This window comes from Ambystoma mexicanum, chromosome 10, assembly GCF_040938575.1.
Source record: "Ambystoma mexicanum isolate Mex_15411 chromosome 10, UKY_AmexF1_1, whole genome shotgun sequence".
In the NCBI taxonomy this organism is placed as follows: Eukaryota; Metazoa; Chordata; class Amphibia; order Caudata; family Ambystomatidae; genus Ambystoma; species Ambystoma mexicanum.
The window spans coordinates 651,302,701-652,456,133 of record NC_090932.1 but is presented as its reverse complement, the minus strand read 5'-3'; the positions used below and the strand labels follow the sequence as shown (position 1 = coordinate 652,456,133).

General features: G+C 46.4%; 1 protein-coding gene across 1 annotated transcript; it reads right to left on the bottom strand.

Moving 5' to 3' along the window:
* Positions 1 to 499,554: 499,554 nt before the first annotated feature.
* Positions 499,555 to 1,124,601, bottom strand: PARL (presenilin associated rhomboid like). The gene is made up of 10 exons (XM_069618249.1): positions 1,124,325 to 1,124,601; positions 974,277 to 974,469; positions 889,275 to 889,415; positions 811,422 to 811,470; positions 761,939 to 762,034; positions 726,232 to 726,381; positions 661,371 to 661,441; positions 616,607 to 616,708; positions 545,367 to 545,464; positions 499,555 to 499,783 (listed from the first exon to the last, which is right to left on the bottom strand). The coding sequence occupies exons 1-10, from the start codon at positions 1,124,411 to 1,124,413 to the stop codon at positions 499,675 to 499,677; spliced, it is 1,098 nt and encodes a 365-aa protein (XP_069474350.1). The 5' UTR covers positions 1,124,414 to 1,124,601; the 3' UTR covers positions 499,555 to 499,674.
* Between the last annotated feature and the right edge of the window lie 28,832 nt (positions 1,124,602 to 1,153,433).

The following is a 1,153,433-nucleotide window of genomic DNA, read 5'->3' as shown; positions in this document are numbered from 1 at the left end:
AAACCACCATTGGGCTACCCACAAAGCAGCCTGAAACCACTTGGAAATAGCAATGCTGATTGAAAAAGAAACAGAGCTAGTTTCAAAAATTCATTTTCTTGGGTGTCAAAGTGCTAAAATCATGGCTCACAAACAACCCTAAAAGATCTAACCTCTTTGTTGAGTGTTCCACATCATTTATTGCAAGAATCCACACAAATACAATGTCGGAAAAAAATCATATGTTCTCAGAACAAAATCCTATTTTAAGGATACTGATGGAAAGACAGCTGTCAAAAATGGGTGTAGTACCGTTGCTCACCTCTACCAGAAAGCCGGTGTTTTAAAACTATTTTGGGTAAAGTTGAACATGGAACCCCAAACTATGCCAAAGAAGAGAATTCCATCAAAATGCCATATAGAGTGCCACACAGTGATTTCATTGTTGAAAAAGACTTGATTTAAAGATATGTTGCTTATTGTAAGTTTATAGATTTTTTTTACAAGGAACTATGTTGCAATTGACCAGAAACTAATCTGATTTAGTAAAAACTTCAAGAGGCCTTCTTTTCATGAGAATCCTTCACACCTTGGGCCTTCCCACCAACAGGAGAGGATATTGCATTGACATGTAAATCAGGAGAGGAGGAGATTTTCTCTGCAGCCCGGAGGAAGGAACAATGGGGGCTTCGGGATGAATAGGAATATGCTGATTTGGGTGTAACTGGTCAACAACTGCTCTGGGAGAGACAGGACATGTGACCTCTGAGTCAGCCAGCTCTGGGGGCAGAGACAAACCATTGTGGATGCAGATAGCCCAGCAAATATGTGTTTTATAAAATTGCTTATAACAAAGTGTACCAAGTTGACAAAAATATAAAACTTTGAGGCGGTTAAAATGAAAAATCCACTCAAAAGTTAAGACTAAGCTGGACTCTGTGCGATGTTCTGAGACTAAACCCCGGAATTTATTTATATTGTAGATACAGTGTTTATGCTAGAAACATAAAACTTACAGTAATATGCTCAGATGGAGTGTGTATGTTTGTGGAAAATTTGGTGCAGAACCAATATTGGAAAACCCACCAAAAGCGCGAATAAGTGGTCATTTCTGAACCCAAGCTCGTAGGAACATGGGACTTGAACAGAGACATGCCTTAATTAATCTGTGATGTGTATATGTATTATGAACAACTTGTGTATCTGGGAAATATGATTTTGGGAAAAATTGATTTTCCCTGTAAAAGCAAAGGGGAGTGCATTCCATTCCAAAGCCTAGGAGTGAGTATCTAGTCTACAACTGTCGTTAACTCTTAGCTCTTAGTTTAAAGTAATCCTCTTCCATCCATTTCAACTTGTTCAGAACTGCATTATAGAATCTTGTGTCCATCCGGTTGATTTCAAATCTGTAAGGTGCGATCTGTCATTTTGAAATCTTGACTTTCTTTCTGCAAAATCTACCTTCACAAAAACTTCTGTAACTTTTGAACTGTACGTCCTAGAACCAAAATGTCATTTTAAAGCTAAGATCCTAAGCTTTCCAACGACATTCCAATTCCTTAAATTTTTTCTGTAATCGCGTTCAACGCACGCAGAAAAAGTGCCACAAATTGCAATTTAGCTCAATTTCAACACATGTCAGAATAGCTGTTTCTTGTTTGCAACTGTTGAATTTCATTTTCAATTTGATAATCATTCATGAATCATTGCTAGTGTTGACCTGAACTAATCTAAAGTAATTCTCACTAGTGCTGAATCTCCTTTAGTGGATTAAAATCAATTTAGCATATTTTCACTTTCACTGCAATCACATTCAAAAGTATTTTTGCCTGTTTTAAAATCATACCTGTTTCTCTAAGCTTGCTGGGGGAACTGGAATTGAACTGCCTTCTTGAATGTATTCCTGAAACCTGTGTGCCCTCATTTCCATCTCTTGATATTGCATACTGGGGGGAGTGAGTAGTCACAGGGGAAAAAGTGATTATCTTGTCTTTTGATTGAAACCATATCAAGTTTATTTCTGTGTTGTATTTTTCCCATTATTACATTTCCTTGAATCCATATAAAGTATTCTCTGATACAGTATCCTTCATATTCCTACTCCTCACTGAATAAAACGAGATTGTTGAGACTGTAATATTATCCATTGCTGATTACCGTTCATATTCATAAGTGTGCTATACCAATATTATTTTATTCATAAAAGTGTGATATATATTGTTTAATTCTTCAAATAAACCTTTTAATTTGCAAAATAAACCTACTTCTTGGCTCAGTGAGGTCGGGGAGATCCAAAGAGAGGGGCATTATATAAGGGGTCATCATCCAGATTTAAAGAACGTTGACATAAAAATATATAATTAAGGGCTTCCGTTGGGCATCCCATACTAAGCATTGACTTAGTTGGAGTGCTGAATTGAAGTCACTTACACTCTGGAGAAAACTCTTGACAGCAGCGGCAAATAAAGGTCATAGTGATGTACACAAAACCAGCAATGCCACTCTGAATGTAGGCTACCTCACAGACCTAACTTATTGTTTTAACTCTACCTTCTTGTTTTCCAAGCAGCTTCTATAAGCTTCCCTTTCACTGGATTCTGGAAGGATAAAAGCCAAATGTGGCCGAAAATAATAAGCCATGACCCACTGCGTGAAAAGGCACAGTCAATGTCAAAGTGTATTATGATGCGTGGTGACATTTAATTCGATATGACTTGATCAATCTATGACTTTATATTTCTAAAACTGTACATGTCATCAGAAGTCTAGTTTTAATTCAGTAGCTGTCAATAGTTCCCATTGCTGCCTGAAAGACAAAAAGCTTAAGTTGGCGATCCATCCCCAGTGAGGTATTAAATAAAATATTTTGTGCACCCTCCATCTAGTATTGGAAAATGACTGTTTGGCACAGTAGGAAAACGTGGGCGGAGTGTGATTACATAAAGTAATCTCACATTGCATGAGATAAATGGAAAAATGTAATGCTTCACCACCTAGCAGGTTATATCAGTTCAGTGGTTGGTTGGACCACTCAGAGAATATGACTCCACTGGGAGCAGGGGACTCATATGGATCCCCATCACCATGGAAGCAATGTTTGTGACCCTTTCCGTGGTGGAGGAAGATGTCCAACTGAACTCCTCCACACACAGTGGTTGTCTTCGAGATCCATTGCTGTTATCATGAAATCCATCCCCCTTTAAACTAGATCCAAGACAGATATGATGGGAAAATGCACCTGGTGCCACTGGACTTCCATAATGGATAGTAGGAGTCTGTACAGCAGTATCCTTGACAAGTGCTTGGTGGCCATTAACACCTGTTATATGGCCCAATGACACTCACCACCATGTTTTAAAACAAATTCTTCGGAGTAGAGCTAGTGACATCATATTCTCTTTCCTGGATCCACCCTCATGATACCACAGGAAATTGCATCATATGATCTTTGACCCTGGTGAATAGTTAGCAAGTTACATCATATTGACTTTATCCAAGATAGCTTGCATTATTAAAATACTAAGTATACAATGAATACATAACATGGTCACAGAAGTATAAAACATGTGAGCATTCATTTTTTTCTTGTACCTGTGGAGGGCACACATCCTCAATGCCTCTTCCTGCCTGGGTTCTAACGGCACAGAAGATCACCTGTACAGAACAATACAGTCTCTGAAAAATAGGGCAGTGGCGTAGCTGGGCCAGGGTAGGAAGGGTACCCCCACACAGGGAGCCTTCCCATAAATTATGCACCCCCTCTGGCCTGCAAACCTTCTTAGCCACTTTTTTCACAGTAGGGATCTCCTGCGAGCCATACATTCTATTTATTTATTGTTTGTTATTATTTAACGTGCATTTGGTTTTTCGTTCTTTGCACAAATATGGCAAAGGAACAATGTGAAATAAAAACCATTCTGGCCAGGGTGGTAGATGGTATTCTGCAATCACACGAAGGTGTTTGTGATCAATTAGCACCCCTCCAACAAGGAACTGGAAATGCCGATGTTGGCAGAAAAAATCCACCAGATGTGGGAACAACAACTTTAAATTCACCCCTTCTACTTCTCTAAGGGATTATCAGCCCTTGGAAGACATGTGTACTATCATTGATTTGACTTCTCAAGCACCAAAAGTACTCACTACTAAAATGATACCAATAACAGATGCAAATATGAATGATTGCATTTCAAACTCAACTACAGAAAAGGAAAAGGCATCAAAAGGCTCTAATGGCTGTATTACAACCCTGACTATTCCGGGGGGAAAAGAAGACCAAAGAAAAAAAGCGGCGTGGTTGCCTGCTACCTTATGCTGCCAGAAAATGGATTTTACATGGGCTTCTGTCTAACAAATCAAGTAATCTTCCTATGTGGACTATCACTGAGGAATCAAATGCCATGATTGCTCGATGCAATGCAGTGCCACACGACATTTAAGCAGCATTTCACTCTACGGCTGGTGCATCTACAGCTACAGTCATCAATACTGGCAGATGGCACTATACGCAAGTAGATCTTCATGGGCCTCTTGAAAGATGGTTGCAGGTTAGCAAGAAAAATAAACCAACTAGGGAGCAAGCAGAACCTGCAGTATGTCATGTAAACCAACTGTCTTATTCTTCGACTTTTGCACATCCTCCCTTTGGGGAACTGTCTAACAACCAAATAGCACGCAGTGGTGTGACTAACTCTCGATATTCGCAGAATCAGTTGTGCCCCCTTCCAAGTAATGCTCCAGCTGATTGTCGGGAACACTGACTAATGCAACAGTGGCACAAAATCTTGAAGGTGAGCTACCGCTGAGGAAAGAGGATAAGCTGGAAGAACTTTTTCCTCAGGCAACTAGTCAGTTTATGAACCATGCTTTCTACTAAGGATTTATTTACGATATATACCATTTCTTGGAAATATTAGTAGTTAGGAGATCACTGGTATTGTTCTTCCTGTTATACACAGTTCTAATTGGGCCGTGATGGAGTTGTCTCATCCGCTATTACTGCCCTGGCATGTTCACGTCATCAGGAGTTAATGAAGATGGGATTTTAATTAACAGTTTGCTGTAAACACACAATTAGTGTCCCTGATCATGAATTACATTCTCATGTGAAAAACTCAAGGTTTCAAATTTCTTATGTGAACACATGCTTTCCTGAGTATGTAAGATTTCCCACTAAGGTTCCTGAATTGCCTGCACCTGGTGTTGATTGTAGTTTGTTAACTCATTGGGTGTCTGATTCATTTAGGTCCATTGTCCCGTGAATTACTGAGAAATCTTGGAAAATTAGTTGGGTCTCTCACGTGGATTTAATTATTTTTTGCCAAGCCCATTGGGGCTTGCCACCTTAATGTCACATGATATACTTTTGCTCCAGGAGACTTGGCTAATTAGAAACTTTTATGTGGATGGCTATAATATCATTTTTAGACCTAACAAACAGAATTTCAGAGGTCGCCCTGTGGGAGAATGAGCTATTGGGGCTAGAGCTTGCTATTCTATTATTCCTATTTCTATTGGCACTGTCTCGCTTTATGTATTATCTGTTATTCTCAGTGGTCTGTCTCATACTTGTCCTCTCATCTTGATCATTAATGTATATGATCCACCTAGAATGAAATATACTAAATGTATTCAGGGGAAGGTAGATGTGTTATTATCTCATTGGTATAGTCTACATCCTCTTGGCTGCTTGATAAATGCGGGGGACCTTAATGAGCATATCTCTCCGAAAATACATGGTGATGAAATGGTCCCTAGTAAAACTAACCCTGCTAATACATTACTACATCGTTCTAATAAAGCACATACGGAAGTTGGATGGAGCCCATGTTTGAATGCTCACAATTTGATGTGTCTCAATACCAAGAAGAGACGGGGCTCCATTAGAACATACTTGGACGAATGGAAATTCTTCTACTTGTTTGGACTATGTGTTCATCAATGACGGGCTATGGCACCTTTTTGGCCCAATGATACTCATTTGGTCCAAACTCAATGATCATTGTTTTTTTCTTGGTCCTGTTCACTGGGTCCCATTTGTAGACCCCAATTAGTGAGAAGGTGTCCTAAAGTAATGATTACTAACCAGGGTAGTTGGTGCAACTTAATACATTCCTAGATAAAGGTTATCTAGGGATCGTGAATATGCTACCCCTATTTGATTGGGATATGTGTGCCACTATGAAGATACTATCTGATCAACTGAAATTGCAAAGTCTTCAGGTTGGGAGGAGAGACCAGATGAGAAATCCTTTTGATGCGATTATTCACCAAAGGAAAAAGAATAATGCGAAAAGGGGTCAGCGATTATAGAGATATCTGGTCAGACCTGTACTGAACGTGCTGCGTCACTTGCCTCCCTCGCCACCAAATATAAAAACTAACATTCACTGCATAGCTCCAGCTGGAAATTCATGGTTAGACTACTACATTGTAATGATAATAGAAAATTCGGGTCTTATTATCGGTGCTATCTGGCTGGAACACTGGTACAGGAGGTGAATCCCATCTCTGAGGCAATGTGGGTAACTTACATTGAGACGCTTTGCAATGATTCAAACATAGTTGACTCTGCACTGTCACCCTGTCCAGACAATTCTAGATTATTAACTGGCTTCAAAGCAGAAAAGGTGATTGAGGTGATCATGAGATCTAGAGTGTCTAGAGGCTCTGTCCTGGACACAATCCCAAATGTGTGTTTAAAGCCAATCACACGTCTGAGACACTGGCTTACTAGTTTAGGAAAATTCTCTCAACTGGCAGCATTGCTGATAGTTGGATGGAGTCGATATTAGTCCCCGTATATAAAAGGGGTGGGGGGTGGAGGGGCGACTGACCCCTCAAACTACAAACTCCTTGCCATGCTAGGCACTAGTGCCAAAATCTATGCCTCGCTGCTTCTAAAGTAATTAACCAAATGGCAGAGAGCACTGGGCATTTGAAAATGTTCCAAACAGGCTTCCGTTGGCCACATAATACGATACATAACATCTATGCTCTTCATTACCTATCGGCTGAAGCAACTTTACGTAATCGTAAGCTCTAACTGTGCTTTGTGGACTTTTCCAAAGCCTTTGACATGGTCCAGCATCAGAAATTGTGGGCGGAAATTGTTACATTGGGGCCTCGATTCCCCACTTCTCCGCTATATTAAGGCTTTGTGTAGTGATTCGAAGGAATGCATACGGTTGACCCAGGAGGGGATGATTTCATGTCCAATTAGTACTCATGTGGGTTGAAGCAGGGTTGTGTTTTCGCAGCCCTGCTTTTCAATTTGTATGTCTCAGATTTCTATGTAGCATTGTCTGGGATATGTCATTTTTCCCCTCGAATTGGTGGCGAGTAAGCATTATGGTTAATGTATGCAGACGCCACTGTGCTCATTGATTACATGCAAGTCAGACCGCAGCGCTCAAAGGATGCCCTTAATTCTTATGCAGCAGCAAACAATCTAGGCATCAATACCTGTAAAACAAAAATGATGGTTATAGGTGCTAAACCCAAGAGGAAGCCCCACCCCCCCTTAGTTTGGAAATTAAATAATTATGTGCTGGAAGTAGTTGACTGTTATATATATATATCTGGGTTTCCCCTTACGGGCCTCACCAACCCACTTCATCTCGTATAATCAGGAAGTAAATTATCATAAAGCGTGTTATTGCCAGTTCAGGAGGAAGCAACTTGGAAGTTTAATTAAAATCTACTGCACTAGTATTATTCCTGGGCTGACCTATGAGCTTGAATTATTCTCAGAACCATTTGTGGGCTGGTTGGACACGATAGAAGGGAGAATCTTGAAACCCCTCTTAGGAGTACCTAGTGTGACCCTGGTGGAGGCTCTCAGATGTGAACTAGGACTTTATTCTCTTAGATCTCACTGGCTCATAAAACGGTGTAAGTTATATCAATCTCTATTAACGAATGCACTTAATAGTAACACTATAATGGGACTTATCACAACCAGGTTAGGTGCTGAATATTCTAATCCTTTTCTATCTGCACTTACAGAGACTGCCAATTGGTACTTCCGGGATATTGATCTACTAGCGGATAAAGTCTCGGAGATGCCGGATTTCTTAAATCAGCTTAAAAGGAAGACTAGGGCATGGGAGAGGGCAAATAATATTCACAAGCTAAGCAATGAAAGGAGTTATTGTGAATACAGTTTGCAATGCTTTAGCAGTGTTGGTCCCTGTCCCTACCTACTTAAAATCTGCGATGGAAAAATGTGAGCGTTTATTACTCAGCTGCGTTTTAATATTTTGCCCACGTATGAATATAACAGAAGTTTGGTATGACATAGCCCATGAAGCCAGAATTTGTAGATTATTTTATCATGCAGTGGAAACAAATCGCCACATGCTAACACAATGTCCTACCTTAATTGAGCAATAAAGGAGGGCCTATTAGCCATTTGTTAGTTTTGGAGTACATTGTATGGAGCTAAATCACTGGTCATTACAGGAGCTGTTTTCTTTGTCTGGAAAGAGGCGGTGAAGCTGCTACTAGTATCTCCAGCTCAATGATAAGTTGTCTGTATTTGGTTATGTTGGTCATTGATTGGTTTTCTCAATCTATGGTAATTGGTCTTGATGTTTGACATACTTCTAAGTGTAGAATCATGTTTTAAATTTAATTTTGTATATACACACATTGTGAGCAAGTACACTAACTGTATGAATGTGGTATTATGTGTATTGTGACCTACTGCATTATAATATATGGTCAATGTTTTTTTATTATTTTAATGTGTATGATGATTATAATATTGTAACATGTCTTAATGTGTCCTGTATTGTGCTTAAGAGTTTGTTTACAAAATGCACGTTAAATAAAAACATGTTTTAAAAAAGAATAAATACATTCTATTGATGCTGATGCTAACTGTGCACAATTATCTTTCCTCTTCACTGATTCTCCCTTCAATTGTGCAATTTAACATATTTTGTTATCCACAGTAAGTGTCATAAATTGTGCAGTAGTTTTGTATTTTTATTAGATTCATTTTTATTCAAATTGGAAAAAGTGAAGTGGAAATTCTATTAAATGTGTAACAGGTCAAAACCTTTTGCACACATGACTTAAATAGCTACAATATGCCATGTCTAAACCTTTCTAACGTTAAAGTCATACTAGAAAGCTAGCCCCAGCAGAGAACCTTTATAACAGAGCATTTTGGACTGTCCTTACCCTTCATATTCATTGAATTATTTCCCTTCCTTGGCTCTAAAACATAGCATGACAACATCTCATCTTGGGAGTCTTTGCTTCTGAAAATACAAATAACAAAGAACCATGCAACTTTAACAAGCGCAGTGAACGTGGCTTTGTGAGTTGTTTGATTCAGGAAAAGGCGCTGCTTAATGTACTCAACAAGATGACATGCATATTTCCTTGTAGCCTTGTACGAGTGCAAATTATGTGCCCGCCAGCCCCCTAGAATGCAAGGCAATCGTGTGCACGTGCTCGCCACTAACGTACGTTACTCCGTAAGCAGACACATGGGAAGTAGGTGCGCACTTCACTGTTTCATGGTGAAATGTTTAAACAGTTTAAATGCATTTCTGTCCATCTTTAAAGGATAGAATTTGAAACAGGATAGCCGCAGGCCATATCATTGCTTTCATGATTAAACATATATTCATGGACAGAGGGTCAGAAATCATCCTTATATGCATTGCACAGCCCCTTTGCCTGCTTCAAACAAGCAATGGGATGGTTTTTGCTTTTTTTACACCTTTCAAAGTGGATCTATTTTCTGCATACAGTCACACTTTTTAAATGCTTGAAAACATGGGCGACTGGATTGAACCGTTGGGTCCAAGAGCGAAAAACTACCATCTGAACGTCCCTATTATCTGCACATTCTGATAGCTTTTGAGGACATTAGCACCCTGCAGTGGCAAAACAGCTGATCAGGAGGCCAGGAATGCAGGATGAAACCGGCGATCCGCCTGATGCCCGGTTTGCCTGTCTGCCATCTTCACCCACCCTCCATTCCCTTTTTTTTTACAATCATCCCTCCCCACGGCTGCTGCTGCTCCTTCCACGGTGCCCTGGATGGTCACCATGGGAAGGGAAGAGGGGCTCCATACAACACCCTGCCTTCCCATTGCAAAGCAGCCATCTTTGAACAGTTTTTTCTTTCCCTAATCGGGAAGGTTCAGGGAAAGAAAATACTTTGAATTAGCCCCGTCCCAGTCAAATTTCTTTGTTTTTTTGATTTTTCGCTGCAAGCATAACACACCTCTGACAAACATTTTTTCTCTGAATTTCAAAGATTTTTTTTAGAGAAACTTAACCATAACATCCCTTTATAACTAAAGAAGTGTTGAAATGTTCCATCACTCTATGTACTGTTTTAATAATTCCACTTTTAACCTGCATTAAACAACCATAAATCTTCTAACACAAACATATTTTTTGCAACGGATACTGGCGTGTTTCACTTTGAGCAGCACATGTTGGGGATGCAAGTCATGGATGAATTGTCTAGAGCATTAGGCACAACCATGACATGTTTCCACCTAGCCAACCACACTTGCCTCTGGAAGTAGCCTACAGTCTGCGGCAGTTCACAGTATACCATAATAGGTTTGTGTGCCACTGTCACTGCATGTGGCCATGATCACAAACCCTGGAACACGGGCTTGAGAAACATTGCCAGCCCTGCAAAGCAACCCATAGTAGAGATCAGGCCTGGCTCACAGCCCAGTACAGTGGCTACTAAAGCCCAATTCCTGGGCCATGAGATTCAGCCATCTTGCCTACCCCAAAAATAAACCCACAGGAAACATTGTCTGTGGCCTGTGGCCACAATTCCTCAAATAATGTGACAGTAGGTCATGGTTCACGGCTTGTAGCCATTGCTAGTGTCCACAATCCCTGGGACATGGGCTTCAGCTATATTGCGGGCCCCGCATTCCATCTCAGAGTGGACATTATGCATTGCCAGAGGCCTGACCAAGCACTGTAACCTCATAGCTGTTCCCTTGGTGGCCATGGCCAGTGGTCAGGCTATCTGGGGCATGGGCACTGGACAGGCCCCAGGCACCACAGTTATATCAATATTTTTTTTTATAACTACATTTTGGCCCATTTAAAAAAGTAAAACACAGGATGGATTAACTCCCGATTTGCTAAAGCATTCTTTTGGGACCTGGCCAAAGCTCCTTGCGCAAGTTTGGTGCAAATCCATCTAGCGTTTCAGACTTTAGCTGTAAGCAAGCTTTTGTTCCCATTCATGTCCATCTAGATTTCTAAACCTTGATGACCCTCCTACAACTTTGCCCCTCCATGACAAAACCGCACCAAACTTTGAGTGGCCAAACTGCGCCCAAGTTAAAAGCCACCCAAAAATGGTTATTCACTGACCCTAATCCCCGAGAACCTTTCCCCTCTGTAATGAAACTGCACCAAACGATTGCAAAGATATATAGGGGGTAATTCATAGAATTTAGCGCACAAGTGGCGCACAGTGTGCGCATGCGAATCCCTGCGCCAGCCGCGTGCGCCAAAACCCATTTCCGCGCACAGCGTATTCATGGATTCCAGCTACCAAAACCAGCCGTGGCGCACAGTGGTGAGGCGACCCTGCAGCAGCGCCAGTTACGCCCCCAAGAACGCCTCTCACGCAGGGAAAAAAGGGCTGCGCTAACCCTGTACCAGCATGGCAAGCGGGCTACGTGTATCACTGGGGTGCGCGGGAAGTACCTCACGTCATTTCAGCTGGGTACTTGTATTTCAGGGGTGCGCTTGAAGTTCCACACGCGATTCCATCAGGGTACGTGTACATCAGGGGTGCGCGGGAATTTTCACACGTGAATTCAGCAGGGTACGTGTATATCAGGGGTGTGCGGGAAGTTCCACACACGAATGTCCTGGCTACGTGTATTTCGGGCTGCGCGGGAAGTTTCACACGTGATATCAGCAGGGTACGTGTATTCCAGGGGTACGCGGGAAGTTCCACACGCGAATGTCCTGGCTACGTGTATTTCGGGGTGTGCGGGAAGTTCCACACGCGAATGTCCTGGCTACGTGTATTTTGGGGTGCGCAGGAAGTTTCACACGCGAATCTCCTGGCTACGTGTATCTTGGGGTGCGTGGGAAGTTTCACACGCAAAGTCAGCAGGGTACATGTATATCAGGGGTGCGCGGGAAGTTCCACACGCGAATGTCCTGGCTATGTGTATTTTGGGGTGCGTGGGAAGTTCCACATGCGAATCTCCTGGCTACGTGTATTTCGGGGTGCGCGGGAAGTTACACACGCGAATGTCCTGGCTACGTGTATCTTGGGGTGGGTGGGAAGTTTCACACGCAAAGTCAGCAGGGTACATGTATATCAGGGGTGCGCGGGAAGTTCCACACACAAATGTCCTGGCTACGTGTATTTCGGGGTGCGCGGGAAGTTTCACACGAGATATCAGCAGGGTACGTGTATTCCAGGGGTGCGCGGGAAGTTCCACACGCGAATGTCCTGGCTACGTGTATCTTGGGGTGCGCGGGAAGTTTCACACGCAATATCAGCAGGGTACGTGTATTACAGGGGTGCGCGCGGAGCACCACACGTGAATTGCACGTGTGGGTCCTCCCAGGTGTTCCCTCTACACCCTCCACGGCCCCTGCAGGTGGCTCACACCACAGGGGCCTACCCTGCACATGTCCTGCAGGCACCCCATCCACCATGGCCATGCCCCCCAGCCAACCCACATGTCAACTTGCACTACTGCCCACCAACGCATGTCCCCCTCCACCCCCAGCCACCAGGGGCAGCCTCCACCAGGCCCCCACACATGTCTCCCACCCCCCAGCAGTGCAGGAGCAGCCTCCACCAGGCCCCCACCCATGTCTCCCATCACCCCCACCCCCCATCAGTGCAGGGGCAGCCTCCAACAGGCCCCCACCCATGTCCAACTCATGTTCCCCACCACCCCCACCCCCCAGCACTGTGGGGCACCTGCCAGCAGGCCCCCACCCATGTCCAACTCATGTTCCCCACCACCCCCACCCCCCAGCACTGTGGGGCACCTGCCAGCAGGCCCCCACCCATGTCCAACTCATGTTCCCCACCACCCCCACCCCCCAGCAGTGCAGGGGCAGCCTCCACCAGGCCCCCACCCATGTCTCCCATCACCCCCACAACCCAGCAGTGCAGGGGCAGCCTCCACCAGACCCCCACCCATGTCCAACTCGTGTTCCCCACCACCCCCACCCCCCAGCACTGTGGGGCACCTGTCAGCAGGCCCCCACCCATGTCCAACTCATGTTCCCCACCACCCCCACCCCCCAGCACTGTGGGGCACCTGCCAGCAGGCCCCCACCCATAACCACCTCATGTTCCCCACCACCCCCACTCCCCAGCACTGTGGGGCACCTGCCAGCAGGCCCCCACCCATGTCCAACTCATGTTCCCCTGCACCCCCACCCTCCAGCAGTGCAGGGGCAGCCTCCACCAGGCCCCACCCATGTCCAACTCATGTTCCCCACCACCCCCACCCCCCAGCTCTGTGGGGCACCTGCCAGCAGGCCCCCACCCATGTCCAACTCATGTTCCTCACCACCCCCACCCCCCAGCACTGTGGGGCACCTGCCAGCAGGCCCCAACTCATGTTCCCCAGCCAACATGTCATCACAATCTAAATCCCTGGTCCCTATGGTCAGCCTCCAAATGCAAAACACCCACTCGAGTATTGCATCCACCCACTCAGAAATGGCAATTACATGACAGAACACCAATTGCAAGTTTCGAAACAAACACATGTCCCTCACATACACCCAATGGGTGTCAGTGAATCTCAAAACCCATATCATGATATGCATGAAATCAATGAGATGATACTACACATTGAAGTTCGATCAAAAAATATGTATTAAAGGAAACATAAATAGATTCAAAAATAAAGAAACAGAAATGGGAATGTACAAAAATGAAAAGAAGCATGTCCGTGAAAAAAAGCAAAACCAAAAATCATAATCCAAAGGAATGGTGTCCAAAGTCACAGTCCACAAAAGAAAATCCAATGGAAAATTATAATTAAAAGCCATTGCTCCATGGGTAAATTGTGAAAGAAAAAGAAAATCCAACAGTGAACTATGTACAGACGAACAAGCCAGTGTCCATTATCCCAACAAAAGAAATGAAACCTACACTAACTAATAAAAAAAACTATATACAAAAATGTGGCCCATTGTCCAAAAGGTCCAAAATAAATTCAAAAACAAAGGAAACCTAACACTAACTACATAACTATGTATAAGGGCAGCGAGCTAGTCTGACGGCTCACTTTTGGATGTCCCGGACCAGGGCATCATCGAACTCCTGCTCAATGTCCCGGAGGCGGTCCTCCTCCATGGCCCCGAGGGTCCGCAGGGCCGTCGATGTGTCCACCTCCAACCCCCTGCGGATTGCCTCGAGGCACTCGGCCCGCCTCAGGGCCCTCCGCATGGAGTTCTCCGCCCTGACCATTGTGAGCCGTGCCTCTTCCGCCCACTGCCGCTCTGCATCTATGGCATGGCCCAACCGCTGCCACACGGAAGACACTCTCTGTCCTGGGTCCTCCTGCCCTCCGGCCAATGCCTGCCCCTCCGATGTTGAAGGCCCCGAGCCTTCATGGCTCCCACCACGTTGCTGCTGCTGCTGTGCCTCTGCCCGTGCACTGCCTCCTGCTGCATGCACATCCTCCACCGGCTGGGGTGCAGTCGTTGATGTGGCCACCCCTGCTGGACGTCCGACTCCCGACTGTGGCAGGCATGCCTCCTCCAACAGCCTGGCCGCACCATCAGAGGCAGCTCCACAGGGCACCCAGGTGACTGATGGGTGGGAAGAGGGCACGGAGGACCACTGGCGCATAGGGGGTTCAGTTGAGGAGGGGGTCATAGCAAGCCCCATCAAACGGAGGAATCTGGCCTGGGTGACCTGTCCCAGTAGGCTGACGCGGTCAACTAGCCATTCGAGATGACGTGCAGTTTCCTCATGAAAAGACTGCAGGTCACCTCTCATGGCCTGTTGACGCAACGCCACACCAGTCAGGACAGGCTAAACCCGGACCCGGATAGCCACGTCAACAGGCAGAGGAAGGCCAGTTGTCGTTAGCTCATGCCCTGCCTGAAAATGGGTCTGGACGTAGGCATCCCTGCTGGTGCAAGATGATGCAGGGACAAGATCAGGGACAGGATTGCACACAGGCACCTCCGCGGCGGCCTGTGCTGCCTCCTGTCCCTGGTCCTGCACTGCACCACTAGCACCAGTGGGATCCCCACCTCCAGACCCCGTCTCTGTTGCTTGCACGGCCTCCTCCTCCACCAAACCCCCCACCAACCTGGATGACTCCGTGCCATCTTCCCCCGTTAGGCCCTGTGGGGTCCCAGCTGCCCCTTCTGCTGCCGAGGAGTCCAACTCCAACCTCTGCCTCTTGGACCTCCCCCCGGCAGCTGCGGCCTGGGACGCGGCACCGGACTCCTCACTCCCCGACGAGATGACAACATGGGAGGGGAGCCGGGCCTTGAGTCTCCGGCTGGCGGTGCGATCCCCGCCGCTGTGCTCCACAGCACCTTCTCCGCCCTCTTCATCAGTTGACGCTGCAGACAGGGAGAAATAAAACACAGGCATCAGGACACTGTACAATGGACACATACACACATGACAGTTATACATGAGTGGCATTGGCAAACCTCAGACATGCCATCACAATCCCCAACACACATGTCATTTCAACTCGCACACATGAGCCATACCACAGCCATATCGCAACTGCCAGCACCATCCATACACATACAACAGCATGAGCAGGCAAAGCTGAGCCAGACATCACATGCAACACAGGAAGTGCCCTACACATGTACACACACCACCACACTTGCATGCATGTGTACACCTCTGCCAAGTGTCGCAGTGTTCAGATGGGCATCCATGTCACATCTGCCAATCAGGCTTCCACATCCCGCTGTCACATGCATCCATGTTGCATCACTGTTGCACCCTTGTCAAATACACACAAATGCACATGTACACAGTGCGGATACATGCAGCTGAAAACAACATACATGCGTGACATCACGAACATGTCTACTTACATAAACATTCATCCAAACATGTGTGCCCACACAACTGCATTTGGCATGCAAGCCTACACACACAAGCACTATCCATGTCTCACACATTACAGCCCTCGCATGTGTTAGCCTCAAGGCCCTGTACACCCCCACCCATACTCGACCCCATAAAAACAGATGTGCAACCTGCACACTACTGAAACATCACCACACGCACAGCTCACAATCATGATGCATGTACACTTACCGCTCGACTCCAGACGAGTCTGCCTCTCAAGGACCTGGACGTGGAGCGCTGGGGATATGCGTTCCAGGACCCTCATCTGATCTTCCGACAAGTGGCCCCGGCGCCCCTTAGCATCCGCTGCCTTCAAGAGGCGCCGGGCCTTGTTCAGGGTCCTGGACCTGAAGTCCTCCCAGCACTTCTTGACATGTTGTAAGTCGTGGACTGCCACCCCCTCCGCGTTGATGGCAGTCACGATGTCAGTCCAGATCCGAGTCCGTCCTTCCCTGTCGGCGCGGGAACTTCCTAAGAGGGCATCATACTGCCCCAAGACTTGCTCCACCAGGACACCAACTTCCCTGGCACTGAAGCTGGTGCCCCTCTGCCTCTCTGGCCGGGGGTTGTCAGTGGTGCCAGATGTTGCAGTGCCCGACATGACAACCCGTGAGGCAGGAGTGGGTGGGCAACTGGGTCCTGGGGCTGGGCTGTGGAGCGATGGAATCCCAGTCGGGAGGCTTCGGTTCCAGCAGGGGTGGTCACAGCAACAGCACCCCTGGCTGATGTGCAGCCAGCAAATGGCAGGGCACGTGGGCAGCAGGCAGTTAGGCAGCAGCAGATGGCAGGTGGGAGCGTGCTCAGGGCTCTGGGGGGCAGTAATTCGGCCTTCTGGGCAGGAGCATGGTCTTCCGTGTGCTTACGCGTGGCCAGCTTGATACGGAGTGATTTGGCACGTGAAAATTCTGCACGTCAGCGTGTAATTCGAGGAAAGGCCCTTAGCGCGTAAGCGCGTCTGCACGCATATGCAATTTCATTGGACAGAAGGCCCCTCAAGCGCAAGCGCCCCTGTGACGTGACGCGCACAGGCGTGCATGGGCATTTCAGTGCGCGTGAAAAACTACACGTCCGCGTGTAATACGAGGAAAGGGCCCATGCGCGTAAGTGACGTGACGCGTGCGGGCGTTTCCCTCAGCACGGGTTAAAGGTGAGCGGCCCCAGCAGTTCGCTGTACGTGCCTTTCGTGGAGACCGACGTGTGTTGCTGCTTCCTGTTGTTTCGCGCGCCATCACAACTTCACATCTAACAAGGACGTATCTCTTATTTTGGCGGGGGTATTGGCTACGCGTGTTTTTCTGCATCGTGCTAGTCAGACGGTGAGTCGCACACGCTTTTTTTCCCACTGCGGGTGCCCCTGTGTATCGCACCCATTTTCGATATCATAGTAGCCTGTGTGTCCCACGCGTACGCGTTATTCGTGTTACTGGGTGCCACCGCGTACTGCGGGAGGTTGAATCCACGCACGTAGGCTGCAGGGTTGCGTGCACGGTTTTACTGCAGTTTTGGGGTGCCTGAGCGTTGTGTGACCCGTCACTACATCACCGGGGTCACATACAGCCTTGCAGGTGCAAGGGGGGCTGTTCACATCTTGCTTCCGACCCCCTTCACCCCAATTGCCCAGGTCAATTGTGGTGTACACCTCCCATTGGCACCACTCCATCTGTGCCGGCACTACTACATCTGTGCCATGGTTGGGAGGCCACCAAAGGTGAGCGGCACCTCAGCTGGGCGTACTCCTCGTGGCGGGCGTGGTCGGGGACGTGGCCGTGGTGACCAGGGAGCAGGGGGACTCCAGGGTGTCCAGGGCAGCCACAGAGGGGGAAGAGGCAGGTGTGCGCCACTTCAGCACAATGTTATGCCATGTGTCGGTGCAGTCATGCCACCACCCCATGTGGTTCCGGGGGATGCAGCTTCTGCATCTGGCACTGGCGCCCGTGTGACCCGGCAGTCCGTTCCATCGACTGCCACGGGCCCAAGCGTAGTGGTAGCTGCAGGTGCAGCTGTGGACACCGCCACCCAGGCTCGGGGTCTGCCAGCGCAGGCTGCGTTGGCACTTGAGGAGCCCTTGGTAGATCTCCAACAGGCCAGGGGGGAAACCATAGGGGCAGGCCGGGCTGCTCAGACCAAGACACGTGTCCCTGGGGCAGTCATTTCATCTGCTGCCCCGAACAGCCGGGTGTTGGCAAGTGCAGGGGCAGATGCACCCAACAGCACCCCGGTTGTGAGTCTGCCAACCAGGACCGTTGCGGTCAATGACCCTGCCATAGCTGATGTTGCTGCGCAGGGTCCATTAGTGGGCACCCAGCTGCCACTGACACAAGTCAGGCCTTTGGTCATCCCTCCACCTGCCACTCCCTTGGCTCAATCCACCGAACCCACTGGCCATACTGGTCAGGGCGGCATTAGCCAGCCAGGGTCTGTGCCACAGTCCAAGAGGAGGAAGGTTGCACCTGCAGCACAGGCTGGGACCCCACACACAGCCACGACCTCCTGCACGTCGAGGAAGAAGCCTTTCTGTAAGCAGGAACTGGACTTCCTCGTGGACTACGTGCGGGGCCACAGCCGTGACATGCTAGTGGGTGCCAATAGTCAGACTACGGCTGGCCAACGTGACACCCACTGGAAGCATGTTGCGGAACATGTCAGTTCATTCGGCCATGAGGTGCGCACGGCGCAAGAGTGCAAAAAGCGTTGGAATGACATCAAACGCAGCACTAAGGCTAAGCGTGCCTCTAATTACAAGTTGACTCTGGTGACTGGCAGTGGGCCTGCACCAGAGGAGAAAGAGCTCACTCCGCATGAGGCACTCGTTGCAGAGTTCATACCACCTGAATTGGTTGAAGGAGCGGGAGAGATGCTGGACTTTGATGCTCAGTCCAGTGAATGTTGATGTGTGTTTGTTGAGGACGTGTGTGTTTCACTTGTGGGATGTGTTGTGCATGATTGCTGCTACATGTGACGTGTACATGGTTCTGATGTGTAAGTAATGCAATGCTTCCCTCATGCATGTCTCCTCTGCCTGCATGCGGGGACTCCATGTAGGCATGCTCCCTTGCCCCTCCTCTGCCTCTCTGCACCCCAGTTCCACCTTTGCACTGTTGTTCTTCAATCTTGCCAATGTGTACTTTCTTGTTCATGCGTCCTGTGTAGATGCTCACTTCCAGCGTAGAATCTGCCAAACATATGCCGTGTGGTACAGCCTTAGTACTTGATGCAGGGTATCTCACTTGTACTGTGCATAGGTCAGATGTCCCGCAGGGACATGAGTGCCCATTCATGCTCCATGTGCATTGCACGCATGCCCCTATGTGTCCTTGACTGGATGATCACTGTAATACAAGTCCTTGGTTACATACATTGCCTGCCATCTCAGCAGCCTTTCCATCTCAACTGTGGCTCAGTCCTGCGTTGCACACATGTTTAGGGTCTGACAATATGTGTGTGCCTCACAGGCCTCAGCCTGTTCAATGGCCAATGACTCAGTCCAACTGTTGTTGTGTCTTCTTCACACATGGGCGGAATCCAGAGTTTTCATCATGTGTCCTGCTTACTGTCCCAGCATCATTTGCAGTGTTGTCACTTGAATCACATTAAGCTGTTGATTTCAGTCAACACTGCCTGTCAATACATAGGTGTATGGTCAGCCTTTTGATACCATGCTAGGCATCCCTGCTTTGGTACTGGGGTGGAGTGGTGCTTGTCTTCTAGATATGGTACACATTGAATGCACAATGCATGTGATGTCTGAATTTGACATTGCACTGCTTCACATTTCCTGGCACACACCATGGAGTCCTTGTACATGTAGGTAGTGAGTGGCGTACACATTTTCTGCACTGCCTAGACCCACTTCCATGGAAACTGCCACCTTTCAACAGGTGTGATCACAGAAGCAATTCAAAGTTAACCCAGCATGCATGCCATGTTATATGTTGTGTGTCACATATCTGCCTGATGTGTTTGCTATCGGTGTGTGTGTTGTGTGCTTCTGACATGTGTAGTGACCTTTTTTCTCTCTATTTTTCAGGTGATGACGCAATAGAGGCGGAGGATGGTGTTGTCATGCCAGACACAGAGTTGTTACCACTACATCAACCCGGCACTAGTGGGGGTCGTGGGGTGGTAGGCCACGAAAACCCCCAAGTGCTACAGTCCATCTTGTCTCTGGCTGCCTATGAGTCCAGCCTTGATGACGACTCTTTGACACCCATGTTGAGTTGGATGAGCATCAAGTCCATGTGTCAAGGGTGAGTGATTCTGATGTGGACACTCCTCTGTCTGCGACACCTGCACTGAGGGATCAGACAGTCTTGGTTCCTCCGCCCGTGGTGGATCGGGACGCAGGGTCACCCTCCACACCAGTCACTGATGTGCCTGGGACATCACGTCGACGGGGCATGTAGTCGTGCAGCCGCGGGCGTTGCCAATACAGCGAGGACCCCCGGTCCTTTGGTCCCGAAGGGGTCAAGCCCAGCAACGCGGTCGCCACGCGCAACTGCAGTATACTGAGTGCGAGCAAGACATGACTGCCAATTCAGAACGGCAGGGGGCAGCAATGGAGAACATCGCTGAGAGCATGGAGCGTGTGGCCCGATCTGTGCTCCCCCCTGCTAGGCAGGTGCTTCTCCAGCAGCAGGCGGCACGGTCCACAGCCCGCTCGCTCAGGCTCGGCATGGCGGCCTCAGACAGGGCACGCCAGGCTGAAATGTCATCTCTGCGTCAAGCAATTGCTGCTCACGCAGAGGCGCACATGGATGCCCTGAGGGAGGAGTATGCTTCCCTCAGATCCACTCTGGGTGTCCTTATGATGTCCCAGAGGCAGCAGGCAGAGGAGAGGTTTGCACAGCTTGAGCGTACCATCTCGGCTGAGCTACAGGCTTGCCGGGAGGTGCAGCGGTTGTCCAGCCAGGCCTGGCAGGAGGAACTCTGTGTTACACGTGCTACCTTGCAAGAGGAAGGAAGCACGTCTATCACGTGAGGTTCTGCATGCAGACCTACATCACATCGCCACACAGAACCAGGCTCACCCGTCCGGCAGACTTGCTGCCGACGAGGGGCAAGCTGCGGCTAGGCGTGGCCAGACTACTGTGCCACGTCCTCCTTTCCAGGATGAGCCAGACTCGGACGACCATTTATCTCCCACATAGGTCGGGCTGTGCAGGTGTTGAGCCCATGGAGGTTTTTTTTTTTGGCTCAGCATCATCGCATGTGGATGTTGAGCAGCACCCTGTACCTCCCCCCTCCTGGGTGCCTCCCCTCCCCCCGGGGTCGTATGTGGCCATTTTTGATTTTTCTTTTAGCTTAGTTAGTTAAGTTTCTGTTTGATAGTTAGTTTAATTAGGTAATGTAGGTTTTCCATAGTTAGTGTAATTAGTTAATATAGTTTAAAATTGCTTGTCTATTGTGCTTTCATGTGACGGTGCGGTGCTTTGTGGCTTTTGAAGGCATCCACTGTCTGTTCCAGCTGGGCCCTTCAGGCTTGTCTTGTATATGTGTTTGGTGCTTGGGGTCCTTGACTCACATATGCCACTCCTGCCTCCCTTATCCATGGGCTCGCAAGGATGGTTCGGTGTCACAAACTTTTACACAAGGGCTTTGGACTGTCATATCTGTGGCATGTCTGGTGCTGTGTGACTTGTGTTTACACCCCTATTCGGGATGATTTTGGTGTTATTGTCCACTGTTAAGCTTTTGCTAGATGGGGTGTTTCATGATTAATGTGTACATTAATTTCTTTGCATTGTGTAGTATTTTTCTTATCTTTACTGTACACGTGCTTGTTGCAATTCATGCTGTAGATAGTATTCCACACTTTGGATGTGAAAGACGGACTGATGGTGTGATTTATGCTCTGACTCTCTGACATGGTCAAGTAATGAGATGCCTGAAGAGACACACACAGATGACTTTGAAGCATTAATCATGTGTTTCATGCCCTTTCTGCAGGGGGATGAGCCTCCAGAGCACCTTTGCCAGCAGACATGGCCCATTGGACGACGGAATTCTGGACACGTTTGTTGGTGCCCACATGCACATGTGTGCACAAGCAGAGGCACGGGGATTGCAGACCTACATCCTAGAACTGCTGACGTGTTCCAAGGAACTCCAGGCAAGGTGAGCAGCACAGGGGGGTCACAACACAGCAAAGCTTGCACCAGGCGAGTTGCACATGCAGGCTTAGTCACAGCACTGAGGGTGAGCTTGGACAGATATTGGTGTTGAAGCACACAATGCAGCTCAGATGTGTTGGTGGACTGATGGCTGTTGATTGTAAGGTTGTCTGGGACACCTGCAGGGGCAGTGGCACATACCCTCCGGTACATCAAGGTCCATCGAGGCACTTGTATCAACCATGTAGCCTTCCGAGACATGGAAAGGGGCAGCTCACAGGGACATACAGCAAGGGACATACTCGGGTGCAGTGCATTTCATTTCCATGTACTTTATGATGAATGCACTGCCAACTTTGTTTCGGTCATGGTGGTACGGAACTTGCTCTGAAGTCATGGCTTGCTATATGGGTCTGTCTGCTTACCCAGGGAACATTGCAAGTTGTGTGAATTGTGACACATTGGTGTTCCATTTGCCACGCACCCACCGGCAGCTGACTTACTGCATTGACTGTGTATGACCCGTCACAGGGGTAATGTTATATATGGGTACGAAGCATCTACACCAGATTGTCTGTTTGTAGAGTCGTTTGTTGCTATGGGGCATGTTTGGTGGTGTGTTTTTGTGTAATTGGCACATACAGGTTGTTGACTGTGGCGTTCTTTGCAGCATTGCAGTGCTCCTGTAACCGGACCTGAGAGTGCGCAGGCAGAAGGCCAGCACTCAAAGCCAGAGCTAAGTGTCTTGTTGTTTTTCTTTCAAACTACTCTGCATAGGCTTGCTGGGGGGTGCACTAATGCATGGATGTATGTGTGATTAAATTTGGTATGTTTTTTTCCCCCTAATCACCCAGAATCCTATGCAATTTTGAACCCTGTACCCTCTACCCGGTGTTCCTGCTTCCGGTACCTATCCAAGCAACATTCCCTAACCCTCTTTCCCCGCTGGGGTTGCGGATGCCTGTGTAAGCCCCGAACTTGCAGGCGCCAAAACCCTAGAGGGGGTGGTTGGTTCATACCACTCCTAAGCCTGGTCTACAGAAGGCCATGACAATGATGTCCAAGTTTGTTTGGATTGTGTATGTGTTCATGCAGGTAGTACATTTTCGTGCATTCCCTACTTTCATGTGTCATTCCTCCTCCCCTCTCCTGCCACTCATTCCAGTTATCCAGTGTGCCAACACCTGTCCGGACTACATATCCCTGACCCTCCTTCCCCACCAGGGTCTCAGGGGCCTGTGTGAGTTTGACCTTGCAGGCACCCGGGACACAGTGGGGGTGGTTGTTTCGTGACACTCCCGCGCCGGTACAAGGGACCTGTGACAGTAGACATCCGTTCATGGTGCATCATCCTATGTTATGTATCACACATGGTTCACATCCTGTTGTGACATTGCTTTACTCTGCTACCTTGGTTGTTGCATCATTGTGGTAGTACTTGGCCTTTGTGAGGTACTGCTACGTCAAGTCATCTACTGGAGGGTGTTCTGGTTTGTTTTTATGCCTTGGATTTTGTGATTTTGGAAATGAGTGTGGATTCTGAGGGTGCAGGCACCTTTTTGCACACAAGGTGGGAGATGGTGACGAAGGGTAAAGGTGATCCTGTGGCCAGGTGGAATTGAGGGTTGAAGGCTCCATGACCCAGGTGCAGTTGTTCAGTGGGTCATGGTCATTTGTGAGGGAGGGGGGGGTTGTTGTTGATAGTTGCCTTGTCCTGCAGTGTGATGGGAACTCTGACATTGTAATGGTGGTATCCTATGTACATGTTGTGTTCTGCTGATCAATGCCTGTTCATGTGTTGTGTTTACCTTTCAGGTGCGAGGGGATAGTTGTGGTTTGACATGCTGGGGTGTACACATGGTGAATGTTCACATGTGATGTGTAGAGAACACTAATGGTCACTTGATTGCACATGCATATGTTGAGTGCATGTCCTTGCAGACCCACACACTTGCACTCTGATGCACTAAATGTACTCCCACCCTTGCATATCCACGTGTACACAGTTTGCCTTCTGGTGCCCACTGTGTCCCTGCAGCACATGTTCTGTGACCAATTATGGATCCTGTACATGCCTAATTTGCTTTTTGATGTGGTCTGTCGCTTAGATGTAATGCTCAGGGTGTGCATCACACACAATGGCTGTTCACTGTGCTGTGCGCTGAGCAGTGTGTTGCAGGAGTAGGACACAGCACACAGAAGCTGCAGTGTTGATTTTGCAATGCACAATGTGCATGTAGACAGGCATTCATTGTTATGTTACGTCTACAACTCTTGTAATGCATTTGGAAATGACTTATTTTGGGTGGGAGGTTGTTGGTCTGTCATTTCATCTGATTCCAGGTCAGGCATCATTGTCTGATGCCACTGTACATTTTGGACATGGCAATGTGTACCTTATTGTTACTGTGTTGGTGTATGGGTATTGCTTGCCATGTCATGTTGTGGTTTGGGAGGGTTTGAGTGACATAACAGTGATGGCCATGGCCTGTTTTGCAGGTGTGCGTGATGCACACCTTGCATGTCAGGGTCATCCGCTTCTCAGAGCAACGGGCTGGGGGTAGATCTCTCTCCGCGGCAGGGCCCTCCCTCTGGAACAGCCTTCCTGCCTCACTTGAACTTGAGGGGAACCATCTCCGGTTCGGGAAGCATCTCAAGACCTTCCTCTTTGCTTCTGCTTTCTCTCTGCCTCTCCCTTGCTAAATTCTTCACTGGAACTGCACTGGATCTGCAACTGGGCCACTCTCACCGACCTCGGTCCCTGGCCAAGCCACTCTCCACTTGCACTGCCTCCCTGGCAACCCCTGCACTGTGGTACTGTCTCTCTATCCCTACAGCCCCCCCTTCCCAGCACTTGTCTGCACTTACCTTTGCAGTTGCCACCAGCTGACTTATGTATTTGTTTTTTGGTCTACTTCCCCTGTACTGCACTCCCCCCCTCCCCTTCCCCTTGCACTTTTCCCTTCCCCGTACCCCTGCACTTGCACAATCTAAATGACAGCTGGCCTAGTAGTACCATTGTCTGTCTTCCCTTGTTCCCCCCTCCCTGCCTCATCGCACCTTGAAATATTTGTGTATAGGCCATATCATGTCATGTCATATGTGTGCCTTTTGGTCACACAGGAGAGCTTGTGTTTAAGTAGCTAGGGATGCAGTCAATGTGGCACTTCCATGGTAACTATCTCAGGGTGGTAGGGTTGTGACAGTTGACTGTCTCTTTGTCATCATTGATTGTCATCTGGTATGTGCCAGGCCTGTGTGCACTCCGCAGGGGTGGGAGTTTAGGTGAAAAATGTGGCCACAAGCTGGGTCTGGGCTTCCTCGCCACGTGCCCTATCCCCTCCCATGGGCAGCGCCTGTGCCTGTGGTTGGGGATGTGGGGGCACCACCATTTCCACCGGGACACCCTTCCGTGTTGCAACATTGTGCAGGACACATGCTGCCACAATGATCCTGCACACTGCTGGTGGTGCATAGAGTAGCTGCCCGCCAGAGCAGTCAAGGGAGCGGAAACGTGACTTGAGCACTCCGAATGTGCGCTCCACTATGGCCCTGGTTACAATATGGGCGGCGTTGTATCTTACCTGGGGTGGTGTGGTGGGGTTCCGGATTGGCGTCATCATGTGCTTGCTCAGAGGGTAGGCACTGTCCCCTGGGGAGGTGATAATAGTTGAGATTATTAGGGTTTGGGTATTTGTCTGTGTGTGACTTGCATGCATGTGCAAGGGCATTTGTACTCACCTCGGAGCCAGGTGTCGCCATGCTGCCCAGCTTCCAGGGCCCGGCTCAGGGCGGACATTCTGTATATGAAACTGTCATGGGCGGAGCCAGGGTAGTTTGCATAGACAGAGGTGATGATTCCCTTTGCATCGCATACCACCTGTACATTAATGGAATGCCAGTGCTTGCGGTTTCGGTAGATGTGCTCAGTGGCCCTAGGTGGACGTAGGGCCACATGGGTGCAATCTATGGCACCGAGCACTTTGGGGAAGTGTGCCACCCTGAAAAAATCCAGGACAACGGCCTGCCTTTCTGCGGGTGTTCTGGGCATGTATATGTGCCTGCGGACTGAGGGGCGCGCTGTCATGATTGCCAGTACCTGGTGTAGGCAGCGTGACTGCGTGGTCTGTGAGACCCCCCCCACTATGGCAGCAGTCCGCTGAAATGACCCATAAAATGCAGGACATTGAGCAGCTTCTCCAAGGGGCTCAATGCTTGGGAGCAAAGGGTGGGGGATGTAAGGTCATCTTCTCACTCCCTGACCAGGTCTAGGATGATGTGGGGTGGAAACCTATACCTGCCATAGACCTGGTCGTCAGGCATCCCAAAAAGGCTTGTCCGTGGTGCGAAAATGCGTGCCCTGGCTATTCTCCTCCTCCTGCGGTGTCCCACGATCAGTGCTGCGACAAATGGGGCATTCATCGTAGCTGTATATACGTGTTTGTTGTTTGCGCGCACTTTTGTACTGCGCGCGGGGACGCTTCCGCCTGCCTTCGTGTGGCGGACGCATTGACGCCTGTGTGCGTCTTTTGCCGTGCGCGGGTTTCCCGTATTCGGATCCATGAATACGGGTTGTTCGCGTGCGTGTGGGCGTTCCGTGTAGTTCCCTGCAGTACTTCCCCAGTTACGCCTTCTTTTTCACACGTTATTCCCCATTCCGCGTGTTACGCCCAGTGTTCCGCCCACTTTGGTTGTGTGCGCCGCACTATGTGCGCTTTTGCTGTGCGCCTAGCGCACGCCGTGTATGCCTGCATGCGCCATGGCTGGATTAGGCGCACGGACAGCGGGAAACACGTCTTCCTTGAATCGCACACATGCACGTGCGCTGCGTTTCTCGCGCTTGCGCTACCTTGCGCCTGCTTGCGCATGGATTTTCAGCGCACGTTTGTTCCATGAATCTGCCCTTAAAAGTCAGGTCTGTATTGTTTATTGCAAAGTTTTGTGTGGATTCGTCGAACAGCGTCAAGGTTATAAACCACCCAAAAACTGTTCTATGCCAACGCGGTAATTTATAAATGTACATTACAGGGTCTGCAGTAGTGACCCCGCAATTATGCTTAAGTAGCTCAACCCATAGGAAGAACAGTTTCCGGTGGTTTATATCTTTGGCGCTTTTCCACTAATCCTCACAAAACTTTGCAAAGAAAGTATACAACCAACTCAGAATTATTTTGCAAAGTCTTTTGTGATTTTGGCAAGGGAAGGAAAAGTTATAGGGGGGGTCCTACAATGTTTGAAATCTGGATATACATGAATTGAAATACATTTTGCTGGCAGCTACAAACTAAACCGCCAGACAGATTTGCACCAAAACTACACAAGGAGCACCGGGCTAGTCCCGAAAGCATGCTTTTGCAAATTTAGTGTTAATCTATCCAGTATACATTTTTTAAATGGCCCAAAAGTAGATCCCAAAAGAATTTGTGAAATCTATGTCAGTACGCCGACTTACTTTCTGATTTGGTGTCCACGGACGCTGAGCCAATCAGTGCGCTGCGTGATGTTTGCGGCCATGGCACATGGCTGCTGATTAGTCAATAAAAAATGTGAGGTGCATCAAAACCTTTGAAAGGGATGCCATGTTGGATCCATGAACATCACCCATTGCCAAAACACCGCTGAAAAATACATTTCTGTTTATTTTGAGGATCAAAGATGGTCTGAGGAGCGTGGGGCAGAGAAGGAACAGAAAAATGTATGTGTTATTCTGTGTAGAAATGGCTGTGGGTTTATCATCAAGTCTGCAGTTATTTGTCCTGTCCGCAACCAATACAGACATCCCCAAGTGTCCGTGGACATCTATTGAGAATGGTGGAGTTATGTTTTATGTTACAACAATGGTTACTTTGGGTTTCATAGTTATATACTGCAACTAGAGAGTGTGATTAATAGTTATGTACATTTCTGGTTATTTTGAGAATGAAAGACTGTCTGTGGAGGGTTAGGGAAAGAAGAAAAGGAAACATGTGTGTATTATTGTGTGTAAAAATGGCTGTGGGGTTGTCGCCCAGTTTGGATATAGTAGTAGGAGTAATAATAATACAAATTGTTGTGGCCATGCCCCAAACAATTTGGCCACTTGCCATGGTCACAACAATATTTTTATTTGAGCTATATGGCCACTGGCCATGGGGACATCAATATGTTTATTTTGAACAATATGGCCACTGGCCATGGGCAAAATAATATGTTTACTTTGGGTTGAATGTGTGCAAGAATGTGGCTATTGGCTATGGTCACAGTATTTGTCGCTGAGTATGGATATAGTTGTAGTAGTAATAACAAACCATATTGCCATGCCCCCAAACTATCTGGCCACTGGCCATGGCCACAACAATGTTTACTTTGAGCAATATGGCCACTGGCTATGGGTTTAGTTTACTTTAGTTTAAACATTTATATGGCGCAGCCGTGGACCCGTAGGCATTAGGACGTGGGACATAACATAAACTTCATAAGGAACAGGCCGAGAAGAAAACAAGGAGGCTCAGTAGTCAATTAAAGGAACAACAATGTTTTCAACATGATGTTTCTTTGGGTTCAATGTGTGCAGCAATGTGGCTACTGGCATTGGTCACAATCGTAGTAATGCCAGCAACAATGTCGGTAGTGGTGTTGGGTACAATTTGAGTAAGCCCTATGTGCACAATAGTATGTTTACTTTAGGTAAATGCATGCAGCAGTGTGGCTACTGGCATTGGGTACAATAGTGCACTTAATTCGACATGATAGCAAGGTAATATAGTTAGGGATGGCTTCATGGAGTATGGATATAGTAGTATTAATAACAATACATATTGTGGTCATGGCCAGTGGGGTTTGGTATAAACAATGTGGTGATTCTCTATGATGGGAAACAGTATGCTTACTTTGGGTAGAATGGGAGAAACAATGTGGCTAATGGCTATGGCTAAAATTGGCTCAGTTGGACATGGTAACAAGGAAAACATCTGTGTGTCTGTCTGTAAAAACTAGAAACCATAGTTAGTTGGGGAACATAGTATGGAAGATATACATAATTGAGGTTTTACACCTACATTAACCCTCATAAGTGATACATTGTATGTACTATGTGTTCTACAATATTTGTGTGTGATACACTGTTGTATTAACATACTGTAATCAATGGGTCATGGGAAAAAATGGGGCATGGGAAAAAAATCCAAAGTGGATTGAACTAAAACATTTTGTACTATTTACCTGTTAGTAAAATTCAAATTTTCTTCAACTTTTTTTTCCATTTCTTTCAGACTGTTAAATTTAGAAAAGGGAGACACATTGTGTATGTGTAGAAAGTAGTACATTGGCAGTATGGGTATATTAAGTAATTACATATGTTTTAAGGGTATTGTACTTATGGAGTATTTGTTTTGCGTGTTTGTTTATGTATAAAGTAGTTAGATAACCATTGGAGTATTATAACTGTATAGTTTTGTAATATGTGAATTTAAAACATAATTTGATGATTACATTTGGGTTTAAGGAATATTAAGTAGGTATTTGTTAGATTTGCTGATAACCTATGTTTTTGAGTAACCGATGTGTTGTTACATTCAAATCAACCACTTTTTTCACATATGCACTATAGTGGCCTGAAGTGCTTGTGGCACCAGTGTGATATATTATGCCAACTTTTATGAATGTTTTCTTGCCAAAAGAACTTAGGCGTGTGTGAAGTTACAAATGGAGCACAATATACCATGATTTACATTTTGGAGAAGTTGTTGAAATGGAATGGAATTACAATGTTGACACACACAAATCGCACCTTAGGGATATGCTTTTGTGAAACATGGTTTCAGAAACTGCATGTATGTTTCCAAGTGTATGACATTTATAAGATTTCAGTTATAGGGATGTACTGTGTCCCTAGTACTTGTAGTAAGTACATTAGGATGTCTTGTGGATCCTTCTACGTGTTTATAGAGAATTTAACAATTCCTGCACATTAGTCTCATTCCTATCTTATCCCTGAGGCACCATAAATAGTGTCAGGGTTGTTAGTGTATTTCTGTGCAGGATGAGCATTTGTAAACATAGCTGCTCTGAGCCATTTAAGTAAATATTAGTAACAATTGGTGGCAATTGAAATAGAAGATTGATTGCTACATTTGCATAACAATGTACTCCAGTTGTGTTGCTGAGTTTAAAAGGACAAGAACATTTGGTCTGTTTGGTTTCAAGGTCCTGCATTTGTTGTTTTTTTTGTTTTTTACTGGGACTAGGTGGAGATCTGCTACGGTTTCTGTTTGCACTAATTGGTCCTCATTAGGAGTTTGGAGGTAACCATGGCGCTATTAGCGCCATGGCTGCCTCCAAATCCTTACCAACTCCGCCCTGGTGAATGGAGCTATTACCGCCCCATTCCAAGGTTGGCGGGGCGGTAATTCCCCATTCACCAGGGCCCTTGCCATTCCCATTTGAGCCCCCATAGGGCTCAATGGGAATGGGGAACCAACAATAGCAGACTTTTTTTTCTGGAACTCTACTATGGGCTTTGCCCATGTCCTCTGTTAATGTCTAGTGACTTTGTCACTTATCTATTTTTTTCTTTTCTCTGTTCTTTCTAGCGCTTCATGACATGTCCACGCTGTTATTTTGGCCCCGCCCCTTTCTCCCGACGCCGGCAACCCATTATAACGTCATTACCCAGCGCACCTGCGCAAGCACCTAAGTGGGTACTAAGTGGCTGTTGGGCTGTTAGGCGGTAAGGCGTGGACGTGCAGTGGCGCTACTTCATGATTATTTTTTTTTGTTTGCTTTCATTAGATATATACTTTAGTTTGGCTGATTTTTTGTTCAATAAGGTGTGGTTTGGAACATTGTAAGAGGTACTTGTGATGACTAGCGTGCCTTGTGTATATAACTCCAACCTTTGCCTATGAGGGCGGGGCTATTAGTGTTGACATGGGCTCAATGTAATGTAAAAAACGAAGCAGAAGACTGCTGTGATTTTGTTAGCAGACTTACACCTAGATTATGGTGCAGTCTCTACACAGTGGAAAATTAATTAAATCCCTGCTGCTCAAAAAAAGCCATCAACATTGTCAAATTTGAAGGACAGTGACAGTCTTGAAGACACATATGGAATGAGTACAAACAGTCTATCCCAACATTTAACTAAATTGAATGAAGACAGTGAATATGGCGTGCAGTCTTTGCATGCTGATGAAAAATGTGAAATGAATGGAGTGGACTCAACCTCCATACCAATATATGAGGGGAATGTAGATTTATCCAATAAGCAAGAATACTTGAATGAGCATTCTCAAAAAAGTTTTCTGAGTATGCACAAAATCCCAGACCTTCAGTCCATTGTGAATTTGGAAGAGAGTGGTCTCATTAGACCTCGGTCTGACACATCCTTCCTGGCACCTGTCGTTCTGTCTGAGCTGGATAGAGCGGTGTTGCTCTCTAGGGGCCCCTCTATCCTGGTCAGGGCGAGAGGGGGGGGTGTAGATAATGTACATTTACATGAATCTGCCTGACATCTCTTCACTGTATGGATGACTGTTGTATACACAAACAAACATCAGGTCCACTGAAGACAACAGTACTAGGGTTGGGGAAACCGGGGGTGGTGGGAAACCGTACTCCTAATGTGGACTTTCAAAAATGCTCAAGTCCATCTTCCATTAATCAAACACCTATCCAGGAACATGAAGCATCACATATCACCCATCCCTTTGAGGGACTCAATACGGAAGATATTTCGTCCACATATGCGTCTTTCCCAGTCCTTACTCGAATATTGAATCTTTTGGACAGCGGCCATGAAAGGACGCATGTTGAGATACAAGAATTAAGATTCCTATTACTTGAAAGTGCAGAAAAATTAAGTAGATTGGAGGGGTATGTTTTTGCCACTGAGATCCTCAATCCTCCTTTTGGGGACAAAGGAAAGACTGATTTAAAAATCACACATGATCAAAATACACAAACTTTACCAGAAAATGTTCGTGAAAATAGGGGCTCTAATCATACTCCAATCGAGGTTATACAGTTAGTGGTTAAATCCTATGCAGAGGTATTGGTACATGGTAAGGAAGGGGAACAACCTGCACATTCAAATGAATTGAAGGAATTTAAGAGACTGGTTTTCATCCTACTCAGGTAATATCAAACATATGGAGGCTCTGCTTGGTTCAATGCTCTCATCCCCAGGTATAGGGCTGCCAAATCATTTTGATTCTGGCCCAAATACCAAGACTCCACGAGACAGGTCTAATTTAGACAGTCCATTGGCTCTCCTGGATGTTATAGAAGATGAAGCTAAATCGGCGCATGCCTCGGTTGATGGTAAGGGAGTGGATACCACTCCACAGCTGGATGTAGCATTTGAACATCACATTTCTCGTAGAGAGAGGAAAATGCGAGCTAGGTTCCTTAAAAGAAGAGCTATGAAATCTAATGAACTATGTAAAGCTACAAAAAAAAAAAAAATGTACCCTCTCTTAAAATATAAAAAACACAAACACTAATATTAGAGACATTTGAGGCTTGTCTGTAGAAGAAGGTGTTTTTGATCTCACACAACTAGATGAGAGCAAAAAGCCTTTAGACTTGAAGGATACTTCATTGCCTGGTAAAAAAAAAATGTGTGGAAGGTGTAACTGAAATAGTCTGTGCCAAAGCAACCAATGGCTCTGTGAAGGAGTATGGAGAAGCTGCAAATACCCTTACCCTTATAGACGCCATGAGCCATAAGGGAGGGCATTACTTTGGGTTCTACCAAAACTGAGGGAATAACTGGGGGGGCCTGGGATCCAACATTTTGTTGCTCGTAAAACAAAGGTGGTGACAAATAATACATCCCTAGATACTGGTACCCTGGGCATTACAAATAACCAGAAAGTCTTATCCTCATCCTCCCCCACTGAACTTAATATTGAAGACGCTATGAGCACACTCAAAACTGAAGATGTTAAGGAAGGGGTGGATGGTGAGGAAGCAAATGGAAATATTACACATGATCAAATACACAAACTTTACCTGAAAATGTACATGAAAATAGGGGCTCTAATCATACCCCAATCGAGGTTATACAGTTAGTGGTTAAATCCTACGCAGAGGTATTGGTACATGGTAAGGAACGGGAACAACCTGCAAATTCAAATGAAATATTAACTCCAATCTCATTCCTAGTGAGGATATTAAAAATCTAGTCCAGCAAGCATTGATGAATCAGCTTGAACACTCCTCTAAGTTTGGGCTGCAATTGCCTTTACGTACTAAGAAGGTATGTGAAGAGGGACCCAATATAGGTAATCCTATTGATATTCTGAGACTACCTTTCGATAATGGTTCTCAGATAAAGAACAATAAAAAAATTGAAGGTATAGCCCCCCAAATGATCATACAGTTGAAGCACGGTGGTTTGGGAGGCCTCTTGCAAACTAATGTCATAGACAATTGCAAAGAACACACAGGAGCTGGTTCTGTGCGGAACCAATCTACAGCTCAATCACTCATTAACTCTAGTGAAACATTGAGAGAGAGGCCTGTACAGCAGAATGCAGGCTGGGTTCAAGAAGCAGGTAAAACTTACACACAGTATAAGGATTGGGAGGAGGGTACACTTAAAGGGAGTATACCTGATGGTGGTATCAGGGGCCCTTTCCATTTAGAGGATAGAGAAAAAATGTCATCACAGAAAGGGTCTGTGGATAGAGTGTAGTGGAGGCAGCCTCATTTTGTGCATGACTCCAGTGTCATGCTGAATTTTATGTTGACATATGGAGGTAATCGAAGGAGGATCTTATCCTTATTCAATGGTGAACTCACTCCTTATTCAATGAAATACCCTGACTGTCCTTGATCTCCTGCGGAGATATTAAACGTGTTGATTATATACATCCAACCAGGTATGACTACGCGAGGATAGTCTTCTACTCAAGAACTATACTCAAGCTTGTTTTCTCGGAAGTAGAAACTCTGCAAAGATTTGGTTTTGATCTGGAAAATTTCAGCAAGGGCTGTTTAAAGTCATGAGGAGGAGAACAGGAGGTGAATTCAAGAGAATTGTTTGAGGGAAATCGTGCTCAATGTAAGGAAAGCTCGAACCCACAGATGACCTCCAATAATTCAGAATTGAGATGGCTGGCATTGACGCTCAGAGAGTCTATCTATAAGATTCAGGGAATCAAAGATAACCCCTAGAATTCCCGAACATTTACATTCCTGTCATGGAACTATAGGGCAACTCGATCACTTAACCAGTCACCAACTATATGCGCATTGTTATCTGAAGCTACCTTTATTTGACTTCAAGAAACTTGGGCTGTAGCTCCTTTACATTGGATGGCTTTATGGTGTTTCAGGAATTGGCTGTTAAGAAACCTAAAGGAAGACCATAAGGGGGAATGCTTATCGCTGTTAAAACTAATATTCATGTTAAATGTATAAAGACACTCAAGATCCATGGGGGGTGTATCGCTGTCCTTTTGAAACTTGGACTGCACAAGTCCCCAATGCATTTATTGATTGTCAATGTATATTGGTGTCCTGATCATGATCTTAATGAGTATATCTCATTAATTGTCTTAGTAATTCAGGAATGTCAAGAGTCATGTAATATCTTGAATATTATTATCGCCGGTGATTTTAATTCTGATATGTGCTCTGGGAGACATTGTACGGATTATAGGGGTACTCAAGTCCTTGTTGATAGCTGCCAATCCCTCAAATCTATTCAGGGTGATATTTGGTATCAATTTCTTGTAGATTGGGGACTGTACTGTGTTAACAACTTATTGGAAGCCTCTCGGGATCATTCAACATGGTCTAATGGAAGCTTGAACTCTACCATAGATTATGTCTTTGTGAATAGGAGGTTACTTAAGTTAACTCTAGACTTTTCCCTTAGTTCAACACAGGATAGTGATCATAAAATTCTAAAAGCTTCTATACAAGTAGAGTTCACCATTCATGTGGGTGGGTCGTTTTCTCCAAATCTAGAAATTAATAATCCTTGTAATAGAATTTCCTAGCATAATGATAATATTGTCAAAGTAAAAATATTGTTTCTGCAAGACTTTAAAAAACATGATTTCGATAAGAAACTGAAGATCTATGTGCATGACGTTTTTGAGCACTATGTTGATTCAGTGAAATATAGCCCCTCTGGCATAAATAAATCACATATAGGTATCAGCATTCATAAGCATTCTTTTAGTACAGAATTGAGAAACCTTAAGAAAGAAAGGAATCCATAAATGTGTTCACTTTACAAAGGATATGGAAATGATTCATATACTAGTATGGCGAACATTGTTAAAAACAAATGGAAATCCAGAGCAAGACAACTTTGGGCTGAACTTTATCAGAAAGATGCAGAAGAAATTATTCTATCTCTTACTGACTTTAGCACCCAGAAGTAGTTTTGGACCTTAATTAATAATAGAGGGGATGTTCAACTGAGTGCTCAAACTGTATGTATTACATTTGATGTATGGGAAGACTATTTTGGCAAACTATACAGCTCGCCGAATCTGGATTGGACTGTCCGGAAGAATATTCCTATTACTCCTTCTGACATAAAAAGAATGATTATGTGCAGTTCTGCTTCTCATGCTCCAGGTCCTAATATGCTCTCTAACATGGTCCTAAACGGCAATTCTAAATCATGGGCAAAAAGTCTCTTCTTTCTTTTTAAGGATATCATGATTATTAGATTCATACCAAAGAGTTGGCATATGTCTTATGTGGTTCCAATTTACAATAAGGGAGACAGGGCCAGTCCCTCCAGCTAAAGACCTATAGCCTTTCTGGACACAGAGTCAAATATTTTTGCCTGCCTGATCCTGGAGCACATCCGGGACTGGATGGATGACACCTCCATCCTTTCTTCATTCCAGTTTGGTTTTAGGAAGCATGTAGGGACGGATGCAGGTGGTTTACTACTTAATATTATGCAACAATATGCCTGGAATCCCCCATCTATGTGGCGTCTATCGACCTGATGTCAGCTTTTGACATGGTAAATAGAACTAAATTATGGACAAAATTACACTTGTTAGGAATGCCTGACCCTTTGTTGTCGATTCTTTATTACTTACATGAGGATACCAGAATTAAAGTGTGACTCAGTTCCGATGGATAACTATCTCAAGAGATTAAGGCATATAATGGTCTAAGGCAAGGATGTATCTTTGCTCCCACTGTTTTTAACTTGTACTGCTTTGATGTGGGTTTGCATCTAAAGGATATCTCTTTTGCTCCTCCGACGTTGGAGCGTGTGAAGGTCTTCTGGACTGCTTATGCTGATGATGTGACATTGTTTGACCACACCCCCATTGGACTACAATGTCTTCTCATCTCCTTTAAAGACTACATATTGGCAAACTCCATAGCAAAACTGTGATTCTCCGTTTAAGCCACATGAAAAGTCCCAATAAATACTCCTGGTTTTTAAATAATGAAAAACTACCGGTGAGTTCTGCTTTTAGATATTTGTGTTACCCTATATTTGGGGACAAGAAGAAGGCCAACTATCGTGAATACCTTGATATGAAAGTCAATCCGCTTATATGCCAACTGCGGAAATTTGACAGTAAGTACGGGAAATTTTCTATGCTTTCATGCTTACGTATGTATAGAAACAAAACAGTGGCACAGTCATGCTATGGTTTGGAATATGCCCCTTTTTGGTGTAGGGAGGAAGTAGATAAGTATGAGTTGAGAATTTTTAAATCTATGATTAGATGTTTGCCTAAGTTTGTGCCCCTTCCTGCTATTCATTACAAATTGGGGCTCTTCTCTATTAAAAGTATAGTTGCATGGCGCAGGTTCTCATTGTATAGCTGCTTCCATGTACTGTTACTACTCTATATGGTATTATGGGAAGTGGTATTTGGAATGGATTGGCCTCTTCACAATACCTTACCGACATGGAAATGGAAGCACATTGAACTATTGACAAGTTGGGGGTACCCCGTGAACTTTTAACCTCTAACCCAATGAAAGTAAAGAAGTTACTCCTTCATTATGACTGGAATTTAATGGTCAAAAAAGTACTGAATACAAAATTATATAGTCAGCTTGTCTGAAATTATAAAAAGATGGATGTTTGAGAACCATACTTGCTTAAATTTCCCAGTAGATCTTGAAGGCAACATTTTATGAGGTTTCGCTTTAATGTCCTTGGAACGGGCGAAATTATGGACATTAGGTCAGGAGGTACAGGTTCTGTCTCCATCTGTAGATTCTGTAAAATAGAGGCTTTTTCTGAAACTCAAACATATTTTGACAGAATGTGATGGACTTAGAGTAGAACAAATTAGATGTTTCTCCCTCTATTTACAGAATACAGAGCATGTGGATCTGAACTCTCTATGGCTAGACATGTTACATGGTACAAGAATTAAGTTCCAGTTGGCCGTTCTAAGATACTTGAAGATACACTGTGGAATGTAACTCAAAGTATATTGCTCTCATAGCTTGTAGACAAGGAACTGTTGTATCTAGATCTATTTAAAAAACAATAGTTTGCCTTTTTTAGAACTCAAGTGATTATCATGAACTGTATGAATTAGAAATATTAGGAAAAATTATTTTTAGATATGAACAAAGAGGTTTATTTGTTTTAAGCAGTCATGTGATTTCTCCAACTGTAATCCTTAGAGATGAAGTGATATTCTTGTTCAGTTTTGTTGCTGCATGAACTACTCTTTTTAGGTTCTGCTTGTTTTAATTCATTGTTTATTCATTGGTGTTTTTTGTAATCGACGGATGTAATCCGTCTTCCTTTTTTTTCTTTTTTCTTTTTTTCTCTGTTTTTGTTTATCTGTTAGAAAGCTTGGATTGTTCATGCATTTTATCTTCTCAATATATTTTGTAAAGGTTACTGTGTAACCAAAAACAAATAAAAATAAAAATATATCTGCAGACTAACGCATGATTTGTGTAAGTTCTCTGTAGCAAAAATGATACCATAGATTGACATTTCCTATGCTACCTCGTGTATTACGGCATTCTTCAAAAACAATAACATGTTTTCCTCCAAACAGTTCTTCATATCCAGTATTAGACTTCCAGCATTCTTAGAAGAATGGAAGCAAGCATTAGGTTGGAAACCATGCTTACTTCATCTACTATGAGAACTTTCATTTGTTGTAGAATTCTGCATACTTCAGTTGAAACTTCTGCTAACAATTTGTAATATTCTGATTTGTTTTGGTGTTCTACTGGGAAGTGGGGTAGCCGGTGAAAATTTGAACCTCCTATGCAGCTAGACCTGTGGGGGCTGTTACAACAGCAGAAAGGTTGTTACATGTTTTGTCTTCTAAACATTTTCTGATTGTTGTAGTTTAGAAGACTTTGCCAAAACCAACTTCACCACTTACATGCAAGTATTCATTTCATGTTTTAGTCCATGTTCAATTTCTTCAGTGGCGTCTAGGTAAATGGCAAGTTTTTCATTATTTAACTGTGATTTGAGCACTGACAAAACTTCTTTAGATTGTTTGAATTGATACATGGTGTTTTCTACCTCATTCATTGCTATGTCTGCTTCCCATTGATTGAGTGGTTCTCCAAGTGGTTCTTGGCTTCGCCTAAGAGAAAGTTGAATCCCTTCAGGAGTGTCTTTATCTAGTGGTGTTTCTATGTCTTCTTTTTTTTTTTATGTTCATTGTCTAACATTTCTTTGTACTGTTTAAAATGGTCATTTGTTATATCACTTTCATTTGCTTTGAATGCAGTTGAAATGTGTCATGGTCATCTACCAATTCTTTTCTCCAAGGTTTGAATAGTTGCAGTAGGGCCATGTAATAAAGTTATCTGCACTCTGCAGATTTAAATGATAATTGTACATGGTTAATTAGACTGGATTTTGAAAGTCCTACTATACTTTGTACACAATTTAATACTGAGTATTTTCCAGTTGTCTCATTTGGCGAAATATTATTTTTGTATGTATAGTTTTGGGCTATATCGTACAAGCACATGTTTTCCAAAGCCGTACTTCTAGTTGAACACTATGTGTCAATGATATTATTTTTTCAGATGTCTTGGCTGTTGGGATCTTCTCTGGCTATAAATTTGATTCCTTGGTAGGATTTAAATACACTTTTTCACAATGAAGCTGGACCAAGTTTGAGCCGGAGAATGTTTTCAGATTTTCCATACAAGGCTGTATTTAAACGATCTGCAGCTTCATAAGACACACAGGGCCTCATTACGACCTCGGCGGTAGCCATGCCGCTATTGGCGGCATGGCTGCCGCCGAAATCGCGTCCGGGTCCTCAGAATGAGGAATAACCGGGCCATTCTGAGTTCGGAAGGCCCGGTAATTCCTCCCTCCAAGGACCCGGACACGGTCCTTTCCCATTCCCATTTCAGCCCCCATAGGGCTGAAATGGGAATGGGAGAGGGAGCAAACAACGGACTATTACGATTTGGCCCATTGTTTGCTCCCTCTTCCCCTCGCGGGACCCGGTAAGCATGCCTGGTTTGACCAGGCGTTGCTTCCTGGGTCCCACGAGGGGACCTAGTAATGAGGCGGTACGGGGTAACCGGCGCCGGCACCTTTTACGGTGCCGTTCACCCCATACCACCAGGGTCGTAATGAGGCCCACACTCTCTATACGACAGCATTTTGATGCCAAATCCGTGCCATTGTTGTGAAAGGGTTTTGTCAGGTGATATGTCATCCCAGAGGTTTTTTAAACTTAGGTAAGATAAGCTGTGACATATCTTGCAACTGCCATTGAATTGTCTGCAATGTAGTGAATGCCTATGTTAGCATTCGCAAGTGTGCAATGATAGGATTGTAATCATTGATGCACTTGGATACAACATCTCTTTTAATGTTGTATGTGGTTTTGGGAGATTGCCTTTGACACTCTGCCTAACTGAAGACATTCAACTATTTACTTGACCTTTTAGGGAATCTAAAGCGTCATTTGGTGAAGTATTTTCCTTTGTTTTTGTATCAGCATCGGCAGTATTTGCCACACTTATGTCATTGGAAACTTAAGATTTGTGTCCGTAGGTCATTATGCATGTCTTCTGAAGGGATGCCACAGGTAATCTAGTTTTCAATATATTGTAAAACAGTGTCATCATTGTCATGGCCAAATATGGGTGCATTTCTAATCCACAAAAGCATGTCGATGTGTGGTGCTCCTCTGGATTGATATTCTTTCTGCAAAAGAAGTGTTCTACTTCTCTGAGCAGAGGATACTTTTTATTACAGATGAAGTGAAACATGGCAAAGATAAAACTAGAGAGAGGGTGATGAACTGTAGGATCACTTGCACTAGGTCCTCTATGATATGTGTTTTTGTAAGAATACCTCCCGCAGCATGCGTCTGAGTAAAGGACCTGCACCCTAGAGGCCGAAGCAAAACCATAAAAAGTAACCAGATACCCAAGCCAACAATGCACGTGGAACAGCAGATACCCAAGCCAGCTATGTACGTGGAACAGGTGTTGTGAACAAAAAGTATAGTTTAATGTATCATCAAACAGGAGTTTGGTTATATTTTGATTCCCTATGTGGGAGAGGGTATGCCCAGATGTGGGTTCCTTGCTCACTGCACCATAGGGAACCATGTTGTACCTCACTGATGAGCCCCAACAAGGCTGAAATATGTCTGGGGTTGCTTGTGTTTCCATGCAGAGGGTACCTGGCAAGGCAGTTTGAGCTGGGCTCCTACCATTGATGGCAGTGCCTGCCAGATTTGTATATGGCTAGACCCCTTTTGCAATGGCACAGACGTGCTAAAAACGGTGGTGTGGAAGGTTCCACAAAGTAGTGCCAGTGGTTCAGCTGAATTCAAAACCTTCCACCCATCACTTTTTTTGGTTATAGTTTGGCTCCATATGTGAGAGAGGGTATGCACAGACGTGAGTCCATTGCTCACTGCACCAAAGGGAACCAAGTTGCACCTCCCTTATGAGGCACAACACAGCCGAAACATGCCTGGGGTTGCTTGTGTTTCTGTGCAAAGGGGACCTGGCTTAGCAATTTGAGCTGGGATGCTCCCATTGGTGGCAGTCCTGACTGATTTGCATATGGCTAGACCCATTTTGCAATGGTGCAGACGGGCTAAACAATGGTGGTGTGGAAGATTGCCCAGGGCAGTTCCAGTGGCTCAGATTAATTCAAAACTTTCCACCCATTACCTTTTTTGGATACACTTGTTCTGGTTATATTTATTTTGGTTATAGAAATAAAAATGAAAACATCAATGCCTGCACATGTAAGTTATTGAATCACAAAAGACAGCCAACACGTGTTTCAACCATAATGTAGGTCTTTTTCAAGGCCGGATAGATAACTGAAAGGGACTACCTGGAGGGTAGATCAGTCTTTCTGTCAATATGGGTAATTGCTATCAATAAGAGCCCAGTTGGGTCAGTGTTTATATACCCTGCCAATCTGGTGGCAGGTACAAGACTATATGAGGAGAAATTATTGACCATAAAATGGAGCTAATAGTAGGTCACATGATTTCACTGTTTGGGAAAAGTGTGTCTAGAAAACGGCCAATGGACACTGAATTATACGAGCTGCAGTCAATGTGTGCAGCCAAGTGCAGAACTGCAGCCATCCATGCTGTGAAGGCATGTCTGTGACACAGTCCCAAACCGGATAAATCAAATAGGCAGAAAACATCAAAGTGAAATGATTGTGAATCCTGACAGTCAAGTGGAAGGTTAAACCTCTGTGACACAGTTCAGACTCATGACAAAATAAATCGGTAGGAAAATCCTCTGTGATATGGTTGCAAGTGCTGAGAATGTCAAGAGACAGCAGAAGCCGCTGTGACACGATACTGAATCCTGACAAAACCAAGAGGCACAACAAGCCATGTTGCACAGTCCTAATCCCAATAAAGCCAAAGGCAAGAGACGTTTCTTTGAAACAGCTCTAACTCCTGACAGATCCGGGAGGAAGGAGAGCCCTCTGTGATACAGTTCTGAATTCTGACAAATCTAGGAAACAGGAGTAACCTTTGTGACACAGGTGTGGGTCCTGACAAAACCCAGAAGTAGGAGTAGCCCCTATGAGACATTTGTGAAACTTAATAAAGCGAAGAGGCAAATACACCTCTGTGATGGCATGCTCCGGGGCACCAGAGCCTGCCACAGGACCCCAGGATCACCTGGGTGCACAGCCGGCACACTGTGCAGGATACACGAGGGTTCACCCTCAGGTCACGGGATCACCCGCTGCTAATGTAACACTGGGGGCACCCAGCACACAGCGCCTGGGCACTGTGGTCACACAGGCCCAGGCAACCACAGTAAGACACAACAAGACCACAGGAGCCAGGAGCTGCCATTAACTGGGTCTGCACTGCAGTGCTGCACGTGTCTGCAGTGGCCCCTTTTATTAACATGGTGACACGGTGATGATCCGTGTCTATTCGCCACGCCCCTCTTAAAGGGCCACTACATTACAACCTCTATCCAGCGGTTATGAAACTTGATAAAATGCAGTGACAGGAGAAACCTTTGTGAAATATTTCTTGATGAAGCTAAGAGGCAGGAGAAACATTTGTGAAATGATTGATCCTAAATGTCATGCAGAGGTTGCTTATGAGACTCTGAGAGACTGATATTTATGAGAAGTACGCACGCTGCTGATATGCCTCTGAGAGATGGATAATCTGCAAAGGAGTCCAGACGTTGTTGACCTTTCTCTGATAACTAAGCATCTTGGGAATATATATCGAGGTTGTGGAGGAACTATCACATAAAACTTACATAACAAATAAGGAAAGCAGCCTTTTTTAAAAACCTTCTGTCATGCATGCATTATTGATACCAATTCTCCAGCAGGGCTATAAATAATAAAAATATATACTGACTAATGCTTTTGATGGTATATTTAGTATAGGAGGCCAGCTCCTATGAGGCTATTCCTTGCATATGATGACATATCAGTCATACGATGGCATTAGAGGCATTTGAGGCTGCATTTGACATATGTTTGTGTTTGGTTTGTTTATAAAGCGCAACCAGGCCCAGGGGCATATGGGCGCGTACGTTTTTTGGTCATGTTACATAAAAGTACAGTTACATTAGCAAGCAGTAGGCAACGGTTACAATAGTTGCGGTTACATATAAATACATACATTGGTATTACAGGTACAAGAATACATGTTGCAATTAAGGCGGTGGGCCGAAGGTGAGACAGATAGTAATATTATTTACAATATGTACAGTGGGTAGGCAGTAAATCTAAGCTCTAGAATGTTAAGCTGTCAATGTGTCCAGGTCATGAAGCCAACGTTTGGTGTTGCGCTTAAATTGGTTGAAGGAGGTTACAGACCTGATTGGAATAGGTAGTGTAATCCATAGCTTTGAGGCTTGTACAGGGAAACTAACTCCTCCCGAGTTATGGAGTTTGAATCTTGGTATAGACATAGTATTAACTTGAGCTGTTCTAAGTGGTCTTGTAGCTGTGTGTGGGGTAAATTGGTTAGAGATGTAGAGATGGGTGGTGGGTAAGGGCAAGAACTTTGAGGGATATTCTGTGCTCTATTGGGAGCCAATGCAGATTACGTCTAGTCTCAGAGATATGCAACTTCTTAGGGATGTTGAGGGCTGCCCTAATGGTGTTATTTTGAGTTACTTAGAGGGCATTACAATAATCTACTTTGGACAAGACTAACGTTCTAGCAAGAGTAATGCAGTTGGGAGTGGAGATAAACGGCCTACATGCGGTAATAAGTTTACATGTGTAGGCGGCTGAAGACGCTACTGCATTGGTTTGTTTGGTGAAGGATAATGTGGCATCGAGGTAGATACCAAGGGTTTTAGTATTATTAGAGACAGGGATGGGGTTACCATCAATAGTGAAAGATTTGACAGCAGTATTTTGTTTTTTTAGTTTAGCGTGAGTACCAAGGATAATCAACTCAGTTTTTTCATCATTGAGACAAAGGGCCTCATTACGACCCAGGTGGTAAGTTACCGCCTGGGCCGTGACTTTACCACCATGGCGTAAACTAAGTTTACGCCATGGTGGTTGGCGGACTTACCGCCCCATTCCGAGTTTGGCGGGGCGGTAAGTCCCCAATCCTCATTTACCCTTCCCCATTCCCATTTTTGCCCCATAGGGCATAATGGGAGTGGGGAAGGCGTTAATTACGCCACCGTAAATTACGGTGGCGTAATTAACTCCATGGTCCCTTAGCGCCATGGATTTTAACACCTGCTAAAAGCAGGTGTTAAATCCGCCATGGCGCTAAGGGACCTCGTACTCAGGCGGTAAGGGTCGGCGCTGTTTACGGCGCCGTAAACCCCTTACCGCCTGAGTTGTAATGAGGGCCAAAGTCCATGGTGTGCCATCCACGCTTGTATTACTGCGTATATTTCATTGAGGGTTTTGCTATAAGTTTCATAGTCGCCAGAGATAGGAATGAGTATCTGGGTGTCGTCCGCATAATTAGTATACATGACACCCAGATAGTCAAGGATATCGAAAAGGGGCTTCGTAAATACATTATAGAGCGTTGGGGAGACACAAGAGCCTTGCGGGACACCACAAGGGACTGGTGAGGGTTCAGCCGAGTCAGTAGGAGAAAAGACCCTCATGGTTTTGTTAGCCAAGAAGGAGCTGATCCAGGCAGTGGCTGTGTCGGAAAAGTGAGCTGCAGATTTCAGGTGGTGGCAAAGCATTTGGTGGTTGACCAAGTCAAAAGCTGCTGACAGATCAAGCAATAAGAGCAGTGCTAGTTTGCCATTGTCTTTTAAAATTTGAATCTGAGTAGTGTGATCTATTAGGGCAGTTTCCGTGCCATGTCTAGGTCGGAAGCCGGATTGCCTTAGTCCCAGAAGATTGTTTGTTTCTAGATAAGCCTGTATTTGCAGGTAGGCTGCTCTATCTAGTATCTTTAGTAAGAAGGGTACAGTTGTTATCGGCCTATAGTTAGACGGGTTGGCTGGGTCAAGAGTGGGTTTTTTGATTAGTGGGATGACCCAGGCATCTTTTAAGTTATCAGACACTACTCCCGTTTTGAAGGAGGCGTTGATAAGGTTAGTAATGAATGGTGCCAGTTCATGAGCTGCTGCTTTGATAATCGGAGCAGGACAAGCGTCGCCTTGGCAATTCGATGGTTTAAGTTTCCTAATGATGTTTTCTACTTCCCAAATTGAGAGGGGTGAGAAACTAAATGGTTTACGGGATGGCTCAAAGGTATGTGACTTGTTAGGAAGTTGTTTGTGATCAGGGTCAGCGAGTAACAGGTCTTTTTTCGCATTGATTTTAAATTGTAAACGGGCTATTTTATCTAGAAGTGCCTTCTGGATGTTGCTGCACCATAGTGCATCTGTGACACATTTATGAATAGGGGCAATTGGGGATTCTAATTCTTTTAGAATCTTAAAAAGTTCTTTTGTGTTAGATTCCGCTTGTTTGATCCTTTTGTTATAGGTGTCTTTTTTGGCAAGTATAATAGTTTGTTTATAGCTAGAAGTTGCTAGAATTAGTTCATTTTTATTATTTACTGAAGGGCACTTTTTCAAATGTGCTTCTGCCGTTCTCTTAGTTTTACGTAGTTCTCTAAGATGCGGTATGAACCATGTATTCAGGTGACGTTGTGGTTTAGGTTTCTGCAATTTTAGGGGGGCGGTGGTATTCAAGGCTTTCAGTATTGCCTGATTGTAAATGTCTACTAAGACTGTGGGGTCGGAGGTGGCCACGTTGTCAAGAAGGGAGAAGTAACAGCGGTAGGAGTTTATCTGGTGTAATGTCTTTCTTATTTCTAGTGCGGGTGGCTGGAGCGATGATAGGAGCAGGGTGTTGTGTGTTGGCTTTGATGGAAAAGGTTATTTTATGATGATCCAACCAAATACATGGATCATTGGATAGAAGATCGATCAAGCAGTTAAGGTTGGTGAGCCAGTCCAATGTTCTTCCTTTGATATGTATGGGCTCATGAATAATATGGGTATGACCCAAGTATGATAGGGCGTTAGCTAGATCACGTTCATTATTATTCGTGGGGTCATTAAAACCACGGTTGAAGTCCCCTAGTAGGATAGTTTGTGAATTAGGTTTAGTGTCGGTGGATACAAGGGATACAATATCCTCTATGAATGAGGAAATGGGTCCTGATGGTCGGTAGATAAGGTACACTGTTGCTGTGTGGTTAGGTGATAGTGGCAGTTTGATGGACAGGGATTCGGCAGAGGGAATTTGAGCGTCCTAAATGACTCTAATGTCATAGATGTTTCTGAAGATGAGGGCAAGACCGCCTCCCTTCGCTTGGTTGGTGTTTCTATTGCATCGTATGATAGCATAGTGATTTGGTATAGCAAGGGCCAGAGATGGTCCAGAGGCTGCATTAAGCCAGGTTACCGTAACTGCGCGGAGATTAAGCTTTTCATGAGTTATGAAGTTAGCGATGTCCAGTGCGTGGGCGGATAGGGACCTAGCATTCACCAAGGCTGCTTTGATGAATGCGTCTTTTGCAGGAGTTTTTTGCGATGGTAGAGATGGGCCATGTATGGTGATGGGGGCTAGCTTGCTGTCTAAATCAGTGGCCAGATTAGCTAGAGTATTGTTACTGCGCCGAAGTTTGTTGCTCTTGTGGGCGTGTGGTTGGGGGTTTTTGAATCGCAATCGTGCTCCTAGTCTGGATTTTCTAATTGAGATGCTTGGGTGGTAAGAGCATGGTAAGGTTGGGGCGTAGTTGTTAGTGATGTTGTTACAGGATAGGGATGAGCTATTATAAAGCTTCAAGTATGGATGTTGTTTTAGTGCGGTGGATCTACAATTGAGTCTGAGGTTTCTATTAGTAATTGCGCAAGGTTGATTGGGTGTTGGTCTGGTAGCAAAGTGGCATATCCAGAGTACTGGATCATCCAAGTAAGGGTTGGCAGTGTCCATAGTAGTAGTCCACAAGGTGTGGGTAATAGCTAACTTAGGTGTGCTAGTGTGTGTGTGTTGGTTAGTATGTAGGTAGGGCTGGCCTGTCCAACGTCTAGTGTAAATGCACATTAGGTGGAGGAGTGTGGTCAGGCACCAAAACATAGTGTAAGTAAGCTAAGCCAGTGGGCAGGGATGGAGGACTCAGAGTGTGTAGTGAGTACTATGTCTGAATGCAATGGATAGCATCAGGTGATGGCATAAGGCTAGTGGCACAGGCAGTACATGAGTTCAATTAAGAGCATGTGGTACAGGTTAAGGCATCAGCTGATAACATCAGTTGATGGATTAAGGTTAGTGGCACACGCAGTACATAAGTACAATTGAGAGCACGTAGTTCAGGTTAGGCAGACTGTGATGGCTAACCTTAATTCATTTAAATACAATAGGTGACAAGAACGTGGCCGTATGTAATATGTAACATCAGGTGACAACAGTTGGCTACCAATACATAGAATGGCACATGAGTTATGTTAGATGTAAGTTGGCAGAGAGTGTAAGTGCGGCTAAGCATACAGGCAGCGAGCATATAGGCAATGGTGGCCAAGTATTGCAGTAATTAAGCATAGCGCATGGAGACGGTTCAGGCAGTTACTGGTGCTTAGTGGATTAATCGACAGAATGCGGTCGAGTAGGTGAAGTGGAGCATGGGTGCCGTGGGTGCTGGGCGAGCAGGGGAGTCGCAAGAACAAATAAAGTCACATGCTTCTATGTCGCCAATGTAATCAACAGTTATGTGCACAGCCAGCCAGAAAGAGCAGTGAGGTTGTGCATGTAATCGAGACAGTAGTGAGGACAGGGTCTGGCGGGATACATATAATTGTCGCGCATACGTTATTACGAGTTATCAGTCATCGCTATCATCGGGACGGCAGCAGGGCTGATGCGGGAGGTTGGCCAGAGGTTGGCGCTCAGGCGGTGAGCAGTATCAGGGTGCCCAGAAGCTAGGAAGGCGCAGACGTGCTTGGCAATTGGGCGTTGGTAGAGGCGCATAGATTGGAGCGAGGGGGAGCGGGCAATTACAGTAGGGTGGATCATCAAGCACAGATACAAAGTGCAGTGAGGCGTGGGTGCACAATAATGGAAATATAAAACTTATGGCTACATAGTCTTATCAAAAGTAATTTGCAGTTTGTTTACTCACAGGCCCCCTGAGCGACGCTGAGTTCACCGTTGTAATGGCTCAGGAATCCGGCAGGGGGTCTGGCCGAACGGCGAGGAAGGCTGAGGACAGGCGAAGACAAGAATTGGCCTTATTGTCCTGGGCTTTGATGGGAGTGGGCCAGCTTCACCTACCGGCTGGTGATAGGCTCTATAAGAGGGCTCAATTGCCAATCAGAGCTGAGAACAGTCAGCTATGCCCAGTTAGGCACTGGGGCTCATCGAGGTATGGCGGGCGGCCATCTTGGAGGTGCACAAACCTTGTGGTAGCTAATGGTGGCAGTGGCAATCAAGCAGCTATTGGCATCAATATTACAGCATGCAAGCTATGTGGGTATTCTTGCAGCCTGGCAGATCGGTAGATGCAATTAGCAGCAGTGAAAAACAATTCTTGCATGGGGAGAGGTGCTTACCGGAATTCGAGGGCAATTCAGGTTGACTCCAACAAGGGGGACCACTGCTCTTGCAGGGTCCGGGGGAACTCCTGCTCCTCTGGTGTGGAAGGGGATCTGTTCTACGGCTGGGACAGGCGAAGACAGGAATTGGCCTTATTCTGAGCATTTATATGGTTTCTTCCCAGTGTGAATTCTGGGATGTACCAATAGAGGATCGGTTTCCTTTAAAGCCTTGCTATGTTCAGGCAATGCACACTCGGCCTCCATTGTTTGGATGGTATGTTTAAATAGGTTGTCCTTGGATGAAGATCCTTGCCACATTCAGTGCATTTCAGTCCCCACAGTAGTTCCGTTGGTAAGTGTCACCAGGCGAGGCACAGCTTTACATATATATTTTGAACCTCAATGACAGGGCAGGCTAGGATAGCGTACAGCAGTATATGCATAATAAACTGCAGCTTCTGTTCTTAAGATGTTTCTCTCAGGCTGCTGCTGTTGAATCATCAACATTCACAAAAGACTAACACTAGAACATGAATAGCATTGATTCTGAAGGAATAGCACAATAGCAACCACTTGAGCCAGTGATGAGAACCTTCACACGATGGGCTGATCCACGTTGATGAGATGTGCCAAATATTTTCCACAGAGGTGCACTAAATGAATGTACTCTGTTGACTATTTAAAGTGGCAGTCCAATTCATCTCCTCTCTCCTTTCTCCCCAGCATGGAATCATTGGTGTGGCCTTAACTGGCCCTTTTGAATGAAAGGTTTGTCAGTGCTGGTACAATTGTCTCCAAGATTGGAATATGCAGAGAAGACCTTCCACAGCTATCATGTTAGACACACCTGTACATCTGAGGATATATTTTACACATGGTGACTATTTCAGGCTTATGATGGCACTATTGGGGCATTTGAGGCAGTACTTGGCATATTTTATCAGCACCTGGACACCTTGGACTATACCTTACATATTGTGACTAAAGCAGGCGCTGCAGCTAGTATGCTCATCCTTTTTGCATAGACTTGTAAAATAGCCTGGCACTTAAGGGGTTAAGAAATGATTTTTTCAGGAATTAACAAATGTATAACAGATCAGTTAAGAAAATGGTCCTGACAAAAGTACAAATAGATAGTTGACTATACCAAAAGAAGCACCCTTGCAAGGTAACCTATATGGTGTCCTGAAGTCAATTCATCAAGAATTTTCAAACCAGGATAATGGGTGGCAAAACAGGTAGGGGTGTAAATATTCAGTAAAAAACATACACATTATTTTATGAATGCTCAATATACCTCCTTTTTAAGTTAAGCCTTGATGTTATTGGTAGACATTATGGAGCTCATCTTCTTCAATACATATATTGCCAGAAGGGACCTCTTATGTTTTAATTTCTGTGCAAACAGGTCGCCTCCAGGCAATTTCCATCATTTGCACTGCACAATGCAAATGAGAAGTGTAAAGAGACGATGTAAGAAGTGCAAATCGAATACATGGCAGGCAGCCTTTACAATGATTTCCGGCAGCATAGAAATCTCATGCTGGAGTAAAAAAACAAATATTTTTTTTTTTTAACTCGGGGGGCAAAAGGAGGTGGAAGCATAATCACCACTCATTGCCCCCCCCCCCCCGCCTTCAAAATCAATGAAAATCCCCTGGAGCTTGAATGGAGGTGTTAAGACACGCGTAATACCATCACACCAGTCTTTAGCCCCTCCATTTACGCTGCTGGGGACTCCAAATTGAGCTGCTACATGTTTATTTGTATTTACATTTCCGCATTTCACAGTGTTTCTGCTTTTTAGTTTTGGCTATTAAAGTACCGCATGTGCACTGAAGCTGTTAGTTTGGTGTACGGGTAGGTTGGAGATGGGATGGGTGGAGGGACAGACAACCCGTGGGTGTTGTTTGCTTATTTACCCACCCATTGACTACCCATGGCTATGCTAAAACCTATGGCCTCTGCCACCCACTACCTGCCTTTCCTCAGCCAAAACACTCCCTCATGGGATCTCTTTGACTTGTTCTGTCCTGCAGGAACATCAACATTGTGCTATATAGTGTCTGCCAGTGTGTTTCTAAGCAGTCGTCTGGGAGTTAATTGCTTAATTGCTGGTGTAAATGAGCTGGTGAGGTAATAAAAATATCCCAACCAAATATGCCTTCAGCCACTTGGTTTATAATTGTGTTAACTAGGACATTGATAGCAGATTCGTGATGGGCAAACTTAGAGAGCTTTGCTTTAGCTGTTGGCTTAAGCTTTGTTGCTTAGTGGGAGTCATTCAGGGAGGATAGCTCAGTGGCAATGTGCTCGCCTTGAAAGCAGAACGACACAAAGCAACAAAGCAACACAGGTTCGAATCCCGCGTCTGCGCTTAAAAACCTGTGGATATTTAAGCGTGTTATAAATATGCAACTAAGACAACAAATTCTGTAACCGTGTGAGCGCTTTAAAAATTCAAATAAATAAAAATAAATGTAGGGAGGTCGTCTTGTCAGGGTGTAGGGTGGTTTGTTTAGCAGCCATGAATTCTCTTGATTCCTGGTTTCCGAGAAGTGTAGCAGGAATCTAGTGGTGGTTGAGGTCTTGGGGCTTAAAAGTGTTACAGGCTGCTATGCAAGTATTCCTGGCATTAATGCTAGTTCTGAATATGGGGTCATATAGCAGGGTTCGAAATTAGGATTCAAGGAATTAAAACCACGATGCCCCAGGGCAGTTCTGTGCGCTTTATAAATGCAAATAAATAAAATAAACCAGCTCCTGGGTGGGGAACCAGGCCCGAGTATGTGGTGCACTGCAAATCTAGCTTCCATTACTTTTTTCCCCTCATATGATGTGTCCTAATTCTTTATTTACATTCTCAAACGCAGTTAATGCTAAATAGGCATGTTTTTATAAGGCACCAGTTAAAACTTTGAGATGAATCATTGCATGGTGGGGTTTCTTTCCATGTTTTTTTATGTAAGGTGAACTGTTCCCCGGGCGCCCTTCTGTCAATAATGTTTGCCTGGCTGTACAGGGCCAGGTAAAATAAGATGGTGGGGATAGAGGGATGTGCAGATTCAGCAAAGGTTGCAGTGTTTGGTGCAGGTCAGAAGTACCACTATCTGCGTGCCATGTACAACACTTCTTGTGTAGGGAGAGGGCTGTACACCGGCACATATTAGCCATATGGCTAGCCACTTAGTTTGTGAAGCAGTACACTTTTTGGTGGTTTAGTGAAAAAGTGATGTTGTAGGATACCACCACCTCTCCCCAATTTTCCACAGACACCACACAATGTGTCACTTGCTAGGAGTATCACTAGCAATGGCTGGTGAGGAGTGCACATTCGGAGTCAAAGGGAATGTTACATTATGGTAGACCTGCTGGGTAGCCTGATGGTGGGTTTTGTGGTACAAGGTTTGAATGATGAGCAGTTAGTTGGGGGATGGGAAGCGACCTATCAGTCGGATGTTCAGTTGTTTCCTTCATTTTGGGTGTAATCTTTACCTGAATTCGGAGATTTGTGGGGTGGGTTATGCGGAAAAAGTGGTGCGACATATGTCTTGGGAGGAACGTCTTTGGTTGTTCGTTTAGTTTGTGTGGATAATGTTCTATGCAGATAGATTTGTGGATGAAGCCAGTGTTTTACTAGGATAAGACCACCCATATTCTTTCTAGTATTATATACATAATATATATACATAACCAAAACGTCAAAATATGGAGGAGAAATCCATAAAAAATAAACTAAATATTGAAAGGGGGCAATCCTAGCATACAACCCCCCTTTTGCACTGTGTAGATGACAATAAACTCTGCTTGCCCTGCACAATATGTATATCATGCTGTGTGAGTCAGGCCCCAAGTGTGAAGGATTAACTGGTGAAGAGCGGTGTGGCATTGTGATATTTCAAACCATTAAATGAATGACGGCAGTGATAGCAGACGGTTGCGATTCTTGAATTAGGGCAACATTTGCACTTTGATACCCACACTTAGCAAAAATAGATTCAATCATTGGAAATTAGAGCAATTTGTTTCTAGTGGATCACCCTGCAGCAATTTGCCAAACTGAGAATTAATAACTATTTACACACTGGAAGAATTATTTAACTGCTTCTCAATGTATTTGCTACTGAACTCATACACCTTGTAGGTTTTTGATAGCGTGGGGGCATTGCGGAATGGACCATGTTGCCCGCTTACCACATGTGAGGCTGGAAGTTGGATCTTGCTTCGTTTTTATTTTTCAATTCTGTCATTGGAACAGTCCTTCTTCAGGCATTTTCTAAACCTTTGTTGACTGTTCAATGCAGAGATGTTTAAAGTAGGTGTGCCAGAGGTGTGTGGCCTTGTGAGAGAATGAGACTTCTACGTCCGCACCAGTCCCTATCCACACAACACCACTTAACAATTCTACAACATACTGATGAACAATACTTCCCTACTCCCACTATACAGGACTCTCAAATCTAGCTGTGCTTAGCCTTGTACTCAAATTGCAATTTTAGGTGTGGGCCTCTCTCCCACTACACAGGATTCTCAAATCTAGCTGTGTTTAGCCTTGTACTCTATTTGCATTGCTAGGTGTAGGCTTCCCTCCCACTATACAGGACTCTCAAATCTAGCTGGGTTGTGTTTTGTCCTGTACCCAAACTGCATTGCGGGACGTATTCCTCTCTCCGACTACACGGGACACTCAAATCCAGCTGTGTTAATTTTATACATAAAGGTAGTTCGGTTCTACCTTGTGCTCAAACTACATTGTGAAACTTAGGCCTCAACCGAGCAACACAGTCAGCTAGGCACTGTGAAACCTAGGCGCTCCCAGCCGACCATGCAGGATTCTCACATCTAGGTGTAGCCTCCTCTCTTGTTTATTATTATTTTGAGACCAACTGCATTTTGAGACCTAGGCTTCTTGCACTCTATACAGGATTCCCAAACATAGGTTTAGTCTCCATCTTTGTTTACTGTAAGATTAAACCTACTGCACTGTGATGTCAAGGGTTTTGACCCATGTTGAATTATTAGACGGGGTAGATGTGGGGATGAGCTGTCGACGCCCATCATTCTATCCCAGAACAAAACTAAATCAATAGACTGGGTGGATGTGGGGATGATCTGTCGCCGCCCATCATTCCATCCCAGAACCAGGAAAACCGCGCGGTTGTGTGCACACCAAAATGGTTGTCTAACCTGCCACCCACCAATGCCAGCATGATGGACCGGAAGCGCCAGGGGTGAAAGGTGGTGTGAAAGGAAAAATAACAGTGTTGTTAGACCAAAAGCGCCTTAACATCACCTTTGTTTTCCTGAATGCAAGCTCAAAGTGCCTATTTCGAACATTGCAGGATATTCAAAAATCTTACTGAACACCAGCAGACATCTGGCAGAATGAAGTGTTGTGTGCATACAAAATCTGGGAAGATGAAGAGCCCAAAACAATGTTTATAACAAAACTGGCTGAGCTGTGGATGTCAGCAGCTTAATTGAAATTGGATTTAAAACCACTAAAATCGAAATGTTTAAATTAAATGAGTGACCTACTTTTGAGTGTCACATAGTTGCAACTGTTAAATGTCATGGTTTTGAACTTAGAATCAGCATTCTAGCTGCAAGTGTAAAAATTGTAAGTTTGATTTAAACTGGGAACTAAAGTGACATTTAGCTGAATTCTGCCTGATAACTACCCCCGACAGGAGAAACCTGCTCAGCCACTCTTCCCAGGCCTAGCTGCATCCTGCTGCCCCTGCCAATAGGAGATGACACCTCTCTGATTGGGTTACGGGAGGAGCACCTGGGGACTGCAGGAAGTTGAACAAAGCCCTGTCCTGGACTCAGGCAAATGTTATATTGGGGGGCCGTAAAGTGGCTTCCTCTTGGGAGAAACTGGGAAGGGCAGTGCCTCTGCTAGCAAGCTGAGCTTGGGGGAAGTGGATAAACCAGTTATTCCACCATGTGATGTGGGAAGCCACATCCCTTTTTGACCAGGGCATGATTTTAAAAAGATAGATAACTCATAGTGCGGACTGGTCAAAATTATATAAATAATATCATTATTTTTGTGATTTTTCTGTGCACGTTTTAAGAGGTGTTAGGACCCTGTGGTGTATTCTGGGGGGTTGCTAGCAGAAAATAGGGTCTTACTCCAAATGTCTGCATGTTAGAAATCTGACACTTCATCAATTAATGTCCATACTCCTTGCGCACATTTGTGTAATTTCTGGTAATGTCCGATATTGGTAAACCGACCGAAAAGCGCAAAATGTTGTCATTTCTGAATCCCAGCTCGCAGGAACATGGGGCTTGAACAGAGACCTGTCTTAATTCATCTGTAATATGTACATGTAATGTCAACCACTTGTGTATCTGGGAAATATGTATTTGAATCAAATATAGATTTGTCGGCAAATTAACCAGGGGAGGATCCTCTGACCCATAAACAGACCTCATCATTATGACAAACAATTTCCTTCCCCCAATCATGGGAGAGGGGAGAATTGGGCCAATGACAAGTAGAGAGGGGCAGGCTCAGTTATGCCACGCACACACCCACTTTCTAAACACATAAAAGCAGACAGTGCAGGACAGGTAGGGACATTCACTTTCCACTTTCTTGCGGGACGCTTTGCCGGGAGACTTCAGACTTCACATCCAGAGATCCAGACTTCAAATCCATCAATCTCCAGAACCTGTAGCAGAAATTAACTCCAGAATTTGTAGCAGAGAGGCCTGAATCCACAAGCAGAATCCTCTTCAGCAGGCCTCAAAACCAACCAAACTATTCAACAGCCGGGCGAGCTGTTTGAATTTTTTGCCAAGAATTTTTGCAAGAACCTGTAGCAGTATCCAGAAAGCAGTGCTGTATCCGGAACCAGAGAGAACCACAAACCAGACCGTTGTGAGCAGAACCGGTGCTTGACAGACCCAGAGAGCAGAGCTGACCCAGATAGCCGGGACTTCAGAACCACCCACCGGAAGTCCCGTCCAACCTGACCAGACCTTGACGGCTTATTTCAAAAATATAGTGTGAGTACTCACTGTGCCAAAACCAATCTCTTAGTTTAAAATAATCTAATCCAAACAATTTTAGCCTATTAGAACTGCCTCCTAGAATCATGTCATTCTGTCATCTTTAAAACTGAAAACTGTCATCTGTCATTCTGAGCTTTAAAATTTAAAATCCGCGAAACTACCTTGACTAAATCGGCCATATATCCAGAACCGTTTGTGCTAGGAGCGAAATTTAACTTTTATCTTAAAGCTAAGATTCTAGGCTTTCCAAAGACTCCATACTCATTATAGGGCTTCCGTAATTACGCTCGACGCACGCGATTAAATTTGCTGCGATTGACATTTTGCACAATTTTAGCCACGTGTAAAAATCAGCAGCTCCTTGCTTTCCTCTGCTAAAATTCGTTTTAACCTGCTAGTTACTCATAGAGCATTGTTAAAGTGAGCCTGAACTAATATAAACTAGATATCACCCACCCTGAACCTCTAGAGGGAATTTAAAGCATTTTTAGCACATTTCTCACTTCATTGTCATCACATTCAAAGCATTTTGGGCCTGTGGTTCAAACTTCTACCTGTTTTCCTCTAAGCTTGCTGGGGGGAACTGAATTTTGTATTGTATGTGATTGCATTCCTGAGAACTGTGTGCTCCTCTTTCCATCTCCTTATATTGCATAAAGGGGGGGAGTGAATTGTCAAGGAAAAGTGATTACATTTACTTTTGTTGAAGCCATATCAAGTTATTTTCTGTGCTGCATTTCATTCATCATTGCATTTCCTTGAACCATATTAAGCATTCTCTGCCACCTTATTCTTCTTTTCCTATTCATAAGTAACCAGGAACTGTGCTGCTGTAGGGTTACCTATTGCTGATTACTGCTCATATTCACAAGTGTGCTATCCATTATCAATTTATTTATAGAAGTGTGATATATATATATATATATATTGTTTAATTTTTCAAATAAACCTTTTAAATTTGCAAAACAAGCCTACTTCTTGGCTCAGTGGGGTCAAGGGGGATTCTAAGAGAGGGGTGTTATACAAGGGTTCATCATCCCGATTATAACTTGCCATAAAAATACATAAATAAGGGCTTCCCTTGGGCATCCCAGACAAGGCACTGACGTAGTGGGATTGCTTGATTGGAGTCACTTACAAAGTGGGGGCTAGTAGCCGGGATATTCTGGGTTAGACTTACCACTTGTGCAGCTTAATACAGTGTGTCAACTGACCGGATACACATATCCGGTTAGATCACCACGCTGTTTTACAGTGTGAAAGCACTCCTCAAAGGAACGCTCTAAGGAAACAGTCTGTTTTGCAAAATAAAATACAAACTTCTGTAAGTCAGGAAGGAACTCAAATTCCAGAATGACGACCTTGGTAGATATGAAGATAGCTAGGGAGCACCTCTTACATAAACTGTTTGTGAGAGGTGAATGGTCTGAATAGGACCAAAACGTATGATTGCAGGCGACCACACAACAGGTCACTACAACTGGGTCAGATATGTGGAGAGATCAGGGTCCCTTACATGTGGCCCTGAGTGAACTATATATGGCCCCTAAGGCCAAGGATGAGCACAACAAGATTGCCAGGGTAGGGGCATATTTATATTTACATATGGGAGCCATGCAGGACAAAGGTGCTGAAGGCCAAGATCTGGCAAATAGGCAACTGATGGCATTAGAGTAGGCCCAATCTGACCTGGTCTCTTCTGAGCAGAGGCTGCACAGAAGCCAGGAGTCAGAAAACGAGAGTAGACAATACATCATTAAAATAAAGGAGGATATGGATATCCTGCAACAGGAAAAGGCTGACCAGGATACCAGAATTCTGGCTTTGCAGAAGGAGCACCAAGACAGTTTGGACTCCTTACTGCAGAGCCAGAAAAAGCTGGAGCAACAGATAGATTTCAACAGGGCATGCACGAAGCAGGTAGCCACCCTGCAAAGCCAATTAGATAGCGAAAAAGAGGAGAGCAATAAACTGATTCTGAAAGACCTGGACACCCAGACAGAATTTCAGGAAGAGCGCCAGAAAGCTTATGCCTTTCAAAGGCAGAGGGACGACCTGGCGGCACAGATGCAGGCTCTTAGTCAGGAAAGGGACACCTTAGGCCAGGAAGTCTGCCATTTAAAAAGAAAAACTGAAGAAAATCACTTGGCCCTCCAGGGGCTGGGTGACCTCCAAAAAGAGCATCAGAACCTGTTAGAGCACAACATGAGGGTGGAAGAGGCTCTGGCAAGAAAGGAGCAGTCCAGTAGGGATGGGACTCAGGAGGTAACCCTCCTGCAGCAAAGACTGGCCCAGTTTTCCAGGACCAATCAGGAGGCACAGAGAGAGAATGAGGCTCTCTGTCAGCACAATGATAGGCTCCAGCAACAGGTAGCCATGCAGGAGAGACTGATAGAGTCTAGTAAGGCCTTAACTGAGGAACTGAAAGTGCAGGCTCTTGCATTGCAACAGGGAGCAGGGGCTGATAGAGATGAGGTTCGCTGGGAAAGGGAAACGCCTGAGCATAACCTCAGGAGCCCTAGTACCAGAGGCCTTCATCTCTCCCAGTCCCTGGACTCTGCCACCCCCATGTCCCATGGCGCACATGAGCACAGGACCATAGCGATGGCAGATTACTATCCAGCCAAAAGGATGTGGCTCATAGGCCAGTACCACCCAGGAATGGATGGACGGGCATCCGGGTATGGGCACCCAAGCATAGTGCAATTTAGTGGGGAACCCCAGGAGAGTAGGCCCATTAAGGGCATCCTGAAAACCTTTGCCCAGTTGGGTCAGTGGGGGGGTACCCTTCAAATCCTGGCAGCAAGTAGGGATCTGAAGACTCCTCTGAGCGTTTCAGGACACAGGAGACCAGGTCCCCACATTCTGCCAGCTATTCCCAGGCTCGCAGAATCCGGGAAAACCTGGAAGATCAGACGGGCACCTCTGGGAGCAGTGCTTCGGAGTCAGAGGATGAATGGACCAGGGTTACCCGAACCAAAAAGGCCAATAAGGCAAAAAGGGCCTTGCTTAAGGACCCATTGAAACAAATAAAGGCAATAAGGAGTGTCATCACGCCTTATCATAAGAACGCCAAGTATTCTGTTTGGGAACACTTGGAGCTCTATGAGCAAATGATGGAGACTTTCCATTTGAAGGACAGCAGTAGCTGCATCCAGTACGTCAAATGGACATTCTCCCCAGAATACTCCAGTTTCTTTGCATGCTGGGGGACCAAAACCATTCAAGATGGTCCGCATATAGGGCGGCCATCTTGAAACATTTTTCTGTTCATAGAAATCCTCAAGAGGCTCGCAAGGCAGCCTACAATTTGCAATGTGGGGACGATCAGGCCCCACAAGAATTTGTGCAAGAATTGAAGTGGCCTTTGCGCAGACCACCAGAAGGGTGCGCAAGGACAGCAGAGAATTTGTCAATACTTTTTTCCATGCCTTGCCCAAATACATCATGACCCAGCTAGTGAGAGATTTTCACGAGAAGAGGTCACTAGACTGGGTCATTGAACATGCTACCTGGATCTATGAGGTGCAGAAGCCCATAGAAAATAAAAGTAATGCGCAGAAAAACCCCAAAACCAACAGTACCCCTGCTGCTGCCAAGGTGGCGGAGGTAAAGGTTGTCCCCGTTTTAGATTTGGAGATGGGGGGGCCTAAAATCCTGCCTGCACCAAATAATTCACAGCCCAGAAGGCCCTTGGGCCAGTCACAGACAGGGAGTCGAGGAGGTAGTCCCACAAATGGGGTCCCCCGCTCCCCTGATTATGTAAGTCCCTGCTACAAGGGAAACCGACCCATCCTGGGTTATGTTTGGACTCCTCCAGCCCAAGGGGGGGGATCCAGCCAAGCACCTGACCCGGGGAACTTCCCTCCTAACTTCCCCCAGGAGGGCAGAAATTCACCAAATCCTGGGCAGAACTTTTTTCCCAGGTATCCACCCAATTTCCAACCCCAAAACCATTCATCCTTCTTTCCCCAATTCCCTGAGCCCAGACAACCTAATCCGGGAGAGGAGAGGCCAAGGATGGAGGGGTACCCAAATCCGGGGTATTACCAGAGAAGGGATAGCTACCCTTCCCAGGATCAGCCCAGGGGAGAAAATAGAGCCCCGTATCAGCCTGAGCGGGTTTCACAACTTGAGCGCCAGGTCCAAAATATGGCACGGGATCTGGGTCACATACTGAGGGCTCAACAGAACCCTCAGATGAGCATGCCACCGCAGAATGCCCCAAACTCCGGGCCTGGTGCTCCAGGACAATGACGGGGGCAGCACCCCGATAACCCACCAGTTCCCAGGGAGGAGGCACAAGGGGAAGGGGGGGTGTAAAGCCTGGGAGGAAGCTTCCTTCCCAACTTGTAAACAGCCCCTGGAAAACCAGGAACCGGAAACAAAATCTCCTACCCCTGAAAGTCTGCCACCCAAGGAGCAGAGAGGAGGTAGGAGAAACAAAGGACCCAAACAGACCCACTTTGTGGAGGAGGTACAGGTCTTCCAATTTGAGGGAGAGGGATCCTCAGAAGATCCTCGAAAAATGATCTTCTCCTTCAGAGATGGGGGAACTCCTCCCAAAGAAAAATGGGTCCCAAGAGATTCCAATCCAGACTGGGTAGATGTGGGGATTGAGCTGTCGCCGCCCATCATTCTATCCCAGAACCAACAATACCAAAATCCCATGGGTCAAACCCATCCTGATGATGGCCTCCAAAAAGGGGGGGGCGGCCCAGAACCTGAAACTATTTCCAGTTGCCAACTTTTTATTTCAGATTCCCCAGGCTCTCCACAGAATTCTGCCCAAATCTCTTCGCTAGCAATGTCCAAAACCAGAAAATTAGCCCACCAGTTGTCCAAAAATGTGCATTATCTGTGCCCCCTTGAGGAGAAGGAGGGGAAGATACTATGCCCCGGTACAAGTACAGGGGCAGGGTACAATTTTGGCACTGGTGGACACTGGATCCCAAGCTACCCTTCTGTCCAAAAGGGCCTTTGATTAACTAAATGAAGGAAGGGGGGAGAATTACCGTATTCCTCTCACCTCCCTTCCTGGACAACTGCAGAACTTTAACGGGAAGGAAATTCCTGTCGAGGGGACTGCAGATTTGGACATCAAAATTGGGCGACACAAGGTGAAACACCCGGTCATAGTAGTGACTCCAGAGGGCACCCCTTGTTTACTAGGGAATGACCTCCTGAGAAGGTTGTCACACCTAATAGATTGCGTGAACAAGGTCCTCTGGACCCAGGCTAGCCGACCAATAAAATTAAAAGAGTGTCAACCATGTTATTTTAAACGGCACCTGCCACATGGTTGAACAAAAATCTGACCAAGTAGAATTTCACTTTCAGAACAACCAAATTCCAGACGTGACAGTAATAGCAGTAGGGCAACAGACTGGTGATGGAGGGTCCTCTCTATTTCTGAAAATCAACCTTCCTTCCAGTTTAAGGTGGTATTCCACACTGGAAGGAAACACTCTGAAATTCTTTACCAATCTACAATCAGACACTCCCACTCCTATAGTCCAGAAAAATGTGAAATCAGCTCAGAGCCTGGCTGATATTCAGCAAATTGGAGATCAGTTGTTCATCCCTGTTGAGTTAAATGATGGGAAGGACTCTGTTCTCACTTGAGTGTGTGTGAACAATGGTAAGAGCTTCATCAGCGAAGCCATGTTCCGCCAACTCCCAAAAGATCCAGCCATTCCCACATTCAAACTGATAGACAAATGGGAAATGGACCTGGAAGCACCCAATTCGAAACATCTCCTGCCAAGCAGGTGTATGCTCAAAATCTCCATTGGCAACAAGAGCATAGTCCATAATTGTTGGGTCGTGCGAGACGTCACTGCCGCCTTTTACTTAGGCAGTGACATTCTCAATCGCTTCGCCATTAGTTTGGACCTAAGAAACTTCAACGCTTGGTCCCGATTAGCGGATAATCCCATGGGCTTTGATGATCCAGAAAAAGCATTTAGGTCAGCTCAATTGCTACCTTATGCAGTTGAAATTCAGATTAAAGAGGAAGTCACCATCCCGGAAAGGACCCGACAATTCTCCCTGGAAGTGAAAGTTAAAAGAGGACAAAAACTGAAAAACCCTGATGTTTATATTCATCTAAATCAGGGGTGCACAACTGATTTTGACAGAGGGCCGAAAGTACCTTACATGAGGGCTAAAGTGGCCCGAAAAGTAAAAGTGGGCAGGGCGGTAGGTGGGACATGTCAGGAGGCTTTTTCAACCCCCAATTTGTATTAAACACATGGAAAAAGAATATGTTTTTGAGGGGTAACGATTTTTATTACATTTCAATCTTACATCTTGTACTATACATTTTCCATTGTTATCATTTATTTCGATTTAGTTATTGTATGTCGTCTGTTTAATGAAATTATATATATTTTATTGACCCTTGATTGGACATTCCGTTATTTTGGACTGCTATAGTTTGCTGTTTGGGTTGCCCAAGAGGAGTATGGCCTTCGTTGAGTCAGGTTTCCTCAAAAAAGCAAAGGATGTACATCTCCTAACTGTGCCTGTTTTAGCTTTATTATTGAGTTCACTCTTGGAGTGCAACACTATGCCCCATAGCTCCCACACCCAACCAAACACTATGCCCCATGGCCCCCTCACCCCCAACCAAACACTATGCCCCATGGACCCCTCACCCCCAACCAAACACTATGCCCAATGGCTCCCATCCCCAACCAACCACTATGCCCCCTGTCCCTCACCCCCCAAGCAAACACTATGCCCCTGTCCCTCACCTCCAACTAAACACTATGCCCCAAGGCTCCCACCCCCAACCAAACACTATGCCCCCTGTCCCTGACCCCCAGCCAAACACTATGCCCCATGGCCCCCTCACCCCCAACCAAACACTATGCCCTATGGCCCCCTCACCCCCAACCAAACACTATGACCCATGGCTCCCACCCCCAACCAAACACTATGCCCCTTGTCCCTCACCCCCCAAGCAAACACTATGCCCCCTGTCCCTCACCGCCAACTAAACACTATGCCCCATGGCCCCCTCACCCCAAACCAAACACTATGCCCCATGGCTCCCACCCCCAACCAAACACTATGCCCCATGGCCCCCACGCCTCAAGCAAACACTATTCCCACTGTCCCTCACCCCCAACCAAACACTATGCCCCATGGCCCCCTCACCCCCAACCAAACACTATGTCCAATGGCTCCCACCCCCAACCAAACACTATGCCGCCTGTCCCTTACCCCCAAGCAAACACTATGCCCCCTGTCCCTCACCGCCAACTAAACACTATGCCCCATGGCCCCTTCACCCCAAACCAAACACTATGCCCCCTGTCCCTCACCGCCAACTAAACACTATGCCCCATGGCCCCCTCACCCCAAACCAAACATTATGCCCCATGGCCCCCTCACCCCAACCAAACACTATGCCCCATGTCCACCTCACCCCCAACCAAACACTATGCCCCATGGCCCCCTCACCCCCAACCAAACACTATGCCCAATGGCTCCCATCCCCAACCAACCACTATGCCCCCTGTCCCTCACCCCCCGAGCAAACACTATGCCTCCTGTCCCTCATCCCCAACCAAACACTATGCCCCCTGTCCCTCACCCCCAACTAAACACTATGCCCCATGGCTCCCACCCCCAACCAAACACTATGCCCCCTGTCCCTGACCCCCAGCCAAACACTATGCCCCATGGCCCCCTCACCCCCAACCAAACACTATGCCCTATGGCCCCCTCACCCACAACCAAACACTATGACCCATGGCTCCCACCCCCAACCAAACACTATGCCCCTTGTCCCTCACCCCCCAAGCAAACACTATGCCCCCTGTCCCTCACCGCCAACTAAACACTATGCCCCATGGCCCCCTCCCCCTAAACCAAACACTATGCCCCATGGCTCCCACCCCGAACCAAACACTATGCTCCATGGCCCCCACGCCTCAAGCAAACACTATTCCCACTGTCCCTCACCCCCAACCAAACACTATGCCCCATGGCCCCCTCACCCCCAACCAAACACTATGTCCAATGGCTCCCACCCCCAACCAAACACTATGCCGCCTGTCCCTCACCCCCAAGCAAACACTATGCCCCCTGTCCCTCACCGCCAACTAAACACTATGCTCCATGGCCCCTTCACCCCAAACCAAACACTATGCCCCCTGTCCCTCACCGCCAACTAAACACTATGCCCCATGGCCCCCTCACCCCCAAACCAAACATTATGCCCCATGGCCCCCTCACCCCAACCACACACTATGCCCCATGTCCACCTCACCCCCAACCAAACACTATGCCCCATGTGTCCCTCACCCCCAACCAAACACTATGCCCCATGTCCCTCACCCCCAACCAAACACTATGCCCCATGGCCCCCTCACCCCCAACCAAACACTATGCCCCATGGCCCCCTCACCCCCAACCAAACACTATGCCCCATGGCCCCCTCACCCCCAACCAAACACTATGCCCCATGTCCCCCTCACCCCCAACCAAACACTATGCCCCATGTCCCTCACCCCCAACCAAACACTATGCCCCATGGCCCCCTCACCCCCAACCAAACACTATGCCCCATGGCCCCCTCACCCCCAACCAAACACTATGCTCCATGGCCCTCACCCCCAACCAAACACTATGCCCCATGTCCCTCACCCCCAACCAAACACTATGCCCCATGGCCCCCTCACCCCCAACCAAACACTATGCCCCATGGCCTCCTCACCCCCAACCAAACACTATGCCCCATGGCCCCCTCACCCCCAACCAAACCCCCAAACTCAGCACACACACAAACATGCACCAATACAGACCCGAACCCCCACCCCCCAATTCAGCACACATACACAAACATACACCCATACAGACCCGAACCCCCCACCCCAGCACACAAACATGCACCCATACAGACCCGAACCCCCCACCCCCCAACTCAGCACACACACAAACATGCACCCATACAGACCCGAACCCCCCACCCCCCAAATCAGCACACACACAAACATGCACCCATACAGACCCGAACCTCCCACCCCCCAAATCAGCACACACACAAACATGCACCCATACAGACCCGAACCCCCCACCCCCTCAACTCCAAACCCCCACCCCCAACTCAGCACACACACACTCAAGCATACACCCATACAGACCCGAACCCCCCACTCCCCCAACTCAGCACACACACAAACATGCACCCATACAGACCCAAACCCCCCACTCCTCCAAATCAGCAAACTCTCAAACAAGCACCCATACAGACCCGAACCTCCACCCCCCAACTCAGCACACAAAAAACATTCAAATCAAAACATTCATACACATCCGACACACATCCGACGCCCCCCCACCTCCGCATCTCAACATACACACAAAATACATTCAAACACAAACATTCATACACATCCGACACACCCCCCACCCCCGCATCTCAACTTACACACAAAATACATTCAAACACAAACATTCATACACATCCGACACACCCCCCCACCCCCGCATCTCAACATACACACAAAATACATTCAAACACAAACATTCATACACATCCGACACACCCACCCCACCCCCGCATCTCAACATACACACAAAATACATTCAAACACAAACATTCATACACATCCGACACATCCCCTCACCCCCGCATCTCAACATACACACAAAATACATTCAAACACAAACATTCATACACATCCGACACACCCCCCCACCCCCGCATCTCAACATACACACAAAATACATTCAAACACAAACATTCATACACATCAGACACACCCCCCACCCCCCATCTCAACATACACACAAAATACATTCAAATACAAACATTCATACACATCCGACACACACCCCCCGCAACGTACACACACAAACATAAAGCAAAACAAACCCGACACACAAATACAAACAGACCACTTACCGGAGACGTGCTGGAAGGCAGGCAGGTAAGCGGCAGGTAAGCTGGAATCTTACTACGGCTGGCGTGGTCCAAGGCTGAAATGCCTTCCGGCATCAAGCCTTATTGACCACGCCAGCGGTAGTGCTGGCCCTCCATTGGTGCAGCACACACGCATTACGTGGCTCGTAGGAGCGACGTGATGCGTGTGTGTGCTGAGCCAATGAGGGCCAGTGTTTTCACCGGCCCGGAAGACAACAAAGACTTTCCTAATGGAGGGCGGCCGCGGGCCGCCCTCCATTAGGTAAGTCTTTGTGCCTCACGGGCCGGTCAAAAGGGCATGGCGGGCCGCAACTGGCCCGCGGGCCTTATGTTGTGCACCCATGATCTAAATGCTTCTCTCCAACAACAAGGGTTAGGGGTAAACCCAACATCATTAGTCAACATAGAACATGACACCATTCCAATAGAGGTGGATAACAGCGTCTTACAGAGTATTACTCTAGCCGCAGGCACCATCATTGGAATGGCGGTTGATGACCGACATTTCTCCATTGATATAGGAAATGAACTGTTAGGACCGATCCCCAAGGACTGTTTTGACAGTGACAGTGAGGACAATACAACACCAGACAGGATTTTCACCCGGCATGCGGGGAACTTCCTGGTGTACACTTTCTTGCCCTTATGGTAAGGAAGATGTGACTTGTGACTTCAGAGGGGATGAAGTGATTTTCCAGGTCCATGAGGGCTGCCTTTCCCACCTGAAGCCTCCGGTCCAAATCAGCACTCTGACCAGGACTTCTCCACCGAGCTGGAGGAGGCCGCTGAGATAGCCAAACCAGAAGTCTTTCCAGGCTTCAGGCAGATGGTGGAAGAGAGAGTCAACCTAGCTGATGCCTGTGTGACTCTGGAACAGAAGCAAAAGTTGAAACAAGTTTTCTTGGATTTCCAAGATCTCTTTGCGGTAGACTCATATGACTGTGGTCGCACCGACATCCACACCACAACAATTCCCACGGACCCAGGAATGACTCCAGTGTTTGTGAAGCAATATCGATTGCCTCTCGCATCCATGGAGTCCCTTACTGAAATAATTAAGAACCTTGAGTCCCGGGGAATAATCTGTCCAGTACATAGCACCTTCAATAATCCGGAGCTGGGAATATTGAAGTCAAACGGCCAGATGTAGACTCGGCGCCGACCTTAGGGAGCTCAACAAACGGGTCCTTACTTCCCGATGGCCTCTGCCCTACATTGACCAAGGGCTGGCCCAGATCCAGGGGTCACAGGTATACACTGCAATAGACCTGACCAATGGATACTGGACCGTGCCTGTCAGTAGGGAGGACCAATACAAACTGGCTTTTACCTTTGGGGGCCAGCAGTACACATGGACCCGGACTCCCTTCGGATACCTCAACTCCGGCAATGAATTCAACATTTTCCTACATAAGGCCATGCCCGACCTGGGTGCGAGGGGTAACTTGGCGTATGTAGATGATGTCCTCATCAAAAGTTCATCTGTGGAGGAACACATAGCGGAGATCTGTTATGTTCTGACACAGTTGAGGCCCGCCGGAGAAAAACTTTCCTTTCAGAAAGCACAGTGGTGTAGAACCCGTGTTAATTTCTTGGGGCATGAGATTACTCCTCAGGGTCTCTGTCCCCAGGAAAAGAAAGTGGAAGCACTCCAGAAACTCAAGGATCCCACAACTCTGCGGGAACTAAGGAGCCTCCTTGGACTGACTAATTACAGCAGAAAGTTCATTGAGGGCTACGCAGAGATCACTAGACCCCTGATTCATCTCTTGAAGCGGGGGGTCAAGTGGGAATGGGGTCCAGAACAATCCGAGGCAGTAAGACAACTCAAGAGAAGCCTCTCACAAGCGCTTTGCCTAGCTTACCCTGTCAGAAACAACAAGTTCTTCCTGGAGACAGGGTTCTCTAATACGTGCTTGACGGCAGTATTATACCAAAAGCATGACAAGGTCAATAAAGTAATCTCCTATGCGAGCAAAACATTATCCTCTGTGGAGGAAAAATTCAACGATTGTGAGAAGGCACTCCTGGCAACGGTGTGGGCATTGAAGAATTACCGCCCGTTTATCCAGGGGGAACACATCATAGTGGAGACTCCACACCAGCCTCTGCAATATCTCCAAAGTGACAGAATCCGGGCCGGAAATGTGAGTAATTCCCGAATTACTTCCTGGATTCTGTCAATGCAAGGCTTTCCTGTGGAGGTCTGATAGGGCCAAAACAAGACGAGTCCCCTCGCGCAAGGTCTGGCTGACTTGCATGATTGTGGCAGAGAAAACTGTCTCGAGGAAGAAAGTCTATAAATCAAGGACAACATGGAGGCATACCTTAATTCCCCACATAAAGTCTTTGAAGAAGACAAGTGTGAGGGAATGCCCACTGTCTATGTGGATGGATGCTCTTACCATGTTGACAACAACCGGGAAAAAGAACTTGTGGCCGGCATAGGGAACGCATGGGTGAATGAGTCCCCAGAACCCTCCGCTGGATACAAAATTGGTCCCCGAAGTAGTCAGGTGGCAGAATTGATGGCTGTATTCTCAAGACAGTGGAGAACCACAGTTTGGGGATTAATAAACCTCTTACTCCGTGGAGTAAAATCTAATATCTACAAAAAGAAGTTTAACATTTTTTCTTTAAAAAAGGAAAGATATGCCACCACTTACACGGGTACCCTGTCTCAAAAATATGTTTTTAGACAAAATTAACCGTAAATACAAATTTTATTAATCATACAAAATTCATTTTGAGATAAAAAATTCATCATAAAAATAATCATGTCACATAAAACAAACAATCAATTTCTAAAACCACACTGAGTCCCCTTACTTCAGAAATAAACTTTTAACTAATTCAGTCCTTAGTTTCCCAGAGTGATACAGTGCCCCATTTTTGTATCAACAGGGTTTACAGACTTTTAACAAGAAGATAGAACTTTGGAAATGTGGTTTCATCTTGAATAAGATCTACACAAGACACACACCCCTGAAGAATGTCCCACATGTTTGTGATAGAGGGACAGAAACTTGTACAAGTTGGGTTTTTGGGAAACTAAGGACTGAATTAGTTAAAAGTTTATTTCTGAAGTAAGGGGACTCAGTGTGATTGGGTCATACGAGTCTACCAAAAGATCAATTTTGAGATCTGATTCGATTGAAGCTGAATTACTTGTGTGGTTTTAGAAATTGATTGTTTGTTTTATGTGACATGATTATTTTTATGATGAATTTTTTATCTCAAAATGAATTTTGTATGATTAATAAAATTTGTATTTACGGTTAATTTTGTCTAAAAACATATTTTTGAGACAGGGTACCCGTGTAAGTGGTGGCATATCTTTCCTTTTTTAAAGAAAAAATGTTAAACTTCTTTTTGTAGATATTAGAATTGATGGCTGTGCATCAAGCCAACCTCACTGCTGTCCAACATCAACTCCACGAACTGGTCATAATCACAGATTCGGATTATGTACGGATGGGTGCGTGGAGCACCTGGTTAATTGGAAAACCAGAGGCATGTTATGTGCTAATAACAAACCCTTGAAACATGGGAAGTTAATTCAAAACATTGATGATCTGGTCACCTCTAATGGGATGACCATCTACTGGAAAAAGATCAAGGGTCATTCCAAAGTAGAGGGACCAGACAAAACTGGAAATGACTTAGCTGATCAGCTGGCCAAAACCAGGGCCATCCAAGGGGATCTAATAGAAATAGAGTCCCTGTTGGGGGAAATCCAGGTCACTGCTATCACTAGGTCCCAGACAAATGCTCACAATGATCTTTCAACTGCACAATGGAGTAAGGAGACCCCTGATGCTGATTTGATTACAGCTCAGAAGGGGGAATCCAATAATTGGTAAGTTTTACCAACACATTGAGGACCCTGAGAACTTTCCCCTGACGGATACCGATTACATTGGGAAAGAGGACCTAAGAGTGTTGATGAAATGTCCAAAAAGGTTCCGAATCCAAGACGGTTTGTTGGTAAGGAAATCCCAAGCTGGCCACGATCAGTGGGTGGTCCCTACCTCATTCCGAAGCCTGATGTTAAGTCACGCCCATGATGCGGACACCGCCGGTCATAGGGCGTTTCACACAACACTGGAAATCTTGAGAGAGATTGCATACTGGCCATACATGGGGCAGGACCTCGACCAATACTTGAAGGGGTGTCTTGTGTGTGCACAGTTTCAGCCATCATCCCTCACACACCGTGCGCCTCTCCAAAAGAGGGCGGTGACACTGCCATGGTCAGATTTGCAAATCGACTTTGTAGGCCCTGTAATTCGCTCGTCTAGAGGAAACAAGTACATGTTGACCATTACATGCTTGTTTATCAAGTGGGTGGAATGTCTCCCGGCCCCAAACTGCAAGGCAGAAACATCAGCTGACCTGATGATTAACCACATCTTTTCCCGTTTTGGTCTACCTCAAAGGATTGAGTCAGACAGGGATAGCCACTTCACCAGTGAAGTAATGACAAAGATGTGGGAGATACTGGGGGCCAAAAGGAAGCTACATGTTGCTTACAGGCCAGCTTCTTCTGGAGCAGTGGAGAGATACAACTGAACCATTGTGAGCATATTAAAAAAGTTTGTGGCAGATTCTGGGCCAAGTTGGGATATCCGACTACCTCTGTTCCTAATGGCCATCAGATCTACCCCTTCATCTGCAACTAAAATGTCACCATTTGAGTTGATGACTGGACGCAAGATGGTGCTTCTCCAGCATTTGCTCTACAGAAACCAAGAGCAAACATTGATAAATGCCTCCACAACTCATGGGTATGTGGAGAATTTAAGGAAACACCTCCAACATGCTTTTGCCTATGCTCAGCGGAATCTAGAAAGATCAGCTGAGAGTATGAAAACACACTATGATTTGAAAACCACTGGAAGGAATATGATGTGGGAGACCCGGTCTATCTATACAATTTCCAAAGGAACCAGGCCAAACATCGAAAATGTTTGCCTACATGGAAGGGACCCTTTGAAATTATAGACAAGATCTCCCCTGTTGCCTACAAAATCTGCATCCCAAAGGTAATTTGGCGGAAGGGGAAGATAAGTGGGTCCATATTAATCAGCTGAAGTGTTGCCATCCCAAGCACACTCTGCAACAACTGGAGGAATCCACTGGAATCCCAGAGGGGGCCGCTCCAGAGTAATTCAGTTCCAAACCCTAAAATATTCCACATATAGCATATAAAATTCTGTGATTCTTGAATATATATGTTCTTGTCTCCTAATTCAAAAAAAAATGTATATGTTCATATCTTCTGATTTATAAAATGTATATGTTCGCCACACCATTAATAGTGGTGGAAAAATGTCTAGGAATGTGTATTGCCGCTTTGCTTTATCATCCTAGGAGAGATGAAACCATGGAGACTGACCAAGGAGAACGACCCAGGGACCGGGAGCAAAGATCCAAGGGGCCCAGGGTGCCGCCCAATATTCCCATCAGGACCGGCGAGGAGAACCGATCGATCCAACCGGATGGAGGAAAAGATGCAGAACTGTGCCATCTACAGAATTGGGAGAAGATGATGCGGACATACCAGCGTGTGGATCAAAACATTCTTTGCACCCGACTCCCCCTCGACTCAAATTCAAAGTGCAGTCGGGCGGGGGTTTGTCAAAGGTTTTGACCCATGTTGAATTATTAGACGGGCTAGATGTGGGGATGAGCTGTCGCCACCCATCATTCTATCCCAGAACAAAACTAAATGAATAGACTGGGTGGATGTGGGGATGAGCTGTCACCGCCCATCATTCCATCCCAGAACCAGGAAAACCTTGTGGTTGTGCGCACACCAAAATGGTTGCCTAACCTGCCACCCACCAGTGCCAGCATGATGGACCGGAAGCGCCAGGGGTGAAAGGTGGTGTCAAAGGAAAAATAACAGTGTTGTTAGACCAAAAGCGCCTTAAAATCACCTTTGTTTTCCTGAATGCAAGCTCAAAGTGCCTATTTCGAACATTGCAGGATATTCAAAAATCTTACTGAACACCAGCAGACATCTGGCAGAATGAAGTGTTGTGTGCATACAAAATCTGGGAAGATGAAGAGCCCAAAACAATGTTTATAACAAAACTGGCTGAGCTGTGGATGTCAGTAGCTTAATTGAAATTGGATTTAAAACCACTAAAATCGAAATGTTTAAATTAAATGAGTGACCTACTTTTGAGTGTCACATAGTTGCAACTGTTAAATGTCATGGTTTTGAACTTAGAATCAGCATTCTAGCTGCATGTGTAAAAATTGTAAATTTGATTTAAACTGGGAACTAAAGTGACATTTAGCTGAATTCTGCCTGACAACTACCCCCGACAGGAGAAACCTGCTCAGCCACTCTTCCCAGGCCTAGCTGCATCCTGCTGCCCCTGCCAAAAGGAGATGACACCTCTCTGATTGGGTTAGGGGAGGAGCACGTGGGGACTGCAGGAAGTTGAACAAAGCCCTGTCCTGGACTCAGGCAAATGTTATATTGGGGGGGCCGTAAAGTGGCTTCCTCTTGGGAGAAACTGGGAGGGTCAGTGCCTCTGCTAGCAAGCTGAGCTTGGGGGAAGTGGATAAACCAGTTATTCCACCATGTGATGTGGGAATCCACACCCCTTTTTGACCAGGGCATAATTTTAAAAAGATAGATAACTCATAGTGCAGACTGGTCAAAATTATATAAATAATATCATTATTTTTGTGATTTTTCTGTGCACGTTTTAAGAGGTTTTAGGACCCTGTGGTGTATTCTGGGATTCTGGGGGGTTGCTAGCAGAAAACAGGGTCTTACTCCAAATGTCTGCATGTTATAAATCTGACACTTCATAAATTAATGTCCATACTCCTTGCGCACATTTGTGTAATTTTTGGTAAATGTCCGATATTGGTAAACCGACCGAAAACCGCAAAATGTTGTCATTTCTGAATCCCAGCTCGCAGGAACATGGGGCTTGAACAGAGACCTGTCTTAATTCATCTGTAATATGTATATGTAATGTCAACCACTTGTGTATCTGGGAAATATGTATTTGAATCAAATATAGATTTGTGGGCAAATTGACCAGGGGAGGATCCTCTGACCCATAAACAGACCTCATCATTATGACAATCCATTTCCTTCCCCCAATCATGGGAGAGCGGAGAATTGGGCCAATGACAAGTAGAGAGGGGCAGGCTCAGTTATGCCACACACACACCCACTTTCTAAACACATAAAAGCAGACAGTGCAGGACAGGTAGGGACATTCACTTTCCACTTTCTTGCGGGACGCTTTGCCGGGAGACTTCAGACTTCACATCCAGAGATCCAGACTTCAAATCCATCAATCTCCAGAACCTGTAGCAGAAATTAACTCCAGAATTTGTAGCAGAGAGGCCTGAATCCACAAGCTGAATCCTCTTCAGCAGGCCTCAAAACCAACCAAACTATTCAACAGCCGGGCAAGCTCTTTGAATTTTTTGCCAAGAATTTTTGCAAGAACCTGTAGCAGTATCCAGAAAGCAGTGCTGTATCCGGAACCAGAGCGAACCACAAACCAGACTGTTGTGAGCAGAACCGGTGCTTGACAGACCCAGAGAGCAGAGCTGACCCAGATAGCCGGGACTTCAGAACCACCCGCCGGAAGTCCCGTCCAACCTGACCAGACCTTGACGGCTTATTTCAAAAATATAGTGTGAGTACTCACTGTGCCAAAACCAATCTCTTAGTTTAAAATAATCTAATCCAAACAATTTTAGCCTATTAGAACTGCCTCCTAGAATCGTGTCATTCTGTCATCTTTAAAACTGAAAACTGTCATCTGTCATTCTGAGCTTTAAAATTTCAAATCCGAAAAACTACCTTGACTAAATCGGCCGTGTCTCCGGAACCGTTTGTGCTAGGAGCGAAATTTAACTTTTATCTTAAATCTTGCTACCCCTTATAGGGCCTCCGTAATTACGCTCAGCGCACGCGATTAAATTTGCCGCAATTTGACATTTTGCACAATTTCAGCCATGTGTAAAAATCAGCAGCTCCTTGCTATCCTTTGCTAAAATTTGTTTTAACCTGCTAGTTACTCATAGAACATTGCTAAAGTGAGCCTGAACTAATATAAACTAGATATCACCCACCCTGAACCTCTAGAGGGAATTAAAAGCATTTTAGCACATTTCTCACTTCGTTGTCATCACATTCAAAGCATTTTGGGCCTGTGTTTCAAACTTCTACCTGTTTTCCTCTAAGCTTGCTGGGGGGGAACTGAATTTTGTATTGTATTTGATTGCATTCCTGAAAACTGTGTGCTCCCCTTTCCATCTCCTTATATTGCATAAAGGGGGGGAGTGAATTGTCAAGGAAAAGTGATTACATTGTCTTTTGTTGAAGCCATATCAAGTTATTTTCTGTGCTGCATTTCATTCATCATTGCATTTCCTTGAACCATATAAAGCATTCTCTGCCACCTTATTCTTCTTTTCCGATTCATAAGTAACCAAGAACTGTGCTACTGTAGGGTTACCTATTGCTGATTACTCATATTCACAAGTGTGCTATCCATTATCAATTTATTTATAGAAGTCTGATATATATATATATATATTGTTTAATTTTTTAAATAAACCTTTTAAATTTGCAAAACAAGCCTACTTCTTGGCTCAGTGGGGTCAAGGGGGATTCTAAGAGAGGGGTGTTATACAAGGGTTCATCATCCAGATTATAACTTGCCATAAAAATACATAAATAAGGGCTTCCCTTGGGCATCCCAGACAAGGCACTGATTTAGTGGGATTGCTTGATTGGAGTCACTTACAGTGACACCTAGGCCTCTCTCCCACTTGCAGTATTCTCAGATCTAGGTGTAGCCTCCTTCTTTGTTTGCCTTATGCCTAAACCTACTGCACTATGAAACATAGGCCTTTCACCCACTATACAAGATTCTCAAATCTAGGTTGAGCCTCCATCTCTGTTTAATATATGCAGATACCTGCAACAGTATGAAAGACAGGCTCACTGGTATAGGACTCTCAATTCTAGACCTGGACATATATTGCCCCAGCCGAGCAATCTGACAGCCTACGGTACGTATATCTCACATCACTAGCGTGGACACAGGCCGCAGGCACGGCCAAGCATCCATGCAGGAAAGAATCCTGCTACGGCCAAGCACTTCCAGTCTAGTGCCCACATAGCCGTCCAGACTGAAACACCTGACGTACCTCAACACCTCTGCCACTAGCATACAGCGACCACCGCCAAAAGGAATTCGGTATAGCTGGCCTCACATATGTTTGTTTGTTTGTTTGTTTGTTTGTTTGTTTATTCATTTAGTATGGCGCGCAAAACCCAGAGGTAACAGGGCGCAACAGAGAGCAATAGAGCAATAGAAAAATAGAACAATAGAACTATATCTCTAACCCTCAACAGCACCCACCCATGTGTCTGACATCTCTTGGGCTGCTTAGTCGAGCCTTGCCAGCCACCCAAGTCCTAAAACGGCAACATGCACACACGCATCTCCTAAGTTAAACCCCCTAGAATTTTCCAACCATATCAACTACCATCACCAAGGGCGTTCAACCGAGGAAACAAGCACATTTAGGCCGCACAAGTGGGGAAAGAGCGCTATATAAATAACCAAATACAATACAGTACTACTTAACATTTGCCCACTGTTAGCCCACAAAATTCCATACCCTCCCTCATACCCTTTGTTGCTTGTTGTTTGGACCAGTATTTACGTTCCTGTGCTGTGCCGTGCGCTTGCTCGGCTTCCGGATCCCCCCCCGTCAATGTGCTCGCCTTCCCTCTTGGTCTGCAAGGGCCCTTCACCTGCTATCGAGCGGGATCGTTTGCAAGTGGCTCCTGATGCCTGTATCCAGTTAATGCGTGTCCCAGTGGTCTTGAGGTGCATGCAAGGGGTCCAACAGCTTCTCTGGGTCGGCAACGAAGGGTCTGGTTTAGTGCAGGGCTTGCGCAGGCAGTGCCCGCATTCTCCACCAACTTGTTGGGTTGGAGGGAGCTCCCAGGTAGAGTGGTGCTACTAGGAGTCCCTTGGATACAGAACTCATGTAAGGCCCAACACCTTCCCTTTGCCAAAAGGAATGCAGCTCTGAACAAACAGCAAGTTCAAATTGTGGTTTATTATGGCCAAAGGTGCAGGGAAGAAAGGTCCAGGCACACTCTCACAGAGACTGGCTTGCAGGCTTGTTTTGTATCACACAGTACCATGCTGACCTCACAGCTTGGGCCAGTTCACAGAACAACCTATCTCACCCTGGGATTGGGTGTTGAGTGATAAACCACATATAGCTCCCTTATAAGGTTTATTTTCATTGGTCCTACCGTGTCAGAGGGCTAGCCTGGCGTGTCCCAATCATCTAACTTCTAAAATGTTGCAGTGTGAGGGTCTTCTCTTTGGTTAGTGCCCATCTCTATGCACCCCTAGGGTTCTGAACGGTAATTGGTTAGAGCTGATGCCTTGAGGCCTAAGACAGAATTTGTTCTCACCTCGAAAATTCACCTTTTCAAGGTAATAAGAGCAATTATGTGTCTGCATCAATAACCGTGTGAAACCACTAATGCCTCTGAGTGCACTCGTTCTGACCATTCAACAAGCAGGCTCTTATGTTACATTTTGTTTCAGATCGCGTCCGGTTTTGCAAGACTGTCCTTCGTTCCCAGCTGCTGCACTTGGCTCCATGTCAGCTCTGTTGGACCACGTGTTATGCCACTGTGCTCTGGGCCTTTACAGCTCTGAATTAGTCGTATTTTATGAAGAATTAATAATGCTGTCTGTGGCAGGGTTTACTGCCGTTCAGAGAAAAGGAATGTTATCTGCAGTACAAGTCCTTGGCAGTGAGCTTGGCTTTCAAGGTGCACTCCCGTTGTTCGGGCTGATCCCAACGCCACTTGCTTCACTTAGAGCTGGCTGTGATTTCTTGAAACCAGAGCATGACTTCCACATTGTGCTATTTCATAGTGCATGGATTATTCAGTTATAGTGCTTCTGCATTGCCATAGGGTTATTTGCATGTAGCATCTGCAAGCTTTTAAAACAGGATTTCTTGCATCTTGCGATTTCAGCACTGCTGCAAAGCGAATGAACAAAATATGGCAGGGTGTGAATGTATCTGTCCTCTAATCTCATAGAACTGACACGTGTTCGTCATGTATGTGGGTGTAGGATTGTGTCCCGATGTGCTTTTGGCATGTGTTCGTCATGTCTAAAGCTGCTATGTGCTGGGGTCTCTAACGACATTAGGCATGTCTTCTTTGCGCTTTAATCAAGACTGTCAATTGAGGTGTCTTTAACAGCATCCAGAGGCTCTTCATTTACTATGAGCAAGGTTTGTACTGCTCCTGAGTTGCAGGGTTGACGGAGTGGATACCTTTCAGCATATTTGTTACTCACAGGGGCACTGGGAACTGGTGCAGAATGGTGAGTGTGCTCATTATTCTTTCTGCTCTTCTTCCTTTTCATGAGTCTGGGGGAAGGGGAGCAGAGGTAGATTTTGGCCCCCCCTCTTCAGTTTCTACCCAGGTATCCCAAATCTAGGTGTTACTGCATTCACTGTTATGCCCCCATTTTAGCCATTTCTCCCTCTATCCAGGCATCCCAAATCTAGGTGTCACTTCATTTACTGTTATGCTCCTATTGTAGGCATTTCTCCCGCTATCCAAGCATCCCAAACCTAGGTGCCACTGCATTTACTGTTGTGCTCCCATTCTATGCATTTCTCCCTCTACCCAGGATCCCATATCTAGGTGTTACTGCATTCACTTTTGTGCCCCCCTTCTAGGCATTTCCCCCTCTATCTAAATATCCCAGATCTAGGTGTTACTGCATTTACCGTTGGGGCCCCCATTTTAGCCGTTTCACCCACTATCCAGGTGTCCGAAATCTAGGTGTTACTGTATTTACTGTTGTGCCCCCATTTTAGCTGGTTTACCCTCTATCTAGATGTCCCAAATTTAGGTGTTCGCTGTGGCACACTGTGATAAATTCACCCCCGCCCCCTCTCTAACAGAAATTCATAAATCACTCCCCTACCCCTTCAGGCCGCACTCCCACCACTCAGACTTCAATCTAGGAAGACCACAACTGGCAAGACCAGCCAATCACGTTGGACCTAGACAAATGGCATCAAAGTTTAACTCCCTCCCAGTTTAAGGTATGTATACCTTGCACCACATCTGTGGACATTGGCCGCAGGCACGGCCACCCACCCATGCACTTTAGAATGCAGGTATGGCTATGCAATTCTGGACTAGCAGCCGCATAGCCATTCACACTGAAACCCCTGATGTACCACAACACCTCTGCTATTAGTATACAGCGACAGCATACAAAAGGTTTGGTGTAGCTGCGCACACATCGAATTTCCAGCCCTAGCACTCTATCCTAAACCACCAACAGCACCCGCCCATGTGCCTGACGTCGGGGATGCTTACTGGAGCTTAGCCAGCCCACTTAAGTCCTAACCTGGCAAAATGTACACCTGCATCTTTTAAATCAACTCTTAGACTCTTCCACACATGGACTACAGTCCTGACGGCATTCCAACCACAATGCGCATTGAGGCCATACAAATGGGTAACGGGCGCTATATAAATAACAAATTCAATACAATAAGCAATATGTGATTCCTTGCATTTGGTCCTCTCACTGAAGTCCTGTTCAAAACAGCACTGGCAAAGCCAGCAGTTTTGGCTTGGGTATAAGTATTATGTTTAGCCAGTCCAGCTGTTGCCATCTTATGGCCAGGTATTACCATTATGGCACTGACAAGCAATTGCCAATCCCATCTCTACTCAAAATCCAAAAATGTTGGTTTTGCTATTGGTTGTTTCTTTGTTGTTGCAGGCAGCTGTACCAGATTGGCATATGTCTTAGTTGGAATATTTCAACAACATCATTGAGGTATTTTTGATAGAATGTAATTTATATTTGTAACATTATAACACGGAAGGGTTATGAGGTGCTTTACCATATATGTATTATCAAATGCAAATAATGAGGTAAAGTAAAATAGATACAACCAAGCACAAAAGGAATAGAAATGAAGTAGTATTAAAACAAATGTAAATAATTAAAATGAAGGTTGGAAAATGGTGCAGTGAGCAAGTGGAGAACGGTGCAAAAGAGCTTTATGCAGTGCAAGTTAGAAAATGTCATCCTAACAAATTCATTTGGCTAGCCTTGAATAGAAATGAGACAGGGAGAACCACATTTTTGATCATCGACATTTAATGAGATGCAAATACCAGGAAAACCGATTATCCATTATATCCCGGGTCCTTTCTAATGCACAAATCCACAGATGCCCTTTCTATCTGTACCAATGGGAGTCGCTATGGTGAGGTCAATAGGTCATGGATGTTGAGTGTACTCAAACGAATGTCTGGAACATTTGTTCAAACATTTGCAGTTCGCCCCATATTTCAAACTCCTCTCGCCGTGAAACTACACACTTTATATACCACAATTGCATCCAGCTGCATTTATGTATGTAAGGAATCCATATCTTGTCAAAAAGCAGTGGCCAACAGGGAAGAGGCAATGCATTCAGCTGGATAGAATTTAAACTTCTGCGGTTTCACTGTCAAGTAGCAAAAGATATATAATAGGGCTATTGTTTTGTAATCACAGTAACACAGAACACATAAAGTGAGATATAAAATAAAAAGCGCGCCATTTGCAAGGTTCTATTTGCAGCAACTATGCTTAAATAGCACGTATATGTACTATGGTGTCTTTAATATATTGAATGCATGGATCAAGCAAACATTCTCATCGTCTAAACTTTTTAAAAATTATTATTACCTGATCGACAGATCAGCGATCAAACAGGTGTTCCACGGAATCGTCTGGCTCCACGTTGCCCATTGTATCAATGAAATAAACATTTTTGGGACATGCAGAGGACTAGTAATAAGTGCGCGAGTGGGCAGGGCTTCAGTGATTTTCTATGGAAATTCAGACCAAAACATACGCCCATAGTATTCCACGTGAAATCATTGGAGAATTGGTATGTCGTGTAGGTTCAGCATCAGGGGTTTCTGCGAGTGGACAGTGCAGCGTTGCCCACACCATCACCTGATCCCAGGGACACATGCAATGCACCAGTTCTGACCAATGCTAATGTGAGCGGGTGAGGCGTGTGAATAATGCAGTCTGAGGTGTACCATTGACCTGTGTTGCTGTGTGTTATATCTGCTAGCACCTCAGGGCATATTGGGAGCCCAGAATCCCACATTGGCAACGAAAATCAAGTCTGGCCGCCTGCTTGTGCAATCTGCCATTGCGCTGGCTGGAAGTGGAGACGACTTCTTCTGCAGTGACCGGGATCTTGAGGTGAGACCGGAAGCCTGACTGTTTTGTCTTCTTCTATCAGGGCCGCATGCAAGTCACATAACTCCGCGTACTGCACCAGCCGGCAGCTGATGAACCTAATCAACCCAGAGCATGTGTGAGAGTGATGGTATTTTCCTGTACGCAGAACAGCCCGGCTGAGTGACAGGAGTCAGGTCACGCGGCTGTGAAATTTACCACATCAAGCCCTGGAAGTGAGGGATAGTGGCACATATGCCTGTATAGGGTGGTACGCCACAGCATAGCAGCTGACTGCATGTCCAATATAGCAGAAGGACAGGACCCTGCACCTGAGCCTATGCCCCAGGGAAGGGATGCGTTCCCTCTACCATCACCACTTTCCTTCGACACCACTGACACCACCAGCCTTGGTCCGAGATGGAACAGGTGGATGAAGGAATTTGACACTTATCTAGATGCATGTTGGGCCGCAGGATGACAAGCACATTATAGGACTACTTACAGTTACAGATGGCCCAGAAGTACAGGACATCATTTTTAAGCTGCTAGAAGACGTTGAGTACAAGTACCACGACCTCAAACAGATACTAAATGATCATTTTGCAATACATAGAAATGTGACTACGAGAGATACGTGTTCCATACCACGATGCAACTCCCTGATGAAAGCATGGACAAGTTCGTCACACGCCTCAAATCCAAATGTAAAACATTGCAAATTCCATTCAAACAACATTAAGTCGTAAGTCATAGCTGGGTGTGAGTCCATACCCCTAAAAAGGTAATTATTGCAAGTGCCACACTCGTTGGTGGAAATACTCGTGCTAGCAAGGACAGCATCGGCATTAGACGTGCAGATATCCACCTTAAGCAAAACCCATATCTCGTCTGTGCCCAACATCAAAGAAGAAGCAGTGAATAAACTCACAGTGCACCAAAGTTCATACAAGGACATCCGGACGGAGAAATGACACTGTTTTCGTTGTGGCTATGATCTGCCGCATGATGGGTCATGTCCGGCCATAGGACAAATATGCTTGGATTCTGGTCGAGAAGCCCATTTCCGCATGATGTTCCGAATCCCCAAGGTCTTCCCACATAGCCATGTTGATCAAAGACAACACTGATACAAGTCCCCTCCCTGCGAACATAGGGATGAGAGAACCAGATTCTCTGAGAAAAGGCACCAAAAGGAGAGACGCCACACTCGACAAAAGAACTCCCCATCTCCGGAATCCCGTCATAAAGGAAGAAGGCGGATCTACCATCTACACACGAACACGCAATCCACAAGTGAGTCAGAATCAGAGTTCTGCACAGAACGAAGGAAGAGAGAGTATATGTATGCCTGTGGCAACCATACAGCCTCTGAGAACAGCCCTATGCTACAGCTGAAGATCCAGGAAAGGATTTTGATTTCCACATTGATCCCAGGGCCACCATTAATGCAATGCCAGAATGTGAATACCGTAAACTTGCTCAAAGCCCCAAACTGAAGAAAGCACAGGTTACTATCTATGCCTATGGAGCGAAAGACCCCTGCCATGCCTGGGGGTGTTCACAACCCCATGTCGACACAAAGATAAAAAGGACTGCATACTTATACATGTCCTTGCCACGGAAGTCACCAGTGTATGCATATTGAGTTTCAAATCAGCAGTACAGTTGTGGCTCATCCACATTCTTTATCAAGTAATGGCGGACAAGTAGATTTCGCTCTCTGCCAAAATACTCGTAAGATTCCCCATGCTCTTCGAAGGAGTCAGAAAACTGAAAGGTTTAAAAGTTCAGCTACATATTTACAAAACAGTGAAACCAGTAGTACAATACTTTTATGGCATCCCATTTAACATCCATCACCTGCTGGAAAAAGAACTCCTTGCCCTTGTTGTAGCAGATATCATAGAACAAGCTTCGGGACCAAACACACGGGTTTCTCTGGTGGTACTGGTGCCGAAGAAGGGACCATAAGGGAAAATAAGACTGTGCGTAGACATGCGGGAGTCCAGTCAGGCCATACTCAGAGAACAACACCAGTCCCAGCGCATCACTGACATGATGCAGCCACTCAATGGTGCTAAAAGTTTATCTCGCCTAGACCTGAACAAAGGCTATCATCAAATAGAACTCTGTGAAGAATCGCGGTACATCATAACTTTCACAAACCACCTGGGTTTGTTCTGCTAGAAACGCCTAAGCATTGGAATATCTACGGCCGCAGAAATATTCCAAGAAGAGATCCGCAAGATTATCTGCCATATACCGAAGTGTATAAATTACAGTGACGACATTGTGATATTCAGACAATCCCAGGAGGCCCACATCGCAACACTAATGAAGGTCTGGTCAGCCTTCAATGAAGCAAATCTAACTCTCAATAAGGACAAATGCGCCTTTAATAAAACCACACTAAAATGTTTTGGGTACAAATTTTCCAAAAAAGGGATTCAGACCGATCCGGACAAAATCCGAGCACTGACAGAAGCACCTCGCCCAACAAACATGGCACAAGTGAGATCTTTCCTGAGACTGGTGAGCTACTGTACCCTCTATGTGCCAGACTTTACCTCTAGAAGTGTACCCCTATGCTCTATGACCAAACAAGACCAGTCATTTGAATGGGGAGCGCCGCAACAGAAAGTCTTCGAGGAAATCAGGAAGGTTATTGCAGTGGCCGTCTGCATGTCCTACTTTGACCCCAACATGCAAACTGAAGTGACAATAGATGCTAGCACTGTGGGCCTCGGAGCCATTCTCGCACAACACACGGGCAGTGAGCATGCACAGAGATGCATAGTATCATACGCCAGGAAGAGTCTCACAGAGGTGGAACAGCGACACTTGCAGGCTGAAAAAGAAGCCCCGGGAGTCGCCTGGGCATGTGAACATTGTTATTTATTTTTGTATGACAAGACTTTTACCATTATCATGGAACAGCAGGACCTTGTCACCATTTATGGAAAAACGACCGGCCAGAATCTACATAGGATAGCAAGATGGGGGCTCCGTCTGCAGGAGTACAATTTTGTCATCACTCACAAGCCTGGTAAGGATGAGAATCCTGCAGATTTTCTTTCCCACCAACCGTTGGCCGGATCACAGATAGAAAACAACCGGTCAGAAGGGTACATCAACTATGTCATCCATCACGCAGTGACCCAAGCTATTGAGATGGCGGAACTTACGAGATGCACCGCAGAAGATGCGACATTATCCCTTGTGACATCCTGCATCCTGAATGAAAGTTGGCCCTCGGCAGAGGGATCGATATTGCACAACCAGGCATTAGATGGCTCACTTTTCTGGACCTTTGCTAGGTCTAAATATGAACTGTCACTGTCTCCCTCCTCACTCATACTCAAAGGGGACTGGATTGTGCTACCAGTGTCTCTCCACCAACAGGTGATTGACATAGCACATGAAAATCACAGAGGTATTGTGACCACAAAATGTATGCTCCAGAGGACGGTTTCGTTCCCAAGGATGGGCAAAATGATTGAATCAACCTTGATGTTGTACCACATATGATACGGCATTTATAACGCACGTATACACAAGTGTTTCAAGCCGCGACAGATGCCTTAGCATAAAACACCCGTCATTCCCTTAGCCGCTACACATGACACCCATCCTGGAGGGAGTGTCGGAAGAGGTTGTAATTATGGCCCGCGAAGGTTGAGCGAATATGTACTACTAGCATTGGGCAAACACTCAAGGTACCCAGAGACTGAGATAGTGTCATCCACAGCTGCCACAGCCGTGATCCCCGCCCTCGACGGGATATTCTCTACCAATGGGGTCCCCAAGGTGGTCAAGTCTGACAATGGACACACATTCACCGGTAAGGACTTCCACAACTTCGCCAACTACGTGGGATTCTATCACAGGAAAGTTACACCACTGTGGCCCAGGCGAACGGGGCAGTGGAACGATTATTGCCAATGTGAAGAGGGCCATCAGAATAGCCACCATCACCCACAGGCCCATCGAGCAATCACTGTACCAGCTACTACGTGACTACCGGAATACGCCCCATGATTCCACAGGAGCATATCCAGCCGAGCTAATGTTTGGTCAACCCGTGCACTCCCGATTACCACATGAAACCGAGCTAGAGGAGATGAGCCAACAAGAGCAGGATGTGAGGTGCAGGGACACGATAAAGAAGTATCCTGACCACAAAAACCGGGCTCGGCAAGCAAACTCGAAGATTGGTGATCATGTCTTGGTGCGACAAACCCAATCTCACAAGGACACCCCGCCTTTTGATCCCATGCCACTGACCATCATGAATATGAAGGGATCCATGGTAACTGCCAAGAAAGCCGGTTGGACTGTGACAAGCAGTAGCTCGTTCTTCAGGAAAGCACATCATGGGACATCTCAGGAGGACAAGTTTGAAAGTGAATGAAGAGGAGTCAGAAGCTGAAGAGCAAGCAACTCTTGAAGGAGGACGATTGGAAGAAAGTATACAGCCCAACACTGAGAAAAGGCCATGTCGCATCATTAGGAAGCCGAGGGGATGGATCGAAGAAATTGGGTAGGACAATGTTATTTTGGGGGGAGATGCACCATTGCGCACATGGTCATCTGATCCCAGGGACACGCACGGCGCCCAGTTCTTGGTCACATGGTCAACGATCATGTGAGCATGCAAAGCACGTGAATAAATAAGTCTGATGTGTACCGTTGACCTGTGTGGCTGTGTGTTATTTCTGCTTAAGCAGTAAGTGCTGCAAGGTTCATTCTCATTGCTGCTTTGTTCCGTCCCTCCTCCTTGGGGCCAGCCTGTGTTCAGCAAGTGCTTCCAGCGAAAGCCATTTTTTCACCGCTCTCATACATCGTGTACCTCTAAACGTCAGAAAAATAAAACTATGTTTTGGCAACATGACAAATTGTGATTTAGATGGCTTTGTCTCGCTGTGCTGCATGTTGCATAACAACAAATGCAAGACTCCGTCTGTTATAAGGTCAACTAGAAACATTTGCTGAAAGAGGCATAGAAACGCAAAGATGTTCACAAAAGTAATATAATACAATTTGTAATAATGGTTTCAGACCAAATTGGGGAGACAACACCTGTCAAATGTCACAGTGTGTGTCATTGTATAGTGATCTAACAGGATTTGTAGAAGTTAGAGCATTTTCAATCTTTTGAGAACAAAGCCTTCTTTCAGAGTACAGATGCCAAATTAAAACTAGCATTGGCAATGTGTTGTATTCTTTACTCTGTGTTTTCTACTTTTCTTATGTTGCTTATGTTCTAATGTGTGTTCCAGAATCCTGTCGGCTCTGGAGAGTTGTGTGGGAAGTGGTGAATCGAGGTAAGTGGACAGATCACGGGAAGGACCTGTCCACTTACCTTGACTCACCACTTCCCATACAACTCTACTCACCTACATTCCTGACACCAACAGGTGTCTTACCACTCCCTACATCAACGTTCCTTTTGACCAGACTTCACCTCCCTCAACGATCACCACCCTCCATCTTAATGCCATAATCCTTTTTGGATCCAATAATTTGCTCTCTAAACATTTGAACCTATACCTGGGGTGTTTAATAAGTACCACATTTCCCACTGCCCATTCTTGCTCCTTAACTTTAGAAACCTCATCAAAAGCCTTCTTTTATTGGCACTGGGCCTCTTCTATCAATTTCATTATCTCTTTGCAATTTACATTTACGCTGCCAGATAACCCTACCCAACCTGAACATAACTTGGTGCCCAGTTGGGGCCCCTTCAATGACAGGAACGGGATACCAAGGTTTACTTGTGGCAAAGAAAGGTTCGTCCTTACTAGGATGGGAGGAACAAAAGAGTCTGGGAGTTCTTGACACTGCACTGATTGATCCCTTCGGATCTACGGACAGAAACTGAAAACCGTAAATCTATCTATGGGAGCAAAGTGGGGTTCCTGTCCCTGTTGCTAAAGGTTTAAGGGGACAATTGTCCCCTGTGCCCCCATGTACTCAGCACTTAAGTTGCATATTCTGCATCTAGATATAGGCGCAGAAGATGAAGCCAACAGGAAAAGTGAAGTTCCTCTCGAAAGTACACTTTTCGAATTGTAAGGGGAGCTCAGAAGCAGGGACCTTCTTGTTAATCTCATGCAGAATAAGAGATAAACTACTTAAAAACTAATCAAAAAAATGCCCACAGCAAATTAACCGAAAGGGAAATTACCTTCAAAAGTAACAACGGGCTGATTGAGACCTAAAACGTGCAAAGAAAAGCCCACGTGAAGGTTGTACAGTCAAACAAACTGCAACAGAGACGTTTTTATGGGAGGGGGCCCCACACGACTGTCTGATCTAAAGAAGTAAGACTCCTTTGTTCACCAGACTTAAATAGCACACATAATGATATGTTATGGCATGGTGGTGATGCTCTAAACCTATTGCCTGCCTGGTTTGGCAACTACATTATGCCTCAATCAATTCATCATGTAATGCTTTCTGTGTTCACTGTGGTGTGTATAGATTGTGTGTTCTTTGCCACACACTCTGGCATTCTTTCCTTCCTATGCAAGATTAGAATAGCACATTCCTGTAAGTCTGTCTCAGCTTTTCCTATGTCTGAAGTTTATAAACCTGCCTGCATATGTACTTGGTCTTGCAGCACAACAGGTGCTATTATCAGCAATGTACCTGCACCAAATAGAGGTTGCAATAAAAACGAACATAGAAATTGGTTTGTTCAGATGGGGTGTTGTAAACCCTAGGCAATAACCTCCAATGATGAGCATAGACTGTTAGTCTAAGAGGTGAATAAGTATCAGAATTTGGAACCAAAGCGCTTGTATCCTGGCTTTTGGTCAAATCATCTAATAACTCGTACATTTCTGTACTGTCTTCTGTGAAGTTTGCCTTCTTGCATGCTGGTGGCATCGTTTAGCCCATTACTTGATCTTTCTTCTTATGTAGGCTATGTGAGTGGAAGGGGTGGTAGACAGAAGGGAGCAGACCAGATGGTGAAGGACTCAGGCAAGCATATTTTAAAGTATGCTTGTTTGACGCAATAAAACGCTTTGCCTCTTGGTAAAAGTCAAACGTTTTTCTGCACGTTTATAAATGACAATTTCAAGCCAGTGTTTTGGAAGTATGAAAAGCTTTAAAATACAAAAGACAAACCCAGGTTAGATCTGTTAAATCGCACTGATTGGTATGCTGGTAGTTATGTACTTCCCTTGAGATGGAGAGAAGGAAGCTAAAATCATTATGTGTTACACCCTTCTATAATATTTTGTTTGAAAAAATGGTCGTGTTTGGTAATGTGATTGGTGTACTTTACAACTCAGTTTTATAAAATGAGATTATTTTAGTTCATTGTAAGAACTGGTAATGAAAGTGTTCAAATGCAGAAATTGCAGAGTTGGCACACATCCCAGATTCACCCCTTAACTGGTGTGCGTAATGCTGGGCACCTAATTTAATCTTCTACTGCCTAGCCTCTCGAAATTGCCAGTCCCTAAATCTTTCAAAATTGTCAGCCCTTCAGAGTGAGTTCCTTCTCAGGGTATGATCTTCAAAACAGCCTCACTCATGGTTTCACTGGCTATAGTGTTGCTTCCACTATAATAGTGAACATTGATATATTGCACACCACAGGCACTTGCTCCTTTGATCTCTAATGGCAACACTATTAGAAAACCATGTCCCACTTCTAATCTCAGTCTGTCGGGATACAGACACATTCCTGGTAGGTTCTAATCTGCATCCACTATCCATGCAATGGTATGGTATGTGTAGCTTTCTCCTTCCTCCCAATTGGTCTCCTCTATCCATGCTTGAGCATGTTTGCATTCTGTGAGGCAGCAAATGTGAGTTCTCTGTCTATTCTGGGTTACATGTACCTTTTACATACAGTCCTGCAGTAATACTACAGGCTGCATACCTGGATGCTACTGATCAGAAGTCTCTTGTATCTATGCTAGAACAGAAATAACCTCTTTGTAGACTGGTAAACAAGTACCATTTGAAAGCTAACATTATCATTGTGATTAGAGCAAGAATAATGAAGGTAAGGGGACTTAAAGGCAGTCAACATGCTTATTTGAAATGCTGTGAGGCAGCATATCAACCTATGGATTGTGATTGCGGCGGGGGGGACGGGGCAGATATTCTTGATCACTTGATTCCTTTGGTTTGGTGGAGAGGGCCCCCCAAAGATGTCTGTGTCCAGGCACCCAAAAGTGCTTAAGATGGCTCTGAACTGCATCTCTGTTTTTAGCTTACAACCTGCCCTAGCTAAACAAAATCACCACAGAAAAACTCCCTCAAAAACTAAAAGCCGTCACCACCAGTAATTGGCGTATTCAGTCCGGATAGAATGCCTAGAGTAAACATAGCATAAAAAAAGTTAACAAAAAAAATACAGTATCTCTATCATGAGCACATGGACCATTTCTTAACTGAACCAAACAAAGAAATTTTTCACTTAAAAAAAAACATGTAGAAAAAAACATCAACCCGAGTGTTCCATTAGGAAAGGCCAGAAAAATAGATGCACACCTATTACAACAGAGGACCCAGGCTTTTCCTAGACAACCAGTTTCTATTGCAAGCAGCACTGCCAACAAAAGAAAGAGGGTTGCTTGCAGTCACACTGTTGGCTGGAGGTGTTCTTTCCAGCAAGCAGAAGGAAAGGTTCTGCATACGTTAACAACAGTAGGCTAAAAATAGCCAGCAGCACCTGGTACAGCCCCTTCCCACCCGCCATTAATAGCTATGACTTGATCACCATTCGCGCACGCGCCCACAGGACACACGTTCCTTCTCCTAACGCAGTCTACTAGCACAGCACAAGCATTTATACCTGCTCTGCAGTAGCACCAGTTTTCCTTTCCCTATATGCAAAAGCAGGCTACCCCCTCTTGGTGAATGATAGGTGTTGGTTGAAAAGCACTTCATGGATTTTTGTCACTTAGACAGGGATAGGGATGTAGCTGAGATCACATGGCAATAGCTTAAAGATGTCAGACACTGAAGCATTGCCACAAAGTAGGCTCTCTGGCTTTCCTGGATTGAGGTAGGGCTGGCTTTAGAACAGCCATGTGTGGATAGGAGAGAGACAGGCAGGAAAGGCAGAGGTAATTGGCTGAGACACTGGGCATCATTACGAGGTTGGAGGTAGCCTTGCCGGTTTTACTGGCAAGGCTACCTCCAAACTCGCATCCGGGTCCGGCACCCGCGAATGAGCAATTACCAGGATATTCCAGTCAAGCCGGACCCGGTAATTGCCCTTTCGCAGGTGCTGGGCTCGGTACATCCCAATTCCCATTTTAACCCCATAGGGCTCAATGGGAATGGGGAGGGTGGTTGCAATGGTACCGTTCATAATGATACCGGTGCTACAATCATGTTTAGCTCGTGGGTCCCGGTACAGCCACCAGGTCAGACCTGGTGGGTGCAAGGGCACCCGCTAGCAGAACTCCTAGTATGGCGGTACGGTTGCAACGGTGCCGGTAGCGATACTGGCGCCATTGTTGCCTTATTGCTATACTTGTAATGAGGCCCACTGCACCTTGGGGTGGATCCTCAATTGTTCTCTGTAAAATGGTCTAGCATGTAAGTAAGAGGCAGTTGTAGACATTGAATAGCGAGTGGAAAAGGGATAAAAGTCAGAAAGTGCAGGAAGAGCCATGGCCTCATCTGAGCCTCGCTGACCTGTCGTTAAGGAAGGATAAAATCCATTTCAGGGTAACCTTGTTAGTCCTGACTGGGCTGAACCCTGACTGCCTATCGTTTTGTTTATCACCATTTTAATTAACTTGGCTTCTAAGGACAATGTTGAAATCAGGCAGTAATTGGCAAGGTATGATGGGTCAGTCCCTTGTTTCTTCATGAGGGTGTGGTTGGCATTGACAACTCGTGAGGATAGAGATGAACTACATAGAGATGTCACCAGCTTTACCAGGAGATTCAGCAAGATTTAGTTAAGTTTGCTGAGCATATGGAGGCTTTTGCTTGTGCAGAATTGATTTTTTCAGAAATGTTTAGGTGTCTTCCAAGGAGATCATCTGGAAGGCATAGAAGGAGCAGTGGCATATATCAATTTCTCGGTTGGGAACTAGATACTAACCATGGAAAGGTAGCAAGTCTAATGCTCCACACCCAGCCCCAGCTTCTGTATAGCTGAGGGATTTGGTACACCCAACTTCCAGGGGTGAATATTGATATTGATGTACCAGCTAAGATAATGAGAGCAATATACTGCGCATGTTTGTACTTAGTCTTTTCAATTGATGAAATGTGGCCTCTTTGCTCTTAGCTTCTACAACATTGGATCTTCTAGTGTATCACTGGCTTTGAAATTGTGCACGTAATCATGGTAGGAAGCTCTGGTACAATTGAAAGCACGGGAAGATGAACCGAAATTTTACGGTATAGGCTCCCTTCCTCTACCATGCGGATGGCAGTGACTGTGGCAGAGGATGCAATCACGCGCAGAGCAAGGAGGTTCAAGGGCAGGGAGTGAAGCGGCAACCTGGATGCAGATGGACTGTGGCCTGAGGGCTGGAGGCGTAGATTCATGGAGGCAAATAATGCAGTGTCTGGTCCTGTTGTGGCTGCGACCCCTTCAGTGTCATCGTAGTTCTAGCTAAGCAGTTTAGCCTGGGGCTTCCTGGACATTTTGTGGCTGTGTGCCTTATGGATGGCTGCTTGCTATGCGGGTCGTGGGGGTGCCCTTTTCGTGGACTACGGTGCAGGAGCCACACAATAGCTGATATATTAATATATATAAACGTGTCAGGTGCACCCATTGTGATATCTATATGCTATTCACCCTCTTTACCCCTCAGGTCAAGCCAACTCCATCCCTGCCACCGACCTTCTCGGTCATCCGTGTCATGAAGCGTGTTTCCACTTCCCCCCCACCTTTGGCTGATTCACACCGACACAGCCCTTTCAATGCTCCACTCTGCTATGTCTGATACTCTCGAGGTTCTTGCCCCTGTCATGAAGATCTGCCTGAACCCCAAAGCCAATTGGAACTCCTGGTACGACTTAGACCTCGTCACCCTTAAACGCAAGTGCAGGGTGGCTGAGAGGAAATGGTGTGCTTCATGTACATCCTCTGACAAACTGGCCTGCCGCCTGGTCCAAAGGCAATACCGGATCTCTGGCCGCACCAAGAAGAGAGCTCACATCCAAGCCTGCGTCTCTGCGGCATCTAGCAACTCGGTTGAACTCTTCAAAATCTGCAAGCAACTGGCCAATTCTTCTGCAGTCTCTACCTCTCCTGTCCCTTCCCATGCCCTCTGCATGGCACTGGCTTCTCATTTCATCTCTAAAACTCCTCTCTCTCCTCCTCTCCCCTTCCTCCTTCTACTCCCTGCTCTTCTCTGGCCCTTCTTCGGCCACCTCTCCCCCCTCCTTCTCTGCCTTTCCCCTGTTCTCCCCAGACAAGGTTTCTAGACAAGTCTGATCTATGAAAGTTGTGTCAAAACAGGTTCCTCCCTGTTCCTCCAAAACCATCAAGGACCACATTGACTCCCTGGCTCCTGCCCTGGCCGACTTCTGCAACCACTCCCTCACCACTGGAGTCTTCCCTTCCCCACTGAAGTACTCCCTTGTGCACCCTCTCCTTAAGAAACCCTCTACAGACCCATCCTGTCTGGCTAACTATCGCCCAATCTCCATCACTCCTTTCCTGGGCAAACTCTTGGAAAAGCTGGCCATCTCCCAGCTCAATCTTCACAATGAATCTGTTGGTTGTCTCCATGATCATCAGTCTGGCTTCAGAGCTGCCAGAAGCACAGAAACTACTCTCCTGAGCATCCGTTGAGACCTGCTCTCCAACCTTGATATCAACACCGCCTGTGTCCTCATCTTACTTGATCTCTCATCTGCCTTTGACATGGTCAACCATGCCATCCTGCTCAACCATCTCCATGATAACCTGGGGATCATCGGACAGGACCTGGCGTTGCTGACTTTTTTCCTCTCTGATCGACCCACCCAGGATCAACTTGGGTCCTTCCTCTCCTCTATCTTAATCTCTACTAGTGGTGATCCCCAGGGGTCTAACCTCTCTCCCTGGTTGTTCAACCAATACCTGGCACTTCTTGCCCACTGCATTGCCACACTCTGCCCCAACTTCGAGTGCTGTGCGGATGACACTGAGCTCATTTTCAGGCTACCCTCAGCCACCTCTTCTCCCTCTCTCATCTCTGACTGTCTGTCCGCCATCCAGGAGTGTTGTGCCGCCAATGATCTCTGTCTTAATGCCAGTAAGACCGAGAATCTCCCTACCTGCACTCCCACTCCCTCCTTTCCTGTCACTTTCGGGCCAGCCTCTCTTGGCCCTCTTCCTACTCCTACCTGTGAGGCCAAAAACCCCGGGGTCATCTTCGACTCCACACTCACCTTCTCTCCTCACATCTCTGACGTCTCTAAGAAGTCTCACTACCAGCTGCACCTCCTCAGAGGTATTCTTCCTTTCCTCTCCTTCCCCCAGAATCTCACTGTCTCCAGAGCTCTGGATCTCTCTAGGCTGGACTATTGCAACAGCCTCTTTCTAGATCTGCCTGCTACTACTCTCCGCCTCTGCAACTCATCCAGAACAGGACTGCGAGACTTGTCCCTGGCCTCAAGCCCAGGGATCGTATCTCTCCAGGACTGAAATCTCTGCATTGGCTCCCAGTGGCTGCGAGGATTAAGTTCAAAACCCTCTGCATTGTCCATAAGGCCTTCTGGGGCCTATGGCCTCAATACCTTCAACTCTCTCTTCCTAAATATCTTCCTTCTCGAGCTCTTTTCTCATCTGCCTCCAACTCTCTCAGGGTTCAGGGTTCTTCTCCAAGCAACGAGTTGGTGGTAGATCTCTTTCTTTGGCTGGGGCCCGCCTCTGGAACAGCCTCTCTGCCTCTCCGGAAGCACCTCAAAACCTTTCTCTTTGCTTCTGCTTTTTCTCCTCCTCTCCCCAGCTGACTTCCTGGCTGATACTAAAACTGCACTTGTTACCTGTCCACCCTCTGATCTCGGCTCCATGCCCTCCCCCACCAGTCGCACTCCTGCACTGCCTTCCTGGCAACCCCCCGCACTTGGGGACTGTTTCTGTATCTCTACAGTCCCACTACCAGCAATTGACACCTGATGTCTGCTTACCCTTGCCACCTGCTGGCCGTAATTTTACTTTGTTTAATCTTATTATACCATGTACTGCACTGTCCCCTCCCCCTCCGCACTTTCCTCCTCCCCTTCCCATGCACTTGCCGATGTTAATGACACCTGGCATAGTAGGATCGTTGTCTCTCTTCCCTCTGTTCCCCCTCCCTTGCCTCGTTGCGCCTTGAAACCCCTGTGTATAGGCACGTTATAAATGCCAAATCATATCATATCATGTGTATTTTAAAAAATCAAGTATTTCTGGTGCCTGGGGCAATGGGCCTGTTCTCTAGCCTGAGTAGTATATGCCATGGCTGACCAGGTCCAGGGACCTATAGAGTAACCTAGCATATTAGAGACTGTTGGGCAGTCCTCTGAATACTGCCCTCCTGTGTTTGGCGTGGTTGACCACGCGGTGCTGTGAAATTTAGCCCTGCTCTTTGAAGCATTTTTGTGCTCTTATGCTATGACCCTTCAGGCTGCTGGTGTCTCCTACATCAAGACTTTCTTATTCAATGTTTGTCATTGAACGGTTTGACTGATTCGCCTCCTTGTTCTAACTTTGCTGATGAGCGGGTAGCCTGCTTCTGTCTTGCAATCTTTTCTCAGGTTGCTTGATTCCCATATTTTCGTGGATATGGATCATCATTTCATTCCTTCTGTTGAACCCTGTTATTGATCCCCACTGTTTAATGCATTGTACTATCTGATTCATTTTGTAAAGCGCGTTGTAAGGTGCTTTAGAAACAAACTAAACAAACTGAAAAAATAAATGAATTATATGGCATGAAATGAAAGGGCCAACTTCTTTCCCCTGGGGCCTAATCTTTCACATTAAATGCAATGCAGTCGGGGGGTAGGAGGGCAAGGGTGAGTGGTGTGGGGGGAGGGGTGCAGCTGCTACTGTTCGTTCTTGAGTTACAGGGCTACCCACACAGTATGCTCGTGACTAAACACACTTACAGAGGTCAAGACAGTACAGGAGAGAGAAATAAATCGCAGGAGTGCCTTCATATTTATTGCGTCTTTTTGATTACATATAAAACATTGATGTGCTAAAGAAGACACAGATAGGATGGTGTCATGTGGTGAAGGGTCAAGGACCCTGAAGTGGACTGAGTCCATTAAATACCCAAGAGTCAAAACATGTCATGTCATTTCAGTCATGTACATATTTAATTGTGCAAAAGAAATTGTTAAAAAATGTATGGAACATTGTGAATCCTTAAGTGATTTATTCATTGTAGATGAACAAAATAAGCTCAGAGTGTATTACTTTGTGGTGTGTAGTATGAATGTGACATAATGGGGACTGGATGAATGAAGACATTCTTTTTGTTGTTTGGTATTTTCAACATCTAAGGTGTCATTAGTATTTGAATACAGCTTGTGTAGAATGAGTATGGCATGTATACATAAATAAATATACTTTGCATGCAGGATTTTATTATGATATAAAAACCTTTTGAAACATATGTATATGTTGTTGTATTTGAATTGTTTCTTTTCAAAACCAATATGCATATCCTTCACTCCAGGGTTAGAGGCAAGCCCTTCTTTTTGAAAACAGTTCAGATGAAACCAAACACATTAAATGAGAGCAATACAATAAACCACCAGAGCCTCATCAATGCCAAGGCTCTTTCTACAGCAACCTACTCACATAAGTGGAGTGATTTGATGGCGACACTGTCGCACACAGCTTACATCATCCCAGTGACGGGAAACATGAGCACCTGGATCGACATCAAAGATAACATGCTCACATGGGATCTCCTTATGTAATGGAAGGCATGGGTTTCACACCACACATTCAAGTACAAACGCCTTCCCAAGGGATCACACCTGCTTCTCCCTCTGGTATTCCACCCTACCATCAATCCAGCTGACCCCAGCTACATGGGCAAACAGAAACGCTTCTCACAAACCTTCGCGCAGCTGTTGCTGAAACTTGGGACAAATGGGTCCCAATCCTGAACAAGCAACTGAAATCTTCTATTAGACAAAACGAGTGGTTCGACAGAAAAGTAAGGCTCACGAAAAGAGAGATGTGAACATTGGGACACGTTAAACTAAAATCTCAGAACCCATTTGCAACAGATTTCAATCTGCTAGGGCTAATCGCCCAGACTTTCTTTTAATTTTACAAGCTTTAGTACATAGATTCTTCCATGAAAGATCTGATTAATTTTTATTTAATTTTATTTATTTATTTGTAATGCGCCCAACAGCCTGCAGGCATGAGGGCGTAAACATTAACACAAAGGACAACAAAGGCACGGAACACTTGACAACATTAGTGCACCCTAGGTGTTTTAAGGGCAGAGAAGGCGGAATAGAGCCCAGGGAATTTACCTGAAAAGATACGTTTTCAGGGTTTTTCTAAAGTGACTAAGGTTGAACGTAGCTGGGGGTAAGGAGTTCCAGAAGGAGGGGGCATTGGCTGGAAGGATCTACCTAAGCCCCTTGCTCTTTTAACTCTGACTCCCTGCAGCAGGGCGAGAGAAGATGATCGCAGATTTCTGGCAGGTGTGTGAAGAATGACCAGTGTTTTAAGGTATTCTGGGGCCTTATCCTATAGAGAGCAATGTATTGGTAGGCCTATTTTGAAATGAATATGTTCCTGTACAGATAGCCAGTGAAGTTCTTTCCTAGTGTTGGATATGTGGGATCTCCTTGGGATAGATATAGCTACACGGACATTCTGGATAATCTGACATGCCTGAAGGTTAGATTTTGATGCTCCATGTAACAAGATGTTACAATAGTCTAACCTAGACAGAATCATTGCACGAGCAACGGTTACTGAGTTCTTTACATTGAGAAATGGGCGTATAGCCCGAAGGAGTCTAAGATGGTAGTTACAGGTCTTTCGAAGATTTTGTACATGGGCATCCGAGTTCAAAGAGGACTACTAAAAGACTCAGAGAGTCTTGACTTTTGATTGGGTCGGGATCTTATTGACTTGTAGCATGAAATTAGCATAGGCGGAGTCCAATTTTGCACGAGCCTGGGGAGAACCGAAGGCTTGGTCTTCTTTCTGTTGAGACATAACCAGTTGGATGACATCCACCCCTCAATGGCTTTGTAGATGTTATTTAATATCAGTGAATCCTAACAGTGGTCCCCACTCAGCTCGATGACTAACTGCATATCATCAGCATGGTTGGTAAAGAAGACCTCTAGGTCTTCCAACAATGAGCAAAAGGAGCGCATATAGAGGTTGAAGAAGAGAAGTGATATAGATGCTCCTTGTGGAATGCCATATTTGATAGAGGAAGCGGGAGAAGCTGATGCACCCCATTGGATGTTGGACTCTCGATTTGACAGATAGGACTTGACCCCGTTGATCGTGTTTAGAGAGCAAGCTCCTTGCTGTCGTAAGCACACAAGTAGACGCTTGTGGTCAACGAGATCGAACACAACTGACAAATCTAGCAGGATCAACATCCCAGGTTTCCCTGTTTCTAAGATGTCTAATAAAGGGGATTGGAGATCCAGTAGTGCGGTTTCTGTGCTATAGTGAGGGTGGAAACCTGATTGCCAACCATGAAGATTATTGTTGGATTCCATGAAGGCTTGTAACTGAATAGTGGCTGTCTTATATAAGATTTTCAATAAGAACTGACTATGTATAATTGGCCTAAGACTGCTGGGGTCAGTATGATCCAAATTCAGTTTTTTGGGGATCAATGTCATTGTAACTTTCTTGAGTTCTAAAGGGACCTGTTCGTCTCTAAAGGAAGCTTTGACGAATTGTGTGAGAAAAGGTACAAACAGATCTCTGTGTTCCAAGATGAGCTTAGAGGGCAGAAGATTAAGAGGACAGGATGTCGGGTGCATGAGGAGAGCATGATGGACATGTCCGCAGGTGAGATAGGAGAGAAGGAGAAATCAGGAACAGGTGTGCCATCCTCTACTGAATTGGTTGTGGCTCCTATGGAGATCGATGAGCCTTGGGCTGATATGATTTTATCCATAGCCCTAGAGACTTTCTCTTCGAAAGCTGATGCTATTCGGGCACAGTCTTGACCCAAAACTATAACTGGGAGCTCTGAGGCTTTCGGTTTTTCCAGTGATTTTAAAATGCTGAATAGTTTACTGGTTGAACTGCAGGATTGTTCCATCTGTGAATTGAAGAAATTCTTCTTCGTACACACAATTAGTGTTTTCTAGGATTTGTCACAATTCTTCCATTAACAGTCACACTTTCAGACAGTGCAGTGTTTTACAAACTGGTGTTAGTGGGCTTGTACCAATATGGGCTTGTCGACCTTTGGGTATATCAATGAACTTACTAACAGCCCATGTACACTTGCTGCTTGCTAGACGTAGGTAATTGGCATGCCAGCAGCATGTTAGCAGCAACAGGGTTTCACGTTTAGAAATGGTTTCAGATGATTTGTTCACTAAGCAGTGCAAACCCATTTTTGGCTGTCAAATTACTACAAAGGTGGTAGCAGTCTAAACATTGGGAGGAAAATTCATAACTACCCCAGAAAAAAGCCTTCAAACAGATATGTGACTGACACCTCTAGAAACAAAGTTATTCTAAATTTCACACTGGCCTTTTTTAGAATAAAAACAGAGGGGGGCGTGGCTTGAGCTCATGCCGTGAGGATGCTTTCACCCGCGGCTCCTGGCCTGATCCTGAAAAGATCCTGCATTCTCTAAATAAAAGGCAAGAACGATCGACTTGGCCCGCACAGGTGGCCCTGACAAGTGCTTCCCCAGCCCCCGGACCGCACAAAGCACAAAATCGGAGTGCGGGCGCGAGAAGAGACAACGGCGAACCCGAGACCCCCCGGGCTTCAAGATGGCCAACGCAGCCCTGGCTCGGCAGTGAGGGAGAGGAGCGGCTGGAAGTTCGACACCGAATGAGCCCGCCGGCGCTGCGCATGCCGGCACATTGAGAAGGCGCGGCAGAGGACATCGAGGGACACAGAGACCTGTTGTGGTGCCCGCCTGGACTCTCCTGCGTGCTGTAGTGAGGCAGCGGACCTGCGAGCGGTGGCTGGCCATCCCCTGCTGCGGGCCGCTCACGCTTCCCATAACGTGCGCCTGCTGCCCAGATGGCAGGCGGCAAAGTGGCCCCCTGCCCTGACCGAGGGCTGGCGGGTGCGAGCTGGAGGGACCTGGTACCCCTCGCACACACCAGAAGACGCCGGAGCGGATAAGAGGTATGTGGCATGCCCGCACGCTTGAGGGCCACTGGGAGAGTCATACTACGCGCAGGGGAGCTGGGACCTGGTGACTCCTGGACATCATCTATAGTGGTCTCCCATGCAACAACGAATGACCCAGGACTGGGACATTATTTGTTGAAGGAACTGGATGGGTCAAACAAATTGAAACAAGGCACTGGGGCAGCGTGCTGAGGCACACTGCATGCTACGTCACACTGGGGGCGAATTATCCTGTACGGACTTAAGGGCACCAGAGCTTAGATCCTGGGGCAGCAGCCCATAACCTCTATAAACCGCGAGCGGCTGAACCCTAGACACAACACTGTGACAAAGGAACCACCAAGTAGAATATTCCGGGGTACCCAACAAGAGTGCTACACCACTACGCGCTGGCAAGGAGCACGACGACAGAGAAGAACCGAGACCCTCTGCACTCCCGACGGCCGCTGGGGCCATGTCGTCCACGAAACAGAAAAAGGAAACAACGATCATGGACTCCTTCAACGTCGCCAAACAGAAGGGGCAACCACAAACCAACCCAGAAACACAAGCACAACCTGCAGAGAGCCCCGTTAGCAATGACAATCAGGTGCTCGAAGCAATTGCAGCCCTACGTACCTTCATCGACACCAGGATCGGGGAGATCAACTCGGACATGCAATTAATGAGACAAGACATGAGAAACCTCACGGAAAGAGTCACCACGGCCGAAACGACTCTGAAGGAGACGGCGGGAACCACTAGCGATCTGGAGAGGCGACTGACGGAGCTTGAAAGGAAGAATGCAGCGCTGGAAGCCCGAGCAGAAGATGAAGAAGGGCGAGCCGAGTGCAATAACATGCGGGTTCTGGGGGTTCTGGAGGAAATGGAAGGGCCCAACCAAACAGACTTCATTGAAAACATGATACTCCAGGAGATTGGAGTGGAGAAATTATCGCAGGGGTTCACTGTGGAACGGGCCCACAGATCACTTCAAAAAAGACCACCCCTGGGCTCACACCCACGACCCATGATAGCTAGAATACTGAACTTCTGCGACAGGGAAATAGTTCTGAAGTTCTCCAGAGAGGGAGGAGAGATCCGCCGGGATAACGCCAACATAGCCATATACCCGGACTACTCCCCGGCGGTGCAGAGAGCACGGAACTCTTTTGTGCAAGTTAAGCTGAAACCTAGGAAACTGAACCTCAAATACATGCTCATGTACCCGTCCCGCCTCAAGGTCCTTTACAAAGGGTGTGCTGTCTTTCTTGAAACGCCTGCTGCGGCCAACATGTGGCTGGAACACAACAACCTGGACGATGGCCGTGAAGCTGTCACATGAGAAATGCTGACCCAGCTAGCTACGGGGTGGGGGGTGGAACGCATTAAGTGAAGCTTGCATGGGCGCAAATGAAAACTGAGAAGGCCGCCACAGTATTTAATGAGGCAGGAGCGAAGCGAGAGCCTCCGAACGGGCGAAAGCGCACACCCCAGGAACCGTTCAGTGTCGGCCGGTTGCTGACACACCACAGCCTGCACGTCTTGGCCCTGGAGGGCCTATCAGTTGTGGTGGCGCTCAAGCGCCACAGACACATGGTGGCTGCTGAGCGCAGTTACCCAGTTTTAGTTTGGTTACAAATTTGTTTGGTTTTGGTTTGTTCTTATTACGCAAGCGATGAGACCTCAGCACAAAACAAGGCATGTAAGAGGAGGAGCGAGAGTACTACTGCAGGTTATGGGGCGGGGGTGAGCTCAGCTGGGGCAAGGGACTGGCCTGTCTGCTGGGGCGAGATCAATGGCTGGATGGCCCTGGATCCAGCCAGTGGGGTTGCACATACCGAAATGGCCAACAACATTAGAATCCTAACATGGAATGTCTGGGGCCTGGGCACCTATATACGCAGGAACAGAATTAAATCTTTCCTTAACAGGAAGAAGGTGTCCATAGCTCTGCTTCAGGAGACCCATCCGACCCAACAAACCCTGGGGGTGCTGAGCGATCACTGGGATGGGCAGTGCTATGGGGCTCCCTACTCCAAATATGCCTGGGGTGTGCTTGTCTGGATAAGCCCTTTGGTTCCGTTTAAGGTGTCGAGCTGGGAGGCGGACCGGGAGGGTCGTTACCGGCTGATGAGGGGATGGATTGAACAGACTGAAATCTGCATAATAAACTCATATTTCCCCAACTATGCAATCCCAAAACACCTAGACGCACTGGGAGCCAAACTAGCCAGCTGCCAGGACAACCTCTGCATCTGGGGCGGGGGGATTTTAACTGTGTAAGGGACTGGGAATTGGACATATCTAGATCACCAGTAACCAGAAACGATGCGGCGACCGGGGCGCTTAACGCACTGATAGAATCCTTGGACCTGGTCGACGTGTGGCGAGAACTCCACCCAATGGACAGAGAGTACTCGTACTTCTCTGCCCACCTCGCCCTGCGCACCAGGATAGATTACATATTCGTATCCAACCATTACCAGCCACAAATGGACTCTGCTCAATACTTGGGCAGGTCAATATAGGACCACTCCCCACTGCAGGTGCTGTGGACAGTGAGGGGCTCCAGACAACCTATACCACTGTGGCGCATGCCCCCAGATGCCCTGACAGACCAAGCCTTTGCGGAGGGTTTACGGGACAAGCTAGAAGGGTACTTGGAAACAAACATGGGCAGTGTTGAACAATGGGCCACTGTGTGGGAAGCAATGAAAGTGGTTGTCAGACTGGAGGCTATCGCGGGAGCTGGTGGCATCCGGTAAACACTAAGGGCAGAACATGAAAAAAACTGAAGAGGAAATAAAACACAGGGAAACCAACACCAAAGGAACACAGGGGGGGGAAGAACCAACATTGCTGTGAGGAAATTGTTTAGAGGCATGGGGCAGGCTCTCCAAATTTGATTTCACAGTTAAAACAGCCAAATCACACGCCGAAGGTGACAAACCAGGCAGGCTGTTAGCATGGCTATGTCGAAGGGAACACCCAAGACACCAAATGATCGAAAGAAAGGACAAAACAGGCACGACACACAAAACGCAGCAAGACATAAATGACACATTCCGGAACTTTCACTCCCGCTTATACAGCCACAACCACCAAGTGGCAAACTCAGACATATTAGATACACTAGATGAAATAGGCCTTCCCAAAATAGAGGACACGCATAGAGAGGCCCTAGACGCTGAAATAACGGGTGAGGATATCACTGAGGCAATCAGGTCCTTTGCCTCTGGCAAAACACCGGGCAGCGACGGACTCCCGCCAGCATTCTACAAAGCATATGCCGATGTCATCACGCCAGTCCTGCTCGAGCTCTACCAAGAAGCATTCACCAATGGGGTACTACCGGGGTCTATGAGAGAAACACTAATTGTCCCAATACCGAAACCCAGAAAACCGACCGAAAGCTGTGACTCATACCGCCCCCTGGCGATGCTAAATTATGATATCAAAATCCTCACCACAGTCCTTGCCAAACACCTGAATAGAATAATAGGGGATATAATACACAGTGATCAAACAGGCTTTATACCTGGGCATAGCAATGCCCTAAACCAGCGCAGACTGCAACACATCCTGGCGCAGACTGAGAGCTCCCAAAAGGAATACGCCATACTCTCCTTGGACGCAATTAAGGTGTTTGATTCGATCTATTGGGAGTGGCTGTTGGCGACATTGAGGGGGTTTGGATTTGGGGAGGCCTTCATTCGCTGGGTTCACATCCTGTACACTAATCCCAAGGCCAGGGTTAAAACGGGGAGGTTGGTGTCTGCAATCTGGGACATTGAGAGGGGGACTAAGCAGGGCTGTCCGCTCTCCCCAATGCTGTACGTTCTGGTTCTTGAACCCATAGCGATATACCTTAGGAAGCAATACTTAGACACGGGCATCTGGGTTGGGGGAGCGGGGCACCTACTATTGCTCTATGCGGACGATGTCCTTTAATAGTTCAGGGACCCACACTTAAACGTCCCAGTAATCCTAGATATATTGGACAACTATGCCAAGGTTTCCGGAATTAGCTTTAGCAGATCCAAATCCTGCATATTCCCAATTGCCGGGCTAACAGGGATAGACCCCAGCATGCTGCCTGCAGTTGGCCTCAGATGGGAGACTGTCTCGTTCAAATACCTGGGGGTCAACATCAAACACACGCCTGAACAGATACATGAAAACAACACGGCTAGGGTGCTGCATGGCATGAGGAACTCTATGAAGTTCTGGGCCAAGCTACTGTTATCACTACTAGGCAGAGTTGCCATCACCAAGATGATCATACTCCCGAGGTTCCTATACTTTTTTAACAACGTGCACTACTACGTCAATGCTTCCTTCTTCTGCACACTGGAGGGGCTTATCCGGGGGTTCGTATGGGGCACCGCTCGCCACAGACTCTCACTGAAGACCCTATACCTGCAATATGACCGGGGGTCGTGAAGCTGCCAAATCTAGAAAAGTACTACCTGGAGGCCCAACTCAGCCACGTGGTCAAATGGCTGTCCGATGACCCCACCTTGGAGACTGTCTTGCTACAACAGCTGGTCGCGCCCGTCACACTAAAAGAAATACTCTGGGTAACTCTCGGGGTGGCGGAACACACTCCAATGGTGGTAGCACTGGGGCAAAAGATATGGAAAAGGACGCAAACGGTACTGGGGATCACACACCCTTACACCCCAGAAATACCAATAGCGGCAGGTGCATGCCAGGACAGCACGGATCTGGCAGCGCTGAGAAGATGGGAAGGCTCAACCAATTCTTACCCTAATGTACAACCTTGACGGTGGCTGGCGCCCAGACGCTAGCCTATATAGCACGCTCATAGACACGCCCAACCCCAAGAGCGCAGCGCTGAAAGAAGAATGGGAGGCATATCTGGGCACAACATTAACAGAACGGGACTGGGAGAGGTTGCTGAGCTACCCCAAAGCAGTTTTACAGAATCACTGGTTCAAACTGATACAGCTAAATGTGCTGTACCGCACTTACATGACCCCACACAGGATAGCCACCTTCAACAGGAACCCCAGCTCAGGTTGCCCATGGTGCGGTAGGGAGGAGGCAGATATGATACATATGTTTTGGGGCTGCGAGCGGGTAAGGGGTCTCTGGTCACGAATAGAACAAGTCTGTAGAGCTGCCGTTGTTGCCCCGTATGAGTGGTCACCGAAAGAGTGCATGCTTGGTGCTTACCCCAGGATCAGCAAACACAAGCACGTGCATACATTCATGGACCTTGCATGCATCCTGGCCAAGAGAACCATTGCCATGTCATGGAAGAGGGCTGGGGGGCCACAGTACCAACACTGGCACATGGAATTCGAGAGGTGGGCGGAGGCTGAGACTAAGGTATGGATGGAGGCGGTGAATAGATCAGAGCTGGATGGCAATGACAAATGGGTCGCCTGGAAAACGCTGGTATGGGACATGTTTCATCCATCCGACGACAAGCCTCCATGAACAAACTGCAAACCATGAAGAGTACTCCCCCACGCCTGGGTGGCAAACTGCCCACCCCCACCATGCATGAACTGGAGGGGTTGCCTCCAAGAGGGGCAAGAACTGCACCCCGGACGAGGAGACGTCCGCTCGTTCTCGTGTTTTCATACGCCAAGACTGTAGCAAGAATCGTTTGTTTTGTTTTGTTTATTTGTGTGATGGTTAAAACTGGCATTACTGCATGATCCTAACCAATCTCATGTAACGCCAATGTTTTTCACTAAAATGCCAATAAAAACATTTAAAAATAAATAGAATAAAAACAGAGATGCCTTTGAAAGTAAAGAAGTGGGTTTCAATTGTTAAATGTGTGGAGTACACAATGCTAAATATAAACATGAGCTATATGTACCACTGTTTTATTTTTCCCCTGGCCCGGGAAGCCTAGTATTAAAAATACTACGGGCCAGGAAATGGCGAACCACAAGGACACCACCCCACACGCACAGTCCACCTGCTCATGTGGGATGCACTCAGCAGCCTGCAATGAAAAGGTTAATACAGGAGATTGGGCCACACCCTGAGTTCCTTGATAATTAACAGACACAGACACCAGAGTGAATTTTTATAGAGACCCCCGCCGGGGTCCCTCGGTATTAAACATACCCTTATAAGACCCTACGATTCTCCCCGGCGTGATCTCCATCTAAGCGGGGACCAGCTACAACAGCTCACCCATCCTTGGAGTGGTCCAAAGGACCCTAAGGATGAGCTTGCCGCAACCAATCCCCTTCCTAAACTCAGGTACCACCCACATGAAGAGTGAGGCCAGAGGATGGCCTCTGTGGGTGATCCCATCTTGCAAGGTGGCCTTGGACAGGCCGCCGACCTATACCACCACCTCACGCTAGGGTGCCTCCCTTCTACCCCTTATTTAAAATAATGGCCATCTGATCTATTCCTACCTAACAATTACCTTACTTAACATTCCCCTAAAACCCTAACTCACTAATCTTCCCTACTTAGCATTTACCCTACTTAACAATGCAGAATTATACACATAACATACATACATATAGACCTACTACACAAACACAAAACCCCATGTCATAATGGGGTGACTGCTGCAGACAGCCACCCCTTCACAGTACCTTTAGGTCTGTCCAATGTGCAGGGCTGCTCCTGATTACACTGGCTGATAAAATGGGCCCTGCCCCACAGATAACGGGTGAGGCCTGGCCCCCTCCTTTTCTTCTAGCACATCCTACATTCTTTTAATTGTCCTGGGCCGCCCTCTATGCACCTGAGGACCGTCCTCACTCACTGCCACAACCCGTGGCCTTTTTTAAGTCTATGGGTGGGCCGTGTTGGCAGGGGGGGCACCCAATATCACCCTGCAACCCGTGGCCTTTTGTGAATCCATGGGTGAGCCTCGTTGGCTGGGGGGCCCACCCAAAGTCACTATGTGGCCCGGGCACCATTATCAGAGCTGGCGGTGGCCCCGTTGATATGGGGACACCGCTGCGCTCATTGCAGAGAGTCAGGCCTCCCACCACCCCCCCTCAGCAATATGTTGTGGAAACGCAGAGGGCAGGCCGCGTCTTCATATGGGCTGGTCCCTGCGCAGCCCGGGGCTTTCTTCACCTGGGCTGCTCAACGGAGTGACCTGGGACTTACACACTGCTTCCTCTTCATGCGGGTTGACGTGGCCACCCCGGGGCTCCAGCTGCACGTCTCTGCAACCTCTCAGGCTGCTCCTGACGTATGCAGCCGGGGAGAATTTTCCCAATAGCAGGCCCACCTCGCTTGCCACGAGGTAGGCCTTTGGGCAGTGGCGGCCGCTCACATAGGGCGGGGGGGCGCCGCCCCCCCACCCAGAGCCCCCCATAGTGTGCTGCAGAGTGCAGACACTGAACAAGTTCTGTGTATTTTATTCTTTTTGGGAATTTTCTTTTTACAGCGCTGCATCTCTGTGGCAGCAAAAAAAAACAAAAGCATAAATAATGTGACTGCCGAGAGGCCCAAAGCCCAATCATTAACATTACAGAGCACGGTATGACTCAGAGCGCTCTGCAATGTTGATGACTGGGCCTGGCCTACAACAACACAGGGCCGCGTCCACTTTTACGCATCTTCAGTTGTATTGTAGATGCATGGAGCTCGTAGCTCCACGCATTCTACGTTACATCTCACAATATAGGAGACTGGCGGGGCGCTGGAGGGGTGGCCCCGCCAGTATATAATCTGTGCGCAAATAGCGCACCACCAACAAGCCTCTGACTTGGGCATAGCAACAGGTGTTTCCTGAATGTCATTGGCTGTTTGCCATCCAATGACATTCATGTGTGGGTGGGGCTGGGGGTGATGGATGGGTGCCGGCGTCTGGGTGACGTCGGTGTTGCCTCGTTCCTTCTAGAACTTCTCTCAGGCTCACACTTGACTTTGTGCTGACTGAGTATTTGAGAAGAGGCTCAGCTGCCCAGCCAGCCGGACCACAGAACAGGAGTCTGGACAGAGGGCCGTCCAACAGCCTATGTGTGCTGGTAACTGCGGTAAGTAAAAGGTCGACTCGAACTCGGAAAAAGACTGTGCCCGGCCTGGGCTGGCCTTCAATCATTCCCCAGGCCAGGAGGACAGTGCTCTCCTGGAGCCCTGCCCTGGGGAATGCAGCAGGGACAGGGAGGGCCTAGTGGCTGTGTCGATGTCAACGCCATAATAGGCCCTGGCTGCATCATGTCCTCCTCCTCTTCCATTCTAAGAGGAGTGGTCGTGGACATGATGCAGCAGGGAATAGGCGACATCGACACGACTGAGAGGGGGACATACAGTCACGGTGGATAATTCCTTTGCGGTCGAGATATTGTGTCCAGTGGACAGCTGATTTTAGTTTATTAATTGTGTTATTGTTGGTGCCGTTTAGTCCCAAAGTCTGTTTTTATGCTTTGAATCGTTTAAAGGTTTGACAACAATGAAATGTATGGGCTGAATGCCTGGATTGAATTACATACTGTATCCACTTTTACTCCACATCACAGTACACATGCTAATCACCCATACTTCCTGGCCAGCAGGGCTTTGGCTGCAGATGAATTTTTGGGAAAAGTGAAATGGGAGCAATGCTGGGTGGGAAGTTACTTTATACAGTAAAAGGGCTGGGGGAAGGGCCAGGTAATGATTCTGTAGTGGGAGGTGGAATTTGACTCATTATGAAAAGACTGGTGTTCAGTGGTAAATAATCTAGGCAGTCACTCAAGCTGAATATTACAAACCTAACCTGCTTAGCATTTTGCATTTTTTGTTAGATTCTCCAGAAAACCGACCATACTGTGTCTCTGCTAATAGTCACTAACACATAGAAGGAACTCTGCTAGTAACTGCTATCCGTTTCCAATGTGCATAGCGCCGGGCCTCCAAGTACCATGGCATTGGCGCTATAAGCGGCATATGCATTCACCTTTTGCATTTTCAAAGAGTTGACAAATCAATGCCACTATGGTTGTCCACAGTCTCATTAATTTGTCAACACATGTACATTCTGAGAAATACACTAATCTCTTACCACAGAACTGCATCTCCTGCGAAGTTTGGTTTTTGTTAACCTCCCTCTCCTACAGCTGACGCACCACTGAGATCAAGTCCCACGAATGTTATCATTTCTGGCCTTTCTGGTGTAATGGCCTAGTGTGCGGCCCTGGGAGCGGGCTGCAGCACTAGTTTGCACTGAGAACAGGTCACACGGATATTATAATTTCTGGCATTTCTGGTGTAATGGCCTAGTGTCGGGCTGCAGCACTATGCAGCTCTAGTGTACCATCTGCGAGCCCCCCTCCGAACCAATGAGGCACTAAAAATCCACACTGCCGACGCTGAGAAAAGCATGCTCCTATTTTGACTGTGATGTTTAAATTGCAGAGAGTGCAGCCCCAGGATGGCTCAAAGTACAAGCAATATCTCTCTTTCTATCTTCATCTCTTCAGAAGGTTCCTCTTGCAGCCTACAAAATCACTGCCCTGGCACAGGGCCGTTTTCTAGCAATTGCAAATGTTAAAGCCGAGCCCACACAAGCGTAATTGTCCAATTACACAGTCGCGGTACATGTATTTATCATGTGATTGGTGTGTCCTTTCAAAATACATTTTTTGCTAGTGATCATATTAATGGCATAGCCATGCATAATACAGCACCACATGAGCAATACATGTAGAGCAATGCCGTGTGTCAGACTCCAGTCGTGAGCATTAGAATAATTGCCAGGCGGAGACAGAAAACCAAGCAATGCTCTGGATGGTGTCCATGCATCCCCTGGTAGAGCACTGATCTTTAGGGTCACCTATTTGAAATAGGGTTTGTGCCCCACAGTGACCCAACACAGCCTGTGATTGACAGGTATGAGGTGTGGTCTCCAGAAAGAAGGAAGCCAGTCGTCCAGATCACAGAATAGCATTGCTGCAAGGCTGCAAATTACATGGGCATTGCCTGTTTGAAGCACGACAAATGGAAAAAGAACAATTTGAAGGGTTCTTCTTTATAAAATGGGAAATTACAGACACACAAAAAAGTCTGTTTTGAAATCTGCTGCTACAGGCGAACAACTGCCTAAGGCCATATATAGACAATGAAATAGTGTCCCTCTATTATACATTGGGACATGAAGGAGAAATTGAACTGTTTCCATCTTCTTGACAGATTAAAAATAATGCATGTTCGGTTAAACAAAGATATTATTCAGTCTCGTCTTCTGCAGGTCCACACTGCTTGTCACTCTGAAGTACAGTACATTCAATATAGTAAAGTATATTCCTTGGCTCTGGTGTGTGGTTAGCTTGCCATATCTGTCCCTATTCTGGAACGAGGTCCTAAAACATGCACTTGCCCTGCCTATGTAGCTTGCATGCATTTACGTGCGACTGTTTCGCGTGCACCATGATGAAGCTACCAGTGTATCCCACTTAGCTCTAGGCGACTATTCCCAAGCTCCCGATTCCCCTAAGTTCAAAACTATAAATTACATATCATCAGATAACAAACCCATATTAAATAATATTAATTTGCAGGAATGTATGGCATTAGCAGATCCTTTAAAGTCTGGAACAAGGAAAAAGAAAATAATTTCACAGGCTCCATTTCTCCTTTCCCTCGCTGCTTACATTTCACCCCATTTCCAGGAGATTCACACAAGACACGGCTCTTTACTTTGCATGTAAGCATAAAGAAGTGTCTACAGACTTCAATGTTCATGTGCTAAATGGACATTTGCATTGGGCTAGCATAGAACCGAAAAAGAGCCACAGCCCCTCCTGCAGTGAGAACTGTACAAAGGGATGACAGCTGTGGCAGTGCTGAATGGACAGATGACTCTCTGCATCTCTACTCTGATCCAATTACAGTGCACATCCCTCTGAAAGACCCAGCAGCTTGAGTCTGACTCCAGTGTTTGAGGAAGGACAGTATTGATCTCTCAGGTCATAGTATTTAGGTACAAAGAAAGGTGCAAAGGGTAGCCTCTAAATGCTCTAAACTTGAAGAAATCATATCATAGCAATATGACACCCCAATCATAATTACGGTCCAGACTGGAGGCAGACCTGGTTAAGACATTTTCATTACACCCGTAGCCGGTTTCCAACTCCAATTAAGTCATTAACTCTCAGAAGACTGCTTTCATAAAGCACTGCTGGCAGGCACATTTTAGCACAAAGTTTGATGGCAAGCTCAGAGTTCCAGTGAGGAGGTGTTTTGTGCGGGGAAGGGCAGGAACTGTGGGGGAATGGACCATTAGCAGGCAATGGGTGGCCAAATAACAAAACAACAACTACAGGCTTTGTGACCCTCCTCATATGCCATTTCATCATATGCCATTTCTATGTTGTACAATACAACATAGTACCAGCTATTCTCAAATACAAGCTGCTGTAAAATACACCATCACACTTGCACACATAAGAATAATATAACACCATTAGTATGTAAACCTAATGCTTTTTATATCATATTTCTGTGGGTTTGGACAGTAAATTGGACATTTTGGAAGCCATTTTACAAAAGATTTCTCGTCGAGGGACAATCCCCCCCACCCTTGGTGTGGGTTGGGCTTGCTCACTGCGCTCGCTCACTACCAAATTCGGACCCGCAAACTTACGCCCCACCACCTTTTAAAGTCACCAGCCGCCACTGCCTTTGGGGGCACAGCTGGGCAGCGCGGTCGGGGCTGCCCCCCCACAAGTTGTCCTAGCCGGGCTGTTCTTGCTGGGCCCAGACAGCCACTGCCATGCGGCCCAGGCAATAAATGTATCTGAGGCACGCCCGTTCTGGCCCCCGGGTGGGCCGACAGGCACCACTACCCAGGGGTGGCTGAGCCACTGCTGGCATAGCAGCTTGGACCCCTGCACAGTCTCTGCAGGGGCTCCCCATTGCGCCACCCGGTGATTTTCAACAGATTAAGGCCCCAGGGGACTCTTAGAGGCAGTGACCCCCCAGGTAAATCTTTTTCTTTTCTCTCCCTCTCTTCAACTGTTTTCCAACCTGCCTTTATTTTTAAATCCGGCTGGATTCTTTTCTCTCCCCTGCCAGCTCATTCTTGGGCAGGGGCTTTTCTTTCTATTGTTCTGTTTTTTACTTGTACTTTTGACATTCCATCAAGCCCCATGGTGGGCTGGATGGTTTCTTCCAACACTTACATAAATAAACACACATACACACGTAATAAAGCCTTTATTACCCCAGTGTCTGTGTCTTTATTTTGTGGGTTCCCCCAGAGGGCCAACACGTAGCCCAACTAGCCGGGCCTCATGGGACCATGAGCTACATATACCTGGTTTTAAAGAGTAGCCTTTGTAGAGATCCAGTTATATATTGCCAAAACCCATCCAATGTATTTTACTCAACTGTCTTTCCAGTGACTCCTGCACCTGTCAAAGTGCTGTGTGCTACTGTCTGAGGCTGTATTCCCCCAAAACAGGATGTGAGGTCCAACCCTAGATGAAATGATGACTGGAGTCTCTTTGATGTAAGGCAGACAGGGAGAGAGATGGTAAGGGGCGCAGCAGCAAAGGAGAGACGTTACAACTAAAAAGGGGATCCACCATACTGGAAATTCCTACCCCCGCCCCACATATCTTGTAGCCCCTCATACCTCTTGCAAAGCACTCTGGGACTAACACCACCAGGCAAAGCTCTTGTCATATCAGCTTTAAAGAACGTTTGAAATGAAGCAATCCTCTGTAGCAAAATGAATACAGAATGGAAAAGACCAGGTCTTTGTTGAATCATGTGGACTTTACAAGTAGGAGTTCACTGTAACATTGTCAGGGGTACAGACTACCCATGTCCTCAGCCAGTGAGGTGAAGATAAATATTTGAAAGGAAGGAATAAGACCTTCCCTCACCCAATCCAGGTGCTCAGTTGGAGTGACCTGCATGGAAACGCCATGCTGCATGTTGTGAAACTTGTACTCGACTATTGGATTTGGCACACATGCCAATACCCTATGGCAACATTTCTGGCTGCGAAAGGCAGAAGAGGAAACCCAAGGACCTTCCGTTTGGAAAGCCTGCTTGTGGGTTTATCACTGATAACGAGGACTCTGCCTACAGGAAGTGGCAGCTGAAGGACTCGCCTTTCCAAAGAGACCCTAGACAGGACCTCATAGCACCAAAGGAAGAAAAGAAGTGACCTTTGGCTCTCACTGCAATGTTGAAGTGCTTTGAGCAGATGAGAGCTGCACTCACCCAAACAATACCTGGCTTTGTCAAGCATGTTTGCGCCAAGTACCATTGCCACTTCTTGAATCGCACCTCATGTTCGACTAGCTCACCAACTGGATGCCGACCCAAAGCCACAAAAAGCACTGAGGCTCCCAGATTGACCCTTTCAATCCAAAAAAACAACAAGACTGGAGCATACCTGTGGTAGTTCTGTCCTCCTGGCCTGGTTTTCAGGGCCCTAGTGACATTTACAACCCCACCCTACCTTTTAAAAGCAAATACTTGCACTTGAACATTGCTGCCCGCATACCCCTGTTCGCTTAACCCCAGAGCTGTTTTCAACCAAAGGTTTGCACATTTGGTGTATTACATAACAGGGATGGGTTGTTAGTGTTTCTATAAATGTGTATGTCTTTTTAGCTGGACTAAAGTCTTGTATTTTTATAGACCCTTGATTGGATTTTTCATTTATTGTGGTGCCACAACATTATTGCTGTTTCGAATGCTTCCTTGCTGGCTCACATCTACTCTAGAAGAATATAGCCTTCCCTCAGCCTGTGTATCCTAAAATGTGAAGGTAGTGTACCATTCCTGTTGTGCCTATTTCACCTTTATGATTGAAGTCACTGCTGGTTTAGCAGCAGTGTGGAGCTGTTTCGGAATTCCAACCACTACTCATCCCTGTGCACCTGCAAAGCAGTGATATTTTGTAACATCGCCTTGCTGTGATTTTGCTCGCTGGTGTCCCACACTAATTATTTGTCACCCTATTGTGTTTCTTAGCTGGTGTCACCAATTAACTGTTCCTTCACATTAAATATTGCCTTGCTCCTGTATTTCTCCCTGGTGTTCAGAATAAATTAATTATTTAGCCTTCTACTCTCTGGCATCAAACTCTCATTGTACACCATAGTGTACCACATTAACCATTGCCCCACTGTTACTCTTCTTCACAGTGTTGTTCCACCCAGTTACTGTCATGCTGTGAGATTCTTCTTATTACCCTACCAGGAATATACCAACCTATATGTGAGAACACACCCTCAAAGGTAAGTAAACAGTCCCAGAATGCCTCAACCATCTACAATAAAACTAAACATGACCCAAAACATAAAGTATGATTCACGTTTTTTTTATTTGTCATTGCCAGGGCGAAGGCAAGGTTTTTAAGTGCCTTTCCCAGCACTGTACATGATGCATTCTTATTGGCTTTAATGATGCAGTCTCTTAATTCACACAAAGTGGCTCCCGGTGGATGCAAGGGTCGAATTCAAGATCCTCTGCATCATCCACAAGGCCTTCTGGGGCCTGAGGCCCCACTATATCCAACTTTCCCTCCTGCTAGAGCCCTACGCTCCTCTAATTACAACTCTATGACTGTCAAACGCTTCTCCAAGCAGAGAGTGGGGGTAGATCTCTCTCCTCGGCTGGTGCCTCCCTTTGGAACAGCCTTCCTGCCCCTCTCAGGTTTGAGCCGGACCTCCTTAAATTCTGGAAAGTTCTCAAACCTCTGCTCTTCTCTACCTCTTTCCCTCTTTCCCTGCCTTGCCAATCACCCCACTGCTGCTGTGACCAATGGCCGGATCATCATGAACCTCACAGGATCTCAGGCCCTTCCTCCCAGTCAATACCAGCACCTCACCCCACTGCACTACCCTGCGGGCCCCTTCCTGGTGGCCCCATATACCACCCTTGAGAGTTGACTGTAATAGCACTGAGCCTGAGGCTTTCCTCCTAGTTCCCCTTAGCATTTTCCTCCCGGGCCCTCCTCCAGCAATTGTCCACTACTGTGCTCCCCCTTCCATCCCCCTGCTCTGCACTCCTCTTCAATGCACTTGCACGGCTGAATGCCACAAGGCCTAGTAGGACCACAACTGCATATATATTACTGCTGTTTTTTTGCCGCTGTTATTATTTCCCCTGTTCCCTTACCATTTAGCCTTGTGGCACTTTGAAACACAATTCTGTTGTACAAAGCGACTTACAAATTCTAAGTAAAAAATAAATTTAAAAAGTCTCTGGATTCCGAAACAAAATTCTCTAGATCCAAATGCAAGGGTCTTGGGGTTCAAAAATGGTCTCAGGGGTCCAAACAAAGTCTCTCAGCTTTAACCATAAAGGAACTGGGTTCCAAGAAAAGTCTCTTGGTTGAAACATAAGTTTCTGGGGTTTTATTTCTGCAAACCAGGCCCTCTGCTTCTCTTTGTAATCTCCCGGGAGTCCCCTTCTCCTGGGTCCAGAGGCACTCCATGCACATGCACGTTCAGCCCAGGTAATACCAAAAGCTATGGCTGAATGAGGTGTAAGAGTGCCCCAGACCTTCCACCAAAAAGCTGCACACCAGAGCTTCTGTGCAGCAGTGATCAGGGAGTATGCATCATATCCCCTTCTTGAGGTCCTGACTCTAGTACCCAATGCCCCATCCTCATCTACCTCCTCAATAAGTCGCAGTGGTCTCATTTCTAATTGGACCTTTCATGCACCTCCTATTATTTCATCCTTTCTTTCCTTTTTCTACTCTCGGCTTCTTCACCACATTCTGGTTATACCACCACTTCTCTATCTTACAACGCCCAGAATTAAGGTATTGTGCCCTCCTCCACTTCTCTCTGTTCCTCAGCACTAATCTCATCTCTTTCTTCTCATTAGACATTAGTGTCACGTGAACCTACTAATCACTCTGCCATCATATCACCCCCGCCCCTTTTCCCAGGGTCTCCCTTTTCAGGCTTACGGCTCACCTCTAGGACCTCTATCATCTTGGTCCACTTAGAGCTTGGCATGCCCTCTGCTCGAAACATGTCCTGCATACAATCCTTCCACTCAATTCTTCTTCCAACCTTCTGTCTCCCCTTTGCTTTTTTCTTCCGGAATATGCTCCTTCTCTCCCTTGGTATCACTTACAAACTCCTGATTGGACTCTCCCACTTCTCTTCTCCAAATATGTCCACCAATCTCCTCTTCATTCATATTGCCTTCCTCCTATCTCCACTTGATGTTCCTCCTTTCTTTCTCACCACATGTGTCACCCTCGTCCTCTAGTACTAGTTTTCTACTTCTTCTTCTACCTCTTCTTCTCACAACGCCATTAACCCTCCTCCACTCCTTTACTGGTCTTCCACCTTATGATCTCTTCATTCTACTTTACTTCTTCCATACACCTAACACCTCCTCATTCTTCACCACCTCCACCTTCACCATGATATTGGATCCTCACATGTTTTCCTTGACATTTGACACTGGAGTGGACATTTTCTATAGTCCTCTTCATCCCAGATCTGTAGATGACTCATCTAGAGCCGATCCAGGAAATTCAGGGAGTTGTAGTGTTTGACAATTGGCTGCTCCGTAATGGGCGGGTTTGGTTTGACTTGGGATATGGCAGATCTCAGGAGCTTGGGGATTTCATCCACCAAGTCCATATAGTGATCACCACAGGGTCACATTCTCACATAATGGCCCAACCCCCTTTCCGCGGAGTACCCTCTTGTCTCCTCATCATGAGCGGTTTCCCTTGTGACTTCTCTTCCAATCGCCATCATCTTGATGCTGTCACTGCCTGGTTTTTCCAGGTAAATGTCAATTCTTTTGATCCAGGCTCGGTCCTGGTGTCACTGCTCTGTTCAACAGTCATGGGCTAAGTAGTGGGAACTTCCAAAGCTATCTTCTGGAATTCTATTTAGGAACTCCGCTAAGTCACATTTGGTTTCTTGAGTAAAGATGGAGAAAATAATATCTATATTCTCTACTTGAGTCCTCCCATAGAGCTTATCCAATTCGCAAAGTGTCATGATTGTGTTTCCCTGTTCAGATATTATGTGGTCAATTGCAGGATGCATTCTATGGGGATATTGTTCTCTGGGTCTTTGACTGGAACTGTTGTCGACTTGTATGACAGCTGGCAGGAACTCAGAGAGCACCTCCCAAGAATAGTGGGTGGAGTTCTAGCCACCCCTATAGTAGATTCCCCATTCAGTGCTCTGGATCCTCATCATTCTGGGTAGATGATTTACTGGTAGGGACTCCCTTTACCCCCCTTGCTGTTGGCATTTATCCTCCATTAGCTCTTCATATGTTCCCCAATGGGATGTCCTTCATTGTAGTTTGGCTTTTATTTCAAAGTTCAGGCTTTAGCAGTCCAATGGGAGTTAGGCATCCAATTATCCCCATACGGAGTTTGCAAGCCAACACTCCCAGCGTGCCTTCATCCACAAGTAAGAATTGCCTCACCCTCCAGTCATTCTCATTTTCCGCCCATAAGTAAGGGACATTTGGGGATGTCCTCTAGGTCTATTGAAGGGGGCTCTGGCAGTCAAGTTCCAGGTAAAGTGTATTGGAAATATATGTCAGTAAATGTGATTACAGACATTTTTTCCAGTCCATCTCATTTAGGTGCATTTCTATGGTGGAGTTGGATATTAGAGCAGACATAAGTGTCTGCCTCCATTTCCCGATCCACCAGACAAATGTGGGTGCATTTGATTTGATTTGATTGTTTATTTGTACAGCGCCTATACACAATGGGGCTGATTCATGGAATTATTTGAGCCGAAAAAGAGAGATTTGTGCGCCATTCTGCCCGCAAATCCCCATTTGTTAAACAGGGATTTGCGGGTGGAATGGCGCGCAAATCCCCCTTTTTCGGCACAAATAAATCCATGAATCAGCCCCAATGTGTTTCAAAGCGCTTCGAGGAGGGAGGGAACATGGGAGAATACAATTACATTCTTACAAGTCCTTGAAACAATTAGAATGTGAATAATAACTATCATATTCAGCCTGGCGAGTGCAAGTGCAAGGAACAATTAAGGAGAAAAAGGAGGAGGGAAGAGTGAGACAAAACAAGCAGTAACATTACTATGCCTGACGACAATTGATGTAGTGCATGAATAACAAGAGGAGGGGGAGGCGGAGGAGGTGGGTGTGGAGAGAGGAAGGAGGAGAGGAACAAACAAGCGACTATCATAATTGGTTAAACGATGATTTGGGATAGCGCTGGGTGGAGAGGGAGGAGTAGACAAGGAGGGAAAGGGGGGACAGACAAGCTGCTATCAGAGGTCAGGGACACATGATAGGAGTAAGTGCTAATGAACATAAAAGGGTGGGAGGAGAGGGGAGGTGGCTGAAAAGACAGGAGGAGAGTGGAGGAGAGAAGGGGGAAGAGGGGGAGGAGGAGAGGGGAAGGTGGCTGCGAAAGACAGGTGGCTACGATTACTATGCCTGCCGGCAATTGAGGTAGTGCCAGGCTTTAACAAGACAGGGTGAGAAAAAGGAGGTGGAGAGGGCAGGTGGATGAATAAGACAGGTGGCTACGATTACTATGCCTGCTGGCAATTGAGGTAGTGCCAGGCTTTAACAAGACCGGGGGAGGCAAAAGGGGTGGAGAGGACAGGTGGATGAGCAAGACAGGCGGAGAGGGGAAGGAGAGGTGTGGGGAGAGGAGAGGGGAAGGTGGCTGCGAAAGAGAGGCGGCTACGATTACTATGCCTGACAGCAATTGAGGTAATGCCAGACTTAACAGGAGAGGGGAGAGGGGTGGGGGGAGGTGTGGGGCAGGTGGCTGGAAAGACAGGCGGAGAGGGGAGGAGAGGGGGGTGGGGTTGGGAGGAGGAGAGGGGAAGGTGGGTGCGAAAGACAGTCGGCTACGATTACTATGCCTGCTGGCAATTGAGGTAGTGCCAGGCTTTAACAAGACGGGGGAGGCAAAGGAGGTGGAAAGGGTACGTGGATGAGCAAGAAAGGTGGCTATGATTACTATGCCTGCTGGCAATTGGGGTAATTCCAGAATTAACAAGAGAGGGGAGGGGGGCAGGTGGCTTTGAAAGACAGACGACTACAATGTCTATGCCAGACAGCAATTGAGGTAGTGCCTGTGATTAACAAGAGGAGAGAAGGTCAGGGGAAGTAGGGGGCAACCAAGACAATCACAGGGGGCATGGGGATGCGAGGGGGGCACAAGCACCCTCACGGGGGCAAGGAGGTGAGAGGGGGCAAATGCACACTCACGGGGGAAAGGGGGTGGGTGGGGGCCACAAGCACACTCGCGGAGGACAAGGGGGTGGGTGAGGGGCAAACACACACTCATGGGGGCAAAGGGTTGGGTGAGGGACACAAGCACACTCACAGGGGGCAAGGGGTGGATGGGGGGCACAAGCATGCTCATGGGGGCCAAGCAGGAGGGTGGGGGGGCACAAGCACACTCATGATGGGCAAGGGGGTTGGCAGCGGCTCACAAGCACACTCACAGGGGAAAGGGGGTGGATGGGGTGCAAACACACACCCACGGGGGCCAAGGGGCTGGGGGTGGTTCACAGTCACACTCACAGGAGCAAGGGGGTGGGTGGAGGGCAAACACACACTCACAGGGGGCAAGGGGGTGGGTGGGGGCACAAGCACACTCACGGGGGGCGAGAGGGTGGGTGGGGGTCACAAGCACACCCATTGGGGCAAGGGGGTGGATGAGGGGCAGACGTTCACTCACAGGGGTCAAGGAGGTGGGTGCGGGCAAATACACACTCACGGGGGCAAGGGGGTGGGTGGAGGGTCACAAGCACCCTCCCGGGGCAAGGGGTGGGAGGGAGCAAACACACACTCACTGGGCAAGGGGGTGGGTGGGGGCATAAGCACACTCACGGGGCAAGGGGGTGGGTGGGGGACAAACACACACTCACAGGGGCAAGGGGTCAGTGGGGGGCACAAGCACACTGACGGGGGCAAGGGGGTGGGTGGGGCTATACAAGCACACTCACAGGGGGCAAGGGGGTGGGTGGGGTGCAAATGCACACCCACAGGGGTTAAGTGGGTGAGTGCAGTTCACAGTCACACTCATGGGAGCAAGGGGTGGGTGGGGCGCAAATGCACACTCACGCGGGGCAAGAGGGTGGGTGGGGGGAACAAGCACACTCACGGGGTCAAGGGGGTGGGAGGGGCAAACGCACACTCACAGGGATCAAGGGGGTTGGAGGGGGCACAAGCACACTCACGGGGGCAATGGGGTGGGGAGGAAACGCACACTCACAGGGGCAAGGGGGTAGGTGGGGGGTCACAAGCACACTCACAGGGCAAGGGGGTGGGAGAGGGCCAACGCACACTCACGGGGCAAGGGGGTGGGTGGGGGGCATAAGCACACTCACGGGGGCAAGGGGGTGGGTGGGGGACAAACACACTCACGGGGTCAACGGGTCGGTGGGGGGCACAAGAACACTCACGGGGGGCAAGGGAGTGGATGGGGCTATACAGGCACACTCACAGGGGGCAAGGGGTTGGGTGGAGTGCAAACGCACACCCACAGGGGTAAGTGGGTGAATGCAGTTCACAGTCACACTCACGGGGGCAAGGGGTAGGTGGGGCTCAAATGCACATTCACGCGGGGCAAGAGGGTGGGTGGGGGGAACAAGCATACTCACGGGGTCAAGGGGGTGGGAGGGGCAAACGCACACTCACAGGGATCAAGGGGGTTGGAGGGGGCAAAAGCACACTCACGGGGGGCAATGGGGTGGGGGGAAACGCACACTCACAGGGGCAAGGGGGTGGGTGGGGGTCACAAGCACCCTCACAGGGCAAGGGGGTGGGAGAGGGCAAATGCACACTCACGGGGCAAGGGGGTGGGTGGGGAGCATAAGCACACTCACAGGGGCAAGGGGGTGGGTGGGGGGCACAAGCACACTCACGGGGGCAAGGGATGGGGTTCAAACGCACACCCACAGGGGATAAGTGGGTGGGTGCAGTTCACAGTCACACTCACGGGGAAAGGGGTGGGTGGGGGTCAAATGCACACTCATGGGGGTAAGGGGGTTGGTGGGGGGCACAAGCACACTAATGGGGGGCAAGAGGGTGGGTGGGGCTATACAAGCACACTCACAGGGGGCAAGGGGGTGGGTCGGGTGCAAACGCACACCCACAGGGGGTAAGTGGGTGAGTGCAGTTCACAGTCACACTCACGGGAGCAAGGGGTGGGTGGGGCGCAAATGCACACTCACGCAGGGCAAGAAGGTGGGTGGGGGGAACAAGCACACTCACGGGGTCAAGGGGGTGGGATGGGCAAACGCACACTCACAGGGATCAAGGGGGTTGGAGGGGGCACAAGCACACTCACGCGGGGCAATGGGGTGGGGGGGAAACGCACACTCACAGGGGCAAGGGGGTGGGTGGGGGGTCACAAGCATACTCACGGGGCAAGGGGGTGGGAGAGGGCAAATGCACACTCACGGGGCAAGGGGGTGGGTGGGGGGCATAAGCACACTCACGGGGGCAAGGAGGTGGGTGGGGGAAAAACACACTCACAGGGGCAAGGGGTCGGTGGGGGGCACAAGCACACTCACGGGGGGCAAGGGGGTGGGTGGGGCTATACAAGCACACTCACAGGGGGCAAGGGGGTGGGTGGGGTACAAACACACACCCACAGGGGTAAGTGGGTGAATGCAGTTCACAGTCACACTGGCGGGGGCAAGGGGTAGGTGGGGTGCAAATGCACACTCATGCGGGGCAAGAGGGTGGGTGGGGGGAACAAGCACACTCACGGGGTCAAGGGGTTGGGAGGGGCAAACGCACAATCACAGGGATCAAGGGGGTTGAAGGGGGCACAAGCACACTCACGGGGAGCAATGGGGTGGGGGGGAAACGCACTCTCACAGGGGCAAGGTGGTGGGTGGGGCGTCACAAGCACCCTCACGGGGCAAGGGGGTGGGAGAGGGCAAATGCACACTCATGGGGCAAGGGGGTGGGTGGGGGGCATAAGCACACTCACAGGGGCAAGGGGGTGGGTGGGGGACAAACACACTCATGGGGGCAAGGGGTCGGTGGGGGGCACAAGCACACTCACGGGGGGCAAGGGATGGGGTTCAAACGCACACCCACAGGGGATAAGTGGGTGGGTGCAGTTCACAGTCACACTCACTGGGGCAAAGGGTGGGTGGGGGGCAAATGCACACTCACGGGGGTAAGGGGTTGGTCGGGGGCACAAGCACACTCACGGGGACAAGGGGGGTGGGAGGGGGCAAATGCACACTCATGGGGATCAAGAGGGTCAGAGGGGGGCACAAGCACACTCACGGGGGGCCATGTGGTGGGGGGAAATGCACACTCACGGGGGCAAGAGGGTGGCTGGGGGCACAAGCACACTCACAGAGGGCAAGGGGGTGGGTGGGGTGCAAACGCACACCCACAGGGGTAAGTGGGTGAATGCAGTTTACAGTCACACTCACGGGGGTAAGGGGTAGGTGGGGCTCAAATGCACACTCACGCGGGGCAAGAGGGTGGGTGGGGGAACAAGCATACTCACGGGGTCAAGGGGGTTGGAGGGGGCACAAGCACACTCATGGGGGGCAATGGGGTGGGGGGAAATGCACACTCACAGGGGCAAGGGGGTTGGCTGGGGGGTCACAAGCACACTCACGGGGCAAGGGGGTGGGAGAGGGCAAACACACACTCACGGGGCAAGGGGGTGGGTGGGGGCATAAGCACACTCACGGGGGCAAGAGGGTGGGTGGGGGTCAAACACACTCACGGGGGCGAGGGGTCGGTGGGGGGCACAAGCACACTCACGGGGGGCAAGGGGGTGGGTGGGGCTATACAAGCACACTCACAGGGGGCAAGGGGGTGGGTGGGGTACAAACGCACACCCACAGGGTTAAGTGGTGAATGCAGTTCACAGCCACACTCACGGGGGCAAGGGGTAGGTGGGGCGCAAATGCACACTCACGCGGGGCAAGAGGGTGGGTGGGGGGAACAAGCACACTCACAGGGTCAAGGGGGTGGGAGGGGCAAAAACACACTCACAGGGATCAAGGGGGTTGGAGGGGGCACAAGCACACTCATGGGGGCAATGGGGTGGGGGGGAAACGAACACTCACAGGGGCAAGGGGGTGGGTGGGGGGTCACAAGCACCCTCACGGGGCATGGGGGTGGGAGTGGGCAAATGCACACTCATGGGGCAAGAGGGTGGGTGGGGGGCATGAGCACACTCACAGGGGCAAGGGGGTGGGTGGGGGACAAACACACTCATGGGGGCAAGGGGTCAGTAGGGGGCACAAGCACACTCACGGGGGGCAAGGGATGGGGCTCAAACGCACACCCACAGGGGATAAGTGGGTGGGTGCAGTTCACAGTCACACTCACTGGGGCAAAGGGTGGGTGGGGGGAAAATGCACACTCACGGGGGGTAAGGGGGTTTGGTGGGGGGCACAAGCACACTCACGGGGACAAGGGGGTGGGAGGGGGCAAATGCACACTCATGGGGATCAAGGGGGCCAGAGGGGGGCACAAGCACACTCACGGGGGGCCATGGGGTGGGGGAAATGCACACTCACGGGGGCAAGAGGGTGGCTGAGGGCACAAGCACACTCACAGGGGGCAAGGGGGTGGGTGGGGTTCAGATGCACACTCATGGGGGGCAAGAAGGTAGGTGGGGGCAAATGCACACTCACGGGGGCAAGGGGGTAGGTGGCGGCAAGTGCACACTCACAGGGGGTGGGGGTCAAACGCACACTCACGGGGGCATTGGGGTGGGTGGGGTCCACAAGCACACTCACGGGGGCAAGGGGGTGGGTGGGGGAACAAGCACATTCACAGGGGCAAGGGGGTGGGCAGGGGCTCACAAGCACACTCACAGGGGAAAGGGTGTGGGTGTGGTGCAAACGCACATGCACGGGGCCAAGGGGGTGGGGGTGATTCACAGTTACACTCACAGGGGCAAGGGGGTGGGTGGGGGTACAAACACACTCACGGGGGTAAGGGGGTTGGAGGGGGCAAACACACACTCATGGGGATCAAGGGTGTGGATGGGGCAAACACACACTCACAGGGGGCAAGAGGGTGGGTGGGGGCACAAGCACACTCACAGGGGCAAGAGGATGGGTGGGGGGCACAAGCACACCCATTGGGGCAAGGGGGTCTGTGTGGGGCAGACGTTCACTCACGGGGGTCAAGGAGGTGGGTGCAGCCAAATGCAAACTCACAGGAGCAAGGGGGTGGGTGAGGGCCACAAGCACCCTCACGGGGCAAGGGGGTGGGAGGGGGCAAATGCACACTCACGGGGCAAGGGGGTGGGTGGGGGTTCATAAGCACACTCACGGGGGCAAGGGGGTCGGTGGGGGACAAACACACACTCACGGGGGCAAGGAGTCGGTGGAGGGCACAAGCACACTCACGGGGGGAAGGGGGTGGGTGGAGGTTTACAAGCACACTCACAGGGGGCAAGGGGGTGGGTGGGGTGCAAATGCACACCAACAGGGAGTAAGTGGGTGGGTGTGGTTCACAGTCACACTCACGGGGGCAAGGGGGTGGGTGGGGGTCAAATGCGCACTCACAGGGGCAAGGGGTGGGTGGGGGAAAACGCACACTCACAGGGACCAAGGGGTGGGAGGGGGACACAAGCACAGACACGGGGGGCAATGGGGTGGGAGGGGAAACTCACACTCACGGGGGGAAGGGGGTGGGTGGGGGGACACAAACACCCTCATGGGGCAAGGGGGTGGGAGGGGGCAAATGCACACTCACGGGCAAGAGGGTGAGTGGGGGGCATAAGCACACTCACGGGGGCAAGGGGGTGGGTGGGGGACAAACACACACTCACGGGGGGCAAGGGGTCGGTGGGGGGCACAAGCACACTCACGGGGCAAGGGGGTGGGTGGGGCTATACAAGCACACTCACAAGGGGCAAGGGGGTGGATGGGGTGCAAATGCACACGGGGCAAGGGGGTGGGTGGGGGTACACAAGCACACTCACGAGGGGCAAGGGGGTGGGAGGGGGCAAAAGCACACTCACAGGGGGCAAGAGGGTGGCTGGGGGCACAAGCACACTCACAGGGGGCAAGGGGGTGGGTGGGGGCAGATGCACACTCACGGGGCAAGGGGGTGAGTGGGGGGCATAAGCACACTCACTGGGGCAAGGTGGTGGGTGGGGGACAAACACACACTCACAGGGGCCAAGGGGTGGGTAGGGAGTAAATGCACACTCACGGGGTGCAAGGGGGTGGGTGGGGGGGCACAAGCACACTCACAGGGGCAAGGGGGTGGGAGGGGCCAAACGCACACTCACTGGGGCAAGAGGGTGGCTGGGGGCAAAAGCACACTCACAGGGGGCATGGGGGTGGGTGGGGGCACAAGCACACTCATGGGGGCAAGGGGGTGGGTGGGGGTATACAAGCACACTCACAGGGGGCAAGGGGGTGGGTGTATACAAGCACACTCACAGGGGGCAAGGGGGTGGGTGGGGTGCAAACGCACACCCACAGGGGGTAAGTGGGTGGGTGCAGTTCACAGACACAATCATGGGGGCAACGGGTGGGTGGGAGGCAAATGAACACTCACAGGGATCAAGGGGGTGGAAAGGGCCACAAGCACACTCATGGGAGTCAAGAGGGTGGCTGGGAGCACAAGCACATTCACAGGGGGCAAGGGGGTTGGTGGGGGGCAGATGCACACTCACGGGGGCAAGGGGGTGGGTGGGGGCAAATGCACACTCACGGGGGCAAGGGGGTGCATGGGGGTCAAACGCACACTCATGGGGGGCATGGGGGTGGGTGGGGGTCACAAGCACACTCACGGGGGCAAGGGGGTGGGTGGGGGGAACAAGCACACTCACAGGGGGCAAGGGGGTGGGCAGGGTGCCTGCTCACAGTCACACTCACGGGGGCTAGGGGGTTGGTGGGGGGCAAACGCACACTCACAGGGGCAAGGGGGCAGGTGGGGTCACAAGCACCCTCACGGGGCAAGGGGGTGGGTGGGGGCACAAGCACACTCACTGGGGGCAAGGGGTTGGTGGGGGGCACAAGCACACTCGTGGGGGAAAGGGGGTGGGTGGGGGCACAAGCACAGTCACAGGGGCAAGGGAGTGGGTGTGGGGCACAGGCACACTCACAGGGGGCAAGGGAGTGAGTGGGGGCTAACAAGCACACTCACAAGGGGCAAGGGGCTGGGTGGGGTTCAAACGCACACCCACAGGGGGTAAGGGGGTGGGTGCAGTTCACAGTCACACTCACGGGGGTCAAGGAGTGGGTGGGGGAAAATGCATACTCACGGGGGGCAAGGGGGTGGGTGGGGGGTCACAAGCACACTCATGGGGGCAAGGGGGTGTGAGGGGGCAAACACACACTCACGGGGGTAAGGGGGTGGGTGGGGGAAAACGCACACTCACAGGGATCAAGGGGTGGGAGGGGGGCACAAGCACACACACGGGGGGCAATGGGGTGGGAGGGGAAACTCACACTCACGGGGGCAAGGGGGTGGGTGGGGGGACACAAGCACCCTCACGGGGCAAGGTGGTGGGAGGGGGTATACAAGCACACTCACAGGGAGCAAGGGGGTGGGTGGGGGCACAAGCACACTCATGGGGGCAAGGGGGTGGGTGGGGGTATACAAGCACACTCACAGGGAGCAAGGGGGTGGGTGTATACAAGCACACTCACAGGGGGCAAGGGGGTGGGTTGGGTGCAAACGCACACCCAGAGGGGGTAAGTGGGTGGGTGCAGTTCACAGTCACACTCACGGGGGCAACGGGTGGGTGGCAGGCAAATGAACACTCACGGGGATCAAGGGGGTGGGAAGGGCCACAAGCACACTCATGGGAGGCAAGAGGGTGGCTGGGAGCACACTCACAGGGGGCAAGGGGGTGGGTGGGGGGCAGATGCACACTCACGGGGGCAAGGGGGTGGGTGGGGGCAAACGCACACTCACGGGGGCAAGGGGGTGCATGGGGTCAAACGCACACTCACGGGGGGCATGGGGGTGGGTGGGGGGCACAAGCACACTCACGGGGGTAAAGGGGTGGGTGGGGGGAACAACCACACTCACAGGGGGCAAGGGGGTGGGCAGGGTGCCTGCTCACAAGCACACACACGGGGGAAAGGGGGTGGGTGGGGTTCACAGTCACACTCACGGGGGCTAGGGGGTTGGTGGGGGGCAAATGCACACTCACAGGGGCAAGGGGGCAGGTGGGGGCACAAGCACCCTCATGGGGCAAGGGGATGGGTGCGGGCACAAGCACACTCACGGGGGGCAAGGGGTTGGTGGGGGGCACAAGCACACTTGTGGGGGAAAGGGGGTGGGTGGGGGCACAAGCACAGTCACAGGGGCAAGGGGGTTGGTGTGGGGCACAAGCACACTCACAGGGGGTAAGGGAGTGAGTGGGGGCTAACAAGCACACTCACAGGGGGCAAGGGGCTGGGTGGGGTTCAATTGCACACTCACGGGGGTCAAGGAGTGGGTGGGGGCAAATGCATACTCATGGGGGGCAAGGGGGTGGGTGGGGGGTCACAAGCACACTCATGGGGGCAAGGGGGTGTGAGGGGGCAAACACACACTCACGGGGGTAAGGGGGTGGGTGGGGGAAAACGCACACTCACAGGGATCAAGGGGTGGGAGGGGGGCACAAGCACACACACGGGGGGCAATGGGGTGGGAGGGGAAACTCACACTCACGGGGGCAAGGGGGTGGGTGGGGGGACACAAGCACCCTCACGGGTCAAGGGGGTGGGAGGGGGTATACAAGCACACTCACAGGGAGCAAGGGGGTGGGTGGGGGCACAAGCACACTCATGGGGGCAAGGGGGTGGGTGGGGGTATACAAGCACACTCACAGGGAGCAAGGGGGTGGGTGTATACAAGCACACTCACAGGGGGCAAGGGGGTGGGTGGGGTGCAAACGCACACCCAGAGGGGGTAAGTGGGTGGGTGCAATTCACAGTCACACTCATGGGGGCAACGGGTGGGTGGCAGGCTAATGAACACTCACGGGGATCAAGGGGGTGGGAAGGGCCACAAGCACACTCATGGGAGGCAAGAGGGTGGCTGGGAGCACACTCACAGGGGGCAAGGGGGTGGGTGGGGGGCAGATGCACACTCACGGGGGCAAGGGGGTGGGTGGGGGCAAACGCACACTCACGAGGGCAAGGGAGTGCATGGGGGTCAAACGCACACTCACGGGGGGCATGGGGGTGGGTGGGGGTCACAAGCACACTCACGGGGGTAAGGGGGTGGGTGGGGAGAACAAGCACACTCACAGGGGGCAAGGGGTGGGCAGGGTGCCTGCTCACAAGCACACACACGGGGGAAAGGGGGTGGGTGGGGTTCACAGTCACACTCACGGGGGCTAGGGGGTTGGTGGGGGGCAAATGCACACTCACAGGGGAAAGGGGGCAGGTGGGGGCACAAGCACCCTCACGGGGCAAGGGGATGGGTGGGGGCACAAGCACACTCACGGGGGGCAAGGGGTTGGTGGGGGCACAAGCACACTTGTGGGGGAAAGGGGGTGGGTGGGGGCACAAGCACAGTCACAGGGGTAAGGGGGTGGGTGTGGGGCACAAGCACACTCACAGGGGGCAAGGTAGTAAGTGGGGGCTAACAAGCACACTCACAGGGGGCAAGGGGCTGGGTGGGGTTCAATTGCACACTCACAGGGGGTAAGGGAGTGGGTGCAGTTCACAGTCACACTCAAGGGGGGCAAGGAGTGGGTGGGGGGCAAATGCATACTCACGGGGGTCAAGGGGGTGGGTGGGGGGTCACAAGCACACTCATGGGGCAAGGGGGTTTGAGGGAGAAAACACACACTCATGGGGGCAAGGGGGTGGGTGGGGGAAAACGCACACTCACAGGGATCAAGGGGTGGGAGGGGGACACAAGCACACACACGGGGGGCAATGGGGTGGGAGGGGAAACTCACACTCACGGGGGCAAGGGGGTGGGTGGGGGGACACAAGCACCCTCACGGGGCAAGGGGGTGGGAGGGGGCAAATGCACACTCACGGGCAAGGGGGTGAGTGGGGGCATAAGCACACTCACGGGGGAAAGGGGGTGGGTGGGGGACAAACACACACTCACGGGGGCAAGGGGGTGGGTGGGGGACAAACACACACTCATGGGGGGCAAGGAGTCAGTGGAGGGCACAAGCACACCCACGGGGAGGAAGGGGGTGGGTGGAGGTTTACAAGCACACTCACAGGGGGCAAGGGGGTGAGTGGGGTGCAAATGCACACCCACAGGGGGTAAGTGGGTGGGTGTGGTTCACAGTCACACTCACGGGGGCAAGGGGGTGGGTGGGGGTCAAATGCGCACTCACAGGGGCAAGGGGGTGGGTGGGGGAAAACGCACACTCACAGGGATCAAGGGGTGAGAGGGGGGCACAAGCACACACACGGGGGACAATGGGGTGGGAGGGGAAACTCACACTCACGGGGGCAAGGGGGTGGGTGGGGGGACACAAGCACCCTCACGGGGCAAGGGGGTGGGAGGGGGCAAATGCACACTCACGGGCAAGAGGGTGAGTGGGGGGCATAAGCACACTCACGGGGGAAAGGGGGTGGGTGGGGGACAAACACACACTCACGGGGGGCAAGGGGTCGGTGGGGGGCACAAGCACACTCACGGGGGCAAGGGGGTGGGTGGGGGCTCACAAGCACTCTCATGAGGGGCAAGGGGGTGGGAGGGGGCAAAAGCACAATCACAGGGGGCAAGAGGGTGGCTGGGTCACAAGCACACTGACAGGGGGCAAGGGGGTGGGTGGGGTACAGCTGCACACTCACGGGGCAAGGGGATGAGTGGGGGGCATAAGCACACTCATGGGGGCAAGGGGGTGGGTGGGGGACAAACACACACTCACAGGGGCCAAGGGGTGGGTAGGGAGCAAATGCACACTCACGGGGGGCAAGGGGGTGGGTGGGGGGTCACAAGCACACTCACAGGGGCAAGGGGGTGGGAGGGTCCAAATGCACACTCACAGGGGCAAGAGGGTGGCTGGGGGCAAAAGCACACTCACAGGGGGCATGGGGTGGGTGGGGGCACAAGCACACTCATGGGGGCAAGGGGGTGGGTGGGGGTATACAAGCACACTCACAGGGGGCAAGGGGGTGGGTGTATACAAGCACACTCACAGGGGGCAAGGGGGTGGGTGGGGTGCAAACGCACACCCACAGGGGGTAAGTGGGTGGGTGCAGTTCACAGTCACACTCACGGGGGCAACGGGAGGGTGGGAGGCAAATGAACACTCACGGGGATCAAGGGGGTGGGAAGGGCCACAAGCACACTCATGGGAGGCAAGTGGGTGGCTGGGAGCACAAGCACACTCACAGGGGGCAAGGGGGTCGGTGGGGGGCAGATGCACAAACACGGGGGCAAGGGGGTGGGTGGGGGCAAACGCACACTCACAGGGGCAAGGGGGTCCATGGGGGTCAAACGCACACTCACGGGGGGCATGGGGGTGGGTGGGGGGCACAAGCACACTCATGGGGGCAAGGGGGTGGGTGGGCGGAACAAGCACACTCACAGGGGGCAAGGGGGTGGGCAGGGTGCCTGCTCACAAGCACACACACGGGGGAAAGGGGTGGGTGGGGTTCACAGTCACACTCACGGGGGCTATGGGGTTGGTGGGGGCAAACGCACACTCACAGGGGCAAGGGGGCAGGTGGGGGCACAAGCCCCCTCACGGGGCAAGGGGGTGGGTGGGGGCACAAGCACACTCACGGGGGGCAAGGGGGTGGGTGTGGGGCACAAGCACACTCACAGGGGGCAAGGGAGTGAGTGGGGGCTAACAAGCACACTCACAGGGGCCAAGGGGCTGGGTGGGGTTCAAACGCACACCCACAGGTGGTAAGGGGGCGGGTGCAGTTCACAGTCACACTCATGGAGGGCAAGGAGTGGGTGGGGGGCAAATGCATGCTCACGGGGGGCAAGGGGGTTCGAGGGGGGCACACGCACATTCATGGGGGCAATGGGGTGGGGGGAAAACGCACACTCACAGGGAGCAAGAGGGTGGCTGGGGCAAATGCACAATCACGGGGGACAAGGGGGTGGGTGGGGGTCAAACGCACACTAACGGGGGGCATGGGGGTTGCTGGGGATTCACAATCACACTCACGGGGGAAGGGGGAGGGTGTGGGGCACAAGCACACTCACAGGAGCAAGGGGGTGGCCGGGGGTCACCAGCAAACTCACAGAGGGCAAGGGGGTGGGTGGGGGGCAGACAAACACTCACGGGGGCAAGGGGGTGGGTGGGAGCAAGTGCACAGTCACAGGGGCAAGGGGGTGGGTGGGCCTCAAACACACACTTACGGGGGACAATGGGGTGGTGGGGGACACAATCACACTCACGCTGGCAAGGGGGTGGGTGTGGGGCAACAGCACACTCACAGGGGCAAGGGGGGTGGGGAAAAACACCCACTCACAGGGGGTACGGGTGTGGGTGGGGGGCACAAGTACACTCACGGGAGCAAGGGGGTGGGCGGGGGCACAAGCACATTCACAGGGGGCAAGGGGTTGGTGGGGGGCACGAGCACACTCACAGAGGCCAAGGGGATTAGTGGGGGGCAAATGCACAGTCACGTGGGGCAAGGGGGTGGGTGGGGGTTCACAAGCACACTCATGGGGGGCAAGCGGGTACGAGGGGGCAAACACACACTCACGGGGATCAACGGAATGCAAGGGGGGCACAAGCACACTCATTGGGGCAATGGGGTAGGGAGAAAACACACACTCCCAAGGAGCAAGAGGGTGGCTGCGGGGGCACAAGCACACTCATGGGTGGCAGGGGGGTGGGTGGGGGGCAGACACACACTCACAGGGGCAAGGGGGTGGTTGGGGGCAAATGCACAATCACGGGGGGAAAGGGGGTGGGTGAGGGTCAAACACACACTCACGGGGGGCATGGGGGTTGGTGGGGATTCACAATCACACTCACAGGGGAAAGGGGGTGGGGCACAAGCACATTCACAGGGGGCAAGGGGGCTGGTGGAGCGCACAAGCACACTCACGGGGGGAAAGGGAGTTGGTGGGGGGCACAAGCACACTCACAGGGGCCAGGGTGATTAGTGGGGGGTACAAACACACTCACAGGGTGTGGCAATGTGGCGTACTGTGGTGGACAGGGGTAGACAGGGCCTTGTTGTGGGCCTTCAGTAGTGGTGGCCGGCTCCTGCCTCCCGGTTGCCCTGATTGGCTTAAAAGCCAAGTGCAACTAATGGGAGTTGTAGCAGGGCCAACCACAAAGGCAGAATATAAGATTGTAAAAATGAACGGTTATGTTGGAATGCCAAAGTACAATTAGGCAAAGTTGTAGAATGCCAAGAACATGGCATAGAAGCAATGAAGTAGAAAACAGCAGGCACCCAGCTCTTCAGGGGAGATCCTCAACATGCGCGTTTTAAATTGGAAAAGCATTTTTTACGCGAAAACATGCAGTGCCACGTGCGCTTCACACAATGATTCAGGCTTACCTAAACATCAGTGGGTGTTTCAGAAGCGAGGTGAGGCAGGTGAATAAGCCCCAGGACCGTTGTTGTAGATCAGCGTGCAGCATGAAAGGCAGAGAGACAGTGGATTTTCATGCTGGTGTTAATGCAATGGGTTCCTTCGAAATCTGCCCTGAAATTACACCTGGTAAAAGCAGTATGATGCCATAGGACTCCTCGGTAAATGCCACATGCAAAGAGTACTTTGCGTGCAGTATTTACACTTTTCCACCAAGGTTTGGAAAAGTGAAGTGGAAAGGTGATTTTTATTATGTTACATTGCTCAGGTTTCCACCATGTAGTGGAAATGAGAAAAAATGCACATAGGCGACCTGTTGCACAAATGTGCACATGGAGGTGGTACCTCTGTGAAATTTCCAAGAGGGTTAAACAATACCCTCTATGTCAATTGTTTTCCTCCAAGTTTCTTGTTGACGATCTTCAGGCATTTCTAGAATGGGGAATCGAGGACTCTGTTTCTTGGGCTCAGTCTGGTCCTTCATTTTCCACAGCATCTCCTGGTGAAAGCAAGTTATGACATCCTCTTTGTTCACGTTGAGGGTTTGGTCTGAAAAGATCAATAATAGCACCACCATGTTCCCTGGGTGTTCAGTGGGACCAAAGTGCAGGTAATCTTGGTTATGCATCTAAATGGGGATGGTGTTGGTGGGGATAGGACACTGCAGCATCCACGTGGAGTCTCCACGTGTAGGCCTGTTTGCAACAGGAATGCAGCTGCTTCTCTCTCCCTGACTGTTGCCATACGGTTACTTTCCATTGGAGCTCGATTTTACTGACTCCGGTAGACTGCAGATGATTTTGTGTGCTGATAATTCTATGACAAGACTGGGGGTGAGCATTATGCTTCAACTTCCTTTGTTTACTACTCTTCAGCAGTTCAACAAACTCATATATAAAACTTTGAAAAGTGTTCAACAGAACGTTTTCCTTTTTTCAAACTACAAAACCCAAAAGTCTCTGTAGTCCATGTCCTCTCATCCAGTCACAACCTACTTCCTGTGCTTGGACTCCTCCTCTTCTTTTACTGCTCTTCAAGCAGATAAGTACCGTTTCTTCCCTCTCCGTATGTCAGTTGTGGGAATGACTGAAAACTGAGTAAAAGAGACTTAATTGATTAAGCACTGATTAAGGGCATATAGAGCCCATGTGAACGTGTGTTTGGCAAAAGATCATTCTGAAGTAATTCTGCCTTTAGGCAGAGTATCGTACGCACGCACGCGTAGACAGTCGTTGCTTTATGATTACAGTATGCAAGTTACAGTCGTTTTATGATCACAGTATGCGAGTTACAGGTGAAGTATAAAGTTTTACCCGCGAGGTTGGCGGCCCCGTGTCGCAATTTCGGCACTTCAGGGGTGTGGCCAGCCTTGCAGGGTACACAGCATCTGCGGCACAAGGAAGAAACACTTGCGAGGCCAAGCCCCCACCCTTGGGTAGGTGGAGCAAGTGCTTGCGAGTGGCAAGGCGTGCCTCCAGCACATGTAGGAGGCTCGCAACGCCAAGCCCCCACCCTTGAGTAGGCGGGGCGGCCACTCACGAGGAACAGTGCGTGACGCTCCGGAGCTTCAGCCCGCACCCTCATGGGGGAGGAGTCGGAGCGCGGCGAGCACCGCGCTCTAGTACATACGTCGCTATTAAGCGACGAACCTTGAAGCCACAGCACGCACCGCACCGAACGCTCGCAGAGAGCGGAATTGAGAAAAAAAAGGTAAGCGATCGCGCGCGCGAGTGACAGCAGCAAGATTTCAAGTAGCTGCGGATGCGCAGCAGCCCACGAGATTGTGAGCAGCAAGACAAATAGTTGGGAGCTCCATAGCCAACCCACGCTACTAGTGGGCAAGGACTAGCGTAAAAGAAGCGAGGACCCTCGCATTAGCCTGAAGGCAGTGATACATCCGAATTGGTGCAGCCACGAACAACAAAAAAAAAAGAAATAATAAATAATAAAGAATCATCACTGGGGGAGCAGTGGGCGTGCTAAGACACCTGATCCAGGTATTTAGGCATACAGCACAGGAGAAACATGTCCGAGTTCGAGTGGAGCGAGGAGGAACAGCCTCAGGATCTCACAGCCAGCTTCAAACAAGTGCTGGGAAGCTCCCTTATTAATGCAGTGGCAGAGGGGGTCAGACCCCTGCAGGAAATACTGGAGACATTAGGGGCTATGCTCTCACAGCCCAGTAATAGCACCAAGGACTTGAAGCGCACGCCCACAGAACCTTCGAACGAAGGGCATAAGAGGAGTAAGACAGCCCTTAAGAGGAAAGCCTCTGACGACCCCCGGGGCTCTTTGGATGGGGCAGAAGAAAAGGCCCCAAAGGTAGCCAACGCTTTCGTGAAGCTGAAAGAAGCTTACCTTCAGCATCAAGCGGTGCCAGACCTCATGACCCCCTATCCAGGGGAAGATAACACAGTAGAGGACCCAGGCTCGGAAGAAGAGCAGGCAGAAGATCGAGCCTCGCAGGAAGAAGAAGAGGTCACTGAGGACGACTGGGCAAGGCCCAGTGGGGGTAAAAGAGCGCAAAAGGAGAAACACCTCCAATAAGCTCAAGATGATATGTTTCACCTGGACAGCATCCGGAATCCAAGGTCCACTGAGTGGCAGCCATCCCCCCGGGTAGCACAATATATGACAGCAAGACTGCACAAAGTACTAGATAAGGAGGTGAGACAGCGCCTACGAGTGGAGTGCCCGTGACCAGATCTCCCAGGAAAGGTAGCGGAGACTCCCGAGCTAGACCCAAAGATGCTGACCTTCATGTCAAAGACAAGCAAGGACCCCCGCAAGGGTATTGACAGGTCTTGGAGAAGCTGGCAGGAGAAGGTCTTGGACTTGGAGGACCTCTCGCCAAGATTATGGACCTAACAGAGAGGGAAAAAGATACCGGGGAGGAAGTAGACCCTGAAGCTCTCGCCGGCTGGGCGCAGAGAGTGGTCTGTCTCCTCGGGAATGCGAAGTGTGCCATCGCTTCGGAAAGGAGAAGAGGTCTACTGCTGAAAACAGACTTGAAACTCAGCGATCTAGCATCGTATGAAGCAGGAGAAGGAGCCCAGGGACTCCTTTTTGGAGAGACCTTTGGGAAGGAAATGGGCCGGTTCATCGGAACATACACGTCGCTAGAAAAGGCACAGGCATCTATCCGTAAAATATTTCCAAGCAGAGTTTTTGGCGGGACCGGCCGGTTCAGGGGTCACGCAACCAGTCGCAGTCAAGGAGGAAGAAGACCCCCGAATCCTAGGGCAAAATACTGGGAAAATAAGAGCCAGGACACATTCTTCCCATCCAGAGGGACATTCCCGAGAGGCCACAGGTCCAGAGGATCAGGACGAGGTCAAGGATTTACACCAGGTGAGAGCAATTCAGTATCCCCCCGTAGGGGGGAGGACGCGCATATTTTTAGAGAATTGGCGCATGCTTTCAAGCGATTCCTGGACATTGCAAACCGTCAGAGGTTTACAGCTAGATTTCATAGAGAACCCACTCCAGCTGAACAGACCACAGAATCAGAGGTTAGCGCAAGTGGAACAGGCATGCCTAGACAGCGAGTCAGCGCAGTTAGTCCACAAAGGGGCAATAGAGAGATGAGAAGCAACCCCGAGGTTTGTGAGCAACATGTTCCTAGTGCACAGGAAAGAGAAGGTGCACCTGGTTATAAATCTCAAAGAGTTGAACAGATGGATCATATATCGGCATTTCAAGATGGAGGGCATCCATCAGCTCAGAGACTCCCTGAGAGAGGGAGACTGGTTGACGTGTCTGGATTTGAAGGACGCATACCTTACGGTCCCGGTACTCAGGGATTACACACCATTCCTAGCTTTTCACTGGCCGAGACAATTCTGGCCATTCAAGACAATGTTATTCGGGCTTGCATCTGCACCCTGGGCATTCACGAAACTGATGAAGCCAGTAGCAGCAGCGATCAGGGAGAAGGGTATCAGGCTGATCATTTACCTAGACGACCTCTTACTCCTAGCAGAAGATCGAGAAGTACTAGCGTACCAGACGAGATGGGTGCAAGACCTGCTGGGATCGCTAGGGGTTCCTAGTGAATATAGAAAAGTCAGATACCACGCCAGCGCAAGGATTAGATTTCCTAGGGTTCGTACTAGATACCAGGAAGGCGACCCTAGAGCTTCCATCTCGGAAGATAAAGGATATCAAGAGGGAGATCAGGGCATGCCTAGAGAAGCAACAAGTATCGCTCAGTGCCTGGGCAAGAATAGTAGGGTTACTAGCTGCATCTATTCAAGTCATATTCCCAGGCCCCCTGCACTACCGAGCACTACAGAGGTTGAAGATAAAGCACCTTCAACAGGGCCTGAGGTATCACCAACAGGTGCCTCTAGATCAAGAGTCCATTACGGAACTGGAGTGGTGGTTAAAGAATATGGATGCTTGGAATGGGCGAGCCATATTCGGAGACAGACCGGATCTGATAATAGAATCAGACGCCAGCCGGAAGGGCTTTGGAGCCAGATGTGGAAGTCTAGAGACCGGAGGCAAGTGGAGTGGAGAGGAGTTTCGCCTTCACATAAACTGCCTAGAGCTCCTAGCGCCGGTCGTTCGCAATCAAGGGATTCACAAGAGGAAGAGTGAAATCATGTGTCTTGCTGAAAATGGACAACATATCAGCAGTGTGATACATAAACCACCTAGGTGGGACGAAGTCCAAGATGCTGGCGGTGCTAGCGAAGGACTTTTGGCATTTCTGCCTATGTTCGGAGACATCAGTGACAGCGGAGTACCTGCCTGGTACACTGAACGTGGTGGCATATTGGAACTCTCGATATCTGACAGACTCCAGTGACTGGAGACTGGATCGAGCAGTGTTTCAGAGGCTGAACACGAGATGGGGACCAGTACACATGGAATTGTGCGCTTCCCGGCTCAATGCTCAGACGAGCCACTACTTCAGCTGGATGCTGTACCCAGGAGCACAAGGGACCGATGCTTTCCTACAGGAGTGGTCAGGAGGTCCTCACTACGCGTTTCCTCCCTTCGTGATGTTGAGCAGAGTTCTAGCGAAATGTCGGAGGGAGAAGGCAGAGCTGGTCTTAGTGCCATTGTGGAAATTTCAGTTATGGTTTCCAACGCTGATGGAACTAGTGACAGATAAACCCAGAGTCCTCCCCGAAGGAGAGCGACTGCTCACGGACCCAGCTGGGTCGTGTCATCCTTTGAGAGTGAGACGGACACTCCCGCTAGCCGTGTGCAGGATATCTGGAAACTTTGGGCACTGCCAGGAATTTTGGCGCAAGCCGCAGAGCTTATCACTGAATCCTGGGCTCCATCCACTAGGAGGAGCTATGACGCAGCTTGGGCAAAATGGACAAGCTGGTGTAAGGGGAGAAGTCTTCATCCCGCTCAGCACCTGTAGTGGAAATACTGAATTTCTTAGCAAATCTATTGCAGAACGGAAGAGAATTCCGTACGATAGGAGTTTACAGGTCAGCAATCTCAGCGGGACATCTGCCAATAGAGGGCGCCCCAGCGGGAGAACATCCTGCAGTAGTGAGGCTCATCAGAGGTGAGAGATACAGAGTTCCACCAGAGCCCAGGTATAGTACAATGTGGGACGTGTCAGCAGTATTGCATTTGTTAGAAGATTGGCCAGCGGATAGGTACCTTTCCCTTAAGCAGTTATCAGGTAAGCTTGCAATGCTATTATGCCTAATTTCATTCAAATGAGTATCAGACATTAAAGCCCTGGAGATTAACAGACGGTCCTTCGGGCCGGAGGGAGTGACCTTCTCCATAGTCAGGAGAACCAAGACAGAGACTACTACGGTCCATTATCCCAATTTCCCAAGTAATACTAAATGGTGCGTTGCACGTTGCATTAAAGAGTACGAAAATAGGACAGCGGAGAGCAGGGCAGTAAGCACCACACAGCTGCTAATAGCGCACAGGAAGCCCTTTCACGCAGTTACTTCAGCTACCATTGCGAGATGGGTCAAAGAGATTATGCAAGCGGCAGGCATGAATGTGAGCATGTATGGGGCTCATTCAGTGAGAGGAGCAATGGTTTCGAAAGCCGTGATGGCAGGTGTACCGTTAAGAGAGATCATGCTAGCAGCAGATTGGTCGAGTGATCGTACATTTAAAGAGTTTTATTTTAAACCAACAGAGAGTCTAGCAGGAACTGTGTTGGGGAAGCTTTGAACAAGCATAATGCTCGCCTCCAGTCTTGTCATAGAATGAAGATTACCCCTGCTATCTGCGCAGGGAGTATTAATTCTATTAAAGACTACGAGCTGAGCATTACATTCCCACCGAGTATTGTACTGTCTAAAATGTTATTGTATTATGTTAGCAAGTACGCTATACAGACACCACCCTAAAATCTCCTATTGTATGTTTCATAGGAGAAGATCAGAAGAATAGCTGAAAGCAAAGTAAGCAGCAGAGTGCTTCAGGAGACCAGAGGTTCACCGGCAGTTGAGTTGTCAAGTTCAAGAAATACTTTGCACCGTTAGCGAGGAACAGTTATGGAATATGACAGACTTTCAGAGCGAGTAAAAGCAGAGGAGGAGTCCAAGCACAGTAAGTGGGTTGTGACTGGATGAGAGGACATGGACTACAGAGACTCTTGGGTTTTGTAGTTTGAAAAAAGGAAAAGTCCTGTTGAACACTTTTCAAAGTTTTATATATGAGTTTGTTGAACTGCTGAAGAGTAGTAAATAACGGAAGTTGAAGCATAATGCTTGCCTCCTAGTCTTTAATAGAATTAATACTCCCTGCGCAGATAGCAGGGGTAATCTTCATTACCCTTAAAGGGGGGCAAGGCAGGACAAAGAACATCTGCCTGTGGAGAATCAGGGATGTTTCTCCTATTGGTTCTAATGCAGGGAGGCGGTGCAAGGGTCCCGTTCCTCATCATGCCTGCAGCTATAAGGGAGATGTGAGTATGCCCCCTTCCGGTCTCTCTTCCATGTGGGAAAGAAGGGAAGCTCTCTTTAAATGCCAGGATGCAGCCAGGGTAAGGACTCTGCATCCTCCTGCCCCTCTCGGTCTTAAATGGGTGAAGGGTTCCCTAGCGATGTCACCTCTGGGGAATAAACAGCACCTCTATGGGTTACTCAGGACTTCCCTATAGTATTCCCGGCCCCATATAAGCAGGTATGATTTTTTAGTCCAGTCTGGGTTTTGCTTTGGTAGGAATGAGGAATTTTTTGAGATGCTGTCCCCTCTGTTAGCAAAGTTAGGTGGGTCCAGGTAATTTGGGCTGGGATCATTTTCACTTGTGTCCTCTGTGAATTTAGGGACCAGAGAGGGGATTTTCTAGGGCCCTCTTCTTCCTGGATCAGTAGGTGTTTCTTCTGGATCCAGTCTATGATTTTCCTCTGACCCTGAGTAGAATTCTGTGAATTGTAGTGCTTGACAATTGGACTCTCAGTAACAGGCTGGATGACTGCACCTGAGGACATAGCCGATCTTGAGGACCTTGAGTTGTTTATTCCAGATGCATGTGGAGATGACTATGAGGTCACTTTGTCAAATATCCTAACAGTTTACCTTTTAGAGCATCCAGACTCATCCCATTATTCCTGAAGTGCAAAGGGGCACTACAACACAAACAAGAACTTCATGAATGACCACCAGACTCTTCCCACCAAACAGACAAACATTCTAAATGTTTTATCTCCAGATATCAATAGAGATTGCACTTTTATCATGAAAATTCACCATACAACTAAATACCAATGCAATCAACACGACCAACCAGATCTCAAGTAGCACTTGCTCAGCCTTTTCGGCAATCATTGGAAAATCACTCAAATTTCATTAGACCACATCCACAAGGAGAGAACAACCCAGGCAAAAAAGCACCTTGTGGGAGCTTCAATGAAGATGTTGGAAAAAGATTGTGACAAAATGACTTCTGCGCGTAGAGGTAAACGGATGGGTAGTGGCTAAACCGCCTTCTCAGCCCTGACACTTCTACAAAACAAGAGTGATCCCAATCATAAAGGTGAAATGGGCACAGATAAGAGGTACAACACCTTCAAATATTTTTAGAAACTTGTGCCGAGGGCAGGCTATACTCTTAAGAGCAGTGTGAATGTGATAACAGCAGCAACGGAAACAGCAATAATACAACAGTTCAAAAGAAGGGAATGTCCAATCAAGGTTATATACAAAAATATATATTGGTTAATTAAACACTACAATATGAATTAAAAACTGTACTGGAAAACAATAACAAAAACCACCCCTGTAAGGAAGAGAAAGAAATGCAGAGTGGAATTATGCAGGCACTCTGGATACTTTTAGAACATGGGTTTGATACAAGTTACTGTGCGCTATTCTCGAAATATTCAGCGAAAATCTCAAAACAATGAACTCACCCAGAAAGTTCAGACAACATAGAATTGACAAGATTGGAGTTAACACGTATAGTATTCACGTTCAAAGTCCATAATCATTTGATGAACCATATATTCAAGACGTTTTTTTGATCTCCAATATCAAAATGTTTTTAATCTGTGTTAATCTAAGAACAAAGACAGCCGACATGTGTTTCGACCAACTCAGTCGTTCTCAAGGCCCAAACTGGAACTAGTTCTTGTAGAGTCTTTGTAATGTATACGTGATTTATAACTTGTGATAAGTGTGGTTCGTACGTTATTTGGATTGGTTTCCAACAGCTTCTATTGAATCGTCCTGTTCTAGCGATCCCTTTGTTGCAGGTTACTGACACAGTACTTGCCCCCAGACATCAGGAACAGACCAACCTGCCCATGGTATTGGCCCCCATGGGGACCTTTAAGGCCCTAAAGGATTCCATAAGGGCTTCCTGGATGCCAGGCTCATGCTGCCATCACAAATAAGGCAGGTTTCAAAGGGAGAGAACCACGTGCAGACCAGTCTGAGGCAGGCTGAAGGGACTATTTTACCTGAGGAACTACTTGCTATGGTGTGGTTGGAGGGACTACTTTACCTGGGAACTACTTCTTGAAGGCTATATGAACCACACCCTCAGAACAGAACACGCTTCGCGTTATTCTGCACTCCTGCAGCGTAACGCTCACCGTGTCTGTTAACTTCAGGCCTGTCTTCAGCCACGCCCGTCCAGTTCTTCACGAGGTAACTGCAAAGGAAGGAAGAGAGAGGAGAAAACAGAACAAGGCTCTTACCTGATGCTCCATCTCGATCGCTCTGGAGTTTCCGTTCTGCTGAGCTAAAAAGGAAAAGACATCAGGTTAGCCGTGCAGACCACGTAAACTACATTGCTATCCTGCGCAACGCAAATACTCACCAGAGGGATGCTCATCCCAGCGATCCATCGAAGCACCATCACTTGATCGCCACCCTCACTCGATCGCCGTTCTGGAGCTCCGCATCTGTTGAACACAAAGAAAACATCAGGTTAGCTGCGCATTGGGGAAAGGCCTCATTGGACATTTCACTCTTACGCAGCGCTACTACTCACCTGAAGGCTGCATTTCCTAGCGGTCCCACAAGGCACCACCACACGACCTCCACCCCGGATATACAGCACCTGCAGAATACAAAAGAAACAGCAGGTTAGTTACGCAAAAGAACAATACCGCATGTAAAGACTTTATCGCATAATGCTGGTGTGAAACTTACCTTGGAATCCAGCTCAACGTTCCTGGGAAGAAGTCCGCTTCATCTGTGCCCAAAGAGGCAGAGAAGTGAACTTTTGGTAACTTGAACTCTAAAACAATCCATATCATTGGTATAAAGACTTACCCCATTGAGTCACTGTTGTCTGGAACTCTGCAGGATCAGTGAAGTAACTAGATGCTTGAACTACTACGCACCCCTGCATACAGTCGCAGGATGGAGAGTCTGCCATTCATAACGCTAAGGCGAGACATAGCAGAGGGGTGCACAAGAAGGCCACGGGAGGCGGGAGAAGGCTCTCTTCCTTATGGTTGGGTAACATTTCATTTAACCTTTTAGGCAAACCTGTTTTAGTGACGGAAGAGAGAATCAGAGGGGGCACGAGGAGCCATTCAACATCGGACCATCCAGTTCCGTTCGGCGCCCCTGTGGAGACCAAGTGAGCGTAACAGTTCTTGACAGGGTCAGATCCCATTGCTAATCTCTGCCACTTATGGCGTACGTCTACAAGGACTGCCTATTGTAGACATACGCCATCGGTGGCAGAGATTAGCAATGGGATCTGGCGCTGTCAAGTAACCCGCAACAAAAGAATCGCTAGACCAGGACGAGTGAATAGAAGATGTTGGCAACCAATCCAAATAACGTACGAACCTCACTTATCACAAGTTATAAATCACGGATACATTACAAAAACTCTATAGGAACTAGTTCCAGTTTGGGCCTTGAGAACAGATTAACACAGATTAAACACATTTTGATATTGGAGATAAAAAAACTTTGTCTTGAATATATGGTTCATCAAATGATTATGGACTTTTGAGTGCGAATACTATCTCTTAACTCCACTCTGGATACTTAACAGGGATGAAAAAGACAACAAATCACCACAATGTTCAAAAAGAATATTTTTCTTGAAAACAAGATTCAAAGGGGTACTTAACCAATTATTAAGGTCCTGAAAAATGGACCAGGGGTCTGGGGCCTCCCAATAGTACCTTAATCAGTTCTTGGTGGGTTGAAAGCATCGACCAAGGCTTCAATCAGGTTTGGATGTAGGGAGTTGCAGGGATACAGATGGGGAGCAGGAAATGAGTCATGTTCAAACTGAGGCTGATGTTCATTTGATCCAGCGTTTGAAGAAAGCTGGTTGAAGGGGATACCAGGTCGGTTCAGTGTTTGAGCTTGGGTCGGCAGTGAAGATGCCGGTGGGCGAAAGCTCTGTTTGAAACATGAACATAGCAGTTTGAAGAATTTCACAGTAGCAAGCTTCTTGTCCGAGCTGGGGCGATCAAAATGCTCAGCTGGCACAGCACAGCAGCAAACTGGTTCAGAGAGCAGTGATAATGGTTCAAAGTACTGCAGGTTCCGTTGGTATCACAGGGTTCAAACAGGCTTGATGATGGTTCAACAGAGGTTCAACACGGTAGAAGCCAGGAAACCAGCTGCTTTGCTTCTCCAGTTGCTGTGAGTCCCAATCCAGAGGCTCAAGGACAAGATTAGTCCTTGTTCTCACTCTCCCCACACTGGATAGGCTAGCTAACATCTTCAAGAGTCCTTCACTTCCAGTGAGCTTGAGTACCGGTGTTGCTGGCAGAGAGGCAGGTCTTGCTCCAACAGCAGTTCACCCCCACTGTTCCAAAGGGCTAGGTAGGGATTACACCTAGCCTTTACCTTGGATCACCTGTCTTCACCTCTGTCAGAAGGCTTTGGCTCCTCTCACAACAAGGTCCAGATTAATTTTTCCTTATGTCCTGATGGTCTAAAAGTGAATCCAAGATGGGGTGGAAGATCCTTCTTTTATAGGCAACATGCTACATGGAACAGGAGAAAAGCAAGCCTAAACTAATGGTGTCCAATTCCTGCCCTTGGGGCAAGTGGTGTTTGTCTTCTTGCATCTGACCCAGTGTGATGTGTGCTAAACGAAGTGTGGGGTCCAGAACGGAAGAAGAGATACAGAGGAAAGCAAGATAGTGGAATGATTCCCCAACTATGCTGATCACCCTCTGGCTACACTAACCCTGCCTCCCATCAACCTCATAGCATCCAAATACCCTTTGATATGCAACACCCCAGTGTGAGGCTAGTCATTTAGTTTAGGCTTTGCCCTTTGGATCCTGTTTCCCAAGACAGCTCCTGCTGAGGGCTGTCTTGCTTTAGAGAGGTGTTAACATGCTTCACAAAGCATCAATAAAGAGGCAGCTTCCACTTGCTATTGTCCTGCTGGCTGCAGCAGAGACACCCAGTCTATAGGAAATGCACACAACCTGGCCATGGCTGTCCGGGACTCACAGTGTTGATATACAATAATTTTGTGAATTACCAGCCATCATACCTCAAACTCAGTTATGGCTTATGTTTAAAGATTAAAATGCGGCCAAGATGATAGTTCATCATAATTATGTAGTATTGGAACAGAGGTGCAGATTTAAATGCCACATCTGTGCTGCAGTGAATTGGCTGTCAGAACAGCTATCATGAGGGTATTTGTGACCCTTGAACCTGCACTGTGCCACTGGACAGCACGGGTTGCAGATCAGGAGACTGATGCAGCAAGGCAGCCTAATGAAAGGGGGTCTGGATCCCTGAGATGGAATTACCCACATCATTTTAATAATTAATACACATTTAACAAACAGGCATTATACATCCTTGCCGGAACGCATTTCCTCACAAATATGGCTTCTCATGATATGATGTGATATGATAAGTGATGTATAACGCACCTGTACACATGTGTTTCTAGGCGCAATAAGACAAGGGAGGCTATGGAGGGAGGACAAGGCAAGCAATGTTACAAGGCCTTGTGTCATTCAGATTGTGCAAGTGCTGTAACGCAAAGTGCAGGGGAACAGGAACGGGGGAAGTGCAAGCGGGAGGGGAAATTTCAATCAGGGCAGAATGCTCTGAGTAAGTGCGTAAGTGCAGCCAGGACAGCGCGGCTCTGGGTAAGTGCAAGGAGGCGGCGGACTGTAGAGGTTACAGTTAAAGCCCTTAGTGCGTGTCAGGCTTGGAGGCAGTGTTGGAGAGACCGGTCAAGAGGAGCCAGATACCCAGTGTAACCAAGCAACCAGTCGGCAAACAGACGGGTAGGTCAGCAGTGGAGGGAGAGAGAGAAAGCAGAGGAGAAAATGAAGGTTTTGAGCTGCTTCCAGAACTTCAGGTGGGGCAGCTCAAGTCTGAGAGGGGCAGGGAGGCCGTTCCAGAGGGAAGCACCTGCAGAGGAAAGCGATCTTCCCCCTACTCTCTGCCTGGAGAAGCGTCTGACCCTCAGAGAGTTGGAGGCAGCAGAGTAAAGGGCTGGAGAAGGAAGGTATTTAGGAGGAGAGTGTTCAATGTAGTGCGGGCCCTGGCCCCTGAAATCCATGTCATGTCACACTCATGTTCGGCCATGTTTTGTCGACATGGCAGTGATTCTTCATTTAAACAGAGAATACAAGTAGGTAAGGTTTCTGAACAATGGTCTGAATAGCCATACGTCACTTTGGGCGCTAGCTTCTGCCGCAAGTTAAGGGCTACATTATAATTTGCTTGAGGTAAGACATCAAAACTCAATGTATGTAGGCTGAATACAAACACTCTGCATTGACATGGATGATCTAAAACGGGTCACTCTACAATATTTCCATGAACAATTTCTAAATTTTCATCCAAACGACCCTCCCAGGTCCAACTTGGGTCTTTCCTCTCCGATATCTTTTTCTCTACCTGTGGCTACCTGTGGTGTCTCCCAGAGATCTAACCTCTGTCCCTGGCTGTTCAACCAATACCTGGCTCTCCTAGCCCACCGCATCGCCGCTCTCTGTCCCAATTTTCAGTGCTATGCGGATGATACCCAGCTAATTTTCAGGCTACCCACAGCCTCCTCCTCTTCTTCCCTCATCTCTGACTGTCTGTCTGCTATCCAGGAGTGGTGTGCCGCCAATGACCTCTGCCTTAATGCCAGTAAGACTGAGATTTTACTCATCGGCACACCCACTCGCTCCTTGCCTGCAGCTCTCTGGCCGGCCTCTCTTGGCCCTCTTCCTGCTCCCACCTGCAAGGCTAAAAACCTTGGGGTCATCTTCGACTCGACACTCTCCTTCTCGCCTCACATCTCTGAAGTCTCTAAGAAGTCACAATATCAGCTACACCGCCTCAGAGGTATTCTTCCTTTCCTCTCCTTCCCCCAGAAGCTCACCATCTCCAGAGCCCTGGTTATCTCCAGGCTCGACTATTGTAACAGCCTCTATCTAAATCTGCCTGCCTCTACTCTCTGCCCTCTGCAACTTATCCAGAACAGGACTGCAAGACTTGTCCTTGGCCTCAAGTCCAGGGATCGTATCTCTCCAGGATTGAAATCTCTGCACTGGCTCCCAGTGGCTGCGAGGATTAAGTTCAAAACCCTCTGCATTGTCCAAAAGGCCTTCTGGGGCCTGGAGCCACATTACCTTCAACTCTCTCTACCCAAATATCGTCCTTCTCGAGCTCTACGCTCATCGGCCTCCAACTCCCCCAGGGTCAGTCGCTTCTCCAAGAAACAAGTTGGTGGTAGATCTCTCTCTTCGGCGGGGACCTCGCTCTGGAACAGCCTTCCTGTCTCCCTGAAACTTGAGGAGAACCATCTCCGGAAGCACCTCAAAACCCTCCTCTTTGCTTCTGCTTTCTCTCCCCCTCTCCCCTGCTGATTTCCTGGTTGAAACTGCACAGGTTACCTGGCCACCCTTTTCTGATCTCAGGCCCAGGCTCTGCCAATTGCACACCTGCACTGCCTCCCTGGCAACCCCCGCACCTGGGGACTGTTATTCTGTATCCCTACAGTACCCCTACCAGCACTTATGTCTGCTCTTACCTTGCACTTGCCACCATCTGGCCGTTTTATTTATTTTATTTATTCTACTATCCCATGTACTGCACTTTCCCCTCTCTCTTCACCCACGCACTTTTTCCTTTCCATCTTCCCATGCACTTGCGCGATCTGAATGACATCTGGCCTAGTAGGATCGCTATCTGTCTTCCCTCTGTTCCCCTCCTTTGCCTTGTCGCGCTTCGAAACACTTGTGTATAGGCGCATTATAAATGCCATATCATATCATATCATATCAATAGTGGGTCTTTAGCACGTAGGGATATTTTACGCTCTATACAGATTGGAAAGTCTATAAGGATATTACTTATTTGTGTATGAGTTATTTTAACTATGGGAAATGCACATTATGAATAATTGAAAAGCACATTGTATCCCCTTTCTGTCTCTAAATTTGATTAGGCTTGTAACATCACTGTGGGTGCAACAATTACACAAACAGACATGTAGGAAGATACCACACTTTCATTATCATTGCTTGTGCATACTAGGTTATTATTGATATTTATGTCATCGGAAGTGTTGATGGATATTTTAGTTTCAACACTTGAGGATCTGTTTTTTGAGGATTGTTTGTATTGTGTGTTTTTATAGAGCCTGCTCTGAAGGTGGACTTTCCATTCCGAAATGCATCGACATTGGCCCCTGATGCTCTGTATTAAGAATCAATGAGCTGCACCAATAGAAAAGATGAGCGTGAAGAAGATGTGATGTCTGTGTTCATATTATAGGACCAATAGCATTCAATTCGCAGTAGTAATCACTATGTTGTTGGCGTCCCCAATGGTGATAGTTTCATCAGAAATCTTGTTTGGCTAAAAAAGCTCTTCACATTTTCATAAAAGAAACAAGTTATAAAAAGGTTTATCCTAAAACTTAATCTGTTCAAAAAAGAAAAGAGGAGGCTGAAGGAAATCTGGAGTGGAAATGACTTACCAAGACATATTGGTTTACCGTAGACTGCTCTTTTTCTGCAGAATGGAAAGAGTCAAAGCAGAAAAAGCTCATTTCAAATTCGTAATAGTAAGCAAAATATGGACTGAACTAAGTCATCCAAATGATCACACATGTAAAAACCCTGCCACACAGCATTGACACCATATTCAAGATCCCAGCCACTCCATTGCAACACATTTGTAACCCTCTTCCCCCAAAAATGAAGGTTCCAGTTCAAGCACATGTGTGAATATATGCATATATTCTTCAAAGTGATTCCTGGAGAAATGCTGACAGTCCCTGCTTGAAGCACCACGGTGGTTACCGTCATGGCCTGCTGGCAGCCCGGCTCCTCTCTCTCTGGGCCTCATTACGACCCAGGCGGATTTCGCGGTGCTAAATGCACCGCGAAGCATGGCGGAAAGCCGCCGATAGCGCCATGGGGGTTGGCGGATTTACCGCCCCATTCCGACCTTGGCGGGGCGGTAAATCCCCAATCCCCATTCTGCCCTTCCCCATTCCCATTTTTGCCCCATAGGGTATAATGGGAGTGGGGAAGGAGTTAATTACGCCACCGTAAAATACGGTGGCGTAATTAACAACGAGGTCCCGTAGCGCCATGGTTTTCTCCGCCTGGTAAAACCAGCCGGAAAAGGCCGCCATGGCGCTACGGGAACTCGTAGTATGGCGGAGAGGTACGCCATGCACTACGCTGGCGTAAAACCCTCTCCGCCAGGGTCCTAATGAGGCCCTCTGTGTACTCTTCAGCCATGGCGCTCCTTGGTCCCACTGGCCCAGGACTTGCTGTGCTCTTTGCTTGCCGCGTCCGTTTCTGCTCCTAATTACATATGCCACCTTTCGCTGTGCCCACGTGGAATCTTCTGCCTTCCTCTTCAGGACCTGCCTAATGGCCACAGTCACCAATTAGAAGTCTGCCCCCTCCCCAACCAATTTTGGGCGCTTTCCGTTGCTGGGACAGGGCAGGGCTGCCAGGCCTCGACCCACTGTCAAAGGTCCTTCCTGGCAGCATCTGGACTTCATGCAGCACTGAGCAGGCTAAAAACGTTGGGAAAACAGCGAGACAGCATCGTAATTCAATTTACATCCAAAGTGTACACTTTAAGGGATTTTTGTATATTTCATTCTGAAGCTGCAAGATAGTACAGGCGTTTATATATATATTTTGTTATAGTGATAGCTAGGGTTAGGCTTTTTTTAATGTGACTCTTTTATACCTTTGATCACATGTATTGTTGTGGCTTAAGAAGGAGAAAAGGTGGTGTACTGTAAAAGAGCTGTTTTGCACACTTTCATCCTGGAGTAAAACAGGAGACCACCTTACTAAAAAGCCCACCGAAGAATAGTACACCAGAGCCTATGGTAGTCAGCGTCAGTGTTATCATGTAAATAAAGTGGTAGCATTGCTCTTGTTTACTACTTTTAAGGAATTGGGGATCCGTGATTTGCCCCCGCCATCCTGTTTCCCCTGCCTTCGTGCACCTACCCTCCATCTGTACCTGAGTTCAATCCTTGAATGGTGCAAGAACCAAAGAAAAGCGGGACCCACCAGAGTCAGCTAAGGGGTGGGCAAGGGTAATTTGGAGAGATAAAAGTGAAAGATCAGTCACCATCTGCCTTGCCAGCCTGCGCCTGTCTCTCCCCATTACTACACATTTCAACAACAACCTTCTATGAACCCAGGACAACCAGGACAAGCAAGCGCCAACACAATCAATCCCAGCAATGGAAAAAGCAGGATCTGTGTGATTTTTTTCGAAAATAAAATACTGTGGCCGAAAATATTGATTTTTCACTCCTGCACATTTCAATGCACTTATATGCGGGGGAGACCTCTGCAGCCCCCCATACTTCCCTTAGAATATTTATAACTGGTATCCACCCACCCACATATAAATATGTTGAAATGTGTATTTTGAAATTCGACATTTTCGGCCACAGTATTTTCGGCTTTCGAAAAAAAAGCACAGAGTTGACAACATATTCAACACTGATAGCCTTTTTCCCCTTTTCTACTCAAGACTCCCTAACCATGGTCAACTGCGGCAATCCAACAGGCTCTCTGAAAGGCCCTTGTGTTCCCTCAATGGCCCTCATTACGAGTTTGGCGGTAACCATGCCACTATTGGCGGCATGGCTGCCGCCGAAATCGCGTCGGGGTCCGGGTCGTCGGAATGAGGACTTACCGGGCCATTCCGAGTTCGGAAGGCCCAGTAATTCCTCCCTCCAAGGACCCGGACACGGTCCTTCCCCATTCCCATTTCAGCCCCCATAGGGCTGAATGGGAATGGGAGAGGGAGCAAACAACGGGCCATTGTGAGATGGCCCGTTGTTTGCTCCCTCTTCCCCTCGCGGGACCCGGTAAGCACGTCTGGTTTTCCCAGGCGTGCTTACCGTGACCCGCGAGGGGAACTCGTAATGCGGTGGTACGGAGTGAACGGCGCCAGCACCTTTTACGGCGCCGTTCACTCCGTACCGCCAGGGTCGTAATGAGGCCCAATATCTTTAAAGGCATAATGAAGCAACCTGGACTACTGCCCTGCTTCATAGCCCACCTCGATGCTTCCATCAAACAATGCATCGTCACTTATACTATCAAAACAGCCTTCGCCAAGCCACTGCTAAAAAACACACATCTGATCCCAATGATCCGGCAAACTATTGACCAATATCCAACACGCCATTCACTGTAAAATACTTGAATAATGTAATTGCCAATAACTATCGGAATATGCTGAAACAACATCTTCCACAAGACAAAATATGGATTCAAACCGAACCGCAGAACAGAGTCTACACTATGCTTGATATGAGACACCCTAAAAAGCAATGTTCACCCTCTTGGATACTTCCACCACTTTCAATACTGTCTGACACAAGATCGTGCTAGAAGAATTAGAGGACATCAGAATATAAGGAACCACTTTGTGCTGGTTCACGTTGTTTCTCACCAACAGGACTGGAACAACACTAATAGCCTCTTTCAAGTTATGTCCCTACAACCTGACATGGTGAGTACCCATAGGATCCAGTCTCAAGCCTTCCGTTTTCAACTTCGACATGACCCCACTCCTGGAACTTATCAACAACTCAGGCTACATGTGTTTCAACTACTCAGAAAATACCCAAATCATCTACAAGCTCACAAATGACACTACTACACATGCACCTGATTTTAGCACATTTCTCTCTCAAGTGTACTCCAGGCTCATGATGAACAGAGTAAAACTCAATCCAACCAAAACTGAGCTTATTATTTTCAGCGCCACAGTATAGAATTACAAACAAATCCCCTGGCACGAAGACATGGATACCACCCTCTGCATGGGACAACAGCCAAAAAACTCAGACCTCTGTTGAACAATGACCTCACACTTGAACCACATGCTAAATCCACAGAACAAGCTTCTTTTTCCATTTCAAAAATATCAAACTCATCCCTTACTTGACCTTTAACTACAGATCTATGGCAGTGATCTCACCAGTACTCTCAAGACTAGAGTACACCAAAAAACCTTACACGGGGCCCACAGAATACCTGCTTAATAGGCTACAAAGATTTCAAAACACAGCTGCCTGACTTCTTCTGAGACTTAATAAACAAAAAGACATCACCCCAGACCTCTGAACATGTCACTGGCTGTCAATCAAATAGAGGATTTATTTAAAAACCCTAGGCATGGCCCCCCATTACTTCTACCGACGGGACACAGAATCGAGCATGTGGAAATTCATCCACTACAAACTATCAGGAATGCTTCAATCCAGCAATGCAGTCTTAGTAACTGTACCAAAGTGCAATCAGAAATGCCACAGAGGATTTTTCTTACCTTACCTCTCAACCAAACGCTGCTCAGACAGAGGAAGTCCACCTGACCTTCAGAAATCCCTAAAAACCTGGCTATTCAGCACATCAGCACAAGCACCTCAATCAACAGTCACTCACTTGTAGTAAAATTGAGCAGACGTAACTTCCTCTGCATAGTTATACGATGTAACCTTACACACAGCTGATCAGCAAAGGACTATGGGAGTTAAAACTCATTTGGGTTGGTCTCGCCATGACCTTCCAAATGGAGTTGGCTATACTGTCGTGAACATGGTCAGTACAAAGCACATCAGCCAAGTACAAAAGGAGATGAGACTCATTCAAGTCGATCTCCAAATAAACTGTTTCACCAACAGAGTCAAAAACCGAACACTTAACCAACAACCAGCCATTCTCTCTTGACTTCTAACCGAGTCACATCCTCGCACTTCTTCAAATTTGCTCACACAATCAACCTTCGTACAGGGCAGCAAAGTAACTAAAAACACACCACCCTAAAGGAACAATGACATCACTGCACACCTCTCCATCCCTGTCAACCAACTCCCCCCACCCACATACATGCACACACACCATTAACTAACTAGGACTCTGCTCTGCTGGCTTCAATTAATCAATATTGGGATCTTCCTTCTAGATAAATTACACACTCAAGCTCTTTTCGGCCACTGCATACCTAGAATCACATTAACAATTAGCGTAAGGGTACTCTGGTTTACACGTATCAACACTACAGAAGTCACATCTGCCTTTCCTTTCATCCTACTAACACCCTCTCCTTATTTTCTTACAGAGCTACATTCAGCAGGGATGACAAAATGGCAGAGGTGTGATCTAAAAAATCACTTTACATTCCATTTAGTCGAACACAATAAGACGGAGTTGGACTCAGGTCAAAAGCCATGTTGAACTTCCTAAATTATATGCACTCTTTTGCCATCAACTTCTTGAGTCCACACAAGTTGACGTCTTCTGTTACCATCACTGTTCGTATCTTATGATGGGGTAAGAAACATGCTTTATGGACAGCATTTTGTGAATTGTTATTTTTTAGCATTCTAATTTAGGATATAGAACTTCCAATCAATGAACCTGCAGGTTTATGTTCATACATTTACATTTACATTGCAGGAAGGAAGAATGAAACAACCACTAGAATTCACATGTTCACTTGCTTTTCGAAGACTAGAGGTACAGTGAGGCTATTTGATTCTATGCACATGACCATGTGGCAACACAACTAAGTTGAGAAGTATATTTCCTGTTTCATGTGTTAACTACCTTTCAAAATCATATTTTTTTTTATATTGTAATTGTAGAACCCGCCCTGAAGAAGGACCATGGTCCAAATTGCATAAGCGTTAGAGGCTTCTGGTCAACCAATATGGAAAATGAAACTGAATAAAATAAGGGACGTATTTAAGCAAAAACAAAGAGGTGACGGCTGGAAGGTTTAGAATGAATCTTAACCACTGGCGTTGCTCTGGGCAACCCTCCAGACCACCGTTCTTCGCCTGACAAGCCATTACAGAAGGGGAAAGACCATATGCAAGTCAGGCTTGGCCCCACCCCAAAAGGGGCAGTCCAGCCCGAACTGCTAGGTCACATCCCTTCTGCACGAGACCACAAGCATCCCCAAACATGTTTCGCCCTTGTTGGGGCTCATCAGTGAGGAGTAGCTTGGGTCTCTAGGCCCAGCAGGCACGGGACCCATGTCTGGTCATACCCGTTAAGCATTGCCAGTGGTTAAGATTCATTCTAAACCTTCCAGCCATCACCTCTTTGTTTTTGCTTCGTCACCCCGAGTGGGACGGGTGACATAGAAAAAGATCAATGTTCAAATTACTTCATTTGTAAAGCAACTCACATATGTCTATAGCTAATCCGACATGTGCCTTTTAACAAACAAGATATTCTGCAACAATATAATTAGATAAGTGACATGTCAAGCCTCTATATCTATCCACTGACCCTAGATAAGCGGAACATCAACGCAACCTAGGGGTAGCAAATACATGAGGGCTTAGTTTAGTTGGTAGGAGGGCAAGATAGGCAGAATCCATACATCTGGTGTAATTTTAAACAATGATATTGCCTATGTTTTATTTGTGTGATCATGATATATAGGGAAATACTCAGGTGAGAAACCCTTTATGGTCCAACACATGTGTTTTTTTTTTTTTTTAAATTAGAAGATTTCCATATCATCAGACATCCGATTTGGCACAGATTTATCCTGTATTGGGGAAGATACATTGATGAAATGTATTTGAGCTGGAGTGACACAAGAGAGACATTGGACGCATTGCTCATACATCTAAATATGATAGACAAGAGGATACAGTACACACACAAGATTGGTAACCCGCAAATCCATTTTTTGTATGTGCAGATCACTCCAAACTCACCTAGCGTTGACACCAGCCTGTACCACAAAACTACAGAGCAAAATAATCTCTTGCATAGGATGAGTTTCCCCCTCCAGCAATTATCGGGAGATTTCCCTACATCTAGCTATTACGTGTTAAAATAATTATTTACACTGAGACAGTATATGAATATGAAAAAAAAAAAATTATGGCAAAATTTAAAGAAAGAGGCTAGAAAGAAGACGAACTTTTATTAGCCACCAACAAAGCGGCAGCAAAAGAACGATCATCTCTTTTGATGTCAACAAACAGAATTATCAAACCATGTAATCCGCTGGTATTTGTAAGTAAGCACAGCATACAAACATCATGGATTAAGAAGACCATACTAAAACACTGGCCTGTATTGTCATGTAACAATAAGCTGCACGAATTATTCAAAGATAAACCCATTTTTGCCTTCCACAAATTTACGCGGTGCCCCCTCCACCCCTCTTTGCTTCACTTGCCATGGTGTACCCATTCAAGGTGCCTAGGCGAGAGAAAACTCTCCATCTGACCTTGGGAACCTTCAGCAGAGGAGACAAACAGATTATAAGAAGGTGAATGTGGAGGAAATCGTTGGCTCTGAATAGGACAGGTAAATAGGCAGACCTGTCAATGAAATACAGGAAACAGAACGAATTCAGACTCTGCCATTCTTTATGAAAATAAACTCCATAGTGGCCCTTCACTAAGCCACAAAATCATGTATGTGGGCTAATAATTAGGCCACTTTCCACTATTGGCAGTCTATGTGTCTAGTTTCCTCCAGTATTTTTTCTTTTGTTCTAAGAAATTGATATTTGATTTTCTATTGCAGTTCGCTTTTCACTAATTTTGAATTTATATGTTATCACATTTATTTGTTTTTTGTATTATGTCTTTTACTGTTTATAAACTGTTCTTGTGTACCCTTTTTTTTCCCTTGTGAAATAAATACCTAAAGAATATTTTCACAAATTTGAGGCTGCCCTGATTGCTTTCAGAGAACCCTTTGTTAAAAAAATGTGTGATACCGTAGTGGCACGCCTAGAGAAACAATCCAAATTGAACCTATTGAGAATTGTATTCACAGCAGTGCGGACTTTCTTGTTATAGTAGGACAGGTAAGCCATATTAAAGATTTGTGGATAACAAAAAGGGTTTTGAAAATAATCTGCTTCTCTATAAGAAGCCAGTACCAAGCGTTCGGTTGTTGAAAAGAAGTTGGGCATCCACGGTTTGCAGTCCCAAACCCTTATGCACATGCCACCAATGTCTCTTTCTTGGTTATTTTAACATAATAAGTGGCAGTTCTTGTATTTCTGGCAGATGGATGGAAGACACGCTGTAATCCAAACTCGCAGGTAACACAGAGAGCTAGATTGGTGCTGAGTGTACTGTGCAAGTTGGCTGCTTACATGCACCTCTTGCATTCGACTTGTGGGGTCGGGTTGTGTGTCCACATACAAGCCTCCAGTAGAGAGAGAGAGAAAGTGAAGCCTAGAGCAAGTGTTTAGAAGAAATGTGACTGATTTATGGAGCTGCTAATACCCATACCTTCTTTAAATTAACGCATCTGGGCGACCAGCGCCACCTGTGGCTCAGCTGGGGAGTATTAGCCCAACTTGCCCACGCATAAGGTCGGCCCTCCATGTTCTTTCTTTGTGAACAACTAACATTCTTAAATATCCCTAAGGCTTGTTTACTGCAAGTCCGCAGCAGTGCAAATGCATTTTGTGCATGTGCAATTGAATTAGCGCCAGTGCAATGCTGTGCAGATTAATTTGCTCTTTCCCAAATAGAAATGCCTGGGCCAAATGCGCACATACAAATGCTGCTTACACATACACAAAATGCATTTGTTCTTCTGCACATTTCCAATAAGGAGGCTCCTGATGACATTTGGACCGGTAATACAGACAGGTTGCACCACCAGAGGGCAATTCCCTTCCTGCAAAGATGCAGGCGCTTTGTGCGCCAGTTACAAACAGATGCAGTAAAATAATGTGTTGAAACTATATGTATATGTATTTGAGCTGGCACAGTGTTTTGCACAGGCATGCAAACCTCAGATTGTGTGCATTCCCAGAACGCAGCTCACATGCTGAGGTGGCCAGGAATTGTTGTTCCCCCCTCTCTGTCCAATTCCCTTCAAGCAAAGGTTTAGGCCTCAAGGAACATTTGCCCATACCTTGTCATTCCTATCTGTTAGGCAGAATCAAATGCCGTACCCTTTTGGGAACACTTCACACAATTAAGACTACAAGAGTCAGTACAATTTCACCTTTGGTACAAGCCTGTACTACACAGTAATGTGGTAGCAGTGGCTGAGCAGCCAGACCTATCTCAAGAGTAAAGTGAGCAGTACAAGAGGTTACACAAAGGACTAGCAATCACAGTGATTCAAACAAACACTTACTCAAGGTTTCTTGGTAAAAGAATATACATGTACACAGTCATTTGGAAACCATCCCACTAGAAAGAGCAGCTCAATATCACAATCTAATATACTACAGTACACAACCAATCAGTTTCTGAACAAGTTCAGCTCCCCTAAAGTGGGAGGAAAATGGCACTTCAGTTACTTTAAAAAGGGGGAAAAGACAAGGTTATAAGAATCAACAGCACAAATACTTTCAGAGGTAGGGCAAATAGTTTCAGTTCACTACAACCAGCAATTCAATTCAATAGGCCTGGCCAAAAGTCAAAGGTTCAGGGTCTTGGATAGGATAGCACAGTTCTGGTAGTAAACGGTTAAGTCTTTGCCACGGTTTTTAGAAGTAGTTGGTCAGACGAAAAGTTAGAAAGTCGGAAAAGTTTCACAAACTTTCACTGCGGCCGAACAGCGTTCTGAACCGCACTTGCACAGTACCTTTAAAATGAAGAAGAGCTGTAGCTGAGACAGTTGTTCCATGCAGTTCCTGCAGATCTTGCTGTTCCTGAGTGTCAGTCGTGGGGACCAGAAGGAGGACATCGGGAGGGTCCTGCACTGCCCAGGGAAGAGGTCACAAGCTTGAAAAAACGTCAGTTTAAGGTGTGAGCGCCTTAAAGATCACCACTGGTATCCTTCCCACTGGCTATCCGGTTTTAAACAGCACTCTGAAGAAAATTCTACCAGTATGGGGACAGTGTCCAGGCGGCTTACGAGTTGGTTGTTCCCACCAAACTCAAGGGAAGAAGTTAGCCTTGAAGGGATTTTCTGTCAATGGAGTTTCAGGCAATTCGGACCTGCAGCAGGGCTTCACTGGTGGACCAGGAGTTGAGCAGTCGTCTTCCTTCAGCTCGTCTTCCTTCAGCTCGTCTTCGGTTCTTTCGTTCCAGTGGTAGACTCTGCTTTCCAAGTCCCAGAGGCCTGCTTTTAAACAGTTTTCCCCCATTTATTCCAGCCTGGCTGTCACTCACCCAACAGGGTGGCTGTCCTTGCCTGACAGCCAGCCAGTCAATCACACCACAGTGCATTCAGGTCTCCTAGGAGACTAAGCACAGGGAGTTTCGGGCACCTCCCTCACATCCTGTCCACCCCAGACACTCAGGCGCCAGAGGAGGACTTCAGCACTGAAGCCCGCCAAAGGCCAACAAACAAAGGGACCAAACCTGGTTTGGTACGCAGAGCTAAACACAAGAAGGACCTTTCCTAAAAGAAACGGCGAATAAAAGTCGACTTGAGTCTGTTTTCACAGATAGGTCTTGGGGGCCATATTGGAAAACATGGCTGACCCGATTTTTAGCTACCGGTGTTCGAGGTCGGGAAAAATCATGGTAGTTTGTTTAAAACCACTGCCACCAGCCATTTCAAGTAGGAAAGGGTAACATTTGACTGTTACATGAGTGTTTAGACTCAGGGGAAGCTAGGCGACCCCTCCAGCACTCTATAGGAAGATAGTGTGTGCTGGGTCTGTAAATTTAAAAAGACTAGTAAAGTCAATTTTTACTTCACTTGCTCTGGGAGACATTAATCAGTCCCAGAGAAGGTATTTAAACCTTGTGGAGTCTGAAAGCCACCCCTGTGCCACTACACTGAAGGTTCTGTGTAACACACAGAAAAAGATGATGCCTATGGAGTTGTTTTAAAACTCCATATCCAAAGAACACAAAAGTAAAACACAAAATACATGAAAGAGAGGGAAAAAAGGCTCACACTCTTTCCAGGTAAAAATTAAAATCCTAGAAATCCAGAAAAGTTGCTGGGGGTGTCAAAAGGTAAGGGGAATTGGCACATTCTTGAGAATTCTCTGTAACACTATCAAAGAATTATTACATCACATTCCATTGCCAACTGACCTGTGCTCTACTACAGATCTCTGCACAGAACTGAACTCATTAGTATAGGTGAATGGGATTGCGTTGTTCTAGCTAACTTGCAAGTTACACTGCCCATCCCCATTCCTTACTGAATGCTCCCTGGGGCAAACCAGTCTACATGCATAGTGCAGCAGAAGTGTAAAAATCGGGGTTACTCTTTTTATTTTATTTATTGGGTATTTAAAAAGCGCCTATACAGCAAATGCTGTTTCAAGGCGCAACAAGACAAAAAAGTGGGGGGAGAACAGAGAAGAAAAATAACAATAGCGGTCCTGGTAGGCCTTGTGTCCTTTGGATCGTGTGACTGCAGTAACATGAAGTTCGAGGGAGAGGGGGTTGGGGGGGGATTGCCGGTCGCACTATGCATGGGCCAACCTCAGCTCACCAGAGGTTTTGGCCTACAACTCCCATCAGCCTTAGCCAGTATAGTCTATGATGAGGGATACTGGGAGGCTTAGGCCAGAGCATGTGGAGAGCCGCGGGTTGTCTAGCTCTCTTCTTAGTTGGAAAGGCACTGGGTTACGAAAACATTCTCAACGGGCTACAATTTAAGCAGAATCCCCTTAATAAACCCCTTAGAAATCATGAATAATCCAGGAAAACAATTGTAATACTTTTTGCTCTAAATACGCACATTCCAGGCTCTGCTTTGGAATGTTGAAGGCGCAGGATCCTTCCAGTCAGACCTGTTATATTTATATTAACGTAGGAGTGCATTTACCTCCAAGGGGCACATAGACTGGCACATTGCAGAGCAAATATCTGTCTAGTCCGCCAGTGTGGAGAATGTTGTAGTTACTGAATTAAGCCGCAGTCTCCTCATCTGTATTTCTTGGGTTGAGACAGTGATGGCCAGCTAGGCATCCAATGGTTTTAAGGTAAATTCTGAGGACTCCCCAGCAAGAGAGCAATAGCATCTTCTTCTGTGGTCTCTTAGAGGTACACGGCAGGCAGTCATTGGTTGCAATGTTTCGTTGCTGCATTTTCAGCTCGTCGGTCCGTTATTGAAGCTAAGTAGTATTAGCCCAATCAGCTCTCAATAGCTGTCCGGACATTTCGTCGAAAGACATTTGGTCGACGTAATTTGGTCGACGTAATTTGGTCAAAAACCAAATGGTCGATTTTTTTTTTATTTATATATATATTTTTTAGGTTGTAGTTTAGGGAAAAAAAAGTTTTTTTTTAGAAAAAAAAGGGGGTTGGGGGGACCCCCCCCCAAAAAAAAAAAGTGAAAATAAAAAATAAAAAAAATTCGACCATTTGGTTTTCGACCAAATGGTTTCAACCAAATGTCCTGTCGACGAATTTTTTTCGACCAAATGTCTGGCAACCCCTTTCAATATACTGTTTTCTAATCTTATGAGCACGAATCTAACTAAAGGCCGGCATTTGTTTCCAAATATTGTTGAGAAGAGATGCTGTGAGAACTATCTGCATGATAGATGGTAGTATGAGTGGAAGAACCAAGGCTAGTCGCCCACCAAGGACACAAATTACATAGAATGTGTGGTGTGCTAATGTGCACATGCTTGTGGTGTGTGATTTGATGTTATGTATGCACAAGTCTGCTGCACAGCTGAAATATTCATTGCGAGTAGCTTACTAGCAAAGAAAGGGGGGCACTCTGACTTAGTAGTTGTCTGACCCACTGCACCCTGAGGGTGTGCTGAGTTGGAGGACCTCACATTTTATCTGAAAGGCCATTGGAAGTGGGGCGCCGGCATTAGTCCCAGATATGAGCCCAGACCAACAGCCGCGATCTGCACATGTGACTGAATGTGACATGGGCACGTATCTACCCTCCCTCTCGGGTGGCAAGGAGGAGTGGTGCATCCGTGCACACTCCCATGAGTGTGACTAGGGGATCCTTCGGTTATTTCTTGCCAGCTTTTAATGCCTCCTTTCTCCCAAGAGGAGTAGAAAGCTCCCACTATCTGGGCCTCTCTTAACGCTGCATTTGCCCTAACGCTGTTTCTAGCGTAGGAGGATGCACGCAGACAACAGACATCCCTCACTTGCATGAGGCCCACTCCGATGAAACTGAGATAACGCACCAGAGGGAATGGTGTTGAAGTGCATCTGTATTGCATATTAGCACATTCATTCATAAGTGACCTCCTCTAAACCAAACACAACTGAGAATGCAGTCAATAATTTGTGTTATTGACCGCATTCCAAACATTCTGACCTCAGCATCAGCCAACCTTGCATGCACTAGTTTATTTCATTTTTACAACAGAGTGATAATGGCCTTGTAGCCCCTGTGAGTGCGCATTCTCACTTGGAATAATGCTCTTCCCAATTTATTAACTTTGAGAGCAGGTATAATTAACAATATAGTCTCCTGTCTCAATCTATAAGGTCTGCCTACCAAAGGGGCGTTTTAACCCCTAATATAAGGCTGTAGCAAACATCATACATGTAGTGCAATGTGCTGATCGGGCAGACTGCAGTGCTCGTGTAATGTTGCAGCTGGTCTGTCTCCCATCATTAACTAGGAACACCTGCCTTTAGTGGCCTCCTCTAAACCAATTGCAATGCTAGAAGTGCAGTCAATAATCTCTGTTGTTGACCTCAATCCATACAATCTGACTTCAGTAGCAGCCTAGCAGGTGGCACTGCAGGCATTAACTCATGTATTTCATTTTCCTACAAAGTGCTAATGGCCTTATAGACTTTGGAAGGGGCCATTATTGGGACCCGGCACATATTTCTTTTACAAATGAAGCACTGCTGACACTATATATCTGGGGTGGGTCTTGATACGCACCTGCTGTTCTTTTAATAGCATGATTTATAGCATTTATAATGCACAAATCATCATGGAACCAGGCAGAATGAACTGCATCTAGGCACAGGTGGAACAAGACAGGCACAATGAGATGAACTGGAGAAGGTCCTATTCATTGAAAAGGGAACTTTTCCATGAACTCCTGGCCATATCTAAGGAATCTGCGGATCAAATTTCCAAATAAAAGAGGCCGGGGCAACACAATTACAAAGCACTCCATCACAGGCACTTATCTACCCTCAGATAAAGCAGTACCTGAGCTCCACCTATAGCAGCGATACAATACGTCTAGACTCATCATTATGAAATAGTCGACATGATTTGAGAGCAGCGAGGCTCAAAGTGGAGCGATGTGTAAATTTAGTGAAAAATGTAGCTTTCCTTTTTGTACTTTACAATGTAGTGGAACCTGTTGCAAATTCTGCACATTACACATCCTGGAGGTTGTTTGGAAAAGGACCCTCTTGTGTAATTGTAAGGAGATCTTGCTTGTGTCTACGAGTTCTTCAGTATTCTTTAAAATTCAATGCATCGTACAATTGATGGTTAGTGTAAGTAATGTCAGTTTTCAGGAAAATACCAGAGCATGATAGAGAAATGGCCCTTTTTGCTATTTGCGATACCCATTCAGATGTGCCTTAGTCCATGTCTGACAGTAGTCCATGTCTCACAGTTTAGGCGGTCCTGCCCTTCATGGGGGCATATTCAAGACTGATTGGCATATTGTTGTAGAGAAGCAGACGTACATATCCGGAAGGGATACTACACCCCTACCTCATCTTTATTGGAGCCATGAGACCATGCCCTGTCTACCACCAGCTGTTGTACCAATACCTCAGAGAGTGTATAGAAGACGGTATCCATTAAGACTACTATAAGGAACGTACCCTCGAGTTGATGACAGCCTACAGGAGGAACTCCCTGACAGAATATGAGAAAGAGCTGAGAAAATGAACTAATGACATCATATGAAAGTGTGCGCAATATCCTGAAATACTGAATAAAGATGATGTATGGATCCTAGTGCAGACATGACAAAGTAAAGAATCAAGTAAACCTTAAAGTGTAAAAGAAGAACATTACACAGTAAAAAGTTCTGCAGAAAACCGAAGTATAAAGAATGTATATACGCTGAAATGCAAGATAGATCAAGTCATCGTATAAGCTAGCTACAAGTAGTGAATAGAATGCAGACGCAGCCACCATTGAACAGACACTGGACATTAGTATCAACACTGGACATTAGTATCATTAATAAGCCAAAGAATCATGAAGAAAGAATGAAAGACTGTGTCGCAGTAGAATAGCAGGTTAGTGGAGCTGCGTTGGTAGGCTCCCTGGCCTAAAGTCACGAACTGAGAAGTCGAGGTCAGCTATCTACGCTGAAGAGGAACACGTGTGCAGAGGATGCATCCTCTCACGTTAAGGTGCAAGAAAGAACACAAAGGATGCCAAGTCTTAATTCATTTCAAAGCTAGCAGAATGAACAGAATCATGGTCTCTGGTCAAGTGAGTTGAGGATGGAAATAGGGCTTGAACTTGGAGTTCCAGGCACAATAGCAAGTGCCCTCACTCCCATTGCATTCCCAGGGCAAAAACACTCTGCAAGTACAAAGAGAATCTCATGGCAGAAGGCATGGCTGATGAGAGATGTTGGGCTAATTGGGTGGTAGGACAGCTTTATGTAACTACTTATTATTATTAATTATTATTACTTGCACCTGGGTCTTGGCTTACGTGCTGCTAATTGAACCAAATGTTCCAGACATGCCACATGTGTGCCAAACCAATTGTATTAATCTGTATAACGAAGGACCTTATAGCTTGAGAAACCAGTGAAACACTGTGTAGCTGATTTTTCTTAAAATTACACGTTTGAAGAGGTAGTCATGTGTTGTCCACCTGATATCGGACAGCAAATAACAAACCTAGCTCCTATATTATTGTATATCTAGATGAGACCCTTAGCCAATCCCAACCATTGATAGGTTTTTCATTCTGACATAAAAAGAAGTATGTCATTGCATTTTTGTGGCAATCGCTGAGAGAATAAGCGTATGTCTGTTGATGTTCGTTGTAAACTCCCTGTTTTAGATAATTGCTAATAAAACAGCAACTTGCCATTTTCTATAGTTTGTCTGGTCATTTGGACTGAGAATTATTCTGGTGTAATTCCATCTAATAACAGATGCACGTTCCAAGGGCCATAAGCCCATTATGATAATAGCAAATAGGGGTGTAAGCATGCTTTGAGGAAGAAGGGAAAGATCCCACAATGAGTCAGTGGCATGTTGGAAAGGACCAGTGAAGGTTGTTCTATAAAAATAGGGGTTGCCCACAAAAATTTGGGAGAATGTAGGGATATAGGAAAAGAAGGCTGAAGGTGTGGCCAGAGACACAGATCCAGATCAGAGAAACCAGGGTAAAGGCGAGGGAACCAACAAGGTTCAAAGTCACATCGAATATGTGTACAGTCTATTGTAGGGGAGTGAAAGGCAAATAGTGGACAGTGAACGTCTCAAGTGAGCTGTCCTTTGACTACAATGTAGGAAGAGGTGGGGGATACTTAGACTTTTCAAATGCAAATAAAAAGAACATATAAATAAACATTCATTTGCATCTGGTCAATTCCCTTTTAAAGTGGCACAACTGAATAAAAAACAATGATATTGTATAGGAGCAGCCAAATGCCTCTACAAGAAGTGAGCGTGAGACACTGAATCATCCCTTGCTAAGGTGCAAAGAAAGAACACTATGAGTGCCAAGTTTTATTAATTTAATACAATTAAATGCTAGTAAATTAGCAGAATTTCAGTCTCCTGTCACGTTGGCTATAGATAGAAATTGATAGTCTGCATGCAGCTTTAAGATATCGGGCCTCATTACAACCCTGGCGTTAAGGGGTTAACGGCGCCGTAAAAGGCTGCGGCGCCGTTAAACCCTTAACGCCAGATTCCCACTTTAACGCCTGCTTTTTGCAGGCGTTAAAGTCCAAGGCGCTAAGCGACCTTGGTGCTAATTACGGCACCGTAATTTACGGTGCCGTAATTAGCGCCTTCCCCATCCCCATTGAGCCCTATGGGGCAAAAATGGGAATGGGGAAGGGGCCATGGTGAATGGGGATTTACCGCCCCGCCAACCTTGGAATGGGGCGGTAAATCCGCCATCCACCATGGCGGAATCCGGCATGGACCATGGTGCTAATAGTACCATGGTCCGCCGCCAGGGTTGTAATGAGACCCATCATGTGCTCACACTACCTTATATTCCCAGGAGCAAGGATACTTTGCAAGGCCAAGTTCAAAGGCAATCTGCATGGCAAAAGGCATGGACAATTAGAGATGTTGGGCTAACTGGGTGGGGGGACATGGTCAAAGTACACCCACTGACACCTTGGGTACCAGTTTACGTGCTTCTAGTGAGCCGAATGTTCCAGAAGGGCAAACCTGACTGTAGAGACCCAATCACAATCCGATCCCTTATAAAAAGTATACTTAGATGTTCCCCTTCAGCCAACCACAACTCGCATAGGTTTTTCTTGTTTGCCACGTAGTATGACATCACATATGATGAGTTTATACTATATGAATGTAATTTATTATGAAATGCTTTGCGTTCCCGAATGAGATTATGCTGTGAAATGTCCGTTGATGTCTGATGTAACTCTGTGTTTTAGACAATTGATAATAAAACAGTTAAAACGACTAGGTCTTCTTCAAGAGTTGGTTTGATTACCTGGTGTAAGAGTTACTCTGCAGCCCACCTACTGCACGAGATGCTACCTATTTAAGGGTGATAAGTTCACTATGATATGATATGAGTCATTTATAACGAGCCTGTACACAAGTGGTTCTAGGCGTGACAAGGCAAGGTAGGGAGACATACGGAGGATGTAACAACAATCTTGCTAGGCCTTGTGACATTCAGATCATGAAAGTGCATGGGGAGAGGAGAAGTGCCAGGAAGAGGGGGAAAGGGAATTGTGGTCAGTGAAGCAGTTGCTCTGAGTAAGTGCAGCGGGGGAGCCAGCTATGGGAGGTGCAAAGGGGGGACATTAGGGTTACAGATACAGCCACTTAGTGCACGGAGGCATGGAGGAAACCTGGTGCCCGTTGAGTTCAGAGGGTAGGTTGCCGACCAGCTAGCGTGGCAGACAGTTGTTCAGCAAGGGAGAGCAAGAGAGAAAGCGAAGCGAAAAGGAAGGTCTTCAGCTCCTTCCTGAACCTGAGGTGGTCGTGCTTGAGTGTTAGAGGGGCAGCGAGGCCATTCCAGAGTGAGGCCCCTGCAGAGGAGAGGGTTCTACCTCCAGGTCTCTGTCCGGAGAAGCGTCTGACCATCAGAGAGGTAGCTGAGCGAAGGGCTCGAGAAGGAAGATGTTTGGGAAGAGAGAGTTGGATGTAATGTTAGCCCCGTCCCCAGACAGCCTTGTGGACAAAGCAGAGGGTTTTGAACTTGATCCTTGCAGTCACCAGGAGCCAGTGGAGAGATTTCAGGGCTGGAGAGATGTGATCACTGGGCTTGAGGCCAAGGACAAGTCTTGCAGTCCTGTTCTGGATTAGTTGCAGAGGGCGGAGGGTAGAGGAATGCAGGTTGAGATAGAGGCTGTTGAAGTTATCCAGCCTAGAGAGAAGCAGGGCTCTGGAGATGTTGAACTTCTGGGGTAAAGTGAGAAAAGGAAGAATACCTCTGAGGAGGTGCAGCTGATAGTGGGACTTCTTTGAGAGGTCTGTGATGTGAGGGAAGAAGGAGAGGGTTGAGTTAAAGATGACCCCAAGGCTTTTCTCCTCTCAGGAAGGTGCAGGGACAGGGCCCAAGGAGGTAGGACAGAGTGAAAGAGGGAAAGCAGGAGCAGGTGTCCTAATGAGGAGGATCTCTGTCTTGCTGGCATTAAGGCAGAGATCAATTCAGGAGCACCACTCCTGAATCGTGGATAGACAGTCAGGAATGAGCAAAAGAGGAGAGGAGGCAGAGGAGAGACTGAAGGAGAGCTGAGTGTCACTGAAAGTTCGAGGAGAAGGTGGAGATGACATGGGCCAAAGGGGCCATATAGTGGTTGAAAAGCCAGTGAGAGATGATGGAGCTCTGTTGAACACCACATGTGGTGAGAGAGGTGGTGGAGAGAAAGGACCCCAGTTGTATCTGAGAGGGACGGTCCAGGAGGAAGGAGGTCAACCACTTGAGGGCCTGATCCGTGATGCCCACGTTCTCACTGAGGCGATTGATCAGAATGGCATGGTTGACTGTGTCGAAAGCAGAGGAAAGATCAAGGAGGATGAGAACAGAAGGAAGGCTAAAATCAAGATTAGTGAGCAGGTCTTCACAGGTGTTCAGGAGAGCAGTTTCGATGCCTCTGGCTGCTCTGAAGCAAGGCTGATGGTCATGGGACAACCAACAGACTCAGTGTGGCGAGTGAGCTGGGAGATAGGCAGCTTTTCCAAGAGCTTGCCCAAGAAAGGAGTGATAGAGATCAGACGGTAGTTTGCCGGACAAGAAGGATCAGCAGAAGGTTTCTTCAGGAGGGGGATGCACAAGGGAGTGCTTAAGGGGGAGGGGAAAGTTCCAGTGGCAAAAGAATGATTGCAGAAATCGGCCAAGCCTGGAGCGAGGGTGTCAATGTGGTCCCTGATGTCTCTGGAGGAGCAAGGGGGGAGCACTTGCTTGGATGACAATTTCATAGATTGGGCTTGTCTAGAAACGTCATCAGGAGTGATCACAGAAAACGAGGAGAAGAGGGAGAGGCAGCCAGAAGAGGGCCAGGGGAGGTAGATGGAGGGGAAGAGGAAAGAGATGAGGCGTGGGAGGACAGGATGTCCTGGGTTTTAGTAGAGAAGTGGGAGGCCAGAGCTGTGCAGAGGACATGGGAGTGGCCTGGGCAATGGAATGGAAAGCTGCTCAGCGAAATTCCCAGTGGTTACAGCACATTCAAAACTTTCCAGACATGGCTATTTGGAGTTTTAGGCAGACCCCCCAAGATACAGCGGGTATGCCAGGATAATCCTCGTTCGCTGTGTCTAAGGAATCAAATTACACCTCGCTGGTGAGATGAAAAGAAGTGCATCAATTCCTGCACCTGCTTGCAATCATTTCTCTAGGGGTACTAGTGAGACTGCATTTGGTGGGCAGGGTCAGTGCTGACCTGCACATAGTTGTTTCATCATGTAATCACACAGGAAGGTTCAAAACGGTAGAAGAGAGAGCAGCCCAGAAGAATTTCCAATGTTGGGTTCAAAGCTACACCACCTGTTAGGAGCTAGACAATCGGGCTTCCGTCCACAACACGGAACGGAAACTGCCCTAATCGACCTCCAGTCCCAAATCGACGAGCTTAGAGACAGTGGCAAGTCAGCCTTGCTCTTCTCCTGGACCTCTCAGTTGCCTTTTATTTAGTGGATCACACTATCCTATGCAACCATCTCAACACAGCAGCACACTTCTCTAAAAATGCCATAATCTGGATTAGATATTTCCTAAATGGCAGAACAATGAGGGTCTTCTCACCCACAGCAGCAGCAGACCCCATACCTATTACTTGTGGCGTGCCACAGGGATCCTGCGTCTCTCCCACACTGCACAACATCTTCACTAAGACCCTTTTCGATGATCTGGATCATCTTGGTATCACCTACACCAACTACGCAGATGATACCCAGATCCTGCTCCCACTTACAAGGGATTACGACAAGGATTTGGCCTTGGTGAATAGAGTGTACATCATCAACCAGGCATGGATGGCCATGCACAGTCTATGCCTGAATGATGATAAAACAGAACTCATCATCCTGGGTACCCCTACTAACCTAAAAAAATTAGGAGCTGACTACTCCTCCTTCATAATCAACGGCAACACCATCAAGGTAGCCCATGAGTTAAACACCAGGCTTTTACCTTGACTCTACTCTGTCCTTCTCTAAACAAGTCAACACACTAGTGTCGTCCACAGCGTACACGTGCAAACTTATTAGAACAGGCAAACCATTCCTCCTGAACAATAGCTGCACCATCCTTGCCAGAGCCCTCATACTGTCCCATCTGAACCACTGTAACACCCTACACATAGGCACTAACAAATCCATCATCAAAAGAATCGAAACCCTACAAAACAATGCCCTCAGAACGGCCTTAGGCATCTCCAGAAGAGAACATATCTCTGAGAGCAGACGACAGAACAACTGGCTCCAGACCAACGACAAAATCTTACTAAAAACTGCCTCACTCACCCATAAATCTCTCACCAATGCTGCACTGATCTACCTCTCTGAGAGATTCCACAAAAAGACATCCCTAAGACCATCCAGAACAATAAATCGGGACTGCCTGTCCATCCCCAGATTTAAAATATCCACGATCGGAGGTAAATGTTTTCCCATTAAAGCGGCCAAACTATGGAACTCCCTGCCTCCCACACTAAGAGTAGACCAGTCCTACCAGACCTTTAGAATGAATACCCTCCTGTGGCTGAAATCCATAGATCACTAATCCGCACGATGCAAGATCCTTGCCTGCGCAATTAAAATCGCGACAATCCCACCTTCATGTAAATATCGGATTATCCTACCACAGTAAATAAATGATGTAAATATCTGTATATCCTGACTCTGTAAGTAATGTACATCTCTGTATGATTGTCTGTAACTAAGCTTCAAATATTCTTGTAACTGCTGCGCCCTGATACCCTTGGGGTCTGGTGCGCAATACGAATAATAAAACAAACAAAGCTTTCCATCCATCACTTTCTCATATTTTAAGACCAGTCCTAGTCCTAACAAAATCTCTTTACAGACACTTAAAGACATTTTACAAGACACATATTGGCAACGCCAATTGGTTTGGTACTTAACAAGTGACTGTGTGCAATACTTTATTGAGCAGTGTGATTGTCGTGGCCTCCTCTTGCTTTTGTGAGCTGCGGGCTATGGGTTGAGGTAGCTTTGTGTGGGAACATTGTACCAGTAGAAGAAGCAGAGCTTGTAGCAGATTCTGTAGTGTTGTTGTGTGTAGATTCAGAGAACCCGGCCTCTCTGTCCTCATCTTGTGGTAACCCAGTCGGGTTCATACATGATACATACATGCCATGTGATTTGTGATTGTGGCCAAGTGTATTTGACATGAAGTGTCACCGCTATGATGGTTTTGGGGGATTTGGTGTAGATGAGGGTGGGATGCTGTAGAGTTAGTGGATAATATTGACTTTGGGAGAGGCAATGCCACTTAATGTTGAAACAGTTGCCTTCCAACTATCTAGTCCACCAATGCCTTAATGAAGGGCATTCAATGAGGACATTGTATAATTGTAAACATTTGGCACATTTATGCTATGCAAATAGCATCAACATAACTTTACATGTACAGTGCAAAAGCATATATCGTCAGAATGTAGTGAACTAAACTTTAGGGGGGCTTACCCGCGTTGTAATGTCGTGATTGTGCTATGCATGGTTGTGTATCATCAATTAATACAAGGCTTAATGTTGCTGCAGCTGAAATATCTGTGAAGTGCCAGCAGCCAACAAGCGGGAGGTCCCAGGAAACTGACTACAAATTCCAGGGCCTGAGTTTGCCCAGTGGCATAACGTGACCTGATATACCGTGATATAACACTGACATCGCACCATAATACCTAACAAGACATAACAAGCGTTAACGAGGTATGGTCAAAAGGCATAAATAGGCACAACATGGACTTCTTACCGCAATCCTTCAACTCACTTTGCAGTCAGCTTCCACTTGGACTCTCGTTCTGCTAGTGCTCTTCTTTCTTTCTCCTCTCAACGTTGCTGATAACGTTTTATTTCAAAAGATAATTTCAATAAATGCCCAACTTTCACAAAACACACTCATGGCTCCCTGCCACTAAACTTGTCCAGATATGTGGATGCAATATTTCCTAGGAAAAGACATTTTTCAGTATTGTCCATTTTTGGGGGTTATTACGAGGATGGCACATCTTTTTCCTCACAATTTGTGTTTCGGAAAAACACTAAACTTTTTTTTTAAAAAAAAACGTTTTTGGGCCATTTCCACCCTCATTTTCAAGGTGGAAATGGATTGCATGCAGTAGCAGTTCACACGTTTCAAAGGCGAACCTATGATGTATTACTTGGCAAAGGTGGCGAGAACCTGGCAACAGTATTTCATAGACCCGCTTTGAATGTTCTTTTGTAAAAGTTTAGATTTCTGTATTGAAGCGAATCACGTATACTGCTCCCCAATACAGATGCACATGGCCTTGGGTTGAAGAAACTTGTTGCCACGGTTGTATCTAAAACACGGGAGTTAAGTTATACAGATGAGGCCGCAGGCACTGATTTACAAAAGAGTGTCTTCTTTAATTCTCCATGTGACAGTGACTTATCAGGTGTGCATCAGGGGCCAGATTACAAAAACCTGACATCGGTGCAGGTGGAAATTGGTACGGTATTAGCATTAGGGCTAACATTCCTCTCAGAAAAGTACTCAGGGGCTAACCGACATGCATAGAACACTCATGCTTGACATGTGTGAGGAATTTGACCATCTGCATGGTGGGCATGCGCTCGCCTGAGCTTTTTGAAATGTTTAATTGAATGGCATGATGGTAGATCAACCTCAGGAAAATGTGTGGGGCTAATCCACACACATGTTCCTATGCTCACACCCTGACAAATGCATAGACCCGTGTACTCTGGGTGGACACAGCCTACAGGCACAGTCCGCTCTGTCATATTTAGTTGGGATGTGACAGCCAGGAGTGCCCCATGTCATCTCCAGAAAAGGGGAGGGTCCAACCTCCCCCCTGCCATGGCCAGCCTGAGTAACTAACAAAGGCTCCATGGATCCACCCTGCTCTTTTGTTAGGCCCTGCAAGTGGTGGCTGTGATTAACATACTATTGGAGTGTACTTCAAACCGGCCCACATGGGGCCTGACTGCAGAGGTTAACAAAGGAGACAGGAAACCCAACAACCTTTCATATGTATTTTGCATTGAAATGTTGATTACAAGATTGTTTATCTGCTCGTCTTCGGTACTTCCTTTACACTTGCCCTGGTTATCCTCCGGTTTGGGTCTTGTTGTGCATTTGGGTCTGCTGGGCTTCCAGCCCCCCCCTCCTTCCTCGCCACCTAGCACTGGTGGTGTAATTTTTAATACTAGTGGTCACTGAAAACAGATTTGCTTTGTTATTGTGTTTCTATTACCTCGTTTATATCTTTTAATTTGATGCATATAGCCCTTCTTAGTTGAACGATTCAGATCAGTGTTCGTACTTGTTCGTTCTTGATCTGAGTCGATGTCTATTACTCGTTTGTTGTTATTATTATCATTATTATTTTTATGTTTATCTCTGATTTTCATTCATTATAATTTTGATTCCAATATTGAACGTGTAATGATTATCTAGAATTACGGATCAATCTTAATTAAGCCCGCTTTTGAGAAAGGCCTAATGGCTGAAACACGTGTCAACCACTAAGGGCAATCTAATCAATCTCTTATAAATTGGACCAGAAGAAGCCAAAATAAAAAAATTTATGATACCATTGCTTTTGTGTTATGAATACTTGGCGTAACACTAGAATACAACCAAAGGGGCATGGCCTGAGCACATCGAGTGAGGAGGTAAAGCAACAAAGCTCCCGTCTCGATCCTATTACGATCCTGTGTGCCAACGAGGTGGTGGAACCTGGAAAGTTGAGAGGCAATCCACAGGCATGGGAAAGGGTTGCCTACACTCTTGCAGTGTTTTTGCCCGAAATCGGAGCTTCCTTGCAGCGGGAGGAGGCTCGAAAATGTGGGACCTACGGTGACTAAAGATGGCAGACGGCGCCGCGAGATAGAGGGAGCTGAAGGGTGGAACGAAAGCCAGCAACGCGACCGCCCATGCCCAATCCCTAGCGGTGCATTGTGGGGACGGGGACTGGCTGGTAGCTCACTACTGTGGGAGATAGGCAATCGCTGATCCGACCAGAAAATCGATGCGGATGGCCCAGAGCGACGCTGCCCAAACCCGCAGAAGAGAGACTGAGTGCAAGAAGGAGCCGGTCTCGCACACATGGATGGTGTTGTGTACTGCGTACACGAGATACGCATGCGCGAGCCTCTAAGGAGCTCGCGCATGCACGTTAGAATAATAAAGGCGGTGCCCGGCAGTTCGCGCCGGAAACCGGAGCCATCACACGTCTCCGGCGTGTGTTCTCTGCGTGCATGGGTGTGTGTGGTTGCATGCATGTGTGACGGCTGACGGCCGACCCCGCACTATACAAAACTGGCGACGAGGATGGGATCGGAGCTGTTCTTCCCGTTTTTCCGACGACATCGGTGAAACGGAACACAACTCTGCAGTCGCGGACCCGCTCTTTCAGCCGGCGGCCATTTTGAGTGCTCGTTCACTACAACATACGCAGTGGTTGCGGCCCGTTTCGGGTGCTAGTGCGCGATCTGCCCTTTGCAAGCAGTTGGAGAAATGTTTGGACACTCCACAGCCCAGCTGGTGCAGGGCTGTGACATAGGAAGTGGCAGAAGAGCCAACAGGAAGACTCTGCCACAGTTGGGAGTCGGATCACCCATCAACCTGCAAAGACAATACTGTGAGTACCTATTGTGATGGGTGAAGAAACAGATGATGAGGGCGCCGTTGCCCCAATACCACGCAGAGTGCGCACCACTCTGGCTCCCATGCCTGAATTTGATACCACGGGTCCCCCATCGAAACTTGGCCCAAAATGGCTCATATGGGTCAAAAGACTGGAAATGATGTTCAGAGCCTCAGGGGAGACAGAAGACGAGGCAAAGATCGCCATCATGATGTACTCCGCAGGCACTGAAGTCCAGAAAATATATGGCTCCCTCGACATTCCAGTGGCGACGTATGACGCTGTCAAACAAGCGCTTCGGGATCACTTCCTACCCTTAGCGAATGTTGACTTCGACAGGTTTGTCATGGGGGAGGAAAAACAACAGAGCGAAGAGTCACTGGACCAGTTTTGTGCCCGTTTGAGACACCTAGCGAGCTCCTGCAGGTGGGTCAACGAAGAGGAAATGGTCTGCAACCAATTGCTGCAAGGATGCTGCTCAGGAAAACTTAGGAGGCAAGTCCTGAGGGAACCAGGGCTGACCCTCCGGCAAATCCTGGACATGGGAAGAGCGTATGAGCTGGCGGAGGCCAGAGGATCGAAAATGGACGCAGCCAGGCATCCCAAAAATGAGGAGGAGGCACTTGCAGTCGGACGTTTCGCACCTGGGAAGGCCAGATGGACACCGAAGAGGGGAGAAGGACCTACGACATCAGGTACCCCTCAGTCGTGCTCTTATTGTGGATATGATCTCCCACACAGAGGTGAATGCTCAGCCAAATCACGAACATGCGGCAGGTGTGGGATACCTGGGCATTACGCCAGGATGTGTAGGGCCGCCATGCCCGTGGCAGCAAGCAGAGGACCAGAGAGGGCCGGTAGAGGTGGCACTCGCACTGTGAGGGGCATATCGTCCCTTGAACAGGACGTGCACGGCCTACACATTGCCGAAGAAGAGGAAGAAGAGGAGGAAGACATTTTCTTCATTTCCAGCATCGCAAATGGCCCTGGAACTAGACGAAGACCCATATGTACTGTAGACATTGGAGAGATTCCCACTCCAGTCCTCATCGACACGGGAGCTTCAGTCTGCGTACTGGCGGACAGACATTTCAACGCACTTGCAGGCCCACCAACCCTGTCGCCCTCCAAGGCTCAGATATACGCTTTTGGTGAAGATACTCCCCTACCCATCCAAGGGGTATTCATAGCCCCAGTGACCCATGGCCAAAACAGCATCAAAGCAAGGTTTTTTGTAACCAGCGTAAGTCCGCACTCTCTTTTAAGCTGTGCAGCATCTGAAGCACTCGACCTGGTTCATTTAACTTTTGCTGTATATCATACAGATCTGGACAGCCTGCTGGCACGCTTTGAGAGGCTCTTCAGGGGCATAGGGAAACTGAAGGCTGAGCCAATAAGGCTCCACATTGATGAGTCAGTCAGACCAACGGTGTTGAAACATCGTCGCATACCGTTTCATCTGAGGGCTCAGGTGGAAAAAGAGCTGCAAGACTTAGTGGAACGAGATATCATTGAAAAGGTGGAAGGGCCCACCCCGTGGGTCTCTCCAATTGTAGTGGCCCCAAAGCCCAAACAGCCTGGGGCTGTACGCATTTGCGTGGACATGAGACTTCCTAATCTGGCCATAAAAAGAGAATGTCATCTCACTCCCACTCTGGATGACATTGTTGGAGAACTTCAGGGTGCGAAATTCTTTTCGAAACTAGACCTGAGAACGGGTTACCACCAGTTGGAGCTCCACCCAGAGTCTAGATATAGTACGACCTTTACAACACACAAAGGACTGTATCGATATAAAAGACTCAGTTTTGGAATATCCTTGGCGGCAGAAATCTTCCATAATACTATCAGGGGGGCTCTGTCCGGACTAAAAGGAGTAATAAACATGTCAGACGATATCCTGGTCTTTGCCAAATCTGAAGCAGAACATATCAAGCGGCTGGAAAACACTTTTCACAGACTCCACAGCCTCGGCCTGACGCTGCACCAAGAAAAGTGCGAATTCCTGAAGGACAGCCTAGAGTTTTTTGGATTTGTCTTCCATGCGGGAGGCATATCCCCAGATCCTGAGAAGGTGAGAGACATTCGAGAGGCGTCACCTCCCACGTCCCCGGCAGAAGTCCGCAGCTTTTTAGGGATGGTGAACTACTGTGGGCGTTTTATTCGAGATTTAGCATCCCTTTCTGAACCCCTGAGAGCACTCACTAGGAATGAAGTAGCATGGACGTGGACTGAAAAGGAACAGAGAGCATTCACGGCCATCAAGGATGCTCTGTCTGAACAAGATACCATGGCATATTTCAACCCAGCCCGGGATTCTGAAATCATAGTGGATGCCAGTCCAGTGGGACTTGGGGCGGTTCTCGTGCAGGTGGATCAACAGGGATCCATGCGACCCGTTGCATACGCCAGCAAGGCACTCACAGACACAGAGAGAAGATATTCTCAAATTGAACGCAAAGCCCTCGCAATACTATGGAGCTGTAAACATTTTAGATTATATATCCTGGGGAAACCTGTTGTAGTGGTGACGGACCACAAGCCCCTAATTCCCATTCTGGCAGGCGCCTCTTCCAAACCTCCACCTCGGATAGAGAGGTGGATGCTATCCCTCATGGAGTACGGGGTGAAGCTCGTATTCCGCCCAGGTACGCACAACCCTGCAGACTATTTGTCTTGTCACCCCAGCGCAGGACGACCCAGAGACACTACGGAGGTGGCAAATTGTGTGGACACCATTCACATGGTCGTCGAGTCTGCGCTTCCCATTGCTTTGACAAGACAAGAAATTGCCAATGAATCGAACTCGGATGAGGCATTTCTGAGAGTGAAAGGTGCGGTAGCCACAGGAGCATGGCGGTAGCTCCTTTTGAACAATGCCCGGAGAAATGCAGAAACGCAAAGAGACTTGCAATTGCTCTGGGGTGCACGACATGAACTGTCAGTAACTGCCGATGGTCTTTTGCTGAGAGGGCACCAGATTGTGATCCCCAAGTCACTCGTGCCGAAGGTCCTTCAGTTGGCACACAACGGACACCAAGGGATGACCAGAATGAAGGCACGTCTCAGACTCAAAGTCTGGTTCCCCGAATTGGAAAAGAGAGTGGAAGAGTTTGTGAGGGCATGCATCCCGTGCCAAGCCACGAGCCCGGCGGAGAAGGGACCCCCGATTCAGACCATGGCAAGGAGTGATTTACCCTGGGGGACAGTACATGCCGACTTTGGCTCTGCCGGAAGAGGACTACACTTCCTAGTAGTAACTGACCAATGGTCCCGATATCCAGAGGTGGAACTGGTCGAGTCCCAGGCCACCGACCACACCACCTTAGCCTTGGACAAGATATTTGCTACCCATGGGTTTCCCATCAAGTTATGTTCTGACAATGGGTCACCTTTTCAAGGACAATCGTTTGCTCGATACTGCGATGAGAGAGGGATAAAACACCAAAAAGTCACCCCACTATGGCCAAGAGCCAATGGAGAAGTAGAGCGTTTCATGCGCACACTAAACAAGGTGTTTCGCATATCCGAAAATGGAGGTGAAGACCTTTGACAGAACTTATTCGACTTTCTCCGGGAGTATCGCACAACACCTCATCGATCAACTGGAAGAGCCCCTGCGGAGGCACTTTTCAAGAGGATCCCAAGAGGACTCATACCTGAATCAGAGGGTAGACAACCAGGAGTGATCGACAATGACCAAGTACAACTAGAAAGGTCATCGAGGAACGAAAATGAAACAGCGCGGAGGAGACTGCCGGAAAAACAGATTGCAGTTGGAGATACCGTGTTGGCACGAAACAGAAGAGCAGAAGGAAAGCTGTCGACAACTTACGAGACCCAACCACTGGCTGTAACACACGTGAAAGGTACAATGGTCACCGCAGCCAATGCCAGAGGAACCGTCACCAGAAATGTGTCGTTTTTCAAGCGCATCAAGGCCGCTGGTGGCGAGGCAACAGCAGAACAGGTCCCGGAACAAGGGGAAGAGACAGGGATGGAGGAAGCTACTCCAACAGCAGATCACGAGACATCGGAGGCCCCTGGTGATGCGGCACCACGATACCCAAGCAGGGCCGGACGACGACTTCCCGAGAGGTTCCGGGACTTTATCATGGACCCTGCACCATAGGTGGGGAAAGGTGGTGTTGCAAATCCGAAGAAGGAACCAGGTTATACTTCTGCAGTCAGTTGTTAATTGTTGTTGTTTCTGCAGTTAAGTGTTAATTGTTTGTTTCCGGGGAAAAGGAGGGATGTTGTGTACTGCGTACACGAGATACGCATGCGCAAGCCTCTACGGAGCTCGTGCATGCGCGTTAGAATAATAAAGGCGGTGCCCGGCAGTTCGCGCCGGAGACCGGAGCCATCACACGTCTCCGGCGTGTGTTCTCTGCGTGCATGGGTGAGTGTGGTTGCATGCATGTGTGACGGCTGACGGCCGACCCCGCACTATACAAAAGATGCGCTCTGTGTTGAACCTGCTGGAAGGCGTAGCAGTGGGTTACAGTGAGCTGAGAGGTGCACTAGCTGACAGGAGGGCTACTTGGACACCGGGTCTCGTCACAGATGACCCGGACAGGAGCACAGAGTGGTGATGAATCAGTGTGGAGCCCTGATAGACTGTGGCGGAGGGGGATCAGGTGCTGCAGTGATTGGGACGATGACAGCCTCCCTGGCAGGGGGTTCGCGAGACAACACTCGTACCTGCGTGTCCACGGCCTGCAGTGGCAACATTTTGGTACAACTTGACTGTGGGGCTGCTCACACGGTAGCTTGTAGCTACTGCATGGCTGGGATCTCGGGGACGGAGACCGTGAGAAGACGAACAGAAAGGCCTGAACCAATACGTGGCGTATGAGGTACAGCCACACTCCCCAGCAGGCGGTAACAAACGGTAGGTGCCGGCCAGGGGCTTGTGACCACCCGGTTGGGGTGGGGAGGACTTTCGTGATCAAGACTGATGGTCTGATGCAGCCTAATTTGAGGCGGCATTGACATTTAAAGAGATGCAGGATGCAGGAAGACAACAAGTCCTAGGTAACAACAAGGTGTGTATAATATAGCCGGCACGCGGGGGGTGGATACTGCCCTGAAGTGACAGACGTGAGATTAGGCGAGACTGCTGTGACTGCTGGGTGGGGACAAACACTGGTAGACCCAGGGGTGGAGCCACAATGCTATGGCTCAGTGCACTGTTGTCCTGCTGGAAGCACGGGCAAGTAATAAGTAATGGCTGCGGAGCCCCTCTGCAAACAGGACGGAAAGGGACCTAGAAGCCACTTTGAAAACAGACCCCACAGCATGTGGCCGGGGACAAAGTGGTGATCAAACGAGGACCCCCATGGGTGTATTTGGCTGTGGAGCACGTCAGGAGGGGTGTGAACTGGTCAGCACTCCGACTTGCCTACTGAGAGCATTGCCTGGCAGAGGAGCTACAATCCCAAAGGTGGCCACGACTACAGAAGAGTCTTGAGCACAAGTGATTTATAAGCAGCACAGTGTGGCAGCCTGACATATAGCCCCACAAGCAGAAGTGGGATGTGGTGGGGCCTACTAGTGCTGTGAACGAAAAGGACAAGAAATTGAGCAGCAGCTTAGAAGTCGAGTACTGAGCCACTACTGAAGGCTTGCCCCTATTCCAGCAAGCAGTGTCATGTCCCTCTCTAAAGGGAAGAACAAGACTACAATCATGGACTCCTTCAGCAATGCAGCCAGGTCTCATGAATCGATGCAGAGCAAGGCTACTGCACAGAAGGAGGAGGGGACGCCAGAACTTGGCAACAAAGACGATCAGGTACTTGCTGCAATAGCAGCACTGAGGTCGTCTCTTGAGACATAAATTGATGAGGTCAAAGTTGACATGCAGTTGATGAGACAGGATGTACGCAACCTGGCAGAGAGAGTAACGACTGCAGAAACCACCCTGAAGGAAACCAGCAAGACCACAAATGACCTGGAAATAAGACTAAAAGAGCTGGAGCATAGCAATACTGAGTTCGAACTACGGTATGAAAACGCAGAACAGCGGGGTCAACGGAACAACAGTCGGTTGCTAGGAATTCCTGAAGGGCTCTGGAAGGCCCAAACCCCACAAGGTATGTGGACAACTTGTTACTACAGGAAGTTGGTGTTGGCAACCTCTCGCAAGGATTTGTGTTGGAAAGGGCACATCGGTCCCTGCAGAAACGACCTCCGCCGGGGTCGCACACTCGCCCAATGATTGCAAAAATTCTAAACTTTGAAGACAGAGAAGTAATACTAAAATACTCATTGGAAGGAGGGGCAATACAAATAGATAATTCCAAAATAGCCATCTACCCGGATTATGCGCCGGCTGTCCAGAGAGCTAGAAACTCCTCTGTGCCGATTAAAGCTAAGCTACGACAACTGAACATCAAATACTGCCTCTGCTGTGATCCTGGATTCCTCTGCTTTCTGTTTTGGCATGATATGTTCAGAGACCCCTTGTTGCTGTGTGCCTTGTTTTGTTTAGCTAGCGCCCTTAAGCCTCCGGGTCAGTGGCTGCTCTCTACAAGTCAAAATAAATACATGCTCACGTACCCGTCAAGACTCAAGGTGATCTACAAAGGCATGGCGATCTTCCTTGAAACCGCAGCTGTTGACACTATGTGGTTGGAACATAACAACCTTGCCGGTGGTGAAGAGCCTGTAACGTGAAAAGAGAACTGCCTCATGTGGGCGGTGGGAGTTGGGAAACCCTGAAGTTTGCGGACATTGTTGCCATTGGTTGCTGAGATTGGACAGGTGATGGGCAAAACCACTTCCACTGATTATACCCCCCCCCCCCGGGCCGATGTTTAGCCACCTGTCTTGGGCTTGAAGGTCTATACCATGCATAGGCTGGTGTTGGCCTGTTGCTAACACCCATTTTCACGCACACAATGGCCTGGATGGGCTTTAAAGGTGCGGGGGCGCCTGAGCACTGTGAGAAGGGAGCAGCTGCTGTGTGCAAATGTTTTGTCCTGTCTGTTGTTCGGATGTTTTTATGTTCTTCACACAAGGGTGCCGGATACGGGAGGGTGGAAGGGAGTGGCTGTATATGGCTTTAGCATCCAACATTAAAGTATTAATGTGGAATGTAGGGGTGATGGGCACATACTTGCACAGAAATGGTGTGAAATCCTTCCTCAACAGGGAAAAGGTGGCCATCGCGCTAATTCAAGAAACCCACCTCACGGAGGAAGAAATGGAAAAAGTGAAGGAACGTTGGGGGGACAGGGATATGGGATGGCTTACTCCAAATACGCCACAGGGGTATTTACGTGGATTAATGCTGCTTTGCCATTTCCCTTGCTGGGGGGTGAAGGCTGATACAGACGTGAGGTACCTAATCTTATGGGGCCACATAGAACATGTGGAGGTATGTATAATGAACTCCTATATCCCTAATCAGGGAATCCCATCACATTTGCATAGCTATGCGCTAAAATAGCACCATACCGGGAATGCTTTCTTATTTGGGGTGGTGACTTTAATTGTGTTAAGGACTTGGGTTTGGATATGTCTCTCATATCCCATGAACAACATCGGGCCGGCACCCTCAGCACCCAATACAGCAATGAACAATCTGGATCTTGTGGATGTATGGAGGGAATTACACTCTGGGGACAAATGCTGCTCTTACTATTCTTTGACCCACAGTCTGTACATCAGGATAGATTGCCTCTTTGTGGGTAGGACTCAACAAGCGGACATAGACTCGGCACAATACTTTGGCAGAACAATATCAGACCACTCAACGCTGCTGCTGGAGTGGAAATTACTGGGTCCAAGGCCCCCCATACTGTTGTGGCATATGCCTACCAGCGCCTTGACAGATCAAACTTTCAGGGATGGTCTCAAGACAAAGCTGGAGGTGAAAGAATGGGCTAGAGTTTGGGAGGCAATGAAAGTGGTGGTGTGGGTGGTATCCGGAAAACAAGGTGGAACTGGAAAAGTTAGAAGAGGACATCCGACAAATGGAGACCTGAACGACAGGACCCCGGGCTGAGTAGCTGAAACTGGCTGAAGCCAGAAGTAGCTGCCAGGAAGCCCGGGGGAGACTGTCTAAATTTGATTATATGGTCAAAAGCACTAGGGCACACACGTAGGGGGACAAACTGAGCAGACTATTGTAAGAGGGAACATCCGAGACACTTAACCACAGAACATAAAGATTAGGAGCGTAACATACACAGGACGCAACAGGGGATTAATGATACGTTTATCAAATACTATTCCCAACTATATAAGCATGAAAATCTGGTTCCCCAGGATGAAATAACTGGGCACTCTGGAAGAAATTGGGCTGTCTAGCCTGGGTACAACACAATCCGAGGCACTGGACCAAGACATATCAGCCGAGGAAATAGGTGAGACAATTAAATCACTAGCCACTAGTAAAAAGCCAGGCAGCGACGGACTCCCCCCCAGAGTTCTACAAAACGTATGCAACAGCCATGACCCCAGTGCTACATGAGGTCTTCACGGAAGCTTACACAAAGGGGATGCTCACAGCAAGTATGAGAGAAACCCTAGTGATCCCCATCCCTAAACCTGGGAAAGCCGCTGATAACTGCGACTCTTATCGGACATTGGCCATTCTAAAATACAACATAAAGATATTAACAACAATATTGGCTGGGCGGTTACGCAGCGTGATCGGAGGTCTAATGCACAGAGACCAAAATGGTTTTATCCCAGGTCGCAGTACAGCCATGAACTTGCGCTGCTTGCAGCATGTCCCAAGAGCAATATGCAATAATCTCGCTAGAAGCGATAAAGGATTTTTGATTCCTTGCATTGGGAGTGGTTAGTTGCAGTATTATGGGAGTTTTGGTTTGGTGAGCAGTTTATTAAATGGGTACAGATTCTGTACGCTGTGCCGGTGGCAAGGGTCAAATCTGCGAGGCTAGTGTCGTCAGCTTGGGATATACAGAGAGGTACAAGGCAGGGGTGCCCGTTGTCACCCATGCTGTATGTGCTGGCGCTAGAGCCAATAATGATCTATCTCCGTAAGCAGTTCCTGGAGTCGGGCATATGGGTGGGAGGAGTTGGACATCTGATCTCACTTTATGCGGGCGATGTACTGCTATACCTGAAGGATCCGCAATACAATGCACCATTGATACTGGAGACAACTATGCAAGGGTGTCTGGAACTTGCTTTAGTAGTGGAAAGTCCTGCATATTCCCGCTGGTGGGCCTGAGCGGGATGGAAACAGATGATTTACCAGAAGTGGGGCTCCCATGGCGACTCAAATCCTTCCGGTATTTGGGGGTGAATATAAAACACACACCTAAGGAAATGCATGAGTTTAACACGGCAAACGTGGTTAAGGGTTTAAGAAAGTCCATAACATTGTTGTCCAAACTACCATTATCACTGATGGGCAGGATTGCTACAACCAAAATGATAATCTTGCCACTACTACATACATGCCTCCTTCTTTCATGTGTTAGAAGTACTGTTACGGGAATTTCTATGGGGAACGACCCGCCATAGATTTGCACTTGCAACCCTCTGCCTACCCCACAGATAGGGGGGGTTGGTGCAGTTACCAGACTTGGAAAAATATTATCTGGCAGCACAACTCAGCCACGTAGCAAAGTGGCTCTCAGATGAGACTACTTCGTAGTCAATATTGCTGCAGTGATTGGTTGCCCCAGCACATCTTAAGGAAATTCTATGGATGCCATTGATTTGCTTGGGTAGCACACCCATGATCGTGACACTAGGACGGCAAGTATGGCACAGGACCCTAAAATTGCTGAAACTTGACACCCAGACTCACCTGAGACTTCAATAGCAGCAGACGTCTGCAGTGACAAGGAGGATGTGGTGGTGATGAGACACTGGGAAGGCTGGGGTCTTTATACATGGGGAGACATGCATACAGAGGGTGTGTTCAGGGAGTTTGGGTCTTTTGCTTGAGCAGGAAGGGCTGCCCAAAGGGCAGTTTTTGTGGTACCAGAGAGTGAGGAGAGTCGCAAAAGGGAAGAGGATGGAATGGCCGTAGAAACCAGCTGCAAATCGCTTGCTGACCCTGATGTACAATCTGGGTGATGGCTGGAGACCAATATACAGAATATATGGCCAACTGGCTGATATTCCTAATCCTAAGAGTGTGGTGCTGAAGGAACGCTGGGAGAGGAACTTGGGGGGAAGGCGCCAGCGATAAGGAGTGGGAATGTATGTTACACCCCCGGGAAGTATCCAGGAACTCCTGCTTCAGACTAATTCAGCTGAATGTCCTATACTGCACCTACACGACGCCACATATGGTACCTAAATTCAACAGTAATGCACAACCAACGTGCCCCTGGTGTGGCGATGCGAAAGCTGATTTAATACATAAGTTCTGGGGATGTGTGCATGTACAGAGATTCTGGGCGTGAATAGAACAGGCCTGCAGAAGAGCGGGAAAAACATGATATGCCTGGAACCCAAAGGAATGTTTATTGGGAGCATACCCTAGAGATAGTAAATTCAAACATGTTATGACATCCATGGACATGGCATGCATACTGGCTAAAAGATGCATTGCGATGGCGTGGAAATCGACTAAGGGCCCGCAATATTGACGCTGGCACAGAGAATTTGAGCACTGGGCAGAAGTAGAAACAAAAATGTGGTGCGGTGCGACTGCTAGCTCAGTGGCGAATGCTAGTGCCACCTACGAATCCTGAAAAACACTCCTCTGGCATATGTTCCACCCCTCAGCCGACAAACCCCTGTGAACGTTTGCATGCCATATGTGGGTTAGTGAAGACCTGATGTTATGCAAACAACTGTACAGCAATGACATAGCTGCATGTGTGCCACCCCATGGAGGGAATTATGTGTCTCAAGGGGCACCCCTTACCATCTGCACTGAATGGAGGAATGTTAGGTAGACTACTTTATCCGCCAAGTGAAGACAGTTTGTGTTTGTTGTTCTGTTTAGTTGTTCTCAAAGATGTGCAATTACCATACACTTGAGCGAACTGTATTGCTGATAAGGAAGCATTTGTAACACGTTTGTTTACTTATGTATAAAATGCCAATAAAATGTTTTACAAAATAAAATAGAATACAACCAAATACAATTTTTCAGATCAAGGAAGGGGCACGCCTCTGTATTCCAAAGTGCGACAAATATTACCAATCATTTTCTACTACTAACTCATGGCGCAAGAAGTCAGCCTATAAACCCCAATCTTTAAATGCAACCTTTCATATGTAACTGTGTCAACCCGAAGCCAGCCCCCCCGCTCATTATCAATGACAGTGAGCTGTCATGTCTGGGGCTGGTTTTTACAGTAGTCCACGCTGATAGGGGAACCCCATTTATAAGGTACAAAAATGTGGTTTGCAGGAGCCAGAGAGTCTGGTTTTACGGCAGCTTCATAGGAGACCTGTCTCTTTAATCAGGAACCACAGAGAGATACAATAACCAGAGAAACTCTTTGATCAACATTAGACGGAATGATGGGCGAGATTTAGTATGACATGTTTTCACCCGTTCACCTTTCCTGTTGCAAAACACTGTGATTATGACCTCAAGCATTTAGGAGACTGTTGGAAGGGACCCCACGATCAGTTAATTAAGGTAGGCTTAGTCTACACCAATGACTGGGGCTGAGCCACTCTTTTGGCATATCATCTTGAAGACTATACTTGAAGTAACAAAGAAGAACTCAATCTTGGACCCTGGCTGAAGGTACAATCTGCCTTACACCTTCCGCCCGTAAAGGAAGGCCGGGATTTCCAAAAAGGGAAGCAAGACCCCTACCCTAATCATCTCCCAGGGAACAGAAGGAGATAAAGAACTCAGAGGACCCTCCAGCCACTCCAGAACCGGTACCCAGCCAGCACACAGCGTGCCCTGCTAGGTTCTCCAGCAAGCCTCCTAGGTAGGAAGTGCCAGAAGGTCTCTGAACCTAGAACCAGCGACAAGGCAGCTGCCTGAAATACACTCGACAGCTGTGGGCCATCTGCCTTAAAGTACGACACAAGCCAATTGAAGAAGCTGGGAGAAATGCCTTAACAAGCACCTACCGAAGTCTGTCTTGAAGGACATTTTCGAGCCATTCGAGTTCCTCGATCTGCAACCAACAGCAATGCCGACCGTTGTCAAGCCGCTGTTGCATAAAGACATCCGAGACGTCTCGACCAGTGCTTCGGAACCACCGATCAGCACTGAGACGCTTCCTGACCATGAGTGGCTGTTTAGGCCATCCTGTGGCCGTTCATCCAGCTTCGCTCCTCGAACCGTCTTGCAGCCTGATACCCGCAGCTGACTCTCGTCTTGAACTCTGTCACAGAAGCCTGCAAAGTGCCCTGAAGCTGACTTGACCCTGTTGAGCACCAAGAACACCTACAGCACAGGGTACATTGTGGTTCTGTCTCCATGGTCCTTCCCAGAAGGCCTCTAGAGACATTTGAAGACCCATTGCTCCCTTTGTGCTGAAGCCAGGAAACCGTAAATAGTTGTGGTTATTAACTATATCGACTACCCTCCAGTCAGTATCCAGAGAGCATCCCTTTTCCTTCATTGAAACTGTCTGTCCTCTGTGTTCCTTTACAGGGTGTTTGTATTTCATAGCGTTGCTAGAACCAGGGCTCAAGTCGAGGGGACACGTGGGGGACGGAGTCCACCCACTTTTTTCAGAGGGTGAACTCAGTCTCCCCCAGCTAAAATGAGAAACATTGGTTGTCCTCTTTGAATTTATGAATTAAAGCGCAGTCGTCAGGCTTGCAGGCGGACACTTCACAACTGCACTATATAACCTGATGAAAAATAAACTAAAGATGAAATGTCCCATTTCGGTACTGCAAGTCCCAGGAAAAACATTTGTATTGGTTCTTGGAGTTTAAAACATGCACACCTTTTAACGTTTTCAAAAATACTATTAGGAGAAAATATCCTCTCTTGGTTTTGTGTGTGAATTGCTTTCATGAAAGGTAAATGCCATTCGTCCTGTTTGGCTGGTATGCAAAGCCAATTTAATGAAATGTGCATATTTCACCTTGATATGCTAATTTCTGGTGATGTCACAATCCATTGCGTTTGTTGATGAACTTTAATATTTAGGATTGGACCCCTGGCTAGAACTGTCTGTTGTAATACAAATAAAGTACATCTTTTTGCTACAACCTTGACTGAACAGTCCCTTTTATCATTGGGTAATAATAGTATTTTTGCTGTGTTGCAACTAACCAATGATCCACAACCTTTCGGAGATAAGCCTGTCCTGTCCACGTTATCAAAATTGGACAAGGAGATTTATAATGTGCTTGTTATTCCAATCTGCTCGAATCCCTTCTGGTGTACTAGAGGTGTGGGGCTGATTGATGGTTCTGAAACCCCGATATTCACCCCTGGAGCACTGGGGCACTGGTAGTTGATTCCTCACAACATGCATCCAGGGTTGCCACACATCAGCACCACAGTGACATCACTCCCGCTGTAAGCCGCTGTAAGTCACCCAGGTGCAGGCATTAGTGATGGGACAAAGCACAACAGGGGAGACTTTAAAAATGTTTTAACCTTCAGCTCGTAGGTGAAGGTAAACATTGAAGATAATAATGAGGTATGTGACCCCCATAACAGGGCGGCATTTGCGGGGAAAAAGGCAGTATTTTCGAATACTTCCTATACATACTGTTTCAAACTGTACCAAATCTAAAATGCTGTTGCCTATCTTATTCCAGCAAATAATATTACATTAAAGTGCTCTCCTAACCCCGCATGTAGACATATGGATTGTGTGTTGCCTAAATGGGTTGGATGAAAGATAGAGTGCAGATTCCATCGCTATATTTCTCCATATCTCGCGCTCCCTTTTCCTCCATTTCTGTTTCCCTAACCTTCTTCATTCCTTCCTCACGCCCCCTCTCTCTGCCACTCTTCCCGTCTCTCTCTCTCCCTCCCCTACTCCGCCCCTCTCCCACTTGCCCCTGCCCACTCGCTCACTCCCAGTCTCGCCTTTCTTTTTTTCATGCTTCCTGTTAGTTTACTCCACCCACTCATCACACACACTTAAGGCCTGATTTACGAAGGGTATTTCAATGTGATTTTCCCATTGTAAAACACTTGGTAAATTGGGTCTTTAGTCTTTCTCACCTGGAGGGTCTCATTGGGCCTCATTACGAGGGTGTTGGTCTGGTAACAATGGTGCAGGTAAGCGTACCAGCACCATTGTTACCGGACCGGTACACTCAGAGTTTGCGGGTGGCTGCCGTCACGCCTGCCATGCCTGACCTGGTGGGCGGGACGGCAGCCACCCGCAGACTTTCCGGGAAGCACCATTACCGTTAATAACGGTGCCAGTGCTCCCCTTATCCCCATTGCCATTGAGTCGTATGGGACTGAAATGGGAATGGGGATTTACATTTCTCGGGCGCCTGACTTCCAGGAACACCAGGGTTGTAATCCCCTAGTGCAGTGGTCTTCAAACTTTTTTGGCCAGGGCCCCCCTGAGCAAAATTTGCGCAGGTCGGGACCCCCCAGAAATGCCAAATGGACAGTATATATTGCGCGCCGTCACCTGCTCCCATCAAAGTCGCTGGGCTCCCTCATCCCACTCCTACCCAGTCGCTGGTCTCTCCCCACCCCATCACACACCCAGGGCTCTCCCCACTCTGCTCCCATCACTATCCCATGGTTCCCGCCCATTGTGCTCCCACCATAGTCCCTCGGTTCCCCCATCCCGTTCCCAACACAGTCTGAGGGCCAGTGGCGGCTGGTGAATCTTTTTTAAGTGGAGGGGCATTAAGGGGAGGTTCGGGGGGTTTTCCCACTGTGAATTTTTTTTTAAATAATAGGTTAAAATGTTGCATTGTAGAGCATACTTTTAACAAAAAATGGGTAAATAGCCAAACAGTTTGCAATTGTTGCTGGGAGTCCAGGGGGCAGGCATTGATATTTTATTTCTATCGCGCTCGTACACAAGTGTTTCAGAGCGTGACAAGGCAAGGGAGGGGAACAGAGGAGAATAAAACAGCGATCTTACTAGGCCCAGTGACATTGAGAACGCGCAAGTGTGAGGGGAAAAGTGCATGGAAGGGGGGAGAAGTGGAAAGTGCGAAGCAGAGGAGAAACAGATAAATAACAATAAATAAATAATAAAGGCAACAAACAGTGGTAGTGCAGCCAGCAATTTGCAAGTGCTACGTTTAAGGCAGCAGACAGGGTAGGTCTGATAAGTGCAGGAAGAAAGATGGTTCTCCTCAAGTTTTAGAGTGGCAGGGCGCTGTTCCAGAGGGAGGCCCCAGCCGAAGACGGAGATCTACCCCCAGCTCGTTTCTTTGATAAACGACTGACCCTGAGGGAGTTGGAGGTAGAGGAGTGAAGAGCTCGAGAGGGGAGGTATTTGCGGAGGAATAGCTGAAGGTATTTTGGACCGAGGCCCCAGAAAGCCTTGTGGACAAGGCAGAGGGTTTTGAATGATAGATGTCCGGTAAAAAGATACCATCCCTGTCCCCTGGGCCCCACTGGTCCTAACACAATGAACATGATTATGTGTATATGCAAGGCGCTGCACATTCATACAGCAATCACTCTATCATTCACATGAGCATCCATCACCTTACACTCACTCATAACGCATCCATACACATGTTTAAATAAAAACAATGAACATAAACGTACCTTCTGCATTGGCCTGTGTGTGGGTGCTGCTCCAGCTGCTCTGTCCGTATGTGCGAGGAGGCGCAGGAGCTCCCCCTCGGACATACAGACATGCAGTGCCCCAGCCAGCATTTCCAATGAGCTATGCAATGCTGGCGAAGCAAAACGCCCCAGCACTTGCATGGCTCAGTGAGCATGTGCGGCTGGGGAACTAAACTGAACTGTCAAAGGGAAACAGTGTTTCCCTTTGACAGTTCAGCCAGCCCAGGAGCACTCCATTAGCTGGATAAAGCAGCTGAGGGAGTGCTCACTGTTTCACTGGGCTGGCTCTTTAGCTCCTCCATAATGGGTGAGGGGCCACTATGCAGTTAGTAATGTTGACCATTGTTGCTGAATATATCACAATTTACTTACATTTTAACACAAAGCACCCCTTTGGGTACTATTGAAACAGTGGGCTTCATAACTACTCTGGCGGTAGCTGTGCCGGTAAAACCGGCACGGCTGCCACTTGAGTTGCATCCGGGTCTGGCACCCGCGAATGGGCAATTACTAGGTCATGCCGAGTTAGGCGGACATGATAATTGCCCTTTCGAAGGTGCCGGTAGATCCCCATTCCCATTTGAGCCCCATATGGCTCAAGTGGGAAGGGGGAGCTCGGATGCACCGGCACCGTTAATAACGGTGCTGGTGCATCCGACAAGCTGAGGTCAGACCTGGTCCGCCATAGTAGTAATGAGGCCCAGTCTGTGACTAAAGGATTGAATATCCATTTACAACTGTGGGCCACTTTTTCATTGTTGCCTGAGACAGTTTCATGCTTCAGCCCGCCCATGTGGGCCACCCCTGCCCATTTCTTCCAATCTAAAAAAAAAAAAAAAAAATCTTTTTTCATGCTGAGCTCTCAGGGCCCCCCCTGGGATGCACCCGCGGACCCCTAGGGGGTCGCGACCCACAGTTTGAATACCACTGCCCTAGTGTTTCCGTGGAGCCAGGTGCCAGAAAAATGCACATGTTCGGCGGCAGCCTGCCGGTTTTAATGAGCCCATTGACTATATCTCAATTTGCCTATTCCGTACCAGTGTCCTCTTTTTCGCACCTATCGCCATCTTTTAATAAACACTTTAAACAAAGAATGAGAGCTTAGAGGGCAGGCATTTTGAGAGCCCAAACATTCAGTACATACTAAGCTATACTTAGTTGTAATAGTCATCTCTGGTTAAGGGGATGATTTTAACTAGTGATCTGAAGTTAGATCCTGCTCAGCTAACACTCCCTTTAATTTTCTCCCAAGTCCAATCACCAACTGTGACTTCACTGCTAGTCTGCTAAAGTTCTTTATAGCTAAATATGGAAACTATATATATTTTTTAATGCATATTTCTGAACCCACTTGGGTATTTATTTACCCTTGTTGCCCAGTACTGTTTGCAGGCTTCAATAACACTACGTATTACATATGTCACTGATTATGCGCAGTTAAAATGTGACATTATTCATCAATAACACCATCTACTGAATCTGAAGAATATTAGTCGACAAAAGATGCTTTAAGTTTAAATCTTCTTCCAAAGCCCCTGCCATTCCCGGATGCGTCCACAGTGTAGATGGGGGACTGAATTTGACCCTCATGCCCCCACATGATTCTCAGCACGAAGGCAGAGATACAATAGATGTGCCTCACTTCTAGGCCCATCACCACGAACTTCAGTGTATCGCAGGTATGAGAACGGTATTCATTCAGACAACCATTCAGATCCTACCCAATTGATGACGTGGATGATATGGAAATGATCTCGATGGAGCAAGTCAACTGACTGCAAAGCCATAAATCAGTGACGTCACCACTGACATCACAATGTAATCCTACTATACACGAAGAGCTTATGCAACTATTCCTGAAGTTACACAAACATGCACTAGTTTATTGCATAGAGTCACAAAGCACATGCTTATGACCCATGTAGGTAAGAGAACCTGTACATATAAATACTGTTGTGTTCACATCTTTCACTAAATCCGAAACTGCAACATGCAAAGAATTCATATATTTAGCTTGCATATGCTTGATTGCTTCTAACATTGAGAAGCCATAAGAAGTGATATAGAAGATACAGGTCTGTGAATGGGATGGCAAGGAGGAGACAGGTTTTGAGCACATGGAGAGGCTGGCACGATCGACGCAGCGAGAGACGACCAGAACCGAGGCACTCAACCAAGGACAAGTGGAGACAGAAAAGTTCCAGTTACCAGGACAATAAGCCACCTTCAGAAAGTCAGGCTAAAAGCCTCATAATTACAGGCAAGAGGGCTTGATTTCGTGATTTCAACACACGTCACCCAGCTGAACGAGACAATGCCCATTTAACCAAGGCAGACAGGGGGAGCCATTCCTATCGAACAAGGAGAGAAGAATCTACAAGTATTGCGGCTGGATGTTCAACTGAATGCACTCTCACAGGCATAGGTGATCATAGAATGCAACATTAGGTACATTTTGCACCTCCATTCTCCTTCCCATTGCCTTGAAAAGGTACACTCAGTCTGGTAACTGTCATGGGTCGCAGGGATTGCAGGACACACTGTGACCAATACAGATTTGACTATCACGGCACGATCATTTATTGCAAGGGCCAATGGTCTCTCTGCGACCCTGCAACATTGTACACTGGTCTTAATAGGGGTGGTTTTAGGATGGGTTCCTAGACATGGTTCTTCAATTGAAGGACTAACCAATAGATTCACTATATGTTACCAGCTCAAACCGACCAATGTATTCGGCTGATAGGTTTGTGGAATGAAACCTGCATTTGTGATGTCATAACTGTACAAAACTACGAGGCGCAGGCTCGAAAGTCGAGAGTTCTGTAGGTTATTTGTTTTCCGGTGCGATCCCTGACAATTTTGGATTGCTAATGAAAGACAGTAACTTTGCCCCATGGCTGAGTCTTCCATTCTTGTGATGAGGGAAGTTTAGATGGGCCCAAGGGTTCTCTGTTAGTAATTGGGGTGGAGGATAGAAACCCCTGACCACATTTAACAACAGTAATGTCACAAAACAAAACGTTGTCATTAAAAGTAGTGATCCTTAAGTTTTAGTTCTCACTTACAACAAATGCAACTCTCATATATTTACATAATCCACAAGTTTTTTTTTAACAGAATTCTCGGAGGGTGTATATTCAGGGCCCTCTATGTGTGTGCCTGTCTGCTCCTGTGGATTTCACAATCAGACTTTGTAGATACAGGTTTGAGACTTCAACCAGCCTCTTCAATCAATCATATTGGTAGTTAGGCATATTCTCGACATTTACACATGCACTGACCCTCCACTGACAAGGGTTGTGAGGGTCCATGACAGATTCGTTACATGTCCACCTCTTTTAGAGAGGTGGAACTGTGAGCAACAAATGTAAATGATCAAGTAAAGCATTGATAGGTTATTTATAACGCCCTTAATACCCAGAGGCCTCTAATCACGGACCTGGGGATCAAACCTGTGCTGCTACCTTGCTTCCCAGGCGAACACGTTGCCCCTCAGCTATCCTACCGAGCTTGTAATTGTAATTGCTTATTTATTAAGCACTAAATACCCAAAGGTTTCTAAGCACGAACCGGGGGATCGAACCTGTGTTGCTCGACATTGTCCTGTTTCCTAGGCAAGCGTGTTGCCCCTGAGATGTCCTCCTGAGACAATGAGCAACTCTTTTTTGATTACATCAATGACTAGTATGTTGAGGCCTTTGGAACGGTGCCCTTTCCCCAGTGCCTGGCCTTCTGTGATAGGAGAGACTTGGGGCCAGGGAAAAAGTGACTCTGCATACAATAATAATTTTCCATGGACACACTCACTTTTGTGAGTCATCTTAGATGCAGAATGTGGGTGTTTCTTTCCACTTGTGTAGTGCAAGTGAACTCATCAACTTTGGCACACCACTCACAATCTGTGCAGTCCATTCCATGAATGTCCAACCTGCACGGTGTTAACCATTTCTATAACAGAAACTGGAAAGGTCCTCTCTCACATGATCTCCATGTGCTGCCTTATTGAAGAGAGGAATTCCAAAGGAAAAACAGTATATGTTCAACCACTCACTCAAGGAGAAATAGTTATACATGCCGTGTGTCAGTTGCCACAAGGTGGACTGCTGCCGACTGGCCTAGAATTTGTTTCACTCTAGGCAAAGTGGCACCACCCCCATCCTTGGTAATTGGGTCATGTGTGCGACTTGTTGTGCCATTGCATAGCCAATGTGGTGAGCTGCCCACCACCAGTGGTACCATAAGAAGGAAGTTGTCTGCATATGCTCCTGAACCCTCCCTCCCACCCCCACACCCATTTACATTTGTGATCTGCTGAAACTCCGGCAGCCATTATAGCTGAGAGACTGGTACTTTCCCTCACCACCCCTTTCATGCAGGAACCACCAAGGAACTGACAGGTGGATGTTTTGTAGCATTGTAACATATGTCAAAAGTGGCACTGCAAGGAATCAACAAAGAAATACTGTTCATCTCCTTCTATAAGATTTTGAAGTTATTGTTTAGTTTGAACTGTATTGTATGATTTGTTCCCTGTGATTTGATCAGTGTCGAAAATTGTACAAGGTCACTGATTGTGATGTAATTGGAGCCATGGGTGATGTGGTGTCACTTCCTATGATGTCATCAAGAGACAAGCAGTGTGTGAGTTAACTTGCATTATTCCTATGTCCTGTCGAAATGACATGGGCCTCATTACGAGGTTGGCGGTAAGGGGTTAACTGCGCCGGTAAGGATGCTGGTGCAGTTAACCCCTTACCGCTGCATTACGAGGTCCCTTAGCGGGTCCTGCTAAGGGCGGCTGGTAAAACAAGCCACCCTTAGTGGGAGCCGCTAAAGGACCAGGGAGCTAACAACAGCCCCGATATGAACGGGCCCTTTGTTAGCTCCCTCCCCATTCCCATTGAGCCCTGTGGGGGCTTGAATGGGAATGGGGATGGGTTCCCTGAATGGGGAAATACCGGGTCCTCCAAGGTTGGGATGACCTGGTAAGTCCCCATTCAGAGAACCCGGACCCGGTATGCAGGGGGTAGCCATGACGTTAATAGCACCATGGCTACCTCCATACTCGTAATGATGCCCAATTGACATCACCTTGTAGTTAAGGCATTTTGTTGGGGGTCAATAAAATGTACCCCTTCAGGGATCAGTGGGCGGTTTGGCCTTAACATAGTCAGTTTTGGGAAGTCTAGTCACATCATTACAGGGGACGAGTAATTGAATTGCTTTACAAAGGCGAAAGATGTGTGTATAACACTGATGATAAATGTCAGATAACTGGAAACATTTATTTTCAAAATCTCAATTTTAAATTTCACTAGAAAAAGACACATGCATATATACAACGTGGAATGGTAAGATAGCTATGTAGAAGGTGAAATGGAGAGAGGTGGTCAGAAAGGGGGAGTGAGTTATCCGTTTTTACAATGATTTTAATTAGAGGCAGAGGCAAACCCAGAAAGTGAACATACCAGGCCCATGTCAAAGAGCAGCGTTTTTAGGAGCTTAAACCCATTTCATCTGACACCATAACCGCGCCACGGGGTGCAATGGATAGAATGAGCAGAAGAGTTTAAGGATTTTATCAAGGATTTTGGGTACCAAGAAGCATCCAGCAACTTGACATGCTTGTTAATGTTGCTGGACAGGCTAATGAAAACACTAATACCATAGAAAAAGCAAACCTATCAAACCGTGTTTGCATCACTGAAGAAGTGCTTCATCGTGTAGCAGAATGTCAATTATGTGTGTTAAACCTTCCACCAATGTCAACAGCAGTTCAATGAGACAGTGGATGAGTTTGTGACTTGACTGCTTAAGCTAGTAACCCACTGTGAGTTTGACAAGATCTTGACTCAAGAACAATTGAGAGGTGTACATCCTTTACCTTCAGGAAACAGCTTCTGAAGAAGCTGCTCGCTTTGTAGATGTCCTTGAAGTGCCCTTGAATAAGTGAAAGAATCGATGCACAAGCGGCCACTATAGACCCATCAAGAATGACAATTTAGCAGCTGTGAAAAGGAAAGTAAAGGAGGGGAGAGGTGGGAAGTGGAAAGAAAAAAAGCAGCGATGAAGTCAGCGAAGCCTCCTCCGCCTAGAGGAGATCGGTTCTGGTGCAAGTATGAACAGTCAATTCCGCATCATCTCATATGCCTGTCCATAGGACAACAATGCGGAAAATGTGAGCGAGAAACTAATTTTTCAAGCACTGTGAAAGCATGGTAAACTACTTAGCCCTCCACCTCAGAGGAGAAATGGATCCTGTTGCCCATTAATACAAAGAATTAAGCAGATGATAGCAGCCCCACTGAGCAGGATCGCAGCAGCATCTAGCGGCCTGTCCCCTCGGAGTAACCATGAAGAGTATTCGTTCCTGATATCCACGGATCCAGCACGAATAATTGTACCCAAAAACCTCACTTCTAGTGAATGGGCATTCACTCATGATCCTTATTGACTCCAGTGCTGTGGTGAACATCATGGATGCTAAGCAGTTCCAGAGATTGACAGGGCCTTTCAGATTAGTATCATAATCAGCAAGGACATTTCAGTGGGTAGCAACGTCACTTTTGAAATGCCAGGGCAACTATGCTACAAGAAGAAATCAGTATTTACTCAAGTTATTGTCCTGGAAAGCTGAACAGTCAGCTGCTGTTTACCTGCTATGGGATTCGCTCAGTGCTTACGCCCCCACTGATGGCACGTCCAAAGCCGGGGGACAATGTCAGGATCTGCGTAGATATGAGAATCCCAAGATTCCCAAACGCACAAATCGAAAGAGACAGCCACCCAGGACCACACATGTAAAACTGAACTGTAAGATCCAATAATCCCACCTGATTCTCAATACTAGAGCTCAAGAAGGGGTTCCATCCTTTGGGGCCACAGCCCAGTTCACGACATATCACAAATGTTCATCGGTCTGTGTTCTTTTACAATAGAAAAGGCTACATTTTCAGAATTTCAAATGCAGCAAGGATTTTTCAAGAAACTGTTCTCAACATTCTTTTACATTTCCAAAATGCACCGAACTACAGTGACGATATTATAGTATTTGGAACAATGCCAAAGGATTTCCCCAAGAACCTAGACCAAGTATTCAGAGCACTCCAAGAAAGCAATAGAACACTAAATAAATTCAGAAATGCAAGATAAACAAGAGACACCTCAAATTCGATGGTAGCATTTATTCATAGAAAGGAATGAGGCCAGAACCAGCGGAAATAGAAGACATCAGAGAGCTCCGACCTCTGGCGAATGTGAGTGAAGTGAAATCACTATTGGGCATGACAGGCTGTCAGATATGTGGAAAACTAATCAATGATGACAGCAACTCTTGAGAGAAGTAATGACGCAGAATGTGATGGCCATCTGGTCGGAAAGATGCCAACTGTCCTTCAACAGAAACTCTTGCAGGTGCCCGTCACCTGGCATACCTCGATCTCAGGAAGGACACTAGTGTGAATGTGTGTGCAAGCCCTGTTCTGTTGGGGTAGAAGCAGGTCTGGCACAACAGATGAAAGAACATACTGAATCAAGAGTGATAATAGCACACTGGAGTTAAGCACTGTAAACTATAGACAACTCCCACTCAGAGCTGGAAAAAAGAAAGACTCCCTGCTGTTCGGGCATTTGAACACATTCATCACTTTTTGTTCATTAGCACCCTGCAAGGGGGTGCTGTCCAGTCAGGAGGTTCGGAACGCTAGCTGTATTCTATAGTACAAGCCCACGTTCCGAGTAGCCTCGGTGGGCAGCACCTGCACCCTTCCCCACTGCCCCTTCAACACTTAGCACCCATGTTGTTTCTTACACGGGTGCTAATGGTGACTTTATTTTGTAAAAAAAAATAATAATAAACTTTCTCGACGGTGGGCAGCGCAAGAAAGGTACGTTTATTTGTTTTGTTTAATAGACACCATTAGCACCAGTGTGGAGAACTACATGGTTGGTAATGGTGATATACCCCTCAGTGTCATGTAGACCCTTTTGCTGCACTTTGGCTCTTAACTTGGGAGGCGGGCCATTACCTACAGGGTCAGCCCACTACCTCAGGGCACATCGCCTCAGGAAAAACTTCACATTGCCCTTTTCCCGATATTCAAGAACCACAAGAGAAGGCTGCCTCAGAGGAATGGGAAGATGGAGGACGTGGCTGTAAGAATACAAATATGAGATAATTCACAAACCAGAACACAGCTTAAATCGGGCCGACTGCATGCATGTCAACTATGCTGCCAGTCACACATTATTACTTGCAGTGTTCCTGTCTGAGTTGATGGTCACAAATAGCAAATGCAAAACACACACAACTTCAAGAAACCTCATCAAGATCAATAGAAGGAGACTCTTCAGAGATTTTAGCAGCAGAGGCAATACACAGAGATTAACTAGACCATCTGAAAATCATTCACAATGAGCTAGCCATGTCATATGATAATGTACTGCTGAGAGGCACAAAAAGAGTTGTCAAAGGCTCTCAGAAACAGGGTACTAGAGATAGCACATGTATGGCATTGGGACAAAACAGCTCCTCAGAGCAAACCTGTGGTCTCCCAAGAGAGATTCACCGGTTGAAGTTCAGGAAGTCAAGAGAATCGAGAAAAACACAAACCCAGAGAAAAAGGAGAGAACACAGCACACTGGGATATTCCACAGGACAATATGGTTTAGATATCACTAGCATGCATACAGGTTGTGGTTGCGGGTCGTTGATGAATAATCGTCACAATATGCTTCAACTAACAATCCATAACAAGGCCAGTAAGCAATACTGCCAAAATAATCAAAGCTCTATTTACTCCTTTTTAAACTACACACAAATTACAATTATTACTAGACAGATAAACAAACTGCGAGTTACGCACTCAGTTTGTTATAGTGCATGGTATAAATATAAATCTACATAACATAATGTACTGTGTCCATTATTTTGGTCAAATTGCACACTCGCACATTGCTGAATTAGTTATTGTGCATACAGCACACATGCCATTATTAATCTCAAAAATATTATGTAAGAGTTGGCCACCAGGGGGCGCACGGATGAGTCGCCTCTCCGTGTGAGCGCTCTACACAGGGTCCGGAAAGTGGCAGTGAGCCCCCACTTCGAGACCCCCCCCAGAGTTGGTTCTTGAGCGAGAGACGTGGGACGGTGTCCCCCCCACATGAGAGAAAACCCGGAGAAAATCGGAGGCGTGTTAGGAAAGATTTCGTAATTGTAGGGAATTTTCCTTCCATGTGGCAACCCCTAAACTTTTTTCTATTGTTTTTAACCTTGTTCTTGACTTTGCCAGAGAAGTACAGCCTTCTGCCGCACTCCTCTGGGCTTTCGCTCCTTTCTTACGGGGAAACTGACATGCCCTTAAGACAGTCAGTACCAGGGAACGCTGTTTCCCGTAGTTTCCTTTATCATGTTGCGGCTTTAGTGCAACATGACACAAGAGGGCACTGTAAGCTAAGTTACAGCTCTCTTGGGTCTCTAGCCTTCTACAGACCCTAGATACTCTTTTAGGATGGTATTTGATCGGTGCAAGTCATTCAGGGACTCGAATGGTGGCAGCGATCGTTTTGTTTATTTTGAGCTCCTTTTGGCGTTCTGAGCACGTTTTTCGCACTGAACCCAAAATGGTGGCCTGGCTCCCAAAATGGCCAGACCACGAGGCTCCTTTGTCCTGTCCACTGACCGTCTTGCTCCCTTCACCTTCCCCAGGTCGGGCGACCCGGGGCCTTCCTTATTTGGGCATGTACTTTCCCGCGAAACGTGGTTGCTTTCGCGGGCTTCTACATGTCGTTTGTGTGCCTCCAGGGTGTGGGCTGGGATGTCTGGTCCCAATACACATCCTGGGTGCCAGAGAGTCTGGGGTGGTGTGAATGCCTGGGACCACCGTGGTCCGTGATTGGTCCACGTATGGTATGTGTGTTGATGAGCGGATCTCCCATTGGCTCCCCTCCGTTTTGGCGCGAAGGGAACCGTGGATAAGAGGGAGCTGGAAACACCACTACCATGTCGATCTCCTGAGTTCTCACGAACGAAGGAATACAGGAGCCAAGTATCCTGCAACCAAGAGGCTGGACCGAGGAATCGCTGGTGACCCGCTGAAGGAATCCTCCTTTGCACTGCTGTCGTCCTGTGAAGCCCTTTCCTCCTTGGATCGAACCAGAAGGCCTGTACTGGTGCTTCGACCTTTGGAATAGCAGGAACAGCTATTCCCGGCGACTTCATCATCTCCTGCCAAGTAAGCCTTCGGAAGTGGCTCTGGGCCATCCAGTTGACTGACCAGCTTACAAGGGAGTCCTGCTCTGCAACTGCCGCCAGGTTGTGTTGTATTTCGAGTCCTTGTCACTCTCCCACGCTTCGTACGCTTGGCGTCCCCAGGTCTGAAGGGAGGAGTGTACATTTGGCTTGAATACACACAGCCGCTCCGTTGTCCTGCTGCGGCAACAAAACTGTGCTGGTTTCGTCGATTGGGACGTCTTTTTGCTCTACACGACTACGAGGCGTTCCCTGCTCTTCTGAACCTGCCAGCTGCTGAAACTAACGTGGAGAAGCCTGGGTCTGCTTGCTTCGGGGACCGGTGAGTAGTTTAGCTAGGATCTGGTCGCCCTCCTGCAGTATCCCATTGCTTTTCCCTGCTGTGTAAAAACAGCACCCTTTTGGCCGTACTCGCGCTCTGCTTCTGCCCGCTGTGGAGGCTGCGCTTGAGTTGCGGAACCTGTTCTCCTTCTGCTGTGCACTAACCCGAACTGCCTGACTTCCTCCACTCTTCGCAGGGCTCGGACTTCCATCTAGTTAGGTGCCTCTAAAGGCGAACTGAGTCTAAAGCGTTATCGCACTGCCTGTTTTCCTTTCCTTTCAGGTGGACTACATATTTCGTGCTTTAAACGCTTGCGACTGTGTATTTGTATATATATTGTGTTGATATGGTGTGTGTTGGTTTAATATTGTGATATTGTGATTTTCTCGCTGCGGTCATTATTTTAAAGGCCTTAAAATAAATGTGTTTATATTTTTGATATAACAACTGTTTGGAGTAGTTTGTAAGCGCTCTTGCTTTGTGTGCTCACTGCGGGCTTTCAGTCACCCTCACCCCTCTTGAGACCTAGTCTTGACCGCCGCGATCGCTACCTTGATTGGTCTGGCTTGTCCAGAGGTTACCCTGTTCCAAGTAATTAGGTTGGCCTTCTGAACTTCTGCGCCACCAGGACAGAGTTCAGAAATCCGTCTTAACAAATTGGTGTACAGCGGTGGGATACGACTGAAGGTATCCAGTGTTGCGCTCGAACTAAGGCATTTCAGGTTATTCCAAACAGTACACGTAGTGAATTGTTGTAATATAACTTTAAAAAGGCCATAGTGCTATCAAACAGTATGGAAGCAAATACCTTGTTAACTTTAAATGCTTCCAAATCAGAAACGCTGAAAAAGATGTGTGCGGAGAGAGGTGTTTCCTCTCAAGGCACAAAATTGGAAATGATCCAGAGAATCGTGGCGTGGCAAGAAGCGCAGCTTGACGCTATAACTTCCGAGGACAGTGCAGAAGGTGGTGGGGCTGCTCTCACTGGCAGAACCGACGGTTCTGCCGCTGCACTGATCCATCGCGACCACGAGGACAGGGAGGATGTAATGTCTAATGTTTCCTCTGCCAGTGTTGATGGGGAGGCTATGCTTGAATTCAAGAAGCAAGAGCTGCGGTTTAGGCAGCAGGAACTTGAATTCAGCATAGCCAAACTAAAAATCGAACAGGCAGAAAAACAGAAAGACAGGGATCACCAGTTGGAACTGGCCAAGCTTCAGGTTGCAAATGGATCCAAGGGTCCTAGACATGGGTCTGGGGCTTCCTCTCATCCACGGTTTCCGAAAGATCTGCTCAGTGTGTATGAAGAAAGGAATGACATTATGGACTGGCTGAATGCGTTTGAGTATGCATGCGAGGTTCAAGAAGTTGACAATGCTGATAAGATTGCGTGGTTGCTCAGTAGACTGCCCCATTCTGGCTGCAGTGCCATTATGGAAATGTCGAAGGCTGAGCGGGCTGATTTCGCAATGTTAAAGCAAACTCTCATTTTAAAGTTTGGGAAGACTCCGGCCCAATATTTAAAGCGTTTTCGAGAGTATAAGAAAAAGGAAGGTGGTACTTGGGTATCTTATGTCGCTGAATCTTTGAAAAACTTAACTGGCTGGGTCGAAGGTTATAAGGTTTCTACCTTCGAAGGCATGATAAATCTTGTCATGCTGGAACATATTTTTGCTTCTTCTTCCCCGGAGCTTAAGCAGCATTTGGCCGATTCGAAGGAGATAGATCCTAAGAAGCTGGCCATTGCAGCAGACTTATGGGTGTCACATCGAGTGTCCCATAAGGACAAAACTCATCCTGGTAAGCAGGAGGAAGGGAAAAAGTCCAAAGATATGGAGGGTGGGGAATCTGCTAAATCTTCTTCCCATAAGGGCCACAAAAAGAAAAACAAGGGTAAGACACAAGAGAACTCACAGGGTAGTGGAGGTTCGCCTCCGAAACAGAACTCTGGTTACAATAAGCCTCCCTACGTAAACAGACCCACTGGGGCTTGTTTTTCTTGTGGAGCAACTGGCCATGTGAAGGGGGATCCCCGGTGTAAGGTTAGACCATTGGGGGTCCACTCCGCTAATCTGGCCTTCTCCTCCTACGAGGAAGAAGAGATTACAGGAGCATCCTTCTCCTCAGACTCATTTCCCAGCGGGATAGAGGCTGAGGTAGTTTTAGTGTCCCTGGGTTCCTGGGAGCCTATAGTCGCAGAGGCTTATGCTAGGATTTTGGATAATACCAAGCACTACTTTAAAGACAGTGTGCTGATCAATGGAGTGGATACTCCAGCTCTTAGGGATAGTGGGTGCAGTCGCACTGTAGTGGATTCTACCTTGGTAGACTCAGAGGAAGTTGCCAGAGCTACTCTGATGCCCACTAAGTTGGCTGACGGCCCCCTCCGTATGTTTCCCGTGATCCCTGTAAATCTTACTTTAAATGGTACAGCAGTCAGGATTCCAGTGAGCATTCAGAGAAACGTCCCGGGAAAGGTCTTGTTAGGTAATGATCTCAGAGCTTTAGGGCTCGTAGGAGACACTGCCGAAAGACCCTGCACACGGTCCCAAGCACGGGCAGCATTGGCCAAGCCCAATACGCCGCCCCAGCCGAAGGGGAAACCCAAGGCGAAAGGAGTCTACAAGTCAAGACGAGGGAAAGATAATATTCCCCCGAGCTCGCCTACCACTGCGGTGGAGGAACTTGGTCAATCGCCCGGGCCTGACGAGGAGGTGGCGATGCCTGAAGTATTCGACCCCAACGATCATCCTGAACTAAAAGACTTGTTAGTTGAAGGAGGTCCTGATAGGGACGAATTCAGTAAAGGCCAACGTGAGTGCCCATCTCTGGAAGGCCTAAGGAGACAGGCCTGCTCCCAGCTTGAGGGTGAACCTCCTGGGATGCATAGGATTTACCAGGAAGGTGGACTCCTGTATAGTGAGCCCACAGAGTCTACAGAAGGAGACCATAGGAGGTTGGTGGTTCCCCTTGCTGTTAGGCCCTTCCTCCTGCAGTTGGCGCATGAAGTTCCCCTTGCTGGTCACCTCGGTATGAGGAAGACCAAGCAAAGGTTATCCATGCACTTCTACTGGCCCAAGATGGGGGAGCAAGTAGAAAGTCACTGCAGGAGTTGTGCCGCCTGCCAGTTGTCTGGTAAGGTTGGCGCGACAATCCAAGCTCCGTTGGTACCGCTCCCAGTTGTGGGGGTACCATTTGAAAGGGTAGGGATCGACATGGTTGGTCCCCTTGACCCGCAAACATCCTCAGGCAATAGGTTTATCCTGGTGCTGGTCGACCATGCAACCCGGTATCCTGAGGCCGTCCCATTTACAACTGTAACTGCCAAGCCAGTTGCAGAAGCTTTACTCGGCATGTTTACTAGGGTTGGCTTCCCTAAAGAAGTTGTGTCGGATCATGGCAGCAACTTTATGTCGAAGTATAGGCAGGCTATGTGGAAAGACTGTGGGGTCACCTACAGGTTCTCTTCTGCATACCGCCCCCAGACCGATGGTCTGGGGGGGGCGTTTCAACAGGACGTTAACGAGCATGATTGGGGCTCTGGAGGAGCCTCAGAGAAGAAAATGGGATCTTCTTGTTTCATGCTTACTGTTTGCCTACCGAGAGGTACCACAGGAGGGTGTTGGCTTCAGCCCCTTCGAACTTCTGTTCGGTCATCCCGTACGGGGACCCTTAGCCATCATCAAAGAGGGATGGGAGATGCCCACTCCCCCTGTTACTACCAACATAGTTGATTATGTGCTAGGGCTCAGAAAACAGATGGTACTTCTGATGGGCTTGGCCAGTGATAAATTGAAGGCAGGGCAAGCGCTGGTGAAACATTGGTACGACCAGAAAGCTTCCCTCATCAACTTTACACTTGGTCAGCAAGTCCTGATCATGAATCTCATAAGGCCTCGAGCTTTACAGGACAAATGGTAAGGCCCTTACCCAGTGGAGGAGCCCCTGGGTGAGGTTAACTATTCAGTGGACCTTGGAAGGCCTGGACAGGCTCCAAAAGTGCTTCCCGTGAATAGGCTGAAGGCTTTCGGCCCAAGCGTCGAAATCGCAGCACTGCTACTGGCTTCAGATGTTGAGGAAGAGGAGTCTGAACCTCTCCCCGACCTGTTCCCAAGCAGTCCTTCAGTTAGCTCTTTTGAGGGTGTCCGAGTGGCCCCTCACCAAAATGGACAAGGCTCAGTGGTTTACCTTGGACATGAAGTAGGTGGAGGGAGGAGACAGCCTCTATCCAGTAAGGTACAAGCAGTACAAGACTGGCCTACCCCCACTACGCAAACCCAAGTGAGAGCCTTCTTAGGACTCACAGGGTATTACCACCATTTTGTGGCAGACTATGGCACCATAGCTGCTCCTCTGACTGCCCTCACAACTCCGAAGAAACCCAAGAAGGTAACTTGGACTGACGAGTGTGAGAAGGCCTTCAATGGCTTAAAAGACTCCTTGTGCCAGGCGCCTGTGCTCAGGGCCCCTGATTATCAAAGACCTTTTATCGTGCAGACGGATGCCTCTGACACTGGGATAGGAGCTGTACTATCACAAGTAGATGAGAAGGGTAAGGAACACCCTATCGGTTTTATTAGTCGCCAGCTTAAGGACAGAGAGCTCAGATGGTCCACGGTAGAGAAAGAATGTTTCTCTGTTGTGTGGGCCCTAAGGAAGCTGAGGCCCTACCTCTATGGGACCCACTTCACTGTGCAGACTGACCATAAGCCGTTAAAGTGGCTAATGAACATGAAGGGGGAGAATCCAAAGTTGCTTAGGTGGTCCATAAGTCTACAAGGCTTCGACTTCACTATTGAGCATAGGCCAGGTGTCCAACATAGCAATGCTGATGGGTTGTCCAGAATGTTTAACCGACCTGAACAAGAGACTCATCCAGGGGTGGATTAGTTCCCCCTGTCCATAGTCTGGGAGGGGCGAGTGTTAGGAAAGATTTCGTAATTGTAGGGAATTTTCCTTCCATGTGGCAACCCCTAAACTTTTTGCTATTGTTTTTAACCTTGTTCTTGACTTTGCCAGAGAAGTACAGCCTTCTGCCGCACTCCTCTGGGCTTTCGCTCCTTTCTTACGGGGAAACTGACATGCCCTTAAGACAGTCAGTACCGGGGAACGCTGTTTCCCGTAGTTTCCTTTATCATGTTGCGGCTTTAGTGCAACATGACACAAGAGGGCACTGTAAGCTAAGTTACAGCTCTCTTGGGTCTCTAGCCTTCTACAGACCCTAGATACTCTTTTAGGATGGTATTTGATCGGTGCAAGTCATTCAGGGACTCGAATGGTGGCAGCGATCGTTTTGTTTATTTTGAGCTCCTTTTGGCGTTCTGAGCACGTTTTTCGCACTGAACCCAAAATGGTGGCCTGGCTCCCAAAATGGCCAGACCACGAGGCTCCTTTGTCCTGTCCACTGACCGTCTTGCTCCCTTCACCTTCCCCAGGTCGGGCGACCCGGGGCCTTCCTTATTTGGGCATGTACTTTCCCGCGAAACGTGGTTGCTTTCGCGGGCTTCTACATGTCGTTTGTGTGCCTCCAGGGTGTGGGCTGGGATGTCTGGTCCCAATACACATCCTGGGTGCCAGAGAGTCTGGGGTGGTGTGAATGCCTGGGACCACCGTGGTCCGTGATTGGTCCACGTATGGTATGTGTGTTGATGAGCGGATCTCCCATTGGCTCCCCTCCGTTTTGGCGCGAAGGGAACCGTGGATAAGAGGGAGCTGGAAACACCACTACCATGTCGATCTCCTGAGTTCTCACGAACGAAGGAATACAGGAGCCAAGTATCCTGCAACCAAGAGGCTGGACCGAGGAATCGCTGGTGACCCGCTGAAGGAATCCTCCTTTGCACTGCTGTCGTCCTGTGAAGCCCTTTCCTCCTTGGATCGAACCAGAAGGCCTGTACTGGTGCTTCGACCTTTGGAATAGCAGGAACAGCTATTCCCGGCGACTTCATCATCTCCTGCCAAGTAAGCCTTCGGAAGTGTCTCTGGGCCATCCAGTTGACTGACCAGCTTACAAGGGAGTCCTGCTCTGCAACTGCCGCCAGGTTGTGTTGTATTTCGAGTCCTTGTCACTCTCCCACGCTTCGTACGCTTGGCGTCCCCAGGTCTGAAGGGAGGAGTGTACATTTGGCTTGAATACACACAGCCGCTCCGTTGTCCTGCTGCGGCAACAAAACTGTGCTGGTTTCGTCGATTGGGACGTCTTTTTGCTCTACACGACTACGAGGCGTTCCCTGCTCTTCTGAACCTGCCAGCTGCTGAAACTAACGTGGAGAAGCCTGGGTCTGCTTGCTTCGGGGACCGGTGAGTAGTTTAGCTAGGATCTGGTCGCCCTCCTGCAGTATCCCATTGCTTTTCCCTGCTGTGTAAAAACAGCACCCTTTTGGCCGTACTCGCGCTCTGCTTCTGCCCGCTGTGGAGGCTGCGCTTGAGTTGCGGAACCTGTTCTCCTTCTGCTGTGCACTAACCCGAACTGCCTGACTTCCTCCGAAGAGCTTCCCCTTTTGCCCGTTGGCACCGGCGTGGCAGGTACTTTGAGCACAAGGCTCCACTCTTCGCAGGGCTCGGACTTCCATCTAGTTAGGTGCCTCTAAAGGCGAACTGAGTCTAAAGCGTTATCGCACTGCCTGTTTTCCTTTCCTTTCAGGTGGACTACATATTTCGTGCTTTAAACGCTTGCGACTGTGTATTTGTATATATATTGTGTTGATATGGTGTGTGTTGGTTTAATATTGTGATATTGTGATTTTCTCGCTGCGGTCATTATTTTAAAGGCCTTCAAATAAATGTGTTTATATTTTTGATATAACAACTGTTTGGAGTAGTTTGTAAGCGCTCTTGCTTTGTGTGCTCACTGCGGGCTTTCAGTCACCCTCACCCCTCTTGAGACCTAGTCTTGACCGCCGCGATCGCTACCTTGATTGGTCTGGCTTGTCCAGAGGGTACCCTGTTCCAAGTAATTAGGTTGGCCTTCTGAACTTCTGCGCCACCAGGACAGAGTTCAGAAATCCGTCTTAACAAGGCGTCATCGTGGTGAAATCAACATCGGCCCTCTGAGGCCTTCGCTGCGGCGTGCGTCCCGCGGAACTTCCAGTCCAGGCCTGCGTATACGCGGGAAGAGCCGCCTTCTGTGACTGACCCGGCGCACTTCTTGGAGCTCCGTGAAGAAACTGCTGTGCACTACTGCTCAGTGCGGCTGGGAGCCCCCTCTTGGGGCTCACTGACACCCCCGCCGCGGCACGGTAAGCGGATCCTTCGTCCCCCCCTGCATCACGGGGCAGCTGTCCCCTCCACTGCTGGTCTTTGCCGGCTGTCCTCGGCCCGACGGCACGGTGGGGCCTCATCCTCCTCCCTACCTACCCTCCAGGGGGGCCCTCTCCGGTGTTGCGGGAACGGCACTCGCTGCCTGAGAGGCGATACGCTTTGGCTGCGCAGCCGGTGAGGAGGGTGAAGGAGGACTCTACGAGTACATATTGGAACAAAACTCAAGAGGCCCTCAAGAGCTGGCCCTTCGCGCTGGTGCTAACGTTACATCAATAGGAGGCCGCTAGGACGTTTTTCACCCCGCCAAGTGCCCTTCATGGACCCTAAGACCAAGTTGGCGAAATACACGTTTTCACCAATTGCCAGATCCCCAGGGCCCTCCTCGATTTCTACAATGTCGACAGCAGGATCCGAGGCTGCCGCGACCAAGGCGGATGTAGCTGATTTGCTTGCCGAACTGAGGGGCATGCGAGCAGATATTGGTAACAGGATAGATAAGATCACGCAGAGGATGGACAAAATGGACGACAGGCTCGAGCAGGTTGAGCACAACCAAACATCTCTGAACACACTGGAAGCACAGATGGATCACCGCATTGCAGACATATCGAACAGAGAAGACGAATTGCGCCTTAAGGTCGACGACCTCGAAAATAGGGAGCGTCGTAACAATATTCGAGTCTTTGGTCTTCCTGAGAAAGAGGGTGAAACCGAACTAGACCTGAGGCAATCGTTACACACTATCCTGAAGCTCCTCTACAACGATGACTCAATTGACGCACCTAAAATTGACCGAATCCATAGGGCTGGAGGTAGACCGGGGGCCCCGAGATCGGTCCTGGCTCGATTTCATAACTATGTGGACAGAGCACGAATCTTGGACAAGGCCAGAAACGCCCCACAATTGTCCTTGGAGAACTCCGCCATTTCTCTCTACCAGGACCTGTCATCCCTCACACTAGCAATGAGGAAAAAGTGCTCTCCGATCACGAAAATGTTGAAAGACAAGGGCGTCAGGTACCGATGGGGGCACCCATTCTCCCTCACCTTCGAATGGGGAGGCTCGACATTGAGACTTGTCACGGAGAAGGACATTGTTGACTGTACGTCAGATCTGATAGGTTCGCCGGAAGGTGCCCCCTCTCATGAGGATCAAGGAACATCTGGTGGTGAGTGGAAAATCAAGGCTTCACGGCGGAGGAAGATCCCAGGTTCTAGGAAATTCAGAAAGATGACCACCTCCCAGGATATGGAACACTGACAAGGTGCCTGAAGTGCTTTGGCATACCCTTGGGTAAAAGGTAAACTGGGCAAATTACTCCGCCGAGGGGGTTACGAACTCATGCATAAGAATCAACCTCCTGCTATGATACTTCCATAGATCGCCTGCAGGCCAAATTGTGAAAGGTCACTTTCTCCAAGTGTGAGGTACCTTTAGCTCTGTGTGTCTCAGACGCTTGGAATGTGATCTGGCGTAATACTCACATTGCGCTAGCTCCTGGGGGAGGGTTGATGACTCTGTTATTGAACCATTGTTATTGTTAGATGCACACAAAAGTTGGGGGCTCACTGATATAAGTGACTTTATTATGGTAGGACCGCCTGTTTTGCGGTCTCCACTGGTGGTCCGAGTTCGACTGGGTGATGTCAACCTGGGCGAATCGGGCGCCGAATGTGTTGGGGATGCGGTGGGGGGTGGGGAGGGGGAGGTTGAGGAACACACACTTTGCATCAATCATGATCCAACAGATACGCAGACGCACCTTGGCCACACTGAGGTCTATGGTATGCATCAGACGATTTGGTCGTCGGCCTCCGTGGGATTTTCTGGGATCCACTCTTATAATGACGACCCATGCATAACGATGGCCGGCAGGATATGTGCCGTGGCACAGATGGAATGGCCGCCCACGATCACTAACTACACCTACGATGGCACTCGCACCCCGTAGGGACACATTACGCATTTGCACACTCAACGTCAAAGGCTTGAACTCTCCCACAAAACGATCAATGGTGGCCAGGGAATTCAGAAGATCGAATGTAGACATCTTGTTCCTTCAAGAAACGAGATACCAGAGGGGTGAGGAGAGAGCCATCCCGTCACGGGAGATTGGGCTCGCCTACTGGAGCTCGGGTATATTGAAAAAGGCAGGGGTGGGAATTCTGGTTCGCAAATCCCTCCGAATGACAATTCTTGACATATGGACGGACACTGAGGGTAGGGCGATCACGGTTGTGGGTAATATAGGGGGCATAATAATCACACTGGCCACGCTCTACGCACCCAATCAAGGGCAGAATCGTTTTCTTCACAAAATCTCTGAAAAGGTCTTTAACATGGCCAAGGGGCACACGGTCCTGGGCGGGGACTTTAACACATGGATGGACAGCTCTATTGACAGGCATTAGACCCGCCCAACACTCGAACTGAGGCTGAAATTAAGTCTACCCTTGATCTTTATGGCCTTGTAGATAGCTGGCGACATCTACACCCGTTGGACAGAGGTTTTACCTTTCACTCCCTCCCCCACGACACACTCACACGCATCGACTATATCTTTCTCTCCAACGATCTTCTACCTGTGCTGCAAGCTGCCACTATATATCCCTCCGCATGGTCAGACCATGACATGGTTGCAATTGATATATCTTGGGATGAGCTGTCACCCCGCAATACCAAATGGAGGTGTAACAAATCCCTTTGGGCTGACCCGGTCTTTAAGGAGACCTTTGAAAAAGAGATCAAACAGTTCTTTCCCACTAATGATACAGGGGAAGTAGGGAAGGTAACTGTGTGGGAAGCAGCCAAGGCTACTTGGAGGGGAATCCTTATAAGGGAAGGGGCCCGAAGGAAAAGGGAACGTGCCCTGATAGAAAGGGGCATTAGGGAGAAGCTTGCCGTGGCTCAGAACTTGGCGCAGACCACCCCGTCTGACAGACCTAGGTACTTAACTGAAGCTAAACAACTCAGAGAAGAATTGAGGATTCTTATTGCTGGCAAAACAGCCCAGACCTTACAGTGCCTTAAGCAAAAATATTACGAGAAGGGGGACAAAGCAGATGCTCTGTTAGCAGCTCGCCTCCGTGCGCAGAGAGCGGAGAGATGGGTCGATCGAATTGAGAGGACTGATGGCACTCTGATAGATACGACGGTCACGTCCCCGAAGGACATACAGGAGGCATTTGCCTACTTCTATGAAGATCTATATATGTGTGACCCCCTCCCCCTATAGGAAGCGTAGACGCATTTCTTGAGGGAGCGCGTCTTCCCACCCTCACAGGTGCGGAGGCCGAATCCCTAGATACTCCGGTCACTGAGGAAGAAATGGAGAGTGCCATTAAAAGGCTGAAAATAGGGAGAGCCCCAGGGGATGATGGATTTACACCGGGTTTCTATAAAGCATTTTCCACCCTCCTTGCCCCCTTCCTAGCATCCTTGTTTAACCATATTTTCAATACAGGTCAGGCCCCCCCGTCCTTCTCTCAGGCCCTCCTGGCTGTAATTCCTAAGGAAGGTCGAGATCCCAAATACTGTAGTTCTTATCGACCCATCTCGCTTCTTAACATCGACGCTAAGGTGTATGCTAAAGTCATTGCGGCTCGGCTCGAAACATATCTTCCTAGATTGGTACACTCTGACCAAGTTGGCTTTGTTCTTGGCAGGCAGGGCGCAGATACCATGCGGAAAACACTCCACTTACTACACGAGGCACAGGGAATGAAGGGGGACCCATCTCTTTTGTCGTTGGATGCTGAGAAGGCTTTTAATAGAGTGTCTTGGGACTTTTTAGAAAGAGTGTTGTTGTCATATGGGTTGGGACCGAAACTCTGCCGCGCCATTAAAGCATTGTACACCTCCCCCACGACATCGGTGGCGGTGAATGGAGGATATTCACGCTGGTTTCCCCTTGAAAGAGGTACGAGACAGGGTTGCCCATTGTCAGCAATATTGTTTGTGATGTCCCTTGAACCATTGGCGCAGAAACGAAAGAAGTGACGGTAGAGTTAAGGGCATAACGGTGGGAGACAGGGAGTACAAACTGGGGCTATACGCGGATGATATCTTGCTTCACCTGACCGACCCCTTAGACTCGATCCCAGCTGCGCTTGATATAATTGAGGAATACGGTGCATTGGCCGGTCTAAAAATCAACACAGGAAAGTCAGTCCTCCTCCCGATTGATAAGAGTAGGGATTCCGAAATCGTACGCTTTGCCCCGCTAGGAGTCCAAGTCAGCCTCACTACCCTCCGTTACTTGGGCATTAATGTCACCCGCGACCTTGACTCCTTATATGGAGCTAACTTCCCACCACTGTCACACGCTCTACAGAAAGATAGCCAACGGTGGTCCAAGCTCACAATCTCCTGGATGGGCCGTTTAAATGCCATAAAGATGGTCTTTCTCCCTAAGATATTATATTTGTTCCAGATGCTCCCCGTTAGGATGCCCCCGGAATACTTCATGGATGTGCGAAAAATGTTTTTGTCCTTCCTGTGGCAGGGCCAGAGACCTAGAATTCCAAGACCCTTACTCCAGCTCCGCAAAGACAACGCGGGAGTAGGCCTCCCGGACATGGAAACATATTACAGGGCGGCGCAACTTAGAGTTCTTGTCCCACACTTTAGGCAACGTTCGGAACCCCAGTGGATAACGCTGGATAATTATCACCTTCGTCCCTTTATTGTGCCCGAATGGTTATGGGTCCCCAGATCCCAGTTGCGTGAAAGAATCAGATCCCACCCTATCTTAGGTACGCTATGGGCAATTTGGAAACCAGGCAGGAAAATGATGGGAGTCACGACGTGGCCATCTCCCTTGGGTCACCTTTGGTCACCAGGGATCCGAGACGCAATCCCAGAACCGGGAAGCTATGAAACGTGGTACCAAGCGGGGCTGGAAAGAGCGGGCCAATTATGGCGCGACGGAACCTTTATAACCATACAAGACCTCCAGGAGGCGCTTGGCATAGGCACGCTCTCAGTTTTCCTGTACTTGAGACTCAAAGGGGTGATGACAAGGTCAATCTGGAAGGACCAGCTGCAGAGGGATCTTACCCCATTTGAAACGATCCTTGATCGCTGTACGGGCTCCAGTGGTCTGATAAGCGCTATGTACTCGCCCCTGATCGAGACTGATATCTCCCCCTCACTGGTGCTTAAGGGCAGATGGGAAGCAGATATGGGCAGACAAATTTCCGAAAAGCTGTGGCTAAACATCTGCAGACGCACTGCGAAATCCTCAATATCCTGCCAGTACAAACTGCATGCCATAAAACTTTTGTATAGATGGCAGTACGACCCGATCAGGCTTGCCAAAATGTATCAGGGGGTTAGCCCATATTGTTGGAGGGGCTGTGGGAAGCGGGCTGGTTACTGGCATATGTGGTGGGGGTGTGCCATGGTCCAGACCTACTGGTCAGAGGTTCTTAGCTGGATCAGGGATCTGGACGATGAAGAAAGGGTGAAGCAGCCAATGTTCATCTTGTTTGGTCTGATCGAAACAGGGGACGAAGTTGTAAAAGCACCTAGGATGGTACAGGGTCTACTGATGGCTGCACGAGCCTGCCTCACTATGGTGTGGAAGAGGCCCAAGCTCCCTAGTAAAACTGAATGGCTTGGGGTTGCCCAGACTCTCTATAGAATGGACTACCTGACCGCCGCTTTACGCGGAGATCTTACTGATGTCGAAAGTGCCTGGTCTGAGTTCAGAGCCAAGCATGCCTTGTAAAGACAATGTGTGCAGTATATTGTTGCGATTTTTGCCAATAATGATAACAAACGAAGATTTTTGTTGTGGCGGCTCCTTGGGTCATGTTATGTGTCCTGGTCGGATATCATATTTATACTCAAAGCTTTCTGGTGTTGTCTCATTGTTCAATGGTGTTTCTCAATCACGTATTTGGAGATATTAGAGAGGGGGGGAGGGGGGAGGGGGGGCGAGACTGGGTTTTGTTGATATTATTCATTATACTGTTTAATTTTCAGGAACTACTGCACATGATGTATGAAGATGGTACTTGTCTTACATGCTCCCTCTACTTATTTACTGAAGAATTTTGGATGTAAGTGACTGTTGAACTTGTACAAAATCAATAAATTTTGAATTAAAAAAAAAAATATATATATTATGTAAAGTTGAATTTACATAATTTTGGGGTATTCCATTGTCTCGTTGTCATGCTGAGTACCCACTCCGACCAACAGATCACAGAAATGGAAAACTAACATTTCATATGTCTACAGTAAATGTTATCATTTTTTATGGGTATTCGACACCTTGGCCCTCATTACGACCCTGGCGGAATCCGCGGTGCTAAATGCACCGCGGAGCATGGCGGAAAGCCGCCGATAGCGCCATGGGGGTTGGCGGATTTACCACCCCATGCCGACCTTGGCGGAGCGGTAAATCCCCAATCCCCATTTTACCCTTCCCCATTCCCATTCTTACCCCATAGGGTATAATGGGAGTGGGGAAGGAGTTAATTACGCCGCCGTAAAGTACGGCGGCGTAATTAACAACGAGGTCCCTTAGCGCCATGGTTTTCTCCGCCCGGTAAAACCAGGCGGAGAAAACCTCCATGGCGCTAAGGGAACTCGTAGTACGGCGGACGGGTCCGCCGCGATTACCGCTGGCGGAAACCCACTCCGCCAGGGTCGTAATGAGGGCCCTTGTGTCCTTCAAACAGTTGCTGACTTTCACTCAAGGCCAAATGACAATAGCAGCCTGTGTTCAGTGATTGAAACCAGAGACAGGTAGGTTTTGATTTAGTGAAACAATGCCGCAAACAAAAAAAACAGACAAGACGCTGCAGCATACAAGTGGTTCAGACAACCAAGTTCAGTTACAAACAGCTATGTAAAATATGTTTTGCGTCAGGAACCTAGGAACAATCCAGAAAGATATGCGTTGCTGCTACCTCCACGGATATATCATCTCTGGAAGAAAATTCAATACAAACCCCACCTCTCCCTTGTCTGGCACTGTATCATGGCACAAAGCGCTGAATGTGTTGATCAATGTCACTGTATTTCTTCCTCCCTTCACCTTGGCACCAGCCCGTAAGCCTTCCTGGTGCATTTCGTAGTGGTGTAGTATTAGGCTTAGCATATTATCATACTTTTCACAGTGCAACTTATGAGAGACCTGCGCTTCACTCAATGGAGAGATGAGCCCAGCTGACCCACGTGAGAATCTACAGACGGCCGAGAAACAAACCATTTGTAGACTGGCTTCCCCTTTGGTGCAGGATCATGTATACTGTTTTAGCAATCAACAGTTCGGGTTCAGACCCTGTATGTGATGTCATTACTGATGCTATGGCCTCTTGAAAGGCACCAACATTCAATCTGGAGTACGAACGTTCTCGAACAGCAGAGACCGTTGCTGATATTTTTTGTATTCTGTACAATTAAACCTTGTTATCCTTGCAAGCTATCTCTTGGCTTCTTTCCCTAGAGGGTTGTATTCATTCTGGTGTGAGAGTAACAGGGAACAGCCTTCAATTGCACAGCGCTTACTATAATTCATGCATGTCTATTCATACTCCCTTGCGCACCTGAGGAAGCCCTCTCTACCTTTTTGCATGACAGGTGACATTGCGTGCCCATACTAAATAAGTTACATTCATACTACAACTATGCCTTGTGCCAATTGGCCGTGGTAGTGCATAGGGTAAGCAAGGAGTACCCTATGGGTGTACAAGTGCTGGGTGGAGAGTGTTAAGACGCATTTCTAAGCTCTTACCTGATGTGGCAAAGTTTAGGAGGCCACCCTCGGTTTAGTGAAACAGGGGAACTTTCTGGACAAGTCAGACCAGTCTGGGTAGCTTGTCATGTGATCAAGACAAAGTCTCAGGGGGGTGATAGTGATCAGAAGCCCACAATGAACACACACAGCAATGAACCACAAATTACTGCTATGCTATTTCTATGCTATGCTATTTTGTATTTATATAGTGCCTTATGTACCATTGGTATGGTCTCAAGGCTCTGGTAGGTTGAACGTCCTCGGGAACCGAAGTTCAAGTCAGTAGAGAGAGTAGAGAGTCAAAAGGTGCGTGTGAGCACCGTATATGTGTGCAGCTGGTGTGGCATTCAAGTGATAGCTGCTTCCTAGCGGTAGATGTGGTGGTTGAGGGATCAAGCGTATGTGTTCGTTCTGGCCGGTTGCTATCCAGACCGATCCTGGCTGCGTTAGGCCTGAGGAGAACTCCTAGGCTGGAGGGTGTATAACCAGCAGTGTTTAGTTAGGGTGATGGCCGGTATGGGACAAGTGATGGTATGAGAACAGTTATACCGAATGGTGTCATAGTATCACTGTGTTCTATTTGAGTGGTGGTGTAAAGAAGAGAGTAAGTGTGGGGTGTGATATGGTGGTTTACCTTAGGTGGTTGAGATCGCACCCATTCCAATAGATCCAGGTACACCATCTGTTCCGTGTACTCAGACTGTTCCGTCCACATACATCACCCGTTCCGTCCACATACATCACCCGTTCAGTCCACATGCTTCATTTTCCATCTACATACTACACTCTTTCCTTCCACATATTTCGTCCGTTCCACCCAGTTCGTCCGTTCCACTCACATACTTCACTTGTTCCAATCTCATACTTCCTCCGTTCCAACCACATTTTCATTTGATCCATCGATTTCACCAGTTCCATCCACATACTTTAATCGTCCTATTCAATAAATTCGACCCATTTTGTTCACCCATATGGCCAACCCATATGGTACCTATACCCTATTTTCACCAAAATATACAGCTTACTCTGCACCACCACTCAGCGATTTATTTTGATCAGTGAAGACATTTTGAAGTGCTTGTTTCTCACACCTCCTTTTGCAGTTTGGTTGAGCAGATTAATTGCACCTATCAGAATATAAAGGTTGCATGTTATACTCAGCACTCTGGTTTGTTGGGAGTGTTCGAGACTTCACTCCTCCAGGTTGTGAGAATCAGCTCACCCTTGTGTAGGAAATTACTTATTTTTTGATAGATTGTAGAGTTTACCCCGGCCACGCACTAAGTAATGCAACCAACCACTCCTCTGGACAAAGAATTGACTCAGACCCTTGAAATCGCGGACTCTCTGCCCTCTCCACCGCCAGCAACGGACCCGAAAATTATCTCCTCTGCCTCATGCTAATCCCAAACTGTACAGTCAAGCCGTCCAACCTATGTCATACTCGTAGACAAGTGTATATGAAAGATATCTACACATTGTTTATCGACATGACCAATAGATACAAGTTAATGTTAGCTATGCGAAAACAGTTACCACACACAATACTCTACTATACAGCATGAATACAATATGTTTCATAATGCGACAAATGAGGACAGCACAGACACAACGTGTAAAGTGAAGGGTTGGTTAACACGCTAAAAGCATTGGACAATTTCTCAGAGTCATTCCCTAACTTTCGAGTCCAGCCCTGAGTAATGGGTAACCTTGTGCTCAACATTGCAAGAGTGCGTGAAAGCGCACAATCGCACTGGTGAAGCAAAAAGTGGTTCTTCTTGGGACGGCGGTGGTAAGTCAGGAAGGTCCCTGAGGCGATGAGGAATTGGTTCCCACTATTCGAGTAGCTTGTGACCTTGGTGTCAGATCAGTTTTCAAAAGGTGAGAATAGCTGGGGAGAGCAAGCTAACCCAGTCAACATTGAATACCTTTATGGGATATTCGTGCATAAAAGGTATCGGTTGTCCCCATCCAAAACCGTCAAATGATGCAAGGGCTTGATCCATGTAGCCAACTGGAGCCATGGGATAGATTGTATGTCTGTGATGACATCCTTTTTACCCTGTTCCATTACCGTTTCATCAAACTAATTGTCGACGGGACGCACCTCCACTTCATACATATATAAAACATATACCTTATTGTAAGGACTTATTGCGTCTACTACGGGGAAGCTCTTAGGACAGTTTTTCTGAAGTCCAAATAAGGGCTTAGTAAAAACATTCAACTGAGGAAGTCCAATACTCCAATCTTACTATAATGCAGTACCACCTGAGGTCAGGGTAGCGTAGACAGAGCAGCCATTCCTGTTTTAGGAGGGTGAGAGGTCTGTAGAATCAGTACAACTGAAATTGTAAAACAAATGGACCAAAATAAATGGTTTATTTAAATACGAGTAGGCACAGATAAATCTTGGGGGAAATAAGTACTATAGCATGGAATATAACCACATTGGTGAAAACACAACACTATGCTTGAAGACGCACAGACCAAAGCATCTAACCTTATTTGGGACACCTATCAGGAGTTCTTGGGAAGTCAAAAACAATAGTTACTTTTAGATGACTTTCACTAATACCATAATAGTAGACCCTATCAGTTGTACCATGACGCTCAGAAAGAAAACATATAGTCCAATCAACTGGATATTACATTTTTCATATCTCAGATACTAACCACAGTATAAACCTATAACTCTGATTCAGGATAACACAATTACACTCAAGTTAAGTAGAACTGATACTATAAGCAACTGAAAGGCAGGTGTAACCTAAGAATCTTTGGGTGTCTGTCTAAAACAGTGCAGGGAAAGCAAAACCCGGTGTTACACTTTATGAATGACCCAAAGTTATTCTAGGTAGGTAGAAGCGAAGGCAGACTTTTTCTGGACAGGCTAACAGCAAGTCAAGCGAAGCAAAACCCAATTGGGAGACACATAGAGTTATCCTTACAGGAATAATAAAGTGAAACCATCAGCATTACTTTTGTGGAAGAGGCACAACCAATTCACAGGTGAGCAAAATAACTAACCTTTTACATACTTTGCAGAAAGATGAGAACATAATTTCTTAAAATGTGAAGACAGATTGAATTCTCTAATGAAGTTTAGGTAAGCATTTCACATCAGTAAAATTGTTCAACACATTACTGCCACCAGCCATTAATGGTAAGTTTGTCAGTGTAACATAAATGTTACATTTATTTAAAATGAGAAAGGGGATACTCAGTATCACCCAGCACTCCACTTAAAGGATCCTTTCTATCCTTGGCAAGCATAGTTTTCTCAAGGTTAGCCAGAGAAAGTTAAAAGTGGAGCCCCTAGCAACAACAGGCACGTATTGCCAAAAGGTTGAAAAAGAGAATGCATTTGAAAATACACTATTGATACTATGGAGACCTATGGAGAGCCCAAACAATCACATCCATAAAAAAGAGTAAAATATTCTCAGAGTGTGTAAAACGGTTTCCACTCACAGAGGTATAAGAAAAAAGAATCCATCAGTAAAGCTAAAAGTTCTGTGGTTGACACAGGTCAGGAAGATTTATCATTACTAAGGAAATCTTACCGAACAGAGGCCATCAGCGCGAGTGCCATGGATTGCATGTGTGCATGTGGTCTGGATCTAGCATAGGGTATGACAGACACCAAGCCTCAGTGTACCTGTCACAGATGGTAAATATAAATTTTCACATCAGTCTTTCTCCCACCCAAATGGGCAGTGCATTGAAATTGCAAGCGTAATAGGATTAGATTGTTTCTGTACAATGTCCAAACATTGTGGCACATATCTTACATGTTATTGTGTGCAGATTCAGAAGACAGCTACAAATCATTTAAATCTAGAAGTCAATGTGTTGTGGCTTTGTATGTGTCCTGGGATCAAAATCAGGATCTATTCCATGATTATGTATGGCCATCACAGTCAATGTCAGATCTTTCACAAATTCAAAATCGATTTCCTGGTATATTGGCTTGGCCACCAATTGTTTGCCTCCTTTGGTAAAGGCCATGAGGTAACGAAGCATCCTGAATGTTCCTGCAGTTTTCACTTGTTCCCTCCCAACATTCTCATTGTGCGCATGTACATCTAATCTTGTTCTGGCCTCCATACCATCTATACCGAAATGCAACCTTTTGGGCCTGCACTTAAGGTACATATTATGGAACACCTCAAAATCCCCAGTATGACAGAATTCTGTGAGTCCCTTCAGGTCACTTGAAAGCATTTTAGTATACACGATCTTCTCAAATGCTTTGTGTGGAGGGGAACATGACACCAACCACTTCTTCTTGCGTTCCTGCTCCTTCGATAAAGGTCCATGTGCACATTCATGGAAATGTTGAAAATGTTGGTTTTCTGTCCATGAGTGTACGTTGGAACAATGGTGCATCAATGAACGCCATTTTTCAAGTAGAATTTCTAAAGATCCATCACCCTAAAGAGAGCTTGATACTAGGAGCTAGAAGACCAAATGGCGTAGAGGAAATTCCGTTCTCTTCGCCCAATATTCTGATTGGGAGAATCACCTTACCACAAGATCAGTATCACGACTTTGCTTCTGAGTTCATTGTTATTAACATCTATGTTCCCCCCCGTACTCCAACAGCCATCGTGTAATGTTAAGGTAACTGGAGGAACCTTTCTGTCTACTGAACAAATTTAGCCCAATCCTGGTATGCAGTGACTTTAATGCAACGATCCCCAACTTCTCACGCTCTGAAGAAGGGCCTCCAATATCCTCTGCACCCGTGGCCTCTAAGATTTGTACGAATAAAGCCAAATAGGGCCAAAGGTGGAGCCTATTGATGGGCGGAGCCGGAGTGTCAATGGTTAACGGCGATGTCCCTTCAGATTCTCCACCCAATTTTACACGTGAGTGGTACTTCCAGTAGTATACTGGACTATGTATTCGTCTCTAGTCACTCGTTGATAGTTGAGGATATGGGCATGGTGCACAGATTGGAAAGTGACCACTGTCCTCCTATAGTGAGGCTAGGTTTTCCTGGGTTACCTGACAGGGACTTACCGGCTGGTAATCTAAGTGCAAACACTGCTCTGACTAGGATCTCTTGGAAGGACTTTAACATTGAAAAATCCTTACTACCAATCACCCGCGAATTGATCACTTATGGGGAGCTATTTTGTGATATGAAGGCATCAATGAGCAACAATCGTGCAAGGATGGCTCTTGATACATTTGTGGTCATGGTCGAGAACGTTCGTAAATGGGACATGGTTAACATCAAGTCCACCAATTGAACTGGTTCCATCATGAATACAAATCATGCACACCAATTCGACGAGGCCATAAGAGATAGAAAAGGGGTTCTGAGAAGTAAGATTCGTCAGATCACAAGGTCTGAGCTAGATCCTGGTACACACAGTAGTAAATGCTATACTACCGTGCTGAGATGGTACAGGTATCAAAAGAATGCAACAAATAGAAAGCCCTGGTCTTTGCATCACAAAAGAATGACTTTGTCAACTTCTGGCGGATTATTGGCAATGGGACTTCGAAGAAAAAGGACAGCAGCACCTTAAATGAAGTAGCTGAACCAGTATGAAAGGCACACATCAAAAAGGTTCTGGGTGCTGTCCCAAGGATAGAAATGACCACTCCTGTTCAACATTCCAACTGGACCTATCACCGCACACCTGGAGACCTTGCCAACCTGATTAAAGCCACCAAGGCCTTAAGGGAACCAGACCTAGATGGTATATGTAGCTCTCTTATAAAAGCAGCAGCTGATCCATGGACAGGGGCATTACATATAATATTTACTTCCCTCAGAACCACACAGGAGATTCCACCTTCTTGGTGTGACAGTATCATAGTGCCGGTCTACAAAAAAGGATGCCCAGCGGACCCTGGGAGCTATTGGATCTTGGCCATGCTGGACGCACCTGCAAAAATCTTTGCTAGAATCATTTTATTGGAATTGGAAACATCGGCTGCGGCCTGTAACATTCCTTTTAACCAAAATGGATTCCGGAAGGGACATGACACCACTATTAACATTCTGGCCCTTAGCACAATCGTCCAGCAGGCCTGGGCTACAAGACAAATACTGGTCTTGTAATATATGTGGCTTTTATAGATCTAAGTGCCGCTTTTGACACTGTTGACCATAATCGCCTTTGGCACAAGCTTGCAGGATGGGGCATCCCATTGGGTGTCCTTACTATGATCATCTCCCTCCATGACAATACATGAGTCAAGATCAGGAAGGACCAACATGGCAACACTATTGCATGGTTCCCTAGATCTAGAGATTTAAAACAGGGTTGTAATTTGGCTCCCACCCTTTTTAAACTCTATCTTACTGATATGGATAAGGCCTTGTATAATCCTGCCTCGATTCCACCAAAATGAGTTACTGTTGCGATCAAGTGGCTAGGCTACGCACACAGTATTGTAATTCTCGATCTAACCCCATGTGGCATGCAGGCCACTTTGTTCAATCGCAAGGTCTACACCGATCTGAACTAGTTGAAAGTGAACACATTGAAAACCGAGATCATGGTCTTCTGTCCGCCCAGAAGAACTGTGAGGAAGATCAAGTGGGAGGTGGACGGTCAAGATATTGAAGTAGTTAATGTATATACATATCTGGGCCTTTACCTTGATAACAAACTGCAAGATACAATTCATCTTGACCAAGTTCATAGCAGAACAGCAAATTTAATTGGCATTATCAACTCGTTTGTCAACAGAGGAGGAGGAGGATATTCGATTAACACATTGCTCAAAATCCACCAGACAAAAGTGTCTCCCATTATCCTCTATGGTGGGCTACTCAAAATCTGGAAACAGTGCGCAAACTGGAACGCTCCCTGCTCAAAAGACTTCTTAGACTTCCACAATGAGTTTCGGCCGATATGATGTACTTGGAGTTCAACCTGCTACCTATAGCAGATACATTTCAGCTTAGCAGTATGACCACTGCCTGGAAATTAGCTAATGCACCTCCCTAGACCATCATGCCCTTACTTTATACAGTAATGACAACATGCGCCACAACTATGCCATGGAGTTACCTTGCAAGCATGGACACTCTCCTGAATCAATGGATGCAGCAAGGCGCCTCCATCTCCATGATGTCGTTAATCACCTTTAAGTCTTATCTTAAGGCGTCATTAAGGGAGAGTGCCCATGACCACTCCTTGGCTAACCTTGCCAACAAAAAGCAGGCCCTGGAATTTCTCCAGTATGTTCAGCATTGGTCTCTACTGCCACCATACATACAGCAATTCATTGGCAACTCCCTGGTTTGGGTTATTTTAAACTAAAATGTAACATTGTGAAAACCTGGGAAATCATGGGTGCCTGGGAAGGCATTCCAAGGAGAAGTAAGGAATGTTGGCTTTGTCGAGGGGCAACTATAGAGTCAGTGAAACACCTCCTTTTTGAGTGCGAGGCCCTTGGGCCACTAAGAGCTTCGACTAAGCTGGCAGTGAATATGCCAAGTGAATATGCCGTAAATGAAGGATGGGACTTGTACCTGAGTGGAAAAAGCGAACCATGCTTTATTTACTTCACCCTGCTATGGAGGAAGATTTCAGAGATATTGGACTTATGATGCCTAGTAAGATCTCCTAGAGTCACAGCAACCCTATTGTCTGAATGCAGTTCAGTCATGTGACTTCAAGAATATCTTTGCGTAGGTACATTTTTCTTAAATATTTCTCTTTTTTCTTTTTTCTTTTTCTTTTTTTTGTGTGAAAAGTTTTGTTTATTCAAAACTATATTATAAAAAATAAATAACAAATAAAATAAAGATCCATCACACGTTTTGGAGCTCCACCAAAGAGGGTTCCTGATAAAATGTCACCACTTTAAAATATTTTCCGAACCCTTTTTCTTACCAGCAGCTGTAATTTTTGTATTGATTGATTTAGCAACGTGCCATACATCAAATTGATGCGTAATGTGTGGAAACTGCTCATGCGTGGCCTTAGCTATTGAAACTTGCCTGTCAGCGGCTATCAGGTCTATTTGCATTCCCCTCAATTCCAGATGTTCAATGGATTTAATAAAACCATGTTTCTCAATGGCCACAGACGATGTAAATTCAGACACCTGCATGATCACTGAACTCACAATTTTTTTACTTTCCAGGTCTTTAAAGTGGTGTGTGCAGTACTTAGCGGAAAATCCTGGACTGTCACAATGTCTGTCGCCAGCTGGCCTGAAACGTATGCCAGTGAATGTACTGTCCATTGACATCTGTTCGACTTTCCAGGCATGACTAATTGCGGGGAATAAGAATTCCCTTTGATATTTGAAGTAATGGGTTTTAGCAAGGAACTCAAGTCCCAGAAATTGACAGAAACTGGAAATCTTACTGAAACTCGATCCGCTGAAGAATAAAGCTGCTGAACAAAGTAGATTTCCAGCAGGCACTTTGCCGAGCATCGGTGGAGCAGACCATGAAAATGTATTATGGAGGTGGACACAGCTGGCCTGGATTTTCAGGTTGGTGCCTTGTAATACATGAGACACATTCACCAATGGCTCCCCACATATGTTCCCTCTTAATGTATGCAATTAACATTGAGATAGAGACAAACTATTGACAGTTCCAGATGCTGAGAGATTTGTTATAAATCCATCAGTAAAAAAATAAATGTATTGTGTAACAAAATACAATGGCAATTAAAATAAAACATACAAATATTAAAATTACACGGCAATGGTGATGATACAGTGTATTGCAACAGTCTGCAAAGTTGAAACAGATATCATACGCACACAAAGTTGTTTTTTTTTTCAAAACACAGTAGGTATCTCGTTCCAAAAGTTCAGAACTCAGTGGTCATATTAATGTTTTGAACTCTTATAGTCTTGATCCTGTGTAACACTCGTTCTGTCTTGTGGATCGGCAGGTGGGAGCCTGGATCCCATCTCTGGTACCCTCCTTCTGGTGTCTAACTCAGTAGAGGTAGTCCCTTGTTTAGATTGTGTTTTATACTGCTGCATTAATAACAAATGTCTCAGTATCTGGAACTGTCAATACTTTGGGCCTCATTACAAGAGTGGCGGAATCGGTTAACGGGTGCCGCAAAAGTATGCAGACCCGTTAACACCATTCCGCCACATTTCGAGGACCCTGGTGAAACCAGATGTGCAGAGCGAGTCCCACAAGGGGAAGAGGGAGCTAACAACGGGCCGATCGTAATAAGCCCATTGTTAGCTCCCTCCCCCATTCCCATTCAGCCCTATGGGGGCTGAAATGGGAATGGGGAAGGTCCGGGCCCGGGTTCCTGGAGGGAGGAATTACTGAGCCCTCCGAAATCGGAATGGCCCGGTAATTCCCCATTCTGGGAACCCGGACCCGATTTTTGCGGCAGCCATGCCGCCAATAGCGGCATGGCTACTGCCAAAATCGTAATGAGGCCCTTTGTCTCTATCCCAATGTTAATTTTAGTTTTAATCCCCTGGAAATAGATAGAGACAGCACTTAGTTATTAGCTCCATAAGTGCAAACCGGGATTCCTCCTATATTTTGAGCAATCTTAATGTATGATCATATTTCAGCATTTGTACAATGTCTAGCAGGCAGCTGTCGAATACTATGTATTTTTGCTCCTTTAATAGCCAATCATCCGGCAGTACTCTGCTTTGTGACTCGACAGTGGTGGACAATTCCCCCAAACTAGGCAAACTGAAGTCGAGATCTTGAGCAAAATCCTCAGTCAATTATGTTGACGCTTCAGTCTCTGTTAGTTCAGGCTGTGATATGTCCACATGAATTTGAGAAACAGGTAAAATTGAATGTTTGTTGAGTGGAACATTTTTAGACGGTGTAGATTGTGTCAAAGGGTCTACGAGCAATTGCAATGCATGTTCATTGTCTTCAGTTTCATCTGGTCGAGTTTCACAAAGTAGCAATGGCCCATGGTAACTTTGTACAGTTCGCAGGTGAGATTCCATAAATGTTCTGGCCACTGGACACATGCATCATGAAACTGAATATTGACTGGAAGACGCTGCGCCTCAAATAGTAGTTGCTCCTTTGTGAAATCCATTTGGCAAGAGACACCTTTGGTTTCAGTTGTCTGAGTCTTTATAGTCCTCTTCATTCTGGGCCTCTAACAGATTTTTAGAAAAACATGCTCAATGTAAAGCACACATACAGAAGATACGATTTTCCAACTAAAAACATAATATGACTGAAATATCAACTTTAACAGTTCACCAAAACAAACTGGTTTGTTCTTTACCCTTGTTTTCTTGATTGGCTTCAAAACCGTGGCCTTCTCTTTGCCGACCTTAACATCAAACTGGTTTAAATGAAGCAAATTTCATTTCCACACAAAAATAAACATATGTACATATCTACAAACAGAACCAACTTGACAGACTTGAAAACATTACAACATTATAAAATTGTATTTCTAATGCAATGTAATGCCCAATTGAATTTCGTAATATGTTATGTATACCTCTGGTCCATGTGCCTCTTATAATTCCACATCTTGAGTACATTCCTTGAATAGAATAATCATTAAAAAAAACAATGTCAATCATACCAAACATTTTTATATTTCATCGCACAAAGCACTTTCGCATAGAGTACTTTAAAATGATCATGAACCATATATTATAGGGTTTGTTGTTGCAACATAAATAGAACATTCGTATGAACATACCCTCAAAAACAGTGTATGTGATTTGGTCATATTATACATTTCAGATTTCACCGGATAACCTTCAGAGATGACTTGATCTGAGATCACACTGCAAAATATAGTGATTATAATGTTGCCTTGAATAGTAATTTGCTTTGTAATGTTTCCTTTGTAATCTAGTCTGCATCAGGGTGGAAGTGTAAAGTTAGAACCGAAATCAGAAAGTTTTGAAACAGTGCAAGGTTACATGGATTTCAGTCTCAAAGGGCCTCATTACGACTCAGGCGGTAAGGGGTTTACGGCGGCGTAAACAGCGCCGACCCTTACCGCCTGATTCCGAGGTCCCTTAGCGCCATGGAGGTTTTAACACCTGCTTTTAGCAGGTGTTAAAATCCATGGCGCTAAGGGACCTTGATGTTAATTACGCCACCGTAATTTACGGTGGCGTAATTAACGCCTTCCCCACTCCCATTATGCCCTATGGGGCAAAAATGGGAATGGGGAAGGGTAAATGGGGATTGGGGACTTACCGCCCCGCCAACCTCGGAATGGGGTGGTAAGTCCGCCAACCACCATGGCGTAAACATAGTTTACGCCATGGTGGTAAAGTTACGACCCAGGCGGTAACTTACCGCCTGGGTCGTAATGAGGCCCAAAGTATATCCTTTGTAGGATTTACTTTCATTATAGCAAGGCAACTTTAAGTACGCATACCTAATACTCTGGACCTGTTGCAAAGGAGGAAGTGATTTTATTCGAAGTTCCAGCATCCTCCTATAACACAGTACTTGTTTTAATACGGATGAAAAAGCGAGATACAGATGATATGATGGTAAATGCAGAGAGACACCCCTACATGCCACTTTGCATCTAGTTCAATCGCATATGAAGGACTACTACAATATAATTACTTGATAGGCGAGTGAGGTTGATGTTGACTCCGGAAAATTAATTGATGCAGAATCTTGCTCCTTCCTTTTCAGCACATTGTCAGAAAATAGTACAATAGAAAAGGTAAATTAGTATTAGAAATGTGGCCACATCCAACGCTCTAAAACATCACTTTGTGCAAGTCGGTAGGGCTCACCATTGGGATACTAGACGTGTTGGTGGTTTTGTCACTGGTCTGGGTCTATGCTTCCATCAGTGTGCTCTACGTAAAGAAGGATATGTCAACCAACACATTTCAAAAACGTTATGTGACCTTTAAAGGACACTATGGAAGGTTTTACAAGGGTCACATTACACTGATTTATTAGAGGCTGCCGAAAGCGGGGATAGATGAAGTATACTAAGGCCAAAACTTTTGAAAATTCTGTTGAATCTGGTAACTATGAAAACTTGAGTAATACAACTTTACTGTAAATAATCACTGAAAGCTGTAAACATTTCATGAAGTTATCTTTTCAATACACTACTTTAAATAAATCGAGAGATCATAGAGAATACTTATTTATGTAGACCATCGTCATACATATAAACAAATATAACAAATTAATCATCCCCTACTCATCTGAGCCAGTGTGGGCCGAACATTGAGTTGGAATTGCATTTGGAAGCAATTTGCGAAGAATTCTGGGTCAACGCTCTTTTGTGTACTTTGATTGTTCGTACAGATCGTCGGTAAAATGCAGGCTGCAGAGGCGGTATCGATTGGCCCTCACATCGTCCAAGACAGCCTGGGTTCTTCTTTCAATCTCATCCATAGGAAAACCGCAATTTGTAAGCCATCTTCTTATTAAATCAATATCTTTCAGGAATGTATGCAGGACTGTGCCCTGAGTTTTGGCATGGCTCACAGAAGGACAACCGATAAGGATACATGAAGTCATTCTTGAAAAGTTTGTAAGACCTGTATAAAAAATATAATTTATTATAACAAATAATACCGTATGACTGTGAATGAAGGAATTATAACACATCTTTGTCTGAAAAGTTTGTTTTAAAGAAAGAAAGAAAACCTGTGTAATCTAGTCGAATGAACTCAATGATAACTTTCTTAGAGAATTGATACTCGTCCATTGAACGGACTTTCAAGCATCAAAAGAAAACATGCTTGCAAACATGGACCACGAAACATTCCATTACAATGCACAGTGATGTAATGTGCTATTTACCAAGATAATAATACATCCACTATTCGATAATGGTGAAGTCTTTGAGATAAATGAATATTACAATACTGGGTACATTAGGTGGAAATCGAGAGAAACTTTCAGAGCAGCAATCGATGGACATAGAGAAGTAAATAGGTAGCATACCATTACTTGGACGAACAAATGAGCCAATTGAGCAAGCAGGGGAACAAGTAGCCGTGGCACAGGTATCCGGGAAACAGGCAGCTCGATAATGATATACCTTGTAGATCTCAAAGATTTTCTCCTGGTAAATGTCAAGGGCCCTCATTCCGAGGTTGGTGCTAGTTATGGCGCTATTAGCGCCATGACTAGCACCAATACCGGTACCGCCACCGACTTGGTGGTATGGGGACTTACCGGTCTATCCCGACCTTTGCGGGACCGGTAAGTCCCCATTTGAAAAGCCATTCCCCATTCCCATTTGAGCCCCCATAGGGCTCAATGGGAAGGCATCAAAAACGGTACCGCAAATTGCGGTACCATTATTGACCCCGGTATCCCTTTGCAGGTCCTGTCCATAATGCCTGGTAAAACCAGGTGTTAAGGGAGGGACCCGCAAAGGGACCTCGGAATAGGGCGCAAAGGGATTACCGGCACCGGTGTCATTACCGGTGCCCGGTATCCCTTTGCGCCCAGGTCGTAATGACCCCCAAGGTGTTTATAAAGGATTAGAAAAGTGCGTGTGTATGTGAATGTGTGACGTGTTCGTTGACACCCACTCAGCCTTGATACCAATGTTTCACATCTGTCATACCCACCCGCCGAGCCCCCTTGCGAGCACACAGGCATAGGTCAGCTCGTACAGCCTATAGGGCAATAGGGCCAGGGTTGAAACACAAATGCAAAATCTTTGAGCGGGTCTCTTTTTTTAATGAAAGTGGCATACTTTTTTTGGTCATGTGTGCCAGTTTGATGAGTTACTTCAATATACGGCTAGTAGTAGTGAACACTGTTGCTAAAAAAAATGTTTTAAATGCACAATTTGCATCACCTTTTCATCAAAATACTCACCTTTGGGTAATATTCAAACAGTAACCGAAAAGGAATCAATAGTGACTTCGAACTGTGTATCACATTTTTATTGGTGCCCAAGACAATCTTATGGCCCAGTGCGACCCTGTTCATAGGTGCAACTGCCATTGTTACTAGCGGGGAGGATGGATGGAGACGAGATGAGCGCAAAAGGCCTGGACACTGTTCAACGGACAAAAACATATGTTGATTGCAGGGAGGGGGTCTTGAAGAGGGGAGTCTGGAGAAACTGGTTCTGGCCTGGCCATGTGGACAATGGGTACAAGTGCCCAAAAAGTACAGAACCATGATAACGCTGTACACCTGTTGATTTGTGACAAACACAGTAATGTTGTCTGGTTTATTATTATTATGTTTAATAGTACCCACAGACTTTTATTGCCATCTCAAAACAAAGAGTCTGCTTAATTTTGTATGATGCGTAATGTATTTTTTCAATGCTACACATAGGCAAGCAATTTAACAGCTTGTGGTACCTTGTGCGTGCGTGCACACCCACCCAGCTGCCTTTCGAGTGCATGGTTTTAGGTGCGAACTGCCATTGATACAGGGGAGGGCGGGAGGGGGGGATGGATGGAGACAGTGGGTCTGTGGAGGCCATGTGAACAATGGTTGCTGTGTGCAATAACCCTTTGAGGTGCACATGGTGTTTGGCAACTAGAGTGTTCCCACCCACCCAGACCCCTTGGGAGTGCACGGCCATAGGTGTGAACTGCCATTGATGTGCAGGGGGGATGGATGGGCATGAACAGGGGAGTCTGGAGACACTGGTTCTGGGGAGGCCATGTGAACAATGTCCCTGTGTGAAATGACCCTTTGAGGTGCACATGGTGTTTGGAAAATGGAGTGTGCCCACCCACCCAGCCCCCTTGGGAGCGCGGCCATAGGTGTGAACTGCCATTGATACAGGAGGGGGGATGGATGGGCATGAGGCAAGAACAAGAGGCATGGAACACTGCTGAAGAGATACAAACTTATGTTAATTGCTGGGGTGGGGTCTTGAAGAGGGGAGTCTGCAGACACCGGGTTTGGGTGAGGTTATGAGAACAATGGTCCCTATGTGGAAGATTCCTTTGAAGTGTACAAGGTATTTGGCAACTTGAGAGTTCCCATCGACCCAGCACCCTTCGGAGCGCACGGCCATAGTTGTGAACTGCCATTGACACTGGAGGGGGGATGGATGGGCATGAGGCAAGCACAACAGGCATGGAACACTGCTGAAGAGATACAAACTTATGTTGATTGCTGGGGTGGTCTTGAAAAGGGGAGTCTGGAGGATACCTTTGTGTTGTACATGGTGTTTGGCACCTTGACCATTTCAACCCAACCAGTACCAGAGGAAGAAATATTGGAGGGGGATGGATGGGGACGAGGTGAGTGAAAAAGGGCACCAAACATTCTTTCATGACCCTCATGGACGATTGAGGGTTCTTGACTCAGTGAACAATTCAAACAACTATTCGTATGTGCTCATTTGTATTTTATTTAATTTGGTGATGTTGATGGCACAAACGAACTACAAATTGTGTACTTGAGGTTGCAGCACAGTTTGTGAAAATCCCCTGCACTGTACGCAGTCACAGGAAATTTGGCACGAATGGTTTGAATGGCACAGGCGGGTATTACTCGTTGAACGCGGAATCCAAGCCTTCCATGAAGCCACCATGTAAACGAACGGTAGGCCACCAGCCTGTACCACCTGTGAAAGAGAAACAAACATTTTAATTGAATGAACCAGATAAGTGTTCCACCTTTGTCAAAAATGCATCCTAAATTCTGTGGCACAGATGCCCTTATAAAAGTAACGTTCTTGAAAAATGTACTTGGGCTTTGAAGTATAGACAGATTACAAAAATAAACACCCACTCAAGATAGAACAGTTTGGGCCATAAAGAAATATTGTTTCGTGGTTGAAAGTGAAAGACACGTAATTGATGAACACTCTGATTTGCAATAAGCGAGAGAAATGTATTCAATTTACATACTAAATTCATTTGTCAGTGATCGATCGAAGTTACGACAATGTAGGAGAACAACATGAAATATTAGTGGTCTCAGTGGTCAAAAATACATCACATCTAGAGTATACTTACTCATTACTTGGTTTGTGCATAAGCACCATCATAATCCTCAAGACGGACCTTGTGAGGCAGGCTGACCTGAAGTCATGCAGTTCAGTAACGCATAGTGGGGTTGTGTCTTCTTCGGCTATGTAGGCCGAGCATCCAGAGTTTTTCTTGGCAGCAGCAGTTCTCCACCTCAGTTGGCATGACCTCACAATGATTGCAGGTACACCAGGTTGAAAAGTCTTCCATGCTACTAGGCTCAGGCTCATGCTCCGGTGATTCGTCTTCCCAACTATCGTCTGATTCCCCCTCATTTCCGCATCTTTTTCTTTCCATTAGTTCCTCCTCGGAATACTCAGGCTCATATTGGTAGGGCTGTATTGTTGCCATTATATGACAAATATTTAAATTAAATGCAAGTAACGAGTTAAATCAGTTCTGCTATTGTAAGTACCTGTTCGCAGGGGCTTCGTACTAGGAAGATATCTGAACAGAGCAGAAACGCGTCACGGGTGATCTAAACTAAATACATTGAAACGATTGACAAAGCAACTCCAATGTTGTCTGATCAGAAAAGGTCTGTTTATACTTGTTGAGGAAAGAGGCGCCCAGGCATTTCCATAGAAACACATCAATAGCTTGTGCACAAGGACAATCTGTTGATCTCCAGCAGATTTCGCAAATGACTTCCTCCGATGCAAGCTTGTTGGCCTCTGGATTTGGAAAGGGAATTCCTATGAAGCTCTTGCATACCAGCTATTTACAACTGAAATAAAGTGACTACCAGCCCTGAAAGGGAGAAAATACAAGAAAATAGAAGGTTTTAAGATCAAAATGGTGGTCAACTTCAGATACCGGACAAAGTGCCAGATGTCAGGATGACATAGTGGCATTACAGGGCAGAGGTGAACAGTCTGCTGGCTGATAAAGATCTTCGCAACCCATCAACATTTAACAACAAATAGACTAATGGCTTTTGCTGAAGCTTTTGCTACGGCATTAGAAAAACATTCAGCCCAGGAGGATCTGGTCACATGCTTGAAGAGAAATTAGAAGATATGATGTGAAACTAAATATTATGTATGTTAATGATGTGTACAATATATAAGGGGTAAGAGTCTTCTTTTTAAATACGGGCGCCTATGTCATGAGGTTATGTGACAATTTTATAGAACAAATGGACATAGGCTACCCCACCTGTCTGGCACTTGCTGGTAGTGTTTATAGCACATAATTACTGATAATTTCGTTTGATCTGTACATCAATTAAAGAGCACCAAATTGTACATTTGCACATTCAACAAATTTTATTATCTAGTGTAACATAAAAAAGACCTAATGAGGTCATTATACATGCATAGTTGATTGTAACCCCATCTTGTATGGGAATTGGTACAAATTATATCATATGCAATATTCATATAATAGCAATTTGCAATTGTTTTTCTCACTGTGGGGGTTAGCACAGTTTGTGACTTAGAATGTGGTTTCTATAACCAAAACATCTGTCTAGTCGGCACTTGTGGTGTTTCTGGCATGAAAGAACTTGGTGTTGTATTCTAATGCCATCTTCAGAACTGTGGAAGTGGACTGAGTGGTGTCACTTGTGTTTCCCTTGAGTGGGACATCTGAGCTATTGGTACCGCGGACACAACACCACAAAGGAGGCTGCCGCAGCTGAACCAGCTGGATACCCGACCCAATGCAAACATGATCAAGCAACCAAAGGCGCACGGAAGGCACCTTTAGTGAAGAACTCTTCATATCTTCTCAGTACCTGTGACACTGATACCAATGGCTCAGATGTCCCACTTAAAGGAAACACCAGTTACACCACTCAGTCCACTTCCACAGTCCTGAAGATGGCATTAGAATACAACACCAAGTTCTTTCATGCCAGAAACACCACAAGTGTCGACTAGACAGATGTTTTGGTTATAGAAACGACATTCTAAGTCACGAATTGTACTAACCCCCACAGTGAGAAAAACAATTGCAAATTGCTATTATATGAATATTGAATATGATATAATTTGTACCAATTCCCATACAAGATGGGGTTTCAATCAACTATGTATGTATAATGACCTCATTAGGTCTTTTTTATATTACACTAGATAATAAAATGTGTTGAATGTGCAAATGTACAATTTGGTGCTCTTTAATTGATGTACAGATCAAACAAAATGATCAGTAATTGTGTGCTATAAACACTACCGGCAAGTGCCAGACAGGTGGGGTAGCCTATGTTAATGATGTGGCCATAAACTTGCATTGGACATGTGATTTTATTCAGCAATTAATGAACGGTTATAGTTATAAACGTGTGGAAGATGTCATTTTAAAGATAATTTCAAGACGATTTTGTTGGAATCAAAATTATCTACATGTGACTTATGGAATTGCAATAGCAAGCTCAAATGTGTTTGTGGATGCCCTGAAAAATGTCCAGAATGTAAGAATTAGTACACTGATGAGGGGTAAAATTAGATAGCTGGAGAGTAAATTGCATTTTATAACTATTAAACTTTTTGTATAAACGGCGAAAATATTGACACACACCTGTGCAGCATGGCGCACAGACGGCTGTCATTTTATTAAATCCCCCATGATTAGCTGAAGCGAAATATATATATATATAAAGGTGGACATGAGAGAAAAAAAGGGGAATTTCAAATGGGATTTGCAATGTTTCTGTTGTAGACTCCTAAACTAATCCTTAGGGCGAAGCCGGACTTCTAAGGTAAAGAGATGATTGGAGGACCAATCAAATGTGTGAGAATTCTTGCAGGGCACTGCCCAATATTGAAATATTGATTGTGTCATCACTGGTATATAAAGTGGATGCACTATGAGAGAGGGAGACAGCTGCCAAAAAATCACCAAAGGAGATCTACTGAAATTTCACTTGAGGGAAATATTGGAAGTGCTGGAGATTTCTTTTGCTGGGGAGCCAAAGCTGTGATTCTTCTCTGGAGCCAGAAAGAGAGAAGTGCTGTGGGATCCAATTGACTGAAGTGCTGGCTAGAATCCTGTTTTTCCCTACAAGCGAAACTCTGTTCTGTACCTGAGAGCCAAGCCCAGAGATTTCCAAAAGTAAGTAGATTGTCCACAAATGTCAGCATGGGGATCTATTTAATTAACCCATTCCCTTTCATTGGTGGGTTCTTTTCCATTAGTGGGTGGAGATGGGGTAAACTGTGTAGATTCTTAGCATATTTAACTGAATATTTATTTAATTAATTATCCGTTAGCAAAACACAACAGGGTGATTTTTGTTAACATTTGAAATTAACAAAGTTCATTGCCAGTGTACGCTAAAATCTATAGCCCATAATGTAATTGGGCAATCCTATTATTCCTGTTGACCTCGACTTCTTAAAGGAAGAGTGGTGTCCCTGACCCTAAACTAAAAATCCCTTAATTCCTACATCCCTCAAGAAAGTGAAGATGGATCTGAAAATCCAAAATTCCTAATTATTCCCATTTTTCTGTCCAACTTCCCCAACACAGGCCTGTCCAACCTCCCTAACACAGGTCGGGGAGGTCTGAAAAACAAACTTCAAAACTGTCCCCAAACCCTGGACATGGCCTTTGAATAGAAGGATGCTGCATGTAATTGATGGTTGGGTTTTTGTGGCTGAGGGGAGAAGTGTTTTGCAAAAGTGAGACTTCATTTATCCAAAACTGAACATGTCTGAATATGTCTTGCTTTATATTCACACTGTGTGTTTTCAAAGCAACATTTTAGGTGAAATAATAAAGGCATTTCTTCAAATCTGTAAACCAATCTGCTAGCCTTTTTAAGCATGCAGGAAAATCGAAATTGCACAGCACTGAATATATAAATTGATTAGGTTCATTAACCCGTGTTGATTATTCCTTAAATCGAAATCTGCATAAAGTAAAGTATTGTGATTTGTGTTTTCCAAACCAACTGGTGTGATTTTTTTTATGTAAAAAGAAGTTTGTGAGCCACAGAGAAGGTGGCTGGTTTAGTTTTAGTGCGATCTCCATGACCTATAATTCAAATAAATATTAATAAATTTTCTGTACACGGGCCTGGTTCTTGGCTCATTGGTGGCAGAGGGGGCCGGATCCAAGTTGCATGATATGCGTCTGAAGTAGGGCTGAACAAAGAATCCATTAAGCAGTTTGTTGTGTGGCACCATGATTGGGGATGTGCCTGCCCCGTGTTGAGGGTGGCCTCTCAAAAAACTATTACAACAGCAATAACTGGTTTGTAGAGCACAGGTTCCATGATGGGGCGTACTTAACAAGTTTCTCACACAGATAGTATGCTCCAGAGCCATTTTAGGCCTGATGAATGAGACACAAAGCATTACATTTTATTGGCTCTGCAGTAACAGAGTAGCATGTGCAAACTTTGGAAGACCACCTTCCAAATAAGCAGCTGTGTTTTGCACCACCTGCAACCGCTGTAAGAGAAATGTAGGCTGACCTAACAGCGTAGTGCATGGTCCCCAAAATCGTTGCTGAGAAAACGAGACTCCTTAAATTGCTGGTGATAAATGGGTGAATCTTCATCAGCATCCTATGTTTTGCATGCCCTGAACTACATCTAGCCTTAACCAGAAAAGAGGCAGAAAGAGATGCAGCAAATTTGACTCCCAGATTTTTCACTACTTCAACCGAGATGGGAAGAAGGCCCACTGATAAGGGCCATAAATAAGTGGTCATGAGGGCCTAGGCAGCTAGAGAATGGCCAAAGACCATAACTTTTTTTCAGCATTTAATTGTAACCAATTAACATTCATCCAGCTGCCAATGTCGGCAAAACAGTTTTTAAGTCGAGCTGCCATAACACCCTGCTCTCAGTATATTCTCAGAATGAGCTGAGTATCATCAGCATAAGCCTAGAATCGGCAACCATGGGAATTAATCAATTTCCCCAATGGGAGAACAAGCATGTTAAATAACAAAGGGGAAATGGCTGATCCCTGTGGGAGTCCACATGTCAAGTAGAGGGTGCAGACAGAAAAGGAGTAATAGAGAGCACCTGTGTCTGGTCATCCAAGAAGGATCGAAACCATTCAAGGATCGCTCCCCCAATCCCGATTTCTGCCAGGTCCTGACACAAGATAGCATGATCGATCGTGTCAAACGCTGCAGAAATATCTAATAAAATTAACACCCCCACTCCACCCTGATGAAGGACAGAAGTCAGCACCAACTCTGTACCCATCGTAGGGTGGAAGCCAGACTGGAAGACATCAAGGATGGCCGACTACTCAAGAAATTTTCTAAGCTGACGGGTAACTATTGCTTCTAGTGCTTTAATCAGAAACACCAGAAGCGATATAGGCCAAAAGGTACCCAGTGGGCTTTTTTGTAGCAGGGGAGATCCCACAGCACGTTTCAGGGCAGAAGGGGCAGAACCTGAGGCTAACAAGTGATTAAGCACGGTAGTAAGCACTGATACAAACTCTGCCACAAGACCCTTTAAGATCCTCAAAGGCACAGGGTCAAGTGGAGAAGAGAAGTTAAGGAGCTGGATAACCCTACCAACCTGGTCCAAGGTGGTTGGGCCAAAATTTGTAAAATAGAAATTTAGAAAAATACCTCTCACCCCTCTCTGTAGCAAGTACATTGGGGGGACAAAATGAAGAGTCAGCCGTTGCAGAGGCCAAGATATCCTCTTGGATCGTGACTATATTTTTCAAAAAACACCTCTGAGAGCGAGTCACACATATTCTGAGATGCTTGAATAGTGGAACTGGCAGCTGCTGGGGAAGACAATGCCTACACAACTGCGAAAAGCTCTTTCGAGTGGTTTTTAGCTTTGAGAATTTGAGAATACGATCAGAAAATTATTTACTTTTGACTTCAGAAATGGCCTTATGGTACTGAAGGCGGGCACTCTTCAAGAGAAGCCTATCACTGTCACAGTGAGTTCAATGCCAGTGCCGCGCAGCTTGTCTATATTGCAACCTAAGAGCCTGCAGCTTAGGAGAAAGCCAGGTGGCAGATGATCTAATAGGTTTATTCCGTTACTTGATAGGAGCAAGTTCATCCACCACTAAACTGAAAGCACAAGTTAGTGTCAACAAGGGGTTTACTCTGGTTAGCCACATAGTGTTTAAGGATGGAGTCACACAAGGAAGGAGGCTCTACTATGGCTATGGCTTTTTTGCCACTTTTCTATGACTCAGTATGCTTTAAAAATCTTTTTGATATGTCTAGGTGCTCATATCACACAAGGAAGGAGGCTCTACTACGGCTATGGCTTTTTTGCCACTTTTCTATGACTCAGTATGCTTTAAAAATCTTTTTGATATGTATAGGTGCTCATATTTGCACATTCCCAAAAAAAGAGTAAATGACAAATAGGTATGTTGGTATAATGGTGCCAGTTGGCTTGAGGAGTCAAAAGTTGCTCCTGGTTTTAAGCTAACCAGACTTTGGGCTACTGCAGGAGCCAAATAGCTATCATAATATTCGATCTGTCTGTTTGTTATTTTAACCCAAACTAATTATGCTAGTTATATGGCCAGATTGAAAGAATGCAATAATTAATAATATGAAGATAATTAATCTCTCAAAAGAAATGTATTCAACACTCACATTTCGTTCAGTGCTTACCCAGCCTGCATGGGGTAACACAGGTGTCACAGAAAAGGTCAGTCTGACTCACTCTGGTGCAGGTCCTGCTCAAATTGGTTTCAATTTGTGCATTAGCTCATCTAACGTGCCATGTGGTGGTGTTGCTGCAGAGTTCATAACATTTTCAGATGTGTCACTGGATACACATCTCACAAATGCTTGCGTGCTCTCTTTCATATATAGTTTAAAACATTCATTATTTTTTGTGATCCTACATAAACCGTGGTTAATTTAATGCCGGCAATTCTGAACACGTTTGTTGAGGCAAAGTATAGCAGGTTTTAAACAAACACTCATATGGTCTATAAAGTGTAATCTTAGATTTCTGGTGGCAGCAGTCAAGGGCAATGTAATGCATGTAGACACCAGGTTACGATTTATTCAGACTGTTCTTATGTAGATTCAACAGTGCATTCAGGAATTTAGAGTTGGGAAAGGAGAGACTTCAAGAAGGCCATTGGCTCTCTGGTTGTGCATGCTAAGTTACTTCATCTACTCATTGGGCCTCATTACGACCCCAGCAGTAGCCGTGTCGGTAAAAATGGCACAGCTGCCGCCAGAGTTTTGGGGAATTACTGGAGCATTACAGCCCCGGCAGTCCCGGAAGCCAGTTGCCGGAAAAAGTAACTCCCCATTCCCATTCGACTCCCATAGGACTCAATGGGAATGGGCAGGACGGAAGCACCAACACCATGTGCAATAGTGCCGGTGCTTCCGTCAAAGTCTGCAAGCGGGTGCTGTTTCGCCCGCCAGTTTAGACCTGGCAAACGGATAGGAATCCGGCTTGCAGACTTGTACTCTGCCGGTCCAGTAACAATGGTGCCGGTGAGCCTACTGGCACCATTGTTACCGGACCGGCAGGGTCATAATGAGGCCCATTGAATCAATTCAGTTACCTCCTGAGGTGGCAGTGGTTAAATGTATGGCGCATACACAAGGTAAGAACCGTATTTCTATTGGTAATGTGTTAGCATATCAAGCAGCCAAAAAAGCAGCAACTATGGATTCAGTCATACCTTCAACATTGGAACAAGCGTTACTGATGAGTGCTGATTCTGATGTTGATATTCCATCCATAAAGTTATCTTTAGCAGCCCTAATGGAGATAGAGGACCATGCTCCATAGCAGGCAAAGGCGTGGGGGAGTGACAAGGATGTGGATTGGAGTTACATGAGATAAAGAGATAACGGGGCTGATTCATGGAATTTGTGCGACGAAAAACAGGGATTTGTGCGCCATTCTGCCCGCAAATCCCTGTTTAACAAATGGGGATTCACGGGCAGAATGGCGCACAAATCCCTGTTTTTCGACGCACAAATTCCATGAATCAGCCCCAAAGTTACAGGTAAAGTAGTGATGCCATAAAGTTTGCTTTTGACTGCTCTTACACAAGTACATCTTCCATCTCATGAATCTAAAGAAAGTATGATGTCTGTATTGTGGTATAATTGGTGTGTACCAAGCATGTCAGAGATGACACTGTTTGCCTATTGTATTATTTTGATTTAGAACTGTGCCGTACTTAGGATGAAGAACGAGGAGCCAAAGTACTGAGAGAGGAGATGAGTGGATATTTGAGTGATGTTTTGTCTCCAAACAGGTTCTTCCCTACGGTTCCAATGAAAGTCAAGACCAACAAGAAATTTTGCAAGTGATTCCAGGAGATTACATTTATACTAACAACATTTTAAGAAAGTGGAAAGAACCAAGATATGAGGGGCCATTTGAGGTTCTTCTAAGTACACCTAATGCAGTTAAAATTAAAGGAATATGGCCATGGTTTCACTTAACAGACTGCAGGATAGAGAAGTCCTAAAAGACACTGACCTCTTCAGCCACCTGTCGAGCAGGAGCTCCAGGTCATGTCCCTGCAGGACCAGTGGACCCACGAAGCACACCAGCTGCTCAGCCTTGCTGACCATGAATTATGGTAAGCGTTGATGCCCTCTGCTCTACCCTGCAAAAATCATATGCAAAGCCCTTTTTTTTCGCCTGATGAGCACGCATTGATGCCGGACCCTGAAAAACGAAAATAAAAGTGTTTATTTTCCTAAAAGGCTATTTTGTGCCTAATCGTCGCCATCAAGGTACACGAGGTACCCAACTTTCCAAGATGGCCGATTGCCGACTGCATTCTACACTATCCACCTAATCCAGCCCCCTGATGCGGGCCGATTGGTCACTGGGCCCATATTTTTTTTTTTTTAATTGTATCACAATTTTTACAAAATAAGGAAGATAGAAAGTCCTTATGACCTTGAATTCATATCCTAATTTGGTTCCTTTACTTGACTTGACCTCAGTCCCGATTCTCAGATGAAGAAGAAGGGACTTCGACGTGATGTGATTTTTGTATGTCTTTGGGAGTTGGACTTCCCTTCGCTTGTTCGATCTGTTACAAGTTCAGAGCTTTAAAGAACAAAGTCACTCCGATGACAAAGCGCCTGTTGTTACCACCGGACAGCATTGCCCATACATCTTCCATGTCTAAGGTAGAGTAGTTCTTCAGTGGGTCTGCAAGGAATCAATGTCGTTCTGTCACCAGACCTGCGCATTCGAGAATCAAGTGTTTCGTGGTTTCTATTTTTTTCTCAGTTTTGCAGAAGCGACAGATATTCGTTTCAGCTTGCTTGAGTATAGCCAGGATTTCATTTGTTTTCAGTTGGTTTAATTTAAACCTCAGGAACAGTCGGTTTAACCTCTTATCAGGGAATTTCTGAAGATAGCCTCGTACCGCGTCTAGCTTCATTGGAACACTTGGAATATTTGCTGTCAGAGAATAAGTATTGGCTACTTCTTGAGTGTTAATTCAGTCCGCTTCAAGCATTTTTTTCAATACTTTGTTGGGGTTTTGGATCAGTGTCTCCACGTTGAGGTCCAGTTCCTTTAGGATGGTCAGATTACGTTCTTCTCAGATGGAGAGCATACAATTGTCGCCGTTCTGGATTTCCTTTCTGATGAGGTCCAGAACTTTTGCTTCAGGCTCGTTGATTACTTTCCGGTACAACATAAGGCTTGCTCTTATTTTTGTTACTAAGAGAGATGGTAAACACAGTTCTCTTCTTATTAAGGCGATAGGGGTGCAATTCGCCAGACCTAGGACTGACCGCCAGAAGTAGCTTTCATATTTCTCCCAGATAAAGTCCGGGGCCAATGGCATTGCGTCCATGCCATAAATCAGGGCCGGCACCACCTTGGCCTTGAAGAATCTCAACGTTGGAACGATCGAGAAGCGACCGTACTTTCTATCCGCAGCCTTGGCTTGCGCGGTTAGGCTCTTCAGTTTTGACCATAGTGCTTCTTGCATAGTTTTTTCCTCTTTGTCATTACTTATCATAATTCCCAGATATTTAAATGCTTTTACTGTTTCCAGGTTTTGCCCCTCACAGTGCCATGTGAATTTTTGTTTTTTCTTTGCAGACTGTCCAAGAATGAGGATTTTCGTTTTGTCTTTGTTTAGCCTTAAGTTGTTCTTTGCCATGAATGCCACCAGGTTGTCTATTTGGCGCTGTAAGCCAATAGGCGTCAGATCCATCAGAATAATGTCATCGGCGTAGAGTAATCGCTCTATCTTAGAGCCTCCTAATGATGAAGGAAAGTGTCGGATCGCTGCACTTGATTCACCGAAGTCTGCGATACAAGAATTGTACAACGTAGGCGCCAGAGGACAGCCCTGCTTTACGCCTCTTGAAGTCTCAATTTCTTCTGATAGGCGCCCCTCGGCGCTGAGACGGACTCGGATGGAGGTTCCTTGATGTAGTGCTTTTATTGGTTCAAGAATTGAATCCGGGCAATCTTTGGCTTCGAGTTTTGTCCAGAGACGTTGTCTATTGACCTGGTCAAAAGCTTGGACCAGGTCGATAAAGACAACGTAGATGGGAAAGCCACCTTGTAAGACTTTGGCTTTCAGAGCGCTCAGTAGCAAGATGTTAGTAGTGGTTCCTGAGTTCCTTATGAAGCCGTTCTGAAAAGGAGCTGCAAGATTGTTAACGCGAATCCAGGTTTGGAGTAAGTCTAATACAAGGGATGCGTAGACCTTCCCCATCATGTCTAGGAGGGCAATTGGTCTATACTGATTAGGGTCATCAGTAGCACCTCTCTTGAATATTGGAACAATGTTAGCTTTCTTCCAGGACGATGAAACTTCATTGGAGAGGTTGCAATACTCATTATGCTGGCTCACAACTCCGGATGTTTTTTTAGTTCTAGATTGCTTATGCCATCTAGCCCAGGTGCTCTGGAATTGTTCAATTTCCTTAATTTAATGAGGATTGATTCCTTGTCGTCTGGAATTTCCCAGGGAGTTTTGGCTTTGGGTCTCGGCCTGTTTTCCACTTGAGTAATATATTCAATGGTGGAATCGGTGCAAACAATACCGAGAAGTGGTTTATCCAATGGCCCTCTCCTACATTATTTTGTATGTTGTCGTTGGTCTTGTTTACGGAACCTTTGATTAAGTTCCAAAAGTCCTTCGGCTTATTTCCACAGATGGCGAGCAACATCTGTTCAGAGTCGTTCTGGTATAGTTTATGCCGATGGTGTATGAGCCAGCTCTTATAGTTATTGACAGCATTTGTCCAGTTCACCAAAGTTTCGTTGGAAGGAGACTTTTGATACATTTTTTCAGTCTCCTATGGAGTCGTCTTTTTTCTACCAGATCTTTGTTATATGAATGTGGATGACCAATCTGTGGTTTGGTTAATTTGGCTGATGACATCTGGAACTTGGTTAGTAGAGGAGTGTAGTCTAGACCCTCCCTGTTCCTTTTAGCAGATAGCAGGTTCTTGTGACCGATTCGAGTATAGCGTGCTTCAATCTCACGGAGGCCTTTTTCAGAGATTTTCACTCGTTTTCCCTTCTCCGACGTCTCTATTGGTAAGGAGCAGTTTGAAGATTGATCAATGGACACTAGACCTTCTGTGACTAAAAGGTTGTGGTCACTGAAAGCTGTTTGCACAATCTTGAAAGAGTGAATTTCAGGAAGGTGATCTCTTGAGACGAATGTATGGTCGATCGTCCCTTGTTACTCCCATCTTTGCCATGACGGGATCTCGAGATTAGTCTCTTTACGATACCAGTGGAGGTTATACATGTCTCTGGCTTCCATTAACTCATCAAGGAGTTTTCCTCTTTTTCTCGCCAGGGAGTTATGTTCTATAGGCTTTTGATAATTTCCAATCCCTTCACACTTCGCGTTAAAATCGCCATTTATGATTGTGCTGTGATCCGGGTTTTTTCCGTATGCCTCTCCCATCAGGTTCTGGAGGACTGAGGTGAATTCATCACTTGTTGTCGACTCAGGGTTCCAGTAAACGTTTATCAAGAGGATTGTACCCACTTTTGAAGCAGCGGAAAGTGTCTTACATTTTAAGATTGATGCTTGGATCCAATACGGTGACGGGAGAGTTTCCACAACATCAACTCCGGAGCCCGCTCCGACCATGGTTAAGAGTCCTGCGTACGGGCGTCCTGCTGCCCCTTTCTTTGCAGCTGTATAGATGATTTCATATCCATCCAGCTGCAGTTTGGAGGTCAGCCATGTTTCTTGGAGACACATAGGGCCTCATTACGACCCAGGCGGTAAGTTACCGCCTGGGTCGTACCTTTACCACCATGGCGTAAACTGTGTTTACGCCATGGTGGTTGGCGCACTTACCGCCCCATTCCGAGGTTGGCGGGGCGGTAAGTCCCCAATCCCCATTTACCCTTCCCCATTCCCATTTTTGCCCCATAGGGCATAATGGGAGTGGGGAAGGTGTTAATTACGCCACCGTAAATTACGGTGGCGTAATTAACAACATGGTCCCTTAACGCAATGGATTTTAACACCTGCTAAAAGCAGGTGTTAAATCCGCCATGGCGCTAAGGGACCTCGGAATCAGGCGGTAAGGGTCGGTGCTGTTTACACCGCCGTAAACCCCTTACCGCCTGGGTCCTAATGAGGCCCATAATGTCGAAATGCCCTAGGTTCACATCGGTTGCTTTAGTTAAATGCCAAAAACCCCTCGTGTTCCAACAGCCAAGTTTTAGAAGCTTCTTTGGTGGTGTTTTCCCATCAGTTGGTTCTTCATGGATTGACGGATGATAGGTTGTGTCAACCACTGATTGTAGCTACTGGTTACCTCGCAGGGTCCTCTTAGAGTTGGACCAGGACCAGGGCATTGATTGATTTGCCCCTGTTACATCATGTTTGTTTGGTGCTTGTGCATTCCTTGGGGAACAGGGATGTCTTTCGTTTCGTGTTTGATGCTGTTCCATCCGTCCTTCGCCTTCGCCTTCGGGGGCGTTGTTAGATTTTTTTCTTGCCCCCTGGTTGGATTTTTGAGTCCTGTGCGTGTCCATTTTTTGCTCCATCCTGCTGATATAATGAACACGCGTTTCTCTTTTCGGTGGTTTAGAAGTGTTGGGGTTGGGTGTTGCCCTACCAACTTCTAGTGAGGAATCCGTTTGTTTATTCAAACATTTTATTTCCGCTAGTTCATAACCCAGCTGCAGGAGGGTTTCAGTTTCCTTCAATAATTGAGATTCGATATTCTTGGAATTGAGATGTATATAGGAATAATCGAGTCTTCCAGACGTGCTTGGCTCCACCATCCAGAGGTCATGGTTTCGAATATGTCTTAAGCTTGGAATTTGCATTAGGATTTTTAGGATGTTAGTTCTGTTCATGGTCACTCTGCCCAGATTTGGGTTTGTGCTTTTCAATCTTAGAATACAGTCGCTTACTATTTTCTTAGATTCCATTTTTGGGGGTCTTTCAGGTTCCGATCTTCTAGTGCTTTTAGAATTCGATTCCACCCGAGGGGAGTGTTGCACATGTGCGATTATGTTTCTGTGACCCATTTCCACCTTCGAGTTTGAAGTTTTTGTGTCAGTCGTCAACTTGTTTTGCCGGCGATGTGCTGGCTCGGGTGAGGGTCGGGCGTTTCTCCAAATGTTCGGACTTGTTCTATGCACTGGTTCCATTCTTTTTGTGCAAGTTGAGTTCGACCTTGGTTTCGATACATCTCCAAATCGCAATTTTTGGCTTTTTTGAATTTTCTCTGAGTACTTCGGCGATGATGCCGGGTGGTCATGTATTTGGACTTTGATCGGAGGTTCCTTGTTAGGGGTATCTGTTTCCACTTCTCCCACTTTTCTCTTCGGGGTTTTCCTGGTATTGTTTTCGTACCCAATCTCATCGATGGTTATCGTACTCCAGTCTGACTGGTCATCCACCGTGAGAACTGGGTGTGTTTTCTTTGCCTGACTGTTATCTACTTCAGTGGACCGGATCTCGCATGCAGGGGTACCCTCCTTTGGTTGAAGCATAGGGGTTACTCTTCTTGCAGCCGTCTTTGTTCGCCGCCGCGGGGCTTGTAGGCCAGAAACCACAGCTGGCGTGTTCTTGTCTTTCTTGGAAGTAAGATGGACAATCGACTTTTGCTGAGAGAATATACCGTAGGAAAAAACCTTAGGGTTATCCCCGAAGCCTTTGGCAGGCCTGCTCATCCCTTCACCTGACTTTGTATAGGAGAAGGGATTTGGTGCGTGTTTAGTGAGTCCTTCTGTTACCTCGTTTGAGCGATCAGCCTGAGAGACTTCATCCTCTTCCTCTATTATTGCAATTATCTCGTCTAGAGGATCCTTCAGTTGTACCATTGCTGATGCACTTTTTCTTGTTTTTTGTTGAGCAGCTGTTAAGTCGGTCTCAGAATTGGCAGTCGACATTAGTGTCGGATTTCTTTCATTACAGTCTGGCCCTTCCTTGGCGTTTTCTCTGTCCAGTGTAAGCAGCTCCAGAGGGGGCTGCATTATTTTGGGATCATTCCTGATGGGCGGTCCATCTGCCCTGGGTTTAGGGATGCCTCCTGTCCCGACAATGTACCCTTACAGATAGTTTAATTTCGACTGCATAGAGGCCAGCATTGACATCTGATCGCTGAGAATATCATTTAGGCTCTCATATAGCTTACTGAAAGGTGCCATCGCAATTGTTACAGTAGACATAATGGTCATTATGTCAGCCTTTTGTTGGAAAGGGTCTTGTAACGAAGGTTGTTGTGTTTCATTCAGTCTACGCATGCGTATAGGAGTGTACGACAGCGTTGGAGTTTTTGCTGACTTTGTAGCACTGGCCCGCACACGCTCATCATGCTTAGGCTCAGCTGATGGCATTATGTTTCCTGACCTCGATGATGAGCATAGTGTAGTTTGGGATTCTGACCTCTGTGGACTTGTGATCGTCTCGTTTCTCGCTCAGATGGTGTCAGATGCTGGATTGGTGAAGTGTTCGCAGAACTTTGCAGTCGCTGGAGAATTGTTTGTTTTTCGACTGAGCTTGTACTTTTGGCTCCAAGTTTCGCAGGGGATGGGCAGTCCCTCGCCTCCCCATTCAAACATTGTTCTTTTCTCACTGTTACAGTTTTGTTGGTGTAGTGCCATCTCAGTGCCGGCAAACTCTTTGTCAGCGTCTTTGTAGAAGCAGAGTCAGGAAGTTTTGAAGGTGTAATAGCTTCTTCTGCGCAGCTTTTTAATGATGTCATTTCTGTTTCTGTTTGCGAGCAACTTTCCAAGATTTCACTGTCCGACAACTCCTGCTGCAGATTCAGTCGAGTCTCTAATTTCTTTTTAAAGAAATCATTCATTGCTGCAACCGTAAAAGGCATGCCAGGTCCGTTCTTTGGGCCCATTTTTTTACTTAAAGGTACTTTTGGTTTTAGGGTCGCTCTTCTTCTCATCCTGTTAGGATTATGTCGATATATTTTGATTAGTGCGGGGGTAAGTTGTTTAGACACACCCTCCGTTTGAAGTCCTTGTTTATCTTTTTTTTTCTTTACTTGAATTGCCGCCCCATCATGCTTTTTTAGCATCGTTTGGTCGGCCACTGCATGTGAACCAGATACACTAGAAGTACGTGGCTCACAGCAGTGGTCAACTCCGTCCTGTGGATTGCAAAAGACAGGAGCGTGCAAAGGATTGACCGTCTTGAGGTTTTTCGACACTGGAATGATTCCAGTGAGTCTGTTGGTGATGTCTATTAATTGGGCGTCCTCTGCAGTGGTCGGGGCTTCAGTTGAAATATGCGTTCCATTTGTCAGTCTGACTTTTTCACCTTTTTTGGGAATTGTTGGAGTCGTAGTTTGCTGCGTGCGGCACTCCAGGTTGCTGACCCCGCTCAGACTCATAGCAGTATAAGTTTCAGTTACTTGGTTACTGGAGATGTTATTTTCCAGACTAGATGTTTCGTTTGTGGTTCGTCTCTCCGGAGCTAATGAATTACTCGAAAGGCCCGCCTCCTCCTCCACACGGGAGGTAAACAGGGCTTGCGAGTTTTGCTCAGCCTGATCTGAAGAAGCTGGTTTCGAGGGCGCGAGCTCCGGCTGAATTTGATAAGTCACTCGAGGTGGCTGTGAGCCGGGTGGTGCCTAAGACTGGTTGACCGGAAGAGATTCATCACATCTCGACAGATTCATCCTCGGTGTCTTCGCGGTCTTCACCGAAAAGTCTGGCGAGGAGTCAGGCGGGTCTGACGAGATTGCCGCTTCGGTACCCGCTTCAGCAGCGAAGACTTCTCGCCCCTCCTCTTCGAGTTCGGTTTCAGAGCACTGGCTTCCTTCGGTGCTTCCTTCGGGGGCCGCAAGACGCGACGGGTGACCTCCATTTCAGGAGCGGGTGGACAGGTAAGACTAGGAGCTACAGGGGCTGGCGGGGAGGCTAGCACGGGAAACGGGGGACCAGACAGGGGGGAGGCAGGGAAGGATTCCACCTCCAGGGGAGGGGAGGGTGCGGGGGGCGTCATGCCTGCCCGATTCCTAATACAGTATTATACTGTATTTAGCATAGTTTGCTAAGTCCTGGGTCCCTCGTCCCTAGTCCTTACAATAGAGGTTTGCTCAGAAATGACCACCGTCCCGTCACGGCGGCCAGAGTGGTCGAGCAAGTTCACAAGTCACACAGAAAAAGGGCTCACCACACAAACTGACAGGCAGGCTCCTCCACTCCTCCACTCCCTGCCATGGTCTGCCAAAGTCTGCAGTCACTCAGCAGCTCATTCCGCGGCCGCTCCGTGGCTGAATGCTGTTTTTGAAGTCTTGGGTGAGCTGGGAAAACGAAGGCCACTGTAGAGAGACTCTGGGTCTGCCAACATCTGCAGTCACTCAGCAGCTCACTCCGCGGCCGCTCCGCGGCTGAATGCTGTTTTTGAAGTCTTGGGTGAGCTGGGAAAACGAAGGCCACTGTAGAGAGACTCTGAGTCTGCCAAAGTCTGCAGTCACTCAGCAGCTCACTCCGCGGCCGCTCCGCAGCTGAATGCTGTTTTTGAAGTCTTGGGTGAGCTGGGAAAATGAAGGCCACTGTAGAGAGACTCTGGGTCTGCCAAAGTCTGCAGTCACTCAGCAGCTCACTCCGCGGCCGCTCCGCGGCTGAATGCTGTTTTTGAAGTCTTGGGTGAGCTGGGAAAATGAAGGCCACTGTAGAGAGACTCTGGGTCTGCCAAAGTCTGCAGTCACTCAGCAGCTCACTCCGTGGCCGCTCCGCGGCTGAACGCTGTTTTTGAAGTCTTGGGTGAGCTGGGAAAACGAAGGCCACTGTAGAGAGACTCTGGGTCTGCCAAAGTCTGCAGTCACTCAGCAGCTCACTCCGCCCATATTCAACCCCATTGGCTGCCGGCAGGCGAAGGCGGCCCACTCCCTCGAAGGCCCACGGGAGGCAAGGCCAGCTCCTGTTTTGAGTATGTTTTGCCGTGAGTGCCGTCTGCCAGCCCCCCTGGCTCCTGCACCAGCCCATTATCAAGGTAATACTACCGTCTTTATGCAAGGTACTCCATGCCTACTTGAAATCTAACTCTGCCACCATTTGCATCTAAGTGCCAGCATCCTCGTCAACACTAGTGATTAGTACAGTGAAGTTAATCATCTCTGCCTCTTTGACTGCATGTGAGCCCTCTGTTATTGCTCACTCCGTGCTCCTGCCCTATCTTGTCAGTGCCCGATTCAAAGTACATTGAGACGAAAACAGCCATAGGCACGCTGCCTCTAGCCTCATAAACCCGACACTAGCTGCTGTATCATGTATGATTAATATGTTCATTGTACCATTCTGGGTATCACTATTACCACCTGTTGGTATACATCCTCTTGACTGGTTACAAAAGTAACATTTGCTTATATTGCACTACTTTATATGTAATATGTTCATCATGCCAGGCTGCATACTCACTGCTACGCGCTTGAACTTCCATTTTTCACTCCTCGTGTAATGTGTAATGTGCCACTTGGACTACTCCTCTGCCACTCCACACCCTGTCATCTTTGTACCTCTCAGCCACCACATATGTGCCTGCATATTACTCTCCACATGCACGAACGCGCCGCCTGATCAATACACTATTACCTGTGCTAATATAACCACAATCACTGCTGACCAGAGTTAGCTTACCCAAGCTTTCCATTGATTTTCCCTTAATCAAATCTTAGAACTTATGTTGATGTTGCCCTGCCAGTATCTGTTGGAGGGTCAGAAACACATTGTGCAATTTCATAGAATACTCCAGGGCCAAACACAGGTTCAACGTTTTTTAGACAAACTGTCCCATCTCAAATCTAGATTTTACCAATGCATTCCAGTCATTCTGTCTGATGTCACATCTAGGTGTCACTCACTGCCTCTAGCCGTACCATTTTATCTAATCCAGGTGTTACCAGTGCTTTCTAGCCATTCTGTCTGATGTCAAATCTAGGTGTTACTCACTGCCTTTAGCCATACTGTTTTATCTAATCTAGGTGACACCAGTGCATTGCTGCCATATTGCCTGTTGTCAAAGCTGGGTGTTACTCACTGCCTATAACCATACTGTTTTATCTAATCTAGGTGTTACCAGTGCATTCTAGTCATTCCGTCTGATGTCAAATCTAGGTGTTACTCACTGCCTCTAGCCATGCTGTTTTATCTAATCTAGGTGTTGCCAGTGCATTCTAGTCACTCTGTCTGATGTCAAATCTGGGTGTTACTGCCTTTAGCCATACTGTTTTATCTAATCTAGGTGTTACCAGTGCATTCTAGTCATTATGTCTGATGTCAAATCTAGGTGTTACTCACTGCCTCTAGCCATACTGTTTTATCTAATCTAGCGGTCACCAGTGCATTGCTGCCACATTTCCTGTTGTCAAATCTGGGTGTTACTCACTGCCTCTAGCCATACTGTATTATTTCAAATCTAGGTGTTACCAGTGCATTTCTGCCACAATGCCTGATGCTAAATCTAGGTGTTACTCACTGCCTCTAGCCATACTGTTTTATCTAATCTAGCGGTCACCAGTGCATTGCTCCCACATTGCCTGTTGTCAAATCTGGGTGTTACTCACTGCCTCTAGCCATACTGTATTATTTCAAATCTAGGTGTTACCAGTGCATTTCTGCCACAATGCCTGATGCTAAATTTAGGTGTTACTCACTGCCTCTAGCTATACTGCCTCGTCTCAAATCAGGGTGTTACTAGTGCATCTCAGCTACCCTGTCCTATCCCAAATTGAAGTGCCTCTCAATGACTCGTAGCTAACTCACTTAGTCCTATCCAGGTGTCACCTCAATGGAACTGAGCCTAATTGTGTTATCTTAACCAGGTGTCACATTAACGTACATCGGCCTAACCGGTGTTAACTAAGTCAACTCCCAGATCACCTAACACTCTTGCCATTACCACTGAGCATGTGTACATTAATCACTATCTTTCTTGCCTGCATCTTGATCCTCATCAACACTGCATTACGGCCCAGTATGGCTCCCCAGCTACCTAACACTCATACTCAACCATGCCTAACACCAAGTCCTCATACCCAGACATAAATGACCTCCAACCACTGCAACGCACCAGTCTCCCTCGCTCTACTATCGATAGGAACCTAGGACTCAGAGCCATATTAGCCAAAATTTACAAGCTCTTAACCCGCTCACTGCCTACCCTACAGAATCCCAAAATTCTACCTAGGTCCTCCACTAAAAAATCTAACTCGTCCCAAAACTCTAACCTTAAACCCTCACTCAGCTTCCCTATTCAGGCTACTCCTGAGTCTACACAGGACAAGCGCCACATTACTACCACTAAAAACATGATCAGCCCCAAAATAAAGGGAGCTCTGATCAACGCCAGATCAATAGTAGTTCACGCTACAAAAATTGCCGATCTGATCCTCAAAGAAGACCTTGACTTCCTTGCCATTACTGAGACCTGGTTGCACCCAGCAGCAGGCCCCATGCTCATGTTGGCAGTCTCAGATAATTACTCCATCCTGAGACAAGATTGTCCTAATTCCAGGAGGTGGTGTTGCCATTATCCACAAATGCAGTCTTACCATGAGACTAGCAACACCCACCATCGTCCCATCATGCGAAACACTCTCAGTCAAAATCCCACTTACCAACACCCAAACTCTCAACATCCACCTGATCTACCACCCGCCAGGCCCCATTGGCACCTTTGATGAAGATATTAATACTATCCTCTCGAGTAACCTTACCAGTTCTACCCAAGTCCTCACCCTGGGTGACTTCAATATGGGCTACAATGATCCTGAAGACCATTCCACCAGCACCATAGTCAACACTCTCTCGGAACTAGGATTCACGCAAAGAAGTATGGCACCTACACATGCCAAAGGCAGAACACTCGACTGGGTGGCCGATTACAACTGTCTAGCGCACATTACAAACATCTCACCTCTAGCCTGGACTGACCACCACTTGGTTTCGTTCCTGCTCTCTACTGACAGACCCCCACCCCCACCTATTATCAGGGCCCCGGCCACCCTCACAAGAAATAAGAAGAATATGACAGCTGAAAGACTCATCCCGAACCTACTCCCTACACTCAACACACTCCCAGACAACCTGGACCCTGAGACCTTGGTTGAAGAATATAATAAGATCATGGTCACCTCGCTGGACCTAATTGCCCCCCTCAAACTGAGACCAAGCAAACCAAATACGCACCTAAACAAATGGTACACCCCATTCCTTAAAAATTTAAGGCAGCAAAAAAGGAATTGTGAGGCCACTTGGAAAAAATCCCCCTCAGCCGTAAATAAACTCAAACTTTCCAAACTAGCCACACTCTACAAAAAAGAAATCTACCTGGCTAAACGAACCTCCTTTGACTCTCGCATATCCAAGCAAAATCAAACATGAAGGAACTATTCTCCATCGTTATAGAAGTTGAAACCCCCATAGTACCTCCTGACACTTGTACTAAAGACAAAAACTGGTGCTCAGAAATCCAAAGCACCATAGCTAAGAAAATCGCGACCCTCCAAAGTAAAATATCCCGTAAAAAAGTGTCCCTCAACGACACTCTTCCCTCAAAAACACCAGATACGCCCACACTCACAGATCTCCCTCGCTTTAACTTCTCTAAAGTCACGATCTCGAAGTAGAAAAAATCCTCCTGTCTCTGAACCCTCCAACTGTCAGGGAGACCTGTGCCCAGCACAGCTCATTAAAGATGCCGCCCGTGACCTCTCCCCCTTCATCACAAAACTGATTAATGCCTCCTTCGCCACTGGCTATATCCCCACTAATCTGAAACAATCCTGGGTAATTCCAATATTAAAAAAACCCAAACTCGACCCAGCCACGCCCACAAACTACAGACCCATAACGACTGTTCCCTTCCTACTAAAAATCCTGTACAAGGTCGCCTATGTACAAATACAGAAGTATTTGGAAGAACACCATCTATTAGGCTATAAACAATCAGGGTTCCGCCCCCAACATGGAACCGAAACCGCTCTCATTGACTTGAAAGCTCAGATCGATACGCTCAGAGACAACGGCCAAGTTACCCTACTCCTCCTCCTCGATCTGTCTGCAGCTTTCGACCTGGTCGATTACTCTGTCCTATGCACACACCTCCATACATCAGCTCACTTCTCAGCCGAGGCCATCACCTGGATTACCTCTTTTCTCAACGGTAGAACCATGAGGGTCTTCTCACCTACTGCGGCGGCAGACCCCATACCCATCACTTGTGGTGTCCCACAAGACTCCTGTGTCTCCCCCACATTATACAACATATTTACCAAGCACCTTTTCGATGATTTGGATCATCTCGGTATCACCTACACTAACTAAGCAGATGATACCCAGATCCTCCTTCCGCTTTCTGGAGATTATGGAAAGGATTTGGCCTTGCTAAATATGGTGTACATCATCATCCAGGCATGAATGGCCTTACATGGACTATGCCTGAATGATCATAAAACTGAACTCATCATCCTAGGCACCACATCCAGCTTAAAGAAACTTGGCCCTGCCTACAACTCTTTCATGATCGATGGTAACAACATTAAGGTTGGACAAGAGGTCAAAACTCTGGGCTTTACCTGGACTCTAATTTCTCCTTCAGAAGACAGGTGAGCTCCCTGGCCTCCTCCACGGCATATACGTGTAAATTAATCCGCACAGCTAAACCATTTCTGTCTGATACTAGCTGCCTTACCCTCGCTAGAGCCCTTATTCTGTCCCGCCTAGACTATTGTAACGCCCTCTATCTGGGATCAGCCAAGGCTACCACTAGCAAACTACAAACTCTCCAGAATAATGGCCTCAGAGCGGCTCTGGGCATCTCCAGAAGAGAGCACATCTCAGTATTTAGCGAACAGAACAACTGGCTATCGATCAACGACAAAATTCTTTAAAAAAAACGCATTGCTCACTCACAAATCCCTCAATAAAGCTGCCCCTACCTACCTGATAAATAGATTCCACAGACAACCTTCCCTGAGACCCACCAGAACTGCTTACAAAGACTGCCTTACTGTCCCTAACTTTAAACGAGCCACCATAGGGGGAAATAGTTTCCCAGTGATAGCAGCCAAACTGTGGAACTCCTTACCGCCAAATTTCAGAGCGGACCTACCCTACCAGAACTTCCGATCTAAGGTAGTTTCTTGGCTGAAAACGTAGGCCGTCAAAGATACTCATGCGCCAGGCTGTCCCCCTCTCGTGCTACCCGCACAGACTGTAACCACGTGCGTTCACTTGTTTATATGTATATAATATCTATGTAACTCATTGTTGATATGTATATAATTTTGGTGTACCTTCCTGTCTCTCTGTATATTCTATGACTATTGTAACCAAGCTTCACATATTCTTGATAAGGCTGCACCCTGATACCATCGGATATGCTCGCACATTACAAATAATAAAACAAACAAACAAACAGAAGAAAGAAACAGTACCCCCGATAATCAATGTTTAACTGTACCCGTTTTTAGGCTTTTTATTCGGACTGATTCTGTTTTTGTTATGGTTCTTTTGTGATGGAATCCCTTTGGCTGGGATCTATATTGTTCTTATTGTAAGGTCAGCAGTATCGCCACATTTGTTTCTGAATAAAATTAATGTTCATAATCATGGACAGGAAAGCATGTGGTATCATCACATGAAGTCAATGGGCCTCATTACGAGTTTGGAGGTAGCCATGCTGTTTTTAGCGGCATGGCTACCCCCAAACTCGGGTCCATGCCTGTGTCCTGAAAAATGGGAACTACGGGGCCATTCCGACCTTTGCGGGCCCAGTAATTCCAATTCGCGGGACCCGGACCCGGTACGTCCCCATTCCCATTTGAGCCCCCGTAGGGCTCAATAGGAATGGGGAGGATGCTAACAATGGTCCCGTTCCTGTTCCTGTTTGCACGTCTGGTCTGACCAGGCGTACAGGGCGGCCCTGCGAGCAGAACTCGTAATGAGGCGGTGAGGCAACAACGGCACAGGTAGCACTAGCGGTGCAATTGTTGCCTTACTGCCAGGGTCGTAATGAGGCCCATAGCCATTCAGAATACGAATTCATCATGTTTTATACGCTCTGCCCTTCTGCATTCCACAGGCCGAAATTCATTCTTGATTCCAAGTAAAATGTCATATGATGATTCCAAATGTCTTTTACATTTAGCACAATGTCGTTTCTGACTTCCAAGTGCTGAGTTTCTTAGTCAATGTCACTCAATGGAATTTAGGAGGAGTAAAGGCCACTGTTCTTATTCGTGGTGTCAAGGGTTCAAATTTGAAAAGTTTTAATATATCCCTTCCAGACTGTTAGTTTCAATTTTTCCTAGTTGCTAATGTGAGTTTATGGTGGGGTCCAGAAGCTTGGGTGGGGGTAATGTTCAAATATTTTGCAGTGGAATTAATATGCAAGTTAATGGTGTCAATATTTCTGATACTGTAACGCCTGTGCGACTGTCTGGGTGAAATACGCTTCTTCACTTACTTTGATGGCTTCTACTGCACCTCCTGCACTCTCTTTGAAACTTCTCATGCCCCAGTTGTGTTATCAGAGTAATTGAACTTTGGCCATAGAAACGAATCTGGGATGTCCAACTATCCAAGACATTGCAGATTTGTAGTTAGTTACTGCAATTCTGATAGATGTCTTTTGGCTCTGCTGGGGGTTGGCATATGGTCAGCTGCCTCCTTACTGATCAGGGCTATGTTCTTTGGTTACATTGGATGCCCCAGTTGTCATTGCTCCAAAACAAACTCTTCACACTTTCCTTGAAAGCAGTGTCTCTGTTACATTGCTGCATCGACACAAAAGGAGTAAGTATTTCACATCTGATGCAGAAATTCCTGATGTCCATGGCATTTTCAGCAAAATAGAGTCTTTCTTTGCATCCATTTTAGCACCCAAGTGTCCAAATTGCAGTGAATGCAAAATGGTTGTAGAAGACACGCTTTGCAATGATGCAGTTCATCAATGCTACAGAAGATGGGTTTTATGCCATAAAAGAAGAACTCAGGGGCCTTTGTCTTACAGTTCTTCAAAATTCATATGTCTTGGATTTACTAACTGCATCGTCAGGAGGTGTTTGTCAGATAATTCGAAGTACTTGCTGCACCTTTATTGCCCAAAATGATGTAAAAAATGGCTCTCTGATTCAAGCTATCACAGTTCTTCCTGATCTACAGAGGCGTCTGTCAGCAGGAGAAGGTGTCACTGGAGACTGGTTTGCTGGCTGGTCATGGAACTTGCTCGAATTAGCATTCTCTTTTATGAAGATACAATTTCCTTTCCTCATTGGTTTCATGCCTTTTTTATATTCTGGTACATGTTTGCATGACATGTACTAAGAAATGCTCCTCCTCCTTCGCAATGTCACTCTTCCCTACTCGGATTTCTGAGACAACTCCATCTTCTCCTTTTCTACCTACACTACTGCCTTCACCTTCATGTCCTTGTGCTCATACAGTGAATGATCATTGTGGTGTAGTGATAGAAATCACAAAAAGTGGGGAATGAAGAGAGAAATACAAAATAAAGATGACTAGCTTTTAAATGCTGCAATGTAGTATTTGTGATTACTTGGGTACCATTCCGATTTTGCTTAGTGTCTACTCTGTGCTGGCATTCATTTTGTGTACAAGAATCAGGTGATGTATTGTTTGTGGTTTGGGGACTGCGACACAAGGTCTTGGCCTCATCAACACAGCTGTATTTGTGTAAAGTAACTAATTCGTGGTGGGTCCTTCCTGACGAGGCCAAGCAAAATGAGAAGTTGACCGACGATTGTTCTGTTAATCCTGAGCTAGTTGTAAACCATTGTGATCCAGGTTTTGCTTATGTGTGCCTATGTATGAAAGATCTGCTGACCACCCCTTTGTAATATGTATAAAAGGTTCACTGAAACTAATGTTAAATGAGGCTTTGTTTTGCTGTGCTTGGTTAAGCAAACCTCCCGGTCGGCCATGATGCAATAAAAGAGATCTTCCTTTGAACCACGGATTCTATCTTACATTATTTTGTCTTCTTTAATAGATTTTCCTGTACATCCTTGCTCCCACAGACAACTCATTGTAGATATATCTTTCCCAGTACCAGCTGTCTTCTGAAACCTTTTTAGCCACCAGGGGGTTCAGCACAGCGCTGCATTGGTTCTAACGCAGCACTTTTGGGCTGAAATGATTCCGGAGGTGATGTCAGTAGAAGTAAATATGAAGCAAGCAGTGCCCATGACCTCAGTTCCACCCTTTTCCCTCGCACTGGGCAGGAGTGGGACCGGAAGATAATAAGCGGTGAACAAGTTAAGCATCATGAGGGCAGTCAACAGGGCTACAAGGAATCAGTGGAAGGAAGGACTAGTCCATCAGAAAGAACTTTATCTAGACATAAGTAATTTGTTATTTTAATGGGTCATTCTTCCCACAGATTCTGCTTATTAGACAGACTCCCAAAGCAGCATACAGCCTGGAGGAGAGAGGAAAGCGAGAAAAAACAATCTGCACCATTTATCTCAGGAGCAACACATCACCAAATCAGGTGTCCTGACCCAGATCCAATACAGGCAGTAGTGCTAGGTGAAAGTCTGAAGGGAAGCTTCAGAAGCCGCTTTATAAATGTTCAAAGCAGAGAAACCCCTTATCAAGGCAGATGTAACCACCAGACCGCTAGCAGAATGGGCGCAGAGACCTTCAAGTGCTTCCTTCCTAGCCAGATCAGAACACTCCAGAATGCAGATTCACCAGGACAGGTTATGTTTGGTAATAGCTCAGCACTCATGAGCACAAGCATAACCAATGAAGACCTCGCTCTGGATGTTCCACATCTGAGAGACATAGTAGTTGAGAGTTCTCTTGGGTCCCAGATTGTGAAACCTCTTCTCTACCTTAGATGGTTGTGGTGGAAGGTAGAAAAACGCGAGATGAATCTTCTATGAGAGATGAAAAACTGCCATGACCTTGGGAAAAAAGGTGGGCCTCACCTTCAGAGTTACTTTACTTTTTCCTTAGAGAAGACAAGGCAAACAGGTTTTACAGACAGAGTCTGGAGCTCACTTACCCAGCTAGCAGAAGTAATGGTGATCAGGAAAACCACCCTAAAAATTAGCAACCTCAAAAAGAACTCAAACTGAACAACCGTGATAAAGGTTAAAACAGGTTACAATTCATCCCAAACAGGAAAAAACAGCAGGCATGTTGGAAACTAGTTAGAAAGTGCTTGCAAAACCAAAATTACAGTGGGTTCTCTTAAAGACCAAAATAGAAGCCGGGTATCCCTTCACAGTGCCAATCTAAAGGCCCTATTCGGCCAAGGATAGCTGAAAAGCAGGAGCAATAAAATTCAGTCAAACTAAAATGTGTGAACATTTATATCAGCACCAAGTCGAAAACGCATGCACCTAAAGGTAAAAATTGAATCAGTGGTGGGCCTCTTGACAGACCAGATTACATCCAACATATCATCGGACAGATCCCACTCCTCATACCCCAGCCTTTCAGCATTCTGGCATGAAGGTTGAGGCTGTTGAGGCTTAGGTGGTGGGCTGAACACTCCAACTGGCATAACTGAACCACCTTTGCTGGGATGCACCAAAAGAAGAAAAGGACATGTCCAGATGTTCTGGCTAACCAGTCATCCAAGCCGAGTCTCCTGAGACACAAATGCCAACAATCAGACGTAAGGCATAAATTTGACCAAGGTTTTACTCATCAAACAATGATCCCTGCCACCCTCAAACTTCCCTCAGTAGAGGAAATTCATGGAGGAAGAACAATTCACACTTTCTGTTGACACTAGAGGTGAAAAAGGTCAATTGAGGTCATATTCTCCGGCCTGGCAAAATGGGCAGTTGACAGAGAGATGTCATTCTACAGAGCCCAGAACCAGAGTCAAATCGTTTGATGAGGTAGTGCATTGTCACTGCGTTATCCATCACAATCAGGACACACTTGCGCTGCATCAAGGATGGAAAACCACCAGGGCTAGACTGACGGCCTGCAATTCTAGGAGATTCATGTGTACCGCTGTCCCTCACCATGCGGTAAATGCTACAACCCTTCATGGAGGTGCAACATGACAACTCTCAGGAATATAAATGTATTTGCAGTATCAACTGGTCAAATGTAGATATGTAACAAAAATTAAATGATATACATAAAAGTCTAATGGCCGTACTGGAAAAAATTGAGTTTGATATAATGAATGAGACATGGCCGACGAGACTCAATATATATTCGGCCATATTCCCCTTTGTCACCCAAAAGTGCTTACTACAGAATTCATATGTCATTGCTGGTACAATGCTGATTGTAGAGCAGCAAATGAACACCTAAAAAGGGCAGTCATTGAGAGTGCAACATCTGAAGTAGAGGAGCTCCCTGCTCTGAGAGCAGAATGCAAACAATTACTGATAGAAAAGAAAATGCTAGAGGAGAATGAATAATAGGGGGTCCCTTATAAACGTATTAAGAAATAATGCTTCTAGGACTTTCTGGAAGACAGCTGCTAAAGGGCAAAGAAATCAATGTGATATTGAGACAACAAACGAGATATCTCCAGCCATGGCATTCTCACTATAGCAGTCTCTATAATAACAGAGAGGAAATGATCCAACTTGCCCGATTATTAATACCAGAAACAAATGCAAGAACTTCTAGCCCTGTGCTTTTCTTTTCAGAAGCAGAGGATTTAAGAGCATTTTAATCATTCAGAACAGCTAAGGCCACATGAATCGATACGATTTCTGGTGAACTGTATGTGGGATGTATTAACCCACTCATCCAAGTCCTGCAACATCACCGTGCATTGCTGGCAGCGGACACAACAGAATGGCCACTGGAAAGCATGCTGCTCGCTCAAAATCACCGGAAAATGCGCAGTGAAAACCTGAAAAATAGGCGGCCATCCACTTTTACCTATATTAGTGAGCACAGGAGATCAATGCCTAAAACCACCATTGGGCTAGCCACAAAGCAGCCTGAAACCACTTGGAAATAGCAATGCTGATTGCAAAAGAAACAGCTAGCTTCCAAAAAAATCTTTTCTTGATTGTCAAAAATGGCTAAAATCATGGCTCATAAAATCACCTAAAAGATCCAACCTCTTTGTTGGGTGTTCCACAATACTCTGCTGGAAGAATCCACATCAATACAATGTCAGCAAGAATCATATGCTATCAAGCAAAATCCTATTTTAAAGATACTGATGAAAAGACAGCTGTCAAAAATGGGTGCAATACCGGTACTCACCACTACCAGAAGCCAGCGTTTTAAACCATTTCTTTGTAAAAGTTGAAGGGGGAACCCCAAACTATGCCAAAGAAAGACTTGCTGTCACGCTCACCTGATTCCCACGGAGGCGCAGGTCTGGCTTCGAGTGCTGATGCTTCTTCTATGGTGAAGCGCAGGACTCTGAGGATGGACAGGTAGGGCCCCTCTACTCTGGCTTCTCTGGCTCGCAGGAATATTCCCCTGTGCGTGAAAAGGGAGTATTACCTACTGACGGAATGATGCTCAAGCCTCCCACTCCCTTCCAACCCTCCACGGTACCCTTCCACGATTCTCTGTGAAGTCTCACCTTAGGGTCTGGAAGGATGAGTTCTCCATCCTGCTTCTGATGCAGGGACGCGTTGAAACCCAGTTACTTCACTGGATTGAGGTTTGATGGGAGTTCAAAATAAGCTTGACTATTCAGGTGAGGCGCTGTAAGAGTTCTGTTGCAAGTTCAAAAGTTCAAGCTTAATAATAATGTTCATTGTCTTATTGCAGCACGCGCTAATGCTTATGTCTTTTTCCACTTAGGGGCCGGGGTTCGAAATGCCGGAAATATGGCGCCGACCCGAAGAGAAACATGCAATTCCAGTAAATGACAGGTAAGTTCTGCATGAGCGTTCAGGTAATGTCTTTGCATTCGCTCAGTCTTTGTCTTTTTTCCCCATAGGGGCCGGGGTCCGGAATGCCAGGAAGCGGTAGGACCCGAAATTAAATGGGAATGACCCAACAGGTAAGTCTTAGAAGGAAACTGAGCTTTTCCTATTCTCTTCCTTCTCTTACCTTGTTTTCTTGTCTTTTTCTCTATAGGCTCTGGGAAGTGGGTGCGGATCCGGATGATCGCTGCTGAAGATGGAGGCGCCCAGGAAAGGTGAGTGAAATCCAGCGCTGCAGCGATCAAAGCGAAATGCTTTTAAAATGATGTCTTCCCTTTCAGGATCGTCGGTGTGATGTCTCCGTGATGCAGCTTTAGCAGGTAAGGTCTTCTTTCTCCCCAATTCTCTCTTATCTCCCTTTGCAGGCGACCCAGGATGCTGACAGGCGTGGCTGAAGTCCAGATGCAGGAGCTGACACGGTGAGCGTCCAGCTGCGAGGAGCAGAACAACGCGAAGCGTGAGTTGCTGATCGGGCGTGGTTTAAATAGCTTTGGAAGAAGTTCCAAGTATGTATCCTTCCACCGATCAGGTATGTATCCTTCCCCGACCACACCCAGGTGGAAAGTAGTCCCACAGGTAAAGTAGTTCCATTCAGGCCTCAAGAGGGCCTGGATGTAGCAGCATGGTCTGCTTCAGGTAAGTGCACATTAAAGCACTTGAACACATGTCTAGCTTTATGAGCCTGGCGCCTAAGGCGCCAGGACAGGGGTCCAACATGAGCCTGGCACCTAAGGCGCCAGGACTGTGTCCAAAGGGCCCCAGCTTGGGCCCGCTGGCACTTCCCTGGGGGAATGATGCCTGCCTCTGGGGTTGCTGGGTCGGACCTGGCTCCTTGGAGGTAGGCATCATGACAGTACCCCCCTCAAGGCCCCTCCCAAGGTTGTTCCCTCCGGGGGTTTTGGCTTGTTCGGAAATCTCCGGTGGAACCTTTGTATTAATCGAGGTGCGTGAACATGGTCACTAGGCTCCCACGATCTCTCCTGAGGTCCATATCCCTTCCAGTCAACAAGATAGAAGAGTTTTGACTTTAACGCCTTGGAGTCTAAAATGTCTTTAACTTCGAATTCTAATTCCCCTTCAATTTGAACTGGGTCTGGAGGCTTGGACAGTCGGGTCCCTGGTTGTACTGGCTTCAGAAGTGATGCATGAAAAACTGGATGAATACGCATGTTAGACGGTAAATCCAGTTTAAAGGCCACGGGATTGTTTATAGCCTTGATTGGATAAGGTTCTATGAATCTGGGATTGAAGGTTCGCGGGCCCTTGAGGGGTAAATGTTTCGTTGCTAGCCATACCTGGTCTCCTACTTGGTAAGGAGGAGTTTTACTTTGGTGCAAATCAGCGTTTTCTTTATACTTTTTCTTGGCTTGCTGTAAATGAGTTGCAGCTTCTTTGAAGGCTCGGGTTATTGTGGAATGCAGATGATTTACTGCGGGCATTTCCAGGGTCAGAGGTGGATCTAGGTCAGAGGCCCGAGGATGGTGACCATACCAAGTATAAAAAGGAGTGTGTCCGGTTCCAGAATGCACTGAATTGTTGTATGCATATTCTGCGATCCAAAGGATGTCTTTCCAATTTAACTCGGATTGGTGTAACATGCACCGAAGATATTGCTCGAGAGTCTGATTGGTTCTCTCGGTTTGTCCGTCGGTCTGGGGGTGGTGGCTGGTGGATAACCGCACATCTATTTGTGCTAGTTGGCAACACTTCTTCCAAAAATGGGAGATAAATTGAATTCCACGATCCAAGACTTATATGGAAGGGAAACCATGTATGCAAACTATATTCTCCAGAAATTCCTTGGCCAAGGTGGAAGCTGAAGGCAAACCTTTTAAAGGGATAAAGTGGGCCATTTTGGAGAATAGATCCACAATTACAAGGATAGTGTTGTAACCAGCACAAGGAGGCAGGTCAGTTATAAAGTCCATTGACAAGGTGTGCCATTGTGCCGGTGGAATATCCAAGGGTTGAAGTAGGCCGGCTGGCCTTTTCCTTTGACCCTTATTTTGGGCGCAAATTCCGCAAGACAATACAAAAGACTTTATGTCTTTTCTCCAAGAAGGCCACCAGAAGTGGCGTTTGATTTTTTCCTCCGTTTTAGCGATACCAGGGTGTCCTTCCATTAATGATTCATGATGATGGGCAATAACAAGTTCTTGCAATTCTTTACTTGGCAGAAACAACCGCTCCTGGAAGTAGGGTAAATCATCCTTAACGGTGTAATGAGGACCCTTTTGACTCCATTCCAATAAGGCTGAAGAGTCTAGAAGTTGTTTTACTTGCGTTTGGATGTCCTCAATAGTTTGCAATGAAGTTAGGCCTAAGATTCTTTGTTCAGGTATGATTGGCACAGGTTCTAAACTCGAATTGGGTTCTTCCATGCCAATCCGGGATAAGGCATCCGCTTTACCATTCTTGCAGCCAGGGCGATAGGTAATTACAAAATCAAATTCCGCAAAGAATAGAGCCCATCGGAGTTGTCGTGAAGATTGAGCTTTGGCCGTCTTTAAATACTGTAAATTTCTGTGTTCCGTAATTACGGTGATGTGTGTCTTGCCCCGAGAAGGTAGTGACGCCAAGCATTGAAAGCAGATTTAATAGCCAGTAACTCTTTGTCGGTAATTGCGTAGTTGATTTCAGGAGGAGAAAATTTCCTGGACCAAAAGGCCAAAGGGTGTAGTTGATTAGTTTCTGGGTCTCTTTGCGACAGGACAGCTCCCATGGCCGAACTGGATGCTTCGGTTTCCACAATGTAAGGGAGATCTGGGTGCGGGTGCTTCAATACAGGTGCAGAGGTGAATTTGGTTTTCAGGTCCTGAAAGGCTTGTTCGGCCTCAAGAGTCCATTCAAAGCGTTTGTTTTTCTTTAGGAGAGCTGTGATGGGTTGGACTGTTCGGGAAAATTCCGGGATGAATCTTCGATAAAAATTGGCGAAGCCGAGCATGCTCTGAACTCCCTTCACCGAGCTAGGAGATGGCCATTTGAGGATGGCTTCCAGCTTTGGCGGGTCCATTCGGACTCCTTGAGGTGTCAGGATGAATCCGAGAAACTCAACTTCTGTGGTATGAAAAACGCATTTTTCGAGCTTTGCAAATAGTCTGTGCTGGTGCAATTTCTCAAGAACTGCCCTAACATGTTTTCTGTGATCGGATTCTGAAGAAGAGTACACCAGGATGTCGTCATTATAAACAATGACACAGACATCGATAAGTTCCCGAAGAACATCATTCATAAAGTACTGAAAAGCGGCAGGTGCATTGCACAGACCGAAGGGCATCACCTGATATTCGAAGAGCCCAAATTTGGTGCGGAATGCAGTCTTCCACTCGTCGCCTTCTTTTATACGCACCAGGTCATAGGCTCTTCGGAGATCTAACTTGGTGTACACACAAGCGTCTTTCACCTGGTCGATAAGCTCAGGGATCAGGGGCAGAGGATAACGATTCTTAATCGTTATTTGATTTAGGGCGCGATAGTCTATACATGTTCTAAGGTCGCCCTCTTTTTTTGGCACGAAGAACAGAGCTGAGGAGACAGGAGACTTTGACGGGCGAATAAAACCATTGGCTAGGTACTGATCTAAATACTGACGCAAATGCAGGTTCTCAGGTTCCGTAAGAGCATAAATCCTACTACAAGGTAGTTGAGCATTGGGTACCAGATCGATTTGGCAATCATTAGACCGATGGGGAGGTAACGTGTTAGCCTGTTCCTTCTGAAAAACGTCTTGGAATTCTTGGTATTCTGACGGTAGCTGTACAGGGGTGGAAGTTGCTGAGGCTAGACCCATAACTGGATTTCTTGGATAACAAGTTGGTTCACAATCGGGAAAACTTATCTTCTTTGCTCGCCAGTCAATTCTGGGATTATGTGTTTCTAACCAAGGAATTCCAAGAATTACTTGAAATTGTGGGGCCTTGATCACATCAAACACGATTGCTTCCCGATGTCCATCCTGACCCACCAGTGTCATTTCAACAGTGGAATGCGTTACAGGCCCTGAGGCTATTTCGGTTCCATCTACTGTAGTAATGACATCTTGGGTTACTTTTGGGCGGAGAGGGAGCTTAATCCTGGAAGCCAATTCACGGTCTATGTAATTTCCAACAGCTCCACTGTCGATGTATGCTTTTATAGCATGCAACTGCTGAGGCTGTTTTGGGTCCACGAGCACCATTGGCATGACAAAATGCGAGGTCAAAGAGTTTGTTTTCAAGCTCGGCAAGCGGACCCCTACGCTTGTCGGGCTAGGTCGTTTCCCGAATCAGGCGTCAATAAATCGTTATCAGTGACTCCAACCACCTTCTTAGGTGGTTTAACCGCACAATTTCGAAGAAAGTGACCGGAAGTCCCGCAATACAGACAAAGTTGCATTTGCCGCCTTCTCTCTCATTCCTTCTGCGTTAATGGTCCTTTAACACCGCCGATTTGCATAGGTTCGGATACGTCGGTACTCTTGGAGTTAGCGTGGGTTTTGATCGGTACACGGGTTTCGTACTTGAACCGATCTGCTTTTCTAGTTTGAAGTCTGTGATCAAGTTGAACCACCAAGTCTATGTAGTCTGCGCAAACCTGGGGTGGATCTACTATCTGAGCTAGAACATCCTTAAGCTCAACGTGCATGCCTCGATGAAACAATGTGATCCTTTTGTTTTCTGGCCATCCAGTTTCCACAACCAGTCTATTAAAGATGGCAACGTAGGACAGGAGATCCTGATTACCTTGTCGTAAGGATAGCAGTTCGTTATCAAGGGCCTGTCCTTGAGAGTGTCGAGAAAACAATCTTTCCATGCTGGCCTGGAAACCCTGAAAATCCTGGAGAATGGGATCATCCTGATTTACCAATGGAATAGACCAATCGGCAGCACAGCCACTGAGGTAAGATAGTATAAAGGCTGCCTTGGTTTGGTCGTTAGGGAAGGCCCCGGGTCTGCATAGAAAGTGTAAACGACATTGGTTCATAAAGACAGCATATTTCTTGGGATCCCCCGCAAAACGTTCAGGCGAGGCCAAAGGCATGCGTCCAGGTAGATTGATTTGTACCGGGTTATTCAAACCCATTGATGTGGAAGTACCTCCGGAATTAGATAAAGGAGTGTGCCCTTCCAGGGCCTGCAATAACCTTTTGGCCAGGTCATCTGTTCTTTCCTTGGATAGGATCAGTTCTCTTTTGAGAGCGTTAGTCTCCTGGCGGGCTGAGTGCACTTCTGCCCGTAATTCCCCCAAAAGCTGGGCCAGCTGATCTGTCTCGGAAGTCTCCGGGTGGGAAATTGTGGGTAGGCTTCGCGTTCTGTCACGCTCACCTGATTCCCACCTGATTCCCACAGATGCGCAGGTCTGGCTTCGAGTGCTGATGCTTCTTCAATGGTGAAGCGCAGGACTCTGAGGATGGACAGGTAGGGCCCCTCTACACTGGCTTCTCTAGCTCGCAGGAATATTCCCCTGTGCGTGAAAAGGGAGTATTACCTACTGACGGAATGATGCTCAAGCCTCCCACTCCCTTCCAACCCTCCACGGTACCCTTCCACGATTCCCCATGAAGTCTCACCTTAGGGTCTGGAAGGATGAGTTCATCATCCTGCTTCTGATGCAGGGGCCCGTTACTTCACTGGATTGAGGTTTGATGGGAGTTCAAAATAAGCTTGACTATTCAGGTGAGGCGCTGTAAGAGTTCTGTTGGAAGTTCAAAAGTTCAAGCTTAATAATAATGTTCATTGTCTTATTGCAGCAAGTGCTAATGCTTATGTCTTTTTCCCCTTAGGGGCCGGGGTTCGAAATGCCGGAGATATGGCGCCGACCTGAAGTGAAACGTGCAATTCAAGTAAATGACAGGTAAGTTCTGGATGAGCGTTCAGGTAATGTCTTTGCATTCGCTCAGTCTTTGTCTTTTTTCCCCATAGGGGCCGGGGTCCGGAATGCCAGGAAGCGGCAGGACCCGAAAGGAAATGGGAATGACCCAACAGGTAAGCCTTAGAAGGAAACTGAGCTTTTCCTATTTCCTTCCTTCTCTCACCTTGTTTTCTTGTCTTTTTCTCTCTAGGCTCTGGGAAGTGGGTGCGGATCCGGATGATCGCTGCTTAAGATGGAGGCGCCCAGGAAAGGTGAGTGAAATGCAGCGCTGCAGCGATCGAAGCGAAATGCTTTTAAAATGATGTCTTCCCTTTCAGGATCGTCGGTGTGATGTCTCTGTGATGCAGCTTTAGCAGGTAAGGTCTTCTTTCTCTACAATTCTCTCTTATCTCCCTTTGCAGGTGACCCAGGATGCTGATAGGCGTGGCTGAAGTCCAGATGCAGGAGTTGACAATGTGAGCGTCCAGCTGCGAGGAGCAGAACAACGCGAAGCGTGAGTTGCTGATCGGGCTTGGTTTAAATAGCTTTGGAAGAAGTTCCAGGTATGTATCCTTCCACCGATCAGGTATGTATCCTTCCCCAACCACACCCAGGTGGAAAGTAGTCCCACAGGTAAAGTAGTTCCATTCAGGCCTCAAGAGGGCCTGGATGTAGCAGCATGGTCTGCTTCAGGTAAGTGCACATTAAAGCACTTGAACACATGTCTAGCTTTATGAGCCTGGCGCCTAAGGCGCCAGGACAGGGGTCCAACATGAGCCTGGCACCTAAGGCGCCAGGACTGTGTCCAAAGGGCCCCAGCTTGGGCCCGCTGGCACTTCCCTGGGGGGAATGATGCCTGCCTCTGGGGTTGCTGGGTCGGACCTGGCTCCTTGGAGGTAGGCATCATGACACTTGCTGAGGGGTGGAGACAATGTAAAACTATATTCTGAAATGACTTGAAGGAAGCAATTGTTTAATGTATATTTAAAAATGTGGGTTATATTGTAAGAAGAGACAATTTGTACACATTGGTTGCAGAGTTAAAAAGTGTTCCCACACTAGGATCAAACAGATTCCACACCTTTTCCCTGGACAAGAGAAGTTTCCTTCTGTCCTTGGCCAAGAGGTTGACAGACTGGTGTGAACAGGAACTAGCCAAGGCACCCTGGCATGTTGCTCTCAGTCAAGACAATGGATTCTTTTGGATGAATAGAATATGTTGATTTGGGTGTGAATGGTCAACAACTGCTCTGGGAGAGACAGGACATGTGACCTCTGAGGCAGCCAAGCTTCTGGGGGCGGAGACAAACCGCTCTGTGTATTGAATTGAAAGCAAATATATGTTTTATAAAATTGTGTATAACAAATTTTACCAAGCTGACAAAAATATGAAACTTTGGGATTCTTAAAATGACAAATTCACTCACAGTTCAAGACTAAGCTGGACGCTGTGTGATGTTCTGAGACCAAACCCCGGAATGTATTAATATCGCAGCTGCAGTGTTTTTGCTATGAACATAAGAACTTACAGTAATATGCCAAGAGAGGATCTGCATGCATGTATCAAATTTGGAGCAGAACCAATATTGGGAAACTCACCAAAAGCGCAAATAAGTGGTCATTTCTGAACCCAAGCTAGTAGGAACATGGGACTTGAACAGAGACGTGCCTTAATGAATCTGTGATGTGTATATGTATTATGAACAAGTTGTGCACCTTGGAAATATGTTTGTTATGAAACATTGATTTTCTATATAAAAGCAGAGGGGAGGGATGTCAGCTAAGCTATAAACACAGCATCATGATGACACCTCATGACACGCTGATCCTTTCTCCAGTCAGAACCCAGAAAATTCTCTGACCTATCAAATCCTTAGGGGGTTGGGCATGTAGAATCAGCCTCCACACCCACTTTGAAAACACATAAAAAGAGACTGTTTAGGACAGATTAGACACAAATTTTTTTTCCACTACTCACCGGTTCCTGCGATGCACTCTGCCAGGCGAGATCCAGACAATATCCAGACAGAGATTCCAGACTCCAGATCTAGATCCAGAGACCAGAACGTAGACCCCAGACTCCAGAACCAAACTCTAGAACCCAAACTCTAGAACCTTGAAGCAGAGAAAGGCCTACTCAAAAGCTGAACCCTTCATAGCAGGCCTGCAGAATCTAGCAACCTGATTCTCACCTTCAACAGCCAGGCTGAGCTGTTCTATTCTAGCCAAGAACCCTGTGCTAGAACCAAGGTCCAGACCAAGAAAGCAGAGCTTTATCCAAGACCTGTCAGATCCAGTTCAAGAGACTGCAGACCGCCGTGCAGTGCTGAACGCAGAACCCAGAGGGCCTGAGACCTGTCCGGTGGTGAGAGTGAAGCCAAACCACTTGACCAGATCTTTGACGAGGCCCATTCCATTCCAAAGCTAGGAGTGAGTATCTAGTCCAGAACTGTCCATAACCAATCTCTTAGATTAAAGTAATCATCTTCCAACCATTTTAACTTGTCCAGAACTGCATTATAGAATCTTGTGTCCATCCTGTTGATTTCAAATCTGTAAAGCGCATCTGTCATTTCTGAAATCTTGATTTTATTTCTGCAAAATCTACCTTCACAAAAACATCTGTAACTTTTGAACCACACGTCCTAGTAGTGCATTTTAACTGTCATTTAAAAGCTAAGATCCTAAGCTTTCCAAGAAACCCAAAATGACATTCATAATAGTTTTACCGTAATTGCGATTTACGCACGCGGAAAAATTGCCGCGAATTGCAAATTGGCTAAATTTCATTTCCTGTCAAAATAGCTGTCTCTTGCTTTCCACTGCTGAATTTCGTTTTCAATCGGATAATCATTCATGAATCATTCCTAGTGTTGACCTGAACCAATCTAAAGTAACCATCACTTATCCTGAATATCCTTTAGTGAATTAAAATCAATTTAGCATATTTTCCCATCCATTGCAATCACATTCAAAAGCATTTTGACCTGTGTTTTAAAATCATACCTGTTTTCTCTAAGCTTGCTGGGGGAACTGGAATTGAACTGCATTCTTGATTGTATTCCTGAAACCTGTGTGCCCTCATTTCCATCTCTTCATATTGCATAGGGGGGGATTGAGTAGTCACGGGGGAAAAAGTGATTATATTATCTTTTGTTGAAATCATATCAAGTTTATTTCTGTGTTGCATTCTTTTCCCATTATTGCATTTCCTTGAATCATAAAAGTATTCTCTGCTACCTTATCCTTCCTATTCCTACTCCTAGTGATTAGATTATCAATTTTGTAATATTACCCATTGTTGATTACCGTCAATATTCATAAGTGTGCTATTCAAATATTATTCTATTCATAAAAGTGTGATATTGTTTAATTCTTCAAATAAATCTTTTATTTTGCAAAACAAACCTACTTTTTGGCCCAGTGAGGTCAGGGGGGTTCAAAGGGAGGGGCATTATATAAGGGTTCATCATCCAGATTTAAAGAACTTTTGACATAAAAATATATAAATAAGGGCTTCCATTGGGCATCCCATCCTAAGTATTGACTTAGTTGGATTGCTGGATTGAAGTCACTTACATGTATGTACATGATTTATCTGTTTGGTGCCCAATCTTACACATTTTCTTAATGCAATAAACAACACTGGAGTACCTCCGAAGAGTTAGGTATGTGCTGAAATAGATCCCATCTATAAAAAAAAGGCAGCAGAGATTGCCCAGAAAGTTATCACCCTCGTTTCCTCTTCTTTTAAACATGCTATCATTCCCATTCTGGAAAAAGCATTGCTATAGTCATCATCCCCTTCAAACATCTCCCCCATTCCTCTTCTCCTTTTCCTTTCTAAACTTCTTGAATCCTTGAAAGAGCCATATACTCTCAAGTGTCATCCTTCCTCTGCTCTTATGCCTCACTGCCTTCAGTTCAATCTGGTTTTTGTCCAGCTCATTTGACAGAAACCATCCTGCTTCATGTCTCTAAGCCTCGCTTATCAGCCTATCACAATAAGCTTTCATTTGTTCTTTTTCCTTTGGATCTCTCCACTGCATTCCAGATGGTCAACCACCCCATTTGACTCTGCTACCATGCAAAACTAGGTTTCTCAGGCAATGTATTTCATTAATGTCACTCCTATCTCTGTAACCGTGCCTACTAGGTCTCATGGGCTGGCACCATTTCTTCCCAATGTCCTCTTCTCTGTGGTGTCCTTCAAGTTTCAGTAATAGGTCCCTTACTCTTTCCATCTATACTATTACACTCTCTTCATTTATTGATTCCTTTCATCTTTCTTCTCACTTTTAAGCTGATGACTCCTAGCTGTTTCTTCCCTTTTCCTCTCTGGCACACTCCATTCAACAGTATGACACTGTTTGTCCAATCATGGATGCCGTCCCTGACCAAAACCATAACCCTTCGAAGATCGAAATTCTATTTTTCAGTGCCTCTTCTCCCTCTCTTATCAGCCCCCTTCTCTTTCCTTACTTTCTCATCCATTCCACATTTTCCTGGGGTCACATGTTTGGTGACTCTTCATCATATTCCCTTCCTATTTCTAGTATTGACCTTTGCTGCTGCATCGACCTGTTCCATATTCATCGCATCTGTCCTTTTTTGTCGCTTATGGCCACTAAACTCATTAGTGTCTCCTCTATTTTTTCTCATCTGTACAATTGTTCTGATCTCCTAATTGGACTTCATTCGGCCTATTTTACCGCCCCCCACCCTCCTGCAATGTGTCTTTAACTCCTCCATTCGTGTTCTGATATTCCTTTCTCCATTCCTCTTCCTCTACCACATGCTCTCTTCACTCTATTTTTGTTCTTCCTTTTCATGCTTGCCTCTGTTATCATTTATTTTGTATTATATTCAAATGTATCCATGGTCTTTTCCGTCCCTCTCTCTCTGCTCTCATCTCCCTTCACACTCCCCCGTTCGCAAAATCTTCCCTTGCTCACTGTCCCCAAAGCTACTGGCACCCCTTCTCGCTTTCGCTCTTTATCCGTTAGACATTTGTTCTTCCACAACTACATATGTTCCATGTCCATCTTAAAGCCTTCCTTCACTCCTCCTTTTCTGACTCCTAATTTTGTTTCTATTTGCTGTTAACATTGTAGCTCCACTTTGCTCATAACATTTATGCACGGGTTTGTAAAATCCTTGTACAGCGCTTTGGTGAACGCTTTCTAGAAATACCAGTACAAAGCAAGAATATAAATCGGCACATGGAAGACGCTGGCTTTGACGGTCCAGAGACATCAGCAAGCCCTATGGTTGTAGGGATGGGAGAATTCAGGCCTAGGTCACCATCTTATCTTTGTCCTTGCACAGGCACAAGCAGAGATCCATGATGGGATATAGCCCAGCGGCCATCTTGAGCACCAAAAAATAAAGGGAATACCAATCCCTCTGCCTTTCTGAAGTAGACACCACCTCTAGGGTGCACATTTCCAGAAGGTGGCAAGTCTCCTACAGCTGGAAGGAATCCAGAGGGGGTGGGGGACATGAAGAAACATGGCAGATGGGACTTACATGAAAGGGAGGCACTACCCTATGACACAAACTGTAATACCAGGTGACAGAGATGGTGTGGTGACATTCCCTTATATACAGGGACAAACTACCTCACTCCAGAGTGCAGTATACAAAGTCCAAATAAAAGGGTTCGACAAGCTGTTGCTGAGGGGACAGTTGAAATGGCCACTCTGCCTTTCTGGGTACCTCTACCTCTAACCTGGTGAAGGAAATGATGTTCAGCATGTTTTCTGCAGGCGGCCTGCCCTCTTCCATGGTAGGGAAAGAAGATGTAGGACTCAAACAATCAGTCCTTGATAGCAGATGTAGCAGGCTGATGGACAGTTAGACCCAATGACATTGGTGGTCTTGAACTTCTCCAGGGACCTATCTTCCTTAGCCCTAAACAGTTATCGCAGTTGTACATCACACCTCGAATAGTTTTGTCTGGACATACAGGGCAAACTCAGAAGTCGTCATCCTGCAAAGGACATTTCCTATGCCACTAGCATGAAACACACATCTGCTGCCGTATCCAGACCAGACTTCAATATTTGCTGTGCTAAACTCCTTGCTACGCTCCACCAAAGAACTGAGTGGTAAACCCATCCTTCATCTCCTGCATGCCAATATTATCCATAGTTTGTGTGATCACAGTCCAAAGGGTGTGGATATACTTGGTCAGGGCTCAGGTGACATTCACAGCCCTGTAATGCAGGATGCCAAAAAACAAACACCTTATGTCCCAATGGCATCAAGAATTCTTCTCTCCCTCTCTGGGCATAAAGCAATTGACTTTTGTCCTACAGTGGAGGTCTGCGCCACCAGGCTCTCAGGAATAAGTTGGGTGGACAGAACCTGCAGGTCTGAAGGAGCTCACTGATGTATTTTGACAAGGTCCTGGTCTACAGCCAGCGCTGAAGCAGGTTTGCGCCACCCAGCCGTAACAAAGGCAGTAACCACAAAGTTAAAGGGAAGAAATATCTCCTACAGAGCACCCTGCTCAAGGATGTAGATGAAGTTAAACCACAGGCTTCCAGGGTACCAGCACACCAAGAGTCTGCATAGTCTTTAGTCTTCTGAATGGTCTTTCGGTTAGACACATGGGGTTTGCCATAGGCTGAAGCCTGCATGGAATCAAGCTCCAGAGAGGTATGCGCCTCCTGGTTTTCCCCCTGGTTTTCCACAATTCAGAGGCAAACTGATTCAGATCCTTATCCTGGCCATATAACTCCTCAGGGAAGTCCTCTAGCTCACCAAGGTTTCCAGCCCACATGGGATAAGAGCAGCTTTCTCATCAAAGATGTATCCCCTAATATATAGATTGACTCTGAGAATTCCGGGGCACAGTCCAGTGAGGTGCCGGCAACAAATGCGACGGTGCCGGAGGAATCACCACAAGCAAAGCCGGTGGCACCGAAGCTGAGATAGCTGGCACCATGGCTTAGCCACCTGAAGGCTGGGCCAAATTGTGCTGCAGGGGAGGAATCACCACAACCAAAGCCGGAACCAAGCTGCCAGGCATGTGGTTGTGCATCGAGAAGTTGCCTCTCCCAGCTTCAAGACGTTAAGTGCAACCTAGAGCCACCACTGGTGCCAAGGTAAAAGCCAGCAGTGCTGGGGACTTGACACAGATGTCAAGCATCTTATACTGGAAGTCCTCCCACCGCTCCATGGTGGTTTAACTCATGGGGAAGAGTGACTTGAGTGAAGGTGGTGACTTTGCTTTCTGGAAGAAAAAGATGAAGAGTGCCACTTTAAGGTGCCAATGAGAGAGCAGAGTGTTTTTCTCTTGTTCTTTGTCTTTTCGGGCAGCATCCAAAGAATGGTCTTTATCCAGTTGTGCCTTAGATACGTGTGCCTTCTTAGTTGAATGCTCCAATGCCAGTGACGTCAGCAGTGTCCCCTTCCTGCCTTTGGGACTAAGGTGTATAGTTTAGTGGCATGCCCTCGGATGGCATTCAAATGCATAGATTTGCAGGCACCCCCATACACCATGGCATGCTCCTTCCCAAGACACACACCTTGTAGAGGTCCAACAAGAAAGTCTCCCTCCAGCAATCCATTCAGACCTTCAGAGTATTAGGCCTTACGGAGGCAAAAGAAAATATCCAGTGACCTGAGCTTGAGTGGAGCTTACACAGAGCTGCATATGGCCTCCAGTTGGCTGAAAATGATTCTGTAGAGAGCTGGCTGTGGGAAGGAATATCTAAGATCTGGATCACGGCACACAACCAGAGACATGCAGGACCAGTTCCATCGTAATACTGGCAATATCTGTGTTGGTGATATCTGCCTCTATTGAGAGAAATCAACAATTCAGTCAACAAAACACATAAGGCCTATGCATTTCCACGTATGTGCCCATGAGGAAGCCAAGATGCTTGGGATGGGCACAACAAACCTGATGTGCAAGTTGAGGGTGACACGCAAGAGAACTTTGCTAAGAGAATGCATCAGATCCGTACATGTGTACATCGTCCGAAAGAGAACATGGAAGTAGCATGCTTGTGTAATGTCAAAACAGAGCCATTATTGTATGTGCTTGATTTGATCAAGGGTGACTTGGAGTCCAATCATGACATAAGTACAGCGGTGCCAAACCTTTCTTTGTTATTGTTAGATAATGGCATCTTTGAGGCTATGCAGGCTTAAGCTTTTTTAACTTTTGCTACGTCGTGTAAGTATGATGCTTTTCTGTAGCAGAAAGTGTGCCCTTCTAAACAGCCTCCTTTTCCAATGCTCCATGCCAAAAGGTATAGTGCACACACGTGCTGGGCCTTGCCTAGTGACAAACCAGCAGCTGCAATGTGAATTGGCAACATAAAAACATGTGCCTTCCTAAAACGGCATGCTGGCATCAATTTTTTTCTGACATGCATAGGATGCCTTTAAAAGTGATGGCACTCATTTTCAAAATACCTTTAACTTCATATCCTTATTTGTCTGGTGGCGGTACTTTGGTTAAAGGTTAATATAAAGTTGTATTCGTGGTAGTTCCCATCAAGACAGCAACCCCATACTAAAGAGTATGTTCACTCCACGCACCCCCTATCACCTCACACAACTCATCACCTACCCTCGACACACAGCTGGCACCATCACAGACCTTTGATTTCAAGCAAAAATCATGCCTGTGCAAAATTGAACCTGAGTGTCATGGTTAGACCACTTTGCTATCTCCTTCACACTCACTCTACCACACAAGACTCCCCACCCCCACCTGCCACACATCCCCTCATCCCCAGCCAGACAAACCAAAAACATTACAGACACAGCCTTACCACCACTCATACCACTACTCATACCAACCCCTCCTCCCCACAATGACATCCCTCCAATCCGTCCCCAGTTGTACACAAAAATTGTTCAACATTGTCAAATCCCTCTCCAAACCACCATACACACCTTACACAACTCCATCCACTGCAGTATGCAACTCCTTCATTGGCTACTTCAACTCCAAAATACACATCAGGCAAGCCATCCCCTCTGCTCTCCCACGCTCACCCTCTCTGCCAAACATCGTAACACATCGGTCACCTTCCACCACATCAGCACAGACATCTTCATCACCATTACAACCAAAATAAAACCTGCACACTTCCTGGATGATGCATGCCCAATTCAAGCTGTATCAAATTGCATCACTACCCTCTATCCTCACTGGCTCAACATCAACTCCTGTGTATACCCCCTCTGAAATAAAAACTGGACAAATCCCATCCCTCCTAAAAAATAAAAACATCTCTTGACCACATACTCCCCGAAAATGACTACCCCATCACTATCCTGCCATGCCTTGCTAGAATCATGGATGTTTTGTCACTACCCAACTGCAACAGCACATCAACATAACCATCCTACTCAACCCCTTCCAATCTGACTTTCAACCTGGACACAGCACGGAGACTGCTACACTTCACATCCTTAGTGACATCTACAACATCACAGACAATACTCGTACTCCTTGACCTCTCTGCAGCCTTCGACACGGACCTATGTGATTATTGCGACGGCCGAAAATGCGGACTTTTTTTTAACCCTTTACACCACATATGTATGCAGGGGGAGACCCCCGCAGCCCTCCCATATTAATATTATACTCTAAAACCCCCATATATATATACGTGGTGTAAGGGGGGGGGTAAAAAAAAAAGTCAGCATTTTCAGCCGTCGCAATTCCGAGGTCAACATTTTGGTACGATTCCCTTCGACACCATCGACCACATCATTCTATTCAACACCATATCCCACAGGATGAAATCCTCAGGCACCTCGACTGGTTCTCCTCTTTCCTTACTGACAAGACACACTTCAACTTTCCCTGTGCCCTTTTCAATCCCTACCATTTCCACCAAGACACAGATGACACACAAATATACTTCCAATTCGTATCCCCCTCACAACTCCACATCCTCAAAGGTCCACCATCATTCGCAACCAAAACTCCAGCTGACATTGCAGCCTTCCATCATCCAAAGGCAAGCACTTCACCACAGTTCTCATGACGCCTGTACCCTAGAGGGTCGTCCTTGTTTCCATAGGGGGTAGTCCCTCCGCATGGGATCCTCCCACATTATACCACCCCCAGAGGGACTATCAGGTAGCGGCCTCCCCTCCATGGCCTCATGGGAAAGGGTTTGCCCTCGGCTGAGAAGTGACGATATCTAGTGAATCGTCACAGTGCATCATTCATACAAGGAATGACCCTTCATATTTCAAGGATCATCTTTCATATAAGGACAACTCTTAATTACACAGGGTGCATCTTCCATACAAGAGCTGACACTTCATTTTGCAAAGTGGCTCTTTGATAGAAGAAATGACCATTAATTTTTTAAGGTGCGTCTTTCGTAAAACAAATTACTCTTAATTTTCCAGGGTGCTTCATTTGTACAAGGGATGATAATTAATTTTTCAAAGCTTGTGTTTCATACAAAGGATGACCCTTAATTTCACTGGGCGGGTCCTTTATACAATTGATGAAACTTCAAGTTTCATGGAGCAGCTTGCATATGATATGATATGATATGATATGATATGATATTTGTAACGCGCCTATACACAAGTGTTTCAAGGCGCGACGAGGCAGGGAGGGAGGGAAACAAGGGGAAGACAGACAAACGATCCTACTAGGCCAGGTGTCATTCAGATCGCGCAAGTGCAGAGGTAAGGGGAAAAGGAGAAAGTGCAGGGGGAGGAGGTGGGGGGGAAGTGCGGTACAAGGTAAGTAGCGTAAAAAATAAATAAATAATAAGTAATAAATAAAAGGGCCAGCTGGTGGCAAGTGCGAGGTAAGTGCAGAGCAAGTGCTGGGAAGGGGGCTGTAGGGATGCAGTGACAGTCCCACAGTGCAGGGGGAGCCAGGGAGGCAGTGCAAGTGGAGAGTGGCTGGGACCTGGACCGAGGTCGCTGAGAGTGGCTCAGATGCAGGTTTAGTGCAGAATTCAGTGGGGAGTTAAGCAGGTTTAGCAGGGGAGAGGGAGAGAGAAGGCAGAAGCGAAGAGGAAGGTTTTGAGGTGCTTCCGGAACCGGAGATGGTTCTCCTCAAGTTTCAGGGAGGCAGGAAGGCTGTTCCAGAGGGAGGCCCCTGCTGCGGAGAGAGATCTACCCCCAGCTCGTTGCTTCGAGAAGCGGCTGACCATGAGGGAGTTGGAGAAGGATGAGCGAAGGGCTCGTGAAGGAAGATATTTAGGAAGAGAGAGTTGAAGGTATTTAGGCCCCAGGCCCCAGAAGGCCTTGTGGACAATGCAGAGGGTTTTGAACTTAATCCTCGCAGCCACTGGGAGCCAGTGAAGAGATTTCAGTCCTGGAGAGATACGGTCCCTGGGCTTGAGGCCAAGGACAAGTCTCGCAGTTCTGTTCTGGATAAGTTGCAGAGGGCGGAGAGTGGAGGCAGGCAGATTAAGATAGAGGCTGTTACAGTAGTCCAGCCTTGAGAGAACCAGGGCTCGGGAGACAGTGAGCTTCTGGGGGAAGGAGAGGAAGGGAAGAATACCTCTGAGGAGGTGCAGCTGGTAGTGTGACTTCTTAGAGACGTCAGATATATGAGGAGAGAAGGAGAGTGTGGAGTCGAAGATGACCCCATACCAGGGATTGCCTGTAACATGTTTTCAAGGTGCATCTTTCGTACAAGGCATGACCCTTAATAATTTGTCAATGAGCAGCTTCGTAAAACAAGGTATGAGCCAGGCAGGACCTACTATATCTTTGGTTCACTAAATAAAAAGCTCAGCCAGACCATGGATTAAATTTTTGCCTTTTTGTATAATTTGTTTGGTGAGTGTTTTTGTAGTTTGCATTTGTTGGAGTTTTGTTTTTAAGGGCAAGGATCAAAACTTGGACAACAAAACAAAAAACAAAAGGGGACTACTGCCCCCGACTCAAATATGACTGCCATGCTGTAGCATGATTTTTCCTGAAGTGGCATACTCTGGCATCCCCCATCCTTTACCATGGATCCTGTCTCTACAGCATGGCAAATGATGCATGCCTGAGTGAAAAGATCCCAGGATACCTGTTGGTCCCTGTGGCCTTCGGGGGGGAGGGCTTCTTTGCTGGCTTCTGCCGGCCTTTCATCCTTTGTAAGTGGGTGGTAGGTGTGGCTGCTGAAGCACCTGAGACACGCATAAGAGGGTTATTATAGCTTTTGCAGTGCATGGGAATGTGCCAGTAAAGGTGGTGGTATTTCCGTTACCGACAATTTTTCTGCACTGCCAAAGTACAGGTTTGCCGGTGAGGGTCACTGATTTACCACCAGCCAAGAGCTGGACGTAAATCAGGCCCCACCGGCAAAAACCAGCCGGCAAAACCAGTAACACAGCTAATACTGGGAAATTAGGCGACAGAAATGGTAGGTCAGTTTGCCGGTATCCCTCTGGAATTATAGGTGGGATACCAGAAAACATATATTGACCCCTCCTCTTACCAAGTGCCTCAGTATATTGTTGGTGGCCAAACAGGGCCCCTTTGCCCTGGCTAACACTTCCCCACAAATATTGCAAGCCACCTTGGTTACCTTTTCTTGGGGGCTTCCCCTATCATGGCAGTAAGGTTCTGCTATGGCTCAGAGCCAGAACCCCCTGGACTTACCCCATGAGTTGCTTGGAGTCAATCTGAGCCTCACTGCTGCAGCACAGATACAGCTGGTTGTGTCTGATACACCTTAGGAGGAGCATTAGGCAGTCACCGCTGCTGCAGAGTCTTTTCTGGGGTCTGCTGGTTAAGGGCAGTGGAGGAAAGCAGCACCTTCTCTTTATGATAGTAAATCTGCTCCTCTCCCTGCCCTTCTTGCTTCTCCAGATCCTTCCACCGTCTCCATTTCTCTAGAGGAGCACAAGCAAACACACCCAAAACAGCCAACTTATTATCCACTGTGTTCATATGCTTCTGTGCCTCTGACCACACCCAAAGATAATAACATGAAACAGGAAGTTTGTGATTTATTTTTACTTTCTCTTATTACCCCAGAAATCCCACCAAGGTAACTGAATCCCACTTCTAGGCCTTGTGACTATATAGTTTCCTGATCGTATGACCAAAGAAACTACAAGAAAGCCTGGCTCTTAGGCCTCCAGCATGTTAGTCCTGTCTCAGCAAGAACATTAGGCCAAGTACATCATCTGTTTTCATGAAAGAGTAATAAACTGTTCTGGGCTGATGTAATCTGACGGGGTGAACATTGCTTCCGGGAAAGTCTTCTGGGCAGCCAAATCAGCCGACATGACCATTTCTGTTGTTATACAGCAGTTCATTGTTCACATAGATTGAGATGAGCTGCATCCGTTGGACGTGAGTCCACTTCCTTGCCTCAGTGACCCCACGAGGCGATGGAGCAGGACAGTCCCTTCCTTCATGCATGCGTAAATGTCCGGATTAGCCTTCAGCCAAGAGAGGAAAAGGAGGCCTAATAAATGTCTGCTACAAAAAGAAAAAAACAAAGGATATGTGGGCCATAACATCATAGAAAAGGGCATTCGGAGCTGAAGTGTATATGGAGTGTTCACAATCCCTTCAGCATAGGAAAAACCCCACCCCCATCATATCCCTATTACTTCATGAATTAACTTATTTAGAATGATCATCAGCTTCCACAAGACCTATTGGATGAAAGTAGTTTGAGCTGATTAGGTCAGCCGATGAGTCGAACCAGACATTTACAGTTTAAAGGCAACTCCACTCTCGAACCATAGCTATTTTGCTACTGATTCGATTCGTTTCAAAATTCGAGTCAGATTTTGAGTTGAAAACCACTTCGAAGCACTGTAAAGTAGTTCGAAAAGACCGCAGGCCAGTTTGGAAAAAGCTCATCCAACACTACACAAGGCAAAGGAGATATACCAGTCATGCTGAACCTCTTTCATCTTTTTGATTGAGATGGTTTCTGTTCTAGTAATGGAGATGGGCTGAGTAGAGCTTTGAAGCCCCTCTTAATGCTGTGCTGGGCGTTAGTCGTTTCGTCAGTTATAGACGCATATGAACAGAACCTTGGCAGTGTCTGCTTGCATGGCCCAGACGACCTTTGGTAAGATTGTTCAAGTTGTATTGAATGCAATGCTCAAGCATACAAGCAAGTTCATACAGTTCCCATGCACTGCATGAGAGCCAAGCCACCTGAAGGATGCATTCTACTCAATTGAGGATTTCCCTAATGATGTAGGAGACGTTAATTGTTCCCACATAGTATGTATATCCCCATGGGTAAGGTAGCAGATATACCCCTTTAGGAAAATGTATGTATTACTTATTGAACATTGGGGTGATTTGCAGTGGAGCCTTGTCCATCACACATTTATATGCAAATTCGCCTAGGTAAGCCCATGATACCTTACTTTCAAGAAGTAGCAGTGCCCACTTTGTAATGACATATCTGCCACAGCAAAAACAAAGTCGGTTACTCAGTATTTACTTGCATTGGACATTTAGCTGCTTTAAATGTGACCATGTTGTTGTATACAGTGTGTTGCGTTATTTTATTAAGCTTGTATACTGCTCCAAATCACCAGCATAGTGGTCTTAAGGCACCTGACTAGTGTCAGAAGTTTGTGTATTGTATCACCGCTATGGATGACTAGACTTTGGTCTGAGAAGAGAAGAGTGGGAATAAGCAAAGGGGATAGGAAAGCAGGTAACCTTTCTGACCGACATTAGAAGGGTTATGAAGCCAAGAAGATGTATGTTTGTGATAGTGTGAGTGCATGTAGAGTCACTGGAGGGCCATATGTCAGCACTTGAGGAAGGGGGTGTCTCCTTGTTTGTTAAACAATTTGTAGAATTATTAGCAGTCTCCAGTCTGTTTGTAAAACCAGTTGAGACCCGAAATTATTAGATGTTTGATAGGCCCACAGTGTACTTAAACCGCCTAGAAAAATAGGAGGCCTTGATCTGGATTGAGTTTATCCTTATACCAGATCAGATCCCAGAGAGATAGGTCTGGGCTGCCAGGTGTGCGGATGAGGAAGCCCCACCCAGTGCAGGATGTATAACAGATGGATGCAATTATTATTAATATTAGGGTAATTGTAGAGCATGGACCTAGCTTTGGGAAGCAACGGAGCACTTTACAATCATAAGGAGAAGAACACAGTGAGGGAAGCAGAAGAAAAGAGAGTGGAGAGGGCGAAGGTGCACAATTGGCAGCAAGGGATCTACAAGCAACCAGGGGAGGAGACAGTAAGGAGCAGATCACTGAGTCTCCGGTAGGGTGGGGAGTGCAGGGTGTGCGGACCTAGGTGTACGGGAGGAGCCATTCCTTGAAGAGGAAGGCATTGAGCTCTTTTATGAACTCTGGAAGCGATGGGCCAAGTCTGGTGTTAATGGGGAGGAGGTTGCAGAGTCTTGGAGCATAGACAGAGTAGGCCTGTCGAAGTTCAAGTTGGCACATTTCATTATTTCAGGTGGATCACAGGCCTCTGGAAATGCTCAGTATCTCACTTAGGTGGTTTGGAGACTTCAAGGTGACAGCCTTGTAGATGATGCAACAGGATTTGAAGATGATACGGCTTGCAGCGAGAGCCAATGCAGTTCTATGAGGGTCGGGTGATGTGGTTGAATTTGCAGGGTACTTTGATGAGTCTTGCTGTAGCATGCAGGACACATCTCACGGGTGCCAGGGTAGTTCCCAGAAGTCCTTTCAAAAGGGCATTGCCACCATCCAGATGGGAGAGCACCAAGGCTTGGACAACGGATCTGAAGTTGTTTTCTGGGATGAAGAAAATGATTTTCTGCAGGAAAAGTTGCCACCAGGCCGTTTGTCCCTCTCTTGCTATGTGCTTTTTGAATGTGAAGTGTCTGTCGAAGTTGAACCAAAGGGACTTGGCACAGGTGGCCAGCTGTGGGGGTGAAGCCCTCAAGTTTCATAGCAGAGAGCCAGGTCTGGATGCCAGGGTGTTCAGTGTTCTTGTCAGCAGTAGGAATTCAGTCTTGAAAGGGTTGAGCTTCAGGTAACTACTGGACATCCAGGGCTGGATCAAAGTGAAGCAGGCCTTAAGTCTGTGGATGTCCTTGATGGAGGATAGATGGAGGTAGATCTACGTGTCATATGCGTATTGGTGGATGTGGGTGATGTGAGGTGCGAGGAGTGTTCCAAGGGGTTCCATGTAAAGCTTGAAGATCACGGGCGACAGGATGGATCCTTGTGGGATTCCACAGGTGATGCATAAAGTTGGTGATCTGGAAGAATCCATTTGTATGAACCGTTGGCGATTAGCAAGGCAGGAGTTGAACCAGGAAAACACAGGTTTGGCAGAAAAAGTCACAAAACCACAGCGCTTGTATGAATAAATATTAAGAGTGCACATAGGCTGCAGGTGCCTGAGAGGTGTGGGAGTACTGCCAAGTACAACCCACTGTTGTGGAAACAATTAGAGCACGGGCAATTCTCAGTCGCACTGCGCCCAAGAGTGCAATATAGGCATGTGTTGCCCCGGGCTGCTTCCTTTCACATCACTTTGGCTTTTCCTGCTGTGCTGAAATTACTGCAATTGTGAAGCAGTGAGAGAGTTTTCTGGCACAGTCCTTCATTCAATTTATCTTAGGTCCCATCTCCCATTTACAGCCTCGGATGAAGAGTCGGTTTAGACTCAAAACACGTGTCAGGCTACTTTGCAAATAAATCCATCAGACTTATAACCACATCTCTCTTCAATTACTTGCAACACATGCCTATATTGCACTCTTGGGCGCAGTGCTACTGAGAATTGCCCGTGCTCTAGGAGTTGAACCAGTCAGTGAATGTCTGGTGGACTACTGTGTCAAATGCTGATTAGAGGTCAAGGAGAACTAGGAGGCAAGGATGGCCATGATCAAGGAACTCAAGGGCATCGATGATCACCTTGATGGTAGCCATTTCTGCACTGTATCTGGGTCTAAAGCCAGATTGGTAGGACTGAAGGAGGTTATTGGATTCAATGTATTGGGGGAGTTGTGTGGCTATTGCTTTCTCAGGGATATTAACTAGGAAGAGGAAAATTAGTGATGGGGTGGTAGTTCCTGAGATCGTCAGGTTCCAGTGTTGGTTTCTTAAGAAACAGGTGGATTTGTGTGGTCTTGAGGGTCGAGGGGAAGGTGCCTTGAGTTAGGGAGCTGTTGATGATTGTCAGATAAGGGAGGAGTGCTTCAGTCGCAAGGGTCATGAGTATGGAAGCAGGGAGGATGTTGTCCACATACAATGTGCCCTTGAGGGATGCTAAGGTGGCAGTGAGATATTCCATACTTAGGGCCTGATTCATGGAACATTTTCCTATGGAATTGCGCCATTATAAAACACTTCCATGAATCAAGCCCTTAGTGTCTTGAAAGTTGTCCAGGTAGTTGTGGTTTTGTGAGATGGGATGTGTAGTGTGCTGTCAGTTGGGGCGTTGGCCTCTATGTGTTGGGGAATCATGTTGAACTCTTTGACGAAGAAAGAGTTGATGGCAGTTGATTTTTTGATGGAGTATGCTACGGGTGTGTCAGGCAGAGGCTTGATGCAATGCTTGATGGCTTTGAAGAGGGCCCTACTTTCATTTTTGGCCTTAGCTATGGTGTTTTGGTAGTAGTTGGCCTTGGCAGTGTTGATCAATCGTCTGAATGTAGCACAGTGTTCCATGAGCAGGGCGAGGTTGGATGCGCTGCAGGAATTTTGCCAATTCTTTTGAAATTTAAATTTTTATTTTCACAGTAAGCAAACATAAATAAATGAACAGCAGTCCATGAAATTCACACATATCAACCAAGTGAAAGCAAAGTAATCAATTCGCCATAAACAATCCAAACATATAAACATCAAAAATAGAACAAGAAGGAAGAAAGGAAAAGAAGAAAAAGGAAAAGAAAAGGAAGAAAGAGAATAAGAGCGTAGGAGTAGAAGACATAAACCAAAAATTTCAATGCAAAATACCATACCTCAGACAAAAGGGCATTACAAAAACCATCACACAAACTATAGGTATTATACAGATTATGAGTGTTCAAGGGTAAGTACATAATACCCCAGATCAAAGATCAGGTTTATCCATATGCATCAAGAAAGCAGCTCCAAATGTCCCAAAATTTTTCAATGTCACCAGTGAGTTTGTAAATGGCTTTTTCATATGTTGAAACAGTAAGTAGCTCCTCCACCCAGTCATCAATGTTAAATGAAGTACTTGATTTCCATGACCTCAATATGAATTTTTTAGCAACCATGCATGCACGAAGCAACCAAACTCTCTTACCAAAGTCAATTTCCTCCAGAGAAGAGTCGATTTGCCAATTCTTTTCTTGTTTTCTGATGGTTCTTTTGTTTAGGTAAAGTTTTTGAGCCTACCAGGGTGTGGAAGGTTTAGGTTTGAGGGTGCGCCATTTATCTAGGGCAGGCTGGTTAAAGTTGTTTGTGAGGGTGGTGTTGAGCTCTTAGAGAAGCGAGTTGCAGTTCTGGTTCACCAGAGGTAGATCAGCCCATGTGAGGTGGAGTTTGGTGAGATCTGCTGTGAGAGCCTTCACTGGGAAGTTCTTGAAGGGTCTGAAGGATTGGTTTCCAATGGGTACACTTGAGAACTATGGTGTGAATAATCTCACAGAGGATTGCCAGATGGTTCGATCAGTCATGAGGAATAGAAGAACTGTGATGGAGATTGGGCAGGGCAGTGATTATGAGGTTGTGGTTATTATCTTTCCTGTGAGTTGGATCTCGCGTGTGCTGTGTGAGGTTCAGTGTGTCGAGTATGCAGTGGAGCTCTTTCTTCATTGACATGGTTGCAGGGTTGCCTGGGATTTTGAAGTTGCAGAGGAAGATGTTGTTGGCATATATGAGAGACATGGTGGTGACCAAGTGAAGGTGGTGTTGGGCCGGGATGGCCTGTAGATTAGGTGAAAAGAGATTGTGGGCCTCATCATGAGTTGGGCAGTATCCCAACTGGGATACCACCCAACTTTGTTTGCGTTAGCACTGACCCGTCTGGCGGTATTACCACCGGATCACAGGTTGTGCGCTAACCATTACTCCCCATTCCCCATTGGGTCCATTGGACCCAATGGGGAATTTTTGGTACAATTACCATGTGGTAATACCAGCAGCAGTAAGTGGGCCAAAAATTGGCATTTTTCGGGCGTGTTTACACCCAGCTCTGAACTGGGGGTAAACACGCCAGACTTGAGATTGGGTGGAGCAGTTAATGTGTTGATAACAGCATTACCGCCTCATTTATGTTTATGTTTATGTTTATTGAATTTATGTAGCGCTTTAAGCCAAAGTGCTTTACAATATAACAACTGGTACAAGAGTAAGAGAAGCATATTACAAACATGAGTCAAGTCATTAGAACAACATGTAGAACAATTTACAAGGAGGAGGGGGAGGGTGGGGGAAGGTGAAGAGGGTTCCAGAGTTTGTATTGTGGTCTGGGAGTGGGAGGAAGGGGGAGGGGAAGGGAAGGGGGAGTGGTCTTGTGACCTTAAAGTTCAAGTGGTATCAGTGGCGAATTTGAGGTCCTGAGGGAGGGGAAGGAGGGGGGAAGGGTTAGGAGGGGAAGGAGGGGGGAAGTGTTAAAGGGGAGAGGGGTAGGGGAGGGGAGTCGGGGGGGTGGAGAAGAAGGGGGCTTATGGAGGAACGAAAGGATGAGTAGGTGGGGGAGGAGCCGTTGGGGGGAGGGATGGAGTTCCAGTGTAGGGGGGCCAAGAGTTGGAAGGATCGGAAGCGCGAGGAGGCACATGGGGCTTCGAGTAAAGAGAGGAGGTAGAGGTCTGCAGAGGGGAGAGAGCGGGAGGGTGAATAAAAAGAGAGGAGGGAAGAAAGGTAGGGGGGGCCAGGTCATGGAGAGTTTTGTAGACAAGGCAGAGGAATTGAAATTTAATTTGTGAGAGGAAGGGAAGCCAGTTGAGTTGAGAGAGAGAGGAAGAAATGAAGTCTCGAGGGCCGAGGAGACATAGGGCCTCATTACGAGGTTGGAGGTAGCCATGGCGCTGTTAGCGCCATGGCTGCCTCCAAAATCGTTCCGACTCCGGTCTGGTGGATGGAGCAATTATCGGTCCATTCCGAGGTCAGCGGGACTGGTAATTCCCCATTCACCAGAGCCATTCCCATTCCCACTTGAGCCCCCATAGGGCTCAATGGGAAGGGGGAAGGTGGCAATAACGGTACCGCAAATTGCGGTACCGTTATTGACCTAGGTATCCCTTTGCGGGTCCCGTCCTTAACGCCTGGTAAAACCAGGCATTAAGGAAGGACCCGCAAAGGGAACTCGTAGTAGGGCGGTAAGGGATTACCAGCACCGGTGCCCTTACCGGTGCCGGCAATCCCTTACCGCCCACCTCGTAATGAGGCCCATAGAGTACGAATAGAGGAGTGGTAGATGGATTTTAGGGGAGTTAGGCGAGAGACAGGGAGTACAAAGAGGAGTGAGGAGCAGTAGAAGAGGCCGGAGAAAATAAGGGAGGGGATTAGGAGTTTGGAAGCATGGAATGTGAGAGAGGAGCGGATCGTTTAAGGGCTACCGCCCAACTCGTGATGAGACCCTGTGTCTGTTGGGGAGAGTGGGAAGAGCAAGAATAGCAGGATAGGTTTTCAAAAGAGACAATGGTGGCAATGTCCAATTGGGATTATGACCATAATGCTTTGTGACTGATGGTGTGGCCTCCGCCGAACTTGTTTGAATGGTCTCGCTGTAGAATTCTGAAGCCATTGGGGGTGAGGACATCTAGGATCTAGGTGGAGGCGGATGTCATCCGGGTCTCAGTAATAAAGACGGCATGCAAGTCGTAAGAAGTGATGAGGTCGAAAATGTTAGCTACATGGTTGATTGCTGAGTGGACATTGGTGAGCATCAGTTTTTTTCGCGTACTGGATGCTGGAGTGGTGATGGGGTGTATGGTCATGTGGGTGAAGTTGCTTTGATGCAGTGTCCATGATATACCTATTGAGCACCATGGATGGCGATGAGTGGTGATGGTGGGGATGGGCTGTTGGGAGAGAGGGGTGAAACACATATTCAAGGGAGCTTATCTGATGTTAAAGGAGCAGGAGTTGTGGACTTGGGTCCTTCTGGTCGTAACAGGTCCAAACAGAAACTGCTGTTTTCTTTGTCTGCCCCTTACTTTGTATGCTCGGTCATGAGACACCCTTGATCTAAGAGTTAAGAACAGAAAGGAAGAGGCTGGTCTGAGAAGGTGAGTGGGTCTTGGGACACATGACCTAGATCCACTCGCACTTGCTCACTAACTGCAATGGAAAAGAGGCTGGAGGGCTGCTTAAGTAGGGAAAAAGGCCGGCAAAACAAGAAGGCACCAAAAAATTAACAATGATTGACATGTAGGTGGGGCTTAGGTCACGTGATCTAAATCTACTTGCACTTGCTCACCACCTGCATAGGAAAAGAGGCTGGAGGGCTGCTTATGTGGGGAAAAAGGGCAGCAAAATAAGAAAGCACCAACAGATTAGCAGTGATTGACAGGTGGGTGGGGCGTAGGTCAAGTGACCAAAATCCAATTGAAAAACACATAAGGAAGAAGGGGGAATTGTTGTATGAGAGCCCTCTAGTGCAACACCCAGAGGCACATGGCAGTACAAATACCCCTCACTAACCCTTAACTATGCAGCTGCTGTGTATGCCCTCTGTGACCATAACAGCAATGCAATATTGCTTTCCCTCTGTCCCATGTTAAGCCAGCTGAGAAAGCTGAAACGGGCAAGGTGTAAAACAAAGAAGGAGCTTGCAACTCCTTGATAAATTATCAAATCAGCTTTTGAGTGCACAGGATCAGCCTTTTTGTCAAAGGTTGGGCTGATGTGTAAGCTCGGACTAGAGTTCTGGAATACTGCCTGTAAGTGCTTGTGGCACGGTAGAATAAAGGAATGTTAGTACATAGCACAGTTAGGAACTTTGAGTTCAGAAAATGTTAAATGTTAGAGGTATTTGTACCACGCACCGTCACCAACGGAATTGGTCCTCGGGCGCTCTGGCGGATCTGTAAACGATAAGGTGGGATGGGTTAGTAAGGTGAAGAGGGAGTAGGATAGTGAGAGGAGTGATGTTCTGTTGGCAGCTTCAACTCGGTATTCACCGGGTGCTGAGCTTTGGTGCGGGTATTGAATCGGTGTCAGTCCGCGTGTGCTATTGCTCCGGTTTATGTGTTGTTGCAGTGTTGTGAAGTGCGTGCAGCTTGTTGTGCGAGAGATGGTTGTGTGAGTTTTTTGAGTGAGATAAGTATGCAGAGTTTGAGCTTATATTGGTTAGTGGGTTACCTGACCTTTAGCATGCTAACATTCACAGTTTTGCTAAGTGTGGCACTTGTTGGCCTTCACAATCCCATCTAGAGGCGGCGCAGGCCAATGTTTAGAATTCTATCTAGGTGTGGGCATGCCAACATTCACAGTCTTATCTAGATGCGGTGCGGGCTAGTGTTCAGATATCTGTCTAGGTGTGGGCATGCTAACATTCACAGCTTTATCTGGATGCTACGCAGGCTGGTGTTCACAATTCTAAGTGTGGCACATGCTAGTCTTCAGGTTTCGCATAGGTGCGGGCATGCTAACATTCAAAGTCCTATCTAGATGCGACGCAGGCTGATATTCTCAAATCTATCTAAGTGTGGGCATGTTGACATTGAGGTTTCACCTAAGTGCGGGTATGCTAACATTCAAGGTCCTACCTAGATGCGACGCAGGCTAATATTCACAATCCTATCTAAGTGTGGGCATGCTAACATTCAATAATATTCTCCAATACCTTTTGAACCCTTCAATGAAAATGTCGGATAATTTATGACAGTTCAATTTTGGAGGCACTCGGCTTGACATGGAGTATTTCAGAATTTTTCATGGACGCTTCATATTTTTAAAACATTTTGTTTTAATAGTGTTTTGAATAGCAAAAGTTTTCGGCCCAAATATATTAAAATTGGCAGCTTTGATTTTCAAGATGGATTGGAATGCACCTACATCATATCAGAATTCGGTGCACTGAATAAAATGTTGAAAATCAAGCTGGCCAATTCTGATATATGAATGATTTACCTATGTATCATGCATGTGTGCAATGAATGGCTATCTTCCATATGAACTGTACACATACACATAGGAGATGTACATTTTGTACGTATACACTACTATACATATGAAAACTCACATCCAAGTCGGCACTGACACTTATATGGCATGGGCCACATTACCAGGTTGGCGATAACCCACTGGTGCCACTGGCGGGTTGCGGGTTGCCGCCATCCCCATAACACTGTTTTCGCCTCCTGATCCCTGTGCCACCAGGACATTACAAGTCTCAGTGGCCCGGGATATCAGGCGACGTAAAATGTGTGCCCAATTCCCTTGGAGTCCCATAGGATAGGACTCCATGGGAATGGGTGCACAGAAGTACCAGCACCATTGTCAGCCGTGACGGTGCTTCCATGGCAACCCTCTTTACTGGCGCTGATGCGCCCGTCAGGTCAGACCTGCCAGGCGCATCTGCTTCGGCAGGCAGAGGTGTAGTCTGCCAGTCTGGAAAGGGTGCTGGTACGTTGCTACTGGCACCCTGATTTCCAGACCAGCAGACTCGTAATGAGGCTCCAGGTATGCAATATACATGTAGGGCATATGTCATACTACCCACTACAAAACTGAAAAAAAATTGAAAAACCTTTTTATAAAAAAAGTTCTGGTTACTCTAACAAAAAGAAAAGTCTACAAATAGTAGAAATAACATATTACCTTATAAACATTCACTCTATACCACTAAAAATCTCTTTTTAACACTCACATGAAATATTAGGCTGGTTACATCAATGGTATAGTTGTGGTGGTATAGAGTGAGTGTTTACAACTTGATGTTATTATTTTGACAGTTTTTAAACTATAATTGTTTTTTAGAGTAACCTTAGCTCTTTTTTAAAAAGTTTACTTTTATCAATTTTGTAGCCGCAGGTCCCTGCTGTGGGATTGCGTATGGCCGTGTGGGCTAACTGAAGGCAGACCCTGCCCATATACATCATTATCATTATCATTATCATTATACAGAGGAGGATGTCGGATGGTGGGAGACCCGAGGGAACGTGCAGGAAGGGCGGGATGATCCATGGGAGAGAGAACTGGGTTGGTGATCCGTTGGTGCGCCCCGTCTCAGAGCAGTTACGTGGGTTGGGCTTTGCAGCACTCCCTCCCCGCATCCACCACAGGCCATAAGGAACAGCCGGAGAAGCGTATTCCCGCAAAGCGGGATGAAAGCAAGAATAGGCTGTTGTGGCTATAGCTGGGGAGTGGGATCCAAGGGGGCGGGGCTAGGAACACTATACATACACAAACCAGCAAGAACAGTCCTGATAGGATGTTGGAGTGTGCGAGCAGTATAAAGCCTGGCAAACTCGATTCTTTGCGTCAGTCTTGTTCTGCTTCTTGCAGGACCCACACGGAGCAGTGGAGGAGAGCCAATTTCGTTGGGCCTATTAAGGCTTTTGCGGAAGCTAACAGAAGAAGGAGAAGACATCCTTATATCCTTGAAGGGATATATCTGCCTTCGGAAAGAAGAAGGGAATATTTATGTTGTTTTGGAGTCGAGCTGTACTAACAAGCTGTGTGTTCCTGAATAAAAAGGACCTTTTATTTTAATGCAACACTGTCTTGATCCCTCATTCCCACAAGTGGTGTCAATCATGGGATCCGAGGATGCGATGGAAGACCCTGGCAGAAGGGTAGCAGCAGATGGAGCAATTGCTCCAGGTCCAGAGCCATCAGACCCAGGCTGATCGTCAAGCATTCCAAAAGGTGATCCAAATCCAGAGCGTGACTCATGAGAAGAACCAGGAGGCCCTTAAAAAAATCACCAATGTGATGGTGGCTACCCCAGGACATCCCATAGTGCCAACTTCGATCCTTCAAAAATACCAACCTGGGGAGGACCGCAGATTTTTCTTCGCAAATTTTGAAAGAGTGGCCAGGAACACACAATCGACACCAGAAAGATGGGGCCACTATATTTTAATGCTCCTTACTGGTGCCATGCAAGGGGCATATCAGGCGGCTAACCTCTACGGCGATATCTCTTATGGTGATATAAAGCAAGTCATCCTAGAATAGCTCAGGATGGACAATGAGGCCTACCAAATTCAGCTTCTTGAAACCAAACTAAAGCCAAGAGAAACACCACACCAGTTATGCTACTGCATTCAGTACTTAACCAAGAACTGGCTAAAGCCCACCTCAGCAACATTTGCTGAAATTACTGAAAAGATTCAGCTGGAACAGTTCATAGATTCCCTCCCTTGCCCTATCCAAAGATGGGTGAGACAGCATCATTGCCCTACGTTATCCGAGGCCATTAATATCGCTACCACATATCAAAAAGCTGTGTTCACAAAGCATCCTGCAACATGAGGAGCCATAGAGCCCCAGAAATCCATGGGTTCTCGTTGGCCCTCTATAGATCAGAAGGTAATCAGAGCTGAACCACGTAGTACCCCAGTGCCTCCCATATCGAGACAGCCCCAGCGATTTGACTGCAGAGAGTGGGTTCTGCCCTCGAAAAACCAAAAAAGAACCCATGGAGGTGGGGGCACTCCAAACCCAGGAGTATCTGAGAAGAAGATACCCGTACACGGTAGAGGTGACCGTAGATGGAAGACTGGCACAGGCATTATTGGACAGCAGAAGCCAGCAGACGGCGATCACCCCTGATGTAAGTGGTAACAGGGAATGTGATGGGTCTCCTATACCTATTAAATGTGTTCATGGGGATATAAGGTCCTTCCCTTCTAGAATCATTAACCTAGGTATAAATAAGAAAGAATTGGACATTAGGGCGCCATTAATACCTTCCTTCCCATCTCCTGTTTTGCTGAGATCAGATCTTCCAATGTTCCGAGAATGCATCAGCGAGGGTGAATGCTGAAGGAAGCACCTTTTTCTCAGGTCAAGATAAAGGACCGTCCTTGGTGATATTATGAAAAACTCACAAAGAGGTAAGAAAATAGAAGACGAAGTGGAAAGAACAAAATGCAACCATCTGTGTAACCGATTGGATGCTGGAAGGAGCAGAGGCATCTTTCTGCTCAGAAAGTCAAAGTGATCCAACTCTACAGAGAGCAAGGGAACAAGCCCTTAGTTCAAAGGATTCAAATACGTGCACATGACTATGGTTTAAGGAGAAGAGGGGGCTCTATTGCAGAATAACTAGAGATGGGGAAATGAAAGAAACAGAGTAGTTACTGGTTTCAAGAAGTTTTCGGCAGATGGTGATAAGATTGGCACATGATGACCCGATTGGGGGGCACTTAGCCGCTGAAAAGACACAAAGGAAAGTGTTGAAACACTTTTATTCGCCAGGCATTTACCAAGAGATCTCTAATGATTGTCAGGAATGTGTGGTCTGTCAAAACACGGGCCTGTATATTCCTCCAAAGGCCCCTCTATAACGAATGCCACTGATAAAGGAGCTGTTTCAATGTATCGGAATGGATATCGTAGGGCCTCTAGACCCCACGAGTCATGGATGCCAGCAGTGCTTAAAGTGGGACTGAGCCGGGGCCCTGCCGGGGCCCCAGTCCTACGGCAAGATTGGCGGGATGCATTATCCCGTCGCGGCCGCAGCCGCGACGCGAGATGCGCCTGCAATGAAGTCAGGCAAGCTGACAGAAGTGGCAGCCAGCCCAAGCGACGCTATGGCTGGCTGCCGCTTCCGTCAGTCATAGTAACTGCATCTGGAGACACCTCGCGCGAGAGGTCACCAGAGGCAGTTACTGTCCCTTTGTTTCCCCCGGTCGCGGAGGTGTCTTTAACCCTCGGCGAACCTGGGCCCCTGGGGATTCCTCGACATATTTCGAGGTTTATAAAAGATGGCTTGAAAAGTACACATTTCAAGCCATCTTTTATAAAGCTTTGCCGACGGACAATTTTGTCCGTAGTCAAAGCTTTATAAAAGATGGCTTGAATTGTGTACTTTCAAAGCCATCTTTTATAAACCTGAAATGTTTAAAAGAGATGGCCTGAAAACTAGGCAAACCGTAGGGTATGCACACAAATATATATACATGTTATATATTTGTGTGCGTACCTTACAATGGTTTGTGTACTTTGCAAGCCATCTTTTATAAACGTAGAAATATGTTACATATTTCTATGTTTAGAAAAGATGGCTTGCATAGTACACAAACCATAGTAAGGTACGCACACAAATATATAACATGTATATATATTTGTGTGTATACCCTACGATTTGCTTACTTTTTAGGCCACACCCCTCCCACAAGCCATGCCCCCAAATGAGGGCCCCCCTCGATTTCTTACCCCACTTAAAGCCCTGGATACCAGAATCTACTGGTGGTGGTGGATTATGCTACAAACTATCCCGAGGCTTCCCGATGAGGTGTATGTCTGCTACCCAAGTGTGAGACTTTCTCATACCTTTCGTTGCAAGAGTAGGGACACCACAGGAGATAGTTGCCGACCAAGGCAAAAACTTCATGTCCACCATAATGAAGTGTGTCTGTCAGCAATTGAACATCAAACAGATACGAACATCCGTATATCACCCTCAAACTGATGGACTTGTCGAGCGTTATAACAAGACCCTGAAAAAGATGCTAAAAAGGGTGACAACTCTGATTAGAAAGAATTGGGAACGGGCTCTACCGTGGATACTTATGGTCCTACGAGACACTCCTCAATCCTCAACAGGGTTTTCCCCTTTGGACTGTTGTTTGGTCATCAACCCAGAACCATCTTGGACATAATCAAGGAGGACTGGGAAGAAGATGAACAAACCCTGTCAGAGTATGTAGAAGGCCTAAGAAATCACCTTGGAAGTATAAGGGACTTAGCCAGATCGAATCTAGGACAAGCACAACAAAAACAAGAAGATTATTACAATCATCATAGTCGCATGAGGACCTTTCAATTAGGGGACAAAGTGCTGGTACTCCTACCAATCTGTAGTAACAAGATGCTAGCCCAATGGAGGGTACAGATATACGTTAAAAGCTGTCCTAAATCCTGTGAATTACTTCATCAGCCAAACTGATAAACAAGAAAAAGAGAAAAAAAATCAAGTCAACGTGTTGAAGGAGTGGAAGGAACCAACGAATGCTATGGCCTTAATAATTTCCCCAGAAGGCCACAGCACAGAACAATTCCACTCAGGTGAACCATCTGGTTTACAAGATGTGCAGTGAGGCACCCGCTTAACCAACCTGAAACAATGAGATGTCAAGGAAGTTTTAAGACCCTACACACATGTTTTTTTCCAGTTTGCCAGGCAGGACTAACCTCATTAAACACTCTATTGATACCATCCCTGGCAAGACAGTACGCTTAAGACCATATCGTATCCCTGAAGCAAATAGAACCGACATCCAAGCAAAACTCGAAGAAATGTTAGGAAAGGATATCATTGAACCCTCCTCTAGCCCCTGGTGTTCCCCAATTGTTCTCATGACTAAACCAGATGGCTCCACTCAGTTTTAGACTTCTGCCAACTGAATTTCATCTCAATGTACAAAGTCTACCCAATGCCCCACATTGATGAGCTGCTCGAAAGACTTGGGGCTGCATACTTCTTCAGCACAATTGACTTAACCAAGGGATAATGGCAGATGCCCCTCCAAAAGGAAGAACGACTGAAAACAGTGTTTGCCAGCCCTCGAGGGTTGTATCAGTTCACAGTCCTTCATTTCGGACTACATGGTGCTCCTGCCACCTTCCAGTCCCTAATGGACAAAATACTTATGCCACATGCAACAAATGCTTCTGCTTATCTAGACGATATTATCGTATTTAGCAGCACCTGGCCAGAGCATCTGGAAAATATCAAAAGGGTGGTCGCTACCTTGGGAAAAGCTGGCCTGCATATGAACCTGAAATTGTTTTTTTTCCGACTAACGAAACCTGGTACCTCGGATACACTGTAGGAGGGGGGATGAGGCCCCAAATCAACAATGTTGATCCCACACTAAAGTTGGCACTACCATCTACCAAGAAGGCCATTCAAGCATTCTTAGGATTTGTTGGGTACTATCAGAGCTTCATTCCATTCTTTTTGACCATAGCAGCCCCCCTCACAGATGCTCTCAAGTCCTCCCACTCTGGAAACATAACTTCTGATGAAAAGGCAATTGCGGCTTTCCAACACCTCAAGACTATCATCACTTCTCTTCCCGTGTTGAGGTGCCTGGACTTCTTTCAACATTTCTATCTACAGACAGATGCTTCCAGAACCGCATTGGGTGCTGTGCTGTCCCAGGGGACCGATGAAGACGTTTATCCTGGGGCTTTTATTAGCCGAAAATGGTTTCCTTGCGAACTGGCTTACTCCACAATAGAGAAATAGTGTTTGGACATAAAATGGGCAGTGGAGTCTCTGCAATATTATCTGTTGGGGCGACCTTTCACGATCGTCCAAAAAGAATCTAACCACAAAGTGTTGCAGTGGTTTCTTACGTTGCAGCACTTTACGTTTCAGACACTTCACAAACCGGCTTCGTTCCAACTGGTGGCAGATTATCTGTCTCGGACTGTTTATGTTTATGTTTATGTTTAACATTTATATAGCGCACCAGGTACCCGAGGGCTTAAGGGCGCTTCAAAATGAAACACTCACAAAACAAACAAAAAATCGGACAGGAGAGACAGACCCAGTTAGACACAAAAAGGTTCATCAGCGGGGAGAGTAAATCAGGGAGCGAATCCAACCTATGAGAAAAGGGCAGTTTTAAGCCCTTTTTTAAAGATTTCTACCGAGGTGGTATTCCTCAATGTAACGGACAGTGAATTCCAATTAAGGGGAGCTGCTGAGAAGAAGGCTGAATCTCTGGATTTTTTGGTTTTCACCCGTGGGATGGCCAACATGTTTGTTTCATCAGAACGAAGGGTACGGATGTTGTTTTTTACTGAAACCAGTTCTTTTAGATATAGTGGCATAACTCCATGTATGCATTTCTGTGTGATAAGAAGCAATCTAAACATAATTCTGGCCTTAACCGGCAACCAGTGGAGGCTGCGCTGGGCCTCCGACACATGGTCTCTTCTTGCTAAGCCTTTCACTACCCTAACTGCTCCATTCTGAATGACTTGCAACCGGTGGATGTCAGATACCGGCAGCCCTATGAGAAGGCTGCAGCAGTAGTCGATCTTAGAGCTAATTATGGCCCTTGCCAATGTTTCTGCGTTGGCTTCCGATATGGAAGGTCTCAAACATCAAAACAATTTGAGAAAATAGGAAGCGGAAGAGACCAAGTTATTCACTTGGGCGTTCATGCTAAGGTTTTTGTCCAAGTAAATGCCTAAGGTTTTCACCTTGCTCATGACCTCAATGCGGCAGTCATCAATAATGAGCGATTTATAGCTAGGCCCTAGTTTGTCTAGTTTGGCCTCTGAGCCAATGATAAGAAACTCGGTCTTTGCGCTATTCAAAGCTAGGCCATTAAGTACCATCCAGTCCTGAATTTTTTTATAAATATTGTTAATTCTTGCCTCATCTTCACCAAGGGAACCAGATATGGGGATGACACATTGAGTGTCATCCGCATAATTTGCAAATACAATCCCCTCGTTCTGGAGCATCTGGAAAAAGGGAATCATAAATATATTATAGAAGCAAGGCGACACGCAGGCACCTTGAGGTACCCCATACATACGTATGTTAGGTTCTCCTTCTGCAATGTCGCTAGCCACTCTATTTAGCCTATTCTTCAAAAAAGATATGACCCAATTAACTGCTTCATCAGAGAAATTTGCATTCTGACTTAGCCTGGTAGACAGAATGTTATGGTCCACCAGGTCAAAGGCAGCCGACAAATCTAATATCATGAGAAGGGAAATATGGCCACCATCCATTCTCTGTGAGAGATGAGACTTGAGTGCCAATAGAGCTGTTTCTGTTCTGTGATTCAAACGGAACCCTGTTGATTTGCCCGAACGGCTGAATTCTTCGGTGGGGGTTTGTAGCCACGGGTCCCTGTTGCATGGTTCCAAATCCGGTAACCCGTGGCCAACTGAAGGTGGACCCTGCCCAGATATACGGAGGCTGCCGTTGGATGGTTGAAAGACCCGAGGGAACGTGCAGGAAGGGCGGACTGACCCATGGGAGATGCCAGAGAGGACTGGGTTGGAGATCTGTCGGCGTTCCCGTCTCAGAGCAGTTACGTGAGTCAGGCTATGCAGCACTCGCTCCCCGCATCCATCACAGGCCATAAGGTAAGTGTTATGTCCAGCTCTACATTACCAGTTAAGGAGACCCCGACTTATCCCCCTCTGTGGCTTCAAGGGAGAGAACGCTAAATAATAATAATAATAATTAGGCTTTTATATAGCGCTACAAACCCTCAGGTATCCGAGCGCTGCTTATTATTACCCACGGTGTGTGGTGCTCATTTATCGACCTCGGAAGGATGAAAGGCTGAGTTTGGCCCCGCCGGGATTCGAACCTGCGTTAACAGGCTCTGCACGGGTGTCAAAGCGAGCGCTCTACTCGCTGTGCCACTTGACCGGCTTTGTTGTGCTGCAACACCAGGGTGCCTAGTACACCCAGGACAGCCGGAGAAGTGGATCCCGGTAAAGCGGATGACGGCTAGAATAGGCTATGGCTGGAGAATGGAATCCAAGAGGGCGGGTCTAGCAACACTATACATACACAAACCACCAAGAACAGTCCTGATTGGATGTTGGAGTGTGCCAGCAGTATAATGCCAGGCAAACTGGATACTTTGTGTCAGTCTTGTTCTGCTTCTTATAGGACTCACACAGAGCGGAGGAGGAGAGGTGATTTCGTTGGCCCTACTAAGGCTTGTGCAGAAGCTAACAGAAGAAGGAGAAGACATCCTTATATCCTGGAAGGGATACATCTGCCATCTAAAAGAAGAAAGGAATATTTAAGTTCTTTTGGAGTCGAGCTGTACTAACAAGCTCTGTGTTCCAGAATAAAAAGGACCTTTTTAATTTTACTGCAACACTGTCTCAATCCCTCATTCACACAAACGTGTATATAGATTTATTATTTTCCTTACCATGCCAGTCTCCACTGAAATGGTCTAACAGCCTTCAGGCTATGCACCCTATGGTATGGCACCCAGAGGCACATTGTCACACTCACCCTAACTGTGCAGCTGCTGTGTGTGCCCTCCTTGATCAGAACAGCGATGCAACAAAGTCCTCCCTCTCTCCCATGATAAGCCAGCAGGGAGAATTAAAAAGGAGATGTGCAATACAAAGAGAGGTAAATGCTGTTGGTAACCAAATACAAGGGAGTGTGAAGGACAGAGTTAAGCACTGAGAAGCAGGAAAGGAATCTTTCTAGCTGCAAGCCAGCAATGTAAGCACCAATGTGCCCTAAGAGCAGCACCAAATGGCCACCAGTTCTACAGTAGGGATAAGAGGGTGAACGTGAAGACACTTCCCGTTAAGGTGGCTTTCAGTAAGCAAGTTGTCTGCTGGGGAAATAGCCCTGTGGCTGCTGTCCAAGAGCTCATTTTGCTGTTCCAGCAAAGATTTTGAGATGTCACGGGTTGTTGTGGACCCTTCGCCCCTAGGAGGTGTTGCTGGCCTCCTTTGGGAATAATCTGCACACGAAAACGAACTTTCGAACGCCACTGCCTGTGCTGCAGTTGCCTAGTTAGGTTAACAAGTGACATCCCAAGACAGTCTTCAGGCACAGAATGGAGAGAATGGTCCTGGAAACATACATGACTTTGAACCAAAATCGCAGTCAGGGACAAGAGAAATGGTAACCTGGGGAGTTAATAGCATTGGAAACCCTATGAAAAGCAACAGGGAGGATTTCTTGCTGTGCCATCAGGAACCAAGCTGCACCTCACTGAGGAGGCCCAACAAGGCCGAAACATTAGTGGAGTTGCTTGTGCTTCTGTGCAGAGGGGATCTGGTCTAGAAGTTCGGGCTGGGCTGCTACCATTGGTGGCAGTACCTGAATGATTTGCATATGGCTGGACCCGTTTTGCAGACAGGCTAAAAAACGGTGGTGTGGAAGGTTGCCCAGGGCAGTGACAGTGGTTTAGATGTTTTTCCAAACCTTCCACTCATCACTTTTTTGGTTGTGATTGCATTAAAACCTGTTCACAAAAGCGATGAGTTTACTGCAAAGCTAAAACCGAGACCTAGGCCCTTAGCCCACAGCAAGATAAATGGAGGCTTGGGCAGGAGATGAGCTGGTAAACCTCCGAAGAACCCTTAAAGAACGCAGGCAGAATTGCATTAAAAACCTGTGTAAACACACATTAATTTTCACCAGTGCAGACCAACCCCACAGACAAACATTTCCTGACAGTAAGGACAAACGTATTTCAGTTCAAACTTGCAAAATTATTTTCAAATGCCTCTTTACTTTGAGGGGTTTCCAGAGAGCCAGAAGGAGCATGCCGTTTTTTGAGTATTGGTGGTGGGATGAAGAAGACAGTGATGATTAAAATACCTTCCCACCTCCCTTGCCACTCCACTCGCCATACACACACACATAAGGCCTCATTAGGAGTGTTGCGGTAAGGCAACAACGGTGCCGGTAGTGCTACCGGCGCCGTTGTTACCTCGCTGCAGCATTCCGAGCGTGCAGAGCGGCACCTGCGAGCAGACTAGGATGGTGGCAGCGGTACCGTAATGAACGGACCCGCTGCTACCATCCTCTCCCTTCCAATTGAGCCCTATGGGGGCTCAAAAGGGAATGGGGACATACCGGGTCCAGGTCCCGCGAATGGAAATTACAGGGACCTCCAAGGTCACAATGGCCCGGTAAGTCTCCTTTTGTGGGACTCGGACCCGGACCCGAGTTTGGGGTAGCCATGCCCTTATTAAGCGCATGGCTACCTCCAAACTCGTAATGAGGCCCATACACACCTGACCCAAATGTAGCATTTTCCTCTAAGTCCACTGCAGTGGCAAAGCTTTTCATGCCAAGGTGCTATGCCCAGTCCTTAAAGACTTAAGGTTAGCAATTGGGAAGCTAATTTGCACTGCTTAACTGAGGATCTGTAGCAGTTGAATTGCGAGGAGACCGGCCATTTCCACATGGGGGGGGAGGAGTAGTGAGGCAGGGACGGAACCAGAGGGAGGAGACACATACTGATACGTTGTTGGTTACCTGTGCCAGGAAAGTTGCAGGCTTTGTCAACGGCCTGATGGTGACCGAAGAGCAGCATGACTAGGTGAACAGAAATGAGCATGTGACAAAGCTCTCTAGGTTACCTGATGTTAAAGGTTTCTTTTTTAATCTTTTTCTCACTGTGCCAATCACCATCAAAATGGTCTGACAGCGCCAAGGCTGTGTGTCCTATTGTATGGTACACAGAGGCATATGGCAGTACAAATATCCAACACTCCCCCCTTAATGTGCAGCTGCTGTATGAACCCTGATTTATAGCTTCACCCAAATGCACTAAACACTACAATTACACCATAAGCAGTTATGTGCCCTCATACAGCAGAAGACAGTAACCATACCCCAAAATCACCCATAATGTGAAGATTCCATATGCGCCCCGTGGTATAGCACCCAGTCACACAAAGGCAGTACAAAGAACACAGGCTTAACCTTAACTAGTGCCGCTGGTGGGGTGTGTGTGGATTTTTTTCATTTCTTCCTTTCTTGCTGTGCTAGTTACCACCAAAATGGTGTAACAGGACTGAGCTATGTTATGTTATGAAGCTTTGATTTTGCACCAAATAAACACCATAGTGGTTTCAGGTTGCCTGGTTTGTCCGGGAAGTCGGTGTATTAGGTCCCCATCAGGGGTGACCAGACTTTAGTCAGAGGAGAGAAGATGAGTTGGACTAAGGAAAGGGGACAGGCAAGTGGGTGAATAGGCCGCCTTAAGGATCACATAGCATTGATTCTGTTTCAAATCCCAGTTAGCAGGCAGTGCCTAACCACCAGAGCGTCACTGCTAACTCTTATACTGCAACCCCCAAAATGTGGTAGAGAGCAATTACAGTACTGCCCAGGTTACATGTAGAAACAAAGAGCAGACTATGCAGCCGATTCAGATGCTACACGTTACTGCGTAGAACTGATGAACGCGAGCGAAAAGATGGGCCTGGCCCTCATTATGCTGCATGTTACCCTGCTTTCTGGAGATACATCCCTCATCCTTCGGACCCCATGCAAGCCAAGGCAATCACCCTGCTGACGTGGCTAGTGAGGAAGATGCAAAAGAAGCCTGAGGAATGAAATATATTGCGAGAGCTCATTTCTTCAAGAAACCTAATTGTTCCCTGGATAAATGGATGCATGCTGTTGTTTCCCACAGATCATTCATTTCGTTTGAGATCATGTTTCTGTTCAATGTTCAAATGTTTATTTCTACATACATACTTTGCTCGTGGAAGTCGAGTGCAACATTTCACAAGTAAAATGAGAATGAAACTTAAAATTGCACGGCTTACACATTATATTATACCGTAGACAACAATTGGAAAATAAATGCGCCCAACCGCCATTTTGATTTCATGTGCATTTACGCCTGTGCTAATAACGGTTGAGGAGGAAGCACACATCCACACAGCAGTATACAGTTCAGTTTTGTAGGACAAAAACCAATGTCTGTGGAAGCACGTGGAGTTCAAATTTGCCATCGTTGCTCAACATGAGCTCACTTTGAGTTGGTATACAGCTCGGTACCGTTCAACATGAACTCATATGTTCACACATAACTTGGTACATTTGAACATGAACACAAGTGGAGTTCAACAGAAGTAAAAATAGCTCGAGGAAAATGTAGCCGTCACTCTGCTCACATGCACTGGGACACAGGGAAAACATTACTCATCGGGGAGGATTTCTAATTTAGTTTTTTAAACTGCCTTTCATCGCACGCAATGATGCAGACTGGCTTGGCTTTGTGCTTCGTCTTCTACAAGGGCAGTCTCATTAGGGGTTGGGGGGAGAGTTAGGGTGCCCTTATTCATAAACATGTCGATTGTTCACTTAGTGACAACTTATCGCTAACTGGAACCATCCGGCTTGTTGTTAGTAGATCATAGTCTTTCTCCTGAATTTGGATGAGGGCAGTGTGTGTCCCCAAACACTCTATATTTTGGTTTTTGTGCTTTGTGGCAAAGCCACATATCCCCAAAACATTAGTACCGTAATAAAAAAAGGAGAAAGGGGAGTTTGGGAGCAGTGTATGGCGTGGGCAGAACGCCTGGGTGATGAAATGGCTGAAGCACCATCCAGACTTTGACCCGCTCGCTCACGTCTGCCGGCATGCTGCTGTTGCCGGGGAGCTGTGCGAGCTCCGAAGTAGGAGCAAAATGACTGCACTTCATTGTATACCGGTTAATATTTCCTTTGTATGCACCAATGCTTTTTGTAACTTAAACTCCTGACGGACTATGTTTAAAGTAGGCCGCGCAGTGATCTCTTTTCGAGCCTAAGCTGCAGCCATGTCATGGTTGTAGGTAGCGGAGGGGAGAACAGCACCCGTTGCACAGTCCCACCATTAAAGAGCAGGCATGTGAAAGGCCAATGGATGGCCTGGAATGGCCACCTCCATGGTGAGGGGCCTTGGCAGCGGTAAGCATGACGAGCCCCGGGCCCACACATTTCACGGGAGATGGCTCCGATTAAAACTGGCCTTGTGCTCATTTGTCTCGCAGGATTTTCTTTTTTCTTAGCTACTTGTTCGCAACCCTCCCAAAACGTCAGTGTTATCCTCATGCCTATAAGTCCACCTCCCTGTCCAGCAGGCACTGAGCGAGCCCTGCGGCAGCCCCCTCCACTGACCCTGCTTGCCCGGATAACCTTGGGCCTTGCTGGTTGGACGCTCTGGAGGACACTCTGCCGCGGCCTTAACTTGGAGTATACCCATAACATATCTGGCGAGGAGAAAGCGGAGTCCACAGACTACAAAGACCCCTGCAAAGCTGGTGATTTCTGCTCTGACTCAGAGCCCAACAATCACCCATAATGTGAAGATTCCATATGTGCCCCCTGGAATAGCACACAGGCGCACAGAGATAGTACAAAGAACTCAGACTTACCCTTAACAGTGCCGCTGGTGGTGAGTGTGTGTGTGTGTTTTCATTTCTTGCTGTGCTAGTTGCCATCAAAATTGTTTAACAGGGCGGAGCTATGTTATGTTATGAAGCTTTTATTCTGCACCAAATCACCACCGTAGTGGTTTCAGAGTGCCTGGATTGTCCGGGAAGTAGGTGTATTGGGTCCCCATCCGGGCTGACCAGACTTTAGTCAGAGGAGAGAAGATGAGTTGGACTAAGGAAAGGGGACAGGAAAGTGGGTGAATAGGCGGCCTTAAGGATCACATAGCATTGTTGCCCTAGGGTGCTCCTCTTTGACCCTGACTCCCTTTCTGTCTTTCACCTTTGCTGTCTGCACGTGTCCCTCTTCCCCCACCCTAGCATCTTCTCGATCTTTCGCTCTGTATCTCTCTGCTTCCTCTTCTCTAAATGTTCTCGCATCATGAGGTACCTAAAACATAAACAACTTGGCAAGTGTTACGGGGCTATGCTATTGCAGGGCTCGTGTGTCCTTAAGAGACTGCAACCCTGTCACGTGAGAGACAACACGTGGGGAAATACATCAGAAGGAGGGGAGGGAGTACGAAGGGGCAGTTCATGAATGTACGAGAATAAAGATAGACGTATACTCTCCACCGGTGTGTCTGTCCTCCTTTCAAAGGCCCAGTCTGGGCCTAACATCTGGCGATGAGCTAACCTACCAGACCACCGAGTCCTCCTCCTTTGCGAGCAACGATCCTGCTCCAATCCGCACCGCGGGCACCTTCCAGCCCGGCCCACGAGCCTGATCCCAGGCCCGCCTCCTCCTCTACGCGCTGACAGCGCATCCGCGCCGCAGGCATTTCCGAGCCCGGCGCCCAGCCTGATCCCAGGCCTGCCTCATCCTCACCGTGCATACAGCGCATCCGCGCTGCGGACATTTCCGCCTCCTCCACCCGTGTGGTCCCAGCGACGTTGCCTGATCCCAGGCCCGTTCCTGAAAAAAAAAAAGAAAAAGAAATGAATAGAAAAAGAGCGTGTGACCCCACGCCCGTGTCGTGAGACACAGCTGCTACACCACCAGGCTCCGGACGACTACAGAGAACCCACGTGCCAGGCGCTACGCGGCCCAACAGGAGCTGATCGCCCAGGAGTGCTTTTTCCGGAGCGCCCCACGCCGACTGCACGGCGACCCACCAACAGGTGCAACGGAAGCCCGGAAGTCATCGGAAAAAAAAAAAGAAAAGAGGTGGGTCAGACAACACAGCCACACATACTCAGGCACACCCTGCCCGCTGCATAAACCCTCAGCATGAGCTCACCTCAGGCCCAACAACCACTGAATGCCCCAACCCCTGCAGGGAACACAGCAACGACAGCATGGCGCATGCCTCCCCCATTTTCAATGATGCCACAAGCAGACAAAGGTCCAAGATGGACTGATTGGCTAGAGGACTTTAACACTTTCATTGACGCAGCAGGGGAAGACAAGTCCCCTCGACTACGAAGCATGTTCCTAAATCTGGCGGGCAATGACATCAAAGTCCTTACCAAGACCATTCCCCCCGCAGAACAAGCTGACTTTCCAACACTAATAGCGGCCATAAACAGAAGATTAGTTATTGAACCCAACAGAGACTATGAAAGATACACATTCAACCTATGCACGCAGAGAGTCGATGAAACTATTGATGAGTTCATAACCCGCCTACGAATAAAAGGGGCCAACTGTCAATTTGAAGCCTTCTCACTCGACGAAGCCATACGGTTGAGGATTATTGAAGGCTGTTTGTCTCAAACATTAAAGAAACAACTCCTCAAAAAACCTATCACCGTAGAGGAAGTGAGCCAGATGGCCAGAATTCTAGAGAGAGTCGAAAAGCAAGTGTCCCAAATTTCGAACACCGCCTCGACGAGACAAGAGAAAGCTGAAACCGTGGCAGCAATACAGGCCAGCCACGCAAGACAAGGGGACAAAGGCGCCAACCCCAACTATTCTACGATGCCGAGGACCCAACGCCAATGCTACCGCTGTGGAATGTCTTTCCCCCACGCAGGGACCTGCCCCGCTATATCACAGAGATGCGGCAACTGCGGCAGAGAGGGACACTTCCAATCAGTCTGCAGAGAAGGCAGACCATTCCCGACACAAAAGTTCCCAATCGCCCCTCAATTCAAAACGCCTATTAGGAACCCCCAAACCCAGGCATACCAACCACGTCCATTCGCCCAGAATCCACGGAGGTACGTCAGAGTAGTCGAAGAGGTGTACCCCATAGATGACAGTCAAGAGCCCGAAGGTGAGGAGCAAGTGTCCCACATCAGAGACGAATATGATGGGCTCCCGACCCAATTTTCACACTATGAGGGAGGCTCACAAGGGAGCCAACAGGAATTCGACCAATACAATCAGTATCCACACGATGAATATGTGAATCTCATCATGGACGAAGGCGAAGCCCGTGAGGCACCCAAGATACCGGTTGACATAGCAGGGAAACAATTCTGTTTCCTTGTAGACTCGGGAGCCACCGTTAACATAATGGGTGAGAAGGAATTCAATCAGATCAGCAACCGGCCGCCCCTGACACCCTCAAACTCTAAGATCTACCAATGGGGTGCCACCACTCCTCTGCATTCAATTGGATTTTTCAGCCGACGGCTCATTTATGATAATCAATCCACCACGACGGACATCCACGTCATTCGCAGCCCTACCAAAGGCAGATGCCTGCTCAGTTACAGAACAGCATTGTGCCTGGGACTCATCGACATACATGTCTGTGAAGGGGACAAAATCCGTTCGACAGACCCAACACCGGAGACGAGAGAGAAAGTGCTCTTCCTCTCACCTGCGCTCACCCAAACTGAAATGGCGTCGCGCAATGACATCCTGAAAGAGTTCCCTCTCATCTGCAAAGGCCTAGGTCAACTGAAAGGACCACCTGTGAAACTCCACATAGATCCCACCGTCCGACCTGTACCACAACACCCGAGAAGAGTCGGGTTCCATCTTCAGGCCGCAGTGTCGGCAGAACTCAATGAACTTCTAAATGATGGGATAATTGAACCAGCCACAGGTCCGACCCCATGGGTATCCCCATTGGTAATAGTACCAAAGGATGGTGGACGTCTCAGACTCTGCGTCGACATGCGCATAGCCAATACAGCAATCCAGCGCGAAAGGCATCCTGGTCCACGGATTGAAGATATGATAGTTCAATTGAATAAGTCCACCCTCTTTTCAAAACTGGACTTGAACCAGGGTTACCACCAGATGGTACTCCACCCCGAATCCAGGGGGATCACCACGTTTGCCACACACGACGGGTTGTTCCGGTACAAACGCCTGAACTTTGGCATCTCGTCAGCTGCGGAAAATTTTCATGAAGCCATCAGGCAAATCATACGTCCGATCAAAGGCACACTGAACTATAGTGACGACATTCTGGTATTTGGGCGCACCCGTGAAGAACATGATGCCGCTCTTCGCGCCACGTGCAAAGCCATCCAGGACGCAGGCCTCACGCTAAACGTGGACAAATGCAGATTTAGCAAAAGCAAGCTGAAATTTTTCAGTCACATCTTCTCGGCCGACGGGATGACACCAGACCCCGACAAAGTGGCCACTATCTTCAATCTGCAAGCTCCAAGACAGATTGCCGATGTCCGTTCCTTCCTGGGCATGGCAGGGTATTGCGCCCGATACATACCCCACTATGCCACCATCACGGAACCTCTTCGGTAGTTACTCCAGAAGGACATGCTCTTCGCCTGGACCGCTGAATGCCAGGATGCGTTTGACTCCATTAAACAGTCTCTAGCAGAAGCGCGGAAACTGGCCTACTTCGACCCAGAATGGCACACTGAAATAGTGGTCGACGCGAGTCCGGTGGGACTAGGTGCTATACTGGCCCAGACCAACGGCGCTGACGCTCACCCGAGGCATGTAGTGGCATATGCCAGCAGAGCACTTGCGTCCCCCGAGGCCGCATACTCCCAAGCGGAAAAAGAGAGTCTAGCAGCAGTCTGGGCATGTGAACACTTTCACAACTTTATCATCGGAAAAAAATTCACCCTCATAACGGATCACCAGGCCCTCCTGTCGCTGTTTGGGAACCCATGGACGAAAATGCCCCCCAGAATCGAACGATGGGGCATCCGGCTGCAAGAATATGACTATCACATCATTCATCGACCGGGGGGCGAGCATAATCCAGCCGACTACCTGTCGAGACACCCCTCCGGAACGTCAACACCAAGACAAGGTGACATAGAATACATAAGCTACGTCACCAGCAACGCACTACCTCCGGCAATGTCACTGGAAACAGTGCCACTCACAACAGCAGCGGACCCATCCATGGCTTTGGCGATTGAACTCACAGAACACAACAAGTGGAAAGACTACAAGAGAGCACTGTCAACACACCCAGGAGCAAACCGAGACGAACTGGAAAGGATTGCAAGAGTTCACTCAGAGCTGGCCGTACAAGACAGCACCATACTTCTCAGAGGGTGCAGAATAATAATCCCAACGGCCCTGAGGTCAGAAATAATCAAGACAGCACATGAAGGTCACAGAGGCGCAGACAACACCAAGCGCCAACTACGACGCCACGTATGGTTTCCTTCTCTCGATGCCCTAGTTGATCGATGGGTAAGAAACTGCATGGCATGCCAATGCACAGCCAGAGAGGAAGCACCCGCACCTCTACAAGTGACACAGATCCCGGAACGTCCGTGGGAAAGGGTGGCGGTAGATTTCTACGGCCCCCTAGAGTCAGGAGAATACTTACTCCTGTTCATTGATGAACACTCACGTTTCCCCATTGTCAAAAGATCATCATCCACCGCCTTTGCACAAGTAGCGGCAATCTTCGATGAAGTAGTGAGCGAATGGGGCATACCAGATGTGATCAAATCTGACAACGGACCCCCTTTCTGTGGACATGATTTCTCAAAACTGGCAAAGCACCTGAGGTTCAAACACCAGAAAATAACGCCACTCTGGCCCCAGGCTAACGGCATGGCGGAGCGGTTCATGTCAGCTATCAAGAAAACAGTACAAAGAGCCAAGCTAGAAAATGTAGATCTCCACCAAGCTCTGTGCAGGATGCTTCGAGACTACAGAAACACGCCGCATGAAGCGACAAACAAGACCCCGGCTGAACTTATGGTAAAGTACCAAGTTCGCACAAGGATCATTCAACACCCGTTGAACAAACCGGAAACAGATCCACAACTCCTAGAAAGAGACGCGCAGAGAAAAGAACGAGCCCGCACCCAAACCGATGAAAAGCGGCGAGCACATCTGAAAGACTTTCAAGTAGGAGATAAGGTCTTTGTCCAACAGCCAACGGTGAAGAAGTCTGACTCAAGGTTCTCCCCGCAGACACTACAGGTCACGGCCGTTAAATTTATTTTTAAATGTTTTTATTGCCATTTGCATTCATACACATAGCAGTAGATCACGGAGTGTGCTTTATATTATTGATCATGTGTCGTGTCTGCCAAGAGAACAACAAATAACAACAAACTAACAAAATTAACAGTAATAACAACTTTGACTGTCCACTCCCATGGAATCGTGACGTGGTCTTTATTCTGTGTGTTTGGCTCAGGACCGGGGCCACCCCTCTTCGTGGCCGTTTCGGGACACAGCACTTGGAACGCACTCGGGCTCATCGATCTGATCGTGACGTTTTACCTGGAATTTGTGTCCTGTTGGGCTGTTCAGGGGGGTTTGAAGTCTGTCGAGAAGATCATGTCCCTCATGAGGGCTTTCAAGGACTCCAGTGTTGTGCTCACGTCGTCCCCACCTCTGTTGTTTCCCTCCTCCCAGGCCCTGGTTTCAGCCATGGTCCATCTTTCAATTTCCCTGATCCAGGGTCCATATCTGGGGCCTGCGGGCGATTTCCAAGCCATCGCTATTGTTCTTTTCACAAGAATGGATGCCATGTCCATGAGCTTCACTAGATGTTTGATTTTGCCAAGTCTCGGGTGGGTGCCCAGGAGACACTCCTTACGTGTCCATTCATACCTTTCCAGTCCAGCTCTCCTGCAGGTTTGCTCGGCAGCAAGCCAGAGCTTCTGGGACCTGGGGCAAGCCCAGAACATGTGGATCAGGTCAGCTTGTTCGGAGGAGCACCATGGGCATGTCGAGTGGATTTTGTTGTTGAAGGTGGCTATCCTGTGCGGGGTCATGTAGGTCCTGTAATGGACGTTCAGCTGGATCATCCTGAACCTGGCGTTCCGTGACACCTCCTTCGGGTACAGCAGGGCTCTTGCCCATTCCTCCTCCGTGATTTCTATCCCCATGTCGGTCTCCCACCTCTCTTTCAGGCGCGCTCTTCTGGGGTTAATTCGGTCGTTTATCTGGGCGTAGAGCCTCGATGTCGGCTTCCAGCCGTCGCTCAAGTTATACATCTCCTGAACAAGGGGGTGGGTCTCTGGTTCCTCAGGCCATGTGTTCCATTTGGTCTTGGCTACGTGCCTCACCCTCTGGTAAAATAAGAATTGTCCCGAAGAGAGTCCGTCCTTTAGTTGCAGCGAATCAAAGTCCCTAAAGGCTCCTTCGTCAAACATGTCTCCCCATGTGTAGAGGCCACAAGTCTCCCAGTTCCTCATTACTGGGAGGTCGATGGGGGTCCTGCATACGTCTGTCAGCATGGGAATTTCAGGCATGTACGGGTGATGGAGGCCTAGTAGTGTTCTAACCCTGTTCCAGACCCGCCTCCCCAAGGTTACTATCATGGGCGGGTCAGGAGGGCCCACCTGCGAGCCCCATATTATCTCCTTAGGGTGCGTAGGCCCGGTCAGTTGGCGAAGGAGGCCAGTCTCAGCGGAGGGTTCATCTGAGAGCCACTTTGTTACATGTGTTAGTTGTGATGCGAGATAGTATCTCTGGAAGTCGGGTAGTTGGATGCCGCCCTCGGTGTGGGGGAGCGTGAGGATGTTCAGGGCGAGCCTATGTCTGGACTGACCCCAAAGAAAGTCCCTGACCAGGGATTCCAGTTTCCTGAAGAAGGGCGGGGGGATGTAGTGAGTGATGTTGGTGAAATAGTAGAGGAATCTTGGGAGTATAATCATTTTGGAGATTGCAGCTCTACCCATCATTGAGAGGGGGAGCTTTGACCAGAATTTAATGGACCTTCGAACCCCGCACATTGCTGCTTCGGTGTTGCGCTCGTGGGTGGAGGCTGACGTGTGCATGATGGTTAAACCTAGGTAGCAGAAGGCCTCCGGCTGCCACTGGATCCCTATTTCAGGTAGCTCCTCTGTGTCCCGTCCTCTGAGTCCCGCAAGGGGGAAGAAGCATGATTTCTGTCTACTAAATTTTATCCCTGAGTATTTGGCAAAATTATCGAGGACGTCCAGTGCTGTGGGAGCAGTTTCTCGGGGGTTCCTGAGGTATAGAAGGACATCGTCGGCATATAGGGAAATGATGTTGTATGTTCCGCCAATGCTGATGCCAGAGTCGAACAATTGCTTCCTGAAATAGATTGCCACTGCTTCCAGGCCCAGGATGTACAACATCGGCGATAGAGGGCACCCTTGCCTGGTTCCTCTTTGGATGGGCCATGCGCATGATACCATGCCACCAGTCTTCACCCGGGCCACCGGGTTGTTATAGAGTATCTCGACCCATCGGATGAAGTGTTCCCCTAGGCCAAACTCTCTCAGGGTCAAGATCAGCCATTCCCAATATATCGAATCGAAAGCTTTTACAGCATCGAGTGAGAGTACCGCTAGGTCCTCCTTTCTCTCTACTGTTTGTGCCACAACATGTTGGAGCCTCCTCAGATTGGCGGTGGTGTTGCGTCCTGGGACGAAGCCGTTCTGGTCTTCATGTATTAGGGACCCTATCACCCTCGAGAGCCTCTTGGCTAGTATAGTCGTGAGGATTTTGCCATCATAGTTCAGCATAGCCAAGGGGTTGGTCAGGTGGTTTGCCCGGCTTGAGCATTGGTATTATGAGAGTCTCTCTCATGCTGCTCGGCAAGGTTCCAGTCTCATAAGCCTCCAAATAGACTTCGTGTAATATTGGGGTTAGGGTCTCCTCGTAAGCCTTACAGAATTCTGGAGTGAGTCCGTCCGTCCCGGGTGTCTTGCTGGTGGAGAGGGACCTGATCGCTTCCGATATGTCTTCTAGTGTGATAGCCTCCTCCAGCCCAGCTCGGTGTTCTTGACTCAGCTTGGGTAGTCCGATTTCGTCCAGGGTGTCTCTTATGTCTTCTTCGGGGATTCGCTTGTTGTGGGCGTAAAGTCTGGCGTAAAAGCTTGAGAAGACTTCATTTATTGCTTGTTGCGTCCTCTGTGTTGTACCTCCCTCGTCTTTGATCTCTTTAAGGGCCTGCCTTGGGTTCTCCCTCTTACATAACCAGGCAAGTATCCTGCCGGGCTTGTCCGCTTCTTTGTGTGCCCTCAGGGTCCGTGTGGAGAAGTCGAACTTGGACAGCCTCTCCCAGGCTGTCCTGCATTCTTCCCTGATGTCCTTCAGTTTGGCTTCCCTGGCAGCGGTCGGAGGCGAAGTATCTTCCAGTTGCCTGATCTCATCCTCCTTGTCCTCCAGCTCCTTCCTCAGTTGCCTCCTGATCCCACCGGCCTCAGCTATTATCTCACCCCTCGTTACCACCTTCATGGCTTCCCAGAATGTGCTCCACTTCTGGACCGATCCTTTTATTGATCTGTACGTACTCGTCTAGTTTCTCTCTTAGGGTTTCCTTAAATGCAGGGTCCGTTAAGGTTTCAGTTGGCATGCGCCACATTGGGATAGGGGCCGCGGGCCTCTTAGGTGGAGCTGTATCAGGAGAGGAGAATGGTCCGAAATCGATCTTCCCAGGTAGTTCGCCGACTCAACCAGCGGTATCAGTGCGTTGTCGACGAAAAGGTGGTCTATCCTGGTGTGTAAATCGTGGGGGGCTGAGTAGAATGAGTAGGCCCTGTCGATAGGATGCAAGTCTCGCCAGGCGTCAACCAGGTACAAGTCCGCAACCGCAGTGCGGAGAATGCGGGAGGCAGGGCCGTTGGGGGTGCGCGGCGTTAAAGATCTGTCTGTGTCTTCGTTCATCACGCAGTTAAAGTCTCCCCCCCCACAAGAGGGCGTCCTCCCTGTGGTGTGCAATTTTGGCGCATATCTGCCTGAGGTGGGAGGGTATGCCATGTTGTGGGAAGTATGAGTTGACTATGCATAGCCGGGAATTTTCCAGCATGCCCCAGATCATCACATACCTGCCTTCTTCGTCCGTCTCCATCCCCATCTGGTGAAAGGGTGTGTCAGGACTCACCCACGTGTATACGCCGCGTGCGTACTTTGAGTAAGAGGAGCCGCTGCCCTGGCCGCCCCAGTAGTCCGCCAATTTGTTCGCGGTGTCGGATGTGAGGTGCGTTTCTTGCAAGAGGGCAAACGATATCTTCTTCCTTTTCAAGTAGGAGTGTATTCGATTTCTCCGCAGGTAGGATCCCATCCTTCTGACGTTCCATGTGATTATTCTGAAGCGTGTTGCCATTGCTTGGCTTTAATCATGGATGGGAGAGGCTCCCCGCCCATTTTCTGGGTTGGGCATCCACTGCTAGGTGTCATGCTTCGATTTGCTTGCATGGGGTGGTGGGCTCCAGTTTCCGGCCTTTGATCCTCCGTAAATTGGGGGACAGTCTTCATGAGGAGTGCATTCATAACAAAAACTGAACAAAAATAACCATAACTGGTGCACCCAGCTACTGCCAAGGGGGGGCAGTGCTCGGGGGCTCTCGTGCTGTCTGTCCCCATCCGGGTTTCTAGCACGAGTAGGTTCGTGCCGGCAGCTAGCCAGCACTGGTCTTGCATGGGTGTGTGCTGCGCGCCCATGAGCGGGAGGCCGGGTGGGCCCCGTAGTCACTTGATGTCCTCAATGTAGTTTCCTCAGTAGTGATGTACACTCTTGTGGTGGTGTACAGTGCTGGTTCAAGGGCAGTGGTGTCCAGGTGTCAGTCCGTCGCCCCTTGTGCTTTCGGTTCAGTTCTCGTGGGTGGGTTCAGGGGGGACGTCCGCCAGGTTATTATGTTCCAGCCACATGGTGGCGGCGGCTGGAGTTTCCAAAAATATCGCTCTCCCCTTGTGAATCACTTTCAGTCTGGAGGGATACAGCAGCATATATTTTAGATTTAGTTTTCTCAATCTAGCTTTGATTGGGACAAAAGAGTTCCTTGCTCGCTGCACTGACTGCGTGTAATCAGGGTAAATGGTGACTTTTGAATTATCCCGCTCTATCTCTCCGCCCTCTCTCGAGAACTTTAGGATCACTTCGCGGTCCCGGAAATTGAGGACTTTCGCTATGATGGGGCGAGGAAAGGAGCCCAGGGGGGGTTTCTTCTGGAGCGATCTGTGGGCCCTTTCTATAGCGAAGCCCTGGGAGAGTTTTTCCGCCCCAATTTCCTGCTGTATTAGGGATTCTATGTAGGCCGTCGGGTCCGTGGTCTCGGCTCCCTCGGGAATACCCAGTATCCTAATATTGTTACGCCTAGCGCGGCCCTCTGCCTCCTCTGATCTTGCCTCCAAGTAGCTCACCTTTCTCCGAAGGTCCGCCACCTCTGCCTTGAGGTCTTGTGTGTCCTCGGCGATGTCCTTCTGGGTGGTTTCCATGTTGGTGACACGTTCCGTCAGATTGCGGGCATCTTGTCTTATGAGTTGGATGTCAGCCTTCACCTCACCAATTTTCGTGTCAATAAATGTCCTTAGGGCAGCAATCGCCTCGAGTACCTGGTTGTCCTTGTCGCGTTCCTCTGGGCTGGTCTGCGCAGCTGTACTTTTAGGCGTGGACTGGGCGCCCGGGTGAGGTTTTGGGGTGACGAAAGGATCCATAGTGGCATTCTTGGCCTTGCCCCTTGAAGTAGACATTGCAGAGTCTCTGGTCCCCTTTGCCTGTTGTAAGTGTCTGGTCGTATGGCTCTCCCCAGCCTGCTCTCCGTCCAGCCCGTGGGGGGGGGACGCCTCAGCAGGTTAATCCGCCTGTCGGGTCGACCCGCTTTGTTGTTCGGAGGCGAGGGCCGACTCGTGGGGGGCGGACAAGCCCTAATTATGTTCGTCTGGATGGGGCGTCGGGCTAAGCTGGGGGGCGTCTTCGGTGTCTCCGGTGCTGGTTCCGGAGCGCGGTCCCCCGCGTGTTATTGCAGTGGGTTTCGAGTGCCAGGAGACCCGATATCACAGTCCAGGGGGTCCCCACAGCTTCCCCCGCTACGATCCAGAAGGGTCCCAGCGGGCGGGCCCCGGATTCGGCGGGAGCAGCTCCGTGCGCCGTCCGCCGTGGATAGAGAGTCTTGCCGGGAGGTTCCTGGGCCCCCCAGTGATGTTCTGTTGGGCAGCGCCACACGGTTCGGCTGGTCCCACCGCTTCGTTGGTTTCACTCGAGCAGCAGGGAGCGTGAATGCCTGACTGGTCCCGGGGAGTGGAGTTTCGCCGGCGCTCCTGCGGGGTTCAGGCTCTCCCGGGCATCGAGGCCGCCATTTTGAATGCGCCGCTCGGAATGGGGGGGGGAGCTGGGCAAAAGCGCCGTATCGGGGCTCCCGAGCTCCGATTTTCGTCGAGAGCAGCTGCGGAGCACGGGTCCTCGCCTCAGCTTCGGTTAGGTTGTCGGATGGGCAGCCCAGCAAACTTGAAACACCTAGTTCAGGATCAGACTACGGGGCTTGGCCGGAGCTCGAAAGCTCCGCGTCCTCACTCCATGAGCACCAAGCCACCGTCACGGCCGTTAAAGGAACAATGGTGACCGCCGAAAACGAAGAAAGAGAAATCACAAGGAACTGCTCAAAGTTCAAGTTGGCAACAACCACAGACGCCGAGAGACTCCAAACCCCAGACCCTGAGACGATGATAGTGGACGGGCGAGACACATTGTGGACGCCTCCAAGGTTCTCTCCCCGGCCAGGAATCAAGAGCACAGAGAGACCTGAAGAAGATCCTCAAGAAGGCACCAGCACCCGGCCCCAACACGCCATAAAGAAACCAGCACGCCTGGTCGAAGAGTGCTGAACTCGATACAAGGACATTTCGTCCGGGGGTGATGTTACGGGGCTATGCTATTGCAGGGCTCGTGTCTCCTTAAGAGACTGCAACCCTGTCACGTGAGAGACATCACGTGGGGAAATACGTCAGAAGGAGGGGTGGGAGTACGAAGGGGCAGTTCATGAATGTACGAGAATAAAGATAGACGTATACTCTCCACCGGTGTGTCTGTCCTCCTTTCAAAGGCCCAGTCCGGGCCTAACAGCAAGGAACACAACTAATGTCAATTCAGGCACCCCTCTGAAAATGTGTTGAATTCTGAAATTGAATCATCAGGAAGCCCAAAAGACGTCTGCCTGTTACTGTCTATGGCACACCTTGGAACAATGGACACATCAAAGGAAATCGCATAATGCAAAGAGCTGTGCGGTTTCACGTTATGAATATAATTTCCTTTTGTATGTTTTAAACAAGAACGATGCTCAATGGGATTTTGCATTATGCCACACAATATGAGTAATTTTCTCCTGGTACTTAAATAATAAACACTCATAAGTGGTACTCGTTTTATTAATCTCAAAAGGTTACAAGGCTGAAGTGGACATGCCAGGAATTGAAATTATGACCAGCAAGCTACTCGGTTGGTACTCAACATAGGGTTTTTCAACCTTTGACTTTCCAGGTGTTTTGGACTACAACTACCATCAGCCCTAGCCAGCATAGTCAATGGTGAAGGATCATGGGAGTCATAGTTAAAAAATATCTGGAGAGCCATGGGTTGCAGACCCTTGATTCTACTGAGACCTCTCAAACGTTTCTGGAGCTCTCAATATTTTTTGTACCACATGTAAAGTACTAAAGTGATGGTTGTCGTTTAATAGATGTACATGGAAACAGTTATTATGCACTGCTCACTATAAAAGTGTGACTGTTGACCTGACGGGTGCCAAGATGAATATTGCAAAAGGGCCCGAAAGCAAAGCATGTTAGTTTGGGCATTGCATTAGAGTACAGCTAGGGAGAAATAGCATATGAAAAAGGACACAAACCTTGTGAGTGTTTGATTATTTACCCACCAATAGACTGCCTATAGCCATGCTAATCCTGATGGCCATTCCCCCCACTTCCTGCTCCTGTTCGCCTAAAGCACATGCTCCTAAAATCTCTCTGAGCTAGCTTTTTCAAGCCTTGCAATCAAACGTTCTGCTTGAGGTGCCTGCCTGTATTTTTTCAAGCGGTCTTCTGAGAGTTAATGACTTAATTGGACCTGTAAAAGCACTACTGGTGTCTTAACCAGGTCTGCCTTCAGCCACCAGATGTATAAGCACTTTGCATGCCCTTCACTGGGGTCCTGTTCAAAACTAGCATTGGCAAAGCCAACCGTTTTGTCTTGTGTGTACGTTTTAGGCATTTGCCAGGCACTGCTATTATATGCCGAGGTACTCGCACCATTGTACAGCTTCTACCATCGATGGCCAGTTAATGCCACTAAGGCAGTGCTGTCACTCTCTCTTTCTCTCCCTGTGCATGCTGTAGCTCTTGCTCCCTGCGCACGCTTTCGCTCTCTCTCCCTGCACAAGCTGTCACACTATCTCTCCCTGCACACTCTACCGCTCTCTCTCTCTCCCACACAAACAAGGGGGTTCTGGGAATTTCTCTACTACCGGCCTATATCCGAGGTTAGAGTCTCAACCAGAGTCTTTAGCTCACCATCCTGTCACAGAAGAGACATTTCCACTACATATCAGTCTTTATCCTGCCCCAGGGAAGTCCAGCACTGAGATGCCTGGCAAATCTCTTCTGAACAAGAGTACCAACAGCAACCCCAGACACGTGTTTCGGCCTAGTTGGGCCTTGTCAGTGAGGTGGAGCTGTGCCTCTCTAAGAACAGTGAGCAAGGGTTCCACGTCTGGATTACCCTTGTAACTTAGGGTGAATACACCAAGCTACTTAAAATACACAAACAAGGGGGTTCTGGGAGTTTATCAACTACCGGCCTATATCCCAGGTTAGTAGAGTCTCACCCTGCACATGCTGTCGCTTTCTCTCTCCCCCATGCTCGTTGTCACTCTCTCTCCCTGCACGTGCTGTCGCTGTGTCTCTCTCCCTGGGCGTGCTGTCATTGTCTCTCTCTCCCCGCGTGCACTGTCGCTGTCCCTCCCCACACGTGCTGTTGCTCTCTCTCTCTCTCTCTTTCCCTGCACATACTGCTGCTCTCTCTATCTCTCTCCCCTCATGCGCTGTTGCTCTCACTCTCTCTCCCCGTGCGCACTGTCACTCTCTCTCTCTCTCTCTCCCTGCACATGCTGTTGTTCTCTCTCCCTGCACACCCTGTCACTCTATCCCTACGCGCACTGTCACTCTCTCTCTCCCAGTGCAAGGGCTGTCACTCCCTCTCTCCCCATGTGCATTGTCACTCTCTCTCTCTCCCCATGCGCAATGTCACTCTCTCTCCCTGCGCGCGCTGTCTCTGTGTCTCTCTCCCCGAGCGTGCTGTCGCTGTCTTTCTCTCCCTGCATGCGATGTCACGGTCTCTCCCCACCCGGGCTGTTGCTCTCTCTCTCCCTGCACGCGCTGCTGCTCCCTCTCTCTTTCTCTCTCTCCCCTCACGTGCTGTTGCTCTCACTCTCTCTCTCCCTGTGCGCACTCACTTTCTTGCTCTCTCCCCACACGCTGTCGCTCTCTTCCAGTTCGCGCGCACTGTTACTTTGTCTCTAGCTCTCTTGACGACATCCCCATATTACTTCTTCTCCAACTCTCACCTTTGCTCTCAGCCCTTACTTTTTCTCTCATCTTTCCTCTCACACTCATTTTTTCTCTTGCTCTCTCACCCTTTCTCGCTCATATTTCCTCTTGTTTATCATCGGCACCCTCTATCAATGGCTTCCTCCGGTGCTCTATTCCCCTTCTCATTCCATTGCACACCTGCACCCCTTATCGCATCCTCCTTTAAAACTTTGCCCTCTCCTCCTTAAACCCTGTTGCCTAGAAATGCAAAACGCAAACAACAACATGTTTGGAATAGCAGAACAGATGCATTTTCTAGGCTAAATTGCGTTTTTTATGATGCCTTAACTGTGATTGTAAGCCGATTCTGGAAGAAGCAGAATGTTATCTGAACAATCCATTTCTAAACACATGATCAGGATAGCCATGCTTGTTGGCATTGGGAAGCAGCAAGGGCCACACGGAATTGCAAATAGAAAGCAGCAGGGACAAAAAGGCACAGCAGAGAGACAAAGTATAGAGTAATGGATAGCATATGACTAGACACAACAAGGACATAAGAGAAATGATGCATGTGACCAGATAAAGCCAAAATGTGCAAACAGGAGATTGTCCTCGCCCCAGTTAAAATAAACAAATACAAGGTTGGGAGAACAGAAACATGCCTGGTGTGATAAGCTGGTCCTTGTTTGTTAGGCTACTTAAAGATCATAAAAGGAGAGAGCTTTCCTTGCTCGAGAGCTCACTTTTTGGAGTGAGATACTCTGTCCGATTTTGTCGGTGTGTTGAAATGAAAATATGCTGACGCCCTTAACTTTTGCAAAATCTAAATTGAGTTTACTTTGACACTGCTCATACAGTCAGTCAACTAGCAATGCTGGTACAACACACAGCATATCTGCATGTGCCTCGCCCTGCTGCTTTTCTGACTAATTGCAGTGTACATTTTCACATGACATTTAATGTTGAAGGAGCACAGGGATGTGTCAATCGGTGGGCTTTCAGGCGCAACCTCTAATATAGCATACAGATGTTCTCAGGCTGTTACAGAGGGTCGTGGATTCCTGAAAAAGCCAGCGGTATTACATTAATTCAAACAGCCATGAACTGCCTTTAAAGTGCACCAATGATTCAGATTATATATTACTGTGTATCCCCATGGCTTGGTGGCAGACTCTTGGTTAAATGTAAATATACATTTCTATCTATAGAAAAGTGAACATTTGTGTGTGTGTCTGTGGCTTTGCGTATGTTCCCTATACAATTGCACACCGTTTCACCAATCTGCACCAAATTGTGCACAGTCACCTGTTAGGACCCTCCGGACATTAGTGGCTATATGACATCTGAACACCCCACCCCTTGCCTCGGGTTTCAGCAAAAGTGAAAATGTGGGTGTGGGTGTGTGGCTTTGCGTATGTTCCCTATAAAATTCCAAACTGTTTCACCAATCTTCACCAAGTTTTGCACAGTTAGCTGTTAGGACATTACTGGCTATATGACATCTGGACACTGCACCCCTTTCCCCCGCATTTCAGCAAAAGTTTAAATGTGGGTGTGTGGCTTTGCGTATGTTCCCTATACAATTCCACACCGTTTCACCAATCTGCACCAAAGTTTGCACAGTCACCTGTTAGGACCCTCCGGACATTAGTGGCTACATGACATTTGGACACCCCACCCCTATCCCTGGATTTCAGCAAAAGTAAAAAAGTGTGTGTGGGTTTGTGGCTTTGCGTATGTTCCCTATACAATTCCATACAGTTTCACCATTCTTCACCAAATGTTGTACTGTCACCTTTTAGGACCCCCCCTCCCCAGGACACTACTGGCTACAAGACATTTGGACACACCACCCCTTTCCCCGGATTTCAGCAAAAGTCAAAATGTTTTGGTTTGTGGCTTGGCAAAGCATTGTTCCTTATGCAATCGCACATCATTTCACCAATTGGCACCAAATGTTGCAGAGTTTCCTGTACCTATGAGGGAATGAAAGCCCAGGCAATGACGGGTATATCAGCTAGTGTAATTATAAAACTAGATCTGGTTTGATATACTGGCCTATGAGGAAACACAATTATAACTGCCAAAACCCATCGTATATCATGATTAAATGGTTTCCTGTGACTCCTGCAGCAGTCAGAGCCAAAGATGTATTCCTGCTTGGACTGGACGTTTCATCCACAAAAGAGTTGGGCCCAGCCCTGGATGCTCTCTGCTGGGAAGGCTTTACAAATTCCCATGAGAACCGGACATACCCCATAGGGTATTGAGGGAGTTAGGTATTTGATAGGGATCCTTGCATCACATGGGGAAGTTACACTTGGGGGATAATTAATGGAGTCGTTTTGATTTCAAGAAGACATGGAAGAATAGTGCAGCTGGGCACGGTGAGAGGGGTCCCACCATCTTACAAATGCCTAGGCTACACTTAATTTCTGTGACCCCTCTAAACTTCCAGCGGACAAGGCACTCTGGGAGCTGGCATAGCGGTGCAAAATGCTTGTTACAGCAGGAGGGAGTAGCCCTTCCAGCAGGAGGGAGTAGCCCTTACAGCAGGAGGGAGTAGCCCTTACAGCAGGAGGGAGTAGCCCTTACAGCAGGAGGGAGTAGCCCTTACAGAAGGCTTGGAAGGCACCATTCTGCTGTGGCAAAATTGTTATATAAAGGGGTAAGACCCCCTTAATTAAATCTTCTTTGAATCATCAGTTTCGAACCATCTTCTTGAAGCATCTTACACAATTTCACTGAAACCTTATTGGGTAAAGACTGCCCAAAGATCCCAGCCATCGGGGTGAAGATAAGGACTTCCAGGAAGGTTGCAGACTTTCTCCCTAACCACCTCAGGGGAACATTTAAAATGAACTGCTATTGAAAAGTCCTTATAGAAGCTGGGCACTGTCACCCAAGTCTCTGCCTCCTGAAGTGGCAACCACTGCAAGTGTCCCTGGCAGCCCCCCTAGTTGGGAAGTTAGGAAGGACAGAATATGGACTCACCTATCCTCAGAGATCCACGGAAGGTCTCACAGGAACCCCAGGATCAAAAGAAGCTGCCTGTGGCTCTCTGCCATTTCGATCCAATTTGAGCTGCTGCAGGTGCGCCAAGCGCCAAGCTTAGAGCCTCAAGCTGCTGCTGCTGCTTGTCGAGCCGCATCCTGTCATTGGACCCTGTTCAGTCAGCACAGCGCTGAAGGCGAATCGCCACTACACAGATCGAGACCCAGTCGAACATTCGAACCAGTTGGAATTGAACATTGCTGGTTTTCTCACAGGCTTTGTGCCCTGTGCCGTTGCCACTTGATGAATTGTACCATACTGCTGAGTGCCATTGAACCAGCTTGGCCAACTCAAACCTAATTCAGCACATTATAAAGTGCCCAGAAACCCAGCATGACACTCTCAAGCTCCTGAAAGAAGACAATGGGCAACATTACGAGTCCGGCGGTAGCCGTGCCGGTAAAACCGGCAGGCTGCCGCCAGACTCGTGGGGATTTACTGGCTCCGGACTTGCCGGAATCACCGAGGGATTACAGCCCTCGTGGTCCGGTAATTCCGGAGCCGGCATTCCCCATTCCTGTGGACTCCTATAGGACTCCACGGGAATGGGGGCAGTGGAAACAACGGCACCATGCTGTAATGGTGCCGGTGTTTCCATGTCCATGTGCGGCCGGTGGCGTTACGCACGCCAGTTCAGACCTGGCGGGTGTAACACCACACATCCACATAACTCGGAGTTAGCCGGTCTGGAAAACGGTGCCGGTACGGTTTTACCAGCACCGTTAAATCCGGACGGGCTAACTCGTAATGAGGCCCAATAACATATCAGAACGTTGGTTCTCTCTCCTTGCCCTGGCCTTGTTTTTAGTAACATTTAAGACCCGACCTTATTCCTTAAAAGACATTCTCACTTTTCAGCAATACTTTTACCTGCCTACCATTATTCTTCATAACCAGAGTGCCTTTTTTTGTAAACACTGCATTTGCTGTGTATTTCATGGCATGGATGGGCTGTTCGTGTTTTAACAGTTTGTCTCAGAGGCGTTACTAGGGTGGGCTAAGGGGGCTATAGCCCCTGGTCTTTCTCAGGAGGTACAACCAAAAGGCTAGCTAGCCCCCAGTCCCAACATTAGCGCAGCCCCGGGTCTTTTTCAGACCTAGCAACACCCCTGGTTTGTCTTCCTTTTAGTTTAATAAAAGTCGTATTGTTACTGTCCCTGTTTGGACATTTCGATGGCTTTGGTACTTACAGAACTATTGTTGTGTGGATGCTTCCATGCCTCCTCACACCCTCTTGAAGAGTGTAGCCGGCCCACAACCCATGATTCCTTGAGGAGGGATACCATTCATGCTGTGCCTTTTTCACCTTTATGATTGAAATCACTGCTGGTGTATAGTGTGGCGTTGAGTCAGAGTTAGTTTACTACCCACTACTCATCCCTGTACCTCTGCAGAGCAATAGTCATTTTCCCACAGAGCTACCTCCGGCCGTGCCACAGATTTGCTGCAGGGCCCACTGCTTTTATGACACGTAGGCTTTTTTGAATATCCTGGATGCCATAACTCTAAAAGACTAGATTGAGCGCAATGATGTAAGTATTAAATGATACAGCAGCACCCTCTGGTGGTCAATGCACTCCCAAAAAACACACCCTCTGGTGGTCAATGCACTCCCAAAAAACACACGAATCAATTTAGAAATCAGCAAATAAGAAGTAAATACCCACACAGGGACAACATGGGCTACTGAGGTTTTTAAGAACTGATTGGCTGAAAATTAAATATCAATCACCTTTGAGTCCCTTCCTGCAACACAACCTAACAACCAATTGCAAGCATTGTATGCTGAAGTGAGAACATCATCTTGATTTGAATATTAACCGGCAAGCCTAGTGTGAATATGTGCTGTCCTCAAACCCCACATACATATTTTTCCAGACTCAAGCAACATAAACCTAATGCATGGCGAGCTTTTCCAGAGAGCCAATGTTCACATCATTCAAAAAACAAGATGAGAGGGAAAGGTTCTCGCAATGCACACATTGCACTAGGCCACCTTCGAAAACTAAAAACCTGTGGCATTTTCAAAACAGAACACCCCAATCCTGACAGTGAAACGTTCAGTCTAAAGTAGTATCAATGGTCATCCACATTTTCTTAAACACCCTGTTTCGTACATTCATTTTAAACACCCTTTATAGCCGAAATCAAGGAATTGGTCAAACAATTACACCATCCATATGCTTGAAAGTGCAGATTGCTACTCCACTTCGTCTCCGAGATTCCCTCACATTTAATCTTATGAACAGATATAAATTGTTCATTCTTTTATTCCTTTCTTCGACAGGGGCACAAACTACATAATAAGTGCAGCGTCACAAGTGCCAGGATGCAATAAGAAGTGAGCCTGAAGTCCAGGACTAGCTGTTTATTTAATGCCTCACATGAGATAAGCATACGCATACCCTTTTTAATACATTGTTTTCATGCTAAAAAAAAAATAGAAGCCTCTAGTCAGCACTAGAAAGTTCCGAAACAATGTATGTGGGAAGGTATTTACCATGGGGTATGCACATTTGGAGGGGCTTTAGGATGCTACCGACCCCTTCCCATTGAGCTCTAGCTTGCCAGAAAAAAAGGGATTATTGCCACTCTCCATTGTACACCTGTGCCTGTCTTAGCCTGGTAATACATTTTTCAAAAATGTGCTACTTCAAAGACACTGGGCCTCATCACGAGTTGGCCGGTATCCCGGCAGTAATACTGCCCACCGCTAATAGCATTACCGCAACTCGGTCCGGTGTAATTTTCGCCAGATCACGAGTTGCGGGGGGACGGTAAATCCCCATTCTCCATTGAGACCCAATGGGATTGGGGAGCACTATTACCACCCACGGTAATTGCACAAGCAGTACAAACATTTTAATGTTATGCCCAACTCGTAATTTGGCCAGCCCTTAAATGCAGCAGTAATAACGTTACCCCCACTTTTAAGTGCTCAGGCCAAACTCGTGATGAGGCCCTCTAGAGACTTGGGGAGAAGGACCTGGGAGGCCTCTGACCTGCGGGGGCTGGGACCTCCTCTGAACTGTTGCAATTGGGCAGGTTGCTAAAGGAGCCCGGTGCACATCTCTGTTTCTTAAAATGTTCATGTCATGTTATTGAATGCGGCAAAGCTATGGCCGGACTTCACTTTGCACCTTAATGGCTTGGGACTGTAATTTAGTCATAGGCAAAGCTTATGTTTTTGTGGGGTATTTTTCTCTGTTGCTGCGCGGCTGCAGGTAGCACTGGTACGGAGCACGGCGCACCGGTACGTTCATTTTGGTGACTGCTCAGCAGCTTTTTTGTAAATCACATATCTCAATATCCATGGCACTATAGAAAGAAGGTCATATAACAACATCCTTTTGCGAAGTTTTTGGGGCAGTTTATGAACCCCCTTTTATTCCCCCCCCTCCCCCACGTCCCAAGCAGGACCTGAATCGGGTAGTAAATGGGTTATAGATTATCATTGCTATATGGTAACTGCTTTTGTTGTATGTTATCGAAAATCGTGCCATTGTGCATCTCGAGTCCTCCAACACGATGTTTTTGGTTGATTATGAAGGCACTTCTTATTTGCAACATGATAATGAAGTGATTCTTTTTTTGTTATTTAAACTAGAGTTTTGTAAATGTCTAGAACTGTTTTTAAGCTGCAGTTTAAGTTCGATGAGACTTTTAAGATTGCTAAAATCTATACCTTATTGTAACATAATATATTGAATTTAAATAACTATGAACATTTTTGTGTGTGTTTAAATGTGTATGTTGTAGGTTTGATCATATAGATACTTGATTCTCCGGGCTAGGTAATATTTGTTACTGGTAGATGGGACAGTCGAATTGCCACAATTAGAGTGGCTATGCTTAATGCCACCGGCAAGAATTCATTAAGGTTTATGAGATAGGTGCCTTATATGCGCTCATGTCCCATAGGTTCTCAAGGTTGCTTTTATATTGTAGTTATTCTATATATGTGTGTTTAATAGTGATATTAGAATCTCGTGTAACATAAAAGCCAACACGTGTTTCAACCCGATTGGTCTTTCTCAAGGCCCCACCATGCGGAACGCAGCGGCTGAACTCAGCATTATATACATTTTCAATAGCAGGAAGAATAAGGCAGGCTTGTATCTGAATACCAGGAAATTATCTGTAGCAGATCGTATTTAGCACATGCCCGAATAAGGACACTTGGAAACTGAATAGCACTGAATTCAATAGGAAGTTTATGACTATCTGAGATGAACAGAAACCCAGAAAATATACACTACAGCCCTGAGGAGGACCGATCAGGTTGAAACATGTGTTGGCATTAATGTTACACAAAATTCGAATAACACTTTTAAAAACACAATTAGACATGGGAATGTGTTTTTGAGAATTACTACAATATATAAAAACAACCTTGAGAACCTATGGGACATGAGTGCTTATAAGGCACACAACTCATCACACCTTTATTAAATGTACATTTTGTTAAATTAATTTTATAATTAGTTTAATCAAACAAAGTTGCATTTTTTTATTCGAAATTTGACGTCACATCTACAATAATTGGCTTTTATTTTGCTGAGTATTTACCATCCTAACATTGAATGAGCTCGGCAAGGAGGTCTGTTGCCTCCTGGGTAAAATAAGGCCTCGTGCTGCGGACCCATCACCCTTTGCCTATATATTCTAGCATTCCAGGAAGCCGGTTCTTCCAAAATGGCAGACAATACTTTATATTAAAAAACAAGGCATAAGGAAATCATCAGAAGTGCAGCTGTGATAATGTCAGGAGAGCCTTCCCTGGCAAATGTACAACCAACCACTCTCTCTTTTTTAATGTTACACAGAAATTGCACTTCATCCAGTAAATGTTGCCAACTACATGACAGTTTCTCATTATGTCTTGTCTACAACATATACATTAGAGCAATCTATTTCCGAGGCTCACTTAATACAGTCACAGCCAGCTGTGCGAAACTAAAGCACAGATGAAGTTTTATAAACACCATTCAATTCCATAAGACTCGAGTGTCAGTGCTTTCTTGATAGCTTTTGGTTGATTCCAGAGGTCAGGCATCAGATACGAGCACTCCAAACTCATGGATGTGTTATTCTTCAATTAGGAATGCTAGTGTGGAGATTGCCCTGAAAGAGTGTCTCCTATCTCCCAAGGGACTTCCCCTAACTACAGTGTCCTCCCCTGCCTCAGTGATCATCTGCCCTGTCCCCACCTGCATATATGTAAAAAGGTAAATAATAAAACTGTTAGTGCTGTAAAGTCCATCCTGTAAAAAAGTGTACAGCAAGTGCTACGTTATGAGCTTTGCAGTAACAGAAAAGCAGGCCGTAGTCCTAGATCTAGTCTGCTTTACAACTCTGCCTGATTATATGGGGCTCACTAGGAGTTCGGCTGTATGCAGTAAAAGGGGCGGTAAAATAATTATTGCCACTTTTACCACTCCACCGAATTAGGAGTGGGTGTTAATTCCGCTGGAGAAATTAGCACTGGCGGAATCAGCACCAGCGGAATTACAGCCAACACATGGCGGAATTAGCAACAGTGCTAATTCTGTCAATGGAAATAGCACCAAGATGCAAAATGGTATTTCTGCCGTATTACAAATTGAAATACTGCTGAAATGCTGCCAAAAATGGGCGGTAATTCTGCCAAAAAATGCAGTGCAGTTATCTTTACCCAGAAGGTGGAGGTAAATGCAAACAGGAGATGGAAATCAAGTCACAGGTGCAGCCAATCCAACCAGTAAGATAAGACCCACAACTGACCCAAACACACTTTTCAACACTATGCTGCCACTAGAAGTTATGAACTGGGCGATGCAGCACTTCCTACTCTACATTGAGGTGAAGAGGCAGGAAGAGCACCACAGAGCACATGGAGCAGAGAGGAGGAGAAGGAGGAGGAAGACGCTGTACAAGGCATTAAGTGATGTCCAGCTGATAATCATGTACAGCTGAACTGTGAGCCCATTGCAGAGCTTCTCTCCCTGAGCCACAAGGACACCCACAGCAGGATCAACACCAGAATTGCTTTGGCCCCGCAGCCAAAGCTTATGTCAGTGCTTCATTTTCTACCACCTACCAGCACACTGTGGGCATGCTGAATGGCATGTCTCAGCCCACATTTTCAGTTGTGCTTGGACAGGTGCTGGACGCACTCCTTTGCCATGCATCTTGGTTCATCTCCCTGCCCACCACACTGCCATAGATAAATGCTACAAAGGCACATTTCTACTCAGCAGCCCACCTGCCCAACATAATTGCCACTCTGGACTGCACCGATTTGGTCTTGGTTCCCCCCGACACACCCCAAGGCATCCGAAGACGCATATCGCAAGAGGAAGCAGTGTCACTAAATTAATGTCCGCGTCATCTGTGATGCTGACCTCATGATCACACACTGCTGTGCTCACTTTCTTGGTTCCACCCACAACTCCATGGTCCTGCAGAACAGCACACTGCCTGCATACATGGGGAGCCACATAGGCCAACAGGCATGGATACTGGATGAGTGCAAGTGCCATCACACAAAATAATCTTGCAGCACAAGTGTAATGCAATGTGAAGGGGGGACATTACCACTACTGGTCAATGCATGCCCTGTCAAGACCTAGTACATTCACGACCTGTCCTCTCACCTCACACATGACATACAGCAACCCACAGGACCAGGCCCTACAGGACAATGCAGGAGTATGTTCACTAATGCATATTGCCCCAATAAGTAATACACAAACAAAGGACTAAAGGAACCACAACGCATAGGGAACACATACCTACACAACCAATGCCACAGTTGAACACCGCACAATGACACTGCAGCACTGGCAGGCAGTGATGGCATGTAATCTGCAAACTCTGTATGTGAAGTCACAATGGAACAAACGTAGAAACTGCAACCGTGCACAAGAACAACCACTCACCCATCAGGGCACATGCATGAAGACAACATGGACATTGCAAATCCGATCAAAGGCCATGTGTCTCACAACTGGTTTGTGTGGTCTGTGTGCACGGTGTATCTCAAAGTGACAATGAATTTGTACTCCCATAGTATACAAAACTTTGTTGTATTACAATAATTGCTGCTTCAAGAGAGTGTCCAACATGCCATGTAACATTCCATGGATCATAAATGCATTATGATTGACATCTGTGAACTTTGCACTTGCAGGTGACTCCGGTTACACCCAGTTCCCATGGCTGATGACACATGTGCGCAATCCATGTACGTCACAGTAGGTGGATTACAAAGACGCACAAGTCAGGACCATGCTGTGCAATGAGCGGGACCTTTGGCCTGCTGAAGGGACATTTCCGGTGTCTCCTCCGGACTGGAGAGGCCCTGATGTACAGGCCAGAGAAGGTTGGCCAAATATGTGCCATGCTGCAGAACATCTGCCTCCGGTGAAATGTCCATCTGCCCCCTGATGAGGACATGCCTCACCCAGCGGAGAATGATGGACTGTCTGCAGATGAAGCACTGCCACACAGTGAACATGAGGTAGGCAGAGACGGATGTCTGATGCAGTATTAACTTATTGACACTTATTTCCAGACGCATTACTTTTCTCCTGCTTCTCACTTTTGTATGTATAACGTTTTAAGTATATCACCTTCACACAAAATGAATTGCACTGGCATGTTTTCAAGTGAACTTGTGTTTTATTGTGAACTGTTCAAAACATCCATCCCCAACACCCATACCCACCCACTTCCCTATTCCCAATTCATACCCGCCAACCTCCCTATCCGCAACATCGATACCCAGCCACAGCCCTTGTGCCCACTGAAATCATTTCAAGATTATGAGAATGGCTGTCTACCTCAGGTGACGAGGAGTCATCAGGGGGCAAATCGGTGTGTGCAGGAGTTGGGCCGTCTGAGCTACAGGCTAGTTGTTGCTTCTCAGGGAGCATCACAGGGTCCAGTTGTGGTGTGGTGGTAGCAGCTGCTGGAGGTGCTGCACCTGCATGTGGTGTCCCTCCATCAGGTGCTGTGCCAGTTGTGCCATGTACAGTGATGGTGGAGGGGCCACCGGGCACACGTGTGGGGACTGTGGCAGTCTCACCGCTTGGCATGGCTGCCATGGTGCTGCTGGGCTCTGGCCCTGGTGCATCGCTCCTGCTCTTCCTCCTGCTTTTCCCATGGCTGGCCTGTGCAGCGGTGAAGGTTGGTGTGCTGCCACCACTGGAGGTCCCCTGGGAAGTACTGGGCCCCACCTCATCAGCCAGAGTTGACTGTGAATCTGTTGGGTGGACAATGACATGGTGTCAGCCATCATACATACCTGTACGGGGCTAGCAAGACAATCATGCAACAGGATGAATGGTTATCCTACACACATTTTGTCTGATGGGCAGGGTCATTTGCAGGCCATTGAGAATGGCTCATGCAAGGTGGTAGTAGTGTTTGATGAGGGCATACACAGCACATCCATGGGCTCATTGCCTGTTGGACTGCCAAGATGGCTTGCACATGTGGTGTCGCAGGGGGTACACTTTGCCACTTGGATGTTCACAGCACACATGGGTGCTTCCCATGGTTGCATGGCCTCACCTACACATTCCCCTTATAGTGCATATGTATTTGCACAATATCCCATCTTCTCTTGCACATGCAGGTGGTAGCAGTGGCTTTGTACATATTTCCATGTGGTTGGCCATTCCACTGTTCACTGGGCCCATCTTTGCTGGGGAATGCATGTATCGGATGAACATTTGGCCAGTGCATTATCATGGGAGAGGGAACATTCATATTCACCAGCCTCACCTTGGCTGCTTTCTTCCACTCCTGCTCTCCAAATGCTCACTATCCCTTCCATGTGGAGGATGCTGCTGGTCTTCTCCTCCAGTGGGATCAGGACAATGGGCCTAACTGTACCACCTCCTGTGGCAGAAGTTTCACGCCCTCGTTTTGCAAGGAGACTGCAGACCCTGGCCTTCAGGTCATTCCAGCACTTACACCAGTCCTTGCTGTCCCCTTGGACCCTGCCCACTGCCACAACCTTGTCTCTGGTGCGACCCAGATGACAGCCTTCCTCTAGCCAGAGGTCCTCTGGTGTCTGGTGTCTTAGAGCTCATCAGCATGAGTGTCCACCTCATCTGGAAGAACCTGAAGCTCAACCTTCCAGAACATCACCTTGCAGAGCCTCATGTCCGGCCCCTTGCCATTTACCGTTTCCTGTGTGTTCTTCCCTCAGACTCCTGTCTTCGGGTGGCAACAGGAAATGGGCGATTCAGGGCGGATTGGATTTTTAAAGATGGCCACCACCAGACTTAAAGTTTCTGCAATTACGCTATTTCCGTCAATGGAAATTTTGCCAGCATAATTTATGCCGAGTTGACCAGTAGTAATGGTAATTCCGCAGTGCCAGACGGAATTACCATCAGAACTTGATTTACGGCTGTAATTCCGTTGGACAAAATTACTGTTACCGTCGATGGTGTGTGTCAGTGTCATCTTGCAATGCAGAGCTAATTCCGCCAGTCACCATGTCAGTAACAGTAACTCTGCCCATTGGAATTATTGCAGTCGTCACCGCTCAACTCGCAACGAGGATTTATGAGTTTGTTAACTGTGACAAAGACCCCGCCTGCCTCGGAAGATCATCAAGGGGGTGACCCAGGATTCCGGGTACATCCCAGAGAGAAGGTGTGGTGATCGCTTGATCACCCTCGCTTGTTCCCCTTTACATAGCAGGGGACAGTACCAAGAGGAATTGGTGCAAATCCCCCTCTCCAGCTGAAAGAGTTTGAAGTGTCCTCCAGCCAGACCCAACGCTGTTGAGAGAGAAATCAAATACTTCGATTCATCGGCAGCTTCACATGCACGGTACTTTAAAAGTGCATACTGTTAATGTTGTAACCCAACCCAGGGTAGGAATGTCATTATTTCAAAAGAACAGAGAGATGTTGCCTAAGCCCTGAGTGCCCCTGCATGAAACTGTGTTGCTAGTTTGCAGTCTTCCAGACACATTTTAACCCACAAATGATATACAAACTTATGGACCCATTGTCAACCAGCACAGCGTTCCCTCGTTGATGATACAAAGTTAAATATTTACTGTGGGCCAGTATTCCTTTCACATTCAGATAGGTTAGAGAGATTGTCAAGGAATTAACCAAAAGCAGGCCCATATGCTGGGGCACCAGGGGATCTGTGTCCTTCCCAAGCAGTGCCAGATAGTAACAGGAAGGGAGAGGTGGATTATTTCAAACAGAGAAGGTTGGAGTGGGGTAGTGCAGAGAGACGGGGAGACTGAGGAGATAGAGTAGTAGAGGGGCAGAACTGGCTGGTAAGCAAGAATTTGGAGGTGAGCAGAAATACTCGGGAGGGTGGTAGGTAACATCGAGAGATGAAGGTGGCACTGAGGAGGAGGTTGGACCCCCAGAAAGTGAAGGTGGTATTGAGGAAGAGGTGGAAACTGCAGGAGATGAAAATGGTCCTGAGGAGACAATGGTAAACATTAGATAGGGAAGGGAGCATGAAGGTGGTAATGTCAGAAAGTGGAGGGAGGATTCCAAATAATGTGACTTTGGTGAAAAGCCTGTGGAGGGATCCCGAGCAGGACAATGGAGGGAGGGAGCTGAAAACACCAAAAGGGAAAAGAAAGTGAGATTGACAGTGGGAAACACCAGGAGAAACAAGAAACTGATGATTGTAGTGAGCCTCAAGAGGAAAGAGACTAACAACCACAAGTCAGCCTGTCAGTCCAGGCTGCTTCAAGTGGGCCATGTCACCCCTAGAATGGTCCAGAAGGTGGGGAGGCTTGAGAGTCATACAGGGAGAGTACATAAGGAGCAGAGGGGAAGAAGGTAAAGAAGCTGAGGTGGTTCACAATCAAGCAGAACATCCCTTCATAAAGACTCCAAGCACTTCACCAAATGGCTAGAGGACTGTTGGTTAGAGTTAGGGCCTCATTACACGGACGGCGGTAAGGGTTAACGGTCACCGTTAATGGCAACGCTGACCGTTAACCCTTACCGCCGTACTACGAGGTCCCTTAGCGGGTTGGTGCTCTAACGCCTGCTTTTTGCAGGCGTTAAAAACCAACCCGCTAAGGGACCTCGGAGCTAATTACGGCACCGCAAAATTGCGGTGCCGTAATTAGCGCCTTCCCCATTCCCATAGAGCCCTATGGCGCAGAAATGGGAATGGGGAAGGGCAATGGCGGAAGGGGGATTTACCGCCCCACCAACCTTGGGATGGGGCGGTAAATCCCCTTACCGCCAAGGCGGTGCCGGTAATTTACCGGCATGGGCCAGGGTGCTAATAGCACCCTGGATCACCGCCTTCCGTGTAATGAGGCCCTTAGTCTTTGGGGAATGGGACCCTGGACGCCCATTACTAGTTAGTACACAAAGAAAGGGTTCAGGCACCCTAAAGCCAGCAATGCAAACACAGGAACAGAGGGGGGACAAATCCCGTCGGATATTAAGTTTACATGGGATGACCAGGAGGACCTTTCCAAAGACAAGAAAGCCAGTTCTTTCCAGGACTGAGAATTAGAACATTTTGACACATTTGTTAAATGTACTATATCTTTATATATTTGTTAAATTGACCAATCCTGGACACATAATCGTAAAAATGTGAATCTCAAAACCTTGGTGGTCTTGGCATACTTCTTGACCCCAGTGACTGTGGCAGTACCAATAACCAAGAAAACAGCTTTAAAGGACATGGCGGCACTGTCTCCAAACATGTCGGTGATGGCACATTTCCTGTAACCACATTCCCTGCTAAAGTCCTATGGGTCTTCGAAATGTGGAATAACTTACATTCCTGGGGGAGTATTACAGAAACCTTTCACCAGAGGGTGTGTGCTATTGGAAAGAAGAAGAAGGAAGTGCATGGATGGAGATGGAAAAGTAGGAGTGCAGAAATGAAAGAGGAGGACAGAGCAAATGAAGGAATCAGTGACGAAGAGGAAAAGGAAGGAGCACATTAATGCAAAAGGATCAAGAGAAGGAGGAAATCCAGAATGGAGAAAACTCCAGAAACAATGATGACTAGTTATTTTTTAGAAGTTATTTGCTGTGATGCAGAACCAAATACAGAGACACATTAATTCTCCATCACTGTATTTACGTTCATTGGCACTTTATATGACATCCATTAACACCTGTAACATCCAGTCTGCAGATTGGATCTGTATGAACAAAAGGTGCATAACTTATAGTCCCTAAAATGTGATTGATCTAAGAAGTAAAACTGGAAAGAGGACCCAGTAGATCGAAATCAATGACCAGGGTCAGATTACATAAACTGTACTTGTTAGTGCCAATTAATATAGCTGTACCAAATTGAATGCCCATGTTATTTTGTCACAACAGTGCCAAAATTACCCAGGATAATAGGGCACATGGAGGAGCAAATTGTTATGGGTAACATGTTCCTCTTGCCATGTCTGTTCTTTTAAAACAGTTTGCTCAAGGATCTAAGAGGTTCCTTACCTGTGGTGAAAGATACTGCACGTGTGTCCTGACTTGATTGATTGATTGATTGATTTATTTATTTATAGAGAGCTTTACACCAAGGCACTGTACAATGGAACAAAAAAATACAGAGTAATAACAACAAATAACAATGTGAGCATAGTGGCAACTTGAATCATTCAACAACAAAACAGTGCAAAGAGTAATTTACTGAGAGGGGGGAGAAGTGGAGTGCGAACAGGAGAGTGAAGGGAGGGGCGGGGAAGGATTGAGTGAGAGTAGAAGGAAGGGAGAGAGAGTGTAAAATAGAAAAGGGGAAGGTGGAACAGGAGGGCAGGGATTAGAAGAGGGGAAAGATGGGTGGCAGTAGAGAGGGCAGGGGGGGCTTCAAGGTGGGGAATGGAGGAGGAAGGATTTAAGGGAAGTGCGAAATGAGATGAGGGTAGTGGAAGAGCGGATTGAGAGGGGGAGAGAATTCCAATGCAGAGGAGCAAGAAGTTGGAAAGAGCAGAACCGGGAGGAAGCGCAAGGGGAAGGAGGTACAGAGAGCAGGAAGTGGTCAGCAGACCGAAGGGAGGGAGAGGGGGAGTAGAAGGAGAGAAGGGAGGAGAGATAAGGAGGGGCAAGACCGTGAAGGGATTTGAAAACAAGGCAGAGAAAGTGGAATTTTAGTTGTAGGTGGAAAGGTAGCCAGCCTAGTCGAGAGAGCGAAGAGGAAATGGAGTCGCGGGAGGTAAGGAGACAGAGGGTTCGAATGGCAGAGTGGTATATAGATTTAAGAGGGGCATGCTGAGTTGAGGGAAGGCCGAAAATTATAGAGGAGCAGTAGAAGAGGCAGGAAAAGATGAGTGAGGAGATTAGGAGCTTGGTAGCATGGACTGTGAGGGAGGGACGGATTTTGCGAATATTGTAAAGGTGGTATCTGCAGGAGTGGGAGGTCAGCGAAATGTGTTGCGAGAAGGTGAGAGAAGAGTCAAAAAGAACACCTAGCATGAGTTGCGAGAATGAGTGGAGATAGGGAGATTGGAAGGAGGAAAGTGGATGAATGGGGGAGGAAAGGGAGGGGGAAGAGAGTTAGCGGGGAAGAAAAGGACTTCCGTTTTATCCGTGTTAAGTGAGAGAAAGCGTGAGGACATCCAGTTCTTGATGGCTGTGGGACAAGAGGAGAGTTTAAGGTGGAGGTCAGGTGTGAAGGAGGAGAAAGAGAGAAAGAGTTGGGTGTCATCCGCATAGAAATGATGGGAGATGCCAAAGGAGGAGATGACAGGGGCAATGAGGGAGGTATAGAGAGAGAAGAGGAAAGGGCCAAGTACAGAGCCTTGAGGAACACCGTAAATCAGAGGGAAGGAAGGAGAGGTCTGGCCTCCCCATGAAACAGCAAAGGAACGAGAGGAAAGGTAAGAGGAGAGCCATTTTAGAACAGGGCCTTTGAACCCGAAGGAGGAGAGAGTGTGGAGCAGGAGAGGATGATCGACAGTGTCAAAAGCGGCAGAGTGATCAAGGAGAAGAAGTATGGAGGATTGCTTCGCATGGCGAGCATAGAGGAGGGAGTTGAGAATCGAGGTGAGAGCAGTTTCAGTGGAATGTTTGGGACGGAAGCTAGATTGGAAAGGAGGAAGGAGAGAGGAAGACGAGACAAAGGAAGAGAGCTGAGAGTAGGCAAGGCGTTCAAGGAGTTTAGAAAGGAAAGGCAGAAGAGAGATAGGTCTGTAGCTGGCAGTGAACAGTGGATCAGCAGAGGGTTTCTTAAGAATAGGAATGATCGTTGCATGTTTGAAAGCAGAAGGAAAGATAGATGAGGAGCGGCAGGAGTTGAAAAAAGTGGTAAGGTAAAGGATAAGAAGAGGGTACATTTTTGGGATGAGAACGGAGGGGAGAGGGTCAGAGGGGGCGGCTCTGGGGTGGGCTTTGGGTAGAAGGGAGGATACTTCGGAAGGGGAAACAGATGAGAAAACAGACATGCTGGAAGAAGGAGGAGAGGGGGGAGGAGAATAGAGGGAGACAGAGAGGGAGTTAATTTTTTGTCTAAGTGTGATGATTTTAGAGGAAAAGTAGTTGGCGAAGTCAGAGGGAGAAAGTGTGGAATTAGATGAGGGGTCAGGAGATGGAGGAGAGAGGAGGCGGGAAAGAGTTTGAAAAATCCGACGAGGTTGTGAGGCTTGAGACTGTAGAAGGTTAGAGTAGTAGGTGGATTTGGCCGTAGCAAGGCAAGAGTTGTAAAGTGCATGGTAGGAGAAGTAGGAGGTTTGATTAGAGAGCGAGGGAGTTTTGAGCCAAAGTCTTTCAAGGCGCCTGAGAAGGCGCCGCATAGAACGAAGATGGGAGGTAAGCCAGGGTTGAGGAGGTTTCTAAGTGGGGCGGAAGAGAGAAAGAGGATAGAGATGGTCAAGGACAGTGGAGATGGAAGATGAGAGGGAAGAGAGAGCATCATGAGGAGAGAGTAGTGCAAAGTCATGGTGAGATGGAAGAGACAAAGAGCAGGTGTCAGAGAAGAGGGTAGTGTCGAAATCACGCAGGTCACGACGTGAGTAGATTGGAACTGAGGGATTATTAATAGTGGAAGAAGAGCGAGGAGAAAGGGAAAACGAGAGTAATGCGTGGTCAGAGAGATAGACAGGGAGAGAGGAGACAGGGGAGGAGGGATAGGAGGAGTTGAAGATGAGGTTAAGAGTGGAACCAGAGGATTGAGTAGGGGAGGAAGGAAGGGGGGAGAGGAGGTAGGAATCAAGGATAGAGAGGAGGGGAGAAGATTGAGGGGGAGAAGGAAGATGGATGTTAAAGTCGCCAAGCACAGTTAGAGGGGAGGGCGAGGGAGAAATAAGTGAGAGGAGGTGATATAGGTCTTCGAAGAAGGAGGAGAGAGGGCCAGGGGGACGATAGATGATCAGGAAGGAAATAGGGTGGGGAGAGGAGAATGATTTGTAGAGGAATTCAAAGGAAGGGAAGGAGGGAAGAGATGGCGATGAGGAGGAGGAGGTGTATTTGGGGTTATACAGGAGAGCGACACCTCCACCGCGGCCAGAGGGGCGTGGAGTATGGAGGAAAGAGGAGGAAAAAGTCGTTAGGGAAGCTGGTACAGAGGTATTATGAGGGGGAATCCAGGTTTCAGTTAGGCAGAGGAAATGAAAGTTAAGACGAAAGAATAGATTTAGTGTTGCCGGGTTTTTATTATAGATGGATCTGGCATTCCAGAGAGCAGTATTGATGTGGGCAGCATGGTTGGAAGTGGGAGGATAGAGAAGGTGAGGGCGGTGAGAAAGGGAAGGAGGGTGGCTAGGAGAGCGGGGAGAGGATAGTGGAGGGGGCTAGGCATCAGGAGAAGCGAGGAGAGGAGAAGGGAGAGGAGTAGAGGGCAAGGGGGAAGGGGGAGAGGCGGAAGGAAGAAATGACGGATCGCATAGGGTCAGGGGGAGTAGGTAATGGGTAAACAAGTTGGGGAGTCTAAGTGAAGATGGCACAAAGGTGGACTCAAGTCAGTGGTGTGAGACAGCCGGGAACGGGCTAAAAGAGTCAGAAGGTGCAATATCGCTTGACTGAGATTGGAGGAGACCAGGTGCTTGAGGCAGGAAGATGGGGAGGAAGATCTGAATTGTAGCAGAAGTCACGGGTCTAGTGCTGAGAGTTTACCGGCAGGACCCAATTTGGTCAAAAGGAGTAAGCACTCAAGGGCGTGGTTGTAGAAGAACTGCTGTCTGCGGCGAGAAGGACAGTAGCAGTTTAGGGCCGCTGTACCAGAATATGAGCCAACAGGTTATAAGGTGGAAAAAGGGCCGATGCAGAGAGAAGTCCAGCCAACGCCCAGAGATATATAGGATCAAGTATGCAAAGTGATGATAGGGGAAGACCAGCAGACTGCGGTGGATGGTAAGAGAGTAGAATGAAGGAGGTTACCACAAAGCAGGGCCGCAGTTCATTCCACCACTCAGGAGGACCTGTAGCTGGATCCAGAGCTCAGTGCAGTGGAAAAGGGACCATTAAGGAGGCGCCTTAGAATCACAGTGGGGTTGGAAGGTGGAGGACCCAGGAGGAGATGCAGGGGGAGGTCCCAGGGGATTTGAAGACTGATCCACGGAGTACTTCAGAGCTGCGGAAGGGATGCGCAGTGCTGCCTCGTCTCAGCCCAGGAATAGGGGCGGCGACAGGTGGAGATACCAGGCAGATCCAACTCTGGCACAGTGGGCGAGAGGGGCTGGTGAATGGACGGAGTGCACCGAAGCCGCAGAATGGACACACAGATTTGCCTCGATGATATCCGGACTCTGGAGCCAGCACAGCGGATGGATACAGGTTTGGCCAGATCCTGTGTGGTGGAGAAGAGGCTCACAAAGCGCCGATGTTGGTTAATCACCGGGACTCCTTGTATGGAAGAGGGGGGTCGGGACCCCGTGTGCTGAAGAGGAGCCGGTGGTCGGGAGAGATCCCAAGTTGGATTAGGTGCAGGTTAGGTAGATGGCTGTGACTCAGAGAGGTGCTCCGATGGCTGCAGAGGGCAGATGGAGGGTCAGGGGATAGTCCCTGGCGTCAGGTGTGCAGTGGTGGTGCTCTGGTGGCTGCAGGCAGGAATGGAGGCTCAATGGGAATGTCCCTGGTGTCAGGTATGCACTGGTGAGCGGGGATGACTGCCCTCTTAGAAGAGAGCGAGGCGGGAGGGGTCCCGCAGGGCCGGCCTAACGAAGCGGGAGAAAGCCGAACCAGAGCTCAGGCTGAAGCCGATGACCCTCGCCGTCCGCTGGGGCTCTGAGTGAGGAAGCAGTGGGCCCAGACCCGGAACTGCAGCCGCGCCAGAATCGGTTGCAGCTGCTCTTGGACCTCTGACCAGGGAGAGGTGCGCCGGGGGCAGCACAGGGCGCGAGGAGAACCCGGAGGTTGCCGCCGGTACCTGGTCCGCAGTGGTGGGTGGGGGCGACCGCAGCCCCGGAACCGCTGACCCTCGCCGTCCGCTGGGGCTTAGAGTGAGGAAGCAGAAGGCCCAGTCCTGGAACTGCAGCCGCGCCAGAATCCGTGGCAGCTGCACCCGGACCTCCGATCAGGGAGAGGAGCTCTGGGGGCAGCATAGGGCGCGTGGAGAACCCGGGAGTTGCCGCCGGTACCTGGTGCGCAGTGGTGGGCAGGGGCGACTGTAATAATGCGATAATTCCCTATGTTGTCCGCATCTTTTCGGAGAGCATGAAAAAGGATGTGGACAACATAGTTAACAAAAATCAGATTATTAAAAAGTGGTGATGGGAAACTACTTTGGCACTTGTCTTTATGGAGTATAAATATGAAGGCCGTATGTCGACTGTACTGCTAGATCTACGTGAGAAAGAAACATCCTCCTATTTATTTAGAGGCAAATCTGCACAAAAGAGACAGAATTCGACTCTCTTAGAATTGCAATATGAGTTGTACGGTAATGGTAAAAATGGCGGTGTTGGCAAATACCACAATTTCTTTACCAACTGGCCCATTCAGGGTCGGATTCTCACCATCTGATATCTGTTGGAAGAATCTGGAAAGTCCACCAGCAATATTCCAGACATTTTATCATAGACAGCGATACCTGCCCTCCTCATACACAAAGGCAAGGCCATTTACATGGCATTTTAGAGGCCCACAAGCGGGGGGGGGGGGGGGATAAGCTAGTGTAGCATCACTAAATAAACTAGACAATCGGTCCTTGGTTTTAAAGTCTGGCAAGGACGCTATGTTATGCGATTCCTATATCCCAATTTCCCTCCTCAACACAGATGCCAAGATTATTTCTAAAGTACTGGGCACTTGGCTGAACATACCTCTTCTATTCACTGGCATCAGACAGGTTTTATTGTTGGTCGCATGTCGCATGACATCAGGTGAGCTATAAGCCTTATGAAGGAAGGGCGTTGACGTGGAATACTAATGACGCTACTGCCACTTGATGCTAAAAAATCCTTTGACTCATGGACAGGGCTTTATTCATATGATGCTCTGGAAGATTGGGTTTGGCCCCACATTTATTGCCAGAGTTACATACCGATCTCTAGAGGCACCCGGCAAGGGAGCCATCTGGCCCCCCTCATCTTTGCTCTCATAATGGAGCCCCTGGCCACTCGAATAAGAAACAACCCGGGATTTAGGGGTATCCCGATTGAACGGATGGAGCATAAGGCTGCCTTACATGCGGACAATGTTTTGTTGATGATGTTGCATAATCACTCATCACTGTCGGCATTGATGTTGGAACTGGGACAGTTTGAACAAGCCTCGGGCTTCCTTGTGAATCTGGGCAAATCCATGGGACTAAATGTCTCGGAGTCCTCGGACGAAATGGCCAGGATTTGAAATGAGTCTCCTTTTACCTGGAGTGATCTTGAGGTAGACAATCTGGGGTTAGATCACGTCTACCTACTCAGGCTTGTACCAGGCTGATATCCCCTACTTGCTTAAAGATCTGGCTGTGGATTGGTTGCATTGGGGAAACCAGAAGATTTCCTGGATGGGTGAGCTCATGGCTGTCAAAATGAATGTCATTCTCAGACATTTGTACTCCATGAAGGCTGTTCCCATTCAGATCCCATGCGCTGCCATTCGATCTCTTCACCAAAAGATGATGAAATTTGAATGGTCGGATCTTAAGCCTCTAGTGGCCAGACAGGCTCTGCATGCTGACAAAAATGGTGGGGCGGGGGGGCTTAGCCCTTCCAGTTCTTCATTGTGATGTTATGGCATCCAATTTATTGCACCTGTTGGAGTGGCTGGGGGATGTGGAAGGGGCCTATTGGGTGAATATTGAGCAATCATTCTCCGTGCAACCATTACAGGACTTAACACACCTGGGTCATGCCCTTCAACCTAGCACCGGAACTCTCCTTCCCTCTTCTTTGGCGTCGCACTCTTACTGGGATAAAGCAATGGGAGGGGGGTCCCTGAAGGTATGGGCCCATTGTTACCATTCTTCGGTAATCCAGATTTGTCCTCAACTCTAGCAGATGGGGCCTTTAGAGCATGGCCTGGTGGAGGGCTTGATTGCCTGAGCCAGCTGTATCATGGGGTCGCTCTGTTGATATTTGAGGAATGTAAGGTTGAGCTCACATAGTTTAGATATTACCAACTAAAGGCACTGGGCGACTAGCGCATTGGCTCACAGGGCCCGTACACGGTTACCCACTCCATTGGAGCTCACTACATGAGAGGGAGGCTTACAAAAAAGATATCTAGATTGCATACATTTATTGGACAGACCTGACTCAGCGCTGCAGCTTTCCTACATGTCACAGTGGCAGAGCGATTTGGGGCAGCTGATTTCTGTTGAGTCCTGGTGTAGGATCTGGGCAAAGGGCTGCCACGCTCTCCCATTGTATGACGAACAAAGAGAATGGACAAAGTCCTGTTTTGGTGGTACCTGTCCCCTGGAAATAAGATCAACAATTCCATCTCCTCTCTATGCTTGATAGTTTGTGGATTGGAGGGCGACTTAGCACTTCTGGGGGACATGTGGAAGGGCCGGAGTATTTTAAAAGGAGGTTCTGGTGTTAATAAGGAACATTACTGAGTTACAGTTGCCAATGGACCCCTTGGTGGTTTTGTTGAGTGAGACCCTGGAGTCAGTCTACCTCTTGCGCAGGCACATGTCGTCACTGATTAGCCATCTATTATTGGTGCCCGGATGACATTGGCAGGTGCTGAAAATCAAAGGAGGGCTCACAGGTAAATATCTAGTGGTACAAGATTTGGGAGACGGCCTGGTCAGAAAAGATGTGTGCCACCTCCCAGGGTCGTCTGATTAATCACATTGAGGTTTGGCTTCCTTTCCATGAGTTTTGTGACAGGTACCCTCTTCGTTCGGTCAGACCTCAGCTGCTTAAATACTTCTCCCTAATTCAATCCTTAACTGCTTCAATGCTGGTGATGAGTGTGGGCTGGAGACCCGGCTGGTAATGTTGAATGGATATTCCTTGATGCCCCGCTCACAGTGTAGGAGCTTATGTGGGCCTTTTCTGACCAGAATGCTAGTTCATTATTGTATTATTGCGACAAACCTTGGAAATGTATTTGCTTTTGATTCTGTTTTCATATGTATTTACTTTTGGTTTGTTGAATTTTTTAGAAAAATATAATACATAAACTCTTTAAAACATTTATTTTTTAAAAAGAAAGTAGAACATCCTTTTGTGAGGAGCCTGATCTCAGCTCCTGCCTCAACTCTAGTGGCTCCACTATATTCGGAGTTTGTGATGAAAGGGTTAGATATTTTTATTGGCATTGAGACCTCTACTTTTTTGCATCCGAACTTGAGCTCTGCAATTACCGGGTTCATGCAGAGTCTAGCTGATGAAGATGTATGGTTTGGATCGATTCCCAAGGTCCCATGGTTTCGGCATCTGTATTTGTGTTTAGCATGAATGGGACTCTTGAATTACTGGACTAAGCTGAAAGATATCCGAGGTTCAGAAGTCATATTGAATTTGTTAGGTTGTGAAACCTTGGGAGTCCTTACTAACATCTCTATATTTTTTTATATTTGTATTTTGTGCATCTCTTGATTATCTTATTGGCACAACATCGTAGGATCATGAAATCCATCTTGACTTTCTGAAGCCTCCCTTCTTAAAGCACTTTTGTTTTAATTTTGGAATGCAGAGGCTCTCACTATGGCGAAAATAGAAAGACTTGGCTATAGATTGCCAGTCCTGTATGTGTAGTTTACGTCATAGCAAGACCGGTATACACTTCTTCTTTAATGTACACATTATGTACAAGTTGAGAAGGAAATTGTTGCGATCTATTGTAAATGGTGTAACATAAGGCATAGGGTTTATACAATGTGTAGATTAAACATCAATATCCAAGTGCTGTAAGCTGTTATCCAGTCTTTTTCAAAAGCCGGGCAGTACAGGCTTAAGATGACACAGCACAATACACTGGCAATGTTAACTAGATAGTGGGAAATAGATAGTACCATTTGACTTTCTGGCAAGCTGTCATTGATTTAAACATGGACAATGGGTAAGTGTTACTGACTAGAAGATGCAACCTTTTCATTGTGGTGTATTTATGGATATTGGACTACGTGGTTTTATAACAGATATAGTACTTCATCATTCAACTTTTTATATTGATTTTATATTGTATGCTTTTATCGGTATGCAGTGATAATATTGCAGGAAATAATAAAGGATGAATTTACAAAGATGAAAACATATTTTAAGAAATAAAAGAGTGGGTAAAAAATACCTACAAGCAGAAAAAAATATCAAAATAAAGAAACCAACATGTAATGATAGGGGTGGGTGTTAGATGTAAAAAAACAGATTTAGGTTAAAATTCGGATAAAGGGGAGTGAGAGGAGAGTTTAGGAGTAGCAGAGGTAAGGGGGGCTCAGTCCCCTCCCCCCCGGAAATAGGTATTTTTACAATATGCACTGTAAAAGGCATTTCAATATTTTTTCATGCAATATTTTTTATACTTTGACATTGTACATCACTGTTATTTCCGCAATAAAATCACAGTGAACCGCTTTTACCAATGTGGTTGGAATATTCGGTGATCGGTATACACTGTCAATGAAATACCACCGGGTTCCAATACAAGTTGCAAGTTAAAATGTGCCACAATCAAGCCAAAAGTCCACCAAATTTAGCCAAAAGGATGTGGTAATGACAGACAGAACACACATTTAATTCAAGCAAGCTGCCAATTGTCTGAAGAGTTAAATAGCTGTGCTAGCCATGAAAGAATTCGCACAACCACTATGTACATGTGCGAGTCTGTCACAAAGCTAAGTGGTCTCCAGAAATGGCGCAAGTTGAGGATTCATTTCTTTTCTTTATCAAAAATATTTCAATACATAAATCTTGCTCGACTTTCGAAAGGGTCATTGGGAATAGGCGTCGACCTGGTTGCATTAATATGTAAAAACAATATCTCTGGTCTCGGTTTTCCTTTCTGCTAATTAATTTAACACTCATGTTGCATGTTGTTTAAATCTTCTGTGGAGGAGCGTCACAAATAGCCACTCGAGATGTTGCACTAAGTTGCAAGGGTCTTTATTTGGATTTTAAATTGGGTCAGCAGAGGGATTCTTGGGTAGTCTTAGGGCCTGTCGGGTTCTTTGGGAAGTTGGCACTAGGGCCATCTTTATCTCTCTACTCTGCCTTGTGCTCCCCGCAACCTAACCCAGGCGTTCTTATCGCAGTTTGCTCTAGCGCAAGGTAACCACTACTGTCTGTTATCTGATTATAGCTGCAGGTGGTTTTCCCTAAATAGACGGCTGACCAGCTCCCTAGAGCCCCCTAACTCTCCATTTCCCAGCCTGCTTAGTATTCTAAAGAGTTAGGGAATGGTGCCTTCTTTCACCCAGTTCCACCAGCTCTCCACTTATGCCCGATTTCACCGGTCCCTCTCCTACCCTAGATCCCAGAATGTTCTCCTACCACCACTCTGCTATCCCTCATGGCTCACGATACTCCTTCTTATCTTCCCTCTTAGATATTAGGTCTCCTCCTCCTCAATTCCTCAACTCACTACTATCACTACCGTCAACTACTTCCAATGGTTCCTTCTCCTACCTCCTTCGTGCTACAATACCGCCTTGCCTCCACTATTCCTCTGTCACTTCTAACCCCTCTCCGTTCCTATGAGCACTCATCTCTACTACTGCCTCTCTACTACCGTCCACTCTACTGCTACTACCACTTTGCTATCTCTTCTCTCTCAAGCCTTACTCTTCACGGCCACTATCCTCCAACGTCTTTCTACTAACACTATTTCTCTCTCCCACTACAACTCTGCTACTCTGCCTACCACTACTCAACGACCCCAATACAACTGCTATTATGTCCCCCAACTGCCACTCTACTCCTACTACACTCACTCCTTATTCTGAAACACAGTCACTCCACAGACCCCTCTCTCCAACAGCCTCCACACTCCTGTTGCACCATACTTTTCGGGTCTCTCGGACATCTTCCTTCACATCCTGCCCTCACCAAATGAACCCACAAAAAAACCATTCACACACACCTTCTTAAATACCCCACCACCTCCCAGGATTGGTCACTTACCCTGTCAACTCACCTTTCTTGTGGGGTGGGAGGGGGAGGTGTCTGGGGAAGGCTCAGGTAGGGCGCGGCCAGTGCACACCATGTATAGTGACACTGCGTATTCATGAATTGTGCTGCTTGAACAGCAAAGGATCCATGCCCATGAGAGAATAAGTACTTTCTTACATGTGGCTGTGCTCCTAACATGGGCCCTGCTAAGGTCCCACAATTTGTATTATTTAAGGCCTCCTGGCAGGCCAAGCTTTGTCCCAAATGTCCCTGGTGGCTAGTATGGTTATTATGGCCTTCATAAAGGGCTGCATTTTCTATGGAAAGTCCCTAGTGGTTTAGTGGCTTGTTTTCCTCTGCGCAGGCTCCTGCAGATACAGTCTGTTATAGCCACGCTCTGTTCCAGGACACCACACCAGCTCTGAGAGCCTCCACAGCATTTATTTTCCTTGCGGCCTGTGTTGGCGTGTTTGCAGCATCCCGCAGTATTGTGCAGACCGCTGCTGCGCGTCTCAGCTTCCAGTGTGATGTCTGCTTGTTGCAGTTCCTGTTTTGTCTCCCCCATGGGGCAGACTCTGTGATCACACGAGGCCCGCCCCCTCCTCTCATATGTCGGCACCAGTCGGGATGTTAGGGGTAGGTGCTCCTTCCCACTCCTTTCTTGGCGTACCAAGCGGGTGGGCAAGCTGCCACCCTGTGGCTCTTTTAAGAGCCAGACCATGGCGTTTGTCACTGGGACACCTCTCCCGTTCAGCACCTCAATGATGGTGCCCAAAGGGAAATGGGTCACACTGGCAAGATAATGTGTGCCAAGCTATTCTAGTTCAGCACGCTCATTGTCCGGGCAGCAGGACATCTTACTCTTTCCGAATGGGAGAGGGGTCACGCTGTCAGGACAATGTCACAAGGAGCTCAAGCAGCAGAGGGACTCTTACATTGCTCTGATGGGAGGGAGGGGGGACTATTAGCAGTGACTTTTGACCCTTTATGCGAGTATGAGAAAGTTATCAGAAGTGAGAAGGGTGCATAATGTTGAATGCTTTTTGAAATAATGACGATGGCATTAACACCCAAGGAGGATTTGTTAGGCTCACATTAATCTGCATGATGCTATTGTGACTTTGCACGCAGGATGGGGAGAAAAGAACTAAACCCATACGCTTATTGCTCGAGACATTTCTATGACAATGTTTATTGTGTATAGTTAGTTTACTATGAGAGGCTAGTTTATTATGTAATGTGGTTTACTTCCAAGGCATTTCTATAAAGAATTGTTTAACCACATGAAATGCAAAGCGAACCCTTCAGAAATATCTATATCAACTAAACCTGGGAAGATGTGCTCGGTTGCTTAAATTGTCAGTTCTGTAAGTGATTCTGATTCACTTCATAGCTTGTGTTACCATAAAGCCTAATGACTATAGAGTTACTCCATGTATAATATGAGTGCAATTTAGGTATTTTTCACCACAAAGTTATTTGCCACTCGTCTTACTTATGGCAACTTATTCTAAAGTCACCTCCATGGTACCTCCAAGTATCAAAGACTGATGATGCTCCTTAGAATGTCATTTTCTGTGAAGTCACTTCTCTAGGTGCAATCCATTTGCAAATCAGGTTTGCGTGTATTTTGTCCCAGACCCCTGGACAGAGCTCTAATAGATGAGTTTCCTGCATCTGTATTGATTTGCAGTTTGATTTATGTTGTTATATGTTAAAATGCCATCTGCCACTAATATTACCAAAAATGTAGATTGGGGCAGGGGTGGGTGCTTTGGTGGTGTGAATGAGACCGTAGGGAATGGCACGCACTGCATTTGGGGGGAAAGTAGCATGACTTTTTTCGCGTCTCGCCCCCCACTCTTGCAATGCTGGATACTCCCCTGCTCCCACCCCTGACAGGGTTTGAGGGCGGGCCCTGTCACACTTGTTTAGCTTTACTATATTATACTTATAACTCATATTTTGAATATCCTATCTCACTCAATGTAAACCATCAATTTCCTTCTGATTAAAGTAGAACATTCTTCACATATACTTAGTAACAGGATTTGAAATCCAGTTAATAACAACATGCATCTTTCAATATATATTCTTATCCAATACTGTGCTTTCGTGTAGTGATTAGAGACAGCTTCCCTACATGGTGTGGCCTAACTTTACTACTGGCTGGTCCCTCCTCAGGAGGCTGCTTATTGGCTAGGATGATTGGCTGTAGCCATAACTGGTAGGTAACACTTGCAATACAACTATGTCCTGTTAACAATGTAGTTGTGTGCTGGGCCTCGCCTTGCATACTTCAAGGTGGACTTGTGACGACTGTCCCATCTCAGGAGTGTTTAGAGTTCTACCAAGTGGCACCGGAAAGACTCTGAGAAACCGTTTTCTTTTTGAAAACCGTTCTCCGGGTCTTTCTTGTGCAGCTTGCCAGACCTCTTTGTCGGGTTCTACATGGACTGCAATGCCCTTCATATTACGATGCATGTGTATGAACTGTGGTTGCTACTGGGAAGGAAAGCCTCAGGGCACTCCGACCCGGCTCTTACCATGCAGCTCTGGGACTAAGGTGAATCTAAAATGTTTTGTACACACACCATGTATTTGTAACTGCAATGTGTATGCATGCATCTTAACATGAAGGGCAATGCAGTCCATGTAAGACCCCACAGATTGGTCTGTCACCAAACCTATTGTTCTCCATCTTACGCAGTTCACCCAAATATAGCTGGAACTGTGTTAGAAGAAAAGATCTGCACCCTATTAGACCATTAATCTGACTAAATTGTGTGAGCCAGCTATATAAAAAGAATCCTAGATGACGCATCTCACCCTCATTCCTTTCTTTAAATAACTGGTGTTGGGAATGAAGTTGGTTTCTGATTCCTGAAGTAATCACTAGCAATGCCAAACAATACCTAAATCTCCAGTACTATAGGATCAACGCGAGAAAAAGTAGAATTTGGTCAAAAGCAAAATACTCCAAGTATAAACATTTAGAAGGTGACAGGTGCAGATAATACCCCTTTTTATTCAAAGGCGACTTAGTGTCAAAGAGATATGACGTCAATCGCTTAGTGCGTCATGAGGAGTTGGGAAGTAATGGTGAAAAAAAGCATTATTTGGCAAATACCAACATTTTTACTGACTACCCAATTCAAGGTTAGATATCACCATCAGAAATCTTCTGGCAGATCCTGGAAAGTCTGCCGGCAGCATTCCAGAAATATTGCCCTAGATAGAGGTATGTCTCACAAAAAATACCTCCAGCCAAAGGTATTTGATAATGACAGCCACAACACAAATAAGGTACAGAACAGGCTGCAGGCTGCAGAAAGCAGAGTCGCCCAGTGGCTGGACCAGCCATGAAAAAAGTCGGACAGCCATGCTGTATGGGTGTCACAAAGCCATGCATGCACCACAAAGAGCAAAACTCCAGAATGTGTTACACAAGGTTTATTCAGGAGTAAGTACAAGGCTGGGCAAATGCGAAATGCGCAGGGTGTCAAAAAAGACTTCTCGGATCAATATTTTGAATTACAGTATTTTGTCTAACCTTGCTCCAGTCATGGACGTCCTGGTGGGTCAGTGTCCTTCCTTGTTTGCCGCTGGATGAGTATGGTCACCAAGATTTCTCAGGCACTCCTGCTGCAGCCCTAGGTTTCAAAACATCTCGCAGAGGTGTGGTAGGCCTGGAATCTTCTTCGATACCCATTGTGTTTTTAGCTCACCTCTTTGACTAAGGGTTCTGAACTCCTAACCTCCTTACCACCTCTTGCTCTCCTCCTCATCAAGCCAATACTTACTCGCTCCTCGGGTCCTCAAGCTAGACCCGGTTTCTAGCCCTCACACTGGCTGTTGTCTAACATGCTTGATATTTCATTATGGGTTTGTTCCTTTGCCCACTTTGCCCCAACAACAAAGAGGCATGTACGGACTAGGTCAATAAACACGGCTGAGCAGCCAAAAAAAGTGGCACACAAAAAGAAAGTGAAACACATTTGTGAATATAAAGAATTCCTGAAATTTTGCAATACACTCATCTGGAATATTTTGGAGGGATGGCACTGTGTGAATGTCTGTTTGTTGCTTTGGGTGAACATTCATATGTCAGCATTGAGAATCAATGCTATTTCTTCTAACAATGATAGAAAAGACACCAGCAGAAGCCTGTATTTGTTTTTTTCCAGAATCACTGTTAAAGAAGATATGTGTTTATGCTACAGCATCATCAGTATCTAAACTGAAACCTTACAAATCAGCTTATAAAACAAACTAAACAAACTGTGTTTTGTCATTTGCCAAGTTGAGAGAACACCGCTGCTGGCAATGAAGGACCAAATATCATGTTGCGTGTGTCAGAACCCTCTCGGAATGATCTTCAGTCAGGGTCGGACTGGGACAAAAAATAGGCCCGGTCACCCCAAAAAAAGTGGCCCACCCCTCGCCTCAAAAAAGTGGCTCACCCCTCGCCTCATGACCCTTGACCTCTGATGACATCACCGAAAGTGATGTCATTTGACACCACCCCAAAGTGACATCCCGGGAAGCGATGAAACACGACCTTTCACCCTTTGACAAAACAGGAAGTGTCATCAAATAGCATTGTTCCTAAGTACACTAAATTACTGTGAATCCAAGCAGACGTCCAAGGCCAAATGATAATATGTTATTGTATAGCACTTACGCTTAAGCTCTTTTTTATAGAACAAATATGCATACAACATCACCCAAACTGTGGTGGTACTCATTTATCGATGTAAGAAGGCTTTTTGGAAAAAAAATTGGAAATAAAAAGTATTTTTATTTTTCAATTTCTTTGGCCAGAAACCGGCCCCTACTCTCCAGGGCCGATTTCGACCCAGCCACGGACCGAAAAGCCGAGGGGCCAATCCGACCCTGTCTTCAGTCACATTGCAGCTCTCTGTGTCACACTACAGGAGAAATATCCATTTGCAGATCAGCCTGTTCCCACTCACAAAGGGACCGGAATGCAATCCTCCTCCAAACAAGATGCCAAAAGCCGTGTCTCTGCCCTTTGGGCTGCCAAGATTGCGGTGCAGAATGGATTAGCCTAGCATTTTGGTGCTGTGTTATCCTTGCTGGCAGGACAACTGATATGCAAACATACTTTTTCCTCTATTAAGGCAAAGTGATATCAACTATGGTGGCAGAGTGGGAACATTCCATAAAACAAGTGACAAAAACATTGTTAAAGGGACGTTATGGTTAAGTTGTGCTACTAAAAACCTATCACCTTTACTGAAAACACCATGTTAAAGGAATGTTCTGGTTACAGTGCCCTCCTAGAAAGCTATGAAATTCACTGACAAAAAAACATTATTGTTAAGTTGCACTAGTAAAAACCTATGCAATTCAATTGACAGACGTTGTTACAGGGAGTTATGGTTACAGGTAAAACTGAAAAACCCCAGAAATTCGCCAGTTATGGTTAGCTAAGCAACCATAACTCACGCTACCACTGTGCACTGAAAGGACTTACACCCATATGATTACATGACTGATGACATCACATGTGTATTTAGTTTCATGAAAAGCCTCCACAAGGGATTGGCATTGCAATTTTGGCAGAAAACTATCAGAGATCATTGGAAGAACTATTATGAGATAAACAGTTCATTGACCAATGCATTTTTATAAACAGCATTGCAATGTCCCTGTAACAACATTTGTCAATTGAATTGCATAGGTTTTTACTAGTGCAACTTAACCATAACGTCCCTTTAACAAGTTTTTTGTCAGTGAATTTTATAGCTTTGTAGGAGGGCACTGTAACAAGAACGTTCCTTTAGAATAGTTGTTTCAGTAAAGGTGATAGCTGTTTGGTACTGAAACAGAACAATAATGTCCTAATGACAAGGGTTTTTTTACTGATTCCTTGGCTCTTCTCATGATAAACGTGTGGAAAGGCCAAATTGTCTGGTGTATGTATCCATTTGCGCTACCCCATCCTTTTGCGAACAGTGTTGGTGTATCTTAGCAATTACATATGTACATGGTAAATGTTGGTGAGTGTTTGAGTAGTTTCTCTTTTTGTGTTAAGATTGCATGCTGAATCTGTGCCGCACAGTACTGGCCGAGATGACTACAGATGAGCAATTTGGACGTTTCCTAGGGAGAATCCAACTGGTCGGCGTATGTGCAATCACACTGCAATGATCCATAGGACTCCATTAGTGGCTGCATGTCCGCATCTTCTAATGCACTTTTAAATAGTTGTGGAGGAGCACGTGTATCCGTTCCACACCTATAGCCATGCATAGGCCATCCACTGTGTGCTGGTAACACTGCGCCTGTCGCCAGCCCTACGCATTCATATGGTAGTCTACTGCATTTCAAGTACTCCTGCTGACTATGTGGGTGGCTCTGCAAAACTACCAATGTATGGCTGAAGCACACCTGGCTGTATGAAGCCCACTGGTAAACAAGGAAGAGCAACCTGCAGTGTAACGTGGGCGTGTTAAATGTCGCATTAATTTGATTGATGTGCTGCTTGACTTTCCATGACCCATGAAACAGACACATCGTGTCTGCACTGAGCAGTGTGACAGAAAGTGTCAAGAGATCGCCTGCGGTTCATACCGTTGAAAAAAACATGTAACTGCAGGTGGGACAGTTTGTAGAGAATCTGCAAAATGGCAAAGCTGGTGCCGCTTGGTCATGCACATACTAGTGCATGTATGTTAGGAAAGATTTCATTTTATATGTAATTTTTCCTCCAGTTGTACACCCCAAACTTTTTGTTGCTGTTTAAACACCTTAGTCTGACTTTGCCAGGGGAGCACAGCCTTCTGCTGCACTCCTCTGGGCTTTCGCTCACTTTTTATGGGGAAACTGACATACCCTTAAAACAGTCAGTACTGGGAGACTTTGTTTCCCTTAGTCCTTTTCCAATGTCGCAACTTTTCTGCAACATGTAACAAGTGCACAATGTACCTTATAGTACAGTGCACTTAGGTCTCATAGTCATTTCCAAAAACCCTAGATACTCTCGTAGGACTTTTTGGGAGATGTGCAGATGTGTCATGGACAGGGCTGGTGGCAGCTTATCTTTTCATGTAATTTTAACCCTTTCCTGCCATTTTAAACGCACCTACCGTGTTTGGCATCAATAGGTGGCCTGGCTCCAAAATGGCCATGCCACAATGTTCTTTGTCCTGTCCTCTGGCCATCTTGCCCCTTTGCCTTCCCCAGGTCGAGACGACCCAGGTCAGTCCTTATTTGGTCATGCAGTTTCCCATAAAACGCCAAGCTATCGCAGGCTTCTGCATGCCTTGAGTGTGCGCCTCCAGGATGTGGGCTGGGGTGTCTGTCCCCAACACACATCTTGGGTACCAGAGAGTCTGGTGTGCTGTGAATGCCTGGGACCACCATGGTCCATGATTGGTCCACGTATGGAGTGTGTGTTTGTGAGCAGATCTCCCATTGGGTCCTCTCTATTTTGGCGTGAAGGGAACTTTGGATAAGAGGAGGCCAAAAACACCCATACCATATTGATCTCTGGAGTTCTCATTGAACGAAGGATATGATCCAAGTATCCTGAAACTAATAAGCCGAGTCGAGGAACCGCTGGTCAACCACTGAATGGTTTGGCACTCTGAGCCTGCTGTCGTCCCGTGGGACCGCACTGCATCTGGTCGTCCTAGAAGGTCTGTGAAGATGCTTTGACCCATTAGAATAGTGGGACCAACTATTCTCAGCACCTTCAACAAAACCTGCAAGTAAGCCTTCTCAGAAGTGTCCCTGGGCCAACCAGTGGGCTGACCAGTTTGCGCAGGACCTTTGCTCTGTCTCTGCCATCATTTAGAGGAGGACCTCAAAACTTGGTATACTGCTAGCTCCGTGTCCCCGGCACATCTGAAGTGAGACAAGTGCACCAGGACCAGAGTAAATGCGGTTACCGTGTTGCCAAGCTGCGGCAACAATCTTTGCAGGTGTGCTGCATTTGTGACCCTCTTGCCCCTGACGCCTGCTGCAGTGAAACTGGTCTGATCCATCCATCAGGAGCAGAGAAATCGCCACTGTCCCATTTGGGAATCATCACTGTATTGCCGGAACTGAAAGCCGCAGAGACATCCTTTTTGTCGCATTTGAACCTGCAGCCGCAGTGGACCCAACTGGCGAAGTTTGGTCCGGAGTGTACCTGGGGCCGGTGAGTAACCCTAACCTTAACCAGTGACCCCTAGCACCTCCATCTCTTTTTATGCACGTGTGGCCCCTGGGGGTCCCTCTCCTTTCCACTGCTAGTGCGAACTAGCGACCTATTCCCGAACCTTGGAATCACCTCTGCCTTCTAGTGGAGGCCCTCCTCGAATAGTGGGAATCTATTCTTCATCACCTCACCCAGCTTCCTGAGCTGCTAGAGACACCTGAAGAGACCCCGTTTTGTCCAGTGGAACAACCGTGTGCGCCTGCACAACATGTACTATTGAGCATAAGGCTCCTCTCATCTTAGGGTTTGGACTGCCTCTTAGTTAGGTGTATGTTTGATGTTGAAGGGGACTAAAGACTATCTGCACTGCCTATTTTCCTTCCCCTCTATTGGTCGTGAACATATTTCGTGCCTTTAACCCTTTAGACCCCAATGGCCTTCTATAGATCTTGTATTGATTGTGCTGTGTTGGTTTGATAGTATTGCTGTGATTCTTTTACTGTGTGTTGAGTTAAAAAGGCCTTGTAATAAATGTGTTTATATTTTTGATATATACACCTGTCTGGGAGTAATTTATAAGTGTCCTTGCTCTGTGTGCTCATTGATGTCTTTCAGTCACCCTCACCCCTGCTGAGACTTAGTCTTGACGGCCTGCCATAGCTACCTTGATTGGTCTGGCTTGTCCGGAGGTTACCTTGTTCCAAGAAACTAGGCTGGCCTTCTGAACCTCTGCCCACCAGGTCAGAGTTCAGAAATCCGTCTTAACAATGTAAAGGCAAGTAAGCAAACAGCAGATTGTGTTGAGCGCAAACAATGTTAGTGGTGGTTAGAAAAGTACTGTTGCTGCATGGGTCACACAGAATAAATGGCTTCCTGCTCCATGTAATGAAGCTGTGTTTCGCATTGTTGTAAACATTCTTGTATTATAGAATGTATGCATCTTTGTGATACTGAGCAACTATTGTTACAATACATTGATGTTCTCAATAAAACTATTTTCAATTTGGAATTAACCAGTATCATCACTCAACAAGAGTTAGTATTCTTAGACATTCAATTTAATGTAGAAGACAATATCCTCAAATCCAGCTTGTACAGAAAGAAAACCAGCTCCAACTTCATACTGCACGCAAGTAGCCACCACCCTATGCCCCTTAACAAATCAATACTATATGGTGAATTCCTAAGAGTGAAACGTATATGCAGCTCAGAAAAAGATTATCAGAAAGAAGCCAAGAAAATAGGAAGCAGATTTATCAATAAGGGACATACCAAGAATACAGTAACAGAATGCTATGAAAAAGTAGAAAAAGTGAACAGAATAGACCTATTTAACCCTGTTCAGAAATCTAAAGGCATGGCGATCAGGTTCATTACAGTATACAATCAACAGGCAAAGCAAATTAAGACCATAATGCAGAAACATTGGAATGTATTAACCACGGACAATGACCTTAGTAAAGTGTTGAGTGAGAGATCTAGTGTAAAGTTTCATAGAGCACCTACCGTTAAAAACATTCTGGCACCAAGCAGTCAGAACTGGAAAGAATATATCCAACTGGTTTCAAACCAAGAGTACCAATGTAGGTTTTAGTAAGTATGGCCATTGTAAAATGTGCAATCATGTTTCAAAGGTGCCCTTTGTAAGCAGCAAAGGCTTAACATGGAAGTACAAACACAGGATAACTTGCATTACGAAGTATGTAGTGTATTCGGTCACATGTAACTGTGGATTGCATTACATTAGATCTACGATTGGACCCTTAAAATTGCGTATTTTGCAACACTATAGGGCAATTAAAAATAAAGATCAAACATATCGTTACCAATACACTTTGAAGAAAAACACAAAAATGATATTAAAGAAATGTCTTTTGTGGGGTTGGCGCATGTTCCCCAACACCCAAGGATGAACTGAAATTGTGTCAACTTGATGCCAAACTAATATGCAAATTAGACTCATTGAAACCAGATGGATTAAATATTAACTGTGAAATGTATCTGTTCCTATACGAATAAGATATATTCAGCAAAATGTCTAGAATTACAACTTGAGACAATGATAATGAAGCTTTTAATATGAACTCTTGGACGAGATATGAATTTGCAGCATAGTCTGGTCTTAACTCTTTTCCACATGTAAAAACATGAACTGTGTACATTTAAATGTTGGTATAGAGAAATAGAAGGTATATTTCACATGCGATATTGTAGCTTCTTACAAATTATAGTGGATACTAGATAATACAGCATGTAAGTTGTCTTACAGGATAGAGGATGGTGATTCCTGAAGTATAGTCAGTACATCATTTCGATAACAATGCATACAGAATATCCAGCAAGCACTAGCACCTTATAAGAAGTGATTTTGCATAAATTTGAAGCACTAGCACTTTATTAAGAGGTAATTTTGCACATTGTTGATGTAGAGATATTTTAACATGTATGGATAGCTCTTATAACTCTGGAAGACCTGTATGCGGATAGAGAATGTCTCCAATATTGTTATTAAGATATCAGCATCTTTAAGATGTGAATTGATGTGTAATCAGGATTTGTAAACTGCATTAGCAGTAAAAATTAGTAACTTCATTGGAGATGTGCTATTACATATATGACTATCGCTCAGGAAAGTACAGCTATATCCCTTTGACTTTGTGTGAAACTCGCGCCACTCGGGAATATTGAGGCACTAGGATCAAAATTTTGAATTCGAACCCTAGTAGCCTAGCATGATTGAAATTTAGCACACTTGTGCAATATTCTCACGATTAATGTTAAAGGATATTTAGAAATCTGTGTTGATGACGCAATTGCAACTGCCCTTATTCGCGATCCAAACATACCAACTTTTTATTTCTAAGTTATGTACATATGGTCTCAATAGGCACAATGCAAGTATATACTCTTCAAGATGGCGGAATTTGAAGTCCATCATGATCATAGAGTACGAGCAGCAGGGAACGAGCAGCTCATAGCGGGTCACATGACCGTTTGATGCGAATGGACGGAAACGGTCGTAAATCAACACAGACTTTATTTAAATGCGAGAGAATGGCAACACAATAATAACTAGCCTGACGAAGCTCTTTCAATAAAGCGGAATGCGTGGCAACTTCCACCCGGTGGGGTGAGTTTCATGGTTTTAGACACCTGGTCTGCATGAATTGATGTAAGAAATGTTATGATGTTTGATGCTAGTGTCAACAAAGATTAAATAAATACAAGTTTTTTCACCAAGTTGGTCTAGTGTGCTTGGGCCACCTTTTACTATCCTACTTACCAGCAACTGGGAGTGTTTGGCTGGAGTGGATAGTATAACTTATTTTTGATATATATATATAGCTTCACTTTAACTGGGCATCCGTGTTAGGATTGTTTTCTAAGCACCTTTGTTTATAGAAAACCCTGCATAGGAAGTGAGAATCACCTCTCTGGAGAGACAGGCAACCATTATCAGGCATTTCTAATTACAATATGTCTACTCAAAAGGACAGAGAAAGTGCACGTTAGGAGCAAGCAGTGTTATTATTTTGTGAAAAACAAACCTGTACCACTGCAAATAAACCCAGCAACAAACCCCCTGACATCCAGTCTAATGATGAAGTCAGACTTCTAAGAGAATTAGAGAAGTTACAAAGACGGGAAATCAGTAAATGGTGGGAAGAATACTCGCTGCAAAATTATGTCAACGTGGGACGTATCCCTAGAGGCTTACACATACTCACAACACCCACCTTTGAAGAACAGGACCCCTCTAGACCCCTGTTAGAAGAATGGGGAGAATCCAGCAATACCTGCTCAGTGACATTCCTTAACATTTTAATTAAATATGCAAAGATTGATCGCCAGAAAATACTGTCCAAAATACAAGATATTGAAGAACAATTGAAGGCCATTAGTCAGAGTGAAGAAGGGAAATCCATTCGTACAAATGTGGAAAAGGGGTATAGAACATTCGAGGAAGAAATTAAGCTGAGGAAACAGCAGAAATTCCTGAGAGACAAGGATGACTATGAACAAGGGAGAGTGCTCACATTTGCTAAAACATTTGACACTTTAAGACAAAAACTCCCTATAGTAACATCAAATGGAGAAAACGAAATACCGAGTGAACCATCATCCTCAGATGTTGACACCGCAGAGAGTGGAAATGAACAGCCCCAGAGAAAGTTGAATTTTTTAGAAGAGATGAGACTCTTAGGAATGGATGGCAGAAGCAGCAACAACAGCAAAAAAGTAAAAGGAAGAGGACGGGGAAAATCAACCAAGTCACGAGGAACAAGAAAACAAGGAGGGGCAACCGCCTCAGACATCACAATAATGGACAAGACAGACAGGCAAACACGCTCTGTGACAAAACTTTTATGACAATACAAAGTAAATTACCAGACATGTCCATTATTAATCTAACATCACGAGACTTCTCGCTGGAAGAACAAAAAGTATTAAAACTTGGTTTAAACTTCTGCCCCTCCACTCCCTACAACTATGCAGAAATAAGAATAGATTTTGACAGATATATGCGTAAAATACGCCTGAAGAAATTCTTTGCCATAAATCCCCCCAAGCCCAAGTTGGATGAACCCGTGAGTGGGTACACACCCCTGGTGATAGAAGATACACATATACTATGAGATCTCATCCATATAGAATCCGATTGGCAAGAAAATGAAAATATAAGTGGCCCACAATGGGACCTCATGAACATATGTACTGACTGGCCTTGTAAAAGCAATCTCAAACTGAAGTCACGCTTCAATCCTATGTTCAATCCAGGAGGGAATATTGAGGCCTTCCAAGATCTGGTTATTAGCGATCTAAAAAAATTCAGAAAAATTTAAATTGACGCCAAAGACAATCTTACTCGCCGAGAGCAGGAGATCCTATCCAAAATTCCAAAATATGTACGCTGGAAGACTATGTCATTAAACCATCTGACAAGGGTACCACATAGTCATAATGAATCGGCTGGATTACATCAATGAAGCCAATAGACAACTTAAAGGTCCAGAATGTTACAAGCTATTGGAAATGGACACAACAGCAGAAATGAATGACAAACTATTCGAGCTTTTGATGAAATGGAAAGAGAGAGGCCTATTGGAAGAAGATATGTGCAAATATTTGCATCCCAAATTCCCGGTGATGCCTACAATCTACTTTTTGCCCAAGGACCATAAAAATAAAACTAGACCACCAGGGAGGCCCATAGTTACACTCTGTGGAGCACTGTTTGAAAATGTGTCTAAACTAGTGGACGAAACGCTTGTTAAGTTTGTTACCAGTTTACCGTTTTATCTAAGAGATACCAGGGATTTCCTTAACAAAATAGACGGAATACCTTGGGAAAAAACCTATTTACTAGCAACACTAGATGTGGTCTCCCTTTACACATCAATTAAACATACGGATGGTCTGAAATCGTACGAGTACATTCTACAAACCAGATCACTGAACTATTCGGACAACTTTTGCACCCTCGTACGCAAATCTAACTATGGGCTGGTGGGAGAAGTTTACAGTTTGGGTTCCTACCAACAGTCACTATACGGACAAAGTGGTCCTTTGGCTACGCTATATAGATAACTTATTTGTAATCTGGAATGGACCTACTGTTGAATGGTTGGAGTTTGTCAAGTCACTTAATGTGAATGAATTTAATTTGCAGTTCACCGAGTGCCACAGCAAGACTGCTATCATTTACTTAGATATTCTTGTAACTGTGGCACAAGGTGCACTAGTGACTGAACTCTATCGGAAACCCACAAGCTCCAACATACCCCTTCACACAAAAAGTAACCACCCCACAGCCCTTAAGTGGAGCATCCCCTATGGTGAATTTATTTGCATAAAACGGAACTGTTCCCAACTGGAAACCTAGGATAAGGAATGCAGATATATGGCCCCGAAGTTTCAACAAAGAGGTTACCCTAAGAGAGTGTTGGAAAGAGCGTATAACAAAGCACGAGAAAAGGATCGCTCTATTTTATTGATGCCCAAAGTACAAACCGAGATGGATACGGAAGAAACAGATACCAGACTCATCTTGACGTTCAGTAAAGCTTCAAAGAATATACGCCATATCATGCACAAACATTGGCATATACTCAAGCAAGATGAGCATCTGGGCAGCACTTTGGGGAGTAACATCAACATCACCTTTAGGCGCTCAACCTCGCTTAAGGACAGTTTGGTATCCAGTTACATAAGCCCCAAAACTACACAAGCAGGTCAAGGTTGGCTAAGTGTCAATTCAGAAGGTTTTCAGAAATGTATGAAATGCAAGGCATGTAAGTTTGCCAAACACACTAAAAGCTACCTCCATCCTGTACTACACAGTAATCTGATTATCAAATCTAGGATCACCTGTGAAACAGAGTATGTTGTGTATGTACTCACTTACCCGTGTGACAAATGGTACGTGGGGAGTACCATCGGTAAATTGAAACTTAGGATACTCCAACATATAAGAGCCATTAAAAATATTGACCCCACATACCCCATGGCTCTACATTTCCAGGAAAAACATGGAGGTAAATTAGAAGGCTTCGCTTACTTTGGCATACATACTATTCTGAAAACACAGAGGGGGAACTCCTTCTCAGACAATCGGAAACCAAATATATCCTAGACTTGGAAACTAAGAAACCTAAAGGCCATAATCTGGACGAAGAACTATATACTTTCTTAGGCACTTAAGCATAACGAAATGTAATTTAAGCAGATTTGGTACGCACTTTAAATAGACCCCAGACTCTAACATTTTCTCACTTGAGGGATCCTCACTAGCCTCTAGTAAAATCTTTAAGGATGGTAATCTCATTATTATTCATATACAGGTGGCTTTGACTGAATCAATATGTAAAAGATCTGTTGCAAAAGGATGTTTACATGCGGTTGTAACAGGAAAATGTTTTTCAGTAGCATGAAGGTGTGTGGGTCCATCAATTCAATATTTTACTTCTAAAATGGGATTTGAATGAATTTTAGACTCCCCTATCTTTATGCTACCTTATTTTATACTTCTTTCATTTTAATAGGGTGAGCAATATTTTTACTTAAATATTCATGAACACAGGATAACTGGCAGTTTTATGTAGATATCCACACTGTCTCTTTTTTAAATAATGCACTCCTGGTTAGCAATATGTTTTAGGTGTTATTAATATATTAAGGTTTTACTACGGAGATTTGATGTTTTTTATCTATGCATAGCAACTAAATTTTATACACTGGGCAGTGACGAACATGGTGATCCAATGTATAGAAATTACATGCACTAAGCACTTTATGTATCCCTATATGGGTAATACAATTTTTTAGCTGCTAATTGCACATTGCACTTTATCAACATTATGTTGTACATTGCAAGTTTGCACAGTTAGTAAAATTAAGCACTTTAAGGAGGTAATTTCTAACATAGGAACCTGAATATATTCCTGCCATGAGCACTATGCACTTCACTCCTAACACTGTATTACCTTGTAAGTATTACACCTTATGATTAATATATATCTCATGCCTTAACCACATAAACTAGCCATCACAGAAAATTGCAGCATGCTTTTCTGGCAGATTAACAAACAAATACGCACTTTGGTTTTAAACGGCAACTTTATACAAAGGTGCAACTCATAGCTATGGAAAGCTCACAAGCCGTTTATTTCTTGCCATTTTAAAAGAAAGGGTAGCCAGCCAGCATATAAGGAGACATGCTCTGTAGTACATTAAACCAGCAAGCTGTAACTGTGACGGTATACAATATGTGAGGGAACACAATTTGTGGCTTTAAATATTCATCACGGATTCAAGTTTGAGTGCAATTTATAAATGTTGTTGGGTTGAAAAGGAAAGAGGAATATTGTTCATTCACTTTTATGCTCTAACGAAAATGTTTGTGTATTTACTATGACTAATCCATTATTATATGGAACCAGAACCATAACGTCCCTTTAATAACGTTTTTTTAATGCATTGCATAGGTTTTTAGTAGCGCAACTTAACTGTAACGTCCCTTTAACAAAGTTTTTTTTACTGAAAAAAAAATATATATATATATATATATATATATATATATATATCTTGAGACCCTTGTACCACTGTGCAAGTGAGATGGAGTGCACTCCAGGAAGCAGTTTGGAGCAGGTAATCTTCACCAAACATAGAGGCAGGAAACCAGGAATTGCCAGCCAAAAAATAATTCTTTAATGACATCAACACTACCCAAACATGCAGGGGGTATCTGAAATTGTTCTATCTTTCCATATAAACAGTATGCAAGTTGAAAAAGCAGCACATATACACATTATATATGTTAATAAATAAGCAGTGTAACCTACGTATTTAACACACCAGCCAGCTATTGAAATACGATATGTAAGAAAATGGATTATACCATAACAAAAAAGATATACCTCCAACATAATTACCTCACAGAAACTGCCGAGCTAGAAGCAACAGTAGACCTACACAAAAACAACGAATACAACTTACCCGAAAGTAGTAAGAAAACTTCATTTTTTGTATATATTACTCTACTTTTTGGGTGAGGTACAGTATAATTAATATATTTTTGTTTTTCACACAAAAATGTGCAGTACTTTGGAGTGGCTGGAAGACAATTTTCCATATGAGGAAATGTCTGAAGACAGTGATAATAATGGTAGACACTTGTCTATACCAAGAAATTGATACTCATTACCTAATGTGTACTTAACATATATATGTTTATTTTTTACAGACCATAGAAAGATTGAAAATGTGACTCCAAAAGACACAATGGAAAAGACTCTCGAACGCAATGAACATAAAGTAGACAGGCTGAAGGAAAATGTCAATAGTTTAAAAAAGTTATTAGAGGACCACATCAAAGAAAAAATTAAGTACCATTGCCCCACCTGTACCTGTGCCCCCTCTCCATATCCCAGTGAACTATCCCCAAACCGTGAACAACAAAATAAACATTTTGATGAGATTTCCATACCTTCACCCCCTCCCATCCATCCTCTCCAAACCTCTAATTCCCCTGTTTTTGTATCAGTTTCTGCTTCCCCCACTTTTTGATAATTTGTGTATATGTTTTTAAATTAAAAAATGTTCTGTTTCTTGGAATTAAATTCTTTGCATCTTTTTTTTTTTTTAAAGCAGTTAAAATGTCGGTGGACAGTGCGCCTGTCCGGCCTGTCCATAATTAACAAAATGTGGATGTCCTAAGGACACTACACCTCTCCGTACCATTCGCAACAAAGATGGAACTGTTCTTAGAACACAACAGCTGTCCGGGGTGTCCGTAAATCAACAAAATGGAGGTGTCCTAAGGACACTATACCTGTCCGTACCGTTTGCAACCAAGATGGGACTGTCCGTAGAACAGGCGTGGTGTCCGGGATGTCTGTAGTCAAACAAAATGGAGGTGTCCTAAGGACACTATACCTGGCCGTGCAGTCTGCAGAACATCTACGCACATGCGCACCCTACCCATAAGTCCTGCAAACATTGCGCCTGTCCGTAACTATCCGTCTCACTTGTGTCACACTTTTAATTAGTTTCAGGACCCGAACACTGTCCGTAGAACACCCGCGCGCATGCGCATGACCGTTCCTGCGCGTTTGCTGTCCTGCGGACACCTGTTCCCTTCGCAGACGTGTTCCCGACGTCATCATGTGACTGCACCCACGCTGAGCGTGTGTAACATTTTAAAAGAACATATTCAGACAATCCAAATTATTTTACAGTAAAAAATCACCATTTCACATGTTCCAGACAATGGCCCTGGCTTTCCACATATTTTTTGTAACTTCTTGAACGCTTTTGAGTGTTCGATATGTTCTCGACGTGCCCCCCTCCATCCCTATGAAAAACCACACCCCAGAGCTGATCTTCATTCTATTTCTGGCTATTGCAGATTGACTTTTGCTGCCTTTAGTGCTCTAGATGAGATTACCTCATCAACCCTAATGGCATCCATGGCTGCTATTGCTACATCGGCTTCAGCACCACCCCCAAACCCTCCACCACCACCACCTCCCCAAGGGCCTGCAGAGGGGAACACGCGTGAGGATGTAGAGAACGAGGATGAAGAGGATGAAGAGAATGAGGTGGAGGAAAGCCCTACTACCAGCACTCGTCGAGAGTCTTGGATGTGGCGGTTGTTTACTGTTTATGGTAACGTACCAAAAGCACGTGCGGACAAGGTCACCTGTAAGCAGTGCAAGTTAGTGCTGAGTCGTGGGAGACGTGGTGCATACAGCTTTGGTACGACATCCATGAAGCGACACCTAACTTAGTTCCACGGTGCAGACATTCGCAAGGTTGTACCTTGTGATGAACATAGTAGGTTGAGTTCCTCCACAGCATCCTCCGTTTCCGCTCCTCTCACCACAAGAGACACTCCTGTGGGAGAGCGCATCCCTCCAGCTGCTTCACAGGCCATTTGCGAAGCTGTTGACCCATACCTTTCTAGGGTCACAATATTGTGTATGTACTGTGACGCAGTACTCTGCAGGGGCGAGAGTCTTCGAAGTGCTTTCGAGACTACGGTCACGGACCACTAGAAGACCAGCTACCTACCTAAATAAGGCCCACCCTAAATCTTCCTCTCTCCACCTGCCCTTTCTTATCCCCGTGGATGGTGTCCCTTCCTTACCCTCCTTTCCCCTCCTCTCCTAGTGTGTCGTGTGTAAAAAAGCCAAAAAAATAAAACAACAAATATCCCCCCCCAAAAAAGGCTCTTTTCAGAGCCGCATTTCTCAGTTTAAAAATAGAACTATCAAATAAACAGTGCAGGTCCTTGCGCATTTGTTAAAAGTCTGCGGACATTCTCAGGACAGATAAAATTTTGGGGTGCTGCCCTAGCAAAACCAATGCACTTTTCTCTGGGAGTAAGTGGTGGCTCTGAAAAGAGCCTTTTGGTGGTGGTTTTGTGTGTTTCAAAAACTTGGAATCGTCACCATCTAATGCAAAATAGATGACTATAATTCCAAAAAAGGGCGCAATGCATTTTGTACATTTCTAAGAAAAATCTGATTGCCAACATATGTAAAATGGACTCCATCTATGTGAAAAATGAATGTGCTACGAAACATAATATTTTCATTGTGAAAAGAGGGCATGCCAACATCTCTTAGAAAGGCACAAACAGCCTTATTGACATTGCGCCTCGCTTTCTCCATTTGTGGAACAAATGAAGAAGAACGCAGCCACATTTGTCATTGCGCAATACGAGAAAAAATTACTTGGGAATTTGGAAACATGTCCATGACCTTCTCAAGTCCTTCTTTCATTGCAAATTGCAAAGAAATTCCAGACACATGTCCTAAACTGTTCCCTCCACAATGAATTATAATTATGTCAGGATGACGCTCTGTCTGTAAAGTAGCACAGAGCGGTACCAAGTCCAGCCACTTCATTCCACGCACTCCATGCCAGTATACTTCCACATGAGCGAATCCAAGATCTGCAGATACACCACAACGTTCTGCATGCAGTTCCAACCAATGTATCCATGAGTCTCCCAAAATCCAGATAATCTGTTTTCGAAAAAACACACAGCCATAGCTATCTGTTCTGCTCTCAGGAAAAAGACGTTCTCACTAAATCTCTCCATACACAACACACCAACTAAACTTTACTGACCAATCCCTAGCTCCGCTCATTCTCATTTGCATGCCTCTCCACCCCAGAATTCCTGTATGTAATACGCGCTGTCTGCAGACTACCGCCATGTCCGTGGACATGTAGAAGATCTGAGCGTGGTGAAAGTACATTGAAATAGTGTTCCCCATTTCCCCTTTTAGGTGGGCTCTGAAAGGAGCCGTTTTTTTGGGGGTTTTTGCAGATGCCTGACAGACACCTGTTATTTTGCATTTTTTGGGGGGTTTTTTCTTCTTATTTTACAACTAAAATCTTCACATAACCTGTTCCAAAGCAACCCTTACATTCCAAAAGAAGATGGCATTTCCCAAAAAAGAAAAAGAAACACCATTTGCTTCAAAATAAGCAGCATTACTCAAAACAATTTTCTCGTTGTTACAGAAAAACATGCCAGCTGTAAGCATGAAAGCATGCATGCCGCGATTTATTGCACACCTAGCAATGTTTTGCTGAGGACAAAACACAGAACTGTTGTCCCATATTGCTCTAGGCAGTAATCCAGAAAAAATTATTTTCGAATTTGGAAAAATGTTGATTACTGCTTGAACCAACTGTTCCAAATCTGCCAACAAAGTAGGGGAACTCACGTAGGCCAAATGGAAAGCACCATAGTGCAAAACTACCACATGGGGACTGTTCATCCTACGCATATCTCTACAAACTTGGAGAATTGCCTCTGCATTGCAGTCAGTCACAGCGCTCCACACCACCTCCACTCCTCTAACATCGAAATTGTTTGCCACATGCCTGCATTGAGAATACTGCTGTAAACCATGGACAAACATATCTCCAAGCACCAACACCCTGACGTTCTGCACCTCTGCCATCTTCAACACACACACTCTCTTTCTGCACAAATCAACAACGTCAACATCTGATTGGCTGATCCCTACAATCCCCTTTCCATGCTGGATTTGCTGGAAAACCCCGTATGTGGCACGCCCTACCCGCGGACAGCTGCGGTGTCCGTGCGGCACATAACTCTTAGCCAGCCCTTCTACCCTTTCCACATCGCTCTCGGTTCCATTCCCTCATTGGATACAGCTAAGCAGTCACACAACCATCCACCAATCACATCCAAGACCTCTACATCTAACTCCATCATCAGAGTTCCGTACTTCAAATGTACTATTGATCACTCTGAATACAAGTCTCATATCATTGGAAAGCACCTACTACAAAAACTACAGTACAAGTTTCGAAGATTTCTACTTACAGCTCCATGCATATCCACATGCATGATTACAAAGTACAGGTATGCATATTTTATTCAGAGTACATGTACAACTCTTATGATTCCATATAAACAAAGTAATGCCACTAAATCGGCATAGCCAATACATACATGCCAACGCTCCCGATTTAAGCGCGAGACTCCCAATTTTTCATTGAAAAATGTCACAATTTTTTACTGTCTCCCACCTAAATTAATGCTACTCCCAATGCATGAGGAAAATAAATGTTCCTGATTGCTGTGGTGAAATCTCCCTCTCAGGTGCTCCCGATTGTTCGCATGTCTAGTTATAATATGAAATTATTCACATTTTTCGCATCTACTATAATGAACTATCACTTCCAAACCTCTCTCCTATCTTCAACACAGCTGTAAAAAAACAAGTGAATTTCATGAACTTAAACTTAAAATTTCATGAACTTAAAATTCTACCCGTTTGCGAAGCATGTTGAACTAACATACTGTAAATAACATATAAAGGCTGCACATAGTGAAATCAAATGCATGCATACACTATGTTCAGATATCAAACAAGAATACTACCACAAAAACATAAAAATCAACATGTACATTAACATCAGTGCTATAAATGCACAACATTACTAACTTCTTTCTTTTACCATTGCAGTGAAGACCACTCTCCTGAAAATCAGCAGCATCTAAACAACAAACAACATATCCAAAGAAACCAGCTCATTCCACAAAAAAATGTAAGTACAATACTACCTTTATATTCTTACTGTTCCTCAAAGACACTGTGTGGTTCATTCATGTAATTTGCGCACCAAAATAAACATTGATTTTTTAACCATTCTGCCCAAAAATCCCATTTATTAAACAGAGATTAGCAGGCAGAATGGCACAGAAATCCCCGTTTTTTTTGGAACACAAATAACATACTCAACCCTTAGAATGTTAGTACTACAAAACAAAGAACTGTTTTAATTTTACACCATTATGTTTACTATTAATGCTTCTCCTCACCACTAGCTCACTTTCTACTCTCAGCTGAACCGCAGTGTAGTAACATACAAACAGAAGAATAGCCTTCCCAACTCATGGTAATTGCCCAATGCACATTCACACACCACCACATACATCTTCCCCATCAAACACATACACGCATGCACGCAGCATACATACATTGCAAAACTGACCAACCCATACCTTCTTTTTTTTTCAACAGACCCCAAAGAATGCCTACCAAAAAGCAAGTCTGTAGAAAGCAACGCAGAAATAGAGAAAATGAAAATAAAAGTGTTCAAAATAAGCATCCATCTGTACCCGAGTTTGTACAAAACATTCAAACAAAACAGCTAATGCAGTCATTTAGCAAAAAAAATAAGCTTCTAGTACAGAAACTTTGCCTCCTCTAGCAAAATGTAAAACGAAACAGAAAGTGATTAACAAGATTTCAGCTACCACAACTGCTAACACTGCTCCTATAAATCTTGATGTAGTGGCAAGTAATCATACCTAAAAAAGTATTTTAGCAAAAATGTTCCGCCACAGAGTCCTTCAGAATCTTATAAAAACAGGAGCGAAATCATGCACAACCCTTAAAACCTACCATAGAAAATTAATCCTAGAAGCTCTCATAGACAGTACAATCCTTCTCAAAAGGAAGTTATTTATTTTAGTTTAAACAGGATGAAACCACTAACAAAAATAAGTACTAAACTACAAAAAAAGCATACAAACAAAACCAACAAACACAATTGCCATCCATAGCAGTGGACGAGGTTATGAACAAATTAATAATACCATCATGGAACAGGAAACACTGCTTACAAAAATATCCCCAAAAAACTCAGAATTACCTCTCCATTCGACTGAACTAGAACGTCCAGTATACAAATGGCCGTGCACGTCAATGTGTAACATTCCCAACAAATCTTTCAAATCTTTACGGCAGTTCCTCAATCAGTATGTGAAAGGTAAAGACAAAATCAAAATGAAAGTGCTGCAAAATATGGATACCTGTACAGTGCGCAAATACACAGGACTACAAGGACATTTATTAGCCTGCATTTCAGGACCTATTTTCAAAAGCACCTTCCATGATATCAAAATGATATCAACACATCATTCAACTGTAAGAAATCTAGTCTATAAACTGTACTATGCTAAAAGTCCTGCTTTAGAACTAGCCAATTTAAATAACACTCTTCTACATGGTACACCCAAAGACTTACAAGAAGAAATCGACCCTATCCAGAGAAAATATTTTGGAAGTGAAAGCCACTTACAAAATGCAATAGCTTTAGAACAGACTAGCAACAATTCTGTGCATGGCAACCTTCTACTACACACATACAAAAAAGAAATACTAAAATTTAAATGTACATCTGCTGAAGTACCAAACTATGTGTATGTGTGTTGCCGCAGAACTTTTCACAAAAGTAACACAAAAACTATAGACGTAACATACAAAATAGAAGACAATGAAGATTCCAAATGGTTTGAAATAGCTCTCTACCTTGTAGCAGAGAACACATACGAAATAAGTCACACCTTAATACTTTGCAGTTACTGCACTACAAAACTTGACAACAACCAAACTCCTTCACGTGCTATCACAAATAACTTGGAATTATTTCCACTACCAAAACCCCTGCAACAACTCAATTTGTGCACCAATTTCAAGCAATAATACACCTTCAACCAAAAACAGCAAAATGACCTCCCTCTGAATTGGTGAAAGGCATTTGTGGCAAAGTAGTTTATTTACCATTAGATCTGACAGAACATGTGCACACTCTAGGAGTGCAAGGTCCAAAAGAGCAATCTTTAATTGTCTTAGTAAATGGTGTACCAACAAAAGACAAAAAAAATTGGCAACAACTCGTGGATTTACATAAAGTTAGACAAGCCTTGCAATATCTAAAAGACAATAATGAATACTACCAAGAAATAAATATTGAAGAAAACTTAAGGGAAACAACTGAAATAATTCAAGACTCACCAGAAACTGGTCAATTTGAACTTCCGGATCCTGCTGCAGTATCCAATATTTTAGACCAGTATACAATTCATCCATTGCACTCTAATGACAGCATAGATGATGCACTAGAAATGTACCAAATGCGACAAACCAAAGGTTCACCAATGAGCATATGGGAAAAAAAAGTATAGAAGCATGTGCTTTTCCTGTACTATTTCCTACTGGCAAAGGAGGAAGGTACGATGATAGACCCACTCAGATAACAGCAACAGAATACCGCTCATTACAAATGTTTTCTGAAGATCCCAGATTTAGACAAAATGTGGAATACATATTCCACCTACTCTTTGAAAGTGAACTAGCAACTCTATGTTATGGAGTTGCACACATATTGAAATCGGGAACCCACTTTCAAAATATGTCAGCTACGCAATTAATACAAAAAGTGCAAGAAAAAGCTGAGGTTTTACAAACACGCATTACAAATCTGTTTGCAAACATGCGTGGTATGAAAGAATACTGGCTCCAATGTCACGGAGATGTACGTTGTATGATCAGAAACCTTGGACCACCCACTTGGTTTGTTACATTAAGTTGTGCAGAATATGCATGGGAAGATTTACATGATTTCCTACGCATATCAAACGAAAACAAAACTAACATAGATATACTAACACCTGCAGAACTTTGCTCTTTAGATCCTGTTAATTTTTCAAGATATTTCCACCATCGTTTCATTGCTATGCTACACTTTATTTGTAATAAAACTGTTGCTCCCCTCGGAGAAGTGCAACACTTCTTTTGGAGAAAAGAATACCAAGCCAGAGGAGCACCACATATCCACATGCTTGTATGGATTAAAGATGCGCCTAAATTTGGTCAGGACAGTGATGCCACTGTTTTGCAGTTCATCCAAAAATATGTCACTTGTGAAATCCCTTCACAAACGAGACATAGTGACCTTCATGCACAAATTGTACAATTTCAAAGACACAAATGTGGCAAATATTGTCGTCACAAATACAAAAACAAAGGGAAATACTACACCAAATGCCGCTTTGGTTTCCCTAGACCAGTTACAGAAACAGGTGAAGTGAACAACTTCATGTCTTCATACATAGTGTTAAAGGTAAATCACCTAAGAACACGTATTACATAAAAAGAACAGAAGAATCAAAATATATCAATGATTACAATGCAATCATTGCCCTCTTATGGAATGCAAACATAGATGTGCAGTACATTGCAGACAATTCCACTGCAGTTGCACGATATGTTACAGCCTACTTAACAAAAGCAGAAAAAACGGAGCTTCAAGACCTCTGGAATGACCTATCATCAGACAAAATACTATCTCAGAAATTGTACAGCTTAGGCATAAAAATGCTCTCTCATAGAGAATGTGGCACCTACGAAGCTGCAGATCTTTTAACCGGTACTGCTTTGTATGGAAAAACTGAAAATATAGTATGGCTAAGTCTTGGTCATGCTAAATCTAGAAAAAGAGTTCTCAAATCAGATGAGGACATAGAAACAATAGCCAAAAATGATCTCAACAGCCAAGAGATTTGAAAAACAATTTACTAGACATATACTACCCGAACAGGAGTACCACTTTGGAAACCATGTGTCTATACCACATAGCCCAAAACTTTGCATACAAAAATAATATAAAACCTGATGAAAACAAAGGTAGATATAGAGTGACAGATTGTGAAGGCAGCTTAGTGAAATTTACCAAACAAAGCTTAATTAATCATATCAAATTGTCACTAAAAACTCCTCAACAGAAAGAACTATATTACATGTCCCTGCTACAACTTTTTAAAACATGGAGAAAAGAAGAAGAGATACTAGATAACTATGACTGCTATGAAGAAGCTTTCGAAGCAAATGAAAGCACTATCACCAATGTGAACCTTACGCAGTACAAAACAATGTTGCACAATGAACAGCAACACGAAGAAGAACTCCAAGCCCAACTAGATAAAGTCACTTCCGACAGTAGTCAACCTTCTGTAACAGGAAGCCAAGAACCACTGGGACAGCCACTAATAGCAAATGAGGCAGAATTAGCTATGACAGAAGTAGAAAACACCATGTGTTACTATGAAGAAGGTACAGAAGACTTAGCTGTACTACAATCAAAACTTAACAAAGACCAGTGCACTATTTTTGAAGAAGTAACAAAAGAAATTACACATGGTGTACAACACGAAAATAAAGAATGTACCTGTCAAAATGACAAACCTGTACTGCTATACGTCAGTGGTGAAGCTGGTTCAGGCAAAACATTCTTAATCAAAATCATCAGCAAGTTCCTTCAACAATTGCCAAAAAAACAAACTGTCAGCTGTTGTAACTGCCCCACAGGTTTAGCTGCCTACAACATAGGCGGTGTCACTTTACACTGATTACTAGTCCTTCCAGTAGAACACCAAAACAAATTAAACTATTACAAACTTTCTACAGAAGCTGCAATGGAACTACGCAGAGTGTTAAAACAAATGAAAATGCTGCTAATAGATGAAGTGAGCATGGTCTCCAACCTAATGTTGGCTTTGGTTCACCTCAGATTACAAGAAGTACTTAAAACAAACTATGAAGAACTCTTTTGAGGAAAACACATTATTGTTTTCGGAGATCTTCAATTGACACCAGTGAAAGGTGAACCTATTTTTAAAACCTTAGGACACAAACTCTGCCGTAAAACTGTTGGCAGCATAGGAAATGTCAACCTTTGGCAACATTTCCAATACAGAGAATTAACAGAAAACATGCGCCAATCTGCAGACTTCACCTACGCCAACATTTTAAAAAGTATTAGAGTTGGTGTACTATCTCAAGAAGCACAAGCAATATTAAAAACCCGGGACAATCATGAACTTTATGGCGATAACTTATGTGCCACTGATGTAATGGAACAATTGTATGGCCTTAATGCCAACTCTTGCAAGCTGTTCCAAATTCAATGAAACAATGTTGAAAAAAGAAATGCAACCAATAATTGAAATTTTCTCCACAGACAAACTGGAGGTACATGGTATGACACTACCCATGTGTCAACAAGCCACAGCAAGACTAAATACCTTAGAAAATTCTATCTCCAACACAGCTGGGTTGGAGAAAATATTAAAATTATCCTTAAACTGTAGAGTAATGCTTAAACGTAAGCTTGACGTGGAGCAAGGACTAGTTAATGGAGCACTGGGTACAGTTGTTGGCTTTCAAACATACCCACATGACAACAACATTCAGTTTGTCAATATTCTCTTCGACAAACTTTCAGAAGCAAAAAGGATAGGGCGCTCAACAGCTCTATTCCTTCTCTTCAAAGACATATATGTACGCAGAGAACAATTTTCTCTAACTCTTGCATATGCAGTCACCATTCATAAATCCCAAGGTCTTACCCTAGACAAAGCATTGATAGATATTGGTAACACAGTCTTTAAAGAAGGCATGAGCTATGTAGCACTATCACGCTTACGTACACTTGACGGTCTATCTCTAATCAACTTTGATGCAAGTAAAGTAAACGCTGATATTCCTTGCATTTTACAATACAATAGACTACGTTCACTATACACCTCCCACCTAAAATCATATCCTGTTCCACAAAAAGGAAAACGTTGTAAGAGAAAACTAATTCAAACTGAAATGCAACAGGATCTGACTACAAATCCTGCAAAGAGAGCAAAAGAAGCTAATACTTCATCAATTACCACAACCAAAGAAGAACCTATTAGTCAAAGTAACTCAGGTACTTCTTCAAAGAAGCGACACACACTCTGAAAAAATGAATTGGACACAGAACTATCTGGTCCATTCAAATTTTCAAATGTTACTGGTGTAAGTTGCTACGCAAATGTAGCAATGAATAGTCTATTTCAATTGCCACCAATTGTTGACAACATTTAATTACACAGTACAGACCAATTGTGTTTGCAAATATTAGTCCTCCATAGAAATGCAACAAACAATCCTGACAACACGTATAGTGTTCACGGAATAAGACAAGAATTGGACTACTGTGCTGGAATGGTGAAATTCACTATAAACTCACAAGAAGATCCACAAGAATTTCTAATGCACTTACTACAAGTACTGGAAAACAAAAACATACCTATAAATGAAATCTTCCAGATTGCATACATGTGGAAACATACATGCACTCTCTGCAACAATGTGACACAGAAACAAATCCCTAATGAGCGCTTCGTGTATGTATCCATACCTAATTGGGAATCCATTCCATTTCAGCAACTTGTACAAAATGCAAAACATGGCAGATTATGTACTACCTGCAATTCAGATAATCGTTCGACCTTACTAATACAAACACATAGTAACTACATAATACTAATGCTTCTACGTTACAATGCAGATGGTACCAAAAACAACTACAAGCTGACTGGATTCGCACACGGTCAAGCATCACTTGGCAAGAAAACCTTCACAACAATAGGTATAATCTACCACGCATGAGCCACAACCAATGCAGGTCACTACACTCCATATATTAAGAAGAAACGTGGATGGTTCAAATGTAATGATAGTACCATTACTCTAAAGCAGAGATTACCAGCAAATCTTACAAACGCTTATTTAATCTTCCTAACACCAAAGTTTAATAACTAATCTGTACTTCAACATTAATAAAAAATCAATAAAAAACTATAAACAGCTAGAATACGCCAACAGGTATCTAATTGGCCCAAGAGTCTATAACAACCAAACAGATAAATGAATTGAACTAAATTGTAACAAAATATAGACAGTTAGAATACGCCAGCAGGTAGCTAACTGCTTTAGAAATCTGCAACAAGCCAACAGATAGAACATTAACCAGAAACAACAAGTGAACACTGAAAGGAAACAAACAAATCGACTGTAGCATAACAAAAAAGGTTTTTTTAATCCAACAAGGATTTTTTTCCCCACAGACCCAATGATTTGAAAAACAAACACTGAAACTGAGCAAAATGCACAGTACACTGGTTTGTGAACCAAATATGAGGGTCCAAAAAAAGATGAAATGTCTATTATGCAATGTAATAAGTCTTTATAGAATACATACACTAACATGCTCTTTTCTTTTATCACAGAAATTTTAAAACAATATTTCCTCCAGGTACGAAACTCATGTAAAAAATATATGGAATCTCAACAAATCAAGCAGTAAGTATAATTTCAAACATTTGATTGATATTCAAATCTATAGGTCTGATATATGGCTGTGATATGGTGCGGTGGTATGGCCAGGGCCTAGAGTCTTGGGTGTATAGCCTACGGCCTACAGCCATGTACCCAAGACTCTACATCCTGGCCACAACCACCACAGTATATCAAACCCATGGTGGCTGATTTCGCCTGCGGCCATGCACCCAGGACTCTAGGCCCTGGCCACAACCACCACAGCATATCACACCCATGGTGGCTTATAACTCAGTATCACACCCATACATTGAAAAATTTTAACAGCAACATATACTCAATTTTAAAGTCCGCTGACACCACGCGTGTCCTTAGAACAGTTTCAACTTGCCTGTGCACAGCACGGACGGGAACACTATTCTTAGGACACCCCTCATTTTCAGTAATTAAGAACATGCTGGACAGCGCCGCCACGGCTAATACATCAGTAGCTCCTGCCACCAAAACAAATACAGTATTTCACCCATCTCTTCCTCCCTAAAAGTCCCCAAGCACTCTTGCACACCAAAACACTCCCCAAAACTGCATTTTGCCTCTGTTCACCGCCGTGCTGTCGGCGGATCCAAGATGGCGGGTGCATCGGAACAATCTGACGCACATCACGCCTCACTTCAGCCAATCGGCGGACACGTCGCGTGTCCGCGGACATGACGTAAGGCCATTAGCCAATCGGTGTCCTGCCCACGGAGCGAACAGGGAAGTGTCTCCGCAGAGCGGACATAGATATCACTAATTTTTTTAGACCTACTTTTTGGTCGTTTTAAAGAAAATTACTAGACGGATTTTCACCAAATTTACAAAAGCACGCTTTTGGGACCAAGCCCCTGCTCCTGCCGCAAATTTGGTGAAAATCCGTCCAGCGGTTTGGGCTGTAGGCGTGTGCAAAGTTTTTTCCCCATTCAGTTTATGGGGAAAAAAAGAAGTTTTGGGACCACCCTATAACTTTGCCCCCCCTGGACCAAAAAATTCAGAGTGGCCCATATACTTTTTTTGCAAAGTTTGGTGAGGATTCGTCCAGGGGGAGCGGAGTTATAAGCCGCCCAAAAAGTGCTCTTCCTATGGAAACAGCAACTTTACCATAACTACACAGCCACTAGTGTGGCTGTGTAATATGGTTTTGTGTGGAACAGAAGAGCAGATTTATATGCATTCTCTACACTTTGCTGTCACAGCAGCTGTCAAACAGGGGCACCTGTGACCTCTGAACCTGCTCTGCACCATGAGAGAGTAGGGTCTGCAGATCAGGCTACAGATGCATCAGGGAACAGAAGTATACTATGCGCTTAGCATGGAATTTGATGAAAGAGGTGTGTGGTTAGCAGCCCACCCTTTCTGAGGTGGATTACCTGCATTCATAAAAATCAAAAGCTAGGGCTTCCCTACACTTGCTAGATCTTAATCCTTCACATTTGTTCTTCTGCCAGGGTGTAACAAGGGAAACATGGATGACATGAAGTTGGCTGTCACAGACTGAACCACCAAGCTCTCAAGTGAGGCATGACTGAACAGGAGCAGCATGTCAGAAGGCGCTGGATGGTGCTTCTTGGTCCAAATCAACAGCAGAGATGGAGGCAGACATGTCCCAAAACTCCAACACTGGGGCATCCACTGCTGGATTAAAGGGCAACACATTCTCTCCTTTGGGATCCTCATTCAGAATGTCCATTAGCTTGAACTGAACTTTCATTCTGGAAGGGACAAAGAAGACACACCTCTGGAGAAGTGTCCAAACATCTGGCCTCTTGTAAGTTGGAAGCCAACTCCAACAGTTCCTCACCCTTGCCATAAACCACCTCTGGAAAATCGCTTACTTCCCTGGGGCATTGGGGTTCCAGTTCAAAAGGAATAGGATCACCTTCCTCATGGAATGTTTCTCACATCTTCAGCATGAATGCACACATTAGGGAGCAGAGCATACCCCAGAGGAGACTCTGTGTCAACAGTGCAGATGGCACCATCGTGGCTGAAACCGGTATCGGACATTCGATGACCGAGGACAGAGTGGTCTGACATAGACAAGGGTCTTCACCAGTGGGAGCCAAGCCCAGAGGCACGTGGTCACAGTCCCACGTGAAATCCCTGCAACTTGTCCAAAAGTGGTGTGCTAAAATTGCACTGCGTATGCTAAAACCACCATGGCCTTGTTGAAGATGCTGATCATCTTCAGCCAAAATGCCTCCCATTCCTCCGGTGTGGAGGATTCAGTGGGAAACGGTACCTGCGCAGCCTTCTCCTCAAAGGAGACCCTACAGATGTGACCTTTCTTCTTCAATGACGAAGAAGAGAGTGGTGTGGAGAGAAACTGCTTTTTCTTTTCGGGAAGGGAACTGGTCTTCAGTCTTCTGCTCTGCACCCGGGGACCTTGAACTAGTCTTTTTTTAATTCACCTTTATTGTCATTCTCAAGCATTATAATATACAATACAGCCAAATAGAAAACATAAACCAAACATGAAGGAACCACTTGAAAACGGCCTCCCATAGCTTCCCCCATCGTTTCCCCACCCTCCCAATGCATGCTATCGCTACCATCTGACCCGGGTTAAATCAAAGATATTAAGATCCATCTCATCCACCCCACATGAACCCCTGATTTTTTGTCGCTCCCCTACACAGTAGACTGTCTTCCCCTTGTACACAATAGAATACAGTCCCCAGACCACACTGTTCTCCTCCTCCTACAGTCTCCTTTCAAGCCCCCAGATCTCTGATTCACGCTCACATAGGCATGTACCTGGCCCAAAATTCAGCCCACTCCATCTCAAGATTTGCTCCTCTCTCGTACATCGTTGCTGTGATCCTTTCCATCACATATATGTTCTTACCCACGTTTATCCATTCCTTCTTACACAGGAGCAGTAATCTTTTCCAGTGCATAGCTAAACATGCTCGCCCTGCCAAGAACAAAAAATGAGGCATGTGCGGCAGGCTGATATATTCCTCCTCACTACCTTTGCCGACCGAACAGAACCTGTAACGGCATTTCTGTCCTGCAGCCCCCTTCCAATGCTTTTATCCACCCAATCAGCTCGTCCCAGTAAATTTGAACCCTCTTGCAGTCCCACCACCTGTGCAAATAGTCAGCCCACTCCTCGCATTCATGCCAGCAGAGGAGGCTCATCACTGGAAACATCCTGAAAAGACAAACTGGGCCATACTGCCATCTGTGAAGAAATTATCGCCTGAAGTTTATACTGACATGCAATTGAAACCCTGTGTGCCCTGCAACGCATTCTATGCCATAGCACATCATCCAGTTCCATTTGCCATGGAGCTTTTCTGTATTTCCCCTGCCAGCCTCCACCAAGGCCCCAAATAGGGAGGAAATCAGGCCATTCATTTCCAACTCAAGTCCAAGACCTTCCCCAAGGGGGATAGCTTTCTTTGCACCATTAGCCTACGGGGCTCAGCAGTAACTGCCCCTTTCAACTGCAAGTAGGAGAACACTGACAGTTTCCCTATTCCCAGCTCTCTCTCCAAATCCACCAATGAAATGAACTGGCCATCCCTCCACAACTGACCAACCCGCGCCAGGCCCACTGCGAACCAGGTCTGAAACCTATCCAGATTCGGAATCTGATCTCTCACCCCAGGGCCCACAGATGAATAAGCGGAGATCGCCATGTTGTGACACCCCTCATCGCAGGGCCCTTGCACCATATATTCCAAATTACCCCCAAAATGGGGTGCTCCCTAACCCTCTTTGGAATTTGGTCCTTCGGCACCCATACCCATTCTCCTACTTTCGCGGGTCTAAGATGAAAATTAACCAGCCCCACCCATTGATAGTCATTTTGCTCCCTTAGATGCAGGATCAGAGTCCCAAGTTGTGTCACTTTGTAGTACAGGTAGACATCCAGAAAGCCCACACCACCTCTTTACTTTGGGAGCACCAAGACCTCATGCACCACCCTCGCTTTCTTACCCTGCCACAAGAACCTCAGGAGATGGCACTTAACCTCATGAAACATGGAGTCTGGCATATGAATCATCAAAATTGTCAGTTTACCCCATTTCTCTAAATCATCAAATAACTGAAACAAAAGAGGCGGAAAGTTGGCTTCATATAAACCACCCATGCCCCTCGTCACATTTATACCCAAGTAACAGCTGATCCTCTATGATCCTCACTCCCAGAATAGCCAGATTCTGTTTATACTCCACCCACATTTGGTCCAATGGAAACAAAATGCATTTCCCTGTGTTTATTTTAAAACCGAAAGAGCCCCCTACCGTTGCACTATCTCAACCATCGCTGGGACCGATGACATTGGATTCCTAAGGTGTAACAAAATAATCGGCGTACAACCCTAGTTTATATTCCGCCACTCCCTAGGGAATACAATCCACTGGGAGGGCATCGCATAGAGTCTGGGCCATAGTCGGTGAAAGGTGACCACCCGGCCTCTTATCCCGACCAAACCCGGACCATCATGAAAAATGTCCATTGGCAGACACACAGACCACCAGGTTCGAGTACAATGCCAGGAAACCCAGCAGAAACTTGGGTCCAAATCCGAAGTTAACAAGAGTTGCCTTAAAAAAGATCCAGTCGACTCTGTCAAATGCCTTTTCTGCATCAACAGACAAAAGCGTGTGGTTATCCACCTCTCGTCAGGCCCCCTCGATCAAATGCAGAGACTTACCCATCATGTCCAACCCTTGTCTACCCCTTATGCCTTCCTCCAGCAACCTGAGTCCTTCTTTCTTACCCTGGACTTCCTCTAGCCATCCCCCCACTCCCTCCTTCATTTCTTGTATTCGCCTTTCCAAGGCCCCTATCTCCGTCTGAAACTTGATCTCAAGCAGGGTCCTCTCTATCATCCTACACACCCCCTCGCTGATCAACAGGCCCCTCCTTGACGCCTTCCACCCTACATCCCAGACCGTACCTTGAGCCACCTCCCCGTATCATTCAGAACAAAGTACTCTGCATATCGAGTTATGGGGGCATATGTATGACCAAGACAAATCTAGGGATACCATATTGTGGTCAGACAACATAGTTGGATGGATCTCTGCACCCAGGGCCCACGCCAAAGTTCTCTCGAGGTGCAAATATAGTCTATATAAGTATAGATCCCTTTGGCCGTGTAGTAAAGCGTGAACCCCCCCTTTCCTGGGGGTGAAAACACCGCCACACATCACACAGGCCATGTGAATCCAAACACGCCTGCAGTCCTTCCCCACCCATCGGGGGGGACCCGTCCCAGTCAGCCCCATGGCCCTTCTATCCAACTGCAAGTTTGCCCACATATTAAAATCTCCACCCACTACCAAGTGTCCTGCACCTTCATTCAAAATGTTTGCCTGAATTGTTTTGAGAAAACGCAACTGGCCCTCGTTCGGGGCGTAAAGTGCCACAAAGGTGAATTGGACCTCCTTCAAGAGGCCCGACAGTGGTATAGCCCTCCCTGCCTGGCACCCCCAGACTTTCTCTACTTCCATTTTCAGTCTCTTATGGATCAGGATGCCAACGCTGCCTTTTCTTGCCACAAAACCGCACTTCAATATACCTGGCCCAAGAGACCACATGGAATCTTTCTTTCCTCTCCCCTTGAGAACCTAGTTTCCTGATGGAAAAGAACATCCATCTCCATTCTGCGGAAGTCTCTGGCAACTAAGGACCTTTTGGTCGGTGAATTTAGCCCTTTCACATTTAGCATGCAAACCTGAAGACGATCACCCCTTTTCTACCTGTTCAGGTCCACGTTCATCTCACTTCAAACATTTCGGCTAAGACAGACCACCTCCTTCACCAAATATTTTCCCTCTGAGTCATAAGAACTTGAACTGAACACCCCTTCCTGCCCAACTGTACCACCTCCCCAACTCCCATTTCCCTCCCCACCTCCTCCTTGCCCCGTGCTTCTCCCTCTGTGGTGCCCGGTCCCCTCCCGTTAATATCACTTGGCGAACACCGGACCACCAATAGGATCCGATCCACTGGGTCGTCTCCACAAACTCCTCCAAAACACAAGCCCCCCCACATTCCGATTCCCTAGTACTTCCCCAAAAATTCCCCCTTACATCTCCCTGAAGTGTCCCCATTCACAAACCATTTCCATCATCTAATGCAACCCCTGGGAACAACAAGTGAACAAAAAGGTACATTCCCCTCCAGTCACAACCTACCCACATTAGCATCCCTCCAAAAAATAAAAAACAACTCTGAACCTAACCCAGAACTCTGAGAAAAAGTCTGAGAACCTCCGGTGTGTGCAACGTGGAACTGTGGACCCCCGATGAGGCCTGGAGCCCCCAAAGTCAGGTAGGCCCAGCTGAGGGCATGTTCAATTTTCTGAATTTCCTCGAGCCGGGCCTTCTGCGCCTGCTTAGCCATTTTATACACCACTGTCTGTCTGTGGGCCCTTCAATCCTTCCTCTGTTGTGGACTTCCCATGAGCTCTCCCGTGACCCTCTGTGTGTCATCTTCTGTAACCAGTTTGTAGCTGTATCCATCCACCTCATAGGAAACGGAGAAAGGGTCAGGCAATTACTGATCATTAAACACACCTGATTTCCATCACACTTCCCAACGATGATAAAAGGCGAAGCAGCAGTTCCAAGATGGCAGTTTAGTACGAGGAGAAAGATGGCGAGGCCAGAGAGGGTTGCAAGGAGGGAAGTGCCCTGGACCTTTTCAGACTGTTACTTTCAGGAGCCTTAGAAAATAAGAAACCTAAGACCTAGAATTAAAGCTGAAGAAACCTGTGTTGTATGTCATAGGTACGCAGGGCTCTACTGCGTCGTTGACAAAAGTGGGGAGGAGCGTTTGCCACAGAGGTACTGTTCTTTGCTCCTACAACAAAGCAGCAACAGTAAAGTCAGCACAGCCGGTGAGTCTGACCAGACCGGCCTGTGTTAGAACCAAGGTTGCAAGTGTCAACATTGTAAGGAGAACTCTAAAGAGAACAATGTGTGCATCGTATGTGACGAGCAACGCAAATTTGATTGAATAACAGACGGGGGTGACTGAATCTTTGAAGCCAAGAAAGACACAGTAAACAGAGTGGTCCGGCACCATGTGGGTGCTCATTTGAAGGTTTCCATTAGGTATCCAACTGGTTGGCAAATGTGAAGATGGAATTGTAGGATCGACGTGGTCTTGCAACGGGTCAAGCTAAAACCTGTGCTCATTCGAAAGTCTTTAATAGTTAATAAGAACTGACATTGGTCTGAGCCCAGCTGAGGGAGACTAATTGTGTAAGAGGAAGGATCTGAGCCCAGCTGAGGGGGATCCGGAGTAAACCATGAGTCACCCTAGAAGAACAAGTTACTTACCCCCTGGTAACTTCTTTCGACTGGATGTTCCTCCACGTATTCCTCATCTTTGATATATGTATCCTCAGCTTTGCTGCTTTGGAAAAAATATGTCCACACCAGAAGGCGCTGTGCTCAATGTTGTGGCGTTGATGTCCCTGTGGGGCTGCCGTCGGTTGTCGACATCATCAGCAGCACAAATAGCTCAAGCCGTGCCCATTGGCTTCAGTTCCGTTTTTTCATTCCCATCAATCGAGGGATTGACCAGGCGTACCCCAAGACCGCAAGCTCTCAGATAACGTAAATTGTATGGCGGACTAGGCTGGGAGGGGTGATGAGGAATATGTGGGATCAACATCCAGTCGAAAGAACATTACCAGGGGTAAGTACCTTGTTCTTCAAATGAATTGTGTCCTCCCACGTATTCCTCATCTTTGATAGACTCCCAAAGCAGTGACAATTTGGAGGAGGGAGTACCAATGAATCTAGTCATGGACCGTATGAAGAATGGCCTTTGCAAAAAGACCTCCTTGAGACGAGGTTGAGTCTAAACAGTAATGCTTTACGAATGTATGCATAGATGACCAGGTGGCTGCTGCACAGATATCTTTTGCCGGGACACCCTTTGCAGAGCCGCAGAAGTTGCCATGTCCCTAGCAGAATGAGCTCTGAGCCCATCTGGTGGTTCTTTACCCACCAGTCTGTAACATTCTGCAATTGCTAAAACTATCCATCTCGATATAGTCTGTTTGTTACTGCCAGGCCCAATTTATGGCCAGTATACCCAATGAAGAGTTGATCCTCTTTTCTAAATTTAGCAAGTCTTGAAATATAAAAGCTCAGAGCCCTTTTTGGGTCTAGCCTGTGTAATCTTTCCTCCTCCTTACCTGCATGAGGGGGAGGATAAAAGGTTGGTAAAGTTATCTTCTGCGACAAATGGAAGTCAGAGACTACCTTAGGCAGGAATGATGGTTTGACGCTAAGATTATGGAAAACGGTGTAAGGAGGCTTACAAGAGAGAGCATGTGACTCACTCACCCTGCAGGCTAATGCCAAAGCCACCAGTAGGATTGTTTTTAATGTTAGGAGCCTTAGTGGACATGAATGTAGAGGCTTGAATGGAATGCATGTGAGAAATTGTAATAGTAAATTTAAATCCCAAACAGGGACATGAAATGGGACTGAAGGGTACATGTTAGAGAGATTTGAAGAAAAAGTAAGGTAATAATACCGTACCTAAGACTGGTGCTCTCAGTTGACCTTAAATAAGGTTGCACAGTTGTATATAACTCTTGCATGAAGTACTTATAATGTCAAACAAATGTATCACCAGACGGTACATGGTTTTCCAAAATAAATGTTTAATTCACATTTCTTGGTTTTGTGTTTCTTAGTTAGTTCAAATATTGCGAGGCAACTCGAAATAGATAGGTCAATTATTCAAAAAAGCACATATGCCAATGCATTTCGGTCTATGACCATCTTCAGGGCAGGTCTATGACTGAAGTGAATACAGAATCTAAACAGTGTTAACATCATTCATTTATCGAAAGACAAATAAATGCAATTCAAGGTTCGAAAAAAAGTAAAGCACATACCCCAGGTAGATCCAAATCAATGTTGAAAATGCGGGAGGAAGGTAAAGGAAAGTGTGTCAGAATCGCCATATTACTAAGTATTTACAATTATTTACCACCTTTGCATACAGCACCCTGTACCTGCTAAATGCAAGTTGTCCTCTCCTGTGAATGCTCTTGAAGAATGTCTCCAAAGTTCCTGTTGATTACCAGAGGGGAAGTATGTATTACTATTTCTGTCGATATATCCAGATGCATAACTAAGCCGATTAGATCAGTGAGCTCTTACCTGCACAAGTATGACTCGCGCGCAGAACCGATCGCGCTCGCTGTGGAAGCGAAAGTAAACCGCGCGCGAGCAATAATGCTTTTAAGGGTTGTCATGGGAACGTGGGCGGGGCGTCGAGCAGCAGCGCGTTTGCCGCTGCACGTACGCCTCGGGACACACCGCCCTGCGGGAGCGCAGGGGGGCGGGACTGTTGCCATGGCCCTCAGGTGGATGCGTGTTGTGCGTAGCTATTGGAAGCTCTAAATGGTATGTTTAGGTGTGGACATGTACTCGGTAATTAATTGTGATTAGTAAGGTTTCCAAGTGTAATTAACACATACGTGTTCTATAAAGTCAACAAATATTATGTTGGTGCTAGCCATGGTCGAAAATCTGATTATGAGGAGTAAATCGCGTGGCAAACAAAAACTTCAAAATATTTCAAAATTTTCAAAATATTTCATAATGTACAATCAGTGTATGTCCATAAAAGTACAAGAATACAAAAATACAAAATCAAGTTCAATCACATGTTTTCAATGTGTCCTCAATAATATCGGAATTCAGTCCATAACGCCTCACCACCGAAGCCAACACATTGGAGAAAAGCCATACTTCTGAACAATCTGTAAACTTGGCCCTATTAGAGGAAACACATATAATTGATCTCTTTGTTGATTCCCTTAGGTGTAAGGGAACTTAGTCTGTCTATCCAAAATGTTTCCCGTTGATCAATTCTTTTTTGTAGATCCTCATGTTTCTCTCTTCTTTGGACTCTTTCCAGGACTACAAATTTGATCTGTGCCAAATTATGTTGTTTGCTCTGCCAGTGCCTCGCTCCTGCGGAACTTGCAGTCTTGTTCCTGATGCAGGATCTATTTTCATTCCACCTGATCTTTGCTGTGCGTTGTGTTTGTCCGACGTAGTACAAACCACAAGGACATTTGATTCCATATATAATTCCTGCTGTATCGCATGTGGCATAGCATTTAAGTTTTATTTTTTCTCCAGTGTAGGGATGGTTTATGGTTTGTCCTTTCATGATGTACCCACAGTTGCTGCAGTTCAGGCATGGGAATGTGCCTATGCGGTCTGTACTTTTCTTCTTCTGTGGGGGTCTGGTATGGACTAATCTGTCTTTCAAGTTGGAGCTTCTCTGGTAAGCAAATGTGGGAGTTTCTTTAAATAGGTGTTCTACCCTTTTATCACATGTCACAGTGTTCCAATTCTTTTTTATGATTGACTTGATCCGATTGCTTTGACGTGAATACCTGGATACGAAAACTAGTGGGGGTGAGGTATCTTGTTTGCTTATTCTTGGTTTGAGTAGTTCTTGTCTATCCTGTGCAACAGTGTGTATTTCTGCCGATGTAATTTCCTCTTCTGAATAACCTCGAGCAAGAAATGTTTTACCCATTTCTCCGACAGCTATTTCGTATTCACTCTGGTTGCTGACGATCCTTTTTACTCAGAGCAATTGACTGTAGGGTAGATTCTTGATGAGACTGGGTTGATGGAAACTCAGTCTCTGTAACAAACTATTTCTATCTGTGCTTTTCCGATAGATTGTTGTTTGGTATTCTGTTTCTGTGACAATGATCTCAACATCTAGAAAATGGATGGATTTGCGTGAATATTCATATGTGAACTGTATCCGTGGGTCTATGTTGTTAATGTAGCCAAATAATTCTAGCAGGTGTGATTCTGTGCTCTTCCAAATGCCAAAAATGTCATCTATATACCGGATCCAAATGATGAGGTCTTGATTCCATAGATTATTTGTCAGGACATGTTCTGTTTCAAATTTATGCATGAATGAGTTCGCATATGAAGGGGCCATGGTTGCCCCCATGGCAGTGCCTGCAACTTGTAAATAATATGAGTCTTTGAACTGGAAGTATGAGTTGTTACTGATAAATTCCAAAAGTCCCATGATAAATTCTTTTTGTGCAGCTATTTCTCCTTCTCTCAGGAGCATCCACTCCACTGCTTCTCTGCCCAGGTCATGAGGAATCGATGTATATAGGCTTTTAACATCTACCGTGAAGCAGATGTTGTTGTTGCTGAATGGGATGGTTCTGAGGTGTTGCAAAAAATGAGTAGAATGTTTAATGTAAGTACTTGTTTTTTGAATCAATGGCTGTAAAAAATAATCAATGTATTTACCGAGTGGTTCAAGGATACTGTTGATTCCTGCTACTATAGGTCTTCCCGGAGGTTTCTGTATGTCCTTATGTATCTTTGGGAGAGTATAGAAATGTGGTATCTTCAGATGTGTATTAGTCAGAAATTTCTTTGTGTTATGATTAATCCATTTCAGTTCCTCTGCTCTTTCTAGAAGTTTATCTAGATTGCACCGAATCTCTTCTGTAGGATCTGAATCAAGTGTCGCATAAGTATTGATGTCACTGAGCTGTCTATGACATTCTTCTTCATAATCGCTTGTGTTGAGTAGAACTAGGCTTCCTCCTTTATCAGCAGACCGTATTGTTATCGTGTCATCTCCATAAAGGTTTTTTATGAGTTTAAGCTCATGGAGTTTCATGTTCTGATTCCTTGGATGTCTGAATTTGACCTTCTCGAGGTCTCTTGTGACCTGTTTCTGGAAGATATCCACCGAAGGGACTGAGATCGGAGGGATGAAGTTGCTCTTGCCTCTGAATTCTTTGAAATCCGAGTCCTCTATATTTCTTGGATTTTCTTCTTCTAGCTCGCTTAAGAAAACCTTCAATTTCATTTTACGAACCAGTTTGTATAGTTCAATTTTGGAATAAAATAAGGTGCTATCGTACGTGGGAACAAAGCTGAGTCCTTTTGTAATGTTTTGATTTCACTTAAGGTTAGATTTCTAGAGGACAAATTAATCACTATGTTTTCTTCTGTTGCTGTCTCGTATTTGGTTTTGCCTTTTGCTTTTCTTTTCCCCCTTCGTGTTCTCTTCTTCCTATTCCTAAAAAAGGCTCTCTTCCTCTGTTGGGTGTTTCTGTTGTGTCTGCTGTGCTCGATGATCCTGGTGTAGCTTCTTCCTCTTGGTTTGGTGTTTCTCTCTCGGTATCGGTTCCGGAGCTGGATGTCTCACTTGTCAAGTTTTGTTTAGGTTTCCTTAGTGGAGGACCATATTTCTCCATCCATGTATAAACTTCGTCCTTCAGATAATCATACATATCGCGTTTAAATTTTCGGATTTTTTTAGCTTCTAGTTCCGCTTTATATCCAGATAATTTATTATTGATATCCTCCAGAATAGAGTCTACTTCTTCTCTGTTTAATGTTGCAACTAAAGCCTTCTCGATTTCTTGGATCTCCTCTCCCAGATCTTTAAGATCTTTGGCCAATTCTTGTATGGTTAATAAAATCAGGTCTAGGGAACACTTGTTTAGTATGGCTTCCCATTTCTTTACGAAAGCTTTACTCTCCTTGCATAAGGTGGGTCTCAGCTGTAGGCGTAGGCCTCATGGTATTCTTTGGCTTTTATAGTATCACCCCAAAGTTATCGCATGAAGTTTACGATTGGCCTCCTTTCTTATCAGATATTCCAACTGTTTTATTTGGCTGCTTGGATCTTGTTTTTTGTTGCTTGTTGCACTGAATCCACTGTCAGTGATGAGACCAAGGATTTCGTTCGCCTCTTCGGCTGTGAAGCCTAACGTGTCTGCTCTATTCGTCGTTAAGCCTTCAATGTCGGCAAATGACATTATTCTTCATCATTATAATTCTGCAGAAAAATTGTTTTAGTTCAGAAAATGTGTGCCTCCACCTTGGATATGCCTAGGCCAAGTTACAGAAGTCCAATGTGTAGGTGGGCACCACGGTAATAAGATACTTTAATATAGGTAATGTTTGATGGATACATTGTTTGAATCAATGTTTTGACCTGGAGCTACCAGTCTGTAAGAGATCCTATGGCATCCGGATCGCACTAAACAGATTTGAAGAAAAAGTAAGGTAATAATACCGTACTTAAGACTGGTGCTCTCAGTTGACCTTAAATAAGGTTGCACAGTTGTATATAACTCTTGCGTGAAGTACTTATAATGTCAAACAAATGTATCACCAGACGGTACATGGTTTTCCAAAAGAAATGTTTAATTCACATTTCTTGGTTTTGTGTTTCTTAGTTAGTTCAAATATTGCGAGGCAACTCGAAATAGATAGGTCAATTATTCAAAAAAGCACATATGCCAATGCATTTCGGTCTATGACCATCTTCAGGGCTGTACTGAAATGAATATAGAATCTAAACAGTGTTAACATAATTCATTTATCGAAAGACACATAAATGCAATTCAAGGTTAGAAAAAAAGTAAAGCACATACCCCAGGTAGATCCAAATCAATGTTGAAAATGCGGGAGGAAGGTAAAGGAAAGTGTGTCAGAATCGCCATATTACTAAGTATTTACAATTATTTACCACCTTTGCATACAGCACCCTGTACCTGCTAAATGCAAGTTGTCCTCTCCTGTGAATGCTCTTGAAGAATGTCTCCAAAGTTCCTGTTGATTACCAGAGGGGAAGTAGGTATTACTATTTTTGTCGCTATATCCAGATGCATAACTAAGCCGATTAGATCAGTGAGCTCTTACCTGCACAAGTATGACTCGGGCGCAGAACCGATCTCGCTCGCTGTGGAAGCGAAAGTAAACCGCGCGCGAGCAATAATGCTTTTAAGGGTTGTCATGGGAACATGGGCGGGGCGTCGAGCAGCAGCGCGTTTGCCGCTGCACGTACGCCTCGGGACCCACCGCCCTGCGGGAGCGCAGGGAGGCGGGACTGTTGCCATGGCCCTCAGGTGGATGCGTGTTGTACATAGCTATTGGAAGCTCTAACTGGTATGTATAGGTGTGGGCATGTCCTCGGTAATTAATTGTGGTTAGTAAGGTTTCCAAGTGTAATTAACACATACGTGTTCTATAAAGTCAACAAATATTATGTTGCTGCTAGCCATGGTCGAAAATCTGATTATGAGTAAATCGTGTGACAAACAAAAACTTCAAAATATTTCAACATTTTCAAAATATTTCATAATGTACAATCAGTGTATGTCCATAAAAGTACAAGAATACAAAAATACAAAATCAAGTTCAATCACATGTTTTCAATGTGTCCTCAATAATATCGGAATTTAGTCCATAACGCCTCACCACCGAAGCCAACACATTAGAGAAAAGCCATACTTCTGAACAATCTGTAAACTTGGCCCTATTAGAGGAAACACATATAATTGATCTCTTCGTTGATTCCCTTAGGTGTAAGGGAACTTAGTCTGTCTATCCAAAATGTTTCCCGTTGATCAATTCTTTTTTGTAGATCCTCATGTTTCTCTCTTCTTTGGACTCTTTCCAGGACTACAAATTTGATCTGTGTCAAATTATGTTGTTTGCTCTGCCAGTGTCTCGCTACTGCGGAACTTGCAGTCTTGTTCCTGATGCAGGATCTATGTTCATTCCACCTGATCTTTTCTGTGCGTTGTGTTTGTCCGACGTAGTACAAACCACAAGGACATTTGATTCCATATATAATTCCTGCTGTATCGCATGTGGCATAGCATTTAAGTTTTATTTTTTCTCCAGTGTAGGGATGGTTTATGGTTTGTCCTTTCATGATGTACCCACAGTTGCTGCAGTTCAGGCATGGGAATGTGCCTATGCGGTCTGTACTTTTCTTCTTCTGTGGGGGTCTGGTATGGACTAATCTGTCTTTCAAGTTGGAACTTCTCTGGTAAGTAAATCTGGGAGTTTCTTTAAATAGGTGTTCTACCCTTTTATCACATGTCACAGTGTTCGAATTCTTTTTTATGATTGACTTGATCCGATTGCTTTGACGTGAATACTTGGATACGAAATCTAGTGGGGGTGAGGTATCTTGTTTGCTTATTCTTGGTTTGAGTAGTTCTTCTCTATCCTGTGCAACAGTGCGTATTTCTGCCGATGTAATTTCCTCTTCTGAATAACCTCGTGCAAGAAATTTTTTACCCATTTCTCTGACAGCTATTTCGTATTCACTCTGGTTGCTGATGATCCTTTTTACTCGGAGCAATTGACTGTAGGGTAGATTCTTGATGAGACTGGGTTGATGGAAACTCAGTCTCTGTAACAAACTATTTCTATCTGTGCTTTTCCGATAGATTGTTGTTTGGTATTCTGTTTCTGTGACAATGATCTCAACATCTAGAAAATGGATGGATTTGCGTGAATATTCATATGTGAACTGTATCCGTGGGTCTATGTTGTTAATGTAGCCAAAGAATTCTAGCAGGTGTGATTCTGTGCTCTTCCAAATGCCAAAAATGTCATCTATATACCGGATCCAAATGATGAGGTCTTGATTCCATAGATTATTTGTCAGGACATGTTCTGTTTCAAATTTATGCATGAATGAGTTCGCATATGAAGGGGCCATGGTTGCCCCCATGGCAGTGCCTGCAACTTGTAAATAATATGAGTCTTTGAACTGGAAGTATGAGTTGTTACTGATAAATTCCAAAAGTCCCATGATAAATTCTTTTTGTGCAGCTATTTCTCCTTCTCTCAGGAGCATCCACTCCACTGCTTCTCTGCCCAGGTCATGAGGAATCGATGTATATAGGCTTTTAACATCTACCGTGAAGCAGATGTTGTTGCTGAATGGGATGGTTCTGAGGTGTTGCAAAAAATGAGTAGAATCTTTAATGTAAGTAATTGTTTTTTGAATCAATGGCTGTAAAAAATAATCAATGTAGTTACCGAGTGGTTCAAGGATACTGTTGATTCCTGCTACTATAGGTCTTCCCGGAGGTTTCTGTATGTCCTTATGTATCTTTGGGAGAGCATAGAAATGTGGTATCTTCGGATGTGTATTAGTCAGAAAATTCTTTGTGTTATGATTAATCCATTTCAGTTCCTCTGCTCTTTCTAAAAGTTTATCTAGATTGCACCGAATCTCTTCTGTAGGATCTGAATCAAGTGTCGCATAAGTATTGATGTCAATGAACTGTCTATGACATTCTTCTTCATAATCGCTTGTGTTGAGTAGAACTAGGCCTCCTCCTTTATCAGCAGACCGTATTGTTATCGTGTCATCTCCATAAAGGTTTTTTATGAGTTTAAGCTCATGGGGTTTCATGTTCTGATTCCTTGGATGTCTGAATTTGACCTTCTCGAAGTCTCTTGTGACCTGTTTCTGGAAGATATCCACCGAAGGGACTGAGATCGGAGGGATGAAGTTGCTCTTGCCTCTGAATTCTTTGAAATCCGAGTCCTCTATATTTCTTGGATTTTCTTCTTCTAGCTCGCTGAAGAAAACCTTCAATTTCATTTTACGAACCAGTTTGTATAGTTCAATTTTGGAATCAAATAATGTGCTATCGTACGTGGGAACAAAGCTGAGTCCTTTTTGTAATGTTTTGATTTCACTTAAGGTTAGATTTCTAGAGGACAAATTAATCACTATGTTTTCTTCTGTTGCTGTCCCCCACAGAAGAAGAAAAGTACAGACCGCATAGGCACATTCCCATGCCTGAACTGCAGCAACTGTGGGTACATCATGAAAGGACAAACCATAAACCATCCCTACACTGGAGAAAAAATAAAACTTAAATGCTATGCCACATGCGATACAGCAGGAATTATATATGGAATCAAATGTCCTTGTGGTTTGTACTACGTCGGACAAACACAACGCACAGCAAAGATCAGGTGGAATGAACATAGATCCTGCATCAGGAACAAGACTGCAAGTTCCGCAGTAGCGAGACACTGGCAGAGCAAACAACATAATTTGGCACAGATCAAATTTGTAGTCCTGGAAAGAGTCCAAAGAAGAGAGAAACATGAGGATCTGCAAAAAAGAATTGATCAAGGGAAACGTTTTGGATAGACAGACTAAGTTCCCTTACACCCAAGGGAATCAACGAAGAGGTCAATTATATGTGTTTCCTCTAATAGGGCCAAGTTTACAGATTGTTCAGAAGTATGGCTTTTCTCCAATGTGTTGGCTTCGGTGGTGAGGCGTTATGGACTAAATTCCGATATTATTGAGGACACATTGAAAACATGTGATTGAACTTGATTTTGTATTTTTGTATTCTTGTACTTTTATGGACATACACTGATTGTACATTATGAAATATTTTGAAAATTTTGAAATATTTTGAAGTTTTTGTTTGTCACGCGATTTACTCCTCATAATCAAATTTTCGACCATGGCTAGCAGCAACATAATATTTGTTGACTTTATAGAACACGTATGTGTTAATTACACTTGGAAACCTTACTAACCACAATTAATTACCGAGGACATGTCCACACCTATACATACCAGTTAGAGCTTCCAATAGCTACGTACAACACGCATCCACCTGAGGGCCATGGCAACAGTCCCGCCCCCCTGCGCTCCCGCAGGGCGGTGGGTCCCGAGGCGTACGTGCAGCGGCAAACGCGCTGCTGCTTGACGCCCCGCCCACGTTCCCATGACAACCCTTAAAAGCATTATTGCTCGCGCGCGGTTTACTTTCGCTTCCACAGCGAGCGCGATCGGTTCTGCGCGCGAGTCATACTTGTGCAGGTAAGAGCTCTCTGATCTAATCGGCTTAGTTATGCATCTGGATATAGCGACAGAAATAGTAATACATACTTCCCCTCTGGTAATCAACAGGAACTTTGGAGACATTCTTCAAGAGTATTCACAGGAGAGGACAACTTGCATTTAGCAGGTACAGGGTGCTGTATGCAAAGGTGGTAAATAATTGTAAATACTTAGTAATATGGCGATTCTGACATACTTTCCTTTACCTTCCTCCCGCATTTTCAACATTGATTTGTATCTACCTGGGGTATGTGCTTTACTTTTTTTCTAACCTTGAATTGCATTTATGTGTCTTTCGATAAATGAATTATGTTAACACTGTTTAGATTCTATATTCACTTCAGTACAGCCCTGAAGATGGTCATAGCCCGAAATGCATTGGCATATGTGCTTTTTTGAATAATTGACCTATCTATTTCGAGTTGCCTCGCAATATTTGAACTAACTAAGAAACACAAAACCAAGAAATGTGAATTAAACATTTCTTTTGGAAAACCATTTACCGTCTGGGGATACATTTGTTTGACATTATAAGTAGTTCACACAAGAGTTATATACAACTGTGCAACCTTATTTAAGGTCAACTGAGAGCACCAGTCTTAAGTACGGTATTATTACCTTACTTTTTCTTCAAATCTGTTTAGTGCGATCCGGATGCCATAGGATCTCTTACAGACTGGTAGCTCCAGGTCAAAACATTGATTCAAACAATTTATCCAAACAAACATTACCTATATTAAAGTATCTTATTACCGTGGTGCCCACCTACACATTGGACTTCTACATGTTAGAGAGACCCTTTAGAAATTGCACAATCAAAGGCATCTTGAAATAAAAGACCTCTTCAGAGGAGCGCTTAAAAATGGAAAGCGCAGCCAGATATCCCTTTATCGTCCAGATTGGCTAAATGCAACAGGAAAGTAAGCACCATAGATGTGCCATATAAGAAAGGATCCACGTTCTTATCCTTTCACAAATTACTGAACTTATTTCAACAACATAGGTAAAAGTATTTGGTTGCTGGCTTTCCAGCCGAAAGCAAAATCTCCATTACGTCGACCGGGAGGTCCCAATCCTTACATCTCAGCCTCTCAGAAACCATGCGTGAAGGCTGAGTGGTTTGATCTCTGGATGGAGAACCCGACCTTCCTCCTTTGAGAGAAGATCCTCTCTTTGTGGAAGATGTATTGGAGGGCAGATGGACATATCCAGAAGGTCCGGGTACCACGTCCTCCGGGCCCAATCCGGGGCAATAAGGATCATGGATTTCCTGAACTTTCTCAACCTCCTGATCACATGAGGAATGACGGGCACTGGAGGAAATGCATACAGGAGTGGAAACTCCTAGTCCACTATATACGCTTCCTCTAGAGCACCTCTTGGGAGAAATTCCCTTGAGTAATACTGTTCGCACTTCTGATTGACCTCTGTCATGAACAGATCCACTTGAGGGGTTCCCTAAAGGGTGAAGATCTCTTGAATGACTTCCTGAGCTAGTTCCCACTCGTGGGAGACAGTACTCTGCCTGCTCAGATCGTCTGTCGCCGTGTTCTGCTCTCCGGCTAGGTGAACTGCCGATAGATTCCTTCCTGAATTGCCCAGAAACAGAGCTGCATTGCCTCTCTCCACAGTGGTAGTGACCCTACACCTCCTCTTTTGTTGAGATAGTACATGGCCACTGTGTTGTCTGTCATTATTAGGACATTCTTTCCCCGTACAGAAGGCAGAAAGGCCTTCAGCGCTATTCTCATTGCCCTCAGCTCCAAAAGGTTCACATGTAGTTTGGACTCCGATGGAGACCAACGACCGCTGATTGTCAGTTTGTTGGTGTGGGCTCCCCACCCACTGAGTGAGGCATCCGTCACTACCGTTATCTCCAGCCATGGTTGCCAAAAATGATTCTCCCTTGAGAATATTGTCCCTGCAAGCCCACCATAGAAGATCCTGAGCAACTCTGCTCGGAACCTGTAGTAGATCTGACATATTCCATGAAAATTGGGACCACTGAGTCCTGAGAGCCCATTGAAGGGACCTCAATCTCAATCGGGCTTCTGGCACAAGAAAAATGCAGGATGCCGTGAGGCTGAGCAACCTCAGAAAAATGAAGGCTTGCAGATGCTAGGCATCTTGGAACTTTGTTACCATCTGCAGAATGTGTTGAGCCCTCTAGTAGGGAGGCAAGGCTTACCCCGAGGAAGTATCCAGGACTGCTCCGATAAATTGCAGTCTTTGGAATGGTATCATATGGGACTTCTTGTAATTGAGGCAGAAGCCCAGTCTCTGTAGGAAGTGGCAGGTGATGCTGAGATGTTCCAGGGCTTGTTCGGGAGAATGTGCTCTGATCAGCCAATCGTCCAGATAAGGGTAGACATGGACCCCCCTCTCCTGAGACTCGCTGCCACCACCACCATCAGTTTGGTGAAAACCCTCGGGCGGAGGTCAGCTCGAATGGCAGAACACATTACTGATAATGAGAACCGCCAACCGCGAACCTCAGGTACTTTATGTGCTTGAAATGGATTGGCACATGAAAGTAAGCATCCTAAAGGTCCAATGATACCAACCAGTCTTGGAGTTGGAGAACCTGAAGGATCTGAGAAAGGGTAACCATCTTGAACTTGTCCTTCCTGAGGAATTTGTTCCCATTTCTTAAATCCAAGATGGGTCTCAATCCTCTGTCCTTCTTTGAAATGAGAAAGTAAGGGGAATACCAACCGTTGTTCCTATCCGCCACAGGTACATGTTCTATTGCACCTTTCTCTAGCAGGGATAAAATCTCCTGCACAAGGAGCAAATCCAGAATTTTGACAGATTTGGGTCCCGGTGGATGATTCGGAGGCCTTCTTTGAAAAGGAAGGCAGTAACCCTGGGCTACTGTTTCCAGTGCCCAAGCATCTGAAGTAATGCCCCGCCATTCGGTCAGATGCCGAGAGATTCTACCTCCCACCGGGGTCTTGTGGGTCAAGACCTAAGAGTGGCTTAGACACAGCTGCAGCAGCAGTTGAGGGTAAAGATGCTGATGCTGGGGATGATTTAGCACCGCTTCCTCGTCCACCATAAGGGAATCTTTTCTGTCACCTTCGTCCAGCCTGTCCTCTTCCCTTTCCAAATAAGGAATAGAAACGAAAAGGACAACTCTTCCAGGAAGATGAGCCTGAATAGGGTTGTTGTTGAGGTTGACGTATGGAGGCGTTAAGTGATCTAGCCACTGCCTTGGTGGTCTGCAGCTTCTCCAGACTCATCTGCCTTGCTGCCAAACAACCTCAAGCCGCCAAAGGGCATATTGGGAAGCCTGGCCTGCACTTCCGGTGCAAAGCCCGACTTTCTCAACCACGCAAATCTGCATAGTACGGTGCTAGAAGCCATGGACCTGCTGATACTGTTAGCAGTGTCCAGTCCTGACTGGAGACACTCTCCCATTGCCTGCTTTCCATGTTTCACTATAGCCAGGAAGCCGTCTCTCTCCTCGCCTTCCGGAATGTGCTCAGCCGCCATGCTAATACATTCCCACACGGTGTAAGTAAACCTCGAAAGAGTACAAGTAACATTGTCCCACTTCAAGGCCATACTGCCCAATGAGAAAATCTTCTGAGCCCAGGCATCAACTCTCTTGTCATCCCTGTCTGGTGGAATAGTAGGCAGCCTGCCTGGTCGACGTTGCTGCCTGAACCACCAAGCTTTCAGGTGTAGGATGCTTGGTCAAATAGTCCAGATCAATACTAGAAGGCCTATATTTTCTGGCAAATTTCCTGTTTACAGCAGGTCCAGACTCTGGAGTTTTCCAGTTTGCCATGACCTTCCTCTGAAGGGCAAACAAAAAAGTTGCAGTTATCCGTAGATAGACTGCACATCCTCCTATTATTGATTCATATAAATTCATACGTAAAACACGTTGCCTAATCCCCTCCAAGACAACAACCCAATTTAAAGAGTGTATGTTTTAGACACAAGACAGCGTGTCATAACTCATTTGTTTCAGGTTCATTTAATCATATTTTAATTGTAAAAAAACTTTTACAAAAGAGCATATCAAATATATTAATAACACATCTATAAAAAAGCCAATTGTCAAGAACACACATTTCCTCTGAAGGGCTGCATAAAAGGGTAATACTGGGTCTTTCTGCGGGCCTTGATTTAGTATATCTGTCATATCGTCTTGCTCATAGACGGGAGAATTCCTGCTCCAGCCCATGTACTCAATGACTATTCATGAGGGACCTGTAGGCAGAACCTGCATATTCAGCTGCATCAGGCCTGCCGAATTCCAGCGCCAGGGAAGTATCTACACCACTAGCCAACTGGAGGCAATCGTAAAGATCAGTGATCTTTGATTCCTGATTAATAAGTTCCTCAGGAGCGTTTCACATGCCATAAGGCAAGCCAAAGGGTGGAGAATCCTCTTCAGAGGCTTGCTCGCCTTCATAAATTAAGGCCATAGACTTGAAAACGTCTTTCTTCAGCATAGGTTTCAAAACATTTTCTGTACTGGGCAGAGGCCTCGAAAGGGTCGAAGTGACAGGCGAAGGCGCCGACACTGGCTTCGACAAGGCGTTGATGACTAAATGGCGTCGACACTGACTTGGACAAAGGCGTCGATTATGCCTTCGACAATGGAGTCGATGAAGGTCTCTGCAATAGTGCTGTTTTGCTCAATGCTGCCTTCGACTTAGGTGTTGACAGGTTTGACCCCGTCAACGATTTGCTCTTTTTCAGAGGTATCGGAGAAGGACTACATTCTCGAGCCGATACCCTCGATGATTTCTCGTCAGATTGAGAGTGACTCGCTGGTTTAACATGTGGTTTTGCCATGGTAGTCTTTGACCTCCCTAAGTCGTCCGAAGGAGCAACCGGGGCGCGTGGCTTGTGCGCATTTCCTTCAAGAGGGTTGAGGCCACATTCTCGAATATACGCAACATTTCACTCTTCAAAGCATCCCATTTTCTAGGGGAATCATTCTTGGTTGGGCACCTGATAACCTTGGTAGAGGAATCAGATGACGAGGTAGGAGGAGACCTATGGCGTCTCTTCTTCGCCTTCTCTTTAACCAAGACTTTTTTTGACTTTTTGCACTGGGACTAGTACCTAGACTCCTCAGACTTTTTATCCCTCTTCGAAGATGATTTGAAAGCGTCCCTCCCCGCCGCCAGTTTACCTTGGCGCTCCCTGAGAACTTTTCCTGTCATGGCCCGAAAGGACCCGCAGTCATCCATTCGGTGTTCGGAACCCAGGCACCACAGGCAAACCCGATGGGGATCAGTAATGGACACCTTCGCCCTGCAGTCATGGCATTTTTTTAAACCATACCTCCAGTTCAAAAGGTTGGAAGAAGAAGACATTTCTTGACAAAACTAAAGCGCGCTGTTCAACACTCGGAGCAAAGCTTTCGGAAAAACGGAACTGAAGCCAATGGGCGCAGCTCGAGCTATTTGTACTGCTGATGATGTCGACACCCAACGGCAACCCTCGAGGGACATCGACGCCACGACATCGAGCAAAGCGCCCTCTGGTGTGGAATTTTTTTTCCGAAGCAGCAGAGCTAACGACACTTATATCAAAGATGGGGAATACGTGCGAGGACACAATCCATTCAAAATAATATTCTCTGAACATTGAAAAGGGATCTGAACCCAGCTGAGGGGGATCCAAGGTGAAGGGTGAATCATCCGAATTGAGTATTTGTGAGAGGAAAATTACTTTTAGTTTGTTTTTGTACATCAGTCCCTCGGAATCAAGACACTTTATTAAGTAAAGAGACTTAGGCACAGAAGACCCTGATGATGGTAATTGAACTGTGTCCTAATGCCGAAGAAGCCCAAGAGTGTGCTATACTCGAGTGAACCCCCTTGTCCCGTGCTGAAAAACGTGGGAAAGTGAGGCAAACTGCCTGAACTTCCCGAAATATCATTTTGAACACTTCTTTCTTTTCATAACATTATTCCCTACACTATTTGTATTTAGAGGCAAGGACTAGTAATAGTTTTTTTAGTATAGGCCCTTTTATTTTGACAAGACACCACTAGGACTGCGTTATTATTATTTGATGGTCATAACTTGCTCCCATCTGCAGATTTAGGAGTAGATAGGCGTTTATCATACCCTATTTGAAGTTCAATAAACACCCTTGAACTGTGGTCACTTGTGTCTGTCTTACTGTTGATACCATGCCTTCCTTACATCGTCCTTTTTCTTGATTCTCAAAATCATCCACCTTAAGGGCAATTTCCCCCTCTCTCTTCCCTTCTTCCGCCATTATCATGTCCATCTGAGTTTCCAACGTATCGAGGGATGACTGGTTGTGCTCAAACGCCTGCAACCTCTAATCCATTTTATGTATTCTGAGGTTAATTGTGTTCACCTTTCCCCCAATTTCGGCCCTCATTCCCCGAATCTCTTACAATAATGATAAAATGTCTCTCTTTGTGGACACAGGGTCATCTCCACCCTCAAACATATTCCGGTCTGGGGTAGCACTTCTCAACCTCAGACTTCGTGGATTCTAAAACCGCTACAATTTCAGTTTTCAGTCCATGTGGAATACAAGAACCCCAATGTTTGTGGGGTGACCTCCCCACAGCAGTGCTCCCACACCTCAGCTCAGTTGGGGACCCCCTCCAATCTCTTAGACACCTTCTCGGCACTCTTCTGGGGGTGTACCCTTCCAGGGTACCTCGAGTGCATCCGATCGCGTGACTCACTGCTCTCACTGCTCCCACTCCTTCTCCACGCAGGCCTTCCAGCTGCCCAGACATTTTATATCCCAGTCACATGCCAGACCCCGCCAGATCTCAGCCCCACCCCCCAGGGCTGGGTCCAACGCCTAGTGTGGCGGGCACATACCGCTAAACCAGGTCAGGGGGCCCACACCTCACTAACAGGCCTCTGTGATCCATAGCCATCAACAGCCTCAGTGGCCCTTAGGAGAACATTAAGCCCCTCATTTCAACACTGCCTAGTGCCAGACGGTCTGGCAGTGTGACCAGTTTGTGGGGGGCTCTCCAGTACACATCCCCTATTTTGACTTACAATCACTGTGTGCCAGAGCTGGAGGGATGGGGATCCACACCCCTTTGAGGTGCGGGACGTTGCGAAAGACTGTCTTCCAGCAAGGCCAATACGAGGAGGGGAGGCAGGCCACTCACCATCCAACTCCATCAGCGCAATATCCCTTCACTCAGGCACTCCGGGCCATCCACCTCCTTCCCGCCTCCTTCCGAAGGCCACTGGCTGCTCTTGCGACACGCTTGCGGGTCTCTGTCACAGAGCTCTGTGCCAGCGGATTTGCTTTAATTTTCCTGTGGCTGCTCCCAAAACAGATATCTCGACTGCACGTGCCTCATCTGCCTCAGCTTTCTTGCTCGTGTGCCAAGGCACCTTAGGCTTCATCTACTCCAGGTATTGACCACCCAGGGGGGGTTTGAAGTGGTGGCTTGATCCACTTTACAACCCGTTGGACTGGGAATCACACGCTCAGGTTGTTTCCATGAGCACGCCCCTGGAAGGCTCTGAACTAGTCTTTTTATCATGCTTTTCCTCATGGTAAAATGTAAAGAGTTTGTGGCATGCTCCCAGTGAGCCTTCGGATACATGGGCTGACACGACTGGCAGTCCCTGGGGGTCAGGTTTCTCCCCAAACAACATAAGCAAATCCTGTTGGTGTCAGAAACAGATAGGTCATATACAATACGTGCGGGGCTTGAAGCCTGAGGCTTTCGCAAGGTTTGGCAAGACGCAATTAATCGAAGTAGCAGTGTTACTGAATAGAACAGAGTGCAAAGAAATAAGGAACCGAGGCCATGGGACATTAATATATATACACTGGCAGACATATCCGGCGAGGGGAGTGTAGAGATGTCAAGATCAGCATACCTATTCTTAGATCATAAAGTATGAATAGATTATACTGTTTTCCTTTAAGAGAAAAATGGCAACACACGTTTCATTAAACCAGAGTTTTGTCAGGGCAATCAGACATGGCAGGTATTAAACATTTTCATCAATTTAGCAATCTTTTGCTAGAAAAACAATGAACAGAATAGGATGAATGTTCTTAATTGAATTTTCTTAGAAAACACTACTAGTAGTCCATTCTTTATATGTGGCTCATTATAAATATAACCTTCCAAAGTCATTGGGCCTCATTACAAGCATGCTGTTCATGAAACAACGGTGGTGGTAAAACCGCTGCCACCGTTGTCTCCGGACCGGCAGACTACGGGTTCTGCAGGCGGATGGTGTCACTCCCACCAGGTCTAACCTGGCGGGAGTAGCGCCACCCACCTTCCAGACGGAAATAGAAACACCAGCACCGTTATTTACATCCATTGTTTCAATTGTCCCCATCCCCATGGAGTCATGGGAATGGGGATTTACGAAATGACGCCTCCGGAATTACCGGGTCACTGGGGTTGTAATGCTCCGGTGATTCCGGCAATCACGGAGGCAGTAATTCATTCCTGGTCCGGCGGCAGCGTGTCGGTTTTTTCGATGAGGCCCATTGTTTATCTTTGTCACTTGAGAGTAGTATTGATGAATTCTAAAAGTTACCAGTTCAGTAAGTTCCTTTGTACCTATCATGGATCCATTCATGTTGTCCAGCAACTCCAAAGAGGCGCTTTCACTGCCTGTTTACTCCAACATTGCCTCACCTTTGCAGAGTATGCCAGAAACATGAGGCAAAGCTCATTTGAATTTGCTTCATAGGATCTGGAAAGTGATTGAGGCCAAATGGAAAGGTTAAAGTTACTCATCATAGAAACTACTGTACTCCAGTCCATAGTGCCCTTTCCCCCTTACTTGAGGGTTAATTCCCCGGGAATGGGATCAGAACACAGCTTGGTGAGGAGCAGCAAAGAATCTAATGAAAAATAGAGTGTGTGGCAAATGCTCACCTCACTTCTCCATGCTCCTTATTAGAAGGGGTGGTGGGAGGTGTTTATGGAGAAAAGGGTTGGCCAAGTATAGCATAGCCACTACCGTGAATAACATTAACTTACCCCTATGATGTTCCATCTCCTTTCCTCCATACTTATGTGAGATTCCTAAACATCCTGTAACCACGGGTGGATGGAAACGTTTCTCTGAATAGTAGTTTTAACTCAGCAGGTTTCTGGACACCGCCTGATCAAAACAGGCATCAGTGGTACAAGAAGTTACATCTAGGGCATAATGTATGAAGAAATGCCCATGTAGCCACCTTAGAGATTTCTATAATGGGAATGTGTCTTGAAAAGCCACAGAAGCAGATTTGGCCTACACTAGGCAGGCATGAATTGCTTTGAATGGAGGGAGCTTGCTAACCTTTTACACTTCCAGGTTACCAAAACTATCCATGGAGTGACGGAATCGGTACAGGTCAGAGGACCTGGAGCAGAACTATAGGTGAAAAAAGTATTCACATGAACTCAACTTCTTTGTCATTCCCAGATAAGATTTTAAGAGCATTTGCTACATCTAAACAACAGACTTAAGATCTGAGAAGAACAAAGATCTCTTGAACAATATGGAACTATAATAGTTCCTTAGGGACTGGAAGGATGTGCTCACAGCACCACTTTTACCTTGAGAAAAATCATGAAAAGACCCAGGGAACATAGTGCTTGAAATTCACTGAGCTGCTGAGCTGAAGAAACTATTACACAGAATGTCATTAAATAAGGAAATAACTCAGAAAGTGGTTTTCCAAGCTAGACATTTAATATTTACTGTAGCCATGGGTTCAAAAGGTCTATATGCCAACACTGCCAGGACAATGTTGCGATCCCAGGAACAGTGAGGAGATATCACTAGAGGGTACATTGTAAGTAGATCAATAAAATGTCTTCTAACCACAGGGTTTACAAAGCAGAAATCTCTGTCACCTGAAGCGATAAAAGCAGAAATGGTTGAGGGAAGTCCTGAAACGGACTGAACATTGATTTCAGTCAAGGGCACGTGGGAAATTGAGGCTTTGGTATTATTCAAAGAGGATTTATTTCGATGGATATCCCCTTCCAATGCAGAAATAGTAGAACTTGCCACGCTTACTGACATACTGCGATCTAGTGAATGTTTCCCTTTACCTTTTTATAATGACTAATTTTAATCATCCTGGGTCTCCAAAAACTAAATCCTCAGGCTCCGGGCGGCTAAGCACAGAGACTGAGGGGCAAGGTGAAGTCTGACCATTGTAGGAAGCTGGTGACTTGGGATTTGTGTAAGAGATCTGAAAACAAAGGCCTGTTTGGCCACTGAGAATCAACTAGGATCAACTGACCACTTGCACTTCTGCAAAGTTTCCGAATCAGTTTACCCAGTAAAGGGAGTGGCGGAAAAGCATAAATAAATCTGAGACCACTGGAGAAGAAAGGCATCTCTCAGGGAGTCTTGGCCTTTCACTCGTGGAATGCAGACAGAGGGTACTTGTTGTTAGTTTTCGAGACAAACAGGTTCACTCTTTAGGACACCCCACTCCTGAAGAATCTGAGGGACACCATCCGCCTCCAGCTCCCACTCATGTGTGGCCTGTGCTGTCCTTCTCAGCACATCTGCTTGTCTCCAATCAGAAAATGTATGTATCCATTACAGAAAACAGTTTGCCATAAGACCCACACTATATCAAACCCTTACCCCATGGCATAGGCCGCGAGGCCCAAATGATAAAATAGGAAGTTCATTTTTATTGAATTCTTTGCTTCTCCACATTAAGCGCTCGTCCCATCCCCTTCCCAGGGAACAAGCCATAAGTATGGAGGAAAGGAAATGGGGCCATCAAGTAAGCGGTCTTCCCTTGTAATTCCACTACTTATTACTTGACACACTGAATTAAATCATAAATGTCATTGGACACCAATGAAGTCTACAGAACACAATTAATTCACCCCCGAGGGAAGGTAAAGACAGCCTCTCTATTGTTATTGGCCAAGGTGGCCGGCTCAATTAGTTTAATGGGAACACTCAATAGGAATGTCCTGCATCACTGAAGCATCACCGAACATTTGACAACCACCAGATCAGTGGCTTATTTTACAGTAAGTAATCAATTCTGATGGTAAAACAAATTCATTGGCATCTTTTGTGTCTTGGGCTGCTACCGACTTGTGCAGATAATTGATGGTGGGAGATACAAAAAGGTCATATGAGATGGTGATGCTGCTCAATTCAACGAAATCTGCAGATAGACCATCAGCGTAAAAATGTAAATCATTTTCTTTCAGCACATGTTCACTTCCTTTGAGCCACTGGACTAGACCCAAAAGTGCAGGATTCCTCAGGTTCCTGATGTTCCTTTCTTTGTGGAACCCTTGACCCACAGGCTCCCGGTCTCTGCCCTTAAACTCAAACGGACTAGTTTGGGACCTATCACCACAACCACCCCCTTTGTGTATAGTAAGCCATTGCCAAAGGGGCATCCTACCACTAAGATGAGCCAGATGGCTACATATATCGCCAGATGAATTCCCCCTATTTCAGTGTCATCTCAACCAAGAGGCATATGTGAACATTTTCCTTCAATCCGAACACCATGCTCTCCTGGCAAAAATTGTTCTGTCAAAACCTACTGGCGTTTCCCTGAATTCTAGCTGTCTCCTGTATCCCTTGAGGTGGGGACTTCGATTCTATGAAGTAGGATCTGGCTTGGACATAGGCACGATTTGCAGGGGCAGCTCTCAAGAAATCCAGCTAATGCTGACCCTTCTGTGTTGCCATTGAGACATTACGTACATGGATGTTCAGGCTAACAACATTAACTTCTAAGGTTCCCATGACAGGCACCGTTTGGGTCTCTGAAAAATGGAAGTCGATATTTCCGAACTATAGCATTTGTGACAAGGCCAGTGTTCTGGCCTTGTCAAGAGGGAGTAAGAAATTCCTCTTCAGAGGCAGGCCTGGCCTTAAGGTAAATGGTGGCAGCAGAAACAGCCACAAATTCCTGTCCCCCCGCCCTTGTGCCAGAAAGCATGCCTGCAAACTCTTATCTCCAGTCATACCTTTATTACATGATCCTCACCACACATTTTCCATTTTCTATTTTAGAACACCAAAGGAAGATGACACGACTGGGAGGAGTGACCCAGTAACACCCCACAGCCACCCCAAACAAGAACCAGAGACTGAGACACCAGAGACCACTAGCAAACACCTCGGACGCCATGCAGCTACGCCCCACGGCAGCAAACCAAAGACAAGTCAAAAGAGAGAGTGGTGCTGCAGCACTTATGCAAATGCCACACACGTAGCAGTTCACTGCCACACACTGGTGGCTGGCGGATGGCTGCCCCTAAAGATTCTGCAGCAGCCTTAGAAGATTGTAGCTTTTCCCAAGCTGTCTTCTGCCTTTGGTCCAAAAAGGTTGGACCCATCGAAGGGCATGTCCAGGAGCCTTGCATCCAGGAGCCTTGATTGGATGTTGGGGGGCAAACCCAGACTTGCTTGACCACACCAATCATATTACTGCACTCAAGCCCATACACCGGCCCAAGCAGTCTGTTGAAGGGACTGGCGGAAGCCTCCGTGCCATCACTAATGAGATTGTTGAAACTGTCTCATCTTCCCTTCAGGAATGTTTTCTGCTGCCTGGGAAGTTACATTTCATAATGTATAGGTGTATTTCGCCAAATCATAAGATGTATTAATGGCTTTCAGTGCCATGCTTTCAGTAGAGAATACACTCTTAGCCAGTGTATCATAGTTTTTGATCATCCCTATCCAGGGGATGGTCGGATAAGCAGCAGCCTTTGAGGTTGAAGTAGTGGCCTGCAACATCAAACTCTCTGGTGAAGGGTGCATGGAGAGAAAGTCGGGGTCAACAGAAATTGTCATTCATTTCTACAATGATGTTTTCTTTGGTGCTATCTAACCAAGAAATAAACAACCAAACTAATGACAAAGACTTGACTGGACCATATATTTGATCAATACGCTCAACAGCGACCTTTGGAGCATCATATCCTACCAGCGCCCAACTGATCCATAGTTTGTCATCCCCACAAGTCAACAGAAGAAGGCCTGTACTTCTTCGCCAACTCCTTGCTTACAGCAAGAGTTGTGTCTTTTTTTTTACATGTTTATAAAATTGGGTTATGTGCTGTATGGAAGGGCAACAGAGGCTCCTTATGAGGACCTCTATCCAGAAAGTCTGTAAGGTCATCCTGGATAATGTCCTTATCAGGACTCCATCCACCCTATTCATGACCGTTATATACGTTGCATTAGAGCAAGATTACATCTGGAGTGCCAAATACCACCTCAGGAGCGGTACCCAGACCGCTTGCTTCTTTCAGACAAGTGGCTAGGTCTTCAAGCCAGGATTGGTTCAAGACCAACTCCTCTGGAACATTGGGCATTCCAAAACATTCATACCAAAAGGGTAAAACGTCATCTTCCTCCGCCTCTTCCTCAAAGATGGACCCAAAGTACTGAAGAAATTAGTCTTAGATTTGGGTTTAAATCTCCTCTCTGAGTTCGACATCAAATGGCCCTTCGACTTCGACTCCTTACAGGATGAAGTCACAGAAGTTTTTTGCTTTGACAAAGTCTCCATGGTCACCACTATGCGAGACGACATCCCACAAGTCTTCAGACTCTGACTCTTGGGTGTGAGGGGTCAAAGCCTTGCTGGATTACCTGCAGGTCTTGGAAGACACAGTAGGTTCATGAGCCTTTTTTGTCTCTTTCGAGGAACCCTGAGGGAAGACCGCCACCATCTTCTCTCTGAACTTTTCCCTTTCGGCCGCAGAATCGGACTTAAGGGGAAAATGGCAAGGAATCAAAGGATGAGGAACGACTGCATCATTTCTTTGACTTCTTCTTAGACGACGAAGAGGAAGAGCGATGGCCATCTCTCCTCGATACTGACAATTAAGAATGTTGAGATAATTTCTTGGAAATGAGGCAATGGGCACAGTAACTGCGATTTGTACTATCGTGGACGTCCCGTCTGGACGCAGGAATGGTAACCGTCAAGGCACAAAACTCGATGGCACACAGTGCACTCCGCTGACGATTTTATTATTCTCCATAGAATGCAAACCAGGATATGAATATATCTATGATGATAAATCCGTGGGAGGGCATAATCCATTAGAAATATATATACTTTGATTGTAAAAAGGATGTGCACTAGCAAAAAGGGATGAATGGTGACCTAGCAAGTTGATAGGGCCGAAAAATGGACAGAGGGGAGTTAGCAGTCAGTAGGACCCTCAGTTGGTCTTGGTGGTTTGACAACAGCGAACCAGGCTTCTAGGTGCTGTTTGAAGTGGTTTGAATCCAGCAAATGCATTGTTCTAGATGTGGAGCGATGTCTAGAAAGGGTAGAACTGGAGTTCGTTACAGTTCGAAGCGATGCTTGAAGAAGGGTGAATCATGAGGCCCACCAGGGTCGGTTTGACAGCGAAGATGTTGGTGACTGGATGTGCAGTACGAGTCAGGTAGTTCAATGTGGCATTCGCTGGCCGTGGCTGGATGGTCCACCAGGATCGGCTCAACTGTTTATGAAGATTAGTAATAAAGATGATGGCAGGATAATGGCAGGGTGAGCAGCAGTACAAGGGTGGCAGATGCAACAAAGAGCTTAGAGTTCAAACCCAGTGCAATGACGTGCTCCGCTAGCGTGGCAGGGAAGTGAACTGGTTCAAACAGGCAGATTAGAGGTTCAAAGATCGAATGAATACCAATGGCAGTTTCTGAGGGTCCTGCTGTTTTGATGTAGTCAAATGGCTCTAATCACAGCTTGCAACGGTTTGATGGTGGAAAATACAGAAATGATAGCTGTCTTGGTTCTCAGATGCTGCACATTTCTCTCAGGGACAAGTGTAATCGTTGTTTCTCGGGGTCCCAAAGCAAGGGAGGCTGGAACACACTTTCAGGGGTCCTTCACCACATTGAAGCCCTGGGAAGAAGTGAGACTGGCAGTGATGAAAGTCTTGTTCCAGCAGAAGATCACCCGCAATGTACCCTGCAAGGGGTAGGGAACATAGCTGGCCTCTGCCTTGGACACTCCGTTTTCACCTCACACATGGTGGGCTTTGGAAGGTCAACTCTCCCAACAGAGGTGCAATTCATTCTTCCTGAGGTGTTTGTTCCAAAGTGAATCAAAGAAGGATGGGGAGACCCCTTCTATTAAAGGCAAAAGCCTATCTATACAGGTGATTGGATACAAGCAAGGATGCTTTAAGGGTCCAATCCTTGTTCTTGGAACAAGTGGACTTTGCTGTCTGACATCACACCCAAAGTGCTTTGTTAAAGGAAGTGAAGGGAACAGGAAGGAAGGGAAGTTAAGAGTGAAAACAAGATGGTGGATCTGTCTGCCAGCTGGTCAAAGCTCCCTCTGTCTATACTAACCCCACCCCAATCCCTTGTCCATAGCGTCAAAGGCCCTTTTGGTATGCAGCACACTGGTATGAGGCTGGTCCTTTTGTGAAGTGTGTGCCCTTTGATTCATGTTTCCAGGACAGCTTTCTGTGGAGTGGCTGTCTCACTGGAGAGAGTGTTACCTGCCCTCACAAAGGATCAGAGAGAGGCAACCCCAAGAGGTACAGACTTCCTGGAACCATTAAACAGCATGGCTGGTGGGCGGCAGGGGGGGGCACATACCCCTTGAACAGCTGTGCTCGGTTCTCAGGGCCGACACGTGTGATATCAAATTGATGTGACTTGGATAATTATGAGAGATGTTAGTCACCATACCTCCAACTCAAGAATTGATTATTTGACCAGTTTAACATGCTACCAGGATCGCAACTCATAGTTATTTAGCTTTTGGAACAGAGATGCGTTTATTAAATGTAGCTGCATGGACTTGGCTGTCACGTGTGTACCTGAAACCCCTGAAGCTGATCTGTGCCTCTGGTGAGCAGGTGCTGCAGATCAGTATACTGATCCACCAGGGCACATACGTACAGTATGATGTTGTCATGGAGCTTATGAGAGGTGGACCTGGTTGGTAGGTCACCCTTTATGAGATGGGATTATCTGTATCATTGTATTTATTTATTTTTTAAAAGCCAGAGCTTCTACACCCTTGCTAGATGGCAATTCCTAACACTGTGCTTTCCAGACACGCTTGCATGAGCCCACAACTAGAGTAGATCAAATAGAAGGGATACCTTTGTCTAATTTCGATAGGGTATGGATCTTCACAACTCTGGTACCCATGAGGCAGAAAAAATGAAATACCTCTTGGTAATGGTTTTTCGGGTGGATGTTCCTCCAATGGATTCCTCATCTATTATAAATCTCTAGCGCAGCTGCTCTTCAGAACATGTTCAGCTCTGTCCGACACCAGTATGCAGGTCATGACATCAGTGCCAGTATATATCAAGGTGCCGCACCCTAGGAACTCAGTTGAGCCCTTTCCCCTAGCATTACGTTGTCGAGGGGCAGCAGAAGTCATTAAAGTGTAGGTTCTCTCTGGCAAGAATGGTAGGTAGGGAGGGTGATGAGTAATCCATGGGAGGACCATCCATTAAAAAGAACATAATAAAAGTGGATCTGGAGGAGGGAAGGTATCATGAGGACACCATTGTTAAATCAGAAAAATCTAAAGGGGTGCTCTGCTGAAGCATGCGTCCTGCCCCTAAAGGGAATCCAAGCAGTAATGCTTGTTCAACAGGTGCAGAGAAGCCCACTCAGCAGACTGGTAAATGTCCAAGACAAGGACCCTTCAACCCCCTCTTCAGGGTAGACGTGACAGCCAGGCCTCTGGTAGAATGACCTTCAAGCACATCCTTCCTAGTCAAATCATAACATTCCAAAATGCAGAGAATGGTCTACCTCAAAAGGGTATGTTTAGTCACGGACCTGCCAGCAGCAGCATCAGAATTACCCACGAAAGTTGGTAATCTTTTCTGATGTGCTTTATCAGACAGATCTAGTAGCTGAGAGCCTGCAATTGGCCAGCTGATGGAATTGCTCCTCTATCTTGGAAGGATGAGGAGGAGGAAAATAACACTGGAAGATGGATCTTTTAAGAGAGATGGAAGTCTGAGACCACCTTCAGGAGTAAGGATGGTCTCACTCTCAAAGTCACCTTCTCTTTGGAGACCAATTAGGGAGATTTAGCAGAGAAAGCCTGCAGCTCACTCGTGGAAGTGATGGCAACCAGGTAAAGCACCTTAAGGATGAGCAAGCCAAAAGAACATGAATGCAAAAGCTCAAATGGAGGACTCACAGTACCATGTCGGAAACACACATTGGTGTGCTGGAAACTGATTGCACAATCCCCTCAAAACAGCATAACAATGAGAGTTGTGAAAAACCCTTGCCCATGGTTCCTTTTGAAAACCAAGATAGCAGCAAGGAACCCATTTACAGGGCCTGTCCGGGCCAATGAAAGCAAAAAATCCTAAACATAGGATATCGGACAGGTGTAAGATTCCAGATCCCTCTCTTGGCAGCAAAACTCCATATGCATACATAAATGTAGTGGCAGGCCTCTGAGTGGAGAGAAGAATATCCAGGCCTTTCACCACCAAGTCCCACTCTTAGTTCCTCATCCTCTCAGCAGCCAATCATGATAGTCCACGCTGCTGACGGTCAGATGGAATGCCTGCCCATCTGACTGGGAGGGAAGGTCCACTTATCCTCGGAAGGCAGGCAAATGAACGTGCTCAGCAACTCTGGGTACCATGTTTTCCGAGCGCAGCCCGTAGACATCATGTCAATGTGGTCCTGAACAGGCATAGTATCCTGAGAACCAGTGGAAGGAAAGGGATCAGTGGGTACATCCAATCGACAATCAGTGTGTCCTTCAGAGCTCTCTGCTGAGAGAATTCACTTGAGCAGTGCAACTCCCACTTACTATTCTTTTTTAAACGTAATTCTATTAGCATTTTTAAGAGATCCAGACATTTTCAATGAGATAGACTTGCAGGTAAAACACTTTTAACCAATAACAATCCAGATACCCCACCCCCCCATACCTTCTTGTAACTCAACTTTTTTTTTCAATGGTGCGATGTACCCCTCACAATGTCTCAGTTCCAAAGGTCATTCTCTTGTCTGTACGTGGCCCCTTAAGGCTCCCCTCCAGGGCCATCTCCCACCGCACCTCCTCCTCCCACACTTCCCCGTGGCATCTGGTGCACTCATTTGATTAGTCTGCATGGCTGCTTTCCTCCAGCCCTCATTTAAACAGTAGGGCTGACCACTCGGCATGATATTCCTCCAACCTATAGTTCACCACAGCCGTGCACTTTTCCATAACCATCATATTATGCACTTTCTCTACCCAAACCTCTTTCGTGGGGAGCGTATCCCTTTTCCACCATTGGGCTATGGCCAATCTCCAGGCTCTTAACATGGCTTCCCACCTCTTCTGGAGCTTCTGTTCTTCCCTATCTTTGTGCGGGCACCCTAGTAGCAGCTGCAGGCGGTCTAGATCTAACCTTATCCCAGTCACCTCTTCCATCCAACTCAGCGTCTCTTTCCAAAAAACATGCACCTTAGGGCACCACCACCACATGTGCGCAAGGTTCCCTGATGACCCCATCCCTTGAGCAAAAAGGGGATGCTCCTTAAAACATTTTGACAATCCCTGTGCCATCCCATTAGCATTTTGAAAGTGTGCTCTATCGTGGAGTTGAACAGCCCTCCCTGGAAGACCACTCTGTATATTTGCGACCATTCCTCCTCAGAGATCACCTCCCTTACCAGTTTCCCCCAATACTTCTGGAAAGTTTGCCTCCCCTGTAAGCAGGTTCCATTCATCACCTTGTATAGTCTGGAGAGAATTCCCTTTCGCGAGACTGACTAGTCCAGTACCTTTTCCACCGATGTCAGTTCCCTAGACACCCCTTCCGCCCATTTTGGATCTGTCTGCGTGCCCTTAATGCAGAGGTAATGCAAAATTGTGATGGAGTCCCCTCCCAACGTATCCCGCACCTTACCCCATTCCTGGAAGCTCCCACCCTCGAAGAGTTGACTCACCCTTTCCAGACCCGCGTCTGACCACCTCTGTGAATGTAGGAAACCCTGCCACCCCAACCCAAACGCGGGTCCCCATATCGAGGACATTGGTGAGGGCCATGATGTAAACCCTTTTGTCTCACTTGAGTCCCTCCAAACTGAGCAAAAGACTCTGAGTGTTGGGTGGGACCTCATGTTCTCCGGGATTAATCATGGCAGGGCCCAGAAGTGGTCTCTAACCTTCAGAGGGTGCGCTACCAGATCCTCTAAGTAGGTCCAGTACGTCCTCGGATCCTCCCTCATATGTTCTAACATCCCCCCTATATGTGCCACCTGATAGTATCTTTGGATGTCTGGGAACCCGAATCCCCCCTTATCTCTAGGAAGGGTTAGTGTTGGCATTTTCACTCTTGGGTTCTTATTCCCCATATAAACCTGTAGAGCTCTCCTGTGACCTCGTTGAAGAACTTGTCTGGGAGGCGATTCGGATTTGCTGTAAACAGATATAACGGCCTGGGTGGTACATTCATTTTTATTGAGGTCATCCTTCCATATCATGTCAGTATCAATGGGCCACACCGCTGCAAGTTTGCCGATAGCTGTGTGCGGAAGGGCTCATATTTAGCCGTCACAATTTCACCCAACTCCCTCGTCACCCATATGCACAGTTATCGTACTCTTTTCTGGTTGACCTTCATTCCCATGTAACTTCTTTTTGTACCTAAGAGCGGTCTCTGTGCCAGTAGCGGCAGGATGGCCCACTTTCCCATGTTAATTTTGAGCCCCGAAAGGAGACCATATTCATCTATCTGGGCCATTAATGCTTGGAGGGTGACCTGAATATTTGTGAGGTAAGCCAATGCATCATCTGCAAACAGTGAGACTTTACATACCAGTTCTCCTACCGCAATACCCCTGATCTTGTCGTTCAACCGTACAGGTTGATGGTCTTCCTTATATTATCTGACCCTTGCCTTCCCTCGATAAAACCCACCTGGTACCCATGCACTAGTATCAGCATTTTTCCCTCTAGTCTTGTTCCCTGGATTTTCGCCAGTATCTTCACATCTCCGTTAAGGTGGGAAATTGGCCTATAGGAGGCGCATCTGGTCTGATCCTTCCCCTCCTTTGGGATTGCGACTATTACTGCTGCCATCATCGTGCAGGGTAGGCGTTTGCCCTCTAAGCAGGCATTGAATACCTTCACTAAACGTGGTGCCAGCAGGGATCAGTATAGTTTGGAGAATTGCATGGTGAATCCATCTTCCCAGGGAGCTGACCCTGCTTTTATCCCCGTGATTGCCTTCACAACTTCCTCTGCAGTTATGGGGTTATCTAGATGTTCTGCTATCTCTTTTGGGAGCCCAGGGATTTGTAGCTTTTTCAAAAAAATCTATTTGGGTCTCCTGCGCCCACTCCAACGAGTATAGGGCTCTATAGCATTCTACAGACGCTCCCTATATTCTGGATGTCATGTAGGAGTCAGCCCTCCTCCCGTCCTTATAGCCCCTATGGTCCTCTTCCTTTTCTCTTCCCTCAGCCTCCATGCCAAGATCCTGTCTGCCCGGTCTCCCTTGTCATGATATTTTAGTTTTAGGAACAAGAGTTTTTTTCCGTTTCCTGCATCAGTAGAGCTTTCGATTGGGTCTCATATTTTTGGGGTTCTTTTGCCCTTGCGGGTGACAAATATTGCCTCTGGGTGCCTCCCAGCTGGATCTCCTCTATTACCCTCCTTTTCCACCCAGAATCTCTTTTTCTCAGAACCTCTTCTCAGAGTCCCTCTCGTGGTAGCTTTGAAACCGTCCCAGACGGATTGGATTTTCACCTCCCCGTGTTATTGAATAGGAAGTATTACTTAATCCCCCTAAGCAGCTCCTGATGCACCTCTTTGTCCTTAAGCAGAAAATCCTTGCACTTTCAGTTCCCCCTGGGCGTTCCCAGATCACCTGTGTCAACTATAATTGCAACCATATCGTGGTCTGACCACGGACTCAGTGATACTTGGGATTGTAGCACCTGATCTCTAATGCTTTTGTCCACCAGGATCAAGTCTATTCGTGAGAAGGAATCATGGGTAGTAGTAGTAGTAGGTGAATGGCCCGTCATCTGCAGGCCCTAAACGGAGGGAGTCATACAACCCAGAACCTCGTTAACCCCTTTAAAACATTCTGATTCACTTAGGTTGGGCTTACTCAATCCTCTCCCCGCCATCCTCTTGCGATCCCTCTGCGGGTCCAAAACCATATTGAAGTCTCCATCCACCAGCAGTTGACCTTCTGTGAATTGAATTAATTTATCTCAAACTTTCTTCCAGAAGTTACATTGCTGCACAGTCGGCGCATAAATCGAACCAATCGTGAGCTTAGCCCAATGTAAAAGACCCTTCACCAACATGTATCTTCCGTTGTGGTCGGCCAGTACCTATTCCACAATAAAGCTCTGCCTGGTCGAGACCAGGATTGCTACCCCACCTCTTTGTGACATCAGAGGCCATAAACACTTCCCCCACCTGCCAGGAGCGTAGTCAGGGTTCCTCTCCCTTTTTCCAATGAGTTTCTTGTAGGCACATCCAATCAAGGTTAAACCTCTTGAACTCACGTAACACCAGTGATCTTTTGGAGGGTGAGTTAAAGCCCTGAGCATTACGGGAGCCTATCAGCATATCACCTAAGCCAGACATAATCTTTTCCCCAGCAACCCATCTTTTCCCCTCTTTCCTGAGACGCAACCACTTGCGGGACCCTTTGAACAGGGTCTCCATACCACACCATTGATACTCCCCCTTTGCTTCCCCCCTCCCAGCCTTCCCTCCCCTCGGCAATCCACCCCGTCTGGAACCATCTCCCCTGAGAGATTGAATCACCAGTGGTCCTCTTCCCCCTTGCCGACCGGCTCATTCAAACTCTCCATTTCGAGCCCCCAAACTGTTTCTCCTTACCCTACTTGAATTATTTCAATTAGACATTCCCCCCCCTCCCATATCTTAGACATTGAAATACTTTATCCTCATCCCCTCCCAATTCCTTAACTCAAGAGGGGCACGCCTGGGGCAAACCAACTTTACACGCCATCTTCTGTCTTCTGGCCCTTTTTCGTCGTCGACCTGTTTTGGTCTGTCCCCTTCCAGCAATTTTTATGTGACCCTTTGTATGTCCTCCTCAGTCACAAGTTTATACGTGTACCCCTCCACCTCAAAGGATACGGAGAAGGGGAACCCCCCCCAATGATACTGCACCCCATTCTCGGGGGGCGCATAGGCACCTCTTTGCCAAGGTAAGTGCGGCTAAGTATTGGTATATTGCCATTGCGCATTCCCCAGGGCCACTGATTTTGCCCCTCTTGCCTTAGAAGATTTGATGGTTGTCTGGGTAGTTATGGAAGCGTGCAAGAACCGAGCACGGTCCCCTCCCCATTGCGCCCGCTCTATGGACTCTTTCCAGCTTGGGATCATCCAAGTTTTCGTCACTGAACAGGATTTTAACCACCTCATGTATGATTCTCCACAAGTCCCCCTCTGTTTTGCCATCTTTGTCAGGTATCCCAAAAAAATGATAAGTTACTCACCGTAGTGACTAACATACTCTTAGTCCTTAGTCCCCTTTCCTCCATACTGCATGGGCGTCCGTTCCAAGGGAAAGGAGACAGAACCTTTTTCACCATAAAAAACTTTCTTCCCCTTTAAATTTAGAGGCACGTGGGGCTGGGGCCCTCGGAGCATGTGCTGCCCTGACACCGCCCTCGGGCGCCACACCTCAGTCCCCATTGACACGTCGACAATAGATTTAACATTGCCTAATGACACCAGTATTATTAAGGAGGAGAATGGTGGGACATATGGAGGAAAGGGGACTAGGGACTAAGGACTAAGGACTAAGAGTATATTGGGTGAGTAACTTATAATTATTCTTACATCCTGTCCTCTTTCCTCCATACTGCATGGGCGATTACAAATTAATGTAGCCCCAGGGTGGAGAGGAGACCCTCCATAAGCAAATAGGTTCCTGAGAACCGCCTGTCTGAAAGCCGCATCAGATCTAGAGACGGCATCCAAACAGTAATGCTTGCAGAAAGCAGAGGGTTTGGCCCAAGTGGCCGCCCTGCTTATGACTTGCCAAGGGACATGGCACTGGAATGTGATGGCCGTTGTCTTGGCCCTGACTGCGTGGGCATGCATGTTGGCCGGAAGCGGCTTGTGCTGGCCCTCGTACGCTTCTTTGATGGCCAAGACCATTCCATCAGGATATGGAGGCCTTGGAGGCCTGATAGCCTGGTCTTGAGCCTTCGAAAGTGACAAACCGGGTGTCCAATTTGCGGAAGCCCTTGGTCCCTCCAAGTAGAATTTCACGGCACGCCTGACATCCAGGCAGTGCGGCACTCTCTGTGCTTCGTCCTAAGGATCGGCAAAGAACATAGGAAGGACTATTTCCTTGTTCAAGTGGAAAGCAGACGGCAGCTTGGGCAGAAATGCTGGGTGTGTCCGCAGGACTACTTTGTCCCTGTGAAAGGTAGTTTATGGTTCTGAGGTGACCAGCGCCTAGATTTCATTGACTCTACGCACCGAGGTGAGGCCTACTATTAAGGCCGTCTTAACGGTGACCAGCATGATGTCCATGGACGCCATAGGCTCAAACGGTTTGTGCGCCAGCGCGCCCAAAACTATGATAAGGTCCCACACAGGGTGCAGCCACTTGATGGGCGGGTAGAGCCTTGCGAGCCCCGTCAAATGTTTTTTGACGATAGGATTGGAGGAGGAGAAGATTCCCTCCTCAGAGTTCCTGTAAGCCCCAATAGCTGCGAGGTATGTATAGCAGGTGTCCACCTAAACACCAGAGAGGGTGAGGTGCGCCAAGAAGGAGAGCACGTTGTCCAAAGTACATGCCAAGGGCTCTATTTCCTTGGCGTCTGCCCAGTGGCAGAACCTGGTCCATTTACTTTTATACTGGGCCCTGGTAGCCTTGCTCCTTGCGCTCTGTATGATTTCCAGATTATCCTGGGAGAGGCTGAGCTGACGCAGCGTTACCTGCTCAAGCACCATGCTGTGAGGACTAGTTTCTGAGGCGTGGGGTGGATGACCCTGCCCCCCTGCTGGGCCCGTCGGGAGGTGAATCGGAGGCATCTCCGCTAGGCTGAGCAGTTCCGAAAACCATGGCCTGGCCAGCCACCATGGTGCTATTAGAATGTTGTTGAGCTGGCGAGACTCCTTGCCAAAATGCATCGCCCAGGGAGCCAGGTCCCTGTCCCTGCCAGGAGACGAACTGAGGGCACTTTTTGTTGTGCCAGGCGGCAAAGAGATCCACCTGGGGATGACCCAACCTGTTGAAAAACTCCTGAATAATGAGGTTGTTTAGCTGCCACTTGTAATTGTCTGCTTCCAACCTGCTGAGCCTGTCCGCCTCCAGGTTGGATTCCACTTGGAGGTGGACTGCCGTGAGGTAGATGTCGTTTTCCAGGGTCCACTCCCACATGCTGATTGCCAGTCTGCACAGAGGAGGTGATCTGGTGCCTCCCTGCTTGTTGACGTAGTACATGCTGGTCGAGCTGTCTGTCTGGATGAGGACAACCTTGCCCCTGAGAAGTGGTAGGAATACTGATAGCGCTAGCCAGATGGTATTTAGCTCTAACCAATTGATGTGGTATTCCTGGTCCTGTCGAGTGCAGGTGTTGTGGATGGAAAGATCGTCCAGGCTGGCTCCCCAGCCCTCGAGCGAGGAGTCTGTGGTGATGGTGGCCTGCGGGGTGGGCGACCTAAAGGGCTTGCCCGTCCATAGGTTGCAGTCCCTGGACCACCATGTTAGGTCCGGTTGGAGAGATGGAGGAACGTTGATCATCTCGGATTGAGAGCCCCGCTCCTGGTTCCATGAGGCCGCGAAGTGCAGCTGAATCCTCCTCCTCCTCAATCTCGTGTGTGGGATGGCTAATAGGCCCGCCGCCAGGAGACCCAGGAGATGCTGGTACCACCATGCCGAAGTCATCTCTCTGCTGAGGAAGTGGGTGGTGACCCTCCTGATGGCCGAGGTCTTGTCCTCCGATAGAAATACTTTCTCTGAGCACGTGTCCCAGATGAGGCCCAAGAATGTCAAAGTTTGCGTGCGCTGCAGCTGCGGCTTGAGCGATAAGCCCAGATCGTGCTGTGTGTTCATAAGGTCATGGGAAGAGTGGAAAACTGCTTCCGGAGAGGTAGCCCTGATGAGCCAGTCGTTGAGGTAAGGGTTGATGTGGAGGCCCTGCGCTCTAAGGAGGGCAGCCACCGTATTCATGAGCCTAGTAAAGACCCTGCGGGCTTAGTTGAGGCCAAAAGGGAGGACCATGTATTGGAAATGGTAGCCCATGATACTGAACCGTAGGAAGAATGATAGGGCTGCCAAATCAGGACATGTAGGTAGGCGTCCTTCAGATCCTTCAGATCCAGGGAGCACATCCAGTCTCCCTTGCACAATGTCGCCGGTATAAAAGCTGGCAAAATGACCCAATCTTTGGAGGGGTAAGGAGAGGTTGAGTGTGGAAAGGTTCAGCACAACTCTCAGGCCCGCCTGTTTTTTTTCTGAATGGCGAAAATCCTTGAGTAGAAGCCCAAGCCTCGCTGAGAGGCTGGGACTTCCTCCACTGCTGGCTCTCTATGAGCGACCGGATCTCCGCCAGAAGAGTTGCTGTCCCAACCTGAGGAGGAGGATAGGCTGGGATGGCTAGGCGGTACCCCGTGGATACTACAGAGAGGATCCAGGGGTCCACAAAATTCTGGCACCAGAAATGTGCATGGAGAGCCAACCTGCCCCCCACTGAAGACACATGAATCGGAAGGGGCGTGTCATGCCTTCTTTCCCTCGGAGGCTGTCGTGGTGGAGGGGGACTGGAAAAAGCCCTTACTACCCCCCCCCCCCCTTATTGTTGCTTGCACTGGTTCTGAGACGGCAAGCGGTCCGGCTGCCTGGATCTCCGTTCCTGGAAGCTGTGGAACCCTCCATACGTATGCCCCCTGTTGGAGTGCTGCTGTGACTGGGTGTATGACTTGGGCATGGTCTTTGTTAAGATTGATAAAACGTGTCTGTTTGTGAGCTGTTTTTCTTCTGGTCCAGCTCTTCGGCCATGGTGGAGTGGAAGAGGTCCCCCCACCCCTCGAACGATAGATCTAATATGTGTTCTTGGACGTCCGGGTTGAATTGCGTCACCCGGAACCAGGCTGTCCTTCTCATGTCCGTGGCGATACAGATGGCACGGCCAGAGGTGTCAATATAGGCCACGGTGGATTCCATGAGGTCCTGCGCTACCAGCTTGGCCTCAGCCAGCCCCGCCTTAAAACGTGATTGGCCCTGCGTAGGGAGTTCCGGGAGGAAGTCCGCAATGTCCCGCCATAACATTTGGTTTGCGGCAGCCAGCATGGCATCGGCGTTGGCCTGATGAAGATGCAAGGATGCGTTGGAATAGAGTTTCTTCCCGTACGCCTCCAAGATCTTCTCCTCCTTGCCTAGCAGTGCCGCAGAGGAGGAGGCTGAGAACGACTGAGGACAACTGAGGCTTGGAGTATAGTGATGCTGCAGCGATCATCGAGGAGTGTGGCGGAGGATGTGCCGAGAGCAAGAGTGTATCCCCCTTCATCTGCCTGTACTTGGCATCCAGGCGCGATTGACCTTGAGGATAACCCCCATCCGAAGCAACTTCATGAGCCCAAGGAACCTCTCGAAGAACCCCTCTTCACTGGCTGGAGAGGTGGTAAGGGGTACTTGATGGGGTAGCTGGGAGTTGCTGGAGCCGCTGCATACCCTGCACGTATGGACGCAGTAGAAGCAGCCCTGCACATAAGAAGGGTAGGCTGTAGGACACGTACCTGGTTGAGGCCAGTCCCACCTTGACACTCGTTCTTCGCCAAACGCCTGGGTTGGCGTCGGACGGGTGCCTCTGTCTGCCGTGGTGGCCATCTTGTCGAACTGCCTGCCACGTGCCTGTGACGTGTTGCTCGACTCGCTGGGCCCACCCTCCTCCAAGACTCTTGCATGTGCTTCACGAGGCCTACCCTGCTCCTCAGGCCTTGGCCCGGTAGGTGTGACACCCTCGACCCGGGGGACAGTAGAGCTGCGTTTAGGCACCCCCTCAGATGTATTGCCGGTACTAGGGCGTAGCCCCTCGCCCATATTGCCGGTACAAGGGCGGAGCCCCTCGGATGACAATCCGTTATAAGAACCTTCAGGTCCCTCAACACTGCCACCGGTAGGATCCAATGATCCCTCAGCCCGAAAGGCAGTAGCTGCAGCAGCCTCAGTGCACATCCTGTGTGGGAGAGTCCTTGGGAAAGAGTCTCCTTTGCGGGGTGCAATGGAAAATAGCAGCCCTATCTTGGGTCTGGCTCAGTTTTTCACAAAGTTCTTGAGGTCCTCTGGAGGAGACTTCTGGAAGAGCTCCCACCACCTGGCTAGTCTGTTCTTCAGCGCTTTCGATGACAGTGAGCCACACACTTTACAAGCTTGACAAGCGTGGTCTGGGCCAAGGCAACGTAGGCAGAGGGCATGGGGGTCTGCAGTTGGAAAGAGCCTGTTGCATGGTGGACACCTGCTGAACCCTGTGGAAGTCGACATGCGCCGGGGAGGAGCGTGACGCCTGAGGACCGAGTACCTGAATGATAAAAAGACAAAAAAAAGACAAAGAGAAGAAGTATCCGCGCATGGAATTACATGGCCGAAGCCAAACCCAGGAGCGTTGGTGAATTCGGCCCGTTCCCGTCGACGCAGAAAAGGAGACCGAGGCGTGGCGCCGCAGGGTGGAGTCAGGGCAGCGCATGCTCCCAGGGCTGCCCCCCCGACCCCATGCGCGCCTCTGAATTTAAAGGGAAAGAAGGTTTTTTTCTGGTGAAAAAGGTTCCGTCCCCCGTGGAAGGGATGCTCATGCAGTATGGAAGAAAGGGGAAGGGACGTAAGAGTACCTCAAGTTGCTCCTTCTCCCACGGTTTTCGAAGTCGCCCATCTTTAGAGCCACTTCGCCCTCCCTCCTCTCCAACTCAGCTATCCTCATGTCCATCTGAGTTTCCAAGGTTTAGAGGGATAATTGATTATGTTCCACCGCCTGTAGTCTCTCATCCTTGTTGTCTATTCTCACATTTATTCTCTCTACTTTTCCGCCAAGGTCTGCCCTCATTCCTCTAATTTCCTCCAGGAGAGGGGCAATCTCCCTCTTGGTAGACATACCGTCACTGCCTTCCTCCGACATGTTGGGTTTTATTCTCCCCTCCGTGGATTTCCGGTACTCAAAGAGCGCCAGATTTGCCCTCCAGTTCATATGCAAATCACGTGCCCTCAGGGTACGTGGGTTGTAGTAGCACCGTGGCTGTCACCTTACAGTGTATCTCACTTGTTAGTATTGGGATTCCAAATCCCTGAGTCCGTGGGCCCAAGCGCCGTCACTCTCCTTCGTTGCTGTCTTTGCTGTTGTGCAGGCATCGAGGCCGATGGAAGATCGTAGTAAGACAGGGGGCCCGTGCAATGTCACCTCTCTTTCCTTCCTCGGTTTTTCTGGGAGCTGGTTGTGGCCAGCTCCTGTGTACTTTCCTTGGGTCCCGGGCCCCCCTCAGCAGGCTTCTCCGCAGGACGGGCACACGCCCCAGGACAGTATCCTGGGGGCCCTCACCCTGATCAGTTCTGTTTGGCCGAACTCGCGCCCCACTAAGCATGCAGAGGTGGGAGGGGGTGGCTGTGCTCCAGTCTGGTCCTCCTCCACAGTGGCTGGCTTTCCCCCTTGTATCCTGGGTTCCTGTAGAACCTCCCAACTGTGTAGTTGTGCGGTGGAGAGGGCCCTGCAAGGGTCGCATGGCGGTGGCTTTGTTCCTCTCCTCTCTGCCCCCTGTTGCTTAGCATCCGCCGGCAGAGCGCTCTCCGGAGCGCACCCTCACTCTGATGCCTCTTCAGATGAGGGATATCCCTCCCCAAGGCAGGCCGGAAATCTGGGAAACGCCGACAGCCCAGATGACAGCTGGGGGGGGGCCTCCTTACCTCTGTTACTGTCTTCCAATGCAGCCTCCCGCCGTATGGAGCCAGTCCTTCCACCGCCGCCACATGCAACAGAGGGTGCCCCTCCCCCAGGCGGCCTGGCTCTCCCCAGCATGCCGGCCGCCCTGCTGGCAGATGGGGGGTGGGGTCTCCATGAACCTCACTTCACTTCCTTGGACAAGTCTACCGCGGCGTGGGCACAGGGAGGTCTCCCTTCCCAGTCCGTTCGGTTCCTCAGTACCTCTTTTGCCTAGTTCTACTCTCTGTGTACGTCTCTCTCAATCGGCCTTGAACCCGACATGCAGTACTTTCGTTTTCAGAGACAGCGATGTCCGCTGTATCTCCACAACAACGAGCCTGAGTCCTCCACTCTTTAGCCAACAGGTGCCCCTAATCATTATCTAATTGGGGGTAATGCTTACCAGATGCAGGGGCTCCAAAGTGGGGGCTCAATCCACTTTTGCCGGGGCTAAAGCGGGAGCTCTACACCACTGCTGCTTTCATTGTCACGCCCCCTGGTGGCCCTCCAACTTCCTATTCAAACTGGTAGTGAAGTGGTCCAACTGAGGAGTCTGCCAGCAGGAGAACATCTCCTCCAGAACTACTTGGCAGAGACTCCACTCATCGAAAGCTGAAGTATGTCTGATCAAGGCATCCAGTATGATATTCTCTGTTACGGCAAGAACTACCTTCCGACCTGTTCCCCAGAGCCCAGAACCACAGTAGCATTACTTTCCTGCACAGAGGCAAGGACACCACACTGCCTCGCTTGTTGCGACAGTGCACGATTATTGTGTTTTTCACCAGGATCAATACACACTTGGTCTTCACAGTCGGGTGAAATGCAACCAGGGACAGTTGCACAGTCCTCCATTCCAGCAAGTTAATGAGCTCCAGATACTCAGAGGGAGACCACAGTCCGCTCACCATCGAATCCGACAGGTGAAAACCACAACATTTTAAGGACGCATCTGAGATCACCATTACCTGAGGCCGGGATTGCCAAAGCAACACCCCCTTGAAAAGGTTGTTTCACAGGGGAACCACACAAGGTCTCAAGACATTCTTCTTGAGACTTACAAAAGGTCTCACATGGTCTCCCGACACCGAGACCATAGGCAATGAAGGAGCCACTGAAGTAACCCTAGTTGAGCCTCCAGAACCAACAGAATGCAGGATGCCATGAGGCAGGAAATTGATCCTTGGATTGGAGAACTTGCACCATCCTGAAGATGTTTGCCACTCAATACCCTTGTGGAAAAGCTCTGCCCAATGCGAGTGTCCAAGGCCATACCAATACACTGGATGGACTGGGACAGAGAAACCTGAGACGTCTACAAGTTCAGGGAGAAACCCAAGCTGTGCAACAGGCTACATTTACTGAACAAATGTGTCAGCACCTGCTCTGGGGAGTGAGCGAGGATGAACCAGTCGTCTAGACAGGGAAAGACATGAATGCCTTTCCCCCTGAGACGAGCCACCACCACAGTCAGCAGCTAGGTGAAAACCCTGGCTGCTGACTGCTGAAGACAGACCGACCGAAGACTTTGAACTTATATGACTGGTAGTGGACATGGTACGTCCTGTGCTTGATATGAATAGGCACATGGAAGTAGGCATCCTGAAGATCCAAGGACACCAACCAGCCATGTCGATCTGCGGCAAATTCAGTAGCCTCAGTTTCAAGATGGGACGTACGTTTGCATCCTCCTTCAGAGCCAGAAAGTAAATTGAATACCCTGGGTCTGTCACTGCACGAAGCCTTAGCTCCTGCTTCATTCCAATGGCTGATAGCGGAGACATTTGTTGACTGCAGTCCGCACAGAACTTGAAGCCTGAAGCCTTTCAGGCAGTAGGCATTTCTGCAAAACTCTGAGTAGCGGTGTTTCAGAAGCAAACAGAGTGCACAGTAAAATAAGGAACAGAGTTCATGAGGTGTGGCTCAGTGCCTCGTCATATAGTTGCTCCAACGTCATATCTGGGGTGGAGTGGCATTGGGCAGAGCCAAGCTGCGCTGTGCCCCCTTGTGGTGGAGCAGCTTCTGAAGATTAGCTGATGAGAAATCAGTTGGAGGAAAGAATCAGTTAGAAACTAGAATTATTCGATAGCACCTACAGAAACCTCTAAATGAATAAATGTGTAAGTGTACATTTAGTCTGCCATGGAGTGCCCAAAAAGTAGTGCAGTGCTGCATTCTAACGGACTGGCAACTGCCTGCCAAAAAAGCCCCTGAACAATTTGCAAATAAGAAGGTTTGTGGGTACACTATATTAACAGTGAAATCATCAACCAACAGCCTTCTTAAAAACATTGTGCTGGCAAATTGACAACATATTCAGAGCCTTTGGGTTAAAGCCATTGCTTTACAACACAAGATGTTGGGGATTCTGCACCGTTTTCTTTCTCATATATTTCTAGATTGTTGTACAGAACAATCTGTATCATAATTTGGGCTATCCATCATGAGGAAAGATGATTTGATGTTGGGTAAATCACTATCTGCTTATATTTCCGCTCCCTTACATGTCTGATGTATTTGTTTCCCCCCATGCAAAAGCAAATGCCTTGTTGATTCTCTTAATACTAAGGCACTAATGGGTGTCTCTCAGCTAAAATGGTTGTAAGACACTGCAGATTCACAATTACAGTACTTCTAGACTACTCAAAATAAAAAATTGCGCCATCCCTCGTTTATGGGCAGGAGATATCATACTTGCCACGAGACATACATTGAGCTGTAATCGACCCTGGGGCTTCTGACATGTGCCCCAATAGCCGCTTTGCTGTTTGAATTGGCTATAATATCTGTGGAGGCCTGGTATCAATGGAGGGTCCTGTCTTTTCTGCCACTTTGCTTAACCCTTCCAGAGGGTTCTTCTTTCAAATATTTCCAGGGGGAAATACTGGAAATGATTACCTCGACTCAGAATGGGCGATTCTGCTGTTATGCATTTGAGAGCCTAGGTAAGACACAAGCAAGTACTGATCTACTCATTACAATGCTGCTATTGGTCAAGAAGCTGCTTTTTAGAGAGGATTTGATGATCCAAACAATTATATTGTATACCCTCTACAAGAGCTTGACCTGGATCAACAAGCCAGTGAACGTGCTACCAACATTTTTAACAAGTTTTCTTCATCCTTATTGGAATCAGCAATTCATGCACTTCCGTCTAAATGTTCTCCTGACCAGTGAAATATGGGCTATCAGGTCGGGAATTATTCCAACTTGTGAAGCATGTGATTTGTGCAAGACTTCAGGCACGAGGCAGACTAGACAGCACCCGCTTATTGAATACAATGCAATACAGGATTTGAGAATTAAGCATTTACTAAGGTTTGTGCAAAATGAGGAATGGTTACAAATAGAGGAGTTCTACAAAAGAGTGGTGTGGGCGAGAAGGTGAGCTTAATCATCCCTCTATTGAACTTCCTAGGGCAGTGGGAATAGTGCCTATTAAAGATGGATAGGATTTGCAAGAACTATGTTCAAGGGGGTATAAACACTATCACAAATACTGGCTCGCTCCCTACTTTAAGTGTTGGATTTTAAGTGTTGGAGTTATCGTTGATTTATTTTTATTTATTGATGCTGTTTTTACCGATAGCTTTTTAGAGTTTATTGATTTTACAGTTTACAAAGTATTTTATATGTACTCTAAATTGAACTGTGAACGAATTGTAGGAGTAGACCCAGATGCATGCAGAGTAAATCCAGTTGTTAAACTGGTGCTTGCTAAGTTGCCTGCCATTTCTTCAATCATGTCTAGCTTAGTTCTCCTCACAACAGAAATGTGCTCATTCAAACCCTTCTATTCAAGGGTTGACAAACTAACGTTTCCACAGACGATAAAACATTTCCCACAATGTGTGAAAGTAACACAAAAATGGTTCTGTGGTTGGGGCATATTCTGCACACGTATTCAAGAAAAAATAACAAACATCATCTTAGGTCAACACAGCCTGATTTGTACCACAAAGGCTTTGTAATTTGTGTGCCCCATAGCACTACCACCAAACCTGAGGGTGTTATACACAATGTGCAGTGTGACAAACAACATGCTGTGAGGAGTCCACTTTCAACAAGGGTTTCTCTCTCATTATGTTTATGCGCGTTAACTATTTTATTCCCCTTATCAGGCAAAGCCAGACTCTTATGGGCAGAAAACAGTTTGTTCTTGTGTAATGTGCAATAGCACCATGAGCGTTCCAAGTGCCAAATGGGATTACCACAATAAATGATCTCGGGACCAAATAACCGGACAGAGGCAAGGAATGTGGCAAAATATTACTTTATTCTCAGTTCAATAAAGTAGGGAAACCTGGTGAAGAAACAGGTTGCAGATCACAGACTCAACGTATTTCAGTTATACAAAAAGTTTTATACCTCATCATACGTCAGCTATGACACCATCCTACATGCCTAACAGTAAAAACCTACTGGGTAAAGGGATTGAATAAGGGAATAGTTTATATGAGTGTTAGTATCACTGGATGCCCCTTTTCTGATAGGCACGCATTGAACTACCTCGAACTACGTAAAATACAGATAATGTAAAAACAGCAGAGGATAGGTCCGTGCAACAATGTATGGTCCACAATTACATAGACCCTCGTGGTTGTTTGGCACTTTCTTACCGACCTTGGACATTCGGCTCGTTAGCAGCACGTAAACAAAGAAACCCAGGTGCATTGAAACGTCAGACAACTGCCTTTCTTGGCTAATTAGGTGACCCTTATTCATCAGTTAAGGCTCTAAACCAAGGCTTTTTCTTTGTATTTGATCTTGCTGACTGTTCTCTTCCTTTGAACTTTAAAGGGAGTGAAGATACATTGCTACCTTCGTCTGGAGCTTTATGAATAGGCCTGGTCTTCTGGTCTTGTACCACGTGTGAGGAGACCATGATTTTGTCCATTCTGTCCATCAGTTTAGTGCTATTTGATTCAATTATATTAGGTGCTATACTCTCCTTGGCCTCTGGAGACTAGGTTTCTCCATTCTGCATGTACTTCATGCATCTTTAATTGTTCAATACTTGGCATTCGCAACTGTTCACTCTTTCACTTAATCTAAGAGAAATATGTCCTGAACACATGGCTTATCCTCTTCAACTCCTTTCAATTCTTGCAGTTGCCTCTTGCTGTGGCATCCTTGATTCTGAGCCAACCAAATATCATTTGTTCTTGCACACATCTGTATTTCAGTGCCTATCAGCACTGCAGCCTTGGTTTTCCTTCTCATGGCTTCTCGCTTACTATTATACGATGCCGACGTTCATTTTCTCAACATGGTTACTTTACTCAATTTCTATTTCCTACTTTAGCAAGCTTCTGCGTTATCTTATAAAACTTGCGTTTCTGCATATGTAAATCGATTACATCTCTTATGACATATATTCTTAGTATGTATGGTTTTCCTTTTCATTCGCATATATGTTTACTTCATTGCTTCAATTACATCCTCATTATGTAGATATCCGTACATCAGGTTTAGTGCACCCATGCATCTTCTCTCTGTAGTGGCGTCACTTTACACCTGTCAGACTTCACTTATAGTTCTTCCATATCCAGTGGTGTCCTCAAGCTCATGTCTATCGCATCAGTAAGAGGGTACATTCGGAACGGTTGTCTAAGCGCATAACGTCTCTCATACCTTTGATGTATTGGGATGATACCAGGTGTCATAACAGTGTTTTCTTGCTGCTCTCCCAATATAACGGAGGGGAGTGGAGGGGCGGGCTCTATAAATGACCTGTACATCTGCCTCTCTACATTCCCCCTCTCTGGTCGAGTCCTCGACCACCTCCTCAATTTTCTACACTTTTTCTTCACAATGTGGTTTCTTCAGAATCCATATCTTTGCCATCCCCTCATGTCACCTTTAGTCTTTGTGTGTTCATCCACACTCCAGGTCATATGGCAGCACTCCCCAGTTGGTGTACAGAACACCTAACATCCCACATAGTTCTTATGGTCCTTAGGATAATAAAATGTTGTTCCTGGGGATGCCATAGGTCTTCCTTTCAGGTACTCACAGGTGGTGTTTTCAGTCTGTGTAAGCTCATCAGCAACAGCATTTACATGGGTAATCATCTTTATCCTAACCGCTTTCTTCTCTGTCTTCTTACGTTGTCTATGATTATTCTTTTAAGACAGAATCCCAGCAACACTAACACTAGTATTGCTCCCAACATTTTGAAGGCATTCGCCAGCCAGGTTGAAACCCATGAGAACAGATGTGAAAACCAATCTTTATCGCTGCTCTCAGCCTTTTCTTCCACCATTTTTGTTATGCAAAGTTGACAACAGAGTTATAACTTCTGTCAGGGCTCCATTTTCTCCATCATGGGCAGGTGTATATGTACAGCAAGAAGGCCCGACCTTGGTGCACACACCTCCTTCCATTGCTGTAATTAAGTCCAGGACATTTTGGAGGGTCACAAGTCTGATGGCCTCAATTCTTCTTTAATCACATTAAATCCTTATATTGTTGTGTTGTTTGTAGAAGTTACCACCTTGTGATTTGTAACCACTTGGCATTTGCTGCAGCTTGAACTCCTGGCATGAATATGGCTATAAATATCACAGAGGTCCGACTGAACAATGTATACTCATCTGGAATGACGTAATAAGCTTCTATTGATTTTGCCAAAAAATTGTTCTCCCTCTTTTGCCAGGTGAGGTTGAGCGACCTCTTCTTCCTTTGATCTGCATCCATGTTCAGAAAGTTGCATATGTGGAGAACACCTTGGGGGATCACCGACGCAGGAACTTGTATTACTATCATAGAACATATTCCTCCCCAATTTATAGGTAGCCTCATATAAGCTTTGGATCGACAGGTCCAATAGTTGTCCATTAGCACAGCCGTCTCCTTTCATTCCTGGCACAACAATGTGTTTGTATCCTTCATTTTCTCCAACTTTGATCGGACCACTGTTTCTGAAACACAGTGTCACATTCTTAATTGGCAATATGGATGCAGGTCCTGCTTCTTCTTCAACCCATGTTAGTAACTTTCGAATACTTGGCCCATTCTTTAAGGCATTCATCATTCACTGCTTGCACTCTCTTTACTGGTGCTGTCATCAATAAGTGTGCACTACATCCTAACATTCCTTCTTCACATCCTGTACTTGTGGCTACTTGTCCATATACCAATAGCTGAGGTCTCTCCCAAAATCTTGGTGTTTCCAATGTATCTGCACAATCCAGTCGTTTTTGTTCCACAATCTTCATCTCTCCTCTATTCAGACCACTCATTGATTACTGGATCATTTTGCTCTTCCATCTTGGGTCTTTTATAATCTTCTGTGTTTTTAATGTAAGCATTTTCATATGGTAACGTTCTCTTTGACATCCATCATAGGGTTGGCCACTTCCCTTCAAACTGTCCTCTTCTCATGCATGCTGCTAGATTGCTGAGACACTCGGATCACGTGTAGGTATTTCTCTTGCTATAAATGTTCTGGCTGTGCTCATGGCATAAGGGATGAGAGAACATACATAGCAGTTCTCATCTGACGTTCTTTCCCCCACCTCACTCATGTGCTGATACCACATATTTTTTAAATGGGCTGAATTATCAAGATATATATTTATATCCTGATAATCTTCTCCAGCATCCCTTTTAAGTTGGTTAATTTGTTTGGAAATATCAGGAAAAATTTCACTTTGTTAGGGATAGAAACAGATGTCTCACTGTTAGACACTTCATCTATATTGTAAAACCTCATTTGATAAAATGCTACAGGAATACGGAAGTAAAGACTACACATTGTACAAAATGTAGCTACAAGGAATATTGCAAAATAATTCATGCGCTGTACTTCATTTTGCATACTAAGCGGACTTCTCGCTAGCAATGTGTATCTTTTGAATTGGAAAATCACCATTCTTTTTTAATCAACGTTTAGTTCCTGTTACTTTTTATAATAACCACACTCTTTTAAAACAGAAATTGTAATATTATTGCAATGATGATCCTGTGGATAATAGTGGTTGCCTTAGGATTTCCAAAAAAGATGACAATATCAAAGTTTCATCTCACTAAAGCTGGATAGGATTGAAGTAAATATGTAAAAACAGCATACAAGAAAGTGTGCAATATTATTGGCAACATAAAGTGTCATGTGCTCTTTTCTTCAAAATATTGAGCCTCATTAGGTGTGTTGCGGTAAGGTAAACTACCAGCGCCGTTGTTACCTCGCCGCAACATTCCGAGTTTGCTTGCAAGTGCCTCGCTGGATGCCTGGTCAGACCAGGCATGCAGAGCGGCATCCACAAGCAGCCCCATTCCCATTTGAGCCCTATGGGGCTCAAATGGGAATGGGGACGTACCGGATGCGGTCCCACAAATGGGAATTACCAGGCCCTCCAAGGTCGGAATGGCCCAGTAAGTCCCCTTTTGCGGGACCCGGACCCAATTTTGGGGGTCCTCCAAACTCGTAATGAGGCCCATTGTCTCTTTAACATAACAGGGATAGTTCTGTGAACGCTGAAAAGTTGATTTGTGTCCCTTTAGACTTGGGAATGATCGATAGTTTGAATTGATTTTATTTTGATTACTCATGTTGGGTCTTGGTAGCGGCTCTGGTCTGCATACGTAGAACTTCTTCTCCTGCTTCCCTGTCAACGGGTGAAGAAGGGGTAGGGTGTCTCTCCTTTGTAGAGCTTTACATCATATAGATGCAGTCAAGAATGTCTTCCTTCAATCTTTATGGGTGACCTCCTCTACTACGTACGGTCCTTCAAAACAGGGCTTATTCCAAGTGTGGGCAACATTTTTAACGAGCCCCTGGTCTCCAGGATACAAACTAAGTGGTTTCAAAGTTCACCAGGCTTGATGATTTGGATGTCTTCTTCAATTTTCTTCGACCCTTCCCTCAGAGTTTTGATCTGTTTGGATATAAAAGAAACACTAGCGGTCATATTTGTCAAATAATCATACATCTCATCCCGTAATGTTTTTGCTAGACCATGGGCATCAGTTTCTATTTGAGTGGGAGGAGCAAGGGGTACTCTCATGCAGCATCCCATCACCAACTCCTAAATCAAGCGATGATCCAACCCAGGCTGGTTTCTTAATGCAAATAGGACAAGGGGTAGGCAATATAGCCAAAACTTCTTCAAGGTCATCTTTATCTTTGCTATCCTTTCTTTGAAGAGTCCATTTAAACGCTCAACATGTATGCTTTATGCCTACTAGAAGAGTTATTTGCTCATACATCTCATTTACAAAATGCAGCTCAGTATCAGACCATAAGACTTTGGGTCTCATTCCGAGTATGGTGTTGGTCATGGCGCTATTTGCACCATGACTGCCTCCCATACAGGTACCAACTCTGGTTTGGTACAATGGGGACTTACCGGTCCATTCCAACCTTGGAGGGACCGGTAAGTCCCCATTTACCAAACCATTCCCCATTCCCATTTGAGCCCCCATAGGCTCAATGGGAATGGCGAGGGCGCAAATAACGGGCTGGCAAATGCCAAGCCTGTTATTTGCGCCCAGGTCCCTTAACGGGTCCCGTCCTTAACACCTGGTGAGTCCAGGCGTTAAGGAAGGGACCCGCTAAGGGACATCATAGTAGGGCGGTAAGGGATACCGGAACCGGTCTCATTAACGGTGCCTGGTATCCCTTACCGCCCTACTCGTAATGAGGCCCCATGCATACTCCCCATCTAGGAAACATCTCAGATACAAGAAACTTGGCCGCACATGTGGTGCGTGCATGGACCTGCCTCAATCCATTAGGAAAAAGGACAAACTACTAACATATCTGTAGCCATTGCATGTTTGCAACATATCCACATAGTCTATATGTAGATGCTGAAATGGACTATTAGGATGGGGTATTTCTCCTCTCACTGTTCGCAAGGTGTGCCCTACTGTGAATTTTCGACAAACAATACAATTCACAATAAACTGTGCAACGGGTGCTAACAAATTTAGCAAAAACCAGTCTTCTGTGATCCTGGCAGCAAGACTCTCTCTGGTTATATGTGCAGGATAGTGAAGCTGATCCAGTACAACTTTCAATAATGCTAAGAGGCATAACTGGTATTCCAGTACTATCTTGTCTCCATATAGCCTCGGGGGATAAAGAAAACACCAGTAATTTCCATAAATCTTGTTCTTCTTGCAGAGCTCGACCTTGCTGCTCAATTAAATGTACAATGCATAGCATATTGAAGCCTTCCTTCATCATCATGCATCTTCTGACATTTGCCTAACACTTTCTACTTAAAAATGAGAAATGTTGGGGACATTTGCTTCTCTTTTTGTTTCAATGTCTGCAGCTTTGTTACCGCGAGTAATCATGTCTGCCCTTTTAGTATGGGCTGCGCACTTCACCACAGCAATAGCCAATGGGAGCTTTAATACTTTCATAAGTTTGTCCAATAGCAACACATGTTGCACTGGTATGCCATCTGGGCGAAGGAAGTGCTTCCATTTTCAGCACGACAATCCTGCGTGCATGGTTGACGTCACATAGGTGGAATCAGAGTACACTGTCACTTCCTCGGATCTCTGAAGTGCGGCGATAAGCGCCACTAATTCTGCAGCCTGTGCTGAACAATGTGAAGGTAACCTTGCACTTGTCACTACTTCAAATTCAGCATTCTGTGTCAACTTCACTACTGCCTATCCCGTATGTGTTTCTCCTGTTATTTGATCAATTTTCAAAGAACCATCAATGAATACAATTTTCCCCACTCCTAGAGCATTTTCTTTAATGTGGGGAATATCATCATAAAACTCAGTATACATTGTACAATCATGTATATAATCCTCTTTTTCTAATGGTTCTGCTATGTATGTTGCTGGATTCACTACTCTACATCTAACAATTTTGATCACTAGATTTGAAATGAACACCTCATATCCCAATGCTCTTTCTGTAGTGAATGTGCTTTTAGGTTTTTCCAAAATGGCAAATAAGGAATACTCAACGAATAACGTCATTGAATACCCCACTGTAATACTTGCACATTTTTCAACTGCAAAAGCAGGAGCAGCTAATGCTTGTTCACAAGGGTAATGCTGTCTCATTACTTGGTCTAAAAATCCCATTGTAATAAGCCAATGGTTTATGTCCGTGTTCTAATCTGGTCTTCTGCATAAGGACCGCTGTCATCATTACTCTATTTGAACGCGAAAATAAGTAAAACTCCTCATTATAATCTGGAATTCCTAACACAGGGGCTGTACAAATCGTTCTTCTTTTATCTGGTCTGTCCCTATTATCTCACTTTTACCTATCTGTGCTTCCTCGAGTCTAATATCTGTACTGTAATCAAAAACCAGGCCCTACAATAATTACCATAGGCCTAGAAATTGCTGCATTTCCCTCACTGTCTCAGGAGCTTTCATGATTGCTTCTGCTCTCAGGGAGATCCTGGGGCGAAGAGCAATCGCCCAATGTGCAAGATCACAAAGAACTTTTTGTTTGTCATTGTGAAACACCACAGGCTTTCTAAGGCAAGAGACTTTTGCAAGAAGGAGACTTCGCCTCTGAAGGTTTTTGATATCATTGAATTGAACTGTGAACCTCACGCTGGCGAGGCCAAGGAGTGTGCTATGCTCGGGAGTCCCACCTTGTGCCATGCTTCAAACGTGGGGAAGGGAGACCCAGCCGTACCATCCTGACTTACCATTTGGTGAACACTTCTTTCTTTTCTGGTGAACATTGTCCCACACTCTGTTCGTAACTTAGTGGTAAGGATTGGCAATAGGTTTTTCAGTATTGGCCCCTTTTTATTTGACAAGATGCCACTAGGACTGCCTTATTATTATTTGATGGCTGTAGCTTGTTCCCATTTTATATTAAGGTTTAGATTAGGCATTTATCTCACCCATTATAAAGTTCAATAAACACCTGTATTGAACTAAGATCACTTGTGTCTGTATTTAATATTGCCACCATGAGTACCTTACAGGACTCACAGTACCCCCTCCGGTAATCTTGTATGTTTTCACTGCTGATTTCTATACAAAAATGAGGTAACATCCTGGGAATCATCATGAAGGGGAATTGAAAAGAAAGCATTTTTTAAATCTACTATTGTAAACTATTTAGATGCAGCTGGGATGTTGCATAATATCTTAGCTGAGTTTGAAACTAGAGGAAACTTTGCTTCAACAATATTGTTTGGGGGCAGGGGGTAGATCCTGAATAAATCTCCATTACCCCCATGGATTTCTTAACTGGGTACACAGCCATGTTACATGTGGAGTCTGATGGTACCAGTATTCTCTGATGTACTAAAGTGGAAATAGACTCAAATATACCTTCATTTGCTTCTATCGACATAGGGCACTGTTTTTCTTGTGGTAAAATTGCTCCTGGCTGAAGCTTAATTTTGACTGCTCCTGCTCCACTCGGTAGAGCCACGTCATATTGACTGTTGGTCCATAAAATGCTTGGCACTGTTTCCAAATCTTCCTGAAAAAATGACGGTTTCTTTTTTACTGAAGCCATTCTCTGTGGTATTTCCCTATTCTCAATTTGTATCCAATAATTAAGACATGAAAAATACAAATTCATCATCTGAATTCTCATCTCTGAACAACTCTTTGCTTGTCAAGTCTGCCAGTTTATATCATTCACCAAGAGCTATTACTGTTATCCATGCTCTTCCTTTATCATTCGTCCCATGAACAACCACCCTTTTCTCTCTTACCACTGCTGCCTCTAGTACTTATTGGAATAACCTGTCCTTCCTCATCATCCATAGGTATTTGTGGTCTAAACAAAAGTGTCAGGTAACCCCAGTAATTTACCTATCAATCCTGGAAGCCACGTCAACAACATATTTACTCCATATAACAATACTTCTGGTTCTAAAGGAACTCTGTGCAATGCCTTTCGGCCTGTAAATGCTAATATAAATTCTCTTACATTCACTTAATGTATCCCGGGAGTGGAACACATTATCCCCTTGTCAGTACAAGATATCGGCATGTTAAGTTTTGTCATCAAGTCACGTTATAAAATGTTAATTGGTGTCTGTCGGGAATACGATAGTGGCATAGACATGTCATGTTCTCTTATTGAAATTGGTAATTCATCAGTAAAAGGAACCAAAGTGTTAGCCCGCGAGAAGCCCTGCGCATTCATGGTGATGCCAGAAATTGGATACTTTCACTCTCAAACATAGGAACGAGTCTCTCCCGTGTTTACAAAAAATGAAAAGGTCTTGCCTCTTATCGATACCCTGATCATCGGTTCCTCTTGGAGGTCTGGTATCACAGATAGCACTGAACACATCAGTTCACTCTGTGGGCTTTCCTATTGTGGACATAAATTCATCCCTGTACCCATAAAAGGATTTACTCCTACTACTGTCACACTCCTGGGTGTAGGTGTTTGTGGGGCCATTGTATTCACCTTCCATTGTGGTTTCGTCTGTTGTGTCTGTTATTGTGTTTCCATAGGCGCTTGTTGTGTTTGCCCTCGTGGCAACTAATTGCAGCGGAATCTGCTGTGTTTGCTGCATTTGCAGCACACGTGATCTTGAGCATACTACTCCAATGGTGCTATACCATATGGTGGAAAATAACCTGTTCCCCCCTCTTGGATTTTACCAATTTTGCTGCATGCCACCTCTACTTCTACACGCTCGGGCAATATGTTCCATGCTCCCACAATTAGAGCAATGTTACGGCTGTCCTCCATTAAATCCCCCCACCTCCTCTTGAGGGTTTTGAAATCCTCCTCCTTGTCCTCTAAATCCATACATTGTACCCGCCCTGATATTTGGGGTACAGTACATTGATTGGCTGTGTAGGCAGTAGCTCTTGTTTGACCACTCCTTTGCCACTGGTCAGTACTACTCAGTCTATGGCAAATTGCGACTTTTTTATGGATTAACTTTGCTTCCTCAAGCCTTCTATTCTCTGCTTTTTTCGTATTCTTCTCTTGTAACAGTCAGCAATGACTTACTATAGTCCACTGTATTTCTGGCCATGGTTTCGCTTCCATCATTTGCCTTCGCACTGGCTCGGAAAGTCCCCAGAATAAAATATGAAAAAATAACACTACGGTTTAATCCCACAGTTCCCTCGTCTCAAGACACCAATGTGTTTGAATCTCTGGAATATAAGCAACAGGATCTTCATTCTCTCCCATTTTCTGTGTCATAATCTCACTCATATCTGACGTATCAAGATTATGTACTCTAAGTGCCCTCTGACGTCTGCTCTATAATTAAGATCACCCCTGCTAACTGCACAGGGAGTATTAATTCTATTAAAGACTAGGAGGCGAGCATTATGCTTCAACTTCTACTTATTACTCTTCAGCAGTTTCAACAAAAACACACAAGAAAACTCTGAAAAGTATCGTCTTTCCACTTTTCTTTTCTTGAAACTACAAATCCCAATGTCTGTTTGCTGTCCCTGGACTACTCCTCTCTTTTACGTGCTCTGAACTGTCTCTCTTGAACCTTTTAACCGTGTTCCACCAACAGGGCGAAACAACTTCAACTCGTCGCAGACTCAACAAAGTTGCTGCTTGCACTGCTCTCTTTCCTCCATGATTTGCTTCTCCTAAGAATCAAACAATCAACAATGTCAGGGTGGCGTCCATGTACTGTCGTAGACACCATTTAGCACATACAATTTCAGGCAACACATGGCAGGGCGGGAAATGAAGTTTCCCAATACAGTTGCGGCCAAACCCTCCATTGGCTTAAAGTAAATCTCTTTAAATGTATTATCGCTAGCCCAATTCACTGTTTGCATAATTTCCCTCAGAGAAACTCCTGCTGTGTTGGCTCTGGATGCCATCGCTCCTCTCACTGAATGCGCTCCATACATTCCTAAATCAATGCCTGCTCTCTCCATCACTTCCCTTACCCATCTCGCTATGGTGGCTGTCGCTATCGCCTGAAAAGGCTTTCTAAGCACTATTAGTATCTGTGTTGTAATGGCAGCTGTGCACTCTGCTATCCTGTTCTCGTATTGCTACACATCATTTCGGGTTACTCGGAAAATACGGATAATGTACCGTGGTAGTCCCTGTCTTAGTCCTTTTCACTACGGAGAAGGTCTCTCCTTCAGGGCTGTAAGACTTCCTGTTAATCTCAAGCGCCTTGACGTCTGCTACTCGCTTGCAAGACACTAGACATAATAGCATTGCTAACTTGCCGGACAATTGCTTCAGTGATAGGTGTCCATTTGCTGGCCAACTCGCCGGTAGACGCAGCACTACTGTCACGTCCCATACTCTATTATACCTCGGTTCCGGTGGAACTTTATATCTTGCTCCTCTTATGAGCCTTGCTACTGCTGGGTGTTCCCCTGCTGGGACTCCCTCCACTGACAGGTGTCCTGCTGAAATCGCTGACCTGTACACTCCAATTGTACGTAATGCGTTCCCATCTTGCAAAAGGTGAGCCCGAAAGTTCGATATAGCTACTATAGGGGCCGAAACGGGATGAAAATGTCTCCCTTTACACCAGCTCGACCACTTGGCCCAAGCTACGTCGTAGCTCCTCCTAGTGGATGGAGCCCAGGACTCTGCGATGAGCTCTGCTGTGTGAGACGAAATACCAGGCAGTGCCCAGTGTCTCCTGATATCCTGCACGATGATATGAGCAGGAGAGTCCCTCTCACTCTCAGAGGATGAGACGACCCAACTGGGTCCGTGAGAAGTCATTCTCCATCTGGGAGTACTCGGGGAACGTCTGCTGAAAGTTCCATTGGGTTGGAAACCAAACTTGGGACATCCACAGTGGAGCTATCAAAATCAATTCTGCTCTCTCCCTTACATTACGAAGGGAGGGAAAGCATAGTGCAGTCCTCCCGACCACTCCTGGAGAAATGCATCTGTGCCTTGCGCGTCAGGTCTCCAGCTGAAGTAGTTGGAAAATCTGTGCATTCAGCCGTGACGTGAACAGATATGTGTGGACTGGACCCCGCAACTAATTCAGACGCTGAAATATTGCTGTGTCCAGCCTCTAGTCGCTGCTGGAGTCTGTCAGGTATCGCGAGTTCCAGTCGGCCACCACATTCCGGGCCCCCGGCAGGTACTCCGCAGTCCCTGAGGTCCCTGACTGATGGCAAGCATGCCAAAAGTCCTTCGCTAGTTCCGCTAGCAATTTGGATCTCGTTCCTCCTAGGTGGTTTATGTATCGGACCGCTGATATATTGTCCATCTTGAGTTGGACGCATGAACTCACTCTCCTGTTCGTGAAAGCCTTCATTGCGAAGGAACCCGCGAGGCGTCCTAAGCAGTTTATGTGGAGGCAGAGATCTTCTTCGCTCCATTTCCCTCCTGTTTCCAGTGATCCGCATCTCGCTGCCCAGCCTATCCGGCTGGCATCCGATTCTATCACTAGGACTGGTTAATCTCCGAAAATGGCATGGCCATTCCAGGCAACCATATTCTTTAACCACCATTCCAATTCGGTGATGGATTCCTGATCTAAGGGTATTTGTTGGTGGTATTTCAGGCCCTGTTGCAAGTGCTTAATCTTCAGCCTCTGCAACGCCCGATAGTTTGAGGGACCTGGAAAGATAGCTTGGATTGATGCTGCTAGCATCCCCACTATACTTGCCAGCACTCTGAGTGATACCGTCTATTTGCTCAAGCAGTTCCTGATTTCTCTCTTGATGTCCCCTATTTGCGTGACTTTTCTGGTACCCAGGCCAAATCCTAGCAAGTCCAGTCTTTGCACCGGCGTGGTGTTCGATGTCTCCACATTCACTAGGAAACCCAGGGAAGTTAGGATGTCTTGCACCCATGCTGTCTGGTATACCAGTGTCTCTCAGCCCTCTGCTAAAAGCAGTAGATCGTCCAAGTATATGATCATCCTGATACTCGTCTCGCGAATCGTTGCCGCTACTGGTCTCAAAAGCATGGTGAAGGCCCAGGGAGCCGAAGCAAGACCGAAGGGCATTGTTCTGAAGTGCCAGAGCTGCTTGTCCCAGCAAAACGCTAGAAAGGTCCTGAATTCCTCCTGCACTGGTACTGTTAGGTATGCATCCTTCAAATCTAATCTTGTTAGCCAGTCTCCCTCTCTCAGGGAATCCCTGAGCTGGTGTATTCCTTCCATTTTGAAGTGGCGATATACAATCCAGCTGTTCAGCTCTTTTAAATTTATGACTGGCCGCACCTTTTCCTTTCTGTCCACCAAGAACATATTGCTCATGAAATTGGGGGGCATTGTGTATCTCTCTATGGACTCTTTCTTCACTAGCTGTCTCAGCTAGTGGTCTAAACTTTCCTGTTCTCTATGTGCTAGGTGCGCCTGCTGGGGCCAGTATGTCTGTACTGGTGGCTGAATAAACTCTAGCTGCAGACCTCTGACAATTTGCAAAACCCAAGTATCGCTGGAAAGTGTGTGCCAATTGTCCCAGAAAATCATTGTTCTCCCTCCTCACTGTTGGGTATTTTGTGACTCTCACCTGGTGTAAAGCTTTGGCCTCGGCCAGCTCCTCTTCCTCTGCACCCTCTTGGAAACCGCGCTCTGGTCGGGAAGGAGTCCTGCTGCTTATTTTCCCAGTATTGTGCTCTAGGGACTTTTTCCTCCTTGGAAGTGACCGGCTGCGCGACCCCGGTAGCAGCCGGTCCTGGCAAAAACTCTGCTCGGAATTTGTTTTCTTATAGACACTTGCGCCTTCTCTAGTGAACTTTAAGTGCCGACAAACCAGCCCATCTCCTTGCCGAATGTCTCCCCGAAGAGGAGGCCCCGTGCTGCTTCCCCGGCTTCATAGGAAGCTAGATCACTCAATTTAGGATCAATCTTAAGTAACAAACCTCTTCTTCCCTCCGAAGAAATGGCGCAGTTTGTGTTGCCCAGAAGGCAAACTGCTCTCTGGGCCCAGCTCATTAGAGCGTCGGGATCTATTTCCGCTCTCGTATCCTTCGCTCTTTCTGCCAGGTCCATTATTTTCGCGAGTTGGCCTGATAGGTCTAATACTTTCTCTTGGAAGCTCCTCCAGGATCTATCAATCTCTTTCCGCGGGTCCTTGCTGGTCTTGGAGACGAAGGTCAGCATCTTGGGGTCTAGCTCCGGCGTCTCCGCAACTTTTCCTGGGAAATCTGGGCGCAGGCATTCTGCGCTTATGCGCTGCCTCACCTCTTTGTCCAGAGCTTTCCTAAGCCTCAGCGCCATATACTATGTCACCCTGGGCGATGGCTGCCAATCCGAGGATCTGGGGTTCCTGATACTGTCTGGATCAAACATGTCTATGATCCCCTCAGGCTCCTCGTCCAGATGTTTTTCCTTGCGGGCTCTCTTACCCCCGCTGGGCCTCGGCCATTCATCCTCTTGTTTCTTTTACTCATCTTGCGAGGATAGGTCCCCTTCTGCTGGCTCCTCTTCCGAGTCTGGGTCATCTTCGCCCATATTGTCTACCCCTGGGAAGGGGGTCGTGAGGCATGGCACTGTCTGCCTTTGCAAGAACGCATCTTTCAGTTTAGCAAAGGCATCGACTGCCTCTGGGGTCTTCTGTTCTACCCCGCATGGGTGACCCGGGCGGGTGAGAAGAGGTTTTCCTCTTTCGAGTCTCATTACTCCCCTTTGGCCCTGCTTTCGAGGGTTCTGTGGGTGTGCTGCCAACCTCTCTGGTGCACTCTCAGGGCTGGCTTAGCATTGTTTCTAGGATCTTCAGCCTTTCTTGTAAGAGTTTTACCCCTTGCACCACGGCATCTGTCAACGAGCTCCCCAGCACTCAGGCGGCGAGGTCTAGAGGCGGTTCCTCCTCACTCCACTCAAATTCAGACATGTTTTGTGTGCTGTGTGCCTGGTACCTGAATCAAGTGTCTTTTGCACGCCCATGGCTATGTTGACCAAGATGTTGTACTGTAACTCCTTTTGTACTGAAAGTCAATTTTCTTTGTAACAAAATTCTGCTTTTTGTTTTGATACGTGGCTTGCACCAGTCTGGGTTTTTTCTTATTTTCTGTGGCTTAGCACCTTTCTGATGGGCTGTCTGCACCTATTTCTTGTTGAGAGGTGTTCTCTCAATCGTGTGCCTTGTGCGTTGCTTATTAGCTCTTCCGAGCTACCTGATCGGTTCGCTTGTGCTGCCGATATATTCGTTCTGCAGCATGGACTCCAATTAACTGTGGAACGTAGCGTAAGCTACGGAGTAAATATCCCAAATGAAGATCACCGCCGGGCCCGGCATATGCACTCCGCTCTGTCGCAAAAGATCTATGGCGTGATGCTGCGTGATGCTGCGGCCAGGCTTCGCCTCCCCAAAGGCCACTAAAGGCCCTAACAGGGCGGGGCCGCTGCGGATCGGGGTCGCGAGGTTGGTTGAGCCCCCCGGTGTGCCGACAATGCGGCACAGGGCTACCAGTGTCCGCCTTATGAATGTATCAAAACTAATTCCTATCCTACCAGACGACCGTATGCTCATACAATGTTCTAATGTGCTGTACTGCGGCCCCTTCGAGCCTTCGGTCATAATCACGTACAACTCGTCCGTCGTACGAATAGTTATATGATAGTACTTCCAATAAATTAGATATATAAGTGTATGTATACGCGTGTATGATGTTCTATATGTGTAACTACTTATTTCTGTCCACATTCTACCCATTCATGCACAAAAACGTGGAGAAGTGTAAAATGGTACTTATCTTGCTGAAGAGCAGTAAAAGAAGAGGAGGAGTCCAGGGACAGGAAGAGTGTCATGGCTGGACTGGGACAGGGTTGAACTACAGAGACATTGGGATTTGAAGTTGCAAGAAAAGAAAAGTGGAAAGAAGATACTTTTCAGAGTTTTCTTGTGTTTTTGTTGAAACTGCTGAAGAGTAATAAATAGAAGTTGAAGCATAATGCTCGCCTCCAGTTTTGACATAGAATTATTAAATGGTGCTCCATCGTGTGCCGTGTTTTGTACCGTTACACTCTAATAGCCCGCTCGTCTCCAAATGTCAGTTCTTTCCCCTAGGATAGCTGGTAGTAGGCCTTTTACGTCACCCACTGCTAATGTCATTCCTGCTGTCATTCTTTCTAACTCATAAATCCGTTACCCACTCCTGCGGTCAAACTAGGTAGTTTGCATTTCAAATTATCTTTATATATCTGTGGCCACAGTATGTATTGTGTTCGTCCTCTCCAATTACAGGAATTGTGTAAATCCTGTTCTACAATTTTATTAACCTACTATTCTTGTCTTCCAGGTGGGGCTAGTTTCACCCTTTCATCTTCATCCTGGCAATGACCTTAATCTGCTTACATAAGGTGGGGACATTTCCCCTACAATACGCAATCGTCCTTGGGGTCATTCCGGATATGATACAGGTTCTTGTGTTTTTCTTTCCAGTTCTCCTAAATCTGACCACTTGAGACTCCTTTTCCTACATTTGGATCTATTGAAGAGCCACATGCACCTTCTCCTCACGCTCTCTCATTTTCTTCCCTTTCTTCAACTGACATCATTATAGCCCAACTGATATGGCTTTTATCCCTTTTCTTGTCATCAAGAACTAGTCTACTTAGGGACAGCATTCCATGCTTCTTCATCATTATGTCATCTGATCTATCTCTTGTTTCTCTCGGTGGTGATCCTTTGATACTCCCTCTGATCTCATAACCATCTTTTTTCCTAATCTGCATATATAATTCCCCAATCCTTTCCCCTATGCCTTCTGCCTCATGCTCATAAGCCTATGCCGATATTCTAGGTATCTCGTCCAGCTCCCTGCAGGGCTGTTGAGACCTTCTCTCTTCCTCCAATCGTTCTCGTTCTTCAACTGATATTCCACATCAATGAGGTGATCTATTTCATCTCCCCTTTGTCCTCTGCTCCTTCTCATTCCCTTTTGTTTTTCCTCTGTCTTCTCATCTCCCCCTTCTCATCTTCTCTGCCATCTTATTTCTTTCAATCTCTGTGCTTCTATTTCCTCACGTGTCTTCTCCTCCCCATTTTTCTCTCTCATTTACCTGCTCTTCCTACCTCATTTGTTCTTCCTTTTGCTTCCACTTTTTCCTTCTCATCTTTGTATGTTCTTTCGCATTCCTTTTCCTCTTTTTCTTCTCTCTCCTTAACTTCATTGATACCCTTTTCGTCAAATTTTGAGTAATTTGTCCTCCCATCCACTCATTCTGTACAATTTGCTGCTTTATCAACTTATATTTCTCTCTTTTGTCTCTTGGCTTCTTCTTTCATCTCTATCAGTCTGTCCCTTCTCTCGTTACGCTCCTCATATTTACTGCCTCTGGACATACATTTGTGTTCTTTAATGTAACTTTTTTCTGTACTATCTTGACTATAATAGGCGGGGGGTGCATGTATCGGATTAAAATACCCCATTGCTGCTTTTAACTCCTTTAGAGGATAGAATCCATGTTTCTTAGGAGTTGTACTATCGTCTTCAGAAGGAGAAAGAGGAGCTGAGGACATGCTGATTAAGTATCCACTTTCTCTTAGGTGGGTCTTCTCTCCCGCTCTGAAGAAAAAAAATGTATTGGCTATTTTATGGTTATACAGATAGACAACCTTTAGACACAGCAAAATTCAATCCTTAAAAAGAAAAAAAATGAGAAAATCGTTATATATCAGTGTTCGAAGCCAGACAGTAAACGAAAATATAAACTAAGTTCAACAGAGAGAAAATGCCACCAAATCTTCATTCCGTAGCATTTGTTCCTGCCAGTATGACTTGGACTTGGGAGTTGGTCTCGGCGATCCCCTTAAAGATGATAGTGTCACGACCCTCACCCAAAACCCCCTCTGGCAATCCCATTGGCCAGGTGGAGTCAGGACTCAGGCCTCTAGAGCCTCGCATCCTCTTCAAAAGCCCTCATGGGGCCAGTCCTGGCGCCTATGGCACCAGGCTCATATACCATGAAAAACAATGTGCTTGGGAACTACTTTATTGTATTGTCAGCCAACATGGAGCCATCCTAAGAACCAAGCTATGCGGTCTAGTGTTTTGGGTGTGGCAGCCTAGGGACTACTTTACCTGGACTATTATGTTGGGGCTATTTAAACCACCCCCGAGCAAGACAACACGCTTCGCGTTACTTTGCAGCTTGCAACGTGACGCTCACCATGTCCAGCTACTCCCTGGAACCTCGGAGAAGCAGAACCTGCAAGGAGACAAAAGGAACATCATTAGCAGCAGCATCTTACCTGCAGTCTTCATCTTTAAACACTCGCAGCTACTGAGAACAGCTTCATCGAATCTGCACGCCTCCCAGACAGAACAACCTGAAAGAGGAAGATAGAGGCAACATTAAAGAAAGCAGTAGAGACATTTACAAATTACAAACTGCTCAGAAGGCTTACCTGGCTGGTCGCCTCTCGGCTGGCACCACTCCGGACATTCCACCCGCGCTGAAGAACACCACGAGCTACAAGGAATGAAAACACAGGTTAGCAAAGGCAAGACTTTGCAGCGCTGCGCATAGCTCTTACTTACCGCATCATAGCGCTCTTAATGCACCATCATTTACCAGCGGGGCTCAACCAAGCCAGTTCGCCGCGCTGAAGCTATGCATACCTAAGGGAGAAAAAAGAGACATTTTAAACAAAGAAAGGCATGCAGGATAGCAACAAAACTAAAGAACAGCAATAAGGCCTACCTGAACAATATCAAACGGGCCGGCGTCAGTGAAGTAACTGGACCGCACTCGCCCATGAAAGACAAGCGCCCCTGCAAAGAAGGCAGGACGGAGAGCACGTCTAATTCTACCACAAGGCAGAACCTTCCCCGCAGACCACATCAGGGCAAAGCTGAGAAGCATACCAGCGAGTAACCCGGCTGGGTGGCGTCCCTGTGGATACCAGGTGAGCGTAAAAGATAGTTAGAAGTTTGACCAATGCAATCATTATGGACACTCTTTCTCCTGACAAAAGGATTTTCCACCATTCGTCCATTGGTCTGTTGCCATGTTTAGTGATGACTCCCGTCATTATTGTAACGCTCACCTGACTCCCACGGAGGCGCTGGTCTAGTCTGGGTTGCTGTGGCCTCTTCGAGCGTGATGCGCAGAACTCGGAGCACCGACTGAACAGGACCCTCAAATCTTGCTTGTCTGGCCCGTAGGAATATCCTTCTGCAGATGAGAAAGGGGATTAACAGTCTGCAGAATAGTGTGCTTGCTCCCCCCTTCCCCCCTTCGTTCTTCTCTAACTTCCTCCGAAATCCCCGGTTGAAGCTCACCTTATGGTTTGAAAGGATGAACTCTCCATCCTGCTTCTGGTGCAGGGGCGCGTGTTTATACAGTTACATCACTGGTTTTCAGAATGGCGCTGGCAAAATCCACTTGACTTTTCCGAGCGGAACGCCGTAAGTATGAAGATTACAAAAGTTCAAGTGTTGAGCCTCCTTTTCTGTTGCCTTCCTAACTTGTGATCTGTCCTTTATTTCAGGTGCAGAATGAAGGCGATGCGTTGAGGGATTGAATTGCCGATGGTAAACTCAGGTGAGTTAGCGATGGGGGCGATCCCTCTTAATGTCTTTATATTCCTCCAGTAATGTCTTTTGTCCTTTCCCCATAGGGGCCGGGGTGCGGTACCTGCCAACTAAGCGGCGCCGACCCGAAATGAGGAATGGTCCACCAACAGAAGACTGGTAAGTGTTATGGCGGAAAATTAGGCTTTCCTCATATGTTCCTTCTGCTCACCTTTTGTCTCTTCTTCTCTCCCCTAGGCGCAGAGATGTGGCGACCGGTGCAGACAGTTGCGGTGGAGCCAGAAGAACTCCCGAGGACAGGTGAGTGAAGCGCGGCGCTGCAGCGAGCAACGCGGTGCTTTTAAATGAAAGTCTTTTCTCAGGAACGCTGGCGTGAAGGTTCTGGATGCAGGTAAGAAGTTTGATAAAATTCTTGGTTTTCACCTTTCTCTTCTCTTCTTTCCTTACAGATGTTCCAGGATCGAGGCGGGCGTGGCTGGAGACCAGATGCAGGAGCAGACACAGTAAGCGTTCAGCTGCTTGGATGCAGAACAACGCGAAGCGTGAGCTACTGTCTGGGCGTGGATTAAATAGCCCCCAAAGTAGTTCCAGGTAAGTATCCTTCCCTGGCCAAGCCCGAGTGGCAAAATAGTCCCAATGAAAAAAATAGTCCCTTTCAGGTTTCAGGGAGGCCTGAATCTTGCAGCATGGTCTGCATCAGGTAAGTGCACAAAACACCTTCCTTTATGAGCCTGGCGCCTACGGCGCCAGGACTGATGTCCAACATGAGCCTGGCGCCAGGACAGAGTCCAAAGATCCCCTATAAGGGGCCGCTGGGCTTTTACCCGGGGGCATGATGCCTGCTCCCGGGGGTGCTGGGCCTGGCCTGGTGCTCCGGGGGTAGGCATCATGACAGCACTCCCCCCAAGGCCCCTCCCAAGGTCGTTCCCTCTGGAGGTTTCGGTTTGTTTGGGAAATTCCGATGGAACCTTTTTACCAGCCGAGGTGCATGTACGTGGTCGCTGGGTTCCCAAGACCTTTCCTGAGGCCCGTACCCTTTCCAATCAATTAGATAGAAAAGTTTTGATTTTGAGATCTTAGAATCCAAAATGTTTTTCACCTCGAATTCAGGCTCCCCATCTATCTGGATTGGTTCTGGTGGCTTTATAAATCTACTTCCTGGTTGCACTGGTTTCAAAAGTGACACATGAAAAACGGGGTGAATCCGCATGTTAGCTGGTAAATCGAGCTTGACTGCCACTGGGTTAATCATAGCTTTGATCGAGTAAGGGCCCAAATACCTTGGATTAAAAGTTCGAGGTCCCTTGAGCAATAAGTGTTTGGTAGCCAACCATACTTGATCCCCTATTTGGTATGGAGGCGCCTCACTCCGATGCAGATCTGCATTCTTTTGTATTTCCCTTTCACTTGTTGCAAATGTGCAGTTGCATCCTTGAAGGCTTGAGTTATCGTGGAATGCAAATGGTCCACTGCGGGCATTTCAAGGCTCAGAGGTGAGTCCAGGTCTGAAGTACGAGGGTGATGTCCATATAGGGTATAAAAAGGGCTTTGTCCAGTTCCAGAGTGTACCGAGTTAGTGTATGCATATTCGGCCACCCATAAAATATCCTTCCAATTACCCTCCGATTGGTGCAACATACATCGTAGGTATTGTTCAAGGGTCTGGTTCGTTCTCTCCGTCTGACCATCGGTCTGTGGGTGGTGGCTGGTTGAGAGTCTTATGTCGATTTGTGCCAGTTGACAACACTTTCTCCAAAAATGAGAAATAAATTGGCTTCCCCGGTCGGAGACTAGTATGGACGGGAATCCATGCAAACGGATATTTGAGGAATTCCTTGGCTAGGACAGAAGCTGAAGGTAATCCTTTCAACGGAATAAAATGGGCCATCTTGGAAAATAAATCCACCACAACCAGAATAGTATTGTATCCATTACAAGGGGGCAGGACCGTGATAAAATCTAGTGACAAGGTGTGCCAAGGTGCTGGTGGAATGTCTAAAGGCTGAAGAAGACCGGCGGGTTTTGTCTTTTGGCCTTTGTTTTGGGCGCAAACTCCACAGGACGTCACGAAAGATTTAATATCCTTTCACCAGGAAGGCCACCAGAATTGTCGTTTAATTTTTTCCTCAGTTTTGGCAATGCCAGGATGTCCTTCCATCAGGGTATCATGATGACGGGAAATAACCAGTTCTCGCAATTCCTTTTCTGGCAGAAATAAGCGTCCTTGGAAGTAAGGTAGGCCATCGTTGACTGAAAAGTAAGACCCCGTTTGGATCCAATCCTGCAAGGCTGTAGAGTCCAGGAGTTGTTTTACCCGTGCTTGAATGTCTTCAAGGGTTTGTAACGAGGTTATCTCCAAAATTCCTTGTTCGGGAATTATCGGCACAGGTTCTGAGTTTGTGTCTATTTCTCCCATTCCTATTCGAGATAGCGCGTCCGCTTTGCCATTTTTACAGCCGGGGCGGTAAGTGATTACAAAATCGAACTCAGCAAAGAACAAAGCCCATTGGAGCTGACGTGACGATTGAGCCTTGGCAGTTTTTAAATATTGTAAATTTCGGTGATCAGTGATCACGGTGATGGTATGCCTGGCACCAAGAAGATAATGCCGCCAAGCCTTAAAGGCGGACTTAATGGCTAATAATTCCTTGTCGGTGATTGCATAATTTACCTCAGGCGGCGAGAACTTTCTAGACCAAAATGCTATGGGGTGCAGTTGGTTGGTTTCAGGGTCTCTCTGAGACAGGACAGCTCCCATGGCTAAGCTGGACGCGTCGGTTTCGACTATATAAGGGAGATCGTGACGCGGGTGCTTCAAAATAGGTGCAGACGTGAATTTACCTTTCAATTCCTGAAAGGCCTGTTCGGCTTCCTCGGTCCATTCGAAGCGTTTATTTTTTTGCAAGAGTGCAGTGATGGGTTGTACCACACGTGAAAATTCCGGGATAAATCTGCGATAAAAATTAGCAAAACCAAGCATGCTTTGGACACCTTTCACCGAACTAGGTGATGGCCATTTGAGGATGGCATCCACTTTTCGTGAGTCCATTCGGACCCCTTTAGGTGTCAGGATGAATCCAAGAAACTCAACCTCGGTGGTATGGAAAACGCACTTTTCCAGCTTTGCAAACAGTTTGTGCTGGCGCAATTTCTCAAGGACGGCCCTGACATGCTTTCTGTGATCAGATTCCGAAGAGGAGTACACAAGAATGTCATCGATATATACGACAACACAAACATCGATGAATTCCCGAAGGACATCGTTCATGAAGAATTGGAAGGCAGCAGGCACGTTGCACAACCCGAAAGGCATCAGCTGGTATTCGAATAATCCATATTTTGTAGGGAAGGCCGTTTTCCATTCGTCGCCTTTTTTTACTCGCACCAGGTGATAAGCCCCCCGGAGATCTAACTTGGTGTATACGCAAGCGTCCTTCACCTGGTCAAGGAGTTCAGGGATCAGAGGCAGAGGGTAACGGTTTTTAACAGTTATCTGGTTCAATGCACGGTAGTCGATACAAGTTCTAAGGTCGCCTTCTTTTTTGGGCACGAAGAACAAAGCCGAAGATGCCGGAGACTTTGACGGGCGAATGAAACCATTGGCTAGGTATTGATCTAAATATTGTCTCAAATGCAGATTGTCGCGTTCAGTAAGGGCATAAATCCTGCTACAAGGGGGTTGTGCACCGGGCACCAGATCGATTTGGCAATCGTACGATCTGTGGGGAGGTAACGTGTTGGGCCTGTTCCTTTTGGAAGACGTCCTGAAAGTCTTGGTATTCCGGAGGTAGTTGCATGGAGACAGAGGTTACAGACGCTAGACTAATCTTCAGATTTTCTGGGTAGCAGGTTTGTGCACAATCCAGGAAGGTTATTCTCTTCGCTCGCCAATCAATTCGAGGATTATGTGTCTCTAACCAAGGGATTCCGAGAATAACCTGAAACTGTGGAGCCTTGATTACATCAAACACAACTGCCTCCCGATGGCCGTCCGGACCTATAAGTGTCACCTCAGCAGTGGAATGTGTTACCGGTCCAGAGGCAATTTCGGTTCCATCGACTGTGGTGATGACATCTTTGCTGGTTTTAGGACGCAGAGGGAGGTTAATCCTAGAGACCAATTCACGATCCACATAATTTCCTATAGCCCCACTATCGATGTATGCCTTTATTGCATGCAACCGCTTAGGCTGTTCCGGATCTACGAGGACCATTGGCACAATGAAATGCGAGGTCTGAGAGTTAGTTTTCAAGCTCGGCAAGCGGACCCCTACGCTTGTCGGGCGTGGTCGTTTCCCGAAACAGAGTCTTCATGGTTTTTATCAGCGGCTCCTACCACCTTCTTGGGTGGTTTTGCCGGGCAATCTCGTAGAAAGTGTCCAGAGGACCCACAATAAAGACATAATTGCATCTGCCGTCTTCTTTCACGTTCTTTTTGAGTTAAAGGTCCTTTAACCCCTCCGATTTGCATAGGCTCAGAGACATCAGCACCCTTGGGGTTAGCGTGGGTCTTGACCAACACCCGGGTCTCAAACTTGGACCGATCTGCTTTTCTGTTTTGAAGTCTGTGATCCAATTGGACCACTAAGTCTATATATTCTGTGCATTCTTGGGGTGGATTTACAACTTGGGCCAGGACATCTTTAAGTTCTCCGCGTAGACCTCGATAAAATAACGTGATTCTTTTATCCTCTGGCCACCCAGTTTCCACAATTAGTCTATTAAAGGTTGCAATGTAGGATAGGAGGTCTTGATTGCCCTGTCGCAGGGATAGGAGTTCGTCATCCAGAGCCTGCCCCTGAGAGTGTCGAGCAAATAACCTTTCCATGCTTGCTTGAAATCCTTGAAAATCACGGAGAATCGGGTCATCTTGAGTAACCAGTGGAACTGACCAATCGGCAGCACAGCCGCTGAGATATGACAATACAAAGGCTACCTTGGTCTGGTCATTAGGGAAGGCCCCAGGTCTGCATAGGAAATGCAAACGACACTGATTCATGAATACGGCGAATCGTTTGGGGTCCCCAGCAAAGCGTTCGGGTGGGGCCAGCAGCATGTTTCCAGGTAGATTAATCTGCACAGGGTTACTGGGAACCACAGGAGCGGGGTTCCCCCCGGAACCGGGTAGAGGAGTGTGTCCAGCTTGACCTTGCAAAAACTGTCTAGCCAAGTCATCAGTTCTTTCCTTTGATACAATCACTTCCCTCCTGAGAGCATTAGTCTCTTGACGAGCGGCGTGTACTTCGGCCCGTAATTCCCCCAGTAGTTGGGCCAACTGATCAGTCTCAGAAGTTTCCATAGCGCCTGGGTGGGAATTTGTAGGAAGGCTTCGCGTTCTGTAACGCTCACCTGACTCCCACGGAGGCGCTGGTCTAGTCTGGGTTGCTGTGGCCTCTTCGAGCGTGATGCGCAGAACTCGGAGCACCGACTGAACAGGACCCTCAAATCTTGCTTGTCTGGCCCGTAGGAATATCCTTCTGCAGATGAGAAAGGGGATTAACAGTCTGCAGAATAGTGTGCTTGCTCCCCCCTTACCCCCTTCGTTCTTCTCTAACTTCCTCCAAAATCCCCGGTTGAAGCTCACCTTATGGTTTGAATGGATGAACTCTCCATCCTGCTTCTGGTGCAGGGGTGCGTGTTTGTCCAGTTACTTCACTGGTTTTCAGAATGGCGCTGGCAAAATCCACTTGACTTTTCCGAGCGGAACGCCGTAAGTATGAAGATTACAAAAGTTCAAGTGTTGAGCCTCCTTTTCTGTTGCCTTCCTAACCTGTGATCTGTCCTTTATTTCAGGTGCAGAATGAAGGCGATGCGTTGAGGGATTGAATTGCCGATGGTAAACTCAGGTGAGTTAGCGATGGGGGCGATCCCTCTTAATGTCTTTATATTCCTCCAGTAATGTCTTTTGTCCTTTCCCCATAGGGGCCGGGGTGCGGTACCTGCCAACGAAGCGGCGCCAACCCAAAATGAGGAATGGTCCACCAACAGAAGACCGGCAAGTGTTATGGCGGAAAGTTAGGCTTTCCTCATATGTTCCTTCTGCTCACCTTTTGTCTCTTCTTCTCTCCCCTAGGCGCAGAGATGTGGCGACCGGTGCAGACAGTCGCGGTGGAGCCAGAAGAACTCCCGAGGACAGGTGAGTGAAGCGCGGCGCTGCAGCGAGCAACGCGGTGCTTTTAAATGAAAGTCTTTTCTCAGGAACGCTGGCGTGAAGGTTCCGGATTCAGGTAAGAAGTTTGATAAAATTCTTGGTTTTCTCCTTTCTCTTCTCTTCTTTCCTTACAGATGTTCCAGGATCGAGGCAGGCGTGGCTGGAGACCAGATGCAGGAGCAGACACGGTGAGCGTTCAGCTGCTTGGATGCAGAACAACGCGAAGCGTGAGCTACTGTCTGGGCGTGGCTTAAATAGCCCCCAAAGTAGTTCCAGGTAAGTATCCTTCCCTGGCCACGCCCGAGTGGCAAAATAGTCCCAATGAAAAAATAGTCCCTTTCAGGTTTCAGGGAGGCCTGAATCTTGCAGCATGGTCTGCATCAGGTAAGTGCACAAAACACCTTCCTTTATGAGCCTGGCGCCTATGGCGCCAGGACTGATGTCCAACATGAGCCTGGCGCCAACGGCGCCAGGACAGAGTCCAAAGAGCCCCTATAAGAGGCCGCTGGGCTTTTACCCGGGGGCATGATGCCTGCTCCCGGGGGTGCTGGGCCTGGCCTGGTGCTCCGGGGGTAGGCATCATGACAATTATCTTCGATCTCCGACGGTCAATGGCCGGGCAGTCCATTACAAGATGTTTTATGGTTTCTATGGATCGCCCATCTTTACATAATCTACATGTTGACAAACCTCCTTCAGATTTCCTCAGTCTTGAGGTTTCCTTAGTAGGGAATAGATTTCATCGAAATTTCAAAAACTGTTCGCTGAAGGACAAATGATGGAATCTTTGCAAGTATTTTGGGATAGCATTTAGGCTCAGCCGTTCTTCAAATGGTTTCCCATAAGATTTGTATTTTAGTCTGTCCTCCTGTGTACATAGCCAATTCTGAATATAGAGGTTTTTTTTAAAAATCTTGTCTAAGTTAGCAATGAGGTTCTGTTCACTTTTGCCCAAATTCATTCATATTGTTTTACAAGTTGTTTCCCATTCTGTCAAGGCAGGTTCGGATTGTTCAATTAAGGCCTTTTTCAGAAACATCAAGCCGCCTTTAGGTTGCTCTTCTATACATTTCTTTGGTGATGCGAGGCCCAACTCCATACGGATTGCTTGTAGGGGCGTACTTTTTCGGGGTCCCAAGTACTTGCTTCCAAAACACTCCTTCAATTATTGACCAATTTCCAAATTTGAAGTTGAATGAGGTTTCAGCGCCATATGTCAGAATTGGAGTCACTTTAGATCAACAGAACGCGATCAATGGAATCAAGTAGTAGCCACAGTACTTTCTAAGGAGTATTCTCCCTTGTCCATCCAGGTTTCATGCTTTTCTAACAAAGGACTCATATCTAGGAGTGTCAACCGAGTTAGTATTCAGACATACCCCTAGATAAGTCTGAGAGTTCACCACTGGGATTTTCACATCTAAAACGCGCCATTACATCAGTTTCTTCCCTTGTCGTCCTTTGTGGTGTCCTAGAGGCAGTATTCACATTTTTTTTCAGGTAGATTAGCAGACCATTTGACTCGATAAGAGTTCAGAGCTTCCAATTGCCTTTGAAGACCCACAGGTGTCTGGTCGATAAGGACCACATCGTCTGCATAGAGGAGTCTCCCGATTTTGGTGCTAGCTATACTTGGTGGAAAACATCTTACTTCTTTAAAGGCTTGATCGATGACAGAGACAATCTTGCTTCAGGCCTTTGTTTGTATATACAGCTTTAGTTAAAAGTCCTGCCAAATTGAGTCTAACTATAAGCGTTGTATCCGAGTATAGATCTTTTATTGGGGCCAGCAAACTGTTAGAGCATCCCCACTGATGTAACTTTTTCCACAACATCGGACGAGTAACAGTGTCAAATGCTTGAGTCAGATCAATAAACGCAATATAGATCTTCTTATCTTTGTTCTGTTCGATTCAAGCTTTCAGCAGGTTTATAATGAAGATGTTTAATGTTGTACCTATCCCCTTCACAAAGCCTGATTGCCAGATGTTCCTGTGGCCTGATGTTATTGACCATTTGAGTAGAGATTTCAGAATCAATGAAGCAAAGATCTTCCCAGGGACATCCAACAATGCAATTGGGCGATAGTTGACAGGATCAGGTCTGATTCCCTTCTTGTAGACTGGGATGATGATTGATGTTTTCCAGGAGCTTGGAATCCTCTGAGTTTTAACAATATGTGTGAACAGAATCGACAGGAATTTAGCCCATTGCAATTTGTCTTGCTTTAACGTAGCATTACTTAGGCCATCTGGCCCCGGGGCACGTGAACTTGTAGATTTTTGAATGATCTCAAGGATGGAATCTGGATCTGTTTCAAACGCATCCCATGTCCATTCACCCCAAAGGAAGATCCGGTACCACCTCATGATTTTGATAAAAGTTCTCAAAGTGTGTTACCCAGGATGTTGCTGGTATTAAATTTACCTGTGGGGTTTCTGATTAATTATGGCCCACATTTCCACTATGTTATATGGCTTAAGTTTAGTTAACATGGTCTCAGCGTCTTTTCTCAGGAGGATCTTTTTGTGCAGTCGCAACCACTTATGATATTGTTGCCACATTTTATGCCTTGTAACAGCTGCATAATTTGAGTGGTCTTTTTTGAAGGTTGCAATATTTTGTTTCAGGATCTTTTTGTCAGCCGCGATCGCGGTAAAGACATGACAATGTGTAATCTGTTGTCTAGCCATTCCCCCCTTCTTCACTTTAAATATATTGAATAGACCCAAATAGTCTACTCTTTGGGACTCTCCTTTTAGTTGGGATTGCATGATAATTAATTTTAACCGTTCAGACAAACCTTCAAGATTATATGGAGTGATGTTCAGTCTTTTTCTTCCCTGGGTGACCTCCAAATCCATAGGGTAGATCTGACCATCGTATTGAGTAACTGGGCTTAGCGTCAGACTTAATAGGTTGTGGTCGCTAGTCCACATCGGTTCCACTGCCATGGTGTTTGTTACTGATATCAAAGATCTAGACATACAGATGTAATCTAGGACCTGTCCAGCGTTCTTCCCTTTCCTGGTAATTCTTGCTGGAATTTTTCAGGGGATATTACTATTTAGTATAGTGAGGTCTTTCAGATGTACCGTCTTCTTTGGAGATAGACCTCTTCTTTCTGCTGGCGTTCCAATCTGGTCCTTATCAATAGCTTCACCATGTTTGTCTAAACAGACGACGTTTAGGTCGCCGCATGAAAGGAACCAAGGGTCTATCCATTTCCTTTGACATCTGTCAAGCCACTCCGCCACTTGGTCTGGGAAATTTTGGCTGGCCATACTCGCCGGATTCCAGTATAGATTGATAACAACCAGAATATTTTCCTTGTTAGGGTAGGCCATTCCAATTTTTCCGACCAATATTTGAATTAATGCATTCAGAGTTAATGTTTCCATTACTTTAAATTGTAATTGATCTTTAATTAAAATCGAAAGACCAGACATCGGCCTACCCTTGGCTCCCTTGATGGCCGGGTTCAGGTATATCGAATACACATCTATTACCAGGGGGTTCTGAGCCATGTCTCCTGGAGACAAACTATATCATGGGCTTTGATTTTATTGAGTCCCTTAGAGAACAGATGCGAAAATCCCCTCGTGTTGCAACTTGCCACAGTGAGGGGTTTGGGGTCGGTGGGTCTATGGCCTTTTGATTTTTTCTGCAACAATCCCATCAACCATTTCCAATTTTCCTCAATACCTTTAGTCTGTGGCCTGTGATCTTCATTCCTATGGTTAGCTATATTACGGTCGTCCCTCCTTGTGTTTGACTTCTGGGAGTTCCCTCTTTGGGTTGATTGAACGTACTGGTTGCCTGTCCTCGGAGTTCGAGAATATTTGTGATCTGATCTTTGTAGGAAGTGTGGTTTCTTTGGCGATTTTATTATCACCCTTTGTTCAATTAGATCAAAACCCAGTGGTCTTAAATGTATGACTTCTTGTTTTAAGAGTTGCGTGATCAAAGCAGTAGTTGAATAGATGATCACTATCTGTTCGGTTGTCATCAAGGAATTCAACTACTGCCAAATCATCCGATGTCAACAGCCTTAAAGTGGGTACATGGTGGAATAGTCTAATGACATTTGCCCTTTTTAGAATCAGACCATCAGATTCAGTTGTCATTCTCTGCAATAATAGATCATCTTGATGTATATTATTCTGAATTATAGGCACTTCTGGGTTAGATCTTTGGTCTCGAGAGTCTCTGGCATGGGATTTAGATTTGATATCAGTTCTCCAGTCTGTTCTGAGCGAGGATCGTGGTAATTTTAATGGAGATATTGGATAAACTTTTTCTCTGTCTGTAGCGGGGTTGGCCCAAGCTTCATTAGTGATTGAAGGAACTATGTCCTTCGTTAAGCTTTGTCCCACTGGGCAGTCTTGGATGTTGCCGCCCTTTGATGTAATATGTTCATCAATTGGGGTAGTAGGTTGTAAACTGGTTCTGGGCTCTTGGTACTTGCCAATGGAAGTAATCTGATCCATCTGTCAATTTATACATGACTCTTTCTGTTGATGCACAAAATAAACTCCTTTCCTGTTCTTGTAGTGTCTAGAGCTCATAATTGTGGGTCGAGTCGGGCCTAGTGGTCTTTTGGTCCATTTTGGTTTTTGGATCAGATCCACAGACTCTTTTTCGTCATACTCAGTGGACTGATCTTCGGCCAGCTGGCCGTGGTCATCGTCCGCACTGCGGTCTGAGATCCAATAGGTGTATAAATCCAACAGATCTATAGATGCACCTTCACCATCCTCGTCTTCGTGTATCACTGGTTCCTGTGCGATAACTGTCTGGGGCCATGTTTGTTGATTAATAATGTTTGTTTTTTGCAATGGCAATTTAATTCTTGAATCTGAACTTACTTGAGTTTTCTTTGAGGGCTCTGTGATGTTATTAATGAATTTTCGGACTCCACTTGCTCGCTGTTTTGAAGGACATTTTTGGTTCTTGGTCTTTTGTGTTGATTGAATCTTCTGTCCATCAACTTTTGTTGTACGTCCCTCCTTTCTTTGATCAGTTTTATATTTGTCGGCTACCTTGTTGATGCCTGGTTTTTGAGAGCTTTTTGGTTTGCTGAAAATTGAAAATAATCCACCAGGGGGCGCAGAGATGTGCTGAAGCATCTCAGCTCGTCTCCTCCGAAGGGCACCGTTTGAGGGTCTTGAGCCCCCCCCAGCACCCCTGGAGTGAGGAGTAAACCATACCCCCACCTTGCCATCGTTGGTGGGCACATCACCCCGAAATTTGAACTTCCACGGTGGAGCCGCTGTGAAACCGCGACCTGTTGTAGTTTGGAGGGAGAGTGGCCCCTCCCCCCTTCGGCGCCGCGGCTCCATGAGAAACTACGCAGAGCCCGAGCTTGAGAGCGGCCTGTGACTAGGCCGAGCGACGCTGGCTGGCGCCTTCCCCCTTCTCCCCGGAGGGAGGTAGTGGTGGCAGGGCGCACCCTGGATGTAGCTGGACCCGCTCTCCCTGGGGCAGACGCAAGCCCCCTGCAACATCCGGGGAGGGCCCGGAGCGGTGCCGCTGGGTCCCCCTGTGCCTGGAGAGCCGCCGCGAGGCCCATAGAGAGCGGGATCGGGCAGAGCAAGAGAGCCCCCGCTGAGGGTTTACTGCGCCGTGAGAGGCACAAAAGCGGAGAGCTTGGACCTGGCCCCGAGGCGCGGGGACGGCCGGTGGGGCACTTTGCGACCAATTTTTTGGGCATCTTCCGCCTGGCTGGGGTGGAGAGCCCATTTGTAGGACAAGGAAAGACACAGAAGTGCGGGTACGAGGTGGCGGTGCATTCTGCACCTATGAGGGGGAACCCGTGAGAGACCAGGACCTCCTGCGTAGGGTCTTTGCTCCCTGTGCTTCCAGAGTGATCGACCCCTGCCCCGAGCGAAGCCGGCGGTGAGGCCCCCTGAACACACGCTTTTTGGAGGCAGGCCCCTCGAGTCAGAGATGTCCGGGGGGGGGGGGCCTATGAGTTGGAAGGAGGCACTACAGAGATTTCGCCGTCTGTCCCCGGGCCCCCAAGTACGTCCTCAAATGGCGGCACAGACAAACCAGGAAGCTGCGGACACCAGCACTGTCACCAGGGGCATGGCGGCCCTCCTGGAGGAAATCAGAGGCTTCAGGGCAGATATAGCGCTGCGACTGTACACCCTGGACAAGAAAGTTGACAAAATAGACGATAGAGTTCTTGCGCTCGAGAATAACACTGCTTCCAACTATATCTTCGAGACCCAATTCGATCTGCGCCTTGCGGAGCTTGAAAGGAGGGAAGAGAAATGCTCCTTGAAGTTGGATGACTTAGAGAACAGGGAACGTCGGTGTAACTTGCGCTTTCTAGGTTTCCCGGAGCACGAAGGTGAAACGCAAGCGGACATCAATAAAGCTGTTAGCGCAGTGGTCGGTTTGCTGTTCGGAGGGGCCAACACGAATGTGCCCACCATCGACAGGGCCCACAGAGCGGGCGCATCCTCCAGAGGCCCCAGGTCCATTCTTGTTCGCTTTCACTATTTTGCTGAGAAAAGCAAGATTCTCAAATTGGCTCGCAAGACACGCCCAGTGGAGTGGGAAGGGGCCCAAATCTCAATCTATCAGGATCTGTCAGCTTTTACATTGGCAAGCCGCCGACTATGCTCTCCACTGACAAAAATTCTCCAGTCCAAGGGGGTCCGGGACAGGTGGGGGTACCCCTTCTCACTCTCTTTTGAGTTTGAAGGCTATAAGTATGCCCTGGTGACGGAGGACGACATCCAGAGAGTGTCAGGCGAACTATTGGCCGGTCCGAATATGGAGCTGGGTGACCAGGAGGGTGAGCGAGCTCCGACAGGCCCAAAAGGGACCAGGGCCCCAAGGGAAAAACGCAGGGTTCGAGGCCAAAGGAAGTTCAGGAGATTGGCCCCGGCATCCCCGGGGCTCCCGGACACATGAAAGGGACCGTGGTGATCAATGAAAAAGCCTGCAATCGACTTCGTGAGTGGATGGGGGAAACAATTGTTTATACCCAGGGACGACCTTGGGGGTGGGGCTCGAGTTGTTGTTAATCAAGAGTTATTGAGCCCGGAGGGGGAGACAATGGTGGCCTGGTTGGCGATAGAATGACACCAATGACCTGCCAGGCGATCAGGGGGGAGGGGGGAGGAGGAGGGAAAGTAAGTGGGTTGGAATGTTGGGGTTACAGTTATGGAATGCCAAGTTTTGGGGTCAACTACGCACCCCCAGGGCTTTCACGAGCCTTTAATGGGGTGGGCAAGCACTGTGGGAGCAGGAACTGTTGCTGTTTTTCGAGGGGAGCTACGAGCTTTTATCAGTGTATTGATGGATGATTTGCTCCAATACTTGACAGTGGGATCGTTAAATGTGCGGGGGCTCAACTCGCCTACAAAGAGGTCGTTGTTGGTGCGGGAATTTGCAAGGCTCCGGCTTCACTTCTTATTTGTACAGGAAACTCACTGGGTTCGGGGCAAGGAACCAAAGCTCAGGGCTAAAACTATTGATCAGGTATTCACAGCATCTTCTCAGGCAAAGAAGCGAGGAGTAGCTTTGGTGGTATCCCCCGGGGCCCATTTTGTGTTTAAAGCTTTGAAATCAGATCTAGATGGACGATATCTCATGGTTAAGGGGGAGGTGCGGGGTCGGCTGTTTACTCTGGTGTGTATTTATGCCCCGAATGAAGCACAAGATGCCTTCTGGGTTGGAATGAAAGAAATAATAATATCATTCTCGGAGGGTACTCTATTGGTTGGTGGAGATTTTAATATGGTTCTATGCCCCGAGAGGGATAGGAAATCTGCTAAACCCTGCCCGAACATGCGCCTTCACGAGAGACGTGCTGTGGGCTTTCGCGAAATGAACAGAGAACTGGGCCTGAGTGACACATGCACCTGCAAGCAGGGTCGGAATCCCGACTATACTTTTTACTCAAGGCCTCATGCAGCTTTCTCCGGTATTGACTACATTTTGGTTGAGACTTTGCTTCAGAGGGAGGTCACTGACTCGGGAGTGGAGATTGTCCCCTGGACTGACCACGACATGGTGAAAATTAGACTGGGTCTCCCCCCTGCCCCAGCAGTAGGTTCCCGGTGGAGGTGTAATGACCTTCTTCTACAGGACAAAGAGGTCCGCCAATCCCTTCTGGTGGCCATAGAGGACTATTTTTCCCTCAATGATAACGGTGAGGTTGGGGTCATGGGAGTATGGGAGGCATTTAAGGCTACTATTAGAGGCACCCTCATTGGGATAGGGTCGGGAAAAAGAGGGAAAGAGCCCGGGAGGGGAAATCACTAAGGGAAAAGATAGAAGCTATACAACCAGGGGGGAAATTAAAAACACAGATGTTCCCTGGGAAATGGGAGGAATTGCAGAGGTTACGAACCAAGTTAGCAGACCTCCTTGTGGGACAGACAGAGAAGAAACTGTCTTTCTTAAAACAGAAATATATGGAAAAGGGGGAAAAGTCGGATAGGATACTGGCTTGGAGGCTTCGTGAGTTCAGAAACAGCAGAAGGGTTAATTCCATCCACAACCCAGAGGGGGACTCGACAGTGCGGGATAGTAAAATCGCGGAACAATTTAGGCGATATTATGAAAGGCTGTACAGCTCGGAATACGTGGGTGATGTGAACGAGGTTGACAGCTTTCTCGACTCCCTCCCGATTCCGGGCCTCAACCCCGACAAAGCTGAGTTACTGGAGCTGCCCATAACCCCACAAGAAATAATAGATACCATATCCTCGCTGAAAAGCGGAACAGCCCCAGGGGACGATGGCTACACAGTCAAGTTATAAAACATATCGGTCCACGCTTGCCCCATTCATGGCCAAGATGTTCAACGCCGCATTGAATCAGGGCTCCCTCCCACCCACGATGATGTCGGCTTTGATTGTAGTGCTCCCTAAGGAGGGAAAAGATCCCACCCATTGCCAATCATATCGCCCCATTTCCCTTCTTAACACTGATGTTAAAATCCTGGCTAAACTCCTAGCAAATAGATTGGCGAAACTCCTCACTTCCCTAGTACATGGCGATCAGGTGGGTTTTGTTTCGGGGCGCCAGGGATCAGACAACATTAGGAAAACCCTCGATCTCATGCATGAAGCTTCAAAACAGGAGGTGGAAGGCTACCTTCTTTCGTTAGACTCAGAAAAGGCCTTCGACCGTGTCGAGTGGCCTTACATGGGCAGAGTTCTCCGCAAGATGGGGTTGGGAGACAACTTCTGTGGGTGGATCACAGCACTCTATAACGGCCCCTCAGCAAGAGTATTGGTCAACGGAGGCACCTCAGAGCCGTTCTCCCTCTCCAGGGGCACCCGACAGGGATGTCCCCTTTCTCCCCTTTTATATGCTTTGCGATAGAACCCCTGGCTATAGCAGTCAGGACAGACCAGGAGATCACGGGGATAAGGTGTGGCGACTGCAACTTCAAACTATCCTTGTTCGCAGATGATATCCTGGGCTACCTAACCAACCTCCGGGTCTCTCTACCACGGTTATTTGATCTCATACACTACTTCGGCTCCTTCTCGGGGCTGAAGGTAAATACGTCCAAGTCTAGCATAATGCCCATGGGTCCAGGGGAACATGAGATTGAGGGCAGCACCGAAATACTGGGGGTAAGAATAGAGCGGGAATCCACCAGATACCTGGGCACCAACATCCCCAGAGACCTCTCCCAACTATACCAATGCAATTTCCCGGGGATCTTGGCTCAGGTTAGTAGCGACCTTAAACAATGGGCTCCCCTTACACTCTCTTGGCTGGGGCGCATGGTTATGGTGAAGATGAATATCTTGCCCCGCCTCCTTTATCTCTTTGCGGCGCTCCCTGTGGTGATACCCGAGGCCTTTTTTGAGGTACTCCAATCCCGGGTCCTCCAATTTATCTGGAATGGCAAAAGGACGAGAGTCAAGACTTCTACTTTGACCCTTCCAAAGTCAGATGGTGGGTTTGGTCTCCCGGACTTCAGGCTTTACTATAAAGCAGCCCAGCTCCGAGTGATGTTGGAACATATGAGGGATGATATGGGAACATATTGGACATATATTGAGGACATTCATGCCCACCCGAGAAAAGTTAGAGACCTTTTGTGGGCCCTCCCTAGGGTTCTCCCCCCACATCTCAGAACTCATCCCACCTTGGCGGCCCTCTGGGCGGTTTGGAAGCCTAACGCCGCTAACAAACAACTATCCTCTTGGCCATCCCCCCTGACTTCGCTCTGGGGCCCCCCTATTGATCTGGGCTCCAAGGGATTCCGAGACACCCAATCTTGGTCAGACATGGGCCTGGAGAGAATCTCTCAATTGTATCGTGAGGAGGGCTTTATAGAATATGACAAACTGACCGAAGCATTGGCGGACAACCCTCCCTCAGTCTTCGAATACCTACGCTTGAAGGGGATCTTGACCCACCCTCGCTGGGCCGATCGTCTCAAACGCCCCCTCACCCCTTTCGAGACTATCCTGGCCAAAAGCACAACTCGGAGGGGCTCCTTATCTATGTTCTATAGCGTCTTGATAACAGCGGACCTGGAGGGTAGACAACCTTTCAAAAAGATCTGGGAAACTAGGCTGGGCATGCCTCTGGACAACCATACGTGGAGGGCAATTTTTAAATGCATTTTCACGGGTTCTCTGTATACGGCTGCTATGGAACATAACTTCAAAATTCTCCATTCATGGCACCACCCCCCGGCCACCCTGTCCAAAATGTTTAGGGATGTATCCCCCTTTTGCCCCAGAGGGTGTCACCAACGGGGCACATGGTTTCATCTGTGGTGGGAATGCCCAGTCATTCAGGTTTATTGGTCGGAACTACTTAGTTGGATTAAGAAAATTGAGGGGTTCTGCCCGACCTTACTGCCATTGGAAATCCTCCTGTGCACCCCCACACCGGAGACAGAACTGAATGCGTTCCCTAAGGTCATTGGGGCCATGTTGAGAGCGGGGAGGCTAGCGCTCGCCCAAAAGTGGAAAAGTGCATTGGCCCCGTCCAAAGAGGAATGGCTCTGCAAACTCAGGTCGATTTTCATAATGTTTTGTACAAGTGTACCGCAATAACGAACGACACCATGACGGATTTTGTGCAAGAATGGACTGCTGTTCTTCTCCATGAGGATTGTATTTCTATGCGCCTGTAGACTGTATCTTAGGTTGCCTCCACAAGATGCCTATCTCCATTCTTCCTTGAGACTGTGATTGTTTCCCTCCGGTTAACTCACAAGCTGAACCCACTGTGTCAAGTGATTTGTCTAATTGGTACTTGGCAAGCAATCGTTCTCCCCAGAGCTATTATTGTTCGTGAACTCTCAAAACTTGGTATGTTGAAATCGGGCTAGGGTGGGGGGGAGGAGGGTGGTGGGAAGGGAGTTATTATTGGAAAAACTGACAACTTGTTTCTCTTTTTGTGTCTTACTTGTGGAACGGACCATTTCGTTCAGCCCTATATGTATGTTGTCAATAAAAATAAATTGTTAAAAGAAAATTGAAAATAGTTGGATGTGTCAGGACGTTCTGATCACCTTCTACTTGTTCAGCAATAACTTGGAATTCCTCTATTTCTGAGGATCTTAGGTGTTCCAAGGATTCCTTTATAGGTGTGATATCATCGATCTGTGTACCTGTTTTCCTGCTTTTTTTAGGTGTCTTTTGAGAGGGGTCAGCCCCAAGATTTTGACCAGTAATGTCAACATTAATTTGATCTGTGACGTAATTATTTTCACAAAACCAGTCAAAAAATTAGGACAATAGTCCCTGGGTGTCATCTGCAATTAGTTTGGATTCGCACCCTGATATATGGTTAGGTGCTACTATAGGCACAGCCTGGAGATCCAGTAGATCAAAGAGTAGGGACATCCTTCAAGCTTACTTTTCTTTAATCAATGGATCCAGATTGTATGCAGAACGCTGCTTCTTTTGCAGTACCCGTGTCCATATCTTTCTGGATAGCCTTGACAAAGGCTTCGATGAAGATCATATTTGAATGTAGCATGGCCATCATTGTTGTTTGGTCCTTCAACAGTTTGCTCATTTGTTCATATAGCTTCATGAAAGGGGCTAGTATGGCAGTCAGTGCGGTAATGATAGTGAAATCTGTAGAAACCCCGGTCTCTTTCTGAGTTTGCTGTCCAATATCCATTCATTTGTCGTTGAGTTTGGGTGGAGGCTTCTCCCCTCATTGTGACTTCTTTGTGGGTAGCTGAAATTCCCATATTAGGTCTTCCGCCTCAAGCAAATCCTTTTGGGATCAGCGATGGATTGGTCAAGTCCCTGCCTTTGTTGTGGAATTGCAGACTGGAGCTATTCGTTTGAATATTTGTGGCTGTTTCACCACTTACTCGTCAGGTGCATGTCCCAGATTCAAACGTGTTATTTGGCCTTAAATGTATCCCCTCTTTCTCTGCTAAAGAGGCAATTTCTAATAGGAGTTGGGTCAGGGATTTCAGCTCCTTGTTTGCCTGTAAATATCGTACAGCCATTGGCCCGTGGTAATATGTCCCGATATTCAAAACCACTGCCATGCGAGTGGTCACCCCTTGGGTTTCCAAATATTTCTTTCTGGTTGGTGGTAGGGAAAGCAGATTGATTTCTGGGATGAATAGTCTGTGCTTTAAATGTTCCCCTGGGGAACACCTAGGACTTATGCGTATCATCCTCTCCCTTACCCTCTCCCCGGTTGGGCCATCCACGTAATCTTTAGATACATCCTTCGGATGAAATACTGGGGGGCGGGTTGAACAACAAGGCCAGTCCGGTATCAACCCTGCCGTCTGGGCATGGAGAGGGGGTGGGTGAACGGGTTGTACGTTTGTTTATTTATTTGTAATGCGCACCAGACCCAGAGGTATCAGGACGCGAGGACAAGGACATTTTCAGTTTACATAATTACAGGTGAGATACAAAATGAGCATGGTTACAGGTAAGATACAAAATGTGCATAGTTACAGGTAAGGTACGAAATGGAGCTAAAATAGTTACAAATGAGGTGCACAGTATGCATAGATATAGGTGAGGTACAAGATAAAGCGTATATTACAAGGTTACAACAATACAAAGGTACAATGTAGGTTACCGTAGTGGTGATAGAAGCGATACAGAGCGAGAGACATCAAGTGCAATAGTCGAGGGAGATGCATCAGGTAGGATGCAAGTTATCTCAATTGTAGGTGCAACAGTACATTAGAACCAGTTTGTTTCTGTGGAGAGAGAGGTGTGGGGTAGGTACCGGATCTAAGTCAAAGATCATTAACTTTAAGCCAGTTGATGATATTTAGTCTAAATTGGTGGTAGGTTTGTTCCGCCCTGAGGATGGGAGGGAGGGTGTTTTAACAGGGAAGCTATTGCCGCCAATTGTCATCAGTTAGAAGGAGGGGACTTTCAGACACTGTAGGCCGCTCTGGTAGGTCGGAGCCTGAGTCTTCTGTTGAACCTGTCTGTCAGGTAACGAGGTGCTGCGTTATTCAGGCATTTGAATGTAAGTGAAGCAGTTTTTAGTCTAATTTTGTCTATAGTGGAGAGCCAGTTCACCTGTCTCCTTGCTGTTGAGATATGTTCTCCATTAGTTATTCCCAACGCTGCTCTCAATGCGTTATTTTGAAGTATTTGAATTTTCTTGGTGATGTGTTTGTTAGTTCCAAGGTATAGGGCGTTGCAGTAGTCCAACTTGGACAGCACAAGTGCTACTGCCAGTGTGGTGCAACTACTTGTTGAGAGGAAGGGTTTGGCCGATCTGATCAGCTTGCATGTGTAAGCTTTGGTTGATGCCATAGAATTCACCTGTTTCACCAAGGTAAGGCTGGAATCGAGGTAAAAACCTAGGGTTTTTTCCTCTTTGGCAACCTTAATCGTGTTGCCATCAATATCAAATGAGGTGTAATTATGTCCAAGATTGGTAATGTTAGATGAGGTCCCTAGAATGATGAGTTCCGTTTTATCATCATTCAGGCATAGACCATGGAGTGCCATCCATACCTGGATGAGGTATATTCTATTCACCAAGGCCAAATCCTGATTGTAATCTCCTGTAAGTGGGATGAGAATCTAGGTGTTATCGCCATAGTTAGTGTAGGTGACACCAAGACAGTCCAGATCAAAGAGGGGCTTGGTGAATATATTATACATAGTGGGAGAGACACAGGACCTCTGAGGAACACCACAAGTGATGGGAATGGAGTCAGCTGCTGCTGAAGGGGAGAGAACTCTCATGGTTCTTTCACTTAAGAAAGATTTAATCCAAGCTATAGCTTGCTGCGAGAAGTGAGCTGCTGACTCTACATGGTTGCAGAGTAGCTTGTGATCCACCAGGTCAAACGCTGCTGACAGATCCAGAAGTAGTAGTAAGGCACATTTTCCTTGGTCTCTCAGCTCGTCAACCTGATGAGTGCTGTTTCAGTCCCATGTTGCGGTCTGAAACCTGATTGCCGGGTACCAAGGAGTTGGTTCTGCTACAGAAATGGCTGAATCTATAGGTAAGCCACTCTATCTAGTATCTTTAGGAGGAATTCAAACAGATGGACCGTCCATACCTCCGAGGTGATACAGTTAGCAGTGGGGAGGTCTCCACTTTCTTTTGGGAGTTCCAGGTGGTTATTGAATAAGGGGATTTTTTCCGTAAAATCTAAGGCTCCCTCTTCCAACAACCCATTGTTAATAGAGTCAGTGAACTCCATAGTCCCTTCGGTCAGCACGGTACCTGCCGGCATTGTTTTAGTCAATATAGCAGAAACATTGGGGGATCTGAGTGCCTCAACAAGGGTTGTTTCCATATATGTAGCTGTACTGGCCGCAACAACCACGTTAACAATATTCACCGGACAAGGGTGAGTAATACCACAATCACTCACCTCATTGGATAATTCATTGGTCTAGATACCCCGTTGGACTGTTTCCTCCTCCATGTCTGCTTCAATTAGCAGAGGTAGAATTTACAGTGTAGAAGCAACGGAAGTACCAAGTTGATCGTAGCTCAAAAAGTTTCCTCAGAGAGGGCTGCAGTCCCAAGTCCGAGTCTGTTAATTAGTACCGGAGACCAAGTCATGATCACAATCACAGCTGCAGGTGTAGGTTAGCACATGAACGAAATGTACAGTGTTTGTCTAGCGGAGACTGTGCTCCACGACAGCCGAACACTCAGCCAAACACTTTCAATAGTTCTAAAAAGGTTAACCTTTTTTGTAACTTCGTCCATGTGTAAAGAGCATGCAAGTATGTTGTCATATGTTGCAGAACTGTTCTTGATTGGGAACCTCTTGAGGTCAAGGCATGAACATTTTGGCAGCCGTGCCTCTTACATATTCAGCATATTTCCTAAACTTAGGTGTGTACCTCAGTAATGTTTTGTACAAGTGTAGAGGAGTGTCCTCCATGATATGTCACTGTCAATATTTACCAGACCTTTTATTAAGTTATTACTTTAATTAATATTATATCAACGTTATTCTTTCCTTCTTTCTCAATACTCATATACCACAACAATCAGTTTGGGCAAGCATCATCAAACACCGCCCATTTTCCCCAAAATTATCCTTCAAGCAATTTCCAAGCCTACACAATAATATTCTCTTTGCTTCTTCATTACAGTTCTATCGATTCTCACTGTCCTGCTGTTTTTGACAATCTAAGAAGCTTATTTTACTATATTTCTTCCCTCCACTGCTATTCTCATATGATTGGCACCAATTGCTTGTTTTTAGGGTCTTCTAAACAGTCAAAATTGTTACTATCATTCTATATGTTCAGTCTATAATTGTCATGACCACTGTGAGGAGGCACAAGTTGTGCCACAAGCAGGCTCCCACCAGGACCCTGAGGGCCTTAAAACCACTGCAAAAGGGCTCCTGGAGCCAGTCCTGGCGCCTTTGGCACCAGGCTCATATGTAGGAAGGAATGGTTGTTCAAACTAGGTCCCATTTATGTACATGGGCCTTTATATCCAACATGGAAGCACCCCCACAGTCTAGTTCTAAGAACCAAGCCATGCGGTCTAGTGTTTTGGGTGTGGCAGGCCTGGAACTACTTTTCCTGGGCTATATAAACAACACCCTGACTGCAGAACACGCTTCGTGTTATTCTGCAACCAGCAGCGTGACGCTCACCGGGTACAGCTCCTGGTCTTCAGCATCTTCCTGTAATCCTGCAAGAAAAAGATTATTCTGTTTTATCTGAGAAAACACCATCCTGCACTCAGCATCTGTCATGATTCCTGCCCCTCATGTCCCCAGCCCTACAAGATCTCAGGCTGGAGCCAGGCCACGATCACCTACATGGCCCTCAAGGGCCTCTCCATCCCTCCAAAGACCCAATTGGAGTCAGACTTGGCGCTTGCGGCACCAGACTCACTCACTCTCATAGGATAACATTGGGGATTGGACTTGTAATGCATTGATGGGGACAAGATGGATGCCCCCACATATTTCGGTTCCCAGAACTGCATGTGCAGTCTAGTCTTTTGGGTGTGGTTCAGCCCAGAGACACTTGGGATATCCAGAGACTATTTAAGCCACGCCCAAGCTGAGAAGAACAAGTTACTTTCTTACCTGGTAACGTTCTTTCGATGGGATGGTCCGACAACGTATTCCATATCTATGACAGGTAATGTCCACAACTGTGCTGCATTGGAAAATCTTCGGTGTCTGCGTCGATGACGTCGATGCGCCGTCCCCGAGGACCTCCTCCGACGGCCGACATCACCCGATCTGATAAGTAGGACGCACGACGCCCATAGCCTCAATTATCGTTTTTTCCCAGAACGTGTGCCACCAGTATTCTGCCAGTCAGACACACAAGGCCTTGCGGAATGCAAGCTGCAATCGCAAAAGAAATTCTGCAGCGGAGAAGGTAGGGAGGGAGCGATATGGAATAAGTCATCGGACCATCCCATCGAAAGAACGTTACCAGGTAAGAAAGTAACTTGTTCTTCGAGGGGATTGGGTCCTCCGACGTATTCCATATCTATGACAGACTCCCAAAGCAGTACCAAGCAAGGAGGTGGGAAAAGAATTTAGAACACAAATTTAGCACGCCCAATCAAATTGCGGAATATAGGACTGCCTTGCCAAAGACCAGATCCTGCCCTCTGATGGAATCGAGGGAGTAGTGACGTACAAAAGTATGTACTGAAGCCCAGGTGGCTGCAACACAGATGTGACGAATAGGAACACCCCTCTGCAGGGCAGTAGACGCAGCCACTCCCTTGGTAGAATGGGCCCGCAAGCCAGCCGGAGGGTCCTTACCAGCCAAGCGGTAACACTCGGAGATAGCTAAAATAATCCAACGAGACAAAGTCTGTTTTGTCACAGATTGTCCCAAACGCTTTCCAGCGTAACCAATGAAAAGTTGATCTCCACTCTGACCCAGGACATGCACGAAATATAAAAGCTCAACGCTCTCCTAGGATCAAGCCTATGGAGCCTCTCCTCTTCCTTACCAGGATGTGGAGGAGGATAGAACGCCGGAAGAACAACCTTCTGGCTCAAATGAAATTCCGAAACCACCTTCGGAAGAAAAGGACGACGAACTCTCAGGACAACCCTGTCCTTATGAAACACAGTGAAGGGCGGCTTAACTGAAAGTGCCTGTAACTCACTCACTCTGCGAGCGGAAGTTACCGCAACCAAAAACACAGTTTTAAGAGTTAGCAGCCTCAAAGGGCAAGAATGTAAAGGCTCAAACGGAGCACCCATAAGAAACTTAAAAACAAGGTTCAAATCCCAACCGGGCACCAGAAAAGGTGACGGAGGGAACACATTAGTGAGCCCTTTCAAAAACTGAGAAATTAAAGGAATCTTAAAATAGGAACACTCTTCAGACGAGCGCTTAAATATGGACAGCGCCGCCAGGTAACCTTTAATGGTCCCCACTTGTAAGCCCCTGTGGGCCAAAGAAAGCAAAAAAGACAGAACCATGGGAATGTCACATTCAAAAGGATCCACATCCTTAACTCTGCACCAGTCGCAGAACTTTCTCCAACGGCAACGGTACAGTGACTTTGTTGCCGGCCGCCTGGCCAAGAGCAACACCTCCATCACGTCTTCAGGGAGGTCCCAATCCTTATACCTCAACCTTTCAGAAGCCAAGCGTGAAGGTTGAGGGATCTGACCTCTGGATGGAGAACCTGACCCCCTCTCCCGTGAGAGCAGATCGTCTCGGTAGGGAAGACGACGTGGAGGGCAGATGGACAAGTCGTGAAGGTCCGGGTACCACGTCCTCCGGGACCACGCCGGAGCAATGAGGATCATCCGGGAACCGAACCTCCGCAGTACTTGCGGGATGACGGGGACTGGAGGAAACGCGTACAGCGGTGGGAATGACCACTCCACCATGAACACGTCTCCTAAGGCTCCTTTTGGAGGAAATTCCCGCGAGCAAAACCTTTCACACTTCCGGGTGACACTGGAGGCGAAGAGATCCACTTGAGGGGTCCCCCAAAGGGTGAAGATCTCCAGGAGAATCTCCTGAGCCAGCTCCCACTCGTGAGAGACCGTGCTCTGCCTGCTCAGAGCATCCGCCGTCTCGTTGTCGTCTCCGGCCAGATGAACAGCCGAGATCGAAACTTCATGCTGGATGGCCCAGAACTCGAGCTGCATTTCCTCCCTGCACAGAGGAAGTGATCCTGCCCCCCCTTTTTGTTGAGGTAGTGCATGGCCACCGTGTTGTCCGTTATAATCAGGACACTCTTTCCTCGCACAGTCGGCAGAAAAGCCTTCAGGGCTAGCCTGACGGCCCTCAGCTCCAACAGATTGATATGGAGTCTGGACTCCGACGGAGACCAACGACCGCTGACTGTCAACTCGCTGGCATGAGCTCCCCATCCCGTGAGGGATGCGTCCGTCACGATAGTCACCTCCGGCCAGGGCAGCCAAAATGGGGCCCCCTTCATCAGATTGCCTTCGTCGGCCGACCACAGAAGGTCCTGGGTGACCGAGGGCGGCACCTGAACAGGGTCCGACAGCCTGCCGGAGGACTGAGACCACTGGAGCTTGAGTGCCCACTGCAAAGATCTGATCCACAGACGAGCCTCTGGCACCAGAAGAATGCAGGACGCCATGAGGCCGAGCAGTCTCAAGAACTCGGACGCTGGGAGATTCTGGGCAAGTTGAAACTTGTGCACCATCTGTTGCATGTGAAGAGCCCTCACCTGGGGAGGAAAACACTGCCCCAGGGATGTGTCGAGCACTGCTCCGATGTACTGGAGCCGCTGCGTTGGTGTCAAATGGGATTTCTTTAAATTGAGGGAGAAGCCCAGCTTGTGAAGGGAGTGGCAGGTGACGGACAGATGATCCAGGACTTGCTCGGGAGAGCTCCCCCTGATCAACCAATCGTCCAGGTAGGGGTAGACGTGAATCCCCCCCCTTTCCTGAGGTGCGCTGCCACCACCACCATGAGCTTGGTGAAAACCCTCGGGGCTGAGGTCAATCCGAATGGCAGGACCCTAAACTGAAAGTGCGAGTCGCCAACCGCGAACCTCAGGTACTTCTTGTGCTTGGGATGGATCAGCACATGGAAGTAAGCATCCTTGAGGTCGAGAGACACCAACCAGTCCTGAAGTTGAAGGGCCTGGAGGACTGGAGAGAGAGTAACCATCTTGAACTTGTCCTTCCTGAGGAGTTTGTTCAAACCACTCAAGTCCATGATGGGTCTCAATCCCCAGTCTTTCTTCGAAATCAAAAAATAAGGGAATACCATCCCTTGTTCCTCTCCGCTACAGGCACCAGTTCTATGGCGCCTTTCTCCAGCAGGGCTTGAATTTCCTGCGCAAGGAGCTGATCCGGACTCTTCAAAGAGAGGTTCCCAGGTGGATTGTCATGAGGCCTCTGCCGAAAAAGGAAGACAGTAGCCGTGGGTTATGATCTCCAGAAATCACACATCTGAAGTAATGGCTTGTCACTCTACAAGATGCTGCACCAGCCTTCCCCCAACCGGCGAACCATGGGACCTGGCCTCATGACTGATTGGTAGCGGCTGCGGCATTGCCTGAGGGCAAAGAGCCAACTGCCCGAGCAGCCTTGGCACCTCGAGTACCCTTGTTTCCACCTCTGGCACTCTTAGGGTGGCCTCTTTGACTGCTAGCTCCTCTCGCTTTACTGAACGACGAGTAAGAGAAAGGAACCACCCCTAGATTGGTGTCCCCTAGGACGAAAAGGCGGAGGTTGGCGAACTGCAGCGCCCAACGACTTCGCTGCAGCTTTGGAGGTCTGCAACCTCTCAAGGCTCTCGTCAGCCTTGCTGCCAAAAAGGTGTTCACCGTCAAAGGGCATGTTGAGGAGCCGGGACTGCACATCAGGAGCGAACCCAGACTTCCTCAACCATGCAAACCTGTGTATTACGGTGCTCCCAGCCATGGACCGGCTGACACAATCTGCCATGTCCAAATCCGACTGAACGGCCTCACACATGGCATTTTTGCCATCCTGAACCATAGCAAGGAAACCATCCCGTTCGTCCCCTTCGGGAATACGTTCAGCCGCTAAAGCAACACAGTTCCACAGAGTGTGTGTGAAACGAGACAAGACACATATGGAGTTGGCCGTCTGAAGCGCCATACCCCGTGAAGAAAACACTTTCTTCACCAAGCCATCAAAACGTTTGTCGTCCCTATCCGGAGGGATGGTAGGATACAACGCCTGCTTTGCCGGGGCCGTAGCCGCTTGCACCACCAAACTCTCCGGAGTGGGGTGCCTGGACAAGTAGCAGCGGTCGCTACTGGCTGGACGGTATTTTCGCGACAAAGACTTGCCCACTGCCGGGAGACTCTCCGGAGCAGTCCAAGCTGCCGCCACCCTTCTCTGCAGAGCCATATGAAACGGCAAAACCGGGTCAGTGGGGGGACCAAGATCAAGGATGTCCATGAGATCATCCTGAACGAACTCCCCTGGGGGAGCTGACCAACCCAAGTACTCGGTGACCCGAGGCATAAGGCGCGATATGAAGAATCGGCATGAGTGCCAGGCTCCGGCCTACAAAACTCCACCTCCGGAGAGGTGTCCAGTCCACTGGCATCATGCAGTGACTGCCTCAGGTCATCAAACTGGCCATGGCCCGAGATAAACTCATCTGGTACCGTAACCGGAACCAAGCCGTCACCAGAGCCTTCATCACCCTCTGAAATGTACTCCAGGCAGGAAGAGGAAGACATCCGGGGACCAAAGCAGTGCCTGACCATAGCCAGAGCCTTTCTAGGGGCTAACCCTGTGCCACGGGGCCCCTCCGACACCACCACCTCCAAAGGCATCGAGGGCGCCGAACGAGTCGGCGCCGGCAGAAAAGGCGTCGACGTCGAGCGAATCGGCGTCGACGTCAGCTGCAGCGCCGCCAGCATCGACGGCGTCGACACAGGCCTCGAAGCCGGAGCTCCGAGCGTGTCTCTCGACGACCTAGGCGCAGACAGTGTCGACGACCCCCTCGGAGGCGGAGCCTTGAGAGAAATAGTCGACGACCTCGGCGCCACAGGCGACGACGTCTTCTTCGAAGACGGCACAGGATCATGCGGTCTCGAGCGCGTCGAGGACCGGGACCTGGAACGGGCATGGCGAGAACGGCTACCCTTGTCCGAGCAGGACCTCTCCCGCAAGCCGTGCTGACCACCAGAGCCCGAAGGCGTACGAGCGGTGTCTCGACCGGTGCTGACCGACCCCACTCGGAGGCGCGGACGGACCGGTGCCCTGCGATTCAAGAATCACTAGCATCTGCTTCCCGAAGGAAGCCCATTCCTCTGGTGTTGCTTGCATGGAGGGATAAGCGACCCGCCGATGGGCGGAGTCCTCGGAAGAGGACGGGGAAGGCGACCGATGCCAGCGCTTCTGGGAATGTCTCGAAGAGGCGGAGGAGTGGCGAGACCGACTCCGGAAGTCCAGTGGGTCTCCTTCCAGACGATGACACGGAGAGTCGCCCCTCGAGTCATCCGTCGAAAGCCCCGCAGACCTCAACTTCCGGGGCTTAGACACCCGACCTCCCGACAGCTTCTTCTTGCGTTCCCACAAGGCCTTTGCTGTGAGCGGCTGGCAGTCGACACAGTCGTCCGTATCGTGGGCCGCCCCGAGGCACCAGAGGCAGGCGTCGTGCGAGTCCGTGACCGACATCTTGGACCCACAGTCCCCGCATTTCTTGAAGCCCGGACGTGGGGTTGAAGACGAAGTAGACATCGCCATAAACAGGTCTTCACAAAAAACCGAACAGGTTCAGCGAATCGAGAATTGAAAACAGCAAACTCCAAAGAGTCGAGGCGTACCGAGATTCACGAAGTGAACACGTTCGCGGAAAAAATGCAACTGAGGCTATGGGCGTCGTGCGTCCTACTTATCACATCGGGTGACGTCGGCCGTCGGAGGAGGTCCTCGGGGATGACGCATCGACGTCATCGACGCAGGATGCAGACGATTTTCCGAAGCAGCACAGCTGTGGACATTACCTGTCATAGATATGGAATACGTCGGAGGACCCAATCCCCTCGAAACATGCTTTGTGTTTTCTGCACCTGCAGCGTGACACTCACCGTGTTTGGATCGGTCTCCAGTAGGCCTGCATCTTTCTTCTGCGCTCAGCTCCTGCAAGAACAAGAACACCGTTAGGCACAGCCTTACCTTGCGGCGCTTCTGCCCATCATTCATCGCTTCTTCTGTTCTGCTGGCATCTTTGGCGGTGCCATTCCCATCCCGGCACGCCGCTTCCTAAGGAAAAAGGAAAAGAACAGAAAAAAGGCATTAGTAAGCATTCAGCAAATCTTCACTTATTTTTAAAGACTGTACGAGCTTCAAACGCTTACCTGAATCCCAGCCGCTCTGGGGGAACTCTGTCTCCGGAACTTCTCATCCATCTGCAAGAGGGAAAAGACACTCCAGGTCAGCGTGGAAAAATCTAGAGGCGCCGCATACCACGCTTACTCACCGCATTTCTTCTTCATAACCGGCATCCACGCTGAAAACGTCGCGGCACCTAAAAGACACAGAAAAAGAACTCCGTTCAATACAAATACGAAAGGGTCGCATCGCGCTCTCACTCACCTTCAGCGCTACTCGCCTCAGCAGCACGTCGCCATCCCCGGACGCCGGCCATCATCTAAGGAAGGAAAGGAACGAAGTTAGAGAACTGTTCAAAAGACTCATTATACTTACCTGTCGGACTCTTGCCAGTGAAGTAACTAGGCAGCAACGAGCCTGCATCAATCAAGGCGCCCCTGCGCTGAAAGCAGGACGAGAGCACACTTTCCAAGAAAACAAGGTGAGCTGTGGATCAAAGGAAAGGGTTCGACCCCGGGGAAGAAGGGGTTCAAGCACACAGAGACAATAGGGAATTAAACTCTACCAAACCTGTGTTTCAGGTCCAGTCTCCGGTCAAGTACACACCAGGGAAGGGTTTGAGGTCAGAACAGGCTGAGTGAGGTCCCCTGGATACCAGGTGAGCGTTACAGCATCTCAACTGGGCTGCAATCTGTGGAAACCGAGACAAGAAGAAACATCACTCACCTGTGAGTACTAGCTTAAGGACTTCCGGCGAACCGCTACCACAGCTGCTGTTCGAACATTGCAACCTGCAATAACGAGAAAGGGAAAAAACTATATTAGAACGCGTGCTTCCAAAACATCGAATTCCATCAGTCTTACCTGAATTCCATCGCGCTATGCCACGCTTCCATCCGAAGCACCACAGCAACACCTGCAAAGGAAAAGAGACATATTCAGGTTCGCTTTCAATATTAAAAACCGCACAGCGCTGTGCTTACCTTAACAGATTCCGGAGGCCTGCTTTTCATCGCGCTCTCATCCACTCGCAGCACCACAGCGGCCTGTGACGAGAGGAAGAAGAAAACACAGGTTAGCGTTAAAAGACAAAGGCGCTGCGTGCTTTCCCTTATCCAGCTTCAAGACCTTCGCACCTGAAAAGAAAGAGATAAAGACATTAACAAATTCCCACCATAAACAAAACTAAGACTTACAATTAACAAACCTACCTGCCTACCAGCAGATTCGGGGTCACAGCAGGCCTGGGCCCAAGGAAGGCGTACTGCACCAGTGAAGCAACTCTGGCAGCTCGCCAACAAACATCAAGCGCCCCTGCACAAGAAATGCAGGACGGATAGCTCACCCTACAAATAACTAAAATTCATTATTCAGCACTGGGTAACTATGCATCTAGGGTTCCAGATCTCAGAGCCTTCCAGACGCCCCCAGGGATATCAGGTGAGCGTAACAATAATCTAAATCTATCAAAACTAATAAAAAGCACATCTTTTTTGCACGTGTGATTGCCACTTTCACCTCTAACTTCCAGTGTTAAGTGGATGACACACAGCTATCTTTCAGGCTACACTCAGCCGCCCCCTCCTCCTCACTCATATCCGACTGTCTGCCTGCTATTCAGTCATGCTTTGCTGCACACAACCTCTGCCTCAACACCAGTAAGACTGAGATCTTTCGCATTGGGACCCCTGCTCCCGCTTTCCCTCTTTCACTCTGGCCGGTCTCCCTCCCTTGGCCCTGCACCCGCACCCACCTGCGAGGCAAGAAACCTTGGGGTCATTTTTGACTCCACTCTCTCCTTCTCTCACATTTCGGACATCTCCAACTATCAGTTACACCTCCTCAGAGGTACTCTACCTTTTCTCACTTTCCCCCAGCGGCTCACTGTCTCTAGAGCCCTAGTTCTCTCTAGGTTGGACTATTGCAACAGCCTCTTCCTCAACCTCCCTTCTTCCCTGCGCCCTCTGCAACTCATCCAGAAAAGAACCTCAAGACTTATCCTTGGCCTCAAGCCGAGGGACTGCATCTCTCCGGTGCTGAAATCCCTCCACTGGCTCCCTGTGGCTGCAGGGATCAAGTTCAAGACCCTCTGCATTGTTCACAAGGCTTTCTGCGACCAGGGACCTAGCTACCTGTAACACGGTCTACCTAAATACTGTCCCTCTCAAGCCCTCTGCTCATCTACCTCCAACCTTCAGTGAGTAAGCCGGTTGTCCAAGCAGAGATTTGGAGGGAGGTCTTTATCCTCAGCAGGCTCCTGCCACTGGAATAGCCTCACTGCTGCCCTCCGACTTGAGCCTGATCTTAAGCTCCGGAAACTCAAGACCTTCCTCTTCTCCTCTTCCTTCTCTCTCCCCCTCTACCCTGCTATCCTAGTTCTCTGCTCTTTCCCTCTCTCCCTCCTCTTTCCTTAAAGCTTGCCGTCTGGCCATCGTGTGTACCTCAGAGTCTCACAAGTCCCTGGCAACCCCGCCAGTCCTCTTCTGCACTTGCCTAAGGGACCTACACCCCACCCACACTCACTGCACTTGTGAAACAACCCACGAGAGTGGCTCTCTCTGCACTTACCCCAGTCTTCACCGACTGGGTGCACGTGGACCTCCCCCTCCCTGTGACCGTCTGTGCACTTGCACGATCCGTATGCACTGTGCCTGAAGATCGTCTGTCTATTCCCCCTTGTCTTCACCCCGTAATTGCACTGGTAAAACTGCAGAATTGCTGTCAGGTCGATTTGCCATATCTCAAACTGTTAAATGTATTCTACGCACTTATTCTGTCTGTGCAGTCTATTATCATCTCAGAATCTGAAGGGCTCTGAGCGACTGTTATTTTTTCCACATATTCCCTCCCCCTTGAGCGCTTTGCAACACTTGCCTGTGTGTAGGCGCAGCGCTTTATAAACAATACAATACAAACAAATGAACTCCTTACACTAACATTCAGAACACCAAACAAATGTGCACAACAATTTCTGCGATCGTCTTTCTTACTGTCTCTATTAAAAGTAGCTTATCTCCATTTTACCCCATTTTGACGTGTGCAACGCTTCCTTTATGTTGGCCTTGCCTCAGGAATCCCTATCTTAATAATCCATCTTGGAGTGTGATGCATTCCCTTCTATCTCCTTGAGAATAGGTATTCAAGGTATCCCTTCTTAAAACAGTCCGGTTACGTTTTCCCACTATATGTATTTACACATGAAATATAATCCTTCCCCTTTCATTTGCCACTTTCGATGTTCTACTTGTGTCCGTTGCTCAGTTCGAGCCCTTCCGGATCGACTCTTCCCCAATCGACCACTTTGCCTTCAATCCATGGGGCGCCCGGACAGAAACTTCTTCAAAGAGGTACCTGCCGACTGTCTCGATTTACACGCGTGATTCTTTTGCTCTCCACAGGAAATGCAATCGTCTGGCTGATATTGGAAGATGTAAAAAATCCAAAAGTCTGAATCTGAACCATCTGCACCGCTACCTTAACATTCCTGTGACGTTTGCCAAGAAACTAAAAGAAAATCATTTTGGGAAATAATTGTTACAATGTTGTCCATGAGTGTACTATATGGTGTTTTATAGTGTGGTTACTATAAACCACTTACCAATATGGCTGTTCAAATACTGCGGTAGGCTTTATGTCTGGGCTCCACTGTAAGTGGAAGAATCAACTGTTACAATCAGACCAGTTTATGTGTGTATAAGCCATATGTTTACAAAATGAATTGTATGCTTATTAAAAGTAACATACCTGTATAGTCGCAATTGCGAATTGTTTCTGTGGATCACCGACCCAAAACCGCATCAATAATTGAAGATTATTCATGACAGTACGGCAACGGAGAGGGCGAGAAAAGGAGGAAATTGCCACTAATTAGCAAGTGTAATTAAATCAAAGAACGTCGAGTCGGTCACGTGCGCTGCCCCCAAACCTAATATGAATAGGCAGGGGTATGCGCGGAATACCTTTACTTACTGGCGTCTCAGCCTGAATGAGGGTGCTGGAGGCTCGCGCGTTGATGGTTGGCTAGTATTTACATCTAGCGTGCATCACAGCGACATCCGTACATGATGCACATAAATCCTGATCCAAGTTTATTAAATTAGAACGTCTTAGTGTCAGGGAGATTAACACATTTTGGGAGCAAACTACCTTAACGCACTACTTGCAAGAAAATCAAATTCCGAGAGGCCTCCGCGTAATTATTTTAACAGACTTTGAAGATCCGGCAGATAGCGATCTTGCTACTGAATGGGAGGCCAACCTATCATCCAGTTCAAATAATATGCTCAAATTGCTTATTGAGCATGCAAAACGTGAACTTGCACGCATTGTAACACAAATTGATGCCTTAAAGCAAGAGATTATACTTTTTGACGCACCAAGTTCAACAATAGATAAAAACTTTAAAACCTTATATACTCGATTACGCAGACATCAGAACGAAGTTAAACTTCGTAAAAACCGCAAATTCTCTTGAGATGATAGAGATTAGCGGGACAACCGGGTATATACCTACCAACCTAAGTATGATGAAGTTTCAAGATCTAGAACTAGTAGCGTAGCATCTTCATTGGCAAGCTCGGACATAGATAGTGATAGTGAAAGACAGAGTACTAGCCAAGGTCAAGCCAATGAAGCAAGTAATAATGAGACTAATCCCTCCGACTCTGAGACCAGATGATTCCGAAGCCCTGACAGGGGAACATGTAACTAATACTGAACTGTCGCCTTTTTTGGAACAAATACGCTGTTACAAAAAAGGCAACCGGCAAGCCGCACTAGCAGCAATGAAAAAAGTCAGATTCCAAGTACCATTAGTAAGAAATAATTCAACCCCAGACCCAAGCCTCAGGGCATAAGGGGCGGTCAATCCAACAGGCGGAAACGCCCCTCTCCCACCACGCATTGTAACAAGAGCATCTTACCAACAGAACCTGAGGAATCAGAACAGATAAACTTGATTTACAATTTGAGCACCTATGCACTCTTCAGAAGAATGCTCAGTCCTTAACAAAGGACTCTCCTTTTCTTCATCGGGATTTAATGAGTTTGTCCAGATACAAATTGAGCTTTTCAAATTCATTCGCAAGCTTAAATTAAAAAAATATTTCTCTACACAAGTGAAAAAGCAAACCCACTATACCTACTCCTTCAGACATTACACTACAAATGATGATCAACACACATGTACTGTTATCTTTTAGAAGAATGTGAACACAATCCTTTGATCAATGTAATTGACTTAATGAAAGAACTTGATATTCAACAACTAAGTTTGAAAATTAAAGAGTTATCCAACAAATCTAAATTTGCACCTGTATTTCACAAAGACAATATGATTGATACGTTCCATCAAGCTGTACTTAACGACATCCATCGACTAGAGGATACCTCTATTAGAAAAAAGGGCAATTGTAGTAATAACTTATCACCTTCTGAACAAAAGGCTTTCCGTAAGTTAGCAGCCATGGACACACTGATCATAAAGGAAGCCGACAAAGGGGGGAATGTGGTGATTATGGATAAACAGGATTACATCACAATGGGACTTGAACACCTTAATTCTCCAGGTTGTTATGAACAACTCACCTAAAATCCAATGCCCCAGTTACTTACGATAGTAAGTACAATAGTGTCCGAGTGGCTTGCTCACTGATGTGGCAAAAACAATTTCTAATTGTCGATGGACGTGTTATGCCCACTTCCTACTTTTTGCCCAAGTTACACAAGCCTTTCAATACCATACCAGAAGGGAGACCGATCTGAAGTGGGGGCCGGGGCATATTGGAACCCATCTCGATCTGCATTAATGAATGTTTAGCGCCATTAGTTATTACCATAACTAGCTTTCTCAGAGATATCATGCATGTGCTACAAATATTAGATCAAATTCAAGTTACACCGGGATTGTTGTTAGTAACACTTGATGTGAAAGCTTTGAACACCTCGATAGGCCATCAAAAGGCAATTGCAAGTGTAGATTATATTTTTCGGGAACACTTTGCATCATTTTTTGAGCATGTTGAAATGGTTAAAGATTTGTTATCATGTGCGCTGTCCAACAATATTTTTTTGTTCAATAATCTGTACTACAAGCAGCGCATTGGTATAGCCATGGGGGCAAGCTATGCTCCAGCACTAGCAAATATTTGTATGCACCATTATGAGCAGCAATTTGCATTTATTAACAACACTTATGTCCAATATATCTATGTATGGAAATGATACATAGATGATGTGATTATGGTTTGGACTGGTACAGTGGACTGCCTTAATGAATTTGTCATTTTTTTCCTGAACAATGACTGGGGATACAATTTACACATGACTATAGTAACATCAGTATCAATTTCCTTGACCTTGTGATCAGTTTGTTAGATAACAGATTTGTAACAAAAACATTCCGAAAGGCAACCTCAGTTAACACAGTCTTACATGCCTCCAGTTGCCACAAAAAAACGGTTATTTTGAATACACCCAAAGGGGAATTTATCAGAGGGAGAAGAAATTGCTGGAATGACCATGACTTTTTAGATGAATGTCAATTAATACGCCAGAGATTTCTGGCAAGAGGTTACGATACTTGTACTCTGAACAAAGCTCAACGGGCGGTTAAAAGTATGAAGAGAGTGGATTTGCTCAGTCCAAAGATAAGAGCAAACACAACACACAATAACAAACTCAAATTTATTACACGGTTCAAAGCAGATAGTTCCAAACTATACAGAATTGTAAAAAACACTGGCATGTGCGTCATTTAGACAATGAAATAACGACATTGGTTGGACCCTCTGCCTAGCTTTATCTACAATAAAGCAGGTAATCTTAAGTATATATTGTCTCCTTCGTTCATGTCCAACCCCGAATCAACACGAACTTGGCTTAGCCAGGTAACCAACAACGGCTTCTACAAGTGTGGGAGCTGTTCAATGTGCGCCTATGCACTAGAAACCGCAAAAGTTTACTTTGGTAAGCTTGTGTAATGCACCAGCCCTGGAAGGTCTGGTACCAATGGAAGCACACCTAACATGGTGGCTGGGAACCTCTTTTGGCGGTCTATGCCCCATCCAAGATGGCCGCCAGCACGTATTTACGTACGATGCACCGGTGCCCCAATGCGTTGTATCGAAGTACTTTCGTATACTCCCCAGCGCTGTCTCTGAGCTCTTGCTACGTTCTATTTCATCTCCAGTTTATTATTCCATTTCTCATTTTCAACTTTCTTATCACAGCGGTTTGCTGACTTTTTGGGTAACATTCTTTATTGTGGTTGTATCCCTGTATATTGCACCTTGAGGTAAACCCTTTACTTCTCAGTCTCTGTTTCTATCCTTTTCCTTTACGTTGGTTTACTTTTACCTTGCTTTTGTTTCATTCCTTTCTACTTTCATTTTTGCACCTGCTCTGATTTCTTCCACTTTTTTAACTATTAGCTTTCTCTCCTGACGAGCCGTCTAACCGACTGGTTGTCGGTTCGCCATCCTTTGCGTTCCTCGACCATCCGGTCTTACTTCCCAGTGCTCCTTGTGCGTCTTACCTGCTTCATCCTTCATGACTGCTGTTTGTGTGCCTTCCCTTCCTTCGGCGCCCCCTGCTGTTTGAAACAATCCTTTGGACAAGTTTTCACTGTTCATTCTACCTTGTGGTCTGTACCTTCTTGCCACAGCATCAGTGGAAAAACTTACTGTATGGACATTCGAAACCAGAGAGCATGCTACACTGAATAGTAGATTGGATTTGTCTCTTCTCTTCAATTCTACTAAGAAGAATACCATCTACACAGGGTTTTTTCTGCCTTACGGCTTTTTCCCTGGAATTGGGGGCTGACTCCTGGGAGGCTTCTGGGATTTGGTTCCCATCCGGTCACGGTGGCCTCCGGGGAGTCACGCCCGTACTTACATCAAAAGAAGAGTAAAGAGTCCAGAAAGGCTAGAAGGAAGAAGAAGGCAGAACTCCAAGAAGACTCTGCCGGAGACTCAGGTGAGGAGGAGTTGGAAAGGAGGGGAACAAAGGTTACAAGTTTTGACAGCTTGGTACTTATAATGTTAACTCCTTTATCAATTGTAACACACAATTCTGTGTGTATTGTATTATAAGCATGTGTGGACAGCGTTATATTGGCAGTACTATCCGGCCTCTCAAGATCAGAATACGTGAGCACCTGTCCACCATCTCCAATCAAGATTCTAAATACCCACTTGCGACACATTGGCAAAAAATACACCAATTAGATAATAAGACATGTATTAGATTTGCGGGCATGGCGAAAGTTTCTTTACCCCAACATGGAGGTAACCTTGCCCTCAAACTCAGACAAATGGAAGTCCGTCTAATCTGTCAATATCGCACTGTGGCTCACAGACTTAACACTGACCATGAACTATCTGTGTCCTTTGAATTGATGCAAAACCAACTCATCACATGTATGTGGATATCCACATATTTTGTTTGTATGCTTCAATGTATTTTTGCATTTTATCCATAAGGAACACGTTACTTACCTGTAACTGTTCTCCAGCATGGGTCTGGCATGGATTCACATGCTCATGAATATTCCCCGTCGTCAGGCTGGGAATCCTCGGTAAAGAAAAAATCAGTTTCAGTTTCGTTTCTGAACTGTTTTTCTACTAGTAACCAATCACCGGTCTCTGGGTAATACTGCCCCCAGCCAATTACTGCCCTCTACCTAAGTCCCTCCTCTGGCAACCATCTTCAGGTTTGGTAGCACCTAAAGTGGCAGTAGGACCAAGTGAAGAGCCGCAGAGGGGTAGGAGGGAGGGTTCGCATGTGAATCCATGCCAGACCCATGCTGGAGAACAACAGTTACAGGTAAGTAACTTGTACCTTCTCCAGCATGGGGTCTGAATATAAGAATACATAGCAGTACACACATGCACAACCACGGGAGGTGGCAAGGCTCAACATTAAGCACTACAACAACTCAACATTAAGCATCTCTTACCTCCTCACCAGGCTCGCCTTAAGCGAACAGGTTGCGCAGCACTGCCTGGCTGACTCTGGACTCCTCCCTGGAATCCCGGTCGACGCAGTAGAATCTCGTGAAGGTGTGTGTTGACCTCCACGTAGCAGCCCTGCAGATGTCGAGCAGGGGCACACCAGACAGGAATGCTGTGGTAGCAGCGATCGCTCTGGTTGAATGGGCTCTCGGACAGCCAGGCAACGGTCGGTTTGCCAACCGGTGACAGTGCATGATGCAGCCGGAGAGCCATCTGGAAATAGAAGCCTTCGAGAGGGCCTTCCCTTGGTTCACAGGTCCAAAGTTCACAAACAGCTGTGATGTCATCCGAAAACTCTGTGTGGGCCACGTAGAACTTTAGCGCTCTAGCCACATCCAGTGAGTGCAAAGTCCTCTCAGCCGGCAAAGTAGGTGACAGGAAGAAAACAGGTAACACCAAGGGCTCGTTGAGAGTCCGACAGCACCTTGGGCATGAAGGAGGGGTGCGTCCGCAGCACCACCCTCGTATCGTGAAAAGTCAAATATGGAGGTTTACAGGGGAGGGCCTGGATCTCTCCCACTCATCGTGCGCAGGTGATGGCCACAAGAACCTCTTCCACGACAGGAATTTCAACTGTGCCATATACAGAGGCTCGAATGGCGGCCCCATGAGCCTGGACAGCACCACTTTGAGCTCCCACGGAGCCTTCTCCGGTGGAAATGGCCGGAACAGTCCCTTCATAAACTCCTTCACCAGGCGATGGGACCAGAGAGATGATCGCCCCGGGGTCCTGGAGTAGCAGGAAATCAGATCTTGATGGAGGCGTGCGCCAGCCCTGCCTTGGCCAGCAACAGTAGGTACGGCAGCACCTGAGGGGCCGTAATCCGCAGAGGGTTAATCTTCTGTGCACAGCACCAGATAGAGAACCTCTTCCATTTGTGCGACCTGGCATTAGCAAGCACCTCCTTGCAGTCCGCTGGGATATCGTACCCTCCAAACTCTAGCGCTGCAGGAGCCAGGCCTGTAAGTTCAGCGACGCCGGATCGTGGTGGAGGATAGCGTCTCCTTCTCTGATGAGGAGATCCGGGTCCGTTGGCAGTTTGACTGGGGGGGATGCTGACATGTCCAGAAGGTCCGGGAACCAGATCTGCCTCAGCTATGCCGAGGATCATCCTGCACCGGGACAGTTTGAGTTGGTTGATGAGGCGCAGCAGCAATGGCAACGGAGGGAACACATACAGGAACAGGCCGTCCCAGGGGAACGAGAAGGCATCGCCCATGCTCCCCGGCTGGGGAAACCTGCTGGCGAACCTCCGGCACTTGGTGTTCGCCGCCGTCGTGAACAGGTCGATCTGGGGATTGCCCCATCGTCCGAAGAGGAGGTTCACTTGATCCAAGCGCAGCTCCCCGAGTGCGTCGGCGATGGTGTTTTTTATCCCTGCCAGGTCAAAGGGTACCAGAAACATCCCTTGGGCGACGGCCCAATGCCACAGATCCTGGGCCTCCTTGGATAGGGCTGGGGATCTGGTGCCTCCCCGCTTCCGAATGTAAAACATTGTTGTCGTGTTGTCGGTGAAGATTCTCACCACCTTGCCCTTGAGGGACGGAAGGTACGACCTGAGGGCCCAGAACACGGCTCGGAGCTCCAGGACATTGATGTGTAGTGACCTCTTCTCTGGTAGCCAAAGGCCTCTTGCGTGGAGATCTCCAGAGTGAGCCCCCATCCCTCCAGGGAGGTGTCTGTCGGCACCGTCTCCTGATGGGTCGGGGTCTGGAAGTCCATCCCCGCTGTCAGATGCGCACGGGTGCCCCACCACTGGATCGCTTGTCAAAAGGTCTCGTTGAGTGAGATCCTGTCTTCGAAGTTGCCCGTCGCTTGCATCCAACGGGCGTCGAGGAACTCCTGCAGTGGTTGCATCCGTAGTCTGCAAAGGCGCACGAGGTAAATGCAGGAGGACATCATGCCGAGCAGGGACTTGACGGACCTCACCTTGGCCACATCCATGGTCGACAGCCGTTGCACCTTGCCGAGGATGGCCTTCGTCCTTTCCTCCGACGGAGATGCTAGTTGCGCCACTGTGTCGAGCTTGGCTCCCAGGAACAGGGCGACTTGTGACGGTACCAGGTGGGATTGTGTGAAGTTGATTGAAAATCCCAGATCCGTGAGCAGTTGGACGATCTTCCTTGTGTGTTCGACAGCGAGTTCCCTTGACTCTGCCCGGATGCGCCAGTCGTCCAGGTATGGGTAGATGTAGATCCCCTGAAGGCGCAGCCGCGCCGCCACTGGTGCTAGGCACTTGAACACCCTGGGCGCCGACTTCAGTCTGAAGGGAAGTGCATTGAACTGGTAGTGCCGTCCTTGGACTACGAATCGCAGAAACTTTCGATGTTTCTTCAAGATGGGAATGTGAAAGTAGGCGCCCTCCAAGTCCAGCGACGATAGGAAGTCGCCTTCCTCCCAGTTGTCCCAGCACATGCTGGAGGGTGACCATCCGAAACTTCTGGGACCTGATGTACTTGTTTAGACGACGAAGATCCAGCATGGGTTGCCAACCGCCGGTCTTTTTCCTTACGAGGAAGTACCGCGAGTAAACTCCGGAGCCCCGGAGCCTCTTTGTGATGAGTTCAATTGCTCATCACTGATTGAAATATCCTCACATCCTCGTAGGACAGCAAAACATTACACAAGGAGAATGAAGGACAGGGATTATATCATGACAGGATGAAAAGACTGAGGATATTTCAATGCTACAATAACTACCGGCCCTGATTTGAGAAAGACGTTTTATACGTCGAAACACGTGTCATCACCATAGGGCATTAAATTCTTAACAGAATCGACACTGTGTGAAAGCAATATTTTCAATAGAAATTAAACAATTGGGCGCATGAGTATACCCGAAGGGTAACCTTCTTCAAATTTGCCCCTTCCTAATGGAATCAAGGACTCCATTGTTACCCGGGTCAATGCGACCTCAGAATCAAAGAGTTTGTACTAATACAGAGGGCGCAGATTTCTAACCTACAAGTACCTTGAATAGATTCCTCACTTTTTCACAGTTCTTCTCGTACCGGTCTCTCTTGGCAAGGGCCGTGGATGGGTTCTTCAGGAGCAACAGTCCCTCGTCCCAGATGTCGTCGAGTAACGAGACTGAGAGGACCGTCTTCCTTTTGGCCTCCCGTCGTTGATAGCGGAAACCTTCCTTCTTCTCTTCCACGGGGCAGAGCTGGAAGAGCTCTGATGCCCTGGTGATCATGGCGTGGAAGGAGCCGATTTCGTCGGGCGGGGAGGCCCGAGCAGGTGGTGACGGAAGGTCCATCCCGTCGTCACCCGTCCCCATCGTGGCTGTCTCTGTTCCCGTATCATCCCTAAGCTCAGGGGACAGGGAAGAAGGCTGTGCAGGCCAAGAAGGCTGGAAAGGAGGGGGTGGATGATCTCGTCTGCTTGTTTGGAGGGCTTTCCGACGGTCCAGGCTCCACTGGGTCGTCCGTTGGTGGTAAGGGCAACCTTGTCCTTATCTCTGTACACAAGGCCTGGATTGCCATAGAGATCGCCCCTGAATTGTCTTGTGGCCCAGGGACGAGGTGCAACAGTTGGGGAGTGGAATCCTCTGCCTCCACGTGTTTCTCGTCGCCACTGCCGTCGATTTCCTCGTCCGCCTCTTCGGGATCCTTCCCATGGGACCAGACCTCCTCGAACTTCTTGTTCGGGATCTTCACAACTCCAGCCAGTTCCTCTTCAGAGGCTATATCCGTGTCCGTGATGGCCACCGCCCCCCCCCCCTCTTTTCCCACTGGGGTTTTCACGGGGGTCTTATTAATGAGCTGAAAAGAGGATTCCCTCCACGGTGGCAGGGAAACTCTAGGCCCTGAGGCCGCCTCCACTGGGGTAGCCTCCACAGGATTCGCCAGGGCCGCCAGGACTCCCTCGATAGAGGCCTTAGCCAGGTGAATCAAGGCCTTAACGACCTTGGATGCGCTTGAGGCCTTCACCTTGGGGGGAGTGTCACCGCCTCGCTCCCCCTCGGCTGTCGTCGGGATCGACCGTGACTTCTCCCGAAGCTTACCCGGGTTCTCCGCTTTCCTCTTCCCCGAACCAGAGCGTTGGCTCGTGGTTGATGGCATCGGTGAAAATGCACCCTGCCTCACAGCCGAGGAGCCTGACCGTTCCGCGCTCCCGTTGCCCACGGACTCGCGGTGCTTAGCCTTTTGTTGGGCCCCCGTCGCCGGAGCGCCCTCAAAGGACTTAGAAGACCGCTTGGACTTCTTTTTCTCACCCGCTGCTGAGCTATTCCCCTCCAGCCAGTTAGTGAGGGGGGTACGACGATCCCTCATTGACCGCTCGGACATGTTCTTGCAAAATGCACAGTCCTTCTCCACGTGTGTTTTGTCATGAAGGCAGTAGAGACATTGAGAATGTTCATCCTCCTTGAAGACGTTCTGCAGTCCACATCCAGGGCAGCTCCTGAAGAGCTTGGGTCCGGCCGTCGTGTTTCCTTTTTCCTGGGCCATGTCCACGCGGGGTAGGCTTCAAGATCTTCCGGAAGCCTCCGTGAAGTGACTCATCGAAGATTTCACCCTTGAGGGGCGTAGAAAGATCCGAAACGGGTCCCCGTTGATCAGAAGTAGAAACAGTGGAGCTTGAGGCTCGATTGACCGAAAAATTAGATGAAATCTCTTTGAAAATTCGCAAAACGCAGTAAAAGCCTGAGAGCTACATCACAAGGACTCCCAACACTTGAATGTGTGGTAGAAATCTGAAGATGGCTGCCAGAGCAGGGGCTTAAGTAGAGGGCAGTAATTGGCTGGGGGCAGTCTGACCCAGAGACCAGTGATTGGTTACTAGTAGAAAAACAGTTCAGAAACGAAACTGAAACTGATTTTTTCTTTACCGAGGATTCCCAGCCTGACGACGGGGAATATTCATAAGCATGTGAATCCATGCCAGACCCCATGCTGGAGAACTGGTCATTCATGATGTTTCTTTAGATCAACGGTGTTATAGTTTACATATCACAATGGCTAATTATGATTTCAATTATTAAAATTAAATGGATGAGGACATTCGAGAAGGATAACAATGCTAATTAGGATTCATTGGCATATGCACTTTATAGACTACCCTTCATGATTATATTCTGCAGAGCCCTGTCAACCTATAAGTCTAATTGCACATATCAAGTCTCCAAATTTTCTCTATATAAAAACGGACTCATAATACTATTCTCTTAACCGATTCTCTTGATTTTGACAACCATGGCCAGCAAGCACGGTTAAATTGATTCTTGCGCTCATCTTAATGACTATCAGCATCCCGCAAGTAAGTTTTGCGGGCCCTCACAACCCAACTTGTTAATTTTACATATGGCCCAAATTTGCCCATCTTTTGCAATTTTATTTAGCAACAAGCTCACGCAAGCCCCAATGATACGGACTTAATGTGCTCAATGAATACATCGCTAGGCTACTTGCCTACAAACCCAATATGGCCGCCATTTCAGGACTTATGTGCATCACGTACGAATGTCGATGTGATGCACGCTAGATGTAAATACTAGCCAACCTTCACCACGCAAGGCTCCAGCACCCTCATTCAGGCGGAGACGCCGCTAAGTAAAAGTCTTTCGCGCATAGTCCTGCCTATTCATATTAGGCTTGGGGGCAGCGCACGTGACCGACTCAATGTTCTTTGATTTAATTACACTTGCTAATTAGTGGCAATTTCCATCTTTTCTCTCCCCCTCCGTTGCCGTACTGTCATGAATAATCTTCATTTATTGATGCGGTTTTGGATCGGTGATCCACAGAATCAATTCGCAATTGCGACTATATAGGTATGTTACTTTTAATAAGCATACAATTCATTTTGTAAACGTACGGCTTATACCACATAAACTGGTCTGATTGTAACAGTTGATTCTTCCACTTACAGTGGAGCCCAGACATAAAACCTACTGCAGTATTTGAAAAGCTATACTGGTAAGTGGTTTATAGTCACCAGCCTATAAAACATTATATAGTACACTCATGGACAACATTGTAACAATTATTTCCCAAAATGATTTTCTTTTAGTTTCTTGGCACATGTCACAGGAATGTCAAGGCACTATATTGATTTTGCAATTAAACAATAATTGGAACGAAGACTAGAGAAATACATGCATGACCAGCCTTGGACCTTAACTAAATCAGTCTCCTTATATCTCTCTTTCTGTTCCCCTGCAATTTCATTGCACCTACATCATATTGGAAATTTTCAACAATGATTGTTCAACGCAATTTCCTTTTATGCAATTGGGTACATGGTGCAATGATTTGTGATTGATTTCTGTATACTTATCCCTTCCAACGTATGGCTTGCTAAATGATTTCTAAAAAACACCATTGTGCCCTGTTTGGGCTTTTGTTTTATGGACATCTGGAACTTATTTGTACTTGTTCTTTCAAATATATGAATGTATAACTCTTATGCAGCCTCGGATGAAGAGCCTTGCAGCTCGAAACACGTGTCAGGCTGTCTGAGCATCAATTAAAATCAAGCAGAACTTGCATTCAAATTTGTGTTTTTGTGTGCAGACAGGAAGCAAACCATCTTCTCTTTAAAGCATCAATGAGTAATCAGGGTAAGTCAGAGAGGGTCAAAGTGCTATGAAAAGAATGGGATCAGGAATGGTCTCTCCAGTAATGAAATTATTCCAGCATGGCAAGGTGGTAGAGGAAACTAAGATCCTGAGAAACAGAGATAGATCCTCCAAGAAATGAAAGGGGGTAAATACCACACCCAGGCTGTTAGTCAGGCCCAGTGGCCCTTGGCAGAAGCCCTATGGCTTGGCCTGGAGATGGATTTCCTCCATCCTGCTGTTGCCTAGTCCAGGGTGCAAGTGCACCAAGACCCATGAGGCTCGGATGGATGGGTCTCCAAAGAACAAGGATAACCCATTACCAAAAAACAGAGAAGAAAGCCAGAATAGAGAGCAAGGGAGAAAGATCCAAATCAGGTGTCAAGGAAAGAAGTCCATGGGTTGCTAAAAAAAAACATTATTTATTAAGGTTCACATCTCATATGGGTACATTTGTGACACCAGAATTCGGCTGTACAGTGCACTGAAATACAATAGACATAGCAGCACCACAGGTGACACACCCCTCATGAACCAATAGAAACAGTTACCATTGAGTCTTAGCCTGGGGAACCCACCCGCTCATCTTCAGCAGCATGTCATTGAACCAGGAGATAGGCCACCGGGGGACCCCAGATGTCCCTGGGCCTATTTGTTACTCCACAAAGTGCGTACCCTATTAATATCACTGAGCCAAATCACGTCCCCCAACCGTTTTAGCTAAGGCCACACGACCGAGCACAGTAAGGGGTAGGGTACACGATTTATCAATTTTCGCTCTGAGACTGCAAATCTCAGCTTGCAAATTGTTTGTCCCGCAACAGAGTCAAAACTCCTGCTAACCTGCATGCACAGGTATTTCATTGAGAGCTGCTCCCAACTTTACCCACCACCCATGTCATCCGGTCTTGTCTTGGCATCTTTCAGTGTAAACAAGATCGACTTTGACCAGTTGATGCAGATCCCTCAGACAAGGCCAAACTCCACCACCTCCTGCGTTAGGGGGCCCAAATTGGTAGCTTGATCCTTAATACACAAAATCACATCATCCACATACAAGGAGAACAGCTCTCTCCCTCCACCCAAAGCCAATCCCCTTTCACTGTGAACTTAATAAGCCTAGCCGCCAATGGTTTAATTGCTATGGCAAAGAGGAGAGGCGAAAGCGGGCAGCCCTACCACATCGCGCGGTCCAGTGCAAAGAACAAGTTACTTTCTTACCTGGTAACGTTCTTTCGATGGGATGGTTCGACGACGTATTCCATATCTATGACAGGTAATGTCCACAGCTGTGCTGCTTTGGAAAATCTTTGGCGTCTGCGTTCTGCGTCGATGACGTCGATGCGCCGTCCCCGAGGACCTCCTCCGAGGGCCGACGTCCCCCGATGTGATAAGTAGGACGCACGACGCCCATAGCCTCAGTTATAGTTTTTTCCCAGAACGTGTGCCACCAGTTTTCTGCCAGTCAGACACACAAGGCCTTGCTGAACGCAAGCTGCAATCGCAAAAGAAATTCTGCAGCGGGGAAGGCAGGGAGGGAGCGATATGGAATACGTCGTCGGACCATCCTATCGAAAGAACGTTACCAGATAAGAAAGTAACTTGTTCTTCGAGGGGATTGGGTCCTCCAACGTATTCCATATCTATGACAGACTCCCAAAGCAGTACCAAGCAAGGAGGTGGGAAAGAATTTAGAATACAAATTTAGCATGCCCAATCAAATCGCGGAATAGAGAACAGCCTTGCCAAAGGCCAGATCTTGCACTCTGATGGAATCAAGGGAATAGTGATGTACAAAAGTATGTACTGAAGCCCAGGTGGCTGCATCACAGATCTGACGAATAGGAACTCCCCTCTGCAGGGCAGTAGACGCAGCCACTCCTCTGGTAGAATGGGCCCGCAAGCCAGCCGGAGGGTCCTTACCCGCCAAGCGGTAACACTCGGAGATAGCTAAAATAATCCAACGAGACAAAGTCTGTTTCGTCACAGCTTGTCCCAAACGCTTTCCAACGTAACCAATGAAAAGTTGATCGTCCACTCTGACCCGGAACATGCGCGAGGTATAAAAGCTCAACGCTCTCCTAGGATCAAGCCTATGGAGCCTCTCCTCTTCCTTACCAGGATGTGGAGGATAGAACGCCGGAAGAACAACCTTCTGGCTCAAATGAAATTTCGAAACCACCTTCGGAAGAAAAGAAGGACGAACTCTAAGGACAACCCTGTCCTTGTGAAACACAGCGAAGGGTGGCTTAACTGAAAGTGCCTGTAACTCACTCACTCTGCGAGCGGAAGTAACCGCAACTAAAAACACAGTTTTCAGAGGTAACAGCCTCAAAGGGCAAGAATGTAAAGGCTCAAACGGAGCACCCATAAGAAACTTAAGAACAAGGTTCAAATCCCAACCTGGCACCAAAAAAGGTGAGGGAGGGAACACATTAGTGAGCCCTTTCAAAAACTGCAAAATTAAAGGAATCTTAAAATATGAACACTCTTCAGACGAGCGCTTAAATATGGACAGCGCTGCCAGGTAACCTTTAATGGTCCCCACTTGCAAGCCCCTGTGGGCCAAAGAAAGCAAAAAAGACAAAACCATGGGAATGTCGTATTCAAAAGGATCCACATTCTGAACTCTGCACCAGTCGCAGAACTTTCTCCAACGGCAACGGTACAGAGACTTTGTTGCCGGCCGCCTGGCCGAGAGCAACACCTCCATCACGTCTTCAGGGAGGTCCCAATCCTTATACCTCAACCTTTCAGAAGCCAAGCGTGAAGATTGAGGGATCTGACCTCTGGATGGAGAACCTGACCCCCCTCCCGTGAGAGCAGATCGTCTCGGTAGGGAAGACGACGTGGAGGGCAGATGGACAAGTCTAGAAGGTCCGGGTACCACGTCCTCCGGGCCCACGCCGGAGCAATGAGGATCATCCGGGAACCGAACCTCCGTAACCTCCGCAACACTTGCGGGATGACGGGGACTGGAGGAAACGCGTACAGCAGTGGGAAAGACCACTCCACCACAAACGCGTCTCCTAAGGCTCCTTTTGGAGGAAATTCCCGCGAGCAAAACCTTTCGTACTTCCGGTTGACACTGGAGGCGAAGAGATCCACTTGAGGGGTCCCCCAAAGGGCGAAGATCTCCAGGAGAATCTCCTGAGCCAGCTCCCACTCGTGAGAGATCGTGCTCTGCCTGCTCAGAGCATCCGCCGTCTCGTTGTCGTCTCCGGCCAGATAAACTGCCGAGATCGAAACTTCCTGCTGGATGGCCCAGAACTCGAGCTGCATCGCCTCCCTGCACAGCGGAAGTGACCCTGCCCCCCCCCCTTTTTGTTGAGGTAGTGCGTGGCCACCCTGTTGTCTGTCAGAATCAGGACACCCTTCTCGCGCACAGTCGGCAGAAAAGCCTTCAGGGCAAACCTGACGGCCCTCAGCTCCAACAGATTATTATGGAGTCTGGACTCCGACAGAGACCAACGACTGCCGACTGTCAGCTCGTTGGCGTGAGCTCCCCATCCCGTGAGGGATGCGTCCGTCACAATCGTCACCAGCCAAAATGGGGCACCCTTCATCAGATTGCCCTCGACGGCCCACCACAGAAGGTCCCGGGCTACCGAGGGCGGCACCTCAACAGGGTCCGACAGCCTGCCGGAGGACTAAGACCACTGGAGCTTGAGTGCCCACTGCAAAGATCTCATCCGCAGACGAGCCTCTGGCACCAGAAGAATGCAGGATGCCATGAGGCCGAGCAGTCTCAAGAACTCGGACGCTGGGAGAGCCTGGGCAAACTGAAACTTGTGCACCATCTGCTGAATGTGAAGAGCCCTCACCTGAGGAGGAAAACACTGCCCCAGGGACGTGTCGAGCACTGCTCCGATGTACTGGAGCCGCTGCGTTGGTGTCAAATGGGACTTCTTTAAATTGAGGGAGAGGCCCAGCCTGTGAAGGGAGTGGCAGCTGACGGACAGATGATCCAGGACTTGCTCGGGAGAGCTCCCCCTGGATCAACCAATCGTCCAGGTACGGGTAGACGTGAATCCCCACTTTCCTGACATGCGCTGCTACCACCACCATGAGCTTGGTGAAAACCCTCGGGGCGGAGGTCAATCCGAACGGCAGGACCCGAAACTGAAAGTGCGAGTCGCCAACCGCGAACCTCAGGTACTTCTTGTGCTTGGGATGGATCGGCACATGGAAGTAAGCATCCTTGAGGTAGAGAGACACCAACCAGTCCTGAAGTTGAAGGGCCTGGAGGACTTGAGAAAGAGTCACCATCTTGAACTTGTCCTTCCTGAGGAGTTTGTTCAAACCGCGCAAGGCCATGATGGGTCTCAATCCCCCATCTTTCTTTGGAATCAAAAAATAAGGGAAATACCATCCCTTGTTCCTCTCCGCTACAGGCACCAGTTCTATGGCGCCTTTCTCCAGCAGGGCTTGAATTTCCTGCGCAAGGAGCGGATCCGGACTCTTCAAAGAGAGGTTCCCTGGTGGATTGTCGTGAGGCCTCTGCCGAAAAGGAAGACAGTAGCCGTGGGTTATGATCTCCAGAACCCACACATCTGAAGTAATGGCTTGCCACTCTACAAGATGCTGCGCCAGCCTTCCTTCAACCGGCGAACCATGGGACCTGGCCTCATGACTGAGTGGTAGCGGCTGCGGCGTTGCCTGAGGGCAAAGAGGCAACTGCCCGAGCGGCCTTGGCACCTCGAGTACCTTTGTTTCCACCTATGGCACTCTTACGATGGCCTCTTTGACTGCTAGCTCCTCTCGCTTTACTGAAGGACGAGTAATAGCGAAAGGAACCTCCCCTCCATTGCTGTCCCCTAGGACGAAAAGGCAGAGGTTGGCGAACTGCAGCGCCCAACGACTTCGCTGCAGCTTTGGAGGTCTGCAACCTCTCAAGGCTCTTGTCAGCCTTGCTGCCAAAAAGGTGTTCACCGTCAAAGGGCATGTTGAGGAGGCGGGACTGCACATCAGGAGCGAACCCAGACTTCCTCAACCACGCAAACCTGCGCATTACGGTGCTCGCCGCCATGGACCGGCTGACACAATCCGCCAAGTGCAAACCCGACTGAACGGCCTCACACATGGCATCCTTGCCATCCTGAACCATAGCAAGGAAACCATCCCGTTCGTCCCCTTCGGGAATATGATCAGCCGCTTATGCAACACAGTTCCACAGAGTGTGTGTGTGAGGCACATATGGAGTTGGCCGCCTGAAGCGCCATACCCCCAGAAGAAAACACTTTCTTCGCCCAGCCGTCAAAACGTTTGTCGTCCCTATCCGGAGGGATGGTAGGATACGACGCCTGCTTTGCCGGGGCCGTAGCCGCCTGTACCACCAAACTCTCCGGGGTGGGGTGCCTAGACAAGTAGCAGGGGTCCCTACTGGCTGGACGGTATTTTCGCGACAAAGACTTGCCCACTGCCGGGAGACTCTCCGGAGCAGTCCAAGCCGCCGCCACCCTTCTCTGCAAAGCCATATGAAAAGGCAAAACCAGGTCAGTGGGTGGACCGAGATCAAGGATGTCCGTGAGATCATCCTGAACGAACTCCCCTGGGGGAGCTGACCAACCCAAGTACTCGGTAACCCGAGACATAAGGCACCGATATGACGAATCGGCATGACTGCCAGGCTCCGGCCGACAAAACGCCACCTCCGGAGAGGTGTCCAGTCCACTGGCATCAAGCAGTGACTGCCTCAGGTCATCAAACTTACTATGGCCCGAGATAAGGTCATCCGGAACCGGAACCAGGCCGCCATCAGAGCCTTCATCACCCTCTGAAATGTACTCCAGGCGGGGAGAGGAAGACCTCTGCGGACCAAAGCAGTGCCGGACCTTAGCCATAGCCTTTTTAGGGGCAAACCCCGTGCCACGGGGCCCCTCTGACACCACCGCCTCGAAAGGCATTGAGGACGCTGAGCGAGTCGGTGCCGGCATCGACAGAAAAGGTGTCGAGGGCGCCGAGTGAGTCGGCGTCGACAGAAAAGGCGTCGACGTCGAGCGAATCGGCGTCGACGTCAGCTGCAACGCCTCCAGCATCTGCTGCGTCGACACAGTCCTCGAAGCCGGAGCTCCGAGCGTGTCTCTCGACAACCTGGGCGCCGACGGCGTCGACGACCCCCTTGAAGACGGAACCTCGAGAGAAATAGTCGACGCCCTCGGCGCCACAGGCGTCGACGTCTTCTTCGAAGACGGCACAGGATCACGCGGTCTCGAGCGCGTCGAGGACCGGGACCTGGAACGGGCATGGCGAGAACGGCTACCCTTGTCCGAGCGGGACCTCTCCCGCGAGCCGTGCCGACCACCCGAGCCCGAAGGCGTATGGGTGGTGTCTCTCGACCGGTGCCGACCGACCCCACTCGGAGGCGCAGACGGACCGGTGCCCTGCGATTCCAGAATCGGTAGCATCTGCTTCCCGAAGGAAGCCCATTCCTCCGGTGTCGCTTGCATGGAGGGATAAGCGACCCACCGACGCGCGGAGTCCTCGGAAGAGGACGGGGAAGGCGACCTATGCCGGCGCTTCCTAGAATGCCTAGAAGAGGCGGAGGAGTGGCAAGACCGACTCCTGGAAGGAGACCCACCGGACTTCCGACGACGACGCGGAGAGTCACCCCTCGAGTCATCGGTCGAAAGCCCTGCAGACCTCGACTTCCGGGGCTTAGACACCCGACCTACCGACAGTTTCTTCTTGCGTTCTCGCAAGGCCTTCGCAGTGAGCGACTGACAGTCGTCCGTATCGTGGGCCTCCCCGAGGCACCAGAGGCAGGCATTGTGCGAGTCCGTGACCGACATCTTGGACCCACAGTCCCCGCAGTTCTTGAAGCCCGGACGCGGGGTCGAAGATGAAAAAGACATCGCCACAAACAGGTCTTCACAACCGAACAGGTTCAACGAACCGAGAAAGAAAACAGCAATTCCAACGAGTCGTGGCGTACCGAGATTCACAAAGCGAACATGTTTGCGGAAAAAACGGAACTGAGACTATGGGCGTCGTGCGTCCTACTTATCACATCGGGTGATGTCGGCCATCGGAGGAGGTCCTCGGGGACGGCGCATCGACGTCATCGACGCAGAACGCAGACGCCAAAGATTTTCCGAAGCAGCACAGATGTGGACATTACCTGTCATAGATATGGAATACGTCAGAGGACCCAATCCCCTCGAAAGATGCTGTTTACCAAAAAGGCCTATCGGGCGTGGCTAGGCAGAATCACATGCAGTACCCTTGGTGAACACTACATGCAATTAAGACTACAAGTGTCAGTACAATTTCACCTTTGGTACAAGCCTGTACTACACAGTAATGTGGTAGCAGTGGTTGAGCAGCCAGACTTATCTCAAGAGTAAAGTGAGCAGTAGAACAAGTTACACAAACGGACCAACAAATACAGTGATTCAAAAAAACACTTACTCAAGGTTTCTTGGTAAAAGAATATACATTTATTTACACAGTCATTTGGAAAACATTACATTAGCAAGAGCAGCTCAATAACATATACTAATATCCTACAAATACACAACCAATAAATTACTGAACAGGTTCAGCTCCCCTGAAGTGGGAGCAAAATGGTACTTCAGTTACTTTTAAAAGGGGTAAAAAGACAAGGTTATAAGAAATGAAGCACAAATACTTTCATAGGCAGGGCAAAGGGTTTTAGTTAACTACAACCAGAAATTCAGTTAATAGACCTGGGCCAAAGTCAATGGTTCAGAGTCTTTGTATAGGATAGCACAGTTCTGGTCGTAAACGGTTAAGTCTTTTCCACGGATCTTAGAAGAATTTGGTCAGACGAAAAGTTAAATGTTGGTTTAGGGAAGGACAAGCCTTTGAAGTCGGGAAAGTTTCACAAACTTTCACTGTGGCCGAAAAGATTTCTGGACTGCGTTTGCAAGTACCTTTAAAGTGAAGAGCTGTAGTGAGGCAGTTTTTTCTGGCAGTTCGAGCAGATCTCGCCGTTACTGAGCTTCAGTCGTGGGTACAAGAAGGACGATGTCGGGAGGTACCTGCACTGCCCAGGGAAGAGACCACAAGCTTGGCAAAATGTCGGTTTAAGGTGCGAGTGCCTTAAAGACCACAAACTGGTATCCTTCCCTCCGGCTATCTGGTTTTCTACAGCACTCTGCAGAAAATTCGACCAGGAGGGGACGTTGTACAGGAGACTTGCGAGTTTGTTGTTCCCACCAAACTCAAGGGAAGAAGTTAACCTTGAAGGGCTTCTCTGTCGATGGAGTTTCAGGCAATTCAGACCTGCAGCAGGGCTTCACCGGTTGTCCAGGAGTTGCAGCAGTCGTCTTCCTTCAGCTCGTCTTCGGTTCTTTCGTTCCAGCGGCCGACTCTGCTTTCCAAGTCCCAGAGACCGGCCTTTAAACAGTTTTCCCCCATTCATTCCAGCCTGGCTGTCACTCACACAGCAAGGTGGCTGTCCTTGCCGGACAGCCAGCCAGCCAATCACGCCAGAGTGCATTCAGGTCTCCTAGGAAACTAAGCACAGGGAGTTTCGGGCACCTCCCTCACATCCTGTCCACCCCAGACACTCATCAGCACTGAAGCCCGCCAAAGGCCAATGAACAAAGGGACCAAACCTGGTTTGGTGCGCAGAGACAAACACAAGAGAGATCTTTTCAAAAAGAAATGGCAAAAAAAGTTGACCGGAGTCTGTTTTTACAGATAGGTCTTGGGCGCCATATTGAAAAACATGACTGACCCGATTTTTAGCTACCGTTTTTTGCGGTCGGAAAAATCATGGTAGTTTGATCTAAACCACTGGCACCAGCCATTTCAAGTAGGAAAGTGTAACATTTGACTGTTAAATGAGGGTTTTGACTCGGGATGCTAGGCAACCCCTCCAGCACTCTATAGGAAGATAGTGTGTGCTGGGTCTGTAAATTTAAAGAGACTAGCAAAGTCAATTTAACTTTATATGCTCTGGGAGACAGTAGTCAGTCCCAGAGAATGTTCTTAAACCTTGGGAAGTCAAAGACATCCCTGTGCCACTGCACTGAAGGTGCTGTGTGACGCACAGAAAAAGATGATGCCTATGAAGTGGTTTTAAAACTCCATAACCAAAGAACACAAAAGTAAAACACACATCAAAATACATGGAAGAGTGGGAAAAAAAGGCTCACACTCTTCCCAGGTAAAAAATCAAATCCTAGAAATCCAGCAAAGTTGCTGGGGGTCTCAAAAGTTAAGGGAAATTAGCACATACTTGAGAATTCTCCCTAACAGGCGTTCACCCGAGCATACTAAAGACATACTGCAGCTAGAAATACTGTGGGAGGCACATCTGTCGCAAAGCCGCAAACAATTAGACCCACTCAATGGAATAAAAGCCTTTCAGCATCCAGTAAAGCTGCCACCGCCTGCACCAGTTATTTATTTTAAAGTCTTTTAATTGGCATTTATACACATACAGTCATACAATTTCCATCTCCTCCTCTACTGCCAACTCAATACGCTTACATGTAAGATAATTACAGTTCTGCAAAGACAACTCAACATAACAATAGAACTATCTTCATGCATTTGAACCTGGTGACTCATATGCAAATCCCTTGATCAGGTCAGATATGTGGGGCACACTGTAGGCAGTGCACTCAAGCAGTGGGGCGTGGCTCACATACAAGCATCTCCGATTGCCAGCTTTCAGGTGTCCCCTTGCCCTTACCTTTGTACAGGCAGTGTATTATTACAACACCGCCTGCACTATGGGGTCGATCTGAGATAAAATAGCAAAGAATCAGCACAAATTCAATGAAGTCGACATTCCTGGGACAACCCAGACTGATCTGGATGGATCATGGTCAATACATATAGAGGCAGACTATCGCCAGAGCCTTCGCGAACATTTTCATATCTAAATTGAGAAGCGACATCGGCCTATACGAAGCACAGTCCTGGGAGTCTTTCCCAGGCTTGAATATCAGAGTAACCACAGCCTTGCAGAGCGTAGGGGGAAGCAAACCGTAACCCATCGCCTCCTGTCACATGCTCAGCATATATCCAGCGACCTTGGAGTCAAACTCCTTGTAAAACTCTGAAGTGATACCGTCAGTCCTGTGGGCCTTAGCCGTATGCAGCGCCTTTGTAGCCGCCAGAATATCGTCCATCCGAAGCGGTTCTGCAAGCGCTGCCACAGCATCCAGACCCAAGACTGGCAAAGACATGTCCAAAAAGAACCATGACAAGTCCTCCACCACCACCCCACGCAACCCATAGAGGTGCTCATAGTACATAAGAAAAGTGTCCAGTACTCAGTCCTAGTCAGCCACCACTTGCCCCCACCGCAATATCCACGCCGACCCCTCCTGCCTGAGCATTGCCACCAGATGTCAACTAGGCCTCCCATCCTCCCTATACTTAGAAGCCATGACAGGCAACCCCAATTATTTGACCTACCGGTCTGCCTCTGCGTGGAACGGGTCCAGTGCCCCCTTTCAACTGTGCCCTGGTATCAGCATCCCTGGTTTCCCAGAGCCAAAGCTCCAAATCCTTAATCTCCCGCTCCAACCCAGATAGTTCCGTCAGAGTGCCTTCCACACGCAAAATTCCAGTGACATTCACCTGCTGCGCAGGTCCACCGTAAAGGCCTCCCATATGGTGGCCATAGACGCAGCTGATCCCAAATGAACGTTAAAGTATGACGAAATTGTGTCTAGCACCTCACTACTGAACACTACGTCAGATAGCGCAGCAGTCTTAAGCCGCCACCAGGTTCTAGGTACCCCCTCCCTACCCAGGTCCACTGACCAGATACTGGGAGAGTAGTCGGACAGCGTCCTTGGAAGCAAGGTACACTTCACTGTCATACGCACTGATGTTGGGTCCGCCGGGATATAATGGATGCGGGAGAGCATGTTGTGGACCTTCGAATATAAAAAGTATTCCCTATCCTCAGGATGCAGCGTCCTCCACACATCCAGCAACCCCAAACCATTCATACCCTGTAGGATATCAAGTGCTGTGCATGCAAAGGGGTCCGGCCACTCCCTGAAGACCTATCCCGAGCCTCAGCTAAAACCACATTCGGAACCCTATCCCAGATGATATTGGGGTGTGTGTATTTGTATCAACTATGGAGGAGCGTCTCATAAAAAAAAAGGTCATCCACATTGGGACCCTAGATGTTCACAATGGTAATAGGGAGGTGCGCCAGGGTACCTGACACCATCACAAACCTACCCCTTGGATCCACCACTATCGCCACTAAGCAGAACCCAAGGACTTCTGGAATAGAACAATGTCACCACCGGAATAAGTAGAGAAAGAAGTATAATATCTGTTGATATCCCACAATCTAGCCATGCGTTCATTCACTCATTTACCAGATGAGTCTCTTGCAACAGGATCACTTTGACCCCATGACGTTCACAGTAGTGAAAAACTTCACATACTTTACGTGGGTTAAGCCCTCGAACATTCCAGCTTACGATCCTGCAAGCTGCCAACGCCAGGTTATAGAGAAAGAAAAAGCACAGCTTTGCCTGTGTTGTACACTGCTGCCAGCAAACCTTGCGCACAGCCAACTACATCCCATCCGCACTACCGTGAGATGTGAAACATTTTTCAAAAACATACCCACCCCCTCCCCTTCCCCTACAACTCTCACCTCTTACGCTCAACCCAACCTGAAATCCCAGCACACACCCTTCCACCCACACTGCCTTACCCCAACTTGCAGTGAAACTCCCCACCCCTCCATCCACCCACCCATCATAAACCAACAAGGGTACCACCAAGGGGTTCTGGACTAATGCACCACAGACATTATCCTGGTCAACTCCTGAGGCCTGCTCCTGAAAAGCACGTTCGCTGCAAGGAACGAATGGTGCGCCCTCTGGACGGATGGGAGTAAAATCCAGGTAGAAGGAAATGTGAGCCTCCTTATACTGTAGATTGCCAAGATCTCGGGACCTGCAGATAATCACATCACGGTCCCTATAATTCAAGAGGCAAGCTAAAACCGGTCGAGGATTCTGGCCCAGCTTGGGTATCTGCAGCAACACCTGGTGTGCTCTTTCTACAAGAAACTGGGATGACAGCAGAGGATCACCCAGCACTTCTCATATACGTTCTTCCATGAAGACCTCCATGTTCTACTGTGGCACCGACTCAGGGATCCCTAACACCCTTATATTGTTTCTCCGAGACCTCGCCTCGAGATACTCATCCTTCTCTGTGATCTCCTTAGCCTCCCACTGCAGTGTGCGTTTCGCCCGAGTTATGGAGGCAAATCTGCTTCGCATCTCAGCTAGTACTATGACCAAACCTGAAGCTGGTGCACAACCAATTCCGCCAGGGCCTGCACCACCAGAGCAGCCTGGGTCCTGTCTCTCTGCAGAAAGTCCAGGCAACATCTTCTCCCTGCCTCTTATTGCCCTTCTCCATGTATGGGATACAATGAGCAACCCAGTCCAAGCAATTCGGAAAACCCCCAGGGGGACCAGCAGTACCCAGCCACACGTCCCAAAACATGTAGGTAGCAGCACGGCCCAGCAGCAGGCAGATCCTGAATCAGACTAACCCCTGAATCCGGGGCCCAGTGCAGGGCCGCCCTCAAAAGTGTGCCCCATGCAGCACGGGACCTCCCAAGGATTCCTCTACACCCACCACAGAATGCTCCTACCAATCTTCCATGCCAGGCGGGCAAGGTGCAGCTCTCCACCCTCCGTCAGTCCGCTACTGCAGGGGGCCAGGACACAATATGATCGGCCCGCTGGGCCAGCAAGCAGCGGCACTGCCCCACAGGCTACCCAGCAATGTCAGAGGAGGAAACAGGCCAGTCCAGTAGGCCCTCCAACAGCTCAGGCAAATTGGGCAGTTCAGTAAGGCAAAGCAGCACTGAACTTCCCCCACACCCAGTGGCAGCCCAAGATCAGCACTTCAGCAGGCCTCTCCAACGTTCCAGAAGGGGGGCTCACCACGTACCCACCAGGTATCCTTGCAAAACTCTTTGATCCAGCAGGAGTAGCTCTGTGAGGCCTGTCGCCACCACTGCACCCAGAGTGACACTGCCGTATTATGGCTTTTCAGGCACCAGGTGAGAGAAGGCCATACCCCGAAGCCAGCAGTTCCAGCTCCTTAATTAAACACGGGAAGCCTGTGAGGGGCACGGGACACCCACCCGCCCACAGCCCCAGCTCTAGAAGGTCTGTGTCCCTGACTGGGACACCAGCATGCCAAGGATGGCTGGCAGCACACTTTGGGGGGTGGAGCAGCTTGCGTGCTCCCGCAGACCTAGTTGCAGCATCCGGTATCGTAGCCGCAGCATCACCGCCTATCCGAAAGAAAATGGAGCCAGCCGCACACTCTGTCCGTCGGCCCCCGCCTCACGCCGGTCAGGCTACTGCTCATATGGGTCGACACCAAAACGGCAGCTGGCCTCCTTCCGGCAGCTCCACCTCAATGCTGCATCGGCTCAGTACCACTCCGCTCAGCGGGCTGCCTGGACCGCCACACTGGGCCGCAGAAAGCTCCTCCTGCCGCCCCTCCCCTAACGCACAGAATGCCTCCAAACTTGCCCCACAGGTGCCCACAGCTTAGCTTCAGGTATATTGTTGCACACAATAGAACGTTGGTGCCCGCGGTGCAGGATATGGGCGGCCTCCCCCCTCCAGCATCCCCACAGGAGCTCAAACAGCAGCGCCCATCCGCTTGCAAGCGCCCCTGTCCAAGGGTTACTTACCCCCACAATCAGCAGGATTCTAGGAAGCTGGCATACTATTATGATAGTGTCGCTGGGTTGGAGAAACCTTTCTTTATGCAGGATTTTGGAGAGATATATTACGGTTGTGTTCAATCTTCATTTTGTTGATTTTAGTTGGCAAACCAAAGAGCCAGACAGTTTTGCATCAAAGACTTTAAAATCTACTAAAAAAAGAAAGCGCCTTGCTATACCAAATCTCAGCCCACCTGCTGCATCCCTAGAGGTTGCAGGGGCTTCAGTAGGGTGGGGCATGAACAGTGGGTTGAAAACAGAGGGGGAGCATTTTGGCACTTGTTCTGTATATAAATCTAAGAATATCTACTGACCATGTAGAGACAAGAGACGAGTCGAGACCCTAAGATGGAGTCTGCCAGTTGATCCTGCTCAGCTTTACCTTAGCAGATGTAAGAAAACGTCTAAAAGTGGAATGTCATGATCATGTCTGGGATGTACTGAATCAGCCTTCAGATGGGCTAACTTTGTTAGAGTTCCTGACAATGGATATGTTTCATTACTGTTTGAAGTTGAGGTGTGATGCAAGACTGGTAACAGAGTCCAATGGCAGGTGCTGCACAAATGTGTGCCCAACTAGCAGGTTGAAATTGTAATTCTAGCATTGCTAATTTAGCCTCTCGTCCTTTTTCAGGTCAATGAAAAGAGTGCCAATAGTGGGACAAGAAGCAACCAATGGGTTATCTATTATTTAAGCACCAAGGCACAAATTAGACTTTGTGTGCTACATAAATGGAGATGGTTGTTATTTCAACACAACTGATTCAATATTTTCACTTTAACAGATTCGTTATACATTTCAAGTTTCATCTCCAAAACCTTAGTCAGAGGTAGCGTGGCAGGACAATGCAAAACTGATGTGCTCCATCTCTGCCCAAACAAATATGTGCTCACCGTGGGACATAAGTATGACAGGCTTAACTCAACGCATCAACCTTCTACACACCTAATATGCAAAAATCGAATTTGTGTATGCTAATACACTTTAAACAATGCAAAAAGTAATTTGACAAATGTGTATTAAATTAATTTATTGATACATAAAACCATGAACTATGTTCTGTACAGCAGAGAAGTGCCTCACAGCCAATTTACACGCATGTAAACTAGTTGTGCACATATTGAATGATGATGCTAAGAGCCTCCTCTTTTTCCTGGGGTTTTAGTCCTCCATTCATGCCACATTTTCACAAGTGGTTCTCTTTTCTTCCACATCAGTTCATGGCCATAGGTCACATACCATCTAAAGGAAATAAAAAACATGATTGCTTAGAAAATGAAGCATGATGAAGAATCATACATTGGATGACTTATCCTTTTTATCATATCTGTCATCAAAGAACAGGAGAAAATCCAACATTTTACAGAGATCATGCATGATTAAGTAACAAAGAGAGACTAAAAAGAGCTATACTTGGAATTTTGCACTACTTGGGGATTAAGTATATATAACTGTATTGATCATCATAGTCAACATTTCATATCATGGTGCCTTATGCTGGATTTCACCTCTGACCTACATAAGCGTTACAACATGGAGTTAGATATCATTTCACCTTAACTTGTATGTGTTAGGACTGATTTTCTATACTCTGGCCTGGTTACCTGATGCATAGAAGACCAACCAAGTATTGTGACAGGGACAACTCTGGGAGCTGTAGCCAAACCAGTTCAAGGTAGCAAGGCAGCAAGTAGCAAGGCGAGTAGTCTAAGCTAAGTCTCAAGAGGTGGTGAGCTTGTAAGGGGTCCACAATGAGCACACACAGTGAAGCAGTCCACGGACAGACCTATACAAACAGGTATAAAATACTTCTTTACTTATGGCCAAATAACAGTGAAAAATGACTAACAGGTCATAAACGCAACACAACACAACATTAAAAAATATTATCGAAATACACAATCACTACAGTATGGCAAAATACTCATCAAACCCCTGAAAACGAAGGTACAGATTAGTATAAGCACTACAGGTCCACAAAGATTCAATCCTAACTTCAGAAGTCCATCCCTAAAATGTATGGGGCCTTGTGTCCAAAGGTTTTGCAAAGTTCCATACAGTTGTGAAGCTGCAAAAAATGAAGCTAGAGTCTTTGGGGTCCGGTGAACAGTTCCAATGGTTAGGAGACAAGTTAATCTAACTAACAAACGCATTCCCAACTTTGAGTGCTTGTGTGAACAAGCAATGGCAAAGCCAAAGTAATAGAAAGTTTCTAAAAGTTACCAAGACTTTTCAAAGTCAGTTAGGGGTTCAGGTAAGTATTGCTACAACTCCAGGGATTCCTAACACTGCAGAGTTCGGGTTTGTAGCTCTGATGAAAAGGTTGGGGGTATCCAACTTTGGCGATCACTTTCCTGGAGGGAAATTTATAACATTGGAAGAGCTGAAGGGGAAAGGGGCAATATCAGCATTGGACATATTCTTGTATTACCGGTTAAGGGTAAGTCTACACCAGGTGTTCACCACACTCCCTAACCAAACACAGATCCCCCCAATGTTGGACAAATTACTACAGGGAATAGTTGGACACAAAGTGACGTCTGGGTTGTATACTATGTACATGAACACCAGGAGTACGGATAGAGCCACATCATGGGCAAAATGGGAAAGAACCTTGGGACGGGAAATCCCCAAAGATGTATGGACTTGTTGTTGCTGAAGCCCGCGGGGATAAACGGCGCGTGTGCCGCGGGATCACTCTGTACTGTTTTACCAGCCCAGGAGGGCCACCGTACTTTGGAGGGAGGCCACGCCCCCTCCACTTCAAACCCCCATCCATCCACCAGCAGGGATTAAGGGCGTGGGTGTTGCGCGCCCGCAGGGTGTTCGGCGCCCAGATGGGAGAGGCGCGGAAAGGCCACAAGACAGTCCAGCACAAAATAGAGTGAGGACCCTATGCACCCTGTGGACTGTGAGGCGTACATGGAAGCGACTGAACCACTAAACTCGGAACATGAGGTGAGCCTGATATTGCCACACAGTGTTTGGGACGGGGTTACCTGGAACTTGAACTCTCCGCACACAGGCGCCAAAGGATCACAATGCTCAGTACGGCAGCACAAAACAACACAATCAGCTAAACAGCATGCGTGGTGTGGGGGAGGTGAGTCCCCTTATTCTCTCCGGAACTGTCCCAAGGCCTTATCCCACAAAGGCTGTATGATGGTTGACCCCTGGAAGGATGCTGCCTTTGGTTCTATGACAGGCAGTGACATCTCCTCCCCTTTTTCACCCCTCTACCTCCTCACATCCTCACTGCTATCTAATTTAAAGGGTCCACTGGCCCCAATGGATCAACGGAAGCCAATCCTGGGCAGAAGACTGAGGGGGGGCATGTCGACCAAAGCCACAAGGGCAACGCAGGGAGCCACGCAGGGAATAGGACCTTGCTCTGGGAACCTCTACATGAATAGAGCCCCTGCCCTACAGTATCCGGCTGCTGGGTGTGTCAAAGAAGGAGACTCTGTGATCCTCATATTCAAGCTACCCTGCACCTCCATCCCTCTTGCAGGGGCCCAATTCCGGCCACATGGGGTTACTGGTGGCCTCGTTTCATCCTCTTTCCCAACTTCTGGCCCGGCAACTCCTCCTCTGGATGAACCTGTGCCCCCTGTTAACCTCCTAACCCCTGGAGGGGGTCTTGACTGTGCGGCCACTGCCATTCTCCTGGACACCCTGACCAACGGCTGTGAGAGGATCTCCCTGGGCATCTCAAAACTGACTGGAGCAAACGGGTCTCGGGCTCCACCTTTGGCTGCTTCTCTGGGTTTGATCCCTCCTGGCCCAAACCCTGGCCACACAGTCCTCTAGTTGCCATTGGCTCTTTCTGAATCAGAAGCACACCCCCATGCACACTTCCCTGATTTTTCTGTACCCTTGTCTCTGGACAACGAGGGAGAAGATTCAGCGGGCCTGGGCGGAGGAGAGATGCTCAGCACCCTGCCTGGCATTGTGAGCAAGTCCACGCTTGATGTCGCCTCAGGAGCCAGTTCCTTCCTCCGTTTTAGCCCCCTTTGGGCTCCCAAACACCCCCCCAAAGGCGAACAATGTCCATCAGCCCCACCTCCCGTCGAAACTTCAAATCTGTCAAGCTGTTTCATTCACCTCCTGCTCACTGAGATGGCCGAGATCAAAAACCTTTTGCTAGTCTTGATCAAGGGGGCTTTGGGGGTCACGGGGGAAGGAGGTACAGGGAGAGGTGCTGAGGGTTTAGTAGGGGCTGGCTCAGGGGGGTCAGAGGGCCCTGCCTCTGTGACCTCAAAAGGGCCTCATTCTTCGCATCGCTGTTTGTCCTGTGTTCCTGAGGGCAGGGCTCTCCCACCCACTAGGAGCCGACCGGTGGTGGGTCTTCCCCCAGTTCCTCCCTCACAGAGGGAGTCCATGGGGCCCATGGTCCCGGAGGTCGAGCAGCCATCCTTGTGGAAGTCCGTGGGGAGAGGCAAGGGCAATATGTGTCCAGTGGGGAGGGGGGCAAGTGCTCTAATCCCCGGTCAGGGGAGACCTCAATCGGGGCTCAAGACACCTGAAGGCTGTAATAATTCTCTGGTGTTTCTCCATGGTGTCCCAAAATTGTTGCCTGGCACAAAAGAACCAAGGGACGCCCTCTGAAACAAATGTTTTCATTGGCTGCGGGCTGTTGGGGATTGTGGGTTTGTGACTGGGGGGTTCTTTGCTGGAGTGCACTAGACTGTCCAAACTCCCTGACAAAATGGACACTGTCAAACTGGTCTTGGGGGACGCCTTTATGGCAAGGGGCGTTCTGGTAAAATGTAATGATCACTGGCAGTCAAGGAAGAGTGGGATTAAAGTTAGCGCACCCTCTATGCCCTCCCATATGCGCACCATAGGAACCCCTTTTATTAACAGCCCCGTCTCAGGGGCTAATTTGACTGCTCTCGGCTCGAGGCATCATGGGAGCTCCCAGAGGCAAGTTGACGGTGGTGCCTGATTCATGGCCCAAAAAAAAAAAAAACTGTTTGGGGGCACTCTTGGAGGGTGCGATCCCCCTGCATGGCTTTGCACTTTCTTTTCTGTTGTGCTCATTTGTAATTATGTATTAGAATTGTTTTTTCAGGATGCACTTTGATGGCCTTTTTGGACGAATAAAGTTGATGATGATGTTGTAAGGGTTCAAAAAAGGGGCCATTAATGCAAGATTTAAGCTAGTTAATTTCAAATATATACACCAGTTCTATTACACCCCGGCTAAACTGAAAGAATATTTTCCAGATGCCACGGAGAGATGCAACAGATGCAATATGAAACAAGCAGACTTTCTCCGCATGGCCTGGAGCTGCCCGCTCATACAAAGATACTGGGAGGAGGTATTTGACACGGCTGGTGGCATCGCAGGCCAAGCGATACACCCAGACCCATTTCTAGGATTGCTGGGTTATACTAAGGAAATTCCCAAACATACCAGGAGGTTGATTAGTTTATTGCTCATATTGGCCAAGCAATGGGTAGCGATGCAGCGGGGGGAGAGGTGTGGGGCGGAGGGTTAGGGGAGCCCTAAATACTCACAATGGAAGACAGACATAATGTATTGTATTGACATGGAAAACGGATGGGGGTTTCTAAAGCGAGGCCGGGGCACCGTCGGTAAAAAGTGGGATGCGTATACACACTTTTTGATACAACACACTGATGACACACAGGGAGTGTCATACATGTCTGAAGCCGCTGATGAGGGGGGTGTTTAACATACACATGGGTGGGGGTAGGACCCAGGATAAGGTGGAAGGGATGCTAGACTTAACACTCGAAAGAACACAGTTGATACAACCTATAGAGGGACACGAGTGCACGTTAAAAACATGTGGAATGTGATGAAACCTGAGACTGCCGGGAGGTACCGGGGATAGGGGCGGGATACTGGGGATTGTTAGCACACAGTGCTGATTGTTTTGTTTGCAGTGTTGAAAATACCAATAAATAAAAATAAAAAAAGATTTAAAAAAAAGTTTTGCTACAACTCACCACCCATACTCAGATTCTTCACAGGACTACAAGGTCCCACTGTCTACCTCAGCCCTTGATCCCCAGGGTAGCAGGTTCGAGCAGTTTTACGGTCATCAACTAATGCTGGTGCAAGGTCTTCCCATGAAGAAATGCAAAAGAACTCTATGCAGGGCCCCTGGCAGGACAGGGCGCACGTAAGCAGTTTTAGATGACGCCACTGATGCACGGCAACGCAAAGGGATCATTTACCACGGTCAGACCCTCCCTCCTATCTCGGGCCCCCTTGATGCTAGGACCATGAAACTTTGCAGAGGTACATCTTGTTGCACAAGCTTAAGATCCCCCAGGCCTCCACTTGGAATGGCAACGTCTACAGCACGGAAGCCCAAACTCAGAGCTGGTTAGCCACTGGGCTGTGCAGGGGCACCTCCGAAGGCTCTTCTTTGTAGGACTCTAAGCTGACATCGAGAAATGATATTCCCTCCACTCCAAGGGTCACAGCTCCCTTGCAGGACTGTTGAAGATCACCTCCAAGACAGGGCTATCGCATAACAGCAGCAGAAGTTGTCCACCAGGGCATCTTCCAACGGGTCTCCTTGCGGGTCTTGCAGCTGGACAGGAGTCTTGACTCCTTCAGTTTCTTCCAGGATCTCTCCATAGTGGGTGCAGAGGTCCTCTTCCTTGCCTAAAAGCCAGGTAAGTGCAGAAACTCACACTAGCCAATGGCAGATCTGGCCCATACACACACCCCAGCAGTGGTCCAATCTGGAACCACTGGCGGCAAAACTCATGCACACCACTCTGACACACTGGCACCAGTTTGTGGATTGGGACCAGCCAGTCTCAGCCCACTTACTGGCAGCAAACACACAAAGCCCGCCAAAAGTCTCTGATTTCTCAGCACTGGAAGTCCATATAAGAGTTTTCCTGGCCTCACAGCCCAGGAAGAAGGCTAAAAAACAAAATGGCCGAAGGAAAAGCAAAAAAAAAACTTGTGGCATGGCCATATTTGACCACTACCCACAGTTAGTAGCCAAATGCAGTAAACGCAGTAAGGCTAAAACTAAATGTACCAAACAAATTGAAAAAAGTCACTGCTGCCACCAGCTTGTCCATTTAGCACACCTAGAATAACCAAAAATCCTATGAGTGGTTGTCTAGGACAAAACAAAAAGTGTACTCCATCATACTGCATTTTAAGAAGCACTGTACAATGATATAAATTACCACACGTGGTAAAAAGTTACTAAAAGCAGTAATAACATAACAAGACCAAGGGAAACCATGTTTCCCAGTACTGACAGCCTGAAGAACATGTCTGTCACCCCATAACAAATTAGCAAAAGGCAGTGTAGTGAAGCTTAAGGCTTCACCGCACTGTAGAAAGAACAGGTCAGATGCAAAAATAAAAGCAAAAAGTTTGGGAGTCCATAGAAATGTAAGGACCAGTGCAGTAAAGAGGAATCTTTCCTAACACTATGCCAGTATGCCCATTTAATAGAGTGTGGTGACCCCTGCGGTTGTGCAGCATCTGCGTTTCTTTTTAAAATCTACCTCCTCATACAAGGCGATTCAATTCACTGTTAGCAGTTTCAGCAAAGCTACAGTGGCACCCACAGCCTAATTAAGAGGATATCTTGCTGTGCGACCACGGGCGCTGTGTACCTTCCGAAGCTAGAGGATGAGAAACTAGTGGGTGGAATGTGGAGGATCCAAAGCTCACCACCAGTTAGCCCCCTGCATAGGGCAGGGGGCAGTCACAGGAATAGCAACAACGACCCTGACTATTAAAAGGGACATTTATACTGCACACTAGCTTATGAAAGGTCAGCAAAGCACCCACTACCAGAAGCCCTTGGAACTTCGCGCCAAACACTTCCTCCTTTTCATGAAGCACCATGCCAGCAACGCTGTCCCATTAAGAGACGTGTATACCAAGTGTCATAAATATTGATAAAAACGACTGTTAGAAATCACTGTCCCAAACCTAAGCAAACTCAGGCATGAGTGATCGTTTGTGAATTCTTGTACAGGTATCGGGAGTTCAACGAAATCTCCTGCATGGTCCGATAAGCGACTTTGCTAAGGGCAGCTGAATGCTCAGACAACTGGGTCAGCACTCGCTACATGAGTGCAGTAAACACAGGTGAAGCGGAAGACATTAGAACACCTACCACCAGCCTTGCTAACATTCTCAACCACGGTCTTGGTAAAGCAGCACACCACAGTTCCCACGGTTTCCTGCAGACCACTTTTAAGTCACCATTACAAAAATCTAAGACTGCGGAATTGCCATTTAAAGATTTGGCCCACCACTACAATCCATTAGGTAGCCAGGGTGAATTTACTGATATCCTAAGAGGTCTAGGAGATCCAAGGAAAACGAAGGGTGAACTGGCTTGAAAAAGACTTGCACCCATAAAAACATTTGGGGTTTGACTCGGCTGTAAAGAGATGAACCATTTAGACTTAAGGATTGAAAAGGCTTGAAACTTGGAATTGGAGGAACTAGTACAGATACAATTATATGAAGTGTCAACTTTTGCTCAAATACTGCTTTTTGTGAATACACAACTCCTGGATATTAGACCAGTGTTCTAGAATTCAGAATTACTGGTGGGTAAAGAAATTATACAATAGCGACATCGAATTAATGCAAGCTAAGACTGCATTGAGGATGCACTTTTTTCATTTGTATACATTTTAGAAGTGTGCAAATCTCCTTATCCATACTTCATGCAGTGGGGCGGTTGTGAGGAAGGGCAAATTATGTTCTGCGCAGCCCCCTTGGACACAGTGTAGGGAGCATGCAACAATCACAAATATATGACAGGCTCCAAGCACCCACATGGGGCAGCAACATAACATTGATCTTTTTCCCTGACCCGCAGAGCCCAATGAATCCCCACTTTGCATCTCAATAGTGATTTCATCACAGGCGACTGTGATTAAATCACCCAGACTCACTCACTCTCCCCTCTGCAGGGTCCTATGTAGGATTGCAGTTGCCTGAGGCTTAGTGCAGAATGGTGGTCTTTATGCCGGTGAACAAGAGGACTCCCGTCAATTCAGGTCCTACAGCAGTACACACACCCTCATTCACAAACATTTCCAGATTGCATGTCAGGTTGCATGGGGCAAGACCTGTGGAGCAGGTGAGAGGCTCACATGACTCCAATCAGTCACAGCGATTGTGCGAAACCAAGAAGATAGTGAAGACAATGACTCATAGGGTATCACCGCAGGGCCGCTTTGACAGCACTGTCAAACCGCAAGATGGAAGCAGCTGCATTTAAGTACTCAGCCCGCGCAAACGTCATCAATTATGTTCACATGGAGCTAATAAGAGGTGAAGAAGCACCACATGTAGAGGGGGTGGAATCTAGGAGCCCTAACTAATGGGGTGGGCAGAGGCTAATGAGAAAGAGACTAAACCAATCTCAAAACATACGAAAACACTTACACGGTCTACCTCATTATAAATGGAGGCAGAAGCAGAAAGGATAGTGTGGGAGAGTTCTGAAGGATAATGGAGAGATGGTGAGTGATGAAAAGGTAGAGAGGAGTAAGAAGATTACATATTGGTGCAGGGCAGCCAAGCTTTCAAGATCTGCTGTCAAAGCCTTCTGAGGGCTATGGCCCTTATCATGGGAGGGGCCAGAGGAGTTTGAAGGAGAAAGACTGCCTGTAAGGCTCTCGGGATCCATTGCCCAGAGCTTGACAGAAGTCAAAGAACTTTGGGAGAAGCCTTGTCTGTAGTGGGCTCAAATTCAGATGCCGACTTCTGAGATCAAAACGTCCTGTAGCAGTGTGAAGCCTGAAAAGGAAAATTGAAGTTTTATTCAGTAATCCCTAAGGCAAGGGGGTGGAGGGTGGGGGAGATGTTACAAGGTCTTACTGTGGTATGCCAGGTATTGTGTCCATAACTTCAGAGCCTAGGCAGGCAACCCAGAGCTACATGATTAAAATATCAGCCCAGTAACATCTTATAAAAACAATCAAAGGTAGCATGCTGCGCAGTATAAACTCGGTCTCATTGACATGGAGATTATGCAGAGCAGGGACTTTACTGTATCTCCAGAATGTTTTTCTTTAAGATTGGGACTTGGACATAGGACACTGAATCATCTTGGATTAAACCCATGAACATATTTCTGCTACCTTAGCATCCTGCCAATTTTAGTTATTTCCCTGTTTTGTTGTAGAGTTGTTAAAATGGATTTCTAAACTCTGCCCTGGTGGACACACGTTTAGGAGGCCACCCTTATTAGTGAAACAATGGACACTTCTGGGAAGATAGCCAGACCAATTCAGCTTGGAGAGCAGTCAGGGTTAGGTCTCAGGAGGGGTGAGGGTGATCAGAGAACCACAATGAGCACACACATTGACACACCAAGAATTACCATTAGACAGAAATATACCAGAATATACTATATATTAGGGGCCCAAGAATCAACACAAATGAATAATGAAAAGCATTAGCAAAATACCAAACAAGCAACACACTATGTAAAATATATACAACCACTGGAGTCAATGTGATAAAGTTAATAACTCCACCAAAAGTAAGGGAAGAGGGTGAATAAACTTTAGAGCATAGACAAACTTCAGAAGTAACAACCCTAACTTTAGAAGGCTAGCCCTACGATGAATGGAGACTTGTGCTCAATGTACAGGCATGCATAAAAGTGCTCGGTCGTGTGTAAAAGTCACAAAGTACATTTTTAGGAAGCTGGAAAAAGATAGGGACAGGATTATGAAGGGGTGAAACAAGTGCCAAGAGTCAGGAGGGAATCTGCTGCAATGAACAAAGTTATTCCCAACTTTCAGAGGACTTCAGAAAGCGGAGGCTATCCAAGCCAAAGATAAGATCAGAAAGGATCCTCTATACGTAAATGCGTCTGGATGAACAAGGGGCCATCGGTAAGTGATTCAGTGGTAAGTGACTTCAGTACTCACCGCCCTTAGGTCGGTTTTGGTCTAAACTTGGCAGGTCTGGAAGGGTTCATTAGAGGTTCGATTCCCCACCCTTGGTTCGGGTTCAATGTGCACAGGCACTGCGGGAGAGGATGCAGGTCTGGTATGGAACAGGAGCTGTACTTCTCGATTCAGGTGATGAAGAAAGAAAAGACTGATGTAACTGGACTCAGGGCACAAGGAGGAATGCAGGAAAACCGCCTTTGGCAACCGTCACTGTAGCACAGTGACGCAGGGACTCCCAATTCTCGCGCTCTGACGCAGCCTTCTATCTCGCGCCCCAAATTCAGTGGTAGGGTGCTTTGCAGTGCAAGCTCAGATTCCCCAAGGTTTTGGGTCAAAACTCGACACAGCGACACTCCTGCATGGTAACCCAGGATTGAGCTGGACAGTCCACTGGATGGCCCAGGGACAGTTCTGAACACGCTCTTTTGCAGTGCAAACAGCAGGTGTCGAGAGTGATTAGTCCCACCACTCCAAAGGTTTGAAGCACCTTCGCAGTTCTTCTGAGATCAAGCGCAAAGCAGGGCTTCACTGGGAAAACAATGGGATTCAGGTGGCAACCGTCTTCTGCATGTCTCAGGATCTTCCTTTGTTCTGTTCGGCTCATCCGGATACTTGGCTCTGTCTCCAGGTCGGTTCAGACCTGTTGCTGATCTGCTAGTCTGCATTCATGATCCCTCCTCATATCCAAAGTCCAGCGAGTGCTCGAACCCAGCCAGCCAATGAGAAGATCTGCCCCATTAGTGCACAACAGCAGTGGTCCAACCAGGGACCATTGGGGTTCTGGTGCACACCAGACCGTCTGGCACCAGTAGTGTTGGGACTAGACAGTCCCAGCCCATTTCCTGGGTACTCACACACATGACCTGCAGGAGCACGGCAAACGGAGCGGCTTTTGCAGGCAACTGCATGCACAAATAAGTAAGACCGGGTCAGGAAGACCAGGGGAAAGGCCTCAGGACAAAATGGCCAAAGGAACAGACAGGACTTTGTGGCACGGCCATGACAGACACTACCCACAGTTATGTGGTTGTGAGGAAGGGCAAATTATGTTCTGCGTAGCCCCCTTGGACGCAGTGTATGGAGCATGCAGCAATCACGAATATATGACAGGCTCCAAGCACCCACATGGGGCAGCAACAAAACGTTGATCTTTTTCCCTGACCCGCAGAGCCCTCTGAATCCCCACAATGCATCCCAATAGTGATTTCATCACAGGTGACTGTGATTAAATCACCCAGACCCCCTCTCTCTCTCCCCTCTGCAGGGTCCTATGTAGGAGTGCAGTTGCCGGAGGGTTAGTGCAGCATGGAGGTCTTTATGCCGGTGAACAAGAGGACTCCTGTCAATTCAGGTACTACAGCAGTACACAAACCCTCATTCACAAAAAAATTCAGATTGCATGGCGGCTTGCATGGGGCAAGACCTGTGGAGCAGGTTAGAGGCTCACATGACTCCAATCAGTCACAGTGATGGCGCAAAACCAGGTAGTGAAGACAATGACTCATGGGGTCTCACTGCAGGGCTGCTTTGACAGCACCGTCAGACCGCAAGATGGCAGCAGCTGCATTTAATTACTTAGCCCGCGCAATCTTCATCAATTATGCAATCACTAAACCAAGATCAAGAAATGCCCTTTCACATGGAGCTAAAAAGAGGTGAAGAAGCACCATATGTAGAGGAGGTGGAATCTAGGAGCCCTAACTAATGGGGTGGGCAGAGGCTAATGAGAACGAGACTAAACCAATCTCAAAAGATATGAAAACACTTACAAAGTCTATCTCATTATAAAAGGAGGCAGAAGCAGAAAGGATAGTCTGGGAGAATTCTGAAGGAGAATGGAGTGATGGTGAGCGATGAGAAGGTAGAGAGGAGTAAGAAGATTACATATTGGTGCAGGGCAGCCAAGCTTTCAAGATCTGCTGTCAAAAGCCTTCTGAGGGCTATGACCCTTATCATGGCAGCCGCCAGAGGAGTTTGAAGGAGAAAGACTGACTGTAAGCCTCTTGGGATCCATTGCCCAGAGACTGACAGAAGTCAAAGAACTTTGGGAGAAGTCTCTTGTCTGTAGTGGGCTCAAATTCCGATGCCAACTTGTGAGAACGAAACATCACCCAGACCCCATACGCAGTATGGCACTGTAAAAAGTGGTACAAATACAGAAAAAGCTTCTGTTGCCACCAGTCCGTTCCTAGGCACACTGTACAATCACCCAAAAAATACTTTGAGGATGACTAGGGCCAGAAACCACAGGGACCCCACTGCGCGGTACATTAATGTACTTTGTACAATGTTAAAATGCTACCAAAAGTGGTAAAAAAGTCAAAAGACTAAGAGAAACAAAGTTTCTCAGTACTGACAGCCTGAAGAACATGTCAGTTTCCCCTTAACAATGAGCGAAAGCCCAGCGGAGTGCAGCTGAAGGCTGTGCTCCACTGTAAAAAGTCAGGTCAGGATACTGTAACAAAAGCAAAAAAGTTTGGGGCGGGGTCCATAAATATAGAGGCAAAGTTGCATTTAGAGAAATCCTTCCCTACAAGAGGCCACCCCAAATTACCTTTACGTAGTAACCCAACCATGCAAAACAATTGTTTTGAACCTTAATTTGCCAATTTTGACTATTATGTTGTTCCCCATTGTGAGACGGCCCACATAATCACAAGAATACAATGTTAACAACTCAAGGGAAAGGAAGGGATCCCTTATGAACGTTTTCTATAAACGTTTTCTAGGGATGCTGCAGGTGTAAAATGATTTCCATGGAGAATTCACAATTCATCAGGCTCCAAACTCCAGTGAATCATGCGCATATATTTTATCAGGCACTTTCAAAGTTGCGTATAAATAGTTACTACGACAAACAAGACAACAAAACCAATGCCCTTAAAAATCATGAGTCTGTAGTGGAGAAGTGAGTGCTAAAGTGAAATGTAATTTTTTATAGGCGCTGTCATATGGCAGAGTGGGGGTCCAGAAAGAGGCCAAACACAATATTGGGTCATACCAGGGTTTAAAACAAAAGCTCCACTCCTGGGTCAAACCAAAATATATAGTGTCTGGACAGTCTTCTTAAAAGTTCCTACAGTTTGAGAGTTGACTTCTAAAGTTCTCAAGGACTCCGGCTACAACCCTACATTATCTGAGGCACCTGTCTTTGTGTTTCCTCCTGTTGGTCTCCGGATGGGACATGACCATGTCTGGTTCTCCTTGTTCATCCAGTAGATGGCATTTTAACTCCAGCAATTGAAGATGCAATTTTCTTCGACTTTAAGAGCCACTTGGGCTTGCCTTCCCCAATTTCTAGAGTTAAGGTGGCCTTATCACCCGCCTCTCTTAGGGACCCCATTTGTCCCGTATCCACCAACTCTCTACTCTTCCTCTGGTCCCGCTCCTTAACATACCACATTCCTTCTCCTCTTGCCTCTGTGGGTTTAACCTCTTCAGATCAGGATCTCATCACTGCCCCTGCCTTGGGCCAAGTGTGCCCTCTTGTTCCTTCCTGTTGTTGCTAGCTACCACCCAGCTAGCCTCCTAACTCCCCACTCCCACCTACACCAGGATCTTCTTGTCTAACCTTCCCGTTGACTTCCAAACTCACCCTGATATTCAACACCAACCACCCCCTCACATTTTCCCCCATGCTCCTACTTCCTCTCTTTAACCTCCTCTCACCAATTACTCTTTTCACCAGTGTCTTCCTTTATCCTTCTAGGCTCCAAACCTTTTCCTTACAAAACGCCAACTCATGCCACAAGCCTACTGAAATCTCATTGTCCAAAACCTGCACCAGTGTGACTTGAGCCAGCCTTTTATTCCCCTCCCCCTTTAGCCATAAGGCTTTTGCAGTTGCACCCCTGCGCAAACTTGATGGGCTTCTGCAGGTTTGGGCGGGTTCATTTCAGCATTGAGATCCAAGACTACAGCGTCATAAAAGTGGTCCGCCATTGTGAATTCCTGGTTTGCATCTGTTCGTGCATGCATAGTGGTGTCCTACCACCGCAGCGGAACCACGTCTGCAGAATGACCAATGGTGAGCATAGCAAGTACTTTAGATTAATACTAACCATTTCTGGGGCTGTGGTGATTCATTAGATGTCGCCACTTCTCCCCGATGGGTAGCCCTTTCCCATGAGGCTAGTCAGGCGAGGCCACTACCTGATAGTCCCCCTGGGGGTGGTATTATGGGAGGCCCACTCCACTCTATGGAGATGGACGACCATCTAGGTTACATCCCTTATAAGAACATCACACCGCCACATACTCTAGCCTCTCCATCCACTGCTAACCTCTTTGTAGACAGTAGACCTATGTACTGTTGTAAGGCAGAGTGCCTCAGGGTTCTTGAAAGTATTGAGATGAAGAAAAATAGGAACCTAGGTTATTCAAGTACTGGGAAGAGTTGGCCCGTGGAGTAATGAAGATGAAAGCTCTTAAAGAGAAGAATGGGCCCAGACACTGCTGGCAAAATCGTAGAAATTCAACAATGACTGAACACTGTCTGGGGCAGCCTTAGCAGGTGTGCTTCACACCGAACGCAGGAGATTCAAACTTGTGTTACGGATCCGGTGGGGAAAACTCCAAGGACACTGGCAGTCTGCGCCTCTGATGATCGGGAGGTCTGCAGGAGCTGCATAGCAGTGTTGAGGAGGATGGAATGCAGAAGCCAGCCGGGAACACAGTCGCACAGCCAGAAGGAAAGTAAGAAGCCGAATGGAATGCCCGTCATCCTAGGAAGTCCCAATGACATGCCGAAACCCTCAATAAGGTATAGGGTTGCACGGGAGACATGGAGGGGATGCGAGGCAGCTTACCAAGAGGGTGCATGCAGTTGTACCTAGGCCCCTTTGCAACCATAATGCTTGGGTAGCCCGGCAGGGGCAGAAAGCCTACAAACCTTCTCCTTATTGCAGTAGTCGAACGAAGCATGTTGATCACCAGGGAAGGGTTGAAGACCCCAAGTACCATAAAGAGAACCTGAGAGGGAGAGTCCCTCATGACAGTGGCAGGGATACATTCACTGACAGCCAAAGGAGGGGCAGGGAGCCTAAACGAGATATGTGACATCTTCCTTGTGGCAGTAGTTGGCAGAAAAGTGAACCAAGTGGGCCAGTGCAAAGAAGAAGAGAAACAAGGCTCTGGGACCCACAGCAAGAAAGTGATACAAGTCATTTTCCTCGTGGCAGTACTCCACAGGAAGGTGAACCAAGTGGGCCAGGTCGAAGAAGAAGAGAAGCCAGGGTCACAGACCTACCTAAGAGTATGAAGCCAAATGAAGAGAAGTCCAGGGGACGGGAGTCATTCACCCTGGTTGTAAGTAACTAATAACAGGAGAAGGGAGTCATTCGCCTGGTAACCTTGACCCACAGTAAGATCCAAAAAACCTGGGGAAGGGAGTCATTCCTCCAGGCTATCTGATACTGGACCTCGGGAAAGGGAGACCTTCTCTTGGCCCACCAAGAAAGGATTGTGCAGAACTTTACAATCAGGGGAAGGGAGCCATTCCCCCTCAAAACAGGTGTGACATGAGACTGTTTTAAGATTTGGGAACTGTGTCAACCAGCCAGGAACCATAATCCAGGAGAACAGAGTCAATCTGCTTGGGTCAGAACAGTACTGCGTTGTTCTTTAGTTTCTAGCGTAAGGGACAGAAGTAAGGGTGCCATTGACAGGACGGTGGACACTTGAGTTGACAAGACATCCTGACAGACACCATATCTTTAAATGAGGCAGGGAAACCCCTCTTAGGAATAGGGACAGAGAGGTTTTCTCTTGCTTTCTTGTTTAAATAAAAGTATTTAGCCCCAAACCTTCCACCTTTGTGCCAGTCTTCTCCTTCTGCACCCTTACAGGACACAGAACCCTGTATTTCTCTAAACCTTCCACAGAGAGGCTGTACACTTTACTGCTCAAGGTCATGGACCCCTTGGAAATGCCATTAAAGGGCCAGTGCTATCATTCTGAAGCATGTGACTGTGCCTTACTCAATGACAAGGGCTGCGTGGATGTGATCAGTATAACCTCCCCATTCCGCCAATGATTGCATCATCTACTAGCTCGGGAAGGTCCAGGGCCCCGGCCCTCTTAGTCAATCTATATGAAGTCCTAAGAGTAACGCAGGAGACTGTCACAGAACAAAGCATGTAGGTCTAATTGCACAGCTAGTCAACCTTGAAAGTGTACTTCTCTATACTTCTGAGGGTATTTCACAAAAGAAATATGGTTAGTCTTCTGAAACATACTAAAACAATGTACCTGTACAAAACAAGGCCACAGAAAAGTGATTTTTGAATAAGGTGCATCATTTCAATCACCTTAGGTACAACATGTATTCACAGAGAAAAACAATATAGAATGGTATGCTTAACGTTATCTCCTGGAAAAGAGATGCTATCCCAAAACATTGGTCTGAGCTATAGGGAATTTGCTTGGTCCCATACATAAACTGGTTGTCTAAAGGTATGCACACTGTTCTGTACTGTTTGGTAAGCTATATTATTTACATTTCTACTTAAGATTATTCACCTACAAATATGCACTTTCTTTAAAACCACTTTTTCTGTCACTATGATTTCTACATTTTGTTTAGGTGGGAAACCAGATTCTGTGGTATGGGATCTGAAGTGGGTGAGTAAAGAGGGGATAAGGGGAAGAGGACTACGATAACAAGCTGGCCAGCAATATACATTTTATCATCCGCATCTTTATTCGAATAGTAATATCCATTAAAGTACAAAGAGTGAAATCATTTGATCAGCATTATTCCATTATGTTCAACATACAAACAACAATACATGGTATACAATCAGAAAGATTTAAGTGTTAAAAACATAAATAAATGTTTCCCACATTTTTCACTAAACGTTCCCTGAAATGAAATAATATTTTATTTGTATCGCGCTCATACGCAAGTGTTTCAAAGCGCGACCAAGACCAAACGCAAAAAGCACAACAGAGTCCAGGTTACCAGGGGAGTTTCAACTAACAATAGGAACAGCAAAGCAAGTCAACATTCTGTAAAGGACCCATTCTTTTTTTTTTTTTTTATTTTAAATCTTTTATAAAAAAGGGATTAAATAGTCTGACGAATGTTCGTATAAACTGGACACAAAAATAAAATTAAAATGCATCAAGTCTTCGGTATAGAGCAGGCAAAAAATACAGCTGCCATTCGTAGTTGGTAAAGTACATCATTTGTCGGTGATCGATCTTAAGTGGAGTAAATTAAATCTGACACTTGTAATCAGCACATGCTCATGGTTATGAACTTACCAGACCAGAAATTTAGATAAGCCATTACGTGATAGAATTACCTGAGTACCGTTAGAGGGCACCAAGTTACTTGGATTCCCTCTCAGAAACCTGCTTTGATAAAAGCTTTTCTAATAGCACCAGAGAGAATTCTGCATGTTTAGTATCTAAGCACAACGATCAAAGGAAATTATACCCATCTGTTTACTGATGTATATTAGCCATGGAATGTGCAGATGTGTGGCCTCAAGCACCAAGATATGCATTAAAATGGTCTGAGCTGGTTTAGGCCATCCAATCTCAACCACAGCTTGATGGGTTCAAAACTTAGCTCATTCTCTAAAATAAAAGTTACAAAAAAGAGCCCCAGCCTTGTACTGCACAGTTTGGAGTAGCAGCTCGGTAAACAAAAAGGAACTTTGACAGAAATATTTTTTTCCTAAGTTTGGAGGGCCGCAGTATTTGAAGTAGCCCACAGCCCTGTGCCACACCTAGCTTTGGGTCTTTGCTTTTGTGGAGTTAGCCCTAAGCATCATATTGATAGAATGTGCTTTGTAGATGTTTTAAAATCAGAAAATGCATACATGGCGTGTCCCATAAAATTTAGTCTAGAAATTCACACCTAGACATTGAAAAGAATTGCAATTCTCAAAGGACCAAATTGGGCAACATCAACTTCACCCTGTAATAAGTGTTGATGCAACTTAATAAGAAAAATAAAAGGTGCTTATACACCCCTGTTATACACTAGTATTTACATTTAACCAAAAGAGTACAGACTCCTTTGCTTCCCATGCATACACAAGCTTGTGAATTAAATATACTCTGAACAAAAATATGTGGGCAGAAAAGTTTTCAATATTAGAGATACCCAAAATAAAAACAATCTGGTACCACCAATAGTCAAAGAAAAAATAACTTTAAATTAAAATTCACCTAGGATAAACTGCCATAATAATCTACTATTGTCCAAGCATATGGTCCTGAGTGATGGTTCAGTTGGTTGGGGGAAGAGGCAGAGAAGGCCTTAAAATGCTTGTATCTGCTTAGATTCACATGCTATGTGTAGGACAAAATCTAGGGGAAGCTGCAGAGTATTAACAGTTGTTTTCGAAACTCGAAAAGGGATTTCGACAGGGCGAGCCAGTAATACTATCCCTAGTGTGACATCCACAGTACCCATGGTCTTTCACACCTCGAGGTCCCTCAGATTGTTTTGTTTCTGACATGAGGTGCATGTAGTGTAGCGTGAGTAATGGTGTATCCAGGCTTAAATATCAGAGAAGCTCATATAACATCTATGCACCGTCTCACAGGGGAGGAAGGGTGGGCGCATGTAAATATAAGCAGATACAAGCATCAGAAATACGATTATGGGGAGTAATGTATCCCTTCTGAGGCTTGTGGAATCTGCTTAGATTACATGCTATGCATAGATTAGCGAGCAGTGTTAGGAGAAGGTGGTGGGTCGTGAGAAGGTTCAGCAGCAAATAGATGTTTTAGAACCGCTTGTCCCACCTGTGTATCTGCTTTGGAATGAGTCCCAATGCAGTACACTGCTGAGTGAAAGTGTGTACTGAGCTCCATGCAGCTGCTTTGCAAATGCTGTCTAAGGGGACATTTTTGCGATAAAAGCCAGAGTAGCTCCTGTGGTCCTTGTGGAGTGAGCTCTTGGCATGAAAGGCAGTGTCTTGTTTGATAATGAATAGCAGAGTTGTATGCATCTGACTATCCATTTGGAGATGGCATTTTTGGAAATGCAGTCTCCTTCTCTGCCTGTGCTATGGAGACAAACAGTAGGTCTGTTTTCCTAAGCGGCCTGGTCTTGTTAATGTAATAAAGGACTGCCCGCCTTACATCTAGTGTATGGAGTTTCCCTCAGCTGAGCTAGTTGGGTTCTGGGAGAAAGCCAGTAGTTTAATCGATTGGTTCATATGGAATTTAAAATTAATTTAGGAGGGAACCTAGGATGTGTACGTAAAACCAGTTTGTCTTTGTGTATGACAAAGAAAGGGTTCTGCACTGACAATGCTTGCAATTCACTAACCCTTCTTATGGAAGTAATCGCCTCTAAGAAGGCAGTCTTGTAAGTCAAGTGTTTACGACTTCACTTATGCATAGGCTCGAATGGGGGCTCCATGAGCTTTAGGAGTACTACATTGAGATCCGAGCCAGGCGGTGGGTTTGAAATTGGAGGGTGGAGTCCGTTTACTCCCTCCATGAATGCTTTTATGGCCGACACTTTCCACCAAAATACTTTATTCGGGGAGGTGGTGTTAAGCCAATAAGGCCGCCAGGTGGACCTTTATAGAGTTGAATACTAACCCTGAGTCTAGCAAGTGCAGCATATAATTTAGAATGTGGGAAGGAGTACATTCTATGGGGTTTATTTGTTTAGACTGGCACCAAATTCCAAATCTCCTCCACTTGTTGAAATAACATTGTCTGGTGTTTGGTTTTCGTGCCTCCTTGAGGATATCCATACACCACTGTGGTAGATTAAGATGTCCGAACTACGATTTCAGAAGCCATGCCGCCAAGTTCATTGAGTGTGGTTGAGGGTGCACGGTTATTCCCCCGTGTTGGATTAATAGATTGGTCTGGCACGGGAGTTTGATGGGATCGCACATCGACAGTTTGCGCAGATGCGGATACCATGGCTGCCTTGACCACATGGGAGCAACTACGATGACCGTCATCTGTTCTCTGTGAAGCTTTTTCACTACCCTGCTAATTAAAGGAGCCGGGGGTGGAGGGGGAGCGTAAGCAAATTTCCCTGACCAGCCCATCCATAGGGCTTTCCCCTTGGAGTCAGGTTGGGGGAACTTGGGCGCGAGGTCTGGGCATTGCTTGTTTTCTCTTGTAGCGAACAAGTGTTGCATGGGGTAACCCCACTGTGAGAAGATGGGGTCTACGACACGTGGGTTTAGTTGTCACTCGTGTTCCTCTGGTAGGGGATCTCTGCTCAGAGAGTCTACTAAAGTGCTGAGTACCCCTGAAACATGTTGGGAGGATAGGAAGATCCCCCATCTGAGTGCCCATCTCCATATTTTCTGTGTCAGCCTGGACAGATTTGGAGTGTGTACACCCTGTGCTTGTTGACATAGAACATTGCAATAGTTCTTTCTGATAGGATTTGAACCAACTGGTTTGTTAGCTGTGCTTGGAATGCTTGAAGTGCTTTGAATACTGCTAGGAGTTCCAGCAGGTTGATGTGGTTCTGTGCAGTGATGCAAGTCCACATACCGTGTGCTGGAGGTAGTGTGCACCCCCACCAGGATAGTGATGCGTCCGTTGTATTGACGGCTTGCGCTTCCGGATTGTGGAAGGATTTTCCCTTTACAGGTTCTCCTCTGTCCACCAGTGTAGATTTTGTACTAGTGTTGGCGAAACTAGCACTAGATCTGCTTGCCTGAGACCAGTGTTTCGCCAACCACTTCTGCATGGGGCGCATGTGCAGACGTGAGTGTGGGACCAGGTAAATGCACAATGCCATCATGCCTAGTAATTGCATCGCTTTGCGTATGCCTATCTGGCGACCGGCTTGATACAGAGGTATTTGCCGTAGCATGTTTTGAACCCTTTCCATAGAAGAAAAGACTAACCCTGCTTCCGTGTTAAAGACCGCTCCTAGGAACTGTTTTGTTTTGTTTGGCACAAGGCTTGACTTTTTCTCATTTATTGAGAAGTTTTATGGTTCTTTGAGTGTTTTCCTTGCAAAGATGAGGTGATTCCCCTGTGATCAGCCAGTCGTCCAGGTAGGGGTACACTGGCATTGCCTGCCTGTGCAGGTTCGCTGCCACCACTGCTAGTACCTTGGTGAATACTCTTAAAGCAGATGCTATTCCAAAGGGTTGCACCTTGAATTGGTAGTGCTGGTTTGCTATTTCGAAACGCAAGAGTTTTCTGTGCGCTGGGAACATTGAAATATGAAAATAGGCATCTTTCATATCCAGTGTTGCCATGTAGTCTCGCCATTTTAGCAAGGGGATAACCTCTTGTAGCGTTGTCATTCGGAATTTTTGTGGCTTTACTTAAGTGTTTGCAGGGCATAAGTCTAACACTGGGCGCATAGATAGATTTTCTTTGGCACAAAGAAGTAGGTTGAATAGATACCTTTTTACCTTGTTCGCTGGTACGATCTCTATGGCGTCCTTGAGTAGCAGCGTGCTGCGCTGACTTCTTGAAGAAGCATGTGTTGTTCTCTCGTTGATCTTCTTTGATGCAGGGGATGGTTTGATGGTTTTTGGATGGGCTCCACACAATAACCTCCCGCTACTGCTGATAACACCCACTTGTCCGTGGTGATTCCCTCCCATGTGTGGATGAAGTGTGAGATGGGCCTTCCTACTGGAGAAGCATGGGAGGGTACCTGTACCGGGCTGTCATTACTTAGGAGGTGTACCTCCACTTCTAGATGTGGAGGACCTCCCCCGGCCACGAGATCGGCACTGGCCTCTTTTGTATCCCTGTGAGGCTTGGCCCTGGTTGTCATTCCAGCAAGAGCCCTGACCCTGTCCATAACTGGAGCCTCTCAGGGTTTTGGCCACGAAACCGACGAAAATTGCTTCCGCCTCTATAGCCTGTTGGTTTATTCGTCAGCTGGCCTAGAGATTTTAGGGTGTCATATTCTTCCTTGGCGGACTTTAATGACTCTTCTACGGCTTTGCCGAAGAAGACTGTAGGTTCCACCTTAAGTAGAGTAGCCTGGGTCTCAGGTTTAAAGCCAGATTGGCGTAGCCAAGCGTGGCGCTTGATTATGGTCCCCTCGCCAATAATCCTGCCTGCATTGTCTGCTGCATCTAGATTGTTTTTAAGAATGCAGTTGGATGTTGCCTTGTCGTCCGTTGCTACCAGGGCTAGTTGTGACTTTAGAGGCTCGGGAGCAGATCCTTGTTTGGAAAGCTGCCGAAGTCACTACCTTTCTCCCCATTGTGTAGAGTTTTTTGCTCTCCTTATCTGATGGTGCCTCTGAAGAGGCTAACTGTGTCCCTGCCCTTTCATGGGTTTTGGTAACCACGAGCGAATCTGGTTTGAGCTGGTCCCTGATGTAGAGTGGGTCAGATGGCACTGGGCGGAAAAGGGTTGACAGCCTGTGTCTGGTTTGGTATCTCCTGGGAAGGGTGAATCCTTCTTTGGACAGATTGTATGATAGGGATGAATTGGGTGGTGGCCTTCTTGTCACCCAATATATCTTCTACGAAGTCCTTGTCTTGCTGAGTTTCTTGGGTTTGTATATCAAAGTGTTCAGCTGCCTTGATTAACATGTCATTTTGGAGAGGCTGATTGAACACTGGCGAATCGGCAACTGGCAAATCCTGCTGAATTGGCAAGGCAAGGTTATACACCTCATCACTGTAATAATGATCAGTCTCTTGATACACCAGGGTACTGGCCTTGTCCTAAGTGTGTAAGCTCGGCCTAAGTCTGAGGCTGGCCTTTGTTCTTTAAGGCTTCTGCCAAGGAACATTCCTCCTGTGGGCCAGAGCGTTTCTCCCTATGAGTAGGGGTAGACTTGCCCTTACCAGGCTTACCTTTATGACTGGGTCTCTTGGAGGAGTGTTTCTTGGAACTTTTGGATTTTAGCAGGTTCTCAGGGACATGTTTTTTCACTAGGTGTGATAAACTAGTATTTTTGGAACTTACAGACATTTTCGACGTGTGATGTCGACCTTCGACGGTCGGGCGGACCGCAGCCTCTTCGTTCGGTCAGTGTTTTGGGTGACTGCGTCTTGCCCGTCTTTAGACTTGTGGGGTCTGTCATGGGGCGATCGGGACCTTGAGTGCTCAGATGACAGGGATTCTGTAGATCTTCCCCTTGACGACGCCGTGTGTGGGTGTTTGGTTGACAATGTCTATTCCTTGCCCCGGGATGTGTGTTTAGTGTCAGGGGTTGTGGTAGTGCTTTCGCCACTGGATGCTCTCCCCTTAACAGAGCCGCAGGCCTGTCTCTTGGGGTCGGGGGCCTGCACTTGGGAGCCTAACAGTTCCCCATCGCATTCGCTGTCTGTAAAGACTGCGACACTGCCATCCCCGGAGGCTCCCTCCACGTCCATGGAGGCCTTAGCCTGCATGGTTTGATGGGCCCAGCGTTTAGTTCTCCGGTCTCGAAGAGTTTTTGGTTCGAAGAGCTTGCCGGCTTGACAATACCCCTCGTTATGATCGCACGCTAGACTCAAGTTGCACACCCGATACTTGTCTATCCACGGAAATGTTTTATTGCACGTGGGACAGAATTTAAATGGGGTAACCTCCATGTTTAAGCGGATTAGCAGCCAGGCGAGAATGGGAAAAGAGGGGAAAATGCATTCTACAATGACCACCCCCCACTCTCACTACTGTTAGGGCCTAGGCACAGTGCGGCCTCCCAAGGCGAAAGGGTCTGTTGGGTCTGGAATTCGTCCGACGGTCGTCTTTTCCACTGCGTTTTGTCAAAGTCGGTTTGGAAAAGGACAGAAAAGAGTAACTAGTCTTAATTTTTCATAAGCAAATGGGGTTAGCCGAAATGAACTCCACGATAGGCGTCCATCACAATGGCGGAATAAAATAATCTGAGGGACCTTGACGCGTGAAGGACCAGGAGTACAGTTGACGTCACACTAGGGATAGTATTACTGGCATGCCCTGTCGATGTCCCTTTTCGAGTTTCGAAAACAACTGTAATACTCTGCAGTTTCCACTAAGTGTCGGCCTATGCATAGCATGTGATCTAAGCAGATCCCACAAGCCTTGAGAAATATATATATGAAAGGAAAGTGTGTGTGTGTGTTTGGTGTGTGTGTGTGAGGGGTGTGTGTGGGGTGTGAGTGTGGTGTGAGTGTGGTGGTGTGTGGTGGTGTGTGTGTGTGTGTGTACGTCTCCCCCCCCGTTTGAAATGTTCAGCATACTTCCCAACATGCTACAAACATGCAATTTGGCATGTGGGTAAGTTCCATGGTGTAGACAATGTAAAAAGTATAAAATATAAATGCTCCTAATTTCGTTTTTAAGCATGTCTTTTTTTAAGCGGTCTGCAATGCTTAGATATGTATGTGTGTGTGTATCTGTTGGACATGTTAAGCATGCTTTCCAACATGCTACAAACCTGAAATTTGGCATGTGGGTAGGTTCCATGGTGTAGACAATGTAACAAGTATACAATATACCTTTTTCGGATTCATTTATTTTTTAAGTGGTCTGCAATGCTTACCCCTGCCATAGGGCTCTTTGCGCCGTAGTTCTGTTGTAGTTCTACGTTCATTGTTCCTAAAGTTCTGCAGTTCATGAAAACATCAGCAGTTCTTTGTTCCTAAACTTTCCACACAATCAGCATTCTAGCCGACATTAGCGGCACCCACTTTTGAAGTCATGTGGGTGACACAGAACAGTGATTTTGTAATAATACGGATGACAGGAAGCAGTGCATGTCTCTTCAATAGTGTCCGCAATGACGTTGTCCAACACATCGTGGCAATTCCCTCGTGATAATTACAGAAACTTAATTTCCCACAGAAGTTTCTGAATGTATGCCATCTCAACAGTACAAAGCTGACATGCTTCAGCAGTACACGTATGGGTACGGCACTTCAAGCTTACACGCTTCAGCCCTACATGTACAGCACTTATGTTGAGGCTGCTGCTGCCCAAGCTGTAGATCGAGACACCAATAATTTTGCTGCGCAATCACAACACTCCAACTCAAAGTAGCTGAAAATGATTTGTGGGATTCATGCTTTTCTCATGGTCAGCTTTAGGTGTATTGCTCCAGAGTTGGAAACAACGACAATTTGTTCACATTAGCTCCTACAGGAAAGACTAGCAATGGTGTCTACAAAGAAGCATTGGTTTAGTGCATTAAATAAACTTCAAACTAGGACTGAAGTAGGAATTACAGTGCGATGCACGTGTACACCTGCTAGCAGTCAAATAATCTTGAAACCCCACAAAGTGGCAACCAAAATAGTCTTCAAGGAAGTGTCTCCAACCTTGAGTGGCTGACGGGTACAGAGGAAGACAAAGATGAAAACACTTTATCCTCAAGAACAAAACAGGAGCGATCCGAGCTTAGCCTCTGCAGGAGTAAATACACCTCAAAATAGCCCACCCCAACCTATAGGGCACCTACCTTAGGGGAATGACCTGGACACTAAGTCAGTTTGTCTTGTGGAACCAGAGGCAGGTACAGGACATTGCATAGTTTCAGTCATTGTTGCCTGACCAGTCACAAGAAGGTTCAGGTACTGTCCATGCAAGAGTCCAAGAGGGACTGGCAGTCGCTTGCTCGGACTGGCTTATAGGGCAATAGGCCCATGGCCGAACCAAAAACGCAAATTACTTGTGTCAGTCAGTTTTTTGGGTCACAGTGTGGCACTTTTTTGGCCAATATGGGCCAGTATGATGAGTTACTTCACTATGCGGCTAATAGTTTTGACCAGTATTGCTTAATAAATATTCTTTAAAATGTACAATTTGCATCACATTTTATCAAAAACCTCCCCCTTGGGTACTATTCAAACAGCATCACAAAAGGAATTAATTCCCATTTGCAACTGCAGGCCACTTTTTTCGCTGATGCCCGAGACAGTTTTATGTCCTAGTCTGACCCTGGCTCTGACTCATTTTGCCAATCATCCATCTCTTTCCATTTGAAAGAGGTTACTACTGACAAGGTGGAATAACTTTGCGCCCAGAAAACGACACAGTAGTCTAGGGCAGAAGGATCGCATTATGTCTAGCAAGTCTTACACAGTCACAGATATAGGCACAATGGTCTACCAAAATATGCAGCGCTGTACTTGGAGGATGAATACAGGGTATTACAGATAGCGTGCAGGGGTAGCAAATTGTGCTGAAATGGCTAGGGGAGTGAGAAAGGGGAGGTCTAGGTGAGGAGAAGTAGAGTTCAGTGGAGCGATTAGCAAGATGTTATTTAAGAATTACAGTCTTCAGAAAGTACCGGATGACAGAAAAACACAGGCCTGATCCAACTAGGACAGGATGGCAACCTAGCTGTATAACTGCTACAATTTTCACCAATACTTATGGGATACCTGAGCCCGAAGGCAGAGGATCAGAGTGTGTTCATATTGGGGAGTGGCGTGGGGGTGCGTGGGGGGGGGGGATTAGGAGGGGAAAGAGTCCTCACTTTAAAAGAGCCGGAGTGTGTAATGTAATAACACTTGATTATAACCCCCCAAACACGCCAACACCTCTCCTGCCCCATCCCATCCCCTTACAACTCGTGTTGAACTATTATTCATTAAATTGGCATAGTTTGGAGGGGATAGTCGGAGTGTCGTATAGCGGAAAAGCAGATGGGGAGTATAGTTTTAGCTAGTGAGCTTGTAACTCAGACCTACGTTGGTCCTGCTTTCCACTATAATCGTGGGATATGGGGTATAAAAGGTGTTTCATCATCCACTGGCAGGGTGGGATTTGCAATATGAATGTCGCATGGGACTATGGGTTGGATATGTGGTTAGGAGTCCTTGCAAGGTGGGCCATGTGCATGTTGTTCATACCCATGTGGAGCTCTCCCGAACTGGTTGTCAGACGAGGACTATGTTCAGCATTGAATGCTGAATAACAAACCCCAAAGTTGAGCCCTATTCTCAATGATCTGCTAACCAGTATAGAATCTGTTGTGAAACTTACCCAGGAACCTGAAATAGATCTAGAGTCATCTCATGTTTCTGAACGGAAACAGTTATTCTGTTGTGCATAATACGATAGGGACGGACATAAGTCCTGAAAAAGGTTTAGAGGTACAGTTACTAGACAAATACCACTGTGGTGGTGAGTGAGTGTGCTCAGACCTGTAACTCTGGCAGATCCATAGATGATGTGCCTCTGCCCCATAGTTTCCATAAGGTAGCAGTGCCTGGAGAATGCAGGGTAGAGCATCAAAGTGTAGTACTAGGAAAATATTATAACAAGACAGCAGAATTATATTACTATTTGCCAACTGTTTTGAATCCTAACAATAGTTCAAAGTGGGATCCCTTGCCTCTTCTGCCGAGGAAGCAAAAATCCTTTGGGTGCTTCTAGATTATTATGAATTATAAACATTAAATGTTACCTGATAATGGCCTGAAAACACTGAGGTAAGCAGGGTGTCAGCATGATTCTACATTACTGCATGTACCTAGGCTTATATAGTACAAAACAGAGGCGCTCAAACATTATTGTGACTCAAAGCACAGGGCTAACTATCCAGTGGCTCCCAACCAAGTGGAGACTAATATCAAAACCCTGTGCACTATCCATCGCAATTTTGAGGTACTGGTACAACGTCAATTTTAATAATCTTAATTCAGTGATTTATATAGCGTTTCGTGACACATTTACAAAGGATCTAAACGCTGTAATAATCAGTATCTCTATTGTTACCCACTTGTGGCCACACAAAGTGAAAATAGCCCTCAAGGGGATTTTGGTGACGGCCATAGAAGACAAGATGAATACAACCACTTACAAAAGAATGCAACATGGCGCAATGGCACTGCTGTAGCAGCGATACAGAAATTGTGGCACACACTACCTATTTCGATGAGAACAGAGATGAAGCATCAGAAATTCAGGAAAAGCCTGAAGAAATTAGTCTTAGAGCAAGTCTTCAGCACCTAAAATCCCTTGCCAGACAATGCCTAGTAATGGGCTGCAGACGAGAAGACACTAAACAGGAAATATTTCCCTGATGTGTTCACCTTCAAACCAGAACATGACTTTATAGCACTTATAAGCTGTTTTTATAAAACCATCACTGTTAAATCGCTCTGTGTACATACTGTATGACAAATCCCAGGATGTCCTCACTGCTTCTATGGGGGATGCCCCTTCCCATGATGCCAGGGAGGTGAGGTCGCTACCGGATAGTCTCCATGGGGGTGGTACTCAACAGGTGGCTCTCATGGGGAGGGAGACCACCTATGGGACGACACCTTGGGAGATACATGGTATACTTCCCCTACACCCCAACCTCCCTCACCCTGTTATCCCGCGCAAGACATAATTCCACACACTTCGATGTATGTCTGCAGAATAGACAATGACACTTCCCCAAGAAATACTGTGACGAGGAAGAGTAACGACAACCTAGTGAGGAGTGAAGACCTCACTACTGAGACGACGAAGAGCAACAGACCCATGTGGCAGGTTCCGCAAGACCAAGATGCGTGAACTAGATGCCATAGAACGGCTAATACCGTTCTTCTAATAAAAAAGGAAGAAGGACTGTAAACGAGGAGATGCCCTCCCAGGAAGAAGCAGGAGATTTGAATGCTGACAGCTGTAGAGGAGACGGGATGCTGAGAGCACAGAGAACGGGACGCCTGCCCACAGGTAACAGCGTCCCTAGAAGCTCTGTCACAGATGGACAACTGTGGGAGGCAGAAGCCAGAGCTCTCATTCAGTCAGGAAGCTTGGAGCGTGTGGAGAAGCTGAGACAGGCAGATGAGAGGTCGGGAGTCAGAGTGGAGGCGCTGCAAGCTCTGGAAGCAGCGAAGGGAAGCCATGAGAACCCGAAGCACGCACAAGGAGCTAAGAAGCACTGGTAAGCTCTGCAGAGAGGTCGGGAAGACTGGGACAGTTGACAGGATGGCTCGAAGATGGGAAGATCGCGAAAGAGAATCTGGTATCCACACCCATACAGCGACTCAAGGCCTCCACACCAATCCTCATAGTAACATTATCTGGCGGAATAGTAAACCGGGCTGGCTGTGACAGAAGTAGTAGCAGTATTAGTAGTAGTAGAAATAAAAACAAGAAGATAATTAAAGGGGAGTCTGGGACTCACACCCACATGAAGAGAGAGCAAATCAATCTTCATATGTACAGCACCTGGCAGGAGAGTATACCAGGTAGGCTGTAATGACAAAGGAGTAGTAGTAGCAGAAGACCACAATGAAGACAAAGCAAGGCTCAGGTTCGGACCCACACGAAGAGAGAACCAAAGCAATTCATAAGCACAGTACCTGGAAGGAGAATATACCGAGATGGCTGTGGCTAGCTAAGCAGTAGTAGTCAACCAAGAAAATGCACAATTCAAAAGCACAGAGAAGGCAAAGCCTGGCCCATGAAGAGAGCAAAATCACTCTTCCAAGAACCAGTGCTTCGCAGGATAGTGTACTAGGTAGGGCTGTGACATCAAGGAGAAGTGAAGAGGAAAGAAAAGGTTGTCGTCGAACACTAAAAGAACTTCATTGAACATTCAGAGGGCATGACAACCTGGGAGTAAGGTTGTCCTTCCTTTTGGAACTTTATTTTTCAGGCCAGAATAGTACTTTGAGACTAAAGAAGATCCCTTTTTTACATTACTTTGAGTTGTAAGTGTGAGGGCTGGAAATAGGAATTTTGACCCAATGGTGGACTTGTTTATTCGCACTTCGATCACTAGCTCACCAGCACCGTCATACCCCTCACTCCAACAAAACGCACCTCTCAGAGACCAGGCCCCAACTCTAAATGGTACAACCCACCTCAAATCTATCAAAACTCTCAAGCACCAACTAGAGCAGACTTGGAGAACCAACCAGACTCAAAACAAATCCTGACTTGCAAGTCTGATGAGGGCCTACCAGTCAGAAATTAGGAACAACAAAAAAAACTTCTGTGGGAAATGAATCCTGAACTCCCGCAAGCCAAGCAAAGAGCTGAACAGAATAATCTCAGACTTCAAGACGCCAGGTTTTCTCCTCTTTCTCTGCCATCTCATAAAATGAGCTCCTCACGCTCCTAGCATGGAACCGTCCTTCAGGCTTTTCTGGAGACCCCTGCCCCCACCCCCACACTCCTCAAGAACATCCTAACCTTAAACTGTGCAGGCAGCATTACACGGTCAATTCTTTAGTAGTCCCTCTCTTCATAAATCTTCAGAAAAGCCTTCAAAACCTCCTATATCAAACCCCTCTTCAAGAAACCCTTGCTCGACCCACTCATTCTCCAGAAATATGACCCCATTTCCAACATCTGCTTCATTGCCAAACTCCTGGACCACACAGCATATAAAAAGCTCTGCCCCTTCACAGAAGCCAACAACCTTTTTGAGCAAGCCCAAAAAGGCTTTAGACCCCCTCAGAGGAACTGAGTCCTCCCTTGTGTCCATTTGGGATGACTTAAAAGGAACAGCAGACGCAGAAGGATGCACAGCGCTCCTCCTTCTTGACCTATCTGCCGCCTTCGATACTATTGACTACAGCATGCTCATAGAAAAGTTACACTCCTTGAGAATCAAGGACTCTGCGCTGACATGGATTTCCTCCATCTCGAATCGCTCGCAAATCATGCTCCTCCCCCCTTTCTCCTCCCTCTCTCGCCCATTGCCAAAAGGGGTGCTGCAGGGAGCACACTTGTCTCCCGTCCTCTTCAATACCTTAGCCCTCTCCGTGCCCTCATCCAATCTCATAACCTCATCTGTTACAACTACGCAGATGACACCCAGATCACCCTCAAAATCCCCAAATGGCCAGTGCCATCCGCTTGAAACTCTCGTCCTGCCTTTCTGATATTTACCACTAGATGACCAACCATCTCCTCCTCAACCCTTGAAAAACATAAATCCTAATATGCGGCAAACCGCTCTCTTTCTCCAACCAATCCACTGACCACACTCCCTAGGACCTCCGCCCACCCCAACACCTTCCACTTTGGTGAAAAACCTTGGATGCACGCTGGACTCTAATCTATCCCTCTCCCAACACATCAACTCTGTGTCCAGAACCTGCTTCTTCCACCTACGCATCCTCAGGCAAATCTTCCGTACCTCACCTACCCACACTGAATCTCTGATATCCTTGCCATCATCCTCTCCTGCACAGACTATGCAAACTGCCTTTATCTAAGCGCCCCGGCATTCCAACTCAGAGTCCTTCACTGGCTCCCTATCGGTCGATGGACTACCTTTAAAGCCATGTGCATCGCTCACTGTGCCCTGCACAACACTGGACCAAAATTCCTCCAGGATAAACACACACCATCAACCTACCAGGAACCTCATATATGGCTGTGCTCTTCTACTCGTTATACCCCACTGCGACTCCACTAGATTGGCAGGATCCTCTTTCTCCATCCGAGCCCCTGCCATCAGGACCTCGCTCCCTCTCCACATCCGCTGCATTGATAACCACATCTCATCCAGAAAGGCCATCAAAACTTGGCTATTCCCTACCACAACCTGAAATCCTCTTCCCTCCTCACTCACATGGCATTTCCTCGTTTACAAGCACCAGCCTCCGACTCATCGAAACACCAGCAAGTCATGTTGCAACGGATGCCGGCTGTTGTTGCGGTGGCCCGCCTTTCACACATAAATCAGCGAATACCTCTCATACACAAATCAACAGGCAGATGCTGGCTATTGGTGCGGGCGGTCGGCCCGCCAAGCAAAACTCAACCCTGAGTCCACCCCTTGCACACAATCGCACATCAGTCCCCGGCTCTCCTTTGCTCTGACAAGTAAGCTCTGGTTACGGGTATACAACACCTGACAGTCTGATGGTAGATTGTACATTATGTGAGAAACCTGAGGGTATTCTCCCAAGTAGACATCAGGAATCCCTTATTCAGGCGGCCTCCCCTGGCGCTCTCAGATCCCAAAAGGACGGAGAAAACTTGTGGGGATTGGGGGTGGGTAGCTAACCTGTAACTAACCAGTTCACGTTCACACACTGTGGAGACAGGTTAAGTATTGAGTTATAGTTATTTTGGTTACATAAATGAATACACTATCTGCCCCCCCGCCTCAAACCATCTTTCTAAGCCCTCTGAGTAGCTAAACCCTAGATTGCGGTGATGCGCTGCTTATCTAGGGTGAGGGGACAGGAGAAGAGGCTTCTCTGCCCTAGCTAGAAGTACCAAATGAGACAAAATTGCCAAAATGGCTGATGTGTTAAAAGCACCTTTGAGGCGTTAATTGGCAAGGCCTTGATCGGTGTTGGAGGTCATGAAAGGTTTTAGCCATTGCTTTTAATAACCCTGTTTAGTGACCTGGCATAAAAAAACAATAGAACTAAAAACAAGGCTTAATGGTTAAGGAGCTGTGTGCACCAAGTGCACTGGGGTTCCTCTGGTGTGGACGCCATAGTATTCAGGAGGCCACAGGAACCCTTATCCTTAAGCAGACCTGTTTCAGTGGTTTGTGTAATCTGTACCACTTTCTTCAGGGCCCCGGTCCCCCACTGGGCACTGTAATCAGGCTGAGACCACAACTGGCTCCTGCACCTGCAGAGGGGTGGAGCAGGGCAGGGAGAGGGTGGAAGCGAGAACAGATCCAATTACTTTCAAGGCAATGGTGTTCAATGCTGTAGCCTGTAGGCTGCTGTGATGTTGTTCTTACCCTTAGTGTGCTGTGCCGCACTTTGCCTCAGATCCCAACCCTGGGGGTGGACGAGCAAGGGAGGATCACCTGGGTAGGGGAGCCCGCGGTTATGCTAAAGGAAAAGCCCCAGGTGAGACGCGGTATTATGCTGAGGAAGAAGGAGAGGAGAATGTGATCCATGAAAACTTTGTAGGCTGTACCACAGCTATCTCCCTTCCTCCCAATGACGCTCCCCTATTAGAATCCCACCACTCATACACCTCTGGTAAACCAATTAAAAACCCAAACCCTGTCACAGTAGGAAACAACCTCTCTCGGAATCCTTGTTTTCATGTTGCCCACCAGAATACCAGATTACTCCCAGTCATTCTTCTCCACGTTTCTCTGATAATGAATTCCTGAACACCCAATCTATCTTGACAAAACACTACCGTTCCCCACAATCTCCTCTGTTCAGCTCACAATCCCGGCTATCCCAGTTTGCTTCCTAAACCCTACCAACCCTGTCCCGTGGATTATTGCTTTACGAATTTCCAGTCGAATCTGACCAACAACTACAGTTCCCATAAACCCTTTTACTCATTTCACAAACCCTACAAAAACCTCCCTTCCGAGATTTCCCAAACCCCTAGGATGAGAACTATAATTCCATATAATACCTTTTACCTTTCCGACCCTGTAGGATACTTGGAAACTCTACCACCTTCCTTTTTTCACACAAACACCTTCCCATACAGTGAAAAACAACGGACTCATTTGAAAACTGTTTACCTGACATGCCCCAAACCAAAGGTCAGGCAAAGTCAGGCAATTGACCAGAGTCAAACGCACCGGACAGCCCTTTCCTTTTCCCAGAGGGATAAAAAAAAAAAACGCACTACACGAGTGCTAACTCAGCACGGCAGTTCAAGAGCAGGAGAAAGAAAGTGCATAACAAGAGGGTGACGAGGAGAGAAACAGCCTTGCCCTTTCCGATCAAGGCCTGTTAAACCTCTGCAGAAGCAATCGTAAGAACGCAAACAATAGCCAGCGTGTGTTGCAGTTAGATGTCAACGGTACATGAGATCCACCTCTGCTGATAACCAAGCCGGGAGAGACACTGGTCTCCATGGTACGAACCTTGACTCGAAGGCAAAGAAAGCCAAGCGGTTCATCACAGCCGGTGAGTTGAGGGGAGAGCCAATAAGAAACCGAACTGTGTTGAATGAAAAGTAGCAAGCAACTAATTGAACTGTGAAAACCAAGAGCTATTGGAGCTAGAGGGGGAAAACCAGCAACAGAGAAGTCTGTCACCACGTGGGTGCTCATTTAGGAAACTCTGGCGATTACCTGATTGTTGACACTACGATAAACAGAAGGCCTTGGAATAAGGCGAAAAGGGTGTCAAAGTGGACATTCAGGTGTCTTGCAAAATCCTCTGTACAGTCGAAAGCCTTTGACCGACAGATGATTGTGAAGCGAAGGGAAATTAATCCCACTTAGCGAAATTAGCAAATGAACAGTGTGTTACAAAGGTTGGCAGGAGTGAACCCAGCCGAGGGATGCTGACAAAAAGGGGCGAAGCCTGAAGTCCCTATGAACAATGTGCCAACAGGAATTAACCCGGCTGAGGGATGTCCACAGTGAATTGTTTGAAAAAACATTAAGACTTGTGAATACAATGACAGCCATAGTGAAACCGAAGGAGGGAGGCTGGCATTTTAATGGGGTCTGAATCCCTAAGAGGGGAACCCAGGGGTGAAGCCATCATCCAAAGTATACGTGGAACAGAAAATTGCGTTTATTGTTGAATACATCAGGCCCTCGAAGGCAAGAGATTTTTTATTGAAAAGAGACTTAACCATTGAAGAATCTGATAGCTGGTACGGAATAGGGATGTAACGGTATAACGGTATACCGTTAAAGATACCGTGAATCACTTAATTGAACAATAATAACCGTCGCATGGTTTATACCGGTATACCGTTTATACCGTTAAGTGTGCTTTTCAATCTGATTTGGAAAGGCTGCAGTAAGCAAGTGCTGTGCAGTCTTGGTCTTGCACTGTTGGATGTGCCGTCTGCCAAGTAGTTTCAGTTGGAGCAGTTTTTAATGCGATGCCATAAACAACACGTGCCTGACACAAAGTCATTATGTTAGCAATAGGAAGGATAAACACAGTGCCAAGAAGGAAAAGGGTTTACTTTGGGTTTGCGGCTTTGGGGTTTATATATTTATAATGGATGTTTTCTAAACATATGACAATGGGGGATTTCCCTGGTTCTATCATTGAATTTACATATAATAAGTCACACTGCGAAATTCACTCATCTCTGTGGGTATTCCCTGCTGCCATACCAAAGGGTAACATGTCCGCGATTACTCAACACCTTTTGGCCCGCAAGTAAACTAAAGGCTTTAAAGTAAAGAGAGAGTTTGTGTGCGGGTGTATGCGCACAAGCGTATACTGCCATCAGCCTCCATTGATCTGTGGCATGCAGGCTATCAAGATGGCAACATGTTCATGTTCACCAGTAGCCAGTGGGGGTAGCTAAAAGCCTAAATAACCACTTAAGAAAAGCTATTCAGTTTGCTATGCCAGTCGCAGCAGGGCTCCTCCTCCCCCCCTCCTCCTCCTCCTCCTCTCCACACGTGTGTTTGGTGGAAGAAAGGGTTTGCATTTCAGTGGAAAGTATGTTGAAAAGCCCAATTCTGGCCCTGGGTGCCCGATTTTGTTTGTGATGATAAATCTGACAATTCACGACCTTTTAGAAAATATTTGTTAAGATTAGTTAACTCCACCTGCTATACCGCGATAACCATGATATACCGTCATTTGGCAAGAAGGTTATTGTACCGTCATAAAACTAATACCGCGACACCCCTAGTACGGAACTGTCTGCTCAAGTCCCACCTTGTCCGCTGCGAAAAAGTGGGGAAGGCAGACCTCCAGTACTGCATCCTGAATTATTATTTGGGAACAATTCTTTCCTTCTTGAGAACATTATCCCACACTTGTTTTTGTCTTAAGAGTAAGGACTGGCAATAGGTTTTCTCTTAGTATAGGCCTTTTATTTTTGACACACCACCACTAGCACTGCCTTAGTTTTCATTTGATGGTCGAAGCTTGCTCCCATCTTATATTTAGGTTTAGATTAGGCGTTGCATTTCCAGTTTAATTAACACCCTTGAACTGTGATCACTTGTGTCTGTCTTTACTGTTGCCACCATGAGTTCTTTACAGTAACCATTGAAAAGTTTCACGACAGTTGGTCAGGTCATGAAATAGGCACAGGGGTCCAGTCCTTACATCCGCTTCAGGTGCACACCTAGAGGACCCATACTGGTAGTACATCTCATATCAAATATCTAAGGGGCTTGCCAAAAGCACTGGGAATGCTCGACTAGATGAATTGCTGGGGTAGGAAATGTGGTGCGCCTAGTAAGAGTTTGGAGGTAGGAGTAGAAATGCACTTTTTAAATGAATTTTGGGATAGGAATCGTGTCATACGTAGATGGACTGTGGGTGGCAGGAAATGTGACACTCAATAGATTATAGGATGGTATAAATGCTGTAGCACCCTCTCTCTAGCCTGTCCTCTCACACATATGCATTATGAGGATATCCCCAGCACTCTGAAGATCACAAGGAGATCGGCCCAATGCACCCGAATTCCTTTGAGGAGAAACTGCTAATTGCACCAAGAAGATGTATGAAGATTTCTCCTGTTGTGCTTAAAAGACCTGTCCGGATAGCTTGCCAATGCTCCGGGGCCTTGGTACTGGACCCCAGGTTGATTGATACCAACCCGCTTATACACTTACAACACCTGTAAGGACAGTCATGGAGTTGTACCTAAATATGTGGCTAACTAGAAAACTAGTATCACACTTCGATCATGTATGTCTTATAATGTTTAGCCCACCCATGACCCACGAAGAAACATGTAATTCTATGTCAAGACCGGAGGCTCCCATTATGCTTCTCTTTCTTTTACTCGACAATAAAGAAAAAGCTCAGCAGCAAGATATTTGTGCACCAAATGTGCCATGAGTAATGTGCAGAAAACAGGTGCACCAAATATATATATAATAAGCATAGCAATATAACAGTAACATCATAACATAAAAGGTAAGAGTCTCTGAAGGAACTACATTTCCCAAGGAGCTTAGCTCCAGTTCATTTAGAGGCCATCAACACGTGACCTAGTACACCAATAGTAGTTCCGATCCCCTGCATAAACAGTCCTAAACATGACACTTCCTCTTTCTTTGCTGCTCACAGCAAGAGAAAAGTGCTTCATGTTTAGCACTGCTTATGTCATGATTTTATAATTTAAAGATAACGTTGCAAAATTTCATAATATATGTTTACTGCATGGTTATAGGCTTATACGAATTTTACTTTCAATATTTATTTTTAAAACATTTAAAAAAAAAATAATAATTTGTACTTTTATGTTGCGCTCCGACGCCAGTCCTCTGGCCCCGGAGACTGCTTAATGTGAAGCGCTGCTTCACGCGGTCACAGCTGATCAGCTGTTATTTGATCCGCTCGTCGAGCGGATCCCTCGGCGGACTCGCGCCAGCTTCCCCGCAGCTTCGTTGCGCTCCTGAAGCACTGGGGGTCCGGCGCGGCCTAGCCGGAACATGCTGCACCGCCTGCAGGCCGCCAGGGGAGCTCCTGCTCTCCTGGTCCTTTCCTCTGCATTCCGGCGCTCGAGCGCGCATGCCCGTTATAGTATAACGGCTTCTTGCAGCTCGAGCGCCGGAATCCTTCCTCAGACAAGAACGAGTGTTTCTTCTCAGGGTTTTTTCACCGCGGATAGATCAAAGAACCCACGCGAGTGAACGAATACATATTTAATCCAAATTTCCATATTTAAAAAATAAATAAATAAATAAAAGGAGGAGAAAGAAATCTCCTATTCAGCATATTAAGAACAATTACAAAGCTGAACTGAAATAAGATTACTGGGCAGTGAGAGAAGGCGTTCAGAAGCCCAGAAAAGGAAAAAAAAAAAAAAGTAAGGTGCATTTATTTTATAATGGCAGAACAGTACTCGCCTCAATCAGATCTGGCTTTGTCTGAGGCTGAGGGAGATCACTGCTACATAGATGAAGTGGCAATGGCTAATAGTTTACAGAAGGTTCTGGGATCCTCAGTGGAGACCAGTGTTAAGAAAGCTGTAACGGATATGCTCATTCCCATACAAAATCGCCTAGACACTATGGAGGAGCATTTCAGAGGGATCTCCCCTCCTGGGAGGAAGAGAACACAGAAAAGGAAGCACCTTACCGAAGGAGGATGTACACCGGCTCGCAAGAGTAAAAGCTCTGCGACCCCCCCGAGCCAGCCATCTAATGCCACAGCTGCCGTAACGGACGCCTTCTCAAGGCTGAAACAAGCCTTCATGAACAGAAAGGTATCCTTCCCATCAACCCTCTTATCCCGAGGAGGAAATCAGGGGTATTAGACACTCAAGCCCGGAGGGATATGGACAGGGCTCGGAAGAAGAAGATCATAATAAGAACGTCTACGACGCTGATCTTTCCCACTCCTCTTCAGATGAGGAATTTCATTTAGAGGATTCAAAACCCTCTGCGTCAGGGATTGCGGCAGACCTCATCCCTAAAGACACAACCGGGACCAAACCTTCTACGGAAGGTGTGTTTACCCCGGAAGACTTAATACACCCCAGGTCCACCGACTGGGAACCATCTTCCAAGACATCGAGTTACATCCACCTTAGGCTGCGCAAGCTACTCGATAAAGAAGTCAGGGCCAGACGTGCTGAATGTCCACGACCAGACATTGCGGATAAAGTAGCTCTGACTCCAGAGCTTGATTCTAAAATGATTACCTTTCTAGGTAAAGACGTTAAAGACCCCAGGAAGTGTATTGATCGCGCCTGGAAGGCCTGCCAGGATAAATTACTGGACATAGCAGGTCCACTACCAAAAATCTCCGATCTTGCGAACGCAGCCATCACCTCCTCGGACCCCATCGACCCAGTGATACTGTCCGGTTGGGTCCAGAGGGCTATTTGCCTCTTGGGCAACGCCAGTTGCGCTATCTCAACAGAGCAACGGAAAGGCATCCTATACAAAATAGATGCCAAGTTAACCGAACTGGCAGACACAGAATCCAGCCCAACTGCGCAAGGCCAGCTTTTCGGAGATCCTTTTATGAAGGAGATGACAAAATTCGTCGGGACATTCACGGCGTTGGACAAAGCACAGGCTTCAATAAAAAGTGTATTTGCAACCAAGGTTTTCTCCAGGGCCGGACGAGGAAGAGGTTGCTCTTCCAGCTCACCGGCCGTTACTTCTTCGACAAGAGACCTCAACAATCCAGAGGCCAGCATAATTCCTGGCAAGAACGCCCCGACACTTTCTTCCCCTCGAGAGGTCATGGAAGAGGGCGTCCCTGGAGGAGAGCAGCTAGATACCCAGCCCAACAACAATCTACAGGTCAGTGTACTGATAACAGCGCCAGCGCCACTAACACCTATAGGAGGGAGGTTAAGGATGTTTGCAAATGCTTGGGATACCTTATCGGGAGACGCCTGGGTAAGGGACACAGCTCGGGGTCTACGCCTAGAGTTTTTCACGCAGCCCATTCAGACATGTTGCCCCACTTCAATAGTAATGTCTCTATCAGATCAAACCGCCTTAGACAGCAAAATACTCAGTCTCCATCAGTAGCAAGCGATTCGCCCCTGCGCAAGTGAGGGAGGCTTCTTCAGTCCCATATTTCTGGTACGCAGGAAGCAAAAAGTGCGCCCAGTAATAAACCTCAGAGCGCTCAACGAATTCATCCTTTACCGCCATTTCAAAATGGAAGGTATACACATGCTCAGAGATCTTCTGAGACCGAACGACTGGCTTATGCGCCTAGACTTAAAAGACGCTTACCTCGCAGTGCTGATTCATCAACCACACATCAGTTACCTCAGATTCCCTTGGAGAAATCGAAATTGGGAATTCACAAGTCTCCCCTTTGGACTCTCTTCGGCTCCTCGGGTCTTCACCAAACTCTTAAGACCTGTAGTAGCTCAATTAAGAGAGCAAGGTGTCCGTCTCATAATTTATCTAGACGACATTATTTTCATGGCCCACTCACAGGAGTTAGTTCAGAACCAAACCGAATTGGCAATAAACTTGCTACACAGCCTCGGTTTTCTTATGAACTGGGAGAAGTCAGTTCTACTTCCATCCAAAAATATGGAATTTCTGGGATTCATAGTGGATGCACAGAATTCTCAACTTCGACTACCATCAGCCAAGATTCACTCTACCAAAAGAGAGATACGCAGACTCTTACAGAAGAACATGTTCTCTCTTCGAGAACTAGCAAAAGTGATAGGCCTACTTTCATCTTCCATTCAAGCAATATTTCCCGGCCCTCTTCACTATCGAGAGCTGCAAAGACTAAAAGGCCAACACTTAAGGCGAAGCCTTTCTTATTCTCAACTCCTGACACTGTCTCCTCAAGCGAGGACAGAGCTCAACTGGTGGCTCACTCACATGGAAGCCTGAATGGCAGAGCCATCTTCGGCTCTGCTCCAGATATTATTATCGAGTCGGATGCCAGTCGCTCTGGTTGGGGAGCGAGATGCGGTTCCGTAGCCACAGGAGGGACTTGGTCCCCTAAAGAGCTGGACCTTCATATCAATTGCCTAGAGCTTCTTGCAGGTTCCTTTGCAGTGCGCTCTTTTGCCAAAGACAAAGCGAGTTGCTGTATTTTAGTAAAGATGGACAACATCTCAGCGGTAAGATACATCAACCATCTGGGCGGCACCAAGTCGAGACCCCTAGCAGAATTAGCCAAGGACTTCTGGCATTTCTGTCTGGATCATTAGATTTCAGTTACAGCGGAGTACCTTCCCGGCCTCTCAAATGTAGTAGTGGACTGGTACTCCCGCCACTCGACAGATTACAGCGATTGGAGAATCAACAGAGGTTTTCCTCCGCCTTCAGGAGATCTGGGGTCCAATGTCCATAGACCTCTTTGCTTCCAGATTTAACTCCCAACTACCAACGTTCTACAGCTGGAGGCCGGACCCGGCAGCAGCTGCAACAGACGCATTCCTGCAGTCATGGTCCCAGGGAATACTGTATGCCTTTCCTCCTTTCACTATGATAGCGAGGACCCTGGCGAAGGCCCGTCAGGAGCATGCGATTCTGATCCTTATAGCGCCGGTCTGGACATCTCAGACCGGGTATCCAGTTCTTCTGGAACTTTCTTCGGATTCTCCAATCCTACTACCCCAGTTTCCCGGATCTCCTATTAGATCCATCAGGTCAGCGTCATCCTCTCCTCCTCAGCGGATCTCTGACCATAGCGGCCTGGAGGATTTCAGGTCAAGATGGAGAGTCCCAGGCATGTCTCACAAAGCGATTAACCTTATCGAAGAGAGCTGGGCTCCTAGTACCCGGAAGAGATATTCCAACTCTTGGAGCATCTGGAGCTCCTGGTGTCGTGAGAAAGGATTACATCCAATTTCAGCACCTGTAGAAGAGATTTTGAATTTTCTAGCATCCCTAGCGGAAAGAGGGCTCGCCTACAGGTCTGTGAACGCCTACCGTTCAGCAATTTCCACAGGTCATGACCTTATCCAAGGAGTACCAGCAGGAGAACACCACCTCGTCTGCAGGTTGCTCAAGGGTGTAAGGCTTACCGTCCCACCTTCAGCTCGCTATGACAAGCTTTGGGACGTTAATAAAGTACTGAACCTTTTTCTGTCATGGCCTCGTTACGAAGATCTATCGCCTACAGCCAGCCCTATCTGGCAAACTCACTACTATACTTTGCTTGGTATCCTGCAGGAGAGTCTCGGACATCAGAGCTCTAGATTTAGCAGGCAGAGACTTTTCTCCTGATGGCATTGTATTCCATATTCATAGAAGAACAAAGTGCAATTCCAGGGCGATTTCTTATCCTGCCTTTAGAGATCAACCTAAGCTCTGCTTGGTTAAATGCTTAAAAGTCTACGAAGAAAAGACGGCTTCACTCAGAACCTCTCCTAACGGGCAGCTACTGATAGCTCTGCGTAAACCGCACAAAGCGGTATCAGCGCCGACCTTAGCACGTTGGGTCCGGTGGACGCTAGCTCAAGCAGGGATAGACACTGACCACTCCGTTAGAGGAGCCATGGCCTCCAAAGTCTTTCAGGCAGGAGTTCGCCTAGAAGACATCATGAGGATGGCAGTCTGGGCAAGTGAATCAGTATTCAAACAATTCTACCTAAAACCGGTAGATCAGCCGGCATCCATTGTGGTAAGTAAGCTTTAAACAAGCGTATAACTTACTAGAAAGTCTTAATTCTATTAAAGACTCAGAGGCGAGCATTATGCCACCCGGCGAGAAAATAACAGCATGTTACGTGATGTTGATTAAATATGTAATGAAAAGATAAATGTTCTGAAATTTACATGTATTCTATCGGAATAACTCCATGATTTTCTCCCACCCTGATAAGGGATCTAGGGTTGTCATATACAAGAGACTAATTTTTCCTTTTCTTTGACAGCGCCTACAGACAAGTCCGCCTGATCACGGCCCGACACAAGTTCTTCTTCAAGTTGACTACAGTTATCTACTATGGACAGCCAGGTTTGCAGCCTAGAAAGAGGAAGTGTCATCATGTTTAGGACTGTTTATGCAGGGGATCTGAACTACTATTGGTGGACTAGGTCACGTGTTGATGGCCTCTAAATGAACTGGAGCTAAGCACCCTGGGAAATGTAGTTCCTTCAGAGACTCTTACCTTTTATGTTATGATGTTACTGTTATATTGCTATGCTTATTATATATATATATTTGGTGCACCTGTTTTCTGCACATTTCTCAGGGCACATTTGGTGCACAAACATCTTGCTGCTGAGCTTTTTCTTTATTGTCGAATAAATGAAAGAGAAGCATAATGCTTGCCTCCGAGTCTTTAATAGAATAAAGACTTTCTAGTAAGTTATTATGGAAAATCTTTACTCTCCATTGCACTTATAACTGCTTAGGTTAGCCATTGTAACGCATGCAGCATTTGTATGCGGGTATCCTGGATATCGAGCCCAGTAGACTCCTTTCGCGATCGTTTGTAGAACTTGTAAGATATGTAGTAAGATCATAAAGGTAGCCTGTCGATTGCGCTTGGAGATTCCCATTATCCTAGTTTCTAGGGCAGCCTTTCTGTCCCGCCTAGAAGAAGCTCTAGGACATCCAGCCTATTGCACTTGGCAGACTGCAGTGTAGGCTGTTCACCGTGCCTATAAAAGTCTACGAAGGTAGCTTGCTTTTTCTTCCTCACAGAAGATCGGATGATACAGCAACATCAAACATAAGCTCCATTTGAGCTTCAGGTATGTATAAACGCGCCACTTTGGTGGATATCGGCTGCAGGCACGGCTATCCAGCCATGCACTTTAGAATGCAACTTCAACTATAAGAAATGCAGTCTAACTGGTCACAACTGCTTCGCACTGAAACACCAGAGTTACCTCAACACCTTTGCCATAAGAATCCAGCGACACCCTACAACACATTTTTGTCTAGCTGGGTACATATCCAGTCTCTTGCACTAGCGCCCTGTTGTGACCTCCCTCAGCGCCCGTCCACATGCCTAGCTTCTTGGGTTGCTTATTGGAGCCTTGCCAACCCTCCTAAGTCCTAATCTTGTTCAAATGCACACACACATCCTAAACCTCCTCTTAAACTTTCCCACACCAGGACTTTGGATCCCGAGGGCGTTCCTACCACAAATCGCTTTGAGGCCATACAAATGGGAAAAGGCGCTGTATAAATGACTACTACAAAACAATACTATCCTGACAGACTCCTCAGAATATTATTTCGAGGCAAGGAAACCCTTTGTAGTATTAGGGTCAGGAAGGTATTTCTCCAACCCTTATTCATTTAATAACAGTCTCTGCCAACAATGATCCCACTTGTGTGCCAATCTCCTCCTTCCACACCTTTACAACTGGAATGTGAATTCCTGTTCTGTTACTGGTTACCTAACATATCCCCATCCCTATCCACATTCTGTCTCTCCACTTGCTTTCTCTTTGTCCTGTGGGATTGTAAAATTATTCTTTTTTTATGTTTGAAATTTAGCAAGGACAATAATCAGATACATTATGGGTCTGGCAGTGTGACAAATGCTGACTTTGCTAGGGCTGCCTCGGAACAAGGCAGACAATGGCAGTGTTGTATGAAATAAAGGCGAGACTGCTAGACTGAGGAAAAGCACATGATGCCAACACAAATTGGATGCTTCTAGAGGTTTTGCATTATGTGACCAGAGGAAGAGGCAGGTGCACTGCATGGCAAAGACAGACAATTGGGAGTTTGCTCCCTGAAGTGAGAGACATCTACCAAGGACTAGTAACCTCTCTCAAGGTCTTGTAAGCTCAATGTGCCAAACAATTCTATCAGCTCAAAAAACAGCATACCATTGTGATATGTGTGGCAATGGAGTTTACTTCTTTCCAGTTAAGGAGGGAACATGCTACAGTTTACTGTATTGCACTGCAATCTAAGAAAACTAATTCAATTCCTTGCAACCACAGCCCTTTCCTTTCTCTGATGCCCTGCGCCCCCCCACCCCCCTCTTTGGATGCTCAGAAGCAGAGTCCTTGAATTCGGCATAGTACAAAACTGAAAAAAGCATTAACTCTAGGTCAAATCAATATAAAACAGTGGGAAGGCCCGGAGGAAGAAATCATGAGAGGGTGTGGAGTGGGCATAGGTGGAACCACCAACATGCCTGGGCTTCCCTTTAGCTTTTGCTGTGTTTATGTAGCTGTGTTATCATGTTGATGTAGCTATTGTGGTACAACCCTTCCCAGATTGTGGGAAAGGATGATTTGGTTTATGGGTACTTTATAGGTACTGCAGTGTGAAAAATACGTTGTTCAGATCCAGTAGCTAGCATGCATATGCCCATTCCTCTCGACTGCAGAAAAGATATTAGACTGCAGATAAGAGAATGTAGTTTGGCCCAAAGCTTCCCTGGAGAGCATCTTATTTTGAAGGAAGAGGCCTGAGTTGATGCAGGTGTAGATCAAGAAAAGAGAGGAGCCGTGGTGGCAAATGGTTAACGCAACAGTGGTGGAAGAATTCCAGTGCTAACTAAGCAGGCACCAGTATCAATACAAATCAGAGGATCTGGGCAGCAGAAATACTTACTGCAGGTCCATTTAGAAAATACTAGGAGGTGATGTGATCAATTTACATAATTCTTGGAGTTCTTAAATAATAACGTAGACAAAGGAAAATATGCAGTCTTGATGGGAAGCCCTCAAACAAAAGTCAGTTTCATAAGTGAGGCGTATGGTAAGCAGAGCATTTTCTGTTCATGGATGTTGAAGACAAATGAGTTGGAGTAGGTACACATAGTGAGATAAATAAGTGTAATGCTACCATTATATAGTCAGAAATGTCAGACACAGAGGAGCTGATTCAGCTGATGGCAATGGTTCAACATGAAATCCAAAGAGAGAGAATCGGGTAAAGGGTAACAATGAATAAAACGATGCACACAATGTACATGTGCAGAGAACTTAAGGGGAACTACGACATGAGGAGTGGGGTATCCACAGAGTAGAGAACAAAATAGAGGGAACATTGGCAAGTGGGAAAGTAGGCGAAAATAGAATATTGAAGATACCTCTTTTCTCTACAGGGGAAGTAACCAGCAAGGTAACCAGTTCCTAAGAGAGGAGGTACATCTAGATTATTAATAATAAAAGTGGTCACATACACATGTACCGATTGAACCAGGCGTGATTTATTATTGCATTGCTTATTAATCAAACCCATAAGGAGATGGTTCAAGAATGTACCAGAGAATAATGAGGAAACAACAAAGGGTTGATTACCAGTAGTTTTCTTTTTGGTACTTCGTTTCACACAGGTCATTATTTCTGATAGAAAAGCGGTTTAAATCGTTCAGGCTTAAATAAAATTGCATATGAAGACAATACTTGATAGACCTTGATATCTCTCTATGTGTGAACTTAAACTTGTTGAAACATTTTTCTCAACCAAAGACGTTATTTCATTTGCCGAGTCCTGTGCCTTGAAAGAGAAGTGAATGAAAACGTATTTTTCTCCATAGCCAAGTCTTTCATTTTCCTTACTCTTTATACCCATATAGAAGTTGACTTTGCTTTCTTTCACTGTGGCAGAGGGAGCATACAGAATACGCACAACTCGCGTGTTATAACAATTAAATATTCTCACCAAGTTCATCTGAGTACTACATTTGCAAACACATACATAGACAAATGTCCTTTTGAATAACACAGTAGTTCAAAAATTCATTGTTCTAATAAAGTAATGGAAATAAAAAATACACTTACATTCCAAATATTGCTCCCCCAAGATGTGCTGCATGGTCAAAAATTCTCCAACCAAGAATTAAACCTGCAGTGTCGAGTGCCATAATTCCTTTCAAAGCCTAAAACAAAAAGTAGAAAATAATGAATGTAAATTTAGGATTTCGAAAACATTAATTAGAATAGTTCGACGTTTTTAATCCTGCAGGACCGTTATGGCTCTTTCTCACACCTGCAATACCAATTCTGATCACGCCAACTTGGATTCTATGATAAGACCATGAGAGAATATCAATCTTCACAGTTAAACTCAGCAGCAACGATTACATTTCCAAACAACGTTTCCCTGATAAGCTCTAGAAAATCGTCTAGTTTTAAACTTTCAACATGCGAAGTCACACAACCAATCAACCATCATAGCCTTTTATTCTCGTGTCCGCACTATGTGCACTACTTGTGCTGAATGGGAATGCATGGTTCGTTATAGTTAACCTGTGTGATTTTTGGTACATTTGTTTAATCATTAATTCTGTCTGTACAGGTTTCTCTATCTGTTTGGGTATTGTATATTGTCAGATATTGCATTACATTCTGTATGCTTCAAGCATGTTCAGGTGCATGAGCGCCAGGTGCGGCTAGCAACAGACTTCCCACTTATCCACCAGCCTAGAACATCAAGGAACAATACACTTTTCACTCTGCGCCTTTTATCTTGTGATGCAGGAAACACGCTAAAGTAATACAGGGACAATTCCCATTCATCTACTGCTGCTTTCAGGGACAATGGTTCTCCAGTAAATATCAAGTCAAGCAACACACAGGCAGGACTCCATTTCAGGTGGTTACCATTGCTAGTAACAGCGAGTGAGGGAGCTTATTGCAGGGCTTTCCGTACAACCTCGAGTTTGCTTGCAAAGGACAGACCGTCATACAAAAACTCCTGCTCACACCCCATGTGACACTAACTTTAGCAGTTCCATCTTATTCAGAACCTTACCACAGACCTCCGAAGGCCTTCGGTTCCCATGGTGGAACTGCATGCAGTTAAGTCCAATTCGACCTGAATCCAAAATGGGGGAGTGCCCTTTTAAACCTTCAATTGCCAACACGAAATGCAATACGAAGCCATCAGGAGAACTGGGACTGAGGCATCGATGGGGGTGGGGAGGTGGCTTACCACATTAAGGGAAACGCCAGAAAAGACCAGATTATAAAAAGGGGAATAATCCATCAGGGAGCAAAGTTAGCTAGAACAGGATGAACAGCCCATTAAGAGATAGCTTTGAGAAGCCAAACAATCAGCCAACCTACAAAAAGGCATAGAGGACTGCAGGAGTGTGATAGACCAAGCTGGTACTCTGCGGGCACAAGAAACAGAGAAAAATAGCCCAAGAGAGTACCAGAGCTTTGGAGAGAACAAAAGGTAAATCTTGAGAGAGCAAGCTAGAAGCCTGCTGGGGGCTGTAGCTTAAGACACTGTGAATGATAAGACCCTGAAACCAAGGAGAGGAAATCGTGGGCCTGCTATGGGATACATCTCGGACACACAGAGGCACAAGAAAACAAGAAGATGACAAGCCAATGAGCTCATTACGGGTCATCCTTTAGAGACTGGGAAGAGCCCAGATGTGGAGGGTTAGAGAGAAGAGTGTGGCGCAGGAGGGTAATCAGAGGCTGATATGTACCCTGAGGCAAGGGGAGAGATATCATTGCTGGTAAGGGTAGGTAAGAAGCAAGCTAGGCGCTGGATCCCTAAGACTGTATACTAGATCCAGAAATAAGGGGAAGATCGAGATTCCCATACCGAGGCCCTTGAGACACCTTAAGTTATCCCCATCCAGACCTCCTTACTAATGGCATCCTTCTTTCTTTATAGAGAAATTCTCCTAGATTATGAAGGCATTATCCGCTCCCTTCCTATTGGAAGTGTTGAACTATGCTGATTGCTCCTGTGCATTCTGTTGATCAGAAGACAATATAATTAGTCAATACTAATAGATTATGTAGGGGAGCCAGATGCAGAGAATTCTCTATTGCAGGATGAGGTTGAAGAGAATCTCACACACATTATCACCCTGTGGGTGGGGTTGGGGGGGCAATCAATCAGGTGGCTAGGAACGTGGGCTGAAACTGATAGGAACGTGGGCTGAAACTGGTAATCTCAGCCAGTGTTCCAAGCAGCCTGATGGTCGATTCTCCCACTGGCCATCAATTCCCCCGTTCCGCTTTTTCCTTTTTACATTCCCGCTCCCCACTTAGCTCAATTAGGCGGCAGCAAGTGTCATTGCCGCTCCTTCCCCTCTGCTCCGTGTGGCTGCCATGGAAAGGGAAGAGGGCCCCCACCTTACCATTCCATGATGGCTATCTTCGAACAGACTTACTTCTGTGAATGGGGTGCCTCAAGGCAATGCATCCACAGAACGAAAATACTTTGAATTAGGCCTGTCCCAGGCCTTAGGACGGGTGCTAATGGGTTTAACCACAATTTCCAAGTGTGCTGGAAATGGAGGGAACCTTGTTGGATTGGTTCTATGTTACTACAACAAATTAAATGACATACATTTTTTTTATTGGGTAGGGTTCCCCTATACCGCCCCTTCACTAACTCCCTAGCCAAAACCCCCACCCAAGCACCTTTTATACCATATACAAGTATATAATATGAAGTAATTCAAAGTAACCATAACAAAGTAAATTACTGCAAAGTAATTTACTTAGCTAAAACAATGGGAGACCATTGGATTCTATCAAGTCATGGATGGGACAAAACTGGTTAGGTCTGAAATCAATAAAAAAAGAAGTTCTTGCTTTTAGCATCGAACTCTGCTAGTCAAAAAAAAAAAAACCTTATCTGTCCAATTTTATCTGTCCAATTCCATCTCAAAGATGTATATAAACCCTCCAATTGAGTGAAGTCACCAAGTGTAATACTGGAAACTACACCTTTCATGGATGGTCAAACAAACGATATTGCAAGCTCTTCTTACCACCATCTTGTGCTTCGAAAACAAATTAGGCTTTTCTTGACAAAGCAAGTTGCACTATCTCACACCATTAACAGCTCTAAATTCGATCATCGTAAAATGATCTTTCACTGTGCTAATAAGGTCATACTGTCCAGGTTTCACCAAATCATATGGGCGTATTTATATGTCATCACTGCTGCATGAGCAGCACTGTCTGGGTTAAAGATCGGATTATTTTCAAAGAGTTTACTCCTATGCATAAAGCACTTTATGGTGCAGATTATCTTCACAAGCAAGTTGTATTGCAAGAAATGTCTGTTTTTTGTGCGAATCTGCAAACAGAAACAGTTTTCGTGGCTCCTTTAAGGTGCAGGATTCATGATTATGGAACATGCTTCCTATAACAATATACAGAACAGTAGCTCTTGTGACCTTTCATAGATGTTAGACAACATTTCTGTTTTAGTCTGTTTCATTGGGTTTTCTGAATGTTACATAACGCATATCAATACTTTGGCAGCAGTGTGTTGCTACCCACTATATGCATGTGAAGTAGAGGACGTTCCTCGGGAGTGGATACCCCATATGACATACTTCAAATTGTTAGCCGGCTTTTTTGCAGTCATTTCTCTTCTAGGGGACAAAGTGGGTTGCTGTATTTTTCTCAGGATGGGTAATGTTCCTGGAGTGCGGTACATCAATCGTCTGAGTGATACTCGGCTCATACATCTAGTATAGGTGGTAAAAGACTACTGGCATTAATTATTGGCTACATTTTCAGTGACAGAGTGTAATTCAGGGATAGCTGACTTTGTGGCAGACACGAACTCGAGGTACCTTCAAGAACTAGAGCTAGTGGCATGCGGATCCCACATGGCTCTGCAAGTTAATTAGAATTTGGAGTCCATTTTGCAAAGACCTCTTTGTCTTTCAACTCAATCGGATTCCCAGGTGGGAAAGCTTCTCCTATGTGGCCAGGGAAAGGCAGAAGCCACCTGACTTTGAAACTGGGGGTGGCTATCTGCAAAACCACGTAGGGCAGGACAAACTCCAGGAAGGCCGAGAGATATTGAGTAAAAACAACCCTTCAGATATTGATATTTTATTTCTATCGCGCTCATACACAAGTGTTTCAGAGCGCGACAAGGCAAGGGAGGGGAACATGGGAGAACAAAACAGCGATCTTACTAGGCCCAGTGACCCTGAGAACGCGCAAGTGCATGGGAAAGGGGGAGGGGGAAAAGTGGAAAGTGCGAAGCAGAGAAACAATAAATAACAATAAATAAATAATAAAGGCAACAAACAGTGGTAGTGCAGCCAGCAATTTGCAAGTGCTAAATTGGCAGCAGAGAGGGTAGGTCTGATAAGTGCAGGAAGAAAAAGGGGGGGCTGTATGGGTACAGATACAGAACCCAGTGCAAGGGGTGGCCCGGAGGCAGTGCGGGAGGGTGGCAGGGTGAGCAGGTACCTGGGCCCAGAGGACAGAGGGTGGCCAGGTGCACAGTGCCAAGAGAGAAAAGATCAGCAGGGGAGAGGGGGAGCGAAGGCAGAAGAAAAGAGGAAGGTCTTGATGTGCTTCCGGAACCGGAGATGGTTCTCCTCAAGTTTTAGAATGGCAGGGAGGCTCTTCCAGAGGGAGGCCCCAGCCGAAGACAGAGATCTACCCCCAGCTCGTTTCTTTGAAAAACGACTGACCCTGAGGGAGCTGGAGGTAGAGGAGCGAAGAGCTCGAGGGGGGAGGTATTTGCGGAGGGATAGCTGAAGGTATTTTAGACCCAGGCCCCAGAAAACATTGTGGACAATGCAGAGGGTTTTGAATTTAATCCTTGCATCCACTGGGAGCCAATGGAGAGATTTCAGAGCTGGAGAGATACGATCCCAGGACTTGAGGTCAAGGACAAGTTTCGCAGTCCTGTTCTGGATTAGTTGCAAAGGGCGGAGAGTAGAGGCAGGTAGATTTAGAAAGAAGCTGTTACAATAGTCCGAGCTAGAGAGAACCAGAGCTTGGGATACCATGAGCTTCTGGAAGAAGGAGAGGAAAGGCAGAGTACCTCTGAGGAGGTGCAGTAGGAAATTTGACTTTTTAGAGACCTCAGAGATGTGGGCAGAGAAGGAAAGGGTGGAGTCAAAGATGACCCCAAGGTTCTTAGTCTCGCAGGTGGGGGTAGGAGGAGGGCCAAGGGAGGCCAGCCAGAGAGTGAGGGAAAGGATGGTGAAGGTATGCCGATGAGGAGGATCTCTGTCTTGCTGGCATTCAGACAAAGATCATTGGCGACACACCAATCTTGAATTGCAGTTAGGCAATCAGAGATGGGAGAGGAGGTGGCAGAGGGCAGCCTGAAAATGAGCTGAGTGTTGTCAACGTAGCCCTTGAAATTTGAGCAGAAAGTGGCAATGCAGTGGGCGAGAGTTGCCAGGTATTGGTTGAAAAGCCAGGGCGAGAGGTTAGACCCCTGGGGAACACCACAGGTAGAGAGGAAATAAATGAAAGGAAGGACCCAAGTTGAACCTGGGAGGGTCGATCTGAGAGGAACGAAGTCGGCCAGGCCAGACACTGATCAGTGATATTCTGGTTTTCACGGAGACGGTTGAGCAGGATAGTATGGTTGACCGTGTCAAAGGCAGAAGAGAGGTCGAGGAGGATGAGGACAGAGGAAATGTTAGAGTCAAGGTTGGAGAGCAGATCTTCACGAATGTTCAGGAGAGCAGTTTTGGTGCTTCTGGCAGCTCTGAAGCCAGACTGGTGGTCATGGAGACAGCCAACATAATTGGAATGAAGGTTAAGCTGAGAGATGACCAACTTTTCCAGGAGTATGCCCAGAAAGGGAGTGATGGAAATTGGGCGATAGTTCGCTGGACAAGAAGGATCAGGTGAGGGTTTCTTGAGAATAGGATGCACAAAGTAGTGCTTCAGAGGGGAGGGGAAGGATCCCGAGGCAAAGGAGTGGTTGCAAAAATCCGCAAGGGCCGGAGCGAGGGTGTCAATGTGGTCCTTGATGGTTTTAGAGGAACAGGAATGAACCTGTTTTGACGAGGCTTTCATAGATTGAACTTGTCTAGATACCTTGTCAGGGGAGAAAAGAGGAAATGACGAGAAGGATGGGGGGGGCTAAAGGAGGGTCAGCAAGCACAGATGGAGAGGGCAGAGGAAGGGTCTGGGTGGAGAGGGTGGACAGGATATCCTGGGTTTTTTAAATGAAGTGAGAGGCAAAGGCATTGCAAAGAGCCTGGGAGGCAACAGGAGGGGTAGAGACTGCAGCAGGGTTGGCCAGCTCCTTGCAGATTTTAAAGAGTTCGGCCGAGCTGTTCGATGCCGCAGAGACACAAGCTTGAATGTGGACTCTCTTCTTGGTGAGGACAGAGTCGGCATTGCCTTTGTAGCAGGCGACAGGCCAGTTTGTCAGAGGATGAACAGGAAGTCCTCCATTTCCTCTCAGCCGCCCTACACTTACATTTAAGTGTAGCTAGGTCATCGTCATACCAGGAATTGCACTTGGCTTTGGACTTCAAACGGATCCTCATGACAGGGGCAAGAGCATCAAGCGTATCAGAAATTGAAGAGTAGAGCAGAGACAGGGCTGTGTCAGAATGTGAGACAGCGAAAGGTGGAGGGTGGGGAGGGAGAGAAAGTGGCGGCAAAAGCCTCAACTGACACACGCTTCATGGGTCGGATGTCCGAGAAGGTAGGTGGCAGTGGTGGGGTAGGCTTGGCTTGGGGGGAAGAGAGAGAAAGATGAGAGGAGAGGAGGGAGTGATCATTCCAGGAGAGAGGAGTGGTCATAGGGATGGAGAGGGGGAGGTCCGAGGAGATGAAGCCATCGAGTGTGTGCCCTGCAGAGTGAGTCGGGCCAGAGGGGAGGATGGACAGGGAGAGGGAGTCACAGAGGTCACGGAAGAGTACAGAGGAGGTGCAAGGAGAGTCTAAATGTATATTGAGGTCACCGAGGAGGAGGAGTTGAGTGGCAGAGGCCAGGAGGGAGGAGGAGAGGTCTGCCCACTCAGAGAGAAATGAGGTGATTTGAACAGGAGGCCGGTAGATGGTAACCACTTTAAGAGAATGGGTAGACGAGAGAGAAAGCCTACAGACAAGACACTCAAAAGAGGAGTAGGTCTGAGTGGGAATGATAGAGGTAGGAATCCACTCTGGAAAGATCATGGCTACCCCCCCCCCCTCCCACTGGACCAGGAGGATCTGGGTGCTGAGAGGATCTTGTAGCCATCAGGGAGAAGAGTGTCAAAGCTTGTGACAGAGCTGGCTGTGAACCATGTCTCAGTAAGACCAAGGACATCAAGGTCTAGTTCTTCAAGGAGGTGGCAGATGTCAGAGGAGTATTTGACAGCAGAGCGAGAGTTGAGAGTGGCAATATGAAGAAGGTTGCCAGCCTTAAAGACCTTCCGCGGAGGGGTACAGATCAGAGGTACGCCCTGCGGAGGAGAAAGAGCCCTAGGAGGGCAGAGGAGGAGAGAGAGGGCAAGGTAGCCAAGGGGGGAGAGGAGGGGACAGCAGGAGATGAGAGGAAATTGATGAGGCGAGGGAAGCGCCTACCAAAGAGGAGGAGATTGGCTTGAGGGCCTTGGACATGACAGTGCCTTTTAGGTAGACATTAATGATGACTTTAGAGGAATCGAAGGAAGCCATGAGAACTTCCCAGCGAGTGCCACCATTAATGGGAGAGGAGGAGATAGGGCAGAGCACAGAGACCATACGAGGAGTCCATAGATCTGGCGAAGGAACGACAAAGAGGATGTCAGTGAGGGTCTGTCAGGCGGAAGCATTGGAGTAGGTGTCGGCGATAGGAAGACCAGGGTTAGAGGCCAAGATATCCTTTTTGAACTTCTTCCTACGAGACTTAGTGAGAAGGGAATGATAGTCAATGGAGAAACAGTTGGAAAAGATAGGAGAAACAGAAAGCGCCATTGGGGTGGAAGCGAGGAGAGGATGGAGATACTTGGGGTGCTAAGGCGTGTAGGTGTGGGACAAAAGAGTGGTGAGGTCACTGGGATGGCAAGTTACAGAGAAGAAACAGTATACAAGCAAAATACAGAGAATTTCACAATGGGCAGCAAGATTTGACTTTTTAGCACAAAGCAAAAACAGCAAGCAAGATTTGACTTTTTAGTACAAAGCAAAAACAGCACGATTTCACTTTTTAGAACAAGGCAAAAACAGCAAGATTTGACTTTTCAATCTTGGAATCGGATGTTAGCAAAGGGTTTTTGGAAGCACTGCGCATCAGAATGACAACGTGGGAGTAACAAGCAGAAAGAACAGGGATAGTCAAAGGCGGTAGGAGTGAGTCCATAAGGAGGGAACTAACCCATAGTTTTGGAGGAGGCAAATTCAAGGCAGTCCGGATTTCTTAGAGGAGTGAGGTGGCAGCATCATTGTGGTTAAGGTGTGGGGAAAACCCAATTAGTGTTCCGGAAGCAGACGGGGTCCTTAGAAGTGGGCCTTTGCTGAGAGGGCCTGCTAAAGCCTGCCGGTCCCTGATTGGATGGAAGAAAACACTCGGCAACCAATTGGAGTGCAGCACAGGGAGAGGTGGTTCAGCACAGCCTGCCTACACAACAAAGAAAACCACAGCGGCCATCTTGAGAGGGCCAAAAAACAGTCAAATAAGCAGGCAATAGTGGGAAGAAACTTGTGCTTTCAAAATAGCAAGGCAGCTCCAGGTATTAAAAAGCGCGAAAAATAGCAGCACGATGAAAATGCCAAATAAAACAGTCCTTTCCAACAATTTTATGCAATATATCTCTTAATAACAGCCATGTACCTTTGCAACATTCAATTATGGCTTTTTGTAATGTGGATGGTGAATTCTAATGTTCTTCTAACCAATGACACAGTTCGCCCCTCCCCCACATTTCAAGTACTAAGATGAGGAAGAGGGATGGAGTAATGTGAATGACTAGGTGCGGTAAACCAAGACCGCGGTCTAGTCTTTGGATAATGGAAAAAAAGAATGGGACATTTAAAATGGACACAGGTGAACAGCAAATGGGAGAGGAGCAGGCAGAGAAGCAGCAAGATTGGCAGACACTGCAGCTAACTTTTTCTGATGCTGTTCGAAAAGCCGGGAAGGAGCAGACTATGGAACGCTGTGCAGAGGAGAGAAACGGAGTGCAGAGAAGCAAAACCAGATGACGTCAGCTGCGTCTCTGTCAACGGCAGCTGGAGCTGCGCATGCTGACTGAGGGAAGGCAGAAGCAGAGCGGCTTGCAGAACTCCCTATTAGCGAGCGGGCTGAAAGCAAAGCTGTGGGTGAAACGCGAGGAACACTGGTAAGTCTGGGGAGAGTGAACAGGTTTACCAAGGCGTTTCAGGGAGAATGCTGCGTACGATACACAGTGTGTGAGAGCCCAAGAGAAGAAAGTGAAACAGTTGATACCAATACAAACATTGTTAAGACTCAAAGGAAGGACGGTGAAACCGATACGAACATTGCTAAGAGCCAAGACAAGAGAAGCAAAACTGACATGGACATTGTTATGTGAAGAAGAAACGGTCAGTGACCCAGCACACAAAAAGGATTGTTTTCTGGATACAATGGACAGTGAGTGAAAGGTGGAAAAGCCCTGGCAGGATAGTGAACCAGGCAATGCACAAAAGCTGTGCCAGGATAGTGAACCAGGCAATGTGCGAGTCTTGAACCCTCTCCAAGTAAGATAGTTGTAACACTCTGACAGGCGAGTAAACCGAGGGTAAGAAGAAGAAGATGATAATGGGAGATTCAAATCCCAATATGAAATTGTCGAACATTGGAAAAGGGAGGACCCAAACCCCTTCTAAAGAGACATTATACAGTTGCAATACTTATATTAGGAAAAAGACTGAAACAGTCCAGGGGTCAATACCCCTCTATGAAGTTGTGAAAACAGTAACAAGAAAGATGTATGTGCTTCCAGAAAGTTCAAGGGAAAGACATTCCCCTTGGCCAAACCATTCAAAAGAACTGTGTGTATTTAAGTGAATAATATATTTTCAAGTGATTGTGTACTGAAATTCAAGGGAAGAGCATTTCCTCCTTGAACAAAACTGCAACTTTAACTAAATGACATTTGGACCACTAGAGGAAATCTAGGGGAAGGGAAGACCCCTTTCCTAGTGGAACACCTTAGAACTTTATGTTGGTAATTTTGGGAAAGTTACAAGTGTTTAGTTACAGAAAACCCCATGTACACATTATATTAGCTTTAACATGCAAGGGTCAGTTTAGGGATTTTGGACGGAGGGCGCTTTATGATTTAACATCTTGACACAGACGTTCCTTAGTTTTGTTGAGGCAGGGGACCCTCTTAGAATTAGGGACAGATAGGATTTCTCCAAGAAAAAATGATTTTATGCCAACTAAAAGTCTGTAACACACACTCAAGATAACACTGTGTCCGAGTCGTACTCTTGATCCCTTACAACACCTATAGATCAGATGGTTTGCGAGAAAACAACTATTTCTCTTTGGTCTTTCCACTGAAGGTAGAGTCCCCATTCTAGATTACTAGACGGGGAAAACATGATTCGGCTAAGGACACAGATGCAAGTATTATCCTACATATTAAACGTAAATGCATCGTACAACAGAATGATCAATGTTATTTATTGTTGATTTGTAAGGCACCCTCTGAACACAGTCACCTTGTAGCATCACAAGTAGAAGTGAGAGGTAAACTAACCTTCAAAGCCTTGTCACATTTGTGTCGGGTAAGTGAAAAAGATAGGGTGAGGCAAGATGAAAAGTGTTCTGGTGCACGCAATACATTACCAATGTGGAGCAGATACTGTAAACATGCAGTATTGCAGCTTGCAGGCAGTCCAACAAGTAAGTATAAAATGGTAAGCACATGTAACCGCAAAGCCTGCAATCAGACAACTGCACAAAGGTCAAGTGCATATGAAAAAGTTATGTTAAAAAGGTTACGCACTGAGGGGATCTGCAGGACTATTTTGTGTTTTTAAATCTTTGGCTCACTTAGGTGCTGCATGCCAGTCTTATCCCCATGTGTACAGTCTCATCCCACAATATCAAGTTGGTCTCTAGCTTTACATCATGGCGATCAACAAAATACTACCAAAAATCAACCTAAATAAATAAATAAATAAAGGATGACCTGCCTATATAAATCTAACTACTATCAGTCCATAAGAGAGTTCATTCAGTCCTCATATGGATATACTAAGATACTTGGCATTCTAAACGTGTATTCTACATAGGCTTCTCTAGACAGCATAGTTTAACTCAAAGACAGCAGTTTAAAATGAGGCACGTGTGTCTACTACATTCACTTCTCTCCAGTAGCACCACTTGTCCCATATGTTAGTTATTTCTAGCCTCTATGTTAACATAATAATATTGTGTGTACATATCTCATGTGGCAGCCTTGCATATTGCTTCCAGTGGCACTTTAGGTGTAAATGGCAGTGTTTTGTTGACAGTGTGTAAAAGTGCTGGTTGCATCGTAAATCCATCTTGAGATAGTCACAAGGTCCCCTTCTCTACTGGCTGCTGAAGAAAAAAAAAACTGTTCTGCTTTTCTGAATGGTTTAATTTTATTAAGATAGAATATGACTGTCCTTTCGAACATTGAGTGTGTGGAGTGGTCTCTCTCCTGAATTTTCAAAACTTAAGGCAGTTCAACTGACTGGTTGTCATGAAACTTAGAAATGTTTTTAGGTGAGAAACGTAGGTGCGTTCTTAAGACCACCTTGTTCTTAAGACCACCTTGTTATGTTATTATTATATGTTATGTTATTTTTGCACTTATATAGCGCCTTATATACCATTGGTATGGTCTGAAGGCGCTGGTAGGTTGAACACCCTTGGGAACCGAAGTTCTGGTCAGTAGAGGGAGAAGAGAGAGTCCAAAGGTGCATGTGCGCATCTGGTATGTGTGCAGCTGGTGCGAAATTCCTGTGGTAGCTGCTTCCTCGCGGTAGGTGTGGTGGCTGATCGGTCAGGAGTATGTGTTCGATCTGGCCGTAATTATCCAGACTGAGAGTGGCAGCGTTAGGCCTGAGGAGAACGCCTGGCTGGGGGTGCGAGACCAGCAATGATTACTTAGAGTGATGGGGAGTGAGCGGCAGATGTTGATATGAGAACAGTTATACCGAATGGTGTCATAGTATCTCTGTGTTCTAGTTGAGTGGTGGTGTAAGGAGAGAGTAAGCGTGGGGTGTGATATGAGGTATGCTCTTTTAAAGGATCCATGCATTCCAAGGCATAATACGGACGTCTTGCAATTCTGCAATTCGTCCACTCTCCGCACTCCTCCGCTCTCCGCACTCATCCGCTCTCCGCACTCATCCGCTCTCCGCACTCATCCGCTCTCCGCACTCATCCGCACTCATCTGCATTTCGCACTCGTACACTTCTAATGCAAATGGTCACTGCTTCTAAATGCAGTTGGGTACACTTCTAAATTCAACTTTCTCAGAGAGGCTATTGGGCGCAACTTCTAAATGCAATTGGGTACACTTCTAATGCAAATGGTCAGTGCTTCTAAATGAAGTTGGGTACACTTCTAAATTCCACTTTCTCAGAGAGGCTATTGGCGCAATTTCTAAATGCAATTGGGTACACTTCTAATGCAAATGGTCACAGCTTCTAAATGCAATTGGGTACACTTCTAACGCAGATGGTCACAGCTTCTAAATGCAATTGGGTATACTTCTAATGCAAATGGTCACAGCTTCTAAATGCAGTTGGGTACACTTCTAATGTAAATGGTCACACCTTCTAAATGCAATTGGGTATACTTCTAATGCAAATGGTCACAGCTTCTAAATGCAATTGGGTACACTTCTAGTGCAAATGGTCACAGCTTCTAAATGCAATTGGGTAGGCTTCTAAATTCCACTTTCTCATAGAGGCTATTGGGCGCAATTTCTAAATGCAATTGGGTACACTTCTAAATTCCACTTTCTCATAGAGGCTATTGGGTGCAATTTCTAGATGCAATTGGGTACACTTCTAATGCAAATGGTCACAGCTTCTAAATACAATTGGGTACACTTCTAAATTCCACTTTCTCAGAGAGGCTTTTGGGCGCAATTTCTAAATGCAAATGGTCACAGCTTCTAAATGCAGTTGGGTACACTTCTAATGCAAATGGTCACCGTTTCTAAATGCAATTGGGTACACTTCTAGTGCAAATGGTCACAGCTTCTAAATGCAGTTGGGTACACTTCTAATGCAAATGGTCACAGTTTCTAAATGCAATTGGGTACACTTCTAGTGCAAATGGTCACAGCGTCTAAATGCAATTGGGTACACTTCTATAGCAAATGGTGCAGTTTCAATGGTGGCTATTGAGCACACTTCTAAATGTGGCTTTCCACAGACAGGTTATTGTGTGCACTTCAAGATGTAATTTTTAAGGGAGGCTATTGGGCGCAAATTTAAATCTACTCATACATGTATAGATTCGAGTTTCCAAGTGTAAGTATGCTACAGCAATGATTGTAAAACCGAGTTAATGCTTTGTTAGATGCATGGTTGGGTAGTATGGCGTGAAGTGATTGCCTCAAGCCCTGCCCTTCCCACACTTACTTATTGTTGGCTTCTTGCTTCTCCTGCGGATACCTGCAGATACGGTTGGGAGCTGTCTCTGTATGAGCTGTCCTTTGTCCCAGGGTCCTTAGTCGCAGGGGGCTGCCGGGCAGGGTGCTGCCCTGGGAGGGTCTGTAATGGCTGGTGACTCAGGGCCTGCTAGCCAATCAGGGCACGGCCTGGAGAGCGCTGGCGACTCAACCAATCAGGGGAGGTGGGCGGGCTGGGAGGCGGGAGGGAGGCAACAAGGAAGTGGGGAGAGGGATCGAGCACGAAGGGACTGGGCTCCAACACACGGCCAAAAAACAAAATTAAAGCCTCGGCACGGACCAAGAGGGGCTACATTTCAGGTCCACTCACCTTGCACCGACACAAATAAGGAAGCGTGCACGGAGAGACCACGGCTGTTAGGCCCAAAGCACACAGAGCAGGCTACCAATGAGGGGAGGTGGGCGGGCTCGGAGGCGGGAGGGAGGCAACAAGGAAGTGGGGAGAGGGATCGAGCACAAAGGGACTGGGCTCCAACACACGGCCAAAAAACAAAATTAAAGCCTTGGCTCGGACCAAGAGGGGCTAGATTTCAGGTCCACTCACCTTGCACCGACACAAATAAGGATGCGTGCACGGAGAGACCACGGCTGTTAGGCCCAAAGCACACGGAGCAGGCTACCAATCAGGGGAGGTGGGCGGGCTGGGAGGCGGGAGGGAGGGAACAAGGAAGTGGGGAGAGGGATCGAGCACAAAGGGACAGGGCTCCAACACACGGCCAAAAACCAAAATTAAAGCCTTGGCACGGACCAAGAGGGGCTAGATTTCAGGTCCACTCACCTTGCACCGACACAAATAAGGATGCGTGCACGGAGAGACCACGGCTGTTAGGCCCAAAGCACACGGAGCAGGAATCAAGGGTAAAGTAGTTTGATTCCTTCCATGAAGGCTTTGACGACTGAACTCTCCCACCAAGAAATTTTACTCTGTGAAGTGGTATAAGCAGAAAGAGCCACGGGATGGATTTTCATTTCATTAAAACAAAACCGAGTCTAATTAGTGCAATAAGTAGTGCCTTATATGTGATGGTGAACAGTCAGTAGGGTTGACATTTGATTTTTTAACATACGCTACAAATCTTTTCCATTTGTTAAAATAGCAGTGTCTAGTGTTAGGTGTACAGGCTTCGATGACTTCAGGAACTAAACTGATAAGTCAGTTGCTTGAGGATGAAGGGTTAACCCATGATTCTGTGTCAACACATTTTAAGAACATGCTAGTTTCATTGGTGGATAAATGGACATTTTGAGGAGGTGGCAAAACCATGTGACGAGCCCACATTGGAGCCATTAGGATCATTGTTAACTTCACCTGGTGCATCTTGTGGATTTCTCTGTTTAATAGTGGGGTCAGAGAAAAAACATAAGCAAATATCCCTGACCAACTGATCCACAGTGTGTTCCCCCTTGGATTTCTTCTGAGGGAACATGTATTCATAATGTAGGCATGTTGCTTTTTCACTTATGGGACCCACTGTGTAAAAATGTTGCCCAGAATGTATGAATGTAACTCCCACTCGTGTTCTGAGGGCAGATATATGCTTCTGCTTAGCGTATCTGTTAGGCAGTTGTGTTACCCTGGAACATGTTGCGATTGGAGATATATTCCTCTTTGGAGGCTCCAGTTCCAGATATTTTGTGCTAGTGTGGACAGACTGAGGGAGTGAGTCCCACCATGTTTGTTGATGTAAAACATGGCTGTTGTACATTGTGTAACGATTAGCACAGTATTCCCAAATAACTGATGTTGGAACGCTAGTAGCGCCTTGAAACTACTAGCAGCTCGAGTGTTGAAATGTTTCAAATTTACATGACCACATGCCATGTGAGGTTTGGTGGAGACAATGGGCTCCCCAACCCGTGGGTGATGAGTCTGTTGTGACCGTAGAGTGTGCCGGTGGCATTACTAACGGTTTTCCCTGTAACAGGTTTCCTTTTGTCCACCATTGAAGAGCCGACACCAATATTTGCAAAACCAACCCTAGATAGCCCCAATCTCCTTCTACCTGCAACCACTGTTTTGCTCGGGAGGATAGCTCAGTGTCAATGCGCTCGCCTTGTAAGCAGGATGACGTGGAACACAGGCGCCATCTCCGGATCCGCGCTCAGAAACCTCTAGGTATTAAGCGTGTTATAAATAACCAATTATAATTAATTATAGTTATAATAACCATTCTTGCACTGGACGCAAATTAAGCCTTGCATCTGGCATGATGATGCACGACGCCATCATGCCCAGAAGGCGCATAACCTTGTTGACTGTTATCTGCCGACTGACTGTTTAACAAGATATTCGGTGAATTAGGTTTTGATCCTCACGTTGGAGGGGAAGACCAAGTTGTCTTTTTTCTGAATGGATTAGGCTTGACTGCTTTTTGATGATAGAAAAGCCTTGTTTGTGCAGAAGACTTATAGTTTTCTGTGTGTTTAGCTGACATATTTCTGGCGTTTCTCCGGTAATCAGCCAGTTGTCCAGATAAGGGTAAACTGGAATACTTTTCCTGCGTAGGTGTGCTGCCATTACCACTAGTACCTTCATGAATACACAAGGGGCTGATGCGATCCCGAAGAGGAGTATCTTGAAATGATAAAGTGATTGACTCACTTTGAACCGTATGTATTTGCGATGTGCAGGAAGCATTGAAATATGAATGCATCTTTCATATCCAGTGTTACCATAAAGCATCCTCTCTTCAGCAGTGGGATGACTTCTTGAAGTGTTGCCATTGTACATTTTTGTGGCTTAACATATATGTTTGCTGGCCTTCAGTCAGCACTTGGCATTTTGTCTTTCTTTGGAAGAAGGAAGTACACAGATTAATTGACTTTGTTTACCTCCGATGGTGGAATGGGTTCTATGGCTCCATATGGTAGCAGTATTTGTATTTCGTCTTGTAGAGTATGCAGATGACTACTGGTATCCAGGTGATTACGCAGTTGTTCTTCAAACTCAATGCAATACTCTTTTTTTTTTTAAACTTTGTTTTTATTGACATCATACATATAAGGTAGGGTGCGCGGGCAATCCCTGCCAGCAATACATTGAACAAGCATAGATGGCAGTTTACATTTTTGATTTTTTTTTTTATCCAACTCCACCCCCCCCCTCCACCCCCAAACTTTTTTGAACATACCAGGTCCAGAGGTTTCACGGGTTATAGAATCTGCAGAGAGAGCATTCGGAAATCAATACGTTATGAGACATTCAATTTGACATAATGGGGTCAGATCAGTTCACAGCGAGTAAGGGGCCCAAGCTGGGTCCCTGGGGTTGGTGGAGAGACGTGTGAAATGGGGGCATTGAAGGATGTACTTTACAGACGCATAGAGATGCAACCGTCATTAAGAAGCACTGTGGTCCATTCCTGTATAAAATCCGACATGGTGTCATTTGTTATCGCAGAGAGTTTTTCATAGGTGAAGATCGACCTAAGTTTACAAAGCCATTCTTCCTTGGATGGAGCTAGGACATTTTTCCATTTTTGAGCTAGTGCTAGCCTCCCTGCCCTCAACATGGCCCCAATGACCCTTGGGAATGCGGACTGTTCTGTCTCCGGCATAGGAGTACCCAGGAGGATTTCCAGTGGCTGTAAGGTCGGGGAGTACCCTTCTATGCCCTTGATCCAGCTGAGCAGTTCCGACCAGTACACCTGGATGTCTGGGCATCCCCACCACATGTGAAACCAAGTGCCCCGTTGTTGACATGTCCTAGGGCAAAAGGGTGACACCTCTTTAAACATTTTGGACAGGGTGGCTGGAGGGCGATGCCATGAGTGGAGTATCTTAAAGCTATGTTCCATGGCAGCAGTGTACAGTGAACCCGTGAATATAGGTTTAAAGATTGCCGACCATGTGTGGTCGTCCAGCGTCATGCCCAGCCTTTCTTCCCATATTCGTTTGAAGGGCTGCCTACCCTCCAGATTAGCTGTTAACAATGTGCCATAAAACTTAGATAAGGAGCCTTTCCGGGAGGTGCTTTTAGCTAGGACAGCTTCAAAAGGCGTGAGGGGGCGTTTGAGGTCAGCGGCCCACCGAGGGTGGTTCAGGATCCCTTTCAGGCGCAAATATTCAAAGACTGAGGGCGGGTTGTCGCCCAATGCCTCGGTCAGCTGATCATATTCTATGAAACACTCCTCCCGAGAGAGTTGAGAAACCCTCTCCAAGCCCGAGTCCGACCATGCCTGTGTGTCTCTAAAGCCCTTGGTGTCTAGATCGAGGGGGGGACCCCACAGCGATGTTAAAGGAGAAGGCCAGGATGACAGCAGCTCGTTGTCCTTGTTCGGCTTCCAGACTGCCCAGAGGGCCGCTGAGGTTGGGTGCGTTCTGAGGTGGGGGGGCGGGCCTAGGGGGGGGCCCATAGCAGGTCCCTGACTTTTTTCGGGTGGGTGTGGACATCCTCAATGAAAGTCCAGTATGTCCCCAGGTCATCCCTCATGTGCTCCAACATCACCCGGAATTGAGCTGCTTTGTAGTAAAGTCTAAAGTCCGGGAGGCCAAATCCACCATGAGACTTGGGGAGAGTTAAGGTAGAAAATGTGACCCTTGATCTTTTGCCGGCCCAGATGAACTGAAGGACTCGGGACTGTAGTGTCTCAAAGAAGGCCTCCGGGATCACCACGGGGAGGGCCGCAAAGAGGTAGAGCAAGCGGGGCAGGATATTCATTTTAACCGTGACCATACGCCCAAACCAGGAGAGTGTGAGAGGTGCCCATCGTTTGAGATCACTACTAATCTTGGCCAAGATCCCCGGGAAGTTACATTGATAGAGTTGTGACAGATCCCTGGGAATGGTGGTGCCCAAATACCTGGTGGAAGTCCGCTCTATTCATACTCCCAGGATTTTGGAGTTACCCCCAATGTCATGGTCCCCGGGACCCATGGGCATAATGCTAGACTTGGACGTGTTCACCTTGAGCCCCGAAAAGGTGCCATAGTAGCCTATAAATCCAAGTAATCGGGGTAGAGAGTCCTGAAGGTTAGTCAGGTATCCCAGGATGTCGTCTGCAAACAGGGAAAGTTTAAAGTCACAGTTGTCACATCTAATCCCTGTGATTTCCTGGTCAGCTCTGATCGCTGTAGCCAGGGGCTCCATTGCCAAGGCGTAGAGAAGGGGAGACAAGGGACAGCCCTGACGGGTGCCTCTAGACAGGGCCAGCGGGTCTGAGGTGCCACCATTGACCAAGACTCTTGCCGATGGGCCGTTGTAAAGAGCTGAAACCCAACCACAGAAGTGGTCTCCCAGACCCATTTTCCGGAGGACTCTACCCATATAAGGCCACTCGACGCGGTCAGAGGCCTTTTCCGAATCTAGTGAGAGGAGATAGCCTTCCACCCCCTGCCTTGAAGCCTCATGCATGAGATCCAGGGTCTTCCGTATGTTATCAGATCCCGGACGACCCGGGATAAAGCCCACTTGATCTCCGTGTACTAGGGAAGGGAGGAGTCTCGCCAGTCTGTTTGATAAAAGTTTGGCCAGTATCTTTATGTCGGCGTTGAGGAGGGATATAGGGTGGTATGATTGGCACTGAGAGGGGTCCTTCCCTTCTTTGGGGAGCACTACTATCAAGGCAGACATCAACCTCGGTGGAAGGGAGCCCAGTTCCAGTGCCGAATTGAACATTCTGGCCATGAACGGGGCCAACGTAGACCGGTAGGTCTTGTAAAACTTAACAGTGAACCCATCATCCCCCGGGGCTGTACCACTCTTCAAAGAGGATATGGTGTGTATTATTTCTTGTGGGGTTATGGGAAGTTCTAGTGTTTCTGCCTTGTCGGGAGAGAGGCCCAGGATCGTGAGGGAGTCCAGGAAGCCATCTATTTCGGTCCCGTCCCCTGCATGCTCCGAGCGATACAGCCGTTCATAATATTGTCTGAATTGCTCAGCTATCTTGCTGTCTCTCACTGTCGAGTCCCCTTCCGGGGTGCGAATGGAGTTCACCCTCCTACTCGCGGAGCCTCCAAGCTAGTATCTTATCCGCTTTTTCCCCCTTTTCCATGTATTTCTGTTTCAAGAAGGACAGCTTCCTTTCCTTTTGTCCCACATGGAGGTCCGCCAGCACAGAACGCAATCTTTGTAGCTCTTCCCATTGTCCGGGGAACATCTGCGTTTTCAGTTTCCCCCCGGTTGGATAGCATCTATCTTTTCCCTCAATAGCTTTTCCTCGTGGCCCCTCTCCCTCTTTTTTCTCGAACCTATCTCTATAAGGACGCCCCTAATGGTTGCCTTGAATGCCTCCCAGACACCCATGACACCAACCTCCCCATTGTCATTGGTAGAGAAGTAATCTTTTATGGCTTCTAAAAGGGTTTGGCGTACTTCCTTATCGTGCAGGAGGAGGTCGTTGCACCTCCACAGGGATCCGGATGCGGGGGCTGGGGGAATGCCCAATTTTACTCTAACCAGATCGTGATCAGACCAAGGGACAATCTCCACCCCTGAGTCCGTAACCTCACACCAGAGGGTGGCGTCAACCAGAATGTAATCGATATGGGAGAATGTGTCATGAGGCTTTGAGTAGAAGGTGAAGTCGGGGTCTCGGCCTTTCTTAATGGGGTGCGTATCACTCAGGCCCAATTCTCCATTGACTTCTTGGAAAACTTCTGCCAACTTTTTGTGGTAATGCGAGTTTGGACATGGTTTTACGGACTTCCTATCCCTCTCGGGGCAAAGAACCATGTTAAAGTCCCCACCTACCAATAGGGTGCCCTCGGAGAAAGCCATAATTTTCTCTTTCATCCCTTCCCAAAAGATATCCTGTGCCTCGTTTGGAGCATAAATACAAACCAAGGTGAACAGCCGGCCCCTCACCTCCCCCTTGACCATAATATATCGTTCTTCCAGGTCCAACTTCTGAGCTTTGGCCACAAAGTGGGCCCGGGAGAAACCAGGAGGGCCACTCCGCATTTTTTAGCCCGGAAGGACGCCACATACACCTGATCAATGTTCTTGGCCCTTAGATTAGGTTCCTTGCCCCGCACCCAGTGAGTTTCTTGTACAAACAGGAAATGAAGGCGGAGCCTTGAAAATTCTCTCACTACCAGCGACATCTTTGTAGGTGAGTTAAGCCCACGTACGTTTAACGACCCCACTGTCAAGAATTGAAGCGAATCATCCATCAAAACGATGATAAAAGCTCATGGCTCCCTCCGAGGAGCGCAAAATGACGATGCTCCCGCAGAAATTCCGCACCCTGCTGGTGCCCAGAAACACTTCTATAAATGCAAAGTAGACCTGAAAACCTGGTGTGACCCAAAAAAATCCCCAATAAACGAGCCCCAACTTTTCCCTCCCCCCTGAATGCCTGGTTGATTAGCGGCTTCATCCTGTCGCCAGTCCAGGCCACCATTGTCTCCCCCCTCCGGGTTCCCAAACTCTTCAAAAACAACAACTCGAGCCCCCCCACCCCCTTGTCCTTATCCGTCCATAAACAGATGCGTCGCCTCCCCACTCACAGAATTGGGTACACGCTTGACCGTCGGGCTCCCGGGGGCTCTTCAAGTGTTGGCCAGCTCCGGGGATGCCGGCGCCACTCTTCTGAATTTCCTGTGGCCTCGGACCTTACGCCTTTCCTGTGGAGCCCTCGTCCGCCCGGGGCCAGCTGGGGCTCTCTCGCGTTCTCGCTCGCCCACTTCCATATTTGGGTCATCCAGGAGTTCCCCGACACCCTGCGAATATCGTCCTCCGTGACCAGGGCGTACTTGTAGCCGTCTAGCTCAAAGGAAAGTGAGAAAGGGTATCCCCACCTATATCGGACCCCTTTGGTCTGAAGCATTTTTGTCAGCGGAGAGCAGAGCCGTCGTCTCGCCAGGGTGAAGGCAGAGAGATCCTGATACACCGAGATCTGGGACCCCTCTCCGGGCCTTTCTTGCGGGCCAGTTCAAGAATTTTGCTTTTCTCCGCAAAGTAGTGGAATTGTACTAGAATGGACCTGGGGCCTCCGTTGGCTGCACCTGCTCTATGGGCTCTATCAATAGATGGTTTGTTCGTGTTAGCCTCTTCAAAGAGTGATCGCACCACCGCGTTAACAGCTTTTATAATGTCTGCTTGAGTTTCGCCCTCACGCTCCGGGAAGCCTAAAAAGCGCAGGTTACAGCGACATTCCCTGTTCTCCAGATCGTCAAGCTTTAGGGAACATTTCTCTTCCCTCCTCTAGAGCTCCGCCAGGCGCATGTCAAATTGCGTCTCAAAGATGTCGCTCGAGGCAGTATTATTTTCTAGCGCTTGAACCCTGTCGTCTATATTGTCCACTTTTTTGTCCAAAGTATCCAGACGTAGAGTTATATCCGCCCTGAAGCCTCTGATCTCCTCGAGGAGGGCGGCCATACCCTTGGTGACCGTGCTAGTGTCTGTTAGTTCCTGATGTGTCGTGGACGCCATCCCGGGGCGAGTCGGGGAGCCAGGGTCCAAACGTCAGAATTTCTGCAGTGAATCTTTCCAGTTCATAGGCCTCCCCCGGCTCCTCACCTCCCCACGGGGTCCACCCCTAGGAGCCCCAAATCCAATGGGCACCGCCGCCGGGCCACAATACGCCTCTGAGGAGGTCCTGCCTGCTCGTCATCCAGGCCCCGCGCCCACTGTTGGGGATGGGGGTTGTTTGGGCCTATTCTCCAGTTCTAGGTCAGTGGCCGGCCCTCTTTGCCCCCAATATAATGCAGCGCTTTAGGGCAGCCTCTCACCTCGTGGGGGCTCCGATGCCCCCTCGGCACGTCACACGATCCACCGCCAGGTCAAGGGAGGGCCCGAAGCGGGGGGGGGATGGGTGGGCTGCTCGCTCTTCCAAGTCGCCGGCGGGGGGTTCCGCTCTCGCCGGACTCCGATGAGGGGGTCGGGGAGTTCGAGGGGGCAAATCAGCTCTCCAATGGGCCCTCCTCGGCCGAGTCCACTGAGCGCTGGGGCCCTGGGCCGCAGCGCAGGCCTCCGCGCCCGATGTGCTGCTCCGGGGTGCGGCCCCAGTAGCGGAAAGTCGTCCAAAGTGTTGCGTTGCCCTGCCTGGGCTCTGTGGGGCACGGGAGACCGCTGCAGTCAAGTTGGGGGGGGGGGGCTGCTCTCCCCACGCTGTCCGATGAAGTTGCAGGCCTCACCTTATCCGCGGCTCTCCGTTGTTTTCGTGCAGAGCCACGGCGCCGGGGGAGGCGGGGCACTCCCTCCCTTCAATCTTCGCGGGCTCACTGAGCAGAGAAGGCGCCACGTTGGGAGACCGGAGTTGGGGTATTCAGGTGCCCCACAATGTTAGAAGGCTGCGGTGGGGGTCGGCACTTCACTCCAGGGGGTTCTGGGGGGGCTCAAGTCCCAAAAATGTCACCCTTCGGAGGAGACGAGAGGAGATGCGTCAATGCATCTCTGCGCCCCCTGGTGGTTCCCAATACCCATTTTTTACCGTTGACAGCACCTACTTGTCCGAGGTGTTGCCTTCGCATACGTGGGCGAACAATGTCATGCGACCCCCCCCTACTGGGGTGACATGGGAGGGGGCATGGAACATGGAGTCATTGTTTTGCAGAAGCATGCAAACCTCTTGAGGTTTAGCCGCTGCCTCTGTCCCTTCTGAATTGCCTTGGAAATGAGGACTGAGAGGAAGGCAATTGTCCCTTATTTCCGAATCATGAGGAGGAACCTGTGTTAGAGAAGTCGGTTGTCTGTGCTGCAGACCTTGAGCAGCTTTGGCAACGTAAACTCTGCTGGCTTGATTGTGCGTTCCTCTCTGCCGAAAAGGTCTCTTTTAAATCTGAGTCAATGTTTTCAGTGTTTCATGGTCCTTCTTTGCAGATTCTAGGGCCTGATCGACTGCTTTGCCAACTAGAAACTCATGTTCTATTGGCATATTTAAAAGGGTAGCTGTAGTCTCTGTTCTAAAGCTTGAGTTTCTGAGCCAAGCATGTCTCTTTAATAAGGTTCCCTCTGCAATGATCCTCCCAGCAGTATCTGCTGTGTCAAGGGTGTTTTTTAGTACTGCTTCTGCAGTCCGTTTCCCTTCTGATAAGGCTTTTAGTATTTCTGTTTTTAGGGGCTCATGGACATTAGCAGTAAGTTATTCTACATGGTCCCATTGTGCTCTATTGAAACTAGCCATTAAGTCAATCCATGCTTATAAATGCTCTACACACAACAACATATTCTGAACAGTTCATACTAGAGCCCTAAAACGGTCCTCCTGTAAAAGAATGCACACTTTGCACCTATCAAGTGATGAAAGATGTTGGAGATGTACAGGGACAAACCAGTCTCACTGATGGAATATTCTTAACTTTGGGGGTGGAAGTAAAGTGTCCCCACTATGAAATCTATTTAACGATATCACGAGAATATAAGTGTCAGACATCTCTGCAACTATACTGGCTTTCCAAAGTTCTAATGACAGCAAGCAACCAATTGTGCGCAACTGGAAATTAACCTGCAACTTAATGAAAGACTGACACAGAGAAATGTGCAGCCTGGTTTCCCGGGGACAGATTGCATCCTTCTTTTGAAACGAGGAGTACAGCTTCAAAGAAATGTAGAGTTGATATGTAAACAAGAATCAAAATTGCAAAGGTGGAAATTGCTGGGAGCCGTGCACTATTTTGCTGCTGCTTGAAGAATAGAAGAGCTTAGTTCACTTGACAACAGCAGCTACTTGTGATTTCAGAGAACAACTGGTGCCATTAACTCCGTTTTTAGGAATGGATATGAAAGAAAAATTAGGACACATCTAAAGGACATTTAAAGAATAAAGTGTCTATAAGGACAAAATGTTACAGTTTGCACCATGTGGAAGTTTGATTTGCTGCACCCTATGCAAGGTTTGTTTTGTTAAGAGGAGTTAAAAATGTACAAATGCAAACACCAGACTTCACGTCTGGGTACTCATGTGAGTGAATAAGAGTGGCGTGGTTCTCTTGGGTGGATAACCAGATCTTAAGTCTACTTTTTTGTTAGGGAGTTTTACTTAAGTCCACCTGTAGTAGAATTGCAGAAGACGCACTCTTAGATGTACAGGGCTCCAACTCTTAGGTTTGGCCTGAACTACCCAAAATGTTTGGTAGCTTTGGTCAAGCAGCCAGGCTTAGTCTAGGAGGAAGGATGGCTGTAGTTGAGTACAAATACCTTTGAGTAAACTTCTAGTCAAGGAAACGCTTACACACTGCAGCTATATAAATCATAGGGTTATTTATTATGTACAATAGGGCAATGTTAAACTCAAAATGAAATTCAGGCAAGTAAGGAACATTTCACACACATCTAGAGTAGGACATTTGCTGCAGCAATGCTCAGTTCAATAGTAGACCTTTAGATACAAAACAGGCAAGTATCAAGAGTAGCTTTAGGTTAGCAAATCATTCATCAACCAACATATACTGAATAGCAATACTTTTAAGTCAGATAACTTTGTATAGGCCTAAACTTTAGAAGTCCAACCTTATATGGGGAACGAGACTGTGAAAAGTCAGATGGGTGCACTGAGGAACCAGTGGGCCGTGGGCAGCAACAGAAAGGAAGACGGACAAAGTTGTCAAATTCACAGATGATGCTTTTCGTAGCAAGTAAGGAACACAATTGGATTCAAAAGATTCAGGGGGATTGGGTAGGCCACCTGAAGGATTTCAGCCTAAAGGACAGATGTACTAAGGCTTGGGAGGACACGGTTGGGTCGTCCACCCCGGTGTGACTCTACAAGCTCAGGAGAAGTGAATAGCAACCCAAAAACTGCTCAGGTAAGTACCCAGGAGTTAGGCAGTACCTTCTGTGATGAACAACAACGATGTCAAAGGCAAGTCCCCACAGTAAGATGACAGCAGCTCCGGTTCAGGCCTCTGGCCTTGGCGGCTGGGAGGAGGACATTTTGAGGGGAGCAGGCGGTCAGACTCAGTCACAGGGATGCCCAGCAGACAATCTTCGTGGCACTTGGTTGCAGAGGCACGACCCAGGCTTTCTGGCAACGACGGTTGTCACCCAGCAGACTTTCTTTCTTCTCTTTGTATACAACTCAGCTGAGGGGACATCTGAGATCGGGAGTGAGTCTCTGTAGGCCCAGACAGATGCCCACAGGAAGGTTTACAGACAGAACCGCGCTTGACGAGACAATGCACTGCAGCAGTACTGGAGGTCCCAGGGTATTTGGATATTGCAGGCCTGGAAGGTCACAGCTCGTCGTAGGATGATTAAAACTGTAGCTGGTTTCAAGACTGGTTAGGTCCACCAGTTCAAGGGAGGAGGAGGAGGAAGTCATCCGTTCTGCATCTTCCGTGTCGCAAAGAAGAAAGGGTTGGATCTACAGCGGTCACTCAGTCGGCTCTGGCGGTTGCTGGAGATAGCTGCAGGGATTCTTTTTTCTTCTTAGGAATGGATCGTCCAGTGGACGACTCAATTCAGCATCAAGACCCTCGCCTTTTATGCAGGACCAAGCCATACAGCATGTACGCTACATTCAAACTTCGGGTGGTGGCTGTCCCGAGGGGACAGCCAGGCACCCAGTCAGAACTGTATCCAAGCATACACTGGAGGACAGCAAAGACCTGAGGAGTGAGGGGGCCCTAGAGAGCCCAGCAAAGATGGCTGCAAGCCCGTGAGCTTCCACACACCCACACATATCCAGTAATTATCCAGTGGTTTCCCCTAAAGCACCTTCATCAGCAATAACAGTGTTGTACAAGGCAAGCCCGCACTATCTGCGTGGCGACTTTCCTGAGTGATTTGGTGCGGGCAAAGTGGAATTCCATTTACTACGCCGACGGCCCGAGACGCAACAGCCCGGAACGAGGGAAAAGGAGCAACCTTGGCCGCGAAACCTTGGCACATCTCCTGCTTGGACGTAAGTGGCATTGCTGCAGGGACAATGCTTCGACAGTGGCTGCGATAAGTGGGGACCGCCGGCTAACACCGGGAGGAGCCCCCAGTGGTGGAATTGGACAGCGGGGTCCCGAAGATCACAGTGCAGCATACGAGGAGACCAAGTGGGGCAGTGAGAGCTGGCACGTGTCCGCACACAGGGGGCATAATGGGGGCTGACGGCAATCTGAACATTGGTGCAATGCCCCTGCCGAAAACAGCGGAAATGGACATCAGAGTGGGAGCGCTCCCACAGGGTGAGGGAGCCGCGGAACTCACCCCTCATGAACGGTTGGTGCAGGAGCCACAACGGTGGTCCAGAATCGCAATATGTGTTGGTGACCAACGGTTACGGGGAGCAACGTGATATCGCTGGACACTTTAACCGCACGGTCAGGCCGGGGTCCCTTCCTGCCCTCTGCATCTTGCTGCGGCTTGAAGGACATTGCAGCAGTCGTGTGTACACATCTGCCATCGGATCGGCAAGACCGCTTGGCCGCGGTGGGGGGCCTCAGCTCCTCCTGGTGGCTGTGTTCGGACCACCCAGGCTCGGATCGAGGAAAAGACACACAACGCCTATGCTGTCATAGATGCTCCCAGCAAGAAATAATGGACAACGGTGGACCAGGTAGGCCTGGGGGAAGGGGAGGAATGCTTCCTGGGGGCCTGTACCACCATTGTCGGCAGTGCAGCTCATCATAACAACATAAACATTGAGCAGTGCAGCAACGCACACGTACTACAGAGGCCAATCTGACCCGACACTGCTCTGAGGCCAGGGCGGGCAGGGTCTGCAGTGGTAACTTGGAGAACTGCAGCGGCAGGTGCTATGAAATCATACTGTACCCATCCCAGGGTCCACAGCACCTGCGGGCGAACGTAGCATATTGTATACTGCATGCAAATGAGACAGGATAAAGCCTGCTAAGAGCAAGACACATATTAGAGGTCTTTCCCCATCGACGTAGCCCCGTTCCTATAGTCCTGGTGACAGCTACAGCTGGATTGCACTGCCCAAAAACCACAGAGATCTGGAGAGGCAAGTGTCAGCATTGGATACACGCTGCCCAGAGACAGGGATTGCCCTGAGGGTAGTGGGCGGGGACGCAGCCCCAGACAGGTGCTCACAGTGGATACAATACTAATTCATCACTGTGGGACCGTAAATCTGTTAGGGGGCCCCACTGCTACTACTCCAAGACAGACATTGCGACTGCATGAGGAGGAAGTAGAGCACATCCTAACGAGACCTCAAGGGTGATCCAGTTCACACCATCTGCATCAGAGGCCACCTACCACTATTGGGCATCGGTATAGACAGGATATTGGGGAATCCCAACTTCTCCCACAGAAAAGAATAGATAAAAACAGGGGCTAAACGGAGATCGTTTCAGGGGAAGGATCGTCAGACAGGCGGCAAAGATGGACATTATGCCAGTTTATTATTTCAGGACTGTACTGCATACGTGGAGCACCAGCACTTTTGCTCAGCACTTCACTGGTAAGGATCCTGGAGCCTGAAAGGGCCATAAGAGTTTCTGCAGGTGACACCCGATACTTGTAGAAGATATTATGCGCTGGGGTATAGCAACAAATTGACATAGTGCACCCACTTCATAGAAACCCCAGAACAACGGAAATGTCCAAATCCGGCAAGGGGGGCAAACAGTCCAAACTGCACTTTGACACACCCTCTCAGGCGAAAAACAGTAAATCAATGGAAGACTGCCCAGAGGCACGGAACCAGGCGGGGTCCCAGAACCCAGCAGGTGCATTTAAAGACATTAAGGAAATGTTCAATCACTTGCAAACCGGCATACAATCTCTGGCCGGGAAACAGGATACCCTCACCTGCAAGGTCAACCACATTCAGGTCCGCACAGACAAGCATGGTGAGAGGCTATATGAGGTAGAAGGCTAGAGTGTGTCCAGGGAGGAGGACGAGTCAACATCGGTAGCCAGTGAGATGACACAGGTGAGACAGGCGCTGAAGGAGCTTACCGACATGCAGGATGACCTGGAGTCCAGATCACGAAGGAACAACCTCAGAATCCCAGAGTCCGTGGAGCAGAGAAATATGGAATGGAACCTCTTGTGGAGGAGATACTGCAGGAAGCACTACGGCCGGGGGAGTTCTCAGCGGTGTACATAGTTGAAAGGGCACACCGGATACCCAGTGGAAGGAGGCCGATTCCGGGTGCTTCCCCTCGCCCGATCATAGACTGCACGTTGAAGTATCGTGACAGGGCGTCACCCTCCGCAAAGCTCTCGGATAAAGTGCAGGCCTCCAGGAGGACACAAACAGAAGGTCCAAGCTGCGTATTGAACATGAAGGGCGAGCACTCTTCTTTCATACCCTGGAGGAGGCCACAGCCTTTCTGGAAATGCAACCAAGGAATCCTCGGCTGTGAGGGAACAATGGATGATATTGCACCACATGAAGCATATCCTTTAACAATGCACAACACTTCAGTCTACTGGATCCAGATCTGAGCGCGTTGGGGTAACCACGCAAACCGAAGGAGGCCACAGCCTTTCTGGAAATGCAACCAAGGAATCCTCGGCTGCGAGGGGAAAATGGATGACATAGCACCATATGAAGCATATTCTTTAACCATGCACAACACTTCAGTCTGACTGGATCCAGATCTGAGCGCGTTGGGGTAACCAGGCAAATACATGGGTGTAGTGGAGGGCTGGTCACATAGCTATCCCTCAAACGAGAGCTCGAGTTTTGCATAAAGTTGGGGTAGAGAGAAACCTGATGAGTTGTGCTATTCAGCAGGGAGAGCAGGGGGGTGGGGGGAGGACCAGGCAACTGGTGTGTTGGGTTGTTGATAGGGAATTGGAGGGGAGTGGGGGCTTGCAGGATTTTGACAAATTGGGGTTGTCAGTGGAGGTGGAGAGTTCGGTACAAGTAATACACAGCACATAGTTTATGAGGAGCTGGCACAGAGTAGCAGTAGGGACGCTGAGAGGCCAGCCCACCCGACGGTACAGGTTCCAGGGGAAGCTTACTCGTTTCCTATTATAAATGGCACCACTGAGTTTTATCAGCTGGAATGTTAAGAGCCAGAACATGCAGCGCCATCAGGTGGGGTTTGCCTTTTTTGCAGAGACCCAATTAGCACCAGAGGCAGAATCCAAATTTGGGAACAGTTGGGGCTGCCATAGATACTTTTCATCGTATTCCTCATATGCAAGGGGTGTGAGTACCCTCATACATAGCTCTGTGGGGTTTTGCCAGACCAATGTTATCAAAGACCGAGAGGGAAGGGCGCTGGTGGTACATGAGAATCATTGATGGGAAAACCTACACCTTAATCAATTACCATGGTCCAATCCAAGATAAGACTAACACGTTGAATTGGATAGAACAGAAGCTGGGGAAATTACCTGAAGGGGAGTTATTCCGGGCTGGCTACTTCAATGCAGTGATGGACCCCACATGTGATCGGACGGGGGAGGGTCAATGCTCTGGCGACAGGGGGACAGGTAAGCTACAGGGCATGGCCCTAATTTGGGAGATAGAAGATGTGTGGAGGGTTAGAATCAGAAAACAATGCAATAGACGCATCACTCTGCACCTCCCAACTCGGCTTCACGGTTGGATTTCATTTTGATATCACAATCACTGTTGGGGCAGGTCAGAGAGTTAGCAATTCTTGCTCGTACGCTATCTGACCATGCCCCCATTCTGCTGACTGTTGAACTATTTGACCGTGCGAGGGAGAGGCCCCCCCCCTGGAGGTTCAAGAGTGAAGGTCTCTAGGATACAGTGTTTAGGGAGGGGTTGATGGCGGCCATAGATACTTTCTTCAAAATCAACAAAGGTTCAGTGAAGTCTGCAGGGATACTGTTGGAACGTTTTAAATGTGTGATCAGAGGGGAATGCATATCCAGGGAATTGGGGGATCATAAAGCAAATCAGAAGGGAGCTGGCAGCCAAAGAAAATACTATATGAGCAATGCAAGCAGCCTTCCCCACCCCATCAGACCAAGAGCGGGCGGAGATCCTGCAGCAGCTACAGGACTTCCCGAGTTGGCACGTAGGGAAGCCAAGTACATATGGGGTAGGTCAGCAATACATCAGTATGGGTAAGGGCAGACCCTGAGAAGAATGTTAACAAGGGCAACCAAGATAGACAACCTCAGGGGCAGGATTCCATGGATAATTGATGAACATGGTGTGGATCGGTTTGAGGACAGGGAGATAAACCAGCAATTCTTCTGGTTCTATAAGCAACTATACTCCTCCGAATTGTTGGAGTCTGAGGCAGAGATAGACTCGTACTTGAACCAGGTTGGCTTGCACTGATGCACGGATGAACAGAGGGAGTGGCTGAGCCACCCATTGACATGGGTGCAAGTGTTGGGTGCAATTAAATCCTTGCCATCTGGGAAGTCCCCGGGACACAATGGATTTACATCCGAATTTTACAAGCACTATGCTGATAAACTCGCCCCCTATCTGCTGCAGATTTATCAGCAAAAACCTAGCGGAGGGGCTCCTCCCGGCATCCCTGAGGGAGGCAGTAGTGGTGGTGCTGTTGAAGCCGGACAAGATGTGCAATGACTGCTCTTCCTACCGCCCAATATCACTTATTAACCTGGATAACAAAATCTTAGCCAACATTTTGGCATCCCGTTTATCACCTTTGATGCAAACAATGGTGAGAGCAGATCAGGCCGGCTTCATTCCGGGTCGATCCACCTCATATGGTCTCAGGAGGATGTTCAGGTAGATGACGGTGGTGCCAAAAGAGGAATCGGTGGTTGCCACTTTGCTCGATGCCACTAAAGAGTTTGACTCTGTCGAATGGCCGTTTTTGTTCTGTGCTGCGCCAGATGGGAATGGGAGAGCAGTTCCATGGTGTCATTATTGTGTACAAGTCCACTTGCCAAGATAAGGGTGAATGGCCAATTGATATTAACTATAGCATTGGATAGGGGGACTTGTCAGGGGTGCCCCCTCTCCCCCTTGCTGTTCGCCCTGGCAACAGAACCACTAGTGGAGAGAATAAGAGAAATGCACATACATAGAGGAGTTCAATTGCATACTCACAGAGTGGTAATATCACTGTATGCGGACAATATGGTGTTGTTTATTAAAGACCCCAGTACTAACCTAGACCCAGTCATGCGTGATGTTCAATGATTTGTACATATATCTGGGTTGAAGGTGACCTTTTCCTACTAACAAACACAGTTGATGAAGTGTCAGGATGGGTGGGGGTGCCAATGGCACATGGTCCAGACCCGCTATCTAGGGATGATCATTGCAACGGATCTTAAGGTTACATACAATAGCAATTATATGAGAGTTCTGGAACAGGCAAAGGTGGCTATAACCAGGTGGATGAACCTTCCCCTCAACTTATACGGCAGGATATCTGTGATTAAAATGACATTACTCCCCAGGTTTCTGTATGTTTTTCTGAAAACCCCTATAGTGGTACCTAAGAAATATTTTCAAGAGCTGAAGTCGGAAGTATTACAGTTTATATGGGCAGGAAAACAAGCCAAGGTCTCCTGGGACAAACTAACAGCGCCCATTCAGTGAGGTGGCTTGGCATACTATAATGTGGTGCAGGCGGGGTTTGTCCTCTACTGGTTTGGGGTGCGGTTAGATCGAAGACACATGAAGTAGAAAGGGAAATCGTCGCACTGGTACTGCTGAGGTCTGTGAGTCTTATGGCACCGTGCAGATCACACGGAACGCTCAATATGGTTGATGTAACTTGGAGGGCCTGGACTTGTATAGAACAAAAGACCAGGGGGAGGTTCTCTATTCTCCCAAGCTTCCGGTAACACATATCTCTGAGGTCCCTATCACCAGTGAGGGGAGGTTTGTGTCCATGATGAAAAGACTAGGAGTGACACACTTTGGGGAGATTTTCCCCAATGGGACGTTTATAACATTGGAGTTATTGAAGGAGAGGGGGAGCTATCCACGTTGGATATGTTCCTATACTACAGACTGAAGGTGACTTTACAACAGCTGTTCTCCACTTTCCCAGAGCAGTCGCGGATTGCAGGCACACTGGATAGGCTGGTTCAAGGGGGTGTCGTCAGTAAAGCGACATCAAGACTATATAATATGAGCCTCAATACTAGGCAGGAAATAATGTCCGCTCCTTGGGGAAAGTGGGAACAGGCCCTGGGATGCGAGATTACGGAGGAGATGTGGAGGTACTGTTGCGAGATGAAAAGGAAGGGGGACATAACTGCAAGATTCAAATTGATCCATTTCAAATACCTACACCAATGTTATTACACACCAGCCCAACTGAAAGAATTCTTTCCAGACACCTCAGGCAGATGTGCCAGACGTGACAATACGTCAGCAGACTTCCTTCATGTGGCCTGAGGTTGCTCCATCATCTGGCAATTCTGGGAGTAAGTGTTCGAAACAATTAGTGGTATCACAGGGCAGCAGGTAGAATCAGATCCATTGATGGCCCTACTAGGTTACACCAAATCGATATCCAAACATACTAGAAAGCTGGTGGGACTGCTCCTGATACTGGCCAAACGGCGGGTGGCAATATTGTTGGGGGGGGGGGGGGAGCAGAGCCCAAGGATAGCGCAATGGAAAGCAGATATTTTATATTGTATTGATATGGAAAGCAGTTGGGGCTCCATGGCCTGTAAACAATATGGTGATAGACGCAGGTGGGAAGCTTATATGCAATCCTATGATGGGGAGGTGGGATCCCTGCATCCTAATTTCAGCCACAAGAACTGGAGGGACCACATGGAGGGACCACAGTAAGCTTGAAACAGGTGTGCAGATTTTCTCCAACATTCATCAACACCCTGACAAGGAAAATGAGCCGACGGTGGCACGGCTCACTACAAGTACGAACTGTGATTCTGTAACAAAATGTACAAAGTGAAATGTGGGGATGTACCGAAGGGGGAGGGTAGGGGTAACAGTTGTGTTGGCATACTGTGCCACTTATGCTTTAAATGCCAATAAAAATTATTTAAAAAAAAAAAAAAAAGACCTGAGGAGTTTCAGTGACCTCCCAGTTTCCTGGCCTCCCAGATACACTGGCGCCTTTGGCAGGCCTCCCGGCAAAGACAAAGGAACAAGCAGAACTTCCTCCATCCAGTACGGCAGAAGAAGGCTCAGGAAAAGAGAAGTCATTGTGAGTTGGCGAATAAATACACGCACCACTTTGGAAAAAGGGTGCCCCATGTGTCCCTTAGCACAGCTGTGAATACAGCTTGTGATGCAAGTTTCACAAAATTGGCAGAAAATCATCCACTGCCACCAGCCACTCGGACGTGTCACTGTAAGTAGAAAGTTACATGAGAAGTGGAAAAAGGGATCCATTGTGTCCCCTCAGCACTCCACATAAGGTGGGGCGTGCTGATTCCACAATATAAAAGTCCGGTAGGATAACAAGCATCTCCCTGTCCTTGTCACAAGGAAAATAAAAAGGGCAGCTCAAGGAGCTCCTAGCAACAATGCACATAAAGTGATGTGTGCTGCAATAATACATTGCAGTTGTCTTAAAAGTTGGAGGAAAGCATGACTCCAAAAAGATACAACCAAAATGGTTGAAAAAGGTCCCCAATGGTAGAGTGAAAGACTGGGTGAAAAAGGTTCCCACTGGCTCAGGAGAACTGGTCAAAACATTCAAGAGTCCAGCAAAAGGGCTAGGGGGCTCACAAGTGGGAAGAATTACTCCCAAAAAGGAAATTCTACCAAAAAATGTTTACAGTAGATAGTTATGGTTGTCAATTATTTGCAAATTATGTGGCAAGGAGTTCCAGATGATGGCTATCCGCCCAGGGGAAGACAAAGGAGAATGACATGTTGAGAGCAATGATCTGGCCAGAGTAGATGGGATACGTCTGTCACACAAGCACAAAGGGCCTGTATTTAGAACAGAGCATTGCATTGTGAGCAAAGACTTAAATGCCATCTGCTTTTTAAAATGGAGTTAAAGGAGCGCTGATCCTTTGCAACATGGCTGCCCTGGGCCCTCTCCTTTGTTGCCTGACTTTGTCTGACCAGAATCCCACCTCCACTACATGCGGATTGGACCGGATGCCCGATGACACCATCCATTCCCAAGTGAGCAGGCATGGCAAAGCTGGCTCACAGCAAAGGGTCGCAGCTAAGGGCTAGGATCTTCCCCTGTCTGGACTTACGGCGCAAAACGCGTTGCCCCTTCTTCCCGATCTGTAACCGGCTGCCACTCCTGCCCGCATTGTTGGTAATGAAGGCTGATCCCTCTTCCTGCAGGCTTTCTTTCCTCTTGACTACTTCCATTGGCTCAGCTCTGATCACCCTGTATCCTCAACTTTCTCCCATTCATCTTATGACTCACTTTCTCAGAACATTGCTCATCTCTCATCTCCTTGCCTGTCATGCTGTTACACCAGAATAGAATGTTGATCTTGCCATGTTTGTGTGCAATTTAATGCCATAGGATACGACTTTACCACCATGCACACTTTGCACTGTGCCAGGCACTTTCTTCATGCACTCTTTTCTCCCTTGTCTCATCTACCATAATGTATATGTGGTGTCCAGTTAAAGTACCTAATACAAAAGGATCGAATGTCAAAGGGTAGACTCAATTTGACCTAAAACCAAAGGGTCGATTTTTTTTTTTCATGGACGTGAAAAGAGGGTTTCTTTATCTTTCCTGTGTGCTAAAGGTCCAAGAGTGGATTCTTAGATGTATTCTAGATCAGCGCCGGCAGGCTCTGTGATGTGTGCCATTCTTGAGTAGTGTACTCCTGACTTCTGGCCGATCCCAGCAGCAGAAGAAGTAAATAAAATGGCAACAGGAAGCAAGATGTCTGGGTTATTTGGGTGAGGTCAGAGGACTAAATAGGTGTATAGCCAAGAGACCAGCAGGAGGAAAGCAGGAGCAGCAGAGTGTGGAGGTACTTTGAGTAGCAGGTGAAGTATTGGTTAAGGAGTGTAAGTGGTACTGCAGTGTGAGTGTGCTGGTTAGTGTGAGGGGTGTGATTGGAAAAGTTGGTGTAAGGAGTGAATCTGAAATTGATGGTACAAGGTGGTTGAGTAGTAGCTGGAGGGAAGAAGTGTAGGGAGTAGTAGTGTGGAGTAAAGAGTAGTGGTGTGGAAAAGGAAGTAGAACACTAACAACTGGTTGGTCGAACAAGTTACTCTCTTACCTGGTAACGTTCTTTCGATAGGATGGTCCGACGACGTATTCCATATCTATGACAGTAATCACCACAGCTGTGCTGCTTTGGAAAATCTTCCGGCGTCTACGTCCTGCGTCGATGACGTTGATAAGCCGTCCTCGAGGGCCTCCGTCGAGCCGATGTCACCAGAAGTTATAAGTAGGACGCACGTAGCCCGTAGCCTCAGTTGTAGTTTTTTCCCCAGAATGTGTGGCACCAAACCACTGCCAGTATGACCACAGAAAGCCTTGCGGAAACGTAAGCTGCAATCGCATAAGAAATTCTGTAGCGGGGCAGGTAGGGAGGGAGTGATATGGGATACGTCGTCGGACCATCCCATCGAAAGAACGTTACCAGGTAAGAGAGTAACTTGTTCTTCGAGGGGATTGGATCCTCCGACGTATTCCATATCTATGACAGACTCCCAAACCAGTACCAACTTATGGAGGAGGGGAAAAGAATTTAGAATATAGAAATTTAGCATGCCCATCAAATTGCAGAGTAAAGGACCGCCTGCCAAAGGCCAGATCCTGCCCATGGATAGAATCTAGGGAGTAGTGACGTACAAAAGTATGGACCGAAGCCCATGTGGCTGCGTCACAGATGTTATGAATAGGAACACCCCTCTGCAGGGCATTAGAGGCAGCCATACTCCTAGTAAAATGGGCCCGTAAGCCTACCGCCAGGCAGCAACATTCAGAAATTGCCAAGATAATCCATCTAGACAAAGTCTGCTTAGTCACAGCTTGTCCCAATTGCCTTCCAGCTTAACCAATAAAGAGCTGATCGTCCACTCTGACCCGGGACATGCGTGAAACGTTGAAACTCAAAGCTCTCCTAGGATCCAACCTATGGAGCCTCTCCTCTTCCATTCCAGGATGTGTCGGAGGATAAAATGCCAGAAGAACAACCTTCTGGTTTAAATGAAATTCCGACAACACCTTCGGAAGAAAGGACGAACTCGAAGGACAACCCTGTCCTTATGAAACAGTGAAGGGTGGCTTAACTGAAAGTGCCTGCAACTCACTCACTCAGCGAGCGGAAGTGACCGCAACTAAAAACACAGTTTTAAGGGTTAACAGCCTCAAAGGACAAGAATGTAAAGACTCAATCAGAGCACCCATAAGGAATTTCAGAACAAGGTTCAAATCCCAACCAGGCACCTGGAAAAGTGACGGCGGAAACAAATTAGTGAGTCCTTTGAGAAACTGAGCAATTAAAGGAATTTTGAAATAGGAACACTCCTCAGACGAGCGCTTAAATATAGACAGCGCCGCCAGGTAACCTTTAACAGTACCCACTTGCAGGCCCCTGTGGGCCAACGAAAGCAAAAAAAGACAGAACCGCAGGAATGTCACATGAAAAAGGATCCACATTCTGAACCCTGCACCAGTCGCAGAACTTTCTCCAACGGCAACGATACATGGACTTAGTCGCCGGCCATCTGGCCGAAAGCAACACCTCCATCACGTCTTCAGGGAGGTCCCAATCCTTGTACCTCAACCTTTCAGAAGCCAAGCGTGAAGGTTGAGGGACCTGACCTCTGGATGGAGAACATGACCCCCCTCCCGTGAGAGCAGATCGTCTCGGTAGCGAAGATGACGTGGAGGGCAGATGGACAAGTCGAGAAGGTTCGGGTACCACGTCCTCCGGGCCCATGCCGGAGCAATGAGGCTCATCCGGGAACCGAACCTCCGTAGCCTCTGCAGCACTTGCGGGATGACAGGGACTGGAGGAAACGCGTATAGCAGTGGGAAGGACCACTCCACCACGAACGCGTCTCCTAAGGCTCCTTGTGGAGGAAATTCCCGCGAGCAGAACATTTTGCACTTCCAGTTGATACTGGAGGCAAAAAGATCCACTTGAGGGGTCCCCCAAAGAGCGAAGATCTCCAGGAGAATCTCCTGAGCCAGCTCCCACTCGTGAGAGATCGTGGTCTGCCTGCTCAGAGCGTCCGCCGTCTCGTTTTCGTCTCCGGCCAGATGAACTGCCGAGATCGAAACTTCCTGCTGGATGGCCCAGAACCCGAGCTGCATCGCCACCCTGCACAGAGGAAGTGACCCTGCCCCCCCCCATGGCCACTGTGTTGTCCGTCAGAATCAGGACATTCTTCCCTAGCACAGACGGCAGAAAAGCCTTCAGGGCAAGCCTGACGGCCGCAGCTCCAACAGATTGATATGGAGTCTGGACTCCGACGGAGACCAACGACCACTGACTCAACTCGTTGGCATGAGCTCCCCATCCCGTGAGGGATGTGTCCGTCACGATCGTCACCTCCGGTCAGGGCAGCCAAAATGGAGCCCCCTCATCAGATTGCCTTTGACGGTCCACCACAGAAGGTCCTGGGCGACCGAGGACGGCACCTGAACGGGGTCCGACATCCTGCCGGAGGACTGTGACCACTGGAGCTTGAGGGCCCATTTCAGAGATCTCATCTGCAACCTGGCCTCTGGCACCAGAAGAATGCAAGGATGCCATGAGGCCGAGCAACCTTAAGTACTCGAACGCCGGGAGCGTCTGGGCAAGTTGAAACTTGTGCACCATCTGCTGAATGTGAAGAGCCCTCACCTGGGGAGGGACATTGCCCCAGGGATGTGTCGAGCACTGCTCCGATGTACGGGAGCCGCTGTGTTGGCGTCAAGTTGGACTTCTTTAAGTTGAGGGAGAAGCTCAGCTTGTGAAGGGATTGGCAGGTGACGGACAGATGATCCAGGACCTGCTCGGGTGAGCGCACCCTGATCAACCAATCGTCCAGATGGGGGTAGACTTGAATCCCCCCTTTCCTGAGATATGCTGCCACCACCACCATGAGCTTGGTGAAGACCCTAGGGGCGGAGGTCAATCCGAACAGCAGGACCCGAAACTGAAAGTGCGAGTCACCAACTGCGAACCTCAGGTATTTGGTGTGCTTTGGATGGATCGGCACATGAAAATAAGTGTCCTTGAGGTCGCGAGATACCAACCAGTCCTGAAGTTTAAGGGCCTGGAGGACTTGAGAAAGAGTAACCATCTTGAACTTGTCTTTCCTGAGGAGTTTGTCCAAACCGCGCAAGTCCATGATGAGTCTCAATCCCCCGTGCTTCTTCGAAATAAAAAAATAAGGGGAATACCATCCCTTGTTCCTCTCCACTACAGGCACCAGTTCTATGGCGCCTTTCTCCAGCAGGGATTGAATTTCCTGCGCAAGGAGCGGATCCAGACTCTTCAAAGAGAGATTCCCTGGTGGATTGCAGTGAGGCCTCTGCCGGAAAGGAGGGCAGTAGCCATGGGCTATGATCTCCAGGACCCACACATCTGAAGTAATGGCACGCCACTCTACAAGATGCTGTGCCAGCCTTCTCCCAACCGGCGAACCATGGGACATGGCCTCATGACTGAGCTGAAGCGGCTGCGGCAGTGCCTGAGGGCAAAGAGGCAACTGCCCGAGCGGCCTTGGCACCTCGAGTACCCCGTTTTCCACCTCTGGCCCCTTTGACTAGCAGCTCCTCTCAATTTACTAAAGGACGAGTAATATCGAAAGGAACCTCCCTTCCATTGTTGTCCCCTAGGACGAAAATGCGGAGGTTGGCGAACTGCAGCGCCCAACGACTTTGCTGCAGCTTTGGAGGTCTGCAACCTCTCAAGGCTCTCGTCAGTCTTGCTGCCAAAAAGATGTTCACCATCAAAGGGCATGTTGAGGAGCCGAGCTTGCACATCAGGAGCAAACCCCGACTTCCGCAACCACGCAAACCTGCATATTACGGTGCTCGTCGCCATGGACCGGCTGATCCAATCAACCATGACCAGACCCGACAGAACAGACTCACACATGGCGTCCTTGCCATCCTGCACGATAGCAAGAAAACCATCCCGTTCCTCCCCTTTGGGAATTTGATCAGTCACTAAGGAGATACAGTTCCAGAGTGTGCGTGAAATGAGACAAGGCACAAATGGAGTTGGCAGCCTGAAGCGCCATACCCCCAGAAGAAAACACCTTTCGGAAGGAATCCCATTCCTCAGGAGTGGAATGCTTGTTGAGACAAGCAACCCGCCGACGGGCAGAGTCCTCGGACGAGGACGGGGAAGGCGACCTGTGACAGCGCTTCCTGGAGTGCCTCGAAGAGGCAGAGGAATGGCGGGACCGACTCCTAGACCGAGAACCCCCAGACTCACGACAACGATGCGGAGTGTCACCCCTCGAATCATTCGTCGAAAGACCAGTGGAACGCGACTTCCGGGGCTTGGCCACCTTACCGACGGACAGCTTCTTCTTACGCTCCCGCAAGGCCTTCGATGTGAGCGATTGGCAGTCGAGACAGTCATCCGTATCATTGTCCTGCCCGAGGCACCAGAGGCAAGCGTCGTGCGTGTCTGTCAGCGACATCTTCGACCCGCACACCCGACACTTCTTAAACCCGGACCGCGGGGTGGAAGAATCCAAAGACATCATACAATATTCAATGAAGAAACAGGTTCGAAGAAGCGAAAGAAGAGGATTCAGTAGAGTCGAGGCGCGCCGAGATCTCCGAAGCAAACACGTTCATGGAAAAAACGGAACTGAGGCGACGGGCGTCGTGCGTCCTACTTATAACACCCGGTGAAATCGGCTCGACGGAGGCCCTCGAGGACGGCGTATCGACGTCATCGACGCAGAAAGATTTTCCGAAGCAGCACAGCTGTGGTGATTACTGTCATAGATATGGAATACGTCGGAGGACCCAATCCCCTCGAAAGTAAAGTTATGAAATCTCTGGGGGAGTTTATTTAGAGAAAGACAAACTGCCTTTAGGCATCCATTACTAGCATTAGACCGAGAATTATTGGGCGTCAGCCTTCTGTATATAGGAACATAAGTTTATGATGCATGGTTAGGGAGAAAGTTCTAAATAAGACGAGAGCCCAGAATGGCCCTATCGCCCACGAAAATAGCAATAAAAACCCTTGAACCGCCTCTGTGATTTTGAGTGATTTTTGTGCCATCTGTGACAGGTCTCACTGCGATCAGGTGACCAACAGCACTCCATTCTGTCTGGATTTCTGCAGAAGGATTTTGAATGGTGGTTGGCAACTGCAAATTGTTCACCTGCAGTCACTGTCTACACCCTTGATCAATAGATTTCCATCACAACGTATTACTCTTTGTGCATCAGTAAGCTAGAAGTTCACAGTTTGTTAGGATGAGAGGAAATGTCACAGAATTTTGCAAAAATGAAAAGGGATTCTTCTGGCTTCAATGGAGTTTCTACCATCGATCTTTGATTGAAGGCCCTCATTCTGAAAGACAAGACTATTATATTAATCTGAACAAGCAGTGGGAGGCACCACGTTAGCGCAGCTGTGCAGGGTGGCACAAGATCTGGGCATCCACCATGCGATTTTCCCCAGTCACAGCCTCCCTGTGCCAGCAGGCTCACTCATCAGTACCACTTACACTCCTTAACCAATACCTCACCTGCTACTCAAAGTACCTCCACACTCTGCTGCTCCTACTTTCCTCCTGCTGGTCTCTTGGCTATACACCTATTTAGTCCTCTGACCTCACCCAAAAAACCCAGATATCTTGCTTCCTGTAGCCATCTTCTTTTACTTTTTCTGCTGCTGGGATCGGCACACTGTCCCTGGCCAATTTTACCCAGTCCTCCCCACCCAGGGTGTGTTAAAGAAAAAGTCATAAGTAGCAGGCTAAGCCCCGCCCGCTTCTTCCAAAGGGGTCTGCCGTGGAACAACAATGGCGGCCCTGGAAGGCAACTGTTCAAGTTTGTGGTCTGGGAATTGTTTTGGGTGCCCTTAAGATAAGCCCCATCGAGGAGGGCTCATGTTTCCCCCCTCTTCGTCCCTGGTGGTCTAGGGAACTTGAGCGTCATTGCTCAGGTTTGCCTGTGTCTCGTGGCAGATCCACAAGATGTGCTTGTGTGCCACATATGGACACGGCTTTTCCATGCTGCTCTCTCTCTCTCCCTCCCTCCCAGGTGTGGATTACAGAAGCTTCGGCACATGCCTGCATGGGTGTTGCGGCTTTCCTTTATCTTTTTTTGGGTTTCTCTTTCTCTGCAGCCTATTCACTGATGCAGATTGGTGGGGGTTGGATTTCAGATTTCTACTCATTAATGTAGGGGCGCTGGATCTGGATTCACACCCTGACGTTTCTTGCTCAGATCCTGCGTCTCTAAAAAAACAGAGAAACACTGGTGAGTGTTTTGTATTACAGGCAGGGCTGGAGACTGAGGTGAACTGCTGATATCCGTGCTGGCACGAGGTGTGGAGCAGCAATTGTGGCCCACTCAACTGCCACAGTCCACCTCAGTGGCTGAGAGGCGTTCCTGCCCCCTCGTGGCAAAGAAAGGTTATGCACTACAAACAAACAAGATGGCAACAGTCTTGAGACTTGATCAGCAAGAATCAACTAACAGTATGAGGGCTAGAGGGCTAGAACCGTTCCATTGTGAAAAAGTCCTGCTGTCTCATATATGATTCCATGGCGCTGAGGTGAGGCCACCCTAACATCTTGCTGGGCTAAATTTGAAATCTGCTTGCCTCGGTCATCCCTCGCGTTTGCCTTCCTTTCTGTGTGCCGTGAATGTTTCCTTGTTGCTTCCCTCCGTCCCACCACCGACCCGCATTGGCTACTGGTCCCTATTTATTTCTGGCATCTAGGGGAGCCCCTGCCCGTTGCAGCCCCTGCGGCTAAGGGCCCCAAGGCAAAGGGTGGCCCCTGAAGCAGCTGCAGATGGTGTCTGACAGTGCAGGCCGGGAAAGCAAGAAGCCTGCAGACATCAATCTGCTGCGACTGCTAAGTGTGGATGGTCAGTTTAGTTTATTCATAACGTGTACCGAACCCTGAGGTAACTGGGCGCCATACCTTAAGCAAGTGTTACAGGCATAAAGGTGCAGGTAGTCCGGTGGTTAGAGGCTGGTCAGAGAAGATTGATACAATACGGGAAAGAATACAAGTATGCCAAGGGATGAATCGCCAGGGGTTACAGTTGAGGCGATGGTACCAGGCTGACAGTGTTATCAATGGATATACAGAAGGATATAGAAGGATGGAGCAGGTACATAAGTTTTGAGAAGCAACTTAGCCGAATCGTTAGTGTTTCTTATCGAAGAGCCAGCTCTTTACTTTGGCTCTGAAGGTCCAGAACAAAGGTTCCGTACTGATGGTGAGGGGGAGGGTATTCCACTGTTTGGCAGCTAGGACAGGGAAGCTAGCTCCTCCAGCTGTTTTTAGATTGAACGTCGGGATAGTAAGGCAATGTGTATACATAGCTCTAGTAGGTCTGGCTGATTGGGGTTTGCTGAATTTGTCTGACAGGCACTTAGGAGCAGAGTTTATCAGGTATTTGTGGGTAATGACTAATGTGCGGAGGGAAATTCTATCATGTACCGGGAGCCAGTGGGCATCCTGTCTGAGGCTGGTGATGTGGTTAGATCTTGGGATGCTCAATGCAGATCTCAAGGCGTTATTTTGTAAGACCTGGAGTCCGTTAAGGTTCCGTTCTGAGGTGCCTAGAAAGAGGGTGTTGCAGTAGTCGATCTTGGACAGTACTAGGACCCTGGCTAGTGTAGTACAGCTTTTCAGTGACAAAAATGATTTGCAAGCGTTAATCAGCTTGTTGGTGTAGGCAGTAGGGGTGGCAGTGGCATTCACTTGCTTCTTGAGTGAAAGAGTGGAGTATATGTAGACCCCCTGAGTTTTGAAATCCTTGGCAACTTCAATCAAATTTCCATCGATGTTGAAAGATGTGTAACACAGGTCTAATTTGTTTAAGCATATTTGGGAGCCAACGAACAAGAGCTCAGTCTTCTCGTCGTTGAAACATAGGCTATGGTCTGCCATTCATGCCTGCATCTCTAGATATATGTCATTAATCAGTTTGGAGTCATCTTCATAGCACCCTGACAGCGAATGAGAACATGGGTGTCATCAGCGTAGTTCGTATAAGTGACACCCAAGTTGTCAAGACAGTCAAAGAGGAGCTTAGAGAAGAGGTTGTAAAGCGTTGGCGAGACACAAGAGCCTTGCGGGACGCCGCTGGGTCGGCTGAGGGTGAAAAGACCCTAGTAGTTCGATTGGACAGGAATGATTGAATCCAAGTGGAGGCGTTGCTGGAGAAGGCAGCTGCTGAGGAGAGCTGATCAGTGAGGATTTGGTGATCAACAAGATCAAATGCTGCCGATAGGTCTAACAGCAGAAGTATAGCCAACTTACCATTGTCCTTAGCCTCATCCATTTGGATTTTTAGGTCAAGAGGACTGTTTCTGTGCCATGTCTTGGCCTAAAGCCCGATTGTCTGAGGCCAAGTAGGTTATTGTCCTCCAGATGTTTCTGGATTTGTAGATAGGCCACTCTTTCTAGTATCTTTAAGAGGTAGGGGACAGTGGTGATGGGCCTATAGTTAGTAGGTATGTTTGGGTCTAGGTTCGTTTTTTTTTTAATAGAGGCATAACCCAGGCCTCCTTGAGGTTGTTGGGGACTGAGCTAGTATCGAATGAGGAGGTGATTAGGGAGGTAATGAAGGGAGCCAAGTCCTTGGCACCTTATTAAATGATTGTGGCAAGGCATAGGTCTCCTTGGCATCTTGAAGGTTTGAGGCCTTTGATGATGTTTTCGACTTCTATGGGTGAGACTGGTGAGAAGGAGAAAGGTGGGCAAGGGGGTGTGTTGTGGTTGGGCTGGGGGGAGGGGGCTAAATTGGCATTCCTGAGCAGGCTGTTTTTTTTTTTTACTTGATTTTAGTTTGAAGCAGAGTAATTTTATCTGAGAGAGCTTTCTGTATTTTGCCACACCAGTCTGCGTCTTTCACACAGGCTTCAGATGGGATTTGGGGCTGGAGACTCAAGTTCCTTAAGGATGCTAAAGAGCTCCTTGGTCCTAGATTTGGCATTTAGGATTCTATTGTTATAGGTATTCTTCTTAGTGTTATGGATAGCAGATTTGTAAGTGGAGGCAGCAGAGGTGAATAGCTCCTTGTTAATAGTGGTAGGCGACTTTCTCCATGTAGATTCAGCTGCTCTTTTGGCATTCCGGAGGATCTTTAGTTCAGGGGTGAACCATTTGTTGAGGTGGGCTATTGGTTTGGCTTTATTTAGTTTAATGTGGGCAATGATGTTGATGGCTGAGTCAAATGTGTTAGGTCAACTAGATTGAGTCTAGGTCTTTGTAGTTGGATGGGTCTAAGATGTTATGGATCAGGGGGCGTAAGCTTTGGAGCATTATGTTATTGTTATGCCTGGAGAGGATTAGCGGGGCGATAATTGGATTTGGGTTGGGGCGTGCATGCCCCTGGATGGCAAAGGCGATGCAATGATGGTCTGACCAAGCTGTGGGCTCGTTCTGGAGGATGGTAGTAGAGCAGTTGAGATCTGCCAACCAGTCCAGTTTTCGACCTTTATTATGCGTGGGTGCCGTGATGCAGTGGTTAAAGCCGAGCTGGGAAATTGAGTTTTCCAGAGCTGTGGCATTAGGGTCATTAGGATCACGGAGCCCTAAATTGAAATCCCCAAGCAAGATAATTTGCGACCCTGGTTTGGTGTTATTTGTTAATAGGTCAGTGATGTCTTCCTCAAAGGAGGAGATATGAGCAGTAGGCCGGTAAATGAGATGCATGAGGATTGTTTGGGTAGCTGAGAGAGGGAGCTTAACTGACAAAAGTTCAGCTGAAGGGAGGCTGGCCTGGGAGGTGGCGCTAAGGCCCAGGAGCGTTTTAGCTATGAATGCTACTCCTTTGCCGGTGTCTTGGTCTGTCCTTATAATTGAGTAGCCCTCAGGGATGGCTAAGGAAAGAGCTAGGCCTGCTGCCTGATGTAACCATGTCTTAGTAATGGCAAGGAAGTCCAAGCCATTGGTAATGAAAGGTCAGCAATGTCAAGCGCGTGGGCGACCATGGACCGAGCATTGATGAGTGCTCCTCTGATGGTAGGGCAAGACAGATGAGCATTCACCCGGGGCTAGTTGAGGGGTGGAGATGGGCTAGGTATTTCAGAAGCTTCCGCAGTCATAGCTGGGCAGTTAGTTGGAGGGGGAGGTGTGAGTTTAGGTGGAGGGAGTTGTAAGTCCGGCCTAGTAAGTGTCTTATGGTGTGGGATACAAGAGGCTAGTCTCATGTTTTTGACATTCACTGGACAAGGAGTCCATGGTGTAGGAGGTGCGGTGAAGCGTTGGATCCATTCTGTAGGGCTGATTGGGTTGAGTTTCGAGGACCCGGTGTGAGAGGAGGGTGATTGCAAAGGAGATAGAAAGTAGGTTGGGGCAATTGAGTTGAACAAAGGGCGGATGGTTGCCATGGTAAGGGTGACTCTGCGGAGGGCAGCCAGGAGGACAGGGTCGTCTCAGCGATGAATTCAGAGTTTAAGCAATAGGCCAGTGAACAGGGTGTACACTAGTAGGCTAGTTCAAGAACTTGAGCAATAGGCCACTGAGCACTGTGTACACAAGTAGGCTAATTCAAAAGTAAGTTACAAGAAACAGGCTTTTCTTACCAAGGATCACAAAGGTTTGTGACTGTCGTAGGTACACGGATGGTTGGCGAATGTTGTCAGCAAGCGGTGGCCGGGTGGCCCACGGCACAGACAGGCTTGTGTCTTAAATAGGGTGCCTTGAGAGAGCCATGCAGGCTTGTGCCTTCCGGCGGGACTCTGATGATAATAAGCGGACGTCGCACCAATGCGGAGAGAGGGTGGTTGCTAGGCAACCTAACAACAAAACGAAGCGCCGGCCATTTTCTGGTGCTCCACGTGGTTTTGCACGGGGATAACGGCGGCAAGAGGCACAGCGAAGCTTGACGATCGTCGGAGACTGGCAAAGATTGGCAGAGTGGGGCATGCAATGAGCACGAAATGGAGTCCTTTGGTGCAGAGTTAAGCAGCTGGGACAGTCGCTAGCTCAGCACTGCTTACCCATATAATTCTGGAGTGGAGGAGGGGCTTCTGTAGCGAGTCACCGGCGATGCAGGGAGGGCTCCTGCCCACCCGTAGAAATGTTGCTGGTAGCAAAATGTTGCTGGGGGGCAGCAATCACTGCACCCCACTAAACTGACCCACCCCTCTAATTACTCTATTGATCTTATTGCACCACCTACACGCATCTCAGTGAACTATACTGCTTAGCCATCTCTCGTATCTCTCTAGGAAAGTTTGCTTTTCCTTTTGCATTGCTGTTTGTGTTGAAACTAGGCCTTTTTCCTTTTTGTTAGGAAAGTCTAGGTATTCTCCCCCTCTCTAACCCTCTCACCGCTCCTCTCTTTTGGACTGACCACTTTCTGCTCTCCTCTCACCTGAAACGTCTCGCCCCTCAAGCAAAACCTACCCCAGCACTGCCGCCTTCCTTCTCAGTCATTCGGCCCATGAAGCGAGTGTCAGTGGATGCCTTTGCCACTACTTTCTCTGCTCCTCCAACTCCTGCGGCTGACTTGCTCTGTGACATGGCCCTCTCTAACCTGCATCTTTCTATCCACAACACTCGACATCCTTGCCTCCGTCATGAGAATGCGTCTGAAACCTACCACCAAGTGCAACTCTTGGTACGACTCCGACCTCGCCGCCGCGAAATGCAACTACAGGGTGGCTGAGAGGAAGTGGAGGGCTTTGGGCGCATCCTTCGACAAACTGGCCTGCCGCCTGCTCCAAATGGAATACAGACTTGCGGTCCAAGCCTGCGTCTTTGCGGCCAAACTCTTTAAAATCTGCAAGGAGCTGGCAAATCCTACTGCAGTCTCTACAGCTCCTGTTTCCTCCCAGTCCCTCTGTACAGCACAGGTCTCTCATTTCACCACTAAAACCCAGCACATCCTGTCCTCTCTTTCCTCTTCCTCTCTTACCCCCTCTACCTCTCTCAGGCCCCCTTTGGCTGCATCTCCCACTCCTGTTCCTTTTTCCTCCTTCGCTCTGACAACACCCAACGATGTCTCTAGACAAGTCAGATCAATGAAAGCATTGTCTAAACAGGTGCTCCCCTGGTCCTAAAGAACCATCAAGGACAACATTGCCACCCTCGCTCCAGCCTTGCCCAATTTCTGCAATCACTCTTTCACCACTGGATCTTTCCCCTCTATCCTCAAGCACTCCCTTGTGCACTCACCTCCTAAAAAAGCCTTCTGCCGAGCCTACATGCCCTGCAAACTATCGCCCAATTTCCATCACTCCTTTCCTGGGCAAACCCCTGCAAAAACTGTCCATCTCCCAATTTACCCTCCCATACTGAATCTGTTGGCTGCCTCCATGACCATCAGCCTGGCTTCAGAGCAGCCAGAGGCACGGAAACTGCTCTCCTCAACACCCATGAAGATCTGCTCTCTAACCTCGACTCCAGATCTCCCTCTGTCCTCATCCTCCTTGACCTTTCCTCCGCTTTCGACACAGTCAATCACACTACCCTGATCAACAGACTCTGTCTGAACCTGGACATCAAGGATCAGGCCCTGGCGTGGCTGACCACCTTCTTCCTGTACCGTCCCTCCCAGGTCCCACTTGGGTCCTTTCTCTCCTCCACCTTTCTCGCCACATGTGGTGTCTCACAGGTATCTAACCTCTCACCCTGGCTCTTCAATGTCTATCTTGTCCCTTTGGCCCACCTGATCTCAACCGTCTCTTCTAACTTTCAGTGTTGTGGATGACACTCGGCTCCCTTTCAGGCTTCCCTCAGCCTGTTCTCCTCCCTTGCTCATTCCTGACTGTCTATCCGCGATTCAGGATTGGTGCACGGCTAACGATCTTTGTCTCAATGCCAGTAAGACAGAGATCCTTCTCATTGGGACCCCTGCTCCCGTTTCCCTCTCTCACTCTGGCTACCCTCCTTGGGCCCTCTACCCTCGCCTTCCTGTGAGGCAAAGAACCTTGGTGTCATCCTCGACTGCACCCTCTCTTTCTCTCCTCACATCAGAAACCTTGCCAAGAAGGCCCACTTCCAGCTGCACCTCCTCAGAGGTATTCTACCTTTCCCCACTTTCCTCCAGAAGCCCACTGTCTACAGAGCCCTGGTTCTCTCCAGGTTGGACTACTGCAACAGACACTTTCTCAGCCGGACCACCTCTACACTCACCCCCCCGCCCCCTGCAACTAATCCAGAACTAAGTTTCAATTATTTGGAGTTGTGGGGATCGGGACTCTCGGTCCACTACGCACCTCTTATTGGAAGTTTCAATTCAGCCTGCAGCCGTGATCATGGTTCGTCTGGGGACCAACTCCAAAGTTCCTAATTGATTGGATGCTGTAGTGATGACAAACCTTTGATTGTGTATTGGTGCTGGTTGGATTCGTTTGTCCAAGGTTCTGGCAGTTGAACCTGTTTCTTAATTTAGTCAAAGTCCAGTCTTAAATTTGTTGGTGCATGTGGTTTTTTATCATTCATATTGGTATACCAAAACCAAAAATCATCGACGTGCGTTTCGACCTGAGTCTTTTTCAAGGCAGATGTGAATGAAGTAGTGGACTCTAGATAGAGTTAGTTGCGGGTCCACCCAAGTCCGGGTGCCCAGTTGGGCTAGATAGCCTGTCTGTGGCCGTGTTCGACGGAGAAAGCCGGTCCGTGTCAGTCAGTGACTCAGACTTCGGTCGAAACGCGCGTCGATGATTTTTGGTTTCGGTATACCAATATGAATAATAAAAAACCACATGCACCAACAAATTTAAGACTGGACTTTGACTAAATTAAGAAACAGGTTCAACTGCCAGAACCTTGGACAAACAAATCTAATCCAGAACTAATCCTGTAAGACTTACCCTTGGCATCAAGCTCAGGGACCGTATCTCTCCAGCCCTGAAGTCTCTCCACTGGGTCCCGGTGGCTGCAAGGATCAAGTTCAAGACCCTCTGCATTGTCTACAAGTCTTTCTGGAGCCTGAGCCCGTACTACATCCAACTCTCTCTTCTGAAATACCTTCATTCTAGAGCCCTCTGAGGGTCCGACGCTTTTCCAGGCAGAGAGTGAGGAAAGATCAATCTCTGCGGGTGCCTCCCTCTGGAATGGCTTCCCTACTCCTCTCAGACTTGAGTCGCACCAACTGAAGTTCCGGAAGCACCTCAAGACGACTCCTTTTCTCTCTCGTTCCCTTACAAACGTACCCATCTGCTGCGCCGGTTGCTTGGTGCCCTCAGAGTTCTCACTGGGTGCCAGGCTCCTCAAAGACCAGTCTTCCTTGCACTGCTTCCTGGCCTACCGCACATTTAGGGGATGTAACTGTAACCCCTACAGCCCCCCTGCAGTTACCTAGAGCCGCGCTGCCCTGGCTGCACTTAATCAGAGTAATGCTGTCCTGATCGCACTCCCCACTTTCCTCTCCCTTGCACTTCCACTTCCACTTCTCCTCCCCTTTGCACTTCTATTGTCACAATTGCACAATCTGAATGACACAAGGCCAAGTAGGATTGTTTGTCTTGTCCCTAGGTCTTCCCTCCCTTGTCTTGTTGCGCCTAGAAACACTTGTGTACAGGCATGTTGTAAATGCCTTATCATATAATTCCAAAGTAGTGTATTAGTGTCTTGGCATCAAGGTGGACCCCCTGTAGTTCCCAAAAGGCCCAGAGAAAATATCAACTTCTTTGTTGCCTTTATAGCAGTTGAAACTAATCAAAATAAGGCTGTATGTGGATGCCATCTGATAAAGATGTGCCATGGGTGCAGACCTCCGACCTAATGGGAGCACCATTAAGTGGAAAATCTGTCCACGAGTCGCAAATGTGAAAAAGCTTCAATGTGGTTCTCAAATGGGGATGTAGACAATCCACTAATTTAAACCCGCAACCATCTCAACCAGAGTCTCAATCTTGTACCTCTGTTTGGGGATGCACTTCAAACTTTTTAAGTGTCCAGGATAGTTCTCAGTCACACGTTGCTTTCTTTGAGATTGCAAAGGATTGTGAGTAGAACCTCTCTGAGAGGCCAAATTATGCAACTCCCATCTGCCACAACTTCACTACCTCCTCTGCCATGTTCGATAAAAGCTGTTGAGAAAGGGAAGGAGACCGGAGGGAAAAGCAGAAGCTAAATACTCTGTGGACCACAGAGGGTCCAGTGTCCCAAAGTAATGTATTGCCATTGAATCAGGATGAGACAGACCAAACACCTCACTGGCCTAACATGTTCCCTGAGCAGGGTGTAACCAAACCTTTGGCTTGTCAGTTGAGATGAAGGTGGAGAAAAGGAAGCCTTTGTTTAATCTTTGTCTTTTCCTGGCATGCGTAAATGACGAGCTGCTGTGACACTACTTGCGTTAGGATCGGGATTGGAAATCATTGAATGCTTATTACTAATGTCCTCTCAGCTTTTCGGTTCCATATTTGAGCTGTTTCGATAGATCTTTCATTATAGCAGATTACACCTTTGCAGTTAGAATGTCACTGGCTAGTAAGGTGTAAAAGTTGCAGCCCAAAACAGGGTAGGCTACAAACCTTGTCCAGTGCTTCAAAGATGAGCTTGTGCTGAAGTTCGCTGCTTAATGTCCAGACCGGAACACATGCCTATAGTCATGGTATCCATGTGATAGGTGGCCAAGTAGAGCAGATCATGAACCAGTTGCTTTGAGCAGGTTATTCCAAGAGGAACTGGTCTTTCCCATCTTGTGAGAAGTCAGTATTTAACTAAGCCAGGTCCTGCTGTAAGAATACATTGCAGGCTAGCAGAAGGGCATACATGATGGTCTGTGATACGTGGAAGATGGAGCCTTGTAGACTTTTCGAAGGACACTGTTGAGGGCCTTAAAATAACAAATTAATTTATAACGAAACAGAGAAAAATAACGCATTTTGTAAAGATACTATGTGTGAGGATGGGGTAAAGGGTTAAAAACTAGTGCAGGGGGGGTTGCGGTGAGTTTTTAACAAGAGGAAACAGGTTTTTTTTTGGGGGGGGAATGTGTTTATTGGTGTTATTTTTGTGTCGTTATAAATTAATTCGTTATTTATTCGTTATAAAGACATGGAACCGGCCTTAACATGATTTGCGGAAGCAGAGGATGTACTACTTGTATCAGAAAGCCCTCTGCAAGGGGCCAGGGAAGCTGACCCTTCCACTGATGTTGGCAATGGATGCAAAGTGATACATACCTTTTGACAGCTTCTTAAATTTGTCATCCAAGGACAGCCTCCACTGCAGAGCAAAAGTCGCAAATAACTCAGTGGGCTTATCTACCAATCTTTAAACCGAGGGTGCAACTGCATGACTAGTCTCAAAGTAATATGAATAGCTCTCATTTTGGGTAGATGGCCTCTAATATATGCATTTGGTAATATTGTTGCAAGTGCAACATTCATTAGCGAGTTGTACATTTGTCACTACTGTCAAGAAAGAGATGGCTTGCCAATGGAGCCTACATTTGTTGCTTGCAGGGATCCTCAAAAAGTCCATGGCCAAGGGTGCACCACATCTGAAAGGGTAAGCAGTTCTAGAGTCTGGATACAAGACTAATGAAGACATCCTGTCTGACCATGATCAGTGTTTAAGAAAGCGTAGACAGAAGGTTTTCAGATGTGACGCAAACAATGACGGGTTAAAGTTTATAGACAGAATGGTAGGTGATTCCATAGAAATGTCAATGTGATACATTTGTCAACAGGTAAACAATGGGGGTGAGGAAATGGCTAGCTATATGAGGTGCCTTCTAAGAGTTGCAGGAGACGAAATGCAGATTTCAAGCGCTGAGCATGTGGATAAGAAAAGAGAAAGGATTGTGTTGCTACTGTTGCCACAATGCAGACTGGTGTAAATGAGGTGGTTAACCTCAGTCAATCTCTAGATTAACATAAGGAAGTATAATACCCTTTTAAGCCTGCAATAATAGAAGAAGAGCCGACTACAGCAATCATTTTAGGACAGTGAAAGTTCAGGTTCACAGCGTTTAACAACTTTTTCCATTACATATAAAGGCTCAAGATGCTGGTGTAAACGTGGTATTTTAGGTCGGTAGGAGAAAGGACAATGTTTGAAATGGTAGTTGCTGAAAATAAACTCCTTTTTTCTCAGTTGAATGATGCAAAACTGCTGCCATGTATAAGCACACTGCATTAGTGGCAAGAGTGATTTTCTTTCCATCTTTGCAAAATGTTGGTTTTGTCAGTGTAAAAAATCCAAACCGAGTCCTGTTACAGGGACCTGGCCCTGTCACAAGGGGATGGGGACCCCACTCATCTTGGTGTGGGAGGGATACCGGGTTCTTTACTAGAGTCAGAACTGCTGCAGAGGCACGGTGTGGCAGTTTGCATGGCCTCAGTCTCTGTCCCTTCTACATATGCCTGCATTATTGAACTGAGTACCACACTTTCTTATCCCATACATGTGTATGCACAATGCTGGCTTGTTTCTCTTTATATGTCCCTTAAAACAACATCGCCCAGAAGGCCTAGCTGGGGAAGAGTGAGCAAGCAAACTGCAGGATTGCAGAGCAATCCGCACATCACACTGGCAAACCCAAAGCTCTACACGACAAAGACTCACACTGTGATTCTACTTCCAGACAGATTGTGGAGTGGTCAACATACCAAACTGGTACTTCAGACACTACGCAACACAACCTGTGATATGGTTCCTACCTTCAGACAGACCGCAAAGCCATCCACATATCAAACCGACATGTTAATCGCTCCGTTTGGTCCCGATACGAACATAGACATTAACTGTATTATGAGCTGACCGCCATTACCCGATGCAGGCTCAAACCTATCCTGTGCGCTCATTTTCTCAAATTTCCGTCCAGAGCAAAGCATGGCCCCTTCCCACTGTACTGAGCATGTCTGTCCTGAACGACGACAAAGCAGGCACAGATCCCTGAAAGCGCCTTGCCCCTCCTATTGCAACAATCCTAGCCAGTATATGCTATACTACAATCCCCCACCCGGATATATAATCACCACAGGACTTGAAGTTGCTTGTTTCCTGGGAGATGACATTCAGTTTCTTGAATATTCTTGCACCCTGGATTTTCCATCTATCCTGGATTCCTTGCTCATCTGGCATGCTTTTCTTTAGACTTGAGTCTTTCTTTGTCAGTTCCTCTGTGACCGTCCGGATGTCATCTTCAGTAACAAGCTGGTACTGCATTCCTTCTCACTCAAAAGACAGTTAGAATGGGTAGCCCACCTGTATTTCGCTCCTCGACTTTGTAACCATTGTGGATTGTGTAAGGGTTGCATTCTTCCTACAACGTGACAAAGTGTAGGATGAAAGGTCCAGGTAAACCGCGACCTTTGAGTTTCCATAAACAAAGGAGCCCATGCCTCTTGACTTATTAAGGATCTGAGTCTTCTCAGAATAGTAGAGGAACCAACAATGATGGAGAAGGGGCCCCTTCCTCCCATATCTGCCTGTGGGTCCTGTCGATGGTGCATCCAGGTCTTTCGTCATCTTTAAAGACATGAAAGAGGGTGTCCTGAATCATCTTTTCCATGTCTCCCAGGGATTCTCAATTCTTCCTGTACTCTGAAAAAAAAAAAACGAAGTTTATTGCGCCTTTCCCTGTTATTCGACATCATCCAACTTAAGGCGTAGTTATTCGTTGTCTCTCCATCTTCGATATTTTCATATCCAACTGGGTTTCAAGGATCTCCACCGGGGACTGATTTCCAAGCCTTGCAATCTCAATCCATCCCCTCCACTTTCTCATGAATCTCTGCAACTTTAGCTCCGATTTCTGCTCGTATGCCCCCGATTTCTTCTAGAATAGCTTTAATGTCACTCTTGGTTGTCCCTACGTCCATAGCAGAAGAGCTGCTCAAAGCCTGGTCCATATTGGCCTTCTTCTTCGCACTGAGGCTCTGGTTTCTAAACTGCTTCACCATTACTTTCCAGCTCATTTAGTTGCCTGGTGTAGGTCGTAAAAGTCTCCAACTACTTCCCCTCTTCACTGGTGGACCCAGGTTAGTATGTTGCAGGCGGGGGAGAGGATGACGGGCACTGACTCTTCTACTAATGCCTTCTGCTCTCTCTACCAAAATCTTAGTTGTCTCCCCGCCTGTCCCTTCATAGAGCCCTCACTAGTGGTGCCCTCTCATTATCTCCTCACCCTTTCAGGACTCATTCATGGAGCCTCTCCACTGGCCCTCTGATCACGCATCTCGGCCAGTCCCTCTGCCGGGCATTCAAGGCTACAGGGCCATACCTGGCAATTCCACTATCCGGTAATATCCCCATATATATGGTTGCCGGGAAATGCTGTTGTTCAGAGGAGAATTGCCTAGCATTTCGGTGCTGGACTGCCCCAGGGCAGGACAAGGACTGATATGTTTGGGATATTTCTTCTCTGTGAAAGATAGTGAGCTAAAGACTCTGGGTAAGTCTCTCGTAACCAGGACTAATGTCTGGCAGAGAGACTCCCAGGACCCCCCTTGTCAATTTGCATATTCAAGTAACTTTGGGTCTCACCCTATGTTACTAGGGGAATCCAGACGTGGACCCCTTGCTCACTATTCTTAGAGAGGCACAGCTCCTCCCTACTGATGAGGTCCAACCAGACCGAAACACGTGTCTGGGGATGCTGTTGGTACTCTTGTTCAGAGGAGAATTGCCTAGCATTTCGGTGCTGGACTGCCCCAGGGCAGGACAAGGACTGATATGTTTGGGATATTTCTTCTCTGTGAAAGATAGTGAGCTAAAGACTCTGGGTAAGTCTCTCGTAACCAGGACTAATGTCTGGCAGAGAGACTCCCAGGACCCCCCTTGTCAATTTGCATATTCAAGTAACTTTGGGTCTCACCCTAAGTTACTAGGGGAATCCAGACGTGGACTCCTTGCTCACTATTCTTAGAGAGGCACAGCTCCTCCCTACTGATGAGGTCCAACCAGACCGAAACACGTGTCTGGGGATGCTGTTGGTACTCTTGTTCAGAGGAGAATTGCCTAGCATTTCCGTGCTGGACTGCCCCAGGGCAGGACAAGGACTGATATGTTTGGGATATTTCTTCTCTGTGAAAGATAGTGAGCTAAAGACTCTGGGTAAGTCTCTCGTAACCAGGACTAATGTCTGGCAGAGAGACTCCCAGGACCCCCCTTGTCAATTTGGGAAATGCTGTGGCGACTTTGTATATGGCGACTTTGTATATGGTAACCATATATATGGGGTCAAGGGGAGCAGGGGTTGCAGGGGTGTCCCCTGCATGTTCAATGTGATAATGTCCCTGCAAACCACTGGCATTTTTGGGCGATATTTTTGTCAGACGACATTTTTGCAGGGACATGGAACTGCAATTCCAGAGCATTGGTGGGGGGTCTGGCTGGTGCTCCCGGTCGGGCCTGGATTGTCCCCTGAATAACGGAGGCTTCCAGCAGTGTATCCATCTCCCATTATCACACAGGATCCCTTGGGGGCGTCAGTCTGGTTCCTCGCGTCGATTCGTGCGCTGATCCCCCTCTTTCTGCCTATACCAAGGCGTGAACCCGATCTGGGCATTCCCGCTGCCACGCCCTCATCGTACCACCAGCCGGGTGGGTGCCCGGCACTGCTCAGAAGAGCCTTCCAAGTCAGGCTATAAGATTCAGTCAGGAGAGCGAGTCTCTTTTCAAATTGCTCCCGGGGCTCCTCAAACACTATACCTCTGTGGCCAAGATCCCCTGAGTAATGGAGGCATCATCCGGCACATCCGTCTCACGCCGTCACGCGGGATCCCCTAGTATTGCCCCTCGTGTCCTCCACTACACTTCGGTTTTGTTGATCCGTGTGCTGATCCCACTCAGCCTGTACCACGGGTGCCATCACGGTCCGGGCACACTCGCTGCTGTGTCCTCAATGCACAGCAAGCGGGGCAGGAACTCAGCACTGTTCAGATGGGGCTTCTGCGACAGGCTCCGAAGATCAATTCGGAGAGCGAGGTTTTTCTTCAGACTTTACACCTCTGTGGCCCCATCACCCGGTGCTTACAGGAGTGCGTTTCACTGCCCTGGAAGTCATATTTCGGGAAGGGAGGATCAGAGCCTTTTTAAAAGGCAGACATTTTACCTGCACCCACTGGTAGGCTCTGATAAAACTGTTTATGCTGAAAGCAGGTTGGGGAAAGAAAAATTGAGAACTTGTGGAATGCTGCAGACATGCCTAGGAGAAATACTGTTTGAAACAAAAAGGGGTGGCGTCCTGCCACTTTACATATCTATTTTTGTAAAGGCAGGGTTATTCGGCATGCTTGGTATGGTAGAAGCTATTTCATTTAGCTAGCTCACATACATAGTCAAAAAGAGACGAGCAATAAAGCCCTTGAGAGTTACACTATAGGTTTTTATTTAGCCAGTGTTCAGGGGTGCAGATAAGGGTTTTCCCTTCTTACTGCATCCAGTTTAACATACTATTTTTTGGTTTTTATGTGTGTACATATAGGTCAAACAACATTCATCTTGTTTTACAAATGCGTCAAGAAATAATGAAAAAAATTGCTTAAAAACATAAACCGACAAAACATACACATACATAGTCAATAATGGTTTGCCTAGGTGTGCAATGTGTGCAAGGAAACATAGTATTGTGTTTTAACACATGGCAACCGATTGTGTAAAGTGCCTGGTATCAAAAAATGTAAATCAAAGAAAGGACTTATTCCTTTCTACTGCTAAATGGCTCCTAGGAATAAAGGGACCTAGTCGTTGGTCAACGTCTGGAAAATGGATCAAGTTATGGAACGGGATGGGGGGAATTATGTCCTCAGAAATGATGTATTCCCGTGAAGTTTCGGCAGGACACCTTCTTCATGGGCCTCGACTTGGTCTCCCCTATGTGAGAAACAAAAAGTATTGTAAATAAAATTTGATTAAAAATGGGAGGCTCAAGGTTATAATAGAGCTCATCTCCAAAGATTAAGTCTACTAGAAAAATTGCTGGCATGCAAGAAAACTAGTTAGGACCGTGTAAAAGGACAGTGAAATCATTGTCCAAATAGCTTGCTGGCACTAAGTACTGACCTGGACTGAAGTCAGGGAGCTTCTTGCAGTCTGGGTGGACAGGGAGCTTTGTGGGATAGCAGACCCCTTCAAATAGTTGTAGGAATTTCCGCAGGTAAGTGGTTGGTGGTGCTGGATGCACTGGGGTAAAGGAGAAAATAAACAAAAAGGGGAGGTGAATGTATCCCCTGCTTGTTGTTCTCTCTAATAATGCTGGTAAGAGAAGAGCCTGATTAAGTGCAAAAAGAAAAATGGCGTCAAAATACCTGTTGCTGCAGACTTAGAGCAGTAGGAGAAGATAGACTGTTGCAGGATATGCGATTTCCCTGCCTTGGAGGCCTGTGTGTCGTGCTCAGGCGAAGGCTCTCATATAAGTGGGGCACCAATGCTCGGAGGGTCTGGCTGGGCAGTGGCCTGGAGTGGCTCTGTGGACCCTAAAACAGGAATAGAGCATGGTATGAGGATAGGGTATGTGAACAGGTATTTATCTGTACACAGGAGGCGGGCCGTGGTCGTTGGAACGGACCACATTGGAATCGGTAAATGGGTGCCGTGACACGGACCGTATCTCATGGGTCATACGGATTGGATCAGCAGTGATCTTGTACCTGTTTATTACACCCGGATGGCCAGTACGTTCAATCTGCGGTGATCAACTTCGGGAGCCGGCGTCTGCACAGCAATGAATGAAGCTGTATCTACAAATCGTTGTGCGCATGCGTGAGCATATAGCGTTGTGGATGTCGCTCATGCGCGCGCAGCACAAGTCTGGCAGATGGTATGGCAACTGCTTAGTTTGATTGCGGCGCGGTCGTGGGTTGAAAGAATGGCGGAATTGCGCACGCCTTGAAGCAGAACTGAAAGCAGGACTGCAGATTGAAGGTGTAAGTTTAATACATAAGGTGGATCGCATGTATTGGGGCCCGTGCAGTGGGAAAAAATTCTAAAGGCTGGAGGACTGGGCATGTGTATAGCCGGGAATAGGCGATGTGTCAAGTGTAAGGTACCAAAGTGACAACTTTACATACAGAGAATTTTGACAAGATCAACACAGAGTCTGATATACTGAAAGCCCAAAATGCTTATACATGGCGTTGGTTAATTAACATGATCAGAATAGGTGTGTATATTCAAAAGAAGAACAGAAGGAAAAACATTCCTAAATGCAGCTCAGTTGTACAGAAAGATGCAAAAGTACTGGCCCAGCAGGTCATTTTGTTGTTGTATATGGTTCTCCTATCTACATTCCTTTAGGACAGGGCTAACATTCCTGCCGTGAACATGAACAAACAATATGACAAAGTTCACGTTGAGTCTAAAATGTTAGATCCCAAAAGTACTAGTGTACAGCATTCGTTAGTTTACATGATCAAAATAGAAGTGTATATTCATAAAAAGAGCAGAGAAATGCACAATCCTAAGCGGGACTACGCTGCGCAAGGGATGCAAATGTGATGGCACAGGGGGACATCCTGTTGCTATGTGTGATTGTCCTATCTAGATGCAGAAAGGAACATGCTGGTAAGCCTAACATGGTCCACCAATTGAAAGGCGGGTTGTTCTATTTGTGAGAGGGCAAGGTTAAAGTGAGTCCCCCTGTTTGCTTAGGTTGGAAAGATTTGGGGACTTATGGGTCATGTGAAGACAGTTGGCATAGCTTCATTGAAACCCTTTGTGGTGGATTTAAGTTTAAAAATCCACCAGGATTCCTTATGGTTTAGTGCATTGGATGCATTAGTGGTGTTGAGTACTGTATCTGCAACCCACCAGTGTATGTCATCAGCACTGTGTTGGTACTCCATGTAATGCGAGACTAGTGGTGCTGTGTGGACTCGGCAGCGGATCCTTGAGCGGTGTTCGCCAATCCTTTTGTTCACTTGCCTCTGGGTCTGGCCGACATATCTAAGCCCGCAAGGACATTCGATAAGGTATACCACATTTGTGGTTTTACAATTGGAGAAATGTTTGATCTTCCATTCCTTTCCTTCAGCCTGAAATGATGTTGTCTTCTTGGTGAATCTACATACATTACATGTACCACACGGATGGTGGCCCACTAGTTCCCGCATGTTCCAGTCTGGTCCTTTGGGACTTTTTGTTGAGCCTGGCATGGGTCAGCATGTCTTTAAGATTTTTTCCCCGCTTGAGTGCCATTCTCGGGGTTGGTTCATTAGGGAGGTTCAGTTGTACTAAGAGCCAAAATGTCTTGATGATGGCCTTAAGCTTCGTTGTATTTGGGCCAAAGGTAGTCACACATGTCATTAGTTGTTGGCTGTCTGTATTTCGTATTTCGGGTGTAAGTAAAGTATCCCGTGGGGTATATTGTGCTCGCTTGATGGCGTTGCGGACCAATTTTTTTGGGTAGCCCCTATTCAGAAGTTTGTTTTGCAAGATGCTAGCATGTTCTTTATATTGTTCAAGTTCAGTTGCGTCTGAGTCGTAAAAACTGGCCAAAAGGTAGATTGTTCCTCAGATTACTCGGATGATTGCTCCTATAGTGCAAAAGAATGTTTCTATCTGTGGCTTTCCTGTATAGAGAGTAGATGAGTTTGTCTTCTCTGGCAGTGATTTCCAGATCCAGGAAATTGATTGTCTGGTTACTTTTGCAGAGGGGGAACTGAATTTCTTCTAGGAGAAATACTGTGCCTATTATGCCACTGTCATCAAGCAGTCTAATCTTAACTAGGATAGAAGTGATCACTAGTGGCCAGGAGAAAGCGGTCGTCAATTAAGGCTTTGAGAAGAGGGGTTTAATGTTCTCTCAGTGATTGCCTGGAACAGAAAGTTTTGGGAGGGAATTGTTCAGGGTGGATTACCAAATAATACATATTTTTTTAAAATAATCAAAACGTTGACAACTTGTTTGGAATCCAGTGGCACAGATCCAAACAGATCAACACCTGACCAAGGACTAATTCCAATAGACGCACATACCGATACAGACCTCAACTCACAGTACTGCACTACTGTTAAAAGATGCCAGCCCAAATGCTGGCTACCCACACTCTGTACAGCGCACTGCTGATTTCAAGCTAGATAAAAATAAAATTGAGGCCAAATTACTTAGATACAAGGTTCCCATAAAATTGTTCAGCTAATTGTTTTGCTCCATCATGACTGAAAACTTTGAGTTCGCCTTAGTAAGGATGGTGCAGTCACTAGACACATATTGGTTAAGGTGGGACTTAATGTCATGATCCCAGTAAATGAGCAGAGTTCCCATTCAGGCATGCAGGAGAAGCATGGGACATCACATCAGTCAGTAGGTCAAAAGTGGGGACAGGCCTGGCATAAATGGCATTTGTACCAGTCATAGCAGTCATAGCATATGCTCCCATAGTCTCTCATAGTGCTTACAGTGGTCTTATGCACTAAACATGGCCGCCGCCAGGCCCATTGATAACTTACAGCACACTCTATACCTATTGCAGAGGGAGCTACTTAAGCCCCGCCTCCGCTGGAGCGCTACCTTCGCGTCTGCTCTGCTGACAGCAAGTAACGCTACCGGCGTCTCTCCTCAAAGAACCTGTCAAAGGAGAAAAACAGACAGTTTTCACAGAAATAACAACAGAATTCCATAGTTATAGAAAAGACTTACCGAAGCAAAGTATTTCCAAAGCGTTTCTTCAGTCAGCTGTATCATTTCGTAGCCGCAGCATCTTCTATCAGAAGTTCTCTCACAGCCGCAGCATCTTCAAGCAGCAGTCTTCGTTTGCGGTTTGCAGTACCTTCATTCAGAAGTTTCCTCAGCAGCCTCCGCATCTTCCGAAGGTATTTCTTCCTCAGCCTTCCGAAAATCTGCAAACAATAAGGTATTTCATTAACGAATGAACTTAAAAGAAATAAGAAGTTTAAATAAGTAACGTACCTGAAGTTTCTTCAAGTTTTCACTGCTTAGTTATTACCGCGCTCTTCCCTGAAGGCTGCACTTACTCCGTATAGACTTACGTTTGTTAAATGTTTCTTCATTCTGAGTAACATTGTAGTAATTCCGCAGCCATTAACCTTTCCGAATTCCGAGAACCTGCAAGAATAAGAGAAAATATTAGAAAGAGAGATCTCTCCAACGTAGGGACTATTCAAAATCTAACAAACTGTAGTATTTTATCCAAATACTTACCCAAGACAATTCTGAAAAAGCAAAGACATTATAAAGACAAGAGTTTATTGAACACCTCAGCCTTCCACGTTTAAAGTTTCTTCATTCCAACACGACCCTGTAGAATAACAGGATGGAGAGCTCCACAAAACAAACACAGGTGAGAAGGGAGGGATTACCAAAAGTACACAGTTATACAGTAACTTGTGATATTATAGTAGTTCTATTGTTGTTATTGTTTACACAGAAAAGGAATCCGAAAAGTGCCCAAGTAACAGATCCGCTGGCTGAGAAGGCATTACGCTCCTGAAGAGTCCAGGTAAGCCTTACACTTAAGCATGGTTGTATCCTGGCTCCAACCATCTTCAATGCATATCTTAGTGATATTGAGGAGATTTGGCGTGCTCAGGGTTTGTCAAGCTGGGCCATCTTGACATTCATTGGTTGGCTTTTGCTGATGATATTGTCATCTTCGACAGAACAGCGCAAGGCCATCATCGCAAGCTCAATATTTTTTATGAGTATGCCTAGTCTAACAATCTGGTGGTAAATGGCGATAAGTCTAAGGTGGTTGTGTTTCCTAGTGGTAAGAAGTCAGAGGTTAAGCGTTGGTCACTGGGCACGGGTCTAGTGGAGAGGATGGCCTCTATCCGCTATCTGAGGTATAATCTGACCTATGCATCTTCAGTGAAGATGTGGAAAGAGTCGGTATAGGCCAAATTGAATCCCTTGAGGTCCCAAATGAAACACATATTTTGGAGAGTCTGCAGTTTCTCACTTCTACCAGCAGTCAAATACTATCTGGGAAAGGTAGAACCAGTCCTGCTGTTTGGGCTTAATATGGCATCATTCGATGTGCGGCATGTTCTTGATACCTTGCAAGGACTCATGTGGGAGAATGTATTGGGCCTAGCATCATCGATCCCTAACGCAATAATTTGCAAAGAAACTAAATCTCATCTCATTCCATGCTCGATATCAATGGAAACAACTCTTGGTTTACTCCAATTTCTTAAGGCTCCGAGCTACCTCTTTATGGTATGGGCACCCCACTAAATTGTCGCTTTTGTAAATGTCTAGATGTCACTGAAACTCTCAAACATTGGATATTGGACTGCGAAGCACTCAATATAATTAGACTGACTGCTTTTGTTAAGTGACAGGAGAGGTTTTCATCTGAGTACTCCAGAGAACTTGTTTTGGTGTTGATTTCAATTCGTACTCGTGCAAATTAAGATCTGTTTGTTAATTCTTCTGATTTTATGCTTGTGTATGTTTGTACTTTGTGGAAGGTTTTCTGTAAAGCAAAACAATAAAAAAATAAAAAAAGTTAAATAAAAGTATAATAGAGGTGACTGTTGAGTTAATGAGATGATATACATGAGTGAAGAAGAAAGAAATAGCTTTGTTGAATAGCGCTGGTGGACATATCAATATGCGAATAGGAGTTCCTGAACATGGCAATAACCGTCCGATACATCAAGCAGCTGAGGCGGATGTTTGTAGAGGACAATATACTGAGCATGCGAACAAGAAATTAGTTGGGTAGGATTTTGGATGGCTTCATCAAATAATGTAAAAAAGTATTTGATAACCAACATGCTGAAAACAAAAATAATTTCTTTGGGGAGGTTTGATGGGTGGAGAGAAACAGCATAGATTGTTAACCATTATGGATGGTAACATTAAACAGATTTTTGGCAGCATGTTCAAATATCTTGGTCTTAATGTGATATCTAACTTGTCATGGTGCCCCCATTTGCAGAAAAGCCAAACAGTCATGCTCTGTGTCCAAAATGGCATACGGTCAATAAAAAAGTAAACGTAGGTACGACTGATATTTTGTATCCCACAATCAATGTGCACATATTGCTGATCTTAGCAGGATTGTATCCATGCAACTAGGCACTATTTCTGTGAACAGCAATTACATTTAGAACACTGGCCATGTGGATGTTTATCTGAATATTTCCAGATGATCGCTGTCAAGAGGGTGACATGAATCGAGACATATGCAAAGAGACAAATTGTAAGAAAACACGCTGTTTTAGATCATGTTACACAGTAAAAGCCAAAACAAATAACTCAAAATCCCAGGTTTTCTCAAAACCTGAGGGGAAGTTTTTCATGCTGCAGTCCTAATTAGTGTACTCTCCAGGTTTGATCCTCTGAGTCCCCGTTTAGGGTTTATGGCAGCCTATGTCGATCCCTCAAGCGTTTTAGGGTACACCTAGTTCCCAACACCAATGTTGAGGTTTTTAAGGGATTTCAAAACCCTTCTTTTCAGTGTACCTGGTGTGATGAATCTGACAATCTCATCACTCTTTCCGTGGAGGTAGCTTCTCCCCATGTGGCCAGGGGACGGCAGCCACTACCTGATCCTGATCCACAGAGCGGCTATTTGAGGAGGACCACCTGGGGAGCAGGCACCCGTCGGGGGAAGGACAAGACATTGTTAGATGAAGAAACATAACCCCACTTCCCTTCTAGGGATGTTCCTTCTCTTCCTCATGCATTAATGGCAAATTGTAACCCTCTCCCTCAAACCATTGCCAGGTCTGCTTCATACAGTCCCCAACATCAGACAGTGAATGATATGTTAATAACTGAAATAAGGAAGAGGCAGGGAGCAGTAGAGATTACTCCCAGTTAGATCGATTGCCAACTTCCTCAACATTATACTAAAGGCACAGTGACTACACAACTGAGACGATAAAGAGGATCAGAACAATGAAGATGACTGGAACTGATAGGTGAACTCTGCAGTCTACTCCTTGGAAGTTGCTCCATTCTGCCGGGAACTTTAAATTCACAGCAGCTGACAGACAGCGTGAGGGAGAAGTGCAGAAGCTGGGTAATGCTGCAAGCCGTGCAGAGAACAAACACGCTACGGGAGAGCACGCTGTGGGAAGCAAAGCCGAGGCGAACCCTGACAGTGTGAGAGGAAACAGAAATGACAGAGGGCTCGCCGCCTGTGTCGGAGAGGCAGTGGGAGCTACGCAAGTGGAACCGAACGCAGCAAAGCTACAGCGGCTGACGGGACGCATGCTGATCCAACAAGCTACACAGAGAAGAAACAAAGAGGCGCGAGAAGCACTCAAAGCACCTGGAACATCCAGGGAAGACAAATGGGTTACCGGGGTGCATAGGAAGGCATGCCGTTCCATGAAAGTAACAAGAGAAATGCTGAATGAAACCTGTGGAGGCTTTAGCGTGGTCTTAAACCACACCATGAACGAGTCACTGGGCCCATACCTGAAAAGGGGAAATGCAACAAATACAAGTACGAATGTTAAAACAAACTTTGTGAAACCGGAGGTGATAAGCCAATAGTGGGCAAACAGAAAGGTTATATCGGAGTGGTAAATTTCAGAGTGGCCAAAATACCAAAAAAATACCTTTTTTTATTTTTTACTTGAGGGGACCCCCAAGTGCCCCATCTTTCTACCCTTTTTTAACCCCACCCCAATCCTATCCTCACCCATTTTAACCCCTTACTCCACTACCATATATATATTTAATTAAAATGTTCTCTGTTTAGGCTTTCGGTGACAGTTACCACTCTGTTTTATTTTCAATAAAATGACTGGATACCAAAGAAAAGGTAACTGCAAATAAGTCCTGGCAGAAGAGTATATCAGGCAACGCATTTGAGAGACACTGCACGTCAAGTGGTTGAAAGATTACATAGAAGTCCTGGCAGGAGAGTTTACCAGGGAAAGTTAAATGTTTGAAAGACTGCATCCAAGACCTGGCAGGAGAGTACACCAGGAAAAGTCAAAAAGTGTGTAATAAACTACAGTGGAAGAGCCTCTCAAGGTAGACCCATGCCCTTGAGATTGTGAGTTGTTTTCAAGATGGAGAGAAAACCTGGCAGGTGAGCAGTTTACTTGCAAGTCTAGGACCCGCACCCAAATTGCAAATATTGAAAAGAGAAACCCAAGGAGGATTCATGTCTTTGGAATTTTGAGCTGTCTTGAATATAAGGAGGAATCTGGGGAAGGGAGGGCCAGAATAGGATTACGGACACAGGACATATTTTGCTTTGGACATTTTGACAAAGGACAGACCACTTAGTTTTTGGTTGAGGTAGGCAAATGCCTCCAAGGTAAGGGATAGTGAGGTATTTTCCAACCCCTTCTTGATTTGAATAAAAGTTTATAACCAAAACCATGAGTCCTCTGTGTCCACGGCTCATTCCTGGCTCCTCACACTGGGCTTATCAGGTGAAACTGCTCATCTTCAGGATTGAGGTCTACTTTCCCTCTCTGGTGTAGCAGGTTTTTGGAGCAGCTAGTCTCCTGGCATTAAACAAAGTCTCATCTCTGAGTTTGCCCAGAACTGCCCATCTCTTCCTCCAAAAGTCTTCTCCTCTACCCCCATATTCGCCTTTCTGATCATCACTTAAGTCCCCCCTCCTGCATCTCCAACAGCTACATAGGACTAACAAGGCTGGCCGGTACCTTCCTGATCTGGATATCCATCAGGGTTCCTTGATCCACCTATTCCTGGCATTCCCAGACCACCTCATCACTCCTCAACCTACTCTTGACATTAGTCAAACACACTATCGTGTTCTCCCCACTTTTCCTCGCTCCTTCCCTCTGCCTCCATCTCACATGTCGGTCTCCAGTCCCTGAACTGAAAATTGTTCACCTGCTTCCTACTGCCTCCTTATAATCTTCAAGCACCTCCTGATATTCATCAACCTCCTCCACAACCACCTCTTTCTCCCCCTCCTGGTGGACATTCTCTTCTCCACCAATCTTCTTCCTTTGTGCCCTCTCCGTGCTGGCCACTCTACTCTAAACTAATTTCTCTGGCTCCTTCTCCAAACTCCAGCTTTGCCAAACTGAGCTTGAGGGCCTTTATAGGGCTGTGGCTCACCATCCAGTCACACTCTGGTGAAAGGAGAATTGGGCCTATTTGCTCAGATGGAGATCAGCTGTTAAGCTTTGTGTCTGGGGATGGCGTACTGCCCTGATATGAGGCTTGGGATTGTCTCGTTCTTCCCCTTGGGTATTCCTTCCTCTGCCTGACACATCCTGGCCATGTCTTCAAGCCTCTCTATGGTTCAAGGATACTCTGGTGTGTTACTTCTGGCAGCAAAAGTAGGGATTGGCTGGTGGGTGCCAACATGGAGTACTTCTAGTTCTGAGGTGGAACTTGGAACTGGTTAGTCTCTCTTCTTGGATGGTCGCTCCGATTGTCACACCCTGATGCTTTCCAAGGATTGGACCCCCTTAGCCTACCTGTTCCTAAATGTAAGTGAAAAGGGGCTTTTTCTAATGGCTGACTGACAGCCTGACATTTTCAGTCTTATTCAAGTCACTCTCTTTCCTCTCTTTACATCTGTAAATTCAAGTGAGATTTCTGCACCCATACAAGGAAAGTGTTTAGGTGCTGCCCGCACTTCAAGGCCGCTATTCCTCGACTCAGGCGTCTCTCTGGTGGTAATGTGACTGTTCTCTACCCCACAATGAAGGGTATGAGAGGGTGACCAGGGCATCCTCCCCTGACATAAGATCCTCTGGCTTGGGCAGCACCTGGCCCCCTTAGCTCCCTCTACCCCAAGTGGGAGAATTAGTTACATTGTATTAAAAATAAATACATGGGCATTCTTGAAGAATAAAGAACCCCTGCCCCGCCCCAATCATTGTTATGTTATATTATATTAATCCCTATTTCATTAAGTTGAATCTAAAATAAATGCAGCTGTACCCAAATGGTATAACAAAATATTCTACTAACAAATTTAAATTAAGAAATTGGGTCCAGACTGTATACAATGCTTAGGATCGTCTAGCTTTGGTTCAATGATCCTTAACATATTTGGAGAATACATTTTTGTCTAAGGGATAGGCATATCCGCTGTGCACCACTATCTCACATGAACTTCACCAACATGCCACTGTTCGCGAAGGGCAAGTGTTCACTTTTGGAGCATGTCAGGTTTAGCATCACAGGAGAATTCATACAGAAGTGCACTGGCAGCAGTGCGCAGGTGAAAGACGTGGTGGCCAAGATTTTAGTAAGGAAGGCGGGTGTGGGTGGGTGAACTACCAAAGGTAGAGGGACGAATGGTTGGACTACGAGGGAGTGCGTAACTTGGTATGGCGAGTCTGCAGGCATGGATATTGCGGGATCTCCCCCACACAGACAGAGATCGGAGTGGATGGGGGAGGGAAATCATGAGAGTCTGCTTTGCATTGTGGGTCGGGTAGGGCAAGAAGCAGGGACATGGAATGACCAATTGGGTGGCTGTCTGAAACAACACCCCCAGCAAACCCACAATGTGCATGTAGCCTTCAGGGAAAAAGTGATGTGTGGCAAAACAACCTAGAACCAACAGATCTTGTTTTTATGTAGCTAAAATAACTGCTTATATACCTCCAGTTTTATTCAGGGCTACCCCTAGTAGCAGCGAATGAGGCATAATGGCCAGAGTCCAGTAGGCAAAAGTATCCTTGACCAGAATAAACCATTCCCATCTGCTATTTCTTTGTGCAAATATTCTTTGTTCTCCAAGTGGCAAAATACAATATTAAACCTGAAAACAAGACTTGAAGTACATCTCCCATTTTAATTCATGCACAATGTATTGCTCAGAACCCTTTGCATTTAGCACAAAAAGCTATGAAACCAAACATGATCTATAACTAGGCTATCTTGAGGGAGATTTCCCCAGTCAGAAACCTAATTTGTGCTAGTTATTCAACTGATAACTATAGGATACATGTTTCAATGTATTTTAATTGGGGTTTTCAGTATAGCTTTACATGAACTTGTTTCAAGCCTAAACAATAGGCATTAGGTTAGGATTTTCATTTATTGTAATGAAGATAATCACCTCATTGTTTAATTATTTTTTGTATGACTATTCACAGAATTACTAATACGCTCAACTTGTGAACTGACTATATCAAAGAAGCAACACATAAGTACTATTGTCACAGGCATCTACAAAGAGATTTCAGAGAGAGTTAAGGGCCTACAGAGAGACAAACTGGACATTCTGATTGAGGCGTGGGTGTTTTATAACCAAACCAAGGGGAAACACTAGATTTATTTTTTACTAAAGGACCAGCGCATGCATATTTTTCTGAGCATGACCTGCCATCGATAAGGACTGTAACAAGATAAAGGGTTGAGGTAACAATTAGCTTGAAGAAAATACAAAAGATGTGCATCACGAAAGCATCAACGTACGACATGCACAGGATTTCAATGAAAGCAAGGTTCAAAACAACACTATAAATTATCTAATGGTCACATGTCACTGGTTTGTTACTTTCGTGAGTATTTAGTACACATTGATTTATGCTTTCACAAAGATTAAGACCATAGTGAAACCAAACATCCAACACCACCAGACGTATTAGCTGCGAATGAACAAACCCTTTGTAGCAAGAGTAGTTATTGTCCTCTATAGATAAATGCACACCCATCCAATTGTCCAATAGTGGCAACATAACAAATGCTATTACAAACATCAAGCACAAGAGGTACGGGGACTCCAAACTTCGGTGTTCAATTGGTGGACATCTATGGTGAGGCTATCATGAATAAGAGTGACAATTTGTGAGACACATTACAGCAAACAACACACCTAACAAAACAATCAAAAGCAAACATGATCTGGGCACTCCAATCAAGCCATCGGAACAGGCTATACAAAGACGCCAAATTAATATAAGCAAAAGGTTAAATATAAGTGCATTAAAGGCAAAAGAGATTACGATTTTATTTTTAATTTAAGTGAAAATAAAAAAATTCCATCCATACTACAAAAATGTGGCCTCAGAGCAAATATGGTTGCCCTACTTAGCTGCTCTATTCAACCCAGTAAATGAGGCTATCTTGAATAAGCCAGTGTTGTTTGAAATGGGTTACTTGGAATAGGTCCATCATTAGGGAAATAGAGGGTTATATTAAATCACTAAAATCCTTGCAGGCACCAGGCACAATCTTTTATTGAAACATAAGCCCCGGTCGTGGGCTACGCTACTTTGCACCCTTTTTTAAATAAAAAAAGCTGCAACAGTAAACATAACGTAACCTTGGCAACAGAGTATGTTCGATTCCGATTCACGAGAAAGTGTCACCATTATTTCCAGTTAATTATCATCTAATAGCAGTTACTGACAAGCCAAGAAAATGTTTGGAAATAACTTATTAGCAGAGCTGACAACATTGGTAGGAACCAACATCTTCCAGTTTTCCAAACAGGATTCCGGAAAGGCTTATGTACATCAGCCAATTTAAATGTTCTGTGCAAATGGCACTCAAGGGCAAATCCTGGGGACGAGACCACTGTTCGTAGCAATACCTTGCACCTGCGTTCAATATGGTAGACATGGACTTAGTGTAGTCAAAACTTCAAACAAAGTGGATGGATACGGACCTGCTGATTATGTTAATGGTGTTGAACACAATCAGGAGGACAAAGGTCAGGCTGAGCATCAATGGTCGAGGTGGGGCAGCAAAGGCTCTAACACAAGTTAGCATTTTGGCCCTGAAGCCGTTTGACCTCAATGTAGCACACTTACCATGGATACTGGAGCCCACAATTTCTTTCCACACTTAAACAATAACCACATGCAATGTGTATTGTATGTAGACGAATAAGAAACAGATTTACAGTTTTCAAAATATTTAAGTAGTCAGATCATATCCTTTAAGAACACACTGTTTCAAATCTATTTAATTAATATTCTTTGCGTTAGATTTCATTGATCCAACTGAAAAGTGCCAGTAAGTATAAAAAAAGCAAAAAATGAAATAAGTCGACCAAAAGAAAACAAATATAAAAAAATAAAGATGTTGGTTAGAACCCTAATCACACAGGCGCTTGTTCAGTTGTTGTGATTTGTGGTGATAATATTTGGTTAACAAATCTCGAACAGGTCTACGAAGTTAGTCAGGGTGTGGGTTAAATGACAGTTTAGCCAACATGTGTTTCGACCCTCCCGGGTCTTTTTCAAGGCGTGCAGTGGGTAATTTGCACATCAGTGTAGGCGATAAGCAGGTGTTTGGGTGGATGGCAACCCTGACAGGCCAGGTGGCCTTCTGCCAAGAGATGAGCGGATCGTGATCTTTCGAAACCCATACCATGACTAATTTCATCAGACCTGTTTGAGATTTTGTTAACCGAATATTACTATCACAAATCACAACCACTGAACAAGCGCCTGTGTGGCTAGCGTGTTAACCAACTTCTGTGCAACCCAAATCTGAGATGGAAGGGCGCCATCTCCGCAGAACCCCATCACTGCCAGCAGTGTCCAGAGCTCTATCCAACTGATAAGTGCGATGAGCTAAACATTCTAGTGCCCTACCATTACACTTCATAAACAAATAAAGCTATGGAAGGTGGCTAAGAAAAGTTACAGATGCTGCATAAAACTGATCAATATCCCTTCAATAACGAGCTGCTAAAACTACATGAGCAATTCTTAACTCTTCAGAACTGCGCTAGACTGTTGCATGATTCAATGATGCATGTTTTTAAGGTAGAGCCCACCATCACAGGTTTGTTGGTATCCTAGAACTTTACATTGTTTGGGTTATTTTATCCAAAATGTATTATCATTAAATTTAGCAACCCTAGAAGGAAAAATGCAGTCGACTGTGTCAAAACGTAAAAGTGTGACCTGCCGGTTGCTCTAAATTCTAAAATCTCAGTAGCAAAATGCTGAAATTACTGGGCTATCCGAGCAGTTGCCAGGTCAGGTATTAATAGCATGCAGTGCAATATCCAAGGTGAACGTTGGTTAACTTTTTGATATATTGCATTTACTTACACTTGCTGCAGTGAACGTGAACATAGGAAGGAAGATTATTGCTAATTTTGCTTCTGGCATCTTTGTGCATACTGCTGCAAGGACCGTCATAATGGCACCTGACTGATTAAAAGTAAAAAAATTATGATTTATAATCCCACACACAGATGCCTTTCAGTAAACTTATACAGCAATGTACATATACCAATCAACATATTTAAAGGAGTCAGTGAAGTGCATACCTCATTGAGCGATCGACAGCCATAAGAAAATCTGAAACAAATCTGAAGGTTCAAGATTGCACATTTTATTGACATAATGCCACACTTAGCAAGAATTATGAATGTTAGCAAATGCCACACTTAGATAAAACTGGGAATGTTAGCAAACGCCACACTTCGATAAAACTGTGAATGTTAGCAAATGCCACACTTCAATAGAACTGTGAATGATGGAAAATGCCACACTTCATTAGAAATGTGAATGATGGCAAAGGCCACATGTAGCAAGAATTATGAAGGTTAGCAAATGCCATATTTGGATGGACCTGTGGATGTTAGCAAATTGCCTCACTTCGATTAGAACTGTGAATGTTATCAAATGCCAAACTTAGCAAGAATTATAACTGTTAGCAAATTGCACAGAGATAGAATTGTGAATGTTGGCAAGTGTCACATTTGGATAGATCTGTGGATGTTGGCAAACGCCAACTTGGATAGAACTGTGAATGTTAGCAAATGCCACACTTAGAATTTAAACATTGGCCTGCATTGCATCCAGACATGGTTGTGAATGTTGGCAGGTGCTACGCCTGGGTAGAGTTTGTGACGTTGGCCTGCACCAGACCCGGATGGGACAGCGAATGATAACAATGGGCACATTGCATAGAATTTATGATCACTGGCCTGCAATGCATCTAGAAAGGACTGGATGTTGCCTTGCGTCATATATAGACAGATCTGTGGGTGATGGCAAGTGCCACATTTTGCTAGAATTGTGAACGTAAGCCTGCATTGTACCCACTCCAAAGGACTCTCAAATCTTGGTATAGCCTCCCCCTCTGTCTATTGTATGGTGAAACGTAATGTATTAGGATACCAGGGCCTCTCCCCCACCCTGCAGAACTCTCAAATCTAGGTGTTGCCTCCTTCTCTGTCTATTATAGGTTGAAACCCACCTATAGTGTAACTTGCACCTTTCTCCCACTATGTAGGATGCTCACATCTAGGTATAGCCTCCATCTGTGCCCATCATATGGTGAAACGTAATGTATTATGAAACCTAGGCCTCCTCTCGACCTCGCAGGACACTCAAATGTAGGTGTGGCCTACAGCTTTGTCTATTGTATGGTGAAACGTAGTGTATGGTGAGACCTGGGCCTCTCCCCCACCAAACAGGATTCGCGAAACTCTAGGCATCTAGCCATACTGTGAAGGTTAGCTGCGAGATATATAACCCACTATCCAAAAATGTCTGCATACTCAACTCACACAAAAACTCACACAACCACCTCTCGCACAGCAAGCCACATGCACTTCACCACGCCGCAACAACAAACAAACAACACATAAGCCGCACCAACAGCACACGTGGACTGTCTCCTTTACTTGTCCTCCCTCCCCCCCCAGCACTATCTGAAATTTTGTCAGGCCTACTACGATAGTCGCTTGTTTTGTTCGTCTCCTTCCTTTCTCCTCCCCCCTCCCGCACCTTTTGTTAATCTCTGGCTCTACCAGAAATGTCACCAGTTCTAGTACGGTAGTCGCCTGTCTGTTTCCCATTTCCTTCCTATCTGTGTTTTAGCTCTTGCACTAACTAAAATGTCGTCAGGCCGAGTACGATAGTTAATTTCACATTCTTGTTGTTCATGGCCTGTAGGAATGTCATTGTATTTTCCCTTGTTACCTCCCTTGCTGTGAAGCGCTTTGAAACACATTGTGTATAGGCGCTATATAAACAAACTATCATGTCATATAGATCGATATTCGCACCAAAGCACACATTGATTGCTTTCATATCTACCCCAGCAGTCTTTAAAGGTCCCCCAAGACTCAATCATTTCACCTTTTAGACAGGCCCTCACTGCAGACCAAAACATCATCAATAACCATTATACGGATAACACTAAACTTCAGAAAGGACAACTGATTGACCGACCGACATCCAACCTTCACAAAAACAAAGCAAGAAGTTTGCCCTCCATTTCAAGCTAAACCTTATCAAGACAGAGCTAATCCCCCCAAATGGCTCCATACAATTCAGTAAGAGACTAAAACTGCATATTAATACTTTCTCTCTAAGCCTCTACATTTTTTTACAGTGGCTATGACAGGAAGCATAACATTTCTCAAGTGGGTTTTCTTTCAGCCAAAGATTCATCAAATGCTTTTCCGCAGTAATATTTTCCTCAAGGAGAACGTTTATGAAATGCTTTCAAAATGCAAGTGGGTGAGGGTAAGTAGATACAAAAATGGGCTACGGCTGTGGGTGTCCAAATCACTATAAAAATGGAAACTCGAGGAAAAACCAAGCCAGGTGGCTACTTCACTAAAGTATAATAAAGTAACTTGACCCAACTGCAGACGTGGGAAATCAGTTGGAATCACTACTTCAGGAAAAAAATCACTTTAGAACTTAACTGATTTAGTCTGCCAGCTACGCAACACAAAAGCATATTTATTATTATTATGTAGTGATGGGCATAATATTATGACCCTTTGTATGGGATACATTACTCACCTTAATCATATTTCTGATGCTTGTATCTGCTTAGATTCACATGTTATGCTGTGGAATTATGATTCAAGAGACAGGTGGATGCTGAAATAATATTTAATACCGAGATGGAAGTGGTCTTCAAATGTCAATAAAGAATAATTGTTGAAACGGTTTCTTCACCGATATCTCTTCCTTCCAAAATATACTGGTGTAATTACCAGCTTTCTCCTATCTCGAGGTGTCCGGATAGGCCCACCACTCCATTCGTCCTTCACTTCCTTCTTCCGTGTCTTGTGAATAGAACAGACAGCGTCAACGTGAATTGGCAGGCTTTTGTTCCTTTCCTCAGTTTAAAATACCCACCAATCACCATGGCCCCTGCCTAGCCCTCCATTCATTGGCTCCTGAGGCTTCATCCTGCCTCCCTCAAAGGCTGCCGTCCCGGCATGCAATACCTCCTGCATCCGGAGTTCTGGGGGAAGACCTGTAGCAGCCCCACCACTGCGCCTCCCATGGGGCCGCGGCCAGGCCGAATATGGCCGGACCCTGGCGTCGCGCTTCCCTCCAGATGGTTCGTGGCGGTGCCGATCCTGTCCCCCCCTCATCCAGTCGCGGAGGGGCCGCAAGGGTTGCCCCCCAGACCGGCTCGGCTGTGTTGAGAGGTAAGTGGGGTGTCATGTTGCCACAGCTATACGCAGTGTTTCCTGATGATGCTGTATGGCTGACATTAACCGCCGTTATTAGCCGGGCTCTTCCGCTGCTCAGACCCTCTAGACTGTCTGTCCTGGGCGTGCTCTTTACCTTCTGTGGCTCCCTCCTAGGTGCTCCCTTACATATGTATAAACCGATATCTAGTGGTAGCCACAGAGTGTTACAATTTTTTTTTTGAAACTCAAAAAGGGACGTCGACAGTGCGTCCCAGTAATATTATCCCAGTGTGATGTGTCCTGTACCCATGGTCCTTCATGCGTCGAGGTCCCTCAGATTGTTTTGTTTCTGACATGTGATTGCATGAAGTGTAGCGTGAGTACAGAGGTAATAAAGCAGATAAGAGTAGATAAAGCAAGAAAACATCTATGCACCTTCTACTCCACAGGGGAGGAAGGGTGGGCGCATGCAAATCTAAGCAAATGCAAGCATCAGAAATAGGATTACGGTGAGTAATATATCCCTTCTGAGGCTTGTGGATCTGCTTAGATCACATGCTATGCATAGACTAGCGAACAGTGTTTGGAGAAGGTGGTGGATTGTGAGAAGGTACAGCAGCAAATAGATGTTTTAGCACTGCTTGTCCCACCGGTGAATCTGCTTTAGAATGTGTTTCAATGCAGTAATGCGGAGTAAAAGTATGTATGGAACTCCATGTAGCTGCTTTGCAAATGGGGTCCAGAGGGACGTTTGCAATAAAGGTCAAAGTAGCTGCTCCTGTACACCTGGTAGAGTGAGCTCTTTGTGTAAAAGTCAGAGTTTTGTTTGATATGGAGTAGTAGAGCTGTATGCATTTCACTATCCATTTGGAGATGGCATTTTTGAAACGTGATCACCTTCCCTGACAAGTGCGATGGAGACAAACATTTGGTCTGTTTTTCTTACCGGTTTTGTCTTGTTTACATAGCAAAGAACCGTCCTCCAAACATCTAGTGTATTGAGGTTCTTCTCAGCTGAGGTTGAAGGATTTTGAAAGAAAGCGGACAGTTCAATGGATTGGTTAACATGAAACTTGGATATGAACTTAGGTGAAAACCTAGGGTGTGTTCTTAGTACCGACTTGTCTTTGTGGATAACAAAGAAAAAGTCTTGCACTGACAAAGCTTGTAGCTCACTGACACTTCTTATGGGGGTGATGGCCACCATAAAAAGCTGTTTTGTATGCTAGGTGTTTATGGCTGGATTTGTGCATAGGCTTAATGGGAGGACCTATAAGCTTTGAGAGTACCACAATGAGATCCCACCATGGCAGCGGGTTTACAATGGGGGGTGGGGGTAAAGTCTCTTTACTCCCTCCATGAAAGCCTTAACAACAGGAACTTTCCACCAGGACACCTTGTTTTGTGAAGTGGTGTACACGGATAGAGCCGCTAGGCGAACCTTGATGGAGTTGAATACTAGGCCAGAGTCTAGTAAGTGGAGCATGTAGTGAAGAATGCGTGATAGAGTACATTCAATAGGGTTTACATTTTTTGACTGGGACCATATTACAAATCCTTTCCATTTGGTAAAGTAACAGTGTCTGGTGTTAGGTTTACATGCCTCCTTGAGGATTTCCATACACCTTTGAGTTAGTTTTAAATGACCAAACTCTATGACTTCAGGAGCCAAGCTGCCAAGTTCATAGATTGAGGAAGTGGGTGGAACGTTGTTCCCCATGTTGGGTGAGCACATTGAAGGGGCATGGGAGCTTGATTGGGTTGCACACCGCCAGTTTGAGCAGATGCGTAAACCAAGGTTGTCTTGCCCACATTGGAGCAACCGGAATTAGAGTTGCCTGTTCCTGGTGCATTTTGTGCACTATCCTGCTGAGGAGCGGTGTCAGTGGAAAAGTGTAAACATATTTCCCTGACCAGCTCATCCATAATGCATTCCTCTTGTATCTGGGTTGGGGAAACATGGATGCGAAGTCTGGACATTGTGCGCTTTGGTTTGTGGAGAACAAGTCTAAAGGAGGATAACCCCAGAGGGAAAAGATATTGTCTAAAGTTCCTCCGTTGAGTTGCCACTCGTGTTCCTCGGGTAGGGGATCACTGCTTAGACAGTCTTCTAGAGGATTCAGTTTCCCTGGAACATGTTGAGATACTCGGAACATGTTTCCGCTTGAGTGCCCACTTCCATGTTTTTTGGGCCAGCCTGGACAGACTTGGAGAGTGTGTGCCTCCCTCTGTTTATGTAAAACATGGCATTGGTGCTGTCTGTAAGGACTTGCACTGTTAGATACAGCTGAAAGGCTTGTAGGGCCTTGAGTACTGCTAGTGGCTCCAAAAGGTTGATGTGATTTTTGGCTGTGATCGGTGTCCACAGGCCATGCGCTGTGTAGTGAAGGTAATGGGCTCCCCATCCGGAGAGTGAAGGGTCTGTTGTAACTACCGCTTTGACTGCAGGATTGTGAAAGGGTTTTCCCTTTAACAGATTTTCCTTTGCCCACCAACGTAGCGCTTGAACTAGGGTTAGCAAAACAACCATTAGATCGTCCCACTGATGGCTTGCCTGAGACCACTGTTTCGCTAACCACTGTTGCATTGGGCGCATACGCAGCTGTGCATGCGGAACCAGGTAAATGCATGAAGCCATCATCCCAAGCAAGTGCATTGCTTTGCATACAGTTATTTGGCGACCAGCCAGATACTAAGGTATTTGCAGTATGTTTTGTACTGTTTCGTTTGAGGGGAAGACTAGCCCCTCTTCCATTTGTATGATGGCTCCTAGGAACTGTTTGGTTTTGCTTGGAACAAGACTTGATTTTTTCTCGTTTATTGAACTGAGAACAGAAAATGTATTGTCCTTTGGTTATTTTGCTTGCAAATTGGAAGGGATTCCTTGGTTATCAGCCAGTCCTTCAGATAATGGTACACTGGGATTGATTCTCTGCATAAGTGCGCCATGCCGAAGGGTAGCACATTGAATTGGTAGTGTTGATTTGCTATTTTGAAGCGCAGGAATGTTCTGCGTGCGGGGAGCATTTGAAATATGAAAGTATGCCTCTTTCTTGTCCAAAGTTGCCATGTAGTCCTCCCTGTTTTAGCAGTGGGATTACTTCCTGTAGCGTAGTCATGTAACATTTCTGAGGCTTGGCTTATGTGTTTGCAGGGCGCAAGTCTAGGACAGGGCACATTGTAAGGTCTTTCTTTGGCACAAGGAAGTACATTGAACGGATACACTTGTTTATCTGGTTTGCCGGGATGATTTCTATGGGGTCTTTTAGTAGCAGTGCTTTGACCTCTTCCAGCAGAATATGCTGTTCCTCCTGCCCCGTTTGTCTTTGTCTTGGCAGGTGGTTGGATGGTGTTTGTATGAGTTTTATGCAATAACCTCCCGCCGGGGTTGAAAGTACCCACTTGTCTGACGTGATCCCCTCCCATGCGTGGGTAAAGTGAGAAATGCAACCTCCTACTGGAGTGGCATGGGAGGGGAACTGGAACAGGTGGTCATTGCTTTGGTGGGGTGAAGCCTCTGGAGGAGGAGGATCGGCCGCTACTTCTTGACCTTTTGTGGCCCCTTTGAACATTTTGTTTGGAGGAGTGCCCCTGCGAGGAACGCCAAGATGAGGTCTGCCCGCCCTGGTTGTAGTTGGAGGACCGCTGGGAGTTTTGCCTTCTAAAACTGCATTTATTAAATGTGCCTGTCTGCACAAAGGGTTTTTTGTGAGCTGTCCCAGGGATTTGAGGGTGTCATACTCCTCCTTAGCACTTTTCAGTGCGTCCTCGACCGCTTTTGCAAATAAGGCGTTAGGCTCAATTGGCATATTTAAAAGGGTGGCTTGGGTTTCCAGCTTGAAACCTGATTGACGCAGCCATGCATGGCATTTAATGAGGGTACACTCAGCTACTATCTGGCCTGAATTGTCTGCTGCATCCAGATTATTTCTTTCAGTTACTGTTTTTAAAAGCTGTGTTTTCAGCGGCTCTGGTGCAGAGTCTATTTGTTGTGAGATCTCATCCCACTTGTGACAATTAGAACTCGCCAGGAACGTACTGTTGTTGGCTATCCTTACTTGGTAAGCAGCCGAGGAAACTACTTTCCTGCCCAGTGTGTACATTTGTTTGCTCTCCTTGTCAGGAGGGGCTTCAGCAGAGGCTAAAGGTGTGCCCGCACTTTTCCTTGAGGTAGGCCCCAATGAGAGAGTCGGGCCTTAGCTGCCCCCTGATGTACAATGGGTCTGACAGGGCTGGTCTAAACATCTTCTCAATGCGAGTATTGACTGCCCTTGTCAGGTTGGGGATAAGTAAAGAAGGCTGAATGTGCCTTCGGATAGATTGGAGCAGTGGAATGAACTGTGCTGCAGATCTCTTATCCCAGAGGATGTCCTCTACAAAGTCTTTGTCGACATATGCCTCCTGGGTATCGATTTTAAAATGTTCTGCAGCATTTAAAAGAAGATTGTTATACCGCAGTTGGTTATCCACAGGGGAATCAGCCGCAGGTTGGTGAATATGGTCTGGAGATTGAATGATGCATACATCATCATTATTATAATAATATTGGTCTCTATCCTCCATGTCCCTTTGGTCTGCTATTGAGCCAGGTTCCTGCAAACCTGAAGTGTCAAAATAGTATAGGTCGTCACATATGTTTTGAGAGCTAGAGGTACGGCTGTGCCGTGTCTAGGCGGGGTCTTTAGGCATCGGCTGCTTATTAGCTGCCTCGCCTTGAGGGGGCCCCTGGAGGTTGGTAAATTGATCAGGCTGTTCATCAAAAAAGTTAACAAAGCTATATATTCTCTGCATTACTCTAGCAAATTGTTCCGGGGTCCATTGAGTGGAGCTTGGTAAAACCGTGGGAACAGGGGTAGGGAAAGACTCTGGTGTAGAGGGTTCTATGTGGTACATTTCCCCGGAGAGGGTGTCACTAGGGCCAGTGTGTTCTTTATCCTTAGTAACCGGTGTTTTTGAGGATAGGGACTTCGAAGATTTTAGGAGAGTGCCTGGGACATGTTGTTTAATGAGTTCTCTAATTTTCGAATTATTAGCAAGGACCGCCGACGCGCCTTTCGATGCACGGTCACCGGTACCCGAGGACTTGTCTGATTTGCTTGCAGAGTCGGAAACAGATTTCAACGTCTGTTTCGGGGGCCTATCATGTGGCGAACACAATGGCCCAGAGGACAGGGACTTTTCAGACCTTCCCTTTGACCCTGTGGCTTATCGGTTGACGACGCGGTCGACTGTCAGCCACGAGGGGTGTGTTTAGTGTGGTGTGCAGCATGGGCGCTTGAGCCGCCGGGTGTGGTCTCTGTAGCAAAACCTCTGGCCTGCCTGCTGGTGTCGGGGGCTTGCACGCGGGAAACCATCTGTAATAACTTTATAATAATAAAGCACTTGAAACCAAATATGTCTCTCGGCAGTTGTAAACAACACTTACCTCTGTGATGATCAACAGTCTTGTAATAGATGAAAGAGAGAATTACCTAAAAACCCCTTTTAAACCCAGCCAAAAGGCTAGGTAGAAGTGGAATCTCCAGGGAAAACCCCAATAGGGGAAAAACCCTGTGATGTTCTGCTGGGGTGCGTGGATTCGTGCAAGCAGCTGGTGAAGACTCACGCTAGTTTTAATGTGGTCCGGATTCTTGTCAGGAAGGATTCTAATTCAAAAGAGTAGAAATGCAGGTAAGTAAGAATATGGTTTCTGAGGTCTAGTGAAATAGTAAAAGGTATAGAAAGGAGCTTACCCTGACAAGCCTATTCCCTACTAGGTCTTTATATCTCAGTCTGATGGTCAATGTTGGCAAAGCGCCTAATAGAACATATAAGAAGTAAGAATATGTCCAATGTGCGAAAAGAGAAATGCAATAAGAGATTTGGATCTTACCCATAAACAGTAGACCCAGGGATGAATAGCATAGAACAGATTACGGGTCTTGAACTCGAAGGAATAGAAGGCTGAAAAGGATGTCTAAGGCTGGTTCCTAATGTAGATTGTAAATAACAACAAGATTAGGCATGAGGAAAACCCTGTGAGAATCACAACTCTATCTAGCTAAACAGACGTCAGCTACAAACCAATGGCGGCAGGAGCGGTTGTTGAAACTAGGAGATGACTTCCTGATGATCCACAGAGCGTAGAAAAGGATGGAGAATTCTAATGTTCAGGACGAGAAATGGGAAGAGAATGAATGACGGAAGTGGAGAGAGCAACTCTAGATAGCAATTGTTGAATAGAAAAAGTAACGAACTTACGGTGCGCAGCGCGACTCTGAATAGAGAAGCAACGCGTAGTACCGAAGTTCCAGTAGCCGGATATACAATTCCGGAAGTCAAGGGCGGGGCTACTTGCTCGGTCTGAGGAGCGAGGAAACACCAGTGTGCTGCTTACGGTTTTGGGCTCCTCCATGTTGCGAGTCCCGATTCTGGGCAAAACCGCGAGCATTGGCACACAGGAAAGTGAAGTAGCGAGACCCCAATGGACAGCCTTAACAGTATGCCCCCTCTTAGAGTCACCACCCCCTGGTTTATCGGGGTGCTTTTTGTGAAAAAGTCTGACTAGTCGTGGAGCATGGATGCTGGATTCTGATTCCCAAGTTCGATCAGCAGGGGTGTACCCCTTCCAATTCACCAAGTACTGTAGTCTTCCACGATGAATACGTGAATCTGGGCCTGATAGACATCGGCATCACTTAGAATGCTGATGTTGCCATCACTGGAGGCTCCCTCAACGTCCATGGCAGCCTCAGCCTGCATGGCATGGTGGGCCCAGCGTTTAGTCTTCCTGTCCTTTAGTGTCTTGGGCCGAAACAGTTTGCAGGACTTGCACTGTTTTTTGGAATGGTCCCTAGGAAGGCAGAGATTACACACCCTGTGTGAGTCCTTCAGGGAAACTTCCTGTTACAGGAAGGACATTTAAATGGTGTGTTTTCCATAATATATATATATCTATATATATATATTATATATATATATATGGGATACATTACTCACCGTAATCGTATTTCTGATGCTTGTATCTGCTTAGATTCACATGCTGTGCATAGGCCGACATCTAGTGGAAGCTGCGGAGTATTACAGTTTGTTTTTCGAAACTCGAAAATGGGCGTCGACACAGAGCGTGCCAGTAATACTATCCCTAGTGTGACGTCCACTGTACCCAAGATCCCTCACGCGTCTAGGATCCTCAGATTGTATTTTTTCTGACATGAGATAGCATGAGGAGTAGCGTGAGTACAGATAATACAAGCAGATAGATAGAAAGGTAAGACTACAAGCAACCATGCGCCTTCTCTCAGAGGGGAGGAAGGGTGGGTCGCATGTGAATCTAATCAGATACAAGCATCAGAAATACGATTATGGTGAGTAATGTATCCCTTCTGAGGCTTGTGGAATCTGCTTAGATCACATGCTGTGCATAGATTAGCCAGCAGTACCTGAAGAAGGAGGTGGGATGTGAGAAGGGTCATGAGCAAATAAGTGTCTTAGAACCGCTTGTCCCACTTGTGTATCTGCCTTGGAATGGGTGTCAATGCAGTAATGCTGAGTAAAAGTGTGAATAGAGCTCCAAGTAGATGCTTTGCAAATGGTGTCAAGGGGTACATTTGCAATGAAAGCCAGAGTGGCCCCAATCCCTCTAGTAGAGTGGGCTCTTGGCGTGAAAGGCAGAGTTCTTTCAGAGAGTGAGTAACACAGCTGGATACAGTTAATAATCCACTTCGAGATGGCACCTTTAGTGACGCAATCCCCCTCTCTGCCTGTAGCTACGGAGACAAACAGTTAATCTGTGTATGTTAGCGGTCTGGTTTTATTTACATAGTAGAGGACCGCCCTACGCACATCTAGGGTGTGTAGTTTCACCTCAGCCGAGCTTTGAGGGTCCTGGAAGAAAGCCGGAAGCTCGATGGACTGGTTTACGTGGAATTTAGATATAAATTTAGGTTAGAACCTAGGGTGTGTGCGTAAACCCAGTTTGTCTTTATGGACCGTAAAGAAGGGATCCTGCACTGACAGAGCCTGAATTTCACTGACCCTTCTTATAGAAGTAATAGCTACTAAGAAGGCCGTTTTATAAGTCAGGTGTTTGAGACTGCTTTTATGCATGGGCTCGAAAGGGGGTCCCATGAGTTTAGATAGCACCACATTAAGGTCCCACCCTGGTGGTGGGTTTGAAATAGGAGGGTGAAGTCTCTTTACTCCTTCCATTAAGGCTTTAACTTCTGGTACTTTCCACCACGAGACATTGTTATGGGAAGTGGTGTATGCTGACAGGGCTGCCAGGTGTACTTTCAGTGAGTTAAAAACCAATCCTGCGTCCAGCAGGTGGAGCATGTATGTAACAATAGTGGAAGGAGTGCAATCAACTGGGTTGATTTGTCTACTCTGGCACCAGATAACGAATCTCTTCCACTTGTCAAAGTAACAGTGCCTTGTGTTTGGTTTCCTAGATTCCTTTAGATGTCCATACACCTCTGTGGTAAATTGAGATGTCCAAACTCTATGACCTCAGGAGCCATGCTGCCAGGTTCATTGAGTTGGGTTGTTGGTGCACTGTTTGACCTTGGTGCTGGGACAGTAGGTTGTACCAGGCTGGAAGTTTGATGGGCTCGCACACCGCCAACCTGCGTAGGTGTGGGAATCACGGTTGTCTTGCCCACATGAGAGCAACTAGGACGAGCGTCATCGACTCTCTGTTCATCTTGTTCACCACCTTCCTGATGAGGAGTTGGTGGAAAAGCGTACGCAAACATCCCTGACCAGTTCATCCACAGGGCATTCCCCTGGGAGTCTGGTTGGGGGAACCTGGATGCAAATCCTGGGCATTGTCTGTTTTCGCTTGTGGCGAATAAGTATATAGTGGGGAAACCCCACTGAGAGAAGATATCTTCTACGACCTCTCTGTGTAGAACCCATTCGTGTTCCTCTGGGAGGGAGTCTCTGCTCAGAGCATCCGCTAGGGAATTGAGCTCCCCTGGAACATGTTGTGATGACAGGAAGATGTTCCGTCTGAGTGCCCATTTCCAGATTTTCTGGGCAAGCTTGGACAGATTTGGCGAACGAGTCCCTCCTTGCTTGTTCAGGTAGAACATGGCTGTTGTACTGTCCGTCTGGATTTGCACTGACAGGTTTAGTAGGTGGGGCTCGAACGCTTGAAGCGCTCTGAATACTGCCAGAAGCTCTAGCAGGTTGATGTGGTTCTTGGCCACTGAGGGAGACCAGAGACCCTGAGCTGTGTGGTGGAGATGGTGAGCTCCCCACCCCGTCAGACATGCATCGGTAGTGACTACTGCCTGTACTTCGGGATCGTAAAAGGGTTTTCCCTGTGCAAGATTCTCTCTTGTCCACCAGTGAAGGCTTTGTACTAGTGTTGGCGAAACGACCACTAGATCGTCCCACTGACCACTTGCCCGAGACCACTGTTTCGCCAACCATTCCTGCATGGGACGCATGCGCAGGCGCGCGTGGGGGACCAGGTAAATACATGACGCCATCATGGCCAGTAAACGCATTGCTTTGCACACCGTTATTTGGTGACCGGACTGATATTGCAGAATTTGCAGTAGTAGATTCCGAATTCTTTCCTCTGAAGGAAAGGTCAACCCCTCTTGAGTATCTACGATTGCTCCTAGGAACTGTTTGGAGGTGCTTGGCACCAGGCTTGACTTTTTCTCGTTGATTGAGAAGCCTAATTCGTGGAGGAGGTCAATAGTCCTTTGAATGTTTGTCCTGCAAATTACTGGGGTTTCCCCCGTTATGAGCCAGTCGTCCAGATAAGGGTACACCGGGATTGCCTCCCTGCGCAGGTGTGCAGCCGCCACCGCCAGTACCTTCGTGAATACCCTTGGTGCCGAAGCTATCCCGAAGAGCAGTACCTTGAATTGGTAGTGCCGACTGTCCACCTTGAAGCGCAAGTACCTTCTGTGCGCTGGGAACATGGAAATATGAAAATAGGCATCTTTCATATCCAAGGTTGCCATGTAATCCCCCTTTTTTAGGAGGGGGATTACCTCTTGTAGCGTAGTCATACGAAACTTTTGGGGCTTGACATACTTGTTGGCAGGCCGTAAATCCAATACTGGGCGCATTGTCAAATCTTTTTTTGGCACAAGGAAGTAAGTTGAATAAATACCCTTGTTTACCTGGTGTCCCGGGACGAGTTCTATCGCGTCCTTTTCTAGCAGAATGGCGATCTCCTCGTGGAGAATCTTCTGATGTTCTAAAGAGTGTACTCTTTGTCGTGGAGGATGGTTCCGGGGATGCTGCAGTAGTTCTATACAGTACCCTGAGGATACTGTTGACAGCACCCATCTGTCTGATGTGATCCCTTCCCAAGCCTGGGTGAAGTTGGAAATGCGTCCCCCTACTGGGGTTGCGTGAGAAGGGACCCTGAACTGAGCGTCACTGCTTTGGTGGAGGCGTGCCGCCTCCTTTCCTGGGGCTGCCTCTGCCTTTACCACGTCCTCTCCTATTACCCCTGCCGTAACCCTGGGTAGACTGTTGACTGTTGTTCCACTGTGTACCCTGCCCCTGGGAATAGTTAGATCCTCTCTGGGAATTATGGCCGCGTGGGCGACGAAAATTACTATTCCCTCTCTGGTTAGGGGGTTTATTGGTTAACTGGCCAAGGGACTTGAGTGTCTCGTATTCGTCCTTGGCATTCTTCAGTGCGTCCTCGACCGCCTTACCAAACAACAGATCGGCTTCCACCGGTTTGTCCAATAATGATGCCTGGGTTTCTGCCTTAAAACCAGACTGCCGTAACCACGCATGTCTCTTGATTTCAGTACTTTCTGCTATCAATCTGCCTGCGTTGTCCACGGCGTCAAAGGTTGCTTTTAAAATGCAACCAGACACGGCTCTACCCTCTGCGGAAATCTGAGCTAACTGACCCTTTAAGGGTTCCGGAGCAGAGGCTATGAGTGCCGCCACTTCTTCCCACTGATGGCAGTTGTAGCTGGCCAATCGGGTGGTGGAGTTTGCAATCCTTGCCCTATAGGCGGACGTTGAGGCTACTTTCCTGCCGAAACCATATCGTTTTTTGCTCTCCTTGTCTGGAGGAGCTTCGGACAATGACAAGGGAGTTCCAGCCCTCTTACGAGTGTTAGTGACAACTAGGGAGGCTGGTTTCAGATGTCCTCTTATATAGAGAGGGTCAGACTGGGCTGCCCTGAAAAGTTTTTCAACTCTGGGATTGACTGCTCTGGTGAGGTTTGGGTTCACCAGGGACGGGTCTATTCTCCGCTGAATAGACTTGAGGATAGGGATGGTCTGGGCAACAGGCCTCCTTTCTCCCACTAACTCTTCTGCGAAGTCCCTCTCCTCCTGGACACCGTGGGTGTCAATATGGAAGTGTTCTGCTGCACGTGCGAGAACCTCGTTCAGGAGGGGTTGGTTATCGACAGGGGAGTCGGTAACTGGGGCTTCCTTCTCTACCGGGGAATCTACTCTGCAGGTTTCAGGGTCTTTCTCTTCCTCTTCTTGGTCCTCATCGTCCCCATAGTAGCCCGTCCCGGTTTGCTCTTCTACCATGGCCAAATCTTGGTCCTCACCAAAAGAAGTCTCTCCTTGATACAGTGAGTATGGCCTTGAGTATGGTTGTACCTCGAAGGGGTCTGTAGACCTCATCGGTGTCTCAAACCGGGGCTTCTTACTCGGGGGGATAGGATCATTAGAGCCTGAGGGTGTAGCCCCTTGTGGATCATAAAGGAAGTGTTCTGGATTTTTATCGTAAAAGTCTGCCAAGGAAGACATCCTTGACATGACCCTATCTATGTCATCACTGGATCATTTTTTGGAACTGGGAATGACTCTCTCAGAAAGTTTTGGAGATTTATCTTGAGTAGATTTGCTCTTTGAAATATCAGCAGACCTGGTCTTGTCTGCCTGTTTAGGAGGAGAGGAGTGTTTTACAGGTGTGGAAGAGTGCAAAGGCTGCTTCGTCTGCTGTTTTGCCCCCTCCCCGTGAGTGTAAAAATGTTTTCCCTGTCCCTTTGTGGCTCCGGAGGTTTTCGACGCCTGGCGTCGAGGATCGGGGGTAGAGTCCCTGTCCTTCGAACGTGGGGCCGTGCTGATCTTGTCTGCGGGCTCCGACTCCTGGAGTGCGGCCTGGGGGTGGAAGTCGTCTTCGTCTTCCGACGATCGAACTTCGGTTAGCCTAGGGACGTGAGGCACTCTTGGCAAGAGTGGATGATTGCCTGGAGTCATGTGGCGATCTCATATGCCCAGAGAACACTGATTCGGGCCATTCTGTTTGTGCCTCTTTCCGAGCACTCGACGTCGTCGAGTCTCGGTTGGACTTCGTGTGTTTAGTGTGGGTGGTGTGTGAAGCGCCTGTGTCGCCGGGGGTCTTCCCCATAGCCGCCCTGTTGGACGACCTTCCGAGGTCGGGGACCTGCGCTCGGCTGTCTTTCGACGCCGGAATGCCCTCGCCGTCCGAAAGCACGGCGTCGCTGCCATCGCTGAAGGCACCCTCCACTGCCATGGCCGCCTGCCTGGCGTGGTGCACCCAACGCTTCGTCGAACGGTCCTTAAGTGTCTTAGGTTTAAACCTACTACACGCTCTGCAGTTCGCTTCGGGGTGGTCCCTCAGCAAGCAGAGATTGCACGTGGCGTGCCCGTCGACCCAAGGGTATTTGCGATTGCACTTGGGGCAGAATTGAAAAGGGGTACCCTCCATACGCACCTTGAGGCAGCGGGCTGTTAAGTGTAGGAAATGTATAAGGTGTACCTATATACCAAGAGTGTAGAGTATGTCCAACCCCCCACTCTCCCTACTTGCAGGGCCGAGGCCAGAGGCCTTCCGAGGCCCAAATCCGTTGTGCAGCAGCCGACGGTCTATTTCTTCTCCAGCCGGTGTCGAGTGTCGAAGTTCGACGTTGGGATGGGGAAGGATGTTAATAAATCAATATTTTAGCAAAAGTATGGCTAAGGCCAGGGGACTCCGCAAAATGCTTCCGACCAGTATGGCGGAAAAAAACAATCTGAGGATCCTAGACGCGTGAGGGATCTTGGGTACAGTGGACGTCACACTAGGGATAGTATTACTGGCACACCCTGTGTCGACGCCCATTTTCGAGTTTCGAAAAACAAACTGTAATACTCCGCAGCTTCCACTAGATGTCGGCCTATGCAGATGTGATCTAAGCAGATTCCACAAGCCTCAGAAATATATATACATTCAGTAAAAAAAACTTTGTTAAAGGGATGTTATACTTCACAGTGAAACCAAAAAACACTGCACATTCCTCCATTATGGTAAGCTAAGCAACCATAACTGCCCGCACCACTGTGAACTGCTAACACTAACACACAGGACAAGAAAGATGACATCACAAATGTCATTGATGACATCACTGATGGCATCACATGTGCATTTAATTTTCAGACAAGGTGTTGAGAATGTAAGTTTGGTAAAAAAGTATCAGGGATTATCGGGACATGTGTAATAAACTTCATACTTCAGCACGCAATGTAGTGTTCTAAAGAAAATTCCATTGCAGTGTTCCTTCTAGTACAGGAACCTACTCATACAGAAACATAGGTATTGGCTGCAGCATACACCACAGAGGTGCTATATTTCTACTTTCCAGAGTTGTACTATAAAATGATGAATGCTTCTGTACTTTTCTGGTCTCTGAAACATGTACTCAGTTGTTAATTATGCATCACTCAATACATATTTGTAGTAATGCACACAAAACATAAATACACTGCAATGGATACAAATATGGGGCTTATATATGGAGTGTAAAGTAAGCATACTAGAGGAAGTATCATTAGCAACTGTGTATAATGTACATGATTGTAGTCATGTACAAAAATTATTGCTGTGCTTCAGGTCTGCTTCTCCCCCTGTATATGTACATCATAAGATGCGATTAAATTCTAAGGGAAGTAGTGTAAGAATATGCGAGAATAGCAATATCTATAAATGTAATACCTTTTCAAAGGTAACTTTCTGACGCTCAGTAAATACACCTACCTGGCCTACATATGACAGTGAACAAAAACGAAGGGACTACACATGTGATGTCATCAGTGATGCCATCAATGACACTTGTGATGTCATCTTTCTTGTCCTGGGTGTTAGTGTTAGCAGTGCACCGTGGTGCAGGCAGTTATGGTTGCTTATATAGCAGGCAGCGAAAACAAATACTTCTACTGATCAACAATCTCGACTACAGTGCCATTTAATGTACAGTTAAATCTCAAGCCTTTCTTACCCCTCTCCCTAAAACATAATATCTTGGTTTTAGCATAATCTTTCGCAAGCCGATTGTCGCAAGGAAGTTCAATTGAGATTGTAGACCTCTCGGGGTACTATCGCATAGTGTAAGATCGTCCGCTTGGCCAGCCCATTTTAGACTCACAGATCCCAATCTAGGTGGATAAGCAGTAGAACCAACCAGTGCATCAGCCAAATGGAGATTAAAAAGGGTAGGTGCAAGAACACAACCCTGCTTAAGTGCTGTATATGTATAAATATTGTCACCGAGTTTGCTATCCTGGAAGTATCTAACCCTTACTTTAGTTTGGACCGGCAATGCAATGGTAATTTTCAGCAAACCAGATGAGATTTCCCCTGAAGTTTGCACCACAACCTATTTAGGTTCACAGTATCAAATGCAGCACTAAAGTCCACAAATACGGAGTATACCACATGATTGTAATTAGTTCTCACCTGCTCCACAACTGTAACCAGTGCCATGATGTTAATTAGACTAGAGAACCCGCTATGCTACACATATTGATTAAATGGGACAAAAATATCACACCATCCTTGTAGTTCAGATGGGAGGACTCTGCCCAACATTTTAGCTGGGGAATAGGACGTCGCTAAAAGAGGAGAGCTTGTGGGTTCAGCTTGAGGCCCACGCTTGTAGAATGGGATGAGAATATGGTTCCTCCAGATTTCTGGAATTTGGCCCAAAGTGCTCATGTTCTTGAATAATATGAATGGAACCTCTCCCCAGATGTCAACGTTATCCTTCAACAATTGATTGCATACACAATCTAGCGATGTGGATCAAGAATTTCTAAATGGCACTAATGATCCTACTAATGTCAGCGATGTTCCTATTATAACTCCATCTAATGCCTTCCAGATCAGGAGGCATGAAGTCTGCTGAATTAATGTCAATCGTGTTACTAATATGGAAGAACAAACAGTCACATGCCGCCCCATGTACCATCTTAAGGCTAGTCTTCTCATCATTTATCAGAGCCCAGAAGCACTGCACACAATTTGCTTTTAGAGCTTAAATGAACTGTTGCCATTGTTCAAACCTTCATAGGGAACGATTTTCTCAACCATTTGTTATATTAATCTGTTCTCCGATTAAGCTGCCTAATCTTCTCTCACATTTAGTTACTTCCCTTGAATATCTCTCGCTCATCTTTTCTTACCAACTTCCTAGCAAGGTTCACCTTGGGATCAAATCTGTCCCCGTTTTTCAAGGCCAGCTTACCAGGGTAATCTCTGGGTGCAGTTACACATTCCATCAATCATTTAATCAATATTTCATATTTATTAAACAAGTCACCATTCGTGCAATTCACTTGTGCACCCTCCTATTGTATGTGCTTAACTGATCTACTGCATGCACCAACTCCATGTATTCCACACCAACAATGCTCTTTTGCCCCCGGGGGCTAGGTCTGGGTGCAAAAGATAACCAAAAACGATACATTAATAAATAATAAAAGACATAACCAAAGAAATCAGGAAATGAGATAAGTCGATGATACTCCCTACCCAAATATAACCTTCTGTTTTAATAAGCTTCTAGCTAGTCACAGAAACCTCTATGTTTAGGACACTATTGTTTTGACAGAACCATCTCATCTCTACCACACACTTTTCTTTACATTCTTTTACCTCTCAAGCTATTTTAATAGTATGAGGGTATGACTCTGGCAGTTTCACTTTTATGCAATAGCTGTTGTGGCTGCTGAGTGCACAGTCAACCAGGTTTTCTGCAAATTGGACCAATCCAAATAGGATGCTTAGAAACCACAGGGTGATTCCAAAAATAGTAATTTCTCAATTCTGAAGGGAATGCAGGTATTAAATTCACCTACCGCCACACCTATACATTCCTGTACGAAGGTGATTGTAAGTCTTTTTCAGAGAGCTGATGATTCACCACCTTTGTAAGCACATCGTCACACTTACCATTACAACCTTGGCAGTACGATTTTATATCACTGTTCCTGGGGAGACAGTAATTGTTCTGGTTGCAAGATCAGCACCCCCATCCACTATGCATTATATGACTTGTGCTGAAATCCATCTGTGTGTACAATAGAACACTTGCAATACATTCAGCACTCTACATTCCAGCGATGACAAGGGTTCAGTCTTAAGATAAGAAAGTGCCTCACCAGGCAGTGATTTGCTTGAAATAGAGCTGCTTGAGAATGCCAGGTCTAATATTTGAAATCTGAAAGCTGATAACCCTGCCAGAGGGTGGCTTGGCACTACAATTGGGCAGGGGACAGTGTCTATATTCTCTGGAGCACAGGTTTATCTGCATAGAATGGTCTGCACAGATCTGCATCCTTCATTGAAGGAGAGCAAGGCAATGCTATCCTTGCAGCCCTGAGACTTCCTAGGAAGCTGTGAACCAGCTGTGCCATCCATCTTGGAACAAGACTGCTCCAGGGTACTAGACTAATTACATGGTTCTGATTAGAATTCCCAGCTCTAGGCTACTTGCACTTTGTAATGCCGCTTTCATGGCAGCTATGACCATTTCTATTTTATGAAAATTTAGTGTAGCTTTGTTGCTGTGATTTATACCTCATCTTAAAAGGGTTGGCCTTTGCAAATTCTGCATCTAGCAATTCTGCTTTTTAAAGGAAGGTCAGGCTAACTACTAATTTGAACTGGGCATCCAATCCGAGAGAGATCTTTCCAATCGCAGTTTTCATTAAAACATCTTCAAAACAAAGACACTGCAAAACATTCCTTTAAAGAAATGTGATACTGAATACACATCAATATAAAAAAAACGACATCCCTACTACACTCAGCCAAGACATTCCTTCCTGCAGATTCTCTTAGTTAGGTTCTCCAAGGGTTTGTACCGTTACATATTGTTTCTAGCAATTCATTGTTGGCACGAGTCTCAAAAACGTATTTTGACTCCCTAACTCTGTCTAGCTTGTATCCAGCGCCAAGAAATGTGTCTACCTCCAATCTGGTTCTCTTTGCATTGGCTTCGCTTTGAAACCTGTATTTTGTTTATGCTTGGGTTCTTTGTATATGACGTAATGCACTTGCAGCATCTCTCTTATCTAACAAGCACAGTAAGATTTTAAAACAGCAGCAGAGCCTCTTACACTAAAGTGGATTTAATGAATGAGGTGACCAAGTTACCTGAACTGAACCTCAAAAGCAGGTGCTCTTTACTTCCAAATAATTACGTGTTTTGCTCTTCTCATTTTGTGGTAATTTTTTTTAAAGAGAGTTGTATATCTAGCTTAGTCTGTGGTAGCAGATTGGGTTACCCAGGCCTATTGAATTGAAACTGTCTCAATTCAGATTTGTAAATAGCACCGGTCATCATCTGTAATGAGGTTTAAACTGAATTCACTCAAACACTCATGTTAAAACATTAAACTGAAAATACAGAAATGACACTAATTTACTTCCAAAAGATACATTTGAAAGAGCAGGCACCCATGACCAAAAAGTCTAAGACAAATAATTGTGTGTGCAGAAAGTAACAACACAAATAGGTAACAAATGCAGAACAACATTGTATTGTATTTATGTTTCTTTCAGATAAGCAATGGTTGTACACTTGATCATTTATTTAGTTGTATTTTTTTCACCAGAACGTGTGGCACCAATCTTCTGCCAGTATGACTACAGAAAGCCTTGCGGAAACGAAAGCTGCAATCGCATAAGAAATTCTGTAGAGGGGCAGGTAGGGAGGGAGCGATGTGGAATACGTCGTTAGAACATCCAATCGAAAGAACGTTACCAGGTAAGAAAGTAACTTGTTCTTCGAAGGGATTGGTTCCTCCGACATATTCCACATCTATGACAGACTCCCAAAGCAGTACCAACGTAAGGAGGTGAGAAAAGAATTTAGAATTTTAGAATGCCCAATTAAATTGCAGAATAGAAGACCGCCTTGCCAAAGGCCAAATCTTGCCCATGGATAGAATCCAGGGAGTAGTGTTTTACAAAAGTATGGACAGAGGCCCATGTGCCTGCTTCACAAATGTTATGAATAGGAACACCCCTCTGCAGGGCAGTAGAGGCAGCCACACCCCTAGTAGAATGGGCCCGTAAGCCTACCGGAGGGTCCTTACCCGCCAAGCGGTAACATTCAGAAATTGTCAAGATAATCCATCTAGACAAAGTCTGTTTAGTAACAGCTTGTCCCAAACGCCTTCCAGCGTATCCTACAAAGAGCTGGCCATCCACTCTGACCCGGGACATGCGTGAGATGTAGAAACTTAAAGCCCTCCTAGGATCCAACCTATAGAGCCTCTCCTCTTCCTTACCAGGATGCGGAGGAGGATAGAATGCCGGAAGAATGGCCTTCTGGCTTAAATGAAATCCCGACACAACTTTCGGAAGAAAAGAAGGACGAACCCTAAGGACAACCCTGTCCTTATGGAACACTGTGAAGGGTGGCTTAATGGAAAGTGCCTGCAACTCACTCACTCTGCGAGCGGAAGTGACCGCAACTAAAAATACAGTTTTCAAGGTCAACAGTCTCAAAGGACAAGAATGTAAAGGCTCAAACGGAGCTCCCATTAGGAATTTTTAGAACCAGGTTCAAATCCCAACCGGGCACCTGGAAAGGTGACGGTGGGAACACATTAGTGAGCCCTTTCAGAAACTGAGAAATCAAAGGAATTTTAAAATAAGAACACTCCTCAGACGAGCGCTTAAATATGGACAGCGCCGCCAGGTAACCTTTAATGGTACCCACTTGCAGGCCCTTGTGGGCTAACGAAAGCAAAAAAGACAGAACCACAGCACTGGCACATGAAAAAGGATCCACATTCTTAACCCTGCACTAGTCGCAGAACTTCCTCCAACGGCAACGGTACAGGGACTTCGTTGCAGGCCTTCTGGCCGAAAGCAACACTTTCATCACGTCTTCAAGGAGATCCCAATCCTTATACCTCAACCTTTCAGAAGGCAAGCATGAAGGTTGAGGGACTTGACCTCTGGATGTAGAACTTGACGCCCCCCTCCCGTGAGAGCAGATCGTCTCGGTAGGGAAGACGGCGTGGAGGGCAGATGGACATGTCAAGAAGGTCCGGGTACCACGTTCTCCAGGCCCATGCCGGAGCAATGAGGATCATTCGGGAACCGAACCTCCGTAACCTGCGCAGCACTTGCGGAATGACAGGGACTGGAAGAAACGCGTACAGCAGTGGGAAGGACCACTCCACTACAAACGATCCCCCTAAGGCTCCTCTTGGAGGAAATTCCCCCGGGCAGAATCTTTCGCACTTCCGGTTGACACTGGTGGCGAAGAGATCCACTTGTGGAGTCCCCCAAAGGGCAAAGATCTCCAGGAGAATCTCCTGAGCCAGCTCCCACTCGTGAGAGACCGTACTCTGCCTGCTCAGAGCGTCCGCCGCTGCGCTTTCATCTCCGGCCAGATGAACTGCAGAGATCGAAATTTCCTGCTGGATGGCCCAGAACCAGAGCTGCATCGCCTCTCTGCACAGAGGGAGAGACCCTGCCCCCCCCCACTTCTTGTTGAGGTAGTGCATGGCCACTGTATTGTCCGTCAGAATAAGGACATTCTTCCCCCGCACAGACAGCAGAAAAGCCTTCAGGGCTAGCCTGACGGCCCTCAGATCCAACAGATTGATATGGAGTCTGGACTCCGACGGAGACCAAAGACCGTTGACTGTCAACTCGCTGGCATGAGCTCCCCATCCCATGAGGGATGCGTCCGTCACAATCGTCACCTCCAGGAAGGGTAGCCAAAATGGAGCCCCCTTCATCAGATTGCCTTCAACGGCCCACCACAGAAGATCCTGGGCGACCAAGGGCAGCACCTGAACGGGATCCAACATCCTGCCGGAGGACTGTGACCACTGCATCTTGAGAGCCCACTGCAGAGATCTTATCCGCAGCCTGGCCCCTGGCACCAGGAGAATACAGGATGCCACGAGGCCGAGCAACCTCAAGAACTCGAAACGCCGGGAGACTCGGGGCATGTTGAAACTTGTTCACCATCTGCAGAATGTGATGAGCCCTCACCTGGGGAGGAAAACACAGCCCCAGGGAAGTGCCGAGCACTGCTCCGATGTACTGGAGCCGCTGGGTAGGTGTCAAGTGAGACTTCTTTAAGTTGAGGGAGAAGCCCAGCCTGTGAAGGGAGTGGCAGGTGACTGACAGATGATCCAGGACTTGCTCGGGAGAGCGCGCCCTGATCAACCAATCGTCCAGGTAGGGGTAGACGTGAATCCCCCTTTCCAGAGATACGCTGCCACCATCACCATGAGCTTGGTGAAGACCCTCGAGCGGAGGTCAATCCGAACGGCAGGACCCGAAAATGAAAGTGCGAGTCACCAACCGCGAACCTCTGGAACTTCTTGTGCTTGGGATGAATCGGCATTTGAAAGTAAGCGTCCTTGAGGGTGAGAGACACCAACCAGTCCTGAAGTTGAAGGGCCTGAAGGGCCTGGAGGACCTGAGAGGGAGTAACCATCTTGAACTTGTCCTTCCTGAGGAGCTTGTTTAAACCACTCAAGTCCATGTTGGGTCTCAATCCCCCGTCTTTTTTCGAAATAAAAAAATAAGGGGAATACCATCCCTTGTTCCTCTCCGCTACAGGCACCAGTTCTATGGCGCCTTTCTCCAGCAGAGATTTGATTTCCTGCGCAAGGAGCGGATCTGGACTCTTCAAAGAGAGATTCCCTGGTGGATTGTCGTGAGGTCTCTGCCGGAAAGGAAGACAGTAGCCGTGGGCTATGATCTCCAGAACCCACACATCTGAAGTAATGCCACGCCATTCTGCAAGATGCTGCGCTAGCCTTCCCCCAACCGGCGAACCATGGGACATGGCCTCATGGCTGAGCTGAAGCGGCTGCGGCAGTGCCTGAGGGCAAAGAGGCAACTGCTTGAGCGGCTTTGGCACCTCGAGTACCTTGTTTTCCACCTCTGGTACTCCTACGTTGGCCCCTTTGACTGGCCGCTCCCCTCGATCTACCAAAAAATTAGTAGTATCGAAAGGAACCTCCCCTTCAATGCTGCCCCCTAGGACGAAAAGGCGGAGGTTGGCGGACTGCAGCGCTCAACGACTTTGCTGCAGCCTTTGAGGTCTGCAACCTCTCAAGGCTCTTGTCAGCCTTGCTGCCAAAAAGATGTACACCATCAAAGGGTCTGTTGAGAAGCCGGGCTTGTACGTCAGGAGCAAACCCCGATTTCCGCAACCACTCAAATCTGTGCCTCACGGTGCTCGCCGCCATGGACCGGCTGACACAGTCTGCCATGTCCAGACCCGACTGAACGGATTCACACATGGCATCCTTGCCATCCCAAACGAGGGCAAGAAAACCATCCTGTTCCTCCCCTCCGGGAACATGTTCAGCCGCCAAAGAAACACAATTCCACAGAGTGTGAGTGAAACATGCTAAGGCACACACAGAGTTGGCTGCCTGTAAAGCCATACCCCCTGAAGAAAACACTTTCTTCGCCCAGCCATCAAAACATTTGTCGTCCCTATCAGGAAGGATGGTAGGGTATGACGCCTGCTTTGCCGGGGCCATAGCCACCTGCACCACCAAACTCTCTGGAGTGGGGTGCGTCGTCAAGTAGCAGGGGTCGCTACTGGCTGGACGGTATTTTTTCAGCAATTACTTGCTCACTGCCGGGAGACTCTCCGGAGCAATCCAAGCCGCCGCCATCCTTCTCTGTAAAGCCATATGAAATGGCAGCACCGGGTCAGTGGGTGGACCTTGGTCAAAGATATCGGTCAGGTCATCTTGCAGAAAATCCACTGGTGGCACAGACCACCCCAAGCACCCAGTCACCCTCGACATGAGTCCCCTGTACGAAGATTCAGCATGCGTACCAGGCTCAGGCCTGCCAAACTTGACCTCCGGGGAGGTATCAAGACCACTGGCATCGTGCAAAGACTGACACAGGTCTTCCAACTGGCTATGACCAGATAACAGGTCATCAGGAACCTCATCAGGAACCAAACCTTCCTCAGACCCTTCATCCACCTCAGAGATATAATCCAGAGGCTGGAATAAATCCCTGAATGAGGGCACAGAAAAAGGCTCAAATACAGGTTTTACCGACTTCTTCAGAGCCTTCCTCTGGGTTTCCACCAAAGCACGGGGTACCTCCGATAAAGCATCCTCGAGAGGCGTCGAGGGCGTCAACAGAATCAGCGTTGACATCGAGCGTGGCGCCGATGGCTTCGACTCAGGCCTCGAGGGCGGAGCCCCGAGCATGTCCTTCGACGGCCTTGGTGCCGATGACTTCCTCTGAGGCAGAGCCTCGATAGAGTCCCTCGACGGACATGGCGCTGATGGCGTCGATGTCTTCTTCGAAGACCTCACAGGCTCCGACGGTCTCGAGGGCGTTGAGGACCGGGACCTGGAGCGGGCATGGCTAGAGCAATCCACCTTGTCCGATCAGGACCTCGAAGGCGCCTGATGATCGCGCCGACCACCCAAGCCCGAAGGCGTGCGAGCGGTGGCCTTAGCACGTTCCCTGCTGGCTTCTTTCATAGGCGCGGACGGAACAGAGCCCTGCGACTGAAAAATCGCCATCATCTCCGTACGAAATGCATCCCGTTCCGCAGGAGAAGAGTGCTTGTTGGGACAAGCAACCCGCCAACAGGCGGAGTCCTCGGACGAGGACGGGGAAGGCGACCGGTGACGGCGCTTCTGCGAGTGCCTCGAAGAGGCAGAGGAATGGCGGGAACCACTCCGGGACCGAGACCCCATGGACTTACGCCGACGACGCGGAGAGTCGCCTCTCGAATCGTCGGTCGAAAGCCCAGCGGATTTCGACTTTCGGGGCTTGGAAACCCTACCGACAGAAAGCTTCTTCTTCCGCTCCCGCAAGGCCTTCGATGTTAACAATCATGCATGGCGTGGTCCTCACCGAGGCACCAGAGGCAAGCGTTGTGCGGGTCCGTAAGCGACATCTTGGAACCGCAGTCCCGACACTTCTTGAAACCTGGCCACGGGGTAGAAGAAGACGAAGACATGATATCTTCACAAAGGAACAAGTTCGAAGAACCGATAGAATAATACTCAGAAGAACCGAGGGGCACTGAGATCTCCGAAGCGAACACGTTAGCGGAAAAAATGGAACTGAGGCTACGGGCGTCGTGTGTCCTACTTATAACATCCCGTGACGTCAGCTCGACGGAGGCCCTCGAGGACAGCGTATCGACGCAGAACATTTTCCGAAGCAGCACAGCTGTGGTGATTACCTGTCATAGATGAGGAATACGTCGGAGGAATCAATCCCTTTGAAATTAATTTTTGATGTTCTGGGGCCCTAACGTTCTGGGTCCCCTAAACACTTTGTAGGTTTTCATGATTTTAAGACTCTACTTTTGTGACTAGAGGGACTTATACTGAAGCCTCTGTGTCCTGTCACTCCAAATCTTTTTTCTGGTGTGCCACCCTTAGTAACCCAAATTGTTCCCACGGCTTATTAAGCACCCCTTTTTTATTCCCAGGGTGATTAGCTTACAATGAAAATGTGCTCTGCTCTCAGCCATTTTTCATTTGTTTATCTGTGTGGACGATGAGGTATTGCTAAAAATTGCTGTTTTGCTGATATGGGATCATTTTAAGGCTGCAAAGGCAGACCTTGATGTGGTTTAAACAGATTTAGACAGGTTTAAAGTCTTCCAGACTTCCTAGTCATCATCCAGTGTGGAGGTGCTGGTGTTTCTTGGCAGTTTTGAAGGGCAAACCTGATTTGCTGGCTGTCAAAACCTGTGTGCGCCTTCCAGGAGTGTGATGGGTCAGCTGGATTAGGCCTGCCTGAGTGTATGTAATATTGGCGGTGACCCTGTGCATTCCTCAAATCTGTTACCGATTCCTACCTGAAGACTGCTGGAAGATGATGAGCTGCTGCTGATATTCGTACTGGCTGGACCCCAGCTCTTTTTCCTTGCACCCTGCTCCTACCTTGCTGGTGGAAACCTGCCCAAAGTTCTTCCTTTGCTTTTTTCCATCCTCCTTAGCTGGTCTGTCTGTTGTTACTGAACTCTGCCTAACCCACAGCTGCTGGATGCCAGGTAACACCCTTATGACCCAAATAATTAGGATCGGGTGTGCTGGATGCCTCCTAGTATTCCTGTTCTGGTTTGCTAATATACTGCCTCAGCTCCGTTCTGGGACTGATTTTGTTGCCTCCACACATTTTGAACCTCGTCATGAGGTGGTGCAGTAAAAATGCAGCGGTTATTCATTTATTCTTTATTTATATAGCGTTACACAGGTGAAGTGCTTCAAAGCGGGAAGCTAACAAGGGAACACAGTAATCATTCTTAGGCTTTGAAGATTCCAAATGATCTAAACAGAAAAACTAGCATACTAGGCCTGGAAACATTTCTCCTAGTGCAAGTGCATGAAGTGACACATTTGAGGCCAAGCTCGGGAGGGGGGTACGGAAAAACTGTGGAGAGGCGGGAGGGGAGGACAGACGAACTTACTGGTCCTAGTTCATTTAGGTCATGCATATGTACAGACCGAGGTGCAGAGAAAGGGGGGGCAGAGGTGGGTGACAAAGAGTCCGGTCAAGCAGGGCCCTGGTTAAGTGCAGAGAGGTTGCACCACTCAAGGAGCGTAAGCTGAAAGTGCAGTAATGTTGAACAAAGTGCAGCGGCCCAGAGTCAAGTGCAAAAGGCTGGCAGGGGAGCCTGGGACCTGTAGGCTCTGGAGGTGAACCAAGCAACCAGTCAGTATAAACTGAACAGAGTTACGGAGGAGAAGGAGGATGGAGAGAAAAGAAAGGAGGTTAGCAGGGGAGAGGGAGAGAGGAGGAGGAAGACAAAAGGAAGGTCTTGAGGAGTTTCCAGCTCTCAGATGCTCCAGCTCAAGACGGAGAGGGGCAGGGAGGCTATTCCAGAGGAGAGCACCTGCAGAGGATAAAGATCTACCCCCAATCTCTTTTTGTGAAAGCGAGTAACCCGCATAGAGATGGAGGATGAGCGGTGGACTCTAGAGGGAGAGTATTTAGGAAGAGAGTGCTGTAGATAGTGCGGGCTCCAGATCCATAAAGCCTTGTGGATAATGCAGAGGGTCTTGAACTTAATCCTTGCAGCCACAGGGAGCCAGTGGAGGGATTTCAGCACCAGAGAGATGCAGTCCCAGGGCTTGAAGCCAAGGCTAAGTCTTGCGGTTCTGTTCTGGATGAGTTGCAGAGGACAGAGAGTAGAAGTAGGAAGATTGAGAAAGAGGCTGTTGCAATAGTCCAGCCTAAAGAGAAGCAGGGCTCTCGAGGTGATGAGTCTCTGGTGGAACGTGAGAAAAGGAAAAATACCTCTTAAGTGGTGCAGTTGGTAGTTGGACCTTTTGGAGATGTCGGAGGTGTGCAAAGAGAAAGAGAGAGTGGAGTCGAAGATGACCCCAAGATTTTTTGCCTCATTGCTAGGTGAGGGCTCAGGGCCAAGGGAGGCAAGCCAGTAGCAAAGTGGGAAAGCGGGAGCAGGGGTCCCAATGAGTACGATCTCTGTCTTACTGGCATTCAGGCATAGATCGTTAGCAGCACACCAAGCCTGGATTGAGGATAGACAGTCAGGGATGAGCGAGGAGGAGGAGGCCGAGGATAGCCTGAAAGAGAGCTGCCTGTCATCCGCATAACACTGAAAGTTAGAGGTAGAGATCATGTGGGCCAAGGGGGCCTTGTACATATTGAAAAACCAGGGGGAAAGGTTAGATACCTGGGAGACACCACAAGTAGAGAGAGTGGTAGAGGAGACAAAGGGCCTGAGTTCCACCTCGGAGGGCCGGTCAGAAAAAAAGGAGGCAAGCCACGCCAGGGCCTGATCTGTGATGCCCAGGGTATCACAGAGACAGGGGATTAGGATGTTGTGGTTTACCGTATTGAAAGCAGAAGAGAGGTCGAGAAATATGAGGACAGAGGGAGAGTTGGAGTCAAGCTTTGAGAGCAGGCCTTCATGGGTGTTCAAAAGAGCAGTTTCTGTGCCTCTGGATGCTCTAATGCCAGACTGATGTCATGGAGACAACCAACAGATTCAGTATGGGAGGGTAGACCGCTTCTCCAGGTGTTTTGCCCAGGAAAGGGGTGATTGAGATCGGGCGATAGTTTGCAAAAATGGACGGGTCGGCGGAGGGTTTTTGAGCAGAGGGTGCACAAGGGAGTGCTTGAGAGGAGAGGGGAAAACTCAGTGGCGAAAGAGAGGTTGCAGAGGTCGGCCAAGGCCGGAGTGAGAGTGTCAATATTTCAAGGCATAAAATAAGCAGTGCCGCGTAGCTATTTGCTATGCAAATCTGTAGGTTTGCTAATTAAATTGGCACTTGTGTAGCAAACCTAGCTATTTAAGTTACCCTGTTAATTGAAAGCACAGATCACCCTGCATTCCTCACTTGCCTCCAGGGCTCCTTCCAACCTCTTTTCTCTGTTCAGTGCAAGTTCAAAATGGCTAATGGAGAGAGAGTGCAGCAGTCTCCTCCACCCATATGTGCCAAATACCTGTATGAGTATGTAAGCAAGATTTATTTTCCTTTTTCAAATTAATGCAAACCAGAAGTAATCGAGATGATAACTTTATTAAGCTAAATGTATCTGGTCTGCCAAAGACAACTATGTGTTAGCTTCATATTTTTTTGTAATGCAGTCATTCAAATCCGTTTCTGATAATGTAATTTGTTACATAAACAGAATTACATTATTGCTACTGTAAAACACTGAATTGACTATGCTTTACAGTAAAGTGTAGGTTAGTGTATTTAAATATCAAAGTGTCAACTATATTTCATTTTGTTGGGGAAGCTGCATATTGACAAGTGGACAGTTTTGAAAATGTACATGATCCAAACGTCCAAATGCTATTGGTGGCAAACCTAGTTCTGTAACCTGTTGCTTACATGCAGCTTGCAACTAGTGCTCAACTCACAAACTGATAGAGTACTCCTTGACATTCTGTCTTATCACCCTGTTATTTATACAAGCTACCCTGAAAGTGAGATGGCGGCTAACCACATACCAGCTAGTTTTACAGATAGCAGTGATCAATAGTTCCATCCAGCCTATAGATCTACTGCACTACAATCACTGTAGTTAGCCTCTAGAGCTGGCTTTGCTCTAGGATTATGATTACATTATATATTATCATCTGCAGAAGAGAGAACTGGCCAACTGTTTTCAGAACCTTTTTTATCACATCTATTTGTGTCCATTCATGCAGCTGACCATTTACAGACACATCCAGGGCGACCAAAGTGTTTTTTCGCCCACTCACATGGTTGAGTAGATTTTAAGAAGGGCCATTTAAGAAGGGCCAGTACCATTTGTCGGGGATGTTTGGAAATTTTATTTAAACTTTACTTTGCTGTAAATGTCAAATAAAAGTTGCACTGCGGCCACCCAGAGGCCGAGCCTGCACAGTGTGCCAAACTAAAGTGGGATTTTGGTGATATGCAACATTTTACAGAAAGCACATTTAAATTTGTTGTCATCCGTTGACATGGGTCTAATGTATTCTCTTCGATTGAGTGAGTAAACTAAGTTACTCGACCTGTATGTCTAGTGGCATTTTAAAGAAGTTGCAAGGTCTGACTTATCTCACTAATGTCTTATTTCAGTGGCAAAACAAAACTACTGCCCTGTTATTCATATTTATTAGTATAGTACAAGTAGCTTCTGTTGGCTTTACAAATATTAGCACACCATTGCTAATCAAATGGGTTGGATTGCTAATCAAGAACATTTTAAATTTGCAAACTCCACTAATCAATTTTGGAAAACTAATTTATGCCCTGTATTGTGCTTGATGGTTTTGGAGTGGCAGGGGTCCACCTGTTTGGAGGAGGCTTTCATAGACCGGACTTGTGTAGAGACCTCATCGAGTGTAACAGAGGAGAGGGAGGAGAGAAGAGGGGGAGGGGGAGGGACGACCGACGGGGGCCCAAGAGATGTTGGTGCAGGGGGGGAGCAGAAGAGCGAGAGGTCATGATTTCCTGTGTGTTGGTGGTGAAGTGTGCGGCCAGGGCCAAGCACGGGTCTTGTACGTGTAGTAGAGGATGCGGCTGCGGTAGGGTTGGCCAGTCCCTTGCAGACTTTGAAAAGTTTGGTTGTGTTAGGTGCTGCAGATATGCAGGCTTGAAAGTATGGAACGGATGCAGTATATATTGCCCTTAAAGAAGGCGGCAGGCCAGTTTGTCTGAGGTTGTATCTGACTATCTCCATTTCCGTTCCGCTACTCTTGCATTTAAGGGCAGCCAGATCGGAGTCGTACCAAGAGTTACACTTGTTGGCAGGCTTCAGTCGGACCCTCATGACAGGGGCAAGAATGTCAAGAGTGTTGGAGATGGAACGATGAAAGTTGGAGAGGGCTCTATCAGGGTGGGAGTCAGCCGTAGGAGTAGAAGGAGGAGAGTAGGTAGATGCAAAGGCAGCCACTGACACTCTTTTCATGGGTCAGATGACCTTGATGGCAAGAGGTGATGCAGGGTGTGCCATTGCTAAAGGAGAAGAGAGATTAAAGTGAGAAGAGAGAAGACTGAGACTGAGGTAGTGAGAGGAATAGAGAGTGGGATGTCTGTGGAGATGAAAGCATCCAAGGTGTGGCCAGCAGTGTGCGTTGGACCAGAGAGTAGAATGGAAAGAGAAAGGGAGTCACACATGTAGCGGAAAGGTCCTGAGGAGTCTGGAGAGTCGAGATGGATGTTCAGATCCCCCAGCAGGAGGAGTTGGGAGGAGGAGGGGAGAAGAGGCCAGGTCAGACCATTCTGAGAGGAAGAGGGTGGACTGGCCCGGCAGCCGATAGAAGGTGGCCAGAGTAAGAGAGGTGACAGGGGAGAGCGAGAGCCTACAGACTAGGCTTTCAAAGGAAGAGTAGACCTGAGTGGGAATAATGGAAACGGGGATTCACTAAGGAAAGATCAAGGCTACTTCACCTCCTGACCTGTTGGGTCTGGGCATGTAGAGGATCTTGTAGCCTTCAGGGAGAGGTTTGTCAAACTCGTGACAGAGCTGTCCTAAACTATGTCTCAGTAAGAGCAAGAACATCAAGGCCCAAGAGTTCAAGGAGGTGGCAGATGCCAGAGGAGTGCTTGACAGCAGAGCGAGAGTTTAGTGTGGCAACATGGAGCAAGTTGCCACTTTTGAAAGACTTAGGGGGGGTGCAGAGGACAGAGGTCCCCCCTGTAAGCAGTAAGAGTGCCTGCGAGGTAGGAGGATGCAGAGGAGGCAGGGATGACAAGGGAGTCAGTGAGGACGGTGCAGGCAAGAGAGCCAGGAAAGTGGAAGATGGCAAGGGAGCCAGTGTGGAAGGGGCCGCAGGGGCTCCAGATGCGGCGGCAGTGGGTGGCCAGAGGAGCAGAGTGGAAGAGGTTGACAAGGTTGTCCGTGTAGTTGGAGTAGGCAAGGGAGCCTGTACAGCTGAAAGTGACACAGGGGTAGTTGTGAAGGAGGTGGTGAGGTTAGTAGGGGGCAAGGGAGCCTGGGCGGGCCATATAGGCAGATGGCAAGGGAGCCTGTGTAGAGGAAGGAGGAAAGTTGATAAGGCAAGGACGGAGCTTATCAAAAAGTAAGAGGTTGGATTGAGGCCCTTGTACTAGGATGGTACCGTTTCAGTAGACATTTATGATGGCCCTGGAGGTGGAAGAGGAGGCAAGAAGGGCCTCCCAGTGAGTGCCACCATTTATGTGTGAGGTAGATTAAGGAGAGAGTAAAGCGGCCATATGGGGAGTCAATAGTTTGTGAGAAGGAATGACAAAGAGGATGTTGGTGAGAGTGTCTCTGGCGGAAGCACTGAAGTAGGTGTCAGTGATGGGAAGGCCTGGGTTGGAGGCAAGTATGTCCTTCTTGAGTTTCTTCATACCACACTTAGTGAGAGGTGAAGGATTGGAGATCGAGAAACAGAGCAGATGGGGAAGATCGAAAGTGCCATAGTGAGGGGCACAGGGTGTGGTACACTTAACCAGGCAGAGCAACTGAGGTACGTGAGAGGAGTCAGGCAAGAAGGGAGCATGCGCACAGGGAGACACAGACAGGATAGGGAGGAGACAATGGGAGATTTAAGGGTAAGGGAACAGATAGCAGACAAGACAGAGAACAGAGGGGGTAGACTTGTCAACACATTCTCAGGAAAAGCAGCAGGTTAGCACAGCTAAACTCGATTATAAATAGCAGCAGGACAATCAGGATATGCACACAGCTGAATTCGATTTTAAACAGCAGCAAGACAATCAAGATGTGCACACAGCTAAATTTGATTATAAACAGCAGCAAGACAATCAGGATGTGCACACAGCTAAATTCGATTATAAACAGCAGCAAGACAATCAGGATGTGCACACAGCTAAATTTGATTTTAAACAGCAGCAAGACAATCAGGATGTGCACACATCTAAATTCAATTTTAAATAGCAGCAAGACAATCAGCTGAATTTGATTTTCTTTCAAGGTCAAACAGGTATAGCAGCACAACAGTACAGGGGTGGAGGCAATGGAGCTGAAATTCCAGGAAGGAAGTGGGTGTTAACATTTTGTGATTAGAAACAAAACAGAGCAAACAGTGCCTTGTGACGATAGTTTATAGAGATTGTCAGGAGAGGCACAGTCCAGAGGATGATACAGGGAGTAAAGAAATATGCCACACTTACGTGATGGCTCAGGGTGCGATCACATAGCCCAAGAGCGCCTGGATGAGAAAATCAGCGTCCAGGTGCATAATGAGGTTTGGCAAAGTATTGGGGCCAACAACGCCCAGCCAGGACCAGACAGGAGCCTTAGGAGTGGGGGCTTGGGAGACGGGCCAGCATTCGCCTGCCGGCTAGTCCCGATTGGCCATTTCAGGAAAGCAAGGCCCAATCCGTGAGAGTCCTTCTTAGGACCCAGGCACTCCAGTGCCTACTGGAACAGGGCAGCCATGCTGGAAGGGGGAAAAGAAAGCACTCCACAGTGTAGGCAAGATCACCCTGCACCCGAAAACGCAGTGCATGTGTTTTTTTCAAAATAAATATTTTTGCTTTTCTTGTTTCAAATTGCGCTGGGAAGATAATGAGCCCAAAAAAGCCCCAAGGGCTTACCTTCTTTTTCTTGACTGCTGGTGGTGAGCCCCTGTCTCATGGAAGCAGGAGAGGCCTGTGCTGTCCAGTTGCCTCGTAAACAGGCAGAGGAAAGGTTGATCTTGGGATCTTTAGTGTTCTTTATAGCGTTACCGCTGCATTACTGCACAGCCCAATTACAGGTTTTGGGGAAAGTTGGAGGGTTCACCTCCAGCTCTGAGCTGGAGGTGATTCCGCATAGTGTATGCCCATTTTCGGTGCATTTACTGCAGCGCTGCAGTAATTGTGCCGAAAATGCCCCATTCAGTCCCATGGACAAAAAAAACATGGGGACTTACACCGCCACTTGTACTCAGGTGGTAAAACCGCCGGACCAAGTGGCTGTAACAGCAATTGTGTTGGATGGTATTCTGGTGGATTTACTGCTGGGATACCGCCCAACGTGTGATGGGACCCACCTACATTGTGGGAGTATTTTCCTGATGACTGGCTGTATTCTTCTGCTCGCTTGGATTCACCGGAGAGCTTTGCTGGGTTCTTCTATGATCCTGCTGCTGTCTTTGTTGCTCTCTAGCCCACTGCATTGCTGCTCTCTGCCCCAACTTTCAGTGTTCTGCTGACGTATCACCAACTCCGAGGATGATCTTGGTCATGCCACTACCAGCTCCTGGATACTTCCATTTTCTCGGGCAGTGGTTTCCCCTGTTGCTTTTCGCCAGGCTCACAGCGTCTCACTTTGGCATTCCTCGCTGATTCAAAGGTTGCAGGCTCCACAGCATAGCTCTACTACGCCCTTTCAAGGCGCGATCACGTCAGTGGGCTTCCCCTGCATAACATAATGTTCTCCTCCTCCTTCCTACACCCGTCTCAGTTAATTGTAACGCTCACCTGATTCCCACGGAGGCGCTGGTCTTGGCAGGAAGGTGTCTGTGACTCGAAAAGTGATGTGCAGGACTAGATTGGCTTCTGGGGTCGAACCTCTTCGCACTGTGTGTCGAACTCGAAGGGTGAGGTTTCTGCAGGTGAAAGAATATGGGAGTTAATGGTCTGGGTTGTTGAATGTCCCTCTCTCTCTCTCTCTCTTCCTAGCTACCCCGTAGAGCCCCCAGGTCAACGTGCTCACCTTAGATAGGTGAATGCTGGACGCTCCATCTGCGTCTGGTGCAGGGTGCCGTTGCCAGTTCCTTCACTGGTGAAACATAGGCCTCTTGAACTCAGAGGATCGTTACCGTCGTTAACTGCACGAGCGGTGAGTTTCCGGACACCTTTTTAGTCTTTATAGTCTTTAGGTGCGTGGCACGTTAATATTGAACAGGACTCTGTATAATGCTTTTCCCTTTTTGTCTTGCAGGACTCTTGAGATGGAAGATGGAGTGAAGCGCCTGGAAATGCGTAAGTAATTGCAAGCGCTCTAACTGTCTTTTTCCCTTGCAGCTTAGTTCGTGCTGTAGAGACGCCGGAGTATTTGCAGGCGTTCTATTGCGACGAGCGCGATGGGCGTAAGTAAATACCTGTCTAATGTCTCTTCTTTTGTCTTTCAGATGTTGGGTTGCAGCGCCGGAGTCCGCGGAATGCCAGTAAGTAATAACAATGCTTTTGTCTTCACAGGCGGAGGTGCAGCGTGAAGAAATGGCCGCAGCCGATGGATCAGGTGAGTAAGCACTGCGTGTAAAGGTTGCCTTGCTAACCTGTTGTTTCTTTTCTTTGCAGGTGCTGCTGTTGACTGGATACAGGAATGGTAAGTATAATTCTTGCAGGTTCAGGATCGAAAGAAGAAAGGCTGGAACAGACTCGGTGAGCGTTCTGCTGCAGATGCAGAATAACGCGAAGCACGTTTCATCTATCGGGTGTGGTTTAAATAGCCTTGGAGTGATGAGGCGTCTTCCTCCACGGCCCCGCCTAGGTAAGAAAAGAGTTCCAGTTCCAGAAGAGTTCCAGTGCTGTATCCAGGGAGTGGAGCTTGCCCCACCCAGGTAAGAAAGTAGTTCCTGTTCACAGAGGACTTCTAAGTGGCTGGTAAGTAAGCAGCATGGTCTGCTGCAGGTAAGTCCACCCAAGCATCTTCACACATATTATGAGCCCGGCGCTTCCAGTGCCGGGACCGATGGTTTTGATGAGCCTGGTGCCACCGGCGCCAGGACAAGGTCCAAAAGGTCCCAGTGGGGACCGACTGGTGGCTAGGATTAGGGTTAGGGGCCTGCTTCCAAGGACGTTGGGCTGGTCCTGGCTCCTTGGAAGCAGTGATCATGACAGCACCCCCCCTCAAGGCCCCTCCTAAGCGTGTCTTCTCCGGGGGTTTTGGCTTGTCGGGGTGATTCAGATGAAATTTCTTGACCAGACGAGGTGCGTGGACATATTCTGAGGGTTCCCAAGACCTTTCCTGGGGGCCGTATCCTTTCCAATCAACCAGATAATATAACTTAGATTTGGAGATTTTGGAGTCTAGGATGTTCTTTACTTCGAATTCAAGTTCTCCATCTACCAAAACAGGTTCTGGGAGTTCAGTCAATCGGGTTTCTGGTTGTACTGGTTTTAATAAGGAGACATGGAATACTGGATGTATTTTCATATGCGCAGGTAATTCCAATTTGACAGCCACCGGATTAACTATGGTAGAGATGAGATAGGGTCCAAGGTATCTCGGGATGAAGGTGCAGGGTCCTTTTAGAGGCAGGTGCTTAGTGGATAACCAGACCTGATCTCCTACTGCGTAGTGAGGGGCCTCTTTACGGTGTCGATCTGCTCCTTTTTTGAATTGAGCTTTAGCTATTTGCAGATGGGCAGTGGCTTCCTTAAAAGCACGGGTGATCTCCGAGTGCAGGTGATCCACAGCAGGTGTTTCGAATTCTTGGGGAGGATCCAGGTTAGAGGTTCTAGGTTGGTGTCCGTATAATAGGAAGAAGGGAGTCTTCCCGGTTCCAGAATGAGTCAAATTGTTGTAAGCGTATTCAGCGATCCAAAGAATATCCTTCCAAGGGTTTTCAGTTTGTTGGAGCATGCAACGTAGATATTGCTCTAGAGTCTGATTTGTCCTCTCGGTTTGTCCGTCAGTTTGGGGATGGTGACTGGTTGAAAGTCTTACATCAATTTGGGCTAGACGACAGCAACTTCGCCAAAAGTGGGAGATGAATTGACTTCCCCTATCGGAGACTAAAACCGAGGGAAAACCGTGTAACCGAACAATGTTTTCTAAGAATTCTCGGGCCAATACTGAAGCTGAAGGTAGGCCCTTCAGGGGAATGAAGTGAGCCATCTTGGAGAATAGATCCACGACTACTAAATTGGTATTATACCCTGAGCATGGAGGTAAGTCCGTGATGAAATCCATGGACAGGGTATGCCATGGACAGGGAGGGATGTCTAGTGGGTGTAATAGGCCGGCTGGTTTCTCCTTCTGACTTTTATTCTGGGCACACACACCGCAGGAGATTACAAAGTCTCTAATATCCTTCTTCCATGATGGCCACCAGAAATGTCTTTTGATCTTTTCCATGGTTTTGGTAATGCCAGGGTGACCCTCCATTAGAGAGTCCTGATAACAGGAGATTACTTGTTTTTGTATTTTCTCACAGGGCAAGTACAATCGTCCTCGGAAATATGGTAGGTCTTGATCCACTGAGAATTCTTTTCCCTTTAATTGCCAGTCCTGCAAATCGGCCGGAGTTAGGAGTGATTTGACTGTAGTCTTGATGTCTTCAAAGGATTGAGCGCTGACCAAACCCAAAATCCTTTGTTCTGGGATTATGGGTATTGGTTCTGGATTGGTCAAATGTTCATCTACTCCCATCCGGGAGAGGGCATCTGCTTTTCCGTTTTTACTGCCTGGTCGATAAGTAATTATAAAGTCAAACTCAGCCAGAAACAGAGCCCAGCGAAGCTGTCTGGAAGACTGAGCTTTGGCCGTCTTCAGATATTGTAAATTGCGGTGATCAGTCATTACGGTGACTGTGTGTCTGGCTCCCAAAAGATAATGCCGCCAGGCTTTAAAGGCCGATCTGATAGCTAAAAGTTCCTTGTCTGTAATTGAATAGTTGATCTCGGGAGCCGAGAATTTGCGGGACCAAAAGGCTACAGGATGTAATTGGTGTGTGACCGGATCGCTTTGTGATAAAACTGCCCCCATAGCAAGACTAGAAGCATCCGTTTCCACGATGTAGGGGAGTTCTGGGCGAGGATGTTTTAGAACAGGTGCAGAAATGAATTTAGCTTTTAAGTCCTGAAAAGCTTGTTCTGCTTCAGTAGACCACTCAAAACGTTTGTTCTTCTTTAACAGAGCGGTGATGGGCTGGACTATCCGAGAGAATTCAGGAATGAATCTGCGGTAAAAGTTAGCGAAGCCTAACATGCTTTGAACTCCTTTTACAGAGGTTGGTGATGGCCACTTGATGATTGCATCGACTTTCTTTGAATCCATATGGACTCCGTTAGGTGACAATATGAATCCCAGGAACTCAACTTCAGTTACGTTGAAAACGCATTTTTCAAGCTTAGCAAAAAGGTTATGTTGACGCAATCTCTCGAGAACCTTTTTAACGTGTCTCTGATGTTCCTCTTCAGATGATGAATAGACGAGGATGTCATCAATGTAGACAACAACACACACATCTATGAGTTCTCTAAGGACATCGTTCATAAAATACTGGAAAGCGGCAGGAGCGTTACAAAGTCCAAAGGGCATCACTTGATATTCGAATAGCCCATACTTGGTGCGGAAGGCCGTCTTCCATTCATCGCCCTCTTTTATTCGTACCAAGTGGTAGGCTCCTCTGAGATCCAACTTTGTATATATACATGCGTCTTTGACTTGGTCCAGGAGTTCAGGGATCAAAGGTAACGGGTATCTGTTTTTAACGGTGATTTGATTCAGGGCGCGGTAATCTATACAAGTCCTAAGGTCTCCTTCCTTTTTTGGAACGAAGAATAAAGCCGATGAAGCTGGAGATTTTGAAGGACGGATAAACCTGTTAGCTAGGTATTGGTCCAGATATTGTCTGAGGTGAAGATTCTCTGGCTCGGTGAGGGCATAAATCCTACTGCAAGGAGGAGTTGTTCCGGGTATCAGATCTATTTGACAGTCGTAAGACCTATGAGGAGGCAGGGTGTTAGCTTGATCCTTCCGAAAGACGTCTTGGAATTCCTGGTATTCGGGAGGTAATTTGGGAACCTCAGAAAAGATTGCCGCCAGTGAAACATCAGGCCGAGGATAACAAGTGGTAAAACATTCTGGAAACTGAACCGTCTTTGCTCACCAATCGATCTGAGGATTGTGCTTCTCTAACCAAGGGATTCCCAGAATGATCTGGAACTGAGGGGCTTTGATCACATGGAACACGATTTTCTCCCGGTGTCCATCTTGGCTCACTAGCGTCACTTCTTGGGTGGCGTGCGTTACTGGTCCGGAGGCTATCTCCGTGCCATCCACTGTAGTAATGACGTCTTTTACTGCCTTAGGGACAAGGGGTAGATTCATCCTTGATACCATTTCACGGTCCACATAATTACCGATTGCTCCGCTGTCGATGTAAGCTTCAATTGCATGCAAACGATCCGGACGTTCAGGACTAATGAGGACCATGAGCACCACGAAATGCGAGGTCACGGGACAGATCTTAACGCTCGGCAAGAGGACCTCTACACTTGTCGGGCTAGGTCGTTTCCCTGCTCAGAATTTGTGGTACAGGTATCTGCGGCTCCTACAGCCTTCTTAGCTGGTTTCACTGGACAGTCTCGAAGAAAGTGCCCTGAGTTTCCGCAATAGAGGCATAATTGCAGCTGTCTTCTTCTTTCCCGCTCCTTTTGGGTTAAAGGTCCTTTCATGCCCCCTATTTGCATGGGTTCCACAGTGTCAGCTCCCCTAGTAGAGGTATGTGGTTTAGAAAACACTCGGGTATCAAATTTGGAACGATCAGCCTTCCTGTTCTGTAATCTGTGGTCCAATTGGACAACTAAGTCAATATAGTCTGAGCATTCTTGTGGAGGGTTCACAACTTGAGCTAACACATCCTTGAGCTCTCCACGCAGGCCTCTGTAGAAAAGCGTTATTCTCTTATCCTCGGGCCATTGAGTTTCCACTATAAGTCTGTTGAATGAGGCTATATAAGTCAAGAGGTCTTGATTACCCTGTCGTAATGAAAGAAGTTCATTGTCCAAGGCCTGCCCTTGTGCATGTCTTGCGAACAGTTTCTCCATGCTGGACTGGAAGGCCTGGAAATCATGTAAAACCGGATCATCCTGGGTGACTAAAGGGATCGACCAATCTGCGGCGCTGCCACTGAGATAAGAAAGCACGAAAGCCACCTTGGTCTGGTCTGTTGGGAATGCAGCTGGTCGACATAAGAAGTGTAGGCGGCACTGGTTGATGAACACTGCAAATTTCTTTGGGTCACCAGAAAAGCGTTCGGGCGGAGCCAAGGGCACATTACCGGGTAGATTGATTTGCACTGGATTTAAAGATGATGCAGAAGGATAACTTCCTCCTGGAGCGGGCAAAGGTGTCTGTCCTGCCTGCGTTTGTAGCAATTGCCTAGCGAGGTCCTCTGTTCGCTCCTTGGAAATTATCAGTTCTCTTCTTAGAGAGTTTGTTTCCTGACGAGCTGCATGTACTTCTGCTCTTAATTCCCCGAGCAACTGGGCTAATTGATCAGTGTCTGAGGTTTCCATTGCGCCTGGGTAGGAGTTTTGCGGTGGGCTTCGCGTTCTGTAACTCTCACCTGATTTCCACGGAGGCGCTGGTCTTGGCAGGAAGGTGTCTGTGACTCGAAAAGTGATGTGCAGGACTCGATTGGCTTCTGGGGTCAAACCTCTTCGCACTGTGTCGAACTCGAAGGGTGAGGTTTCTGCAGGTGAAAGAATATGGGAGTTAATGGTCTGGGTTGTTGAATGTCCCTCTCTCTCTCTCTCTCTTCCTAGCTACTCCGTAGAGCCCCCAGGTCAACGTGCTCACCCTAGATAGGTGAATGCTGGACTCTCCATCTGCGTCTGGTGCAGGGTGCCGTTGCCAGTTCCTTCACTGGTGAAACATAGGCCTCTTGAACTCAGAGGATCGTTACCGTCGTTAACTGCACGAGCGGTGAGTTTCTGGACACCTTTTTAGTCTTTATAGTCTTTAGGTGCGTGGCACGTTAATATTGAACAGGACTCTGTATAATGCTTTTCTGGAAGATGGAGTGAAGCGCCTGGAAATGCGTAAGTAATTGCAAGCGCTCTAACTGTCTTTTTCCCTTGCAGCTTAGTTCGTGCTGAAGAGACGCCGGAGTATTTGCAGGCGTTCTATTGCGACGAGCGCGATGGGCGTAAGTAAATACCTGTCTAATGTCTCTTCTTTTGTCTTTCAGATGTTGGGTTGCAGCGCCGGAGTCCGCGGAATGCCAGTAAGTAATAACAATGCTTTTGTCTTCACAGGCGGCGATGCAGCGTGAAGAAATCCGGAATTAGCGGAGTGCCGGTAAGTAATAACAATGCTTTTGTCTTCACAGGCGGAGGTGCAGCGTGAAGAAATGGCCGCAGCCGATGGATCAGGTGAGTAAGCACTGCGTGTAAAGGTTGCCTTGCTAACCTGTTGTTTCTTGTCTTTGCAGGTGCTGCTGTTGACTGGATACAGGAATGGTAAGTATAATTCTTGCAGGTTCAGGATCGAAAGAAGAAAGGCTGGAACAGACTCGGTGAGCGTTCTGCTGCAGATGCAGAATAACGCGAAGCACGTTTCATCTATCGGGTGTGGTTTAAATAGCCTTGGAGTGATGAGGCGTCTTCCTCCACGGCCCCGCCTAGGTAAGAAAAGAGTTCCAGTTCCAGAAGAGTTCCAGTGCTGCATCCAGGGAGTGGAGCTTGCCCCACCCAGGTAAGAAAGTAGTTCCTGTTCACAGAGGACTTCAAAGTGGCTGGTAAGTAAGCAGCATGGTCTGCTGCAGGTAAGTCCACCCAAGCATCTTCACACATATTATGAGCCCCGCGCTTCCAGTGCTGGGACCGATGGTTTTGATGAGCCTGGTGCCACCGGCGCCAGGACAAGGTCCAAAAGGTCCCAGTGGGGACCGGCTGGTGCCTAGGATTAGGGTTAGGGGCCTGCTTCCAAGGACGTTGGGCTGGTCCTGGCTCCTTGGAAGCAGTGATCATGACATTAATACATCCCGTCCTAAAGAGATATTGTCTTTTCCTCATTCTCATAGATCCACTTCAGCATTGCCTGCAGCCAAATATAAAGATGTACATTCTTCTTCTCAACATGCAGTCCCATATATGTTGATATGTTGGACAATTTCAGGAGTTCTTCCTAAATATGTTGATATGTTGGACAAGAACAGGAGTCCTTGTCCCCCAAGGGGGAGTCACTCCCCAGGAGGCACCACTTGCCCAAGGAGGTATCGCAAGCAGGCTAACCTCCGTAGCCTCAAAGGGGGTGGCTCCCCTTTGGGGCTAAGAGGTGAATCCAGTTGATTAGTCACACATGCAAAGGAAGCTAGTCTTGCTTTGGGAAATGGCAATGGGGTTAGGATGTTTCTTTTTCTATTACATTCATGGAATATCCTAGACTACTGCATTTCAAGACCATCCGCAACACACTATCCATCACTTTCATCAGGGTCGGTTACTTGCGGACAAGATGCTCACTCAAAGGACGCAAGGACAGAGCTCCAGTGGCAGCGGAAGAACATGTGAGTCTTTGAACAAACTACTGAGTGACATGCTGCATTTGGTCATCACATCAGATGCCAGTCGATCAGAGTGGCACACTTATTCTTGGGAAGTAGCCACTAAAGATGGTCTTCAGTGTACCCGACTTTCATTTCAAGTGACTGAAGCCAACGGCATATACTTTCATTAGCAGATACTTGCTGAAAGGCAAGGTACAGGATTATGTTCTACTGTAGATGGACATCATTTCTACGGCAGGGTGTGGCAATGCCCTTGTTGGAAAAAAGTCCAAAGCTCTGGCAGATCTGGGTAATACAGTGAGGCGTTGCCACGCAGGCTCAATGGCTCCTTGGTATGCAAAATGTAGTTTACCGCTTGAAACATCCAATATCTCATGCACCAAATTCAATAGAAGTTGGACTAGAGTTTATTTGACGAGGTGATGAAAGCCTGTGAGAACAGATTCCTCCCAATTACCAAGATTCTTCAACTGGAGGCCAAACAACTGGCCACATCACTTAATACATCTGTGATATGTTCCATAAAGCCTGATATATGATACATCTAATTGCATTTACTAAAACAAAGTACCATTAGGGGGTCATTCAGAGTTGGGTAGTAGTGGTAAAGTTGGTGTTACTTGGAAAATACCACCAATTTTACCATCTGCCAAAAATCTGCCTATTTATACCTCCGCCTAAGGGGTAAAATCCAAAATTTAAAATTGGCACCAATTTTGAAAAAACTGTTTTAGTGTACAGAAGGGGGGGGGGGGTCAGGGGATGAAAAGGTGGGAGTCTAAGGATCGTACAAAGCCGCCTCTCAGGTCTCACTGTAGTCCGCTAAAAGCATCAACAATGGACCCAAACTAACAATGCCTATTTACTGCCAATGTTAAGTCAAAACGAAGCAGTAGAATGACATTTTCTGCCACTGCAGAACAATCCATCTATATCCATGTTATTCAAACTTTTTTATGCTGATCCACCCCCTTGAGTAAAAACATTGTTTCTGCCTTCTCCACACAAGCTGTAACTGCTTGCATTTTCTATTAAAAGCAGTCACCATAATTCCTTTTCAAAGAGCCAGACCCAGCGCTCAAAGACTAATATTCTATATTAACATTTTTGCCTCAAAAGGTGGTGTCAACATGAATGTAAATACTGGGTAAGAAAAAACATCAGGAGATATTTGGTTTTTCCTATGCATTATTATTGTTGAGTAAGAAAGTGAAGAGGTGGTACCACAAATGGCTAATATGAAAGTCAATGTTTGAAGAAATATTACACCAATAATACATTTACCCAGGAGTGTATTTTGTACAATAAAGGGTTGCTAAAATACTTAGACTAATAATCAGAAAAGCACACCCATTGCTAACTAGCACCATTTTTAACAATCTTGAGTAATAACAAAGTAATAACATGCACTCTGACAGCTTTCAGGGCTTTTTTTCATAAAATACTGTTTTAAAGTTACAGGAAGAAATACATTGGTTGCATTATAGAATACAATGTTATGAGTGATGAGTTTTAGAATATCAAAAACACATGTCCGAACAGACACAAAAATAAACTTACTGCACCAAGTGATGGGCCAAATCTTCCGGTTGCCATTTTAGCGGCGTAGCTTGCAAAACTAGAGATAACACCTGAAATAAAACATGCATACATCAATAAATAAAAATAATAAAAATATAACTTATACCCTGTTTTTCTATTGAAGCTACAAACACCACACACCGCTTTGTTGAAAATAGAGGGCATCTGAGGCTGAAGCTTTTTTATATATATGGAAAAAAGTGAAACTAGTTGCCACAAAATGGTGAATTAGCAAAGCAGTGCAAAATGTATACAGTCTAATTCTCAAATTGAAACACTGCAGTACTTTCCATTGTATTCAAGTACATTATTGAGAAAGGTACAATTGTGCACTATGCAAAACAGCAAACCCTGGGCAAGTTTAGACTGGGTGTGGAATAGGAAAAGAATAAAGGGAACCCATTGAATCAGGGTACTATTTTCAGTAGGTGGGTTTCCTATATTTTTTAATGGTAGTGTCATGTGACATATAGAGGCAGTCTATAGAACCAAGATCACAACAGACCAGTTTAACTATAGCCCTAAAGCATATGAAGTAAATGAGTCCAAATCTTGACCACCAAAAATGAGAGTGTATTAGGCTCACTTCACTGAAATATGCAATCTCATAACATCAAGCCAGTTCCAATCTTTTAGATCGGTCTGAAGAGTGTTTCACTTTGAGTGGGTCAAAGATGGTATAGGGTACTTCCCTCTGCCCACCAAGTTTTGATGTATTCCCCTTTTTCATAACAGGCAGTATGAGCAGCTAACTGATTCTATATGGTGGAGATAGTTTACTGAGGATTTCTTTATGCCCGCAAGTCTTTTTATGCATTTTTCAAAATGTATCAGCCAACTCAGGAGCAACCACTTTCTGGCACGTTCAATAATTAAAATGTCATTGTTGAAATATTTTAATTGGATTTATATTTATTAACAGTAAACATTGGAGCAGAAGTTCAACATTTGCTTTAAGGGAATTGGCACCTCTTGTTGTACAAGGTGTAAAATTGTTAACTTATAGGAGTTAACTTTTACAAGAACATTTTGTGATGCGATGAATCCTGGGTATTCGTCGCTTCTCTCCAAGGGGGAAATCGCCCCTTTTGAGGCTAGGGTGATGAGCCTGCTTCGCAAGACCCTCCCTAGGGGAATGGGCAAGTGGTACTTCAATGGGAGTGACTTCCCTCTTAGTGGACAAGGACTCCCGTTCCAATGAGGAAATCCATAGGTCCAATATCTGCCTATATGGGACTGCCAGCTACGAAGACTAATCTGTCATCATTATATTTGGCCTCAAGCAAAGTGGGAACAAACCAGCCATACAAAGAAAAGGGAAATATCTAGGAGGCATGTACATAACTGGGACGAGTAGCTATTGGAAGGAGAGAGAGAGATAGCACGGTACGCAGGGGAAGCGCAATGCCGTGATAACGCTTTGGAGAGGTGGAGCAGAGCAAAGTCGCAGAGCCCGCAACTGTTGGGACCTGCGAGGAACCCGAATGAGATGCCAGAGAGCCATGGAATCCTGCAACAGGAGAACCGTTGCCTGAATGGGAACCAAAGTTCCATACCAGGAGGTGGCGTGACTGCAGCTACATCCTGTTGGACGAAGGGCCCAGCTAACAACGCCGAGACCGCCCGAGGAGGTAGTGCTACAAGCTCACTGCTACCCATGTCTGTAAATGGCATTCCGCTGCACAGAAGCCGAGAACAAGACGTTGACAAGACCAAACACAGAGAAGAGGAATCGGAAACAGGAGACCTGACTGCACACCGAGCCCCACAAGGTTCCCCTGCGTCAGAAATGGTACCAAGGAGAACCAGAAAGGCGGGATGCTTCTCGGCAATGTATGGGAAAAAGAGAGGCTTTGCACAATCACAAGTATGAAAGTCAAACCTTCAATGAGCAGAATTGGAGTTATGTGAAGTCAATAAAATTCTTGATGAATAATGCTGTATAAGTGGAATCAAATACCTGGGAGGAAAGGAGAAACCCCCAGTTATAGATTCTTAATTCTTAAGGAGAGGAGAAAGACCACCGTAAATCACTGTAAAAAGTGTTGTGAAAGAGACCATTAAGCAAACGGAATCAGAAGAGAGAATCCAGTACGAAGAACCCAGGAGAGGGGAAACCATAGTTGGCATGAAGTCACACAAAACCCAAGGAAGATTAAACCTCAAGAATATGAACACTAAAGACATGACGGTGAGAAATTATTCCAAGGCAAATTGTCATAAAGCTGCCATTAAAGAAAGTACAAAACCCACAAGTATATGGGAAGAGCTATGGGAGCTCATGAAAGGAGTCTCAAGAGACTATTAGGGAAGATAACTAAAGGTAGTACATATTGTAAACAGAGACACTTGGGTATCAATAAACCGGAAGGCAAGAAGAGAAACGACCAAGACAAGAGACACATTCTTTTGGCCCCTTTTGAGTTATTCACCTAAGCGGTAGAATTAGGTTTGCCACTGAAAACAGTTACTTTTCGACTTCCTAGCGACAGACTAGCACCTTTAGTTGATTTTAGATAGGTAGGGTGAGCCCTTTAGTAATAGGGAAGGAACAAACAAGTTACTTACCTGTAACTGTTGTTCTCCAGCATGGGTCTGGCATGGATTCACATGCTCATGAATATTCCCTGTCGTCAGGCTGGGAATCCTCGGTATATTCCCTGTCGTCAGGCTGGGAATCCTCTGTAAAGAAAAAATCGGTTTCAGTTTCGTTTCTGAAATGTCTTTCTCCTAACTACCAATCACTAGTCTCTGGGTCATACTGCCCCAGCCAGGATCAACATTCTTTTCCCTGAACCAGTCGCAAAACATATTCCAGCGGCAACGGTACAGAGACTTAGTTGCTGTCCTTCAGGCCGAAAGCAACACCTCCATCACATCATCTGGGAAGTCCCAATCCTTGTACCTCAACCTTTCATAAACCAAGCGTGAAGGTTGAGAGTCTTGACCTCGGGATGGAGAACGTGCCCCTCCTCTCGCGAGAGAATATCCTCTCTTTGTGGAAGATGTATCCGAGGACAGATGGACATATCCAGAAGGTCCGGGTACCACGTTCTCCTGGCCCAATCCAGGGCAATGAGGATCATGTGGGTCCCGAAATGCCTCAACCTCCTGAGTACCTGAGGAATGACGGGGACTGGAGGAGACGCATACAGTAGTGGGAATTCACAATCCACCACAAACTTCTGCTAGAGCTCTACTCGGAGGAAATTCCCTTAAGCAGTACAGCTTGCAAACAGATTCACTGGAAGGGTCCCCCAAAGGGCAAATATCTCTTGAGGGACTTCCTGAGCTAGTTCCCACTCGTGGGAGGCTGTGCCCTGCCTGCTCAGAGCATCCAATGCCATGTTCTCCTCCCTGGCCAGGTGAACTGCCGATAGGAAGGTTTCTTCTTGTATTGTCCAGTACAAGAGCTGCATTGCCTCTGTGCACAGTGGTAGTGACCCTATGCCTCCTCTCGTCTTGAGGTAGTCCATGGCCACTGTGTTGTCCGTCATTATCAGGACAGTCTTTCCCCGTACAGATGGCAGAAACGTTTTCAGCGCTAGTCTGATTGCTCTCAGCTCCAAAATACTGATGTGTAGCCTGGACTCCGATGGAAACCAACAACCACTGACTGTCAGATTGTTGGAGTGAGCTCCCCACCCCTTGAGTGAGGCGTCCGCCACTACCGTGAACTCCGGCCATGGCTGCCAAAAAGGTTCTCCCTTGAGAATATTTGCCTTGCAGGCCAACCACAGAAGATCCTGGGAGACTCTGTGGAATCTGAAACCGGTCCGACATATTGCTGGAGAACTGGGACCATTGTGACCTGAGAGCCCACTGAAGGGATCTCATTCTCAGACGGGTCTCTGGCACCAGAAAAAGGCAGGATGCCATGAGGCAGAGCAACCTCAAGAATTCGAAGGATGGGAGACTCTGGGAACTCTGGAATTTTGTTACCATCTGGAGAATATCTTGAGCCCTCACTTTGGGTGGTGAGCATTTTCCTAAGGATGTGTCTAAGACAGCCCCAATGTACCGGAATTGCTGGGGTGTCATATGGGACTTCTTGAAATTGAGGGAGAAGTCCAGCCTGTGAACGGAGTGGCAGGTAACGTTGAGATGATCCAAGGCTTGTTTGGGAGAACACACCCTGATCAGCCAATCATCCAGGTAAGGCTAGATGTGAATCCCCCCCTCTCCTGAGATGCTCTGCCACCACCAGTTTGGTGAAGACCCTATGGAGGAGGTCAACTCGAATGGCAGGACCCGAAACTGATAGTGCAAGCCGCCAACGGCGAACCTCAGGTATTTCCTCGACTGAAGATGGATTGGCACATGAAAATAAGCATTTTGTAGGACCAATGACACCAACCAATCCTGAAGTTGGAGGGCCTGAAGGATCTGAGAAAGAGTGACCATCTTGAATGTGTCCTTCCTGAGGAACTTGTTCAAGTATCTCAAGTCCAAGATGTGTCTCAGTCCCCCGTCCTTGGGAATCAAAAAATATGGGGAGTACCAACCTTTGTTCCTCTCTGCTACAGGCACCGCTTCTATAGCGCCGTTCTCTAGCAGGGTCAAGATTTCCTGCACAAGGAGCAGATCCGGAATCTTCAAAGAGTGTCTCCCCAGTGGATTGGTCTGAGGCTTTTTTTTATAAAAGGAAGGAATGGTAAAGAGGCTGCTGTTTGAGCTGGATTGGCACCTCTACCTGGTCCACCACGAGGACATTTTTGTTGGCCTCTTTGACTGGCCATTCCTCTTACCCTTCCAAATGAGGATTAGGAGCGAAAAGATCTACCTCTCCAAGGTTGTCCGCTAGGACGAAAGGCTGAGGTTGCCTAACAGCAGTGCCTAATGACTTGGCAGCCGCTTTAGATGTCTGCAACCTCAAGGCTCTCGTCAGCTTTGCTGCCAAAAAGAGGAGACCCGTCAAATGGCATGTTCAAAAGTAGAGCCTGCACATCAGGTGCAAAACCCGACTTTCGCAGCCACACAAACCTGCGTATCACGGTGCTCGTAGCCATGGACCTACTGATGCTATCTGCAGAATCCAACTCAGACTAAAGGAACTCACACATGGCTTCCTTGCCATCCTTAACAATAGCCAGGAAGCCGTCTCTTTCTTCCCCCTCCGCCACCATAGAGATGACTCCCACAGAGTGTACGAAAATGTTGCCAAGCAGAAGTGGAGTTGGCAGATTTCAACGCCATACTCCCAGCCCAAAATACCTTTCGCACCCACCCATCTTCACGCTTATCATCCCTATCGGGAGGGATGGTATGGTATGCTACCTGTTTTGAGGTAGCCGTAGCTGCCTGGATCACCAGACTCCCGGGAGTGGGGTGTGTTGACCTGTAGCCTGGGTCGCTACTGGAGGGGCAGTATTTTCTTGTAAGAGATTTATTAACCGCCAGATTAGTCTCCGGGGTTTCCCAATTCCTGACCACCCTTTTTTGCAGAGCCACATGGAAAGGTAACACAGGATCCGTAGGGGGACCCTTGTCCAAAATGTCCATTATATCATCCTGATCATAATGCACAGGAGGTCTAGACCAGTCCCAATATTCAACAACTCTAGACATAAATTGCTTGTATGAGGAGTCGGCATGCTCCCCTGGGTCCGTTTGCCGTCTCCAGTTCAGGAGAGGTGTCTATACCACTCGCATTATACAAAGTATCACAGAGATCCTGCATCCTACTCTCCTTTGAAATGACGCATTCAGGCATATTAGGGGTCCCAAACTGGAGGCCAAAAGGGACATCATCCTCAACCGAACGCTCCTCCTCCTCAGAAAAGGAAGTGAGGGACTTAAAAAAAATCATTTTCGGTATAGGGGTATAGCTTTTCCCTGGTATTATGTTATGTTACTTTGCATTTATATAGCGCCTTATGTACCATTGGTATGATCTCAATGGCACTGCTATGGCGCTGGTAGGTTGAACGCCCTCCAGAACCGTAGTTCAAGTCGAGAGAGAGAGAGAGAGAGAGAGAGAGAGAGAGAGAGAGAGAGAGAGAGAGAGAGAGAGGGAGAGGGGGAGAGAGACATAGAGACAAAGTGTGTGTGAACACCGGATATGTGTGCAGCAGGTGTGGCATTTGTATGATAGCTGCTTCTTAGCGGTAGGTGTGGTGGTTGGGAGATCATGAGTATGTGTTCGTTCTGGCAGGTTGTTATCCAGAACGATTCTGGCTGCGTTAGGCCCGAGGAGAATGCCTAGGCTGGCGGATGTGTAGCCAGCTGCGTTTAATTAGAATGATGGGGAGTATGAGGCAAGTGATGGTATGAGAACAGCTATACCGAATGTGTCATAGTATTGCTGTGTTCTAGTTGAGTGGTGGTGTATAGGAGAGAGTAAGCATGGAGATGTGATATGGTGGTTTACATTGGGTAATTGAAATCTAGCGCACTCCAATCGTTCCATGCACTCAAACCATTCCATGCACTCAAACCATTTTTGTACAGTGTCCATTCAGTTCTATGTATTCCTTCTGATCCATGCGCTTCGTCCGATCTTTGCATGTTCCCCTTCATCCTCCGGTCCACCCATTTCATCCATTCTACAAGCATCATCTGTTCCACCCATTTCATCCGTTCTTCCCATCTTATCCTTTCTACAAGCCTCATCTGTTTCACCCACTTCACCCGTTCTGCCCACCTTATCCATTCCACAAGCATCATCCGTTCCACCCACATACTTCACACGTTCCATCCACCCACTTCACACGCTCCATCCACCCACTTCACACGCTCCATCCACCCACTTCACACGTTCCACCCACCCACTTCACACGCTCCACCCATCCACTTCACACGTTTCACACACATACTTCACCCGTTCCATCTGGTACCCAGAGGCTTCGAAATTGTCAAAGATGTCGACTTTGACTTAGTTACTGCCTTCTTTAGAGGGTAAACAGTCACTGGGGGCTGCACCGGTATAATTGGCACAGCTGGTGTCGACGGCATCAATGTCGACAGTGGCATCGAAGGCCTGATAGTAGTGACCCGATGGGCGTTACCGATGGCCATGGCGCTGAAGGAGTCGACGACCTTGACACGTTTCGAGTGATCCTTCGATACCTTGTCCAAACGAGGCCACAAGGGCTCTCAATGTGGATCACACTTCGATCACACTGTTTACCTGGGTTCGAAGGCACGCGAGTATCCGGCCGAGACCGCTCCTTGCCGGCTTCTACAGAAGGCGTGGTCGTAGCCCGGCCCCGTTTATCAAAGGTTTTAAGCATTTCCACACGGAAAGCCTCCCATTCTGCCGGTGTCGACTTTTTAGATGGGCATTTCACCCGCTCGGGGGAGTCGCTTGACGAAGATGACGAGGAAGGCAACCTGCAGAGATTCTCCACGATCTCTTTGACGAAGACAAATAGTGGCGGGAACCACTCCTAGACCTCGAGCGCTTAGCCTTGTTTCTCTGAGGAGAGTCACCTCTCTTTTTACTCTTCCGTCAATGATATGAGGTTGTGCATGGATTATATTATGGTTGGACAGGATTGTGTTCATAACACAAGCACTTACACAATGCTGCCAAGAACGTTGTCAGATCACTCCACAATTCAGTGGTGTTTTCGGTTGTCGGATCTGGTGGTCAGTAGGCTGCATTGGCGTTAGGGATATGGCGGATAGGAAGATGCGATTTCTGGCGATTACGCACTTGGCACTGCGATACAGTGAGGGAGGCCGGCCCGGGAGATACTTGGCTAAACTGGTGAGATGTGAAAGTGGCAAAACGGATGTCCCGGCACGGAGGCAGGGGTATGGTTCACTGGTGTCGAAGGTGATCCTTGAGGAATTCAGGGGATTCTACGATGGACTATATGTGGCCCATGAGCGGGCTGATGCAGTCATTCTGAAGTCTTTCATTGGGGATGCTTAGTTGGCGGGTCTTGACGAGTCAGCCCGAGAGCTGTTGGGAGCGCCTATTACTGTTGACGAGGTCCTGAAACCAATTAGATGGTTACCAACGGGTCAGGCCTCGGGTTCAGACAGTTTAGCACCTGAGTTTTATAAGGAATTCAGTCTCCTGTGGCGGATTACCTTGTTCAAGTATGGCAGGAAACATTACGAGTGGGAGAATTGCCCGCAACCATGCATGGGGGTGTGTTACCCTTAATTTTGGAAGTCAGGTAAGGACACATTGGGGATATGCTTCTTATAGGCCGATCTCCCTGATCAACTTAGAGACAAAACATTTTTCTAAAATGTTGGTGGATAGGCTCCTTCCTTTTCCATTTTCAGTGGTGCATTTGGACCAATCTGGGTTCCTCCCAAGGCCATTGTATGGCACTCAATTTACAGAGACTGTCTGCTGTGTTGGTCCAGGTTGGTCCATCCGTGCAAGCGGTTGGAGCGCTTCTTGGTATGAAGATGGCGCTTGACTACGTTGCATTGGTAATATTTATTTGTGGTTCTGGGAAAAGTCGGATTTCCACCCGATTTTTTACAATGTGTCAGGATTTTGTATTCGGGGTTGACCACGCAGATTGGCCTCTTCGGTATGTGCTCTGTATCGCTTGATTTGGGGAGGGGAAGCTACAGGGGTGTCTGTTGTCCCCTCTCCTGTTTGCAATTACTATGGAGCCTCTCACGGTCCGGTTGAGATCCTTACAAAGGCATCAGGGGTTGGCTTTGGGTGGGATCAGGGACCCGATTTTGCTTTATGCGAATGTTACTTTATATGTGACGGACCCTGAGAGGAATTTGCGACTGATCTCTGTGGTGATTGAGGCGTGATATCAGGGTTGCGAGTGAACAGGTCCAAATGTATCTTATTCCCATTAAATGAGGCTACAAGGGGGCCACCTGGTGCAGATCGTTTTTGCTGGGAGCAGTTTAGCTCTATGTACTTGGGGGTGGCGGTTAGCAGAAATCAACCACAGCAACTGAAATAAACCCACTGGGCTTATATAGAGGAATTGCAGGGGCAGATTGAACAGTGGGTCACGCTTCCCATTTCTGTGATGGGCAGGGTGACCATCATTAAGATGGTTATCCTACCCAAATTGTTGTATTTGTCCGTAAATATTCCTGTTTGTCCGGGTTTGCAGTTAAGGAATTGCGGTTGCTGCTTTAAATCCCACAGAAATCGATGCGCTCAACGGAACATGGGAGCAGGGGGGGTCTGAACCTGCCCGACATATTTTTTTTGGCGGCTCAGGTATCTTCCACCTCATATTGGATGCCGGGGGCGCAACCTTTCCTGTGGATATTCTCAGTTGTCTATGTGGGTGGCTTGCAGGGATCTCCAAGGGTGGTAGGAAATTACTGTCCAGTTGTATGATCGTGGCTAAGCGTTGCATTTTGCTGTATGGTCTAGCCCTGTTGCGTCAATGGTAAGGAAATACCTGTGGGACTTGGGATGGTGCTGGGATGTGGAGTAGGACTATTGCCAAATGTTGCGTGGGCAGACTGGGCCGGGGGATGTGTGGCACCCAGTGCGAGCATTCCCAAGTGGACGAGAATCTGCTAATGAAGGGGATGCAGTGTGCTCCTTTGGAAACACACCAAATTAGTGATGTGGGGGCCAGACTGCTACTTTCTTTCTCTTTCACTGTTGGGGGTGTTTGAAATGTGGGGATTGTGTGTTCTATTTTGTGGGTAGCCCAGTGGTTTGTTCATATTGATTGATTGATAATTTATTTATAATGTGCCTATGCACAAGTGTTCCAAAGCACTACCAGGCAAGGTGGGGGAACAAGACAAACGATCTTACTAGGCCTAGTATCATTTAGATCATGCAAGTGCGCAGACAAGAAGTGCAGGGGCGAGGAGGGGAGAAGTGCACCCAGAGCAGCAGGGCTCCTAGTTAAGTGCAAGGAGGGCAGGGTCTTCCAAGGGAATCACGCCCAGGTAGTGCAAGGTAGGCCAGGGGGCAGTGCAGGAAGGACAGCAGGCAAGTGCGAGGGACTGAGCAGGGGGAGGGGGGCCTAGTGTCCTGTAGAACTCAGAGGAACACCAAGCGGGCAGTCAGCATAACGATGCAGGGGGTGAGGAAGGTTAGAAGAGGAGAGGCAGAGAGAAGGAAGAGGAGAAAAGGAAGGTCTTGAGGAGCTTCCAGAACTTAAGGAGATCCAGCTCAACGTGGAGAGCGGCAGGGTGGCCGTTGCGGAGGGAAGCACCTGCAGAGGAGAGAGATCTAGCACCCAGTCTTTGCTTGGAGAAGTGACTCACCCGCAGAGAGTTGGAAGTGGAAGAGCAGAGGGATCTAGAAGGAAGGTACTTAGGAAGAGAGTGTTGGAGATAGTACAGTCCCTTGTCCCAGAAAACCTTGTGGACGATGCAGAGGGTCTTAAACCGGATCCTTGCAGCCACCGGGAGCCAGTGGAGGGATTTCAGAGCTGGAGAGATGCAGTCCCTGAGTTTGAGGCCAAGGATAAGTCTTACGGTCCTGTTCTGGATGAGTTCAAAAGGGCGAAGGGTAGAGTTAGGTAGATTGAGATAGAGGCTGTTGCAGTAATGCAGCCTAGAGAAACGCAGGGCTCTGTAGACCGTGAACTTCTGGGGGAAGGTGAGAAAGGGAAGAATACCTCTAAGGAGGTGGTGCAGTTGGAAATGTGACTTTTTCAAAATCTCTGGGATGGGTGGAGAGAAGGAGAGAGTGGAGTCGAAGACGAACCCAATGTCGTTGGCCTCACAAGAGGGTGAGGGCACAGGGACAAGGGAGGCTGGAGTGAGAGGGGAAAAGCTGGAGCAGGGGTCCCAATGAGAAGGATCTCCATCTTACTGGCATTAAGGCAGAGATCATTTGAGGCGCACCATGCCTGAATAGCAGATAGACAGTCAGGCATGAGCGAGGAGGAAGCCAAGGGTAGCCTGAAATAGAGCTACATGTCGTCCACTGAAAGTTAGAGGAAAAGGTAGAGATCAGGAGCGCCACGGGGGCAGGCAGGTACACATTGAAAAACCAGGAGAAGAGGATAGAGCTCTGGGGAACACCACATGTGGAGTGTGGTGGTGGAGAGGAAGGACCCAAGTTCAATCTGGGAAGGTCGGTCCAAGAGTAAAGAGGACAGCCGCACCAGAGGCTGATCCATGATGCCCAGGGTATCTCAGAGACAAATGGTCACAATGTTGTGGTTCACTGTGTCAAAAGTAGAGGCAAGGTCCAGGAGAATGACGACAGAGGGAGAGTTAGAGTACAAGTTAGAGAGCAGATCTTCACGGGTGTTCAGGCAAGCAGTTTCTGTGCCTCTGGCTGCTCTGAGGCCCCACTGATGGAAACTATCACTTGGCTTTTCGCGCATAGGGGGAGGCCAGCGGGTGAGATGGCGGCTGATGCCTCATCATGACAATGTACAGTGGGTGGTTGTGGGATCATGACTTGTCTTTTCCTACGATTGAAATTGCCTTTTATGGGGTGTGGGATGTGATGTGAACCTGTTTTTTAAGAAATATGGATCACATGCACATAAAAAGGATATTAAAACATTGGAATTCTGTATACTCCTTATTATATTAACTCTTAAGCATGCCGTGACAAAACCAAACAGGTCTACAAAGTCAGAATATCCAGTGAATCTGAATGTATAATTCTTATTAACATCACACGCCTATACAAGGAATAAGAAAAATGTATATTGCTGTCCCATTCTGATTAGTCTCCTGAGGGGAAGGGTAGGTAGTTCATAGCGGACATCTCATTATGACATCCAGAATTCAATGCTATCATAGAGGAGGACCCTAGTGAATGGATGTGAGTAAGTGAAGGGAACTTACTCAGGATCAGTCCAATCCAAAATTGCTACAAACCTAGTCGCCGTCCCAGCTCCTGACCACCTTTACCATCCTGGCGTCCTCAGGTGAGCATGGGTGAAACCCCGACCCTCCTGGGCCTGTAAGTCGGGCATTGCTTCAATCTCTGAGCCCCCCGGACCCTGCCCACAGAGTTACTTGCCCCGTGTCCCTGCTTCCCCTCTCCTCCCTCATCCCGCCTCCCAGCCGCCCCCCGTGCTCTTATTGGCTGCTTTTAATGCAGCTGGCGAACCTAGTCGTCGTCGCAGTCCTTGATCGCCTTTACCATCCTGGTGTCCTCAGGTGAGCATGGGTGAAGTCCCGACCCTCCTGGACATGTAATTCGGGCATTGCTTCAATCTCTGAGCAGCCTGGGCCCTGCCTGCAGTGTTACTTGCCCTGTGTCCCTGCTTCCCCTCTCTTCCCTCATCCCCGCCTCCCAGCCGTCCCCCGTGCCCTTATTGGCTGGTTGGCTCCTTTTTAACTGACCCTCCCAAGGCAGCCCTCTGCCTGGCAGCCCCCGCGGCTAAGGGCCCCAAGGCAAAGGGCGGCTCCAACAGAGTGTTTGCATGCCAATGAAGCCAGCAGTCAACTGACACCAACAGAAACTGTAAGTGTGGCATGGGTGGTGTGTAGAGCAATTACGCTACTCCGGAAAGCCCCCGCCACTCTACCTTACTTTTCCATAACGTAGACTGCCATAGACTTACACCATGCATACTTAGAGAGATTTGTGACCATCAGCCTAAATCTATTTGTGGATGGACTGTAAATGTTGCCTTGCATTACTTACTAACATAGTTGCCAATGTCAACTACTGCCAGACTTAGATGGAATTCTTAACTTTAGCCTATGTCGCATCTAGATAAGAATATGAATGTTAGCATGTGCCAGATTTAGATGGAATTCTCAACTTTAGCCTACGTCGCATCTAGATGGGATTGTGAATGTTAGCACGTGCCACACCTGGATGGAATTCTTAACTTTAGCCTATGTCGCATCTAGATAAGAATATGAATGTTAGCATGTGCCAGATTTGGATGGAATTCTCAACTTTAGCCTACGTCGCATCTAGATGGGATGTTAGCACATGCCACGCCTGGATGGAATTCTTAACTTTAGCTGACGTTGCATCTAGATAGGAATATGAATGTTAGCATGTGCCACACTTAGATGGAATTCTCAACTGTAGCCTGCGTCACACCTACATAAGATTATGAATGTTAGCATTTGCCACACTCAGATGGAAATCTCAACTTTAGCTTGAGTCGCATCTAGATAAGATTATGAATGTTAGCATGTGCCAAACTTAGATGAAATTCTAAACTGTAGCCTGCGTCACATCTAGATCGGATTCTGAATGTTAGCATGTGTCACACTTGGATGGGATTCTCAACTGTAGCCTGCGTCGCATCTAGATGGGATGTTAGCACATGCCACATCTGGATGGAATTCTTAACTTTAGCTGACGTCGCATCTAGATAGGAATATGAATGTTAGCATGTGCCACACTTAGATGGAATTCTCAACTGTAGCCTGCGTCACACCTACATAAGATTATGAATGTTAGCATTTGCCACACTCAGATGGAAATCTCAACTTTAGCTTGAGTCGCATCTAGATAAGATTATGAATGTTAGCATGTGCCAAACTTAGATGGAATCCTAAACTGTAGCCTGCGTCACATCTAGATGGGATTGTGAATGTTAGCATGTGCCACACTTGGATGGGATTCTCAACTGTAGCCTGCGTCACACCTACATAAGATTATGAATGTTAGGATTTGCCACACTCAGATGGAAATCTCAACTTTAGCTTGAGTCGCATCTAGATAAGATTATGAATGTTAGCATGTGCCAAACTTAGATGGAATCCTAAACTGTAGCCTGCGTCACATCTAGATGGGATTGTGAATGTTAGCATGTGCCACACTTGGATGGGATTCTCAGCTTTAGCCTGCGTCGCATCTAGATGGGATGTTGGGATCAGCGGGTGCCGCACTCGAATGGAATGGTAAATGACAGCAAGCATCACACCTAGACATAATTGCAAGAACAGCAATGCCAATTAACCAATCCACTAACAATTTCACCCCTCTGCATACATCTCTCAAACTCTAACCACACACAACCACAATCCTACAACACAACAATCCGCACAAACTTCTCTACACTGCAACAACAAAACAAACCACACATGGACTCGCACAACAGCACACAACAAATACCGACCGTAAAACACTCCAAGCCCAGCCAACAGACCCACCGGGCTGAGGCCGCCAACAGCACATCACTGCTCTCTTGCACTTTTCCAGCTTATTGCCACTAACTCCCCCTGCCCCCTTTTTTTCAGAGCTGTCAGAGCACCAGTGGACCATTCCAGTGGTGACAGTGCGCGGTACAAATACCCTTTAACATTAACTTCAAACAATACTCCTGCATGGGGTTTGTTGGGTACTTAAAAGTCAAACACATAGGAAGAGGGGGAGTTTGTTGGAAATCAGAAAAGAATAGAGCTTGTCAGACAGGAGAAAAGTGGATTCTGACTCTGACTGGAAGTAGCTCATGGAAAATCTCCTTAAGATAGACATTTTTAGATGGGACAGAATGCAAAGGCCTTTCCCGAGACAGAACCAGATTAAGCGAGAGATATTTTGGAAGCAGGTGGATGGACTGAAAGGAAGAGCGTACCTGGTGGTGATGCCTGAAGCCGGGTAATGTCCCTACTGGTCCTCGGCCTTTGAAAGAAAGCAAAAGCGAGTATCCCAATGCCAAGGTATTTAGACAAATGGCCCAGGAAATAATTAAATCCCAGATAGAAATTAAAAGTATTTTGGAGAAACCCTACCTGGCACGACTGTACTGGGGCTTATTTCCTGCAATTTTGGATCTCTGGGAGTTTTAGACATCTCAAAATGAAATGTGGCATAACAAGTCCTTTAATTGGTGTCTGCCACAGTCAAAGTAATTGAAACCACTTCCTTAAAGGAACACATGGAACAGGGGTGTTGAGGGCGTGAACCCGATTCCTAGAGAAAAGCGAGAGAGTTAGGCGCTGTTGTCTGAAAATTCTAAAAAGAATCAGAATTCCCGAAGCCAAGCCTTTAACAACATTGTAACCAAATCAACCGAACAAAAAAGAAAGAATTGCAATATGTCCAAGCTAGCAACCTATAATGTTGCTAAGACAATGTCCAAAACGTTGCATTCAACTCAGTCGTAGAAGAAGAAAACATGTCATAATCAATGTTTTTCTCTGATGCCAATACTTGCCAATTGTTTCAGAGAAAAGTAAGCAACTTGTTTTGTTCCAAACTTCATTTTGAGAACTGGTTTACGTTTTGAATAAAACAATCAATGTCAATTTGTGTATTTATATTGCAAATGTTTTATTCCAACATCTAAAAAGTTATTTCATAATTGGAATAAAACATTCATCAGACAACCTGTGGTAAGTCAGACAGAGGAGGTTGTCCTCCAATTTCTCTACCACGTCCACATCATCTGGATTATTGAAATCGGGAAAGATTAAGATTCTTAAACCTCTTGGAATTTTATCTTGCTCTACGTGTTGCCTCATTGTAGTCATTTACCAAAATGCATGTATTTCACATCTTGACAGTCTCTCTGATTTTGCACATATTTGTTTTAATGTCTCAGTGGCCAGGTTAGCATTTTTAAAAAAGCATTCAGAATGCTTCCTCTGGAAAGAGTGCCTTTATATCATAATCTCTTGATGCTAGATACTCAGCCATATTTGGATAGTGGTTGTGCAGCTTAGCACGATAGAGTGACGTGAAAAAAAGGGCAAATACTCCACTGTGCTGAGCACTTGTTGAATCAATCACTTGAAAACAGTAGTTATTTCAGTTAATAGACAGTTCACATGGGCAGCACAGGATCAAGATAATGGCTTCAAGCCTAAACAAGCCCCATAATGAAAAACTGAAATTAACAGTATCTATTAATAGTTGGCCCAACTATTAATAGAACATGCTATTAGAGAACACTCGAGAGATTACACAAATAGAACAGGTAAACATAAACGTTGATTGTATATTAAAGAATAACTACAAACTTAATTAGCAACTAATCTCTGAATCCTTGGGTGCATTGCGCATTGGGCAGATACTGTTAATTTTAGATAGCGAAGGTCTTTGCCTTTAGGCTATGACCTATAGACAATGGCTATTGCAGATAGTAGGGGTTACTGATCACCAGTAACCGGGAAAGCATGGTTCCAATGGGATTACCCATCCCTAGCTTAGACAGAGAGGGACAGCCATTAGGCCTTTTGCCAATTTGACGACAAAAACCCTTGAGCATTGTCTGGGAGTTGGTGTGTTCTTGAGAACGTCTTGGACAATATTGAAAGCTAAAAAGGGTGGACTCTTGTTACAAACTGTGAGGGCATGTAACCCAGCCTAAAGGCACTGAAGCTAACTGTTACGTATATTACTTCAGGATACAAATAGATAAGGTTACACAGTTTATTCAGCTTAATACTTCAAATAAAGACCTCCAGCAGTAAATCATCACTTCCAACATACTCTGGCAGGCAGCAACTGACATAAATGGAACATTAAGTGAAAGTAAACATCTACATCACAGGTATCTAGAATGTCACCTCATCAGCTGGAACCAGCTGACACATCTACATTCCACCCATAACCTGTCTATTGAATAATGATACATATGTACTGATGAACATTAAAGCTAGAATTAAACATCAATAAAGATACAACTGTAACACAAACATGTTCTCTTTGGCAGGTAGGGTCGGTTGTGACTTGTTTGACTCTGCAATAGCCATTCTTTGAACTCACATGTGAAGGGGTGGGAGTGTGGTATGCCGTCTTCAATGCCAGCAGCGCCCTTTGCATGACAGATCCATAATCCAGATGCAACTTGTCACCGACTGCATTTGGGTGCCTTACATGATTAGCCCAAGTCACGTAGAGGTCACACCTGGCAGAAGCTGGATGGAAAAGCTTATGCCTCAAATCCCTCAAGAGGCGTTGTGGATTTCTGGGGTGTGTGCCGGGACTACTGAGGAAATGGCGGCCTTCTTGTACATCCTCTGACAAACTGGCCTGCCACCTGCTCCAAAGGCATTACCGGCTCCTTGTCCGAACTAAGAAGAGAGCCCAATTCCAAGCCTGCGTCTCTGCAGCATTTAACAACTCGGCCAAACTCTTTAAAATCTGCAAGGCGCTGGCCAACCTAGCGGCAGTGTCTACCTCTGCTGTCACCTACCAGGCCCTTTACACTGCCCTTGCCTCATTTAATCTCAAAACCCCATGAAATCCTGTCCATCGTCCCGTCCTCTCCTCCCTTCTCTCTCTCATCTGCCTCTGGCCCGCCTACAGCTGCCCCGCCTCCTACTTTCTCTTCCTTTCCTCTTTTCTCCCCTGATGAGGTTTCCAGACAAGTCCGATCTATGAAAGTCTTGTGAAAACAGGTTCTTCCCTGTTCGTCTAAAACCTTCAAGGACTGACACCCTTGCTCCTGCTCTGGCAGACTTCTGTAATCTCTCCTTCACCTCTGGATCCTTCCCCGCCCCTCTGAAGCATTCTCTTGTGCACCATCTTCTCAAGAAACCCACAGCCGACCCTTCATGCCCGGCTAACTATCACCAGATCTCCATCACTCCTTTCCTGGGAAAACTCCTGGAAAAGCTGGCTATCTCCCAGCCTAATCTTCACACTGATTCTGTTGGTTGTCTCCATGACCATAAGTCCGCTTCAGAGCTGCCAGAAGCACGGAAACTGCTCTCCCAAACATCCGTGAAGACCTGCTCTCCAACCTTGATTCCAACATCCCTTCTGTCCTCATCCTACTCAATCTCTCTTCTGCCTTTGATACGGTCAACCATGCCATCCTGCTCAACCATCTCTGTGACAACCTGGGTATCACCGATCAGGCCCTGGCATGGGTGACCTCTTTCCACTCTGACCGACCCTCCCAGGCCCAACTTGGGTCCTTCATTTCCTCGATCTCACTCTCTACCTGTGGTGTTTCCCAGGGTTCTAACCTCTCTCCCTGGTTGTTCAATCAATGCCTGGCACCCCTTGCCCACTGCATTTCCGCGCTCTGCTCCAACTTTCAGTGCTATGCAGATGACACTCAGCTTGTCTTCAGACTTCCCCTCCACCACCTCCTCTCATCTCCGACTGTCTGTCCGCTATCCAGGAGTGGTGTTCTGCCAATGATCTCTGCCTCAACGCCAGCAAGACTGGGATTCTTCTCATCGGCACACCTGCACCCTCCTTTCCCCTCACTCTCTGTCCTGCCTCGCTTGGCCCTCTTCCTGTTGCCACCTGTGAGTCCGAGAATCTCGATGGTCATCTTCAACTCTTTCCTTTTCTCCTCACATCTCTGGACGTTTCCAAGAAGTCAAACTACCAACTGCACCTCCTCAGAGGTATTCTTCCTTTCCTCTCCTTCCTCCAGAAGCCTACTGTCTCTCGAGCTCTGGCTCTCTCTATGCTTGAATATTGCAACAGTCTCTTTCTAAATCTGCCTACTTCTACTCTTCTCCCTCTGCAACTCCTCCAGAACAGGACTGCAAGACTTGTCCTTGGCCTCAAGCCCTGGGATCGTATCTCTCCAGCCCTGACATCTCTTCATTTGCTCCCGGTGGCTGCAAGGATTAAATTCAAGACCCTTTGCATTGTCCACAAGGCTTTCTGGGGCCTGGGTCCTAAATACCTTCAACTCTCCCTCTGTAAATACCTTCCCACTCGAGCTCTTCGCTCCTCCTCCTCCAACGCCCTCAGGGTCAGTCGCTTCTCCAAGCAACGAGTTGGGGGTAGATCTCTTTCCTCGGCTGGGGCCTCCCTCTGGACCAGCCTCCCTGCCATTCTAAAACTTGAGGAGAACCATCTCCGGTTCCGGAAGCACCTCAAGACCTTCCTCTTTGCTTCTGCCTTCAGTCTTTCTCTCCCTGGCTGATCTGTCTTCTTTGGTACCCTGCACCTGGTTACCTTCTGATTTTTGGCCCAGGTCCCTGCCGACCCTTCCACTCACCCACACTGCCGCCTGGTAACCTCTGCACTTGGGTCTGTATCTATAACCCACAGTCCCCTTCCTGCACTTATCAGACACCCTTTGTCTGCGCATTAAACCCTGCACTTGCCACCCTGCTGGCCGCACTACCCATTGTTTTTATCCCTTGCTTAGCACTTTCCCACTTCCCTCTCCCCTGCACTTGCGCTTTCTCAATGTCACTGGACCTAGTAAGATCGCTGTTTTGTCCTCCCTTGTTTCCCCTCCCTTGCCCCGCTGCGCTCTGAAACACTTGTGTATGAGCGCGATACAAATAAAATATCCTATCATATTATACTGTGGAGGTCCATCCAAAACCTTTAACTGGGGGCCAGTATCAGCGCATTGGAGGGGCACCTCAGAATGCTTCTGGTGTAAGGTCTGGTTGGACCTTCAGTGTGAGATTCAGTGTTAGACCTGTAAGGCAGCTCAGAGGAGACACTAGTAATGCAGACATCTCAGTGTAGTGAAGGGCTTACTAAAACGCTCCCAGTTCAGTGAATAATCTTCAAATCACCCGCCTTTCGAAACTGCTAAATTAACACACTTAAACTGGATTGCACTAAATACAAAGTTATTCATATATGCATTGAAACATGTCTTTCCATTGACAAAAATGACTGAATAAATCTAAACGAAATTGTATCTATGACACCAGCAGCCATATTACAAAGTTCAATGAACTGAGATCTGGTTGAAATCAATCTTGTGGCCCCGTGTTGCAGACGGTTTGGTTTAATCAGTATTTTTCAACTGGGACTTTAGACAGTGCCAGTGGATGAGAAAACATCTTTTTTGAGGAAGCTCAGGTCGCAAGGTCATGGTGCAACGATTTTCAAAGGTGTAATAGATCCACCTGCTCCTTCTCACCAACCACACTCATTCCTAATCTATCCTGCCTTTGTTCCTTCTCCCCAACCTTATCCACCTAGCTGAGTGCCTTTTCACACAGGAAACTCATCCTGTGCTCCAGCTGCGCCTTCAAACCCTGCCTCCTTCTCCAACCTAGCTTCCCTTTTGAGTACGCCGATAGTGTGGCAGGCCCTCCAATAAATAAAGGGGTGAGAGGTGGGTGGGCACTGCTAATTTTAGTGTTTATATTCTAAAGATCTACAGAAATCTCAAAAATATATAATTCCAAAAAACAGCAATAAATCGCAAATAACACAAGTATAAATTCTCTGGAAACAATGATCTGTTCCTCACTGAGCAGGAACCACTCAATTGCTTCCAACCCCAGATCACGGGGAATCGAAGTGTAGAGACTCTTCACATCTACGGTAAACATGATACATTCAGGGGTATAGTTCATCTTACTAAACATCTGCAAAAAGTGTGAAGTGTCGCAGATGTATGTACTTCTTACAGCCTATGATTAAAAAAACAGTAATCAATGTATTTCCCCAAAGGCTGCTGCACACTCTCCATCCCAACAACCCATTCTAGCCACCAGAGCAGACGCAACAGGCTATCCATCATGCCAAACAACTCCCAGATCAGAGGGGCACTTTGGTGCACCAGAAACATGGCCAAACCCTCTGCCCACCCCCCCACCCTCCACACATCTAGTCCACGGGGGGGGGGGGGGGGGCGCACTCACCCAGCCACCTCCCTCTGCCCCCACAGGCCTTTCCCCTAACCTTCCCACAGCACCCTCTCCCGCCCTTGCGCCCCTGACCCCTTGCCACCTGTCTTTTGCATCCCCCGCCATCCCTCACCACCCTTACAGAGCCTCTGCCGCTCGCCTCTCCAGCAGCCAACAATCCCTGCCCTTCCATCCTACTCTCATGCATCCTCATTAACGCCACAAGAGACCCAAATGCACTCTGTGGTGATTGGCTGGCTGACTGTCCGGCACGGACAGCCACACTGCTGGGTGAGTGACAGCTAGACTGGAATGAATGGCAGAGAAATGAACAAAAGGCAAGTCTTTTGGCTTGGAAGGCAGAGTCGACCACTGGAGGAAGGAACCGAAGAAGAGCTTGAAGAGGACGCCTGCTGCAACTCCTGGACCGTTGGTTTGCCCGGTGAAGCCCTGCTGCAGTGCCGAAACGCCAAGTTTGCATAGACAGAGAAGCCCCTGCAAGGACGACTTCTCCCTTTGAGTTGGTGGGATCAATCCACTCCAAAGTAAGCCACCTGGACATCCATCTCGGAGCTGGTTGAATTTCCACAGAGTTGCTGCTGGAAACCGTAGAGCCAGGGAGAGGAACACCAGATTGTGTGTGTTGCTTTTAAGTTGGACTAAAGCTTTTGGAAGATCCTCCGGACACCCAGGAAGCAGGACTGACCAAGCCTGAGCCTCCTCAGCAGAGTGCGGGACCCCAGAAGCAAGAACAGTCCACCTTGACAGCCAGGAATCACGTTGTTGCTATTTGCGGTAGTCGTGAGAAGCTGAAACGCTAAACAGCCACTGCAACAGAAGTTTGCCGGTTGCTAGTTTTGACAGTCCCAGTGCATTGCAGGAGTCCCCGACGTCCTCCCTCTTGTCCCCACGACTGAGGCCCAGGAACAGTGAGATTTGCAGAGCTGCACAGGAACAGAAGTCATCAGCTGCATCTTTTCTTCTTTACTAAGGTACAATAAAACAAGTCTAAGAGAACTTACCTCTTACTGTGGAAGTGCTTGTAACTTCTGCAACTCACAAGTCTAATCAGCTTGTGGCCCTACATTTGATTCTTTTTCTCAAAGGCTCCTAAGAACTTGTGCAAAGACTTTTCCATTTACTTGCCAGATCATGGGAGTCCATTGAAACGTTTGCGAGAAGTAGGTGGGGTGCCGGAGTTGGCCCTTCGATGGTTTGACTCGTTTCTCTTTAAAAGAGAACAAAGAGTCCGACTTGGAGATTTCCTGTCGGACTCAGTACTATTAAACTGTGGAGTCCCGCAGGGATCTTCCCATTCCCCGCTGCTCTTTAATTTATATGTTAAATTACTCATGGACATCCTTAGAAAGCATGGCATACATTTCCATTTGTATGCAGATGACACTCAGGTGTTCAAGAGGATACATAATTTCGAGGAGACGTATGAGAAAGTGGAAAGGTGCCTGCCGGAAATACAGACTTGGATGTGTGCCAATCAGTTATTGCTGAATGCCAGCAAAACAGAAGTGGCTCTATTTGCTTCTAAATACCATCTGCAGAGGGAGCAATTACACTCCCCCATGCCTCCTGGGGACACAGCTGAATTTTTCTAAGAAACTTAAGAACTTGGGCTGTGTCTGGGAGGATAACATGGGAAGTGGAGCTCAGGTTAGCGTGAAGGTACAGGCAGCATTTCACTCACTCCGCCTGTTGAAACATATCCTATCATTCATTGCGAATGATGATAGAGCGGTGGTTATTGGTACCCTGGTCAACTCGAGACTAGACTACGGAAATGCACAGAGCAGGCGGGATGGACATTCTCCACAAATCACACCTCTCCATCCGACACTAGACAAACAAGCCTGCAATGCAGACAGTGGATCCCTCCTAGAGAAATTTCTCATGAACCCTTTTCTTATCCCCAGCTTTTCTTACTCATCTACAGACCTTCCAGCTACAACAGATACTTGGCTAATGCTCTAAGCGACTCCATAGTGGCCATCACGGTCGCCCACCACTCCCTCTAGGAGATCCCAACATATGGTTCAATGTGCTGCAAAACTCCATGACATGACCACTCCTGGACAATTACAGGACATACCATAGATGCAATTTTTAGTCCTACCATTCATTGCGAATGATGATAGAGCAGTGGTTATTGGTACCCTGGTCAACTCGAGACTAGACTACGGAAATGCACTGCTTTCGAGCATACCAGCCTATCAGCTGCGTAGACTGCAGGTGGCTCAAAATTCAGCAGTCAGTTTAGTACATAGGGTAAAAAAAATCAGCCCCAACCTCTAATCTAAGGAGAGCCTTACATTGGTTGGCACTACGGGAGAGAATTGAGTTTAAGGTTCTTTGCCTGGTCTACAAGTGTGTCAACAAGACAGGGCCAAGATATCTATCAGACAAAATTAGGAGACACGCCACTACCGACAGTTGCGCTCAGCAGATCACAATCCGCTTCCGATACCACATACCAGGTATGTGAGTAAAGTGGACCGTAGATTTGGAGTTTACGGTCCAAGAGCATGGAACAAACTACCCAGAGAAATCTGTGAGATTACAACTCTCCCGGCATTTCGTAGGGCCTTGAAGACCCCTTTGTTTTGCTAAGAGTCCTGGACTTGAGTTGGTGCATATCAATCTCATATGATGAAGGGGATCAGGCACAGTCTAATCGCAAAGGATACACCTGCGCCCAATTACGATTTATTTAGTCCGGTGCGCGTTACAAATCTACAAATCAAGTGCTTCATCCTATCCAAGACTTTTGCCCATTAACTTTGGCTTAGCCTATTGAATAGTATGACTTTTGTTAGATAATTTAAAAGTGCTTACCTGCTTAGGAATATTTGTGGTCTCTTGTGTTTTAATAACGTTTGCCTTTTACCAACTTTTAAGAGTGTTCTGAATGGTTGCGTCTGTGGGCCATCCCAAAATGGTTTTGTCCGATTCAGAACCTCAGAGTGTACAGTATTGAAGTGTATTTGTGTGTTACTATTATATTGCTCCCTTCGAAAGAAGGCTTTAAAACTGACTGGTAAATTATTAATTGTTTATGCAAGAAACCTTGAGTGTAAGAGTTTATTTGAATACCTGTAACTGTGAATCTTAGTTTAACTCCACTACTGATCACATTTCCCCTCTTGAGATAAGTCAGGCTGCTCAACACACGACCAAAACGGTGTAGTACAAGCTTATACCAAAGGTTGGGTTGCCTATACCTGTAGTCATAGTTGTTTGTAGTGTTCCCAGAGGGTACTGCATTCAAACTTTGCCTAACACTGGTAGCAGGCGGTGAACATATTGTAGAGTTGTTACATTGAGAGTTTGCTTTACTTTTTCAACTAAAAACTTTCACAAGGCTAAGTTCCACTACAAAAGCAATTGTAACATGCCAGACATGGATAACTTCAGACAGGAAGCCCTGATCATTTTAACAGTAGAGGAACTGAAAGAAATGTGTAAAGTCAGGTCTCTCCCTGTTAAAGGAGAGAAAAATGAACTAATTGCAAGATTGTTAAGTAATCAAAGTCTGGTTAGTAGGCCTGTAACACCTACTATCCCAGGAAATGTGGAAAATGAAGAGGATGATGATGATAGCTCAGTGTCTAATGCTAATATTGTTGAAGAGTCAGAAGAGTTAGAGGAGTCTCAGGAAGAGAGCCCCTCTTTATCTCAACATGCCCTTATGCCACAACCTTTAGCCACAGGGACCCTACCAGGTCCAGTACTGAATCCAGAATGTGTCGCTCTTGAAAAAATGAGACTTGAGTTAGAGTTTAAAAGATCACAAATCCAAGCTGAAGCCAAACATCATGATCTCAAACTAAGGGAAATGGAATTACAACACTCTCTTGAGATGAAGAAATTGTCTCTTGAAAATGTTTCTATCCCAGAGTGTTCTAGGTCTTCCAGTCCTAACAGACCTTGCATGCCTAAAGAAGTGTTGAGTATGTAAGAGGTGAAACTTATTTTTAGATTGGTTGGGTGCTTTTGAATATAACAGGCAATCAGTTGATTCCTTGGCTTTTGTCTAGGCTCCCCAGGTTGCAACTGGTGCTGTAATGGAGGTGGGGGAACTTGAAAGATTGAAGTATGAAAATGTGAAGCTAGCTTTGATAGCTAGATTTGGGAAAACTCCTTCCTAGTACCGTAGGAAGTTTAGGACCCTCAAAAAGACTGATGGTACCCCTTGGGCTACCTGGGTGTGTGAATGTTTCAAAAACTTAGATGGTTGGATTAAGATTTATAAAGTGAACTCTTTTGATGGAATGAGAAATCTATTTACTTTGTTAGAATCTATTTTTGATGCCTGCTCTCCTGAGATGAGACAGCACTTGCCTGACTCTAAAGATATTGATCCCAAGATTCCAGCAAAGGCTTCTGACTTGTGGGTTGCCAACAGGGCTACTCACAAGGATTCTGCGGCCACTCATAAAAAGGATGAGGGGAAGCAGCACATGATAGATGACAAAGCGAATTCTAAAACCTCCAATCCAAAAGAGAGCCACAAACATAAGAAGGGTAAGCCACATGGAAACCAGGTCAGTCTAGTGAAACCTCTAGTACCAAACCTGAGGGAGGTCAGTAGAAGCCACCATTTGTCAAAACATTTGGAAAATGTTATGCTTGTGGGTCTACTGACCATGTTAAAGGGGGTCCCAGATACAAGGGTAAACCTTCAGGGATCCACACTGCCTCCTTAGCCTTCATTCCTGAGGGAGAAGTACATATGGCAAGTGGAAACTTTCATCTATTGGCTGAAGACCCCATTGGAGTCTCTGCCAGTGTTTCTTTTGTGTCACTGGGTCTGTGGCAACAGCAACATGTAGAGGTGTATAACTCATTACCAGATAATACAAAATAATATTACAAGGACAGTGTACATGTAAATGGTCAGGAGAGCCCTGCCATTAGAGACACTGGGGCCAGCATCACAGTGGTGGAAGAAACCTTTTTCAAACCTGAGGATGTGGCCAAAGGTCCCACTAGGCTTGCTGGAGGCCCTATCCAGATGGTTCCAATACTACCAGTTCTCATCCAGTGCAACAATATGACTGTAAGAATACCTGTCGGTATACAAAGTGAGGTGCCTGGGAGAGTCATGTTGGGGAATGACTTAAAAACTCTTGGAGTTGTATCAAGCACCCCCAGGCCTCCCAGTAAAATGAAGCGGGAGCAGACTAGGAAGACCAGAGAGCTCACTTTAAATGACTCTCAGTGGGCTGTTACTGAAGAACCTATGACACCCAGTCCACAGGAAGAGCCAACTTCTATTTCCAAGAAGAAAGAGACAAAGGGGAAACCCAAGGTCTCGGGAAACAAGAAAGATAAAACTCCTGTGCATCAAACCAGGACATCCCCGAGAGGACAGTCCAAAGTCACACCTTTAACTACTCCACCAGCTGAAGCCGAGTGTGGGATCCAACCAGGAGAGATTGAGTCAGCTACTGAGGACTCAGAGCTGGAAGAAGACCTTCCCCCTGTTGGTGATCTGGATCCTAAAGACCATCCTGAGCTGGAGTCTTTACTGGCAGAAGGTGGTCCATGTAGGGCAGACTTCACCAGAGGTCAAAGACAGTGTCCTGCTCTTGAAAGACTTTGCCAACAGGCAGCTTCCCAGCTGGAAGGGCAAGAGACAGGGAAGCACAGGTTATACTGGGAGGATGGCCTCCTCTACAGTGAGCCTACTGAGTCTACCTCAGGAGGCTAGAGAAGACTTGTAGTGCCCCAGGAGGTGAGACATCAGTTTCTATAGTTAGCCCATGAGATTCCTTTAGCTGGTCACTTAAGCTTTAAGAAGACCAAGGAAAGGATTTCTCTTTATTTCTACGGACCTAAGTTGGGGTCTGATGTAGATACATTCTGTTGAAGCTGTCCCACTTGTTAGACATCTGGCAAGAGTGGAGCCAAGAATGTGGCACGCTTGGTACCCCTCCCAGTGGTGGGATTTCCTTTTGAGAGGGTAGTAATTGACATTGTTGGTCTCTTAGACCCCCCAACATCTTCAGGCAATCGATTAATATTGGTTGTGGTAGACCATGCTACCAGGTATCTTGAAGCAATACCTATGAGGACTGTCACAGCTCAAGCCGTGGCTAAGGCCCTTCTTGGTATTTTTACTACAGTAGGTTTTCCGAAGGAGGTTATCTGTGACAGAGGATCAAACTTTATGTCCCACTCCATGCAGGCCATGTGGAAACACTGTGGAGTGACCTACAAGCTCTCAACAGCCTACCATTCTCAGACCAATGGGTTGGTAGAGAGGTTTAATAGAACTATGAAGAGCATGATGGGTGCTTTAGAAGAACCTTTTAGAGAAGAAGAAGAAAAACAAAAATCTAAAAAGAGGAAAAATAAAAACTGGCGCGAGAGCATTCTTAAGGAATCTCAAAACAGTTACTGTAAATGTTTCTGCTAACGGCTGTGATTCTGTGCAAAATCAGTCTGATGTAGGCACAGGAAAAGGAAAGCAAAAAGGAACTCCCACAAGAACTAACAACGCAGGAGCTAGAGCCCTTGTGCCAGCCTATATTGATCAAGAACCAGAAATGGAGCCTGAAGACACTGATAATGAGATTCTAATGAATCTATCTACATATGAAGATGTGCAAGAAGATAAACGCGAAGTACGAATGAAAGCGTGGCGGTGGAGCCCGCTCTGAGCCAGAATTTGGCCGGTCCTGAAGGGCCAACAATAAAAGATTGTGCGCCACCAACAGGGCGTTTTTGTGAATTGTACAAACAACCTTAAGTGGTAAACATTGACAACCATGAAGATATAGAGAGTTCTTTCCAAACATTGGCTGAAAAAAGACAAAAAGCGACACTAAAGATGATGCGACACGAGGAGAACTCCTTACAGGTATATATGGCTCCTCACGGAATAGCTGAAGATGGAGAAAAGTCACTGGAACATGGAAGTTTACTTTGTGGAAAGAAAACCTTGAGCGCTAATGTTCCATTTGATACCAACACTCTTAAAGGGAAAGTGAGCTTTACCAAGGCTCAGGGTAATAATGGAAACCATAATGGATATAAAGGTAAAGCGCACAACATAAAGGTAAAATACTGTCTAAGTCTGGAAAGAACGTTAAACATCCATGGTGGCCTAATAATGAATAGAAAAAGTGTATTGAGTTTGTTCCATCATGTCCCTGTGCTACGGACTATTGCGTCCAGTGACATCCAGGCTGTAGAATTTAAGGAAGAGATTGTTCTGGACAAAGTGTACTTATATGTAAACTCAAGATTAGTCTGTGAAACCTTGCTGCAGGGAGCGTCGGCATTGTTACCTTGCGGATTTGACATTGTAGAAGTGGATGCTCCCAACGTGGGTAAAGAAGTCAAGGATTTTACATCTAACAACGAATCTCCGCTTAATCCACTGCTGAAGAAAAACTATCCCGAAACACAAACTATGCTGGATGAGAATTGGAAATCAGATTACAAACAATTTAATCTGATCCGTCAAGAACATCTCGGTATCCAAAAAATGAAACAAGCCGACCAAATCAGAATTACAGTTAAAAGCTCTCAGCAGTCTATAAACACCAATGAAAAAGAGGTGAGTCAAGAGACCAACAGAGAGTGGGATTGGCTAGCAGCCACTTTGGCAAACAACACCCAAAGCTAATGTTTAAAGAATCCAAAAGAAGAACAGCTTGTTGTCGGCTCTTGGAATACAAGAGTATTCACTCACTTGTTCAACTCTAAAGGAAAGTGGGCAAGAGAAGTGGACCTTCTATGTTTGCAAGAAACCTGGTTGGACACATGTCCCATTGCGGTGAATTTTGAAATTGCAATTAATCCTGCCATCAACAAAAAAAAGGTTGCCCAAGTGCTGGTCTTCTTACACTTGTAAAAAAAAACATCTGGCTGTAGATTGCAGGAGTATAAGAATGTATCTCCGTATATCCAAGTAGCAACTATCATAAGGAATAGCGGCATTGAAAATAAATCTTTTGACATTTTTCATATTAAACCTCACTGGCATCATCGCGAAGCAGGAACGCTCTCCTTTGTGGAACAAGTAATCGATTTAATTGACGAATTAATGATTGCTAACAACTCTGCTTGCATTATTATATGCAGAGATCTCAATTTAAACTGCATAGAGATAAACAAGAATGAAACACCAAGGAAACAAAATTTGGTGCAAAAATGGTGTGGTGAGCTAACCTTACGGAGCTTTGTAAGGTTAAACGGTAATGTCAAGGGAGACATACCAGCGAAATCCACCTGGAAAAGAAACAACCAAAAATCCATATTGGGTTACATTTTTGTATCAGAAAACTTATTTGTAAACACCATCAATGTCCAGGTGAATAATACGCAAGATAGTGACCATAATATGGTCCTAGCCCTCTTCAAGATGACCTGGCAATCTAACTCACCGATATGGAATCATAACATAATGACAAATTGCAGAGGAAACAGACTTAAACTCAATTTACAGCAGGTGAACATAATGAAAGAAGAATATGAGAAGCATATTGAATCCTTGGGTGTAGATTACACTCCTTTGCTTGAACAATAGAAGACCCTGAAAAATCCAAATGGGACCCAGATTTACAAGCATATACACTCTTATAATTCCGAAATCACCATGAGAAAGAGGGAAATGCAGAAGGCTCTGCGACAACTCAAAGAACTCACCAAGTTAGAACAGTTCGAGATGAAGAAAAAGATCAGACAAAAGTATAAGAACTGGATAATAGCACATCGTTCCTTGACTGAACAACACGATGCAGTAAAAATAATGAAATATCTAAAAGAGAAGAACTCTTCAGATTTTTGGAAAGGAATCAATAATGAATGCAGTGTACAGCAGGCGCCGCACAAAAATATGGTTACCGAAAAAAAATGGATCGAGCACTTCTCTACGTTGTTCTCAAAAAAGTGCAACATCCCCGATCCTCCAATGCCACCCCTTCGGCACTGGGATATTTATTTTGACCAAGATGATATTTTGACAACTATCAAAAAACTTTCCAATTTCCGTGCTCCCGGCCCGGATGGCATAACAAATGTTATTCATAAAGCTAATCCTGAAGATTGGGCAGAGTTTTTTTCAATCCTATTTGACAGAGTCGCAGCAGAACGTGCCATACCCGACTCATGGAAGAAGGCAATTGTCGTGCCTATTTTTAAGAAAGGCAACAGATCAAATCCAATGGACTATCGTCCAATTGCCTTTCTGGATGCTATAGGCAAAATATACGTGACAACTCCAGCACAAACTGACGGAATGGCTAGTTCTAACTAAACATCTAGATGTTAGACAAGATGGGTTTGTGAAGGGTGTGGGATGCTGCTTAAATCTTATACTCATCAATTTATTGAAAATGGATGCTATTCGGAAAGGTTCAAAAGTGTATCTTGCATACGTCGACCTGTCTCATGCTTTCGACAGCGTAGACAGGGAAATGATCTGGACAAAATTAAAATCCTGGAATTGTCTTGATAGCCTTCTATCTGCTATCAAAGATCTACACACAAACACTGAAATTAGCATCCGTTTAGACACAAATGGTACTCTGTCAAAACCCATTTGTACCTTTTGCAGTGTTAAACAAGGGTGCCCGCTGGCAGCTATAATTTTCAATGCTTTCATCTCTGACATGGTGAAATCTTTGAAAAAATCCAAGGTTCCGCTCCAAAAATAGAGGACTCTGCCTTGAACTGGATTCTTTATGCAGACGATCTAGTGTTGATGGATCTCACACCAATTGGACTACAACGGAAACTTCACGCTTTGGAGCAATATGTTGGGGACAATGGTTTGTATATAAACTCAAGCAAATCAGTTGTTCTAACTTTACAAGACCTTACCAAAAGTGCATTCAATGCGAAGAAGTTCAAATGGCAATTAGATGGTGAACCACTGCAACATGTGAAACAGCTAAAATATCTAGGCATGTGGTTGAATTCAAATATAAACAATCACATTTGGGTGGAAAAAACCAAAGCTAAATGTTGTCAATTTAGCGCCCAAGCCACAGTTCCTGATAAAAAAATACGGTAAATTCTCTCTGGTTCCCACAATAAAGTTTTATAACCAAAAGGCAGTGCCATCTTTAATTTTTGGCACAGAAACGGCATTTGGATGTCCAGCTTGAAAATATTTTATGGTCTAGATTTTTGAAAGTGGCCAAGGGCATACCGGCTGCGTTAGTGCGATACGAAATGGGGTTAATTTCCATTAATGCAAAGGTCATCTGGAATACCTTGTCAATCTTCCGCAATATAATTTTGCCCAACGGTGCTCCACAGCTGAAAATCCTCCACGATCAGGTGAATAAACAATCAAATTCAGTCTTTTCAGCTTGGATAAATCAATGTCATCAAATTCTAACAGACATAAACAGTGACAGGGACACACTGGCAGAAAATCCAGATGCCGTAAAGAAAAAATTGTGGGAACACGACTGTATAAGCACTGGTATAAATAGAGCAAAATACTTGCTTATGAAAAATGTTCCCTTGGAAGGAAAAGCCTATAATTCAATCTACAAATATCTTTGAAAATGTCCAGATAAGCAAAAAAGAACGCTGCTCATGAAATTTAGGTTGAACCAATTTAAGACCAAAGAAGTGATTATGCGATGGTCCAAATATGAGAAGCTGGATCCAAAATGTAGGTTCTGCAATCACCATGAAGAGAATATCAAGCATCTAATTCTCACTTGCAAAGCCTTTTTATCGAAAAGAAAGACACTGTTTGGAGCAATTGTTGCAAACAGAGCACACCTCACAATGGAAGAATGTTGGGAGGAATGTTTCACGGAAGCAAACAAAAAACTAACGTACGCTTTCTCCTCAAAAACATTGAAGAAAAATTAACTAAATCTATTCTCTAGTAATTTTGTTTGAACTTAAGACTTGTACCCTGTTCTGTGTTCTATTTGCACAAATAGTGTTCATTTGGATTTTTATTGTATTCTTTGCTATACACTGTGTTTTTGCTTTTATTTTTGTGTTTTTGTCAGCTGTATCTTATATTTCCGCTTTTTAAAGGTTTGTATGAACCAATAAAAAATTCTTTTAAAAAAAAAAAGAACCCCTTATAAGAAAGTGGGACCTTCTGCTGCCATGTCTTTTTTGCTTATAAAGAAGTCCCTCAGGAAGGGGTTGGATTCAGTCCCTTTGAGCTTCTCTAAGGTCATCCGGTTAGAGGTCCATTGGCCCTAATCAGGGAGGGGTTCGGAGAGTGCTCCTTTCCACAAGCTGGTGAGAGTCAGTGACTACGTGTTAGGTCTCCAAAGGAGAATGACACACATGACAGAAGCTTCAGAAAGCTTGAAAGCATGTCAGGCTCTGGTGAAGCATTGGCATGGCCAGAAGGCCAACATGGGGGAGTTTACTCAAGACCAGCTAGTTCTAGTTATGTTACCTACAAGGCAGAGGGCCTTACAGGACAAATTGATTGGACCCTTCAAGGTTGTGGGAAAACTTGGAGAGGTCAATTATTTTGTGGATTTAGGATATCCTAAGGAGGCCCCCAGGGTCTTTCACACCAACTGCCTAAAGGCCTATGTCTCTAGACCGGACCTGGGAGCTTTGCTTCTAGCCTCTGATCAGGAGGAGGAGGAGAGTGAACCTCTACCTCTGGCTCCAGAGTGTCTTGGGTAGGCAGGAAGTGAGGGAGGTGCCCAAAACTCCCTGTTCTTAGTCTCCTAAGAGACCCAAATGCACTCTGTGGTGATTGGCTGGCTAACTATCCAGCAAGGACAGCCACCCTGCTTGGTGAGTTACAGCTAGGCTGGAATGAATGGGAGTGAACTGAATAAAAGGCAAGTCTTTTGGCTTGGAAGGCAGAGTTGACCACTGGACGAAGAGCTTGAAGAGGACGCCTGCAGAAACTCCTGGACCGTTGCTTTGCCCGGTGAAGCCCTGCTGCAGTGCCGAAACACCAGGTTTGCATCGACAGAGAAGCCCCTGCAAAGACGACTTCTCCCTTTGAGTTGGTGGGACCAATCCACTGCAAAGTAAGCCTCCTGGACATCCATCTCGGAGCTGGTTGAATTTACACCGAGTTGCTGCTGGAAATGGTAGAGCCAGAGAGAGGAACACCAGATTGTGTGTGTTGCTTTTGGACTCCCAGGAAGCAGGACTGACCAAGCCTGAGCCCCCTCAGCAGAGTGCGGGACCCCAGAAGCAAGGACAGTCCACCTTGACAGCCAGGAATCACATTATTGCTATTTGCAGTGGTCACAAGAAGCTGAAACGCAAAACAGCCACTGCAAGTGAAATTTGCCAGTTGCTAGTTTTGACAGTCCAAGTGCATTGCAGGTGTCCCCCGACATCCTCCCTCTTCTCCCCTCGACCGAGGCCCAGGAGCAGTGAGATCTGCAGAGCTGCACAGGAACAGAAGTCATCAGCTGCATCTTTTCTTCTTTACTAAGGTACTGTAAAACAAGCCTAAGAGAACTTACCTCTTACTGTGGAAGTGTTTGTAACTTCTGCAACTCACAAGTCTAATCAGCTTGTGGCCCTACATTTGATTCTTCTTTTTCTCAAAGACTCCTAAGAACGTGTGCAAAGACTTTTCCATTAACTTGCCAGAAGTGCTTCATCCTATCCAAGACTTGCCCATTGACTTTGGCTTAGCCTATTGAATTGTTTAGGAATATTTGTGTTCTCTTGTGTTCTAATAACCTTTGCCTTTTACCAACTTTTAAGAGCGTTCTGAATGCCAACAGTAAGATATTAATGTCCCCAGCACCCTTGTTATTGAAGTCACCTGTGGGTGTAGATTGTGTCTGTGGGCCATCCCAAAAGGGTCTTGTCTGATTCAGAAACTCAGAGTGTACAGTATTGAAGTGTATGTGTGGTACTATTATATTGCTCCCTTCTAAAGAAGGCTTTATAGCTGACTGATAAATAAATTCATCATTGTTTATGCAAGAAACTTTGAGTGTAAGAGTTTATTTGAATACCTGTAACTGTGAATCTTTGTGTAACTCCACTAATGCTCACATTTCCCCTCTTGAGATAAGCCTGGCTGCTCAACACGCTGCCAAAACTGTGTAGTACAAGCTTATACCAAAGGTTGGGTTGCCTGTACCTGTAGTCATAGTTGTTTGTAGTGTTCCCAGAGGGTACTGCATTCAAAGTTTGCCTAACATCCTCCCTTCCAAATCGTCCTGCCTATGGAGGTCTACCCTCCATCAGCCATTTTGACCTATGGCCCTCCAACGCCCTCAAACCTCTCACCCCCTCCAGATCGGCATCTCACAGACCCCTTGCCTCAAAACACTCAACCACACCCTAGAACTCATATTGGCGGACCGACCCATCTCCCCATAATAAAGCTGCCTACGCCAGACACATCCATCCTCCCTTCACCCCCTCCTTCCATTCAACTACAGGCCCATTTCTAACAACTGTCACGACCCGTGACCCAGAACCCCACTGGCATGGTCACATGCCAGGTAGGGTTAGGGCTCGGGGTTCATTTGGGGCCCTAAGGGCCTTGCATTTTCACCGGGGACTCTCCTGGAGTCAGTCCTGGCGCCTTTGGCGCCAGGCTCATATTTGGAATGGGACTTGAAGGAACTACTTTTTATGTGGAGGCCTGCAGCCAACATGGAGGCACCCACACAGTCTAGTCCCCAAGAACCATATTGTGCTGTGCAGTGTTTTAGGGTGTGGTAGCCCGGACCACTTTACCTGGACTACTTTACAGGGTAGGCTATATAAACCACAACCAAGCTAAATAACGTGCTTCGTGTTATTCTGCAGCCAGCAGCGTAACGCTCACCGTGTTCAGAGACCAGCACCCAGCGTTCCTGGAATCGCGGACCTGCAGAGGAGACAAAAGAACATCATTAACAGTTCCAGTTTACCTGCAGTCTTCCATCCTTCGATCCCAACTGCTCACGGTCTTCCATCCCATTGGCAGCATCTTCAGGACATCACGCTCGCACCGGAACAAAGCACCTGGAGAGGAGAGAAAAAGGGACAACGTTAAACAGGTTACTCACGGCAATCACAGCAGCAACCAAAATCTCCTCACCTGGCTGGGCATATCTTGGCCGGTTCCGCTCCGGAAATCACTGCACGCCCAGAAAGACCATCGTAACCTGTAAAGGAATAAAGAATACAGGTTAGCCCAAAAAGTAATTAGCGCGCCGCACTTCGCGCTGAACCTACCTTTCTTCATACCCTCCGCGTCCATAAATCCTGACAGGAGCCGAACCCAAGATGCGCACCCAGCGAACCTCTGCATACCTAAGGGGGAAACAATCAGCGAAAGACATTAATAGCCCGAAAGAAAAGCAAAGGCCCTCAGAGACTGCTTTAATCGAATTTACCTCTTTAAATACACTTGAATGGGTTGGCACCAGTGAAGTTAACTTGGTCGCTTCAACCTGCAGAAACTACGCGCCCCTGTGCAGGAAGCAGGATGGAGAGCATGCCAGACACCATAACAAGGTGAGGAGGGGGGCCTTCAGGTCGAGTCCAAGGGGCTGGTGGGAGGGAACAAAATATGTGCCTAAATCCAGTCCTCCTGTGTTCACAGGCCCACCTGCCATAGAAGACATCATCCCGAATTGAGTACATCTGGGGGGAATCCGGCAACCAGGGCATACAGGCGTACACGTGGATACCAGGGGAGCGTAACACAACTGCCTCTTAGCCAAACTTACTGACAAAACAGCCTACTCCCAGCTTTGCCTTTTCACAGAATCCAACCTCCTTCTCGACCCCCCCCCCGCCCCGAGTCTGGCTTCAGACCCCTCTGTGGAACTGAATCATCGCCGGTCTCCATCTGGGAGGACCTCAAAAGCACTGCGACTCAGAAGGCTGTGCCACGCTTATCCTCCTCAACCTCTCGGCGGTCTTTGAGACCATCGACCACAGCATCATCACTGACGGGCTCTACTCGCTCGGGATAAGGGACACAGCACCAAGGTGGATTTCCTCTTTCTTCGCCAACATATCACACATCACCCTCCTCGCTCCTTTCACCTCTGCCCCTCGCTGCATCACCAACAGAGTCCTATAGTGCGCCTCCCCCATCTCCCCTAATCTTCAACCTCTACATGAGTCCCCTCCCTGCTCATATTCGCTCACATAACCTAACCTGCTACAACTACGCAGATGACATCCAGATCATCTTTAAGATCCCTAAATCCGCCTCCATTCCCCACCCCACCTCCTGCCTCACAGACATTGACCATTGGATGATGGCCAACCACCTCCTCCTCAACCCCGGAAAAACAGAAATCGTGATCTGCGGGAAGCGGGTTCTCTTTTTCTCTTCCCCAAACCCAACCCTTCACCATCATCCCTTGGCCCCTCTGCCGCATCCAATGCAGTAAAGAACCTGGAATGCACCATGGATGCTGACTTGACACTCTTGCACAACATTAACATTGTGTCTAAATCTTGCCGTCTACACCTATGCATTCTCGGACACATCTTCCCTTACCTCTCCTACCCTCACAGAGTCACTACAATCATGGCCATTGTCCTAGACTACGCCAATCCCCCATACCTGGGCATCCCGCATATCAGCTCAGAAAGCTCCAACAGGTCCAAATCACTGCAGCTAGGCTCCTCCTGGCCCCTGGCCCCAGAGAGCACATCACACCCACCTTTCTGTGTCCTCCACTGGCTCCCTGTCGGGTGACAGGCCACTTTCAAAACACATATGCATCACTCACTGGTCCCTCCAAGACACTCCCAGAATACCTTCAAAAGAAACTCATCCATTTCCAACCCAACAGAAACTTGTGTTCAGGCATGCACTCCACCTTGTGATCCCTCCCATCAAATTGAAAAGCATAGGGGGATCCTCCTTTTCCGTCCAAACCCTGTCAATCTGGAACTCACTTCCCCTTACCATCCGACACATAGGGGGATCACATAGCCTTCTGCATGGCCCTCAAGACATGGCTTTTCCTCCCTGCATCCTGATGAACTCATGCCCTATTCGGGTTAGTTTAACCACCTTTCAGGTAGGCCAGGGCAACAATGAACTAACCATGAAATGTACTGAGTGACAGTGATTAGTAACTCCAGCAGGCCACAGGACAGAATCTACGAAACATCTAGGAAACCAATAAATTAGCCAGAACACAAGGGTATGTATCACACTAAATGCTTATGGAAGATAGCCGAATGCAAGGCCACCCACCCACACACATCTGCTATCATACACAATTTTTAAGACACATTGCACAACACCTCTGCCATAAGAATGCAGCTATCCCCATGACAAAAATTTGGTCTAGCTGGATACATAATGAGTCTCCAGCACTCGCATACTCTTATGTCGACCTCACAGCACCCATCCACATGCCAGCATGATGTGGGTTGCTAGTAGGGACTTGGCAACCCTTGCCCACCTTTGTGATGATGATGATAAAACACACAACTTTATTCAGCAGTTGAGCCATTCAAGCATCAAAATACCAAAAGATCCATATGTAAAACACAATACCACATCTTAAAACGCATGGTATAGCACCACATTAAAACAAATCATTAATTTTTTAAAATACATCAGTCACTTTTTAAGAACAGGTTATAAATGTTGGCGAGTCGCAACAACATACAGTTCCAACAGATTTTTAAAAAAACGTGATGGAAGTAATTAGGAGTAGTATAGAGATTCACTAAAAGTTGTATCTTCTTAGCCAAGCCCGGTACAAAAATGTTGAAACAGAAAATACAGCAGCCAGTCCTTGGCATTAGTGCAGAGCTCAAGGGCGACTTGCACTGACCTCACATTCATGGTAACAGGTACCGTAATCTGAGGTCATATCTAGAACAAAAGAACAAAAATTGCATGACAGATTCATCAGTGTCACCACAAGCTACACAAACAGGACTATTGGTGGGCTTCCATTTGGCAGTGAAGGATGCTACTTTCAACGTGTTGGTACGCTGCTGTATATATAATGAGCGCAAGTACCCTGTCCTCACATTATCCAGGTATTCCTCAAATCCATGCAATAGATCACAGGTCATGTAAAGGCATACAGTACTCAATGCCGTGCATTGCTGCTTGATTCGATCAATTAGCGCTTCACAGAAAGCTGTCTTAACACTCAACTTTGAGCTCAGGGTTATATTGTGTGGGCTCACCCAGAGTGGAGGTGAGCTCTGCACGTACAAACCTAAACCATGGAAGTGAGTGGTCCACATTTAAGGACAGGAAATTGGTTAACGCCAAACGATAAGGAGCTAAGTGCTCATTAGACCAATATCCTGACCCCAATAGAGCAGGGGTCTCGTAGACAGAATACCAGCAATTGAGGGCAGATCGCACTCCCATTGAATGCTGGCTACTGGAGCCCCCTTTGGCTGCATCAGTAGTGCCCGTAGGAAGTCATTCTCTGCAACACCGAGGGCAAATGATGGCCTCAGGGCTCGGCTCTGTATATGGCAGCGTACAGGGCCTGGGATCTATACTGCTCTGCTGCATTAAAGTACCTCCGTTATTCTCCCACAGTATTTATCAATTGTCGCTGTTGCCTTGTGTTGATGGCTCATCCAAAGTACATTTTCGGAGAACCAAATACCTAAATAATCATACATGGCCACTTGTTCCAAAATCTGGCCCTCACTATCAATTCTCAGGGTAGTCCTCCTTGCAGTCTTCTGCCTGAATACCAGTGCCTTTGTTTTTTCAGTATTGCATCACCAATTTTAAGCTTTTGTATTTCTTGGTGAACATATCATACGCTTGAGGCCCATAGATGAGGTCGACAGGATAACCGCATCATCCGTGAAGAACAGCGCAGGTAGCCTGTCCTCACCAAACCATGGAGGATCAAGACAATGGTTCACAAGTTCCCTTATAATATCATTAATATACATGCTGAAGAGCAAGGGTTTAAGCATGCAACCCTCCCGTACGCCCTTTTCAACTGGTAATGGCTCACTTAGTTCCGCCTCCGAGCCCCATCTCACTAACGCTATGCTACTGGCATACAGGGGACAAATGTTGTTTGAGGTGTGCTTGTACGCCCATCTTAGTTAAGTATTCCCACAACAGCTTGTGTGGGACACAACTGAAAGCTGTGCGAAGATCTACAAAAATTGCATAAATTCAAACTCTATTAAGCGTGATATATTTTGACAAAATCAGGCCCAATCTAAAACCCTTGTCTATCGTACTAACGCCTTGGCGAAAGCCTACCTGTAGATAGTTTATTGCCTCCTCTTCGTCTGCCCAAGCCTGCAGACAACCAAGAAGCATCTTCGCATAGATCTTTCCTGCAGCGTCGAGGAGTGAAATAGGCCTATCATTTTCAGGGACATGCCTATCACCCTTCTTGTAGATAGGCACAACTTCCACTTCACACCTAGAGAGCGGAACTGGTAGTCAGTCAAAATCTCGAAACCAAAATATCGAATACAAAAAGACCGAAAAAAAAAATATCGAATTTTTTATTTATTTATTTATATATGTTTTTGGGGTCAGGTAAGTAAAAAAAAGGGGTAAAATAAAAAAAAAATGAAAAAAAAGGGGGGTTGGGGGGGGAACCCCCCCATTTAAAAAAAAAACACATTGAAAAAAAATTCGATATTTTATTTTTCGGCCTTTTGTATTCGAGATTTTGGTTTTCGAGATTTTGGTTTTCGATATTATCACTATAAACCGCGGAACTCTAACTATATCAGCCACCGAATGAAAGACATGGAATAGGGCAGGGCCAAAACTGACCCCTCATCCTGAAAAAGATCTACTGGAATTTTGTCAGGCCCTGGTGCCTTCCCTGCACCCAAAGCCATAATGGCCTTTTCCACTTCCTCATGCGTTATTAGCACAGCATCTTCAACCCCAATAGGAAGGCATAATATGGGCTCACCCTTCCCTATTACAGGCGGGCCACTACAATACAAGGCCCTAAAATGCTTGTACCAGGAATCAGAAGTAATCTGACACTTTAATGGTTCTGATAAATTTGGGCACGTTCCACTAATTAGCCTCCAGAAAACAACAGTGTTGCCTCGATCTGCAAATTAGGTTCAAATCATTGCAAAGGTCTGGATTGTATGCAGACTTCTTATTCTGTGTTATTGCTTTATAGTTTTCCCTCAAGGATCGCAGATGACGCTTGTCTAATGGGTTCGTCAAGCTCAGGTAGTTCAATAGGCTGGCCTTCGCTATCTTACAATCTGTGTCAAATCAGCTTTTAGACTTTAAAGCTTCTTGGTGAACTTTCTTAGCGGGTTTGGTGACAAGGGGGTAAATGGTATGAGCCAAGTTGGCATAAGCATCCAAAACACTCACAGGGGGAGTTACATCCCAACAGATTAGAAGGAGATGAAGTTCAATGGCAACATAGAGGCTAGATTTAGTTATACTATAGTCACTCGGAGACCATTTAATGCTTTGCCTGGCACAGCCGGATGTATGTGATTTCTCTGAATATCTTTAACCTAATGGAGATTTCAATGAATCCATTTAACCGAAAAAACGAAATCTACTTTTTACTTTTTCTACTTTTCTTTTATATATAATGTGGGGTGTGGGGAGACCCCCCCCACACCCCCCCTCACCCATCTCTACCCTAACATTATACCCTTACCCCACACCCAAACTATTATGCATTACACATACACCATTTCCCCTACCATTTCTGGTTAAATAAATTCAGTGAAATGGTATTCAAAGAAATCTACGGTAACAGGCACAGCCAGCAATGTTATGCAGTGAGCGTTCGGTGCCTGGCCGGCCATCATTCCCCCCAAGAGCACAAGCCCCCGATTTCACAACAAACATAATATTGAGACTGCAAAAAAATGAATTACCCCTCTTTGTGTTCAAGGGTGCCTTTTTATCGATACCTATGGAGTCGAGGATATGTCGTATGTGTAAGGTTCCAAACATGATTGAAACCCTGCAACATGGATTCACAGATACAAATCCTTGGGGTCAGTTTACATGCGTAAATGGGGAAAATCCTCGACTCAATTAGGTCAATGGCCTTTTGGAATTACGGTTTAAACTCAGAGTCAGAGGGTGTACCTATTGATTTATATTGGATGTGGAGGCACATTGTTAAATTACTACCGCAGGAGGGGACGATAGATAGCTGACTGGCTACATGGGGGGATAGCAATTTTGGTATTTGGTTAATGGTCTATTAACAAGCAACTATACCTTTAAGGTAGGCAATGTAGGCAGAGACTTGGTGGTTTTACGAAAATATGATTTTATTTATTTGTATTCATCTATGTTTGAACTTTTAATGTTCAAATTTTAAATCAGTGATTCGCCATTGCCTAACAGTGAATATGTGATTTTATCATGTGATTTTTATCATGTGTATTTTACTGGTGGAATATTGTCTTGTATCTAACAGCAATTTTTAAATCCATTTTTATAAAGGTTCTTTTAGAACCAATCACAAATAAAAAATAAAAAAAGAAATACATAAATACAGTTAACAGCCCAGAAATCATGGACAAAAAACATGCCCACTACTCCAAAAATCACCCACTTTCACAACGTACGTTCATTGGTGTTCAGTGAAACCAGACGTGCGGTGCATGTGAAAGCCACAAATCCAGTGGATCGCGCACCAACTAGAAGACCTTTTCATGATTTTGAAGAACGATTCATGCATACTGTTCGGTGCGAGATGTATAAGACTAAAAGCAAGGCTCTTTTTTAGAAGGAGCTACCAGTTTAAACAAATGCCAATAAATCACATTATATCCAAGACGACATGACAAGCACATTTGGCTTTTTTATAGGCCAGTCGTCCTCAACTCCAGTGCTTGTAAGCCACTCTCACAGCAGGGTTTCAGGACAACCATAGACTATGCACAGTACTCGTCAGCGACATTTAAAAGTCGGTTGACACGCAATGCAGCCTTTTTTTCTATACAAGCAGCCTTCAAGAAAAGTGACTTAATGGCCTCGTGTCTTCCCTAAAAAGGCAAATACTCTGAAAAAATAAAATAGGCAGTAAAAATACTAACAAAATATAACAAACAAGACACAAGATCCTGTACCCTGCATGGATTCACACTATGTTCCAATATATGGTGCCAGTAGAGCAGTGCCACAGGATGGAGCTCTACTACTGTTGATACTGCTGATATAAAGAGGAACATTAAGATAAACAATTGTGTTTCAACTTGCATGGTTTAATAGGTGCAAAGAAGTATGGATTACAAAAAGAGTATGAGTAAAATATATTTAACTCACATAAAAAAGACTCCTACTAGGAATGGGATTTACGGTTTTACTTAATCATTTAACACCAAACTCCTAAATATAGGGAGTAAAATACTCCTACTGTAACAGGGAAGCTACATAGTCTTTGACATCGTGTTTAACAGAAGGCCACCAGAAATATCTATTCACCAGATCCCAGGTGGTGGATATGCCACAGTGGCCTTCCATGGGTAAGTCGTGACATAATGCCAACACCTGATGTTGAAAGGAGGTTGTAAGAACAAATAGTCTATGGTCTTTAAACAAGAATTCATGCTGGTGGTGAAGAGTGGAACAGAGATTGTTGGATGGGCTGGTCTCTTGCAATGTTCTCAAGCATGGGGACCCGACCAGGATATGGAGCGTGCTCTGATCCAGTGATGTCACGTCTGGAGAGGGTGTCAGATTACGTTATCTGAACCAGGAATGTAAGAAATTCATAAAATCGTACTGGACAAAGAAATAGGCCCACCTGGCCTGTCTACTGTTAGTACACTGCACCTGTTGGAGAACAGGAATATTTCTGTGGTCAGAACGCACCTGGAATTGATGGTGGGCTCCTATAAAGGTGTTGGCACCATCCTTTAAAGGTACTTTTGATGGCAGCAACTCTGCCTCGATCACCAAACAGTGTGATTCGAAATCCGTCAACTTACGAGAGTAACAGGCCAAGGGATGTTCAAGGTGGCCCTCACATAGTTGTTTCAGTACCGCCCCTATGGCATACAGTGAAGCATCAGCCTCACCGATGAAGGGGAGGGAAGGGACAATTCTGACGGTGAAATATGGGTTCCAAAGTGAAGGCTTCCTTGAGTACAGTAAAGGCCTGGGCAAAATTCTGGTCCCACCGAAATTCTTGGTTTCCTTTTAGAAGACTCGTGAGGGGAAAGAGCAAAGAGGGAAAAATGAGGAATTAATTGATGATAGAAGTTTGCCAAACCCAGAAACTTCTGCATTTCTTTGGGCGACATCCACTGTAAAACTGCATCGACCTTCCTGCTGTCCATGGATATACCTTCAGGGGACAGCCGATAACCGGAACAGATGATACATTGAATAGACATTTCTCTGGTTTTGCCAGGAGTTGGTGTAAGCTTAAATAATGAAGTACCTCAGAGACGTCTGACGTTTAGATAACACCAGTATATCATCAAGGTATACAATCAGTGAGTGACCAATGATCAGCGAAGACATGGTCCATAAACCGTTGAAAAACGGCAGGGGTGTTGGTGAGTCCAAAAGGCATTACCCCATATTGGTAATGGCCAAACTGAGTTATTAAGGCTGTTTTCCATTGGTCGTCACCGCAGATCCTGACCAGGTCGTACGCCCCTCTCAGATCCAAATTTGTAAAAACAACTGCCCTGGACAGCTGTCAAAATATCCAAAATTAGCCGAAGAGGATCTTTGTCCTTGGTGGTCCCTTTATTAAAACCTTGGTAGTCCAAACAGGGACGAAGCTCCTCTCTGTGCCTTTTGGGGACCAAAAAAAAGTGATGCGCCCCCAGGGCACTTAGATTCAGTAATAATACCATTGCAAGGATTTGTGTCCAGGTATTCCTTGAGGGCGCACTGCTTCTTTTCGGATAGGGAAAACATACAGCTAAAGGGAATGGTGGATTCCGGCACAAAGTCAATTACACAGTCGTCGGCTCGATGAGGGGGCAGGATTTTGACAGGCTGGTCCAAGAAGACCAGCTTGCAAGGTACGATAGCAGCCTGGACAGAGTGTGATTTGATGATCCTTCTGGGTAGAGTTGATGCTCTTGGACAGAATATCCTCAAAGCTGCAATTGTGGCAACAGTATACAGGCCCTAGGACAGTGTCCCGGCTGAACAGTTGATATGGGGGTTATGCACCTTAAGCAAGAGAATTACAAGAATCAAGGGAAAGTGGGCAGTCATGATGATATCAAAAGAAACATTTCCTGATGTTTAGCTACCACCATTTGAATTGGATAGGTACATTACACTATGGGGTCACAGGACAAGGAGCAGCCATTCTGGCCTTCAACTGGGACTGAAATCCTTTTGCTGGTTTGGAGAATAGCTTGTTCTCTAGCCCATGGCATGTCCATAAAGATCCCTGTGACACAGCAGTCCACCAAAGCAGCTGCCTTCCAAGAACGAGATGTGGTTGATAGTTCGACCATTAGGACAAGCAATCGAGTGTCCTCTTCCAAGGGCTTGGTCACAGCAAGTACAGGGCCTGGATAGTCTTCCCGATCAAGCAAACCTTGCATGACCGGAAGTTGGCATTTGCCGAACACCTAAGTGCAGCAAATGTACAGTTTCTGACCACATGGGAATTTGAGCACAGTACATACAGAGCCCAAACCTATGACTTATTTTCCTTTATTTTGCAGAAAGGGGTCCTCGCATGGCTCAGATTTGCATGGGTTCCCCCAAAGCAATGGAGGACTGGTCTGGTTCAGGTTTGTTCCCACTAGAAGATGGAGTAAGAAGCGCAGAGGGGCTTCAGTTCTTTCTTTTCCCATTCCTTCATTCCCGTAAACTGTAGTCCAATTGCAGGATTAGGGTAACGAGATCAGCAAGTTATGCAGGTCTAGGGACTCGGGCCAACTCGTCCTTGATCTCCTCCGAGAGTCCTTGTCTCAGCAAGGTAAACTGGACCTCATCTGGCCAAGTGGTCTCCTTAGCAAGTTGTTTGAATCTTGTAACAATCCAATACATCAGAGAAACCTTGCTTACAATCCAGAAAAGTTTCCTGAGACGTATAGGACAATTTCGAAAGACTAAACAACTGTCGAAAGGCACTGATGAAATGATTGTAATGGTCGAAGAGGGGGCTTTTAGCAACCATCAGTGAGGTTGGAAACCACATAACCCACCCTTGCTCTATCCGCAGCAAAGGTCAAAGGTTTGAAAGCAAATTCTATCGAGCAAGCATCAACAAATGCCTTGCATTTCGCAGGGAAACCCATAGCCAGGGGCGGGGACGGCATTTCAGCATATATTACATCCCAGGCCTTCACTGATTTTCTTAAGGTGAGGTGGTCAGCCTTCAAAGCTTGAACCTCAGTGGTCAGAGCAAGGGACGGAGACATTGATTCCTGCATGTGTGCCATTAGGTTTTCGGGGCGGAATCTGGCATGTCTCAGGATGCAAGGCAGAGTCCTCTCAGGCGCCACAGTGACTCAAGGTGGCGTGACCACTTGAGGCCACTATGGATCAAAAGAAAAGACAGAAATGCAGAAAATCTTTAAAAGCTACAAAAACCCCAGAGAGAATGACTCCAGAGAGTAGCAGTCTACTAGGAAGCTAGAGAGTCTCAACACGCGAAGTGAGGAATCCAGGAAGCAAGCAGCAACCACGGAGGAGGCGGGACTATGAAGCGAAGATCCAGGAAGGAGTTCAGGTAAGCAGCAGAGGACACACAACCAAAAGCAGGGAAAGGCAGATTAGAAGGGAAACAGAAGGAAGAAAGGCTTAGGGAAGCATCCACTCACCAGGAGACCATTGAGTGTTGAGACGCGAAGTCCGTCTCCATCTGAACATGCTTTATTTCCTGGAATTAGCATGATTGGTCCTCTGCTGACATCCAAGGCAGTACTGATATCCCATGGCGCCTGGTACCGAGGAATGCACCGTCTTCTGATTGGCTCTTGGGTGGCCACCTTCAGGATGGCACAATAAACGGCATTGGGTGCCATAGAGCCACAGAACTCTATTAGCACTGTAACAAGCATACATACACCACCCATTAGAACAATCCATCGATAGTGTAGGGCCAGTTAGGAAGTGCCTAATAGAGATTGGACAGCCAGCTTCTCAGGACCTCACTGTTAGTCGAAATCAGAGACAATGGGTTACTGGTCTGTAGCATAAACTAGGGGTTATGGATGCCAGGCTTAGGGAGGGGGAAACCACTGGAGAAGAGAGGGGGCTGGTCCTAGCCCCACTTCCCAAACCCCTTTATTAGCCATTGCCTTTGATCAAACAAATTGCCCATCCCTAGCCTGAGAAATCTCATAAAGAGTCCATCCATACCTTCACTGTATTGCCTCACTGCTTGATGTCTGAGGGGACTGGGGTCTAATGTCAGACGAATTTAAGAGAATCCATTATCGATCAAAACTGCCTCAAGTCTGGAGCCATTTGAAACCCAAAGCCATTTATTTTAGTTCCCTGTCCACAGAGTCATTTTTTCCCAAATTAAACTGTATCGCATGTATCATACATATGGGCTACATATATGGGCTAGGTATTAAACGGTATTGTAATAATACTCACACAAACCGCAACACTCTGGATTTCAGTAATGGTGATGACCAGATCGGGATGATAAAAAAGCCCAGCGGAGGCCTCCTCAGAAAGGGTGACCTTCCCTATGAAATACCACTGTGTCCTAGCCAGTAGGTACGGACAGGATGGTGGTTCACCTGGAAGAGCAAAAAATACCAATAGGTACTCAACAGGCTGAAAAGAAATGAAGGAGAGTTTTAATACAGGAATAATGGAAAGATAAGTATAATCGGGAAATTAAAGAAAGACTAATCTGACTGTGCTGTGAATGGACTCTAAACTATGATCAGGTGTACGTGGTAAAAAAAAAACTCTTTGGAAAAGGTTCTTCAATAGATTGCCTGGATCTGAGTAGTAGAAAAACTTCCAGGAGTTTTTAAGGAGGTAGGGCTAAAGGGAAGGGTAGTTCATTTGGTTATTAAGGACACGATTTCCCGGGTGAAACGAGGGCGCACTAATGGTGAGCAGAGAAGCAATTAACAGCAAGGCATCCATAGTTGAAAGCCCTCTGAGAGGAGATAAATGAGTAATCCAATAAGAAATCCGTATGATCAGAAAAATGGGTCAAAACCAGGTTATCAACAAGGAAGCAAGTACAAAATCCAGTAAGAAATACTTAGTACAAAAATAGGTCAGGAGCCAGGTAATCAGCAAGGAGAAAGTACGAAAAAAAGGGTTAATTCAAAGACAGGGTCGAGTTACCAGAGCCAGGGTAGAGAATCACAAGAGAAATCCAAGCCGGAACGGAGTTAGCAGAGCATGGGATCGGTAACCAGCAGGGGCGTTGCTAGGGGGGGGCTAAGGGGGCTATAGCCCCTGATCTTTTGGTTGTAGCCCCGGATTGAATCTCTGGAGCTACAGCCAAAAGACTAGCTAGCCCCCAGTCCCAACAGTTCCGACATCAGCTTAGCCCCGGGTCTTTTCCAGACCTAGCAACTCCCCAGGTAACCAGGAAGGCAATGCAGAGCGTAGAAGCGGGAAGGACAAAACGTCAAGAAACTTCAGACGCATTAGCCGATTGAATTGCATTGCGGCTGAATGCCTCCTTTGATGACGTGATCATGGCAACCGAAGAGGGCGTGATCGCACAGGAAGGCTAGACAACTTCAAACCGTGACGTCTTGAAAATAATTCAGGGAATGATTTTATAACGCAACATATAACGAAAACATAGGTTTAAAAAAATACATATATATTACAGTGGGCTAAGGGGTTAAAACGGGTGGGGAGGGGTTTGGGGTGGGGTTAAAAGCATAGGGAAATAGGGGGTTTGGGGAATTCCTCCAAATAAAAATGTATATTTTTTCCGTTATAAATGTTTCGTTAAAAAATCATTCTCTGAAATAGTTTTCGAAATAAATCACACAGAACCGTATTAAACATGCAAAAACATGGGAGTTTCCAGACATTTCGCAAATTCAAAGCATTTCTAGACCATCGAGAGTATAAACAATTGCCCACTCGTAGGAAAGATATATAAAGGGGGACAGGAATGACAAGAGAGGGAGGCCAGAGGACTGTTATGTGAGGACACGGTGAGGAGGCGCACATGAGGATTGGGTGAAAGACAGGGAAAGACAGAGATCCCGAATACAACTCAGGCCTGTGCATTTATCTATTATATACAGTGTAAGCACAATTATACCTCATACAAGACTGACATGTTCGATCAACCTCTGCCTTTCGTCAGTCCATTCACATTTGAAGACCCCGCTCTTCTGGGGGCGCCAGCTTAGGCAAGTCAGCCAACCACATTTCAACTTCCTTTCTTGTCTGCTCGTCCTAGTGTCTGTGTTATCTTGTAGCACCTCTTTATTGTCCTACTGTTTGCAAGCCATTTTTAATGTCTTGCCCTCGTTTTGCATTTTAGGTTGTTTATGGTCATGTAACCTCCCTTAGCACGTTACAATGGGACTATCAGTGTACCAAAACGCTGTCTCTTTTTTTCCCTCCCCATTTCTTAACATTCTGTACATTCAAATGGTGTTGCTTGATCGAAACGTGCCCTAATTTTCGGGCCGCTTTAAAAAAAAAATCTGTTCTCATACATTTGCGTCAGGTTTCTGTGGGTTGAGGGCACTGCATTGCCCCTACAATTATCATCCAGAGTGCCCAAAACTCGCCCTGCCCTCTTGCAAAGTGGCTACACATTTTCACAGGGGCAATTTCAGTCTATCCAGAATGAAGCTTGTCAGTAGATACTGATTAATGCTCCAAGTGTTGATAGCTGTAGTGAAGAGTGTACTCTATGAAATAAACTTCACATTTTATGTGTGCCTCGTGTACTCCACCTCCTACTGCCCTACACCTATTGCACCTGCAAACCTTAAACATTATCGGCCTAAAGATGAGCCCCAAGCTGAGAGAGCTCTTTCCACTGGATATTCCATTATGTAAATCCAGAAATTGCTGCTCACTTTCGGGATATCCCTCACACAGTCTGCCCTCTACCGCACACTGGCTAGAATGCGCACCCACAGATGAAGAGAATGAAGTACTAGGATCGTTTTTGTTCAGGACTGTATACCGATCGATTGAGGTGAGGGTCCACAGAGATACCAACCATCCCAATTAGCAGTCTAGACACCGGAGTTTACTTGGAGTCCAGTTGTATTATTGGGGGAAAAACAGAACTAAAAATACAAGAATGCAAAGATAAAACATGGAACCAGATGACTATGGCATCACACACATCTGCGAAGGGTCTGGTGGATATATAATAAGCAGGTGTGTGTGTTTTTTTGACATTCTAGGATGTCACTTATGACACATACCAAGCAAGCCGGGGCTACAGACAAAACAGTGGATCAAGACAGGTAAGGACTTCATAGACACTATGTCCACGGAAAAGACATCCATCGCACTAGAGTGCTTCAACAGGATGTTATTTTCGGAAGAGAGGGCTCCTGCAGTACACCATAGTTGAAGCGCCAGATTCAAAAGGTATCCGGTAATATTATCCCCACACAAATGGTCGCCATATAGTCGCCGGGAAAAGGCTGTGGCGACTATATGTATGGTGACCATTTGTGAGGGCAGCGGGGCTGTCCCACGCTCTCACATTGGGGAAAAATAAAAGTTTAAAAACAGTGGTTGTGGGGGTGCCTCTCAAGTTCACAGTGATGATGTTGCCGCAAACCACAGCCTTTTTACAGTGACCTTTTTTTATCACACAGCCTTTTTGTGGGGATATTATCACATGGAACCATTCAAAACCATGTCAGTGGGATCAGAAGACAACACAGAGCCACACTATGAAGTGACTAGCTTATTAGAAACATCAAAGATAAAAACAAAAACATGGGATTATGCTCACTGATACCACAGGGGGGGATGCATAAAGAAAGTATGTCTTGCTTTGTGACTGTGGTGCTCAGTACTTCCCTCGATCACCACAGAAATCAGCCTTCTTGGCTGGGAACGTCACTAACAGTCTCTGGGGTTCATTGTGCCCTGCACATCTTTGGCCGGTTGTAGAACACTTTCTTGGCTCTCGCTGACCAAGTCTGGATGCTGTGGTGGTTCTCTTAAACTGCTTGGATACCTGGCACCACCAACCATAGTGCCCTGGTATGTCTATATGAGGATCAGGTGTCAGATTCTTTAGCAAACATTGGACCCTGTGGTCATTGGGCTTCTTCCCACTTTTTCCAGTGGTAAATTGGTCTGCTGCTGTGTATTCAAGGCACCCAGGACTGGCTTCAGGCATTTATAAACACTGCTGAACTCTATTCTTCTTCTTAATTATCGGAGGCGTGGGCGGACCCACGCAGGCGCTTCCCCATCCTATAGGATGATGTGCACCGCGAACTCTATTCTAGATCAAAGGTTTGGAGACACTCTCTTGGCAACCTTGTCTCTTCCCCATGTTTTCACTTTCTATTTCATCTGTCCTTTCTGTGCATTTCTCCCCCCTGTCCCCTCTTGGACAGGTCTCTTGCTTTTTGTCTCTTTGCCCCTCCAAGACAGGCAGATGCATGGTGTGACAGATCTAGAGTATTCCCCCCTTCACCCCAGGTAGAAGCCACCCCCTTTGAGGCTAGAGAGATGTGCCAGCTCCACAAGACCCTCCCCTAGGGGTCTGAGCAAGTGGGACTTCACTGGGAGTGACATCCCTCTAGGGGACAAGGACTCTGTTTCCCACAAGGAACTACCTATACCAGCAACACTATCTGCCAATATGGGATTGCCTTCAGTAATAAGTTATATACCTTCCTTTTTTTGGCTTCAGGTAATGCTGAGGCATGGATGAAAAGGGAAAGCCCCTTAGAGTGTGGACTTGTATGTAACCAGGACACAACGATCAGAGAGGAAGAGAGCCATATGCAGGGGAAGAACTCTGACATAGCTACACATTGGAGGGGTGGAGCAGTGTGGAGCCGCGGAGCCCGCGGCAATCCAAGAAGGCAAGAACCCCAAAGAAATACGCCGGAAGACCGGCGCAGTCAACAGCAGGGAAGACGCTGTCAGGACAGAGTCTGGGAGACAGTCCAATGTAGTTGCGTGACCAAGGACACGCGTTGCTGACCTGGGGAACAATCAACAATGCCGCAACCAGAGGAAACGGGAGAGACAATCCTCCCATCAGCAGACCTATGCTGAGTACGCCAACACAGCGGGACGCGAAGAGCGAGTCCGACATGAACCCAGGAGAGAGGAGATGGAGAGTCGAAGAAACCACAAAACAAAAGAGGTGATGGCTGGAGTTCTGGAATTAATCCTAACCTTTGGAATTTGCCTGGTCAAACATCCAGACCATCGTTCTTCAGCCTGTTAAGCCATTACAGAAGTGGAAAGAATAAATGCAAATCAGGCTTGGTCCCACCCCAAAAGGGGCTGTCCAGCCTGAACTTTAGCCGGGTCTGTGGCTCTGTGGAGTAATGCATCCACTACAGGGGCCTGTGCTTGACCTCATTTTCACAGGTTTGAATCCCGGCAGGTCCACTCAGCCCTTCGTCCTTCCAAGGTCGATAAAATGAGTACCATTAAGTTGGGTAAAAAATAAACATCTGTTATTAGCGCCAAGATGCCCCTTCGGGGGTGAACGTACGCTTTACAAATACGCCTGTTATGTTATGTTATATCCTTTCTGCACGAGACCAAACCCATTCCCAGACATATTCCGGCCGTACTGGGTGTAATCAGTGAGGAGTAGCTGGAGTCTCTAGGCCCAGCAGGCTCGGGAGCATACGGATGCCAAGCCCCAAAAAGCCACACATGTCAAAAGAAGGTACCAGGGAGGCACTGAGAAGCAGGAGGCTATCAGGAACACGCACATTCATTGGAAGGAACCGCAAGGTTGACTGTGAATCACAGAGTAGCATGAATGAACAAGTTACTTTCTTACCTGGTAACGTTCTTTCGATGGGATGGTCCGACGACGTATTCCATATCTATGACATGTAATCACCACAGCTGTGCTGCTTCGGAAACTTTTTCGGCATCTGCGTCGATGACGTTGATGCGCCGTCGTCGAGGACCTCCTCCGACGTCCGACGTCATCTGATGTGATAAGTAGGACGCACGACGCCCGTAGCCTGAGTTGTAGTTTTTTCCCCCAGAACGTGTGACATTAGTCAACTGCCAGTCAGACACAAAGCCTTGTGGAACGTAAGCTGCAATCGCAAAAGAAATTCTGCAGCGGGGAAGGCAGGGAGGGAGCGATATGGAATACGTCGTCGGACCATCCCATCGAAAGAACGTTACCAGGTAAGAAAGTAACTTGTTCTTCGAGGGGATTGGGTCCTCCGACGTATTCCATATCTATGACAGACTCCCAAAGCAGTACCAGAGCAAGGAGGAGGGAAAGAATTTAGAATCAAAATTTAGCATTGCCAATCAAATAGCAGAGCAAAGGACCGCCTTGCCAAAGGCCAGATCCTGTCCTCGGATGGAATCGAGGGAATAGTGATGTACAAATGTATGTACTGAAGCCCAGGTGGCTGCATCACAGATGTTGCGAACAGGCACACCCCTCTGCAAGGCAGTAGATGCAGCCATACCCCTGGTAGAATGGGCCTGCAAGCCAGCCGGTGGGTCCTTACCCGCCAAGTGGTAACACTCCGAGATGGCCAAAATAATCCAGCCAGATAAAGTCTGTTTCGTCACAGCTTGTCCCAAACGCTTTCCAGCGTAACCAATAAAGAGTTGATCGTCCACTCTGACCCGGGACATGCGTGAAACATAAAAGCTTAAAGCTCTCCTAGGATCAAGCCTATGGAGCCTCTCCTCTTCCTTACCAGGATGCGGAGGATAGAATGCCGGAAGAACAACCTTCTGGGCCAAATGAAATTCCGTCACTACCTTCGGAAGAAAAGAAGGACGAACTCTAAGGACAACCCTGTCCTTGTGAAATACAGTGAAGGGTGGCTTAACTGAAAGTGCCTGTAACTCACTCACTCTGCAAGCGGAAGTAACCGCAACAAAAAACACAGTTTTCAGAGTTAACAGCCTCAAAGGGCAAGAATGTAAAGGCTCAAACGGAGCACCCATAAGAAACTTAAGAACAAGGTTTAAATCCCAACCGGGCACCAGGAAAGGTGACGGAGGGAACACATTAGTGAGCCCTTTCATAAACTGTGAAATTAAAGGGATTTTAAAGTAGGAACACTCTTCAGACAAGCGCTTAAAGATGGACAGCGCCGCCAGGTAACCTTTAATGGTACCCACTTGCAAGCTCCTGTGGGCCAAAGAAAGTAAAAAGGACAGAACCATGGGGATGTCACATGCAAAAGGATCCACATTCTGAACTCTGCACCAGTCGCAGAACTTACGCCAACGGCAACGGTACAGAGACTTTGTTGCTGGCCTTCGGGCCGAGAGCAACACCTCCATCACGTCTTCAGGGAGGTCCCAATCCTTATACCTCAACCTTTCAGAAGCCTAGCGTGAAGGTTGAGGGATCTGACCTCTGGATGGAGAACCTGACCCCCCTCCCGTGAGAGCAGATTGTCTCGGTAGGGAAGACGACGTGGAGGGCAGATGGACAAGTCGAGAAGGTCCGGGTATCACGTCCTCCGAGCCCACGCCGGAGCAATGAGGATAATCCGGGAACCGAATTTACATAACCTCCGCAGCACTTGCGGGATGACGGGGACTGGAGGAAACGCGTACAGCAGCGGGAATGACCACTCCACCACGAACACGTCTCCTAAGGATCCTTTTGGAGGAAATTCCCGCGAGCAGAACCTCTCGCACTTCCAGTTGACACTGGAGGCGAAGAGATCTACTTGAGGGGTCCCCCAAAGGGCGAAGATCTCCAGGAGAATCTCCTGAGCCAACTCCCACTCGTGAGAGATCGTGCTCTGCCTGCTCAGAGCGTCCACCGTCACGTTTTCGTCTCTGGCCAGATGAACTGCCGAGATCGAAACTTCCTGCTGGATGGCCCAGAACTCGAGCTGCATCGCCTCCCTGCACAGAGGAAGTGACCCTGCCCCCCCCCTTTTTGTTGAGGTAGTGCATGGCCACTGTGTTGTCCGTCAGGATCAGGACATTCTTTCCTCGCACAGTCGGCAGAAAAGCCTTCAGGGCTAGCCTGACGGCCCTCAGCTCCAACAGATTGATATGGAGTCTGGACTCCGACGGAGACCAACGACCGCGGACTGTCAGCCCGTTGGCATGAGCTCCCCATCCCGTGAGGGATGCATCCGTCACGATCCTCACCTCCGGCCAGGGAAGCCAAAACGGAGCCCCCTTCATCAAGTTGCCTTCGACGGCCCACCACAGAAGGTCCCGGGCGACCGAGGGCGGCACCTGAACCGGGTCCGACATCCTGCCGGAGGACTGCGACCATTGCATCTTGAGTGCCCACTGCAAAGATCTCATCCGCAGGCGAGCCTCTGGCACCAGAAGAATGCAGGATGCCATGAGGCCGAGCAACCTCAAGAACTCGAACGCTGGGAGCGTCTGGGCATGCTGAAACGTGTGCATCATCTGCTGAATGTGAAGAGCCCTCACCTGGGGAGGAAAACACTGCCCCATGGAAGTGTCGAGCACTGCTCCGATGTACTGGAGCCGCTGTGTTGGCGTCAAATGGGACTTCTTTAAATTGAGGAAGAAGCCCAGCCTGTGAAGGGAGTGGCAGGTGACGGACAGATGATCCAGGACTTGCTCGGGAGAGCTCCCCCTGATCAACCAATCGTCCAGGTAGGGGTAGACGTGAATCCCCCCATGCCTGAGATGCGCTGCCACCACCACCATGAGCTTGGTGAAAACCCTCGGGGCGGAGGTCAATCCGAACGGCAGGACCCGAAACTGAAAGTGCGAGTCGCCAACCGCGAACCTCAGGTACTTCTTGTGCTTGGGATGGATCGGAACATGGAAATAAGCATCCTTGAGGTCGAGAGACAACAACCAGTCCTGAAGCTGGAGGACTTGAGAGAGAGTAACCATCTTGAACTTGTCCTTCCTTAGGAGTTTGTTAAAACCGCGCAAGTCCATGATGGGTCTCAATCCCCCGTCTTTCTTTGAAATCAAAAAATAAGGGGAATACCATCCCTTGTTCCTCTCCGCTACAGGCACCAGTTCTATGGCGCCTTTCTCCAGCAGGGCTTGAATTTCCTGCGCAAGGAGCGGATCCGGACTCTGCAAAGAGAGGTTCCCCGGTGGATTGTCGCAAGGCCTGTGCCGAAAGGGAAGACAGTAGCCGTGGGTTATGATCTCCAGAACCCACACATCTGAAGTAATGGCACGCCACTCTACAAGATGCTGCGCCAGCCTTCCCCCAACCGGTGAACCATGGGACATGGCCTCATGACTGAGTGGTAGCGGCTGCGGCGTTACCTGAGGGCAAAGAGGCAACTGCCCGAGCGGCCTTGGCACCACGGGTACCCTGTCGTCCACCTCTGGTACCCCTGCGTTGGCCTCTTTGACTGCCAGCTCCTCTCGCTTTACTGAAGGACGAGTAATAGCAAAAGGAACCACCCCTCCATTGCTGTCCCCTAGGACGAAAAGGCGGAGGTTGGCGAACTGCAGCACCCAACGACTTTGCTGCAGCTTTTGAGGTCTGCAACCTCTCAAGGCTCTCGTCAGCCTTGCTGCCAAAAAGGTGTTCACCGTCAAAGGGCAAGTTGAGGAGCCGGGACTGCACATCAGGAGCAAACCCCGACTTCCGCAACCACGCAAACCTGCGTATCACGGTGCTCGCCGCCATGGACCTGCTGACGCATTCAGCCAAGTCCAAACCCGACTGAACGGACTCACACATGGCATCCTTACCATCCTGGACCATAGCAAGGAAACCATCCCTTTTGTCCCCTTCGGGAATATGTTCAGCCGCTAACGCAACACAGTTCCACAGAGTGTGTGTGAAACGAGACAAGGCACAAATGGAGTTGGCCGCCTGAAGCGCCATACCACCAGAAGAAAACACTTTCTTCGCCCAGCCATCCAAACGTTTGTCGTCCCTATCAGGAGGGATGGTAGGGTACGACGCCTGCTTTGCCGGGGCCATGGCCGCCTGCACCACCAAACTCTCCGGAGTGGGGTGCCTGGTCAAGTAGCAGGGGTCGCTACTGGCTGGACGGTATTTTCGCGACAAGGACCTGCCCACCGCCGGGAGACTCTCCGGAGCAGTCCAAGCCGCCGCCACCCTTCTCTGTAAAGCCATATGGAACGGCAGTACCGGGTCAGTTGGGGGACCAACATCACGAATGTCCGTGAGATCATCCTGCACAAACTCCCCTGGGGGAGCAGACCATCCCAAGTACTCGGAAACCCTAGCCATAAGGCGCCGGTACGAGGAATCGGCATGAGAGCCAGGCTCAGGCCTACAAAACTCCACCTCCGGAGAGGTGTCCAGTCCACTGGCATCATGCAGTGACTGCCTCAAATCGTCAAACTGACTATGGCCCGAGACAATTTCATCTGGAACCTGACTAGGAACCAGGCCATCAGAATCCTCATCCGCCTCCGAAATATATTCCAGGTGGCGAAAAGAAGGCACCCGAGAGTGCTTGCTCTTATAACCAGAGCCTTCCTAGGGGGTTCCCCCGTGCCACGGGGTACCTCCGACACCCCGGCCTCGAAAGGCGTCGAGGGTGTCGAGTGAATCGGCGCCGCCGTCGAGAGAACAGGCATCGGCGTCGAGTAAATCGGCGTCGATGTCAGATGCAGCGCCGCCAGCATCGGCGGCGTCGACACAGTCCTCGAAGCCGGAGCTCCGAGCGTGTCCTTCGACGACTTCTTCGGAGCCGGAGCCTCGAGAAAGCCTGTCAACGCCCTCGACGCCTCAGACGTCGTTGTCTTCTTCGAAGACATCACAGGTGCACACGGTCTCGAACGCGTCGAGGACCGGGACCTGGAACGGGTACATCGAGAACGAGTCCCCTTGTCTGAACGGGACCTCTCCCGTGATTCGTGCCAACCACTCTTGCGAGCGGTGTCTATCGACCTCTCACGACCGACCCCACTCGGGGGCGCGGACGGCTTAGTACCCTGCAACTCGAGAATCGTCAGCATTTTCTTCCCGAAGGAAGCCCATTCCTCCGGCGTCGCACGGCTGGTGGGGTAAGCGACGTGCCGGGCAGAGACCTACGAAGAGGACCTGGAAGACGACTGCTGTCGGCGCTTCCGAGAATGCCTCGAAGAGGCCGAGGAGTGGCGAGACCGACTCCTAGAAGGAGACCCACGAGACTTCCGACGATGACGCGGAGAGTCTCCTCTCGAATCATCCGTCGAAAGCCCCGCAGACTTCGACTTCCGGGGCTTGGACACCCGACCTACCGACAACTTCTTCTTACGTTCACGTAAGGCTTTGGACGTGAGCGACTGGCAGTCGATACAGTCATCCGTGTCGTGGGCCTCCCCAGGCACCAGAGGCAGGCGTCGTGCGAGTCCGTCACCGACATCTTGGACCCACACTCCCCGCACTTCTTGAAGCCCGGACGCGGGGTCGAAGACGAAGTAGAAGACATCTTCACACGAAGGATTTTCTCACAAAAACGAACAGGTTCGAAGAACCGAGAAGAACAGAACTCCAAAGAGTCGAGGCGTTAACCGAGATTCACGAAGCAACACGTTCGTGGAAAACACAGAACTGAGGCTATGGGCGTCGTGCGTCCTACTTATCACATCAGATGACGTTGGACGTCGAAGGAGGTCCTCGACGACAGCGCATTGATGTCATCGACACAGGACGCAGAAAAAAGTTTCCGAAGCAGCACAGCTGTGGTGATTACATGTCATAGATATGGAATACGTCGGAGGACCCAATCCCCTCGAAATGTATATTGGGAGGTGTCTAGTCAAAGGATCGAATCCAAAGGGTCGTCAGGTCAAAGGATCGACACCAAAGGGTCGACAGGTCAAAGGATCGATTTTATTTTTTAATTATATATTTTTTTAGCTTTTTGTTTAGGGAAAAAAAGTGGTTTTTAGCAAAAAAAGGGGGTTGAGGGGACCCCCCAAAAAAGAAATATGTAAAAATAAATAAAAAATAAATTCGATCCTTTGACCTGTCGACGCTTTGGTGTCGATCCTTTGACCTGTCGACCCTTTAGATTCGATCCTTTGACTGGCAACCTATTCGGAAACATTTAGAAAGTTACCAAGTATACTTGTTGGTAAACATTTGACTTCTTTAACAAGAAACTGTGAAAAGCGAACAGAATTAAATCCCAGTATCAATGACAGAAATCCAAGAACGAGAGAGGGGAAACACAATATAGAGGACCCAGGAGTGGAGGTGCCACACCAATATTAAAGGTATATCAAAACCCAATCGAAGGATAGTTGAGTATGAAGAATCTGAAGGACTAAAAGTAAGATGACGAACTGTAAGAGAATACATTCGGAAAAACAGTAAAGAGGATATTGAGGACATTGATGGGTCTCGCACCATCTGGAGTACCAGACCTATGAATATATACCAGGAGTATATCTCGTGAAAATGACACGGTAAATCAAGAAGAATAGTCTTGAATAACTTGGTTCCAGCTATTGTTGCATTTGGATAGAACCCTGAAAGAAAGCTCATAGATATACGGCTAAAGGGAAGGTGCCAGAAAATATATATCCTGGCAACGTTTTAGTTTTTAGTTCAAGTGGTATTGTTGGATAGAAGTCGTTTTTTAGACGGTAGACATTTTTCTTTGGACATTTGACGACAGACTAGCACCCTTAATCCGTTTGGTTAGGCAAGCAACATCCCCTCAGCAATAGGGCGAGTGAGGCATTTTCCTTATTATTTAAATAAAATAGTAAAAGTGTCCAATGCGTGTCTGACTCCTTCTGGCCCGTTACAGCAAACACACGCATGCACACTAACTCTTCCAATTTTCTGCTCTCCCACCTTCTCTGCTCTTCCCTGTCAACCACCTACTACATTCTTCTCGATTCACTCTCCCCTTCTCTGCCAACTTCCCTTCCTTAACCTCCTTGTACGCCTTTCTTTTCCACCTCTATAACTCTTCAATCTCATCCTCTTTCTCCCATCAACTCATGCCCCTTCATGTCAGCTCTTCCCTTTTGAATTCTTCTCCACCTCCACTTTCATCTTGCTCTTCTCTTTCTTTGCTCCACTCCATTCTTCTCTACTACCTCCACTCTTCTGCTCCACCAGCTCTATTCCGTTCCTCCTCGCTCTCCAAACTCCTACACCACTCGTCAGTCCCATCCCCTTTATATCCCCATACCGAATTAGGACCAGGGAGCTCAATTGCATTTAGGTAGCTCAACTATGTACATTTTCAGGTCTCTGACCGGAATGTGGCAGCAAACCTCTGTCGTTGTCCAAACCATGTTTCTGGCCTGTTTGATGGTGTGTCTGTTAGCTGGAGGTTGGGCAATCTCCACCACTGGCATCTGTGAGCTACAGGGATCCTCGTGAAACCCCCAGTCTCTTCCAAAAGTGAACTTACTTCTAGACCTGTACAGTGTTCTATGGACAGCAGTCTGCCCCACATATACCTAGTAGGTACACGACATCCCAGAGCGGGTGGAAGTTCCTGCCCCCCCCCCCCCCCCAAATAGCAGTCATCCTTGAAGGTATAATGGACAAAGCTTTCAAGAAGCATGTTGCTTGTGGAGCACTGGCTCCACATGTGCGCATGGTTTATCGAGGGGCCAACAGAAAACGTTACACAGGGCAGAATTAGCGCAAGGCAGTCATCCAAAAGATTCATTGGCTGCAGAATTTATACAGAGCCAGGATCTTTGTTGGGTCCAGGCACTGCCTGTGAGGTCAGACTTTAATCCATTCAAAATTGTGATATTTGTAGCAATGTCATAATCCTATACACAATATACACTTATACACAAGGCACAGCTAATAGATGGCATCAATACGTTTTATGTTTCAAATACTTAAACAAGACATTCGCTGCAGGGCAACTTCCCATTGCCCATGTCAAAAAGTAGATGCCTGTGGTCACCAAAAGGAATGGGCTAGAGTTGAATAAGTAGTGTGTATATTTTAATACACGCTGTATGAATGTGATTACGTTTGTTTGCCTGCAACGTTGACTAAATCAAACAAATATGTGATCCTGCATATGACACTTTGGCGTCAGATAGTGAAACTATATTTTATTCTAGGTTTTATGATGTACCACATGTATATGACGGCAGAGTGCACTTAAATGAGGTACGGGGGAGGGGAGAACAGCTGTGGAAAGAGAGAGACGCCTATACAAAAGGGCATGGCCGCAGGATAGTCGTATAAACATGGAAAAACATTATCTTAAAATGAAGGGTTGAACACGTTTAGCATATTCAAATCTGGCAATACAACACATTCACCGGAGGCTGTACTAAAAACATTGAGCGGTTTGGTTCATGAGCAGCAAACCTAAAAACCACTGAATAGCGATTTCCAGTCCACAGCACCCTCTGCCCAGTGCTTAAAGTGGGCCGGTGCGAGCCAGGGCTGGGTCCCGGCAGTCTCCAAAAAGTGGGGCAAAGCCGTGGCCCTTCTAGGGCCCCCGGTCCCACCACGCCATGGCGGGACACATTATTCCACCACCTAGCCAAGACAGGAGATGCGCCTGTCATTTTAAAGTCAGGTAAGCTGTGACTGACAGAAGTGCCAGCCAGCCACAGCATCGCTCAAACTGGAAGTTGCAGTATCAGCAACGCTGTCACTGGCTGGCACCTCTGTCAGTCACTATTACTTCCTCTTGTAACCCCTCACGTGAGGGGTCACGGGAGGAAGTTATGGTCCCTTTGTTTCCCTACCCCCTCCCCAGGTCACTGACCCTCAGAGAACCTGAGGGGTCCCTGATCTAATCTAGGGATTAGATCAGGGACCCCCCAGGTTTTCCGAGGGTCAAAGACACCTCAGGCTTGGTGATCTAAACTGCTCTGCAGAGCACAGATCACTGAGGCTGAGGCGTCTTTGTCCGTTGGCAAAGCTTTATAAAAGATATTACTGTTAAAGAATATTTATACCGCCCACTATCACCACAAAGTTGTCCCCTGGCGGATCAAAAAAGAAAGGGGGTGGGATGGGTTAGTAGGATTGAGCGGGAAAAGTGCAAGAGCGCTGTGCTGTGTTGTTGGCAGCTTCAGTTTGGTTATCACTGCTCGCTGAGCTAAGGTGTGCTTTTCGGTTGGTAGCCGTCATGTGCTTTGTGCGGGCTATGTGTGGTTTGTTTTATTGTTGCAGTGCGTTTTGTGTGTGGTTTGTAGTGCTTTAGAGGTATGGTTGTGTTTGGTTAGAGTTTGAGAGGTGTATGTTAAGGGGCGAGATTGTTTTAGTAGGGTTAGTTAGTGGCATCACCGTCTAGATGCGGTGCATGATTATCTCCACAATTCTATCTAAATGTAACTCAGGCTAATCTCCACAATTATTTCTAAATGTGACGCAGGCTTATCTCCACACTTCTATCTAGATGTGACATATGATTTATCGGGAGGATAGATCGGGGACAACGCGCTCGACTTGGAAGCAAGACGAAGCAGAGCAACGCAGGTTCGATCCCCGGGTCTGCACTTAGAAACCTCGGGTATTAAGTGCATTATAAATAACCAATTATAAATATATATCATCTTCAGAATCAGTCCAGATGTAATGCATGATTATCTCCAAAATTCTGTCTAGACGTGATGCAGGCTAATCTCCACAATTCTATATAGATGTGACATGATAATCTTCACAATTCTGCCTGGATGTGACGCATGATTATCCTCAAAATTCTGTCTGGATGTGACGCATGGTAGTCTTTAACAGTTCTATTTAAATGTGAAGTATGTTGATCCTTCACTCTAGATGCAGACCAGCTATGAAATAGGGGTGGGAGTCCACACAAGATAAACCCCTCAAACTAGGCAAAAAACTATTGCAAAAAGCGCACAAATCCCTTCAAAAAGGCACCTCAAACAGACCAAAAACCAATTGAAATCAATGTAAAACTACTCACTGAACACCAACCAGCCCCTAAAACTGCTCTTCAAGTGGTTTCCTTGCAGGATGCTTCTAGATTACAGTCAGAAAGGCTAGTGGAAAATTGTTAGGTACGTTTTTCTAATGTACAACTGGGGTAGACTCCATAAGACTAATCCCCTGGCTTTAGGGCCCCCAACATCTAATATAGGCCTGCACCACCCAAGTTGGCAGAGTGGCAGAGCAGCCAGGCTCATCCCAGGAGGGGGAATGTGAGCTGCAGAGCAGAAACACTGACTCACTCAAAATAATTGAATTGTGTACTTTTCAAGCCATCTTTTATGAGCAGAGATTTTTAACATATTTGTATGTTTATAAAAGATGGCTTGAAAAGTACACAAACCATAGTAAGCTATGCATACGAATATATAAATGCTTACATACATTTATATATTTGTTTGCGTACCTTACTATGGTTTGTGCACTTTTCAGGCCACGCCCATGATGGAAGCCGCACCCCTCAAATCAGGCCCCCTCCCCCCACTCAATTTATTACCCCACTTAAAGCACTGCAGCTCAGCCATACAGGGAGCAGCGCTCTAGCAACGCTTTTGAACCCATACGCATTTCATCTTTTCGAAGCCAGCCTAATGACATTAATGGGTGTAGTAGGGACGCGGTTGTGATGCTCCATCGTTGCTTTGCAAGCATGGCATCTATGTACTTCACCCCCCCTGCCTCATCGAGCGTGCACTCAGAGCATTCTATGCATTGTGTACGCATATGCACTGCAATATTTTGGGAAAAACGCAGTATGAAATGTTTCGAGAGTTCTGCTTACGCTAGTGGAACGTATCAGCCTTCCACCATACATAACAGTTCACCAATTGGAGGCTGTACCACAAATAAGCTAAACCTAAAATAGTAGTGTTCAATCAATCTCTTTCTGGAGGCACACGTTCTGGACAAGCAATGAAAAAAAAAAAAGTTAAGCTTTTACCAGAGGCCCTCGAAAGACAGTTTACAAAACTGGGGAAAAAATACCTTTTAAACAAATTCACCAAAATATTGAAATAAACTTTCAAAATCACACAGAAATGTTGGGTGATACAATAGTGGCAGACTGACGCACGATACAATGAAAGATATGTAATGTGAAAGTACTCTGCAGGAATAAGCGAGTACTGAGTGCAGTAAATTCCAAGCGTTTTATCTCAGGAGAAGTACTAAAACCTAATCTAATTAGTTTGGCAATCAGGGGTGGACTGGCCTATAGGAGATGCTGGAAATTCCCTGCTAGGCCTCTGCAGCCTGAGCCTCTTTTTTTGATAACCTATTTTATGTCCACATTTTCTCATAGGAAAGGGGTTGGGCTTGCTGAAAATATGTAATATGGGTCCACGTTGAACAGTATTTCCAGGGCCTCTTTTGGTTCCCAGTCCACCCTTGTTGGCAATGTACATTTGGCAGAGGAGAAGACAGTTAATGGTTAGACACCATAGGAGATTATCTGTGTTCAATGTCTGTACTGATATGAACATGTGTTAGGAACAAAGAATGTGATCCAAAATATAATGTGTAATTTAAATATTTAATCAATACGCAGGGGGAGGAGGGGGATAATTACCGGTCCGGAGCCTCCTAAGGTGGATTCCTGTACCAATGCCTGACCGACAATGCAACGAAGGGGTAGCTATTAAGGAGAGGGGCCGGGTGGTAAGGGGGGTGAAGTTGAGAAACTGTGCAGAACCGTTTCTCAAGTGACAAAAAAAAAATCCTTCAAAACAAAATGGCCGCCATGGATGAAGAGAGAAGGAAACTAATTTCTTTCCAGGGTGACCATGTTCGGGGCAAGGAAGAGACAGCCATTATAGGAGGAGGCAGCCATTATAGGAAGAGGCAAGCAGACAGTGTGGGAAGCTGGAGGGGGGAAATGTAAGTGTACGAGGGATGTGGGGTTACGTTTTGAGGTGGGGAGAGGGGAGGCAGGCGTGACTAGAGGCCAAATCACAGGGAGGTGAAAATGCCAGCCTCTTGGTGTTAAGGAGGCTTAAAACGTATGCGATACCACAAGGTTAAGTCCACCTTTCGAGCTTCCAGATTGTCTGGCAGGTTCAGTGGCATCACCTTTCAGGTGATAACATTAAAAAAAACTGTGGTGTGATAGCAACAAATTATGAAGGTCCAAAAAGCAATATATTACCATGGCTGACCATTTTTTGTAAATCAGAATTCTATTTTGGCTACAACTGATCTATAGCTTTTCTTCACATGGGCATGCTGGTTGGGTAATGCTGCCCAAAGTTTTTTCTCCAAATTAACCCTCCTCTTGCCCTTTATGTGGGGGGTGTGGGCCTACATTGTCCCATTTCATATTTCTAGGGGAAACCCTCACCAACTACAGTGTGTTACCACACAAACACAGACTTTCACGCCAAATATGGCACGTTTTCATGCATTGCCTTACTCACATATTTAAATCAGAAAGCTGCTCCTCAAATTCTATATGGTGCAGAAACTAAGCCTGCTCTTCCTGAGATTGTTTGGCTTAAATTAGAGGGCACATTCTGGAAACACCTTTTAAGCTTACCCAAGTCAACACCAATGGCTTTAATTAGGCATTAGATGGGAATGTCCTCATTGTATTGTTTGTACATTTGGAAGTATTGTATGCTTCATAGAAAATGTTTATTAAATTCCAATACCAATCATCTTCTACAGATCCTTGCCGAATATGTATGTTCATCAAACCACAAATTTATTCAGAACTGGAAAAGAACTGTCACTAAATTACTTGATGAAGCTAATATACAATTGATCTTTTGCTAGGAAACTCCTCCCGTGGTAAACAGAAATGCATACACTAAGTGGATTAAAACACGACAGCAATGTACTATTTACAAAGCTTTAAAAAATAATCCCTTTGCTAAGAAGGGTTTTTGCACAGTAGAAGGCCATCTAGCAAAATGTCCATCTCCTATGTTAAGAAGTGAATGCCTGCGGCTAATACTAAAAATACTAAACATGTGGCCTACTAACAAGGTTTTGTCTTGTTGCAAAATTATTTCCAAAGAACTCAACTTTTGTCGTTTTTGTCAACAACAGGCTCAATCTGAAACTTTGAAACATCTCATCACTGAATGCCCTAATTTGAATAAACAACGCTGTTCACATTTTGAAAGACACTTTAAACATCTTAAAATCTTTGATGTGGAAATCTTTTGGCGATCCATATTTTGCACTAACAAAATTGCATTGAGAATTACAATTATGACATTTTTGCAAGCACTACGATTGCACAATGATGAATAGTTTGGATTTTGACAAGCTGCTTTTGTCTAGAAAATATTCTGATTTGCAATATAAGTTTTGACATTTTCTCTTCTGTTCAAATCAACTCTTCCTCTGATTATCTCTCTCTTTGTCCTTTTTTACTGTTTGGTAGCACTATGAACATTTTGTGACGATTATCCATACACATGCCGTGGATGATTGCATGACCTTGTACCAATGCAATTTCATCAACTATTTTTCATCTACTGTATTTTTGATTTTATACTTTTATGAATTGTAAAGTTGAATATTATCAGCTGAAACATTTTTTTTAAAACAGACTTTGCATAGATTTTATTACACTTGTATTTTGTTAGACCATTAGTTCTTACACACTGGAAACAAAAAATATTTACCTGCTGAGAGATAAACTGCCATGAACTGCTCCGGACCCAGTAGGGAAACTATGCTCGAAGAAAAACTCCACAAAACATACATATTTGCTCCCAGGTGGAACAGGGAGAAATGGCTGAATGTAGACAGTATCATTGGAAGGCAAAGGGTTCCTGCAAAACAGAAATCAAACACCTTAACTGATAGCATGGTAAAAACAGAACACTAATATCAACAGGAGGAGATTCTAAAGATTAGAATGTACTGAATAAAAATCTTGTATGGAGAAATTACACCTCTAAATAATCACGTACATAAAAATGTTATGATACGTGGCTGCAGGGTGGGGTGATCGATATTCTTTGAGTTAGATGTGACCATCGACATTAAGAGATTTGAAATGTTATTAGAGCAGGAAATCTATCCTCCCACACAGGAGACTAACACTCCCAGCACTCTCAGAATCTGTGTCAGCATTCTATGGTCTCCCTCAAAATCCTCTTCCCATAGGCACCAAAATCTGCCTTTGCTACTGGCATACGCATAACAATGTTACTGCTCGCGTTCCATGGTGGCTGGTATATTTGGCAATTGGGGTCCCCCCTTGTCTATGAAAGATGTATAGTTTGAGTCAAAAACATACGTGCATCATTCACCTAGTGCTGCATGCTGTTAGCACCTAGTGCAGCATGCGGTTCGCCCCTGTGGCAGCATGATTATATCGTGTGCATTGCACATGCATGATAGCCTAAGAGTCTGTGGTGCAGCATGCTCTTTGAGGAGCTTGTGGGGGCTATCACGAGGAGGGCTCCCAGGGGAAGAGGAGGGCTTCCCATTTTGTGTTGGGCCACTAGCACACACAGACTTATTTTGGAGTCCTGTGTTGGCCTTATTCCATTCTCAGTGATAGCGTCATGATGATTAGGCCACCAAATTACTTCATCTTCCTTTCAAAAAGCTCCTGTCTATATTTGACCTATTGCCGTTTTATTTCTTGGGCCTTAACCTATGTTGCTGACTGTTACTTTACAAACTCAGCACACAGCACACTGACCAAGGGACTGCCTTGGCGCCTGCCTGGCCATGTAAATAGATATAAATGTTTCTGAGCTGGGTGGGCTGTGCAGAAAGGTTGCCAAGCAAGGGCAAGTTAATGACTCACATGCTAAGTGTGCCCACCACCACAGTGCAAGGCCACTAAGCCAGAGGGGGAGAGAGGCAGAGACAGACAGTCCCTAGAGTGAGGCATAAAAGAGCAGATTCAGGTGAAGTTGAAAGAAACATGGCCCAAATTCTAAATCCTACAACGCGATGCCTGAGCAGAGCATCTCTCCCACTCTGTAAGTGCCCAGGAAAAGATGGGACAAAAACAAATGCTTTAGGGCTTCTTCAGAGAATGTTCCTGCTTGCAGTATGATTTTCTTTGTGTTCACATGTTTCTCCAAGGGCCCCCCTCCCCTAAGCCCATGGCTCACAAACTACTATCAGCCCCTGTGAGAGCTGAGCTCATGAATCAAGGCAGTTAGGACAACAAAGTGCTGCTTTAATCAGACCCTAAATGTTCAGATAGAATGGGCTGGGGAAGTGCACCGAGAGTGATGGTGAGGGATCATGGAAGTTTTTTTAGGAAGGGGTGGGCAGAGAATAGAGAAGGATGAACGTCACGGAGGGCGAAGTTGGGTGGAGCCAAGTCCCACTGATGGGGTATGGACTGATACGTGGCAATATTATGAGGAAATAGTTTGTGCACCTCACACTTGGAGGAGATCTCTCCAGAGAAGACAATTACTGAATGGACATGAACATAGAAAACAACATCTCTAACAGAGTATTTGCAGTAATAGGCCAGGTACTGCATTGGCCTAGCATCCATTCCCACTAAGAGTACATGCTTTTAAAGAGGACATACAATGGATGATCTAGTTAACTCAGCAACCTCAATGGTAGCCCTCCAGAAAGAGACCAAGAAGCAGATTACTTTCAATCCCGGTCTTGAACCTTTCAAATTGTGTGATGTTGAGGAAAGCAACCCTATGCAATTCCCATAAATGCATCCAGCCTAATCAAGAGTGATATGGATCAATGTTCCTGGATACAGCTCCGCATTCACAAGTCTCGGAGACAAAGTTCTGCTTCTTGGTTTACATTTCTTTGTCCCTTTCTAGTCTTATTGGACCAACGTGTTATTTGAGTGGAATGACATTGAACACCAGCTCACATCTACTGGCCCCTTCCTTCCATGAAATGAGAGCCTTAATATCCCTATGACAGTACTCTGTACCGTCCATTCAGAGAGATGGGAAGCTCTGTACCTATGGGCTAATTCTAGAGCTCTATGAGGTTTTGATGGGTTCACTGTCACCAGATTAATAATAATGTATTTGTGTAGCACTTCCTGGGGTTTCTTCCCACCTCTAAGTACTGTGATAATAGGTGGTGTAATTGGCTATTATAATGGAAGTATATCTAGACCTGAGACCTGCAAAGGGTCGAGTTGTCCTTGCCGGGCTCCAAGACCTTGTCTGGGTATTTGCCTATGATAATACAAATGTCTGAGGGGAGCCCCTAACTCGCCAAGCTATTTTATAGACTTAATCACAAGAAACCATCCTTTCTGCATGTGACCGGTTCGTTTGCACCAGAGAGAATTCTTTGATGCCATCCTTCCTAGGGCCAATGTCTCCCCATAGAACCCACCTTTGCTACAAATGACTAGTTTTATATTCTAGAGTATCTCCCCAGATTCTGTGGACAGTTTGAATTGCAGAGTAAATCCAAAATGCCATACTTCCTAATGTGACAAAACGTATTACAGGTGGGAATCCCTTTTTGATTCATACTTTTTTGTATTTCTTAATTCCCAGGACTTTGTGTGTTATCAATCTCCCTGCACATTTGGCAGCCTGAAGTCTTGAGCTTAAACTATTTACAATTTTATTAATAATGTGATACAGTTTATAATTAAACTTTACACATGATTACAAATTATTTTAGATTCAAATCAAACACCAGTAATTCAAGTACAAAAACAAATAATATGAAGAAGAGAGGAGGAAAAAAAAGAAAAATAAACATATTTAGAGTAAAGAACATTAGGTGTATAGAAAGCACACATTTCTAAGTGCTTCCCGATTTAAAATCCCCAAATACAATCTGGCAATATAAATGGGAATAGCCACCTACATCAAAATATCAAGGACGCTAACATCCTATCTTAGGTATTGTTTTTATCATTTGTCTCTATACAGTGTGCCTACTAACTTGGAAGATCTTACATCCATTATTATTTCAACGGAGGTTACTTTGGGTCCATACTTTTTCCTTGATTCCTCTTTGCTCTAGTAGTTAATATCACTTTCTACTTGAGCATGGGAAAAATCTGTATTGTTGGGTAGATTCAGATGGAGATGCCCAAGAGTCTTTCTATTTTTAGCCAGGCATTAAATATAGCTATTAATACCTTAAAGCTTTGGGAGTTAATAAAACGTGGCCAAAACATGGGTTCCCTGATGAATTCCAAATCATGTACATGATTATTATAGCATAATAGGTAAGTATATGCCATGTTTACACACTCTGTCAATAGGTGTTTTGCGGTTTGCTTGACCTCTCAATTTTTACATTTGCGACAGAATCTTTCCAAGGAGTGCTGGTCACTATGTACACTCCCTATTATTCAGGACCGGTAGGTTATCCATCCTCAGTAGAAGTATGAATCGTCTAAGCTTGCTTGAAGGGCAGCGATTCAAATAATTCTGCATTTTTTTAAATGTATATAGCATGTAATGAATATGTTTATATTTGCAGAGTTTCCCAAGATGTTCGTAATTTTCAAGCCAGTCCCAAAGATCGACCTTTTTTGACAGGGCTATTTTTGCAAGGTGACTGAATCTTTCACCTCTGGTAATCCAGCATATTTCCTTCAAGTAAATTTCAATTTTATTTTTAAGGTGGTAACTGGTTGCTTCTTTGGAGATTTCGCAGTAGATAGCTCTCATAAACTGATACTCTGGGTTATTACTCATCCTTAAGTACAATTCAGTTCTCTTTTTCAATACAATAGATTTTAGAGAGGATAGTCCCACCTCAAGTCTAATTATCGCCATCCGTATAGATTGAGGAAGGCCTAATATTCACCGCCAGAATTTCCCCTCAACCACTTGTAACCAGTTCAAATCCATCAATAGCATTGCCTCTAGGCCATATACCAAAGGAGCCAATACCTGTGTATATAGTTGTCGGATACCGCATAAATTAAAGCTGCAGTTTTTATTTGCAAATTGACTTATCAAAGATGTTATTTGAGTGGCCTTAGTTTTGAGTGATTGAATAAATGAATTATATCCACTCTTTGCTTCCACTTCGACACCTAAATACCTGTATTGATGCGTGTATTTAATTTCAGTTTCATGCACTGTATATCGGGGACGGGCGATCGTTCTGCCAGAGAACACCATTAACTGGGACATAGTTTGAAACTGATAAAGATCACTGGAATGTAGAGATTGAGCAGTGAGGGCTGCTGTGTTGATGTTTTTATCAGACCAATGAATTTGTGTACCAGAGTGGTTGACTGCTGTAAGAGGATTCAATTCAGCACTACAGCCAAGTTAACGCCTAGTCTAGAATACTGAATGAAAACCCTTATTGATATATCTTTAGGTCCAGTTCATGCGTTCTGGATGACTACCCTTATATAACACCCCTCTCTTGGAATCCCCCTGACCCCACTGAGCCAAGAAGTAGTTCTGTTTTACAAGTTAAAAGGTTTATTTGATAATTTAAACAAGAGATATATAGATCACACTTTATAATACATTAATAATTGAATAGCACACTTAATCTGATATGATAAAGATTAATAACGGAGAATCTGGCACTACCACGCTTCTCTATAATCAATAAGGAGTTGACAAGAAATGGATAAGGTAGCACACTGGTAAATAGGAACAAAAGTATAATGTGGTAGAGGATGCTTTATGTAAGCTCAGGTGGATGCAATATTCAATGAATGCAGTACAGAAAATACTCAATATGATTTCAACCAAACAATGTAATCACTTTTCTCTGGCTATTCACTCCCCCCCTCTTTATGCAATGCAAGGAAATGGGAGGAAAGCACACAGTTCTCAGAAATGCAATCAATGTAATCAGTTCAATCCAGCAAGCTTAGACAACAGAAAACAGATAGGAGTTTTGAAAACACAGGCCCAAATGCTTTTATATGTGTTAGCAATGGATGAGAAATATGCTGGAAATGCTTTTAATTCCCTATTAGAGGTTCAGGGTGAGTGGTATCTAGTTAATATTAGTCCAGGCTCACACTAGCAATGATGCAGGGATAGTTAGCAGGTTAAACGAATTTCTGGCCAATGGAAAGCAAACAGCAGCAGTTTTTACATGTGAAGAAATTGCAAATCGCGGTAAAATTCGCGGATGCGCCGAGCGCTATTACAAAGGAACCGCAAGGACTATCTCTACCGTTTTGGGGTCCTAGAAAAGCCTGGGATCTCAGCTTCCAAATGAAAGTTATTGCAAGTCTCTAGCCCAAACGGTTGCGGAGATATGAGTAATTTAGTAAAGGTCGTTTTTGGTTTTGTAAATTTTAAACGCACATTTTTTCAAAATGACAAGTGACAGATTTGGAGCTATCAAGCAGTTCTACTTAGGTTAAATAGATTGAATTAGATGAATTTAAACTAAAAGCTTGGTTCTACACAGTTTGCTATGTACTCACACTATATTCTTGAGTGAAATGGGCCTCGCCATGGATCTGGTCAGGGTTTTGGACTGGGCTCTGGTCTGGTCTGGTCTGGCCTCTGCACTTCACAGTGATCTGGGTCACTCTCTCTGCTGGTCTGGGTCTCTCTGGTCTGGTCTCTTAGTTCTGGATAGATTGAAGTCTCTAGTTTGGCTTTCTGGAGGTTGATGGAGGTAAGTATGGATTTTTCCGGCAGGGCTTCCAGCGGCAGATGGATTTGGAAGGTCCCTATCTGTCCTGTCTGTCTGCTTTTATGTGTTTAGAATGTGGGTGTGTTCTAGCATCACTGACCCTACCTCTCTCTCAGCTTCTAATTGGTCAAACTTCCATTCCTCCGCTTGATTGGCAAACTGAACTGTGAGTCAGATTGATGTCATTTTACAGCCTGCAGAAAGTCCACTCCTCCTGTCAACTTACACACAAATCTAGATTTGAAACAAATACATATTTGCAGAGGTACATATTGTTTTAAAATCATATGCACCCATCATGCATCACAGGAGGTATCCCCTGTTCAAACTCTGCTCTTCCTGGGAGCTTGCATTCAGAACTGGCACATATTTCACTTTTTAACTGCTTTTTCAATTTCCGACATGGACCCAACTTTACATACATGTGTGCAGGGGGTAGGGACATTAACTGATGAAGTTTCAGATTTTTAACATGCACACATTTAGAGTAATATCCACTTTTCCGCTAAAACCTCCCCGAACATACCACCGGTTCCTACCACGTCTTAAACTGTGGGCAGAAAAATCACAAGAATTATGGTATCATTTATAAAATTTTCACATGTCCGCTCTATGAGTTATTCATCTTTTTATAAAACCATATCCTTGCTGCAGGGGTGTGTCTTTTCAGGTCACATGGTACAGAAACCAGTCTTTCCAGTTTCTGCCAAGCCAGCTTGCTTCTCACAGGCAGTGCTCCTCCCAGCTCCTGCCAAGAGGAAGCTACAATTTACGACTGCGGTAATAAAAACCTTTGCCTGAGTGAAGAGGGCTTTGTTCACTCTCTTGCAGAGCACAGATAATTCAATTATCAGATAGATGGCATATCCTTAGCCTGGGCAGCAAAAGGAAGGTTGGCCTGGGAACACAGTGGTGACTCAAGTTTCACTCCTGATGGGTAGTTGCTAGGCAAAATCAAGTTCCTTAAGCCAGACCTTCAGCTAACTTTTTGTTGCTTTTAAAATAACTTGCAATTTTACACATGCAGCTAGAATGCTGATTCTAAGTGCAAAACTATGACATTTCAACAGTTACAAAGGCATGTGACACCAAACATAGGTCACTCATTTAATTTAACATTTTCGATTTTGGTGGTTTTAAATCCAGTTGCAGTTAGGCTTAAGCTGCTGACTCCATAGCATTTTTGTTATAAGCATTGTTTTTGGGCTCTTCATTTCCCAGATTTTGTAGGCACACAAAACTCCATTCTGCCAAATGTCTGCTGGTGTTCAGTGAATATTTTGCACATGTTGCAAGGTTTGAAATAGGCATTTTGCTTGCCTTCAGAAAAACACACAGAGTGGTTTTAAAACGCCGGCTTTTGGATAGTGGTGAGTACTGGTACTGCACTCATTTTTGGGATTTAAGAAATGAATTCCCCACACTTCTAGGTTGCATTTGGCAATCAGCATTGCCATTCCCAATGGTTTCAGACTACTGTGCGGGTAGTCCAATGGTGGTTTTAAAGCGCTTTGAAGCTAACCGGCGCTACTGTTTTTCCTTTGGCAACCCATTTCCCTCATGGCAACCCGGCCTTTCATTCTCGCACTGGTGGGTGGCAAGTGAGGCAACCATTTTAGTGTGCGCACAAACTGCGCAGCTTTCCTGGATTTCGGCGCACATGTGGGTTTTCCGCCATCTTGAATTTCCTAAGCCCACAGCACCAAATGTTGTAGCAGGATAGCTTAAACGTGGGTCAGGACACCCAACAAGTCCCCCCCACGCGACTGCACTTTGAATTTGAGTCGATGGGGAGTCGCGTGCACAAGGGTTTTGACCCATGCACCGGTCTGTCCGCATAATCTTCTTCCTCTTCTGTAGATGGCACAGTTCAGCATCTTCTTCCCCATCCGGTACTGATCGATCGGTTCTCCTCGCCGGTCCTGATGGGAGTATTGGGCGGTCCACTGGGCCCATTGGATCTCCGTTCCCGGTCTCCGGATCGTCCTCCTTGGCCCGTCTCCCGGTTTTCTTTCTCCTAGGACGACAAAGGAAGAGCGGCAATACCTATTCATAGATTTTTTTCCACCACTGTTGAGATAGTGGGGCAGCATATGCATTTCATCATAACAAAACATTACATTCTTATTTTGAGAAAAAAAAAACAATGTAACTAAGAGACAGTTTCATACAAATCACAGTATGTTAGAGACTAGATGTGGTACGTTTTATGATTGGAACTGAATTAGTCTGAGACAGTACCCGCTAGGATTCCAGAGGATTCCTCCAGTTGTTGCAGAGTGTGCCTGGGATGGCAACATTTCAACTGGTTTATGTGGACCCACTTGTCTTCCCCCTCTGCCGAACCACCTTTGGGGATGCGGATCTTGTAGGCCACAGGGGAGATCTTATCGACGATCTCAAAGGGTCCCTTCCATGTAGGCAAAAATTTGCGCTGCTTGGCCTGGTTCCTTTGGAAGTTGTATAGATAGACCCGGTCTCCCACCTGATATTCCTTCCTGGAAGTTTTCAGGTCATAATGGGTCTTCATGCTATCAGTCGATCTTTCTAGATTCCGCTGAGCGTAAGCAAAAGCATGTTGAAGGTGTTTCCTTAAATTCTCCACATACTCATGAGTAGTGGAGGCATTTATTAGTGTCTGCTCTTGGGTCCGGTAGAGCAAATGCTGAGGAAGCACCATCTTGCGCCCAGTCATCAACTCAAATGGTGACATTTTGGTTGCAGATGAAGGGGTAGATCTGATGGCCATTAGGACCAGAGGTAATCGGATATCCCAACTTGGCCCAGAATCTGCCACAAACTTTTTTAAGATGCTCACAATTGTCCGGTTATATCTCTCTACTGCCCCAGAAGAAGCTGGTCTGTAAGCAATATGCAGCTTTCTCTTGACCCCCAGTATCTCCCACATCTTTGTCATTACTTCACTGGTGAAGTGGCTACCTCTGTCTGACTCAATCCTTTGAGGTAGACCAAAACGGGAAAAGATGTGGTTAATCATCAAGGCAGCTGCAGTTTCTGCCTTGCAGTTTGGGGCTGGGAGACATTCCACCCACTTGGTAAACAAACATGTCACAGTCAACATGTACTTATTCCCCCTAGCCGAGCGAATCACAGGGCCTACAAAGTCGATTTGTAAATCTGACCATGGCAGTGTCATTCCCCTCTTTTGTAAAGGCGCCCGGTGTGTGAGGGATGTCGGCTGAAATTGTGCACACACAAGACACCCCTTCAAGTATTGGTCGAGGTCCTGCCCCATGTGTGGCCAGTATGCAACCTCTCTTAAGATTTCCAATGTTGTGTGAAACCCCCTATGACCGGCGGTGGCCGCATCATGGGCGTGACTTAACATCAGGCTTCGGAATGAGGTAGGAACCACCCACTGATCGTGGCCAGCTTTGGATTTCCTTACCAACAAACCGTCTTGGATTCGGAACATTTTTGGACATTTCATTAACACTCTTAGGTCCTCTTTCCCAATGTAATCGGTATCCGTCAGGGGAAAGTTCTCAGGGTCCTCAAGGTGCTGGTAAAATTTACCAATTATTGGATCCCCCTTCTGAGCGGTAATCAAATCAGCATCAGGGGTCTCCTTACTCCATTGTGCAATTGAAAGGTCGTTGTGAGCATTTGTCTGGGACCTAGTGATAGCAGTGACCTGGATTTCCCCCAACAGGGACTCAATCTCAATTAGATCCCCTTGGATGGCCCCGGTTTTGGCCAGCTGATCAGCTAAGTCATTTCCAGTTTTGTCTGGTCCCTCTACTTTGGAATGACCCTTGATCTTCTTCCAATAGATGGTCATCCCATTCGATGTGACCAGATCATCAATGTTTTGGATCAACTTCCCATGTTTCAAGGGTTTGTTGTTAGCACATAACATGCCTCTGGTTTTCCAATTAACCAGGTGCTCCACGAACCCGTTCCGTACATAATCCGAATCTGTGATTATGACCAGTTCGTGGAGTTGATGCTGGACAGCAGTGAGGATGGCCTGATGCACAGCCATCAATTCTGCCACCTGACTACTTCGGGGACCAATTTTGTATCCAGCGGAGGGTTCTGGGGACTCATTCACCCATGCATTCCCTACGCCGGCCACCAGTTCTTTCTCCCCGTTGTTGTCAACATGGTAAGAGCATCCATCCACATAGACAGTGGGCATTCCCTCACACTTGTCTTCTTCAAAGACTTTGTGTGGGGAATTAAGGTATGCCTCCATGTTGTCCTTTATTTTTAGACTTTCGTCCTCGAGACAGTTTTCTCTGGCACAATCATGCAAGTCAGCCAGACCTTGCGCGAGGGGACTCTTCTTGTTTTGGCCATATCTGACCTCCACAGGAAAGCCTTGCATTGACAGAATCCAGGAAGTAATTCGGGAATTACTCACATTTCCGGCCCGGATTCTGTCACTTTGGAGATATTGCAGAGGCTGGTGTGGAGTCTCCACTATGATGTGTTCCCCCTGGATAAACGGGCGGTAATTCTTCAATGCCCACACCGTTGCCAGGAGTGCCTTCTCACAATCGTTGAATTTTTCCTCCACAGAGGATAAAGTTTTGCTCGCATAGGAGATTACTTTATTGACCTTGTCATGCTTTTGATATAATACTGCCGTCAAGCACGTATTAGAGAACCCCGTCTCCAGGAAGAACTCCTTGTTTCTGACAGGGTAAGCTAGGCAAGGCGCTTGTGAGAGGCTTCTTTTGAGTTGTTTTACTGCCTCGGCTTGTTCTGGACCCCATTCCCACTTGACCCCCCCCTTCAGGAGATGAATCAGGGGTCTGGTGATCTCTGCGTAGCCCTCAATGAACTTTCTGCTGTAATTAGTCAGTCCAAGGAGGCTCCTTAGTTCCCGCAGAGTTGTGGGGTCTTTCAGTTTCTGAAGTGCTTCCACTTTCTTTTCCTGGGGACAGAGACCCTGAGGAGTAATCTCATGCCCCAAGAAATTAACACGGGTTCTACACCACTGTGCTTTCTGAAAGGAAAGTTTTGCTCCGGCGGCCCTCAACTGTGTCAGAACATAACGGATCTCTGCTATGTGTTCCTCCACAGATGAACTTTTGATGAGGACATCATCTACATAAGCCAGGTTACCCCTCGTACCCAGGTCGGGCATGGCCTTATGTAGGAAAATATTGAACTCATTACCGGAGTTAAGGTATCCGAAGGGAGTCCGGGTCCATGTGTACTGCTGGCCCCCAAAGGTAAAAGCCAGCTTGTATTGGTCCTCCCTACTGACAGGCACGGTCCAGTATCCATTGGTCAGGTCTATTGCAGTGAATACCTGTGACCCCTGAATCTGGGCCAGCCCTTGGTCAATGTAGGGAAGAGGCCATCGGGAAGTGTGGACCCGTTTGTTGAGCTCCCTGAGGTCAGCGCAGAGTCTCCACTGGCCGTTTGGCTTCAATATTCCCAGCACCGGATTATTGAAGGTGCTGTGGACTGGACGGATTATTCCCCGGGACTCAAGGTTCTTAATTATTTCAGTAAGGGACTCCATTGATGCGAGAGGCAAGCGATATTGCTTCACAAACACTGGAGTCATGCCAGGGTCCGTGGGGATTGTTGTGGTGTGGATGTCGGTGCGACCACAGTCATATGAGTCTACCGCAAAGAGATCTTGGAAATCCAAGAAAACTTGTTTCAACTTTTGCTTTTGTTCCAGAGTCACACAGGCATCAGCTAGGTTGACTCTCTCTTCCACCATCTGCCTGAAGCCTGGAAAGACTTCTGGTTTGGCTATCTCCGCGGCCTCCTCCCGCTGGGTGGAGAAGTCCCTGGTCAGAGTGCTGATTTGGACCGGAGGCTTCAGGTGGGAAAGGCAGCCCTCATGGACCTGGAAAATCACCTCATCCCTCCTGAAGTCACAGGTCACATCTTCCTTACCATAGGGGCAGGAAGTGTACACCAGGAAGTTCCCCCCATGCCGGGTAAAAATCCTGTCTGGTGTTGCGTTGTCATCACTGTCACTGTCAAAACAGTCCTTGGGGATGGGTCCTAACAGTTCATTTACAAGATCAATGGAGAAATGTCGGTCATCAACCGCCATTCCAATAATGGTGCCTGCGGCTAGAGTAATACTCTTTAAGTCGCTGTTATCCACCTCTATTAGAATGGGGTCATGTTCTATGTTGACTAATGGAGTCGGGTTTACCCCCAACCCTTGCTGTTGGAGAGAAGCATTTAGATGTATGTAAGCATCAGGGTTTTTCAACTCTTGTCCCCTTTTAACTTTCACTTCCAGGGAGAATTGTCGGGTCCTTTCTGGGATGGTGACTTCCTCTTTAACCTGAATTTCAACTGCATAAGGTAGCAATTGAGCTGACCTAAATGCTTTTTCTGGATCATCAAAGCCCATGGGATTATCCGCTAATCGGGACCAAGCTTTGAAGTTTATTAGGTCCAAACTAATGGCAAAGCGATTGAGAATGTCACTGCCTAAGTAAAAGGCGGCAGGGACGTCTCGCACGACCCAACAATTGTGGACTATGCTCTTGTTGCCAATGGAGATTTTGAGCATACACCTGCTTGGCAGGAGATGTTTGGAATTAGGTGCTTCCAGGTCCATTTCCCATTTGTCTATCAGTTTGAAGGTGGGAATGGCTGGATCTTTTGGGAGTTGGCGAAACATGGCTTCGCTGATGAAGCTCTTACCGTTGTTCACACACACTCGAGCGAGAACAGAGTCCTTCCCATCATTTAACTGAACAGGGATGAACAACTGCTCTCCAATTTGCTGAATATCAGCCAGGCTTTGAGCTGATTTCACATCTTTCTGGGCTATAGGAGTGGGAGTTTCTGATTGTGGATTAGTATAGAATTTCAGAGTGTTTCCTTCCAGCGTGGAATACCACTTTAGACTGGAAGGAAGGTTGATTTTCAGAAATAGAGAGGACCCCCCATCACCAGTCTGTTGTCCTACTGCTATTACTGTCACGTCTGGAATTTGGTTGTTCTGGAAGTGAAATTCTACTTGGTCAGATTTTTGTTCAACCATGTGGCATGTGCCGTTTAAACTAACATGGTTGACACTCTGTTTTAATTTTATTGGTCGGCTAGTCTGGGTCCAGAGGACCTTGTTTACGCAATCTATTAGGGGTGACAACCTTCTCAGGAGGTCATTCCCTAGTAAACAAGGGGTGCCCTCTGGGGTCACAACTATGACCGGGTGTTTCAACTTGTGTCGCCCAATTTTAATGTCCAAGTCTGCAGTCCCCTCAACGGGAATTTCCTTCCCGTCAAAGTTCTGTAGTTGTCCCGGAAGAGAGGTGAGAGGAATTTGGTAATCCTCTCCCCTTCCTGCATTCAGTTCATCAAAGGCCCTTCTGGACAGAAGGGTAGCTTGAGATCCAGTGTCCACCAGTGCCGAGATTGTACCCTGCCCCTGTACTTGTACCGGGGCATAATATCTTCCCTCCTTCTCCTCAAGGGGGCACAGATAATGTACATTTTTGGACAACTGGTGGGCTAACTTTCTGGTTTTGGACATCGCGAGAGAAGAATTTTGGGCAGAATTCTGTGGAGAGCCTTGGGAATCTGAGAGAAAGAGTTGGCAACTGGAGATCAGAGCCATTGTGGGTTCCCCTGGCTCCGGTTCCGGGCCGCCCCCCCCTTTTTGGAGGCAGTCCCCAGGATGGGTTTGAACCAGGGGATTTTCTTGCTGTTGGTTCTGGAATGAGATGGTGGGCGGCGGTAGCTCAGTCTCCACATCTCCCCAGTCTGGATTTGCATCCCTAGGGACCCATTTTTCTTTGGGAGGAGTTCCCCCCTCTCTGAAGGAGAAGATCCTTTTCCCAGGATCCTCTGAGGATCCCTCTCCCTCAAATTGGAAGATCTGTACCTCCTCCTCAAACTGAGTCTGTTTGGGTCTTTTGTTTCTCCTACCCCCCCTCTGCTCCTTAGGAGGCAGACTTTCAGGGGCAAGAGATTTTGTTTCCGGTTCCTGGGTTTCCAGGGGCTGTTTACAAGTGAGGAAGGAAGCTTCCTCCAAGGCTTTACACCCCCCTTCCCTTTGTGCCTCCTCCCTGGGAACCGGTGAGTTATCGGGGTGCTGCCCCCGTCATTGTTCTGGAGCACCAGGTCCAGAGTTGGGTGCGTTCTGCGCCGGCATGCTGATCTGAGGGTTCTGCTGCGCCCTCAGTATATGACCCATATCCCGCGCCATGTTTTGAACCTGGCGCTCTAACTGGGAAACCCGCTCAGGCTGATACGGGGCCCTGTTTTCTCCCCTGGGCTGATCCCGGGAAGGGTAGCTGTCCCTCCTCTGGTAGTACCCCGGGTTGGGAAGATTTGGGTACCCCTCCACCCTTGGCCTCCCCTCTCCCGGATTCAGTGGTCTGGGCTCAGGGAATTGAGGAAAGAAGGATGGATGGTTTTGGGGCTGAAAGTCGGGAGGATATCTGGGGAAAAAGTTCTGCCCAGGGTTTGGTAAATTTCTGCCCTCCGGTGGGAAGTTTGGAGGGAAGTTCCCTGGGTTAGGTGCTTGGCTGGATCCCCCCCCTTGGGCTGGAGGAGTCCACACATAACCCAGGATGGGTCTGTTACCTTTGTAGCGAGGACTTACATAGTCAGGAGAGCGAGGGACCCCATTTGTGGGGCTGCCTCCCTGGCTCCCTGTCTGTGACTGGCCCGAGGACCTTCTGGGCCTAGCATTATTAGGTGCAGGTAGGTTTTTAGGCCCCCCCATCTCCAAATCCAAAACGGGGGTGACCTTTACCTCTGCCACCTTGGCAGCAGCAGGGGTGCTGTTGGCTTTGGGGTTTTTCTGGGCGTTGCTTTTATTTTCTATGGGCTTCTGCACCTCATAGATGCGGGTAGCCTGTTCAATGACCCAGTCTAAAGATCTTTTCTCATGAAAATCTCTCACGAGCTGGGTCATTAGATATTTGGGCAAGGCATGGAAAAATGTATTGACAAACTCTCTACTATCTGTGCGCACCCTTCTGGTGGTTTGCGCAAACGCACGCTTTAACTCCTGCACAAATTCTCGTGGGGCCTGATCCTCCCCACATTGCAAATTGTAGGCCGCCTTGCGAGCCTCTTGAGGATTTCTGTGAACAGAAAAATGTTTCAGGATGGCCGCCTTATATGTGGACCATCTTAAATGATTTTGGTCCTCCAGCCCCGCAAAGAAACTGGAGTATTCCGGGGAGAATGTCCACTTTACATATTGAATACAGCTTTGGCTGTCCTTCAAATGGAAAGTCTCCATCATTTGTTCAAACAACTCTAAGTGCTCCCAAACAGAATACTTAGCGTTCTTATGGTAAGGCGTGATGACGCTCCTGATCGCCTTAATCTGCTTGAAGGGGTCCTTAAGCAAGGCCCTTTTTGCCTTATTGGCCTTTTTGGTTCGGGTAACCCTTGTCCATTCTTCGTCGGACTCAGAGGCACTGCTCCCAGAGGTTCCCGTCTGTTCTTCCAGGTTTTCCCGGATTCTGCGAGCCTGGGAATGGCTGGCAGAATGTGGGGACCTGGTCTCCTGTGTCCTGCGCAGTTCAGAGGAGTCTTCAGATTCCTCCTTGCTGCCAGGATTTGATGGGTACCCCCTCCACTGACCTAACTGGGCAGAGGTTTTCAGGATGCCCTTAATGGGCCTACTCTCCTGGGGTTCCCCATTGAACTGTACTGTACTTGGGTGCCCATGCCCGGATGCCCACCCCTCCATTCCTGAGTGGTACTGGCCTATGAGCCCCATACTCTTAGCTGGATAGTAATCTGCCACCCCTGTGGCCCTGTGCTCATGTGCGCCAGGGGGCATGGGGGTGGCAGAGTCCAGGGACTGAGAGGTATGAGGGCCTCTGGTACTAGGGCTCCTGAGGTTATGCTCCGGAGTTTCCATTTCCCAGCGAACCTCATCTCTATCCGCCCCTGCTCCCTGTTGCAATGCAAGAGCCTGCATTTGTGCTTTCAGTTCCTCTGTTAAGGCCTTACTCGACTCTATCAGTTTCTCCTGCATCGCTACCTGCTGTTGGAGCCTATCATTGTGCTGGCAGAGGGCCTCATTTTGCCTCTGTGCTTCCTGGTTGGTCCTGGAGAACTGGGCCAGTCTTTGCTGCAGGAGGGTTACCTCCTGGGCAATGTCCCTATTGGCCTGCTCCTTTCTTGCTAGAGCATCCTCCACCCTTCTGGTGTGCTCTACCAAGTTCTGGTTTTCTTTTTGGAGGTCACCCAGTCCCTGGTGGGCCAGGTGATTTTCTTCCATTTTTCTTTTTAAATGGCAGACTTCCTGGCCTAAGGCGTCTCTTTCCTGACTAAGAGCCTGCATTTGTGCCGCCAGGTCGTCCCTTTGCCTTTGGAAGGCACCAGCATTCTGGCGCTCCTGATCAAACTCCGCCTGGGTATCCAGGTCTTTCAGAATTAGTTTGTTGCTCTCTGCCTTCACTCTATCTAGGTGGCCTTGCAGGGTGACTACCTGCTCAGCACATACCCTGTTGAAGTCCAGTTGTTGCTCCAGCTTTTTCTGGCTTTGCAGTAGGGAGTCCAAACCTTCTTGGTGTTCCTTCTGCAAGGCCAGAAATCTGGTATCCTGTTCTGACTTTTCCTTTTGCAGCACATCCATATCCTCCTTTATTTTAGTGATGTACTGTCTGGTCTCATTTTCTGACTCCTGGCTTCTGTGCAGCCTTTGCTCAGAAGAGTCCAGATCAGATTGGGCCTTCTCTAACGCCATCTGTTGCCTTTTTGCCAGATCATGGCCTTCAGCACATTTATTCTGTATGGCTCCCATGTATAAATATAAATATGCCGCTATCCTAACAATCTTGTCGTGCTCATCTTTGGCCTTAGGAGCCATATATAGTTCACTCAGGGCCACGTGTAATGGACCCTGATCTCTATATATATCTGACCCTGTTTCAGTGACCTGTTGCGTGATGGCCTGCAACCAGACTGTTTGGTCCTGGTGAGTCCATTCACCTCTCACAAATAGTTTGTGTAAGAAGTGCTCTCTGGCTATTTTCATATCTACCAAGGTCGTCATTCTAGAGATTGGTCTCTGTCCTGACTTACAGAAGTTAGTATTTTAGTTTTGCAGAACAGAACTTTTCTTGGAGTGTCCCTTTTGAGGAATGCTTCACAGCGTAATGCAGCGTGGTGATCCGACTGGATGTATGTATCCCGTCAGTTAGCACACTGTATTAAGCTGCACAAGTGGTATTCTAACCCAGAATCCCGGATACGAGCCCCCACTTTGTAAGAGGATTCAATTCAGCACTACAGCCAAGTTAACGCCTAGTCTAGAATACTGAATGAAAACCCTTATTGATATATCTTTAGGTCCAGTTCATGCGTTCTGGATGACTACCCTTATATAACACCCCTCTCTTGGAATCCCCCTGACCCCACTGAGCCAAGAAGTAGTTCTGTTTTACAAGTTAAAAGGTTTATTTGATAATTTAAACAAGAGATATATAGATCACACTTTATAATACATTAATAATTGAATAGCACACTTAATCTGATATGATAAAGATTAATAACGGAGAATCTGGCACTACCACGCTTCTCTATAATCAATAAGGAGTTGACAAGAAATGGATAAGGTAGCACACTGGTAAATAGGAACAAAAGTATAATGTGGTAGAGGATGCTTTATGTAAGCTCAGGTGGATGCAATATTCAATGAATGCAGTACAGAAAATACTCAATATGATTTCAACCAAACAATGTAATCACTTTTCTCTGGCTATTCACTCCCCCCCTCTTTATGCAATGCAAGGAAATGGGAGGAAAGCACACAGTTCTCAGAAATGCAATCAATGTAATCAGTTCAATCCAGCAAGCTTAGACAACAGAAAACAGATAGGAGTTTTGAAAACACAGGCCCAAATGCTTTTATATGTGTTAGCAATGGATGAGAAATATGCTGGAAATGCTTTTAATTCCCTATTAGAGGTTCAGGGTGAGTGGTATCTAGTTAATATTAGTCCAGGCTCACACTAGCAATGATGCAGGGATAGTTAGCAGGTTAAACGAATTTCTGGCCAATGGAAAGCAAACAGCAGCAGTTTTTACATGTGAAGAAATTGCAAATCGCGGTAAAATTCGCGGATGCGCCGAGCGCTATTACAAAGGAACCGCAAGGACTATCTCTACCGTTTTGGGGTCCTAGAAAAGCCTGGGATCTCAGCTTCCAAATGAAAGTTATTGCAAGTCTCTAGCCCAAACGGTTGCGGAGATATGAGTAATTTAGTAAAGGTCGTTTTTGGTTTTGTAAATTTTAAACGCACATTTTTTCAAAATGACAAGTGACAGATTTGGAGCTATCAAGCAGTTCTACTTAGGTTAAATAGATTGAATTAGATGAATTTAAACTAAAAGCTTGGTTCTACACAGTTTGCTATGTACTCACACTATATTCTTGAGTGAAATGGGCCTCGCCATGGATCTGGTCAGGGTTTTGGACTGGGCTCTGGTCTGGTCTGGTCTGGCCTCTGCACTTCACAGTGATCTGGGTCACTCTCTCTGCTGGTCTGGGTCTCTCTGGTCTGGTCTCTTAGTTCTGGATAGATTGAAGTCTCTAGTTTGGCTTTCTGGAGGTTGATGGAGGTAAGTATGGATTTTTCCGGCAGGGCTTCCAGCGGCAGATGGATTTGGAAGGTCCCTATCTGTCCTGTCTGTCTGCTTTTATGTGTTTAGAATGTGGGTGTGTTCTAGCATCACTGACCCTACCTCTCTCTCAGCTTCTAATTGGTCAAACTTCCATTCCTCCGCTTGATTGGCAAACTGAACTGTGAGTCAGATTGATGTCATTTTACAGCCTGCAGAAAGTCCACTCCTCCTGTCAACTTACACACAAATCTAGATTTGAAACAAATACATATTTGCAGAGGTACATATTGTTTTAAAATCATATGCACCCATCATGCATCACAGGAGGTATCCCCTGTTCAAACTCTGCTCTTCCTGGGAGCTTGCATTCAGAACTGGCACATATTTCACTTTTTAACTGCTTTTTCAATTTCCGACATGGACCCAACTTTACATACATGTGTGCAGGGGGTAGGGACATTAACTGATGAAGTTTCAGATTTTTAACATGCACACATTTAGAGTAATATCCACTTTTCCGCTAAAACCTCCCCGAACATACCACCGGTTCCTACCACGTCTTAAACTGTGGGCAGAAAAATCACAAGAATTATGGTATCATTTATAAAATTTTCACATGTCCGCTCTATGAGTTATTCATCTTTTTATAAAACCATATCCTTGCTGCAGGGGTGTGTCTTTTCAGGTCACATGGTACAGAAACCAGTCTTTCCAGTTTCTGCCAAGCCAGCTTGCTTCTCACAGGCAGTGCTCCTCCCAGCTCCTGCCAAGAGGAAGCTACAATTTACGACTGCGGTAATAAAAACCTTTGCCTGAGTGAAGAGGGCTTTGTTCACTCTCTTGCAGAGCACAGATAATTCAATTATCAGATAGATGGCATATCCTTAGCCTGGGCAGCAAAAGGAAGGTTGGCCTGGGAACACAGTGGTGACTCAAGTTTCACTCCTGATGGGTAGTTGCTAGGCAAAATCAAGTTCCTTAAGCCAGACCTTCAGCTAACTTTTTGTTGCTTTTAAAATAACTTGCAATTTTACACATGCAGCTAGAATGCTGATTCTAAGTGCAAAACTATGACATTTCAACAGTTACAAAGGCATGTGACACCAAACATAGGTCACTCATTTAATTTAACATTTTCGATTTTGGTGGTTTTAAATCCAGTTGCAGTTAGGCTTAAGCTGCTGACTCCATAGCATTTTTGTTATAAGCATTGTTTTTGGGCTCTTCATTTCCCAGATTTTGTAGGCACACAAAACTCCATTCTGCCAAATGTCTGCTGGTGTTCAGTGAATATTTTGCACATGTTGCAAGGTTTGAAATAGGCATTTTGCTTGCCTTCAGAAAAACACACAGAGTGGTTTTAAAACGCCGGCTTTTGGATAGTGGTGAGTACTGGTACTGCACTCATTTTTGGGATTTAAGAAATGAATTCCCCACACTTCTAGGTTGCATTTGGCAATCAGCATTGCCATTCCCAATGGTTTCAGACTACTGTGCGGGTAGTCCAATGGTGGTTTTAAAGCGCTTTGAAGCTAACCGGCGCTACTGTTTTTCCTTTGGCAACCCATTTCCCTCATGGCAACCCGGCCTTTCATTCTCGCACTGGTGGGTGGCAAGTGAGGCAACCATTTTAGTGTGCGCACAAACTGCGCAGCTTTCCTGGATTTCGGCGCACATGTGGGTTTTCCGCCATCTTGAATTTCCTAAGCCCACAGCACCAAATGTTGTAGCAGGATAGCTTAAACGTGGGTCAGGACACCCAACACTGCCAGGTTACCCAGAGTCTTAACTTTCGGTTCAGGTCAGCCGAGCTTGAATGTCAAGGTGAGTGAGCAATGGTCGCTCCACTCATTCGAGTTAACCTTCATATCAATTACATTCAAGGCCATCTCTGGACTTACAAATACGTAGTCTAAATATGTTTAGCTCTCCCATTGTGCCATGTGTAATTTCCTGGATTATCGCTGTGATTTCTACCATTGATCATCTCCAAATCCCATTTGCGAATAGAATTCAGCCAACATAGTCCCTCAGGATCTTCAACATTGTGCATCATAGTGCTTTTGGCATTAAGTGTGGAGTTAATGGGCGTGCCCACGAGTCCTTTGATGTGGCAGTTGAAATCCCCGGCGATGACTACCAATTTGTTGCCGGGTGTCAGTGACCATGAAGCTAGCAGCTTGTGAATGGATTCCTGAATAATCTCTACTGTATTACCTCCTGGTGGGCTACACAGGTTAATTACAAGAATTATTTCAATGGAAGCTCCACATAATCCCTCCAATTCTACTGCAATGATTTTATCTTTAAGTGATGTCTCAATCTGTCGTGATATTACTGTATGTCTGATTCCTATGATCAGGCCCCTGGAGGGTCTACCCCGCCTTCCCTTGTTAGCCAAGGCCTGGTAGACTGAATAGCCATTGAGGGTGATGGCTGAGGTCAACCAGGTTTCCTGTAGACATATGCAGAGGTGATTAGTAAGAGATTGGAGAGAGCAAAAGGGGGAAAACAAGTGCCTGAAACCTCTACAGTTCCAGTACACAATTGCAGATTCTCACTGCGAGTTCATAACCTTTGGTAAGGAAGCTTCAAGCCATTTTAAGACTTTCTGAATGTCGGCTATCTCAATCTGTTCACCCTTAGGTATGGGAGGGGAGCAAACTATTTCTTGCGTTACTACAGTGATCTTGTTGGGCCATTTCAGAACTTCCAAGTCAGGATCAGCATCAACTTCAATATCGACAACTCACAGACTTTCCTTGAAGCTTCGTATCATTTGGACAGAGGAAACAAATTTACAGTGAATTGCTGATACGTTTGTATTAATCACTTGTAGGGGTTTGATGAATTCAAAGTCTTCAGATCTTAGCACCCGCAACTGAGGTACAGAGTGAAGTCTGATCATTAGCTCAGTCCTTGTTAACCAGCTTTGTTCACTTTGCTGATAAAGGTTTTTGATGAGACACACCCGGTTGTCAGATTGCATAGCTGAGTTATCTTTAACTTTTTCCTTTGGTTTAATACTAATCAGTTCCACGTCAGCAGATTTGTTAGGTTTCTTATTAGGTGTTGAAAAGTACTCATCTGGCTCCTCAGCAAGGTGTATATTTCCCAGGTCAGGCAGGTCTCCATCATCTCCGTCACTCTCAGCCTCGTTGTCTGATAGAAGCCAACTAGTTAGGTAGACTGCCCGCTAATCGTTGCGTTTTTTCACTCCTGCAGCCGTTTTCTTTGCCTTTTTGGTACACTTACCCAAAGGCGCATTGTCCGGTAAGGGTGACGCCACTATACATGGTTTCTTCCTCGTGGCTGCTCTTTTAGCTAGTCTCGCTGCTTACGGGAAAAGAATACTTTTGGTGTGGCCGTTACTTTAGGCTCAACATCGCACTTGTCCTTGGCTTACTTGTCCTTGGCTGTGGGTATGTCTATCTCTGGCGCATCAGGCTTAGGAAATTATTTCCCAGGGATTGATGTTTTAACTAAGTTTTGAGGTATCAGGCTCATTGTGGTTTCCAGCCACACATTTTGAGTAGGACCTTAAGGGCAAACTGTAAAGAGGCCATAGATGAATGCAGTGCAGCCATGTCTGAAGGACTAGCAGAAGTGGCGTTGCTCACTTCGGCATCTCTTCCTTCCGAGCCGGGGTCAGTTTGTATATTCAGATTCGGCAAAGGTTTTTGTGATTGCTGGTGTCATGGATCTTTGCATAGACAAAGTTCCAGCAGAGAATTATTGTCTATATCGCCGTAACTAGAATGATCCTGAGGATTTGTGTTATTGATTACTATGGCCTCCACTTCATCCATGGTAGTGGAGTTGTTTTCAGGATGAGCATTCGCCGGGAAGAAGTCTGTGATTGCTCCTTTAACTAAAGGTCCTTGCCTTTTCGGTTTGCCCTTAGTCATTGCGCAGTCGTCTATCTGTATACTGCTCTTTATGCTTCGCTGGCGCAGGTTGTAACTTGTTTGCTGAGCCTTCTTGCGTGGAGGCATATGGCTAATTCACTGTTCGCTTCTTTGTTACTATAGGCGAATACTGGGTATACCTCAGATCACGGTCCAGGTATCAGTTAATATGGTACGTGCGGTTGCTGCAACAATTAGGTCTATGCTGTTTATTTGGTGTTTACAAGCTTTCCTCAAGGTCCATTCAGTTTGTCTAACTGTTGACTTGAATCCCTATATGTGAGGAAGGGTTACAATGCTACTGAAAATAACAAAGAACTGTCAGACTGGACAACTTTGATTATTGTATGACCTTTAAGTGCCGTGTACCTTGTGGTGAACAGGATCAAAGGGAGCTCTCCCCGCAGTCTCCCACTCACATCACACGTGCATCAGGCGTGTCATGAATAAGAACAGAAACTGACAAATAGCGTGCAGTACCCTCCTATAACAGTGGCACAACTTATATCAGGAGCTCAGGTGCATCAAGGCATCCAAAGCAATCAATAAACAAATACACCTATGTAGCCCAGAACCAGTCCCAGCAGGTAATAAATGGGGCACTAGTAGTAGGTAGCATTAGGTAGGTATATAATAGGTAGGTAGTCTGCGGGAAGATGGCTCAGTTATCTCCCCTCCAGCTACATAGTGATGCACAAGTCCCAAGGAGTGAAGGCGTTCGAGGCGGGGTGGGGGGAGGGCTGCAGACACACTGCAAACACGCAAACGTGCCGTGTTCCCAGGCGTTTTAAGTAACCTTATAGGCAGCCTCCAAACTTCGAACCCCAACCTCCAACACGTTCACTTATAACTTATGGATGGAGGATGAAGGATGTGCCCCCCTCCCAACATCGGCACCAACCTGAAAGGCAATTCCGAATCCGATTCGGGGCCAGCTTGTGTTGAGATCTTGGGGTCGAGGCTGCCCAGGCCGCGGTAAATGGCCGAGGAAATAGTTGCGGGTCACAGTCATCCCGAGCCTCCAGGCTTCCTGGTTTCACGGCTTCCCGGCTCGTACTCTCTCTCGCGCTCTCTCTCTCTCTCTTGCATTCACAGCTTTTCGGGGAAAGGACGCACGAACAACGTAGAACGTGTCAAGCCGTACCTCTCAGGCGAAACTTAGGCAGAGCTGAGGCCGCTTCCGACACCTTCAGCTTCACCTTCAACTATGCTACTCATTCACAAGCTAGGAGTACTATGAAAGCATTGATTGAGTTTTGATTTTCAGTATGCGGCGAGCTTTATTTTTCTTGCACTTACCGAACCCCTTAACCCCAATGCTGCGAAAGTTAGTACGATTTTCACCAAGTTTTCACAACACCTTAAGGTCGTTGGTTGAAACATTGGATTATATTGTAAGGTATGTAAAGGAGCACAGCATAACGCTTTGCGTTTCAATCAGGAGACCAGTACAAACAAGCCATCATGAACGTGAAACACGGTTTATTGAAATTACCACTATTACAGGCAATCTTTCCATGCAAATGGGTTCTCGTGTACAGTTGCCCTCTGATTAATTCATCCATAATGGTGTATATGTCCAAAAGGTGCAGTATATATCAGAATTACCATTTTAAATCAAGAAAGCAAACGACACAGATCGGGCCAAAAAAGGGGAATGAGTTAGGCCATAATGCATGCCCATTCAAGCCATAGCCTCACAGCTGAGACAGTAAAAACGGAGGTTCTGGTTGGTACCAATGTGCTGTGATTTGGTATAACGCAGAGGCCTACCCAAATAGAATGGAAACGTGTGCCACACATGGAAGCCTTCAGGAGTTTTGATCGGTACCTGTGTATATCAGAGTAAAACCAGCGACCATGGGGTGTGAGGGTTAGAAGTGACAAGGTAATATGAAACTGCTGGGCCGTCAGAAAATGTGCCTGGGATGGTAGAGCCCATTTCAAAAAGATGTTTTGGAGGCCCCCTTCCCTACAGCTGGGAAAAACAGTCCAAAGCACATGTGAGGTGCCTAAATTGTAACAGAGTCAAATGAATGCAGCAAGGGGGTTAATAGCTGCAGATCATCATGGATAGGCAGCCAGCAGGGAGCTGAAACACTGACAACCCAATAGCTCCTAACGGCTTTTTTTAAATTAGCATGCTAATGTAGAGGAAATCGGAATAAAAATGCAACAAGGTGATAAGAAGGCTGCTGGGTACTGCAAGAGGCCCGAGGGAGCTAATGGCTGGAAGGCAACAGAAAACGCAACCTGTAACGCTTGTGCTTCAAAGAACATGTAATCTCCTGAATTAAAGGACCGTGTTGATGTGGCATCAGATTGCCAACATGGACACCCTTGAGGCTCAGGGCTCACTTTAACTGAAAATGTTGAAAGGCCCGGATGCTGTTCCTGGGAGACTTGGAAGACCCTGGCCGTCAGAATAACATTTGGGAGGTAGGGTAAACATTTTAATGATCGACTGGTGGTTTCTCAGTCCCGTTAGATGCAGAGCCTCAGAAGGCCTGTGGTTCTGCTGTACCAGTTGGAGGGTGGCAAATCCCTTCCTGGATCCTTGTGGCCTCTGCAGGGACATCGATTACTTTTCTATTTTATACCTTTGTTTCTCAGGCTTTGTGTATGTGTGTAAATGTTGAGGATGGAGTTCCTGTACTATGAAGGGCTACTTCGCATATATACACAATCCATGCATCTCCCCCTCTGCAATTGCATTCCCTTACCACCTCCCATCTTACTCCCCTCTTCCAATATCCATCCATCCATCCTCCAGCTGCTACCCTCTACCCACTATCTTTCCCCATCTCTCACTCCCTCTTCTTCCCCTCCCCATCCCTCAAATGTTTAGTTTTGCTTTTCTTTGCTCCTTCCATCTCTCCACCTCACACTCCCTCGGTCGCCCTACCTCATCTCTCCTCCTCTCCAAACATTACTTCCCAATCCCTCCCTCATTCTTTCTGCCTTGCTGCCCTCTTCCCAAGCCTAGTTACCCACGCCTTTTCTCTTCCCCAACCCTGTCTTGCCCTCCTCCTCTACTCTCCACATTTCTATCTCTAGCCCACTCCCTGCCTCGCTACCTCCACCTTTCTCTCCATGTCTTTCACCTACCTTCCTCTCTTACCAGTCTTCCTCTGCTTTGCTCTATTTTTCCCTCTCTTCCACCCCTCTTTACCAGTCTCTTAGGCAGCTGGACCCTCTTGTTGCAGTGTTTCACTGCAAGTGCATTAACATGCTGAGCGATCCTATTAAGTAAGTGGCCTCTGGTTTAAAAGAGACAAACATGTGCCCTAGGAGTGGGCTGATCCACCACTTAGAGAGAGGGTTACAGACATCAGCAAAATCAGGAGGGTGGAGCTATGGGAGGGAGATGAGGAAAAGGGGGGGATTGACAGGTGAGATGCCTGGAAAAAGATTGAGAGAAAGTCAGGTTTAAAGACTGTAAATAAACTCAAATGCAAAAAGTCAAAGCAAGAAAAAACTATTTTAAAGAGAAGAAAAGTGAGAAATAGCGAAAGGAGAAATACGAGCGCAGCGTGTCTTACTGTCCTCACAATCAAGACTAAGATGATGATGAGGAGGCCTTCCCCATTTTGAAGTGAGCAGCCCTTGCTAGTTTTGCAAGATGCATGCTAACACTGAATAGAGTACTAGAGGAGCCAGAAGCCCTGCGGTGCCCAGTGAGAGTGTAGGCAGTCACAGTTTGCTTGCATTTTGAGGCTGCCTTCGTGCGATCTGGGTGTTTTTTTCGTTTTTTGGTCCCACTTGCAAAGATCCCTCATGCAAGTCCTTCCATAATCTCCACGGGGGCAAAGTGACTATCCCGCCAGGGTTGTTCAAAGAGAACAGGGTTCCTCATATGCTCTCGATTGTGGTCTAAATCCCCAGAGCCCATCCTGCCTGCAGGTGACCAATTTCCCAGTCTCTGGTGAATCCCCAAAACCATCCCTCCCACAAGTAATTAGCTAATTATCCTGGTAACACTGATCAGAACCAATCCTTCCTAAAGGTGACTGCCCCACGACCTCTTTTGCTAATCATCAGAACCCATTCTAACAAAAACCTCCCTGAAAGTTTCACATTTCAAATCCAGGTTCCTTGTCCTCATGCTAATCCACAGAGAGAAGTTTGTTGTCCAGGGTGAACGCCGCCCCCTAACCCCCACAAACCCATCTTTCCTAAAGCTGATAAGGTCTTAGTCAAGGAATGCTGTGTAAGGAAACTAAGGCAAGGGCTCTGAACGCTGGTGAATTGCACGCGCCAAAACTACACTATAAAAACCTGCTGAAAAGGAAAAAAAACTGCCCATATAGACAGTTGGACAGATTAGATAAAAGCGTCTATGAAGATAATACCAAGGAGTTTTTGAGATTGGTAGCAAAGGGGCCAACGCCCAGCGAGCATGGTTAGGCAAGCACAATTAAGCCCGAGGTCTGGAGTTCCCATTTCTCAACCATTTTATTTAAAGCAACACTGGGTGGCATCCCCAAGCTAGGCAAGGGAACGTGCGCCAATGTAAACCTACCCTTTACAGCAGAAGAGATCGCCACCTCCATGCTTGCAGCAAAGGGGGGAAAGCAGCAGGACCTGATGGCATCAGAGCAGAGGTTTTTAATTGGTTCCTCAAGTGGTGAACCCCCTATTCTGGTGAGGATTTTTAACAGGAACATGGAGCGAGCAGGTACTCCCCACTTCATGGAAAGAGCCTGATCGTTCCTCTTTTTAAACAAGCATTGGCAATGCCAATAGTTTGGGCTTTTGATATCACCCAAAGGGCCTTATTTATTGAGAGGCGACTTTCCAGGAAAAAAAAATCACTAAGTTCAGAACGTTTGAAACAGATTTTCAGTGGTGGAGGAGGCAACACATTTCCATCGACTACTCTTCTGCTGCCTAGTTTACAGCTACCAATGCCCCAGAGCCATACGATCCAATACAGTTCGGCACAGAAGAACCGACACAGGTTGCTATGGTTTGGACGTCCTGTCCTCCAAACAGCCCGGTACCCCAACACTACTTTCGGGTGTACTTTGGGATGATGGTCACAAGACGAGTCCCCTTTCAAATGTGGGCACGGCCTTCTCTCTTCTCAGTCTTATCGGAGGGACTCTGACATAGCTAGTAATAGAAGGGAAACAGACCCAGCTCGCATCTGGTATTACCGAACCTACCCACATTACCAACCTAAACTGGATGAAGGGCTGAGCGCTCCATAGGGACCTGCGCCTGTAACGTCCACGGTGGGCATAGTTTCCTACAGGTACAGCATTAACCCACTGAGCTATCACCCAGAAGAAGTTCTCAATTAAGCTACATATAGTTCCCTACCTGGCGTTTGTTCAGCCACATCCAATCCCTGCCCTACAACAGACAGAATAAATGAGATGAGGAAATATTACTTGATACTAGACCGGGATTGTGGTCTAGTGACCCATTTTCTCCCTTTGGAAACGGGGACCGTTTTTTAAATTACTGGACTCTGCATGTGACAAGCGTGTGATCCTGGACCAATACAGAGACATTTGCACATGGGGCCGTAGCCAAACATACCACATTGGGGTGCGCTTCAGTAACACAAGCACCTTCACATTTCAATCTTGCTAAAACTTCCATCGCAATGATATAGCGACTAGTGCGACAGACATACGGGTTCGAAGCACTGCAAGAGACAGATGGTGTTATTTACAGATATGAGCAGGGAAACGAGCGCACTGGCGCTTATTCGTTGCACTTGTCTTTACAGATAGTTGTGTAGCAAAACATACACAGCAACGTATGTCGGGCCCAGATCCTTGCCCATCCTGCCGCATACCCGCACTGGTTCCTGGCAACCCTTACACCTGGGTCTGTATCTGCAACCCTACAGTCCCCCTCCTGCACTTATAAGACACCCGTTGTCTGCGCCTCTTTCTTGCACTTGCCACCTGTTGTTATGAATTCAGCACTTTCCACTCCTCCCCTGCCCCTTGCACTGCCCCCCCCCCCTTCCCTCTCCCCTGCACTTGCACGTTCTCAATGTCACTGGGCCTAGTAAGATCGTTGTTTTTGTCTTCCTTTGTACCCCCTCCCTTGCCTCGTTGCGATCTGAAACACTTGTATGAGCGCGATATAAATAAAATATCATATCATAAAATATATCAATGACGGTGGTATACTTTAAATTGAGCTGTACGGTGTTTATTTAGAATATATTAACGATCTTCAAGAATAGCCTTCTCCTAAGACATTCAGTTCCATCACCTTAACCCCAACACAACCATACGAGAATAAGAAACTCACCAGAGATTAAACCAAAGCGCCTAGCGGCACATCTGCAGACCGCGCGCAAAACACGCACGTGCCACACAGTATTTGTTTTATTTTTACCCTTCCGTGTTGTACAGCGCCATGCCACAGTGTCAGTCAAAATAGCTCTGTCTTCCTGGTCCCCAAAAAATAATACGCCCATGGGCCAGATTTACGAAAGTGTTCTACAAATGGGCCAATCCCACTGAAAAAAGCTTTGTAAATTAGGCTCCCATGTCTGCTAATCCCTCCATCAGAACTGCTGTCATCCAAGAGTTACAGCGCCTAGACACAAAGATATAAGAACGACTCTGCACCACCATCATAGCCTAAAACCATAGCAAAGCAAGACATATCACAGCGCCTAGAGGTAGTACTTCCTGCAAGAGACCGTCCAGCAACTGTGTTCACTCACTCATAATATAGCATAACATTAGATGGCAGTACAGAACACCACAAAATAACATACACACAACAAAATGCCATACACACCACAAAAGCCATACAAAACCTAACATAGAAGTACCATAAAACAGAGACCAGCGTAAAATAAGATAACCTAGCAAAGCATCATAACATTGTATATCGCAGCACAGCATAACGTGAGATCAGTTATGGTAAAACGCGATAACACGAGATAGATCAACACAGTATAACAGGAGCTGCATTACAGTTCATTTGGTCATGTGCAAATGAATCCTGCACAAAACGTGACTGGGCATGCTATTAGCACCCCTGCAAATTGCTCTATTCCACCCCTTCGCTAGTGCTGATGCAAGTGGTCAAATTGCATTTGGGCTTCCACACATATAATGTAATTCGGCCCGGGAGGAGAACAATATTTTAGTAGGGAAATGTATACTTTTATTAAATATAGTTCTTAAAATCCATTTAAAAAATACCAACAGTAGGAGTCCAATGGATTCAGTCCGATGCTTCGCAGTCAACAGCTCAACACTCACTCCCTTACCCACTCTGTACCTGGCAGTATTTTTTGCACAAGACAACATCAGCTATTAGCTGGGAGACAACATTAATGTACACTTTGTGCAGCCGACAGGTGCGCTCAAGCAGACCAGCGACATCATTTCACCAAAATGCCAGGGGTAGTGGAAGTGACATCACATGACCCTTAACCTCTGATGACATCACAGGAAGTGATGTCATTTGACCCCACCCAATCAACTGGCATCACAGGAAGCGATGGGACACGACCTTTCAACCCTTGCCAAAACAGCACTACACTATGAAACATATGGTTGCTATCACTGTAAAGTGATATACATTTCATACAAGGATGGATCCCCGTATGCATCGTTAATATCAGTGCGTATAGGCCCATTTACCAAATTACTGTGAATGCAAGCAGACGTCCAAGGCCAAACGATAATGATGTGTTATGATATAGCACTTACGCCTAAACGCTTCATATAGAACAAATATACATACAATATCACCCAACCTGTGCTGGTACTCATTTATCAACCTCAGCAGAATGAACGGCTGAGTTAACCTTGCCAGGAGCCGAACCTGCAGATCACTCACACATTGCAGCAGTGATCGCTCAACCCAATGAGCTATCTTAACGGCTCTAGCTATTAGAAAACCAGCCACTCCAAAAACAAAGAGCTACATGCTTGCTGCTGGCCCAAAGAGCCACATGATGCTGGCCACAGTGCAGGATACTCTTTAACAAAAAAAACCTGGAGACCTCTAAATGACATCCCTGCTGCGGGCTCAAGCATACACGTAAATGAGAAGCACAACCGGATCGAACTCACGGGCCAATAAGGAAGAAATGGCAATGGCCAGCGCACGTTGAACGGGACAAGGCCAAGCTGAACAAATGGGTGTTCAGGCTCTTCACAGGCCACGCGCTTCAGCAGCAGTTCAGGAGAGGCCTCATTTACGCAAGCAGACATTGCCCACTCAAGTGTCTGACCTTCCTGATGCACGCCGAGGCGCTTGTTACTCCACCTGGTTTACAGTAGACTGCAGCCTGTGCCTTACGTCAGCACGCTGCACGTGCAACATGGCTGGCACAACAGGAGCTCAAAGAGTTCTGATGCAGATGACTTTTGTGCGGGGAAAAGCAGGAACGGCTGGGATTAGCCATAGGGATTACCATAGCTAGGGGCAGGGACTGGGAGAGCTCATAACCAAAATGCACCGAATACACTGTGTGTTGCATCTCAAATGTCATTCGTCTGTGCCCCACTTCAAGTGCCATTCCTCTCTATGTATACACAAATCAGAATTTGAACGCAATTGTTTGGGCTTTAAAGGTGTCGCAAGCGGCACCTAGTAGCCCAAACTAAAAAGGCGCAAGCAGTGATTCACAATGCTACCAGCCCGTTTCTCTCCTTGATATCGCTAGCAAAATGTTTAAAAAATGCATTTTGTTAAGAGTTTAATAATATCCTTCCTGATACGCAAGCAGGTTTCAGAAAAGGATATAACATCATTATATTCTGCTGAACACCATTACGGAAAAATATGTTAAGATTAGGAAGGAGTGTGTTTGTCGCATTCTTGGATCTGGCAAGAGCATTTGACTCGATAGACAGGGCAATTCTTGAGAAGAAATTGAATAGGCTGGCTTCAGCTAATTCAACTTCTATATGCGGATACATAAGCTTCTCTGTACGATGCTCAGGCTCTGATGGTTATATCAAGGAATTTGCAACCAACTATGGGGTCAGGCAGGGGTATCTTCTCGCCCCACTACTATTTATTTCATTTCTCTCAGACTTTGACCCTAATTCCTTGATAAAAACCAACCCCCAGTGATAAATGGGGTTGGTATGGGGCGCTATTGTACACAGACGATACGACCTGACAGGCTTAACAAAGAGGGGTCTCCAACAGAGCTTGCTCTATGCAGCTTGGTTCTTTGAGGAGCATGGTCTGAAATTGAACCTGGGGAAAGCAAAGATTGTGGTGTTTGGGAATAGTAACAATAATTTTGTATGGTCCATAAATAAATATTAGCATCTCAGTTGAGGATACATACAAAAATTTAGATATGCTGTTCCACAGGAATGGTAGCGGGTTGCATCCTATTAAAATGATAGCAAAACGTATCCAATATATTTTAGCGGTATGATGCATTTTTACTATAAATTTGGGGGGAAAAGATTGTACAAATACCTAAGGGTCTTGCAAGCTAAAGTTCATTCCTCCACCCTACACGGTTGTGAAATATAGGGACTTTCAATTTGTACCAGACTAGATGCAGACCAAAATGAATTCCCAAGGAAAATATCAGGTCTGGTCTAGGGACATCATTTGGGGTTCACCAGCGGTCGCAATTGCGACCCCCAGAGTGCCACAGTTGAAACCCCTGGGACTCACTTTGCGACCCCAAATAAAAAAAGAAAAAAAATTTGAAGAAAAAAAATGTTTGCCCCTCCCCCCCAAAACGGGTGCTCCTGGTATAGCTCCCCCTCCCGTGGTGCAGGGGGCCCGCCACACTAAAAAAGCAAGCATGATAAGTAGTGTTACCTCGCTAGACTGATGTTTTGGCAAAGCAGCCTGAATATTCTTCACTGTAGCATGACTTTTTATTAACTGAGAATCTATGATGAATTGAGCAAGATAAGTGTTCTTATGGGTCTAGGCTAGCTTACATTGCAACCAGTTTGGCCAGGTTTTCCTTTTATGACATGTCACTTTTAATGGCCAAACCAACAGGAGTATGTACTTGCATAGGAGTACTGACATATATTGGCAGAGCCAGTTTTGTGCCCAGTGCCAGTAATGATAGTATGATAAGTCTTATAGCGAAAATATGTATGTTCTTATATATGAATACTAGCATATGTTGGTGGAGCCAGCATAGAAGTGTATGGGCACATCCAGCATACACGTTTTTTATATTGGCATATATTGCAGGGACCGGCATGATAATGCATTGGGAAATGCCATGTGCAATTTTGGTGACTTGCATCTATTGTACTTTTTTTTTTTAAATGATTTACCCTACACCCTACAAAACCTATTGTTGGCCTTTTACCCACATTTCCCATAAAGTGTGCTTTGTAATGCACCACTTTAACCCATTATTATTTACTCTGGGGAGGGAGAAAAATCCCCACAGGCCCCCAATGCATTTTCGCTAGTTCGGGCTCCCTCGCTATGCTCAGTTACAATCACATACTTGTGGCAAATATTTACATCCTCCAAAAAACAAAACAAAAACTCACCAGCCAGTGGTGGCTGGTAAATTTGTGGACCAGGCACTGCCCCCTTTTCTCTATGTTATGTTAAAGGTGTAGGCTTTGATTGAAAAACATATTTACTTCTTTCACCTGCAGTAGTGTATGCCCCTGCAGCGGCATATTCATCATGGACAGTCCGCACACGTGATGGTCTGGGCCAGCCCGGGGTGTGGCATGCACTGTGCTTTGTTAAGGAGCTTGGGGAGAGGGAGGAGCACAACATGGCTCGCAGGTGAGCTGCCAAATTGTGTGCTACGCCATTAGGCACCATTGGGTCCGACAAAGGTGTAGTGTGCAGTGCACGCCTTGCAGTTTGCCAGTGACTCTCCGGGTGAGAAGCAACTCGTGGGTGTTTTCAATTTTAAATAACGGTGTGGTGCTATGAATTTGTGTGTGCAGCAATGACATTACATTAAATGTTTTGTTTTTTTAAAGTCTGCTGGCACCCAGTATTACACTTATATAATAGAAATGAGGGGGGTCGAGGGGGTCTTGGGTATAGTGAAAGAAACTTTTCCAGGTATTATACTCCAGCAAAGATAACATCCTCAGGTGAACTCCCCTCTGTGCACGTAGACCAGTCGAATAGTTTTCTTCTATCGTAGTGGTAGCTGAATCATATATACATTTATAACCAGGGAATTTTGTTGATAATAAATCCTGGTCAATGATTTAATTTTCAGGCCTTGTTCGTGCATCACAATACCCCATTTGTGTATCTTACCCTCTCAGAAACAAGGTTCAGAGTTCTGATTTCTGGGTGAAGAAGACTGCCACCCTCTTGTGCAAGTAGGTCCACTCTCTGGGGAAGACAGAATGGAGGGCAGATGGACATGTCTAGAAGTTCAAGGTACAATGTCCTGTAGGCCCAATTCAGGGCAATCAGGCTCATGGACTTCCCGAACCTCCTCAACCTAGTGATTACACGAGGAATGAAGAGGCATTGGTGGAAACGCATACTGGAGTGGAAATTACCAGTCCACTACGAACGCGTCCCCCACAGCTCCTCTTTGAGGAAATTCCCTGGAGCAGAACAGGTTGCATTTTCTGTTGATCCAGGAGGCGAACAGATCCACTTGACGGGTTCCCCAACGGACAAAGATCTCTAGGAGGACTTCCTGAGCCAACTCAGACTCACGGGAGATCATGCTCTGCCTACTCCGAGAGTCAACCATCATGTTCTCTTCTCCGGCTCGGTGAAAAGCCGATGGGGACCTCCCGTTTATCAGTGCCCAAAACCAGAGCTTCATTGCCTCCCTGCACAGTGGTAGTGACCAGACACCTCCTAAATACTCAAGTGATTGTTCAATTCTCCATATGCTTTTGTTTTGCTCACAGTGCTGCTCACATACAGTTTGACACTCAAAATGTCTGTTTAATTTCAAATGTTAGTTCGGGATTCAATAAATTGTGATTTTACTCAAATAGAACTTTGCATTAAGTTCGGTATTCAGTATAACATAGCTCCATTCAAACAGCCCTTTCCATTCAGCTCAGTATTCAATATAGTTCATATTTATTTAGATTTGAGGGCCGTTACTCGCCTGTGATCCCATCAGAGTTCTCTGATCTTCCGGTCTCCACAGCTGCGGTTCCTGCTGCTCCCGCTCACCTATGTAGCCATGAAGCAGACCGCCTGGGCACTACGTACTCACAAACACTTCTCTGCACACAACAGCATCCCAACTGGATGTAGACTGCGTCCCTTCTGCTTCTCAGCTGTTTGGCAGCTCCAGCTGCCCACCTTCTGGTTCGAGGGCTACCGGTCCTGCAAGCACCACGCTGACTTGTTCACTCCGGTCCTGCAGGTCCTCTGGGAAGGTTGCGGCATTCAGACCTCATGGTCTCATTCAACCAAGGCTGTCCTCCTCCCTTTGCTTGCCTGGGCCTCCTCCCTTTATAGACTTGAGCCCTATTAGGGGCCTCAAGTGTGAGTCGTTGGCTTGTCTTGCCTGACCATAACGAACCCAATCAATGGGATATGCCTGACCTTCAGTATTGGATGTCTTCATACCTCTCTTCTTCTTCGTCTCAGTACTAGAGTGGTGTTTGTAATAGAAGTGTGTATTACTCCTAGTTGCCTTCTCAGTACTTGGTAGGTACTTGCAGGGAAAAATAGGGCATGAATGGAAGTAGCCCATGAAAGCGGATGGAAAGGAGGGCAATTCTGTGTTAGGGAAGGCAGGATACCATGTCTCAATGTCCATATCTTTTCATCATCTACTAAAATGTCGCCAGTCCTAAATGTCATCTTGAAATGATCCCCTACCTAAACCTTGACCTCAGACTTACACTTAATTTCACCAAAAAGTCGACCCCAAAATCTTACTACTAGCATTTAGATATGAAGGTGAAGCAATTAAAAGCCCCCTTTTACTCCCCATTTAACTCTCCATTCCCCCAAATGCCTTTAATTAAACTCTTTAGTCGGCTCACAAAATCCCTGCTTAGCTCAGCACATATTGTAATCAAAGAATGGCCACTACAGGGCAGTGAAGCTACAGGAATGAAATAGGTTGAGGTCACCAGCAGAGGTGAGATTCTGAATAAACAAAATAATGTGCCAACGAAAAATAAAAATGGCATTCAGGCCGGACTAGGTTAGTGTGGGCAAACAAGGGTCTGGATACCGAATATTCACATCCTATATTCTCAAATAGTGTAAATATTGGTGCAATAATACAGTGGCATTAGGCTGTACCTTCATCTTGTTGCTCCAGATTACACCAAAAACCTTAGCCCAAAGTTTGACAGCTTGCCACTTACAATATGAAAACATTCTACAGTTATTACTGCCACACCAAACAATTACTTACGGGAGGCTGGATTGGAAGTGAAGTATTTTATCATTGTGCGCTGCATGGAAGGTACTCTCCATAGGCAGAAGACCAAGATATTTGCAGCAATAATGCCTGTAAAAAGAAGAACATATAATGAATATTTGCATTATTAATGTAGATGAACAAGTTACTCTCTTACCTGGTAACGTTCTTTCGATGGGATGGTCCGACGACGTATTCCATATCTATGACAGTAAGCAGCACAGCTGTGGTGATTACTGTCATAGATATGGAATACGTCGGAGGATCCAATCCCCTCGAATCTTATTTTGCACCATTATAAATATATCACCCTAGAGAGGTCACACGAGATATGAAAGCTCAATAAACAATTATCTCAGAGATTAGAGAAGCAAATGACAACCAGTCTGCTAATAAAAATCCAATCCCAAATGGAGGTCTGTTGAATCTTTAACTGCAGCGGGTGCCTCTACTTTTTTGTATTCACTTCTAACAGCCTGACAAATGAAATTGTGCAGTAAAAGTGGCAATTTACAAAGAGGGCAGCAAAAAAGTGTGAACATCGTAATCTCTGAAAGCTGTATAAGAATCATTAGGGAAACGGTGTGATAAAATGGCCTATTGACTGAATTGCTCTGTGTGTTACATTTTTTGGGACACCCAATATGGATCCAGAAGGCGTCTACTGGATGTCCAGAATCTCCATTTTCCCCTCACAGTAGCAACATATGTGCAAGGCCAGAATAGCCTTATCCATCTGCCATCCATGGATTGGTCATCTGCATGTACTACATGGACAGGGGCCAACAATGGCCTATCCTAGCTGCCTTAGAAGTTCCATCAGTACAGCTAATTTCCAATATAGCTACATGAAGAGAATATATCCCAGGTGAGATCCGGCCGACATGGCGTAATTCCATGGCGAGTCTGCCAAGGCTTTGTGATGGCCTGCTATGGTTTAACCTATTGATCAACTCTGTAGCAAAGTCTTGTAGACAACCACCCCCGACATCCCACTCCATGGGCAACAGGGTCCCGAATCTACTCTACATTAATATCGGCTCATGGTAAGGACCATTGCAGCGAAACATGCATACGCCTACAACGATTACAATGGACAGCAATGTCTTTGGTAAATATAGCAAAATCAAATGTGATTCTCCTGTCCTGTATATTCAAAAGGATTTGAGTGATATACTCCTGTAATATAATGGTTAAATGCAGGAGGTGCAGATCCCTGGACTTTTTTGTTTGTTTTGTATTAAGTGCATTTGGTTTACATATAAACCTTTCACACTACAAAAGAAAAATGAAAGACGCAACACATTCACCAACAATGTCCAACTATCCCACCAAAAACAAATTTAAAATCAGACATGAATCATATCAATCAAAACAATGTATATGATGTATTCATTTAATTATAGACAAGCATCCCATCATTAATAAAACATTGCAGTTAAAATTAATTAAATTAAGCTTCCTATTAAAAAGGAATAACAATCATATATTAGTTTCATTGCAAACCCCCTCTCAACCATAAATAAAAATCCTCATCATAAAAACAGTTCAGTCATGCACCTTATTTAAAAGACCAACAGCCACTTCAAAAAAATATAACAAGAGGCTCCCGTTATTACCAACAACTCTGCCACAGGACCAACATTGATTTGGAGTAATTTACGGTAAAGCAAGTACATTTCATATATCCTTTTCGATAAGCTGATGCTAAAATGGGATAATCCGTTACAATGTTTCTTGCTGTTTCTATACAGCCATTGGAAAGTCGACATTTTCTAATTTCTCTGGGGAAACCCTACTAAGTACCCATGTGTGCACATTAAATGAGAGCTTCAGAATGTATCTTCTAAACACAACATTACTAACCTTTACAATGTAACTACAAAGAATAAACGGGCTAAAACGTTGTGTAGTGTATTAATGGTAATTCTTTTTACAGGAACCATTGCCAAATTAGATGAACGATCCAGGTCAGCTGCATTCATTTTTAATTTCTGCATAAAAATACCCACATCAGAAGGGGTAGGCAACGCAAGATCAATTATTCTGAGAAAATCAATGCTCGACTTTGGGAGCTCTGAATAAGCCCGATTTACTAAATTCACCCGGGCATTACTAGCAACAAGGCCCCACAGGGTCTCCTCAGAAGCGTTAGCTAGGATTGATTTAGTATAAAGCTTACAATGGTGCACTCTCCAAAGGGTCATAAGCAATGTCAGGCCCAGTACACATCTTTTGGCTTCCACAGGAATGGCTCTAGGAAGGTCCAATATAGGGCGGCACAGCTTCTCCTCAATCTTATTGAGCCAAAGCACATTCTCAAGCAAGACCTCAAGCCCATACATAAAACCTGGGATAATGCCCGCTTTATGATTCTGCAGATAACCTTCAATCAAATGAGCACCCTTCCGAGCCAAGTATCCGCTAATCACCCAATTTGATAATAGTCTTAGAGGCCAAGTTATCTTCATAAAAGGTGCCCGCAGGGCACTTATTAACAGACATTCCGATATAGGGATTAATAACTTGAGGGTCTCTCGCCAATTGATCTTCCAATCAAAGCAACGCCTTCTGCACCCTTTCTTCCGATTATCATGACCTTCGCTTTATTTAGATTACATTAATTTTGAGATTATTGCTAATAGCATATACTTGAATGGTGTTCAACGAACGCTGCAGCCCAACGGGGGTAGGATCCAAAAGCAATTTATCATCAGCGTAAGAGAGCAAAGAAATACATTTGTATCTGACTTTTGGGGGGACATTTCTACAGGCCTCCAGTGCTTTCCCCATATCTGCTACATACAAGTTGGGGGCGAGCACACAACCTTGCTTTAGGCCATGATTGGTATTAATCAATTTAGTAAGTGTTGCCCCCTGCTCCAATCTAACCATCACTGAAGTGTTTTTGATAAGATTTGCCTGATAAAGTGTGAACCACACAATACACTCAAAAACACCAGCAGTCTATAAAACATAGGTACTAATTTGTGTCATTATTCCGATAGATCTATGCGACTGGATAATTAAGTACCCAGATATTGTGAATAGCACCTAAACCCGGTCTGTGGTTTCCCAATAAGGTAATTCTCACTGGCCCAATTATTAAGTTTATCCAACAGCAAACTAATAACATATTTAAAATTAGAATAATTCATTGCGAATAATCGATAATTGTTGAATCGGTTCTCAGGCCCTTTTGAAATACTGGGACAAGAATTGACTCCCTACAGCTATGGGGAATATCACCCACTCTGCAACGTGATAAAAAATAAAATCGCATTTAACAAGTGTGGCCCAGAACATAGGTGCCTTCTTGAACACGATATTGGCAATTGCATCTGGGCCAGGCGCCCCAGATGGTTTCAGTTCACAGATTATCTTCAGAATGTCTTCTTCATCAAAACTAAGTCTGCTGTTACAGGTACTAATCCCACTAACCACAGGCTCCTCAGTTACTTCGGTTTCATAACAATAAATCTTTATTATGTGCTCCACTCAGCAGGACTCAGAAATGGGGTTCAGCTCTTGAACTACATCCTCAGTCAGGCGCTTGTGATATTGATATCAACATGTTTACTATCAAGCGAGAGCAATGTACCAATGTACCAAACAACTGCCAGTGTGCGTTATGCACATTATGTTTATGGGAGAACAGCCAATTCTTGCTTGTAGTGCGCGCCTTAATCAGTAACGCACGTTTTCCACAATCATAAATCCAGGTCATTCTCTATTTGTGCAATAGTCGCTCTATACCACTTTTTCCCCATTAATTGCAGCATTATAGATAGTACTATGATGCAGTGCTCTATTAGTTATAGCATTTTTTTAAATTCATAGTCAAATATATTATCTAGCTCCCCAAAGATAGCCATATAATCAAAGGCACCGAATTTCAGCATTAAAGACTTACTTTTTCTAATACTCTGTAATTAAACGTATCCACGTTAGCCTCAGACCACATCATTCTATTGCTCCGAGTATTAACACCTATATTAGATCGTAGCACCTCATATTGTTTAATCCTTCCAAGTCCACGAGTCAAGCTGAATATGGAATGGTCAGAGAGAGATGTATTAAAAACATTTCCAATTTTTTTTTACAGTCTTCCTAGTATTAAATACCCATAAAGATAAAGTCAATTCTTATACCATTAGACCAATGGCCCTATTCATAGAATTCAGCGCAGAAGCAGCACAAGCGCCGCACGCAGAGAAGGAGCGTGCGCCACGCGTGCGCCAGCCGGAGCGCAAAGCAGCATATGCGCGCAACATATATTCATCCCCCCATCACCCGTGACCATACCCTGCAGGCAGCCCATATGGGACCATACCCCGCAGGCAGCCCACACCACATGGGACTCCCCCCAGCACCCGTGACCATACCCCGCAGGCAGCCCAAAGGGGGCCATACCCCGCATGCAGCCCACACCACAAGGGAGCCCCCCCCCCCCATCACCTGTGACCATACCCTGTAGGCAGCCCACATCACAAGAGACCCCCCAATCACCCATGACCATACCCCGCAGGCAGGCTCCGACTCATGTCCTCCCACCCCCACCAGTGACAGCACCCTGCAGGCAGGCCCCGACTCATGTCCCCCCCCCCCCCAACACATTGGCCTAACATTCAATCATGTAGCATATGTCCACTAAGATTCCACCACATGCTGTCAACAGTGCACCTCAACACCCATCCATTGGTTGTACTCCCCAGTAAATGCCTCATGGCATGGCAATCAGAAAATCACACATGCATGTCTGCACACACATGAACAACATAGCTCAACAGCAGAGACCCGCAACAGAGCCAAGGAAGAGGGAGACATGCACCAAACCATTGAGAGATGTATTAACGTGAAAGACAACCAGTAAAATCAACATGAATGTAATCCAAAGTAAAATGAAATAGAAAAAAATAAATTTGATGAAAAAAATGGAAAAACACAAAAAAGTGGTCCATATCCATTGATGCATCTCAAATTTCAAAATGAAATAAAAAAACATTACTGTTTTAACCCTAAGAAGAAATAACTATATACAAGATGCTGAGCAAAGTCCATGAACTCCAAATAAAAATAAAATAAAGGAAACCTAACCCTAATGAACTATTTACAAAGGCAGCGGGCTAGTCCTACGACTCACCATTTCCTCCAAGAGTTTCGGTCAGGGCATCATCGAACTCTGCATCTATTTTCCCTGAGTGCTATACCCTCGAGGGCCCGCAGGGACTCCTCTGCGCTCAAACTCCCTGCGAGTCTCCTCGAGGAACGGTGCCCACCTCTCTGCACGACGCAGGGTGTTCTCCGCCCTGGTGAGTCATGCCCCCTCTGCCCGCTGCCGCTTTGCTCCGATTTGCTGACCAATTTGCTGCAACACGAAAGACATCCTTGTTCCAAGGTCCACATTACCCTCCTGCCCGATGGCCGATACCTGCCCCTGTGATGTTGAGGGCCCCCGAGTCCTGTCGCTTCCTACATCGAGCCTGCTGCTGCCACCGATAAGCCCTGTGCCTGCGCCTCCGGGACTGCCTCCGGGATGATGACAACCCCCGGAGCAGTTGTGCACGTGCCCTGCTGCAAGGTGCCTGCAGTACCTCCATTGCCACTGGTCCTGTTGCTGAGGTGACCGCCTCTGCTGATCCTCCGACTTCCGACTGTGGCAGGGATGTGGTCTCCACCAGACTGGCCGCCGTGGTTGGGACAGGTCCACAGCGGGCCCTGGTGTCATCTGGGCCGGAAGACGGCAGGGAGGACGACTGGTGCACAGTGGAGGAAGAGGAGGTCGCATGAGTGGCCAGCACACGTAGTAAACTCCCGACAACGAGCTGAGCTAGCCAGTTCATGAGGCTACAGACCTCTTCGTGATGACGTGCAAGCCCCCAATTGGTGGCCTGCACGTCAACTCGAAGGTTGCCTGTCCGCCTCGCGATCCTGGCTAGCATGGGCTCCACCCTGTCACGAATTGCCTCGTCCGCAGGTAGTGGAAGATCAGTTGAGGTGGATACATCCGCTACCTGCGGACGGGTCTGACCTGAGGCATGCCCGCAGGTGCATACTGATGCAGGTGTAGTTTCAGGGACAGGATTAGGCACAGGCCCCTCCACGGTGACCTGAAGTGCCTGCTGCCCCCGACCCTGGACTGGATCAGTTGCACCTACCTCATCACCCCCGCCAGGCCCCATGTGCTAAGCTGAAGTGGCCTCCTCGTCCAACACCAACTTGGCTGACTACCCACCGTCTTCCGCATCGGATTGCCCATGTGGTGGCTCACCTGTTCCTCCCGCTGCCGAGGAGCCCACGACCAACTTCACCTTCTTGAGCCTCCCCTCAGCTGCTGTGGCCGTTGTTGCAGACGCGGCACCTGTCCCCTCGCTCCCGAAAGATGTGGATACCTGGGAGGATGACTGGGCCTTGCGTCTCCGCCTGGTGGAGGCATCCCTGCCGCGGTGCTCCACATTGCCGTCCCCGCCCTCTTCCTCCATCGCCACTGTGGATAGGGAGACATTGAACACAAGCATCAGTGTACCGAACAAATGTCTGCTTGACACAAAGCAAATGCACATGAGTGGCACTGTCAAACGTCACAACCATCATCACCCTCCACAACGCACAGGTCAGTGCAAGCAACACAGATGCACAAACATGTATGCCATGTGCAACACACGTGTACAAGGCACTGCAGCCCCATCAGAAGACGGGCTGAACCTCACATGCATCATGGTACATGCACATCACGTAAACACACATCACCTGACAGTCATGCATCAGGCCATGTAGACCTCCCGTCACAGTGCACTTGGGGAAAACTGGCCACATGAGTCAATCAAGCATTGAGATGCTCATGTGTCATGCATCCTTGGGGTTGGCCAGTCACACACTCACTACCCAGACACACGCACATGTACACCATGCATGTCCATGATGGTGACATAAGCACCCATGTGTCACACCTCTCGCATGCCCCCGTCCAGACACAGGTATGCAAACATGTGCACCTCATTACATGCCGGTGCGCATCACGCATTGCAACACAGACACCATTGATGTGGGTGACACTTGAATGGACTCGCATGCAGCACTGTCAGGGACATGCACACAGACATCTGTACAGGAGGCATTCCAGACATGAGGCCAAGGTGCACACTCCAGCCACACGTCAACATACACATGCACTACGCTGGACAAGTACACATGGACACTTACTAGTCGACTCCGGACGGAGCTCTGACTCCATGACCTGGGCGTGCAGCGCTGTGTCAATGCGCTCCAGGACCCTCACCTCATCGGTCGTCAACCGGCCCCCGGCACCCCACTCCACCGCCACCAGACTTGACGAGGCGCCGGGCCTTGTTGAGGGACCTGAAGTCTTCCCCGCGCTTCCAGACATGTCGGTAGTCACGGGGTGCCACCCCCTCTGCGTTGATGCACCCATGATGTCTGCCCAGTTCTTGGTCTGTCCTTTGTCGACGCAGGATGGTCCGATGAAGAGGGCATCATAATGCCCCAGGACCTCCTTCACCAGGATGCCAACTTCTCTGGAAGAGAAGCTGACAGCCCTCGGACTCTCTGCTGGGGGGTTGCCACTTGCCTCAGATGGTGCTTGGCCTGACATGGCAATCCCTGAGGCAGGTGTGTGTGGGCAACTTGGTCCTGGGGCTGGGCTCTGGAGCGATGCAATGGTAGTCGGGAGTCTTCTGGGTCAGCAGAGGTGGTCTCAGCAACAGGATCACTGGCAATGGATGATGAGCAGGCAACAAATTGCAGGGCACGTAGGCAGCAGGCGCACAGAGTGGGCTGGCAGCAGCAGATGACTCGTAAGAGGCAGCTCGGGGCATTTGGGACAGGTAAATAGCCTTGTGGGCAGGAGTGTGGCCAGCCGGATGCAGAGTGACTCGGCACGTGCGGAAACAGCGCGTTAGCGTGTAATCAGAGGAAAGGCCCTAAGCACGTAAGTTAAGTGATGCGTGCGGGACGTTGGGCGTTGCCCTTCAGTACAGGTTAAGGGTCTGCATAGGACACCAGTGCACTGTACGTGCTTTTCATGGATACCAAAGCGTGAGATTCTTCTTTTTGTGGGTTCACACGCGAACTGATCACTACTGTGGCAATGAGTACTTCTGGTTTTGGCGGGGGTGTTGCCTGCGCGAGCGCGCGTGTGTGTGTGTGGGTTTCTTCATTTTTCTAAGCAGACGGTGAATCGCGCACATATTTTTCCCACTGTGGTTGCCCCTGTATGTCACATACCCCATTTTCGAGGTCATAGTCGCCTATGTGTTCCCTACATACGCATTTTTTGTGTTCCTGGGTGCCACAGCATACTGAGGGATGTTTTTTCATTGCACGTGGGCTACCGAGGGGTCATGTGCACGTTTGTTTTTGGGGTGCCTGAGCGTTGCGTGACCCGTTATTTTTCCCCAGGGGTCACATACAGCCTTGCAGAAGCACAGGGGTATGTTTTCTATCACGTACCCTGCCCCCTTCGCCCCAATTGCCCAGGACAATTGTTGGCTGCACCTCCCGTTGTGCTAGTACATGAGTGCCATGACTGGGAGGGCAACAAGTGGTAAGGGAGGCAAAGCTGGGCGACCTCCCAAAGGTGGCCACGGTTGGGGACATAGCCAGGGTGGCCCAGGTGGCTGCGGTGAGGGACCTGGCCAGGGTGGCCATGGTGGCCACGGTGGGCGACGTGGCCAGGGTGGTCCACGATGGCAGGGTGTCCAGGGAAAGCTATGCCCCCCACAAGCGGGTCAGGGAGATGCATCTGTTGCCATCCCCAGCACCCGTCAGACCCGACAAGCAGTGCTATCTGCTGTCACGGGCAGGCAGAGTGTGGAAGCTGCAGAGGCAGGTGCAGCTGACCCCACTCCGGCTCAGGGTCAGCCAGCCCAGACTGGATTGGTCCTGGAACAGGCACTGCCCGATTTCCATGTGGGGAAGGCCAAGGCACATGTGGAGAAGGTTGCCGTCATCAGGTCACGTGGATCTGGGGCAGCAGTGTCATCTGCTGCCCCGAGAAGCCAGGGTGTGGAAGCTGCAGTGGCAGCTGCAGCTGACACTACCCCGGCTCTGAGTGCCAGGACTGTGTTGGTCCCGGACCTTGAAACCGAGGCAGGTGTGGTGCAGGGTCCTGGCAACAGCACCCAGCTGCCGATACCTGCAGGCCGACCTTTGGTCATCATCTCATTGCCTGCTTCCATTGGCCAGTCCACCTGCGCTTCAGCCCCTACTGATCAGAGTGGCAAGCCACTCAGGGTCCGCACCACCTCCCAAGAGGAAGAAGTGTGCTCCAGCAGAACAGGCTGGGACCCCAGACATGGCTCAGCCCTCCAACACGTCAAGAAAGCAGAGTTTCTGTCAAGAGGAACTGGACGTGCTTGTGGGCTACGTGTTGGAACACGGCTGCGACATGCTGGTGACGCCAGGGAGCAAACGTACGCTTGCTCAGAGTAGGGCCCACTGGAAGTGCATCACAGACCATGTTAGCGCCTTGGGATATGAGAGGCGCACAGCAGATGACTGCCAGAAGCTTTGGAATGACCTCCGACGCCGAGCAAAAGGCAAGCTGGCTGCTAAGTACACCTCTACTCTGGTGACTGGCAGTGGGACACCATCAAAGGACGAAGAGCTCACTCCACAGGAGGAGATCGCTGCTGATTTCATTGCAGTGTAGCTGGTTCAAGGCGTGGGAGAGCTGCCAGATTATGGGTCAATGTCCGGCGAGTGTTGATGTGTGTGTTGCTTGGTTGATGCGTTGTGATTGACGGCCAGTTCAGGCTATGTAGTCATCACTGCCATGTGTGACCCATGTGATGTGGACTGATACGTGCTCGTCGTCATGCAGACTGCATACGAACCATGTGCTGCACACGGAGGCAATCCTCATCATCACACCTGCTCCCTACTTCCATGACAATCTCTGTGCTGCCTCTCTTGGCCCTAATCTTGCTCCAACCTATGGTTGCGGATTGTCTGTGATGATCTTCCACTCAACATGCGCCTTCTATCGTCACATGACTGACGTCTCTGTGTGGGCACCCTGCTACCTGATCCTCCTCAGAGGCATTCTTCCTTACCTCTCCATTCCCCAGCAGCTCACTGTCCCCATGGGACTGCCGATTCCTATGGCGGACTACTGCAACGGCCTGTACCCGATTTTCTGTGGACATACACTCTTCACTATGCAACTCTGCCAGACCTGGACTGTGTGGAACGTCCTTTGACCTTGGTGCAGGGTATCCCACTCGGACTGTGCGGATGGCACAGGCTCACAGTGGCTATGAGTGTTCATTCCTGGACCCTGTGCATTCCCAGCAAGTCAATATGGGTCCTGGGCAAGCAATTCATTCAACTCCATCTCCAGTATTTGCTTGCTTCTCATGGTATTTCATCATCCATTTCCTGCTCACTCAGGGTCAGTTGCTCCTCATGGCCATTAGTTTGTGATTCTCGTCTGTGTCGAGCGTAAGCCTCCCTCTGGTACAGCCTCCCTGCAACTGCTGTTGCTTCTCCGCGTCTGGGGGCACTTCTGATGCTTCCTCATGTGTTGTGCTTACTGTCCTCCTCTCCCCTGCTGTAGTCCCAGATGACTAAGAATGCAATTGACACCTGCCCACACTGTCTGCTACAACACAGTACTATGAGCAACCATTTTGAGCCATGCACTGCCTCCAAGCCATCCCCTTGGGGGAGGGGTTTACTGTATCCCTACAACCCACTCCCAACACTTTACACAGAATGACTGCACTTACCATTGCACTGCCATCAGTCCACGACATTCACATTGCTGCCTCTGTGTTCTCAATGATAATTGACGCCGTACACGTGTACTGCACTGCACTCACACACTTCCAAGCCCTGTTCTCACCTTCCACATGTCTATTCACTTTCGTCATGTCAAAGTGACCTGCTATTGATTAACCCATGTGCCTTCCTTCACTGTATTTCAACACCCTAGCGTCGTTGCAGCCTGCGACACGTGTGTTTTAACATAGTGATTTCAATGAAATGTCAAATGACGCATTGTACATGGCTCATGGGCAGTAATATTGAGCTTCCATCTGGGCCTGGTTGACAATTTGGGCATGGCTTTGCTAGGTGCCATCTGTGTGTTGGCATCTGTCATGTTTGTGGAAGGACTATGCCAGTCACAAGCTTGTGTGTGATGCAGGTGCTATGCACCATGCAGTATGTTTTATTTTGCCATTTGACACACATCCATGTCTGCTTTCAGGGTCCCGCTGCATTACATTGGCACTGCGTGCATGCCTGAGTTTGTGTCATGTGTCACATGGCTGCTTCATGTGTTGGCTTTCAACATTGTAATACCTATGTGTGTGGCCTATGCTGTTAACATGTGTTTACGTCTTCTTTTTATTTTGTGCAGGTGATGAGGCACTGGAAGCAGTGGAGGAGGAGGAGATGGCAGAGGGGGTGGAGTATTCAGAGCCCCAACCAGGCACCAGTGGAGGCTGTGGGGTGGTGGTAGCCCATGAACATCCATTGGTGCTCCAGACCATACTGGCCTGGGGTGTCTCAGAGTACACCTCTGAGGAACCCTATGCCTCTAGTGCTGAGTCTGAAATTGAACCCTCATTGCTGTCGCAGGTGAGTGATTCTGCTGTGGATGCTGTTCTGTCCGACACACCTGCAGTGAGGGTAGACCCTTCAAGGGGCCAGTCAGTGTTGGTACGTCCGTCTGTGGTGGTTACGGATGCAGGGTCACGCTCCACACCACTTTCTCCTGTCCCTGGGCCAGCTCAGCAAGGGAGGAATGCAGTCCTGCAGCCACAGGCAGCACCAGTACAGCAAGGGAAAGGATTCCTTGGGCCCGACAGGTGTGGTGTCCGGCAACGCGGTGGCCGTTTGCCACCCGGGAGTACTGTGTGAGAGAATTCCATGTATGCCATTGCACAGCAAAGGGGGCATCATGTGAGATGATGGCTCAGGGTGTGGAAAGGGTGGCCAATTCCACTCTCCCTCCGGAAAGGCAGATGGCTCTCGCACAGGCTGGACATGTTGGCCGCCAAAAGGGACCGACAGGCTGAACTGGGGGCTCTGCGCACAGCCATGGCTGCAGAGGCACAGGCGCACAGGGATGCCCTGAGGGAAGAGAACACCTCCCTCAGAACTACTCTGGCTGCACTTGAGATGGGCCGCAGTAGACGGGCGAACAGCAGATGGAGCAGCTGACACACAACATCTCTGCTGAACTCCATGCAACTCGGGAGGAGATCTGTGCGTCACATGAGGCCTTGCAGGCAGAACTCCGTGCAACACGTGAGGTGCTGCATGGGGACTTCCGTACCGTAATCCTGCAGAATCCGTCCTTTCAGGCCTGCATGTTTGCTGCCATTGAGGAGCATACCAGGGTTATGCGTGGTCAGCCTCCCTTGCCACGCTCACCTTCTAATGTTACACCAGAGGGTGCCGACGGGGGCGAGAGCTCTCCAACTATAGGCTAGCCGTGCATGCCATGAACCCATGGAGCTTTTATTTTTTTCTCAACATCCACGCATTGGGGGTGTTGAGGTGCACCCTGCACCTCCTCCGTCCAGGGTGCCCCCCCTTCCTGGTCCACCAAGGCCATTTATTTTATTTTTTATTATTTTTCTGTCTATTGTGCATTCATGGAACAGTTTGTTGCTTTGTGTGGCAACCGTAGGCATCTACTGTGTATTCCGGCTGGGCCCATACAGGCTTGTCTTGTGTTTGTGGCTTGGGGTCCAGACACATATGCCACTCCTGCTTCCCCTTTCCATGTGCTTGCAAGGAGGGCAGCGTGTGACAGTAACTTACACAGAAGCATTGGGCTTCCATCATTTCTGTGGCCAGTCTGAAGTCCAACCTGTGTATACACCTCTTGTGGGGATTCAGGATTGTTTGACCAGTGCATGTTCAGCATGCATTTTGGTTCGGATATTGGTAAATGTGTATTTTATGATGTTACATCTTCATGTATTAGCTTGCCTGTCTACATCATTGATACCCTTCATGCTGTATGTGTTACCCTGCCCCATTTAGCTAGCAGAGTCCCACTCAAGATGGAAGGGTCCATGTGGTGGCTTTGTCACATTGAGGCACTTGTGCTATTGTGATTGGTCACTGTCTGACATTGTCACTGTTGGGTCCTGTGTTTATGATATGTTATGCTGGTAAATCGATGCTCCTGTGTACGGTTTCGTTTTGATGTGGAATTGTTTCAGACATATTTCCATTTGTCAAAGTGCACTTTGTGACAGTTGTGTCATGTGTTGTGCATACTTTTTACTTTTTACATTGTATGCCATGTGTGGTGTGTCGGCCGGGTAACATGGGTTTTGGGGGGGTTTAGGTGAATTACCAGTATTTGGATGTGCTGTTTTGCATGGGGTTAGTGGCATACTGCATCTTGAATGTGTGTTTTTTGGTCACGTGGGATTGTGTTGCTTTAAGTAGCTAGAGATGCACACAATGTAGCACTTCCAAGGACACATTCGCAGGGTGGTAAGGTAGTGACAGTTGATTGTCCCTTTTCATCATCGATTGTCACCTGGAATGTGCCAGGCCTGTGTGCACTCCACAGGGGTGGGATTTTAGGTGAAAAATTGTGCCACAAGCTGGGTATGGGCAGCCTTGCGACGTGCCCTTTCCCCTCCCATGCGCAGTGGGCATGCATGTGGTTGGGGATATGGGGCACCACCATGTCCACCGGTACGCCCTGCCGTGTTGCAACATTGTGCAGGAAACATGCTGCCACAATGATCCTGCACACTACTGGTGGTGCCTATAGTAGCTGCCCACCGGAGCAGTCAAGGGAGCGGAAGCGTGACTTTAACTTCGAATGTGCGCTCCACTATGGCTCTGGTTGCAATATGGGCTGCGGTTTATTTTACCTGGGGTTGTGTGGTGGGGTTCCGCATTGGGGTCATAATGTAGGTGCTCAGAGGGTAGGCACTGTCCCCTGGGGGGTGATAATGGTTGTCATTAGTTGGGTGTGTATTTGTCTGTGTGTGACATGCATGCATGTGCACAGGCATTTGTACTCACCAATGAGCCATGTGTTGTCATCCCTCCCAGCTTCCAGGTCCAGGTTTAGGGTTGACATTCTGAATATGAAACTATCATGGATGGACCCTGGATAGTTGGCATAGACAGAGGTAATGATTCCCTTGGAAGCGCATACGATTTGCACGTTGATGGAATGCCAGTGCTTGCGATTGCGATACATGTGCTCAGTGGCCCTTGGTGGACGTAGGGCCACATGGGTGCAATAAATGGCACCAAGAACTTTGGGGAAGTGTGCCACACTGTAAAAGTCATGGACCACGGCCTGTCTTTCAGCGGTGGTTCTGGGCATGTATATGTGCCTGCGGACTGAGGGGCATGCAGTCATGATTGCCAACACCTGCTGTAAGCAGCGTGACTGCGTGGGCTGTGAGACGCTCCCAACTATGGCAGTTGTCTGATGAAATGACCCAGTGGCCAAAAAATGCAGTACATTGATCACATTTTCTAAGGGGGCGAGTGCCTGGGAGCACAGGGTGGGCGATGTGAAGTCATCCTCCCGCTCAGTGACCAGGTCTATGATGAAATGAGGTGGAAACCTATACCTGACATAGACCTGGTCATCGGGAATCCCAAAAAGGCTGGTCATGGGTAAAAAAAAAAAAAATGTAGGGCCTGGCTATCCTCCTCCTCCTGCGGTGTCCCACGATCACTGCTGCGAGGAATGGTACATTCATCATAGCTGTAGCTGTATATGCGCATTTGTTTGCGTGCACTTTTATGCATTGGCTTTGGTGCGCTTCCGCGTGGCATACGTGTTTCCGGATTTCCGCGTCTTTTACTGTGCGCCGGTAAGCCCTGTTCAATTCCATGAATACGTGTTAGCGCGCGTGTGGGCGTTGCTAGGATTTTACTGCGGTGCTTCCCCCGTAACGCCCACATTTTCACTTGTTCCGCCCCCTTTTTAGGTGTGCGCGCTGGACGGTGTGTGCCTTCGCTGGCCGTATCGCGCAAGGCGATCGTGGTCTGGCAGTGATGTGTTTGACACGCGCAGATTCAGCGCAGGTCTCAGGTTAGCCACGCGCAATGTGTTCCATGAATACGTATGCGCGCGAAAAAGGGTGCACATTTATTCCATGAATTACCCTGCAATTGTGATCCCGCCCAAACTTGTAGCAACAGTGGGATTTAAAAACTCCATTCATAACCCTTTAAGAATTCCACCCATATGGGACATTTTTTTATCTGTTGCAGCTGATAATTGCTATTGTTCTGAATACATCTTTCCCTTCCAATCATCTCATCATTTATCTGGCCGTTTGTGTCTAATTCAGATTGATTAGTAAAAGCATGATGATCAAGATATGCATTGAGGTGACCTGATAATACAATATGGGCCTTAGGGTGGGCATAGTCCATTCCACCATTACATTGTCTAGCTAATTATAAATATTCAAACTGAATTCACCTCCAGGTGTATCGTGCACATCAATCAATAGCGTCTCTGTCAGAGACACCTATGTGACAGATCGCACACAACACACAAGGGAGGGCATCCTACATTTTAAATTCTACCAAATTAAGATAACGTTTTGCACCTATGCAGAGGCCACCCACATGGTCTCCCTTGAGTGGGCGCAATGGCAAGTTAACATATGACATAGCCATCAATCATGTTGTTGAAAATGATCACAAGAGGAAAGATAGAAATTACCTTCTGAATTAGACAGGAATGATAGATATCCTCTAGTATTACATGAAAGAAAATTAAGGGCGGACGGACGGACAGCACCGATATCATTGGGATTGCTCTGCTCATAGCAATGAACAACACAGCCCCTCTTTTAAATGACCCTCAGTGGCTCTTTCGGTTATCGGCGCATTTAAAAGGCTTAACCTTTCAGAAGTAGACTGATCCATATTCCTTTCGATTAATGCCCCATCTTTGACCCACTAAAAAAACCTTTTCACAGTAAAATGTTCTCCAAACCACAATCTCTTATCCATGCTTCATAAAAGAGTAAAGAAAGGGAATGTTGTAGTCTACAATGATGGGCGAAACAAACTGTACTAAAGCCCAATTACTGGAGCTGCACAAATCTGGCAATTCCACAGACTCACTGTCCGATTCATGGTATTAATTGCGTGTAAAAAAGGGGACTTGCGTGTGAAAATGCACGCAAGCGCCCGTTTGTCGATTCATAGAACACAATGTGTGTGGCTTACCGGAGACTTGCGAGGAATCCACGCGGGTCCAACACGTCACTGCAACAGTACGAGTGGCGTACCGTCTTGCGCAGTCACATAAAAAGGGGGTGGAACATGTGGAATGGGGAACAACAAGCGTAAATGTGGCCGTTACGCGGGAAGTACCACAGTAAAATACTCGCAACGCCCATACGCGTGCTAACACGTATTCATGGAATCAAACAGGGCTCACTGGCGCGCGGGAAAAGACAAGCTAATCAATTAGCATGTCCGACAAGCAGAAGCGGTGTAAGCATTACCGTGCACAAGTACAATGCATAAATAGACATGCAAAACACAAACGCGCGTATACAGCCACAATGAATGTGCCATTTATCGCAGCAGTGATCGTGGGACACCGCAGGAGGAGGATAGCCAGGGCATGCATTGTTTTACCCAGGACCAGCCTTTTTGGGATGCCTGATGACCAGGTCTATGGCAGGTATAGGTTCCCACCTCATATCATCCTAGACCTGGTCAGGGAGTGGGAAGATGACCTCACATCACCCACCCTGTGCTCCCAAGCACTGAGCCCCTTGGAAAAGGTGCTCAAGGTACTGCATTTCCTTGGCCACTGGGTCATTTCAGCAAACAACTGCCATTGTCAGGGGCATTTCACTGGCCACGCAGTCACAATGCCTACACCAGGTGTGGGCAATCATGACTACACGCCCCTCAGTCCGCATATACATGCCCAGAAAGGCAGAACCTTTACGGGGTGGTGCACTTCCCTAAAGTGCTTGGTGCCATTGATTGCACACATGTGGCTCTACGTCCACCTAGGGCCACTGAGCATATCTATCGGAATCGCAAGCACTGGCATTCCATCAACGTGCAAGTTGTATGTGATGCCAAGGGAATCATTGCCTCTGTATATGCTAACTATCCAGGTTCTACCCATGATAGTTTCATATACAGAATGTCAACCCTACACCGGGCCCTGGGAGCTGGGAGGCATAGCAACACATGGCTCATTGGGGAGTACAAATGGCCCTGCAAATGCATGCATGCCTCACATAGACTAAACCACACCAGTGACAAACCATCTCACCTCCACACAGGACAATGCCTACCCACTGAGCACCTACATGATGTCGCCAATACGGAACCCCACCACACCACCCCAGGTAAGATACAACGCAGCACATATTGCAACTAGGGGCATAGTGGAGCGTACATTCGGAGTTATAAAGTCAGCTTTCGCTTCCTTGACCACTCTGGTGAAGTGCTCCTATATGCACCACCAGTAGTGTGCAGGATCATTGTGGCAGCATGTGTCCTGCACAACGTTGCAACATGGCGTGGCGTAGCGGTGGACATGGTGGTGCCCCCACATCCCCAACAACATGCACGGCCACTGCGCATGGGAGGTGAAAGGGCACCTGGCGAGGCTGCCCGTACCCAACTTGTGGCACAATTTTTCACCTAAAATCCAACCCCTGCGGAGTGCACCCAGGCCTGGCAGATTGCAGGTGACAATCGATGATGACAAAGGGACTATCATCTGTCCCAACCTTACCACCCTGAGAATCTGCCCTTGGAAGTGATACATTGCGTGCATCCCTTACAACTAAAACAATGGTGTGCACAAAAGGCACACACGGAAGATGCAGTATGCCACCAACCCCATGCAAAAATACACATCCCAATGCCGGTATGTCACCTAAACCCTCCCAAACATCCATGTCACCCGGTTGCCACACCATGCCATGCGCATACAGCAGGAAGGTCAACAAACAACTCCTACGAGCCATCTGCTGCTGCCTGCCCACTCTGTGTGCCTGCTGCCCACATGCCCTGCAATTTGGTGCCTGCCACTGAGCTCCTGTCACTGTGACCACATCTGCTGATCCTGAAGACTCCCGATGACGTGTCATACCACCGCTCCACAGCCCAGCCCCAGGACCACCTTGCCCACCCACACATACCTCGGGGGTTGCCATGTCTGACCCAACATCACCTGAGGCAAGTGGAAACCCCCCCGGCAGCAGGGCAGAGGGCTGTCAGATTCTCAGCCAGGGAAGTTGACATCCTGGTGGAGCAAGTCCTGGGGCATTATGATGCCCTCTTCCACGGACCATCGCAAGTCGGCAAGGAAGGACGGAGGAGGATCTGGACAGACATCGCAGGTGCCATCAATGCGGAGGGGGTGGCACCCCATGACTACACACATGTCCACAAGCACTGGGAGGACTTCAAGGCCAGGACCCACAACAAGGCCCAGCATTTCCTCCAGGCTGGTGAGGATCAAGTGAGGCACCGAGGCCGGTTGACCAACAACAACTTTGCCCCTGTATGGGTCCTTGAGAGGTTCTATCCGGCGCTGTACACCCAGGTCCGGGATTGGGAGCTCCATCTGGAGTCGACTGATAAGTGTCCATGTGTTCTGGTACACCATGGTGCATGGTGCATGTGCATGATGATGTGTGGTTGGAGTGTGCACCTTGGCCTCATGTCTGGCATGCCTCTTGTACATATGTCTGTGTACATGTCCCAGACAGTGCTGCATGTGAGTCGGTTTCAAACATGTGACAGCAATGGTGTTTGGTTTGCAATGCGTGATGCGCGCAAGCATGTAGCGACATGCACGTTTGCATGCATGTGTCTGTATTGGGGCATCTGAGTGGTGTTACATGTGTGCATTTATCGACATCACAGGCATGCATGGTGTGCATGTGTCAGGGAAGTGAGTGTGTGACTGGCCAACACTCATGGATGTATGACACATGGGCATTTGAATGTATGATTGACTCATGCTGCCATATTGGCCTCATGTGCACTCTGACGTGATAGCTGCATTGGCTGTTGCATGACTGTCAGGTGATGTGTGAATGAGATGTGCAAGTCCCATGATGCATGTGAGGTGGGTAAATGATTTTGAAGTGCTCACAGTGCCTTGTACATGGATGTGAATGTCTGTTGCGCATGACATACATGATTGTGCATGTGTGTGAATGCCACTTCCCGGTGTGTAGTGTATGGTGATGATGGTTGTGACATTTGACAGTGCCACTGATGTACATGTGCATTGTGCCAAACACACATATGTTCAATTCCCTGATGTTTGTGTTCTCCGTTTTCACATCCACAGCGACGATGGGAAAAGATGGCTGAGAAGGCGCTGTGGAGCAAGACAGCAGGGATGCCTCCACCAGGCACAGACGCAAGGCCCAGTCATCCTCCCAGGTACTGTCATCTTCCGGGAGCGAGGAGACTGGTGCCATGTCAGAGTCACCGGACGCAGCTTCTGAGGGGAAGTCCAAGAGGGCGAAGGTGGAGCACTCCTCAGCAGTGGGAGGGACAGATGAGCCCACACAGGGGCAAAATACTGCGGGAAACGGTGGGGAGGCATCCAGGTTGGCGGGGGATGTGGAGGAGGAGGAGGCCACATCAGCCCAGTCCATAGGGCTGGGCAGGGGTGATGACGTAGGAGTGACTGCTGCAGTCCAGACTCAGGGGCCGGAGGCAGCGCCGGTCGCCGTGGAGGTGTCTGTGCTAATTCCTGCCCCTGGGACTGCAACCGCATCTGTATGTACCTGCGGGCATGCCTCAGGCCGGACCCATCCGCAGGTGGCGGATGTATCCACGAAAACAGATACACCAATACAAGTGGATGAAGCCATTCGAGACCAGGTGGAACCGTTGCTAGCCAGTATCACGAGGCGTACAGGCAACATCCATGATGAGGTGCAGGCTTCCAATCAGGGGCTTGCACGTCATCACGATGAAGTCTGTCGTCTCTTGAACTGGCTAGCACATTTCATGGTCTCGCAATGGGTCTGTGGACTGGCCACTTATGTGACCCTCCTCTGTGCGCCAGTCGTCGTCCCTGCCGTCTTCCGGCCCAGATACCACCAGGGCCCCCTGTGTACCTGTCTCAACCCCGGCGGCCAGTCTGGTGGAGATCACATCCCTGTCAGAGTCTCGGGAGTCGAGGTGTAATTAGCAGATGTGGTCACCACAGCAACAGAAGCTATGGCAATGGAGGAAGATCAGACACAAAGGAGAAGGGCACATGCATGACAACCGGGGGTTGTCATCATCCCACAGGCTGTCCTTGATGCGCAGGCACCGGGCATATTGGCAGCAGCAGGCTCAGAGTGGGGGCTTTCAACAGCAGAGGGGCAGGTACCGGCCATCAGGCAGGAGGCAAACGTGGACCTTACAACAAGGATGTCTTCCATGTTGGAGCATTTGAGCCAGCAGATCGGGGCAGAGCAGCAGCGGGCACAGGAGGCACGACTCGCCAGGGCAGAGAATTCACTGCATCGGGCAGAGAGGCGGGTGGAGGTCTTCGAGGAGACTTGTAGGGAGTTCGAGAGGAGCATGGTCGAGTCCCTGCAAGCCCTCGAGGGGGAAATGGAGGCCCGCCTAGCGGAAGTGGACGCATTGTTCAATGATGTCCTGGCGGAGAATGCGCGGGAGCAAGGTGAGGAGGAGGACTAGCCCACTGCCATTGTATATAGTTCTTTAGGTGTAGGTTTCATTTATTTTTCACTTTTTTGGGGAGTTCCTGGACTTTGCTCCACATTTTGTACATGGTTCTTTTTTAATGGTATTTTTTAAAACATGTTTTGGGACAATGGACCATGGTTGTTTGTAAATAGCTGTATTTTTCCGGGATCAATTTTAGTTCACCATGGAGGAATGGTTTTCGTTTCATTTGTGTTTTTATTTTGACTTACATTAATGGACATGGACCACATGTTTGAGTTTTTCATTTTTTACATTTGATTTATTTCCGTTTTCACATTGTTTTGTTTTTTAATTTCATTAATGCTGGATTTATATGTTGTTTTTACCGAGTATGATTTGAATACTGATTTTTTAATATATTTTTACCCATTGAAATCAAAGTGGTGTCTGGTCTCAATGGTTTAGTGCAAGTTTCACACTTCCTTGACTCAGTTCTGTGTGCCTACTGTTGACCAATGTTGTACATGTGTGCGCACACATGCATGTGTGATTTTAGGATTCCGACGCCATGGGGCATGTACTGGGGAACATGACCAATGGATGGGTGTTGACGTGTACCGGGAGTGTGCAGCCTGTGGTGGCATTTGATTTCACATGTGCTGCTTTTATGTATATTGGTACGAAGTGTTTTGGGGTGGGGGTGTTCCATGAGACGGCGTCTGACTGCAGGTTGCCGTCACTGGTGGGGGGGGTATCCCATGAGGCAGGGCCTGCCTGCAGGTTGCCGTCACTCATGGGGTGGGGATGTCCCATGAGACGGGGCCTGCCTGCAGGTTGCCGTCACTGGTGGGGGGTGTCCCATGAGGCAGGGCCTGACTGCAGGTTGCTGTCACTGGTGGGGTGGGGGGTGACCCATGAGACAGGACCTGCCTGCAGGTTGCCGTCACTGCTGGGGTGGTGGGTGTCTCATGAGGCGGGGCCTGCCTGCAGGTTGCTGTCACAGGTGTCCCGTGTGGTGTGGGCTGCCTGCGGGCTACGGTCACAAGTGATGGGGGTCCCATGTGATGTGGGCTGCCTGCGGGGTACGGTCACAGGTGATGGGGTGGCCATGTGATGTGGGCTTCCTGCAGGGTATGGTCACGGGTGATGGGGGGGATCCCATGTGGTGTTGGCTGCCTGCATGATATGGTCACAGGTGATGGGGGCCATGTGATGTGGGCTGCCTGTAGGGTATGGTCAAGGGTGATGGTGGGGTCCCATGTTGTGTGCGCTACCTGCAGGGTATGGTCACGGGTGATGGGGGGGCTATGTGGTGTGGGCTTCTTGCGGGGTATGGTCACGGGTGATGGGGGGTCCCATGTGATGTGGGCTGCCTGCAGGGTATGGTCACGGGTGATGGGGGATGTGTGGTGTGGGCTGCCTGCGGGGTATGGTCACAGGTGATGGGGAGCCGTGTGGTGTGGGCTGCCTGCAGCGTATGGTCATGGGTGATGGGTGGGGTCCCATGTGATGTGGGCTGCCTGCGGGGTATATTCACGGGTGAAGGGGAATCCCATGTGATGTGGGCTACCTGCGGGGTACGGTCACGGGTGTTGGTGGGCCATGTGATGTGGGCTGCCTGCGGGGTATGGTGACGGGTGATGGGGGGCCGTGTGGTTTGGGCTGCCTGCAGCGTATGGTCACGGGTTATGGGCGGGGTCCCATGTGATGTGGGCTGTCTGCGGGGGTACGGTCACGGGTGATGAGGGGCCATGTGATGTGGGCTGCCTGCGGGGTACAGTCACAGGTGATGTGGGGCCATGTGGTGTGGGCTGCCTGCGGGGTATGGTCACGGGTGATGGGGGGGGGTCCCATGTGGTGTGGGCTGCCTGCAGGGTATGGTCACGGGTGATGGGGGTGGCCATGTGGTGTGGGCTGCCTCTGGGGTACGGTTACAGGTGATGGTGGTGGCCATGCAGTGTTTGCTGCCTACGGGGTATGGTCACGGGTGATGGGGGGGTCCCATGCAGTGTTTGCTGCCTACGGGGTATGGTCACGGGTGAGGTGGGGCCATGTGCTGTCGGCTGCCTGTGGGGTATGGTCACAGGGGGGAGGAGGCGTGTGGTGTGGGCTACCTGCGGGGTACAGTAACGGGTCATGGGGGTGGCCATGCAGTGTTTGCTGTCTGCGGGGTATGGTCACGGGTGAGGTGGGGCCATGTGCTGTCGGCTGCCTGCGTGGTGTGGTTGCAGCTGATGGCTGCTGGGGTATGGGTGTCCCGTCAGGGGGCGTCTGCTTCCAGCGGAGTTGTGCGTGTATCGCGGGGTATGCGCAGGCCTCTCCACACGATTTGGCTGGTGCGACCGGGGTACGGTATTACGCTCGGGTGCAGATGGGGTACGCGCAGGCCATTCCACGTGATTTGACTGGTGCGACCGGGGTACGGGATTATGCTGGGGTGCAGATGGGGTACGCGCAGGCCATTCCACGCGCTTTGGCTGGTGCGACCGGGGTTTGCGATTAAGCTGGGGTGCGGACGAGGTACGCGCGGGCCTTTCCACACGATTTGGCTGGTGTGACCCAGGTATGCGATTACGATGGGCTGCGGACGGGGTACACGTGGGCCTTTCCACGCGATTTGGCTGGTGCAACCAGGGTATGCAATAACGCTGGGGTGTAGATGTTGTACGCGCGTGCCTTTGCACGTGATTTGGCTGGTGCGACCGGGGTACGCGATTACGCTGGGATGCGACCGGGGTATGCGTGGCCCTTTCCACGCGATTTGGCTGGTGCGACCGGGGTACGCGATTATGCTGGGGTGCGGATGGGGTACGCGCAGCCCTTTGCACGTGATTGCGATTGGGGGGGCTGTGTGCTGGGCCACGGATGGCGCTGGGGCTTGCGCCGTATTGGGCATTTCACTAGCTTTTTCCTGCACATGGGGACGTTGGGGGCGTTACTGGTGCTGCTTGATGTTCACTGCGCCATGGCTACTGATGCCTCGGAAAAGCTCCTTCCCGGCACGCAGTGCTTGCACGCTTGATTCCATGAATTGGGCCCTCAATATCAGACGCGGTAATAGACTGCAATTGTGGTATAAAATGCAATAATTGCAACACTTTATTACAGTTTAAAAAAGGGCTATCAGCCGTGGTGAATAGCTGCACAATTGTAATGGCTTTTCTGAGCAGCCCATCTTTGCCACACTCGATTAACCAATTACTGCCGGTAATGCCAGCCATACTAGGAACATCCACCCGCGCAGGTCCTTCAGATTTTCTGTCTCTGAAATATCCACTATGTCAACTAAATCCTCTGTTGCAGGTATAACTTTAGATTCCATGGGAACAACAAACCCCCTATTTTATCTGGATGCCCCTATTCAGTTTAGGGGGGCCTTACCAAAGGTGGACTGAGAACCAAAAGAGGCCCTGGAAATACTTTTCGAAGTGGCCCTATATTAGACATTTTCAGCAAGCCCCACCCTTTTATATGAGTACATTTGGAAATAAAATAGGTTACCACACAAAAGATGCCCAGGGTGCAGAGGCCTAACGGGACAACTCCAGAGTTCCCTGTAGGCCAGTTCACCTCTGCTCCTGACATGGAGACCTCTTGCATTGCTCTTTAGCCTCCACACCAAAACCACTTAACGGGGTGCGCCACTATGAACCCTAGTTTATTTTTAGATTAACATACAAGGACTCCACCCCCCGCCCCCATTAGCCACTACCTCAAGATCATATTTAGTGTTGGTACAAACGCTCAACAGCATCGGAATTGGTTCAGGCTAGTGCACCTGCATTCCTTCTACAAATTCCCTGGATGTTCTTTCTGTTGGACTGTGAAGGGACACGCTTGTTCTTATTAGACCTTTTTATTTAAAATTGCTACATTACATCATCTTCGATCTCAGTTTCCACCATGCCCACAGCACCAACCTCTCTTTTCACATCCACCTCATCAAGTTCTATGTTGGAGGCTTTAGGTACAATGATGTCTCCCCCTTGGTGTATTCTGGCCATAACTGTCCAGCGAAAACATGCTAGCTTCATGTGCTTTGCTATTTAATTCCACACTATTACACAGGATAGCATCCACAATTCTTGCAATCTCACAACTTAGTTCTCTCAGTTTTCTTAGTCATAAGAGAGCAATATCGCCTTCGCAGTTACAACCAAAGCACTCTCCATTAGTGGATTGGTTGGATTCAAATAGTGTGCTCTCTGTACTTGATAAACTTAATTATGTCATTCTGAGAATCATACAGTTCAGTAGCAATTTGCACTAAATCAGGTGAAGCCTACGGATTTTACCCAATAAAGATACCATAATCGAATAGTAGTGCTAGGATGTGGGTAACCTAGAGACTCCCATTGTGAATTTTAACAGAGGTTGAGCAATGAATTAGCAATCAGTGGAAGGGAGCCATTCTCATTGCCTAATAACGACCGTGAATTGCCCACATCAATCTTCTCCACCACAGGGCTCTTCAGCGTAGCAACGGGAAAAAAGCCTGTGATGTTTGCCTTATCCCATATATTACTGGCAGATATATCATTTTTGGAATGAGGTGGAATCTCCCCCGGATGGGAATCTTCTGTGACTTGACTTCCGTTTTGTTTTTGGTTGGAATGACGTGTCTTACTCTGTAGCTGATCTGTAGGAAGTTTAGCAGGCGTTTTCCATCAAGCGTCCAAATCTCAGTTTAAAAATGTGTGAAAAATACAGGCACTATATGGAGCCCAAGTTCCCAAATGCAGAGCAGGTTCCTCACCACTGCCACAACAGCCACAGTGAATGTACTGCACAGCTACACATAGCCGCTCGCAACAGAACCAACGTAGCTCCCTTCAGTGTAGAGTTGTGTGGTGTGTCCCAGACTGACGTCCACGTCCTACCGCAGACTACTGCAAACTACACACTCGCAAGCCCCACTCCATGCTCCGCGCTGTCAGGCAGTATTGTAGAGGAGCAGATGTATACCTCTGCAGGAGATCCCTGCCACCCTACCTGTTAATGTTGAAGGACATTTGTACCACGCACTATCACCACCGGAGTGGTCCCCTTGCACTCTGGCGGATCTGAAAAGGAAAGGGGGTGGGGTGAGTTAGCGGGACCGAGTTGGAAAAGTGCAAGAGAGCAGTGATATGCTGTTGGCATCTTCAGTTCGGTTAGCAGCGTTCGCTGAGCTGAGGTGTGCTTTTGGGTTGGTAGCTGTCGTGTTCTGTTGCGCAAACCTATGTGTGATTTGTTTTGTTGTTGCAGTGTAGTGAAGTTTGTGCTGTCTGCTGTGCTTTAGGGTTGTGGTTGTGTTTGATTAGAGTTTGAGCGGTGTATGCAGAAGTGTGAGATTGTTAGTGGGTTGGTTAGTGGCCTCGAAAGGATGACGGCCTCCAGGAGGAACTCCTTAAAGGAATATGAGAAAGAGTTAAGAAAATGAACTGATGACGTCATAAGAAAGTGTGCATGACGTCCCGAGATAACGAATGGAGACAATGTATGGATGCTAGAGCAGAAGTAACCAAGTAAAGAATTATATGAACCTTAAAAGTATAAAGAAGAAAACTACATGGTAGAAAAGCTCTGCAGTCTGCAGAAATCAGAAGCATGAAGAATGTACCTACGCTGAAACGCTAGGTAGATCAAGTCATTGTATAGGCTAGCTAGAAGTAGTGAACAGAATGCAGGCGAAGCCACCATTGTATAGATACTGTACATTGGTATAATGAAATAAATAAGTCAAAAACCATGAAAGGGGAATGAAAAGCTGTGTCGCAGTAGAATTATAGGTGGCTGGAGCTGCCTGGCGATACTGTAAGGCCTGAAGTCAAGATCCTAGGAATCGAGGTCAGCCATCTACTCTGAAGAAGAACGAGTGTGCGGAGGATGAATCCCCTCACGTTAAGGTGCAAGACAAAACAAAAAGGATGCAAAGCTTTAATTAACTTGAAGCATTAAAAGCTGCAGAAAGAACCAAATAGTGGTCTCTTGTCACGTGAGTCAAGGATGGAAATAGAGTCTGAACTTGGAGTTCTAGATAGGATAGTGAGTGCCCTCGCTCCTGTGCATTCCCAGGACGAGAATACTCTGCAAGGCCAAGTACGAAGACAATTTCTTGGCAGAAAGCATGGTGATGAGAGATGTTGGGCTAATTGGGTGGTGAGGTAGCTTCATATCCTATCTCCCTGCACCTGGGTCTTGGCTTACGTGCTACTAAATGAACCGAATGTTTCCGACATGGCACAACATGCCAAACCAATTGTATTAGTCTGTATAACAAAGGACCTTATAGTTTAGAAGACCAATGAAACACAGTGTAATTAGCTCGTCTTAAAATCACACGTATGAAGAGGTAGGCATAAGTTGTCCACCTGATATCGGGCAGCCAATAATAATCCTAGCTCCTATATGATTGCATATGTAGATGTTTCCATTAACCAATCATGACCCTTGATAGGTTTTTCACTGTTGCCACATAGTATGACATCACTATGACGCATAATGAAGTATATGATCTTTATTTTTTGGGGAAATCATGGAGACTGAGCGTACGTCCGTTGATGTTCATTGTAACCTCCCTGTTTTAGATAATTGTTAATAAAACAGTAACTTGCCATCTTCTTGGTTCTGTCCGGTTATTTGGACTCACAATTATTTTGGTTTACTCCCATCCAGTAACAGATGGATGTTCTAAGGGCCATATGCTCAGTATTATGGAAGGAGGGTGTCACAAGCAAAGGTATCCACTCTGCAACCAAAACTCCAGAGGAATAAGTGCCATATGAGCAAATGTTAAAACTTCTGACTGCAGGTCCAGGTTTCTAATGGCCTCTTCTTCCATAAGCCTCTCACTCAGTCCTCCACGTTGTTCTGGTATGTCATTAAATCGAATGCCCTTAAGTTGTTTCCCCGGCTTCCTTCTCTGTCATCTTTCGAGGTCCAGCCTGAGATCCCCGGCAGACACTCCAGCTGGGAGGGCAAACAAATAGTCATCAGTTTCAGAGGGGTAGGACACTCTTCATTTCAGCCTGATATCGCAGAGAATTTTTCACTGACCATCCTCTGCCTACTATTTTTTTGGCAGGTACTTTACTGAGTACAGCCATTACTGTAGGCTGTCTAGTCAAGGTCTGCAGGACTTTGAAAGGATTGGTGTAATTGTTTTCCCCTTGGGTTGTGTCCTTTATTTCCCCCTCACACCATTTAGTTTTAGTCTTTGCTTTTGCTTTCCCCTTCTGATTTTCCAATGATGATATTTTCAGTGGCAGAGCCCATTCTTGGGTAGCCAGTTCTGGAGGACATTCACCAACCTCAAGAATCTTCTCCCATCTCCATGTCAAAATTATACATTATCTCCACCAAAAGGGGTCCCCCCTGCCCCCAACAGAGCTTCTGCACACTTCAAATCAGATTTCTTAAATCCAGTATTTTGGACTGATGACCCCAATGAAAGCTTACTTCCCTTCAAAGAAGATTGCTGACTCTCCTTAACACTTGTAGTATGGTCCTAACTTTGGTTCTGCACTGCCATATTTACATGCCTCACTGGGCTCCGTGGGGGCACGTCAAAGTCATAATTATCATTTCTTACATCCACATTGTCCTCCTTTGATTTAGTGGGTTTCTGTTGAGTATTGTCACTCAGGAAATCCTTTAGTTTGTCATGTATTCCCACAAGATTAAACTTAAATAGTAGGGATTCCAGTAGAGCTGTGTGGTTCCTTGACTCCACTTTAAGACCTTACTAAAGGTTCACCAGGGCACAGAGAACTTGATTGATTTCATGTAAGGGCCCATCCAGTGACAATCCTGCTCCTTCAGTTAGTTTACTGTCCACCTGCCTCAGCATAGCGACAAGTGTCCTCGGGTGGGTGTAGAGGAGATATTGAGGTCTCCGAGTCATGCAAGGAGACCTCCATTAGGTCCGGTGTGTTCTCACACTGTCCGCTCTCATAACCCAACTACTCCTTGTTAAGGTCCAAAACACTTACCATAGCTTCATCCGACATCACAGTTGTATGACCCTTTGGCAATGAGTGGACCGCAACCACAAACGAGGAGACATCCACCTCTATTCCATATGATGTGATTTACAAAAGAGGTGACTGGGTTACCACTGCGTCAACATATTTGGCTATTTTATTCAAGTTATTAGGCTTTGCTGCTTTGACACGGGAGGTATATTTTAACGTGGACTCCATCAACCGGCCCCCCTTCCTGTACAAAATGGCTCCAGCAGAAGATGGACCCGGACCCGGGGAAGCGGGTGAGTCAATTGCCTGTTGTAGGAAGGCTGCCAGTTCCAGCAGGGGGCCCTGCATAATTCAAGCTTTCCCTCCACGTCTCAGATCGTACATGCAAAAGAAAGAATTACTACAAAATAAAGTTCAACGATCTCACCTTGGGTTCTGCGCACCTAAACGGCCAGTTCTTGAATGGAACAGGGAAGAAGGGGAAGGAATGCAAGCCCAACCTCCGCCCGACCCCGGCAGTGCCTATCTTTCCAAACTGCCTATGCACTCAGCGCACTGTGTAGATACATGAATAATGTATTCATGTGAACAATTTTGTGTGATCTGTGTCTTAGTGAGATTTTCAAAGGCGGGTACATTATGTTTTATAAACAAGCTGCCTAAATTTGAATTATAATGTGGGGATTTCCCTGGTAGAAAGTTAGGGGGCCACCTTTCGTATGATTTCTTCATACAAATACGATTTGAACTTTAAATTCAGCCGGTTTCTTGTCCCATATTTGTGGGGTGGGATTATATACTAGGGGTGTTAAATCAGAGGGAGTACCTTAGAAAAATGAAAATCCACAATAATAATAATACTTGATAGGCTCTTCTCCACCTCACTGGAGTACCCCCTCTTCTGGGGCCTCTTCTCCAATCATGGGAGCACACACGCCCTTCAGGTGTTCAGCGGGCCCCACACCGGAGCAGATTTTGATTTTTGGTGTTCAAGGTGGCTCTTTTCGCCCCTCATTGGAGCAAACCCTTCTTCCAGGGTTCAGGGGATGCTGCTCCCCCACCACCCCTGAGAACAAACCTCTTCTGGGTTCAAGGAGCTCCCCAGCTCGGGTGCTCTCCAGCTTCCCCAGCAAACGTCTCGCCTCAACTCCCACCCAAAAAGACACTGCTTCTTCACCTCAATTTTAGAGCACTCATCATTCTTTCATTGGCTGGGGACGTCTGAATTAATTGATTATTTGGCTTCCTATTCCATGCCGGGCGAAGCAAGTCTTTAAAATGCTTGGCAACATTTTGGATTTCTTTCAATTGGTTTCCAAGTGCAGGAGCCGTTTGTCTGCTGTTTGGCTCCTGCTGTGCCTCATATGACTGTTCCCCCAGCACAGAAGATAGTTTTGTCGATTATGGTTAAAAGGGTATCCGGTAATAATATCCCCATACATAATGTTGCTGGGAAAAGCCATTAGTGACATTATATATGGTGACATTATGCATGGGGACGGGTTGCAGGGATGTCCCCTTGCAACAACAAAAAAATATTCAGGGGTTGCAGAGGTGTCCCCCGCATGTTAAATGTAATAGTGTCTCTGCAAAAAACTGCAACTTTTTTGGCAGGAGACATTTTTGCAGGGACATTATACATGGAATCGTTAAAATGACATCCCAAAGTACAGGACAACCTCTAGTAATCTCCCACCTGTGCAAAAACTATTTTCCCTTTGAGTGAGGTGGAAGGGCTTATTGTTCTTCTTAAATGCTTCTGCAAAAGCAGGATATTCCGATTGCCTTGGTTCCCTTTACCCCCAGATGACCACCTCTAAACCTTTCCTTCACTCTAATCGTTCTATGCCTGTCTCAAACTCTTCTCTCTTGCTCTCCTACTCTCAACTCCCTTCCTGCTCCCCCTCCAAAATTACCTTCAATTACTCTCTCACTCACTTATACCAATAGCTAAATTGTTACCACACTCTTTGTCCCAACACCTTACCTTCACTCTCTCCAAATACGGCAAAAGCCTCCTCCCAGTCCTCCTCCACCTGCTACACCCACCCCTCTGGAATCTTGGTCTTCCACCGGCTCCTCTAACCTCACCTAAACACATGTCAGTGCGTTCTGCTCCCGTCTAGAAGCTTCCCTCCGCTCCCATTGCCTACCTGGGTCAGATGCTTTCCTGGGCCAATTTCTAGTTTGTTTAATCCATCTCCACCCCTTCTGGGCGGAGACATCAAGTGGAAGAATTCATAAGGGCCGTTAGCTCTACCCACTTTCCAGTCTCCATTTTCCTCAACCTAGCAATTATGTCACTGATACTTTGTTCCCTAGTCCCCTTCTATATCGAGTAATTCACTGTTCAGGCGAGGTTTGGGGAGTGTTCCTGGATCTCCCCTATTCCTGTGCAGTCCCTTGACAGTTCCAGTTTTCCTACCGCTGTCCCGGTTACAGGTTTTTACACTGAATGTTTTACACCTAAAGTATTTTTCATCGAAATTCTTTCACCTAAAACTTATTTACCTAATGTAGATTCACATAACGAAATGTGTTTATCTAATGAAAATGTTATACCGAAAAGATGTTACTGTGTATGTTAGGCAAAGTTTGTATGCAGTACCCTTTGGGACCACTACATACAACTAAGACTACAGGTGTAAGCAAAACCAACCTTTGGTATAAGTATGTACTACAAAGTTGTGTGGTAGCGTTGCTGAGCAGCCAGGTTTATCTCAAGAGGGTATGTGAGCTGTAAGGGTGTTACACAGAGGTCTATAATTACAAGTATTCAAATAGACTCTTATACTCAAGGTTTCTCAGTAAAACACGTATTCATTTATTTCACAGTCAGTTATAAAACATTCACTAGAAGGAGGCAATCTATAACACACAAAAATATACTTCAGAACTTCACAATATCATGTTCTGAGGCATTTAAACTACTTTGAAGGAGGAGCAAAATTGCATTCAGAGCATTTGAAGTAGGAGCAAAAAGGCATAAGTTACTAAAACAAATATTCCAGTTACTCTTAAACAGTGCAAATAGTTTGAGTTTCCCAGAGGAGCTGATTCAATGCAATAGGTTAGGCCAAAGTCAATGGGCTAAAGTTTTGTATAGGATAAAGCAGTTCTGGAAGTTAAACGGAAAAGTCTTTGCCAAAGTTCTCAGAAGTAGTTTGTAAAAGAAAGATTCATATGTTGGGTCACAAGCTGACTAGGCCTGCAAGTTGCCGAAGTTTCAAGCACTTTCGTAGTGAGAGGTAAGTTCTCTCGGTCAGGATTTCACAGTACCTTACAATGAAGAAAAAGATGCAGCTGAAGGGTTCCTAGTCATTCCATCGACATCCATAGCATTGACAGAACAAGTCATCGAAAAAAAGTGCATCGAATGCATTTTTTTAATGCACTTTTTTTTAATGGTGGCCCCCCCAACCACGCTTATTTTAGCATTTAAAACCCATTAAAACAAAAATAAACCCTTTACCTTCCAAAAACATGTATTTGCTGCATTTTTTTCGATGCTATTTTTTCGATGCATTGGTCTGTCGTTGCTATGGATTCAATGCAATGACCAGACAGCTGAAGACGTCTGTTCCTGAGCCTCAGTCGTGGGGGGACTACTGCAATGCACTGGGACTGGTCAAAAAGCTGGCAAAGGCAAATCTTCAATTCCAGTAGCTGTCGTCAAGCACACAAACTGGTGTCCTTCTCCCTGGGTAGTCTGTTTCCTGCAGCACTCTGAGGAAAATAAACCAGCTCTGAGAATGGTATCCAGGTGGCTTACAAGTTGATTGGTCCCACCAACTCCAAAAGGGAGAAGTCGTCCTTGAAGGGCTTCTCTGTCAAGAGGAACTTGGCAATTCGGACCTGCAGCAGGGCTTCATCGGGCAAACCAACGGTCCAGGAGTTGCAGCAGCCGTTCTCTTCCAGCTCGTCTTCGGTTCTTTTGTTCCAGTGGTCGACTCTGCCTTCCAAGCCAAGAGACTCGCCTTTTAAACAGTTTTCTCCCATTCATTCCAGCCTACCTGCCACTCACCGAGCAGGATGGCTGTCCTTTCCGGACAGTCAGCCAGCCAATCACGCCAGAGTGCATTTGGGTCTCCTAGTAGACTAAGCACAGGGAGTTTCAGCCACCTCCCTCACTTTCTACCCAACCAAGACACTCAGGCGCCAGAGGCGGTCTTCAGTCCTGAAGCCCATAAAAGGCGTAGGAACAAAGAGACCAAACCTCTAAAGGACCTTTCCAAAAAGAAATGGCGAAAAAAGAAGACCGGGACCTGTTTAAACAAAGGGGCCTCGGATGCCATCTTGAAAAACACGGGTCCCGCGATTTAACGCTACCGGTGTTCGCGGTCTGGAAAAATCATGGTAGTTCGTTGTAAAACCACTGCCACCAGCCATTTCGAGAGGAAAGGGTAGCATTTGACTGCTACATGAGTTTCTAGACATAAGGGATACTAAGTAACCCCTCCAGCACTCTATTGTAAGATAGGGTGTGCTGGGTCTAGGAATTTGAATAGACTAGTAAAGTCAATTTCACATTACTTTCTCTGGGAAACAGTAGTTTATCCCAGAGAAGGATTTTAAACCTTGGGACAGCCTAAAAGGCTTCCCTGTGTCACTGCACTGAGGGTGCTGTGTGACACATGAAAAGATGATGCCTATCAAGTTGTCTAAAACTCCACAATCAAAGAACACAAGAGTAAAACACGTTCCAAATACATGAGAGAGTGGAAAAAAAGGCTCACACTCTCTCCAGGTTCAAAAAATCAAGTCCTCAAAATCCAGCAAAGTTACTGAGGGACTCTAAGGTTATGGGAATTAGCACATTTATGAGAATTCTCCCAATAGTGTATAACAAAATTCATTTTTTAATTTTTTTTTTATTTGAGGTCCCATCCCAAGCCCCCGTTTCCACCCTTAAAAACACCCCAAACATTCCCAAACAAATTTAACCCTTTAACCCACCCAAAAATACATTATACCTTAAACATTTTTTATGTTACATTGTTATATTTAAAAACAATGTAACATTAAAAAGTTAACATTTGATATAAAAACATTCAGTGAAAGATATTTCGATGAAAGTCTTTCACTAAGCATTTTTAAGTGAAAAAGCTCTCGATGAAAATTTTGGTGAATAGTCAGTATACCCACTGTCCCGACCACTGCACTATAGCCAGCCTGGGGATTGTGAAATAGGTGTTGGTCTCCTTCGGTGCCTGAATGGGGAAGAATAGCCAATTTCCATTAGGGTGACAAGTTTGTCCCCAATGGCTCAGGCCAGGGTTTGCCCGGTGGGTCCAGTGTGGTACTTGTAGTTTTTTGCAGCATGGTATTGCTTCCCACGAACCATTATCCAGCCCAGGGGTCTGAGACATCTGGTGCATTCTGCTAGCTGAAGTGTGTTAGAAACCACCTGAAAAAGAAGAGAGGCCTGGTCAAGACAGAGGCTGACTGGAATTGGATCAGAGAAAGAGGCACCAATATAGGTGCATGGTTGCACACTACTGTGAAGATAGCGACGACGGTCCTCCTCAAACCCCGCCCCATCTCTGGGGAAGGTCTGGCTCTGGCTTTGCCCCGGTAGGCTACCTACCCCAGGTTGAAAAGGGTCCTTGCCCCCCCCCCCCCAACCCCCTTGACAGGTCAGACCCTTGACCCTTTCACCAGCTAAATGTGAGCATAACATGAAGAAGCAGTTTAGGTACAAGTGTGGAACAGTGACTCTACATGGGAATTATTTTGTTCAGAAAGCAGCAGTCTAGATGTGCAGGTGGCCGAAAGAGGCCATCTAAATATGCCACACAACACAAGGTGCACTAACTAGGGGGCAAGTGTGAATGCAGTGAGTCTATCTAGGTATGCACTGAGACACAATGAGACACTGTAGACATTTTTATAACTCCAGCACGTTCTTCTTGGTATGCAGGTAAGCAACACACGACTATCTAGATGTGTAATTAAAACTTATGATCACCTGCTTATTTAAATAGTTTCACTGTATTACCTACATATGAGTCGACTAGATGCAAGGTTAATACTATGGCACAATCTAGATATGAAGGCAATCTAATGTGTTGATCAAGTTGTGCAGGCAAAACAAAGAGGCTTTCTAGGTAAGAAGGGAATACAGGGACTATCTAGGTTTGGAGGTAAAAAAAAAACACACAACTACTTGTATGTGTAGTTGATACAGATATGCAGGTGATCAAGACAATCCAATTATGTTCAGGACATGAAAGCAAAATACTTAAATGTGAGGTTAATATCCTGAGCCAATCTAGCTGATTTCTTGAGTGTGCAATGAAATACCAGCGAGAAGCCAACGGGGGATAAGAGGGAGAGGCCAGTAATGAGTCACTAGAGATTAGTTCTTTGGAGACAGGAGGATGAGGTAATTGGGAATAGCTAAAAAAAGTGATAGAGCAAAGTAGGACCCAGAAGCGGATGAGCAGCGAGGAGGACAGAAAGTACAGAGAGATGTTCCTAGAGCCGTGAATATACCACCTGAGAATAGGATTACTTTTGTTGCCTACCCTCTCCTGCAGAGATTGTGACAACATCCACATTTCCATTTGGGGCCATCAGCGGGACGAAAACTGGTCGCCAAAGAACTTAGATGGAGGAAAGAACCAGATGGTGAACAGGGAAGAAGGGTGCAGGTAATCCTGAAACTAGAGATAGAGATTAAAAGAAGACAATTTTGAGACAGAAGTTGGCTTTGTGCAACTCTTAAACCAGAGTTGGGGAGCTGGGAGAAGGTTAAGTATCAGGGAGAATCCCCACCCCACAAGTCTTGAAAGTTTATTGCAAGGATTACTAAATTCATCCACAGGCATAAAATTAGAAGCCAGCCCATCCTAAGGAGAAGGCACTCTGAACTTTTTGTTTACTTTGGACTTTTATATGAGCTGGGAGCTTAGTTGAATTTGAGCACTCAGAATAAAATCAACTAAAGTGTCATGATAAACTAACTTTCTTTATTATTTTGCCCGACAATATAGCATTTTCCCCAAATAAACATGTTAATTTGAAGATTGCGAGTTTGTCTGATCATTTGATCCCAATCACAGACAAGACACATGAACAATTTAAAGTCGGAGAAAAAAAGTTGAAGGAACTAGGCCCAGATTATGTAAATTTGCAGTCGTGAGGGTCCAAACAGCAGTAAAAATGAACACAACCAGGCAGACCCTACCGTCCACTACAGTCTAGTCAGTAGAGCAGATGATGTCAGGGTCTCTGCCAGAGGGTTTTCTGCCATCAAGGATTTCTCACTGGCACAGACATCTGATTCTCTTGATCAAGCAGTGCGGACTAACTTGTAGGGGGAACAAGCCTACACAAATGCGCCAACCATCTCTGTTCAACCAATATGAATATGGAAATCGATACTGACATGCCAGCAGTGCAGGCTTTTATTTTGCGTGGGGAGTTTATGGGAGGGGAAGAATCGCAGGTAACCATGCACTGCTTGGACTCATTTTTTACTTGCAGAATCGATGCAGCACTGTGGAAGGGACTTTTTTTACATGGAAGGAACAAGTTACTTACCTGTAACTCCTATTCTCCAGAATGGGTCTGGCATGAATTCACATGCTCATGAATATTCCCCGTCGTCAGGCTAGGAATCCTCAGTAAAAAGAAAAGCAGTTTCGCTTTAGTCTGAAAGATGCATTTCTGCTCCAAACCAATCACTGTCCTTTGGGTCATACTGCCCCCATTCAATGACAGTCGTCTCCCCAAGCTCTATCCCTGGTGGCCATCTTCAGATTTCGTAGAGCACGTAAAGTGGAAGTATGGACCAAGAAGAGCCAGAGAAGGGAAGGAGGGAGGGTTTGCATGTGAATCTATGCCAGAACCATTCTGGAGAACAGAAGTTACAGGTAAGTAACTTGTTCCTTCTACAGCCTGGTGTCTAGCATGGTTTCACATGCCCATGAATATGATTACATAGCAGTACATAAACACAACCACAGAAGGTGGCAAGGCTCAACAGAAACAATACACCCACCCCCTAAAGCAGACTCACCTCAAACAGGTTGCGTAGGACTGCTTGGCCGACAAAAGGCTCCTCCCTGGAATCCCTGTTGACACAGTAGAATCTCATGAAGGTGTGGTGGACCTCCATGTAGCAGCCCTGCCAATGTCGAGCAGGGGAATACCAGAGAGAAATGCTGTCATTAATGCGATGGCTCTGGTGAAATGAGCTCTCAGCCGGCCTAGAAGAGGTGTTAGCCAGACGATGACAGTGCATGATGCAGCTTGAGCAACCTGGATATGGAAGCCTTAGACAGGGTCTTCCCGTGATTCACAGGTCCAAAGTTCACAAAGAGTTGAGATGTCTTCCGAAAGTCCTTCGTTAATGTCACATATAACTTCAAGGCAAGAGAAACGTCCAGTGAATGCGTAGTAGGGTACGGGAAGAAAACTGGCTCTTTGAGGTGAAATCCTGAAGGAACCTTCAGCATAAAGATGTTCATCCGCAGCACCATTCTCGTAGTGTGGAAAGAAAAGTACGGCTGCTTGCAGAAGAGGGCCTCGATCTCCCCGACCTGCCTGGCCGAGGTGAGTGCCACTATGAAAGCCGTCTTCCACAAGAGAAGCTTCAAAGGGGCTTGACGCATCGGTTCAATAAGGGGCCCCCCATGAGCTTAGTCAAAACCACGTCGAGCTCCCAAGCCGGAGCATTCATGGGTGGAAAAGTGCTGAAGAGGCCTTTAAGGAACTCCTTGACTAGCTTGTGTGACCACAGGAAGGGCTTCCCAGGAGCCCTGGTGTAATGGGATTTGGCAGCCAGATGCACCTTAATGGAGGCGTGAGACAGGCCAGCTTTGGCCAGGGAAAGCAGGTACGGCAGGAGCTGTGATTTGCAGCAGCGTGATCTTCTAAGTCCTGCACCATACTGTGAAGCGTTTCCATTTGTGGTCATATCATGATAGCAAAGAGGAAGTTCTGGCCTTGGCGAGGATCTTCTTGCACTCCAGAGGTAGGAAATAATGCCCAAACTCTAGGGCTGGAGGAGCAAGACTGAGGCTCAGCGATGCTGGATCATAGTGCAGTATCGCTCTGCCTTCTCTGGACAGAATATAGGCAAGTGGAGGCAGTTGGACGGATGTACCAGATCTGCCGTGGCCATGACGACGCAATAGTATCATCTTGCAATGACATTGTCTGAGTGTGTTGATCACACGTAGCAGGAGCAGGATCGGAGGGAAGGCGTACAGGAAGAGCCCCACCCACAGGAATGAGAAGGCATACCCCAGCCTCCTCGACTGAGGAAACCTGCTGGTGAACCTCTGGCAATTGGAGTTGGCTGCCGTTGCGAAGTGTTTGATCTGGAGTTGACCGCCACTTGTGGTAGAGAAGGGATACTTGGTCCTAATGAAGCTCCCACTCGTGGCAGGACTGCAGCTCCCTGGTGAGCGAGTCTGTGTTGGTGTTCTTGGTGCCTACCAGGTGCATTGCCACAGGGACTGTGCTTCCAGGGAGAGTGCCGGAGAACGCGTCCAGCCCTGCTTCCGGATGTAGAACAGGTGGTGGTGTTGTCCGTTTAGATCCTCACCACCTTCCCCTGCAGTTGACGCAGGAATGATTTGAGGGCTTTTTCCTCTGGGGACAGAGGCCTGTGGCGTGTGAATGCCTAGTGTGGGCCCCCCACCATCCTAGGGAAGCGTCCGTAGAGACTGTGGTGTGGTACAGTGGGATTTTGAAAAGGAGCTCCCTGCGTCAGATGTGTCTACACGCCCCACCGATGAACAGATGAACTCCTGAATGAGGGTGATCTTGTCCATCCAAGTGCCCGTGACCTGCAGCCACCAAGCATCCAGAAACTCCTGAAGAGATCCAATCTGAAGCCTGCAAAACCGGACAAGGTGGATGCAGGAGGACATCATGCCCAACACCGATGGTCCACACTATTGCAGATTGCGCCGACGACAGGCGCTGCATCTTCCCCAGGATGGCCAACACCCTCTCCTCCGAGGGGGTAGCAAGGACTCTGTTGAGACAGGGGCCCAAGAACAGAGGTTCTGGGATGGCTCCATGCAGGACTTCTAATAGTCAAAGCTCTGTCAGAAGGCGAATGGCATCCACAGTGTGCTGAACCACCAGCGCATGAGAGTGGGAGCAGATGAGCCAGTCGTCCAAATAAGGGTAGACGTAGATGACCTCGAGTCAAAGATGCACTGCTACCAGAGCCAGACACTTTGTGGTGCCAATATCAAGCTGAAGTGCAGGGCCTTGAACGGATAGTGCCGTCCCTGGACCACAAACTGCAGGAACTTTCAATGCTTTAGATGAATGGGGATGTGAAAGTAAGCGTCCTTCTGGTCCAAGGCTCCCAGGAAATCCCCTTCCTTCAGCTGGTCGAGCATGTGCTGCAGCCTGACCACCCTGAACCTCTGCGATTTCAAATACTTGTTGAGGAGCCTTAAGTCTAGGATTGGCTGCCACCCGCCTGACTTTTTCCATACCATAAAGTATATGGAGTACACTCTGGAGCCCTGGAAGCGATGTGGGATGGGCTCCATCGCCCTTTTTCTTACATGGCCTGAAGCTCCAGCAGCAGTTGGGCCATGTGCAGTTCTTGACGCGCTACAGGAGGAATGCAAGGACACGTGTGCTGGAATTTCAAGGTGTGCCCCTGATAACATCCAGCACCCATTTGTCTGCGGTGATGGTCTTCCACCTGTCGAAAAAGTTTCCTAGCGGCCGGCCACAGGGGTTTGAAAGGGGGGGGCGGGCGGGTCCATGGCTGGGTCAGGACTGCTTTGGCATCTGTGCCCTGGCCCGTGTTGGCGACAACGCATCATCTGCTGCTGCAGGCCAGTAAACGGCCCCTGTAGGCCTCCTGGGCCGTGGAATGGGAGGGCTGACAATAGGGGGCGTTATACCCCTTGGAGGACCTGCTGGACATTCCTCATGAGGTCCAAAATGATAAGCTCCTCTGCTGCAATGTCCCTAGCCAGCGTGCCATTTCCATATCTGTCTTAATCATCTGGAGAGACTTGTCCACAGTCTTGCTGAACAGATTGTCCCCATCAAAGTGCATGTCCACCACCTTGGACTGGACATCTGCCCTGAAGTTATTGGCTTTTAGCCAGCCTTGACGTCAGAGGGACATCCCATTGCCCATCTGGCGTAACCCAGAATCTGTGATGTCTAGAGCCACTTGATGGCGTGATAAGAGGCCACCTCTCTTTCGTGGAACAGGGCAAGGGCCTAGACCTTCTTGTCCTACGACAGGAAGTCCAAAATGGGCCCATGCTTATACCACAGCTCTCTGTCGTAGAGGGACCCTGTACTTTTTCTGCAGCCTGTTTCTCTTGGGAGGGGGGAAAGGCGGTACTTGGCGTCTTCATCAAGGCCAAACCTTCCTCTCAGACATCATTCAGCAGAGGGATAGACATTACTGTCTTCCATCTGGACTCCCGGCGTTGGAGAGGAACCCCTCTTTTGTCTCCTGCGCGACCAAATTGAAGAGGGCGGAGGCCCTCAAGATCATGGCATGAAAGCAACCAACCTCATCTGGCGGTCAGGCTCTGGCGGGCTCGTCGGCACCTAGTCGATCCCCATCTGCCGGGATACAATCATCAGACTCATCAGTATGAGTCGCAGTAGTGTCCGTATCCGTACTGGTGTCGGTCTGTGGAGGCTCCTCCACCACACCAGAAAAAGGCTGATGCAGCGGTATCGTTGGCTGACGTCTTGGGCCTGAAGGGTCCCTTTCCGTACACTTCGGCCTGGAAGGGCTCTGGTCAGGGGTCTTGTAGCACTCTGGGTCAGGATAGGCACAGCAGTAGTAGGCAGCCTTTGCTGTATGTTATGTTAAATTATGTTAAAGGATATTTATTTATACTGTGCACTATCACCAGCGGAGTGGTCCCCTGGTGCTCTGGCGGATGTGAAAAGGAAAAAGGGTGGGATGGGTTTTTAAGATTGAGCGGGAAAAAGAGCAAGAGAGCTATGATATGCTGTTGGCAGCCCCAGTTCGGTTAACACTGTTCGCAGAGCTTAGGTGTGCTTTTCGGTTGGTAGCCGTGATGTGTTGTTGTACGAGGCTATGTAGTTATGTTTTGTTGTTGTTTTGATGTAGGAAGTGTGTGGGATTTGTAGTGCTTTGGAGGTGTGGTTGTGTTTGTGTAGAGTGTGATTATGTTTGTGTAGACTGTGAGAAGTGTACGCAGAAGGGTGAGATTGTTTAGTGGGGTTGGTTAGTGGCATCGCTATTTAGAAGCGATGCATGATAATCTTCACAATCCTGTCTAGATGTGGAGCAATGGTAATCTTTACAATTCTATCTAGATGTGATGCAAGCTGACATTCACAATTCTGTCTAGATGTGACGCAAGCTAATCTTTTCGATTTTATCTGGATGTGACGCAAGCTAGTATTGCAATTCTAAGTAGATGTGATTCAATGCTAATCTTCCCAATTCTGTCTAGATATGACAGAGATAATATTTACAATTCTGTCTAGGTGTGACACAATGCTAATCTTCACAATTCTGTCTAGATATGATGCAAGTTAGTATTACAATTCTTTCTAGATGTGACGCAATGCTTATCTTCACAATTCTGTGTAGATGTGACGTGAGCTAATCTTTACAATTCTGTCTAGATGTGACGCAATGCTAATCTTCACAATTCCATCTAGATGTGATGCGAAATGCTGCTATCTGTCACAATCAGGCAAAATGTGAAATGCTGCTATCTGTCACAATCAGGCTATCTGGCGCAATCAGGTTATCTAGCACACTCAGGTTAAATAAGTGCTGCTATCTGGCACAATCAGGCTAAATGCGAAATGCTGCTGTCTGGCAATTTGGGAACTTTTTCTTTGTTCACAATCAGGCAATCTGGCGCAGTCAGGATAAATGTGAAATTTGGCTATCTGGCACAATCAGGCTAAATGTGAGATGCTGCTATATGGCCCCCTTGATCTTACCCGAATCTTATCGGGAATGAGGCGACGATGGGGACCACCACCTTCACAGGAGCGTCGGCTGATGATGCAGGCAGAGCCGCAGCAGCGGCTGTAGGCCATGGAGGCAAGACCACTCATGGGGTTGCTGCCGTCTTGACCGTAGAGACCACCATAGTTGCCTGGCCCCCTTTCAACAAAGTAGTTATGGTGGATGCTGGTGATTTTGTCGAGGTGAGTGGTAATCACCGGGGTGGACATCCTGGAAGATGAAGCAGTCGACGAAGTCGTGGTCTTGGTCACCGATTTTGTCCTTGACAGGGGGCGAGAGGAGCCACCTGAGGACTTCTCCTTTGTAGCCCTTGTCCAAGAATAATCGAAGCTACGAAGGGGTCATGGACTTCCAATTGGAAGGAGCACCCCTAACTGGCAAGCTCGCCGTAGACAGGGAAATGTCCTTCCAGAACTGGGTACAGCAGCAGCGGCGACCCCAGTGAAATCTACAGTGTGGTCCTTAGCCTTCTTTTAGACCCCCAGGGAAGGGGCTTCCTCAAAGGAACTCAACCTCTTCTCATGGATGAGGCACTACCATGCTCGGAGGCCGCATTAGAGGCATTCCACAACTTGAGCGCTAACCTGCTCTCACTTTCCTTTTTCGCTTTCCTCGAAAAACCTCGGCTAATCTCGCATTTTTCCTCATCATGGTCTGGATGCAGGCAATACAAGCACTTGAGGTGCCGATCCTCGACATAGACATTCCGTTTTCCACATATCGTGCATATCTTGAAGAGGTTTCTCGTCTCTTCTTTTCTGACATCGTAGAAGGTGTGAAGTAGGCCCAAGCCTGGGCCTCCGACTTGACTAAGAATTGGCGATGAAGCAGATCTTTGCCAACAACGGATCCCTGCTGCCAGCAGTCGATCAATGATTGACAGAGGAACAATAGAGGAAAAACAAACAAATGTATAAAAAAAAACATGAAAAAATGCTAAAACTCAAAAAGAGCAAGATGAGAGGACTCCCAACAGTGAAACGTGTGGTAAAAATCTGAAGATGTCCACCAGGGGTGGAGCATGGGTAGATGACTGTCTTTGGATGGGCGCAGCATGACCCAAAGGACAGTAATTGGTTTGAAGGAGAAGAACAAGTTACTTTCTTACCTGGTAACGTTCTTTCGACGGGATGTTCCTCCGACGTATTCCTTATCTTTGATATACGTTTCCAGCTTGCTGGCCTCAGAAATTTTTTCTCTGTAGAGGGCGCTGCGCATCGACGTCCGCCGAGTCGATGTCCCTCGACGGCCACCGTATCGGCGCCCATGTCACCATGCCCATAAATAGACACGCGATGCGTCCGTTGCTCAGTTCCGTTTTGTAGTATAAGAAAGACATGCCTGAATTGGTTAGTAACCTTGAAGGGGCGAAAGCTGCAACCACAAGGGAAGTTATCATTGCGGGGATGGATGGGAGGGGCGATAAGGAATACGTCGGAGGAACATCCCGTCGAAAGAACGTTACCAGGTAAGAAAGTAACTTGTTCTTCGAAGGGATTGTGTCCTCCGACGTATTCCTTATCTTTGATAGACTCCCATAGCAGTGGTATGTAATTGGAGGAGGGAGTGATAGTGTTATATATCCCTTTAGGGGTGGACCGAGTGTAATACGGCTTTGCCAAATCTGGTCTCTTGAGTAGTGGAGGAATCCAGGTTGTAAAATTTTGTGAATGTATGTGCGGACGACCATGTGGCAGCCGCACATATGTTCCGGACCGGTACCCCTCGCTGGAGAGCCGAAGAAGCTGCAATACCCCTGGTTGAATGAGCCCTGAGGTTTTGGGGTGGCTCTTTCCCTGCTAGTCTATAGCATTCCAGTATGCCCAAGATAATCCACCTGGAGATGGTTTGTTTTGTTATGGGTAGTCCCAACTTGTGACCCGAGTATCCTACAAACAGCTGGTCTGCTTGCCTGATTCTAGCCATTCTGCTGATGTAAAAGCTGAGAGCTTGCATAGGGTCCAGCCTGTGTAGCCTTTCCTCCTCTTTCCCCGGATGGGGAGGAGGGTAGAATGAAGGCAAGGTAATTTTCTGAGTAATATGGAATTCAGAAACTACCTTTGGGAGAAAATTAGGCTTCACCTGGAGGACAACCTTGTCCTTGTGGAAGATTGTATGTGGGGGTTTACAGGAGAGAGCTTGAAGCTCACTCACCCTTCTAGCCGATGTTAGTGCTACAAGTAGGACAGTTTTAAGTATGAGAAATCTTAATGCACAAGAGTGAAGTGGCTCGAATGGAGTGCCCATTAAGAAGTTTAAGACTAAATTTAAGTCCCATAATGGAACCTGGAATGGTTTTGGAGGGTAAACATTAGTCAGACCCTTGAGAAATTGTATCACTAGAGGAATTTTGAAATACGATGGTTCCTCCGCAGTGCGCTTGAAGATAGAAAGCGCTGCGAGATAGCCTTTTACAGTGCCAACTTGAAGGCCTGAGTTTGCCAAGTAGAGTAGAAACGATAGCACCGTTGGTGTCCCGCATGAAAAAGGGTTGATATTCTCTTCCCTACACCAGCTGCAAAACTTGTTCCAACGGCAGCGGTATAAAGACTTTGTTGCTGGTCTTCTGGCCGAAAGCAACACCTCCATGACGTTATCAGGGAGATCCCAATCTTTGTACCTCAACCTTTCAGAAGCCAAGCGTGAAGGTTGAGGGTTCTGATGTCTGGATGGAGAACCTGACCTCCCTTCTGCGAGAGAAGATTCTCTTTGAGTGGAAGACGGATTGGAGGACAGATGGACATATCTAGAAGGTCCGGGTACCATGTTCTCCTGGCCCAGTCCGGGGCAATTAGGATCATAGTTTTCTGGAATCTTCTCAACCTCCTGATCATTTGAGGAATAACAGGGACTGGTGGAAACGCGTAAAGGAATGGAAACTCCCAGTCCACTACGAACGCGTCTCCCAGAGCTCCTCTCGGGGGAAATTCCCTTGAACAGAACAGATCGCACTTCCTGTTGGTGCTTGTGGCGAACAGATCCACCTGAGGGGTTCCCCAAAGGGCGAAGATCTCTTCAAGGACTTCCTGAGCTAGCTCCCATTCGTGGGAGACTGTGCTCTGCCTGCTCAGAGCGTCCGCTGTCAAATTCTTCTCTCCGGCTAGATGGACTACCGATAGAGAGATTCCTTCCCGAATTGCCCAAAACCAGAGCTGCATTGCCTCTCTGCACAGTGGTAGTGAACCTACGCCTCCTCTTTTGTTGAGGTAGTGCATGGCCACCGTGTGGTCTGTCATTATAAGGACATTTCTCCCCTGTACTGATGGCAGGAAAGCTTTCAGCACTAGTCTGATCGCTCTCAGCTCTAATAGGTTGATATGTAGTCTGGACTTCGATGGAGACCAACGACCGCTGATGGCCAAGTCGTTGGCATGGGCTCCCCACCCTGTGAGCGAGGCGTCTGTGACTACTGTTATCTCCGGCCATGGTTGCCAAAACAGTTCTCCTTTCAAGATGTTCTCTGAATAGGCCCACCACTGAAGGTCCTGGGCTACCTTGTCCGGAATCCGGAAGAGGTCTGACATTCTCCCTGAGAATTGTGATCACTGACTTCTCAGTGCCCACTGAAGAGATCTCATTCTCAGGCGAGCCTCTGGCACAAGGAAGATGCAGGATGCCGTGAGGCCTAGCAACCTCAAAAAGTCGAAGGCTGGGAGACGTTAGGCATTTTGAAACTTGGTGACCATCTGTAGAATATCTTGAGCCCTCACCTCTGGTGGCGAGGCTTTTCCCAGGGAAGTGTCCAGGACCGCTCCAATGAACTGGAGTCTCTAAGATGGTATCATCTGTGACTTCTTTAAATTGAGGGAGAAGCCCAGTCTGTGAAGGAAGAGGCAGACATAATCTAGCTGGGTCCGGGCCTGTTCCGAAGATACGGCCCTGATCAGCCAATCGTCCAGGTAGGGATAGACGTGGATCCCTTCCCTCCTTAAACTCGCCGCCACTACCGGCATCAGCTTGGTGAAGACCCTCGGGGCGGAGGTAAGCCCAAATGGCAGAACTCGAAATTGATAATGAGAGTTGCCAATTTCGAACCTCAGGTATTTCCTGTGCTTGAGATGGATTGGCACATGGAAATAAGCATCCTGAAGGTCCAGAGATACCAGCCAGTCCTGGAGCTGGAGGGCCTGAAGGATCTGAGAGAGAGTTACCATCTTGAACTTGTCCTTCCTGAGGAACTTGTTCAATTCTCTTAAGTCCAGGATGGGTCTCAGTCCTCCGTCCTTCTTTGGTATGAGAAAGTAGGGGGAGTACCAGCCCTTGCTCCTGTCCGCTACAGGTACCGGTTCTATGGCACCTTTCTCTAGCAGGTCCATAATTTCCTGCAAGAGGAGCGGATCTGGAACTTTTCGGGAGCTGTTCCCCGGTGGATGACTCTGAGGGATGTGTAGAAAGGGTAGGCAGTAACCTTGGGCAACTGTCTCCAACGCCCAAGCATCTGACGTTATAGCCTGCCATTCCGTCAGATGGTGAGTTAACCTGCCCCCTACAGGTGTCTTGTGTGCAAAGGCCTCAGAGTGGTTTGGGGGCGGCTGATGCAGATGCCGAGGGTAAAGAGGCACCTGCTGCGGTCTTAGTACCTTTGACCCGTCCACCTCGGGTGGATCTTCTTTGGCCCCTTTGAGCCGGCTGTCCTCTGCCTTTTCCGAATGCGGAATAATAGCAAAAGGACTTTCCTCTCCCAGAGGTTCCTGACGGGCGAAAAGGAGTTTGGCGGATAGCAGCTCCTAAGGATTTTGCTGCTGCTTTAGAAGCTTTAGAAGCTTTTGCTAACTTTTCCAGACTGTCATCAGCCTTTTTTCCGAATAACAAAGAGCCGTCAAAGGGCATATTCAAAAGTCTGGCCTGTACATCTGGAGCAAAGCCAGACTTTCGTAACCACGCCTGCCTGTGGATTGTTGTACTAGCTGCCCTGGCCCTGCTCATACTGTCAGCGGAATCGATGCCAGTTTGAAGAGACTCGCATATGGCATCTTTGCCATCTTGAATGATGTTAAGGAAGGCTTCCTTCTCCTCTCCATCGGGTATGCAGTCAGCCGCTGATGAAGCACACTCCCATAATGTGTGACTGAACCTGGCGAGCGTACAGGTGGCGTTGATGGACTTCAACGCCATACTACAGGCAGAGAAGACTTTCTTTGCCATAGAGTCGTACCTCTTGTCATCCCTGTCCTGTGGGACAGTAGGGTAAGCAGTCCTACTGCTGGATGAAGTTGCCGCTTGAACCACCAGGCTCTCTGGGGTCGGGTGTTTTGACAGGTATTCAGGGTCAGCAGCCGCTACCCTATACTTTGTCGATAGTCTTTTATTGACTGCTGGGATGACTTCGGGAGTCTCCCAATTGGAAGCAATTTTTCTTTGTAGGGCTGCATGGAAGGGGACCACCGGGTCCTCCTGTGGGCCTTTGTCCAATATATCCGTTCGATCATCCTGTTGGTAAACAGGTGAAGGCGCAGACCAACCCATAAATTCAATTATTCTTGCCATCAGGGTTCTATATGGTGTTTCTGCATGTTCCCCTGGGTCTGGCTTTACAAATTCCACTTCTGGGGAAGTGTCAAGTCCACTGGCCTCATGAAGCGAGTCCTGTAGTTCCTTCAGCCTCCTTTCTTCAGAGGTGAAATCCTCTGCAGCAGGCAGTGAGGATCTCTGTAAATCAAAGGTTTCTTGGTCAGAGTCTTCTCTTTCTTCATAAATTGAAGAAATAGCAGGGTATTCTCTCTGAAATGGAGTAAAGGCCATTTCTAGGGCTGAAGGAGCCAAACTCGTCTTTATCGGACGAGAAAATGTCGACGTCGTCGACGCCGATGTAACCGGCCTCGAAGGCGCCGAAAATGGCGTCGAAAAAACTGGAAGAGGACTCAAAGATTTCGAGAGGATCGGGATCCTACTCGAGGGCATCGACGACGGTCTCGGTGTCGTGCCGGAGGCCCTTGAAAACACTGTTGGCTGTGGAGCCTTGGTCCTCTTTCATCGGCATCGGCGTCGACGATGGCGTCGAGTCGATCGACCGATGCGTCGAGGAACCCTTCGACAACGGTGTCGATGGCGCCGACCCGTGCGTCGAGGGAATCTTCGACGACAGCGTCGAAGGAACCCTCGACGACGGTGTCGAAGACGGTGCCTTCTTACCCGATGGATCATGGCGCTCTCGGGTGGAATGTTTCGCTGGGTGCTGCGACTCGTGGCGTTTTGATTTTTTGGGTTTTTCACCCGGGGTATCACCCTCAGCTGTCTTCGAGGGGGTCGAGGCCGCGTTCTCGAAGACGCTTAACATTTTCTTTCTGAATTCCTCCCACTCGGTTTGAGAACTGTGTTTGGTGGGACAGGAAACTCTTTCTGGGGACACCGAAGACGACGAGGAATGGGACCTTCGACGTCTCCTTTTCGAGTGTCTAGATCTCGACGAATGGTGGGAGCTGCTTTGAGATCTAGAATGGGAGTGTTTTCGACGGCGAGGAGACGAATGCCTCGACCGACGAAACCTCCGAGGAGGTTTTGGCTGACTTACCTCTCGCGAGCTTCCCCTTTCGCTCCTTCAGGGCTTTCGCCGTCATGGACATACAGTCCTCACACTCCGAACAATGGTGCTCGGACCCCAAGCACCATAAACAAACCCTGTGTGGATCCGTTATTGACATTTTTTTTACCGCAGTCTCGACATTTCTTGAAGCCGGATCGCGGCGTCGTCGGTTCTGATGAAGAAGCCATCGAGAACGATAAAGAATATTCGTCGAATTAGATATAGATTAACTGACTGAACTGAGCAACGACGCTCCGAGGCCCCACGAAGCGCAGAAAAACGGAACTGAGCAACGGACGCAGCGCGTGTCTATTTATGGGCATGGTGATGTCGGCGCCGATACGGTGGCCGTCGAGGGACATCGACTCGGCGGACGACGACGCGCAGCGCCCTCTACAGAGAAAACATTTCCGAGGCCAGCAAGCTGGAAACGTATATCAAAGATAAGGAATACATCGGTGGACACAATCCCTTCGAAATGCAGTTTTCAGGATTAAGTGAAACTGCTTTTCTTTTTACCGAGGATTCGCAGCCGGACATTGGGGAATATTCATGAGAATGTGATTCCATGCCAGACAATGCTGGAGAAAAGAGGCATTTCAGCCATTATACCCAGTTAGGAGGGCAGAGACAAAATGTATTGTAATCCTTATTTGTCTGCATATTTCGACAATTGAAAATTGAAAAAAAATGTCCACCCAACAGGGAAATCATTATTCTGCACTATTGTCCTCAGAATGCAATCTACTAATTCTTGGAGAGATAGAATTAGAACGGTTGTAATGCAGTATTAATGCTATATGTGTAAAAAGAGCCTTAAACACACTGAATGACCATGCCCAAACCAACACCTTTGAGAATTTAAAAGAAAGGTACAGCCTTGTTAATTTAGTTAAATGTAAAGGGTGGGCTTTGGATACCATGTGCAGTTAGAAAAAAAAAAAGCAACACTTGGAACCTGTACGTTAAGTTTTCTTTAAACAAGGCATCAGAAAGACAGTATAATTATTTTCATAATAAACTAGAGAGGAGAGTCAGCAGGGCCAGAAAGCAGTCTTCTTTTCACCAGTAAATGTTTTTCTACATGAATAGGGATTCATTCAAAAAAGTTTGGACTTGAAAAATAAACAAGTACAGTGGTTGTTGCCCAGTGCCTTTTTACCCTCTTGTGTTATAAGAAATATATAATGGGAGATACAGTTTAACCCTGGCAACTAATAAGATCCAAGTTAAAACTTACTAGTTACACATTTTGCCAACCAATTCAGTACAAAAACACAAAAAGGCATTTGCTTGCCATTTACGTATGGTATAAAAAGCATATGTCTACCATATTTTCTTAGCAGCTAGACATAATTTCCATTGAGACATTAAGTTTGAGCCAACCTGTTACAGTCTGTTGTCCTTCAGTCAAGCTGTTCCACCACTTGTTAACCTAGAATGCAAAATAAGTAATCATGCATTATTCAATATTATTGGTGTACAGCAATGAATCATTAATTGTATTCAAGCAAAGCGTTATTTCACATGAATATTGTACTACAGTATGTGGATTCACAAACTGAAAAAAATAGCGCTTACGCCAAAGTGCTTCACAAAAAGCATATTATATACAATTTGTATTTTGTATTTTTGTATTTGTTTTATTTGTATAGCGCACCCGGCCCTGGGGCAGCTGGGCGCATATCTTACAGCTATGAAGCTCTTAAGCAGTACATTTACATAGGATAGTACAGTTACACAATTAAATAGTTACAACAACAATATGCAAGACACAAGGATGAGTACAATCAAAATGCAAAGGGCATAACCGCAGCCGCGAACATGCTAGTGAACGCCAAAAAGCACCTGGCGGTCGAGTTCATGCAACCAGTGTGTAGATTTTCTTTTGAAGATATGGAAGGATGGTTCCGATCTAATGGACCTCGGCAGCATGTTCCACAGTTTAGCCGCCTGGACAGGAAAGCTAGAACCCCCTGAGTTCTGCAGCTTGGGAATGGACATAGTGTGGGCTTGGGCCGATCTTAGGGGCCTTGAAGAAGTGTGTAGCAGGAGTCTGTTTGAGAGGTAAACTGGGGCAAGGTGGGCTCTGGCGATTCTATGTTTGACGGATAGCCAATTAAGGTTACGTCTTGTATCGGATGTGTGTGACTTCTTCGGGATGTTAAGGGCAGCCCTGATAGCGTTGTTCTGTGTCACTTGTAGTTTGTTCATGTTTTTAAGGCTAGTCCCTAGAAAGAGTGAGTTACAATAGTCGATTTTGGACATAACTAACGTTCTAGCCAGGGTGATACAGTTGGGTGTCGTAAGGAAAGGCCTACAAGCAGTAATAAGCTTGCAAGTGTAGGCAGATGCTGCAACAACAGCATTGGTTTGTCTATTGAAAGATAAAGTGTCATCTAAGTAAATGCCGAAAGTTTTAGTATTTTTGGAAGCCAAGATGGTGTTGCCATCAATAATGAAGGATTTGAATGAAGGGTCTAGTTTGTTCAGTCTAGAGCGGGAGCCAAGTATTAGTATCTCAGTTTTCTCGTCATTTAAACAGAGTCCATGATGCGCCATCCAGGCTTGGATTACTGAGTAAATTCTGTTAAGGGCTTTGGAATCTTCAAAGTGATTTCCTTAGATTGGGATTAGTATCTGAGTGTCGTCGGCATAATTAGTATACGAGACACCCATGGAGTCAAGAATATCAAATAATGGCTTACTAAAGACATTATAGAGCGTAGGGGAGACGCATGATCCTTGAGGGACCCCACAGAGTACAGGAGACGGTTCAGCAGAGGCTGAGGATGAGAAAACTCTCATAGTTCTGTTAGCAAGGAAAGAACTAATCCAAGAGGTGGCGGAGTCAGAGAAGTGTGCAGCTGATTATAGGTGTTGGCATAGTATTTGGTGGTTGACAAGGTCGAAGGCCACAAATATGTCGAATAGTAATAGGAGTGCTAATTTACTGTTGTCTTTTATGTCATGCATTTGTGTTACAAGGTCAATCAAGGCCCTTTCTGTGCCATGTCTAGGGCGGAAACCAGATTGCCTGAGGCCCAGGAGATAGTTGGTTTCTAGATATGCTTGAATTTGTAAGTAAGCGGCGCGGTCCAGTATTTTTAGTAGAAAAGGCACTGTTGTAATAGGTCTGTAATTAGAAGGGTTGCTAGGGTCAAGTGAAGGCTTTTTGAGGAGTGGAATGACCCAGGCGTCTTAAGTTACCAGGTATCGTGCCTGTTTTGAAAGAGGCATTGATAAGGCTAGTGATGAAAGGGGCGAGGTCCTGCACAGCCGCTTTAATGATAGGAGCAGGGCAGGAGTCACCTTGACAATTGGACGGTTTTAATTTCCTGATGATGTTTACCACTTCCCAGGTGTCTAGTGGAGAGAAGCTGAATGGTTTGATTGATGGTTCAGGGCCAGTCTTGTTGTTGGTGGATGTCTTGTGAACGAGGTTAGTCGGCAGGAGTTATTTTTTTTTTTGGTTAATTTTGGTTTGGAGCATCGATGTTTTGTCTAGTAGTGCCTTCTGGATGTTTGTACACCACACAGCATCTGTGATACAGTTGTCAATAGGGGCAATGGGAGATTCAAGTTCTTTGAGGATCTTGAACAGTTCTTTTGCATTTGATTGAGCGTGAATGATACGTTCATTATAGTTATTTTTTTTGGCTAGACGGATAGCTTCTTTATAGTTAGAGGAAGCTATGGTCAAGGTGGTTTTGTTATTAAGTGATTGCCAGTTTTTCCAACGCGATTCTGCATTTCTTTTGGTTTTGCGTAGTTCTCTCAACTGTGGTGTGTACCAGGAGTTAAGATGGGAGCGTGGTTTGGCTTTATGCATTTTTAGTGGGGCAATGATGTTTAATGCTTTCAAGATAGCCTGATTATAAACGTCAACCAAGACTGTAGGGTCCTCAGAGTGTAGTGTATTGTTAAGAATGGGAAGAATGAGGGGGAGCAGTTTATCTGTAGTAATGTTCTTCTCATTATGAGGGAGGGTCGCTGGTGCAGTGTTAACAATTGGACAGTGAGGAGTGGCGTTGATGGCGAATATTATCTTGTGGTGGTCCGACCAGATACATGGTGTTATGGTGGTCAAATTGATATTGCAGTTAAGGTCGGCAAGCCAATCTAAGGTTCTACCTTTGTTATGAGTCGGTTCATGAATGTGATGGGTATAACCTAGATCTGAAAGTGTACTTGCTAAGTCATTAGCGTTAGTGCCTGCTGGGTCATTAAGGCCAAGGTTGAAGTCTCAAGTATTAAACTTTGCGAGTTAGGTTTGGCATTGTTGATAAGGAGTGACGGAATGTCCTCAGAGAAGGTTGAAGTGGGACCAGGTGGTCGGTAAATGAGGTGTAGCGTGACCGTCTGGTTGGAGGATAGAGGCAATTTGAGAAATAGAGATTCAGCCGAAGAGATCTGGAGGTTGGGAATGGCTCTGATGTCAAGTGAGTTCTTGAAGATAATGGCAATTCCTCCCCCTTTGGCTTTATTTCTGTCACATCTGATTATGGAGTAGTTGGCTGGGGTGGCTAGAGCCAGTGATGGACCCGAGGCTGCATGTAATCATGTTTCCGTGACAGCGAGGAAGTCAAGGTTTTCAGTTGTTATAAAGTCAGCGATATCCAGTGCATGGGCAGAGATAGATCGAGCATTGATAAGGGCTGCCTTGATCAATGTGTCCTTCGGGAGAGTTTTATAAGTTGGTGTGTGACTTGTGTTGACAGTTATGTTAGAAGGGGTTGTGTACAAAGCCTTAGGGGCAAGATTTTGTATGATCTTAGTTGCCTGTTGGTGTGAAGTTATTGTACTGAATCTGGATCTTAATCTGAGATTTCTCAGGAGAATAGATTGTTGATTAGGTGGTAGTTTGGTTGAGGGGTAGTTCTCGGTGGTAGTTGTGGGGTGGAAAAGAGCCTTGCTGAGCGTCCGCGTGCGAGAGGAATTAGTTAATAAATGAGTTCTGGATCTCAATTTAAAATTTCTAGAAGCTGTGGGGCATGGTCGGTTAGGTGTAGGTTTGGAGGCAAAGTGTTGTAGCCATAGTGCAGGGTCGTTTAGGTACGGATTGTGTGGTGACACGATGTCCGTCGTCCTATGTAAATGAGCGCTAGGTGAGGCCTCTGTGGAGTAGGCCATGTGAGCCATGAGGCGTGTACAGGATGGAAGAGAAGGGTGTTGATAGCATGAGATAATAGGGAAGGGTCTGGGCGAGTTGCTGACGTGCAGTATGTGGAAGAGCGTGGTCAGAATCCTATACATAGTGAGCTAGAGTCAATATACGTGTATGTCACTATAGTGTCACAAAGGAAAACGTTCAGGTCGTGATAAAGAGAAAGGTCCTAATAGAGGCACAATTTACATTGACTATTAGATAGGTATACAGGTATGACAGTGAGAATCACCTAATCAAAGAGGTATACAAATATAAAATAGCACAGTGAAATTTCCCCAAGCCGTGATGATATAGTCCCAATGATATCACGACACAATTTATAGAGGCTGTTGAGTGTGTTAAGCGATGACTGATTCAATCGTCTCGTAGGTTGGCATGCGAACTAAGGGTACTAAGCTGCAACCAGACTAGCTGCCACCCTCGTAATACTGCAGTGAGGTGGTAGGGTGTGGGTTTAAGGAGTACCAAAAGCATGACGGTATAATCGACTATAATAAAATGGCTAAGTCAAAGTAGAACGGATAGGAACAAGTCATCTACCAATGAATCTCGGCTTTATGCAAAAACGAACACAATAGATAGAGTGCAAATAGGAGCATTCATGCATAGATTACATTGAGGTGGTGAAATTATTTAGGCGCCATATCATGAGATTGCATGAGGGGGAAAGCATTGCAGTTAAGGCCGTGCGAATATAGCAGGGTCAGAATAATAAGAGGCCAGGTCCAAAAGTACAAATAAGCAGGTCAAGCGATGGCAAATGTTCCGAAAGCGTTTGAGTGCGGTACTTACAGGGTTAGCAGGTACTTAGAGAGGTTCTAGCATGCAGTTCAGTACGGGTGCGCAGCGAACTGGAATTATTAAAGATGATCAATTTCCCCTATGTTGAAGAGACGTTTTAAGTTTTGAATAAAATGTACATTTTTCGGGTGAAGTTTAGAGGACTGATGGATCCTTTGATAAGGTGCTAAGGGAAATGCCAGACTCAGACATATATTATTCAGTTAGCAGAGTCCGTTTTGTTCAGCTTCTACTGTCACAAAGCCACTTAACCTTTTCAGTATTTTGACAGGGGTCCAAGAGTGCCGTGCATAAATAGAAATATGTGCCTGTGGGTCACCAACACTTGGGTGGGGGCAGAGGAGTTACTGAGACAGTTGAAAGCAGTAAGTCACAACAAAATAGTGCCCAAGCAGGAGAGTTTCTCTTTATGTGCCTGCTTTCTCGCCATTTTAATTCCATTATTTTGTGTACCTCCCCACAATGATCACCTGCCTCAGTTTGCCCCCTCGCAGCCCTAAACCTTATAGTTAGGTACATATACTGCGGTGGGTGGGTGCATGTCTATCTTCTGTCGCATCAACCACCCATTGCTTCTGCTACTCGATAGTGGGGCGCCAATTATATCCATTTTATTTAAGAGTTTATAGAGCACACACCACAAATTAAATTGTTTCTAGGTGCTAAGGAGAATGGGAATGAGATGGGGGAGGGTTTGAGGGGGGCGAGAAGGGGGTGGTACATAAACGGCCAAGTGGGAAAACAAGTCATCCCAAGTATCAGTAAAGAACACAATTCGAAAACAGTCCAAACCTGAATGAAGAGCCAGGAGTTCCGATGTTTCCAGAATTGTAGTAAGGCGTTTCTGTGGCAGATGTGTGAAGTAAGAGTTCACAGAGAAAGAGGTGCCACTGACAATCTTCGGTCTCCCCTGTGATGTTGGAAATGTTGCTTATTGTGGCAGGCGCAGAATGGTGAGAAAGGGGCTAATACCCATTTCTCTTGAGAACAGACCCACTACAAAACTGGAAACTATACTTAATAGAAATTAGCCATCCCCATCAAGATGGGGATTAAAAGGGACGTTATAGTTGTTCCAAAAAAATAACTATGTAGTTCCCAACTATTAATATTTTATCATCTACCAATTTCCCAGCAACAAAAAAAACGTTCGAATGATCGTATCTGAAGAATTATTATAAGCATTTTTCTTGGCATGGTTCTCCAATGTTGTGAGGTGCTTTTTAGCCAAGAAAGAGATAGTGAAATCTAAGCGGGGGGCGGGGGGGTGCAGGGAGAACAGCCTAGAGACCGATGTAGCAGCTAATGAGCCAAATGAAAGGGTACATTTTCCTTTAATTTACAAAAACAAGATAGATTACTTGCTTCCAACCTTGCCCGGCCAACAGTAGCGATACCAAACATAGTAATGCTACTATTAGTAGCAGTGACAGTACTACAACCAACAGTAATGCAACTACTACCAGCACTAGTAGCACTCCTACTAGTAACATTTTCCGACTGCTAGTAGTACATTTAGTGGCAATAATATGACTGCCAGCACTACTGATAGTACTGCTGCCAGTATTACTAATACTGGTAGCAGTAATGCTAATACTGCTGCTGGCACGAATACTAATGGTGGTAGTAATGGCATGAGTATTAGTAATGGCTTCAATACTACTACCAACAGCACTACTATTATCAGCAGTGGCATCGCTATTATTTCCAGAAGATGTAGTAGAACTACTAGCATAAGTAGGGATTACCACCACTACCTGTAGTACTACTACTAGCTATGTGATTGTTATTTATACCACGCACCGCTGCCATTTTCATCGACTCCAGGTGCTCTAGCGGATCTGAAACGGAAGGAGGGCTGGGAGTAATTAGTGGGATTTAGAAGGAAAAGTGCAAAAGAGCTTTGATGTGCTGTTGGCAGCTTCAATTCGGAAAAACCAGTCACTGTGTGCTGGTTAGTTGGTAGATGTTATGTGTTGTTTGGTGTATGACTGAATGGGTGATTTTTTTTGCGATTGGTTTGGTTTCCAGTTGGGTGTTCCGGAGTGTGCAGTTTGTGGTGGTTTTATGTTTTTGCTGCAGTAGAGGTACGAGTGCGTTTTGTTCAGTGTTTGAGCTGAGTATGCAGGATATTGGAGAGTTTTCAGTGGAGTTAGTGGAGATTATTTTTTTTATGCCATGGTTATATTGATTTGTCAAGTTCAGACTAGTATAGTCCATTGTGCTTGGGCAGAGTTTTATTTCGTTGGGTGGTCCTGTTTAGTTTCCTCAGGTTCAATTTATTTTGGTGCTTCCATTGTGATGTGTTGGCAGTTTCCCTTCGTTGATTTTGCCCGTTTAGTTCAGTGAGTTAAAGAGCCATGTTTTAATCAATTTTCAGAACTTTAGGTGATCTTCTGTAGTTGGTATTTCTTTTGGAAGCAAGTTCCAAAGCTTTGCTGCGATGCAAGAGAACGCAGTTCCCCCAAATTTCCACTTTGAGTATTGTTAAGTTTGAGGCAGATGTCATAGCTGGATCGTAGTGTTCAGTTTGGTATTTGAAGATACAAAGGTTTCCTAGTATGAATTCTGCTCCTTGGCCATGGATTGCGCTGTGCGTTATGCAGAGCGTTTTGAAGAAAACTTGTTTTTTGACTAGAAGCACAAGTAGGGTTCTCAGTGCTGGTGTTATGTCTTCTCTCTCAGTGAATCTGAGAAGTAGTCTTGCTGCTGCGTTATGTATTCGTTGTAGTTTTTTGCTAAGGTAGTCTGGCATTCCGAGATACATGGTGTTGGTGTAGTCCATTCTTGACAAGACGAGAGAAATGACAGTGAGTGTTATATGTGGGAAGGTGAGAAAGGGGAGTACCCACTTGATTGCTCGGGGGCAACGTGTTTGTCTTGGAAACAAGACAACGCAGCACAACAGTTCTGAATTCCGATCCTGCACTTAGAAACCATGTGTTGGTATTAATCACATTATAAAAGAACAATTATAATTGTGTGTAGTTGGAAGAAGCATTGCTTTACTACTGCACTAACTTGTGGTTCGATTGTTCAGATATTATCCATTAATATTGTGAGATTTGGATGGTTCCGGGCGGTTTCCCATTTCAGTAGGCCATGGAATATGGTGTTGGTTTGACGGCCTGATAAGGATTTCTGTTTTGACCGGGTTGAGTTTAGGGTACTCCATCCAATGGTTTATTTCTGTGAGGCAGTTGGTAAGGGATGGGTTTTGTTCTTCACTAGCATCGATTTTGTAGATGATTTGCGTGCCGTCTGTGTAATTGTAGGAAGTGAGGCCGTGTCGTTTGACAAGATTGATGATGGGTCATGTAGATGTTGAATAGCAGTGGTGAGAGGGACGAGAGTTGTGAGACTCCGCAAGTTGTTGTGCAGGGTGTTGAGTTGAAGGGTGTGAGCCAAGTTGTTTCCATTCTTTCTGCCATCAAGGATTTTAGCCAGATCAACGTTGTATTGCTGAATCCTATATCTTCAAGTCTTTTGATGACTGTTTCGTGGTGGACTGTGTTGAAGGCTGCTGATGGATCAAGTGGTATGAGTGCCGATTTGGCGTTGGGGTCTGCATTGGATTTTAGATCATTCCATATCAATAGTAATGCTGTTTCAGTTTATCTCGTGGGTCTGAAGCCGACTTGTGCCCGTTCTAGTATTCAATTGTTTTCTACATTTTCCACAACTGTTTCACATAATGTGGCTTTCTAGGAATTTCTCTGGGTATGCGATGTTTGAGATTGGACAGCAGTTGGTTAGGTCTTCATTGTTTCCCGATGGGTCTTAAAGGAGTGGCTTGATGTATGCCGATTTGAAGGTTTGTGGCGCAGTTCCTATTGCTAGTGAGTGGTTGAAGAGGTAGTACTAGTACCAGTAACAGTAACAGCAGCAGTATTGGTACTACTAAAAACATCAGTAGTAGTACTATTGGAAGTGCTATTACAACAATTACTGTCAGTACTACCTCTAATAGTATTGTTTTAGTATTACTAGGACTTCTGCTATTGGTAGAAGTAATACTGTCAGTAGTGTTCATACTTTTAGTCAGTAGCAGTAGAGGTGGTACTTCTAACTGCATTAACAGTACTTCTACTGTTGCTACTGCTATACTTCTACTGGTTACTACTATACTTCACATGGTAACAGTGATACTACTAATACTACTGGTAGTAGTTCTAATACTAGTAGTAATGATGTATTACTGAAGGTACTGGTAGCAGCAGAAATATGAATGCTACTGGTAGCACTGCTGGTATTACTGGTATTAGCAGTACCATTACTACCATGTAGGAGAACTATTACTATCACGAATGGTAGCACTGCTATTCATGGTGCAATGACTGAGAGCAAGTATTAGTAGTTAAGTAGACTTGCTGGTGTAAAGTAAAAGAAAATTCAATCTTTTTTAAAGTAAAAGTAAATTCAATCTTTTTCTTTGCCCCTCTGCTGCTATAATGGTTCTGCAGACTGCACTTCCTCTCCTCCTGTGATATCACTTTCTCTTGAAGGGCTTGAAAGCAGCTCAGCCAATGGAGGGCAACTGTAGCAAGAAAAATAGCTTACAAAAAAGTATGTTGAAAAGAAGGCAAGTCGGGCCAACCAAGATGGCGGCTCCTCTGTGAGCTCCCGTGAGGCTCCTAAATCAATCCAGTTTAATCGCAGCATCTCTAGAGGGTAGGCGACCCAGGCTGGCAAGAAAAGGACAATAAAAAAGGACAATAAAGAAGCACCGGTTGCAACACACCTATAAATGCAGCGTGTGAGGTCCCCCTGCACCCGAGAGTCGGAGCTGACGCGAGGCCGGGGAGGGCCGGGCCGTGACCATACTCCCGCGGCCTAAGTGAGCCTACGGACACGTCAGGTAAGAGAGGCGACAGAGGCAACTTATACCATCCGTGATTGAATGAGCCGGCGGAACACTGTGGATCTCCTACTGTACTCCGAGGTTCCCAAACAACAACAGCGGATCGTGTGAGGGACTCGCCCGGTGTCCCGGACCGGGGTGCGAGGTGAGGTGCGGCAGGGGCTCGTCCGCCAGGCAGAGGCAGACCATGGCCGGCCGCATCACGGCCGATACCAGGAGTGACGGAAGGAGACAACCACGTCCCGGGTCTGCAGTCCCTCACATCCACACCCGAAGGTAGGGTGTAAACTCAGTTGGCACATCGGAAGCTGGGGGCCAGGGAAACGAGAGGCGGGCATGCCAGCCGCGGAAGCCGACCAGCGGAGTATACAACGTGGCACGGATAGCCACCACTTCCCCCTCCCCCCGGGTTGGACCGGGCAAAACCACTGACGGCGGCAACGCAAGCTCCCCTCCTACGACTACTCGAATTCCAATGGTGGCAGCAAGCACCAGGTAGGAGGAGAGATAGCTGACTCCCATAGAGGCGCGCGGCCCCCACTGCGGCGTCAGAGTCTGTGGCTGCCTGCCAAACTAACCACGGGAGCCAGACGCTGCTATCCAGCGGCCCACTAGACCTCGGTGGCCGCGCTAATACAGGGGGCCATCGGCATCCGCAACTAGTAACTACTGATACGTGGACTGCACTCTATAATCGGACATCCAGTCCACCTGTATGTGCATGCACAACAGCTCTTTCTTACAGAGGCAACAGATGATACCTATTGTAATCCTGCAGTAACTCCATGGGCAAGACACCCCCGTAAGGGCAAATCAAGTAGACGGGTGAACGCCCTGCTGTTTCCTGATCTGCAATACTGTATTAGCCACCGACAACATCAAGCATAGTGCATGCCATACAGGAGGAACCAGACCCCAATCAAGCAGCACAGACCACCCTCCGATCCCTCACGGAACACAGGCCACCATAAAGGCACAGCACCCACCACAACCCTAAGAGAAATCACCCGCCGATCAAAAAACAATACACTGCACAAACCACAAGTAGGATCTCTCTAGCGGCGACCAACACAAGAATAAGAGGGACAAGGAGCCGCTGGGGTATGAAGGTTAGCCCGAAGATTTTACCTCAACTCGTGAGCGGCACCACAGGCACGGCACGCCCCGTGCAACCCATGATATCACAACAGGAGTATCTGACGCCCAACTGCTCCCCACACTGCAGAGGATCTGAAGTGGTGTCCCCGCCTGGAGCGGTCGACCAACCCGCCGCTCGTGATCTGGCGGTGGGTGCGCCCCACTGAAGCTTAAGTCTTCAAAAGACGGGCAATGTATCTACCACGTAAGGAACTCCGACACCACCAATCGTGGTACTGGCCGGCGCCGTCGGCTCTACTAACAGACTGCTGTGAGCCAACACCAACTAGCAAGACACCCCTCCTCCGACTGCCTTAGAGCGGGACGTCCAAACAGAACCAGGCCCATCCGAATAATCCCCTGTACCTCACCATGGGGAAGTCTGACAAATCTCAATGGAAACTAAATTTTGAGCCTGTAACTTCAACCAAAACCCCGAAACCCAGTGGCCAACCGGAATCCCCACGGGGGATGCAAATCAGGAGGAAGAACCTTCCAAAGCCATGGACATCCGTGGACAGCTGGGATTGGCAACATCGACTGTAAACTTGATGCATTGTCTTCCAAGGTCGACCAACTATAGCACCGCCTATACAAGCATGGAGACAGGCTCGACTCAGTCTCTGATCTTGACGATAATACAGTAACGCTAACAGCGAGAGTAGCGGCACTGGAAGGACAGATGAAAGTGGGCAATGCCAAGAATGAGGACATAGAAGGACGCTCCCGCCGAAACAATGTAAGATTGCTCGGGGTCAGAGAACAGTAACTCCACACGAAAATGGAAGACCATGTCGAAAAAATAGGCTAAGAACTCTTTGGAGCAGCAGCATTATCGCAACTGTTCCTCGTGGAGAGAGCCCACAGAATTCCAACCGTCAGACCCATCCCGGGAGCCACTCCAAGACCAATCATTGCCAAACTGCTAAATTACAAAGACCGGGACACCATTCTGAGGCTTGTTAGAGATAAGGGAGAAATTCAATTTGAGGGTGATAACATCCAATTCTATCCAGACTTCTCCTCTGCCGTTCAGGCGCAGAGGAAGTCCTTTGCAGGAGTCAAACAGTGTTTGCAAAACAACCAGATGAGCTACTCAATGCTTTTTCCCACGAAACTGCATGTCCAGCACGGCAGGAAAGTTCAATTCTTCAACTCACCAAAGGAAGCTAACTCCTTCCTAGACAGAATCAGTTGCAGACCCCCAAACAATAATCTGGGCCCCCCGCAGAGTGACCGAGCGAGAATAAACTCACCGTGAAGTTGAAATAAATGATCAGGTTAGGCGCATCAATGGGCAGAAACCAATGCCAGAGAACCACAACTCCTTAATTTTACACAAGCCTCACACCATGGGAGGACACTAGCGCCCCAGGCGCAGCACTGTTCATCTTACTACATATAGGGGGATTACAAGGAAGGGCAAGTTGGGGGTTGCCCATGCAAGGGAGGGTCAGTACAAACTGTTATGGGAATGCGCCCGCCGCAGCCCCGCCCCTCGCCGCCCTACACCCCAATCTCCATGAGATCCATCTCCTTGTCGTACCGAAACGGAAGAACCAACCTTACACTTCAAACTACTTCCATACCACCACCAGAGCACGCAGACTGAACTACAAAAGATAATCTCAATCAAGAAAACTTCATGTAAAGTTCAAGGCAGCTACGTGGAATATTAGAGGAGGCAATATCCCGTCCAAAACACGGAAGATCCTGCAATACCTCAAGAGGCACAACGTTGACGTAGGTTTAATACAAGAAACGCACCTCCTCCCGGAAGCTGAACACCGCTAGGCCAGTGACTGGGGCTGCCACAGGTATTTCTCCTCATATTCGTCATATGCCAGAGGAATGGCCATCCACATAGACAAAAATCCGGTTTCAGTCTGATAAAGTCAGAGGGATGCCGAGGGCAAGGCACACCTAGTGAAAGGGATCCTTGCAGGTAAGGAGGTCATTTTCGTGAACTCCTATGCCCCCAACGTCGACGGGGCGAACAACTTCGACTGGGTACTGTCTCATCTTGAGGGGACAGGATCCGCAACGATCATTTGGGGAGGCGATCTGAATACACCAGTAGACCCCCAGAAGGATAAGTCACAAAGCTCAACTACTCAACCGTCCAAAGCAAGCCTCCAGGCCCAGGAGATCTGCAGAGCCTACGACCTGGTAGACGTGTGGAGACATAATAACTGGGGTGCACGAGAGTACACCTTTCATTCTGGGGTGCACAACACTAGCTTGCGGATTGACTACGTACTAGTCTCCTCTCAAGGCCCGTTCCAGTGGGAAGCGTGCCAAATCCTTCTTAAAACCTTTTCCGACCACTCTATGATCACGCTCGAATGCAAGCTCCCCAACGTTAGACATAGCACACCAAATTGTCGATTTAAACCGAGATCGCTGCTAGACCAAGTGTTTGCAATGGAGCTACGCAATGAAATCACAGTGTTCTTGGAGATCAACCAAAACACAGTCGCATCAGCAGGTACGCTCTGGGAAACATTAGAGGGGTGTGCATAACAAAAGAGAATGGAATACTGAAGCTGATCAGGAGAGAATTGGCCACCAGTGAGAACTATGAGAAAAGATTAGAACTTGTGTGATCTGCCTCCAACGACTCGCATGCCCAAGCGGAGCTTAAGGATGAACTACTGACGTTTCGAGCCACAGCGGAAAGGGAGCTGAAATTTCTAGGACGTGGACACCAGATTCGCCAATATGGGGAAGGCCAAAAACCCAGAGCTCTCCTAGCCCGCCTGATAGCTGCAGAAAGAAAACCTACCCTGGTAGAAAGAGTGTGCACCTCGCAGGCCACAATGGTACATACAGAAGGAATTGTGAACGAATTTTGTGATTTTTATCAAGAACTATACAGCTCTAAACACAGCACAGACCCCAAGGCTCTGTGACGCTAATTAAACAACACTGAACTCTACTGGGTGGAGGGAGAGCTCTGAATACCCCTAAACGAACCCATCACAACGGAGGAAATCCTACAAGCCATTAAAAGCCTCCCCAGTACCAAGGCCCCAGGCCCCAATAATCGAACGTGCACATTTTACAAAGCTTTTGCAACTACACTGGCCCCTCTCCTCTTGCACGTATATGAAGAGGCACAGGAATCCGAGGCCCTTCCACCGACCCTCTGAGAGGCCAATGTGATCCTCCTTCACAAAGCAGGCAAGCCTCCCGAAGACTGTGCTTCATACAGACCCATCTCATTAATCAATCTCAATAACAAGATCCTGGCAAAAGTCCTTACCGCTAGACTACTCCCCTTGATGCCTGGTCTGGTACTTGCAGACCAGGCAGGTTTTGTCCCCGGGCGTAACACAACATTTGGCATTAGAAGGTTGTTTGGAGCCATAGAATCACTTGAACCAACGCACCAAGCGGTCGCAGTCTTACTCGATGCAGAAGGCCTTCGACTCTGTCGAGTGGCCCTTTCTCTTTCCAGTACTCAAACAAATGGGCCTAGGAAACTACTTTATCAAGCGGGTCTCCCTACTGTACAACAGCCCTCAATCTTCCATTATTCTGGGTAAAACCAAATCCACCCGCATAGATCTACAGTGAGGGACCAGACAAGGCTGCCCTTTGTCAGCCCTAATATTTGCATTGGTAATGGAACCCCTAGCATCGGGACTACGCACTTGACACCTCTAGAGAGGTCTCTCCCTGGGGCCCCACAAACTGGTAATCTCCTTCTATGTCGACAAAGTGGTGCTCTTTGTCCAAAACCCAAGTGAAAACTTGAATCCCATTATGCGTGAAGTAATTCAATTTTGCGCCGTCTCTGGCCTAAATATTAATCACTCTAAATCGTTTATATTCTCTCGAACATCAAGCACCAGAGAATTCACAGATGACCATGAGTTCAAATGGGAGAGCTCCCATGTCCGATATCTAGGGATCCTAATGTCTCGAAACCACCAAGACATATTCCGAGATAACAAAAGTAATGGGATCGCTCCAGGAGAGTGCACAGATGGAAATTGCTCCCACTAACGCTATGGGGGAGAGCTTCTTTAGTTAAGATGGTAATTCGCCCCAAATTCCTCTACCTGTTCGTTAACATACCCCTCCTACTGCCACAATCCTTCCTGAAGAGAGCCAGGAGCTTACTTCCTGAATTATTGTGGTCGGGCAAACCGGCGAGATTGGCCTACACAGCACTCATCCTACCGGTATCCAAAGGTGGCTTAGCACTTCCTGACCTAGAGCGGTACTGCTGGGCTGCCCAGGCACAATTATTCAGTTACTGGTACGCCACACATTTTATTAGACCGCATGTCCAAATAGAACGAACCCTTATCTCCCCCAACCTATTGAGAGCAGCTATCATTAGTCAGCTTCCAGTACCCCACACTATGATGAACATAGTCCTTTCCACCTAAGCGATTTGGAAAAGAATTGCACAGAAATGCGACATTCAGACCATATTCTCCCCCCTACTGCCAATTAAGTTCATACCAGGGATACCCCTAACCGCAGAAAAAGGTTTTCACCAATGGGCAGACAAACTACATATAAACACACTAGGGGACATGTTCATAAGACCTCAGCAAGCAAGAGAAATGGGTAGCGACACGTCCCTGGATACATTCATATACTTTAGGCTCCGTTATACTCTAAAAGCGTTCCTCTCTACATTTCCACAACAAGCACCCACATGGCAACTACTACTTAATGTGATTCAGGCACAAGGCGAGGGCAGGCTGGTCTCTGTGATATATAAATCCCTCTTAGCGGACACAGTGCCCATAAGCACACGTGCGAAAACAAGATGGGGAAAAATCCCTACAAGCCACGATACCAGATGACGACTGGACGTACATCCTGCGGCAGACTCAAAAAGTAGCTTTAAACACACGCTTCAAACAAATCCACGTTAATTACTTGCACCAAACGTACTGCACTCCTGCCAAAAATTGCGCACAACGACCGGAATCGACAGCATCATGTGAAAGATGTGGTGTTGCAACGGCTCATTTCCTTCACCTGGCCTGGGACTGCCCTGCTATTGCCCAATTCTGGACCCATGTTCTTCAGACGATGGCTGCAATAATCAGGGATGACCCGTCGCTCATCCCTACAGTGGCACTACTCGGATTGACAAGACACCCGACACCTACAATGAAGAAATTAGCAGGCGTTCTACTGGTACTAGCATGCAGGAGAATCGCAATGTTATGGGGCGGTGGGCCGGCCCCCACCCTGGCAAACTGGCTGAAAAATGTACTTTACTGTCAAGATGTGGAGACAGAGTTTATCAAGACATTACCCTTGCACGCACGCTCCCCGGACATTTGGGGACTGTATGTTGCTTACCTACTTTCCATCCCGACAACTCTACTTCACCAGCCCGGGCTCAGCAATCAACCCAAGGAAGTGCTCACATCAATTCACTTACAGACGACAAGATTTGAAAAAAAGAGACTCATCGGAGAGACAATAGCCTTTACATGTAATTGGTGGAGACAGGTGGGGGGGGGCAATAGTTGATACACCTAAATAAGTGGGTGTCTTGTTTGTAACTGTTTAAAATACCAAAATAAAGTATTTTTATTAAAAAAAAGAAAGAAAAGAAGGCAAATGGTATTTCTTTACTGCTAGAAAATAGGCAGAAGATGACAGGCGCAATATTGTATTTGTGTAACAACGTTTGGTTCCCTTTGAGAAGCAGCAACACAGAGCCTAAAACACATGTGACCTCAGCCAGAGGAAAGCCCCTCATTTTAATACTGATCAAATAATCCTTAGACACCTATACAACAGATTCAGAGGCAGGATATCCATTAGTCTTAGCCATAATATACAGATTACGAGATATACAAGAACCAAACAAACCATAGGGTTATACTGAGGTGAACATCGGGCTTTCCCTGGAACTGAAACAAGTTTCAACGTCAGATGAGTTGGTCTAACTGTGGTCAAAGACTCACTTTCAGGTTTTCAATCATGTTTTTTGGGCCAAAGGTTTATAGAAAGCTCAGAGATCATCAAAACAGCAAAGGGGGCGACTGCTCTCTTGCTTGCCGAATATTGAGCAAAAGCTTGAGGCAATTAATTTCAACATAAACCGCCTAAGCAGCCTTCTAATCTCGGTTTCAGATAGGAATCAGGGAACCTGACCTCAATATGGCAATAAGCAATGCATTCCGTGCTCCACTACGTGTTGCTTCCACTATCATTTTACCTTGCTGCTCTTCAGTTTAAAGCGTGTTTGCTCCTGTCGGTTGCCACTCTGCAGTAGTATGTTCTGGACCCCTTTGGTATATGCTCTGCCACAGATGCACAAGGCATCTTCTCTTTGCAGTGGTGTTCGTTTTTCTCTTCACGCCACTCCCCGTCACTCCACTCCTATGCTCCCTTGGCTTTGTGTCACCTGTTCCAATGCCTTGAATTTCCAGTGGCACTCAAACCCCATGCTCCGACTGCGGATGAGATCTTTGCTCCCGGTTCATGGTGGATTCTTACTGCCATTCGACAGACTTGAAAACAATTGCATTGCTCAGGCTTATAAACATACAATAGCAGGGCATTACCGGCAGGTTCCGCTATCTGCAGTGTGTGTTATTTTAGTTAGTTTGTTAATTTATTCATTTGTAATGCGCACCAGACCCAAAAGGTATCAGGGCGCAACAGTACAGATAATGCGAAGCTTGATAACAGGTTACAGAATTGGCAGAACAGTATGAAAAAGATAACGCATAGTGGAATATGCAGTGCATACAGCTACAATGATTGCAGTTTAGTGCACGAGGCAAAGCAAAGTACATATACATAAAATATACAGATACTAGCAAATATACAGCAGTGGCTCTCAAGATGCAATGGTCACAGTCCTCCGGCAGGATGTCGGACACCGTTCAGGTGCCGCCCTCTATCGCTCAGGATCTTCTGTGGTGGGTCGATGAAGGCAATCTGATGAGGGGGGCTCCATTTTGGCTGCCCTGGCCGGAGGTGACGATCGTGACGGACGCATCCCTCATGGGATGGGGAGCCCATGCCAACGAGCTGACAGTCAGCGGTCTTTGGTCTCCGTCGGTGTCCAGACTCCATATCAATCTGTTGGAGCTGAGGGCCGTCAGGCTTGTCCTGAAGGCTTTTCTGCTGACTGTGCGAGGAAATAATGTCCTGATCCTGACGGACAACACAGTGGCCATGCACTACCTCAACAAAAAGGGGGGGGCAGGGTCACTTCCTCTGTGCAGGGAGGCGATGCAGCTCTGGTTCTGGGCTATCCAGCAGGAACTTTCGATCTCAGCAGTACATCTGGCCGGAGACGAAAACGAGACGGCGGACACTCTGAGCAGGCAGAGCACGATCTCTCACGAGTGGGAGTTGGCTCAGGAGATTCTCCTGGAGATCTTCGCCCTTTGGGGGACCCCTCAAGTGGATTTCTTTACCTCCAGTGTCAACCGGTAGTGCGAAAGGTTTTGCACGCGGGAATTTCCTCCAAGAGGAGCCTTAGGTGACTTGTTCGTGGTGGAGTGGTCCTTCCCACTGCTGTACGCGTTTCCTCCAGTCCCCGTCACCCCGCAGGTGCTGCGGAGGTTCGGTTCCCGGATGATCCTCATTGCTCCTGCTTGGGCCAGGAGGGCGTGGTACCCTGACCTTCTCGACTTGTCCATCTGCCCTCCATGTCGCCTTCCCTACCGAGATGATCTGCACTCACGGGAGGGGGGTCAGGTTCTCCATCCAGAGGTCGGATCCCTCAACCTTCACGCTTGGCTTCTGAAAGGTTGAGGTATAAGGATTGGGACCTCCCTGAAGACGTGATGGAGGTGTTGCTTTCAGCCAGACGGCCGGCAACAAAGTCCCTGTACCGTTGCCGTTGGAGAAAGTTCTGCGACTGGTGCAGGGTTAAGAATGTGGATCCTTTTTCATGTGACATTCCTGTAGTTCTGTGTTTTGTGCTTTCTTTAGCCCACAAGGGCTTGCAAGTGGGTACCATTAAAGGTTACCTGGCGGCGCTGTCCATATTTAAGCGCTCATCTGAGGAGTGTTCTTAATTTAAAATTCCTTTAATTTCTCAGTTTCTGAAAGGGCTCACTAATGTGTTCCCTCCGTCACCTTTCCAGGTGCCCAGTTGGGATTTCAACCTTGTTCTCAAGTTTCTAATGGGTGCTCCGTTTGAGCCTTTGTATTCTTGTCCTTTGAGACTGTTAACCTTTAAAACTGTATTTTTAGTTGCGGTCACTTCCGCTCGCAGAGTGAGTGAGTTACAGGCACTTTCAGTTAAGCCACCCTTCACTGTGTTCCATAAGGACAGGGTTATCCTTCGTGTTCGTCCTTCCTTTCTTCCGAAGGTGGTGTCGGAATTTCATTTGAGGCAGAAGGTTGTTCTTCTGGCATTTTATCCTCTACCGCATCCTGGTAAGGACGAGGAGAGGCTCCATAGGTTAGATCCTAGGAGAGCTTTAAGTTTCTACATTTCACGCATGTCCCGGGTCAGAGTGGACGATCAGATCTTTATTGGTTACGCTGGAAGGCGTTTGGGACAAGCTGTGACTAAGCAGACTTTGTCTAGATGGATTATCTTGGCAATTTCTGAATGTTACCGCCTGGCGGGTAAGGATCCTCCTGTAGGCTTACGGGCCCATTGGACTAGGTGTATGGCTGCCTCTACTGCCCTGCAGAGGGGTGTTTCTATTCGTAACATCTGAGATGCAGCCACTTGGGCTTCGGTCCATACTTTTGTACATCACTACTCCCTTGATTCTATCGATGGGCAGGATCTGGCCTTTGGCAAGGCGGTCCTTTACTCTGCAATTTTATTGGGCATTCTAAATTTCTATATTCTAAATTCTTTTTCCCTCCTCCATACGTTGGTACTGCTTTGGGAGTCTGTCATAGATATGGAATACGTCGGAGAACCCAATCTCCTGTAAGAACAAGTTACTCTCTTACCTGGTAACGTTCTTTCGATGGGATGGTCCGATGACATATTCCATATCGCTACCCTCCCTGCCTTTCCCGCTACAGAATTTCTTATGCGATTGCAGCTTACGTTTCCGCAAGGCTTTATGTGGTCATATTGGCAGTAGATTGATGCCACACGTTCTGGGAAAAAACTACAACTCAGCCTACGGGTGTCGTGCGTCCTACTTATAACATCCGGTGATGTCTCCTCAACGGAGGCCCTCGAGGACGGCGTATCGATGTCATTGATGCAGGATGCAGCCGCCGAAAGATTTTCCGAAGCAGCACAGCTGTGGCGATTGCTGTCATAGATATGGAATACGTCGTCGGACCATCCCATCGAAAGAACGTTACCAGGTAAGAGAGTAACTTGTTCATTGGAGATGTAAACAATCATCAGACCCTGATCTTAATTGTCCCTACTCCAATTCCACAGATTCTGCATCATTGAACCAGCTCCAGTTTAATTCTGCAGTATATACTGGGGCTTTACACTTCTTTTGTGCGCTGTACGCTTGAGAGATTTGAGGTGTTTGCCTCCATTTACTTTGACTATCATTCCATCAAGAATTCACAAAGCTCCAGTCAAGAGTTCATTTTCATATTATTGGAATTGCCCATGTCCCTGTCAAAAGGGGCTGCGCTTCTGTACTAGCTGAGAATAATACTGAGATGTTCATAACCACTGACGCTTCGAGGTACTTTTGACGGCATGACCTACTACTCCTCCCTATGTTACATTGTATTAGCATGTCCCCTTCTGCACAGCCACTCGCAGCCATCTATTCCTAAGTGAACCAGCCTATTTGACACTTTGTTTATGTCTTCACTTAGTAGTCTAAATCATATCCTACATGCTGACTGTGCACCTAGGAGATCTCATAAGTAACCTATGGTATCACTGCTTTAAGACTATTTGTGTACCTATTACCAAACTATCATTATTGCTAGCATCAGCCTTTAACATAACAGTAGTCACAGCAGTCTACCTGTACTAAAGAGTCGCAGACATTGTGATCATAGCATAACACGTTAGCCCACATCTTGACACTCTATCCTAGGGTAGGCCAAACTTGCCCAAGAAAGCCTAGTGGGTCCTTGCTCAACATGCTCATGTTTACCATTAACATTAGCCCTACTAATCTTCTATCCTTCCTTATTTTGCTAGAGGCATACATCACCCTGACTTTACAAATCCCAGTGACCATGTTTTATATGACAAGTAATGGCCCGCATCACACTGTACACCTAGGTGACCTTAGAGTTATCCCTCTCCCCAGTATTCCTTGCATTTAAGAGGCTACAAACGTTAGACTACGATTACGTCTCAGTAAACTCTATGAACCACTTGCTAGATATCTACAGGCGGCTAACACCAGAACCATCCGCCAAACTGCCAATAAGACCATAAATGACACAACTAATAATCGCAATGATTTCTACCAGGCCACATCCAAACCATAAATCTCCAACAATCCTAAAAGACCAGACCAACTGCCATCACCTCCCATCACTACCACACCTGCCCCTCCACTTAATGTAGCATTAATAAATGCAAGGTCACTAGTGGCACATGCCACTGACATTGCCGACCTAATACTGACGAACAACCTTGATTTCTTAGCCATTACGGAGTCTTGGCTGCATGAGGCAGCAGGACCGTTACTCTCCCTAGCTGTCCCGGATGGTTACACCATAATCAGACAAGATAGGGAAAATGTATGTGGTGGAGGAACTGCCATCATCTCTAAATCTAGCTTCTCTATGACACCCAACATACACTCTCCTGTGAAACCCTCACAGCAAAATATCCTCTAACTAATTCCCAGACATTAACCATCCACTTCATCTATAGGCCCCCTGGCCCCATTGGAACATGTGAGGAGGACATCCATACTCTCTAATAACCTTAAAACTATGTCTCAACTACTAGTCTTGGGAGACTTCAACCTGGGCTACAATGACCCATTAGACAAGCATGCCACTACCATTGCTAATACTCTATCTGAACTAGGCCTATCCCAAAAAATTAGCAAGCCCACCCACACCAAAGGGAGAACCCTTAACTGGGTGGTGGCACACAATTGCACGGTTAATATCTCCTCCATCACGCCCTATCCCTAGATAGACCACTTTCTCCTGTCTTTCCCACTTCTTACCATCAGACTACTTATGTCAACACTACCCACAGCTCCTTCATGTCTAACCAGAAACAACAAAAAAACATAACAAGGGATAAAGTGATCCCAGCTATCCTGCCTACACTCGACTTGCTAGAAGACAACCTTGACCCAGCTACACTTGTCAAGGAATATAACAAAATGATGCTAACCACACTTGCACCCCTTAAACTTGACCTAGCAAGCCCAAAGCACATCTGAACACATGGTTCACGCCTCAACTCAAAGACCTTAGACACCTAAAAGGAGCTGTGAAACTACATGGAGACTCCTCCCATCTACATCCAATAAAGTTAAACTTAGGGAAATCTCATCCCAATACAAAAAGAAAATCTTCCTTGCCAAACGTAATTATTACAACAAACGTATCTCCAGTGCTAACTCTAGCACTAAATAATTGTTCTCCATCCTTAAGGAACTTTAATCCTCTATCATCACCCCTTAAATCTGTACCAAAGACAAATTGTGGTGCTCTGACATACAACAGGCCCTCTCTAATATAGTGACCACCCTTCAAAATAAAATTCACAAAAAAACAATCACTTAACTGCCCACCTAACTATAGTGCCCCGAATGTCCCCTCGAAGGAAACACTGGCTAACCCGACCCCCCCCCCCAATTCAACTTCACCAAAATCTCTATCCTTGAGGCTGAGAAAGTAATTCTTTCATTCAAGCCCTCTGTCAGGGAGACCTTTGCCCTGCTCAGCTCATAAAAGACGCTGCAAGAGATCTTGCCCCTTTCATGGCCAACCTGATTAATGCCTCATTTGCATCTGGCACCGTCCCATCCAATCTCAAACAATCATGGGTGCTCCCACTACTAAAAAAACAAACGTTAGATCCGCTATTATCTACCAACTATCGCCCCATTACAACTGTACCCTTCCTGCTCAAGATTCTTGATAAAGTTGCATATCTCCAGGTTCAAAAATTTCTGGAATCTCATAAACCCCTAGGAGCACGTCAATCAGGTTTCCGTCCCCAACACGGAACGGAGACTGCCCTCATCGACTTGAAGGCACAGGTCGACGAGCTGAGAGACAAGGGGAAAACAGCCTTCCTCCTACTTCTTGATCTCTCAGCTACATTCAACCCGGTGGCTCACAAGGTCTTGTGCAGACACCTGGACTCTGCTGCCAACTTTTCGAAAGAGGCTATAATATGGATTGAGTCTTTCCTGAGCAATAGAACCATGAGGGTCTTTGCTCCCTCAGCGGCAGCAGACCCCTTTCATATCACATGTGGTGTCCCCCAAGGGACTTGTCTCCCCCACTCTATACAACATATTTACCAAGCCCCTCTTCGATGATCTGGACCTTCTTAGTATCACCTACACTAATTATGCAGATGATACCCAGATTCTCCTCCCACTTTCCGGGGATTATGTAGAGGATTTGGCCTTGGTGAATAGGGTGTATCATCATCCAGGCATGGATGGCTACTCATGGTCTATGCCTGAATGATGATAAAACAGAACTTTTTGGATACCCGCACCAACCTGAAAAAACTAGGACAGGATTACTCATCCTTCATCATCGATGGTAATCTTATTAAGGTGGCCAAGGAGGTAAAAACACTTGGTTTCTACCTCGACTCCACTCTTTCACTAGCTAAACAAGTTAACGCCATGGCCTCTGCCACAGCCTACACATGTAAGCTGATTAGATCTGGCAAACCCTTTCTCTTGGATGACAATTGCATTACCCTGGCAAGAGCCTTGATCCTATCTAGGCTCGACTATTGGAATGCACTATACATTGGTGCCAACAAATCTATCATCCAAAAGATCCAAATCCTTCAAAATAACACCCTTGGAGCGGCTCTTGGCGGGCCTAAAAGATCTCATATCTCAGCGATAAGGCGCCAAAACTGGCTCTCTACCCTTAACAAGATTCATTTAAAAACAGCCTCCTTGACACATAAGGCATTGACTTATGCTGCCCCCAGTTACCTCACAAACACAATTTCAAAGAAGAACCTCCACTAGACCCTCAGGACTCATCAGTACCAACTGCATCACTATCCCTAGATTTAGGCTATCCAAGGTTGGTGTTAACCGCTTCCAGGTCAAAGCTGCCCAACTATGGAACTCCCTACCACACCACATTAGAGAAGATCAATCCTATACAAAGTTCAGACTAAGCTACATCAACTGGCTTAAGTCGAACGACATCTAATCACCTACACCTATGTATCTATTAGCAAGGATTATACTCCGGTACCACTGCTGTATATTTGCTAGTATCTGTATATTTTATGTATATGTACTTTGCTTTGCCTCGTGCACTAAACTGCAATCATTGTAGCTGTATGCACTGCATATTCCACTATGCATTATCTTTTTCATACTGTTCTGCCAATTCTGTAACCTGTTATCAAGCTTCGCATTATCTGTACTGTTGCGCCCTGATACCTTTTGGGTCTGGTGCGCATTATAAATGAATAAATTAACAAACTAACTAAAATAACACACACTGCAGATAGCGGAACCTGCCGGTAATGCCCTGCTATTGTATGTTTATAAGCCTGAGCAATGCAATTGTTTTCAAGTTTGTCGAATGGCAGTAAGAATCCACCATGAACCGGGAGCAAAGATCTCATCCGCAGTCGGGCCTCTGGCACCAGAAGAATGCAAGATGCCATGAGGCCGAGCAGCCTCAAGAACTCAAATGCCGGGAGACTCTGGGCATGTTGAAACTTGTGTACCATCTGCTGAATGTGAAGAGCCCTCACCTGGGGCGGAAAGCACTGCCCCAGGGACGTGTCGTGCACTGCCCCAATGTACTGGAGCCACTGAGTTGGCATCAAGTGAGACTTCTTTAAGTTGAGGGACAAGCCCAGCTTGTGAAGGGATAGGCAGGTGACGAACAGATGATCCAGGACTTGCTCGGGAGAGTGCGCCCTGATCAACCGATCGTCCAGGTAGGGGTAGACGTGAATCCCCCCTTTCCTGAGATGAGCTGCCACCACCACCATGAGCTTGGTGAAGACCCTCGGGCGGAGGTCAATCCGAACGGCAGACCCCAAAACTGAAAGTGTGAGTCGCCAACTGCGAACCTCAGGTACTTCTTGTGCTTTGGAGGGATTGGCACATGAAAATAAGCGTCCTTGAGGTCGAGAGACACCAACCAGTCCTGAAGTTGAAGGGCCTGGAGGACTTGAGAAAGAGTAACCATTTTGAACTTGTCGTTCCTGAGGAGCCTGTTCAAACTGCGCAAGTCCATGATGGGTCTCAATCCTCCGTCTTTCTTCGAAATCAAAAAATAAGGGGAATGCCATCCCTTGTTCCTCTCCGCTACAGGCACAGGTTCTATGGCACCTTTGTCCAGCAGGGATTGAAGTTCCTGCGCAAGGAGCGGATCCAGACTCTGCAAAGAGAGGTTCCCTGTTGGATTGTCGTGAGGCCTCTGCCGGAAAGGAAAACAGTAGCCGTGGGCTATGATCTCCAGAACCCACACATCTGAAGTAATGGCACGCCATTCTACGAGATGGTGCGCCAGCATTCGCCCAACCGGAGAAGCATGGGCCTCATGACTGAGCCGAAGCGACTGCGGCAGTGCTTGAGGGCAAAGCGGCAACTGCTTGCGCGGCCTTGGCACCTCGGGTACCTTGTTTTCCACCTCTGGCACTCCTACGGTTGCCCCTTTGACTTGCAACTCCCCTCGATTTACTAAAGGACGAGTAATATCAAAAGGAACCTCCCCTTCATTGCTATCCCCTAGGACGAAAAGGCAGAGGTTGGCGAACTGCAGCACCCAACATTTTCGCTGCAGCTTTGGAGCTCTGCAACCTCTCAAGACCCTCGTCAGCCTTGCTGCCAAAAAGATGGTCACCATCAAAGGGCATGTTGAGGAGCCGGGCTTGCACATCCGGAGCAAACCCTGACTTCCGCAACCACGCAAACCTGCGCATTACGGTGCTCGCCGCCATGGACCGGCTGACGCAATCAACCATGTCCAAACCCGACTGAACGGATTCACACATGGCATCCTTGCCATCCTGCACGATAGCAAGGGAACCATCCCGTTCCTCCCCTTCGGGAATATGATCAGCCGCTAGGGAAATACAGTTCCACAGAGTGTGCGTGAAACGAGACAAGGCAGAAACAGAGTTGGAAGCCTGAAGCGCCATACCCCCAGAAGAAAATACCTTCTTCAGCCCAGCCGTCAAAACGTCTGTCGTCCCTATCATGAGGGATGGTAGGGTACGATGCCCGCTTTGCGGGGGCCGTAGCCGCCTGCACCACCAAACTCTCCGGAGTAGGGTGCGTGGTCAAGTAGCAGGGGTTGCCACTGGCTGGGCGATATTTCCTAGGCAATGACTTGCTCACTGCTGGGAGACTCTCCGGAGCAGTCCAAGCCCCAGCCACCCTTCTCTGCAAGGCCATATGGAATGGCAGCACTGGGTCAGTTGGAGGACCTTGGTCCAGGATATCAATCAGGTCGTCCTGCTGAAAATCCCCAGGGGGGGGCAGACCAACCCAGGTATTCAGTGACCCTCGACATGAGGCGCCGATATGAAGATTCGGCATGCGTGCCAGGCTCCGGCCTATCAAACTCCACCTCCGGAGAGGTGTCTAGACCACTGGCGTCGTGCAGCAATTGACGCAGGTCCTCAAGTTGACTGTGACCGGAAACAATGTCATCAGGAACCAATGCAGGAAGCTCACCTCCCTCAGACCACTCATCCACCTCAGAAATATAATCTAGAGGCAGAAAAAAGAGGGTACACAAAAAGGCACAAAGACATGTTTAGCCTTAGTCATCGCCTTTCTTGGCGGTGCCATCGTGCCACGGGACAAGTCTCACGGTCTCAATGGCGTCGAGGACCGGGACCTGGAACAGGCATGCCTAGAGCGACCATCCTTGTCTGACCGGGACCTCGAATGCGCCCGGTGGTCGCGATGACTGCTCGAGCCCGAAGGCGGACGAGCAGTGTCTCTAGCGCGGCCTCGACCGGCGTCCTCAGACGGGGCGGCCGGACCGGAGCCCTGTGATTGAAAAATCACCAACATCTCCTTTCGGAACAAATCCCATTCCTCCGGAGTGGAATGCTTGTTGGGACAAGCTACCCGCCTACGGACGGAGTCCTCGGAAGAGGACAGGGAAGGCGACCTGTGACGGCGCTTCCTGGAGTGCCTCGAAGAGGCAGAGGAATGGTGGGACCGACTCCCAGACCAAGAACCCCTGGACTCACGACGACGATGCGGAGAGTCGCCCCTCGAATTGTCCGTCGAAAGACCAGTGGAACGTGACTTCCAGGGCTTGGCCACCTTACCGACCGACAGCTTCTTCTTACGCTCCCGCAAGGCCTTCGAAGTGAGTGATTGGCAGTCGACACAGTCGTCCGTATCATGGTCCTCCCCGAGGCACCAGAGGCAAGTGTCGTGCGTATCCGTCAGGGACATCTTGGACCCGCACACCCGACACTTCTTAAACCCGGACCGCGAGGTGGAAGAAGCTGAAGACATCATATTCGATTTTAGCAATGAAGAAACAGGTTCTAAGAACCGAAAGAACAGGATTCAGTAGAATCAAAGCTAGCCGAGATCTCCGAAGCGAACACGTTCGCGGAAAAAACTGAACTGAGGATACGGGTGTCGTGCGTCCTACTTATAACATCCGGTACGTCGGCTCAACGGAGGCCCTCGAGGACGGCGTATCGACATCATCGACGCAGAAGTCGAAAGATTTTCCGAAGCAGCACGGCTGTGGTGATTATTGTCATAGATATGGAATACGTCGAGGACCCAATCCTCTTGAATGATAAGATTAGAGACCTTGCACGACACTCAATCAGAATGGTCAGAGCACTTGCCACAGTGCACTGCGCCCAAATCAATAAGTAAATATAGGCCTTATAAGAAAACAATACCCCCTTTAAGCTTTATGTCCCAAGGGGACACAACAGGTTAGTACATCAAATGCTTGTGCTTGAGTGGTATGTTCCAGGCCATGAAGGGTTTTCCTGCTATCTCATGGTACGCTACCAGCATACAATTAGCATTTTTGTGATTCCAAATAAGGAGCCAATCAAATTATAAGTTCTAGGCTGCGTAACACTAACAATGTTACTGGTTTACCAGGAGAAAAACGCAAACAATTCATACAAAAATGGTTAATTAGTACATTTCAAAAGCAGAATGGAGGGTGCATGCCCACCCCCTCCCACTAAAATGTCTTTGTAACTTTGCTATAGATATTATACTGATTTTGCTAAGGAGAATGTATCCGTTTTATTAACAAAAGAAAAGCTGAATAACTACATCACACTGATTTTCATATTTATTATTTAGATGGTTAGTTCTTGTTGTGTTCAAGTCCTCGTCAATGATTTCACTGAATCATTTATAGATAAATGCAAAGTACAACCGGAATCATACTTCTTAAATTACAAAACGAAGTCTCTTTATTTAAATAAAAGCAAGCAACAGAATCACACTTCAATGCACTGTGCAAAACCTACAACCACGATAGCACACACTTCCATACACATAGGTCAAGTGGTTTGTTTATACATCTTTAGATAGTGTAATGAAACGACACCTGATGCAGTCACACAACAATAAACGCGTTGCAACGAGTACATGCTTTGATAAATTGCTAGTGGAGTGTAGCAAGACAGCCATTTGTAAAAAGGATAAGGGAACGGCAGAACGCCCAAGAAGTGTGCTCAGACAAATGACAACCGGGGGAAAAGAATGGCCTTATGATCATGTGTTCTAAATTGACGAGCGTCTTCAACAACCTCTACAATTATTTATACTACGATCATTCTTTTGAAATGTAAAGTCCATGATCTCATTGCATCCTACAAAGCTGTCTCAGTGCAAGAACCAGAATAAAAACACAATTTAATTTTTCAATACATAATAGAGTGGGGACAGTGTTCGCGCTTTTAAGCGAGTTTTACTGCCGAAGAGATTACTTGAAACCGAAGAATAAAAAAGCGCCTGGATTGAAAAAGCATGACAAATAGCGATATGTTGTTTATCAGAATGCAAAGCAGTTTGGTTAGGTTCCATACCAGATCCAAGGTTGGCAGCATACAGACCACATGTGTATTGGTTGTTGGCCTGCTGATGTAATGTGGACGTGGGCTGCTTTCTGCTTTATGGAGTGGTCGAGCTTTAGGACGAGTAAGACTGCAAAACGCTAAATCCCAGTCTACAATTCACTTGAAGGACGAAGTTATCTAGACTCGACAGAGGACACCTGGACTGATTACATAATATCGTTTTGCCTGCAAATGGGTACAATGTTTCTAAAATAGCAAAATGGGAAGTTGGTCCCGTTTACCACTAACTGGTGTCATTTCCACAGCTTGCTCCACTTCACCTGGGCAAAACAAAAGGAGGGGAGGCTCATTGGGTTACTCCTGAGCCAGCAGGGGAAAAGGTGTAGCAGCATTTGCATGGGATCAGTCAAAAGAAGTCTACGCCGACAGACTGAATATGCATCTGTCGGACCAAGTCCCAAATTATACCACTTCAAATCATGGGCACCACATAGCTAGGAATCCGTGTTACTGCCCAGAGATCACTACCCTCACAATACTTACTGTAAGCAGTGGATCGCCCAGTTTACTGGAGAACAAATGAAACGCAGCTAAGGTTTTAAGAAGCCAAATAAGAAAGGGTATGTGTCTGAAATACAGTTGGAAAGAAGAACACTCGAAAGAACACCTGTGCCTCATCTTTCCTAATCGGGTGTGTGCAGTAATATTAATGTACCTCCTTCTGCAGGTCTTGTAGCACTGATTTGCTGAGCCTTGTTCATTCTGGGAGACTGGCTGAACAGTGTCAGGGGCGCATCCATCTGGAGGCTCTCTACAATAAAACCAAACCTAAGCTTCATTAATTATAGTCTCGTTAACTCCAAATAGAAAACCTAACACTGCCCTCTAGTTCATATACAGAAGGCCAGTTAAAATGGATAATTGGGAACCTAGACCCACTGGTGGCAAATACAGGAAGGCCAACCAGTATCAGATCTTCAGTTGGGCCAAAGGCAGCGAGCAAAAGCTCAGATAGTTACACTTTTGAATACTGGTACCCCCGCCCCTGCACACTGCATCCTGTGACAGGGTATTAGAGAAAATAGGTTAACAGTTGACGAATGCCGTTGGCCGTCATCTATGAGGCACTACTTAAATTGTGCTGTTTCAGCTGTACAGAGCAGCTGGTGTAACCTATTAGGTACTGCCCACCGTTCAGAGCGAGGGGGTCCACCAGAACTGTGATGGTATTCATAGAAATGCTGAGAGCAAAGCCACCTGAGGTACTGCCAAAGTCCATCACCACAAACTGGCTCTTTAGTTGATCACCTTCTGTACTTAGCAGGGAGGGACCATGTGTCATCCGCCGCCGCCGAGACTGGCGGATACTTCTGCAGTGTCGCTTGCAGTATGGGTTTAGAGGCTGGTAGTCCTTCCTCTATTTTTACGGCTCTACCTGCCGTCCCAGTTCCCTCAGCGCGGAGCCCGCCGGGAGTATTTATTCCTCCTCCTCCCGGTGGACTCTGCGTTGCAACCCCTCTGGATAGTGTTCCCAGCTTCCGGGTTTACTCTTGCTGCTGACACTCCGTCCGGATCGTCAGTGCTTTTTGTCTGCTACTGACTTCGTCCTCTGTACGAAGTTTTCCTTCTCTTTGCTACTTTGCCTCTTACCGGTTTCATTCCGGTTCCTTCGCCCGGGTCGCATCTCCCTCCTTCGAGACCCGGTGCCTGTGCTCTTTCTGCTTTCTCCTCTCCGTCCCCCTGGTCCCCTCTCCAGTTGGATTTCCGGTCTGTTTCCTATTTCGTCTTACTCTTCTCTTACCCGAGTCCTGTGCTCTCTGTGTCCTGCCTGGTTGCACTGGATACAAGCCACGCCTTCTGGCTCCACGTTTGCTACGGATCCTTGCTGTTTGGGTCCGCGCCGCTTCCTGCTACAGCCTTCCTTCCCGTCTGCAACACCACTTCGGAGGTTCCTACTTGGAGTCGGACAGAGTGCATTGCCGTGCCTGACAAGGGTTTTTTCTGCCGCTTGGCTTTTTCCCTTGTGTTTCGGCTTGTTCCCGGAAACGGAGCCACAGGCTTGCTGTTCCATCAGCGTTCACTGTGGCTTCCCATCGTGACAGGCAATTACCATCAAAGAAGGAGAAAGACTACCTCGCCAGACGAAACCTGTCCTCCGAAAGCTTCGTCTCAAGCAGCTCAGGTGAGGAGAGTGTGGAAGCAAGGGGTGAAGTGGGAGCAAAAGGGTCACAGAAAGGACAGATTGCAACGCCCAAGCATAACAAGATGTCGGTGGAGGAAAAAGTTCAAGAGCTTTGGAAAGCTTTTCAAGCTATGTCCGTAGAGCTACAAGGAGTGAAGACAGAGAATGCTCTTCTCAAACAAATGGTATCGGCTAGAGAACATCCTACCGTGGAATTACCTCCCATGCCACTCTCCTCGGGAAAGTTTGATGGTTCTCCCAAAAGGGTAAAAGAGTTCCTGGACGCTTGTACCGTCTATTTCACATTTAGACCCCACACTTTCGCTACTGATCAGGCTAAGGTTGAATTCCTAATCCCCAATATGACTGGGAATGCGTTGGCGTGGGCAACTCCATTGGTAACCAGTGCCACTGCTATACTGCATGACTTTACGGGATTCCAGAACCTGCTTAAACAGACCTTCGAAAGACCTGAGTTATCTTTTACCGCTTGTGAGGAACGGTTGGACGTCAGACAAGTTTCTTTGGACGTCCTATCCTACATTTCTTCCTTCAAGACCTTGGCGGCTGGGGCAGGTTGGCCAGAACCCGCCCAGTACGCCATCTTTCGGAGGGGCTTTAGGGAGGAGATTGAAGACGAACTAGCCAGATCTCCACGTTCACCAACTTTTTCTGATCTACTCACAGCCGCTCTCCACATAGAGTTTAGACTCCAGGAAAGAAGATCTGAACGTCGCAAGCAACGCACTTCAGGATCCTTGTCGGACCCCCTTTCACATCCTTCCCCTTCTCTCTCTCCTACTAACTCTTATGACGAACATATGCAAATTGGAGCTACTAGGACACCCCTATCAGCAGCGGAAAGACGAAGACGGAGAGAAAATGGACTATGTGCATACTGTGGTTCGGATCAGCATCTCTTGAAAGACTGCATGGAGGTACCCAACAGGAAATCGGGAAAAGACTACCCTTGGCGCCAGTAGGGACAGGCATCCGAGGGTCATCAAGTTCCATTTCTCGTCCCTACGTTTCTCTCTCAGTGTCAGCTCCGGATTCCCAAGAAGATTCGAGACTCATGGTTCTGTCCGTGGGCCTCAAATTGGAGGGTAAGCAAGTCGAGTTTTTAGCCCTGTTGGACTGCGGAGCTGCAGGCAACTTCGTTGATACCCTTTGGGCTGACAAAGTAGGCCTACGCAGGATCGCCCGTCAAGAAGGCCAACAGGTCGAAGGTGTAGATGGATCCCCTTTGTCCTCCGGTCTAATAACCCATACCACGGAGGATCTGTTCTTGACCATCAACCATCACACTGAAATGCTGAAGTTCGACATCATACGAGCAGCCCATCAGCCCATTTCCCCATAATTCTTGGGATTACTTGGCTCCGGAGACACAATCCTCGTATTGATTGGACGAACAACCAGTTGAGCTTCTCTTCTACCTACTGTACCACCAATTGCCTTCCCTTAAAAGATCGGTGTGATTTACAGTCTGTAACAATTATTCCGGATACCCATCTTGGAGTACATGCGCTACCCCGGTTCTGCTCACCTTTTGAAGAGGTGTTCCAAGAGAATCATCACGTCAGATTACCCCCACATCGACCAGAGGACTGCACCATTGACATTGAGACTAACGCTCTAGTGCCATTTGGTAGAATGTTCTCCCTCACACTGTCAGAGAAACAGGTGCTAAGAGGTTATCTGGATACCAACTTGAAGAATGGCCTCATTCAGCCCTCAAAATCCCCCGCTGGGGTTTCTTTGTTCTTCATTAAGAAAAGAGGTACCGACGAGCTTAGGCCTTGTAGATTACAGGGGTCTAAATAAGGTCACCATCCGGGATTGCTACCCGATACCTCTCATCACAGACATCATTGAAGCAGTCCAGGGGGCTATGGTGTTCAATAAGCTTGACCTAAGGAATGCATACCACCTACTCAGCGTAGCCAAAGGCGATGAGTGGAAGACCGCCTTTCGCACTCCATTCGGATTATACGAATACCGGGTAATGCCATTTGGCCTGGTGAACGCTCCCGCAGTATTTCAACGGTTTATGGACCGAATGTTTTCCGACATGCTCACCATTTCCGTAATTATCTACCTGGACGACATACTCATCTTTTCCTCCAACATGGAAGAACACATTCCTCATGTCACTCAGGTTTTGGATCGTCTTCAAAAGGAACCAACTATTGGTCAAGGCCGAGAAGTGCATTTTTGCAGTTCTTTCGGTCCCATATCTAGGGTACATCTTATCAGCGGAGGGTATTGCCATGGATCGCAACAAGGTTCAAGCTATTCTTGACTGGCCCTACTTCAGTCCGAGAAGTACAAAGATTCCTTGTTTTATCCAATTTCTACAGACGATTCATACCAGACTTCTCTGAAGTGGTGTATCCCATTACCCGTCTTCTCAAAAAGAATGCTCTTCCCCCTTTTCACTGGTCAACCGAAGCTGAAAGTAGGTTTTCCCTTCTCAAAGGACTCTTCTGTTCTGCCCCCATACTATGGCATGCCGACCAGACATTACCCTTCATCTTGGAGACGGATGCCTCTGCCATAGCCATTGGAGCAGTTTTGTTACAGACCGTGAATGAAGTGGAACATCCTGTAGCTTATCTGTGCAAAACCCTCTCTCCCAGCCAACTAAACTACTTGGTTCTTGAAAAAGAACTATTGGTGAGGTTAGCTTGCGAAGAGTGGCGGCATCTTCTTATGGGGGCACGACATCGGTTTACTATTCGGACAGATCACAAGAACCTGAGGGTATTGCAAGACATGGAGTGTTCAAATTCCTGACAGGCCCGGTGGGCTTATCTGTTTTCTCAATACGATTTTCACATCACCTACATTCCCGGAACTTTGAATCGCTTGGCTGACGCACTGTCCCGCAAGGATATGAGTAAGGAGAAGACTTCAGATCGCTCGGAGCCACTGTTTCGGAGAAACCAAATCCTGGTCCTAGTAAGCCCTTTCCTTCAAGAGGTGAAAGCCGCGGTTATACTGGAGTATGCTCAATTACCGCTTCATCCTAATTCTCATTATCAGGAGAAAGATGGCTGGGATTTTCTACAAGAATCGTCTATACATCCCAGCAGGTCCATTACGCCAGAAGATATTAAACTGGTGCCACAATCCTCGCACTGCAGGCCATAGAGGCTCGGAAGGTACCATGGAGCTGATCTCAAGAGTGTTCCTCTGGCCTAATCCGAGAAGAGATACGTTGGAATAAGTGCGAGCATGTCCCACCTGCACCAGAGCCAAATACCCTACAGGCAAACCCCTTGGACTGCTGACACAAGCTGAACTCCCCACTCGACCATGGGGACTTATATCCACAGACTTCATAGTGGATCTGCCTCTGTCCGAATCATGTACATTTATAATGGTCACGGTGGATACGTTTTCAAAAATGGCACATTTCTCTCCCCTTCCGGGTCTTCCCAGCGCAGTGAGAATGGCTGAGGTTTTTGCCAGAGACATCTTCAAATTACATGGTATCCCGGATAAGATTATTTCGGATCGAGGGAGCCAGTACATCTCAGGTTTTGGAAGGCTCTTTGTGTCAGACTAGGCATTGAAAGAGCGCTTTCCTCTGGATTTCATCCTCAAATTAACGGCCAGACCGAACGCCTCAATGCCACTTTGGAGCAGTATCTGAGATGTTACGTCAATCAACACCAGGACAATTGGATTTCCCTGCTTCCCACAGCGAAGTTCACATACAACAACACCAAGCATTCTGCTATCGGCCTTTCCCCTTTCTACTGTACTTACGGCTTTCACCCCAAAGCATTTCTACTCAGTGTTCCAAGTCTCACCAACTCCCCGGCAGCAGAAGAAGTTCTACAGAACATTGCGGCAGCTCAGACCTCCGCTTTAGGAAGCCTGGAAGACAGTAGATGACACAATAAGGAGCAGGCCGACAAGCATCGCAAAGAATGCCCGAAGTTGAAGGCAGGCGTCAAGGTGTGGTTGTCCACCAAATTCTTGCCCAAATGGACAAATCCTTCTAAACTATCCCCTCGCTTCTTGAGTCCTTTTCCTGTCCTCTCTAGAGTCAATCCTGTCACTTATAAGCTTCAGCTCCCTTCTACCCTTAGTCGCATCCATCTGGTTTTTCATTCTTCCCTTCTCAAACCCTTCATACCTGACCAACACTGCAAACGGTTCCCCGTCAGGTTCTCTTCCCTGAGAAGAACAAGGATGAATATGAGGTGTCCTCCATATGGGACTCTAGGTATTATAGAGGTCGTTTGGAATACTTACTGTCCTGGAAGGGTTACCCCGAGTCGGAGGACTCGTGGGAACCCACTTCACAGGTACATGCCCCTAGGTTAATTTCCAGATTCCACCGCTTACACCCAGGTAAGCCGGGGTTTTCACGCACTGGAGGGGGGCAAACTGTCATTCGCCGCCGCCGAGACTGGCGGATACATCCGCGGTGTCGCTTGCAGTATGGGTTTAGAGGCTGGTAGTCCTTCCTCTATTTTTACGGCTCTAGCTGCCGTCCCAGTTCCCTCAGCGCGAAGCCCGCTGGGACTATTTATTCCTCCTCCTCCCCGTGGACACTGCGTTGCAACCCCTCTGGATAGTGTTCCCAGCTTCCGGGTTTACGCTTGCTGCTGACACTCCATCCGGATCGTCAGTGCTTTTTGTCTGCTACGAAGTTTTACTTCTCTTCGCTACTTTGCCTCTTACCGGTTTCATTCCGGGTCCTTCGCCCGGGTCGCGTCTCCCTCCTTCGAGACCTGGTGCCTGTGCTCTTTCTGCTTTCTCCTCTCCGTCCCCCTGGTCCCCTCTCCAGTTGGATTTCCGGTCTGTTTCCCATTTCATCTTTCTCTTCTCTTGCCCGAGTCCTGTGCTCCCTGTGTCCTGCCTGGTTGCACTGGATACCAGCCACGCCTTCTGGCTCCACGTTTGCTAGGGATCCTCGCTGTTTGGGTCCGCGCCGCCTCCTGCTACAGCCTGCCTTCCCGTCTGCAACACCACTTCGGAGGTTCCTACTTGGGAGTCGGACAGAGTGCATTGCGGTGCCTGACAAGGGTTTTTTCTGCCGCTTGGCTTTTTCCCTTGTGTTTCGGCTTGTGTCCGGAAAGGGAGCCACAGGCTTGCTGTTCCATCAGCGTTCACTGTGGCTTCGCTCCGTGACAGGCAATAACCATCAAAGAAGGAGAAAGACTACCTCGCCAGATGAAACCTGTCCTCCGAAAGCTTTGTCTCAAACAACTCAGGTGAGGAGAGTGTGGAAGTAAGGGGTGAAGTGGGAGCAAAAGGGTCACAGAAAGGACACCATGCCTTAAGAACTGACTCCCGGCCCCCCAACCACCATCAAGTAAACATTGAATGTGGCAGAATGGAATCACAATTTCCCCTTAAGTAAATTGTTGAACTGCCTGACCAAAATGATTTCCAAACAAGATATCACACCCAAGGAAAGAAGTGCTATCTCAGCTGATCCCATGCCCACAGTCAATAACCTTAGATCATCAGTGAATGTTTTGCTAGCATTCTTCACTTCTGGGCTGTTAGAATATTCACAAGAAAAAGCACAGTGCAAGAAGGGAAGACGCACTCGCACTGAGAAGAGTACCTCTTGGCCTACTGTCTATCATGATAAAAGGAGGCATTATCCTAATATTTGCATAAAGAGGTCTGGGAAAACCACTACCGGCACAAACATGGCCCATTCACCTGTTCTTGGGTGGATGGCCCACGGAAGGGTCTCAACCACGCTTTAGCTCACTATGCTTTTCACAGAGGAGACATTTCCATACACATATCAGTCTTTGTCCCACCTGTAGGTAGTCCAGCACCGAAATGGTAGCCAATTCTACTCTGAACAAGAGTACCAACAGCAACCCCAGACACGTGTTTCGGCCTAGTTGGGCCTCATCAGTGAGGTGGAGCTGTGCCTCTCTAAGCACAGTGAGCAAGGGGTCCCCGTCTGAATTCTCCTGGTAATTTAGGGTGAGAACCCAAAGTACCCAACATTTGCATAAAGAGTTCTTGGAAACCCTCTATAGCTACATGCCGGCACGATTCTGGCATGTAGCCGATTTACAAGCACTAATAGTTTTTGGAAGATAATAAGGGATCTGGGGCACAAGAAGGTAAAGAGATTTGCACAGGCGAAAACAGTAAGTGGGACAACCGTTATTATAATCTAAGCACATATTACATCATTGACATGGTGCAGAACCTAGTTGATTAACGTGCCCACATTAAAAGGAAAATCAGTTATTAACCTCTGCCACATGGAAACCTCAATAAAGAGCTATAAGCAGCTCTAGTTCCATTAACTGAAGTTTATTTTTTATACACATATACTGTTACTTAACGACCTGTTTTTAGGTGCGTCCAATTCTGGCACACAGGGGGAACTCTGGTGCAGGGAGGTAACATGATTTGGACAGCAGTGCACAATGCAGTAGCGTCAGAATTAGAACCCAGGTCACCTGAGGCAAGTGCTGCCTAATTAGTCAGCAGACCATATCTTCTCTAAAGTAGAGGCTTAATAAAATGTTATGACCTGAACCTCTGGAAGGTTTTTAGGGCTTTTAAAGACACAGTTACAAATGACATTAGGTGGAGTCCATCTTTACACTGAAACATTTAAGCCAGCGAGTAGGTGCTGGTGGAACACTTAGAAGAACAAGTTACTTACCCCAGGTAACGTTCTTTCGAGTGGATGTTCCTCCAACATTTTACACTTGGAAAAAACAAAGGGAGGTAATATGCATTCACTAGCACATGGTGTAGGTCAGTAAACACGTTGTACATTAGGGACCTATTTCTTAATATTTCCATTTGCTATGAGCAGCCCTGTACAGGACACTTGCTTGAAAAATTGTCTTAACACCTTGCACCATGAGAAGAACTCGTCAGCATCACTAAGTACACGTCTGTGTAACAGTACGTCTGAAGTGCTATACAGAAATGATAGTGTTCAATGCAGTGGTCTTGCATGTGATTGCTACATGCTTGTGTGCCTATTTCATTCTACCCAATGAGGGAGTGTTGCAAATGTAATAGTGGAAACGGAAGAAGGACTGTGTCTGCTTTCCTGGGGTGCGGCCCTCTCTGTAGCTGGGAAGAGGCACGTTATACATTCTGCCCTTCTGAGCACGGTGGCCTTGCAAATGGAACTGTGGGGAATATCCAATCAGGTGTGGAGGGTGTGGTTCACAGGAAGGGGTGGTAACATTTTCACCCAAAACTCGATGCAGTGACGTTGGCAGAGATGGCGAGATGCAAAGTGCTAATCGTGGGTGATACCTTTGTGCAAGATCTGCACATGTATGCTGTGGAAAGAGGTTTTGCTGCTAACTTTCAGTTTGAAGGAGTGGAGGCTTTTTGGGGCACAGTCTGTGAGTGGGGTTTCGGGTGCATGGATCTCCTTTGCACATGTGTGGCCTCCGTCGGTACTGTTGATGTGGTGGCCATGCATTTTGGAGCACATTTGGGGTACATGTCATGCTCACGTTTGCTCGCTCACCTAAAGAAGTTGATGACGGCAGTGATGCAGATTTCTCATTGATAACACCAAGAGGAGCATGGGACCATGCCAGTGTAATTTGTCCGCAGCCAGAGGTCGGGAGGTGTTGGATAAACAGAAGCATGTGTGACTTTATGTGCCACTTCATGATAGGAGATGGGGGGGAAAAAACCACTATGATTTTCAAAAACATAATGGACGCTTAGTGGCAGATATTGTGTGCAGAGGCACTTATAACAGAGTTGTAAATATACTGCCAAAAAAATCTTCATACCTTTATTTTGTGGTGATGGATGCTCATGTGGATGAATGTGCATGCACAAATCCTGAAATATTTAAATGAACTTTCCACTGGACATGCGTTCCCATAACAGCACACTTGCAGGCTGAATTTGGAATGGTCCATATGACGTCTTGTGGAGAACTGACAGTGTTAGATGCTGATGTTTTGGATGGCATTGGTGGATGCATGTGTGACTACATAACAATACCCAATGAGGGTGTGGTGGGAAGAGGATAGTGGAAAGGGAAGAAGGACTGTTTGTGCTTTACTGGGGCGCGGCCCTCACAGTACTTTGGGAAGTGCACCTGCCACAATCTGTGCTTTTCACAATGCTGGCCAATGGAAATGGCAGTGTGTGGGTTATCCAATCAGGTACTGAGGGTGTGGATCACAGGAAGGGGCAGTAATACTCGTATTCATTACTGTGCATAGTGATGCTGGCGGACATGGAGAAACACATTGTGTTCACTTTGGGTGATGCCCTTGTGATAGATCTGCACAAGTATGCTGAGGAAAGACACTTTCTTGGCAATTTCGGTTTGGAAGCAGTGGACACATTGTGGTGCGCTGTCGATGACCTCAGTTTAGCCGATATGCATGCACTTTGCAGAGACCTGGCCAGTTCCGCTACTGTGCATGTTGTCATGCATTATGGCGGCTTGCATTTGGGTTATGAGTCTTGTTTACGTTTGCTCCGTCGACTCAAGGGGCTGATGAATGCAGTGAGGAGGCTTTTTCCCACTGGCCAGATGGTTTTCTCCGCCATACCACCAAGAAGAGAATGGACCACTTCTATTGTCTGTTCTACCCAGCCAGAGACTGGAAGATGTCAGAGTATCAGAAGCATGTCTGCATTTCTGTGCGTTCGCGGCATGTTTTTCTGTAACAATGACATTTATAGTTCTGCAAATGCAGAGGTCTTGCTATCAAATGGCATTTTATTGTCATCCATTGGTAATGGTGCTTTGTTTCCTCATCTCCAAGATGTATTCAAAAGTTTCCTGTAAGAATCTGAGGACGAACAGAAAACACACGACTCTATGAAACCGAAAACAAGCTCTATATGTGGAAGCAGATTTTAAAAAAAAACAAAAAAATAAATAAAACACAACAGCTCTTTTCAGAGCCACTCCTAAAGCCGAAAGCCCTTACCCTGGTTGACATTTCTTCCCCCACACATGCACGCAGCAGCACGAAAGCCGCATACAGGGATTTTCAGAATGGTGGGCATGGAAATGGGACTGTGGAGGCTGAGGGATTGAGCAACAATGTTTGTGGGTGTGGTATGTACGCAGGGAACTGTTGTACAAAACTGCTAGTGTTACACAAAGAGCGCAGTGCCACAACCTGCGCAGATCACAATGTTGGCCAATGGAAATGCAACTGTGGAAATTGTCCAAATAGGTGGTCAGGGTGTGCGTCAAAGGAAAGGGCAGCCATATTTTGTTTCATTACTCTATGTAGTGAGGCTGTCAGAGATGGCGAGACGCACAGTTTTCATAGTGGGTGATCGATTTGTGCTAGATCTGCTCCAGTATGCCGAAGAGGCTTTAATGGCAATTTGAATTTGGAGGAAGTGGAGGCTTTGTGGTGCGCTGTCGATCTGCGTAGTTTCGGACACTTGCTTGCAGAATGTCGAAGAGTGGCCACGTGCGCAACTGTTCATGTTGTGGTCGTGCACCATGGAAGCTTGCTTTTGGGTTCCATGGCTTGTTCACGTGTGTACCGTCAACTCAAAAAGATGATGAAAGCAGTGAAGCATATTTTTCCCACTGCGAAGGTGCTTTTCTCATGTATACCACCAACTTCAGTGTATAACTATTCCAATGAATGTTGTCGTCAGCCAGAGGTCGGAAGGCGTCTTATCAACAGAAGCATGTGTAACTTCTTGTGTGCTGCTGGGATGTACTCCTGTGAGAATTACAACGTTGGTTACCGATATGTGCACCTTCTCAATGGAAATGGCATTTCTTTGTCACCTAGTGGCAATGACATTTTGTTTTCCTATCTACAGGCTGCACTGAAGACGCTATTGTAAGAATGTGAGGCAAAGTACAACAAATAAAACCACTTATAAAAACCAGAAATAAAATTGTTTCTATGGAAGCAGCTTTAAAAAAAAAATATATAAAAACGGCTATTTTGAGAGACACCACTGCAAAGGAAATCCCCTACCCTGGTTGACATTCATTACCCCACTCCTGCGCGCACAGCACGATAAGTCTGCGGACATCGCAATAAATACAAGGTATCACGTGCCACATCTGGGCCTTTTTCAGATGGCGGCCATAGCAATGGCCCTGTGCACGCTACGGCATTGCTGAATACGTTTTTCTGGGTGTGGTTTTTACGCACAAACTGTGATACACAGTGTATTTGTCAATACAAATGTGGAAGTTGCGGTTATGGCTGTGTGCTTCATGCGCCACAGTGTACGGTTTTTGGGGGAGGTCAGAATACATTGATTGAAAGTGAATGGAACACACTGTGCATTGGTTGCCGATTTTGGATTCTATTATGTGGATTTGAACTGGTATGGAGTACCTGCAATGCAATGACTGCTTTTGGTTTATGTTTGTGAGACTTTGGTGACACGCGATCATGCCACCATTATTGTTCTTCATTGTTGAGGGAAAAGTGCAAAATATGTTAACAAAGTTTCCATACTGTTTGCGATGGAGGAGGCATTTGACTAGGTCATGTGTATTTTTCCGATCTAATGCTAACATTTTTAATCGCATTATGCAGCCACATCCGTGGCTGCGTTACTTTTCATTTCGTCCGGGAATGGAGAAAGCACGGTACATTGTGAAGATGTCCATTTGTGCCTTTCCAACTCTGAAAGCAGCTTTTTTCATTGAACCTTTTTTCCTCTTCCAGTTGCTTTAATTTATTTTCATCTTGTAACACACCACACAGAAGGAAAGGAAGGCAAGGCCCAGTACGGACGGGGCACCACCTACAGGGATAACATAGGGGAAGTGCACAAAGAGGGAAATGTTGGGTGGCCCTCACTTAAATAGCTGTCAATCATTGTCATGCTCCCGGACCGACCTTTCCCAAGCACTTCCAAGTACTTTCCCTTTGTAGAGTCGCATGTCGCAGTACATGCACAATACAATGCTCTTTGTTAGGTAAGGGTCTGCAGAACAGCCTATGGTGTGCAAGGATGTTTTAAGGATCCACTGCCATACACGACTGTTCCTGTTGGTGGCCGAAGCAGCTGTGCAGTATGCTGTACATGGAATTATCTTTGTTCACTGTTGGAAGAGCAGTACCCTGCCCACTGCTTGGATTTCAGTTCTCGTCACATGCAGTACAGACACTTCATGTTACGCCATTAGCCGTAGGACCAGTATTCACGGACATGAATACATTCAGAAATAAAAGCATGCTTGCAACAAAGGGAAACACAGGTTCAGTATGTGGAGCAGAAAGATACGTTTTCAGCGAGACCCATGTGGCTACACTACTTTTCGAACCACCACTGATATTCTTTGCGCTCCGAATAATGTGCTGTTTGTTTACTTCTCTTTACATGCACTTGTATGCGAGGGACCAAGGCACACCAGCTTTGCCATTTTACAGACTCACTGCAGACTGTTACACCAGCAATTAAATGTTTACTCCAACTGTTCGACCCGCCGGGAAACCCTTGACACTTTCCATCACAGTGCTCACTGCAGAGACGGTGTGTCTGTTTCACGGGCCATGGAAAGGCAAGCAGCACATCAATCAAATGAATGTGACATTTAACACGCCCACCATTCATTGGAGGTTGCTATTCCTTGTTTTCCAGTGGGCCTCAGAGCCAGGCAAGCTGCAGCCATACATTGGTAGGTCTGCACAGCAACCCAGGCAGTCGCCAGGACTGCTTGAAATGCTGTAGCCTACCATATAAATCCATAAGCCTGGCGACAGGGGCGGTGTTACCAGCACACAGAAGATGCCCTATGCATCAGAATAGCTGTGCAACAGACAGACGTGTGCGCTACCACAACTACTGAAACGTGCATTGGAAGATGCGGCCAGTACTGGAGTCCTACGGAAACTTGCATTGTGATTGCACATACGCCAGACAGCTGCTGGCTCCCTAGGAAACCTCCATGTTACTCCCCTGCAGCCATCTGATACAGTACTGTGCGCCACAGACTCACCATGCATTGTTAGCAGAAAAAGATAAACCACTCACACACTCCCCAACATTTAACATGTACACCTTCAATTTCTAAGATACAGAGACACTATTTGGAAATAATGGGTAGCACAAATGGATACATACACAGGGGAATTTGTCCTTTCGACAAGTTCGACGTGCGGGCAGCAAAGGATTCCATGCACAAATGTTGTTAACAGAACTGTATGGTTCAGTTGCTCTACCACAAACCTTTCACCTTCACAGAAAACAACTAAAGCAACGTTCTGCTTACAGTGCCCTGCTAAAAACCTATCAGATTCACTAACAAAAAACACTGCTAATGGGATGTTATGGTTACATTGCGCTACTAAAAACATATCCTCTTCACTGAAAAAACTATGCAATAGGAACTTTCTGGATACACTGCCCTACTAAAACCTTTAAAATTAACCAACAAAAAACATTGCTAAAGGGACGTTATGGCTAGGTTGCACTATTAAAAACCTACCACCTTCAATGCAAAATGTATACTGAAGGAACTTTCTGGTTCCACTGCCCTACTAAAAACCTATGACATAAACCAACAAAAAACATGGTTAAAGGGACGTTATGGCTAAATTGCACTATTAAAAACCTACCACCTTCAATGCAAAATGTATACTGAAGGAACTTTCTGGTTCCACAACCCTACTAAAAAACCTATGACATAAACCAACAAAAAACATGGTTAAAGGGACGTTATGGTTAAGTTGCACTACTAAAAAAACCTATAAAATTCAATGGAAAAACGTTGCTACAGGGACATTATGGTTACAGGTAAAACCGAAAACCCCCAGAATTTGCAAGTTATGTAAGGTACTCAACCATAACTCGCACTACCACTGTGCACTGCAAGGACTAACACCCATCACCTCAAAGATGACATCACAAATGCCATTGATTGAGGCCAGAACGTTCCTTCAGTATAAGTTTTGCAGTGAAGGTGGTAGGTGTTTAGTAGTAGCGCAACTTAACCATAACGTCCCTTTAACAAGGTTTTTGTTGGAGATATATATATAGATATATAGATATGGGATACATTACTCACCGTAATCGTATTTCTGATGCTTGTATCCGCTTAGATTCACATGCTGTGCATAGGCCGACTTCTAGTGGAAGCTGCGGATTATTAGTTTGTTTTTCAAAACTCGAAAATGGGCGTCGCCACAGGGCGTGCCAGTAATACTATCCCTAGTGTGACGTCCGCTGTACCCATGATCCCTCACGCGTGTAGGACCCTCAGATTGTATTTTTTCTGACATGAGGTAGCATGAGGAGCAGCGTGAGTACAGATTATCCAAGCAGATAGATAAAACTACAAGCATCCATGCGCCTTCTCTCAGAGGGGAGGAAGGCCGGGCGCATGTGAATCTAAGCAGATACAAGCATCAGAAATACGATTACGGTGAGTAATGTATCCCTTCTGAGGCTTGTGGAATCTGCTTAGATCACATGCTGTGCATAGATTACCGAGCAGCGTTAGAAGAAGGAGGTGGGATGTGAGAAGGGTAATGAGCAAACAGGTGTCTTAGAACCGCTTGTCCCACTTGAGTATCTGTCTTGGAATGAGTGTCAATGCAGTAGTGCTGAGTAAAAGTGTGAATAGAGCTCCAAGTAGCTGCTTTGCAAATGGTGTCAAGGGGTACATTTGCAATGAAAGCCAGAGTGGCCCCAGTGCCTCTTGTAGAGTGGGCCCTTGGCGTAAAAGGCAGAGTTCTTTCAGAAAGGGAGTAACATAGCTGGATACAATTGACTATCCACTTCGAGATGGCGCCTTTTGCGATGCGATCTCCCTCTCTGCCTGTAGCTATGGAGACAAACAGTTGGTCGGTTTTCCTTAGCGGCCTGGTCTTGTGTACATAGTAAAGGACCGCTTTTCGCACATCTAGAGTGTGTAGTTTCACCTCAGCAGAGCTTTTGGGTTCTTGGAAGAAGGCCGGAAGCTCAATGGACTGGTTAACGTGGAATTTTGAAATGAACTTAGGTGAGAACCTAGGGTGTGTTCGTAGAACCAGTTTATCCTTATGAACAGTAAAGAAAGGATCCTGCACTGACAGAGCCTGAATTTCACTGACTCTTCTTATGGATGTAATGGCTACTAAGAAGGCAGTTTTATAGGTCAGGTGTTTGAGGCTGGCTTTATGCATGGGTTCAAAGGGTGGGCCCATGAGTTTAGCGAGCACCACATTAAGGTCCCATCCTGGTGGTGGGTTAGAAATTGGAGGGTGGAGTCTCTTTACCCCTTCCATGAAGGCTTTAACCACTGGTACTTTCCACCACAAAACCTTGTTATGGGAGGTTGTGTAGGCTGACAGCGCTGCTAGGGGTACCTTGAGTGAGTTAAATACCAACCTTGCATCCAGCAGGTGGAGCATGTAGGTGACAATATTGGAAGGAGTGCAATGAACCGGGTTGATTTGCTTATTCTGGTACCAGATAACGAATCTCTTCCATTTATCAAAAAAACAGTGCCTTGTGTTTGGTTTCCTAGATTCCTTTAGGATGTCCATGCACCTCTGTGGTAAGTTGAGATGGCCAAACTATGACTTCAGGAGCCATGCTGCCAAGTTAATTGAGCTGGGTTGAGGATGCTCTGTTTGACCTTGGTGCTGGGATAGTAGGTTGTGCCAGCACGGGAGTCTGATGGGTTTGCACACTGCTAGTATGCGTAGGTGTGGGAACCCTGGTTGCCTCGCCCACATGGGAGCAACTAGGATGAGTGTCATCAATTCCCTGTGCATTTTGTTGACCACCTTCCTCATGGGAGGGGTTGGTGGAAAAGCGTAGGCAAACATCCATCCCCTGACCAGTTCATCCACAGGGCGTTCCCCTTGGAGTCTGGCGGAGGGAACCTGGATGCGAATCCTGGGCATTGCCTGTTTTCGCTTGTGGCGAATAGGTCTATAGGGGGGAAACCCCACTTTGAGAAGATGTCTTCTGCAACTTCTCTGTGTAGACACCATTCGCGTTCTTCTGGGAGGGGATCTCTGCTTAAAGCGTCTGCTAGTGAATGGAGATCCCCTGGAGCATGTTGAGATGACAGGTAAATGTTCCGTCTGAGTACCCATGTCCACATTATTTGGGCAAGCCTGGACAGATTTGGCAAGCAAGTCCCTCCCTGTTTGTTTATGTAAAACATCGCTGTCATACTGTCAGGATCTGTACTGACAGGTTGAACAGGTGAGGTTCGAACGCCCGAAGCGCTCTGAAGACTGCCAGGAGTTCTAGCAGATTGATATGATTCTTGGCCACTGCGTGAGACCAGAGACCCTGGGCTGTGTGGTGAAGAAAATGTGCTCCCCACCATGATAAGGACGCGTCTGTAGTGACTACAGCTTGTACCTCCGGATCGTAAAAGGGTTTCCCCTTTGACAGGTTCTCTCTTGTCCACCAGTGAAGACTTTGTACAAGTGGTGGCGAAACAACCTCTAGATCGTCCCACTGACCACTTGCCCGAGACCACTGTTTCGTCAACCATTCTTGCATGGGTCGCATGCGCAGGCGCGCGTGTGTGACCAGGTAAATACATGATGCCATCATGCCTAGCAAACGCATTGCTTTGCGAACCCTTATCTGGCGACCGGGCTGATATAGAGGAATTTGCAGTAGTAGATTCCGAATTCTTTCCTCTGATGGAAAGGCCAACCCTTCTTGAGTGTTTAGTACAGCTCCTAGGAACTGCTTAGAGGTGCTTGGCACCAGGCTTGATTTTTTTCTCATTGATAGAGAAACCCAATTCGAAGAGGAGGTTGATCGTTCTTTGAATGTGTGATCTGCAAATTACTGGGGTCTCCCCCGTGATGAGCCAGTCGTCCAGGTATGGGTACACTGGGATTGCCTCCCTGCGCAGGTGTGCCGCCGCCACCGCCAGTACCTTGGTGAATACCCTTGGAGTCGAGGCTATACCGAAGGGCAGCACCTTGAACTGGTAGTGCTGACTGTCCACCTTGAAGCGCAGGAATCTTCTGTGCGCTGGGAACATGGAAATATGAAAAAAGGCATCTTTCATGTCCAATGTTGCCATGTAATCCCCCCTTTTTAGGAGGGGGATTCCTTCTTGGAGAGTAGTCATGCGAAATTTTTGGGGCTTGACATACTTGTTTGCAGGGCGTAAGTCTAATACTGGGCGCATTGTCAAATCTTTTTTTGGCACAAGGAAGTAAGTTGAATAGATATCTTCTGGTGGTCCAGTGAATGTATCTTTTGTCGTGGAGCGTGGTTGCGGGGGCGCTCTAGCAATTCGATGCAGTATCCTGCGGACACTGTGGACAGCACCAATCTGTCCAATGTGATCCCTTCCCATGCTTCGGTGAAGTTGGAAATGCGCCCCCCTACTGGGGATGCGTGGGAAGGAACCCTGAGCGGAACGTCACTGCTTTGCAGAAGGTGTACCGCCTCTGCCGGGGCTGCCTCTACCTCTACCACGGGCCCTCTTGTTACCTCTACCGTAACTTTGGGTAGTCTGCTGGTGGCCACCCCATGATGTACCCTGTCCCTGTGTACAATTGGAGCCCCTCTGGGAATTTTGTCCGTGTGAGCGACGAAAATTACTATTCCCTCTTTGATTAGTGGGCTTATTCATCAATTGTCCCAGGGACTTTAGAGTATCATACTCGTCTTTGGCAGATTTCAGTGCGTCCTCTACCGCTTTGCCAAACAAGACATTCGGTTCCACCGACATGTCAATAAGGGTTGCCTGGGTCTCGGGTTTAAACCCCGACTGTCTTAGCCAAGCGTGCCTTTTAAAGACAGTGCCCTCTGCTATGATCCGGCCTGCATTATCTGTGGCGTCAAAGGTTGTCGTAAGAATGCAACCGGACACGGCTCTACCCTCCGAAGCGATCTGGGCCAACTGGCCCTTTAGTGGTTTCGATGCGGAGTCAATGAGAGCAGCTACCTGTTCCCACTGGTGGCAATCATAGCTTGCCAGCAGTGTGGTGGTGTTGGCGATCCTTGCTTGGTAAGCGCAGAGGTAGAGGCAACTTTCCTCCCTAACCGGTAGATTCTTTTGCTCTACTTGTCTGGGAGAGCCTCAGATGATGATAGCGGTGTCCCCACACTTTTTCTGGTGTTAGTGATTACCAAGGAGTCGGGCATCAGTTGACCCCTTATGTAAAGAGGGTCTGACTGGGCGGCCCTCAACATCTTTTCAATTCTGGGGTTCACCGCTTTACTGAGGTTAGGAGTGAGAAGGGAAGGATCAATTCTACGTTGGATTGATTTGAGAATAGGAATGGTTTGAGCAATGGGTCTTTTGTCCCCCAGTAGCTCCTCTGCAAAGTCCCTCTCTTCCTGCGCCCCCTGAGTATCTATGTGGAAGTGCTCTGCAGCTTTAGCCAAGACCTGATTTAAAAGGGGCTGGTTATCTAGAGGTGAGTCAGAAACCTGTGGTTACTTTTTAACCGGGGAGTCCATATTGTAGACTTCTGCATCGTCTTCCTCCTCCTCATCCTGGCCCTCGTCATCCCCATAATACTCGACCCCAGTTTGGTCATCCAGCACCATAACGTCAGGGTCATCCTCATACTGTTGGTAAGGCTGAATATAGTAAGGATCTGAAGACAGTCCCTGAGCTGGAGTATCAAGCCGAGATCTTTTATTAGGAGGCTGGGGGTCCTTGGATCCTGAAGGAGTAACATTGTTAGGGGTATAGCTAAGAAAATGCTGTGGATTTTAATTCCTAAGAATTAGCTAAGGAAGACATTCTCCTCATCACCCTGTCTATGTCCTCTGTGCTCCATTCTCTGGAACTGGGGATTACCACCTCCTGCTGAGGTTCATCTAATCCCATATCGTAAGGAGTGGGAGGGGTGAGTCTGGGTGTACTGACAGGGACAGGGGTCTTAGATTTGTCCTTACCTAACGACCTGGTTTTGTCCTTGTGTACCTGGGGTGCAGAAGTTGAATGTGTAGACTTTTTCTGCTGTTTGTCCCCTTTCCCGCGAGTGGAAGAGTGTTTCCCTGACGGTTTGGCCTTTTCGGAATCTTTCGACGCCTGGCGTCGAGATCGGGGGTACTTTCTCTCTCCTTTGAGTGCGCACATCGGGACTCAGAGGCAGATGCTGAACGGGCTGCCGGAGCCGACTTTTGGTGTGCGGCTTGGGGACAGAGGTCAGATTTGTCTTCTGACAAACGAACCTCCGTTACTTTAGGGAGCGAGGCACTCTTGGCAACTATGGACTGTTGCCGTGTGTCGTGCAGCGATCTTGACCTGGAACGCCAAGGGGACGACGATTCGGTGGACTGCTCTCTTTGTGCCCCTTTCTTCTGAGAACTCGACACGTGTGTCGAGTCTCGGTTGGCCTTAGTGTTCTTAGGTGTAGAAGAAGAAGAATGGGTATCGCTGGTGTCGCCGGGTGTGTTCCCCATAACTGCCCTACCGGACAATCCCCCGAGGTCAGGGACTAGCACTTGGGTGTCTTTTGACACCCCTGTGCCCTTGCCGTCCGAAAGGGGGGCGTCGCTGCCATCACTTAAGGCACCCACCGCTTCCATGGCCTCAAGCTGCCTGGCGTGGTGGGCCCAACGTTTAGTGGAGCGGTCCTTGAGTGTTTTTGCTTTAAAAAGCTTACACGATCTGCAGTTAGCCTGAGGGTGGTCCCTCGGCAAGCAGAGATTACAGGTGGCGTGTTTGTCAACCCAAGGGTACTTGCGGTTGCACATGGGGCAAAATTTAAATGGAGTACTCTCCATATGTCACCTAATGGCAGCAGGCTAGTGTGTGTAGGAAAATAAAGAGTGTAGAGTATGTTTCTACCCCCCACTCTCCCTACTTGCAGGGCCGAGGCCAGAGGCCTCCCGAGGCCTGGGCTGAGGCCAGAGGCCTTCCGAGGCCCAAAGTCCATCGTGCAGCTCTCGACGGTTGTTTGTTCTTCGGACCGGCGTCGAGCTTCGATTTCTCGACGTGGGAGTGAAAGAACGAGGAAATTAGTACGGATTTTTTGCAAAATGGCTAAAAGTCAGGGAACTCCACGCAATGCTTCCTACAAGTATGGTGGCAAAAAACAATCTGAGGGTCCTACACGCATGAGGGATCATGGGTACAGCGGACGTTACACTAGGGATAGTATTACTGGCACGCCCTGTGTCGACGCCCAATTTCGAGTTTCGAAAAACAAACTGTAATACTCTGCAGCTTCCACTAGATGTCGGCCTATGCACAGCATGTGATCTAAGCAGATTCCACAAGCCTCAGAAATATATATATAAAACATATATATATATGATTTTCAAAGGCAGAAGTACTGCCTTACCAAATGCTAGATCTTGCCTGCAACTCGCTCACTCTATAGGATGATGCGAAAGCTACCAATAATATTGTCTTAAAGGTTTTTACAACCTTAACGGACATGTGTGCAAAGGTTCAAATGTAGCACACATCAGGAATTTCAAAACCAGGTTAAGGTCCCAAACCAGAACCTGAAAATGAGCTGGAGGGAACATATTAGGGAGCCCTTTTAGAAATTGAGTCCCCAGTGGGATCTTGAAATAAGAACATTCTTCTGACGAACGCTTAAAGATTGAAAGCGCTGCCAAGTAGCCCTTAATGGTGCCAACCTGAAGGCCCTTCTTTGCTAATGAAAGCAAAAAGGATAAAACATCCGGAGATTTACAATGAAAAGGATCAATATTCTTTTCTCGCAAGACTTATTCCAACCGCTACGGTACAGAGACTTTGTTGTTTGCCTCCTGGCCGAAAGTTCCATTACGTCATCCGGTAAGTCCCAATCCTTGTATCTCAGCCTTTCAGAAACCTAACGTGAATGTTGAGAGTCATGACCTATGGATGGAAAACCCGACCCTCCTCTCACAAGAGAAGGTCCTCTCTTTGTGGAAGACGCATCGGAGGACAGATGGACATGTCCAGAAGGTTTGGTACCACATCCTCCTGGCCCAATCCGGGGAAATTAGGATCATGTTTTTCCTGAATCTTCTCAACCTCCTGATCACATGAGGAATCACGGGGACTGGAGAAAACGCATACAGGAGTAGAAACTCCCAGTCCACCACAAACGTGTCTCCTAGAGCTCCTCTTGGGGAAAATTCCCTTTAACAGTACTGCTCGCACTTCCAGTTGACATCGGTCGGAAACAGATCCACCTGAGGGGCTCCCCAAAGAGCGAAGATCTCTTTAAAGGACTTCCTGAGCTAGTTCCAAATCGTGGGAGACTGTCCTCTGTCTGCTCAGAGGGTCCGCTGCCGTGTTCTCCCGAGTTAGGTGAACTGCTGATATGGAGATTCCTTCTTGAATTGCCCAATACCAGAGCTGCATTGCCTCTTTGCTGCACACTGGTAGTGACCCTACACCGCCTCTCTTGTTACGGTAGTACATGGTCATTGTGTTCGTCATTATCAGGACATTCTTTCCCCGTACAGAGGGCAAAAAAGCCTTCAGTGCTAGTCCGATTGCTCTCAGCTCCATAAGATTGATGTGTAGTGTGGACTCTGAAGGAGACCAACCGCTGCTGATTGTCAGATCGTTGCTGTGATTGAGGCGTCCGTCACTACTGTAATCTCTGGCCATGGTTGCCAAAAAGGTTCTCCCTTCAGAATATTTTTCCCGCAGACCCACCACAGAATATCCTGTGAGACTCTGGTTGCAATCTGAAGTCATTCCGACATCTTTCCTGAGAATTAGGACCATTGTGTTCTGAGAGCCCATTGAAGTGATCTCATTCTCAGGTATGCCTCTGGCACCAGAAAAATACATGATGCCATGAGGCTGAGCAACCTCAAAATCGAAGGCCGGAAGACTTTTGGCACTCTAAAATTTGGTTACCATCTGAAAAAAGGCCTTGAGCCCTCATCTCGGGTGGCGAGCTCTTTGCAGAGGATGTATCACAGCTCCGATGTATTGAAGCTTTTGGGAAGGTGTCATATGGGACTTCTTGTAATTGAGAGAGAAGCCCAGTCTGTTAAGAGTGGCAGGTGCCATTGAGATGGGCCCGGACTTGTTCAGGAGAATGCACCCCATCAGCCAATCGTCCAGTTAGGAGGGGGATGTGAATCCCCCCTCTCTCCTGAGACTCGCTGCCACCACTGCCATCAGTTTGGTGAAAACCCTCGGGTGGAGGTCACCCTAAATGGCAGGACTCAAAATTGATAGTGCGAGCTGGCAACCGCAAACTTCAGGCATTTTCTGCGCTTGAGATGGATTGGCACATGAAAATAAGCATCGTGAAGGTCCAATGACACCAACCAATCCTGAAGTTGGAGGGTCTGAAGGATCTGAGAAAGAATGACCATCTTGAACTTGTCCTTCCCGCAGAACTTGTTCAAGTATCTCAAGTCCAAGATGAGTCTCAGTCCTCCGTCCTTTTGGGGATCAAAAAATATGGGGGAATACCAATCCTTGTTCCTCTCGCTACAGGCAATGGTTCTATAGCACCTTTCTCTAGCAGGGTTATCATTTCCTGCAAAAGGAGCGGATCCGGAATCCTCAAAGAGTGTTTCCCCGGTGGATTGTTTTGAGGCTTCTTTATTAAAAGAAGGTAGTAACAATGTACTAATCTTTCGAGAGCCAAGCATCTGAAGTAATGTCTCACCATTCTTCTAGAGGCTGAGACAGTCTGCCCCCCCCCCTACTGGTGAGCTGTGACACAAGATCTCAGAATGGTTTTGTAGCGGTTGTTGCAGAGGCCGATGGTAAAGCTGGCTTGGCACCCCTACCTCGTCCACCACAAGGACATTTTCTTTGGCCTCTTCGACTGGCCATTCCTCTCGCACTTCCGAATGAGGAGTGGTAGCAAAAAGATCTTCCCCTCCATGGTTGTGCGCTAGGATAAAAAGGTTGGGGTTGCCCAACAGCGGCGCCTAACGATTTGGCCGCCGCCTTCGAGGTATGCAACTTCGCAAGGCTCTCGTCAGCCTTGCTGCCAAAATGGTGAGACCCATCAAAAGGCATATTGAGAAGTCTAGCCTGCACATAAGGTGCAAACCCCGACTTCCTCAACCACGCAAATCTGCGTTCTGATGGTTTAGCTGGCAAAATTGGCGCAGCTGGCATCAACGGTTTTGGCATTGATGTCGACAGTGGCGTCAATGGCATCAACGGTTTAGTAGGGGTCGAGGGCCTGATGGGCGTCATCGGCACCGATGGTGCTGAAGCTCTCGAAGGCATCGAGTACCTTGACCTCTCCCCATGTGTCGAGTGATCCTTTCGATTTTCTTAGATCGCAGCCTCGAGGGCTCCCAATGAGGATCATGCTTTTTACCCGGGCTAGGGGGCGCGCAAGTTTTAAGGCCGGTGCGCAAGTTTTAAGGCCAAGACCTCTCCTTTATGGCTTCCTAAGAAGGCCACAGCTTTATTTCTCGAATATCTTTAGCATTTCCACACGGAAAGCTTCCCATTCTGCTGGAGTAGACTTTTTCGCGGCCCTTACGGGGGAACAATCAGACGAAGTCGACGAAGGCGACCTATGGTGCCTTCTCTTCGACTTCTTCGAAGATGACAAGTGGCGGGAACCACTCCTAGACCTAGAACGCTTGGTCTTCTTCCTCCGAGGAGAGTCGCCTCTCAAATCATCGGTCGAAGGCCTAGCAGGTCGGGCTTAGGGGACCTTGGGTGTTTTACCTACCTTGAGTTTCCCCTTCCGTTCCCTCAAGGCTTTTCCCGTCATGGACCGACACTTGGAGCAAACAGTAGTATTGTGGTCCTCCCAGAGGCACGAAAGGCAGATTCGATGCGGGTCGGTTAGGGACATCTTCGAACCGCAGTCTCTGCATTTTTTTAAAACCGGACTTAGGTGTCGACAGTGTAGATGAAGAAGACATAATCGTTGAGTGTGAAGACAATCGTCTTGAAGTAACAAAAGTCACAGTATGAGGCGCGCCAAGTTTCACACGAAGCAAACGCGGTTTGCGGAAAAATAGAACTGAGGTCAACGGGCGCCGTGCGTGCTACATATATCCTCCAATGACATCACCCTTGACGGAGGCCTTCGAGGAACATCGACTCGACGCCATCAACAGACACGCCCTCTGACAATTTTATCAGACCCATTCAAATTCGTGGACCCACTGAAAACTCCAAAACTCAACAAAAGCACAAAATAAGTGCAAACCACACAACAAACACACACATGTCTGGGGTGCACCTCTAATCCTCCCCATACTGTACTTAACTGCTCAAACCTCCAACACAGGCTTGTCCCAGGTACAAACAGCTCTCCCTGACCCACCATATACCCATAAGGAAAACCAAAATAGTTGCTTGCATTCACATGAGTTTAGGCCAGCCTCAGCAACCGCATTTGACCCAAAGGAAGGCAGGAGCCACAACCAATCACAGGCCGACTTGGGCGCAGGACAGAGGAGCAGACCACACAGAGGGGATGGGGCTATATCCCTATATAAGCCAGGCAGTTCAGTCCGACAGGGCAGTGTTGCAGAGCTCAAGTTTAATTCAGGCCGAAGATTGGGGAGGAGTGCAAGAGATTGAGTTAGCTAGAGAGACTTTGGAAATTGGAGAGAGGAGACTAACAGAGGAGGTTGCTACTCGTAAGGCGAAGAGAGCTGAAGAGGTGACAGCAATGTCGAGGAGGAGGTTACACCTACATAAGAGAAGGTGGTAAGGTTGGAGAGGCGACAGTGGCGAAAGGGACAGGTGGGTCTAAAGTGGCAGAAGAAAAGAAGAATGTGGCCGAGGACGTGGTGAGACATGAGTGGAAGAAGTTGATGAGAACTAAACTGGTGGTTATGGAGGTAGTGAGATCATGTGGAAGGAGCTGACGAAAATAGACTGAAGGAATGTGGCAGAAGGAATAGGGTTGGTGAAAAGAGGCAGCGGTAAGGAGAGGTTGTTAAGGAAGTGTTAAGACTTAAATGGAAAGATGGTATGATGGAGAGAGAAGGGAGAGGTAGCAGGAACGTGCAGAGGCAGTAGATAGGACGTGATGTGATCAGAGCAATCCATCGTGGTGGGGACGAGGCAGTGCCTAAGAGAATAGACCAAGGCGGTAGCAAGGAGGTTCCTTGTCAACTTATGAAATACTGGGGATTTTCCCCTGTGATGTGGGTTTAGTTTCCCAATCAATCCCCTCTCTCTATATATATACATCTCTCTCACCGTCATCTCCCCCTCCCTCCCTCTCCATTTCATGTATTTCATACCTTGCATCACTGTCTTCTTGATAGTTTCATTTTTCTTCCAAACAATGACTGGCATTGGGATGAGTTTGGCAACTCTCTTGGTAGCCTTTATCTTTTCACCATTCACTTGCTCTGGGACGAGTAGGAGTGGTCCATTGGTAAGACATGCATTACTTACCGTAAAATCATTTCTGATGGTTGTATCTGCTTAGATTCACATGCTGTGCATAGTTCGACATCCAGTGGTAACCGCGGAGTATTGCATCATGTCTTTCGAGAATCGAAAGCGGACATCGACATGGGCGTGCCTGTAACACTATCCCTACATAATGTTTAGTGTACCCAAGATCCCTCACGCGTCAAGGTCCCACCGATTGCATTTTCTCTGCCAAGAGGGAGCCTTATGCCTATCATGAATGAGTACAGAAAAGAGAGAGAAAGTAGTAAGACGCCTATGTTCCTTCCATCCGAGCGGGGAGGAAGGGTGGGCGCATGTGAATCTAAGCAGATACAACCATCAGAAATGCTTTTACGGTAAGTAATGCATGTCTTCTGATGTTTGTCAATCGGCTTAGAATCACATGGTGTGCATAGACTAGCGAGCAGCACCCGGAGTTGGAGGTGGGTTGTGAGACGGAACAGTAGTGAAAAGATGTCTTGGTACTGCCTGTCCCACCTGAGAATCAGACCTAGAATGAGTGTCTAGGCAATAGTGTTTTGTAAAGGTGTATACAGAACTCCAGGTTGCCGCTTTCCAAATGGATTCAAGGGGAACATTTGCAATGAATGCTATGGACGCCCCAGTGCCTCGAGTGGAATGTGCTCTAGGCTTGAAGGGCAGTTCTCTCTTCGCAAGATGGTAGCAGAGTGTAATGCAATTGACAATCCATCTAGAAATAGTGGATTTGGAGACTGCATGTCCTTTTCCTGTGGCCACTGACACGAAAAACTTATCAGTCTTCCTTAGTGGACGAGTTCTTTCCATATAGAACATGACAGCTCTGCGTACATCCAGTGTGTGCAGGGTTCTTTCTCCCAGGCTTGAGGGATTTTGAAAGAACATTGGTAGCTCTATTGACTGGTTCACACGGAACTTGGAAATGAATTTAGGCGCAAATCTAGGGTGAGTGCACAAAACCACCTCGTCTTTGTGAACTGTTACGAAGGTATCTAGAATAGAGAGTGCCTGCAGTTCACTTACCCTCCTAATGGAGGTGATTGCTATTAAAAAAAAGCAGTCTTGAGGGAGAGGTTCTTAAGACTGGCTTTGTGCATGGGCTCGAAAGGAGCTTCCATGAGCATAGTTAATACCACATTTAGGTCCCATCCGGGAGCCGGGTTAGAAATGGGAGGGCAAATTCTTTTTACCCCTTCCATGAAAGCCTTAATCACTGGTATCTTCCACCATGACACTTTCTGTTGTGATGTTGTATATGCTGAAAGTGCCGCTAGATGCACCTTTATTGAGTTGAAGACTAGGCCTGAGTCAAGTGAGTGAGTTAGGTATAGGACAATGTGAGTGGGAGAGCAGTCGATAGGGTTGATGCTCTTTGAGTTACACCATATGACAAACCGTTTCCATTTACTAGAATAGCAATATCTAGTGTTAGGTTTCCTTGCCTCCCTGAGGATGTCCATACATCTTTGAGGGAGCTGCTGGTGTCCGAATTCTATGACCTCAGGAGCCAGGCCGCTAAATTCAATGTCTGCGGGCATGGGTAAAGAGTCTCCCCTTTGTCTTGCGACAACATGTTGTACGGACAAGGCAGTTTGACTGGAGGCGATAAGGACATCTCAATCAGATGAGCGAACCAGGGTTGCGGGCCCACATGGGGGACACCAATATCATTGTGACTGGTTCCAGGTGCATTTTGTGCACGATTTTGTTGAGAAGGAGAGTTGGGGGAAAAGCGTAGACAAATTTCTCTGGCCATGTTATCCAGAGTCTGTTCCACTCGGATCGGTTCTGGGGGTACATGGAGGCGTAATCTTGGCATTGGACGCTTTCCAGGGTCACAAACTGATCGATCTCTGGAAAACCCCATTGTGCGAAAACATTGGCGACAATGTCTCCGTGTAATCGCCATTCGTACTCCCTGGGCAACGGAAAGTCTCTGCCGAGTACGTCTGCCAGAAGATTGAGTTCCCCTGGAACATATTGTGATAACAGGAACATGTTGCGTTTGAGAGCCCACTTCCATATGTTCTAGGACAGTTGGACAGCCGTGGAGAATGAGTGCCTCCCTGTTTGTTCAGATGGTACATGGCCGTGGTGCTGTCTGTGAGGATTAGTATAGTCTTTCCCTGTAGTTGTATTTCAAACGCTTTCAGTGCTTTGAACACTGCCAGCAGTTCCAGCAGGTTTATGTGGTTGGACGCTATGTCTGGTGACCACACTCTGCTTGCTGTCTGCTGGAGTAGGTGAGCTCCCCACCCTGTAAGGGAGGCATCTGTAGTTAGAGTGGCTTCCACTGCAGGGGTGGTGAAGGATTTCCCTTTCAAGAGGTTTTCCCTCGACCACCACCGCAGCGAGAGAACTATGGCCGGCGAGATCACTACTAAATCGTCCCACTGTCCGTTGGCCTAACACCACTGGTTGCTTAGCCACTCTTGCATTGGGCGCATGCACAGGCGCGCGTGAGGAACTAAGTATACACATGACGCTATCATTCCCAGCAGACGCATAGCCTTGCGTACTGTTACCTTTCGACTGACTACATAGCGAGGGATTTGAAACAGCATGTTTTGAACCCTCTCGTTGGAGGGGAAGACGAGGCCGTCCTTTGTTCGAATTAGAGCCCCTAGGAATTGTTTGACTTGACTGGGGTCTAAGCTGGATTTCTTCTTGTTGATGGAGAAACCCAGGCTGAATAAAAGATCTATCGTCTTTTGGGTATTTGACAGAGATGTTTCGTAGGAGTTCCCTGTTATGAGCCAGTTTTCGAGGTAAGGATGAACTGGAATGGATTGCCTGCGCAGGTGTGCTGCTGCTACTGCTAGTACCTTCGAAAATACCCTTGGTGCAGATGCTATGCCGAAGGGTAGTACCTTGAACTGAATAATGTTTGTTTTCTATCATAAACCTGAGATACTTTCTGTGCGCTGGCAACATCAAAATATGAAAGTATGCATCTTTCATATCCAGAGTTGCCATGTGATCCCCCTGTGTGAGCAGAGGAATTACCTCCTGCAGGGTGACCATGCGAAATTTCTGTGGTTTTACAAACTTGTTCGCTGGGTGCAGATCTAGAACAGGACGCATGGTTAGATCCTTTTTGGGTACAAGGACGTAGACTGAATAAATACCCTCCTTTAGCTGTAATAGAGGTACGAACTCTATGGCTCCTTTTTGTTCCAGTATCTCGACTTCTTGAAGAAGTATACAAAATGTTCTGGCATTAATCTTCGTTGACGCGGACGTCTGTACTTTGGGGATTGGTTGAACTCTACACAGTACCTGTGGGCTATGGTTTTTAGTACCCACTGGTCCATGGTTATTCCCTCCCATGCTTTCAGGAATGATGTCAGCCGGCCCCCGACCGGAGAGGCATGGGAGGGGACCCGAATCTTCGAGTCACTTGGAGCCTGAGGCAGGAGAACCTCTAGGGGTCAGGTTCCTGCCTCTTCGCTTACCACGCCGCTGTCCCCTTTGGGGGTACGAGGTATTGTAAGCATTGGTTCCCTGTAGAGAGTTCCAGTTGTTTCCTGAAGGGTATTGTTGGTGAGCGGAGCGTTGACCACGAAAAAACCTTCCGTTTCCAAAGCCTCGCCTTGTGGAAGGTCTCCGAGTAATTTGGTCCAAACTCTTTAGGGTTTCCATGTTATTTTTTCGCGGTCTCTAAGGCCTCATCGACCGCCTTCCCAAACAAGTTGGATCCCTCCACTGTTTTTTTTATAAGAGGTTTGAACCCTGAATTACAAAGCCACGCGTGTCTTGTGAGGAGAATGCCTTGAGCGAGGGCTCGGCTGGCAGTATCGGCAGAATCCAAAGGGTTCTTTAAAATACTTTGGTTAACTTGCCTACCTTCAGAGACTGAGGAAAGTAGGCGGGTCTGTAGAGGTTCTGGAGCATCTTGTAGGCCTTCTTGAATGAAAGCCCATTGCTCATCTGCGTAACTAGCCAATAGAGTAGTGTTATTGGCGATACGCGTGGAGTACGCTGCCGCTGTGGAAACCCTCTTACCCAGGGCATAAAGTCTTTTCCCTTCTTTGTCAGGGGGAGCCTTGTCTGTTGATAAAGGGACCCCTGCTCTTTTCCTTGTGGTAGTGACTACCAAAGAATCCAGGGTGGAATGACCTCTAATATATAGAGGGTCTGATGGAGAGGGGCAGAAAAGTTTTTCAATTCTTGGGTTTACACCCCTCGTAAGATCCGGTGTAGCTAAAGATGGAGCAAGGCGTTTTTTAATTGAATTGAGTAGAAGTCGGCTTCAGGTGCTGTCTCTTCAGTGGCAATTTTAAAGTGATCAGCTGCTTTACGTAACATTACATTAAAAGTTAGTTGATCATCAATAGGAGAAGGATTTCTTGTCGGGGTATTCTGAGGAGAGTTCAAGGCCAAAACATCTGGGTCTGGGTTTTGTGGCACTGGGGACTGCCAAGGTTGAGGGTCACCCACATCTGGCTCCTCCCTCCATCCTTCAATAGGATCATCCTCAATGGGCTCATGTTCCACCTCGTTATAAAAAGGATTCTCCTGTATCCTAACTGGTAGAATGTTTTCTTCATTAAGGTCATAATTATAAATGTCCTCTTCTAAAAAAGGGTCAAAAAGCCTTGGAAATTTAGATCTAGGGTTAGCAGGGCTTTCATCCCTTGGCCTGCGTGGTGTAGGTTGTTCTGCCCGTGAAACAAACTTGTCCAGCCTCTCCATGCAGTCCTCAAACTTTTCCCTAGTCCAGACCGACAATCTAGAATGGTCTAGGGGTGGAAAGGTGTCTCTCTCAGTCTTCCTTCGAAAAAGTGTCCCCGGCACCCTCTCCCGTCGAAAAATGCTCTGTGCCTTAACGTCGAAGAAAGTCCTTCCTCTCCCGCTGAGAAATCCTCTTGCGGGGCCGACAAAGGTGGGGTATCCCTGTGCCCTTCCCTCGACTTCTGAACACTATTCTTGGATCTCGGTGGATCTTTGGGTCTTTCAGAGACTGTCTGAGGGTCCCTAGCCTGCCATTTATGGGAATCGGCGGCCACAATCCTTGCCAGGCTGACCTCGACGTGCTCACCCGTCGGGAGGCGCGTAGGTACATCTGACGGTTGTAAGGGAGTCTTGTTTCGGCAGAATCGAGGCTTCGCCTTTATCGGCCACCTTTTCCGGCATTGCCATAACTTTCGCCGGTGGTAAGGTCTTATCTTTTTTATGCTTGTCATCGCTGTACACCTTCCCATGATGCGTGTCGACAGAACTATGTGTTTTGGGGGTAGCGTCCTTTGTCTTGGACTGCCCAGTCGCAAAACGCGCATGCGGCTGCGGGGAGGGCTGCCAAACTCGTCATTCGGCGGGTATCACCGGAAGTACCGGCGCACCAGTTGGCGCCAAAATCTTTTTCGACGTAGTGAAATAAGGCTAGGTGAAATATGTGCTTAGTGTCATGCACATGTCTGTCTTTGTCGCCGGGGTGTGACTTCCCCATAGCAGGGCTTACCCCGTGCTTATCGGGGCCGGGTGACAGACGATATGGAACAAGTGTGTTCCGTCGTATAGGTCAACAACTTCCACTCTCGCCGTTGTCACATTTGGCAGTAGCGGCAGTGGGAGAAGTCCCAGCCTTGGACATACCGTAGGCTGCCCGCCGTTTTACTCGGCGTTCCTTCAAAGTCTTGGGGCGGAGGAGCTTACAGGCCGCACACCCTTCCTCTTTATGATCGAGCGGCAAGCACTGGTTACACCGTCTGTGCTTGTCCTTCCACAGGAAGTTGCCCTTACAAATAGGGCAAAGTCTAAACGGAGTCATAGCTGAGGTTATACAGAGTGACTAAGACCAACTGGGAAAGAGGGAAGAAAGGGAAAGGCATTTTCAGTTTAAAAAGGAATGTCCACCCCGACCCCACTCTCCCTACTGTATAGGCCGGCGAAGGCCCGGCCACGTGGTCGGCAATGCAGACATTATCACCTTCCGGCAAATCTCGCAGGTCTTCGGCGGAAACTGGAACAGCCGTGTCGAGACAAGGGACGGAAGGGGTGATATTGAATATTTTTATAGAATAATTCGAACAAATGTCGTTGGACAATAGCAATGTTTTTTACGAACTCCACATAAGGTCAACCAGTGATCTGGCCGGAAATAAAAATCTGAGGGACCTCGACGCGTGAGGGATCTTGTGTACACTATACGTCACGTAGGAATAGTTTAACAGGCACGCCCATGTCGACGTCCCCTTTCGATTCTCGAAAGACAAGATGCAATACTCCGCGGTTACCACTGGATGTCGGACTATTCACAGCATGTGATTCTAAGCAGATTGACAAACATCAGAAACTCGGTTACTCTTCCAATGTTCAATTGTATTGGGCCGAGTATGATTAGTCCCTTGATACTCACCCCCTTCTCTGACATTGGGACGAGTATGATTTGTACTTTGGTAATCGTTCTTAATTTCACCCCCTTCTCGGGTTCTGAGACGTGTATGATTGGTCGATTGGTAATCTTTATTCAATTTGTGCCACTTACGCCACCCAGGTCTCCCGCCGTTCCCGCTACCTCTGTCATACAGGATAGGCGTCCCCGGTTCGTCCCGCAGGGTCAGGATCACCCATCTGACATTACCTGTGTGGACGACTTCTTCCTTACGCAGTTCCGCAGAGCCGTTCCTGGTACGGTCTCTGCGTTGTTCACAGACCGCTCTGTGCACCCTGGCTGGGTTTGGCCTTCTGCTTCCTGAGTGCATCTCTCTTCCCTCGGTCTGGCCCGGCCGCTCCACAACAGGCAGCTTTGCTTTCGCAGACTGCTTCCTCAGCTCGGATTCAAATCTCCTGGGCTCCGGGAATGAGATCACTTTCTATTGGTCCTTCCTTGGTTTTTATGAGGACAGGTTGGGCCCTCTCCAGTGTAGGCTGACAGTCCTTTGTTTCTTTCTATAGAGCATTCATCATGCTTTGCCCCATCTTTTTCGTCTCAGTGTGGTAGGCTACCATTCACTGATTATTCTTCATGGTTCTACCATTCTTCTTCACAGTACGAGTGATTTTTGAAGCTTGATTACTGATAACATAACAGTAGCAAATGGTGACTGGTTTGGATGAAAGGTTCTGATTATTTGATGTTATAGTTACCTCCCCAGGAGAGGGTATAGGGAGTCCCTGTCTCCAAGAGGGGAGGCTCTCCCTGTGAGGTCGCGCTGAACGCAACCCCTAGGTGGATTATTGCATAGAGGTCTCACCTCCCTAACCTAACAGAGAAGGGCTCCCCCCTGGGGAGACATGGCGAGATCCTGTGAATTGTCACAGAACTCTGAGAGCACATGTATAATAAAACCCCTTCAGGCACAGATTATATTAATATCCCAACGCTGGGCACTCAGGCCAACTAAATGATGCGGGTTAACTCATTCCCATTAGAGGAGGTTTAAGAGGGCTCTCTCCTATATGGGCCAATATCCTGTCAAATTACCAGGCTACACAAACATAGCATTGGAGTTGAAACCCAGTAAGGAATATTCCTTTTCATTAAAGACTGTCGAGAAGGGGGGCGTGGCCTGGAGCGCCGATGAAACAGTCGCTCTCCTGGTGGCCTCCGTGGGATGCCTGCTGTGGTTCGCTTTTTAGGGCGATTTTGGAGACTGATCCTATAATCAGACCAATGCTGATGGTGCATGAAGACATGAGGTTCCTGCCGGCGTTTTCCCTAGAAGCCCGAGTCCCGAGGAAGGTGAAAATCGAGCCGAGCTACTCCGTGGCCCCTCCGCCGTATAATCCAAGATGGCGGGCGTGACCGTGAAGCCTGACGGATCCTCCGAGAAAGTGAAGCGGAATGTGAAGCCACAGCCCTGGTGAGCCGCTCTGGTGCGCTTTATTTTCAGTGTGCCCCCCGAACGCTATCAACATCTTTAGCGCTCCAATTGACCCGCTCTGCCGAACGCCTGATGAAGCAGGACACGAAGCCTCCCTGCGGCATCCTCCCGCCCCTGCCTTCACTTGTGCTCCGAATCACAGGCACGCAACCTCAGGGACAGTAGCTCTGACGGAGCTCCCAGCGGCAGTGGGAGACAAAAGGATCCATACAGCAGGAGCCCGGGAGGCCGCTCTGGACCCAGCGCACCCCCAGCTCCAACAAACACCAGCGGATGGTCCTCTCCGGCGGCCCTAGTGGACCCCTCGAATGACATCCGGATTACTGCCGCCACACCAGGAGAATCCTGCTCACCCCCGGGGCTGCACTGTTTGCCCTATTTCCACCTCTGTTGTCCCCTGCGCCGCGGTTCAGGTGACGCATTCCCAGTCCGGGACACAATCGCAGAACCTGGGCCAACTAAAAAGGTCCCCTTGAGGCCTCCTCAACCCCAGAGGAGGGGCTTGATAGAGGGGGAGCTGAGGTTACGGATTTGGGGGAGGGGGGGAGAGAGCCTCCTCCTATACCTGCCTTCATTTACACGCGGCAGACGGTCTGATCAGCCGCTGGCGGTGGAAACTGCCCAAGCCCACTCAGGAAGACCCTGGGACCCGACACAGCGCGAAAAAGCACCGTAGAAGCGACAGAGAAGCCTTCGCCGCCGCCCGACTCCTCGACAGCCAAAGCAAAATCAACCCGCACAAACGGATTCTGGGAAGTCCCCTTGCCTGATCACCTCCTGGGGCTCCCCGGCCCGCTTGCCATACCTTTAAAAGAGAGTCTGAGAGAACTTTACCGCATCTGTCCTCATTAGCATATTACAAGAAGGCCAAGTGAGATGAATTGAACCTGCTCAAGCCCTGTTTCAGAGACTAGAATAACCCAATGAAACGTGGTGCCCTTCCCTAAAACCATCAGGTGAGGTTTTGTTCCCACCGGACCCCCGACAAAGCAAAGAAAGATCAATGCAGACGGACGAACTCCGGAGGGACCGTTCAATATCAACTCCTCTTTCTGCCTCGCCTACACAGCAACTCTCCCTCCTTCCCCCCACTCTCAGAATCATCTTCTGGGGCGCCCCGGCCCACACATCAATCTCCCACCCCCCGTCTCACCCATACTGCATCCAGGCAACCCTAATCACTACTGGGACAACATCCTGACCGCCTCATATACCATGTCTGAACAAGCAAAATCCAGTAAGAACCCGGACATTGTGACAATCAGCCTACCAGTTAACGTGCGTATCTTGCCCTTTTACGCATGTAAATATGGCAAATACGTACCATTTAATTTTGTACTGCGTACCGTGTACGCTTTGATTTATTCATTAAAAAAACATACTTTCCACCACTAGATGGCAATGTAGCATTTCTTTTGTCAGCAGCATAGCCTTCTTATGCATGATGGTGAATTTCCAACTGAAAGACCAAATCTGTGACAGCTAAGCGAGCAACACAATAAAGCACGCACCCTTTTAAAATGTGTTCATACCCATAACGTATGTGTTGGATATGTTTTACTCTCTTGCAGAGGAGAAAACTAATTTTTACTCTCTTGAAATTGCATTTACGCTCTAATTTGAAAAATCATGCGTAAAATACTCCCACCTCAAAATCTTATCTGGAGCACTGGCCACAATGTTATTATCAGCTGGCAAAAATAAGAAATTGGACCCTCCCGTCTCTACCCGCAGAAAGCCCTGGAGGACAAAGAGACCCTTGCAACCAAAAGTGATATCCTAGCATTCAAGGCCGAAATCAAATCTGAATTCAGGTCTTGTATGACTGAACTTACCACAAAGCTAGAACGCACTGACCAAAGAGTGACGGAGACTGAACAGAAATTGGGGGAGGTCGAAGATCGTACCCAGGACCACTCAGCTGCCCGAGACGAAATTGAACGCTCGATTAGAACCCTACAAGACAAATGCGAAATTTTGGAATTCAAGCAGGAAGACCTTGAAAACAGAGCTCGTCGCAATAATTTCCGAATTCGAGGAATTCCCACCGCAGTTCCAGACAAAAATCTGCCAGTATACGTGGGTGACCTCTTTCAATCATTGCTTCCACAATTAGGCAGATCTCAACTCCTCCTAGATCGCACCCACAGGTTGCGCCCACACCGCGGGGTGGAAACGGACTCCCCCCTGATGTCATAACCAGGGTGCACTTCTTGACCACAAAAGAGGGTATTTCATCGATCACCCGCACTAGGGATGAACTAACTTTCCAAGGCACTCCGCTTCAAATCTACCAAGACTTCTCACTTCTCACCCTCCAAAAAAGGAGATCCCTTTGGCCCCTGACTCTTTTCCTCCAGGGTCAACAGATTCGATATAGATGGCTTTTCCCGACAGCTTTACATTTCACCTACAAGGGCACCCTAAGGAAAATCGGCCACCTTGAGGAAGCAGAGAAAATTATACACTTGACATCACCTGAGAATTCCTCACCCACAGAAAAGGCTACTGATAAAGACCCTACGTCTCCGCCAACAATGAAACAGAACTCCTGGTTGAGGGTCCTGAGGTTCAGGAAAAAGAAATGACCCAGCACAAATATGGAACATATAGGCTGAAAACATCCACAAACCCAAACTGTCGGAATCGGAGACATGTCTCCTGCAGCTCCTCTTCTGCCGGTGGCCCTCTTCAGCATGGCTTGCTCTTCCATTGGGCCCAGAAGATCTCTTTCGCCCAATGGAGCTCCACCACCTATGAAAATCCAGATGAACCTCGGAGCCTCCACAGCGGGCTTCCCCGCGGCCCATGCCTATTTTCAAGGCACAATCCACCTATGAATCCTTGGAATATACCACCAAGTTTGTTTTTAGTCTTAGCCACGTTAGCTGAAAATAGTTTTTTGACCCCATTGGTCAGGGGCAGTGCCAGATCTATAATATTGCCCCCCTCCTTAGTTACTTGTTGGCCCTCCCGTAGGCGGTCCAAACGAAAACCTCAGGTGCAGGGCGGTAAGCAGTTACAAACTCTTCAAAATGTTGACTGACCCGCTTCCACCTCACTCCCCCACCCACAGCTAGCAGTGGCCTCACTTTCCATCCAGGAACATCACACTCTTAGGTTTGTCTCCCTGAATGTCAAAGGACTAAACTCTCCAGCCAAACGTAAATCAATCCTACAAAAACTTCAGGATGAAAATGCAGCAGTTGCCATGCATCAGGAAACGCACCTTCTATCAGCAGACTTTGGACATCTACGCTCACAGCATTTTCCGAAACAATTTCTCGCCACTGGAGGCACTAAAAAAGGAGGCACAGCGATTCTCTTCAGGAAAGGACTAAATCCGCAGATTCTGGACACAAAACCTTGCCCGGACGGCCGATTCACGGCAGTAAAATGCCTGCTGTGGGGACAGTTGTATTCCTTTGTCGTGGTATACCCCCCAAACACGGGTCAAGCTACCTTCTATGAGGGGTTGAGCTCCATTATTTCCCCTTTTCTTGAGGACCAGATAGTAATTGGAGGCGACTTCAACGGAGTCCCAGACCCCATAAAGGACATCACACCTGCCTTCCTCTGGCGACTTTGCCCTGGCATTGGCACTCATCCGACTGTTTGGCTCCCTGGAGGTGGTGGACATATGGCTGGTTCTCCACCCCTCAGAGAGAGACTTCTCCTTTTATTCCTACAACCATAGAACTTTCTCCAGAATAGACCTTCTCCTGGCATCTCCGCAAATGCTTGCTTATGCCAACGATGTAACCATAGGCGCAAGGATTCTATCCGACCATGCTCCGGTGACCCTGGAGATTCGAGTACACGAACCTTCACCTGCCGCTCCACGCAGATGGACGCTGTACGACCATATGCTCAATGAGATGCCATTAAGAGACTCAAATGCGAAGTCCATCAAGAACTTCTTTAAAGAAAAAACTAGCGGAGATACTTCCCCGGCTAACACTTGGGCCGCTATGAAAGCAGTGATATGTGGGGAGCCGATACCCCAGGCGGTAGCCTTTCATAGGAAAAGGGAAACAAACTCGCCTGACCCTGGAGGATGAACTCCAGAAGGCAAGAGAAGATTCATAAAGAGAAAGGGTGGTCCCCAAAGACGCAACGGGCTATTCGTACTGCACAGAAGATTGAGGCCCACTACACCGAACATACGGCACACTTATTAACGAAAGCCAAGCAGTTCTATTATGCAAAAAGCAACAAGGCAAAGAAACTATGGTGGCTAAACTTGCCAAGGTGAAACGAGGCAAAACTATTATTGGACTACAAGACCCGCAGGGCAGAATACAATACGCCGAACAGGAAAACCAACGCCTGGCAGCAGACCATCTGGCAAAGGTGATGAGCTTGCCAGCACGGAATTCGCAGGAGCAAACAGAATATTTACAGATGGCAGCTCTCCCGCGACTCCGAGATTCAGCCCGGGATACCCTGGATGCCCCGATCTCAGGTGAGGAAGTAGAAGAAGCCATACAATCCCTCAAACCCCAAGCCCTGGCCCTGATGGGTACACCACCAAATTCTACAATGTCTTCAGGCCCCAGCTCCTCGCTCCACTAGTACAGCTGGTTAACTCCTTCAGAGTCACGGGGACAATAACCCCCTCCATGCAAGAATCAATTACAGTTCTCATACCCAAACCTGGAGGGGACTCAAGGAACCCTGCTTCCTATAGACCAATTGCCCTGCTGAACATTGATGCCAACATTTATTCTAAGATCCTGGCAACTCGCTTATTCCATATACAACCTGATAAAAATAAATCCTGATCAAACTGGGTTTATCAAGAATAGATCCACAGGTGACAATATTCATAGAGCCTTGAATCTGGTAACCCGGCCTCGCAAGATGCCCAGGGACTAGTGCTTATGGCCCTCGACGCAACCAAAGCGTTCGATAAGGTGGATTGGACCTTTATGAGGCTCACTTTGGAGGCCGCTGGGTTTGGGCAAGAATTTCGAACCATGGTCCTGGCTAACTACAAGTCACCCAAAACCCTCCTCAGGATTAACAACACTCTTTCTACTCCAATACCGCTAACTTGTGGAACCAGACAAGGCTGTCTGCTATCCCCATTGCTATTTGCAATAATTATGGAACCCTTTACCCAAAGAATTAGGCTGAATAACCTCATCAAGGGCCCCGGGTTGGCTCATCACAGCACAAACTCGAGCTATACGCAGACAACGTCCTACTCACCATTTCAGAAACCCGCTCCTCACTGACGCACGCCCTAGCCGAAATACACAGTTATGGAAGGGTTACGGGTTTCTCCATCAATTTTGACAAGTCAGCGGCCCTAGGGATAGGGATCACCCCAGGGGAACAGGAAGCCTTGATCCCATTGTGCCCTGTTCAATGGAAAACAACCGATCCAAAGAACGTGTACCACATGACTTTCTCCCCACTCTTTAAAGAACTAGAAATTTACCTGAAGCGTTGGGCGTCCCAAGAGATATCATTGATGGGCCGGATCACTGCCTGCAAGATGAACCTGCTCCCCAGATTCCTGTATGCATGCTCATCCCTCCCGGTCATGATCCCGACACCGGCTCGCCGAAGCATGCAGAGGAAAATGCTACAATTTGTCTGGAGGGGGAAAAAAGCCAGGATCCCCAAGGGAAAAATGAGGGGTAATGCAAGACTTGGTGGCCTAGGGGTCGCAGACTTACAGGGATATCAAATGGCAGCACAACTGGCTTGTGTCCAGGCATGGCAGATACTGTCTGATCGCACCAGGTGGGTGGAGCTGGAACAGGATCACCTTCCCCTTCCCCTACGCTTTCTTCCACACATTTCACCCCTGATGCGGCGGCAATGGCAGGGATTATTGCTATCTACCAAACACACTATAAACACTTGGGACAGAGCCCTGAAGCAGAAGGTGGTTCCAAGGGGACTCAGCCCCTCATCTCCGGTGTTCTTAAACCCGGATTTTTCACCTCGGGCAAACCCCCAAAACTTCAAAGCCTGGATTGCAGGGGGCCTGGAGACTTTGGGACAGCTTTTTGAAGGAGGACTCCCTCGTACCTTCGAACAATGCAAGGAAACCTTCCGGCTTCAGGCGAGGGAAAGATTGACCTATATCCAGCTACGCCATTGGTGCTCCCACCTCCAAACTTGCCAAGCAGCTACTCGCCCCACAACGGCCTTAGGACTGACCCTAAAAGACCTCACAACCCGAGGCAAGATCTCTACCCTGTATAAGTGCCTCCAGAAGGACTTTCTTACCGTAAAAACTCGATCCATGGCACAATGGGAGGCAGACCTAGGACACCCAATAGAGGATTAATCTTGAGTAGACATTTAAACCCGCGCCCACTCATCATCCGCCTGCATCACCAACAGAGAATGCGCCTACAAAATCCTGCTACGCTGGTACTATGTCATGATTCCTGCCCCTCATGTCCCCAGCCCTCCAAGATGTCGGGCTGGAGCCAGGCCACGATCACCTACATGGCCCTCAAGGGCCTCTCCATCCCTCCAAAGACCCACTTGAAGTCAGACTTGGCGCTTGTGGCACCAGACTCACTCACTCACTCTCATAGGATAACATTGGGGACTGGACTTGCAGTGCATTGATGGGGACAAGATGGATGCCCCCACATATTTCGGTTCCCAGAACTGCATGTGCAGTTTAGTCTTTTGGGCGTGGTTGATCCCAGAGACACCTGGGCTACCCAGAGACTATTTAAGCCACGCCCAGGCTGAGAAACATGCTTTGTGTTTTCTGCACCTGCAGCGTGACACTCACAGTGTTCGGATCGGTCTCCAGAAGGCCTGCATCTTTCTTCTGCGCTCAGCTCCTGCACCTGCAAGAACAAGATCACCGTTAGGAACAGCCTTACCTTGTGGCGCTTCTGCCCATCATTCATCGCTTCTTCTGTTCTGCGGGCATCTTCGGCGGTGTCAATCCCATCCCGGCACGCCGCTTCCTAAGGAAAAGAGAAAAGAACAGAAAAAAGGCATTCAGCAAATCTTCAGTAATTTTCGAAGACTGTACAAGCTTCAAACGCTTACCTGAATCCCAGCCGCTCTGGGGGAACTCCGTCTCCGGAACTTCTCATCCATCTGCAAGAGGGAAAAGACACTCCAGGTTAGCGTGGAAACATCTGGAGTCGCCGCATACTGTGCTTACTCACCGCATTTCTTCTTCATAACCGGCATCCACGCTGAAAACGTTACGGCACCTAAAAGACACAGAAAAAGAACTCCGTTCAATACAAATACGAAAGGGTCGCATCGCGCATCGCGCTCTCACTCACCTTCAGCGCTACTCATCTCAGCAGCACGTCTCCATCCCTCGACGCCGGCCATCATCTAAGGAAGGAAAGGAACAAAGTTAGAGAACTGTTCAAAAGACTCATTATACTTAGCTGTCGGACTCTTGCCAGTGAAGTAACTAAGCAGCAACGAGCCCGCATCAATCAACGCGCCCCTGCACTGAAAGCAGGACGGAGAGCACACTTTCCAAGAAAACAAGGTGAGCTGTGGATCAAAGGGAAGAGTTGGACCCCGGGGAAGAAGGGGTTCAAGCACACAGAGACAATAGGGAGTTAAACTCTACCAAACCTGTTTTTCAGGCCCAGTCTCCAGTCGATTAGACTCCAGGGAAGGGTTCGAGGTCGTAAGAGGTCAGAACAGGCTGAGTGACGTCCTCGTGGATACCAGGTGAGCGTTACAGAACACAAAGCCTCACATCAAAATCCACCTGGGCGTCATGGAAACGTCGGAAACCGACCAGTTAGCCCACATGTTGGGGCAGCTACATTCCGAAGTACATGCAGCCAGTCAGAAAACCAACACCCTGAGGAGAGAGCTGATAGTAGCCAAGAACGCACTGATGATTTAAGACAGCAACTTCTCCAGTCACAAGCAGGGCATGCACCATTGCCGGGAAGCGTGCCCTCGATGCCAGCACCATCAGCCAATCCCGTTCAGATAACTCTTCCTGGGGCAGTTCCCTTGGCCCCGCCCGAACGATTTACGGGGGATCCCAAGAGGTTTGCAACGTTCATGAACCAGTGCCGCCTGCACTTCCTTTGTAGACCAGGTGCCTTTCCGAATGACCAATCACGGGTCGCTTTTGTGCTATCCTACCTGAGTGGTAGCGCCGCGGACTGGTCTGTACCCTTTGTGGCCCAAGACGATCCTTTGCTGCATGACTTCAGAGGCTTTCAGCAGGAGATGGAAAAGCTGTTCGCCCGTCGTACACATGGGCAGGCATTAGACAACGAACTTCTGTCCCCTACCCCAAGGCAATCAAGACCTATTAACATACATAGCCATGTTCAATAGACTTGTAGTTGAAGCAGAATGGCCAGTGGAGAAGAGAACCACGTTATTTCATTGGGGATTGCGGGGGGAGCTCAAGGATGTTCTCGCACAAGTAGTGAACCCCCCGAAAGACTGCTCAGAATTTATTGACCTTGTTATTCAACTGGATCATAGGTTGCAGGACTGAAGAGCAGATCGAACCAGACCGGACCCATGCCCTATGTATGTGCTTTCAAAGGACAATATAGAACCAATGCAAATCGGGGTGGGGGTCAGATCCCCCTTGACTAAAGCGGAAAGGGATAAAAGGAGACAGCAGCAGTTATATCTGTACTGTGGAAGGTCAGGTCATTTCCTTAAAGAGTGCCCTGTGAAGCCACCGAGGAGGACGGTAGGGGCCACGGACAAGGAAGATACCATCAAGGAATCGGAAAACTCCCCAGCCCGGCAAGTGCAGGGGTCCACTTGTCGAGCGAAGAAAGTGAACTACAGACCTCCCATTTTGCACTATCTGTGGTCTTGATCAATCACCAACAACCATCTTGGATGTACGCAGTAAGAGCGTACATTGACAGTGGAGCTGTTGGGAATTACATCGACCAGGATCTTGCAGCAAGATGGGGTTTCCGTTACGCCCTAAATCAACCACCGACACGGTTACCACTCTTGATGGCACGGAAATAGCTTGTGGTCCAGTATCCCAATGTACTGCAGCTTTAGCCCGTCTGTGCCAGGATGGACACCAAGAATCTATCGTTTTCGACCTCATTAAGGCACCACAGTTCCGGTTGATTTTGGGAATGCCATGGTTGGTAGCTCACAATCCTCGAATCGATTGGCGAGCAAAAGAATTGGCCTTTCCCGAGACTTGCGCCCACACATGTCATCGCCAAGAGAAACAACCAATAGACACCAGAACCTCCACGCTTGCGACAGTGGCAATCAGCACCCTACCAAGTGAATACCAGGACTTTCAAGATGTCTTTCAGAAAGAACAGGCTAATACCCTGCCAACGCATAGACCATACGATTGCCAAATCGACCTGATACCCTGCGCACAAATCCCTTGTGGGCGAATTTACGCACTCATGGAACCAGAAAACCAGCACCTGAAGGCCTACCTTGACCAATACCTGGCCAATGGGTTCATCCGTCCCTCGAAGTCTCCAGCAGCCAGTCCTCTATTCTTCGTACCGAAAAAGGAGGGGGACTTGAGAAAGTGCATCGTCTATCGCGCACTGAACCAGATTACCATAAAAAAAACGCTACCCCGTGCCACTGATCCCTGAATTGCTTGACCAAGTCAAAGATGCCCAAATCTACACAAAACCAGACCTGAGGGGGGCATATCACCTTGTTCGTGTAAAACAGGGGGACGAATGGAAAACCACTTTTCGCACCAAATACGGCTTGTACGAATATCAAGTGATGCTCTTTGGGCTTTGCAACGCGCCTGCAGCATTTCAATACTTCATGAACGATGTCCTACGGGAATTGATTGATGTCTGTGCTCTAGTGTACATCGACCATATTCTAGTATATTCCGCATCAAAGCAGGACCATGTTAAACACGTCCGATCCGTATTGGAGAAACTCCGTCAACACCAGCTCTACGCCAAGCTCGAAAAGTGCTCATTCCACGTCTCTGAGGTGGAATTCCTGGGCTTTATTCTCAGCCCGAATGGAATCCGAATGGATGTACACAAGGTAGATGCTATCCTGAACTGGCCATCCCCAAATTCATTCAAGGGGGTTCAAAGTATGCTGGGTTTTGCAAACTTCTACCACCGGTTCATACCAGGATTTTCGCAAATCGTGCATCCCATCACGTCATTGCTAAGGAAAAGCAACAAAAAGTTCCAGTGGACAACAGAAGCCGAGGAAGCTTTCCAGGAACTCAAAGCAAGATTCACTTCTGCTCCAATCTTACACCACCGTCACCCTGATCTCCCATACCTGGTGGAAACGGACACCTCAAGCATGGCTATGGGAGTCGTCCTCTCACAAAAGGACCCCGAAACGGGCCAGTTACACCCTGTTGCCTTCTGGTCGCGTAAATTCACACCCCCTGAACTCAATTACGCTATCCCAGACAAAGAACTCCTGGCCATTAAGTCAGCCTTTAAGGCATGGCGGCACTACCTCTTGGGCGCCAGGCACACAATCACCGTAATAACTGACCACCGGAACCTCCAGTACCTAAAAACGGCAAAGGCCCAAACCTCACGACAACTACGTTGGGCTCTTTTTTTTTGCTGAATATGACTACGTGATTACATTTCGACCAGGGGTGAAAAACGGAAAGGCTGATGCCCTTTCTCGTATGGGGGTGGAAGAGCAAGGGTATCAGACCCCTGACCCAATAGCAATCATCCAGAGTGACAAGCTCCTAGGAATCACAGCAACCATAACTCAGAAAGAATTACATGAAGAAATCCAAAACCTGATGAGTCCGGAGCAATTACAAGCGTGGATTGAACAAGGACAACATTACATGATAAAAGATCAGTTGCCCTACTTCAGGAATCGTTTATTCTTACTAAACCAAGAACTACGAGAACAAGTAATGTCCGGTTATCATGATTCCTTGATCGAGGGCCACCCCGGAATCGCTAAAACCCTAGCCAAGGTAAAACAAAATTATTGGTGGCCCACGTGGCGTAAAGACATTATCCAATTCATCCTATCTTGTGGAGTGTGTGCTCAAAACAAGTCATCCAAGCAGAAACCCGCTGGGCTATTACAACCATTCGAAATCCCACTAGCACCCTGGCACACGTTGTCCCTCGATTTTATTACTGACTTACCACCCAGTCAAGGGTTTAACACTATTCTTGTGGTCGTGGACCTATTTTCAAAAATGGCACATTTCATTCCTCTTAAGGGGCTCCCAAATGCTTCTACTTTGGCAAAGGTATTTCTTGAAGGCATCGTACGACTCCATGGGTTTCCTTCAGTTTTAGTCTCAGACCAAGGTAGTTCTGGAGAAAATGCTGCTCTAAGGCCCAGATCGACATCCTGCTATCCACCAGTCACCATCCCCAAACGGATGGTCAAACAGAGGGCAAACCAGACGCTCGAGCAGTATCTGCGTTGCATATTACACCAAGCTGAAGGAAGCTGGTTCGACCTATTATGGATAGCTGAATATGCTTATAATAATTCCCTACAAACCAGCACTGGGCAGACACCCGTTTATACCATGTATTGCAAGCACCCATGTACTTCTGAGTTGGACGTTCCTACAACCCTGGAAATGCCAGCAGTCAAAACCTTGCACACGACCATTTCTCAAACCTTTAAAAGGGCAGCTGAACACCTACTTCAAGCTAAGAATCGCCAAAAGAAGTTTGCCGATCAACACCGAGGAAAGGCCCCCAACTACCAAGTAGGAGACAAAGTCTGGCTGGCATCTAAACACGTGTCCAAGGACCTGAACTTTCCGTCCAAGATACCTGCGTCCATTCACCGTCATCTCTGTGATAAATCCGGTGGCGGTCAGACTAGCTTTGCCGTCAAACATGCAGATTCATCCTGTGTTCCACGTGTCTCTCCTTAAACCTGTTCAACCTGGGACCCGGGTAGCAACGCCACCGCAGCCAGTAGTAGTCGCCGGGGAGCCAGAATTCGAAGTCAAGGACATCCTGGATTCAAAGTACATCAGATCTAAATTATACTACTTAGTAGACTGGAAGGGGTATGGTCCACAAGACAGGACATGGGAGCCTTGTGAGTAGATCCATGCACCTCGCTTGCTTAGACGATTTCATCAAAACCATCCAAACAAACCAGGACCAGACAGAAGAGCCACCTTGAGAGGGGCCTTGGGGAGGGACAGGGGGGGTTGGGGGGGGGGGGGGGGGAGTGCTGTCATGATTCCTGCCCCTCATGTCCCCAGCCCTCCAAGATGTCAGGCTGGTGCCAGGCCACGATCACCTACATGGCCCTCAAGGGCCTCTCCATCCCTCCAAAGACCCACTTGGAGTCAGACTTGGCGCTTGTGGCACCAGACTCACTCACTCTCATAGGATAACATTAGGGATTGGACTTGTAGTGCATTGATGGGGACAAGATGGATGCCCCCACATATTTTGGTTCCCAGAAAAGAATGTGCAGTCTAGTCTTTTGGGTGTGGTTCATCCCAGAGACACCTGGGATACCCAGAGACTACTTAAGCCACGCCCAGGATGAGAAACATGCTTTGTGTTTTCTGCACCTGCAGCGTGACACTCACCGTGTTCGGATCAGTCTCCAGTAGGCCTGCATCTTTCTTCTGCGCTCAGCTCCTGCAAGAACAAGAACACCGTTAGGAACAGCCTAACCTTGCGGCGCTTCTGCCCATCATTCATCGCTTCTTCTGTTCTGCGGGCATCTTCGGCGGGGTCAATCTCATCCCGGCACGCCACTTCCTAAGGAAAAGGGAAAAGAACAGAAAAAAGGCATTAGTAAGCATTCATCAAATCTTTACTTATTTTTGAAGACTGTACGAGCTTCAAACTCTTACCTGAATCCCATCCGCTCTGGGGGAACTCTGTCTCCGGAACTTCTCATCTATCTGCAAGAGGGAAAAGACACTCCAGGTTAGCGTGGAAACATCTAGAGGCACCGCATACCGTGCTTACTCACTGCATTTCTTCTTCATAACCGGCATCCACGCTGAAAACGTAGCGGCACCTAAAAGACACAGAAAAAGAACTCAGTTCAATACAAATACGAAAGGGTCGCATCGCGCTCTCACTCACCTTCAGCGCTACTCATCTCAGCAGCACGTCACCATCCCCGGATGCCAGCCATCATCTAAGGAAGGAAAGGAACGAAGTTAGAGAACTGTTCAAAAGACTCATACTTACCTGTCGGACTCTTGCCAGTGAACTAACTAGGCAGCAACGAGCCTGCATCAATCAACGCGCCCCTGCGCTGAAAGCAGGACCAAAAGCACACTTTCCAAGAAAACAAGGTGAGCTGTGGATCAAAGGGAAGGGTTGGACCCCTGGGAAGAAGGGGTTCAAGCACACAGACACAATAGGGAGTTAAACTCTACCAATCCTGTGTTTCAGGCCCAGTATCCAGTCGAGTAGACTCCAGGGAAGGGTTCGAGGTCTTAAGAGGTCAGAACAGGCTGAGTGACGTCCCTGTGGATACCAGGTGAGTGTTACATACTACCCCCCTCTGAGGCTCCACCACATGAATCACACTCTTGACCCGGCCTGCTGGAGAGAATGTGGTCAGGTAGGATCTTTCTTTCACATGTGCTGGACCTGCCCAAAGGTCCAAAAACTTTTGGAAGCAATGCCTAGCTAGTATCGCAGAGATCACCCAGACAACGCTTCCTCTAGAACCCAAACCCATTCTCTTGGGCTCCCCTTGTCACCGGGGATCTACTAAAGGTCCGGCCCAAAAGCTAAGTTATTGTCTCAATGTCTGCTGGCGGGAAGGATAGTGGTTGTCCGCTCATGGAAATCAGTGGAAGGCCCCCTCGTGCCCCTGTGGTGGGTGAACATATGGGATATACTGGTTGCAGAAAAAGTTACTGCGGCCAGGGAGGGCCACCTCCTCTGCTTCCAAAACATTTGGGGCCCAATTCTTGACTATGACCGGCCCTGACATATAAACCTCTGGATGACGGAGGCACTCCCTAGGAACAAGACAATGAATTTGGGCATTAAACGCCCAGCCGGTTCCAATAACTGTGGAGGAAGGGGAAAGAGGGGAATGAGACTTGACCTTAATTTGATGTACAATATGCTTCAATGTAAACCTGTATTGCTGTCACTCTGCCTTGTTTAAAAATAAACATATTTAAAAAAAAAAAAAAAAGACTGTCGAGAAGAGCGATTCAGGTATCTTGACCCTGGATCCAAACCAGAGTTCATCGAAAGAGGTCGATACCTCACCTGGCACCCGATAGAAATGCAGCCCGCATGGAACCACACCATCAAAAAGAAATGTAGGCTATGCCAGGTTCAGACAGAGTACATGAGCCATATGTATGATGGAAAAGCAGCCTGTAACACGGCAGACTAGAAGGAAAAGATTTCAGAAAATCCAGGTGCAAGGGAGACAGGTGAAAAGAAAGTAAATAGTTACCGACTTTGCTAGAGATCACACAGCACAGCTAAAGATAGTGGCATTAGAAAATGGATAAACAGAAACACATTGGATCCTTCTATTAAAGTGGGTAGAAACAACTTATTCAATAGGTAATTGGAGAACCTGGAATGCTACAAAAAAAAGCACAAATCCAAGAGATGATAAAGAAGTGCGGGTGATAGCAACCAAAAAAGAATTACAGCGCTAAAGACCGTTGATAAAAGCAAAATCTTCAACAAGGCTCAAGTAAAACAATAGTGGCCCATTGGCCCAAAAAACATGAATATGAGCCTTGTCTTGTATTTATTACAAGTTTGCTAAACAGACCTTGTCCAAGATCACAGTGTTTAAACATTAACATTACACACAGGTGCACACATATTTTGTTATGAACCAACATTTATTTGTTCAAACCCAAAAAGAATAGATTTTTCCCAGCTTAAACATGTGACAACTGCATTTTATTGTCGCCATCTAATGTTAAGAATGGTAATGACCTTTTCCATTTGTGTTTCCGAAATTACCTGCTTTCTGAAGTCAAGTTCTTTGTTGCCCCGTTTTTTGTCCAGCCAGTCTGCTTGCGCCACATCAAAGTAGCTTTGAACCCTGAATTTTAATGCTTCATATTGCCAAATGGACGCAGATGCAAATGCACAACCTGTAAACTATATAAAAAAGAAATGTGAAAAATGTACAATCATTATAAATGAACTAGAGAGATCCGTATAAACAGAGTAAGCAGCAGATAAAAAAAAAAGCACACATAAAAAGAAACAGAATGAGGCGATGGAAACAAGGACCCAACCAAGACATCATATGCCCACCTCCCCCTTTCATCATTTCTGTGAGACCCGTCACATCCCGATTAAACCTTTCACGATAACATTCTGTAGAATGCATAAGCACTGGTGCCAGATCTCACAATATAAGTCTACCACCAGTCGCACTAGGGAAAACAAAGGAAATTCTTCCCCCACCTCACAGAAACGCACTTTCCACATGATTACCACTCTTGCTAATTGATCCCTTACATTATTTGACTCAGAAACATTTGTTTACAAGTTCTGTACAACTGCTAGTTGATTTTCCTCTTTTGAGCCTGCTTATTTTTGGCTAATGATAAAAAAGGCTGCAACTACAAACTTTGACCGGATAAAGGCTTCCACTTAGTTTCCTCAAACTCACAGTCATGTCTGAACTACAGAAAAATACTCCATTTATTTATTTTGATTTAATTGTTTTTTATAATGCACCCAATACCGTACCTGGTACAGTTTCTAAGCGCGGATCTGGGATTCAAACCTCTGTTGCTCTGCATGGTCTTGCTTCCAAGATCAGCGTGTTGCCCCTGTGCTATCCTCCGTTCACCAATTTGATGCTCCTTAGTGGTTTTCTTTCAACCAAAAGATGCAGGCACATGTTTATGTATGGTATACAGTAATTTGCCACCAGGTTTTATTTCAATGTCATTTTTTCTGAAAAATAATTTGTACGGCCAAACATCACTTGCGCCAAAATACCGGCGCCGGAATAGCTTTTGCGCCGAAAAGGACGCACCGAAATGGACACTGTGGTGGAATGGGCGTGTCAAATCGGCGCCGGCACAATAACGGCACCAAAAAGGGGTGTACCGATTGGAGCACGGAGCTTAACCAAAGTTTGTGGTCCATGCCAAGTAATGTAATCTCACTGCACATTGCCTAAAAACATTGTAAGCTCTCAAAGCCTGCAATCCGAAGGGTTTGGAAGCATTCTAAAAATCTATGGAATAACAAAACCCTTGAAATTCAAGGGGAAAAAAGTTGCAGAGACGCTAAGGTGAGAACTGCAACTAAACCCCTGAAATTCATCTAAGGCCACCTTAACTTGGGATCTGTTATGTCATCCTTGTGGTCGTAGGCTGCGCAACAGGGGTCGCAAAGTTAAGGTGGGTTTAGCTGCATTTCAGGTTTTTTTTTTTTTGCTTTAAGTTCTCACCTTAACGTCCCTGCAACTAATGTTTTTTCCTTGAATATCAAAGGTTTTGTTGCAAAGCACGATCACACTAACATATCCTTGTATCCCTGCATAGAGGCACACAGATCAGGGTCAGACTTGATGCTAAAGGTTCCTGTGCTACTTGGATTGACAAGAACTGAGTATTACGCCAGGGGTGCGTTCTGGCTCCATTTTTGTTTAATTTCTTCATAATGGACATGAGCTTATGCTGGCATGGTGCTCGTACTAACCCCCCTCTCTTAGGACAGACCAAGATTCAATACCTAAATTATGCCGACGATGTCATCATATTTGACAAGACGCCAACTGGATTACAACGGGCACTAAACAAATTAAATGTCTACTTGGAAAATCTGGACCTTAAATTAAATGTGACTAAATCAAAGGTCCTGATTTTGAATGAAGAGCAAAATGGAGATCCTTCAAATGGTCGATCCAGGGTTACTCCTTGGAAGTGGTGAAGGAGTTTAAGTATCTGGGTAGCATGGTGACATCAAATAGGTGTAAATTAGAAACTTATAAGAAATATAGATCCTCTTTTCTAGCTCCGGCCTCCCAGTTGCGATTTTTTGATAACAAGTTTGGCTGTTTTTAAACTTTTCCCATATTGAAATAACTTCGGCAAAAAATACTTCCAAAACTTGAAAATATGGGTGTTATTAACTGGTCATCATTAGAGGCCCTTTTGTGGAGCAGGGTACTTCACCTTTCCAACTCAATTCCCATGGCAGCTATAAGGCATGAATTAGGTCTGTTGCCTCTTGGCGCATTAGCAGAATGGAAAGTGCCCTCCGCTTGCATCAATGTACATAAAACTGCGCCAAGCACTCAATAGATCTACTTACAAGCCGTTAGGGTCTTGGAAGAGTAACTGTGAGGAATTATTGGCAAGGATTGAATCCTCGGCTGAGGAAATTGTAAGTAACCCAAACAAAGTGAAATCAAGTTATAAACAAGTGAATGGTTAAAGAATAGGTTGGTTTTGGTGAATTATCGATGTTTTAATGACCACTTTGAATGGAATATAGAAAGATTTAATACTCTGTCTTCCTATTTGAAAAAGCATCCTTCTAGGGATTTTCAATCGAAAATTCAGTCTCTACCTAACAAGGGAGGTTCCAGGAATCCCTGAGGCATTTATGCGCTGAGTGCCTGCTTCTCGAGCACCTACGACACGAGAAGTTGGGTAGATGCATTAATAACATTGTGATTTATCCCTGCATACCAACTGTGGACTCGCATTTTATATTTTAATGAAATGATATGGTTTATTGCCGCTTTTGAATTTTTAGAAAGTATTTTCGAACTGAAAAAGGATTGAATTATAATTGTATTGTTTGTATACAATGTTGTATCTGTATTGTGTGAAAGGTAATTATTAACCAAAATGCACAATAAATAAAATTTAAAAAAATATGTGTTGCTCACCTTAAGGTCCCTGCAACAAATGTTTTTCCTTAAATACATATATATACACACACACAAATCTTTTTTAAGATAAACGGCTCCTGCACAAGGATGGGAATGCTCAGACGGTGGACAGGGGCAGAGGCTGGAATCAAGCACCAAGAAGTAGAAAATTGAGCGAGGGGGACGGGCACGAGGATCAGGAAACAGTAGAACAGAGAGGCTGACACACTCTGGAAATTGAGGCAAGAAATGACCAATTTTTCATCTATGCAAGTTGTTAATTTTTCTGAACACATGTTAACTCAGTAAGAAACTGACCTTTTACAGCTGGGTTTAGATTTTTGTCCATAACTAATTTTGACTATACCCAAACTAGATTGAACTTTGATCAGTTTAAAATGGACAACTTTATTCTTGACTAATCCCGCAAAAGGAAGTCCAAAGATCGACTCGTCAATGTAGAACTGATTTATCTATTGCAGATGTGCCTACTTTGGTTAATATGTCCACGTTGGAAGAAACTCCAGTCGACATTTAATCTCGATCGATCTGAATTTTATATGCATACAGATTGGTCGAAGATGAGCAAGGTCTGACCGAAATCCAGATTCGATCCGCCTATGCAGATTGGCTGTTTAGAAGCAATCCAAGATTTGGTCATATTAGATCTGAAAAAAGGATACATATTCGATCTAATTAGTCTCATAATTTGACCATCAGACAGGAGCACACTTTGTTCCATTTACAAACTTATTCCAATATAGTAATTAAACCCTCAGACAAGGGGTTTAACATTGTCCTTATGGACCTTGTCAACTAGATCTGTTAAGCTAATAGACAACTCTGTGACCGGAGTTGCTATGAGAAATTGGAATGCAATCTGTTCCGCAATTTCACCATGGACCGTTCCAATTTTGTTGCCGAAGTGGTCGGATCTTGGAATTCTGGACTCAGATATGGCTAAATTCCTCTTGCCCAGTGCCCCAGTCATCCCCACTATTTATTATGTAATTCTCTCCCATAAACCACCAGACCTATTGTTACACTTTACTGGTCATTATTGGAGAATATGGCTGGGTTTATTGATGAGACCTTGATCTTAACTTTTTTAATACGAGATACTGAGGATTTTGTATCCAACATTAATGGTATACCATGGGAAGACAGCATGTTGTTGGCAACCCTTGATGTTGTGACACTGTACACTTCTATTGACCATCACATCGAGCTGACAGCATGCATGTCCTTTCTTGATACTAGATTCCTCAACTATCTCCGTCACACTGAGATGATTGTTGAAACAATGAAGTTTTGTCTTAATAACAATTACTGTTAATGATTTCTACTACCACCATTTTACAGAGACTGCGATGGGGCTATTTTTGCCCCCTTGTATGCCAATCTCTAAGGATGTCACGATATTGATTTTTTGACTGTATGATAACCTTCATTTGAAATGACGGTATACTGCGGTTATTGCAGTATAGCGTGCAAATGTATATATGACTGATATCATTTGAGCAAGAGCACATATCAGTTAATGATATTTAAGTTTATGTATATATACCAACCAATTAATGATGCATGGGTGTATGCATAATGCGGTTCATATGCAAGTGTATGTATGTCTGTTAAAATGATATAGTTGCAAATATTCACTCCCGGGTGTATGTATATAGCAATCAAGAATATCTCCTAGATTAATTGTAGGGTGTATGCAAATATCAATTAGTAAGATTAGGGGGTTACATACGAGGAGATAAGTATATATTCTGTCCTTGTATCCATAAGCTTCGCTTGGTGCAAACATACAGGTTTGGTTCATGTTTTGCTGTGCACCGCCCCTGCTGCACAGAACGGTGGTGCACTCATTCGTGTATCCATGGATTGTATGCGGGCGAGGGCGTTCATCGGAAAGCGCAAGGCCACCTGTTGAATAGCTCATGCCCATTTACAACTGGTGATTCTCCGTTTTTGTGCAATTTACATTTTTAAAATGCAGAATATGTAAATGTTCAAAGGAAAACATTTCCTTCTTATTCAGTCCATTGAATGTATTTATTTATTGAATTTATTTTTTCATTTGTAGAGCGCACACAAGCCCTCAGGCATCTAGGCGCTATCAAGGAATTATGTTGCAAACAGTTACATCCAGAGAAAGGTGTCCCTGGATATGAAATGTGTTGCCGTACGAGAGCGTGAGCCTCCACATATACAGACACGCATGTACATGTAGGCAGTTAAGTCTTACATAACACAACTAGAGAATTAAAGTCTGAGTGTGGGATATTTAGTAGGGCTGCATTAATGCTCTGGTGTTCATGTCACGTGCAGGCTATATATTCCCAGAAAAAAACTGTGCATCTGGCAAGAAAAGTGAATAAACAGAACTAATGTGGCTGTTGGCGGGTGAGACTGTAACAAGGGGGTTTGTCCTACCCTCTATAAGTCAAAAAAGGGTGCACACAATACATCAAGTGCACACTGGTTTTTAAACCCTTATGGGTGCCTATGTGATTGGGGCAACCATGATTTGAAAAAAAAAAACACATGTAGGCTGCTGAAAAACACATCTGGAATTTGTAAGAAAGTGTCAGCATTTATTATTTTTAGCTGATGCTTTTTCTTTTTTTGCAAAGTATTTTAAGTTTTTATATATACATAACAGTGCGAGGTGACCGTTGTAATAAACAAACAAATAGTTCTATTGACAATTCAGTGTAACATTTTTACAGATGATATACGTTGTTAAACATCCATATACACATTTTAACAGTGAATTTTGCTTGTGAAAAAAATATATATCCCCATGTGATTGGGTATAGAAAACAAAGGAAAAGGAATGTGAATGGAGGAGACGTTGATAGTAGGTCTCTAATGCCCGGCTAAAGTCTGACCTCATATACGGTCTACGTCTAAGTATGATGTTAGGAGTATGAGTGCAGCACTAAATATAACCCATGATGATTATCGGTCTATGTGCTGTCGAAGTTTCGGCATAAATGGATGGAAGCCTTCTTCTGGGGCCAAAGAAGTCAGGAAACTCTGTGTTTTAGAAAAACAAGAAGTAATTGAAGAATAGTGTTAAAACAGCAGCGATGTGCTGGGGTGGGTTGACAAGGTGTATATAATACAGGAAAAACAAGTCCTAGAAGGTTCCGGAAACAAACTCCACTCACCACTGGTCGTGCTTTGACAGGGAGCAGATGAACACAAGAGGTTTCATGGTAAAGACGCCCGTGTTGGCGGGTGAGAGGCAGGTAACGGTGATGCCCTGGGCAGCACCCCTGCTGTGGACCATACAGGCCGCCCAGTCAGCAAGCATCTGTCTGCCACTGGCTGTGGTGGGGTGTGGATATCAGCTGGCCTAAGGAGGCCCCCAGGTGATCCCCGAGAACTGAATGCCTGCGCCTAAGCATGCTGCCTGGCCGCCATATACCCAGTGGGGCCACCAGGAATCAAATTTAGGAGGGGCACAGAGGAGGCCACAGACAAAAGTAGGGGGCCACAGACAAAAGTAGGGGGGGCAACAATAAAAGGGCAATGTGTGACGCCAGAAGCACTCCTCCAAAGAATTTTTAGCACACACCAACTACCACACCACACCCCTTTTGTGCATCTCCCATCATTAGAGGTTTAGTGCGCTACATTCTGATTGGAGGGGCTGTTCTTGACTGCAGGTTGACTTAACAGCACTTCATTGTTCTGCAGCATTTTTTTTTAAGCTGTGTTCCCCCTCTTTCCCCCCCTCACTCGATCCCTCTCTAACCGTGCACTGCAGAAATGTCCTGGCTTGGACCAACTCCATCCACTGCCTCTGCAAGTTCTGACGCTGCTTCTGTGGGGCAGCTGGACATGTTTCTGTTGAACTGGCCTTGTGATGATGGAGAGGAAATGTTACTCCAGTTGGAGTTAAGGAGTGGGCACGAACTATCTAACGAAGTTAGGAGCAGGCCCTCAGGGAACAGTGTCACTACCCTAATATGGGATAGCAAAGGCAAGCACAAAAAGCAGCTTGCAGGGTTTACGCAAAGGGCGTGCTAATAGATATGTACGCTCGAAAAAGCAGTGTCAAACCAAACCTAAGGGGAAAACACATATGTAAACGTTTTTAAATATTTGAACAACGCGCTTAGAAAACTGCCACAATTACATTTTGTATGACAAAATGTAATTCTGTGTAGAGGAAAACATAGGAAAAGCCAAAAATGGCGTGAATAATATGGATACAGAAAAGCGTCTTGAATTGACGTCCTTTTCTGTTCTTTGGTGATTGTACTTGCAATTAATTATCTGTGTTGTTTTCAACAATGGGTTGTGTTTTCACTGTCGGCTCACGCTGGGGCTGAGTGTCCATAGAATTGTCATGGTCACATGTTGCTCCTTTGTGTTATAAGGGATGCATCACTGGTGCATCCTTGCTCTGTGGTGCTAGGTTGCAAACGTACCCTGCTGATTTAGGGGGGGGGACAAATGAGGGCACATGATTTCAGAGGGGGGGGCACAGTCCCCCCCAGGCCACCCCTGGTGACGCCACGGCCCACCAGCCCCCCTGGCAATGCCACGGCCCCCCCAGCACCTCCCAGCGACGCCACTGCATATACCCGCTTACATATTACAAGAATGCCCTATGCTGTGCACATCACAGTGCTTGGATGCACGTGGGTCGAACTCTAAGCGCTATTACTGCCAACAAAAATACACAAGATGCAACCGGTATTCTTTTTTAAACTGGGTGGCCCCTTTCTCTGCACGTTTACATGCAAATTTCAGCAGCAAACGGGCATGTGCCTGCGGTCGGCAGCTACCTCCAAAATTCCCAAAGTCCATAATAATGTCTGTGTGTGTAGTGCGAGGGACGGGTCCTTTTTATTAACGAATGGATGCTCCGAGGGGGTAAATACGGGATGTGCAGGGTGAATAATACGTATGGCAGGCAGTGCCCGCCTACTGTGTCCTTATGTACACAGATGAGATATAATTGGCACGGGTAGTATAGCTCAGTGGCAATGCGCTCGTCTTGGAAGCAACATGATGCAGAACAACTCAAGTTCGAATCCCGGGTCCCGCTTTATCGTGTTATAGTTAAAATTAAACTCCTAACTCCGCGTTTTCTTCAATCCATCTATTGGCGTAATATGCATCCAAAGGGCTACAATCATTATCATTACTGCAGATCTGTATCCCAAATCAGTTTGCCTTGTAACTTTTCACCTGTATCCCAAATCAGTTTGCCTTGTAACTTTTCACCCGTCACCTAAGCTCTTTTCAGTTTGTTTCTTTCCCTCTATAGACCATAGTTTGGATGGAAACGCCTGGGACCTGTGCAATTGCTCCAGTCGTGAATGTGCACATTATAAATGATAGCTAATATAACTATCTGTAAGAGACATGACTGTGATAAAGGATGGCGATACAATAATTTAAACAAGAATAACCTCTCCCATTCACTGCAGTTCATTTGCGCCTAACAGTGCAATACTTGAATGTGGATTGATTTGCATACCATATAGTCACTGGCCCCTTACACAGGGCCAATTAGATTGGCAGCAACATTCCCACTGCTCGCCTTGTGAGCTAATAGTCCCCTATTAGAGTCCCTCTTCCATGCTTGCTGGGCACCGTCCCTGAAGTGGAGTCCGTCCATGGCCAGATTCCTGCAGCAGCTCTTACCTCATCACCATGTGATGCATAGGGTGTGACGCACTTCTACAAATGCATTTCAGAACAGCCTTAGCACGATGCATGTTCCATATTTACCCACACCTACACATTCAAACGTGTGTGTTTTTACCTAAACAAATGCCCTGCGCACGTGTCCATGAATGGCATGTATGCCCTTAGTTCTTTCCCGTGGGGGGGTGGGTTGCAGAGAGTGTGAGATCTGAGATGGAGAGTTTGGAGACTCTGCGGCCTCCAAACGCCGGGCTGTGAGCGTGGAAGTGGCAGAAGAGAGTGAGGCACCTGCTATCAGGACCTCGAGAGCTTTTAAAAGCACAGGGAGTGGGATGCAGTTTGGAATGGATTTCAATGTCCATAAAGGATATATTGTGAATGTGAATGCTAAAGGTGTGTATTTGTAAACAAGTTATTTCGTAATAGGTCCCATGTGCTCGGTAGCATTTCACACCCTCATCTGCCAACAGGTAGGGTATCACGACGCGCACCATGCACATTCATTGAGGCTCACAATTAGGGGTTGGAGCCGAATATGGCATGTACCATATGCCAGTGACACGTGCCACTGCATGTCACCACTACAAGTGGCACGTGCCACTGGCAGATGTCACATGCCATGCCCCAAAAAAGGTTTCACGTGTCACGGTAAAACTGTCTCTTCGTTTTTCAAATTATAATCCTCCTTTTAAAAAATAAAAATACGAAACGCCAATTTTAATCCTTTTTTGTAAAAGGAGCCGAATATGGCATGTGTCATATGCCAGTGACACGTGCCACTGCATGTCACCACTACAAGTGACACGTGCCACTAGCAGGTGTCACATGCCATGCCCCAAAAAAAGGTTTCACGTGTCACTGTAAATCTGTCTCTTTGTTTTTCAAATTATAATCCTCCTTTTAAAAAATAAAAATACGAAACGCCAATTTTAATCCTTTTTTGTAAAAATAAAATTGTAAGTCTGCACGGAAGATTCAAACTCATGACCTCGTGTTATCGGGCCTAGCTCCTTTAACCACTGCACCATTACTTCTCACGACATTAAAGGTTCAAATTCTACCTCTAATGTGAACTCTTACATGGTTCAAAGCTGCTCTTTTTCTTATTTTTGTTTTCCAAAACAGTATGGTTGCAATATTAAAGTGTGTATGTTTGTACATTAATTCATGTGTTTCACACTTGACTGTACGAACTGTGATAAATACAGTACAACCATATCCTACTGATAATATGTATAACTTATATATCAGAGTATATACAGGATCATGAAAATAATTTATAAATGTTGCTAAATCTTCAGATTTAGGGCCCAATTCATAGAATCCAGCGCAGAAGCAGCACAAGTGCTGCACGCCGAGAAGGAGCGTGTGCCATGCGTGCACCAGCTGTGGCATGCGTATTCATGGATTTTCTGAGGCATCAGTAACCGTGGCACAGAGAACATCAAGTACTGCCAGCAACGCCCCCAACACACCCCCATGCGCAGGCAAAAGCCAGTGAAATGCCCAATACGGCGCAAACCCCCGCACCATCCGTGACCCAGCACACATCCCCCCCATTGTAATTGCGTGAAAAATCAGAGCGTAACCCGCTCGCACCAGCCAAATCATGTGAAAAGGCCCATGCGTACCCTGTCCGCACCCCAGCAAAACCGTGTACCCCGCTAGCACCAGCCAAATCGTGTGGTAAGGCCCGCGCGAACCCCATCCACACCCCAGCAAAATCATGTACCCCACTCGCGAAATCGCATGGGAAGGCCCGCGTGTACCCCATCCGCGCCCCAGTGAAATCGCGTACCCCGCTCGCACCAGCCAAATCACGTGGGAAGGCCCGCGTGTACCCTGTGATACATGCACAACTCCCCTGGAAGCAGACGCCTCCTCACAGGACAGCCAGACCCCAGCAGTGGACCATACCCCGCAGGCAGCCCATACCACATGGTCACCCCATCACCTGTGACCACACCCTGCCAGCAGCCCACACCACATGGGACCCCCACCATCACCCGTGACCATACCCCGCAGGCAGCCCACCCCACATGGGACCCCCCACCATCACCTGTGAACATACCCCGCAGGCAGCCTACACCACATGGGACCCCCACCATCACCCGTGAACATACCCCGCAGGCAGCCCACACCACATAGCTCCCCCATCACCCGTGACCACACCCTGCATGCAGCCCACACCACATGGGACCCCCACCATCACCAGTGACTATACCCCGCAGGCAGTCCACATTATATGGGACCCACACCAGCACCAGTAAACATACCCCGCAGGCAGCCCACACCACATGGGGCACCACCATCACCCGTGACCATACCCTGCAGGCAGGCCCCGCCTCATGTCCCCACCTGTTATTGCAACCTGCAGGCAGGCCCCGCCTCATGTCCCCACCCCCCACCAGTGACGGCAACCTGCAGGCAGGTCCCGCCTCATGTTCCCACCCCCCAACAGAGACAGCAACTATCAGGCAGGCCCCGCCGCATGTCCCCACCAGTGACAGCAACCTGCAGGCAGGTCCCACCTCATGTCCCCACCCTCCACCCCCCACCAGTGACGGAAACCTGCAGGCAGTCCCTGCTTCATGTCCCCAACCCCCACCAGTGAAGGCAACCTGCAGGCAGGCCCTGCCACATGCCCCCGCCCCCAGACCCCATAACACATTGGACCAAGATACAATCACGCAGCACATGCCAACTAAAATGCCACCACACGCTGCATCCCCCTGGTGCACCTCAACACCCATCATTAGTCATGCTCCCTAAGTCATGTGAAGCCTAACATCACACATACATGCATGTGCACACACATGAACATTGGTGAACAGCAGGGACATGCAAATGCGTCAAGGAGGAGTAAAACATGCACTAAACCGTTGAGACCAGATACCACTTCGATTTCAACGTCAAAAAATTATATTAAAAAACATGTATCTAAGTCACACACAGTAAAAACAACAAATTAAACATGCATGAACCAAATGAAAAATCAAAATAAAGTGAAAACCAAAATCAATGTGATGTAAAAAATGAAAGAGTCAAAAATGTGGTCCTTGTCCATTAATGTATGTGCAAATGAAATCACATATTATGTGAAAACCATTCCAAATTAAAATCCAAATATTTACAAAGATCCAGGGTCCATGGTCCCAAAACATGTAGAAAAATCCTATAAATACAATACAAAAATAACTATATACAAGATGCGGAGCAAAGTCCAGGAACTCCAAATAAAAAGAAAAAAACAAATGAAACCTACTCCTAAAGAACTATATACAAAGGCAGCAGGCTAGTCCATCTCCTCACCATGCTCTCTCATAGTCTCTGCTAGGGCGTCATCGAACACTGCATCCACTTTCAGTAGGCGGGCCTCGGCTTCCCCCTCGAGGGATTGCAGGGACTCCTTCATGCTCCTCTCAAACTCCCTGCGAGTCTCCTCGAGGACCTCCGCCCGCCTCTCTGCCCGACGCAGTGAATTCTCCGCCCTGGCCATGGTGAGTTGTGCCTCCTGTGCCCGCTGCCACTCTTCCCCGTTTTGGCGGTCCAAACGCTCCAACATGGAAGACATCCTTGTCGTAAGGTCCACGTTTGTCTCCTGCCCGATAGCCAATACCTGCCCCTCTGATGATGAACGCCCCGAGTCCTGTTGCCTCCTTTCCTGAGCCTGCTGCTGCCAAAATGCCCGGTGCCTGCACCACAAGGACAGCCTCCGGGATGATGACACAACCTGGGGCTGTCATGCGCGTGCCCTCCTTCTTCGTGCCTGCACTTCCTCCCTTGCCATAGCTCCTGTCGCTGCAGTGACAACCTCTGCTGATCCTCCTTCGACTCCTGACTGTGGCAGGGATGTGATCTCCACCAGACTGGCCGCCGGGGTTGGAACAGGTACACAGGGGGCCCTGGTGGTATCTGGGCCGGAAGACGGCATGGAGGACGACTGGCGCACAGATGTAACGCTTACCTGACTCTGCGGTAACCACTCCCTATTGTTCTAACTCTCTTCTCAGAGTGCGTTGTTCTCACCCTTTTCACTTCCTGTACCCCAAAGTTCTTTAGACTTGGAATCTAAGAGTAAACACAGGGACACAGATCAATAGATAACTCCCCAAGGTTGCCTGGGACTGTCTACAATCCTTCTCTAACCCTTCTGTGAAACCTCACTACTCTTACCTTAGATTGGTATATGGTGGGCTATCCATCCTGCTTCAGCGCAGGGGCGCGAGTTCTGAAGAAGGGGGAGGTGAGATAGGGACTTATGGAGGAAGGGCTACAGTGGAGTGTGTGCACAAGAGAACTGGAGATGGAACCACTAAAGGCAACTGTATGAATGATCCACCGACAACTCTAATTCAAAATGGAATGACTCCTAAACCCTAGAACTGTGTGACACATGACGAAACACAACCTGAGGAGAAAACTAAAAGGGGCACCAATTTTGAATGCCACGGGAATTCCCAATGACTCCGTATTCCAAAATAAATAATGATAAAGAAATGCAGTTTTTAAATAATTGCGGATTCAAAAGATGTGTAACAGTTCATCCAAAATGTTCACTAAAATGTCACAGCTATTGGGAACCTAAAAACCTACGTAATATTATTGACAGACTCCCTTTTGTGTTCTATGACAGAATTTCCTAAAACCCTAAACAAGGTATGCCTAATATACACACACTAGCCTTCTGTGAAGTGATTAAACAACCACACTCCTCACATGCGTTCGAGTGCCGGAGACCCGACACTCGATACCTGACAGGAAATACCAATGTGCGCAACGCATAAGCGCTCTAGCCACCACAAAATGAACATGCAAGGAATATACTGGTGGCTTAGAGTGCAAGCAGGAACGTTGCCGCTGACTTACTTCAAATGGAAGGTTTCACCACAAAAATATCGCGGTTCACAGAAGGCCAATTACAGTAATGAACAGGGTAAAGGGAAACAACTAATTACGGGGGCACCGGACCAGAGACTAAAAACCATGAAAGGGTGCTGAGGTGAATCTTGAAAGGAACTTCGATCCGCGGTAAGCATCCAAGCAAAGAAAACAGACGAGAAGCGCGGAACGTAAAGGGGGAGGAGCTTAAATACTGAAATCGTGAGGACAACTAGACTGCACAGCCCAATGCAAGGAATTTCCCTGTGAGCCATTTTGGAGGATGAGGAAGTGTCGAACAGCATAACCCAGGTCCTACTTTCCCTTAGCCCAGGACCTATATGCAGTTAGCCAAGAAACTTTGGAAGACCTTGTGATGGGAAACCCAGTAGTCATGACAACAGAGGATTAAAAGGAAGAGGGGGGTTGCAGCAGTGGCCAGCACATGTACCAGATTTGTGACCAGGAACTGAGCTAGCCAGTTAATGAGGCGATAGACATCATTGTGATGATGTGCAAGCCCCCGATTGGAAGCCTGAACATCATCACGAATGGTGGCTGTACGCCTCGCAATACTGGCTAGCAACGGTTCCACCCTGTGACAAATTGCTTCATCCGCAGGTAGTGGAGGATCTGTTTGCGTGGATACATCGGCCACCTGTGGAGGGGTCCGGCCTGAGGCATGCCCGCAGGTGCATACTGGTGCAGTCTCAGTTCCAGGGACAAGATCAGTCACAGGCCCCTCCACAGTGACCTGCACTGCCTCCGGCCCTGATCCTGGACGGCACCACTCACACCTACCTCATCACCCCTGCCAGGCCCCATGTGCTGGGCTGATATGGCCTCCTCCTCCTCCTCCACCACCAACCTGGATGACTCCCCACTGTCTTCTGCATCGGATTGCCCCTGTGTCGGCTCACCTGTCCCCCCTACTGCCGAGGTGCCCATGACCAGCTTCACCCTCTTGGGCCTCCCCTCAGCAGCTGATGCCATTGTCATGGACGCGGCACCAGTCTCCTCGCTCCCGGAAGATGACGGTACCTGGGAGGAGGACTGGGCCCTGCGTCTGTGCCTGGTGGAGGCATCCCTGCTGCGGTGCTCCACAGCGCCTTCTCCGCCCTCTTCTTCCATCGTCACTGTGCATAGGGAAACATAGAACACAAACATCAGGCTACTGAACATATGTGTGTATTTGTGTTTGTCACAATGCAAATGTACGTCAGTGGCACTGTCAAAGGTCACAACCATCATCACCCTCCACTACACACAGGGAAGTGCCATTCACACACATTCACAAACATGTCTATCATTCCCAACAGACATTCACATCCATGGACAAGGCACTGACACAAGATCATAATTCTGTATTCAGCTCACACACATCATGGGACATACACATCTCATTCACACACATCACCTGACAGTCATGAGGCAGGCCATGGAGCTATCACGTCACAGTGCACTCAAGGGCAAATTGGCAGCATGAAGCAATCACAAATCAAGAACTCAAGTAACATACGTGCGAAGTGTTGGGCAGTTACACACTCACTACTCAGACACACGCACATGTACACCATGCATGTCCATGATGATGACATAAGCACCCATGTGTCACACCTCTCACATGCCCCAGACCAGACACAAGTATGCAAACATGTGCGCATCGTTACATGCCGGTGCGCAACACAGACACCATTGATGTGGGACACGCTTGAATGGACTCTCAAGCAGCACTGTCAGGGACATGCACACAGACATCTGTACAGGAGGCATGCCAGACATAAGGCCAAGGTGCACACTCCAGCCACATGTCAACATGCACATGCTCAATGGTGGGCAAGAACACATGAACCATTCGACTCCAGATGGAGCACCAACTCCAAGACCTGGTGGTACAGCACTGGGTAGGCTCCAGGACCCTCATCTCGTCGGTGGTCAACCGGCCCCGGCACCTCACTCGAACATCACCAGCCTTAATGAGGCACCGGGCCTTGTTGTGGGTCCTGGACTTGAAGTCTTCCCAGCACTTGTGGACATGATGGTAGTCGCGGGGTGCTAGCCTCTCTCCATTGATGGCCCCACGATGTACCCCTAGATCTTCTTCCGTCCTTCATTGCCAACTTGCGATGGGCCGTGGAAGAGGGCATCATGATGCCCCAGGACTTGCTCTACCAGGATGCCAACTTCCCTGGGTGTGAAGCTGACAGCCCTCTGCCTCTCTGCCGGGGGGTTGCCACTTGCCTCAGATGGTGTGGGTGGGCAAGGTAGTCCTGGGGCTGGGCTGTGGAGCGGTGGTATGACAGTCAGGTGTATTCAGGATCAGCAGAGGTGGTCACAACGACAGGATCACTGGCAATGGCTGATGAGCAGACACCAAAATGCAGGGCATGTGGGCAGCAGGCACACAGAGTGGGCTGGCATCAGCAGATGGCTCATAGGAGGCAGCTTGGGCAGTTGGAGGCAGGTAAATGGCCTTGTAGGCAGGAGCGTGGGTTTTCCATATTCTTTCGCGTGGCCAGCCAGAAACAGAGTGACTCCGCACATGCGTAAACAGCGCGTTAGCGTGCAATCAGAGGAAAGGCCCTAAGCGCGTAAGTTACGTGACATGCGCTGGACGTTGAGCGTTGTCATTCAGTATCGGGTTAAAGGTCTGCGTAGGACAACAGTGCACTGTACATGCTTTTCGTGGGGACGGATGCGTGAGCTTCACATTTTTGTGGGTTCACACGCAAATAGTTCACTACTGTGGATGTGCGTACTTCTTGTTTTGGCACAGGAGTTACACACGTGTGATTTTTTTTCATTCTACGAGACAGACGGTGAGTTGTGCACACATTTTTCCCACTGTGGTTGCCCCTGTGTGACGCGTACCCCATTTTCGAGGTCATAGCCTATGTGTTCCTTGCGTACACATTTTTTGTGTTGCTGGGTGACACAGTGTACTGCAGGAGGTTTTTTACTCAACGTGGGCTACCGAGGGGTCACGTACACGTTGATTTTTGTTTTTCGGGTGCCTGAGCATTGCGCGACCCGTTATTTTTTCACCAGGGGTCACATAGAGCCTTTCTGGAGCTCAGTGGTACGTTTTCCATCATGTACCCTTGCCCCTCAATCCAATTGCCTAGGACAATTGTTGGCTGCACCTCCCATTGCGCTAGTCCATCAGTGCCATGATTGGGAGGGCAACAAGTGGGAAGGGAGGCAAAGGTGGGCGACTTGGCCAGGGTGGCCAAGCTGGCCAAAGTGGGCGACATGGCCAGGGTGGCCAAGGTGGTCCACGTGGGCAAAGTGTCCAGGACCATGTAGGGAGAACTAAGCCCCACACCCAACCGGGCCAGGGAGATGCAGTAGATGCTGACATACCCAGCACCCATGGTCCCGGACAAGCAGCGCCATCTGCTGTCCAGAGCAGCGAGAGTGTGGAAGCTGCAGGGGCAGCTGCGGCTACCACTACCCAGGCTCAGGGTCAGCCAGCCTGGACCATAGTGGCCCCGGCACAGGGTCAGGGTGACTCAATGGCCGATTTCCATGTCCCGAAGGCCAAGACATGTGTGGTGCAAGTTCCAGGCACCGGCACCCGGGGATCTGGAGCAGCAGTGTCATCTGCTGTTCACACCGGTCAGGGTCTGGAAACTGCAGGGGCAGCTGTAGCAACCGGCACCCTGTCTCAGGGTCACCCAGCCAGGAATGGATTGGTCCCGGCCCAGTGTGACTCAGGGGCCAAGTCCCTTGTCACTAAGGCCAAGACACGTGTGGCGCAGAGTCCTGGCAACAGCACCCAGCTACTGATACCTGCAAGCTGACCTTCTGTAGTTACATTGGTGGCTGATTTCATAGGCCAGTCCACCTGTACTCCAGCCCCGACTGACCAGAACGATACACGCCACTCAGGTTCTGCACCACCTCACAAGAAGCAGAAGCATGCTCCAGCAGTACAGGCTAAGTCCCCAGACACGGCACAGGAGTCCCACACGTCGAGAAAGAGGAGTTTCTGTGATGAGGCACTGGAGATGCTTGTGGACTACATGTTGGAACATGGCTGTGACATGCTGGTGCAGGCAGGGAGCACACATACACCTGCACAGCGTATGACCCACTGGCAGTGCCTCGCTGACTGTATTAGCGTCTTGGGCTATGAGAGGCGCACAGCTGGTGATGTTGTGAAGCGTTGGAATGACTTCCAACACCGAGCAAAAGACAAGCTGGCTACAAAGTTCGCCTCTACTCTGGTGACTGGCAGTGGGTCACCACCAGAGGACGATGAACTCACTGGACATGAGGAGATTGCTAGTGAATTCATTGCAGTGGAGCAGATCCAAGGCGTGGAAGACCTGCCAATGTATGAGGGAATGTCCGGTGAGTGGTGATGCGTGTGTGTACAGGCCATGTGTATGTTGCTTGGGTGATGTGTTATGATTGTCTGCCAGTTCAGGCTACATTGTAATGACTGCCATGTGTGACCCATGTGATGTTGGACTGATACGTGCTTGTTGTCATGCAGACTGCATACAAACCATATGCTGCACACAGAGGCAATCCTCATCACCACACCTGCTCCCTCCTTCGATGACACTCTCTGTCCAGCCTCTCTTGACCCTATTCTTGCTCCAACCTGTGGTCACGGATAGCCTGTGATGATCTTCCACTCAACAATCGCCTTCTATCATCACATGACTGACGTCTCTGTGAGGTCACCCTGCAAGTTGCTCATCCTCAGAGGCATTCTTCCTTTCCTCTCCATCCCCCAGCAGCTCACTGTCTCCAGAGGGCTGGTAATTCCTTTGATGGACTACTGCAACAGGCTTTACCAGGATTTCTATGATTCTACACTCTTCCCTCTGCAACTCTGCCAGTCCTGGACTGTGTGAAAAGTCCTTTAGGCTTGGTGCAAGGTATCTTCCTAGGACTGCGATGATGGCACAGGCTCACATTGGCTATGAGTGTTCATTCCTGAACCCTGTGCATTCTTAGCAAGTCTCTATGGGTCCTGGGCCAGGAATTCCTTCAACTCCACCTCCAGTATTTACTTCATTCTCATGGTCTTTGATCATCCCTTTCTTACTCCCTCAGGGTCAGTTGCTCCTCATGGAAATTAGTTTGTGGTTCATGTCTGTGTTGAGCTGGGGCCTCCCTCTGGTACAGCCTCCCTGCCTTTATGTAACTGGAGGTGTAGCTTCTCCGGGTCTGCAGGCACTTCTGATGCTTCCTCCCAGATGACTGAGAGAATGCACCTGCCACCTGCCCACACTGTCTTCTACGACACGGTACTCTGAGCAACCATTTTAACACATGCACTGCCTCCCAGCCAACCCCCACCCTTGGGGGTGGGGTTTACTGTATCCCTACAACCCACTACCAACACTTTACACATGATGACGGCACTTACCCTTACACTGCCATCAGGCCACGACATTGACATTACTGGATCTGTGTTTTTATTCATAGTTGAGGCCGTACCCATGTACTGCACTGCACCCACACACTTCTAAACCCTGTTATCCCCTTCAATATGCCTATTCACTTGCATGATGTCAATGTGACCTAGCATTATTGAATCCGTATGCCTGCCCTCACTGTATTACAACACCCTAGCGTTGTTGCACCCTGTGACACATGTGGGTTTTCTAATAGTGAATTCCATGAAATGTCATCTGACATGCATTGTACATGGCTCATGGTCAGTAGTATTCAACTTCCATCTGAGGTTGGTTGACAATTCTGGCATGGCTATACTACGTGCCATCTGTGTATTGGCATCAGTCATGTTTGTGGAAGGACTATGCCAGTCACATGCTTGTGTGTGATGCAGGTGCTATGCAGTATATGTGTTATTTTGCCCTTTGACACGCATCCATGTCTGCTTTCAGGCGCCCCTTCCCTTTCATTGACACTGCGTGCGTGCCTGACTTTGTGTCATGTGTGGTGGATGGTGCGAGCTGGTGGTGGAGGAGGCTGCGGTAGGGTTGGCTAATTCCTTGCAGACTTTGAAAAGTGTGTCCGTGTTATTGGATACCACAGAGATGCAGGCTTGTATAAAGACACTTTTCTGGGAGCAGATGCAGACTCTATACTGCCTTTGGAGGAGGCGGCAGGCCAGTTTGTCAGAGGGTGCTCCTGTGGAATCCCATTTCTATTTTGCTGCCCTGCACTTGTGTTTTAACGCAAGCTGATTTCCACTTTTTGGTAGGCTTCAATCGTACCCTCATGAGAGAGGCAAGAATATAAAGAGTATTGGAAACAGAGAGGTTAAAGTTTGAGAGGGCTGTGGCAGGGTGGGAGTCAATCGCAGGAGTGGAAGGGGTGCCGGGTTTACCTATGCAACGGGAGAAGAGAGCTTCAAGTGAGAAGAGAGGAGAAAATGATCAGTCCAGGAGAGAGAAGTAGTGAGAGGGATAGATAGCAGAATGTCAGTTGAGAAGAGAGCATCCAAGGTGTGGCCAGCGCTGTGCGTTGGGCCAGACGGTAAGATGGAAAGAAAGGGAGAGTCGCAAAGGTTGCATAAAGGCCTTAAGGAATCAGGTGAGTCGAGATGGATGTTGGGATCACCTAGTCGGAGGAGATGAGAAGAGGAGGAAAGGAGAGAGGAGGCCAGGTCAGCCCATTACGAAAGGAAGAGGGAGGGCTGACAAGGTGGCCAATAGAAGGTGGACAGCAGCAGTGAAGAGCTTGGAGAGAGGGACAGCCTGCAGATCAGGGACTCAAAGGATGAGTAGGCCTGAGTGGGAATGACAGACACAGGGATACACTCAGGGAAGATCAATGCTACTCCCCCACCTGGTCTGTTTGGTCTAGGAAGAGAGAGTATTGTGTAGCCTTCTGGGAGAAGTGTGTCAAAACTTGTGACAGAGCAATCCTTGAACCAGGTTTCAGTGATGGCAAGAACATCACAATCCAGGAGTTCAAGGAGGTTGCAGATGTCAGAGGAGTGTTTGACAGCTGAGCGAGTGCTTACCATGGCAATGTGGAGCAGATTGCAATCAGTGAAAGACTTACGGGGGCAGCAGGGGACAGAGGGCCCCCCTAAGTGACGATAGTACCTGAGGGACAGAGATAGAAGGGGGCAGAGGAGCCAAGTCCGGTAAGGGAGTCAGGACCATAATGGGTGAGGAGGGAGCCAGTGCGGGAGGCACCACAGGGGGCAAGGGAGCCCCAGATACAGTGTTAGTGGGTGACTGGTTCACCCAAGGGGAGAAGGCAGATGGGGTTGTCAATGTGTGGGGTGGTGGCAAGAAAGCCATGGCGAGGGTAGAAGGGTGGTTAGGAGGTGGCAAGGGAGCCAAGGTGGGTACAGCAGGCATGGGAGCCAGGGCAGCTGAAGGAGCTGGTGCAAAAGGCGGAGGGAGGTTGATAAGGTGGGGGAGGAGCCTATGAAAGAGTAAAAGGTTGGTTTGAGGACCCTGGACCATGATGGTACCATTGCAGTAGACATTGATGATGACCCTGGCGGTGGAGAGGGCAAGAAAACCTCGCAGCGGGTGCCACCATTGATAGGCAAAGAAGAGAAACGAGAGAAAAGAGCAATCATATGGAGAGTCCATAGGACGGGTGAAGGAACAACAGAGTATGTCTGTGAGAGTCTCTCTGGCAGAGGCAATGACGTAGGTGCCTGCAATTGGAAGGCCTGGGTTGAAGCCCAGTTTATCCTTCTTGAGTTTCTTCCTGCCAGACTTAGTGAGGGGTGAAGGATAAGAGATAGAGAAGCAGTTTGAGAAGATAGGAGAGATAGATAGCGCCATAGCAAACTGCAGAGAGTGAGGTACACTTAAGCAGGCTGAGGCCACAGAGGCGCAGCGAGAGCAAAAGGTAGAGGGGGTGAGACAGTTAACAAGACTGGGAGAAAAACAATGGGAGCTGGGGGAGGTAATATGCACAGAAAAACAGTGAACACGCAGAGGAAGGGGACGTAGTGGGTGTATGGCTGAGGGGAATAACAGCACAGAGGGACAATGGGACTGAGGAAGGGTGAGGGAACCGGTAGCAGACTAGACAGAGTACAGAGGGGTGGACTTGTTAACACATTCTCATGAAAAGCAGGTTATGCACACAGCTAAAAACAAATGTAAACAGGAGCAGGACAATCAAGATGGGCACACAGCTGAAAATGAATTTAAAAAGCAGCAGGACAATCGCGATGTGCACACAGCTGAAAACGAATTTAAATAGCAGCAGGACAATCAAAGTGATAAATATTTTAGAGGAGTCATCGATCTGACCATGCTAACCAGAGTTTTCGCCTCAACTTCCACTGCCTCCGATGTCGACGGCCGAAGACCTGAATAACCCAGCAGGTAGTCCATGGGGTTGCCAGCCACTGCATCGAAATGGACAGTGACCATGTAATCTGACAGTTGCAATCAAGTGCTCTAATAGGAGTGGTGTGCGAAGAAATGACCCTTGGAAAATTGGCAGTAGGGGTTTTGGGTCCATCATGATAGGATGATGAAAAATGTAAAGGTGGACATGACGACACCACAACAGACCAAGGAACACCTCATACTATTTGTGAATGTCGCATTTCTGTTCGTATCAATGCTTTGGGAGCCCCCACTCTCTGCACCCGCTATTCCAGGGTAAAGGGCCTTCCTTCTTTCCTTATGTGGCTCCTGAAATGCCTGGCCTGTTTAATATACCAGGGGACCCCAGGCTCCATCTAGCCCATGTGGCTCTGGAAATATTGTTTTTAACTAAACCCTGTCATGCTTTTCTTCTATTCTTTGACCCACTGCTGAGATCCCACACAGTAACATGTAAAATGTGACTCGGAAGCAATGGCCCTCACAAAATAAACAACTTATCAAAATGCAACACATCACACACATCTATGACTCCAAGAAAACAACAGTCTACAGAAGGAAAAACATATGATACATAGATTTTAAGAGAAAGCTATATTTCACATGGGCCTGCAGTATAAGAATATTGTTACTCTCTTGCCAACATGGACTAGGGGAAAAGCCATATAATTGCTGCCATTTCTTCCATAAAGCTGTGGCCCTGAGGGCAATTGTCCATTTCATGCATGCCTTTGAAGGACAATAGAGGTTGTGCAGAGTGTGAGCCATATGAGCCACAGCAACATTCAGAGGGACCAGTCTGTTGGGAAGTGTCTGGATTTTCCTCAGGCTGAGGCTTAAGGAAAGTAGACATTAAGGTGAAGTAGTCCCTCCGTGAAGCCTATCCTTTGACGTTGACTGGGGTCTGCAGCACCAACCTGGTAGTGATGAACTTTCACATGAAATCAATAAGAGAATTGCAAGGTCCTCTCCTTTCCTGATGTAACATTAAAAAATGAAAGGTCTGGCTTAGAAACCCTAAACTGTGCTTCATATGAGACTGCAGGATGTGGTTTCTAATCATATTTAGAAGCAAAGCAAGAATATGTCCTGTCAGACACTACAGTCATGTTTGTGTGCCAGAATATACATGTCAGACCATCACATGGGCTGTGTAGCCTCTCACACACCACCTGTGCTGAAATTAAACAGATGATCATCTTATCTATCCCATTTATCCCTCTTTATCCAAAGTTGCCACTGAGATCAGCTGGAAATTCAGCAGTCGAGTTGCACAGGACACAGCTTAGCCCCAGTCAGACCAGCATGTGCTGTTGAGTGCTGTGTTCAGCAGTGTGTTACTTACTTCACCCCAGTGTTGCCACAAACAAAGGGACTGTCTGAGGCACATCTGAAGATCTTTGCAGATGTAGAAAGAAAATCCTGCTCAAATACGAGAGTGCAGGTGTCCGTCTCCTTTTGCTAGAGACTCTCACGATTTTAGGGACACTTGGCAGCTCTGTTGACAGAGAAATGTAAGGGGCACTCCATGACACGATATGGAATACATTGCCAGAAAAAAGGTACTAGCCAGAAATGCTGTCTGATGGTAAACTCCATTGGGGCAGTTGGTACTGTGTTAGAGTCCAGATTGTCAATCCTTTCTTTCAGGAAAGTCATGATTCTATTAAAGACAAAGAGGCTCGTATTATGCATACTCTTCTTTATTAAAACTCAAGCAGCAATCTTAAAAAGAAAAAAAACATTAAACAAAAAAACATTTCTGTGTCAATGTAGTCTTTGCAGTTTGAAACTCTATTGCCCTCAGGCATGACACTTGTCCTAGTCCATGAATCACAACGTTATGGTCCTATCACCTCACAATTCCTCATCCCCAATTCCTCCTTCTTTCACTGTCTCGCTGTAGCTTCCTAATGAATGACTCCATCTCGAACAGGGTATAGCGAAGAACAAAACCTGTAATGAACCGCCTCCAACTCCAGCAGGGATCCGCCGTGTGTTGTCTGCCTGTTTAGTGTCCACACCTGCTGTCAGGTTCCCTTGGAGGTTCAGCAGATTCCTTCTTAGATAAGTGACTGTAAAATTACTGACGAATGCAACTTGTTATGACATATGATTGATGGGAAATTGATCAGCTAGTTAAAAGAACCTTTAAACAGAAGAGGTGATTGAGCAAACATAAGACTGTCAAGTAAAGTTTAGTCTTTAATGGAAAGTCAATACTGTGATGTTTCAAAGGGTCGTTCATTTTCTACAGGGGCAGAGACAGTGCCCCAGCTTTGAGTCTGTGATAAACCGCAGGAACTCCATTCTCTGCTGTGGTGGTCTCGGATTTCTCCCAATTGATGAGAAATCATCACCGCAGAAGTACCGAAAAAGTACTGTTTGCTGTCCTGCTGCCATTCTGCCCACGCTACTCTACGCTGCGCCAGGGCTTTCAGGATTTGAGAGCCGTGTGTGCTCTCGACCGCGATTGGACTCGTGGAGGACGTCTTGGCCTGCTGCACTGGACTTGCCTGACTTCCTTTCCACTGAGGTGACTGATACTTTTGGCCCGCCTTTTTCTTTCTACTCAATTGCATCGCCCAGTCACACTTGTGCTGGAGTTCTTTCTGGACTTTGGATTTGGTGTGCCCAATGCTGTGTGCCCAACGCTGTGTGCCCACCTTTATATAGTGCACCCTTGGGAGTTGCCATCACCTCAACTATAAAAAAAAAAAAAAGTTGTAGATTCTATGTGAATTGTAAAGTTTGAATCTACTATCACACGAATTACTCGAACTTATTTCTTCTGCTTTTTGTTATAGGTCACTTCCATTGGCTGGAGCTCCTCCCCTTCTGACTGACGTGCTCCCTCTAACCTATAACTGCCCCGCTGAGCGCGCACCGCGCGCGCACCGCAGAAGTACCGAAAAAGTACTGTTTGCTGTTCGCTGCTCGCGGTGCGCGCTCGGTGGGTAAGTTTAAACAGCTTTTCTACTTTCTTGGCTTGCGCTTATGTCGATCTATGTCTCTCTAAGCCTACGAGTACATTTACATCAGGGTAATGGTTAGTGGTCTTCGTAGTGGAGCTAAGCTACATTCTCCCGCCCCAGCTAAACGCTCCAAGAGGAATCGCTCACTATTAACTAACGCCAAAAGGGGCATTTCTACAGAGATTACGGATATGGAGGACCCCGATACTATGGTTCAAACTAAATCCGTTACTGAGGTCACTCCATTGAATGAGATGGACTCTGGATCCAGCACTGATTTGGTAACTCCAGAGATATGTAATAATGAACCCAATGCCTCTGCTAGCATGCTGTCTTCTGATTTATGTATAACACTTCCCAATTCAATGTTTATTGCTGAATCAAATTGTTCAGGTGTTACTTATCCTAAATTGAGTAACCAAACAGGCAATCATGATACTAGCCCCCAGTTAGAACATGGGGAAACTATACTCCTTAATAAAAATCAGGAGATTGCTCTTCCGCTGTCCCTGTCAGAATCCGGGGTAAACGCGAGTGCAGAGTCTTTGACTCCTCTGATTATCGCGCCTTCTAGCACCACTGAGATAAATTCCAGTTCACCCAAAGGGTGGATGGATGACAGTCCTAACCTGGAGGATAGCATTGTGAGAGCAGCTATTAAAAGGGAAATGGGAATTGAGAGTTTTAACCATCATTTGGCTGACTTCTCTACTCTTCCCCCAATGATTGAAACTGATCTGGGTAGACGTATTAGGCTTTCTTATGAACCCTCTTCCCCAATCTCACAGCGAAGATGCAAAGGGGACCCACCTACTTTGCCTACTTATGAACCATCCTTCCCTTACTCTGTTCCAACCCAAGTATCCACATCATATGGGAAAGCTACAAATGGAGGCTCTTCCAAGCTATATTGTTCAGAACAACGGAACAATTCGCCTGTGGCTACAAAACAGCAAACTGTAATTCCCAATGTTACATCTCATCGTGACTGTTCTCATCCACCCCCAATAGAAGATACTAATCTTATTCATGACTCTATTCATACACTGAATTCTCAACCTCAAATGGAACTACCATTCAATCCTGAAGCGTTTCCTATCATTACGCGATTATTGAATTTACTTGATAAAGGTCATGAACGCACGCATGAAGAAGTTAGGTTTCTTCATTTGCAAAATACGGAAATATCTTCTAAAATAAATAAGATAGAAGGCCTGTTATTCGCATGCAATACAATCTCTCTTCTGAGTTCTAATCACACTACTCCTAACATCTGCAGTGACAAAGGTACTCAGACAAAAACATATGCAGAAATCGTAGTTGATCCTCCAATGCCTTTGCAATCTCCACCAGGGCTTCAGAAATGTAAGATGGAACAATTAGTGGAAACAAATACGGCTAACATTGAGAAATTATTGTTTGCCTTCAAGGAAATTCAGTCAACTTTATTACTAGTTACTAAATCAAATAACGACGTGGTCCAAAACACAATTGAATCTCCTAAGCTCCCTTTTCCAGATAGCCCTTCTGCACTTACTGATTTACTTATGCTATCGGACAAGGTGATCGATTTAGATTTGGCATGTGATAAATCAATTGCATCATCATCGTCTGGTGAAGTTCTCCCAATGGTCCTTACTAGAAAACAAAAAAGAGCACAACAGAGAGCTGAAAAAAGAAAAGGGGCCGATAAAAGACTTAAACAAAAAGTAGAAAAAAAAAATCTAAGAATCAGAGTGCTCCTAAACTAGATCGTCATAATACAAACATAAAAGAAATATGCAATCTGTCAGGCGGGGAGGGTACTATTGACTTGAATCAGCTAAATGCGGAATCCAAAGCGGTGCTTAATCTTTCTATACCACAGCCACTTATCCCTAACTTACCTGATGCATGTGTAAAAGAGGCTCGCCCAAAATGCAACAAACAAATGTGCGAACAATCGCCGAAAAAAAAAATTGCAATTGAAAAGTAACTCATGTGAGGAAACAAAATTGCCTTCCTTGATGTTCACACTCGAAGAGCCGCATTTGACTGTAAAACAAGCCACGCTCTCTAACTTTTATCCTCTGCTAGCCATAAAAAAAACTGATAGATTCATTCAAGGTGCATGCACTGATGTGTAAGAGGATTCAATTCAGCACTACAGCTAAGTTAACGCCTAGTCTAGAATACTGAATGAAAACCCTTATTGATATATCTTTATGTCCAGTTCATGCGTTCTGGATGACTACCCCTATATAACACCCCTCTCTTGGAATCCCCCTGACCCCACTGAGCCAAGAAGTAGTTCTGTTTTGCAAGTTTAAAAGGTTTATTTGATAATTTAAAATATATATATATCACACTTTATAATAAATTAATAATTGAATAGCACACTTAATCTGATATGATAAAGATCAACAACGGAGAATCTGGCACTAGCACACTTCTTATAATCACTAATGAGTTGACATGAAATGGATAAGGTAGCACACTGGTAAATAGGAACAAAAGTATAATGTGGTAGAGGATGCTTTATGTAAGCTCAGGTGGATGCAATATTCAATGAATGCAGTACAGAAAATACTCAATATGATTTCAACCAAACAATGTGATCACTTTTCTCTGGCAATCCCCTCCCCCCTTGATGCAAGGCAAGGAAATGGAAGGAAAACACACAGTTCTCAGAAATGCAATCAATGTAAATCAGTTCACCCCAGCAAGCTTACACGACAGAAAACAGATAGGAGTTTTGAAAACACAGGCAAAATGCTTTGATATGTGCTAGCAATGGATGAGAAATATGCTGGAAATGCTTTTAATTCCCTTTCAGAGGTTCAGGGTGAGTGGTATCTAGTTAATATTAGTCCAGGCTCACACTAGCAATGATGCAGGGATAGTTAGCAGGTTAAACGAATTTCTGGCAAATGGAAGGCAAGCAGCAGCAGTTTTTACATGTGAAGAAATTTGCAAATCGCGGTAAAATTCGCGAATGCGTGTTCCGCGATTGCGGTAAAACTATAAGGGGTAGGAATGCGGTTCTAGGTTCATAGGAAAGCCACGATTCTAAGCTTTCAGATAAAAGTTACTGCAAGTCTCTAGCCCAAACGGTTACAGAGTTATGACCGATTTAATAGAGGTCGTTTTTGGTTTTGCAAATTTTAAAAGCTCAAAATGACAAGTGACAAATTTTGCAGCTAGAATGACAGGTGACAGATTTGGATCTATCAGGCAGTTCTACTTAGGTTAAATAGATTGAATTAGATGAATTTAAACTAAGAGATTGGTTCTACACAGTTCTGCTGGGTACTCACACTATATTCTTGAATTAAATGGGCCTCGTCACGGATCTGGTCAGGGTTTTAAACTCGCCTCTGGTCTCTGCACTTCACAGTGATCTGGGTCAGCTCTCTCTGGTTCTCTGGTCTGGGTCTCTAGTTCTGGATAGATTGAAGTCTCTAGTTTGGCTCTCTGGAGGTTTGATGGAGGTAAGTATGGATTTTTCCGGCAGAGCTTCCAGCGGCAGATGGAATTGAAGGTCCCTATCTGTCCTGTCTGTCTGCTTTTATGTGTTTAGAATGTGGGTGTGTTCTAGCATCACTGACCCTACCTCTCTCTCAGCTTCTAATTGGTCAAACTTCCATTTCTCATTTGATTGGCGAAGGAGCTGTGAGTTAGAGTGATGTCATCCATTTATGATCTCTTGAAACAACTCCCCTATCATCTGTGCACCCAAATCTATATATGATCAAAATCCATATTTCACAGTTACACAGTTGTTTGAAATTACACATACATGGTGTGGCTGAATTTAGCCATGTCTCTGTCCAAATCTGCTCTTTCTAGGAGCTTGCATTCAAAAATGGCAACTTCTAGCACTTTTTCATGTGCTGAACAACATTGGATCTTCATTATTTTTTACACAACTGTTCCTCACATATCTACCCACATACCAATGCATTTTCGTTTGTCTAGCTGAAACAGGGAGTCTGTAATATTAATAAACAATGGGGTTTTGCCCCAGAACATCACACAAATTGGAGTTTGGGCTTGAATTAAAGGTACATTTTTTAAATTAAAGCTCTCAGAGTTATACATTTCTGTCATTTGATTACAAAGAGTTATCAGTGTTTTTGTAAAATATATATTTTACTTTCAATTCAGTCCTCAGAGTGTTGAAGTCCGCCTCCAAGACTTGGGTGGGTCAGTCACAGATCTCTGCTGGCTGGAAGATCTTTGTTGACAGCAAACATCCAGAATTAACATATTCCTTTCAGAGGAAAGGGTCCTTTGTGTGGTGTCTGGCAAGCTCACATCAGGAGGCCAGGGGGCCACTTTGCATTTAATTAACAGAACCCTGTTATTTCCTGGCTTCTTGTGTTGAGTTCTGAAGTGTCAAGAGTTCTCAGGACAGGCAACCCCTTTGAACCTTTGATGAAATAAGACCCCTTTCTTTGCACTCATGCAGTTTGCAAGACAGCTCTCCTGTCAGAGTTTAGACCGCTAGCGCCACCATCAGGATTTTGTGGTTACTGCATCCATCCTTGGGATTTTTTTTTTTAGATTGATTCCTTTCAGCAAGTGATATTATATGGAGTAGATTGTCCATGTTCAGGACATGGCATTGGTGTGTTTCTGCAGTAAAGTAATTCTGTGCCCATGATTTTGCCATATTTGACATTCAAGAAAAATGAATTCCCAACAGTATGGGTTTGCTTTTGGCAATCAGCATTGCATCTCTGAACTCACAATATAGGCAAAATGGGATTTTCCTGTGCATTTTCTGGGGAGCTCTGGCCATTATGATGTTTTCAATGCCAGTACTGCACAGTTTTGAGGTAGGGCCCGGATGCATGGGTAAATACATCCCACAAGCCCCCCTTCTTGCGGTGGCCATCTGATCCTTCACTAATGGGACCCGCAAGATCTGGGATGTAGTTCTCCTCTTCTTCCGATAAATGGCACAGTTCAGCATCTTTTCCTCCATCCGGTCGGATCGATCGGTTCTCCTCGCCGGTCCTGATGGGAGTATTGGGCGGTCCACTGGGCCCATTGGATCTTCGTTCCCGGTCTCCGGATCGTCCTTCTTGGTCATTCTTCATGGTTTCATCTCTCCTAGGATGATAAAGCAAAAGCGGCAATATCTACTCATAGACGATTTTTTTTTCCACCACTGTGGAGATAGTGGGGCAGCATATGCATTTTATCATAACGAAACATTACATTCTTATTTTAATAAAAACAGTATGACTAAGAGACAGTTTCATACAAATCACAGTATGTTAGAGACTAGATGTGGTATGTTTTATGATTGGAACTGAATTAGTCTGATACATTACCCGCTAGGATTCCAGAGGATTCCTCCAGTTGTTGCAGAGTGTGCCTGGGATGGCAACATTTCAACTGGTTTATGTGGACCCACTTGTCTTCCCCCTCTGCCGAACCGCCTTTGGGGATGCGGATCTTGTAGGCCACAGGGGAGATCTTATCGACGATCTCAAAGGGTCCCTTCCATGTAGGCAAAAATTTGCGCTGCTTGGCCTGGTTCCTTTGGAAGTTGTATAGATAGACCCGGTCTCCCACCTGATATTCCTTCCTGGAAGTTTTCAGGTCATAATGGGTCTTCATGCTATCAGCTGATCTTTCTAGATTCCGCTGAGCATAAGCAAAAGCATGTTGGAGGTGTTTCCTTAAATTCTCTACATACTCATGAGTAGTGGAGGCATTTATCAGTGTCTGCTCTTGGGTCCTGTAGAGCAAATGCTGAGGAAGCACCATCTTGCGCCCAGTCATCAACTCAAATGGTGACATTTTGGTTGCAGATGAAGGGGTAGATCTGATGGCCATTAGGACCAGAGGTAATCGGATATCCCAACTTGGCCCAGAATCTGCCACAAACTTCTTTAATATGCTCACAATTGTCCGGTTATATCTCTCTACTGCCCCAGAAGAAGCTGGCCGATAAGCAATATGCAACTTCCTTTTGACCCCCAGTATCTCCCACATCTTTGTCATTACTTCACTGGTGAAGTGGCTACCTCTGTCTGACTCAATCCTTTGAGGTAGACCAAAACGGGAAAAGATGTGGTTAATCATCAAGGCAGCTCCAGTTTCTGCCTTGCAATTTGGGGCTGGGAGACATTCCACCCACTTGGTAAACAAGCATGTCACAGTCAACATGTACTTATTCCCCCTAGCCGAGCGAATCACAGGGCCTACAAAGTCGATTTGTAAATCTGACCATGGCAGTGTCATCCCCCTCTTTTGGAGAGGCGCACGGTGCGTGAGGGATGATGGCTGAAATTGTGCACACACAAGACACCCCTTCAAGTATTGGTCGAGGTCCTGCCCCATGTGTGGCCAGTATGCAACCTCTCTTAAGATTTCCAATGTTGTGTGAAACCCCCTATGACCGGCGGTGGCCGCATCATGGGCGTGACTTAACATCAGGCTTCGGAATGAGGTAGGAACCACCCACTGATCGTGGCCAGCTTTGGATTTCTTTACCAGCAAACCGTCTTGAATCCGGAACATTTTTGGACATTTCATGAACACTCTTAGGTCCTCTTTCCCAATGTAATCGGTATCCGTCAGGGGAAAGTTCTCAGGGTCCTCAAGGTGCTGGTAAAATTTACCAATAATTGGATCCCCCTTCTGAGCAGTAATCAAATCATCATCAGGGGTCTCCTTACTCCATTGTGCAATTGAAAGGTCGTTGTGAGCATTTGTCTGGGACCTAGTGATAGCAGTGACCTGGATTTCCCCCAACAGGGACTCAATCTCAATTAGATCCCCTTGGATGGCCCCGGTTTTGGCCAGCTGATCAGCTAAGTCATTTCCAGTTTTGTCTGGTCCCTCTACTTTGGAATGACCCTTGATCTTTTTCCAATAGATGGTCATCTCATTCGATGTGACCAGATCATCAATGTTTTGGATCAACTTCCCATGTTTCAAGGGTTTGTTGTTAGCACATAACATGCCTCTGGTTTTTCAATTAACCAGGTGCTCCACGAACCCGTTACGTACATAATCCGAATCTGTGATTATGACCAGTTCGTGGAGTTGATGCTGGACAGCAGTGAGGATGGCCTGATGCACAGCCATCAATTCTGCCACCTGACTACTTCGGGGACCAATTTTGTATCCAGCGGAGGGTTCTGGGGACTCATTCACCCATGCATTCCCTACGCCGGCCACCAGTTCTTTCTCCCCGTTGTTGTCAACATGGTAAGAGCATCCATCCACATACACAGTGGGCATTCCCTCACACTTGTCTTCTTCAAAGACTTTGTGTGGGGAATTAAGGTATGCCTCCATGTTGTCCTTGATTTTCAGACTTTCGTCCTCGAGACAGTTTACTCTGGCACAATCATGCAAGTCAGCCAGACCTTGCGCGAGGGGACTCTTCTTGTTTTGGCCATATCTGACCTCCACAGGAAAGCCTTGCATTGACAGAATCCAGGAAGTAATTCGGGAATTACTCACATTTCCGGCCCGGATTCTGTCACTTTGGAGATATTGCAGAGGCTGGTGTGGAGTCTCCACTATGATGTGTTCCCCCTGGATAAACGGGCGGTAATTCTTCAATGCCCACACCATTGCCAGGAGTGCCTTCTCACAATCGTTGAATTTTTCCTCCACAGAGGATAAAGTTTTGCTCGCATAGGAGATTACTTTATTGACCTTGTCATGCTTTTGGTATAATACTGCCGTCAAGCACGTATCAGAGAACCCCGTCTCCAGGAAGAACTCCTTGTTTCTGACAGGGTAAGCTAGGCAAGGCGCTTGTGAGAGGCTTCTTTTGAGTTGTTTTACCGCCTCGGCTTGTTCTGGACCCCATTCCCACTTGACCCCCCCCTTCAGGAGATGAATCAGGGGTCTGGTGATCTCTGCGTAGCCCTCAATGAACTTTCTGCTGTAATTAGTCAGTCCAAGGAGGCTCCTTAGTTCCCGCAGAGTTGTGGGGTCTTTCAGTTTCTGAAGTGCTTCCACTTTCTTTTCCTGGAGACAGAGACCCTGAGGAGTAATCTCATGCCCCAAGAAATTAACACGGGTTCTACACCACTGTGCTTTCTGAAAGGAAAGTTTTGCTCCGGCAGCCCTCAACTGTGTCAGAACATAACGGATCTCCGCTATGTGTTCCTCCACAGATGAACTTTTGATGAGGACATCATCTACATAAGCCAGGTTACCCCTTGCACCCAAGTCAGGCATGGCCTTGTGTAGAAAAATGTTGAATTCATTGCCGGAGTTGAGGTATCCGAAGGGAGTCCGGGTCCAGGTGTACTGCTGGCCCCCAAAGGTAAAAGCCAGCTTGTATTGGTCCTCCCTACTGACAGGCACAGTCCAGTATCCATTGGTCAGGTCTATTGCAGTGAATACCTGTGACCCCTGGATCTGGGCCAGCCCTTGGTCAATGTAGGGCAGAGGCCATCGGGAAGTATGGACCCGTTTGTTGAGCTCCCTGAGGTCGGCACAGAGTCTCCACTGGCCGTTTGGCTTCAATATTCCCAGCACCGGATTATTGAAGGTGCTGTGGACTGGACGGATTATTCCCCGGGACTCAAGGTTCTTAATTATTTCAGTAAGGGACTCCATTGATGCGAGAGGCAAGCGATATTGCTTCACAAACACAGGAGTCATGCCAGGGTCCGTGGGGATTGTTGTTGTGTGGATGTCAGTGCGACCACAGTCATATGAGTCTACCGCAAAGAGATCTTGGAAATCCAAGAAAACTTGTTTCAACTTTTGCTTTTGTTCCAGAGTCACACAGGCATCAGCTAGGTTGACTCTCTCTTCCACCATCTGCCTGAAGCCTGGAAAGACTTCTGGTTTGGCTATTTCAGCGGCCTCCTCCAGCTGGGTGGAGAAGTCCCTGGTCAGAGTGCTGATTTGGACTGGAGGCTTCAGGTGGGAAAGGCAGCCCTCATGGACCTGGAAAATCACCTCATCCCTCCTGAAGTCACAAGTCACATCTTCCTTACCATAGGGGCAGGAAGTGTACACCAGGAAGTTCCCCCCATGCCGGGTAAAAATCCTGTCTGGTGTTGTATTGTCATCACTGTCACTGTCAAAGCAGTCCTTGGGGATTGGTCCTAACAGTTCATTTACTAAGTCTATGGAAAAATGTCGGTCATCAACCGCCATTCCAATAATGGTGCCTGCGGCTAGAGTAATACTCTTGAAGTCGCTGTTATCCACCTCTATTGGAATGGTGTCATGTTCTATGTTGACTAATGGAGTTGGGTTTACCCCCAACCCTTGCTGTTGGAGAGAAGCGTTTAGATGTATGTAAGCATCAGCGTTTTTCAACTCTTGTCCCCTTTTAACTTTCACTTCCAGGAAGAATTGTCGGGTCCTTTCTGGGATGGTGACTTCCTCTTTAACCTGAATTTCAACTGCATAAGGTAGCAATTGAGCTGACCTAAATGCTTTTTCTGGATCATCAAAGCCCATGGGATTATCCGCTAATCGGGACCAAGCTTTGAAGTTTATTAGGTCCAAACTAATGGCAAAGCGATTGAGAATGTCACTGCCTAAGTAAAAGGCGGCAGGGACGTCTCGCACGACCCAACAATTGTGGACTATGCTCTTGTTGCCAATGGAGATTTTGAGCATACACCTGCTTGGCAGGAGATGTTTGGAATTAGGTGCTTCCAGGTCCATTTCCCATTTGTCTATCAGTTTGAAGGTGGGAATGGCTGGATCTTTTGGGAGTTGGCGAAACATGGCTTCGCTGATGAAGCTCTTACCGTTGTTCACACACACTCGAGCGAGAACAGAGTCCTTCCCATCATTTAACTGAACAGGGATGAACAACTGCTCTCCAATTTGCTGAATATCAGCCAGGCTCTGAGCTGATTTCACATCTTTCTGGACTATAGGAGTGGGAGTTTCTGATTGTGGATTAGTATAGAATTTCAGAGTGTTTCCTTCCAGCGTGGAATACCACCTTAAACTGGAAGGAAGGTTGATTTTCAGAAATAGAGAGGACCCCCCATCACCAGTCTGTTGTCCTACTGCTATTACTGTCACGTCTGGAATCTGGTTGTTCTGGAAGTGAAATTCTACTTGGTCAGATTTTTGTTCAACCATGTGGCAGGTGCCGTTTAAACTAACATGGTTGACACTCTGTTTTAATTCTATTGGTCGGCTAGTCTGGGTCCAGAGGACGTTGTTTACACAATCAATTAGGGGTGACAACCTTCTCAGGAGGTCATTCCCTAGTAAACAAGGGGTGCCCTCTGGGGTCACAACTATGACCGGGTGTTTCAACTTATGTCGCCCAATTTTAATGTCCAAATCTGCCGTCCCCTCGACGGGAATTTCCTTCCCGTCAAAGTTCTGCAGTTGTCCAGGAAGAGAGGTGAGAGGAATTTGGTAATTCTCTCCCCTTCCTGCATTCAGTTCATCAAAGGCCCTTCTGGACAGAAGGGTAGCTTGAGATCCAGTGTCCACCAGTGCCAAAATTGTACCCTGCCCCTGTACTCGGACCGGGGCATAATATCTTCCCTCCTTTTCCTCAAGGGGGCTCAGATAATGTACATTTTTGGACAACTGGTGGGCTAATTTTCTGGTTTTGGACATCGCGAGAGAAGAATTTTGGGCAGAATTCTGTGGAGCCTTGGGAATCTGAAAGAAAAAGTTGGCAACTGGAGATCAGAGCCATTGTGGGTTCCCCTGGCTCCGGTTCTGGGCCGCCCCCCCCTTTTTGGAGGCAGTCACCAGGATGGGTTTGAACCAGGGGATTTTCTTGCTGTTGGTTCTGGGATGAGATGGTGGGCGGCGGTAGCTCAGTCTCCACATCTCCCCAGTCTGGATTTGCATCCCTAGGGATCCATTTTTCTTTGGGGGGAGTTCCCCCCTCTCTGAAGGAGAAGATCCTTTCCCCAGGATCCTCTGAGGATCCCTCTCCCTCAAATTGGAAGATCTGTACCTCCTCCTCAAACTGAGTCTGTTTGGGTCTTTTGTTTCTCCTACCCCCCCTCTGCTCCTTAGGAGGCAGACTTTCAGGGGCAAGAGATTTCGTTTCCGGTTCCTGGGTTTCCAGGGGCTGTTTACAAGTGAGGAAGGAAGCTTCCTCCAAGGCTTTACACCCCCCTTCCCTTTGTGCCTCCTCCCTGGGAACCGGTGAGTTATCGGGGTGCTGCCCCCGTCATTGTTCTGGAGCACCAGGTCCAGAGTTGGGTGCGTTCTGCGCCGGCACGCCCATCTGAGGGTTCTGCTGAGCCCTCAGTATGTGACCCAGATCCCGCGCCATGTTTTGAACCTGGCGCTCTAACTGGGAAACCCGCTCAGGCTGATACGGGGCCCTGTTTTCTCCCCTGGGCTGATCCCGGGAAGGGTAGCTGTCCCTCCTCTGGTAATACCCCGGGTTGGGAAGATTTGGGTACCCCTCCACCCTTGGCCTCCCCTCTCCCGGATTCAGTGGTCTGGGGTCAGGGAATTGGGGAAAGAAGGATGGATGGTTTTGGGGCTGAAAGTCGGGTGGATATCTGGGGAAAAAGTTCTGCCCAGGGTTTGGTAAATTTCTGCCCTCCTGTGGGAAGTTTGGAGGGAAGTTCCCTGGGTTAGGTGCTTGGCTGGATCCCCCCCCTTGGGCTGGAGGAGTCCACACATAACCCAGGATGGGTCGATTTCCCTTGTAACAGGGACTTACATAATCAGGAGAGCGAGGGACCCCATTTGTGGGGCTGCCTCCCTGGCTCCCTGTCTGTGACTGGCCCGAGGACCTTCTGGGCCTAGCATTATTAGGTGCAGGTAGGTTTTTAGGCCCCCCATCTCCAAATCCAAAACGGGGGTGACCTTTACCTCTGCCACCTTGGCAGCAGCAGGGGTGCTGTTGGCTTTGGGGTTTTTCTGGGCATTACTTTTGCTATCTACCGGTTTCTGCACCTCATAGATCCGGGTAGCCTGTTCAATGACCCAGTCTAAAGATCTTTTCTCGTGAAAATCCCTCACGAGCTGGGTCATGATATATTTGGGCAAGGCATGGAAAAACGTATTAATAAATTCCCTGCTATCCGTGCGCACCCTTCTTGTGGTCTGTGCAAAAGCACGCTTTAACTCCTGCACAAATTCTTGTGGGGCCTGATCCTCCCCACATTGCAAATTGTAGGCTGCCTTGCGAGCCTCTTGAGGATTTCTGTGAACAGAAAAATGTTTCAAGATGGCCGCCTTATAGGTGGACCATCTTAAATGATTTTGGTCCTCCAGCCCCGCAAAGAAACTGGAGTATTCCGGGGAGAAGGTCCACTTTACATATTGAATACAGCTTTGGCTGTCCTTCAAATGGAAAGTCTCCATCATTTGTTCAAACAACTCTAAGTGCTCCCAAACAGAATACTTAGCGTTCTTATGGTAAGGCGTGATGACGCTCCTGATCGCCTTAATCTGCTTTAAGGGGTCCTTCAGCAAGGCCCTTTTTGCCTTATTGGCCTTTTTGGTTCGGGTAACCCTTGTCCATTCGTCCTCGGACTCAGAGGCACTGCTCCCAGAGGTTCCCGTCTGTTCTTCCAGGTTTTCCCGGATTCTGCGAGCCTGGGAATGGCTGGCAGAATGTGGGGACCTGGTCTCCTGTGTCCTGCGCAGTTCAGAGAAGTCTTCAGATTCCTCCTTGCTGCCAGGATTTGATGGGTACCCCCTCCACTGACCTAACTGGGCAGAGGTTTTCAGGATGCCCTTAATGGGCCTACTCTCCTGGGGTTCCCCATCGAACTGTACTGTACTTGGGTGCCCATACCCGGATGCCCACCCCTCCATTCCTGCGTGGTACTGGCCTATGAGCCCCATACTCTTAGCTGGATAGTAATCTGCCATCCCTGCAGCCCTGTGCTCATGTGCGCCAGGGGACATGGGGGTGGTAGAGTCCAGGGACTGGGGGAGATGAAGGCCCCTGGTGTTAGGGCTCCTGCGGTTATGGTCAGGAGTCTCTCTTTCCCAGCGGACCTCCTCTCTATCCGCCCCTGCTCCCTGTTGCAATGCAAGAGCCTGCATTTGTGCTTTCAGTTCCTCTGTTAAGGCCTTACTCGACTATCAGTTTCTCCTCCATCGCTACCTGTTGCTGGAGCCTCTCATTGTGCTGGCAGAGAGCCTCATTTTCCCTCTGTGCTTCCTGGTTGGTCCTGGAGAACTGGGCCAGTCTTTGCTGCAGGAGGGTTACCTCCTGAGCTGTGTCCCTATTGGCCTGCTCCTTTCTTGCTAGAGCATCCTCCACCCTCCTGGTGTGCTCTAGCAAGTTCTGGTGTTCTTTTTGGAGGTCACCCAGTCCCTGGTGGGCCAGGTGATTTTCTTCCATTTTTCTTTTTAAATGGCAGACTTCCTGGCCTAAGGTATCCCTTTCCTGACTAAGAGCCTGCATCTGTGCCGCCAGGTCGTCCCTTTGCCTTTGGAAGGCACCAGCATTCTGGCGCTCCTGATCAAACTCTGCCTGGGTATCCAGGTCTTTCAGAATTAGTTTGTTGCTCTCTGCCTTCACTCTATCTAGATGACTTTGCAGGGTAGCTACCTGCTCCGTGCATGCCCTGTTAAAGTCTAATTGTTGCTCCAGCTTTTTCTGGCTCTGCAGTAAGGAGTCCAAACTGTCTTGGTGCTCCTTCTGCAGGGCCAGAAATCTGGTATCCTGGTCAGCCTTTTCCTGTTGCAGTATATCCATATCCTCCTTTATTTTAGTGATGTACCGTCTGCTGTCATTTTCTGACTCCTGGCTCCTCTGCAGCCTCTGCTCAGAAGAGTCCAGATCAGATTGGGCCTTCTGTAATGCCATCTGTTGCCTATTTGCCAGATTTTGGCTTTCAGCACATCTATCCTGCATGTCTCCCACGTATAGGTACAGGTATGCTGCTATCCTGGCAATCTTATTGTGTTCCTCTTTGGCTTTAGGAGCCATATATAGTTCACTCAGGGCCACATGTAAGGGACCCTGATCTCTATATATATCTGACCCTGTTTCAGTGACCTGTTGTGTGATGGCCTGCAACCACGCATCCTGGCCCTGCTCAACCCATTCACCTCTCACAAATAGTTTATGTAAGAAGTGCTCTCTGGCTATTTTCATATCTACCAAGGTCGTCATTCTAGAGATTGGTCTCTGTCCTGACTTACAGAAGTTAGTGTTTTATTTTTGCAGAACAGAACTTTTCTTGGAGTGTCCCTTTTGAGGAATGCTTCACAGCGTAATGCAGCGTGGTGATCCGACCGGATGTATGTATCCCGTCAGTTAGCACACTGTATTAAGCTGCACAAGTGGTAAATCTAACCCAAACGTCCGGCTCGAGCCCCCAATTTGTAAGAGGATTCAATTCAGCACTACAGCTAAGTTAACGCCTAGTCTAGAATACTGAATGAAAACCCTTATTGATATATCTTTATGTCCAGTTCATGCGTTCTGGATGACTACCCCTATATAACACCCCTCTCTTGGAATCCCCCTGACCCCACTGAGCCAAGAAGTAGTTCTGTTTTGCAAGTTTAAAAGGTTTATTTGATAATTTAAAATATATATATATCACACTTTATAATAAATTAATAATTGAATAGCACACTTAATCTGATATGATAAAGATCAACAACGGAGAATCTGGCACTAGCACACTTCTTATAATCACTAATGAGTTGACATGAAATGGATAAGGTAGCACACTGGTAAATAGGAACAAAAGTATAATGTGGTAGAGGATGCTTTATGTAAGCTCAGGTGGATGCAATATTCAATGAATGCAGTACAGAAAATACTCAATATGATTTCAACCAAACAATGTGATCACTTTTCTCTGGCAATCCCCTCCCCCCGTTGATGCAAGGCAAGGAAATGGAAGGAAAACACACAGTTCTCAGAAATGCAATCAATGTAAATCAGTTCACCCCAGCAAGCTTACACGACAGAAAACAGATAGGAGTTTTGAAAACACAGGCAAAATGCTTTGATATGTGCTAGCAATGGATGAGAAATATGCTGGAAATGCTTTTAATTCCCTTTCAGAGGTTCAGGGTGAGTGGTATCTAGTTAATATTAGTCCAGGCTCACACTAGCAATGATGCAGGGATAGTTAGCAGGTTAAACGAATTTCTGGCAAATGGAAGGCAAGCAGCAGCAGTTTTTACATGTGAAGAAATTTGCAAATCGCGGTAAAATTCGCGAATGCGTGTTCCGCGATTGCGGTAAAACTATAAGGGGTAGGAATGCGGTTCTAGGTTCATAGGAAAGCCACGATTCTAAGCTTTCAGATAAAAGTTACTGCAAGTCTCTAGCCCAAACGGTTACAGAGTTATGACCGATTTAATAGAGGTCGTTTTTGGTTTTGCAAATTTTAAAAGCTCAAAATGACAAGTGACAAATTTTGCAGCTAGAATGACAGGTGACAGATTTGGATCTATCAGGCAGTTCTACTTAGGTTAAATAGATTGAATTAGATGAATTTAAACTAAGAGATTGGTTCTACACAGTTCTGCTGGGTACTCACACTATATTCTTGAATTAAATGGGCCTCGTCACGGATCTGGTCAGGGTTTTAAACTCGCCTCTGGTCTCTGCACTTCACAGTGATCTGGGTCAGCTCTCTCTGGTTCTCTGGTCTGGGTCTCTAGTTCTGGATAGATTGAAGTCTCTAGTTTGGCTCTCTGGAGGTTTGATGGAGGTAAGTATGGATTTTTCCGGCAGAGCTTCCAGCGGCAGATGGAATTGAAGGTCCCTATCTGTCCTGTCTGTCTGCTTTTATGTGTTTAGAATGTGGGTGTGTTCTAGCATCACTGACCCTACCTCTCTCTCAGCTTCTAATTGGTCAAACTTCCATTTCTCATTTGATTGGCGAAGGAGCTGTGAGTTAGAGTGATGTCATCCATTTATGATCTCTTGAAACAACTCCCCTATCATCTGTGCACCCAAATCTATATATGATCAAAATCCATATTTCACAGTTACACAGTTGTTTGAAATTACACATACATGGTGTGGCTGAATTTAGCCATGTCTCTGTCCAAATCTGCTCTTTCTAGGAGCTTGCATTCAAAAATGGCAACTTCTAGCACTTTTTCATGTGCTGAACAACATTGGATCTTCATTATTTTTTACACAACTGTTCCTCACATATCTACCCACATACCAATGCATTTTCGTTTGTCTAGCTGAAACAGGGAGTCTGTAATATTAATAAACAATGGGGTTTTGCCACAGAACATCACACAAGTTGGAGTTTGGGCTTGAATTAAAGGTACATTTTTTAAATTAAAGCTCTCAAAGTTATACATTTCTGTCATTTGATTACAAAGAGTTATCAGTGTTTTTGTAAAATATATATTTTACTTTCAATTCAGTCCTCAGAGTGTTGAAGTCCGCCTCCAAGACTTGGGTGGGTCAGTCACAGATCTCTGCTGGCTGGCAGATCTTTGTTGACAGCAAACATCCAGAATTAACATATTCCTTTCAGAGGAAAGGGTCCTTTGTGTGGTGTCTGGCAAGCTCACATCAGGAGGCCAGGGGGCCACTTTGCATTTAATTAACAGAACCCTGTTATTTCCTGGCTTCTTGTGTTGTGTTCTGAAGTGTCAAGAGTTCTCAGGACAGGCAACCCCTTTGAACCTTTGATGAAATAAGACCCCTTTCTTTGCACTCATGCAGTTTGCAAGACAGCTCTCCTGTCAGAGTTTAGACCGCTAGCGCCACCATCAGGATTTTGTGGTTACTGCATCCATCCTTGGGATTTTTTTTTTTAGATTGATTCCTTTCAGCAAGTGATATTATATGGAGTAGATTGTCCATGTTCAGGACATGGCATTGGTGTGTTTCTGCAGTAAAGTAATTCTGTGCCCATGATTTTGCCATATTTGACATTCAAGAAAAATGAATTCCCAACAGTATGGGTTTGCTTTTGGCAATCAGCATTGCATCTCTGAACTCACAATATAGGCAAAATGGGATTTTCCTGTGCATTTTCTGGGGAGCTCTGGCCATTATGATGTTTTCAATGCCAGTACTGCACAGTTTTGAGGTAGGGCCCGGATGCATGGGTAAATACATCCCACAGATGCAATGTCGAAAAATCAGCGAAACTCACCGACACAAATGCCAAAAGTGGCTGTGTCCAATTCGGCTGAAAATCCGAGTAGTAATATTGAAAGCCTGGGGAAAAAAAAAGAGATTGTTCCACTGATTGAAAACTCAAGTCGGGAAAGGCAAAGTGAGAATTTAACATCTATCCCTCCAATTGCGAACAGTTCCCCATCACCTGAGAGCAAAAAGGTATCAGCCATGATTAATACAGCTGATGAACTAAAAGGGACCATCGTTATGGGGTGGGAGAGCAATGTTGAATTTCATGGTAAGGCAAGGCTTAACCGGTCTTACTTTATCTCAACTTTGCAAGCTGTACCGGCCTTGAGATTGATCAGATCCAACGATATTAACTGGATTACACTTGCATCTGTAAACAACAATAAAATGATTTGCAGATATAATTCTCCACTAATCTTAAAATTGATCTGGGAACAAAAGGCGGATCTACTTTCCATAGGTCTAGTACCTACATTATTTTCTAATATTGACGACGCAGAAAGCTTCGTCAATACCCCGATTCCTGCAGTTCAAACCCCTTCTGTATCAAAAGATCAAGGGGTAGCTTTGGACCTCGATGCGAGTACCCTTACACAATTGATGGCAATTGTATCTGCTCTCAAGGGAATACAATCTGCAGGTACTACCACAGTCGCACCTAGCTCCAACTCTGGAGTACTAGGACGATCCTAGCTTGGGGGATTTCTTGATTGTGTCCTGGAATTCCTGCGGTCTTAACAACTTCCGGTCATGGACCAACAAAAAGAATCGTCCTCAGCCAGATGTTGTCTTTTTACAGGAAACAATGTGCCGCTTTCCATTCTCAATTGAGGGTTTTTATGTTTTCTCACATGCGGCCTCGCAGGGTCCCATGGGCCGGCCATCAGGAGGAATTGCTATTTTAATTAATACTTTAACCAAATGTGTTGCTAAATATATATGTTGCACTCAAAGCATCATGGCTGTTGAATTAACAGCTATAAATTCGTCTAAAGATGCACTACTGTTGGTTTGCATTTATTCGAACAAATTGTCTTCCCCTCTTGATATTATCATTGATGAAATGAATTTGCTACTAGTAGCAGCTTTTGCACGAAATTCAGCTCTCAAAATAATTGTTGGTGGTGATTTTAATAAACTATGTTATGATTTATCATTAACCAAAAGGAATCTGATTCCTAGCCATTCCCCTAATTCTGTACGAAATGGACAAACTTGGCTTAATTTTTTTTTGGAATGGGACATTCAACCAGCTCCTGTTTTACTAAATCCATTTAACTTTTCTTGGCATAGGGGTAACTCTAAATCTCTGATTGATTTTTTCTTTGTATCAACATGTTTATATTCTTCTATCAAACCGGTTATTATTTCTGACCCTGAACTTGGGGATCATATGTTAATTTCCCTATCTATTCAACTACTTACTGCTCGTTTCGACGCTATGCCTAGCTTAACTTTACTTGAATCTGATCGACATCTATTATCTATACGATGGAATCCGAAAGTGTGTTGCAAATTGTTGCAAATGATTGCGGCAGATCCGCTCATCTCTACTGACCTTCGTGATTGTTATTTCTCTTTACATAAAGTTGAAGAGCTTAATATGAAACGTATTCAATTCCACCAAACAAAAATTGCCTTGTCTAAATGCTCCAAAATCGAATCTAATGCAAACCACATACATAAATTCAATAAGTTGGTTGCTGACTCAAAAAAAGAGAAGTACAAAAAAATCAGGGAGATCATGAGATCTATGTCTCCCTCCCTTTGCAGGCCAATTGCGCTAAATCGAATAAAAGAAGTCTACAAAAACAGAATTAAATTTTTGAAAATTTCCATGTACATTGCCGATAATCAAAATATGATGCATCACCTATTAAAATATAATACAAGGCAATCTTGGTCACTACTACGCTCTTTAAAATCAGGCCAACAATCTGATCCGCAATGCGTAATTTCTGCTGATGCGTGGACTAACTTTATAACACAAAAATTGAAATTGCCCGACCGTTTTTCTTTTGTCAAAAACCATTATCCAATGTTCATTCGTAATACAAGAACTGGATGGACGGTTAATGACATCATTGGTGTAATCAATAAACTTAACAACTCAAAAGCACCAGGCCCAGATGGGCTCCCTCCGTGTGTTTATAAATCGGATCCCCTTTTTTGGGCATACATCTTAAAGATCCGGTTTGATTTGATCTTACAAACCGGAGAAATTCCTTCAACATGGCACTCAGCACACATAATACCTATTTATAAAAAAGGCCCCCCTGAATTGCCATGCAATTATCGCCCCATTGCACTTACTGATGCTTCATCCAAATGTTTTTCTCTTTTACTCCTGCAGGAGCTTCAAATGTATATCACTCGTAATAACTTGCTCTCAATATTCCAGGTGGGTTTTAGAAAGTTCATTGGCTGTCCTTTGAATGCAACAATTCTTGCGCATCTCTATGCACAGACGAAAAATGCACACATGGGGCCTGTGTATATGGCCAGTCTGGATCTGACAGCTGCATTTGACAGCGTAATTCGAGAAATTCTCTGGGCCAAACTGATCGAAATGGGAATCCCTTATTCTTTGGTTGCACTGATCGCCATGTTGCACCTTAAGACCTCTTATCGAATTCGCTTAAATCGTAATGGTGCCTTAACCAATTCAATCAGCACCGAAATTGGCGTTAAGCAAGGGTGCAATATGGCGGCAGTCCTATTCAACTTATATCTATATGGGATTGATTCTCTTTGGAAAGATCAGCATGTATTTCCAGCTAAGTTGGGTGCACTTAGGCTTGATTGGATCGGCTTTGCAGACGATCTTCTCTTTTTTGATCGCACCCCGTTTGGCCTTCAGAATAAACTCGATCTATTTGCTAAATTCGCTTATAATTTGAATCTCATAGTTAATCCAACTAAATCTTCAATTCTTACCTTTTATGATGGGCGATGCAAAGTAAACAAATTTTCATGGCTCTTGCAAGGAGTCGAACTTTGCTACACCTCATCCATCCGCTATTTGGGCTATCCACTGACGGATTCTTATTCTTTAAGCATGTGGCAAACATTTCTTAACAATAAAGCCAAAACTTTAGCCGCTCAGATGAAAATCATATTCCATAAATATTGCTTATTTTCTTTATTACCTCTTATTCATTTTTACTTACTCAAAGTTGAACCCTGCTTATTATACCCTTTGGATATATGTTTATATGAAATTGATTCTTTTCTTGATACAATACAGGGAAAAATGTGGAAGTCTGCCCTGGGTTTAGCTCAGTCCATACCAAATGTCTTTATTTGCCATGAAATCAATCTGTTGCCTCTATCTGTAAAAAGAAATTGGCGAAATATAAAAAACTATATTAAAATGCTGGACCCTCCGGCAAACTCCTTATATGTTAACTTGAATAAATTACTTGAACATTCAAGCATTCATTCACTCAAAGTATTCACAAACAAATTAAATGAAATTTTACACGCTATTGATGAAACCCCCGAAAGTATGACCTTGCTGCTTCCTGCTAAAAAAAAAAATATGAACTCTACTTTTGGTGTAAGCTTACAGATAAAATTGGAACTTACCCATCGTATTCTGAATATAACCATTTTCGTAGAAAGTGGGGTGATCGTGCATTTTATTTGACTCAATTTCCCTCTGCGGTGGGCAGAAAACTTCTAATTCACTTTCGTTTGAATCAATTTCAAACTCTATCCAAAACAAAAAATTGGAATACATCATCTCAGACCGGCTTTTCCACTCTATGCCGTTTTTGTGAAGCTTTGGAAGCAGATGAAACACTTAAACATATGGTCATCGCTTGTCCCTTCTTCTCACCATCCCGTAAAAAAATTTTCAATTTAAAGGCTCAGTTCCAAACAGACACTAGTATGGAAGCACTTTGGAACCGTTGTATGTGCAGTAATAGTTTGTCATTTAACTTGAAATTGATAGAATTATTGTCAATTATTGAAGTAAAACTAAATGATTTTACTACACTTTCGATATAAGAATTTGAATTTGATGTATTAAGCACAAACTGCGGTATGGAAATATTATCCTTACAAATCTCATGTATGTTTTAAATTCATTGTTAAATTGTTATTGTGCTAGATGTTTTAATCCTTATTCTTAATGATTGTAAAGGTTTGTATAAACCAAACACAATAAAAAAAAATAAAAAATAAAACTGATGAGAAACCCCAGTTTCTCTAGGAGACCCGTCATTGGGACCATTTGCTCTGGCAGCCGCATCGGATCCTGCGCCATGAGACAAATATCCTTGATGTATAAAATCAGTCTGACTCCTGAGTAGCTTTGTGAAGCACCACTGTGCTGAAGTTAGTCCAAAAAGGGAGACACAAACTCCCACCTTTGCCATCACCAGAGGAATCCTAGAAATTGCTGGTGCATCTCAGGAATGGGTACTGCTAGATAGGCATCCCTCAAATCTATGCAGGTTAGCCAGTGTCCTTTCTGCAAAATGTCCCTGAAGAGATGGATTTCCTCCATCTTGCAGTGTCGGTACACGAGAAAGGCGTTAAATTGTCTGAGATTATCACCGGCCTGACCTTTTGCTTCTGTTCTACCAGTAAGACATTGCTTAGGAAGCGTTGCGCCACCTGCTGCGCTGGCCTTATCGCCATTTTCTTTAGAAACTCTCCTACTTCCTTGTCCATGAGGCTTTGTTCCTCCTCTGTGTTTAGGGAGAATTCTCAAAATGTGCTCATTTCACTTACCTTTTGAGACCCCCAGCAACTTTGCTGGATTTCCAGGATTTGATTTTTCTACCTGGGAAGAGTGCAAGCCTTTTTTCCCACTCTTCCATGTATTTTGATGTGCGTTTTACTTTTGTGTTCTTTGGTTATGGTGTTTTAAAACAACTCCATAGGCATCATCTTTTTCTTTGTGTCACACAACACCTTCGGTTCAGTGGCAAACGGGTGTCTTTCAGACTCCCCAAGGTTTAAACACTTTCTCTGGGACTGACACTGTCTCCCAGAGCATGTAAAGTTAAATTGACTTTACTAGTCTCTTTATATTTACTGACCCAGCACGCACTATCTTCCTATAGAGTTCTGGAGGGGTTGCCTAGCATCCCCTGAGTCAAAACACTCATGTAACAGTCAAATGTTACCCTTTCCTAGTTTAAATGGCTGGTGGCAGTGGTTTAGATCAAACTAGCATGATTTTACCAGACCGCGAACAACGGTAGCATAGCAAAAAATCGGGTCAGCCATGTTTTTCAAGATGGCGCCCAAGACCTATCTGTAAAAACAGACTCTGGTCGAATTTTTTCGCTGTTTCTTTTAGGAAAGGTCCTTCTAGTGTTTAACCAGGTTTGGTCCCTTTGTTCGTTGTCCTTTGGCGTGTTTCAGTGCTGAAGCCCTCCTCTGGCGCCTCAGTGTCTGGGGTGGACAGGATGTGAGGTAGGTGCCCGAAACTCCCTGTGCTTAGTCTCCTAGGAGACCTGAATGCACTCTGGCGTGATTGGCTGGCTGGCTGTCCAGCAACAACAGCCACCCTGCTGTGTGAGTAACAGCCAGGCTGGAATGAATGGGGGAAAACTGTTTAAAAGCAGGTCCCTGGGACTTGGAAAGCAGAGTCGACCACTGGAACGAAAGAACCGAAGACGAGCTGAAGGAAGAGGACTAGTGGAACTCCTGGACGACTGGTGAAGCCCTGCTGCAGGTCCGAATTGTCTGAAACTCCATCGACAGAGAAGCCCTTAAAGGTTAACTTCTTCCCTCGAATTTGGTGGGACCAACCAACTCACAAGCCACCTGGAAAAAGTCCCCTCCTGGTCGAATTTTCTACAGAGTGCTGTGGAAAAAAGGATAGCCAGTGGGAAGGATACCAGATTGTGTTCTTTAAGGCACTCCTACCTTAAACCGACATTTAGCCAAGCTTGTGGCCTTGTCCCTGGGCAGTGCAGGAACCTCCCGACGTCCTCCTCCTTGTCCCCACGAATGAAGCACAGGAACAGCGAGGTCTGCTCGAACTGCCAGGAAGAACTGCCTCAGCTACAGCTCTTCTTCACTTTAAAGGTACTGTGCAAACGCAGTCCGGAAATCTTTTCGACCACAGAGAAAGTTTGTGAAACTTTCCCCTCTTTGAAGGCTGGTCCCTCCATAAACAGTTGTCTAACTTTTCACCTAGCCAAATTCTTCTAAAAACCGTGTCAAAGACTTAACCGTTATCTACCAGAACTGTGCTATCCTATACAAAGACTCTGAAACATTGACTTTGACCCAGGCCTATCGAATTGAATTGTTGCTTGTAGTTAATTGAAACCTGTTGCCCTACCTATGAATGTATTTGGGCTGCATTTCTTATAACCTTGTCTTTTTACCCCTTTTTAAAGTAACTGAAGTGCCATTTTGCTCCCACTTCAGGGGAGCTGAACTTGTTCAGTAACTTATTGGTTGTGTATTGTGGTGTATTAGTGTATGATATTAAGCTGCTTTTGCTAGTGTAATGTTTTCTAATTGACTGTGTAAATAAATGTGTATTCTTTTACCAAGAAACCTTGAGTTGAACCACTGTATTTGTTGGTCCCTTTGTGTAACTTGTTCTACTGCTCACTTCAACTCTTGAGATAAGTCTGGCTGCTCAGCCAATGCTACCACATAACTGTGTAGTACAGGCTTGTACCAAAGGTGAAATTGTACTGACACTTGTAATCTTAATTGCATGTAGTGTTTCCAAAGGGTGCTTATGTGATTCTGCCTAACACTCTGAAATTGCGAAAGCATGCTGCAGTTTAGTTTGTGCTCTTTAAAAATTACAGACAACACCCCTGCACAGTCTCTGCGACCCAAGAGTCCACGGTAAGCTCCTCCAAAGCGTTTAGGTGCATCGCTAGCCTACCAACTATTGCGGGAATTGCATTGCTTGCTGCTGCGCTGTGTGCATACGACTGTACTCTCACCTGCTGCTGCAGTGCCAACCACGACCCCTGCCTCTTCCACGGAAGGGGAAGGAAGGATTCAGCCTTCTGTCTTCCTGCTGTCACCAGTTGTTTCCTATATAGGGCCTCTGGCCTCCTCAGTGGCTGGCAGACGCCTCTGCTTCTGCTGCCCTGGCGGATACACAGGGCACAAACACTCTTTTTAACAATGTCTGACCTTTGTCCAGAGCAGCAAAGCTGTTAACAAATCTGGACATGTCTTTGACAAAAGCTTCTCCAAACAAAAGCCCTTTAGCTGCTGCAGTGGCCTCAGAGGATGCCAACTCCCCGAGTTTCAGATCGATCTTTACTACAATCGATCGTCTGCTCTCCGCTGCTATTGTACAGTTGGTATTACTTATTAAACAAACTGCTCTTTGTGCCCAATTAGCCAGAATATGCACATCCATAGGCAGGGCCTCTTTGGTCTCTTCGACCATTTTAATGATCTTGGCCAATGGACCTATGGAATCAGGAGCGTGTCCTGGCATGCTATCCATGAGCGGTCAATGCCCTTTTCAGGTCCTTGGTGTGCTTCACCATGAATGAGTCCACCTCCAGAGTGTCCCCTACTTTATCTGGCAGAGAAGGTCTGGGATATTGTGCCTTCAATTAGCCTCTCACCTCCTTATTTAGAGGTGTGCGCAGTTTTGGCCTTAAGTGGGGGCTTCCCCTCCAAGGATCTCGGGTGGAGTAGCAGGTCTGGATGAAAGGGGTCAACCAGGGAACTATCTCTGCATTTCTAAACGCTCTTATTGTGCCTTTTGCACGGTTCTCCTTCCTGAGGAGTGGCCAAACTCACAAAAAGGTGAGAACTCTCAGTGCTGCTGGAATCCCATTCAGTGCCCTCTTGGTCTTCCTGTGGGCTAAGGGGTATGTCACCTTGTCCCTTCCATCACGCCTCTCTTTTGTGTGTCCCTTGCGTGATTCGGACAGTGGTTCGCCACTGGCCTTATGTTCCTCCTGCCATTGTCTCTTGCAGGCTCTGGGCCTCACAGCTGTCGGCCCTTGCGAGAAGGCGACCCAGCCCAGGAGACATCCAGTTTATGGGATAGCGGCCCTAGGCCTGCCCATGCTGCTTTGTCCATCAGCTGTCCCAGAGAGGGGTCCTGCAGAATGTTTGAAGGCCCTTCTCTGCTTTACTCGCTGTCAGAGGATTCTACTTATACCAGGCCATATCGTGTAATGGACAGGAGACAGACAGCTAGCAGCCACAAGGTGACGTACAGGGTTTTTATTATTAAATTTAATTTATAACATCTCTCAATGGTCGTGAGGCTATTTCTTCACTTGTTTAATGTCTTTGAAGTCATTTAAACAGTACATTTTACATCAGCTAGTCCAGAGATTGGTGACATGCTGTGGCATGCTGGAGTTCCAAGTGGCTGAAAGTTATGAAATATAACACAAGAGACTAAGAGGTAAGACGCCTGAAGTAATTTTGAAGCAATGAAAAAACTGATTTGAAGCAGATATAAAGAAATATTTAGGTGGCATGCCACATTAAAATTGACACTGAAAAGGGACTTTCAGGCCCTGCTGTTTGAAAAGGTCATAAGAACTAACACCAGAAATGTTTCCATCTAAAGCATTGGGGCAATGGTAGAACTTCAGATTAAAGTGAATGAGGTTATAAATTCTATGGAGCTGTCAGAATTAATTTATTTTATTATTTATTTGATTTATAACATATCCCAATGATTGTGAGGCTTTTTATTCACTGTTTGAATGTCTTTAAAGTCATTTAAACAGTAATTTTTACCTCAGCTAGTCCCGAGAGGGGTGACATGCTGTGGCATGCTGGAGTTCCAAGTGCGTTCACCCATTCAATTGCTGAAAGGTATGAAACATAAGACAGGAGACTAAGAGGTGAGATGGCTGAAGTAATTTTGAAGCAATGAAAACACTGATTTGAAGCAGATATAAAGAAATATCTAGGTGGCATGCCACGTTAGAATTGACACTAAAAAGGGACTTTCAGGGCCTGCTGTTTGAATAGGTCTTAAGAATTAGCACCATATCTTTTTCATCTAAAGCGTTGGTGCAATGGTAGAACTTCAGATTAAAGTGCATGAGGTTGAAAGTTCTAGGAAGCTATCGGAATTCAATTTTTTTTTTTTTTAAATGTGATTTATAACATCTCCCTATGATTGTGAGGCTTTTTACTCACTTGTTTACTGTCTTTAAAGTTATTTAAACAGTAAATGTATCATCAGCTACTCCCTAGAGGGGTGACATGCTGTGGCATGCTGGAGTTCGAAGTGCTTTCAACCATTCAATTGCTGAAAGGTATGAAACATAAGACAAGAGACTAAGAGGTGAGATGCCTGAAGTAATTTTGAAGCAATGAAAACACTGATTTGAAGCAGATATAAAGAAATCCTCGTAGAAGAGATTCAGTAGGACTTGCAGATCAACTCCTGAGAGACCTAGTGGAAATTAATAACAACTTGTCAAAACAACGAAAAAACTCAGCAACAAATTCCTGTGGAAAGCCATCCCCACAAACTGAATGCCAAATGATCAAGGAAAAGAGTCTACTTGATCTGATGACTCTAGAAGAAAATACACCATCCTTTGAGGCCAGAAATGATGAGATCATGGTCTCACAAAAAAGGAGCCTGAGAAAGTTAAGCTCGAATTCAGATCACGAGGGTGCAAACAAAAGATTTAAAAGAAACTCAAGGCAGAGTTTGACGCCTAAATCAGGGTCCCCGAGCAAGCATGTGATGAAACCAGGACCAGCCGAGTTGGATGACGTAGAAAATATGCCGTCTCCCAAAAAGAGGAGTTCGCAGCCTGACCAACTTTTGGATTCGAAGACTCTGGAAACAGCAATGGACGAAAAGAAGTTAGTGGAGACCATAGTCGGAAAACTGAGCCCGACACTGATGTCAGCTACAACAATAGCAGTAGCACCATTGCTGAAACTTTATGAAAATCTAAATGAAAGCCTCCGGGACCAAACAACCTTGGTCGCCCTGTTAAACTAAAAAATTGTAAAACTCGAGCTAGATCTAAGAGACATGACGGCTCAGGTTGTGACAACCAGAAGCGGCAACGACATTTCATTAACGGCACTAAGAGAAGCTCTAAAAGTGACAACCGAAGACAAAAGACTCTTCGCAGAAGTGACGAAACAAGCTTTAATGCTTTTTCAAAAAGATCGAGAACATAGAACAGAGGAAGTAGGGACGAGTGTCCCCCAAAAAATTCAGCCGAGTGCAGACCCATGACGCATGGTGAACTCAATAGGCAACAAAAATGAGCCTGTAGCAGAGGACAAAACGTCAAATTCAAATTCTCTGCTCACAAAATCAAAAATTATTCAGAACTGTTGTTCTGAAATAGACTCTGAGATAACCATCGTGTTGAGTGACTGTCCAAAGGACTTAAATAAAAAAAAAGGTTCCAGTTGCAGAAGACAAAGCGAAAATCAGTGAGGTGAAAAGAAACAACAATAAAGCCACCACGAAAGAGATCAAAGAGAGTGATAGACCACACCCTATGACTTATCAGCAAAAGAAGGGAGGGTGGAAGAAATTGACCTTACGGAGACAACACATAAGGGAAAGGAAGATAAAGGAAGTGAGAATGAAGTTGTGGAGGAGTTGAGAGCAGGTGGTAACGACAATGAGGAGAGGTCTACTCTAGTAAACTCTAAAGCTGATGACACGTCTGAAAAAAAGAATGAAACTGAGTGGTTTGACATCTTCGATTCCAAAAAATTAAAAGAGAACACCGGCCTAAACACGCAAGGCCAAGTTACCGCTCCAAAACAGAGTAAATGTAAAAAGAAATCCAAAAACCAGCAAATACAGAAGACCAAAAACCCACGAAGCTCGGCGAACTTCTTTCGGAACATAAAAGCGCTAACCATCACAGTAAACAACACTGAACCTACGGGCCCAAATAGCAAAAAATGCACTAGAGAGTCCAGTAAGGCCGTTGGAACAACGGTCGTTGAATCACCTTCCACGAGGAAGATTCAACCCTCAGAGACAACGGAAAAAGAAGTTAAACAAAAAGCCCCAGCGGAGAGTGAAAATGACGATGAGGAGGACGAAGAACTATTGAATATGTCAACTTATAGTTCTTCGGTGGCCGATGACATGGGCGCGGAAGGCGTCTGCGAGATCGACGTGGAAGGTAATGCAAAAAAACAACAACAACAGGATAAAAAGAAAGGAGAATCGATCGTGACAGGAAAGACCCTGTCGGAAATAGAGCCAGAGAGAGAAATGGGGCAACCAGGCAAGAGAGCTTTCTCATGGCCTCAAACTCCAAAAGAAGAAGATTCGACGCTAAAGAATAAGCGTCCTAATGAGGGATCTGCCAAACGCTTCTTTACGTTAGAAGAAGCATACAATGTCAACAAAAACAAATTGGGTGTAACACACCGGGACCAGTGACCAAGTCAATCAAGAAAGGTCCGACAGGTAAACTGAGTCCAAATGGCAGCAACCTCAATTCCAGAAAGGGGGAGAAAAACCTTTAATCCTATTGATCATACAAGAAAATCTACCAACAATGATAAAGCAATTGGATATAGAATTTTGGTGGAACAAATCAACCATAACAAAAGTGATCCGCCACTAAACAGATACACAGTACTACAGATATTTCAAAAGATCCCGGCACTGAGATCTGTAAAGAGTCCTCAAATTGAAAGAGTCGAAATAATAGCAGACTCGAATCAAAAATTTGTTTTGCTACACATTGTGGGAAAAAAGGTTGTTGAACAGATTATGACAAACCAGAGACAATTGTTGAATGCAGGCTACCAAGTAAACGAGGTTGACAGTGCATTGGGAGGAGAAGACTGTTGCACCTCGGCAGATAATAGCCCGCAGAAAAATCAAAAAGTTTCACAGCTGTCCACTCGACTGGATAACAGTGCAAAAATGGAAGATTACGACCTAAACCAAAGAAAATCAGTGGACGAGGACGTTGATGCACAGCTCTCACTGGAAGAAATAAAACTGAAGAAATTTAAAATAACAGTGGAGAACAGTGAGAACACAAAAAGAGCGATGTGTAACGACAAATCGGTCATAGAGGAGGAGTCTCACGCATGGGGATGGATAGCAAAATCCTTAAATGGAACATCGACGAGTTAATGCCTAAAGGAAAAGTTGGTGATAACCTCCTGGAACACGAGAGGGTTCACCCATCTGTTGAGTTCTGCACCCGTGTACTTGAGGAATGCTGATATTATATGCACACAAGAAACATGGTTAACAAGCACACCATGTGTAGAAGGCTTCGATGTAGCCTTTAATCCTGCAATCTGCAAAGAGAAAGGCCGCCCAATGTCGGGTCAGTTAACCCTGATAAACAGAAAAAGCGGCCTGAGAATTAAGAATGCTTGGAACATTTCGCCCCATTTACAAATGACTTGCACTGATCCTGTGAACATGGCAACATTAGATAACCAGACCATTTACATTTTAAATGTATATTGGAACACAACCACGAAATTGCACTCAAAATTTGAAGATGACATCTTAGCTGCAATTGACAGCATACTAGTGAGAGAACCACAAGCCTTAATAATTATATGTGGAGATTTTAATATGAAACTGATCGAGAACCCTCAATCAAAGCAAGAAGTGAATAGCAGAGAAAAAACAAACTGAGCGATGGCTTGATGAGATGTCGATAAGAAATCTAGTAATGCTAAATGGAGGAACAATGGGTGATATTCCAGCTAAACCGACCTGGACACGAGGAACCCAAAATTCAATAATGGATTATATGTTTGTCTCAGGCAAAATATTCCAGGAAATTGATTCATTTCAAGTGATCACGACTAAACACAGTGACCACAACATGGTGGTGGCGAAATGGAATAACACCAATAAAATGGAGCGTAAACAATGGAGACAAGACCTATCCTTGGTCCCAGGTCGCAACAGACTGCGTATAAATCAGTGCGATATTGTGACAATTACCGAACTGCTACTGGAAGCGCAAGACCAGAATCCCTCAAGATCAACGGAATATCAACAGTTCTTTGAGATCTATAAAGTCAAGGAAAAAACGTCCCAGACAAGACCTGTGATACAAAAAAACAGATATGATCCTGAAGTAGTTGCCAAAAAGAGAGAGGTAAGAAAAATTATAAGGAAAATACGCGCCGCAAACCCAGAGGACCTAATGGTGCAGATAAAAAAGGAAAAGAACAAGTACAACAACTGGTGCAAAAATCTCAAGGCAACCATGGAACAACGGGACGCGGAGGCAATGTTGAAGGCTCTAAACCAAAAGAACACAAGAGGCTTTAGGGACATTATTAATGACACAAAGAACTCTGACAAAGCGCTACTATCAAGTGCAGTTCTGGAAAAGTACTGGGAAAACCACTTCACAGCACTATTCAAAAGAAGAAAAATCTTGAGCCCGACAAAAGTGGAGACAAGTCAGCAGTGGGAAATCGAAATGGAGAGAGACGATATACTAACTACCATCAGGAAATGTAACGCCTCTCGCGCTGCGGGTCCAGACGGTTTGTCGAACGCAGACCTTAAGGCAAACAGCGAAGAATGGTCAGACTTTTGTCATACACTCTTCACTGCCATAAAAAAGGAAGGGAAAATACCTGAGACTTGGAAATCTGGGATTATTGTCCCGATCTACAAGAAAGGTATTCGCTCAGACCCGGCAAGCTATCGTCCAATTGCTTTACTGGATGTAGTGGGGAAAGTGTTTGCCTCGATGTTGCTAGCCCAATTGACCAAGTGGATCCAGGAAGAGAAAATATACGATGAACGCCAGTCGGGCTTTGTTAAAGGTGTAGGTTGTGGGGCAAACCTACTCATCCTGAACCTGTTAAAAATCGACGTCATTAGAACGGGACGAAAAATATATCTGGCGTTTATTGACATGGCGAATGCCTTTGATGGCGTGGATAGAGATACCCTGTGGAAAAAAACTCAAAGAAAGGGGGTGCAATGAGAGTCTCATCCACGCTATCCGCGAGCTCTATTCCGACACCTATATTCAGGTAAGATTAGATCATGAGGGAAACCTAACCAACCCTATACCAACAGAGAGAGGTGTAAAGCAAGGTTGCCCGTTAGGGGCCACCTTGTTCAACTTCTACATATCCGAAGTAGGAATAGCTCTGGAAGATGTCGTGTCATTTCCACCACAGATAAATGGAGTGCCAATAAACCATATTTTCTATGCAGACGATATGGTGATCCTAGACCAAACTCTGATCGGTCTCCAAAGAAAACTTTCAGCTCTCAAAATCTTCACAGAGGATTTAGGCCTTGACATCAATGTGGCCAAATCGGAGATCTTAATACTAGGAAACCAAAGAGATAGATCTACAAGTAAAAAAAAAACAACGTGGTCAATAGGTTCAAATAAACTAAACCAGGTACCACATACAAGATATTTAGGGATCATGATCGACTCTAGCATCAATGACACCCCAATGGTAAAAAAACTCCTGAATAGCTGCAAATTACTAACAGCTCAAGGCACCATCTTACAGCAAAGATACAGCAAATTTTCCTATGCGCCGATAAGGAGATTTTATCAAGGTAAAGTGACTCCAATTCTCGTATATGGCGCCGAGAACATGTTCGGTTGTGATTATAAAGTTTGAGCCTGATGTGAAAGCCTCTTTTGGAAAAAGATTCTCCAGATCCCCTTAAGCACACCTACAGCCTGTGTATTGTACGAGGTTGGAGTTTCTACCCTTAACTCAAGAATCACCTGGAATAAGTTGGCGTTATTCAGGAAGACACTTGTGGAGGCAAACCTCCCATCTGTAAAATTCTTGTTGGAGGAAAAAGGACATGAAAAATCGGCTTTACATCTGTGGAAATATCAGTGCAGAGAGTTACTAGCACAACTGGGCACAGACGAAAAAACTTTGTGGTGGAATCCAGATCTGGTTAAGAGGAAACTGCTTGACTGGGACTGGATCGAAATCAATGAAAAAAGGTTGTCACAAAAAGCTATACAGAAAACGCCTCCAGAAGCGAAAAGACGCAATACGCTCCCGTCCTATCTAATATTGTCACCCTGTAAATGCCTAAGAAGGCTATACCTGAAATTTCGCTTGAATATCTACAAAACAAAGGAAGTCTTAATTCATCGCAGGAAGATTCCTATGGACAAATCGAAATGCAGGTTCTGCGAAATTGAAACCGAAGATTTAAAACATCTGGTCTTGCGATGCACTGAATTTAAAGTCCAACGAGAAAAATGCATTGGAAAGGAGAGAAGTAAAGTTCAAACATATGATCTAGAGGAATGGTGGAAGCACCTTCACATTGGTGAGAGCCGATCACTGTTGATTGCAACGATGAGATTCCTCGACCAAATGCAAATACGACTAGAGGCGACTAGTCCGTATGGGGAGAATGAGTGACACCAACAGATGTCACATTCAGTAAGCTAGAGAAGATACACTCAGAAAACAACTAAGACTGCAATCAAGGAAAGTGTGCAATGAACTTTATCAATGGCCACAAGACAGGAACTAAATGAGACGAGCCAAGTGCAAGTTCACTTCCAATCAGTTGCTTTTTGGTTATTTGATTGCTGTATTTTTTTGTTTTACTGTCACTGCGGAAACTAGGAATTAAGAATTGTAAAAGTAAAAGTTTTCAAAAAGTTTGTAAAAACTAAATGAAATTAAAAAAAAAAAATTAAAAAAAAGAATAGACCTAAGAAATATTTCACCCCCATTGCTCTGGATGCTTCAAATTGAATGTAGAATCAATTTGGCTCTTCCAGCCATCACCTCTTTTACTATCCTGCGTGTTTGGGTCCAGTGCCATATGCAGAAGGCAGGTAGGTGAAGGATCAAGCAAAGCAACAACTCTAGTGCCAATGTGCAAATCTACACAGGAGAGAGGGGGAAGTTTATTTACTAGCAGAAAGTACCGATAGGCCCAGTGTTCACACAGTCTACAGCAGGGTCGGGCTGGCGCATAACATTTTCTCGGGCACCAACATAAAAGTGCTCCACAGTTGCAAATGGGAATTCAAATTGTACATTTAAAAGAATATTTTTTCAGCAACAGTGGTCAACAGTGGTCAAAGCTATTAGCCGTATGGTGAAGTCAATCATCAAACTGGCCCACTTTGGCCAAAAAAGTGCCCCACTTTGCCCCAAATAACTGGCCCACACAAGCATTTCGCGTTTTTGGTTCGGCCATGGGCCTATTGCCCTAAAGGCCAGTCCATGCCTGATATACAGAGCTAAAGTTGTTTGTGGTCATGCATCAGAAGGGCATCCAGTTCATTCCCCTCTTTGAATTCTGGGATGTGTAGTTTCCCATCTTTCAAATTGGTGGGAAAACTACAAATCCAATAATTCTAAGCTAAATCAGAACTGGATAGCTATCCGATCCATGACCATAAGAAACTTAAGTTCCTTGAATCTAAACCTTTGGGGACAGTCATTCGATATGCATGACTTCACTGACTGTCCTTTGTTTTTACTATCTGCACAGCCAGAGCAAGAGCTGTTCCAATGTGTGTTTGCTCAGTGCAGTAGGACCTTAACTTCCTGAACTAATGGCACAGGATGCCGGGCCAGGCTGAATCGATACATTTCGGCTCCTGCTGGCTGAGTGGTTGCAAAGCAAAGTGCTCCTGGCTTCACTGTTTTGCAAGTCACTGAACATTTTATTACATTTATTTACATAGGAACAAAAGGAAAAATAAAATGCTCACTTTCAGTTCAGGCCCTCAGCTCACCCTTGTGATGTCCCTGTGGTCTTGCTAATTGCAAATTGAAAATTGGGACAATCACCATAGAAGATCTGACTTGTAGTGCGGAGCAGCATGACTGTGTGAAAACGTTTAAAATCTGTATGCTGCCTTTCACATAAATAATGCCTGAAACAAAATAACTTTGTTCTAATTTTCCCATGAAATCCAGGTCTGGCAGAGTCTATGAACTGGAGTCCCTGGTATGCTTATAGAGCCAGTCAGTTAGCTCATTGTACCAGCTTTGCATGGGGAACACAAAGGTTCAGGCACTGGGTAGCTTTCAACACTTTTTCTGCAAAGTCGGCTGATCTTTGACCCGACTCTACTGATAACACAGAAAGAGCGGTCACAGCAGCAAAGCCGCATTTACTAATGTGGCCTCACTTTCCTTATGCTGTTGTCTGCCAAACAAGGACACCTTGGCAGACGGCACATCCAACAGTGCCAGACCAAGATTACACAGCACTTGCTTACTGCAGCCTTTCCAAATCAGATTGAAAAGCACACTTAACGGTATAAACGGTATACCGGTATAAACAACGTGACGGTTATTATTGTTCAATTAAGTTGTTCACAGTATCTTTAATGGTATATCGTTATACCGTTACATCCCTACCTGGGTGTTAGTCTTAGCAGTGCATGGTTGAGGCGCTAGTTATGTTGCATAGCAAACCATAACTGGTGCAGTTGTTGGGTTTTTCGATTTTACTAAATTTGTTTACCCTTCTAATATAAAATGTTATACATAAACCAACATTACAAACATATAGCACCCCCAAATGTACATCTATATACAATTACACCTTCACCAATGTAAAAACGAATTTGTGAATCAGCACACAATATTATGGATTATACCAAGTACAAAGAATAACTGTACACTGCATGTCATTAGTTCAGTGCAACTCTTCACACCCACTGAAAAAAGAACCAGACAGTGCAAAACAATCTCTCAAAAAATAGTAAGTAAACTTTATTTTTCTTTGTATATCAATTAATTACATAAACATTATAGAAGTCTAACACTTTATTCATAAATAAATATGACTATTGTATATTTTAACAGAAATAGCAAGCACACTTGAGTGGTTGGAGGAGTAATTCCCCCAAAGATGATAGGAGTGATGAACAAGTAAATAACAGTAGATAACATATGTTTTAGGCAAGCAAATAATGAAACGTATACATAATGTATTCAAAATGTTCTTTTTTTATACTACACGATGTTGAAGAAAGCACACCCAAATAAAATCATGAACTAACTGAACTGCCAGAAAGGGAACAACAAGTACCCAGTCTGCAAAATCAAATGATCAAATTATCTTTACAAATAGGAGACTTACTAATCAATTTAAATAACTAGTCACATACGTTAAAAATAATATCAGAAATGTTGATTTTCACTGCCCTACCTGTACCGCTTTGCCCCAGCAATCACCTGAATCAATTCAAGCAAATATAAATGACAGATGTTTCAATTAAATATCTCTCCCTGCTTCACCTAATCAATTCACAACCCCCACATACTCGTATTTATATCCCACAGTGATTTCCCCATACCTTTCTTAAAATAACGCACTGTAAATATTATGTATTTAAATGTGCCCCAAACACTGCTGTTTTATTTTTCTTTTTTAAACGCCTGTCCGACCTCCGCAGACTTGTGGGTGGGACAAAGACTGATATGCAAATGGTTATTTCTCTGCTGTGAGGGGTGCAGCGAGACGTGGTTGTAGACCCTCCTAAATGGAAGGAATTCCATAGAACAGGGTAAATGATCCATGTTCATTCCAGAGGGACTTTCACACTGTTTCAATTTTGTGTCTGCACATTTTCATCATGCCAACGTCACCCAGATGTCAGACGTTCACGGGCGGACAGCCTGGTTCGGACATGTCTGTTCCTGCATGGTGCTCTCATAATTAGTTTGCGAATGCTGCACTCCATCGCGGAGGCTGCTACGCATGCGCGCGACTGCTTCGTGCGCATCATAGTCCGCGGACGACATTGTGTCGGTCGCGAATGTCATCATGTGACCACTCCCATGCAGTGTAATGATGTGTCCGCAACCAATGTCCACAGTCTGCGGACATGTTGAAACTGCATTTTTGGTCAATCTACAAAGTTTGAAGCTGAAACCTCAACCTTCCACAACTGCTAGGAGCATTCTTAACATACTTCTATAACCCTTTAACAAATTTGTATGCAGTTCTTTCTTCTCTGACGTTTGCGGACTTGCGACGACATTGCAGATGCTCACGAACGTCATCACGTGACCATGCGGCGGGATGACATGTTCGTGACCACTATTCATGCTCCATGGACATTTTGAAATGCAATTTCAGCCAATTTAGGAAGTTTGAATTTTAAACTTTACCATTCCACACCTCTTAGTGCCATTCTTGGTTGATCTGTCAACCTTTCACAACTTTTAGACTCCGAAGTGCAAAGACAGGATAAAGGGTCATGGACAGTTACTCCCAAGGGACCCACATATTTCTTTTAGTCATTTTCAATTTGGCAGAGGTAGCAAGAGGACCTTTTACTATTGGGAGCTGCCAAATCTATATTTGGAACTGCAATGGCATTGCTATGGCCATCCCTCCTCCCCAGGGGGCACCACCACCACCTGGAGGACCTGCACAGGGGTACTGCAGCAGAGGAGGAGGAAGAACGGGATGAAGTAGAGCAGGAACCTACTACTTCGGCATACAAAAGGAATCATGAGTGTGGCGGTTCTTTGCCACTGTGAGAGGGGTGCCAAAGTAATAGTGCCGAAAAGATTTTACAATTAGATTCTATTAAGGAGATTGGCCAATAGTTTTTTGGGTCTGATCTACTTCTGGCTGGTCCAGAGCAGTGCGAGTACAGATTATTTCCTGGAAAACACTGCAAAGCCAGGTACTCCACAAAACCAATTACCAGCCGCCACCCAGGCTCCTATATATTTTAGGAAGTCACTATTAGGCACGCCTCGTACATTCAGAGGCCCAGTTCAACGTCCAGATCAAAGGGCAGCTTCCCAATGGCAGCCCCGCAGTCTCTGGACAGGCGATCAATGAAATCAGAAAAAGGAACCTTATTGCCAAGAGTTTCTGTATATTGAACTCTAATTATTATTATACTTTATTTGTTTAGTTTCATAGAAACTTTACAAAAGTATTAATTTCATACATCTTCGAACAATCACATTTAGTCTTTAAAAACAATCTAAAATCACATCATCGTATATTAAATTCTAACCATAAAATGGACCCTTGCAGATTAGTATCAAGTCACTATCACATATATCGTAGTAGAAAGCTAGGATATCATTTCAAATTAGAGGTTAAATCCCCTAATAAGGCGCCAATTAGCCACACTACCACTTACCACCAACTTCAGAATGAAATGGCGTGGTTTATATCTGTGTAGCAAAACCTGCTTACCACCTTCTTTTTCATGCTTAGCCACTGGCAGAGGAACTGCCAGATCCAGGAGAAAGCGTAAATGTGCAGCAACAGCACTGTTTGCCTCTCTAGGGTGACCCACAACCAAGGGAGCACCAGAGACCAACAGACCACCCACTCAGGTCCGATCATTAGCGTTGCACTCCCATATTCCGATAATCCTCCAGTCTGGATGCTCTGCTTCTGCAGCACTTGTGCACTCAAGGGATTAGAGGAAAGGGCCTCTCACTGTCTAGCCGCACTCAGTAATGAAACCGAAGCAAAAAAGGATCCATGGGGAACCATTCATTTAAAAAAATTGAACTTTAAAAAAATAAGTCTTAAAGACTCCACCTACTTTACATTTTTGCTTAAAGTAGTTAGACTCTAAAATTCTCCATATTCATTAGCATTATATTCTAATACTGGAGCTTTTGCATAGTAGAGATTAAGAAAAGGTGACAGAAATAACGTTTTGGCCCAAAAACCTTTCTCTAACATACAAAAAAAAAAAAATCAAATTAAGTTTTATGTGCTTGTAAGGTGATTGACCCATACTCAAGGCTTTCACAATTCCCATACACATTACACCATCCAACACGATAACTTCCTCTTCCTTTCTACCCCTATTTAGTCAGCGGACGGTAAAATAGTCTGCAGACTACAATGTGTAAAAAAAAGGTGTTTTTACTTCATTTTACTGCTGTTTTTCCTTACTATGGTGTTTTTTAAAACTGTTTCAAAGCATTCTGGATATTAGACAGAAAAATCTAATTTCCAACATTGGTTAAATGTACTCCATCTTTTCGAACGTTTTCACTCCATGTCGTATACTCTCATTGTGAAAAGATGGCATTCCTTGTAAAAATGCACATATAGCGTCATTGACATTCCACCTTGCTTTTTCAATTTGTGGACAAAACAAGTTTGATTTCAACCACCTTTGCCTTTCAGTAACCCGGAAAAAAGAATCATCACTGCTGGAAATCGTTCCATAAATCTTCTGAAAGTATCTTTCATGACAAACTGCAAAGATAGTTACATATCCTAAACTATTTCCTCCACAATCCTTTCTGGATGTTTCAAATAGACCATATCTTCACAAATCGCTAACAGCTGACTCCATTTCTTTGCATGCACTCCATGCCATGATACCTCCATTTCTTCTAATTTAAGATGGTCAGAGATGCCAAAGTGCTCTGCATACACCTTCACCCATTAAAACCACAAATCTCTTAACATCCAAACAGTCTTCTTGTTCATAGCCATGCTTGCATCACATCAATCAACAAATGAACCACTTCCTATGCTGTCCTCCTGTATACTTCAACTCCTTCTCCACAAACAGAAAACCTGATTGGCTAATCACTCTGCCGTCCACGGAAAGACGCAAACATCCGCGGCCTCCGCAGTCCTCTTTCCATGCTAGACATCATTAGAAGAACCAGATGGCACATGTGTTGACGTCCTCGCGATGTTGACATTCGCAAACTCTCGCGGACATCAATGCACAGGGCAGCCCTTCTGCCCTTTTTACATTTATCTGTGTAACACTCCCTCATTTGTCACTTGCAGTCACACATCCATCCACCAATCACATCCAAAAACTCTACATGTAACCTTGCACCTTAGTTCAACAGTTAAAATATGCCTTTCAACTGAGTACATTTGTTCTTTGATTCAGAGCCTTCTCTATCACAAACCACTGTTCAAACTGTTCCATATTTCTATTTCCAGAATTAAGAACTAAAACATCTAATAAGACAAATAGAAAAGTGCTTTTTTTCACCACTTTTTTTTATATATGTACAATCTTCATAAGGTATTCTGCATTTTAACCACTGTTATCAGATCCCATGTAGTGCCAACAGTTCACACCTACCCATAAAACGTGTCACTTAATACTACCAGGACCATTTTCCTTACCTTTACAGAAATGTAAAATTTTTAGTGCTGCTCATACACCTACGCATTCTAAATAATTTACTTAGATGCTGTTAAAAATAAGCATTCCCAAAAGGCACCAGCTTTGTCTACATATAAGCATACAGTATTTAAGAGACTGTGCTACTAGATTCCATGTAGTGCCAACATATTGCACCTGCTCACATCAACTGCCATTTAACACGAAGGTACAAATATTCTGCAACTGCATTTTCCTTACGTAGACAAAAGTAAAATTGTGCGGCTCGTAATACACCTATGCATTTTTTGCCTTTCAGTAAAATCCTCCTAAAAGGAGACAATCCTAATCACAACACTTTTCATTACATATTAAGGTCTACTGTTTTCCAACTGGTGCAATCATATCATATAACGCCAATCAAGTGCCAGTAATGCTAACATAGCAATGTTTACCAAGTGCATGTTCCTTACCTTTACAGAAATGTACAAATGTTAGTACTACTCATACAGCTTTGTATTGTGTGGCATTCACTAAAATGTTTTTTAAAAATAGGCACACCTAAATGCATTCCCTTTCCCTAAATAGAAGGCTCCAGCATTTTACAGACGATGCCAACATATTCATGTAGTGCCTATATTTACCACTAGCTTACAACAAGCAGTTACAACTATATTTACAAAAGCATTTTACTTACTTCTAAAAAAGATAGTAATATCCGATGCAAAAAAAAACCCTACTAAAACCACTTCAACATTATCACATGGACCAACCACCATTGTTTCATATTTGCAGAAAAAAGGACGATTGTCAAAGACACTTACAGAACAAAGAAAACTTTTCAACTGCTACAAGGTAAATATATCAATATACCGTGTATATCACTATAATTGTAGAAACATATTGAAGTTAGTCCAGAACCCTCATCTCTCTACTGGAACACCCACATAGGCCTTCTGCAACTTCGAAAAACATATTTTATTTTCTTCCAAGAGATACAACAGAATGCCTACTGTGAGAAGTCAGGAATGATACTGGGACACACGTTATATATAATTTTGGCTAAATACTTTTATTAGAACATAAAAGAGGTTGGGGAAAGGGCTCACAGTCCCCCCTGTACTAGCAGTATTTCCCTACTCTGCTCTGTCGATGTCAATGTCCAAAACAAACACTGTCCTGCATCTAAAGTACTATTCTGACCCTCACACTCTGAACAAATTAATTATATGGGGAAAAGGATGTTTTGTCCCGAGTATTTTGTAAATGTTCAAAAGAAAGGAAAACTGTATAACTTCCACAAAAAGTAGTCTATCAAGGATTCTTCGTCACTTTTGTGGGTTACAAATAACAGTTCTTAACATTCCCTTGGGTCAACAACAAAAGTTACCTTCAAACTGTTTGTCTTTCTTTTTATGTGTGGTTAGGATACCTGTTGTACCCTCCTGCCAGGGATTTTGTTCCCAAGTCGCTTAAACCAACTCAGCCGGTTGGCTTGTCTTATTCACTCCCAGCATGCGTGGTGTCCAGGATTTCTTTCACCGATTTACAACTGCCATTACAAATGCCTGGTATACTCTCCTGCCAGGGTTTCTTGAAAACAAACTTGTGATTGCCTGGTGTACTCTCCTGCCAAGGCTTTCTGTAATCACGTGCCTGTAACTGCCTGGTGTCTTCTACTGCCAAGGCATTTCATATGTGAGCTCCTGCTCACTCTTCCACCTTTGATGGTTCTGCTCTCTTTAGCTTTATTTAAGCAATAAGGCCCTTACAGGGGGAAGGGGGCAGGGCATTACCACTTCAGGTAATGCCCTGGGCCCACAGTCCTTAACACAGGCCCCAGGCATTACCTGAAGCAGTAATGCCCCCCACATCCCTGCAAGGGGTTTATTGCCATTAATACATTGGCCTGTAAGACCGGGATAGTAAAAGCATTTATTTTTCATTTGTGGAACGCTCTGGCTTTTGAAACTGAAAATAAAAATGGGCGCCAAGGAAGGGAAAACGAAGTCTGCCCTCCCGTTCCATGGTAGCCATTGTAAATAGTAAGAAAAAAGTAAATAAACAAAATAGCCGCCATGGAAACAGGACTACACATAGTCCCTTTTTCCTTTCCATGGCAGGGTGTTACAGATCAGGAGCGCATACGCTGAGGACAGAAGTGTCCCCAGCACGCCCGCTCCTGAAAGAAACAAAAAAGAAGGTAAGTGGGGTGCGGGAGGGAAGGGAAATCTGTGAATCGGGTGGGGGAAGGGGAAAACAGGGAAGGGGAGGGAGGAAGGAAGTAAGCACTTACCCCTTTCCCCGTTGGGGGAAGATGGCAGCCTCCAGTCCTGAGGAGGCTCAGGGCGGTGGGATTACCGTTCAGTAATCCCCCTCCCCCGTTCCAAGTCTCCTCCTTAGCTGGGAGGCTTTCACCCCCTCCCCCCCACATCCTGCCATGTACTAATGGCTAATATACTTGGCTTCTTACATTTGGCTTCTTTAGGATCTCTCTTGTCTGCTTGCAGCATGCATTGACAAACTTGAAAGTCTCTCCTCGTAGAAAACTGCTCTTTCAGTCTCTCTCTTGGTATCGCGATCTATAATTATCTCAGTTTGGTGTGACCGCAATACGCCCCAGTGGTCCCCCTATCCCTTCGTGTACCCACCGGTACTTGATGACCTTTCTCTTTTTTTTGCGGTCAGCCTGTCAGTTTCCTGCTACTTTCTGCTTTGCGACCCTTTCTCCACTATGTTTCTGCTTTCTGAGGCTTCTACTGCACTTGTCTGCTTTGCATAGGATTCTGGTGAGCAAAGAGATGTTCTTCAACACCGGCGAACACCCCAGAGCCCTGCGCTGGCTTCTCGCGTTCTCGCCCCGTGTCATCTGCTTCCAGCATCCTCCTCAAATCAGGCTCCTGAGTCGGTTGGCTCCACTGACTTTCTTCGACGTTCCGCACAGAGAGGAGCAACTCGCTCCTCCCATCAGTCTGCCCGAGTTCCTTGCTTCAGAGATGTCATTGTCCCAGACACAAGTATGCGTTCGCTGCCACTAAAGCGCTGCCTGTGCTTGTGGATTCCCGTGCTCTGCATTACTACAATCCTCTTCCTCGTCCCAGGGTTGTGGGAACAATGGTCCCTTCCTGAAAACACTGCATGAAGTTTTGCAAGGTGTTTTAAAGGAAAACTATGTTTGAAGAAGAGTATTTGAATTGAGAAAATGGTCTTTTATGATTTTACAAGGCCGGTTAGATTTTCAGAGTTGGCCTTTCGGGTGTAAAAAAAGATGCGCAGTACTCTCCATGGGTGGAAGAGGGAAGGTATTACAATAGACTATTAGTGCATGGGGAATCTGAGGTGTATCTTCAGAAAGTAAAGCAGGATACCTCACTCGATGATACCACAACCATCTCCCAACATGTGATCTCCTCTCATATAACCGCCCCCAGGGTCAGGATCAGGTAGTGGCCAGGGGACCGCACCCTCATGGGAGGAATTCACCACCGGGAAAGGAGCGATGATACCATCAGTTTCATCACACTACTAAAAGTCAACTCTGAATAACACAAAGAAAATCTAGAGCAGATAAAAACAAAAAGAAGTCATATAGTCACCCTCTACTAAAAGCATCTATAGGAAACACTCTAACAGAAGAACTAGTAACCACGCACAAGCAAACTAAAACCACCATCACTAAATAAAGTATTCCACCTCCTTCCAAAAATAAAACTAAAAGAAATGTACCTTCTGTTCAGGTGAATGGTTTCACACTAGCAGCAGAGAACCGTTCTTTAATGAAGAAGCATATAAACAAGAACAAACCCACCCAATAGCCATAGGCAATGATGTACAAGGCTATTAAATGCTAGCAGACACCACTATAGCAAAAGAAACCTTAATAGAAAAATCTTCAACAAACTTTCAAACAAATGTTCCTTTTGTCCAAACAACTCATCCAGTGTACAAGTGGACGTGCAGCTCAATATGCAATGCACGCCAATAGTCGCTCAAATCGGCCAATTTCAATGTGTTGTTCCCAATGCTGTGGACATTTTAGACCAGTATACAATTCACCCACTACATTGCCGAGATACCATGGAAGATGCACTGGAAACATATCAAATGAGTCAAGCCAAAAGGTCTCCAATGAGCATATTGGAGAAAAGATAAGAAGCACGGCATGAGAATCCTTCCTTCCCCTACATGACCTCCGGACTAACCAAGCGATCGACGACTGTCACTCCCGCATCCTCATACTATCGCTGCACGTCTGAACTACCTCCCGGTTAAGTACTTTTCAACCACTTCCATTTGTTCTTCACTATTGACTTACGGCCTAGTATTATCAGCCTGTCCATCCAGTTCAGGACGAGACCAGCAACCTCATTGTGGCCTTATCCTTAATACCCCAACCCACGCCTATAAGGCACACCCTAATTTCTCTTCTGAAACATGTTCCTTCTTGTTGGCCACAGCGTCCGTTAGATCCTAACATTATATATCACTTACCTGGCAGTCGGCTCCCCATTTCCGCTCAACCCTGCCTGGCGTTCAGCCTCCTCAAATCAGGTTTCTGCACTGACAAATTAATACATTGCTGGTGGCAATAACCTTTCTTAGCCCATCTTAACAATAGCATCCCACTGAGTAATGATCTAGCATCTCGCTAAAAACTGTTCATTCTTCCACACATCACAGAGAGATACCTAGTACCATTTAATTATACTCCGCCTATGTGATGCCATTGAATACTGCCTCAGCCATGTCATTGAATACTGTATTTCCAACCTACTGTATTTAGCCTCTTCAAGGCCATTGAGCACTGCATTAGCCATGTCATTGAATATTGTATTACCAACCTATTGTATTTAGCCTCTTCAAGGCCACTGAGCTCTGCATTGCATTAACCATTCGCAAAATATTGTACCCTTTGTCGTACATCATAGACCTACCCAGCACCAACCCAGTACATTCAGTCCATTTGATTACTAGCCATACTATTGTGCACTGTACGAACCTCCTACTATATATTGTACCCATTGTACTGCGTAAAACACCAGCCTAACTGACACTAACCCACTTGAGTTTAGCCTACCTAGCCCACCTGAAGACAACCTCACCACTGTGTACTTCTTCCACCTCTTTCCAAACACTGCCACATTCCTATGACGACTCAAGACTATTGCCGCTACACCCAAAGGAGATCATCTCCTCCCTGGCCGCTAGCAACGCTGCATTCACTCCCTGCCCCAATTCTATGCACGATTTGCATTATTAACATCGCTTTCGCCTTACTAAACTTAGCCAACTTTCCCATCATCACCCCAAACACTGTCTGGGGACTTACTATCTTTACCATGTCTGCCACACACAGCAATTCATTCACACATGACGCTATCTCCTTCGGAAACTCGAGTCTCGGATCTTGCACTGTATCTGGCCTCCTAGCCCAACATAAGTCACACAGGCTCATCCATACTTCCAGTATTGACACTCCACCCCCAACTCCTAGCCTAACTAAAAAATCCAACGATCCCCTTTCACATCAGAAAGCGCCTCGCTCAAAAGGAGCCCTTATCAACGGTAGGTCTCTAATGGCCCATGCACTAGACATCGCTGACTTGATTACATCTAACCATCTAGACCTCCTGGCTATCACAGACGTGGCTACACCCAGCGGATGGCCCAGCTCCGATGCTACCAGTCCCAGATAACTACACCATCTTCAGGACCGATCGAACCGCCAAGAAAGGAGGTGGGTAGCCATCATTGCAAAAAATTCCCTTGCCATTAGAGAATGCCCCAATACCCAGTTCACATCTTGCAAACTCCTCTCAGTGAAACTTCCCCTCTCAGCAGAACAGACGATACTCATCCACATTATATACAGACCTCCCGGCCAACTCAAATCCTTTGAGGATGACATTACCAGCCTTCTCTCACTAAACACAAAATCCAATTCACAAATACTACTCCTAGGCGACCTAAACCTTGGTCTACATAACAATTTAGATTCCAACGCCTTAGCTATCCAAAATACTCTCCAAGAACTGGATTTCTCACTAAGGATCTCCAACCATACTCACTGCAAAGGCATAACGCTAGATTGGGTAGCAAATCTTAACTGCAACACCAAAATACTGGCCAACACCCCCTGTGCTTGGTCCGACCACAACATCATATCCTGTACAATCCCATTCTCCAAATTTCCCTCCCAAAAGGATATGCCAGCCCCACCAGCTTTAACTAGAAATAACCGCCAAATCTCTCTAGAAAGCATTCTCCCTTTTATCCAACCTATCACTCAACAACAGCTACCTTCAGATCTAGATCCAGCCACTATGGTAGAATTATACAATCAGAACTTACTAGCTGCCATAGACCAACTAGCACCTCTCAAACTTAGGAAAGCCAAACCGACAACACATCTCAATAAATGGTTCAGTCCTGAATTGGAAACATTATGCGAAATAAAAAGAAACGCAGAAGCGTCCTGGAGAAAAAACCCTTCTCTAAATAAAGACAAATTTATAGGTGCCTCCAGCACTTATAAAACAGCTATCCTGGAAACCAAAAAGGAAAGCTACAATAATAGAATCTCCAACGCCAAATCCAATACTAAGGAGCTCTTCTTAATTTTTAAAGAATTAGAATCTCCTATTGTCCCTCCTGATTCATGCAATAAAGACATCGTTTGGTGTACCAACATCCAAAAGGTGCTCCTCAATAAAATCTCACTACTCCAAATCAAAATCGATGCTAAAAAGGTCAGCATCGCACTCCCCATCAAATCAAATAGCCCCACTGCACTGCATCCTAAACAAAAACCCCAATCTGACTTAACAATGACAGTAAATACAACTTTCTAATTCATGCCCGTTACCCCCCATGAGGTTGAATCTATCATTAGATGTATTAAACCTTCAAGGTGCCAAGGTGACATATGCTCTGCTACCATCATAAAAGAAGGTGCTAAAGAATTTGCAGCCTTCATTACATCTTTCATTAACTCCTCCTTTGCCTCTTGTACCATCCCAAATAATCTCAAAGACGCCTGGGTCATGCCGCTTCTCAAAAAGCCGAACCTTGACCTGAACATCCCAAACCAACTTCAAACCAATCAACACAGTGCCTTTTCTTCTAAAAATCCTAGACATGGCCGCCTATATTCAAATCCAAAATTACCTAGAAGTAAATAACCTCTTGGGCCTCCGACAATCGGGCTTCAGACCAAGACATGGGACAGAGACAGCCCTTCTGGACCTGAAAATCCAAATGGATGAAGCTAGAGACAACGACAAACCAGCACTTCTCTTACTCTTGGATTTATCTGCAGTATTCGACCTAGTCGATCATAACATCCTTACTAACCATCTAACATTAGCTGCCTCATTCTCCAGCCAATCGGCAACCTGGGTCAACTCCTTCCTGACGGTCAGATCTTTGAGAGTCTTCTCCCCTATTGCATCAGCCATACCATCACCCGTCACCTGTGGAGTCCCCCAAGGCTCTTGTGTATCAAACACCCTCTATAACATATACACCAATCTATTGTTTGACCACTTAGACGAGCTAGGCATTTCTTACATGAGGCAGATTCTCATCACTCTGTCCGGCAACTACCAATCTGACACTACCGTTCTCAATGAAATTTACAGTAAAATACAGGGATGGATGGCCAACCATGGGCTCTGTCTCAGTGACGACAAAACTGAGATCCTCCACATTGGATCCAACCTAAAACTCAGCAAACTAGGCCCCAAATACTCCTCATTCTCCATTGATGGCAACCTTCAAAGTAGACAAGGTAGCTAAAACCCTAGATTTCTACCTAGATTCAGCCTTAAACCTCCAAAGACAAATCAATGCCACTGCCTCATCCACGGCTTACACCTCCAAATTGATCAATGCTTGCCAACCCTATCTCAGTTGCTCTGTCTGATCCCATCTGATCCCATCTGCTGCAGTCCAGTTGCTCTGTTGTTCTCCTCCAAGCGCCTTCCTGTCACAAACAATCACCAGGGAGGCTGTATTTCTTTACAGGTGTTACTAATTAGTTTTGGGATTCAACCCTGTTAATACTTGTTCATTTTTGGGATTTAACCCAGTTACTTCTTGCATCAGGTATAATCGACTGGGAACTGGAGTGAGCGCCTCGCCTTCCGCTTTTTTTACATAGGGCCTACAACCTGGCTGGTGGTTTGCGAAGGGCCTCACTGGCCCATCATTGGTCAGGGTGCGGGATGGGAGACGGGGGCAGAAGGGAGACAGAGGCAGAGAGGACAAAGGAGCAAGCAGGGAGGGCAGCAGCCAACGGATAAAAGCACTGAGGCGCTTAGTAAACACATTTTAAAGAATAGAAAATGAAAATCAGAACTTAAGGCCTGGGGAATCAACTTAACCCAAGATGGAGGGTGCCAACTAACTGTCGTAATTGGCTAAAAACCTTGAATGCTTGGTTCTAGCATTCAGGCACAATGCCAAATAGCAATACATTTTTCCACACTAACTAAAAGGTTCACTGGTGTTGCTGACACTTTAGCCTCGCTTACCCTTTGGAAGTTGAGGCGCCTCCCCTCCACTTACCCTTTGGAAGTTCAGGGGCTGCCCCTCCCAGCCTTGGTTCTCCGATGAGCTCAAGGCCTTACGGGCCAAAAAATGGCAGGCTGAGCAAAAATGGAGAAGAACTTACTCCGCTAGTGCCAAGTCAGTCTTCAGTCTAACATGTAGCACTTAACTTGCAATTCAGGAGGCAAAAAGTGCTTTCTATACCTGTAAGATTGAAAATGCTCTAAAATCAACCCTGTGAACTTTTTTTATTGTATGGTCACTTTCTTCTCTTCCAGATATGGCCTTGCAGGTTGGTTACTCTCACGCTTTTTGAGACGATGTAGCAGCATTTTTTATTAATAAAGTTAACTTGATACGGGAAAAGATCCGTTTATCTGCTTTTCCTGCTCCTGAGCAGCTGCCTTAGCTTAGATCATAACTGGTTGGTATTTCCTATTTTTTCGGTCCAGGAAGTGGAGCTGGTGATTGGCAAATTAAAATCTGCCGCCCCTTCGGATGCCATTCCTCTGAGAAGTTTAAAAGACATTTCTCCCCAAATCTCTATATGGCTGACAGAAGCGGTCAATGACTTGTCAATCTGGATCTATTTCATAAGAGTTTAAGCAAGCTGTGGTCATTCCACTTTTGAAAAACCCTTTGTTAAACCCTGCTTCTCTGGCGAATTTCCGACCTATTTCCTTGCTCCAGTTCGGTATGAAATTGCTGGAATGCCTCGTCTCTCCTCTGCTTACCTCTTTTCCTCAACTTTCCTCCTTTTCAAACTCATTCCAGTCTGGCTTTCGTCTGGGTCGAGGGACAGAAAGTGTCCTGGTCTCTGTGTATGATGATCTCTGCCAGCTGGCCGATGAGGGTGGAACAGGAGCCCTCATTTTGCTAGATTTATCGGCCACGTTCCATACAGTGGACCCCAAGGTGCTACTGGATCATTTGGCGGTGGACGGCCTTTCTGGTCAAGTATTGGCTTGGTTCGCCTCTTTTTTGGCCGACCATAACCAAACACTGACACTTGCTTCCTTCTTTTCTGCCGCTGCTGATCAGCCTTGTCCCCCGCTCTTTTTAATATCTACATTCAGTCTCTTGTTTTGCTCATCCGCTCCTTCGGCTTCAGGCGTCACTCCTATGCTGATACGCAAATCATCGTCCGGTTGGATTCTGCCCAACCAGGCCTCGCATCTCAGTTTAGGAGTTGCCTGTTGTCCGTGAATGAGTGGATGGGCAGCAATTGGCTAAAACTTAACAGGGACAAGACAGAGGTCCTGGTGGTGCACCGCTCTGCGGTCCTCAACAGCCTGTCTCTGTCCCTGCTCTGTCTTGCTCCCCGGCCTTTTGGCCTATGGAACTTGGGCCCTGTCCTTCTCTGGTTTCAGAGGTAAAAAATCTGGGAGTAATTTTTTCTGCTTCGTTGTCGATGAATGGCCAAGTTGGGGCTATTTGCAAAGCAGGCTTCTTTCAGCTTTGTGTACTTCGTAAGGTCTTGCCGTTTCTCCCAGCCTGACTAAGGCCCTTAGTACGGCCTTGTTAGTGTTAAGTCAGCTAGACTACTGCAACACCCTGTTTTTGGCTCAACCCTTGTACCTCCTTCACCGCTTACAGATTCTCCAAGATTATGCTTCACGTATCTGCACGGGCTATCCATATGGTACCCATATTTCCCCTATCCTTCGTTCATTGCACTGGCTCCCCATTCTTCAGCGCGTGCAATTTAAGTCAATGGTAGTAGCGCATTGGGCCTTTGACGGCTCTGGTGCTGAATATCGCTAGGAAAATTCATGTCCTTAAGTGGCCTCTCATGAACTGCAGTCCAAGGGCTCTTGTCTTCTAGTGATTCCCCGTTATCAGTTCGAACGGGTAGGGGGCCGCTCATTTTCAGTGGCAGCTGCCAAATTGTGGAAAACTCTGCCAGCTTCATTGAGGTCCACAGAAAACAATCTTGCTTTCCGTCAATTGATAAAAACGTACTTGTTTAAATTGATTTTTCTATTTCTGCTAGTTGATCTCTTGTCCTTCCGGTTCATCTCAGCACCAAGATGCTTCGGCGTGCGTGCACTTTACAAAATAAATTAACATAACTTCTGTGGCTGGTCAAACCCCAGGATGCTCCGCTTCAGGGACACTTCCAAAGTTCACCAATGGCATGACGGCAGTGCAGGACACAATACTGGTTAGGCCCACAAGTCTAGGTTTGGAAGGCACAGACAAAGTTCCTCCCTGCTTGCTGAAGGTGCTCCAGATGTCACCACCACACACCCGTGGCTGGCTTGTACCCTCATCTGCAGGCCCCCACGCAGAGTTCTCTTTGGTCTTCAGACTCTTGGTTACAGTGGCCAACCTCTAGAATGGCTTCAGGCCCTCTCTTCTTATGCAGAATCTGGGTAACAGTCTCAGTCAGTTTCCATCAAACAACGCGCTGATCAGCAATCCAGGACTGGATTGTGCAAAGGTACATGTGCATATGTAAGGGTTTCTGGCCTCAAAAGCAAAATGTGGCAAAATGACAGACCTTAAAAGATCTAGACGCAGACATTTTGAGGATATAGTACCCAAAATGGCATTATCATGGCAAAGGGGAAAACGTGTAAAATGTGGTTAATTGTTCGCACCATCGGGGATCAGCGATAGCAAAATCCAGAGGGCAGCAAGGAGGCATATTGCAAGGGCTGCAGAAGGCAGAAGAGGAACTTGAGGCGGTCATGCACAGAGGGGGATGACACCCCGGAAAGGGCAGATACTATAAACAAATCACGGTAAGTATGTGAAGAGCACTGGGAGCGGCTAAGTAACTTCAATTATAAGAAATACGTCGAGAGACAGCATGCTGGCAGGGACAAACCAGGGAGGCTGCTGGCATGGTTGTATAAAAGCGAGACACCGAGACAGACAATCGGAGCAGTAGATGGGGAGAAAGGACAGATACTTGATACCCAGTAGGGAGTGCATGAAGGGTTCCTTGAGTTTACAAATATTGTATGGAGATACGGAGGGCGGTGAATGGGACGAGATAGTAGAAACACTAAAGGACATTGGCCTGCCGAAATTGAGTGCTGAGGAGAGAGAGAGAGAGAACTTAGACGCCCCAATCACACTGGAGGAATTAAAGGCAGCGATTGAGGCATTACCCACCTGCAAGGCCGCTGGGGCGGATGGACTCCCTAGCGAGTTTTATAAAACATATAAGACAGAGGTGCTTCCTTCGTTGCTGGCTATGCTGAATGAGGCTATTGAAACAGGAACGCTGCCAAAGTCCCTGCGAGAGGCGATAATTATCCTGATCCTCAAACCCCATAAACCAAGCATGGGCCGCAGATCGTACAGACTGAACGAGGATAGCAAGATTCTTACAGCTGTGTTGGCGGGGAGATTGAGACAGGTCATAAGCAAACTTATACATCCTGATCAGACTGGATATGTTCCACCAAGAAGCATATCCGATAACCTTAGGAGACTTCACTGGGTCGTGGAACAGACGGAGGGCGGGGGGCAGGGTTGCAATCGTTTCCTTAGATGCAGTGAAGGCCTTAGACTCGGTTAGATGGCCGTGGCTGATTGCAGCCTTACAGGAACATGGAATAGGGCCCGAGTATCTGAAATGGGTGAAACTATTGTATAGCTCACCATTGGCCAGAGTTAAGACGGCAGCCGTCATCTCAGACAGATGGCAACTTGGCAGAGGTACCAGACAGGTGTGCCCCTGGTCCCTGATGCTATATATTCTTGCACTAGAACCCCTAGCTATATACCTAAGACAACAATATGGAGAGGTAGGAATCTTCACCAAAGGATGGCCACATCTCAAATCATTGTATGCTGATGATATGTTGCTGTACTTGAGATACTCGGAAGAAAACCTACAGTACATCCTAGAAGTTATGGAGCGATTCGCGTAGCTCTCAGGCATTGCAGTCAACCCTAAAAAGTTGTGCATATTCCCCCTGGGGAGATACTAGGGGATTCCGCGGGAGCACCTACCCACTCTACAAATACCATGGGAGATCAAAAACTTTAGATACCTGCGAATAGAGATCTATCATGATGTTGAGAATGAACACATATATAACACAGAAAAGGCAGTAGCAAACATTGAGAACAGCATGAAATTCTGGGCTAACCTCCCACTGGCTATGATGGGAAGGGCGGCTTTGTTGAAAATGGTAGTATTACCGAGGCTGATGCACTTTTTCGGGAATATCCCATATTGGATACCTTAACTGTTCTTTGTTAGACTCCAAGGGATATGCAAAGGCTTCGTCTGGCACAACACCAGGAACAGAGTAGCCCTGTGGAAACTACAGAATACTTATGATAAAGGTGGTATAACCTCCCCAACTTCGAGATCTACAACTTGGCCAGCCAGCTACAATATGTGGCTACAATATGTGGCCAGGTGGCTATTGGAAGATGCAGCAGCTGAGTCCAGACTGTTGAGGTCAGAATGTGCCCCATATTTCCTAAAAGAATGGATATGGCTGCCAAAAACAGAACTAAAGGGGTGCTCAAGAATGCTGGAATTATGATGGCAAATGTGGCGAAAAGCTTGCCAGGCTATGGAGAACCTGACCCCGTGCTCTCCGCAGGCACCGCTAGTGGCACTGACCAAGGGGGATGCGCAGTTGAGGAAGATGATATGCAAGCACTGGGAACCGGTGGGCATTGCAACACTGTGAGATATATGGCAGGATGGGAAAATATTGGAATTTAACGCACTAGTAGAGGGAACGGACCTACATCTAGGGCAATACATCACATACACCAGACTGGTGCGACGGATGAAAGAAACGTGGTCTGAAATAGTGCTGGAAGATCAACCAGACACAGTCCGATATAATATACAAAATCACAGAGGGGGGGCATGAGGTCTCCCGTATCTATGAACTATTGATGACTAGTGTAGGAAAGGAGGTGACCCAGCTAAGACGAGAATGGGAAGAGGAGGTGGGTGAAAACATGAATGACGGGCAGTGGGAAAGGGCTCAAAGGTACCACAAAAAGGTGTCTAGGAATGCGAGGTTGCAACAAATCCAGCTGTATGTAACGCACAGAGCGTATATGACCCCTCCCTCCCCAGAGAATAGCCCGATTTAAGAAAGCAGGAATACAAATATGCCCCAAATGTGGAGAAGAGAATGCTGGGATGACACACATGTTCTAGGCGTGACCAGAAATTGGTGAATTTTGGAATGAAGTGGCCCACCGCCTAGCAGAATGTGTGGGCATGCATGATGGGGGGGGTTCCCTAGATCACACAAGCTAAAGCATGTGGGTAAACTTAAAGGCCTAGCTTACATACTGGCTAAGCGCAGAATTGCCATGGGCTGGAAAACATGCAGGAGACCAAAGACAGAGGTCTGGTGGAACGATCTTAAGAAATTGCCTCAAAGAGACTCGGTGCTGGATGAGCCTCAACACACTGGCCTTGAATGGTATCAAATATTATATCCTTATCCTTCCTTTCATTTGGCCTACATATCTTTGCTCAGCATCCATCCCTGTAAGTCTGTCAAAAATCTTGGAGTACTGTTGGACGACAAGCTCTCACTAACCACACAGTATATTCAATCATCAAGAAATGGAATTACTATACCAGGCTTGCATAAAACAATGCCCAGTAACTTCCAACCAAGCACAATTCATCAAAGCCATCATCCTCACCAGGCTCAAATATGTGAATGGCCACTACATCTGCCTATCCCAATTTCTTCTGTACAAACTGACGGGAACTAGAACAAAGCTGCCAGGCCCATCTTCAAACTGAGACCCCACAACCACACCCTTGAAGTGTTAAAGCAGCGTATCACCCACGATACCATATACAGACTTGGGCCAACCTACTTTCAGAACAGCTCTAAGAAATACTGCCCTTGTAGGCCTCTTTGTTCCACAGACTCCTCCCTACTAGAGTTTCCGTCCTTCAAGAAATAAAGATGCAGAGGCTGTAGACTTTCAGTCTTGACACCAGACATGGAATACGCTCCTAAACTAGTTTTGGAATGAAGATGACCTAATTCGGTTCTGTAAGTGCCTATAGTCCCACCTTTTCTATTCTGCTTACTGTGCTTGCCAGCCCTTGTCTGCCTTCTTGTCAACTTACACTCTGAAGCAAACTCGTTTAGCATAAGTGCACTACAACTGTCAAATCAAAGTGTATGCATTTTACACATTCTTAAAAACGAGTTTGTTGTATAAATTATACAAGAAATGTAATGAAGTTGTGAAATCACTGTTCAGAGGATTTGTGAGCACTAGAAAATACAGACTTGTGTTTTTACTGCTGTTGTGCACTTCTCTGTGGCATGATGTTTTGTTTTTCACTTTTGCCCAATTGCCTTTTGGACAAATGTACATTGTTTGCCAGAATTATAACTTCTGACTTCACAATGGTCTCCCACCCAGCGTCCTCGGTTACGGTTTAAAATTTGATTCCTAAATTTAAGAGCTTCTCTTTGACGGAGTACTTCACGGTTACTATGCTTTTATGAGAATCCGGTGCTGAAGAGCATGACACACAGGTCTTGAGGTGGACAAAGACATAGCAGCAAAGAAGCCATGGGCTACAAGGGAGCAGGGGTCTGTTCATGTGTAGGGACCTGTTTGGTTGCATTTCTATACGTATATTAGTCATTTATTTGCTAGGAATACTTTTTGTTGTTGTGTCAATTTTGACAAAGTAGCATCTGCTTTGCTAGAATGTGAACAACAAGCAACTTGAATTTTCATTGAACTCAAATGTATGAACAACAATCATGGTGTAACGGATATCCTTTTAAAGAGATTGCATCCCTCAAAAAAATTCTCCTTCCTTCAGATCTTATTGCCACATTTCCTGGGTACTGTGACAAAATCCCCTGCCTTGTTTCGAGGACTTCTAGTGCGGTAATTCATGGGGCTCGGTACCTCCCCTAGCCAATATACGATGGACCTGGAGCCCAGAAAGGGACTGTTACTGTAAACAGGAAAGGGTCATAGGGTCATATGTCCTTTTTTATCTTAAAGGACCAACCATACTAGGGCTACTTAGTATAGGCATTCTTAACCAAGGAGAGGGAACCTATTCAAACCTGTATCCACTGGATCAAATCACCCCTTATTATAACAGGCAGTTGCTACTACTAATATGACATCCTATGCATAAGCCGTTTTTATTACAAAGAACAATTGTATTGTTCTTCAGAGAAATGTATATATAGATATATTTTTTTTTATTTTTTTTTCTTTTTCTTTTTAAACCAACCACTGTTGGCATAGCATAAGACTTTTTTTGGGGGGGGGAACAATTTTGGGGGGAAATTATTTTTTTTTTAAAAAGAGAATACACATCACAAAAATAACATGAGGGAGACAAAAACGTGTAAACATATTAACACACATTTCTTAATACATTCAACTTGCATTAAGTTCCAACAGCAACATTACAGCAGCTTCACCTAACTAGGTAACTTCCGGCAACAAGGTCATTATGTTGCTAATGAAACTACTCAACGTGTTTAATTTCTTAGCTGTCATCAATACCGGACCTTCCTCATGATTCAATCACCCAGTGTGAAATGTATCCAAAAGCAAAAAGCAAACACCTCCACCCTCATTCCATTGTAATCCAGATGGCTTATCTGCTGCTATGACTTTGTCCACCTCAAGACCTGTGCGAGTCATGCTCTTCAGCACCGTCTTCTCATGAAAGCGCAGTAACCGCAAAGTTATGAGTGACATGCACTCTCACATCAAATCATACTGCACTTGCGTGAACTGAATGACACTCTGCCTAATAGGATCGCTGTCTGTCTTCCCTCTGTTCCACCTCCCTTGTCGCATCGCGCCTTGAAACACTTGTGTATAGGTGCGTTATAAATACCATATCATGTCATACTGAAATATATGTAATGAAACTTTTTCTTTCTTATTCAGTAAATCTTCAGGACGCTATGTAGCTCATATCAGACAGGAGAGTAATATAATAAAAACATAGGTATTAATATATACCTAGTGCTTGAACCACTCCAACAGATGTGGTAGTATTGAATGCTATACAATATCCTTTCTTGTTATGTAGAAGGCTTGTTTGAAATACAAGTCTTCTTAGTGCATCCAATCAAAGATAACAATCTGCAAAAAATCCAGATATAATCCAATCAACGCTAAAGTCACACCACATGGAGACGTGATTCAGAATCGCGCATGCTACCATCACCCAGTGTAATAAAGGAGCATATACCTTCTGTATAGTTTGTTTTCTGTTCACGTTCACAGGTTTGTGGGGTATCTGCCAATACCAAGTTGTATGATATTAATTATTCTATGTCATGATGTCATGCATGTTTATAATAAAACACTTTGCTAGTGGTATAGACTGTAGTATATGGCATCCCCTTTTGGAAAGTGCCATCTTTAGGACAGGCTGCCAAATTGCAGGCTAAACTGGCTCATCCTGGCATCCATCTTTAAAGAACCAGCTATCCGTACCACGGGGCATAATTATAAGTAACCATCACTAGTCATGCAGCACCTAAGTGTCCCTACATGTCCTCAGTGTGCATATTAATGAGAAGTCAAGAATGTTATGTAATGCAGTAGTATTCATCAGAATGTCTTCCATTGTTCATGACCTCCTTCATGCCTGTTGCAAAACGAAAAGTAGTTCTGTATAAGACACAACATTTAAGCTGATGTCATGCTGGGAAAGGCTAGAAAAAAACCTAAAACCCATCCAATGAATATTCGAATTGTGTTTTGATATAAAAGAAATATCAATACTATTGAATAAATGTAGAGGTGGCACACAATTTGAGAATGAAGGAGGGAAGAGTGGAACCATTAGAACAAACGTTGCCGATTTCAGTATACCTTGTTCCCTTTTGTTTTGGCTCCTCTTGAATGCAAAGATGGGTTTGTTCAACTTGTTAGTATCTCTGTTGAATACTCGCCAGTTTGTATGTATGATGTCATTGATTTTATATGGTAGGTTACAGAAAGTTTGGACACAGCCGTTTATTGGGGTCCTTCTCTCTTGGTTCCAACGGGGCTTCTCTATTATTGGTTAAGGCTCTCTTCGAGGCTGTTCGAACAATTTTCTTAGGATATCCTCTTTACGTGATTTGCAAGTCAGGATTTAAGCTTCTGCTCTGAATGTATCATTTGTCCTATTATTCCGTTTCAGCCTTAAGAACTGGCCAAATGGCAAGTTTCACGCAGAGGTCTAGGGTGGTGAATGGGGAAGTGTAGCAAGGCCTTTTTATCCGTACATTTATGGTACGGTCTAACTTTCAATTTACCATTGTCATGAAAAAGAGTGATGTCCAGAAAGTGAATTTCGGGTGTTCACTGCATTCATTAATCCAGTTAACGAACGCAATAGCTGAATCCTTGGGGAATCCTACATTTACTGCGACTCGAACATTCTCCCGTGACTAAAACAGTGCCTTTGAACAGTAATAAAATGCAGACCCCCATTACTGCGACTAATCAAAGCAGGGGTGTCTCCCGCGCCTCTTAGTCATGGCAGGGGTTTCAGGGGTGTCCTCCGCTTCCATTAAATGGAGAGCGTGGAAGAAGATAGATTTAGGTAATAAAAAAAAAAAAGGATCCACACGTGTGTCCAGTGGTTACGGTATGTGGCTAGGTGGGGCGGAGTAGGGGCATGGGGGCCACAGTAAGCTATCTGACCACTGCGCTGCGCCCTAATGGTCGTCAACATTTTTGTCCGCAGAATTACGGGTGGCGCAGTGATCACATAGATTCAATGCTTGGTACCCTTCCATATAATCGGGATGTCATCAATAAACTTTCGCCAGACAGAGATGTTTTAAAAAAAATGGTTTGTCTGTCCTGTAGATGTCATTTTTTTCAAATGCTTCCACAAAGAGGCTTGCCATGTTAGGTGCCATCATGGCCCCCATGGCCGTTCCTTCTGTTTGTTTATAGAACTTGCCTTGGAATTGGAAGTAGTTCTCCATCAGTGCTACCTCCGCACACGAGATGAAAGAATTTGGAACATGATCTTGATCTGGTCTATTCCATAAAGCCTCTTCAAGAACTTACCACATCGTTCTCTGGGGGATCTTGGTATACAGGGAGACAATGTTAAGGCCCACCAGAAGGTATTCTTGAGGATTACATTTGAGATTTTCAATTACTCTAATGATCTCCATAGTATGCCAGACGTATGATCTCATCTCAATGACAAAGGGTCTCAAATAATGGTCTACATATATAGACAGAGGTTCCAAAATCCAAAACAGAGTTTAATCCTGAGACGATAGGAAGTCCAGGGGGGTCAATTAGGGTTTTGTGAATTTTCAGGAGTATGTAAATAAAGCCTTTTATTAACCAGAGACTTCCCCTTCTTGCCGACTGATTCACCCTCTCTCCACAGTCATATCTATTGCAAACATATTCACTAATTCCAGGACAAATATAGAGTCAATTCTCTGTGTTTGGTGGAATCGTCTTGTCTCTAGGTCTACCACAGTTGATTGTTTTAGATCATAGATCCCATTGGGGAAGGCCTCTGTATCTGGCACTACCCCCATATGTGTATGAAATGTTTATCTTAATGACACAGCTAAAACTGCTAATTTTGCCTTTTCAAAAAGATTCATTCCAAGCCCCGGGCAGCATCCACCACTCACATAAAACAATTGCTCTCACTCTCGCGCATAGGTAGCATGGATCAAACCTACCCACAAAAGCAAAGCCACCTCAGCTCTGCTCAATGAGGCAGATGACCATGCACATGCAGCCTTTAAAGTTGTAGCCTGCCCTCCGAATGCAAAAATTATTAAAGCACTCATAATGAATGAGCTATTCAGAACTAACCAATCTCTGGTGTACCCACTTTTGACAAGCCCAAACCGGAGAGGTAACAGCAGGGTATAAAGTACGGCAGCAGGGAAAGCAGAGTAAGAGAGAGCTAGTTATCATAGAAGGACCTTTTTGATTCACTTAGGGAGTCCAACAAGTTTGCACAATTGTGTCTATTGTGTTATCCTATATTTAAATTGTTTTGAAATTTTTTTAATACCACTTACATCTGATGTTCCCTGTGTTTAGATATGCTTAATTACTTGTCTCACATATGCAGATGACATGGGTTTTAATAGGATGAACTCTGATGCACTGCAGAAATAGTTGACTGGATATAGGGATGTTATGTTGAAAAAGCATATGTAGATTAATGTCAGGAAATCAATTAATGAGCTGTCAAAAAAGGCATGAAGAGGGCCATGAAGTTCTAACTAGACAATGTTACACTAACTAAACTTGACATCTTCAATGTCTTGGGTTTTCCTTGCAAGTTCATGCTATTCACAAGTTCAGAAGGTGACTACACGCATAACACATGCAAACATGGGCATTCTTTATTTTTCTACAACTTATGGGGAGATTGTAAACTTTGATCACAGATTGTATTGCAAAGGAAAATCCAGAGGCACTTGACTTTGGGTGCACTGAATTCTATAGGGAGGGCAGGAAGGACATTTCTGAAAAGTCTCTTGGGGGAAATGGATTTAGCACCACCTATTAACTTGGTAACTAATTTAATTTCTATATTGAAAGAACTTTTTTATCCTATCATGTTCTAGTTCTCTGAATGGATTAATGCAAAGGGGTATTTTATGCATTTAATTTCACAGGGGAAGAACTTCTTAAGTCTTAAGATAAATGCTGTAGGCACATTGTTTTTACTCGTTTAGAAGTTTCTCCCCCAGCCCCATTTACTTAAAACAGACACTGTACTGCCTTGCATTATTGTTTTTAACGGTGTAAGTGTAGTCTAGTCCTTCTTCAGCACAACCTATTTTGTAAATTCTGTGTAAATAAAAGGTGTAGAAATAATATCCTTGATTTAACTGCATGTGTTTTGGCTTAATAAGTAGTATACCTTTATGCAACTGTGTGTATCTCTATGACTTGACTAGCTGTGTGTTGTTAATTGTACCTGCATGCCAAGCCCAGATTTCCTAAATCCAAGCCTTACTGCTTAGCCTATGCTACCCAGCGAGAGATTTGTTAGAGAACGTGTGAAAAATCATTGCTTATTCACTTGGTTGCCTGCTAAAACCCCACTCCTGGGTTTTTGAAAATCCCTCCAACCATTTTCAAAGCAGAGAAAAATAGAAGCAGAGCTGTGGTGAAAAGAAAAAAGAGGGAAGACCGAAGGCAGCCAGAAAGTGTTAGCCCAGGAGATTGGAGTAGATATGAGATGACTAATTTCCAGTTTGAGGGTCAAGATTACAACAAGAATCACTTTTGATATGGAGTATCGCATGGATCTGGATGCAAGGTGCATCGTGACACATTACGCAAGCATTTAATATTGCAGAAGCATTTTAACAGTGATGAGCTGTAGATAAAACAGTACGGAGTGTGGTGGCTGTTTGAAACTAGATTACACAAAACAGACTGTAATCAGCAGAGTTGGTAGAAACATCTCATTGGGACAATATTAAATATATCAATGTAATGTTTTGTTGATTTTTATCATTACAGGAGATAATGCAATGTTCCCAAAATCATACGAGTTGGTTGGGCAAGTGCCAAAGCAGATAATGGAGCTCAGGTCTGTGGGTTTCTAAGTTAGCATCTTAGCCACTTAACTACATCTCCTCTTGAGACTCAATTGACAAATGATAAAAAGTTACATTGGACACAGCCCATAAATTATGACACTGCAAGCGAATTAATTGTAATGACTTACCCCAACAGTGAAAACAAAAGGTCTAAAAAGGCGCTTGATTGAATTGGAGGTACTGTAAGAAACGGTCTCTTGTATAGGTGGCGCTATTACACTTTTAAAAGTTTTAGATGCTTTTTCTGGTTCAGGTCTTTGAGGTTCAACCTTTTTGGGTGCTTTCCGAAATCCATGTCTCTGCTGTGTATATATTGTAAACCTGTGAAGAGAAACAGACGATTGAATATTTAAAGCACAAAGCCAATAAAAACAGAACAATGGCATTGAATGAGAGAAACAATCCAATTTTTCAGTTGCTCCAAAAAAAAAAAAAAAATTGTATATTATATATATATATTCAGTGGAAAAAACTTTGTTAAAGGGATGCTATGGTTAAGTTGCGCTACTAAAAACCTATGAAATTCAGTGAAAAAAACTTTGTTAAAGGGACGTTATGGTTCCAAGTAAAACCGAAAAACCCCTGAAATTCAACAGTTATGGTAAGCTAAGCAACCATAACTGGCACCACCACCGTGCGCTGCTAAGACTAACACCCAGGACATCAAAGATGACATCACAAATGTCATCAGTGATGTCATCAATGACATCACATATGCATTTACTTTTCATGAAAAGTCTGTACAAGGGATTCTTATTGTAATGTTGATAAAGTGTCAAGGATCGTTGGAATACATATCATGAGATATGTAGTGCATTAAGGAATGCATTGATACAAATAGCATTCCATTATGAAGTTATTTCCAGTATACTAAGCTACTCATGTAGAAACATAGGCATTTTTTAAAATTATTTATTTCAAGTGATTTTATGGTCATACATTAGACAACCTTTGATCACACATTTGAACTTCACATAAGTGAAAAAATTGAAACTAAAAGTAAAAGTGAAAGTAAAATGGATACAGAAGACTCAGCATTGCATGAATAGTATACAAGCTATAACAGTTTCCTCTAATTGGATCTTGCAAGATGACTCTACGGTGATTAACAGTTTGATCAATGCTAAGGTTATAGGTGTCTTTTCATTGGCCAATAGCATTTTCCACCACATATCCTTTGGTCTGTATCCATATTTTTTGATGACATCACACATTATCATTGATCTCTGATTCTCGAAAGCTAGACAGTCCATTATCATTATTCCTCGTTGCATAGACGACATGTCTGTGGCCCAGCTTGTATAGTTTTAGACCAGGCAGTCTCTTTAGTTTGGATCAAGTTTAATTTAAAGCGTAGAAACTGATCTCGGAAAAACCAATGATGGAATATTTTCAAATAGTTCGGGATTGAATGTGGTTTTTGACTGATTTCCCATAGTTTACCATATCCCTTGTACCTACGTCTTTGCTCTTCGGTTTTAAACCAATCCAGTGAGTAAAGTTTCCTTTTGATTTTATCATGATTATTCATTAGAGGGTCATTAGTTTCCTGTAAGGCGTGTATGATGGTTAGACACTTTTCTTCCCATTCGTTCAATATTGGTTCTGATCGAGTTGCTAGTTTCCTCTTTTAGATATAAGAAGCCTCCTTTTGGCTGATCATCTTTGCATTTCCTGTAAAAGGCATGCATTTCCCATTCCACAATTACTGCCAAAGAACTCAGTGCCAAAGAACTCAGACCCAATTCCATTCTTATTGATTGCATTGGGGTTCCTTTTGTAAGTCTCAACACGGTTTTCCAAAAACAACCTTCCAATCGGGACCAGTTCTTTTCTTCGAAATTAAATGAGGTCTCTGCTCCATATGTTAGGATGGGGATGGCTTTGGCTTAATGGAATTGGATCAATGGTATGAGGCTGAAGTTACAATACTCAACAAACATTTTGCCAAATTTGCCAAGCTTGCTGTTTTCTTGGTCAAAGCTTGTCGTCTCGGTGCATCTATTTTGCTTGAGTTCAAGCAGACTCCTATATTTGATAAACAACTTTACTACTGGAATATTTGTTCCCAGTAACGACCAACTCAGGTTTTTGAATTTTATCTGATGGTGTTGCAGACCCAAGGGTAGGATGGCTGGTTTTTTTGGGTTAATTGTAAGGCCATTTACTTGTAAATAGTTGTTGAGAGCATTCAATTGTTGGAGGCCTACTGTGGTCTGGTCTATGAGGACCACATCATCAGTATACATGAGCCTGTTCACTTTCATGGGAGCTATGGATGGTGGAAAGTGTCTGATATTCTGGAAAGTACCGCCAACATCTGAAATGAAGAGATCGAATTATTCTGATGCCATAGGGCATCCCTGATTCATTCATTCATTGGTTGGTGTGGATTTTGTCAGTAATCCTGTCTTATTGAGTCTTATTTGGACTGTGGTGTTTTGATGAAATGCTTGAATTGGAGCTAGTATGGATTGGGGACATTTCCATTGTTGTAATTTTGCCCAACGTTGTGGTCGAGATATGCTATCAAATGCTTGAGTTAAATCAATAAACGCAACATAGATTTTATAATTCGTATTTCGTTCAGTTCTGCTCTTCAAAAGATTTAGAATGAATATATTAAGAGCAGTCCCTATTCCACAAACAAATCCTGCTTGGCATATGTCTATGTGATTTGATTTTTTTGCCCAATAGCGCAATGCTTTAAGAATCAAAGCATTACTTGATGCCCCAGGCCAAAAATCTTGCCTGGGGCATCAAGTAATGCTATAGGACGGTATTTTATTGGTTCCGACCGATCGCCCTTTTTTGTGAATAGGGACTATAAAAGACTTCTTCCAAGATGATGGAATTTGGTTGACATTGACGATGTAGTTAAACAAGATTGAAAGAAAATTCGCCCATTCGGCAACATCTGTTTTCAACATTGTGTTGCTAAGGCCGTCTGGACCACAGGCTCGTGCGGTTGATAACTTATTAATGATTTCCATGATGGTTTCACTGGACGTATCTATTAGATACCATTTTTCCACTGGTTTTGGCACTAAGGATAAATGTTCATGTTTATCCAAAAAGGATGGATGTTCACTTTTATCCAAGAAGGAGTTAAAATGGGCGATCCATTTCTCTGGCGCCATGGGCGTCATGAACAATGAATCTTGCTCCGTTTCTGAGTTGTTAATTATTTTCCACATCTCCGCTGTGTTCTTATTTTTCAATGTGAACAACATGGATTCTGCATCTTTTCGGATAAGGATCTTTTTATATCGCTGTGTCCAGTTTCTATCTGTGTTTCTGAATCGAGGCTGCCAAAGTTCTGTCATGTTTCAGGGAATTCAATTGCTGCCTCATTCGTTTTTTTTTTGTTACAATTTGCACATCAAAATTATGAGTTGGATGTCGCTGCATGTTTCTTGAACCTTTTTTTTGGATTTCGAAATTTTTAAATAGATTAATATATTCAAGTATATCAGCTGCCCCTTTAACTTGTGGTGAATTGATTGAGATTGTCAATGCATTGGTCAGCTTTGGTAGATTTGACAATGGTATTGTCAAAAGATTTCTGCCCATGGTTACTTCAAGACACATTGGGTCCATGTGATCGTCTCTATGAGTGATTGGAAACAGGTTTGCGGACAACAGATTGTGATCGCTCTCCTGCATATGGATCACTCATGTTGTTATTTCTCGAACTCAAGGAGTCTGAGATGAATATATAATCTAGGATCTGGCCATTTGTGGCGTTATTTCTTGTAATTTGTGCTGGCGAGTCATCCATAGTAGAAACATTGAGAAGTGACATGTTTTTTTCTTCCATAGCCATGTTCCACTGTGTGCCTCTTCGTTCAGCCGCAGTTGCCAAGATGTCATCGGACATGATGGGTTCATGTTTAAGCATTTGCAGTTCAAGTCTCCACACATGATAAACATTGTGTTTGGCCAATTTTTCCTACAGTGATCAATCCACCTTTCAACTTGCCCAGGCAATTCTGTGCCGATTAATGTGTTCGGATTCCAATACAGGTTAAATAGGCAAATTGCCCGATCGCTCTTGTCATTGACATCTAATAATGTACCAACCAGTATTTGAATTAAAATAGTTGGATTTAATTCGGCCACAACCTTAAATTGTAAATGATTCTTAATTAGAATCACGAGGCCCGACATTGGGCGACCTTTCACGCCTTTAATAGCAGGATTTAAATAAGTTGAGTATCCTTCCACAATTGGTGTCTCAGGAAGTCAGGTTTCCTGTAGGCAACATACGTCGTGTTCTTCAATCTGGTAATTCTGCTGAACAAAAAGATGCAAAAAAAACCCTAGTCTTCCATGATGCGATTGTTAGGGGTTTATGAGCAATTGTCGCCCTGGCCTATGGCATTTGAATTTTGTCTGCCACTAGATTCATTAGCCATTTCCAGTTATCTTCAGTACCTTTAACAGGTAATCTTTGGTCCTTTCTTCTGATTGATCTCTCTTGGTGATCTGTTGCTCTATATGGGGACGATCTGGATCGACCTCTATGGTCTTTTCTTCCCGGAGATCTTCCTCGACGATCTGAGTGTCGGTTTAGAGGAGATTTTGATATCTCTATGAGTGGACCGTCTGTGATGATTAGTTGATCCTTGTTCTGGTGTTCTATACCTTGAGGTGTGGTGATGATAGTCACGTCTTTCTCTTTTGTACACGTGACTTCCTTCATTATTATAAAACATTGTTGTTCCTTTCACCACATTTCTTCTTCGAGATGGCTTTCTTGTATTTAATATAGTCTTGCTTACTAAGATTGTTGGTCTAATTGCAATTAGCTGATCTATGACATCAAAGCCCAGTGTTCTTAGTTGTGACGTTTCTTGCTTTAATAATTGGGCTATTAATGCAGTTGTGGTATGGATAAGTACTCTGTGCAATCTCCATAAATTTCACTCTTGCTATGTCATTGGATGTCAGTGATCTAAGCGAGGGAACATGATGTAGGAGCCTAGTAATATTTGCACGATTCAGAATGAGACCATCCTCTTGTGGACAAAGTCTTTCAATTAATAATCCGTCTTCATAATGAACAGAACGAGCTCGATGTTTTGTTGTCAGTTCCTGTTTGACCTGAGGTTGTTTAAATAATTTCAACTGTGATATATGATAGGAGTCTGCAGGAGCCGTCATCGGAAGGGTTTCACCGGCTGCTGCAGTGGACTGTGGAAGTGTAAGGTTTTTCTTGCTTGTTGGTGCCACAGGGTTGGGTTCTGATGCCATTATTTTTTTTGTTTTTGCCTTGGGCGACTCATGCCTTACACTCTTGACATCTTCTGGCATGCCACAATTGATTAGCTGTAACATTTGATGTATTGTGCCGACAGTCTTTAGTTTCACTTCGTTGCTGTACAGCCAATCTCTGCACAAGCAATGTTCTTCAGTACGAGATTTGGACGGTCCCTTTGGTGCACGACTCCATTGCACCTTTACTTGAGGTGTTAGGCTATCCACCTCATTGTCAGAATCTGGAGTTGCCATGAGTATAGCATCTGTTTCTGCTTCGCAGTCTTCACTTTCACTATCTCCAGTAACAGAGTATGTGGATAGCTCCATTAATTCCGATATTTCATTTTCTTTCATTTGTTTTTCTGAAATACAACTTTGGCAAATTTTAAGTGGCGATTTCATACTTACAGATTTGGTTTGTTGACTCTTTGGAAACAACTTTGTTGTCGCATTAGTGGCACCTTGATTTACCTCCATTTTAGTTTGTTGCAAGCCTTTTACTGACATTATAAGATCTTTAGTCGAATTAATGTTCTTGATCTCATCATTCTCGCTGGTTCTTTGTTTTGTTGTATGCTGAAGTTTCGGGCCATTAGTCTTCGCAGGAACGGACTTTTTTTTGGTTTTCAGTGCTTTTTTAAATTTTGGCAATATTTGTGTTTGGTTCGATTTTGGAACTACTGTTCCCTTCACAAAAATGTGACATATCTGTGGTCTTGAGATATGCACGTCCGGTTCCACTGGGACGATATCATCATTTGGATTTGTGACCAATATGGCGTCATTTAGGCCTGTCACTGGTGCAGCAAGTATCTTGGAGTCATCATTCAATTTGGATACAGAGCTGCAAGGTGTCATAGGTCCATTTTTGTTTACTTGGTTGTCAATTGAATTTGGAGGTACTTCAAGATGTTGCATATTTACAGCTCTGGGTCAAAGGGATTCTTCATTGATGTTAAATGTTTTACAGTTAGCAATTCTAAAGCAACTGAACCCAGTCGACGTGACAGGTGTCGGTTCTCCCTGTCTTTAATTACTGGGTCTAGGATTGAGTGAATTAAGGTAGTTATTTTTGCCTCACTCCGGTCCATTTCTTTTTGTATTGAGGTTACAAAGCCTTCTACAAAAATCATCTTGGAAGTTAACATAGCAAGCACTGTTGTCTGATCTTTCAGTTGTCGACCATTTGCTCATGCAACTTCATGAACAGGGCCATGATGTTAGTCAATATGGACACAACTTGGACATTTTGATCACTTGCAGATTGAATTGGGATGTCACTTAGCTGTTTATAAGTTGAAGTCTGAGTTGCCACATCTTCAGACTTAGTTGAACATGATTGTCGTTGCTTTAATCTTGCGACTTCCACATTGACATTTTGTTCAGTTTGTATTTTGGATTGTCTTATGTTTGATGGTTTCAAGATGTTGGCTCCTTGCAATTCCATACTGGTGGTGGATTCAAGAAGTAGCTGATCAGGAATCTCAGCGTCACATTTGCTTCGGTTTTGGATAGCATATCCTCGTGAAGCATTAAGACAACTTTCGTTGAAATGATGGAGTTCATAGGAGTAAGCCTTTTCGGTTTCTACTCCCCCAGGCCTCCAAATTGACTTTTCGGGTAGATAATCTGGCATGGAAATTTCTTTCCGTGGTATGTTAGATCTCTGTTTTATTTTACCACCAGCTAAACCTTCAGCTTTGTCAATAATCTTGTGATCACCTTTCAAGACATTGGACATGTTGGCGATAGATTTGGAATGTGGTCTGAGCACACTTGTAGTGGTATGTGTGCATGATGGTAATGGCATTGATATTAAGCCATAGTTCACACTGTGCTCCGGTACATTTGTAGCAGTTGACGATGTGTTGTTATGCACAATTATTACATTGTCTGCAGATTTAATATGCATCGCCATGGGTATTATGTCAGCTATTATATTGGTATTTCGATTGTTGACTGTCGCAAATTCATTATTTTATGAGTTTGGATATTCAGTGATCAATCCATCAAATAATTGTGGAGCCTGAAATTCAATGATTTGTTTTCTTTTCTTGTATTTCTTCATGTCTAACAAGTCGTCCTCTCCCGGTGTAGTTGTGGATTGTGGGGTGTCTTAACCCACTGGTCCAAGCCCTTCAACATCACTGTGCATTGCTGGCAGCAGAAACCTCAGAAATGGCCGCTGGAAAGCATGCTGCTTGCTAGAAATCACCAGAAAGTGCGCAGTGAAAATCTGAAAAATAGGCCACCATCTACTTTTGCCTCCGTCAGTGGTAACACAGGAGACCACTGCCAAACCCATCATTTTGGCTGCTCACAGAGCAAAATCATTGCAAAAGAAACAGAGCTGTTTGAAAAATCTGTTGTTATTTGGTGTCAAATTTGCAAAAATCATGGCTCACAAACCACCCAAAAAGATCCAACCTCCTTGTTGGGTGGTCACCATCATGCTATTTCAAGAATCTACATAAATATAAGGTCCACAGAAGTATATGTTATCTGAACAAAGTCCACTTTTGAGGATTGCTTGCTGGAAGAAATCTGTCAAAATACCGTTACTCACCTCTATCAGAAGCCGGCGATTTAAAACCATTTTGTGTAAAGTTGTACATTGAACCCAAACTATGCCAAAGAAAGACTTGCTATCAGAAGCCTAAGAGGTGGATGCAATTCAAAACTATATTCTGAAAAGGTTTGAAGTAAGAAATTGTTTGATGTATGTGTTGAAAATGTGAGTTATATTATGAGATAAGACAATTTTTAGACATTGGGTTTAGGAGTTAAAGTTTCCCACACTGTGCTTCAAAAAATTCCACACCTCTCCCTGAACAAAGGAAACTTCCCCCTAACATTGGCTAAGAGATTGACAGGCTGTTCTTAAAAGGAACTAGGAGAGGCACCCTGGCCTGTTGCTCCGAGTAAAGACAAAGGAGTCCTTGGGCTGAATAGAAATGCTAATTCGGGTGTGACTGACAACAAACTGCTGGCAGGAAGAAGGACATGTGACCCTCTGAGTCAGCCCAGCTCTGGAAGCGGACCAGACTGAAATGTGGATTTAACATTGGGTTAAATATATGTTTTAGAAAAATGCTTATAACAAATTGCACTGAACTGACAAAAATGTGAAACTTTGAGATTGTTCAAATGAAAAATTTGCTAACAGTTTAAGACTAAGCTGGAATCTGTGCGATGTTCTGAGACTAAACCCCAGAATTTATTGATATTGTAGCTACTGTGTTTATGCTAGGAACATGAGAAATTACAGAAATGTGCTCAGATGGGATATGCATGCATGTATAAAATCTGGTGCAGAACTAATATTGAGAAACCCAACAAAAGCCCAACAAAGTTGTCATTTCTGAACCATAGCTCTTAGGAAGATGAGAGTTGAACAGAAATGTACCTTGCTGTCTTCCAAGTTTGTGTTTTCCCTTATTTTTATGTTTCATATGCTGTGACTAGTGAACCCCAAGTGAATTACTGTAATTACATATTTGAAGTATATGTCTACAAATATAGTACTTTTTGAATGTTTAGGTCCTGACTGTTACTAGCCTAGATATGTCAATAAAGGAAAAAAGAGGGAGACAGACATGTGATGTCCTCAGTGATGTCATCTCTGATGCCCTGGGTGTTAGTCTTAGCAGTGCACAGTGGTGGCGTGAGTTATGGTTGCTTAGCTTACCATAACTGCCGAATTTCAGGGTTTTTTCGGTTTTACTTGGAACCATAACGTTCCTTTAACAAAGATTTTTTCACTAAATTTCATAGGTTTTTAGTAGCGCAACTTAAACATAACGTTCCTGTAACAAAGTTTTTTTCAATGAAAATAGATATATAGATGATGTAAATTTGATAAATGTTTACTAGAATACCCTTAGTGTATATACATATAACATACAACATACTGAACCTCTTACCTGCGCTAGTGGTTCTGATGTTCGGGGACCATGCGCCTGTCCGCGGACGGACTCTGACAACATCAACACTATCCAAAAACTCAGGGGGTATCTTACATTGTTATATCATCCAAAAAATACACTAAACATGTTCAAAAAGCAGCATATAAATAAATTACATTCAATAATAAATAAGAACTGAAACTGTGAATATATGATAGTAACAGTCCAATTTCATAGCATATGCAACATAGTGGAATGTACCAAAACACAATAAATATGCCTCCAACAGAATTACCTCTCAGAAATTCCACAGCACAAATCAACAGGACACCTACGGATCAGTAACAGCAAAACTTAGTAAACAACTAGCGAGTACACTACATTTATTGTATATATTTATAAACTTTCTATATTAGCTACACTAAACCTAATATATATATTTTTTATTTTTACACAGACATGCCTAGTACTTTGGAATGGCTGGAAGAACATTTTCCTCGGGAGGAAATGAGTGAAGACAGTGATACTAATGGTAGACACTACACTTCTCTATATAAGCCAATTAATAACCATTACTTTACGTGTACTTACACATTTTATTTTAAACAGACCATAGAATCAAAATAATATAACAGAGATGTTATATTCTAACAGAAGATGTTAGAAAATCCTCTGCAGCGAATAGAGCGAACAATGGACCTGTTAATGAAAAATTTGATTGTTTTAAAAAAAAAAACTGTCTGGAGGACCATCTAAGAGAAAACATTAAATATCACTGTTCCACATGTACCTGTACCCCCTCTCCATACCCCACCCAATTATCCCCATAAACTCCCCAGCAAGAAAAACGTTACACTCCCTTCCTCCCCTACCATCCATCATGTGCAAACCCCTAAATCCCCTGTATTTGTATCCGTTACTGCTTCCCCCACTTTTTCTTCATTTTTATATTTTATACTATAATAAAATATTAAGTGTGTTGTTAGTATATTCCTGTGGGTCTTATTTTTTTTAAAAGGCAGTTAGCGTGTCCGCGGACAGCGCGGCTGTCCGGGATGTCCTCAATTAACCAAAATGGGGGTGCCCTAAGGACACTATAACTGTTCCTATTGTTGGCAATCATAATGGAAGTGTCCTTAGGACACACAAGAGGTCCACCTGTCCGCAACTAACCAAAATGGGGGAGTCCTAAGGACCTATACCTGTTCGCACTGTACACCTGTTCGTATAGGTGTAGTCAAAATGGGGGGTGTCCGCAGAACACTAAAGACGTCCGTATGTTCATAGCTATGCAAAATAAAGTGTCCTAAGAACATTTCCCCTGTTCACATTGTCCGTAACCAGAATTAATATGTCCGTAGAACACATAGCCCATCTGCCTGTCTGAAAAGTTGTGACGCACATTTATTTTGGTCTGGGACCTGAACACTGTCTGTAGAACAGCCGCGCGCATGCGTAGCACACCCTTGCCCCTACGAACATTGTGCCTATCCGCAACTGTCCTCCGAACGTGTGTCGCACTGTTATTTACTTCGGGGACTGGAACACTGTCCGTAGAACATCGGCACGCATACGTAGACCTGACCCCGCGCATTTGCTGTCCTACAGACAGCCGTCCCATTCGCCAGCGTTTCCTCCACGTCATCATGTGACCGCACCCGCACTAAGCGTAACTAACACTGCCAGGGGCGCCCAGACACCTAAAAAGTGTCTTTTTCAGCAATCCAAGGTATTCTCCTGGGACAGTTCACCCTTGCACATCTCGCACACTATGTCCCTGGCAATCTGCATACTTTTTGGAATTATTTGAGCCCTTTACTGGTGTTCGTAGTGTCCTAGGACAGCGCGGGTGTCCGTGAAGTGTGCCCCAGTACCCCTATAAAAGGCCACACTCCAGAGCTGCTCCTTATTCTGTTTTTGGGCTGCCAGGACAGAGACTGCTCCTTGTTGCATTGGATTGATGTTGCTCTTTTAAACAGCTGTCCTGATAGCATCCATGGCTGCTGCTGGTGCTACTGCTGTCTCAGCAGCACCCCCATCCCCTCCACCACCAACCCCTCCCTGAGAGCCTGCAGAGGGGAACAGGCGTCAGGATACAGAGAAGAGTGATGAAGAGGATGAAGAGGATGAGGTAGTGGAAGTCCCTACTACTAGTTCTCACCGTGAATCTTGGGGGTGGAGGTTATTTACCACTGTTGATGGAGTACCAAAAGCACATGCACACAAGGTGACCTGCAATCAGTGCAAGATGGTGCTGAGTGGTAGGAAACCGGGTTTGTACAGCTATAGTACTAGCTCAATGAAGCGACACCTAAAATCGTTCCACGGTGGGGCTATTCGTAAGGTTGTACCTTGCGATAAACTTAGTAGGTTGAGTTCCCCTACAACATCCTCCGTTTCTGCTCCTGCCACCACAAGAGACACACCTGTGGGGCAGCGCATCCCTTCAGCTGCCTCGCAGGCCATACATGATGCTGTTGATCCTTACCTTTCAAAGGTCACAGTATTGTGCATGTACTGCGATGCAGTACTCTGCAGGTGGGAGAACCTTCAAAGTGCTTTCAAGACTGTGGTCAAGGAGCATGAGAAGAACTGCTACATACCTGCCCTTTCTTAATACCCGTGGTTGGTGTCCCTTCCTTACCCTTCCTTTCCTTGCGGGTCGTGTTTAAAAAGCCAAAAAACATATAAAACAAAACCCCCCCAAAAAAAGGCACTTTTCGGAGCCGCGTTTCACTGTACAAAAAGAGAAGTGTCAATGAAATGCGCAGGGCCCTGTGCATTTTTAGAAGTCCGCGGACATCTAAAATCTGGGCAGTGCTGCCCTGTCACAACCATTGCACTTTTCTATGGGAGGAAGTAGTGGCTCTGAAGAGCCTTTTTGTGTTTCGAAAACTTCAAATGGTCAACACCTACTTCAAAATGGATTGCTCTAATTCCCAAAAATTTCGCAATGCATTTTGTATATTTCGCAGAAAAATCTGATTGCCGGCATAAGTAGGATGTACTCCATCTCAGCTAAAAATGTGTGTACTACAAAACATAATGTTTTGATTGTCAAAAGAGGACATACCAACATCTCGCAAAAAGGCACAGACACCCTTGTTAACATTGCGCCTTCCTTTCTCCATTAGTGGACCAAATGACAAAGAACGCAGCCACATTTGTCTCTGCGCAATGCGCGAAAAAATTACTCTGGAGTTTGGATAAATGTCCATGACTTTCCCAAGTCCTTCTTTCATTGCAAATTGCAAAGAGATTCCAGACACATGTCCTAAACTGTTACCTCCAAAGTGAGTAATAATAATGTCTGGATGACACTGTCACCAAAGTAGCACAGAGAGGTACCAAATCCAGACACTTCATTCCATGCCAGTGCACTTCCACATGAGGGAATCCAAGATGCACAGCCACTCCGCAGTGTTCTGCATGCACCTCCAACCAATTTATCCACAAATCTCCCAAAATCCAGACAATCTGCTTTCTGAAACACACAGCCATAGCTATCTCTTCTCTTTGCAGGAAAAAGACTTTCCGACAAACTCTCTTCTCACACACCACATCCAGTAAAGCATATTGACCAATCCCTTCCTGTGCTACGTCTCATTTGCATCCCTCTCAGCTTCAAAATCCCTGTATGTAATATTCGCTGCCTGCGGACAACCGCGCTGTCTGCGGACACATCAAAACATCAGAGGGTGGGGATTGAACATTTAAATAGTGTGCCCCACTTCCCCTTTGAGGTTGGCTCTGAAAAGAGCCTTTTTTTGCATATTTTTTCAGGCTTCTTTTTAGGCGTTTTTCAGATTTTATTTGTTACATGACTTCACAACAACTTCCTAATTGAGGTCTGCATATAACCAAGAAATATTGCATGACCAAAATCTGTGAAAGTCATTCCATTACAAGAACAAATTGCACCATCTTCCAAAAGGTTCTCATTTTGGAATGATGACATGCACACAGAATACATAAAACAAGATATTCCTGCACTAACAAGACATCTTGCTATGTCCTGTTGAGGATTAAATACATGACAAGGCATCCATGCAGTCCTAGGTGGTATTTGTGAAAAAATGATCTTAGCAGATGGAAACAGGTGCATCAGCTCCTTTAGCAACTGCTTCAGTGCACCTAGCAAACGTGTTGCACTCAGATACCCCAAATACATTGCTCCACAATTTACCACCAGAATATCAGGATGTTAAAATAGGCCATATTTCTACAAAGTGTATAAACACCTTGCAAATGTTTCCGTGGAACATCACACCAGGTAGCCTCCACTCCCTGCATTCCATTATTGTCTGAAATTCCAAACATTTTTGCATACTGCAGATTAATAATATAATGATGTTCCACTATCCACATTTTAACTCTGTCCATCTCAGCAACCACAGCCATCTTCATAGAATACAGCAATGAAAAAAATGAATACCCTCTCTCCCTATGAATGACACCCTCATCACCTGACTGGCTAATTCCCCTAGTCCTATTTCCATGCCGGGTATGCAAAGAAGCCCCGGATATGGCATGTCCTGTCTGCGAACAGCCACGCTGTCCGCGGGGCGCTTAACACTGGGGCAGCCCTTCTACCCTTTCCACTTCACTTTCTGCACCATTCCCTCATTGGCTACTGTTAAGCAGTCACACAGCCATCCACCAATAACATCCAAGAACTCTACATCTAACTCCATCATCACAGTTCAGCACTTTAGATGTACTGTTGATCACTCCGAGTATAATTGTGCTGTGATTGCAAAGCACCTACAGCAACAACTACTATAAAACTCTCCAATACTTCTGCTTGCAGATTCATACATATCCACATACATGAACACAACCTACAGTTATGAATATTTTCTGCACAGTACATGTACAGCTCTTGTATAAATACACATAAACAGGGTAACTTCCACTTACCCTGTATAACCTATAAAAAAGCTTACTGTCATTTCTCCCATCTGCTATGATTAAGTGTCACTTGCAAAACTGTCTGCTCTACAACTTTTTGTTTACCCATATTACTAACTGTAATGTGGAAACTGTTATTCTCTTCATTCATTCTGTCATTTGTGTAACCACCGCCACCTAGTTATCCATATTTGAACAATGATAGCATTTAATGAATTATAGTGCATTGGGTGTACATACAATTTCCTTTCTATACATTCTGGATATTTTACATACAATCTATCATTTGAACTTCCTTTAGGAATGATTATAATAGTAATCAGACATAACACACATAGCTATCTAACAAAGTGTCATTTCATGTTAAAAGATGGGAGAAATAACAGTGTAATTATGGAAAAAGGCCTTTTAGTGTGTTATAAAATTACACGCAGCCAAGATGAGTATGTGCATCTTTATTTATGCACACAGATACCCAATATCATTTGAAAGTCTCCCAGCTGAAACAACACCATTGCCTCTACAACTGTTCTTCCAATGTACACAGCTCTCTCATTCCAGCTGGTTGCCCATTCCGTTCTAGATTTCACAACAGCATTCAACTATGCTCAGGTGCAGTCATATCTATCACATCATCTACAACTATGTACAGTGTTGTAAAGCAAGACATACAACATCTCCCCCCTTCCCTTCAGTCTGCAACACAAGCACCAGGTTCTTCCTTGCAACCCTTACTTTACTTCAGACTCTCCCATCTGCAAGCACCACAGAATCACCGAGTACTTGGTAATCACCAACTGAGTAATAAGCTGGTGACCCCATCAAATCCTTCGGCCATGCACCCAAGACGCTAGGCCCTGGCCACAACCACCGCAGCATAACACACCATTAGAAACAAACACCCACCAAATGACCACAACCCAAAAACATTATACATTCACCTCAAAACTATGCACTTCAATTAACAGTCTCAGTAGTGCACTCAATGTTTAGTATGTCCGCTGACAACCACAGTGACCGCGGACAACGTGAAAACATCACAGCCTTTTCCCACCTAAACAAATACAGCTTTTGACCCATCTCTTACTCCCTCACCCTCTCCAAGCACTCATACACACCAACACACTCCCCAATATTGGATTTATGCTCACTTCCAGCGCATGTCCGCGCATACAAAATGGCGGGCACATCGAAACTATTTGACGCACCTCACGCCTCATCCCAGCCAATCAGAGAACACGATGCGTGTCCGCGGACATGACGCAAGCCGGTTATCCAATCAGTGTCCTGTCCGCAGAGCGTACAGGGAAGTGTGTCCACAGAGTGGACATAGATATCACACATTTTTTTGCCTTATGTTTTGGTCATTTAAATAAAAACTACTGGACGGGTTTATACCAAATTAACACGCTTTCAGGACCAAGCCGCCGCTCCTGCCGCAAATTCGGTGAAAATCCATCCAGCGGTTTGGGCTGTAGGCGCAACAGACATTTTTTCCCATTATGTTGATGGGAAAAAAAGAAATTTTGGGACCCCCGAATAACTTTGCCCCCCTTCACCAAACCTCACCAAACTTTGCAGCGTGGGCCATATACTTTTTTTTCCAAAGTCTGGTGAGGATTCGTCCAGGGGGAGCAAAGTTATAAGCCGCCCAAAAAGTGCTCTTCCTATGAGTTTAGCAACTTAACCATAACTACATAGCCTCTACCCCATATAGAAGAGTTAAAAGTTATGCTAGAAGGTGGGAAATGGCAGAGTTTTAAGGTGAAACATTGTAAATTGGACAGAAGTGTTGCTATATTGGGTTAAGTATGATATTAGTGAGTTGTAGGAAAATAGCATGCACTGCTAAAAACCCATTAAATTCAGTGAAAAAACATTGTTAAAGGGACGTTATGGTTAAGTTGCACTGATAAAAACCTATCAAATTAAGTGAAAAAACTTTGTTAAAGGGATGTTATGGTTACAAGTAAAACCGAAAAACCGAAAACCCCCTGAAATTCGCCAGTTATGGTAAGCTAAACAACCATAACTCACGCCACCACCGTCAAATATGATTGATGACATCACTGAAGACATCACATGTCTAGCCCCTTCTTTTTTTGTTCACTGACATATGTAGGCCAGGTGAGTTTATTCACTGACAGTTAAAAGCTTAAAATTCAAAAGCTATTACATTTGTAGACGTTGCTATTTCCACATGTTTTTACTGTACTTTCTTTAGAATTCAATAGCATCTTATGAGGCACATACATAGGGGAAGAAGCAGGCCTGAAACACAGCAATAATTTCTATGCGTAAAGATAATCATGTTGGTTATACACAGTGGCTCATGATACTGCCTCTTGTTTACTTACTTTACTCTCCCTGTATAAGCCCCATATTTGTATAATTGTGGTCTCAATGTTTTGTGTGTAGTAGTACAAGTATGTATCAAGTGATGCATTATTACTGTGTACGCAATCATGTGTCTCTGTGGTAAACTTTATGTAGGAAGCACCATCCGCCAGTTGGGAATTAGAGTAAAAGAACATCTAGCGAGTCTCAGGTTGCCTGAGGCCAAATCTCCTTTAACTTTACATTGGCAACTAGAACATCAATTAAGCGATAAATCAGACATCAGATCTGTCGGTCTAATGAAAGTCACTAGGGGCAAAAGAGGGGGTGATATTCAACTTAGATTAAGACAGATGAAATCCAAATTTATATATTTTCTCAGATGCACTGTAAGGGGCTTGAACAGTGACCATGAAATGCATGTGTTCCTTTAAGTTATTGATACTGTTGAGGATTATAAACCTGCTCATCATGTCTGAAACTACATATTATGCTTATTACCACAAGCCTATGACGCTAATTGAATAACATTTGACTTGAGCACAAACTTTGTTTAGCTTAACATGAGTGTTAGGGAATTTTCAATGATATTTAGCCATCTGCATATCATTAGTAACATGTACCGAGTTAACTACAACTAGCTTACTGTGGTCAATTATTTTTAGACCTATGCCATCGTTTTTTGCACACACACCATAATGTTGGAGCAACCATTCATTCATTAGCTATGATTCATGTTGGAATTTGAGGAACATCATTTTTCAAAGGCATTCCCTTACAGTTGTTGTCTGGTCAAAACACGTGTCGGCTGTCCAAATAAATTCACCTATCAAGCAAACTTCTGTTTGTGGAAATGTCCAATTGGATTTTGTTTGACTCCTTTTGTAACTTCAGCACGACTCTACGACCAACCACAAACATTTTCACTGTGCATTTTTCCAGCATCTGTGGATGAGCTGGAGGGTTAAGAGGGGTTGCTGCCAGTTTTCACACAACCAGTTTCATTTATCTCAGAATTTTGTAGAGTAATTTTATGAGTGGTCAAGAGCGCACAGCACAATATATCGAATCCACAGATATCCTGATCCTTTTATTACCTACTTAGTATATGTTTCACAGTACTCAAAAGTGCGATACAGAAGCATTCACCGTTTTACTATCCAACATTGGAAAATTTGAAATAGTACACCTCTATGGCGTATGCTGCAGCCAATGCCTATGTTTCTGTATGAGTAGGTTCCTGTACTAGAAACAACACTGCATTGGAATGTTCTTTGGAGCTGTACATTGCATAATCAAGTATGCAGTTCATCACACATCTCCAGATGACACCTGACACTTTTTTGCCAACATTACATTCACAACCCCTTGTAGGGACTGCCTTTGGAAAGTAAATGCACATATGATGTTATCAGTGATGTCATCAATCATATTTGTGATGTCATCTTTGATGTCATGGGTGTTATTCTTAGCAGTGCATGGTGGTGGCAAGAGTTATGGTTGCTTAGCTTACCATAAAACCGGCAAATTTAAGCAGTTTTATGGTTTTAATTGTAACCATAACGTCCCTTTAACAAAGTTTTTTCATTGAATTTCATAGGTTTTTATTAGTGCAACTTAACCATAATGTCCCCTTAACAAAGTTTTTTCATTGAATATATATATATATATATATATATATATATATATATATATATATACACACACACACACACACACGTCGATGGCCATTTTCGAGTTTCGAAAAACAAACTAATACTCTGCAGCTTCCACTAGATGTCGGCCTATGCACAGCATGTGATCTAAGCAGATTCCACAAGCCTCAGAAATATATATACATACACACACATACATTACTCACCGTAGTCGTATTTCTGATGCTTGTATCTGCTTAGATTCACATGCTGTGCATAGGCCGAAATCTAGTGGAAGCTGCGGAGTATTACAGTTGTTGTTTTCGAAACTCAAAAAGGGACATCGACAGGGCATGCCAGTAATACTATCCCTAGTGTGATGTTCACTGTACCCACGATCCCTCACGCGTTGGGTTCCCTCAGATTGTTATTTTTCTGACATCAGGCAGCATGAGGTGTAGCGTGAGTACAGTTGTATCCAAGCAGATACGTATAGACAAACTCATAAGCATCCATGCGCCTTCTCTCCGAGAGGAGGAAGGGTGGGTCGCATATGAATCTAAGTAGATACAAGCATCAGAAATACGATTAAGGTGAGTAATGTATCCCTTCTGAGGCTTGTGGAATCTGCTTAGATCACATGCTGTGCACAGATTAGCAAGCAATGGAAGAAGGAGGTGGGGTGTGAGAAGGTTCATGAGCGAATAGATGTCTTAGAACCGCTTGTCCCACTTGTGTATCCGTCTTGGAATTAGTGTCAATGCAGTAGTGCTGAGTGAAAGTATGTATAGAGCTCCATGTAGCTGCTTTGTAAATACTGTCTAAGGAGACATTTGCAATGAAAGCCAGAGTGGCTCCAGTACCTCTAGTGGAGTGGGCGCTTGGCGTAAAAGGCAGTGTCTTATTTGATAGGGAATAGCACAGTTGGATACATCTGGCTATCCACCTAGAGATGGCATTTTTAGAGATGCAATCTCCTTCTCTGCCTGGCGCTATGGAGACAAACAGTTGATCTGTTTTTCTTAGCGGTCTGGTCTTGTCTACGTAGTAGACGAACGCCCTCCTCACATCTAGTGTGTGGAGTTTTACCTCAGCAGAGCTTTTGGGTTCCTGGAAGAAAGCCGGTAGCTCAATAGACTGGTTAACATGGAATTTGGGAATGAACTTAGGTGAGAACCTAGGATGAGTCCGTAAAACCAGTTTGTCCTTATGTATAGTAAAGAAAGGATCCTGCACTGACAGAGCTTGGATTTCACTGACCCTTCTTATGGAAGTGATGGCTACTAAGAAGGCAGTTTTATAAGTCAGGTGTTTGAGACTAGACTTGTACATGGCCTCAAAGGGTGGTCCCATGAGCTTAGCGAGTACCACATTAAGGTCCCAACCTGGCGGTGGGTTAGAAATTGGAGGGTGGAGTCTCTTTACCCCTTCCATAAATGCTTGGACGACTGGTACCTTCCACCATGAGACCTTGTTATGGGAAGTGGTGTAGGCTGACAAAGCCGCCAGGTGTACCTTTAGCGAATTAAATACTAATCCTGCATCCAGTAAGTAGAGCATATAGGTTAGAATATTAGAAGGAGTACAATCCACAGGGTTGATTTTCTTATTATGGCACCAAATTACAAATTGTTTCCATTTATCATAGTAACAGTGCCTCATGTTGAGTTTTCTTGACTCTTTCAAGATATCCATACATCTCTGTGGTAGATTGAGATGTCCGAACTCCATGACTTCAGGAGCCATGCTGCCAAGTTCATAGAGTGTGGTTGTAGGTGCACTGTTAGTCCATCGTGCTGGTAGAGTAGGTTGTACTGGCACGGGAGTTTGATGGGTTTGCACATCGGCAGTCTGCGCAGATGTGGGTACCACGGCTGTCTTGCCCACATAGGAGCAACAAGGATCAGCGTCATCGGTTCCTTGTGTAACTTGTTCACCACCTTCCTCATTAGAAGGGTTGGTGGAAAAGCATAGGCAAATATCCCTGACCAGTTCATCCATAGGGCGTTCCCCTTGGAGCCTGGCTGGGGGAACCTGGAAGTTCTTTTACAGTAGCCCCCTGCTACCATGGACAGTACCCATCTGTCCGAGGTGATACCCTCCCATGCGTGGGTGAAGTTGGAAATGCGTCCTCCTACTGGAGATGCATGGGAGGGTACCTGAAGCGTAATGTCAGTTGGTCTGAGGTGGGGGGACACCTCGAGCTGAGCCCCTGCCCCAATTACCAAGACCTCTACGTTGTCCTCGTGGATAGCCTTGAAAGGTTTGTCCTTGGTTGTTGCCATAGGAACCTTGGCATTGGTTGTATCCTGATACCCCTTGGAGAATTTTGGCCATGAAAGCGGCGAAAATTGGCGTTAACTCTTTGCCCCGTGGGCTTGTTCAGGAGCTGACCTAAGGAATTTAGAATGTCATACTCATCCTTTGCTGTCTTAGGTGTGTCTTCTACAGCCTTGCCGAAGAGCACATCAGGTTCCACTGGCATATTAATTAAAGTGGCCTGTGTTTCTGGCCTGAAGCCCGATTGGCGAAGCCATGCATGCCTCTTTATAATAGTGCCCTCAGCGATAAGTCTCCCTGCATTGTCAGCCGCGTCAAAATTTGACTTGAGGAGACAAGTAGACACAGCTCTTCCGTCTGCTGCCATCTCCTCCCATTTACAGTTGTAACTTGTCAAAAGTGTAGCATTATTCACAATTCTTGCCGGGTAGGCTACAGAAGAGGCCACTTTTCTGTCCATTGCATATATTTTTTTGCTCTCCTTATCCGGAGGAGCCTTGGAGGAAGCAAGGGGTGTACCTGCTCTCTTTCGTGTGGTGGTAACCACCAAATAGTCTGGTTTTAACTGGCCTCTTATGTATAGGGGATCTGAAGGTGCAGGCCTGAACAGTTTTTCCACACACGGGTTAATGGCCCGTGTAAGATTCAGTGCCTCCAAAGAAGGTTAGATTCTGCATTGCACAGATTTCAGCAGTGGGATTAACAGCCCTACTGTCTTTTTGTCTCCCAACAATTGTTCAGCAACGTCTCTAGCCTCCTGAACCTCCTGTGTGTCAATGCAGAAATGTTCTGCCACTTTTGTTAGGAATTCGTTGAGGAGGGGTTGATTGTCTACGGGGGAATCACTGGCGGGTCCTGATTAATAGGAGTCTATGGAATACATGTTTGGTGTGGGTCCTCATCGTCCCCATAATCAAGTTTGTCTGTGTCCTCGTCAATAATTTGAGAGTCAGATGTTTCCACAAATGAAAGATCATCCTGGTCTTCTGGATCTATTTCAGGGTCAAACAGATCTCAAATTCTGCCCTGTGCGGGGACATCAGAACGAGCCCTCTTGGTAGGGAGTTGAGAGACAAGAGGGTTGAGAGCCAGAAGGGGCTGAGGTGGGAGGGGTGTTCCGAAAGCTTTGAAGGTAAAGTGGACTTTTTTCAAAGAAATTTGCCATAAAGGTAATTCTTCGCAAAACTCTGTCGATATCTTGCAAAGACCATTCCTTTGAATTTGGGATTAAAGTGTCGGGAATACCCATGTCTTCATTAGTTGGAAGTATAAGTTTTGGCCTAGAGTCTTTAGGTTTCTCTATGGGCTTGGATAAAATTCCCTTTTGTGAAGACCTGTCCCTAGTGGGACTCTTGTCCCTATAAGGGGTCTTAGAGGATTTCTTATGGTGTTTTTCCCCACCCTGGGGCCCAGGGGAGTGTGAAACAGACTTTTTGGGGCCTGACATCTTACTAGATGAAGAACGTCAAACTTCGAGGGTGGGGGCCGAGGTCTCGTCTGCAGACGAATGACCTTCGGAAGGTGTTTTTTATGCGACACCCTTGCCGTCTTTCGATGTCTTAGCCCTGTTGTGTGGCGATCTTGAACGAGATTGCCCAGAGGACTGGGACTCGGTGGACCGTTCACGGGGTGTCAAACGTTGTAGAGTATTCAACTGATCTGTCGACTGGGGCTGGTGTGCTTTGTGGTGTGTGCTTTTGAAGCGCTCCCGCTGCCAGGTGTAGTCCCCACAACATGGCCGCCGGCCTGTCCTACGGGGTCGGGGACCTGCACTTGGGTAGCTAGGCTACTCTGGTGCCCTCGCCTTCCGATAGTCTGGCATCACTGCCTTTGCTGAAGGCTCCTTCTAGGTCCATGGTCTCGAGTTGCCTGGCATAGTGGGCCCAGTGCTTAGTGGAACAGTCCTTAAAAGTCTTAGGCTTGAAGAGCCAGCACGCTCGACAAGATGTTTCGACGTGATCTCTAGGGAGACACAAGTTGCAAACCAAATGTTTGTCCACCCAGGGGAATTTACGGTTGCACTTAGGGCAAAACTTAAATGGAGTGTTTTCCATTATTCTGGGTACAGGGGGTGGCAGCTGGGCGAACAAAGTGTAGGAAGGGGAGAATATGCATTTTAAAATGGCCTCCTAACAATGCCCCCCCCCGGCCCCTCCCTACTGTCTGGGCCGAGACCCGGGGCGGCCTTCCACGGCCGTACGGTTCATCGTGATGGTCTCCGACGGCACTATTCCTTCTCTTTCCTCGGCATGGTGTTACGGCAGTCGAAGAAAGGATAGAAAGAATGGCTTATTGCCGAAAGGAACTCCGCTATACGCGTCCATCTATTATGGCGGAAAAAAACAATCTGAGGGACCTCGACGCGTGAGGGATCACGGGTACAGTGGACGTCACACTACGGATAGTATTACTAGCACGCCCTGTCAACGTCCCTTTTCGAGTTTCGAAAACAACTGTAATACTATGCAGGTTTCACTAGATTTCAGCCTATGCACAGCATGTGATCCAAGCAGATTACACAAGCCTCAGAAATAAATTATATATATGGTTTAAGGTTGAGGAACTTTTTGGGTGATATCTTTGGATTGTAGCTTCGCGACACAGTTTTGTTTCCATTCTGTTGTCCTTGACTTGAGTACATATATCATTGCTTGTGTCGCATGGGTGTGAGCATCCACGGAGACTATGAGCCCCTCTACTCCATTAGTACGTGAACAGTTGGTTGGGTTGTGCTTATACCTTCTTATGCGCCAGTATCTATCAAAATCCTGTTTGTGATATGTTTATTCCTCACAATGAAGATTCAAGTTCATATTTGTGCATAAGGTATTTATTTGTGCTTGTAGCCCTTGGTGGATGACATGTTTCGGCAACCGAGCTTTGCCTTTTTCAAAACCGGGCCTTTGGGAAATGGTATCCAAGATAAGTAATTGCGTCGTGCCGTTATCGTAATTCTAGGGCTCGAGCAAAACCCACATTTTCTAAATCCTTATTTTGGTTGTTGTAGCCAAGTTGTCGATATTGTTTCCTCTATTTCAGCTAATAAGGATGGACTAAGGATGCTTCTCAAAGTTTTAACTCTTCTGAAGACTAGGGTGGGTTGTTCTTTGATACATTTGCCAACATGAGGGTCTAACTTGAGAAGATACCAATTCTTTTTAAGTACTTTGATCTTCTTGCAATTTGCACAGTAATTGGTAATAAATTGAACTGTGTCATCTTGTTGCGATTCTTTGATCCTTTGAATCAATGTTGACTGTCTATTCATTGTATGAGCTTTGGTCCATGCTGTTGCAATTGCTTTTCTCAAGGCTTGCATTGAACAAGAGGTGAGGGGAAGCACAGCAGAATCCACGAATGTCTGAACGATCGATGACACGCACAGGATGATTGAATGAAAGGACCTAGGCTCAATAGCCTTTGGTGTGGGTTGCACACCCCATCATCTACTATGTGGTTGAATTTCTAGTATTAGAGTTCCTTTTGTCGTTGCATACATTTCGTGATGGTTCAAAAAATGCGTAATAAACAGCAATCAAGTTTCTTGCGGGTTTGAATTATTGAAAACAATAGCGCAGATGCTGATCAGATCAATGCATTTCGGACATTATTAGTCCTTATCTAATACCGATCAGTCAATACTGTACATTAATTCACAGACAAGTTAAACACAGTTCGTTAACATTCATCGAATTATGTAGTAAGCCGCACAGTATCATGATAAACACCTGTTTAAAGTGAAGAAATAACAATTGGCCACATTATGAACACACAGACAACATATAGGAAAATTAAAACAAATAAGAGAACATGAATAGTCAGGCAAACTGTCATTATTTCTATAAATACCAAGCAGTTATTAATATTGCTGTATTGTTACTACCAAATCTAAACTAGTGACAAATTCAAGGATTTGGGAGCTGTTCCATAAAACGTTATGACTTTGCTTGGATCCCGATTCTCATTACGCCATGCCCTTCAATGAAAAGAAATAGTACTCATTTATAACTTAAATCTGTCGCTATGCGTGGGCTTATATATACATGGGATTTATTCTGAAATGCGATCAGTAGAGGTTCTCTCTCATCTAATGTCATATCATAATGAGCCAGGCATTTCCTTAAGAAGGGTATGTAACACATTTCAGTACTGGAGGTCATCCTTGAAGGGGCTCTCAAGTCCTGGAATCCCCCAAGGCGACGGGACTAAAGGGAAATAAAAAACCCTGCCAGTTAAACTACAAAAAGTGTTTGCCGTGGTGATCGAGCATTCACAGAAGTCATAAAAGCCCCAGCCCCGAACTTCCAGAAAGGACACTAGAAGTTGGGCTGCCGGGCAGATTAACACGAGTGGACATATAATGATTAGTCAAAAAAATGAATCACTAAAATTACATTGGATTCATAGTTTTTTTAAATGTTCCATTTGAAAAGCTCTATGAGATGGTTGTGAAACAAATTAAAGTTTGTTTCATTATGTTAATTAAGTGAATATAAATATCTACGTGCAGAAATGGCACACATTAGTGATTCATATATCAGCCAGTTATTCTGAGATGGAAAAACAATGCGTATAAAAGTATCTGAGCAAAAAAGACAATGTATAACTCAAAACCATAAATCGTGTCCAGATCAGACTAGCATTGTTTAATTTGCCCGAGAGAGCAATCTGATGAAGCACTTAGTAACATGATTACAAGTGTGGAATATACTGTTTAGGAAATATGCCCCAAGGCTGCGGGCCATTACCGCATAGGGTAGGGTAATGCCCCAGGGGCCCATAGTTACAGGCCCAAGCGCACTGAGGGGCTTTACCTATGCGGTAATGGCCCGCAGTCTCGGGCATATTGCCATTAGTACCCTGGCCCGCAGTCTTGGGCATATTGCCATTAGTACCATGCCCTGTAGGACCGGGGCACTAATGTTTTTTATTTTCTCGGCTGCGAGACACTTTGCGTTTCGCAGCTGGAAAAACAAAGTTTAAAAAGTATAAAAAATGGCTGTTGCAGAAAGAAAAACGTAGTCAGTTTTCTCTTTCCGCATGGCCATAGTAAACAAAGAAAATGGCAGCCATGGAAAGGGAGAAGGGACTACACATAGTCCCTTCTCCCTATTCATGGCAACCATTCACCTATATTAAAAAAAAAGTAAACAGAAAAAATGGCCACCATGGAACAGGGAGAAGGGAATACGTGTGGTCCCTTCTCCCTTTCCATGGTAGCCTGAAAGAACAAAAAAAGAATAACGAAGACCGTCGCGAGGGACACACACAGACGTGAGCGCGCTTACCCCAAGGTAAGGCTAATGCACCAATCGGTGCGTTTGTTTCCTTCAAAACAACCCACGCTGAGTACTAATGTTTAATATCAAACTCTCCAAGATGACATGGCATCAAATCAGAGAGACACTCAGTTTAGAAGTTACTCCCATCAGATTGCCCTGTCATTAATATGCCTATGACCACAAGGGGGTTGGTTCTGTGTGAGATCACTTTTTCAACAGGGTGCAATCACATACCATAGCCAATTAGATTACAGAGAAATGATACACATCTATAGGGGGTGTGGTTTCTGCTCTATAAAAGTTCAAAACCTTAGACAGAGATACATACTCGCGCACTCACTGACTGATGAAGAGGAAGAGGAAGAAGAATTAATAACAGAAAAGAGAATTGAATACATCGTCTTCCTCCCCCCACACCCATGCATTACAAGCAGAACACTCTAAAAGAGGCCTGCATGGAGTTAAAGACCCAGCTCTTCAGTGGAAGATACAGCAGACAGATCCCAATACAGAAGGAGAGACCAGGCTGTGGAGGGAAGCTGACCCACATCTTGCTGGCCGATACCCACCTGTTCCTAGAGGGGGAGGTTTGAACTCGTCCTTAAGAAGGTGCCCACCCGTCTGTGAGACAGCCAAAATACATTCTGAGTAAAGTATAATATAGGGGAAATGATCCTGAGAAGAGTGATACAAAAAAAAGGGAAATGGGATAAAATCCAGGCCCTTTATATTTTTAAGTACTGAGGGGCGGTGTATACAAATTGACAATACATCCTGGGAAAGTCAATATTTCAGAAGCTTATGTGCTTCTGGAATCACAGATTTGATCAAATAGATCCTATGGTGTGTGTATACTGGGAGATCCCGCGACTCCTTTACTGTTTAATGTACAAGCACAGAAGAGTAAAGGGCATCAGACTGTGTGCATACCTGGAAAAATAAAGTAATTGAAGTAATTTCCTGTTTACATCACCAAACAGTGTTCCGTTACCAGTGCTGATCCATTAAGGCAAAGGGTTATTCACCACCTATTTTCCTGCTGTTAAGTTGCCCACTGAAAATGAGAAAGGAACAAGTTACTTACCTGCAACTATTGTTCTCCAGCAATGAGCTGGCATGGATTCACATGCTCATGAATATTCCCCGTTAGGCCGGGAATCCTCAGTAAAAGAAAAAACTGTTTCATTTTCACTTACAAACTGTTTTCGCCTCTAAACCAAAAACTGTCCTCTGGGTCATACTGCCTCCATCCAATGACAGTGCTCTCCCTAAGCCCCTTCTCTGGCAGCCATCTTCACATTTGGTAAGCACATAAGGTGGCAGCATGATTAAGAGCCGTAGAGGGGTCGAAGGGAGGATTCGCATGTGAATCCATGCCAGACCCATGCTGGAGAACAATTACAGGTAAGTAACTTGTTGCTTCTCCAGCACGCGGTCTGGCATGGATTCACGTGCTCATGAATAACGAGTACATGGCAGTACAACATGGCACAACCACGGGAGGTGGTAAGGCTAAACAGAAGCAATTCCTCTTACCTCTGGAACAGACTCACCTCAAGCAAACTCGTTGCGTAGCACTGCTTGGCGACTCTGGACTCGCTGAAATCCCTGTTGCCGCAGTCGAACTTCGTGAAGGTGTACGTGGAACTCCACATAGCAGCCCTGCAGATGTCTATCAGCGGCAAACCAGACAGGAACGCTGTGGTCGCAGCGATCGCTCTGGTGGAATTGGCTCTCAGTCGGCCAGGCAGCGGTCTGAACGCCAACTGATGACTTGTGTGTGATGCAGCCAGGGAGCCACCTTGAGATGGAAGCCTTGGACAAGGCCTGCCAATGGTTCACAGGACCAAAGTTCATGAAGAGCTGAGAAGTCTTCCGAAAACTTTGTGCAAGTATGGAAGAATCTGCAGGGCTGTGACCCTTAGGGGGGTGATATTCTGCGACCGGCACCACGTAGCAAAATGCTTCCACTTGCGACTGTAGCCCTTCAAAAGTTGACGACACCCTGGCCTTGGCAAGGACCTCCCCAAAGTCTGCCAGCAACTCATATCCTCCAAACTCTAGGGCTGTAGGAGCCAAGCCCTCAGGTTCAGTGATCCCAGGTCGTGATGCAGGATTGTGCCTCCTTCTCTGGTGAGAAGATCCAGAACTACTGGCAGATTGACCGGAGGCAATGCTGACAGGTTGAGAAGGTCCTGAAGAGGGATGGGGAAGCCTATCTTCTCTTCCTCCACCTATGAAATACATGACACTGAAGGAGACCAGGAAACATTGCAACCACCCATTCTATTTTGGAAGAATTCCCAATGGTTGCGAAATATGTTGAGAGGTACCCCCTCAGCCAGCCCTAAAGGCCAGGTGTGGTGCAATTCTACCCCACAGTGGACGAGGAGCCCCAAGCTGCAACCAAAGACACCTCAATCGACAGTATCGGTTAAAGCGCCAATAAGCCATGTTGCTGACGTCGTTAGAGACACCACGACTTAGCAGCGTTAGACACGAAGCACGATGCCATTCGCTCTCCGGGCCACAGACATGCACTCGAATACACAAAGAACACAAGCATACAGTTCTATAGATAGAGGACAGATACATATACATACTGTCATTGCTTTTATTATTTTGCCATTAGCCAAACGCAGCAACGCAGAAACCGCAAGAAGCAACAGATCCTGAGCAAGGCTTGCAGATGCTTACATGCGAAAAACCTTATGGAACTGTAGAAGCACCCATGGCACCTGACCGAAACTATGGAGAGTATAGAATAGCGCAAGCACTGTAGACACCGCATTATGGTTTAGGAAAACTACAGCAGGCCACAGGCCGCTCAGCAAGAGCTGAGCCGAGTTGAATTCAGGCTGAACGTAGAGCAAAACGTGTGAGACAGGGCCCACTGCAAAGGCCACAAGATACAGATGGCATTCCATTCCCTGAATGACAGTAGCACCACCCTCATACTGCAATATTGCTATAGATTGTGACTTGGGGGAAGTACCAGGCCAGCCATCTGACATGGAAGAGCCAGTAGAATAACATATATAGGCAACCAAATAGGCTCCTGAAGGCCAATCTCAGATGTTGATAGGTTTTTGGAGAAAGGCCCAGGTAGTGACGGAGCAGTGATGGAATTCTATAATGGCCTGCGAGCCAGGAGAAGTTGAGATGTCCATGGATTTCTTCTGTCCCTGTGCTGATTGGTTTTGTCTGTAATAAACCGCAGTTTGAACTTGCCGTTGACAGAGTCCTCCGTTTGTCCTGTGTAAGGCGTTGGGGCTTCCGAGAGTCTGCAAACTCCTAGTGGCTCTCTGGCATACCTGGGGGTTTGTCCCAACAGTCCGGGTATCAAATCTGCCTCGGCCACGCCGGGGCTATGAGCATCATTGTGCATCAGCACTGTTCGAATATGTTGATGACATTTAGCAAGAGAAGCAACAGAGGCAACGCTTACAGAAACAGGTCTTCCACGGGAAGGAGAATGCGTCCCCCAGGCTCCTTGGTTGGTGGAATCTGCTGGCAAACATCTGGCATTTGGAGTTCGCTGCCGTCGTAAACAGATCGGGCCTGCCCCACTTGATGAAGATGCGATCCACCTGGTCCTGCCGAAGTTCCCACTCATGGCAGGAGCGCAATTCCCTGCTGAGGGAGTTTGCGATGATGTTCTTGACTTCTGCCAGGTGAAGAGGAACAAGGAACATCTCTTGTCTGACAGCCAAGTGCCACAAGTCCTGCGCCTCTTTGGAAAGCGCTGGAGACTGAGTGCCCTCCGCTTCCTGATGTAGAACATCATGGTGGAGTTGTCCGTGAAGATCTTCACCACTTTGCCCTTCAGAGACGGAAGGAATGACTTCTCCTAAGGCAGCCACAGGCCTTTGGTGTACAGACATCCGGTGTGGGCTCCCCAGCCTTCCAGGGAAGTGTCTGTGCTGACCGTATGCTGGTTTGGAAGGTTTTGAAAGCCTGTTCCCCGGGCTATGTTGGTGTGCATGCCCTACCACCTTATCGCACAACGGAACTCCTCAGTGAGCGGGATCTTGTCTGCAAAGCTTCCGGACACCTGTATCCAGCGAGCGTCCAGGAACTCCTGAAGAGGTTGCATCCGTAACCTGCAGAGTGGTAGAAGGTAGATGCAAGACATCATCATGCTGAGCAGCAACTTGATGGCTTCCACCGTGGCATACTTCATTGACAACAGTTGTTGCACCTTCCCCCGTATGGCCGCTACTCTCTCCTCCAAGGGCGACGCTAGGCAGGAGACCGTATTGAGTCTGGCTTCTAGGAACAGAGCATTCTGCGATGGTGTGAAGAAGGACTTTGGATAATTGATGGAGAATCCCAGATCCGTCAGCAGCTGGACGGTCGTCTCCGTGCGTCCGACAGCTAACTCTCGCGAGCTGGCTTGGATGAGCCAGTCATTGAGGTACGGGTAAACATGTATCCCCGTAGATGCAGATGGGCCGCCACCAGTGCCAGGCACTTTGTAAACACCCTGGGAGACGACTTCAAGCCGAAAGGAAGGGCCTTGAACTTTTAGTGATGTCCCTGCACTACGAAGCATAGAAACCTTTGGTGTTTCTTGTGAATGGGACGTGGAAGTAGGCGTCCTCCAGGTTCGGCAACGTCAAGAATTCTCCTCCTTCCAGATGGCAGAGCATGTGTTGCAACAGGACCATCCAGGTATTTGCTCGGACGTTGCAGGTGTAGAATGGGCCTCCAGCCCCCATTTTTTTTTTTTTGACTAAAAAATATATGGAATAGACTCTGGAGGCCCGGAGTCGGCAGGGTACCAGCTTTATCACCCCTTTGTGCATCATTACCCCGTGCCTCCTCCAAGAGCTGAGGGATGTGCTGCTCCTACTGGGCCAGCAGAGGGATCGGTGTACACCTGTGCTGAGATTCCAGGGCATGTCCTTGGGCGAGAATGTCAAGCACCCATCTGGCAGTGGTGATCTTTTCCCACTCGCTGATGAATCCCGTCAGTTGGGACTCCCATCAGGGGCACGGTTTGGGGGGGGGGGCGACTTCCTGGCCGGTTCAGGCCTGCTTTGGCACCGGCGGTGCTGGCCTCCACCACCGTAGGCCTGGGAACGGCCTCTGTAGGCCTCCCGAGTCATGGATCTGGCGGTATGACGAGGAAAAACCTTTTGACAACCTGCTCAATTTTCCTCCAGAGGGGCGAAAGGAAAAGCGGTGCTGCTTGAGAGTGCCCAGGGAAGGCACCGTCTCTGTATCTGCCTTGATGGTCTGCAGGGACTCGACGATCCTACCATAAAAGGTTATCTCTGTCGAACAGCATGTCCAGTACTCTCATCTGGACCTCCTGGCGGAAATATGTGGCCTTCAACCAGCCTTGACGACAAAGGTAGACGCTGTTCCCCATCTGCCGGAACCCTGTGTCGGCAACGTCCAATGCCACTGTGATGCCATGATCCGACGCAATCGCTCTCTCCTGGAAATGGGTGATCATCTTCATTCTCTTGTCCTCGGGGAGGAACTCCAGAATCGGGCCCAGCTTGTACCACAGCTCCCCGTCATACCTGGCCAGGAATGCCAGTGCATTGGCCGCTTTGATGTTAGACGCTGCGTCGTAAATGACCTTCCTTCCCCATGGCGTTCATCTTTTTCCCCCCTCGCTGTCCAGAGGTACTGAGGACGAGTTAGCTTCCTCGTGGTAGCTTCCTCGTGGCAGCTGAAACCACCAAATCCGGTGATAGTTGCGACCTCAGGCACTTGGATGCAGATTCCGGCACCCAGTACTTCTTCTCCAGCCTATCCCGTTTGGCTGGAGCTGTGCAAAGGTTCTTCAAGAGGGTCAGGCCCTCCTCCCACACGTAATCCAGAAGGAGCACTGCCATGATGGTCTTCTTCTTGGCCTCACGCCTATGGTACAGGAAACCCTCCTTCTTGGTTTCCTCTGGCAAAAGCTGGAAAATCAAGGCTTTGGCTACCATGGAATTATCCGGTGGGGACGCCCTCGGCTGCAGAGATCGGCCACCCGCTGTGATGATATCATCGTCTTCGTCAGTCGTCCCCGTGCCAGTATTCGTCCCTGTGTCTGGGCCCACTGGGGGGGGGGGGTGCCCGGCGCAGATGTGGAGGCTGAAACGGGGGCATCAGATGGTGCTCACTCTTCACTGCCGGAGGCTGATCAGGGTCGTGGGGGGCGATAGGAACCGGGCCCTGCAGCATCCTCTTCTGGATCTCCGATACCAAAGTGTGGAGGGTCGACAGGATATCCAGATATACATCCCTCGGCTGAGCTGGCGTGATCGGAACATTAGGCCCTGCATTAGTTGTCTTTTTTTAGAACACAGGCTTTTTTTTAGAACAAAAATAGAATGTTTTCCGTTAAAAAACAAAAAAAAGTACAAGTAGCTCACGGAGCAAAACTCGAGGAATCCCAACACTAAAGCGTGCAGTAAAAATCTGAAGATGGTTGCTAGAGGAGGGGCTTAGGGAGAGGACTGTCATTGAACGAGGCCAGTATGACCCAGAGGACAGTGATTGGTTTAGTGGCGAAATACAGTGAAAGTGAAACAGTTTTTTCTTTTACCAAGGATTCTCGGCCTGACAGGGAAAATTCATGAGCATGTGAATCCACGCGGAGACCCCATGCTGGAGAATGTACACTTTTACACAATAATGCAATCGAAACACTACTTATGGGCATTTGGCAAACATACGCTTTCCTTTTTCCAACTGATTTTACATGAGGGAATGTAAAGTAGCTTGTTATTTCGATTGAGTTTTCTAGAACACTGTTTGAAAGTGACATCTATTGATTAAGGGGGAGGTATCTGTTTTCAATATAGAGCGAATTAGATACTTAGGAACATTTTGTTTTTTTAACAATTAAATCTTTATCCTGGACCCTCGTGCATTTTTCAATACTTGGTGTATGCGTCCCTAGGGTAAACAAAATATACATATGGTGATGTGCGTGTTTTCCAAAGTCTATAATTAAATGAAGCATAGAAAAATGCAACCTGTGTATTTGATTATTCTTCATTACAGTACCATTTCACACTGGAAGTTCATAGATGCATAATTGGTTGATAACTAAATTGATTTCTATTTTATTAATAAATAGAACTGTGCAATTCTGTTTGTTTCTTGTCCTAAAAGGGGAGGGGTGTTGTTGGGATTGACTACAAAATTGGGGGTCCCAGTTCATAAAAAGAACTTCTGTTCAATAAATAAAGCAAAATCCATGTTTTTGTACCTTTTATTTGGCTAACAAAGTATTATACTCAGATGGTAGTTCCATAAGCTTTTGAAGTCCCAGAGACCTCTTTAATCATATGGAAGACACGATAAATGAGAAGAAAAAGAAAAGAAAACACACGCAGAGCTTGTGATGAAACCTGCAGAGTCATCACTAATCCACAGCCTAAAGTCTCCTCCCATGTGGCCAGGTGAAGGCAGCCGCTACCCGATTCGGACACTAGAGGTGGTATTCTGATGGTGGATCACATGGGAGGAGATGGCTGTCATGGTGAGGTGATGGCTTTGACAGGAGGGACGCAGTATTCTTACCTTACCTGTGAAGAACAACCTCTGATCCCAGAGTTTGTAATGGCCTGTTGTCATTCATCAGAACATTTTAAATCGTAAGAGCTTGAAACCTACTTTGTTTGAACATTTTAAGCAGAACTTTATTCATCATTCACATATACATAGTCCATCTACTCTTGACACCTGAGGTTCATGATTGCTGTTATCAAAAGCACTTAAAAACCTATGGTAAACCTTTGGACTCCAATGCCCAGAAAGCTTTCAGTACTGGGATGAAGAAGAGGAGCAAAGAGTCGAAGATCAACAGTGCTGCCAAGAAGAACGTGCAGTCTAGTTGTTACTCTTTCAATCAACCGAGTGGGACATTTAAACCTGAAAATCCCCCGCAGGTGAGGGAAGCAGAAGATCAAGGAGAAATCATGTGGTGCTGCATAGTGGGTAGCACAAACGTAGAGGGAAGCAGAAGCGTGGGAGGAAGCCAAGTGGATGGGGAGTGCTCCCAAGCTGCAGAGAGTCGCTCTGATGAGCCGTAGTGGCAGGAGTCCAGACAGACCCTGGTGAGCTCAAGGGAAGTGTCACGCAGGCAACGAAAAGCTGTCAACCGCGCTGTCAAAAACAAAGAGCAGTCACCTTACTGGCAAAAAAGTGCAAGACCGACAAAGGAGCTGAAAGAGGGTTTGACAGATTACCAAAGCCCTTCCTGCAGAAATACTGCACTGCAGCAGCGCAAGACAATATGGAGACGCCAGAAGAAACCAGTGAGTTGGCCAAATGAGAGGTAACCCTGGGGGCGCTACGAAAGAAACAATTGAAATGAAGGACAAGTTTTGAATACCAACCAAATAGAATTATGGAGAGAACAAAAAGGCAAATGTGGGGCAGTTCTCCTGGCATTGCCATAAAGACTTTATAGAAAGAACAAGAGGGCAATTGTGGCAAAATTCTCCTGATGCGAGAAGTTAATTGGGAGAATTTAGAACCAGCAAGGCAAAGGTTGTGTATATCTCCTGACATGAGATATCAGTTGGGGGAAACTTGAAAAAAGCATTGTCAAAAGCCAAAAGACATTGTAAAGAGAAGCAAAGAGGAAAAAGTTGTGAAAGTCTCCTGACGTAAGATGTCAGTTCCAGAAAACCTAGAAGAAGCAGTGCCAAGAGCCAAGAGACTTTGTAAGAAAGGTTAACAGAAAGATCTTGAACAAACCCTCATATAAGGGATATCTGTATGGGGAAATTTGGTACAAGCATTAAGTCAAGCAAAGTTATGCCACTAAGAAAGGTATAACTGCCTGATACTAAAGAGATGCCTTGCAAGGGAGCACACAGCAGGGGATCTGTATGAGTTGAGAGGAAGATACTCCTGACAGGAGAGTAAGACATACATTAATCACCGTAATCGTATTTCTGGTGCTTTTATCTGCTTAGATTCACGCATATAGTTCCGACATCTAGTGGTAATTGCAAAGTATTGCATCTTTCTTTCCAAGATCGAAAAGAAACCTTGACACAGGTGTGTCTAACAGGATCCTTAATGTGACGTGTAGTGTACCCAAAATTCTTCACACGTTTAGGTCCCACCGGTTGTTTTTGTTCTGCTGTGAGGGAGCCTGATGGAATACGTGAGTGAGTACAGAAGAAAAGAAGGTGTAAGATGTCCATCTTCCTTCAACTCTAAGAGGGGACGGGGGAAGGGTGGGCACATGTGAATCCAAGCAGATACTAGCACCAGAAATACAATTACAGTGAGTAATGTATGTCTTCTGATGCTTGTGAATCTGCTTAAAATCACATGCTGTGCATAGTACCAGGAGATGGTGGTGGGATGTGTGAAGGAACAGTATTAAAAAGGTTTTAGCACCGTCTGTCCCATCTGAGAATCAGTCTTAAGAGTGTGTGTCTAAGCAGTAATGTTGAGTGAAAGTTTGAACAGAACTCCAGGTAGCTGCTTTGCAAATCGAATCAAGAGGCATATATGCAATACAACCTAGAGTAGCTCCTGTGCCTAGAGTAGAATGTGCTCTAGGTGCAAAGGGTAAATCTCCCTTAGCAAAGAGTAACATAGTTGGATGCATTTAACAATCCATCTAGAAATTGCCGACTTAGAGATGTGGTCCTCTCTCTACCAGCGGCAACAGAGACAAAGAATTGGTCTGTCTTTCTTAGTGGTTTTTTTATATCAACGTAATACACCACTGCTCTCCTAACATCTAGTGCATGGAGTCTTCTTTCAGCTGAGCAAGTGGGATGCTGAAAAAAAGTTGGAAATTCTATGGATTGGTTCACATGGAACTTGGAAATGAATTTAGGCGCAAAGCGCGGGTGTATGCATAGTACCACTTTGTCCTAATGAACGGTAACAAATGGGTCTTGAACTGAGAGAGCCTGCAGTTGACCAACTATCCCGATAGGGACAATAGCCACTAGAAAAGCAGTCTTAAAAATGAGAACCTTAAGACTAGCTTTATACCTTGGTTCAAAAGGAGATCCCATTAGTCTTGTAAGAACAACATTCAAGCCCCAACCGGGAGTTGGGTTAGAAGTAGGAGGGTGAAGTCTTTTTACCCCTTCCATGAATGCCTTAATCACTGGAATTTTCCACCAACGAGACCTAGCTCTGAGATGTGGTGTACGCAGAGGGGGCAGCAAGGTGGACTTTTAGTGAGTTGAAAATAAGTCCTGAATCTTAGAGATGTGTTAAAGGACTATATGTTTAGGTTAACAGTCAATAGAGTTGATGTCTTTTTAGTATTGCACCAAATGACAAACCGTTTCCATTTATTTGAGTAACAATGCTTGGCGTTAGGTTTCCTTGCCTCTCAAAGAATATCCATACATCTTTGAGGTAGTTGGAGGTGCCCAAATGACTTCAGGAGCTAAGCCGCTAAGTTGAGCGTTTGAGGGCATGGGTTTAGTGTCTTCCGTTGGTCGTGCGATAGCATGTTGTATTGGCAAGGCAGTTTCCTCGGTGGCGAGAGTGAAATTCTCATGAGATGAGAGCACCATGGCTGTTGAGCCCACATTGGTGACCCCAGGGTTAGTGTGACTTGTTACTGGTGCATCTTGTGAACTATCATGTTTAGTAGGGTAACTGGGGGAAAAGTGTAGGCAAATCTCCCTGATCTTATTATCCAGAGACAGTTTCCTTTGGACATTCTATATGGGTACCTGGAGGCGTAATCTGGGCACTGTGTGTTCTTCAGTGTTGCAAAAACGTCAATGTCTGGATAACCCCATTCTGAAAAAACATTCTGTAAAATGTGTGTTCTTGCAAGCGCCACTCGTGTTCTACGGGTAGCTGCAGGTTTCTGCTGAGTATAACTGCCAGAAGATTGTGTTCCCCTGAAACAAGTTGTGACAGTAGGATCATGTGGAATGTGAATGCCTATTTCCAAATGTTCTGTGACAGTTCGGACAGCCCTGGAGAGTGAGTGCTCCCCTGTTTGTTCAGGTAATACATGGCCGCAGTGCAGTAAGCACCAGAACCGTCTTCCCTTGTAGTTGTGTTTGAAAGGCTTTTAGGGCTTTGAACACAGCAAGTAGTTCCAACAGATCAATATGTTTGGTTGCTACGGATTGTGACCACATGCCGTGCCTTGCCTGTTCTAGGAGGGGAGGTTCTCATCCTGACAGGGATGCGTCAAGTCGTGAGAGTGGCTCCTATTGCACGGGTGGTGAAGGATTTCCCTTTGAGAAGGTTCTCCTTCGACCACAATACAGAGACACTGAACGAGGGCTGTTGAGACAACCATTAGATCGTCCCAATGACTACTTGTCTGACACCGTCGGCTTGAGAACCACTCCTGCATAGGACGCATGCGCAGGATGCCATCATCCCCAACAGCCACATGGCTTTCCGTACGGTTACCTGACGACTGGCTACTTTGCTGAGGGATCTGGGAAAGCATGATTTGAACTCTCTCCTCGAAGGGGAAGACAAGTCTGTCATCTTCTTTTCAAATTAGGGTTCCTAGAAACATTTGGACTTGACTGGGAAACAGACTTGACTTTCTTGTTGATTGAGAATCCCAGGTTGAAAAGAAGATCTACAGTCCTTTGGGTGTTCTCCATACAAGCCTGGTACGAGTCTCCAGTTGTTGAGATAAGGGTACACTGGAATGGATTGCCTGCACAGGTGAGCTGCCGCCACTGTTAGTACCCTTGGTAAACACCCTCAAGGCTGAGGCAATGCTGAAGTGGAGTACTATGAACGGATAGTGAGTGTTCTCCACCTTGAAACTGAGGTACATTCTGTGCGTTGGCAACATTGAAATATGAAAGTATGCATCTTTCATAAATCAAGGTGGCCAGGTAAACCCCCCCCCCGTTTTAGCAGCAGTATTACCTCCTGTAGAGTTGTCATCCTGAATTTTTGAGGTCTGACATACTTGTTTGCAGGGCGCAGATCTAAACAGGGTGCATGGATAGATCCTTTTTGGGTACAAGGAAGTATATTGAATAAATACCCTTCTTTGCCTAAAGATCTGGGATGGCCTCGATCGTTCCTTCTGCAGCAGCATATGTACTTTGTCCAGCAGGATGTGGAGATGTTCTGGAGAAAGTTGTCTTTGGTGGGTGGTATCAAGGGGATGGAGACATTCTATACAATAACCGCTACAGACGGTTTGAGGAACCACTGATCCGAGGCGATTCCCTCCCATGCTTCAGTAAAATATGTTAATGGTCCCCCCTACCAGGGAAACATGGGAGGGGACCTGAATCACAGTAATTTGCTGCCCGGGGTCCAGGGAACATCTGGCCACTGAATTTCTCACTCTACCCTTGCCACATCGAAATCCCCATTGTTGAGAGGTGTGAAAGTTGCCGGATGCTTGGCCGGAATACCAGGGAGATCCTCAAGTTCCTTAGGCACCTTGAGAAGCACGGGGAGAGTCTTCAACAGGCTTATTAATAAGTGAGACCTGTGCCTCGGTCTTGAAGCCAGAATTCATTAGCCATGCATGGCTCTTCAAAAGGGTGCCTTCCGCTAGTACCCTACCCGCAGTCCCCGCTAAGTCAAGGGTGTTCTTCAATGTGTTTTGCGTCACTTGATGCCCTTCCTGTACCACTTCCAGAAGCTCTGATCTAGTAGGCTATGGAACATTTTGCAGGCATTTGTGCACTAGTCCCCATTGGGCATCACTATAGTTAGCAAGGAGTGTTGTGTTGTTAACTGTACGGGTACAGCAAGCAGCCGACGAAGTGATGTGCTTGCCAAGGGAATAAAAATTCTTGCGGTCCTTGACGGGTAGGGACTCAGGCGAGGACAGTGGCACCCCGGCACATTTTCTGGTTGTGGTAACGACCAAGCAATCTGGAATGGAATGACCGCTGATGTATAGGGAATCAGAAGATGCAGGGTGAAAACATTTTCTCTTGGGTTGACGGCCCGAGCAAGGGAGGTTGTGAGCAAGGATGGGGTAAGGCGCTTCTTGACAGAGTTCGGAAACGGGATGGCTTTTCTGACAGAGACTTTCTCCTTGAGGATATCCTCCATGAAATCTGAGTCGGGCACGGACTCCAGTGACACAATTTTGAAGTGGTAATCAGCCTTCCGGAGGCGAGTGATGAACAGAATCTGGTCATCTATTGATGAAGACTCCTGTGGTCGAGAGACGGGAGGAGCATCCAAGAATATATTGTCCGTTTCAGCCTCATGGGCAGGAGGTAGTGGGCCAATTCCCCTGGTCATCAGCGGGGGTGCAGGCATCTGGATTCTGAGAAACTAGGTCCTAGGAGCTATCATCTGGATTCAGGACATAATAGATATCCTTGTCTGGGTCATATTGATCACCCTGGACAATATTCTCAGGAGGGTCTAGCAAACTATGCCTAGGAGGAGAGGAAACAGGAGAGTGGTGCATTGGGGACTTCAAGTGCCTAGGACAGTCATCCATAGGATGTTGTCTCTTAAGGATGTCCTCAAATTTACCAGAAAAGTCAATAGATTCTGATATCTTATTCATGCAGGGCTCAAGCTTCTCCCTTGTCCATGCAGAGGTTAAGGAATCTTCAGGAAGAGGGATACGTGAATCGGAAGAACAGGGTTCTGTTGTAGGCCTGTGACAGGGGAGGAGATGCTGGAGAATACCTTACAGGCAAAGTGAAGGCCTACTTAGGGACACAGCCAGAGTTTGGGGTGCATTTGTGTAAGGGAAGCGTATTCCAGTGCATCTTTCGACACCTCTGCAATGTGCGCTAACATTTTTGGGGTGCGCCCTGTGATGCTGAAGCCCTGGGACCCTGTGCCGGCCGCGCAGCGTGCCATGAACCTGGAGGTTCAGTAGGCCCCGCTGAGATGGGCATTCGGACGCCGATGGCTTTTTCGATGACTCTGAAGGCCGAGGAGTTGTGCGTTTGGCCTTCTGAATAGAATGTTTGCCTTTGTCGCCGGGGTGTAATTTCCTATTCGCACTGACGACGGCATGTTTAGCGGAGCCGGGCACTCGAGAGTCAGAAGACTCCACGGTTACGTCTTTGGACGCCAAAAGAGAGCTCTGGCTGCTAATGAACTCCTCGTCTGAGGCGACAGCGCCAGTGGGAGAGTGAATCTGCCTGCATGGCGTAGGCTGCCCACCACTTGGTAAGCCTGTCCTTAAGGGTTTTAGGCCAAAAAAGTTTACAGGCCTCAGAGCGCTGCTCGTTGTGGTCTCGAGGGAGAAACCAGTTACTGTCCGAGTGTGTCTTTCCAAGGAAATTTGCTTTTATACGAAGGGCAAAACTAAGAAGTTAATCCCTGCCACATAAAGGGCTGCTGCTTTCTGTTTCTCTCCCAAGGAGCAGAACGAACGTAAGTACTTTAACAAGTTCTCATACGCTGCTGAGTATTAACTGCCGAGTAAAATATAACAAACACACAAAATACAAAACACATTTTCCCTGTGGAAGTCGGAATATACAGAGCCTATACTGAATTTACAACTGATTGTGCCTAGAAGGCTCTAACTCCCCTATACTAGATCTATCAGCAAGAGGGAGGGAGGTGAAAGGAGAAAGTGACTTCTAACACATGGTGGTAAGGGTCCACCCTTCTTGAACAAGCAGGCCGGAAGACGGGAGACTGTTGGGGCTTAATCCTCTTTGATCCCGCCTAACACTAAAGATAACCACCCTACTCTGGTGGCCGCATTGTCCTCGCTTAAGCGCCTCTACAAGGGAGCAGACTAATTACCTACAGATCTCGTGGAGGCTCGTGAGGCGAAACACAAGGACAACCTTGTGGGAATTTCGTGGCAACCTAATTTAAATCACGTAGGCACACCCATGGCGGCGGTAGTGCTTGAATCCCCACTGGTGGGGTGGAACGAGGGACTCTCGGGCCCTCAGCAGATAATAGGAGTCATAACTTCAGTGGATCTCACTGAAATCACAGAGATTAACAAGGTAAAAGAAGTGCCGCCCAGTGGTGAGATTGCTCAATCATCACCTTCCTTTGCCGTGAATGAAGACTTAAATCCCACTGGGAAAACCTGTACGTTCATGATTGAAGTAAACATTGGGAAGCAAACAGAGTAAAATATGGAAGCGATTCCCTTACAGCTTAGAGAAGAGGGGAAAGGGTTGGAGTCCAGTACGACCGCCAATATGATTAAGCCGATATATAACGCCACTTACCCAGAGCATCCACTTGTAAGCCAAGATGACAAAGATAACGTGGAGACAAACAACAAACTCACTTTAACGGAGCAATTCATCAAAACAACTTAAAGCTACATCAAAGTGATTATCCAAACTATGGAAAGGACAAGTGACGTGTTTGACGAACAGGATTAAGAAAATACGACCATCAACAATCAATTCCCAGATCCACTAAATATTGTAGAGATCATGAAAGTAGGCGGCACTCCCTGGTCTTACACTCTACTGGACATAGAGAAACAACGATCAGGGAAATTAAACAATAGGCTATACACTTGGCAAAGACAGGGGGGCAACTAAATGGTCAGATTGTGTGATATGGGCAATTACCTTTTTGGAAACCGTCTCCAATAAACGGAAGACGACAAGAGTTTGAAATCATCCAAAACGGATTTTATAAGATACACAGGATCAGAAAGACAGAGCCCCCGCAAAGATCCACATGAGCACGCTCAAATGATGGTTTAACTGAAGAAAAAAAACAGAGCAAGACAATTTCTTGATGGTCACAACAATGGCTGCAATTCTGGCACCTTATATCAAATTGCACGAAGAAGCCACAGACACCTTAAAGGATCACACTACTCTCCTTGTTATGGTCCATTCAAAGACTATTTTTATGGAAGGATTTATTACGGCTCTACAAAATAACATGCATAATGTTGAACAGAGAATCTCTCAAATACTGCATACCATCCTGGAACCTATCATGAAAAAAAAGAGACCGATGGAAGAGCTTTCGAAGAGAGTCAGCAGGAGGACTTGATAACTCCTCGTTCCAGGCGACTGAAACAATGAAGGAACAATCGAACAAAGAGAACCTAGCTAAAGAAGGGTCACTAGAGGGGTCCTTGCCAAAATCTGTACAAGAAAAGATCATAGAGGGACCAGGAGACTCTAACCTGGACCCCACAATCCTTCCCGCAGATGGCCCTAGCATCGAGACTGTAACCCAATTTGGAACGACAGGGAGAAAGTGGATGAGGGTAATCCTGAAATGCAACAACCCTCTACGGACCAATGCCCGCTGGAACAACAGGAACTCGAAATAACAGAACAAAACCCAGGAGCCACTCCTAAAAAAAAAAAAAAAAAAAAAAATAAAATAAATCGGCCCCATAATGTTTCCCAAGCAGAAGCCAAACAAGTACCTAGGAAAAAGAAAAATCTAAAACAAACAATACCCATACCTCAACAATCTGGAAGCGAAACAGACCCATCCATATTTGATAAATCAGAACCAAAAATATGTGAAATCTTCAAGAAATAAGTCAACGTGGTGCCAGTGACACCTGCTACGCAGACAAAAAGCAAAGCCACTATGACTGAACAGAAACCAAGAACGGCCCGTGTGCTACAGGCAGTTTAAAAATAAATAAATAAATAAACGAAAACCAATCTAATCAGAGGCCTATTAAATCTAACAAAAGCAGAACATTCTTCAATGCCTGACAATGCCAAAAGACACAAGTGGCTCAATGGCTAGCCAAAGATCCAGCAGATTAAACAAAGATGACAACCAGGCCGAAACAAACGGATAGGTAGAAGAGGAAACAATAAAAGACATCCCGGAACCGGATCTGATGGAATTATCTATGTACTCAATTTCAGATGAAGAGAGATCAATGTCATCAGTCAATAGCTCTTTTTGCGACTCGGAAGAAGATGAAACCGACCAAGAAGAGGCCGAGTTGTTAGAAGTTGAAGAAACGGGTCAATTGGCTCAAACAGCAAATAAGGATGGAAATCTGACGCACAAACAAAAAAACTAATAAAAAGACGCCTAATAAAGTTGAAACTGGCACTAAAAGGAAAAACGCCACCAAACACACTGAAGAAGAGCCAACGAAAAAATGTAAAACAAATGTGGACGAAGGGCTGGGAACCCCATTGATGATTCCAGTATTGGAGTTGGAAGTTCCCAACCAGAAGAGCATACCGTACACGCTTAAATATCAAGATCACAACAAAGATGAACGTGACCAAAATACTGGAGACAAAAATGTTTTGATAAACCCATTGAGACTACCTAAACCAAGGCAACACCCTGAAGAAAAGTATAGAGGGCTTCTTCTGGAAAGAATATTACACACAAACGATGGTCTAATCTTAAACCGGGCTAACATATTAACATTGCTACATCACGTCCCAGCATGGAGATTAATAAACTCCAGCGATTTGGCTCTAATCTAATTTCCAGACAAAACATATATAAAAGGAGTGTGGGTTTCTACTAGCTCACAACTAATTCATCAACTACTACTAATGGAAGAGAGGGCCTTGTTGGGAATGAGCTTTATGCTAACTGAAAAAAATAAAAAAAATAATGGTTCATGTTGAAAAAGACCAGGGAATATTAACAAAGAAAGCACAATTGCAAGAGGCATATGATATGCACAAAAAAGCCATGAAACAACCCCAAGTGTCCCAGCCCGCGGATGGAGAGCAGGCGAGATGGGAAAGGTTGGCCAAGCTGGCAGCGGAAAAAATGAAATCCCAATAATGTCTAAAGCAACGCCAACTAGAAACCTGGGCTCTTGTAACATGGAATACAAGGGGATTTAGCCACTCATTAACACAAAACTAATTTGTAAAAGATCCACCTGAAGTATTATGTCTGCAAGAAACATGGCTGAGAGAAATCCTGCTGATGGAAGGATACTCTGTATTTATCAATCCAGCATTGAAAGGGCAAAAAGGAAGACCAATGGCTGGTCTTCTCATAGCAGTAAAAGGTAAACTAAATTGGAACGTGGTTAAAGACAAGCTGTGGGTTCGCAAAAACAGTCTGTGCGCTAGTTATCACTGATTAGAATAAGAGTTCCATCAAGGAATTGTTTCTAGAATATCAGCAGCATTACCACCCACGCAGCCAGACCACCCTGGCTGGAAACGAAAATTGGTAGAAGATGGGGTGAGGTGGAGATGCGCTAGATATTGCAACAGTAATACACTCAAATAATAGAATTGATGCTTTAATAGAACAGAAACAGCCGACACGTGTTTCGACACGCTGGTCGTTCTCAAGGCTGAGTAGTTTGTAGAACATAATATAACAACAACAAAAAAGAAGAAAAAAGAAGGAATTACAAATCAGAATTGATACACACATTAACAATATCATCGCATACACAGAAAAATTAGCAATTGAATTTAGAACGAGACAGATATATCACAACATTTTGTATAATACAAAAAGAAAAAATATTTTTGTTGGCATACCGTGAACCAGGGTTGAAGAGTGGAGTACACGAGGTGGAAGCAGTTGCAAGAATTAAAAACAGATCAGAGATTATATGATGAGTATATTCATTTTTGAAAATGTTAAGCCTGTGAGTACAATACTGAAATGGTGATCCTATTTAAGGTATATAGCAGTCAGAGTATAAAAAAAAAAAAAAATAAATATGCATATAAAACGGGACAGTTCCTTTGAATAGTGCGCAGAGACACCGGAGCCACCAACCATGCACTGAAAACACCAATCACTCAATAATTGTATAGAGAAAATGCCTTAAGGTAACAAAAAGGTCATCAATGGCCCCTCAAAGATCAGAACAAAATTCTGATAGAATAAGACTAGAGTCCAAACTGAGCACATTAGTAAACAATCTAGGCTTACCGTACAAAGAATGAATATGTTGATAAATCAAGATGGGGTGATCCCTAAACCAAAATAACCATGGGTAAGTATGAAGGGAACACTCAGTAAACGAAACCAATAATTGTGCAAAGAACCAACACTGCGGGTGAAAAATAACAGATTGCCATACCTCGAAAGAAGGAGGCGATGTGAAACTCAATGGAACATCGCATACAGAAGACAATCCCTGCCGTAATGGCCGCACATGTATATTACCTTCGAAACAAAAATTAACAGAACCGTAAGGATACTAGTTGTAAAGCAAAATGCAATAATGCTGGTGCGTGGCTAACAAAGTACTTACTCGTAAATCGAGCGAACAGATAACACGGAAATCCCCGAAAGCAGCTGTCCGGGGGAAAGAAGGGCAAGAAATACGAGAACGCAGCCGACGTCACGGCGGTGACGTCGGCTGCGTCGCAAGGATCGGGCGTCGCGTGAATGACGTCAGATGTAAACACATAATGTGTGCTAGCGTACTCGGTGTTAACTGACTGGTAGAGCTGTTGTTGTACAAAAGTAAGACATATTAGTCAATATGGAAGAAAAACAACACAAGCTAGAGATATATGGTGCTGGTGCCGTCATGCAATGTTTAGTGGCTCCGGCGTAGTGCAACCCCATTCACCAGTTTGGGACATAGAGCTCAATATGAAATAAACAATAAAATGTTATAAGAAGACAGACATCTCATTATCAGTATTGAGACCCCGCGTGGTGCACCGTAATAGACAAATGAGTTTGGCCTCCATTTGGCGTAGTTTCAATTGAAGATTGCCACCCCTTTTCCCCCTATGTGCCTTCATCAAGCCAATAAAACGTAAATCTTCAATATTATCCAGCTGGTGCTCCAATTGCCAATGAGCAGCCAAAGGTGATTTAGGTTCAGACATCTTTAAACTGGACAGGTGTTCCCTAATTCGGATACGTAGTTGACGAATAGTGCTGCCCACATACAGTTTCTCACAAATACAAACGATAGCATAAACTACATGAGTAGTTTTACAGTTGATGAAATCACGTATGTCAATTTGAGTTCCAAATTTGTCACAGAAAATTTTACATTTAGTGAAAGCCCAAGGACATTGATTACAATGGCCACATTTGTGAAAACCAACCGGCTGTTGTAGCCAAGTAGAAGTAGTTAGTTGTTTACTGAAAAATGAAGGACTTACTAGGTTTTTAATCGTGGGAGCTTTAGTGAAAGTAAACTTTGGTTTGGGTGTCAAGTAAGGCTGTAAATCTTTATCAAGTCTTAGAATGTGCCAATGTTTTGCAACCATTTTATACAAAAGAGAAGAATCATCCGTGAAAGGTGTAATTAGAGAAATAAAAGGGGGATGTTCTTTTGACCTGGATTTACAGCCTTACTTGACACCCAAACCAAAGTTTACTTTCACTAAAGCTCCCACGATTAAAAACCTAGTAAGTCCTTCATTTTTCAGTAAACAACTAACTACTTCTACTTGGCTACAACAGCCGGTTGGTTTTCACAAATGTGGCCATTGTAATCAATGTCCTTGGGCTTTCACTAAATGTAAAATTTTCTGTGACAAATTTGGAACTCAAATTGACATACGTGATTTCATCAACTGTAAAACTACTCATGTAGTTTATGCTATCGTTTGTATTTGTGAGAAACTGTATGTGGGCAGCACTATTCGTCAACTACGTATCCGAATTAGGGAACACCTGTCCAGTTTAAAGATGTCTGAACCTAAATCACCTTTGGCTGCTCATTGGCAATTGGAGCACCAGCTGGATAATATTGAAGATTTACGTTTTATTGGCTTGATGAAGGCACATAGGGGGAAAAGGGGTGGCAATCTTCAATTGAAACTACGCCAAATGGAGGCCAAACTCATTTGTCTATTACGGTGCACCACGCGGGGTCTCAATACTGATAATGAGATGTCTGTCTTCTTATAACATTTTATTGTTTATTTCATATTGAGCTCTATGTCCCAAACTGGTGAATGGGGTTGCACTACGCCGGAGCCACTAAACATTGCATGACGGCACCAGCACCATATATCTCTAGCTTGTGTTGTTTTTCTTCCATATTGACTAATATGTCTTACTTTTGTACAACAACAGCTCTACCAGTCAGTTAACACCGAGTACGCTAGCACACATTATGTGTTTACATCTGACGTCATTCACGCGACGCCCGATCCTTGCGACGCAGCCGACGTCACCGCCGTGACGTCGGCTGCGTTCTCGTATTTCTTGCCCTTCTTTCCCCCGGACAGCTGCTTTCGGGGATTTCCGTGTTATCTGTTCGCTCGATTTACGAGTAAGTACTTTGTTAGCCACGCACCAGCATTATTGCATTTTGCTTTACAACTAGTATCCTTACGGTTCTGTTAATTTTTGTTTCGAAGGTAATATACATGTGCGGCCATTACGGCAGGGATTGTCTTCTGTATGCGATGTTCCATTGAGTTTCACATCGCCTCCTTCTTTCGAGGTATGGCAATCTGTTATTTTTCACCCGCAGTGTTGGTTCTTTGCACAATTATTGGTTTCGTTTACTGAGTGTTCCCTTCATACTTACCCATGGTTATTTTGGTTTAGGGATCACCCCATCTTGATTTATCAACATATTCATTCTTTGTACGGTAAGCCTAGATTGTTTACTAATGTGCTCAGTTTGGACTCTAGTCTTATTCTATCAGAATTTTCTTCTGATCTTTCAAGGGCCATTGATGACCTTTTTGTTACCTTAAGGCATTTTCTCTATACAATTATTGAGTGATTGGTGTTTTCAGTGCATGGTTGGTGGCTCCGGTGTCTCTGCGCACTATTCAAGGGAACTGTCCCGTTTTATATGCATATTTATTTATTTTTTTTTTTTATACTCTGACTGCTATATACCTTAAATAGGATCACCATTTCAGTATTGTACTCACAGGCTTAACATTTTCAAAAATGAATATACTCATCATATAATCTCTGATCTGTTTTTAATTCTTGCAACTGCTTCCACCTCGTGTACTCCACTCTTCAACCCTGGTTCACGGTATGCCAACAAAAATATTTTTTCTTTTTGTATTATACAAAATGTTGTGATATATCTGTCTCGTTCTAAATTCAATTGCTAATTTTTCTGTGTATGCGATGATATTGTTAATGTGTGTATCAATTCTGATTTGTAATTCCTTCTTTTTTCTTCTTTTTTGTTGTTGTTATATTATGTTCTACAAACTACTCAGCCTTGAGAACGACCAGCGTGTCGAAACACGTGTCGGCTGTTTCTGTTCTATTAAAGCATCAATTCTATTATTTGAGTGTATTACTGTTGCAATATCTAGCGCATCTCCACCTCACCCCATCTTCTACTAAATTGGAACGTGATCCACTCTGCAAACCTGTCACCTTATATTCAAATAGTAGTGGTGGAAGTACCAAAAGAGCCAGGCGACTTACATCCACAGTGCCTAATCCTCATTAATATATACTGGACACCGGGAGCAAAAATAAATAAATCGCTCCCAAAGGATATTCTAACCATAATTGACAACCTAAGAGGGAAATGGCAAGATCCCTGGATAAATCTGGTTGGAGATATGAATTGCACATGCTTAGATGAAAGCAACAACGCAATTAGAGATGAACCAGTAATGGCCACTATGAAACAAAAAAAGAGGAATAACCTGGAGGACTGCTGTACAATCGCGGGACAATTCCAAACGGGTTAACATCTGGAGACATACCAGGGAAATCAATCTGGAGGGGCCATAAATTAGAGGCGATACTCGATTATGTTACAGTTTCATCTAATCTGTCAAGATTTATACAAAAACTAGAAGTAGGAATTACGCAATCGAGGGACCACAATCCGGCTAAGATGACATGCGTCAACCTTTCTGCCAAAAGGAAATCACAAATTTACCCTTTTCCTCTGGAAATTAATTCTGGCAGAAACAGACTAAAAATGCAATCAGCTAAGCTGCTAAAGATGAATAGTAATTTGACGTCAATGATAACTGAGCTCCAGTCACAGGAAATACTGCAAACAATGGACTATGTCCCGCTACTTAAAATCTTCCATGTCACTAGCAAACAGGAATCAACTAAAACATTTAAAGGAATCTAACGTGACCGACACAGCTACAGAAATCTGGAAAAAAAAAACACCATAACGGGATAATCATGCATAAGAAAACAATGCTAAATCATGATTCTCAGGAAATATCTACCATTTGTAAGAGAAACACGGCGGATACGTGGGCCCTGATAAACGGAAAGGACACACCTCAAGATGCCCTAACAGCCAATCCAATTCCAGAAAGCCAATGGCAATTAAACTAACTACAAACAAAGGCAACTTCCATTAGAGTCCCTTCTAAGCAGATGGGCTCCAGAGAGACTGTGCGAAGACCTGCTCGATATTGATACATCTACACTGGAAGAGATCATCAGAAAATTGAAGAACTCAAGAGCACTGGGCTCTGATGGTCTGACCAATGAGGGACTGAAAAGCGACTCAGTACAGTGGGCAAACATTTTACACCAACTCTATAAATACGTCCTTGAATCTGGAAGAGTTCCATCCTCATGGAAGACAAGTGTAGTAGTCCCCATATTTAAAAAAGACCTAAGAACTGACCGAGAAAACTATAGGCCAATTGCCTTACTGGACGTAGCAGGGAAAATCTTCGCCACCATCCTGCTAAGAGCGCTGACCAAATGGGCGGAACTAACAGGCCATAGAGACGAATGGCAATCAGGCTTCGTAAAGGGACGAGGCACCCCTCTGAATATATTCATCTTAAACCTTCTAAAAGCGAGAACATTAAGAAATAAGGAGGTGAAATTCTTTGTGGCCTTTATTGACCTATCAAAGGCCTTTGATATGGTCGATAGATCTGACTTGTGGAAAAAAATGTAAAAAGTGGAAATGTCCGGAAGTGATTCTTGATAATGTAAAAGATCTTCATTCAGAAACTTCAATTAGAGTGAGGCTAAACCAAGCAGGCCTATTGTTTGAGTCAATCTCAACGACCATTGGGTTAAAGCAAGGCTGCCCATTGGTGCCTGAACTATGTAACCTCTATCCCTCAGATATGGAGGACGCCTTTCTTGACTTAAGAATCTTTCAGGCAAAAATAGCAAGTGTGACAATTGGCAGATTAATTTACGCGGACAAAATAGTTCTAATCGATCAAACCCCAATAGGTCTCCAACACCAACTAAGTGCCCTCGAGACATATGTGGCCAGTAACAAAATGATTATCAACCCAGAAAAATCTAGGTTTTTTTTTAGTTTTAATAACTCGAAGGGGGAGGGGGGGTTAAAAAGAGAACAATGGTTCCTAAACAACAAAAAAGTCATGGAAGTTTCTGCCTTAACATACTTAGGGGTTTGTGTTAACAACGATAAAAGTGAATTACCCAGACACACGGAAATGGGAAACAAAGTCAAAGATCCTAATGACACAATTCTGTAGATTCTCCTTGAAACCATTGGTGGACTTCTACAGAGCGAAAGTGGGGGCAATCCTCACGTACGGAGCACAAACCTCGCTTGTGTTGGACGCTAATATATGGCTAATTTTAGAAGGGACATTTTGGAGAACGACCCTTCCACTATTGAAATTCTATCCAATTCAAATAATACAGAGAGAACTAGCATTGTCCTCTTTGAAAGTTATTTCGGAGTGGAAGATAATCTCTTTTTTCCGGAAATGTCTGGAAGCAGCCTCGACAGGTGGATTCTCAGTCCTAAAAAAAGCAATGGACAATTGCACTGAGCCGATCCTATCGCAATGGGCCAAAACATGTCAGGCAATCTTATGTAACCTGAATGAATCTGAAGAATCGTTGTTAAACAATCCAGATCAGGTAAAGAAAAAAATGTACAGACTCGATTGGACTGAAACAAACGAAGACCTTTAGAAATACCAGGGATATGAAGACTTCTCGGCAAATTACCAAAATATTTGTCACTATTTCCAAGTTGGTTCTTGAAATCTGGTTATCGAAGACTCCGTCTCAATTTATGGCCAATTAGAGATAACTACAGGAAGAGAACTAAAGACGAACCACAACACTGCAGCCTATACCAAAACACAAAGGTGGTTGAATCGCTGAAATACTTGTTGGAATGTCTGATTTTTAGAGATGAAAGATCTCAATCAATCTGGCGGTAACAAAATTTGTGCTGATCATTTTTCAAAGAATAGAGGGAAAACGTTTGAGTACATGATTGGAATACTGCCATGATGGGGAATAGAAAGGGTTACCACGGGGTAATCCGGATATGGAGGAAGAACCTTTGAAGAGTATATTATGTGATACATCTTTCTAAAATAACTAGACTTTTAGCTGAGGATATGGATTTGGTTTTTGTATATATTTGATTTTTTGTATAGCCAAAGGTTTTCCTTTTTTTGTGTAAACCAAAGTGCTAATAAAAAAAAGAAAATTAAAAAAAAAGGATTTTGCTCCATAATAGCGTAGAAAAGCAGCCAGATGAGAAAAGGGAGAGGAGGAGGCATAAAAAGGAAAAGGCATTTTCAGAAGAGAAGTGTCAATAGAGAAATGAGTCCCCACTCTCCCTACTGTAAGGCCGGGCCTGAGGGCCAAGGCCGAGTAACAGCCATCAAGCCGCATGACGCAGCAGGAGTTGCAGAGCAGCGAAACAAGGAACAGCTGGCGAAGCGGGTCGTGGAACGGACGTAGAGAAGATCTGCCGATGGGTGCGCCTAAGACTCAGTAAAACAGCAATATTATCTCAAACTACGAGCTCCGCATAAAGCGACAGACCAGAAAGGCGGAAGAAAACTATCTGGTGGGACCTCGACACGTGAAGGATTTTGGGTACACTACACGTCACATTAGGGACAGCGTTATAGTCACACCAATGTCGATGTCCCTTTCTGATCTTGCAATACTCTGCGATTACCACTAGATGTCGGACTATACGCACAGCATATGATTTTAAGCAGTGGTCAAAGTGTACTAAAAGAAGTAGTGGAACTATGTTCCCTACTGGTCTGCCCCGCTCCCCACACACCCTATCCCTGTGCCCCCTTCCACTCACAATCCAAACCCCCAAACAAACACCTATTTTTGGAATGTATAGTGAAGTGCACTGAAGTACAAGCTTCAACTTCTTCCTACACTTTTATTTTAAAACTAAAACATTCCAAAACGGTTTCTTTTTAAAATAAAAGTATAGGAACAGTGAAACTTACAAATCAAAAGTATGGGAGCACCGCTCCCGACCGCTTCAACCTCTGATTTTAAGCAGATTTCACAAGCATCAGAAAACAAGATATTCAGAGATTTCTGCTGCACTTTTTTGGAAAAGAGATACCTGGCCGGAGAGTATACCAGGGGATCTACAAAGACCAAGAAAGGGGAGCAATTCCTGGCAGGAAAGTAAACCAGGATATCCAATTCAGTAAGGGGATTCCTGGCAGCAGCATACAACAGGAATTCCAATGTTGTGATGAGAAGGAACTTTGTTATATCAAGTGAACATGTTTGCTTTGCCATCCAGAAAACTCAAAAAATACTTTCTTTCAATACATTTCAACCTTTGTGACAGAAGGAACATATCCTTTGATATTTTGAAAAGAACAAGCATGAAAGAAACATTGTTATTGCCTTTGTTGGAACTTTGGTGAAACAGAATCTTTCAAAATACCTTTTCCTGAAATAGTTCAGGGGAAGGGAAACTAAACGGTGGAGACGAGAATTGCTTTGTTGAAATTGTATATATTTATGGTATTGCCTTATTTGAATGAATTGGGGAACAGAAATTCTATTGTATCCTTTTCTTGTTTTGTAGGTTAGTGCGAAGGTCAGATGTATTTTAGACACAAGGTCAATTAGTTTTAGGTTCATAGGTAGGAACGCCCTCTTTTGGTAAGGGAAATAGGCATTTCTCCAACCTAATTTCTTTTAATAACATGGCTAATATTGAGAATACTAAAACCTTGTGTCCACCTCTCATTGCGGGTGACTCACAAGCTGGACATACTTACTTTTACATGGATAAAAGTCAAGGGATTCTCCCACGTTAAAGACCATTGGCTGCAGGAAAAATGTATGCCAGGAAATCAGTCTTCGATGGCCCCTTTTATCCAAAGGGCCATAAATTTAAAACAAAACAGACACTTAGTCCAACACTGCGCGACCATCTTGAGCTAATCTTATCTGTTGCTGCAAGTTTCGAGTGCCCCTGCTGCACTAAATCATACCCCCCCGCCCCTGAAGCTGACATCAATAGACACTTACGCCTTTTTTCACAAATCCAATGCACGTCTCATGTCAAGGGTCTCTGTGCGCAAGCTACTGACGTGTCTCCATGGAAATGGCTGGACGCCTCTTTCCTCGATAAGTATAAACAGACCTCAACTCATCAGACAACATCAGAGTTGCTTTTTCGATCATTTCACTGTCTTTTTTTGTTGATTGCCTGGGTCTCGTTTCTGCTCTGTTCAGCTACTTTCTTAGCACAAAGCCCATGCGAACCGATTCCGACACTAGCATTACTATTGATTTAAATCGTTACTTGCGTTTTATTTAAAAATGAGTCATATAATGGCAGCAATACAGCCGTACCAGTACGAGCCTGAGAATTCTGAGGAGGAAGTCATTGAATAAGTTGCAGAAACAATGGAGAATCGAACGATACTTGGGAAGATGAATCACCGGAGCATGAGCCTGAGCCTGGTCACATGGAAGACGTTTCCACCTGGTGTTCCTGCAATTGCTGCAAGGTCATGCCAACCGAGGTGGAGAACTGCTGCTGCAAAGAAAACTCTGGATGCTTGGCCTACATATCAGAAGATATGCGTTACCGAGCTGCATGACTTCAGGGCCGCCTGCCTCACAAGGTCTGTTTTGAGGATAACAATGGTGCTTATGCACGAACTTCGCGCCACAGTTCGTCCTCGCAATCCAAGTAACGAGTACGTTTACTCTAGGTGTGATGTCATTTTGACCACTGAGGCAAATAATATTTTGTGTTTGTCTCCTACATTGTCGTAACTTTGATCGATCACTGACTAATCACTTTGGTATTCAAATTGGATAGATTTCTATCGCTTTTTGCAAACCCGAGTGTTCATCGCTTGCGTGTTTTTCACTTTCAACTAAAACAATATTTCTCTATGGCCCAAACCGTTATCAATTGAATGGGTGTTCACTTTTGTAATGTGTCTAGACTCCAAAGCCTAAGTTCATTTATCAATGAAGTAACGTTTGCAAGGGCAACTATGCCATAGAATTCAGGATGCATTTTCAAGTATGGGTGGTTAATTCAATCCCAGTACCCATGTTTCTCTTCCACAGGTGGTACAGGCTGGTGGCCTACCGTTCATTTACATGGTGGATTTATGGGAGGCTTGTATTCCGTGTTCAACGTGTAACCTGCCTGTGTTGTTGGAGACATTCACGCCAAATTCCCCATTGACAGCAGACAGTACAGGGGATTTCCACACGCTGCAACTTCAAGTATGCAATGTGTAGTTTGTTTGTGCAATCATCAGCAAACTAAATAAAATACAAATGAGCATATACAAATAGTTGTTTCAATTTTTTTCACTCGTTTATGAGGGACATGAAAGAATGGTTGGTGCCATTTTGCGCTCACCTCGTCCGCAACAATCCATCCCCCCTCCCCCTTTATACCCCACTCCAGTAGTGTGTGGGTGGGAACGCACAAGGTGCCAAACACTATGTACACTTTAAAAAGGGATCTTCTGCACAGTGACCATTGTTCTCATGGCCTCCCCAGACCGAGTGTATCCAACCTGTATCCAGCCTCCGCTGTGCAACACCCTGCCTCGGCAATCCATATAAGTGCATCTCCCTTCTGCAGTGTTCTGGGCCTTTTGTGCTCACCTCATGCCCATCGATCCCCCCTTCAGGATCAATGGCAGTTCGCACCTGTGGCCAAGTGCTCGCAAGAGGGCTGGTGGGGGGGATGGGAACGCTCAAGGTGCCAAACACCGTGTGCACTTCAAAAGGGATCTTCTGCACGGTGACCATTGTTCTCATGGCCTCACCAGAGGCTCCCCTCTGCAAGACCCTGCGACAAACACATCACGCAATCACATCCTCTTTTCTAATCCTTTATTTATTTTTTATTTGAATTTTATTGATTTTGAAACATAAGGGTGATGCATACTGGTACATTCATGTTGTTTTCACATTGTTACCTCAATATATTATTGTGATTTAACAAAAACAATACTATCTTCGCAATAACTTTCCCTTCCCTTTTGCGTTAAAGGAATGGTTCGCCCAAAATTGTTTATTGCAAAAAAAGATGGGCAATAATAAAAAAAATCGTTTGCCACTTTTTTTTTTAAGTCCCTATGTAAAATTCTGAGAAAATGAAGCTCACAATTTTAAAAAGGAAGCACATGGGGGCATCCATTTTTGGTTGTTTTCTGAAATGCTAAATGCTGCAGTGTTTCTGTCTAAAGCTGCTTTCCCATTTGGGGCTTTTGGGCTCCCCACGGGGAGCCCAAGAGCCCCAAATGGGAAAACAGCTTTAGGCAGAAACACCACGGCATGGAAACACAACGCGTTGTGTTTCTGCTGCCTTGGTTTCACTTTGGGTCTCCGGTGCTCCCCTGGGCGAGCACCGGAGACCCAAAGTGATAGCCACGGCAGCAGAAACACAACACGGTTGTGTTTCAAAAACGCTGCGGTTTTTCTTTCCAAGTTTCTCAGGCTCCTCCGAACCGGAGGAGCCTGAGAAACTTGGAAAGAAAAACCGCAGCGTTTTCAAACACAATGTCATTGTATTTATGTGTGCGGTAGCTTCAAAAGCTACCGCAAACATAAATACAATGTTTTTAAAGTGGCGGTTTTATTTCTAAGTTTTCCGGGCTCCTCCAGCCCGGAAAACTTAGAAAAAAAAAAACGCAGCTAGTGTTTATTTTTATTAAAAAAATAGCACTTACCGAGATGCAGCTGCAGCTTTTCTGCCTGTAGTCTCCGGTCTCTGTCCTCCGAATCCCTGCACCAATGAAGGAAAAGCCACCCAGTGGTAGCTTTTGTTTACTACAGCTGGCTGGCTTTTCCTTCATTAGTGCCGCAAAAGCCAAAGCAAGCACAGCGGCGGGCATCCATTTCACAAAATGGATGCCCCCATGTGCTTCCCTTTGAGCTTCATTTTCTCAAAATCTTTGTTGGATTTCTCCGGTTCGTTGGCAAGAACTAAGTCTATGTTTAGTGGAAGCTGGGACATTTATCTCAGTTGGTTTGCACATGTTCATGCTGTGCGACAGGCCTCTTCTTCTGTGAGTGGTGTTCGGTAGTCATATAGGTGTGTTGCTTACGGGGACCCAGGGTCTTCGGACTGTTTCCGTCTTTGGCTTGGGATATGTATTGTGGCAAAATCACACCAGGTTTCTTTGTGACCTGCTGCTTTTCCATGGAGGGCCGCCGTGATTTTCTCCAGCGTATAAATATTTGTTGCGATGTTAGTCCATTCTATTTTTGCTGGGAGGTGCAGAGATTTCCATTTGATGACTAGACCGTCTCTCGCAGCTAGTAACAGTGGGGATGCTAGTCCCTTTATCCTGATTAGTTTGTTATCTTCCTCTTCTAGGCCAAATAAAGTCAAAAGGGGAGTTTCTAATCCTTTATAAACACCTTGACATTTAACAGGAGAACATCTCTGTGTTCAGTAAGGTATCTGTTTGTCATGCAACTTGTTCCCCTGGATAGTTGGTCCCCTGCTTGCTGAATCGTCTTGTTTGTTAGTCCAGGTAAGGGTGGTAGGTCACCTATTTACTTCTCTACATTCGATTGCCATTTTTATTTTATTTTCACCAATTGTACCGAGCAATGTAATGTCCATTTAGCCCAATGACCTCACCATTGTCTAATGTTTCAAGTATTTTGATCTCGAAAAACAGCACATGGCATCAATGTCCTTTGTAATAAAATGGAATCTTTCATGGTCCATATTTGTAAGAATGTTCCCTTTTGATGCATGAAAGTATATTCAACGGACGAGTAAAACGTTATGATTTGCGGTATAAGAATTATTTCTGTAAGACAGTTATCGCTGTGTTCAATTGACAAGGTTAAACAGGTTTTCCTTCTTTGACAAAAACAAATATTGCATAGAGAGATGTAATATAATTTCATCAATTACATGCATTCAGTATTTTTTCAATTATTTATATATTTTTATACAGATCTTAGAGACATTTCAAGAATGCCTGATTGTATGGTTCTCGGTTGCCCTTCTATGAGCCATGCAAAAAGTCTGGGCATGGTCCTGCATACATTCCCGAAGGATGTTGATTTAAAAAAATAGGTTCAATATTGTGTTTTCCGGTGCACGAGATTGAAACTAGAGCCCAGGATGTCTTGAAGGATGTGAGGGCCAATCGATACCTCATCTGCAGCCACCACTTTACCGACGATATGTACAAACGATTCGAGTACACAAAAAACGTTGACTCTGAATTCTTCATTAATTGCTTCCAAATGCAATTCCAACCGAATGTATGCACACGCTGCCTTTCGGTGAGTCCTGCATGATGAATTAGCTGTGTTTGTTGTTATGTAGGACGATGGGCTGCATAAATAAGTACTATCTATGATCTCTCAATCTAAGTCTGGTAGGGCACTGAAATGGTAACTTCATGAACGGATTTGAGCTTTCGGTGTGTATTTTCTTCAAAATTGTTGTACTAAAGTTTCCACAGCTACCAGATTGTATTGAATTTTTTCTATACTAGATTTCACTATACATCGGTCCCCACTTTCTTGAGCCTCTAATGAATCAAGCAATTAGGACCATTATAAAATAATGCCATTGTGCCCTTTAAAAGTTGCATTATGTTTTCATAATCGGTTGCTTGACATGTCCCTTTTTTTGCGTAGAGCACAGTGATGGAAGCACAGACCCTCACAAGTGACGAAATCACCGACACGTCCAGTGCCCCAACGATGAGTCCTACCGGCATGCACAAAGTGATATTCGAGTGTTGGATCTGCCCCCATATCTAATACAACTTTAATTTTCCCTTGTGCCACTTTATGACAATGCTCGGAAAATGAAGGAGCAAGATTCTGCATCAATTTCATTTCCGGAGTGAAGATCAAGTTTGCTCGCCTATCAAGTAATTTTATTGTACTTGTTGTTTACGAGAATGTGCTATACTTGCAATTTCAATTGAAATGAAAATGTTTTATGTGTGCTATCGGTTAGTAACACTAAGTGGCATGTATGGGTTTCTCTCTATATGTACCATCGTCTGCATCTGTTTGTCTCAGTTCCATTTCACTGTTTTCATCTGTACTAAAACAAGTACTGTGTTACAGAGGGATGCTGGAACTTCGATTACAATCACTTCCTCCATTCCAACCGGTCCAGAGTATGAGGTATGCCTACTTACAGTTCCCTTGCAAGAACGAAAGCAAATGTATATTATTAGAGAGTGAAATGCATGTAACCGTGCACTTTTTCAAACTTTTCTGATTTCGGTTCTAACGTTCGACTTCCTCCCTAATGCAGAATACATTATAAAAAAGTTTGAGGGCCACTTTACAGTCAGTATGTTTTCCACTGTGATCTTTGATCAAGTACATGACATCTTGGAAGGTTATCAGGTGAAATATGAAATGTTTAATATGACTAAATAACGTACACTGTTTGAGGCTATGTGTTTAAGTGCTCTGTGCGAAGAAAGATTTCAATTTCCAGTATGATAGACTTCATTTTCTTAATGACTACTGGATTCAAGGAATCTACGCAAGCTGTTGAATTAGAAGAGGAGGCATATGGACCAGAAGAGAATCCCATAGTTTAAAAAAAAAAGAAAACAAGGGTAACCAAATAAACAAGTTTGTTTTGTAGAAGTTTTTAGACTGGCGTTTTATTCTTATGTGTTTGTTTTTAAAGTGGTATGTGCTGTTTGTGTGCTATACATTGAGCATGATTTTCAACACATCTCTTAGAGGCCTAGATGGAAGAGAAGCATAAAGACACAGACAACAAATGAAACTAAAGATGTCGCTTGTCAAACAGATTTCACAATGGAGCAACTAATATTTGAGGCGCAGTGTGGTCAGGTCAATAAGCAGACTTGTGATGCTTATGCCCAATGGCCGGAAACTGAATGGAATGTGTTCAGCTAACCCTGCAAAGTGTCCATGGACCATTGCTACTATGTGACAACTCGACAAGATGAAACTGTATACAATGAAGATGCATTGCAATTCCTCGCAGACCCCTTGACACAATCTACACCCACCAAAAAATGTTCCACCCAAGAAACATTCATTTGTATCTGTTCCTCCAATTCGTGTGCAAATATCGCAACCTGAAATAACAGAGACCGAAGCCTCAATGCAATTGACCGAGGAACTTGCTCAAGATCTCGACTTCAGCTTGCCTTGTTTGGGCGATTTGTCCATCACAGTCGACTCACAAACCACATTCATGCCAGACAATTGGCTGTTAAAGGAGCAAGAATGCATTGTATTCGACAGCTGCCTGCTAGAGATTGTACAGATGCTGAAATGTGTCCATACATTTAAGGGGAACATATGCGGGGAGCCATTGGTGAATGTGTCTCGTGTATTACAAGGCACTAACCTGAAAATCCAAGCCTGCTGTATCCCCCTCCATAAAACATTTTCATGGTCTGCTCAACCGATACTGGGCAAAGTGCCAGCTGGTAATCTACTATGTTCAGCAGCTTTACTTTTCAGCGGGTCTACTTTCGGTAAGATTTCCAGTTTCTGTCAATTTGTGGCAGTTGAGTTCCTTGCTAAAACACAGTACTTCAAATATTAAAGGGAATTCTTATTCCCCGCTATTAGTGAAGCCTGGAAAATTGAACAGATGTCAATCGAAAACACATTCTCTGGCAAACGTGTGACAGCCCAGGATTTTCAGCAAGTACTGCACATACCACTTTCAAGACATGGAAAGTAAAAAGAAATTATGAGTTCGGAGTGCAGGTGTCCGAATGTACACCTTCTGTGGCCATGGAGAAACATGGTTTCATCAAATTTGTACATCTTCAATCGAGGGGAATGCAAATAGAGCTGAGGGCCACTGACAGGCATGTTTGGATAGCCAAGGCCATGCAAGAGCAGTTTCCACACATTTGTCATCAATTTGATGTATGGCACATTGCCAAATCAGTCAAAAAAATTACAGCTGCTGGTAGAAAAAAGGCTCAGAAAAAAATCTTACAGTGGTGTCAGTCTATCAGCAACCATCTTTGGTGGAGCTCCAAAACTTGTAATGGTTCTGTAGAAATTCTACTTGAAAAATGGCATTCACTGATGCACCCTTGTTCCAACGTACACTCATGCACAGAAAACTCAACATTTTCACGAATGTGCACATGGACCTTTATCGGAGGAGCAGGAACACAAAAAGAAATGGTTGGTGCCATGCTCACCTTAACACAAAGCTCTTAAGAAGATTGTGTACGATAAAATGCTTTCAAGAGACATGAAAGGACCGAAGGGACTGAATTCTGTCATACCAGAGATTTGGAGGAGTTCCACAATATGTGTCTAAAGTACAGGCCCAAAAGGTTGCATTTCGGCATAGACGGTATGAAGGCCAGAGCAAGACTAGCTGTACTTGCGCACAATGAGAATGTTGGGAGGGGAAAACTGCAGGACATTTCGGGATGCTTTGTTACCTCAAGGCCTTCACACAACGAAGCAAACAATGGGTGGCCATGCCAATATACCAGAAAATGGAATTCGAATTTGTGAAAGATTTGACATTGAATGTGTTGGCCATTCATACTCATGGAATTGATCCAGATGATTTTGTTCCTAGGACACATACAGGGGCCACAAAACATTGCAAAAGAGCCCTGTCCACCAAAAGAGGAACTTGTAGAAAATTTGACTTTCCGATATAAATAATTAGTAGCTGTCTTCACAATCTGCTCACAATAACATTTTCGATATGTTCCCCAAAGTTTGTACATTGTACATCAACAATTGAATGCTATTACACTGAATGTCAATACTACAAAAAGTATTAAAAAGTATTTAATTATGCAGATTAAATTTAGTGTATGATTCATTAATATAGTTCTTGAACCTTTCCTTCATTTTAATGTTCTTCGAACGATAAGACATGTCTGCGATTGCTATTGGTAATATATTTGAAAATAGAATTGCCCTAGCACATTGGTGCTGCACTGCCCATTTCGGTTGCTGAAATACTGATGGGCAAATGGATATTTGCCATCAGTCAACGGGACACTGAGATGTGGTGTCTGTCAAACCCTACTTCTAGACCCAAACCACATCCACATATGCAGTGCTTGGCACTGGCATTGAAAGCCTATGGTGGGTAAGACTTTCATAGCAATGATCAATCGACTGACCTGTGTGAACTCCATAACTTCCAAAATGTTCTTCCTTAGCAGTTTTTTTAAGTTTTTGAAAGACCTCAGCGAGGGGCCCCTTTCTACTCTCGCATAGACTATTTCAGTCTTTTAATGCATGTGTTTTTTGGGTTTCTTCATAGCTCTACATAGCACACTATTGTGTCTAAAATGTTATTTTCCAATGTATCCTCTTTATCAACATTTTCACAATAAGTGGCTGTTGTTGCTAGGTTTCCATACAGTGTGACTCTGTGTTTTGCTTTCCATGCGCATCTCAATGTGTACTTATCTTGTGTTTTTCCCAGCTCCCTCCAACCCCATTGCTCTTCTTCCCTCAGCCTACCAACTCCGTGGTGCTCTCTGTCTCTCCTATCTTTTCTAACTGTTTCTCTATTGACTACCCTGCTCGCCTCACTAAATCTGGTAGGAAGAAGTTTACAAAGGACACCCTGGTCTCCAACCCAGGCCTCCCCATCGCGGATAACTATGCCTGTGCTACCTCCAGGCAGACCCTCACCGACATCCTCTTTGTCGTTCCATTGCCACATCTATGGACTCTACATATGGTCTCTGATCTCTCCTTTCTCTTCTTCACCGATTAATGGTGGCACCCAGTGGAAGGCCTTCTTGGCCTCCTTCCAATCAGTCCAAGGTCATCATTAATGTTTACTTAATGCCTTTTAATTAACAAGTCTCCTTGTTAAAGTCTCCTTCATGGAGACTTTAACATCCAACTGGATGCTTTGTGTACTTTCTCAGGACTCACAGAAAACTGCTTGCCTGAACATCCCTGAGGACATGCTCTCCGACCTTGATTCCTTCACCCACCGAGTCCTCATCTTACTCGATCGCTACTCTGCCTTTGACACGGTGAATACTACCATCCTTTTCTCCGTCTCTGTGATAACTGGAGTATCACTGATCATGCCCTTGCTTGGCTGACATCTTTGCTCTCCGATCGACCCTCCCTGTTCCAACTTGGGTCCTTCCTCTCCTCTATCTCTATCTGCTTTTCCTCCTCCTATAACCTGCTGATCTGCTGACTGAAGCTGTGCTGGTTACCAGGATACCATCTGGCCTGGGTACCCTTTGATCTCGGACCCAGGTCCCCTCCCAGCCAGTTGCCCACCTGCACTGCCCCCCTGCCTACACTCGCACTTGGGGACTGTTTCTGTATCCCTACAGCCCCCTACCACCAATTGACACCTGCTGTCTGAACTTACCCTTGCACTTTCCAAATGCTGGCCGCGCTTTTTATGTATTGTCTTCCTTTATTTATTTTAACTTTTTAATCTTATGCACTCTCCAAAAATGCCTTAATCCGTCTACGATGTACAAATGAGATTTGCTGAGATCACTCTTAGCCATGTCTAATCCCAGACCCCCTGCACTTCATGCATTGTGCGCCGCCTAACCTATGCTGTTATCTACTATTCATTTGGTAACATTGTTTGATTGCTGCTTTGCTGAATTTGAATGCTTCCCGCTACAGCGCTAATCAATGCTGAACCTAGGTCTTAGGCTACTTCCCACACCTTCGACTTTCACTGTGTGCACCAGACCTCCTGCAATTCACGTACTGTGCGCCGCCTAGCTACTACTTATTGTTGAGATCATGCCTAGCCACGTTTAATCCTAACGACGTTATTTGACTCTAACCGAGTGCTGCAATTCACGCACTGTGCGCCGCTTAGCCCACGCTGTTATCTTTTACTCATCTGCAAATATTACTAGAACGCTGATATGCTGCTAATCAACGCTGAACTCAGGTGATAGGCTACCAACCAAATCTCAGACTTTCGGCCACAACCAACTGAAACTAGGCTTTTCACCCCATGGTATTGAATCCTATTGAACACCACCGTACTAGACTGACGCCCGGTAGACCCAGTGCCAATATTGAACTTAGGTGAACTATTGCCTGTACAATCCACTACCTTGCACTTGAATTATCCTCACTTACACCGTAGTGACTCAGTACCCAGATGTTACTTGACCTTATGCTACCTGACAACAACTACACTGCACTAGCCTTTTCTTGCCCACTATCACAATGTATTTCTATGCGCTTTATACAATGTTACTGAGATCAATACTGCACATTTTGAACAGCCAATATCCAATCATGTTACCAAATCCACCATGACATGAGCCCCTACATAACCCTTACACACTAACTAAAACGACTTCACACCCTGCCCTGTTCTCATGAGGAACCTTAAACTACGTGCCAGGCTCCCAAGGCTCTATGACCCTCTAACTAAACTAGCCCACAACAAGGCAACTAGGAATCCATCCCTGCACCCCCTTCAGCTGAACAGTAGACTTCACCGCAAACTAATCCGCGACCGGAAAAGTACGCACACATTTTTGCCACCACCCATAAATCCAGTAGAACATGGGACCAAGGGTGCACTAATAAATGCCTGTTCCATGGTAGCCCATGCATCAGACATTGCCGACCTGTTATACAACGAAGACTTGGACTTCTTAGCGGTCACTGAATCTTGGTTACATCCCACGGCAGGCCCTGCAATTATGCTATCGGTACCTGATGACTATACGTTACTAAGACTCGACCGGACCACCTCTAGAGGCGGAGGTCTTGCCATCATAGCCAAAACTAAATTCCCTCTAACAATCGAATCACCCACCAATGCTAGCTCCTGTGAATCATTAACCGCCAAGTTAACCCTATCTAACACTCAATCCATCTCCATTCACCTTATCTACCGACCGCCAGGCCCTTTAGGGTCATTTGAAGAAGACCTCACAGACATCCTATCAAACAACATCAAAAACTCCTCATAACGTATCTTACTAGTAGACTTTAACCTCGGATTTAACGACCCCGCAGACGCCAACGCCACTACAATCAATAATACCTTAGAGGAACTGGGCTTTACCCAGAAGATCACTGAGCCTACCCATATCAAAGGGAGAACCCTGGACTGGTTAGCTGTGCACAACTGCCCAGTCCTGGTCTCTGCCATACTCCCGCAGCCCTGGACAGACCATTACTTGATCTTGTTCACCCTAGAGGCAACCACAGCACAAGCTAACAGTATAGCTCCAGCTGTCCAGTCCCGAAATAAAAAAAACATCACCCCAGAAAATTTGATCCCGCTGATCACACCAACCATGAATGCCATTCCAGACCACACAGATCCATTCACGATGTTTGACATCTACAATAAAATCATGCTCTCATTCCTTGATGCCATAGCCCCCTTGAAGCTAAAAAAGAGCAAGCCCCGGAAACACATCAATTCCTGGTTTTCGCCTCATCTTAAAGCCCTCAGACAGGAAAAGCGACGCTGTGAAAAAACTTGGCGAGCTCACCCCTCAGGAAAAAATAAAAAAAACTTGAGTAGACTAGCTTCCCAATATAAAAAAGAAATTATATTGGCCAAACAAAAGTCCTATAGCACGCTATTATCACAAGCTAAATCCAACACTAGAGAGCTTTTCACAATACTAAAAGAGGTTGAATCCCCGATCCAAGTGCCAGACTCGTGCATCAAAGATAAAAACTGGTATACAAAATGCCTTAGAGAACAAAATCTCCTCTCTTAAGACAAAGATAAGCATTAAAAAAGAATCTCTCCTATCCACTACTAAGACGAGTACCTTCACCCACAAAAAGACCCACCTGACTCAATCACCCCCCCAGCGCACAACCCCCCCCTTTAATTTCCACAAAGTATCCCCCAAAGAGGTAGAAAATACCATTCTCACCCTCAAACCATCAAATTGCCACGGAGACCTTTGCCCCGATCAATTGATTAAGGATGCGGCCCGTGTTCTTGTACCATTTATTACCAAACTAATAAATGCGTCTTTCACATCAGGCACCGTACCTAATAACTTAAAACAGTCCTGGGTCCTCCCCTTGCTCAAAAAACCGAATCTAGACCCATCCACTCCCACCAACTACCTCCCCATTACCACATTACCATCCCTTCTCAAAATCCTCGACAAAATTGCATACCAACAGATCCAACATTACCTTTAGCACTTCCATCTACTAGGTGTCCGACAATCGGGCTTCAGGCCTCAGCACGGAACCGAAACTGCACTTCTAGATCTCAAGGCACAAATAGACGAGCTGAGAGATCAGGGTAAGACAGCACTACTGCTACTCCTTGATCTCTCGGGTGCCTTCGATTTGGTCGACCATGAGATTTTGTGCAACCACCTACAAAAAGCTGCCAACTTTTCTCAAGAGGCAACCAATTGGATCCAATCCTTCCTCAATAACCGCACAATGAGAGTCTTCTCTTTGCTAGCAGCAGCCGACCCAACGCCCATCACTTGTGGTGTGCCTCAGGGATCCTGCGTCTCCCCTACACTTTATAACATCTTCACAAAGCCCCTTTTCGATGATCTAGACGATCTGGGTATCACCTACACTAATTACGCCGATGATACCAAGATCCTCATCCCGTTGTCGGGGGATTATGACAAGGATTTTGCCTTCGTTAACAAAGTGTACCTCATCATCCAGGCATGGATGGCTTCACACGGTCTATGCCTGAATGATGACAAGACGGAACTCCTCATCCTAGGCTCTGTACATCACCTTAACAAGCTTGACCAAAACTATTCATCGTTCGTAATTGACAACAATAAGATTAAAGGTAGCCAAGGAGGTTAAAACCCTCGGCTTCTATCTAGACTCTTCCCTCACCTTCAACAAACAAGTTAATGCAATGGCCTCCGCCACTTCCTATACCTGCAAACTCATTAGGGCAGCCAAACCCTTTCTCTCTTCCACCAACTGTATCACCTTGGCCAGGGAATTGATCATGTCCAAGCTGGACTATTGCAACGCATTATATGTAGGCTGCAATAAATATATCTCAAATAAAATTCAAATCCTCCAAAACAATGCCCTTAGAGCAGCCCTTAGCATACCGAAGAAAACCCATATCTCTGTCTCCAGAAGTTCTGTCAATTGGCTATCTACCAAAGACAAAATATTCCTCAAATCGGTCTCTCTGATTCACAAATGTCTCTACCAAGCAGCCCCTCAATACCTCATCTCCAGATTCACTAGACCTACCCTCTCTCACCCTTCTAGAACGGCCATCTCCAACCTTCTCCTGGTGCCCAGGTTTAAACGTACAATGTCGGGAGGCAACAGCTTTCCAGTAAAAGCAGCACAATCCTGGAACTCCCTTCCTCCTCCCTGCTTGGAGGACCTACCCTACCACCAGTTCAGAGCTAGGACTATCCACTGGCTCAAAACTCTTGACTCATAACGACCTTCCGCTGCCCGGCTGCGCAACCACCATGTTGCTCCTTACCTCAACGAATGTAAATATGTATATAGTATTGCCTATAGTGTATATGCTTTACCTATCCTATTCGGCGTGATACGTCCAGCATTGTAACCACAGCTGGACCTCACCCCGCTGTATGTAACTAAGTTTTGCAATCCTCTTGCTGCTCCTGCGCCTGGCTACCCCTGGGTTAGGTGCGCATTATAAATAAATAAAATAAAATAAAAAAATAAAACTCCACTGCCCCCTCCCCCTTTCCCACAAGACGTTTACCCTTCCCCCTCTCTTCCTTTTGCACTTTCGCGATATCAATGTCACCTGCCCTAGTGAGATCTTTGTATCTCCATCTCCCCTCCCTTGCCTCGTCGCGCCTTGAAGCACATGTGCATATGTGCTTTATAAATGCAGTATCATAACATCATGATATTGTGATCTGTTTTGTACAGACACAAAAGGAATCCTATGTTGCACAAGGCTTTGAGTGCCTTGTACTATCGGTTTTACTTACTGTCAGTGTAAACGTGTTCAAAAACGAGTTTGAAGTCATGGCTCCTCCATCTCTGTGAAACAAAAAGCAACCGTCATTGAATACTACACCCCTAGGTCCAACTCTCCTGGAATGACAGTTATACAGAATGCAAATCATAGTTTTATACCGTTCCTATTATAAACTACGTGATTTCTTGCTGAGATTCACGATACAACGGATAGTCTACCAAAGGAATTCTATGTTGGCTGGGTTGGCCTGCGCTCACCGGCCGTTTTCAGATGTCAAAAACTGATCTGCCGCGAAGGGCACACCCTAATGGAATAGTGGGAACCAATTCTTCAGCCCAAGGTCATCATGGCGCTGTTACATATAAGTGTGTCTGGTTCCAAAGGAATCTTAGAAGTTACATTGAAATGTGCATTTTACGGTTCAGTTTGAGATTACATACTAAGGAGGAAGATGCACAGTATAGAAAAGTAGGATATGATGTATTAGAGGTATAACTTAAGGCTACAAAGTACACGTAAATACAAAATATATTGCAGGTGTGGAGGGTGTTTTGATGTGTTTTACACCTGTGTTCTTTGAATATGGGGTTTTAGATAACTCCATAGGCATCATCATTTCATGTGTGTTACACAGCACCTTCAGTGCAGTGACGCAGGGATGTCTTTTAGACTTCCCAAAGGTTAAAATACCTTCTCTGGGATAAACTACTGTTTCCCAGAGAATGTAAAGTGAAACTGACTTTACTAGTCTTTCCAAATTCATAGACCCAGCACACACCATCTTACAATGGAATGCTGTAGGGGTTACATACTATCCCATGTGTCTAAATACTCATGTAGCAGTCAAATGCTACCCTTTCCTATTGAATAGGCTGGTGGCAGTGGTTTTAAAATGAACTACCCTGATTTTTCCCAACAGCGAACACCGGTAGCGAAAAATCACAGGAGCCATGTTTTTCAAGATGGCACCTTAAGCCCCTTTGTTTAAACAGGTCCTGGTCTTCTTTTTTCACAGTTTCATTTTGGAAAGGTCCTTCTAGTGTTTGTCTCTGTGCGCCAAACCAGGTTTTTCCCTTTGTTCGTGTGCCTTTGGCGGGCTTCAGGAGTGAAGACCGCCTCTGGTGTCTGAGTGTCTGGGGTGGGCAGGAAGGGAGGGAGGTGCCGAAACTCCCTGTGCTTAGTCTCCTAGGAGACCCAAATGCACTATGGCATGATTGGCTGGCTGACTGTCCGGCAAGAACAGCCACCCTGCTGGGTGAGTGACAGCTAGGCTGGAATGAAAGGGAGAGAACTGTTTAAAAGGCAAGTCCCTTGGAACGGAAAGCAGAGTCGACCACTGGAACGAAAGAACCGAAGGACAGCTGGAAGAGGATGGTTGCTGAAACTCCTGGACCATTGCTTTGCCCGGTAAAGCCCTGCTGCAGGTCTCAATTGCCAAGCTCATCTCGACAGAGAAGCCCCTTCAAGGACGACATCTTCCTTTGAGTTGGTGGGACCAATCAACTCGTAAGCCACCTGGATACCATTCTCAAGGCTGGTTAGGATTAACCAGGGAGAGGGACACCAACTTGTGTGCTTGAATCTACAGCTACTGGAACTGAAGTGACTCCATTTTGTTTGCTTTTTTCAACAATCCCGTGCAGTGCAGGAGTCCCCCGACGCCCTCCCTCTTGTCCCCACGACTGAGGCGCAGGAACAGTGAGATCTACAGGAACTGCCAGGAACCAACAACTTTAGCTGCATTTGTTTCTTCATACTAAGGTACTGTGCCAACCCGATTGAGAGAATGCCACTCTCGCAGTGAACGTTTGTGAAACTTTCCCAACTTGCAGGGCTAATCAGCTTGTGACCCAATATATGATTATTTTTCGGCTAAACTAATTCTGAGAAATTTTGCAAAAACTTTACCATTTGATACCAAAACTGCTCTCTCCTATCCAGAACACTAGCCCATTGACTTTGTCCTAGACCTATTGACTTGAATTGAACTCTTCTGGTGAACTGAAACTATTTGCACTGTCTAACAAGTATATGTGAACCTACCTTGTCCCTTTTGCCCACTCCTAAGTAACTGAACTGCTATTTTGCTCCTACTTCAGGGGAGCTCAAACTGTCTCAAAACCTTAAGAGTTTTGTATTGAAGTGTATTGGTATATAATATTAAGTTGCCTCCTTCTAGAGAAATGTTTTCGATTGTGTAATAAATTAATTAGTGTTTTACCAAGAAACCTTGAGTATAAGTGTCTTCTTGAACCACTGTGATTGAAAGACCTCTGTGTAACTTCTTGTACTGGTCACATTCACTCTTGAGATGAGCCTGGCTGCTCAGCTCGCTACCAAAAGCTATGTGGTACAGACTTATACCAAAGGTTGGTTTGACATGCACTTATAGTCCTAATTGTATGTGGTGGTCCCAGAAGGTTCTGCATGCAATTTTGCCTATCAGGTTTTAATTGCATTTAGGCAGGGGACACAATTTAAAATAAATTACACTAAAATGTATAGGCAAGGCAGATTCCTATTAGTTGCTTACGACATACAATTAACTAAGATAACCTTGGCATAGCTCTACGCACCAAACACTGGCCAAGACAGTTTTTTTTTTTTTTAGGAGAACCCTGTTGGAGTTGGAAACATTTGTGAAGGGAGAAAGACTAATATGTGGGGATTTCAATCTGGCCTGGGACCCTCTAAGGGATACAAGAGTAAGAACACGATATACACAACCTCCTCCCTCATTAGAGCTTTGCAACTAAATAGAGCAGTTAGCGGTTTTTGATGTTTTGACAACTCTGAAGGGTGTATAGAAAGTGTATATACATTGGTCCCATGTCCATAACTCGTTCTCACGTATCGATTACGTTTGGTCATCAGCCTTGCTGCTAGGCAGAGACTCCAACATAAAGATACTCCTGATCACAATATCAGATCACTCTCCTTTGGAACAGATGCTCGTCCTTCCAAGGACGACCTCAGGGTTATGGTCTTGGGTTTGCCCCTCAGAATTATTTCCAGATTCGGTACAGAAGGAAATACTAGAGCGAAATGATACAGTGGAGGTTTTAATAGACACTCTATGGGATGCTTTTAATGCTACGTTTCGTGGAGAACTGATTTCATTCGGGGCTGCTAGACATAAACAACGTAGGGCAATTGAGTCTGTTGGAGACGGAAGTGACACAAATTATGAAGGTGGAAAGGGAGGGCAGCCACACTATTAAAAAGGCATGTAGGAATGTTAGGGGGAGACTACAATTACTGTTAACATCAAAAGCAGAAAAAGGGCTACTATATGCGAGACAGAAATACTACATACAAACGAACAAAGGCGATAGGTTAATTAAGGGAGACTCAGGGCTCACACATAATAGTAGGAGTTAAAGACAACAACAGAGCTATGGTAACAGCAGCACCAACGATACTCACACAATTTGTGGACTTCTATTCCCCACTTTATGATTCAGATAAACCCGATTTCTTAACTCAAAAAAAGTACTTAAGCTTAGTCAAGCTTCCAGCTATCGCTTCCCAGGTACAAGACCAATTGTAACAAGAGAACACTTCTCATATGTAATTAAGAATCTCTCCATGAATAAGGCTCCAGGCCCGGATACAGCTCCATTCCATAAAACATACTATCTAATATTGGCCCCAAAAATGATTAGATTATATAATTCATTTAAAGACACAGGTCGTATAACTTCGCCCATGGAGGAAGATAAAATGATTCTATTCCCAAAACCCAATAAAGACCCCACGATGTGCGGATCATATCAACCCATTTTCTAATCAATCTCGATGCAAAAATCTATACAAAAATAATCATCAAAGAGATTGATAGATACACTGCCAAGCTTGATACATCCAGATCAGTCTGGGTTTATTAAACATCGGCAAACCCACGATAATATTAGAAGGGCTTGTCATTTGATAGAAAAAAACAAGCAAGAAAAGACAGCCGACGCTCTTCTTCTCACTGGATGCAGAAAAAGCGTTTGAAATGATGGAGTGGTTGTTTCTTTTCCAAACCTTAGAAACTATGGGATTTGGCCCTAAATGTAAGTATGTTACAAGTGAACTAGGAGGACCCCAAGGTTAGATTAGCTATAATGATCAGCTATCGATTCCAATTGTGCTACGCAGAGGAACAAAACAGGGTTTTCCATTGTCCCCCATATTAAATGCAATTCACCTAGAACCTTTTCCAACAAAAACTAGGACAGTCAGATAAAATACATGCAATACCATTTGGGTCGGAATAATGGAATATGCAGACGATATGTTGATTACATTTACAAATACAGTTGAATCCTTGATAGGCGTGACGAGGGAACTTGAAGAATTCAGTAAATTGGCGGGTCTCAAAACCCAGGTGTCTCAGAATACACAATTTGCATGGGCAGGAGTCAAATTGGATTATTAGGCATATATCTAACTAACTCGATAGAAAGTAAATTTCACCCCAGTTTTTTTAGAACTCCAGCAACTAATGCTGCAGTGGGGCCCATTAACACTCTCATGGCCAGGGCGGATAAAAACAGTAAAAATGACAATACTCCCTAAGGTGCTATATCTTTTCCAAGCTCTCCCAATACATGTACCGCATTCCTTTTTTCGAGAATTGCAAAGTTTGATTTAGAAATTCATTTGGAACAATAAATCCCCTGGCGTAGCCATGAAGACATTAATGAAGCCTACACTTAAGCAGAGCCTCATATTACTGAACTTTGTAAAATAGTATCAGGAAGCACATCTCTGTGTGGTGAAAGAATGTGTTTCCCCAAAGACCAAACAAATCTTAGCCAAGATGAAACAGCCAATTTGTGGTCCAGGTATAGCGGAACTCCTAGTTAATATGCATGCTAGTCAGATCACCAATCTGGTGGAAGGGATATGGGATATGGGATAGGGCAGTGACTCAATGTCAGATTACAACATACCCCTTCCCGTTTTCGTCGATATTCAACAATCCGCAGTTTAAACATGGCTTAGATAAAGGCTCTTTTATTAAATGTAAAGAATCAAAATGTAACAAAATTAGGGATATGTTTGAAGGTACAGACTTTAAATTATTTGAACAATGTAAAAAAAGAGCTGAGCCTTAAGGAATCGGAGAGATTTCAATATTTTCAGGTTTGACATTGGCTGTTAGCCACTCCATATAAGGGCGCAGCCACCAACAGCTTTCAAGAAGTTTTTAATTTCAAACCAGGGAAGATATCCCTAATTTTGAACCTCTATAGATTGCTACAAGAGGAGATCCAAGAAGATAGTCTGAATTAGGTCCAGAGGTGGTAACATACATTGGGAACTGAAATAACCATAGTGGAATGGGAAACACTATCGAAAGAGATTCCAAAGCTAACACGCTCTTTACAGATCAGGGAATCCTGGTATAAAGCCATGTTGCAATGGCATTATACCCATATATATTTATATAAAATTAAACTAGTTCAAACGGATGACTGCTGGAGGGACTGTAAAGGAAAAGGGGATTGGATGCATACATGGCTGAGCTGTCCTAAACTGGTATATTATTGGGGAACAATTAGTAAACACATCCAAGAATTGTTTGGGAAAGCTCTGCAGCTTGAAGCAAAGGACATCTTGGTGGGAATTAGCTCTTTGGAAGAGAGCAAATGGCCTAAACATAAACATAAAACATACAATATCTTAGGGGTGGCAGCTCTGGTGCTAATTGCCCAACACTGGAAAGACAAAGATTCCCCTCATGTTCATGACTGTTTCTGAAAATATGGAACTTTGTTACTTCGGATTGGCTGACATACACTATTCAGAGCGCGCACGCTACATTTACAAAAGAATGGGGTACAGTGCTGCAATTCTTACAAGCGGACTACAACATGGCACTATGTCCATATAAACTGAGGATTAAAGGCATTGCATCACCTTGACTCTTGGCAGACTTTCTAGACTGCGGCTGGGGATGGAGGATTGGGTCAGAGAGGGGAGGGAGGGAGTTCTTAATGGAGGGAATAAGTTAATTCTTTGTCAAAATTTAAATGCCAATAAAAGAAAAAAATATATATACCATGTTAAGGTTCCATTGCTGATAGAAAGACCTGAATTCCATTTCAATAGTACAGCCAAAATTGATGACATTAGTGCGTTCCCTACATCTAACAGTTGGCATGCTCCTGAAGCTCCCAATGTGATTGTTATTACTGCCAAAGGGAAAAGGGTTTCTAGCACTCTAGTTAAAACTAAATATATCTACTGGTAAGTTAATTGCACTCACCCATTTGAATTCGTACTTAAAACATACTGGTGGATTTGAATTTCTCTGATTGATCATTCAGATCAATGTGAATCTAAGGAATAAACATTGATAGTAAGCAGTAATAGATTAAGACTTGTGTTGTATTGTATAAGAACCTAGTTAAAATTGGATTATATCATTTCACTCACCAGTCGATGTTACGAATTGTTGTGTATTGGTAAAAGTACCACTCTCACCCTTGTCAAAAATATCAATGGCTATTAGCCATTGCATCCTACAAGTAAGCGTAGCATGACATGTTGAGTAACGATAATTGTATCCAATTAGTTCCTTACTAATTTTATTTGCAGCGTTTTAAAGGGTTTAATATATCTCCTGCTATGTTCTATAAATACCACGTAAGAGGAGATAAAAGATACAAAGTGGACTGTCATAACTCACCAGTCCATGCGCTCTCTTTCTTCACCATAATTGTTTTGTATCTTGTTAATGGTAAATCAAATGTAAGTTTGAGGTTCTTTCCTAGAGGTAAATGGCAAGATACATAGGTATTATAATCCCTCCACAGCATTTGCAAGATTCACCCAATCCAAGTCTAGTACTTATGTGTTGTATTATTATAGGGTCCTGGTTCACTCAGCATTTAAAGTAATTAGGGGGATGTCCTGTAAAGATCATCCCATCCGTGGTCGGCGTTGCGCATGTCTATATCGCGGTTGCCATTTTGTATTTAAATGCTTGCATGACGTCACACGTGCGGCCTGTGTAATGTCACTTCCTACTAGGTGTAAATAAAACTTGCACCCATTCCGATAGGAGGCAATTTTACTGTTGTGCCAAGGAAATAAACTTCAAGTTGTAAGCATGCCCTTCGATATTTCTGGGGTAGATAATATATCCTGACATATCAACATTTAAATCATGATGCTTTAATAGAAAAAATATAGTGATTGTTGTGTCAATGTTATTTCTATTAAGGATTATAATTAGCCATTAATGTAGGGTATGCCCTTCCAAATGTGAGGAATACATGATTTTATACAGCGTGAAGGTGTACATTAAGTCTTAGCGTGTCTGAAAAATGTTAAACATGATGCTCTACTGGAGAAAACATATTGATTATTGTATTGATAGAGAAATACAATCCTTAAGCATAGCCATGGATTGTAGACTTGCTAGATCTGTATGGTTACAAGAATAACAGTAATTAACAAGTGAGTCTGGGTAAACTTCACTGCTCTAAAGACTCAGCATGGCCCTAGTTAAGCGACAAACCCCAAAAATTATGTTATACCTCCAAACTCATTCATGCAAGCCAATGTTTAAATACAACATTCTATCAGTAACCTCTATTAGACTAATACATGGCCCCATTGGCCAACTGTTTCCTCAAATGATTCTTTATTTAGGTTAGCAGTCAGTTGGCACAAATCTGCACAAATCAATGCATCCGTTTTACAGCATAACGTATCTGTATACTGCTTTGTCAATGCATCTTAACCAAATTTGTTAAAAAAAGGAATGGTCCAGGAGGTTAAACAGTCAAAGAGATGGACATACAAACACCAAAAGCATACAGGATATGAAGAAGCATAAATGGCATCTTTGGCCGATAGTTGTAAAAATCTGATCAGAATAATACCTGAAGTCTTTAGAATAACATATCAAGCCCATTGCCAAAGGAACACACTCATCTCTTGTTCCTTGCTAAGTCCAGTGTATATACTCAGTAACTTGCAAATTAGTTGTGTAGCTCTAATCTTTAGTCTATGCCTATTCTCTCACATTTAGGATGCTGTAGTCCAATAAACCTCATCTTGCTTTTGTCGTCCATTTGGTGAGTTGCTTGCCAATAGCTGGCAAGAGGTAGTTTTGGATAAGGGTCATTCAGGCTGGACATATGCTCCCATATGCATACTTGTAATTGCAAAAATGTGCTCCTGATATAACAAATACAAACAACATACACAACATGTTTGGTCCTACAGTTAAGAAAATCATGGATTTGCACCTCTAACCCCCCATTGTACAAATGATTTCTGCCAGTGCCCTAGTGTAGGTAAATCTAGGTTTGTCACCCACATATTTTTTCTAATCTGTGTCCATCGAAAGCAGGTGCCAATATTTCTGTACAATGTTATATAGAACATTGCTATCTTAAGGGTATTGGGTGATAATGTTGATAATGATCATGCTGAGTCCTAACAACATTTCTAGGATTGACTGTTTGCACAATCTATATTCTTGATCTTAACATATGCTCGATTGAGTAAAGTAAATGGCCACACACAAAGACTGTGCCGCACTATATAGGTGAATAGATCCTTTTTAGTTTATAAGATCATGTTTATTGGAACACATTAATTGAAAACAAAACAGTGCCCTATTGGATTACATGTGTTTCAACACATCAGTGTCCTTTTCAAATCAGGGCAAATAAGGTCTATGTGAATAGCAATAGTCAATGATCACCGTGTTAAACAGAAAAAAGAAAGTAATTTGTGTATCACACAAAGCAAATGTCATCAATTATGTTATTGTGCAATCACAGACATTTAGAAAGGAGTGGAGGTTTTAGGGGTCATGAGAGAAGGGAAAGAAAAAGGTGGAACATAAAATCAGTTACACAATTCCAAATTCTGCGACCTGTCACAGTATGATACATGTGTTATATTCTCTGTTGTAGAACAATGTTGCCCAAATAGGACCTTACCTAAATTCCACATATGTGTTCAATTCCAAGAGGCCAATTATTAATGGGTTAAATCCCCCTGAGAAGTAAATTCATAACAATCATGGGTCAAAGGTATTTTTACAATACAATACTGCCTGTCTAATTAGGGTTGTTTTCGTTTTTTTGTGATGGTTCAGTTAGATTAGTATAGTGTGAGCAGCCTGGTATTTCCCTCTTTACATCACTGTTTATTATGTGCGGGGATAGAACAGGAATCCGTTTGGTCATGCCATCTGTGAAGGGAAGGGTGTCAATAATCAAATATACTTTCTTATAGGAAACGGTATTTATGATGTCAATACATGAATATAAACAGATAGAAATAGTATGTGGCAGAAACTGGGTGTTTTCTGCTAGTCCTTAATAGGGATTCGCTCATGTGGGCTCTCATTCCTGTTAATAATAGCGGTTTATTATATATTCTGGATGTTGGGAGTGCGGTATCTATTGAATCCATTCCTCGCATCAGCAACTCAATAATTGACAACCTAATCCCTAGGTGGGGAGGGGGGGGGAGGAGTAGGCTCGAGTGCGCTCAAATCCCAGTTACAGATAAACACTGTTATGTGTTATCATTGTGATAATTATGCCGTCCGGGACCCATACGAGGTTTGGTCACGAGGGTCCACGGATTTGTTGCTCTGATAAGCCCACTCACTAGGGCGGTCTAATTTTAAGGACTTACCTGCAAAGTCTGCATACGGTCTCCACGTGTCGGCGGAGATCTCTGTTTGCGCTGGTTGGTTATAACAAACGATGCCTAGGCAATGCTAGTTCTACCATAGTTTCTCCGGCTCTCAGCACGTACTGTGGCTAGCGGGCGCCATATTTTGGGCAAAAAATACATCATATGTATGAAAGTGAAATATGCTCGATTGACACATTCTCTAGAGTAGCCCGTCATGGAATCTCGCTGTGAGTAGTTGGCATTCTTTTTTAAATAGGTCATCATCACTGTAATTTTCCCTTGCTCTGTAAAATTCACATTCAGGTATGTTATTAATTGTGGACCATCTATAACAACTAGTTGCGAACAAGGAAGAATTGACTTCAGTCGGCTTTCTATTTGTCCTGGTCTCCAAGTTGCTAATCGTTTATATATGCAAGTCCAAAAAGTCAATTGCTTCATCGTCACTGTGCCCCGTTGTTTCAATGCCAAAGTTGTAGGTGTTTAGAAAACTGATATATTCTGTGAAACACTGTTCTGAACTACACCAGATCACAATAAAAATGGTCTATATAACGCTTCCACAGTATCACATTTGCTGAAATTTGGCTAAAAGGTTGACTAGGGTGGGCACATATTTCACCCCCATAGCTACCCCTTTAGTCTGTAGATAGTGATCATTGTTAAAGAGAAAACTATTATGTTCAAGGCTGAAATCAAGACACTTTGATAATTTCTACATGTGACTAATTAGAAGCTGAAACATTGGTAAATGTATAGTCAATTGATTTTATGGTCAACTGATATATTCAGGTGTAACATGCTTTCACATCTAATGTAGCCAGTCTGAACTCTGGTTGCCTTTGATATCTTGTAAGGTTTGCAAAACCTGTATAGAGTCGCTAATGTATTATGGTAAAATTAGCACCTGTTCATTAATGGCATTATCTATGTATTCGGACAATCTTTCTGTAGCCCAACCAATACCACTCATGTTAGGGCGAGCCACTGGTAAGTTATCATACCTTTTGTGTATCTTTGGAAGAAAATACAAGGTGGGCATTGTAGGTTCTGTCATGATAAGAAATTGTTTTTCCTCATCTGTAAGGAATCCTGTGCCATGTGAGTACCAATTCCACCAAATCATTTACTACTTGCTTAGTAGGATTAGATCGGAGTTGTTGTTTTTTTTAGCACCCTCGTGTTTGGAGATGTAGTTTTCCCATAGTAATATAATCCTCTCGATTTAATAGTAGTCAAACAATTAGAACAGGAAGTGGGCGGGAGCCGCGCCAAATGGGAAGGGAAGGGGGACACGTGAGGAAGGTGAGTGGCAAGGGCTGCAGAGGGGTACTTAATTCAAAAACCAAAATGCTTTAAGACCAAAGAGAGGGGATGCCCAACTTGACATTGGAACTAAAAATAGTTGAGTTGGGAGGCCGCACTGGAGACTAATGTGCTTCCTGGCTATTGGGAATGCTAGGCAGTCAATCAGAATGGGAGGTGGACGGAAGCTGCGCCAGATGGGCAGGAGGCGGCGAGGAAGGTTAGCGGCAAGTGCTGCAGAGGGGCACTTAATACAAAAACCAAACTGCTTTAAGGGCAAAGGTGGTGTGTCGCTGGGCCTTACCAGATGTAGAATGATGCCCAACTAGACCCTTGAACTTAAATGGTTGGGAGGTGCGATTCATATGGAGTTACTTATTGTGGGTCTAGCGCAGTTGGAACACCCATTGCACATGTCTCGACAACAAATAGCAGCAGACCTCAAGGAGGACCACTTTGTTACCAACTGTTACGCTCACCTGGCTCCCACAGGGGCGTCGGTCGGACCCGGACTGCTGCGGCCTCCACCCACGTGATGCGTAGTGCTGCGATGACTGACTGGATCTGCCCTCCTAATCTTGTCTGCTTGATTCATAGAAATATTCTCCTACAAGTGGAGAGATGGATTTAGCCACTTGTGGATTCAAGTGATAGCACCACCACTGTCCTCCCCACTAATCAACTCTGAAGTGCCCTCTCAGCAATCTTACCTTATATTCTTGGAGGATGAGCTCTCCATCCTGCGAAGTACGCAGGGGCGCGTTGATGACCAGTTACTTCACTGGCCTGAAAATATTGGAAGAGTTGTAGACTAATTCCCGATTCCAAAAGGTCCTGGCGAAGAGCCGTAAGTATATAGTTCGTAAGAGTTCAAAATGTCTGGAATTCACTCCTGTCCAATTCCTCTTTTTATCTTGCAGCTTTGACCCAATAAGAAGATTGACAGCTGAAAGTGCTCCGGTAAAAGTCTGTTACCCAACACTGTCCGGTAAATAATGCCAAGGGTTTAACTTGATGCTTTCTCCTTTTCTTTCAGGTGCGGCATAAGAAGATGTGGCGTGCAGATGAATAATACCTCCAGCGGTAAAATCAGGTAAGCATATGGCGGCTAAAGAGATTGTCTCTGTCTGTTCTCTCTGCTCACCTTGTTGTTTCTTGTCCCCCTTAGGTGCCGGGATTCGGCGATGTAAAGATGAAGACAGCGCCGGATCGAAGAGATGCTGCGTGGAACGGTGAGTATGGCGCAGTGCTACTGCTGGTGATGCGATGCTTTTAAAATAAAGTCTTTCCTCTGGTTTGAAGATGCGATGAATCCGGGATCAGGTAAGAAATCGGGTAATACTCTTGTTCTAACCTTTGCTTCTTTCCTTCTTTCTAGGTGCTCCAGGTTCGAGGCGGGCGTGGCAGAAGGCTGGATGCTGCTGCTGGCACAGTGAACGTTACGCTGCTGGATGCAAAATAACGCGAAGCGTGTGCTGCTCTTCGGGCGTGATTTAAATAGCCTCCAAAGTAGTCCCAGGTAGGTATTCCACCCCGACCACACCCGAGTAACAAAATAGTCCCTAAGGTAAAGTAGTCCCTTCCAGGCCTCAGATGGGCTTAGATCTTCTTGCAGCATGGTCTGCATCAGGTAAGTGTGCACCTATGAGCCTGGCGCCTATGGCGCCAGGACTGAACCCAGACAGCCCCTAGCAGGGGTTGCTGAGTTTTCTCAAGGCAACATGATGCCTGCTCCCGGGGCTGATGGACGTGGTCTGGATGCATCATGACAGCACTCCCCCTCAAGGCCCCTCCTAAAGTCGTTCTTCCCCTTGGTCCTGGTTTGTCTGGGAAGTCCCGATGGAATCTCTTCACTAATCGAGGTGCATGAACGTGGTCACTAGGCTCCCATGACCTTTCCTGTGGCCCGTAACCTTTCCAATCGATTAAGTAAAAAAGTTTTGAATTAACCACCTTGGAGTCCAGGATGTTTTTCACCTCGAATTCAGGTTCTCCATCTATCAAGACAGGATCTGGTGGTTTGGTTAATCTTGTTCCTGGTTGAACTGGTTTTAAAAGTGAAACATGAAAGACAGGATGAATTTGCATATTGGAGGGTAATTCCAGTTTGACGGCCACCGGGTTGATAATGGCCTTAATGGTGTAAGGTCCTAAATATCTAGGATTAAAAGTCTGAGTTACTTTCAGAGGTATGTGTTTTGTAGCTAGCCAAACCTGATCTCCAATTTGGTACTGTGGAGTTTCACTTCTATGTAGATCAGCATTTTTTTGTATTCCTCTTTTGCTTGCTTCAAATGTTCTGTTGCTTCCTTGAAGGCTTGTGTAATAGTAGAATGCAAATGACTAACTGCGGGCATCTCTAAGTGCTGACGCGAATCGAGTTCTGTGGTTCGAGGGTGGTGTCCATATATGGTATAAAAGGGGCTTTGTCCGGTTCCTGAATGTACAGAGTTATTGTATGCATATTCGGAAATCCATAAAATATCTTTCCAGTTACTTTCGGTCTGGTGAAGCATGCAACGTAGGTACTGTTCAAGGGTCTGGTTGGTCCTCTCCGTCTATCGGTCTGGGGATGGTGACTGGTTTCCTTACGTCGATTTGCGCCAATTGGCAACATTTCTTCCAAAAATGTGTAAAGAATTGACTACCTCGGTCAGAGACCAATACGGAAGGAAACCCATGTATTCGGACGATGTTTTTGAGGAACTCCTTGGCCAGAATTGAAGCAGAAGGTAATCCCTTCAAAGGAATAAAGTGGGCCATCTTGGAAAAAAGATCCACAATAACTAGAATGGTGTTAAATCCATTACATGGAGGTAGATCAGTAATAAAGTCTAAAGACAAAGTGTGCAATGGTGTAGGTGGAATATCCAAAGGTTGTAAAAGGCCAGCTGGTTTTTTCTTCTGACTTTTGTTTTGGGGGCGCAAATGCCGCAAGACATCACAAATGACTTTATATCTTTGCGCCAGGTGGGCCACCAGAATTGTCTTTTAATTTTAGCTTCGGTTTTTGCGATACCTGGGTGACCTTCCATCAGGGTATCATGATAATTGGAGATGACATGTTCCTGTAATTCCTTGTGTGGTAGAAATAGTCGTCCTTGATAGTGTGGTAGATCATTGATGACTGAGTAATCCGGGCCTTTCTTTACTCAGGACTGCAGGGCTGCTGGATCGAAGAGTTGTTTTATTTTTAAATGAATTTCTTCTAGTGTCTGTAAAGTAGTTATGCCAAGAAATCTTTGTTCAGAAATTATAGGCACCGGCTCCGGGTTCGCATATGCTTCTTCCATTCCTATTCGGGATAAGGCATCTGCCTTGCCATTTTTGCAGCCTGGTCGATAAGTGATCACAAAATCGAATTCGGCAAAGAACAATGCCCATCGAAGTTGGCGCGATGATTGGGCTTTGGCTGTTTTTAGATACTGCAAGTTCCGGTGATCGGTGATTACAATAATGGTATGCCTGGCACCGAGAAGATAGTGTCGCCAAGCCTTAAAGGCGGATTTGATGGCTAATAACTCTTTATCGGTAACCGCATAGTTTAACTCGGGTGCTGAGAACTTTCTGGACCAAAATGCCACTGGGTGAAGTTGCCCAGTTTCAGGATCCTTCTGGGACAGGACAGCTCCCATGGCTAAACTGGATGCATCAGTTTCCACTATGTATAGAAGCTCTGGGCGTGGATGTCTTAGGACAGGCGCAGACGTGAATTTCGCTTTCAGCTCTTGGAAGGCCTTTTCAGCCTCTTCGGTCCACAAGAAGCGTTTGTTCTTTCGCAAAAGTGCTGTGATGGGATGTACAACATTTGAGAAGTCTGGAATGAATCTGCGGTACAAATTGGCAAATCCGAGCATGCTTTGTACCCCTTTAACTGAACTAGGTGATGGCCACTTGAGAATTGCGTCCACCTTTCGTGAGTCCATTCGGACTCCTTTTGGAGTCAGGATAAATCCAAGGAATTTGACTTCTGTAACATGAAAAACACTTTTTTCCTATTTTGCATATAACTTGTGCTGGCGTAGTTTCTCAAGGACTGCACGTACGTGCTTAACATGGTCTGATTCTGAGGAGGAGTACACTAGAATATCGTCTATGTATACGACAACACAGACGTCGATGAGTTCACGAAGGACATCGTTCATAAAATACTGGAAGGCTGCTGGTGCATTGCACAACCCGAAGGGCATCACCTGATACTCAAATAATCCGTAATGTGAAAGGCCATCTTCCATTTGTCGCCTTTCTTTACATTTACCAGATGATATAGCCCTCAGAGATCTAACTTAGTGTAGATACAAGCATCCTTCACTTGGTCTAGTCGTTCAGGGATCAGAGGCAACGGGTATCGGTTCTTAACAGTTATCTGGTTCAATGCGCGGTAGTCCATGCACGTTTTGAGGTCACCTTCCTTTTTGGGTACGAAGAACAAAGCTGAAGATGCAGGGGACTTGGATGGGCGAATAAAGCCATTGGCAAGGTACTGGTCTAAGTATTGTCGTAGGTGAAGGTACTCGGTTCCGTAAGGGCATAGATCCTGCTACAAGGGGGTTGTGCACCGGGTATGAGATCGATTTGACAATCGTACGATCTGTGAGGAGGTAAGGTGTTTGCCTGTTCCTTTTGGAAGACATCCTGGAATTCTTGGTATTCTGGAGGTAGTTGCATGACTGCTATGGTTACTGTGGCCAGGCCTGCGTTCTGATTTTTCATTGGGTAACAGGTTTGTGCACACTCCGGGAAGGTTATTCTCTTCTCTCGCCAATCAATACAAGGATTATGTGTTTCCAACCAAGGTATCCCCAGTATTATTTGGAACTGCGGGGCTTTGATTAAATCAAACACAATAGTCTCTCGATGCCCATCCTGACCCAATAGTGTCATTTCTGCGGTGGAATGAGTTACAGGCCCAGAGGAAATTTCAGTTCCATCGACTGTGGTGATGACATCTGAGGTGGTCTTTTTGCAGAGAGGTAGATTCATCCTAGAAGCCAACTCGTGGTCCACACACTTTCCTATGGCCCCGCTATCAATGTATGCCCTTACTGCGTGAATACGTGATGGCTGCCCTGGATCTACGAGGACCATTGGTATGATGAAGTGCGAGGTCGGAGTATCCTTCTTCAAGCTCGGCAAGCGGACCTCTACGCTTGTCGGGCGTGGCCGTTTCCCGAATCAGGCTCTGTTTGATTTTTATCAGCAACTCCAACTACTTTTTTAGATGTTTTTATAGGGCAATCCCATAGAAAATGTCCTGAGGCCCCATAGTACAGACACAATTGCATTTGCCGTCTTCTTTCTCTTTCCTTTTGAGTTGAGGGTCCCTTGACCCCCCCCGATCTGCATCGGTTCTGATACATCTGTTCCTTTGAGGGTAACATTGGGTTTAACCAATACCCGATTCTCGAACTTAGCTCGATCAGCCTTTCTATTCTGAAGTCGGTGGTCTAACTGGGCCACTAAGTCTATATATTCTGCACAATCCTGATGTGGGTTCACAACTTGGGCCAAAACGTCGTTGAGTTCACCCCGAAGTCCACGATGAAATAATGTAATTCGTTTTACCTCTGGCCATCCGGTTTCCACCACTAACCTATTGAAAGTGGCGATATAGGTTAGTAGATCCTGGTTACCTTGTCGTAATGATAAAAGTTCGTTATCCAGGGCCTGTCCCTGTGAATGTCTGGCAAATAGTCTTTCCATGCTCAATTGAAAACCTTGAAAATCCCGAAGAAGAGGGTCATCCTGGTTAACTAATGAAATTGACCAATCCGCTGCACTGCCACTAAGATATGATAGTACAAAGGCTACTTTGGTTTGGTCATTCGGAAAAGCTCCAGGTCTGCATAAAAAGTGCAAGCGGCATTGGTTCATAAACACAGCAAACTTTTTTGGGTCCCCAGCAAAATGTTCGGGTGGAGCCAAAGGAATGCTCCCTGGTAGAACCACTTGCACAGGATTGCTCGATGAAACAGGAGTTGGGGGGGGGGGAATCCGAGTCCAGGTAATGGTGTTTGCCCAGCTTGGTTTTGCAGTAATTGTCTAGCAAGATCATCAGTGCGCTCCTTTGACACAATCAGTACTCTCCTGAGGGCATTAGTCTCTTGGCACGGGAAGTGCACTTCTGCCCTAAGTTCCCCTAACAATAGGGCTAGTTGGTCGGTTTCTGAGGTTTCCATAACGCCTGGGTGGGGATTTGTAGATAGGCTTTGCGTTCTGTTATGCTCACCTGGCTCCCACAGGGGCATCGGTCAGACGCGGACAGCTGCAGTCTCCACCCACGTGATGCGTAGTGCAGCGATGACTGACTGGATCAGCCCTCCTAATCTTGTCTGCTTAACCCGTAGAAATATTCTCCTGCAAGTTGAGAGATGGATTTAGCCACTTGTGGATTCAAGTGATGGCACCCCCACAGTCCTCCCCAACTAATCACCTCTGAAATGCCCTCACAGCAATCTCACCTTATATTCTTGAAAGATGAGCTCTCCATCCTGCGTGGATTTGCAGGGGCGCGTCGATTCCAGTTACTTCACTGGTTTGAAGGCTCTGGAGAATTCCGGAGAGTATTGACTCTGAGGTTCCTGGTGAGGACCAGTAAGTATTAAGTTCATAGAGTTCAATATGTCCGATGTTCACTCTTGTTCCCCCTTCCTTTCTTGTCTTGCAGCTGGCTCGTGAAAACATGCTCTTGTGGCAGCTGGTGGCGCTCAGGTAAGAGTCTGTATTACCCGGTGCTGACCGGTAAATGTTGCACGAGGAAAACGTGTTGTTTTGTCTCTCTTCACAGATGCGGCACGTGAAAATATGGAGAGTCACAAAAGGATGCCTCCGGTGGTAAATCAGGTAAGCCTATGGTGGTAAGAATTATATTTGTTGGTTCCCTCGGCTCACCTTGTGGTTTTCTTTTGTCTCCTAGGTGCCGAAGTTCGGCGAAGAAATGATGGAGGCAGCGCCGACCTGAAGGATGCTGTGAAGACTGGCGAGTATGGCGCGGCGCTCCAGCTGGAGGTGCGGCGCGTGCAGAAATGATGTTCTTTACAGGTCCGGAGACAAGATGGATCCAGAATCAGGTGTGGAATAGAAATAAATTTGTTTTCTAACCTTGTCCCTTTGTTTCCTCTTTGTTTTTAGGAGCTCCGGATTCGAGGCGGGCGTGGCAGAAGACTGGATGCAAGCTGCAGGCACGGTGAGTGTTACGCTGCTGGATGCAGAATAACGCGAAGCGTGTGTTGCTGGTCGGGCGTGGTTTAATAGCCTCAAAAGTAGTCCCAGGTAAGAAGTCCCTAGAACCACACCTGAGTAAAAAATAGTCCCTGTAGAAAAATAGTCCCTTTCAGGCTTCATGTTGAATTGGAGTCATTTGCAGCTTGGTCTGCCTGAGGTAAGTAATGACTATGAGCCTGGCGCCTAAGGCGCCAGGACTGAACCCAGATAGCCCTTAGCCAGGGCTGCTGAGGTTTTACTAAATGTCTATATGCCTGCTCCCGGGGCTGATGGGCTTGGTCCGGATGCCTGGGGGTAGGCATCATTACACCAACCTACAAGAACAGGTGAGTAAATGTGTATCTAACTGTGTGACCGGTTGTCAGTTCAATCCTGGAAATACATTAAAAACATTAAAATGACCTTTTCCCCGACCATCAGGGCTCTTCAGAGAACTTCACATTGACTATGTGGACATGATAAACAGGTGCCGTAATTATCGTTATCTCATCGTTGTCATTTGCCCATTCTCCCGAAAGGCTTGAGGCTGGACCCTGTGCACACTTTGATGCTAAATCAGCGACAACATTGTTGGTGCGAGAGGTATTCCCACAGAGCGGTATATGCAAAGTTGTGAGGTCCCACAATAGGACCCACCTTTTTAAGGATCTTTCGCAGAAATCACTTCCCTGTTGGGCATAAAGCAGAGGTTGTGTTTGGTGCATCACCCACAAGCCACCGGCATCATGGAGTGCATGAATGGTTTGCTGAAAACCTGATTGTTGAAACTCTGTTTTGATCTTAAAAAGAACTGGGTGCATTGCTTACTGTTTTATCTTCGTAACCAGCTGGGGAAGGAGCACCATTTGTCCCCCCATGAAATAGTGACAGGGAGAAGGATATGCACACCACTCTCAAGGCACAGCATCAGATGCTCAGATGTCCTCAAAACTCTAGCAGAGGAGTTTTGGGCATACCTTAGAGACCTAACCCGAGCTGTCAAGATTAGATCTTCACAGGTTGCTTCTTCTCATCAACAGCCGGTTGGAACGGAGGGCATTGATCAAGAATCAGGAGTCCTAATACAGTCACATCTATTCCCGGGGATCAAGTACGGATTATAACGTGTGGTCGCTGGTGGAATTAAAGTCGGTTTCATGAACCCCAGAGCGCTGTGAAAGTGGAAGGGAACAGGCGTTGGATCCATATGAGCGATTTACAGAAAGTGGCCTGCGACTCTCCACAAGTATTCCCATAGAAACTGGGGCTCGTTGCGAGAACAGTAGAGTGAATAAATAGACTTTTAAGTTCCTGCGCAGATATTGAAGAAGTCGGTCAATAAACATGAGGGATGGGATGTATGGTTTGTTGTATTTCTTGTTCTTTATTTAGGTGCAACAATGAATAATACGGCAGATATGGGTAATCGGTTTGAAAATTATGAAATGTTGTACTGCCCCAAAGGGATTTGTAGTTGAGGAGGTGGGGTTTGACCAGGTGGTGAATGGACAAGGCTTTGCTCATGATAATCTGTGGTATAGGCATATGACAAGGGTGGAGGGGGAAAAGGCGGCATAGCCATGCAATATCTGCTCGCTCATTCCCTATCATTCTGGCGTTTCAAGATTATTTATTCCTGATCAATTGTCACCACAAAAAGTACAATGTGTAGTGCACCCATCTTTGTGCAGAGTGAGGGGCTTTTTTGAAGGACAAGCAGTCCAGGCTACTAGCATACCAACTGATCAATCTGAATGTTTAAGCAAAGAAAAGGTGCACGAGGATGTGCAATGCAGTCTGTGATCACAATTGGAATTAGGAGCTTTTGCTTTCATTCACAATGAACGGGAACAGGGGTGAAGGTTTGTAAAACGGGAGGAATGAGGAAATTTACTGAACGGGTGGGGAATGTCAACAACAAATGTTCAGAAGTTGGGAAGGATTATGTAAAAAGGTTGAAATGGCTGAAACCACAAGAAAGACCTGTTAAGATCCATTTACTGACACATTTTTCCTTATGTTTCAGGAACAATGGCACTATATCAGTCTGGACTAATAAAAAGTGTACTAAAACTTCACGAATTACAGATCTGTCCGGTGGGACTTCTGCCTTCCACGCCAATTATTGGGTCTGTGGGACTCTGGCATAACTCAACTCCCACCAGGCCTGGAAGGGAGTATGCAGCATGGCTACTTTGCATTCCAAGATCTTGGTAGTCCCAGAAGCTCATCTGATTATCTCTAACGTGCCGGCCCACGCCACTTTTGTGCCCCCTGTGTCCCCTCTTTTGTTGAATACATCTGAACTTAAAAGCTGTCGAAGGACATGGAACTGCTGAACTTTTGAGGTGATCGATAGAGTAATTATTTCTCATCAACTTCTATAGATGCATTCAAAAGAATACCAGCGTATTTTAGATTCTTCAGCAGAACAGAGATGGTTTTTTACTCTCTCTTGGCTCCGGGGGTCCATGCCATTGTTAATGCTGAATGGCTACAGATCACCCGCCACAAACTCATACAACTGGCCAATTATTCATAGACTGATTTCAGTGCTATATGCGAGGAGATGAGAGCCTTACGACTCATGCCGCTACAAAATAGGTATACCCTGGTCTGTCTTACTGTAATGGAAGGAAAGGTGCGTCAGAAAATAGGGGTTTCCTGCTGTACATGTGTGCCACCGAATGATATGGACAATAGAACTTTACATAATCTACTTGAGATCATGGAAAGAGAGGCTAAGATCAAAGATGATTCTTGGCTTGATTCACTTTTTGCCTGGGTTACATCATGGTTAAGCCCAACTGCAAAAATCTTGATGTCACTTTGTTTTTCTGCTTGTCTTTTTTTTTTTCTTGCCAGATACTTTTAAGATGCTGCTCTGCTAAGCTACCGCAAACCAGTCACTATGTCTACAGGTAGGGCCACTTCCATCTCAAATCATATAGGTACACAGACTGAGTTAGGGTTGACTGGGCCTCCAAGCACTGTCTGTTGTCCCCCGCACAATTCAAAGAACATGACTGAGGTCCATAAAGATGGGGTTGCTGAAGAACGGAAAGTATTTTGGTAGTTAATATATTAACTAAAGGGGGGAAATGTAGGGGGAAGACATTTTAAGCCCCAATGTGGGAAAGAGATTTACATTGCACAAATGTCATTAGGCCCCAGTGTGGTAGTGTTGAAAGGCGATGTGGACACTCAAACATGGGATTCAATGTAGAGGATTGGAGTCTTACTTTGTATTCACAGATTACCGTACGTAGTAACATTATAAGTATAATGGACAGTGTATTGCACAATGTACTATTTGTAGCACTCTGAGGCACGAAGCATGAAGCTCCACGCACATGGGAACAAATGAAGTTAACGTTGGGAGAGGTAGTAATTCTGAATATTGTACATGTGAGGGTTTGACAAAGGCTTCAAATGTAAAAACATTATAGTATATGAAGACATTGTGGAACGTGCAAGTGTTTTTCACTTAGTTTAAAAATCCATGCAAGTTGCAGAATTGGTTGGTTTGCAGGTAAGGGGATTTCACAGAGGGAAGCACGATGCAAAACCATTTTTTCAGAGTCTTTATGGTTGGATTGAACTGTAGATACAAGAGGCAATTTTATGGTAGCACGTAGGTTCTTGCATGGCAGGGAAAGGGTTAGCTAACAAACTACATGCTGAACCAGGGTTTTTATGGCCTTCAAATGAGGTAGGCAGGTTGTGGGTTAAAGATAATATGGTCTGAGATGTCAGTGGCAAGTAAGGCTATGTGGAAATGACAGAAAAATGATACAAAGACACCAGCAGGTTTTAATTTTTTGTTGTTCCAAGGAATAATAGCCTTGTACAATCACCATCTGATTTAATGGGTTTCAGTCATGTGGTATGAATAATAATAAACTTGGGTTATTTATGAACAATATATGTATCATCTCTCTTCTGCTTTTCACACGGTCAACTATGCCATCCTGCTCACTGTCTCTGTGATAACCTGGGTATCACCGATCAGGCCCTGGATTGGCCGACCTCTTTCCTCTCCGATTGACCCTCCCAGGTCCACCTTGGGTCCTTCCCCTCCTCTCTCTCTACCTGTGGTGTTCCCCAGGGATCTAACCTCTCCCTGGCTGTTCAACCAATACCTGGCACTTCTTGCCCACTGCATTGCTGCTCTCTGCCCCAACTTTCAGTGCTAAGCGGATGACACTCCGCTCATTTTCAGACTCCCCTCTGCCACCTCTTCTCCTTCTCTCATCTCTGTCTGTCCGCTATCTAGGAGTGGTGTGCAGCCAACAATCTCTGCCTTAATGCCAGTAAGACTGAGCTTCTCCTTGTCGGCACACCCGCTACCCCACTCCTTTCCTGTCGCTCTCTGGCCATCCTCTCTTGGCCCTCTTCATTCTCCCACCTGTGAGGCAAAAAATCTTAGGGTCATCTTGGACTCCATTCTCTCCTTCTCCGTGCACATCTCAGGTGTCTCTAAGAAGTCACACTACCAGCTGCACCTCCTCAGAGGTATTCTTTCTTTCCTCTCCTTCCTCCAGAAGCTCACTGTCTCCAGAGCTCCGGTTCCCTCTAGGCTGGAATACTGCAACAGCCTCTTTCTAAATCTGCCTGCTTCTACTCTCTGCCCTCTGCAACTCATCCAAAACAGGACTGCAAGACTTGTCCTTGGCCTCAAGACCCGGGATCGTATCTCTCCAGGACTGAAATCTCTGCACTGGCTGCCAGTGGCTCTGAGGATGAAGTTCAAAACCCTCTGCATTGTCCACAAGACCTTCTGGGGCCTAGGGCCTCAATACCACCAACTCTCTCTTCCTAAGCATCTTCCTTCTCAAGCTATTTGCTCATCCGCCTCCAACTCCCTCAGGATCAGTCGCTCCTCCAAGCAATGAGTTGGTGGTAAATCTCTTTCTGCGACTGGGGCCTCCCTCTGGAACAGCCTCCCTGCCTCCCTGAAACTGGAGAAGAACCATCTCTGGTTCTGGAAGCACCTCAAGACCTTCCTCTTGCCTTCTGCTTTCTCTCTTCCTCTCCCCTGCTGAACTCTTGACTGAAACTGCACTGGTCACCTGGCTACCCTCTGATCTCAGACCCAGGTCCCCTCCCCTGCCAGCTGCACATCTGCCCTGCTTCCCAGACAACCCCTGCACTTGGGGGCTGTTTCTGTATCTCTACATTCCCCCCAGCTCTTGACACTTGATGTCTGCACTTACCCCTGCACTTGCCACAAGCTGGCTGCACTTTCACCTATTGTTTTTATTTATTTTATTTATTCTTACTGTTGATCCTATATATTGCACTGCCCCTACCCCCGCACACTTTCCCTTTACCCCCCCTCCCCTGCACAATCTCAATGTCACCTGGCCTAGTAAGAGCGTTGTCTTCGTCTTCCCTCTGTTCCCATCCCTTGCCTCTTTGCGCCTTGAAACACTTGTGTATAAGCGTGTTATAAATGCCATATCATATATCATGTGGAAATACATCATGTCTGACGATGGAAGTAGATCATGTGTACCTTATGCAAGTATCCAACAGGAATTTTAGAGTTAGGGGGATTAAGTTACTTTGTATTACTGGGGCGTGGCTACACTGGCCATGTGAGAGGCTGGAAGTTCATGGAGCTCCCACAGATCCGTCTGAAAACTGATCATGCCCGCCGGCAAAACACGCGTCAAATACTCCAAAAAGCAAATCCAGGGATGAGAAAGAGAGCAGCACCGTAAGCACCGAGCCCGCTTTAAAATCGGACACTCAAGCCTGCAATATCCGTTAAATAAGAGCCGTGGATCCCTCGTGGACAGCAACCCAAAATGGCCGCCTGATATAACAAAGGACACGGCGGACCGAAGTCTTGATGCACGGGGAAACAAAAGGACAAAGTCTGGAGCTGCCGAAATCCGGAAGAGGGGGCCCATAATGAGGATCGGGAGTGGCTGCGAGAGAAATACACGCCAATGAGGCACAGATACACACAGAACACCAACTGATTGTGCAATAAGGACTCGAAGGCAGCTGAGGTACCCACGCCACAAGGCAAGTCAAAGATCCCCCCAAACTAGCACAAAACACTACTGCCACAGCCACGAAGCAACACGGTAGGTACACAACGCTGGGCAAACAGCAACACTGCTCACACGACCTCCATGAACACCGGCAATGACGGCAAGCTGCCGAGAGAAAGCGCCTGGGGGAGGGGGGGCAGACACCTTGAAGGGCATAGAACACGGCCTCAGGGACAGCGGACGGTAAAAGAGGCACGATATAAGCGAAAGAAAGATGCGGGTATGCTAAAAGGAACATAGGACCCAGACTCAGCGGGAGCCTGACACACACGCTGCCCAGCCACAGTACTGTGCTAAACGGCAACAACAGCGGCAAAGTTAGTCCCTAAACCACCGAAACCCAAAGACAGTGCACAGACAAAAAGCCTAGCGCACTGCAGACGGCAAGCAAGAAAAGCGGCGCAGAAAAGAAGGCCCATGCAAAAGTCGCAGGGAGAGTGCTGAAGCAGACACTGGGGACGGGAACCTTGCACCACCAGCCCCACTGAGGGGACATGGCAAAGGTGGTGTGAAACAGCGAAGAAACTTCTAAAAACCCAGGTCACGGGGAGGGGGTGGACCAGACAATGTAAGCAGGCAAGCACCCCAGGAGAAGCAGAGATCCACAAAAATCCCAAACCTGGTAACCACTGACACGGGAGGCCATAACTGGGGTACTGTAAGCGGGACAGAGGGCGCACGTCAGCGCGGAACACCCACCGCACGCCACAGAAGCACAGGCAATCAAGGTGACACTCTAGCCCGCGTCCGCGGTGCTGAGAGCACTTGAAATACTCCCAAGCGCTGCGTGTGAGCAGGGGCACATAAAACGGAACTCAAACACTAGAGACCGGGGTGGACCGCACTGAAAGGCCCAGAGATGGCATCCAAGACCCTCAAATCGAAAGGGAAACAACCTACAATGGAGGAATACACCAGAACACCTCAACCAACGGATGGTGCCAGGAGCAAAGAAAGGAGCTCACAGGCAGACAAGGCCGCAGTGAGCAGTGAACAACAGTTCCTGGAGACTATAGCAGACCTAAAGGCGACCTGGGAAACTAAATTGGAAGCGGCCATGCAAACCTCAAAACGTCCCTAGAATTCAAGATTGACGCGGTAGAAGTGGATGTTAACTTATTGCGACAAGATGTTAGAGCTATCGCAGAGCGCACGGGTGAGCTGGAGAAAGAAGTTCAAACACTGATACCTGCGCAGCCAACGCCTCGCAGATCCATACACTGCGTCAACAAGTAGACAACCTGGAAAACAGGGCAGGGGCCGAAGGAAGGGCCCGGAGGAACAACATACGTATAAATAGGCCTCCCGGAGGGGGAAGAGGGACAGAACCCCACGGATTATATCGAAAACATGTTACTGCAAGAAAGTGAAGGAAGAACACTATCCCAAGGATTTGCGGTGGAGAGGCCTCACAGGGCACTGACACGAGACCAGCATCTGGAGCCGCCCCCCGCCCCCAAGACCAATCATCGCTAAAATACTAAACTACCGAGACCGGGAAAAGATCTTGGAACTCTTCCGCTAAGGGGGTACGATATGGAGATCATCAGCGAAGATAACAGCATACCCGGATTACATCCCGCAGGTACAAAGACGTCGACTGAACTTTGGGGCAATCAAAAGGAGGCTACGCGAGGCAAATTACAAATACATGCTAATGTACCCAGCGAAATTGAAAATCTTTCACAAAAATAAGGCTTTGTTCTTCGAGACCCCAGAAGATGCCACAGACTGGTTGGATGCACAGAACGGTCCGCCGGGGACGAAAGACCAACAAGAGGGCGGAAACGACAAGTGATGCAGTGACTAAAGAAACCAAGGTGCCGTATAAACTATGACGTTGGGACTGGAATATAGACTTGCATATAGTAGTGAGTATAAAAGATACGTAGGCGGCGGGCAGAATAAAAAGTAGACCTAAAGTGGGAAACACAGAGAACCCAACTCGCACCCCATCAGATAGATCAACTCTGTTGCCAGTAGACCGGCACACACCCCCCCGCGGAGTTCCTAGTAACTGGAGAAACCAGGGCAGGACTAGATGCGGGATAGCCTGAGATCCAGGAGCTGGGCAACAGTTGGGGTGGGGAAGGGCAGGGGGAGGGGGAGGGCTGAAAGATGGGAAGTTTGCAGAGGGAAGGGGGGGTTAGATTTAGTAGTAAACAGGGAGGGAGGGAGGGAGGGAGGGAGGGAGGGAAGTTGGGGGATTTGTAGAGGATTTTGTTGGGAAACGAGCTTACACACAGGTGCGCCGGAGCTTGAAGCCGCAGGAAAAGAAGGAGAATGGGAGACCTTAGAATAGTGACTTGGAATGTCAGAGGACTCAATAGTTATTTGAAGAGGAACAAGATAATGATGTACCTTAGAAGGCAAAAAGTGGACATAGCCTTATTGCAAGAAACCCACCTCACCCAAGAGAATTAGGAGGTAGTGAAGAAAAAGTGGAGCGGGACCACCATAGGAGCAACGTACTCGGCATATGCCAGGGGAGTAATCACTTGGGTGGCGCCACACGTGCCCTTCAAGATGCTACAGGCCACAGTGGAACCAGACGGAAGGATGATAGTGATTCAGGGGCTGCTGGAGAACAGAGAAATGAGTATCATAAACACGTATGCCCCAAACCAAAATACAGTGGCCTACCTTAAGTCACTATATAGGAGAGTCAGCCCCCACATAGGAGGCGCAGTAATATGGAACGGGGACTTCAACTGTACGCTAAACCCCAAAATGGATACGTCAGACACCAAACTCAATAAGCCCGGCCCGCAGCAAAAACGCTACAAGTCCTGCTAAGAGACTTTGGGCTGGAGGACATATGGAGGCAACAGCACCCAGTAGATAGACACTACTCACACTACGCCGCCCCACAAAACCTGTACACAAGACTTGATTACATCTTCGTCACACTAGAATTGGTTGGGGAAATGACAGGCTCAGAATACAAGGCAAGAATATTATCGGACCACCCCCCTCTGATCCTAACATTACAACACCAGCCCCTTAGAACTAGGATCCCAACATGGAGGCTCAGAGCCGAGGCACTGAAGGATAGCCCATTCCGAGTGGACCTAAGGGAAGAGATAATTGGGTACTTTGAAAATAACACAGGAAGTGTAGAGTCAGAGGGTACCCTGTGGGAGGCCTTGAAGGTGGTAGTAAGGGGAGAGGCCATATCCAAATCTAGGGGGCTCCAAGGGGGCATAGAGAGAGAGTTACAAGAGACAGAACGGAAACTGGAAGCAATAATGAAAAGAGGGGTCACTTCGCAGGAAGACGTCGAACAAGTCGGCCAACTACAACAGGTTTGTGGGGGGCTCTGGGAGAGGTTATGCAATATGAATTATAAAAAATATATAAAAAGGCAACATGCAGGGGGCGACAAACCGGGGAGGCTGCTTGCATGGCTATATAAGAACGTGACGCCAAGAGTAGCAATTAGAGAGATAACGGGAGAAGCGGGTCAAGCCCGGAATACCCAGGAGAGCGTGAACAAGGGATTCCTTAAATTCTACAAACACCTCTACGCAGATTCAGGAGAGACCACAGAGCAGGAGATGCTAGAAGACATAGGATTACCCAAATTGAATGAGGAAGACAGGGAGAATTTGGATGCCCCAATCACACTACAAGAATTAGAGACAGTAGTGACACATCTGCCAACCAGCAAAGCCCCTAGTACAGGTGGGCTCCCAAGTGAATTTTTATAAAACTTACAGACAAGAAATGCTCCCCCGATGCTGGCAATGCTAAATGAGGCCTTTGAAAGAGGGAGACTGCCGTAATCTCTGAGGGAGGCAGTGATCATCCCACTCCTCAAACCGGAAAAACCCAGCACAGACTGCAGGTCGTACAAACCACGGTCAATGCTAAACCAGGATAGCAAAATCCTCACGGCTGTACTGGCGGATAGACTAAAGAGGGTAATCACCAAACACATACACCCCGATCAAACCGGATACGTCCCAGGCAGAAGCATATCTGATAACCATAGGAAGCTCCACTATATCATAGACCAGACGGAGGGTGACCCAAGTGAAATGGCAGTAGTCTCACTGGATGCAGTGAAAGCCTTTGACTCCGTAAGGTGGCCTTGGCTGATGGCGGCCTTGAAAGAGTACAGGACAGGACCAGGATACCTGCGGAGGGTAAAAATGGTGTATAGCTCCTCAACAGCAAGGGTCAAAACGGGAGCGATATTTTCAGATGAATGGCAACTTGGCAGAGGCACTGGACAGGGCTGTCCATGGTCCCCGATGTTGTACATCCTGGTACTGGAACCATTAGCGGTCTACCTGAGACAGCAGTAAGGAGAAATAGGAGTCCACACCAGGGGAGGCCCGCTCCTGATATCACCGTATGCGGATGATATGCGGTTATATCTGCGGTACCCAGAAGAGAATTTGCAGTACATCCTGAAGTGATGGAGCGCTACGCGACCCTCTCGGGCATAGCAGTGAACCCTAAAAAAATCATGTATGTTCCCCCTGGGGAGGTACAGAGGGGTCCCACAGGAGAACCTACCTATCCTACAGATAGCCTGGCAGACCAAAACATTTAGATATTTGGGGATCAACATATATCATACAATTCCAGACGAGCACAAACAGTACGGAAAGGGCAATAGAAGGCATCAAGAACAGCATAGGGTTATGGGCCAAGCTTCCCCTAGCCATGATGGGAAGGGCGGCCTTGCTCAAGATGGTGGTCCTACCCAGGCTATTGCATTTTTTTGCAAACATCCCTTATATGATGCCCAAACGCTTCTTTACCAAACTCATAGTGTATGCAGAGTTTTTCTATGGCACAACTCCAGAAACAGAGTGGCCCTTTGGAAATTACAAAATACATACGACAAAGGGTGCATTAACCTGCCGAATTTTGAGATATACCACCCAGCTACAATACGCCGCAAGATGGCTGGCAGAAGACGAGACAGCAGAATCTAGATTGCTGAGAGATGAATGTGACCCCTATTTCCTTAAAGAACTGATATGGCTACCCAAACCTAAGCTACAGGGACGACCGAGATTGCTGGAACTAGGCTGGCGAGCATGGCATAAAGCGTGTCGAGTCATGGGCATCTCGGCTCCATGCTCGCCATAGGCGCCACTCGTGCCGATATGCAGGGGGGATTAGCAAATGAGAAAAGGGATTCAAAAACATTAGGAGCCGGTAGTCCTAGCGACCCTGGGAGATATATGGCAAGAGGCAAAGGCGCTAGACTTCCAAAAAATAGTGGACGAAGCTGGAGCACATACGGGGCAATATATCACGTATAATAATCAAAAGGGTGAAGGAAATGTTGCCCGAAACAGTGCTGGCAGAACAGCCTGACATTGCCATAGAAATGCTGTATGACATCTCGGAGGGGGGGCACGAAGTATCCGGGATTTACGAACTGGTGATATCTAGAGTGAGTAAGAAGCTGCCACAATGGAGACGGGACTGGGAGGAGGAGGCGGGAGAACCTATGCAAGACGGGCAGTGGGAAAGAGCTCAGAGAGGTCCAGAAGTGCGAGGCTGCAGCGGATTCAGCTGTACGTCACCCATAGGGCATACATGACCCCCCATAAGGTAGCCAGCTTCGGGGGTATTGAAGAACGGAAATGCCCAAAGTGAGGGGAGGTGGACACTGGGATGATCCATATGTTCTGGGCGTGCCCGGAGGTGGGAAAACTTTAGAAGGAAATTAAGCTCTGATTGTCCAAAAAGGGGATCAAGCTGGAGGTGGAATCCTTATGGGCGTGCATGCTGGGGGGATTCACCAGGCCAAGCAATTTGAAACATGTTTGTAAACTCAAAGACCTAGCCTACATACTGGCGAAAAGGAGAATAGCCATAAGCTGGAAAGCTGCCCACAGGCCTAGATTAGAGATATGGTGGAATGATCTCCTGAAATGGGCAGAGGCCGAGATGGTGGCATGGTATGAGGCAACCAGTAGGGGTGAGGTTGATGAAGTGGGTCCTCTGATAGCATGGAGACAAATGGTAGCCACACTGTCGGGATCCTCCCTGACGGAATCCGACGATCAAGACGTGTCTGAGCACGGCGAACGGGATTAACCCCAAGTTAAAGGAAATCCAAGAACTGAGGTGTAAACTCGAGTTGAAGCGGGGGAAGGGGAGAAGAGAGTTATGATTAACATGTAAAATATGCTATGAAGATTATGAACGTAAATGTCAGGTGTGATGGTTTTGTTTTGAGTGTTGTAAAATCAATAAAAAAAGTTTTTTTTAAAAAAGTTACTTTGTATTATTGTTAGCCAATGGAGGGTTGGAGGGTGACTTTGTAACAAAATATGTGCGATTATGTAAATTGATTAAACTGTATAAAAGCTGCTATTTTGTATTGCTCGGAGAACTGGGTTAGTTTTTCAGCTCCAAGGAACAGACTAGCCCCTCCTGCTCGTAAGCATGCAATAAACTTGTTTCCTGACAGAGTGTATTTGTCTCTACATGGAAGCTGTACTTTTGCATTTGAAGTGTTCAGGCACATCCCAACAAAATTCAATGGTATGTGTATTCAAATTTAAGTGGAAGAAGTATACTGAAATGAGAAATACTAAGGCTTCATATTCAGTACTTGCCTCATGTAGCTTACAGGAAAGACTCCTTAGTGTGTTGTATGCTTGCAGCCAGGATTGAGAAATGTACTTGGCAACTAAAAATGTTGTATTCTGCTAGTTAAGCAATTTATCGTAGAAAAATTCTCACACAGCCAAAGGCATACGGATGATTCACAAGCAGAAGCAGCCTCAAACAAATGCATGTATGAAGGGTCACATTGTGCTGGTTTACCTTTAAAGACGGGGGGGGGCGGGGCTGGGTCTTGGGTGGCAAGACTTGTCTGGCTTCACAGGGCATCTTTGTGCTAATTGCAAGTCCTAAATACTTCTTACTGAAGTAATAGAATCGTCCACTCACATACTGAAAACCTATAAATGTTGCAGATGGGGCGGGAAGGGCAAAACAGTTTCAGAATTGTGTGCTGTCCATTCCCAGGTTTACCCTGCAGTGCTGCCATTAAAGATTAAGTTAACTAACCTCATTCAGATTTAGTAAACTAACCTCATTCAAGTTGACACCTAGGTCTGATTTATGAAACAGTCGAGCATGCAAATATTTACAAGAGCGACATAATTTAATGCAGGAAAAACATTGAAGGTACCTTTGCGCGCAACTTGAAGAGAACATTAGAATCTAAAAAGGGAAAAATCTGCCCAAAGCAACGGGAAGGGGGGCATATTCCGAATGGTAAGAAGAGAAATCAAAGATACAAAATGCATCTAAAATTAGGGGATTAAAAAAAAAAGATCACAAAACTAAGAAATGAGGGACAACCTTTGGCGAAATGGGCCTGGGACCACCCTGTTGTATCCTCAATTGTCAAAAGATAAGCAGAATAAAAAAATGGCAGAGGAAATAGAAGAATTCTTTACTGGCAGATGAGCTGCTGCTTGGAACAGTGAACAGGTGGACGGTACAGCTGCCCCGCCGACTGCTCCTAGACTGACTCAGCCAGCTCAGACTTCACGGCCATAGGGGAAACAAGTGATGGTTGTTTAACAATGTGTGTAAGTCCATCTACCAATTGCTCCTCAGTTTTCACCCCAGATTTCTTTTTATTACTAGATGTCAGGACCCATAACAGAACTTCCATTTTCTAGGACAGTTGCCAGAGGAAATGGCCACCCCAGATTATCGCACATCCCAGTGTCGGCCCAGGTCTTCGTTTCAATCACAAGGGACGGAACCAATTTACAACAGCATCTCATATTTCATTCATGCACCATTAAGAAACGGCTGGGGCCTACAACTGACAGAGGTGAGAACTTTGTTATCAACGTGTGCCATGGTACACTGGGCATCTGTGTAATCTGGTCAAATAATTTCCAAATAATGTTTTGCAGAAGAGTAAGAAACAGTCATACAATATTATAATCCCTTTTGTGCCGATATGAACCAGCTCATGATGGTAATTCTGCCAGCAGAAGTCAAAGAAAGCTATATAAAACAAGGATAGGGGGCAAACGAATAATCTGTGATCTGTATGGAAATTGTACAAGCCAGGAACAGACCCTTAGCGGCTTCTACCAAGGTATGCCCCAGGAAGACAGATTGATCCAAGATCCTCAATTGTCACAAAACAAAGGGGAAACACCATCTAACTGTTTGGACAGTCTCAAAATAGCGTTTATGCAACTTCCTCCTCAAATAAGCAGACACTGCAGAGGAGGAAGTAGCGACAACCTTTGTTACAGGATTGCAAATTAAGCAGCCGCAGCTCAAAATTATCTGCTTGAGATGGCAGAACAAATCCCTCCCTGAGCTAGTGATGGTGGTGATGTACCTTGTTGCTGCTCATCACAAACAGAAAAAGGAGAACATTGAAAATTAGCTTGTGGTGGTACAACTACAGAATCTACAGGGTAAATTTCCACATGTGGATCTGGGAGGGGGAAGCGCTCCAAATGGGAACTAGATGGAGCGGTCAGGGTAGAGGAACTTCACAGGATTTTCATGGGGCGTAAATTCCTTAGTGCCAAAACATGCAAATCAAGCAGGCAGACGTGCCACTGGAAGGTACGATTCAGGAAATTACCCCAGCAGAATTGCCCACCCATACACCCCGACCCAAATTCATTTCTCAATCTGAATCCCTCTAAATTCAAGTAAAAAAAGTCACACCAAGTGCCCAATGTTATGACCAATAGTGAGCTGGCCTGAGACAAAATGTCAACATGAACTCCCCACCGCACAATTCTAGCAGATCAAGATGGGCAATATATTCAGTGTGAAATTAGAGGGCAATTCATCTCTCCTGTAGATATGGGAGCTAGTTGGTAATCAATCAGTTAGGACACGTTCCCCGACAGCCATATTTCTATAAACGAACATCAATGCAGTAGGCATATCCAATACACAAGTGTAACACCCAGTCACTGAACCAGTTTATGTACCCCTGGGATCAATTACCGACAAGCACACATTCTTTTTGAGTCCATCTGTTCCTGTAAAGTTAAAGGGGAGAGACCATCAATACAAATTAAACTGCACCTTTCATTGTACCCCGGATGGATTTTTCTTGGATATCCCTGTTAAAAACACAGAGACTATACTGGCCCTATTTCAAGACACTACAACCAGAAAAAGTGATGGGTGTAAAGTTTACAATAAATCTGTACCACTGGCAATGTTCTGGGCAACCTTCCGCAACACTGTTTTTGAGCCCGTCTTCACCATTGCAAAAATCAGTCCAGCTATATGCAAATCAGTCAGGTACTGCCACCAATGGTAGCAGCACAGCCAGAACTGCTAGGCCATCACCTCTTTTGTTTTGCTATGTCACCCCGAGTGGGACGGATATGCCCAGACATGTGTCCTGTGCCTGCTAGGCCTAGAGACCCAAGCTACTCCTCACTGACGATCCCCAACAAGGCCAAAACATGTCTGGGGATGCTTGTGATCTTGTGCCGAAGGGATGTGACCAAGCAGTTCAGGCTGGACAACCCCTTTTGGGGTGGGACCAAGCCCCATTTCCCCTTTTGCAATGGCGTGGCAGGTGAAAAGCGATGGACTGCAGGGTTGCCCAAAGCAATTCCAGAGGTTAAGATTAATTTGAAATCAATCCCCAGGTTCCCTTTGGTCGGAGCAAAACAGTGTGGTGGGCTGCATTCGCAATGCAGAACCAGTGTAAATCAACAAACCACTCTAGGCGGTTTCCCAGAATTCCCACATATCAGCTGCACCTAGAGGCTGAAGAATGGAAAACCCAAGTCATACAATGGCTCCCCAAGCAAGGAATACTAGTGCCAACTACCAGTCCATGTAATACCCTGATATTTGAAATAGGGAGCGATACTTACAGATTTGTCACAGATACCTTAGGGATATGAATGCTATCATGTTACCATCCTTCCAGGTGGTCCCAAATCCAACTACTATACTTCCAGGTGTCCCTCCGACAGCAACCCACTTTACGGTTGTAGATCTCTGCTCTGCCTCTTTTTCTATTGCTATGCATCCGGACAGTAGATATTTGTTCACCATTTGAGTTCGAGGTATCCAATACATGTGGACACGCCTCCCACAGAGGTACACGGATTCACACACATTGTTCTCCCAACAATTGAAAGAAAGAGCCCAGATTACATCAAATTCCCCGGACATGCTGTTTTAGTACAGAATGTAACTGTCCTCCTGTTAGCTTCACCTTCATATGATGCATGTAAAACGGCACTCAAGGTATTCTTAACTGCTTTAGCTGTCGGCGGACACAAGGCCTCCAAACAGAGCCATAGGTCTGTGTAATTACTTTATATCGGACATCCATTCCATGGGCGCTCACTTTTTCACATTACTCTTACAATACAAGTTCTGCAAATCTCTCAAACATTAGGTAGAAAACATATCATCATGTATTCAAAACATTTTATTCTTATTAATAAAACAATTAAAAATACATAGACAAACAATACAATACTAGACTTAGATCAACTCAGTGCAAAAAAAGTGCTGCAAAATACCATAAAGTGCATAATGCATGAACGTGTAAAAAATATAAAGTGCAACAGTATTAAAATACACTGTATGAGGGAGTAGTGTATGAGTGTCTCACCATCAAGCTATATATTCAGCACAGCTTTGACTCACAGTCACATAATGATTGCATGAAAGATCTACACAGGTTTTAATCCTATTGAGGCACTCACATCAAACATATGCAAATCATAAACGCTACAACACTACATAACCCTCTAGGAGCAAAGGGTCCCCTACAGGATAGAGAAACATCACATAGTTGACGCCAAGGTTTTAGGTGTCCACACTACACGTTTTGGCTCGTTGTGGTCAGAATACATTCACCCATAATTTATCTTCAAATGATATAAAAGGGCCCTTCATCGGGACGTGAACCAATGTAAAACTGAAGCCAATTCATGCACCTGTTTGTTCTAAAACGATCCCTGTTGATAAAAAAAAAAACATATAGACAGATTTGTAAAACGTATTGATAGAAACAATTGCTATATTTCTAGCCACCACTTAAAAACACACAATTGGTGTTCCGTTTTAGATACAGGGCTTTTTAATTATTTTTGATGCATCCCAGCTTTATTGCCAGGCTAGATTGCTGCCATTCACTAATGATGTGCTTACTCCTTACCAAAACTGTGGGGGGGAAAAAAGTTTTTAAAAAAAATCACAACACACAACTTAATTACTCCAAACACGTAATGCTAGTCAAGATGCCATATCTCAATATAGAACAGCTAATCTGGGCTAAGTATCTCAGAGTGGCGTTTACCCACCAAAGCCTAAACAATAAGCCAACATAATTACTAACCTAACAGCATGGAGGAAGGAAAATCTCCAAAGTCACTGCAACCGGCTTAAGACCAGACAGCAACAAGCATATCCATTTCCCTTGTTCTTAACGGCATCCGAGTGAAAAATGCCTAATGCGTAGACAGAAAAACCAAGGAAACTACATCGGTATCCACATTCATACACGTATTTATGGTCCCGAAAATGATTTAACCTTGTGTTGCCACTAGCACATCCGTTCTTAACCAACAGAAGATTCAAGGAACTAAGACACCTACTAGTCTGCGAGAACACTTGCGTGCAAACCGTGAGAGGTTCATGCATACAGCAAACAAACCCTGCTACATTACTGGCTCTTTTAATTTAAAAACGTACTCCTGCAAAGGGGGTGTCGTGTGTGACTCAGAAACCAGCATCCACCCAAATTCGCTGACATGTCTTGGTGGCATATTTGAGAGGACTAACCCTCTTCTTAAGACCCACACAAATATACTATTTCATCACAACGGGTACCCCCATTTTTCTTAGTATAGCCTTTAATTCATTTTAGTGCCCTATTTCGTATTTGAAGGGGTTTGATCACACAAAACGGATACTCATGTGTGTACTCCATCACCATTATTATAAAGACAAAATGCTGAAAATATCCTAGTGTATGCCCTGTTGTGCACACGTTTCTTTCCAAAGGCTCATCTGCCGATTCTATTAAAGTGCCCGCTATAGGTGCAAATATGTCTACCATATCCCAGACACTTCCTCAACCCGGGTCATAGCCTTATCCCGTTATCGCTCACCAATTATCTTATCATAATAATGCCTCTGCAGGCACCACCCGGGTGGGAAGTGCACAATAGCCCATCTACTCAAGGGACCATATTAAATGCGGAATTCCCAAGAAGCACAACCATCCATAACTGTTATATGTAACCCATATATGCACACCTCGGGGTACTAACCCTCTGTGGGGATACAGTTGGTGTAAATTCATGGTACTGATAGAGAGACTTGGTCGTCTATCACAAAGAATAGTGATCTAGATAGACATCAAAACATGAGGGTTGACCATTCAATGTGGGTGTTCAAGTATATATATATATACATACATACATACATACATACATACATACATACACACACACCACAAAAAAAACTTTGTTGAGGGGGGACGTTATGGTTAAATTGCCCTACCAAAAACCAGTGATGTCGTCAATGACATTTATGATGTCATCTTTGATGTCCTAAGTCTTAGCAATGCACGTAGATGGTGAGAGTTATGGTTGCTTAGCTTACCATAATTGGGGAATGTGCAGTGTTTTTTGGTTTCACTGTGAAGTATATCATCCCTTTAACAAAGTTTTTTTACTGAATGTACATATATATATATATATATATATATATCAGGGAACGAAAACAAAGGGGTTAAACATGTGATGTCGTCAGTGATGTCATCAATGATATTTGTGATGCCATATCTTTCATGTTCTGGGTGTTAGTGTTAGCAGTGCACAGTGGTCATGGCAGGTATGGGGGCTTAGTTTACCATAACTGGGGAATTTCAGGGGTTTTTCAGTTTTAATTAGAACAATAATGGGGAGGTTGAAAATCTTTTTTTAGTGAAGTGCACAGGTTTTTGGAAGGGCAACTTAACCATAAAGTCCCCTTAAAGTTTTTTTTGTAGTGAATGTTACAGGTTTTTGGAAGGGGATCTTAATCATAACATTGTGTCAATGAAGTTGTTCTGCTGAATATACACTGTCATCATGTGATTTTGGGAGATATGTAGTATAATGTACGTACTTGATATACATTTAACACAGAACATACAGAACCCCCTCCCTATTGATATTAGAAATGGATGGACTGAGCGCCTGTTTGCGGACGGGGGCAAACGAGATCAACATTACCCAAAGAGGCAGGGGGTATCTGAAAATGTATTATTGTCTTACACAAAAAATTTGCAACGTAGAAGAAGGACATAAAGACATTGTAAGTAGTAATAAGTAAATATGGAAACCTAAAGGTGTGAAATGAAAACAACACATTTAATAAACATGTAGAATGAATTGGATGGTACCATAAAACAAAAAAGGATGTCTCCATCGTAATCACTTCACAGAAACTCTGCAGCCTGGACCGACAGTGGACAGACACAGTAGGACGAAGGGAAATTACATCAACATAGTGAGTGAAGATCATTTTTTTGTATGTGTGTGTATTTTTTTTGGTATGTGGTGCAGAAATAATAATTTCTTTCTGCTGTTTTGACACAGAAATGGCTAGTACTTTGGAGTGGCTGGAGGAGAATTTTCCGCATGGGAAAATGTCTGAAGACAGACACAATAATGGTACACACTGCTCTGCATATGCAAAATAATGATCAGAATTTTATAGGCATTTAACATACGCATATTTTTTTGTACAGACCAGGAAAGAAAAGAAGAAAGGCCAACAAACGAGGCAGAAGAAGACAGGATGAAAAGTATTGAGCAGAAAATGGACATACTGAATGAGAATTTTAAAGGTTTAAGGGAGTTTGTGGAGGACCGTGTGAGAGGAAAGGTATGTTACCATTGTCCCACCTGTACCTGCCCTACTTCTCCATTCCCTAGTGAACCATCCCCAAACCTTCAAGAAGAAAATAGACCTTTTGACGAAACATCCATCCTTCTTCCCCTCACAATTCTTCTCCTCATAACCAGCCCGTGTTGAATCCTAATTCCCCTATATTTGTGCCAGTATCTCCGCTATTTCTTTGGATTGAAAAGTGTGGTGTGGTGTGGTGTGTGTGTGTGTGCGTGTGGTTTTTGTATAGTAGTTGCAGTCAAAGAGTTTGAGGAAACATTTTTTAAAAAAAAAAAAAGATAAAATGTTCGACCTATCCGTAAGGAATGGAATATGGGTCTTATAAAGGCAGTATACCTACCCTTACTAATGTCAAGTAAGATGGAGTTGATGTTTGACCGCACCATCTGTTCAAGTTGTGTGTACATAAACAGAAAGGGGCGTCGTAAGGACATTATACCTCGCTGTACTGCTTACAAACGAGATGAAACATGTTCGTAGAACACACCAGGTGTCCGCGATGGCTGTAAATGAGCAAAATGGGAGTGTGTTAAGGACAATAGACCTGTCTGTATAGTCCGCAGCCAAAATGGTGCTGTCGTAGAACAGGCGCGGTGGCCTGCAAGTTCGTAGTCAAACAAAACTGAGTTCTCCTAAGGACACTGCAGCTGTCCGTACAGTGAGCATGTCATGTATGCACATGCGCAGTACAACTGTAAGTATAGCGAACATTGCGCCTGTCCCCAACTGTCCGTCTCACTTGTGTCGCACTTTAAATTGGTTTGAGAACCCGAACACTGTCCGTAGGACACTTGCACAAGTTTGTTACTCTGCATTTGCTGTTCAGCGGACTCCCATTTCTGTCACGGATGTGTTCAGGATGTCATCATTTGACCGCACCCACTTTGAGCGGGTGGACTAATTTGCGCAGTTCGAGTTCTTCCTCAACCGTACAAAAGAACGTGTAGGCACAAGGCAAATTATTGTAGAGTGTAAAAATATCATTTCACATTTCCCAGACAATAGCTTACCTGAGGACTTGTGTAACATTTTCGTACTGCTTTGCAGTGATGAAGACGGTCACGGGGCACACCCCTCCACCCCTATAAATGGCCACACCCCGAGCGCATCTTCATTGTCCTTCTAGCTATAGCAGATTGAGGTGTACAGCCTTTACTGCTGTAGTGACCAAAAGGAACGTAATCGGTATGGCTTCCATGGCTACTGTTGGTTCATTAGCCTCTGCACCACCCCCAAACCCACCACCACCACCACCACCTCCTCAAGGGCCTGCAGAGAGATATACGGGTGAGGATGTAGAGAGCGAGGAAGAAGAGGAGGAAGAGAATGAGGTGGAGGAACTCCGCACTACGAGCACTCGCCGGGAGTCGTGGGTGTGGCGGTTGTTTTCCGTTTATGGGAACATACCAAAAGCATGTGCAAACCTGATGAGGTGTAACCAGTGCCAGGTGGTGCTGAGTCGCGGGAGACTTGGTGCGAACAGCTTTGGTAGGACAACCATGAAGCGACACCTCACATCGTTCCACACTGTGGACATTCGCAAGGTGGTGCCATGTGAAGAGCGTAATCGATTGAGTTCCTCCACAGCATCCTCCGTGTCCGATCCTCTCACCACAAGAGACACTCCTGTGGGGGAGCGCCTCCCTCCAGCTGCCTCACAAGCCATTCGCAATGCTGTTGACCCTTACCTTTCAAAGGAGACAATAGTGTGTATGTATTGTGACGCAGTACTCTGCAGGGGGAGAGTTTTCAAAGTGATTTTGAGGCTACGGTCACAGAGCACCAGATGATCTGCTCCTTACCCAAGTAAAGCTCACCCTATATCTTTCTCTGTCCACTTGCCCTTTCTTATCCCCGTGGCTGGTGTCCCTTCCTTACCCTCCTTTGGCCTCCTCTCCTAGTGTGTTGTGTGCTGAGAAGCAATAAACGTGAAAACAACAAAAATTACAGAAAAGGCTCTTTTCAGAGCTGCCTTTCTCAGTTTAACAATAGAACTATAAAGTGACCGTTGTAGACCCCCGTGGAGTTGTGGAAATGTTCGCGGACAGTCGTAGGGAAAAAAAGGAGGGTGCAAGAGGAGCAAACACAATGAAGTGTACGCTGGGAGTAAGTGGTGGCTTTGAAAAGAGCCTTTCGGTGGTGTGTTGTGTGGGTCAAAAACTGTGGACTGGAGAAAACGGATTGTCACATAGGTTATTGTGTATCCAAAAGAGGTCGCAATGCATTTTGTACTTTGCGAAGAAAAATCTGATTGCCAGCATATGTGAGATGGACTCCATCTCTGCGGAAAATGAAAGAGCAGCGAAACAAAATGTTTTCATTGTGGAATGTGGACATGCCAACATCTCTTAAAAAGGCACAAACAGCCTTATTCACATTGCGTCTCGCTTTCTCCATTTGTGGACCAAAAGCAGAAGAACACAGCCATATTTGTCTTTGTGCAATACAGGGAAAAAAGTATTTGACAATTTGGAAACATGTCCATGAGCTTCGCAAGTCCTTGCTTCATTGCAAATTGCAAAGAAATTCCAGAGACATGGCCTAAACTGTTTCCTCCGCAATGAATGATAAGTATATCTGGAGGACGCTCTGTCAGTAAAGTAACACAGAGAGGTACCAAGCCCAGCCACCTCATGCCACGCATGCTATGCCAGTGCACTTCCACATGAGGAAATCCGAGATCTGCAGATAAACTGCAGCTTTCTGCATGCACCTTCAACAAATGTATCCACGAGTCTCCCAAAATCCAGATAATCTGTTTTCAAGCATGCAAAGCCATGACTGTGTGGTCTCCTGTCAGGGGGAAGACGGTCTTACTAAATCTCGCCGTTCAAAACACACCTACTGAACTTTATTGACCAATCCCTAGCTCAGCTCATTCTCATGTGCATGAGTCTCCACCCCAGAATCCCCGTTGGTGATATGCGCTGGCTGCAAACTACTGCCATGTCCGCGGACATGTATAGAATCAAAGCGTGACGACGGTACATTAAAGTATTATTCCCCTTTTTCCCCTTTAAGGTGGGCTCTGAAAAGAGCCTTTTTTTGGGCTGATACCGTACAGACATCTGTTATTTTGTTTCTTTTTTTATAATTTTTGTACTTACTTTACTCCTACAACCATTACAGAACCTTTTCTAAAGCACGCCTTACGTTCCAAAAGAACATCACATTTCCCAAAGAAGATAGCGCAACACCATGAGTTTCAAAATAATCCGCATTACTTGGAACAATGTTTTCGTGGCTGGAAAAAAACATACCAGCTCGTAACTGTCACGCGCTGGGCCCCCAAATGCTTCTGGAATCGCTGGCGGCTTGGACACCATTGACCGTTCCATTACGTTCAGGGGCCCAGCGCTCGTCATTGGTCTAGCGGTTGCGACGTGCGGCTGCCGGAGGATTTAACTTCCTGTTGTACCCGCCAGCCGTCGCATTGCAACCGCAGATTTTCCAGCCCTGGTGTTACGCTGTCTTGCTCGCCCGGCTTTGTGTGCTCCTCCACTCTGCCCCGTGCTCTGTGCTTCCCGAGGTGCTTCTCCTTTACCCAGCCTCCCTCCTGTTCCCTTTCTGTTTGCCTTTCTCCCCAGTGCCCCTTTCCTAGTATTTCCTGCCTTATCCCTAGACCTTCCCGCATTTTCCCCCTGTCCTTCATTGTCCCATCTTTTTCCCTCTGGTCTATCCTTCCAGGCTCCCCTGCACTACCATCATTCCTGCGGAGTTCAGCCCTCTTTCAGCCTGTTCTCATACAAAACTGCTGCCAGAACTGCTACTAGTGCAGCCTGGCGTTCCCTGCAGCCTACCGCCAGAACTACAACTAGCGCAGTCTTCAGATCTCAGCAGACCATCGCCCAACAGGATCCACTACCGAAATCAGGATTCCTATAAGGGTTTTTTTTTAGCCTTCTGGCTTTTTTCCCCTTCTGAGGGCTTGTCCCGAGAGAGCAGCTAGTGGTGCGCTGTGGTCTATCATCAACCACGGTGGCTACCTCCTGGAGCAGGCCTCATCTCTACAAAAAAAAGGAGCCATCGGAAGGAAGAAAGAAAGGAAGAGTCAAGACACACCTCAAGGTTCAGGTGAGGAGGAGGGGATAGAACTGGACTTGGAGGGTGTGGAGAGCTCACGTGAGAGTAACATAAAAGCACGCATGCCGCGATTAATGATACATCTCCCAATACTTTGATCTGGACAGAAAAAATAATTGTAGTCCCATTTTACTCTAGGGAGTAAACCAGAAAACATTTCTTTCACAGTTGGAAAGATGTTCATGAGTGCTTGAACCAACTGTTCCAAATCTGCCAACAAAGTACGTGAACTCACGTAGCCCAAATGGCAAGCATCATAGTGGAAAATTACCACATGAGGAGAGGTCATCGTACGTATGTCTCTGCAAACTTGCAGAATTGCTGCAACATTGGCATCAGTCTCAGCGTTCCACACCACCTCCGCTCCTCTCACATCGAAATGGTGTGCCACATGCCTACTCTCGGCATAGTGTTGTAAGCCATGGACAAAAATGTCTCCAAGCACCAAAACCCTGACCCTCTCCACCTCTGCCATCTCCAGTGTACGCACCGTCTTTCGACACAAAAGAGCAATGTGAACATCTGATTGGCTGATGCCTACAGTCCCCTTTCCATGCAGGATTTGCTGTAGAAACCCGTATGTGACACGCCCTACCCGCGGACAAGCGTTGCCTACGTGCAGCACGTAACTCTTACGTAGTCCTTTCACCCTTTCCACAGCGGCAGCATATCGAGTCCCTCTTTTGATACAACTAAGCAGTCACACAACCATCCACCAATCACATTGAACATCGCTAAATCTAACTCCGTCATCAACATTCCGCACTTCAAAATTACTGTCGATAATTCTGAATGGAAGTCGCATATCATTGCAAAGCACCTACTTCACAAGCTAATGTGCAAGTGTTGCAAATTTCTACGTACAGCTCCATGCATGAGTATAGAGTACAGGCATGTATATTTTAATCAGAGAACATGTGCAACCTTTATGATTTAATTTAAACAAATTAATGTCGCTAAATGTGCATATGTAATACATACCAAAGCTCCCCCTTTTCAGTGCAAGATGTCCGATTTATCATTGACGAACCGCATGACTTCTTACTATCTTCCGCATAACCTATACATACGTTGCAAGCATGCCTATTTACGGCGAAACTCGATTTTGTATGTGAAAATGTCGGAGTTGTGTACTGTGTACGGCCTACAGTAATGTAACTTGCAATGAAATCGTATAAGAAAAGTCAGCGCTTCCGATTGCTGTGGTGACATCTCTTTCTGAGGGTCTCCCAATTTGTCAGTATCATGCTTTTAATTTGCAAGTAGAAAATGTGTTCCCATCTACTACTATGCCCTATCGCTTACAAACATCTCTCCTATAGATAGTACAGTAAGTAATTAATTTTGTTTTTTTGAATCGCAGTGAAGACTACTCTCCTGAGAATCAACAGCATCTACGCTGCAGACAACATATCAGAAGAAACCTTTATGTTGTAACTACTCCTCAAAGAGGCTGCGTGGGTTATTTGTTTAATTTGGGCACCAAAGCAAACATTGATTTCTGAACCATTCTACCTACAAGTATCCATTTATTGAACAAAGAATAACAGGCAGACTGGCTCACAAATCCCTGTGTGTTTGGAACTCAAATAACATACATAATCCTTAGAAGGTTAGATGTAGAAAAGAAGTTGCTGTTGCAAGTTTATGGCATTTCGTTTATTAATAATGCTTCTCGTCACCACTAGGCCACTTTGTACTCTCATCTGAAGCACATTGTAGTAGTATACAAACAGTAAAATAGCCTTACCAAATCATTGCAAGAGTCCAATGCACATTCACACACCATGACAAAGAGCTTCCCTATCAGACTCATGCACGCATGCACACAGCACACATACATTGTTCAACAGACCAAAGTATGCCTTCTTTTTTTCAACAGACACCAAAGAATGCCTACCAAAAAGCAACTCAGTAGAAAGGAATAGAACCAATAAAAATAGGAGTGCCCAATCTAAGCATCGATCTGTTGTAGAGTTTGTAGAGAATGTTGGAACAAACCAGCTAATGCAGTCAGTTAGCAAAACAATGGAAGCTTCAACTACCAGAACTTTACCTCCTCCATCAAAATGTGTCACAAAACACAAAAATGTTGGCAAAAAAATAAATCGGCTACCAGAACAACTAACAATGCTCCTAATAATCCTGATAGTGTAACAAGAACCCATAGTAAAACATTTTTTTATCAAAAATGTTTCGTCACAGAGTCCTTCAGAATCTACTAAGAAGAAGACCGAAATCATCCTCACCCCTTAAAACCTACCGTAGAAAGTTAATCCTACAAGCTCTCATGGACAGAGCAATCCTTCTCAAAAGGATGTTGTTTATATTAGTGTTAAATAGGATGAAAGCACTAACAAAACTAAGTACTAAACTACAAAAGAAACTCAGCAATAAATGGAAGGTGAACAAAAATAATTTCTTAAATGTTTGTGGTGGTGAAAGAATGGATGAATGAAGAGCCATCGATATAAAATAATGGAGTCACTAGTAGACAGTATTTTATAACAATTAAAACTGTGATGAAGCAGCCCATGGTGTGATTTAAAGCAACAACACACTAGATAAAAAGTGAATGGTCTATGGTAGATTTACTATAGAAAATGGTTGTTAGCCTGGTAGGCTAAGTGTTGTTAGAAGTATTAATTGTTAAATTATTGAAAAAGAGAAAAAAGTTATTGTCCGCATACATAATGAAATATGTTTCTTATGCAAAGGAAAAGAGGATATTGTATATTTTTATATGAAAATAAAATTTGAAAATATTTTGATACAACATCGTTTGTAGTATGTCTAAATATAATTGGATAAAGACATGCATCTAGGGTCAGTAGCTGGTTTAGGAGTGGAAAACAAGGGACCTTTTTGCACAGTTAATACAATATTGTGGGCAGTGTTCTAAAGAGGGTTGTTGCATAAAGGTCCAAGAAAAAATATAAGTCAAAAAGCTCTGGTCTCTCAAATTTGTGCGGTCAATGGAGTCACACAACAACCACAGGACAATATTTTAATGAAGCAGCATATAAACAAAATCAAACAAACACAATTGCCATCCATAGCAGTGGACGAGGGTATGAGAAAATCAATACTACCATCATGGAACAAGAAACACTGCTTACAAAAGTATCCCCTGAAAACTCAATTACCTCTCGATTCAGCAGAACCACACTGTCCAGTATACAAATGGCTGTGCACATCAATGTGTGCCATTCCAAACAAAGCTTTCAAAGCTTTACATCAGTTCCGCAATCAGCATGTAAAAGGTAAAGACAAAAGTAAAATGAAAGTGCTGCAAAATATGGATATTTGTCCAGTGCGCAAATACACAGGACTACAAGGACATTCATTAGCCTGCATTTCTGGGCCTATTTGCAAAAGCACCTTCAATACATCATTCAAATGTAAGAAATCTAGCGTATAAAATATACTATGCAAAAAGTCCAGCTTCAGAATTAGGCAATTTAAATAACACTCTTCTGCATGGTACACCCAAATACTTACAAGAAGAAATTGACCGTATTCAGAGAAAGTATTTTGGAAGTGAAAGCCACTTACAAAATTCAATAGTTTTAGAACATAGTAGCAACAATTCTGCACATAGCAACCTTCTATTACACACATACAGAAAACAAATAGTAAAATTGAAAAGGTCATCAGCTGAAGTACCAAACCATGTGTGTGTGTGTTGCCGCAGAACATTTTACAAAAGGAACACTAAAAATGTAGACATAACATACAAAATAGCAGACAATGAAGATTCTAAATGGTTTGAATTAGCGCTCTACCTTTTAGCAGAAAACAAATATGAACTAACTGAACGCCTAATATGTTGCAGTTAGTGTACTATAAAATTAGACAACAACCACACTCCTTCACGTGCTATTACAAATAATTTAGAATTGTTCCCACTACCAGAAATCCTGCAACAACTCAATTTGTATGAGAGCATAATAATTCAAACAGTTCACCCATTTCAAGCAATTATACGCCTTCATTCAAAAACAGCAAAATTACCTTCCTCTGAATTGGTGAAAGGCATTTGTGGCAAAGTAGTTTATTTGCTATTAGATATAACGGAAAATGTACACACTCTAGGAGTGCAACGTTCAATAGAGCATTCTTTCATAGTCTTGGTAAATGGTGTACCAACAAAGGACAAAAAATGTGGCAACAACTGGTGGATTTACATAAAATTAAACAAGCATTGCAATATCGAAAAGACAACAACAAGTACTACAAGGAAATAAATATTGATGAAAGCTTAAGGGAAACAAATGAAATAATTCAACAGCCATCAGAAACTGGACAATTCGAACTTCTGGATCCTACTACAGTATCCACTCTTTTGGACCATTACACAATTCATCCATTGCATTCCAATGAAAGCATAGATGATGCACTAGAAACTTACCAAATGCGACAAACCAAAGGGTCACCAATGAGTATATGGGAAAAAAGTATAGATGCACATGCTTTTCCACTGCTATTTCCTACTGGCAAAGGTGGAAGATACGATGATAGACCCACTCAGATTGGGGCATCAGAATACCGATCATTACGAATGTATTCGCAAGATGCCAGATTTAGACAAAATGTGGAATACATATTCCACCTACTCTATGAAAGTGAATTAGCAACGCTATGTTACGGAGTTGCACACATTTTGAAATCTGGAACCCACTTGCAAAATATGTCAGCTACACAGTTAATACAAAAAGTACAGAAAAAAGATGAGGTTTTACAATCAAGTATAACAAATTTGTTTGCAAACATGTGCGGTACAAAGGAATACTGGTTCCGACGGCACGGAGACGTGCGTTGTATGATCAGAAACCTTGGACCACTGACTTGGTTTGTAACGCTAAGTTGTGCAGAATATGCATGGGAAGATTTACATGAGTTCCTACGCATAGCAAACAGCAACAAAAACAACATAGATATATTAACACCTGGAGAACATTGCTCTCTAGATCCAGTTAATGTGTCAAGATATTTCCATCATCGTTTCATTGCCATGCTACACTTTATTTGCAATAAAACTGTTCCTCCCCTTGGAGAAGTGCAACACTTCTTTTGGAGAAAAGAATATCAAGCGAGAGGAGCACCACATATTCACATGCTGTTATGGATCAAAGATGCACCGACATTTGTTCACGACAAGGATAGCACTGTTTTGCAGTTTATCCAAAAAATATGTCACTTGTGAAATCCCTTCACAACAGACACATAGTGAGCTGCATGGGCAGATTTTACAATTTCAAAGACACAAATGTGGCAAATATTGTCGCAGCAAATACAAAAACAAACGTAAATACTACACGAAATGCCACTTTGGTTTCCCTAGACCAGTTACAGAAACAGGTGAAGTAAACAACTTTATGTCTTCAGTTCGACATAGTGTTAAAGGTAAATCACCTAAGAACACGTATTACATAAAATGAAGGGAAGAACCAAAATATATCAATGATTACAATGCAATCATTGCCTTCTTATGGAATGCAAACTTAGATTTGTAGTACATTGCAGACAATTCAACTGCTGTTGCACGATATGTTACAGCCTACTTAACAAAAGCAGAAAAAACAGAGCTTCAAGACCTCTGGGATGACCAAGCAACAGACAAAACATTATCACAGAAATTGTACAGCCTAGGAATAAAAATGCCCTCTCATAGAGAATGTGGCGCCTAGGAAGCAGCAGATCGTTTAACCGGTACTGCTTTGTATGGAAATTCAGACAACATAGTATGGCTAAGTCTTGACCTGCAAAATCTAGAAAAAAAAGAGTGCTGAAATCATATGAGGACATAGAAACAATTGCCAGAAATGATCCCAACAGTCAAGACATTCTAAAAACAATTTACTGGACATATATTATCCAAACAGGAGTAGCAATTTGGAAAGCATGCGTCTATACCACATAGCTCAAAACTTTGCATACAAAAATAATGTAAAACCTGATGAAAGCAAACATAGATATAGAGTGACCGATTGTGAAGGGAGCTTAGTGAAACTTACCAACCGAAGCTTAATTAATCATGTAAAATTGTCATTGAAAACTCCTCAACAGAAAGAACTATATTACATGTCTCTGTTACAACTTTTCAAACCATGGAGAAAAGAGGAAGACATACTAGATAACTACGACTGCTATGAAGATGCTTTCAAAGCAAATGAAAGCGCCATCACGGATATGTGAACTTTACGCAGTACAAAACAATGTTACACAATGAGCAGCAACAGGAGGAAGAACTTCAGGCCCAACTAGATAAGGACTCTTCCGACAGTAGTAAATCTTCGGTAACAGAAGGTGAATAATCATTAGGACAACCACTAATAGAAAATGAGGCTGAAGTAGCTATGGCAGAAGTAGAAAACACCATGTATCAGTATCAAGAAGATACAGAAGACTTAACTGTACAACAAGCAAAACTTAACAAAGATCAGCGCACCATTTTTGAAGACGTAACAAAACAAATTGTACACGGTGTACAACACGAAAATAAAGAATGTACCTGCCAAAATTACAAACCTATACTGCTGTACGTGAGTGGCGAAGCTGGATCAGAGAAAACATTCTTAATCATAATCATCAGCAAGTTCCTTCAACAATTGACAAACAACAAACTGTCAGCTGTTGTAACGGCCCCCACAGGTTTAACTGCCTACAACATAGGCGGTGTCACTTTACACCGATTACTACTGCTTCCAGTAGAGCATCAAAATAAATTAGACTATTACAAACTTTCTGCAGAAGCTGCAATGGAATTACGCAGAGTATTGAAACAAATGAAAATGCTACTAATAGATGAAGTGAGCATGGTCTCCAACCTAATGTTGGCTTTGATTCACCTCAGATTGCAAGAAGTACTTAAAAGTAACAACGAGAACTCTTTACAGGGAAACACATTATCGTTTTCGGAGATCTTCTACAATTGACACCAGTGAAAGGTCAACCTAAACTCTGCCAGAAAACTGTTGGTAGCATAGGTAATGTCAACCTTTGGCAACATTTCCAATACAGAGAATTAACTGAGAATATGCGGCAATCTGCAGATCTCATTTATGCCAACATTTTAAAAAGTATTAGAGTTGGTGTACTAGCGCAAGAAGCACAAGTTGTATTGAAAAACCGGCACATTCATGCACTTAATGGCGATAATGCATGTGCAACTGATGTGATGGAACAAATAGCGCACACAAATTTCAATTGTATGGCCTTAATGCCAAGTCTTGTAAGCTGTTTCAAATTCAATGAAACAATGTCAAATAAAGAAATGCAACCAATAATGGAAATTAGCACCACAGACAAACTAGAAGTACATGGTATGCCAGTACCCATGTGTGAGCAAACCACAACAAGACTAAATAGTTTAGAAAATTCAATCTCCAACACAGCTGGGTTGGAAAAAATATTAAAATTATCCTTAAATTGTAGAGTAATGCTTAAACGTAACCTTGACGTCGAGCAAGGGCTAGATAATGGAGCACTGGGTACAGTTGTTGGCTTTCAATCATACCCACGTGACAGCAACATTCAGTTTGTCAATATTCGCTTTGATAAAGTTTCAGAAGTGAAAAGGATAGGGCGCTCAATTGCTCGATTCCTTCTCTTCAAAGACATGTATGTACGTAGAGAGCAATTTTCTCTAACTCTTGCATATGCAGTTACCATTCATAAATCCCAAGGTCTTACCCTAGGCAAAGCATTGATAGATATAGGAAACACAGTCTTTAAGGAAGGCATGAGCTATGTAGCATTATCACGCTTACGTACACTTGACGGTCTATTGCTAATGAACTTTGATGCAAGTTAAGTCAAAGCTGATATTCCTTGCATTCTAGAATACAATAGACTGCGTTCACTGTACACCCCTCATTTGAAACAATATCCTGTTCCATATAAAGTAAAACGTGGTAAAGAAAACTAAATGAAACAGAAATGCAACAGAATCCAAAATCAAATTCCTCAAAGAAAAGAAAAGAAGCTAAAATTTCATCAATTACCACAAACAAAGAAGAACCTATTAGGGAATGTAAACCAGGGACGTTGTCAAAGAAGGAACAGAAATTCCGAAAAATGCACTCAGATACAGAACTAGCTGGTCCATTCAAATTTGCAAATGAAAGTGGGGCAAGTTGCTATGCAAATGTGGCAAAGAATATTCTATTTCAATTGCCACCAATTGTTAACAATATTTACTTGCACAGCACAGACCAATTGTGTTTGCAAATGTTAGTGATTCATAGAAATGCAACAAGCAATCCTGACAACACAGTGTTCATAGAATAAGGAAAGAATTGGACGACTGTGCTGGAATGGTGAGATTCACTATGAACTCACAGGAAGATCCACAAGAATTTCTAATGTACTTACTATTAGTATTGGAAAACCAAAGCATACCTGTAAATGAAATCTTCCAGATTTCGTATATGTGGAAACATACATGCACTCTCTGTAGCAATGTGATACAGAAAGAAATCCCAAATGAGCGATTTGTGTATGTTTCCATACCAAATTGTGAAAGCAGTCCATTTCAGCAACTTTTACAGAATGCAAACCATGGCAGATTATGTACTATTTGCAATTCAGACAATCGCTCCACCTTACTGATACAATCACATAGTGCCTACATAATACTTATGCTTCTATGTTATAATGCAGATGGTACCAAAAACAATTGCAAACTGACTGGATTCACACACGGTCAAGTGTCACTTGTAAAGAAAACCTTTACAACAATAGGTATAATCTACCATGCAGGAGCTACAACCAATGCAGGTCACTACACTGCATACATTAAAAAGAAATGTGGATGGTTCGAATGTAATGATAGCACCATTTTTCTAAAGCAGAGATTGCCAGCTAATCTTACAAGTGCGTATTTAATCTTCTTAAAGCCAACATTTAATAAATAATGTGTACTTCAAGATTGCCAAGAAATTATGTGAAAGACTACAAACAGTTAGAATAGGCCAACAGGTATCTAACTGCCCAAGAGGATATAACAACGACACAAATAAATGAATATCACAGATCTGTAGGAACAAATGCACAGTTAGAATACGCCTAAAGGTATCTAACTGTTAAAAATCGACATAAAGGCAACAAACATAACATTAATCAGAAAGATAAAGGAAACAAGGAAGTAGTTAGTACCATTGCAAATGAAGGTCTTTTTTAATCCGACAAGGATTTTTTTTCCCCAGACCCAAGGATTAGAAAATCAAACACAGAAACTGAGCACAATGCACAGTACACTGGTTTGTAAACTAAATATGAGGGTAAAAAAAGTAAACTGTCTATTAAGCAATGTAGTAAGTTTTCATAAAATGCAAAGACTAACATACCTTTTTCTTTTATCACAGAAATTTAAAAAGGGATACTTCCACCAAGTACAAAAGGCATTTAAAAAATATGCGGATTCTGAACAAAGTAAGGAGTAAGTATATTGGCAGTCATTTCCTAAACATGCAAATCTACACGTCTAATCTATGATAGTAATATGCTGTAGTGGCTGAAGGCTGTCCCTTGCATCTTCGGTGTGTAACCTACCACCTACGCCTTACAACCAAGGTACAAAGAGTATAGTTCCTAGCCACAACCATTGCTGCATATCAAAACCATGGTCCTTGTAAATTAGCTACTTATAAATTTACTTTTGGGATCATCGTCTGCAGCCATGCAGCCAAGACACTAGGGCGTGCACACAACTAGTGCATTACACCACACCCATATTCACTTATAACTCCACTGCTTATGACTTCAGTCTTGGGTGCATGGCCTTTGGGCATGCAGTCAAGACTCTGGGTCCTGGCCAGAAACACCACAGCATATCGGAACCATTGTGCCTTGTCATTTCACTATGTACAAAGTTGGTTTTGGGAGCATGGCCTTTGGCCATGCTCCCAAAATGCTACGCCCTCCCCACAACCATCTTAATGATGTTGCATAGTACAAGTGTACCAATAGCTGTGATATGGTGCAGTAGTTTGTAGCCACATGCTACAGACGCGAGTTTGAGACCATAGAATTGTCAATGTATGGGTGTACAGTATATAAAATGCATAATTGCTTACTACTGCAGTGCTTATTACTCTGTTCAAATACTCTGCATCCTGGCCACTACTACCACACCATATGACATCCATTGCGGTATATAACTACACTACGTACAAATGTGCTTTTGGGGGCATGGCCTTTGGCCATGCACACGTTTGCAGCACCTCCCCACAGCTGCCTGAGTGATGCACTACTACACCATATCACACCCACTGTGCCTTGTAACTACACTACATATAACTGTGCTGTTGGGTGCATGGCCTGCGACCATGCACCCATGACTGCAGACCCTCCCCACAGCCACCCGACTGATGTTGAATACTAGGGGTGTCTCTGTAACTCTGAAATGCTGCACCGTTTGTGGGCAGGGCCTAAAATCTTAGGTGTATGTCCATACATTTCAATATATGGTTGTGAAGTGGCTTGTAACTCCAGTGTTTACAACTTTCCTTTTGGGATGGCATACAGCCTGCAACCATGCACCCAAAAGTACACATCTTGGCCACAATCACTGCACTAGATAAAACCCATGCGGGCTTGTAAGTGAAGAGGTTATATCTTTGTTGTTGGGTGCATGGCCTTTGGCCATGCACCCAGGACTGCACACACTCCCCACAACCAGGCAATCGATACGCATTACTATGGGTGCATCCATGGGTGTGACATGCAGCAGTGTTTGTGGCCAGGGCCTAGAGTTTTGGAAGTAAGGCCATCAGCCTTCGGCCGACGGCCATGCATCCAAGACTCTAGGCCCTGGCCACAACCACTGTAGCATGTCACACCCATGGCGGCGTACTAATGAATATAATAATACTGAAATGCTACCGTTATTACACCCCTCATTTTCTGTGCGTACAAGGTGGCCATAGAAAATACATCATGAAGACCGACCCCCAGAACAAATGCATTGATCACCCATGTTTTACTGTCTGAATCTTCCCCAACGCTCTGTGACACAGCAAAAGAGATTTATAAATATAGCATCTGTACGCTGGTTGTTGCTCCGCTATCGGCGGATCCAAGATGTCGGGCGCATCCAAACAATCTGATGCAGAACACGTCTCGCAGCAGCCAATCGGCAGAGGCGTCGCGTGTCCGCGGTCATGACGCCAGCCCCTTAGCCAATCGGTATCTTGTCCATGGACCGAACAGGGAAGTGTGACTGCGAAGCAAACATAGATATCACACATTTTTTCAGACCTACTTTTTGGTCATTTTAATGAAAACTACTGCACGAAAGGTCACCAAATTTACAAAAGCATGCTTTCTGGACCAAGCCCCTGTACCTGCCGCAAATTTCGTGAAAATCCGTCTAGCGGTTTGACCTGTAGCTGTGCGCAAAGTTTTCCCCCCATTCAGTCTATGGGAAAAAAGACGTTTTGGGACCCGCCCTATAACTTTTCCCCCCTGGACCAAACTTTGCAAAAAAAATTCAGAGTGGCCCATATACTTGTTTTGCTAAGTTTGGTGAGGATTCGTCCAGGGGAGCAGAGTTATAGGCCACCCAAAAAGTGCTCTTCCTATAGAAACAGCAACTAACCATAATTACACGCCCACTACCGTGGCCGTGTAATCAATCAATGAAAAAACTTTGTTAAAGGGATGTTATGGTTAAGTTGTGCTACTAAAAACCTATCAAATTCAGTGAAAAAACTTTGTTAAAGCGACGTTATGGTTACAAGTAAAACCGAAAATCCACTGAAATTCGCCAGTTACGGTAAGCTAAGCAACCATAACTCGCGTCACCACCATGCACTGCTAACACCCGTGACATCAAAGATGACATCACAGATATGATTGATGACAGCACACGTGCATTTACTTTCCAAAGGCAGTCCCTACAAGGAGTTGTGAATGTAATGTTAGCAAAAGAGTGTCAGGGGTCATCTGGAGATGTGTGATGAACTACATAGTTGATTATGCAATGTATTGCTCCAAAGAACATTCCATTACACTGCTGTTTCTAGAACAGGAACCTACTCATACAGAAACATAGGCATAGGCTGCAGCATACACCATAGAGATTTAATATTTCTAATTTTCCCATGTTGGGTAGTAAAACGGTGAATGCTTCTGTATCACACTTTTGCATACTGTCAAACATATACTAAGTAGGTAATAATGCATCACTTACTACATGCTTGTACTACTACACACAAAATATTAAGAGACCACACAATGTATACACATATGGGTTAAGTAAGTAAACAAGAGGTAGTATCATGAGCCACTGTGTATAACCAACATGATTATCTGTATGCATAGAAATGATTGCTGTGTTTCAGGCCTGCTTCTTCCCCTTTGTATGTGCATCATAATATGTGATTGAATTCTAAGGAAAGTACTGTAAGAACATGTGAGAATAGCAACGTCTACAAATGTAATACCTTTTGAATTTTAAGTTTTTGACTGTCAGTGAATATACTCACCTATGTCAGTAAATAAAAAAAGAAGGGGCTAGACATGTGATGTCATCAATCATATCTGTGATGTCATCTTTGATGTCATGGGTGTTATTCTTAGCAGTGAACGGTGGTGACGCAAGTTATGGTTGCTTAGATTACCATAACTGGTGAATTTCAGGGGTTTTTCGGTTTTACTTGTAACCATAACGTCGCTTTAACAAAGTTTTTTCACTGAATTTGATAGGTTTTTAGTAGCGCAACTTAACCATAACGTTCCCTTAACAAAGTGCTTTCATTGAATTTCATAGGTTTTTATTAGTGCAACTTAACCATAACGTCTACGAACATCTGACTTCATTGCGGACCTTCCGGACAGTGCCACATGACCATATACTGGCATGCGGCAGGATGACGTCTCAGAGAACTGTCCGCAATTCAGGATAAGATCTGTGCTTCGCGGACAGTTCGGAACTACTTTTTCTACTGATCTAGGAACTGCTTTTCACCAAACCAGTAATGCAAAAGGTGTCTGCAAACTTTCACAGGACTGTCGCAGTGAAAAACACAAGTTTTTGTTGCTTCTTGCAGCCATATTCCATCCCATCCTCATAACCCCTCACCTCCCCAGAGATTATTTGATAAGTTTGACAAGTGCAATATTGTGTTTTTTTAATGTTATTACCGTGATGTCCGCGGACACCGGCCGATGTCTGCGAATCCAAAATGGTGGGCATTTCCAAAAATCTGATGTACCTCAGGCTTCACGTCAACAAATCAGAGAACACCTGCAGACATGACGCAAGTGAATTAGCCAATTGGTGTCCTGTCCGCGGAGCGAACAGGGAAGTGTGTCCGCGGAGCCGACATAGATATCACTAATTGTTTTGCCTTACATTTTGGTCGTTTAAAAAAACAAAAAACAAAAAAAAATAACTACTGGCTGAATTTATGCCAAATTAACAAAAGCACGCTTTCGGGACCAGGCCGCTGCTCCTGCCGCAAATCTAGTGAAAATCGGTCCAGTGGTTTGGTCTGTATGCGTGAGCAAAGTTTTTTCCCATTATGTCATAATGGAAAAAATATATACATTTTGGGACCCCCCCCTATAACTTTGCCCCCCCTGAACCAAACCTCACCAAACTTTGCAAAACAATTCAGAGTGGGCCATATACATATTCTGCAAAGGTTGGTGAGGATTGTCCAGGGGCAGCGACTTCGCTCTCCCTGGACGAATCTTCACCAAACTTTGCAAAAAAGTATATGGCCCGCTCTGAATTGTTTTGCCAACTTTGGTGAGGTTTTGTGCGGGGGGGAACAAGTTATAAGGGTGGTCCCAACATGTTTTTTCTTTCTTCATAGACTGAATGGGGAAAAAACCTTTGCGCGCGGCTACAGGTCAAACGGCTGGACGGATTTGGACCGAATTTGCAGCAGGAGCGGGGGCTTGGGTCAGAAAGCGTGCTTGTGTATGTTTGGTGGAAATCGGACCAGTACTTTTGTTGCAAAGGACTGAAATGTACGTCCCAAAAAATGTGTGATATCTGGGTCCGCTACGCGGACCCATTTCCCTGTTCGCTCCATGGACTGAAGTCTCATTGGCCAGCGGTATGCCGTGCTGTCGCCGAACATTGGACGTGGAGGGTGACTGGCTGAAGGGAAGCATGCTGTGCGTCAAAGGTTTTGGGAAACGCTGCCATGGTGTATCGGAGGATAGTGTAGTGCCGGAAGGGGCTGCAAAATGTGGTTTGCAAGCTTGGGTGGGTGAAAGGGGGCAAAGCGAAGAAATTGCCCATTTGCTGTGCTGTAGCCTAGGGCTGCCGGTGGTTACAGTGACTTTGTGCGTGTGCATTGTTTTATGGCGACATTTTCCCATGCTTGGCTGCCTTGCCTTATAGTGGTTGCGGGTAAGGCGTAGGCTTTCCAGTGCATGGGCAGAGGCGGTAGGCCTCCCCTAGTACCCATGAATTTAGGGCTTGGGCACCAACCCCGCAATGCAATGCTTCCATGCACGCAGCTGCTCGCTAATACTTTATTGGCGGGTAGCTGCACAGGCGACTAAAATATTTTGGTCTGCGCAGGCAGGCTGCAGTGGGGATGGGGAATGCATTGGATATAGGATGAGGATATTTCCAGTTGGAATAGTATGTTGTTTTGTGCCTGCAGAGTGCCTACTGGCTTGTTTGCATGGTTAGGGGCCTTGCAACTCACAGTGCGGGCAGTGGTTTGAAGTAGATGTGAGGAAGTTGGCATGTGTGGGTCCGTTAGTGTACACACCATTGCCTTCTAGTGGATGTGGAAAGAGTAGACTTTTCGGTACATAGAGGCTAGGGCTTGCTCACAATCCTTGCTTCTAGGTGTGTTGTGACTGCAAAGCCCCTACTGTGTTGTGTGCATGGCTACGACACCTTGGCCCCAACAGAGTGGGCAATGGTTGGAAGTAGGTGCGAGAATGGTGCGTGTGGGTTTGTTAGTGTACCCCTACGTACCAGTAGTCAGGAAAGCTCCATGGCCACATGTTCTCATGCATGCCTCTATTGCCTTGCAGTGGGTGTGTAGTAGGACTCGGCTCTTGGAGGCATCGGTGGAGGCCGTAGGCCACTGCATGTACCCAAGAGGCTAGGGCTTGCCACAGTCTTGCTTCAGTGAGGGTAGTAAGACATTGGCACATGGAAGGATTTTTTACCATCACAGTTTTGCGATATGGAGCTTTTACGGAGCTACTCATTTATACTTCGTTGGGGGGTAGCTGCACAGGCGCCTATCACGAAGTGCCTGCACTTGCATATGGTGTGCGTCATTGGCATTGTAGCCATTCAGGGACTGAGATGCCACCATTTATGTTTCATATGGTGTGCCTCTCATAATACGCTGTGCTTTGAGAATGAAGGAAGATATTGCGACATGACATGAGTTAATAAGCATTACACATGTAAAGTATGGATATTGTACAGACCAACTCACATACATTTGCAGCCGGCAACATTATCAATGCTGTTAAGTACAGTGAAATACAGGACAGCAGGCCATTTGACTTTTAGCTTTGTTTTGCGTACTTGTGGAGATGGCCAACAAATGCGGTTGGCGCTTCTACTGTGTGAAATTGTAATGTGTTCATCGCCTCCATTACCTATAGTTGTGTGCGGCATACAGCAGTCACTGGCGTCACTGACTTACTTGTGAACGATTGTTCCTCACGGCGTGCAGTCCAGGTATTGTCTTTATGTGCGTGCCAAGCGTAGTGCACTCTGTCATGTGAACACCTAGCCCCAGAAAGGAACAACATAAACAAAAGCAAAAGCAGACATGCGCACACACAGCATACAGTTCCAGGACATTCCTATAGTTGAGTAACACCACAGTAAATTGTTGGAAGTGCTTTATTTTGCAACAGAATGTTAACGGCAATGTGCAAGTTGCCTGCATTCACCCCTCTTATTTCGCAAACAAAATTCAGTGACCAATGCCGTCTGTGCACTCTAGCAAAGTGGTAAAAGGAGTACTTAGGGGTGCTTTTCTTTGAAAGGTAGACAAGGTAGCAGCTGGTGCCTCTGGGATACATTAAAGCATAAAGTTTTGCAGGTTGGTTTGTGTTGGTGGAACCGCAAATGGACATACCGGCCCATATCGGTCGGCCCAGATAATAATGACAGAAAACAAAACGCTTATGGTAATCTTTCAGTGCTTGGTCCACCACCCGTCTATTGGAATGTGGAAGGTGTGGCATGCGCAGTCAGATGCAAGATATCTGAAAAGAAAGAGGAATAAGAGTAGATGTAAGTAGCCGTTATTAGTGGCAGCATAGAGGACAAGACTTTGCAGGAAGGATGTTGTGATAGCTGGCTGCGTCATGGACCATGCACTGTGTGGTAGTGAGTAGCGTCATATGTTACTCCACTATCTTGCTGTCTTTTTTGTAGGTGATACTGTGATTGTACGGCTCCACACAAGCAAAATGTATTGCAAACGTTGAAACCAGACACTCTTTTCCTGCGTTTCCTTTTTACAAAACATGACAGTGGTAGCGAGTGTTGTTCGGCCCACGACACAGTGTGTTTGTCTGTCTGCAAAGAAAGTAAGAAAACAAGAACTCTCATGGGGGTCACCGCGTCACTGAAATGTGAGCGGTCGATGTTTCTGTGCCGGTTGACCGCTGTGTGCAGCTGTGGCTGTTATAAAGTTCAGTACACTGAGGGATAGACCTAGTAATTGTGTTAAAGGGCATAGAAAGGGCAAAATAGGAAATGTAGCACTGCACGAGTGAGCATAAGGTGTGTTGTTTTAGTGCACAACTTGCGTTCGCTTTTTGTCTTGCCCTTTATGTCTGCATTTGCAGTGTGTGGGGAAGAATGGTAGCAAAAGAAGTGCAATCACAGTAGCAATTTACGGGCAATGGTGGACACATGGCACCGAAACGGCGTGCCCTTACTGCGTCACAAAGCTCCGCACAATGTAGAGAGAAAGTGTGTGGTAGAGTAAATGTATAAATATGCATACAGAAGAGCAGCTTAATAGTTGTTATTCGTAATACATATGTGATGTAAAGTTGTACTTACATAACTTCGGCAAATTCCAAGCTTGTATTGGGGGGCCGTCAAATGGCAGTGTATGGCGTATGGTATCGTTGCAGACTACCTTTGGAACACATGGGCAGAGGAACTGCAGTGCAAGTTCCTTTTTTGCTATACTTCCAGACAATGTCTGACCTTGGAGCTAAACATGCTTCCCCCTCAAGGCGGTTTTACAATGAACGTGTGTCCTGTCCAAGGAGAGGTATGTTAGGTGTCACTTTACAGATATGAAGCTGGGAAATAAAAAAGGAATCAGCAGGTAACGGGTTTCTATTGTTGCATGCATTTTAAGAGTGTTGGCACTATCATTACGGTGAAGGTAGTACAACGCACACGTAGAGATGATGGTGCCGTACACATGGTGCCGTGATTGGCAACATACATTAAATGTGCTTTTGCAGTGCCTAAGGACCAGTTATATGTACAGTGTGTTACGAGGCAACAGAGGACGAAGGCAGACTGTGTTTGCTGCCTCACAATATGTGGGTGGGTGATCGGGTGGGTGGCCCATCGTACGCAGTTTGGTGTAGTGCAGCATGAACCTGTTTGGGGCTGCCATTCAGCAAAGAAAAGGAGTTAGTGTGTACGGTTATCAAACAGTGTAAGGGGCTTATGGAGTTCAAATGGTGTTTGCTTTACACAATAAGAAAGGGAAACAGAAGCTTGTAAACTTAAGCAGTAACACAGTGGTTGCAATATGGCTGCCGAGCTATGACCCATGTGCTGCACTGAAATATGTGTTGGATACCTTTTTTTCAAATGGTGTACATAACAATGAAAACGGCCTAATGGCCTACACGGTGCCACTGGAAATCAAGGAGCCAAATGTTGCAGCAGTTACGACAGTTAGGTAATATGTATGGATGCATTCATCAAGTTCTATGATTGTGATTGTGCAGATTGTAGGGTAGGTTACTGTAGTGTTGTGCATTCAGTGTGTACACTTATTATAGGCTTAGGTGACCAGTGTACGCAGAAAACAGGTTATGTATGGTGTGGAAGAAATGGCAGCCAATGTCAACTGCAGTGGCTAAGGGGTAGGTGGGTGCATTTTGTGTGGGGTTAGTGGTACGTGGATAGATGTTTGTATGCATAGTTGTACAGTGGAGCGGCATTTGTGCTCAGGGTGTAGAATGCGGAGTACATGGCTGGAGGGCCTACAGTGTACAGGGTGTAGTGAAGCATGTAGGGCGTAGGTGCAAGCTGCATAGTGTGATATAGGCGAGTATTGCAAATGGTGGCATTAGTATGTGTGTAGCAGAAATAACTGCACACATTGCACTGTAGAGAAGAATAATAGCAATTGTTGCAGACTTACTGTTTGGATGGAGGAGGGCCTGTAGTGTGTTTTGTGTATTGAGTGTGAAAATGTTGTGGTCCTGGTTTCTGCATTATCTGTGGGAAAAGAGGACAGAACATGTTAGAGCAGGTAATTTGTTAGTTTGCAGTACACTACATAGCATACATTTTTTACTTTGGGGACCCTCATAACTAGTACTTCCTAAGTACTATGCTTTGAACCAGTGTACTATGCAAAGAGCACAGTTCCTGTGCATAATCATTGTGTCTGTGGGGAAAAGAAATCCATGCTGGATTAAAAAAAGAAACCTTCCAAATGTCTTTGCTACTATGGTGCACAATGAATGATAGTCACGTTTGGAGTGGTTAAAGCACTTTTTAAAGTGTACACTTGAAGTAGGAGGAAATGTAAGGGTTTATGATTTGTGCCCTATATATGTTGGTAGGATAGGTGGCATTGTATAGCAGGTGGTATTTTGTAAATCTTTACCTGCTTCCTTTTTGTACCACTGTTTCTTTATGCATTTGGTTGCTGTTGGTGGTTTGCAAGTATTGTGGCATTGTACTGTGCTAGTACAGATTTTTGAGGGTAGTTAAGTATCTGTTGGCATACTGTAACTGCTCATACTTTGGAAGTGTTTTACAATATGTTTGTAGCACAGTAGTTGATGAAGGTTGAGTTTGATTGTTTGAATGCTGCACATAGGATTGTCGTATTATGGTTGCAGTTAGATACCAGGTGGCATATTCTAACTGTTTACAGTGTCCCATTCGTAAAGGGTACGTTTAGAAGGTTGTGCATTCCTGTTGCTACTTGGCCATCTGTGTACATTCTGAAGTGGTAGTGTACCATTATGGAGTTACATGATGATAGGCCCCCATGTCTTGGAGTTGTTTGACTATACTTGGAGAGCTGGTGACTGATTTGGTTAGGTGGTAGTTTCAGAGGTTACTGAGGATAGTGTTGGACCCTCATACTTGGTACTTGAGTTGCCACCTATCCTGTGGAAAATACTGCAACTGTGATTTGTGGACACGTATTGTTTGTGTGAGTGTATTCATTGTGGATAGAAATGTCCAACACACACTTTTGTGCATTTTGTCAATGCTTGCAGTATGCTAAGTTGCTGTAGGTCGACAGTGTGGAAGGAAAAATATTTTTTGTCCACTTACGAAGGTACTGGTTGGTGCTAGTGAGTAAGGTATGGTAGGCTTCTACATCAATGAGTACATTTAGGCTTCAAGAATATTAAGTAGGCATTTGCAAGGTTTGCAAGTAATCTCTGCTTTGGAGTGATGGAAGTATTGTTGCATTCCCACCATGACCATTGCTTTCTAATGTATGCAGTATAGTGGCCTCCATTGGTTGAGTCGCCTTTGTGGTAGATTATCGCTACTGTTGTGAAGGTTTTCTTGCCAAGTGATACCTGTCCTTGTGTGAATGCAGTAAGTTTGCAGTTGTTTTTGGCTCCATCGGCATTGTATTTTAGGAGCATTAATATTACATATTGATTATGTGAGTGTATATGTAGTGTCGAACGAATATCAGAATTGTACAACGTACACAACATGCTATGGTTTGCATTTTACACCAGTTGCTGGAATGGAATGGAGTGACAGTCAGGTATTGATACATACATGAAGCATTTATTAGGAACTTGTTCCTGAGTGACATGGTTGCACAGAGTGCATATACGCTTCCACACTCGGGATATCTGAAAGATTTCATTTATGAGTATGTTTTTCTTTTCCCGTATTTGTAGTAAGTGCAATAGAAATTCCTGTGGCTCCTTCTGTCGGTTTAAAGTGAATTTCACCATTCCAGCAATGTAGTCCAATTCTTGCCTTATTCCTGAGAGACTGGAAATGGTGTCAGGATTACTTACTCGTCCTTCACTGAAGTGCTGCATTTGCAAACACAACTGGTCTGCGCCATTTAAATAAATGTTTTCCACAACTGCTGGCATGTGGAATAGAACATTCATTGTTAGATTTGCATAGCAATTAACACCCGTTTTATTGGAAAATTTGAATGGGCCAGGTTCTTCTGTGTCTGAGCACTTCGGTAGAGGGGTATGTGGTTTCTTTGCAGAGGCATTTGTTTTTGGTTAGAGTTGGGTATGGTTTCTCTTTTTGACTCATTTTGTAAGTGCTTTTGGTAGTTGATGTAGTATGAGTTGCTTTCAATTTCTTTCATAGTACTGTTGCCAAATCATTTACAACTTCTGATTGAATGAGCCTGCTTTTGAAACCTTTCGGTTTCTGAGGAATAGGGTACATTTTCAGATGGGGTGTGTAGAGTGCATGTAGTCTATTGTACTCTGTAATGCAAGGAATGTCTGCACTGACTGCAGTTGCATCAATATTCACTAGGTACAGTGCTTCCAGTGTACGTAGCTGTGACAGTGCTACGTAATGCATGCCTTCTTTACAGACTGTGCTGCCAATAGCAATCATTGCTTAATCTAAGGTTAGACCTTGCGATTTATGAATGGTTAGTGCATAAGCTAGCAACAGAGAAAACTGTTCTCTGCGTACATACATGTCTTTGAAAAGAAGGAATTGTGCTGATGTGCGTCCTATATTTTTTACTTCTGCAAGTTTGTCAAACTTGATGTTTACAAACTGAATGGGCCTCATTACGACCCAGGCGTTAAGGGGTTAACGGCGCCGTAAAAGGTGTCGGCGCCGTTAAACCCTTAACGCCTGATTACGAGGTCCCTTTGCGGGTTGCACTTTAACGCCTGCTTTTAGCAGGCATTAAAAAACCAACCCGCAAAGGGACCTAGAAGCTAATTACGGCACTGTAATTTACGGTGCCGTAATTAGCGCCTTCCCCATTCCCATTGAGCCCTATGGGCCAAAAATGGGAATGGGGAATTACCGCCCCGCCAACCTTGGAATGGGGTGGTAATTCCGCCATTCACCATGGCGGATTCCGGCATGGACCATGGTGCTAATAGCACCATGGTCCACCGCCTGGGTTGTAATGATGCCAAATGTTGTTTTCCCGTGGGTATGTCTGGAAGCCAACAACCGTACCAAGTGCTCCATTAACTAAACCTTGCTCTAAGTCAATGTTACTCTTTAACATAACTCTACATTTGACACATAATATTAAAATGTTCTCCAAACCAGCTGTGTTGGAGATAGAATTCTCTAAGGTTTGTAGGCGTTCTATGCCTTGTTGACACATAGGTATTGCCATACCGTGTACGTTCAGTTTGTCTGTGGCATGAATTTCCACTAGTGGTTGTTTTTCTTTTTGCAGCATTGTTATATTAAATTGTGCACAGTTTGCTAGAGTTGGCATTAAGGACATAAAGCTGATATTTTTTTGAGCTAATTTTTGAATGACATCAGTAGCACGGTTTATAGTGACTGTCGAATGTCACTTTTTCGAATGTCATTTTGTTGAATGAAAAATGCCGGGAAAAAAAATGTAGAATTTTTCTTTTCTTTTATTTTTGAATGGGGGGGTCCCCCCCAACCCCGTTTTTTTTATTTTTATTTACACTTTTTTTACTAGCTAAACCCAAAAAAAAAAACATAACATAAAAAAATGCATTCGATTTTTTTTTTTGGCAACATTTTTTTTTCGACAAAATAGCATTCAAAATTTTTTTTGTGACAATATGACCAGATACCCAGTAGCACATGTGTTACGACCGTACAGCTCATGGATGCGTCTACTATTGAGGGTAGACTGCGCCTCCTTTGATAGTACACCAATCCGTATGTTTTTTTAAATGTTGGTTTAGGTGAGGTCTGCAGACTGATTCATGTTTTGAGTTAGTTCTCTGTATTTGAAATGTTGCCAGAGATTTACATTCCTGATGCTTCCAAGACTTTTACGGCACTCTTTGTGTCCTAAGGTTTTGAAGATGACTGGTGTTAATTGAAGGAGATCTCCGAAAACAATCACATTTTCCTCCAAAGTGTTCTTCGTAGGCTGTTTTGAGGACCTCTTGAAATCGGAGGTGAATCAAAGCCAACATTAGGTTGGAGACCATGCTCACCTCATCTATAAGGAGCATTTTCATTTGTTTCAAAACTCTGCGTAGCTCCATAGCAGATTCTGCTGAAAGTTGGCACAGGTGCAAGTTTTGCTTTCATGCTGGATACCATGTTCAATGGTTTCACTTACTTTGACAAAAATGGTATGCTGTTCATTGTTTAGTTGCGATTTCAGTACTGCCAACTCTTCTGCAGAGCGCTCACACTGAAGTATAGTGGTGGTTACTTCTGTCATGACTAATTCTGCCTCATTTGCTATGAGTGGCTGTCCAAGTGGTTCTAGGCTGCCTGTTTTAGAAGGTTCATCGCTCTCAGTAGTGTCAACATTTAGTTGCGCTTGAAGTTCTTCTTGTTGGCGTTCATTGTCCAATATGGTTTTGTACCATGTAAGGTTTTCATCAGTAATTGTACTTTCACTGGCATTGAAAACATTTTCATAGGAGATGTAGGTGGCTAATAAATCTTTTCTCCATGGTTTGAAAAGTTGCAGTAGAGCCATGCAGTACAGTTCTTTGTTTTGAGGTGTTTTTAATGACAAATTTCATATTATTAATTAGGCTGCATTTGGTATGTTTCACCAGGCTGCCTTGACAAGTTTCCACTCTGCATCTACCTTTTTCCTCATTTGGTTTAATGTTGTTTTTGTATGCATAGTTTTGGACTATCTGGTACAGGCAAAAGGATTCTAAAGTGATACGCCTGTTCACATAGTATGGGTCCAATTAGTTGTTCTTCAAAATGTCCTGGCTGTTGGGATCTATTTTGGCTATTGTTTGTATGTCTTTGTAAGATTTGAATACTCTTTTCTGGATGCAACAGGGGCAAGGCTTAGCCACATTATGTTGTCAGATTTCCCATATAAGGCGGTGCTGGTTAAACGGTCAGTGGCTTTGTAGCTGCCACATTCTCTATGGGACAGTATTTTAATGCCAAAGCTGTACAATGTCTGTGCCAGTGTTTTGTCAGAGGATATGTCATCCCAGAGGTCTTTGAGCTCTGTTTTCTCTGCTTTGGTTAAGTAGGCGGTGACATATCGTGCAACAGCAGTGGAATTGTCTGCAATGTACTGTACATCAACATTGGCATTCCATAGAAAGGCAATATTTGAATTGTAATCATTGATGTACCTTGATGCTTCGCTCCTTTTTATGCAGTATGTGTTCTTAGGAGATTTTCCTTTCACATTGTGTCGAACCGCAGACATTAAGCTGTTTACTTGGCCTGTTGTGGAAACTGGTCTAGGGAAACCAAAGCAGCATTTGGTGTAGTATTTGCTTCTGTTCTTATATTTGCATCGACAATACTTGCCACACTTATGTCTTTGGAATTGCAAAATGTGTGTTCTTAGGTCACTATGTGTAGTTTCCGAAGGGATTTTGCATGTGACACATTTGTGAATGAACTGCAAAACAGTTTCATCACTTTCCTCACCAAATTTAGGAGCATTTTTAATCCACAAAAGCATGTAGATGTGTGGTAGTGCTCTGGCTTGATAATTCTTTTCTCCCAAAAAAAGTGTTCCACTTCTCTGAGGGGAGGAAGTGCTTTATTGCAAATGAAGTGCAGCATGGCAAGGAAGCAGTGATGAAAGTAGCGTGAAACATTCACTGGATCGAGAGAGCAAAGCTCTCCTGGTGTTTTCATGTCTGCACCGGTTTTGCTTTTGTTTGCTATGCGTAGGAAAGTGTGCAAGTCTTCCCATGCATACTCTGCACAACTTAAAGTGACGAACCGTGTGGGTGGCCCAAGGTTGCGTAGTATACACCGTACATTAGCATTCTGTCGGAACCAGTACCTTTCATACCACGCATGTTTGCCAAGAGATTTGTAACACTTGACTGTAAAACTTCATCCTCCTCTTGCACTTTCTGAAATAGATGTGTAGCAGACATAACATAGCGTTGCCAGTACACTTTAAAAAAGCAGGTGGAATATGTACTCCATGTTCTGTCTAAATCTATAGTTTGTAAACAGCGTTATTCTGATGCTCTTATTTGTGTGCCTCTTTCATCATATCTTCTACCTTTTTTAGTCGGGAAGAGTAGAGGAAAGACTCGTGCTTCCACACTTTTTTTCCATATACTGATTGGTGCTCCTTTGTCTTGCCTCATTTGATAGGTTTCTAGTGCATCATCTATGGTGTCTTTGGAGTGCAGTGGGGGAATTGTGTAGTGGCCTAAAATATTGGAGGCTGCAATAGGATCTAGATAGTCAAATTAGCCAGTTGTTGAGGAGTCCTGAATTATTTTGCTTGTTTCTCTCAGGTTTTCTTGAATGTGTATTTCCTTGTAGTATTCATTGTTTTATTTAAGGTATTGCAACACTTCCCTAACTTTGGTAATGTCCACTAGTCAAATTCTTTTGTCTTTTGTAGGTACACCATTTACCAGGATAATCAAAGATTCTTGTATTGGCCTTTGCACTCGTAGAGTGTCTACATGTTCTTTGAGATCTAATGGTAAGTAAACTACTCTTCCACGAATGCCTCAGTAATTAGGTGGGAGGCAATTTTGCAGTTTTCGGTTGTAGCCTTATTATTGCTTGAAATGGGTACACTGTTTGGATTATAACGGTCTCATCCAAATTAAGCTGCTGCAGTGCGTTTGGCAGTGGAAATAGTTCCAAATTGCCTGTGAAGGCATTTGGTTATTGTCAAGTTTTGTAGTGCAATATGTGCACAGTATGGAGGTGTTAGTTATTTCGTATTTGGTTCGAGCACTTGTTTGGTTGTGCTTGTACCTTGTAGGAGAATATCATTTAAATGTTGGAGTGCTAAAGCTGGACTTTTTGTATAGTACAGTTTGTAAACTAGATTTCTGACTGTTGAATGGTGGGTTGCGAACATTTTGATACGGTGGAAGGTGCTTTTGTAAGCATGTCCAGAAATACAGACTAAGGGATGTCCTCGTATTCCAGTGTAGTTGTGCACTGGACAGTAGTCCATAGTTTGTAGTATTTTAATGTTTATTTTCTCGTTGCCTTTGACATACTGATTGGGGAATTGCTCCAAAGATTTGATTAAGCATTGGTGAACGTTACACATTGTTGTGCAAGGTCATTTGTAGGTGAGGCGTGTTGCTTTGGTGGAATGGAGAGTCACATCTAGGTTTGATGGGGATATTTGTGAAAGCAGCGTTTCTTCTTCCATTATGGTATTGTGTATCTTTTCATACCCTTGTCCACTCCGACGTAAGGTAATTGGGTTTGTTTGTTCTTGTTTGTATGCTTCTTCATTGAAATATGGCTCTGTGTTGGTGGTGTGACTCCATTCACCTGTAAAGATGCAGCCAAAGGTTTCTATGCTGACATTGTGTTTGGTTTGAAGTTGTGCTTGCAATTTACCAATTAATCTAGATACTGGTTTCATTCTGTTTAAAATGACTATAAACAATTTCCGTTTCACGCTCATTGCACTGTCCACAAGAGCTTCTAGGATGACTTTTCTGCGGTAGGTTTTGAGGGCTGAGCATGATTTCTGCCCTCTTTATAAGGTTCTGAAGGACTCTGTGGTGGAACATTTTCTGTAACATTACTTTTTTAGAATGCTTGCTTGTGCCTAAATTACCATTTCTAAGTGCTTTCTTAGCAGTACTGTGTGTTGCACTGTACTTGGTGGTTGTCTTTTCATTCTCACATTTTGATAGATCAACTACACTGCTTTTACTGATAGATGCATCAGTTTTCCTTAATGACTAAAAAACCTCTCCTTCAAATTTCTGTCCATGTTCCGCTTGCAGGGGATGGCTACTTTGTGTTTTTAGGTTGCGTGGCTCTCTTTCTGCGGTGCTTTCTACAGAGTTGCAGTTTGGTAGGCATTGTGTAGTAGTTGTTGGCAAAGAATGGGAAGTGTGGGTGTACAATATTTGAAATGTATATGTGTGCAATATGCATGAGTGGGTCAATAGGAGGGTAAGCATTTAACTGGAAGTGTGTCACTGTGTAGTGGTGTCTAACTTTCAGTTGGGGACAGTATCTTACTATGTGGGGATTAGTCTAATGGTGGTGACAAACACTGAGCACCTGTACAGGTGTCATGAGTAACAATGAAGTCCATAATGGTGAATAGCCACAGATCTATATGCTACAATATAACAATACTGTACTCTTTTAGTAAGACATACTATAGTATGATGGTATTGTACTTAATTTGTTGCTTGCTGAGAGTAGGTTTATTGCAGGCTGTATTTTGAAGTGCACACTCCAGTGGCTTTCCGGAGAGAGGTGGGTACTGCACCTGTATAAGAAGCTGGTAACAAAATATGTTAGCTAATGGCATAGTGCTTACATTTCTGCAATACATTCTTAAAAACTATAGGGTGATGTCTTGGCAGAAAGAGGAAGTGTGTATGTATACATTTTCCGATATGAATGCACACTTGGGGAGCATAAGCATGTTTGTTAAGGGGGAAGGTGGGTTATTTGGGATTGTATTGTATTACTTGTTATAAAATACGAGTGTATATTAGTGTAGGCCTATTTACTTTCAAAATGCAGTTTTTCGTATTACGGAAGGAGAAAAATGTGTGGAAAGATGTACAGAGTGCAAAGCAGAATGTTTTTGTGTGTGCATTTGCATGTACTTCTCTGCATATGTATGCTTGCTATGTGAGTGCAGGCATCGCTTTTGGGCTTTAATTTCCTTATGCATATTTTTGAATGTTACGGTTGTAAATACACACATACTTTATTTCTTAACTACTGTTATCTATGACATACAGCAGGAAACTGTTGTTATGCTTGCAATGTATGCCCTTGGCTTAGTTTGGTGGGAAAGGTTGAATGATCATTTTGTGTGCGATTTTTACAAATTTGATATGAGGTTCGTTAATTGGGGAAAGCATTGTGAAATTGGCGGAAAAAAAAAAGAACAGAGTAACCGTTTCCATATACCAATTGCGGTTATGGGGAAATGGCAACTTTGTCACCACCTACCTCTGTATGAGCCATTTAATGGTAGGCGAGGGGAGAAAAAACAGTATGAATTTTGAGAACGTTATGAAGATTCCCTGCTAGGTACCCTGTTGCTACGAAGTTATAACACAGTTGTCACTGTACTGTACAAAAAACAGTAATACCTACTAGACGTGGTGATGGGTAGCAATGACGATGTATGCGGGTGCTGAACTCATAGATCGTTTTACTGTACTTTCCCATGCAGGTGCGTTTGATTAACAGGACATTTGACCTCTGCGTGTTTAATGGTATGGACTGTTCTATAGCTGCGATAGCGTTACATGCACAATTCTTGGATGTAATTGGTGGATGTGTATGTAATCGTTTAACAGTAGCCCATCAGGGAGTGCTGGTAAAAAAGTACTGGAAAGGGAAGAAGGACTGGCCCGGCTTTCCTTGGGCGCAACCCTCGCGGTATTTGGCTAAACCGCACATACTACTTGCTGCCCTTCTTAATGTGCTCGTCATGGAAATGGGACTAAGGTTTTGAGTACGGTGTATGTATGCTTTTCTGTTCCATGCTAGGATGTTCTTTTGTGCCCATGAGAACCATAGTGCTTCTAGTGTGATGTTTGTCAGTGGCGTTGATATTTTTTCCCCTATTGACATTAATCATCTGTTGCACTATGTACAATGAACGCTGCAGACACTCATGTAGCAATGTAAGGAGGAAACGCAGAGTGTAATCCCTAAAAAGAAGGAGCACACCCAAAAAAATTTTTTAAAAAATATATATTAAAAAAAATAAAATAAGGTGTTTACACGTCGCTTTAGCAAAATTAGAAAGAAAAAAAAACTTTTCATAACTTCCACCAAGACAGCCATTTTCTATGACGCTTAACATGTGCTTGTGCACCCCCCCACACAGGGCAATATATTTGCGAAAGCTGCGCCATTTGGTGGTGCACATGTGCTACATCCAGGTATTTTCAGAGTGGCTGCAATGGAAAAAGGACTGTGCAGGAGTTGGGATTGGTCAATATGATTTTCTGGGTGTGGTGTGTAGCAACAGATTGTGCCAGAGCGTGTGTTTGCAAATAGGAGTGGAGATGGCTACGGGTCTGGTTCTGCCGTTCCTTAGGCGGACTATATGGCGTTTGGCCGACTCCTGCATACAAGTTTACGCATAATGATGTGCACTGGCAGCACACCTTGGGTTCCATAATGTCAGTGTACACTGGTACGGAATACGTGGAAAGAAGTGGCCCCATGTGGGACCTCTTTGTGCCAGTTTGGTGACGCTCTCTCATTGAGACATTATTATTGTTGATTGCGGAGGGAACAGTTTAGGGCATGCGAGCGGCATTTCACTGCAGTTTGCAATGAAGGAGACATTTCGGCAACTCATGGAAATGTTTCCAAATTCACACATCATTTTTTCTTGCATTGCCGAGAGACAGATGTGGCTGCATTCTTCCTTGTGTGGGCCACAAATGGAGAAAGCGCTGCGCAATGTGAACAAGGCTGTTTGTGCTTTTTTGCGTGATGTTGGCATGTTCTTTGTCCACAATGAAAACATTACATTTCATAGTACCAACATTTTTCGTTCAGCTGGAGTTCATCTGACTAATGCTAGCAATGAGCGGTTTCTGCGTAATATCCAAAATACAGTGCAGCGCTTCCTGCAAGTGTAGCAAGCATTTTCCCTGTGGTAGTTGACCACTTCCAACGTTACAAACACAAAACAGCACAAAAAGGCTCTTTTGCAAAACAAAATGGTGGCTCTGAAATGAGTACAGTGCTTTTGCCGAAGTCCCGCCACCCATTCTTGCCATCTCTGTACACGACGCTCATAGGCTGCGCCACTGCCTGCATGCTTTCTTTCAACTTCTATTTTTCAATGGTGCAAGGTGGCTCTGATAAGAGCCTTTTTGTCCCCACTCCCCTTTCTGGTTCTGTAGCATTTTTCCTGTTACAAGAGACGCCATAAAAGCCAGCAGTGGAAGGGAGCTTTGGCAAAGGGTACCAATCACAGGGGTAAGAAATAGTACGTGGAGAGTAGAAGATGTGGGGCACACACCTCACTTCGGTAGGGGGCACTCTTTGTCATGCTCCTGGACCAAAGCGTAAATAGCACTTTGAAAATGTCCCCCCTACACAGTACTGCATCGCAGTATATGCACAATACAGTGACCTTTGAAAGGTACGGGTCTGTTGCAGTGCATATGTCCTCCGTGGCTTCTTGTGGGACACAGTGGCCCACTGGAGTGTCCCTAGTGGTGGCAGGAGCAGATGCGGAGGATGCTGTAGAGGAAAATAACCTACTGCCTGCTTGGAAGGGGACAACCCTCCGAATAGCTGCCTGGTGGTTCGCTTTCAGGTGCTGCTGCATGGAGGTGGTACCGTAGCGTAGCTGTACAAGCCAGGTTTTCTGTGACTGAGTATGTTGCACTCAGTGCATTGTACCTGGTTTGCACGAGGTTTTGGCACATTTCCAATGGTCCTAAATAGTTTCCACATCCAAGACTGGCTGCAGGCAATGGGGATTCCTTGTACTTTAATCTTGTTTCCTTTTGGAAGGCCCTGCACATTACAATGCCTGCTGCCTTGCTCAGGACCTTCAGAAGGAGGTGTTGGTGGTGAGGGTGTGGGTGCTCCTGAAGCAGAAGATCTCATGTCCATTACTTGGAGAGGTACTTTTCAGGCACACAATTGGTGACAAAGCAATTTCTGCACGAACAAATGTGGAATGCTGCTCTTCTCTGGAAATCCAAACGGGGATTGCAGCGCACTTGTGTTGTGTGCCCTTTTATAGGAGTGTTGTGGAGCACGCACCACCAAAGTGGGCATAAGTGTTTACCTACAATACCTACATGTAGAAGGAAGGGAGTAGGATCTCTGTAAGGGCGCACTTCACTGTAACACTCCATACATTGCAGAAAATTGTCCTCTTTTGATGTGCATGGATATGGCTCGTATCCGCCAAGGCGTCATAGGACGAGATACGCATGTGCGCAGTTGTGCGACTGAGAAACTTACGGTCCTGCAACTATTTACAGGCGGTTCTGTGCATGCAAACACGCGGCCCGTACTGGCGTCCTACGGATGCTTTCATTGTGATTGCGTATAGGGCAGCCAGGTGCGGCAGTCGTACATCTCCTATAGAAAAAAGGGGGCTAGTTGCCTTCTTTTTTTGTTAAAGAGGGGCTTGACTCAAAAAGGTGTTAATTACAGGGAGAAGAGAGAATCATAAGCTACCCCTATTACACCGTTTAGGCTGCGGTAGGTTTTCAAAAGGCAGGAAGCTAGTTTTTAAATGCTAGCTATCAAAAGTCACAAAAAATGGGAGAGGATAGAAATTTTTGTTTATTCAGACATACATATAGAATATATAATTCATTTCATAGTAAAGAATACATAGTTTGAAACGAAAGATCACATGCAAGCCTCGTTTGGCTTGTAACAGAAAATCAAAAAATGGACAATTATGACATACTACCAATCTGATAGTAGTATTTGAAATCCACAATACATGTTACTAACCCTCACCTACCAAACTGTGACGTAACAACAGTTTTGTACTCATTTCCATTTTTTGTTTTTCTGTTACAAGCCAAACGAGGCTTGCATGTGATCTTTCGTTTCAAACTATGCATTCTTTACTATGAATTCTATATTCTATATGTATGTCTGAATAAACAAACATAGGAGAATAGCGGGCAAACCAGAACATGGGGGGGTGAAATCCCAGACCACCCACACCAAGCCCTAAAGTGGCCCAAGTGCATGTCATATTCCTTCAGAGTAGAAGGTCTACGAGCATTAAGGATAGGCTCGATCATAGGACCTGAAGAAACCCGGAAGACTAACCAAGACTATGCAATAGCCAAACCGCCCGTTGAATCCGTTTGACCCCAGACCCGCCTGCAGGTGACAAGGCCACTTCAGAATCAAGAAGGCTCCTGGGACCGAAGTTCCAAAAGGGAGGGAAACCAGCTCCCACAGGGCCAGAACGGAGCAATCAGCAGCACAGTGACCCCACTTCCCATGATGCGCTGGACCACCCAGGGAGGAAGGGGGAGAAGAGGGAACACATGAAGGAGACCCCGAGGCCACTCCACAGCGAGGTCATCTGCCCGCAAGCCCCTTCACGGGGAACCGGGAGCAGAAGAGAGGAACCTTTGCAGAGGCCGGCATGATAGCCATCTCCAGCAATAACTCTGACAGAGCCGTTGACATAGCTAATCCGCTGGGCAGAGAGTGGGGAACAGCAGTCCGAACCATGCAACCATGGACAGGGGTAGACAGGATATTCACATGATAACCCTGCCGGACAGTGTCCAGAGCACAAGTATCTGAGCACCACCGGTCCCATATTGGAAAATAATGCTGGAGATGTTCGCCCACCGGCCCACCCAAACCGTCAGGACTTCTGAGCAGGGACTGGACGAGAAGAGCGCGGAGGACCACGGCCCGCTCTGGGCCTCCGAAAGGAGCAGGAGGAACAACTGTCCAGTCCTTGCACCCACACCAGAAGAGGATTTCTTTAATGTCGAGGAAGACTTCCGCCGTAACTCATCAGCGTGTTTGTCAGCACAAAACACTTTATGCACCTTATCTTCAAGCAAATCACCAAACAGTTTGGAACCGTAAAAGGAAGCTTAAGGGCAGTCACTTTCTGTGAACCCTCCGTTTTCCAATCTCGCAGGTGAACATGCCTTCAGGCCAACACACCAGCACCCATACCCATGGGCGAGCCACGCACTCCATCAAATGTCAGGTCGGACAAGAGCTCAACCTACCGTTGCATACCCGCAAGTAGCTGGGCACAGTCAGAGGCCCCTTCCACAGCCTTTCTCAACTTCCTGAAACTACCCAGCACTGTCTCTGCAGTGTAGGAACCATAGACATTTGCCCTCAGGTCCAGATGCGCACCAGCATGGGTCTTCATCAGGCTGGAATTCCCCCAACGGTCCACCGGGTCCCGGACAGCTGCCTCATCAGATGACGAAGAGAAGCGAACCACCAGACTAGCGAGGATATCAACTTCAACACTGTCGGGGAGCAACTTCTCACCCGCCCTTCAACAGGTAGAGCTTGGCCATATAGTGGGGCATGGCAATCTTCTCCGGATCACGCCACTCATGAAGGATCTTTGCACCGATGTCAGAGACCAATGGCAACCCCATCTTCGGGTATGCTTATACTGTCTAATAGTGGGGTCAGCCCCATCCTCCTGCACCAAGGGCTCCCAAAACACCATACAGTCCCAAACCTGTGTAAGAACTTCCTCCACCTCTTCACTGTCCAGATATTTCCCTTCTGCATCAGCCAATGAGGAACGGGAAGCGGCAGAGAAGACCTCCGCCCCAGAAGAGGACGATGAAGATGACCAACGCCGGGGCTTGTTGTCATGCATGCTGGACGTGGTCCTACCTCCTACGCTCGTAGAACAGCTAGACCGTTCTATTCCAAATGGCGGTTGTTCGATACGTTGCCGGGAAAACGACGTTTGCACTTTTCACGTCGCTAACTTCACGTGTATTCTGCTTCGTCACGTGAACTACGGCATTACGTATTTAAGCAGCGTGGAAACTTCACTCGCTGCTTCTGATCGAATCATTTGGCGTTGTGTAGCTGAACCTCCGGTCTGCATCCTTGCAGGTTACTACAGCTACTTTTTGGGCCTTCTATAGCGTGTTTTCCGCCACACGCTGATTCCAGGAGCTGTTTGGTTGCGTGTAAATCCACACGCGCACGCTATCTTCAAGCGCTGCTGGCCTGGACTGCGTGAATCCTGTTCGCGTGTAAATCCACACGCGCACGCTATCTTCAAGCGCTGCTGGCCTGGACTGCGTGATTCCTGCTCGCGTGTAAATCCACACGCGCACGCTATCTTCAAGCGCTGCTGGCTTGGACTGCGTGAAACCTGCTCGCGTGTAAATCCACACGCACACGCTATCTTCAAGCGCTGCTGGCCTGGACTGTGTGAATCCTGCTCGCGTGTAAATCCACACGCGCACGCTATCTTCAAGCGCTGCTGGCCTGGACTGCGTGAATCCTGCTCGCGTGTAAATCCACACACGCACGCTATCTTCAAGTGCGGCTGGCCTGGACTGCGTGAATCCTGCTCGCGTGTAAATTCCACACGCATATATATTGTCTTCAAACGCTGCTGGCCTGGACTGCGTGAATCCTAATCGCGTGTAAATCCACACGCACACGCTCTTTTCTTCGCGGCTGTACAGAACCGCGTGTACTTGTTTATACCTTAAAAGGAGCGCTATTTCCAACTCCTGCACCTGTGATATTAACAGGGGGATTGATTCATTTCTATACTTTACTCTACTTGGGAAGGAAGCTTTTCAAGGATAACGGGAAGGTGACAGTGAACAGTACTTTGGACGCTATCCTGTGGTGCATCAACCCGGTATCTAGCGTGAGCCTCGTTCCGTTCGGGATAAGTCTCCCTTACTAATCTTCCCTTCCTTGTCGTTTGTTCTACCTTGGATTCCTCAAGAGACTCTGCTGGATTCATCTGCCCTAGACTCAAGGTCAGTTTGTGCATTCATGACATTCTCTATTCCATCATACCCAGGTTGGGGCAGTTATTCATGATACTTTATTTTGTTCTAGGCTGACTTCCTATACCTTACTCACGCCTTTTCCAGTGATCCATCACTCTGCCTGTTTTACCAGTCAGAGAGTTGTATCATTTGGAAGGTCTTAACTTGACTTCACAACTATCAAAACGCGTGAACAGGGATCCGGAAGACCCTACCACCTGTATCCTTTTGAGTACCGTATCCTTTTCAGTTAATACTGGTGCTCTCTGACAGAATCAGAAGCCATGGAGGGTACGGATCCTTTAGCTGTTTTGACTCAGTTGATCAGCGATTTGAGAAATGAAATGGTTACGGCACAGGACATGTTACGGCATCGTATGGACGTTATGCAAGACGCCATGCACGGTAGTCCTCAGGGAGCACAGGTTCCAATGGCCACTGCATCTGGATCTGGGACTATGACACCCCCACAGGAAACTATTAATGTGGTTATGCCCACTCAGTTTCCCTTGGCCCCTCCAGAACGGTTCACTGGTGATCCCAAAACCTATAGAACCTTCGTTAATCAGTGCCGACTCTATTTTCTTTGCCGTCCTACATCTTTTCCTGACCTAACCACAAAAGCAGCATTCGTGCTTTACCATTTAGGGGGTACAGCTGCTGCTTGGGCTAACCCTTTGTTGGAAACAAATAGCCCTTTGTTGTACGACTGTGACGATCTCTTGGCTGCTATGAGTAAAATCTTTGACATGCGTTATGCTACTCAAGCCATGGATCTGGAGTTACTTAATCTACAACAAGGCAATCAGCCTCTTTTGCCTTACAGTGCCCGGTTCAATCAACTAACAGCCGAAACTCAATGACCTGACGGCAAGAAAACGGCTGTTTTCTACAAGGGTCTTTCAGAAGAACTGAAAGATGCCTTATCTACAGTTCCGGTGGTTCCTACGGGATTCACAGAGTTGCTCGATTTGGTTTTACAAATCGATGCCCGAAGGAATGCTCGGAAAGGAGAGAAAAAGCCTTTCATGCAAGCCTCGGGGCGTTCAGAGACACCGGCAGTCCTCTCGAACGACCCCGAACCCATGCAGATTGGCGTCGTGAGAGGCCGGTTGTCCAATGCAGAACGTGAGAACCGAAGAAAGAACCATTTATGTATGTATTGCGGTTCATCCGAGCATTTATTGGCGACATGTCCTAAAAAACCCATCAAGCGTTCGGGAAACACCAAAACTCGACAATAGCAGGAGTCCCTATGTCGAGTGTTTCATCGGACTCCAGTACCATTCCTAAACACGCACCCGTAATTGTTGAGGTGACGTTACGTTGTGGTGAACGAGAATTGGTTTCCAAGGCCATGGTTGATTCCGGAGCCACCAACAATTACATAGACATCACATATGCCAAGAATTGTTCCATACCCCTTGTAAACAAAAACAAACCTGAAACGGTTAATACCGTGGACGGATCTGTTTTGACTTCTGGTATGGTAACCCAGAAGACGGTATCTGTTCAGATGACATTATCGAATAATCATTCGGAAGAAATCATCTTCGATGTCATAGCTGCTCCGCAGTACGAGATCATACTTGGTCTTGCATGGTTAACCCTTCATAATCCCGCCGTTGAATGGGTTTCGGGATTGCTCCAGTATCCTTCGATTCATTGCAATGAACATTGCTTTACCAGTCAGGAGGTGTCAAACAAGCAACACATATTGGCCTCTATGGTGGGAGCTTCAACTATCAGCGTGGTACATCAAAGCAACACTACCATACCATGCGAATACGCTGAGTATGCTGATGTCTTTGACAAGGGCCAGGCAGAACAATTGCCTCCCCATCGACAGTACGACTGTCCTATTGAATTGATTCCTGGTGCCAAAATCCCTACAGGTCGTTTATATTCACTAACCCCAAAAGAAGACGTTGTGTTGAAAGAATACATTGACAAAGCTTTAGCGATGGGTTTCATACGGCCATCACAATCACCTGCTGCGTCTCCTCTATTCTTTGTTCCGAAGAAAGAGGGAGATCTAAGGCCTTGTATTGATTACAGGGCACTTAACGACATCACCATAAAAAACCAATACCCTTTACCACTGATAAACGTTCTATTGGATCAATTAGGTACTTCCAGTTACTTCACCAAATTGGACTTGCGAGGAGCATACAATTTAGTTCGCATTCGTGAAGGCGACGAATGGAAGACCGCTTTCAAGACACGGTATGGTCTTTACGAGTATTTGGTGATGCCTTTTGGTCTGTGCAACGCTCCCGCCACTTTTCAATTCTTCATGAATGATATATTCAGGGACATAATGTACCAGTTTGTGGTGATTTATCTGGATGACATTCTGATCTATTCACCATCTTTTTCGGAACACGTCAAACACGTTTCTACAGTCCTACAAAGACTCAGGGAGAACCTTCTTTATGTGAAAGCCGAGAAATGCGTCTTTCATTCACAGGAAGTGGAATTCCTGGGCTATGACATTACCAATCTAGGTGCTCGAATGAGCCGTTCCAAGGTGAAGGCCATATTGAATTGGCTGATTCCGCACAATGTCAAGTCATTACAGTCTTTCTTAGGCTTTGCGAATTTTTATCGCAGATTTATTCATTCCTTCTCCAAAACAGTAGCTCCTTTGACGGCCTTAACTAGTTCTAAAGTTCCTTTCTGTTGGAACCCAAATGCCCAAGCATCATTCAAAAAGTTGAAAGAAGCATTTACCACTGCACCCGTGCTTCAACATCCAGATCCAGATCGCCAGTTTATCGTTGAAGCGGATGCATCCAGTGTCGCTACTGGAGCGGTACTCTCACAAGTTTGCACAGAAACCAAGGAGGAGCACCCAGTGGCTTTCTTCTCTCGCAAACTTACCCCATATGAACGTAACTACACCGTCACTGAGCGGGAACTGCTGGCTATCAAGGATGCCTTCCGAGAATGGCGTCATCATCTTCTTGGGGCCAAACATCAGGTGTTGGTGTACTCTGACCATAGAAATCTTCAAGCATTCAAATCCATGAAATGCCTTACGGCCCGACAGGCCAGATGGCATGTCTTTTTTGCCCAATACGATTTCCGGGTCACATACCGTCCTGCCCGAGAACACGTTAAGTCGGACGCGTTGTCCCGTATGAGTGAAGAGGCGAAGGAAGAAGCACAAGTACAGAATCAGTTGTTGGCAGATCATGTAATATGTAGTTGTTCTGTTCAACCATCCTTAAAAACCGAAGTACAAGAGTGGGTGAAAAATCATCCACAAGCTATCCAGGATATGAATCTGGACGTACATAACGGTTTACCATTTACACAAGGAGTGCTCTACCTACCGACGTCTTCAACGCGGAATAAAGCCCTCAAGTGGAATCACGATTCCTTGATCGCAGCCCATCCTGGACGGAAGAAAACACTAGAACTACTCAAAAGATGGTGCTGGTGGCCGTCCATGTCAAAAGATGTCATAGATCATGTATCAACTTGTTCTGTATGCATCCAATGTAAAAACACCCCTGGTAAACCAGTGGGCTTACTCCAGTCCCTACCTGTCCCTAACAAACCATGGGACATGATATCTATGGACTTTGTGGTAGAACTCCCACCAAACCAGGAGTACGATACCATATGGGTTGTAGTGGATTATTTCACTAAATTGGCTCTTTATATTCCCTGTATCGGTTTACCAAACGCTGCTGTTCTGGCTGACCTATTCATCCACCATGTATTTCGTTTCTTTGGTCTACCGTCAGTAATCATTACGGACAGGGGCTCACAGTTTGCGTCACGCTTTTGGAGAGCACTAACCTCTGCATTACTGATTGATGATAAAATGTCCAGTGCTTACCACCCTCAAACTGATGGACAGACCGAAAGAGTCAACTGCACTATGGAACAATATCTGCGGTGTCTGTGTCTGCAGTACCAATCGGATTGGCTCATGGTCCTGCCGGCAGCTGAATTCGCCTATAACAACTCCTATCATAGTGCCATAGGCACTTCACCGTTCTATGCGCTTTATGGACAGCACCCCCGGTCTATACCTTTGGATTCCAGCTTGTCTTTGGATACTCCTGCCGCAGGCCGTACCTTTCGTGATCTGAAGAAATTACAGAGGAAAGTGAAGCAGCAATTAGAGCAGGCTAAAAGACGCGACAAGTTCTATGCCGATGCTCATAGAACACCCGCACCCATCTACAAGGCTGGTATGAAAGTATGGCTGTCCACTATGAACTTGAGAATTCCAGGCAAAAAGAAATTATTGCCTAAATACATTGGTCCGTATGTAGTGCTCCAAGTAATTAATCCGGCTGCTGTCCGTCTGGCTTTGCCACAACGATGGCGAGTGCATCCCGTATTCCACATGTCACTCATTAAGCCATGTTCTGAAGCTACTAGATTGCCTGTACGGCCTGTTGCTATTTCTGTGCGGGGTTCAGATGAATACGAGGTACAGGACATACTGGATATGAGACTACGTTCTGGTAGGCCATTTTATCTGGTGGACTGGAAGGGTTATGGGCCCGAAGATAGGACCTGGGAACCTCTTTCCAATATTCATGCTCCTGCTTTATTGAAGCATTTTCACACGAGAAGGGGAGAGGTTGCCCCTTTGGGGGATGGCACTGTCATGCATGCTGGACGTGGTCCTACCTCCTACGCTCGTAGAACAGCTAGACCGTTCTATTCCAAATGGCGGTTGTTCGATACGTTGCCGGGAAAACGACGTTTGCACTTTTCACGTCGCTAACTTCACGTGTATTCTGCTTCGTCACGTGAACTACGGCATTACGTATTTAAGCAGCGTGGAAACTTCACTCGCTGCTTCTGATCGAATCATTTGGCATTGTGTAGCTGAACCTCCGGTCTGCATCCTTGCAGGTTACTACAGCTACTTTTTGGGCCTTCTATAGCGTGTTTTCCGCCACACGCTGATTCCTGGAGCTGTTTGGTTGCGTGTAAATCCACACGCGCACGTTGTCTTCAAACGCTGCTGGCCTGGACTGCATGAATCCTGTTCGCGTGTAAATCCACACGCGCACGCTATCTTCAAGCGCTGCTGGCCTGGACTGCGTGAATCCTGCTCGCGTGTAAATCCACACGCGCACGCTATCTTCAAGCGCTGCTGGTCTGGGCTGCATGAATCCTGTTCGCGTGTAAATCCACACGCGCACGCTATCTTCAAGCGCTGCTGGCCTGGACTACGTGAATCCTGCTCGCGTGTAAATCCACACGCGCACGCTATCTTCAAGCGCTGCTGGCTTGGACTGCGTGAATCCTGCTCGCGTGTAAATCCACACGCGCACACTATCTTCAAGCGCTGCTGGCCTGGACCGCGTGAATCCTGCTCGCGTGTAAATCCACACGCGCACGCTATCTTCAAGCGCTGCTGGCCTGGACTGCGTGAATCCTGCTCGCGTGTAAATCCACACGCGCACGCTATCTTCAAGTGCGGCTGGCCTGGACTGCGTGAATCCTGCTCGCGTGTAAATTCCACACGCACTTTTCTTCGCGGCTGTACAGAACCGCGTGTACTTGTTTATACCTTAAAAGGAGCGCTATTTCCAACTCCTGCACCTGTGATATTAACAGGGGGATTGATTCATTTCTATACTTTACTCTACGTGGGAAGGAAGCTTTTCAAGGATAACGGGAAGGTGACAGTGAACAGTACTTTGGACGCTATCCTGTGGTGCATCAACCCAGTATCTAGCGTGAGCCTCGTTCCGTTCGGGATAAGTCTCCCTTACTAATCTTCCCTTCCTTGTCGTTTGTTCTACCTTGGATTCCTCAAGAGACTCTGCTGGATTCATCTGCCCTAGACTCAAGGTCAGTTTGTGCATTCATGACATTCTCTATTCCATCATACCCAGGTTGGGGCAGTTATTCATGATACTTTATTTTGTTCTAGGCTGACTTCCTATACCTTACGCACGCCCTTTCCAGTGATCCATCACTCTGCCTGTTTTACCAGTCAGAGAGTTGTATCATTTGGAAGGTCTTAACTTGACTTCACAACTATCAAAACGCGTGAACAGGGATCCGGAAGACCCTACCACCTGTATCCTTTTGAGTACCGTATCCTTTTCAGTTAATACTTTGGTGCTCTCCGACACTTGTGCTCATGCGTGTGGCCATGATGCCGAAGGAGCAACTTTTTAATGTCCTTCCTGGACAAGAAAAAACACCTCGACTTCTTCTCCTTCGTCCTATGATGCCCAAGGGAAGAGGATGAAGAAAAAAGAGCAAGGTGCCCAAGCTTTGCAGTGCGCTTTCCCATGGTGTAGTCAGAAGTACAATCACAGCAAAACAGGAACACCAGAAAACACTTGTTGAGCCATGACTCTTAACACCAGGACCGGGAGAAATTCAACAATGTGGAGAAGAACTACTTATTCCCCATGGCAACGGGCCACTACTGCAGCGCCCCTCCCAATCATTAATAAACCCCCAGAGATGGGGCCAACAAGTCCCTGGAAGCCACAATCATCTCCTGTCCAAAGCACACCATCACAAGGTTAGGAAGCCTCACACAGGGCAGTTATGGGGCATATACAGGGTCCTGACCGCCAGACAATACAAGGGCAGAGCCCCGTAGCAGCGACACATCTTAGTGGAGACGCTTCACATGCCAGCCACGATGCTTCAGAAAAAACTGGGCGAGGCTCCATGCTCAAACGGAGGCCAAGCCCTGCAGGGGAACCGGGAGCACACTGCACCTGTAGGAGAACTGAGGCCCTGACACACAGCCTCATCAGGGGGCCAGCAAATGTAGCCAGAGGTAGGAAAAATACAACTGGATGCTGAGGGTTAAGGGGAGGAGTTACACAAAATAAAAGAAGATTCTGTGTCAAAGGTAGGGGCCTCATGAAGTAAGTACTGTGACCAGGAAGAGTGGAGGAAATAGCGTTTTTTCTCAGTGAACAAAAAAAATGGACTATCTGGGATGCTGCGCATGGAGAACTACAGGTCTGATTTGTGATTTACAGTAACTGGGGTTTTATATCTACATTAACGGGGGTTGTGTGTCAAGCTGCTCTTGTTCCTCGACAGCACTCGCAAAATACATGCAACAACTCTCTCGTGTCTATGTCTTGCACTGCCATGATATAAACGTAATGCGTCACCAAGGTGAACCTCAACTGAGGTGAGCAACATTCTCCATTTGTTGGGACTCTGACATTCCCACACCCGAATGGCCCTCTGTTCCAACCACTGGCGCTGGGAGCCCAAACACCCCAACCCAGGCTCGCAACCCATCGCTCTACGTTTGTATACAGCTTATCATAACAGCGGCAATGAACGCCTTCCTTAAGTACTTGGGCACTGAATATTTTTTTTTACTGGACTGTATCCGTGCCCCTAGCTTTCCTTCTATGGGGTGGACGTACCCTAGTCTAGAGACTACCACCACCACTGGGTGGGCACGTGACACTGCCCCTTTCTTCAATGTCATTCATTGTTCTGTCCTAGGCAGTTTCGCACAAACTCTCGGTTCACATGCAAAACGAGGTGGGTTTGCGCACAGTTAGTTCCCATCTGTGCTACCATGAGCACGTGAGCTGTTACTGTTTCTTTTTTCATGTTACCTGTTCTCGTAGTTCCGTGTCTGTGTAAGGCGGTCTTGTATCCAGCCCCTTCCTCTGCAGACTCTCAGCGCCCAGCTCCCGCAGGCCATGTTGATAGCGTTGACCTGCTGTCACACCCACCTCAAATTTCAACGAAGACTTTCCTTACTGTCACACTTTAGATCTCTTTTTTCTTTGAAGTTCTACAATTTCTCCATACAGTAGACAGAGAAAAGGGACGATAAACTGTGTCTCCGAGATTCGGTCCTTCTCAGGTTTACGAGTGTTAGCCTTGGATTTTAGTTTTTTCAATAAGGTAAAGATTGATAAAGAAAGTGAGTCTGCCGAAAGACTAGTTTCTTAGTTCAATTAACAGAAATACTAATTGATACAGTTTAACGATCCTATAAAAGATTAAATTAGATCATGTTATCTTAAAGTACAAGTGCTATAAACTTTAAATATCATGTGAAATTCATGACATTTCTATACTTACTATTACGATTTGGCATTTAAATATGGCCACTATGGCTGCAACGTTATGGAGTCTTGAAGGAATTGTCTTAAAAACAGGAAATGCATAAGAAGGTGCAAGCATCGGGTCTAGAACGTCGGCCATTTTCGAGCCAGGCAGGTAGTGACATGATCTCAGTCATTACCGTCACGTCCCTCTTCCTCGTTCCAGTACTTATTACTGAGGTTTCCGACCTCTATCCCAGGAATCCATTCCATCGTTTAACTAACACCCATACCCCCACACCCCGCCAGAGAGTACAATACCCCCCCACCCACGCAAAATGTTAGTTTTCTGTAAACAAAAAGAGGTAGGATTTTTCAAGTTTCAAAAATAATAATTTGCATAACAATTATATCGCAGCAAATACAAAACATACATTGTTGGTACCCTTGAAGCATTCTAAAATACACAACCCATCAAACAGCACAACATAGAAAGATATTCAAATGTTAAAAATGTATAATTCTGAATGGTAAGTTAACACCAAATTCAATTACCTAACTTCATAGAAGGTAATCACACAGAGCTGGTAGGCAACATTTGCCACTGCTCTATAGCAGCAGCCCGGGCAGTACATATTTATTCCTGCAGTGCACGATGAATAACTGAACAACATGGAGACTGATACCCTCCTCAGTCTGATAGGCAGTTGCTGTGTGATGTGTTACGCTCTGCCTCTTGCCTTCACTGGTGGTTCACCTAAGGTCTGTCCCGGCAAGTCTGCAGGGTAGAGATTCACTTAGCTGTCAGGTCACTGGATTGGTCTGAGCCCAATTAATGTAATCACCTACCAGTCCACTGTACAGAGAGACTAATTAATGTGTTGCATGCTTTGTCCTGCTACCTGCCGTAGAGTCACATAAATTACCTGCCACTGTAAAAAGCAGTAGGATCTGTCACCCAAATCAGTAGGTGGTAGGACTGCTTAAAAAGCAGTCGCCTACTGCCTAAATCTGTAGGGTTGGCAAGTATGCTACTGTTATGTCCTGGCCTGGGGGCACTCAGGCCAGGCGAACCAAGACTGGGCGCACCCAGTAGACACGGGGGACTGCGATCATGCAGTCGGGTTCCAGGTAGGTGTCACACTGTTTATGTCGGGATCACCCGACATGACATCACTTCTGGGGGCACCCAGCAGCATACATGCCAACCCTCCCGATTTAGACTAGAGACTCCCGATTTTGAGGTGAAAAATAGTGCTATTTTTCAGTCTCCCGCCTAAAATAACTGTAGCCCCAATGCATTCCTATGGGGAAATATGTGTCTCCTGGTTGCCCTGTGGAAATCAACCTACCAGGTGCATCTGAATGTTGGCATGTATGCAGCAGACCTCTCCAGACGGGGGGCACCCGATCAGCTCATGAGAACACAAGCTTCTCCATGGCCTGGGGGCACCCAGGCCTCCACCAGCCGACAACACCGAGTTGCACAGCAGGGGCACCGGCTTCCACCAATAGAGTTGCCCAGCAGGGGCTCTACCGGCATGGCAGACAGCCATGAGGGACAGTGTTGCACTGCAGGGACACTGTCATGGTGGAGGACCCTGCAGAGGTGGCCCTCAGCCAGCTACGCAGCACCAGCATGGCACTGCGCAATGATGACACAGCACACCATATTCACTTACTTTGAAGACTCCTGAGCGGGCGGCCACTCATTCTTTTTATTAAAGCTAGTCGCGTGGTCACTGCCACGAGACAGGAGCAGGAGCCTGGGAGATAGCATGCTCCCAGGGGGGTAACACATTACACCAACCTGTGAGGATCTTGGGTGGGTGGCTGAGCCGCCTGCTATTCTGTAGTTTTCCTCTTCCTGCTGGGTTTGGAGGGGCATCTGTAACTTCTGATGCCTGCACTCCCTGCTGAGCATCTGGGTGCATGGGTGTTGGCGTCTTCGGTCTTCCAGGTCCTTTTGCTGGGCAAAGAACCTGCTTGAGCTGATTGGCATAGGTAGTCCTGCTGGGCGGGCCAAATGGGATGGCAATCGCTCAGCACCCGGGCATTGGTAAGTAGTGTGGAGTGTGACCCTCCCAAGTGTGTTGCCCTTTTAAGAGTGGCAGTGTTATGTGTGGCCCTCTCAAATATATTGCTCTTTTGCCCAAGCTAATAAAAGGAGCAACTGCATGCACGTGCCTCAGGCCGGGTGCACACTCCAGAAGGAAATAAATGAGCCTGTGTCTCATTTAGGCCTGCAGGCCCACACCATGTGAGCACGGGTCTGAAGGCCAGCGTGCTATGGAACCCTCTTGCCAGTAAGTGGCCAGGGTCTGCATGTGATTGGTATGGTCCACCCTTATCTAAGACCAGGTGTTCCCTGGCAAACACCTGAGGGACTGGGTCTCCAAGGTGCTGATGTCCCATAGCACCAACAGGGCTGGCTTGATGCGAATAGCTGACTCCCACAACAATGCCGACAAGGTAAGGAACCGCGCAATGAGCCCATCCCCAGTTCTCCCGGTTTTATTGGCCCCAAATAATTTTTTGGGGGGGGGGAAGCAGTGAGTTGGAGCCTGGCTGCCGCTGTGGTGTTCCATGGAGGAGGGGAGGAAGCAGCATCCATCGCCGCACGAAGAGGTGAGGAGGCGGCATCCATCGCTGAAGAAAATGGGAGAGTGTGGCATGCAAGCCCCCTGCCAGCGGATCCTCCCTGGCCGCAGCCCTGGGTGACAAGGGTGCTTGTGCGGCTAGGGTGGGGGTCTGCCGGCAGCCCCTGAGGCATCCGTCGCCAAGTGATCTTGTTTCTTCCAGTGGAGAAGAAAGTGAGCGACCCCCGCTTCCTCACCTCTTCTCACGATGATGAATGCCGCTTCCTCCCCTCCTCTAAGGAACGCTGTGGCGATCCCAGGTCGCGTGGTGGTAAAAAAGTAAAGAGGTTTGTGTCGGAGCATGTTGGAAGTGAAGCGCTCAATATCGGCGCTATGAAAACACGCAGGCAAAGCCCTGCAGTGTTACCAGCCTCTGGTGAATACAAAAAAAAGAAAGGAAGAAGTGTTGCCCATCGACACGCTGTCATGTCCCTTACCCCTGGCCCTCACTGGCAAGTCAGCCTTCCAGTTAGGGCCAGGTCAAAGGCCTTAAAACTCTCTTGGAGTCAGTCCTGGTGCATTTGGCGTCAGGCTCATAACCATCATGAAGACCAACATTATAATGGAACTATTTACTTGGGACTATTTAACTTGGGGGGGTTCAGCCAACATGGAGGCACACACATAGCTCAGTTACAAGGAACTGAGCTATGCGGTCTAGTCTTTTGGGTGTGACAGGCCTGGGACTACTTTACCTGGACTACTTTGGGTGTGGCAGGCCTGGGACTATTTTACCTGGACTACTTTAGACTATTTAACCCGCACCCAAACAGCAGAACACGCTTTGCGTAATTCTGCTGTAGGCAGCGTAACGCTCACTGTGTCCAGTCTTTGATGCCAGTTTACCTGAAACCAAGGACCTGCAGAGAGAGAACGAACACTACAAAACTTACCTGGAATAGTATCCTGTCTTCAATCCATCACCGACTTCAGTTCCTCTCACACGAATGTACGAACTCCATCATCCAGCACAGCATGCATTCTGAAATACCATCACCTGGAAATAGGAGAAAGAAAGACAGCATTAGTAAGCGTTTACTCACGTTTCCTCCCGAACAAAGAAAGCCACACAATTCTTACCTGGGTAGTCATCTCCTGGTCAGTATCATTGCTGGAACATCACAGCGCTCGGCGGGGAACATCGCGACCTGCAAGAAGAGAAAAGACATAGGTTAGCAATATAAAAGACGAAAGAGCGCTGCGCTTCGTGCATTACTCACCGGACAGCATCGCGCACACTGCGCTTTCGCCCAGCGGCCCATGTTCATCTTCAAACTGCATGACAACACCAAATTACCTTTCCATACCTAAAAGGAAAGAAGCAAGACATTATAATTCGAACTAAGAGGAAAATAAGAACTGCATATAAAGACTGTAAAGCAGCAAACCTACGGAGTTCCAGCAGGCCTGGATTCCCACAGGGGGCTTGCACCAGTGAAGTAACTTGGTCGCTGCTCACCCCCCACATCTACGCGCCCCTGCCACAAGGAGCAGGATGGAGAATCCACCTTTTACAATATTAAGGTGAGGAGACGGCCCAAGGGGGAGGAAGGAGTTGAGGCCAAGAGAGGTGGGAAAACATAACGACAATCTGGTATTGAATCCAGCTCTCCTATATTGCAGACCCATCTTTAACCAGAGGCCTTACCAAGGGACCGGGAGAGGGTTTGAGAGTGCAAATCATCCAACCTGGGCTGGGTGGCGTCCCCGTGGATACCAGGTGACCGTAACACACGCACAAAATAAACATGTATGGGTCCTTGCAGATCCTGGTCTGCATGTGCGGTGAAGATAATTGAATGCTCCATGTCGGAGCGATGAAATGTCAATACTGCGGCTGCCCGCAGCTATGTGTAGCCCGCAGAAGCACATACATACACTCCCGCCATGCCAGCGTCCCCCACAGTAATCCCAGGCTGCCTGGGGGTGACATGTAATATGCTCCATGTCAGAGCTTGAATTAGAAAGTATAAGTGGCCCCCTGCACATCCCAGGCCTTCAGCAGTACTGTGCTCATGCTCCCGACACCGGAGTAAAGAAAAAAAAAGAAATGAAGCGCCCATGCCACAATGGAAAGTGTAAAGAAGGAGGCCCCTGCTCAGTGTAAACCCCGGGCCAGCCAGCTGGGTGCATCATGGGCTCCTGCAACCCGAGCTTGTGAATCACAATGAGAACATGTTGAGAAGTTGCTGGCGCTCATTAGAAACATAACGTTGAGCTGTGTGGTTGCTAGTGTACTCCGGAGCTGCTGGGGAAAGGAATGGGTTTCAAGTTCCTTGCACTCTGTGGTTAGAGTAAAGTGTAGGGGAAAAGAAACCCGTGAGGATGTGATTCAGAACCAGAGAAGAGTTCTGGTGGCTAATAGTCAGGCCGGCAAGGAGCAAGCAGCGTGTTACACAGAAAAGCTGATCCCACTGGCTCGCAATTGCAGGGTTTTGATGTTTTAGGTGACATTTATGATCCAAACAACCATGTGCAGTGAACGGCACATCCTCCATACATCATGCGTGCACGGGTCACACTTCAAGGTTAGAAGTACCACTTGGTGAGATTGTGTGAAGAGGGCACTGCAATGAGGAGGCCTCGCGGACAGTGCCTGCCTACGTTCTATGGTGCCGGCGGCCCCCTCTCAGATCCTGGCTGCTGAAAGGCAGACATAAGTGCTGCTGAAGAAAAGGAGAGAAAGACCTGCTATGTGCTGTGCTCCGGGTCAAAGAATGGGAAATGTAAGTTCTCCATACTAAAGCACATGAGGATAAGTGCAGTATGGAGAGATCCTTGCAAACATCGACCTTGGCAGCTGAAGTGAGCATCAGTTTCAAAGGCAAGCGCTACTCCCCAAACCTGTGCTCATTGGAAGCCAACAATACCTTTCTATTTACACATACAAGCCCTTGGTTGCCAGGCAGGCAGGTTTTACAGAAGCCACACGATGGCAAAGTTACTGTTAGTAAGAATCCCCACATACCACCGCTGGGTCAGTCCTGCCTGGAAGAGCAAAATAAAAATAAAGTGGACATAGTATAACCGGGCAAGTGTCAGCGTCTGTCAAGGCGAGAGATGGTAGAACAGACAGGCACAGGCCCAATTCAAAACTGGACTGGCACATGCATTCATGCAGAATTAACAGAGGGTTGTAAGAGTGCTGGCGTGCCGTCTGATAACGGCAGTGTCCTGCCCACAACTTTTGCCTGGGGGAGCGAAGGAAGTGGCAATGCCTTGACACTCTGCCACCAGTATCGCACTGCCGGCCCTACCATCTATGAACCAGTCCGATGTGGCATCAGGTGCGGGTTGTGCCAGCCCCTGAACTGCCCAGTTATCCTGCCAGGAAGGAGGAACAATAAGACTGGCCAAGACTGCTGCCCAATGAACAGCAGTGACTCCCGCCTGAGGATGGAGAAGAAGTGACCCAGATGCCCTGTCATCCGTGTCTGGCCAGCCAACGTTTCGCTGCCTGACAGCCGCCACTAAGAAGCTGATTAACGTGCAAGAGAGGATTGCAGCTCTGTATGAGTGCTTGTGCACCCTCTTGTGCCACTACAGCAAAGAGAATCTCCAGCCTGGGGAAGCGTGGCCAAGAACAGGGGGTGAGTAACATGGTGTCACTGCATGCACTATCAACATCGTGTGGCGCAACCCAGATGCCCTGCTACCCCGTATTGCTGCCTGCCCCAACATCAAGGGACTAAGCCGATGTGGTCCCTGGTGATCCCATGTGCGGCTTTGTGAACTGTGCCACCAATGGACCTTGACCGGTGGTAGTGTCAATCCCGAACAGAAACTGATGTGAAGTGAACTGGTCACCTGCAGTCCTGCAAGTGCTCAAAGAGGACTCAGTAAACGTGTTTAAAGCTGTGAGCCTGCATGGAAGTTATATATGCTTAAAGTAGCCCCAGTTAAAATGGAAGTGAAGCTGCGCTCTTGCATTTTGTAGGCATGCTCTATATGGTGCCTGCAGTTAACAATGGTGTCATTCAGTGGTTGAAGTTTCACTTACCCCAGGTTAATAAAGGGTCTTGTAAGATTGGGTAGCACTGCCAATATACCACCATCAGTTTGCAAACCCTGTCACTCGCTGAATACATGTAGAGTCCTTGATATGTGTTATGTGTCCACAATTATCAGAGTCCCTCTGTATATGTCATTGATCCATTTCACGATTTGTCTAGTCTATAATTTATGTGTGGCCTAAGTATTGTTCCTTAACGGGGGTGGGGGGTGGTGGGGAGGAATCAGTTCATGTTTCCGTAATACTTGTTTTGTTCATTATGAAAAAGGAGGAGTGGGGTGTATGACCCTCCCAAGTGTGTTGCCCTTTTAAGAGGGGCAGTGTTATGTGTGCCCCCCCACACCTATTGCCCTTTTAAGATGGGCCATGACCGTGTTATGGTCCAAGCTATTAAAAGGAGCAGCTGCAGGCACATGCCTCAGGCCGGCTGCAGATTCCAGAAGGGAACGACTGAGTCTGTGTCTCAGTTAGGCTTGCAGGCCGGGGTGCTATGGGGCCTTCTTGCCAGCAAGATGGCCAGGGTCCGCATGTGCTGGGTATGGTCGCCCTGCCCTTGTCTAAGACTGGATGTTCCCAGGCAAACCCGTGAGGCACTGCGTCTCCAAGGTGCTGATGTCCCATAGCACCCACAGGGCTGGCTTGATACCAATGGCCAACCCCCACAACAAGTGGGGGGACTGAGGGCAGGGCCTTCAGTTGCCCTCTAGATGGCAGAGGAACGTCCTGTGATGTGGGCACTATGTTCTTCCCACTTTATGCGGGTGGCTATTGCCCGTGGAGGGACTGGATATTTTTGCGGGGTTTATTTGCATTTATTTCAGCGCACAAAACCCTGAGTCATCTAGACGCTAGTTACAGAAAGTGCAAGGTACATTGGTCAAGTGCAAGAATAAGCATATGGTTACAGATGTAAAGTGGTGTGTGTGTACAGACTGGCAAGGCCACACCTTGTGGTGTGTGGCCCTCCCAATGTATTGCTCTTTTAAGATGGGCCATGAATGTGTCATGGCTCGAGCTAATAAAAGGAGCAACTGCAGGCACGTGAGACAGAACGGCTGCAGACTCCAACAATGGAACGATTGAGCCTGTCTCATTTAGACTGCAGGCCCACACTGTGTAAGCGTGGGCCTGCAGGCCATGGTGCTGAGGGCCCCTCTTTCCAGTACGGTGGACAGGGTCCGAACGTGCTGGGTATGTTCCGCCCTGCCCCTACATAAGACTGGGTGGTTCACGGCAACCCCCTGAGGCACTGAACCTCTAACTAAGGTGCGGATGTCCATAGCACCGAAGGGTCCAGCTTGATGCCAATAGCCGGCGCCCATAACACACCTCATGTTACAGGGAGCTACATCAGGCAGAATATGGGTCAAATAGGTACCATTACACAGACAGGTTGAAGCCAGACCTCACGTTACTGGGGGCTAAATCAGACAGCATATGGGTCAAATAGGTACGATTACACAGACTCACTTGTCCAGATGACATACATGCCAACATTCCAACATACCTGGGAGGGATATTTTGTCAAAGAAATCGGTAGACATACATTTTCCCATAAGAACGCAATGGGGCTAGAATTATTTTAGGCGGGAGAACGTGAAAAATAGAAATATGTTTCAAGAAAAATCATGAGTCTGCCTCCTAAATTGAGAGGGTTCGCGCGTATGGGATGACTCCATCGACTCTGGCTGTTGGCTCCTGTCGCTGGAGTTGCACCGAGACAGGGGCAGGGTTTCGGCGGCGGGGTAACCATGAGACCACAGCGGCAATTTCCTCCACGTGGGGGGGGTAGGCTATGCCTGGTGCCTATGCGAGGTGGACGGAGCTTCGGCAGCAAAGACACTGTGAGACTGCAGTGGCTTCTTTTCTCCTCTCGTCGGTACAGGCAGTTACTGGTGCCCCTGTGATGTTGCTCTGCATGTTTTTTTTTCTTTTCCTGATTCCAAGATTAAAGTGTGTAGTTGCTCTTACTTTTTCTGTTGCAGCAGATGTACAGTGGCTACCTGACTGGGTTGGTAGTGCGTCTGCTCGCCCAGTTAATTAGAAAATGGTTGTTACACCTGCTGTGCCCCTGCTGACCTTTATTTAGAGGCTCTGCTCTGCTTTGGCTGTTGGTGCTCTGCAGTGTTCGAGTGTTCTTACTGCTGTTCTGTTGGTCTCTGCTGTTCTCTTCTGTGTGTCTTGATGAGTTGACTAGTGCTCACTGTCCTGTTGACTTTCTGGCATTGCTCCAGACAAACGGCTGTGTAAAATAAAGCATGTTGGCAAAGAGGTTGACACAGCAAGCTTGTTGTCTTCCTCTTTGGTTGCAGACAGGCATGCCTCCCCCAAGAGTAAGAGGTTGATCCGCATTTGCCAGAATGTCCTGAGACGGAAGGCTTGTGTACGGGAGAAGTCCAGATGGTCAAGGGCTGTGGTGCTGTTGTCGGCTTCCTCTTCTGATGGGGAATCCTCTTCACCTTCCTTAGAGGCAGTACCCAGTGATGCTAGGATCCCAAAGGGAAATATCTGGACAAGGAGGTGCTAGCTGTGATGTTGGTGCAGAAGGCGGATTACATGGGCTTTCCGAAGCCACCCCCCTGGGCTGGTGTGGAGTATAGGTCCGGCATCCTCTGCACCAGTTTAAACATACTATCAAGGTGGGACTACCATTGACTGGCAGGAGCCAGAAAATGTGGCGCTTCCTCGCTTTTTTTGCAAAGCTTTATCCATTATATGCGGAGGAGGGGACGCTTCCACGGGTGCTCCAGGTGGATACTTTCTTGTTGAGTCTGGTGGGTCGCTCGTCAATGACGACTGAGGAGGTGGCCTTTCGTGATCCTGTGGACAAAAAGGTGGATTCAGCCCTGAAAAGTTCTTACACAGTGGTACACATGGCCTTTCGGCTGCAACATATGCCTAATACACGGATGAAGCTGCATTGGGTGGTTTTTGGAAGTTGTCGCGGCTTGTGGAGTAAGGAGCAGACTGGGCTTCCCTGCTCCAAGCAATGCAGTCGCAGGTGGAGGGCTTGTGGGATTTGGCCTATGATGGTGTTCATGCTGTTGCAATTAACATGAGAGCTGCTGTATCGGCACACCGTCACTTGCACCATCAGATGGCTATCAGAAGGCAGTGGCCTTAAACATTTCATTTGACGCCAAGATGTTGTTTGATGATATTCTGGAGGACAGGTTACATTGTGTATTCAAGGTAGAAAAATACGGTGACAAGCTTCATCGCCGCTCTCAGGTTAAGCCCAGGGCTGGGGCTTCTGGCAGTCATAAGACGTTTCGGAGTCATGCCTTGTCCAGGTTACATTTTCAGATGCCTCCTGGTGGAAGTCGGTCCAAAGAGCCACAGAAGTCTGGGAAACCCTTTGTTCCGGCACCTTTGCAAAAGTCCTGATGCCAAAGATGTTGGAGTCAGGCTCCATTAGTTCTGGCCATCCTGAAGCACTGTATCTTCAGACCTGTGGGTGAACAGGATTGTTCCGTGGCGGTACCGGATTGAATTGGTCTCATCTCCAACGTGCTCAGGTGCTTTGGCGACTCTGCTCTCCAGGAGGGCGGAATGCATTCTGGCCATGACCCAGAGTGTCCTGGAACTTTTGGACAAGGGGGCAATCCAGGTGTTCCCAGGACAGAGAGAGCCACCGGGCTCTACTCTGTTGTATTTGTGGTAATCAAACCCAATCGCAAGTTCCGGCTGATCATGGACCTCAAGAAGCTGAACAGATTTGTGCAGGCTGCATTTCAAGATGGAGAGTCTGCAGAGGATCATCCCAGTTTTGCATCTCCGTGTCAGGCCTGCGGTTTCCTCTAGGTTCAATTCACACCTCTCTACTCTTGTAAAGCACAATATGTTACAGAACAAGCCAAAATGCATTAATTTAAACACTAGTAATGTTACTTTTCGTGCCACGCATCGCAAAAACAGAACATGCAGCCCGCACTACATTTCCCAGACATGCCGGCGTCTCTTTCCCAGGAGCAACTATGGTGCTGATTGGTGGTTGCCGTGGAAACTAGGGTCACGTGCGGAAGTCGCAAGGATCCGAAGCTCAATGCGATCACGTGACAAAAACTACTGTATTTAGTTCACTTCATCCATGACGGCGCTGCTTCTGATTCTGCTGAAGTGTTGCTTTATTGTTTATTGTCCTGCTGAACCTTTGAACTTTTGCCCGTTTTCCGGATTTCTTTTGCTCAACCCTAGTCTGCCTTGGCGTACTGGACATTTTCTTGCTTGCTTCTGTGGTGTCACGTGCCCGGATGGAAGGGTCACGTGACACGGGGATAGGGGGAGGAGAAATAAAGGTATCACCGGAACTGGCGGTTTCGCGCCAGTCCGGGTTTATGCAGCCAGCCAACGAGTTGTGTGTCCTTTCTGCGCGGCGCCTGCATGCTCCGCGAGTAGACCTGTGTTATTGGGGGCCGCGATCATTCTGCTGCCGCCGCCCGCTCCAGGGGCGGCCTTGCTCAACATCACACTGGCGACGAGGCGGGTGTGGACTGTACGCCTCCCAGCATCAGAGGGAGCCGCGGCGTCCACAGACCCACGACAACTCCGTGGAGGCCGGTAAGCGCTAACCCCGGCTCTGCCAACAAAGAGGAGAAGAAAACTCCGGCCACGCTAACACCCCAGGGTAGCCACTGCACGATCCATCGCACCAGGCACCCAAGCAGCCAAGATAACCTCACCAGCTACGCTCAGCCACCAAAAGTCATTTAATAGAGCAGCATGTCGAGCCCAAACACCAGCCCGACAAGAATCAGCACCGGCTCCTCATCATCAAGAAGAAGCATCACCGAGGAGCGCAGCGACCCCACACTGACAACGTTCATGCCACCATTCGACCTTTTCACCAGCGGAGCAGCCATCCGGTGGGAAATATGGCTGCAACAATTTGAGATGCATCTAGAGGCCCGAGATATCACCACACCCAAAAAAGATGCGCACCTTCCTCTTGCTCAACGTAGGGTCAGCAGCTCTGCGCCTTTTCAACGCCCTACCAAACCGCGGCAGCGACATTGACTATGCAGCGGCCAGAGCGGCGCTCACCAACATGTTTAAGCCTGACCTCAATCCGGACTATGAGCGGTTCCATTTCTGTATGGCACGTCAACGTGAAAGGGAGACGGTAGACAAATTTCACGCTCGCCTTCGCGAAATGGCCGTAGGCTGTGAATTCCCGGACGAAGAATTCGCCATTCGCCTCCAAATCATCAATGGAATCTCCTCTGAAAAACTAAGAGGGGCAATTCTATCAGAGAAGAACATGCGACTATCACGCATTCTCGAGACAGCACGCCTCCGTGAACAGACAGAGGACCAAGTAGCAGTAATGGAAGCTGCCATCCAGAGACTACCGCTAGATAGCCCCGGACCCGCAGAAGACGTAGCAGCTATCTCCAGACAACAATCAACACGCCCGAAACAGTACCAAAAGCCGCACCAACCACAAGGACGAGATCAAGCCTGCAAATGGTGCGGAGGCCCATGGCATAAAGGCGACTCTTGCCCCGCCTGGGGGTCCACATGCAGAAAATGCAATCGCCTCAACCATTATGCAGCGGTCTGCCTGAATCCGCCAAACAAGAATAACAAAGACCCAGGCTCCCGCACGACACAAGAACAACGGAGAAAATTCGCACCGAGAGAACATCCCCGCCAACAAACGAGGAGAGGTAAAGCGAGAGCAGTCGATGAGTCCCAAAGATCCCCGAGCTCAAGCGACAGCGACGACAGCGACAGCAGCTCATCCCCCGACAGACAGAACAAAGGGAAGAAGAAGAAGGGGAGAAGACCAGTACACCGTGTACACTTAATATCGGCAGTCAAATCAGGCCGGTCGCGCCAAAAGAAGAGACCGTCGTGCACAGTCCTCTCCAACAGAAACCCACTCAAGGTGATAATTGACACCGGCGCGACAGTTAACGTCATGCCCGTGACGGCCTTCAACAGACTTCACCCAAAACCAAAACTCCACAAGAAGAAAGTCAGACTATACGCCTATGGATCCAAGAAACCCCTACCAGTGCAGGGGTCGTTTAAATCCAACTTTGCGCACAACAACACGAACTGCCGCGCACGGATCTACATAGTAGACGCCGGTTGCGAAACCCTATTGAGCTGCAGAACTGCGGAGAAACTAAAGCTGATACACTTCGCGTTCAGCGTCCAACACGACGAACTCAACAGCATCCTAGGTCGTCATAAGAAACTATTTCAAGGCATCGGATGCCTGAAAGGGAGGTCTATCAAACTACACATAGACCCCACCGTCGAACCCAAGGCAGTGCGCCACCAGCGGATCCCATTTCACCTGCGAACAGCCGTAGAGGAAGAGCTATCCAAACTCGAGGATGCCGGAATCATCGAGAGAACATCAGGCCCGACCCCGTGGGTCTCACCTATGGTGGTAGCCCAGAAGCCGAAACAACCGAACGCATTGAGAATATTTATTTATTTTTTATTTATTTTATTTGCATTTGTTAAGCGCACTTGCAGCCCATGAGGCATCGAGGCGCTGTTACAGAGGAAACACAGATTAAGATTAGATTTTTTCTTTGTCTTAGTTACGAATTTATAACGCGCTTAAACACTCGGAGGTTTCTAAGCGCGGACCCGGGGATCGAACCAGTTGTTGCTTTGTGTCGTCTTCTTCCAAGACGCGCACGCTGCCGCTGTGCTATCCTCCCGGGACATGCATATGCATCGACATGAGGCTCCCCAACGTAGCCATCGGCTGAGAACACCACGTAACTCCCACCATTGATGAGCTCATCGTAGACCTCACAGAGGCGAAAGTATTTAGCAAACTCGATCTCCGATCAGGATACCACCAGCTAAGACTTTCCAAAGAATCGCGGTACATCACCACATTTTCGTCCCACCTCGGCCTCATGAGGTACAAGCGAGTGAACTTTGGAATTTCATCCGCCGCAGAGGTTTTCCAGCACGAGATCCGTAAAGTCATCACAGGGCTAGCTGGTACCACCAACATCAGCGATGACATCCTGGTATACGCCGCAGACAAGGATGAGCACCACCGACGACTATCAGCTGTCCTGGAAAGACTCGAGGGAGCAGGTCTGACACTCAATGCCGAGAAATGCGAATTCGACAAAGATGAACTATGCTTTTTCGGCTACATCTTCAGCGCCGCAGGCGTATCCCCTGACCCATCCAAAGTACAAGACATAAAAGATTTCAAACCTCCCCAGTCTGCCTCGGAGGTGCGAAGTTTCATGGGGATGGCAACGTACTGCGCGCGTTTCATCCCTGACCTCGCAAGCATCGCGAGTCCCCTCAGAGAACTAACCAAGAAAGACCAAAGATGGGAGTGGACCGAAGTCCACCAGCGTGCATTCCAACAGATCAAAGACGCCCTGTCCGCTACCACAACCATGGCGTTCTTTAACGTAGAACGACAGACTTAACTCCTCGTGGATGCCAGCCCCGTCGGCCTAGTGGCCGTTTTGACCCAAACAGACAGCGAAGGCAGAGTGTTCCCCATCGCATTTGCCAGCAGGGCCCTCACGAAGCCAGAACAAAACTATGCCCACATTGAAAAGGAGGCCTTAGCAATACTGTGGGGGTGCCGCCACTTCAAGGTGTACCTATTAGGAAAACAGGCAAAAGTCTTCTCGGACCACAAACCCCTGATACCAATATTCAGAGGCTCCGCTCCACACCCCCCTGCCCGCATAGAGAAGTGGATGCTGCAACTGCAGCCGTACAACATTGAGGTAGAATATCGGCCAGGTTCAGACAACCCGGCAGACTATCTGTCCCGCCATCCGCGACCCGCCACTGACAGCGAACGACATCACGCAAGAGAAACAGACGAGCACGTCTGTCATGTGGTGGCATGCGCCAGGCCACGAGCCCTGACGCTGCAAGAAATAATACAAGAGACAAGAGAAGACACAATTTTACAACACACTACCTCAGCCATTCAATCAGGAAGCTGGAAGACCTATCTCATGTCGACATCCCACCGCACTATACCAGCTCAAACCAAACTCGGAGCACTGTTCGGGATTAGACACGAACTCTCGATAGCACCAGAGGGAGTGCTTCTGAAAGGTCACCGCATCATTCTGCCGGAGTCCCTCGAAGAGAGAGCGCTCAAACTAGCGCAGAGTGGACATCAAGGAATTGTCAAGTCCTCGGCGTACCTCAAGTCCCGGATGTGGATGCCAAACATGCACCAAAGAATCACAGAACTAATTGAGTCATGCGCAGCCTGCCAAGCGTCCAGGAGACCAGAGAACCCAGAACCGATCTACAGTGCACCACGAAGCTGCAAAAGATGGGACGCGGTCAGCATGGACCACTGCACCATCGCAGGCGAAGGATACTTGCTCGTAGTGATAGATGAATTCAGTAGATACCCCGAAGTAGAACATGTGTCATCCACCAATGCTGAAACCACCATCCTCACGCTGGAGAAAATGTTCGCCACGCATGGGATCCCAAGGAAAGTGAAGAGTGACAATGGACCGTCATTCACCAGCCAAGAGCTGCGAGAATTCTTCAAAGAGGTAAACGTGAAACATCAGCGAATTACCCCACGATGGCCTCAGGCCAACGGAGATGCGGAACGCTTCATGGGGTTGCTAAACAAAGTCATCAGAATTGCCAAGGAGCAAAAACACCCCTGGCTGAAGGCAGTATACCGATTTCTGAGGACGCACCTGCAAACCCCGCACTCAGCCACTGGGATCAGCCCAGCAGCCCTTATGTTTGGAGTACCAATACAGGCGGAACTCCCCGTACATCCTCACTGGGTTGCACCCGAGTTAGACATCCCGGAAATGGATGCTAGAAGGAAGAGGCACAACGAGCAAGAAAGCGTCGCCAGGCGCGCACACCATCGAGAAATAAACCCCGGGGACACAGTCCTCGTCAAGAACCGGGCACAGCCAAAGAAGATGTCCCTAAACTTCGAAGTTCATCCGTGGACAGTTCAAGCCACCAACCACAGCATGGTCACTGCCACCCGAGGAGGGGAAACTGTGACCCGGAACATATCCCACTTCAAGAAAGTACCCCCGGAGATGTGGGAAGAACACCCCCTGTCCCCCAAGGAAAAAGCTGCTGAGACGCCCCAGAGACCCACACCGTCAACCAGCGAAAATACGCCGGAAGAGTGAAATAGTCCGCGCCCACCAGAGATCGAGACAGAAGAAAGGACCGCCACAGACACCTCGCCCAAAGGACGGAACACCCGCTACAGCCTGAGGGAGAAGCCCAAACCATCATCCCACCTCAAAGGGTATGTCATAGACGGGGTATATCGTAAAGAGACTAGTGGAAGAGACAATAATCCATGCTAAAATGTATTCTGTGGTGCATGTGAATTTACCTCCAATTTGGGGAGGAATGTGGTGTCACGTGCCCGGATGGAAGGGTCACGTGACACGGGGAGAGGGGGAGGAGAAATAAAGGTATCACCGGAACTGGCGGTTTCGCGCCAGTCCGGGTTTATGCAGCCAGCCAACGAGTTGTGTGTCCTTTCTGCGCGGCGCCTGCATGCTCCGCGAGTAGACCTGTGTTATTGGGGGCCGCGATCATTCTGCTGCCGCCGCCCGCTCCAGAGGCGGCCTTGCTCAACATCACAGCTTCCTGCCTGACCCTCGGACCGTCCCTCGGATTGCTAATTGTCCCGCACCTTGGAACTGTTATTGTATTATTCTGGCACTCGCTCTGGACTGTTTCACGGAACTCCTCTACTGCGTGTGATCTTGGACACCTCGTTACCTCGACTCGGATTCTGTTTTGGACTTCCACAGTGTTTCTTCCTTGGAGCCAGCCTTCCGTTTCCCTATCATCAACGGAGCCTGCTGTTTTCATCAGGAAACCCATCATGTGACCAACCGGTACTCAGAAGTGGAGCACAACTCAACTGCCCAACTGCCTTGCATGGACTGTGATCCATACTGGCAGTACTCCTATAGGCGTATGCATGCCGTCGGGATAGTCGTTGGGACTAAAGACTTTCTTCCCATTTCATGCGTCCTCATTTCGTCGGGTTATTCCACTGAGGAGCTCCTCCTTCTGCAGTACCAATTACACAGCATTCACTTCCTTGCTTGTGGTAAGTCTTGTCAGCTTCTACTTATTGCTCACATACCCACTATACCATCTTTTAGCACACTATACTTACTTTCCTTCTGTTCATGATTACAGATTTTGATGATACTGGGTAATACACTCCTCATCCATTGAGCAGTACTGTTTCTCCTCTCTCCATACCAAGGTTAGTCCTTAACCATTAGGTTCTTGATTAGTGAATTGTTAGTACAGTTATTGATTGTCTCCTTTTGCGTCCTAGGTCAACAAGTGTTTGCTGGTTTTCATTCTTTCAAGGAATCCATCCTCCTGTTCTGTTTATTGGTACAGTCAGGGGGTTCTATTGCTAGAAAGAATCTGTCGGCTACACTATGGGTCAACAACCGGGCGGATTCTGACACTCAGGACCTCCAGGACGCGTACTTTCACGTGCCCTTACGGAGGTCGCATCTCAGGTGTCTGTGATTTCTCTTTCTGGGCAGACCTTTCCAGTTCCAGGTCCTTCCCTTCGGTCCGAAGAGAGCAACCTGCTGTCTTTATGGGCAGTTCATGTAAGGGGAATGGACAACGTCCGGGCCGATGGCCTGAGCAGGATTTTCCTGTCATCTGATTGGATCTTGCGCAGGTCTGTGTTTCTCTTGATCTGTTAGAGGATTGGGTTGCAGAGACTGGACCTGTTTGCATCGCTGATGGATGCTCAACTGCCCATGTTTTCCTCAAGGTTTCCAGCTCCATGGGCTTGGGGAGTGGATGCATTGATACTGCACTGGCCACGTGGGCTTCTTTAGACCTTTTCCCCCAGATTCTGCTGCTTCTCAAGATGCTGCTGAAGATTCAGAACTGAAGGTTGGAGGTGATTCTGTTGATGCCGGTGTGGCCAAGGTATTCATAGTACCCTCTTCTTCCCGACCTCGCTGTGGCTCTGGGATGGTTCCTGCCCTCGTTCCCATGCCCGCTTTCGATGGGACTGGGTCATTCTGCTTCTCGAATTCTGAATTGGGGGGTTTGGAAGTTGAGAGGCAGGGTTTGCGCAGACCGGGCTTGACTCCTCAGTTGGCAATGACGATTCAGGAGTCCAGGCGTCCCTCGACGCTGAAAGTAAATTAAGCTCATTGGAAGAACTTTGCACAGTGGTGCACTAGCAAGTCTGTGTAAACTCTGGACTGTTCTGTTCACTTGATTTTGCAGTTTCTACAAGGCAACTGGTGCATGGGTCTGGAGGTGTCCTCTCTTAGGGCCTAGTGTGCAGCTATCCAGGCTTTCAGGGAACTCTGTGTTCTCAGTTCCAGGTGTGCGTGGTTGGTCTCCCGGCTGTTGAAAAGTTTCCTTTTGTCTAAACCCCTGGTGTGCACTGGTGCTCCTCCTTGGGACTTATCCTCTGTTTCTGCGAGTTCACTCGGATTCTCTGGTTCTCAGATGTGATCGGAGTTTCCTTCCCAAAGTCCTTGCGAAGTTCCATCAGGCACAGGATATTTTCCTTCCGCCTTTCTTTCACAGTACCACCGCTCCTGAGGAGGAACTGTTGCATAAATTGGACGGGAAAAGGTCTGTCTTGCTCTACCTAGGCAGAGCGGCATCTTTTCATCAGTCTAACAGTCTGTTTGTGACATTTGGGTGTTCAAACCCTGGCCGGAAGCCGCCTTTGCCTCTGATTAGCCGTTGGATTAGGCAGGCCATTGCCTTAGCCTATTCTGGCATGCAGGTCTATTTGCCGACTTCTGTTCATGGTCACTCTACAAGGGGCATGGCGGCGTCTTGGGCAGAGGCAATGGGAGTGCTGCTTCAGGAGATCTGCATGGCAGCTACCTGGGCCAACCCAAATACGTTTAACGGACACTATCGCCTCAATTTGCACATGCAAGGTTCTTCATGCTTTTGGGAGGGGGTGTTGAATGCTGGGGCTGGGACTCATGGGTGATTTGTGACGGTGTTTTGAAATAAAGTTGGTGTTCGGATGTTGCAAATGCACACTGGTTGGTGTATGTTTTTGTGTTAATGGATCAATTTTTCAATGCTGTCTTTGCACTAGTAAGTACTGGGACGAGGAAGAGGGACATGGAGGTAAGGACCCAGTTACTTACCAGTAATCTTCATTCCTCCTAGTTCTACCTTTCCTTGTGACAGTACTTACGACACTCCTCGCGGGCCCTGGTGGGGCGTGAATAACTTGAAATTATGTGTTAGGGGGTATTGAAACTATGTGTGGTGGGTTTGGGGAGTATGGCACTCTCTGGAGGGGTGGGGCAGGTGTGGGTGTTAGTTAAAAGATGGAATAGATTCCTGGGATGGAGGTTGAGAACCTTGGAAGTACTTTGACGAGGAAGAGGAGGACTAGGAGTAATGAAGATTACCAGTAAGTAACCAGGTCTTGTTCTATATAGTTGCTAATGTAAACTTCAGAGGAGCTTGTCTGGCCAAATCCTCAAATTACAAGTCCAGCATGCTATCATCTAGACTTCATGTTGAGCTTCTAATATATACTCATGTAACAGAAAAGCAATTCCGATTGTGGCTGCTTGGCAAGTGTGACAGGCTAATACCTCCACGTCTCTCTTCCTGATCCTAGTACTTACTTTTCACAGGGCCCTGACTAGTATACTTTACCAGGACTTGGGACCAGTTGGTCTTAGACGCCTGGTATATCTCTCAACTCACATTGTTTGTTTGTTTCTTTATTTGTAATGCGCACCAGACCCAAGGGTATCAGGGCGCAGAAGGTACAAGAATACTTTCAGCTTAGTTACGCAGTTACATAGAAGTCATACAATATTTTACACAAAATAGTTACACATGTAGTTACATAAAGTATGTGCAGTTACATACAAAATTTACAACATTTACAAATATCATATAATCAAGGATCTATGTAATAACTATATATAGGTGATGTAAATAAACTTCCCAAAATTACATAAATTAATAGTTAGACTACAGCAAAAAGAATACACTCAAGGTAACAACTATTTACAGGTGATTTGAGTAAACTTCCCAAAATAACACAAGTTAACGGCTTGAATACAGCCAATAGTTGATTTGAAGGATGTCACCTGCCTTGGAATTCATTTATTCACCCACCAAGCCTCCTACCCATCCATTAATTTCAATGGTCTCTCACCCGCCCAAAACAAAATCCTCCCTTTTCACCCACCTGGGAAGATTAAAAGGTTAAGAGTTATGCCCATACACTTCAAGGGGCTCTCGCATACCAAAAACAAAATCAGTTGGTTTCACCCACCCTGGTGACACAAAAGTTTGAGTGCTAGGGATTGGGCAAGGATCATGGTTCTTCTGGGTTACAGCATGGAATTCTACTCCCCTACCCCGGATTCAGCACAGTATTGACTCTGAACGTTTCTGAAAGACATTCTGAAGAGCATACATGCCAACCCTCCTGATTTAGGTATGAGACTCCCACTTTTTAAATTAAAAATATTGCTATTTTTAACTTTCTTCCTTCTAGAAGAATTCTAACCGCAATGCAATCCTATTGGAAAATTAATTTCTCCGCTTTCTGTGGTGACATCTCCCTCTCATGCTCCAGAATGTTGGCATATGTGCAAGATTATAGCCATGGTGACTGTCATCCAAGTACTGCTGCTCAAGACGGCGATAGTCAAGATGCCGAGGACACAGAGGGCAACATGTTTTTACTCCAGGGTAATTCTAGTGTCCACACTAGGCAGCAGCAAGTTCAGACTGATCATAGACTGAAAGGCTCTGATTGAATTTGTATTGATTCAATTATTTAAGATGGAAACCTTACAAAGGATCACACCGGGAATTCTGAAGGCAGACTACAAACACTAACATGCTGAAGAACTTGGGACTGGGATTTCATCAGAGAAATCAGGAGAAATTAATGTTCCCATAGAAATGCACTGCGGTTAGAATTATTCTTGGCAGAAAAATAATATTTTTAATTGAAAAATCATGAGTCTCCTGTCTAAATGAGGAGGGTTAGCATGTATGAGACTAGCTAGCTTTGGTGAATCTACAGGACGCTATTGCCACATCCAGATTTTAAGGACGCAGCAATGTTTCCTTACGTTCGCAGTAGGATCAGACCATGTTCACTTCAGAGTGCTTGCATTTGTCCTGAACTTGGCCGCCAGAGGGTTCACAAAGCTCTTGGCCCCACTGGTGGCGTCCCTCTTACGGGAGGGCATTCAGGTGTACCACTACTTGGACAATTGGTTAATGAGAGCTTGACATAGGAAGTTGGTCCTCAAGCATTTGCTGCTTAGCCAGATGGGTGTTTCTGTTAGAGTCCCAAGTCACATTTTAATCCATGTCAATCTCTATGATTCATCAGTGCCCAATTTTTCAATTTTTTTACGAGGGAGAGGAAGGTCCGTCTAACTCTGAACAGAGCTCTCAGGCTTCAGACTTTGCTGTGCAGGATTCTCAACAAGGACCCCGTGATGGCCACAGACCCGTTGACTCTTCAGGGAAAGATGGCCTCATGTCTTTTTGTAGACTTCATGTGAGACCCATTAGTCTCCCTTTGTCACCCAGCGTCCCACATGTACGACTACAGGATCCTGATCACTGACTCCGTGAAGAAAGCTCTCCAATGGTGGTTCTCTCTGTCTCACCTCCTGCTACCTGCCATCATCTCCCTGTAACTACAATGGGTGAAGAAATATCAGGAATCTCACAACCATCTAAGAGCCAGAAAGGACAAGAAACCAATCCTGAGGGAAGAGATGATAAACTGATGGATTTAATGATTAAAATGTCAGCTGACATTGCTGATATGAAAGCCACTCTTATAGCTTCTGATAAGAGATACAATGAACTGTCTGGAAAATTTAAAAATATGGAAAGTCATCTGACAGTAATGAGTGATGATTCTCAGAGGATCAACACACAGATCAGGAATTGCAAGCTTAAGTGGAAAAGCTGACCCTCAAGTGCTCTGAACAAGAAAACTTTTCTAGGAGAAATAACATCAGGGTGGCTGGCTTTCCGGAAGATATTGAACAGGGTTCACCTGCAGCTATCCTGGAAAGGGCTTTGTTTAAATTACTTGGTCTTGATCCTAAAACCCCTCTGGAGATTGACAGGGCTCACAGATCATTGGGTCCTAAACCAACACCTGGACAAAGACCTCGACACTTTATTATAAAGTTCCTGAAATTTCCAGTACGAGAATTGGTGATTAGAAAGGCAAGGGAGAAAAGAGACTTGTTTTGGGGTACTTATAAAATCATGATATTTGGGGACTTAAGTTGTGATGTGCTGGAGAAAAGGAGAGCTTTTACAGCAGCCAAGGAAAAAGCAAAGGGGAAGCACTTGAAGTACTACATGATCTACCCTCAGTGCTTTAAGTGAGCTGGGGCCTGGCCCCGGCAGTCTCCAGAAAGTGGGGCTGAGCCGGGGCCCAGCCGGAGCCCCCGGTCCCACACAACATTGGCGGGATGCATTATCCCGCCGCTGCCGCAGCCGCAACGGGAGATGCGCCCGTCATTTTGTCGGCCAAGCTGACAGAAGTGCCAGCCATCCACAGCGACGCTGAGGCTGGCGGCACTTCTGTCAGTTAGTGTAACTCCCTCTGATGACCCGTCATCAGAGGAAGTTACTGTCCCTTTGTTTTCCCTCCCCAGGTCACTGACCCCCACGGGCTGCGTGATCTAATATGCAGATTAAATCACGGAGCCTGCGGGTTCGCAGAGGGTGAAAGACGCCTCGGGCTCAGTGATCTATGTGCTCCTAGCAGATAGATCACAGAGCCCGAGGTGCCTTTCTCCGTCGGCAAAGCTTTATAAAAGATGCCTTGAGTACGTTTCAAGCCATCTTTTATAAAGGTAGAAATATTTCTATGTTTATAAAAGACGGCTTGAAACGTGCACAATTTAAGGCATCTTTTATAAAGCTTTGTCAACGGACAAAGCCACCTTGCGGTTTGTTTTGTCCGTCATCAACGCTTTATAAAAGATGCCTTGAATTGTTTACGTGTCAAGCCATCTTTTAGAAACATAGAAACATGTTACAAATATCTATGTTTATAAAAGGTGGCTTGAAAAGTACACAAACCATAGTAAGCTAAGCACACAAGTGTGCATAATTTACTATGGTTTGTGCACTTTTCAAGCCACCTTTTATAAACATAGAAATATGTAACATTGCTATGTTTATAAAATATGGCTTGAAAAGTACACACACCATAGTAGTACGCATACAAACATATAAATGCTCACATTTATATATTTGTTTGCGCACCTTACTATGATTTGTGCACTTTTAGGCCACGCCCACAATGAAAGCCACGCCCCCCAAACAAGGGCCCCCCTTCAATTTCTTACCCCACTTAAAGCACTCTCTACCCTGCAATCTTAAGGGTGGTACTTGATGGGATTGTACACTCTTTTGTGGATCCTAGGAGTGCTGAGGCTTTTCTGTCAGATTTGGATCTTCAACCTATGGAGGAAGCTCTTGTTGAGTGCTTGATGTCAACTTTGAAGAAGAAAAGATGATGGAGTTTTTTTTTTTAACTTCCCCACCCTTTCTCATTTTGTACTATACTTGTATTATATTTTTAATCCTATATGGTAACATATGAGTTTAATCTTTTATTGGTTTTTTGAAATGTACACGTGCTTTACCGTTGCATTATTGTTGTTTAAATGCTGCACGCGGATGCTATGGAGTTGTGTATCATTCCGGACTTTAGAGGAAAGTACATTACCAGCATGGATCTGTGCGTGCGTATGTCGCGTGTGATGCCTCCGATGCTCCCTCATTGTGTCCGCTCTGCAATACAAGTTGTTTGTGAGGGGCCGGGCTCGATTCGGAACTAACTGTCAGGAACGCTCATTCAATTCTCTCTCTCGCATTTATTGGATCCATTTTTCCGGGTGTAGACCAGGCCATGCAGAATGGCATTCAAGGTTGCAACTGAACTCAATAAACATTACCCCCTCCTCCTCTGCTAACAACGCCTTTGCTTGGGGCATTGAGAGTGACATTGGGACAGCTATGGGCACTGAAGGCTGCAGATGTTTAAGACGCGCTTAGCATCGGTCGGCGTTTGCGGAAATTGCACGGGAACCTCACGCTGCTGGTGACAGGAATGCAGCCGTCACTGGCAGAATGCCAAGTGCTGTAATGCGATCCCACACCTAGGAAGCAGAGCCTCTCGGCGTTTGACTGCACAAGTTCACCCACTGCTTCTCGGCTGTAGGTATAGCAAAAAGAGCACCAGACGTGGAAGCAGTTTGACTGACTGGTTTCAAACAAATCTTTGGCCTTTTTCTGTCTTCCCTCACAATACAGGAAAGCTTCGAGGAGGCTCGCAGAGTGGCACTAGTTCACTGCCTTTTTATTTTCGTCAGTTGACCAACATTTCATTTGTGTGGTGCTGCCCGATGAGTTTCTTCAAGAAGCTGGGTGATCCACGAATTGAAACCCCGCCCGAACCTGATCCACCAGACATGCCTGCTGGCGGAGGCCTCTGTGACGAGGTACCCGAAACCCCAGTCCAGGGAGAAGCGGCGGAAGGACGTCACGTGCCGGAGGTAGGCAGGAGGTACCCCCAGAGGGCTGGGCGAGGGAAACCTGCCTACCTCAGCGAATATGTCGTGGGACAATTGGTTAGTGAACTGGGGTGAGAGGATCTGGGTGGATGACATTAAAGGGGTTTTGGGTGTGCAGTAGTGTTTATGATAGATGTGTGGTTTTCTGGTTAATAAAGTTAATGTTAATGTGTTTTGTTGTTCCTCCCGGAAAAGGAGGAGTGTGGCGCTGCCCGATGACGGGCTTATGCGGCGGCGTGACGTGTCACGCCGCCGCAGTGTGTATAAATAAAGGGGGCGTTCCCGGCCGCCGCAGAGCGACCGGGAAGCCCGAACAGGAAGGACTGGTGCCCGTGTGAGTCCTTTATGTTGAGGGGCTTACGGGACCGCGTGGGGGCTCCGACCCGCCCCCAACAGTGGCGACGAGTGGTGAGGGAGACCCGTGCCCGGCGGTGAAATCCTTTGGATAATTTTTTCAAATGGAAGCGGAACGAAGCTTCGCTTCGCTTCATGCCGGGTCGCGGGACGCACACGCGGCCGGCGGCCATTTTGTTTTGTAGGCCGTGAAACTTCACAAGGCTCCGGTTTGGAGCGTGAAGGCAACACGGGCCTAATATTTGGAAATATTGATAACAGGAAGTCTAACTTGCACGCCCATGCCTGTTTTGTGCATTTTAACCCAGTTTTGGGACTCCTACGTCGTGTGAAAGCTAGGAGAAGGACTAACATGACAGGGCCTGTATAGGCCAATCCATCGCCTCAGCTCAATTTTTGGAACTCCCAGGTCTATTTGGACTACGGCAAGGTGGATTCACAGTGTTCTCTTTGTCCCCTTCATCATCAGAGTGCTGTGGCTTCTTCTTTGTCTCCTTCATCATCAAGTTTGACTGCTCGGGGTGTCTTATTCTTTTGTGCCTCCATTGGTGCCCTGTCGGGAAGCCTCCCCCAGTTTGGACTGTTCGTGTGCTTGGAGAGGAAGGGGTGAGTTGCACTATGATGGTGGGAGTTTGAGTCGCGGCCCTCAGGACAGTAGGTGGGGGTGCCTGTGCGCTCAAGCCCATGGGTGACTGAGGATTCAGACAGTGATGTTGCAGCGGCTCAACAACAGGCTGTCCTACATCCGGTGATTCAAGCCCCTGCAGGACCGCTACCTGGACAACCAGGTCTTCCCGTCATGGCTCAAGCACGAGCACCCGCGGCCCATGCCGCCTTGCAGCCCATCCCGGAGTTCGATGCATCGGGCCCACCCTCGAGCATGGGGCCCCGATGGAGAAGATGGGTGAGTCGCCTTGACATGTATTTCAGGGCTGCACAGGTGACGGATGACGACAGCAGAATTGCCACCATGCTGTACTCGGCAGGGCCGGCAGTCCAGGAAATATTTGAATCGCTTACACCTATTAATAACTCTTATGATGCGGCCAAGGCGGCACTCCTTGCACATTTCCTTCCCCTTGCAAATGTGGATTATGAGAGATTTGTCATGCTCTCGGCTAAGCAGAAGGAAGAGGAGACACTGGACACTTTTTATGGTCGCCTACGCCGCCTCTCCCTCGGATGCGCATGGGGGGGATGCAGACGACATGATGCGCACAATGCTGATCCAGGCATGCTCTTCTGGCAAGCTCAGGAGGCAAGTCCTGAGAGAGCCGGGCATCACGCTGCCCCGCATACTGGAGCTGGGCAGGTGCCACGAGGTAGCAGAAGCCTGAGCCATCAAGATGGAAGCAGGGTCTCGGTCGGTGAGGTCTGAGGATGTGTGTGTCGTGTGGCGAGGTGGCCGAGGAGTGAGACGCCCGGGTGGAGGACCCCGAGACAGGGCAGGGAGAGCCAGGGAGTCGTGCCAGAAGTGCGGGTACGACCTCCCTCACATGGCAGAATGCCCGGCGGTTGGAAAAACCTGTGGGAGGTGTGGACTGGCCGATCACTTCTCGAGAGTATGTCGTGCAGCCATGCCGGTGATGGTGCCGAGAGGTCAGGCATGGACGTGGACTCCGCGCCAGAGCCAACCGCCCAGTGTAGCCCAGGTAGAACAGGGTGAAGTCGAGTCCCATGCGGAAGGAGCCGAAGAGGAAGACGAGGAGAACATCTTTTTCGTCTCCAGCGTGGGAATACTCAAAGGAAAAAGCAGGAGACAGCCGAGATGTGTGGTGGAGATCAACCACTCCCCAGTCCCAGTGCTCGTTGACACAGGCGCCTCAGTCAATGTGATGGCCAGAGGGCATTATGACTCTCTCAAACCCCTCCCAGGTCTGGTCACACCGAAGGCCCGCATATTTGCTTTTGGGGGTCAGGGACCGATACCGCTAGACGGTGCCTTCGTGGCAGATGTGGAGCATGATGGCTCACAAATCAAGGCTCGATTCTATGTGACCCCGGTGAGCAGCAATACTTTGCTCAGCTGTGCAGCTGCGGAGGCCTTAGGTATCGTTAGCTTTGCATACTCCGTCCACCTGGAGGACATTAATGATCTCCTTGACAAATATGCTGCACTCTTCAGTGGGATCGGAAAGATGACTGGGGAACCAATTCGACTACACATCGATGAGTCGGTGCAGCCCATCGCATTGAAACACCGCCGAGTACCATTCCATTTAAGGGAGCAGGTCGATAAGGAGCTGGACAACTTGGTGAGCCTGGATATCATCGAGAAGGTTGAAGGCCCAACCCCCTGGGTGTCTCCGATCGTGGTGGCCAGAAAGCCCAAGCAACCTGACTCGGTACGCATCTGCGTGGACCTGAGGCTCCCCAACAAGGCGATCAAAAGGGAGCGGCATCTTACACCAACGATCGATGATATCATTGCTGATGTTCAAGGGGCTCGATTTTTCTCGAAAGTGGACCTCCGAGCCGGTTATCACCAGGTCGTCCTTCATCCAGAGTCCCGGTACATAACAACGTTCACCACCCATCGGGGACTGTATCGATACAAGCGGTTGAGCTTCGGAGTATCGTCTGCCGCTGAAGTGTTCCAAAATATCATCAGGGGCGCCCTAGCAGATCTGGAGGGCGTCCTTAACATTAGCAATGATATTTTGGTATTCGCCAAAACCGAAGTGGATCACATGAAGAGGCTCGGTAGGACTCTGAAACGACTTCAATCATTGGGCCTCACCCTTCACAGGGAAAAGTGTGAATTCATGCGCTCCTCTATTGAATTCTTCAGCTTTATATTCAAGGAAGGGGGGGGTGTCGCCAGACCCGAAAAAGGTCCAGGACATCAAAGCAGCGAAAGCCCCCGAGTCGGTGATGGACGTGAGGAGTTTCATGGGGATGGTAACCTACTGTGGGTGGTTCATCTAGAACTTAGCCTCGAGATCTGAACCACTCCGGGCGCTGACCAAGAAAGAGTCGCCATGGCATTGGGGCCCTCTCGAACAGGCCGCCTTTGAGGACATTAAGGGTGCCCTCACAACGGTGGACACCATGGCGTTTTTCGACCCGGCATTGGAATCAGAGATCGTGGTCGATGCAAGTCCTTTCGGGTTGGGAGCAGTGCTGACTCAAGTGGACCGCAATGGGACTGTTCGACCTGTGGCATATGCTAGCAAAGCGCTCACCGAAACGGAACAGAGGTACTCCCAGATCGAGCGGGAGGCCTTGGCGGTGCTGTGGGGCTGCAGACATTTCCTGCTCTATGTTTTGGGACGTCCGGTGACGTTGGTAACTGACCACAAACCACTGCTTCCAATACTGGTGGGCTCCTCTTCAAAACCACCGGCTAGAATCGAGAGGTGGATGCTTGCCCTTCTGGAATATTCCGTCACCTGGTGTATAGGCCAGGGGCCAACAATGCCGCAGATTACCTCTCTCGTCATCCAGGAGTGGGTGGGAGAGAGGGATATGACACCTGCGGAGAAGAAGCGGACAGTCATGTACGTATGGTGGTGGAGGCGGCAACACCAAATGCGATGTCCCTAGAGGAGTTGGAGGCTGCGGCGGCTGAGGACGAGTGCTTTCGAATCTTGAAGTACTCGATGCGTAATGGGTCTTGGAAGTCCATCCTCGAAGCTGTGGCCGGGCGCACGCAAGAAGCCAAAACAGTACTGGAGCAGTTGTGGAAGGTGAAGGAGGAGTTGTCGTTCTCGGACTCAGGGCTGCTACTCCGGGGTGACCGGATTGTTGTTCCACAGTCAAAGGTGAGCGATGTGATCAGTCTCGCCCACCATGGACATCAGGGCGCCGCCAAGACCAAGGCGCGGCTCCGTTCGAAAGTCTGGTTTCCGGAGTTGGAGAAAAGGGTGGACGACTTTGTGGCGGCATGCGTATGGTGTCAGGCGGCCTCTCCTCTGCAACGAGAGCCTGCCATTGAGGCAATGCCCCGAGGCATGAGGCCATGGGAGATCGTCCACGCCGACTTTGGCTCAACATCAGTGGGCACCCACTTCCTGGTAATAGTTGATGAACACTCGAGATACCCGGAGGTCGAGTTCGTTGAATCTGT

What these genes read in the sequence shown, in the direction of transcription:
- PARL (XM_069618249.1), bottom strand. Translation starts at nt 1,124,413, where the DNA reads ATGGCCTGCGGGAGCTGGGCGCTGAGAGTCTGCAGAGGAAGGGGCTGG. An exon ending in ACACGGAACTACGAGAACAG is followed by an intron (nt 974,470 to 1,124,324) that starts GTAACATGAAAA and finishes TTCTCTTCACAG; the next exon opens with GTTTACAATATATACACAGC. An exon ending in TTGGCCCATCACTTGGTGCA is followed by an intron (nt 616,709 to 661,370) that starts GTAAGTTTATTT and finishes ACTTTTAATCAG; the next exon opens with TCAGGTGCCATTATGACGGT.